This window comes from Bactrocera dorsalis, chromosome 3 (genome assembly GCF_023373825.1).
Source record: "Bactrocera dorsalis isolate Fly_Bdor chromosome 3, ASM2337382v1, whole genome shotgun sequence".
In the NCBI taxonomy this organism is placed as follows: Eukaryota; Metazoa; Arthropoda; class Insecta; order Diptera; family Tephritidae; genus Bactrocera; species Bactrocera dorsalis.
This window is the reverse complement of record NC_064305.1, coordinates 24295563-25266240: the sequence shown is the minus strand read 5'-3', so window position 1 is coordinate 25266240 and position 970678 is coordinate 24295563. Positions and strand designations below refer to the sequence as shown.

Below are 970678 nucleotides of genomic sequence, written 5' to 3'. Positions count from 1 at the left end.
TTCATAACTACATTTGTTGGTCGATGATTTTGTTTGCATACGTTTAGGTAAATATGTGGGCGAGTGCCGTTGCAAATAGCAAGCGAGCAAATGTCCGTGGAAAACTTTTCGAAACTAATTAAAACGATAAGAAGTTGAAGGAAAAAATAAATTGTGTTAAAAGGGAAGCGTTTGCTGCTTCCGTGGTCAGCGGTAAAAGTTTGGAATGTTCTTTATTTTCTGAGAGATCATTAGTATGTAAAGATGTGGACCATTGAGTGGTTACCAAAAGAGGGAGCACTGAAAGAATTTATTAGAAACTTACGGAGGAAAATTTAGGTTAGAGGTAGGTAGGTAAAGAGGTAGGTTTATGCTTTTCTATACTTTGCATAAAAGGATTACTTTTTATTTTTATATATATAGTAGGTAGAAGACATAGTTGTAGAAACCTATGATATATTATCTTTAAGAGGTATGCCTAACGATTGGAAGTGTGCTATGCCCAATCCATAAAAAAGGAGACCCCACAACCTGCGCTAACTACTGTGGGATTAGCCTCCTCAACATTGCGTATAAAGTTTTATCGAGCGTATTGTGTGAAAGATTAAAGCCCACCGTCAACAAACTGATTGGACCTTATCAGTGTGGCTTTAGACCTGGCAAATCAACAACCGACCAGATATTCACCATGCGCCAAGTCTTGAAAAAGACCCGTGAAAGGAGAATCCACACACCACCTTTTCGTCGATTTCAAAGTTGCTTTCGACAGCACAAAAAGGAGCTGCCTTTATGCCGCGATGTCTGAATTTGGTATCCCCGCAAAACTAGTACGACTCTGTAAGCTGACGTTGAGCAACACCAAAAGCTCCGTCAGAATCGGGAAGGACCTCTCCGAACCGTCCGATACCAAACGAGGTTTCATACAAGGCGATTCCCTATCGCGACTTTTTCAACCTACTTCTGGAGGAAATAGTTTGAGCTGCAGAATTAAATAGAGAAGGTACCATCTTCTATATATAAGAGTGTACAGCTGCTGGCGTATGCCGATGATATTGATATCATTGATATTGATATCATCGGCCTCAACACCCGCGCCGTTAGTTCTGTTTCTCCAGACTGGACAAGGAAGCAAAACAAATGGGTCTGGCAGTGGACGAGGACAAGACGAAATATCTCCTGTCGTCAAACAAACAGTCGTCGACCTCGCGACTTGGCACTCACGTCACTGTTGACAGTCATAACTTTGAAGTTGTAGATAGTTCCAAGATAGACACTAGCGTAAACACCACCAACAATGTCAGCCTAAAAATCCAACTCAGGACCACTCTTGCCAACAGGTGCTACTTCGGACTGTGTAGGCAATTGAGAAGCAAAGTCGTCTCTCGACAAACAAAAATCAAACTCTATAAGTCACTCATAATTCCTGTCCTGCTATATGGTGCAGAGGCTTGGACGATGTCAACAACGGATGAGTCGACTTTGCGAGTTTTCGAGAGAAAAGTTCTGCGAAAGATTTATGGTCCTTTGCGCGTTGGCCACGGTGAATATCGCATTCGATGGAACGATGAGCTGTACGAGATATACGACGACATTGACATAGTTCAGTGAATTACGCTGGCTAGGTCATGTTGTCCGGATGGACGAAAACACTCCAGCTCTGAAAGTATTCGACGCAATACCCGTCGGGGGAAGCAGAGGAAGAGGAAGACCTTCACTCCGTTGGAAGGACCAAGTGGAGAAGGACCTGGCTTCGCTTGGAATATCCAATTGGCGCCACGTAGCGAAAAGAAGAAACGACTGGCGCGCGGTTGTTAACTCGGCTATAATCGCGTAAGCGGTGTCTACGCCAATTAAGAAGAAGAAAAAGAAAATACTGAAGAAGAAAGGTAAATCTGATTATCGATCGAATATCGCTCAATACTTGAATCTAACAAACTGTGGCAGCTTTAAAATTTCCAAGAGATTATTTTGCAGAAATTACTTTCCAAACGGTTTTCCACCGTCACAAAACTGTGGTGGTCTCATGAATCCGGTTAGTTAAAAATGATACATAATAACACAAGGAAGGGGAAAAACACGAGAAAGCAATCGTGAGAACGCAGGCTGGAACTACCCGTTTAAGACAAAGTGAAAAGACAATAATAAATAATAATACAAATAATAATATATAATATAGATTTGAAGTAAGATACATATATGGCCCTATTGCGGTTTTCAAGCCGGCGTGGTCGAATTGAAGTTAAGGCAATTAAATTTCAGATCAACCAAACTCTTTTTTGGTATTACGACTTCAACTAAGTTTAGTCGAAGTAAGATTGTTTTTGCCAACCTAAAAAAGTGACAGTAAAACAGCTGAAAATTTTTAAACGACATAAGTATTTAAACATTTCAGTTATTGCTCGCGAAAATGTGAATAAACATTAAACTCATTAATTGCATTACATACATGCATACATTAACATTGACTTAATTGATTTTCAATATTAAAAATTCTATACAACTTCGTTTCACAAATTTCATTTTGAGCCTTCATTATGTATAATCCAGTTTGGCCGCAGGCTTCGCCTATCTTCGTGAGCATCTGCCACCAGAAACAAATATACAAATAATATATACATACATACATACTCTTGCATGTACATGATCAATTTTATCGTCGTATAGACCGGAATTCCGCGTGTACTCTTATTGTTCTTCACACTTCATCTTCGGTTGTAGTCGTCCAGGTTGCCACTCTATACTACAGATTTGAAGGACGTGCAGCTTCATTGGTTTGCACTGTAAGATATTAAACCAAGTGATATGTAAATACCATATATCATAAACTATTGGGGTGGGGGATAACATTTTTTTTTCGCTTAGTACTCTGAAAAATAGGTTCGAGTTAGGAGGTGTCTAACTCTAAGAAAGTCTCTCAAAGTATGAAGATAGATATTCTATACGAACGTATAGAAGGACTTGGCGCATGTTACGTCGAGATCGTAAATTGAAAGCGTATAAAATACAGCTTGTACAAGATCTGAAGCCGCTTGACGTTCTCAAGCGTCTACGCTTCGCTGTTGAAAAGTTTCAAGAAAATCCGATATTTTCGACCCAAATTTTGTTCAGAGATGAGACCCATTCCTGACTTAATGGGTATGTAAAGAAGAAAAAGTGCCGCACTTGGAACAAATAGCAACCTGGAGAGATTCAAATTCAGACAGATTCAATTTCATCTAGAAAAACAACGGTTTGGAGTGGCTTGTGGTCCGATGAATTCATCAGTCTTTATTTCTTCAAAAACGATGCCGGTGAGGACAAAGCCGTCAATGGCGACCCTTATAGCGCCATGATAACCGACTGTTTGATACCTACAACTACTTCCCACACTGTGGGGATATGTAAAGTCTTAAGTCTATGTGGACAATCCCTCATCGATTGAGGCCTTGGAGCTAAATATCACGCTTATCATTCATCAGTTACCAGTCGAAATGCTCGAACAAGTCATCGAAAGTTGGACTCAACGAATGGACAATCTGAGATATAGCCGCGACCAATATTTGGAAGATATAATCTTCAAAAAATAAATGCCCATTAAATTTGACATTTTTGTATTTTTTCCTAAAAAAGTAGGGAACCTCAAAATGGATCACACTTTATAAGAGATAATTTTTCCTACAAAACTTTAAGTTTTCCGATTTATAATGATATATGTATACTTAATTGAGTTATAAAATTTATAAGAAAACAAATTGTGCCTATAATCTGGAGGAACTTGCCGTTACAATTAAGAGCTCATACATGGAGAGACTTTCTTAGGTAGACACACCTTTTTTGGCCCACCCTTATATACATATTCATATACAGTACCAGTAAAATAAAAATACTATATGAGGATGTGTGTATATATAATACTATAGGTGTTCCGTTAAGTCCCCATTGCAACTGTTCATCGCGTAGGTAATTTCCGTGCGAATGATTTTGAATATATGTGCGTATGTATGGTATATCTGAGGGAAGAAGTCAATATCAAAATATTAATGTTTATCACATAGTATACGAATTGTTTGAATAGTCGTTAACTTTTTCGTAAATAATAAGTCTAGTTAAAAGAAATCCATTATTGTTCCAATAGATGGCTTTAGTAACCAGTATCTCGCATTGTGCGAGTAAGGGCGAATGGGTTACTCTATATGGCGTTAGAAATGTAGGATTTTGCCCTCTATAATGAATCGAGGTGACTTCTCTAAGAATATGAATGTCAAAGACAATCCGTTCGTTTACGAGAATCAAACTGCGTGCACAGTGGTTATATAGAACTTCGATCTGATAAAGGTCTGGACTAGCTCCAATTCATTGAAAAATAATCCCAATATTGAAAGCAGAGCGGAATTCATTGAGGTGGATAAATAATTTGTGTTAATATGTACTATCACTCCTTAGAATGCTGCGTACGTGAAAACGAGCCCTCGTATATAAGATAAAAATACAAACATACTTCCATCAGAGTATACCTGTATATGTACTTATGTCTGTCCATCATTTTTTCCTTGCAACAATACCACAAAGTAAGCTTTGTTGGTTCGTCACAATGGAATAAAATGTCGAAATTCGTCCATGTCCAGTTGATTGGGTGGCTGAAATGTGTTGCTTCAGTGGGAGTGTACAGTGTCTATATTGCCGAGCTGAATGAAATTATATCTGCAATCGTTTCTTGGGTTGGAGTTTAAAAACTAGTTTATGTCAAACTATGTGGACTAACTTTAACATATGCCACAGTATGAAAGTAAAAGCTTAGCCTCGTAGTAACTTTTTCTAAAGGTCTTAAAAACACTTGATGTTTCGTCAGCAGTGACTCCGATGTTTCAAAAGATGCATAAGTAATCGTAAATAATTTTAAATTTTTTTCCGATTAAGCAACCAGTTTCCTTAGGTTAAATCGATGTATGAGATGAGTTTAGTCTGTGGACAGCAACAGATTTACCTTCCGAAAGATTTTCTTTCTCCACAATTTTAATATATACATATATGTATACATATATGCATATATTTGGGCCCAAACTAAGAACTCTAAAGCTGTGAAGGAATATTTTCCTTTAGTATTTCTATTTTTGGTACGGTTTTGGTCCACCATAGCTACTCATTTCAAAAATTTCAGAAATAATCTATTAATTTTGGACTCATAACATCGAGTATTCTTCATTGAGTCTATACGCTCGATGAAACTCTCAAATCACATTTTTAAAGAGGACTATATCTAATTATTTGAGTTCTCTGGAGTACAAGACAAAGTGTAACCAGGACCACTCGAGCCAAGGTTTCAATTTCAGTGAATTGTGATTAATGCAAAAATATAAGATCATACATACATACATATGTGTATGGCACAATTAAATTTTATAAAAATTGTCTATGAATTAAAACACTGTACAATGTGTTTGCTGAAGCATTGTTTCAATCAAGTTGACCATTAAGAGCGGCGATTACGAGGGAGTTTACATCCATATCCCTTTGAATTTGATAGCACGGATTGCACAGTCCATCGTTCAATATATGTATATGGTATGTAAGCGTATAACCAACCATATATTTTTCTTATATATCTGTAGAGACCATGTAGAGATATTTTTACAAATACTAAATAATTTTTTTCTTATTCGGCATTTTTCTAAAATCTTACATTGTAAAATACACAATTATATAAGTACAACTATGAGCAAAAATTAGTAAGGCTTTGTGTATAATTTTAAAGTTCTTAGTTTATCAATATAAATCTATTTATCCCCTACGCGACGGTGCATTATCGTGGTGTAAAAAAACAAGAGTTGCCAGTCTCTTTCATAAGACTCAAATTGTAAGAATTCGGAATGTACCACACTTCGAAAATCGAAGAACACTGTCAACATAACCCTGATTTTTGACCTGCTTTGACGTAGTTTTTTCATCTTCGGCTCACCTTTGCCACAATAATTGGGCCATTGATCGCCTGCTTTCGGGTCGTAAGCATAAATCCAAGACTCATCGGCAGTAATAATTCGTTTTATGAAATCCTGGTAGTCGGAAAGCATTGTTTCACAGAGAGATAACGCACCTCTGTTTTTCGAAAAAATTTGGTGATTTTGGAAGTGCTTTAACTTTTCTTAGGCTCAAATGATCTTTCAAAATGGTTTTCACTGATCCCATATATGCTAGTAAGATATCTTACTGTTAATCGTCGATTCTCAAACAACAATTGTTTTTATTTTATTGACGTATTGATCATCAGTTGACGTGGCTGTCCTGGTTTGAATAATTTGCACCAATCAAAAGCACTTGCTGGCGACAAACAATTAATGACCCAAACATAAACCTTGCAGAGATAATATACCAACAATTGGGATAAATTGGTATAAGCTGGTATAATCAAATAAATATAGTCTAGCAAGTGTTTTTACCGCTCTTTCAAATACTCACTCATATTGAATGTAAAGAAAAACAAAGAAGCTTGTTCTTAAACTAGTATCAATACCTAAATTAATTCCAGCCACCGGCTATAACTTTCCTACAAGGAATTGCCGGGAAATTCTTTACATGTCTACATATATATATATTTGAACGGAAACAATGTAGTGGTATACGACGTCATTCGTGCGGATTAATACCGATTACAAAATAACACTCACTGTACCTCAAATATTCGACTTGCGGGGAGGAAATTCATCATCAGCCGTTAATGCCACAGAAGACAGTTAATTGAATTAAAGCTCAGACGACTGAGAGTATGAATTTCGATAAGGAAACATATTCTGCATTGATAGACATAAGAAATTTTGACGAAAACTGTCAGTGAACGGGTCTTTGCCTAGATACGAGTATTTTGGTAAGGAATGATAAGGTGGCCATACAACTGAGAAACTTAAATACACAGCTCATTGGATTGTTGAAGGTTATCAATTTGCCACCTCTTAATACCGAAAATCCTTAACATTAATTGATGCCCAAATTATGCAATTTTCGCTAAAGATAGAAATATTCCTGTATTCTGAAATAAAATATCTTTGTGTTGCCTGTAGTGGGATAGGTTAGGAAAATGGACAGATTACTCGCGAGGTTACGAATAATCTCAATTATAGACGTTTGCAGTTGTGATGTCTGCTAGGTATGGATAAAAAAAGACCATCGCATGTGGATAAAATGCCTAGCGCCTGCCACAAACTTATTGAGTCGGTTAATATCTATATCAGCCAGTTCGACGGGTTCCTAAAAGTATGATGAACTAGATGCTTCTGCTTTAATCTGGCGAAAGCTGGACAGTGAGAAAGTTTCTAGATGTTTCCACTTCATTTTCTATATTATCTTATTTTGATAAAATGCGAGCTTCTAGTGGGGTTCTGGTTATCAATCTGTGGATCGATACTTCTACTTTTTCTACTGGATCGTGATATAGCTAATTAAGTAAAACTGTGGAGCTTACAAGATATTTAATCTACGAACAAGCCTTGAGCATAATGTGCAATGGCTTGACTTTCAGTCCGAACAGTCTCTGAAAACTGTTGATCCGCGTCGGTAGTATCGAGAAAAAAACCGTATATTTAGTTCCCTAAGCAGCCTTATTGCCTTTGATAATTCCCAAAAGAAGATCCAAGTAAGTACAATAATGAAAATTATTGCTAAGGTCATGAGCTGTGTTGATTGAAAATGCTTGTTAAAGGGGGAAGCTTTAGAAGTTTAAAAAAATCGATTTTTTTTACTTAAATCTATTTAGAAATTATCTAAGAATATGTCCCCAAAGTTATAGAAGGGAATTCGAAATATTTTCGAAGCTAGAATGGAAATAGTGATCGAGCGTTTAGCAAATATATTAGCGCTTGGGCAGAAAACGAAAACTTTGACGCGCGACTTCTCGGTTTTTCATCTTAATTAGAGCAGTATAGAAAAAAACTAAACGTCGTATGGAATTGGGTCAAAGTGTATTATCTTTGACATTAAATTATCTTTTATTTAAAAAAAACTAAGAAAAATCAAGCTTGAACATATTTTTAAACAACATAAAGTAAAACTTTTTTGGTTAAAAACCACTTTTTTCAATTTTTTTAAATTACACACTTTTATTAGAATTTTTTAGTTTAACTAGAAGATAAATTATTAAAAAATATGAGTCTCTTAGAATTTTTTTATTTCCGATAGAAATTGCGACCTGCATTCTGCCCGTCGTCCGACGAATGCACATGCGAGATGATTGGGCAATTGTTTCCCAAAGGCAGAATATCAAAGATTTCGGACCCAAAAAACTTATGAATGATGTTTAAATACATAACTATAAATCCTAGAAATTTCGCTTTAATCGTTCCCTCCCAAAAAAATCGATTTTTTGAAATTGAATTCCTTACCACAGGTATGTATAACAAATAACTAGTCGGCGGATTGTATGTAGGGCAATCAAAATGATATGTACCATACAAGTTAACTTTTCAAATAAGACAATGAAACTATTTAATTATAGACTGATATCCATAAGAAATGAACACTCTTTCAGTTGGTAATACGCTTCAAAAATGAGCTTCACACACAAATGGTATTGTCGGAAAAATATTCAAGGAAACAATTTCGATTCTATAAAGCACAAAATATGGCTTCTGGAGCTACTTCGGTTCGAGGTGTTAAAATGTATCGGTACAAAAATCAAACAACTATTGCTCTCGTTTCTCTTTTCTTTTCATTTATTTTATGACTAAGAAATTGACCCTGTACGCTTAGCTCCTCTCTGCACACTAATAGATCATAGATATATCTTAGACTTATCGGATTTCATTCTTTCAGAGATATTCTCATAGTTTGCAATTTCTATGTAAATTCTGAACACTTGCAATCAAAAATCAGCGCGCAATCTCATTTGCAATATAAAAATACTAAAGGAAGCAGTCGTCGCAGCTGCTGCTTTAAAATGCAATTAATTCGTTCACCTTTTCGCATCACTGACAGATGCACAGGCGCTCAAAGACACCGGTCACAGTGGAAATTGCCAAATGGAAACTTATAAAATGCATTAAAAATTGTTAAAAAGCATGCAAAATAAATGCATGCGATTATAAACGAACGAAACGTGTCTTTGTAGCATACTTTTAGGTGCACAGAAGTGTATTTAATATACTTCTAGGAACGCGCACAAAGCATACATACGTACTTAGGCAGAAGGCTAATCTGCGGCAGGTTGATACTGCGAAAGAGTTTTTAATTTAAAACGGGCCAAAGCGCTGACCCGACAAATGACCCGCACACACCTTAGAATATGCTACAAAGTCACTGGCCGTTCATGGCATAATGCATATTTATAGGAACTGAATTGCAAAATGCTATTCGGTAAATTGAAAGCGAACGCTAAAGGAGCGCGCAAACGAACAAACGGCTTAAAAATGAAGGTGAGTAAAACAAAATTTACGGGAGTGAGTGGAGGTAATTGCGCGCAGATAAACGAACGCAATTGGCGATAAGCGCGCTGTGTGTACCCCAAATGCAATGCTGCGTGTCGTCTGGCATTTGTAGTCACCGAATTTCAGCTGGATTTGTAGGAAATTTAAAATTTTACCACCAACGCTATACCTAATGCAGGCAAGCCAATGTCTGTGCCGCTTTTGTGTCGTTAAATGTACAACTATTCCGGCTGCCCATCTTAACATTCTCTACTTTTATATAAAGATTTAGCATACCAGCAGGCGCGTTAGCGCGTAACCCGCAACGGCAACTGTATATGCAAATGGGTTGGTGCTGGCGTTGCTGGCAACGTCGTGGAAAACTTTTACGCCAACTTTTACATTGCACAGCGCATCGGTTTTTCTTTTCCCCCTCTGCTCCACTTGGTTGTGTGCGCCTGGCGCGCTGCTAGGTAGCTTTCTTTGTATGCATGCAAATCCAGGTGCGCGCTGTGCATACGCTAAGCTGCGTCTGAAAGTCAAACTTGAGTTGCTTGCAATTCGCTAGCTTCTTTCACTTTCTCTGCTTTTATTTGCTTAAGCGTAAGTTTTAAGCGTTTCTATTCTATTTTTTTGTTTTCTTTTTTTTTTACTTTTTTGCTTTTACATTGTGCAGCACTTTTTCGTGCGCTTCTAAGCGAGTCGAGTCGAAATAATCGCATTTAAGGCAAGTTTTGAAAAACTTTGCCAACAACAAAAATAAAGCGAAGTGACTCCACCAAGTTATTAGGCGCCGTCCGTAGCGGAATTGTCGGTGTTTGCAATGCAAGTCAGGTAAATGCGCGCACTTCGCCTTTTCCACTATCCGCTCTCCAAACATTGACTATTTTCATCCATCGTCAGCAAGATAAATGCACCGAAAGCCTAATAAATTTGCCTGCTTAGCTGATTAAGGCATGAAATAGAGCAGAAGTGCACCAATACTGGCAAACTTTAGAGTTGCATTTTATTGAGCGCGGCGTGACGCGGTGCGGTGCGTGTGGCGCAACAAAGCGCTCGCGCATTTAATGCATTTTCGCGTAATTAACAATGCGCTAGTAGCCGCACAAAGCCCATGGTAAGCGTATTCTGTGTGCACTCCGCACTCACCTTGCCCCCACATGACACGCCTTCAGTCTACAGCAACGCTTATGCATTGCATTTGGTGGCGTCGTTCGTCCGCGCCACTTATTTTTCAAATAAATTTCAATTGTGCGCACGAAAATGCTAAATAAACTACAATCAAATGCTACGAAAATATTTCCACCCACGCACACCCTTAAAATGGCGTTGGCGCGTGGTTTCTCTAGCGTGGCAGCGCCTCGCGTCAGTGGCCCAGTTGGGCGCCGCCACCTAGCTGCGTCGCATTTTAAGTCTCAGACAAATGATCCAAATATAAATTTCAGCAAATTGCCAAGAAAATTGCAGCGCTCCAACAGGGTTATGCCAGCAGTTACACGGTACAGCCAACCGTCATTTCATTAGAGTGGCTGCCGCGCATAAAATAGCATCAGCAACAAACTTTTCGCAGGCGCTTACCTGCCAGCTGCCCACTTACATATATACCTACATACATTTCGTTTAATTTCTTTAAATTTGTCGTTCCACCTGTTTCAGGAAGTCGCCATAAGCTTTAGTTGTTGCTTGTCTACTCCGAATACCGGCGGTAGCAGCCGACATACAGTCCAGATGTAGGCAACAGCTGTAACCGTCGTCTTCATTGCCGCTCTAACAAAAGTTCTTTGCTAACAACTCAATATTGCGGCCACAGCGTAATTGCTATGACCAAGCGTAGTAAGTACAGGGTGATTTTGTTCCAGCTTTAAGCCATTTCTTTTCCATTAAAGACATATGAAATGGACTTTTTATCAATATTTACAAAGACACAAAATTAGCCTTCTTCTTCAAAATGGCACATCAAGTGCTAATTGAGCCCGATAGGGCTGCACTCCAACTTTTCTTCTATTATATATTTGCGTAGAGATTCCAAGTATAGACATGTATTTCTCCACCTGGTCTTTCCAACGGTGTGGACGTATTCCTCTTTCTCTGATTCCACTGGCGAGTAATGAAGGAATACCTTCTAACCTGGAGGGTTCTCATCCATTTGGACGAGATGACTTAGCCAGTGTAGCTGCTGTCTCTTAATTCGCTGAACTATGTCACTGTCGTCGTATATCTCGTAGAGCTCATCGTTCCATTGACTGCGGTATTTGCCTAAATAAGTCTCGCCAACAGGTGTCAAATTAGCATGGTATCAAGCAATGGTAGTAACCACCCTGTATGATTAAATGGCCTCCAATGCAGCAGCAGCGCGCCCACAATGCTTTTTACCGACATCAACAGCAACTTTCGCTCGATTTTGCCTACCACTCAATAGTACTACGGTGACCCAACACGTCTTCTCACCATTTTGCCGCTTTTCATTATTTAAGCGTCGGTCGGCGAAAACTTTATAATCTGTTAATTATTTGTCTTATACCAAGTTGGCGAAATTTTATTGCTTCCCCTAGCTCACAGTTTTCATATCCCTTCGCATACAAATTGTAGCAGACATTACATGCATCTCTCTCGGTATTGGTTACCATATTTCAAGGTGAAATTGTGCAGTGTTGCTTTGGTTGATAGAAAAAAAGATCCAACAAATTTAAAAATATTGAAAATGTAAATGTGCTCTTTGAGTTAATCGGGAGAGAGTTGGCTTCGGTAAAAAAGAACTGAATTTTCAATTATGAGCACTTAGAACAAATCCCTTAGATATTGTAGAATTAAATTAAGATGTGGCATTATCAACGAATTTGTTTTAAAAAAAACAAAGAATATTTCTTATTCTTAATTGGTGGTTCTTAAAGCTGTGCCTGTGGGTTTTATTGCACAATTTTTTTACAATAAATAACATTTCATTTCATATTCTTAAAAGTGTGTCTTTGAATTCTGAGGCAAAGAAGGATTATCTTCATAATAGAAGTAGATACAAATTTTAAAATTGGCTCATTCTAATATACTATACATATATAATTTTAACACAAGGCACTTGTATAACTTTATTATTTTTATTTAATTTAAAAAATTACTTATACTTAACTAAAAAAAAATTTTTTTGTAACTCCCCGACGGGGAATTGAACCCCGGTCTCCCGCGTGACAGGCGGGGATACTGACCACTATACTATCGAGGATTTATATGTAATAATTGAGTGAACCTATATGTTTTATACACTGCAAAAAAAAGATAATTTTTATTTGAAAATAAATTGTATATGAAATTTATAAATGTTATAAAATCATTTGCTGATAACCATTCGAAGCGAATTACTTTTATTTCACTCTTTTTTTTTATTAGTTTGCATTATTAGACTAATGAAATGAAAAATATATAAGTAAATGGAATTTCAAATAATAAATGTTAGCTTATAAATTTAGCAATTTTTTTTTGTGCGCAAATATAAAGAATGTGTCCTCGATAGTATAGTGGTTAGTATCCCCGCCTGTCACGCGGGAGACCGGGGTTCAATTCCCCGTCGGGGAGATAGTTACATATACAGTGTTATTTTTATTGCTTAATTATAAATTTAAGTTTTTAGTCGCGGTTTTATCTGTACATACGAAAAAATTTAGCAAATGTGTAATTAAGAGTGCAAGGGCTATAATATTTTTTTTAATCAAATTAAAAATTACTTAAAAATGAATAAAAAGAAGTTGTGCATTATCTCCCCGACGGGGAATTGAACCCCGGTCTCCCGCGTGACAGGCGGGGATACTGACCACTATACTATCGAGGACGTCGCGGAATCCTAAAATAAAGCCGTATATGAGCACTCACCATTTATTACAAAAAGAGTACGTTTATTTGTTTGAATGGATTACTAAAAAGTGGTTAAACTTTTGAGTGTTTTTGGTAAGAAATCCTGAATAACAAATTCATTTTTGGGAAATGACAAATTGCATATTATATTAATTATATTTTAAAATAATTTTAGTAAGCTGAAGTTGCTCAATTCTTCATTATTGTGTTAATTGTGTTTCTTTTAGTGCAATATTTGATCTTCAAAATATGTAATTTATAAAACTATTTCACTATCATATTCATCCAACCTCCAACAACAAATCAAAAACTAATCAGCGCCATTTTAATAGTTCGATTGCCTTGCTGCTCTTGTTCCAATATGTACGAGCATATGCGCACATGAATGACCTTCACTCACTTACACTATAACATCTCGCCCGCACTAAATTCACTTAAAAAGAATTGTAGAAATATAGAAAAATAATATGGCTGCAAGCAACGACCATTTTGTTTAAAAAATTTATTTAAAAACCGTGCAAAAATCGTTCAATCATTTCAGTTAAATACCAGGCAAACAAAGGTGCACAGCAGGTATTGCTTGCATTTCGTTCAGTTGGAAAGAGCGGCAGCTAAGCAAAACTGCTAAACGAAATTCTCAAATGAATGAGCTGAGTCAGCGGCATTATCAATGCATATACTGTACATACACATGCATATGTATGTATATGCATATAAAGTATTTACGAAGTGTGTTATGTCGCTATGTGTAAATATATGTATGTATGTTTTTAAGTCGATAGGTACACATGTGAACGCAAAAGCCAAGAAATATCTGGCCACATTCAATATAATGGTGCTGGCCAATGGCTTACGGCGAGTTTCGTTCGAGCATTCTCACACAATTAACAGGAAAATGACTTTTTACTGTGGCACTGTTGTTGTTTGTTCATTTTTAAGCACATATTTCAAATATTTTACATTTCTAATGGCTCGTGTGCTCTTCCTCTTGCTTAAAAATGTATTTTCTTATGCATACGTGTATGTATGTATGTATATGTATATTCAAACCTACAAACATATAAAATTGTGAACAGCCGGCACAAAGAGCTTCACATTGTTCTCCCATTTACAGTAGATCTCAAAAGAAAATGTTCGTGGATGAAAAACTATTTCTAAACAAGAATAACGTTGGATACGGCTGCAACGGAGCAATAATATGCATGCTATTTTGGAACCAGTATTAACAGCAACAACAATGTCAGCCTCGAATCCAACGCAGAATAACTATCGCCAATAGCTGTTATTACGGACTCAGTAGGCAATTGAGAAGTAAAGTCCTCTCTCGACGAACAAATACCAAACTCTGTAAGTTACTCATTATTATTCCCTGCTGCCTGCTCTGCTGTATGGTGCCTAGGCACGGACGATGAAAAAAAAAAAAAGATATTGATATGTACAGATTTTAAAAGCAATATGTAATATAATCCTTCGCTTAAAAATGTAGCTATGTTTTTCTTTAATATTAATATTAATTACTTCTCGTTTTAGGGCAAAACTAATATTTTTTGAATGTAAATTCTTAAAATTAGAAGGAAACAACAATTAATGGCACAGTTTAATTATAAATTATTTTTCTTTTATTATACAATTCAAAAATGTTAAGGCAGATTTATGACCTTGGTTTTAACTGATGAATTTGTAAGTATTTTAAATCGATTCTGATCAAAATGTTTCTTTTTTTATATTATACGATTATTTAATATATTTAAAGAGTTGATTTAAAAAGTGGAGTGTACAATAATTTGAAAATATATATGTATATATTTAAGAGGTTATATACCGTAAGAATTTTCATAAAATCAATATTTTTATTTTATTTTCTTAATGTACTATATTTAAGAATACATACAGAAAATTTCATATCGTTATGGTGAATATTTTTGAAGTTACACGCAAAGTGTTTGTAAAGTGCATTACAAATTTTAAACGCGCCTTTCTCAAAATGGTGTTTTCAAAGTCGGTGACCAACATTACTCGAAAACGGCTTAACCGATTAGCCTCAAATTTTAAATTCAGTAATTAGTCGACAAATTTTTCTCACTGATAAATATTGTTTTTTTATGAACAATTTAAGGTCGAAATTTTGGACAAAAACTCGATTTTGAGAAACCGCGATTTTGTCAAAAAATAATTGTTTTACTTATTTCTTCGATTAATTACTAATTTTAACATAACTTTAAGGAAATCTGTTTGGTTTTATAATATTCGAGGATTGTTCAGAGATATAGTGGTCTTCGCAAAACGTCTTTTTTTAAAGGAGCGCCCGGAGATTAGCTGTAGTTTCTTTCCAAATAAATATTTTTACTAATACTAAGTCTTAAAATAATATTTATATAATATGTGTGCAATCGAAATTCGATCTATAAATTTAAAAGTTTTCTTAGAAAAAAATTACTTATTTCGGCCTTCTAATTATATAACCCTTTGAGTAAGCTGTAAACTAATATCGGTATTCTGCGTGAGACGATTGTCTCATGTCTCTAATAGTGACTATAGTAATTTAGTGATTCTGTTAGTCAGGAGTCTCATTTTGGTATTCTGGCAAATAGAGTATACTACTTTACAGTATACTACTATACTGTAACTGCCAGAATACCAAAATGAGACTCCTGACTAACAGAATCACTAAATTACTATAGTCACTATTAGAGACATGAGACAATCGTCTAACTCAGAATACCGACATAAATTTCGTGAAGTATTTTCATCACTTCATACTACTACCCTTAATAGTTGACTTTTGCTCCACAGTGTACTTGTGCGGTTTATATTGTCATACTGATTATATACGTGCCACTTTCGGCATTTCCACTCTCGCTCTCGCATTAATCGCTGTATATCAAATGTATGTAAGAATATGCATATCTGATCGTATCCACCATTAACATTTGCTAGCACGCGATCGAAATGAATTTTGTATTTGTATATTTCTCGCAACTGCCGAACATTATTCACCAGCCAGATATTGTTGTTTAATGTTACCCCGCTGTTTATATTACTGTTGGGTCTTGCTCTTATGCCATTCAAAGTAAAAAAAGGTTGTAATTCTCCAAAGCACGCAGCTGCCAACGGCATAATTGCTGCTTAAATTTTCTGTTTGCCTAATAACAGCGTGGATCAATTTATCGATTTCACGTTTTACGAATCATGATCAACGCCACCTCACGATCAACTAACATGATGGCTATTGTTGTTATTGTTAAGGGGAAAAGAGCTTATCGGCGACAGTTACACAAACATTCGATTTCAATAACAATCGAGAGAGGGCCGAGTGTGTAAGCGATTACAAAAATGGAGTGATTTCGATTTAATATGAAGTATTAAAATCAAATTAATTACTAAAATAATTACTTCTCCTACTTTTTTCCCCTTGACTCTCTATTTATTTTGGTAAAATTTTCACTCTACGTAAATTCCGTTCTAAGTATCGCCTTCAATATTTGCTGCAAGTGTTGGCGATCACTTTAGGGTGGTTCGAATATTGCTTTCATGCTGCTAGCGTCCATTTTTTTCTAGTAGGGCAAGGTTTCAATTCTCGGATCGCGTAACCCTGGCGTATGGGCATGGCACGCTTCTAGTCTGTTTACAGTTTTTAGATTAATTGAATTATTTAGATATACATACATATGTACCTTTCTCGTTTTGTGATCTGTTTTCTTATAACATATTATATTAATGCTTAAAGATAGTTAAGTTGTTCGAAAATAATACGATATATGTATATGTACATCTTATATAATTATGAATATACTTATTTTAATTTTTAACGATAGATTCTGATAAAGCGAGAAGGTATACCTTAGAAGTTACCTTGCGACTTTCCTTTTGTTTTTTGTAAAAATATTTTAGATATTTTAATATTGTTTAAATGAAATTACAATTTATTTGTAGTTATTCACTATCTTATACTCAAATGTGGCATTTGCCACCCAAGAGTGATAAGCAGAGTGGCGCAGTGGAAGCGTGCTGGGCCCATAACCCAGAGGTCCGAGGATCGAAACCTTGCTCTGCTATCTGAGGTTGTTGCAATGTTTTTTTTTTAATTTTGCTTAAAATCCGACAAATTGCAAATATTGTATGTTATTTATAATGTCATTTATTCCACGTGATTAAATATGACGATAAAATTACAGTTTACAATTAGCAAATATCAGCTGTTGTCCTATACTCAATAAAATTGTATTAAAAAATTTGCTTTTCATCAGCAACTTTTCTTCGAAAAATCACTGATATTCGCGAATTTGTTTTTTAATGTTGATATTAACTAATCAGTCCGATTTTTTTTTTACAATAATAAACATTTATGACGAATACAAAAAGATTTTGTATGTTTATTTATTGTGTGTATAACAGTTAAATAAATTGATGATGCGTCTCGTAAAAAAAGGCCTGTACGATGTCCACGATTGCGGCCGAAATGTTGGTCTAAAGGAAAAATTTGACAAAATGGCGGTGGTTTGAACAATAAGTATTGAATTTGGCCCGTTTTTCGACAGTTTTTCGTAGAAAGATTTAAAAATAACAAGAAAAGCTTCCATAGCGACGTTAAAAATGTTCCCTTTAAATTGGAACTACAGTACTCCGCCAACCCATCAGAAACGGGGACAATTATTCATATAGTTTTGCGTTCCTAGTCAAATAAACCACAAATTATTACGATATGTGAATGCAATTTTTTGTATAGTATTTATTTGAAATATCTTCTTTTCATAAAATTGAGAAAAACTTGTTTTTTTGGTATTTACATAGTTGACAAACGTTTGTTTTTATTAATAGCCTTCAATATTTGAGGCATATTATTCAAACAAATATTATCATTATTTTTAAATCTGGATCATTTAGGCACACATCCTTTATGTCATCATTGAGTGGGGTTATTGTGGGATTTCTTCGGGAATATACCTTCAAGTCAAGGAACGTTCAGCAGTTTTCGGTGGGGTTTAGGTCGGGTGAATTGACCGCCTAAGGTAATATATTGATATCCAAGTTGTGAAGGACATCAGTCGTTCGTCGGGAGGTGTGGCAAGACACCTCAGTGTGCGTATAAGTGTTCTGGGCTGCTGAAGGGTTCAGTGTTGCCAAATGTGGTACAAAACTATCTTGAAGTACATTGGTGTACTGTGTACTCAGTAGTCATCGTTCCCTCAACAATATACTTAAATTGGTCCAGGACTTTCCAACAATGTGCAGCTCTAAATCCTTACATTCGGGGGATATTTTACCGTTTTTTGAATTCAGTTCTCCACATAACGTTCACACGGTCTAAGTCCCAGAAATTGAATGATTTCGGTCACTGCTTCTAGCCGGCATTCGTCGCTAAAGTTAATCTTTGTTAAGGAGAAAATCATATTAAATAGCAGGGTAACTTTAAATGGGAGATGTTCATAACTTTTTATGTTTACCTTGTTTCAATACACCTTTGTGCAGTTCTGATGAAGTTTGACCCTTGCTACTCGTTGATTTTTCATTCGCTTGGTCAATTTTGATTTCTTTGCTGTACGGCGGTTTTTCGGTTTTTTCTGAAAAGATGTTGTTCTGTGCGATATTTTTTCATGGGCATCATTTAGCTTCTTTTAAATTTCTCTAACTGATTTGCTGCGCGATTACAGAGTGAACCTCACTACTTTACGTCGAATGCGCTCAGATATTTTCCATTACGCCATACAATTTATTTCTGATGAGCCAGAAATCACAAATACTAATTCCAAGTGAAGTAAGCATTTCAATATGTTTTTGTATTTAAGTTCCGCTAATTGTAACGGTATATTTATTTTATATTTGACACTGAGTAATATGTAGTACACCGCCTATTTAATCCTTAGGCAGGTGGTAAAAATTCAAATTATTCGCCTAGCAAGCTTCCCCAGCACGTTATTCGCACATTTTTATATTTGTTTATCATGTTTCTAATGGGTTGCCGGGGTACTGTAGATATCTTCAAAATTCTTCCTTTTTGAAAAACACCATTCTGAGAAAAACGTTTTTAAAAATTGGAATCGCTATGTTCTTCACTATGTTCCCTTTCTACAAGAAACGCTATAGCGACCGTAATAATTTGAATTTCGATTTAAAATTTTGAGAGAATGTTTATTATAGTCTATATTTTTAAATAATGTAATAAAAAAATCGGTTTTTTTTCGAAAATTTCACACTGAAACGATCCCTTGAAATGTCCTAAATACTGTTAAACTTCCAACTCGAACTCGAGTTTTCGAAGTTCTCCAAAACTTAAACTCTTGAATTGGCAGTGTAAGTCAAATTTCATACAAATTTTCTTCCATAAATCAAATTCTCTCTAACTTGAAGTTTTCTTTTTGTGAATTATGGTGATTCGAGATAGGGAAGTTTAGTTATATTTATATTTAACTAATAAATTAAATATATTCTGCATTTGGGTTTGTTCTTTTTTTTCTTTTAAGTATTCCTTTGCCCTTTGTATCACCCTGTTGTTTATATACACTGTGTGTCAAATATTCTATTTTAATGCTTTCAGTTTCTTAATATAAAAATGTTATGATTGCGTTGAAATGCCGCATTTGACAAAACTGAATATACAGCAGAGTGGCGCAGTGGAAGCGTGCTGGGCCCATAACCCAGAGGTCCGAGGATCGAAACCTTGCTCTGCTATGCAAAATGGTTGATTGTTTTTTTGCTATTTAGCTTATAAGTATTTTATTTACAATTTGTAAAAAGATTTTTTTTATAAAACAAAGATAGTATCAGAAAAATTTTTTAAGCAAATATTTATTGATTTGATTTTTAACAACATTTAATTAATAGTTTTTATATACATAGTTGTATGTCTATCGATATGATTGTATAGTACATACATACATACATATGTAAGTATGTTAAATACTTTAAATTAATAAAATTGAGGACAAACTTTAATCTCAGCTTTATATGTATGTACATATGTATTTATGTATGTAAAATATCTTTACATTAGTTCTTTCTATGAAATTCCCCCATGAGTGCAGACTATCAAAATTATACTACACATTTTTGGAATAATTGGATTTGCTTTAATATGCGCACATACATACATATGTATGTATGTACATATATGGTATATATAAAAACATTCACAGAAATGTACATATTTAAGTATGCACATACCTTGCATTCCTTCATCAGAACATGTATAGATTTGCAGCGAAAAACTGTAAACGTCAAGCAGCGCAGTCAATCTGCCAAACGACGAAAAAATATAGCAGTGGAAATTATCGCATAATTTGAAATCAAAGCGGAAAAGAGAATTTCAAGTGGGCTTAAATCACAATCAATGATGCAGCAGAAGCAGTAAGAACAAAAAAAAACTGGATACAAACTTAAGTTGGTGGAAGCCAGTCAAGTACACGTGTAGTTGCAGTATCGGAGGAGGCGAGCGGGGATATGACTAGAGAAGAGCTTTAAAAACTTCTAAAGAACAGTATAGCAACGAAAGAAGTCAAAATCGAAGGAAGGAAATTGTCAGCATAGCCGATAGTGGCGGAACAACAACAAAAACGTATTAATATTAACAAGTAGGAATGCAATGTCGGTGATGTCATTCAAATTTTTTTCTTTTTTATTAAGTTGACTATTTGCCGCCTTGCTGTTGGCGCGCCATCATTGTTGTTATTATTGCTACAATACGACAGCACTCCGTCTCAATCGCAGGATAATCGTTGAAAAATCGCAAATGAAATAAACAAAGAGCACAACAAGCAAAAATAAAAAAGAAACTGAGCGCGATAGTGAAACTGTGTGTTGCTAGAGCAACTGACACGAAGTGCAACGAAAGTGAATTGTAGGATCGGGACAAACAAAAAACATCAACGAACGTCGAAAAGTTAAACAGGGTATATTGCATAGAAAAGATTTTAGTTGGATGCGATGTTGAAAGGAGACGAATAGGCATTTCGATTTTTTGAAATCGTTCAATACAATTGTTGTTGGCAGATTGCTGTAGGCTTCCAATATGACGGCCTGCACTGGTGTCGGCGATTCCAAATATATAAGTACCCTGCAAGACGGAGGTAACAGATTGCACAAACACATTGAAACATTTTCAGCTGTTCACTAACACTGTTACATTTTCTGGAATTTTCAATGGAATGGGAGAATACGTAAGTAAGATAGAGAAAAACTATCGACATTATAAACATATTGTAATGTTAACTTGTTAGAATAGGAGAGGCGAATACCCAATATTTCAAGAAGAATAAACGAAAAGCGCAGTTTATTTTGGATTTTAAAGAGGTAAGTTCGCTATTTGATAATATGATATTTTATAATTAATTTCTAATTTATATATATATATTATTAATTTCTTTTATATAGAGAAAACGAAAGAGGTTAACAAGGAGAAAAAGGTAAGCATTGTGAATTTAATGTTGTGTGTATAATTAAAAATTTTAATATTACAGAAATCATTTGGACCATTGGTAAAATTCAAATCTATTGCGTGCAGCAACCAAATAATGGAGTATGTTTTAAATTATTAAAGTTAAGTATATTTAATTGAAATATTTGTTATAGATTGTGCATTTTATTTTGATTTTATTATTAAATAAAGAGAAATAATAAAAAAACTGAGTTTTATTTAAAAGAATTTAATTTGCTAGATGTAACAAATGGGTAACAGATAATCTTGTTACTGCTTGTTCTTCCTAACATGCTTATATGTTAAAGGTAACAAACTGATAACCAAAATAATAACACTAACAGATATTCGGGTAACAAATACTTTTTGTTATCCATAACACATGGGTAAGCTAAGCGCTAACAAAATAATTTGTTACCCGTAACATGCTGTGAAGAGATTTGCTAACAAATGTGTGTATTCTGTTAGAACAAGGCAGCATGCGATATTTGCCATTGGTTAGAGCGAGATAACCATTGAACATCAAATAGCTATGTGTTACTTTTTTCCCACTCTCTGAACAAAAGTAACAAATATTTTAACGAATGCAAAAGTGAACAATAACAATTCGCTTACACGTTTGCTAACAGCTACCCGTCTTGCAGGGTATGTACAAACATAGGTATGTACATACTATATATGTAAATACATAATTAATTATAATGATAAGACTAAGTGAAACATCTCTTTTGCTATGGTACCGGAATAATGAAAAATGTTCAAATATATTTTGGACTCTCTACTTCAGCTGCAGATACGCTGGTTTTATCGTCGTTTTCGTTGTCCATGGTCGTTCCTTGAGTACGTTGTCTTATTTTGATTTGGTTTGGTTTTATCTGTCATCTTTGTTTTACGGACCTTGGCTCGCCACGATCTGCTGTTGGCTCCGTTCGAATACAGACGAATTAACCTCCTGGCCGCAAATCACCCAATGGGCTCGGGAGTCGCATATCATCCTGGATTAGAGGGTGGTAGCTCTTGGTCTTCGTATACATGTAGCATCTGACAATCCTCAGGAGTGATGCCATGCAGAACGTCTCATGCCGGTTGGGAGATGCCGTGAATGTGCATACCATTCGCAGAGGACCTGGAATGATACTAACCACCTCTTAGCTTACCCTATAAAAACCATCTTATACCCCTTTTACTTCGACTTCATCGAAACAACCCATTTTCTGGACTTCTTGTGTCGTTGAAACACGGCACAAGCTCTTCTTCATGCTTTATACGTAATAAAAATCATTTCGATTATACTTCGAAACGTTCCATAAAGTACACGATTTGATTTTATGTCGCTTCTTCTTTACCAAATCAGTAGACTTTACTCCCTTACCTTTTCTCGTTTTCCAAAACGCTGTAACAAATATACTTTTTTCACTTTCTCTGTACATGGCCTGTTCGGAGTTACCACATAATTGTATTGTCATTCATACGTTTGTTCGTTGAAAAGGATTTGTATGGTTCTAGTATGCTTTTACCTCGCAGAGTAGATAAGCAAATTGAACACTTATTCAAGCGTTGAACGTTGAGTACAGTGAGGGAATAAGACAAATCGAGAGAGCTATAGATACACATACATACAAATGAGGTTATGCCTCGAAGAAAGCATGAACAAATCGTGCATCGGTTGGGAAAGCCATAAAGCTTCGCTGCTAATGTAGTACTTGTAAGCAGCTAGGAAAGAACGTGCAACTGCACATATTTGTTGTTATTTTTGAGTTTTCAACTAGCTGTTGTTAGCTCGCATTAGTAGTAATGGAATGGATTTTCGATTGGATTGGATTTTTGGCATAACCAAGCGTCGTTGTCGCAATACGGCGGTAAGTAGAGCTCGGCCCAGGATGGTGTGGAGGCAAAACTTGAAGAACCGCTTGTGGATCATTGAACGATGCCTGCTGCATACCAGGCAGTCAGTGAAGCAAACCAGCCAAAAGCATGCGACAGCCAAGCTACTAAGCAACCATTCCATCCAGTCAGCCATTGGAGTCAATTGCTGCTGAAACATCGGTTGTATTCTGCGTCGTCTGCTGTTGTAGTTTTTGTTGTTGCAGAGTCTGCTTATTTGCGTGTTTTGCACTGTGCATCTTCTAGCAGTACTTAGCTCTGCTGTTTTTACTTTCTTCATACACCATTGTGTATTTATAAGTGTGATGGGGTATTCTCACAACATTTGGATTGCATTGTACTTCATTATTGTGCTTTTGCCAACCTGTCAAACTCGCAGATTCTTCACTTTTTATGCACATGCAACATTTTGCACGGGGTATAATAGTTTAGTTCAGCAAACCGTTGTTTGTTACACCTAAAACTCGCACCATCAGCACCGTAAACCAAAGTACAACTGAAATGGTTTTATTTACAATGAGTTATGATATCCCAGATCCCCATCCCATCCCCAGCTTTTCCCCTCATTCGGAGGCTGACGTCTTCAATCTGCTGATAAGGTGAAATAACTGAGCTCAAATATTGAGGAGAGAAACGTATCGGTTGCCATACATTGCTGTAGAGTAGCTATAGATGGACACACATTGAAATTGGACCGAGTTGGATCTTCAATGGCATCTTGCATTCTAGCACTGAACCGCGACTGTGCGACTGCAAAGTCCTTTTCTCCTAGAGTAGAACGCAGGAGGTGTTTTGAGCTACTTGTCGTCAGCAAAGTTCATATTACCGAAATCGTAGGAATTTTTACAGGAAGTTACTAAAGTGGTATGTAGGAGGGTAAGGTACTACATATGTAGTAGACAGTATGTAGCAAAAACTGAAATTGACCGTCTCAACAAATTTGGGATTGTTCGAAGCTTTGTCGATTTGTAAGGGTTTTATGATCTATGATATGGAAGTTTTTTTTAACAATGGAAGGGCTTTCTAAGCCGTCCAAGTGATAGCCCTATTAGAAAGGATTATATAACCCAAACTAACTTAAAATGAACCAATATCGACAATAAAAGGACCTAGATAGCGAGACGAATTGAATTGTTAATATTCCTATTTCCATGTTATCAACCGGTCTGACTATCCGTCCTTCTATCAAGCATTTTTTGGTGAAATCCCATAACTCTGAAACTTCTCGCAAATTTGGTACATAATATTCTTCTTCTTCTTTACTGGCGTAGACACCGCTTACGCGATTATAGCCGAGTCAACAACAGCGCGCCAGTCGTTTCTTCTCTTCGCTACGTGGCGCCAATTGGATATTCCAAGCGAAGCCAGGTCCTTCTCCACTTGGTCCTTCCAACGGAGTGGAGGTCTTCCTCTTCCTCTGCTTCCCCCGGCGGGTACAGCGTCGAATACTTTCAGAGCTGGAGTGTTTTCGTCCATTCGGACAACATGACCTAGCCAGCGTAGCCGCTGTCTTTTAATTCGCTGAACTATGTCAATGTCGCCGTATATCTCGTACAGCTCATCGTTCCATCGAATGCGATATTCGCCGTGGCCAACGCGCAAAGGACCATAAATCTTTCGCAGAACTTTTCTCTCGAAAACTCGCAACGTCGACTCATCAGATGGTACATAATATTACATCTCTTTAAATTGGAGTGAAACATTTGTTGTAATGGACATCCCACATTTTGGTGTTGGTGCAGTAGTACGATCTTCCTGGTCTTGAAAATAGATGTTTGCCCTTTGATCACCCCTTTTGCGTTAAATATTTTCAAGCGATCCTCTTTTATATTTAACATTACGGTCTCTAAACAAAATTTTAGAAATTTTACTTATCTTTACAGACCAAGCACTTCCCACGTCCACATAGTGTAATGATTTCCGTCCTTCTGGCTCACTATGATCGATTCCAAGCTTCCTCTTGTTTAGAAATCCTAGGAATACAAACTGGGAAGGGTACCGCAGTAGGCTTCGACAAACTCTTCCACAAGCACTGGGGTTGGACACGTAGGTCGTTGGCTTATCGTGTCTGCCTGAGAAAACCATTAAGATTAAGGATTTCGCTGTTGAGCTCTTCCTTGATATCGAGGGAGCTTTTAACAACGTCCTGCCGGACTGCTCTTGACGTTCTTGGGGTTGAATCTTCCGTGCGACAGAGTGATTGAAACGGAACGGGGCAACGCGCGCGCGCGTTAAAACTTGAAATTTGAGTTTTTTCCTTTTCTATGGATCTTGGTTGTTAACGGCCTGCTCGAGGATCGTTGCTGTCGGGTTATTACCTATGCAGACGGTGTAGCACTTATGGTCAAAGGAAAGGTCCTTAGCACCGTTTACGACTTGACGCAGGCGTACCTCAGCTTTGTAACAATCTGAGCGATCGGAGGTGGTCTCGACATTAACCCAAATAAAACCGAATTGGTTTTATTCACTAGAAGATATAAAATCCCGGAGGGAGCTATGGGTGAGAAGAAGCCGTTGGAGGAGAGGAGCAGTAAGCTCATACGGATGAGATAAAGCTTGGGGGAAGGTTGGTGGAGGGGTTTACTGTCGGTAGCTCTCTATCAACTCCAGTTTCAGACTTTTTCAGTGTCTTCCAGCCTGAGATTGCAGCCATCAAGGTAGCAGCAGATTTGCTGCTCCAAAATGCGTCATCCTTTAGAGAAGTGCCCATTCACTCAGATAGCAGAGCGGCGATACTAACCTTGATCTCATTTACAGTGCATCCAGGGTTGGTCGAAGAGTGTCTAACCTCGCTATCATTAGCATCGGGTGTCTTTGTGATTCCGGTATGGTGGTCATAGCGGAATTGCAGGTAATTGCAAAACAGATGAGCTAGCAAAGAAAGGTACCCTAGAATCGTTATCGGCAGAATGGGGGCTGGTCGGTGCTTCCGCATTCTCTTGTGTTCGACTACTGGATAGCAGATCTAGCGATCTCTTTGTCCTCAGTAAAGCTAGCTCTCCCTCATTGTGGGGCTTTTATCAGGCCATTGCCCTATTGACATACATGCTGTAAAATTGGGAATCTTACCAGACGCCATCTGTAAAAGATGTTTGGAAGAAGATGCGGTAGAAACAACTCAGCACTTCCTTCTTGACTGTTCTGCGTTTGGGTGGTCAAGACTTAGATACTTGGGAGCTACCTTCAGACATCCAACCGAACTGGCGGGTTTTGAAATTAAGCGCCTTTGCAAATTAGTATTGGCTACCAAGCGTTTTGTCAATCTGTAAGTCCGAACACAAAAGTTTTTATTTTTCAATGACTTCACAAAGGACTACATCCATTAGTCCATGTGCGATCTTTGATCAGCCATCTAACTCAACCTAACCTTCCCCTTGTAACGATTTTTGAATTCATATGCCATAGTTTTTTTATATTTTCACCCGAACTTGACCACTCCTTTACTTTTAAGTTTTGTTTTTGTAGTATGCATTTCTTCCCAGCTTTTTTGGTTTTGTTTCTTCTCATTTTTTTTCCAATGCCATTCGTTTGTATTTATCGCGCTTTGGTAGCACTTTATTCTATTTTTTCCCCGGGTACGATTTTCAAAAACCGTTGTTTTACACTCGCTAAAGGCTATAGCTCTGGCGTCACTTGCAATACAATTACAGCTATTGCATTCAATACTTTGCTTTTATTGTATCTGGTTGTAATCTCTTGCTGTCGCATTTGTTTTTGCACTTAATTAATGTAATTATCGGTAATTTGTTAACTGTATTCACAGCTCTGTGTGCAAATAAACTCGATTTCGTTGTAACGGTTTGTCACTACATTTTGTTGTTATTTGTGTTTTTGTTTGCATTTGCTAGGATTCTTTTACTTGGATTGTTTTGTTTACCAGGAAGGAATAATACAATTTGTACGACTACTCGGAAATTATATTAGGATATTAGTGCGGATTAAATAAAAGAGGGTATTGTATCAGAATTATTACTTTGAAAGATTTTTTGTACTACAATTAATAAAAATGTGTATGTTGAATTAATTTTTGAGGTTCATCCTAAATTTTGTATTACAGAGAACACTGACGTGGCACAATACACCTCGAAAAGCATGATTTTTAAGGCAAGGCCTTGAGTCCACATGAAAGGTATATAAAAATAATTGCCAGATATCGGTTGAACAGATCAATCTTGTTAATATTGGCATACGGGACTAATTTGTGGTTATGTAAATTAAAGTTTCTCGAATATAACCACAAATTAGTCCCCCTTTATTGGTTACAATGAAATCTGATCTATTTGGATTAAGAATAAAAAAAAAATATTGTATTGTATTGTAAGTGCCTAATATCAGACTTCCGACTAATAAGATATGTATATCTGTCGTCCCGTACTCACTAATCTATGTAAATCGCAACTACGATCATGTCACCGTTTGTCACTGAAGCAGAATTAGGTATTTTGAGTAAAAAGTTCCGTTCTAGAGTTGGTTTTCCAGCTCCTTTATGAGCTTAATGGTTTCTTAAAGCTTAAAGCTTTTTCATCATATAAGCTCAAATTAATTTGTTGATCAGAGACTTAACTTTAGAGCGAATTTCCCAGCTTACTGACTGAAAGAATTACGAATTATTTACCTTTTTTTCATAAAAGCTCGCTTAAGTATTTTGATATGAAAATTTACCGCTGGAGTTGGGCTCTGAGATCTATTGAAAGCTTTGTGGATTCATAAAGCTTTCAGCTTTCTCCTCACAAAAGCTCAAATTAATGATTTGATGAGGGAGTTTAATTCCAATATGGGTCTCCCAGCTCGTTTATGAGAAATACGGTTTATTTAAGCTTCCTCTTCGTAAAAGCTCGAATTGTTATACTTAGTAGAACGTTCATACTCATTCAGAGTCAATTTCTTAACTATATAGTACTTGAGCCCTATGGTCTTATAAGCTTTAAGTTTTAGATACCGATCAGTAATTAAGGCTTTTCCATTATGATATACATATACATATATGTATATACATTTCCTCTACCGTTCAACTTATCCCAGCAGCAACCCTGCAGGGTTAGCTTGAAACAACAATATCCAGCTAATCCAAATGTTAGTGAAGTAGATCAAAATTATACGGCAACAAGCAATGGCGGTGATACCCGTTGAATGAAGATCCATACATATTCATATGTATGTGTGTGTTTAAGTGGATGTGGGCTCGTGTCACAATGCAATTGACCGAGTGTGCTAAATGAATGGCTGAAACTGCACAAATAAGCAATGGAAGAGTTGAAGGCTAACTTGGCTAAGCGCCGCCGCTGAGTTCAAAGTCAAAAAGCGGCTATGAAAAACAAAGTAAACCAGCACTGAAGCTTTGCCTCCGTTGAGCCTGAAAATCGTTGCATTTCGGTAGCACACAGCCCGCCGTTCAGATACGGCAGCCGGCGCCGCTACCTCTGCAGGCTTTTCAGGTATAATTAATCTTGTTTAGGTTTTGTTTATAAAGAGTCTATCATAAGCATGTGTGCGAGTCGAGTTACGCCGACCGTCTCTATGTACCCGTAGGTTCGTGTGAGTGTGAGTACACTGGGCTTTGACTTTTTAGCCAAAGCGTTCGGGCCAGCTGGAGAGATTTCATGCTGGGCGAGCAGTTTAATTTGCACAGCAGGACATTTTTTACTACTTACACGCACACACGCTCGCCCCTTCCGACCGCTTTGATGCTGTCAAGTGTGTTCGGCTGTCGCTGCTCCGTTACTCTTGCTTTTTCATTGTTTACTTTTGTTGCTATTTTTGATGCATGTTGCTGCCGGATTTTTGGCATTCGAACTTCCGGAAACTGCTGCGTCATGCCATTGGTGGCTTCAGGTTTTCCAACTATTAATTTTCCTCAAGGCAAGATTAACGAGTGGATGATTGCCTGAAATTGTCCAAAAAACCTTTGGCAAATAAATTCAAAATGCAAACTCACTCACACATACACACACTTACATACACACATATGCTAACATGGAGCCTACTAAGCAGGTTCATTGGTTGACAAAACTTTCTCCGGCTAGTTATTGGCCTGCAACTTTTAGCCGACTAATTCGCCTAACTCCTTGGCGCCTTGAGCAACTTTTGCTTGGCGGCTGTCAGTGAAGTTGCACTTTCACATAGTCTCAGCGCGTGCATGAGTGTGTATGTTTTCTAACTGTTTTTAAGTGGATTTTCCAATTTTCGATTTTGTGCAATTTTTTGGCATTTCAGTTTTGATTGCTCGAGTTCGGTAGTGTAAGCATTGCTTACACGCTGTGTATGCGTGTGAGGGTGTGTTGTGAAAAGCTCTCGATCTCTAAAGAAGAGCAATTAATTTCATTGAATGTGGCTCAATTAATTGGTATAAGTCAGCTGCAATATTCCACGAAGCTTTAAAGCTTTTAAGAGCCTACTACCTTTTCTCGGAGAAGTTATGGCTGGCAAAGTAAATTAATATTTTATAGTTTGATATTTACGACTTTGATCATCAAGGCCTTAGAAAGAAACTCTGTAGCCTGTACTAGAGTTTCTCGATAGAAATTCTCATGTGCTTTCAGCCAAGCTCCCTTCCAACTTGATCTATAATATTCAGGTTAATCGCAATGGCCTGCGGTGTAAATTAGGTTTGAAGGTTCGAACTCAACTTTTACTCCTTTACTGAAATCTCAAATTCTATTCATGGCGTCACAAGAGTTTCTTAACAATCCGATAAAGTTAGTGGTATCATGAAACCTAATCTTAAACCTTGGTTAAAAAATCAAAACAGTTAAAAGTCTATAACTTCGCCATAACAGTCCGGTATTTCTTCATAGTTTCGTATAGAAGACCCATGGTTCACGTTTTTAGTTCCTCTGAATTTCTGATTTGTTAACCTCAATATTTTCAATGGATTACAGATCACTTTTTTGATAAATTAGGTATAATATTCGATCACTCATTGTTAGCATGTTTCCTTTTTATGTTGCGTTAGGTCGTTATCTCTTATTATTACAAAATCTTATTTCATGGAGCTCAAAGTTCCTAACTTTTCAAAGTCTCGACCTCTTCTGACGAAATCATCTACCCACTAGTCTAACTAAAGGCGGACGGTGGAGAGTTTTTATTAAGAATTCAGCGATTTCGAGTTGAGTTGTAGAAATTTATTTATTGTTTCCGGGTTTTCAGATTCGAAGTCTTTTTTACACAAAAAATATTTTCCAGATGTGTAAAATATTTTCCATTAGAGAACTTAGAGCTTTATTTATCTTTAGCACTGTTGTATTAGAATATTATCAGAATTTCCAGTCGAGTGAAAAAATACAGTCACTGATTTCAAGTTGTTCTACGGAACTACCTAGGAGTACCTAGAGCTCCGATTATGTTTTAGTACTTTCGTATCAGAATATTGTCAATGTTACAGCTTTGAAGTTTTATTAATTTGTCTTTCCTTCGCAGTCGAGGGTTTTCTCTTTTCTGAGCTCCCATTTATGGATAGTCAGTATCAATTTATAATTTTCAGAAAAAGAGGAAATAGTTTTCAAAGTGGGAAAATGTACTGTAGACCTAGTGACCACTATTTTCCACAACTGTAATAAGTTATTTGTATGAAAATATTAAACCGATAACCTTTCCATGGTTGAGGTTAACTGTGACTTTGGACATCAGTGAATAGATCTGACTAGCGTTCGTCTCACTTAGGGTTCTATGTAGGTTATGTGATTCGGATAAGTTATACAATTTTCTATTGAATGTGGATAATATGGATATTCCAACTTAAGGTTCCATTACTTTTTTGGAATGTATGGGGTTCTTACCATGTTAGGGTCTCCAGTAATGCCCTTAAACTAACCACAGCAGCCGTATAACTGGCAGTAACACTTCAATTTATATATAACATGGATCCTCACAAATTTTCTCACTAGCTTTATCTCTTGCAATTTAAATTTTCTTCTTCTTCTTACCAGTGAAGCAGAAAAAGCAATTTTTGGCCAGTTGGCAGTCACGCAGGTCCTCTTAATGGTGTGTCTCGTAAGTTAAGTTGTATTTATTGTTGCTTGCTGTTATTCACTCTTCTCACACCCACTTAAAAATATTTCCATTTTTATTTATTTGTTTTGTTTTTGTTTTTAATGCGTTTTTGAATTTTTGTTTTGCCATTCTGCTATCTGCAACTTGCTAACGGATGCAACGGAAGTTGCCCAGATTAAAACGGTAATTAAATTACTCAGCTGGCGAGCGCCAACTCACACAAACATACAAACTAGTTACCGCTATGCGCGCTGTTGTGGTGTGAAAAGTGTTGGTTTACTTAACGGTAATGGCGTTGGGGGGCGTATTGTTTTGTTGCAGTGCTGCTGCTGTTGCTGATGTTCACTGAGCGAGCGAGTTGAAGGAAATGAATGAAAATAAATTCCTTTGTAAATGAAAATAATTTTTTTGTTAGTTTCCGCTGTTGGTTTGATTCATTTCTGGAATATTAACAAATGGAAAATCACGAAAATAATAATAATAACAAATAAATATATGTACATATGTATATATTTATATGTGGATTTGCGAAGTTATTTTTGTAAAATAAACATAAATAAAATGAAAAAATAATATTAACCAAAATGTTGGTCATTTTGTGGTGATAGTTTGGTCACATTTAGTGGTGGTGTCCAGTGCTTTTGTTATTATTATAAAATGGCTTTACTGTGATTTACAAGTATGTATGTATGTATTGTAGAACATACAACTGAAATCAGTTAGTATACATCCAGCTAGTTGCAGCTGAGGCACAGGGCATAGCGAAGCTGTAGAGTATCTTACTTACTTCATTAGCAGGGTTGACTACTTAGGAGTGTAACACACACATCGAAGTTGTCCACAAAAAACAACAGAACATCCCTATGTCAACTTGTTTGAAATTTGATGTATATACATACATATTTCGCTTACTTCATATTATTTGTGAATTTAGCCTTCCAAGTCAACTTTACAATCAAACCAAGTCGATCAGTTAGTCTCCTCGCGAGAAAATTTTTCTATTATACGAGTATTGTATAGTAAATGATGCATGACTCACTTTTACTCGTTACAAAACAAAAACTTATATTTAGTTTGTACTTTTAAACATGAAACATACAACTGTACATATTAATTTGTAAGGAATGGTTTAAAGAAGCGGTCGAGACTTGTTTGTTTCTTTTTTTGTGTAAAAGCTCCTGATATGCATCATTATTGCTTTCATACCATTTTCTCAAGTATTGATGCATTCAACTGCTTTGGAAAAACTCACTTTCTGTTGTTGCATATCTTCCTCGATAGCAGGATCTTCAACTTCATTGTCAGACATCTTCATTGTTTCGATCGTCATTCCAATTTTCGATGGCTTTTCTGCTGACGGCAACACCTCCCACCTTTTACAATAACGATTGTACTTCTCGAGGTGTTTCATCGCAATCAAATCAAGCTATGGAATTTCGTCTTCGCTGTCGTATTTGTCATCGTCTCACTATTTTGTATTTTCCAAGTTTTTAAAAGCATGTTCTTGGCAATTCATTCCATGCTAATTTAAGCAGCAAGATGGCATCACGAATTGAACGTCCTTTCAAATTATTCTCAACCGGAACAGCAAAATTAAAGGCTTAATAAATGAATGATGAAACCAGCGAAAGAATTCATCCAAGACTTTTGAGAGTAAGCATATTCTAATGGGGGGTTAGCGGATTTACCAATTATCAACTGTTTTAACTTAGCACACCACACAACGTAAATGTGAAAAACGGGATACTCCGATTTATTTTAAGTTTTATTAGCTGCAAATTTATGTGTATTTGCCACTGCCTCCAATATTTTATGACAGTTTTTCTTTATTTTTGAGATGGTCGCCTTAGATACATTTTGATCCAACGCCAATCGATTATCATGAATGTCGTCATCGATTTTTCTTAAAATCTCAGAGGTATTGCAATTTCTTCCAGGCAGAAGTCTTTGTGGTTGGGTAAGCTACTGACATAGATAATATCGCAGAAAACGACAAAAACAACATCAATATACGAGTATACGTAGATGGCCAAACGGCAATTAAAGCAATAATGTCACTCATCATAAATTTGTGTCAGAAAATGTCGTTAGAAGCAGAGAAGCAATCGTTATAGTGGCTGCTGGAAAGTGACTGCATATACAACTATGATCATGATCATATAATATTGGATTGTCAAAAAAGTCTTGCGGTATTTTTATTGAATTTTTTTTTTTTGAAATTGAAATGAATTTTTGATGACTCATGCCCAGCTCTTGACTGATGCTACGGCTGCTACTATGCCGGTCTCTTTCGACCAATTCCGCGATTTTATCGCAATTTTCGACGACAGGCCTTCCGGAGCGTGGCGCATCTTTGACCACCTCTACACCAGAACGAAAACGTTGAAACCATCGTTGTGCGGTGGAAATGGAAGCTGTATCGGGTCCATAAACTGCACAAATTTTATTGGCGGTTTGAGATGCATTTTTGCCTTTATCGTTGTAGTACTGTAAAATATGCCGTATGCCGTATGCCTTCAATACTTGTAGCGAACCACGTTTTGTATCTTTAATTGACTTAAAACGGGCTCCTCGAAGCGGTGGTTAAAGTTTTCTTATAGCCAGAATAATCAGACGGAGCTAAATCAGGCGAATACGGTATCGGCAGTACAATATTGGCTGACAAATCGGCGAAAACCTCACGAAGAAACAATACAGTATGCGACGTTGCATCCTCGTGGTGCAAAAACCAAGAGTTGTCGGCTTATAATTCCGGCCTCTTCTACGAATACGAATAACAGTTAACAGGTTGGCTGGTCGGAAGGAATTCGGAGTACACTACAACTCGATAATCGAGAAAAAAATATTTTGACGCGAAATTTAAATTTAAAAGTCTTACTATTTACTAGTTATTAGTATACTGGCTTTCAGGACAGAAGCGCATTCCGGGAAACGGTATACCTATGCAATTGCCAAAAGTGCCATCCGCTTGACTATCAAACCAGTTTAGGAACTACAAAAATCTTTAAAAATGATACACAACAAAGATAACTGAAAGACGGATCAGTATGAGATGGGATGTCTTAAAGGCATGTAGGATCGCCAAGATCATGTGTAGGGGAACAGAAGGAAACATAACTATATGATTATTACTCAGACGGTCTCAAAAACATTACAAGACAGTTGTTGGCTTAGTCATAGGTCACAACTTACTGATGACAAGTTGTCTTATAAATCTTGGCCGCGCCTACGACTTAGATGGTCCATCCATTGATCCCAAATTTCGATGAGACGTTCACGCATTTCGACTGTCGAATGACACGTGTGATATTTTGTGTCGAGAACTTCTCAAAGCTATACAAGCAGTTGGATGCAATTTTGTTTCTACAGGAAAACCCACTTATTGGCCTACAGATAGACAGAAATTGCCAGACCTTCTGGACTTCTTTATAATCAATAAAATACCGAAACTCAATTTATGTATTAAAGATTGCTCAGACCTAAGCTCTGATCATTCTCCAGTGCTACTAACTCTGTATGAAAAGCCAATTATTTCGGCCGCCAAGCCAACGTTATGTAATAAACACACTAATTGGTATAAATTTAAAAGTATATTGAATAAAGTCGACCCAAAGCTTAAGTACATATCGACTGGTATCGAGTTGGACTGTGAGGTTGAAGTTTTCACAAAAATAATTCAAAACGCTGCGTGGAAGAGTACACCAAATACCCGCGTGAATCTAAGTAGTACCAAATACCCAAATCACATCTTAGAAAGTATACATAAAAAGCGTAAGCTTCGACGGAGATGGCAGCAAACTAGGTCCTCTGCTCTCAAAACTGAGCTTAATAAATGTACAGCGAAACTAAGAGCACAAATTAAAGAGTTTAAAAATTTTGCCTTCAAAACTTATCTAGCTAAACTAACAGCTGATAAATCCACCGACTATTCACTCTGGTAAGCTGCAAGAAATATTAATAAACAAATAAAACATGTAGCACCATTAAAACTAAACGAAACTGCATGGGCCAAAACTAATGAACAGAAAGCTGCCGTATTTGCAAATCATTTGAGAAACACATTTACGCCTAACGATGGGTATGAGATAAACTGTGAAAATAGTTGGTTGGATCCACACATCAGCATTTCTCCTGTTACTATTAAAGAAATTAAAAATCTTATCGGGAACACAAGACTCAAAAAAGCACCTGGGTACGATTTAATAACTGGAGAAATATTACGCAATTTACCAAAGAATTGTATAAAAAAACTTGTAAACATTATAAACAGTGCTTTATGCCTAAGATACGTGCCATCGCTTTGGAAAGTATCTGAAGTCATAATGATACCTAAGCCGGGTAAGCCAGTACACGATGTTACATCATATAGACCAATTTCGCTGCTGCCAGCCTTATCTAAAATCTTTGAGAATGTACTCATAAATAGGCTCAAACCAATAATCGCTCAGAAACACCTAATACCAACACATCAATTTGGCTTCCGTGACCACTATTCTACAATTGACCAGGTACACCGAATCGTTAATTTCGTTGAAAATACATTCCTTTTTGGACGTGTCTCAAGCTTTTGACAAAGTTTGGCATACGGGTCTACTGCTCAAATTGAAATACATGCTACCCAAACAATTTTGTGAAATAATTGCATCATACTTAAAAGACAGATACTTCCGCATTAAACAAGAGGATGCGTATTCAAACTTGCAACCGATAGAAGCCGGTGTTCCCCAGGGAAGCGTGTTGGGGCCAATGCTTTATTTGCTTTTTACCAGTGACCTCCCATCTGATCCTAGTTACATGACAGCGACATTTGCGGATGACACAGCTTTGTTAGCATCCGGAGAGTCAACTTTAGTATCTAGTCGACGAGTGCAGACAGCAGTCAACGCAATTACTAAGTGGGCATCTAAGTGGCGCATCAAATTAAACGACACCAAATCAATTCATGTCGACTTTACCTTGAAAAAGCCGGCATATTGTCCAATTTATATAAATACCATTCCGATACCACACCATAACAGTGCTAAGTACCTAGGTATCACCTTAGATGCTAAGCTACGCTGGAAAGAACATGTCAAAAAAAAAGGAGCGAGCTTGATATGAAATTTGGCAAACTTTACCACCTAATTGGCAGGAAATCCAAGCTATCAGTACAAAACAAAGTGTTATTATATAATCAAGTCCTAAAGCCAGTTTGGGCCTACGGAGCCCAACTATGGGGTTGCTCAAGTCAAAGCTGTATTGCCAGCATTCAGCGCTTTCAAAGTAAAGTACTAAGGACTTTGGTTAATGCTCCTTGGTACATTAGATCTGCTGACCTGCACCGTGATCTAGGCGTGAATTCAGTGGTAAATGAAATCTCCAAATTAGCAAAGTCTCACGAACTGAGGCTTAGACAGCACGTTAACGAGGAAGCTTCCAGACTCATCGAAACTGCTGGGCGAGAAATCCGGTTGAAACGCAAGAAGCCTTCCGACCTAGTAATACAACAGTAGCAGCAAATGTATTTCTTAACATTTAGCTTTTAAGTATCTATCCTAATTATTTAGACCAGAATTGTTGTTAGTATTTATTTTTTATATACTAGGTACAATGTAAAATAATAAATAAAAAAAAAAAAAAAAAAAAAATTTGCTCCAAGGTCTGAATCGAAGCGGGACTTTCTGCATAGATTTTAGACTTTACATATCCCCACAAGAAAAAATCTATATAAAATAATATGGCAGCTTGACACGGCTCACGCGTGATCTGTCAAAAAAAGGATATTGAAAAAAGTACCTCTACCTGGATTACCATTTATAAATGATCAGCGTGAGAAACTGAGTCCTTCAGTTTTTGAGTTATCAATCTTTAATCTCTCTCTCTATTGTTGCTTTCTTTTCAAGATGTTGCTCATTCTTTGGAACCGCCGATATTGGACAACTACAGCATATAGTTATTTGAATTAATTAATTCAATTTCCACCTTCATTAACAATCACATGTAATTTCATTAATTTTTATGTAGAAAACACAAGATTTAGAATTCTATCAACGTTTTTTGTTGAGTACATAATAGCTCAGTATTTCAATTTTGCAACAAAAATAACCCCACACACCTTACTGCAAACTTCGATTGTCAACCTTACACGCACACTTTGCTATCTATGCAAGTATGTGTGTATGCGTGTAGCTAGTCGAACAAAATACGTATTTGAATTGAAAGTTTTTGCAATTTTTCCACTTACATGTGAGTGCACAGAAATCAATGCCGTGTTGCAAGTTGCAAATACGGATGTTGCAACAAATGCCAGCGCAATCGATTTGCAATGGACATAGCTGTCGGTGTGACATACAAAATCGGACATAAAGCACTTGCATACACGCACACACACTCTCATGTATAAGACAGTTATTACAAAACATATATGGATATCAAATGAACTAAAGCAACAGCAATAAACAACAAGCAACGACCAAATCGACTTTAAATTCTGGTATTAGTGATTGCAACTGCAATCACAACAATAACAACAAGCACAACAACAACAATTGTAACCAAACAAATTAGATTGCACTCATATGTAGCACTTCGTAACTACCGTTAGTCCATGCATGCATACGTATGCCATTGCTGACCTAACAAACGCTTGGGCGCACCGCTGAGGAGCGGGGGGGGGGGAGCGGTAGTCAACAACAACTAGAATTGTAGAATCCATACAATAGAGCATAGAATATGTTTTCAGTAACAATATCAACATTTTTCGTTGTGTTTTTTGTTTCAGTCACAATAACATTTATTGTAAAATCATGCCACAAGCGGATGTGGCATGACACATATACATACATACATATTTATGCAAAATGCCTGTGTATTTTGTGGAGTTTTGTATGTGATTTCATGGCTCAACCTATGCATCCACAAATTGCTGTTAACCATATGCCACATGTCACATGTGCGACAATGTTGCATAAATTTGTGTGCAACATAGTGCATTGATATGAGAAATTTCAAGTTATTACAGTGAAAAAATAAAGCTTGCTGAGTAAGTTTATAAATTTTTGTTGTTGTTTTCAAGTATCAAGATTCAAAATGGTTGGGCCCACAAAATGGCGGGAAGTCACACTTAGGATGCTACATACACTCCTTTATGAAAGTTGCTTATAAACACCTCTGTCTGGATATTAACACTCGAGAAATCGCATTGAACCTCTAACAATTTTGGTAGGTGCTTTATGCCTATTTCCGCTATTTTGCTGAATGTCTCATGGTACGAGATCCGAGATATTATATGTACTATTATTTGTTGAGATGATTCTATCCCAAATTTTTCCGAGCAGATTATGCCCCTGGTATCCGGCAAAGTTGTAAAACTTACCGCATGAATCCCGTTCGGATCCTGCAACTATTGAAAGATGAACTTTGCTGAGCGCGGGTAGCACACCAGGTCTCTTAGGAAGGGATCTTGGGACTGCACCGTTGCTAGTAACTGACCAGTGCTTGCCTAGCTTGCCTGAGGCCCAGTCATCCAGTAGTTAACTGCAGGAAGCCAGCAGTACTCCCATCCACGCTTCCGTCTTCTAGTTACTGAAATTCCGCTGTGGCCAGGCTGTCAAACCAGCCTACTCATAAAGTAACTCGATGCAGGAAAAATGAGTCTAGACAATGCTCTCCTAGTCTCGAGCGTACATTCAGCGAGCTTAACACCGCCGCCCTACTGAGGCTAACTGTTTCAACCTGCAGTAAAATAGTGAGGTCCTTCGAGAAAAATTTTCTCTAAACCCGCTTTCATACGGTCTCAGACTTACAGCAAACATTTTGGGCCGCTCGAAGAAATTTTTTCCTACTCGAGAAAGTTTTCGAATCGATTTAAAACTGTTTTCATACGATCCCAGATTTACAGTAAGTTTTTTAAAATATTTTGTCGCGCCATCAAGATCGGCCCTATTTAAAGCTGTTTTCATACAGTATTCAAGTCTAATTTGGTTTTAACGCAGTTGTGGAACTGAGTTTGAAAACCGCATTTTTAAATTTAGTTTTTCGAAATCTTTTTATTTATCTAAAAAAAAGCAAGGTTTCAGTAACAATGTCCTGGTTATTGAATCCTCCTAAGTATAAAATGGGCATTTGGTCGGTAGAAGACTGATCTTATGGTAGAAAGCTATACTAGTGCAAATTGATTCTAAGTAGAAGAAGAAGATGATGGAGAAGAAAAAGAAGTGGAAGACGAAGAAAAAGAATAATAAAAAAATATTTATTCTATCCAATTTCAATTTAATTTAAGGTATTTTCAGCTATGGTGATACCAACTGGTGAAGAAATTAGTTTAAGTTGACATACGAAAAGAGGGTAAATCAATTCAAGAAAGATACTGACTTTACCAACACTGCAAAACTGCTGTATTAGCAGTTTCATCGTAGAATGCAAGGTCGTATAAGAAGTGCTTTGGGGACCTTAAAATGTCGCATATTATTTCTGTTGACGATTTTGATTTTCAGGCCGTCTATTCCATGGTTCATCAAATAAGTAAGTGCCGATAATGTCGAAAATATACTTCTCAACCATTCAAAATCTCACTTACACAACTACAAAAGTGACCCGAGCAATTTTGCGGCAACCACACTTGTGCAACCGCAATTGCCCTTCCATTTGCAACAATTGCATGTTGCGTACGGCTATTGCAATAACGGCAAATCCCCATTTAATCACATTAAAAACATTTAAAATTCTCTTTCATGCAGAAGCACACAAACAAAAACAAGCACACACGCAGGCACACACAGTCACACTTCCATACTCGCTTGCGCCTAGTGTTAGGCAATAGGAATTTGCAACATGCCAGCACCGCAGACGTGTGCGTGCAGATGTTAATGCGTATGTGTTTGCACAACAAATATTATTCATAAGTGAAATTGCAAAATGCACTCAAATTCATAATCGAAGGTACAAAGTGGTTAAGGGAAAGCATTGTGCCCGCATTTTGAGGGCAGAAAGTGTGTAGAAAACGCAGACAAATGGAAGACGGGCGGACGGAGGAAGGGCAAAGGGTTTGTGATGGCCAGCAGTAAAAGTAAGCCGCATTGAATTTCAATTTTATTTACAAATTTATTTATAACAAATGCACTTATACGCCTACATATATCTATGTATATGTGAGTGTATACAAGTATGTGTGTGTTTGTGTGAGTGTGTGCGTTGGCGCGCATTAAAATTCAATTCGAATTCAATATTCGTTGCATTTGCGTGCAAATTCAATTCCCGAAATCCCAAAAGCATAAAGCAAATTATATCAATTTAAATAGTCTACACAAATGTGAGTGGTTTTTAAAGTCAACTCATATGTGTGAGGGAGTGTGCGTGTGAGGCCAAGCGCAAAGGGATGTGTTGTATGCGAGATGTTCTTTAATGCTTTAGTTCGTTACTCCGAAGTATTTGTTAAAAGAATTTGCAAGGTTAAGACGTGGCAGCTACATACATATAAGGTAGTGAGCGGCATAACTTATTTCTGAATATTATAAAAGCAGTCAGTGACCTCTGAGCATATAAAGTAACTTTTTTCCTCCGTAATGTATTGCGCTTTCTCTCTATTTTGTTTTCCAGTCAATGTATGTTCGCTTCTTTTTCTAATTTTTCGTTAGTTTGGGCTTAAAAGCTCTCCATACCATTGAAATTTTGAAACGCCGCAATAATGGGTGATCCAAGTAGATGTACTTTTTCAATAGCCTTTTTTATACAGATCACGCATGCGTCATGCCAACTTGTCATGTTATTTTTGTTCAGTAATGTCTGGCATTTTACCATGTAGAGACCTACTCCTGAACAACGTTTACTAACCGTTACACTTTATTACGAAACTTCTCGCTATGTAAAGAATGTATTTCGCGTATAACGAGTGGGTGTGGTTTGTGAACCGGGTGAACCGGCTATTTGATGCCTGAAATTGAAGCTGATGATCTTGGCGAAATTTTTGTATCAAGAAGACGGCGCCACTTTCCACACATCGCATCAGTCAATGGATTTATTGAGAGAACACTTCGGTAAGAAGATCATTTCACCTTTTTGGGCCGGTCGATTGGCCACCAAGATAGTGTGATATCACACCGTTAGACTGAAGATATGTAAAGTCTAAAGTCTAAGTGGACAATTTCGCTTCCATTCAGGGCACTTTTATGGAGGATGGAGTCATGTGTAGAAATTCACGCAAGTGAGAAAAGTTCTCTGATCGCCATTCACTTGTTAGTGGCCAGAAACGATTCTTTTACATATGACTCAAGCAGCTCACGACTTCCGGTCTTTGACCAAGTTTCCTCTGGGTAGCCTAAGAACATGCGTTTGAAGGCGAGCTAAAGTGAGAAGGCGAAGCATCCTTGCATAGGGTTGCGCGCTGGGTTTGGGACCTCCACGCAAAAAAACACCCCCAGGGTGGACAAAGAAGGTATCTTTGGCTCTACGTTCGGTAAATTCAGCCTTCACTACGAAACATTCCCAAATGGGTTGAGGCTGATCGACTTCCCCGGGGCCCGAAATATGGTTATCTGTAATACTAGATTCCAGCACAAGAAAATACATCAAGCTAACTGGCTGTCTGTGCGGGATGGGATAGATACCGAGAGTTGAAGAGGGAAGCGAGACGCATTTGTAGACAGAAAAAGAAAGAGGCCGAAAATGCGTACGAAGAGCTAGATAAGCTGGCAATGCTCGAAAATTCTACGAAAAAATGCGGCGGCTTACAGAAGGTTTCAAGACCGGAGCATACTTTTGTAGAACCTCCAAAGGCGATTTAGTCACCGATGTCAAGAGCATGCATAAATTATTGAGGGAACACTTCTCCAGCCTGCTGAATGGCAGTGAACGTACAACGCAAGGAGAAGGGGGAACCCGATTCCCCAATCGATGACGATTGAGCAGACGTTTCATTTCCCGACCATGAAGAAGTTCGAATAGTAATTGCCCGCCTGAAGATCTGGAAAATTAACAACCGACCAGATATTCACCATGTGCCAAATCTTGGAAAAGACCTGTGAAAGGAGAATCGACACACACCACCTCTTAGTCGATTTCAAAACTGCTTTTGACAGCACGAAAAGGAGCTGCCTTTATGCCGCGATGTCTGAATTCAGCCATACCCCCCCTTTCCTTTTTTCAACCTCAGTTCGCCCGTAAATGATGTTTCTCATAAATATATATTCATCGATATAGTTTAGTATAATTTTTATCCAAAGAAAAGGTCAATTTGACGCAGTAGTTAACCGCAAAAGTTTTTTTTTATTTATCATTCCTTCATGTATTTAGTGTCTAGGGTTTGGTATCCTCTAGCAGCGCAGGTAAAGTCTGTCAAATGATTCCTGTTTCAAAAATTTCAGTTCGTGGCCACAGTTCACACTAATTTCTAAGCCTGTAAGCAATATCTGAGGTTATTATATATATATACATATATGCGGACCAAATTCCTAATCATACTTTCGAATTTCATGTCAAGTTCCACCGTCTCATTCAGGCAGACAAAGATTTTTAGCAAAAATTTCTTATTCACTTTTCATAATATGTATATGTATGTCTTCGGCTTGAGACGTTTTCCATGGTATTGTGTTCTATGAAATTTGAAAGCAAATGAGTAATAGACAGCTATCTAGCTCAGCACTATCTTTTAGAAGATATGATAAGGGAGAGAATACTATTTTTTAAGAATAATAGTCAATAGTGCTATGGCTTAAAAAGTTGTAGACGGAAGTAGTTTCTAAATACCAGTGCATAGTATGTCACCGCTTCCGTTTCTGAACATATTCCATAATGATGCGTTTCCCGAGCTTTGTATTATATTTGTAGTAATTCTATGAGATAAGTTTAATTTATAAGATCAGGCCATTGATCAGTATTATTTATAACTTCAGACTGCTTTGCCTACAGATAAGTATGTATGTCTTCAATACAAAGATTAAGAATTGTTGAAGGAGCAGATGAAGCCATCTGAATCTGAAATGGAAACCAAAGTGTGATCCAATCCCAAAAGTGATTTTTGGGGTATGCTAATGAGTTGTTAAATCATTTTAATGGTGTATGCTCACCTTCGTGACGATAAGATTTTAAGAACAGATTTTCTCCCGAACCCAAAAAAATTTCTATAGATTTATTTGCAAATGAGACCAAAATAAAAGCTGTAAGTCGCAAAGAGGCCGATGTGCTTCTAACTGCAGAGGCTATGTTCTAGTTTTGTACTGTTAGCTATTCGTATTAGAGCTCAAAGCTTTGGTAAATAAATATAAATATAGACATACATACACATTTATTTCGTACTCTGGCCAAATTGTTCGATTAACGTGATTAAACCGCTTCATAAGCGCAATTATTTATATCGAGCATAAGCGTTTATAGTTTCATAAGCATGCTTGTGTACATAAATATGTATATGTTTATATATATATTTGTTTTGGTATATGTATCAATTTCAATCAAATCAATTAGTAAAGCGTTTCAAAATTGAATGACTAGCAAAATTGCACTTACCTGAGCGTCACTGCATTCACTGAATAGCGAAAATTAATTAATATTAAGTATACGCACTGCTGGCAGTCACACAAATAACACACACACACACACATCCTTTTGCAATACATATTCATATGTATAGCATATAAGTAGTGCACGGGCAATGTTCAGGTAAAATGGGGCAGCAATCAAAAGGACCGCATGCAGAGTCGGGTCATTGGCTATGCATTAATTTTAGTCGCACACACTTACACAACACTTATATATGCGCCTGAAAGTGCGCTAGTTTATAGTAGCGTGGATGAAAAGAACTGCACAGTTGGGTGTGTGTACTTAAGTAGTGGGGACCGGTGCGGATGTGAGTGCCAGAAAAGGCGTGCGGCGATTTTGAGGCAGATCGAGCTAATACCGAATGCCATAAATATGCGGTTTTCAATAGACTACTGTAAACAAAAGGCGCATTGCAAATGAATGTCACCCATACTCATAAGCGTATGCTATGTAATTTTTTAAGAGTATAATTTTATATAGCATATGTCGGCTTTGTATAGGAAGGGACACAATTGCAACTCAACGCTGAAGTGATTTAAGAGGTTCGGTCAGTTCAAAGTCCTAAAAAGTCGTAACTTTAACAGTTTTTTCTGGGAGATATTGAGTATGTTACCAAGCTCCCTTTTGTGTCTCCAACTGTCCCTGTTTTTTCAATTCCTTCTATTCCTATATGACATTTGATATTAACCGAGTTACCTACTAAAGTCTAGCTATTGCCAGCTTGCATAACCTAACGCAATGTGATTAAGTATCGGCGCTACGTTTCAGATGGCCTTAGCTACCGCTTAGCCAATTGTGTTATACCCACAATTTCGACCTGAAAGACTGAATGACTGAATTATAAACTTTTAGTTTAAAGCTGCTTTTCGAGTACGGATTACCACAAAATAAGATCGCTCCTGTTCTCATTTCACTCTTTGACCCTTCAGTGAATGTGGAAATGTCCGCCGTTGATCGAATCTTCTGTACTGAGGAAGGTCTTTGTGGGTCTTCTTTCCTCGGTCACATTGCCATCTTAGCCTAAGTTAATTAACAAGCTCGAGTATGATACCGTGGCCGTGGTGACGCCTATCCTGGCTCTAACGGCCTAAAGTCATAATTCCGTAAGTCGTAATTAGCCGTAAGTATTGCCTCATACTTCGATTTTATGGAAGTGTATTGGCCAGATGTCGAAGGTAACTTCCAAAGCTTTAATGGAGGTAGTTTTCAATGTCTACCATGGGTTTAATATGGCACTTTTTTCCATAATGCCATCCGTCATACCATTGTAACATAAGTTGGTAGAGGGCGGATGATACTTACATATATTAAGCGGGATCGTAAATCTCACTTTGGGGCAGTGGCTGCTGTGCAGGAGTTCCAGATTCGAAAACTTTTGGAAGCCATCCAATCAACATGTTCTCTCCAGTTTAAATATGTATCTACGATAACTCCGAAATATCTACCCCATTATACCCATTAAGGAGGAGAGATTGAATTGCGAACTTTTCATCTGGTTTATGAAAAGATAGATTTCTGTTTTCTCTGGATTAATAGTTAACCCGTGATCCTCTCAAGGACCCTTTCTCTGAACCACGACAGGTGATTAAGACTCAACCCTGAACAGAAGATAACGTGGTCATTCACGTAGCAGACTCCCTGACGAGGAGAATAGTAATTCATTGCTCAAGGCGTTCCAAAGTAAGGGCGATAGGATGACTCCTTGCAGGGTGCCACAAGAGATCTGGTGCCGCTATCGTGAATTCTCGCTTATCTAAGGAACTTTCGGTTGTCCCAACAACCTCATATATGGCTGTATGACCGATTTTGCTACCTCCAAACGGTTTTGTGGAATTTGCCGTTCGATGACATCGTCACAGATCTTCTTCATCGTTTTCGGTATTAGGTATGTTAGACAGATTGGCCTGAACGATTTTGGCAAGTAGAAGTTTTCCCTTGACGGTTTCGGTATGAAGATAACTCTGGCTTTCTTTCTACTACTTGGCGTGTACCCTAAATAAACACAAGTATTATATATATTGGTAACGCGGTGGGCTACTATATCTGTAGTAGAGCAGTTACACCACATCCATATTTCAGCCTCAAACTGCAGCTATCAACTCTTTGCTGCATTTTCTTATCCTAGTGCATACAAATACGGTATATACTCACATATATTTGCATACCTATAGTAATTTTTGATTGATTTCCCCAAAATGCGCCCAGTATTATTAATTGCAAATTTTGTTAAGATGACCACTCTTCACTTTATTATGGTTAGCCATTAGTTAAGCTGGTTTTGACACATGACTTATGTGCAGAAACACACAGCTCACTATGTATATGTAGATTCAGTTTGAGTGTTTTGTGTAAATATATAAGTGTCTCCCCTTTTCTGGGATAAAATACATAAAATATTAATAATTCGTATGAAAATTGAATGGTTGTAATTTAATTATGGTAGTTAGTCTATAAGACGAATGCGCCTACATGTAGGCAATGCGTGTGTGTGGCAAGGCGTTTATTGATTGCTTGTGGCTGAAAATTCAAAATTGATTAGCAATGATCAAAACATTATTTATTAATATTAAGCTCGTAGGATACACATATGAAAGAAGAGTATGTCGGCAGAAATTTAATTTTTTCAGACATTTAAGAGAAATTTTATATTATTAATTAAATAAAAATTAGTAGTGAGAATACATACTTTTAAAATTAATTACTTTCTATTTTCATTTACATATGGAAGTTGTCACAAATGAGCAAGTTTACAACAGTTCTCCCTAGCCAAGAATTTTTAGCTTGAAGCTGAAAAAATTTTCAAACAATAATACAAAAAGAAAATATAGATAGTGATTCGATCTGGAAAATTTCTTCGCAATTGCGCATTTGCTATGGACAGTAGCCAATATCAAACTTGCTGAAGATATTTCCAAAGCTCTCAGAGCTATCTCATCGAAAGTTCTAACACTTTCTTGTCTTATTTTACATCATATCAATAACCTTTTTAAAGACGGTAAAAATAAGAGATGAATCTTCATGATCTATAAAGGATTCTACAGACTTGCTTCCTTCGATAGAACTTTATCTCCTTTATAGACGGTAAAAACAAAATATGAATTCCATAGAATTACAACTTTCAATCGAAAAATCTTTGTAATCTTATTTTCAGTACTGAGCTTAAAATGCCTTTAATAGTTTTTAAGGTACTATGAAGTTTTATTCCTTGGCATTTTGTGTTTTCAGAAAATTGTTAGCGATGCTTTTTAATCTTCTGTTACTCTTCAGCTATTACAGTCCAGCTGTCAAAGAAAAATAATGGTATAGAAAAGGTGCAAATACTCTTTCAAATAACCTTCTATTTGAGCAATTTCTTTTCTTTTGGATTTTTTAGCCAAGAGAAAGGATATGTTTTATATCAGTTGAACTTCATAACGAAACATAATAATTTATGGCTCTTACGCTTAATTTCGGCAATACCTATGTATTTAGAAACATCTCCATTAATTTATTTTAATTATTCTCAATATCCCAAAATAATACCAGTAGGCTTAAACTGTAGAAAATACTTCTTACAGAAAATTTACATAGAATGAGTTCGCAATATATCATATAAATGTATAGCAATAGCAGCAGTCACAAACAAAACCTAAAATTTTGGGTAACTTTACAAGTGAGCAGTAAAAAAATTATTCAAGTATATTTAGCAAGATACTTTAGAAATTGTTTCTGAAATAAATAGACGTAACTGAGTAGGAACAATAACAAATTTAACTTTACAACATAGTTGTGCTAAATAGAAAACACAAAACAACAACAATAACAAAAATAGTAACTGCAACTAAGCCATATTCGAGAATATATTTTAGAAAGTAAAGTGAAAAAAGCATGAAAAACGACGATAACAGGACACCTAAAGCAGAGACAGCAAGTACAATAACCTTTGTATGTGGTAGTGTAAGCAAAATTTAGCTGTGACATAGAAATATATACCAGTATAGAGCCACTTAATGGCGCCGGAAAATATGTTAAGAAAAGTTTTCAAACTCTTTACGAAATGAATATGCATCCATCAATGTGAGTGTGTGTATGTATGTATATATTTATGTGTATATTGTAATGTGCATTTAGGTATGTAAGATGTGTTTTCGCATTATATTTAGGTCTAAACTATTTTCCAACTATTAAAAACTCATTCACACATACCAAGGGAAAGTGTTCGTAGAGAGATTTCAAATGCTCTTTGGCTCTCGGCATGAATTGCTTCTAATAAATAATAGATTAAATGAAAAGCATGTTACGGAAGTGCTGGAGAAAACTTTTAAATTCTTATCAACTCGATTATATTATCACACGTTTTAATTCGATGCTTTGCCGAGGACTTTTATTAACCAGAATTGATTTTAATTTTAGCGTAATAAAGACATGAACTGATATAAAGTGAAATAAAATGAAAGAAAATGTTTAACTAAACTGAATTAAGTTAAATTTAATCTTACAAAAATAAAGTAAAGAAAAAAATTAAGTAAGATAATTTATGCGGGTGAGGGGTGGAAAATTGCTTCTGCATTATCGGTGCTGCCGTCACGGCATTATGTGCCACTTGTAGGTCATTAAAAACCCCTCTCTAAGGAACCGTAAAATAAAATAAAATAAAATTTAATTTAATTTTTTTAATTAAAACATTAAATTAAAGAAAAACTAAAAGTAAAATAAAGTGAAAAAAATTAAATATAATAAATTAAAAACAAATAAATCAAATTTATAAAATAAAATTAAATGGCCATTTTTTAATAAGTTTTCTATAAAACTATAAGCCTTCCGATTTATAATGATTTTTTTCATCGATGGCAGCCGAACATTTTATACTCTTGCAACGTGCAAGAATCCAAGCCTCTTTAAGGTGTTTAACGTCAATAAGAGAGTCGAAATCCAAGTAATTTTATATATATGTAAATGCACTATATATAACTCATACGCTGAGCGACAAATTCGGCATAAGGTTTGTTTGAAAAACGAAAATTATTATACGTAGGAAGTACTCGTAAATGGGAGTTGGCGCCCGATTTAATCTATTAATTATTATCATTAAAGTACCTCACATACAATCACCAATCATATGGACCAAAGTCAGCCGGATATTCGAAAATCTTTGCGTTAGGTATATGGGGCCTCAGAGAAATATTGACACGATTTAACCCATTTTAGATACACAAGGAAACTATTACCAGGAAAGGATTCTCTATGAATTCCAATTGTATATCCCATACACTGACCGACATTTTCGATCAAAAGTCAACTATAGGCCAAATATTCGGTACCTAGGAGTTTGAACAGTTTTTGTTTTAATTTTTTTTCATAAGGTGGCATATACTAAAGGCATTATTCGATCAAAGTTGTATCCCGTTACATTAATTGCTTCTTGATATGTATACTGGAAAGTGAAAGATTCAAGTGTAATTTAAAATTATGCTATATGAGAAGTAGGCTTGATTGTTTATTGATTCCATTTTATAGGATTTCGTTTAATGCGTTTTTGTGGGCGTGGCAGTGGTGGCAGAATAATCTATACATCTCATAGAAAGTTTCGTAAATAACTGTCGGTTTGAGAATTTTTTGCGAAAAATTTATTTTTTGATTAAAAAACAAAAAATATTGATAATTATTTCCTTAACATTTAAATAATTTCTTACATGTTTTTACTTTACTACGCGCCCCATTTGTACATACTAGTTGAAATTATTCTCATATTTTTTCTATTTTTGCAATATCATCTTCAGTTTTCTTAAGAAATACCAATATCGTTTATTTTTTTGATTTTAATTGAAAATACCATTGAAGAACTTCAACTGGCGGCATGAAAATGTAAGCCAAATAAGCCAAGGACCCGATTGCATATCAGGAGGGGTTATAAAGGATAAAGTTGAAAACGGCTTAACGTTATGATAGAAATTTTTAATTCTTGCCTCACAGTCGGCAGATTCTCAGAAATTTGGGAAATAAAAGGAAGTCCAAAGAGCGCAGCACAATAACGGTCGCTCTACATGCTTTCATTGTTGATAAACTTCTCGAAAGGAGAAGCAATTACTTATCATCCAGATAATAGGGTTTCAGACTTTGCAGATCAGCATTGGAGGTAATTGAGAATGCCATGAGGAACGTAGAAGAAGTGCACAGAGGATGCAAAAAACTCAGACGAGTTTTTCTACTCGCCACCCGGACGTATGGCATGCCTACAACAGGGCTCCATGAAAGAACTGGGCGAGACGTTAGAAGAAAATATTAAAATACCCACATACGTATATTGTCTTAATGCTAGAAGCTATTTGGAAAACTGAATGAAGAGTGGTGAGGTGGATTTTTATACTACACAGATGTTATTGGCCTACAGTTGTTTTTAGAAGTATCTATATAAAATGAGCAAAGTGGTATAGCCCTCTTGTATACACAACGATGCAATCGAGGATGATATACATTTTGGCATATATCATTACTTTGACAACACAATGATCATGAGGAAGGTATTTTTCTAAACCCTCCCCGAAAAATAAGAGTATTTTATATTAAATAAAGGGTTAGTAAGTAAATTTTTTCGCAAAATTATTTTTCCTTTGAAGCTTTTCCTTTTTTTTGAATTAGTTCTCATCTAACCTTAATGCCGAAATTAATTTCTCTTTTGTGCTTTTAATTTTTAACTTTTGCAAAATCTGATTTCGGCCAACGAAAATCTCTCCGCTCTGTAAAAAGTTGCCACATTCACTTCGAGACTTCACCAAATTCACATTAATTGCATTGAAAAACAATTTTAATGACATACGAACATACATTGACTTTCGAACTTTGCTGTACCTGGCTAGCACGCCAAATACATTTCAATTGCGTAAATAAATACAAGAAATCCGCTTGAATGTCTAACTCTCTCCACGTCGTATGCCTTCGGTAATAATTTTGCAACACTTAACACAGAACAGCTGTTGTTGCCTCTTCATCGTCTTCTGTTACTGATTATTCTTCTTCTTCCGCTTTAGTGAAGTTGTAGAAGAAGTAAAAGTTAGTTATGCTTCACTTAATCGCTACTCATCTCGGAAGCAGTCCAAGCCGACCAAACAACTAGACGGCCACGTAGCCAGACGGCCAGACAGATAGACCATTCGGCCGTCCGAGCGGCCAACCAACAAACAGCTGCACTTGATAAACTTCTTCCAAGCTGTTTAGCATTCAAATTAACCTCTCTGCTGTCGGACTATGTGGCATTGAGCTTTGTCAGGCGGACTGCCGTTATGTTTCGGAGGTGTGAGGTTAAACTGCCGTTTATGAATGCATAGACCGGTACATATGTATGTAAAGATATCTTGCCACTTACCAGCATATGCATTTAATAGTTTCAAGATATACATATTTTACCTAACTGCAAAGAAGTCGTCAAAGTGCTTTTGATAGGGACGATGAGCAAGAGCAAGGATTCAGTAGTCTATGTGGAGTGTGAAAACTTTTCAATGTCAGCTGAATGCGGTCGAATTTCGGGTGTAAACTTCCGTAGGTTTGAATACAAAATGTTTAGTACTGAGAGATAGGAGAGAATATATAAAACCAGAAGCGCAGAAAGACAGAGCGGGGAGAGGTGTGAAGTTATCAACTCCACAATAAGCATCAAATGTGGTTTGAGTAGTTTTCATTTTCGGTTCTTGCTATTTCATCCTCATATCACAGAATTTTGTTATAGCTAATGAAAACAAAAGTTCATCTCATGCAGATTCAATTCAAAAAGTTATTTTTTAATTTCATTAAACTTTGTTAATTTCTTTTTTCCTGTGTGTCATTCTCTTTACAGCATGGTTTGCAGGGGTGTTCAAAATATTTGAATTCAAATATGTATGAAAATGTAAAAAAGGAGGAAATGTTGATCCATTTTGCCTTTGCTGTGATTCGCTAGGTTAGGTCAGATTAGGTTAAGAGGTCGATCCTAACAGGTATCTGTGGTACAGTGTGGTACTCTTTGACTCCCTGACAACGGAGGAGAAAGTGGCTAGATATTTCTACCATACTCCCCTCCATATAATTTCCGTCCGACAAGATTTTTAGCCTTACTGCAAGAATGTCTATGAGACAATGTCCAGCGGCAAAATGAAATCTGCTAAATACACGTAGTTTAGTAGTAGAACGTAAAATAGTTCTACTCTAGGTCAAAAGGATCTTGCACAGGAGCGGATCGTCGGTCAATGCTTGCTAAGCCTTGGATTCGCTAATAACTTAAGACCTTAAAAGCGAGATTCAAGTTGATTAATTTAAATAAAGTAAGGTTAGGTATAGGGGCTGATCACGTAAATTAAAATTGGACATTTGTAGACATTTTTCTTTAGATGGATCCAAACTCTCATATATATATTGCCAAAGCGCATATTAAAACTCTGTTGTGTGGAATAATTTAATTTCCGGCTAACTGCCCTGAAAGATCGTTGGGTCGTTGGGCATGCTTTCATCCGCCCATATTTTGCAAAGAAGCTGATGCATGCACCTTATCAGCTCTTCGCCGTCGTGTTTGAATAGCTCGGCCGGCAATCCATCGGCCCCTGCCGCTTTGTTGTTTTTCAGGCGGGCAATTGCTATTCGAACTTCTTCATGGTCGGGCAATGGAACGCCTGCTCCATCGTCATCTATTGGGGTATCGGGTTCGCCTTCTATTGGTGTTGTGCATTCACTGCCATTCAGCAGGCTGACGAAGTGTTCCCTCCATAATTTAAGTATGCTCTGGGCATAGGTGGCTAGATCACCTTGAGGAGTTCTACAAGAGTATGCTCCGGTCTTGAAACCTTCTGTAAGGGGCCACATCTTTTCGTAGAATTTTCGAGCATTACCCCTGTCGGCCAGCTTATCAAGCTCTTCGTACTCACGCATTTTAGTCTCTTTCTTCTTTGGTTTGCAAATGCTTCTCGCTTCTCTCTTCAGCTCTCGGTATCTATCCCATCCCCCACGTGTTGCTCTCTGTAACGTTGCGAGTTAGGCAGCCTGTTTACTCTCCGCTGCGACACGGCACTCCTCGTCGTACCAGCTGTTCTTTTGCACTTTCCGAAAACCAATGGTTTCGGTTGCAGCTGTACGTAAGGAGTTTGAAATACCGTCCCACAGTTCCCTTATACCGAGTTGTTGACGAGTGCTCTCAGAGAGCAGGAGTTCAAGCCGAGTAGAAAATCGTTCGGCTGTCTATTGTGATTGCAGCTTCTCGACGTTTTTTTTTTTTTTTTTTTTTTTTTTTTTTTTTTTGTTTTCGGAGGGGGAATCTTCAAAGATATCGTCATTTTTCCGGACGATATGCACGATTCGCATTGGCCGCACGCCCAAGCAGGACTTGCGACACAGTACGCCTACGTACTAAACCCTGAACTCCGTCGTCTTTGCTTGTATTTGTCCCACGGAACTGCCGTTAGGCATTACATTGTGGGACCAAGCTTAGCCACTCGGCTCTTCATTCACACACTTTCGCTCTAATTCCGATTCACCCTTCTGTTGTGGCTGCGTTGCCACTCTTTCTTTCTTAGCTCTTGAATAGCTATAGCTGCCCACGCTCTCATTTTGTTCCAGACCTCCTTCGATTCGATCATGTAATCCACTATATTCTCCGGAGTCACGCGATCGTTTATCACACTCTCTATTTCTTGTCTTTCTTTTTCATATTTTGGGCAGGAAAAGAAGATATGTAATGCATTTTCATTGCTGTTGCTGCAGAAGGAGCAATTTGTTTCGTCGTCATGTCCGTATTTGTATAGATATTCTCTATAACATCCATGACCTGTTAAAAACTGGGTAAGGTAAAAATCAGTTTCCCCGTGTTTCCGTTCTATCCATGGTTGTATGCTTCTAATAAGCCTGTGCGTCCATCTCCCCGTAGTTGCTTCGTCCCATCGTTTCTGCCATTCGTTTAGGCTCCTTTGTCTTTCCTGCTTCCGCTCTTCATTCGTTAGGCGATCGCCAGTGCTTTTCGTTTTGTCGAATATCCGCTTTATTTCCATGGCCATTATGTCTGGTGGCATGAGGCCTGATATGACTCCAGCCGCCTGGTGTGATACAGTGCGGTAGGCACATGCAACTCTGATTGCTCTGACTGCTTCTCGACGTCGAACCCTCCTTGTGTTTGTTGGCGTGCGTTTTTTGCTGCACAGAGGCGGGTGTGAATTTGGCTGCTACAATATAGTGGTCCGAGTCGATGTTAGGACCTCAGAGCGCACGCACATCTAAAACACTGGAGACGTGTCTTCCGTCTATCACAACATAATCGATCTGGTTGGTAGTTTTTCGATCCGGAGACAGCCAGGTAGATTGATGTATCTTCTTATGTTGGAATCTAGTACTACAGATAACCATATTTCGGGCCCCGGTGAAGTCGATCAGCCTCAACCCATTTGGGGATGTTTCGTCGTGGAGGCTGAATTTACCGACCGTAGTACCAAAGATACCTTCTTTGCCCACCCTGGCGTTGAAGTCGCCAAGCACGATTTTTACATCGTGGCGGGGGCATCTCTCATAAGTGCGCTCCAAGCACTCATAAAAGGCATCTTTGGTCACATCGTCCTTATCTTGCATCGGGGCGTGGGCGCAAATCAGCGATCTGTTGAAGAACCTCGCATTGATGCGGATTGTGGCTAGATGTTCATTCTCCGGAGTGAATGATAGTACTCGGCCACGGAGTCTCTCTCCCACCACGAATCCCACACCAAACTTGCGCTCCTTTATATGGCTACTGTAGTAAATGTCACAAGGACCTACTCGTCTCTGTCCTTGTCCCGTCCATCGCATTTCTTGGACTTTCGAATACTTCTCTACCAAATTTGACTTCAAATTAAAAATTTTCAAAAGAAAGATGTGTTGTGTAAGTCAGTTATGAATCTTATCTACAAATAATGAAAGAACGGAACTTTTAGAGGTGAATCAATCCGAGAAATAATATCATGAAGTATATTAAGTATAAATTTGGAAACCGTATATCCTGGGTAGAGATTGGGCGTTGTTCAATAAAAGATAGCCCAAAGTTCTCGTAAAGACTTTATATTTATATACTTCTAGGTGACTTTCTCGGTTGCTTCTATTTTGGTTTTCTAAATCAAAGTTAACTTGTATGTACATAGACATAATTGTACCCAGAGGTAAATATAAGAAATGCTTGGTATAGAAGACTGGTACTGAGTCGTTAATTTTAGAGATTGAAATCACTGTATGGTCAGTGCCGTTATATAACTGTAAATTTATACTTTTGAATTTTTGCACTTATAACAGTCTATCGGTACTTCTTTTCCTTATATTATAGCACTTTCCCCCCACTAACCGACACGTCAGAGTCAATAGCTTGTTCGCTTATTAACCCTGTTCTGTTGACTGCATTGTGGCTTAAATGGTTTCTGCGAAGCTCTTGCATTTTCCATGAATCCACAATGGCGGCATTAGCTTTCTTAAAGTTGCTGCAAGTGAATTGCCAAAGTTGTTAGCCAAACTAGGCAGCAGTGATACTTCTGCCAACAGCGAGAGAGGGGGCGCAGTAGAGAAAGCAATAGTAGAGGCGGCAGCAGTGTTAGTAGGTGCAGTCATATTACATGCAGCGATGACGTCGGTGGTGTCAATGTGACCACAATAACAACTACAGCAACAACAGCAATATTTGCTGACAAACTTTTTGCCACTTTCAATTGTTGTGGCAAAGTCTTTTCCATGGATAGATACTTTGTCGTCGCCGTCGAACTGTCAGCCTGCGTTCTTTTTTGTATGTCTCTAGCATCATTGCACTCTCCTAAGCTTGTTACTTGGGCCTTCTCGGGTTTTTGTTGTAATTCCCTGTGTTTTTGTTGCAGTCTTTGAGCTGCTTAGAGGATATTTTCTCCTCGAAACTTCCTTATTTGCACACAAAGTTGCTGCTGTTGCTGTTGCTGCAGCTGCACCGCTATTAACCTCTTCTATTTCGTGCTCGTTTTTGTAGTTGTACGCAATAGTTGTATTTGTTTGTTGAGATGCCTGCATCTTTATCTTACAATGCCCAGTTGATTTGTTGTTGTATGACAATGACTTGTTGTTGTTGTTTAGTTGCTCCTTTGAGTGCCTGCAATCGACATAAATAATTCATTATTGCCGCCCAGTTGCACATAAATCAAAAAGCCACATCGGTGCGCGCTTGTGTGTGTGTGTGCTTTGAATGGCGGAGTATTACTGGTGAACATGCGTATGTATGTAGGTGTGCTTGTGTTTATTGTCACATGCAAAACATTACTTTAAGATGCCGCAATGACTATGCAGATTGCGCCTTATGCGCCTCTACACGCATGAATTTGCATATTTGCATTTGTGTGTGTGACAAAGAAAATTGTCATCAGTTACACCTGCAGCGTCGCTTTCAAAGAGCGATGCGTAAGCGTTTAAGGCTGGGTTGGGGACAGAAGCGCATATGGTTAATATTGCATATACAGGGTTCACTATTTGGGTCTTGTTAAATGAACGACAAAACTGTCATGAGCATACCTTAAAAAATACTGAGTTGTTTGAGAACTTAACACTTCGACGTTTAGAAGATATTCATCTAGGTTATGTTAGATGTTTGACCCCCAAGATTCAAATAATCCTTTATGAAACTAAAGCAACACTTCTTGAAGGAGCGCCTTGTATCTATCACAATTTAAACTCCCACGACCATTGAAAGGTGAATTTTGCTTAGATCGAATAGCTCAATTGAATATATCTCAATATTTGCTCTGTGTCAGAGGGCCTTGGGAATGCACATTTGCTAATAGCCGTTCATCACTTGCCGAACTCGTCTGATGCTGAAATATTCAGTAGTGAACCGTAAGAAGCCGGTTTAGCCCCTATCCGGTGCCAATATACAACTTATGAAACCGAAAACATTGACCTAGCGAGCTCATCAGCCTTGCAGTTTTCTATAACTTCATTGTGGCATCCAAACCAGTATAATCTTGAAGTAACTCGATGGCAGAGATAGGAAATCTAGACATTCTTTATGTAGTCTAAAGCATACGGTCAGCGAGCACAAGCATCGCAGTTTTACTATCCGAGTCGATATTCTCCACTATGCAGGAGGCGCAATCGCTCTATTGCTACCTTAATGTCAGCCATTTCCCACACCGCTTCAGTAGTCGACAGTTTTCTACAATTCCAATGTGGCACCCAAACCAGTTTAATCTTGAAGTAACTCTATGCCAGAGATAAGAAGTCTGGATATCACTTCATTAGTCTTGAGCGTACGGTTAGCGAGCTTAGGATTTGCCGACCTACTATACAAGTGGATAATCACCACAGTGGAAGAGGCTGCGCTCTGTAGCAGTAGATCTACTGCTAACTTAAGGATGGCCTCTTCCGCTTGTAGCCGTTGCAATGATCAGCAAGCCTGAAACTAAAGTTAATTGATAGTTATCAAAAGTGTACCCCTCCACCGTGGAAGGTTTGTTGATCCATCCGTAAAAAAGCTAACAGCGCCTCTGCTTCAGCAACTCATCCCCTTTCATTTCTTCACCGATAATATATGAGTAGAGAAAAGATTGCCAGGGCTGGGTTCGGTAACTTGGTAACCAAGTATTCTGGAATGAAAGCAAAGGGTGTGTAGATTTCATCTAAGTACCCAGCTTCTCGTGAGTAAGTATTTATAAATAGTAAATAAATTTAAAAGTGTCTCGTGTGTATCCTGGTAAACTCCTATAAGATCGATACAGAGTTCAGTAAAAGGAAGTTATGCAATTGCTGAATTTTGCTTTCAATATCCGAACATTTGCAATTTTTGGTCGATATCGATGCCGATGAAACGGTTGGACTCTGCCTTGTATCTCATTGCAATAAATGTTCTGCCATCGGTCGTTACACATCACCGCTTCATTTTGCATGCAGATAACGGGCTGCCTCTATGTATTTATCTTTTGTGCTGCATAATTCGCTGGTCACTTTGATTTCGATTTTGCGATGCATAATCTTCAACTCAATACGATGGGAAAGCGTTCAACCATGTCAAAAAGATAACAGTTTGCTTAAACAGCTATTAAGTTCGTTCATGATTGTTTGATTGAAAAGTGAATAGTCGAATTGAATGTTATCGGTGGAGGAAATTATTTCGCTGCTAATGTATACATTTTTTTCGGTTCGCTCCCTTCATCGATAATATTGGTCTCTCCCTCGAACTTTTGACTGATTTTCTTTTTGGTGGTAAGTCAGTTTCAAAATTGTAGGCATATCGAATTACTGAAGGAATTTTCAAAAAATGAATGCTGTTGTAATTCTACCGGTGTATCGGTATGAAATTTTTGTTGGAATAAAATACCAATTTTGAATTAGAAGTTTTAAAATTCTTAATATATCCCCCTTGGATCAAAAACACCTTTCTTCTTATAAATATATAAATAAATATATATAAATATATATATATCTTCCGCATCCTGCCAGGGGTTGCGGGAAGGTTGGATGAAAAATATTCTGGTTTGTGGAGAAAACATCATATTGAAGATAATTTTTTTTATCGGTTTTTATAAAAGAAAATAGCAAGGATATATACATAGGCTGCTATATAAAGGGTGATTTTTTAAGAGCTTGATAACTTTTTAAAAAAAAAAAACGCATAAAATTTGCAAAATCTCATCGGTTCTTTATTTGAAACGTTAGATTGGTTCATGACATTTACTTTTTGAAGATAATTTCATTTAAATGTTGACCGCGGCTGCGTCTTAGGTGGTCCATTCGGAAAGTCCAATTTTGGGCAACTTTTTCGAGCATTTCGGCCGGAATAGCCCGAATTTCTTCGGAAATGTTGTCTTCCAAAGCTGGAATAGTTGCTGGCTTATTTCTGTAGACTTTAGACTTGACGTAGCCCCACAAAAAAATAGTCTAAAGGCGTTAAATCGCATGATCTTGGTGGCCAACTTACGGGTCCATTTCTTGAGATGAATTGTTGTCCGAAGTTTTCCCTCAAAATGGCCATAGAATCGCGAGCTGTGTGGCATGTAGCGCCATCTTGTTGAAACCACATGTCAACCAAGTTCAGTTCTTCCATTTTTGGCAACAAAAAGTTTGTTAGCATCGAACGATAGCGATCGCCATTCACCGTAACGTTGCGTCCAACAGCATCTTTGAAAAAATACGGTCCAATGATTCCACCAGCGTACAAACCACACCAAACAGTGCATTTTTCGGGATGCATGGGCAGTTCTTGAACGGCTTCTGGTTGCTCTTCACCCCAAATGCGGCAATTTTGCTTATTTACGTAGCCATTCAACCAGAAATGAACCTCATCGCTGAACAAAATTTGTCGATAAACACATTTCGAACCGAACACTGATTTTGGTAATAAAATTCAATGATTTGCAAGCGTTGCTCGTTAGTAAGTTTATCCATGATGAAATGTCAAAGCATACTGAGCATCTTTCTCTTTGACACCATGTCTGAAATCCCACGTGATCTGTCAAATACTAATGCATGAAAATCCTAACCTCAAAAAAAATCACCCGTTACATATATTTTTGGACCAGGCAACACTTAGTGTTGCCAGGTGCAATCTGACATTTCCATTGGAAAGTTTGACATTTTTTAGCATAACATCACTCAGAAAGTTTTGTCATTTAATCGTGAATTGTTTTATTTACAGGGAATTAAAAAATTCATCTCGGCCAAAAAATGGAATTAACTCGTGAACATTTTCGTGCGTTAATTTTTCACAACTTTCGACGTGGATTATAATGACAAGAGTGCATCGATGAACTAAAATCTTTGTATGGCCATGAAGCACCATCCTATAGCACTATGAAAAACTGGTACAACGAATTCAATCGTGGCCGACGCTCGCTCAAAGACGAATTCCGTGAAGGTGGTAATGCAAGACCGTCATGTAACATACCTTCAGATAGAGGCATGCCTATGCATTTCTCCCACCAACATACATTCGATATTGCATGAACACCTGGCCGTAAAAAATGTTTGTTCTCGTTGGATCCCGCACAATTTGACAATCGCTCAAAAAAGGCTCGTGTGGATTGGTGTAAAGAAATGCTGAAAAAATACAATCGCGGTGCTTCAAAAGACGTTTATAAGATCATCACAGGTGACGAATCATGGATCTATGCGTATGAGCCCGAAACAAAACAGCAATCGACCGTGTGGGTCTTCCAAGACGAGCCAAATCCAACGAAAGTTGTTCGTGGAAGAAGCACTTCGAAGCAAGTGGTCTGAGTGGTACACCACCATTTGTTTGCCTGAAGTCTTCGGCGAAATTCGAAAAACGAACCACCACCACACCACACATCGGCTGAAACCTGTGCTTTTTTGACCGGCCAAAACGTCGAATTGATGGGTCATCCGCCGTACAGCCCTGACTTGGCACCCAATGACTTCTTTTTATTCCCACATATCAAGAAAATAATGCGTGGTCAACGATTTTCGTCGCCAGAAGATGCAGTTGAAGCATTCAAAAACCATGTTTTGGAGGTGTCTCAATCGGAGTGGAAAAAGTGCTTCGAAAATTGGTTTGAGCGCATGCAAAAGTGTGTAAATTTTGATGGAGAATATTTTGAAAAACAATAAAACCATTTTCGTTGATAAATATTCCTTTTTTCATTATTAGGCCAGAGATATATATAGCAGCCCTCGTATACTTCTTTTTCATAATATGAAGACTTCCTTTAATTAAGGCGATTTGCTGAAAAGCACCACATTTTACCCAGTATTTCCCCTCTGTCTTTGTGGCTTTGCTTATCTCAGCCCTATACCATTCCCCTTTGGATGGAGAAGCAATATCGGGGTCCGTCATTGATGTGAATTTGGATTAAGAAAATCTGTGGTATTAGGTACAAACGGAACTTGCTAAGAGTATTAGAATATCCCTTATTGAAGGCGACTAATAGGGAGTATCACAGAAGATGTTTATAATGTGTGATGAAGGATTGAATGCTGTTTTTTATTTAAGAAGAGGTTTCGAGTGGTCCGATAAGGTCAACTGAATAGGAAGCGTTGAGTTTTATTACTATGAGCTCCTGACATTTGGTTTTAGGATCGCTAAAGGACCTTTAAACATCTAAAAATTGGAGATGAAACTATATTCTTGAATAAAAAACTGAAACTATAAAATGTTGGTTTTAACGGATCGGAGAAGGCAATAAGCGCATTAAAATTAAAAACTTTACCGACTAAATTTGCAACAGAGTTGCTACCTAAATGCTTTACAATTACTAATATGCAATATTATATCTGAGTAGACAAGGCTTTCGCGGTTATAGTCGAATTTTCAACAGGGCGCCAGTCGTTCTTTCTTTTCGCTGTTTTGCGCCAATTAGAGATTCCATGTGAAGCCATATCCTTCTTCTCCTGGCATTTCCAAAGGAGTGGAATTCTTCTTCTTCCTCTGTTTCCCCCGGCGGGTACATTGCCAATACGAAAAGGCCATGCTTCCTCAAATAATTGCCTAATCAGTCCGAAGTAGCACCTGTTGGTAAGAGTTATAATGCGTTGGATTTCGAGCACGACATTGTCTCGACTGCTACGATTGTCTGTGTTATGATAGGAGATACTACGTCTTGCCCTCGTTCACTGCCAGACCCATTTGCTGCGCTTCCCTATCCAGTCTGGTGAAAGCAGAAGTAACGGTGCGGTTGTTGAGGCCAATGATATCAACATCATATAGAAGATTGTACCTACTGAATTTTGCTTTGCTTTTTCGGGGATACCGAATTCAGTTATACGAGTAGCGGCATAAAAGTAGCTCATTTTCGTGCTGTCAATACCAGCTTTGTATTCGACGAAGAGGTGGCGTGTCTCGATCCTTTTTTCAAGGATGTTTTCCAAGATTTGGTGCATGGTGAATATCATCAGTTGTTGATTTTCCAGGCTTGGAGTCACAATGATAAGATCCAATAGGTTTGTTGACGGTGCTCTTTCATCTTTCACACACTATACTTGATAGAATCTTATATGCGATGTTGAGGAGGCTTATCCCACTGTAGTTGGCGCAGATTGTGGGGTCTCCCTTTTTCTGGATTTGGCAAAGCATACTTAAATTGCAATAGCCGGGCATGCTTTCGTCCGACCATATTCTACAAAGAAGCTGATACTCAGCGATTGGGGAATCGCTTTCACCATCCCTGCCATTCAGCAGGCTGGAGAAGTGGTCCCTCCATAATTTCAGTATGCTCTGGACATCAGCCACTAGATCACCTCCGGGGTTCTACGAGAGTATACTCCGGACCTGAAATCTTCTGTTAGCCGCCTTATCTTTTCGTAGAACTTTCGAGCATTACCCCTGTCGCTCAGCTTGTCAAGCTTTTTCATTGAAGGCATTGGTCAACAGAAAAGCGAATTTTTAGTAAGCATGAGTTATTCATTTTATGCCCCGACCTTTTTTTATTACCGACGTTTCCTCATTTCGAAAAGACACTTGGCAATAACCTAAAAATCGACAGCAATTCCGACTATTTAAATGAAAATCATGCTGCGAGTAATCAACTAAAAGACCTTAAATTGCACAACAATAATAACAGCAATGACAACGACACATATATCGACGTTTAAAAACACTGTCAAATCGAGGGACATATGGACAAGGCTGTGAAATGTAGAGCATAGAGTTGAGAACGAATTACGGTGATTTCGAAAATCGCACACCGATGCTTAATTAAGGGAAATCTAAAGTAATTCAAAAACCATAGTACATACAAAAGCCATAGTATGTATATACAGATAAATATAGTAAATATAGATGCTTATATATGTATATATAAAGGTGGAAAATGGTTTACGCATAAAAAGATGTAACAGAAAGTGCAGAAAATCGAGAGAAGTGTAATAAAAGTGGTATAAAATGCGAGGTAGGTTCAAACGTACAAACACACACACATTTAATATTATATATGTATATAGAATAGTGCCGTTATTTAGTTGCGTGCGTAAGGACCTGCACATTATGTTGGACTCATTGTGTGCGAGGAAATGAAAAGGTGTGCGAAAATGATGTGCTTATGTGTATGTAGTAGTATTATAAATGTAAGTATGTATGTGTGTGGGACAAAGCCGAATCGCATGAAATGTAATTCCCAAAGCGAATCAATCTACGAAATGGAGTAGTTGTACAGCGTCAAAACTAATGCAAATGCCAACAGAAGTAAATGAAGCTTGAAGCGCTCAAATAGGAAATAAGAGGAAATACAACGACAAACAAACACACACAAACACAGTACACACTATACATATATATTTAAGGTACACTTTGTGACGATTTCAAAACAAAACCATGCCGAGTGTGAGGCAGTAAAAGCCGCTAACCGACCAGCCGACCGACAAAGCAATCGGCACAACAGCCAAAGACGCACATACACACATGCATACATGAGCACTCGTGCAGTCCTTTTCAATCTCGTGTAGCCTCAAATACTTACAGACCAACAGACCGCAACTGCCTGCAGTGCTAACGGGGCCAAGCGAACAATATTTGCTTGCAGCACAACGGCAGCAACAGCGTTGATAACAAAATGCAATAACAACAAAGGTAACAACAACGTTAACATAAAACATGATAAATGCAAGAAAAAAGACACTATCTACCACACACAAACATATATACACAGACATACCTAACAACAACAACGATATTATTTCATACACATTTGAGTTGAGTTGAGTAAAAATGATTGAAGAGCGAGATATGTACCAAAGTGAGATACAACAGTTAAATGATTTTGATGAAGTGACGGGGTCTAGGACTGGCGGATAGTCATGTTGGGCGAAGGCGCACTCTCAGGTGTGCCGGAGGGGGCAACTACATGTAGTAAGTGTATTTAAGCTTTCGGTGCTGCAGCCAGAGTGGCAGCTGCTTGCTTGCGGGTCTGTAAATGGTTGGTTGACCGAGCTAACAGCAATTTCCAGCAGCTTAGTGATGAGGTGAAAATGAACAGAAATCAAAAACGGGAATACATTTCAAAGAAGATTCACTTAAAAGGGTAGTGCGCAGAAATTAATAAAAGCAAAAACAAAAAGCAGATAACTGAAAACGAACAACAATTTTGCAGTTGGAGAAATGATTAGGTAGATTCGAAAAGAGTTTGCACATTCATTTGAAATAAAAATTAAAAAAAAAACACTTACAGAATTAGCAATAGAGCTGCCACTTTATTAATTTCATGAAATTCTTAAAGTAGTAATAAAATTAAAGTAGCGAGTTAGAAAAATGTGAAATTTTTAATTTGGTTTTAAAAACATTAAAATAATTGGATTTTTTTATAAAGAGACAACCAACCATATTACAAAATATGTATATCATTGTAGTAAAATTTTTATTTATATAAAAAATATGTGTACTAAAATTGAAAATTTGTCAAGATTTGCCAAAATATGCATAAATAAAAAAAAAATATATTGATATCTGAAAAAAAAAATAAATTCTATATTAAACATTAAAAAATAAAAAGTAGTGAAGCTGCCGTCTCTGTGTATATATTATATATAATTATAAAAAAAAATCATTAAAATTAAGTTTTTATGATGACAGCTCATATGCATCTAATGTGATCTGTGGTATTTCCCTATCCTTGCATACTATCATTTATTTTTCACTGTGTACTTCCATATCTGACCCTCTCACATACAAGAATACGTAATGGAAAAAACTTGCAATACCACAAAACGAATGACTAACATGGAAATGAAATCAAAATGAACTAAAGATGAGTTAACTGAATTAAAATCCATTGAAAGGATAAAACCAGAAGGTGAAACTCGTGTCTTCACCAAGAGGATGAAGCTAAAATTCAAAATGGGTTAAATGAAGTGGAAAAATTAAGAATCACAAAAGATGAAAAATAAAATGAAAATTCAAAAATAGTTCTTCGCAAATATACAAGAGAGTTTGAGGCGCAAGTTTTTCGTATAAGCTAGGGCGCGGATTATTTTTCACAAAGAAAAATAAGTTTTTACATGCAAGTGGCATTAATTTTTGACATTTTGATTTAAGAAAGGGAAAATAACGCATGGAAATAATTTAACAACAATTTTTGACAGTCCGAACCAGTGCTTTGAGGCTTTGACCCACAGTTTACCGTTAACTTGCCACACACAAAAACACTTCGCTGTTAGCGAGCTTAGAAGTGAACTGTTTCGTTGTCTGTTGCTGCTAAAAGTTAATTCGTAAAAAGCTGTAGCCAGCACAACCACAACAACTTATGATGAAATGGATTTATGTCTAAATATGAAAATGAATGAGCACTTCAGCGGCTGCGAAAGTGAGTTATGCTCTCTAAATCTGGATTGTTGAACTAAAAATGAGGTTAGTTGAGGGTATGTGCGTGTGTCTAATATTCGAAAACTTCCAACTAATTAACTTACTTTTTATTATTATTATTCGGTCATACAACTCGTTGCATGCAACACTAATTTGTATTACTTCCACGAATAAATAGCCTTCTTCTGTAGTTGAAGAATCCTCCTATCACTTGTTGCTGCGTGAGAGTGAGTAATCTGTTGCCGGGTTGAAATAGGTTTTTTGTGATTCAGAGATTTTGTAATTCAAAGTAATAAGTGCATCGGAAAATAAATCAATTTCTAAAATTATTTATGAAATTTCTGTAAAAAACGTGTTTTCATAAAATTAGTTTAATAAGAGTGTGGGTAAGGTAAGAGTATTTCAAGAAGTCCTAACCTACTAGGTATATATACAAAATGTTGTGAGTAATTTTTTGAGGAAAAAAGCAGAATACGGCAAAAACATGAAAGGTGGAGTCAAACACGCCACCTCTGCGGCAGTCAGGAAGCATATTGTGCGAGCTGCGTTCAATTCGCATCTCTCAGCAACCAAAATTAAAGAAATTTGCGGTGTTAAGGCCAGTCTGTCTGCAGTTAAACGTGGGATGTCGTCAGCTGATCATCTAACTAGAATGAAACCTAAAAAAAAACACCGTTAAATGATGCACGTAAAGCTTCACGACTGCTCTTTGAACGCAAGCACATGAGCTGGTAGGTGGGGTTAAATTAGACGGCGCTGATGGATACAACTATTATTATCACTATCTTCGAAAGGAAGAGCATTTCCTGAGCCGTCGCTATAGATGTGAGGGATGTGTAATGGTGTGGAGTCGGTATCAGTCTTTGGCACTTGCGACAATCAATTTGTTACTTCCAAAATTAACGCGGAAACCTACAAAGCTATCATACGGATTGCGTTTCCTCATTATTTTAATATTTTTCACATTATCAAATGAGCTTACCAGCACGATAACGCTCCTATTCATACAGCTAGGGTGGTAAAAGAGTGGATTAAGGCTCAAAGTGTGGACTTGTACGAATGGCCCCCATATTCACTTGACCTTAAAGGTCTTTATCTTTCATTGAAGCGCTTATCATAGTACTATTGAGATTGGCTAATATTTATTTGAACAAATTTGTCAAGTCTAACAACAGTATGACTATTAAGATGTTTCAGCTTTAGTCCAGCGAAAAGTGAAGAAAAAGTGTTGTTACGTACCTTTCTCAAGAAAACTTTAACAATTGGCGACCGTGGAATTTTTAGCCCAATTATACGTATATATTTTTAATGGTATTTTTTACTTTTATCAACTAATACATATATGTACTTGTGCGGAAGTTAAGAGATTTTCAAATCAAAAAGTGCATATTTCTAGTTCGTAATTTTTTTGTGACATGTCCGCTGTTTAGAAGCTTGTGATTTCCAAACCTATTCAATCCTTTGAATTCTCTTTTCAGTTGTGATTTTACTAGTTTAGAATATTTACAATTCTCTCTTTTTTTAAACAGCATTCCATTAAGCTTGGATCAGAGAGGCTACTTGTGCGGCTTTTCTTCTGCTTACATACCGACAAGAGATATGTAGATTGAGAAATGTCACTGAAGAAGTGGCGCAGTGAGCTTTTTCACAGATGGGTTGAGGCTGGGAGGAAGGATTGGAGGGGGAGTTTTCTGTAAAGAGCCTTTTCAAGACTGACGTTGACACATCTCGACAGTCATACCTTCAGCGAACCAGGAGACATTCGGCTATGTATTGACATTGGCTAACTTAATAAATTAGTGATAGATTCAAAGTGCTTTGGCCATTTGTTAAGGTTTTGTAATACATTATATAGAACTTTGAGGTAATGCAATGGGCCGCCGTTCTAGCCTAACCTAACCCATCGATATTGGCAAGACCTCCAAATTAATGTTTGAGCGTCAGAGAATATAAAAGATCAATCAGATTTTGCTATGTCTGTCTGTCTGCATGCTGTACACGTACTAGGGCTTTAGTTTTTGAGATATCTTTATAAAACTTTGCGCCGTCCTTACCGCCAAAGAAACTACTCACTGATTGAACCGCTGATATCGGGCCACTATGGCATATACACACTTTTTTCTGTAAAAAATTTTTCTTTCTTCGGTGCAATTGAAATTAACGTTGTTGTCAATTAATTTTATTATTTGCAATTAGAAAAAAAGCTTGAAATCAAAGTGTTGCAGTTGAATTTTTGCCACAATTTCTCATAACACAGTGCCAGTGATTAACTTTAATAGCTGCAGGGTGAACAAACAAGTTCACCTTGCTCCGCAAATTTGCTGCTGCGAGCTAAACAACATACTCACATCCCTACAGCACTGCAGCGATGGCAGCAACATGTCATGATTTTAGGAACACACTGATGTGTATAGGCTCATACTCGTGGGCACCTTCGTGTGGCACGAAAATCGCCGCTTCGTCATCTCCACCCATAATTGCAGTCAAGGTTTTATCAGCAAAATCGCACCACTTCGGATACCGTCAGCCGGAAAGACAGAGCGGGAAACCTGTTGGTCCCCATGCTCGCTTGATTGAGCTGTTGTTGCTGGCGTACACGGCGTATGAGTAACATATGACGCGCGGCGTAATCAACAACAAGGCCTACGTTGTTGTTGTAATTTGCATTTTTTTCCGTACTTATGTTGCATTTCAGGGCCAGATGGCTGGACAATACGCAGTTTGCCAAATGTGCATACACTACGTTTGCTAGTTCGTTGTTGTTGCTGTAATACCTTTTTGTCCACCCTGCTACTGCTGTGTGGCTGTGCGTATGTGTTGGTGGTCGGATTTTATGTGCCATAATTGAAACGTGATTATGACTTCATTTTCATTGCGTAGTGTTGTGTGCGCGCCTGAGTGTAGGCTACAATCCTTACTTGCCGCGCCGTTTCAATGTGAATACGTTTTGCGTGTGTGTTGTGCGATACGATGCAAGTGTTTTTGCATATTTTCAATTGTCATCACGTAATCCTGCGGAGCAGTGGGGGCGGTGAGCAGCAATACGACTCTAACCGGCTCAGCTCAGTTGAGGATAGCCAAAGTTTCCGTCAATGGTCAGTTGTCTGCCTATTCGAGTGGTGGGAGTGAAATACCTTACACGTTTATGAATATTTACTGCTTTTACCTTTTGCCTACCACCCTGTAGCATGTTGCGCACAATTCATTTCCTCCTCTCTGTCTACCTCACTCTCTTCCTTATATTGTTGTGAAATTATTTCAATTTATCTCTTGTGAAATTGTGGTTACTCTTTTGTCAACTCATCGCTGAGCTCAGCTGTCATAATTTGAATGAATCTGTTGAGATTTTCATTTGCTTGATATTATAAATGGTTATTTTTGGGTGTGTATGTATGTATTTATATCAAATTTATAAATTGATTACAAAAATTTTCAGTCATGAAATTTCGGCAATTTTTCATGGATAATGTACAGAGAAGTGAGGCACTGTTTACGGTCAGTCGGCTCATGATGTTTGCCACTGGAATCATATTTGGTGTCACCACCGACTTGGTATCATACTGGACCTTGTTAAAAAAACTCATGAGGAACTAAACACCACGTTTCACTTCTCCTTACGAATGAAAGGGTAAAATTGGAACTGGGGCGGGCTTTTGCTGTAGTAATCCACAGAAGACACCTACATGCTAAACGACTACAATGCAGTGTTTCAGGTCGAAATTGTGGTCATAATATAAGGTGCCAAGACGGCTTCTGCTCTAACCAGCAAGTGCATAAACCTTCTAGTGGACAGCCAAGTGGCAATTAATGCTGTCTGTAGCGCCAATAGTAAGTCTAACTGCGTTAGCTTATGCAAGCAGGCAAGAGCTAGAGCTCTCAGTAGGTAAGTTAAAATCATCAGATACCCGGCCATATGCCCCTAAGCTGCTTCAGGCCATTTAGGTCTTTCAAGGGCTGTTTGAAGCAGTGCACCGCAAAATGGTTCTTAGCAATATTGTAGGTGTCATCACAGGGCACCTACGCTGAAGATTGCAGAGAATATGGATGCTACGCCAATGCTAAGCCTTCAGCGGGATGATTGTCTATATATTTTTAGTATTTAGCTAATGACATATATGTAATTTAACGGTAGGTTTGACGGCAATTACATAAGCCTTTTGTGTGACCAAGTCCATGTAAAGAGGAATCAAATCATTCATATATTGAGATTTACTGCGGACTTGAAAGGCATTGTACAAGCGGTTTACTAGCGATCGCCAAGCTCATGACTTAATAGTAAACCCAAGTAGACATAAGAAATTTGATGGCCTCATGAAGTGATAAAATTGAAGAAACCACATTAGCTTGACTGTTTTCCACAATGCCGTTATTTTGTTAAAATACAAAAATGTCATCAGGTCTATACTAATTTAGTCTCGAAGGTATAGTCGTAATATTAAGCATTCCGAAATAGTAGATCTTCAGCTCTTTTAAAAGAGACCGCCTTCTCTTGAAATATACTGCCGCAGTTAGAAAGCATAAAATTAGGGTTAATGGAGGATTTTCAACAAAATACTACTTCATAAACTTTCTTCCGCCAATTTGGTAAAAGTCACTGTAGCTCCATCAGAAGACAAGAAGAGAAGGCCAGCACTTGATTCGGCAATTCATGGGTCTACTTAATCGCGTGAGCGGTGTCTACGCCAGTAAAGAACTTAAGCCGGGATAAACTCAAAGCTTGAAACGATTGCAGATTTCATATTCATATTTAATTAATTTTTTATATTTTAAAGTCTTTATAAAGTTGAGGTTTTTCTTCTTTCAATTTTCTTGTGGCCTCGGTCTCAATTAACTCACTCAATTCCGCACTGTGGTCGCACGATATTATTTCCAAATTTACTTGTGTGAGTTTTTCTCTTGACAGCCGCCCTTGCAAAAAGGGACCTTCCAACGCTGAATGCAGTCGCGCACAAGAAACTAACATTTCACAATCCACAGAAAGCTCCACTTAATTTAATAGCGGAATGTTTGGCTTTTAATTCAAAATAATACATTGCTATTGCTCTGCAAACCGCCCCTTCGATCTGCTGCAACAGAGGTGACTTCATGCATATATGAAATTTCCGCACCCTGAAACCTCCTACTGTCACAACGCTGTCAACATAAGCGCTCACCAGCATTCTGTGAGCGTTTGCCTGCTCATCGCAAGAAAGAAATAAAAACGAAAACAACAAAAAATCTAACACATGTCTAACTGTAGCAGCTGAAGTGCAGCTACAATTTTCCATTATTTGCATATGCTTTTTTGCACAATAAGATTGTTGTTGTTGCCGCTACTTATTCACTACTTCTTCACTTAGCATACAATATAGGAAATTTTCTTTTTTGCCGGAGCTTTCTGCCACGCCAACACAATTTTCCAAGAGGTTATAAATTTATAAAACATATCGAAGGGCGCGACCGAAGCAAGCCGTACACTCACATATGTATATGTATATGCATATGTATATGCATATATAAATATATAGGATATAGTGTTCTGGTAGCGGTTTGCTTCACGGTGTGGCGCGGGGCACACGGCAGTGGGAGCGTTGCATGTGCAGAATAGCAAAAATGACAACGGCTGCCGTGCAAATATTTATTAGAAATGTGTGCAGACACACCTATAGTTGGGTTGAGGAAAATAGCATAAGTGAGGGTAAATTTCTTTGTTTTTTATGCACGATTCATACTCTTCGCTAAAGGTACATCTCACTCGGGACCATGTCTAATAAGTACTATCTTACTATATTGGACTTGGAAGACAGTACGCCTTTGTACTAAACATTTAACTCCGTCATCTGTAGCTGTGGAAGGCCCTGCGGGACCGCCGCTAAGAGTTACATCTCAGGGCGGTTTTAGCTCGCGGTTCTAGCTTCACTGCTTTTTTGTCCTTCGCGATTCTTAGTTCTAGCAGTTTCAGAGTTGTCGTCTTCTCCGTGGTATATCATACTTGTCTCGTTTGGAGCATATAAAGCATTATATTATCAGGAGTTGATCGGCCTTCCACTTCCATCTTCAGATTCTTCCGCTCTGTTGTAATTCTCAGGCAGTAGAAAAATATGTGCTCCGCATTTTCGCTACTGCTACTACAGAAGGATCCATGCCAACCATGCTTGTACAATTCCGATTAATCGGTGCGTCCATCTTTTCTACAAGAGTATGCTATGGTCTAGAAACTTTCTGTTAGTCACCATATTTTTTCATAGAATTTTCTGGCATTACCCCCGTCAGCCAGCTTGTCAAGCCTCTCTCTTTTTTGTCTGCAAATGCGTCTCGCTTTCCTCTTCAACTCTCGGTGTCTATCCCACCCCGCAACTGTTCTTGGCGATCGTAAGGTTAGCTCGTCTACAAACGGATGTTCTTTGACCACCCATTGGGTACTTGGTCTTGGAAAGGAAGTCGTGAGGTGAGCCATATGTAAAAGAATCGTGTCTGTCAATCAATTAATTCAGTTACTGAAACCAACCTGTCAATACCATACATCCTAATATCGCCTTCAAATAACTAAAACCGAACGGCTACAAACCAAAACTAGTCTTCTGTGTAAAATAACATATTATAACGAACTGTACACATGCTGCTGCTATTGTTCTCTCCAGCATTGTATCATTTGCACATACGTTGAATATGTTCTGCTGGTTGAATCGCGTTTCCGTCCTTTTTCCGCTGCTTAGCGCTGTGCCATCTTTGCTGTCTTACTACATTTACTCTCCCCCCCGTTGCTCGTTTGCTCGTCCTTCCTCACTCGTCTCTAAATATCCGAATGCGCTTTGCATGAGATTGTAAATTTTAGTTTATTATTGTTATTGTTTCAGCTTTTTTTTGTTTTGCAAAACCTTTTTTTTTTTGTTTGTGTATTTGGCTGCTGTGTGTGTTTGGGGTTTATTTGTTGGTGCTTTTGTTTTCCGCGCTTTTGTTGCGTTTATTTTCTTTAGCACAACAACAACGATTTAGTGCTGCTTCAGCGTTGCATTTTGCTATGGTTTTGCTGCAGGAGCGCATTATTTCTTCGTTGTTGTTTTTGTTGTGCGTATTTTCCTCTATAACTTGTTGTTGTTGCTCTTTTGCAGCTTACCCTTGTACTTTTATTGTGACTTCTCTCGCTTGCTTTTTCTTTTTTCGGCTTTTATTGTTTTAGCCTTCTGCTTGGCACTTTTCTTTTAAGTTTAACAAGAAATTATGCGCACAATAAAAGAAATTATGCGCGTCGTGAGAGCGTGAGATACGCGCACCAAACAGTTGTCACACCGGCTTCACACGCCGCGCCATGGGCAATGCCACTGTCACTGGCGCAAACTTTTCGCCTACTTTGTCTGCGCTTCGTTTCCGCATCGCCAGCACTTGCTGCCAGCGCGAGCTCTATTACCCAAAGCAATACCAGCGCACAAACACATTATACATATGTGTATGTAAGAGAGAGTGTGGCTTTAGGTATGAGAGTGTGTGTGTGGGAGAATGTGCAATTCCCTCGGCGCTGTTTTATCTGGTGTTAGTTGGTTGGGAGTGAATTTGCTAAAGTCGCACTGTGGGTGGTTTCGGATGTTGGTTATTATGAATTAAAATTCTTCTTTTGAGCCCCTTTTTTTAGTTTCTTTTTAGCCACCAATTGGCTTAGTAAGATTTAGGTGTCATAATTTACCACAGTCCGCAATGTTCGTTAAGTCTTTACTTACAATTTTTAGGTGTCTTCTCAGCCTCTATTATCTCCACTCTTTCTAAGGTATTTGTAAAAATCGGGGTGCTAATATACTGTCGTATTAATACTTGCACCCAGGCCTTCATCGATCTCATTGTTTATCAGTCAATTTTTTACTGAAAGCTTAGTCCAGACTTTTGGCGATTATTTTAGAGAGATTGCCAAACGCTAGGAACCATCATGCGTGTCGCTTCTTTTCATATTCTCAAAGCTGATTACCATTTTCATCCATCATTTGGTATTTAACGAGACCCGACTCCAATTTCCTGCCTTTTTAATAAATAAGCCAAGGTATTCACTTAACTTTACAGTCTAAGCATTCGAAAAGTTAGCTTAGGTATTCAATCCTTTCAGGGATTTATATCCTTAACTCAAACCATAACACTAAATTAACCGAAAGCTCAGGTGGTTCGACGTTGATCTCGCACGGACTTAATATAGTTATTCTTCCATCTTCTCATTATTGGAACTCTTGAACTTGATGTTGATATCCTTGCATGGCCCAGACTTAACTATTTGTACTGTTAGAGTTTTCACTAAGTCTAAATTGAACTATACCCGACTCATTATTGCTTTTTTTGAGGTGACGCAGAACAACCAAGATCTATCGATCTAATTATGTAGATAACCTGCCAAATGTGCGTTCCATCATTTCACTTTAACCATATTTTAAGGGCGGTGCGGATTTTTCGATCTTCAGCTAAAATGGATATTTTATTCTATTAACTTCAAACACCGTAGAATTTTGGAGGGAGGGTGGAAGGTTAGGAGAGTTCGACTCGTGTCAGTAATTTTCAGAGCTTTGGTAGATTAGCTCTAACTGCCGTACAATCTTAAAGAGATATTCGATGATGCGCCACTTTCAGACACATCTATTATGATCCTCTAGTTCGTAATATCGACGAAAGTGTTATAAAGATTCCATTATCAAATACCTTAACCATACATCAGATAAGGAGAAGCGCGTCAAACATTATTAGAAAATTAAGCGCTGAGTTCCACTTTCGTCTCAAAGTTCAGTAAATACTTCCGGCTTTTTGAGGATAAGAAGAAACTCGGTAACATTGTCAGAGTCATAAGCGCTGAGTTCCGAGTTGAGTTCAGAAGGTATCTCTGACTTTTGTACATCCAATTTATATTTATCTCTGTCATTTATTGGAGAGTTCCTATACATTTTAGTGGATTCTTAATATTCATTTAATTAATATTATACGTATTCTATATACGTATTCTTTATCTCCCTCGATCCAAATTAACCACTGTGCGCCGATTGCATTTGTAATGTAGCCGTTGCCATTGAAGCTGTAGTGACTGCGTTCTTTGTCTTACTCCCACCGCTTTTGTTGCGCGTCGCTTTGTTTGAAGTTATGTTACGGTAAATTAAATTTATGAGGACAGGCGTTTTTCTCTTCGTTTCCGTGCCGGTAAATTCAGCTGCTGCTGTCTCGTGTCTTCAGCGCAGCGTCTGCCGAAAAATGAAGCGAAAAATTTGGTCTCGCTCAGAGAGACAAACGGCAAGGTGCGGTGCAATGGCAGAGGTTGAGGAGACGTTGTAGTAATGAGAAAAGCAGCAAGTATGCCAAACAAACACAAAGATATGTAAAATAATAGATAACTTAATAAATTGTGATAAAGCGTTAAGTAAGAAATTTGATTACAGAATTGTGCCATGAATCCACAGTGTCACGAACTTACAAGGATATAGTGGTAAGTTTGGGAGAAATAGCTGCCACTTCGGTGCGAACAAATAAAGCAGAAAACTAAATGTAATTCATTCTGCTTATTTTGATGATAATTTTTCCGTTTGCTTATTTATGAAAGAAAGTTTCGCAAAGAGATTGTTGAAAAAAATCGTTTTGGGTTCCTTAGGGTCAAGTGAAGATTTGACGTTTTCTTTAAAGCAGAAAAATTAATGTTCTCTGAACTGTAGGCCCATCAAGATAAATTATAAGATTAGAGGAGGGTATGCTATTACGTTTGAGGATCACAAGAATTGAAAGAAGAAGTAGTATATTGAATCCCCGAATGAGGCCCTTTGAAAACCGAGAAGCGGTCTTGTAAAAGTTCGTATTATAAGGTTAGCTCTATAATTTATACGTATAAGGTTGATATCACTTCCAACTTCTTGCCCCGTTTTTGAGTTGATTTCTTTTATGGTATATTATTTTTCGCGAAATTCTCAAAAGGTTTATATTAAATAAAGAATATATTAGCAGGCATAGAGAAGGTTCAGTGTGTTGAATCCGTTACGTGCTTTAATCATATGTAACTATTTCGACGTTATGTTCTTATTTCTGACTTTTTTAAGAGTAGTTAATTAAAAAAAATCGCTAGCTATTTTATAAGAACATTGCCTTTGTAATACGGGTTTTTCTAATTAAAAAGGTCTGATCATTTTTTTGAAAGCATGGCGGTTTCAGTTTGCAATTGTTCTTTCTGTGAATGCTGCGGAATATGCGCCTTCTAGGAGGGACACCTTACTGGAGACTGGGTGAAAAATATGTTCCAAAATCTAGTTTTTGATCATATCGAGTTTGGAGCTTCGACCTCTATAAACCAAACAACTCTTCGAGCTGCTAATTGAAAAATAGTATGTCAAACTGCGAGTATGGTTATGATTCATGTAAAAAGTCGTCGTTCTGAGGATCAATTTTTTTAGAAAAGAAAGAAAGCTGCAAGATAGTAAGATAAAACTCATTCTATCCAATTTTTGATTCAAATTTGATCAGTATCCATTTGTTATATGAACTGTACCTGCTTTGCAAGTTCCCGAGAACTCGAGTTAAACATCCTGTCTAATCTCTGGTTCGAATTTCAACATTAGCTATTTAGCATATGAACGGAATCTCCTTTGTAAGCTTCTGATATATGCTTCTCTGGAGGCGATCTGTGAAACAGCTTCTTAAGGTGGTCAGCTTACCGCTAATTCCTTTCAGCTCGGTTCTTTAGGAAGAATATTTCTTGGAAACTGGGAGGTTCTGAACTAAAATTTTCACTGGCTTTCAATAAAATAATACTCAGGATGTAAAAGGTAGAGATTTCAGGTCTTTTAACCAGTTCTTTTGTATTACTTTCTTATTTCACACTTTCATCAGATTCATTTCGGTTCAGCTATATTCTGTCAACTTGGACCATTCTAATATCTCACTCGAAGCAATCACCTTCTACACTACCTTCCTTGGCTGTCACATCCTTATCTGGCATGCTACATTTGCATCCGCTACTGTTGCAACACACTTTGGTAATGCCAACTACCATCAGCATAACGTTGCCACCTACAATATTAACACTATTTGCAAGCGGAAGAATTTAAAATCAGCCCGGCTAGCATGGTGTGACAACGGGCGACAGCTTTAGAAGTTCCGGACCGCCCACAAAAGGTTGGAGCTGGGAAATAACTGCAGGGCGTGTGGCACCAAAAGAAATCTATAGCAAACGTGCAACACTGAAGCAGGTGAAACCCGTGTGCAGCAGTCAAGGTGTTTGTGGTGCGCGCTGATAATATCGAATTTGCAACAACAAAAAATCAGTTAAAAAACGGAAGACTGGAGACACTTGCCTTGCAGCGGCGGTTACTTATGGTTTCCGCGTGAAAAATCGCAAGCTGCTGCCGCCAACCGCCTGCCACTTGCTGCTGCTGTCCTGCTTCTTTCACTCTTTCGGAAAAGTTTTGGCAAAACTTGGCAGTCAACGGCACATGTGACATGTTCCCAGTTGTTGCCGCTGCCGAGGCGCCACATCAGGCGCGACAAGTCCATTCCGTGGAATTCGTGGCAGGGGCATGCAGCCCAACTGGCAGACTAGTGTGCTGGGTATATGCAACTTCGGCTGCGTGAAACTTAGGGTTTTGTATTGCTGTTGTTGTTGTTGCGTCACTGCGTTCAATGTTTTGTCATCTGCATTTGGGTTCGCACCTTTTTTGTTAAGTTTGGCTGCAGAATAAATTCGAGCTTTTGTGGTTTGGTGGCGGCAGCGGCGATGCGGTTGCCTACATTTGCTTTCTTTAAGCTACTTAAAAATGTTGCAAGTAAATGTAAATAAGCATGCATATGTATTGTGAGTTAAGCTCTTGTTGTGATAATATTCGTGCAACAGCAGTACTTACTTGCCACCACGAAACACACACAAACAATTGTAAAAAGCACAAAAACGCAGGAAAATGATAAAAAGGCGGAGAGGGTGCAAGGAAAATTGCGAAAGAGAGCAAAAAAGTATGTGGCAACTTCACGTGTCTGCCGGGGCGTGCCACATTGCATTGACATGTCGAGATTCGTGTTTGTTGGCATATAGATAGGTGGTGTTTTTTTTTTTGTTGCCACAAACGAGTATTTGACACATGCAACTAGGGAAAATTTGTACGTTGCTGCCACTCAAATGATAACACAAGTTGTAAGTCTTAATGCCACCGCATTGCACTTTTCGGCACTTTCGTTGCCGCTATTCTACAGTTCTCTTTTAATTCCTATACTTTTGGTTTGTTTTGTTGCAATGCCGACATCGACTTAAAGCTTGCCACACAGTTAACATGCAACACACGTTTACTTTGTCATATATCATCGTATATAAGTAATACAGTTATTATCGATTTTGTTTCTTGCACCAACTTGAAATTTTAATATTTGTATAGAATAATTTTTATGGCAGCCCATCTGCAGAGTCGAGTTCGCCTTTTGATAATATCCAATTAATTAGCAAATGGATTTGCAATGATGTTTACCCCCTTCCCCCATTATTCAACTTCCGGATCCCTCTTAAACTTGAAATAGTTTCTCCTAACCTCAGACATTCCGATCCGTCTTGTGGATCCCGCTATTTGTAGGAGAACATGAAGATTAGACGGACGACAGCTAAAATAATCCATGTTTAAATTTTATACAAAGAGCCAAGTTCCAAAATGTGTGCTTCTTTTTCTTCGCAGATCAAGAGAATATTTCTACAACGAGAGGTTTATTTGCTGTTTACTGAGCTCTATATTAGCTTTGAGGCTAGTAATCGAGCTGGTTTTGTCAACAATTTTAAGTCAATCTCTATTAAATATATTGTACAAGGTCAAGGTAAAATTACGTCTCCGTCTACTTGAAAATATTTAATCGACAATCATGTTATAAATATAGCTAATGTCCATCGGATCTACTCCGGACTTGTTCAACGCCTGTGGCATCAATGGAATATGGGCCACATATGCCCACTAGTAAAATTTAAAAATAATGATATAAGATCTCTATGGGAACTGCTAACAGGTCACCGCCTAATTGGCAAACATTCCAGTCGACTAAGAATGCCAAATACTGATTATTGTATAAGGTGTCAGGAGGCAGAAGAAGAGCAGACTATAAAACATTTTCTATGGGAAAGTAAGGCTTTATACGAGTATACAATAGGATAAGAATCGTAACTATCGGTCGAGGGTTTTTTGACGACGTTTTAGAGGTTGTATAAATAAAACTTTTCGTATTGGGGAACTTCATCAGAATTATGGGAGTAGAAAATAGAAGATACTTTAGTCACGTGCGGCGTTAGACAGCTATCCTACTTAACTATCTAAAAGTATGTATTCAGTTATCAAATCTCAAATATGGCTGCATTTGACAGCTCTTTGTGAAGTCAGAAAACTACTTTAGTTGGATCTTAAGTTTCGACAAAGCACCTTTAAGACATCACAAATCGTTTAAGGTTATTATTTCTCTTTCAGCTAATTCTCCTGGGTGCCTGAACTCTTAGATCTAAAGTATTTTGGCTCGTAGGGACTCCAATCTTTAAACGGGGTTTTCTCACAATGGTGTTTTTAAAATCGGTTTCTATTCTCAAAGGAAGAGTTTTGAAGATAACTTTTGCTTTCGTGTAATTTAAACAATTTATTTAAGTATTGAAACAAAAAAAAAATCGCGAAAATCAGTGATTTTTCGTAGGATCACACTGAGACGATCCCTTAAGATGATTCTATCTTGTCAGCAACTTTCTCTCTTACCAAATAAACTCGTTTCAATAATGACCAGAAAAATCTAATGGAGAGTGAAGAGCTCAGCGGTGTTCTTAAATTTTAAAGGATGATCCCCTTCAAGATTCCCTTACTTAAAAAAAAAACACAGAAACTTCAAATTTAATGGGGACTGTTTATTATGATTCGAAAGAACATTCTTTGGCATTTACTTTTTGAAGATTATGAATAAAAGTGCGCTTGTCTGCCTAGACTTTAGACTTTACATATCCCACGGCACAAAATGAGAAATTATCTGCGAAGTGTTCTCTCAGTAAATCTATTGATTTAAGTAATATGTGGGATGTGGCGCCGTCTCGCTGAAGCCAAATGTCGCCTAGATTACGAGATTCAATTTCATGCATCACATAATCGGTTATTATCGCGCGATACGTTTGACGGTTACGTTCTCACCGCCATCATCTTTGAAGAAATATGGGTCCATGATTCCACCGGACCACAAACCTTACTAAACTGTTGCTTTTTCTGAACCATATGGTAGGTCTTGATCTCTTCAGGATTCTCTTTGTTTCAAATGCGGCATTTGCTTGTTTAGTCAGAAATGGGCTTTATCGATGAACAAAATTTGGGTTGAAAATGTTGGATCTTCTTCGAACTTTTCAAGAGCCCATAGAGCGAAATGATGTCTCTCGGGAAGGTTGAGCGACTTTAATTCTTGCACTAGCTGTTTTATACGCTTTCAATTTCAGATCTCCGAGTTGCTGCGAACGTCGGGTAATCGACCCTCCAGGGTTTTCGTGTACACTCTTAGCTACGGCTGCTATATTTTCTTCACTGCGTGCTGGACGTGGTCTATTCGGGTAAATATTTTGCAATAATAATAAATGCTGGATCTCAAGATAGGTGATGGTGTTGCGAATAGAACTCTCAGTAGGCCAGTTATGTTGACTATAAGTTGAGCGAAGCGCGTACACATTCTTTACAGAACTTGAATTTTCGTAATAAAGTTGAAGGTTTTTTAAACGTTGTTCAGGACCTTTCCATGATGAAATGCCAAACAATATTGAACAAAATTAAAATGACCGCGTGACACGACTGAGATTGGTACGTCTGAAAGAGAATACAGTTCGCAGTAGTGTATTCTATTGCTACTACGCAGGTGCGGTACTGAGGCACGGGTGCTGAGATCAAATTTCTCACCTTCCGCTTTCAGGTGCCGATGATGCTATTTTTAGTGATCCGAATTATAGAGTAAGTAAAGTAACACATATTTGCTGAACTTGATTTTCTTCCCAATCTTTCTTCACGACAAGGACCAATATTTTTTAACCAACTTTGAGAAATCCTTTTCCACAATATAGGGAATATCTGTTTTTTTTTGTATATTTGTATATTTTGTTAGCCTTAAAAGTGGGTGGTACAAAATAGGGGCTTTTGAATACTTATTTAAAGTAGTTTGAGGAAAGAAATCCTTTCAGCATGGCCTAAGTAATTTAAATTTTGGGTTAATTTAGCGATATTCTATAACTCTAAGCCTATTTTAAGAAATGATATACATTTAGGGGTTTCATATAGTCTCAATAAGTTATAACGATTCGAAAACATAGTATTGAAAATTGTAATTGTGTAAACTCATTTTTGTATGTAATCCAACAACAATTAAACAAGTGTAAAACTTATAATTTTATGACTTTATGATGTTTTATGACAGGTTGTGAGTACCCCAATTATTTATCTATAATTTTTTTGATTGAAATTAATATTTTATTCGACTTCTTTAATTTGATGAAAAAGCTCGCATTTTATTTAAGAGTTCTAAAACATGCATCACCTTCTTTCGAACCAGTCCGTGCTATCTGTTTAAAGCCTAACAAGAATGTTACAAGTAATAACAATTCAATTCAGTTTTCACAACCGCAAATTTCACGGCTGATCCCATTTAAATCGACCCCAATTATGCGGTTTTCCAATTGTTCACTATTCAATGCCACAAGTTATTACTTACCCCAGAATAATTTTCACCCAAAAAAAAGTAAAAAATAAATATAAATTGGAAAGCAAAGTCGCAAGATAAGCAAAAAACGAAAAAAAAAACACAAATCAGAAGGAGAAAGTGGTTGAAAAAGTAGAGTTGGAGAATTATAGCTTGTTTACATGAGTGATCAAAACTTAAAAGTAAGAAAGTTCAATACCGCTGTATAATTTATATAAAATCCGTATGAAATCGCACACAAGAACAGAAATAAGACAAAATGTTGGAAAAAGTAGAAGCATTGTAAAGATAAAAATAAATCGTAGTGGGGCAGGGGACAAGAAAAGTAACAACAATGCAAAAAATTCTGGCGTTTGATGCAAGTTAATCGGGAGCTAATGCCACGGGGTAAGACCAAGCGCTTGTCTGTGGCTGAACTTAACTCTCACATGCTTATCCTTCAGCCTACCAACCAACTAACCAGGCAGCCAGCCAGTCAGCATGTCACCCACAAAACTTTGCAAATATCAACGGAAAAGTTTTTTCCCCCTATGCATGCCAAATCAGATTCATTACAATTCAATCGTTTCGTAAATCGCTGAAAACTTTCGCAAAATCTGCACACACCCAAACACTGCCATATGTTTAGGCATGTGGCAGGTAGTGCAGTTAGCCGATTGCGTGTGCGTAACGTTGTCTTATTATTGCGATATTTTAGTTTTGCCGCTGTTTTATTGCTTCACTTTTACTTGTTAGCCTCGCGTTGGGAATACGACCAACGTTGACGTTGACTGAACAAGAGGAAAGGCAGCTGAATTTGATTGAACAAGTGAAACACTATTGTTACATGTAGGGTGGCCTAATGTTTGAAGAGTATGCAATTGGAGATCGGATTGAATTTTGGAATTAAAATTTTGATCTGAATACCAGTATAAGTCAGTTAGAAGTAAGAGCGTAAAATGATCAATAAAAATATAATCGTGTGTACGTATTTCGTCGATAGAATAAGGAGGTTGCGGCTCAGCATAAGTCTGACCTAAGGCTTTCTATCCAAAACATGGAAAATGCATTCCATCGAATCCAAAACTTGGTCGAAATTTGCACTGAAGCTCTTTATTGCTGTGATTTTCAGTCTTCTTGGTTCGTTAGTGAATTGATTTATTGCCTTTTGGTGTTTTTAATAACCACAGATACCGAGTCAGAATAGGTCTTATTTGCTTGAAAGCGGTTCCGAAACGAAGTAAGGCAACGCTAAATGAACTGCGGCTTTCTCGATCTGTGTAAGCTTCTAATGGACCTGACCTCTCATATTGACATGGGCTATGATTTCAGGACTGAAGTTTTTGGATTTGGTTAAACCCTTGGCTGATGGTCGAGATATTCCGTCACCTGAGTATGTGGGAATGACACCCTCCAGGCGGGTTAAGTCCGATACTGTTTCCATCCCGTTAAAACTCTGCCAGGCTTCGGAGTACGTACATCTTCCGCCATCATTAAATTGATTTTGTAGGTGTAGGTTGAGGGGACTGCCTCTTTGCGTTGGCCGGCTCTGAATGTATGGCCCATAAGGACGTGCGTCAAGCCTCGCCTTAGCATATCAACAGAGAAATAAAATCGATACGGATATGGATGGAATAGCTACTATAGAATGGTGCTTAACGAGATCGAGAACGGCGGCTCAGTTGGTTAATAGTAAGTTGAGATCGCCCCCCTCTAAGGTGTGAGAATTTGGGATGCACACACGGTAACTACAAGCTGGTCAGCTGTGCCGATGAATGGTCGGTCTCTCTGTTTAAGGAAGTGGCAAGACTAGAGGCTTTAGCCAAGGTAGATTCTCCACTGCGTTCTCACGCTTGTGCATGGCTTCCTTCAGACCTCTCCATCCCTAAGGAGATAGAGGAGATGGTGCGATACTGCAATCGAATTTCACTGAATCCCATCCTCATGTAAAATTTCACACTCCCTTCTCACGCGTAATTATTAATGTTCCGCATCAAGAACACTTTCTTTTCCGTTCGGCCTTTGAATGCTTTTGATATTTGCATTAAGTGCCACTTAACATGGCATTTCAATATTTTATGTAAAATAAAAGGATAAACTGTTCGTGTCGTTTTCAACTCACCCATCAGGTGGCAGGGGAAATCGTACGTTACCAGCAGTCTTTGAGTTTACAGTGACGATACTACTCCCTCCACGGATCATCGTTAACGACACCCAATTATAGGTTTGAGAAAATGTACGAAATCTTCCCACCGCCAACGGAAAGGACGCACAGGATAAGTGTTTTGTTTGACTCTAGCTGCTTTGCGGCTATGTGCCCAACAAACAAACTAACAAAGAAACAAATACACATGCGGCATTGCTACTTCAGCGGCAAACTCTTCAACTTGGGAGAAATTTGAATAATAAACTTCGAAGGCAGTCTCTGACTGAAGTCAGTCATTCACTCAAATCTTCCAATGTCGCCGTCGACTCCGTCATTCCCCGTCAATTGTGCCGTTGTGGCAGCTGCTTTTGTTACTTCCGCTATCTGTGTCGGTGTCGTCTTACAACTTTTGGGATTTGGAAATTCGCGCCGACAAGCGCGTTGGCGGAAAACGGCGGTTTTCGGCTGCGGTATCGCCAGATTTTCCGAGAACATTGACAATGGTGCATGTGGAGTTGGTAGGTGGATTCCTGTGTTGTTGTTCATGGGCGCGCGTTTATTTTTGCGGCATTGTTCCACCTGTCTATTGAATTTCTGACTGCCTTTATTGATATGGTTTCGCTGTCAGTGATTGACTGATACAGTTTGTGGCGGGAGTGCTTTACAGGTTTTTGTATAACTTGCCTTGGGGTTTGCGGTATTCTGCAGGAATTTTCAAGTATTTAAACAACATTGAATAGAATGGATTGTGCCGTTATGTACCGCTGTATTGAAAAAATTTAAGTTTTGTTAATTGTCACGAAAGGGAAGAGTTAAATGAGAGTTAGTTTTTAGGTTTCCACTTTTTGGAGAGAAGATGGTTTTGGGTAAATGGAAAGAGCCCCGATGATAGAACCAATATATTAACGGCATAGTTTTCGGCTTTACAACGATATCCTCAATAAAGCGCAGATTTCACATCGGTGGTAGGGTAGGTTTCCGTTTATTTGTATCTTTAGTCATAAAAAGATATAAGCAGATGACGCAGCTAGTATTATATCTGATTTTATAATACAATGTTACAGCATCTCTTCCAAACATGTCTCGTTTGAAGGCATCTGACTCGAATTTTTGTCAGTTGGTTCGATAGGAGAGGAAAAGAGTCATTGCTTCCATTTGGTTTATATTAATCATTATCTCATTCAACCAAAAGAAAATTGAGTCAAAATCCATCGAACGCTAAAATCACATCAAAGTGTCATTTAATTGATAAGTTATTTAAAATAAGGTCTACATTTATTTGAAGAAGACTAATGTGAATGGATAAATATATAACCAATTATTCTCTTAGACAGACATTTCATGGCGGCGCTACCATTAAGAGTTTTTCTTGTAAAGAAGAGTGCTGTGTTATAAAAAATTTACGGTTCCAAAAGAAGGACAAGTTAAGTTACTTGTAGGTTAGGTTAAGAGGTCGATCCTATCAGGAGTCTCATTTGGAGCTTAGAGCGCCGATCCGTTGTGTTACCTAAAACTTTTATATACTAGATCATAAAACCCTAATAAATCGACAAATCGCTTTGAGCCTTACTGCATGAGTGCCTATTGGACAATGTCTCTAAAGCCCCCGCTCTCATTAATGTTATAAAGCAGAGGAAGGTATTGAGCACTCAGAGTATGTACAAAAATAATAAAGCAAACATAAATTAAAATACATTGATTTTCTTTGCGTCTAAAGTATGCTACAATAATGTGATAATAACTTAGCTTGAATTTTTACCGAAACTTGTAAATAGAGCAACTAATTTGTAACGCAAATTACTGACTCTACACAAGTAACTAAGTATTAACCACCAGTTTACAACGCGCATTTGTGCGCTCCGCACGTGTTTGCGCCAAAATGCACACAACGGTGATTTTTGCAAATTAAGTTATTTTGTGAAAAACATGAAAAAATGCAAATTTTCGGGCATGTAAAACACACAGCGACGAGTGCAGCATGCACTGCCACAAATGCCAAGTCAAATACGTGCCAGCGAAGCGTTAATTAGCTGCCAAGCGCTTGATGGGCGAATGTGAAATGAATACACATACTGAAACCGCAGCGGCAAGGACACACAGGCGTTGCCAGTTACAAATGTATTTGTTTCCTATATATGTGTATTAGTTGCTATGCATGTGGGGACGTGATTTAAGGTTTATTGCTGTTTTTTGGCGGGAAAGAGTCTGTGGCAACAGCGTGACATGCATTGTAAGGGAGTGCGAAAAAGTTGAATTATTGCATACTTCAGAGCGCAACGCTTGCATACCGAACGCGGATATGAATGCCTTGCATTTACTATTGCCCTTGGGGTGTGCGCAAACCAGTTTGGGCGCTAACGACCTTGATGCCATCAAGCCTTGTGCCCGTACCACAAACGAGCGCGTCGAGCTCCTAAATGTATGCTTAACAATTTTTGTACTTTGCGGTGCGCTCTTAATCAGGTGGAAGCAAATTTTCTTTGTTGATTTTTCAGCATAAGCAAATTTGCCAGCTTTTCATTTGAGCGTGTTCGCAATTTTGCGCTGCCGCTGCTGCGCCACTCCTCCTTCTGGTATGCAGCGTGCGTGTGTGTGTGTGGTTGTGTGTTTGCAATGCACTTTCATTCAACCGCAAATTCCCGCTCGACTTGCCTGACCGCCTTTGAATTGGCTTGCGTTGCAAGTGAAGTGAAAACTCATCGAAATGAATTGAAGTTCCGACAATGATATGGCGACGGTGCGGGGCAAGTGGCGCGGGCATGATGTTGCAAGTGGAGCGCGCTCTTGCTTTCGGCTATAATGTGAGGCGCACGGGGTTAGGTTTGGGTTAGCGCAGCACTTTTTGGAGCTGTACCACTCTAACAGTACTAAATTATGCAGTGTTTGACATGTAACTGCGCGCCGGCGTTTGGGCAAGCAGTGTGGTGGGGTAAGTGGCTGGCAAAATTATTAAAGCGAAAAAGATTTAGTTTAAATATTTGGCATTGAAATTACGGCCACCAAGCGAACTGCAGCGCGTTGATGGCATTCAGTTAGCTCGGCGGTGCGCTTGTTGCAAGTCTAATGCAACGGGGCATGAGTGAAGCAACGAATGGCACAAAAAGAAGGAAGCCGAAAATAGTTGAATGGTTGAGTTTGGCAATCGAAGCGGCAGTGCAAAGAAAAGCTCTACCAAGCTTACATATATACCGATTTACTTACTTACACTTTATATATGTGAGTGTCTTCCTAAGGACGAAATTCATACGCCACTTGCGGTGGATAGAAGAGCTTGCCGCAAAGCATAGAATAAATGCAGTTAGAGAACTTGCGCTCCACCGCTTGCAAGCCCCCTCGCTCTCATCATTCACTTATTATGCCGCTCGCATACACGCAAACACATACAAGCACTCAAACACACACACTGTGGCGGAAATTCAACAAAACGTTCGGAAAAAGCAAAAGTAAACAAATTCGGCAACTTTCTTTCTACTTTCAGCTGCAGTCGGGCAACTACTCCGTTTGCATTTTTAATGACCGTCACTTGACACTGCAACAACAACAACAAAAACATAGACAGCAGTTTTTCCTTCTCCACTATTGAAGACTTCGCAGGCATTGCGGCACGGCCAACGCCGCAAAGTAGGCTATAATGCATTCATTGGTCGCACTGTAGGCACTGCGGGCTGCGGCAAATTAGATTTTGCCACCACAGCGCGGATGTGGCTGAAAGGATATGCATAAGTAGCAAGTTGCAGCACTTAACTGCAACTTGACTGCAAATCATTTAGCAGTGGGTATGAAAATAAATTCGACACTTTTACAATATAAAATGTCATGGCATACACATATTTTTGAATTAAGAATTGCCATGTGGTTGATCACTGGAATGCCGGTATGAGTAGGTGATAACGTAAGAAAAAGTTGAAATTTAAAATGAAATGTTTATTTATCTTAAATTTTCTCGATTGAGAGAGTTCGATTTTAAGTTTGTTGATAATCAAATAATAATGAAATAAGATAAGGTTCGTCTTCGAGAAAATTTAAGATTAAATTTAATAAGACGAACCTTATCTTATTTCATTATTATTTGATTATCAACAAACCTAAAATCGAACTCTCTCAATCGAGAAAGATCCGGGCTCCCAAAAGGTATAATACTCTCTAGGTGGATACTGTACAGCTTTTAAGAAGATCTTTATCTTGATTTTGTTGGATCAGTTTGAATGGAACTTGTAATTAAATTACCCGGGTGAATGATATTTCGGTTTTTCTAAGTTGGTAGGACTATTCCCAATTACTATGCCAAATATGAGTGCGATCGGTTAACTAGTTTGCTTACAGCAGCTGCTTAAGTAGGTAAACCTCAGTAGTGCGTTGCGATTTTCACAATGGATAAAATTATCGAGCAAAGAATTTGTCCCAAATTTTGTATTTATAATCAAATTTCATGTGCGGATTCGCTGCGAATGTTGTAAAAGGCTTACAGTTATTCAGTTTTAACGAAAATACAAGTCTACAAATTGCACAAAGCCTTCAAAGGCAGTCGAGAGATCGTTGAAGATATACCTGGTTCTGGATAATTTTCGACGTCTTCAACTGATTAAAATATTAAAAAAGTGAAGGATATGGTGCTCAAAAATCGTTAAACACTTGTTAGAGAGATGAAAAGATAGCTCGACATCTCTCGTGTGTCCGTTGGAATGATTTTGGTGGATATTTTCGGTACAAAACGCGTTCTTGATGGACTTGTCCCGATAAAGCTGTTTTTTTTTTTTTTCAAAAAGACTACCGAAAACGGGTCTCTTTAGATATGTTCGATCATGCCAATTTAGATCCTAAATTCATGGAGAACTGCCGATGAAACATGGATTTATGAGTTTTATTTGCAAACAAATCAACAATCATCGGATTGGAAGAAAAATAAAAAACGAGCCAAAACCAAAAAAACTCATTCTCATTGTAATCTTTCTAATTGTTGTACTCCGAGTACAACTACTTAGAGAGACAACGAACCACCATATCGAGGAACGAGGAGCTTTAAATCTATCCATTGATCAAATTCTCTTTCAGAAGGCCGGAATGATATGAACAACCCCGATATTGCGCTGGTATCGAACGGATTCGCAAACTAGCTACGTGAGTGGAAAGTGCTAGAAGAAGGTCGGTAGCTACCAATAATATACATCCTGTCACATATTTAAAAGACCAATAACACCTACCATATGGGGAACACGTAAGTGGGAACCTTTCCTAGCTAGACCCAGAAAACATAGTTGCGGTCAAAGACGACCCCAAATGGCATGTAACGTAGCAATGAGAAAAATTAAGTGCAGATATCAAAGGAAAACAGTTTACTGATGAAGAGACGAAATACGAAATCTGAAACAAACCTGTCTGCATAAAAGGCACAATATATAAGGGCAGGAAGTAACGAATAATTGGAAAGAGTTGATAAGATCTCAGCAGAGGTATTTTTTTCAATATCTTCCAATTGAGATATCACGTGTGAGTTGTGTAAAGTGGTCATGTTATTTTGTTTTAGCATTGTTTGGCATTTCATAATGGAAAGATTTCAAAAACGTTTACTCGTTAAACTTTATTAAGTGAATCCATGTTCTGTAAAGAATGTGTTTCGTGCGTTTCGCTCAACTTATGGTTAAAATAATCGGTTTACTGAGCGTACTATTCGCAATCGTGACCCATCTAGAGACCTAACATTCATTATTGGATAATATTTGACCGAATAAACCAGGTTTCAGACAAGGCGACTCCCTTTCGTGAGATTTCCTCAATCTGCTGCTGGATAAAATAATTTGAGCTGCAGAACTTAATCGGGAAGGTAAAATCTTCGTATTCGCGTATGCCGATGATATTCATATCATTGGCCTCAACATCCGCGCAGTTTGCTTGGCTTTCTCCAAACTGTATAAGGAAGCGAAGCAAATGGGTCTGGCAGTGACCGAGGGCAAGACGAAATATTTCCTGTCATCAAACAAACAGTCGTCGCACTCGCGACTAGGCTCTCACGTCACTGTTGACAGTCGTAACGTCGAAGTTGTAGATAATTTCGTCTATCTTGGAATCATTAACAGCAACAACAATGTCAGCCTCGAAATTTAACGTAGAATAACTCTTGCTAACAGGTGTTCCTTTGGACTGAGTGGCAATTAAGAAGTAAAATCCTCTCTAAACGAACAAAAACTAAATTCTATAAGTCACTCATTATTCCCCTCCTGCTATATGATGCAGAGGCATGGACGATGACAGATTCGGCATAGAAGTTTTTGAGAGAAAGGTTCTGCGAAAGATTTATGATCCTTTGCGCTTTGGCCCTGATGAATATCGCATTCGATTGAATGATGAGCTGTGAGTTATACGACGACATTGACATAGTTCAGCGAATTAAAAGACAGCGGCTACGTTGCCTTGACCATGTTGTCCGAATGGACGAAAACACTCCAGATCTGAAAGTATTCGACGCAGTACCCGCCGGGGGAAGCAGAGGAAGAGGAAGACCTCCATTCCTTTGGAAAGACTAGGTGGAGAAGGACCTGGCTTCGCTTGGCATTTCCAATTGCCGCCATGTTGCGAAAAGAAGAGTCGACTTTTAACTCGTCTATACTTGTAATTAGGTAAGCGGTGTCTCTGCCAGTAAAGAAGAAGAAGAATAAACCAAGTTCAGCATGCAGTGAAGAAAATATGGCAGCCATAGCTGAGAGTGTACACGAAAACCGTGGAGAGCAAGCTGAGAGATTCAAGAGCTGCAATTTCACGAAAATTATACTCAACGAATTGACCATCGGCGACGTAGCCAAGGCTAACATTTGAAAGAGATAATCTTCAAAAAATAAATGCTATTGAATGTTTTTTCGAACGGTAATAAATATTCACCATCGAATTTGAAAGTTAATATATAAAAATACAAAAAAGTTGTTTTTGGAGAGTGAGTCGTATAAAAAGAACAGCTTGCTTTTACAATTTGTTAAATTCACATTAAAAGTAATACATAAATATAAAAACTGTTTAATGTATTCTTTACATACTTTTATGCGTTGCTGCACGTCCTTCAAATATTGCTTATGTTGTTTGTTTTCAGCAACAACAACTACTTGTGTAATAAATACTACCACTCAACTCGACTGATTGACTTTAATGTGCTTTTATGCGTAATTAAATGAAATTTGAATATTTTTTTGGCATATTTTTGGGGGCATATTTACACTTTTTCATGTTTTTGTGTGTTGTTAGGATTATTGCTTTGCATAAAAACAATGAAGTTAATCATAATGAAGAAAAATTTCGACAATTTAGTGCATGCACAAATCGCAAAAATGCAACTAATCAAGTTTCAAAATAAATATTTGCATATTTTAAGGCGTCAGCGCATAATAAAGTGATGCTGTAATTGAATTTGTGTGAAAGCGTACACATTTATTACTATTTATAACTATTAATAAAATTTCAAACCTATAAATATATGTGCATATGTATTTGTATGTAATCTACATATATAGTATATGCGAAAGGTGAGCCTACAAATTCAACGACAGCAAAATATACCTGCATTTATTATTATCTATATATATGCATGTGTATTTACGTATTTTGGGCTGCAAATTTTATGATTTTACGGTCAACGTCACAGATTTTCGAATAATTGTTAAAATTAGTTATGTGTGCGCTGTCTGTGTGCGTTGCATATTTTCAGGCAGTTTAACTAAGCGCTTAATGAAACTGTATATGTTGCATGCTTGTTTCATAGATTACAACAAAAACCATAGAAAAGTCTACAATACTATATAAATTTGAACAATGCGCATATTTACAATGGATTTACTGCTGTGCAGTGAGATGAATGCGAATGCGAATGATGTGAATTCGGTATTTCACACTCATACAAGTGGCTTACAAGCGCATACACGTGTACTATTTATGTCGGTAATTACAAATAAAATAACACATAACATAAACTGAAATCGAAATGTATTCTCGTGCAAGGGTCAAAAATAGTTTGCCTACATTTTGGCTGTGCTGCCGACGATAGTTCATTATTTTGCATGTTTTTGTTGTTGGCATGATTTCAAAGTGAAAATTTAAATGATATGAAAGCTTCAAAGTTTTCGTGCTTATTTGGCGCTTAAATCCCGTAAAACGGCACGTCAATGGCAAATAATGTTTTGGCATTTAAGACTAGATATCAATTTAAAATTCATAGAAAGCTGTACGAAGGATTCGGAAAAAGTCATGTTCAAGACAAAGTGTGTGTATATTTACAACAAAAATTTAGCTGCAAAACACAGCGCTACTACACAATGTTTCTAATGTGTATATAATTTACATCGCTAGCTTTGTAAATCTTATTTAATTCATTTCTGAATGTCTTCTTCCACACAGCATCTGACTTAAACTCTTAGTAGTTTGCAATCTTCGAGTTATTTTTAATCGAATTACACTTGTTTAAGTGCTAATTTGGCAATGCTAAAATATATTGCATACTTTTGGGCTGCGTCTCTTTTACATATACCGAAATTTCTGGAAGTTTAATGAAATTAACATTTTCTCAAATGCCACTGCATTAAGCATGCGTGCTAATCATATGTGTATTTATGCTTATAACTCTAATTGGCAGGTGCATTAATTATTTACGTGTTAATATGCTGTAATGCGATTTCAAAGCATACTTTTGTGCGTTTAATAAATGTTTAATAAATAATGTTGAATGCTTTGAGTGATTTTGTTTTGTTAATTAGACAGATCAAAATAAGTCATCGATGCTTCTGCTGGCATTTTTACTGCAAAGCTGTATTTATAAGTACTGAAACATGTCTAAATATGAAATTGGAAGTCAGTGTGAAACTAAATGAAATGTAATATTGCATGCTTTTGGGCGCAAAATTTACTTTTCTTTGATAATGATTAATTTTTCAAATGTATTCGTTAAAATTTATGCAATAAAAATGTTTATGATACTGGATAGCTAAGTAAACATAAATGGTGCATACCTTTCGACGGAAGAGTTTATTTTTTTTTAATTAAAAACATTATAAAGTTTTTGATAGAAAGTAATGCTATTTTGCTTACGATTTCACGTAGCTAAGTAAAAGTTATAAACTTGAATTTTATGAATTTCGGCTATAAAATTATAAGAAGCATACATTTCGGCGCCATAAATAAGATTTAATTTGTGAGCGATTTTTAATCTTATTTCTGGAAGTACAAAATTGCCTCTTCTTTCTTATTTTTTACATAATACCACACTGTCTTAAATATTCCGACTTTTTTTCATTATTTGGCAAAATTAAAATAAAAGAGGTGAAGATCCACATGATGTAGAGTTCTATAGGAAGCTCTGGAGGATTCTTAGAATACATTGCATGCGCACGCGTATATTAAATAGAATGGGCGCATGTTCTTTTATTTATTGCCGGGCAAATTTCAACATAATTTGCATAGACTTGTGTGCGCGCCTAAAAACTTGCAACAAGTGATAGCACTTTATACTAATTTACGACATCATAAGTATACGCAAACCAACTTTAGAGGATTTTCAAAACGAGACGGCAAATACTTGCCAAACCATAGAACCGCGATGGCCACCACTGTCTGACAACACACACACACACACATAAATATAAATACCAACTGCTTGAGTAAATATAGTGGTCTGTAGTCAATCTATGGCTTCAACTAAATAACTACACTGCCATAGTTAGCGTCGTAGACTGTAGTGGTGAAGACTAAGCAGTAGCCACAATAAAAGCGGAAACTTTTCGAAGTATACGAGAGGGTTAAACTTCAATTTTATGGCTTGTACTGGCGAATTAACTCTGTGCGGCAATGAGAATAAGTACAAAAATGGGGATAAGGTTAGAGATACAAAGGAGGGACGGGGGTTACGTTGACATGTGTGAAAAATAAGCTTAGGAGACCAATCACATGCAACGTTATATATGATTCAATAGTAGATAACCATTTCCTAGTCGCGAGAAACCGTGACTACTTTATTGTTTTGATTTACATGCATTTGGAACAAATAGCACAGATCAGATGGAAATCTGTAATAAGCACGACATGACCTATAAGTCCTTTGTTCTTTTCCTGTCATAATAGGTTCAGCAATAGTAAATACAGACTTACAGCTACTTTAAAGGGGCACTGGTATTTAAGAGAGCACACACAAAAAATTTGTCTGTCTTATAATAATATTTTTGGCTGCAAACTAGAAGGAAATAACTTAACCGTTTTCTCTGTGAATGCCCAGTTATATCACAAATTCGACATAAAATACTTTGAGTCCATCGAGAACCTAACCTTGAATGGCTTTTCACAAAAAGTAAAACGGATACAAGTAGTTTTTGTGGTTTGAAGGCAACGATAAAGCGGTAAGTTTATAGGGTCCTACGATAGTGCATCTAAACGGCAAATCTAGCACTAATTGAGCCTATAGTGGCAGCACTTCTACCTACCAAGGTGCTTCGAATACAAATTGGAGTTCACTAGATGATGTATGTATATCAGTAGCCAGCCTTGAAATCCATGGTGTTACATTGAGCTGAGTAGGCAATTGAAAATTAAGGTCCTCTCCCGACGATCAAAAACCAAACTCTACAAGACCCTGATCATTCCTGTCCTGCTATATGGTGCAGAGGCATGGACAATGACATTTTCTGATGAGTCGGCCTTGGAAGTGTTCGAGAGAAAAGTTTTTCGGAAGATTTATGGTCCTTTGCACATTGACAGCGACGAGTACCGTAGTCGATAGAACGATGAGCTGTACGAGATATACGAGGACATTGACATAGTTCAGCGAATTAAGAGACAGCGACTGCGCTGGCTAGGTCATGTTGTCCAGATGGAAGAGAACGTTTCAGCTTAGAAGGTTTTCGATTCAGTACCTGCCAATGGAAGCAGAGGAAGACCTTCATTCCGTTTCCAAAATATAGAACTTATTCCGGCACTACATACATAATCCCTGAAGTATGTTCTTTCTCACTACAATATTGGAATCTATATCAGGATTGATGATCCTTTCTGTGGGCCGTACGCTGGACTTTAATATTTCAAGAAGTTGGTATCGTAAAAACATATATGGACGGATTTGTACAGAGTTATAATGGAAAGAAGATCCATATTGAACTCTATTAGTTACACTTTGCGGATTTGTGAGTGGTGGAAAGAAAATTGAGGGAATATACTTAAAACTTTTACGATTTGAGGATGATACGGGATGTCGGATATATTATTTAAAAACAGCTTCTCCTTGTTAATAAGCTATGCTAGTGGTATTAACTCCCAAACTCTGAGGTCAAATCTTTTCTTCTTCTTCTTTACTGGCGTAGACACCGCTTACGCAATTATAGCCGAGTCAACAACAGCGCGCCAGTCGTTTCTTCTCTTCGCTACGTGACGCCAATTGGATTTTCCAAGCGAAGCCAGGTTCTTCTCCACTTGGTCCTTCCAACGGAGTGGAGGTCTTCCTCTTCCTCTGCTTCCCGCGGCGGGTACTGTGTCAAATACTTTCAGAGCTGGAGTGTTTTCATCCATCCGGACAACATGACCTAGCCAGCATAGCCGCTGTCTTTTAATTCGGTGAACTATGTCAATGTCGTCGTATATCTCGTACTGCTCATCATTCCATCGAATGCGATATTCGCCGTGGCCAATGCGCAAATGACCATAAATCTTTCGCAGAACCTTTCTCTCGAAAACTCGTAACGTCGACTCATCGGTTGTTGTCATCGTCCAAGCCTCTGCACCATATAGCAGGACGGGAATTATGAGTGACTTATAGAGTTTGGTTTTTGTTCGTCGAGAGAGGACTTTACTTTTCAATTGCCTACTCAGTCCGAAGTAGCACCTGTTGGCAAGAGTAATCCTGCGTTGGATTTCCAGGCTGACATTGTTGGTGGTGTTAATGCTGGTTTCTAAATCTGAGGTCTAATACAATACCTTTAGTTTGTTTTGTGGGTTTCATGTTTATATAAATAATTAATTAGTATAATCCGGCCTCCAAGCACAGTGGAACCTAGCTGCAATATAACTGGCGAATGCATTCAAAAGTTGCCAAAAAGCTCCAATGACGTCTCGCTGCAGCAAAGAAAAAACTTTTCGACAAATTCATTGAATTTCATGAGCCTCTTGCCTGTCCTACAATGATTGCAACAAAGAGAAAAACGAGAACAATAATACCATACTTACAAGCAATATATTAAGCCTGCGGAGTCTAGTACTGCTGCTGCCATACTGCGCTCATCAACTACTGACTACCATACAGATTAACTTTCGTTTTTCTGCAACAACTTTTGTCATAAATCTTTGACGTTGCCATATTTTACACATTAATTTCAACCTTTACACGACGCCACTTCTACACCCCTTTTACCACCCCTTTCATTTCGCCTCATAAGCGTCGTGCTGGGCACAACTTCGGTTATAAGCGACCGGCTGCATGTACTGGAGTTCAGCATCATTCAATGGTGCACTTCCTTGTCATTGTTGTTGCCTCGTCTCCCTCGAGCCTTCCCGATTCATGAGCGTAAGAGCGCCTTGCACACATGAATGCACCGTTATGCCGCGCACAAGCACATATGTGGATAAAAGAAAAATAAAGGAAACAAAAATTATATGAGCGCAATTATTTGCCGCCTTATGCCAACTAATTGCAACAGTTGCCATTGTTGGTGCGTGCAGCAGTTGCAACGTCATAAAAGACTCGTACATATGCAACATGCCATTGTTGCATGCCGCAGTATGGGATACATGCGCTCGGCAGTGTGAGCAGCGAGTGTTGCTACCAGCCAGCGCCTTTGACTTCTTGCCTCTGCGCAAAAGCGCTGGTGAGTTTGCTGTTTGTGCGCTTTTTTGAAAAGCGTTGGAGCGTGAAATAGGCACTTTATGCGCTTTTTCAAGCTGCCTTCCTGAAAAGAGTGAAACATTTTTTGCTGTTGCGTACCACCAGGAAATAAGTTTATGCAAATATTTAAAAATGTATAAAAAAGTTTAAGCTTGCTTTAGTTTTGTTGTATCTAAGACTAATCACTACTCCCCTTTTGACGTACTTGGACTTGTACTAAATGAAAGTTTTCTTGTTCTAAAGTGCTTTTTGATGCTTCCGAGAGATATTCGAAAGTAAAAGCTGAATTTATTATCGCTGAGCTCCATATTGGCATTCCGTAAATCAGCCCGACATTTAGAATTCACAATTTTTAAACAAGTACTTAATTGGGGGAGGATGTTCTAATTAGTATAAGGTCGGTTAGAATACTTTTGTAATTGTTGTTGTAGCGGCAGAATTCTGCAGAGACAGACCGTGGCCAGATAAAAAATCCGGGTCCATTAAGGTTAAGTGGAGTGTAGTGGGAACGGACTTTGTTAGAATTATGACTAGTGTTTCTGTTTGTACCAAGTTTCGCATTCCGATACCCGATTCTTCTTGTGTCCATTAAAGTTTAAGCTAGTCCTAATTTCATGAACCGTCACTCTTTTTGTAATTATCTATTACTGGTTAAGAGCTAGAACCAAATTTATGAACCGGAGATTAGTTTTGGGTTCAACTGGTTCTAATTTACAACTATCGATAATGATGTATATTCATTCCATTTTATTTCTAAAGAATTACTAAACTTTTAGTCCGTTTGATAGCACAAGCGCTGGCTAAAAGGCACTTTCACTTATTAGATGACATCGAAAAATGGCTTGATTCTTGCCAGAAAGATGGGAAAAAGTTGTGACTAGCATTGCGTAATACTTCGAATAACTCATTTGTAATCATTTCCAGATATTCACCATGCGCTAAATCTTGGAAAAGATCAGTGAAAAGAGAATCGACACACACCACCTCTTCGTAGATTTCAAAGCTGCTTTTGACAAGGACCGCTCCGAGCCGTTCGATACCAAACGAGGTATTAGACACGTTCTGCTATATGGTGTAGATGCATGAACTATGACAACATCTGATGAGTTGACGTTACGAGTTTTCGAGAGAAAGGTTTATGGGACGGAAGATTTATGGGACGTTGGGCATTGGCAGCGGCGAATACCGCGTTCTTTGGAACGATGAGCTGTATGAGATATACGACGACATTGACATAGTTTAGCGAATTAAACACTCCAGCTCTGAATTTATTCGACGGATAGTTTTGAAAGTCTACTAAATCCATTTTCGTATCACTAATTTTATGTGCTTCAGAACTTCTTAAATCATTTACTCGTTAGTTCCTAACGAGTACTAAAGCTTACCGTCGCGTTTCGATGATTTGGTTATTTCGGAATGCTGCTATATATATTTCTGGCCTAATAATGAAAATAGGCATATTTATCAACGAAAATGGTTTTGGTTGGATTTGGCTCGTCTTGGAAGACCCACACGGTCGATTGCTGTTTTTTTTCGGGCTCATACGCATAGATCCATGATTCGTCACCTGTGACGATCTTATAAACGTCTTTTGAAGCACCACGATCGTATTTTTTCAGCATTTCTTTACACCAATCCACACGAGCCTTTTTTTGAGCGATTGTCAAATTGTGCGGGATCCAACGAGAACAAACCTTTTTTACGGCCAGGTGTTCATGCAATATCGAATGTATGCTGGGAGAAATGCATAGGCATGCCTCTATCTGAAGGTATGTTACATGACGGTCTTGCATTATCAGTTCACGTACGGCATCGATGTTTTCTGGCACAACGGCTGTTTTTGGACGACCTTCACGGAATTCGTCTTTGATCGAGCGTCGGCCACGATTGAATTCGTTGTACCAGTTTTTCACAGTGCTATAGGATGGTGATTCATAGCCATACAAAGATTTTAGTTCATCTATGCACTCTTGTCGTGATAATCCACGTCGAAAGTTGTGAAAAATGATCGCACAAAAATGTTCACGAGTTAATTCAATTTTTTGGCCGAGATGAATTTTTTAATTCCCTGTAAATAAAACAATTCACTATTAAATGACAAAACATTCTGAGTGATGTTATACTAAAAAATGCACCTGGCAACACTTAGTGTTGCCTAGTCCAGAAATATATATAGCAGCCTATGTATGAAGATTGTAGTGTATTTTCAATGGAAAATTTTTACATGCCTTGGTCGAGTCCTTAATGTTAATATTAATGGCTCAAATTTTCAGGGATTTGTTTAGGGTATTTCTAAGGTTATTTCATGAGGGGATTGAAAAAAATAGTTCCTTTGTTTTTTTTGATAGCCGTGGAATCGTCTGCAAAGAATTCGTTCCATCGGGGAAAACTGTGAATCAAGTCTACTATTGCCAAGTACTCGAAAAATTGCGAAAACGAGTCAACAGGGTGCGCCCAGACATTGTTCGTAACTGGATCCTTCATCACGACAACGCTCCGTGCCACACCGCCCTCAGCGTGTCCCAGTATTTGGCCTCTAAAGGGATCGCCGTGTTGCGACAGCCGCCTTATTCGCTCGACATGTCACCCTGTGACTTGTTTTTGCTTCCTAAAACAAAATCGGTGGTCAAACGAACCCATTTTGAGTCGATTATGGACATCCAGGCGGCCATAAGAGGCTACATGCGGACATCCCAGTCAAAGTGTTCCAGAAATGTTACGAAGCATAGCTGTATAGCTGCCCAATGGGACTACTTTGAAGGGGATGGCAGAGTTGTAGAATAATTTTCAAATATACGGTTTTTATGGAATCAGGCCCATTACTTAATTGTCATACCTCGTATATATATAGGTATGTATATAAATGATAAACTTGCAGAGAGCTTCGTTCGAATTAGTCCCTCAATTTGTGATACATCGGAATTATGGAAAACTTCTTTATTTAAAGATATCTTCATGAAATTCGAGATGGATGCCTTTGATCGACACAATCTCCGAAGATATTGCTCAGATCGTACCACAATACAATATATAGGTCATTCAAAGTAACGATCAAAATCAATATAAGGTTTTTTTTTGTACCCTATTACAAGTATGTTATAGAAACGCAGCTGTGAACGGTATTTTAGTTTCAGTACAGCCGAAGTTTTTTCTTGTTTTATTTGTGATAGTAATTTATTGCATTCACTTAGAAATCGAAATTCTTTTTCTAAACTACATCTCCTGTCTTTCTTTTTAACATTCCCCTGAAATGTATTTCCAATAAATTCTACTGACAAGAAGTTTATGTTGCTAAGCCTTCTAAGAAACTCAGAGTTGTATGTATATTATTTGTTTGTACGTAATTGCTCGTGCAATCTATGCATTCTGCTTTCACTTGGTCAAGAGAAAACTTTCATTATCTGCGAGACAGCCAACAGAAGCCACTTTTAAACAGTATTATTTACATTCATATATATCCATGAGTAGGTATGAGTATTTGCGCTTCGTACTTTATTCTCGCCTTTTCGTCCAATCACTTTCTGCAGGTCAAAGCAGGCTAGGGCTGCATGCATTCTTCAGTGTACGACCCTACACTAAATCCGAAATCCCTAAATTTCGGTCAAAATTGCATTAACATGTTTTTCTTCGCAGAATCAAGCACACACACACACATGTATTTTTTAGTTTTTCTACAACATTTTAGTCTTTGTTTCCATCAAAGTCTCCGGTGCTTTTTGTTGCATGCCAAGCATTGCGGTTACATATACGCCATGCAGACCCACAGATGTTCAGTACCGCACAGCTGCTTAAATGTGTGTACATGTGAAAATTCGTCCACATGAATTGTATGTGTGCGCGTTCTAGTATATGAGGTTTGTACTTTAGCTCTCTGCACTTGTAGTTGTCACAGTTTTTTTAGCTACCGGCGTAATCTTCGCAACAAGGGTTCACTACTTTTGCAGTTTTCGAGGGTTAAGCACATTTTCGACGATTTTAAAGTACGACGAAGCAAGTTGGATAATGCTTGTACTTGTATGTGGAAGGATTTGTGCATGTGAAGTTGTATAAAAATAAGTTTTCTAAAGCAAAAGCATTCAGCATTCATCATACTGCAGTGCAAAAATTTATGCAAGTGAAGTTTGCACTCTATATAAATAAATATGTATACAATATCTGTATATATCATATCACATGTATATATGTATCACTTGCATACCTGAGACAATAGTGTGTCTATGTCTATCACATACATTATATGAATATGTCTCAACCACCAAATGACCCCAATGAAAAAAAAAAACGAAATCGCATGCGAGCGACGTGGCTGTGTGGACGATCGGCTGCTTGGAGTTGTGGTACATTTTTACGTCAATTTGTGTATATTTGAAAGGGTAATGTGAATAGAAATGTTATAGTACATGCCACAATAATTATTATCGCTTTTACAGAAATACTTTCACTAATTTCGAAAATTAATGCAATTGAAAAAATATTATACTATACTATATATTACACAAATAATTATTCTTTTGTATGCTGAACCGGATATATTAAGTTCGCCACGAAGTTTATAACACCCCGCAGGCCACGTCAGTGATGCTATAAAAAATATACTCGTACATATATACAAGGTCTGTCGCAAAAGAAATAGGACTGTTAAAAAACAACAAAAAATTAATATTTTTCAAAAGTTATATTTTTTTATTCAAAGTAGTTTCCTTGTGCTTCGATACAGGGTTTAACCCGGTCAACAAGCATTTCAAATGTACATTAACTTGTAGAGAATGACATTCTGCTCACACGTGTGGTTTTCAATGAGGCAACACTTTTTTTGAAGTTGTTGTTTTTGACAACTGATATTATACACAATTTATACTCAGTTTGATTTGTCATTTCATAATAAACTACTCCGGAACAACGTTTGCAAATCGTGCAATTTCTTACTAAAATAGTGGTACGGTTCGCGCGCTACTTTCAATACTCGGTGAACAATATTACCCAGTAGAGTCTGTAGTTCTATGAACCATGATTTGGTTTCGCACCTCGTTTACTTTAATGGACAATGCGCATCTTTAGAGATGTCGTATCGTAACTGTAGAGAAAGACTAGAAAGAGTCTATCTGCCTCCGCCAACAATTGAAGCTGTGTCCATCTACTTTATGAAAGATTTTGCAAAAACATCCTGGTTGCGCGCTTACAAACTCCAACTCTTACAGAATTAAAGCCAAACGATCATCAAGCGCATCGCACGCCCGACGAATGGATGCGAAACGAGATAGCCACCGATCCCGATTTTCACAGGAAATTTTGTTAGCGATGAAGTTCACTTTGGTTTTAATTAATAGGATTGATGTACATATTTGGAGTGCTATACCACAAGACTCCGTGTTGAGACGCCGTTATAACATCAAAAAGTCTTTGTTTGGTGTGTTTTATTGGCAGAGGTAATCTTTGAACTATGTTTCTTATATGGAATAAAGCCGGCCATAAGCAGTCAATGGTGAATGCTATGGAGCCATGATTAATGACTTTTTTTCCTTAACTGGAGGCTGCAATTTAACAACGCAGGACTCTATTTTATGTGGAGAGTTGAAGTTACTTGTCTACGCAGATAAGCCTGTGTGTTATGGTCTAGTCTTGGAAGAGAACATTCGGCGCGTTATTGCTGACGTTCGACCCAATTGCTGCAAAAAGTGATCGAAAAATGGGCCTTTCGGCTGAAATTTGCTGGTTATTTCTCCGAAATTAATTTTAAAACCTGATGACAACTTATCTTAATAATAATGCTAATTCTTGGTTATACATTAAATTATATGCTTTTCATATCTTTTTAAAACACCGCAAGTTTAAAAACACGCACGTAACATACATATATATCCACTGCCTCTGTCACGCTCATTATCTTCCTGTATACTGACCAACCTCTCAAACGACCTCGGCACACCTCCGCATGCACAAACACTCCACTCCACTCTCTAATCTCGCCACTGCCGTTATGTCAGCTGCATGCCAGTATTTTGTGGCCGCAGGTGTTATTCAGTGATGTGTGTAAATATTTTATTTAACACTATTCTATTTTTAACACACACTTAAGCAACAATAACAAATAACAACAGCAGACCGATAGACACAAATACTTATGGGAGAGAAAATGTTCAGAGGGACAAATGTGTGCGAAAGTAAGCATTAATGCAATTGCGTATGTAATATTAGACATGTGTTTGTTTTGTATTGTTGTTTTACCTTCTACAAAATCATATTTTAATTTGCTGTGTTGGTTTGTGGGCTGCTTTGTGGTTGCCATGAATAAGTTATATGTAAGGTGTAAAGATGCTTACTTACATGGGTGTTTGAACCTATAATATGCATGCATGTGTATGTGCGTATTCATATGTGACTATGAGGTGAGTGTTATTTGTTATCTTTAGTGTTGTTTATTTTAGCGTAAAAAAATGAATTTCACATGCGATTCATTGCCTGACAAATAGCTTGGTGGACAATGCTTTCAAATGACCGTACCTAAAAGCGGATAAAGGAAGGTCAAGGGTGATCCAAAAGGGTGGCTCTACTATATATGTGGATATTTGACGCTCATTTTAATTTATTAATGTTCCAAAATATATTAGGAACCATCAATTAAAATACCCTAAGTTATGCCTGTCATAGAAAGAAAACAACACGTGCAAAATTTCAGAACGATGGCACAAAAACTAAAGGAGTTGTTTGCGTATAAACCGACAGATCACCGTGATTGGCTGTATTATCTCAGCTCTTTATGATATAAATGATCAGTATTTAAATATAAAATATTTAGGGTGTCCGACGTTTCTATCTAGGTGTTACAACTTCGTGACATACTTAATATTCTCGGTTTAGAGTATACAAAAAATATTCTGACATTGGAAACTGTTCGTCCTGCCATGTCCAGCAGAGTCGACGTTTACCGGTGTCCAAAATGACCGAGAATTTTGTGGACAATGTGTAGGTAGTAATTTACTGGAGATCTCATTCATTAAATTGAGTACATTGAATTGAGTACAGATTGTGTAACGACCCTAACGACTTAGAAAGTCTTTTGTTTTCCTCAGCGACCACTGAGATAACTTTAGAACTCAGCATGAATTTAGAAAGCCTTTTGGTTAAAAATGACGAAAGAATACTGAGGTTTTCATCGGCAGACGAAACCATAATTCTCAGTTTCGGTTTTAATACTGATCGTAATATACTAGTAAGTGATGTATGAAAACAATGAGGTGATTTTATATCCGATACTTTAGTTTTGCTTGAGTTAGATGCAAGCTTTTCGGTAAAATTATTCTGGAACAAATGCCGGTGTCACGACGACTTTATCTCCAACTTATCCCATGGAAAATAGTTCAGCGGCTTGTTACGTTGTGCCTGAAAGGTGCTCTAAAAATCATCCCAACGGTTCCTCTTGAATAGGTACTAAACCGGCTACCCATAAATCTCTTCGTTGATAATAGCACGTCAAAATCGGCGGGATAGCTACTGTCAGCAGGAGAATTTACATATAAACTTTCGAGCATAGTTCAGTGTGTAACGTCGGTTTGGCCGGCATCGGCTGTATGATCCCACTTTTCAACTGGGAAAGTAGATAAACTTGGAAACACTCACCTCATAGTCACATATGGTTAGCGTAAAGGCATAGCGTCTGCACTCAACTCATTAAACATTTCTACGGATAGAAGACAGTGTTGGTGCGGCAATATACTGTTCGGAATTTGACATACAACAACCTTTTAAACATCCTGACCAGTGCAGTGCATATCAAGCAGAGATTTTTGCTATTGGGATAACCCCGGAGCGTTTCCGTATCGACAAGAAGCGTCTTAAAATTCTGGGAACAGTGGACAGGATCGCTAAGGACAGGCGACTTTAAGGTCCAAAAGGCATCGATGAAAAAGAGATTGCAAACTGGGGTGTACGGCTATCATCTGAAAACGTGTCCGGCATTGGCAAACCCTTTTATTGTCTTTACCATGATCTGGACAGGGGCATTGCAAGGAAAGTCAAAACAGGTCAAAACGCGATGGTACGACCTACCGAGTTGCTTAACTGCAAAAGTCATGTGCGAAGCGGTATACCAAAATACACAAAGTACTTATTCATTCCTTTTACAGGGTTTTCCAATAAATGTGATACGATTTCCTTTAAAGAAAAAACTCATTGCTAAAGAAATTCAAATGTGTTTTTTATTTAATGTGTATTGCAGTCGATACAATTAAACATTATACAAACGTTCCAATAATTCTTTTGCAGGAACGAATTCAATCCCAGTTTTTACGAGTACAAATTCCCCTAAATCCGTATGTCATGAAGAACCCGTTTAATATTGACTTCTAAAGCTTCAAGAGAGAGAAAAGTCTGATTTATTGCTAATGTCCTATGAATTTGAATACTCCCACAAGAAGTAGTCTAATGGTGTTAAATCACAACTTTTTGGGACCATTCAATGCCACAGCTTTTTCAAATTATCGAATTTCTAAACTTTTCTCGCAATAATTCGGTTGTTGCAAGGACTATGTGGTACCGCCTTGTTGGAATCAGATATTTTCCATATCAATTTCTTCCAATTCCGGCCATAAAAAGTTGGTTATGATTTATCTATATCGCTCTCCTTTGACAGTAACGGTTTCCTCAGTTTCATTTCGAAAAAAATACGAACTCATGGACTTCCACCAGCACAAAACCCACACCAAACTGTCAATTTAGGTGAATGTAATGGTTGTTCACGAACTGTTGGTGAATTTTATTTGCCCCAGGATCGACACTATTGTTAATTTACCGCACCACTCAGATGAAAGTAAGCTTCATTGTAGAAGATGATTTTCTTAAAAGAATCGCCATCGTTTTCAAGTTGTTCCAAGACAAAATCAGCAAATTCACGAGTTCTTGAGTGAGAACAATCTTATATGGATGCTGGCCCAAATATTTTCGCAAAATCCGTCAGGTTGTGGTTTAAGACAGTTCGAATTCTTGAGAATATCTTGGAATCGACAAATCTCGGTCTTGAGTAACAATTGATTAAGTGGCAGTCATATTTTCATCACTTCGAGCAGTTCCTTGTCTTATTGGTACTTGGATATTATGTAACGAAATTGTATTTTTCAACAATTCGACGAATAGCGAGCGAATTTGCCATAAAATGGCAAAAGCGCACAGAAAGTTGCAATTAGAGAACAATAATGATAATAAAATTTAATAGTTTGTAAACGTATATTTTCCATGATGAAATTGTAAGCATTACCGAATACAATGAAAAATTACAGATCTTGACATACATATTAAAAATGTATGCCTTACCGCCCTTAGAAATCATATCATCCCTATTGGAAACCCAGCTACAAGGGACTGTAGAAACATAATTAGAATACTCACTGGTGTTTGGTGGTGGCACACGCCCACAGAATGGGGCTGACAGATCGCGTATACTGTGGAAAAGTCAAGAACAAAGCAACGTAATTTAACCTAACTTAAATTATTACATTTTCAATGAGCCATGAATAAAGAGGTTTCATGTACGTGCTACTCTCTTGATCATATATATTTGTTCTCTATAGTTTTTTGCTTCTTCTCAACACCTAAACTATTTCTAGAACAATTTCCGGTGTTGCGAGAATTTTATCCCCAACTTATCGCACTCTCAATTTGTCATGAAATAGGTAACGTTTATTGTTCGTCTCTGCTATTATTTTTTTCTCTCTACAATGTTTTGCCTTTACTCACTCCTGCTTTCGCTAATAACCTTACCCAACTATGCTTTTGACTTTCAAAGTTGCATTGGAAGCCCGTGTTACTCACCATTTTTGTGCCTCGCTGAGTTATCCAGTAGTAAATTTAAATAAAGACTAATTTTTTGCATTCCTTTGTTGTGTTTTAATTTTTTTATTGATTTTTCTCAGTTTTCCTTCATTTTACTTTTTAAATAACTAGTTTAATATTTCTTGTTGTTCTTGTTGTTTCTGTTGCTCTTGTTCTGATTTCGTATTTTAAATTTTTATACATATTCCTTTGTTGTTGTTGTGTTTTTTAATTTTATTTATTAAATATAATAACTAAATTTCATTACAATATATAATAATAGTAATAATGTTTTTGTTTTTATTTTTGTCTCATATTTTCAATATTCATGTGTTACTTAATTTTCGTTCATATTTGTAATATAATTATTAATTTAATTGTTTTTTATTTTTTATTTTTTAATTTTTGTTTAAAAAATTTATCAACTTTTCTTATAAGTGTATGTGTGTGTGTTGGTTGGTGTATATGTGTATTTTAGTAAGAGTAATAAACGAATTTGCGCCGACAGTGAGCGTTCATAAATAACACACACATACATGAACATTTACATGTACACTGCGCGCGGGAAGTAGTGGGCGCGCATGCGCTAGCTGCGCGTGTCGGCTTTAAAGTGTGTCTGTGTAAGTGTTGGCTTAAAACTAACTATTTTTTTAATTTTTAATTATTTTTTTTTTATTTTTGAAAATTGTTTTCCTTTCCCCGCAACTATGCCACTTACAGTTTATTAAATAAAAAAGTGCCATGTATGTATACTGTTTGCACATACTGTAAATGAAATAGTGCGCGTATTGTAGACATAAAGGTGGCTGCTAAAATGTGTAACTTAATATTTGCTTACAATTTGCTCGCTGGCTTTATCACAAAACAAAGATAATATTAAATAAATTTTTTAAAAAAATATTAACATTAAATAATTAACAAAAAATCTCATTTTCACTACGCTTAAGACTAAACTAAAGACGTTTGCGAAATCAATTGGTTTTTGTTTTGTATAGTAAATGTTTTGGGTAGGCAGGAAATTCGTTGATTTTATCACCTGAATTCAAAATTGTTGTTGTAACACTACACTGTCAAAAACAAATGCTTGAATATGAATACTTTGCGAAATTATTGTAATATATAATATAAACACTACTATAATATGAAAAAAAAACAAATGCTACAAAGAATACAAAAAAATTAGTTAAAATTAATAACAACTTTAATTGCGCGCTTAAAAGTATGCAATGAGAAATACTTGCACGTCGTACTTTGCTATTGGGAAGGATGTTTAATTAAGTATAAGTATTTAACTTTATTTTTAAATATTTCTCGCTTCTATTTGCTACATGCTTTCATCACAACGGTTTTGTTTTGTTTTTTGTTATTTGTATTTTCACCACTAACGGTTCCTTTTTATTAATATATTTAATGCATGAAAAAAGTTTCTCTCACTTATTGTATGTAGGTATGTAGGAAAAAATGGTATATACTATTAATACATATATGTATATCTACATATATAAATATATGCATGTGTATATAATAATTAAAAAATGAGTGTGGCTTAAAAATGTAAAAATGAGTAGGGGTGTTTAAAAAATCAAAGAATCAACTCTCTTACATTTACTACGTAGTTATGTATGTATATTTCTGCTGTCCCATGTACTTACTATCAATTAACAATTTAATTGATTAACTCACTATGTATGTATATTTGACTTAATATTTAATTACAATCCCGTTTTCACTATTTTTTTGTTTTTTCTTCTTATTTTATCTCATAATGTTTTAGGTTTTTATTTTCCTTTTGAAAAAAAGACTACTTTTAAAACTGTTTCGTGTTTTGTTGCTATACTTTCTAATGCAATTAATTTTCTCTTACATTTTCGTTTAATGCGCGCTACGCTCACGCTACGGCTGTGCGCATGCGCGCTCGCTCACTTAAATTTGCTCACATACGCTTACACTTTTATCGTTTGTTTACAACGAAACGTCACTTCCCTTCACTTAATCTTAAGTAATTTATGTAAATTTCTTGTTTCAATTAAACTACTAATTAATTGGTAAATTGTTTCCCATCTTAGTTTGATCGTAATAAAAAAAAAATTCAGCGTTTATTCACATACATACTCATAGCAACACATTTCAGTGTGCATATCTCGCTTGCCTGCGCTGAGCGCATAAGCGCATTGCATATTTTGCTTACTTCGCATGTGCAGCTCCTCTCACTTTCTCTTGCTTACTTGGCATATGTATGTCGCTAATGCGTTCGCACAATTTGCTTGGTATGCGCTTCTTTACTCTATGTTCTATACTTGTTAGTTGGTGCATTGCTTTTCCAAGCGCATAGCTCGCTTGCTGCGCTGAATTGAATTATGCGCACATATTTTGTTTTGCATACTGTCTACTTTCTTGCGCTCTTTGCTGTTATGCTCTTGTGATTAGCAAGTCTTCCCCAACAACTCTGGCTATCCCACTTTCAAACTATTACTAAAGTTACTAAAATTGAAATCATTTATGTTCGCGTTTGCTGCGCACCCTCTGCTTAATTTTTTCTCTCTTCGCTCTCTGCATAAACTATCGTTAATCACTACTAGTATTTAATTTAATAATATATTGTATTTTTTAATAAAACTTTAAGGCAAATAAAAGTTTCGTTTTAGTTTACATTGTTTGCGCGTCTCTACGTGCGCCGCTCGCGAACTGCGCTCACTGATCTCTCCGCTCTCTGTTCGTTTTTTCAACGCGCAATGTGTATTGATTTAAGATTTTCAATTTCTCTCTGTTATTACTGTTTTTTGGCGCGTCGTTTGAAAAATGAATGGCATAAATAGGAAAAAATAAAGATGCATCGAAAATAATGGTATTTTCTTAGTGTTCAATGACTATTGACTACTTTGTGTATTGTTTTTGCTATTTGTTATTGTTTACTTATTTGTATTTTGTTCGAAAAAGGAAGTGTTTATTGCATTCGTATTTCATTTTTCTTTTATTTTTTTATTTCATTTTGCTGTTTTTTTCTGAATACTAAAAGGAACTTATTGTAGACATTCTCGCAAATATTCTCTGCTTACCACACTTATTTACGTCTGCTTGCAAAAATCGTTTAAAAAATGTACCTACGGCGTCAATAAACTTTAATTTACAAACACATTTCGCGCAGTGTAGCACCTTAAGCACTGTTCATTCACTGCCATTATTCGTGTAACGGTTTACTCAAAATGTAAACCGCTACTACACTCGTTCTTGCATGCGCTCTTATTCGCTTATGCTCTCCTATCTTCGTGCGTGCTTTACAACTGTATATTCTTTGTTTTTTCACTTATATATTAACTTTAGAACATGTTTTTATATTTGTAGTATTTATTTTTAAATATATATATATTTTTTTGCTCTTATAATTTCGTTATTTTTTTACATAAAACATTTTCAAAATTGTTTAAGTTGTAGAATTATTTTATTTTATATGTATAATGTGTTTTCTTTTATGTACTGTTCACACTATTTATAATAATAATATTTTTAAAATTAATAGTAACTGTTAAAATGTGTGATTCTTGTTGTGTGGTTGCATATTTTTTATCATTTATATATTAATGTATATATTGTAATATTTTTCTTAAATTTGCTTAGTCTACCACACCGTTTCTTTGCCTTCATTTAACCCTTACTTGGTCCAACTAATTATTGTACGGTCTACTACCGCTAACTTGCTTAACTAACTGTTTTACAAATTTTAAACGTTTGTGGTTGATTTTCTCAGTGTATAACTCTAGTGTAGTTTTGAAAAAGATTTCTCTGCACCGCTAAGTGAAACGTTTAACAGTTTTTGTGATTAATTTATGTCTTGGCATATTTTTGCAATATGTTTTTTATTTATTTTATTTTTATTAAATTATATTTTGTAATATTTCGCTTTTATTTTCAAAAAATATTTTTGACGCATTAACTTTTCAATATTTCTTTAACACTACTTTTATATTATACCGTTCGTTCTCAATTTTTGAATTTTTTCATTTGAATTGTATTTTTATTTCTATTAACATTTATTTTATTTCCCGTTTGTTTTGTTTACGTTTTAAATTTTTGTTTTTTAATTTAATAAAATTACACTTTTTCATGAATTGGTTTGATTTTCCTTCACATGCATAAAAATTTAAGGTCTGTTTATAATGGACGGAAACTCATTTAGGCATTTTCTTAATTAACTTATTGTTGTAGTTGTTGTTGTTTCGTCTATACTTAGTTGTCTTGCTGTATAATTTTGCTTGCTGGGTTATGTTTTTTGTATAAATTGTAAGCATTCATTCTTTTCTTAGTTTTCTTCTGCTTAGGTTGTTTAAGAGTAGAGTGTAGAGTTGGATAGAGTGTAGTATAGGTTAGGTTGTAGAGTAGATATTAAAGTAGCGTGTGTGGTAAGAGTAAGGTAGGTCATCAAAAAATTTCAAGTTCTTAAAAATGTTGGCTTAATTTATGCATAAGTTGGCTGCTTTCAGTTATAAATGTGTAGTTTTGTTAGGTAAGTGATTTCAGAAAAGAGCTTTTGGGAGAGCTTTCATGTGCTTTAGAGTTACTTGTATGGTTTTATGGTAAGGACTGGTGTTGGATAATGTCTGCAGTATAGTAATGTTATATTTAAAATTTTTTTATAAAATTTTAAGTGCTATTAGTTAAATAATTTGTAATGAAAAAATATAGATGGTAGCAGGAATGAAATTTCGTATCAGAAAAATTGAAAATTCAGCAAGACAGAAGAGCGCGAAATATATGCAGAATTATTATTACCGAAACTTAAAGTTGTATGCCATGAAATTATTTTAAAAATATCGTGGAAGAGAGGAAATTTAATTACAGAAATATTGAAATGTAACTATAACAAAGTTTGCTCAAAAGTTTGCTGTAAATTTCAAGCTTTTATCGATTTTTTCAGCGCTTTTTGAAAAGTAGTTTAATCTAATTACAAACTAACAATAAAAGCATTTTAGCGATCATTGACTTAAACCAAATTTGTTGTGCACAGCAATTTAGGATTATAAGGTTCTACTTTTGAGTAAAAGAACATTATTAATACGTATAAATTTTGTATAATTAATTTTAATAGAATATTTTTTTTATTTGAAAATCTGTAGAGAGTGAGAGAAAAGGAGAGGAAAATAATTATAATTGTTTTTAATTAATTATAAGTAATGTACTTTTTTAATTGTTAATTGATTTAGAAAGATGTAAAAATGAGAAAAGGAGAGGGAAACAGAGGAGCGACTATGTATATGCTCCACAGCTGATTGTGTAGAAAAAAGTGTTTCATAAAGAAAATGATTAACTGCAAGAGTTTTTATATTTTCAGCTATTATTTCAAGTTTTTATAGTTTTGTTTAAGTAAAAAAAAGTGTGAGAATTCTAAATATTTTTTGGTTGTTCTGAAAGTCAGAATATTTACAAAGATATTAATAAAAATTAAAAAGATTAATAAAGATTAAACAAAAAATAATACAAAAATTATTAAAAAAAAATTTAATGAATACAATAGTTTTGTACCAGAAATCATAGAATTCACAAAAAAGTTAATAAAATTAATGAAAAATATTTAATTAAAAAAATTATATATTTTTTTTACCAGAAATTTCCGTTGATTATAACCAGCCCTTAAATAAGTACGATGAATATATATTTATACAATATATATATGTATGTATATGCTATAAATATGTATATGTAAGTAAATATATACCATTTCCAGTATCTATGCACATATCAATGTCGTTCTTCGCGTACGAGTTCGTCGTCAATATTTTTGAGTATTAAAAAAATGTTATATAATAGTTATTTGATTTATTTTCCATTTATTATTGATTACGCATGTTGTTTTTCACATACTTACACATGACAGTTAGTAATTGCATGTTCAATGAAAATTAATTTAAATTTAATTTTTAATTTTAATTTTGTATGTGTTTTACAGTTAAGTTTTCCCTTTTAGTACCAGTAACAAGTTTTTCTTTGCTTGTTTTTGCATATGTGTGTGTGTGGTTTGAATTTTTTTTTTTTGTTTTTAACACATGTTACAAACATTAATTTATTTTTGTTTTAAAAGATCACATTTCATTTTAAGTTGCCATTAATAAATATAATTTTTTTTTAATTTTTATTCAAATAATTTTTTATTTTTATTGCAATTTTTTCACAATTTGCAATAATTTTAGTTATTTTTGTTTGAAAATTATTCACTGCATATTTACATAAAAAAATTTAATTAATTAAGTGTGTGTTGGTGTCGATTTTTAAGGTAATATCGAAAGTAATTTATGTTAAAACTTCATAAATTACACAATACAATTATTTATTTATATTTTATTTATTTTTCTTATGTACACAACGTTTTTATATGTAAATATTGTTTTTTTTGTTTATTTAACTTTTAATGTTATTGCAATTAATATTAAGTGTGCCTCTTCAGTTATTGTGTTGATTAGTTCCTTTTTATTGTGTGAAAAATTGAAATTTAGTTGTTTTTGTCTGAAATATTTGAGATGTTTTGCAGTTTTTAAAAAAGTATACTTTTAAATAAATATCTGAAATAATTAACTGTTTTTGTTTTGAAAACATTCAATCTTACATATGTGAGTTTATGTTTTTAATTTTAGAGTCAATAACTTTTCAATAAAAAGGAAAAAATTATTCATAACAAAATTTCAACAAATCTGAAAAATTTGGCATTAGTTTTTATAATTTTTTTTTTAATTTTAATTTTTAAATTTATTACAAAAAGTGAAAAACTTTGTAGTATTTATGTAGTATTTTAATTAAATACTAAATAATAAATATTTAAAATTTATAGTTATTATAAATGAAATATTTAATAAAAAGTATTTAAATAAAATGAAAAAAAAAATTTAAAAACCTTTTTTTATTAAAATATATTTTTTTTATAAAACAATTTAACTATAATTGTTAAACTATATAAAATACTCATAATTGTATCTTTGAAAAAAAAAAAATTTAAACTTATAATTAAAATAAAATAATATTCCAATATCGGCATTAAAAAAAAAACTGTTATTTAACTCTACGCAGTATCCAAATAATAATTCTTTTATAAATAATTTCAGTTTTTCGTTGAAATGAAATATAAGAAAAATTAATTTTTAATTGGGCGCACACTTTCTAAAATTTATTCGCTGATTTGTCGCTTTTATTGTAATAAAAGAATAAAAAAAATTTCAAAACTTTTCTCAAACTAATTCCATGGGTTTGATTTTTATGCCACCAGTTAACGGCATTTCGCTAAATGTGTTATTGACTGCTACTTTAACAATTTTATTTTATTATAAAAAATATTTTATATATTTTGTTTTGAATTTTTTATGGTAATTGGATATATAATTAATTTATTTTAACTGCAATTGCTTTTCTTCATTGCCGTTATTAACGTCAAGTTGGTTCTACAAATTGTAAAAAAGAATTTAAATTTTTCTTAATTCCAATACACACTATATTGTTTTGCTCAGTGTAGCAGCAATTTTAAACGTTTAGTTTAATAAATGATACCGCTATTGTTGTAATTGTTGTTTTATGCTTTTGGTTTATTTTTTGTTTTGTCTAGTAATTAGTCGTTGTTGCAAAAATAGGACGTGACTGTACTGGTTTGCTTATCGCAAATGATTTCATTTTTAGCTTATTTTCTTTATGTAAATCATTTGCTATTAAAATTAATTTTTTGTTAGTTAACGGTTTTTGGTTCTTGGTTTTTGAATTTCAGTTTCTATTTAATTCGGTTTTTGTATTTTTAACGTTTTTCTTAAGCTATCGTCTTTTTGTCCAGAATTTTGTAGGTTTTCTTTAAGTGTAGTGTTTAAAATGTGATTTTGTTTTTGTTTCTATTGTTTAAGTTTTAGGTTATGTTCTTTCAAAACTTTTACTGTGAAAGAGTTCTGTTTTACTTATGTGTGTATGTATCGTATGTACAAACATATATAAATATTTTTTTAGTATTGTTATTGTGGTCGTGTTTTTATTTATTCTTATTTTTTTTATATTTCATTTGCTGAAAAAATGGAACACTAGAGTTAAAATTGCATAACTAAGTTCAGTAAAATTTTATTTAATGCTTTACCGTTGTTGAATACACATCAAAAAAACAGTTTCTTTATACACAGCCCGCCTCTCGCTTCAAATCGCGCTCTGAGCACTGCCACTGTACATCTGCCGATCTCCTCGCAGATGGGCATTTATGTAACTTTCGTTTTCGTAACTTTCGTAAACTACAACTACACTAATGTTACCGTTCAAAAATGTTAAATGTGTAATATCTAAACTATTGTAATGCTATGTTTTTCAAGTGTATTTTGTTTAGTGTTTGTAGAGTTGCTTAATGTAGTAAATTTACTTTTTCTTTAATTAAATTATTAAAGTGTTTATTTATTTATTAATTATTATTTTTTTAATGTTCAATCTTACCCCTACAACCTCATGTATATTAAAGTGTATATATAATATTATTTTTTATTTTACTTTTAATTTTTTCGTAGTTTTTTAAGTGTAGTTCCACTCAGAACTCATTCAAGTTCTACTGCACTTTATAAAATTACACGATTATTATTTTTATTATTTTAATATTTTATTATTACTTTTATTCACTGCTAAATGTTGTAGTTGTTAGTTTAAAACTATTTGCTATTTTTTGTTTTCAATATTTTTGTAAATAGTTCATCAACCTTTAATTGTTGCCTCATTTATTGTGATAAGTTGAAAGTTGTTCTAGTGTGTACATGTGTGTGTTGAGGTTAGGTGAATGAGGAAATCGAATACAGTTTCTGTTACGAAAATATAAAGGAACCAAAATTAATAAGAAAAAAAATTAAAAAATGAAGTAGTATAAATACTACAAAAGTAATACAAAAAATAAATAATATAAAAATAAATAAAAAAAAAAACATTAAAAAACGTAAAAAACGTAAATGATTACAAAAAAATAAATAAATTATAAAAAATAAATAAAATAATAACAAAATTTTTTTAGAATTAATTAATAAAAATGTTTACAAACATTTTTTTATAAAAAAAAATTCCAAACTTTTAGTTTTGTGATCTGTGGCCACTCCTTAAAGTGATTTATTTCACTCGCCGATAGTTTAATAAATCTCAGCAGTGTTATGCTCTTGAAGAGTTCGAGCTATCAGCTGTTTTGTTTGCGTCACATTAGCGTTGGTTTCCTAAAACTCAAAACTCTGAGGGCAATCACCTTTCTATAAAACTGTGTAACCTTAGACTACAACTCCGCATCAGTTTGTTCATAAATTCTTAAGGCTTTCAATGCCTGTTATTTATATATTCATACTTTATAATTTTCGAAGATTCTCATAGCAATAATTGTTTATGGAGTTGCCAGCCTATTTGCTTTCCTCATTTTAATAGAAAATAAATGTTCGTGGAGGAGAGTAAATTGATGGCATTTGAGTGAAACGGTTATCAAAAGCTTGCGATATTCTATAAAATTTACTCCAGCTAAGCACTTATAACTCGATAGTAGGTATTAACTTCAGTCTTTTTCTTATGTCGTTAATAACACGTGCGAAGTTCTACATAGTAGTGAGAGAGTAGACAGAAACTTTCTTTCGAGAGCTTTTTCTTAGGCTATTGTTATATATGTATCTACCTCATATTTCTTCTCTATTACTACTTTCTTCACTCCCCCGGAGCAGTCACCACAAGCTGAATTCACTCTATTTCTCCAGAAATTAATATTAAAATTTTTGCTCAACTTGATGCTTGGTCACTCACTAAATCCAAGTAGATTATTGTACAACTTATAACTGCCGGTATTGCTTCTATTTCTATTCTTTCTTTGAAAAAATAAAGATATTAACTCTCTGGAAAGCACTGCAACTTGAAGTTTTTTATTATCAACTTTTTTTGAGCGTAAAGTTTAACCCCACAATTACATTTATATGGAGCCAAATGACTCTAAACTGACTCTTTCGATTTTTATGCCACTTTTTTACGGTTTGAAACACTAAAGCGTTAACCCGCCAGTGATCACTAAAAAAATATACGAATAATTTAAAGTAACAACATTGTAAAGAAAATAACAGTAAACTATTGCTGGTAATGAGTATTTCGTGTATCTTATTTATGATCCGTTTTGTTTTAACTTGCAACACACAAAATTATATACTAGATTATATACATACGAGTATATACTACATAAATTACTTGGTGATGGGTAATAGACAATCGGTAATCGTTAATTGCTAATTGATACTTATAAGTCTATACAAACAAGTTACAATGAGAATATTTTTGAATTTTTTTTTTTTTCAAATAACAAAATAAAACAGTAAACATTACATATTTAACAAACTGAGTGCGTAAAAACTAATTAGAAATAAAGCAAAATTGAATTAACAAAAACACAGCCGCTCACTAACACCTGCATAGCGGCGCGGCTGACAACCAATTTTAGCTGTCTGTCAGACATGCATAAACATATTATAACTAGGTATGCGAATATGTGGTGCTTATTGCTAAAAATATTCGAGTGTGAATTGGAAATGTTGTTGACAACTTACGCCGCGCACAACGTCTGTGCTATACCGCGCCGTGCGCTTGCTCATGTAGTACCGCGCGCGCGTGGAGACAGGCGCAGCGCGTTGAGTGCAAAGTGTCGCGCGCGCTTAAACGCCGCCATTATTGCCCATGTAAATGAATTGCTGTTGTTGATGTTGCCACTGATATTGTAGTGCTACTGGTTGTTGCTGTTGCCGCTGCTGGTACGCGCAGTTGCTGCTACTGCCACATGGCGCATTTCATATGCAACCACCAAGCACCGGTGCGCTTACCGCCGCGCCAGTCGCCGTTGTTGTGGCCACCACGAGCGGCGTTGTTGTGGTTGCCACGCCACTCAAAACATGCGTATGCGGCGCGGTAGCGGCTGATGTCACCGCTGTCGCTAGCATATGTTGCGGCGCCGCGGCGGTGAGTATTTGTGGCGCGGTGGCATAATGAAATTGATGTTGTGCCGCCTGTGCCGCGGCTGCGGCATATTTCATTAAATGTTGTTGCGCCGCGGCGGCGCTATGCTGCTGATGATGCGCCGGATAAATATACGATGCTGCTGTGGCCAACGGTGATTGTGGTTGTTGTTGCTGTTGATGCGCTGCCAAAATTGGAATGCAATTTGAATTGTAATCGCTACTGAGCAACAATGTGGGCGCGCCTGTGGTCAATTCATAAGCGCCGCTGCTGGCATAGGCGGTGAGATGTGACGGCGCCGCCTTCAGATAGGCAGTAGCACGTGGTGGTGGTGGCTGTGCTGCTGGCATGGTGGCAATAGCAGTGGGCACGGTCACCGTGGAGGTGGTCGGCAGTGTTGCGGTCGCCGATGTGAACGCTGTCGGGGAGGTGGCAATGGAGCAGGATGACGATGACGATGCTGAGGATGGTGAGTAGGGCGAATGGCAGGTGAAGTGTGGTAGATGGAAAGTGGCTGGTTGTTGTTGGTAGATCGTATGCGTGACGTGCTTGTTATTGTTGTTGTTTGCGGAGCTGCTGCTGCTGCTGCTGTTACTCGGGCTGTAGTGTGTGGTCGTGTAATTGTTGTTGTGTAGATAATTGTAGTGTTGTTGTTGCTGGTGAAGATGATGTTGCTGCGGTTCGATTATTATCAAATTATTATTGTAGTTGGTGGCAATGCCAGTCGTTGCTGTCGCTGTCGCTGCTGCTGCTGACTTGGCATGCTGCTGATACTGTTCATGTGCTTGCTTTTGTTGTTGCTGTTGCTGCTGCTGTGAGATTGTATGCAATTGATTGTTCTGGTTGTGGTTGTTGTTGCTGTTGTTGTTACTGCTGCCATGGCTGCTTGCATTGCTGCTAATGCTGCTGCTGCTGTTGCTATGCATGCTGTTATTGTTATTATTGTTGTTATTGTTCGTATTAATGATGGCAGCCATAACATTCGCCGGCGGCAACACGATCGGTATATGATAATATTTACATTGCTTACGTCTGCATTGACCGTTGGCATGATCGCGACATACAGCCACACGTTGATCACATACTTCAACCTTGTCATCTAACGGTTCGACGAATAGTGGGTGAAACATAAATGAGAGAAATGCATAAAAAATAGATTAGCGAATTTTTATATTAATTCTTTTCTCGTTATTTTGTATCACAAATAATTTACAAATATAATATAAATATATATATTTATATAATATTTCTTTGCCTGTGTGAGTGTGCGTGTGCGTGTATGCGTGTAAGAGGAGAGAATAAAACATTAATAACTGTGTGTGTTTAGTGCTGGTAATTAATATATTAACATATATTTAATATAATTCAATTAGTCAGATCATCTTTAATCTTATAAATGTATGTATAATTAAATGAACTTAAAATTTGAATGCGAATTCGTTAATTCGTTTTATATAAATTTACATAAACGTATATATTATAGTTTACATATTATATAGCGTTATTAAAGACCAACGGTCCAAAAATTTTAGGTTCTGTTGAATTTTCGTTTGACACAGATCTCTGGAACTCTATATATTATAAGCTACTCTACTTTCTCTATCGCGCTAGAAGCTTTTTTAGACTATACATCAAATTTTTGAACCCTAAGCAAGATTCTTTAGATCTTTCAGAACGAAAATCGTAAATACTCAAGCTTCCCGCAATGTCGAAGCCTAGTTCGTTTTTTAAAATTGAGAGAGCGATGGATTAAATGATATTATATACGGATGGCTTCGAATTGCGTGATAATTTGAAGATAGTGCCGAAACTGGGGCATATACTATAAACAGCCTTCATTTAATTCAGAAAGAAAAGCACACAAGAACTGTTTACAGTATTTAGCAGTCTTCACCCGCTTTAAAATACGATGAAGCGTATGTGTGACAACTGACCTTCTGAGGTCAAAAATCTCTGAATCCCTAAACTGATTCGGTGGTAATCAAGTTCCCCAATTACTTCACCTGACTCCTTTATATTTATAAATGTGAGCGTAAAAATATTAACAAAAGTTTTTCTTTCCTACCAATAAAGTGGACTGCTAGAGAGCCATGATAACTTCAATTAAATTAGAGTTACACTTAATAACAACAAAAGATATAAGTAGAAGTATTTCTTAAAAATGTCTGATACAAACGGAAGTTGTAGAATACAGTAAATTTTTGTGCCAAACTAGTTTTCCCTATAGAACGCTTTGCATCAGTGATTTGTGGTTCAGTTTCAATTCGTATCAGCGATTCGTTGTCAACTTCCAAGCAGTATAGTAAATGTGCCAAAAGTCTTCTTTTAGTAAGACATGGAAGTATTGTTCGTAAGTAAGCAGTCAAGGCCCAGATCAGGTTGCTTTGGCTTACTGATTTTACTAGGTTCAATTCGGGTTTCATTTATGATTACAATACGCTTTAATATCTCAAGTACTACACTTGTCTTTACTAAATGGGTCTCTGTTAAAATTATATTAATATTATTAATTGTTTAGCCTGTCCAAAATAGTCTAATAATGATTTATGAAATGAAGGCTTATGTTATAGGTACTCAGAAAGTGACCAGAAAAAATGTGTTTGTTAAAGCGCGGTTATGATCAATTACATATATGCCCGCTCTGAGATTTTTTGATAAGTAAAAGATGTAATATTTTGTGAAACTTTTTTTTGTATGAGTTCTTACTTGAATCACCTTTCGATAGCATAAGCCGAAACATATGGTACATAAAAAGCTTCCGATAGATGACGCTTGAAAATTTCTTCAGTCTTTTTTACATACTTCCGGTCTTCTCGGAATAATGAAATAGGGTTATGAAACTGTTAAATTAATACAATATCTAACAATATCCTGAGATAGACTTTCATTGCGTCAAATTCACTGACATTCAATTCACAATCATTTCGTTAACAGGTGTTTCGTTCTAATCAGACAATTGTATGTCTAGCATGATATTGAAATGCCTACAAAATTAGATATCTTACGAAGGTTGTTCAGAAATGTTTCAGCTTATCACTTTTTCTTGGTGATATCTTTAATATTAATGTGCCCTTGTCCCTGTATGTAAATACGTTGTTGTTGCCAGCTGATAAGCGACAATAGCGGCGATGAATACAAAGTTAGTGGGTAGACGGGTACGTTAAGTTACTGAATTTTGAGTTAAAAGTAACTAAATAGGAAATATTATACGGTAAATCACAGAATTTTGAAACTGCCTGCAAAATTCCGTAATATTAGATTTCTTAAAACAAATATAATAATAATATTTGTTATAAATAATTTAATTTTAACATTTTTATAAATATTATTGTAATGGAAATGTTGATTTAGAATAGAAATTAAGAAGCCATTATAAGATACATATATTCATAGATTTTGGGAAAACCTTTGATTTTTTATATTTGTGTTACTTTTTTCATATTGTTGTGAATTTTTTATTATTTTTAAAAATTTTTTTTGTTTTTTTTCCTTAATATTTAATATTTTTAACTGAGCACATTAAAGCGCTCAGCAAAATTTTTTAATGCCAAATATTACAAAATGAAAACTAAATTAAATGAAAACGCTACTTTTTAATACCATATAAATACTATAAAAGCAGTAGCTATAATTCTCAGAAAGTACACTAAAGTTATATTAATATAAAGCAGCTGTAATTTAAAGCAAATTATATGTGGTTCGCACTGGGTAGGCGTGTCGTGTGCGCAGTTAGCTAAATATACGAACATACGCACATAAATGGTACGCAAAAAATTACTAAAAATATAACGGTAAATATAAACTAAATAAAAAATACTAAAACTAGCTAGGAACTAAAAAGAAAGTAGCAATAGCATGCACTTACCTTCAGTTAAATGAACGAATCTACAATTTAACCGACTGCACATAGATCTATTGAAATCTTGGCACACCGGGAGGGTGTCCAGTAACTATTACGATTTGTTGTTGTTGTTGTTATTACGATTATTGTTGTACGTTTGTGCAACAATAATTGGATTTTATGTGTAGTTGTAGTTGTTGTTGTTTATTGTATGGCAATGCGGATGCGTTTCAAATACGTTACGTAACGGTTTACGATTTCAATACGGATGCGGGCACAAAACAAGTTGTACGAAATTACATCAAATCAAATAACCAATCAGTCAAACAAATACGGTATATTTGGCAAAAGGAAAAAATGGAAAAGTAACGGAAATAATTTCGAGCAGCGCATAACAGCGAAAAATAATCCAATAATCCAATATTTTTTCGAAATAAAATTAAATCAAATATTTTTTGTTGGCACATTTTCGTCGTTTTGGTTTTTCGTTAGCAAAATTTTGCAATTTTTCGCATTTGTTTTTGCAAGTACAAATATATATTTTTATTTTTGGTCAGACAAAAAAATGAGAAGAGAAGAAAAAAAGAAAGAAAAAAGAGCAAAAATTAGTATCACATGTTTACTATGAGTCTATAATACATACATAATATAAAAATAATCAATAATAGCGTTATGTAAATACAAATACAAATACAATTTCTGTTTTTTTTTTATGTAAATATAAATGTTTATGTTTAATAATTTCAATATCAATTTTGTAGTTACGGCACAACGCTGGGCATTTACTATGGCAACAGCTTCTTTTGGCGCTTTTTGAGCGGCACTCTCGTACTAAAATTGCTATATTTCGGGTATGCCGTCGGCTGGTTTGCGCTGTTGCTTAATGTGTACTATAAGCTATATGTCATTTTGAAATAACTTTTCGCATTTGCATAAAGTTTTTTTTTGCACAAATGGTCTATGCAAATCTTTGCTAATTTTAATTGCTAGTTCTATATAAAAGTCTATCTATAAATATAAATATATATATGTATATTGAATAATGTCGCTCTGACAGCGCGCAATAAGTACTAAAAATAATTATGATAAAGCGTTAATTAATTTGGTTGTATGGAATTGAAGTTTGTGTTGCTGCGACGCGTAATTAGTAATGCATTGAAAAAGCGCATAATTTTTTTTTTTTTATTTCGTCAGTAATTATTCATAATATTTTGAAGTGTTAAGGGGAGTAATTAAAAATATTTACTAATAAATGATGAAATATTAAAGTCAAGTGAAAGTTTAAAAAAATTTAAGTTATTAGTTAATAGCTTGCGAGCTTTAGAGTAAATTTCTTGAAATAAAATCCGTAAAATATTAAAAAGTTCATGGAAAAATGTTTATAAGCTCTGTGTAGTAATATCTCGTTAAAATTTTAAATAGAGAGCTTTTTACGACCATAACTTCAAAGCTTTGTGCATTAGTTTACCAGAGATTCGTCAAAGACGTTCAATGGAGAGCTTTTTATGTGGATTACAGCAAAGCAAAAATTTCAAAATTATCACTTATTTAACTATTTTTGGAGGAATTTATATATCATTATTAAATATTTTTATATTTTCTTTGAAAGCTTTTCGAGGTTGGAGCTTTTGAATTTTTTAGGTCAATAAATATATAAGTAAGTTAATAGTTAAAATGATTTCTTGAAAGCAACTTTTAGGTTAGCTGGTTACATGGCATACATGTAATAAACAAATTATACTGGAGAGGTAGAACGCTTTGTTTGCTGGTTTTATGATCGTTATCTTTTAAAATAGTTATTTCATAAAAAATATTTTTAATATGAAAGCTCATGCATATGAAATGAGCTTTGCACTATTATATTATAAGTCAGTGTGTTAAATGCTATTTAAGGAAATATGCTCAGAAGTATAATATCGGCTAGTTAAAGCATATTTGAAGTTCAAAATAAATTATTTCTTTGAAGAGAGATTTTCGAAAAGTTTATTAAAGAGAACGGAACCGTTAAATGTTGTAAGCGTAAAAACTTTGAGTTTAGACTTGTACCGTTTTTAATATTGAAAATGCAAATTAAAAGCTCTGAGCTTTGCCGTCTTATAAGTCAGTGTCCTTAACTAATCTTCAAAAAATATGCACAAAAGCTTTAATATTGGATTTTTAAAATTATAACTGAAAAATATAGCAAATAAGCTTTCTAAAAAGCTTTTTAAGAGAACGGAACTTTTAGGTATCATAAGTGTAAAAGCTCTGAGGTTAAAACTCTCAGTTTAAGCCTTGTACATTTTGTAATAATGAATATTTAAACTCTTCAGCTGACGAAAAGCTCTGGAAATCATTTTTCGGGTTGCACTTAGCTTGATTTCACAATATCATTTTAATACATTTTTAATAAATAAATATTGTTCCTAACAAATATTTTAATTTTTAGTAATTTTGAAAAATATTTAGTTTATTTATCATTTTAAATTGAAAGCTCTCGGTATTTCTAAATACAGTGAAAAACTATAACAGTATTTTCCTTAAAGCAATCGTCTTGCAGCATAAAATCAGTCGAGCTTTCACAAGTGAAGTCAAAAATGAATTGCTTGAGAACATTAATTTGTTTATACCATTTTAAATAATTCAGAAGTTAAACCGAAATTAACTACGTGTGAGTTCAATTTCAGCTGTTTTCCTTTGAGATTAAAGCTCTGAAAATATGAAGCAATCAAAATAACATAAGCTCTGTCAGTGCTGATTAACAATCATTGAACAAATTTTCATATTTCTATACTACCAAAAAATATACGCTGTCTGGTTAGTACTTATAAAAACTAAAACTATGACATTTTCATGGTATAAATATTTTATTTGAGAGTAAAAAATTAACTAGATTTCTAAATAAGCTTACATAAGCGAACTTAAATGAAAGCTAAATAGCTAAGCTTTAGTAAGTTGCTTACTTTTCTTTCATATATAGTGAAACAGAAAATACATTGTTTTGTTATTATTTTATGAGGAATCCATTTTTCTGCAAACTTATAAACACACACAAAGCCTATGGTATACATTTAGGCGTTTAACCAGTGTAGAACAAGGCCAAAAGCACAACTAGATATATAAAAAAAAATTAAAAGATAAAGGAACAAAAAATGAGGCTTAGGATAACCATTCAAGTACCGTTAATAGATCAGTGTAAAATAAGACTAGAAAGCTGATTTTCATATTAAAAGTAGCACAAGTAGCTTAAAAGAAGAGTTTGGAAAACTCAAGTAGAAGAAGAGTATAGTGAAAGTATGGCGGTAAGCATGTAAATAAGGCAAGCTTTAAAGCTTGAAAGCACAAGCGTAAGCTGGAAGCTTTCACATGATTATAATTGCAAGTTCAGTTGTTGTAGTTGCAAGTAAAAAGCTATTCAACTCACTTTTTCAACTCACTTCTCTGTTTTGTGCGCATTTCGTACGCTTTTTGAACGTTTTTGCTTTTGATTTCGTTTGCTGTAGCTTTCGTCATTTTGCAGATGGCAATTCGATAGTAACTTAATTAAATGCTTTCTTTTGATTTTATTGTGATTGAAAGTGTTCGCAATTATTCAATTTGTTTAGCAGTGCTTTTGTTGTAAATTTTCACTAAGGAATGTTTTGAAGTCCTAACACTTTCGATTTTGCTTTGACCAAAATTGAATTTACTTCGATTTTGATAAACGAGTTTTGATTTTGTTTATCGATTGGTTTAATTTCAGTTTTTTAATTTGTTTTTTTTAGTGAGCTTATGAACTAATGAGCTGTCTTATGCAGTAACAGTTACATATCCTAATAGGCGGCACTAGAAATATACAAAAAAGAGAAAGAGAAAAAAGAAAGAAAATATATACAAGTTTTGACATTTGAGTAAAATTTACGAATATTACGTATACAAAATAACTGTAAAAATGTCGAACTTAGTTGTTTTTGTCTTAAAAAAAAAAAAAATTTAAGTAAAATATCGGTGATAGTGCGTGGTTTTTAATTTGAAAGTGAAGCTTTTTAACACGGCGCCTTAATTTTGGTGAATTTGGTTAGGACAGTATGAATAAATTTTTGGGAATTTTATTAACTGAAGGATAAGCTTTAGATATTTTAAGGTAAGTGTAATTGTATGTCCATAGTAATTTGTGTTTCTGTCCTCGCAAAACTAAAGTTCACTCAATATGTTTAATTTTTGGAGGAGAACGCTTGTAAAGCTCAAATGCTGTAGAGGATGTATGGAAGTTGCGCTTATAATATTCAGTTTCGAATATGAATGCAAATATTAAATAGTTTGGAAATTAAGGTAAATTATGGCAATAAATTATGGCAAAATTGTATGAAAGCTTAAAGCTCTACAACTTTAACAAATACTGTTTTGGTTGTATTAGCAATGCTTTGCATTAGCTTTTCACATAAGAAATTTAGCAAGAATTTTATGAAAGCTTATAGCTCTACAACTTTAATAGCAGTTTTTTCGTATTAACAATGAAACATTTAAAATTGCTTTAAATTTTTTCGTGAATTTGGGGTATAGAAAATTGAGATTTCATATTTTTAAGTAATGGAGCTGTAATAAATATTCGAGTAATTTGGCAATTTAATGAATTTAGCTTTTCACGCAAAAAATTTTCGGAAAAATTTTGTGAAAGCTTAGAGCTCTACAAATTTAATGAAATTTATTTTCGTATTAATAATGAAACACTTAAAATTGCCTTAAGTTTGATTTGAGTGCTTGGAAGTAAGCATGAAAGCTTAAAAAATTATACGAAAAATTTGGTTATTTATAAAAATTGAGGTTTCACAGTGCTAAGCACGAAAACTTTAAGATTTATAAAAAAGTTTTCGCCATATTAAAAGTCTGACAAATTAAACCTTTTTTGATTTGCCTACTTAAGACATTAAAAACTATTCCAATGTCAAAATTATTCAAAGTTATTTTATATATCATACATATATTATAAACTCAATACATTTTGTTCGAAAATACAAAGCTTTGCAAACACAGTTCTACACATACTAAATAAGTATATAATGGAATAAAGAAGATAAAAAGCACACATAAGCTTTTCTGGAGAAACAATGTAAATGTGAAGAGTCTTGAGTTTATTTGAGTCATCTTTATGTATATATAAGCTACTGCATAAATGTATTTGAGCTAAGTGAAAGCTTTAATATGTTATGTAAGCTCCTGCCACATATAAGCTTACCCTGTAAGCGTAAAGCTTTTAAGCCGCAAATTAGGAAAGAAACTATATAATTTGTTTCAATTAATAACGGTTTTCTGTTACCTAATTGTATAAAAAATGCCATTAATTAGCACCGGACACTGTGGATAAAGCACGCGCTGATCCGTATGAGCTGTACGGCAATATTGGTATTTGTTTCAGTGGCAAATTGGTGCAATTTAATATATAAAAATGAAAAAATAGAGAGAAAATATTTTATAAAAAATACTTATTTGCTTTAAAATACTAGATATAAATAAGTATATCACTATAAGTATTATAATAAAATGGAGAGGGTGCGCTAACACCACTAAACTATTTTTACTAACAAACATCGGTAATGTGTTCAAATTTATAAATTTAATAGAATTTTATAGAAAGCATTTAATGAGTACAGAAGCAGCAAATCGATCTGAATGAGATTTTCTAAACTTTAGAAATGAGTTTTTAAAGCTCGCCAAACTGCATAGCCAAAATGCTGGTAGAAATCTTTGTATTAATTTTCATGAAAACAAATGTTTATTGTAATTTTTCATTGACGTGTTAGGAGAAAGCTGGGAGCTCAATATCGGTATAAGAAATAAGTTAGTCCGAGTGTAAAAAGGGCAGTATTTCAATACACGTTAACGCCAGCCACATTTTAATGGTGTTTCGGTTAAATTGAAGAATTATGTACAAAGCTTTGAAAGCTTTCAGATCATTATTTGTTTTTTTTTTGTAGATATATTGATTTCAAGAGCTTTTGGTATGGTACGAAAATTAAGCTTTAAGCTTGGAAAAAATAAATATACATAAAAAGAGATATATACTATGGTTAAAATATGCTCAAAATATTTTACTTTATTCTGTCAAATATAAAGGAGATTGAGAAGCAAGCTTTAAGCTCAAAATGATAGTACTTCAACTCCAAAGGAATAAACGTTGAAAATTTTCCGTTTTTTTTGCAACATTTGCATAACTAGGTTCCATATTATGACTTCATTTTCATTTAAGAGCTTTAAGCTCTTTTGAAGAGGTAGGTATAAGATGTTTTGCAGCGAAGAAATTTAATTTCATATTAGTTTTTTTCATTTCGCTTTTATTCATACAAGCAAAATAATTCAATTTGAGAATTTCTCTAACGAAACAAACCATGTGTGTGACTTTTTACTACCGAAAGCTCCGAAAAGCTCAACATAAATGCTCCATAGTTATGTGAAATGAAAAGCAGTCCAATTCCAAAAAGTTGAACATACTAAAATAAATTTGTATTATCTTTGATAATTTTTGCATTGGAAGGTTCCACTCATCTTCATTTTCATTTAAGTTCTTTAAGCTAACTTTAGTAAGTATGTGTAAGATGTTTTGCAGCGATGAAAATGGATGTTTAAAGACTGCCCTGAAATCAAAGTTTTTCACATCTTTTTGGTTTTATAATCCCAAGTTTTGAAGTTTGTTTGAAAAGCTCTTAGAGAGGAACTAAGTTAACGTTACTTATAAAATTAATTATTAAGTGTAGGACTATTCGTAACTAAAAGCTTTGAAAAGTTTGAGAAAAAGCGCCATCGTTTATGTGAAAGCTCCGCAAAAAAATTTAATTTAATTGCATGTTTTGGATATTTAAAAGCTGTTTTGAAGCTTGTTAAAAAAGCTACGGGACTGAAGTTTACGATAATGCCATATACAAATATTCAATATTCAATATTTTTACAACAGTTTCCCAAACCAAATGAAAACCAAAAATTTTTGTGACTGTTTGTAACTGGAAGCTCTTAAAAGCCCAGTAAAAAAGCTCAATCGTTTACGTAAAAGCCCTGACAACAAAGTTAACTTGTACCGCGATTAACACTTTCAAATCATTAAAGTGACAATAATCACAATAAATTGATGTGATCAGTCAGTTGCGTAACTGAAAGCTTTCGGCGTAAATTTGTTCTTTTTTGTGCCGACATACATACATTCCACCATAACTTAAATGTAGCAATAAATTAAGCGACAATGCCAAAGTTTATTTGCTGAAACTTTACTGAATTTTCACCTAAAAATTGCTTTCTTGCGACGAGCGGGCTTCAAAGCTCCACAAGCAACTGCAGTACGCTTCACTGGTTTTTATATCGTTGTTCGTAAATATATTTTTTATTGACTGCAACTAATATACATACATAAACATAGTGTTTATTGCTTGCAAATTTTATTGCAGTTCGCTGAAGTTCCGCCACACACCGTTATACTATATACCAATGGATATGGATATGGCTCATAAAAAGCGCCTTGCAGCAGTTTATCACTCAATGAAGTGTTGAGTTATTTGTTTTATAACACAGTGGGCGGCAGTGATTGCCTTCGTTACGGCGGGGTGTTGCCTGTCGTCGAAGTGTGTGGGCGGATGGGGGGTGTGGCGGCAACCAAGACAACTGCATGGTCACGGTCTGGCATGCTATTGGCATTGCCAATGGCCACTTGTTGACACTTTAAGCATTTAATTCGATTATGTAGCGCTTGTGAAAGCTCCAAGGACACGCAGCATGCCGGCGAATGGTAGCGAAGTTATGCATGCGCTCGTTCCATTAGTCAGCTACATAACGACGCCGCCGCTTCTTTACGAGTGGAACTTATTTAATTTCCATTTTTCAGTTTTATTTTTGTTTTGTGCTTTGCATTTTCGAAAGTTTTACAAGCAAATGCTTTTGCGGTTATTTAATTACGATTTTAGTGCAGTTTTTTTCTGGCCTGCAGCGTTGTCAGTTAATGCAACTGCATGAGCTGTTGGGTGTGAATGGCTGGTTGGCTGCAGTGGTATGTTTTATAGAGCAGTTGTTGGTTAGTGTAGTGGCTTGAGCCGAGTTAAACTTGTGCTTTTTTGCAGTTCTTGTCTGTATGTGTCTCTGTGTAAGTGTGCATGGTACTTAATTGGAGTTGCTAATGATTTTCACTGTTCGAGGGGTGGACTTTAGCAGTTCCTTTGCTTTTTGTGAAATATTTGGAGGAATTTAAGCGGGTATTATTATTTCATTTAAAGTTTCTCGCAATAAGTATAGTAAAATGTAAATATATGTATATATGTAAGTAGTTTGAAATATGTGTTATTAAAAAATATTTATGCCAGTAGTTTGACTTCCTGTACCTAGTTGGGGCCTTCTTTGTCACTTTAGATGTCAATACATGTATATGTATGTCTAGAAGTTCTAAGTTCATATTTCAAGACTTAAACTTAATATTGCTAGATTTTGAATGAAACTAAACTCTTTCAAAATATTTGTTTAAAGTAAACGTTACAAGTCTTATTTTGGTAACTACTGTAATATTATTGTTCTTACTTTGGGATTTATTCTTGAAAGCCATGAAATGAGATAGAATACGTATTACATTTTTTATTTTTGGTTCATAATTTGAGTCCAGACAAAGTTAGAAGATATTTTGGGCATTTTAGTACAAACTTAATATAGAGTTTGCGAAGCATTGTTAATCATCTCTACTTTACGTTTCAGAGAAAATATGAATAACTTATTTGTTTATTAATGAATTTGGGTAACAAATTTCATATCTTATTAAAGCAGATTTTATAAATTTTTTAGTCTAAACTAATTTATGATTTATATTCCACTCTCAATAGATTGTTTTTTTTAGTACATTTTTAGTATACCGAGACTTAATTCAGTAACAAAAATATTTCATTGCCTGAGGACAATAGGTACTATATGCTCCTTTCTTAATTAAAGTATTTGCCTAAGCAATTTTAATACCCGATTGGAGCAAATTGTATAAAATATTTAGTACTAGTTTAGTACTTAATTAATAAATGTATATCATATGCGCACTAGATGGTTTGCTCATTAGGTGAAAGGTACTAAAAATGTATTCCTAACTTATTTCCGAAGTTTAAGTACATTTTTTAGTACACTGCTTTTATAAATATAATTTAGTCTTTGATTATTGATGTGGTTTTTGGGAAATTTTTGTTACGAGGTTTATTACTACATCTTATACATTCTATACTTTACACTCAACATGAGACATACTAAAAGATAGTTGGTGCTATAAAGTATTGCTTACTCTTACATTTTAGTTGAAGAACTTTTTAGCACAACTATTTTCGTTGTTTCTGTAAGCAGATGTACGCCTTTTATAGGTGTTATATTTTTTTGCATTTTATGCTAAAAGGCATTTTTTAGTTTTTAGAACATTTTACTAATATGTATTAGTACGGAATTTCTTTTTTCTTTATTTTTAGTTTAGATTTTTTGAACTTGCTGTTAGTGTAATCTTCTTTTTCGAACATTTTAGTACTGACATTTTTTTAGTACTAATTATTTTTTTGATCTAAACGTCCTGCGCTTCCTACTAATGCAATCGTTTTCTTTATGCATAGCTTGCCTTTGGCTTTAACCTGATGTCATCGGTTTCTAAATATTATTTTAGCTTAAGAGTGGCTGAACCACCATTTACATATGTATGTATTTATACATACATACATTATACGGGTCTCTTTCATGGCTATATGCTTGCATATTGTTTTCCAAATTTATATTTTTCAAAATATTTTGCGTGAGTTTAGTTTTGTTCCAACCTAATATTATATGCATATATTGTATTTTGTTCAATAACTTTCAATCCTAGAAAATAGCGGTAACTTTTACAAAGCTCTTCGTTATTTATAGTTTTGCAGAAAAAGGATTTTACAATTTTTGTATATTTTTTGCGTTTTGTTTTTGTTTTCCGTTTGTTATAACAATTTCTAGAAATAAAATATAATTTTTCCGTTTATAAAACTACCAATAAATACTTCTTTATAATATATATGATACATATTTGTGTATTTAAGACAATTCATGATTTTTCGCTTTCCTCAAAATGATATAAGCTTTAAACAAAAACAACAAAAAAGTATTATTAAAGCTTAAAGTTTAAATTTTAGTATAGGCAAAAAACGTTTGGTTGTTAGTAAGCGCCTAAAAGTATAGTGAAAATAGTAATTAGTACAAACTTATTGTTTATATGCATGTGTTAGTGAAAGTTGCTGTGTGCGCTTTACGCATATACTTTTACTCTAAAGCACTCCTCGTTTGTTAGTGTTTTTCAAGTGTTAGTACGGCTATAAACAATAACACTTTTCATAACAACAAATATGCGCCATTTAAGCACGCATTTTTGCCACTTTCGTTTATTTATTAGTATTTTCATTTTGTATAAATTTAAATCTATGTAAATATGTATATATTATATATATGAGACCTTGCATTTCATGTGATTTTTAGGGGCAAATTAAAATCTGTTGCACACTAGCAGGCGTTGTGGCTGCTTGCGTATGTGTGTGTATGTGCGTGTATATTAAATCTAATAACAGTACCTGTCCATTTGCGTCGGTGTAGATAACATAAGAAGCATTCAACGGTACTTTAGTTGTTGCTGCTTTCGTATGGCATTCAAAATTAGTTGGAAATAATTAAATTTTCATATAAAATGTGTTGATAACAGCCCAAAAGCATGCAATGAATATTATATTAAATTGTTTGTTTTTTGTATGGTTGTTGTAAATTTTTGTACAAATAAGTGTTGTTGCCATTATTTGTAGGGGATTAAATACGTTTTCATTTTCACCGAAATGGTTAAAGCGATTTGTTATTTTTGTTTTTGTTAATATTTTAAGCGGTGTTTTTGTATGCAAGTAAAAATATTTTTTAATAAAGCCGCGCAAAGACAAAAAAAAAAGATTATAAATATGTAGCAGCGGTTTGGAAAAGCACGAAGGAGGAAATTGGCGCATATTATAATTTGTAAATTGAATAAAAACCAATAACAAAAACAAATTATGCATAATAAAGTGAGTGTTTCGTGATTTCCATGAGCGTGAGAAAAAAATTAGTTGCATAAATTTAAATTTCCAAAACCATACAAATACAAATTTGTATAAATAAGTTACATAATACCCAGTTAAATATATTTATATATTGATAAGTACAAAATACAGTTAATCGGTGTTGTTTAACGGCATCAGCGTTGGCGGCGCAGTCGCATTAAAGCCATGCATGCAGCAGCGGTGTTGTTTGTTGTTGTTATTTTTAGTGGTTTTATTTGTTTTTGTTGTTTTGCGTGTTTTTCGTTTTTGTTTGTTTGTTGCAAATTAACAGCATTATTATAATTATTATTTATCATATTGTCAGTAATTTTGCAATTTCGTGTTGTTGTTGTGTGTGTGCGTTGGTGTTAACGGTTGTTGGTATTGTTGGTTTTTTGCGGTGTATTCAAATTTTATGATTAACATTATTGATGTCATTATTGGTGTTATTCGTATTATGCGTTAATGTGTAAATATTGGCTCGGCGTTATTGTGTGTGTGTTTGTGTGTGTGGGAGCGTGTTTATTAGTTTTTGTTCGCGCAGATTGGATCAGTATTTGTTTGGCAGGTTAAATTCGCAGTTTAAATTTGTGAATTTATGATTTTTGTATTAAGCGTTGTTTAATAAGTTTAAGTTATTTTGGCATGATTAAAAGTTTGTTTTTTGATCGTTTTTAAATTTTTTCCGTTGTTGTTGATTTTTTAGATTTTTTTGTAAGTTTTCAGTTATATTTGAAGTGAGAATTTATAATTGTCAAAATTTAAAATTTTTTTTAAATTTTTTATCGCGCGCAATTTGAGTTTTTTTCATATCAAGTGCGTTAACATTGAACAAATATTATTTTTTAATATTTGTTTTTAAACAATGTTGAAAAAAATTAAATTAAATTTGAAAATTTAGAAAATATGTACGATTTTGAAAATATTAATTTTTTTGTAGTAATTGATATGTTTTAATTAATGAATTTAAAAATAATTTTTTTTAATTAAAAATTTTTTTTTGGAAAAATTAAAATTTTTTTTGTAATTATATATTAATTTTTTTTTATTTTTTTTGTTTATAAAGAATTGATTTTTTTGGAAAAATTAAAAATGTTTTCGTATGTTTTTTTTATAATTTTCATATATGAACATTAAAGTAATTTTATATTTTTTTTGTATATGTTATTTACGTTTAATAATGCATATTTTTTTAAGTAATTTGTGTAATATTTTATTATTTAAAAATTGCAAAATAAATTAAAAGTATTATTAAAAAAAGCATATAAACATTGTAAAATTAAGTAAAGTTAAAAAAAAAATGTTATTTGTTTTTAAAGTTTGTGCAAATGTATCATTATTTAATTAATAGTAATTTGTATATTTTTTATTATATAAAAAAAGTTAAGTTAAAATATTATCAAGAAAACAAAAAATAAATATAAATTTATATTTTGTTGTAATTTTTCGAACATTAAAATAATTAAAACATAATAATTAATTAAAACGACATCATTATGAAAAATTTTGTTTTTGATTTTTTTTTTTAAATTGGAAATTGTAAAACAATTACATTTATGAAATATAAATTAACATATTTTTAATTTTTATTTTATTAGTATTACATTTTTTAATTAATTTGTACAAATTTTTTTGATTTGTATATTTGTTTTCATTTGAAAAAAGTATTTTGAAAAATTATTTATATTTTTAATTTTGGTAAATTTTATTAATTATAATTAATTAAATTTGGTTGTATTTTTTGAGTGTTATAATAATAAGATCCGGTTAGTTTGTAACGTTTTTTTTTTTTTAATTTTTTATTAAATTTTTTTTTCGAAATTTTTGAACAGTCGTATTTTTGAAAATAGAAATACATTGTTTATAATTTTTATATTGATAATTTTGAAATTTTATTAATTATTAAAAATATTTTCAATTAAAAAATTATTTTGCAAATAAATTTAAGATATTTTTTTAATTTTGTTTATTTTATTAATAACAGTAAATTACATTTTGTGGCATTAGAATTTTAAATGAATTAAATAGGGAAAGATCGTAATGTTTTATTTTTTAGTAAATTTAAAATACATTTTTTTTAATTTTTAAAGTTATATTTTCGAAATTAAATGTACATTGTTTTTATTTTTTTTTTATTTATTATTAATTTGTTTTATTGTGTTTTTACAGGTTTTTTCAATTATTGAAAAAAATTATAATTTTTTCCAGTATGAAAATTAGAATGTAAAAATTATGTTATTTTTTTAATTTCGTAGAATTTTATTATTTTTGAATATTTTTTAAGTTTTTTGCATGCAAATTTGTGTAGTTGGTGCATTTCATATGAATGTTTTATGAAAGGGCAATTTGTGTAACATTTGTTTTTGGTATTGTTTTTTTTATTTTAATATTTTATGTTGTGAAATAAATTTACATAAAAGTGGAAGCATGTAATTTGGAGAAAGAAGAAAAATTATTTAGTAATCACTGAAATTAAAGAGCTTAGAAATTTAGTAGAAATTGTAATAAATAATTTATATTGTTAAATAAATAATTTTTTATTTAAAAATATAGTATAATATATAATATTTCAGCTAAAAGAATTATAAGCATATTCTTTTGTATAGTGTTGAGCGATTTTGAATGCGGAAAGAAAGTAAAATTTCTAAAGATTGGTGGGAACAACAGTTTTAAGCAAATTTGTGTAACAAAACAATTAAGTCCATTTATTATTACTAATTCGTATTTATATTTTCAATATTTTGATAAAATAAATGTATGCTATTAATTTATATAAAATAAAATGTAAATAAAATGCAACAAAATATTTATAGGATTACAAATATAAAATATATTTTCCTTTAAACTACACCCAAACCAAGGCAGTGCGCCTAAAAGCCCACCACGCGACATGCTCATTTACAGCAAAAGCACGAGTGTTAAAAAAATAGAAGGAAATATTTAATGACAAAACCGCGTAGCATAGTTTTTGGCAGCGGTAATCGGCGCGCATGCAACAGGCTGCTGCTGCGGTGACACGCTGACAAAGGCAGACATTTAAATGCGACGTGCATACGCCCACACACACCAGCACATACGTTCTCCCCAGCTTGGCACGAACGCGCCATGATGTTTTTCTGGCTACAGGCGAGTGCTGTTTTTGTGCATGCGTGCGCGTGTGTGTGTAGTTGGCGCGCTTGTACAAGTTAATAAATGCAAATTAACGCCTACCACTAACGCTGAGGCTGAGGAGCGCGCCGTCGGTTGCTGAAAAAGTTGGCGGACGGACTGATTGTATGCATATATGCGCTGGTATGTGTGTGTGAAAATATGAAAACAACTATGCAAATTAGCGTAGTACAGCGACGTAGCTACAGAAAGGGGGCAGCGAGGCGCGTAAAAAAGGAGTCGCACGAAGTGATGCTGTGCGCTGATAAAATTAGTTCATTTGCATTTCAGTCTACATGTGGACGGTAATGCATGTGGCCATGTATGTGTAAATGGTTGTGTGCTGATTGCCTTTTGTGTTGATTCTTGGACGCTGTGGCAACGCTTCGAATGCAATATGCGGCCTTTATTGTACTGTTTTGAAAATTATTTTTTTATAAAAAAATATTGCAACTTATTTTTGAACTACTATTGATAACTGTACAAAAACAAGAATGTAAATTTCGATTGAAATGAAACTTCCCTCCCTTCACAAAGACAAAATATTCTTCACAAGAACTTGATTTTGATCAGCTTGATGCTCTAGTAGTCAAATATGGGCGATTCCGACAAATAAGCAGCTTTTTGGGAAGATAACGACGTATTTAAAATTTCAGAATGATATCGCAAAAACTGAGGGTCTAGTTTGCGTGACTGGTAAATTGAAAAGTCCCCGGTCTGACACACAGATATCGCTACTAGAACTGCTAAGTTCAGCGTTGATGAAATGAGCTCCGAAAACGGCGAACGCAGTAGATATATAATATATATATTAGGGATGCGCATGGAAAATTTTTCTTTATTATTTCATTTGAAGAAAAACAGTGCTGTTTTACCAAGTGAAAAAGAAAGTATTATACTATCACAAGTCAGTAAAACGATGGCAAAAAATCAATGAATTCGTTTGCTTACACATCCACCAAATTTTTCAAATCTGGCCACCGGTGGCTACTTCCTCTTCTCAGATGCCAGAAGAATGCTCGATGACAAGAAATTTTCGTCGAATGGAGAAGTGATCGCCAAAACTAAGGTCTGCTTTGAAGCAAAGGGCAAATCGTACTATATATAGTATATATCAGTCTATCAACCTTAAAGGGAACTATGTTGAATATAAAAAACGAATTGAGCCAAAAAAATGTGTTTTACTATGGTAAGCCGGAGACTTTTCGATTGATCTGTAATACTATACAGACAGACAGATCTGGCTAAATCGACTCAGCTAATCATACTGATCATTTATTTGTATATTCTATAGTCTCCGAGGTTTACTTCTAGATGTTACAAACTTCCTGGTAAACTTAATATACTCTTCTGTTCAAGGTATAAAAATAATAATTTTTCCTGAACAGTTGGCCATGAGTTTCGCTTTTAGAGTATTGCTGATTTTGTGGTCAATTTTAAATGTTACTGTAATTTTTTTATGAATTTGTGGTAAGTGAAGCTATTATTTTATTTTAAATATTTTTTAATCAATTTATAGAACAAAATTAAAATTTTCTGCTAACTTCACATTAAAATAATGTTTTTATAAACCGCGACTATTTTCATTCATAACTTTTAGCCATTTGGCGCACAATTTTGTAATCGGGAAAAATTCTGTCATAAAAGTGATAAAAAAATTATTCACCGTTAGAAATTTTACTATTTTTCCGCAAAGCTAAAGCAAATGCGAATGTAAACATAAAGTAATGCCATAAACCAAAAAAAAAAGATATATATATAATATATGTATGGTAAATATGTATATATGGCATATGCGAAAAACAGCTAATAAATATGTTGTGTGTTGGAGAGTTTTAAAATTGTTATTAGTTTTTCATTGCAAGTAATGTTATTGTTATTGTCGTCATTGTTTTTGGCGGCTGTGCAAGTTTTTCTATGCTGGTGATTAACTTTTATGAAGTTTTTTGTCTATATGAAACCAGCGATCGCTCTTTGTTTACAAGCATATGTGCTGTTGTTGTCTATAGTGTTGTTGCAAAGAATTTTCATGCATAATTTTTGAGTTTTCAGACATTTGCATTGCATTACACAAACTATGATGATGTAGGATTTTTGTATATACATGTGTGTATGTGTGTGTGTGTGTCAATATTGGCATAACGTTAGTCTGGCAGCTAACTAGCTTGTGTTATTGTTGTTGTGTGCTGCTGCGATTGCGGGGTAAGCTGCGAAAGCGTTAAAAATATGTAAGCTGGCATTAGTATTTTAGCTTTGTAAGCAAAATAAAAATTTAAACGGTAAAAAAGCGCAAAATAAAAAATAAATACGGGTTATGAATTATGTGAGCAAATAATAACCAAAATAATGTTTTGTTCTTTATAAGTAGTACAATGTATGTTCATACATATATAAAAAAAATAAAAAAATTATTTAAAAAATCTAAAAAAATTATAAAATGATTAATTAAAAAAAATTAATATAATTATTTTAATTAAATTAATTATACAAATTAAATTATTTATTTTAATATTTTTTTTTTTGGTTTTAAATTCTTTCTTTTTCGAAATTCATTTAAATTTTAAACTATAAATTTACTAATATTAAAATTAGTGCGAAAAAATTCATTTCATACACTTTTTATAATTTTTTAATAATGCTTTGAAAATTTTATATATAAAATTTTCTAAAATAACAATATGTGGAGAAAAATTATTTTAATTAGATCTATATTGTTTGTATTAAAATTTGTGAGGATAACTATTTTAACTAATTAGTTTTTTATTATTCAATAATCCTTTTAAAATTAAACATTTTAAATTTACTAAATTAAAGAAAATTAATTTAAATAACGTACTTTGATTTTAGAATTTTTATTAAATTTTCGTGAATTATAAAAAGATAATGATTAATTTAATAATATTTTTTTTAAGAAAATATAATAAAAATTTTAAAACCAAACTATGTGCAGAAAATTATTTTAATAAATTTTCTTTAATTTAGTAAATTTAACAATTCTGTTCTTATTTTTTTTAGTAAAATTAATTAATATTGAAATTATAAAATTACTAAAATGAAAATATGTTCCCAAAATTATTTTAATTAAAATTTTGCTCTTATTTTTCTTATTGAAATAAATTTAAATTATGAAATGAAAATTTGTGCAATTACTTAAATCATTTTTAAAATATTTTTTATTTTATTTAATTAATTACAAATTATGAAATGAAAAAATGTAATGTAATTAATTAAATAAAATAAAAAATATTTAAAAAATGATTTAAGTATTTGCACAAATTTTCATTTCATAATTTAAATTTATTTTAGATTTTAATTTAAGTTTAACTCAGTAGGTGTATCCTTTTTAAAAAAAATATTAATTTTGGTTTAACTGTTGTATTTGGTTATTAAATTCGAATTGAAAATAAAATTTTAAATTATCCGAGACTTTCTTTTCATTTAAGAAATAATTAATTATAAAATATATAAGTTTTAATTAATTAATTTAATTTTATTAATAAAATTTATAATTATAACATCACAAAGCAATGTATGTGTAATTTAATTTTAATCTGTTTATAATATTTTTTATGAATTTTTTTTACAACTTTTTAAAAATTTTTACATCTTCTTAATTTTTTATTAAATTAAATTTGTTTGGTTTAACTAATTTTTTGGTTTTTGATTGTGGTAAGCACATTTCATTAAAATAAAATTAGATTATTTAATAAAATATTATATAGTTATTAAGTGCTTTCTTAAAAACCGTAATAAATAAAAATTAAAGTTTCAAATAAAAAATTAAGGTAAAAGATAATTAAAAATTTTATTTTTTTTTTCATTATTATTTTGTTCTAATCAAATTTATTCAACTTTTTTCTAATTAAAATTCATTTTAGAATTCCTAAAAAATTATTTAGTAATAAAAATATATCAAATAGACATAACCTCAAACGAAAATAAAACTGACTTAGTTTAAAAAATTATAAATGAAAATTGTGCACTTTTTGTTAGTCACATAAAAAGCTGTAAAATAAATAAGCACGTCAGCAGCGTTAAGCAATCCTTGTAAGCAAGTTTAAAAGCCAAATCAAAGCAAAAGCTGTGTAGGTAAGCACTGCTAAAATAAAAACGAAAAAAGAAATTATTTGCAATATTTCAAAGGCAAAACTGTTAGTATTTTTAGAGAAAAGGAGTAGTAAAAATCAGCTTATACGAATGTGTGGTTGCATGTTGGACTGAAGCGATTTTTGTTTGCAAAACTTTTACTGCAGCGCTGTAAGTAGTCACAAGAAACATTTTCATTTTAATTTTCAATTGCAAATATTTGGACGACAATGTAAAATTTTTGAGAAATAATCACTTAAAAATACTAACAATTAACATTTATCACAAAATAATTTATATTTAACAAATCTGCTAACTTACGACAACAGATATATATATAAAAATATATATATAGTATATTAAAGCATTTATAAAGGATCGGCAGGATTTTCGAAATTCATACTTACTACCAAAAAAGCCTGGAAGAGGAGATTATACGCATGTAAATATACAAAAAAAAAATAATTTTAATAAATATGTTTAAATATAGTATTGCATTTATAATTAATGAAAATAACAACAATAAAAATGTATATAAAATTTTGAGCAAAAAAAATTAAATTAATTATTGGCAGATAAAAAGAAATATATATGTTTTTTTAAATAAATAAAAATGCTGTTATTTGCCATTAAAAGCTCAATATAACAGTTTTTACAATAAATTTTGAAAGATCTTATAAAAGCTTTGGCAACAAATTTTGAAATTGAAAGCTCTTATACCCGAGACAGACATGTAGTAACAATATAATATATGGTACAAATATCATATGTGTGTCACCAAATACTAGCAAAATACAATATGAGCAATGCAGTATTTTGCTGGTAGAATACTATGATGTTTCAATGTGGTATTTGTATAAACACAGCTAAAAATCAGGTAACAAAGTTTGCTAAAAGCTTTTACACAAAAGCTCTTCGAAATATTCTGTCAAAATGACTTAATTAATTATTGAAATGGAAAACAAAACAATTTTCACAATTTTTCTTCCGGAAAAGCAGAAAATGACTCATTTTATGTGAGGATTTTAGAGAAACTTTAACCAAATCGCTTTTTTTGCGATGAAAATACATTAACTTTAGAGTGTTTTAAATAATTGTACTTTTCTCCATAACATATAACTACATATTTATTGTTTATATATTCATTTTTTAATATTTCATGCCTATGAAAGAAAGCTAGTATTTAAGTTTACTTCATTGCCCTGTGTCAGCAACGTAGTAAAGAGAATACCATGATACCTTTAATTTGGTATTGTTACTACTTGCCTGTCACAGGTATTATAGCAGTTCTTCAGAAATTTTGGAATCTATCTCATCTCAATTTCTAATTTATTTCAAAAAGTTAAAGTTGTTTTCAAACATTAAACTCTTCTACAAGCTTTCTAACTTTTGAAATGAAACCGCTTTGTTGCTTATATTTTTGCCTTTAAATTTTATAAAGGACTAGAATAGCTTTTTCTAAAAAAAGAAATCATATTTTAAATTGCTTTTTTTCCCAAAATCTGAGGTATACAGATTTAATTTGAATTTTTACTATCTTTTTATCAAAATATTCTCTTTTTTGAGCTTTTATTTGAAAAAGCTTTGATTTTAAAGCTTCAGAAACTGTCATATTTCAAAGCTTTTAAGCAAATTATATCTAAATATTTTGGAAATCGTAGCTGCACTGTATGCTTTGAAATAAAGTTCTCAGCACAAAGCGAAAAAAGGTCGAATAAACTTCGTACAGACGCTGCCCCCAAAAAATTTGACCGCCGAAGTTTAGCTTTTGAGAGCTTTCATACAATTTGCAAGCAGATGGTATAAATTATTTCTCAAACACTTGAAATCAAATCATCAGATCTTTTTAAAAAAACCTCGAATGATCTTGGCTTTTTAAGCTTTTAATAGAGAAAAATGTCTGTAGTTAGAAAACAATATTTCATTAGTATTTTCTTCAAAGTAAGCCAAGAATATCATTTAATTGAAGAAGCAAATTCAAAATACAAATTAAAAGCTTTCAAATAACATGCCAAACATAATCGTATACACAGTTATTTTAATAAATATATGAACTAACACAATTCTCTAAATTCTTTATATATTAAATTTGTATAACTATATATTTACATACTAAAAGTATATGTATAAATAAAATTGAACAGACAATACTTTGCACTTATGTACATACTTTTTTCCAGTCATGCATATGTGTTTTACGAGCTTTTTAGAAGCTTTTGCAGTATATGCTCGAATTCATCTGTTATTTCAACAATTACGGTACATACAAATGCATACGTGTAGTGTGAGCGAGAGAGCATGAGCTCTGTAGTAAGAGAGACCCAAATCCAACTCCGATGGGTAAGTTTAGATGTTTTCAAGTATTATTTATCTAGTTTGGCGCTAATTTAAATTTACATTGCTATAAATAATTAATATTAAAAATAACAAAATACCATTTTCTACAGGAATATTTTACAAAATCCAAAAAAGTGCTAAGTAAATATGAAAAGTAAAGGAAAATTATATAAAGTATAATTGTAGACATAAATATATTTATTCAAGGAAGAGATTTTACTGTTAAATAATTTCTAATGTAAAAAAAATATTGTTAACATACTTTTTCTATCAACTGTCTGCAATTAAAATGTATTTGTTGAGAGTAGAATTAGAACTTGTATTGTGCAATGATTTTTTTAGAGAAAATTATGTCGTATTTTATTTTAAGTTATTTTTTTAGGAGCTACTTTATGAGGGTATGAAATTTCCCTTCAAAAATACAAAAGCTTTCTTGCAATAACTTCATTCCGATAGCTAAATTTTTACGGCTATATGTATAATATAGTGATCCGATCTGAACAATTTCTTTAGAGATGAAAATTTCTTTTCAAACAAAAAAGTACTTAATTTCGATATTTCAGTTTGAATGGCAGCTATGTGCTATAGGTGTCCGATTACAGCCAAATGAGCAGCTTGTTGGTGAGATATAGACGGATGCAAAATTTTAGAACGATATCTAACGGGACTATATAGTGTACGTATAGGCAGACCGAGAGCCGGACATGGCTAAATCGACTTAGCTCGTCATGCTGCTTACTTAAGATACTAGGTTTTACAAAACATCGTAGGGAAGTTGTTACCCTGTTTAGGCGTAATTTCATGACCATATTTTCGTACAAGCTAAAACAATTTTTAATAAAATGGTCTTTACCATGTTAGCACTTCGTGATGGCGGGCTACGTATATTTTGATATGTCGCCCTTTGTCATAGATTTTAGCTTTTGATACTACTAAAGAGCTCAGGGCACCTTTTAGACATTGGTTTTGGTTAGAAAAAGTGATGTTATTGAAAAAATTATTGTTTCTTAGATCAACTAAAGACTCTTTTGGGGCAAAAGTAAGCTTATTAAATGTAGAGATCTCCGAAAAGTTAATGTAAAGTCCGCTCTTTGTGAAGAAAAGTAAGGTTTAAGTCGACATTTCAGACATCAACAAATGTATTTTTTATGAAATGTAGTGATTTAAGTGTCAAAATATGAGGGTGAGAGCTTTTTCAAAGAATTTTAATGCGTTTCTTTTCTCTGATTTTTTATCTCAGCTTTAAGCCGTTCAGGCTAAGACTCAAAGTGTGATTTATCATTGAAATGTAGTAAAAATAGTTATGTTTAGAGTTTCAAATAATAATAAATGTACTGAAACTGGTTTAAAAGAAAGTTTTATTATAGAATCTACAAAGACAAAGTAAAGGGTATAGATGTAAAAATATATAGGGATATTAAACGATAGAGTATAAAGCATTTCTATATTTATTCAATATATGAGCTTTTAGGATATTAAGGAAATTAAATCGAGCTTTCATTAATTAATAGATATAACATTAAAAAATAGTAAACAAGTATTTTATTAAAAAAATATTAAAAATTAAATTGTTATAAAATATTTTCAACAAGATTAGTAAAAATTTGAACACAAACCCAATATACACAATATACTAAATAACATATAATATATAAAGGCAACATTGAAAAATTTACATAAAAAAAGAGCTCAAAGAGTACCGCTTACATTTCATTGGCAGGCATCTAGACATGTTCCTTTAACACTTTTCATTTTAATTTTTGTTTTTTCTATTTTCAATAAATGTGTAACATTTTTATCCCAGCAGTGTAGAAGGCTTACCTTGAAAAGTGCGTTAAATACATACATACAAACATATAAAGATTTCATAGTAATATTTCACTAACATTTCATTTAATTTTATTCAAATGTTAACGGTAAAAGCATGCTTGGTAATTAATTACATACATACAGTTTGAGCAATCATGACGGTAATTAAGTAATATTCATATAATTAATTATATAATATGTTAAAGTAGTAAGCAAACCAAAAAATATTTAAGTTTCAACCATAAAAATTTAACGTGAAATTAACAAAATTTAAAAAAGTTTGTCCAAATGTATACTTAGGCACATTTACGAGTACGATTACGATTACGAGTACGAGCAATGAAAGCGAACCCACTCACGTTTCATACATACTGGCTGTGGCTAAAGAGAGAGAGAGAGTGAATTATATATATATATACCCTTATATATGAAAATATATATTACATAATTAATATTTAAATTTAATCAAAGAAATAACGCCTTTCACGCATATTTACTTAAGTTTTGGTGCGCTTTGGCAATTAAAATTGTCAACCTTCGATTAATGTTTTTCGACTATATTTTTTCTTAATAAATACATTGTAATACTTGCGTTACATAGTGCCCGTTAGCGTAACACGTTGTGGTGTTACGTGACCTTGGTGGCTATGCTGTGGAAAAAGCGAACGGATGGGCGTACGAACAAACCCGACTTCCCAATGAAAGTGTTAAACCAGAGTTTCAACACTCCAATTATTTAGGCACAGAAATATATTTTTACACGAAACGCAGTGAGAACGAAAAGAGCGGAATAGGGTCCAACTATGGTTATGCCCCGAACCATTATACCGAAGGAACAAAGGAGTGGGGTATATACATATGTATATGCACGTATGGTATGTATTTCCAAATAGCCCCGCAAAATACTACCGTTAGCTTTGTCACATGAACGCTTTTTGTGCTGTTGCAGCAGCGGTAATGCTGAAGGCGAGCTTGAAAGCTTTTGTTTGTCGGAATTACGCTAAGTGCATGGCACTTCGGACTACGTTTAAGCTTGAATGCCAGTTTTTAAAGCTGCTTTTATGATTTTGGTTAGAATTTTCAAATAAGCGCTTTTTTTATAACAGTTATTAATTTTTTGTTTAATTTCTAAGCTAAAATAGCGGGATCAGAAAGCCTGTTGTGGTGTGCGCAGCTTAAAAAATATTACTGAGCTTTTAAGCTTTAAGAATAATTTGTTTTGTAGCACAGTGGTTTATTTTTACGACAGCTTTGAGTTTAATCCTCAAGCTTTCAAAATTGGTAAAGATTTTGGTGAGCTTTCATTATTTGTTTTTTTTTTTTGTAAAGCTTATTTTTATAAAATTTAATTTTGCTATAGAATTTTTTTTATTAATATTACTACACAAGATTATTGTAACAATAAAAAACTTTGCGATCATTTTTGCATAAAGTTGAAAAAAAGACCTCTGTCGCACACCAAAAGCTTAATAAAGCTCACAAAAAGCAGCTTTAAAGGGTTAGGGGTAGTCAGAGGCACGAAAAAATGAGAATTTTCAGAATTTTTTATTTGCTATTAAATCGTGTTATTTTACAAAAGTAATAATATGACATTATTATCTACCATAAGTCCTTGGAGATTCATCTAAAATCTATCGGACAAAAATTAGTTTTATAAGTAGATAATCCTGGGCCTGATCGCAGGATTTTTTTTTCAAAAATTAACAAAATTGCGGCCTCAGGAATATTTTTTCTAAATTTTTGGGAAAATCGAAATTTTCGAAAAATTAAAAATCCTTCGATCAGGCCCGAGTTTATTATGTATTCTAAAAGCTATGTAAATTTCATTAAAATCTACTAAGCGATTTTCGAGTTACAGTTGTCACCGGTTCAAAAAACATAGTTTTGAGAAAAACGTGTTTAAAGTTTCACACTAGCGCTTTGAAGTGCCCGAGCTCTCTTTGTTGTTGTTGTGTTTTGTCGAATAACTCAAAAACTAATTATTGGATCAACGAAATTTTCAGAGAATATTTTTAAGATAACACGACATTCTGACTACCCCTAACCCCTTAAACATTTAAATTTAATTGAATAAGGACGATCTTAATGCCACACGTATTTATTTCGATTTCTTCAGAAGCATAAAGCTTGTCATTTCTTTTGTTCAAGCTTACAGTGTTTTGCTTAAAGCTCACTTGTATTGCAATAACGGTATTGCGTTTCGTAACACACATTATTATGTTTTTATACAAAATGATTTTCTAGCTATGAAAGAGTTGAAATAAGGTACACAAAATTTTTTCTACTAACAATGAAAAGCTAGAAAGAATTAGTAAAAGCTCATAAGCTATTTTTTGCGAGATCAAGTGTCAGTTGTGTGTTTCATACTATATGCATATAATTTATGCGCTTGCAAATGTGGTTGTTGTGTAAATTATTTACTTGGTTCTGTATAATCATAAGGTGTATAGCATACATTTTCAGTAGCCGACATGCACTTTAGAAAAAAATAAACAGTTACTTAGTTAATTATTTATATATATATTTATATTGTATTTAATATATTTTCAATGCAGCATTGCTTCAATTGTACAAAAGCTTTTAAGTTCGTTCATATTCCAGCACAAAAATTGTTTTACAAAATGTTTTTTCTTGGTTTTTCAACACTAATTCAATATTTTTATTTGAAAGCTACAGATGCAGAAATATTTTGCAGAGGAGTTGGTTTGGTCTCACATAAATATACGTGGCACATATGTATATATAGAAATGGGAGTATATACACATATGTTTCATATGGCAACGCTAGTGATTTCGAGCGAAAATGAAAGAAAGGAAAAAGCGAAATAAAAAAGAGCTTTTAAAATATATAAGCATGAAGGTTAAAGCTTAAAGGCAAAATTGAATTAATATATTTTTCTTATGCTTAAGAAGAGTAGAAGCATAAAACAGCAATTATAAAATGTAGCGTTAAAATAAAAATAAATATAAAATTAATTGAAAAAAGCTTTAAAGAGAGGACAAAAAAACTTTGCATGAAATGGTTATATTTTAAGAACATGAAGAGATCAAAACGAATTCTAATACATACAAAAAATAACTTGGTCATGTATATGGAATGCCTATGCTTTTTAAGAAAGTTTTCAAATAGACAAAATGACATTTATTATTTTAATTATTATTATGCATGAACTGTGATGTCATAAGACATCAAATAAATGTCAAATTTAAATACATATATTTTAGTCTAACTTATATAAAAAATATACTATAAACAAAAATGAACATAAAAATGGAGCTTTTTTTCGTAAATTACATACTGTACATATAAATTTATTAATTTTTTAATGCTGCATTGTAACTCATTCGAGGGCTTTGCAAATGTCATAGCACAATCGTTGATCGAGCCAACAAGAGAATTAAAAGCGTGTTTTTAGCCAGCAAAGAGAATGCAAAATGGTAACATACAACAGACACCGGCGCAAAGAGAGACGAACACAAAATACCGTTATCCCAAAAAGTAAATACTCGCAGTAAGAAATATGTGAACGCAAATGGACAATAACATACACTAATGTCTTATATAAATGTGTTTATGTAGCGAAACGGCGGCATACTGCGAATGACACAAGGTTAGGAGACGTCAACGAGCTTTTGGGAATTGTAATGAAAATGAGCGGAATTGTGAGAAGCGAAATGAATATCAAAATGCGATGAGCAACTGAAAAAAGATGGGGAACATTAAAAAAAATATATGATAGCTGGAAAAATAGTTTGGAAAAGAATAATTGCGAAAAAAAAGTTAAAAAAAATATAAACGTTATAATAAAAATATTAAAAAAAATTAAATAATAAGAAAATTAGAATGGAAATATTGTAAAATAATACAAATAATAAAAAATACTTATAATGAAAATATTAAAGAAAAATATAAATAAAATTTCAAAAGAAGGTAAAAATAATTTTTTTTTTAATAAAATTTAACAAATCTTAAATAAAGCGCATTTAAAATTTGTGAATAAATATAAAAAAATCGTAAAACTGTTTACATTTTATTTTCATTAAAAAATATTTCATATTTTATTTTGTTTTTACAAATGTTGCCAGTAAAATAGAAAGTTTAGAAAGTTAGGCATTTAAATGCTAGCATACATCCATAATGCTCTTATATTCCAAAAATGTTCAAAATTTTAAAGTTTCAAAATTTAAACAAAATTGTTGTGCTTCACTTACAGTTATCAAGCAACATTGTTTGAAGTTATTTAAAAAAATGTTTCTAAACATAATTTGAACGCAAGCAACTAAGCAGAAAATTTAAAAATTGAAAAAAATATTGCTAGCAACATTTGCTCAGCAACAAAGTCGCTCAACATTTCCTTAAAAATTGAAGTAAGTTGCAGAGATCTTAGCTGATATTTTAATTATGATACAAATATTTCTAGCAACATTTGTTTAGCAACAATGTTTCGCAACATTTCATTAAATATTGAAACAAAGTAAAACATGGGAAAAAGGCCTCACAAAAATATTCATAATAAATATTTAAAAAGTATTGCTAGCAACATTTGTTTAGAAACAAAGTTTCTCAACATTTCACTAAATATTAAAAAAGTAAGTAAACATTTGCAAATATATTATCACAAAAATATTGATAACCAATATTTGAAAAATATTGCTAGTTTAACAGCAAAGTTCGCCAACAAATTGAAAAAATTTTGATATTAACCAAAGTTCTGGAAATAATAGAAATGCTAGTAGAAAATTTAACTATTTATTTTGTAGAAAAATAATTCTTCAAAAAATTAAGAAAACAGCATTTTATAGACAATGTTAAATAAGTAAGTAATTAATGAATTCTTTATAATGTTTAAATTACAATAATGTAAAATTATTCAATTAGAAACACAGATGAAATAAAAGAAAACCTTTCGAAAATAATAAATTAAATTAAAAAAAAAAAAAAAAAATAAAATAAAATAAAGTTTACAAAATAATATAAAAAATACATAATTTAAAAAAATATTTAAAAAGTATTAAAGTTTGAAATTTTTAAAGAAACATTACAACAACATAATTTTACAAAATAATATAAAAATATATATGTATATTAGCAGAAATGTATAATATCTGTTTGGGAAAAAGCTTAAAAAGTATGTGCAAAACAGAGGTGAAATTGCAAATAACGGCAGATTTAAGTCTACATATATGAATGTTTTCAATTAGCTTTAACAGCTCAATGTGAATATATAGAATTTATGAAAGCAAATGAGCGGATAAGGAGGGCGCAAATGTGCAGAAACGAGCAAATTTAAGGATTGGAGGAAATTGTCTATGCAACATGGGGTATACGACTTGTTTTTGTTGTTGTTTTTTTTGCTATACGCTAAACTAATTGATGCATGTACGGGAGTATGGTTTAAGTAAAAAAGCATTTTTGTTGTTTATAATTTTTAATATAATAAGTTCATTTTCTTTTAATTTTCATCAAATTTGACGTTTTCAAATTGTATAATAGTTGTTGTTGTTGTTTAGTTTACTATATATGTTATTACTTTACTTTGCATATTAAACATCGTATTAATAATGATAATAATAATAGTAATCAATATATATATATATATATATGTCTGTATATATATTATTTATTAGTCAAATTGTTTAATATTTTGTTGTTGTACGTATGTATGTCTGTTGTTGTAATTATTTAGAATAATAACTATTTGCGTATATGGTATAGCAAACATTTGTGTGTTGTAAATGCTAGTTGAAATCGAATTGCAATAATTAAATAGTATTGTATTATCAATAAGAGTTGATAATATTTAATTGCACATACATACATATACATACATAAATATGCATAATAAATAGAGATTATGTAAGTAAGTATAAGTAATCATCATATGTACACAATCCACAAAATTTGCAAAAACTGGCAATAATATATGTTCTTGTTGTTTTTGTTTTTGTATTTACTATACTTGCTTTTATTTTTTGTAATTTATATAGTTTCAACGCGTATTTAACATTCTGTATGCTTGTGTGTGTGTGTCTAACTGTGTATACGTGGCTTTGTGTATGTGTGTGTACGTGTGCGTTTGTATTTGCTGCCAAGTTACGGACAATTACGAAGCATACGCAATTAATTAGCAGCGATAAGTACTTACAAATAGGCTTTTTCATTTTCAAATAAAATTCGCTCTAACGCAAATTATTTAGACATACATATAAACTGAAGTTGTTGTTGTTGTTGCTAAATTGTTGTCAGTTATATTTATGCATGTATGGTATGTAGGTAGGTGTGTATGTATGTTTGTGTTCATGCGCTTATCGACGCTTTAGTATTGTAGTTACGTATATGTTTTCGCTAAATATTTGCTTGCTGTCGTTGCCATATCAATTTTTTTTCAACAGTTTTTTTTTGATGTTCATATCGTAAATGGCATGCAATTTTCGCTTCCAACTAACTTTTCTGCTTTTCCTATTTAACCAAAAATTGTTGTTATTTTTTATTATTTTATTGTTAATTTTTTATTTGTCATTATTGACCGCTAACATTTCAAAACATATTTTTTTACATTTCGTCATTCTAGTCTCGCTAACTCTATATTAACGTCACTATTTGTTTTCCTAATATTTCTTCAAATATTTTATATGGTTAAAATGCTTTCTTTCTTATAAACATATTCATAGTTAACTTTCGAGTGTTTATAAAAACTTGCTTTTCCTCTAGAACTCTCTAATACCGCGTCAAAACAGTGCTGGCACAAATTTCCTGTGAACTTTCCAACGTTAAACATTTTTAGTTGTGAGCCTTCATTATTTATCAATTTCGAACTTTCGAGCTTCCACATATCTATATCTTAGCGCTTACTTATTATATTTGTATGCTGTTCTACATTAATATTTACGTTCGAGCTTTCATTTATCAAGCTTTCTTAAGTGTCTCCTTTGTTTTAAGCTTTCATAATTAACTTTCGAGCGCTTTCGAAATTACTTGCCTGCAAGAATCCCAAAATATCGGAAAACCCGTACTATTTCTTTTAACGGTGAGCTTTCATTATTTATCTATTTCGAAATTTCGAGCTGTCATATATCTATACCTTAAAGCTTATAATACAAGTATGTCGGCTTTCTGCTTGAAAGCTTATATGAGCTTGCATTTCTCCAGCTTATCAATTTTCTTCTTTCTTTTATCCACTCATTTGCTTGCTTTAAATTTAACTTGACACAGCATTTTTTCTAAAGCATATTTGAAAATAAAAAAGTTCCACCAAAGCTTTTAAGATATTTCATTCAAACGCTTTTATGTAATATATGGACGGTTGACAATTTGTTTTTACGCTACCATAAAGTAATTGAATTACGGCCTGTGCTCTATATTTTAAGATTATTAAAAAATATTTCGAAATTTATAGGAAACTTTCTGCATTTACTCACACTTTTTTGGGTTCATATGTATTAACTATGTGCTATGCTTTTGTAATTATGTTTTGCGTTTGACTTTTGGAGAATCCTTTAACTAAACATGTTAAGAAGGTGAAGCTTTTGAGCTTTTGCCTGTGATCTTAACTGACGAGTGCTACTATTTTGTTTAGAAGCAATTGGAAAAAGTTTTTATGGAACTTATTTGGCTTGACTATTACTAAATTTTGTCCACGGTACAATATGTTATTTAAATATCTCCTTTTATCGCTCACGGCTCCATTTGCTGCTCTTTTTCTAAAGCTTTGTTCTTAGATATTCTACAATGCTACAGATCACAAAACTCCTGTTGAGACTTCCTTAGTGGTTTTTATGACAGCTGTGTTGTTAGTTTGTTTTCATTATTTGTGTAGTGTGTCTGTGCTTTATGTGTGCATTATAGTACCAAAAGCTCAAAAGCTACTATATTAAAAGCGGTTGTATAAGAAAACATTGTATACTATTTCTAAAAGCTCTTATGAAATAAAAAATTAGTGCAAAGCAAAATTTAAAGCATTGATTTCGATTATCTGAAAACAATATACAAATATTCAACTATGTCAATCTGTAGTAAAATCTGTAGTAAAAGCTAGAAATATTTAGCTTTCATTGTTTCTTTTTAGCCTGTTTAAAATTTTCTTCCATGTAAGCTTTTCCTCAGTAATTCTACATTTTCTTTCCTTTCGCAATTTTGTTTTCAGCACTCTACAAAAACTTTCAACATTTTTTTGCCCATTCGTGCATTGCTACCGTATGTAATAATTATGTTTTTCAAATATATGTATGTATACAAATTTTTATTTTTTATTTTTTAATATTTTTTTCTGAACTTGTCATTAGAACTGTTATTTAAAAGTCCACTATTTTCTCTAAATGTTTAAAAATATTATAAACGTCGTAAATTTTGGTAAATATGTGTTAATGTATAAGTACTCGTAGTATACCGTTTTAACGGTCATTTTATATTATCAATATTTTTGCGCAAAAAACGTCAAACTTTCAAAACTTCAAAATTCTAACGTTACGCTACAGTTTTTAACTTTAAAATCTATTTTAGTATATAATTTGTCTTTTTTTACTTTTTATAATTTCATTGCAATATACTTTGTTTTCAAAATGTAAAACTTCAATTAAATTCCCTAATAATTTTTTGTAAATATTTTGTATAGTTTTTTCGTATGCTGAACTCTCCGTTTTAAATGATGAAAACATTTGAAAGAAGAAAAGAAATTAATAATAATAATTTAATTGTTTTGAAAAAAAAAAACTTGAAAAGCTGCCAGTAATTTAAATATTAGAAATGATTTTAAAAGGCTTTTTCAAAACCACGAATTTTTTCATATACAAATAAGCTGAAAATTAAAAAAAAAAATATTGCAAAGTTCTCGCACAGCCAGACTTTCTTATATTAAAAATAAACAATCAAGTAAAAGCTTACTTAGAGCAAAATTACACTTCTTAAAGGCAATTTATTTTTGAAAGTATTAATAAAACTCAGTAATGACTTAGATATCTAAAAGGCAATAGGAAATGGTTAAAAGCTTCACTTTTTTTATTGCTTGGAGTATTAATGTGCTTTGTGCTTTTCGATCTTAAGCTTTTTTGTGAAGCTTTTAGAAATTACAATAACTGTGCATGAGTATATAGGTTTATAGTTTTTTGTGTGGAATAATTGTGTATTTGTAAAAATAAAATTCCTTTTAAGCTTGCAGATTTTTGTTAAACCGAAAATTTCGAGCCATTTCTTGGAAGACTATTTCCAACTTGGATCATTTATATCTAAATAAGTAAAAGCATACGTACCTAATAATATGATATAATCTGAGAATATATTTTGTGGCAATGAATCGACAAGGAAGCGTAAAAGCTCAAAAGCGTTAATTTGGAATGAACGATAAAGCTTTAAACAATTAAAAATTATTAATAAGAAGTTGAAAAAGGCAAAAATCATTGTGAATTTTATCAAATGGTTAAACATTTTTAAGACTAGCACTAAAAATATGCTACAATGAAGATCAGTGAGCTTCACGTATTGAAGTTTTTGAGCAACAATTTAAATCAGTTTTCCATGAAATGACTTAGAGCATAGGCAATGGTTTTTGAAGTTAAAAAAATATATATATAGTACACTATTTTATTATAATTTAAATATGTGATTTTTAATCACTTTTAGTATTGTTCTCGGCGGTAGTTTATAGCAAAATTTGTCTAAGAGAGTGAGAGATATAATTTAAGACTTTTTGTAAAAAGTGAGAGAAGATTCCTGAGTATCTATTGATCTTGCAAAATACTAAGGCTGTAAAAATCAGCTAAATAAAGCTGGTATAAAACTTCTTAAGAGAAGTGAAAGAAGATGCTCAGCGTGAGCATTAATCTTCCAAAAGAGATAATAGATCTTCCAAATAGCTATAAAAATCAACTAAATAAAACTGAGATATTAAAGGTAAAATTTTTGTTTACCTTAAATATAATAATTAGATCGCTGCTGGCAAGTTTAAATGACAAGAGAGAATATCAAATAAGAGATCTAAATATTCATATATTTTCAATGCATAAAAAATGAGTATGAAAAATGGCACTAAAATGAGAGCATATGTTACTTACACATAATTAAATAGAAGCGAGCACGCAAGTGAGCGTGCCAATGAGATGCTAATGGAGAAATGAATGCATATAAAGAGAATCATAACTAAAGAAGCAAATGAGGACACAAAAGCTTGTAGAAAAGTGTGCAATTTAACAGAACAGACAATATAACGTAAAAGAGAGAAAGTGTCTTAGAGTAAAGAGAGCGCCGTAAATAGGACAAGCAAACGATAGATTTTCTTGCGAGTTTTCACCCAAAACCACAGCAAATTAAAAGTAGAATTTTAGAATAAAATATTCAACCAATTAAATGGAGAGCTTCATCAAGCTATTACAATATTAAGCAACCAAACAAAAAATACCAATTGTTTTTTTAAGCTAAATATATATATATTTTTTTTAATATACATAAATTGATTTTCCAAATAATTTTCACAAATTAAACAAACAATTAATTAAAAACATAAAATTACAATAGCAATGAATATATGTACTTATTAATAATAACAGTAGTCAGTGGTAGTTAAAATATTTTAAGTGTATAATTTTCTTATTTTTTTTGTTTTTTTCTTTTTACATATACTAACAAATGACAAAATTTATATTTTTATTCCCAAATAGACGAGAAAAAGGCAAACTAACAGTGATACAAAGTTTTTAGTTATTAGATTAAAAAAAAAATAGCATACATATACATACATATGCATATACATAAATATAATATTTATAACCAAATAATATGACATACAGGAAAACAGTTAAAAAATAATGAAGGTTTCTCTTTAGCGTGTGCTAATAAATACAACAAATTTCTAGAGCATAGATTTAGATTTATAGGTAGATAGCAATATATATTTTTTATTATATTGTTTTTGTAACAATTAGATACTAGTACGCCAGCCAGATAGTAAAGCACACGAGCTTTTACGATAATACATCGCGGCCCAGCTTTATATATAAAATTTGTTTTTGGTTATTTTACAAATTTGCATAACAGTTTTTTGTTTTTGTTTTTAAAATTATGTAGCGGTATATATTTATTTTGAAATTTCAAGCATTATGTTTTGTGTGCTATGTTTTCGTATCAACGCACATACATACATTGATGGTGGTCATACATTTGTGAAAATAAAATTTGTAATATCTGCAATTTTTTTCCAGTGTACAGTCAAAACATAGCAACGTAGTATGATTGAGTGGTAGAGAAAGCGCACTATAGTCAGTAGTTTTTGATATTTCGTTGAGTGTAGTAAGCGTTTGAGCACAAGAGCGTTAGCATTATGTATGCATACACTATGGTGTTTATGAGAGCGCTTGTTTTAGTGTGAGAGAGTCAGTGTATTAAGCTAATGTTAGCGTAACGCTGTGGTGAGTGGGAGCATATGAGTGAGTGTGTTTCCGTGTTAGAGAGCTTTTGAGCATAGTGCCGCGTTTTGAGTGTGAGAGAGTCGGTGTCATAGCAACCAGGCGCAGTGTAGATATTGGCTAGTTGGCTGCTTAGAGTGAGTAGTTAAGTAAGCACGCTAAGCTAGACTATAAATACATTTATGAATACAATTCTATAGATTCTAAAGTACTGAAATTGAAGCTGGGTAGAGTAAAATTGTATATGAATACATTAACAATAATTTAAAAAAATTTTAAAATTATATTAAAAGTGCGCAGTAGGAAAAATAATTATATAATATTGGCAATATATGCAGCTATGGCTTGCTGCTTTTTATTACAATAAAAAAAGTAAATTTTATTGCAAAGAAAATTAGGTTTCCATTAAATTAAATAGACGACGTAAGAATATAACACAAGTTCACTGGACTTCACGTTTTCAATAATGCAAAAATTATGCTCACAAAAATTATTAAGGTAGTAACGGTTACAGAATACATAAACATATATTTAAATAAAAAAAAATAATAAATTAATAAAAAAATTAAGCATAATAATCACAAGAGATCTAAGTATTTAAAACTTATTTAAAATTAGCAAATTAACAAAAAAATTACAATAAAAATATATTTTTAATACAAAAACGCGTTTTCAGCAAAGACCTAAACAAATAACTGTAATAAATATGCACAAAAACAAAAAAATACTAACAACTAGCACATAGAGTTCTTTTGAGCGCGTAAACTAAGAGAACAAATGTAAATGCTTAAATACTCTTTAATAATTGATTGCCAAACGACTAATACTAATTGAAAAACAATTATTTGTAGATTTGAAACACCTAGACTATAACTAAACGCTAAAACAACTACACAAATCTATATTGAATGCCTTAAAAATAACACAAAAAACAAGAAACTACGCTAGTAAAAATTGTTAGTAAGTCATACGTATAAATTTTTTGCAGTGTATCGCAAATGAGCGCAGAGCGCATGGCGTATTGAGAGCGCTGCCCTCACACAACGCACGTTCGTTGAATTTGTTGTTGTACATGTGTTGCATAGAACATATGCTTAAGTTAATTGAAGGAACAATTGAAGGTTGAAAAATAAATAAATCATTTATGGGAAAGTGTGACTTCGAAAACTAAAAGTGAGTAGAGAAATATGCTCAAATGTTTACGATATTTGTGCAAATACTCCTAGCGCTGCTAGGCGCGGCAGTGTTCGAACTGAAACGTGTATATGTGTACAAATACTTTCAATAACAATCGAGAGTTATATATCGAATGAGCATGGCAACTAGATAGACAGTGAAAGAGTAATAGTTATGTGTGTGCGTGAGTGTATATATGAGATAATACACATCAAAAACTGGGACGTAAACTACTTACAGCTAATATACATATTATAAACTAAAAAATTATTAACAGTGTCACTGCAAAAAATAAAAATCTAGCGTCTTTCAAAGCGACGCGTCAACTGCGTAAATGAAGTTTGGTGGGCACAACAAGATGCGAGAGAGAGCGTAAGCTTTAAAAACGCTTTCTCAGATTTATTTCACAGCAATGTTTCGAAACTAATGCTAGGTTGTTAAAAGTATACAGTACTGTATAGGTAGTAAAAAAGCTTTCACTACTTGCTCAGAGCTTTCATTAAGTTTGTGCAGCTATCACTACTTACGCAGAGCTTTCACTAAGTTTGTGCAGCTCTGACAACTTCTAGTGCGTATTGTTTTGCTGCGTTGCTTTTTTTGCTAACTACTACAGCGCCACCTACTGTTAAAAAATTATGCCTTCATTCTATAGTAAACTCTCTTGTAAAGAGCTTTCATTTTAAAACCACTGGGATATAATTAATTTTTGCTTCGATTCATCATTGCAGGAGCATGGTGAACATAATTTGAAGCATTTTATGGCTACATAGGAACGTCGGTAAGATTAAAACGTAGTTTACGTAGTCAATAGTTTTTTCTTTTGGCCTAAAATTTTGTCATGTTATTTTTTTAGCTTGTTGCTGAAATACGTTAATTGATTTAGCTATTGAAAAAGCTTTCTTGTAACTTCTACAATTTACTTAAGTGTTGCCACTTATTTTCTCTAAACAAGCTTTTTAAATTTCACAGTAGTTCGTAAGTTGTACGAATTATTGTGAAAACATACACATTAGCAAAGATTTTTTAGCTTTTATGCAATTGTGCGAAAATATGACAAATACCAACAGAGCATTAATTTTATCTAAATAGTTTTTGTTTCGTTGTTCTTAATTTTTTAAGGAAAATATTGGAAAAAAATGATTTTTTTTAAAAGCTCACACTCCGCCTTAATAAAATATTCTTAAAATATTTAATGGAAAATCGAAAATTAATGTCTACAAGAATATAATTAGTTAAAATGGCATGAATTAGGCTGAGATTTTACAGTTAAGCATAACTTGCTGGATTAAAAACTCGTGAGCTTTGATAAATTGCGCTTTAAGTTCTGCTCAACTGCTAACAGCTACTTGTATTAACCTTGCTGCTTAAAGCAGGATTAATGTTTAATTCATAAACATGATAAATCTTATGTTGTATGGCAACCTTAAGCTTTTTGTTAAACAATTCCACAGCGAGCTGCTGTATACAACAAAATATGTGAAATTTGAGAGCCGCCTAATATGTAAGTCACTAAATTAAAATGCTACTGTTTTTAGTAGTTTAATTTAAGCTTATATGCAAACTATAATGTATGCGTGAAAGCTCAATGTGGAGCTTAATATTGATGTGAAGGATATATGGGCGCTGTTAAGATATTCGTTTACTTCGTTGTGATGCATTGCATTTGTCCTTAGAACTCTATTTCTAACATGTATCTAAGCTTTTTTATGCTTATGAGAGCTTTCACTTTAGGTTATACCCAAAAAGTAGGCACGATAATATTAAAATTGTCTGTTCGTAAGTCCAAATTAGAATGTACATACTTGTGATACTTTTGTTTCGTATTTGCAAAGTATGCTTAAGTAGTTTTTTAAGTACAAGTGCATTGGTAAAGCGCCGCCATAAAAGCTTTGAATAAACTCTCATGTTTAAGTAAAAAGGATGAAATGCAGCGCTTTGCCCTTGCATGCTAGACTTAGCTAACAAATTAGTTTGTCATATCCGTTTGGTATTGTAAGTCTTTGGATTTTGTGCGCGCGTATGGTTAAACGCCTCCAAAAAGCCAACTGCTTACGAGGTCTTCATTTTCTTGTATGGATTAAGCACCATGGCACTGCCCGCCGCACTGGCCGGCGCAGCAGTAATGCCAGAGAGCGCGGTTGGCATGCCAGCTGCCGTTGGCATAGCAGTCGGTATGCCACCGATCGCTGCATACGGATACGCGGCCGTCGCCGGTGCTGCCATCATGCCAGCTGGGTAGAAGAAGCCCTGTTGTTGCATGGCAGCCGCTGCGGCAGCGGCCGCGTATGGCGAATTGTTGGCGGAAGGTGTGGCAGCCAGTTGCACTGCTTGCGGACGCAGCGCGCTATGAGCTGCAGCTGCGCTGATATAACTGCCAGCAGCAGAAGAGGGCCGCGTTAGCAGACCGATCGCTGCCACGCCAGCAGCGCCTGGTGTGGGCGTATGCACCGGCGTGCCGACGGGCGTTGACATGCCCGAGCTGGACAGTGAGCTCGCCGCTAGCGCTGAACGAGTAGCGGCTGCTGCAGCGGCGGCATGCTGCGCTTGTGCGATATGGTGTGCCTGTAAGAGCGAGAGTTGCTGCTGCTGCTGGGCAACTATAGCATTAGCGCTGCCAGGCATGGCGGTCATGTAAGCCTTACCCAACTGTAAGCCGGCCATACCACCAGCGGCAACTGCAGTAAGCGGTTTGCCGCTCAGTTGATTAGCATTGACCGCGGCAGCCATTTTCATAGCGTTGGCATGGTACTTTTGGGCGGCATCTTTGGCTAGAGCACTGGCATCGGCATAATAGCCGGTGGGTGTGGCACTGCCATAAGCGCTGTAGGCGTATGTGGGTGTCAATGTGGCTGCGCCAGCTGCCGACGAAGCGGGAATACCGTAGGCAGCGGCATACGAAGGTACAGTCATGCCTGCTGCCGCCGACATGTGAGCCATAGTGGTTGTAGGTGTGGCATAACCGGCATGCGAAGCAGCAAGCAAGTTGGCGTAAGAAATGGTAGCGCTGGTGGGTACGCCAGCGTATTGATTATAGAGACGCAACATTTGCTGATGTTGTTGCTGTTGTTGCTGATGTGCCTGCTGGTAGGCAACGGCAGAGGCAGCGGAAACCGCGGTTGAGGCAGCTGAAGGGGGAGTCGGCAATATGCCGGCGACTGAGGTGGCATGTCCATTCAGGCCGTTGTAGACGCTGTATGACTGTGTGTCACTGTGTGCGCCGTTGGACAAACTGGTGGACGGATAAGTGGAGGAGGCGACCGCGGACGCATGAGAGTGTGCGGCTTGGGCTGCCTGTGCTTGGTAGGCGTAGGCGGCATACGCGGAGTGAGCTGCCTCATTGGCGGCGACGCTTGATGTCTTATGTGTGGCATATTTGACAGGTGAATTGGCGACGCTGTAAGGGTTAGCCGAAGCGTTGTAGCTGTATTTGCTGTTGCTAAAGTAGGGTTTGTTGCTGTTGTTGTTATTGCTATCTTCACTAGCGTCTTTATCGTTTCTACTAGCGCTAGCATTGGCTGTGTGTGCTGTTAGTGCCGATGATTTTGCTGTTGTTGTTGTGGTGTCGTAAGTATGTGCGCCAGCAGAGGCAGCGAAGAGCGAATTGCTACTCGCGGAAGTCGTTGCGGATGTAACGGCTGTTGGCGCGACAGCATCGTTGCCATCAGCAACGTCATCATCATCTTCACCTGCTGCTGCCGCACTAGTTCTTGTTGTTGGTGTTGTTGTGGGAGCTAACTTATTACTACCGTTACTCAAAATATTATTATTCACATATAATACATTATTATTATTATTGTTGTTGTTGCTACTAGTCAAATTACTATCGCCATTGTTGTATGGCACATACGCTGACGAAATGGTTGTTGCGCCGCCTGGCGACGACGTTGATGTTGGCGGAAGCATTGACGACGTCTCATTGTCGTCTTGATCGCCGTTGTGATTACCGTTACTAGCCTGCGTGTGTGTGCTACTACTACTTGACTCATACAAACTACTAACATCTGCCGTTGTTGTTGTTGTTTCTGATGGTGATGATGTTGGTGTTGTTATTTGCAATGAATCTGTGTTTGGGGTCGAATGTATGCTAGCGGAGGGGGAATTGGATTTGGGTGGGGTTGTTAGAGCGCTAATATTGTTGTTGCTATTGTCTTTGTTTTTATTGATATTGTTGTTGTTGTTATTATTAATATTATACAGGGTGCTATTGTTACTATAATGTTGGTGTAAATGATAATTGGAAGTGACAGTTGTTGTTGTTGGTGGTGTGGTTGTGGTTGGTGGTGGTGGCGGTAACAGATGCAACTGTTGTTGCATTTGCTGATTGTGTAGCTGTTGTTGTTGGTGGTGATACTGTTCAATCTGTTGTTGTTGTTGTGTTGTGATACTAGCACCTAAAAATGTGGCGGCACCAATTGTAGCCGCCGCTGTTGTTGTTGTTGCGGCTGCTGTGGCGGCGGCTGCTTGTGCTGCTGCTGTTGCAGTAGTAGCATTATATGGATTCATATTGGTAGTAGTAGTAGTAGTAGAAGTACTCAAAGTAGAGGTAGTGGTAGTGGCGCTCAATGGCGTCCCACCATTTTGAGATTGGTACTCACATGACACTGGTACGAACGGCTGTTGCAGTTGCATGAGTTGCTGGTAGGTGGTCGCGCCGGGTTGATACACTGGAATACCGGATTTCTCGGCAGCGGGACGCTTGAACGGTACCATTCCGGAGAAAGCCTGTTGTGGTAGAGCGCAGAACATAAGACACAGAAAGAGAGAGAGAGAGAGGAGAGGGAGAGAGAGAAATGAAGAGAAAGTGGGGAAAAAGCAAAATAAAAATTAGTATATAATATATTTGAAAATTCTTAAGTTTTTTATAAAAGCTTTAAACAAACATTAAAACTAAGCTAGCTTAGAACTGCTTAAAAGTGTAATTTTCAAAGCTTTTGCGAAAAGCTGGTATGAGCGCGTTCGGATTTTAAAGCTATGTATAGCATATTTTTTAAAATATGATTAGGCTGGTGTGCGTACGGCGAAATAAATGACAAATATTAAAGTAAGCTTTGAAAGACATTTAATATATTATATAAACATATATGCGATTGAAGTTATATAAAAAAATGACAAAGCTTTTAGGAGACAAGCTTTAAAATGACAGGCCTAGAAAATAATAAAACAACTGAAGAAAATAAGAATCACAAAAGTCTAAGCTTTAGTTAGCAAAGTGCTGGCTATGAAAGCTAGGTGGTGTGCTGAAAAGTTGTGCATTTGAAAATTATAATGACATTTGGTTAAGCGATGTAGACTTTTTCAAACTTTTAAATATTTTTTTGATAGCAAAATAGTAAAGACTTGGAGCATATGTGTTTTACAAGTAAAGCTTTAGATTTAATTGATATGCCTCTGTGTCAACAACCAAAGTAAAAATGAGCTTTTCAATTCGATTTCTTAAGCTCGAATAGAGAATATAAAAAAGAATAAATTTTAACTATTTTACATGTTAAATATATTTAATTTCGACTTAATTCCACAATATTTGCAACGACATTTTCGAAAAGCTTTCAAGCAATTTATATTGGATTGTAGCATTTATCTGCTAATAGCTTAACCAATGTTCAACTATAAAAAGTATAAAGTAATCGCTTGCGTAAGAGTGTACAATGAAAATAAAATGTCAAGTTAATACAAATAACAGGAAGCTTGCAGAATATTAAATATGTGTAAATGCAATTTTGAGTACCTTTGGAAAACTGATACTTCCTTTAGATATTTTTTAGCAATGCGAGCTTTTATTGTTTTAGGATTCAATTTGGTAAATCAAAGCTTTTGGTTTTTTGCTTTTTTTGGAAGCTTTAACTTTTTTGAAACTTTCGTATTTTCTGAAAGCTTTCACTTTTTTAAGGCTTAGAAAACGTATGTAATTAGCGAAATAAGTTCAAATTAAGTGGAAGGAAAATTTTTAACGACATACTTGCATTTGATTTGAACCAGGTGAAACAAAGCTTTTTAAACTTTGGTTAATTTTTTTAATCTTACACTACACTAATAACATATTTTTTTTTTAACACAACATTTTTGATTTTATTTGAAACTGATGGAGCAGATCTTTTTAAACCTTTAAAAGTTATAAAGCTTTCAAAAGCTTATTTTCGTTTTTCAATTCATATGGAAAATTCTAAGTATTATTTTGTCGTCAATTCTGATGGCTCAACAGCTTTTATTGCCTCGACTTCAGACCTTTATATTAAAGAATTTGTCTTTTTCAAAGCTTTCGCTGTTTTCTAGAGCTAAAAAGATACTTTTGATGCTTTAAAAATCACAATTAACGATTTTAACTTGCATTTAATATAAGCCAGGTAAAGCAAAGCTCTTTAAGCTTCAATTCATTTTTTAAACGTTACACAGTACTAATAATATACTATTTTAATATAAAATTTTTGGTTTTATTCGAAAGTCCTTAAACAATTTTGAAGCTTTTTTTTAAATTAATTAGAAATTTTTCGATTTTATTTAAAAGTATATATAATTGTAACGCTTTATAAGTTTTAAAGCTTTCAAAGCTTTTGTGAAGTATTGGAGATGATCTTTTCATAGTTTTAAAAATTCTACAGTTTTCAAAAGCTTTTATAAAAATAATTTTGATGGTTCTAAAGTTCATATTTTCATTAATTCTGCGTGATTTAAAGCGTTTAGAGGACTTTTTTACAAAAGTGATATAAAAAGATACTACTCCTTTTTATCATGAATATTTGCAAAAAAAACATAAAGTTATTCGTTTTTCTTTGCAAAAATATTGCATTATTGAATGCATTTGAAATATAACTTTAAAAGTACTGAAGCTTTCAAAAGCTTTTTTAAATCTGCTGAGTTTAATAGAAAAGCTTATTTTTTTTAATACATAGAGCGGAGCTTTTTTTAAGCTTTAAAGCTCTAAAGTGAGTTCAGAAGGTATAAGAGCTTTTACTGCCCCGACTTTGGAGCTTTAAAGCTTCTGGTGTTTCACTATTTGCAAAGATAAGTATATAAGTATACTTTGCTTCCCAAATGTCTATGCTTGTTTTGTTTTTTGTAAAAAATTTGTTTTATGTGTTATCGAAATAAATAATTTCGTAATAAATATTCATGCATGCACAAAAAGAGTCCAAATAAAGTATGCAACAACTTGAAAGAGTAAAAGAGTTAATTAGAAAGTATATTTCCATTTGAGGAACGTGAGTATAACTGAACGTAAGCGAAACATAGATATGTAGTTGTAGTTGTATGAAGGACTTTTCAAAGGTACACAAAAATGCGGGTTTAGTACTTACGAAATTTTCATAGTAAAATGAACCAACCGTTTTAACATCCATCTATTTTTTGGTTGTTTGCGACAAATGTGCAATGTTAATGAGTTGTTTTTGTAAATATTTTTTTCATTGCGATAAAATTGGAGAAGGTGAAGGGCGTTCAGCCGAAATGTTGGCGCAGCAGTGGAGACACATTGCAGCAGAAGGAGCAGTTGGCAGTGGTAGTGGTGGTAGATGCAGGCAAAGTTGCATTTTATAGTAGTAGTAGTAGTAGTAGTAGTAGTATTAGCGGTAGTAGTAATAGTTGTGATGGTGGTGGTGGTGATGTTTGCATTGGCAAAAAGTAGTTAGGTTGCAGGCATTGAAGTGGCATCGTTAACAGTTATTATATGTTTTTTTATTTAACATTATCGGTTGATGGTTGTTGTTAGTAGACGGTACAGGTTTTTTATATATTTATATATTTTTTGTTTTTATTTTATTATTGTTATTTTTTTTTTATGATAAAATACAAATAATCACACACATTGTGTAGTAACGCAAATGATGCAAACAAACGTTGTGGAAGAAAAGAATACACAGAAAGAAAGAAAACACATGAAATTAGTTAAGTGATATTTTTGATGATTTGTTTAGTTATAAATAGATTATTATGTAATTAACTAGCTTTAGATAAACTACAATATGTATACTCGCATAGAAACGTACATATGTTTGTTTGTATGTATGTATGAGCTATATGTATTTTACGTAACTAATGCCGTTATGTGTAGAAAAAAAATAAAAAAAAATTAATACTATATAGTATGTATGCTCTAAGTGTTTTTGGAAAATTATTTTACGGTGCTTGTTGTTGTTTATGAATGTGAACACTAATGTCTTAGTTGTTATTTTACTAAAAGGCAACAAAAATTTGCAAAATATGAAAAGAAAATAACAAGTAAAGCTTTTATTCATAAAGCTTAAAGCTTTCAAGCTTGTAAACTACTCTAATTTCTTCTCTGCGGTTTATTTTTTAAAATAGCGGTGCGTGAAAGCTGTATTATTTAAAGTTTTGTTAATTTAAAGCTTTTGCGAAGCATTTTAGGTATTGTTTTGAATGACATACAATTTTGTACAGTTTTGTGTTTAGGTTTAAAATCCAGTGTACACAATTCATTTAAGCACCACTTTATTAAGCTTTTAAAGCTTGTTATTCTTGCTTTTAAAACTTTTGCCAGAAGAATAGTTTAAGCATCCGTTTATTAAGCTTTTAGAATGCTTCGGCAGGCCATTTCAATACAACTTCAACAACTACAACTGCTGGTGTAATATTTTCAGAAATTTTGATGTGCTAATACATTAACTGTAAGCTTTTCTTATTACTTAGGTTGATAGACTTCAAAGTTTCGGAATGTTTATGAATAAAAATGTTAGTGAAGGCTTTTTGGTAAGTTGAAAGCTTTTGTTGTATTAAGGGAGGATCTAAAATGTTAGTGAAAGCTTTTTGGCAAGTTGAAAGCTTATGTTGTATTAAGAGACGATCTTTTGGCTTAGTAGGAGCTGATTGCATATAAGAAGTAAATAGTAATAGAAAAAAATCGGATAACAGTATTTCCATTTAAAGCACTAAACAACTTGAATAAGCATAGAGTTTTAAGAACATCTTTTCCAAATACGGCTTAGCAGCGTTTAGCTTGTATAAGCTTAGAGTTTCCACAAAACTTTATTATGAGAGCTTTCGCTCCATAGTTTAATATTTACAGTACGTTAAATGCCTTTAGTGCTGTAGTGCACTTATACGGCTAGAGCAAGCTTTCGCTTATCAAAGCTCAGTAGTCAACTTTTTATAAAAAGCATGAAAATTCCGAGAAGTTTTTTTAAAACGAGTTTTCAAATATTTATGTATACATATTTATATACATTTATATACATTTTCATAATTTTTTTTATATTTTTTTCGATTTTAAGTAAATATACCGCTGAACTGCAAAGCTTCCCAATTTGCATTTTAAAAATCGGTTGTGTTATAAACATTATTGAAGAGATATAGGTAAAAGTAAAACATATGAAAATAAAAAATGCTTTAAGCTGTAGGCAAAAGAAGATACGGCAAAAGCAGTTGAGCATGCGCTAAAAAGTAGGCTATGCCGAACACACACCAGTTGGCAAATTAAAGCAAAGTAAATGCTTAAGTGGGTGAACTTGTGTAAGTTATGAGATTGAAATATAATAAAATTAACTGAAAATTGAATTAATTTAAAAAGTTATTTAATTAATGATAATCTTATTAATTATGAAATAAATTGTTAATGAAAATAAGGCTTGAATTCCCTTAATTCGAAAATTAATTAACTAAACAACAACAAAACGTTTACAAATACAACAATATGGAAAAAATATTTTTATATAAATATATATGCATAAATGTATACTAAGTTATTGCAACGCAACAAATTTAATTGAAGTTAAATGAAACGAAATACAAAAAATAGAAACGAATAACAAAAACAACACAAAGTGAAGAAGTAGAAGAACAAATACCAGTTGTAACATGTCATTGTCCGCGGCGGCACGTTTCTTGCCCACTTCCAGTTGATGATGATGATGATGCTGTGCATGATGAGCGCCAGCGCTCGCTCCCACACCACCGCTTGCGGCACCCATAGCGAGTGCAGCGGCAGCGGCGACGGCAGCAGCATTGGCGGCGTTCGTCTGCGTTGTGCCCTGAGCCTGGACCTGAGCTTGGGCGGCCTGCTGTTGGGCAGCAGCGGCTGCGGCAGCGACGACGGCAGCTGACGACGGCATGTTGGTGGTCGAATGATGGTGCTGTTTGTTTGTTTTTGTTGTTGTTAAGAGCAATGTTTAATGTATGTCCGTCGGTCAGACAGTTGCAATGCAAAGGCGACCACAGGTGAGTTTTGTAGTGTGTGTGAGTATTTGTGTTTGTGTGCATTGTCGTTTTATTATATTGTTTGCAAAATAACGGTTAGCAATTATTAATTTTTAAATTTATTGCAATTTTTGAATTTATCATATTTTTAAATTAATTATTTTTTTTTTAATATTTTCGTGGTTGATTTGCGACATCAGCGCATTTTGCCCAAACACAACAATAAAAAGTAATATGTACGTTAATGGCGCATTCAACACAATGACAATCAATTAATTTTGCATTTTACACAAATTGTTTGTTGTTGTTGTTAGTATTGCGCGCAGTAATTTTTCAATGTCATAATTTTATAATATGTATTTTCGAATTTTGACGTTCGCACAATAAATTGCAGAAATTATTTCGGTTCATTAAGCACAATTAAGTTTTCGTATTCGGTAAATTCAAAATTAAACGGTTATATAATGTTTTTAAACATTTGATTTGTGTGTTTATCAATGAATAATGTGTAAATTTTTTTAAAATAAATCAAATAAATGATTTTTGTTTTCGAATTGAAGAGCAAATTTTGGAAACAAATATTCGAAATAGTTGAAGTAAAAATTGCAATAAAATCAATAAAAAATTAGAAAAATATTATCATTTGTTTTAATATTGTTTGTTATTTTTTTAATATTTTAAATTTATTATAATAATTTTATTTCATTTTATTTTTATTTTATTTATTTATTTTTATAATATTTGTTTTAATTTTAAATTTTAATTAATTTGTTAATTTTTTATATATATATTTTTTGTTAATTTTATATAATTAATTTTTTAATATTGTTTTAATATTTTATTGAAAAATAAATAAATGATAATAAATAAATAATAATAAATAAATGATGATAATTTTTTTTATATGTTCAAATTTTCAATAGTTATTTAATTTTTTAGTTTTAATTAATTTTTTTGTTTGTATATTTTTTATAAATGAAATATTTTGTTTTGGAAATTATTTAAGTTTTTTTAATTTTTCCATAAAACAAACATATTTTTGAATTATTTTTAATTACAAATGTTATTAATTCACAATTTATATTTTTATTTATTAATTATTTTATATATATATATATATATTTTATTTTATTTTGTATATATTTTTTTTTGATTATTGAAATTTATTAAAACAGGTTTATTTAAAAAAATTTAAATTTAGTGCAACATTTTTGTTGTTAATTGTTGTTTTTTTTTTGTTTTTTGTTGCAGTCCGAGTCATCAGTCCACATAAGTGCATGTGTGTGTGTAAAGTAGGTGTAAATGTGTGAAAGTTTATAAAAAGTGTGCATGTGTTTGCGTGCGTGCATAATTTTGTCCGCAGACCATCATTCAACGAAGCATACATTTATGAGTGCCGAGTAGGACGCGCGCGTGATAACAGGAAATTAAGAAGTACGAATACGAAATGAAAAAAATAAAAGAAAAAAGAAACAAATTTTTGTTGGTTTTCTTGTTTGTTCTCGTTATTGTATTAAGTACTTAGAATTTATTAAGAGATTTTATGTGTAAAATAAATATGAATAAAATATATATGTCTGTGAGTGCAGGCGTATTAACTGTAATTTTTTTATGGTTTTAATTAGTCAAAAAATGTTAATTTAACTTAACTAACTTATTATTCAATATTTAATCGCATCCGATTTATGAATATTGTGTGATTTAGAGGAATATTTAAAGCTTTCACTTATCCTGATTGTTCTAAAATACCTGATATCCTAGGGGTGCTCTTTGTTTTGAAAGGCCTTGAGAAGTTATTAAAATACTCAGAAATATATTCTAACAATCTATGATATATGAAATATGATTATAAGTAACTTTGTTTTAATGAGCTTTTATATTTAAGCCTAGCTTTTGTGAAAAAGCTTATTGGAAGATGACTAAATCTTTATTTATACCTTGCGCTATTTATAGTTAGCTTCCGTTATATATATAAAAAATGGTAACAGTAAAAAGCTCCAAAGCATTTAAAAACAATAATTAATTTCTGATATTGTAACTTAAACATTCAACAATACTGTATATTTCGTGCTATGTTGTTTCAGTGAAAGTTTCTTCTTCGTATCGAATTGCAAGTAAAAGCTCGAACGATATTGTTTCGCTTCCTGAAAGATTGGTATTTGATGCGATAGCTTTTGAAACATTTAGAGTGATTCTGAGCTTTCACCAATTTAAATGGTTTTAAACTGATTTCACTAAAAGCTGTATTATAAATTAGAGTAGCTTAGAAATCGGGATCGAGATAATTTTTTGCATGTATTAAGCTTTTCAAATTTGGTAGTGGTGGAAAATTTACATACGATTTTAGTTTTCTAACTTTTAACTGCCACCTATATTAAGTATATTTGAAATCCAGTTAAAGGGAAGGTTGAAGAATAGAGAAAGCGGCGAATTTTTTGAAAAACCTGTCAGTGAAAGCTTTCAAAGCACACTGGACCATATAGTTTCTAACGTTTGTAAGCAAAGATGCGATAAGTTCTGTTATGTTTTCTAAATGCTTGACCTGGTCACAAAATATTGTGTGAACATGTAAAAGTGAAACTTAAAAATAATTTCATTGAGGGAATATATCATATAAAGTATATAAATAAAGGTTTGAAGTTATTAAATATAAAGGAATCTGTTTATTAGTTATAACATGAAATAAAATATTTAAAATTATATATTTTTAAGCCAAAACAAGTGCTGCATGAAATGCGTTAAAAAGCTGCAAAAGCTTTCGAAATCAATTCTTAGTAGTAAAAAAGCTCTTTAGACAGCCATTTTATCATACATTTCAGTGTTTTGAATTAAAATGCAGTTATGCGTTAAGTGTATATGTAAAATATTGTATTTGTGATTAGAAATGTGTGCAATTGTGCAAGTAAGTTAGTAAAGATAAAGCTTAAAGCTATTTGTGTGGCGTGTGCTGAGCTTAAAAGCTAACTTAGGCTTAACATATGAATTATACTAAGCATAAAGATGTGTGAATTGAAATTGAAAATATATAATAGTTGTGTGTGCGTAGAGTTGTATTTTATAAAATATATATTTTTAGACATATGTATTAAATAGAAAACTTGCTTCATAAAATATTTTATAAAATGAAAATATGTGTATAAGTTTCTAATAAAAAACTAAAAATTTATATTGCGGCTTACAATAAAATATGGAATTAAGTCTCTTGAAGATACAACAAAATCCAGCTTTTGGCAAGGATTTATGTAGACTCCTTGGCCTTTAACTCTGTGCAGCCAATAATATTTACCAATTAACGCCAATTCACTTTTTATCACACATTCGTATCTTTTTGGTGGGTTTGTTAAAGTAAGTAATAAATAATGGCTTATAAATACATATCGTGGAACTAATATATTTTATTTAAAAAAAAATAAAGTTCTAACCTTTTCTTTAAAGAAGAAAGATATGAATTTTTTTGTTAAAAAAAATTGTAAAAAAATAATAAATAAATATAAAATATACATATTTTTATGTATATTTTTTTAAGTTAATGCGTTTTTATTTTAAATATAAAAGTTGTTTTTTTTTTTTTAAATAAATGAAAAAGGTTAAAAAATTAAAAAAATAATAATAATTTTTTCAAAATATGATAAAGTTTTTCTGAAAAAAGACGATAAAACTTTTTTGTTTTAAATATTTTAGATATACATTTTTCTTTATAAAAGTAAAGGTCAAAAAGTTATAATAAGATAATTCTTTTTTTGTTTAAGATACACTTTTTTCAAAATGATAAAAAATATTAATTTGTAAATACTTTTAATGACAGTTCACAGTTGCAACTAGTTCGCTGTTACGCTTAGTTTTCGAAAAAAAAACTTTTATGATTTGTTTTATTTATTTTTCAGTGTATTACAGTTCCCAATAAATTATTTTTAGCGAATTGTATTGCAATATTTTTTACTTTAATTAACTTTTGTTTTATTTGTATTTTTCGTTTTTCTCTATTTTGTCGCATACCTACCGATGCATCGTTGCAGTTAAAAAACTGTATTTGCTTCAAGGTTGTCGAATTGAAAATATAAATAATAAGATTTTTTATAGTAAATATAATTACAACGCTTCTGTGTTTTTATACTTAAAAAATATAACAATTGGAAAAGTTTGAAAAAAAAATATAACGCATACAATAAATCTCTTTTTATATACATCTTTAATAATTTGGTTTTTATTTTTAATATATATATATGTATAATATACATTTTTTTATACAACATATTTAAAAATCTATAAAATATATATATATTTTTTTATAAAATTTGTATTATTTTAAAGTTTGTAATTTTTAATACTTTCGTACAATATTTTCTTTTATTTCCCTAAAATATACCTAATTATTTAATATTTTTTCAAAAATTTTTCTGAATTTCTTTAATATTTTTTTTTTTTTTAAACATTAAGCTAAAAATATTTTTAAATGCTCAATAATCCAATTTTATTTGCAAAAAATTCCAAATGTCATAAAAAATTATAGTCATATTTCATAAAAAGTTTATATTAATAGCTATAAATATTTATAAAAATCCCTTACAGAACATGATGTTAAATAATTTTATTTTGAATATTACATTTCTATTAAAATTAAAAAAAAAATATTGTTACAATATTTTTAAGTAAATACGTGGAATTTGTAAAGCCGAAAGAGAGCTTAAAATGCTTTCCCACCAAATAGCAATCGTCCTCCTACTTTCGCATTACATCAAGGCAAAGTGCCAAGATGGACCCATTGCGTGTCAGTTTCTACTCTCTCTTCGTCCAGGGCGTAACTAAGACTTATATGTGTGATTTTTACTTTCAATGATATTTCTGAAAAATATTGCTCAAGCTCAACTTAGTTTATTTGTTCATAATCTGCAACACTGCGAACAAATTTTTATGTCGAATTTTACTCTGGCGACACTCTGTTTGTATTTTCTTTTTGTTTTTGTTCAGTGGTATACATATATATATTTGTTTAAAAATTTGTTGTGTTAAACACAAAGCCAAAACTTTAAAAATTCAACATTTATAAGGTGTGTTTCAAAGTAAACAGGACTTAAAAAAATAGGACAAATGGTTTTTTCGGTAAAGTAGTCTCTTTCTCCTTCCATACAGCTTTTTGCACGATCCAAAAGCATGCCGAAGATGTGTTTTAGCTCGTTAGCCGGTATGGCTGCGAGTATGCCGGCGAAAGCCTTTTGAATGGCCCCTACGTCTGCATAACGCTTTCCTTTCATGGGAAAATGCATTTTTCCGAAAAGGAAGAAGTCGCACAGTACCATATTAGGTGTATTCGGGGAGTAGTTAATGGTTAAAATGTGATTTTTGGTCGAATGTTGGATTCTGAGTAATTTGTCGTCAGTCAATTTGTCCGGAACAAACCGTGCACACACCTTTTGTAAACCCAAATGTTCGGTCAAAATGCGATAAATCGATGTTTTGGAGATGTTCAATTCAATTTCCATTAATTTCAATCATGATTTCGGCTGATTTTTGATGAATTCACGCACAGTTTCGATGGAATTTCCGGTGACCACGGATTTTGATTGGCCCACATGTTGATCGTCATTTATGCCCTCACGATCACTTTGAAAACGTTGAAACCACTCGTGCACTCTGTTACATAATAGGAAATCATCGCCATAAGTGCGTAAAAGTTTTACCAATTTTAAAAGAAAATTTAATGTTGGCTCTTTCTTCAAAGCTCATTTTCGCACCAATAACACAAACATACTGACACTTAAACGGCAATAACTTCACTTCCAATCTATGAAATGTCATGGAACTTTCACTGGACAATCGGTAAAGACAGATAAAAGAGATTCTGAAAGTCTTGTTTACTTTGGAACGTACCTTGTATACTAACAAACTTTATTTATGAACTAGCAGATCAATTTATTTGTCATGCCACTTGGGAAGAGCGATGGATGGTATATGAATATTATTTACATTCTATTTCGCTCAGGCCCCTTTGATAGGGAGACAATTGGGAGATTTGGGGCGCGTTGCACTTCATTTCATGACATTGACTCCCTTCCATGGCCTAACATCGCATATTAAGTTGCAGCCTAGCCGAACCGGCTGCCGCTCACCGTCGACTTTTTTTTAATATTTACATGTTACATTCGTGATATCTGTCGTATGGCATGTCCAAATCGAATAATTGAAAATGTTATATAAAGGTATTGGCTCAATCTTGAATGTAAATCGAACATTAATTCTGATAAGGATTAATACCAAGGTACAAATATAGCGTTTTTGCGGAGGCGACATTTTAATTATTATTATTTTTTAAATAAAATAACATTTATTTTCATGTAACTGTAACAATTAGACATTTTTTGTAGAAAACTAAATGTTCTGTAAAGTGCTGGTACATTATTTTGTTCTATAATCAATAGTATTCGTAGTGCAAACTATCTAAACATTTTTTAGGTAACTTTTTTTACAACTTGGATCACATTGGTTGTGTTTTATAAAGGTTCTTTAACTTTTTTGGAAATATGATAGAGCCTATGTTCACCGCTGAAAGAATCAAGACTTCCTCAAGTAGTGTCAGTTTCTCTTAATATTAGTATAGATTAAACCCGATAAGTAGTTGGGTAAACAGTAAGTGGATTTTTTTTTTTTATTTCTAATAACACTAAAGAAAAATACCACTACTCAACAAATCTGAAGGAAAATTGTGAAACTGATGTGTTCAGTGTCTGTGGAGTATTTGAAGTGTCCCGATTACATATTTGAATCCAAAATTTTAATCATGTAGAGAGTTAAAATGAAATGGTGGGGTTTGACCCCTTGACTACAACGTAAAAAATTCTCCGTATTAGAAAATTTGTACTATCAATTTCGGTTTTAGCTACCCAAAAGAAACCATCGCTAACATCACAGTGGCAAAATGACTGTAAACTAGTCTTATTAGATAAAATGTTGTTGTTGTTGCATATTATTACATACAAATATACTATCTATGTATATACAGTATGTCTTTTCACATTTTTATTTATTTGCGCATTTTATTGTTGTTGTTCTGTACAAATTTGGTACAGTAAAATTTTATTTTAAACAAAAATTTTCACGTTATGAATATGGGAGTTTGCTTTGCGAAACCTCATGATCCATTTATCTGCGCGAAAAAGGACTTACTAACTCCTTCCCAACAACAAAAAGGTAAAACAGTGTTACTAACTCGCGGCCAACTCGAGTTGCGAGCTTAATCCTTTTAACACTGCAATTTACAGCGCATTCATTTGCGCCGCCCTACCGCTAGAGAACCGGTCGTCCACTTAACCCAAGCACTGGGCGTGTGTGATGACGTTGGTGCGCCAGTGTTAGTCGCTGCGGCTTATTTATGGGAGTTTTAAAAAACTGGCTTAGCATATTTATAGGCGCAGTCGCGCTAAGCGTACAAAATTCGAGTGGCCACGTAGCTTAGTGTATACCGTTATAGCCCGCGCGTGGCATTTGTGTTAGAGCGCTAGCAATATTCTTGCTTTCTAACAACGCTGTCTGAATGTTTGAGTGCACGTGTATGTGAGAATATGAGTATGTTTGTGTGTGATATTTTTGCGTTAATTTGCATTTAAATGGCTTAAAAGTGTTAACCCAGCGTTGAACTCTCTGCCCAGCAGTGGCCCGCGCGCACTCCTGTTAATATGTTATGTGCGGATTAATTTCGCTGTTGCTGTACGCCCCCGAGTGCGCTGAGTGTCGGTTGCCTTTCTGCAGCTTAGTAAGCCTTAAATGTATGTGTGCGGGTGGATGTGGGTGTGCGCGCGCACACAGCACGTGGCAAATCTTCCACGTATTTATTTTCGCGTTTCATCATCAGCGGCAGGCAACAGGCAACTCGTTCTACATTTCCTTTTTCATGCGACACCCTTTGGGCGTCGGAAATTTGAGGCTTTTTTGGTTAATTTTACGCCAAAGGCGTTCAGCCGTCACCTAAGCTGTCCTCACGCGCGATTGTCAGCCCCTTCACTTAGTCGCCGTCTTGTAGGTTACTTTACATAGGTATGCGTGTACGTTCTTATTATTTGGTTTTTGGCTGATTTGCTGCATATCTCAAGGCGCTACAAAGGCAAATCACATTTGCGGCAATTGTACGTGATTTTTCTTCACTGCGGTGCGCCATGCTAAATTTGGGTTTGAGTTGGCTTTGATGGAATTTTTATGTGATTCTCATTTTTTCGGTATCTGCCTTACTTGAAATTCCGTTACTGTATTTGGGTCACTTCCGCCTGCTGATAAAAGGTCGTTGAAATGTTTGCCTTAGGCACTTAATTTTCGTGTAATTGTTATTAGGTACGCGTATTACATTTTGTTGGTGCATCCGTATTTCATTAACGTTGTGATTATATTTTTTTTAAGATTTTATTTTGCTTGGCCGTCGGTCGATCATTAAGAAGGGTATGACGCATGTGTAGTGTATACATATGTATGTATGTATAATTTTCACAGCAAAACCTTTAATAGTTAATTTTTTTAAAATTGTATGTTGCAATTATCTATGTTGATGTGTATAAAATCCCAAAATATGTTGTAACTTGAGTAAAGTGGTGTGAAGGTTTAATAAAAAGGATTGTTTAAGGTTGCCATAAACATTATATCAACTTCAATGCTTGTGGTTTTGTGTTTCTGTTGCTTTGCTGAACATGTTGTTTTATTAATGGAGAAAAAATTTTGCCATATAAATTATAGCAAATCGAATATTTGTGGGTCTATGTATTTGTGTTTTTGCTTTCCTTTTGAGCTTATTCTTTCATATAAGCAGGATGAAATGTGATATAAAAATTATAGCAACTTTAATGTTTGCTGTGAGAAAGCTGTTAATTCATATAACCCGGAAAATTATGTACTATAAGAATTATAGCTACTCATATATGGGAAATTTTAGGGTTTTTATTCATTTTGACAGTAATTTGTTGCTTTTAGAATGTTAATATTTTGTGGTATAAAAATTATAGAAAACTTATATATGTTTGTACATTTTTGTTTTGCTAATTTCAAATTTTTCACTCTGCAGTTTTAAATAAACTAAAGCAATTTTATGGCAACTACAAACCTACACTTTAGTATTAATTGTATGACAAATTTGTTTTGTATTATATTTGTATTGTTGCTACTGCTCACACTTAGTTACAATAATAATGAGAATAGAATTTAAATAAATAATACTTCGAACAGCCAAAAGTGTATTTGTGATGCTTTGTAGTTCCCGAGCTTTGTAGTAACTAAGACCATTTATTTGTTTATTTTTCATTTTATTTGCTAACACTTTGTTAAAATTTTACTATTCTCAACTTACTAAAATGTGTTTGAAACTCTACGATATATTTTTATATTTTAAACTAATAAAGAATCTATATAAGAAACTATCAGCAATGTATTTAAATATAGGATTTTAAGTCTTAATATATTAAAATATAATAAATATATTTTTATATAAAATAAAAGTCGATTATTTTACTATGTTTTTGACACATTCTTTATATAAAATTGCTTTTAATAAATATTCAACTAAACCGAAAAGAACTAAATTAAATACAAGGGAGCAAAGCCTGTTGTGGGGCAGCGCTGCATCGGGGTAATGTAAGCGTATAGGCGTTTTGACACAAATACAAATATAGAGGGGCATAGAAATGCAGGGAAAATAAACTTCATAGTTTAGTTTAAATTTATAAAAAAATATATTTAAAAAATAAATGAACTAAACAAATAACAAGGGTTCTCAATTTTGAGTAGGATTTCGCTAAAAATTTTGTAAATTAATAATTTTGGGGATTTTGTTGCATTGCTAGTATGTATATTTCTTGCTAATAATATGTATTTTTTTGTATATTAATTTTTATGCCATGAAAATTTGTATAGTTTACTACATTATTTTGCAAAAATGGTGGGTATAAATATATTGTATTTAAATAACAAAGCAGCTAGGTAATAAAGTGAGGCAGCTGAAATTTTTTCGAAAGAAAAACATTGCAAAAACGCTAAGCAGTTTTAAACAGGCCAAAGAAGTAACTGAAATTGTGTAAGGAAATGGAAAAACAATTGCTATAAAAAAGCACACCAAGGCTTGTAAAAGGGATTTTCTGTGTTTAATTCATAAGTTTGAACAGAAAATAGTCAATAAATAAATATAATTAATTTTTCGAAATTTCTATAATACGTAAATGAATATTAATTCTATCAATCCTTATTAAATTATTTGCTATGATTTGTAGACATTTTTGCTAATAATATTTTCTACTATCTATTATTTATGAAGTAAAAATTAGATCTATTGAAAAGATTTTAGTAATAATTTAACCCAAGCCAATAAGGCAAACCTTTAAAGCTATAATTTTCTGTTGCTATAAAAGTGTGACTAAATGAACTATAATTTAGATTTATAATAATTTTTATATTTTAATGTTAATTTAGGCTTCTTCACACCTAGGAACGGCAATCTATAAAATTTTCCGATTTGTTCTTGAATTGCTTTTAATTACTTAACTTCCGCAAATGTAATAAATGTTTATTATGACAGGAAGTATAGTTTTTACCGTACACTTTTTTAGCTATAATGCTATAAAATTATAGAAAGTCATAACAATTAAAACAAGGAAACAACTTAATAGCCAATTTGAGTGGTATTTACTACAATAATTGCTCATAGTTGAATGAAATAAAAAAATGTATTAAGAAAAGTTTAAGTTCGCCACAACACATTATAGCGAGTACTTGTAATTTAACTAGTTAGAATCTTTACAAATTAAACACTAAACTTCAATGAAATTAAAGATAAGTTTTGTATTTTATGTAGCTTGCTATATAATTATAGTATTTAATTCGACTTTCTATAAAATTATAGTAAACTGATAAATATGCTGAATGGTTAATTTTTACTTGATAACACGATTTAATAGCACATAATTCAACTTGCTATAAAATTATAGTAAGCTGAAAAATATGCAAACAATGTTTCAATATTACAAAAGTAAGTTTTTATATAATAGCACCAAAAATAAAATAAGCCACAATGTAAAGGAAAGCAACAAGATTTTATAGCTGTCGAAGTTCCTATAAAATAAAAAAATTATTATTTTTCTAAACAGCGCGCGCTCTTTATCAACAAATATGTTTGTAAAACATTCGTATAAAGTTCAACGTCCTCTTCAACCAATGTTGTTGCTTTGTTTTAGCTGTTATTGCTATAATTTGCTCATTCTGTTGTTGTTGTTGAGATTTATATCGCATTGCGGCGTGAAAACGGAAATCCCTTTAGCATGCCACCTGATCACGTGCACATATCACAAGCGTACAAACAGGCGTCCGAAGACGCAAGGCGCAGCGTTACAGCGACAACAACGGACCGTTAAGTTGCAAATTACAATAAAAAGCTTATTTATTGCTGCTTTGAACATACGTTCGTCCGCCCGTTCGCTGACTACATTCTGCGCATAAGTACGGTTACACTTATATGTGTGTACATCTGTATGTGTTGGAAATTGCCTAAAATGCTGCAATGATTTTTCATACGCGTACGCGCATATTACGCGGCAATTACGTGCGGCATATAAATTCCAACCGAAGCAATTAAGCGCGCGCCGGCATTAAGTGTTTGCGAGGCGATAGAGGTATACTTATATGCACATATGGATATGTACTTATGTATTTGTATATTTATATGGTATATATGCTGTCTGGTTTGACTACCTTTGAAGTCACTGCTATAATTAGTATACGTTTGTAAGAATATATACATATATATTTCCATGCATATAACCTTCGTTGCATATGTGTTGGGCCACCGATGTGTTGTAATAAATGTTAATTTACCAAAAGCGAAAATCAACATTTATTGCCTGCGTAAAACGTTGCCGCGCTTATGCGTACAACAAAATCAACAACAACTGACGCATACCTATGTGCTTTTATATACATACGTTTACATAGCCACATGATTGCGCTATAGACACACACACAGTGACAACAGGATAGTGTAGCATATACGCCATGCCATGGCGCCTGAATTTATGCTTTATTTATTTACCTTTGCAAAAGTTGTGCGAAACTTCATTTTGTTTGTCGACAAAATGGTGGAAGCCATTCACACATACAGTTGATAAAATCTGCATACGTACTCACACATACATATTTATACATGCACATATGTTTGTATGTGTGAGTTTATGTGGATACAAGCGCACCATAATTGCTCCTATTAATGCGATTAATGCAGTTCAATTAATGTAAGTGATAGTTGAAATTTTATACTTCACACATACACATACTCACTTCTATGTGTGACTTCCATGTATGTGTGTATATGTGCGGGTTAGCTTGGAGTTTAAACATATACATATGCAATTTAGCGCGCTCGACAAATATTATCATTTTAACTGCATTAAATAATTTATAGCATAATTTTCGGCGTTGGCGCGCATATTTTGCAAATTAGCCGCATTATTATTATGTGGCATATACTGCTGTTGAGCAGGTGGATGTGAGTGTAGTAAATTTTTGGTGCAGGCACATTACTAAATGAATGGCCTTTAAGAGCATGAATTTATTTTGTCTAGCTCTTTGCTATAATTTTTTAAGATTTTTTACTAAAAGGTGTAGTAACTTTCTATTGTAAAGTAAGAGCATTTGAATAAGACCGAACTATCTTCTTTAAGTTATAGCCTTGAGCATTTTTTCTATAAAGTGAGAATTTTTCAATGAATGTTTTAGTATTTTGTGGAATTTGGTATTTTTTGCTATAGCTACTTTTTTGCTATAAAACCTTACTAAATTTTCGCAATAAAATTGTAACTTAATTCAAAAATTAAATTTAGAGTTTCCTAAAAAAAGTTATGGAATTACGATTATAGCTGTTTTAACAATTATGTTCTTTTATGCATGTATCTCCAAAAATTATAGCTGTTATTGTCTCTAAAAATGGAATATTTTTCAATACTATACTATGCCTATTAAATCTTGTAAAAACGAAATAATACTAGACGTTTTCTATATAAAAGTTTTTCCTATAAAAATTATAGCAACAGCTTCCTAGAAAAATATAAAATCCAATAATCACCTATTAAATTCTATAAAATCGAAATATTCGACAATTTTCTATATACATACATATTTGTCCTTTAAATATCATAGCAACAGTTCAAAAAGTTTAACACTTCGTACAGGGTTGCACTCATAAAAGTTATCGAATGATTTGCTATAAAATGTGTACATATTAGAGCGGGCCGATTTTCTTTCTATATAATCGCGTATGCAGGAAATGTTCTAGTGATCATTCTGAACAACTTTGCTTACGAAACTTTTGGTGTTTTTTGTCTCCCTGTAAATCAGGCCGCTCTAGTGAATGTATGTAACAGCAACAAATTGTTAACAGAACTACGAGTATAATATTGTGATCCACACAAGAAAATCGAATGATAGCTTTCCACATAAATGTAGCTATTGAAATCTCTTATAAGGGCCTACAAGAGCAATAGTTTTCTATAAAAATATAATCTTCGAAATATTTACGCTTATAAGAGCAACATTCCACCCTCATAGCATCTATTATTATTATAAACTTTCTATAAAAATTATAGCAACTACATAATCGTTTATTGTCTCAAGAAAAATATTGTATACTTGGCTTGCCTAACTTAGTCATTTAATTTCATTTTAAACAAAAATAATTTTTTGCTTTTTGGGTATACCATAAAATCGAAGACTTTGAAAGATACATCTAGTATTTAATTAAATATTCAATCAGGGGAGTTAAGTAATTACGTAAATTAAGATTCTCGAAGTTCTCTTATTGCATATACATATGTATACTAATTATTCTATAATCTAAACTGCATAATTAGCTAAAACACATACACACATATATATGTACATATGTATATATATAATAGTTATAAATAAAACATATTTTGACTTGTTTGTAATCTTAAACTAAGTAGGAAAGAAACAAGTAGGCATTCAATAAACAAATTCGCAGCTGAAAAATAAACTGAAATTAAGCAGCTGACTGCAGTAAAATCTTTGTTCAGAAAAAAAATATCATAAATTATTGTGTGAGTAGAGCATAAATTGCAAAAAAAAGAAAAAAATGAAATACAAGCTAGCTAAATATTTAAGTTACAGAATTGTATTAAGTTTCATAATATATTTCAAATATTTGCTCTTCGCATACATACAGTTTTTCTTATTTATAGTTAATATTTGTGTAAGTAAGCATTATTTAGTGTTGAGCATTTACTTAACAAGCATGAGCACAACAATAAAAAAGTTGTTTTAATAAAAAGTTAATTTTTATATCCCTACGGCGTGGTTGTGTAGCAGTTCCTTAAAAACTTTAATAGTATATAAAATAGAGAATGTCAAAAACTCTGAGGTTTGAGTTGCTATAATAATTATAACATACTCAGAAGGTGTGTAAAGCTAATAAAGCTTGAAGTTTTTGCGACCAATGTTTGTATCAGGTGACTGTGAAAATATTTTATTTTTATAAAAAAAAATATTGTTGTCCGTTTTTATATAAGGGAAAACGTACTTCTATTATTCATGCCAAGTCACCGATCTTTTATTTTGTTTGATGTCTTGACTTGCTATAAAAATTATAGCAATTTTGTGTTGCCCAAAAGTCATTAAAACTTTTATTTACCGTTATCGAAATATATTCAGTAAAAAATGAGATGCTATAAAATTATGGCAAGTTTATAGCAAAAAAAATAGTATATCATATATATTATGAGTTCATTGCTTCTTATAAAGTATATATCGCAGAGAACTTACTTTTCAAACATGCTAAACTAATTGAAAATTAAAAAGTTCATTCCTATAATAAAAATTTTGTACCAGAAACAAGCTACAAAAACTTTTTTCAAGTCAATACTTAAGTAGAAATTACAGAATGCTTTTATTTGAATGAAAAAGTATTTTAATAACATTATAGCGGCAGTAATGAGCCAATATAGTTGCCTTTCATGGAAATTTTATAGTCAACTAATAACTCACAAGAAAATTATACGATGTTCTTTAAGGTAAGCTTCAAATTCTTTTATGCGTCAAAAAACCCTCTATAACAACCACGCCGCAGGTGCAATTTTCTTAAATTTTCTCTGGGAAACATTTCATTTTTTTAGATAAATATGTTTCTTTGAGTGTATTATAGTTGGTATGCAATAGTTTAGTATCAAAATCAATAAACATTCTTATTATTTATAATTTATAGACGAGAGAGATAAACAAAAGAAATCATAAGAAATGAAAATAAATGTTGAAATTATCATAAATTTATAAGAACAATATAGCCATACCGCAGTAGCGACAGCAGTGGCGCGCGTTTGCGCCGCTTTTAATTGTGCCTGCAGGTGCAAGGGGGGATGAAAGTAGCGGCATGGATCGCGCGTGCAACGGCCCTTCACGGCATCCATGCACACCGTTATCGAACCGTCATCGTGCCTGGCGACGCTATCCTGCGGATGCGCAAAGCGACACTCCGACTCGGCGCGCTTGCAGGCGCCGCGCAAGTATTCACGGCAAACCTACCACAACAAAGCGCAGCGGCACACCAATTGCGCATTCCATATATTATTTGAATGTATATGTTTTTGTTTTTGTTTTTGTTGACGGATTTTAATGCATTTTTAATAATTTTTTTTCGCAAGCGTGCGCCGTTGGCGAGTGTGTGCGATTTCCAAATCCATTCAAATTCGTTTGCATCGTTTTGCCATTTTTTATGGATTTTCGTTGCATATGCGCAGGCGTTGGTTGTTGGACGCGTTGTAGGATTTGGCAAATTGGTTGTTGGGCGGTGGTGGTGAGTTGGTTGTTTTTTTTTGTTGTAGTTGTTGTTGGCATTGGTGTGATTGTGGCAGCGGCGGCAGTGGCGGCGGCAGAGGCGTTGGCGGCAGCATTTTGGCAGCAGTTGCAGTTGCGTATGCAATTTGTTGCAATTGTTGTTGCGGTTGTTTGTTGCATTTATTTTTATTTTTGTTGGTGATTGTGGTGGTGGTTTTTGGTGGTGGCAGTGGTGGTGTTGGTGGTTATAATTTTGTAGGTGTCGGTGTAGTCGAAATTGTTGTTGGCGATTTTGGTAGTGTTGGTGTTGGTTGTTGTCGTTTTTTTTTAATTTTTTGTTTTCACATATTGTTTAATTTTTGGTGGTTGGGAGGAAATAATGGAAGGAAATTATTTTTTGAGTACAATTGTAGGCATTTAAAAAAAAATTAAATTCTTTTGTAGTAGCAAATTTTGTGTTATTACTTTTTAAAACACAGCGTTTATTTTTGTAAGTACAATTTTTTATTGTAAATTTGCATGCCAAGTTTTTTAATCAATTTTTTTTCATACTTTAGAAACACAATAGGGTTGCGGTGAGTTTTGGCGCGTTCGACGGCGTGTTAGGAGTGGTTGCGGTAGCAAATTATGCACGCACTGTAGTATAATTTTAGGCGCTTCAAAGCGGTAATTTCAATTTAGGCGCTTAACCGTTCGACAAGCCAATTTTTGCCTGCGCTTTACAGACTTATGTACATAATTTGTATAATAAACACAATCGCAGCGAATTAGTTGCATGTTTGCGAACACAAAAACAATAACAAAAAGTTAAGAAACACAATAAGGACAAGTAACTGGCGAAAATATACATATATATGAAGCATTCAAAAAATAAATAAATAAAATAAAAAATACAAACAATTAAAGTAAATAATTTATTTTTTAATCAATTTTTTTTGTTTTGATTTCTCAATTTGAATAATATTTTATAAAAATTTTCTTATTACTAAAAATTTAAATCAGATTATTTATTTTTCAATAAAAATTAAAAATTAATTTCAAGGTTTTTTGATTTCTGACTTATAATTTTCTTAAAACTGTAAATTAAAAAAAAATTGTAAAGGAATTACATTTTTAAATTTTTGATACTTGAAATAAAAGTAAAACTGCATTTTTTAGATATTTGCTATATAATAAAATAATTACGGGTGTTAAATTAGTAATAAAAAACAATAAAAAATTCCAATCTTCAATATTGACGATTTTAATTATGACAAATATATCAAAATATTATAAAAAAAACACTTTAGTGAAAAAACTCTTTTATAAAAAATGTGTTGCCGCTGTTTCGAGACTTATTTTGTTTGGAGAGTACCTTGCGCTTTTGTTTGGGGTGTGAAGTGAGTGGGAAAACGCGCGCAGAGCAAAAGCAAATTTCACATTATAATTACTTTGGGCAGCAGAGAGCGCAGCGAAAGTTTAAAATATAATAATATTAAAAAAAAAAACTAATAAAAAGAAACTTAGGCTCGAGAAAGACCACGATTGCAACGTTTTGCAAAAAAATTCAAATAAATACAAAGGAAAAATTTCTAAATTTTGCGGACGAAGCTTAAAAAAATAAAACATACGAATGTGTGATCAAAATATTTATTTATTATTATTTTTTTTTCTCAATAAAAAAAACTTTAATTCAAATTTCTATAAAGTAATTCTGTCGTTGGTAAATATTATTGACACAAAAATTTGTATTTTTATATTCTGTATAATTTCAAATTAATAACACAACAACAATAAGGAATGAAACGGAGTTTATTTCAAAAGGAAAGAAAAAATATACATATAAATATAAAAATAAAAATGATTTACAAAAACACTTAAAAATATAAAAAAAGTACATAACGAACTAAAGGTAATTAAAAATATGATAAATATTTACAAGAAAGCACTAAGAAATAAAAAAATAAATAAATTTAAAAAATAAATATTCAGAATAATGACATTATATACATATAAAAAATAGTAATACGCACAATTATTTTTATCATTGTTTTCCGATTATTTTTTGACAAAATCGTATGTCTGAAATCAAACGTTTTTGGTTAGATAAGCATACTACTTATTTTCAGTAAATACTATGCATTTTTTTATGTTTAACAAATTTAAAACACAGTTGTTATTTTAAATAATTATATGTTTATGTAAATGAAACACATAAATGAAAAATATTTATTCGCTTAGGCATTATAATAAAAACGAGGTGGCTTAAAAAGTATGTGCTATAAAATTATGGCAACTTTAAATTGACTATTCTGCCACAATCACAATATTTGCCATAGCCATAAGCCATAAAGCGCTCAGTTTAAACATTGTAATTTTAATATTATAAAGAATTACAACATTATATTTGTGTATTTAATACATTAAAATTGAAAAGTTAAAATTTATAAAAAATCGTTGTTTTATTATGATAGAAAATAAATATTATTTGTTTTTTTTGAATGCAAACGTTAAAACTTGGTTGTTATAAAAGTTTAGCATAATCACTTCAGTTGAAAAATTTGAAAAGCTTTGCTAGAAAGTACCGTATATCTTAATTATCATCTAACAACGAATTTAAACTCACGATAAAATTAGTTGCTGTAAAAATTATAGCAAACTCATTTCAGCTGAAAATTTTAAAATTTACTACAGAAACTGTCATCTGATAATGAAGTTGAACTCTAGAAAAATTAAGTTGCCATAAAAATTATAGCAAAACCATTTCACTTGAAATTGGAAAATTTATGACAGAAAGTAATTATAATTTTTCAATCGGAAATAAGTTCAATACAGGAGCTGAAACGTAATTGCTATAAAAATTATACTAAAATCAGTTTAGTTAAAATTTGGAAATTTATGACAGAAAGGCGTTATAATTCGTTATCTGTTATGAAAATTATAGCACACATTTTTCATATTATATTAAACTACTTTGAAGCCTTTTCAGCGCATACGATTTGGTCGCAGTTTCATTTAAAAGTTAATTAAAATATATTTAATTCAATAAAATTAAAACAGTTTCCATAAATTAGAAATAAAAATAAACTAAACGCACACAACATATAACAATAACAAAAATAACACTTCATGCTAAATTAATTTTAAATAAATTTTATTGGTTAACAATAACTAAAGAAGTGTTTAAAATAACTCATTCAAATGAAATTGCAGAACCAAAGTCAAATTTAAACACTCAAAACTTAACCTTAAAATTAGTGTAACTGTTTATTTGTTTGTTATTTGCTTCTCAAAACAAACAAACAAAAGCATTTAACAAATTATTAATAATATTTTCATTTTGTAAGTTTTTTTTTATGTTTCTAAGTATACTAAAAGCAGAAATTAAAAATGAAATTGCTTGAAATGCCTTGGACTCACCTCTAATCGATCGGAACGTGGGATTTTCTGCTGTGCCACTTGTACCGTTTGTGGCACCACTTGACCCAACTGTGTGTGATCTGGTCCGAGTAATGCAGGCACTAAAGTTCCAGGCGCATAGTATGGACTAGGGTACGGATTAGCCGGTATGCCGGTTAAGTAGGGATTTGTGGCCTGTGAATAAACAAGAGGCTATGAGATTAGCACGAAAGAAAAAAATGAAAAGAAAAAGAAAGGGAGAGAAAGAGAGAAAGATAAACAACAATCATTTTGGGGCCAAACTGAAAAATAATTACTAAAGTAGATATCTTTTTTTTATATTTATTAACAATAAATTTTAGCTGCTTATGAATAAGGCGTGTGGTTACTTCACGTATTTACTGTTATTTTCTACCTCAACTCATAATGAAGTGATTTTCGATGAGTTTTGGATTAAGTTTTAATGAAACGACAAGAAAAAAGCCGACTGGAGGAGGGGCGAGATGAATATAAGACTATTATAAATAAAATATTGTAAAATAATTTTGTAAATAAATTTGAACAAATAAAAAATGATAATCGAAAAAAAAACAGATAGAAAAAAGTAAAGCAAAGTTTATGAGGTGATGACTAAAATGTATTTTAAGAAACTGCCTATACTTTTAGTATACATATTAATGAATGTTTTGACGTGAAGTTTAGCATAGATTTTACTAACAGTACTATCAGCTTACAGAAAAAAAATTACCGATTCGAAAAACACTCGAAGTACAAATGTATAAATTAAAAATTCATGTTTCAATTTGATCACAGTAGTAAATATCAGCATATTTGAATTTTGTGAATATATTATGCAAATATTACAACAATAACAGCTAAGTAATATAAATAACTAAAAATCGGTAGCCTTCATTCTATATTTGTTTGTCTGTACGAAAATATACAATTTAAAAACATTTAAAACTGATATCCAAGTGAAATGTTACTCATACGCCCCACCCAACATATACATAATTCTTCATCAAATGAGCAAAGTACTAATACGCCACGCTTAACATTTACTCCACTTCTTCAAAAATTAGCAAAGTTTCTTTTATAAACAAACTAAAATTTTTTTAGACAATTATTTAAAATATAAAAATAATCCAAATTTCGAGAACATTATTTTATAAATGCAAAAATTTAATTAGAATTCTGTATGACTTATAAACAAAATTTCATTACAAAAAATAAAAGCTATGATTTCTCAAAATAAAGCTGTCTTCGTGAGCTTTTAAAACTTTCAATTTTATATAAGTAAGCAATACGCCTATAACTTATACGCTATATGCAAAGTTCCACGCAGACATACATATACTTGTGTACCGGTTGTGCTAATGGGTTATGCCGCAGCCCTTTCCACAAAAACGCCTGCCAACTGACATTGTTGTTAAATGAAAATGATGGATTTGTTATTCATCTGTGTACCAGGCAAACAAACACACAGACAGTTACCACTTGCATGTATACGAGCAATGAGTCATTTAGCCGGCAATAAGGTAAGGAATAGCTGTAGTAGTGTGCGCGACGTTAATGACAGTATTTAGTCGCCAATGGCTGGTAGCTGTTGGCTGCTATTAAGAGCCTGCGCTGTCACTCCATCCACTGCGCTGCGACGGTTTATTATGAATTTTAATTTAAATACGCATTTCGACTTTTTCCGCTCGCCAGCTTTGACAGCTGATGAATAGCTGATGATGAGCATGAAGACGACTCGTAGGTTTGGTTCGTTTGGGTGACTTGTAAGCGAACGATGCTGCAGTGTGCAGTGAGAATGTGTCAATGTCATTCGGTTGTTGGAATTTTAAATTAATATAATGCATTCCGTTGCGAAAAATAATTCCAAACTGCCCTGCTGACTAATTTTGAAAAGGAGTGACAGAAATATTTTATGAAGTTTGGAGTGTGCCGAGTTCAGCAAAAAGAGGGAGCGTGGTGACTGCAGCAAATGACAGCTTGAAATATGCTTCGGTATTTATGCACTGAATAAGTGATATATTTAAAGGTATATGGCGGAAAATTAAATTCTCCCTGAGTTGGGAATTCAGCAGTACTACAATATACATTGACGTTGTTGTTATCATTTAAGCACGAAAAATTAATTAGTAACTGTCGGTAATGAAAATTTGTTGTTGTTTGAAATTTGTTTTCAAATCAATCAACAAATAACTTGTGTCATAAACACGACGAATTTTAGACTTATTTATTTTTATTTTTCCGTTTACTTATTCTGGGGTATTTTGGAGTTTTGAAATAAATTCAGTTATGCTTGGATATACAAATTCCTTTTAAAAGATTTATAGCTGATGTTAAGTTGAGTTATCTCCTTCTAAGCACAATGATTTTAACCTAGTAAAATTCCTATTAGAATAGGCTCCAATGAGAAAGTTTGCCATGCAATCACTTGACTTCAATCGTTTAGTTTGTATGGCAGCTATATGCTATAGTAATCCGTTGTAAACAATTTTCGGAGACTGCTCTCTGAGTAGTAAAAAATGCTTTTAAAATGTTTTTGTTCCTTCTAAGTAATCAACTCCCAACTCACTATGATGTACAAATATCTTAAATTCTCTGCAGCATCCCCTTGATTGAATGCAGCCGCAAGTTATGCAATACCTCTTATATATTCAATAAGCTCTGAAGCGAACACTTGAATTCCTTCATTAAAATTCTCTATGTACATTGCTGCTCTAAGCCACACAAGTGCCAGGTCGTTGATTTATGAAAAATCATGCGAGCTTGCCCTTTTATCTTCTTACTTGTCTACTAATGATATTGAATGCATGTGGAATAGTTTGCGCTACAGCTCCTACAAGTGTGCTTCTAAGCATGATATTATGGAATATGAACTGCGCTTACAAAAAACATACGCATTGTCTACTGACTAAGCTCATTATTTATTTTTATACTCACCACGGCTGGCACTTGTCCCGGTATGACTTGCTGTCCAGTTGCCATACCCATCTGTTGCATCAGTGCATTCTTCAAGGCAAGATGGTTTCGTCCATTTATCAATAATTGATCCTTCAAATGCTGTGGTGGATGAAAATATTTGCACGGCGGTTTATCACGATTACAGCGACCCTGCAACGAGAAGAAGCGAAAGAAAAGAGAAAATGAAAAATTATATAAAAATATGAGAATTCGCTGGTGGCGTGGTGAATAGTTGCGTAAGAGCTTAAGTATTTTGCGTTTCTTTTTACAAAAGTTACTCCTAAGTAATAAACTTAATCGTTTGATTACTGTGCACACAGACACACGCATATATAGAGACAGTTATTTGCTCGGCACATACTCGTCGCTTTATTGTGGCAAAGTAAACTTAATAAATTACCGCAGTAAATTATGCGCTAGAGTACGCACACAGCTGCAATTGTAGACAGACTTACACATACAAAGGAACACACACATATATTTTCACTAGCACACATGCATTACGCTCACAAAAAAATCGTGGGAGCAATAATTCTGTAGTTGAAAAAAAAAAAGAACTGTACTCCTTTACTATGTATCCCTTACAAAGCGCCAGCTTTTGCTGACTGTCAGCAATCGCATGTAGTCAGCTCAACTGGCACCAGCATTTTCATTTCTCAAGTCGCCTAACATCAATTTGTCTTCTTAAGTAGCTGCGCATTGCCGCACCGCAACTATTGTTCGACTGACAAAGCCGCACACGCGCACCAACACACTCAAATCCACATATGTACATCACTTTGTTATATTTGTGTCAGTGTGTACGTGTGTGTGTTGGCGCATTAAATTTGTTTGAGTGGCTTGTTCCCGCCTGTCAGTGGCGCAATTCTCAACTGCTTAGGGGGCTTCAAATAAATGCGCTCATATGTGTGTATGCGTATGAGTGCTACTGCAGGAGTATGTGTGTGCGTATCTGATTGTGAATGCGGTAATAATTCAGCAATCAAAGTGTAAAAAATGAGCAAACACACCCATGCACTGCTGAATTATGGCACAAATTAGGAGCATGAAGATCTTTTGGCTTGGCGAAATGGACAAAAAACACTATATTCGCATTTTATAGTCACATTTTTATGAACTAGAGTGGTGTGAGATATGTAAATAGCTGCGCTATAAACTGAATTTAATTTAACAGCAACTTCCTTTTGCGAAAGTGTATTAATTCTACTTCTAATGCCTTAAACGCCATAAAGTATGTTAAATGTCACTAATCCAACATATATTTAGATGTAATTGCAGAAGAAGTTTACTCAGTAGTATCATTATTTAGTTAGTGCTGTTTAGTTACTTTAACTTCAACTACCTTAAGCGCCTCAAAGTATGCTTTATATTTATTTTATATGAACGTTACGTGAATTCGTAGATAAATATTCTTAATAATTTTTATTTAATTGCAGACGACTTTTGCTTAGTTCGGGTGTGCAATTTTAACTTCATATATCTTAACACCACAAAGTATGCAACAAAATTCAAAAAAAGAACAAGTTGTAAATATTGAACTTACACAGAACCTGCATATACTAGTACTACAATTTAAAACTTAAAAATTGCTCTTAATGTCTTCACATCTCCACAATTTGTCCTTGGTTTGGTACATAATCGTTCCCTCTTAAGCTGGTTTTATTGTAATGGACGCTTTCAGTTCAGTTGTCCAGCATTAAGTAACTTTTTGATAGAGATTTTTATAGACTATTAATCGACCAGCAAGCATTGAAGGAACATTTAAAAATATATTAACGTGTGTCCCTAATTGTATACATAGTATTTAGCTTAAATAGGTTTTGAACATTTTTACTCAGAATCTAATGCATTACTGAAGTTAAATCTAATAAAGAATTTACTATTTGTATTTGATCACAATAATTTTTTTTACGGAGGTATCTTTTAATAAAATTTTTCCACGCGCTCCTAAAAGTATACTTATTATTTTGCGATACAAATTATATTCGTTATTGAAGCATTCCAGATGTTGAAAAGCTGTCAGTCAAAAATTTTCGTGACTTCTAAATGTGTGTTGCAATAAAAAATTTAAATATTATATTACATTTTTGTTTACCGACAAGATTAAGCAGCAAAATATAAAAAAGTACATAACCTAAGAGTATCAATACAATCTACAAGCATAGTAAGTGGTTTAATTCTCAGCATATTAAAAGCAGCTTATTTCATAAAACGTTTTATTTGGGTTATGTATGCGCCTAAAGGTACGCTTTTAAATTCCACAGCAAGCTCAAACCCAGAAAAGTGTACCGAACCGTTAAATTTCCTGATAATACTACAACTGTAAGAGTTGGCAAAGTAAAAATGACTTTTACCGTTTCGATTTGTTTGCGCTCCTAAATGTATGCTTTGTACCCCCTAAAAGTTTATAAAATCAATATTGTATTGTATCATTGTATCTTTTTCATCATTTATGCAAAATATTTTATTTTTTACGAAACTGCAAACCCAGTGACACCATACATTTAATAGTGCAGAAATTTATTTACTTTACCATTATTGCGCTATTTTTCCGCAATTATATTCCTTATCAGCTGGTGCATTTGAAGAAGTGCAAAAAGCAACGTGGACACTATAAATTTGCATGGAAAAAACGTAAATTTAATAGAAAGTAATTTTTTGTGCGGACAGCAAAACAGCAAAGAGTTGCAGACGAAATTTTGGTATGGAAAATGATTCTAGAGCGAAAGCAACGAAAAAGAAAATGGATGCATTTAGCATACGAAATTTTTCTCAACTCACGCGCCACTGCAAATGTACGTATTTGGGGAGGAAGGAAGAGCGGCACAAGTGGGAGAGCAGGTGCGAGCGGGTCACTCGAAAGTAAAAAATAAAAATATTTCAAATACAAAATGTTACAGACGAAATAGACTGCGCTTGGTACGCCCACAATTGAGCAGTAAAGTTGAATGTATGAGTGGCGGTGTGTTGAGGTGAAAAGGGAGGTGCACAAGCGCCGCAGTGCGATGCAGTGAGGCGAAATAAATAACTTTCCAGTCAGATTAGCCGACTTGTCACGAAATGTGAAATGACATTTAATACGAGGACAACAACAGCAACAACGAAAAGAAGGAAAAGAAAATGAAAAAAAGAAAAAAAAAAATTGAAAAAAATCGCAAAAATTTTAAAAACGAAAAAAAAAAATCAAAAATGCAGTCAATGAAAAAAACATGAACGGTCAAGTCCATTTCACGCTGCAGCAGTGGCCAAGGACTGCATGTCCAAATAGCGCACTGGCTAGTCGCTCGGTTGACTGTTCTGGTTTTAACTCGACGCGACTGGGATTGTGAATGTGAAGCTGCGGCAAGCAAGTGGAACATGAAGTATTTCTTAACACGTTTCTGATTGCGACACAGACAAATGTACGTAGCGCACTACAACAATTGCAATAACAAACAAGCAGCACTGCGACGGACAGTCATTGCGCGCTGCCATTCGCAACACCGCGACATGAATATAAATATTTTCGCTTGTTGGCTTGAATGATTGCGCTGTCTCGCAGTGATAGCAGGCAGCGAACGTGACAGAACGCTGGAGGGGCCAATGGAGCGCACACATACACGCGCATTGAGTTGGTGTCAAAGTGCGGGTTGCGTATACGCCGGGATGGTTAGCGCAAAACCAACTCGCCAGCAGAGCAACGTTTGTGTGTTTGCGAATGAAAGTGTGGGAAATAGCAAAATAATATCATTCACAGTTTAGTCTTGTTTTTCTTGTTGTTGTGTGACCGCCAGTTGAACTAGTTGCACAACAAAGCGCAGTGCAGCAAACTTCACAAACACTCAACTCTCATTCGCAGGCTATAACGCGGCGAGTTAGTTATTCATTTGGCTGTATTTTCATGCTGACTTGCAGAGTTACAACTCTAATATGTGTGTGTGTGTGTGAGTGTTTGTGGCTTTGTGTGCAATGACGAAAAAGTAATCATTGCAATTTAAAAGGATAATCTTGTACATGACGACGCGCAGTGGCAACGGTTGGCGCGGTGTGCGGTGCAGAAGAAGAAGAAAGCAGCTAACTGACAAGAAGATCGAAAACGAGTGAAAGTTTGTGGAATGTAGTGGAATGTAGCGAAAGATATGCCAAAATGGCAGAAAATCGGCGACGGAGATGCGCACAAAGCTACTTGAAGCGACAAGCAGAAAATTTCCAAATGTGTAAGAAGGCAAAAAAGCTGAAAAAATTAAAAAAATATATAAAATAAAATAAAAAAGGCTAAACAAATAAAAAAATAAAATTTTAAAATTAAAAAAAAGAATTAAAAATATAATATCAAAAACGAAAGAAATAAACAAAATTATTATACAAAAAAACGAAAGTCCCTCAAACTTTCTTGGGTCGAAAAAAAATATTAATAGTGCACTGTCGCAACACGTACGATTCGTTTTGGCAACGAGTAGTCAACAGGACAGCAAAAGTCTTATAATCTTCATAGTTTTGCTGTTGGCAGCCTCGAAAGTCAATGGCTCGGATTTGCTTTGAGCAGCAAGGCGATAAACCAACATTAGCTGAGCGTGATGCAAATACTTAAGTGGCTCATATAGTTCTACAGCGGAAATGAGGTTTGGTGTGACAACGTAAGTCGCAGAGTTTTAGCTGAGTACAAAAAAATAGATAAAAATAATTTATGTAGGAAATATGTGTTCGGGGGGCTGATATGTGTTTGAAAATATAAATTTCTCTGAAATAATTATTCAAAAGTGCTTATGAAAGCCCCTTTGCTTGACATTACTTAGCTACGTGCTTGCGGTCATGACTGCTGGCGATTTTAATGAATATGCTATACATTTGTCATTTGTCACTTGTCATATATAATTTTTGTACATGATGTGCGGACATTTTCATTTTCTTTTATATTTTTAACAACTTTTTCTAATTTTTTCCCTTTTTTGAAATGAAAGTAATTAAATAATGTATGCAATAAAATTTTATAAATTGGGAAAATAATTCATTATTAAAACTTCTAAATAATTAAAAAAAACTACAATATTAAAAAATTTAAGTATAAAAAGTTATTACTTATTATCAGTAAAAGTTTTAAATTTTCCTTTATCTTTTTTTTTGAACTGGGAACTATTAAATTTGAAAACAAAACTAATTAATATTATTTTTTTACCATAATTTAGTATTTATTTTCTTAATTAATATTAATTATTTTTTTGTAATTTAATATCATAATTTTTTCTTTTATTTAATATTATTTTAAAGAATTTGAAATAAAAAAATGTGTGATAAAAATTAATTTTTTTTTATAATTTCCTTATTTTAACGACTTTTTTAATTTTTATTTCTAAATAATTTGCTTCAATTTTTTTTATTTAACATAATTACTTTTTAACTGCTTCATTCAAAAATATTAGAAGGTAATTTAATAAAAATTGTATACATATTTAAAAAAATTAAATTTTTCAGCTATATCTAAATACAAAAAATTTAACATTAGAGTCTTACTTAAGAAAAAAAAGTCTAATTGGAAAAGAAATTTTATAAAAAAATTTGTAAAAAATTAAAATTTTCAATCCCTAATTTTTACAATAACTACTAAAACTTATTTTTCGTCAAAAATTTGTAGAATAAAAATAAAAAAAAATGTTTTTACCTTTTATAAAAATAAATCACTTAAAATTTTTAAATATACATACATTGCCTGTATGTATTATGTTTGTAAAAAAATATGTCTTTAAATTTTTAATTTTTTTTAATAACTACTAAGAACCTTTTTTCATTAAAAATTGATGAAATAAAAATATAACTAAAAAATACTGGAAACACTTTTTTAATGCGTAAATCTTTTCCTTTAAACTTTAAAAACAAAATAATTTGTTTCTCAAAATTTAAAAATTTTTAATTTTTTTATTTAAAAATTTAAGAACTAATTTTTAAACAATTTTTAGCTTTATTAAAAGGAATTCAGCTAGGATTTCAAATAATAAACATTTGAAATAAAAAAAATTAATAAAATTAAAAAAATAATATTATTAATTATTTTTGATTTTACTTTTACATTAAATTTTCTTCAAAATTTTTTAACTTTATTAAAGATAAAAAATCAGCAGAGTAAAAAAAAACTTAAACACTGAAACTAATTTAAGAAAAATCAATATAGTTATAAAAAAAATGTTAAAAAACCCAGACAGTATTGTGTATTATTGTAATTAACATTTCCCTATTTGGAATTCCAAATACAAAATATGCCTAAATTAAATTTTTTGATTTTGAAAAATTATAAATTTAATTTTCAGGAAAAATTAAATTTTTTGAAATTTAAAATTTAATTTTCAGGAAAAATTGCTATTAATTTTTTTTTAAATTATTCTACCTTTTATTTTCATATATAATATTCATACTTTATATATTCACTTTTCAAATTTTGGTCTTCAATATCTAAACTACATATTTATTACTTTATACACACACGCATATTTGGGCATATACATAACGGCATTATTTTTTGAACACGTCAATATGCTGTCAACAGCTGCTCCTCAGTACTAAAAAATAGTTAAATTGAATGTGTATATAATAAACAAACTGCCCCAAAACTCACTAAATAAAAATTAAATAAGTCCAATGATAAATATTTGTTAACTTCATTTACTTAAAATTAAATATTTGCCAGCGCACTTTCCGCATACGAACGCATGCACGCTGATTGAATAAAGAGAGCTGTGCATGATGGCAAGCTCATGGTAAATACAACCCTGTGAGAATTTGCAGCTACGCTGTTTGTTATGGGTAAAACTAATGAACACAAGTGAAGTATGCGTAAGCAAAATATTTTCAACACGATTTTTCTCACAGCACGCACAGTGTATTAAAATAAATACTTTTAAATTGCAGATTAATTTGAAATATTTTTTAGTAATTCAATAAATTTGTTGAAAAAAAATGACCAAGTACATACAAAGATACACACATAACCTCTACAAACGTAAGTCAAATGTGTGCGCGTATGTGTACCACAAATACCTTTTAAGGTCATTTTTTAATTTTTCATAGCACACTTTTCGGTGTTTGCTCACCTGTCGGCTGTCGGCGCGTTTTTGTTTATTTGACTTTCGTGCAGCGCAACGCCAGCTGGTGGCGGCAGCAATCAACTGTTGTTTACACGTTGCAACGCCACGTATGCAGCGCTCACACTTACCTTGCTGTTAGAGGGCAATGGTGGCAGCTGCAGCGATAGCCTACCCTCAGGCGCCAGTGCGAACACGCCCAGCTCATTTGATTGCGAAAAAATATGCGCCTCAGTATGGTCTTTCTACATTTTTTTTTTGTATTTTTATATATGTATTTTTTGTTGTTTTTATAAAAGTGCATGCAAATTACTTTTTGAGGGAAAAGTATTCGGAATTTATTTATTTTGGCCGTAAAAAATCGTAATAACAATATTAGCTTCAGCGCCATAAATTGCCGGTGAGCAAATGCATTGCAACCATTTATATTGCCAATTGGGTGGCAGCGCTGTGCCGAGCGGCAGTTGGCCATTTATTACATGCAACATTGCATGTTGCACTCACATTCCATTTCAAGCTTTGAAATTGTGCTATGTGTGAGTGTAAAAAGAATAAAATGAAGTTCCTTTCAGCCAGCTGGCCTTTGGTGCAAATAAGACAGGCATAAATGAAATAATTTTTGTGCATACAGTTTAAAAACACACACGAAAATGCACATACTACACATACAGAAGTAAAAGCCAATGGAAAGGAAAATGGTGCACTCCTGCATTTTTTTTTGCGTTAATATGAAAATTGCATAATATACCAATTCATGAGATCAGAAATGTTGAAAAGTGCTCCCATTGAGACAATGAAGTTGTATTTAGTAAAAATTAATGAATTAAAAATAATATGAAGTTAATAAAGCAAAAAAGCAAAAGGGTAAGTCGGATGAGCTATTAATGATATGGCTGCCTCTTTAATGAAAATTTAACGAATATATAGTTAAAGAAAGTTTATAATCCGAAAATTTGAGACTAATTTTTTTTCAACTAACTAGTTTTATACCCTTAGCAAGGTAGTATTAAGTTTGTCATAAATTTTTTAACAACCTGAAGGAAACTTCAGAGACCGTACAAATCATTCAATATTTAGTATAAAATATCAGCATGACAAGCTGCGTTATTGTATACGCAAAGTAGTAACTAAGTTTTTGAGAAATCTCTCAAAAAAGCTGCTCGTTTGTCGGAACTGCCGATATCGGATCACTATAGCTTGCAGCTGTCATACGCACTGAACGATCAAAATTTAGTTCTTGTAGGAAAAACTTTTTTACTTGAGAAGATATTGTTACAAAATTTGACAGGGATCATTGCTCAAAGCAAAGCTACAATATCTAAAGACTTGAAAAAAAATTAAAAAAAAAAAATAATAATAAAAAAATCCTTGATTTTGGTAAGATCTTTAAAGAAATTGAAAGAAGTTTTGAGATTTTTATTGCAATTAGCAAATAATATTTTGAGCACCTGAATGTAATAAGAAATTCTTATGTGACATGATAATAATGAAATTGCTTAAATCTCAAACTCGGTAAAATTCAGCAGAACCACACCGAATTAGTTGCATCGTAAGTAAAGCAACAACTCACCGATTTTGCTTTGCATATATGTCACCAGCACTGTTTATTTATTAGCTGCCTAAACATCAAAATGTGCGTTTACCGTTGCTTATTTGCTTATTTATTTATTCATTTCCGTCATTACATTAACACCCAAGCCATCCACAAAAAAACTCGCAATTAAATACACCGAAAATAGGTTCAATTATCCTAAAAGCTGCGTAAATTAAAACAAAATGCCTCACTACACTTCAATACTGCGTTTCATTACACCAGCACACGCATGAGCACATAACATCGTAGTATCAATGCGCTGCTACAGCTGCACCCCGCTCGGCCATGCTGCCTGTCTGGCTGTCAATACTAGTTGGTGGCTGCCATCTTTCCGACTGCGCATTACCATTCTGCACTTGACTGCCGTTTATTCACAGCTCATCTGTTCATTACATCACTCAAACACACACACACATATACTCGCATACACATGCACACATACAAGAAATAAAAGTAAATGTTTGCCATATTCGACAGGAGCTGAAGCGAAGTGAAGTAGTGTTGATGATGCAGCAGCTGCTGCTGCTGCTGTTCATGATGCTGTCGTTAGTCCTTTTTAAATCAAAACGGTGTTGTTGTCTGCTTCACTCTTATTTTACACTTTACTCTTTTTCACAATTTATTTTTGCACTCTTTTTATACTTTTCGTTTGCTTGTTGCTTGCGTAATAGCCGACGCTACTCAATTTTCATTAACTCACTTTAGTTGGTGTAATGTTGTGCATATGCCTGTTGTTTTTGTTTTTATTGGTGGCATTGTTGCTTTTGTGAGATACGAATTAAAATTACATTATGGCATTTAAGCGCGTACTCTTTGAGGTGAATGCAGTTAATTTTTCAAGCAGTTTGCTGTAATAAGTGTGAATGAAGAGAGACAGAGCATGATGTGGTAACGAAAAGAGCCCGAAAACTGAGGATCCTTGCAGAAGTAGTATTTTCAAGCAAAAGTTTTTTACATCTGTTGAAGAAGAGGCTTAAAAAAGGCACCCAAATATAGAAAATTATTGATTTCTCTGCTTGAGAGCAGTAAAATCAAATGAAAGTATAGTTAAGAGAGCATTTACTTGGAGATATTTTGTTAAAAATGTCTGATTTTCTTAACAAAAAACAATGAAAATAAACACGAGAATAAAAAACCTTCCGATATGTCTGCCATAAAGACTATTAAAGTATTAACATAAACCCCAAAATCGGTAATAAAATCAAGCCAATATTTTTGTTATGGAAAATGTTTATCCATGAAAATCAATAAACTCGAGTTTAAGATTTTTTTCATTAACTAAATGTATATTTGTTTTAAATTTAAATTATTTTAAAATCAACAAAAGCAATAGTTAATTAAATTCTGTATAGAGAAAGGTTTATTCACAAAGCTGCTTAGTTAGACTCCAGTTAATTATAAAGCGCTGTCTGCCTCTAAAAATTAAACACTTTTAATCAGTCATTTATATGCCATCAATAGCATAAGCGACACACCCGCTCGTTTGCTAATCACAACCTAACAAATTGTCTATTCGCGCTGCACCCCTTCGCCGCTCATCTGTATTTATATGTAGTTGACAGTTATCAATAAAATGACTCGCAATAGCGCCCAAAAATATGCTACGAATCACCGTCGATTTAGTGATTTTGTCACTGTCACCAGCAAATGTGCAATTACACCAATACTTTCATATAAAATTGTATGTATGTATGTGTATATATAAAATGAGTTGTGAAAACAATAAGAACAACAAGCTGCCAATGAGAAAGTTGCCAAGCTTTAGTGCAGCATGATTACGGTGGTCAGTGCCCACTGCACGAGCACAAAATTTATATACAATATATATACATATCTACATGCCGCACTCATAACTACACACACAAACATACACAGTTCAGTACGTGTTTGCTTAGCACTGTAGTTGTCCGAGTTGCTGTTGGCTGTTGGCTGTCTGTGTTACTGTTTGCCGTTGATGATTGTGTTGCTGATATGCTTGTTTTTGCTTTCTGCCACAACTAGCGACTGTTGCAACTCACTTGCCACACACACACACGCACATACCACGTATTTATTTGCTCACTTTTTTATCTGTCCGCATATTCAAATGCAAATTGCCGGCAGATTATTGTTTCTGTTGTTTTGTTGCTGGCAAAATGCATTTCTGATTGATTGATCGATTGATTGATAAAGTTGAAACACAAATACAAAGTGGCGCATGGGTAAGTAAGCGTATGTAAAAGACAAACAATGTTTGTTTACATTTCAATATTCGCAGGCAAATAAACAGGCAACAACTAGCTTAAAATGACAGCAATATGAGTGTCAAGGATTCCGGTGCGGGAAAAGAGTGTTGTGAGGAAGTGTTATTAAGAGAGAGGAAGTGTGACTAAAAGAGTGGGTGTGTGATTTAAAAAAATGTTAGACTTGATTTTGTAAGCTCAGGTGAGCTTAAGTGCATATTAAACGGTGGTTGGTAGTATTGATGAACACAAATATAATATAAATATAAAATTTTAAATATTTTTTGTGCATTTTTATTAATTTTAATAGATTTAACATATCTACCTAAAACAGTTGTAACGTAATCAGAAATTATTTCATAGAAAAATTGTAAATTTCTATAAAAAATAAACAAAAAAATTGGAAATGCTGTATAAACGCCTAAAAGTATGTGACAGAAGTATTTCTTAAATATGTGTAAATAAATACACAGAGGTAATGTTATACATGTTTTTTTAATTTATTGTGTATCATCAGGCGGTGGCGCCTAATAGTATAATTGTATTTTCGTTTTAAAATAAAATATGTATATTTTTGTAATGAACTTAAAGTTTTATCGGTTTCAAACAATAAAATATGAAACAAAAAATTTAAAATAATTCTAAGCGCCTAAAAGTATATACTAAAAAATCTGAAATAATATAACGTGTCTTTAGTTTAAATTAAAAAAAAGGATTTGCATATGGAGGCAGTACACAAATTTTTATGGCGCAAATTACATATTTATGTATTATATTATTTATTCTATTAAACAATTATATTTGCTGTGACTCAAACTAATTTCTTTCAAGCCGTTATTTTGTATAAAATGAGCGATTTCTCAATTTCACATATTCCCATGATAAAAACAAATTTTTCTCTTAAAGAACATAGAGTAAAATAAGAATTGATTAATAAATTTGCGCCTAAAAGCGTGCCATGTAAAATATATTTAATAATTGGTTATAACAACAACAACTTATGGTATTTAAATATTACGAAATCACAAATATTGAGCACAGAAGCACTCCATAATCTTACATTGTGTTCGAGAAATGCTAATCTTAACTTATGTGCGCACGAAAGTATGCTTGTCATCTACCTTATACTCAATTGTTTGCTTTCATGTGTAGATATTCGATCTTTTATACGACTGTATGCAGCTTACATTGCCAAACAGCTCGCAAATAAGCAGCTATAACTGCCTTTATGTAACATAAAAGGCTGTATCTTTCATTGGCGCCTGAAAGTATGTACATGCCGCTTTAACATGTTCACACATTTATGACGGCAAATCTGTTTTTTTTTCTTCTTAAACTCATACAAATATGGCACACACATAACTTGTGGGTTTATTGTGCTGAATTTACTTGAAAATTAATATTCATTTGTATATGTATGGCTTACGCAGTTTATTTCCGCTATTATCTTTGTGAAAATATTTCAAAGATTGCAAAGATAAATATTTATATGGAGTAATGGAGAGGTTTTCTGGGCATAATCTTTGCTATAAAATGAAGCAAATGTATTGGTGTGTGTACGCTGTGCAGAATATGGGTCATAAAGGTTATTTCCGTATGAGCTGTGTAAATTTGAACTCAAATATTTGCTTATTCAATTGCGTTTAAATGGAGAAAAAATATTAAAATAGAAATTTCAGGTAATAAAATATTTATTACTAAGAAAATCTGTTGCTTTATTTGATTTATATGCCTTGTAATAATTGTCAGGAAAAGCCAATGAATGTGGTTAGTAGGTATTAAATTTTTTTTTTTAATTGGTTTAGGAAAGAAAAACACATAATAATACTAATTGGGATACTATGAAGTAAGGTATAGCGTTACTATTATATTTGTTATTATTATTGTTTGCAAAAATTTCACTATTTGAAATACTAAGGTTTCAGAGTAATATGGCTCTGAACTTGTGAAACACTTCACAGTAAAGACATATCTTTGAAATTATTCCTGAAATAATTCTTCCCGTATGTTATCTTAGATTTATTGTAAAATAAGCTTTAAGAAAACTTCTCTTTAGCGTCTGAAAATTGCAACTGAACTTGTGGAACACTCGATATCTAAAGCATAAACTGACATTTTACAAATTATGACATTTTTTAGAGTTTTTCAAAACAAATGTGTGCAAATGAGCTTGAGGAACACCTTTATCGGAGTTTTAAAAGGCAAATGAACTTGCGAAACACTCGAAATCTAAAACATAAACTATGATTTTGGAATTTTTTTTTTTTGAGTGTTTCAAGGAAAATATTTGTTTCGAACTTGTGAAACACCCTTTCTTAGAGTTTTAAAAGGCAAATAACCTTGCGGAACACTCGAAATTTAAGCACGAACTGACATTTTTGTAATCAATTTTTTTTTTTTATTATTTTAGTTCAACGAAGCAGTTGCATTCACATTTACACTAACGCTAAATCTTTGCTTTATATTTGTAACTAATACTGACTTTTCTATTCCTGGGCCTAGTAATTAGTTTTAATATATAAAAATTGCTTACATTGCTTTTAAGTTGCTTCCTTAATTTCAATTTATCGAATGACTGCAATTGAACTTGTGGAACACCCAAAATCTGAAGCCAGTTCGACATATTTTGAAAATTTTTGTTTTTTGCTTACGGTTTTGAAAAACAATTGCACTAATAATTACACTACTGCATATATTTTTTCAAATATTTATAACCAATATTCACTTTTGCTCGCATATTTGCTTTCAACAAACACTTGCAGGCACTTCTCTCTCGCAAACGCCTAAAATCACGCTATGCACACGCTACATGTTTATAGACTTCTGTATGAGTGTGCGCGCTGTTGAATAGTCATCAAAATCGGCTGAACACGCGCGCACTTCAGCTAGAGCATCATCAAAATGTATTCAAGCGAACTTTAATAGCAAGTAAATAGAAAAAAATACAAATACGAGGAAAGTAAACACCGACGACTACTACAAATAATAATCACAAAAAACAATAACAAGTTTAGAAGTCAGAAGAATAACAAACATACGCTCTCTTGGCCATGAGGCAAGCACATGCATACAAATTGTTTTGCTACAAAGCAAGCAACAAAATGAAATTCAAAAGCTGCTGCGAAGAAAAAACATTTCGAAATGAAAAAATCATTTTTATAACAGCATATGTGTGTGTATGTTTGCGTGTGTGTTGCCGCAATCAAACCGAGCACCTAACCAAGCAAAACGAATGAAACGTGCCTGGCAAATATGCTAGTCTGCTTTTAGCGACACATACACCTACGCACTCCTGTTTTGGCTGCTGACTGACCGCCGTCCGACGACCAGCAGGTTAGCGCGTTCATTGGTTAGTCTGCCGATTTTGGTCTATAACAATTTTTGCAATTTTTTCCACAAATTGTTACTTTTTGCTTTGCCATTATGTTTTTTTTTTGCAATTTTTTTCAATAGCAATCTGGTGTGTGTGTTGCATTGCCATTTGCATTTGCATACGTTCAGGCGCTGCAGCCGCATAGCCAAACTACCGACCGACCGGCCGTTGTGCATGCATGTGCAATGAAACGGTTAACAGACTATTTTCAGAAATACAACAATTCAAGCTGACAGCTTCACTTTTTTCTCCATTTCTCCACTAGCTGCTGCTCGCCATTCATTTTCATTCCACTCATATGCCTGTATTTATCAAAGCATAGGTGAGTGTGTATGTGGTGTTGGAGCCAAAGCAAGAGCTTAGGCTGAGCCATAGTCAGTACAAATATTGACCATTTGCTTTACCAATCTGTTTGCATTTTCAAAATATTTTCATTTTCATTGATGCATGCTGTGGCGGGTAGTCGAATGGACGGACGTACACTAATACAAATAGTTAAAACGAACACTGCAATCTAGTATTGCCTAAATTTTCATATTCATGGTTTTACACACAGATAACTGCGATTTTATATGTTTAGTTATTTTGGTTTTGGTTGGCTCGTCTAAAATCCATTTCTCCTGTTATTGCTGCTTTCACTTCAAGCACTTGAAAATTTTATGAATTATATATTTAAGCACTTCAGAAGTTGAATAAAAATTACAATTCCGAGCATAATTTGTGGTTACTTTGCGTTTCAATAGTTTTCGCTCCATTTTGTCGCTATTGAGTTTATCTGCTTGCTAAATTTCGTGTGCAGTATTAATTATCCGATGGTCCATATGTCCATAAATTGATTTAAGGCACACTCTATTGTGTTACTATGTAGTGTTTTATGAGTTCAGTACGTCGTTCAAGGTAAACTGTTGCCGTTCGTATTCTACAAGTTAAAATCAGATGTTTCACAAGTTCATAAGTTAAAAGGGTTAAGGTAAGAAATTGTTTGTATTGTAAATTTAATAAGGCCTTGTTTAAGTTCATTTAAAGTAAGCCACGTAAATTCAATAGTTAGTGTTTCACAAGTCCAATTATTCGTTAAGCGGCACTCTTAGTGTGAAATTTAGATCGATGTTCCATTTTTGTCATATTTCGCTATATTTTTGAAAATAACATATTGAAATTGCAAATAGATATCTGAAACAGTGTTTGAACTAAAGCAATTTAAATGGAAGTCTCTCAGTTCTATCAGAACCATCTATTCATGTTTGAATCTGTTTTTCTCGAAACAGCATTTTTGCTGCAGTGATAATTCGAAGACAAATGACCCCATTATCACACAAGGTTTTGGCTCCTCTGTAAATAATTTGACATAGAATGACCTATTGGTTTTTTGATTTGATCAAAAGTCTGTTTTTTTTTTAATGCCAGACATATGTAATCGCCAAAAATTAATCAAAACTCGGAAATATAATAAATTGTTAGACGCCAATTAAAATTTTTACAAAAACCTTTTTAAACGTTGGAAACTTGCTATTGAACTTGTGGAACGCTCGAAATCTAAGTAATTTCTGGTATGAATTTATAAAATTTCAATTGAACTTATGGAACAGTCAACGTCTACATCGCTTTTATTATAGTTTTCCATTGTTATCTTTGAGTTGTTCTAGCACAGTTTCTAAATATTTGTTACTAAAATTTACTTCTGCTCTTGAAAATTATTCTTTGGCCAAATACTTAGCTTTATTATAGTGCAGAATAAACCATAGGTCACAATGCAAAGCCTTAATTGATTTCCAGCTTTATTATGTAAAGTTCTGCTTTCTTTTACTGCTTTTAGAATACTACCTTTATTTTCATTTATCGCCTGAAATTGCAACTGAACTTGAGTAACATCTTTGAGTTAACCATTCAGTGGAATATTAGTTGCTATAAAAACTGTTCCAAAAGTTCAGAACTCAATTAGAAATAATGAATAATAAATAATAAATTTAGCTATTTAAAAATATGTGTACAAGAGGATTTTCACTTCCTTTATTTCCTGAAATTTACGCCTCTGGACTAGAGGACCCCCTCAAGCATTCCCAATTTTTGCTTATAACGAGAATATATAAAAAAAATTCTGAGAAAATTTAAAATTTTGAACTAAAATATATTAATAATAATATATACCTGTACTTTCTCCCAGTTGCCTTTTCTTGAAAGTTACACATTATCATATGTTCGCATTAAACAGCCTATCCAGACATACATATTAAGTGTTTCAGAAGTTCAATGGCGTTTGGGCTCTATATCAAAAGTGCTAGAAACTTAAATTTGGCGTCAGATCACAACCAAAACTTCGAGAACTTAAGTGCGCAGTGTAACAAGTACCAAGAACAAATTAATCACCTAAATCAATTACCAAAACATCGTAACTAATTCCTTCCACCAAAAGTGTGCTCAAACAACTTTTCTTAATTTAGCTTTAAATTTCGCAGCAAGTTATAAATAATAATTTGTCAGCATTTACCACTCACCACCTCACACCCTCACAGACAATCGCGCTATTCGCTTGCGCACAAGAGTGGCAAGTAATTTATGAAAAATGCGCGAAAACGTGCGGAAAAATATGCGAACAGTGAAAAAGTGATTAATGTGCAGACAAAGGAGTCAGACAAGCGAAGGCACAACGTCATTTCTGTGCGTGTGCAAGCTACAACAGCAGCTGTTGGTGTGTGCGTGTCTGTCTTCTGGATTGCCATTTTGTATGCGAAATAATTATGTTGAAATGCATTGCATACCTGGCATTGCAAACACGATAAATCAGAAAAACACTACGCTCACTCACGCCACACATACATATTTGCAATTCCGTACGCTCATGGCGCACAAATGGCGCGCCAGACAGCGTAGCTTGTGGGCGTAGGAATGGGTGGCGTGGGGCGCGCGAGGAATATGCGCTGAATAATTCAGTTTATTTTTCACTCCACATATGCAATAGCTATGTATCGGTGTGGGGCGGTGTGGGCGGTGGCCGGCATTTTGCAATTGCGAATGGTCAATGCGCGCGTAATAACCACACTGTTTTTACCTGCTAGAAAAATACTTTTTCCTGCACCCCAAATGTATGCCACAGTTATGCCATTTCTTACGCTGGACATTTATTGCTGGTGTTGCGTATATTTTTCATATAAAAATACATATATATTTGGCTGCTACTAAACCGGCTATGATGTGGAGAGTGCGGCGTGTGATAACAGTGCAAGGTTGGCGGCGTCTGTATGCCGCCGCCGTGTATGCTATGGTTAAAAATATATAGGTGTAAATAAAAATTGCTTGCTTGCTACAATTATATAGCCGGTGGAGCTCATAAAGGTGTGTAAGTTTGTAGTTTATGCCGACTCTACAGCCACAGTCGCTGTGGGCTTTCATTTAATGCCATTGCTGGCCGCATTGCGCTACATACATATGTGTGTAAGCATTGTTGCCTACTTTTAGGCACATGTATGTGCGCAAAGCCTATTTTTGAAGCCATACAACTGCGTCGTAGCATGACTATGAGCGGCTTGTGTTGCAAATAAGAGAACAGAAGCGCCTATTTACAAATACATATGCATATACATACACAAATAAACACGTATACTACAAATATATGAGTGTGAGTGAGAATAAAAGAAGGCACAACCTTTAACCTGCTAGGCACCGCAAGCTGGCGTCATGCCGCTAGGCAGTAAAAACTCACAAACAGCACAATCACTACTTCCCCACCCCTCTTACGTGGTCGTTCGTATGTGCAGGCAATAAATACAGGCGGTGGGCATGTATCGATGGCCGCGTATTGAAAATTGGATTTTCAATTGGTTTGCAGAACGGAAATTAATTCGACGCACGCGGGGTAAAGAGTATATAGCAAATATGTATGTATGTCCAAACACTGGCAACGACCGATTTTCGCTTGCAATTGCGTGTATTGCATAGTCGTACTTTGCAGCTGCCACGTCCACACATATGTATGACACGTGCATAAGCTCGATTATATGTGTGTGTATGTTGACTGTTAAGTGAAAGAAAGTATTTCCGTGTTTTTATGCTTTCAGCTCTTCATCTCTCTGTCCGTCGTCATCGCCGGTGCTCGCATGTGGTGTATTTGAACTTTAATTAAATTAAGTGCTGCTAAAGCAAATGCAACAACAACGAAGTGGTCACAGCAGCAGCTACGTGTAATATGCTGGCACTACGTGCACTATTACCTGAAAGTATGCTACAAACTTGTAGGTAAACAGTGGTCAATAGTTGGCTACTTGCAAAGTATTGCAACTATTTTGTACATTTGAGCATATAATTGAGTTATCTGAAGTGTAGTTGCAAAGTGATTATGTACTCGAATGCACTTAGTTATGTGCATAACCTGTAAGTATGCAAGAAATGCGCTAAATTTGATTAAGTTTGATTGCAGTTGGCTTAGTGTTGTAAATTTTTAATGAAATCGATTGAAAAATTAACTGCAACCAATGGTTGTGACATGAAGCAGCAATTATGTGCCTGCACAATACATTTGCGCCTGCAGGTAGGCTATAAGTGGACTGTATAAACGATTTGGAGGAGGAAACTAGAACACTTATGTTGAAATTATTACAATTTACTTTGAAAAGAAGCATGTTTTTTCAACACATTTGGATATATGGCACATGGAGTATTGAATTGTTTTAACTGACTGACTGAACTCCAAACATTTAAAAATATAACGGGAGAATTGCCAGCAAACTTATCTGTTTCAAAATAAAGGAAAAAATTGTTTTGAAATACCTATAAGCTTCAAATGAGTAAACACTGCAAGCTGCTTTAGCTGTTGCACAAGTTCAAAAACGACTAAAAGCAATAAAAAATTATCTCAAATAATAGTTTGAACTTAAGGCAAATACAAAATAATAGCAGCAGTTTTCTGAAATTGCTAATGAATCAATCCTCGATTTTTTAAATGTTTCATAATTGTAATAACTTCTGTGAGCTCTACCGAATACACTTTTATAATATTTTCCGCTCGAAATCGAGAAAATTTTAAGTTTTTGGTGCTCACAAAAGCCCAGTAAATACTTCCTAACACTTTATTAAGTGTTTCACTAGTTCAAAAATTCTGAAAAGCTTAGAAAATATTCTCTGATAAGTTGTATAGCCTAAAACAAATACCAGTTAATCTAGACTTCTACTCAATGGCTTCCTGGTAGTTTATTTAGGAGTTCCACAAGTTCAAAACCTCTTATAAGCTCTAGAATATATTCTCAGATAAACAACTTTAGTTTATTTTAAAACAAATATCAATTAAATTAACGGTATATCTAGAGTTTTACTCAATGACTTTCTGGTGGGTTTCAGAAGTTCAGGTTCAGGTGTTCCACAAGTTCAAAAACTGTAAGAAAAACTGCTGTTGAAAATATTCTCAGCCAATACGTTTGGTTAATACGAATATTAATTTAATTTAGAAGCATCTGAAGACTCTTATTCAATAAGTTTTTGGTATTTCGGTTCCACAAGTTGAAAAACTGTTTGAAGCTTTAAAAAAGTCTCAAGATTAAAGGACCAAGAAAGTTTAAAAACGTCCTTTTAGTAAAAGATAAATAAAAATTACTGTAAAATAATATATTTCACTAGGTTACAGCTAATACACAAATAGTTTACTTAATTTAAAATACAAACTTAATAATTCCAAAGGCTTATGCAAAGGCAAAGGCTATTCCACTTTTGTGCCCAAAAGCATGTTATACAAAAATATGTTTATTCTTTCTTCAGAATTAATGCGAAATTTCCCTCCAATACGTTAGAACACACTTACAGCGTATGCCATTTGGCACATATCATTGCGCACACCTAAATGTATGCAATATTTTCCTTTATGAAAGCAATTTCATTTCTTCCACAATTTCCAACAAGTATTTCGATGTGTAATTTGGCTTGCTAACGCTGCCATAATTGTCGTCATTAACGAAATTTTATGAAATTTTAAAGCTAGCGCGAAATTAAAAATTCAGCTAACATAGCGTCACGAACTTTGGTGCGCGCTATGAACTTGTGAAACGCCATTTTGTTATAATTTCTTTTCAGTTGAGTCTTTCATTCTTTTCCAACTTACTCTTGTCGATATTGAATGACTGGCGGGTGCGCAAGGTTCTGCCTCATAAGCATTTGTAAATGTGATTGCGCTGTCTTGCATACATTTGGGCGCATAAATAGTGGCAGTAATGTGTGTTTAACAATGTGCTTGCGCTTTCGAGCGTTTGTCTTGGCGGTCGCTTGCTAAAAATTTTATGTGCATGTCATTTCGCTATCGCTGAAATGTTATCTGAAGGGACATTGATTACATTTTAACTGCACCCACATTTTTGCTTGCGATTTTCGCAATGACAAGGGCACACCACGTCCGCGGCTGCCACGCCCATATAGTTTAAATGAGTAGCATAGTGTTTTCGCCGTTGCGTTGAAACGGCTTTTGTATTTTGGCGCTGTGCTGCGATGTGCCCGTTTGTGCCTTTCGTGACGTGATAAAAATACTTAGTGTGCTGGCGCCTTAAAGTCTGCTATATCAAGCAGTTGAAACGACAATGGTGAAATGGTAGGTAAAATTTTTCTGATTCCGTGGTACGAACGCCGACAATTCTTGCGGAACGAAAAAACAAATCGATTTTTGGGCACGTTAAGTTTTAATAGCATACTTTTAGCTGCCATCTAGCACCAACACCACTTTCGTTGGCAACTCCGTACGTGCAGCAACTTTTATGCGCATTATTACTATGCTTTAATAAGTTCTTTCTACCATACGCATACCACTTAAATCCTTAGCAAAAATATGCCACGCTCAAAGCTCGTATACACAGTTTGCTCGCTAGTTTGTGACATTGGCCTGTCGTCCAGGTACTCAACACATGACCTCTACTCGGCTCAGTTTCTCTCCGACTGTAATGCCGTCAAACTTTCACCTTTTTATGCCAGTTTCTCTCTTCATACTAATGACCTGATGTCAGTCACTCGTTGTTTGTCGCTCCCCCATTATACTGTCTTTCGATTTGTGTGGCATACTTTTAGGCACGGTAGCTTGCCTCATCATTCTGAATTAATGAGGCTCATAATAATTTAGCGGTAAATAAATACAGCTATATACAAACACACTCGCTGTATGCTGAAGATATAATGACGTAGATAGTGTTTTAATGCAAACATATTAAAGCGTATAATGTGAGTCAGCCGTTTGTTAGGCAATGTGGCCGGTGGAGGGAGCAACAGAAGATATTTTTATTTTTTGTAACTTCTGATTATTTTCGTCATTGATGCGGTGTAATTTTTTATCTTGACGGCAACGTTTTTGGTTACGCATTAACTAAATAATTTTCAACACATGCAAGGTTTAAATATGACCTTACAAGTGATCGGAATCACTTTGTAACATTATTTAAAACGTAATGAAAAGAGAAGAAATATTTGAACAGTAATTGCTTCGAAATTTAGGCGTGGTAAATGAGTATGTATGATGTAAAAATGAAACTTTTTAGTCGCGTTTTAGGCGTTAACATTAGTTTAGATAGCCAAAACTAGTTTGTTTAGATTCATATTACATATACATATCAAAATAATTTCATTTCCTCTTATCTGCGCTTTGGAAGAATAAAGCAACGCTTAAAAACACATTTAGTGTTGCCAACTTTTAGGCGCAAAAATTTATGAAAACAAACGTTATATGTATATTATAGCATTAATTGTAAGAAATGTCATTATAGATAATGTCTAAGCAAGTTTTTATATATTTTTTAACATACTTTCAGGCGCACCTATCAAAGGCTTGCCCTCAAAGCATGTGGGTAGCTCTTACGTGCCGCCATCACCCATACTGATTGAGTTCGCACACAATTGCACAATGTAAGGCCGTTATTTGCTTTCAGCATATGCTGTTGTTTTTGTTTGCGCCCTAAAGTATGCTCGTAAATGTAATTTAGTGTGCAAATTTCGGGTGTTAATGCCGTTTAATGAATTCGAAGCGTGCGCACACAACATGCTCTATGGTATGTAGCCGCCATAAATAGACAGGTGCGGCAGCAGAGTTTGAGAGACGAGGAAGAATCGCAGGTGAAAAAGAAGTGCGGCGCGCAAAGCAAGCGGAAAGCACAGCCATGGTTTACAGCACTTGCACGCACACTCCAATATCACGAAATAAATTCATACTGCCGCGTCGGTTTGCTGATGGGTTTCCACGTATGTAAATGATGGCAGCCACCAGCGCCTGCAGGTATGCCACACGATTTCGTTACGTACTTACAAAGCGTTGTGTTTGCGTACGAACATAAGCGCTGCTATAAATATCTGGTTAAAAAGCGCGCATATGTCAGCTACGCACATACACACGCAGTCGCTCACACACACGCACTCTTGTACGCCATCCGCTTTGTCGGCCATTAAGTCGCGGGCAAATGTGCCTTTTGAATGTGCCTCACTTAGTTATAAGTGTACCCACATTACGTCGACATTTTGGCAGGCTGACGTTAAGCGCGCTGCTGTTGTTATTGCTTTCTTGATACCCACATAATTGAGTACGTGTGTGTGTGTACGTCAACACATGCGTTGAAAATGCCATTCGATTGTTATCAGTTGACTTTGATGTAATGAATTTCAACGCATAAAAAGGTATGCCTACGGCATCAGAACAGCCTTAATATTGTTTGTGTTGTTTTTTGTTTTGGTTTTGGCATGCCTTGCGCTATCAGCATGCGCTTGTGGCATAATTATCAGCAGGCGTATGTGTCGGAATTGGTGAATTAATATGTGCTCACGCTGATGGCTCTAAATTTGCGGCTGCTTGACTTGAGAGGCATCCAAAGTGCGGTGATGTGTAGAAGTGCGCGGAAATGCGATAAGCCTAGCGGTTGCATGAGAGTGTGCGCGGAAAAGTATGCTAAGCTTTATTGAAAATGTCAAAAAGTAAAATATATTTGCTTTTCCACGCTTGTGAGGACGCTGTAGAGGGGGGATAAATGTTTTCACGCGCTGTTGGGTTTGAGAATCTAACTTAAATTTACAGGTATTTGAGTTATATAAAGTACTACAGCATTTTGAAATTATATGAGCAAAAATTAATATACAAAACCAACGCGCTTATATTTGTGCTTTTTAATTATATATTATTAGGCTTTAATACACATTAAAATTTTTAACAGCCCTGTAAGCTTTGTTTAAAATTTTTAGGAAGTGTTTTCGCTGATTAAAAACATGCCAGTACTTTTCCTTTCTCTTCCGTGTAGTCGTAATATAATTTGGAATAAATCCATTTTCGAGAATATACGTTATAAGCGGCGCATGAAAGTATGCTTTTAATATTCACTCTGTAGCAAAATTACAAGAAAAGATTCGAAAACATTTTCAACTGCAAACCTACCTAAAGCGGTAAATTAAAATAAAAAATTATGCACTAATATTAATAAAAAATGGGGAAATTGTTACGCCTAAATGTAGACTATAGTTTCATTTTTTTGTTTTGTAAGGACTAATAGGCTGTATTATATCTAAGCTTCTGCATGAAAATCTATTGATTCAAGTTTTTGATGAAGAAAAATATTTATTGACAAGCCATTGAAAAAAATATGATAAAATCAGTGAGTTTTAAAAACTATTATTAAATAGCGCCCGGATGTATGCATCAAATGATATTTTTGCAACATTAAATAGTTAAGTAATATTCTTAACAAAAACAGTCAGCAAGTTCTTTGTTAAATCCTTTCTTTGTAGTTGTAATAATAACATAATTTTACCTTTTTCAAATAAAATATATCATTTAGACCAATTAAATCACTGAATTGTCGTTAAGAATTAAATGTGTTGCGGCAATTTATTTGAAATTATTTATTGACGACAGCAACTGATGCAGTTCCTTCAATCTTCCACCTTAAATCAAATCATACCTTTACTTTTTTTGTATTTGCTCAACTCTCCACAACTTTGAAATCCACGAAAAACAGTGAAATTCCATGTGGGGTATAAGAAATATCATTACATTTTATATGTGCCTAAAAATTGTAAGTAAAAGCCGAAAATAGCCGATGGCACAAGAAAGCGCCTGAAAGCGCACTAAACATAACAAAAACATATTGTTATAACAGTAATCTAACAAATGTAATTGGCGGTGGAGAATTAAAGTGAAATCAAGACATGCACACATACATACATACGAAAACATTTTATCTACTTGTCGTTCTGCTTTTCCGTTAGTCATTTGCTTGTACCTTAGGAGAAAAAATTCAATAATTTTGCCGTCGCAAAACTTTCTTCCACTTTTACTCAAACAAACTGTAACATAACATATTAAATTTTCCTATAACAATAACAATTACAACAACAATACCAATTACAACAACAACCATATGCGCCTTGTGATGGCAATAACAAAAGCGTTTGAAAGAGGCCACGTTGTTGCAAGGGCGGCAAAGCCACACATATTAGTGAGACTTTGTAGCGGGAAAGGAAAACGTGTGCAAGAAATCAATTTTTGAACAAGAAAATTTGCAAGGAGTGAGTTGGAAATAAAAAAATATATATAACACAACGAATATATGTGATGTAAAAGCGAAGAAGATCGAATCAGGCTCAAGATGGTAGACAAGAAAACAAAATCAGACATGTAACGGTATAAGGCTAGACCGTGCGTTGCGGCATACATAGGTGTGGACCTTAGAGGTGGAGAACGGAATCAAATTTTCTAATATGTTTGCGTTAGCGCTCGAAGGAAGCGGCATATGAGCAGGGAAATTGACAAAAGGTTGCGTTGAGCGTTGAGAAAAAGGTTACAAAAACATATACACATACATGTATGCATGTGTATGTATGTACATATTTACAATATAGAATTACTGCAATAAAAAATTCACTGGATTATTGTGGATGAGAGAAAGGTAGCGCAAAGTTGTAGCATGTTAGCCACAAACTACTACAGAAATACCCAGGCTTACATAATAAAAAACAATCTGTTATAAATTTGTAAAAAGGGATGCGCACAAATCTGTTACAAGCATAAACTTAAAAAAAGAAAATGTAATTTGAAATTGCAAGTACAAGCAGAGTTCAACTTGCAACATTTATGCGAAACAGGCGGACATATGTTGAAGTCTTCAAAGCGGCGTGTGGGTCTCTTGTTGCGGCAGCATTTATGCAACTACGTATGTGTAACACGTAACGGTAAGCATAAGAAAAGCGAAAACTTATAAAATGGGGGTTGGTAGTCTTACTTAATAAAATATTGGCATCAAACAAAAATAAAAAAATCGCCTGCAGGTATGCTTCAAAAAATGGCTGATTGTAGTAAATAAATGTTTATTTGAATACTTTTCAGACAGGGAAGCGTATTGAGTAAATTTCAGTGAGTTTTTGGAAATAAATACATGAGAATGGCAATAAATTAGTGGCTTTGGCAAAGTAAGTATGGCAGTGTGCTTTATGAAAAATACAATTTTTGAGACAATATTACAGCGATTTGCAACAAACCTCTTTACATCCTAAATATTTAATGTTACACAAAAAAAAAATATTATTAAAATAAAATCTGTATTATATATATATACGTAATGCCTCAGGGTCTGCTATAACAAAGTTGTTAGACCGAAATCGCCAGTGAAACAACTGAGAGTTCTTTTTTAAGCCATTTAAACAAAGACGTTCATAAAAATTTAATGAAAAATCAGAGTATTTTGAAGCTTAAGTTATAATCCTCTTAGTTAAAAAAATTCAAATATAGTTTCGTCCTCTCAAATTATCGAAATAACTGCTAAAGTACTCACACGCGTTTATGTTTTTATAATATCTTGCTATAATACAGCAGAAACAGGTCGCTCAGTTTGTATGACGCTATATCGGTATAGTGGTCTAATATCGGCTGTTCCGACAAATGAGCAGTTTATTGGTGAGAAAATGACATGTGCAAAATTTCAGGCCAATATCTCTGGCTAAATGGACTCATCTCGTAAAGCTGATCATTTATTCTCCTATGTACTTGTATATGTAGTTTATAGAGTCTCAGACATTTCCTTCTGGGCGTTTCGAATTCATGGCGAACTTATACCCCGTTCATTGGTTTGAGATTTGCTATCTAGCATTTGGCGTTGGCTCTCAGCATAAACATATTTTTTAACTAGTTGCTAGATAACGGGATTAGTTTGAAATCAGTAGGCGCCAGGACTTTGATACTTACTTAATTACTTTGATTTAGTTAAAATTATTTTGTATTTCTTTCTCAAAAAAATCAATTTTCCTAGAAGGCTTTAATCAATTGAACAAATACTCCCACAGCAGAGTCCAAAGAAGACATTCCCAGCAATGCGCGCACACACCCACACATACACTTTTCACCTCATACAAACCACACATGTATTCCCCTATCAGTGGCTGGCTATCTCTTTCCATGTTGTATGCTATTTGTTGCATTTGTTTGCTGACCGCTAAAACCTGCCACATACCAGCCGAGTCGAGTGCTTTGGCAGCGCCGCTCCATTACTGTGATTATACACTGTACACACGCACACATACTTAAGCGCTCAAATATGAGCTTATCTATGCACGTGTACATAAGAGTCTGTCCGTCCGACTGTGTGTATATTTGTGTGAGCTACAGTGTTTGATCGCTGCCACGTCAGTGGCGGCAGCAACAGCAGCTAATAGGCGCTCACTGTAATTTGCTCCATCGAGGGAGCGGCGCGCAAATATAGCAGTTGTGGCAGTGACCACCCTAATATTTGAAGCTTGATGCCCAGCAGCTGGGCACTAAGAATGTTGCTTGACCATTAAATCGATGAAGCTGCAGCATGCACGACTGTTTGCTCGGCAAAATAAACGGTTAACATGGATTGTGGAAGCTGATTTGCCCTGCTTATCAATGCTTGTTAATCGTGATTGTATTTGTATTGGAGGCAAAGGTTAGCTGTTCGGCATGTTTGAAGTGTGTGGGAGCCGCCCACAGTAGATGGGGTAAGTGGCTGACGCTTGGACAGGCGACGAAGTGGAGTGGCAGGCAACAGGAGAGTTAGTTGATTGGTGGACCATATATGGTGTGCTGTAGGATATACGAGTGGGTGACGAGGAGTTTGTTGGAAAAAATTAGACTTTGAAGACATGATTCGAGCAATCGAAGTCGATTGTTGGTGTCTCGTATAATTTTTGTGATATAACCACCACAAGTTGTAATAAATGGGAACTGATTTCCACAGGATCCAAGCTTTTTTTATATTAGTCTTGCGTACATAGGAGCCCGGTAGCAATGGCATTGTCGAAAACTGCAAAGCCGATGGGGACACCCTTACTCCAATTTCAACCGAGTGGAAGCAAGTCGGTTTTCCGATTTTCTCTTGTGTTTTTGGGCTGAACTTATGGACCTCCAGTGAGTTTGGCAAGCGTTGGTCAACAACCAGAACTAGTGTGAATACGACATACTTCAGGCCTAAAGTGAACTACTTGATTTGGATAATCAATATCGGCGGTGTTCTGACTGAGTTTTGTCAAAGCTTTATAGAAAAAGGCGAGGGGATCAGCTTGTCACTTCGGTAGACAAAGCTTTGGAGAACAAGGCGAGGTGGCAGGGATTTATAGTAACCACCTTAATAAATTTGTTGTAAGCTCAAAACCCTTGGTCGATCTATTAAATTATGCACGCTTTGGGTAACGCATAACACAAATATCTGTCCAAGCGTGTTCTAACGATTTTTTGGATCAACTCTACGACCCTTATGAAAATTATAATAATAAAAGAAAATCGGCAGGTGCATGAACTCAAATACAATTTTAAAGTTTCTATATAGAAAAGTATTTCTCACAAAGACCATTAGTGCTTTGAGAGAGACGCTCATAACCCAGGTCGACTTAGTGAGGTTAGATTAGGTCATCAGCACTTTTTATACGGTTCTTTGTGTGATTCAAATAATATAAGAAAACTACTTTTCTAAAATGAGAAAAATCTTTCGGAAATTAAAACCCCAAAACTCGACTGTCTCTGAAAAATATTTAAGGCTGCAATATGTAGGAGTATTATTTAAGTACCAATATGAGCGGAATCGTATATTATATTCAAATGATTCAAATGTTCTGAGAAGAAACTTTAAGAAATAGAAGGGAACGACCAGAGAAAAGCAATTAAAGAACAAAAGAAATAAAAAACAAGTTTTCTTGAGATGTGAGTGATATATGAAATACTACGGTTATACGATAAAGAATGAAGCTGCTTTCAGAAAATTTATTTTATTTTGGTCCGATATGCACGAAATGCTATTGCGGTACGGTGAGTTAGCTGCCAGAGCTATTTAAGAAAGCTCAATGCTTAAACATTTTGTAAAGAAGATCAATGAATTGGCATTTAAAAGACTAAAGCTCTCAATTAAAAGCTTAAAGTTCTACCTCAGGTAAACAAAAAACAGTTGATCAGCTTTTAAATTTTTAAGCTATTCAGCAACGCTCAACACTAGACAAATAAGAACGCTTATCGCCCCTTCTCTGTAAGCAAACTTGTCGTCCGATTACTAAATTATTTCTAGCCGCTAACGCAACGCCTCTTCCTTGCATGATTCCATTGACCAAATACTGCCAACTTAGACGGATGTCTGTATGTGTGCGGGCAGCTCATCGCCGGCAATGACAACGGCGGCAGCAACCGTCACATGTGTGGCCAATAAAGAATCTAATAACGAGCCTCGTTGAGCAAATCGATAAAGTTGTAACATTATTATTATTATTTCTTTTGCTTTTGCGGCAGTCAAACGCAGTGTCCAGCAGCATACAGCTTGTTACTTGCAAACTGCGATTTGCGCTATTTTCTACTTTTTCACTTTTTATTTCTATTTTTTATTTGTTGTTTGTGGTAAAAGTGGAAAAAGTTTGTTTGTCGCAGCTTTGCTGCATTAACAGTTTCACGCTGCCCATTTACTGGCTACTGAGTGGAAGAGTGGTTCAATTCAGCTGCAGCTGCGTTACAAGCGAAATATATATATATGTATACGTGCTGTCGGCGCTGCCAAAGGATATGCCTCGCTGGCCAGCTGATCAAATGTGTTCGAAAATTGAACTGAATGCTTCACAGCGCTGGCATATTGGTTGTCTAGCTGGCTGACTGGCCGGCAGACTTGCACTACAGTATTGGTTAGTAGCTCGAATGCTACGATGGCTGTTTGAATGTTTGGCTACATAGCATTCTGTATGTCGCTGAAATCTACTGACGAGCCAACAAGCATGTCGGTCCACTGCCAGTGACAGCGCTATCATGATGGCATACTCGCCACAACTGACGACTGGCTATGAAGAAATTTACGCAGCTATAAAAATACGCATAAAAAGCACACAAACAACAAGAAAAGAAAGAGCAGCAGCAAAATCCCTACAGCTTAAAGTAACAAGGCAGTCAGCAACCCACTTTACCCACATACACACAAGTCTACGAATATATAGACACATATCGACCGGATATCGACGGCGTTGGCTGCATGTGCGGGCAATCGAAAAGTTATCGCATGTTGCACATCATGTTGACAATTGAATTATGTGTGTCAGCTGCCAGCGTAACGCCCCAACGACTGACCTTCGCACGGCGCTTGTTTACAACAAGGATCAAAGCCAGACGAGCGCTGACCAGCGCAGCAAAGGCGAGCACGACGAGCGTGAAAAAGAAATTCTGAAGAAAAAATATGTAATGTGGCATCGTGGCAAAGTATGAAAAAATACTGTTGTGTGGCAACTTGCAATGGCATTACGCTGTTGCCCTTAAAAGTATGCTGCATATTGCATATTATGCGCGCTCAACACACACACACGCGTGCCTCCAGCTTTTTGCAGACAATGCGTGCTGATGAATTGTTCGACGGCATTCGCTTCTTTATTGTGTGTTTTATTGGCATTTTTATTTTGCTCGTTTTGCAATTTCTATTCTAAAACGACAAACAATAACTACAATGACCAGGCGGCCAATATGCACGGAGCTTGTTATGTTGCACTTGCTTGTGTGCGTCTGTGTGTGTGTTCGTTTGTGTCTTCCATAACTCAGTTAGTTTGATTGGCTATTTTGTTGGCTGTCCATCACACACAGCAACACACATCCATACATATGCACTTCCATCCACTCATTCAACGAGCAGTTTGTTTGCTGGCTTGCTTGTTTGCTTGTTGCCCTGATTGATTGATGGCTTAACGTTGCAAACGTGTTTGCTTTTATGTGGAAAATTTTTATTTAATTTTGTGAAAATTTCTACAATATTAAATGGCAATAAATGGCAAATGAATGGCGTGACAATGCTGCAGACCCGAACGAGGGTAAGGGCTAAGGTGAATCTAATAAAAATTTGATTTGGAAGGGAGCATGCTATGAAAGACAGACAACCTTTGATAAAATCATTCAAGTTGAAGAAAATCACAAAGTGACATCAAGGGTTGAGACTGATTAAAGACTAAAGAAAAATACTATTAAGGGCAGGTTACACAGGAGATCTAAATAAAGAAATATAAGTAAAAAGAAAAAGAGAAAAATTATTTCAGAGTTAAGATCTTCTATCCTCAGAAAAATAGAATTAGAAGAGACTAGAATCTTACTAAAGACTTTAGCAACATTTTGAGTTATATTTATATTGTATATCTTAAAAATTCAAGAGATCAAGGAGAGGAGTTCCAACATTAAAACGATAAAACTAAGAAGAAGACTGCAATGCTGAAATTAGAAACGTAAGCTAGATATATTTCATAAAACTCTTTTCATTTAAAAAAAATCGGTTCTTTTTATTCAAAACACCATTTCAGGAAACCTCAGAAGCTTTGAAAAGGAAAATCAAATCAAGTAATGCTTCTAGCATTCAACATAACCTTATAGCTAAATGACCAAAAATAACAATTAAAAATAAAAATGTGAAACCTCAATTTCAGGAACCACGAAGAACGAAGAGCACTAATAAGCAAAATTACAGATGTTAGAAGGATACATCACTACTTCAATGACTTCGACTATACATATATAGCTGGTTAGAGATGCCAGCGAAGACTAGAAGAAATCAGATTAACACATACTATACATTTTTATAAATACAAATTTCGCTGGAGTTCTTCAACTCACATACACATAATAGACCTGAAAATACGGTATCTCGAAAAAATATTGCATACACGTAGGGGCAATTTTCTATAAATACAAGCCTGCGGAGCTGCTTTCTAGTTATTTGCGATTTCTTAGAAATTTCGGTAATCATACAAGGGTTTGTCAACAAGGCGTAGCAGAGTTGGTGAACAGGCAACACTACAAAAGCACCAAATAATCCAACTGCACAATCGCTAAAGTTGCAAATGACAAAAGCAACAATCATATTGCCACCAGCCAACAACAGCAATTGTCGCATAAGCAGAGCGTTGAGCAATTTTCATGGCAGAGAAAATAACGTAAAATTTCAAATGCTTATCACGTGCGAACTGAGAAAAATAACGGCAGTGGCAATAACAAAAAAAATAATAAACACATGTGCATAAATACGCGTGAGCATGTGGTGAATGAAGAGAAAGCGACACAAATGCGGAGGCAAACAGGAGAGACGCAGTGGAAAGTGGTGTGCAGTGCGGTCACCAGCCGCACAGTGGAGGGTAAGGAGGGGGAAAGGGGTGATAATTTTATTTTCTTTACACATTTTTGCAGCTTTTATTTATACCCTTATTTTGTTGTTGTTGCGAAAAAAGTGCGCAAAATTGTTTCGTTTATTGTGACAATTTTACTTTATCGCCGAATGTAAGAAAAACACTCATACCAACAACAACAAGAACAACCAACAAACCCGAAGAGTGAAGCGAAGAGCGTAAGGGGCTTAGCGCAGCACGTACGAGAAATTCGGTATGCGCGCCACATGTGACTTTCATATGTGTACGTGTTGGGCACACACACACACACATACCTGCTAGAAGGCCTCATACAATTGAACCGCACTCCGCATACATGTATACACAATATGTGTGTGTGTCAACTTCATTGTCATATTTATCTGCAATCAGGCCTGGCTTGCCAGTAGCGTAGCAAATCGAAAAAACCCCACGTTAAAGCGTCAGAAAGCAGGCAACAAAATCGAATTTCACACTCACGCAAATAAACTTGAAATTTTGGTAAAATAAAGAAAAATAAAGCGCCAAAAATGTGTAATATTTATTTTGCTGTGTGCATATATAGAAACAGCAGTCCAACACCGTTATAGTTGCTGCAAATGTGGCAAAGTGCAAAACTAAACATGAATTTCACACTTTGCAAAATATCTCGCCTGCCAATAGCGCGAAAATACGGCGACACTTTTTTGCAAATCCCGCCATCCTGCCGTATCAGCTAAAGTGTATGTGTTTGGTTGTGAAAGAGTGAGCAATTTGGAGGGGGGAGTGGTGACTTTTGCTGCAGCGCTCGACTTTTGCTGTGCGATAAAAATTTCTAGTGTCACTCAAGCAGATAAGCAATGGTAATGCGTCGATCGTACGACTTGTTCGACCAGCTGGCTGTAGTATGTGTTCTGGCTCCAATAGCAAAAGCATGTGGGAAGTGCTTTAATTCTTGAAGGTTTTGTACGAAATATTTCTGTTGTGTAAGTAAAAGTTGAAACTGCTCAATATTTTAGTATTTATATTAATTAGTAGTATTATTAGTTATTTTACTTGTTTGGCTGAAAGCTCAGGAGAAGCTCAAAAAGCTTAGGACTCCAACAAAACGCTTTTAGGAAAATATTCTGCCATGTTTTAATGATTTAAATCACAATTAAAAAAAAACTCAAGTAAATTTCGGATTTTTACAGAAAGCTTTAAAAAAATTGTCATTGGAATAAATTTTTACAGACGTTGTTCAAATGTAGTAATTACATTACAAAAGTTTTGGTAAAGTAAAGTAGAAAAAATTTAAAGCTTTCACTTGGAAAACTCACTAAAAGCTCAAAAAGCTACAAACTACAAAAAAGCTTTAACAAAACACATACTTAAAATTACAAATTCTACCTGAAAGAAAAATTTTCTATCCCATTTGAAATTTTTACAAATAGCTTCTGGAAAGCTTTATAAAAAGCGCTTTTTAAACCTTTAAGAAACACTGCCTAAATATTGTGATTGTAGCAGAAAACGTTTAACTACATAATATGGTCTCGCTGTTTTGAAAGCTTTCAATGAAGCACAGCTTTCTAAGCTTTGTGCTCACAAATGCCTGAGCGCTTTCTTTGTTCTACAGGCGATGCCGAAATTTATATAACTTGAAGTTCTCCACTCGAACTCTTTAAGTGGTAATATAAATAAAACTTCCTTGTAAAACTTTAATATTATTTGTGGCTTATGGTGATTCGAGTTAGGCAAGTTCAACTGTAATTAGTTTCATTCTCGTTTGTTATTAATATTAATTTTACAAATATTATTCTCTTCACTCACTCTCTATAATTTCCGTGGCTCCTTGCTGTCTAATTTCGTTCACTTTAAACTTATATAAAAATAAATGACATTCTTCCAGTGCGAGAGCGATTTTGACTGGCAGAAAGTGTGCGACTTCTTTGCCCTTTACGGTATGTCAGTAGCGCCAACGTTTGCCCTTAAATGTATGCAAAGTTGGTCGCTGCTGTCACTGTCTTGCCTCATTATCAGCTAGTCGAGCGCGCACTTTTTATCGCGACTTCAATGACAGCAATTTGTGAGCACGACACAGCGTGCATGCCATAGCATAGCATAACATTTAGACTTACGAAGCTATTAACATTGCATATTTTTAGGTGCTATGGTAAGGGTTTGAATGTGCTTGCGTTTTTGGGTTGGTTTTTCTGCTATAATTTCTCTCAGTTCAGCAGACGTAGTGGCAAATTATTGTAGTAGAAATATGCATATGTAAGTAGGCAGAAATATATCTTTCTATATATAATTTTATACGTTTGCCCCTAAAAGCATGCTTTGTGCAAATAAGCATTGGAACGTAAAAAAATTGCAAATGCGTGTGTGAAATCATCAAGTGAAATCAGGAGTACAGTCTATGGCTGCTTTGCAGTTAATGGAGTTGGTTGGCTTTCAAAACAGAAAGTATCTGAAAAAATTTAGTCTTTTTTGTCATTTTATGGAAAACTCCACACATGTATAGCACACACACTCCAGTGTTTTTGTGCAGTTTTCTTCTGCATATATTCCCGCACACATTCAAACAAATATTTTTTGCTCTGTCTCCATTGTTTTTATTTGTTTGCCAACATTGGCAATTGCCATTGCTTCACTACCGACGGATTTGCACACAGTTCGCAGCGGAAATATTTAAATGCGCGTCGAGTTTTTGTTTTGGTACGCGTGAGTCTTTGGTTATGTTGGCGATAAAAAATTATTCTTATTTAAATACCACTTTAAACACATATGCGCGTGTGTGTGTGTCGATATATTTGCAATTTTGATTGCGTTTTTATGTTTGTGCAACAACAATGGCAGAAGAAAATATTTTTTTGCGGTTCTGGCTACAGTGACTGGCAGTCAACAAATGATTGCATTAAATAAATGCAAATGACTTTTGTATTGGAAGTGCACGGTTGCCTTTCTTTCAAGCGCCTTCAAAAATTGGAAAAACAAATTTTGGGACAACAACAAAAAATATATGCAACAGAATTACTTTTTATAACCAAGATAATATTTTTTGTTCCCCTAAAAGTATGCAATAATATTTTATTTACATTTAAAAAATCCATCTGAATAAATTTGTGTAACCAAGTATTTTTTAGCGCTCAAAAGTATGCAATATTACTTTTTTAATTCTTTACAAAACAAAAAACCTCAAAATTATTTTTTTAACTAACATATTAATTTTCTTTCTCCTCAAGTTATGCAACAATATTTTTTTTTATATTTGTTTACTTTGGCAAGTCTATTAAACAGCTTGTGCGGAAAAAATTTTGACTTGTTCCATTTTTATTATTTACATACACTCTCACATTAAATACAAATAGAAAAACTAGCTAATTCCATAGCAAATATCGACCATTTACCCTGAAGCAATTAAAGCACATTTCAAAGTTTTGACAACTTTTATTATGGCACTGAATGTTGCATGCCACATTCTATAAGTTATATATGTATATATACAAATTGACGGTTATTATATGTATATACATACTGTTACTTTTAGTTATTGTGTTTGGCTAGCAATTATATGCACAGTTAACACTACTATCGCCCAATTGACCTTCGAATTTCAAACAACGGTTAAACCCGCCATCACTTTGCATGACTTTTACCAAATAGTACTCGTATTTAATTGTTTTGGCAAAGATTTTTGTAACTGTTAGCAAGTTTTAATGCCGTAATGAAGCGCTATGCTGTTGCATGTGTAAATAGCAAAAATATGTTAAAAAGTCAAGAAAGAGCTGCTTGGGTGAAAGCTTGAAAAAAAGATAAAGGAATAGGGCGTAAAAAACTTGTTACTCAGGACTGCAAAAAATACAATTTTTGGAAAATTTCATAAGATGATTTTTTTTAAATGCTGGAACGGCTTTGAAAAATGGATTTTGGAAACTTTTTTCTAGGAATTGAAAATACATATTTTTAAAGCTTATGAGCTTTGAAAGTTTAATGAAATCGTTTGTTAAATACTCTTTTATCTATCATAAAATTGTCAAATTTTTCCTTTAGAGCTTCAAAAGCTTAGAAAAAGCTTATTGAAATATACTACTTTTTGTATTTTTTTAAGGCATAGAAAACTTTTAAAGATACTTGAAAAGTTATCTCATAGTTCAAAGGCAAAAAAGCTTTTAACAGAATTTTTGATGTTATTTGAGGTAATTGCATAATATTATTAATATAAAAACTACTCTGTTTCAAAGTTTTGGTTTTCCTTTGCCATTTCAGCGCAATAAATAACATTTCAAATTTGTAGTGCTTTAAGGTTAAGAAGACTTTAAATGATTTAAGATAATTATACTGGAAGCTTACATAATATTTTCAAGATAACGTCAAAGCTTTCGCTTATATTCTAAGATTTTTTTCATTTAACGTTTGTTATTTCTAAATAAAACTTTAGCGTCAGTACGTTTTGAATGGTTCATGCTTTTGTATAATCGTGAAATTTTCGAATAATTAAAAAAAATATTCACATTCAAAAAGCTCAGTAACATGCTTTCCCAAGGTGTGAAAGCTTTCCAAAAACATGAATTCTAATAGCTTGGCCGAGCGAAACCTTTTATATTCACAGTTCGAAAGCTCAATATTAAAACCATATCGACTTAAGATTTTAAAACATATATAATTTAATGTTAGAATGTGAGCTTTCATTTTGTATTATACTGAAAAGTTGTTATTATATATATATTATATTAGAATTGTCGTTTAAAGCTAAGTAAGCTTAAAGCTCTGTGTTTGAAAATGGGTATTTTTTGTTTTGTTTGGCACAAAAAAAAAGAAAAAAATATTAGATTTAGAGGAGTTGAAGAGTTAAACTTGGCTAGCAGTACCAACTTTCACATCAGCTTGAAAGCTTTTAAAATCGACAGCCACGTAAATCCTTTGGTAGTGAAATAATCGCTAGTAAAACAAAGACACATCTGTACAAATCTTCCAACACATTTTGGCTCGTGACTAATCCTATCGTGTTTGCGATTACATCACCACCAAGCGCCGCGCTTTCGGAATTAGACGATTTACATACATAAGTATATGTATTTTATGAATGTGTATGTACATATACTTAATTATAGGAGGCAAACAGCAAAAGTGAGGCGTGAGTGGATGGAAAATGACTGAGGCGAAAATGCACAGTGAATGAAATAAATGAAAATTGCTGACGTACTTACTTATTACGTTGTTCGGAAACGAACAATAACACTACAAATATAAAACTAAAAACAGAAGTATATGAAAAAGTACAGTTGTAAATATTTAGTTGTTGTATGAAGTGCTCAAGCACTTGTAGCGATAACAAAATAACAACAAAAACGGTAAAAATTCTAGGTCAGCGCAAAAACTAAACAAACACGAACCACGCCGACATGACAATTGCATTCTTTGCCTACAACCAGGCGCTTAGAACAAACAACAACTCTTTGCTATAGCAAATTTTACTAGCAGCTCGTGAAGAATAGCGCAACTAAATCGCCTGCTTGCAATCAGTTAATATGCACGAATATTGCTGACTTTATAATTACGTTTGGCATACTTTCTGGCAATCACGCTCATATTATTTTCATAACAAATAATATTGTCGCTGGAACATACACACACACTCGCATACTTCTGCCACAAGTTTCATGCAATTAAAAGTTGCTACTATTTAGCACAAGTGACCCAAAATCGGAAATGATTAGCAGTAAAACTTGGCGCACAAAACCATGCTATGCTACGTTGAAAGCCAACTATTGTTTTTGTTGTTAGCTATTTGCCATTGCTCACGAAACTATGCTATATGCCAGCTTATATATGAGGGTTGGCGTCACGTGGCGTTAAGTAGGCAACATATTTATGGATTTATGCCAACTACAACAACAAATCGAATCAGCATTTCGTAAGTGACACGTACCTACATACACTCATTTAGCTAAGTGCGGTTAAATAGTTAGACTATTGTTGTTAATGTTTGGCTAAAAGTGTGAGCATATTATTTGGATGCCACCGGATGCAGCAGGGGTCACAGAGGAAGCTGTTGTGTGGCAGTAGTATTCATTTACTCTCATACTGTAGATGTGTCATATACATATTTGGCATACTTATAGGCGTTTAGCTGACTTAATTTTGCTTTCATATGTTAGTAATGAGTAAATTTATGAGTTCGCTACATTGTGATTACTCATGCATGAAGGAGGAGTGTGAGTAGCAAGGAAGTGAAAATTTATATTTGGTTGGAGTAAATATCACTGCATACTTTTAGGGTATGTGATATTGCTTTGCGGAAAAATATTTGTTCGACAAGAAAAGCTTAAAGATTTAGTTTGAACTAGAATTTTTTTTTTATTTTTGAACAAATTTTACTGATAAATAAAATGTTTAATTACTATAATTTAATTTAATTTTTAAGAAAGGAATTAAAATTATATTGCTTAGTAGTAAATTAGTCATTAACATAAGGAGGGTAATGGACTGCTATTACAAAATGCAAGCACTATAAAAGAATACCGAACGTTAATCGTAAAAAAATGAGTATTGTTGTCGGAAATTGTAATTCTTATTTAATAAATGAATGAATTACAAAAAGAAAAAATCGTAACGATTGGTGGATATAATTATAGTCTAAGGCTGCTAAATGTTATATACATATATTATTTTCAACTATATAAAAAAAATTAGGACAGTTTTGACCAATTAGCCTTCTCTAACATCTCTGAAAATTATAGTTATACACATATACTAACAGCTTCATTTCCATATTATACAATGCTTTGCTCAAAAGTTTATTAATTTTACATTCACTTCTTTTTCTTCACAAAACTTTCATTTCCAACACATTTCACACAAATAAAAGTCTGGAAATTTCATAAAAGTTTTTGCTGAATTTTGCAGAAAATTCGCCTAATGAAATTGTGCAAAGGGAATGTAAATATCAGGCACTAAGAAGATTGTCAGCACACACACATATCACAACTAAGAAGGTAGAGGTTCGTTTATAACTAGGGTTCTACATTACACAGTCAAATGTATATAAACTCATTTACATTTCCATATGCATTAAGTTTAGATCCCCTCCGCTCACCAAACATATTATAAATTTCATATTAATGCGGGCTAACAAGTAAACATACAAACAAAGAAAGTACAATGCCTTAAGGAATGAGGTAACTTATGAGCTTTCGAGTGCGGCGCATGTACATTATATATGTATGTATGTGTGTATGTGTTTACAACTAACGGCAACCGCAGAGTTCGAAATGTTGTACCAATGATTTTTCACATAAAATAAATTGAAAATTATGCGCTGAGTGGAGTAAGCGAATACTGTTAGAGTGGGTCCTAAACTGCGTGCCACATGCTGTGCCATAAAGGAAAAGGTTCAACAGCAACAACAAATGCATATTTTACGCAAAAGCGTCAGTTATATGAGTATGCGTGCCTGCCCATATATTGGCAGAAATTAGATTTTTATGCAAATTTTCACTTGAAATATGTTTGGTCAACTTGTAAGAATTCTTATGGCTGAGCTGAAAAGTTTGTCGCACATGCATTGTAGCAGAAGATGCTTGTATCGAATATGAACGGTTAGTTGCTGTTGAGTCCAGTAAGGCTTCAGACAGCAAATTACATGATTTACGCCCAAATGTATGCTAAAGTAGTTGGCTGAGGTATAAGTGGAGCAAGTGTTGTGAAGCAAACTTTGGTTTATGGATTTCAGACATCCGATTTATCAATTTTTTTAGCTTGTTTAGCACCTGTGTTCATACTTGCTTTCTTTTATTGGAGAAAAATGTAAAATTTTTATAAATTTTATGGTCCGAAAAAGGAGTTTTAAAGAAAAAAAGGAATATGTTCCACTAAAAGTTTTACTATGTTTGAATTTTGTTTAAATAACTGTATTTTGAAACTTCTTACATAGTGTAACTCCAAATTTTTCTGATACGCCGTTGTTTCCGAACTTAAATAAAGATGTGGAACGTATGTGGACTTTGTGTGGAATATATGTGTACTGTCCGAAATCTCTAAAATAGCACAATCTTGCAAATCTTAGTCGTTTTTTTTTAATGAAACGTGTAAAAAATATTTAATTTTCTTGTTGATGCTTTCAAAAGCTGTTAGTAATTTGCAATTCGCTACTGCTTTTATTCAGGAAATATATTTAAAAGTACATATGGTTTTCCGACCAACCGCTTTTCGCCAACTTAAAAAAATATGTGGAACGTATGTGGACTTTGTGTGGAATGTAAAAAATACTGTAACAATCTTCACAAAAATACACAATTTTTCACCTTCAACAAGTTGTATAGTAAAAAATCATGTAGAACGTGTTGTTATGTAGAACGTATTTAAGCAATCCTCATTGCATATGCTACAAATGTATTTTGTTTAGTCAAAAACTTTATTCTGAGTACCTTTAAAAGCTTCGTTTTATTAGTTTCTGTGCATACTTTGTGACTTTCCTTATGTTTTGAGCTTCTTTTAGCTAAATTTTCTACATATTTTCAAATTTTTGGTTCTTTTTATTATCCATGAGATTTTTTCAATTTATTTGTATCAACTTCCTCTAACCTCTTTCAGCATCTATAACAATTTACTACATTTGTTTGGTTGTTGTCTTCAATTCTGCCATATATTTTTCTTATTTGAATCTCTTCACCGCACTCCCTTCTTGCCACATACTACCATCATCTCAGCGGCAGCATCTGCTTCTCAACTAACTCCATCTGCTGTTGTAGCAAATTCAACAACGAACGCGTCACCAGCTGATGACCCCTTAATCTGCATAATTTGTGCTGCAAAGTCATCATGGGACTTACTTAAGCGCGAAAGGATAAAAGCACACTCACATAAACACACACTTCCTTGCACGCAACATAGTTTATGAGAAAACATATGGAAAGCAATAAAAAGGCAGCTCACTGAGCAGATGAAACACAAAACTAAATGTTAAGTTCTTTTTTGAAGAGAATTTATTAAAATGAATCTCAAGATGATGACGCTAAGGCAGCAAATATTTATAGGCATAATAGAAACAGCAACAACAATTACAAGAAATCACTATAAAAGCTTTTCAGTGACCAAAGCAAATATGTGCTGCTTGGAAGGGTCGAAAAACTGTTGAATGAAAGGTAAATTGAGAACGCTATACTCTTGTTACCTACTATAAATGTATGTATGTGTGCATGTATGTAAGCCTTGCTGGCAGAGTCTAAAATATATGGGTATGCTGCTTATAAAGAAAGAAACCAGTAAGCCTATGGTCAAGTTACCCAAATGTTATGCATAAATATTCATTAATAAAACAACAAAGCAATAGAGAGTAGCAAGCGGCAATTGGAAGAACGAAATGCGTATGTGTATGTATTTTTATAGTCAACAAATCCTTGTTGTTCGTTAAGAATAACATACGGCCAAGGAAATGACTGAGACAATATGCTTATAAGAACATGTATACACACACACACATTCACATACGAAAGTAAAGTTCGGAAACATATTGTCAGCGAAGCTGAAGGTAAGCGGAGATATTGCAGACAACTAATGTGGTTGGGATTTGAGTTGAATAAATTGAAGAGGAAGGCGGGTGAAGAGTGTAGGTAGCTTTTAAGTAGAGGAGCGACCGCTAATGACCGCTGGTTACAGCTGCTTCCGTTGCGGCAAAGCCCAGATATGTATATGTATACAAATATTTATATCTACATATGTACATAGGTACTTGTATAACCTATCTGCCTACGACACATATGAAATCCGAGGTTTATTTGTTGGCTTAGATTTTTTATTGATTGAAATTTTAGTAAATGCGAAACTATTACACAATTGTATCTAAAGTAATATACTCTATAATTAATCATTTGAAATTGGTATATAAAATGTACTATTTCTGAGAAAGCATTGCTCGCTAACTCAAAATATGATGTGGAACATATGTGGACTGTATGTGGAACGTATACAAAATTGTAGAAATCATCGCAAAATATCAAAACAATTTAATAGCGATTTCAAAATCCTGGGATCCGAGCTAAATTTGCTTGCGGAACTCATTGAAAGATGAAAATAAAAAAAATTTTGCAGCTTACAGAAACGTCATTTAAGAAACGTAAAATATTCAGACATATATATAATATATACATAACTTAAACATTTATAGTTAAAAAGTTAAAATTTTAAGAAAATATTGCCGCAGACAATAACTTCAAGACACCTAATAATAATGAGGAAATAGGCAAACTTGCTCAGCTAAATCTCATGTGGCATATCAATCGCACACAACCTGACTCAAATCCAATGCCAACAATTAAAACACTTCTGTCTTGAAGTTAATGAGTAAATACTTAAACCGAAATTTACAAATGCGCATAAGAAGACACCGATAAGGATACAAGCAAATTTTCATACATACATATGTATGCAAATGGAAAATAGTGGGTGTGCAATTTTTATTTTTCGTGCTTATGCATGTACATATGTACATACATGCGGTTGTGTTTAAATGAGTATTTCGACTTCTTAGAAATGCTCCCGCTACGCAAGACTGCGAACATTAATTTGAGTGTGAAAATGAATGTGTATGCATACATATGAAATCGTAATTATTTTTTCAAAATTTTTCTGGAATTTAAATATTCGACAGAAAAGACACAAATAATAAAAGTGGAATCTATGTGGAACATATTTTTTTAGTTATGATTTTAAAAAATTATGACTAGTTAGTAAAATTTTTGCTAAGGCTGTCAATTAAATATAGCAAAGTAGTGGGGAATGTATTTAGTTCGCATGTAAAATTTAAATTAATTCTTTCTTACACAAAATATTGTCATGAAAAACAATATGTGCTTCTCTTTTTCTAAGTTCCTAACTGTTTAAAGAACTGCCACGTTTAAATTAAAAAAAAAAAACATTCCCTTAAAGTATGTTTTTATCAAGAAAATACTTTTCAGAAGAAACCAGAAACAACAACAGCTGACACAATATTGTGCTAAAAGTAAGCAATAAAACATTGAAATTACATTTATGACTTTGCAATAACGAAAATGAGTCTATAAATATTAAAGTGAAGCGCGAATTGCTGCGCTCACACACCCACACAACGGCGGCACTTTGTGTGACTACAACGGCACAAAAGCAATATTAATACAAAGGATAATAAATAGAAAGAGAGGTAATAAAAATGCGCAGTGGAGTAATTTTATATCCCGCTGTGTTAAACAAACGTTCGATCGTCCAAATCGATATCTTTTCATGTGCTTAATACATACCTACATATATTGAACTACAAAGCAGACGGTATGGCGTGGCAATCCCTCGTGCTTTGCGCGGGTGGAAAATTGTAGGCCGCTGAGAGATACTTGTATGTAGGTAACAAAGCGACATATGCTTGAATTCTTATATATATATACGCATGTGTGCATTTGTAATGTGTGTATATATGTGTATGTGCAGGTTGAGCTCTGCGCCTTGCTGTGACTTAGTTGACTTGATTTATATGCGCATTAGTATGCCTTGTATTTTAGTTATATGGTAGTTGACATTTAGTGCATGTCCCAGAGAAAACATTAAAGCAGGCATACTTATTGGCGCACACGTGTGGGTACAATTTTTATTTATGTTTTGTCAAAAGATTACGATATATTCTACTTACATTGAACATGAAAGAAATAGATATATTGGTTTGGTTATTGTTTTTGTTGTTATGATTGGTTTTTATTTGTAATTCTTTATGTTGATTTTTGCCAATCTTGTTTTTTATTTTTCTTCTTTTGCCGTCGTTTAATTTAGAACACGAGATGGAACGTATGTAGGTTTTATGCGCAATGTTCAAAATTTTTTAAAAAGTTTCGAATAATGCCAATATTTAGCTTCTTAAGTAAATGACCGCCTAAAAATCATGTGGATCGCATTATATTATGTGTTGAACTTAAGTGGAACTTATCTAAAAAGTTTAATTATTAAGAAAATAGCATTGCTACTTATAGAAATAGAGGCCAAGAAATATAAAATTCAGGCATACCTTACGTACTTGCAGAAATAGGCAGCCATGCTCCAGAGACAACAATAAAGCAGGCATACTTATAGGCACACACATGCGGATACAATTTATATTTATGCTTTGTCAAAAGAGTATGATGGATTCTACTTACATTGCAAATGAAAAAAAAGATATGCTGCTTTTGTTATTTTTGTTGTTGTTATGCCCGTTTCTTTTTGTTGTTGAAATTGTTAGTGTTTTGTGTTTGTTTTGTCATTTGTAATACAATGTTGTCGTTAACTCCTTGTTTTAAACCTATGCTGTCTTAAAGCGCCTAAAATTATGCTTTAAAATAGCTTCCTGCTGCATTTTTGAATGTATCGCTAAAAATTCTTCCCTTCTTGTGAATTTCTTGTCATTCTTATAATGAATAGCACAGTTAGAGCTGTTTTAAGCACCAATGGTGTGAAAGTGACACCCTGCTTTGGCACAAAAATTTGTGAAAAATATACATATATACCATATATTAAAGGAAAAATATTTATGTATATGTATATCATTGCAATCAGTATGTGTATACGTATTTGTGTGTATGTTTATATGTGTATGTGTTCCTCAATTCTATGAATGCTTCATTCTGGGATTATCCCAATTTCCTTTGTCGCCGTCAACGCCTACAGCAATGACAATTTTATCGATTAAAAACGTGACGACAAAGCCTTCTACTGACAACACAACACAAACACATACGTATTCACATACTTATATGCATTTCTACATATAAATATATGTGTCTGTGCTGCGACTTGTGGCCTGCTGTTTCATTATCATTGCTTTCATTCAACTGCTTCAACTTTGCTTGCAGGCATTGTTTTGTAACAAGCGATTTTATTAGATACTCGCTCATATTCATCTCGTATATATATATGTCAATATATAGACATATTTATCGCATAAGCCAAATTATTTCTCTGAAACTTCATGTTGCTTTATTTGTTGTTTTATTTCGAAAGTCACTGACCGCTTAAGTGACAGGCGGCCTGACAATGATTCGGGGATCCTATTAACTATTTAGCACGAGGTAATCAATAAAATAGAAAAAACTGTATGTTGGGTCAATAATTAGGTTATGTAAACGATAGTCTTCAAATATGCCACCGTACGAAGTGTCGTGGCGCCAGCAAGGCGAGCCTTAATTGAACTCGTAAGCTTGCCATAAAAATTAATAACTTCCGATTGCTTGTGATACTGCTCATAACGGCATTGACTGAAACCACAATATAGTAATTATTTATTTTAGTCGGGGTTGTGTCATTATGTATATGGTTTTTGTTAAATTAAGCAAACTATTAGCTGAGCAACTTCGAAATCAGTTTGCTATAAGAGCTTTAGAAAGCTATCAGTGGCGATTCTCGTATTAATAATACATTGAAGCAGCAGTCATTTGTATAAGCTTCCCACCGGCTAGCACTATTTAAACACTATAAGTTGTAGTCTATATCAACTAGGTTTTCCCAGCTCATCTCTGTGGATCTTTTAAAATTCATGCGGACAAAGTTGCCGAACTAACTTAACTAAAAAGCTCCTTCGGAACAATTAATGCCTTGATGTTGTGCTAAGAAAAAAATCCATAAAGTTGAGGTTAAAATAGGCTACGTCTCTTTTGGAGGCGTTTAATAATACTCGTAAAAAGAACTCTCCAATTTCTTACCAATTATAGAGAAAATGAAGAAAAAGTTAAGGTTAGCGAGGACCTTAACTTTAGTGCGGTGTCACAGCTCATTTAATCCTTTTGTTTGCAAAAGCAGCTTTGGAATATGTCTGAAAAATACAGTTGGCTGTAGTGGAACTATTTGAACTTATTTGAAATTTTATTAATTTCTAGCCATTTAAGATTCCATCAAAATTTGCAAAATGACTTCAAAGATGTTGCCATAGACGTTTCTTCAGAGCCATTATGATAAAGAGATGGCTAGCAGAAACGTCACAGCGTGGAGGTTGATCTTAACAGATGTTTCTCAAAAACGAAGTTTTGTTAAAGAAGATTAACTTCAACTGAGAAAAAATTTATAATTTATGATGAGGATAACGCCTAACTTGTCAGCGACTATATAATATTCTCTCTTCGCATAAATTGCTGGGAACTAACTTTCGAGAACAATCAAAATAAATTTTGTCATGTGACAAATTTCACAGATCAGGATATTGCTGCGAAAAATACAATCGTGAGGTTGGAATAATCTCAACTCGTATCTATTATTATTATGTAAAATTGGAATAAATTCGCTGAGATAATTTAGTAAAGTAAGATTTTTATTTTACATTATATATAGGTATAGTATATACATATGTATATTTATGTCTCCCAAACAAAACCTGACACTTTGAAGCATATTCAAAAGTCATTGGAATCATACGTAAAGAAAGCTTTACAAGTTTTAAGTCTTTAGAGAGGAGATTTCTTCGCATTCGGATCTATAATTAGTCAAGCTAGATTCAATTTCAAATCACTGATATAATTGTGCAGGTATGTCAGGATATATCAAGTGGAAATTAAGTAAAATTCGCACGCTGAAACACATACAAAGCGAAACCCCAGCAACCACTTAGGCTTACCTCAATCATGCGCTTGTCAAAAACTGCTTATTACAAGTTAATAATTACGTAATTTAATACCAGCTCAGTGGTGAGCGGTTTAATGAGCATACATCATATGTATGGATATGTAAATATGGGTGAGTACCTTGTCACTTGACACATGAGTCATGGGTGATACACAAAGGATAATATGAAAGATGTGAATTTACATAGTTATCTATGAATGTATATTTATATATACGTATACATATATTTGTGTGTATTTATGTATGCACAGCAGGCTCATTATAAACCGTAGCAGACGCACCCACCTGCGTTCTGTGCAGAAAACGGCGCTATCAAATAACACAACAATGACAAAGTAAAGTCAATCAACCGCTGACCTCTGGCGGTGGGAAAGGTAAATAACAAAAACAACACTTTGTGGGTTGAAAGGAAAGCAGCTAAGTGAAAATAGAGCGAGCAACACACCTTTGTTGTGCAATAATAGCGGGTGCGTACGCGTTTCGGATGGCTAAACGGACGCGCAACAACAACAACCATAGTAGGTAAACAGTCAAGCAGGAAAGAGATATTAATTTATTAGCGCACATACATTCTGCTTAAAGCATATTAAAAACTAAGAATGAGACATAAAAGCGAGGATATGAGGGGAAAAGATGTGTGTGTGTGTGAAACAGCAGATTCAACAACTACACACATAGACATCTTGCTTTGTTGTGACAGCAAACACGCTTTGGTGGCTTAGAAAAATATATTTCATGCGCGAGTGACAGCTGGCGCAGGCAGAGCGCCAGGAAATATAATAAATGTAGCAAGAAATATATATTTATATAGGTAGGTATGTGCTCCTATGTAAGTCCCCGCATGCTTAAGGCGCAAGTATAAACAAAAACAACGCTGCCTCGTTGACGGAATTTGCATAAATTACCGAGAGGCATGCAAATGTTTGACTGTCCTCTTTGAGGATATGGGTCGCTGCTTAAGTGAAAAGTAACCTGACAAGTATGCGGAGACACATACAACTGCTTGAATTAATTTTCATATTTTTTATTTCACAGAATTTCTTAACTTTGCGACTCCACTGACAGACACGCGCAGCACACGTCGTCCATAAAGCAATTAGCATTCGCCAAAGGACACTTTCTGACAGCGCACACGCCTTGGAAGAGGGTTTTGGTGTCCCAAGTTGGAAGAAAAGAAGACAAATGAAATAGGAACAAAAAAAATAGAAGCGAAAGTTAAACTTGCCGGCGCTTAGGAAGGGTATCGAAGTAGCGGTAGGGAAAATTAGAGACTGTCAAGCAAATAGATCATAAATTAGCGACGCACTTCAGCAGTCACTTTGACAACGGTTATTTGTTGTCCCATATAGAGATAATAAACGTGCAAATATGTATATTTAAAGGGTTACATATGCACACCCGGTAGGAAGTCGCGCTAGTTTAGAGCAGAGCGTCTAATCGCTACGAGCTCGTTCTTCCTTTTCACACAAGCAATTAGCGAGATTAACATGGCGAGGCCTAAGAAGCGCCAATTGTCATCGCATTGCATACCTTTTGGCCAATTACGAAGTTGTAGTGCGTAGTTCGGTACTATACGAAAATAAACGAAATTATGAATATAGTTATATAGTTGCCAGAAGCTAAGGTGGAAATAAATAAGGTGTGTTCATTTCAAATTCAGATACGATTCAACAGGGTTTTTAGAAGTATTTGTATTCTGTATGTAGGCTGTTTGGTAAGAGTTTTTAGATTTCCTAGTGGGAAACTTGTCAAATCAGTTGTCAAAGTAAACACGTGTGCTTGACATTTTTGTTTAGCATAGCAAGAAAATTATCATGGTTTGCTTGCAAAAACCAAAAATTCACTTTTCAAAATCGTATTGTAGAGGGTAAATTAAAATTTAAGGTTATATTATTAGGCAATCTTTGGCGATAAGACGTCTTAATTAGTACATAAACGAACAAAATTGTCGAAGGTACATGAGAGCAAGATTTTTTAGGTTACAAAACAAAAAAATATAAGCAATGTAATGATAATTAGAATAGCAATCTTTGTTCAAGAATACGAAATTATAGAGAAAATTTTTTTGGAAGACTAAGTGCAGTAATATTGCGTATTTTATAAAGTCGTCTCTTTCTCTGGCGTTTAGGTCCAGTTTATTAAGAACTTACCCTAAATTCGTGAATTTTGGAGTATTTTCGAACTAGTAACGCGATTTCCTGCAGGGTATATACTGCATAGTGGCACCTCATTATGTTCACACATATTTTTTTTTCGAATTTCCCAGCTACTGTGGATCCAGACAAGCGCAGGTACTGAGGCGTTAAGGGCCCGCAACCCTTTTCACACGTGTTAGACGCGCTTAATTTTTTACTATTGTCTACACCCGGGACATAGGCAGCTACGCTGTCTTACAATTCATTATTTTTATATTTATTTCCGAAGTTGTTGTAGTTGTCATTGTTATTTTTGGAGTCAAACACCTTGGCGTGCGATAAATTTTGCGCGCAAGAGCTGGAACTCACTCGCTCCTAAGTAAGTGAAATGGCTGGCAAAAGCGTTTTGTGCGGCTGTGTACGTGCAAAAAGGTGAAAGGTTAAAGTAACGGCATCATAAATACTTGAAATCCCTTTCTTGTCTTATTTCGCACCTTTTATTTAAAGCGTGCGCATGTGTTTTTTCACCTACCAACGAGCGGCACGTAAGGTGAGCACAATACCTTTTTATTTCATTTTATTTGCTTTTGTCTTGAACGGGTGTCTTCCTGTGCTCAACCCTTACTAACGGATTATTATCCCGCTGCAGAATCAGCCACTGCGCTGATGTTACTCGCCTACTTCACGCTTACTCGCTGAGGCGGAAAAGTGAAATGGTAGACAATGAATATGAAGCAATAAAAACGAAATGAAATGAAATAAAAAAATGTGTTTGTTTTTGTAAAAGATTTGCGGGTGTGCTGGCGAAAAGATACCCGCACAAGGAGAGCTGAAGCAGAAAACGACAATGAAAGAGAGTTGTAAGGCTTTGACTGACAATGAATTCTGCTATTAAATATAAAATAAACAAATTTGTATTTGACAACAAGCGAAATATAGACATTTGGAGACGATGAAGAAGCATCATAATGAGAGCGAAAGTGTGCTTGTGGCGGCAATGAGGTCAAAGAATGCGCTTGTCATGCATATTAGATGAGTCTTTTAGACAATAGTTCATAAATTTTCATTAAGTTGGGTGTTCTTTTAGAGTTTCTTGAGAATAGACTACAAAAAATTTTACTCACTATTGGCAAAAAGATATCACCACTGAGCTTTTTAAAGTTTTTTGATTTTAGTATAAGATAAGTTTGGTTTTGAGAAGTCATTTTGAAGAGTATGGAAAACATATCAAAACAAGGTAAAAGGGGTCCAAATAACTTAGCCCTTCAAGGAGTATGAGTACAAATCTTTTATAGTACTAGTACAGTTAGTTTTTTCAACATAAATTCGTAAATAATTCATCAAAAAATTTTACGAATAAAATCTCCAGCCTACGCGTTGTCGAAGAGTTCTTATATCTGCCAAGAAAAGCGATCAAATCTTAATTGTATTAAAATCATACGCATTCTTGCTACAACACAACACAAAACTTCAACCTTTTATCCTAGAAAAACCCTTCCGCAGACCCTTTATTTACAAACTGCATGTACTTTTTGTTGTTTTCGTGGTAACTCAAAACCACAACAGTTTGTGTTGTAAATTTTATATCGTACCTTTTATGGCAGCACAAAGCACACCGGTTAGTACCGAAATTTCCCTTTCACTCTCGTACTCAACTAAGCACATTACAACTCTCCGCCCGCTCCCTCTCTAACTTGAATAGAACATCTTCAACTTAAATTGTTGGCTGCGATGTATTGTATTGTATTGTTGCTTTGCCTAACTGCTTTCTTCAACGTTGTTGTTGTGCGTATTTTTTCGTTGCGCTTGACTGCTGTCAAATTGCTGTCAACATGGCGCTCAGCGTAATTTGACAACCAGCAACCAACACTGACACCCACTTGCGCTCTTCAAGCATTGAAGCGCTACCGTGTCACGCTCTTTTCAGCGGCAGCGCTGCTTTGCTATTGTTGGTATTTTTTTTTATTTTTGGAGGAATTTTATTGCACCATTTTCCTCGTCGGCACTTTCTCGCTTATCAATTGTCTGTCTGAGTTTCTTGTAAACCCGTTAGCTAAGCAAACGAAAATTTTCTTCATTTTATTTTGCCGCCACACTCAATCTCGCTTCACGCTTTGACAGTTTGTTATTGCTGCTCATAAAAGTGCGATTTTTTATATCAAATATTTTGGCAGTTTTTTGCATGCTTGCCTCTTACACAATTTGTCGCTTTGGCGGCGCATTCACTTGTTGTCTTTTTATCTGTAATTCGTAAAACAATTTTCTTTTTCGCTGCTCGCTTGTCGCTGCTGTCAAATCACACTTTAATTTGCTGTCAAATGCGTTGAAGGGTAGTGATTATCAGCGCTCAATCAAGCGCTTTTACTCTGCGCTCCAACACACCTATATAGTCGCCCGCACTCTTTACGCTCTATCGCTCTGTCAGCCGCATACGTTGACGTTTATTGCGCGCCCGCGAACAGCTGATATTGACGGCAGCCGCATATCAGCTGTTGATAGCGCATAAATGCTGTGGCTAATAAAAAATTTACGCGCTGGGAATTTAGAGCGCGGACAGTATGCGTTGCGTAGGTGTTGTAGTCTCTGTTCTTTTTTTCAAATTTTGACACGCTTCAGCGCCGTTTTATACAGTCAATCATTTTGACAGTTTAAATTGTTATGCGCTGTGAAAATTCATATGAGTATTAACTGAAGATTATCATAACCGTGTGTTATGCTGCGTGTCACTTCAAGCGGCGATTTGTGTTGCTGGGATTTATTGACAGTTAAATTGAGCGTAATTATGTTGAGTGAGTACTTAAAATAATAGCGATAACTGATTTATAAACTATTAATTTTTTTAACATAGCTTTGCTAATCAAGTATTTTTTAAGTTTTCATGTAAGTAAATGGCTTTGATTTGATTTTTTTGAAGAATATCAAATTATATATCTTTTCCGTTTCAGTATTTCTTGCCTTATGGATTGGCTTGCAGTTAGCCTAAGAAAAAGGAATAAGAACTCGCAGCAAAATGTCTAATACGTGAAGAACTTATATTACATACATTACATCCAAGTATAATCATTCACGAAAGTCAAATGGACCCCACGAAACATAAAACATCGATTAGATAGGGAAGACGATAAAATTGAAGCAATAAAAAGCTTAGGACCAAGGCTCGAAGAGAGGAGAGTGAGGCAGTCAGTTGAAGGACTATACTTTAAGCACTAAAAAAATTCATGGCCGGAAAGAGGTCGTACATAACAGAGTAACGTCGAGTAATTATGGATTCAACTTGAAGCAGTAATAAGGAAAACAAGTACAAAATCAAAAACTAGAAGATATCTAAGTAGTTAGACTAATAGAGTACTAGACGGGGAAATTTAAAGAAAAAAAGCAAACGTGACGTGGAATATGAGCCGCATATGTCGACTATTGAAATTCAAATGCAATGATACAAGAACTCAATTAAAAGTTGGCCGATATGTCAGTCGAACAGGAACGCCATATAACGACTTTTGTAGAAGCTGTCAGGACGTCGAAGTAGAGGAAATTGTAAAACATTTTCTATGTGAATGTCATCTGTATGAGAAAAGAAACCAAACTATCTTGAGGATATCTCGGAGATTGCACAGATAAAACATTTTATATTGATGAACTTCATCAGAAGCACGGGGTGGTTTAGGGAGTGCGCGACTTTAATAGTAACAATGGGCCCACCCCTTAAGCCTAGGTGCTTCGTTAGACAGCCACAATAAACCCTAGGTCGCGGTGCATTACCTCAATTAATAATTCTAATTCTAATTCTAGACAGCCAATATTACCTACCTATCTACCTAAGAAAGATATTCAAACTCAGTCACTAGAAAAGTTTTAAACGCTTGAGTTAAACATATCATGAAAAGGGAAAATTATGTTTCGTAGTCCTCAGATTTTAAGCTAAGCAAATTCGAAGGATGCATGAAGAAAAGCGTCAATGTCAATAAAAGAGTAAAAAATATGTTTCAGCGCTTTAACGATTATAAGGGGCGTCAACTCAGCAAGTAACACACTTTAAAGAATAAAAAATTTTATTAACAGCATTAACATAAATTCCTTCGAATTAAGAATTTAAATGTTTAAAAATTTTACATCGGTAAAATAATTACAAGTTTGATTATTTTCAATTATTTTGGTTTCCCACTTCAGCGCGCCCAGCTTTATCACCTCACATTAGTGTTAATAAAGAGCAAATAAATCTGACAGCCCTTTTCCATTCATGATGCTCATCTAAATGACCAAATAACTCACTTGCTATGCTGATTTGGCTCAATAAAGATAAAATTTTACGACCACAATGAAAAATAAATAAAAATTTATTTCAAAATGTGTAAACAAAGAGACAAATAGAGTAGAAAAGAGCGAAGAAATATGTCCGCTTGACAGCATTATTAACATTAGTCAACACGCCCACGCACACAGCACGGGCATTATTTGAGAGAGCGAGTTAACTAAAGCGCCATAATAATCAAGCGGTAAAAATCACAAACGTCAAAGTGAAAGTTCAAAAGGTTGCCAAGTGAGCGACGACCCCAAAAGAATGAAAGCATAAACACACCAAACAAATAAGCGACGACACAAATAAAACCACAATCGGCAGCTAAATAAGATAATACGCAGAGGAGAGTGAAAAATAAACAAAAAAAAAAAAAAAGAATAAAAAATAAGCAAAAACAAAAGAGAAACCCGAAAAAGACTTGACAAACACTAAAATTTATATGCTCTAACCGCCAAGTGCCCACTACAAACCTCTAGTAGTCTAAGTATACGCAAGTAGGGGTCGGCTGGAACCAAATCGGATTGACGTAACCCCATGACAATCACAAAAAAAAGAAGCGACAAAGCAAATTTTGTGCACGAAGGTCTCTTGTCTTTGTGTCATCCGCAAAAGGGATGTACGCGTACTCAGCGCCGGCACACGAGCGAGTAAAAGGCCAGCACGCATACGGCATGATCTCGATTTGGGATACGACGGCCCATTAAGGGATATGGGCGCGTACATAACTGCCACACGAGACAATAAAAATAAAATAGAATAGAATAATGCCAACGCTTTGTATGCGGCGAGTGGAGCGCACAGGGAGTAAAATGACAATTGCGTCGGTTAGAGTGGAGGAGGGGTTAGGGGGTTAAAGGCCACGCTTCGCATTACGCTTATAAAATATGCAAAACCAACATTGACACAGTGCTGCCAGCAAGCAACTGCATTATAATAAGTGTTGAATACGAAAAATAAATAAATAAATAAAAGTAAAAGTATTTATTTACATACATACATAATGGCTATGAAATCGTAATGTCGAGCGCTAGCGCTCATACATATATGCTGATAGCATTAGGCAAGACAGCTGGAGGAGTGGCAAGCGCATACGTAAGACTGATAAAGTTGCTGTCGCCGTCCAGTGGCAGGCCAAGTGCTCGTTTGTTCTGGGTGAGCGAAGCGGTCAGCGCTACGAGTGTGTCGGCCCGTGCGTATTTGGCAGCAAATTGGATTGATATGAATGGCATGTGGCGATTGTCTCGAAATAGAATAGCTGGTACCAACATAATACATATAAGTTTAGAATGAGGTGCTGTGGCGGGGCACAGAGCGCTTGTTGGGTAGTAATGACTTTTTCACAGATTTATTCTTATGAAAATCGTGTGCTGCTTGTCATGCTGATATGGGACACGCGACCAAAACGAGTTGAGTGAGCTGTAAAGGAGGCATAAGCGTTACCAATGCGTTGAGCTAAAGACCGGTGTCTTCGAGCGTGCTGACCTGCGGCCTTCGGGTAAGTGTGACAAGTATTTGAAGTATTTGTAGACGCTTGACTCTGCTTGAGGGAGGAATATGTTTAGAGTTAATTCTATTTAGATTTATAACATGTATTTTAAATTAAAGGTGCAACAATTATTTGGCTGTGGCGTTAAAAAGTAGACGTGGCAGCAAGACGGAAGATTATTGAGAGCTAACTGTTGACAAAGAGTGGCTATTTTGACAGAATAAAAGCGTGCCAATAAAATTTACAGTTATTTGCAAGACAAGCTGCAAATGTGTACAAGAAACAGTTGATGTATTGGCAAGTATACAAGGAATCTGCAACTGCTGCACACTGTTGGAGTGTTGGAGAAACTTTAAAGGAAGCCTACAATCGATAGAGCATGTAGGAGGTGATCTTGGCGTAGGGTTCTTTTCACTTACAGAGATTGGAAAGTAATAACGAGTATACAGTATTTTAACTGTCAAGGCATGGAATCGGCCACAACAGCAGCATTTGTGCGAAAATCTTAATTGAGCTCACAATAATCGCGGGAAATTTAGCGACAGCAGCAGATTTCTGCAATACGCAGCTGTTTGGAAAACAAGTTTTCCTGAAATAATAAAGCGTATGCTGACCTCGTTGAGCTGACTTCTCCAACAAATGTGGGAAAGTGTTGAAAAAAGTGCAGAATTTTGGGCACTTTGATTTTTGGCGTTGAACTTGAAATCAACAAGGTGAATTAGGTAGCCGAACTAGCTGAGGTGAAGCATGAAAGCAATAAAAAGTGGAAAATAAAATAAAAGTGATTTCTTGAAATCAAACAAGCAACTCAGAAATCAAAAGAAAAATATGGAATTAAGTTGATATTGGAGATCCCTACAGCCGCCACTACTAATTGTCGCACGCTGGTTGGGGTGAGCAGCAATCTACCAGATATTTTCGCTTAAAGCAACTAGTTTTTGTCTAGCATCTCTCTAGTTTTATAATTTACAAACACACGCTTTGTTGTCGACGACAAGTTTAACCAGCACAAGTCGCCGCAGCTTCCTAGACAAATGTTCGAAATTTCTGGTTTCCGCATAGCAAAAGGCTGAGAAAATATTTGCTTGCATTTTTGATGGAATTTTTAACAGAAAACTTTATAGTCGGGGGAAGTGACGCACAAACGAGCGTTGACCTGACCCTTGCCCGTCAACAGCAGCTGCTCTGTGTGTGTGTGAATTGTGTGTGTTGTGCGTGCGCCTTAAAGGAGAAGAACGGGCAACTATTAACCGCTTTAAAGTTAGAAGGGATGACCAAGGGTAGAATGTGCCATATTACTAGTTGGGGAAGACTGACCAGACGTGTTCTCGCACGCATATTAATGAGCAAGGCATTCCTTCGCATGCAAAGCTGCTGCTTCGCTTTGTCGACTGCTTCTGTCACATCGGGCATATTAATTTTCCTACACTACCATAGTAAACATAGCGTGGCATAGCTTGAAAAAGGACGTAATGTGCTCATAAACATATACAAACATATACTTGGAAGCTCTAAGCTCTCTGCTGCTTGCCATTACTGCCGCTCGGTGATCATTTCAATTATGTGTGTGTTTAAAAAGGACATTAAAGGGATATTGTTGTTTGTTGTTTGACGAGCAATGGCCGTTTACTTTACGCTTTACATATCATATTTACTACCTAATAAATATTGTTGTTGCTGTTGTTTTTGTTTTTGTCATTATGCATTATTATCGTCATTTGTTTTGTTTGTTTTTGCTTTACGCCACTATTTTACTGCTTGTTGGTGTGGTTGGTCATTGTTCCACGCAGCGCTTTGCCGCAGCATAAGCGTGTGTTAATGATTATGTGCATGGCCTTGTGGGATTTTTAACTCGCTCGCAAGCAACCGCCGCCACAGCGCTGTAAACTCAACCAACTACAACAATAAAGTGCTTCTCGTCACGTATTAAGAAAATTTTCTATGAATTTTCACTTAAGATACTAATGAATGGTCTTTGAGATTATAAATAGGTTTATGTGTGCGGGGAGCAAATCGTCTGTTTCCGGTTTGCTGGCGTTTAATTGAAAATGTCAACGGTTTCTTGACACAACGCATGCGGAAGATTATGGGAGATTGTGCTTTTGAGAATTCAATTTTATATTGGGTGATAATGTAATGACACCAAGCCAGTGCTGAGTATAAAATTTTGGTAGTCTGTTTACTTACAGCCCAATACATTTGGTTAAAGTGGTGAAATGGTTTTAAAGTTTACCTGTAAGTAAAAGAAAGATAATCGATTAGAATCGTATCCACAATCAAAAGCTTATACAAATAAATAATTATAAAAAATATTTCTTAATAACAGTAAAGAGTTTCACAATAATGTAGAAGCTTAAGAATTTTTAAATAAAGAGCTTTCACAATAATGACAGCTTTTAGAAACTGTATTTGCAGACAATAAAAAAAAATAATAGTTTTAAAGCATGCCAAATTTTGAAATGAGCTTTCACGAAACTGAAAGCTTTCAATAATTGTGTTTGTAAGAGTTTTAAAGTAATAATTTTAATTTTGTTGTGAAAATGAATTTTCACGAAAATGAAAGCTTTCAGAAATTATGTTTGTTAAAATTCTAAAGTAATAAATTTGCTATGGAAAACATCAATGTTGTCAGTTGACCTTTTACTAAAATGAAAAATTTCATAAAATGCTTTTGAGATAATACATTTACTTGAAAATTTTTCACATATTTAAATATGATATTTTGCGAACACACAGTTGTGGGTATTTTAAAGTAATACATTTATTATTGAAATTTACAAGGTTGTAAATATGAGCTTTACTCAAAAATTATGCTTCCAGAACCTGTTTTTGAAGGTATTTTATTATATGTAATACATTCATTAATAAAGCTTCCAAAAATTTTGTTTTTGCACATTTTAAAGTAATAAATTTATAATTCAAATTTACGATGTACAAAATGTGAGATTTAACGAAAATGAAAGCTTTTAGAAATTATGCTTGTGGTTATCGTTATGTAATATATTTAATATAAAAATTTCAAAGTTTGAAATATGAGCTTTCAAGAAAATGAAAGCTTCCAGAAACTGTGTGTAAAATAATACATTTGCTCTCAAAGCTTAAATAGTTTAAATGTGAGCTTTCACGAAAACGAGAGGCTTTAGAATTTTGGTTGTTGGCATCCTAAAGTTATAAATTTACTACAAAAATTAAAAAAAGTTTGAAATATGAGGTTTTACGAAAATTGTTGAAAACAGTTGTCACAAAACTGTATGTAAAATAATAAATTTACTTTGAAGTTTAAAGTGTTTGAATATTTTTTATAATCATATTCAATTTAACTATTAAAGCTTTCAGCCGTTAGAGTTACTGAAAGTTTTAAAAAGTTGTTTGTAAATATCTAGTTGACAGCAAATGCTTAAATATTAACGATGTTTTATATATCTTTTGCAGAAAAACAGCTTTCACAGTAAAACTTTTTGACATAGATGTTAAGACAACCTTACGAAGTCAGATGACAAAAATTTACAAATTTTTATTCTTCATTAATGTCAAGAAAGCTTTGAGGAGAAAGCTTGCAAAACTTTTAAATTAAAAAAGCTTTAATTTTCGAATAATATGCCCTGTAATGCTGTAGAGTGATCAACTTTACAAATGCATATAAATATTTATTGTTTGATCATTATTCTCTTCATACTACATCACTTTGAAAGCTCGAAGCTACCAGCAAAAAAATGCACGTAAAAACCCAATTAGTGCCAGTATATACCGAGATTGAGAGTTCATTGCCTGAAAATCGCTGGCGCTGGTGTATGAGCTTCACGAGCTAAACATGTCAATTCCATCTCAATACTGTTAAATTAACCAAGTGCAGAGAAGAAACAATGGGCAAAAGAGACAAAAAAGGTAGAAAAAAAAGGATATAATAAAGAGAAAAACTAAGTCGGGGGAAATATAAATAGCGTTGTTTAAACGGAGCAACCGAAAAAATAAATGAAGCTTTTGACGCTTAGTAGAAAAAGCGGAGAAAGAGGGTTACAAAACCGTAAAGCAACTAGTGAAAAACTAGAGCCAGCAAGTAGCTTTAATACCAAAAATGCTCGAAAGGAAAAACCTACCCAAGTTGTCAAAATGAGTAGAATTGAGTTGAGCCAGGTCAGGCCGCTGCAGCCAACTGGTAGGCTACTAAAATGGACATAAAAAATTGTCAGAAGCTTAAAAAAATTGTCCAAAATGGCGATAATAGTGAAAATGGCGGAAAAGAAAAATGAAGCAACAAAACACAAAAAAACATGCTGAAGCAGAAAAACATATGTGCAGGACATGTGGAAGCGCTTATTTTTCTATACAGTCTGCTTTTCGGCACATAGCATAAGCTTTCAACTAGGGCAGCATAGCTTGGTGGCACTTATAGCTACCAATACCGAACAATCAGCACATATACATTGTACTCAAAGCACATAGAGCGGCATTTAATTGACATGTGTGGTGGGCTGAGCGGTGTTCGGCCATCCACTCAGTTGCTTTATGTCCCACTATGTCAGTAGCCCACTTAAAAGCTGTGCCGTCCGACCAACGACGTCGCACATGGTGTGACTCATACCAAATTATTTCGGACGACCGCGGCCGCAGCTGCTTAGTTCGTCTGTTAGCTGAACTAATGGAGTGAGACATTTTGGTTTAAGCGCTGTTGGATGGTCGTGCACCTAACGTTGCACGGTCAGTCGCTATGTGGCCTGGAGACGACTCCTTTCATTTTAGTAAAATGGTAGTCGCGGTATGGGGACCCGACATATGAGTGCACGTGGCAATATTTTTGTGTAGGTCTTTTACTTGCAACTCAAACATATTTACTCTCTGGTAATCCCTTCTAAAAGTCTCCTCAATGCACCTTTCACAATTAATTGCTGCTAATGATGATTTTGTTTTGTCCGAGCGAAAAGAACTTAGTGCAAAGAAAAGTTCATGCATTTGTACTCGAAGTAAGACCAGATTAAAGTTGCGCTTAAATTTAAATGTTTACTCGATTTTATTTAGAAAAGCCTCAGACCGCATTAACATAGAATATTTCTAGGGCTAGATTAAAACATTACGTAGTAAATGTAAATTACATAAATTCAGAAAGACTTTTTATATTCGTAAATGCTTTCAGTAAATGTGAAACTTTGCGAATTAAGCTTCTTATTGCTTCAAAAATATATTTCACCAAGTTCTCCACAGTGCAAGCTTAGTGTATAAAACTTGTGCTACTGAGAATTAAAATCAAAATCAAAGCTTGCTAAAAACTTCATAAAAATAAAAAGTTTCGCTTTATTTTCAAACTTACTTAGCAAGATTTCGTATAATAGACTCAGAGAGGACTTGGGATGTATAGTCTTAAGGAGAAATAGAAAAGTTTTGTATTCGTAAAAGCTTTCACTAAATATGAAATTTTTGAAATAAACTTTTATTGCTTCGAAAATAGATTACACAAAGTTTTCCACAATGAAAGCTTAGCCTATAAACTGTTTGCTACCTCAGTTTTTTTGCTCAGAGTTCAAATAAAAACAAAGATTTTGCCTAAAGTTACGCAAGAATCAAAAGCTTCGATTTCCTTGAAAAACTACTAAGCAAGAGATTCTTTTTGAGTAATGCTACGAAAATAAGCTTTTATCCTTCGTAAAGTACTTTTTATAGGTATGAAGTTGAAAGCTTAATTGATTTCTATAATACTGGATTGTTTGACATTAGATTTTGCGATAAGCTTTACTGAAGCTTGAGGTTTTCTAAATAATTTAAGGTTTTTTACTGATATGGTTTATATGCATACCAAATTTTAGAGCTTTCGTTAAAATTTTTCATTACCGCTAACTTAAAAATTCGTGGCTTTAGATCCTTAATATGAGCTTTTTAAAAATTCTAAAGCAGTTTTCATTAATCATAGGTGCTTAGTAACTATTTATTTTCACATGAGGCTTTCATAAGTTCAGTGCAAACTGTGAATTTTCGATAAAAACGTAGGCTTTCGTAGCTTCGTCTTTCGTCGTCTTTCGTCTCAATTATTAGTTATTGAATAAGAAGATATCCTTGCTTTCTTCTTAAAAATATTACATATTTTTTCAAGTAACATTTACCGTGGTTTAACTCATACCTTGAGAACAGTAATAGTTGTTTGCTATGAGTTTTTATAAGGATTTTAAAAATTTTGGCTTAGCGAGACACATTAAATATAACCGGGCATAATGAGCTTTCACAAATTTAATAAAAGCTTTGTTTAGAGTGCTAAGAGTTTCGCTTAGAAAGGAGCTTTCATAAAATCTATTATTTTCTTACTAATTTTTAGCCAAACGGCATAACTATTAGCACTTAGGGAATATCCTGAGGCACATAGTTCGTTTCTGTGCATTTCCAGTAGCCGTAAGCTTCGCTATTCCTCCATCATGTAATTCACCATAAATAAAGTTATTAGCAAATTTATTTCAAATCCGCCTTGCGGCCACTGATTTTTATTTAAATTTCATTTAATTTTGCTTAAGTATTTCAACGACAATCGGCGCTTGCGGCGCACAGCACACCCACTACGGGCAGCATAAAAAAGCCCAGCTGGCATCATCAAATTTCAAATATCTTAGCCAACGGCAAGGCAACATTTCATGGCATTTGAGCTGCGCGTCGACGCCGCTGCCTTGCCGCTAGGGACTTGAGCTTTTGTGCGGAGCAAGTGGATACATGTAAGTGGGTATGTGTGTGTGTGTGTGTAAGTACGTTGGTGTGCGCTGAGCTTGGCGTTTCGGTGTCCTTTCGCTTGTCACTTGGCATTTTTTGCATTTTCTTGTGTGCACATTGTGAAGGCAATTTAATCCTACCACTGCCATAAATCACTAAATACACAGGCAGCAGCGCGTTGCGTGTGTACGTGTGAGAGTAGGTGTGTGTGCGTTTAGCAAATGAAATATTTAAAGCGACACATTTATGCGCACTCATATATGCATAACATACTATATATGTATTTACATATATGTATATGAGTGTGTGTGCCACATGCAGCGGGCAGCGTCAAATTCCCACACGCACCACATCAAATTGAACTAAATATCCTTTTTTGCCCTCAATTGAAATTCCCCAATGGCATTTAGTAGGCAAACACAGCCGACATATTCGCACATTTGCATATGGAGGTATGCATGTATGTGTATAGCTGCTCCGACACATGCCAAAGCGTTTATATAAGAATTCATGTATATATGAGTATATATATAATTGCATATGTGTATATATGTGTGTATACGTGTACTGTGTGAAGTTGCCTTGAAAAATCTAAAAACGATTGTGATGTATGCGAAGGCATTTGTTCGCTAGGAGCGGACTAATGTGGGTTACACATACATACTAACATACAAACACACAATTATTAACACACGTACACACAAAGAAACATTTATCTGAATGCAAATATTAGTTTATAAATGTGTTTGTTCGCCAAAGAGTTCAAAATTTCACTCCTCTACTCGGCGGCTGCCACATCGCCTCGCAATTTAATGCTAGAAGAAATTTAAATATTGAAAGGATACTTGTTATCGCATCAATTTCGACAGCAACGGCAAGGATAATATGCTAAGCTGAAGGTAATTTTTCTCTTGCAGTCCCTCAGGGATAAAGCCACCAAAGATCCAAAGATTACACAAAGAAACTGAGGTGGAAACAATGTGTGGCAGACAAAATGCAAAAACAACAAAAATATAAACGAATATTTAAAAAAAGTGAAAATCAAATGAGAAAACGTGAAAAGTAAGAAATTGGAGGAAAATATTCATTCTGATAAGGGATTTACTACTGTCAACTGGCAATCAAAGGATTTGCGTATGGATATGCAGTCAGTTGAGAGGTAGGCGCGCACACAGCCACACGTATAGTTACATATATGTATGAGTGTATGCACATAAATGCGGAAAATTGTATTCGGTTAGGCAAATTTTCTTAAAGCTAAATCAAATAAAGTAACTTTTTGAAAATTTCGTGGAAAAGTTTTTGTTTTGATAATTTTCCTATCGTGAGAGAAAGGTAAAAGAAATTTATTGCATTGAAAATAAATTATAAAAGAGTGACTAAATTTAATTTTTTTAATTATTAATTATTAATTTTTTATATTTTAATTTTTATAATTTATTTATTAACTAACTATTTTTAGTTTTTCATGTGAAGCAAATTTTTGTTGAAAAAAAATCGGAAAAAAATAATATATTAATAACTAACTATTTCGATATTTTTAATTTACCTTCAAGCCAGATTGAAGCCATTAAGTTAGTAAAAAAAATTTTGATCACAAAAAATCGCATTAATCCCTGCCATTGTGTCGTGTTGTCCTTCAAAGACATCTCTAAGTTGAAAAACGACAGGTAACGGAACAAAAGCACCAGAGCAATTAAAAAAATTGCGCCACAATTGCAAACATGAAAGGTGGAGCTTGGTTGCGGCGGGAGAACTGCAGGCGGTAACTGTATACGAAAAAATGCCCCCAATGTCTTCTGCAGTTTGCGCTTATGCTTTGCACACACTTCTGTCATCTCTTTCACGTGACATGGTAAAGATACGCCAATATGACAAACTCTTTTATGAGGCGTCTGTGTGGCTGCATATTTTTAAAGTAAACACCTTTTATGTGTTTTTTTGTTATTTTTATAATTTTTTTCCGCATCAACTTTGTTCTTGTTTTGCAGTTGTTAAGCATTATTTTGTTGTTGTAATTAATTTGCTAAGCGCCAGCGCCAAAAACCATTTTCATTAAACATAATGACAAATTTCACACACACACACACTCACATATACACAGAGCGAGAGGGAGAGTAAGGCCAAAGTAGAACTACAAATTTGTTAGAGCACTTTGCTAATATGCCAGCAAGTGCATTGGCTTTTTAAGCTTGTAGTTGTTGGGTTGATTTTTTATGTTCCTCTTTTCTGTGTGCAACAACACTGCAGCTTTTGTCATTAGGTATTTTTATGCGGCTAATTAAAAAGTTGAGCTCTTCTACTCGGCTCTGCTTTATGCGCTCGTTTATGCTCTACCTTCGCCCGTTTACCAACCCATCCTTCGCCTTATGGTACACACCCGATACGAGCGCTTTATCTATGCTCAACGACTTTTGAGGCGACTCTGTCCTCGGCGCCGATTTCTAGGAGTATGGTGGTCGCTTTCGAAGCATTTTAAGCACGAGAGCGCAAGGGAAAAATGCAAAAATTTTTATTTTTTATATTAATATGCAAAGGAACTACCCTTTATGCAGAAGTTATTAACAAAACAAAGTGATTCTAATACTCTTTAACACGCTGTGTTGTAAAGCTTGTGGACAAGGTAAATGAGTGAGAGAGAAAGAAAGAAAAAGAGTGTAAACGCGCGAAACGCTTAATTCACCGACTTCGTCGTTGCAAGGCAACTTTTTTGCTTGTCTATTGCATTTTTTAAATGACTGCAACATTTAATTTTTTCCAATTATTTTACTATGCGCGCAATTATTTTAATAATAATCCTTTGCATTCCTTCTGTTACTCGCACTCTTTAAGGCCATTAGCGCCAGCGAGAGCTTAGCGCTTTTTACAACCATTTGCCATATGTTTTGGCGCTTTTATCCTTGTCCAGTGTTGCCATGGATTGTGTAGCAATTATGTTGTAGCTTGTTGCTTGACGGCTAATAACGGGAATGTGGCATTGTCAAGCTTACCAACGAAAGAAATATGCAAGTTAAAAGGAGGATTACAATATTTTTTTATTTTATTTTATAAAAGCTTTATAATACTAAGTAGTCTTAAGTTCGCATCAAGTTAAAAAATAAAAAGAAATTATAATAAAATAAAAAGGAAAAATCTCCTGCACAAATACAAATGCTCTTTTTATGTTTTGCAGATAATATTATAGTTAATACTATATGAAAAAATTCTAAGCGTAATCTGTAATTTGTGCGTTTCTTCCCTGCATATTTCGCATTCAGCTCTTTGGCTTTGTTTTTGCAAGAATTTTCTGCAAAGTTTCATATCGCTCATTTTGTTGGACAGGTGACAACAAAAGCAGAGTGAAGAGAAATTTAAAAAAAAAAGGGGAATATTGAAAGCTGTACTAGCTTCTTTAAACAAAACAACGAAAGCTGAAGCTTAAACTACAGTTTATTAGCAAATAATTTGCAGTCAATGGTTTTTGAATGAAAAGCTGCCCTAAATAGCGGAAAAATATCATAACATAACACCGGTAAACTAATGCAATGATATTTTATTGGTATCACTTTCATATGAGCTTTCACGTTTAGAAATTAATTATTTGTTGTTAATATTTTTAAGTAGAATGGAAGCTTTAATTTTTGGTAAGTTAAATTATTGAAAATAAAAAATTTCAAAACGATTTGTTTAAAAGAATATATGAACTTTAAAAGGGTTTTTTTTTGGAATTTTGTTTAAATTATTATTTAAGTGTAAGCCTGAATGAACGCCACACATATCAATAATTTGTAAGTGAAAGCCCTGGTGAAAGCTATATGAGCTTTAATTTTATTTTCGCGTATAAGCCCTTTCATATAAGTTTTCACTACTGCAAAATAACATATTATTTTTTATAAATATATATTCTATATTTATGCATAATGAAAGCAACAAACTTCAATATTGCTTAACTGATAGTTCTGGTGAAAGTCTGCATATAAGCTTCATTTTAAAAAGCACGAAGCTGTAAACATTATTGGTATTGTGTAATTTTATATGAGAATTCACTACTACAAAATAACCCATAATTTTTTTAAACATATTCAATTATACAAATTTTAATAATATGAATTTTTAATTTTGGCAAAGTAAATTATTAGTGAAAACATTCATAAAGCAAATTATTTGGAATAATCATTTACTATAATAACTATCTCTTTCCATTTTGTTCAAATGAAATCTTGGAAAGAGGGCAACAGAAAACAATATTTTCTTAATGAAAGCTCTGGTGAAAGGTATCTAAATTTAGATCTTTTTTGCATATAAATGTCATTAAAAAATCGTTCAAACTTTTCAAAAACTATTTAGCTAAAATATAAATATTTTAATAAACAAAGATTGAAACCCCAGCTTGTTTCGTATATTCAGAATGTTTTAAGTTTTTTAGAGTACCTACAAATATCCAGCTAATTATCGGTGTATAATTTAAGCTTTAATAATACTATACTCGTACAATTCCTGTAAAAGCTTTAAGGGCGCTGAGTTTCAAATTTGTATTAATAAATTATATAACAAAAATAAAGTCATGCTAGTTCAAGCTTTTTTCAATTGAATTGTAATCATTAAAATTATGGAAAATTTTTAAAGCACGGAAAATATGAAATCAGCGTGAAAGGTTCAAGCGGTTTATGATGCTTTTACACTTTTGTGTCGAATTAAATGCTTTAAAATACATATCATAAACTGTAAAAGCATAGCGGTAAGAAAAATAAAATAATAATACTAATAACGAAATGCCTACAAACGCAACAACAATCAATAAGAAATTAAATTTTAATCCACTTATTCTAAAACAAATTTTTCTTTAGGTTTTGACACCTCAAAGCTCATATGTCATGCTGTCAACGCTTATTTAAACTTCAGCCATAAATAATCTCATTAAAAGTTGAGGTGTGTGGTAAGAAATTTTTCAAGAAAAATAAAAGAAATAAATATTTTAAATTTGGCAAGTGAGAAATGGCAAAAGTTCGAATAAACAAAGCAGAAAAAAGGAAACTAAATTTAAGGTGCGAAATAATAAAACGGTGAAAAGAAAAAAATTAAATCCGAAATAAGAAACAGTAAATTTCGTAAAAAAATGCTTGAGTAATTTTTCTGCTTCGGATGATGAGAAATTCGCACGATTCGCGCAGCAGCTGCCGAGGTACGAGTGCGAAAGACTCCTCTCCACCAATTGTTGCAAAGAAATTTATGCTTTAATATATTTCCACGCTTTTTTTTGTTTTTGTTTGGGCGGCATAAATCATTCACAGCTTCGATACACAAAACGAATTGATTTGCTGTGGCTTCGTGGCTTTTTGTTCTTGTTTTTTTACACTTTATACTTTTTTGATATGTTTTGAGTAATCGATGCTGTGTGAACGCAGCGCAGAAGACAAATAAGTCAAATCGGATGCGATTTGCAGAAAAATTCTATTATATAGCTTGGAGTAACTTTGTGGCGGTTATTTGACGAGCTTCTGCTCTGCTAGTGAAATGGTTATGAGATTGTGTTAGTCTCACTTTGTTTTGCTTGAGTTTTTAACGGTATATATGGATTTTTAGCTATTCTTTTAGGGAGTTTAAGCAGTTATATATATTTTCTCATTTAGAAGTGGGTTTTGTATTTTATTAAGACTGTGTACGCTGATAGCTGTGGCGAATCTTCAATAATATGAAAGCCAAATAATCGAAAAATTTTTAACGGATTTTTAACTATTTAACTATATAGTACAGTCAGCTGTATGAGTTACTGAACTGAGCAAATTAAAACAGAAGAGAAAACTTTAACTTTAATGATACCGAAGCTGGAATACCCTTTACAAATATAAAAGATTCCACAAAGAACTTGATTTTGATCTGTATAACGATCCGATCTGAACAATTCCATATAAGGTTATATCGTTGTCTTAGACAATACTTAATTCGTGCAGATATCTCGATAAATGTGTTCCTTACAAGCATTTGGTTCGGATCGCTCAGTTTGTATGACAGCTATATGCTATAGTGGTCCGATATCGGTGGTTCCGACAAATGAGAAGCTTTTTGAGGCGAAAAGGACGTGTGCAAAATTTCAGATTGATAACTAAGGGACTAAACAAACAAACAAAAGTGAGAAACAGAACCCTATATGAGGTTAACTACATTATGAGTTTGTGGAGAGTGTATATATTTTAGACTAGTATAGTCTAGTAGGCTAACGAGCCACGCATAGACCAGTTTTGGTTCTTTGCGATTCCAGTTGGAGTTTCGTTACGAAGCATCTGAGGAGTAGTAATCATCCAGGATGCCAGTGGTTGATGTGAATTTGAACAGAATCTGTGGAGAGTACATAATTAAATAATAATGCTTATTCTCGACCGTAATGACAGTTTTAGAAATTTTAAACATACTAAAATCTTTTATTTTTGACTACAAATGCCAAGTAGATATCGAGAACGACGCTGCGTTTACCATAATTGGGTTTATACAGATTCAACTCACTTTTATATTCCTAAATCAGCATACCCTTAGGTTATCTTCAACTACTGAGTTTAACGCTCTCTCACTGAGTAATCAGTATCATGCTTAACCTGCCAGGAAACACCGATGTATTTTGGTGACTCCCATGCCTAGGTTAAATATTTATTTTTTGGTCCTGATTTTAAACTATGTTAATTTAGCTGAACCAGCTAGATTTGGAAATCTTAAGCATAATAAGTTAAATTCGTCTCAAATTCATGAAAGAAAGAATTTTTGAAAGAAAAAGTTTATTTTTGGGAAACTCAAAAAACTGCGAATGCTATTTACATAAAGCTAAAAAAATGAGAGAGAGGCTTAAGACTTTTGACGAGATATCATATTGCCTGGCTGTTGTTCCGTTATAATATAAGCTAGGTAACATAGTTTTGACTACGTAAGTGCCTAAAACTTTGTTAAATTGTATACTTATACATGGATCTTTATCACCCAGACAGTTTTTGATCGTCACTATTCTAGTAAAATATCCATAATTTATTCCGTTACCTTTATATGGCTTTTGTATAGACCGTCTCACAATTAAAATCAGCTGGTGAGCTTTGATTGGTGGTATATATAAATAGCAAATCCCCACAGTATATAATCTCATTATAGCAAACAATAGTATATGCTTATACGTTGCCGGAATAGCGCATACAATCATACTTGTATATAAACACAGCTGCGGAAAGTAGGGTTAATAGACTAAGTGGAAGGGCCAAGTAGTACTATTTCCAACGGAAAAAATAACGCTTATATTTGTGCTAGAGGTTGGAATTTCTTAACTATAAACAAGTAGGAAGCACTAAAATACACACACATGCACAAGTGGAGCACATAGAAGCCATGCATGTGTAGCGCAGAGGGTAGCAACCCCGCCAAGCTTAGCGTGGCACTTAAGGGGCTTCGCGAAATTGTGTGGCATGCGCTACGCAACCAAAAGATCGCAAACGCTTACGCACCAAATGCGCTTAAGCTGCTTGTACGTACTAGATATGTATACATATATATATATGAATATACATGTGTTTGTGTAATAATCGCATGTAAGTATGCATGAGCGTATATATGTAGTTCAGGAAGCAGCACAAGGGCTTCCACAAATCGAGGCATGCCACAGTAAAGCGGCAAACATGCAACCAATTGAGGTGACGATATGTATGTGCCGCACTACAGCGGTGACTAAAACGGTAAGCAGTGGTAAGAAGTAGGCGGCATAGAGGGCTATTTACACAAGTATTTATTTGTATTTACAACAGCACATATTTATCGATTTGCGAATCGCATACCGAACCCAATGGTAGGGCACTCTCATAGCAATTGCTTGCTTCGTACACACACTTATGGCAGGCAGTGTAGCCATAGCAGAACTAAGTGCCATTAACAGATCGAAGAGATCGGTCACCATTGAGTTATACAAAAGAGATACGTGACTTTTTGCGGTTTGTGCGGATTTTTCGTGTGAATGATTCGGAAAAGGGACACTTACATTAGTTGGGCAAAACGCACACACACATATATATATACATATGTATATGTTTGTACATGCTCAGAGTCGTTGCCGAGTTTATGCAAGCATCTTTAAGGAGCTTTGCTATCAATGAACTCGTGAGGAAATATGCGCACACATACATACATACATATATACTAGGCACTCGTATTTCGTTTTGTATGTATGCATTTATGTGTTGGTGTGGCAGCAAATCATCAGTGTGGCACGTTTTCGTAGTGTCGGCAGGCGGTGTTGTCGGAGCGCTGGCAACGGCATTTCGCTTGATGAAAGGATATTTGTGCGGAAACGACAATGTGTGTGTATATAAATAGTAGTAATATTGTTGTGACCTTGAATGAGTAGTATTGTTGTTGTTGCTTTTATTTTTTCTTTAATACTGCACAACTTTGATTTGTTTGTGCACACTCAGGCTGAAATGTTTGTCAACAAAGATGCGTTGATAACTCCAAAGTACTGAGAAATTGTTTGGGGAATATAGGGTTGCCAGAGTATAAAATAGGTGCACAATTAAGTGAATAAACAAGGGTTTGGAAACAGTATAGAACATATTTTTTTGACTAAAATTAAACGAAATGTCACAAACATTTATACAACAACAAAAATAACGTACAGCTTACGGCAATATTTAACAAAAAATTATATAATGGTGTTGCCAACTTTGTAAAATATCAAAGATGTTAATTGAAAATAAAATAAATGTAATAATATACTAGTCTAAATGTGTAAACGAATTTGAAAGTAAAAAAAGGAAAACAGGGTTGCCAACTTTTGAAAAATTATAAAAATGACAATTGAAATTGTTTATTTCATTTAATTAGTTGTCAATGATACTATATAAATGAACCTGAGAGTTGAAAAATAATATAGCGTTGCCACACTTTTGAAAAATTATAAGCTCATTTGAGTAAATATCAAAGAAGTTACTTTTAAATAAAATAACCGTTATAATAATAAGTTAGTGGGTCTGCATAAACGAACTTTAAGGTCAAAAATTTAATCAAAGTTGCCACCATTTTGAAAATTATGAGATTATTTAATTAAACATATAAACATGTTTACAAAATCTGAAACATGGCATATGATTTTTTTTATATTTTATTGCTGTGTTGCCACACTTTTCAGAAATTTTAAAAATTAAACAGCGCTCGGTAGTGTGTTATTGAAAATTTCCATGCTTGAGAATTTATATAGTTACCTACTTTAATACAATTTTTGTATGACATATCAAGGGCAGGTCACCAATATTATATCTATACGAAGCACCACGTTTTAAGAGCCTTTCTCTTATTATCGACTTTCCAGACCACTATTTCGAGTTTGATCCGAAATTTTGTGGTGTTTAGGACCGAGAAATTATTCGAATCATAAGCTCTGTGCTTGTGAATTTAATGTTGAACATTTACATGATCAATAAAATTGACTTTTTGAGTAAGGTGTTAAGGAAACTCTGAGCTTAAATTGATACATTATTAAACCTTTGAGCCTCTTAGTCAAGCTACAAAAAAAAAGAGTGTAAAATTTTTCTAAGCAAAAAGGAGTTGATTTTAGGGCGAGTTAGATAAGGCATTTCGTATTGTAAACTCTATGTTTGTGAATTTAATGGTTAATGCTAAAATAAGTAATAGAATCGTCTTTCTTTATAAATTTTTGTGACTTGCAAAATGTTTAAAAACATTTTTTGTAATTTTTTAAGTCTGCCAGCAACCTTCAAAATTTTGGAACATATTTTCAAATTAAAATTCATAATATTCAGACTTGGCATGTTACAAACGCTAATTTATCATAATTATATACTTGTTTGTTGCTTGTCCTATTGCTGTACTGAAAATTATAATTTATTTTTGAAACTAGCACATATTTGCTTGAACGAACACCCACGAAAGCGCGCCAAAATATGACAAATCTACAGCTGTCATAAGTTTTAAAATAAACACATACGAAAGAAAATTGCCAAATAATTAAAACATAAAATAGCGAGTGACCGAAAAACACAGCTGCAACTCATCAAGCATTCGCGGACCTTTTGTACTCGAACAGGAAGCCACCGTGCACCAACATACAATGCGCTGGTTTCATGTGCTTGCCTACGGACAGTCGAGCACTTAGACAGTGTTCAAGCGCTCATGCGATGCAGGGAGGCGCAATCCATTTCGGGACGAGCAGGCGCGTCGAGTAAATGACAGCGCACGTCAGCGACGGCAATGGACAGATGGACGATGTGAAATATGAAATTTACTGTTGGCATAAAGCAGTGACGGAAATTTACCGACATATGTATATAATATCTCCTTATATACATACACATATATATAATATATGATACAATGAATAAATATATATTTTTAAATATGTAAGCATTTTTTTCACAGAAAACTTGTAATGAGTTCCCGCACTAAAATAAAGTCAGCAGTGACCAATCAAAAGAACTATTGATTTAAAGTTAGGAAATAAATTTTGGATGTAATGTTGAAGCAATAGTAATTTTTGTAATAACATTAAAAAAATGTTAATTATAAAGAAACTATTTTTTTTTTTTTTTGTATTAAGAGCAGTTTTGCAATTTAATTTCACAGTCTGCCAAAAAATATACACACAAAATTTATTTAGAAAATTCGAACTCATGGATTAATATATTATAGCGATATGAAGTATAGCTTTTGTTTTAGAGTTTCGAAAGTTCTAGTTTGTCATATATGCCAACGGTATTTGAAATCCAATTTAACTGAACCCATTTTTTATACCAGTTTTCGAAATAGTAGAAGTATAGGAATGCAAAAACGAAGCCGATAACCATGATTTCAATACTTTTTTTTAAATTTGACAGCGTTATATCGAAAAATATCATATACTTAAGCATGTTAGTCAAATAATAAACAAGTTCAGAACTCATTAAGAATCAAAACATTTGGCACAATATTATAAGGTTCTTTGCAATTAACCTAAAATTTTGTTATAAAAAAATACACTAGAAAAAAATTGTGTACATAAAAATTACAATGACTTAAATTTTTTGGCGCGAAACACAGACGAAATCACACGAACAGACCTTCAAACGATACATTAAAATGAAACAAAGAAACAGAAAAAATATCAAAAATAGTGAGAAATTAAAACAGTTTTCGATTGCGCCAAAAATTTCTGTGCTGAAAGCTCAAATAAACAACAACCACATGAGCGTATGCATTTATATGGAGGGACGCAAAATAAATTTATGAAAAATCTGAAATAACTTTTTGATGTGCCGTTAGTGTGCGATGGCAAAATATTTGCATTAACAACGTCGATTTCATAAAAAGAAATACAAGATGACTGTATTTAATTTAGTTGACGTCATATTTTCGTTGCACTTTGTGGCACGCTGGCGGTTGCGCTGAATTAATAATGAAAACTTGTGAAAATAAATGTGCAAAGGAGGTACTAAACAGGGTGGCAAGCCAAAAAAAAACATACAAATGTGTATTTACATTTTTTTAAATTTTAAATAACTGAACTCGGAGTTGAAAATACAGGGTAGGCCATTTAAAGTTGACCCATTTGTTTCTAAAAAAAAAGAACAAAAGAAAACAATGTTTTTTGTTCATTTCAAAAATAATTTATTTTGGTCCAAGGGGATTTATTTTAGCTAATATTTAAAAATTAGATCGCGTAAATGGGCACCTTTAGCTTTGACAGCTAAATGCACTCTTTTTTCGACATTTTCCATGACTTTGGCCAATGTTTCGGATGATATGGCGGCTGTTTCACGTCGAATGTTGGCTTTCAGTTGAGCTAAGGTCTTTGGCTTATTAGCGTATACCTTGGATTTCAAATAACCCCACAAATAAAAGTCTGGTGGCGTCAAATCTGGTGATCTCGGTGGCCAGTCAACATCACCATTTTTCGATATCAATCGCCCGGGGAAAAATGGTCGCAATAAATTGATTGTTGGTCGAGCTGTATGGCATGTAGCCCCGTCCTGTTGAAACCAGAAGTTATCCATGTCATTTTCGCGAATAATGGGTATCACAAAATCCGTTATCATGGCTCGATAACGCTCACCATTGACTGTTGTCGTGGCTCCATCATCGTCTTCGAAAAAATACGGTCCGATGATCATATTCGCGCAAACACCGCACCAAACTGTTACTTTTTGGTCGTAAAGAGGCTGTTCTTCAATTAATTGAGGATTTTCGGTGGCATAAAATCGGCAATTTTGCTTGTTTACGCCTCCATTCAACGAGAAATGTGCCTCGTCTGACATGATGAGTTTTCGCCAAAAGTCAAGTTCGTTTTCAGCCATTTCGATGGCCCATTTGCCAAAATTAAGGCGTCGCGGATAATCAGCTGGGTTTAGTTTTTGTGCCATTTGAATTTTATATGGAAACATCTTCAAATCGTTATGAATTATGCGTCGGAGAGTGGTGCGAGAGATGTCTAATTCCTGAGAGCGGCGATAACTCGATGTCGATGGAGTCTCCTCAATACTGGCTCGTACAGCTTCGATATTTTCATCAGAACGTCTTGTGCGTTGTCTGGATGCATGACTGGCATTACTGAGATTACCGGTGTTCACAAATTTTGCGTATAAAGACTTAATTGTGTTCTTAACTGGAGCACTTTTCACTTTATTTTTTTTGCGAAACGCACGTTCAGTTAACACAATTGAAAAGTTATTTTGAATATAAAGCTGAACAATTTCAGCGCGTTCTTTTGGAGTGTACTGTTCCATGGTATAAATTGTCTTCGAATGACGCTTCTAACGCGGTATGACATTAGCCGATTTGTCAGCGCTGTTAAAAGTTACAGCGTTGCCAGATGGGTCAACTTTAAATGGCCTACCCTGTATATTCCTCTAATATTTTCGAAAACAATTTAAAATATTTTTCAAAGGTATTGAACATTGAGATTTCAAATATTTTTTGTTGTTAATCTATCCACAACTTTTCTTTTAAAAATATTTTCTAAATTGTTTTCGAAAATATTAGAAGAATTAATTTTCAATAACGAGTTCAGTTTTTTTTTAATTTTACAAATAAAAAAAAAATTTAATTATTTTCGACATACATATTTTTAAAACTGGCTCTTTTAAGACTCTTTTTAACATTATATTCGAATTTTTTTTAAAACCTTTTTTTGTTAATTTTTTCAAAATTTTTTTTTTCGAAAATATTAATAACAAAAAATATTTGGAATCTCAATGTTCAATTCGCTTTAAAGATTAAAACAAAAATTGTTTGAAATTATAATATTATATTGTCGACACACTTTTAAAAATCATTTTCAAAACTAAAAAAAAATTTGTCCAATATCAATGTTCATTGACTTTAATTTTTTGTTTTTTAATTATTTTAGAAATCCTTTTAAATTCTATTTTCTTAATTTTTTAAAAAATATTTTCAAAACTTTTTTTGAAAACTTAGTGTTCAGTTCGTTTTAAAGAGATTTTCATTTTTTTTTCTTTCGAAAATATTAGAATAAAATACTTTCAATTCAATTTGTTTCAAATTACAAAAAAAAAGAAAACAAAAACAGAAAAATGATTTTTGAAATATTTTCTAAACCAATTTTTAGTTTTTATAAAATGTTTTCAACTTTTTTTTTCGAAAATTGAAAGAAAATAGTCTCAGTGTTAAATTTGTTTAGTATTTTCAACAAAAAAGTTTTGGAAATATTTTGTAAAAAAAAATATTGTAAATTCTGAAAATATTATGGAAATAAATTCTAAATCGTTTGTAGTTGTTTTTTACTATGGAGAAAAAACCAGAAAGTTGTATAAATAAATATTCGAAGTTGCCAATAAAAGGCAGAGACGACATTAATTCTCTAAAGAATACATTTCATTAAATTTGCGCAACAAAAATATGGCGATGCCAAAATTTTAACGCAACGCCTGCCAACGTCATTCATTAATGAGCAATGAAAGGCGGGCGAGAAGTAGAGAGCAGCCGAGCCAATGAAGTGCGCCAACTAAAAGCGCCGCGAAGACGTCAACACGCGAGCAGATGCTTTGCACTTCAAAGATGCGCATTATGTTGCAAGGAGAGCGCAGACGAAAAGTAAAACGACAATCTTCCAAGCAAAACACAAAACACAAGCTAAAAATAAGTTTAGGCGCATGACAAACAGAAAAAAAACAATAGACACAATAATATAGGCTAAAAAGTCGCTAAGGGAACTCGTGAAGATGCACTGGTTGGTCTCCCGCGAAATTCCGCGCTATAGAAGACAAGTATTTTACAAGGCGCTACAGACTTAAGCATCCATGAGGGACATCAAATGTGTCTACTGAATGCCAAAAAGTACTTACTTCAATTTATTGGCATGCAGAGAATGCACTAAAAAGAATGTGCAACTAGCAAAAAAACATCAGAGTTGCATGCCACAAATTTGTTGCAATGCGCATAGGCCAAAAGCTGTTGACATGCCGTTAATTTGGCATTTATCAGGCGGTAAAGAATGTCGTTGACAAGTGGACGCTGAAGAATTGACAGGCGATCGAGAGGGAGACGAATGGATGACAGCATTGATAGGCGATCGAGCGTCTCGATAGGTTTTCAGCAAAAATAGAATATATAAGATGCAATAAATGGGAGTTTTACTTTAAAGTTGTCATTTCGAGACACAAACTCGAGTTTATGAAATCTGATATAAAATCAATATATCAAAAAAATAAACTCTAATTTTAAGCACTGGGTTTATCGCAAGTGATATTTCTCAAACACCTTTTTTTTGATATATGCTACCAATTGAGATGTTTTTGTTATGACACAGAAACGTGTTTAATGAACAACTTGGTGTGTAGTTAGAACCACTAGTCCAAAACACTGAATTTACTGTAGAGGTATTCAGTGGCTGATCCACCTGAAATTTTAATTCAATTAGGTAGAAGTAAGCCCTTTTTTGGAGGTATTTTTTTAAACTCTTATTAAACTCAACTTTCTTTAGAGCTTTTTAAAATAACTTATATATATATAACTTATTTGGTCGCGCGAATGAATAATGTACTTGGATCACTTGTAAATTGTTCACAAACTCAAAACCGTTAACTCTAGATCAAAAGTGAGCTTACTATGGAACACCAAGTGCGGTATGTTGAAGAAAAAGAAATAGTTTTCATTATAGACAGACGATTTTTAATGTATGCTCTTTATAAATAACACTTAACTGAATCTAAAAGGTTTTAGAAAAGATCTTAGACCAGAGGTAAACTATCGAAGTGAATTTTGGAATACTGATATAAGAACTCAGTGCAATATCGTTTGACCTAGAGATATGTGTAGTATATTTAACGTAGTTCTTGTAGATGAGAGTTTTATTTGAAAATTAAGTTAGCTTTTGGGAGTTATTTTATAGTGTTTTTATAGAATTATTTGTCCTGTGCCTTGATAGATGGGTTTTTATAGAGTAACTTGTTCTGGTTCAAGAAGGGTTCAAGATGAACTCCTCTTCCCTTTCGTTGTATTACTGAAACTTGTGTTTTCCTAGATATTTTTAACTTCTTGGGTTTGTCTTCCAACAACAGTGTTAACTGACGTCCGCTGAAAACACTCAGAGTTGGTTGTAGCAGAGTTCCGTCGAAAAAGTAGAAATCGAAATAAGGTTTTCGGGCAATATTTTTGGCTTATACTCTATATAAAGGCCTTAAATACATCATTTTGTTTTGGGCAAGTTCAGGAGAAATTGTTACAGGTTCAGAAATAAAATATTAATCTGAGGTGCTTTACAGGTCATGGATTCAGAACTCAAATAGTAATCTAAGGTGCTCATACAGGTTTCAGCTTTTCGAATTAGTAAAATAAAGATGGATTTTCAAATTAAGGTTCTTTGCTGACTTTCTTTCCTATCTTTGGATGCGATAACAAAATTTCACTTTTAAAGTGACCAGGGCTGCGCCCATGCCAGAGAATGCGACTAACCTAAAACAAAAAAAAAACAAACGCAAAAAAAAAAACAACAAAACAAACATAGGAAACAATTTCCACCCATGGGTGTTATTGCGATTTTCAATTAGCGAAATTAAATTAACAAAAAAAGCATACAACAGCAACAACAACGACAGCGAAAGCAAAAACTGGAGTAGCAAAAATGAACGAAGGCAACACGCAATGCGAAATGCCAATGAAAGCGTAAAAGCTTTTCACAATATTCCGTCCGCTGCCTGGAGTGACCATCGCGGGGAGATGGGGAAGGCAGAGATTGCACACATATGTAGACACAACGCGTTGCAGGGCAAACATGCATAGCGGCGGGAATAAAAGGTCAAAAGAACTAGCGCCAATGCAAGTGTGAGTTGTGAAAACCACCAACAGCAACAACAACAATAATAAAGCGAATAAAATCCGAACTAACAACTTTCCGCTCATATATTTTCGCAACACTTTGGCGGATTAGCTAAAAAAGAACACACGCGTGCATGCAACGCCCATACACATATATACGTATAAATATTTGAAGGATATATCGTATACATATGTATGTATGTATGTGTACTGTCGAGCTTCGTATAAATTGCCATTTGCTTGTTTGTTTGTTTGTGAGTGGGCCGCGTTGCCGTGCTGAGCTCACCGAAAATTTTATGGCGCAGTACAACAACAGCAACAACAATAACAATAGCAGCAATCAAATATCCACCGCCACCACCACCAATTGCCACAATAATATGCTGTTCGTTGTTGCAACATTAATCGTTGGAACTTCGCCAGCAACAACAACAAGCACAACAACAGCGTAGAAATAATCATAAAAACAGCAACAATTTGTGAAATTAAAGACGCGCTGAAAGCATTAAATATATGTATGAATATATATGTATATTTGAATGTTTGTATGTATTTTCAGGAATTAAGAAGTTTTGGCGGAGAAAACTGAGCTTGAACGATTGTAATAGAGGGAGAATATGATAGAAAGAGAAATAACGCCGAGTTTTGACGCTGCCGAATTAAGCTTTGATTAAATATCCACGCGAGATTAAGACTTTAGCTCTTGTGAATATTTCTTTCGTTTTTGGGATTGAGAATATACATAAGTATACCAAAAAAAACTCTGCCCAAGCGGCCCAAGAGAACAGTTGGCTTGAGACACATATTTTGCTGAAGGGAGACATCTCAAAGGGTCAAACCACACCGAATATATTAAGAAAACTACTTTAGTAGACAATAGAGTCCTGCGAGTAAATATAGGTCTCAAATAATGTCTTACCACAGGATGTACCCGCCATAAAACAAAATATTATCAAACGTTTTTTGCAGCTGTAACAAAATATATTGACTATCTTTAAAAACTACTATTGAATATCAGATCGTGAATAATACTCAAGAAAATGCGTTCTCTCGTTTCCAAGTCATCATAGATTCATATAAGTAACTTAGGCTGGTATATGGCACTAGAGATATAATATCTAATTTGTATGCCATTTTAATGTGTTGTAGATATGCTCTAAAGTAATTTTGGAAGAACAACGAAGAGAAGGCGTCTGAGCGCTTCAAATTTACTAGAATTTATTTTTTAATAAATATTCTCAATCCACTGTTTCCTTGAAATCAACGTTACGTGGAAACTCACCACTCACTTGAGGGTGGAATCCTCGACTGTAAGGTACTCCACTTCAACGTGCGTGTTAGTTTAGCAAATCGCTTCAAGGCGAAAATGATTTTTGGTGTGGCGTCTTTTAGACACCAAAACACAAAAAAAATTAACAAATATAAATAAATGTAGCAAGAGTTTGCGGAAATGGGTACGAAATAAATCTGCGCCGAACACAACCGAGCTGTCATCGAACAGATAAAAGTAAAATAACTGCGTCTTAGATGATAGCCGAAATTACGAATAGCGACAGAAGGCAAACCCAAAATGTTGAAATGCGTGTAAAGCAGCAGGCTTTTAATTACAGACGGTTCCTTTAAATGAAAGCGTCATTTTGCGCAGCGCTGTTGGTGAACGGGCAACGCGAACGCCACTATGGAAGATTGATTGAATTTAGTGATGTGCGATCAGATTATTTGCAAAGATAAGTGTCGGGCAAAAGTCGAGAAGGACTTCAACGCAACGAGTATATGTATAAGCACTGTTGGAATAAGGGCGGCGCGTACACAGCGTCCTACCAAATTTTTGATATTTATTTTACTATTTTTTCACCACCAAATTTTTGCTACCTTGTAATGGCACTCCGCACTATTTTCGCCGCCTTTGCGTGTTTATTCATAATTTGGCTTAATAGAAGGTAAGCGGAACAGCAGAAGCCCTGCGCCTGCACTATTTCCTAGCGAAAGCGCCCAGTTGCATGCCGTCGCAGCGCCACATATTACCTTTGCCAATTGCTTATTTCCATACACGGCTTACGCGCTCAGACACACTCTCGCCATGAGCGCGCGCTTTATAGCGCTTATTCACTCACACCGCTTTGCCTTTGTTCGCATTTACGGCGTTGCGTGCGACAAAGAATTAAAACTTTATGGCGCCATTAAACGTCGCGGCGCCCAATATGAACGCATTGCGGTACTCAGTCGCCGCGGCGTCGCTGAAATAATTGCAGATGTTTCTGCATACTCCAGCGCGTTGTGTGGGTACGAGCTTTTTGGTAAGGGCGAAGGTGCTGAGCGCGCGTCGTGTTGGCGGACGCTCGACTTCCGACAGTTATATACTACTTAGTGGCACAAACCTATAGCAATGCAATTAAAGTAATTACGTGTGTTTTAAGGAAAAAGCAACAGAAATCGACACGACTGACATTGTATTCTTACTAGATTTTCAGGTCTGCGGCGGGAAGTGTGGCGTGCGCAACACGAAACATTAAAGCAAATTGTTGGAAAATAATTATGAAATGAGAAGAAAAAGGTCGTTGAAGGTTAAATTTAATTTGAGATTGATTAGTACACCAAATATTGTGCATACTCCACATGCAAGTGTAGATGTATGCAAAGATTGCTATACGTGTCAGATTAAGTTTTTAATTTCCCATTATTTTGACTACAACTATAAATATTTATTATATTTTTTAAAAATATTTTGACCGCTGTTTGTCAAAGGTGTTTCTAATTACACTTAATACCAATTTAATATTATGTAATATTTGCCAAGTCGGAAGCATAATTAAGACAATTATACACATTTCCAACTTAGCGGCAGCTTGCCGCTATTCTGCCGGCTATTTGTAGATTTTTGATTGAAGAAATAAATTAGACTATTTTCTTAATTTAGTAATTTAATATTTATTTGAGCACAAAATCCATGGTAACACTATGGAATGTAAAGGGTGATTTTTTAAGAGCTTGATAACTTTTTAAAAAAAAAAAACGCATAAAATTTGCAAAATCTCATCGGTTCTTTATTTGAAACGTTAGATTGGTTCATGACATTTACTTTTTGAAGATAATTTCATTTAAATGTTGACCGCGGCTGCGTCTTAGGTGGTCCATTCGGAAAGTCCAATTTTGGGCAACTTTTTCGAGCATTTCGGCCGGAATAGCCCGAATTTCTTCGGAAATGTTGTCTTCCAAAGCTGGAATAGTTGCTGGCTTATTTCTGTAGACTTTAGACTTGACGTAGCCCCACAAAAAATAGTCTAAAGGCGTTAAATCGCATGATCTTGGTGGCCAACTTACGGGTCCATTTCTTGAGATGAATTGTTGTCCGAAGTTTTCCCTCAAAATGGCCATAGAATCGCGAGCTGTGTGGCATGTAGCGCCATCTTGTTGAAACCACATGTCAACCAAGTTCAGTTCTTCCATTTTTGGCAACAAAAAGTTTGTTAGCATCGAACGATAGCGATCGCCATTCACCGTAACGTTGCGTCCAACAGCATCTTTGAAAAAATACGGTCCAATGATTCCACCAGCGTACAAACCACACCAAACAGTGCATTTTTCGGGATGCATGGGCAGTTCTTGAACGGCTTCTGGTTGCTCTTCACCCCAAATGCGGCAATTTTGCTTATTTACGTAGCCATTCAACCAGAAATGAGCCTCATCGCTGAACAAAATTTGTCGATAAAACACATTTCGAACCGAACACTGATTTTGGTAATAAAATTCAATGATTTGCAAGCGTTGCTCGTTAGTAAGTCTATTCATGATGAAATGTCAAAGCATACTGAGCATCTTTCTCTTTGACACCATGTCTGAAATCCCACGTGATCTGTCAAATACTAATGCATGAAAATCCTAACCTCAAAAAAATCACCCGTTACTTGCCAAGCCGTGTGAAACGAACAGTTAACTGGTATAAATCTTATAAACTTGTATAAATATCTTATAATATTTTGGCTTACCAAACATGGAGAATTACGAAACACCTGAAACTGGTATAAAATGGTATAAGTCTCATAAATTCGTTACTAAAAAATTTTATAGATGACAAAACCTGATAAACGGCGAAAAGAACTGGCAATTGGTACAAATCTCATTGGCTCGTATAAATGATGTAGGCTGGTTAATGCGATTAGATATACATATAAAGTTTATGCCATTTCAATGTGTTTTCTATACGCTCTTATTTATTGTAAATTAAGTAACATAATAACATCAAGAGCTGGTACTGAGTAAGCGAAAATAACGGTATGAAAATATGGTCATGGTAGTATATAACTTGTTTAAAGACTAACAAGAAAAAAAATTAACTGGTATATATCTCATAAACTTGTATAAATATCTTATAATATTTTGGCTTACCAAAACATGGAGAATTACGAAACACCTGAAACTGGTATAAAATGGTATAAGTCTCATAAATTCGTTACTAAAAAATCTTATAGATGCCTAAACCTGTTAAACGGCGAAAACAACTGGCAATTGGTATAAATCTCATTGGCTCGTATAAATAATGTAGGCTGGTTAATGCCATGAGATATATAAAGTTTATGCCATTTTAATGTGTTTTCTATACGCTCTTATTTATTGTAAATGAAGTAACATAATAACATCAAGAGCTGGTACTGAGTAAGCGAAAAGAACGGTATGAAAATATGGTCATGGTAGTATATAACTTGTTTAAAGACTAACAAGAAAAAAAATTAACTTCGGTTGCACCGAAGCTAAATACCCTTCACAGGTGCATTTCTGTTAGTAACTATGTATTCAGTTTGTATGGCAGCTATATGCTATAGTTAACCGATCTCAACAATTTCTTCGGAGGTTACATTGTTACTTTAGAAAATAATATATACCAAATTTCGTGAATATATCTTGTCAAATGTGCAAGTTTTCCATACAAGAACGAGATTCCGATCGTTCAGTTTGTATGGCAGCTATATGCTATAGTTAACCGATCTGAACAATTTCTTCGGAGATTACATTGTTGCTTTAGAAAATAATATATACCAAATTTCGTGAATATATCTTGTCAAATGTGAAAGTTGTCCATACAAGAACTTGATTCCGATCGTTCAGTTTGTATGACAGCTATATGCTATAGTTAACCGATCTGAACAATTTCTTCGGAGATTACATTGTTGCTTTAGAAAATAATATATACCAAATTTCGTGAATATATCTTGTCAAATGTGAAAGTTTTCCATACAAGCATTTGATTCCGATCGTTCAGTTTGTATGGCAGCTATATGTTATAGAGGTCCGATGTCGGCCGTTCCGACAAATGAGCAGCTTCTTGAAGAGAAAATGACGTTTGCAAAATTTCAAAACGATATCTTAAAAACTGAGGGACTAGTTCGTATATATACAGACAGACGGACAGACCGACGGACATGGCTAAATAGACTCAGCTCGTCATACTGATCATTTATATATATACTTTATAGGGTCTCCGCCGATTCCTTCTGGGTGTTACAAACTTCGTGACAAACTTAATATACCCTGTTCAGGGTATAAAAATAATAAAAGATCGAAAATCTATTTAAAACTGAACATGTTTAAGGTTGTGGTTGAGTTTTTTCCATCTTTAGAAGGCTGGTAGATCGGTTCTTTTCAAGTGGGTTCGACTACAAGATTGTAGCAAGATATTGGCTAATGAATATTGAAACAGATCCTCTGCTCAAAATACACTGAAGATGAGGAATAGTTTATTTTAAAGCTTACTAGTGCTTGGTTAGCGAAATTAGATTGGCTCTGAGCTTTGCATAAATTAGGTAATAACATAGTCGTATTTTGAAGAATCCAAGTCGACATTTTTTTAAGCTTTTATTTGCGTATTTATCAGTACTTTTGCTAAATCGCAAAGAGGATGTATGTAAAGGAGTATTTTTTAATTTCGGTCTAATTCGCGAAAGAGTATAAGTAATAACCCTCTTCATATATTGGTGTAGCTTTTCTCCTAAAATAAACGATCTTTTCCAACCTTAAACACGAATATGTTATATAAATCGCTGTTAACGCTTTACGCGCACCCAACTATATTCGAAATCACTTACACGTCGCCACTTGACTGCAATTTTACCTTTTTGTTTCATTGCAATTGGGGAATATAATGCTGATGAGGGTCTTATATGAAGCTTTTAAAGTCCCACTAAATTTTACGTACTTCCACAACATAAAACGGCATGAACCCATGCACATAGACGATATTAGCTTATGAAGAAGGCGATACTACGCTACCGCAGTGCAATCGCATAAGAACTAAAACTCACCACACCAACGCAGGGGTTATTAAAATGAAATATATGACGCATGTCGTGCCCTTTTGGGATTTTGTTGCCAATTCGCGTAATTTTTTTGCCATCAAATTGCATGAACGGTAAGTAAAGTACATACATATATCCATATGTATGTATGTATGTATGCATATGTTGGCTACATCGCTGGGTACTATATTTTATTAGACGCTATTAAAATCATAAAATTTCAAATGGTACTCAATCAATTTTCAATTACTTTCGCATTTTACCGCAACAAATTCAGGGACTTATTGAATGTGGCTATGTATGTATGTATATGTGTGTGTCCATGAAAGGTGCAGCTCACCTGCGATTAAGTCGAACGACCATTACGCTTGAGGAAACATTGTACTCACCCTCTATAAACGCCCATGTGCACTCACACTCTTTCAACTACCCCAGCTCTGTGTTTTTACGCGACACGCAATGCATTTATAGCCAGCTACTTGCACATAAAAAATCCACCATTTATTTTACTGTTATTTTTACCGTAAAACAGGGAACATTTCTACCTTTTAAATGTTGATAAATAATTGAGCGCTGTCAGGGTTGTATTTCGCATGAGCCACTCACACTTTAGTACTCGATATATAGCGCTCAACATTAAACACTCAACACTACTCACTTATTTATTCACTCAATGGCGCGACAAATGAAGTTCACGTTGTTGGTAAATATATATTAAATATATATATATGTATTTACAAACAAATATGTACACTTTTTATATACTTTATCCTAGAGCTTTAAGTCGCTGACAGTAATGACATAGCAAGAAATAAATAAACAGTTATAGTTAGCGGTGTGTATGGGCAGATTGCTCAAGTGCAGCAGCTATAAATTTCCCAATGGAAATCAACATAATATAATTTACTTGCTAGCTATACTCTTACTATTTACTACTTGAAACATTACTCATACACAAAGACTACACACAGCAAGTAAGCGCTTTGTACTAAGTGGCAAAGGGAGCACGATATCGCTTGTTTGGCAAAAATGCTAGAGCAGCAAAAACAAATTGCAAGGGAATATTTACAATTTAAGAAAAAATATTTGTTTAAGAGTATAGATAAATAACAGTTACACGCATTTAAATCAGCTTTATATTGTATTCCAATTATATTTTTTTAAAAAGTCGCGTTATATGAGGCAACATGGTTTTTTAATATTTTCTATATTGTGAATTTGGCTTAATTAAAAAGAAAAAAAGAAAAACTTTCCAAAGAGCTTTAGCTGTATACATAAATAAAAATCTAAAAAATATGTACATAATCAAAAAGTAATAATTTCAAATATTTCACTAAAGGCCTGTCAGCTTGACATCAAGGCAATTGCCCTTTAGTTTTCAACACAAAAAAACTATGAGCGAAAATACCACATATGTACGTAAGTTGGCGCAGCTGTAAAAAAGAGCATTGTTCTGCTACCAAATTAGTATTATTCTAGCATTTCCTCATTCTATATATCACACTAACATTTTCATCTGCACGCTAGCTTATAAAGCTGGTACTGTAAGCACATCTATGACATGAGGCAGTTCCCAGAGCGGCAACATTGATAGACAACTAACATATGAAATGCATTTGCATTAAATCGGCTAAAAGGATAAAGAGAGAAAAAAGGGTAGTGAGTTCTTACGAAGGAGAAATAAAGAGAGAGAATGTATATAAAAATAGCGCAGCGGTTGTCGTTTCTTGAAGATAATGTTGGTGGGGGAATAGAACTATTCAAGCTAATTGTTAAGAGTCGATAAAAGTGTTGGTAAGTAGAAATTCGTGTGTTTCTGCTGTGACCTGTCATGGCGTTATTTATATTGCTATTTGTACATTTACTCACTAAATAAAGATCATTAAATTTTGTAATACTTTGTGCAATTATTTTAGGCTTTTTATTTAAATATAATTAATTGTTTATTTATTGGAGATTGCCATCTTCGAATATAATAGAGTTAAGCGCAATTTGGCAAGGTTGCATATGATGAAGATTATTTATTCACAAAAATATAAATATAGTTGCAAATTTAAAATGAGTTGAATTAGCGCTAAATATTATTGACGTTATTAATAATATTAAGAATCTTTGTGAAAAATGGCAACGTCGTATTTTGTGTAATATTAGTTACAATATGTAAGGTTTCAATCAGCTTAAAATATTATTGGCAATACATTGAGTAAAAACATACTAATCAAATCAAACGAAATCTAGAAGAAAATTGGCAACAATATCTGCCAAATTTTCGATTCATTGCAAATATTGCTTAAATAAAAAAAAAATTGCGATAAAATGATTTTAAAGTTATGGTACCTTCTGCATTTTGTGTAAAAAGGAGCTAGGTCAGGCAGTCAACTCAGCTAGGAATATCAAAGCATTGATGAGTTTGGTTAATATCAAAGACTTTAAGTAGAACTGTAATTTTCGAATTTGCTCTTTATGGATAGATTTGCAGTAATGTTCTATATTTTTTTTTCAGAAGTAAAAAAGGTATAAATAGTTCAACAATTGGAGGCCTTTTTAAATGTTTGGAAAGTACAAAGTAAGAGTTTAATTTTTAAATCATAAATTTGGCAACGTTGCTTTTCTTTAATGACTATTTGTACTTTATTATGAGAAAAATATTTAGAATAATAAAGCTTGATTTAACAACTTAAGTTGTTTCTAATAGAGCAATCTGTACAATGACGGCATTTTAGTGTTCGCTCTGGGAAAGAATATGGCAATGTTGCCACGTTTCTTAGAGTTAAGATATACAGGTATCTTTAACCAAATGTTTACCAAACTATAAAAATTAAAAATAATAAAAACTAAAAATAGTTTTCACAAATTTGAGCAACTGGCAATGAAAGCTGCTGAAACAGAAAATATTGAAAAAATTTCAATAATTTCAAAAATAATTTCTCGAATGCAATTTCTTCATATATTTCACATAAAACCAGTACATGCTGATCCAGCAACTTATAAGCTTGCAATAATAAATATTATACCATATTTATGGCGTCATAAACCAATCCGGCCAAACAGTAAATATGCCACACTGCAAGCCGGAAAAACTTTATGACTGCAAAGGCACAACACAACTTAGTTGAATTTCCATGAAAAACACGAAAAATAGCATACAAATTGCAAGTAGGGATTGGAGAGGGGAAATAAATTTAAAACATAAGCAAAATGAAACCTTTTTATGGTGTTTTCTGCTGTATTTATTTCTTGTTTGCCATTATGGCAGGTCTTTTTTGGCCATTGCAATAATAACAAAATATGGCGCCATTTGTATATCTTCCGTTTCCGTTACAATTCCAATTTTAGTAAAAACTTTGGCGGCGCTGCAACAAGCCACACACACAACAAAACACAAACACCAATTGGAGAGGAGCGTAATAAAACACAACCGAAAAGGGAAAACAACACACGTGGCAGCAGAAGCATACATGAAGGCGCATATGCAAGCAAGCGCCTGTGGATAGATAGAGGTATGCATATACCATATACCATATATTAATATACATATATTTACGTTCGCTTGCAGGTTGTCTACATTGCCACGGCAGTAAGTTCATTTAAGAGCGCGCCGACTGGCTGACGCCGACGAAGGACGACTATGACTCCACACATACACTCTCAGGGCTGGAATGTAGTGCTGTAGTTGTTGCATGTGTTTGTTTTTGCACGACATCGTCGCTAGCACTTAGGCTATGACAATAATTGTGGCGGCTTACCCCACATTGCACCACTCTTGCATTGACGACGGCATTCGTGTATGTGTGTGTTTTTGTGGCGCCGCGGCGCTCTTTTGCCATACACGCTCAGCTGTTGTGGCATGGCTTGCATGCTTACTTGGCGTGCAGCTATTTTCCCTACTCGCCGCTTTTTCTGCATTTCTGTGATTGTGTGTGTGTCTGTTGTGCTGACCTAACCGTCTTTTCGGTGCCTGTCGCGGAAATGTTGGCCCAACATGCAAACTAATAAACAGCGTGTGCGCTTTTTTCGCTCGTTCTCTTTGGTATGGCAACTTTCCTCGCTGTAAGCCCCTATTTACTTTCGCTACTAGCCTCGTAAAGCCCATCCCAACAACCCTGCCCTGTGTGTTGTAAAAAAGTACTTTTTGCTGTTTTTTCAGCTCAACAAAAAACTGTTGTTGCTATTCAGTCATAAAAAGTAGTACGCGAGCGAGTGACTAGTAAAACCTGAAACTTTTTTGTTATTTTTTGTTTTTGCGCACAGGTAAAAGTACATTTGCTCACACCCCCGAACAAGCCCCGTCTAATTGTCATATTATCAACGTCATCATAATCATTCTGTGTGCTTGGCATGTTGTTGTATTTTTTCAGTTGTAATTTGTTGTTGCTTTTTGCTGGTGCTCTATCAATTGCACTTCCTCTGCCTTACTATAAAAGTACTCGCTTACATTTCTGCATAAAAAAATTTCTTGAGTAGAATTTTCTTTTATGAAATTATATTTGAAGCCCCCTTGGCATTTCGACCGCCTTGACAGTTATACGACGGCTTCCTTTGCCTTTTTTATCGTTCTTCTTATCATTTTTACGTTCTTGCTTATGGTAGTTGAGCATGTATGTGTGTATTTGCGGAAATTTATTTACTAAATAGACTTCTACTTTTATGGCCGTGCCATAAAATTTTTATAGGAACTGTGACAAATTTTTCAAAGCTCTCTCTTATAGAGATAAGGGAGTATGTGTTAAGTATTTTAGAAAATTATTACGAACTTGCCTATTTTGGGAATAGTAAGTATATTTTTTTACTGATGCCGAAAAGAATTTCAAACTAGGTGAGGAAACTCGGCAGTTATTGGAAAAAAATAATAATTATGAATTAATTCTAACTTTAAAAGCCATTTTGTATTACATTCATACTTATTTAATATTAATGTCTTTATTAAATAAAATCCTAAATGTAGGCAGCACTTGAATTATTATAGTATTGTTTTTAATTACGCTAAGCTATAGAAAATCCGAATATTCATTCCGAAACTTGTTCTGTATTCATTTAGCATGGCCTTAAATATACTATACGGGTATATAATTAAGTAAATAATGGAACGAATATAGCTTTGATGTTAATATTACCTACAATTACTCTTATTTATATAAACTAATTTCAATTGTATTTCCAAAATCTGTTTCTCACTCGACTTAAAATCTCAGACCAATATTTCCGCACTTAAATTTTATTGCCTTACTTACTCTCAAAACAGCATAGCTTCTGACTGACTTCATAGAAAAATATATTATAACATATTTGATTGATTAAGCACTTTAATATTTAAAACTAGTAAAACTTATGAATTTTCAATTAAAAAAAAATTGAATGTTTCTTAAATTATTTTTACCCAATTTAACTTTGCTTGCGTGCATGCTGCTCTCATGCCATTTATCCACCGCCATTTCGTTCTATCGATTTTTTACGACACATTTGCATATGCTGGCGCCGCTCCTCACTTGAATGGGTCGTTCGACAGAAATGCATAGAAAATAAAAGCGTTGCCAAGGTAATAGCAAACAAAAGTTCTGGCCAAAACACCGTATTGACCCGTTTAATAACACAATGAAGCAACGACTGCTATGCAAATGTGGTGTGATTAGGTGAAAATCAACAATGGAATACATATTGTAACTAAAAGACACGAACGCAGGATAGAAAGAAAGTACGAAAGGTTGTGAGAGGGTATGTGTGTACATATGTGTTTATCGTTTTTGTATTCATTATATTCAAATATTTAATGAATTTACTGAGCTGAATTTCAATTGCAGAAAATTGGCAACATTGTAAGTGAATATTTAATCGAAGAATTGTTTGTTATTTAAAGCTGAAAAGCTTAGAAAACTGCATAAATAATGTTTGCTTTTGTTATATAAGATATGTACTTCGTAAGTACTATTTTAAGTTTGCTGAAAATTGGTAATAATATAATAATGAGCTGAAAGAATAGCAAGGAAGTCCACAGGTAAATTTATGCCACAATGAAATCCCTAATTTTCGTTTATCAAATTGTTTAGTACCACAGTGCAGTGATTGCTGGTTATCAAATTAAGTACTGTTATGAAATTAATGCTCTTGACGTAGAAAAATAATTAATATTTTCGCTTTTAAGTGCTTTCATGCGGCAGAAAATCTTGAATTTCTACGGGCTCTCTTTTTATTTCGGTACTTCTGATATGCATAATAAAAAAAATAGATTGCATGGATTATTTAGGAGTGAAAAATGTCAACAGTGTAAAACCAAAATTGTGTTTTGAACGGTAATCTATTAAATCTTATTTGAAAAATGCTACTAGTTTTGTGTCGAATGAGTCTACTTCGAGTTGTTTACTAGTATAAATTGACAATAATGCTTTTGTTTTGTTTGTTTGGCGATGTTTTTATAAAGCTTTGCCTCAAAACGTGCGCTTTCAGTTTTAAACGACAGAAAATCGAAGCAACTATGGCACGATTATTATTACTTATTAATTACCAAATCGCTCTTATTTAAAAATTGTTTCGAGACGTTTTAAATTTCATAAAATTGGGGAGAAATTTAATAGTATGAAATATTTGTTAAATGAAATGTATATTCCGTTTAAAAAAATTTAAATAACTCTTTTAGTTCTCTTATCTGAGGTATTTAGTTTAGCAAATTATATTCAAAACCTGCGGTTGATATTTCGATGCGGAAACTTGGCAACAAAGCTTCAACTAAAGATGACTTTACAAAGTGTCAAATAGAAGAATTGAAGAAATATACAGTCATATGTAATATTTAAAAAAGTAGAGTGGGATGAAATTTGGCAACAGTGCATACAACATATTGACTTTTTATTATATATTTCGTGGAAATTTGTGTAAAAACCTTAACTATGGCGGCTTTAATTGAGAAATTCATTCGACATAGAAAATTTTGAAATCCTCTGAGTCTGCCTGAACTGTCTCCATATGAATCTCGAAACACTGCTGAATATAGACGAAAGCTTTTTTAATTTCAACAGAAAAAAGTCTAATTTTACTTTTAAAAACAAAAATAAAATTAAAAGCTCCTAAAATAGCATTCAAAAGCTGCAAACTTCCAGACAAAGTGTTCAAAGTCTATAAAAAAAAGCACAATTAACACAGACAATGAGTTTCTCAAATTTCAACGGAAATGCCTATCGCCAAAAGGTACTCAAGTAGGCAGGTCTATTTGTCTGTCATTTAAACTGCTCCTCCACTGTTCAATCTTTTCATGCATACCACACCTGCGGCATATTCCCACAGCATCACTTTCATTTTCGCAAATCCTTTCAGCAAAACAAGCACTTACCTGAAAAGAGAAAGAAAAATATTTGTATAGAAAAGTGTGCAAATGAAAGCCTACAAAAAGGCGTACAGCTTAGGTATAAATATAATGCTAATAGAAGTACAAGAAATTTTTTTTTTATTTTTTTTTATACCAACAACAATAACTGATTCTTGTTTACGTGCAACTGCCTCAGCGCATATCCTGCCTACACTTAAGAAAGCAATAATTGAATTTATTCCGCTTGCACGCGTTCGACGCTAGAGTTCAACAAAAAAGAAGCGGCAAAAGCGCGAACGAGCGGAACCGATTAGCTGGTTGAAGAACACGTAGGTATATAAAAACAACATACAAATATATATGTATTTAAGTGTCAATGCAAATTTTAGGCTTTGTTAATGACGTTGAATTTATGGGGAAGTAAGTGTAAGTGAGCTGAATATTAAATGGCAAATAGGCTTCCGAGCAATCTTGAAAAAATAAATAAAAGAAATAAATATTAAAAGAAACAAAAACAAAATAGAAAGAGAACAATTAAAAAAAAATACTGACGGTATATAGCATACCAGGCGCCGCATATATTTTTTTGTACAAAAAAATCTCAAATTAATAACATTTCCGCAAAAAACAAGTGTAGCAGATGCACTCACTTTTTGATTACATATTTTCGTTTTTATTGTTGCTACGCTACTCGGCTTACAGGCTTTGCAGGCATCGAATTTCGCAAATGAAACATTACAAAGCGTTTTTGCTCGCTTTTACACCGCTTACCCATTGCGCTAAAATTTGAAAAATACGAAAACTAGAAGCTACAGAATTCACTGCAAAGTAGCCACTTCCAATTGTTTTTTAACGCTCTTTTTATGCGTTCTTCGTTTACTTTGAGATATTCCAATTCCGAGAGCTGCCTACGGAAGCCTATCGAAAAAAAGTTGCCGCTCACAAAAAAGTTCACTACTTCCTGGCAGCTATTGGCTGCCGCATGTCACTGCCGGTAACACCCTCCTCCTCTCTTCCTTTCCACACATATTATTCATACTCCCCACACTTTGTTGCCTCCACCAACTTTGCTTTTGTGCTGTTATCACTTGAATTCCTTTGCCTTTGTCTTCCAATTCAAATGCTTTTCAATCGCTTTGCTATTTTTTTGATTTACCCAGCTCTTAGACGGCTGTTTAAGTCGTGAGTCGAGAGTGTCTTCGTGCTGTCATTATTGACATTTCGGCGGCTATACGCTTTAAAGTTCGTTAAGCAAACACAATGTGGCGGAGAAGTGGTGGTGGCGGCGATGTGGTATAAAGCTGGCCGTTGTGACCTGTCCGGACGTGCTGCCTGTGTCCTTTTCCCTCTCACACCCCTCCGCTGGTGGCACTTACAAACTCGACTGCCCCTATGAAGACTATAGTGTTCAATTTCTCTGCGCAGTTTTGCAACAATAGGCGGCCGGCAACTGCGTGACAGGATAATGGCAGGATGCTGCTTTGCCAAAGTTTTAGTTAAGGATATTGTCTATCATTATTATTTTGTTTTGCCCATTGAGGCGCATACGGTCGGCACGAGCATTTGACAAAAGTTCTGACTGCCAGTAGTTAGTGTGTACGCTTTTTTGCATACCTTTTCCTATTTTTTGCTCATCCCTCTACCTCACTCCTCCTAATATGGTCGAACTTTTCATTTATTTGAAAATCCTTTCAAAAAGCATTATTATGCAGTTGTTAGGAAATTTCAAATTGAAAAATAAAGCAAATCAAATTGCTTTAATAATAGACAAAATAATAGAAAGAAGAGGAAGAAACAGAAGCGGCGGAAGTATCAGAAAAAATCGCCGTGATTGAAAGGGCTTACGAAATGAGTGAGTTACTTTGTGTAGCGGGTGAAAATGCAAATATAGCATGCTGGAAAATTACTGCAAAAATAAATTAGCAGGCAAGTAACAATGGTTATGCAAATTCAAAGGATACTCAACGAAGATCACAAAGGATTTGTTAGTTCTTAATATTTCGCTACTCATGCGGGACACACTTCAAATGGTGGTCTGTATTGGTTTTCTCAAAAATCAACGTATAAGCGGCACTTAATGGAAAATCGGACAATGATGGGCACTCAAAGGCGACGCAGAAGACAAACAAACGAATAGTAAATAAGAGTAAACTCAAAATAGTTCGAAGTGCTGGATATAGTAGTCAATAACAAAACGAAACCTTTAAGCAACGTATAAGCGAAACATTTAAAGACTATACTTTTTATGCTTTTCAAGTTAGTAAACGGTTATTTCATTGTTACAAGTTACAGCAACTACAAAAACTGCACTGATAATTTATATTTACATAAGGAAACGATGCTTAAGTGTATTCTGCCTCCAAAAGAAGTTGCTATAATATTGTAGCATACTTCAATTAAAGTATTTTTTGTGTTTTTCAGTGCAACTGTTCTAAAATGCTAAATTGCATACCATTTTTGAATCTGTACTGGTTAAATAATGTGCTAAAAAAAATATACTTGAGTTGCTTTTGGTAACACGGCAACTACGCTATAATATTCAAATAAGTTCCTATAAAGGTCTATAATTTTATAGAAACTTAAAAAAACATATTTTCTATTAACTTCAACACTGAAAGAACGCTTTATAATACAGCAGTTATGCTATAATATTATAAGAGTTTCCCATAAAGTTATTATACTTTTATAGCAATTCAAAAACTATATATTTTAAATAAAAGCAACATTACTTCTACGAAGAGCTTATTTGTTTATCATTTTTGTATATAATCAGGCCAAATTATGTCCTATAATTTTTAAAAAAGCTAATTTACCTTAATATAGCACCGACGAATACCAATTAAGTGGTAATTTTACAACTTTGCACAAATGTTTAGATATCGTCCCATGTGGTATTTGGTTGCTATAATTTTATAGTACGGTGGTTTCGGCAAAATATGATATTGTGTTTCAATTTACTTAAGTTCAAAACTAGTCAAAAAATCAAGGTTGTTCAAATGTCACATCTTTAATCTTCCTATAGTATTATATATTTTATTGTCCTGCCGTTAAATCAAATTATAGAAATATAAAAATACCATTTAAACACCAATAACATCGTAAATGAGATTTGATAGAAAAATCAACCGGAAAATTAAATCTACTTTAAAAGTAAACGGTAGTAACCTAAGCGCTAAGTGCGCTAAGTCACAAATATAAATTTACTAGAAAAGATTTTTTAGGGGTTCTTAGTCCACCCAAGATTTTTGAAAGACTGTTGAGAATAAAGGTTTGTAAAGTGACCACCAAGAATAACCATCTATTTTTGTTACTGAACCCGCTCGTTCGAGGTTTGTGAGGCGAAACATACTCGTTTGTGGAGTAAGTTTTTCGTTTTGAATTCTTTACTGATTTTGCCAAATATTTACAAGGAAAATCCATAAATTGCTTTCGTAAAACATCTAAAAATTATTCGTATAAGGTTAGATATCAATTTGTCTGCATTTGAAGTGCTAATGTAGCATGCAACATGCCAAAGCAAATTTTAGATCTTTATATGCCTTTGCTTTTGTTCTGTTGCGAAGAGAGAAATAAATTATTTTGATGACGAGCATGCCGAACAAAAGGCTGAACTGAATTGAATTGATTTGAGGGTAGAAAAAGTGAAATTTCCAATAGATTTGTTTTTATAACAAATACTATTTATACAAACAAATATAAATGCATTTATAGCATTTATGAATTGCGGCTGTAAATGCCGCCCCAAAAATGTGGTGGTAGCTTAAATTGCCAATGCTGTTGAGAGATTCATTTCACTGGAAGGATAATAGAGATGTGTTTATGCGAGTGTATGCATTTCGCAAGGGAAAGTAACTGCTAAGTGAAAGTCTTTATAATAGCGGTAGTGAGGGAGGCATTAAGTATTACGTCATGTTGCATGCGATTTGGTCACGCTTGAGGGGTGAACTTTCTGACAGCATGTGAGCTCACACACACATACATATATGTATATACACAAACACACAAATACATATGCATAAATGTTTAATCTCTTGTAAGTGCCGATTGACAAAAAAAATTACATAAAACTTTTTGCAAGCAAATTCGTCATGGTAAACGGCTAACAACTTTATACAAATTTATTATCAGTTTTGCGCCCCTTTTGATACGCAATATTTTATTTATGCCTACGCGGGAATTTTTATGTTTGTGCATGTTACTCTTACTTTGATTATCTGCCGGATCTTAGTGTTTTTCCCCGGCAACTATGCTAAGCGCTCGACTTTAAGGAAGTGAAAGTTGTGTTATAAGCGCGTGTTTGACATAAATCTTAGAGTTGAAAAAGTTTCGAACGTAAATCATTTTACAAAAATGTAACCGATAAAGATAATAAATAAGTAAAAAGTGATTTTTTATGTATATGTACATATATGTATGTGAGTATCGAAGCAGCAGCCTTAGTATTATTTTTAGCGTGAAGAAACCACCCTATAATAAAAAAGATTTCTAGTAAAATTTCTAAGTTTTAAAGGGAACTTGAATACGTTAAAGGCTGTTTTCATTGCTGTTAATATTTTTAAAATTATTGTGTCTTGCTTAATTTAAAAATAAAAGTTACCATAATTTTTATAGCAACATAGTAGACATGAAAACTTAAAAAAAAAATTCAGCGCAGTACTGACTTCATTCAAGTTATTTAAAGTTCTAATTCTTTAGGGGTTTTTCGACAAAAATAACTTGCTATAATTTCTAGCTTACAAAAAATTCGCCAACTTTTTGTATCTTAGTAAGCGTTTTTGTAGTTTTATAATGCTAAAGGAGAATTTCTAAAGCTTATTATAATATTTTGGTAATATGTTTAAACGACTTATAGTAAATTTGTTCATAATGCAAGTTATTGCTATTGCTCAACACTGGCTATTAGTTCGTATAAAAAAAATTCGGTTAGCTATAATTTCTTATAGCACTTTTTATAAAATAATGTATAATCCATGATTGAAAAATGTATGCGTTGCTTTTTGTGCAGTTTTATGGTTCCTCTAATTTTTTTAGCAACCTACATGATATATTAATTGGGAGTCAAAAGATAACACAAGCTGTTATATATGTAAATACATATGTACATTAAGTGTGCTTGTAATAATTAATAAATAAAATTTGGTTTGCTATAATTTTTATAGTAACATTTGTAGTTTTTTTTGTTTTGCTACAATTTCATATAGAACAGTCTTTTTTAATAATATTAATAAATTGTACATTATGTAGAATATGCGTGACGCTTTCTAAGCATTTTCAAGTTCCTATAATTTTTATAGTTAACTTTATGACATATAATTTGTGAGTTTAAAGGTAACAGCTGTAAAGCTGTTTACTTTTTATAAAAAAACTTGGTTTGCATAATTTTTCTAGCAAATTTTTTATAGTAATTGAATATACAGCATTTTGAATTATTATGATGGAAGTATTTTTGTCATTTTCTGTGCGATTTGCAGGTTGCTATAATTTTTATAGTAAATTTTACGACATATTATTTGAGAATTAATAAATAAGTTAATTTATTTAGTTGTTATAAATAAAATTTGGTTTGCCAAATTTTTTAAAGCAAAATTTTTATAGCGATTAATATATTAGAAAATGTATATAATATTTACCATTTATGCTAGAAGTAATTTTGACAAGTTCTGAAGAATTAAGTTCCTATAATTTTTATAGCGAACTAAACTGAACTGTTTTCACTGTAATTTCTACAATAAATTTAATTATGTTAATACGTGAATAATTAGTGACTCTGTGTATAAATAAATTTTATAAATCTCAAGATGGATGAAGAAAATATTAATATATATGAAGCTTCGGTTATGACACTTTATGACACACAAAATATAGTGACAACTAAACAGAATATCGAAAAAACTAGCTACGATATTGTAGTAATATTCAAAACTACATACATACGTACATATGTATGTATAACGAAGTATGAATGTATAAGATGTATATAAAAAATATTCACAGAAGTATATGCACCCTATCGCATATCGTAAAAAACTTGCTTTATACGATGTCAAAACATTATTCCTGGAATAAATGCGCGACTTTTGCGCAAACCTACGTTGGAGGGGGGTAACATACAAGAGCAGATAAGCGACGCACAGTAGTTGACAAAAGTATGTAGGCAACGCAGGGTGGAGTCAGCAATCATATGGCATTTGCAAAAAAGGCGACGCTATCACACGACGCCAACACAGCCAGCCTACAGATAGCTATCGCAGGAATATGCACATGAGCACCAACAAATAAATCAAATCGGTTGTATTTATATATGGTGTGTGGGCATGTGGGCCTGTCGCGTGTGAGTGTCAGCTGTGTAGGTTAGCTGGATGACTTGGCGTCGGCTGCCTGAGCTTACTTTCTCTGTAACGCACGCCATTCTAAGACGACTGCTCTAAGACTGGCACGGTTGTGGCTCCGCTGAAACCGCAATAAATGTGGCAAAAATATCCTTAGATCTTAGCTGGTTATATACATATATTCGTATATACAAATATTATATACTCGTTTGTATGCGTGTGGTTTGTTAGCAAGTATTAAAATTACATATCTTCATCCGCATGCATATGGAAATTCCCTTTATTTTCTTTCTATGCATACACTGCTGTGTAATTTTTCCACATTTGCTTTCTTATGTTGTTTGGTGGAAAAATATTTTCACTTGCTTTTCTTATGAAATTTTTATGCTTGCTTGACTCCACTTCCCTGCCGCTGGCCAGAGGGAAATATTTTCATAGCAAGCGTTTGCTGAAAGGATAATCCAAAAGGCGGCTAAGACGTTGCGCATGGACAGTTATGAATATATGCATACATACAAACTCGTATATATCTGTGCATACATTTGCCCACTCATGTGCATATTAGTTTACGTTTGAGTGCGGAGTTAGCCAGCAAAGTAAGCTTTACAACATTACTATCTTTTATTTGAGTTTTAGAAATTTCTTCTGCATGCATGCAGTCTTCACTCGGTTTTTATTTGGATATGCAGAGACATGTGTGGCTTAAGAAATCTTATGTTGAAATGTTATTCAGCTACAAGTAGAAGGAAAGCAGTAAAATATCTTCGAAAAAGTAAGAAAGAAAAACCATATTTATAAAGAAATGTGTTTCTTCGAGCGAAGCAGAGAGATTTGTGAATTCCCTGAATATTTCTTAAGAAAATGCTAATACCCTGTAGTTTATGATATCTTAAGCAAATCTGTTAATAAAATTTGCATAATATTTATTTTTAATATTCACATAATTTTGAATTACTGCCAAAAGTTAGGTATTGCAATTTATATCTAGTTAAAGCGAAATCTATTTTGTATAATAGATATTAATTATGCTACGTCACAAAAGAACTAAATGAAATTACACAACAACTGCTCCTCACTGCACATAATCTTGATGGCTAACGACCTACTTAAAGAACCCGAAGAACCAGATCGTAAGGTGGTGTCGCTGAAGACGTTGTTCTTATGGTTTAAGGAAAATTTCTAAATGCCACCTATGAGCTAACCGAAAGTTTAAGTGAATAGAAGTGACTTAGCCGCTAACCCAAGTAAAACTGAAATGATTTTATATACAAGGTGGAGTAAGATCTCAATCGTGCCTCTCCCAACTTGGTTTATGTCTTCAAACTGTTCATAAGGGGAAATGTCTAGGGCTTATCCTTAATAGAAAGCTTTCACGGAGGCCAGATATTGAGGAGACAGTAAGGAAAGGTTGAAGGGGGAGTGTTCCGTAAGGAGCTTTCTGTCAATCCAATGCGACTGCGAGATATTTTTGGGCTAGATCAGAGTGCAGGAAATCTATTGGAATGTCTATATACCCAGGCATTTTCTTCTCTACTGTCCGGCCTTTGCAAGACTGAGGTTGAAATAACTCGGTACTTTTGTCTTCAGTGAACCAGAAGAAGCTCGTCAAAAACTGATATTAGCCGTCGCAACAAATTTGTAAAGGCGCTTAATGCTCCGTCGATTTGTGATGGAAGGAGTTTAAGGTAAAACAATGGACAGGCATTCTAAGCTGTTCTAGTGAGATCCTTATTAGTATACAAACCTTAACTAGCCTTACCTAAATAAAACCTAAATAGACTTTTAATAAAGACCAAATATTTACGGAGACAAAAAATCATTTAATTTTTTAAAGGAAAATTACGATCTCCCACTATCTAAGTGTCTAAAAGCAAAATTAATGCTGAAATATGATCTCTAATACCATGTATGTAGAATATAGACTATTTTTATTCTCATAAAGGAACTCTCCAAATTTATGTTTACAATAATAAAAAGCTTTATAAAATCTTAAAAGCTTTCTGAATTTTTCTTTGTGAATTGAAAAATATTTTTGAAAAAATTCTGCCTAAAACACCATCCAAATCTAGCGCTACACAGCTTGCCTTCAAGTTCAGCAACTCCTCGAAAGAAATAGCTGAATACAAAACCAAAAGAAAAATATGTCCATAAATCGCAACAATAACTTACAGGACAAGTGAATTAACTGCGATTACAACAAAAACGAGTGACAAGCGAAAAACAACAGGGAATTAACGAAGAAATGCGCAGATAATTACTGATTACACAAACAACAATTGATATATTGCGCAGCGCAGCGTTTCCGCTTCCTTTGACCAAACCCGCTGATAGCAGACATGTCAAGACTAACCTCCGTCGTGCTGCCTCTACACTCCCCAACAATACAAGCATGGAGCGCAGGAAGCGTAGGAACGTTTGGCGCCAAGAAATAAATTGCGCTCAATTTCTAAAGAAAATATAGTGCAGTCGGTAGTAAAATAATTACCATTACAATTACCATTACCATTACGGCATGTTCACTTGCATTTCGACTCAATATAGCAGTGTGTGTTGGGGTGCGCGTGAGCTCTAACCGTCTCTGGGTGGGTGGTGACGGCGCTGATAATGAAAGGCCAAGCGATTGGCAAAAGAAAACGGATGTGTTCGTTGTTGTTGCTGTTTTACTTTCATTGCTATGCGCCTCAAGGGGTTGCTGACAATTAAAAACATTACACAACTATTGAACTATCACGGGGGGTTAGGTGTAGCGCTCACTCTCTGCAAGCGCACTCACTGCTCACCCTCTCCACCGTTTGTGCTTGAGTTGCGTCTTTGTCGTATCGTCATGTCTCCGGGGTATATTAATTGCGGCGATTGCATTTTCTACTTGCAACCTGCCACAAAAATACACACGCGGCAGCAAGGCGATTTCCGCTGACTACGCAGCTGGCAGTCAGCTTTACTCCACAAAGGCGGCGATGAGCGTGTAATGGATATCCTTGCAGCGTAAGCCCAAGCGAAAGAGGAGTTGCAAGGGTCTAGGGTGGCTATTGCTTTGACCGTCTTGAATTTAGTTAATTACTCGCGCAAATGGTAATGGCGTTGACGCTGATAAAAACAACAAGAACAACAACGAGTGTAGGCGAGGCGAAAATAAGAAAAGGTAATTAAAGCAAAGAGGAGGTAAAACAAACTGTGGAGAAAAAATCACGTTGCAATGGGACATGTTCAAGCAATGTTTGCCAATTCTCTGGTGGATCGTTCTGCTTATTTTTCTTTTTCTGACATTTCCACTTCTGCCACTTCTTACCTTGTTTTTATTATTACTCTTTGTTTTAATTGCCTTAAGAGCTAGGTTTGGTGTTTAAGAAAAACAACGTTGGCCACAAAGGAAATGCCAATGGTCTGTAAAAATTTGGTCTAAAGTGAGGTAGAAGCAGGAGAAGAAGCCAGAAAGACCAAGACTCTTGATAAAAACGATGAGAGAACTATGTTTTAAATAATATAATATAAATAAGGCACCCAGTTTTTAAGAAGTGTCGGCGAAGATCTGCTGTTAAGAAGAAAATTTGAACACAAGATCTATTTTAGTATATAAATGCTGCACAGTAGCCATAACACCCTTCACATTTTTATAACATAAAAGGGTCTGAAAAGTTGTTTTTCTTGGTTTTGGATGGCCAATTTATATGGCAGCTGTATGCTTCAGTGGTTCGATCTGAACAATTTATTCGTAGATTATAGCGATGCCGGAAATTTTAATGTGCGCTACATTCTGTGACGATACCTTGTCAAATAAAAAAGTTTACATACAAGGAATTGAGTTGGATCGGTCTGTTTTATGGCAGCTTTTTATACTTCAGTGGTTCGATATCGACGGTTCCGACAATTCTTCTGTTTCTTGGAGAGAAAAGAACGTGTGTACGATTTCAGATATATATCTCAAGAACTGAAGGACTAGTTCGCGTATATAAGTACATCATTTATATACGGCTCCCAACGTTTCCTTTACAAACTTCGTGGCAAACTTCATATATCCTGTTCGGGGTATAAAAATATTTGAAGAACTGTACTTCACGCTGATTGACAATTTTTCTCTTTCGTTTAGTGAGAGGGCTAATAAAGAGAGATAAAGCTTATATAAATAAAGAAAGATCAATATTGAATGTTTTTCGTTTAACTGAGAAGAAATAGAAACAGAAGAAAAAAAACATAGAAAGGGAAACAGGAAGTCTATAAAAATGTATATACTTTTTGCATGAGAGAATACTAAAAGAGAAATTCTTTGCCCTGATTGGTCAATCAACATTTGACGAACAAATAGGTGGAATGATAATGAATATTCGTATAACTAAAATATGAGATTTTGATTGATTTCCGATATTCGCTTCAGAAATTCAGAAAAGGTCGTTCAAAACTTTGCTTCTTTCGAGGGAAGAATAGAAGTGCATTGAAGGTTTTTGTGAAAATATAAAAATAGGTATTTGCTTCAAGTAAAAAAGAGTACGAAAAAGAGGGAAAAATGGAGAGCGGAAGAAATCGGTGTATTTTTGTAAGTAAAATTAACGAATCAACTAACTACAATTCCAAGTTTATAAAACAGACAGTTTGTTCAGATAAAATGATGCAAGTGTATTATGTGATTTTTTATGTTACTTTTCAGAACAGAGCAAAAAATGAAAAACGGCTCTGGGGCAAAAATATCGTATAAATGAAACTGTATTTATATATTTGGCCTGCCATATTTAAATCTGATAGTATCCCAATGAGAAAAGAGAATATGCTTGTGGAAAATTAATTTACATTCTCACCCTTCTTAACTTTCTGCATCTGGCTTGTTTTATTCCGCTAAAAAGTATGATTCAATCAACCATACTTCCACAGCTTGACTTCCTCATCATGCTTATAAAGAATTCATTCAAGGTTTAAGTCTCCCTACAAACCTTCCCATTGGTCATCGATGTCCCGTCAATTTATTGCTATTTTATATCTTTGGAAACTTCGAAATTCTTATTTTGTGGAACGCATTTACTTTGCCATTTGTTCTCATTTCCTTTGTGCAACCCCCAAGTGTAACAATTTATTGGCTTACAACTGATTTTTAATTTAGTTTAATTGCTCTGCGCGGTGTTGACAGTCCACATAGGGTGTATATAGTGTACTTGTAGCCCCCCCTGAGGCAGGCTAATGGAGTTTTATTGCCTTAAAGCATACGACAAAGCAAATACAGTCGGCAAATGCGACATATTTTTCAATGAACACTGCCAAAGTGCTAATCTCGTGGTGTTATTAAACAGCGGATTGTTGCCAAACTTTTTCGACCAAATCAGCGGCAGCAACAACAATTTCTTATCGCTCCACTTATCTCACACGCATTCGCCGTCCGACCCGCATGGTACTTTACTACAATCTGTGTGTGCGTGTTAGTGTTTTCTCTCGCTCCCTACTTCGTCGCCTTTGCTGCATAGCTAATAGCACTGCAGCGCGATTAATGTTATCTCGTAAATTCAACAATTTATATACCGTAAATAAAATCGCAATTTCCACTAAAACACCCCCTTATTGGACGGCCACTAGCGATTATTTGCCGCCACCAGCTCTTTACCGAACACCGACACTCGAATGGATGGCAACCTCGCTCGGGCTAGCCGGCGTCCTTTTGGCGCGCGCAATTTAAATTAGTCATTAAAAATGCACTTAAAAGGGTGATTATGCGTTCGGGAATTAAAAGTAAGCCAAATAGTGGGGCGTTAAAAACGAGGAGGGTAAGTGTAAATATGCTTGCAAGCAAGCAAACAGGCTTAAGTGAAACAAGTGTAAAAGCTTTCTAAGAATTTGAAAGTGTTTTCTTTGCGTTCTTCAATTTATAGTTAACAATTTCACTAAGGGAAAGACGATGAGGCCAACTGATTAGCGAAGAAATTGGAACGAAGTTGGCTTAAGTAAAAATTAGCATAAAGCTAAGCAAAATTGAGCTTAAAAATAACATGATTGGCCTTTTTAACATTTCGAACAAGTTTTCGAGAATAATAAGGTTACTAAAATGTGTATGAGCAGTTCAATAAATCTTGCCATGAAGCTTACGAAAAGCTCATGAAATTTACATAAAATAAAAACTTTGTGAAAGCCTTTTACGAAGCTTACAAGCAGCTAACTGGATTTTGATATGATTCGTGCCAAAAGCTTTTTTTCTGTGAAAGCTTTAACTTGAGAAAATTTACCAGAAATAGTAGTTGCATGAAAGCTTTTTTCCAAGTCTGTCAGCAGTAAGTTAAATCTTAATATGAAGCTTGCAAAATGATAATAAAAACTTATGGTAATAATTGCTAAGAAGCTTGGAATTATATAAAGCGTATGAATCCTTTATAGCGAGTTTTCTAAAATGAAAAGCTCAATGAAAGCGTCGTTTTGGAAATATACAAGTATAATACTAGATTAGAAATACTAAAGACAAAATACAAATGAGAAGTTTGTTGGTGAAAAGAGGACATGTAATCGGACATGTAAATTTCAGATAGCTTTTATGTGAGTTCGTGAACTGATGGACTAGTTTACATATATACGGACGGACATGGCTAAATGGACTCAGCTTGTCGCGCTAATAATTTATGTACATATGTATATATTTAATAGAGCCTTGGACGCTTTCTCTTGGGTGTTACAAGCATCGTGATAAAGTTAGTATACCCTGTACGGGGCATAAAAAGCTCATGGTGGAATGGAAAAAAACGATTTGTTTACGAAAAGTAAAAGCTTTTTATCTGTGATATTTGTGAGCTTCACATAAAACCTTTCTATTTGTAATAGGCGAATGCTTTACAATTAAAAGTAGCTGGCTTGGTAATAAAACTAATGAATTTGTGTCAGCTGAGAATGTTTTTGAAAATTTTCTTTCTGTTCTTTTTATAAAAACTTTCACGAACTCACATAAAAGCTAAATAACTAAAACGGGTAAAAGCTCTCCATATGGCTGGATACTGAAGAGAAAAATATAGAACATCATAATGATTTATAAAATTGAAGCTGTTAGTCCGGTAAGGTGAGGTTAAGAAGTCGATCCCATAAGGGATCTCACTTAGGCAGCTTAGGACGCCGTTACCTGGTGTACCTAAAACTAACATATAAAGATCATAATGCTCTTATAAATCGACCACAACTTTTGTGTCTATTACAAGAAACTGTTAGTCATACTGAGTCATATTTTTCCCCTTCGCTTAAGGATGAGACATGACTCCAACATCACATTTAATTTTTTTTACAAATTACTTAAAACTGGCAACACAACAAAAAAAATTCTATATTGTCTTTAGATATATGCTGGAAACTCTTAAAAGCATCTGCCATCACCACCACTTACCACCGCAGCTTAAAGCTCACACCAGCGCGCTTAAATTTTCCTTTTAAAATACAATCTCGGTTTGAAGGAGTAAAGTGCGTTGCTGAAATGCCTGAAGCCATTCGCAGTCCGCGGAAATACAATTTTCGCGCGGCGTTTGTAATGAAGCTGCCAAGATATGCCGCCACTAGCGCGCTGTAGAGATTTACATGGGAGAGGAGGGGGCGCAGCGTTTCATGGCATTTCATTTTAATGCTTTCAAAATTACAACAACAGCAAAGTACACGAATGACTTGTCGAATGAGTCATTAACAAGGAGGGTCACACCCACACATCCAAACACACCCCCCTCAAAGCCAACTCAGGCGAGATTATTTATTGAGTCAGAAGTTGCCTGCTAAACTCAACTCAGACGCCGCGCAATTACATAAATATACCAGTATGTACATGCGAATGCATGCCACAACTGCCTGCTGTACCGCTACAAGAATATTTGTGTGTGTGCGTGTGACTGAGTTACGCCTGTGCTTCGCGGCAAATTACAACTTGTCAACTCAATCAAGCGCGCCTTTATGCATCAATTTCCGTCACTTGTACTTGTAAATACAACAAGCAATAATGTACAACAACAACAACAACAAACACAAATACCAACAGCATGTTCACATTAAACATTGCAACAATATTAGAGAAAAGGCAAACACCAGAAACGCCGTTATTGTTGAGTGAGATTGGAAGAGAGGCGAGAAGTGAAGGAGGATAGCACCAGCTGATTTCCTCTTCTCAACTCGGCCAACAAGCTTCAAAGTGGCTGGCATTTGCTAAAATTGTAGGTATATGGAGAGTGGAAGGGCGTCAATCAAGCGCACAAGAACACATACACTTGTACATGTGTGAGTGTATTTATTTTTTCCGGCTTTGCCATCCAATCTGCTTTGTTCACACTCAACGTCACGGCCAAATAATACGCACATAATCAGGTAATATTAAATTTTTCGCTTACTTTTTGCTAATAATCCTTGTTAAGGATTTACCTCGACAATATTAGCACGTGAGTTAGTTAAGCGTGCATGTGTTAGCGGTCTTATACAAACCGATATACATGATATATACGCTCATATATGCGCTTATATGTAATCATATGGTAGACATTGTAAATTCATGTGCTCCAGCATAAATCTGACTGTGGAGCTGTGGGTCTCCATGCTCGCTCAGCAGCGTACTTCCGTATAGCATATGCTCCCTTGTGCTACGCTGTCATGTGCTCGACAGCATTACTTTCTCGCTTAGCTATGTCATGTTTCATTTTTGACACAATAACAACAGCGATAGTCACTAGTGTCAAACTTCGCTGCAACCTTGCAGCGCTAAATTGTTTTTTTCTTAAATCTAATTTAATTTTATTTGTATTTGTTATACTTATACTATTCGAGATTAAATATCGCCAAAATCTTCATTTTAGGAACTTTAAATCTTCAGCGAGCTTTCACTTCTTACAGCACTTTCGGCTAAACGAAGCAACATTAATATGTATTTGTTATGAAATATCGCCAACGATACTGCGGTACTTATAGTTAATTGTTATTTTCTAAATTTGAATTTTTAGTTTGGGTGAAAGCTTGTGGTGACCTAAAAAAGAAGCTTTCATACCTGGTGTATCATACGGCGTTTGAGCAATGTTCAGGTTGTAGAATTTAATTTAAGCTCTCATTTCAAATTAAGTTGACGTAACTTCTAGTGAGAGCATTCATTGTTCAACTTAAGCAAAAAATATTTAACTGTTTTTCGATAGAGAAAATATGCATTACATAACAAGTTTTGTAAAATATTATTCACAAAAGCTTTTTTAAAGTTAGCATTAATCGGTGAAAGCGTATGCTCAGTTTTTTCACGCTAATGAGCTTAACTATAAGCATACAACGTGTAGAGTTAAGTCGATTCATAGCCCCAATCCCATAAATGACAGAATTTGCAGTGGCACTACTAAATAACTATCCTATGGTAACCTTCCAATAAAGCTCTTATCAGCAGGTAACCTAATTTTTGAGATTTGCGTTAAACTTTAATTTTTTAGCTGTAAATAATGATAGTATTTTGGTATGATTATTTTTCTTGTTGAGTTCGAAAATCTAAGAATTTTATTAAGAGTCAAACTTTTCATTTAAAGCTTTCATATGAAAGTCAGTCCATAAAATGCACAGTTAAAAACATATGCTTATGTAGAATAATACTTTGAGCTTTCTTTTCCTTAAATTTCTGATATTGAACAATTCAAAACTATTTCAAACAGTTGAAACACATTATGTAAATTTCGTTTTTAAACTCAGATAAAAAGAGGTTTGTGATTGATTTTACTTCGGAGTATACACTTCACAAACGTATAATATACATTTGGTAAAGAGTAAAAGTAAGCTTTTCTAGATTTTTTTTTTCTTTCTTTGCTATTTTCGCTTTGTACAACAAAAAAGTGACGAAAAGCTTTCACTTCAAATATAGAAAAAATAAAGCATATATTTCACAATAGTTTCATAGTTATAAAACAAACTTGTGATTATATTTTTAAAACAAGATTTTACCGCCTGTAAGACAACCTACAGAAAAAGCAAATTTGAAAGCTTATTGTTTTGACAAAGAACCAAGTTAAACATCTGTGAGGCGCTCAAATCTGCATAACTAATTGAGAAAAAGCTTCCGCTTTACAATATGAAAGCTTTTTGTCATCTATAATTTTTTTAGCAATCGGACAGTTCTTAGTGTTGTCTAAAGTCTTAAGCAGAATTTCTTAGTCAAATGAAATCGCAAATTGGAGCTTTCGCATGCGGAAAAAGCTTTCACAATATGAACTTTTTATCATCTTTAACTTTTTTTAGCTCTCGAATAGCTCTTAGTTTGAAGTTTTACGTAGAATTTTGCACTCAAATGTCATGCACGAGAATTAAAAAGGTATTGAGTGTGAAACTGTTGAACGCTTTTCACGATTTCAAAAAATTAAAAATCTAATGAAATTAGTTTCATTTCATTTCATTTGCAATATACTTGGATCCTTTGAATTTCAAGTGGTTTTCTATAAAAAGAAAGAATTCAAAATGTATTACCGTCCGATTCCCGCTCTTGCTATTCTTAGATGAACAATTTCCGTTATTTATCTATAAAAGTGCGCTTTCTAAAAATACAGCAACACGCTACGCGCTGTCAACAATTAATCTACTAAAACTTGACGCCTATTTAGCATTTAAATAAGCAAATGAGTGAGTGTGCGTTGCACTCAACTCAATCTCAGCGCAAATAAACAACACTCAAAGCGCGGCAAATACACATATGAGCACATAAATATACACAAGTGTCGTAACAGCACTTAGTGAACGTAAAGTAGTGCATATGCCGTACGCGCTTGTATGTGTGCGCTTTGAAAATATTTGCATTTAACTGCATTTTGCAAAGTCAATATTTATGAAGCAAGTAGCGCTGGCCGTCTTTTTGCACTTTTTATTTGTTTTTGTAGTTTTTGCTTTTGGTGTGTGTGTGTGTTGCGCTTTCATTTGCGAAATTTCAGAAACATTGTAACAACATTGTCATTGTGTGGGCGCACAGGCGCCTGTAAATAGGCTACACTTGTAAGACAAGTTTGTATTTGCAATCCTTTTGCTTGCTTTCAGCTGCATTTGTGATTGTGTATGTGTGTGTTTTTCATTGCGTTTTCAACGTTTGTACGCTACTTGTTATTTGGCTTTTCTTTTGCGCGTACTTGTTGTTATTGTTTGTAGCATGTAATTAAAATTGCAGCAAGCGGCTAATATTTCCGACTTACTTGCCACATGGCAAAGCCTGCGCTAGAGCACGTAAGTGTGGAAATATGTGTATGTACATACGTGTTTACATATATGTATTTTGCATGCCACAGCCGGTTGCAAGTCGACGTCAAGCAGTCGACTCATACACTTACATACATACATTTACAAGTGAAAAAGTGTAAATTCAAGTGGTGCACACACACACACAATTTCATATAAAGTACACTCATTTATGCAAATACATGTATATGTGTGTGTGTGCGCTCGCCACACAGCCAGGGTTGGCATAATTTAAAACAATAGCTACATTGGCTTAGCGGTTGCATGAAGTACCCACACATAGGAGCTAGTGGCGGAGTGTATGCCACAAGCACACACACACACACAAGCATACATGTATGCGCAAAAACATATACAAATGTATGTACATACATGGTTTATTTAAATTTTTTGTTCGTTTTCTTACCTGCCCTCATTGCTGGCGTGGCAAATAAGAAAGCATAAAAGCGGCAAGTGTGTGGCAAGAAAAAGTCGCGTGTCAAGCGGCACTTTATTAGCAACGCTACATTCTCGCGCCTCACTGACGGACTGACTTGCTCGTTCGCTGATTGCTACCTGCCACCACAAGGCACACACAAGCCGTGTTAGCATACAGCTAGGCGCTCGCGTAAGCATGACTAAGGTCATATGTAAATGTTGTTGTATAATTTACATATGTACATACATACACACATATTGTACATATATAAAAAGGACCGTCGTTCCGCCCATTGTTGGCTCTGTCGAAAAATGTGAGGTTAATTTCATTAAAATTGCCAGCCATGAGCAACAATAAAAAATATATACAACATTTGGCGGTGGCAGTGGCTGGCACACCTTCACATTTCTAAGTAGAGGCACACATACGCGCAGCTTGCACTTACCATACGTTGTTGCCGCTTTTTGTTATCTTAATAAGATTTGTGCGCGCCTGGATTGTTGCATGTGTGTGCGTGTGTTGTTATGTGTATGTAAGCTCATTTGATTAAATGTGTTTATTCCTTTTACTTTTTGGTGTATTTTTGTTGCTTGCATAATGTATTATTTGACTTGTTTTTAATTGGTAAATTAACGTTTGTTGTAAACTTAAATGCACACGAAGGGGTTGCTAGGCGGCAACTGTGCCAGTAATTAAAGGCTTTAAGGATATTACATATGTGTGTGTTAAAAGCACTTTACACGGAATTTTAATGTAGAGAGCTGAATAATGTAAATAAAAATGGTAAAAAATGTATTGTGGGCACTTATACTGTGATCAAAATTTAATGTAAAAGAATTTTCGATTGTGTGGAACATATGTGGAACGTAAATTTATATACGATAAATGCTATTTCTATAAACAAATGCGGAGAAATGTAGAAATGTGGGCGCTAAAAAGTAAGTAATTGTTGTGGAACCTATTTCGAACGTAAAGCGAATGCAGCAAAATGTACATATTTTAATTTTAAGTTTAGTTTTTATTGTTAGCATACCATCATAAAGTTTGAGTCTATATCACATGATGTGCGGCACTTTTATGTAAATTTTCGTAATCATGTATATTTTTAAAATTAATAAAATATTTATTTTTTAGTAGCATTCAAGTGAAATTTCTATACGGAACATATGTGAAACGTATATGCATTCCACGTGAAATTGCCTAAGACTAAGTTTCTTAAAATGTTTAGCATTCAAAAATTAGTTTCTTGTCAGTCTAATGAAGCACTTATTTTGTGTAAACTTCTTCTAATCCTGTATGCCTTATTTTTAATAAAGTATTAATGTTAATATTTAGTGTAAATATTTAATTAAACGATAAATTTTGTTGTGGAACATATGTGGACCGTGTGTGGATTGCATGTGAAATAAACCCAAAAAATGAAATTTCTACCAAAATTAGTTGCAGCACTAAATTTTATTAGTCATGTTCTTTGTTGTTTCCAAGTTACATTTCACTCACGATTTTTAGTTCTTCAGTGTATTTAGTTTATTAAACGTACCTGCAATAGAAAGAAAATTATTATTAGAAAATAATTGGAAAGAATTATATCGTAATTATTTTTCAAAAACTTAAGCAAATTTTACTTTTTTTTTGATCTTATAATAATTATTTCTATTAACATCCCTAGCATTTGCGTTTCAGCTTAGTATTCATTTATCTTTCAACAAAAGGAACTTTTTTCGCAATCAAATGCAGCCCGTATGTTCTTACTCAAATCACTACTCAATCACTTAATCACTCAACTGTTTAATTGGTGATTCTTCTTTTGCCGCACAACAACACCACCATCCCGACAAAACACAGTGAAGCGCGTAACTTATCTTTTATCTTTCAACTGCGCTTACAAAGTTTCCTAAACACTGAACAATATTGTGGCTTTGTGTGATGGCGGTGATGGCGACGCTTATTTGCCGTCACAAGAAGGTGTGGAAGATGAAAAGGATGCCCACAAAAGCGTTAAAGTTAAGTGATGAAAGTGATCAAAAAGAGCGTTTGGCCAATTTGCTTAGAGCTTCCGCGTTGGCTTACATAAGTCGATTTTGAGATTTTTAGGCCTTTGTGCGCATATTTTTTTAACGGCACAGAAGCTTCCGTTACTGCAACCACTCACCCTTACCTTTAGCGCTTGTGCCGCAGTCTTTTAATATGTTCTTTGCTTACACACCCCCACTTGTGGTGGCAGTTGCTTAGACGCGTGGAGTCATCAATTGCAGCACTGACGGCGGTAGCAGAAGCAAAGCGTCATTTTAATTAAAACTCAAAGCCATTTGCATGCCACACACAGCCGACCGCAGAAGAGAAAGGGTTCCCCGAAAAAAAAAACACCAAAGTATTTAGAAACGCACAGACACTTGAGTCACCACTTACTCAACGTCTTCGCTTGGCGAGCCGCGCGCTCGCTGCTTTGGCTATTGAAATGTGAAATTAGCAGTCAAAGTGCGGAAATGAAAAAAAAGCGCAATGAAAAAATATAGGGTACATGCTGCTATTATCAATTGATCTAACGCTACAGCAGCTGAGCGGTGTGGCAGCTAGCTGCAAAGGATATGCGCACCCTCTACAACGCCACCACATAATTTATGCCAATACTTTCATTTCTAAGGCAGCGCACAAATTCGCAACCTACAATCGAACGCCGCCTATGCGGGTGGAGTGGAGTCGGTGCGCCAACTCTACCACGTAAATAATGCAGACGCCACTGGAGAATATGCGGCATAATAAATTGTGGAACGTGTGAAGAACAGAGTGGGTGGAAGTCAGCATAGAAATTGAAAAATTGCAATTCCACTCAGTTGGCGCACTTGAAATTACAATGTAGAGCCAAAGATGCAGAAGAAGAAAGTGGAGATGTGTATGTGTGCTGTACAGATATGACGGTAGTAGGGTGTGTACGGCCTGTTAAATGTTGAATCAGGCAATGTTGGCTAGGCGAAAGCCTTGCGGAAGTCTTAGTCTCAAAGGATTTTTACTTCCTTCCTTGGCATAACGGCAACTGTTGTGGCTTTGAAGTGTAAATCATTGTGGTGGCGCTGAAAAGTATGCAATATAACGGCGCGTTAACCGATGAAGGCGGCACGTTGGAGTGGTGGTGAGGGGAATTTGTATTATATACATACTATATATATCACCACTGCCAGCTGGAGGTTAGCGAGAACATAGCAGGCGTGCACTTTTTACTGCTTCAGCGACAGTTGGCAACCATGTCGCTTGGTAGTAGCTGTTATTACATACAGCTGACAGTTTCCTAATAGCTACAAAGGACAAACTTAATTGGAATTCAATGTGGCGCTTCAAGCAAATCATTTTCGCTTTTTTTCGCAGTAGCTTGCGTCGTGGATGGCGGCGCTGGCGGTGGCATTGCATTTTTTATGTAAGCATAGCAGGAAGGTAGTCATTTGTTGGTGATCGGAAAGTGTTGTTGGCATGATTTAGCGTATAAGCGCATTGGGATCAAATAATTTAATAGTAATGGAAATTTATTTAACGTTTGTGTCGGAAAATGGTAGTAAAGTGTGTTATGAAAGGAAATGAAATTTTGCCGCAAGCAATTTTGCAACACCAAATATGTGGGGCACTTTAGTACATATAATATATTTAAGTAATCGTAAACTTTAAATTTGGTGCCATGACGATTATTTTATTATATAATACATCTGCACCTTAGTCTTTGTAAGGTGTGATAGTAGCTTATCATTTTTTTACACTTTTCCTCAAGTAGAAAATGCTAATATGCAATTTCAGTAAAATTTATGTTGTAGAACATATGTGGATGCCATTTATTTGTCATTATCCACAGTGTTTATATAAACTATACCGCACTCATATGCAAGAATTTTTTCAAATTTGGACCGCTTTGGACGCATGGAACGCATTTGTCAAGAAAATCTGAATGCAATGTCTTGGAAAATTTAATTCTGTATATAATTAAGGTGTGAAACATATGCGGATTTTTGTGGATTGTATTTCAAGAATTATTATTTGTCATTTTTGATAGCAATATTTATCGATATTTCATACTGTGACAATTTAAGACGAGAAACTGATGCGGATTTTGTGGATCGTATTTTTTTTTTTAATTTTTTGTTATTTTTTACTAAAAACTATAATAAAAGAATTTTAATATGTGTCTCTGAGGGAGTATTTCTTTCAGACAATTAATGAAAAAAAGTTTTAAATTATTTAATTAACTGCACTTTGAACATCTTAAGCATTGCTGTAATGCCGCGTAATAACGTTTGGAACTAACTTAATGCATAATTGCGGCAACAAATTAAGCAAACGCCACCCACATTTTTATGAAGCAACACAATAATGGCTTGACTGCCATTAAGCGGAAGTGCGTTAAGGTTTATATAGGTATCTATGTATATATGTACGTAAATAAACAGATGGCTTGGGTTGCGTTGACAGCGTCGTAAATGCTGTAAAGTTCTTTTTAGCCGTCTTAAACCCGCCCAAAACCCCACAGTCTTAGCATTGTTTAGTCCATTCTTATGCCGATGTCTGTGTGTGTGTGTATGACGCAAGTTGTATGTATAACTGTGGTATTTGCTTTCGAAGTCGTTGCTGTTATGCCCGAAGTCAATTGCTCTTGAAATTCCGCAGTCACCAAAAAGTATGCGCAGCAATAAATTCCACAAACGATACGACACAAGAAAATGGCTGGCGAAATTGTTGAAATAAAAAGAAAACAAATAAAAACAAAGAAATTGCCAATAACAACAACAACAACGACAATAACAAAGAAATAAGTGAAATGGGAGAAAGGAATGAACTGTCGAAGATCGAAAGACAGACGTATGTACTCGTACATGCTGGATACTGGCGGTCCGCGGCCGCGCCAACCAGCTCAACTCTATGTCAAGTGTTTTTGTTAGCAAGAATGAACTGCATGGAATCTCTCTTGTGTAAATAAATATTCATTACTCTCGAATGAGGAGTACCGACCAAAGGACGACAAATGAAGCGTTTGTCTCTGTATGTACATGCGAGTGTGTGCGTGAGTGTGGAAGTGGCAAGTAAAGGGATGTGTAATGCGAGAACTCAATAACTGTTGAACCCTGAACTCAATCGTCAATGAATAAATTTTCCGCCGCCAGCCAGCGCAGAGTAAAACTGAAAACAAAAACAAAGTAAATGAGACATACCAAAAAACAACAACGGCGCTGTTTGAAGAAAATCAGAAAAAAGAGCTATCGCGTCCATTATCCTTATCATGAATGGCAATCATAAAGTTTTCGCTTTTCTCAACACTCCCTCAACAACCCCAGCTTCACAGCCGACAACCAGCGAGCGTGCTACTGGCGACTGCTTGCGGCAAAGCTCAGCGAATTGTTGTTGCTGCTGCTGCGCGTTGGCATCGTTGTCGCGCCGCAGTTGGTCAAGAAGCGTGAAAGTAGGTGGGTGTCGAGTCGAGTGCTAAAGGAATTTGCCGCCAAAAACATTTCGAAATTAATGATGCAGGCGGCAAAAACAAAAACGACAAAAACAACGGCAAATTACAAAACAAAAAAGCAATGACAAAAGCAGCAAGAAAGTTGTTGTGTGCAGAGACAGCTGAAGGGCTTGTCTGACGCGGCAGCAGTACGAGTACTTCGACTCAGCGCAATCGTTGATGTTGGCGTTGTTTTCATTGCTGTCGGAATTTTTACGCAAAAAGCAACTTGTGGCTGCAACACATTCCATGTGCCACAACTTTCCCGTATCGTGGTACACGCCGCTCTGATTGCCGGAAAAGGTTGGGAAATTGCGATATTAACTCTGTGGCAATGCACAATAGTAGATCAATAAAGGGACATGCGACCGCTGTCTATAAGTATGGGTGGGCTTAGTGCGCTGGTATGCGTGAAAAGCCTGACTTTTGCTTTTATTTGCAGCTTACATTTTTATTGTGATTTATTTTTGCAATAAGCATTTTTTGGTCTGCAGCTACTTATTTAATGAGAGTTTTTCCTTTTTGCTGTGTGCATCTATACCGTTTATGTTTATTTTGTTTATCATATTTGCACCCTATACTTCTAGTCATTTTCAAAAAGAAGTTTTATGTTGGTGTAATGTATGTATGCAAGCATGCTGAATAAGATTCCTTGGTACTGCGAAATAATGTTGTGGACGACATCTATAACTTTGATTTTGATTTTTTTCTATGTAGTATGAATACTTCATGGTTGCTTTATGTTACAGTACTGAAAATTTTCATTAATTAATTAAGGAAATATATTCTGAGCAATGGATTTTGATTAAAGACGTAATTTCAGCACTTTTAATTTGTGGAACGTAAGTGGATTGCAAGTTTTTTATACTCCAAAAATTATAAATTTCATGTTATATTCCTGTTGAGGATATCTTTTTCATTAGTTTTGCTTATATTAGTGTGGAACTTAACTTATTTTCTCTTTTTTGCTCAAAAATATGATCTTTACAATCTTTATTGAGCCAGTAAAAGTCTTTTAACACAGTTACAAGAGCAAATTTCTGTTTTAAAATTTGCTACGTTTTGCCTATGACTTCAATTTTTGCCTAACAAATTATATTTGTACTGCCCCTTTCAATTTTCATTCAACTATTTCTTTTCAATATCTGCCGCCATATTGTCGCTGTGGCACAGCATTTACTTTCCTTCGCTATTCAATAAAGACGCCAAGAAGAAAGCACTTTAACGCTATGTATACTTTGGCTAGCATTTCAAGCCACATCACGTGGTGACTGCCTAACCAAACATACGTATGCGCATACCAATGTGTACAGTAATTTGGTAAGTTTTTTCTTACAAATTTATTTCTTTCAACTTATAGCTTATCCCAACTCAGCCACATGCGCATACATTTTTCATGCATTGTCAAATAAATTTTTTCAACGACTAGACAGCCAGTTCGTGCTGTTCTCTAAGGTTCGTTGGCTGGTTGTACTGACTGTTTACATATTGGTTCACTTCGCTGCTGAATCATTTTGGCGGCATTCAAAGATTTAGACGCGCCACAACGTCGCCAACTACGAACTCGTCTGCAGCATACTGTTATTTCGTTTCCTGCAGCCAAATCCCTGCCTACCAAATCATTATCGGGTTGGTTTGGCTACGGCACTAACGCTTGTCTAATAAAAGTCTAGTCATCACCCATCGTCAGAGTCGTCGACGACAAATGAACTTTTAGTGAGCGCTCTGGAGTGGGTCCTGAAGGTGAAGACTGTTTGTTTTCTGTTGCGGTAGGAGTATAAGGAATTCGCCAAAATTTTTATTACCTAAAACGTGGTTTGAATTTGTAAAATATTGTTAACTGCAGAATCTTCCTCACGATTTTTACATGCTGTGGTATCCTAACTGACGGAGCGAGAAATTTTTATTGCATGTTGCATGACTTGAATTATTCATATAAATATTATATTTATGATTTTAAGAATATCTATATTTTATCTCTTTTTTTAATATACATCCTTCATTTAATTAAATTTATTTTCAGTTAAGTATGGACCGTATGTGGAGCCCATACCAAAATAAGTTGTGTACTTATCTATATCAAAATCAATGAAAATAAAACAAAATTTAATTAAGTGTTCAACTTTCTGCTTGTGGAACGTATTGTTGTTCATCATATCTCTATGAAAATAAGTGGTATTTTATTTGATTGCAAAATAGCATTCACTCATATTCTATTTTTTGTAAATTTGGCTATGGAATGTATGTGGATTATCTCTGGAACCTGTTTGTTTTGTTGTAATTTATCTTCAAAATCTTCAAAATTTCCACCTCTTTACATTGAAATATATGTATCATTTCCGTGTCACCCAGATAGCCTCGGTATTGCACCAGAGAGCTCCCAAACCCTTTTTATATCTACCCCAAAGCTCAGCTGACAAGTCAATAAGATATACATAATATCTCCCAGCACGTTTTACATTGCTCCTAACAAACTTCATCATAAAAGTTTGCTTAATATATTTTAATGTAAAAAGCATCCCTCGACCACTACAATCTACCGTTATTTAAGTTTCACAAATAAGTTCTTCAAAATGGTGTTTACCTTGCTGTCTCGTTTTTGTTTTATTTTTCACATTTCTTTGTGCTTCTTTTCATACTTTTATGCTGTCACTTTGTTTACATAGATTTTTGGTGGCAATTTTTTTCGTTAAGCTTCTGTTATTAGATTTTTTGCCGAGGCAAGCCAAATCAAAGCGTCCTAAGCAGGGGCTGCTCCGCCACTCATAGAATGCAGGGAGAATGATTTTAATGCTCAGCATTTTCGCTTTCATTACGGCTATGTAGCAGAAGTGCGCTATTAATCAAAAATTAGTTGCGCTTTTCCGCTGTGGATAGATGACACACTCGCGCGCGTGTACGCAAATAATCAAACATGATTAAATTATAAGCACACATATATACATACACATACATACTTGGTACTCTAAGTAAATGTCTGCATGCTAATTTACTTGTAGCGGGAAATGTTAATACAGGCAAATTTATTGAACTTAGTCGTGGCCTAAGTGAACTTGTGTCAAAGTTTTGTTAAAGTTCATGCACGGAATTAAAGCATAAGTTTGTGAAGTGGCAATTGGCCAATTGGATGAAGTGGGCTCAAAAACTTTTTACTTAACAAAGATTTCGGGAAATTTGCCGAAATCGTTATTAATCTTAAAAATTACTTTTAGGGGAATTCCAATAGAATTTTACAGGATGAGCTTCCTCTGGTATTCAAATTACTAATGTATGATCAGAATTGAACGGTTTTGGAGGAAGTATGTGTGTGCCATTAAAGACAATTGCAAATACTGTAAGGAAGTATTTATATAATATGGAAAAGTAGATTGTTGTTAAATTTGGAGATAAAACATGTGGAACATATGTGGATTGTAAGTCAAGTCGAGCAAAAAGCGAATTTTTGTCAATAAGAAGAGGAATTTTTTACAAAGGCGCATTAATTTTGCTAAATTTAGTGTGGAACGTAAATTTAACCAACTCAACTTCAGATAGCTTAAGAAAAACGCAAACATCTTACTATACATATGTATATTTCGATGTGTTTTAAACAAAAGATAGAAAAAGTCAACCAAAAGTCAGCAATTTAGGCCTAAGGCGGCGAAATATAACGAAAACGAGTATATGCGTAAGTACCGTATATAAGAATGTCTGTACATTTATGGTGGACCATTTGTGGTAAATGTTCTAATGTTCTCTCTGCCTTTATGTAAATATATTTTCTTTCCATTTTAATTTCCTGAAGTTAAAATTACCAACAATTACTTCAGTAGTGACACTTATACAATATTAGTTCAGTATAATTAACTTCATATTATCTTCCTGCTTAGTTTTTGCCGCAAACTGCATGCTTTTTTGTTTACTGTAAGTGGATTGTAAATAAAAATTGATAATTATGCGTAAGTGGTAATTGCAACTCAATTCGGAAGTGTGGAACGCAAGTGGATTGTATGTGGAACTTAACAAAAATACATACTAACATGCTAATTATCATTTTTAAATATTCAGCTTATTGCAAAATTGTAAATGTTTACTTTACTAGTTAATTAAAGAAATTAAAGGAGAGTTTTAAACTCTGATAATATTATTTATGCAAACCATTATTTTAAATGCGTAGATCTACAATGCAGCGGTTGTAAGAACATTAGTTCTTTGCAAACTTAGTATTATAATGTATGTTTTCTTATTTCATTCCGTAAAGTTATAATTTCGAATTCTATGTGTGGAGCTTACTAGAGCAAATCCTTCAAAACAAGGTTGCAAATAGCATACTTTTTGCCTGAGTATAATGTGGATCTTATATAGAAACTAATATTTTTTATATTTTAATGCATATCTGTGCTTAAATATGCTTTTAAAATCAATTTAGAGGTGTGGAACGTAAGTGGATCGTATGTGGAACTTAGCAAAAATAAATATTTGCACATAAGTTATCAGTTTTTGAGCAATCGCCCTATTTCGACATTAAAAGCGGTTAATTAGTGGTTATTGTTAGGAAATTATGGGAAAATTTAAAATGATTGATTAATGTCATTTGCACAAACCATTATTTTAAACAAGTTCTAGGTGCTTTTCGATTGTTTTAACTACGTAGATCTACCAATCAGCAGAAGAAAATATTTTTTCGTTTTGATACACTCGTGGCGATAAGGCGTTGGAAAATTATTTACATTAAGGCAGTACAAAATTTGCATTCCTTCATACATAAGTATGAAGATGCTAAATAAACACAACCTCCCTGTATTTACTTATATATTTACTGTATATATAAGCCATTGTGCGCACGATTTGACTGGCAAATGAACAACAAAAGCAATCATGCTAAGCAGATGAGCAGCTAAAAAGACGAGCTCGTACTGCATGTAGCACGCAGGATACTAAGGAAGTCTAGTATTACATGTACATATGGGAGTATATCTATGTGTGTGTGATTATTTGTGCTGCGGCATTGCAAATCGACAACAATGCTTTTCACAAAAAATAACAACAGTTAGCACACAATGCCATAATGGGACAAAAGCTCGTAAGCACAACGGCATACGGCGACTCACTAAGTATCGGGTGAGGAGAGTACTCCAACTAAATTGTAGAGTAACAGAGGAATTTTCAAAAGTAGTGAAGAAAATAAATGAAACGCCATGCTCAGCTAGAACTGAGCGAAAATCCAATAGCATAAGTATGCATGCATACTGGATGAGCAATGTTGAGTGAATAACAAAAAAAAAAAAAACAAGCAGCTAGAAGTAAGCAAGCAGGGATGTAAGCAGGAAGAAAGAGGAAAAGAAAGAAATGTTGGGAAATTCTTGAAAAGAAAAAATCTGCAGCAAGCAATCGTTAGCATTCGAGCATATCAACTCGAGTAGTGCTCACATTTCTGTAATGCGCTTTATTGTTGTAGTTGTAACGTTGTTATGCGCTACGGGTATTTTGTTTGTATTCTTAGTTTTTCTTCTCCGTTAGTTAGTATTGACGCTGGCTATGTGGCGCTAACACAAATAGTTGCAGCAAAGTTCCCTGGAGTCACATCCAATCAAATTATTCCAAACATGTACTCGTAAATGCCAACAAGCATGCATACACTTAGCACTACATGCATACTTTCGTACTTAGGTACTTATGCGCTTACGTATGTTCATAAGCAGAAGAGCATAAGTAAGCATTTGTGCATGTGTGTGAGTGTGAGTGCGGCAAAATAATGGCGCAGTCTGCGGCCACATGCGGCAAACAAATGTTAGCTTGTGTGTGTGTGTGTGCAATTTGCTTTCACTACTTTCTACACACCCAATAACTGTTAGCACTTTTTAGTTGTGGCATGTACTTTCCTTACTTTCTTATTTAGTTGTATTTCATATATTTGCTATTTTGCTCTTATTTTCTATCATCCGTTTGGCATGTCTTGGCCGCTTTTGCATTCGATGGAAAATCAAAATGAGAATCCCTAATGTCATGTTGATGATAAGTGGAATATTGTTGAGGCATGCAGCAAAAAGAGAAGTTAGAGCAGAATAAACAAGCATTTGAAAGAAAGCAAATTGAGGAAAATTCTTTTGGTGAATGCAAGTACGTGGTCGATGGCTATATATGCTAGAAATAATGTATATGTATAATATACATATGTATATAATAAGACGAAAAACAATATTAAATATGTATGTTAGAAAACATGTACTGCACTATATGAAAAAATCTGTAAGGCAGCAAAGTTAAACAACTTTTGAAAAGCAAAATATGGCGCACAACTTTGTGATACATACAGAAATGCTTTGTGATATGATAGCAAAAAGTAAAAGAATGAAAAAAAAAATAATTAATTTTTTGATCAGCAGCAAAATCTAATAAACACTATATAGTATTTCAAAATATAAAATAACAAAAATATTTTTAATGAGAACAAATAATAATATCGTTAAAAAATAGTAAAAAATATTAGTCGAAACTCTGTTGGGAATTAAATTTCTTTCAAAACAAAGTTTTTTAATGTGGAACTTATGTGGAACATAACCAAATTTATCCGGCATGCATTGCATTTCGAATTTAGTTACAAGCGATAAATACCAGCAAAATTTTACTTGTGGAACGTAATGAACTAATATGTGAAACATTAATTTTTTACAGGAATTTGTTATTTGCAGGCAAATATGTTGCCGGGAATCTCAGTTACGCAAAGTTTTTAAGTGTGGGTCATATGTGGAACATAACCAGATTCTTTCAAAATTACTTTACTTTTAGTCTAATAAACTCTGTGCGATCTCTACATAGCTCTGATATTCTGCATGTGGAACGTAATGACTAAAAATAACTATTTATAGCAGTTTAATGTTTGCATGTAAATATATATACAAAATTTATTTTCTAGACGCATTTTGTTGTGGAACATACATGTGTGGAACACATTTAAAAATTACTTAATTTTATTTATACTGATTTCCGCTTCCACAGAAACTGCAACGCTGAATTTTTGAAGAAATGTTATCTTATGAGGAATGTGGAAGTTACCTCTTTATTGATTTTGTTGGTTCTTACTAAGAAAAAAATTAATTTCTCTAACACTCATCCTTACTTTTGTATATAGAGAGCTGTAGTTTACATATCAAATCAAATATAATCCACCCTCAGACTTGTATAGAGTTTAACTCAACACACTTCCTGAACTTAACGCCTTAAAAAATACAAAAACAAAAAAACATAATTTATTGCCGCTGTTAGGGCGCCAAACCGAAATTGCTAAAATAAGCAATTCATTATCCGCATAAGTATGTGTGCGACTCCCTGGGCCACTTACTTTTCAACTAAAACTTGCGCAAAGCTTCTAGACGCTCAACGCCTCAGATGTCAGCACTGTGGCCAGATCTACTACTATTTTAGTTTTTTGTTGTTGATTATATTTTTGTTGTTGTTCATTTATTTGTATACATATTACTTAGTTGTAGATGCCAAATGAAATTTTCATGTTTCAAGTCCGCAACGCAGCGCTGCCAAAATTCCCACAACACTCTTCAGTGTCGACAGCAGACAACATTCGAAGCCACCGCAGCAGCAGCAGCCGCAGCAACCATGTGGAGTAGCATGCAGAGAGCGCAAAGGATGCTGAAGATAAAGTTTATGCTATTATTGCTGCTTTGTTTGCAATTTTTCAACATTTTCCACTACAATGCATTTATTTCGACTTATTCCAACATATTTTTCCGCCACTTTTATTATTATTTTTCTCCAACTCTTCCCTTCTGCGGCAACTCTGTCAATGAAAATGTGTTGTTGTTACTGTTGTTACTGAACGACTTAGCTTGCAGTTATTGTCAGCAGGAGCGACAAACAGGTTGTTGCAATTTTGTTAGATCACACTGTAAATATGTTGACAATGTACTCTTGAACCCCGCCAGTGTATTACGTTTAGGGTAGCAGGGTCTTGCCTCTCCTTAAAGTACCCAAAACCATTTTCTATGCGCGCACAATGATCGCCTAGCGCACTCTACATAACGTACTCAGGGAAACTCTCAATATATTTCTTTTTAGTGAAATCTATGGCCCTTCTTATATTACTACCTCTCGTTGCTACTATTTTTGTAGCATATTTGAAGGCGCGCGTCGCTGGCTGCTAGAAATGTGCTGCATACATGAAAATGACACGTTGTAAGCGGAAAATGAAGTGGCGACAATGCGAGGCGACATATAGTGCTGGAATATATAAAGAATTTTGACAAGTAGACTTGTATGCTTAGAGCATATATGTATGTATGTATTGTATTCATATATGAATACCGTGGCTTATGTACGGGTATGAGCGCCTCTGTGTCGCCGCAAGCAAACCCTGTGCAACACCCGCTATTCAGCACATCTTCATATAAAAATATGATGGCTGATAAGTTGGCTTGTACGTGTCTGCTTTGCTGTTCTGCAATAACTTGTGAAAAATTGCTGAAAATTTGCCTTCAAGCAATTTAATGCAGATTTTTTATGTAGACAAACTAAATAAATCTGCTCAATAGTGTGGGTTTCACTTTAAAGTAATGTGTAAGGTGCATGACATTTTGACCATGAAGTTAATAAGTTAAATTTCTGGAAGTGGGGCGTATGTGGATTGAATGCTCAGACAACTGCTTGCAGCTCGATAGACCTTTTGGGATAAGGCAAGAATAAGTCATAAGGCATGTGGATTTTATATGGCTGAATGTGGAACCTAAAACTATAATTCAATTCCCGTTTATAAAAAATGTGGTTAATGTTCAGTTTTTTGTGGAACATATTTGACATTGATTTATGAAATTAATTTACTTTATTTTAGAAGTAGAACGTATGTGGCTTGTCTGAAGTGTCACTTTTTATGCGTTTGCTTAACCTTTCCTACTCCAGCATTGTCATTTTTTTATATGGATTGTCATTTGGAATGTGAAACTTAAAATTTATCTTCCACTTCCTGTTTTTTAAGCAAAAAGTTTTGTTTTTTGTAATAGCTGCGTAACTGTTATGTGGAACATATGTGGAACGTTTTCGATTTTTACCTAAATGTAATTATTTTAGCTCTGGTAATAAAGTTTAATTTAATTATGAAAAGTTTTTGTGCAGAACATGTTTAAGAAATTAATTTTTGAACAATTTTGGCCTTTTTCAAACACATTATGGTAGATTTTATCCCTTAGTGTGTAGTGTTCTGTGTTCGAAATATGATATAAATATTAAATATAAATTCTTTAGAATCTAATTACCTTCAAAATGAGACCATGAACTTTCATAAATTGCCCTCGAAATTAATGCTCGTTAATCGCTTGGAACAACTATAATTAACTGTTAACAGCAAGAAAACAGTACTTGAATGGAAACAAACGTAATAATACTAGCCCAAATAATAGGAGCAATTACAGAAACAAAAGGTGCCATGAAAGAGGTATTCACGAATAATCACACAATCCAAACAAACAACAAACTCACTTGCGTCCAAATGAGTGCTCGGAGGTAATGAAAGTAGCCAACGAAAAGAAAATGAAAGGAAATGCCCACAATGACGATGAGTAAGCACATCACAAGTAAAAGCGACAAATTCATAATGCAGAAAAAACACAAAAACAAAAAAGTGCAATAATAATAAGAACAGCAGCAACAGCTTGAGTTACTTGAGCTGTGAGAGCAGAAATCAGCAGTCAACATGCAACAAACGACAGGCCGTCAGTCAGCAACCAGTAGCCGAAAACATGTTTTCTTGCCACACGAAGGGCGGCGAGAAGACAGACAAGCAACCAAATAGTCAGCCCTACAAACCTGCAGTTGGCAGTCGGGCAGCTTGTGCTGCAAAACGGCAATGTTGCAAGTCAGCCGATAGCGTTGGCTGTGGTTGAGGTTGCGGCTGCGGCTGCAACGGATGCGGCGTTGTGGAAAATCTGGCACAAAGAGCCTAAAAGTAACACGAAGTGGAAGGGAAAATATGCAAGTAATAGTAATATACTTGTACATGGCATGCGACCGGTTTAGTTGAGGCGTTCGAGTGTACGGGCGTTGAGTGGCAGTTGACAATGAGCAGGCTGTTGGGTTCTTTCAATGCAGAGATTGAGGTGAAATAGTCTTACAGTGTGGCTTGCGAAAGAAGAGAAAGTATACTTGCATATATGTATGTATAGATCGGTTTTAACTTGGAATTAAGATTTCGGTGACGGGAAAGGAATTTAATTTCCTCCAAAAAAGTTTTGAAAAAAATATTTTGCACTGAACATTAGTCAATTAACCCATGTCCCGATTTTATGTGAAATTCGCAATCTAAACAACTGTAAATAAAAAAATTGTTCCAAAAATAGGCGCCACTAGGTATGGCAAGGTAATGAATTTTGAAGTAAAACTTCTATTTCATAAAATTGTAATAAGAATTGGACGTGTTATCATATAAACAATCAGATTGCCTTTAATATATAACTATAATATAAAGAAATTCTAACACTTAAGTAGTTCTTAAAATCAATCCGTTGCATGGAAGCGCCTAATAGTATACAATAATTTGTAATTTTGAACAAAATTCGCTTAAAATTAGTTGTGTGTTAAACTCAAAATTTTAAAAGATGTCTGAATAACTAACAACAAAACAAAATTATCACTTTATATGGAAAAAGTAATGTACCAAAATACAGCACCTGGAGGTATGCTAAAATTTTTGTATTTTAGGGATAGTTGACTAAGAGTTAACTAAACGGGAAAAACAGTGGACTTGGCATATAAAAAATTGCGGGATCAGTAAAATAATAGGTTCAATATTACGTGACGCCTACAGGTATACTATAATTTTCAGATTTTACTTAAGAACACTTAGAAAATACGAAGGCGGTCATAAATTTGACTATGATTGTTAAAATTTTCTTGCAAAAGCGAGGTAGTGAATAAAGAATAAAAATACGCCAAAATTTATACTATATGTTTGATAGATTCTACTCAAATGCACTTTAAATTAACAAATTTCAGCGCTCATCATAACAAAAATGTTGAAAATAATTACAAAGCAGAGTAACAATTAATAAATTCATTGAATAAATGAGGAAAATATAAATTCTGGAAACTTCGCGCCTGAAAGTATGTTGATATTTTTAAATTTTAAACAAAATTCCCAACTCGGTAACACTGCTGTTTACTCGAAATACGACAAATTCATCGAATAAATGAGAGAAATATAAATTCTGAAAACTTTGCACCTAAAAGTATGCTAAGTTTGTTGAATTTTATATAAAATTCATAACTCGCTAACACTACAGCTTACTCAAAATACGAAATAAACTCTAAAAGGTTGCTTCTTCGGCTCTAAATTTTTATATGAAGAAACTGCGCCTAGATGTATGTTAAATTTTTGTATTTCACTTCAAAATCACAACTCGTCGCTTACTCAAAATACGAAATAAGCTGGAGAATCTATCTAATGACGCTTCCACAGCATTGAATTTTTAAATTCCCGTTTTTGATTTCAGTGAACTCTCATTTAAGGCACTGGCAAAATAATTTAAATTGCAGCAAAGGTAAGAGTAAAGTGCGGTTGAGTTAGTGTTAGAAACAGAGACTCACTTGTTTTGGTGTAAGGCATAATAGAAATCCGAACTGCAACCACTTATATATCTATATATGTACATATGTTCGTGCAACAAATCTCTGTTTGCTAAACTTTAGTTGAGTGACTGACAGTTGGTTGAAACCGCACCGCAGATAGACAGCGCAAATGTGCAACAAAGTGTTGCTGTTCGCAATTAGAAGTGGCATGTGGGAATACGCACGCACACACACACATTCATGCACCAGCATTAAAAGAGCTAAATTTAGAAAACAAATGCAGCAACAAACATACAATGTTGCATAAACACAGAGCACATGCGAAAATGAGCACAAAGAGATAAGGCAATATACTTATGTATGAAAATGCATGTAGAAAAAATTTGAAAATAATATATAAACGAAAATAAACTGCGCAAAATGTTGCATGCAGCAGTTGCAGTTAAATTTATAGACACTTTGGCGCTAACTGCGGCTGCGGCTGTGGTCAAACAGACAGACAGACACTTTGTTGTTGGCACACTTACATAATAAAATGTTTTTATATACACACGTACACATATACAGTGGCATTACAGCGCGCCAGTTGGACAGCAACACTCGCGTTCGTTTTTACTCTTGATAATTAAGAATAAAAGCCATGTGGCATGCTGCAAATTAATATATATCACTGCACATATGCACGGGTGTATGTCTGCCGTGTGGTAACAGCAACAACCAATGTGAAAACCGCAATAATAATAATAATAATAATAATAATAATAATACTAATAATAATAAAAACAATAATCACGGCGCCGCGTTGCCGTCCAAGCTGGAAAGTAAAAGTGTGGCAAGCAATGTTGTAAACAAAATACGGTAAACGGCCAAAATTATATAAATTTCCGGCTTTTTGTTATTGTTGTATTACCGGTTATTTAATTTCTCAACATTTTTTTAATTGTGCACATGCGGCATTTTTTGTTATTCTGCTGCACTGCTGATGCATTAGGATTTCTAGTGAGGGCAACTTTAATATTTCAACTTGTTGTTTTTGCAGCATTTTTTTTCGAAATACGCACGTTACTAATCTGGCTAATTGTGGATAGTTGTTGTTTCAACTTAATATCGCTGCTGGTTAATGGGCTTTAAAAATCTTGTGTCTTAGCAACATGTTGCTAGCAACATTATCAGCTGCTTTCGGTTTAAAATATAATTTTTTAATATTTGCTGTTTCGCTTGTTCCTTTTTTTTAAATTTTTGTTGTCTTATTGAAAACTGCATTGTACATAATTCCGACTTCAAGCTTAAGACTCTGACACTGACTCTGGGTTGGTTTAATGCTAAATTTTTTATTTCTTTTTAAGTTGATAGAAAATAATTAATCATACGAAAATTTGAATAATATCCACTATAAAGAAAGTAAATGAAGAAATTTAAGTGTTGAATCGAACAAATAACTGGCATAAGTCGATGAAACCGACAAATGTATATAAGATATATTATACTTTTGTTTTATACTACTTCAAAAATTGTCTTTAAAGATCTTTAAAAATGTGAGGTTAATGTCTACGACTACTCTCTGATACTTGAGAATTTAAAATATTTATTAACAGCATAAATCTTTAAATAAATGATGAAGCTTTCAGCATCGCTGCGTATGTACATCAGAAACACCAACAGACCCAGGGCAGCACCGTACTTCCATTGTTTACTGTGGCACCCGAGGCCTAGAAATACTTCAATTTCCAAAGTCAAAAAGTAAAGCAAAGCAAATCATAATTATAAAGCAACAAAAAAGAATAACAATAACAAGAAAGTTGACAACATTCAAGAACTGTCAAGAGCAGCCGCACAAGCAGATAAAGAAATACGAAGCGGCAACAAGAGAGAGGAACTTGTGAAGCAGTAACATCTGCCATAATTTGCAACAAATGTGTGGCATTGACGGCATTGATGACCAGCCGCAAGCACAAATGCAACATATAACTGTACGATGCTGTTGTCATGCGTCGAGAACTGCCGTTAGCAACGACTGTCCATTGCGGCATGCCACTTGCATTATGCAAGTTTTGAAAGTTGCAGGCAAGAAATCAACAAATAACAAACTGAATTTTACTTATTCACTTAAGGAAATACTTACGTTGTGGTAATTGAGCTAAGAAGAGTGGAAAATGGTAAAAGAAAATATTATAACGCAGCGAGGAATGCGTTAAGACGTAACATATAATATGTGATGTGTGCTGGGAAAATGACGAGAAGGTGTGAAAGTGCGGGGCACATATAAAGCTAGTTAGAATCCACAGATGTGCTGGGATGAATCAGAGAACTAGATATATGATGAAAAGAGCTAGGTGGACTTATAGAGGAAACGTAGTTCACAAAGCGAGAAAGAGAGAGAAAGAGAGATATGGAAATATAGAAATAGAGATATTGATAGAGAGGGATGTAGACAGCTGAATACGGCGATAGAGATGGATAAAGAAATGAGAAACTGAACAGAAATAGACTAAGATTTCATGAGACGAGAAACAGTTTAAAAAAAAAATTAACTACACATCGTTAGATCAAGCTAAAGCACATTATAGTGGAAGAGAACAAGCAAACAAGCTTTGAATAGCTCTAATTTCGGACTAAAATTTATTTAGTCTTAAGGGGATTTAGTTGTCGTCCCCATTAACTACTTTGACCCTAACCTCAATGAAATTCAATATAGTAGAATTTCTGTCGCACCTCACACCCTGACTGCGTAATTGTACATGTTCTTCTGTTGTAAATATACCAGGCAGCATAGAACATACACGTAGACATGTGTGAGAATGTGTCAGTCTGGCCCGTGTGTACAAGTGGAATTCCATGTCAATGCATTAAGTGGGCGTCTCAAATTGACATTTCGTTAAATTAATAAATGAACAATGGATATTGTACGGTGAGGCATAAAACAACAATTTCCACAAAATACGTCAGCCGTTAGCATTATAAAGGTTAAGATTAGGGTGAAATCGCTGCTTTGCGAATAGGGTGTATAAGCTTAAATCGCTGGTCTAAGATGCTTTGGTAACAAAACGTGTTTTTAGTTTATTTGTAAAATTTTAATGTGTACATATTTTTTCTTAAATTATAAATTTAGTTTTAACAGTTATGAAATCTATCATTTTAACGGAAAATACAACAAATATTTGTGGAACATATTGCGATATAAGTTCTACACCATAATCTTAAACAAACGCATACCATACACATATCGTACGTAAGTTTTGGTATGTTTATATATTTATGGAACGTATTATTATATAGGCATTTTCCAAAAACTTACACATTATTATTAATATAACTATTTGGCTATGTTACATGTCATAAAATATTTGTGGGACATATTGTGTTACAGGTTCCACAATACATTTTTTAAATTTTTTTTGTTTACTCTGTGTAAGTATGTCGCATTTTGCCATGGTTTGATATGTTGCAAACGAATTACTAAAATTGTGGACTTACATTTATGTATGTAGACCCAATTTGAAACAGGTTTTATTTTGCTTAGAAACAGTTAATATATCAGACCAGTTTAAGACCAGTTTCAAAAAATATATTTTATTTTTCATTTGTTTTCCTATTGATTTTCGTGATGATTTTGTATTTTAATTCACTTCCAAAACAATTCCTTAATTTATATTGCTAACGACACATGCAGCCCACATGTGGAATATGTCTTTTTTTAAGTTTTTTTGCTTTAAGGTATTGAATTTCCTATCCGCTATATACGATATTGAACCAAAAAATTATTCTCTTATCATATTGAATCATACATTTTGCAGAAATTTTGTGGAACATATGTGGAACACGAATTTATATTTTATATTTAGTTTCATTTCAAAATAAGGCGCTATTCCAAGTTGTTATCGTTAGCATACAATTTGGCCCAAGCAAAATACATGTGGAACGTATTTTGATTTTACATTTTTCTTTAATGTATTGAACTTTGTGTGTTTTCCATATATGATAGCATACCAAAAAACATTTTTTTTTATCATATTGAAACATGTTTGTCATCGAATTGGATGCAACAACTTTTTCCACAGTCAACTGTACTTGCTACGTTTGATACGTCGAAGAAAAACTTTCCAATCAAACTATAAATGGCAAATGGTTTAAAATGGTAGCGCATAGTTCAAGTGCAAAAAAGAGTAATACTGAAAATGGTAAAAGAAGAAAGGAAATGAAGAGAAATGACAATAATGACACTCCAGCAAACATTATTACAAAAGTTCTGCATGAAAGTGCGTTGTGGAATGCAATTTCTTTTGCGATTTTTTCTATATATTTTCTCATTTTAAATGGTCGTTTATTGCGCTGCTCAGGATGAGTGTTAGACGCTGTATTTGGTGAAGAAAAATGATCATACGCAATGCGCTTTTCGCTGGAAGTTTCTAGGCGCCCATTGGTTGCGAGAGCTTGATTTCCTTCGCGTACGAGTTTTGTGTGCGCCAGGCAGCTTGCGGGTACACAATTTGCGCACTTTTAATTTTTTTATTTAATTTTTGCCGCAGCACTTTTCTTCAACTGTGCAGGGGTGTGCTTATACTTGAAGTACCGTCGCGCGCTGGTGGAACGCATCCAATATTGTGAGGGCGAAAGTTAACGAGAAACTCAGCAATTTTCAAAGTCGCAGCAGCACAAAATGACAACGTAAAAATTTCTACCGAATGCATTGAACGCAATTGAATGTGACCCCTGAGCGTGTGGTGAGATCCCAGCACTCACATACCCTCTTCATATGCCCGCACAATTTCTTATGCAAATGCGAAAAGTTTGACGGCCACAGCGAAATAAAAAGAAAGTAGGAAAATAGAAGTAAAGAACAACAAAAAAAAACATCACAACTTTTTTCCACTACGTGCGCTGGCATTTTTTATGGGAAAAACTGCGCTGCAATGCAACCAAGCGCAGACAAGCGCCAAACATTTAATATTTTCGCTGATAATTTCTACCATTAATGCAAATATTTGCTAAAGCATTTAATGCACAAGCAAGAGTGCGAAGGAAGCAGAGTGAGAGCAAGTGAGCTTTCGAAAAAATTGGGAAAATTTTCCGATTGCAGTATGGCTTGTCGCTTGGCGCTCGGCGTTGAGTGTGGGTGCAACGCATTGTGGCACATTAGAAAATATTAACTCACTGGAATTTTGCGCAAAAGTAAAGTTTCGAAAGTACGCAGAAAAAAAGTTCGGCAAAAAAGTGCTGGCAATCATCGAAATAGTAAGTAGTTGACGAAAAAAGAAGTGGGTATAAAAAATGCAGATTCTTAGAAGTTCGCGTCGCACATTTGCCGGGTTAATGGTCATGTTTTTTGGGGTTATCAGCGAACATGCAAAATTACATAGCGGTAAAAGTATGGCAAATACTTATAAATGGCCGCAGCAGTTGTGTGTTAGTAGCGCGCCTGTAGAAGGGTGCGGTGACGCCTTCAAAACATCTCTGCGGGCGGACAAAGTTTTTGGCACTTGCTCGTTTCAAGTTTGCTAATTTTTCATACTTTTTGTGCACCAATGCAGCATATTTGCCTGTTCTTAAACAGTCCTGCTTTCACAAACCCCGTTGGTGGGTGTACGCCACTATTTCGTCGAATTTTTTGCGTTGGCGTATACTGCGTGTTATCAGAAGTTTGTTAATTTAAAAATATAAAGTTGATTTATCGAAATTATTTTTGAAGTAAGAAATCGTCGCACAGCTACTCTTGGTGAAACATTAAAGAAATGAGAGCAAAAAAGGTTTGCAAAGAGTAAAGCACTTATTTTGGAAGCAGTAATTGCTGCAATGTACATATGGTCAAAGTGACGAAGAAAGCTATTGAAAATGAAGGAAAAGGTAATAAAAGCAAGAAAAAATTTTAGAACATACAAAAATACATACTCATACTACGCTGTAATGGTGCGAAAAATTATGTGGATGTAATGTGGAACGAGACAAAAAACTGCGGAAAGCATTACCAACACTCATTTAATGACGAAAATATTACACAGTGTAAAGAACAGTCGAAACAATTGTGGACTTTATGTAGAGTGCCAAATATATGCAACAAAAGTTCCCAAAAATATTATTTTATTATTGTATATAACGCAAAAAATACAGATTGAAAAACCAAATTGTGGGACATATGTGGGACGTAAATATATTTAGCAAAAAATGAAGCTAATATCTAAATTTTTTACTTTGTGGTTATTACACAAATTGTACAATCTTATAAAGTATTAGTTTGTGGAAACTATGTGGAACGTGAATACTTTTGCCATAAAATGAAAAAGTTATCTAAATTGTTTACTTTGTACATATGTATATCACAAGCTGTATAATCTTAAAATATATTATGTGGAAGCTATTTGGAAAGTAAAACCATTTAATATAAAATGCAGAACATTGAGTCTAAAAGCCTCACTCTCTTGATGGTCAAATTTACCTAAAATATTAATGTGGAACCTATGTGTATTAAGCATGAAATCAAATTTTAGACTTTTATTTTAAATTTTTTGAGTCTTTTACCACCATAAGTTCTGTGGTTTATTGACTGCTGACATAAATTTGCATAACCTATTTTCTACAATTAAACGCGAAAAATACTATAATACAATTCATAGCATTTCTTTTGCGCTAAAATAAATTTACACGATCATTACCGCACACATGCACGTGCACGCACACAACAATTGAGGTTGCAATATTGAAAACCGCATTAACGCATACATGTGCGCAAATGAATGCTGTGCAAATGTAGTGGTGAGTGGGCTGCGAAAAATGGCTGGAAATTGACCGCACTTGACTACTTCATTACCATGTTTAATCCGATCACTGCAACGAGGTGAGCGCGAAGCGGCAGTATTTTGCTGCCGAATAGACCCATATACATATATGGGTGGCAATGATATTGAGCATACCGTACGAGCGGCCAACAGTTGGTGGCATGCAACGGAATGTATGCTAATTTCAATTGACGCGCATGCAACATTTTGTGGCACAACAAGAACTTGGCTATATGCAAACATTGCCATATGGCTGTTGCAGGCTTCATACAATGCAGCTGAGTATGTGTGTTCTTTTGTACTTTGTGTGTGTACGTGTTGTATACAATACATAGCGCTGTACTGCCATCTGTTAAGTTAACCAATTGACCGGAGCCTATGCAGCTGCGACGCCACACAATTGTAAAACCACCAATATGCAGCACTGCAATATGTGTGCGTGCAAACAAATACAAACTGAACCATGTCCATACAGACACACTCATACAAGTGAATTCATGCTTGGCGCTCATGCTGGTCTACTGTTGTTGGACTAGGGTTTTTATTGTCTCATTGCCGTTTGGCCCGGAATCGAAGTGTACATACATATGTATGTATTACCATATGTGTACATATGTATGTATGTGTATATGTACTGATGTAAGTGTAGCTGATATTTATATACTTTGCGGTTGTTTGTATGTGTGCATGCGTGTACTGGTATTTGTATTTGTGCGTGTTCGCATCATTGCCTATCATTGTTACAACATTGAGCTTTGATGTTGCATGCCACTGACCACTGTGACCACAGTATCCACGATTTTATTTACGACTGCAACGGCATATACATATGCACATATGTATGTATGCGTGTTTACAATATGGCTGTGCGCTTTGGTGAATGTCCTACTTGTGCTGCAATGATTGCTACAAGTAATAAAATAAATATGCAAATGTACTCGTAAGTTGAAAATTTTATGCAATCAACTTTGTGTGGACGGTGTATTGCGCAAACAAATATACATATAAACATATGTATATATTTAAGTTAGTTACTGCATCTTCATTACAAAGGTATCGTAGCTTTTATTAAAAAACTTTGGTGTTTTATGATGGGCTTGCAATAAGTAATATTTATTTGAAATTTGTTTTGTCATTTAAAGCTTATCATCTAGTTTGTTCCTTGAAGTTTTGAGTCATTCAATTCCAAACGAATTGATCGTATTTGTATATAAAAGTTGATAGCTTTCCCGACAACATTTTTTCATGTGGAACCTAAATGGAATTTGTGGAACGTAACAAATAAATCTTCAAGACTTACAAATTACAGTGTATAATTAATTTCTGAAAAACATAAAAGGGATAACAAACTTAAAAGCATAAAAGTGGAATACAAGATTTACAAATTCGATTCAACTCTTCTTTATTAAATAAAAATTATTGATCCCTACTGAAAACTGAAACTTTTCAAAATATAGAATTAAATGTAAATTATTACATTTTGGAAACAAGGAATTAGTGGAAGTTATCTAGGAAATATTGTCTCCTATTTATTACACGAAGCTTAACTTCGTTATATATGTACATATGTACAAGTATGTATGTACATAGAATCTAAAGGCTGTAAAGGCCTTACAGTGGTTAGCAAGCAGTAAGTATGAGGAAAATAAATAAAATTGTGTATCGTGTGCTTTCGTGTGTGAGAGTGACATATTTCGTACAATATTTTGTTGTGGAACGTAAGTGGAACTTGTGGGATCTATTGCAAAAACTGCCAAATTCATTTTAACATAAATAAAAATCAATTTTTTTACAATCCACAATCATTTTCTCGTTTCATTTATAATACTGCATTCATATTTTTCACTTTTACAAGCACACATCCTTCTATGCATGCACTTGATACTTCAAAACATTAAAGTTTTCCAACAAAATACAAAGCTCCGACATCAACAGCTGCATTGCAGAAAAACATAAGCTTCTTTGCATAAATTTTATCGATTTTACCGCAACCGCAACAAATCTACAATTATTCAGCAAACGTAACTGGTTATTAATTAAGTGATTTAATCCGACACCAGTGCCAATGACGAACAAAGCTGCCTGACCTACGCTCCATTTAACCAGGACACATACGCAGCCACTCGCACACACACATCATAACAGCAATCAGCTAGCCAAAAATATGAGCACGAAGGCAGCATTGTACATGTGTGTGTTTGTGTCCGGTTGAACCGGCTGCTTGACCACAACTCATTGGTGACTTATTGACACTCGAACAATTGCATTCAGAATTCAACAAATATTCCTGCATTCAAAAATAGCCATACGTAGCAAATAGCGGTACAAATGCATATGTGTTTACTCACATGGAAATATTTTGTGTACGTATGCGTAAATGCAGGTGTGTGTATATTAAATACGTTTTTCGGGAATTCTGCAACTCTTATTAGTGTTGGCTGTGCGTTTATTGTCACCAAGTGTGCCATTTGTGTGAAGATGGTAGAAGCTAAGCAATGGCTTTATGCGCCTAAATGTATGTTACATGCATGCCTAATATGCGCCCATATGAATGCTACATTCAAACATACATATTTTAAGTGTAAAATTGTTTTAGTGGTTAAATTGCATTGGCTTATGTTAATTTGCGTGCGGGCAGCGTGCTTACGTTACGAGACGCCGCTCGAGCTACTCTCGGTCGAATTGGAAATTTGGTAAATTCAAATATATGCATTTGAAATGGATCTGTCGGTTTCGGACAAATGGCAGGCGTGTCACTCGTGGAATGCTGAATGTAAGCAAGATATGTGCACTTGAGTGGTTGCCCTCGTATGCGAAGACGACAGCTGTTGTGCGTTATTAAATTGCAACAGCTTTCAGAAGTCAAATAATTTGCTATATGTAACCGACTTGACTCAAGCCTGCTCTTGTTCGTTACGGTTTGGAACTGTAGACTTCGCAATTATTCCATATGAAATATTAATTTAATACTAAGAGTATTTTGTCGATTGACAGCTTTGTAATTAGTCGATGAGCTTTTGCGGTTGATCCCTTGGAAATGGGAACTTGTTGGTAGAGGAATTATGTAGAAGGTAAGGGAAAATTCTAGGCTCAATGTCATAATGTGACAGCTCAGATTACGATATCTGCTTGTCTAAGGCTCTAAGCTTATTAAGTCTAAGACTATTTTGAGCTTCTGTAAGTAGACTTTGGTCAAAAATGAATCAATACTGCTACTAACTTTTCTATAATTAGTATAGAGCAATAATAATTATAGAGAGATGAAAATACTTTTCATTGATCATATATCATGCTTTTGCGTTATAAGTCAAGGAAAAAAGAGTCCGAAATATTTGATATTGATATTGAGACACTTTGAGCCAACATTTCATTTCTTAAAATAGTTTAATTTAACAGTTTCAAAGATTGCGAATCCTTAATTCTTTCAAATCACATAAGCATATAATTGGTAACAATATTTATACAAGTATGAGTCACTTTGAGCCACTTTTGCCATGAGTTACGCCTTGATAATGAATTACCTGAGGTTATTTTTTTTCATAAAATATAGAAATTCTCTGGAAGCTATAAAAACGTTTTGAGCCACTTTGAGTAATTTTGAGCCAGTTGCTACGATTGTGAACTAAAATACTCAATTAAGTACTCAAAAATTAATTATTATTTAAATAAACGCTTTCATTTAGAAAGATATTATTCAAAAAGAGCTTAAGTGTTGAAAAAATAAAAGTAATATTTTGATAAAATGAAGAGATGACATGAGTTCACATTTTGAGCCACTCCGAGCATCAATTTCCAGGCATAGGTTACAAAAACGTGCCTGCCATAAACCTTATTAAAGAGACTCCACTCGATTTGAGGCTTAGTAAAGCATTAAAAGGCTTTTATAAGCTAATTGGAATTCGTCAATTGCGTTTTGGGCCATTTTGAGCAAATTTTTATAAAAAAAAAACTTTTTTAACTTTCATTTCAATATTTCTAATTAATTTTTTTATTTATAAAATGTGTTTAGTAAATTTTTTCATATTCACTTTGTGAACAGATTATAGTATTTTGAGCCGGTAGAAGCAAGGTTGAGCTATATTAAGATATTAGTAAGTGCTACTTTCAGTCGAGCAGTGAATTAGTTAGCCGTGTTCAGACAATAGTCAAGTGTTTCAACAGACTCATAAATAATTTTTTTTTGGTAAAATGAGTCGCAGCTGAGACATTGAGAATAATTATCTATGTATCTTTTTAATCAATTAAAGTATATTAATGCACCATTCTTTAAGCCTTAGAAACACGCCTGTTTAATTTCAATTTCATCCAGAAAATTTTGTTTTGGACTTATTTTTGAGCTGGCACTTTGAGCCATACAGTTTTTAAGGCGGAGTCACTGGAAAGCTTTTTCATTTTTTTAAGAAACTAGTTTGAAATTTTCGAAAATTTTGAATTTTTTTTTAAGAATTCTACTCCCATTTGAGCCATAAAGCTTTTAAAGAACGAGTTACACAAAAATTTCTCCGAATGAAGTAAAATAATTTTTTAAGATTCATACTTAATTTTGAGCATCTTTGAGCCATACGGAACGAGTTTCAATAGATGTGTTTAAGTTTTTAAGCTGTTCTATGACTTCCAATGATTTTAAGTCAATGTGGAAACTCTCGATTTAAAATGTTTTTTTTTGAAGAAAATTATTTTTAAAGATTTTTATTTTACATTGAGTCACTTTGAGCCATACAACTCATCAACACAAATTATTAAAAAATATCGCCAAATTTTGAATGCTAAAAATTGTTGCGAATTTCTAGAACTTTATTTTTATTTATTTATTTTTATTTTTTATTTTTATTATACTAAAGGGAATTTAATTTCCAAAGGGTTTACTCAATGTTGAGCCACTTTGAGCCTCATAGTTTTGAGTAACTTTATTTGCTATTGGAAACTTTTACTATATGTGCAGTCCAGAAGAGCAATTAACTTTATTTTATAGTATTTTGTGATGATTATTTAGATTTTGCGCGATTTTGAGCAATTCTTAGCACTTTATAAACCATTTTCAGTTCACCGACATTATAATCATGCGCTCAACGCATCATTTACCACTGACTTAAAAATCCGTAAATTTACTTTAAGCCAAATTAAGCCACATTAGGCGCCAGCCAAGCCCTTTGAGCTACCATTGTTTACATATTTTACAGATTTCATTGCGCATCACATTTTCAAAATCTAATTAAAAACCGACCACCCTCTGCACAACCCGGAAAAGAGGCGAATAGTTAATGCCAACTACTATATCTATTATTAGAGCACACAAACTAAGCTGCAAATATTTATTGTGGTTTCAATACAGCTGCATAAATTCCCACAATACATTACAGTTAGCTTGGCATATTGAGCCACTGCCGCACCATTAACACCTAACCAAAATTGCAGTGGAGCATTAAAATGCGAATAAATAAATAGTTTTCATAGAGTGTGCCCTCAACTTTAAAGCGCTACTTTGCAGGGCGGTGACGCGGCGGTGTTAGTCAAGTGCGTGTGAGGGGCGAACGTTGGCGCAAGTGCAATTAAATGCACAAAATGAGACAAACAGGAATGTGGCATTCATTACATAAGCACGCGTACCGTTAGTGAGTACTGTAAGCGAGTTGGTTTTTATGCAGTAATTGTGTGTGTGTGTGCGTGTGTGGTCGTGTGAATGTTTGTTTAAACGCGCGTAAATTGACTTGTACGTTTAATTTATTGTTATTTACCGTGCAGATAGAAAGTGGGCGATAACATTGTGTTGCCGGAGAGCGCAGGGTAGGGTGATGAACTGACAGGGAGGGGTGACAGAACAGTGTATTAAATACCTTTAATGCCACACGCATCGAATGTCACAATTTAAATGCCTTTGTCACAAACAATGTGGCGTGTGAAGGGGCGCAAGGGAAAGCATTTACTTGCATATAGAGAAATGTTGCAATGATAAATGGCGAGTGTGAGTGTCGTAGTAGTGTTTGCAATGCGCTGTGGGGTCGCTAGAATAATGCCTATATTTGCAAACATCATTTTCGATACAAAAAAATTGCCGATAAACTAAGTTCTTTAGCCAAAAGAGCAAGAATTTTGTGCTAACTCGCCGGCAGCTCAACTGTGGGACACACCTGGCGCTCAACAATAAAGCAAGAATAATGAGAAAATACAGCAAAGTTGTGCATTGGTTGTCGCATAACCATATATGATAGCTATGTATGCTTTAGGGTAGTGCTTAAATGAAAGAAAAAATCAAAAAAAAACTATTTTCTTAACCCAACAACAACACTACCAGCATAAAAGTTTACGCCTATAAATTCTATTATTATTTGCTGTCATCTGCGACCGCCCTAATATAGCTTTGTGCACGCATTCCTTTGCCGGCATAACTCATACGCCCTGCCCAACGCACACATGCCTTAATACACATTACTCATACGCCCCGTATGCTCAAAAGCATGCGCGCCATTGCAGTCAAGCGCTAATAAATTATTAAGTACAAGCAATAAATTTCAAATTAATCGTTGATATTTTATCTGAAATTGTGCGAGTGCATTACGACATAATTATTGCTGCCATTTCGGTGTGAATTCACAACGTATTTATAGTGTAAGACACACACACACACATATATATACGCGTGTCTGAAGGTACAACTATTTTATTGCCTGCCTGCAGCCGGTCATTATTTGCCGCCTGGCATTTAATTCAAGTGTTTTTAATTTATTTTTGTTGTTGTGTAGTAAATGTTAATTTTAAATAAATTATTTCGGCGTTAAGCTGTGCGCATACCTGCCGTTTTATGTGTGTATGCGCGTGTGCACAAAGGTGTTGTGGCGTAACGACAACAATAATAACCATAACAACAAATAGCCTAACAAAAGCGCTGCGACAAAACGCCGCAAAAACAATGACAATATAAAATGATGATGACATAAAATAAAATGGCGGGAAAAAACGAGAAATTGCTTGCGGCCAGCAATTATAATGCCATCAAGAATGTGTGAGAAAAAATAAGCAGCGAAAATTAGTGAACAAAATAAATAGTGGTGAAACAAATTGTGCGCATGAAATTTGTAAACGCAAAATTGTCCGGAGAGTAATCAAAATAAAAGTAAAAAAAATAATAATAATAATAAAATGTTTTAGCATCTAATTAAGTTCTATGAACATACTACAAAATTTTTAGTTTGCTAAAATTCAAAATTAAAAAAAAATTATAGTCTAAGATTAATTAGATATACTAAAATATATTTTAATACTTTTTCATAATTTTACATAAAAATAAGAAAATAAAAAAAGTTTATATTTTGTTAAAATTTAACATTAAAAAATAAAAACCGTAACTTAAATAAAAAATTTTCTCTGCAAATTTCTCTAAAATTTAATAAACCAGCTTGGTAGAATATTTCCTAATTTTTTTTTTAATTAAAAATAGTAAATTAAATTAAAAAATTTCATCTCTATTTTACGTTTTACGTTTCAATAATGAAAAAATTAGAATTAATTTAATTAAAACCCCAATGTTGTCTTTGTCTAAGAAAACTGTCGAAAGCTTCATTATTTAAATTTATATTGTAAACAAAAACATAAAAACAATTAAAATCTTAGTTTTGAACAGTTAAAAGAACTACTATTTTAAAAATTTAAATATTTAATTTTTGCCCCATAATTAGTACTTTTTAAATTTTTTTTGCAGTGTTGTTGTTGTTGAAAAAATATTTCGGACGAAATTATACAAAACTTTTCCAACATAAAATCTACAAATAGTGTTTTCAACTAGTTTATCCTTAATTTTTTTATATAAAATTTTTTTAATAATATATTTTTGCTTTATATAATTTTTCCATTTTTTATCGCATTTTTTTCACATGCCCATTCATTACAAAAATATTGCGCAAGCAATTGAAAACCAACAACAATAACAAACCACTCAACGTCAATTATGCCACCGCAATAATTTTCACGCGTCTTTCAATTTAATTGTTAATTTATTACACGCAAACAGTAGCAACAAAAAGTATCAAAATAACAGCAGCAACAAACTTGTCATGCACACCGAAACAAAGGCGTACATGACATATTTTTTTTTAAGAGAGCCATTACTGGAGTGTTATTTTTTTAATTGCCTACTTGGGAGGTAATATATAGCTGTAGGCCGTGTTTTTGATTTATTTTTTTTTTTTGAAAAAAAACCATAACTATTTTCTTGCACCAAAGCATTATGAAAATTAGCCATGCAGGCAGATTATTGTCAAATAATTGGGATTTTTGCAGTTAAACCAAAAAATTTGAAAATTTTTTTTAAGCGACTTTGCTCAAAGTGGCTCATTATGGTGTAAATAGCAAATAAGTGCTGTAACTTTAAGAGCAGTAGTTGCCTTTATTAAAGTATACTTTATTTGATATAATAAAAAAGCTATGTTGAAGTTTTGAATTGTTTTGGCATTTGGCTCAAAGAGGCTCAAAATGGGTTCAATATGAATTTAGAACTACAAATCATCGTGCATCTATTAGAAATATCTACTGCTATAGCTTCGTAGTGAGTAATTACATTTATTATAGCGTACTTTGTTCGAAGTGAAATAAAGATGTACTTAAATTTAGTATTTTGTGGTACTTAGCTCAAAGTGGCTCAATATGGATTTAATATAAACTGAGAGTTTCAAATCTTCACACACTTATTAGAAATGTGGCAAACTATAAGTCTGAGTAGTTTAATTTTCATTATACAGATTTTAAGGCTGCTCAATTTTCATAAAACTTGGTTCCGTAAAGGCAATATTAAAGTGAGTAAGATTTGGGAAATGCGTATGGCCAACAGTAATTAGAAATTCCCAAATATATTCGTAGTTCCACTAAGGGATGTGATGAATAAAGTTATAGATTTAGTTTTTCCAATTTTTGGAATTTTTCAAATTTTAAAAATTTCAAAAATGTTAAAAAAGAACATTTTTCTGTGAAAGTTAACATTTTATAGTACCACACACAATTTTTGTGAACTTTAAATGCAAGACTAACGTATTTTGAATGTATTTTGGCGCGCTATTTTCAGTTTAAATTGTCATAGATGCATTGGCTCAAAAAAGCTCAAAATTACTTCAAACGAGGCAAAAAAAAAATAAGGAAGGAATAAGGAGGAAAATTTTTATTTTACAGCATATTTACTTATTTATATTGAAACTTTACTGAAAAATATTAACAGTAGTCGTAGTTTCAATACTCACTGCGTTTCAAAATGGCTCAATAGTAAGAAAATATCACTTTCAGGTAAATTTTTAAAGCAATTCAAGCCACAAAGTGCTTTATTTCTATGTTTTGTAACAGACCACATCTATTATACTTCGTTAATTTTTGACATCCGATTACCCAGCACATAAGCGCATATGCTTTTATAGCAGCAGCAGTCTTCAAAGCTGTCAGTTCATTAAACCACATTGCCAAGCTCAGAGTAATTTGATTTTTCGTGAGTTGCTGTGTTGCTGCTAAGATTCGCGGTTCATTGATTTTTCGACTTGAATTTCTTAGCACAACAGTGATATTTTTAGAGAACATTTATCGGGTCATATAAATATATAGTAGGGGGTATAGGTTGAGTGTTTGTGCGGGTTTTTGCCATTCGACACCAATTAAGTTGCACTAATTAACTGTCAAAATGTCACAGTTTCAACATCAACAAAACGTACACCCAAAATAAAGCCAACACCTGTGCGCTCGTCGGGTATTTGCCGTTAAACTCTGTAGAGATTTATACAAATGTACATACATATATGGGTATATGTGTATGTGTGTCCGCCTGACATCATTTATTATTGGCATAAATAAAGCCGGCACGTTTATTTATTTTCGTTAACACACTCAAAGCAACTACACATCTATATAGACGCACGCATACCCAAAGCCAACTACTATAAATGAGTCATCATCACCTGGCTGTGAATTCTCACACACACACACGCACACAGATTCAACTGCTGAGGAGACAACATCAACGCCGCAACGACGTAGTGACGTAGCGACAAGCAAACGTCACTCTTCATCATTTACAGTTATTTATATGGATGACCACAGTATCATATATGCATGTCTATGTGTGTGTGAGTATTAGTAACGGCTACAGGACAACATTACTCGCTCGTATAGCAGCAGCTGAGCACACACACATGCATAATATATAAAACCAAAAAGGTTTGCTGGCCATTCGTTAGTTGCAATGTCTCTCGCAGTTGTTGTTGGAGCGGCATATACATACATATGTGGCGAGTGTATGTGTCGTATATGTATGTGCTGTAGCATGCTTTTGGGCGAAAATTGCAGCATTTCGTGTATAGTGTGTCATCCGGTAGGCAAGGAGTCGTTGTCGGTCGCCAGCCGCAGTGTATAATCGAGCGGATACAATCATTTTAATAGACACCCCGTTGTGTACGCGCCTGAAAGTATGCACTACACGTAATTTATGCTAGCGCACAAAGTTCAAGTATACATATGTAGACTTGTTTGGGCCGTTGGCGGTCAAATGGTCATGTTTTGTCACGTTAGACAGCCAGACAACCTTTTATATCTACGAAGCTGTTTATGCGCCTGAGAGTATGCCCTCATATGCAAGTAAATTTGTTGAGATAAAAGTGGTCAGAATTTTTTGCGGTTATAATTCATGCGAAAATGCAGAAAGGGTAAAAAGTAAACTTAAAAATGCAGGAAAAATATGTATAATAACAAGGAGATGCAGTTGGTTTAAATGTGTATAGTGTTTTGATATCAGTGCTTATTCAGGACTAGAAAAAAGAATATTTTTAATAAATAAAATTAAAGCGAAATTTATTAACATTAAAGAAAATCTACAAATTATATATAAAACTAAAACTACTGATTTCCTGAATCTATGCACTTATTGAGGGCTAACCAGCTCAACATGGCTCAAAGTAACTAAGTACACAATATACACGCTTCATTTTTTATTTCTACAATTTGTACAATAGTAAAAATATAACTCACTGTTCTTTATATGAAAATAATACATATAGTGTTTGTAAATTTTGCTCAAAACTGCCAAAAATGCTTGAAACTTAGAGCTGATGAAATACGTACAAATATTTAGTAAAGCCGTATCATTTCTGATTACAAACTGATCTTTATATCCAATACAATAAAGATAAAGTATTATGCACTCTTTTTTATATGTATTTTACTATATTTTTATCAATATTACTCATTTTTCTTTAACCTACAGTGGCTCAAAACGGCGCAATATGAACTAATTTGAAATGCAATTTTTGGTATTTTAGTACAAATTCAATTAAACTGGTTATTAAACATTTTTTTATAAATTCTTAAATATTTTTTTATTTTCATTTTTGTATAAAAAATTTTTTTTTTTTAATTTGGCATTTTTCAATAAGAATTAATTGTTACTTATAACCCAACTAAGAAGTCTGTAAAGCTTTTAATAAATTTCAAAAATAATGTTTATAATTTTATAAATTCCGCAAAGAAATTTAAGGCTCAAAGTGGCTCAATATAAGTTAAAACTGCTGTTGGATGAAAAATTTTAATATCTTTGGTGAACTAGAATATAGTGTTACTTGATTTTATTAAAAAATCATTAACATGATTTTTTTTTTTGTTTTTTGAAACTGCCCTCAACGTGGCTCAAAATAGGTTAATGATGTTGTGAAAGCCAGAAAAAATTAAAAGCTAATGTAGTTTTAGAAGTAATGCTGTAGCTAATAAAGCTGTTTTATATCTTATAAATTTGCGAACTCCGAAACAAAATGTCAATGGATAAACTAGGGATAAACTAGTTTTAACTTTAATTTACTTTTAGTAAAATATCTTAGTACCAGGCAAATCCAAGAGACTTACAGTTGCTCTACAATTTTGCGCCATAGCTCAAACTGGTGCAATATGCTATTATGCGTGCTTAACTCAACACATTTTCAGCAAGGCGATAGCTAATAAATGGAGATAATAAATAGATAAAGGTAAGTGGCAGTTTCCCCACTTCAAACTTAATGTATTTACGTTTAAAATTTAGCCGTCTAAGAACAACGAGGTATGCCGAATTTTAGTAAATGGAAAATACCAAAAATTTAAGTGCACTTCTCAGCTGTCATTAACCGTTAAGGCCAAATAACGAAGAATAAATTTATTTGTTTGTGTGTTGTGATGAATATACTGTATCTATCAAGAATATACGAACACACACATAGTATTTTTGCTCCTTTTGTATTAGTTTAGCTAATATCACTGCTAAGCAAATATTTTGAGTGCTAAACCAACGGTGATATGGTGAGGCTAGACCTAAGTGGTGGAGTGTAGGGTGAGAGATGTGATTTTGTTACTACTAAAATCCATTAGTATCATTTTGACTGGCTATTCAAGCAGAACACACTTCGATTGCGGATAAGATGCAGAATAAGTAGAAGTAGTAGAGGATGAAGAGGATGAAAAGATGGCGGAAGAAGCGGACGTAGGTGAAGTAGTGGTAGAGACGTAAGCGCAACAACAAGCACGAAGTTATTGTCTATTAGGACAATAAAGACGACGTCAATAAGGTAATATTGCGTCAAATTCAGACATGCATGCCGAGCGGCGAGTAGGTAGAGAAGCTGTGAAGGAGCAGAAGTGTGTTGGAGTCGGAGAGAGCGCACTGAGCGCAAGGCTATAACTTCTATTATATATTATATAGATAGTATACTATACACAAAGTGGTTGATGAACAGTTAAGCAAACAAATAGGTAAATTTCCAAAGTGTCTATGGCCGCACAGGTAGCACGGCAACAGTAGCTTGCTAATAGCAAACAAAAACTACACTAATAATAACAACAACTAGAGCTGCAGCCATTGCTGACAATAGCAACAACTTGTTTTTATAGACCATTTATTTTCTAAATAAACATGACGGCTCTTAAAACCACATGCACACACACATAGCCATACATGCGTCCTGTAAATAGAAGACAAACATACACTCATGCATACATTTGTTACACATACAAATATTACTGCCACATATAACGGCTGTCTGTTGCACTGTGCAACTGCACTTTAGCCCAGCCAACCAACTATCGAGGTATTTCCACAGGCGCTCATGGGTGGCGCTGCTGTTATCCACACATATGCACATATAACGGTAGTTGTTGCTGCATACCGTAATGCTCCGCTATGTAGCGGCTTGTACGGCCATAACCAGATGCCGTTGCGCACATTAATCTGCTATAAATGGCTTATAGTATGGCCATTGAATGCAACGCAGCGGAAAGCAAGCGAGCTCTTGAGCTATCTTGTTGCATACTTTTAGGTGCACAACCGCAGTAACTACTGTGAGTGTGTGTATGCATATACTTGCAACAACATGTGTGCGTACACGTCATTTATGCTTAATGCGCCGGCAAGTTTTAAGTGTATATGTATGCGTGTGTTTATTTTGTAATCGTAGCTGGCTGCTAATGTCAACGTGTATATGCTATGAAAGCATATATGTACATATGTATATGTGTAGAGACATTTTATCTGCTAAGTTCGATATTTATGCGTGTTAGGAAATTCTCAATGGACACCTGTAATGTAGCGCCGAAGCCAATGTCTGCATAAGTGCCGTTATATAAATTTATAATGTTAGGTAAATATATACATAAATATGTATTAAAATATTAACTGGCAAGTTTATGCATTGGCATTTAGCTTTATAAATATTTGCTTAGAAGTTATTGTGTATTTTAACAGTTTTTATTGCATACTTATTGGCTGAAATTGTGCATATTTCTCGGATTTGGTTTTTAGTGGCGAAATAAAGGCATAAATGTGCATTTATTGAGACAATTTTGGGTGTTTTGGTAACAAGTTTACTTGAAAATTCATTTGCAAATAAATATTATTTTGTGAGTAAATCTTAAAGCGTTTAAAGTTAGTAAGATTTAAAATCTATCTAAGTTTATAAAAAAAAAATAATTTTGGATACCATTAATACGACTTCAGATATGTATAAATTTAAGTAATAGTTACTTTATAACCCATTTATCCACGCGGAAAGCGCCTTGAGTCACTTTGAGCTCCAAAAGCTCAAATGTGAAGCTTTGAACAGTTTTGCGCTATTAGCGAGGCATATAGTTTATGATCTTTTGATTCCGAGAAATATGTTTCTTAACATACAATTTGTTTAGAGTATACTAATATTACGTAATGTTATTATTGGGGCTTTGAAAAAAAAAACAGATTTAAGCAATTTTGAGCCATCTTGAGCCAATTTAATAAGGGCTTACTTAAATAATAATGCTTATAAACAACATTATATCAAACATTAAAATATTAATGAGACGTATACATTTCTCTTTAAGCTTCAATTTCTGCGTTAAATGTATTTTAAGTCATTTTGAGCCACTTTGAGCCAGTTTTATATGTTATTGTAAAACAACAACAATTTGTCTGCTGCTTTTTAATAAATTCAAGTCGCGTAGATGTATGTACGTATATAATCTAATTTAGTCACTTCTTTATTCACTCAATACCTCAGTAAGTGCCAAATCATATTGAGCCATTTTGAGTAAATTTGAGCCAATTTTCTTATTTTGAGCATATAAATTAAAAAAAAAATCACAAATTCTATTTCTCATCTTCTATGAAGTTAAATTTCTTTTTTACCATTTTTTGTCATTTAAATATTCACTCCTCTGCGCTACATTACTTGACTTGCAATTAAAATATTACTGCGTAGAGAAAAGCGCAAAATGATGCAGAAATTTAATTACCAAACAAATTACGCACAAATCCATCAAAATTAACCGCAATTAAGTAAGTTTGGCACTCCGCAGCCAATTTGGCCGCAACTGCAAATAACTGCGGCGCACTCACAACACACACACATATGCGCGCGCGGAACGGAGTTGCTAATGAAGAAATGCAGTAAACACGCAGGCAGCTGGGGGCGCTGCAAAGTTTCTTTCCATCTGAATTATTCAATTTTACACCTTGTGGCAATGCGGCGGCTGAAGTGTGAGTGGCAAGCACACTGTGCTCCGAAGTATGCATCACGTGAAGCGAAGGAAGTGGCGTAGACGTCACAAAAAACTCGCAACAAAAGCAGGCGGACAGACAGAAGGCAAGGCGCACAACAAACGAAATTGCAGAACTTTTATTTTGTTTGCCGAGTTTTTTCGCATTTTTTCGATTATTTCCATTTTTTACTCTTAGTTGTTTTTGTTGCTTTTGCTTTGTTTCACCAGCAACGCCATTTGTAGGCTCATTCCTGCGGCTGGCGGTGGGCTTACACACGACCGCCTTCACGAGTGCTTGCCACTGAGAGTGAGTGGAAATGATTTTGAGGGTGTGAGTGTATATATTTATATATGTACCCTGCAAACCATCAGCGGGTAAAAAACCAGATAATCAGTGGGTAACATGGTGGTAAACGTGGGGATAAACATATAGAGTGTGTCTTAGGCCGACCGAATATTTAACCCTCTCACGTACGTATACATGTGATCATACAACAACAAATATCCCGAAAATGTGCGTTGGTGTTAGTGCATAGAGAAAAAATGTGTAGTTGTATTGAAATATTTGTCACAAGCGGGTAGCCGTGGTTGGCTGGGTATGTGTGTGTATGTATGCAGATGTGTGTGGTTGTATAGACGGTTACTGCGGTGTTGGTGGTATACCGTAGCAAAAGCTATTAATATTTTAATGAAAAAATGCAAAAAAAATTCAAAAAATTAGGTGGTAAATTTAAAAAAAATCCCAACTAACCGAATTAAAAAGCAACAATGCAAAAGTGGCAAGTGTGGCAAGAAAAATTGCTCATTTTCGTTTTTAATTTATTTTCACTTTTTGCAAAGCCACAGAGTTGCTACATTTGTTACTCACTTCTGTGGTTGTTGTTAGTACCGTTATTATTGTTGTTGCTTTTTGTTTTGCTATTTACAATTACCCTGCGCTCTTTTTAATATTTATATCGCGACGCGGCTGTATATATGTATGTATTTGTATGTAAGCATCTATCTGCATACAAATGTATGTATGTCTGTCCATGTGGCATGCAGCACTTTGCGGCGCCCCAATTGAAATCAAAAGTAATTCGCTTAATTCGAATTGTTTCTCAACGTAATTTTCGCATGTGCGGGTGTTGCCTACTGTTGCTGTTTTCGTTGCTATTACGCTGTCTATGCTAACTGGCATTGGTCACAACAACAACAAGTTCTTTGCAAATGCAGAAAAAAATATTAATAAAAGCCACGAAAGTGTGGAAATTACTGCAGCATTTGCACGACCAGCATTTTTTGGTGGTGAAGCGTGCACAGTGGTGCAAAAGTGAAAAAAATTCAATAAAAAAAAAAAATCTTGAAATGTGGAAAAAATTAGAAGCAAAAAAAAAAACAATTCTACAACAACAATACTTTACTTAAATTTGCATATGGAGAAAATGTTTATATATACATATTTTAATATTTTAGAAATGGAAAATTGATTTTAAAGATAAATTCTAAATTTTACTAAACGCATTGTTTTAAATTGGCAACAGCACAGTGGGACAAGAATAGCGAAAAATTTAAATTTATTGGAATGTAATTATTTGAAAGGAAAAAAATGCACGGAAAATTTATTTTAAAAACATTTTTAATTTTTAAATTTTAATAAATGCATATTTTTAGTTGCTAACAGCATTGTGGAACGAGAATTGCAAAAAAATTTTTTTTTTTTATATTGCAAATTTAATATTTTAGAAAAAAAAATTAATCCGGAAATTTTATTAAAAAAAATCAAAATTTTTATTACCGCGTAGTTTCTTTTGTGACACAAGAATATCAAAAACATGCTGCTTAAAAGACTATAAAAATTTTAACGAAGTTGAATTTGATTAAATTTCCATATAATGTGAAGAAAATATTTGTCATAAAAAATACTTGTTTTAATTAGTTTTGTTTAACAATTTTTTTTCTGCGATCGAAAATTGTCCAAATCTTAAAAAAAAATTGAAAGCAAGTGAAATTATAAATTTTAAATTTTACAAATTATTTTACTATTATATTTTTCATCCAATATTAATTCTTTTATTTGCTTCTGTAATAAAACTTGCTTCGAAATAAATTATTTACCGAATTTTTTAAGTACTTGTCGCATTTTGTACCACTGTACTGCGCGCCACGCCGCATGCAATGCCATTTCACTTGCCCCGAATCAGTTGCACGCAATGAATGCGCGCGCGAGTACATTTTGCAAAACTTTTTAATTAAAAACTTTTTACCGTTATTTTTTTTCGCCAGCAAATATGCGTACTCGCGAGGGGAGTTACTGCACGAATAACATCCACAACGAAGCCCGAATGAGAGGTACTACCCTGTGCGCTTGCAGAACAGAAATAATGGCGCTGGGCGTTTACGAAGCATTCTCTTTTCACGCTTTCAAGTTCAGTGCTAGACGCGGGGAGTCTACGCTTTTTCAGAACAAATGCCGCTGAGTCCGCGCAGGACAACAAATAAGCAGCAGGAAAGTCGCCAGACCATCATTTCAACATGGAGGAGTGAAAAAAGCGCGAAGTCAGCGAAAGATTTAAAACAAATGCGGTTGGCGCCTAAAAGTATGCAACAGTCAAATATAAAAAACTATAACAACACAGCAGAATAGCAAATTTGTGCCAGCAATTACAGGCGCAACAGCAACAATGGCAATTACGTTGCCCACGCAGACAGAGGTTGTGCAAAATGTGGGCAGCAGACGCGTAAACACGCTACAAACGGAATTACCGCAAAAGCTCAACGGGGGGCAGCGCGTAAGCTAATCTCCTTGCCGAAATTATTCCACAACTAGTCTAAAAAACGTGAGGCGCCGCTTTTTGCTGTCACTTTTGACGCGACTTTCGTCAGGCATTTCACTTTGGTTGCGCTCACCAACCATTGTTGTGGCCAATAAAGAAAATATGTTGCATACTTTTAAGCTGGTGAAAGAAGGAAGTTACCGGGATGTTAGGTACGCCGGAATTTTCAAGTCTTTGCACTTCACTGCTGGTTTAAACTCACGTAATTATGCAACAAATGTGCGTGGTAATTACTGGTTTAGTAAATTTATTGCATACTTTGCAGCGCGCGCTCGTAAAAATGTAATTAAATGCGCTTAGTGAGCATATAAATGTGGTGATTTTTTGCTTGTGCTCTAGCTTTTTTTAAACCCAACGAAGTTTTTGTAATTGCTGGCTATTAAATATTAATTCTAGTTAAATTGTGTTACATAATAATGGGCGCAAGGCGGTGGTTTGGTACGCTAGCTTATTTTTGGAAAGGAAGATAACCAGAGGAGAAAAAATAAATATAATTAAAAAATAAATGCCTAATGTAGTTCAACAAAATATTAAGGAAAAAATAATATAATTATGTAGTATAGTTTTAGGCACATGATAGTTAATTGTAAATAATATTAAAAATTACTAACGTGTATATGGGTATTGATAGAAGTAGTAAAAAGATAAGTCCCAACTGAGTTTATTTGTATTATAGTCAATATTTAATGCCTGAGAAATAGCTGTAATACTCAATAGGTCAACAATTTGGCCAGCCAATTAAACATTTCCTACATAATAATTTTTTAGACATGCCATTCTATGCATAATTACATTTAATCTTGCTTAGCGAGACAGAATCATATTACGTGCAAATTTCATAGCCTACTTTTAGGCACCTAACGTGGAAAGTAGAACAAAACATTAATTTTAACTGGAAATGTGAAGCTTTGGGTTCGAATTGTCTAAAGCAAACTATCTAAGAGTATATTACAAACTGTAAACTTCTTTGTAAATATAGTGTAGTGTACATTTTGGCGTATTTCTTAAGCAATAATTGTAAGTTAAGGAAGTTGAGAGCAGATCGCCAAAAATAAATTAAAATCTTTGCTTTTAAATTCAAAAGATGTCTCTTATAGTAGCAATAGACTGCAACACCTTTTAATTTACCTAGCATATCTTGCGGCGTATTTATTATACTGTTTTTGTTTGCTGTAATAATAATGTACCTAAAGCACAACAAATTATTTACAAATATGAAATATTTGCAGTCCCTAGTTTTTAGAAAGCCCACTACACTTTAAACATACTTTGAGGCGCTGAGTCGTGCCTACAATTTATTTCCTCCGCTTCTACTAGCGGCCAAAAATGTCCTGCAATCAATTTTACACATTTTACAAATGAAATTAAATGGGTAAATTCAATTTCGCCTTGCCTGCGCCTAAAAGCAGACTGCAATGAATTTAAACTAATTACACACACATGGATAAGTATACGCGCTGACTGTCTGTAATTTCCTTTAATGCGTAGCATATTGCAACAGCGCTTTTTATGTTATCCCACTATAGCAATTGCCTTGTATGTACTGCTGGCTGTGCGTCTCTGGTGAATATGTGTGCTACAAATTGATTTCGTTGCTACAGCGCCAGTTGCCATTACAATTGCAATTGCATTTCGGTTGCGGCAAAAATATTGCAACTACGCAAAGCAGATTGCGCAATTATCACCAATTCAGTGCTGTAAAAATGTGTGTAACAATAGCCTACAACACGCATTTGTATTTACATATGTATATCTATACACATTTCATATACATGTGCGAAAATGCTGACAGAGTTGCATTTAAGCAGCTAGAGAGTCAGCGAATGCAAATAACTGACGCAGAAGAGGAATACGACGTTGCAGCAGTGAGCATCGCTGTTTTTTGTTATTTTTAGTTGCCAATATTGCCGTAGTGTAAATTTATTTTAAGGTCTTTATCCGACAATTTTTATAAGTAATGTAAGTAAATTAAATTTTGTAATGTAAAAAACAGTAAAATTGATATTTCAAAAATAATCGATTTACTTGTCGATAAATTTTTATTTAAAAGGAAACAAATGCAAAAATTTATCCATAATAATACATACATATATATGAAAATAATCGGTCAACTATTAAAGTATTAAAAAAAATCGAAAGTTCCAAAGTTATCAAAAAAATTGCTTTCATTCCTGATGCACTATAAGATATATCGACAAAACACAACTTTAGCCATAAGAAAAAATTATGTATTTCAGAAAAATAAATGTGTCGATAAAACAATATTATTTTATTTCAATTAAGCGGGACTTTTGAGAAAATACGTTAATATGTATTTATCGATACAAGAAAATAATCGATAAATTATTGAAGTTATCGATTAATAAAAATTAATTTCGTATTGGAATTAATGATGCATTATTAGATATATAGACAAACAACGATTATTAAAATTACGGAATTTCGAAAAAATATTATATGACATTAACATCGATATAAAAAAATGTTTATCGATAACTATCGGTAAAAAAATGTTATGATCTGTACAATATATTTTAGAATAAATGAAAAATTTATATAAAATAAATTATCGATAACTATCGGTTAAAGAAATATTATGTTACGTTCGATATATTTTAGAACAACAACAAAAAAACGAAGAAAAATATTTACTTGTGTTTTATCAAAGTGGCAACGCTGTTCGTTCACAAAATGAAAAAAACCTTAAGCCAATTCACAAAGCAATAAACAGTTATTTCGGCGCCTACTGCATCGTTCATAATGGCAAGTGTGGGCTTATGGCATAATGCGGACGCTCAGCTGCTGGATAAGAGCGCGGTATGCCCAACGCTGGCGACTGTGTAACTCAATTGCATAATTAAAATATCGAAATGAATTAATTCGTAGGGCAAGCGTATAAGCACACCTACACATACTATATTAGCGTTTTAACCTTTGCGTGTGTGTGTGTTTATCGCTGGCAGCCAATTCGTATGAAGTGCTTTTCGTAGCCCTTTCCCCGGCGCTGGCGAGTGCCGGAGCTCCATGCAATTTGGGTTGTAATTGCCAGCGGGCAGCATAGTTGTTGTAATTGTTGTTGTCACATAATTTATTTGTAATTATTATGTTAATTTGCTTAAATGAAATTGTAACTTTGGTTTTACAGACAGGCTAACAATTGTAATGTTTTTTTTTTTTATTTTATAATGAATCCCATTCACTATTAAAGCTCACTCTTCCTCTCTGCGCCGTAGCTTTCTACACTTCATTGCGACTCGAAATATTACACACGTTTATCAACGTTTATATGCTGGTATGCGTTTCTAATTAAATTGAAAGCCCTTGCCGTTGACCAGTAGTGCTGGCATCCCTCAGCCCGCGCTCTCTCTCTCTCCATGCTGCGCTCTTGCGCATACTTGACCCCCGCTTTGCAGCAAACTCGTGTAGTAGTCCCTGTTGTGTACTCGCTGCGGTTGTTCAGCGCAATACTAAATACATGCACAGTAACAAGCTGACTATATGTTGTTGTCCTTGTTGTTCTTGTAACAGTGGTAGCCAAATTTCAATTAACTAAAAACTTTTATGCGTTTACATTGATTTTGTGGTCTGATACAATCAATCATATTATTGAAAAGTTGTTTGTGTATGTACTTCAACAGATATTTAGCATACTTTTGGGAGCGGCGTAAACAAATATCAACGCTGTGTGGTATTGTAAGCGCATCATGTGAGCTGTGTTTAGCATTTTTTTGATGTGTTCAATTATATTTTGCATTTAATAGAATGCAATCAAATGGAAGTTGTTGGAAAAGCGCACTGACTTTGAGTTGGAAGCGCAAATTTAATTAATTAGTTTGAGTAGTAATAAAGTTAAAATACTTTGTGGGTCAAAAATGGACAATTGTTATTTATGCCAGTTGATTGGGCTTACTGACAAACTATTCTTACCAAGAAAAGAAAAAATTATATTAATCAGACAGCTTCATTTGATTTTGAGTCAGTTTGAGCAAAATTTGAGCCACATTAACAGTTTGAGCCAAAAACTAATTTTTTGTCTGATTTCGTCAGCAACCAGTAGTAAAAGGAGTAGTTACTTTGCAAATGATCAACGGAGTTCATTTGGTGTTGGGTAAGTTTGAGCACAATTTGAGTCAAATCAGTGATTTTGAGCCAAGTTAAGGATTTTGAGCCAACGAATGCGGTTTGGAGTATATTTTTTAATCGACCATTAGTAAAAGGAGCAGTTACTCGGTAAACGATAAACTAATTTTATTTGGTTTTAGGCAATTTGAGCACAATTTGAGCAAATTTAAAAATTTTGAGCCAGCGTTTGCGATTTGAAGTAACTATGCCACTAATTTGGACAATAAAAAGTGTGTCAAATAGAAATCGACTCAATGGAGCAAATAGTTGCATAGCGTTATATCACTCACCTCGCTGTAGCTTTTAGTAGCTTAGCCACTACAGCTTTAACATATTTATCTACGTAAGTACTAAATATTTTAGCAAAATATTATTTTTTTTGTAAGTGCATCTCACTAAATGCTACCATTCCAATATGCAACTAGAACGTTCATAAACACGCTATAATTAACATTAGCCACAACAACAAATGCAAGGAATACAATGCCTGAATTAACTAATTTACATGCGAAATGCAATAATTCACGCCTCTCAGCCAGCCATATACCATAAAATATGCATGTAAGTACACAGCGCCACAAGCACATGCACAATTTTATTATTGCAAACAGTTGAGCACACTTGTGACAGACAGCTGACAGCTGAAAAGCACCACCTTGAGCTAGAAAGGAGAAAAAAACGTGTAAAAATTTGCGCCTTTTAACTCATTAGACGCAAGTAAACAAACACCAAAGCACATACATATACTTGTACTATACATCCATGTGGGTGTTTGTGCCACTCAAGTGTCGCACAAGTTGCCACAAATTCAAATTTGCCACCTTACGTTTGTGGGTGGCAAGCGAAAGCAAGAAGTTGAAAGCAAATGAAGGCAGTCTTCTTTGAGCGCTGCTTGCCACACATGCATGTGGCACGTATGCGCCGACGATGTGTATGCGTGTACTTCAAAATCTGCGCGTGTATTTACACACTTGCGGCTTTTTATTTTTTACTACGGCTGCTGGCTTTCAGTTCGCCTCATTTTGTCATTTGCTCCAGCAGCTCAGCGCCTGCTGCTTTTTATGCTTCTTATTATCATGATTTGCTCATCTATCTGTTGTTGTTGTTGTTTGTCGTCTGTTGGCAACACAAATGCATGCTTAAATACATGCGCATATACGTGTATGCGCCACATGTTTCCTTATGTGTAAACATTTAATCCTTTAATCCAAACATTCAAGTTGTTTACATTATGCTTTCTGCTGCTTCTTCTTCTTCTTCTTTGTACTTTACTCGCTGTTTTGCGCGCAAAATTTTACTTTCTGAAGTCTTTGTGCAACATTTCGCATTGCTGCCACACATGCATGCTCGTAAACAGCTTTTGCTGTTTTTGTTGTTGTTGCTGTTGCCAGTGGTTTTTTGCATAATTAATGTGGCTCTTGACTTCAAGAGCGGCAAAGTGTATGCGAAAACTTCTTTTCACTTCGTTGGTAATTTTTTCATTACCGTTGAGAAGTTTTTATGAGTGCGAGCAAATTGCAGAAGTGTTGGTATATAAAGAGTAGCTATCACTAGCCATAATGAGTTGTTTCGAATCAGTCGAAATATTATCATTTTAGAGTAATTTTTTGAGCGGTCACCTTTATCCGCTTTGAGATTTTTTCATTTAAATTGAGTGCTTTGCACACAATTCCTACAAAATTTAGACAGATTGAGTTACTTTGAGCCGTATTAAGCTAGAAGTAACTCATGTATGTATACTTGAGCTAGTTTCTGTGCATGTTATTCAAGCTTGAGTCTTTTTCTGAAGCGTGAGTGCAATTTAATTGCTTTTAGTCACCAGTAAGATTTATGGGCTTTTTCGGCTTTTTGTAGCTATATTGAGCTAATTTGGGTAGCTTTGATGTAATTTGAATATTTTTCAATTATTTTGATTCACATTAAGCTGCATGCTGATATTATGAACATAACTTAATTTTTCACCGATCTTGTCTTTTTTCGATTAATATGAGTATATTTTATTCTGTTTGAGTTATTTTGAGAAATATTGATTCAACTTGCTACAGTTTCATTACCTTGAGTGACTTTGTTGTATTTCGACTCATTTTCAGCTTTTTAATGTTAAACATATTTGAGTAGTTTTCAGTAAATCTGATAAATTTTATTTGTTTTGACTTAACTTTGAGCCAAATTGTCAAACACAACAATAATCTTTTCAATAGGTTCCACATGAATGGAATTAATACAATTTTAGCTCACTGAAAGCGTTATGAGCCAATTTGAGGTGTAAGTGAGTTACCAGTTAACATTTTGAATTAGTTGGTGTCACTCTAAACTGGTGAAATCAACTCAATTCATGGTATCGCAAGCTAAATAAGGCAGCTTAGATACAAATCATTTCCGCAATGTAGTTCCAAGTTTTTCCATTAACACTTTGAGTCTTTTTGAGCGCTAATTGAGTCGCAAATATAAATATTTTGAACTACCGTAAAACACGACATACAAAAAAAAAATAGCTGCTTTGTGTCTTCTCATACCACAAAAATTTATATTGAAACATCGTTTTTTAAAAAGCAGCTTTAAAAGCCAAATCTTGCGTAGTTTCACTCAAAACTTAAACAACGGTTAACAGTTTTTTGAAACATAGCATCTTTCAATATTTTATTTAAATACTAGTGAGATCTTCAAGTAAGTATAACAGCCTAAAATAACCATTCTCCTCGTACTCAAACACCTTTGTTGCCACTTTGAGCCACTCTGAACCATTTTGCGGCACTTTGAGCGCAATAAAATTGTAAATTACAATAGCCGGAGCACAGATTCAAATTTTTAAACAGCCGCATAAAAACTTTAACCGCTGACTGCAAAGTAATTGTGCAAGAAATAAAAGCATACACAAACCAAGCAGAGATAAAACGTGAAAGCACTCAAAACCACCGTTATAAACACAAAAAGTACCAACTTGCACAGTTGCCGCAAAAAGTTTGCCATTCTTGCAGAAAATTGTGTCATTATTTTGCCAGGTGAATGCGTTTTGTTGACAAATTTGTTGCGACACATCAATGTGTTGCCTGCCGCGGGCGAGGGAGCGCGGCGACAAGCGACAGAAGTCAGGTGAAAATGGTTTGTCAACGCATATAAAAGAATTTCCTTTTTTATGGCGACCGCCTGCCACCCCCCTTTACGTAAGACTTATGCTGCTGGTAAGCAGGCAGTGATGTCAAAAAGTTTTGCGAGATTTTCAGCTTGATGGGAAAGGCGTTAAAACAATAACAACAACAAAAATTATAACAATGACTGCGGTGAAAATGGTTGGAAAATGTAAAAATATAAGCAACGGCACACTACGATAACAACTAATACCCACAAGTACCACTGGGGCACGAGTGCGAGTGTGTGAGTGAGTGTGTATGTGTTTGAGATTGCATATGTATGTATGTGTGGGCAAATACTGTAAAGGAGTGTAGCGATATTAAGCCTGCTCAGCCCATCTTCGCTTTTAATTTCTTCATTTCGCTCGGCTGCCTGTGTTGTAAAATGTATGTGTGTGTGTGTGTTTGAGGAGGAGGAGGAGTAGAGAGAAAGTGTGGGTTGTTGTTGAAATGGCGGTTTGGCAGACAACAATTATGTGACAAAGCAAGGAGCGCCGACATTGTTTGCCGCAAAACTTTTTCACCAGCTCCGCTGTTGCCAACAAAGACAATTAAGCGACATTTGTTGTCGCATTAGCGGCACAGCAATGAAATGAAAACAAACAGCAACAAAAACAAACGCTATGAATGTGGCAACGAAAATGACAGCGCAAGTGCCAAAAGGTGTGACAGCTAGTTGTTGCATTGTTGTTGCTTTTTGTTGTGTAACAACAATAAAAATTTTAAATAAACAAATACTTAAATATATAAATGAAAATGAAATGAGCATCCGAGTGGCTATGGCTGTTGTGGCGGTGAGTAGAGGTGTGGGAGAGTTGTTTGTGATGAGTGAACAGGCTTTAACTGCCGTTAGAAGTGCGAAAATCATGCTGTTGTTAGGCAATTAATTGTTTTGGCTTATCACTTCAACTGGCAGCTCTTTGAAAAAGCCAATTTAAACAACTTTTTCTTGTGTTGTTCTCTTTTAGGAATACATATTAATATAAATATCTGTATTGAGCCGCAATGAGCTCTTATTGAGCCATTTTGAACCGCAATATTGATAAAATTTGCTTTAAGAAATCTTAAATAAACAACTGTTCACATTTAAGCGTAACTATACATGGAAATATGTACATATATTGAGCCTCTGAGCTCATATTAAGCCATTTTGAGTCGCAAGGTTTACAAAGTAGTAGAAATAATTGAAGTAATAGTGGTCACATTGCCATATTTTTAATATATTTTGTAACATTTCAAGAGATGTTATGCACTGGCTGAATATTTATACAAATTTAATATTATTTAGAATGGGGTTTTTTATAAAGCGACTTTTTGAGCCAGAATACAAAGTTAGTGTATTGGAGAAATTACCAAATATTCATTAAAAGCAAACTTAAATAAATCAACTAGCAGACACAAATCTATATAAAAAGGAGTATTTCATCATTTTGAGCCCTATTGAGTCCCAGGAAATTAATATCTTTATAATGTATTTTAAAATTTCTTACACATATTTCATCCACCTTTTAAGAACTTGTTTCAAAATGAAACTTAAGAATTATAACATGTCGCTATCAGCTCACAGTTACGGACGCAGTTCTAGATAACATATTTTAGTATACTAAGCCATTTTAAATCTATTTTTTACCTAAAAAACAAGAAAGTTCATATACACGATTTGGATTCAAATGAAATATTATAAAACCCGATTTCGGACACATTGAGTCATTTTGAGCAATACGAAAATTTTTGCTATCTTTTGTCAGACCCATAAAATATTAGAAAAAATTTTCTAGCGTAGCAAATAAATAACGTTGTTGAAGACACTTCTGCACTAAACTTATTTTCGAAAACTTGAAACTGAATTTTGAGCCACTTTGCGCAGAAAACTTAAGCTCACTCAATATATGTTGGAATTAATGGAAATGTGGAAATAAGCACACAGTCAAGTTTTTGTGGCATTTCAAGAAGTTCAATTAAATTTCACTCTAAGTCTGCCTCTTAAAGGTTTGTAATCGATTTTGAGCTACATTGAGTCAAAAAAAAACAAAAACAGCAATGCATATTTGTGAATATAATTATTTCACCTTGAGCCACCTTGAGCTGACTAGGTAAAGTACTTTTTATGGGCTTTCTTCAAATTACACACACAATAAAATCACAATAAATTCCGCCAGACAGATAGATAAGATGGAAGGTCTATATATATAAAAAAAAAATTTAAAGAAAAGTAAATTAATTTTATTGAAAGTTCAAAACAAACTATGCTGAGTCAACGTAAAACAGAAATTACATATGATTGAATGGCAAAAAAGAAACTCTTAGCCGTATTGAGCCATTTTGAGCCACGCTTATACTATATATCGAATAGTATTGAGCTTTGTGGACCTGAAAAAATATCAATTAAAGCTTATTGGATGTTTTAAATGAGAATACAAAGTATTATATTGAAATATATGGTTATTTTACTTTTAAATATATTATTATTTATACTTTCAACATTATTACAGCACAACGTGTTTAAGCCTCTTTGTGTTAAACTCAAGGCTGAGCTGTGTCTTTTGTGTGCTAAATGTATAAGAACGATTTTGATTTTAATTTTTTTTATATATCATTGTAGAATGTCAACTAAAAATATTGATGGCGCAAATGTGTGCTCGAAAATTTTTCTTTTATTTTTTTTTTAATTTTTCTAATTTTAGTTTCGCACTAATTGATGAGCGTTTCTTCAACTTTGTACTAATTTACAGAATTTTGATTTTTGCATATACACTAAATACGAATATATTTATATATAGATCTGTATGTGTTAGACCGCCATTTGCAGCCACATTCAAATAAATGAGTACACATAGTCTGTTCTATGAAATGTTCGCACTTGAGCAATTTCGCTCAACGCCAATTGGCTCATGGCCAACGAAATGAATATTTCAAAAATATAATTGCTCGAATGTATGTATATTAAATTGCTGATTTTCGTTTTGGCTTCTCATATACTACTGTAAGTATATACATACTATATGTCGGTCGGTCTCCATACACAAACGAATGATATTATTTGTGTATTTGCGGAACTTTCTTGCCAACGCTAGATGCTAGCTTAGCTTTTGTAGCACACTGTTTTGCGTATTTTTAGCGAATATTGCATAAACAATTATTCAAAGTTGTCGTATTCGTATTTTATTTACTCTGATTTTCGTATGTATCTGCTCTATATGTTTGTGGCGGAATATCTCATCATGTGCGCGCCGAAAAATATTATTATGAAACGCCATAAATTATCAAAATTCTATAGAGGCGTGATTTTTTTTATTTATTTGAATTTATGTATTTATTAGCACTTAGAGATTAACGGACCTTCTCGCATTCCATAAATAAACTTACGCTACTTTTTAATGCTTACACAGCATCACTGTGTCAGAGACATACCTGCAAAGAGCAAAAAATCGAGAATTATTACATTGGTGAATTATGCGAGAGCTTGAAGAAATATTTTTCATTTAAAAAGATTCGCTTAATTAATTAATTATGTTGCAATAAAATTTAAGCTGTTGCATGCCACAGATAGCTGACGACTATAGCATGCAGTTAAATGGCAAAATTCTTAATTAATAGACACTTGAGTGCATATTGAGCCACTTTGAGCGGTATTGAGCCAAAATTAGCGTTATTGCAACATTAATTAATTAGTATTAGTATGGATGCTTTATAAAAGTGGTATGCACTAAATATCGTTTATAAATTACATGAATTATTTTTTTTGTTAAATTTTGTAAAAAAATAAAAAAATAATAATGAAAGAAAGTAATCAATATTTGTTTGATATTTTTTTTCAAAAACTAACCAAAAATATTTCCAAAAATCATAAATGTTTTTACATATCGCTCATTTGCTGCAAGACCGGCATAAATCAAAAAACGGGATTTTTGAGTTAATGCTGCAGAATTGTTCATTATGTCATACTTCATGTTGAGTGAAAAATTCACATGTGTACCTCTTATATGCTCCGCTTGAGAAGAGGTGTAAGGTTAGAGTCACCGTGTAAGGTTGTAATCAGTTGAAAACTTTAAACGCGTTTTCTGGAAAATCGATTTTTTTTAATTATGCCGACCTTGCAGCAAATGAGCGATATGTATGAATAAATCTCACATAAAATATGAAGTCCTAACCTAAAATTTAACTTCGGTGCTGTACTTAAATTGCCATTTGACTCAGTCAACACTCGCTGCTGGGCGCTTTGTAAAGGTCATGACATCTCTGGAAGCTGTGTGTACAATTAAGAATCTTCTGCAATGTTATGTTGCTTATATAACGACATACACATACAACAACACTCACTGGAGTAGGTAGCCAGAGTTAAGTGGTGTTATGTGCGTTGAAAAATGTTAACATGGTTTTTAATTAAATTCCTCGCTGTGTAGATATGTTGGGCGCTTATGTTTAGGGGGATGTCAAAAGATAGAGCATATATTGTGCAGGCGGTAGCAAAGCTGGTATCTTTTATACACACACTTATACATATGAATTCCCTGCATGTACTTACATATATCTAAAGATATGGCAGAAGACTTGTGTATACTATATTCATTCTACGCACTCATTTGGAAGAAGGAAGTTTTTCAACTTTTTTCCGTAAATTTCTTGATGTTTAATACTGTAATATTGCCTTAAATGGTTTTACTTAACAGTTCTGAAGCTTTGCCGTAGAAAGTTCCAACTTTAACATAGTGAGTTAATTTGAGCCAAATAAGTTATATTTTACATAAAGAATTTAATGGTATCTTTTTTAAAAAAGTCTTCTCTCTTCAAATAAAATTTCATCTAAATGCATACAGACTCTTAATTTTAACTTTTAAGGGATTTTGAGCCATATTGAGCAATTTAGAGGCAATTAAGTGTGATTAAGATGTTTCCTGAATTTTAATGTAGATTTCTTAAAAAACTCTACCGTCTTCAAAACATGTCGTCTAAGAGCATATTGATTTTAATTTTTCAACTTTAAAATGTTATTGAGCCACGTTAAGCAATTTTGAGCCTACTGAGTTCGATATTATTGACTGTTTTTTCATACAGATTTCTAAAAAGTCTCCTTTCTTCAAAAAATATAATTATAACATTGGCTTTGAATATTTAACTTTAAAGTAATGTTCAGCCATATTGAGCCACATTGAGACTTGTTGAGCACCACGTACATGGAACATATTGGCAAATTTATTTAAAGCGAAGATGTAAGTGCTTGAAAATTTTAAACATAATAAATATTGTATACCTAATATTACGTAAGTAATTTTTTTGGAGTAAAAAAACATTTTGAGCGATGTTGGGCAATACTGTGTCATTTTAAACTAGCTTGTGAGTTCATAGATCAAAACAAAAACAAATGTTTTAAAATAATTTAACATATTTTGTTAGTAGCGCAACATTTTTATACTTATAAACTGCATATAATACGTGTATTAGCATTTTGAGCCGTTTTGAGCCATTCGTTTTAATTTCCTTCATAGTTTTATTAGGAAAAATTTACAAAAACAAAAGTATAAGTTAATGAAATTAATTATGATTTCTTAGTAATATATCTGATGCATAATTATTTGAGTTATGTGAGCAGTTTTGAGACACCTATCTTCAGCTTTTTTGAGCAATTTTGAGTTAGTAATGATTTTCAGCAATGTTAAAGTGCAGCAGAGTTTTTATTGAAATAGTTAATAACTAAACGGCTGCAAAGTTGAATTAGATAATTTTAATTGAGGACGTAATCACAAACTGCTGCCAAAAATATATAAAAATTATTTCCCTTCGCTTAAAAGGTTTCTAATAATTATATACAATTAATCTAGAGTTATTTATAAGCTTAACTTCTTCAATTAGAATGTATTATCAAACATTTGAATGCATTTTGTGTCACTTTGAGCTAATAAGGTTAAAACTTTCAAGTATAGCACATACTTGTATATCTATAATCATATATGCTACTTATAAAAGTATACCGCTTAAATACCCCACACCGTCGCAATTGCCTGCAATTCAAGCCACTTAATTTACAATTTTTCGCATTTCAGAAGACAGTAATAAACAGTTATGTACACAAACACAAACAACGACAGCTTTATATTTGCATACGAGTACTAGCATACTGCTAGGGGTGATTCCATGCCTGCTATCCTATCGCATACATAAATATGCCTGCCTGCAAGCCTTTGTGTCAATTTTTATTTGCTTTTCGCCTTGCAACTGCCACTACCTTCTCCTCTTTTCCATGCTCTCTCAACTCCCGTTTGTGCTTCAGCTTAGATGTCATCAGCTAACATTGCTTTACACTTTTTCTGCTTTGAAAACTCTTTTGATTTATCCTTCTTGTAAGCGTGTAAGCATACATAAACGTCTATATGTGAGTGTGTGTGTGTGAGTGGTATGCATGACAAACACTTTAAAAACTCAAATATTTGCCTTATCAAGCATTTGTGTTTGCGGTGCAAAGAATGAAATGCACAACGGCAATAAAAAAAGAGTCAAAGCAAACAATGCTGAAGAAAGAGATTCCTTGGAGATATGGAAATTCGCACTGGTAGTGCGAAGGATGAGCAGTAACCTATGTACATATATATGTATGTGTGTATGTAAAGTTTTTGTTCTGTTTTATACATCTTCAAACACAATCTTTCTGTATATGCTTCAATTTCTTAGATATCGATTTGAAATTTTGCACACATCCATTTTTCCGCAAGGAGCTATTTACATCTCCGAACTGAAAATATCGGGCTAATATAGCATATAGCTGCCATACAAACTGAACGATCGGAATCAAGTACTTGTACGGGAAGGTTTTTCATTTGACGAGATATCTTCACGAGATTTAGCATGGATTATTTGTCAAAGCTGAGCTGGAATATTTGAAGAAATTTTCCAAATCGTATTACTATAGCATATAGCTGTCATACAAAATGAGCGACAAAAATGAAGTTGTTGTAAGGAAACTTTTGTATTTGTGAAGGGTATTTTAGTTTCGGTGCAACCGAGGTAAACATTTTTTCTTGCTTTCACTGCATTTTTTTATATTTTATATAATATCAAATGCAAATTATTAGCTATTATCCTGTATCTACCATCTTTTTCCATAAAAATATTATTACCAAAATGCTTCATATTTCAATTTTCTAGTACGATTTAATGCCTTGCTATGCACTAAACTCAGCTGCGCCCAAAAGTAGACTTCTTTACCGTTAATATAATTTTTATATATAATATATGTATATACAGTATGTAGGTCTGCAGTGAGTAAACGTTAAATGGCGGTCAAATTAGCTTCGCCTAAATTATATGTAAATTTTTTTAAAAATATTTTCGCGGTAAGCCAACCCACACAGTCAACACATACGCACACAGACAACACATTAGTGTCTGTGTATTTGTAAGTTATCTAACTGGGTTAGAGCGAGATCTGCCTTAATGACCGTAGTGAAATGGTAATTATCTGGGGCAACACCCACGAAATGTGCATGAGAAATGGCCGAGCTCACTGCTCAAGCGTGTGCGTGTTTGCGCGATAAGTGTGTTGGCTGGTGAGCGCTACAGTGAAGTGCACAGCTTTATAATCCTTATGAAATTAGAAAATATACCATTTCATATTTGAAAAATGATGGCAAGCAATTTCATTTCCCTTTCCTCACCCAAAAAAGCAGAAAACTAAATAAAATAACTGCACAGCGGAAAAGTAAATAGCAATAATGGAAAAGCAGACGCCAGGCTCTCGGCATGGTCAAAAACTGCGCTGAAGCTCCAGCTGCGTAATTATGACGCGAACAATTTTTTGGCAGTATGAATTAAATAGCATAATATTCACTATTCATTGGGTTTTCAAGGGGGAGGGGCGGTAAGCGGGCGGAGTGGCTGTACGCTGTTGGATTTCGCTCGCAAACTAATTACAGACTAATAAAACGCCAGGCGGGCCACTGCAAGTCGGATGATTTCGAAGTAGAGACGGACACAAGTATTTTGTTTTTAATATTAAAAAAATGAATGTATTAAGAAAAAAGTGGCTAATGCTCAATGTTGAAACGAGATTCTAAAAATGTGGAGTATTTTGAGGAGAGTCCTAAAAATGAATTACTTGCTTGAAGAACTGTTTTATGAAGGTATTATTATTATGGTTGGTAAAACATAGAGAAGAAAAAGAAGGGATTTCGCTTATACTACTTATATGTATACCAATTCCATATTGAGCTTCAGCGCAAAATTTTTTGAGTAAGTAGACCAATAGTTGCCACCCGTAAAGAATATAAATATTAACAATAAAAAAATTAGTAATATGTGTAAAAAGGAAAGTGTTTTATATGTCATCTTTACAAAAAACCCTATATATAGTTGCCGCGTAATATAAAAAACTTACAAAAAAAAAAAAATTAAAATTTTGCAACAGCGGCTTTGCAAGAAATCTTACTTTTTTAAAATTGTTGCAAGTAAACAAAATAATTGCCACCCACAACAAATCGTAAAATAAACTAATAATTAATAAAAAAATATAAAATTAAAGGTTGTTAAAAACAATTAAAATGTTGCAATTTTTGCAAACGACAATGCATTTTTGCAAAAAAATGTTATGGGTTTGTCCGTCTGACTGTATTCGCACGAAATAATCGCTCAGTTGTTGAAAAATCAGTATGAAATTTTGCATACGTCCTTTTCTCCCCAAAAAGCTGCTCAGTTGTTGGAACCCTGATATCGGCTGACTCTAGCAAAAAGACGTCACACAAACAAAATGATCGAAATCAAGTTTTTGTATAGAAAACTGATGTATTTGAATTATTTGGCATGAATTATTAGCGAAAACAACGCTTTGGTAATTGTGAAGAGTGTTATAGCTTCGGTACAAACGAAAATATTTGTTTGTTTTAACGTTGGCGACACTGTGCTGAACCAATTTACTTCAATAAATAGCATAAAAAAGTAAAGATTAACTATTTGTTATTAAAACAGTATACCTTGCAGATAATTGAATTTTTTTTTATTTTAAAATTCCTTAAAAATAAAAGCCATGTTGTTTTATAAAAAATATAACTTAAGAATTTATTTTAGGGGCTGAAATTTAGATGACATAAATTCACACAAACATACATACATGCATATATCCATAAACAACCGAAAGTATTTATATAGTCGACATATGTAAGCGATGCTAAGATATATATACATATTATTCACACATACATATAAAATAACATATAAAAAGCGAAACTAAATTTTTTCGCAAAAAACGCATTCGGCAGCCCTTTCCCACTGCTGTCACATCATTTTGCTGGACTTAAGCCGTACCATCTTTAACTGAACGACGCCATGACACCCAAACGAAGTTCAAAACATATAGAATAACAGCCACAGACGCCAACATCGGAGTAAATGCAGTGTCTGAATTTAAGGCTGCCCCACTACTTTTCGGTGCAATGGGAATAGGATCGGGAGGTGCGGCACCCTCATCGCCTTGTCTGTAGCTTCTCATTGCGTTCCAATATTAAAAATTCTTCAACCGAAACAATGGATGACTAAATTTAAGTGACCCAGAAAATTGCAGATGTTTAGAGTTACTGCGGGTTTTTATGTCCGCGTTGCTTCCTCAAATGTAATCCACACGATATATCTTCTTCAAGAAAAAGTAAAATAATTTGTTTTTTCTGTATACAAACAAACAAAATGACTAGAAAATCTAAACTGTTTTAGTTAGTGATAAAAATCACAAATATGGGGTTGCCACCTAATTTTAAAATTTTTCAAAATATTGTAATATAAACTATATGCACTCAAAGACAAAGATTGTTTACAAATGGTAATGAAAGAAAAATTAGTAAATACAAAATTATATTATAGGGTTGCCACCTAATTTGAAAATATTGCAAAATAAAAATAATCTAAATGCCCAAAAAGAACGTACAAATAATGTAAGAAAAATTAAAAAAATGTTACAAGGTTGCCACTTATTTTCAAAATATGGATAAATAATAAAAAAAAAATAATATTACAAATGGTAATATAAAAAACTATCTGAATTCCGTTGATGAATAGCCGATAGAACTTAAAAAAATAACGTTTGTTTGCTTTTTGTTGTATTTCTAAAGTTTATAGTTTTTGTAGTAACTATTATTTTCCTTTCGCTGACTCCTGTCTCTATCGATTTCGCAAAGTAGAAACTCTTTTTGCTGAAAACAGCATAACTTGAATATAATTTTTTTCAATTTCCAAAAGTAAAGTCACGAGATTTTTATAAAAAAATATTACTTAAAATTTTTAATTACAAATGCATGCACACTTGGTCAGAATTTTGACGTCACAAACACACACAAACATATATATTCATATACATAAGAAGTATTTTTCATAATCGACAATGCAAAGAGTGTTTTTTAGACATGAAATCGATGCTAAAAATATATATACACACACATACATATGAAACAATATATGAAAATGACAACATACAATTATTTCACAAAAAAAAGGAACAAAATTATCGAAAGCATCGACATTACGACAGCCTCTCACACCAATACACTCAAACAATTTGTACTAAAAACTAAATTAAGCCGGCCGCAACCAATGACCACGCCAAACAGTCTCCAATTAGTACACACACACATACATATATATTTATTCAAGATCATGACGTTGGCGTTTGCATTGCGTTGAGACTGGCAATGGCGTTGATATTGGCGCTGGCGTTGGCTTTGACGTTGACGTTGGCAGCATTATGCTGGACTTAAGCGGCGCCATCTTTACTAGAACGACGCCATGACACCCAAACGAAATTCATCACATATAGAATAACGGCAACAAACGCCACCATCGGACTAAATGCAGTGGCTGACGCGCCACCTTTTGTTACAGGAGCAGCAGCAGGAGCCCCTTCTTCTCCATCTCGTCCACTATTCATCTTTGACGCTAATAATTATCCTTCACCCGCACCTATGTCAACGTAATATTAAATGGCCTGGAAAATTGATAATGTCTGTCCGGTTATGCTTCTTTAACTGCAATTCACACACGCATGCACCAGATGTTTTTTCTTCGGGACGGTATAATAATTTTTTTGTCTATATTCGACGATTTATGCAATTAAAATTATTAGAAAACTGAAAATTGTTGCTGTCTGTGAAAAAACCCGGAACAAATGTAAAATTTTTACTACAATAATGTCAGCGGCTATTTTGTTCGAGTGAAATTTTTATTGCAGAAGTTGGTTTACACACAGGTGTGATATACCGGCAAAGTGATTTCCCACAAAATTTTCATTTTTTTTGACGATACAAATGGAGTTTTGAAATTGTGACAAAACAATTTCAGTATACTATAAGCTTTCGTATTTTACGAGGAAGGTCCCGCGACAGCAAATTCCTGATCTAAGCATATATCTAGGCATAAAAGTATTTTCGATGAAATTGGTAACGGTAAAAAGCATTTTGAGCCACTTTAAGCTACACTTCTTGCCTTTTACGGAAAATTCTGAATAATTTTAGCAACAATTTTGAACTTTCCTAACAATTTGAATTGTAATTTTGTTCAAATTGTTAAAAAATATAAGTTTCTTGGGTCACTTTGAGCCGTTTTGAGCTATAATTCTTGGTTTTTGCGCGAAATCCTGTATAATCGCAGCAATTATTTCTGACTTTCATAGCAATTTAAAGGATTGCTAAGTAGAGGCTGTCACATAACAGTACTTGTGATACAATTTTTAAGGATTAAAAGTATATTGAGCCACTTTGCGTCGTTTTGGTTCATCATTTTCTATTTTTAGGCAGAGCTTCTGAATAATTTCAGTAAGAGTTCATAGATTCCCCAGCAAATTTTATTATATATTTCCAAGCATAGGCTGTCATAAGGGAGCACCTTTGTTCAAATTGTTAAAAACTAAAAGTATGTTGGACCACTTTGAGCCATTTCGAGCTATTTTTCTTGATTTTTGCGCGAAATCCTGTATAATGTCAACAACAATTCATCTTTTCTTAGCCAATCTATACACTTCCAATCATAGGCTTTCATGAAACAGTACTTTCGCTGAAACTGTTGAAAGTCAAAAGCAAATTGAGCCGCTTTGAGTCATTTTGAGCTATCATTCCTCATTTTAGCACCAAATTCTGAATAATTTGAGTAACAATTGAGAGCTTTTCTATATATCCCTATATTTTATACTTCCTAAGCATAATCTTGCACATGGAACCACTTTTGTTCGAATAAATAAGAATAAAAAGTATATTGAGCCCTTTTGAGCTATCATTTCTCATTTTAGCACAAAATTCTGAATAATTTCAATGAGAAATTCTTACTTGGCTGTCAATTCTATACACTTCTAAGTAGAGCTCTCGAATATTTGAAGTTAGTACGCTTTGCAGATGATCTCCGCAGATATTTAAGTTACTTTAAGGGGTACATTAATATTATTGCACAATATTTTATTAAGGTTGATATTGGAAATCGAAAGTTTTTGAATTAAAGAAAGAAAGAAAGCCTTTGAGCCGCTTTGAGCTAGAAGATTAGCAAAAGATATTCAGAGTTTAAAGCTTATCGTAAAGGTACAGTGAACATATCATTCGTAGCTTTTACGCTGCGAACTCGTGGATTTACTCAAATAATTTGCATTCACCGCATATAATTGTGCCTAAATAAATATTGAGCCACCTTGAACCACTTTGAGCCATGAGCCTATAAAATATTCATGTGGAAAAGTAGAGCACATCAAAAATTGCGATTGTGCTGTGTTCAGAGAAAAATGCGTCAAATGATGGTGCTTGTGAATTATGTAGAATTAAGCGGTAAATGTATAAGAAAATACATATCAAAATGAGTGAGTGCGACAAAGTCATACTACCTACTTTATACAAGCAGATAAATATATATATTTTGATTAAAAAATTCAAGAGCAAATAGTTTATAACTTTAGATACAAAATCAAGAAATAGTCTATAACTAATATTGGCTTTGGAGCGAATATTAATGGCTACGATTTTAAAATTGTGTCAGTGCATTTCCGATGCTTGGAATGCATATTGATTCATTTTGAACCATTTTCACCGGCATGATTTAGAAAATAATTTCTGTAAAAAATCCATTTTACAATTTTTTTTAATATAAACGACCTCACAGCTGTCAAATATAGTATTGAAAAACTCACAATAATCTCATATTTTATTTTGAACCTTTCTGAGCCAGGTGGCCTCAAGTTTCAACTTCAACCTAAACGCTTAATATTAAAATAAGTTGAAAATAGATTGAGTTCTCAAAGGCGAAAAAGTTATATTATTTTAAATAGTACTTTAACCCAATTTCGTACGATATTAGACATTTTGAGCCACTTTGAGCCATATCCTGCCCTAATTCTCTTTCATTTCGCACACTATTTAACCACTAGCGAATAGTGTTAAAAAATTTAAATAAATACGGATACACGTAAGTAAGAATTTCAGTGTTGCATAGAACATGAGTATAATACGGGTACCGCCACAACATAGGCATGCCTAGTAGACCACTCGGCCAGCCACTTTGGGGCCACTTATGACGCAAATAAACCAAATGAAAGTGTGTAAATGAAAAGAGTAATGGAGGGCCAGGTATTCAGGTAATTCGTGTAATGACACAAAAACCGAGCATACGAGACAGAAAGAGAGCGAGCGGAGCGGAGAACAAAAGTAGCTAGGTTAAAGAATGTGAAAATAGAGTACAGAAAAAGAATAACTTAGCTTACGAGTGCCAAGTGCACCTACATACAAGCATACACACAGACACACATTTGTATTTACACAAGCGCCACAGGACGAGTGAGCTTATACCACTGTTAGTTGGCGAATGTGTGCACCTTGTGTTTACATAAAAAACACGAGTCGTATGAAAGCGCTTACTGAATAGTTAATTAATAGGATAATACAATTAATTTGTGGGCAATGAATGTCTGCGTTTAATTCAGCGTATATGGACATGAAAAGGCACGTGTCTGAATGAACAAGTGCTGTGGCAGTTGTATGTATCTTTGAGTAGAGTGGTAGGGAGCGTGTAAAAAAGAGACAACATGAATTCTTTCTTAATAATTATTAATTTCTACCATCATTATATGGCCTTATAGAAAGTACAAAATGTTTAGCTAACAAGTTACGAAGTTCTACGAAGTTGAAGGTGTTATACAAACACAATGAGCCATTTTGAGCGAAAAGCATACAATTAATTTTTACAAAATAAACATGATTTTCGGAATAAATTACAATTTAGGAGTAAAATTAAAAATTCGGATTTTTTATATAAAGTAAAATTTCGGAGTAAATCAAAATTTCGGAGAAAATTAATTTTTGGCGTAAGTTAAAACCTCCGAATTAAAATTAAATTTCAGAGTAACTAGAAATTTTGGGGTAAATTAATTTTTTTAAGTAAATTAAAATTTCGTAGTAAATAAAATCTTCCCAGAAAATTAATTGTTGCAGTAAATTTAAATTTCGGAGCAAATTAAAATTTCGGATAAAATTAACAATTGGAATTAAAATTTCGAAGTATTTTCCGGACACAGCTGGATTTTAAAATCAACTATCAAAAAATAGCTGAAGTTATCTTCAATATGAATGAGAGTATGTTTTCGGAATTAAAATATAATATAATCTTCTACACTTTAAATAATATTAATTAATAAAATTTATTAATAAAAGATTTTTAACTCAATTGAAAAGCATATAATGTCATAAAAAATTATTTTTAAAATAGTTTGCAAATATTTTCGGAGTTTATTCTTTACTGTCAGTTAAATTATGTAATATTCGGATATAACACGTGTGGAGAATAAAAATTTTAGTAGCTAAAAAATATTTCGCATACTCCGAAATTTCAATCCTACAAATATAACGGAGCAAGTTCAGAAAGTCCATAGGCTCGAATGAAATTTTCGAATATTTACTTGAAATTCTAGGTGCAAAGCTTAAAGCCCTGAACATTAATTAATACTGCCACAAAAATTCATAAATATTTTCGGAGTTTACTCTTTACTGACAGTTAAATTATTCAATGTTCGGTTATGATAAGTAGAAGTTTTTAGGAAGGTATTTGGTAGCTTACTTAGCCTTCTCCGAATTTTCAATATGACTAGCATCTCGGAGTAAAATCTGAACACCCATCGGCTCGAATACAATACCGAAAATTAAACTCTCTTTCTCTTAAATAGCTCTTTGAATATTTATATAATTCAGAATAATTCGGAGATATTTTAGGAGTTTGTAGTTTACAGCAGTCATCAAAGTTTTCGGTATTAACTTACTTTAAAGTTTCAATATGTGTTTCTAGAACTCTCACGCAAATAGCAGGATACAAAAATATTAACTGTTCATATTTTGGATCGGAAGACTACAATTACTTTTTGGACTTGTATAAATTTTATAATTCGTAATTCAGTAATCGAAGTTATCGAACTAGCCTATTTAAGCTCTTCACTTTCCATTCGTTAAACCATATTCTTGCTTTTTACATATTTTTCTTCCACTTTTTATTTAACTTTGAAGGGACGTGGCAATGGCGCAAAAGGAGCGCATCTCACTTTGGTCGAGATCTGATCTTTTCACTTTATTTACTGCTAGCTGCGTTTTGCTAACACTTTTGTTATTGCCGGGCTTCTGCTTTGTAGCGTAAAAAAGCACCACCTTGTTGACTTTTTTATAAGCTTTTACCATACTTCCGGCTTGTGAAAGGCAGCCAAGCTGTTTAGGACAAGTTTCATCTTGCACAAAGTCAAGGCGTTTATGTGGAAAATTGCTGAATAGCTCAAAGCCTTTTTTGTGGCTAAGTATTGGGACAGGAGGGAAACTGTGGTTGTTTATCTTTTTTGTTTAATAAATTTGTAAGCAAATTGCATTGAAAATAAAAATTGAAAGCAATTTTTGTTCTTATGAAATTAAAAAGAGCTCTTATAAAATCGTCAAAGCTTGAAAGATTTCAAGCGAAGCTTTCATTAAGAATCAATTCATTTTTGAAAGTATTTAGTACGCCGTGAATTTCGCTTTATTTGCGATTTCTATATGTGTACTGTGTAAAGCTCTGAAAGTTTTTAAGAAGTTTCGTAAAAACAAACTTTTAATTCTCGCTGCACTCTAATATGACAACGAACTATGTTAGCACAAGTTTAAATAAAAAAATAAATGTTTTAAGCTAAGTAAAGCTTTAAAGCTCATCTTTTAAAAAGCTCTTACCGATCTTAAAATTCGATTAAGCTTACAAAAGATATATTTGCTCTATATAAACAAGGTCATCAAAATATAATATATAGAAGTTAGACTCGAAAGCTCTAAGCTAATTATGTACGCGCTATGGAACAATTAAGCTTTTTGGGAGTTTTTATTAAAAGCATAAGCAGACAAACATATAGTCATTTATAAGTACGAGTTTAAGAAGCCTACATACTATTTAGTATAAGGCTCTGACAAAAGCAAGACAGCTAAGCTTCTATGTAGCTTTCGTAAGTTGGTTGACAAAAGCAAAGCATTGAGGCAGCAATCATATATTATATATATGTATATGTATTAAATATAAATATAATCTTAATGCATAAAAAATTGACGTTCAAATGCAAAGTATTAGAGTTGCGAGCGAAAAGAATATGCAGCTAAACATATATGTATTTTATTGGATGAAAGCAGATGAAAGCTTTTAAAGCTCACAAGCTTAATATTACTTATCAGAAAATATTACAACAAAAAGGCTTAAATTATTAAATCAAAACTAAACTTGAAGCATGCTCTTGCGTTCAATCTCCTCTCTTACTTGGGTTTAAAGCAAGAGCGTGCCCAAGACGTTACTATATACTAAATAATATTTTTGTTTTCTTTCATGAAAGCACACGAAATTCTACTAACCTTAATGCTGTCATAGCAAGCGGTCACCTTTCCATTCTGTACCTCGACATTGGCGGGCGGATGAGCGAATTTGCATTCGGTATCTTGGCGGGAGCATTTATTCCTCTGAAATTCACGGCACACCTCCAATTGGAGCCAGCGTGAATCTTTGCCATTCAACAGACTATTCACATGGACGACAGCTGCCATTTTGTTATTATAGTTGTTATAGTTCTTGTTGTTATGAGAGTGTTCACAAAGGGTTACTTGAATTGGGGATTTATTGGTAAAATTAATTGATTTTTATCAATTTTCACAGTTGTTTGCTTACGGGTTCAAACACGGGCAGGGGCGTTTGTGATTTTTTCTTAATTTTTTGTTTTATTGCTGCTTGCACTACTTCACATGTGCCTGCACTTGGTAGTTGTACAAGGAGCTTTTGAGATTTACGCGTAGTAGTCTTCGAGACTTTTTTTGTTAAGATTTTAACACAAATTCTCCTCTCTATGAGCTTTTATCAATGCTAATACTTTGTAGCTTCCCTAGGGGCACTGTTGTGCTTTTGCCGCTTTTACACGAGAGCTTTCACTAATCTGCAACCGATTTTGTTGTTCTCTTGCTGACTTCGTTGTTGATTTCTTTCTTAATTTTTTTGTTTGTGTTATTTGACAAGAAAATACTTTTTGCGGTCTCTTGTCAGTTATATGATTTATTTTTTTGAAAAATTCCGGTTTTAAAAAATGTAAATTTGAGTTTACGAATTATGCGAAATATGTATGTTTGACGTTTACGGCGTGGTTAACTGAATGTTGGAACTTATCAGCGCACGTTTGTCCGAATCGCGGTTCGTTGTTATGGCAACGCGGTTTAATCGTTGACTAGAAGTTCAAAATTTTTTGTTGGTTTCAGTGTTTTCGGATAGTTTATTCCAGCAAGCTCCTTTCGTTGCTTTCCGCGCTATTTTTAGAGCTTTCCTGAAAACTCGCTGCCAAAAGCGTAAGCTACGCAAAACAATTTCGCAAGAGTGCTACTCGTTTAAGTTTTGCAACTATTTTATTTGTATCTATTTACTGCAGCAGCTTTTTTAGGGCGCACAACAATAAATTATCGAAACCAATTTAAAAATTTGCACACGTTTGGTGATAGCAGAAGCTGTCGTATTAAAAATAAATTCACTTTTTCACTTTAATTTGCTTTCTTGCTATACAAATATATAGATTTAGCGTTTTGTATATAAATGTGTGGGTAAAAGCCTGGGTAAGAGGGGAAGCGGTTGACAAATTGGTTTTAAAGCTCAAAATTACGGGCTTTATTTCAAGCTTTGTTTTTAAGCTCCGTTTCAGCTGCACACTATTGCTCCGTTTATTACCTTTTCACTTTTTTCGCTTAAAGTTTTTGTTCGGAGAGCTTTCACGCCAAATTTACAAGCTTTCACAAGTTTCAAAATATTTTTGCGGGCACTAACTTAGTGAAAATATGTAGATATTTTAGATAATTTTGCGGGTAGCTTGGAGAGGGAGTCTTTTTTGTGGGTATACTTATAGAGCAGCAGTTAGCACTTTTAAGATTGGTATTGGTTTTTATGAGTGGACTTTGTGTTTATTTGTTTAGCTTTCGAGTTAAGTTTTTTTTTTGCTAATATTTAATATGCAAATGTTTGTGAGTGATATAAAGCAAGTTTGAGCATACACACGCTGTTTTTACAATATCTGAAATGAAATAAAAGAATAGATATATAAAAATACACATGTGATCGGTAGCCATACGAAATCAGCAATTTAATAGAACTAAGTGTCATTAGGAAGACAGATATTTATAAAAGTATATCTATACTCGCTACATATGCACCTTATTAAATGTTTTCTTTAAAATATCTATTGGCTATATTACTTGTGGGTCGGCTTGGTAAGATAAGATAAGATTTTTAAATAAATCGAAATTTTCAGAGTTTTCGAAGTAAATTTTTTAAAAGAAATTTTAAGGATTACCTCATTAATTAAAGCAAAACATGTAACTTGTAGGTTTTAGAGTTACATTTATCTTTCGGAATTTTCGGAGTAATTTTTTTAAAGAAATTTACATGATTGCTTCAATATTTAATGCAAATTTTATAATATTAGTTAATATAAGGTTTCGGAGCGAATTCCGAAAATATCTCTGACATAAATTTTTATATGTAAGCACTTTTAGGAGTTTTTAATGAAGCTCTTAGTGCAACTTTTCGAGGGTTTTGTGCAACAAAGTATTGCACTTTTATGGCACACAGACGTGGCCAGCTCAAAAATTAAAATTTTAAGTAATTTGAGTATGAAATTCTCTTAAAACTTATTTGCTAAACAAGTTTCCCTTGCGGGTTCGCTTTTCGGAAGTAATTTAAAAAACAAGAAAGATGAGGAATACTTTTTCGAAAGTTTTGGTAAAGCTCATTACATTCGTTTTGCTTTTGAAATATTTAAATTTGAAAATAATTGAAGAAAGCTTTTAAAAAGCTTTCGATAAAAGCTCAATAATGTCTTAAAAATATTTCTCTGTCAAATTGTTTAGCATTTCTCAAAATAAAAAAGAATTGAGTAAAGCTTTACCGAAGATTTTAATAAGCTCGATTAGAAACATTTCAATTTGAAAATATCTGGGGAGAGTTGTTCGAAAGCTTTCGATAAAAGCTCAATAAATCCCTTAAAAAGCCTTTTTATTTATTTAACAATTATGTAAATTAAAAAAAAAACTGGGAAAAGCTTTTCAGCAGCTTTTAATAAAGCTCAATAAAGATTTCAAAATGCTTTTTTTATTTTTAAAGTTTAAATTTGAAAATAAAAAATTAATTGGTGAATATTTGTCAAAAGCTTTCGTTGAAAGCTCAATAAAACATTAGAGAGTTTTTTATTTGCTTAGCAACCATATAATTTAAAAAAAAGCTCAATAAAGCTTTCAAGTTGTTTTTTTTTATTAATTTTGAAAATTTTAAATTGAAAATAATTAGGCAAAGCTTTCGATGAAAGCCTATCGAAGCTTCTAGTTTTAATTTTGTAGCATATTGAGGTAGAAAAGCATTTTTTTATACCTAAAATGTTCTGGGATATTTTTGATTTTATACAGTACGCTAAAGAGCTTTCTTAGCACTATTAGCTACTAAATATTTATTTTATAAGCATGTTGCATATATAAGTTATAAGCTTTGTATATATTTCTTAAAATCTAATTATGCTAGACCTATTTAAAACTAAGATATATATGCATTTTATCCATCACAGCACAAGCACCAACAAATACAAAGAAAGCACACAAAAATACAAGTACTAAAAATATTTCGATTTTATTCACTATACAGATAGTTATTTGAGATACATACATATGTCGCCAGCAATAGCCCGCTTGCCGCAAGCAGTGTACATGTTTTTTTTATTTTTGTTTTTTTGCAGTACTTGGCCACCCATGCCCTTTGCTAAATGATCTACATTGATAGCATTATGAAGCATTTCTAGAAGCACATTTCTCTCCATACAAACCAAATCTATGTGAGAAATCAAACATATACGCAAACATATGCACGCATTTTTTAGCAATTCAAAGCAAATATTTATTGTTGTTTTTCATTTAGGTAAGGATTTAGATCCTGTTTGTATGTTTTTGTTGGGATGTAGGCGAGGGTTGAAAGTAAATTGTTGCAAAAATGACTTACCACAGAAGTTTGCTTGGCATTTGCTGACGAGTTGCTGAGGTCAGTGCGAAAAATCGGAAACATTTTCACACACGCTCACACATACACGCATATGCATGAAATTATTAGACTGAAAATCGACAAATACATACAAAAAGTTTATAAAAATCTCTGGTAAAACTAAGCATAAAATGGAGAATTATATTTGATGATATGCAAAATTTGCTTAAATGAAATATTGTTTCTAATAAATGCAGAAGTAACTTATAAAAAAAAAATTATATGAAATATTGTTTCTAAATGCAGAAGTAATTATTAAAAAAAAAAAACAATTAATGAAATAAACAATATTTTTCTAAGAATAAAATCTTTCTCTGTTAAATAACAAATATTTTCACTTTTGGCTTATTACAAATTTTCCTCAATAAACAAAGATCTTCATTATTTTTTAAATTTATTATTTTAATTTTTTTTTAATATTTTTTTTTTAAATATTTAAAAAGGTTTAATTTTTTTTTGTATATTATATGTCGAATTTTATGTAAAAAATCTTTCTTTTAATATTTTATTCAAAAATTTAATATCTTTTACATTTATTTTAATAAAAAAGATATTCTTACTATTTTATTGAAAAATATTTATAAAAAATATTTTTATAATATTTTCCTCTACAATTTAATATCTTTCAATTCGCTTTAATAAAGAGCTATTTTTAATATCTTAAAATTTTTTTAACAAAAAATATTTTTTTTTAAATTTTTTTATTGTATAAAATCAAATTTCATAAAAAAAATATTTTTATATTATTTTTATAAAAAAAACAGTGTCAGTCTCTCTTTGTTAAGTCCTATTTTCAAGTTTCAAGCTTTTTTAATTTCTGAGTATTTTTTATAAATTTATATAAATATTTTTGCAACATATTTTACTTATTTTTTCATACGTATAACATATTTCTCAAGCACAATTGCCCGCATTTTGCACTTATCGTCAACACTTTATTTCTCATTCATATTAAATGTCCACAATCGATCACTCAACGGTGCTAAACTGAACTCTTATCTAGCGAATATACACACCCTGACAAAAACAAATACAGATACATACATATGTATGTACAGCAGTTAGGCATGCATGTTTGTATAACAGTACAAAATGCGCACTCAGGGACTTAACGATTAGGGGAATTAAAAAATCGAACTCTATAGACAACTACTGTAGATATTTACTAGTAAATGTAACCATGTATGGCACCCGCTATATACCGTTATCTTATCGTATATAAATGCCAGCGCCAAGCCAAGATATAGATATGTACATACATACATAAAGTAATCAAAAACTTATAAGTAAACCTGCACCCAAAATATTTACCAATATTTCGATAATTTTTTTCTTTTATTATGTTTCATGTACTCGTATGATGTTTGATAAAAAAGAAAGCGAAATTTGTTAAAGCTGCGGCAAGCAGGAAAGTCTCAATTCAAATAAACAAAAACAAACTTTAACTTCGGTTATATATAATATATGTATATACCCTTCAAATAATAAATAAACCTTTCACAACTAAAAAGGTTCCTTAAGTAACCTGATTTTCATCGGTCAGTTTGTATAACAGCTCTACGTTATAATGAGCCTATCGGAACAATTTCTTTGGGGACAGCAACATTTCCTTAGTGAATTTGGTGAATATAGTATACATATTAGGGTGTGCCATTCTGAAGCAACCTTTTTTTTTCAACTGAAAAACAGGCTCAAAACTTTCGAAAATGTGTAAAAAAAAAGTCACTCAAAAGATGAGCTCCTAATATTAATATTAAGAGGTGCCTATTTCAAATTTTCTGTTTTCCATATAAATTACATAGAAAAAAAATCATTCTTATTTGTGGTGGTTATTGTGCGGAGGTTTTATATGTGCCCTGATGGCTGCCAGTAGGGATGGTAAACTCGATCCCGATTCTACTCGAGAATCGAGTTTTCTCGTAAAATAATCGATTTTTCGAATGTCAAGAACCGATTCTTAATCGACTTCGACTACTGGAGATCGATTCCGAAAAATCGATTCTTTTACGAGAAAACTCGTAAAAGTTTGTAAAATGAAAAGTTTTCCCATACAAGCGCTTTTAAGTATATGTATGTATGTACATATAGAGTCTCCAGAGTTTCATTCTGAGTGGCAAATTTTATTTATCCTGTTCAGGGTATAAATAAAAACTACAGCTAAAATAATAAAACCAAACGATTATACTTAAAAACACAGATACATACACACGTGTGAAAGAGAAATAACAACAAACAATAATCTATAAATTTGGCCGTCAACGCGAAAACTGCAGCTGTTCGCCCATAAACTATAATGTTTGGAACGCATTTAATAGCGTTTGAAAGAAAAAAAATAGTAATAAATTATAAAAAAAAAAAATAATTGAATTTAAATTATTTGAAATTATTCAGGAATATGAATTTGACAACGGGAAAAAAATTAATTGACGCAAATCAGAAATTTATGATAATAGGATAACTGATAATTTTTAAATTAAATTAAATTTCCGATAAATTTTATTAAATTTAAAATAAATAATTTGCTAGAAATAATGATTTAAAATTTTTTTACATAAACTATAAGCTTGGAAGACTTCAAAATCTTATAAAAATCTTAAAATTTAAATTTACAAATTTGAAGAAAAACTAAATTTTTTTGTTTGAAAAGTAATCACTCAAAAATTTGAAGCCAATTAAAAAAAATAAAATTTGTATTTTCTTAATTTTTAGTGTTTGAAAAATATGAAAATTAAAAGTTGAAAAAAAAAATTTAACAACAACAAATTAAAAATTTATAATTTTTTAATTTAAAATTGATATGTTTGAAAAATGTAAACTATTAAAATTTTTGAAAATTTTGAAAAAAAATTTTAAAACATTAAGTTTTTAAAGATTTGAAAAATAATCAATTGAAAGTTAAAAATTAATTAATTTTAACATTGAAGTGTTTCAACATTTTAAAATAATTTTTTTTTTTTGAAGAAAATTTATAAAATTAAGGTTTGAAAAAATTTTTTTGAAATTAAAATTTTTTAATAGTTTGAGCAAAAATTTAGAAAATTGTAATTTTTTTTAGTTTTGAAGAAAAATTTTGAAAAGGTTAGAAGAAAAATTTTAAAAGTATTACAAAATGTGAAAATTTTGATTTTTAACATTTTTTGAAAAATTTTATTCATAGTTTTCCTTATTATTTGAATCATCTCCACTCGAATTGCTTTACTGTACCGTCGGCATTGATTGCCTCATTTATTTGCTACCGTTGTTGTTGTTGCCATTAAAAATCGTTTTTAGTGCTTTTGTGTTGTTGTTTTTCCCCCAATAATATTGCATTAAAACTCGAACTAACAAAGTGACTGATATCATTTACTCGACGTATGTAGCTGCCAACGGGCGGCGGGTGTGTGGGCGTACGAAAATTACTATTTGTTCAGAGAAATGACAAAAAGTAATCAACAAGTCAATGCGGCTAAATAAAGAAGAAGAATAAGACAATATGTTAAGTAGAGAAAAAAATACATACATATTTAAGCGGGCAGAAAAAGTTAGCGGAGGTGGAGACGGTTGCTAATAGTCAGATGTCAGCAAATGAAGGAAGACACAGCAGCATATTTCAGCTGTTGAGCTAACGTCACACACACACTCACTCGCACACAAATATCGCGCGCTGATGGATGGCTGTTGTGTGACGACATAACGGTGAATGGGTTTCGAGATTTTTTCGTAAAGAATTGACAACTGCTAGAAACGTGATGCGGAGCTGGTATCAGTGTCGCTAAACACAAAAAATTATATAATAAATTTAAATTATTTTTGTATTAAAATAATTGATTTATTTTTTATAATATTCTTACTTTTTGTGCATTTTTAGTTTTTTAACGTCTCAATGTTATTATTTTATGTGCTTCAAATTTTTTTAATTTAAAAATTAAAAATATTAATTATTTTATTAATATTTTTTTTTTATTTTTTAGTCTTGCTAAAGTGATAAATTTTCAAATTTGTAAATTTATTTGGAAATAACTATTAAAAAATTAGTTTGTAAAAAATTAAAATTTTTTGATACACTTAATATATTTTTATTATTTAATTTTCTTCTGTTGAAAAGTTTTGTTGCTTGTGTTATAATTTTTATTATTAAATTCATAGTAACTTTATTTTATTAATAAAAAATAATAAAGCATTAAATAATGAGTAAAATTTTGTTTTTAATTTTATTTGAAAAGAAAATATTTAATATTTTATTTTTTATTCCATATAATTTTTTGTTATTAATTTTTTCTGTTGTAGTTTTATTATTATTATTTTTTTTTTAATTTTTGTAATCAAAAACTTGTTGTTTCTTATTAGAAAATTTTTATAATTAATATTTTTTATTTTTTTTTTCAAGATTTTATTTCCATTTTCTATTTTATTTTTTGTTATTTTTTTAAATTTATCTAATTTAATAATTTGGCTCTGTTTTAATTTTTTTGTCAAACAATCTCGTTTTCTTATTTCATATACTTTTATGTCATTTATGATAAAAAGTCTTTAAAAATCACTGTGTGCATTAACATATATTTTATTTTCTTTTTTAGTTTTGATAAAACTATTTTTTTAAAGATAATTTAGTTTTATTTGTAAAAGTCAATATTTGTTTTTATAATTATTTTTTGAAAGTACACATATGTATATTTTATTTTTATATTATATTTAAATCATTGTACAAATTTTGTAAGTTCTGAAATATTTTCTTTTTTTTTAAAAAACTCCAAAACTAAAAATCAAGTTCATAACCCGTCGCTTGAACTTGAAAACCTGAAGGACACAAGGTACACTGTGTAGGCGCATTTTTATCACGTTTCGCGCATTCAAGTCGGCTGAAGAGCATACAAAATATATTTTTCTAAAGGCTAATTAATAGTTTTAAACACGACACGTAAGTGAGTCACGCCAAATACGGTTAAAACATTATTTATCCGTGGCTGCCAAAATTGGCTGAGAGTTGGCGGATAGGTCCACCGGAATAAAGCGAACTAACTCAAACGAATAACTAATGAAGAAGAGCGAAAACGCATTAATTTATTTATTTGATTTTATATTTGAAATTTTTAAATTCTTTTACATTTTTTGTATATGTATCTTTATGGATACTTTTAGGTTGGGCCCACACGCTTGTTGCGTCAAAAGTGCTTTGTTTGCATGCGATATAGAAAATACAGTCTGTAAAATAAGTAAACAACGTGATGTAAAAACTTATTTATGTATAAAAAAACGTACAACTTCAGTCATTAATCAAGATTTGTGCGCAGCACCCAAACAGCTGAGCACACCAAAATAACACGACAGACCGCTGAGCGCGATGGTGTCACGAGCCGTCTATGGAGAGTGTATCATGGCGATAAAAGCATGCAACAACGTGATCTAATCTTAAAGGGCTAACTATAATGTGAATAAGCTAGCTTAAGCCAGCGTAAGCAACTGTCCGAATACACACAAATTGTATGTTGCAACTATAATGTGCATAACATCAAGTTTCGTTAAGTTTTGTCAAACGTCATTTGCTTAAGCAAAATGCGAAACTGATCGCATGTTCCGTACGGAATCAGCTGTTTTCGCTTTTTGTCAACAGATACATCATTTTGAATTTGAAGATGTAGGACGGCGAATATTTTATACAAAGTTTAGTCGAAAATACTGAAAAAAGAAATGTTTTTACGACAAAAAAGATGCATTTTTATTTCTATCGCGTGTATATAAAAAAATATATGTGGTCAATCCCCTTCATTTCTAGGAATCGTACAACAAAACCATCCTACCTCTCTTCCTGTTTATTTCCCTCACTGAACATGACCGAACTCTTCTTTTTAATTTCACTAATTTTTGTTAATATGCATATTCCGTCTAACAGAGAAGTAAGCATTTTAATTGTTTTTAAATATTTTAATTTTCTAGTCATTTTTGCAAAATCCAGACGAAATATAAAATCAAAACACGAATTGTTTATTGACCATTTTCTCTTCTGCATGTAAGCACATTATAGTCATTCAAAAGTCTACTCTCCGTTCCTTATGCATTTGACAGGCTTTTCGTTAATTTTTTTGACAGTAACATACGGCTGCATATGCATATTATAGTTAGGCCTTAAGCCTATGCGACTATAAGTAACTGTTTTAAATGAAGTCATATATTGACGGAGAGCGCAAGATTGTGAGAGAGAGCACGCTCAGCAGCAAAATGCATACGTAACGCACATACGTATGTAATACCGGATTGGGAGTGAGTGTGAGCGCATTTTTCAGCAAATCGCTTAAGTCAATAAACGTTCACGCCAGCTTTGGTCATTCTTATATGTTTTCCTTTGTTTGGCATTTGATTATAAATGACATAATGTCAAATGAAATCACAATTTTAGTAGAAAAACTGGTAACGGCCAGCGCATGTATAAAACGAAGCGTTGCCATAAAAGTGTCACATACAATATTTAGACACATGTACACAGGTATTTGAGTAAACGCAGGTGAGATGCCGCATGTTATAGCGGAAGACACTCTGCTGTCAAGAAGAGCTATGACTGAATGCTGAGAAAACAGACAAGAAGCTGAAGTGGTCGACCGCGTGGAACCAAATACGGCAGTGTCAGAGATGGTATTAGACGCGAATGGCAGTTCATAACTAAGTGGTATATGACTTTTTCGATGTCTAAGAAAGTCGTACTGTGCCACAGATGACTAATATGACTGTACGATAAAAGTAGATTCACAATATTTATTTAAGAAAGAAACTAAATTGTATAAATAAATCTAAAACTAGTTCCAAGTATGGAAATATTATATCTATGTACATAAATATATATCTAAACACCTTCTAAATATGTGGACAAACCAGAAGATATACCCGAAACTGATATTAGACGTCACAACAAATTTATGGTAGGCTCAAAGCGCTTTGTCGATTTGTAAGGACCTTATGATCCAGTATATATGTATGTAGGAGATGTTTCAGGTACCAAAACGGAGAGGCGCCCTAAGCTGTCCAAATGTGATCCCTGTTAAGATCGACCTCTTAACCTAACCTAATATAAACTAAATTTTCATAACAAAAATGAAGCGACCACAGTTCTTGGAACATAATTTCTCTCCCACCATTCTCTAAGCATAACTTTTAAATATTCTCTAGAATGGATTTGTTGCCGGATCACCTAGCAAATATTATTATATATTTGTTATAAAATTGTAGAAAATAAGAATAATTCCGAATTTTCTACTAAATTTTCCTTAATATCTCGCTTTGCCTTGTATTTTTGAACGGTTTATACTTCCACAAAAGGTCGGAAATTTCAGCGAGCGTGTTATTTACCAAATTTTATTAACATTAAGCCTTTAGGTAACAGGTCATAGTATGAAATGTTGTGAGCCAATATCTAAAGACAGTTTTCTGTTCACATACTTATTGCCTAACCTTCGAAGTACCTATAGAATAAGGTTAAGTGAAAAGAGCACATTGTTCGAAGGTTTCCTTCGAGAAGTTAGAAAGATATCTAAATATCTAGAATACCTTTACATAGATAACCTCAAAGTAAAAGTCTAATAGGTAGTTTATTAAATATGACTACAGCTCAAATCTTTGAATAAGGTTGCTAACAATTATTAGGCAGTTCCAGAAAAGTTTTTGAAGAACAGTCTCTTTACAAAGATCCACCGCCATTTGTGGATAATTTATTAATAGTTTTTATTAACAACCTCTGTGAATTTCGAGCTCCACAATTTACTAAAATTGCTCCACTGGCCCGCTCTAATTAAATTATCAGCATATTCGGCACATTTTTTTTCTAACTACAATGATAACAATAACAATAAAAAAGGAATAGTCATGTTTTAATTATCATTAAAGTCATATAAAAGCCGTTGTGTATTGTGCATACAAAGTACCCCCATAAAGTTGCAGAGGAGCGCGGTTGCCGCGTCGTGACATTGACAGATGGAGGTATTCACTTGCGGCATGTGAATGAATTGGAATTACTGGTAAATGAATTTGAAGTCTTGCAGACAATAACAATTATGAGTGGTATTATGTGATTGGCATGTGCCGTTAAGCGACTTAATTGTAGCTTTAAGCTTTTGAATTTGTTTTGTTTCATTCTTTTTTTAATTTGACCCTTTCACTCACTTTTTTACCTTTTTACCTTTCACATTTTTATTATTGTGATTTTTCGCCCCTCAAATGTTGTTCTTTATCTAATCAAAGACGCGCGCCTCATTAGCAGCATGTGCGTTCGTTTCGTCACCCACACCGATCGCTCTACAACTAATGTCCCAAATTGCCTAAATTTAACCACACACCTTCGTCTACTCTATTTTTTTGCACGCTATTTCAATAAAGGTGTACAAGTGAGTTGACTGAAAAATCTGATAACGAAATGACTGAACGTTTTTTGATCACATAATTTAGTAATCAATATTTGGTAGTGCACACCTACATACATATTTACAACCATAAACATAAATGTGAGTATGTTGCCTGCGTTCTCTTTAGTATGTTGTCGTGGAAACCAATAAAAATTTTCTCTTTCTCTTGTGATAGTATCATTATTCAGCGAAAATGTTTTAGATCTTTTTTTGGGGTTGGGGATTTCCAATTGAAGTGTTGATAATTCTATTTCTATAGTAACAAATAGTGGACTTTTACCTTGATATAAGCCCACAACTATTTATGAAGTTATTTATACTTATCACGAACAACTAAAATATTCATTAATGATACTTCTTCTATCAATAAAGAGCACAGAAATGAGTTTGACTACATGATTCCCAATTATGATTGAAGAAAGAGAGCAGCGCACGAATTTTTAAAGTTTTCAAACAATTACAAATTAAATTTTCCGTTTAATTTTTCAAGTTTAGAAAAACGTTTTTATTCTCTTTGTATTGACCAAGTTCTCTCTGGAACATAACAATCAAAAATATGTGTGAGAGCATTTAAAAGAATTAACCGCTTATCATAGTTCAGGTAGCCCCAACTTCTAACTTTTGTCGGAAACTGAGTTAAGAAAAATTAAAAACTTTCTAAGTTAGGATCGAACAGTTTTTACATATTCTCAACACCCTTTTATATTAACCATATTTATATATTAGCTTCGAATAAAGAAAATAAATCTGCAAAAAGTAGCTAATGCTTCTAAGTATGTCGGAAGGTACATATTTTTAGTACAACAATGTTAATTGCTTAGAAAGAAAGCAAAAAATATTTTGTATGAACACAAAGCATACATATACCAATATCTATTGAACGTAAATATATATGTATAGTATACCCGTTTATATTTTACACTTGGCGGAGAGCTGACAAAATATAGCAATTTGGAAAAAAACGGTTGTAGAAATCAATATATGCTATATGGAATACACTTGAAATAATTGACTTTTTTTTTAATTTTTAGTTTCTCTGTTCCAGTTACCACTTTTTAGAGCATTTCAAAAAATATAAAATAAAGTATTGCCTACATTTAGGATGACATTACATTTGCCTAGTATTTATATACACAATCAGGAAGAAAAATATATCTGTTGGTGAAACTAGCTATAAATAAAATTGAAATATAACATATAAAATCGGTTACAAAATTTACTTTTCTGTAGCAAGATCACTACTAGTGAACTTCTTATTTTTAGAAGGTACAAATAAGCAAGTTTCTTTCAAAGCTATTATGATTTTAGTTTTTACAATCTGAACAGGAAATAATAGAAAACGTCAGATGCCCGATAGGACATAACTAAATGATCAGAGTGACGTGCTGAGTCAATTTAGCCCTTTCCGCATGCCTATCCGTATGTCTGTATTTGTGCGAACTGGTCTCTCAGTTTTTGAGTTATCGATCTGAACTTTTGCAACCGTCTTTTCCAAGTCAAAAAGTCATTTGTTGAAACAAATGTTATTGGATCACTATAGCTATAGCTGTCATACTAACTAACTGTATAACTGCAATGATTTTTCTTTTTTTTTTTAAAACATTTTTTACAATTTCTTCCAAAAGTTCTATCTTTTTGCAAGTCACATACTGAAAAGAATATTTCTTCAGAGGAACAAACACAGTAGTGCAACATACAACAACCACATGCGCAATGTGATTACAACAAATAGCGACAAATGGCAAAATACAAGCAAAACGCTCGTAAAAATGTGTGAATTACTGCTGACCCTCAAAGCTGGCAAACGCCGGAACGCGCTGCTAACTACGAGACAGTATCTTCGTATGTGTGTGTGTTTGCGTGGGCGGGCGGGTGTGTGTGTGTGTGTCGAAAGTCGACGCGGGAGATGTGAATGCAGCTACGTCTGTATGTCTTTGTGTGTGTATGGCTGGTGTTTCAAAGTCAGCGAAGTCAGTTAAGGCGAAGCAGGAAAACTAGTATCGTTGTTGTTGTTGTTGTTGTGCTCTTTACGAACTTGAACCGCTAAACAGTTTTTAGCAAATTAAATGCAAAAACCCGACATCTCATTTGAAGTTTTCTTTTCTTTAAATACTTTTAAGTGAAGCGCTTTTATTTTCTTTTTCCGCCGCAAAGCTTTGCGTCCAACTTCGCTTATCGCATTTTTATTTTCACTTTTGCCGGCGTTTGCGTTTACAAGCGTTTGTCGTAATAAAAGGCATTATTATTCGTTATGCTTTCAATTTCTAAGTGTGTTATCGTCGCACTTACTCTTAATTGCTGTTGCTTTTTATTCGTTTTTTTTGTTGTTGTTGTAGTTGTTGTTTTATGAGCCACTAATTAAAATAGTAGTGGAGACGCGCGTTAGTCATACATACTTAAATATAAATGTGTATGTTTGTATGTATGTACATATGTTAGCGTATGTACTCACATGAGCGACGCCTAACGGTAATGAACAATTATAAACGCCTCATTTAATTGTCTTCATTCAAAAGCGAGCGTCAAGCAACCGAAGAGCAGTTAAGCAGCATTTGCAATAAATATACTTGGTAAGCATGACTTGTGATAACAACTTAGCCCTTACAAGAATTTAACACAAAAGCTGCGGCTTAAAAGAATGTAAGAATTTCACAAGATCACTAGTAGTGAAGATCATTGACAAGACCAGCAAATTGTTTTCATTTAAGATCTCTAAATTTATAAGAAAACTGCATAAATAATGTCGAAGCAGTATTTTCTGATTGTTTATGTCACAGTATGCCCAAAGAAAATGAAAAATTGTACTTGAAAGAACTCTTTTTAGTGAAGATCACACTTCGAAGGCACAAAACACAAAAAGTTGTTAGTGAATTCCGCTCGTAAAGATCTTAAACTAGCGTTTCAAGACAAGAAGTAATTCACATATAACTCTTTATGAAGATCCAGTCACATGACGATCACAAATTTAAATACCAAACCTCAAAAGATTCTGAAATGTTTATTGTTTCACTTAACAAAAAGCACCCACAAAGCTGACAGAACATAATCTTAACTCTCTAAGAAATCAAATCAAAGATCAAAGCCGGCAGAATATATTCGTAACTTTTCAGCAAGATCAGCACTACTGAAGCTCAAATTTTTTAATATAAACTAAATAAATATATAAATATTCCACTTTAAAAATCAACAACTAGATTTTGTAGTCAAAATCATGTATACAAAGCTCCTCAGTAAAATCATTCCAAGTAAGGAACACATTTTAAAGCGCAGAACACACCATGCCTACATACTTATGTAAAAATAATATTTTTGAGAGCAAAAACCTACCGAACTACATACTGCTTGTACCCGAAAGAGGTTACTCAAAGTACTGCTGTATAATCACTTTTAGTCAAGAGCACTCGTGGAATAACAGGGAACGACAAATTTCTCTAAAAACTACACTTTATATTTGAATTATGAGAGCCAAGTGACTGTAAATTCGAGTCAAACTTCTTTGCGAAAAGAAAATACTTTTAGGAAAGTCGAAAGATATGTTTTTTTTTTTTAATTTGCTATTCTGCAGTTAACTCTTAAACATAACGTACAAAATTTATAAATAAAATGGAATTTATTGTGTTTTCGGTTTAGAAGATGATGCATTATTGAAATTCATTATGTTTTAGCTTAAAAAATGGCACAATGGTATAAAATTGCTAAGTCTTACTGTTTTCTTACATATATAAGGAATAAAGAACGCAAAAATAATTAACCCCTTAGCAGTACGTATTTTAAAGATCGCATATTTTCAGCATCTCAACAAATCTTCAGACTTCTTGTAGAGACAACTTCAAAAATTTGAGCTAAGTTAACGATATAAATTGAAAACATTGCACAATATGATCAAAATTTGTAATACGAATGAAACTATCGAGTTGAGATAGAATCATTGAGAGCACAGTAAGAAACACAAAGCTTAAATCAACCAATTTTTACAATTATTATATCAACAAAAAGATTTTTTTCTAAGCCAACGGCCCTAACATTAATTCAAACGAAGCCATCGTTTAATGAGATGCAATCCGTCAAACAGCATCCGCACACGAAGAAATTATTCCAACGCGTAGCAGCATATGTACATTGCCAATTACGTCAGCCAAAAACCCCAAATCCAGTCTTTCACTGATTCTTCGCTGCAGCTACCGGCCACAGCGGCTACTTAGTCATTGTGGTCAAACGGCTTCGAGGGAGAGTAGCCACACTCACACATATGCAAATAATTTCTACAGCATATTGTTTGGCAGCGTGCAGCGCAGCCAGCGTAGGAGCCGATCGATCGATCGCTTGAGCGCGCTCGCGTACGCCAACAGCGTTGTGGGGGCGCGCACAGCGCCGCGTCACTCAGCGGCGGCGACGTCACGCTGTTGCTCTGCCGCTCATCACTTGCTGCTTCTTCACCTACATGCTTGATGCTGGGTTTTGTTGGTGTATTTTGCTTTTTTGTTTTTTCTCTTGTTTTGCTTGTTGTGTGCGCTGGGATGCTGCGCGTGATCTTTGCCTCAGCGTTTTGGAAGAGTGTACATGCGCTTGAGTGTGTGTGTATATGTGTGTGTGTATGTGTGTGTGGCGGCAGACAGCGTGAACAACTGCCGAAAAGTGCTAATGAAAAAATAAATAGTCGAAAATAAACAAAACCGAAACAAGTAGAATCAAATCATGCCGCCATCCAACCAATAGCTGACTGTGTCTTCTTGAAGAGAGGAGCGCAGTGTTAATTTGTTTTTGTGAGTTCTGCTTTGGCTTTGCCCTCCAGCGTGGCAATTACACGGTTTTTTGTTGGTTAACATTTATTTTTGTGCTTGAAATTCAATTTGGATTTATAATAAATGCATTAAGACTTTTGTTGTTGTAGCTGTTTGCGATTTAACGCCGTTTTTTTGTGTAGTTCCACATAATAGCCCCCTCTCAGCGCTCAGCCCAAGCTGGCTGGCTGGTTGTTGCTTGGCTTATCTGACACGAAACGAAATTATTTTTGGCTGCTGCTGTTTGTTGTTGTTCTTATTTTTAATAATTTTAAATCGTATATGTATTTTTACGCTTTGACTTGAATGTGCTATTGTTGTTGTTGTTTTTGCTTGGCGCAATATTTTTTGTTTATTTTTGTTTTATTTCTTTTTAATTAATATTATTTCTAACATTGTGTTCAATGTTGCCGGTTCATGCATACATACATGTACATTGCGCAGGAAAACACTGCAACAACAAAAACAATAGAGAAGTTGAATAATATACACATAAACAACAACAATGTTTTTCTAGGGTAATCCCATCAGAATTTACATACATATGTTCTACATAAAAAGGCAAGTTTTACTACTTCCCCTGTTTCATAGAGCATATCTTTTCATTCAACTGTCCATAAAAACGGTTAATGATTAAACAAATATAGATGTACATATAACGGTTCATTATAGCTTTTTGTCTTCTTACCCTTAACTAACATGACTAGTATTATCAGCTGAAGAATCGCCACTTCTCGTGAACTACTTAAGGGCACTCTAGTTATCAACGCTAAGGCCCTAAACTGGTCTAAGCGTGACTCAAAAGACCACCAGAGTAACCTAAACTATTAGCTAAAAGATGATTTATTCCATGATTTCAATCAAATTTCAATGAAATTGTCAACGGAATATGGTTCTTGGTAAGATCGGGGAAATATGAGAAAAAAGATAAGCATGCGAGGTGTGTTCAAAAAGTATCGCAAATTTTGTGTTTTTTCAAAAATTATTTATTTATTCATGAATATCTATTTTGTCCCCTTAAAAGTAATCCCCATAAGATATTATACACTTGTGCCAACGGTTTTTCCAATCTTCGAAGCACTTCAAAAAATCATTTTTTTATCTTCTTCAGCTCCTCCTTCGATGCCGTCTTTATCTCGTTAAGAGAAGCGTAACATAATCCTTTCATGTGCCTCTTCAGTCTAGGGAACAAGAAAAAGTCACAGGGGGCCAGATCTGGGGAATACGGTGGCTGCGGCATAATTAGTGTGTTGTTTTTGGCCAAAAAGTAGCGCACAAGCAACGATGTGTGTGAGCGGGGGGGTTATCGTGGTGCAAAAGCCAATTTTTGTTCTTCCACAAATCCAGGCGTTTCTGGCGGATTGCTTCGCGCAAATTGCGCATAACTTGCAGGTAATATTCCTTATTGACCGTTCTTCTCTGTGGCAAGAACTCATGATGTTGTTAAGATTCGCGATACTTTTTGAACACACCTCGTATAGTATTGTTGCCATAACATACAATGCAAAGCCTCTATTTTAACTCCCAGTCACCTTGTGCCTTTCTCTGCGAATTTCTGTCTTTGTTCACAGACTCTCATTATTATTAATTAATCTTGTATCAAAAATATGCCAAACGAATATACATATGTATGTATGTACGGATGGTCTTTAACTCATTGCCTTCGCCTTAATATTTTTTTCCATAATATTTTAATACTTTTCTTCAATTTGTCTCTCACTTCTAAATTGCCTTCTCGCTAACACGATTAGCATTTATTTGCTGCTTCGAGCTAAGCGTCTATGTTTGTGTTAATTATTCTAGGTGTTGTTGTTATTGTTGTTTTTGCTTTTGTCTTAATTTCTGAAAGTTCCGCTGTTGTTGTTGTTGACATTTGCTGTCTTTATCTTTATGCTGTGACTTTATTGCTGTTGCTGCTTGTTTGCTCTAATTGATATTTACCATATTTTGTTTCTTGTTGGCCTCGAAGCGTTTGCTACAAGGTGTTAGGGCTTATCACCTAATTTTTGGTTGGGCAAATATGGTTTATTTTGTTTTTGGAGAAGTGCGAAATTTTTGCAAATTGTCCGCGAAATTTGCTCTTATTTTAACGGCAGTTTCTGTAAATGATCAGCAAAGCTTATTTTTAACGGTATATTCAAACTTATCGATATATTTATCGATTGCGATTGCATTTTTCGATTGTAACGCTTCTCGACTCGTTTCGTATAAATGAGAGCTTTCTTTGTGTTGTAAAAAATTATATTAAAAATCTGTTGTGTACAACCGGCCTTTTCTTGATTTACTAATAAACTTTTAAAATATAAGAAACGAGCTGCGAAATGTTTATCATGCAAATGCCAAGCGTTCGCAGTTACGTAAATGTAAATACAAAACCTACAGCTTTTCAGCGTTTTTTTCGTAGGCCTTAGTGCCCTGTACGAAATAGATCACACCAATTGATCAATTTTTCTTAATTTTCATTTATAGGATCATTCTTATAAAAACCCGTAGGGGAATATATTGCACCGCAGAATTTGTAGCAAAAAAAATATTTTCATAATGCCCTGTAGGAAAATATATCATACTACAAAATTCGATTTTCTCTATAGAGCATTCTTATCAAATGTTTAAATATCCTTAAGGAAAATATAACACTTTTTCGACAATACCCTATAGGAAAAAATAAACACCACAAAATTTTTTAAGATTTTATATTTGGAGATACACAAAATGGAAGGTTTCTTACAGAACAATATTATCAAATGTTACGAAATATTCCGTAAGAGAAAAAGTACAATTTTAGTCATAATACTCTGTGAGAAAAAACTCATCACCACTATTTGTTTTAAGAATTTTAATATACAAAGTTCTTCTCATGTAATCATACACGAAAAATATGACGCAACATTTTTTTTAATTTAAAATTTTTTATGATTTTTTAATGCCCTGTAAGAAAAATATACCTTTCTTCAAACTTTCTTTTACTTAAATTTTTTCTCATACTACCCTTTCGATAAAAACATTTCAAATTAAAATTAAATTTTTTTATACCTGTCAACCTCTAATCAGCTACTAACTCTCAGTTCGATACGGAGGCCATCCCCTTGAGCAAGGAACTTAACCTTGGTACACAGAATACAAAAAAATTTGGTGAAAATAAGAATAACAAGACATGAAAGTAAGCTACTTTTACAAGGACTAGCACCACAATAACTAGTTGTGTAAGATAGTACTATTTAGAAAGCACTATTTTGCAGAAGTAAGAAAATTTTGAACTATTGAAATTTACATTTTTCTTACTTTCTTTGCTTAAAAAATTTAAAAGCTATAAAAATTATTGTTCTCATAAACTCTAATATTGCTATTTCCGCATCTTAAGCAAATCTTGACTTTGAAAATTGCTCACTTATTTTCCATGACAATAGGATTTTCTGTTTCATTGTCTCCCCTTTAATTTTTTTTTTTTTACTTTTTCAAATATTTTATGCTCTGTCTCTCTATTTGTCTATTATACTTCTGGCTTATAGTCCATTTTTATATTAATTACTGCCGCTGCATGCCTTTGGTTGCTTTTCCAACTATTTGCATTGCTTTAAGTTGTCTTTTTTCGCATTTTCTTTCTAACTCAATTAGCTTAGCTAACGAATCGTGGTGAGTGAGTCAATAAAACTGGAGCAAGAGTATGCTGTAGTGAAGTAATGCATGTTTTTGTTGTTGTTTTTTGTAAAGAAATTGGGGCAAATATTACCGGCAAAAGGTGAAAGGAATATTGACTTAATGATTGCAGCAGTAGGTAACTGAGCGAAAGTGCAAAGAGCTGAGCGAACACAAAGGAAGGGACTTATGGCATTTTGTTTGAAATCATACAATAACTGTGTTAAGATGGCAATTTTTTTGCAGTTGCGATTTGAATATGTATAAACACTTTTACATTGTAATACAAATAATATGTTATGACAATGCTTTCAGTTCCTCCAATTATTTTGGAAAAATGTATTTCAATTTTATTCAACAATATCAATCATCATTCATTAGTCATTTCTTTGAGTAAATCAGCAAAGTACTTTTGCTGCAGTGAAATATTTTGTTTATAAATTACTAAATTAATATAGTTACATGTTTCACAGAGAAACTTAATAGAGCAATTAGTAAATTTCTCTACTTTAATTCTAAATTGAACTTAAATCGAGTTGGAATTGGAATGGAAACCTGCGGGTTGTCCACACTGTAAATTTGCTTAATAACAGCTGATCGTTAATCGAGCCTTACGCTAATAAAATAGTCGGCAATTATAATCTTAATGTACTAAATTAGTTTAACAGTGCGAAGAGGCTATTACTTTTTGTTTATTTTAAAAGTTTGACAAAGTAAATTGACATAATTAACTAAATTAATTTGTATATAGTAACCTTATAGCAATATTTTTTAAAATTGTTCCAAAAATTTGTTTAATAGGCATTTTAATTATATATTTAATCGAGTCAATTAGTAAATTGTCTGCGCTAATTTGTTGTGAAAAGATTTAATAAAATAATTGCATATAAATGAAACAAAATAAATTTAATAGGCACGTAATTGAGTCGATTAGTAAATTGCCTAAAATTTATAACAACTGAATGAAAGCTAAGTGACAATAACACTAAGAAGTTAATTAATTCAAATGTAATTGTATTCAAAACTGTGTTCCTCAAAGTCAAAAAATTTAAAGCTTTGCTGACATAATTCGTTGAATCGTCTCAATGTAATATTTTCCTTAAGTCCACAGCATTTATTTTACTTAAATTATCTGACTTTTTCAAATAGAATCTTTCAGGCATTAAAATGAATTCATGCATTCAATTAACGGGAATTGGCATGTGCATTTTGAAAATAATTAAATCTAAGCGAAAAACACGCCGAGGAAAATATGAAATTCCGAAATATAGCGGAAAAGAAAAGAAAAACCGCTTCAGAAACGAAAAGTTTTGAGAATTTTTGAAAGCATGTGTGCTTGGCTGATTGTATGCACGCTGACGCTTTTGGGGTGAGCTAAAAATACAAACTGGCGGCAGCCATTTCGACTGCTGCCGACAGGCGCATGGTTGACGGCTAGTGAAGGTGGCCGGGCGTGCGAGGGCTGTAGGAAAATGCTGAAGGTGAAATAGACTGCACTGTTGAAGATCATAGATACACAAAAAAATATCTATTCATAAATATACACACTTATGGTGGTACAGCGCTAAGCGTGGAAAAGTACACGATGAAGGAACTGGAACACAGCGAAAAGCATTTCGCCGCAATTTCTTCGAAAATTTTCGTGTTGTATTGTTTTATTTTTAAAGCGCACGAAGTAAAACAGCAAAAATGTTCAGAGAATTTGTTTATATAGAAATGTCTCATATATATACATATGTATGTATGGTAGGGTACATATACTTATATGGCACCGGATTCAAAAAAATATAAATAGCACTCGATTTGGACACAGGAAAGTTTGAAAAATAAAATTTGAAATAACATAACAACTGCTGCCGCAATGTGGGTGTCGGAAAGGAAATTCATAAGCACATTTTTTGTTGGCTGCCATGCGGTTTCGCGCATTCTACACGTAGATTTTCGGTTGGGAGGGTTTGGTAAAACCCCAAAAATTTAATAAGAAATTCATGAAATTGGAGGAAATGTTTTTGTATGCATTTCTGTTTCATAGCATAAACCAATTTAAAAAATTAATTTAACAATTTTGGTTTTGAAATAATTTGATTTTGAAAACATTGAAATTTGAAATTTTCAAAACATAAGTAATTTTTTTGTTTTCAAATTTATAACAAAAAAATTATATATTTTAAGTTTAAAAATTGCATAAATATAAGTATATTTGTAAAGTTATTTGTTATATAATTTGACATATATTTTGGTTTAATATTTATATTTTAGTAAATCAAATTGAATGCAATTGTTTTAGTATATAGCTTGTAAAAAGAAGATGCAGTTAATTTTGGTGCAATGGCCATGAAAATGAAATTCCACTGTGAAATTCTGAAACTTTCTGCAAATGATTCATAATATAATTATATATGTATGTAGTTGGCACATATTTATATTTATTTGTGCATGTGAGTATATACAGCAAGTATAATGATATATTATGTATATATTTATAACGCACTGCATTGCACTCTTGACAGCGAAAAGGTCGGAATTTTTAACCTCCCGCCTAACCTCTTTCATATGCTTCTTTCTTTCTTTTCCCGCGCAACATCCAATTGACTTCAATTCAATTTGTTAAATATACCGTTTAGTGGCAGAGCTAACGAAATAAGTTATAGCTGAAAATGCACAATGGGCAGCCATGAAGGGCACGTAAAGTGAAGCTGGAGTTGTGAGGACAGACAGCAGTTTTGAAGAGAGAAGGAAAGAATATTTGACTTTGATTTTGTATAGGTTTTATATATGTATCTATACATATACAATATGTATATGTGTACTAGTCTCACAGTTTTTAAGGCATAAATAAGACATTGAAAAAATGCACACGTTTTTTCTCCTCAAGAAGCTGCTCATTTGGCGTAACCGCCGATATCGTACTACTATAGCATATTGCTGTCATTAAATCCAACTCAAATCCTCAAATGGAAAACTTTTAACTGTGAGAAATATTATACATTTAATGAAAAAAATTTGAATAAAAATTTAAAGTGTTTAGGTAAAACGTGTGAATGCGAAAAATTTAATTATTTTATTAAAATTTATTTTGTCAGAATTAAATATTTTTATTTCATGCTTCTCAGCTTTAACTTGCCCACTTTGACCTTATTTATTGCAAATTTGCTTATGCTTTTATATTTTAATTTATCGGTTTTAATTTATTTATGAAATTTTAGTTAAAGAAAATAGTTTCAGCATGTTTTTTTAAACATTTTTATTAAAATCTAATATAAAAAATAATTTTTTTCAGTTAAACATTTTATTATATTTCGTTAAAAAAAATATTTATTAATGATTATTAGGATTTAAAAAATATTTTTTGTTTAAAAAAAAATTATTAAGTAATTTTAAAAAATTATTTGCTATGACTTTTTTTGATTTAAGTAAATTTTGTAAATAACATTTCTAATAAATGAAATATACAAATTTCTAAAACTAACGTAGTTGGAACTAATATTACCTTTAATTAAAAAAAAAATAAGTTTTTTTAATTGCTAATTTTTTTTTTTTTTGCTAAAAAGATTTCATATCTTTGAAACTTTGTTATAATTATATACATTTTTTATAAAATTTTTATTACTTTATAATTTTTTTATATTTTTTTGTTGATTATTAAAAACATTTTTCCATAGTTTGTTATTATAAAAAATTAAAAAAAAAAACCTTAAATATTTTTTTACTTCGGGGTAATTTTACTTCCAATTATGTGAATTTAGAAATGCAATTATTCTCTTTTTTATGAATGCAATTTCTTCAAAACTGATAAATTTTAATTAATAATTTTAAAATAGTATTTCAAATTAAAAGTGTATTTAATTAAAAAAATTATTTATTAAAATTTAATTTTATTGAAAATTAAAAAAAAAAAACACATTGCCATGATATTTTTTTTGGAATTTTTGGTTATTTTTAAATTTTGTTTCTTATAAAGAAAAATTATATTAAAAATTAAAATTTTTGTACTTTTTTATTAATATTTAAAATTAATAAGTTATTTTGTAATTTTTATTTAAAAAAATTTAAACGAAAATTAATACATTTTTGTCGCACTTTCTTATTATTACCACAATTTAGGCCAAAATTAAATTAAATATTTCAGCACTACTTCAAGCTGGCCCTTTTTTCTACAGAAGCTATGATTTGTTATATAAATTCTTAGCTACTTCAATCTTAATTTTGGTTCATTTATAAATGTATGCATTTATATTTGCGTACATATATTTGTATATATTATTTTCCATTTTCCTTTAAATTTATTTTGTGCTGATTGAGTTATTAAACTCAATTACGTAAGTCTTTATGTCTATTGCTTTGTTTGTGGAGCTGTCAATTCGATTTGGCAAACAATATTTCACATGCAACACCGCAATTTGCAACACTTTCTTGCCCAATTTATGCGCCGAGACTGCTTTTGCTTTGCATTTATTTACTTTTATTTTTTAAATTTTGCTTTTTGGTTTTTCAAAAAGCTTAAATAATCAGATGGCTCGTCGAAATCGAAATCGAAGATGCGCTTTAGGGAAAAAAAGGTGAAGAAGAAAAGAAAAAATAGAAAAATTATATGTGCACATACATACATGTATATGTATATATTTAAGTGTTGAAATGTGTGTGTTTGTGAAAAGAAAAGTGAAAAAGTAAGAGCTTAAGCGCTCAAAGTGTGTCAGCCGAAACCAGTTTTTCTTTTGCCGCTGATTATTTTGTGCCATTTTAACATGAAATCCATTATGCTAGCATCTCTTTTATAAACCAATTCATTTATGCACATACATATGTAGGTATCCGTATGTATGTATGTAGTATATAATGTATAAAAATATTGGTTATATGTAACAAAAGCTGTGTGCGGTTATAAGATATTTATGAGCCTTAATGCTTGTGTTTGTTTGATTGTGTGCATGTACGCTTGTACGTGTCTTATAAGTATAGCATGTGTATTGTTATGTGAATATGTGTATGTAAATGTATTTTAAGTTTTTAATTGATTTTAGTCTATTGCATTTTTTGATTTCCAAGATGTTTATAAATTCGTATTGATTTTTTGTTGTTTTAACTTATTTTTTGTTGAATTAATTCAATATTCCGCAAACTAGTTCCTTATACTGCGGTGATAAAAAATTTTGCGAATTTTAATGCCAACAACTTAAATGGTGTTTATGATGTAAGGCGGCAGCCGAAAGTTTGCGAATTGGAAGCACGTTTTGTGTCTTCTCCTTTAAACTACTTGTAAAACATTTTATTTGCAAAAAATTATATAACCATTGCCGATATTGCTAATTTCATTTTTCCAGTTTATTTCACATTTGATTAGAAGGAAGAAATTGTTAGTGTAAAATTGAATTTGTTTGGAACAAAGCAAAGAAATTGATACTAAATAATTATGGACTTCCAAAACGTACTTTGAATTTGAACTTGGTTTTGATTCGATTCTTCATAGATTGTATCACTGTCATAGACAATAACTCCTACACATTTTTTGAAGATATCTCATCAATTGTGCTTTCTATACAATGACTTGATTTTGACCGTTCAGTTTGTTTGGCAGCTATGTGCTATAGTGATTCGATCTGAACAATTTCTTTGGAGATTACACCATTGTATTAGGCAATTACCTAAGTCAAATTTCTCGAAGATATTTCGTCAATTTGGAAAATTTTTCATACAAACACTTGACACCGATCGTTCAGTTTGTATTGTGTGGGAGTCATCGCTTAATACTTATCCTTTTTAATAGGTAGCCTAAATGTAGGCAACGTTTTACTCTGTTTTCAGTTCTCCCAAACAAGTGAATTTTTTTCATTAAGTGAAGTTAATGGAATAATTTTGCACGTTTAATTACCTATGATTCAAAATATTATACTATTCATATACCATATACAATATTCACTTGACGGACATTTTCGTTGGGTGATTTCGTTAAATATATATTATTGCCAAAAATGCAGACTAAGTAGGAGAAACATAGTTTTAGTAGCAGAAACGGACTGTTATTTATCTTTAGTCCAAATATATTATTTAGAATTATAACTGCACTAAAATCTGTTATGAAAGGTTTGGAGTAGGTAAAAAACTAAGCATAAGTTGAGTAGTTATACTCAAAGTTATGTATAAAGTGACTAAGACTCCGAGCACATAGTAGAACAAAGTAAAAATTGGAGAACAAAGGTCTGTACTCAAATCTATCAAGGCAAGAAAAGCTACCGGAAAATATTTGTGCTACTAACTATTGTTTATACGATTAAGTGTCTTTGCTTCTTTCAATAATTACTTAATTGACTCAAGTTGCAAGATTTATAGTTTTGGTGGAGAACCTAACTAATTTCGAGTTACATTTCTCTAAGCGAGAAAGTTCTCAAAATTTCGAAATTTTGCTGTAAATATATGTAAGCTTTCTAACTTTTTACTTACATTTTTTCATTACCTCAACTTCACACGCCTCAATAATCTGAAAGTAATCAGTAAACTTATCATTGCTTTCAAGTGACTAAACAAATTGCTTAATCGTATGGCAAAGTAAACAATAAGTAATAAACAAATAAAAAATGAAAAAAAAAAACTTGTGTTAGTGCAAATAAAGAAATACAATAAAACTGTCAAACATTTAGCGGGAAAAGCAAAAAGTTACGAGTAAAAGTAAAAAGGCAAAAGGGTGGAAAGTAAGTAAATGTAATGGTCGGACCTAGTGACGGGGCAAATGAGCGCGTGAGTGAGCGTGTGAGTGAGTGAGAAAGTGAGTGAGAGTGATTTACATTGAATTCCCTGACAAACCAGACGCAGTGACTAAGTCGTTTGTGCCGCGATAGTGGCAACAAGTAAAAAAAAGTAAGCATTTTTATGATAAATTAACTTTAGCGCGTTACTTGGGCTTATATTTAAATCAATTTGTTGAGATTGAGGAAATTAAATGTAAGAAACATGAAAAATACCGACTAAATATTATAAATTTGAAGTGCAGATAGTATGTATTATACTTATGTATGTACATATGTGCTAAAAAGCACTATGTCTTTTTATAGTGCGGCACGCTGTTGCTAACGAAATTTCGCATAAAGAAACGTTAAGTCTTCTAAGATAGACAGCAAGGTTAAGCACATACATACATATGTATGTTGGACCGGCCTATTTCATTTAGCCAACATATTAGCAAGTTTTCGTAAGTTCTAATGCCCACATACATACATATATGTCTATGCTTATAAACATTCGCTTATGTGCATTCATAGCACATTTGCATAATTCCAATTTGAACATTTGGCATAATTAGCACTGAGTAGCGCAAAACCTTTTGTTGATGTAATTAGCAAAATTTTTGTACAATTCTCACATGCGTGGATTTAGAAGTTATAGTAACATTATACAAAATGTAAACGTCTTTCATTTTTGAGAAATCATACAATTATTGCAATAGATAAAGTATTCTTTCAGCATACAATAATTGATTGCTATAAATATTATAGGAACATCAGTAACACATTTTTTTCTTATGAAAGTACAATAGATAATGCAGAAAATTAAAACGGCTAATTTATTGCCTTCCTATAACTTTTATAGCACTTGATTTTGCTAACTAAGAGCTATAAAATTCATTTTTTTATGATCAAAGTTATTAGAGACTGATACTAATTATAGCAAGCGACGCAGAAAATCAAAATTGCTTGTTAATTGTTTTTTCTATAATTTTTGTAGCACTTTATTTTGCCATGGAACAGCCATAAAATTGATTACGATGGCGAAATAAAAACCATATAGGCAAGTAGATATAAATTATTCGCAAGCTATAAAATATATAGTTCCTATAAAAGTTATAGCAGTACAAAACTCACACACATATTTTGCTCGTTTCACTAGTAAATGAAAAAACAAACAACTTTATGCTCATTAAGATAAACATGATGAAATCGAAATTCCGAATTTTCTTGGAGATTTGCAGGAATATGACACTTTGAAAATATTAAAAAGTTTAAGGCTAGCCATGGCTATAAGATAATTGGTGAACTATAAATACATATGTACATATGTTATGCTTGCGATAATAAAGGAAAAGATACTTGAAAAAATAGTCTAAAATGTTAATATAAATATTTATGAAGCTATAAGTATAGTCTTGCAGCAAGCTTTTTTTATCCGAATTCTTACTATTAAGTATTAGAGCAAAATATTTTCCCTTTAATTACAGCCAGATGTTGGCATAAATTGCAAATTAGACATTTATATGCAAAATAAAACTTTCTATAAAATTATAGCACAATTTATTTACATATAAAATTGAGTTATTCGCAATAGAGGCTTGCTATAAATAGTCTTGCAGCAAGCTTTTTTTATCCGAATTCTTACTATTAAGTATTAGAGCAAAATATTTTCTCTTTAATTACAGCCAGATGTTGGCATAAATTGCAAATAAGACATTTATATTCAAAATAAAACTTTCTACAAAATTATAGGAAGCCTTAAAAGTTGCTATAAAATTATAGCACAATTTATTTACGTATAAAATTAAGTTATTCGCAATAGAGGCTTGCTATAAATTTTAAAGCAAAGTAACTAGCAATAATATTGCATTGGTTTTTTTTCATAAAGAGTGGAAAAAAAATGTTAATGTTCTTAAAAAAAACCTGTTTTTGCATTTATGCTGCTGTAGTTTTCTTGTATTTGTTTAAACAATTTTGTCGATCAGCTGCCTTTCATTACCAGGTTATTTAAAAGTATGTACATAAGTGATTTGTTTATAAGCAATACAGACAATTCTAAAGAATTTTACGCATTTGTTTATAAAAAAGGGAACTATACAACGAACCTCACGGTGATCGAATTTCTAAGCAAGGAACTAATATTTACCACTTAAGTGTATGCATAAATATACTCGTACATATACAAACATACATTCATATATTAAGTATAAACAGTAAATTTAATACTTTCCATAATTTTTGAACGCAGAACATAAACTGCTGCATAACACACACTTACATCCATACATATGTTTAAGCATATGCTTGAAGGGCTTGCCATTGTTTTGAGGTTGTTCTTGTTTTTCTTTTTCTTTTGTACTTTTTACACTTCAAATATTTGCCTTATCGGCTGCTCCAAAAACCAAAAAAAGTCACACACAAACCACATAAGAAATACACGAAATATTTTGTTGTTGCTGCTTTCGTGTTGTGGACCACGTCACTGAGCGCAAAAGCGAACGAAAACTCGTGAGCCTACGAAATATGCGTGTTTACTTTGTACATACTTACATACATATATGTCGATATCTACATACATATACTTGTATACCACATATTGTATGGGCAAATATACCGCCACACATGCTTTAATATTTGCTTGCCATCTCCAGTTCGGCAAAACGCCGCACAACAACAACAAAAAACCTGAAGAATATGAAAACAAAAGCGAAAAACGCATACTTGAAGCAAGGCAAAAGCCTGCACAGCCAACAGATACGCGTTACGATGCACGTTGTTAATAAATATAAATACATACATACATACGTACATTTACTTCAAGTTGCCTGCCGCCGCCGCTGGCAGTTCCCAATTTTCGTTTTTCACACTTCGTGGCGCAGCAAACTGAGTTTTTGCACGCTTCTCCGGCGAGCTTTGCAAATCTACTCCCCATCTTATACATATTGACTTCTTCGAATTTGCCCCATTTGTCTGGGACGTGTGAGTGCTATTTTAGGATACTTTATAGAAGATATATTTCTGATATGAAGATTTACGCCAGACTGTAAATATTTCGCATAGAATTTGATTGTGGAGCGGAAGCAATAAGTTGGTGCTGAAGATAGTTCACAAATATTACGTGTTTTGAAAGAAAGTGATCTACGATTTCGTATGGCGTAAAACTACATAACAATTTATCTGTGAACCTATCAAAATGAGGATCACCTATACGTATTTATATATAAAAAATCGGGTAACCTCGATGAAAGTCTGACTGGCAACTACCCTAAATTAGTCTGACTAAATCCTTCGATGACAATCAGATGCACTTAACCCAGAATTAGCGGTATTAACGTGATCATGTGATATTTGTATGTATGTATTCTACAGCTTTAAAATCGACTGACAAAATTGTGATTTGATTGAATATCTATAATTCAAAAGAAAGCTCTAGTGAAAGTGATTTGGATAATTAGATAATAACCGAATGCTTAAATATATTTAAGGGATTTTTTAATAAATTTTAGCTTCTTCTAACTAGTACCCACAATTATTAAAATAGTTCCTGAAGTCCTGAAGGTGTCCAAAGACTCTCTCAGTCCTCTGGTGCTGCTTTTAACTGTAAATTTGCCTACTTATATAACATTTTTATAGAGGAAAAGACATTTTATTATGAATGCTAAAAGTATTGAAAATTTTTTTATTGTAAACGAAAAAAAATTTAAGCACTTTAGAAAACATTTGGAGGTTCTTTTAGCCTCGAGTTTTACGTAAATCCCAAATATTTCTGTTTAAAATTGAAGTGGTGTAGTGGAAAAGCTTAAAAAACTTTGAAAATATCGATACACTTCAGCTGACAATTTTTACTACATAAAACCCGTTAACTGACCCACACAATGATTGTCATAACTGTATAAAAATTACAACCATTATTTTGTATAAATAAAATATTTTTGCTTTCATTATGACAAACACGCCGCATAATCATTCCACACACTTGAAACACTCAAAACAATCAAACGCTCACAAGCACACTCAACTCAGATATCGGGCTGTTACACTGGCGCACTCATTCCCATACACTCCCCATGTGAGCGTGAGTGACTCTATACTTGAGGCAACATAATACATATGTATGTACTATTTAAAATATTTTCTTTTTTAATTACTCGATTCTAAAATTAATTTTTACCTTAATTTCATTGAAAATGAGATGCAAAAATATTTTCTCAGTTATTTGCAGCTGTTGTGTTGTTGCTGGGGCTGTTGGGGCTGCTTGTTTGATTTTGTGAAAAAATACTTTTGCCGCTTGCTGCACGAGAAAAATGAGCTCGTCATATGCACAAGGCGAAATCTGTAGATGATGCTTTGTTGTTGTTGTTGTTGGATTTTTGTCGCAGCTTTTTAGTATTGCTGCGGTTCTTATTTTTATTTCTGTAATATTTTGTTGATGTTGTATTTTATTTTATCGCGGTGACGAACTTGTTCACTTTTCTTGCTTGTTCAGCGCGCTGTAATGCACGGCAATAACAACAACAAATCGCACTAACACTAAGCAGTTTGTTTGTTTTATATTTACTCACTTGCCGCCTTTTTGTTTAAAAATAGTAGTAATAATATGAACTTTCCTGCCTCTTATTACCGTTATTATTATTCTATTTACTTTTCTCTTTTATTTCACACACTTTTTGTTGCTGCCGATTTGCTAGCGCTGATTGGCTGTGTAAATAATTTATTGTACACAAATATACATATTTATTTATGTATGTGTATGTGTACGTATGTATGTATATTTCTATACTTTTGTTGCACAAGTTGTTCTCTGAATTGTTTTGCTTTGCACTTTTACTTTCATTTGCCACTTTTGTTTGTGTTGTTTGTTTGTTTTTATTAAAAACTAGTTAATATTTTTCAATAAAATCCTTGTTTTGGAGATTTTTATATTCTTATTGTATTTATTTATCTATTTAGCAATGCTGTAAAGAAAAAAATTGTTGAAAATTATAAAAATAAGTGTAAAAACTTTTGCACATTTTTTATGTAATTTCACTCAATAAATTCTCTTAAAAAATATTTGAGGTTAAATTGAGGCACAAATAAACAACTAGTAAAATTTAAATATGTTTGGCTCTGTATTTTTTATAACTTTTAATATTTGACAATGACTTTTAGTGATTTCAAAAAATTATTTTACTGACCTAAAAATTCACTTCTTGATTCAATTGAGCTTAGATTTCATTTCTATTTTAATAGCTTCAGTATTTTATATTATTTCTTGCTAATTGCAAAAAAAAAAAATTTAAATCGCTTCAAATGTCATTTCTGGCTTGTGTTGAGGTTACATTTGATTAAAATTTTGTTTAAAATTTTATTTAATTAGATATTATATATACATATGTATGTACATATAAGTAAGACATTACTTTAAGCAATATTTTATAGAAACTTTATTTTAATTGTAAAAATAAATATTCGGAATGATTACATTTAATTTTTATTTAAAAAAATATTGATTTTTAGAAACTTGTCTTTCGAAATGAATTTCTATTTGTCTTCCTACTGCAAAGTACGCAATAAAATTTGTGGAATTTGTACTATTTTTTCGTAAGAATTTTTTTTAGTTCGAAAAATCATAAGTTTTCTTGTTTTTTATTACTAAAATATTTATTTTTTATATTTTTTAATTTATTTTTATTTATTTATAGAAATAACATTTAAATCTTATTTTTATATAAGTTAAATAAATTAAATTTTTAATTAAGTTGAAATAATAAAGCGAAAATATAAAGATAATTTAAATAAAAAATAAAATTATAATTTTCTTATTTTGAACAAAATAAAAATATTTTTATTTTTTATTTAAATTAATTTTCAATTTCCCATTCCTTATTTTTTGTAAATTTTTAGTAATATTATGACATACAATTTGTTAAAGTTTTTATTCAGTTTTTATATTAATAATTTGTATTTCCTTCAATACTTTTTTAAACTTTTAGGAATTTATAAAGTAAATTTTGAAAACCAATTAACTTTGATTTCGAGTCCTTAAAATATATGAGGCTGTCTTGTGTCTATTAGATTAGCAATAATCAATCTAAAAAAATTTTATAAAATATATTTATACTTTTTCAAATTAAATTTTTAGAAACTAATTCTAAATTTTATTTTATTATATTATTTTTTGTTAAAATTTGATGCCAATTTGTCACTATTAATTTATATATTATTATATAATTTTGTTCATGTAGAATAATTATTATAATTTATTTAAGAAAATCAGTTTTAAAACGGTTTTCGTCTCAGTCTATAAAAAAATCAGTAATTATTTCTCGGGCCTAACCAAATTTTACATTTTCTCAGAGAAGGAATAAATTAATATTTTTAAATTTTTTCAATATTTTTTTACTTATTCCAATTTTTTTCAACTTGTTATTTATTTTTGTTTAGGATTAACCAGGACTCAAAAAAAATTACATTGATTGCTAACCTGGTATAAAAGGGCTTATATTGGGTCGCTTTCTATGTAATTTAATTTTTTACTACAATTAAAAAAAGATTTTTTGGAGGATTTTTTCATATGGAAATGGTCGCATTAGACAAATTTAATTCTTCGGCAATCTCTCGAGTTATTATTCAACGATGCGCATCGATTAACGACTTTATTTATCAACATCGGCTTCAAGGTGTATCTCCAAGTTTGAAATTGCCGGCAGGAAGTTTTGCAAACAAATTTGATATTGGTGGTTGGTCAACACATCTTCGCTATACACATCACATCATTTCCGCCTGGCTTGAACTGCAATTTTACCTTTATGACAGTAAAAGAGTAAAATATGCCGAAAATGCCGATCCTTCCTCCACCTTTGGTTAGGCAACAAACAACATATATTCCGTAAAATTTAACTATATCAGCTGCAGTAAAACGGTGAAGAAGTTAAGTGTGAAGTGTAAAAATTCAATAAGATCAGCTGCTGACATCAATAAAAAATTTTTAGTGAACGACCCAATATTATGCTCTTTTTATTTATTTAGAGTGATTTAAATTCAGATTTTAATTCATCACTTTCTGATTTTAGTTGAAAATTTTTGTCAGTATTATTTATTAAAAATTATTTAGTGAAAATATTATTATTGAAGTGTTCTTGAAGAATGCATTTTTTTTTAAGCGCTCAATATTTATAAAAAAAAATTAGTAAATAATTGCTGTTTATCGCATTTTAATTGATTTACAATTCAATATTATTATTAGCTATTAATTTAGTTACAAATAGAAGATTATTTGAGTTCTTTTATTGTATTATTTTATTTGATAAATTATATTAAGTCTAAATAATTATAATTTACTTTGTAATATGCTTTGTGTTTTTATATTTTTATTTTTTTAATAATAGTTTTGGGCACCTTTCGAGTCTTGAAAAGATGCACAAAACGACGATACATTTTCATAGAAATTTGCATTTTTTTAAAAAAACGTCCGCCAAAAAAAAAGTACACTTTTTTATTTTTTTCTTCGCCCAATGCCTAGTTTATAGCCTTAGTTAAAACACGAATTTATTTCTTTTTACTTCGGACAATATTGTAAGAAGTTCTGCTGTCAATGTGGGGATACCATTTTTCCAAGGGACTGCCGGAAATGACGTCGTTATGGACGAATTTTGAATATTTTCCTTTGAATATTTCACAAAAATTTTACAAAATATGTATCTTTGGAATAATAAAAATGCATATATTAAAATATTTAGTTTTTTGTATGGAAAAAAATATATAGAAAATTGGTTTTTTTGCTCGAGTAAAACCATGTAACTCCTTAAATTATACTTTTTGTATACTATCCTTTTATTTTCAGGTTATATTTACTTTTTGCTGACATCTGATTTTAATTTTATAAACAAATTTTTAGACATAATTTTTCTAATTATTGACTGTTGTTGATTGGTCTTAAGTTTTTAATTTTCGGCGGTTTTTAATTTGAAGTATTATTAAAAAAGTCTACATTCTTAACTTGTCCGCGGTAGTGGTTTGGTCTTTTTAGTTTAACTTCTATTATATTTTTTTCAGATTTTATAACTTTTAACTATTAATTTCTTTTGGTAATTACTTAAAATGTTTTCATTTCTAAAATTTTTTTTCATAAATTTTTTTTTCTAGGTGAGGTTACGTTTCTTTTGTTTTAATGTTTTTTTTATATATTTTATTTACTTTTATTTATATAAATTTGTGAATATATTTTTTTAATATTATTTATTAGTTAATTTATTTACTTATTTATTTATTTTTTTATTAATAACATATTTTATTTATTTTAGCTCTTATTAATTTGTTTAATTTTTTCGACTTTAAAATTTTTCAAAGAACTATTTTAATTTATATTTACATTTGAGTATATATTTTTATTAATTGAAATGCACTGTTTATTCAAAATTATTTTCAGAATTTCTTTTTTTTAATTTCTTTGGTGGAATTTATCATTTTTATTCATTTAGTAATAATGTCTTACTGCATGGTTCTATAGTTTCATTAAAAGAAAACAGTATTTTAATTCATGTTTAATTTGTTGTTCTTATGCACATTATTTGTCCTACTCTTAACTTTCCATTGAAACAAACTAAATAATAAACTTTCTAAGCAAAACAAAAACTGTAAAACAAAAACGTGCCGAACTCTAATCATAAATCAATGAAAGGAATCGAAGAAACAAAAGCTACTATTGTTAAATTTATTACCGTTATATAGCAAATATCGTCGCAATACAATTTTAGCTTAGCCGGTTTTTAGTGTAACTCATTTGTTGCTGGGAGAGCGCAATATAAAACCAGAAGCGTTTGTTTGCGTTGTTGTTGTTGCTAATTAATATTTGCACAGCACTAAATGTTAGAACACTTTTTTCGTATTTAACTTGGCGAGCAGATAACGATTTCGGGCGATTCTTTTTTTTTGAAAAATTTTGGTTTTTTATCTGCCTTGAAAAATTTAGCTTTTGCACAATCCAGTGGAAATGACGTTGTTGGAAAATGTAAAACGCGCGCGCGAATTTCGCAACTTCAATTTCTGTTTGTTTTACACATTTATTTACATATACTTTTATTTGTATATTTATTCAGCGCTTCCGATACACGGCGGCACGAAAATTTCGTTTTTATTTACTTTGAACGCTTCGAGCGGCGATCGACTGGCGAAGACGACGACGACGAGTTCACTTTGTGGAGCAGCGAAAGACTTTCAGCGAAAATTTCGTGCAACACCAGCTGGCGCGTTGTTGGAGCGATGCGCTTTAATTTTTTTCCAATAACACTTTCGTGTAGCCTAGCTATGTTTACAACAATAACTGGCTGTTGTTTGACTTTATTTACTACAAAATTTTTCCTTTCCAAATGTCGAAATAAACAAACGCGGCGGGGGGTGGGGGACACGTTTTACGCTGGCGCTGCTACTAGAAGCGTTAAAATACAAGCGAATAATTTATTTGATCTTTTGCGGGGAGGCTAGGATTTCAAAAATTTTTAACTTTATTGGTTTGGATTATTTTTTCTTCACACAAAAATTTCACACGACGAGAACGCAACAAATACGCAAAAAGCTGTGCAGTGCTCGGCGCCTGTTCACAGACTGAATTCAAGTGCGGCAGCAGCGCGGCGGATTGGGCAGCAGCAGGCAAGGAAACAGCCAAAGCAGCGAGCCACAGCAGCGGTGCTCAGCAATTGGCGCTCGCAAGGAGAGCGCGTCCGCTGTCTGACGGAAGAGCGGCAGCAACAGCGACTGCAGAGAATGAGCAACGACTGCAGCTGGAGGCACGGTCAGCGGCGTCGACGCCATAGTAGTCTTGCAAAGGAAATGCAGTCAGCAAGTGAACGCAGTCGACGACAGCAAGCGCGGAGAGTTGCCGACCAGCAGCAAGAGTCTGACATGCAGGCAGCTGTGTGGCTAGCAGTAAGTGGGCAAGCGGGCAGCAAACGAGCCAAGTCAACCACTATGTAGCCACGAAAAGCGCTGCAAAGCAGAGCAGCAACATACACGTGGATGTAGGCATGTGTGTTTGCTTGCTCGCGTTCTTTAAGGCTCGCATTGGACCAACTAGCACTCGGCAACGAAGCGAAAGACCGCACAGACAAACAGCGAGGTAATCAACTTGTCCAACAACGCTTACGGAAGAGAGCGCCGTCATACAAACACACATACGTTGCCGTGTCGCTGCCGCTGTATACGACTTGTTCTTTGACTTCGTCTGCAATTGCTTCGCTAAAGCGGCACGAAACAGGCAAATCAAGCATGCGAATATCTACAAGATACACGCCGCATATGGCGTAGCTGGCTATTTGGTACGACACAACGTCGTTTGGAAAAAAATAAATATGAGTGCAGGCCGAGCGCAGACGAGTGAGAGCATATGGAAGAGAGCGGTTAAATGTAGCAAAGACGTGAAACGAGCGTGTGATTGTTGTTGACTGCTGAGTTGGAGCAAAGACTGGTTGGATTGCTAGCATTTGAGGCGCTCAGCAAGCACGTCGGCCACGAGGAAGCTGACTTCACTTACAATAACAATAATATATGGAGAGCATAGAATCAGCTGTGAGGCGGTGTGGGTTTGTTGACTGTTTTAGTGGAAACGGAAGGGGGGTAGGCAGGTTAGGTTAGGCACCACATGTATGCATTGTGGGGTACTCCACGTTGTTGAAGAACGCGTAGAGACTCAAAGTCGGTGGCCTTTTTGCGGTGCTTGCTTGTGAGTCACAGTTCTTTCCATTTGAAGCAAATTCTTTTAGAGTAACTACGCTCGTAAACGTATTTTATAGACTCTTCTCAAGAGAGAGAGACAAAAGCAACGAATAGTCATACGGCAACGGTAAGGTAATGTGATGAGGTAAGAAATAGTAAATATCTAACTGTAATCTAATTAGATTTGTAATGAGAAAAGAGCAAGAGTGTGTGCGTTAGTAAAGTGAACGAATTCATAACAATAAATCTATTTTCTACTTCGAGTACATAAGTACATATGAACATAAGTAGATTCTGAAGACACATAGTGGCGGTAGAAGAAGCATACTTATGTTTTAAGACTACCCCTCTGGGCCACACAGACTGCCGCTCGCAGGTCTCTTATGGCAAAATAATATCTTTCGGGTTAACCCTTTCGCGAACTTATTTTAATAAGAATCACTAATTGACTGAGTCAGTACGATGTTTATGACCAAAATCTTCCTTCAGTAATTTCTGAAGTTGTTTACTTGAGTATTCATTGCACTTTTTCCATAATTAAAATTTTACATATGTTGTTCTTTCTCTTTTTCTCGACCTCTTAATTTAATTTGCGCGGAGGAAGCACCATCGACTTCTATGTAAACATATGCGTTTCTTTATAAATACCAGAAAATAACGAGTAGTAGTAGCAAAAGCAACGAGTAGCAGCTATATCCTAGAAAGTACTCCTGTTAAACAGTAACCACCCACTCTCTTATTTAACTTAAGAGAGTTTGTATGTTATGAAGGTACAAGAAACTGTAATGTAAGTGGCCAGGATTCAATGAGAGCATACAGGATTCCAATGAAAACTGAACTGCACTGATTACCACTAAGGATTACGAAAATCGGAAAGCGGAAATTATGTCAGGTTCTGTGGGTTTCTAGGTCTAGGTTCTTGGTGCATTCATATAACGCTACGAAGTATAGTATTTATTTACAGTTTACTCTTAATTAAAGCTATTTGTTGCTTCCAGGATCATATTCTTCACCGTTTCAGCATTCTTTGTAACCTTTGCTTTAAAATAGTTGATCGTTAATTTGATACTATATGGATGCATTTTGTTTAGTTTCTAACCAATTTAGAAACATGCGAACTATGGGTTTAGTTTCTGAAGTTCTAGTGTTTCATCGATACTATCGGAATGCATCTATTTTGGAAAGCGTTTAAGAAACTGTTATCGGGTTGGAGCTAGAGGTATCTAATATTACCTGTAATTACCATGTAATTTTTTAAAGCTGTATCGTCAAAGTAAATTGAGAACTTATTTTTTAATAATTTTGCGAGCTAGCTTGGGAATATAAAACTTCAATATCGATTCGACTTTTTCCTCTCGTATATCTACTCTACGTCTCTATTTATCAGATCATACCTCTTTTCCTAACCTACACAAACTTTTTATGGTCTAAGGTCTATTCCAATTGAAGTCCTTTGTATTATATGGTAACAAATTTCACCTTGTTATATCCTTTTCCTCCCATGACAAATGTTTTACTATTTGTTTTTGGTAGATATTTCTATCGATACAAAATATTCTTGTATATCTGGCTTGAGGAAAGAACTTAATATTATCTTTTAAACTTCTTATAAGCTTTGTTGTTGTTGTGGTAGTGGCAGAATTTCGCCTAGTTGGCCGTCATTTGTCGGATAAAAATCCGGGACCTTTCCGGATACGAAGAACCGACTGTCGTGGGAACGGTCTCATAAGTTTTCATTTACTATTGTCTTCTTAGTCGAAATTTTTACCAGAAAATATATTGTATAATCAATTCGAAATGAAGCATTGAAGCGTTTTCCGTATTTTGACTAAATGCTGAAAGTTTAATGTCCTGAAATGTAGAGGGATAGGAATATTATAGGGTTGCAGCTTAATATTTCCTCAATTCTAGCTCGCAATATCCAAAAACTTGATTACTGTCTTTGATAGACAATAAGAGCGAACAGTTTTCAAAAGAACAGAAATTTGTGAAGAAAATAGTATGATGAACAAATATTTATAAAGTAAGGTTCCTAAGGAACCAAATTGAAAGGACGAATTGAAATTGAGTGGATCTATTAAAACTGGTCTATATTAAAAGAGGTTTAAAGTTTGATGATGCTTTTACGAGTGATCTCCTTATTTAATTTGATGTAAAAGCGGACGACTCCTAACATTAACAGATGCTTGCTATCTCTGGAGATGATAGTTCTATCTCACCTGTATGAGAAACTAATTAATGAGTCGTTCGTTACAAGAACAACGATAAGATAAACATATAATTTCGAGTTTCATGAAACGAACTTACAGGGTATTTTCTTTATGGCTGTAAAGGCCATTGCCTATAGTTCATGGTTAAAATTGACAAATATTTAGTTATGAAAAATTTAATCAAAGTATATTATCTTAAACAGGTTACCGATTCAATTTGGAGTAGTGGATCACTAAAAGTTCCGAGTTCTAACATAGAGTACATTAAGACCGAAAATATATAGTTAGATAGGATGGTTCTATGTATGTACCCAGCAAGGATTCTCTGAAAAACTGGCAGGAGGTAACTAATATGTCGTGAAGAAAGAAACAGGTTTATTTTATATTGAAAAAAAAAACATACGTGCTATTGTAAGTCTGACCATTCGCTATAGAAGCTTGCGCGGCAACCAAAAAGAAGCATGGATATGCTCTCTGCTTTGGTTATTAATTATGCATTTTTTGTTTTTGCTAACGAATGAACCTCATATTGATAAAGTAGAGCACATGAAGGAGATTTCTATTTAACTCGTTCTTGAAAAAGTGAATGCCGCTTGCAACACCACAACAAAAAAAAAACAGTAATAAAAAAGTGAAACACGAATAAATATATAAATATTACATAGAAATATTGGCAAAAGAATTGGAGCAATCAAAACACCAAAAAACACCACAACAACAACAACAACTGAAGTGCTGTGTCCACAAAGCGATTTCGCGAAAATTTTGTAAACGTAAAACTTCAGCGAAGCGCGGGTCAGCTTAAGTGGTTTAAATGTCGGGCGCAAAGCTCTGCTTGCGAATGAGTGATTTTCGTGCCAAACGCTGAGTCATGCTTGCATGTACGTATGTATGTATGTGTGTGCGCAACGCGAAATGTGTGGCAAATAAATAAATTGATATTTGCCAAATGATATGCATAAATGCAGGCAGATATCAGACCATACCTGTAAGTATGTAAAAGAAAATTTTATTTGTAGATGTGTATGTGACTTAATATATCTTTTATACCCTGAACAGGATATATTAAGCTTGCTAAGAATTTTGTTTCACTCGAAAGAAAATGTTGGAACCTTATGAAGTAAACATACATATGTAGATACATATGTCAGCGTGAGGAGCTGAGTCGATTTCGGTACGTCCGTTTCTCTGCCTGTTCGTTTGGACTTTAGTCCTTTAGGTGTTTTTGACATCGATCTGAAATTTTAAATACATCTTTTTCTCTCCAAGAAACTGCTCAATTGTCAAAACTGACCCATCAAACTCAAGTTCTTATATGGAACAATTTATTATTTCACAAGATAAATTCACGAAATTTTTTTAAAGATTATTCCTTAAAACAAGGGTATAATCTCTGCAGAAATTGCTCAGATCGTTTCGCTAGAATCTCCAGACATATTAATCAGATCTTAATTTTATAAATAAGAATAAAGATATTCATAACTGTTCTATTTTCCTTATAAAATACTCAAAATTCGACTTAAATGTTGTTTATATCTAGAAAAAAACCAGCAAACGTTTTCTATTAGATGCAACCCGTTTTTAAGTTTTTAGTTATATTTTCATATAGTATATAGCTGCCAAAAGAAATACACCTGTGAGGGGTATCATGGCTTCTGTACAGACAAATTTGAGGTTTTTTCTTGCTTTATTGAAATTTTTGCTTCTGTTGTTCTAATCTAAGTCGAAAATCTATATATTGCAGCGCCATAAATTCGTTTATACATAGAAAAAGCTAAATATAGCACTGCAAGTATACCGTACAAATACACACACACAGAATTACACAAGCTGGCATATTAATGCCTTTGAATATGAAAGTGGCAAGCAGACCGCCAGTTCGACCCACCCAAACAACCCGAAGCAACTAATTGCCGCGGCAACAACAAGAAAAAAAACTACAAAAAACTACAAAAATAAAAGTATGAAAGTTAATGCGAGGAAAAAACGGTACTTTAATAGAGGGCGAAATATACTCGCTCGAAGAGTTGAAGGAACGAGTAATGTAATGAAAAACGGAAAACCGCCCCCGCAATGCTTGTATTTTTTGTTTGCTGTACAGCGCCAGTGAGTGTGTGTGTTTATTTCAATATTTTTTCCGTTGCTACATTTTCCTATTCGCCTTTTTATTCTGACTTTCACTTTGGACGGTGTGGCTCACTTGCTGGTTCGCCTTCGTGTGGCTTTAACCGCACATATTAGCGTTGTTGTTGTTGCTGTTGTTATATCTAATTGTGGATAGTTTTATTTTTAAACCAAAACCGTTGTGAAATGAAATGAAACGAAATCAACGCCGAACAACAGGAAGAAATTTAATGCAAACAGAAATAAAACATTAAAAGAAATATGGCAAGAAAACGTGTTGGAGCAGCAGAACAAGAAGAAGAAAAAGAAGCAGAAACGGGAATGTGTGTAGAATTGACTTTTGTGGATTATGCGCTCAAATAAATATGCTTGCTTACCAACTTGAGCATTTTTCACTAATGTCTTTACATAACAACAAATATATGATTAATTGAATTTGAGAATAATGCTAATCTTTGTATGCATTGTTGTTGTTGTAAGAATATACAAATCCCTATAAAAAGTGGCGAAATCTGAAAACAAAGCACTGAGGCCACAATTAAGAAAAAGTTCTTCCCAATTTTTGTCATTATTGAACCTAACTTCTAAAAGCTTGGCTTTGAATTTGCATTCCGTTGTTCAAAAATTTTCCAGACACGAAAATTAGGTATGTAAAATTAGTTTCTCCTTGCTGTCAGAGCTGTAGAACATCGCTTTCACTGACATCTTCAGATTGTCAGAATCGAGATCTTGTTGATCTTACTAAAGTTCATTTCTTTAACAAGTGTATTCCTCAAAGAAAACAAACTAACGGAGAGAATATATTTAAAACCCCTAGAGCTAAACCTTCGGATATCACTACAGGCACTACAGTCGTTGGTCGGTCGGAACCGAGAACACAAAATTTCGGCAGTTACCTCTATCCTTTGCGAGATCACACCAGTTGCACATCCAAAGTGCAGACATGATCCTTTCTTTGAAAGCGTGGGCGCATTTGCTTTTGTTGTCCACTAAATCGAGGGACGTTTTCCCTGGGCATGAACCCATTCGAACAGCATAGCCTAAGCAGCTTATTCATTTAATTTTTATGCCCTTAATCATATCCATGTTCCGGTAGAATTCATACTTTCGGGTACTGCCTTCATTAATTCAATGGCGATCTTAAAAGCATACAAATCCCGCTGGAATGCTTAAAGCCGCAACATTTTTGATTTTAAAATTTCGTGTGCCATATGGCATGTATGGGCTTACCACTTTACCCAAGAATGAATTCTGTAGAAATGTAAAAAAATACACTTTTTTAAGAAAACTTTTAGACTCCCCAGAGCTCTCTGACATTTAAAGGTAAAAATAAATGTGAGTCCTCCTTCAGTCTGACTGCAATAAATCTATTTATGTGAACTATGACCGTTTTGTTCGATAGCTTTTACCACTTTAAAAATGCTTTTATAATTCCTTTTTCCTAGAAACTCTCACCTCTATTGGCAAAAAGGCGGGACAGCCAATTTGCAAAAACTTTTCTTGAGACAAATGTTATAGACAGAAACAGATAGTAATCGCTTGATGTTAGGTCTTAGGTATGAGGCGGATAAATGAGAACCTTCCATTCAAACTCCCGAAACTTCTGACGAGATATATGTAGATATGTGTGGCATGATATTGTCTTGATGGAACCCACTTCCTCGCCTATTGACCGAAACATTCCGCTTCTGGTCGATTACTTTCTTTAGATGATCCAATTTTTGAAAGTGTAGGTCCTATATGAAGGCAGCTTATAGAACATGATTGAATCCATCAAAATACAACGCCAAACCTTCCTAACTCTCAATTCAGCGTAATTCAAAGAGTACCAAACGTTTTTTTTTTTGTTCAATGTTTAGTTACTGGCATACCATGATGGTCGGATATTGTGAAAATGATGAACACTTGATATTAGCACGGTTAAGGTCTAAATATTCCGTCCAAATAGCTTGAACTTGAATTGTGGAACTGGAGATAGTCTGCTGGAGCCTTCGAAAAGTTGCTACACGTTGTTCAGATGAACTAATCTTTTTATTTTTTGTCTCTCTCTATTAAATCTATATGGTACTATATGTACTATGTATCATGGTATTAGAAATAAATTCCAATTGGAAATAGGCGTGCACTCTTCTAGTCAACACCTCTTTAAAAACGATCGAATGCCTAGCCTATTGCTATGCCTATCCTATAAGAGTACGTGCCTTACCGTTTCTACTTACGCTCAATACGGGTCACGCCGTTAACATTTCGCACATGACCTATGCTCGTATAGCATAACAACCCCCGTTTTGCGCGGCCAATACAGAGATATTTTGGTTTCTTTTTCAGCCGACATTTGTAAATCTTTTACCTACCTACTTTTGTGACTTCTACGACTTCGCTTTTAAGATTTCAGTTTGTCTTCTTGCCCGGCTTGCGGCTGTCAAGCCAGTTTAACCCTTTCAATTTCTTCCAGTCGCATGCTAGCAAATCATTTGTGACGATCATTTCATGCATATTCTCTCAGCCGAGCCTTACTTGCTCCGTACAGTGCGCGTGAACAATAAAGAGGAACGGCTGCGGCCTGCGCACTTTGACTTGGCCCCGTAGACAAGCGCTGGGCACATCGATCGCGCTAGGAATATAAGTATGTATGCATAGTATATGTGTACTTCACCACCCTGTTGCCGCTCCTCTGTACTGTTTTCCGCTGCTGTGCGGTTGCCTTGTCGGATTTGGGTTTGCGCATACGCGCAGGTACACACCTTAAAGCCTTGAAGTTGTCAATTTCATTTGTGATCGTTTTCACATTTTTTCTCTCTCCTTTGCTTTACGAAGTGCTTTTGTGGTGAGTGTATGTATGTAAGTATATATGCCTCAGTTAGGCTCCTTCACTTTTGCTAGGTCCATATTTTTATTTTGAGCTTCACATACTACATATATACATATGTATGTATATACATGTACAGTTGTATGCAGTTGTACAAAAAGGAAGCATTAAGCGCAGCCGTAAGTCATTAACAAAAGCAACAAATCTAGTTCGTGACTGATCACAGCTTTAAAGGCGAAATTCAAAGTCGAACTCTGACTCTGTCTATAAGTGTGCCGAATGAGCTTATATGTGATTATAAGTATAATACTGTTTAAATGCATACAAACGAAGCTGTAAGGCTTTAAAAGTTTATGTTATTTTAGTTTTTAATCGTTTTTCCCAGCCAAATATTTCCATAGTTCATTTTAATTTGGTTATGGTTCAACGGACTACCACAAAAAGGTAATGAAGATTTTAAATTATATATTTGAACTTTATGTAGAAGTGTGGCCAAATGTGTCTTCTGAGATCACTACTGTGACCGTCTGATTTAAACGATAGGTGCCTCGTAAAGGAGAACTCATATTTATCTCAAGTAGTTTTATACCTTATGATCATTTACATTATTAAAATAGTATAACCGACTACTATCCAATCTCTGGATCGCCATTCACTTGGGAGTGGCCAGAAACGATTCTTTTACATATGGCTCAAGCAGCTCACGACTTCCGGTCTTAGGCCAAGTATCTAGGGTTGTGCGCTAGGTTTGGGACCCGCCACGTAAAGAAGAACACCGAATGAAAACTTCGGCTATAATCGCGTAAGCGGTGTCTACGCCAATTAAGAAGAAGATTTAAGTTTTTATGTCTTTATACCAATTTAAGTGATTTATACCAGTTGATTGTTCGATTTGTCCTTTTCGAAGGCGTTTTTGACATTCAAGTAGTAAAATCACATAAAATAGCATTAAGAAATTATGTATATACTTAATCATAGATAGCAAAAGAATTTCTTGATCGTAAATATCAAGTTTTAATTCATATTAGTTTTGAGATCATTAGTGCTTAAAGGCACCACGTACAAAAATTTTACGATTTTGCTCGTTTGAATTGAGTACTCATGAATAATCGAAGCAAAATATGCCCCACAGTTTCCGCTGTGGTAAATACGATTTCACAGAGGAGCCTCATTTTCTTATCTACTGCTTTATATATGTAGATAAAATAATTATCATTTACTTACGTAATCGATTGCTGAACTGGCTTTAAACAAAGCTATTCGAAGACGCAGACATTTAAAGACTTCTTAAAAATTTCGCAAGAAAACAACACCGGTTTAGCAGTTACTTTCAGGGAGATGAGTTTCACTTCGGCAACAAAGGGACGATATTAGCATTGAGCTTGCAAACTGTGCGATCGAAGTCGAGGCTTATATGTCCTCATTAGAAATAGCACTAATATTTATATTTCATCATCAAACTTGTTTAGATGGTCATAGCGGAATCCCTTAAAACTGCAAAGCTGAAGAGGTAGCAAAAGAAGGCAACTGTACCGTGCTCAAATCGTAGTGGGAACAAGTTGGAACTCCATTATCAACTTGCATTCTAGCATTGAACTTACGTATATATCTCGCGTGGGCTCAGAAGGAGACCTACTGAACAGCTTGCCCCAAGCAGTTAATTTTGCCGCAATTGGAGGAGTTCTAACTGAACATTATTCAATAGGCACTCATGCTGTAAGGCTATAAATCCAATCTCCAGTTGTACGAAAAAAGGTGAGGCTGAAACAACTCGGCAGTCATACCTTCGGTGAATCAGGAGACCTAGTCGGAACTAAAAGGACCGCTTTTACAGAGCACAGAGCATTTTGTATATTCATAACGGTCTTTATGATCAATTTTATTGAAATTCAAGGTTCCAAAATGAACGGGCGTTATAAGTTGTCCAAGTGAGATCGACCATTTAACTTAATTTAACCTAACCTTAATTCGGTTTAAATTTGTGCTAAACCAAAGATAAATTTCTAAAGTTAAAAGGCATTCCAATGTTTTGCCTTTTGAATTCACGGATCGTTATTTTCATAAATTGATATTTTAAACGACTTCAATTGCAATCCAATGCTCAGTTTGTGTGATCTTTACCTTACAGGGCACAGTGAACGTGGTATATCATCCATTAATTGTTGGCAACTAAAAGCCATTTATAACCTGCGATTCGCGACAACTCGTTTACCGTCGCCCTCAGGTGATTTATCTAGCGAACTTCTGGTCTTCAGGCTGCCAGTCCTTCACTATCAACTCTTTCAATTCACGTCGAACTCTGACTAACCGCCACGCTTTGCATATATTGTTGCCTGACAACAGAAAACGCGCAGCATCAGAAAGCAACTTTTGGTTTTGTTGAGAACCGGTTTTAGACGGTCACCAGACGATGGCAACGCAATCGCATGCAGTTCTAAATATTAGACTACAAATGCTGCTTGTGTGTTTGTTTGTACTAGCTGTATAGTTTGCTTGGATGTGTTCTTCTGTGTCAGCTAGCCGCAAGCCAACCAACGCATTCGAGTCACCGTCGCCGCTTAAGTGACTGCATTACGTTTTAGCGTGCAGCTTGCCCTCCTCCCTACTTCTTAGTGCGATCGCGCTAAACCCGTTACCCGTTTGAGCCGGCATGCTCGATCGTTAAGAATATGTTAAGTTTTTATTGCTCATTTGGGTATAGACGAATATGCTTACTGGTACATTTAGTTGATTGTTATTGTTGCTTGGATTTTATCTGCTTTTAGAGCCAATTCCTTCCTTTTTTTATTTTTTTGTATTTGTGGCTGCTGTTTTCTTAGTTCTTCTTTTGTAAATTTCTGCAGCGTTTTTGCATAAACTTAACGTATAACTGTTGTTTTTTTGATCTTGTTGTTTTGTTTGGCGACAATTTTGTTGCGGCTGCGGTTTGGACTCCGGCGCATGTTTCGTCGCTTGCAGTTTCTTATAAGAGTCAGTGGTAGCGTGTCACCAGAGACTTGTATTTTTGCATGTACCGATGTATATAAGTGTATTTGTGTGTGCTTCTTCTGTACTTTGTATAATTTAAGTAGGTTTTTGTGAAAGTGATCAGTGGTCTTCTATGCTAAGCTCCTCAGCCCCGTCGAGCATCGAATAATAAATATTTGCTTATGGTTGTTGTGTAATTCAAAAACATATTTTGTATGGAAAAATTTAATTAAAATAAATCTGGCATTTTATCAAACAAATATTAAAAGCAGTTTTTAATAAGCTAATGAGCAATTTTTTTAAGATTGCATATACATATACATATATATGTATATTTTTTCATAGGTGGCAACTCTATACTGAAATTTATTTGTTTTAAGCTCAATACTTACAATACTAGAGTTTTTTTTATTTTTATCAGTGTTATTATTTTCGATATGTGGCAACTCTGTTCCGAAATTTATTTATTTCAAAATTAATACTTTATCATATTTTTTTTTTAGTTTTATCAGTTTTATTTTTTCAACAGGTGGCATATCTGTTCCGAAATATATTTATTTTAAGCTAAGCGCTTTCTTCTTCTTCTTCTTTACTGGCGTAGACACCAGTCGTTTCTTCTCTTCGTTACGTGGCGCCAATTGGATATTCTGGCTGTCTCCGGAGCTAAGCACTTTACCCCAGCTTTTTCTTATTTTTTTCTAGTTTTCTCTGTTTTATTTTTTTCGATAAGTGGCAACTCTGCTCTGAAATGTGTTTATTTTAAGCTCAATAATTTTCGTTGTGTTCTTTTTTGGTTTCCTTGTTATTTATTTTTTTCGACAGGTGGCAACTCTATTCGAATTTTATTTACTTCAAACTCAATACTTTACCATTTCCTTCTGTTTTAGTTTTCTTAGTTTTATTTTTTCAATTGGTGGCATCTCTGCTCCGAAATATTATTATTTTGCCATAGGGTTTATATAGTTTTTGGTGTAGTTTTCTGAAATACTTTTAAAGGGTCAGTAGAGTAATTTTTTTATTTTTTTTTTTGCATTTTCTGTTCCCTAATACCCTTTGAATTAATGTAGAAACCCATTTTACCATTGGAAGGTTTCGAAAAAGGCCAAAAACATATGTAAAAAAAAAAACAAGATTACCCTACTAGTTTCTGATAATTTTCAGATATCTGGTAACTAAAGCTAATTTAAAACTTTTTAGAATTCTTTCCGAATTATACGGTATTTTCCAAAATCCTTGTTTATTTTTAGATTTAGCTACTCTATTCCAAAAGATATCTCGATTATATAACATTTTTCAGCTTACATTACGGAAATCATTCTCAAATGGAATATCAAATATTGTTAATTTATGGTTTTAAATAGTTGGTAACTCTATTTAAATAAACTTCTTTTTATTACTTCGTAATGAGCACCCAATTGATTATAATAACGCAATATTTCTTTTGTTTTCAAACTGAAATCAATTTTTATTTTCTGTTGTCAACTTCATACAATTATTTTTATATCAAATTATTTCTTCTGATAAATACATTAAGTAAAATTATTTCATTTTATTTAATTAAATTAGCTAATTTATTACATTTTAATCAGGAATGTGTGGCAACCTTATCCACTAATTTTTTTATTTCGAAGAATTTATTTAATTTAACAAAAACAAGTAAGGAAGGGCTAATTTCGGGTGTCACCGAACATTTTATACTCTCGCATGATAAAGTGATAATCGAGATTTCATTATCCGTCATTTACATATTTTTTATTTTGCTGTAAAATTAATTAGATTAGTAGTTCTTGAGATATGGTTTTTGGTCCATAGTAGGCGACCCCACGGCCATTTTCAATTTTTAGAAAAAGTCTGGATGCAGCTTCCTTCTGCCTTTTCTTCCGTGAAATTTAGTGTTTCTGACGTTTTTGTTTGTGGGTTACCGCTTTTTTAGTGATTTTCAACATAACCTTTGTATGAGAGGTGGGCGTGGTTATTATCCGATTTCTTCCATTTTTGAATTGGATATGGAAATGCCTGAAGGAAACGACTCTGCAGAGTTTGGTTGACATAGCTATAGTAGTTTTCGATATATGTACAAAAACTTAGTAGGGGGCACTTTTCCAAAAAAATTACGTCCAAATATGCCCCTCCCTAATGCGATACTTTGTGCCAAATTTCACTTTAATATCTTTATTTATGGCTTAGTTATGACACTTTATAGGTTTTCGGTTTCCGCCATTTTGTGGGCGTGGCAGTAGGCCGATTTTGCCCATCTTCGAACTTGACCTTCTTATGGAGCCAAGAAATACGTGTACCAAGTTTCATCATGATATCTCAATTTTTACTCAAGTTACAGCTTGCACGGACGGACGGACGGACGGACGGACAGACAGACATCCGGATTTCAACTCTACTCGTTACTCTGATCACTTTGGTATATATAACCCTATATCTGACTCTTTTAGTTTTAGGACTTACAAACAACCGTTATGTGAACAAAACTATAATATTCTCCTTAGCAACTTTGTTGCGAGTGTATAAAAATTAATTTCTATTAAAATATGAATTGAAATAATGGTTAATAAATTTATTTTTACCAGCAGGTGGCAACTTCATAAAGTTAAATTTTGCGATAAAAATATATAACGATTTGATCTTAAAAGTATTACACTAAGCTGACATATAAAAAAATTTCGAAAAGTATATCAGTTTAATTTATATTATAGCAAGTTATTTCAGAATATGTGGCAACATTAAATTTTATTGCGCTTTTTTTAAATTAACAAAAAAATATTTTTGTATGTGTATTTTTATTATGACATTTAGTTATATTTTTTTATAACAGATGGTAACCCCATAAAGCATAATCTTAATATAACTTACGCAACACTGGCATCTTTGTTATAGAAATATAATTTTTCGACTCATTTTATTACTGATTTTTTTTTTGGTTCATATCTTAAATCTCGAACATGCCGTTATTTTTGTGCACATTTTTGTTTTGGTGGTTTTTCGCTACTTTAGACACTATTTTGTTGCCACCCAGCTTCCATAGATATGCATATTACTTTCAGTTAATTGTTTTAAAAATCTAATTAGTTTATATATTATTTAATTTACTTTGTATCTTTGCTTTCGGTCCCATTCGTTAGTTAATTTTGTTTTTGCGAGCAATTTACCTTTTTGTTTTGGCCTTCGACAAGTCAACTCTGCTTGGTGGTTCGGACGGTTGAAATTAACCTGTTTTCCACTTCCTTTGTTGCTTTGAGCTTAAACGGTGTTTAGTAATATGTTTTATTTATTTTTTCTTGTTTTAAAAAATCACTTTTATTTGCTTGATTTATTACTGCTATACCACTTTTAATGCTGTGATTGTACTATTAGCAACAATAAATTTTTGAAGTAAAAGCAAAGCTTAGCTAATAATACTACATTTGAATGCAGTTACTTATTTTAAGTCAGAGCAGTATATTATCTGTTTTTCTAACCATGATATGAAATATTTTTCTTGTACAAAAACCATTTTCAGGAAAAATCAGCGGCATCTGGATATTCGTAATTGCAATTCGAACCCTCCACATAAACTTGAAAGAATTTTTGTCGAAAACAAAACAGAATTGTCTTTGCCATCGTAAGCATATCAATTATTTATTTATTGATTGGTTGTTTTAAGTGTCTTCAGACCTCATTAGCATTAGTGGGATAATTTTCATGCCGAGCTTTTTGTTTTTATTTCCTACTATAAAAATTCATCAATGTTATGCCAATCAACTACCTCGTAGGAGAATAATGATCCATTATTGTGTTTGCAGTCAACCCTTGACATCTCTGGTAATATATTGCGGTTTCAGTCAATCTCACTAGTATATCAAATGCTCTCTTACTGTCATACCTAGATTAAGTTGATTGATTATCTTTCAGTTTTTTTTTTATCTCAAGCTAGCTACTCGAATTTTATGTAGGGTCTTTTCTAACTGTACTTCTGGGAAATTGTATAGGCACTATAGCCAACTTAGTATATTTCTGTATTTATGCATAACGATGGAACAAAGCGTGAGGTCACACGAAATTGTAGAATAAATATGGAAACTTCACCTCTAGCTAAAAAATAGAAAATTTGCAAGAAATTGAAGTATACAACGAGGTCTTTCCATGAGGATACAATTGGATAGTCTCGATATTCTATTAGAAAAACTCTTTTATACAGAGAACACCATCACTGTTGCCTTAGAACCTTGTCCATGTGTTAAATCATTAACAGTTAGTATTTATAAGATTAAACATATTTTTCAAAATTGAAATTGAAGTGTACTCTGTGATGTTTTCGGAGATCCAAGTTCATAATACAAGTATTTATTTAGTTAGATAATCGACTCTATTCACTAGTTGAATTAAATTGATAAATGTGACGTTGTAAAGTTTTCAAGTGGTTTTTAAACATTCGGTGTACTAGAATTGGCGCTTGGTAACCAGGAAACTAAAACTACGAATATTTATATTAAGGTGGTAAATAACTTAAAGAGTAGATAAAAATTAACAATACTGCTTGGTCGTGGACTAAAGTTTTTTTCCGATAGAAGGTAGCTTGAAGATCTGCTTACCTTTTTAAAGGAAAATAGAGGTTTCTCTCGACGAAAATCTTTAGTATTAGTCCGCTCGCTTCATTTGCAATATATTAGAAACAACAAATACCTTAAGGACATGCAGAATCACATAGATCATGAGCAAGAGCCCTGAAGAAAAACTCGCATGCTTTTTACTTACATAGTTTCGAATTTACTGCAGGACAGTTGTTGACGGGTCAGAACTTACTGGCATCACATGCTAGCTGGATGGGCAGAAGTAATGACGATAAATGCAGAAATGCGGAGATGAAAGCATATGAGAGAAATTAGAACACCACCTATGCCTTTGTTCCGCATTGTCTAGAACTTGTCTTAAATATCTAGGTGCTTTATATTTCAAAGGATTAGATATCTTTATGATATTATACAGCTAATGCTAAACTGCATTTCCATCTGGGATTACCAGGGACCAGTAGATATATGTATGCCGTGACAACCGACCAGTATGACCTAAACTAAGCTACCAAGCCAGAACTGAGGTATATTATAAGGAATACTGAATACGAGATACTCTGTTGTTATGCTTCATTTTATATGTTCCTCTCGATTACTGACACTAATGCTATAGAAAATATATTTCGTCATCTTCTAACTAAAACTTGGATTCAGTAGCTTCCAGTCTTACCACTATTATTTCCATTATTAAAGAAGTGCTCCCACCATTTATTAAAGATGCTACGGTCAAATTTTAATAGGCCTACATATCTTCTTCTAACTTTGTTGTTAAGATTTTCAACAGTCTTAGAAAATTGAATTAAGTTCAAATCTGAATTTCTCTAACGGTTCCTATCCTGATTCATATTTTTGCGACAAAACAGTCTTCTTAATATCTCTGCACTATGAATATACCTCTATATTTAATTATCTTCTTTTTGTACTAATACTGCTTAATCGATTTATTTTATATTCATATGCGAAACTAACTTCAGCTAACGGTAAATGTTAATATTTGCATATTTGCCGAATTTTTATTGATTTGCCACAGCAGTTAATGACACCTTTCAATAAAGCTAACGAGTCTTTATTGTCTCTGCAAGAGATTTATTGAAATTACTCAACAACAGTTATATAACTGTAGTTGTACAACAACAAGTGCACACATTAGATATATGGTAAATGCAAGAACATATGCAAATGCATTTATAGTATAGCTATATATATTTCGATTGTGCAATATATTGATTGCCAAATCATGACTTCGGCAAATTGAGTTTTGAATGAGCACATTAACAGTTTTTAATTACCATAAAATTAATATCTAACACGCCAGTTGCGAAATATTCAGGTATGTTAATGAACAAACAATTTTGCTGGCAACAAACTCGAGCATATCAATATTATTGAGCGCAGCATTTTGCACTTGTGGCACATTAGGGTATTTAATATTTCTTTAGTATGAATTATGATTTAGTTTGGTAGAAATGAAGAAAGAAATTGCTAAAGAAAGAATAAGTGTTTTATAAGGTTAAGTGAATATTTTACTCGTGAAATTGGCAAGTTCTTAGTTTAAACGTTTCTTATACTACTGTGGGCAAAAAATTCATTCAAAAAATTTATTCAAAGAAGAACGCGTTGAGAATGAACCATATCCAGGACGGTCATCAAAATCAACTGATCAATAAAATATAGAAATTGGTACTTGAGAATTGACAAATAATAGTCTTACTGGCATCGTTGAAATATGGGAAGGATCAGTGAAAATCATTTTGAATGATCTATGAAAAGTGAAAGCATGATTGTTTCCAAAATCACACAATTTTTTCGAAAAACAACGCTGCGTTAACCTCTGTGAAACAATGCTTTCTGATTACCAGGACGTCATGAAACTACTGGTTATGAGTCTTAGATCTATGCTTATGACCTGCAAATGCAAGATCAGTCCGCCGAATATTGTGGCAAAGGTACGTCGAAACCGAAAAAACAACCCCAATACCGGTAAAAAATCAAGGTTATGTTGATAGTTTTTCTCTATTATCGGGCAGTGGCGCACTCGAATTCCCTTCCAACCGGCCAAACTGTCAACAAGAAATAATATTTGTGTGTTATGCATCGAAGCTATTCGTTAAAAGAAGGCGGATTTATGGGTCGACAACATTTGGTTTTTGCACCACGATAATGCACCTTCGGATACTGTTTAATTCTTCGTGAGTTTTTTCAAAATTTTCAATCATTGCCGTGCCGTAACCACAGTATTTGCCTGATTTAGCTCCGTGTGATTTCTGGCTATACAGCAAACTCAAACGACCACTCTGGGGAAATCATTTTGAGTCAATTGAAGACATTAAACGTAAATCGCTTCGCGCATTGAAGGCTATTCCGAAAATTGACTTTAAAAACTGTTCTGAGGATTGGAAAAGCGTTGACACAAATGTATTGGGACCATTGCGGATTATTTTGAAGGGTATGACATAGATTTTGTATAGTAAATTAAGAAAATATTAAAATTATGAACAAAGTTTTAGTATTTACTATACTAGTCCTCCACGGTTGGGTGGAAAACAGGATATTGGGTATATGATGGTTAGAAAACGACTCGGCCTTATACCATATTATGCTCGTGATATTAGGACCTCTAAACACGATATAAAGATACGGTATTGCTGTAGTCCCCACATTCCGGGTATGATACTTATGTAAAGGTTTCAACAGAGGCGCGGCGATCCTCATATTCGGTAATATAGAGGTTATAAAAGCTGTTAACCGATTTCGACGAGCATTAAATGAGAATTGTCAATATTATTATTTTTGTGAAATTTCCCTTCGATATCTTCATTGATGCTTGAGTTATGGATTAAGTTGATGTGATTCAATATGGCGCCCTGTGAAAAGTAGGCGTGTTTGTGACCCAATATACAAACATTCAGGAAACAAACATCATAGAGATACTATATATCACATTCCCATAAAATGTATCGAGTGTGGACATTTTTTATTATTATTGTGATTCTTCTGTTGATATTCGCTTACGTGGTTGATAAAAAAGATTATGCAGAGACACAGTATTTTGGTTAGGAACATTGAAACCGGGGAACAGGCTAGAAGCCAAAGTAAGATGCTTAGAAGATCACACAGTCTCGCGAGTTCCTTAGGCCTATTTGCTGCTATCATTTGTAGAAAATGTGTCATGTCTAAAAAAAAGCCAAATTTAAAAAAATTGTAGACTATCTGAAAAAGGGTTATTTTAGTAGTAGAGCGACTGATATGCAGCTGCAATACAAAATCTGGGATTCGATAGCTAAACCTAGACTTTCTCGTAAAAAATGTAATACATTTATAAACCACAAGTCTATGGCAAATCTACCGTAGGTTAAATTTGCACATTACGTCAAACCTTGGAAAAGATCCTTGACAAACAGATAGACTGCGATCATCTTTTTTAGATTTCAAAACCGCTTTCGATAGCTCTAAAAGGAGCTGTATATTCGACACCATGGCAAAATTTGGTATCCTTGCGAAATTCAAACGGTTATGCAGAACACCTCTCCCAGGCATTCGAAACCTGATAAGGTTTAGACAGGGTGATACCTTTTTGTGCGGCTTCTTCAATATACTGGTCGAAAAAGTGATATGCGTTACTAATCTGCACCGCAGTGGGATAGACTATCCTAAAAGTATAATGTTAGATACCGTAGGAGCAGAGCCGTCAGTACAAAAGAGGTTGGTCTTATGGCGAACAAGGGAGTCCACACACAAATATTCCTCGTGCCTTAGGAAATACTTAACTGTTGGTAACTATTAGCTTAAAAGAAATGAAGAACTTTGCATATTTCATAACTTACAATATAAGCCTTGGTCTTCGCATAATAACTCTTGCCAACAGATTCTACCTTCGTATCGGTAGGTAATTTAGAAGCAGGTTGCTCTGTTGACGAAAAACAAATACGCCCTATAGGTCTCTCAATATTCGTGCCCTTTATACGGCGTCGAAAGTTGGACGATGGCGAACCGACATGAGAAAGCACTTTGAGCATTCCAGAGAACTTTTCTACGTAGAAGTTTTGGATTCTGCATGAGCGATTAAGATGGTGCCCCAGCGGAAATCTTCTTCGAGTCGAATACCATGGATGGACAATGGAAGCAAGGTCGCCCACTGTAAATAGGAGTAGACTAGTCACTTATAGTGAGTGAGAACTTGCCGTCATTAACTAGTATTAATAAATTTAGTTACATAATTTTGAATACTCCTATAGCAAAATGCGACGTGACTGCCTGTAAGAATTTTCAATTTTCTCAACTTTTAGAAGCTTGTTTGATTTATTCACTAACTAAAAATAAAGTTTAATCTTGAACCCACGTTCGCGTTAAAGAATGGAGTTAAAATAAAAGCGCCCAATTCGAATTATTGTTATATTTGAAAATGTGGGTTTGTATGCTCTTGTTCCATACTGTTAATCGCCTACCCACTCTAAAAAAAGTCACTATCAAACCTATCCTATCGCCCAATTGCAAATTGAGCCAGTCAAACTGGATAGAAAGAAAAAAAATTAGAAGCATATAGCAAACGAAACAATTAAAAATATTTTGCAAAAATCAAGCGCTTTAAGTCACAGCGTAAGGCAGACGTAACCACTTATCACATGGCAGGCCGCGCACAACCGGCTTTTTGCAAAGCTACGCGATCATCGGAGGTGCCAATAAATATCGCATGAGCACGCGCTCTGGCTCTCACGAAGTCGCGCGAAGAGAATCGCTGTCACATCAGCGCTCTGAGTTGGTCTATGTCGCACTTTTAACGCGCTCATCTGTCAACTTACAAGATTTGCAGTGTCTTTCTTAAAAAAAAAATTCAACAGTGCGACATCTTTCAGCGCGAGTTTCTTCTGCAACTTCAGCTTTCATTTCTTTTCAAAAATGCAATCGGCGGTTGTCAATTCGACTCTTCTTTGCCTAAGAGCACTTTTTTCGAAAATACCATCTTTAAACTTATTACGATTCCTCTTTGTATGATTTCATCTGCCTGTGTGTTTGTTTTCACCACTATCTGTTTTCTTTCTTTAAGCGCAGTCTCCACATGCTGCAGACACCAAAGAGCGATCAGCGATCAGCACGCGGCTGTCGATTTGTCATTTACATATAATATGTCTCTTCAGTGTTTGTGTGTGTAGTTAAAATGCTGGTGAACCAGTTTGCCGCGCAGCCCTCAGCTTCGTTTTCAACGCGAGCAGCATTCTTTACCTTCAGCGCACAGTCACTGTCGCCATGAGCCACGTTTAGGTGTGCTTACCTTTGTTGTATATTTTTGCTTTATTCTTGCCGGTCTTAGGCTGGTTATTCCAGTTGGATGCTTTGTTATTCTTTTGCAGACAGTCTACACGTTTTGTTTTTGTTATTCATTTGCTTTACACGGTATTTCTTGTTGTCTTTTGGAGTACGCTTTTGCACTCATTCTTGTCTTGTTGTTAATTCACCTGAGAGACATCCATACATGGAGATATAGTTCCCCACAGCATTCAGTTCAATTTCTTATAAGCCAGTCTCCATTGAAAGCGTCGACGGTGGATCAGCTCAAGCCGGTGTGTAAGTTTCATTAATCTTTTTGATAACAGTGGGAGCAGCAGGCGCTCCGCTTTTGCTCCCTCTCTTTCTCTCTGAAGAGAGTACAAATATATGAGGCTATTAAACTGTTCCCACTTTACATATAATAATAAAATTTCTTGCGAAAAGTGCTCAAATTGAGTGAGTTATATTAATGTGTCTATATTAATCAGGGATGAATATGGAAGACACTGTTAGCACTTTTGGTGGTGTTGTTGGGAATTTGTATTTATTTTTAAGTGTGGTGTATAATTTCGTGGTGAAGCTGATATTTGAAAAAGTTCATAAACTCGAAATAAAAATGCAATTAAGTCCAGTGATACTTTTCTGATTAGCAGTAATATTTTATTCGCCTTGAACTCCGAGGCCCCTTCCTCCTCTTCATGACTGGTGACATTTGTTCCTTGAACTTTCTTCTCATTAGTAGGAATCTCATTCAAAGTGTACAATTTCAGTTCAAGCTGAATATTAAAGCACTATTTTTTGCCAAGACTATGCTTTATTTCTAAGGCAAAGCTCTACAAGACACATTGTATATTGTTGTGGATTTTAGTCGCCTGTGATTGGTATGCCTTACCGCGAGCTAATTCTAAGTCCCTTACTTGCTGGGGGATGAACGGAAAATGGGAGACTCTATCAAATATGCACATAAGTAATCAGCATGACCAGTTGGGTCCATTAAGGCACGTCCGTCTTTCTGTCTGAGTCTCTCAGTTTGAGGTATTGATATGAAATTTTGCTCACATCCTCTTCTGCATAACAAGCTAATTATCTGTTGGAACTGCCGGTGTCGGATCACTATATGAGATTAATAATACTCACCGATCCAAACGGGGTTAGATCGCCGAAAACAGCCCTTGGCCGGATAAAATCCGAGTCAATTCCGGTGCGTAGAACCGGCTGTCGTGGGAATTGCACTATACATATAAGATCTTCATTATCGTTGAGATCTAAGTGCAATTTTTTCTGTAACTATTTGACAGGTCTATCAATGACTTTATTAGGCTCTTTGAACGTCTTATAAAAGAATAATGTCTAGCTTGGGCAAAATTTTTTCCGGGCCATATGCTGGTTTACACGTTAGAGAGTTCCTTCAAAATATTACCAATATAAACAATCTTAGAAACTTCAAGATCTCAGTGTAAGTTTCAGTTTCCAAATATCTTGCTAAGTAACTAACGTGTTTGGAAAAGCACGTTTCAAGGTTTTTCCCCAGCTGCCGTTAGTAGCTTTAAATGTTCAAGTGATGCGATGCTTTAAAATAATCTAAGTCAGAGCACTCCGACCAATTTCATATCTGTAGCATACATTTCGCCACAAAATTTAATTAAATTTTATAGCATACATTTTGGCGCCTAAAATGTTTGCAAATTTTTGAGCTGCTAAAACTTACCGACCAATTTTATTCCGTAGAAAACAAATCGAATTAATATGTATGGATATGTATGTATGTAAAGCTGAGAAAGTGCTAGGTGAAAATGTCGAATTTGGCCCGTCGTCGCGCCGAGCGTATGAGTAACAGCTATTGCACTAATTAAAAAGCACGACAAAGAATGCAACTATTAAAATGGGAAGGCACACACACACACCCACGCATAAAACTGAAAGCTCAACAATTAATGTGTGTGTGTGCATTTCGGTTGCGGAAGTGGTGAGCAACAAAATTATTATAAAAGCCAATGTCAACGGCTACAATTGCATATGTCAACACACGAGGCGCCACGCTGCTGTGCACCGCATCACCACAACACACCACACAACATAACGGTGCACTTCAAAGCACTTTGTATGGCTGCTCAACCGTTTGGCATACGCTTTGGTGGGGGCAACTACACGGCCGGGTTGGCAGACAGTCCACCGACCAGTCAGTTGGCCACAAACTAACCTTCAACGCGGCGACTAAACACTCAAAGCTTGCCAAAAGTAAAAAAAATCTAAAAACAACAACGCAGTTGACATAAAATATATAAAGAAATGTGAATTGTTGCCACAAAATGAAATAGGAAGACGAAAAGTGTAAAATGAAGCCAAAAATCCGACAAATGGTTGCAAAATATGGCGACATCGTGATGGTGAAATTTGAAATGGTTGAGGGTGCGGGTATTAGGTGGCAGGAGGGGAGCCCAAGCGACATAAGCGCTGTAGTAAACTGAGGTACAGTGTGTTATTTGAGTATTGCGGAAGGGCTTTTGTAAGAAAAGGATCGTCCATATCGTATAGGAGTTCAGAAATTAAGTGAACTTCAGTTTTCACTCATATGAACTTTTCCATCTTACATCATAGTTCAAGTGCTCATGGTTCAGTTGAATGTAATTATCGAACCATATTTGAAAGTTAGTTTTTTTATATGATATATCGAGCCAATTTACGAAAGACTTAAAAAGAAATACCATTATCCGTATCCTTCTTCAAGACGCAAGCCAGCACTTTGTTTTCACCAGTTGCTGCGTGGCTGACATCCACAAAAGTAGAACCTAGAAGTTCATTCAGTCAAACTATCTTCACTTAACATATTTTCCAGCTGAAGAAGATTTACCAAGTATTTTTTTTTACTACTTTTCTTGTGTTGGTATTAGGTTGTCGTTCTTCTTACCGTATTGGACAAATATTTCGTATGCCATAGTCAATTAGTGATAAGTAGAAGTTTAACTTGCTACAGTATTCAGTACAAAGTTGTGTAAGGGTCTATAGATTCTGGAGCAACTCGAGCTCTTTGCCTGCAATGAGCGGCTTTTTGTTAATGGTTCCGCTATATATGGCGGTCACTGCGAGGTTGAAGTTTGTTGCGTCCAAAGTCTGGTCGATATACTGTTCGTTGTTAGCGATGTAATCGAGCAAAAGAATCTTGAGAAAATGGCTTCGTTTCAAGCAGACGTTGAAGGGTTGATTTCCACGAAAATATATCAGCAGAAACTGCTTAAAGAGGAGTTTATTATGTTGCTTGACTGGAATCTTGTGGGGCTCTATGTAAGTTTTCGACTGGTAAATGAGGACCTCGCTAAGAGATATTGGTTTCCGGATCTTTTGTCATCTATTAATGCCTAGGAAGATCTTGTTTCAGCGGAAATACTAAGGTTTAAGTGGGTTCGATCCACCCAATTCGTTCCACGTCTTTTGATATGGACACAGAAATTCTCTTTCTTAAAAGCTGATTTGTAAGCTTATAAGAATCGAATTCTTTTCTGCAATTTCGTTTCAATCAGGTATCCATACTAGTCTCTGGATTCTTAGCGATCTATTGATGCAGAGGAAGAGAACAACGGCGTAAGTACAAGGCAAGTTCGCTTTATCCAGGCATTCTAACTAGAATCTAGGCATGGTCAATGAGTTGAAATCTAACCTGATGCCAAAAGATGTTAAGCATCGAAAAAAAAAGTCACCTTTAACTAAGCAAGAAATGAGCTCCTTCTAAATACAAAAATACTGATCTAAGGCCACCTTTTATTGGTTCAACCGAACCAGTTTCTTAACAAACCAGTTAGAAAAAAGCGCTGCAGCGATTAAATCTGAAAAATTGTCTAAGGGCTTTAGTATATTAATTTCAAGTACATATCGCTCTAATTAAAGGTTTAATTCTCAAAAACGAGTTCATATATTCTTGACATCTAGTCACACTGTACTCCGCCAACGCTGCTGTATGCTCACATACATAAATTTATATGCACATGTGACCAAACACCGTAGGCGCATATGTAAATAAATACCAACCAGCGAGTGTACTTTTGAGTTCGGCAACTCCATCAGTGGAGCATGAATGTCAGTAAGTCTCGAGTTTTGTCAGGAGCGAAAATATTCTGTGTCAGAAAAAGCAAGAACCGTGTAAAATAAAAATAATAAAATAACAACAACAAAGCAATGTAAATAGAAAATACCTGGCTATGCGCCTGAAAGGCGGCAACGCTTGCAAAAAAAACGCATTTATCGCACTCTTCTTCATGTGTCCACCTGTTAGTGTGCATTAAATGCCGACGAACTCTTCAAAATTTCATAACTTGACTTAACGCGACGCTTCCGCTTGACTCCCCTTGCGCGCGTCGCGGGGTTGTTGGCGCGTAATGAAAGCGCGCGACCAATGCACCAACTAACAGTTTCGTTTTTTTTCGTTGTTTTTGTCTGCGGTTACTTTGTTGTTTTTGTGGGCAGATTTCTGTCGGTTGTTGGAATTTTTGTGTCCACTCCGCTATAGCTACGCACCGCAGACTGGCCGCGCTTCGTACGATTCGACTTTGTTTACCGTTTACTGTTTGTAGGAGTTGTTACTATTTTTGTTGGTGTTGTTGAGATTGGTGTTGCGCGCAACATACTGTTGACCATCACATTGCTGCCCCCTTTCGAGTGATATGTTTGCTGGCCGTCGATTTTGTCGCATATTCGTTCGTCATATTTCAGCTTGGCGTTCACTCGCCGGCCAGTCCCGCATTTTTTTCCTCCAAAAAGCTTCGCTTTCGCTTTGCATTTCGTTTTGACTCCATTTTTCGAGTTCGCGTGGCATTTTTGTTATTGTTTGCTCGCCATTCGCTTGTAGTGCGTTTGTTCTTACTAATATTTTGTGTTGTTGCTTGGCGCCGTAAGCGATTTTTGGCGACCTCTATAAATACGCAAATACACCCACACTCGGTTACATGCACACCCTTCCACTCACACACACACATACAGGCACGCGGAAAGCTATTCATTTTGCATGAATGGTTTGTTTGCTTTGCTGTTGTCGTTATTGTTATTGTTTTTGTTGTTGTGGTTTGTTCTTTGGTTACGGTAATCGAATTTCAAATTATTGCTTGCGGCTCCAGCGACATCTACTGTGACCATTGTCGCTGTCGAACTTTTTTCACCCGCCTATTTGAACGCGCTTCGTTCGCTCTCCGTTGGAAACACGAAACTTTTTTGTTCCAAACGGTTTTGTTTTGTTTTGCAGCTTGTTGACAATTTTTCAGCTATTTTTAGTATGGTAAAACAAAGCATTCCGCCCAAACTAGCAGGGATCGGGGATGATTTTTCAGTATAGCAATACATATTTTCCTTCCTATTTGAAGTTTTCTTTGAAAACGGTTTGGGAGATGGTTTCGGAATTAATTTCCATTTGTAAAGAAACGAATATCGCATGTCTGAAACTGTGGTCTAAAGAGTTCAGAGATAATTCATATAAAGTTGAGGATATATTCGGTAGTTACTTATCTTCACCGTTCGAAGAGAGATTTACTAATCTGTAGTACATATTTTGACATCTCTCAAGTTGTACTACGTTCGAGTTTCTTTTGGAACCGGGCGTGTCAAATGATCTTAAATATAAAGTGTAATATCGGTGATTCTATTTTAATTTATGAGAGAAGTAATAACTTTTTTTAAGAGCATAAAAGATAAAAAAGTAACTAAGAGACAAAGTTCAGGGGAAAGATGTGTCAATGACGATGAGTAACAAGTTCCTTGCTGAATACGCTATGTGTGTTCTTGTGGGTTGTTGGTGTTTTGAGAATAAGCTTCTAAGAGATACACACGATTCTCATCCTTCAGTATAAAATGTTAGTATAACGTTACAGATCCTAAAAACACTTTATATATGGTATATCCGTATTTAGAAGCTTATATCAGACCACAGTTCCATATCGAATTAAATCCACCGCGTATAATCGAAAAGTATAACCGCAAATATCGTGCTGACTATATTAAAATCAAAAGTCGCTCTTTTTTTGGCTCTTCGCGGACTTAGAACATCACATAATAGATATCACTTACATGATTAGCAGCAGAGTTCCAGGATTAAACTCGATGCCTTTGAGATGTGAGATGAGCTCAGTGCTGCAAAGAGAAGGAAAAGTATGGTTGAAATACAGGTTCATAGTTTGAAACTTTTACTAAGGATAATTCGGTATATAATATTATCTATAAACTATGCGGGACTGATGGAAATAATGCCATTGCCTGAGACTTCGATTTATACCAAAGCTGTTTAGGGTTTTTAATAAGTAAGTTCAGAATTCGTAATGGCACAACAGATCATAGAACGCATCATCTATCCTCAAAATCAGACACACTCATATGATAGGAATCCACCTGCCTAAGGTGGAAATATTCAGGAAGCTTACGTTTTTATTCTCTTAATAAATCTTAGCTTTGGAACTGATGTATGTATTATGACTTTCCACCAAGTATTATTGAGAAGAAAAAACCTTTCACTTACACAGTCATCTCTCAATTATTCTCTTCAAATCCAGTTACTTTGTGAGCAGTCATATTAAAAAAGTTTGTTAGACCAAAAGTATATAGTTCTGATGGTATTGAATATGAAACTGTACAATTTGAGGATAGGATGAGAAAAATTTGGCAGATGGTTTGATAATCAATATTAATCATAATTTAAAATTGATATGAGCTCGAGCGACTTAAATAAAGGGCTGGATGTTTGAGAGAGCTCTTAACCCTATTAAGGACAATGGAATCCAGAAATGTATTCGAAAGTAACTTGGGAAACATAATATCTAATCAAAAGCTTTTCTGAAAGCTAAAATATCAATAATGCTTTGCCTCAGAGAACACTAAGACATCTTGGGAAATAATTGATTGTTATTAGTTTTCGAAAATAGCGACTTTCGTAAAATAAGCAACGCATTGTCCACAAGTTACCAAAGAAAGTGGTGTGCATAAGTGGCGTAAGAGAATTTGTATTTGATCCACTGACATTTTTAATAAAAAAAAATCACTTCACTTAGCTCAAAAATGGAATCTAATTGAATGAGTTGAACCAAAAATATTTTCGTAATTAAACTGCAATAATAATTATTGTGCATGCAAGTCTCGCGCACTCACAGATGGACATGAGTAAATGGAATGCCTCGTCAGCGATGACACTTAGTTATAAACACAAACACATATACACAGACAAACTTAGATGTATTTCATCCAAGTAAAGACTTTTCATACTTCTGTCAGCAAATGCTTCGCAGTCACTCCCTCTCACGACAAATGCAATTGTAGTGAAATAAATAAGTTTATGTATGCATAACTGTTGGTGTGAGCAAATAAAAATATATATTTTGCTGTGTTGACTGTTGTCACTGTTGTTGTAGCTATTCTGCTCCTGTCAGTTCATTCTTGTTTGTCGCTTTTGCGCTGATTGCCTTCACGGCACTATGTAAAAATAGAGGAAACACAACAAAAGAAGCGAGTAAGAACGTTATAGGAAGGCGTGGAACCGAAATGGAATCGCTGGCTGTTCTGGCACAAGATCTAAAAGAGACCTATGGAAAACCGAGAGATCAATGGACACAAATAGATATATAAAAACCAGGGATATATTGATAAACATGAGATTTTGTGGTCCTAAAGGTTGATAGTTCGACCTAGGAATTCGTAATGGATCGAAGGCAGGAAAGATCTAATAATGGATATAAGAACGCAGAAACGGACAGCTGAGTAGACAGTGGGATGAGTGGTTGAGTGGTCGATGGACTCAAAGACGGATAGGTGAGTGGTTACATGGGAAAAGATAGGGAGAGCTGAATGGATTTGAGACGAGACGAGACGATTTTAAGCCTAATTGAGAGGCGACAATCCCATTAGTGGAGAGAAAGCAGGACCCATGGAATGAAAAACTAATGGAAATTAAGTAATGAATAGAAAGTCCAATGGCATGGACCAATTAAAAGAAGAATAGATGGAACGATTAATAGTCGGGCTCATGAATGGAAAAATATTTGGACTGATAGTTGGATGGATAAGTAAACCTGTAGATGAACCACCAGAATAAATAATAAGTTCAATTATTAGAGAGATGGGAAGACTGATATAAAAAAATCGATGGAAATTAAGTAATGAATAGTAAGTCCAATGGCAAACTAAAATAGTTTCAAAGAGTTAATTAATGGTCTGACTAATAAATAGCAAAAAAGTGGTTCTTGATTGAAAGAACAGGCCTACTTCATAAAATAGAGTTAAATGTATTAATCAAAAAACGAAGGATGGTTTCAAAAGCAAAGGTTTCGGTAAATACATAAAGAAGTAGACCGATGAGGATGGAAAGATGGCTGGACCGACGAAGCATTCTTGATGACAAACTGACCAGTAGGCTATCAAGGAATGCCTGAGCTCGCTGATAAATGACTAGTTGAGACGATGACCTTAGAGCTGGACAACGAAATGTGGTAAAGGAGGTAGAAAAGAATGGATATGCCGTTTATTTTCGTTTTTACAGGTTCTTTTTTTACAAATTTCGCCATTTTACCAAAATTGTCTCTCGTTTTGTTAGAGAAACTCGTTAGAACTATAAAATCCTTTGTGCCACAACCACTGCGCGGGTATAGAAAATATGAAAAAGCTTCAAGTGAAACTACAAATATGCAACAACAAATGCAATTTCCATTACCAGCAAACCGAAAAAGGGTGCAGCGCTCAATTGTCAGCGTGTCCTCGCCACGTCCGCTGCAATAGTTGTTTGGCTCGTTGTTGGCTGCTTTTGTTGTTGTTGCCGCTGTAGTTTATGTTGCTCTTTTGCAGATATTAAAAACGTATAAATTTCATTGTTTTTTCCGGCTAGCACGCCATCTAGCTCTCGCTCAGTAACTTTGTAGCTGCGGCTGTCACTTTTTGCTCTCTATACGAGTATATGTGTATGTGTGTATGTGTGCGTGTGTTTGTATGGCTTTTAAAAGAAATGCAAAATATTTTATTGTGCTGACAACTAGAAAACCCATTAAAATACCGGAAATAACCGGGCAAAAATATAAACTGAAGAAAAAAATGAAAACAGTTAGTTGCAAGGAGGGCAAAGCGAAGCAGGGCAGCAGGACGAGATAATTGCGCAGGCGGAGCGATTGTGCATTGTTTGGACAAAAGGGGTCAAAGACAATAAAATATAAAAATCGCTATATAAGCAAAAGTGCAAATACGAGCGCGCAACGGAAATATTAATAAGCGCTTTGGCTGAGTATGTGTGTGTGTGGCCAACGCCTGACACGCCGCGTGACACTGCGCTGTTGACAAAGCCCACACAAGCTACACTCTCTACCATCTTTAGGGGTACATTTAAATCGCGTCATTCGCCTAAATATGTATGAGTGTGTACATAGCGCCTGAATGTAGGCAACGCGCTGGCGTTTGCGTTGACGTGGGTGTTTAGGTTCGCTTCGAGCGAGCGTGGTATCATTTGTCAGCGCATTAAAGCACAAAATCGCACAACAAAGTCGAAAGTGGCGCTAGTGGCGTCAGTGCTTGCATGTCGTCCGGGCATTAAAGCGAAAATACGACCACTTAAAGAATGTTAACTATGTTTAGACATTAGATATATAAACAATAAAAAGTTATATTACTTGTCAACACTATCATTGCAAATGTCAAATAAACTATAAGTGCAAATAATTTTCTTTTTTGGTCGAATGTATGCATTTATTGAGAAATTATAGAGAAAAGCTTAGAAAGTAGAGCTTCTATGTGCAAACTAATTTTACAGAAGGTATCGGCGAGTGAATGAAAATGTGCAAGGCCTGATTAATCTTATAGAGTAACAACCAAAAATAAAAATATTAAAAAGAATGTGTGTTATCATAGTATTGACTTATAAGTGATACCAATCGTGCAAGTATTTCCCTTTATGTAGTCACGCCAGTTGAAAGTTCTAAGTACAGACAGGTTGCTATGTTACTTGATTTTCGAAACAAATGAGCTTCTCACATGAGTATCATCTTTAATGTGAATTACATGGCCTAACCAGTCGACTTGACAGTCCTTATTCGAATAAACACCAGGGACAGCTTCGATTACGTAGACCCGACTGTTTTGGGAACTGGCTGTCTAAAAACCCCGTTTGATATTGTATGGCTTGGAGACGTCTTTTTCGGAGAAAATCGATTATATGTACTTAGTAGAAACTCCTTCAAACAACAAATTCTTATAAAAAAACTTTCTGTTAGTCTAGATATTTGTTACTCTGAATAAATCCGATCTTAAATATGAAACGTATTCAAAATCTCAAAAAAAAGTTCACCGCCCAAATACAAACGTGATCAAAGAAGTGTATTATTCCAAATATCAGAGAGTACAGCAAACTTTCCAACCAAATTATTATTGCCTGAGCTCCGTCTCAAGCTTAACCGTCTAATTACCGCAGAGAGATTATACTATTTTAGTATTGCAGTGGCAATCACACTCAGGCAGACAGCTCATCCACAAAGAAAATTAACTTTTTCCAACGCGTTGCAATACGCCCCACTTGCCACATGCCGAATTTCTTGGCATTAGCTACAAGTGGGCGGCCACGAACACCTCTGACGATGTTACGCCCACAAAAGTGACTGCCACTTTGGTTGCATGCAACTGCGGTGGTTCAGCACCGATTGGCTTTACCTGCTTTTCGCTTAGCCACTTTACTCTATAGTTTATTCCACTAGTTTCTGCTACTTCTTCACCTTTCTCCACTTAGGCGAAAAATCAAAGCCATTCGCTAAGGTCCGCTGACTTCATTTGCCAGTCTGCAATTTAACTCTTCATTTGCGGATTCCATTTCGGTGTGAAAAAAAAGAGAATTTCTTTGCATTTCACCTGCAATTCTGGCCACTGAAAGAATGCCTTAACACTTAAAGTGCTGTTTTTTGCAAATTTTGCTTGTACCTGAGAGTTATTTTTTAATTCACTTTCTTTTTTCTTCTTAAGTTCAACTGCAATTAGGTTGTATATAAATTTATTTACACTTTTATTTACTTTCAAAAACTCTGATTTTTACACTGTGGCTTCGATAAATGCTTTAGTTAGCTTCAGTTCCAAGTTTTGATAGATTCTGAGTAAATGATAATTCCATAAAATTAAAGACATACCAATGTTGCTCTGAGATTCACACATTTCTTTGAAGTAAGTGGCGTTTAACAAATTCAACGTCATAAATTATTTGAAAAACCTCGCAGTAAATGACTTAAGTAGGCAAAATTTAATTTTCTATTACAAATATACTAAGTAACTTTTATTAGTGTATTTAAAACTTATAGCCAATTCATGCAAATATCCGTACAGAGCGTTAGAACGAACGAATAACCTTCAAGAAATATTTGAAAAGTTTTCCAAGAAAAAGCTTTGTAAGAAATTACTTTATTTCCATTTTGCTGTTACTATGTATTTCTTTATATTGTATACAGTTATGTTCCGAATGTCTTAGGTATATATTCGTGTAGAAAACTAAATTGTTTGAATGTATATTGGGCTTTGTTGAATGCTGACATACTTTCGCTTCGATAAGGCTTACAAAACTCTACCCCCTAAGTAAATGTTCCAATTATTTCATTAGATCAAAAATGTCCAGTATTTGATAGTCCAATGCCAATTTATTCATTTTATCGGAGATTACTGAAAAGCTGGCCTCTTTTAGGTGATCTTCTATTCTATGGCAGTGAGTAAATGAGCTTGGTTCCAGTGAAAGTTTCTATGCCGAAGTGAAGACTAAGTAGTTCTAAGCGATATTTAGTTGCGCTCATTAACGGTCAGTTTAAACACGTTTTGCTTTTAATCGCGGAAAACTATCCGAAACCTCTTCCAAAATGTTCATTGTAATATATGTACTATAAACAAATGCTGTTTGAAAACATAAATCTAGCAAGTTTCGAAGCGCCTGTCTGCTGAATTGAAAACTCAAATTCCCAAAGTATTTCTTGCACTCAGGCATAATCATCTCTCTTTTATTTATATTTAATTTTTCCAGCTAAACTTGCTGCTTTAGTTTACTGCATTCAATCAGCTAATCTTCCAGTCCAACTGACACACTCATCAGTTGGCACTAAGCCAAAGAGACTTTCGCTTCAAATTCCAGCATTCTAAAATGCAACCACCACACATTATCAAACGCAATGAACGAAGCGTATAAGCGCAAATGCCAAGAGAAATCATACGGGGCACAATTCAAAACAGCAAGCGCTGTCACTCATACGCCACGGTGGTCGCTAAATATAAGCGCACATGCAAACTATACGTAGCGATGCTAGATGCTATTTAATTGAATTTTTTTTTGACTTCGTGCACCTATAAAGCTCAGCGCAGTGTTTTTGTGTTTCGTTCGCGCTGATCTGCGGCAGCCACCCAATCGGCGTCAGCGTCGTTGCTGCTGACATTTATTGTCATGTTATTACGGTTGTTGAATGCCACTTGCTATTGTTTAAACACAGTTGTACATGTCCTTATGTGTATTTGTGCAGTGTTTGCATAGCTGGCAGGCAGTTACTATGCGTCGCTTGTGTGGCAGCTATAATTATTTGTAGTCATTACGCAGCAGCTGCTGTCTTATGAGGAATTTTCGTAGGAATTTTAATTTAAATTTAGTCAAGTTTAGCTCAAGGACGTATACTCAATTAAATTCCAGCGGATGGTAGTTGTACAGTGTTAATAGAAAATAGTTCATAAATGCAGTGATAAATACTGCGCAAATTCTTTGATCTGATTTTGTGTTTGATTAGTGCTAGAACTGGTAATCTTATTACTACATTTTCGAGAATGAGAAGAATTCCATCATGCAATGATTTCACTCAAAACTTGATTTGATATTGGTTTTTATTGTCATGAAAGTATTTCTTTACTTTTGAAACCTTTTCATTTAATTTTTTTTAATATTTTTGTCTGCCCAAGTTTTTTGACATCTCGCTCTTCCTTGTACAAAAATGTAAGTTATTCCTTTCTATACTACTATTCATCACCGTTATACTCTCTCATCTTAACAAATGCCTTAATTCTCTATAAATAATAATAACCACCAATACGACTTGGTTTTCTGTGCTTCGCTCAAAGGAAGGTGAAGCCACATGAAAATTTCACACTAATTCGTATGTCATGCGAGAATTTTTCTGTCGGGTTTTATCAATATTAACATATACTCTGCTGCTAAATGAGTTTAGAATAGAAATCTAAATCACAGAAGAAATGCATACTATAAAAGCATTCACTTATCTTCTGGGCCCATGATGCGATCCGGAATCAATCAGAGTACTTACTACCTGAACTGACAATTGGGCGGCATTCTAAAATATATTTGGGAATTTTTTATGCCAACAGCAACAATAAAATATTTTTCCAATATACTCTACAATAAAGTCATGCCAAACATCCCAAAATTGCTTTGAAAAGCCTCATTGTCTTCATTCAGTTATGAGCTTATAACCAATAGTGAAGTTTTGCGATCGCGTACACCTTTGTGATCTAATACATATCTTATTAGAACATAGTAATAGTAAGAAAACTAAATTAGGATAGGTGAATTTCCGTGGAGTTCATAAATTTAGTTAATCTAATATTTCAGAGCAAGAGATTGAGTAATGACGACTTTATGGCATCCGTGTTTCAAGCTAGTACCGTCTTAAGAAACTACAGGACTGTAAAAAATATTTATGAATACAACTTTCGCATCTTAGAACAGTAAAAGATTCGACAGCTCAATCACTACAAGTCCTCATAGCCAATATTGAGTCATTGATAGACACTCTACAAAAGTGTGGCTTATAAAGTTCTCAAATAAAACTCGAGCCATTACTGAGATAGTGGAAAACTGTTTGGAGTATTCAAAAGTGCTCGAATAAAGCTTAACGATCAAAGAATTTAGATTGGTGATGCAATTGTACGATCGGACCGAGAAAAATGTAGGGCTCTTTTGTATCTCGAGCTGACTCAATGACCTCCAAGGTCTAAACTAGCTATTAATGATTTAAAGTCAAATATATTTCTCGATAAGAAAAAGATCAAAGGGTGAACCGAAATTAAATTTTCAGAAAAATTTAGCTGTCATGATAGAAATTCGATCAATATCCAAATCACGAGAACCGGATACGGATACGGTGATCACAATATTTCTGAATTTGTGAAGACGAGAGTTTGAAATTTTTTAGAGAGCAACAATATGGTAGTAGTGAATGTGACGTAGCCTGTTTTTAGATATTTCTTTTTGATTGTTGCCTATCCAAATCCTGAGGGAGTAAAGACGTGAATTAATGATGCTTATTACTCAGTGGAAGGTCTCAAGAACCAGTACGCACACTATACTATTGTTTGAAATCAATGCAACCCTCTGAAATAGCAGAGAACTTCGTAAGGGCTTCATTTAGCTCGAGTACTAAACGCTCTCGCGGGTCTCGGTTAAACTTCTACATATTTCAGAGAGTTAAAACCTTAGTTCATTCCAGAACTACTGCAAATCAAGAAAGCGCAAAAGGTAACCGTTTTTATAGAAATGAAATCAAACTCGCAAAAAAGTTTAGAAATTCAAGGTCCAAATAGCAGCAAAGCCAGACTTTGCAATCCAACAGATTTTTACCACTATGCTTAAAAACTTTCAAGACATGCTAAATTTCATGCACACCATAATCTGTAACAACGGCATTAGAGGTGCTGCACATGCACGTACTATAAATGTGTTATGCAACGTGCCACCGCTTCGTGCCCCCAAGTGACACAAATGCTCTAACTATATCGCTAAGCTGCAGTGTAACTGTAGCGTGTACGAAGCTATGTTGCAGCACTTGAGCTATGCGGCAGCAATGCGACGAAGGTGAAAATCATTAGGCGCCAGCAGCAACAACTGCAACAATGCTGGAAATTTGCGAACGAACGACAGGATGACGATGACAAAATTTACATTTGATGGCTTTTTGATTATCTCAATGCCAGAGCAGTCGCTTTGTGGCGCCACCGAGGGAGGGGGCAGCAAATAGAGCAGCATGCCGAAAGGTATCAGGTGGAATGTCAGTTTGCAGGCATGATGAGGGAAATTACAGCACAGGGTGACTTGGTAGACAAGACGAAAAAGAAAGCGAAATAAATAGAACTGGGTGAGGTAGCAAGAGGGGAAAATAAATGCAGAAAAAATGAAGAGAATAATTTTTTGGGTTGGTAGTAGAAAACCGTAGTAACTTATATTAAAACTCACATAAAGTGGCAACATTATGCTGATGCAACGCTTTCGACATTTTTAGTCGCAACTCGTAGGAAGCTTTTGCCGTATCCTGCCTCTCCATCTTCGAAGACTGCATTTAACGCGGTAAGAAATGTTAGAATTCACGGTGAGAAAAATAGGTATGTGAATGCCTAAGGCAATGCCAGCCAAAGTAGTTGGCAAGGCGAAAGTGGCGCGTGCAAAGTGCTGTTGCAATGTCGCTAAAAGCCCGCGGCAAATACCAAATGCCAAACGATCACGAATGAAGGCGAAGAGAAACTATTTTTTATGAAACATATTTCTACGTCGACAGCGTGAAAAAATCGGTGGAGCTGCGATTCGGGGAATGTTGCGCTGACCGCCAATTTGAGGCGTCTGTGACTTGGGTAATAATTCACTTGGATTTGGGATGTCAGCGCGGTCTATTTGCTGGCAGGCATTGCAAGAAGATAAAAAAGGAAGAGAAGAAAGGTGAAGATAAAGGAAGATATGGTGCTGGACGAAACCATATCATCTTTGACTACTAGTGAAACACTTAAACTGGAAAGTATACAGCTTAAAGAAGAGAGCAGTGGTAATCTAAGTGGCTTATAAGATCTTCTATTGAAGAGCTCTGTTTTTAGTAACTAATTGTAGTAGTTTAAAAAAAATGAACCTACTTGAAAGAGCGAGCATAAGTAAGATCATTTGTAATGAAGGTTTGAAATGTTACAGATCTCTTCCTGCGATCTTTAACTTTGGTATGGTTGCCATTTTTTCTCGCTAAGAAATATTTATAGTCTCTTATAAGAACTTCAAGTCAGAGTTTTGGTCTGAAACATAATATAAAGAAAACTTCTCTTCATGTACGCCCGGTCTGTTTCAATAGTAAGCCTACTACATAGAGGCTGCTTGTTGGATTTTATTTTCGTTAAAGATTAAGTACGCTCAGTTGTAGCTCTACAGAGAGTATAGAGCGGTTTCTTGAAACTCGATTCGAGGAACACATTAAAAAATCGGTTATTTGACCGTAAAGTTACGGACGGATAATAATATTTGCAGTGATTGGGAGACTTTTCATTTGCGATCCTTCAAAGTTGTTAAATAGTGTTTCCGCGATCACATATATGCAAACGATTTTATTCACTTGATTCTAATGGGCGCTAATTTAATGGAAACGATACTGAGCGGCCAAACAAAACATGGAAATGAGAACGAGTCTATGGAAAATATTCCATCGTAGAAGCAGAAGGTGATTTTATAGTTATGGGTTTAGACGAAGACTCGTCCTTCGGAGAATTGTCACTAACATTTTTGGAACGGCGAGTGCGTGGAAGCATGTAATGACTAACGAAGAACACTTGAGAATCCAGTCGTCGATTGCGCAGATGGACGGTTGTAAAGATTTCCCCCCAACACCGACGCGGAAACGGTAGCTGAGAAAATGCTGACCCTTCCTCAGGAGGACAGACTCTTGAACTGTCTAAATTCTGTTTATCACACAGTTTAAATGCCATCGAAGCAGCATGGCGTCCGCAAACTAGTAAAAGGCAAGTTTGACATTGCCTGAATCCAGGAACCCAGTAACTTTGAGTGCCTAAGCTTAGTCAAACTAAAAATATTTTACACCAACGGTAGTATGCAAAAAACAGTAAAACTTCTTTCTCTTAATAAAACTTATATTGTAAGAGTCATCATAGGGCATCTATCCTTAATATCTTACCTTCAGAAATTTTTAAAAGTACCTAAAATTGCCTTAAGCCTGATGAAACGGGATAAATTCCACAGCTTTCAATGCTTCAAATTCAGAGACAGTTAAAAAATTTAGTTTTTCAACAAATCCACTGAGTTACTACTGGAAGAAACTTAATTTGGTTAGCATCCTGGAACACGATGGGCCTTAGTGCGACCTCCTGGGCTACCATTGCAACCAACCAGCTAAATGCAGATATTGAAGAATTATCTTATTAATTTTTTACATTTTTTTTTAGCGAAAAGAAAGCTAAAAAACATACAAAAAGGTAATTTTTTACATTTCATAGGTAATACTCTCCACAAAGATATAGAAGGTGACGACTATATGACTCTAAAGGCATGGCGTATGCCAAGTAAATAGGGCAGAAGCTAATTTTTTAGTGGATTTAAATAACATAAAATATATGTTCAAGAAGAAATAGGCATCGTCTGCAAATATCTGGACTTCGCCAAGCTAATTTTTTCTGTGAAATAGATATTAGATCTGCGTCCTTGTGGAGAAGTCATTCGAACCATGTTCATTAAAAGCGCTGAGGATTCCGCAAAATGTCGTCGGAAAGTTCTGTCTGTAAAGGGATACATCATGTCAATACTCCCATGTCAGAGATACATATATGTAAATATAAAGGGTGATTTTTTAAGAGCTTGATAACTTTTTTTTAAAAAAAAAAAACGCATAAAATTTGCAAAATCTCATCGGTTCTTTATTTGAAACGTTAGATTGGTTCATGACATTTACTTTTTGAAGATAATTTCATTTAAATGTTGACCGCGGCTGCGTCTTAGGTGGTCCATTCGGAAAGTCCAATTTTGGGCAACTTTTTCGAGCATTTCGGCCGGAATAGCCCGAATTTCTTCGGAAATGTTGTCTTCCAAAGCTGGAATAGTTGCTGGCTTATTTCTGTAGACTTTAGACTTGACGTAGCCCCACAAAAAATAGTCTAAAGGCGTTAAATCGCATGATCTTGGTGGCCAACTTACGGGTCCATTTCTTGAGATGAATTGTTGTCCGAAGTTTTCCCTCAAAATGGCCATAGAATCGCGAGCTGTGTGGCATGTAGCGCCATCTTGTTGAAACCACATGTCAACCAAGTTCAGTTCTTCCATTTTTGGCAACAAAAAGTTTGTTAGCATCGAACGATAGCGATCGCCATTCACCGTAACGTTGCGTCCAACAGCATCTTTGAAAAAATACGGTCCAATGATTCCACCAGCGTACAAACCACACCAAACAGTGCATTTTTCGGGATGCATGGGCAGTTCTTGAACGGCTTCTGGTTGCTCTTCACCCCAAATGCGGCAATTTTGCTTATTTACGTAGCCATTCAACCAGAAATGAGCCTCATCGCTGAACAAAACACGCGCGCGAAACACATTTCGAACCGAACACTGATTTTGGTAATAAAATTCAATGATTTGCAAGCGTTGCTCGTTAGTAAGTCTATTCATGATGAAATGTCAAAGCATACTGAGCATCTTTCTCTTTGACACCATGTCTGAAATCCCACGTGATCTGTCAAATACTAATGCATGAAAATCCTAACCTCAAAAAAATCACCCGATACATCCTCATGATGAGTTGAGTCGTTTTAGCCATGTCCGCCTGGTCTTCTATATATATATACGAAATAGCTCCCCAGTTTTTAAGATGAAATTTTGCACATGTACATATATTTTCCGCCTCTTGGGAATAAGACCGCAATCGGAGTACTGTAGTATATATCTGCCATATAAACCAAACAGAATAAAGTGCTTTTATGGAAAAGTTTTTATTTAAGGAAAAATCTTAACGAAATACTGCCTTAAGGTATAATCTCTGAAGAAATTTCGCACATTGGACCACTGCAGCATATAGCTGGCATATAATTTGAACCTGTGAGGTGTATTATAGGTTCTTTGCAGACGAAGTAAAATTTTTTCTTGTTTTTCTTCTTGTTTCGTATATGTATATTCAAGATATTGTTTGGAATAAATGTGCCCCCATAGACTTTTTAATCACAGTTGGAATATATTTCTCGTTCTTTTAGAGACCGAAAGAACTTCGTCCAAAAAAGGATAGCCCCAACTTGAGTGCTGCCTAAAAATACAACAACTGGGCGGATGTTGGGTAACACTTTAGTAAAATGCAGTTACATTTGGCCAGACATATATATTTCCAAATATGTACCGGGTTTTTGAATAGGGATGATATGATTTCTAAGTGCCGTTTTGGCCATTTTTAAATGTCATGACAACAATAGTCCACCTCTGCCCGCTATTCGTCGAATTGGTGAGGATTTCGAGCCCACCGATTCTTTGCTTAATGTTCAAGAGCTAAAAAGGCAAAGAACTGCTCGAGGTAATGAAAATATGGCCTCCGTTCAGACAAGAGTTGCTGAAGAAAACCCACCAATTATTCATTCATATATGTCGATGATACCCAAATTTTTATGGCCGCAATTGAAAGAAGTTGATCTTGACAACATCTGTTGCCACATAGCACGTGCAAGAACCGAATTATTGGTAAAAAAGTTTGGAGATTCGATTATTTCAAGAAATTGTGAGATTGAAAGAATCGCATCCAAGAAGTTATGATTTTAGCATAAACCGGACTCTCTTCAAGGTTTAAAAGTCAATACTGAACGTGCTCTCCGTGGCTTACTACTTGATTTAGTGGAGGAAGTACTCGAAAATTGGGTTCATCGGATTCGTTACTGCAAAAGAAGTCGTGGAGGCCGCTCGAACGATGTTACATTCAGAACTTAATTGTATCGATTGTACTTTACATTAAACAAAAAATCATTTGAATTTCCTTGGCAATGAGTTTTTTTGTAAGAAATCATAACACGCTTATTGGAAAACCCTGTACATACACATGTACACGATAACAAACTTGTTGCACCAGACCACGATACGCTTTCGCCATTGTCATGGACAGCCAGCAACAAGCTCTGGCAAGCGCAACAACACAACAACAACAGCTGTAATTATGGCGTCAATTTTTACGGGAGTGCAGGATGCCTTTAGCAACGTTTGTTGTTGTTGCCTTAGCTGCACATATGCGCATGTTTATGGTTATTGCGTCATTTGTTGCTGTCAGTGTTGTTGTTGCTTTCGTAAACTCACATTGCCTCGCGCACGCACACAAAAATTGTCATTTACTGCAATATTTTCGAGCAACACTAGCCGCCGGCTGCTGGACACTGGACGCAGCCAAACGACAGTTGGTGCTCGGTTGCAGTTTTTTTGTTGTTATTGGTTTTGGTTGCTTTAAGTGCGTGTTTGCATATTACCGCTGTGGTGTGTGCCACCCAGAGCTACATACGCGTTGTTGTTGCTGTTGTTGTTATTGCCGCATTGCTAGCTGTTTGTGCGGCAATGTCCTGGCTTCATTTTCGCCTTTGGCAAGCAGATCACGCATTTTATTTATGTGTTTGCGTTTGCTGTGCGCCGGCCATTCACTCGCTCCCCCGGCTCTCTCACGCTCTCCGTTGGCGCGTCGTTAGTGCGTTCGTCCGTGTGTTGCGTTTGTTTGCTCATTGATTGCATTCATAATTTTCGCTTCGCCACTGCATTCATTTTCGGCAGCAAAATTAGTGCAACGCTCCTTGTGCCTTGTTCTGTACGCTCATGTGTGTGTGTGTGTGTGTGTGTGTTGCGAAAAGCTACTATTGTATGCGTAGTCATATCGGGGAAGAGAAGCTCATAAATTTATTTGCCAATGGCTTCATTATTGTGCGATTATGTTTGGCAATTCATACAACTTTTCATGTTTGTTGGTAAATAAATTTCGATTTGTGGGAACGACGGGTAAGGAAGGAGGAAAGGGGATTTAAGAACTTTAAAAACGAAATGCTTTTAGTTGCTGGATAAATTTTTCGCAGTTCAGAAGCTGCCTTTGATGCCCAAGCTATGATTTGTTGAGAGTTCGAAACGTCTGGAAAATTTATTGAACCTTTGCTGAGCTCTCGAAGAGGGTTAAAATTACCCAGCTTCCTTAGGCCGCAGCTTATTTTTCCCCATTACCATAACACTATGTCCTTGAAATAGTTTATCTTAGATTTCAGACGTCTCTAGGAGGAGCATCGTATACTCAAAACTCAGTTCAATTATGGTAAGGTGTTCTACAGATCTTTACAAACCAGCCCCATAACTTAAAAAATTAACATCAAGCAAAAGAGCATCTGCAATATTAGGCGAAATACTCTCTGCTTCCTGGTTGCACTATCTCAAGATAAAGTTTTGTATGTAGCGGAAGATAGTCACAATTAAATGTCTAGATGATTAAAAGAAAAATGCTAAAGAAAAAGAATTGTAGGTGAGGGTAATAAAACTCCTAAATGAACTTTAATTTTATTCAATTTAATTGTAAGCTTACTCCTAAAGGTTAATAAGCGATGAACAAATTTAGGGTCAGAAAGTGGGCTTAATATATCTGAACTCAAAATTTGCTTACTTTCGTTCCCAACATGTTACTATAGACATTATAGTTTTGTTCACCGAATGGTTGCTGTATCACCCAAAGTTTTATTTCACCAGGACAATACACTGTGTTACAAGTCAAAGAAAACGATGGCTGAAATCTATGAATTGGGCTTCGATTTATTTCCGCATATTCTCCAGATATGGCCCCAGAGATTATTTCCTGTTGTCGGATCTCAAAAGAATGATCGCAATGAAAAATTTTCCTTCAATGGAAGAGGTGACGACTGCAACTATGACTTGTTCTGAAGCGATGTGCAAATTGAACTACAAAAATGATATCGAAAATTTGAGGAGCGTTTTAATCAGTGTATTTCCCCTGAAGGAAATTATGTGGAATAAAAAAGACAAATTTTGCCCAAAAAAGTGTGGATTTTCGATTGACCTGCTTATGTAAGGATTTTCAAACATTTAATTTGAGTTTGAATTTATACCTTAACCCCCAGGAGTATTAATGAAACTCCGATATCTAAGATTTCTGGTAATGATATGGGGTAATACTAAAACTACCTAAATACAGGTTAATGTATCTCACAGCTCATACTATATAACTTATATAAGAATTTCAACTCTTCGGTTGGTTTTGCGCCGTATATAATGATCAATATATAAATCTTGGTAAAATTCAGTGCGCGTTTAATATTGGATATACTATAGCTTAATGGCGAATATTACGAAATCAGTGTACGAATCATCTTCACAAAAATACGTAAGAACATGTTCTTGAGTAAAATTATGTAATACGAAAAGTTAGTGTAATCAGCAGAGCTCTTTCTCTAGAACCAATAAACGCGATGTAGCGATTCATTCATTTTGTCTTTGCATTTGACTGTAAACCGCGTATGTCGGTATATATCTAATACATTTAAAAAAAACGAAAATTTTACTTATAAATTGTATGTTATAGCAGTGAAAATTAATGAAATTGGTCTTGATCTTGGAATAAATACTGATTTATGATTATCTGGTTCCTAGTGGCTAAGTTTATATAACATACGTACATCTCATTTTATCTGATGATTGGTTTTAATAAAAAGATTCCGGACAAGAAAAATGCTGTAAAGAAACTAGGTGAGTATACAAATTCTTGGAATGTCATTAAATTGACTTCGGTATTACCATGTATTCATCCTCAGCGTCTGATAAACACGAAGTTTTAAAACGAATTACATAATTCGATTTATTTTCCTCAATAAACTTCCAAGCCAAATCTTAATGTGTTTTCTTAAAAGCACAAAGCTTACACAATAAAGTGATGTATATTTTATTTATAACCCTACAGGTGCATACGTGTGTCTCCTTGCGCAATTATTTGTTATGTCACATGTCAATGCATTCGACGAATACAAATAATAATACAAATTTGTGTGGAAAAGTCAAGCGAAACGCATTGAAACAAATTGAACTGAAACGAAACGAATCGAATGAAGCACAGAAATACAGAACAAATAAGCTAGGTTGAGCAAATACGCACAGTATACCGATGCAATGTAGGGTATATTATTTGAGAGTAAGAAGAACAAGAAGTAGTTGTGTGACGGTAGCTGGGAATCGTCCAGGCAAATAAATGAAGGAAAATGAACAACAATATTTGCGAAAACAAATGAACATTGTCAAAGCAGAGCAAACATAGGTGGACCAAACAAATATTGTGCACTTCAAGTAACTCATTTGAACGGTGAAAAGGTAGAAAAAAGAAGCACAATATATTAAGCGTTGCCTAGTTTTAGGCGTTGAAGGAGAAATGCTATATTAATAAGTGCAAAAGTAGGGAGAATGGGATTGACAATGGAGCAACTGAAAGAGTGGAGAAGTGTGGTCAAAAAAAAAAGTAACAAAAACATCAATAACAACAACAACAACTACAGAAACATGCTTAACATTTAATAAGAAAAATCGTCAGAAAATAAGTGAAAATGCCATAAGAAATCAAGAGGATCTCATAGATTGGCAGCAAAGCAGCAGCTGTGTCAAGAAAACAGCTGACAACCATACACGTATGTTGCAAGCAGCATTTTCACATACTACCAATAGCACATACAACAAAAAAGCCAATGAAATTCTCGCAACAAATTGCTCTGGCATAGTGGCCAAGGAAAAGTAGCTTAAAGAAATTGCGAAACAAGCGCATCGACTGGCAAACGCTTCACCCTAAACTCCGCACTCCGACCTGCTGCCGCCACATATTGTTGCAACTACACGCCACAATGCAATTGGCATGTGTTGTTGTCCTTTGTTTTTCGCATTTTTGTAATTCATCTTACGTGCTGCTGCTATCGTTATTTGTTGAACACATAGAAAACAAATCACGTGAGCGAAGTTCCACACACTCGCACACATGCAGGCACATATGGTTGTTTGCGAGGAAGTCAAATACGGCCAAGGCAAGTCAGCAGCTTTGCCGCCGTAAAGTCAAGCTAGAGCTAGCCTGGCTAAGTTGCACGTAGCATCAGTTTTTGGTTCGCCTTCTACTTGCAACTCATGTTGCACAAATAGACTGTCAATGCTGCTGCTGGCACACACACACTCATATGTGTATATATGTCGGTCGACTTGCATGCCTCGTCGGCGAACTTCCGGAAACTGCAGAAAAAAACAAATTGAAGCATTTGAAAGTCATGCATTGTGCGGCCGGGTTCTTCGCTGAGAGGTGTGTTTGAAGAGAGTATAGGAAGAGCACACATTGAAAGAAGGAGGAATTCGCACACAATTGATTGAAGCATCTCATTGGAAACCAAGGCTTTCGAGGAGTACACTTCGATAGACTTTTATATAATTTAGAACCTTTTTTAGTTTTAGCTCTGGGATGGATTCTCAAAATTATTATTAACGCGACTTAGATCTGCTTCTTATTTATTGGCATAGTCAGAGAACGCGGCTTATAACAGTGCGCCAGCCGTTCTTTCTTTTATCTGTTCGGAGCCAATTGCAGGTTCCAAGCGAAGCCAGGCCCTTCTCTATCTGGTCTTTCCAAAGGAGTGTAGATATTTCTCTTTCTCTGCTTCCTCCGGCGGGTACTGCGTTGAATACTCTTAGAGTCAAACGAGTTTTTACAAGAACTGAATTTTGATCGGCCAGTTTGTATGACATATTTGTGATCCGTTCTTTACGATATATAAAAATAACAGGACTTATAAAGAGTTGCATATATAGTAAAGCGTTCTCAGGGTATAAAAATACCTAGGCTTAAGAGAAGTTGGATATACGGCTTGGACTACTAAAAGTGCCAGGCTTGAAAAACGCAACTTAACAAGATTTGTGTAGTGCCACAGCTTATATTAATGACAACACTTTTGCTTAAAAAGATTTAGACAGAATACGAGTAGTTGGATATTCTTACATCTGATATTAAGAGACCACTCCTCTTTAAGGCGATAAAGCTTAAGAAGAGATATGACTATCGAGGCTTAATAGGACTATCCAGGCTTAGATCAGATGCAATACCAAAGATTAAATAGATTAGACTTAAGAAGACCAGAGTTATAAAAACCAAGTCTGCGTAGTTCTACTGCTTAGTTTAATAAAAAATACTCAGACTTTAAAGACCTCGAAAGTTCTACGACTAATATTAGTAAGGAAACCCACGCTTAAATAACCTTGAGAAATAATAGGATGTTTGTTATGGAGTAGCTACACAAAGATAACACAATCTAATCGCGAAATATAAACGAAGCCGCCTCGTGGACTAATCATTGAGCAACTGTGAATATCAATCAACTGAGCACCTCTATTAACCAGAGAAAATGATCTCTTCTTATTGCGTTTTCAAATACTTCTTTGATCACATCGACAAGTGCAGTTTTGTGGCAGCATAAGTTGGTGGAAACAAATGCAAATTGCGGTGATGAGAACTCACTGTCTTTGCAGAATAAAATTTATGTGTGCGAAATTGGATTCCGTTCCTGATTTATTAGAACGAGCTAATACAGATTGCATTACGGAGGTCCTGCAGCGCTTTCAGAGCTTGGTAGGGGGATATAAGATAGGGTTTCTTCTACATAGCTAGTTGCTTTTAAGTGTTAAAACATAACAGTTTTTAAATCCGCTTTTGTATTAAAACGACATTTTCAGAGTGGCCTACGTAGTCTCTGAATAATGTTCTATAAATTTGTGGGACTTGTAGGGAGATAGAATAGACAAGTTTCCAGTATTTCATATAGAAAAGAACGAATAGAATTTTTGATCCTTGGTTTTCATAGTAGGAAATATTTATGGAATTGGTTGTTGGAACAAATTATGAGACATATGAATATTGTTGCCGCATGTTATGAAGTCAATTCGCTCGGTCTAGACGCCACCATTTTATTGATGCTTTGCGTACCGTTAAGGTTAACTACAATCACCCCATTGACGAGACGGATCCACGGGGGATATTCGGTATCGAAAATATGTATTTAAATTCAGAAAAAGTAAGTAATATTGTTTTAAATATATGTTGAAAAGGAAGAAATGCTGGTCCCACTACGGCGCTAAATATATTGTAAATAAATAAAACCTGAGTTTTAGAAATAAATTTCCCAATTTGTAAACGTTGTTTCGGTGCAAGTTTTTGCCTATCCTTTTGCCAAAGTTCACTAAACGTAAATGTCAAACACATGTGTTTTTCTTGACAGCTGCTTTGACAGCTACCCCTTTAGGAAATTTATAACTGAAAAGGTACTCAAAAAAATAGCAGAATTTCAGTTGTACAGTTTGTAGCAGCTGTTCTCCTGGCATATAAATTTGCATCTCCCGATATAAAAAGCATATAAAACTAGCCATTTTCAATTTTTGAAAGTGTTTTTGTCGGAATTTCGTCATCCCTAGTGGATATATATTCAAATACATCACGCACATGCAACAAAATTCATATTTTTTAATTTTTCTGCGCATGAAGGAATATGGAAATTTATTGCTAATCCGAAAAATTGCCGCGAATTGCAACAACTTTCACTGGAAGACAAAAAGTATATTGTAGCAGGCGTAGATCTCTACGAGCGTTTATAAGTATATATGAATATATGAGTAGCTGTGGACATGAACCCCACAGCCCTGAGCTCATCCACTAGCTACAAAACGAATGGATCAGAGCTTTAAATGAATGAATGCTGCTGCATAGGTGACTGATTGGCGAAGCAACATTGTCAGAGAAAAAAATAAAAAATACGCAAATGTAAGCAAAAAGCGCCGGAATACGAGTATGTGCTCTTGGTAAGAACATTAAAAGCCTATTGAACGGACATTGGCGGTGGCGCTGCGATTTTTTGTTGACCAGCATGTGGCAAACAAAAAGGCGGCAAGCAGCGGCTAGGAAAAATTGCAAACATTAGTTGGCAAAAACAGAATCAAAAACACAGAAACAACAGCAACCACAGTGAGCGGCGCGAATAAAAAATACTTCCCGCCTATTGAAGTATGAATATAGAAAAATATGTGAAAAAATGGGATGACAGCTGGTGAATGCTGTGCTAACACGCTGGTTGTTGCATGCAACAGTGTTGGTGGCAGTGACAGCGAGCTTATGTACCTGCAATCCCATTCATGCAACAGCTATTCATTCATCATAAATCTGTCAGGTAAGGCGTCGACAATGGGAAGGCATGGAGTGAAAGCACACAAGCTCAGAGAAAGAAGCTTTTTTTACTTTTGTATATGTATGTATATATAAAAAAACGTATGTAAGTCTATGTATAAGCGCGTATTTATGTGCCTTACGTGCGCCGGACTTGCAGCAGCCACATAAATTGATGGACAGCTCAATGCCGAAATCCGCCGATATGACAGCCTGAATGGCCGAGTTGAAGTTGCAGGACTGATTGGTATGCTCGCTGCCAACAGCTAGTGGTAAAGCGAAAGCTGATGCGCCAGCGAATGAGTTGAGAATTAATATAGTACAGCAGCAAAGCGGAAAATATTAACGAAAGAAAGATATTGTAGCGGCAAAGGATGGTAAGAGAATGCGTATAAAGTAAGATTTTTACGGATCCTTTTGTTGTGTCTCTTGTATGACTTGCATTCAACGATAGTAGTTTCATACTCGTAAATCTGCGACTCTTTGAAAAGAAAAAAACAGCCACCACTGTACTTGATATTTGGTCAATGTTTTCGCTAAATTTTTTCACTATTACCAAGTATAGATTCATTATTTTCAACAAGTGGCAACTACTTTTGAGATTTCAGTACATATATTCTGGATAGATCTACTCGATCTTTCACGGGCACACATCACATGAAAGTTTGTATTATGCTTTCTTCGACTCGGTTTATTTCGCCTCTTTTTGGAAACTGTAATAGTTACCTCCGAAATTTTTTTAGTATATACCATAATCGGATCGGTAAATAAACTAATTCTGAGGTTCCGCCAGTTTAAGAAGATCCCGCTTAAGAAGTTAAGCCTCCAAGAGATCAGATCAGAGAGTGACCAGAATCAAGAAGGTAAGATTTTCGGACTTAAGGATACCTGACATAAGAAGACCAGCCTTGAAAAGACCAAATTAGACCAGAAATAAGAAGAAGAGAAATACTGAGAAATCCATTTTGGAGGGGATCAAACATGTTAAGTAAAACCATACTTGAGAAGACTAGATTCAATAATTCAAGACTTAAACAGCAGAGTCATAAGAAGACCGGAGTGAGTAAACCGACTTAGAGGGAAAACCTAAAAAGACCATATTTAAAAATGTCAAAGTGAAAAAAACCAGACCTAAGATAACTTAAAAAGGCTAAGCCAAAGAAGAAGGGACTTAAAAAGACACGGGTGGAGAAACTATGCTTAAGAAGACTAGACTTAAGCCCGCCAGAACTAAGAAGACAAGACTTAAATAGGCCGAACTTAATAAATCCAGAGTGAAGAAGATAAAACCTAAGAAGCTAGGACGTAGAAACCAGATCAGAGGAGATGAGATCGAAGAAGATTGTATTGAAGAAAACTGGACTTAAGAAGACGCGCCTTGAAAAGACCACATTTGAGAAGATCAACACAAAAAGTCTTAAGAAGACCAAAATTAACCTAAACACTACTAAGAAGACGAGTCCGAAGAACACCGAAGAGAAGAATCAACCTTGAGAGTAAATTATTTAAGAAGACCAATCTTAAGTAAACCAAAATGAAGAAACCATTCGCAAGAATACTTAAAGTGACCAGTCTCATAAAGACGAGGCCGAATAAGACTGGAGTGAAAAACCAAGACATAAAAAGAAAAAAGTTAAGAAGATCAGTTTAGTTTAACGACTTAATCAAATTCAAAGTTAGGAAAGATAACTTAATAAAGTAAACGGAGCCAAACTAAAATGTTTTTCAAGCTTTTTGCTGGCCTTTTCTTCTCTGAAAGAAAATTTTTGGCGTCATAAAACATTTTAAGCGGTAACTTTCGAAGACCTCTAAAATCTCATCACTGAGACCTGCCTAAGGTGCAAATTAATTTCCTTTCAGTTAAAAAAATGTGTATCTCAATGCAAGCAGCATAATTCTTCACGCCACAAATTAAACGCCCACAAAGCAAACTGCCTACGAAACTGAATGCCTCCGAGGGGATGTATGTATGTGTGTATGAAATATTTCACTCACTTTTTTATTCGTTTGCTACACTTATACACACACACTTGCACACGCATCGAATGGACAATGGTTATGTCACTTTCAGCGTCAATCGCCATGCAAAAAACGTTGCGTATACGCCATGACGGCCGCACACTAGCGTCAATATCGCACAACGCTGTACGACTGCTGTCATTGGTTTTTGTTGGGCGCTCGAATATGCATTTTCACACCTTGCGCGTCTATAACGACGTTGTTGTTTCATTTTTCCTCTTTATTCAGCGTCTCTGGGTGTGTGCGTGTAAGCATCAATATATCAGCAATAAATTTGTTAAAACGATCTGCCTACTCGGCTGAAAGCTGAAATGCGCTGTTCATCCACTCTGCTCAATTCATTTGTTGCATGTGTTAGTGCGCTGAAGCGGTGGCAGGTGACTACATGTGGCTAACAGAGGCATCACGGCGCTGTGTCGCTGTGACCGGTGTCTTTATTATTGTTGTTGTTGTGCCTTGTTTGCTTTGTTGCATACTTCATTTTGGCGCGCTGCATATTTTAACGCGACTATATGTGAAATGCTGGCTGTTGCTTCGCACACTGTAAAATATATATGTGTGTGTGCGTGTTGTAACATTGTCCATATGCGCGCGCTTGTAACGGTACCAAATAAAGAGCGCAGAAATTATTGTTTTGCCTTCTGCTGAGTTTTTTTTGCAAGTGTCGGCATATTTATTCATACTTTTCGTCCGCAAAAATTAACTTGCTAGGTGTTAATTTATTTGCCAATATCATGTTGCATGCAAATATGCTTAACGGTATCTCTTTGTTTTCGAAATAATACATAAAATATGTGAACAAAAAAGTTCAGAGAAAGTAAAAACAAGAAAAAACGAAAATTTCGGCTACACCGAAGCCATAATACCCTTCATAGATACAAACAATTCCATACAAGAACTCGATTCCGAGTGCACAGTTTGTATATCAAATATATGCTATAATCATCGGTTCTGAATAATTTCTTCGGATATTGTATTATTGCCTTAGACAATACGCTTTTCTATGATTTTTGATAAGAATTTATGAAGAATATCTACGCCTTATTTATTAAATTAATAGAAAATGAGGTTATGTCTCCGTAGAGCTTAAAGTTATGCAACAAAAACCTTCCAACTCTTTTAAAATTACTAAAATCATGACAAAGAAAATCAAGAACCCTGACTCGAGGACGGTCGGTTCAACTAGTAAGGGCTAGAGGCTGATAAAGTGTAAAAATCAAAGCCTACGCAGAATATGATCCCGTAAAAGATTGCCCATAAGTTAGAAATTTGAAATGTGTTTTCACAGTTTCCTCAACTTAAGGTCGAATCAGTATTTCACATATTCTGTGATTCGGTATACTGTATGGAATATGAATCTCTTTCCTTAAAACATCGATCACGTTTTTTATAGACTATAGTCTTTCCATAGACGCGCCAAATGTATATAAGATTATGCCGATGAATAGAGGCTATACTGCGTACTTGGATCGCCGTAGCCACTGTGGGAGAGAAAGAGTCGTCTTGGTACTACGAGGGACTGCCCACAGAGTAAAGTTCTGTCCTCCTACTATGGAGCTTAGTAGTAGACGATCTCCTTGAGTTGCTCACAAATAATGAGATTCTGTGTCAGGGGTACGCCGAAGACATTGTCATAATGGCACGATGGATCCTGAGGCTGCAAGCTAGTTATCATCAAGATCGTAAGAACTATTGCCACTTATGAAGCCTTATGGTAGGTCTTTAACTATCGAAAAGACACTTGAAGTCCGCCCATCTACTGATCAAAATGGTAGCGAAGCAGACCATGATATTCATGGTAGCAAAGGGGTATGGCATAGAAAGAATAAATTCGTCTCAGAAAATGAAGTTCTTAGAGGTAGACCCACAACTATATAGTTAGCGATAGTCAAGCGACCCTAAAGGTGATCTCAGCTTATGAGATCAAATCGCTATTGGTGAAGGAGTGTATAGGAAGGTTGAAACACCTATCAGTTTGCAACTGTGTATACCTGATTTAGGAGGTTACAACCTAGCAATGTTTAAAGATATGATCAACCTCCATGGGCACTGTAGGCTCAAGAAACACCTGTCCAACATGAAGAGACGAAGACCATCGAACGCCCGGTAAGGGACCCTATGTATGCTGCAATGTTTTAACTTTTTATACCAGAAAAATTAATATGCCAAATTACTTTGAGCAATACCTGCATTGCCATCAAAGCAATAACGGACCTTTCTGTACTTTTTGATAAAAAACAAGATTTAAAACAAGGCGATCTCTTATCTTCTGACCTGACCCCTTTAATTTCATTATGGAGGTTATTTTACGCGGAGCAGGTGTCCGCGGGTGGGCATAACATTTTACCATTGTGTCTAGCTGCTTGCCTAGGCCGACGGCATATCAAGCAGGATGTTTTCGAGATGCTCTAGTGCTTAATAAGGGAAGACAATTATACTACTGGTACATGCTAGGTGCGAGTAAAAATGTGATGAATAATCGGCTCTTAGCTCTGAACCATATTTTCGAAACAGTAAGGCCTTTGTTTGTTTTTACCTCCTTCAACAGCAATAATGATGCCAGAAACCTGATTGGAACTCATCGGTGGAACCTTAAATCCAATATATATATTAATAACGTATATATAAAACACAACGTCTGGTAGAAAGCACGAACAAATATATTTATACTAACAATCTTTTATCCTATTCAACTCATTTTTATTGTCCGAGCTTCCCTGTTAAAATGTTTTCAATGGTTGCTGTCACTTGTCACACGCCATCAGAAGTCGTTCGTAGTCGAGAATGCTAATCGTCTTTCGGTTGAAAATACAGAACAACATTCGCAAAATTAAACCTATTATCTTCGTGGAGGATCTGTAGTTCTGGTAGAGCTCTTCCATTTTAAGGATGACATTCCTATCAGGTGTTTTGAACGTTTCTTATGAAACAGTTATCGCTTAATGCTTTACTTCCCGGATAGAAGAAATTGTCTACAATTCGATATTTTGGCTCACAATAGTGGCTTTAGAAATCACTTGTTGGTTAGTAAGCGTACTCAAATTTTTTCGGGTATTTATGGAACATCAAGAAAACAAGGCTTATGATGTCGTTTTTTCTGCCAATTGTGTCGAACGAATAAATTAACTCATGAAGTGTTAGTTTCCTAGACTTTATTTCGACGGCTTAGAAAGCTTTAAGCATTTCAACTTATACGAAAAAGCTCTCAAAAATGACTAGGCCGACTTTAAGATAGGTGAATCAAGAAAGAGATAAGTTACTATTTGGCAGGCAGCTCTTCGGAATCTGCCAGCTAAGCATTCTTCGGACGTTTGAATTTAAATCTAACCTAATATCTACGTTAATCAAGAACTTGAGATAAGAAAAGCCTGCTTATTGCTAGGTTCACAGAGTGCCAACGACAGCGCTAGTATATTCGATATTTCTCGAGAAAATTTTCGTGGCAACGGTTCATTTATTACTCCACAATGTCTTAATGCATTAAACGACATCATAGTCATCACCAGTAAACACTTCAAAAAATATTTATTGATTCCGATCGAATTGTGTAAGCCCCAAACGAAAAGCTCCAATTCACCGCTACTTCATTCAATGCAATCACTTAGTGCTCTAAAAATATACTGTGACATATTCTCCTTTTTTTCAAATTTCCAAATTAAAAAGCAACTAGTCCTTTGGCGCCACTTAAAATGTTACCAACAGCTGTTGCTCAGTGTTGCAACAAAACCGCCAAAACCACATGCCATGCACAGGCGAGCAGAACGCGACGCTTTCACAGGCTCACACACACACAAACACAGTTGGGGGATCGATGTAGGAAAGACACAGACCCAAGGAAGAGGAGCACGCACACCCACACACATAGACAAGCGGCGGAGACCCGAGCCAGCGCATAAATCGAGGCGTGCGAGGTGGCGCCAATTGGCGTTTAGCGAATTTTGTGCTGGTCAGCTGCATTAGTTGGAGTTGAAGTCAATCGACAAGCTTGAGTGCTCATAGTTGACCTGTGTACGTGGCCGTTGATTGTGGTAGTCAAGTCTCGGAACTTATAGACGGTGTTCTTTAGTCGCATGTATTTGTTTGTGTTGCTGCAGCAATGCTTTGTTGTTGCTAAATGTGGTTAAGCTTGTGTTTTGTTGGTTCGATGCGTGGATTTTCCAAGCGCGATTATGGATTCCATGCTCGATTTAACAATGTCGCTGGTCAGCTGCTGGGTAGGAGTTAACAATCAAGTTGTGAGTTGAGCACTACGTTCTTTGGGTACCTGGAAGTTGGCAATTGTATGGAAGGGTTACTGTGTTCAACATTCTAATATCCATATGAGATAGATCAGTTTAGTCCCAGAAAAATTTCACTTAAAAGCCTTTTTGAAAAAAACTTTCCATTTTGAATATATTGTATAAAAGTCTCTAAAAACTCCTGGGTTTAATCCGTTCATGGAAAAGCTCACTACTCCTCTTCTCCAACAACTCCTACCCGTCAGCATATGCTTCGTTGATATATGAGCACAGAAAAGGCGAAGAGGAGTAGCCTTTGCTGCGCAGTGATCTAAGTTTTCAGGAATGCGGTTGCAGGAAGAGAGGATTGTGAGGTATTCTTATTCAGACCCCTTCATATACCCAGCTTCCCTGAGTCATAAGCTTAGTCTAATCTCCCCGATAACGCCTCTAGGTTTTGGTTTTAAAACTAGGACCTGCAAAATGGTAAAATAAAAATTTTCTTTTTAAATCACAATAGTCTTCCTTAGCTATAGAGAAAGGTTCGCTGTTTGAAGATTTTTTGTAGTAATGGTAACTCCTTTGGGTCACAATTATTCAGCAGAATAGTATATATAGAAATGATTGCCAGATTGACTTGAGGACTCCTCAAATGCTTGTTGCCATAATATTTAGGTTCGCTAGACAATCTCTAAACAAATAGAATATCTAGAGGAATCAAAAGACGATTTATATCATATGTATATTTATTTTACTTTCGAAGCGAAAGAACTGAACAATTTTGCCATAACTGAAAATGAATTTTATTAGAGTTAAGTCGAAATTCATTCAATAGAACATTGAACTTGATATACTGCCTGAACAAATCAGACTAAAAAGGTCCCAGAAAACATTGAAACAAAGTTAGTGCCACCGGCTAAGGAGGCCCATTTAGTGCTTCTTTCATGGCTTCTGCCGGATACCAACTCAATAGTAGGCTTTTCGGATTTCTGTGCCATATTCCGCATAATCGAATAACTATTCACCTGTACTGTGAGTGAACCTAAATTAAAAATCAAAATAACTTATTTTTTCGAAAATGTTTTGCTCTTCCTAAAATTTCCTCTTTTATATATTTTTACGGATTCGAAGTAATGTATAGTATATCCATTAATCGCTCTCTTGTTTTATGTGCTAACTAAGCGTATTGTGACAAATATATGGCGCGATAAAAACTTTTAGCTCGCAACCGCCGTAATTGGCGGATTATCTCTGTCAGCAGGCACCTGCTCTCTGACTGTCTAAGCGTATGACCTCCAGGTCATCGCTGACTATTTATTTCATATTAGAATGTAAAACAGAATTAGATCATATAGCTTTTCCAACACATACCAGCAAAGAGATGAATCCAGTGAGCGTTTGCATCTTATATTTTTTGAAAGACTACGGGTTGTTTGATCTAAGAAATGAAATTACAATGATTTCTGCAATACTTTAACGACACATTTTAGTCTCGTAGAACATTAAAGACTTTCAAATTGTTACATAATAAGTAAATATTATTAATAATGAAGCATATATGGTTCAAAATATCACGTTAGGTATGGTTTAATTTTGGATTGCGAACATGCCATCTTATAGCAATTAAGGTTACCCTTCTTTTGTGTGCCTATTAATATTTATCTTCTCAAAAGTTCTCTTTTGAACACTCAATTCACAGGTATATCACATATGTTGCAGAATTTTTGAGTTTCCAAGACTGTTGCCGAATCCAGGTCAACAGGTTGAGACCTAAGCCTTATTGGAACTTTTTGTAAAGTATTTTCTGAGTACTTTCCAATTACTTTTACGTGTGTGTCCTAGCTGAAAGATAGCACAAATCAATATTCAAATTTCCTCTATTCCTTTGGAAATGTTCTTCAAATAATCAAATTATTAGTTTTATCCTTATCTTAGCTAAAACGTATCACAAATGGTAAATCGTTTCCAATCGGTTTTCGAACTTTTAATCCCATAAAGTTTATGACTGTTCGCTGAGAAAGAAAATGCTTCTCTTACATATTTCAAAACCATTGCTGTAGCTTAGAAAAGAACCAAATCGTATAATTTGGGCAAAGTGTGAACAAGAAAATATTTTTTCAAACAATTTACTTCTTTTTGTTTAAAAATTAGTAGGTTTGAACACAATTACATATAAAAGTTTTTAGACATTTTCAAAAGCTTCAATTTTGTATCCTTTAAGTTTTACACTTTGACAACAATGTTGATGGGTATGAGGTTGTTATCTTACCAAAAAACTGATCATACTATATATTTGCCTTACAAACAGAACGATTAAAATATAGTATTGTGGTTTCGGCAAAACTGCAGCTAAAACTTTTTCTACGGTCAGACTTCAAGGGCATATTCGCTGGAAAAAATTTTCAGACTATTACTAAACATTTGCTGGAAAATAACCTTGCGACAAAGCAATGTTAATCGACGAGAATGAGACCTATTTTGAAGTCAAAAAAGTTAACAAAAATTGTTTTGGAAAGTTGAAGGGTTGTTTTAATCGTTGTTTCCATTTGGTGTTTTAAGGGACATTTAGAAGTTCGAGGAATTTCTCGTTAACGTTTGATTTTGTTTCATGAAAAAATTTGCTTGCCAACCTTTAGTTGCCGGAGCCTTCCTTTAGGCATACAGTGTTCTGTATTTGACACTAGCGCTTGAAGAAATGCCTTGCTTTCGTAAGGTTTTAATCTATATTATCTTCAGACACTACCAACCTTCATGCTGACTGGGTTTCCAAGCACATATGTATATACACAAAATTATTTTGTTGAATTTTTATTAAATTTATTTTTGCACATTTTTATTTACATTCTTCTTTTATTTTCACACTTTCGCCACCGAAGCACAAAATGCTATGCCTAAATCCCCAAAGCAATGCTCCAAAAGCAGAGCACACTCACATACATACATATATAGGTGGCACTAGTTGAGTGTAGGTGCCACAGTAGCGAAATAGTAAACACATAGACACAAACATACATACATATATGCACGTTGATAAAATTGCATTGCCATTCAGGCAGAATCAGCACGAAAAATGCCTTTGGCCAAAACTGAAATGCATTTCCAGCAATACATGAATGCGAGTAGCTATGTACTTAAGTGTTGGTATATATATGCATATATGGGTAATAGTATATAAGTGTTTCTGTATGTATGCATCTAGCAGCACATCTCTCTTACATCCTCTACACCGCCGCTTCGCTGCTTGTCCTTCGTCTGCTGTACTGACATGCTACTGAACGTGTCTGTGTTCGCTGGTGTGCTACTAAGGCCCTCACACCCAGCGCCTCGCCTCATCCCTCTCCTCTTCCCCCATCCAACAAATGCAAATGTTAATTCTCTGGCTTTGTTGCCTAGAATATTTACATTTTCATGCAAAATTCTCAGCCGAAACAAATTCAGCCGAAAACAAATTTTTGCCAATTCGCCGCTTTAAAGCTTGCGTTTGTTGTTTTTGTTGCCACGAATAGCAGAATAATAACAAATACTAAATGAGATTTGAATTTTACGAGGGCTGTCCGATAAATAACCGACCTCAACGTGAAGCTAGCGGCACATCTGAAAAAAAAGTTTCTACTTCAAATTGTGCATATTATAATAGCTACTCGCCAAAATTTTAGAAATTTATCTTGCGCAATTATCTGTTGACAGTCGTTTTTGTGAGTCTATTTCGGTGATTTCCCCAAAATGGAAAAAATTGAATATCGAGCTGTAATTAAATTTTTATTTTTGAAAGGCAATGCGCCTTCACAAATCAAAGATGAGTTGGACTCTGTGTATGGTGACTCTGCACCATCGTTTACCACCGTAAAATTTTGGGCAGCTGAATTTAAACGTGGTCGCAGGAGCTTGGAAGATGATGAACGTCCTGGGCGTCCAAAAACTGTAACCACTAACGATAACATCGCTAAAGTTCATCAATTGGTACTAGACGACCGCCGGATTAAAGTTAGGGAAATAGCTGAGATTATGAAGATGTCAAAAGAAACTGTTTGTCACATATTAAACCAAGATTTGGGCATGAGAAAGCTGTCCGCGCGTTGGGTGCCGCGTTTGCTTACGCTAGACCACAAACGTGCGCGCATGAACATTTCCAGCGCTCTGTTGGCTCAGTTTAGAGGCAATAAGACCAAGTTTTGACGCCGATTGATAACTGTAGACGAAACTTGGATTCATCATTATACGCCCGAAACAAAAAACCAATCTAAACAGTTGATTGAAAAGGGGGAACCAGCCCCAAAAAAAACCTAAAGCTGTGATTCGGCTGGGAAAGTGATGGCGAGTGTTTTTTGCGACAGCCATGGAATTATTTTTATCGACTATCTTGAAAAAGGAAAAACTATAACAGGAGCATACTATGCATCATTATTGGACAAGCTAAAGGAAGAAATTTCGAAAAATCAGCCACATTTGCAAAAAAAGAAAGTCTTGTTCCACCAAGACAACGCACCATCTCACACCTCACCAGTCGCCATGGCGAAAATCCACGAATTGCGGTCGAACTGCTTGACCATCCACCTTATTCACCGGATCTAGCACCAAGCGACTTTTTTTTGTTTCCTCAACTTAAAACTGCGTTCGGCGGCCAGAGATTTTCGTAAAATGAGGAGGCAATCTCTTTCGTGAACTCGTATTTTGCAGACAAAGACGCCAAGTACTATTTGGAAGGGTTGCAGAGATGGTAGCATCGCTGGGAGAAGTGTGTGGAGTTACAAGGAGACTATGTAGAAAAATAAAAAAAAAAAAAAATTTTGAAAAAGTCGCGTGCATCATGGTTAGGTCGGTTATTTATCGGACAGCCCTCGTATTTACATGCATGAGAAACGGAAAGTGTTGCAACATAGTGTTGTTGTTGATTCTACGTTATTCCTCTCGGTGTATTTGTTGCTATTATATTTGTTGTAGTTATTGCTGCAGTTGCATGTAATACTGGCGGATTCTCGTTTATTTCACGGCGATTGAACACGAATTTTTATTATGAATTGGCTGCAGGAATGATTTGATGATTCTTGATTTTCAATTTCAAAGTGATTTGGCACACATAAAATATACACACACACACCTATCCACCTGTACATACATGTGCAGGCTTAGGCACGTGGCTGTGCTGGCTTGCATGGCAAGATTCATGTGGCTGAAGCGTGGCACAATGAGCAAGTAAACAACGAAACGGATAACATTTGCCACAGGGTTTAATCAATTTTGTAACATTTTCTGATTATCTTTTGAAAGGGGTTTTCTTTTTAATTTTAAAAACAAAAATAGAGTATCTTTCAATTAAATCATAGTCCTTAGGTGGCTTAGTAAGCATTTTTATATTTAACTAGTCATGAATATTTATTTTGTCGACTTTAAAGTAATCCTCACCAGATGTAAAACACTTGTGCCAACGAAAACTCGAAACACTTTAAGGACATTTTGGAATTTGCACGATCAAACATATCCAAAGAGACCTGTTACGGTCTTTATTTTGAAACAAGTTCAGCTTTATTGGGACGGGCCGAGCAACAATGCTTTTTATACCCAAAATACCCACCAAAATCATTCAAACGGACTTCCGAGAGATGTCTCTTGTCATCTCTTCAACAATTGTCTGATGGTTTTCAAGTACCATATCCTTCTCTTGTTCAATATTTTCAACAGTTGATGAGGTGGAAGGTCCTCCAGAACGAGGGATGCCTTCAGCGATCTGTCGACCTCCTTTTGAACTCTTGCGTTTTTAATCCCCATCTTTTTCTACATTAACAACGATTCCGCATACGAAACATTTTTTGTTCGATAGTTTTATCCAAACCCAGATAATTAAAAATCGCAACTCACTACTGAGGTTACCGTTTTAAGCAGCTGCTGTAAACAAACTGGTTGACAGATCGCGCTCATATTTTGCATTGTAATTAAGGATAGTCCTACCAACTTTGAAAAATACATTCTTTGGAAATATCATTCACCCGGGAATTTAATTATAACTCTTCGTTCTTTTCTTCCTGAAAGGTGTTTTTTCGGAACCCCTGATATAAGGATACTGCACGACAGCTATCTAATTGAGCAAAATCAAGTCCTTTTTCGGAAAATGTTTGTATTTGACAAGATGCTTTCACGAAATTTGGCTTACACGAAGGTCGCCCTTTATATTGGAAAACAAAAACAAATATTAATAACCGAAAATCACTTTATTATTTTTCAAAATATAGTATTCTTCATTAAGATTTTTGAATGCGTTTGAACTAATCTTGTTTCTTTTGCCACTCTGATTGAGGTATGTTTTTCCAAAACATGCATTTTGAACGCATCAACCGCCTCTTCAGGTATGGAAAAACTTATTTTACTTTTTCTGTACGGGAATAAAAAGGTTTTCGGGGCCATATCAGTACTACATATATAGTGGATAACTTAGCTGTTGGTTACACAAGCCTTTTTGGAGCGATCGTCAAGTTGATTGAGCCCCCAACCATAAATAAACATTGATCCTTAATATAGTACTCTTGAAGAGTCGACGTCAAAAGTTATTAAAAATAATCGGCTGTACATATTCGCGACTTTATTTCATATTTTGATCCATATGAATACTTTAAGTTATTGTACACAACACAAATAGCTCTCGTATGTCAAAACTTTCTGAGAATGTATAACATGGAAAATGTCAAACTTTACGATAAAGATGTGAGTTGCACATTGCAACACTGGGGTTTTCAAATCCTGAAATATAAGAGGCAACCTCCGTATAGACAAAGTATAGAAAGAAATCGAGTTCCTCTAAAGATAAATGATGAAAACACGATATACATATATCCACATCAAACTGAAGGGTATCTTGAATATATGAAACAGCTGAGATACTAGCCTTGTAAAGCAAATACTCTTGTGTCACGCTTTGAATGTAAAGTCAACAAACCATAATAGTACTTTATACATAGAATCTATATAGATGAAAAGTATTGTTTCTTTGACAGCGGTCAACCTCGGTAACTAATGTTGAACCTCGTAGCATATTTTTTGTATTAAAAAGCTTTGAAGAAACTTTCGAGTATCTATTTGTATCGGCCTTCAAACTTGTTGAAAAATATAGAGATATTTCTTCAGAAATCAGAACACTTCCAATTTTGTAAATCCTGCTCAAGCGAGTCTCTACATTCTGTCAAATTAAACCAGCAACTGTTTTGTTTTGAGAGTGCTTCGTAAATTTCGTGGTTAGGCCTCAAAGATAAAGTTTTTCTTACATTGATCGGCTCTAGGTCTTACTGCCTTTTTTATGCTTTGGAGAAGTGAGATTTTCTCATACGATAATAATTCTCTTATGACCTGCCAAGTTGGCGTCCCTGTCTATTGTATCATGGAGCTTTAAAGCTTTCAATTCAAGTTCTTTAACGTAAAGGTATAAAGATACCTGCACTATCTAGCATAATTGGCAAAAATCGTCATTACTGTAAATTCGTATTAAATTTATATTGCGGCAGGAAACTGAATTTCGATTTTCAACGCGAAACAAACACACAAAAAACTTTTTAAAAGGTTGTATATTACACTTGAAGTACTCGAAAGCTTTTATGGAATTTTCACTCACTTTTCGTGCATTTTCATTGCATTTTCACACCAAAAAATACAAAGCCGACAGCAACAACTACACAATAAGCAAAAGTGCCGAGTAAAAGCGGGAATTGCGAACAAAAAATGAAAATTCCTTTGGACTTTGCAATGCCAAACCAAAGTTTTCCGGCTGTTTTTCACTCTAGTGGATTTGTAGAATTTCATTATTTTCGCTAAATTTTTTCGCACAACAGACAAAAACAGATAAACAGACAGACAGTCAGGCAGACAGATGAACGGCGAGCGAAAAGAAAAGCAAAACAAATTTAAAATTGCAGCAAAAGCAGATAAGTTGAATGGAATAAAACTAAAAGGTAAAGAGCTGGGGAAAAACCGACGGAAAAAATATCCTTAAAATAAAGAACTCAGATGTGTGAGGAAGAATGCGACAAGAATAAAGACAATGCGAATTGCTGCAATGGTAAAAGAAAGGAAACAACGACACACGCCGTGCTGGCTAGGAGTCGGAGCCGTGTCTTTAAAAGCGAGCTCGCACTGCGCCGCGCTCTACCTCGCGCCTGTCGTGCACGCTTTCACGCGGCGTGCACAAAAAATTAACAACAAAATTGTGCAGAAAGGTAAAAAAGTGGCAGTGACATTAAGGATGCGGGAAGAACCAGCACGCCGGCTGCGGAGAAGAAGAAGTACGAGCAATTTAAGGTGGCAATCCGAAAACGTTCAGGCCTGACTGACTGCTCGGCTGCTTGACTGAATGTCGAAATGCTTGACTGAATGTCGGAATGCTTGACTGACAGTGTCGCCGCCGCCCTCAAGCCGCCGTCGCCTGTCACAAGTGCAAAGCGGAAACGGAAGCTGCAACAGCCACAGCAACAGCAAGTGAATGTAGGGGCAATGCAACCGCGTGCAAAAAGCAATAACAACACAAAACAGCAACAACGACGCACAATGTACACAAAAGGTACAACAATTGTGGCGAATGATGAGCGAATAAGTTGAATGAGAGCGCAGCGAAATGCGAATGGTGTGAGCGAAAAAACTGCAATGTCAATGCAACTGCGGCAAAAAGTTGCAAGAGCCAACACAATAAGCAACAAAAACAAAAGCAATGTAAGACAACAAGTATACAACAATTGCGGCAGCTGCAATCTGCGCGTAGTTCAAGTGACAAACGGTTAAAAGATTTTCAAGTGTGCAAGGACAACAAGAAAAACCAAAGGGTGTAGCATCGTTAAGACAATAAATAGAAAACGGTGTGGCAAGTAGAAGATGCGGGTATTTGGGATGAACGATTATTTGTGGTGAAGGCGAAGATGTGCGAATTTAAAGTTGAATTAAGTTAAGTGACGTTAGGCTTTTAAGCTGCCGATCGGGAGATCCCAATTATTATTGGAGATACCGATTTCCTGATGTGATGAATAAACAACTTTAGCCATTTTCCAATATTTTAAAGTTATAAATTTCACTGCCAGATAGTTCCACTGTATAGCAGCTGAAGTGGGAGCTGAAGTGCTTAAACCTTGTTATTCAAAAATCGAGATCATCATGGTGCTACTTCTATGCCGCCATTTGCTTGTCAACATTGTTTATGATAGATATTTAGCCTTGACGCAAAGGTATTAATCGCAAAACAAAATACTAGGATTACTAGAATAAGATGAACCATATTGAGTTCAAGGAACCAATAATGGGCTTTTAAATTACCCCGAGAGAGGAGTAAATAGTGAAAAACTGGCGATTTCCTAAGCTCGCTTAAATCACTTGAGAATCACTTTTTACTGTCTAATTATTTTATAAATTTGCATCTCCATTCTCCTATGCTGACATAAAGAAAGTAATTCGCGAGGAAGGAAGGAAAAATCAAAGTCTGCTTAGATTTCAAACAATATTGCTACTGTGAGTCTGACAAACCTCTTATATGAGAGAGGAATTTATTCAGCCAAATCAGCCTTATCATAAAAAAAAATTTATAAACGCATTCTTTGATCTACCTTTAGCACAGAGGGATACCGCAGTGGTAATGGTGAAGGAAGAAAGACGTAAATTCTTTCTGATCTCCCTACAAGGAGCACGATGGGGATTAACAGCTATATCTCTATCAAGATGGATAAAGTAAACAGCAAGGAAAACATCCAAGTAGCGTGTGATGCCAAGGCGAAACAAACAATATGCGGAAGTTTCAACACAAACACCAGAGGTGAGTTCCTCTTACAATATTTACTCAACTGCAACTAAAGAATTTGTCGTCCCAACTTTCATTTTTCCAAGTTCGGTTGGAAGTCTTGGACTTAACGCTATTAACGGCAATGACCTCCAGAGTGTTGAGGACTGAATCGTGTGCGAGCAACCATCCATGTCGGATCACTCCTGGATACTCTTCAACATTCGCGAGAAATCCAATACTTCCCTTCAATGTCTGTATATTTACAAAGCTAGCAAAAATAAAGGTTAGTAAACAGCAAAAGCCAGAATATAATCAGCTCTGTACAAGAATTGGAAAATGCAGAAGAGTTGGTTGGTGGAACGCTGACCTTGGGAAACTAAGAATCTACTTAAGAAAAGCCTTCAATGAAAGGCATCAAAGCAAATCAAAAATGTAGTAAGGAAAACAAAAGCATACTCCTGACAGTCTTTCTGCACATCAAAATAAAGTTGTCTCTTCCCCGCTTTTATGGGTGGTGGCTGAACGGAATACTACTTCAACGCAATGAAGAAGGAGTGAAAGCAATAGCACACGCAGATGATATAGTGTTGTCGGTATCAGTGATTTTTCCTTCCAAAATCAGTGAGATTATAGAAAGAGATCTTGAAGGTTACACCTTTGATCTTTTAATAGCAGGCTCGGTGCTAACTCCAGTAAAACAAAACTGATGCTCTTTACGAGTAAAACATATATCGCAATTAAGTCTTCCCAACCTCAGTGGTAGAACAATTTCTCTGTCTTCCAAGGCAAATTACCTAGGGCTCGCAATTGATACCTAACAGAATTGGAAGATTAACATTGAAAAATTAATAAAAAATACCTATATGACCTACTACACATGCAAAAGAATACTTAGCAAGAACAGGGCCCTTAAACCACATATAGTCATATTGATATACTAGGCCGTCATTAGACCAATTTTAACAAGAAATATGATATAAATAAACTAAATGGAATGAAAAGAGCGGCCTGTGCAGGGGTTACCTGGCTATCAAGTCCTGTCCGACTGATGCGCTCATTATATTCATGCATCAGCTACTATTGACTTGTATACTCTGGAGCTAGCAGAAAGTTCTGTTATTAGAATTTAGAATTAAACAAGTAAGGAAGGGCTAAGTTCGGGTGTCGCCGAACATTTTATACTCTCGCATGATAAAGTGATAATCGAGATTTCATTATCCGTCATTTACATATTTTTTTTATTTTGCTGTAAAATTAATTAGAATTAAACTCTGAGAGATTTACCGATATTTTCGGTGAAAAATTAGGTTAGGTTAGGTTAGGCACTGAGTTTTTCGTGTTCGATATCAGGGACCTTGAAAAGTTATAATCCGATCACGACAATTTTTCCACAAGGGATACCTCAGCTCAAATACCGTATTTGTGTAAAGTTTTATTATATTGGAAGAAGGCGTGGTTGTGAACCGATTTCGCCCATATTTCGTACATGTCATCAGGGTGTTAAAAAAATATTATAAACCGAATTTCACTGAAATCGGTAGAGTAGTTCCTGAGATATGGTTTTTGGTCCATAAGTGGGCGACGCCACGCCCATTTTCAATTTTTATTAAAAGCCTGAGTGCAGCTTCCTTCTGCCATTTTTTCCGTAAAATTTTGTGTTTCTGACGTTTTTTGTTAGTCGGTTAACGCACTTTTAGTGATTTTCAACATAACCTTTGTATGGGAGGTGGGCGTGGTTATTATCCGATTTCTTCCATTTTTGAACTGTATATGGAAATGCCGGAAGGAAACTTCTCTGTAGAGTTTGGTTGACATAGCTATAGTAGTTTCCGAGATATGTACAAAAAACTTAATAGGGGGCGGGGCCACGCCCACTTTTCCAAAAAAATTACTTCCAAATATGCTCCTCCCTAATGTGATCCTTTGTACCAAATTTCACTTTAATATCTTTATTTATGGCTTAGTTATGACACTTTATAGGTTTTCGGTTTCCGCCATTTTGTGGGCGTGGCAGTGGGCCGATTTTGCCCATCTTCGAACTTAACCTTCTTATGGAGCCAAGAAATACGTGTACCAAGTTTCATCATGATATCTCAATTTTTACTCAAGTTACAGCTTGCACGGACGGACGGACGGACGGATGGACGGACGGACGGACGGATGGACGGACAGACAGACATCCGGATTTCAACTCTACTCGTCACCCTGATCACTTTGGTATATATAACCCTATATCTAACTCTTTTAGTTTTAGGACTTACAAACAACCGTTATGTGAACAAAACTATAATACTCTCTTTAGCAACTTTGTTGCGAGAGTATAAAAAGAGAATGGAGCCAGAAAAAGTATGAACATAGTGCCATTCTAATTGAGCTAAATATAAATATACGTACAAGTAAATCAGACTATATACTCCAAAGGTTAGATTTCAATGGACACTTAGAGGGGAGGATTCCCTATAGACGCGAATGAAGAAGAGGTATAGTAGAGTAGGAAGATGCTACTTCTATCTACACCGATGGGTGCAAATAAACTGCGGGTTGGGACGTAAATATACTCCAATGACTTCGAAACCTCTGTTTCTATCTGCCTACCTAACTCAGTCATCATCTTCCAAGCGGAAGTACTAAGTAGTAGTCAATAAATACTTTAAGCTTTCTGGCAGGTTAGCTCCACTTTTCCATCCTGATCACAGAAACATTTTCGGCATCGAAAAGGCGGAGTTGGTAAAGCAAGGAGTCTCCTTAGACGAGTCCGAAGCGGAATCAGTAACATGACCGCTAAGAACGGTTAACAGGGAGCTTTATAAGCAAATTAAATAAATCGCACAGAGCAGATGCAACATAACCCCAAGTTGCAAGATTAAAAAAATATGGACGAAATATGACGGGGATAGAACAAGAGACCTGCTATCTAGGCTGAGCAATAGCTTATACAAACTTACAGCTACTATTACAGAGCACTGGTCCTTTGGAGAGCATGCGTTGAAAATGTGTCTGCCTTATAGCAGTCGCTGTGCAAGCAAGAAGTGAATTCCGAAATCCATCAGGCACCAAACCTTGAAAGGTTGTCCACAAAAAGCTAGAAAGAACTTATTCACTTTAATTACAAAGCGAAGGCAAGATACTATCACCTCTTTATAGGAAATCATTTCACACTAATCCTTTCCATAAGCACTACTCAAATAACCAGGATTCGCCTGAGTTCTGGAACTATTTCAATTAACCTTGTTTGCTGAGGATAAGATCTATAATTTTTCAGACACTATTTTTAGGTAACTTCTATACTTTTCTCTCGTATATATATCGTCCTTTCTAAGATTCACCTTCTTAAGAAGTTGGATAACCACTTTCTTTCGGAAATAAGAAGTGATGACATCTCCAATACTCAACCTCAACTAACTAAATTAATATCAGAAATTGAATCAACATTTACTTACGAAATTCTGCTATCATCAACTTGAAGGGATCGTAGATTAATTTTTTTTCGTTACTCAAGAAACTTGAAACAAAAACGTTTTCCTTTTCAAGAGATCAAAGAGTTAATGGCGAATTTCATGAGTGAGAGCGCACGAAACGAAAAGTCTAATCAGACAGAATGGGCAAAAACTATCAAACAAATGTCGCCAATAAGTCGTATGTAGCAAAAGAGAAGAAGAATCCGAGAAGAAAAATCGCTTTACTACACTTTACAAAAACAAAAGCAAAAAACAAAAAAATGGCAACAACAACGATATTGTGCAGCAAAGGTATCAAGTGGCAGCCAGACACATAGCCAAAGATACAACGCGCAGATAAGCCAAAGGTGCAACCAAAAAAAAAATATATATATGTATATATATGTTTACTACAAAAAGCAACAACAATAATAATAATAAGCTGATGTCAACGAACACGCCTGGAATCTAACCGTAACGCCGTAGTAAAGAAACAACAAAATTAACCCTGGAAAAACGACAAGCTCATAGTGTGAAACATGAAACCTAAAGACAACCAACCAACAAGCTTGCGAACGAAAAAACAGCGATGCGAAAAAATGCAGCAAAACCAATAAAAAAAAGTAAAGACAAATGGAAACTGTATGCAAAGCTGCAGCGAAAATCGTAAAAATAATAACAAAAAAGCAGGCAACAATAACAATAAGCGAAGACTCTACCTGGTAAAGGTAATAAAACTAAAGGAACGACGATAACACAGACAGACACCATCAACATTTGTTTCAATGGAAGGATTGATGGAATGTATGGGGAAAAATATGCACGAAAGATGAACCCAACAGCGAAGAAGGCAGCAGCTGAAGCTGTGAGACGACGGCGAACCCCAGACGCTGCTGTAAAGTTGTTGTTTGAAGGGCCGAAGTGCCGGCTTGGGTTTTTCCAACACAAACAAAGTGGCGGATAGTTGGGACCCATAAGGTGGAAGTCACCTGGTTGACATTTGAACTGTTGGTAGGTGTGTTGTAGCCAAGCTAGGAAGTGTACTGTGCAGGGAAGGAGAAAGTTAAGAGAAAAGATCGGTGGGGAAGTGTTTGTTTAGTGCTAGTAATGCCGAACAAAAAGCGACAGTTTGGATTTTTTGAAGACTAAACAAGCGGATAAACACCGACAAAACGTTGCAAGCACAAAAGCCTTGTCCCAAACTGTGTATACGCTAGCCACTTTTTCAATGACAAATTAAGGTGTAACAACAAATGTCAATTTATATTAGAGGCAGGTCAGTAAAACAAGAAAGAAACGAAAGGAATGAGGAAGCCATGTTGGAGACTAACGAACTATATTGGAACGAGATTTATATTAAAACTGCCTTAAGATTGAGATTCAGTTTGAGATTAAGATGGATGCTAAAGTTTAGATTCGAATTGGGAGCGGTTAAGTTTGAGGTGTAGTTTGAAGTTTCAGCAGAGACTAAGGTTGAGGTTGAAGTTCAACTTGAAGTTAAGGTTGAGTTTGAGGCTAAAGTTGAGGTTGAAGTTCAACTAGATTGAGATTGAAATTGAAATAGATATGGAGGTAGAGATTGGGTTAATAATGATGATTGAGAATGAATTGAATCAAAATTAATTGGATCAAGAAATTTAATAAAACTAAAATAGAGTATTTATATAATATAAAAAAAACAGTTATCTTCATTTCATATAACCAACTTCTCGAAGTCAAAAATTATTTCGGATATGCTTTCAGAGTACAAATTCTTCCAATTTTGACCCAAAATTTCAACCTAGACCCTAAATACTACTACTAATCGCCTTCTTAATGTGAATAAATATTTATAAAACTATTAGTAGAACTTCTTCTATAATATCAAAAGCAACAAATATTTTGCTTTCTTTTAGTCTAGTTATGCTGTGCAGACACATGCACTTACATACCAACAATTTCGGAAATCCAAGCATCAATGGAACAGCAGCTCAATGTGATTATTGCACCTGCTCCAAGCTGGTGTGGAGAAGATACGAGAGAATTGCTATAAAAAATGCAATGCCAAAGCATAGAAAAGAAGTGCATAAGAGTATGTAAAAGCTTAGTTGACAAATTTGGCTTAGTAGTGATTTTGATACAACTGGCAGAACAGTGGGCCATTTTAGAAAAATAAGCAATAAATTTTATGGTTTATTATGGATTGAGTTTATTTGAAATATTGTTTTTGTTTTCAATTTAAAATACATTTCTTTTATATTCTCATTAAAAAAAATTTGATTTTTTAAGATGTTTAAAAAATTTTTAAGATATTTCGGATATTTTTCAGCTACAAGCTCTGTTTCTTTTGTTTTTGCTTCTAGTTTTTACCCACACTAACCCACAGTGCGATACCTCAGCTGACATAGTTTGTCTTGTGTTGTTTGTAAAGTGACTCGTGTTACATAAGCTTTGCTTTTTGAACAAGTTGATATGAGTCTATCTTCCATTTTTTGCACTTTCATGTAGAACATATAGTCATGTAAACATACACACACACACACACGCAACATTCATGAATTTGCAAATTTGGCTTGTTATGTGGCACCTTGAGTCGTTGGATTTAGGTAGACAAACAAGAAATTTGATTTTGCACACACGGACAATGGCTTCATTTCAGTGATATGGAGATGAAATTGTTGGAACATATGAACTTTTTTATAATTTTTTTTTTTTACATTTACTTTACTATTTTGAGACTCAAGAGTTTAAAGAAAAATAATAACAAATTGATTAAAAATAACTAAAAAAATGAGAATGAGACCTTTACTTCGACTGCATCGCAGCTACAATAACCTTATAAGAACTTAGTTTCGATTGTTCAGTTTATATGGTAACTAAAGGGTGATTTTTTAAGAGCTTGATAACTTTTTTAAAAAAAAAACGCATAAAATTTGCAAAATCTCATCGGTTCTTTATTTGAAACGTTAGATTGGTTCATGACATTTACTTTTTGAAGATAATTTCATTTAAATGTTGACCGCGGCTGCGTCTTAGGTGGTCCATTCGGAAAGTCCAATTTTGGGCAACTTTTTCGAGCATTTCGGCCGGAATAGCCCGAATTTCTTCGGAAATGTTGTCTTCCAAAGCTGGAATAGTTGCTGGCTTATTTCTGTAGACTTTAGACTTGACGTAGCCCCACAAAAAATAGTCTAAAGGCGTTAAATCGCATGATCTTGGTGGCCAACTTACGGGTCCATTTCTTGAGATGAATTGTTGTCCGAAGTTTTCCCTCAAAATGGCCATAGAATCGCGAGCTGTGTGGCATGTAGCGCCATCTTGTTGAAACCACATGTCAACCAAGTTCAGTTCTTCCATTTTTGGCAACAAAAATTTTGTTAGCATCGAACGATAGCGATCGCCATTCACCGTAACGTTGCGTCCAACAGCATCTTTGAAAAAATACGGTCCAATGATTCCACCAGCGTACAAACCACACCAAACAGTGCATTTTTCGGGATGCATGGGCAGTTCTTGAACGGCTTCTGGTTGCTCTTCACCCCAAATGCGGCAATTTTGCTTATTTACGTAGCCATTCAACCAGAAATGAGCCTCATCGCTGAACAAAATTTGTCGCGAAACACATTTCGAACCGAACACTGATTTTGGTAATAAAATTCAATGATTTGCAAGCGTTGCTCGTTAGTAAGTCTATTCATGATGAAATGTCAAAGCATACTGAGCATCTTTCTCTTTGACACCATGTCTGAAATCCCACGTGATCTGTCAAATACTAATGCATGAAAATCCTAACCTCAAAAAAATCACCCGTTATATGCTATAATTATCTAACTACTTTAATATAACTATCTATTCTAAATTTTGTGTAGATATCTCGACAACTGATTCTGATCGTTCTGTTTGTATGGCAACTTTTTGCTATAATGATCGGATCTCAACAGGTTACTCGGATATTTTATTATTGGCTTATACAATATTTCTAGTGGAGATATCTCGTCAAATGAAGAAGTTTTCCATATAAGCACTTTATTCGATTGTTTAGTTTGTATATCAGCTTTATGCTTGATATTGGCAAATGTGCGAAACTTCAGAACACAAGTTACAAATCCTTATGTTCTTTAGTTACTCGTCAACTGTTTTGCCATACGCATATACTCTTTCAACTTTCTTAACTCCCTTCCTCTTACCCGCAAATTCTTTCTTTATAGTTTCTACGTCACAATAACATTTTCGCCTACGCATTTACTTCATTTTATTCACTTCCTCTTACATTTTTTGCAGAGCTGTCATACATTCGCTCTCATACATAGACGTTCTCTCACACATTGTTAGCTGCTTTCCTTATTATCGCGAAATGGTCGAATTCATTTCACTTTCTTCTTCTTTTTTGTTTTCCCGCTCACCATTTTTCATCAGCTAATAACTTTTCCTATCATTTCATATTTTACTGCACTTTGCTTTATGTGACTCTATTACGATTTACAGCTTTGTCTAACTAACTGTACTGATATTTATTTTCCTTTCCGTATCTCAGGAGCGGTGACCTTCAAATGTTATAAATCTTTTGACGTTGCTATTTTTCACGAACTTGGTTCTGCCTTTTTGATATCTTGACATTCCATTTCATTTGGTCATACCAATAGTTCTGTTGGTTTTTGTTGATTTTTTGGTCTTTTGTGGTTAAAATAACCAGTAGGAAATTTTACTACGCAGTTGGTATATACATATGTATGTATTTCAAATCTTTATGATAAAAGCGATATTAATGTGTACCCATTCAAACTATGTATAGGTGAGTCAAAAACCATATAAGTATTAGAATAAACCTCATCTTTGTTAAATAAAGTCGAAATTAATTTGTTGATATCCTACACATGTTTTCCAGTGTCAAAACTTCTATAGCAGCTGCTACGTTAATAACTATTCGCTAAAATGAGAACCACTTACTTTCGCAAAAGTTTACCACTCTGCAGTCACTTCAAACTTGAAAGAGTTCGAGCTGTTTCGCTCGGTGATATTAAAAAACTGCTCTCAGAGACTGTGGATTACTTTCGGTTAGTACGGGGGTTACAACAACAACAAGGTTACAACAACATCTATTGTGGTATAAACCTAAGGTTAAGTGCTTCGTTTTATTAGCTAAATCAGTCATTTCTGTTTTCTTAATAATTTGTATTTCAATAAATAAAGGAGCTATGAGACTCATGGAGAAGTCCATTAAATGTTGTAATCTGGTAATCTACAAAGTGTTTAGGCATTAATATGGCAATGAAACTGTGGGAACAAAAACTCCCTTATTTTTATGAAAACAATAACTCCTCTGGAGGAGCCTTTCTTGGTGTTTCTGAGAACTGCTGATCCTTAACGAACAAGATGAGGTTAGAATAGACCAATAAAAAGGACCATTAGACTTTGTGGTGCAAATAAATACTTGTGAAATTCTCAGTTTTTATTCTCTTAGTTCATTTGACAATGTAGAGTCCCTTTATATCCGAACAACGGGTAGTCCGGTTACCCGGTAGTCATATCACTACCCTATTTTCATTTACTATAAGTCTCTGAAACCTCAATATTTTGTATCTCAAACAGTTCCCAACTTTTACTTTTAAGTCGAGTAGTTGGGGAATACCGATCTATCTTAGATAGCTTTTGGTCGGCCACATCCTCAGACTTTGATTCCTTTCCAAGTTGAAATTTTCGAGCTGCTTTTTCTCTGCTTTATTTCTCTGAGAATCGGTTTGTCTTTTTTAGTATCTAGGGTGAAGTCCTTGAAAATTTCTCACATGTCACTCAATTTTTTCTCTAAATTTGTGCGTTCGCTACGCTCATATCATTATGCCGCTGCTGATTTCACTAGTTTCATGTGGCATTTATGTGCAGTCGAAAAAAGTCAGGCCATCGAAAAAAGACACGTCACGCCATATTGGCGACGCGAAATATCATAGAAATGAAAATCTGCAAATATTAGCAAACACTCGCGTATTAGACAATTGAGTGGGTGGTGAAAGCAAGAGAGAGAGAGAGATACTTATGACATATATGTGAAGTAAGAGCGGTTAAGCACGAAGATAGCGGTTTTCGCATGGAATGCCATAACCTCCTGAACACAAGTAAGTAGTTCTTAGTGAAGCCACAGTTCTGCCGCGGTAATTTGTGCGAGAGTGAGTGTGTGTGTGTTTGTCGTCGGTTACTCGAGGTTATTGACGATATGGCGTTACGGGGTCACAAACGCAGCCAGAAGCGATGTGGGTCGGCCATTTGCCAGGCGCCAGTAAAGTTGTAAAATCCGAAAATGGCAAATAAAAACGGCACAAGTCAAGGCACGAAAGATGAAGGACGAACGAAAAGTGAAAAGCGTAACACATAACTGTATAAATATATGCTACACTGTTGAGAAAATAGGAAATATTGGCGAGCAAAACAACAATTGCATGTGTTATTGGTAAACAACAACAATAATAATAACAATAACATCAATGAAGCAGTGAATCGCGTGATAACTGTAAAACTAACAGCAATAACTGTAACTGGGATAATGACAAACAAACGGAACGGCATGTGGATTAGCACATACAAACGCACGACTCTAAATATTGAGTGTAGCGGAGCGGTGGTGAGTGGATAAGTGAGTGAGAGCGCCTCTTTGTAGGCGAACTAAGGCGTGGACGTTATATTACAATGGAAACGTTAATAAATTTATATGTTTGTCGATATTAGAGATACAAAGGAATGAGTGTGGGTGACTGTTTTTTGTTTGAGTGATTCATCGCAAGTGTGAGTATCGGTGTGTGAGTTGAACCTGTGCTTTTCAATCTCTGCCAGCCTAGTAATAGTTGTCAAATTTATTTCATAGTATTGACAATCGTATTAACCTACACCAAGCTTTGTTGTTGCACACAAATTGCTTCCTTTTATTTGTGGCAATAAAAATAGTTTAGTCAATGAGTTGTTTGCAAATCACAAATATTATTTATTGCTTCGCCCTCGCACTGCGGTGAGTAATTGTGGCGAATGGTGTGATATTGTTGCCAAAGTGGCGCTTTGACTGATGACGCAGTTGCTTTCATTTATCTATTTTTCAATTGATTTTCGCTCTGGAGAGAGTATGTAGTAGCGAGTATTTTTCATCATGAGGAAATTCAAAGCAGGGCGACGCAATAATTTTGCTTCAACGACAACGAAAGACGACAACTCTTACGCTGACTTGGTAAATGCGGTAATTCTGCAGGTACTTAGATTCGGAAAAAATAGATCTTAGAGAACATAAACCTGGACTAACTGCTGATAATATTAAAAATAAAGATCATACTATTATTCTGAGAAATACATATGGAATTCCATTTGGTGGGTCACAGATTTCCCCATGAGATAGGTGGGACTTCAGATGAATTTTAATCAAAATAGAAAAGTATATGTGGGTTATGAGGAAAGGTTTTTTAATCATATGGGCTTTAATATCAAAAGTAGAGGAACTCAGATCTTACAAACAAAAATAAATGTTCATACTTAGCAGCATACCATTGATAAGACCCCAGGTTCTCTGGCTTTTTCGTTACAACAATAGTTCAAATTATACATGAAAGAAAACGTGGCTTTATTTATATGTGAGACTAGTATTGGGCATGTTAATTCCGATTGATATGTAGCAATCTATAAATATCGAAACTCCATTTATGCATTAAAGATTGCTCAGACCTAAGCTCCGACCATTCTCCAGTGTTACTAACCAATTATTTCGGCCGCTAAGCCAACGTTATGTAATAAACACACTAATTGGTATACATTTAAAAGTATATTGAATAAAGTCGACCCAAAGCTTAAGCACATATCGACTGGTATTGAATTGAACTGTGTGTGGAAGATTTCACAAAAATATTTCAAAACGCTGCGTGAAAGAGTACACCAAATACCCGCGTGAATCTAAGTGCTACCAAATATACAAAACACATCTTAGAAAGTATCCATAAAATATGCAAGCTTCGATGGAGATGACAGCAAACTAGCTCCTCTGCTCTCAAAACTGAGCTTAATAAATGTACAACGAAACTAAGAGCACAAATTAAAAAGTTTAAAAATTTTCCCTTCAAAACTTATCTGGCTACATTTAAAACATGTAGCACCATTAAAATAAACCAAACTACATGGGCCGAAACGAATGAACAGAAAGCTGCCGTATTTGCAAATCATTTGAGAAACACATTTACGCCTAACGATGAGTGTGAGATAAACTATGAAAATAGTTGGCTGGATCCACACATCAGCATTTCTCCTGTTACTACTAAAAAAATTAAAAATCTTATCGGGAACAGAAGACTCAAAAAAGCACCTGGGTACGATTTAATAACTGGAGAAATATTACAATTTACCAAGGAATATAAATAACATTCCTATACCACACCACAACAGTGCTAAGTACCTAGGTATCACCTTATATGCCAAGCTACGATGGAAAGAGCATGTCAAAAAAAAAGGAGCGAGCTTGATATGAAATTTGGCAAACTTTACCACTTAGTTGGCAGAAAATCCAAGCTACCAATACAAAACAAACTGTTATTGTTCAAGTCAAAGCTGTATTGCCAGCATTCAGCGCTTTCAAAGTAAGGTACTAATGACTTTAGTTAATGCTCCTTAGTACATTAGATCTGCTGACCTGCACCGTGATCTAGGCGTGAATTCAGTGGTAAATGAAAACAAAGTCTCACGAACTGAGGCTTAAACAGCACGTTAATGAGGAAGCATCCGACTCATCGAAGCTGCTGGGCGAGAAATCCGGTTGAAACGCAAGAAGCCCTCCGACCTAGTAAGAGAACAGTAGCAGCAAATGAATTTCTTAACATTTAGCTTTTAAGTATCTCTCCTAATTATTTAGAGCAGAATTGTTGATAGTACTTTATTTTTATATATTAGGTATAATGTAAAATAATAATAATAAATAATAATAATAAAAAAATCTTCGAAGCTTATATGAGTATCTGGCCATACCGAATTGGTTTATTCTGTACGGTTGAAAAACTTGCCTTATTGTTAACGAAATCGGAGCGGGTGAGGATGCCTTGACCACTCGTTCGCTGGGTTGGAGTCACCATCCATACATATATATTACCAAAGGCTTTTTTTATCTCTAATAGGTAGGTTTTGGGAGGTGTATTATAAAACAACTGGGACTAAAATCATCCCACTCTATTATATCCTCTCCACCCTGTGCTTCTAATGAAGCTAAAATTAAAAAATAAAAAGTTTTATTCGACCCAATTGTCTATTTAGTATTTAAAGTTACCAGAAGCATACTTCACTTCATCACTTTTTCGGAACCTAATTATAAGGTGGCCCTCACTCTTGCCAGTTCATCTGCTTCTTAGTTACCAGGAATATCACTAGGTTCTGGAATCCATTGCAAGTTTATCGTGAAATAGGAAGCTAAATCCACTAAAAGATCTCGGCACTATTTCACTATATTCAATGAAACCCTAAAACACTTTTGTGATTTCAAAGCCGCCTGGGTATCTGTATATACAAATATATTCTTTGTTGTGAACACACTCTTTGTCAGAATAAGAAGCCTTTCTTTAAGTGAAGGCACCACAGCGGTCTAGTAGTCGTAAAGTGAATTTGATATCTAATCTCGCTGAAAACACTTCAACTTCAAATCGATTATCTTGTTGGGACCAATTTGTATGGATGCTTTTCCTTGTGTTCATGATCATCCCACCCCCAATCTGCTTTTCTCTGGAAGGAAAGACTCTAATATTGCTTTGACGAACTCAAGTTTAATTGTACACGATTTCGAAACGGGAACTTGGTAAGTATCTCAGAATACCTTATTACATACGACTGATAAGGAAGATTCCTTCAGTGCAAGAACTGGCTAAGTTGCTAACAGAACAAAGCTGTGGACAGTATCAGTCGTAGTAAAGCCGTCTTAAGAGTTTCATGTACTCAGTAAGACATAACCCTACCCGGTTTTTCAGCTTGGCACTTAATAATTAGGAATAGTTAATAGTTTTATTCAATGTTGACAGAAACATGGAAAACCAACACAGCACATTTACTTTTTTACAGTCTCACTTTGGCAAATATAAGTTTAATTTAACAAAATTATTTTATACTATTGATTTCTTTCAGCGAAAAAGAAATATATACAGGATTTCAGAAGAATTTGTCTGAAATATCTAAATACAATATGAGCACTCATGATATTTTTGTAATTTTTGTGCTGCTGACGAGTGTGGCTTTATATACTACTTTTTGGACATATCTGCTTTGCAATGTTATCTTGATCAAAGCAAGCTTTTTAATGAGCACAGTTGATTTTATAGTTTGTCCTAGCATAGAAACTTATCCCTGTTTTGTTCGCTTTAAATATCTTTCAAACATTTGATAGTTTTTATTCTGGATTCTACTTGCAGGAATAACACTGAGTTCATGATCATACATTTTTAGTTGCTCACAGCAGATGAAGTTATAACATTTTTACATCTTTCTGCTAATTTGAATTCCATCCCCAAAGCTCTGCGCCGATTTGGCGGCCAATAATGATTGAAGCCAAGTTTTAATACTTTCTTTACACTGTTTCCCAACTAGCTTTTAACCGGTTTTGTAACATGAGGCCGAGCATGATCATGAAGAAAATGATCATGTCTGTTCGCCCATTTCGGACTTTTTAGGTAATAGCTCGATTTAATTTAATGAGTTGTCGGTAGCGTTCCCCGTTGATGGGTTTACTCGTTTTTAAAAGCTCGCAAACTGCACTGCTTTCAGAAACCACCAAGTACAGAGCATTACCTTGTCGTCAAGGATATTCAGATTTGTCATTTGGCAAATAAGAATTTTGTAGTAATGGTTTTCGAAATGAATTCATTTTTAAAACGAGTTCCAGTCCGATGTAAAGACGATTTGTTTCTGTTGCGTTTAAACGAAATTTCCTCTGATATGCAAAATGGTTTGTCGACGTATCTTGGCTATAATTCATTCCAATTTTTTTGCTTTTGAATGTATTCGTCTGTTTTGGTAATCCTCATTGAGCATGGTTTCAGTACTTCCTCTTAAAATTTTTTGATCGCCTAGTCGAAAGCCTTTCATCTTGTATGCCAAACGTACGACTTTTACATCGTGCAAGCCACTTGTGGCACGTTCGCTCAGCTAAAGCAAGTTCATCGTAAACTCTCTCCAATATACGATAACTTTTGGGTGAAAGTAATGAAGAGGAACTTCCTGCTAAAACACTTTTTCAGATACAAAGTTGATATCTTTAATTGAAAAAGAATTTTGTTCGAAACTGGTTTTAGACCCATAGTCCCTTAGGCAAAGGTTTTCAAAATAATCCCTAGCACATTTCCCGCATATCATAATTTAAAGAAAAAAATTACCCGCTCTAATATGCACATATGTATATGGTACCTCAGTACAAAAATAGTACGAGTATACCCCGTTGAGCTGTTGAAGCTCATATTGCCTGCATAAGAAATTGAATATAACTATTCTCCAACATAACGGCAACATAGCGCTGCATAAATCATAAATAGTCAGCTGATATCGGATCAGTGAAGCTGGGTGGGCGCGGAAATGCGAAGATAACTCACATTGCATGGGAATTGAAGGCAGCTTTATGGTTGCAACATTGCTGCAAGCAAGTGAAAGTGAGGCAATATAACGAAGCAAGCAGTGAACACTGAACCATTGTGGCGGTAAAGGGGTACGACCGGAAGGCAGGTGGGTATGGCGACTACGGCTACAACGGAGGAACGATAAAATCAACGCAGCTGCAAGCGTATGTAAATTGAAAGATTGTGAATTGCAAAAGCCGCCACACAGCGCTACACATTTTACAGTTATTCGGGTCTAAACAAAAAGGAAAGTAAAGGTGGCAAGCATTTTATGCGCTACTTAAAGGAGACATTATTGCAACAGCAAGCGAAAAGATATAAAAAACGACGAAGAAAGAAAGGAACGGAACAATAACAATAACAACAACTAAACACAATAAATCCGTAATATCAACAACAGCTGCTGCTTTAATGTAATCAACACCAACGCCGCTGACTGCGCAGACTAAGCAACAACATAACAACAACAACAAACAATATGACTATGCAACAACATAAGAGCAGCGGGGTATAAACGGAAGCTAAGCAGGAAGGCTAGGGGAGATAGCTATGCTGCATGCAACGCTAGTATGCAACATGAAACTCAATAAGCAACAAGCGAAGCTGTAATAAAGGAAAGAAAGGCAGAGAAGGGCGGTGAGCATGTGGCACGAGGGAAGTGCCTCTTAGTTGGCGGAAAAGTCAGCCGCTATGCGAGCAGCGAGTGGCATGTTGCAAGCAGCGCCAAGCGCAAGTGGCGGAAGGAAACTTGATAGTGATAAGCTTAGAGCCCAACAATAACAATAACACTAACACAACGCGGCGTATATCAAGTGACACGGAAAGCGCTAGCTTAACAACAACAGCAACAACAATAAGAGTAGCAAGCTAGACGCCAAGCCAGACACATTAACGGTGATAACAATAAAAGCGGCGAGTATTAAAACTAGCATTGTAATGAAAATAAATCAAGCGTTAGCACGTGGGGGGAAGGATGTGGCGCAAGCGTTGATAAGCAAACACTTGTGTGGCTTTTTCGCTGCTGCGCCTCCGGCAGGCGTTTGAAAGGATGTGTCCATATGAATATAAGATGAAGAGAAAGCTTGCGCTCGAGTTAAGCTCAAGCGAGAGGTTTACTGCTAAGTTAGTTGTATATTTACTTGCAATCTTAAATTTAATTAGAATGAAGAGAGAGAGAAAGAGCGAGAGAGAAATGTAGCGAAGAACCGAGCTGGGGAAGCTGTCAGGAACAAAAGTTGGGTTAACTGAAATTTCGCAGAGAAAACCCTTCTTCAAGAGGTGAATTATTAGCATTTAACTACCTGAAACTCTTATCCGTTTGTTGACAAGATTGTTGGGGCCAACATATCAATATTATCGGCGTAGCGACCAGCTGTTCACTCTTATTGAAGATTGTACCTTCTCTATTTAGATCTGCAGCGCGAATTATTTTCTCCAGCTATAGATTAAAGAAGTCACACTTTAAGGATTGACATGGAACGGCTAGGAGAGATTCTTTGCGATCCTGAGGGAGCTTTTGGTGTTGCTCAACGTCAGTTTCCACAGCCGTGTTATCTTCGCGGGGATGCTATGTTCAGACATACTTCTTTTTAAGGGTCTTTTCCAAGTCTAGGCGCATAGTGAAAATCTGGTCGATTGTAGATTTTCCATCTAAAGCCACACATAGTGAATATCTTATCTTAATAGTAGATTTTCCAAGTCTAGAGTCACACTGATAAGTTTGTTGACGATGGGCTTCAGCCTTTCACATGCTACGCTCGATAGGATCTTATATAAGATATTAAGGTGAATTAACAATTGGGCAGAGAACATTTAAGTTCTCATCTTCGGGCATGCTTTCATTCGAACATATTTTGCAAAGAAGCTGATACATGTACCTTGTCAGTTCTTCGCCGCTGTGTTTGAAATGCTCGGCCGGTACGGCTCATGCCGTTTTGTTGGTCTTCAGATGGGTAATTGGTATTCGAACTGAGTGCGTTATTCAAAGGAAATTGTTACCAACCGTAAGAATTGTATTATATTGCAGGCTAATGGCCAACTTCGGAGGACCTTCACGCAGGAAACGGAAGCTTTTGGATGTCGACTATACCGAATGTCCTGCTGTACGGAGCAGAAATATGGGTGGACCCACTGAGGAAAATTAACCTACGTAAAGCACTATAAAAAGTTTATAGCACAGTTTCTTTAAGATAGTATCAGCAAACTTGTCGAGCGCAAGAACGTTTTGTAGATCGACGCTTTCAAAAATTTAAAAGAATTCAGCAATAATAATGGCGAGGTGATTACTATATTACACAGATAGTATCTAGAATTGAAAATTTTGGAAAGTATCTACATACGAGTACAATGAGAAAAACAGAAGAACCGACAACGTTGAACACACAACACGGTCATGCATCAAACCGAGGAAAATTGGAAGAATGTGAAGAATTATATGTTTTATGGTTAAAACAAACGGGACGTGGAGGCAATTAGTAATATCTTAGACGAGAAATATGGAACGTCGCGCTGAAGAAATGCAAAAGCGGTTCATGGGTGGGCGACAGTTCCACGGAGTTGACATTTGTAGTGACCAGCAAGCTTCTATAACATTGCTATGTCGATGCGGAAGACAATTTTCTCATCCTCGGCCGGAAAAGCGATTTTGCATATCTGTTGAGCTGCTTGAACGCTACAAAAATGTACATAATGTTTGGATTGAGTCGCAAATATCATATGCAAAACCTGGACAACCAGCCAAACCAATAGTCAAGCAATGGCCTTTCATTTGTGGGGTCAAAAGAGCGTGAACTCCTAAAAGCGATTAAAACCTTTAACTGGAAACACCGCTGAGAAGAACTCATCAAATTAAAGTGAGCAGTTGAGGGAAACGCCCGGAATTACGACTAGATGCGAGGCAATAGTTTTCGATCATGACAGCACTAGGCCCGATGTGGCAAGGCCAAATAATGGCTTGGAAGTTTTCATTTTTCATTAATATCTATTTTTACGGCTTCAAAGTAATCCCCTTCAGATGTGATATATCTATTAGGGTGATTCAAAATAAAAATATTTTTTTTCGTTTACTACTCGGAAAAATTGGTTCCTAGACATTTCTAAGAAAGCCTCTCCAAGCATGAATTCTTAATTGTAACGAGAAGGTCCTCCTACATACAATTTTCGAATTCGCACGATCAAGCATGTCCAAAAGGACCTGTATACGGTACTCTTTATTGGAACGAATGAAGCAAGAACGCGAGAGATGTCGGGCTCTCTAACACTTGCCTGACGATTTTCATATTTTGAAGAAATTCAAGGTCGCCAAGAGCATTACTAAAATTCCCGGGTACTTTTTTGTCATAACATAGTTCAGTATTTGCCCCTATAACAACAACATGTCTCGGTCGATGCAGAACGCCTTCAGAGGAATACGGTTCACAATAGCGTATCTATAATTCATTAGTCTTCAGATGAACAATAATTTCAAAATCCAATTGTAACATTGTACTTGTTTTTCTTAAATAACCGTTCCAATTGAATAACGAATATAGTTACACCAATATACCGAATATATACAAGTAAAAGTGGTAGAGTGCGTCCGGATTTATAAGACAAAGAATAGACAGTATTTCAAGTACTATCAGCGAAATTTTAATCCAGTGCAATGATATTTTCGAGCTCAGTAACACAATCAAAAACCAATCCATAAATCTGGCAGCACTGACATTTTAGTTCTAAAATTAAAAAATACATTTATCAAAATCAACGAAATTACTTTCAGTACTTGTACTTACATACACATTTTTTGATGCTTAGACGTGGTCTAACTTGCAGCTGTACATACCTAAAATAGAGAAAAATGAAAAATTATATTCAAGGCAAGTTTTGCTTTTTATCAGCTATATTTATAAGCGAATTATTCTTTAGGTTTATATTTTAAATGTAATGTGACAATATGTAAAAGGCATAATTTGGTAAAGTCTATAAGTATTTCATTGTAAATCTTTAACTTAACATTATCATGAAATTAGTTAAGAGTGACAACTCTCTGTCTCTCTCCACATTTACTAATGTTCTATGCTTTCTAGTCAAGTTTTTGCAAACATACTTTTTGAAATATCAGTTATTGGACAGTGATTTTTATTTTAAAGTTCGATAAGAGTAGCAAGCCCTTACAACAATGGGATCATTTGAATTGCATTAAGTTGATTTGAAAAATATAATGTTTTTCTAATAATTCAATTGCCACATACGCCAACATTCGAAAATAAATAATTTTTGTGTTTGTATATACGACATTAAGTAATGAGACTGATTCCATAAAAACCGTATATTTGAAAAATATTCCACAACTCTGCCATCCGCTTGAAAGTAGTCCCCTTGGGCAGCTATACAGCGATTCTAGCGCGTTTTCCATGCTTCGTAACAGTTCTCGAACGCTTCGACTGGGATGTCCGCGAGTACCCTCCTCACGGCCGCCTGGATGTCTGTAATCGACTCAAAATGGGTTCCTTTGACCACCGATTTTGTTTTAGGAAACAAAAAAAAAGTCACAGGGGGACATGTCGGGCGAATAATGCAGCTGTTGCAACACGGCGGTCCCTTTAGAGGCCAAATACTGGGACACGCTGAGGGCGGTGTGGCACGGCGCGTTGTCGTGATTAAGGATCCAGTTACAAACAATGTCTGGGCGCACCCTATTGACTTGTTTTCGCAATCTTTCGAGTACTTGGCAATAGTAAACTTAATTCACAGTTTTCCCCGGTGAAACGAATTCTTTGTGGCCGTTCACCTTCGACTTGCTCATGCGAGCTTTTTTCGGGCAGGGGGCACGCAGAGACTACCATTGTGAGCTTTGGCGTTTGGTTTCCGGGTCTAAGAGCACTATCACCATACACTCTTACAATTTTAGCGTACGCTTCCGAAGCTGTTTGCTCAATCTGGCGCAAAATTTTATCGCGACGCGTTGCTCTTGATTTCGTTTTTCCATTTTCGTGACGAGCACTACAAACACACGTCTACTAAACTTGACGCAGCAGGCGAACTAAACAAGCTAGAGCGATGGTACATACATATATCAATGGAGAGGGGAGGGATGCTGGAAAAAGAAAAAGGGAATTTCAAGTCACAGGTTTACCACAAGGGCGGCAATAAAATCAGTCTCATTACTTAATTGTCAAACCTCGTATTTTGAAAAAAAAAATTAATAAAATTAGATGTCTTTATTTATTTTAAATTTAATTTATAAATTTAAAATTCGTTAAGAAAGGCAAACGGTTTCAAAAACTTTTTACAATTAAATCTTCTCTGCGATGTAAACTGAATTATTCAGTTTTTGTTTTTTAATTTATATTAAATATTTTGAACATTCTTAAATAAACAGTTTTTATGTTCATATGATTTTTGAAGTAAATTTTTTATATACGATTTTTTTTTCGAACTTACAGTTTAATATCTATTATGAAATTCGTTTATAATGGCAACCCTGTTTGCAAATTCAAGACAATTCAATCTAAACAAATTAAGTTGAATTGTAAAGTTTTACTCACTTTTTATTTTATGTATTAAACGTTTTAACCATTATGAACACATATGGCAACATTCTGAAAAAATTTTTTTTCTTAAACATTTAAAGAAATTTTTCCCAATTCCGACATTTATTTTAAAGACTTGTTAACTTCAAAACACAGCGGATTTTAATAGAAACAATCATTTGGTAAAGCATAGCTTTAGGCGTATTGCACTTTCTTCTAAACATATATTACTTTGTGTAAGCCGAGCATAATTTTTTAATGCACTGCTTCGCAGCCAGCGTTAAATGCTCAAATTAAGTGCCAATACGTTGATGGATAACTGTGGCCACTTTTGCACACGTGTGCGTTTACGAAAATATATGTATTTGTGTGGTTGATGTCTGTATTTAAAGGTACGTCTGTAGTGGCCTAAATAAGTGCCTCCCATGCAAACTCTTCTGATCGGCGCAACTGCGAATGTGTGTGAGCGCATTACCCGCCCACACACACCTGCACACATAAATGTCGGATCACATTAACGCTTTTAGTGTTGCCATATTCTGCATACGGTATGTGCGTGTGTTGGTGCGTCAGGTCGCGTCACGTTGCCTGTTATGTAGCAGCTTAAAATTCCATTGGAAATTCAGCTTTGCCTGCTGCAACTATAACCCGCACACACCCACACACACGGATACACCCAATGGGGTACTTGCGCCTAGTTTTCAAATTGCATTAAACCTAACGGTCCGCCTGCAACTGCTAATGTGTTGCTCATCAACAAATACTCAAGCACTCACACACATATACGATCACTGAAATCCCCCCTGCCACCTCGGCGTAATGAGCGTGCCACACATTAAATGCCATCAGCTCTATGCATGCAACAACAACAACAGTAACAACAAGTCATCGCAACAACATTAGCTGGCAGCAACGGCAAACTGTTACTGATGAGAATTACGTGTGTTAAATGCTAGACACATCTCCTTAAATGTTGCATGCATATGTGAATGTATGTGTGTCGCTGTGTGCTGTGTGTGACGGCGCTTCAATTTAATGAGCGAAATGAAGTACTTCAGCCACCAGCAGACGCTAAAACGTATGCATGTTGCAAATATGTGCTCCAGCCACACACACCAATACGGCTGCAGGCACTCACATAGGTATACCGGCAGCTTAGATATCATATACTCTCCCTTTCAATAAAAGTTTCAAATTTTTCCGGAAGAAATTTTAAATATCCTTATTTTCATTTTATTGTTGTTATATGTGTTGCCGAAAAATGTAGGTCCCTTGTGACTTGCAGATCTGGGAGGAGAACTATCTAATCTTTCTTCTCTCGACTTCCAGTCAAAATAGATAGCTCAATTCGAATATATACCGTATATACCGCTTAAGCGGTTATATCCGAGTTAAAAACAGTATTTCGTTTCTTCTTTTCATTAATTGACGCCAATTAAATTGTTTCAATCCATAATAAACAACCCATAATCAAAAAATTGAACGGAAGAGATTTTAAATTTGGATAGTGTGAGAGTTGTCTTTGTAAATTGTAGATAAAACTCTCTGTAGTCAATCAAAATTTCAACTTCATCAACTTCTACACCGAAAAAAACCCAAAAATTTAAAACCATTTTTCTATTGGTACAGAAATCGGTCCTTCAAAGTGTCTTGTAATGTTCGTCTTATAGTACAGATATATTGTTAGATAGATGGATAGAGTGGCTGTGTGACGACGCTTTGTAAAACTACCGAGTTTAAAATCTCCACACTCTATTACTTCCTCTTTGAACCACTCCGTGCTTCCGATGAAGTTTATCAATATAAAACATTGTATTTGTGCAACCTCCGAAATATCGTCCAAATCCCTCGACCGATAGCTCTAATTCTCTTCCTATACAAAGCTTTAAACTCTCATAGAAAATATTTTATAGTTTCCTATTCTTACTCGTATACCTCCTGACAGCTTCTACGACAGTCATTATACGGTGCTGCCAGTCTGCTGGGATGTATGCCTAACTAGAGTTCTTATGTCATTCCTTTTAGAACACTTATGTTATTCATTTAAAATTTTAAGGTCGGCCCGTGTGGCCCATGTTGACACAGATATTTACTCATATATATTTCTTACAGATTTGTCGATTAAATATATACAAGCAGCTAGGGTCTAATCTGTCCATGTGTTTCATAGTTACCAGCATTATTATTATGCCCTTGTATCCATTGCAGCTTAATCGTTAAATAGAACGTTAAATTCACTAAGAAATCAAGGCATTCTTTCATTATCATTGACGAAACCCTAAGAGACTTTAGTGATTTCAAAGTGGCTTGGCTAAGTGTATACATATATAAATATTCCTTTTTATAAGCACACTCCTTGTTAGAACGAGAAGGATTATTTTAATTGCTGTGAACTACGATGGATGATACTGCAGTGGTCTTGTAGAGCAAAAGCGATTTTGAAATCTAATTTTGTAGAAAAGGTGCATTCTTGCACTTAATTTTCTAGATTGGACTTATCCGTATATATGTTTATCCCTGAACTCCTGCCCACCTCCTCCACAGATATATTATGCAAACGAACGAAATAAGCGCTGAAGGCATACTTCTAATACTTTGTGGGTTAGGAAATCTCAACATTACATACCGTGAGACCTTGTACTTTATAAAAATTCGAAAAACCTCAACAAAGTTCCACTAATTAATATTCAGTGGTGAAACTGATCTCACTTCCCATTTAATCATGATCTACAGTTTCGAAAGTAACTTCAAGCTCTAACGGTGGTATTTATTGACCAGAGTATAATTAATAATGAACTCACTGGCAAATTCTAATCTCATCCAATTTGATTATCATTTACACAACACTGTTTGTTACTATGCTATAGCTCGATCGGCGCTTAAAGGTATGCTGTAAGAAACACAAATGAACCAAACCTTACATATTAATAAAATCACAACATAAAGTTCAAAAACACATTTAAGATAATTAGTGAATTGAACTAATACAAAGGCGTAAAATTTAAAACCAGTAATACACATTTTACAACCAAAAACTGTGTTACAAACAAAAAATAATTTAATTAAGCAATTTTAAATACTTCAGCTTATCGATAAATATGTGCATAATCAATTAATTAATTACGTTTGTGTCAATTACATTAGTTACATTCATCAAAGTATTTAATCAAAGAGTGCCCCTAAAAGTATATAAAGCTTTTAGGACGTCATTACTTTGAGCGATCAACAATCAATTGCAGTTTATAAAAATGTATTTGCATTAATACCTGTGAATGCCGAATTATCATTAAGTCTTAATTAATAATTAAAGTGCCGGAAAGTATGCTTTGGTTTGCAATTATTGCTCAGATTAAAAATGCTTAATGATTACAATCAAAGAAAACAGGAAAATGCATGAAAGGTTTGTGATTATGGCAGGTAATTAAATATTGTAAGTTAAAACACCTAAAAGTATGTTAAAAATATTAAAACAGTATAATGTATTGCATACTTTTCAGTGATTTCTTTTTATTATCATGTACATTTTCTTTTGTGAGTTTGTATTATGTTCACAAATACACTTTAATGATTAAAACTGTGAGTTGTTATTATGTATTTAAATGGTTTTAATTTCGATTTCAAATTAAGCTTATTTTAAATGCAGAAGCAGTGAAATGCGAGTTATTCGAATTATTAGTTTTCTATTATTAAATTTTATTGAGAAATCCTAAGTCAGTATTTACTGAAAGATAATTATTAACGACAGCAGTTATAACTAATTATTGTCCGATGAGTAATGACAAAAAACAGCAAAAACTGACGAGTGACTTACTTAATGACTACTGATTAAATAATGTGAAAAATAATTTAGGCTTAGTAACTTCTAGCTACACGGGTTCTAATGAGGTGTTGTCATGCTTCCTGCCGCGCATTTTGGAAACGTGAGCAACCTTTGTGTTAGATGCGGTAACCAACCCGCCTGAAGCCTGGAGCCACGGCTTAAAGAGAGTAAGCTTCTGCGGAGCCGCTGCGACATATGCGATTTAAGGGTTCACTGCAGTGTAATTGTAGCGTATATTCAGTAGAGGTATGGTTGCGAGCGGGCGTCGGCATAATAGTTAAAAAATTCAACTTCCATGGTGGAACTTTACAAAATACTGTTGCAAGCGAAGCAGTAGGTTTTCGGAAATGTGGATGGCGGGTCCGATTCTCCAACCGATGACGATGGAATAGATGTTCCAATGTACGACTATGTTTCGATTCGAATACCCATTACTCACCTGAAGAACAGGGGCCAATGGATTACCGACCGAGCTATTTAATTACGGGGACAAAGAATTGGTGAAAGCCACCAAGTTTGACCAATGACAAAATGTGGTACCCGACAATCTGCGCCAATTACCAAGGGATAAACCTCCAAACTGCCTCTATGCCGCTATGTTTGAACTTGATATCCCCGCAAAGCTAATTTGGCTTTGTTGAGTACCATTAAAAGCTCCATCGAGATCGGGAAGGACGTCACCGCGTCGTTCGATACCAAGCCAGGTTTCAGACATGGAGACTCCCTATCGTGTGGCTACTTCAGTCTGTTGCTAAAGAAAATAATACTCTATACTATAGCTCTGCAGCTAAATAGAGAAGAGTGTACAGTTGCTCGGGCACATCGATGATATTGATATATTGACGTCAACAACCGCGCCGTTACTTCAGCTTTCTCCAGACTCTTTCAAGAAGCGAGGCGTAAAGATCTGGTAGCATCCTGCTATATGGTGCGAGGCTTGGACAATGACATCATCTGATAATCCGGCCTCAGAAGAATCGATAGAAAGATTTATAGTCCTTTGCGCATTGGCAACGACAAATACATACCAAAGTCGATTGAACGGTGAGCTGTACGAGATATACGACGAAAGCGGCTACGCTGACTGATGACCAATGACAATTGACAATTGACTTAGGACTTGTGACTACTATCTAATAACTAGTGCATAATACGGAGTGCTATTGACTTATGACAAAGGAATAACGAATGACTGTATTCGAATGATATATAGTTAATAAAATACGGATTCCAAATGATTAATAACTAATAATTAAAGATTAGCGTTTGATTAGTTATGATTTGTAACAAAATAGTCAGTAGTAAATAATAGGTGATCTATTGGAGTCAAAGACAACAAAGCCCAATAACAAAATACAAACAATGTATATAATAATCTCTCGATTAAATCGCATTAAATTTTTAGTGAAATAATTAAGTTTTATAAGAAAATTCATCGACAGTAATTGCCTTCTTATGCGTATTCGTAATGACTTAATTTCTACTTGCCACATGTACTTACATACTTAAGCATGCCAAGCTGTGCGTGCAACAGACGATAGTGTGATGAAATGTGGCAACTTAAATAGCATTTCACCTACTTAAAAGCGCGGCAAAGTAGTAAAAAGCCTCGAGGGCCCACATCGCGTCGACAACTTACACGAGTAGCATTGTAAAATTGCAGGCAGGAAAATGCATAATGAAGGAAAGGAAAAGAGAACTGTGTAGAAAGCATGTTACCATGATGTTGCATGTAAGGCAGCTGGCACTTAAGCTGTGGCAGTTTTACGCATGTAATTGTTGTTCTGCCTCTAAAGCGAGCGCGGAGCTTGTTGTTGCCACTGCAGCCACAAATAGGCATATGTATGCCAACTGCTTGCAACAGATGCTGGTAAGCGTGGCATTGTTGCGGTTTCGAGTGGCTTGCGGCAATTCTGGCGTGGTAGGTGCAACAGGACTTAAAAACAAAACAGAGAAATATGTATGGAAAGGGTGAGAACTAGAGCATCCTAGAAAATAAAAAAAAATATAAAAATTAATTTGTTCTTGCAACAAAGTCATTGGTGCAATTTGTGCATTTCAGTGGCGGCAAATTTGTCGTTTTTCTTGTCAAGACCCCGTTTGGTCTTGCTTATGCCAAATATAAGATTTGCGGAGCTTTCTTTATTACTCAGATTGTACAAAAATATTACAACAACAACATCATATGGCACTTTTATGTGAAAAATTAAATTAAAATTTATGTTGCCACCAAAGGTAACTTAAATGCACCGTTTGAGGCATGCTATAGCACGACTATCGTCAACAACAGCAATGTGTACTGCATTCGTGTTGCAAATATATAGTCAAAAGTGGCGGTAACAAGACACGCCTACAGCCATAACTACAACTGCGCTACCATGCAACTTGCCCTGCAGCCTGTTGCAATGCAGTTTTATGGCGCGCAAAGCGCTCATAATACACACACACCTACAGAAAACCGTGTTGCGGCAGTAAAATTGCATGCGCATATATGTATGCGGGTTTGTGTAAATGCAATATGCAACAAGCTGTGGCAAACTGCTGCATCCATGTCATGTCATATCACTTTCATGCAACACATTGCGGCAGCGAATCGTAAAAGTTTACTTTCTTCAAAATTTGATGTTGCAAACAACAAATCATCTTTATGTTCATGCTGCCACGCTCCACCCCCTCTTGCCTCACTTTTTATTAAGAAAAATTTTAAAAGGCATGCACTTTTTTTGAGTTTCTTTCTGTTGTCATTCACTTTAAGTAACAATTTTAAGTTAGCTGTACTTTCTTAACGCATCCACTGCCGTTTGCTGCGCCATCTTGCCACATAATCTTAACATGTTACCCCGTTCTGCCTGCTCATCCGTTGCACCTGCTTTAACTTTACTAAAGTAAGTGCTTTTTGTGTTGCTTGCCACACTTTCTGTTGCACGAAATGAAAAATCATGTAATTTTTGTGTGTATGCTGCATGTGCCACATGCCACATATTGCTTACTGCCTGCACAGACAACAAATGCTTAACATCATGTCTCGCTACAAACAAAACCAACAGCTGGGTGAGGGCAACAACACCTCGTAAACTGTCTGTTGCATGAAAGAAGTGACTTGCCACAGTCAACTGCAGCTCAATCACGTACTCAGATTTTTTAACTTTAGATGTGGTTATTGTGAGTGCGCATTTTATTGTGTTAGGAAAAAAAAAGAGAAAACAAGGGAAAAGCTTGGTACTCGTATAGGAAAATAATCGGAACTTACTATGGGTCCAAAGCATCTTGACGAGATTTCGGAGGTTACACAGATACAATTTTTCGTACCGGTAAACTTCATCAAAAAGACGGGATGGTTCAGAGTAGAGCCTTAAGAGTGACGGGACTTTAGTCTCAGTGGTATCACAAATGGCCTTCTGAAGGCGGAAGGGCGTCATTACTCTACCTACCTTACCCTAAGTAAAAGCGTGGTAAAAATAACAAATTTAAACATTGGATCACAGAGATATATTTTTCAGAAAAATATTCGACCGAATAGATCACTTCCAGCACGCAGAGAAGAAAACATAAGCTGGTGATCTCGGTTGATTTCAAAAAGACGGTATCACTTCCCACACATCGAATCAATCAATGGATTTATTGAGGGAACACTTCGGGTAGCAGATAATTTCACGTTTTGAGCCGGTCGATTGGCCACCAAGATCAAGTGACATCATACCGTTAGACTTTTTCCTGTGGGAATGTGTAAAATCTAAAATCTATGTGGACAATCCCGCTCTGATTCAGGCCTTGGATTAAAACATCACGCATGTCATTCGCCAGTTATATGTCGTAATTGACGAACAAGCCAGCAGAAAATGGACTGAACAAATGAAACATTCGAGACCTAAACGCGTTCAACATTTGAAGGAGATAATTTTCAAAAAATAAATACAAAATTTTTTTCGAATGATAATAACATTCCTTATTAAATTTGATATTATTTATTAGATCAGTTGATATAGTCAGGTTTTTTTGTAAACAATTTTCTTACTTTTTTTAGTTTTTGTTTGGTGCTCTGTCGAGAATGAAAGATCAAAAACAACATTTTCGGCATATTTTACTTTTTTTGCTATGAAATGGGTAAAATGTAGTTCAAGCAAGCCTAATTTATCCGAAGCCAGTCGCAAAACTTAGCTCCGATTTTCGGGATCTTGAGGACGCACCACCCCATGGAAGGACTCGGGAAGACTCTGTGTATTAAATCGACACAAGTCATAAAATTTATCTATTACATAAAACGTTTAAGATTCATTTTGAAGCTTGACATGTGGGTTCTTCGCGTTCTTACAGAATGAAATTTGTCTTGTCGCATTAACGACTGTGACGACTGTGATTAACGACGCTTACCCAATGGCAAAGGAGTGATCCGTTTTTGAAGCGTTACTGGCTATGAAAATTAGGGGTTTATAAAAATGTAAACCCATAAATCATATCTAAAATGAATGAACCCGCTCAAACTATAGAAAAAAAGTTGTGTATCTGTTCGGAAGGATTTCAAAGGGATCATTCATTTTAAGTTTTTTCTTAACGATACCATCTTCAATTCTGAAGTGCATTGCGATTAGCGATACAAATTAACTGATGCACTCAAACCATAATTGATCAACAGAAAAAGTATAGTGTTCCAATGGGATAATACGAGACCTCAAATAAGTTTTATGACAAGCCAACAAACTTTTGTAGTTTTAATGGAGTGTGCCACCACACTCAACAGAATTACTGGAATTGGCACCTTCGAACTATTACTTGTTCCGGTCTATGCTAAATTTTTGGATGGGAGAACTGTCTCCTCGACTTCGGGACGTCAAAACTATTTGAACCTGTTTTTCGTTTTTTTAAGTGAAAGTAGCCTACATTTTGGATGCCGGTATATCTTTTAAACAATTACAAAGAAATATACCATATGGAAGGAAAGAAACGTCGGACCTATCTGTCTGACTGTCCGTCACTCTGTATAAACGTAAGCCAGTCCCTCAAATTTTTAGACATCTATATGAAATTTTTCTCTTGTCCTGTTTTCACCAAGAAGCTACTCATTTTTCGGTACTAGACCACTATAGCAAATAGTTAAACGATTGGAATCAAGTGTTTGATTGGAAAACTTTTTCGTCTGCCAAGATATCTTCAAGAAGTTTGGCATAGATTATTGTCCAAAACAACACTAAAATATCTGAAGACATTATTTTCTTCTTTTTACTCAAAAGCGAAAATATTTTATAAAAAAAAAATAATAATGAAGATACTTATTACGGGATCCCGAAACTGAAATAACAACACCTTGAAAGTCAGAGGATTAAGATCAAATTATTTAAAACCCATTTATCTCAATAGTGCAATATTTTTGATTATATTTAAAATATTTTAATCGCTGTAGAGAGATACATTTGCAAAACAATACCTAATAACATAATGGAAAGGCAAAGACTACTTTCTAAAGATAATTCAAAAAATTAGAGATACAAAAAGAATAATCTAAATATTATGAATATTTGTGGGATCCCGAAATATTAATACAGAAATCCCGAAAACGCTGTTATTAGAAAAATACTAGATTATCGAAAAAATGTTGGAAACATATTTTTGCCTAAATAATAGGACTAGTTTTGGGTTCTGGAAATTTTTTAAAGTAATCCCGAAAACACTCATAGAAAAAAAGGCTGGATTATCCAAACATGCAGATACAGAAATGGTAATCTAAATACTAGGGCTAGTTTTGAGATGCTGAAGTTTTAACAATGAAATTACCAAAAAATGCAGATAAAAGGTGGTAACCTAAATAATAAGATTAACTTCGGGATCCCGAAATTTTGATAAAGTAATCCCGAAAAACTGAGAGCAGAAAACAACTGATTGCCGCTATTTGCGTATATATTCTTCTTTTCAAAATTACGCAAAAGAGTATTCGGGATTCAGTGCTTGAACAACTACGGGATTCGCCACAGCTTGACAGCAGTAACTATCAACGACAAATTGCCACCCTCATACCTACCTGATGGCACATATTAACGTATTAGTATTTCCTCATATGGCCTTTGCCATGCAATTAAAACCAAAAAAATGTGCACGCGGCCATTTGTAGTGGACTGTTAATACAATTTCTGGTGTAAACCAATGCTTACGTAACTGCGGTTGGTGGGCCATGCCAAAAACAATAAATTTTTTATTACCGTCATTAACCTGTGCCACCAGCAGGCCAATAGCGCTCTGCATATATGTGTGTGCATAAGATTTTCCTTAGTCAATGATGTGGTGACCAAAAGAGTCAACCAAGCCGTCAGTCAGTCACTCGGTCTGCAAGTCAGTCACTCGGTCCGCAAGCTGGTCTGCTAGTCAGTCAGTAGTGCGGCAGTAATCAATATTTGTTGCACCTTCACCAGCCAATGCAATTAAGTGACGCTGCAGTGGCAACAACAACAAAACAGCTTTTCAGCGTTTTCTTACCCACACACCTATGCACACATACATATGTACATACAAACACTGCTACTTTTCAAATGTTTTCTTGCAAATAATTTTCACTTTTCTTTGTTTTTCACTTGCAACTGCAACAATTTCCGTTTATATAACACTGTGGTATGTATGTCAGCAGGCACAAACACATACATATCTACTTATGTACATGTGTAATAATGCCTGCTTTTTATGTTGCAATTTGTGGCGATTTTATCTGCTTGCCTCCGCCTCTCTTGCGCTCTGTAGCCGCCCGCCCGTCTCTCTGGCGTTGGGGTTTTCATCGCTTTCTTTTGCTTTTGCTGCGCTTGCCGGCACACCAGCCGCGTCAGCAGCTTGTCATAATTTCATAACAGCGAGTCTCGGTGCTTGATTGCTGATCGATTCCGTAAACGACTTGCCAACGACCAGTCGACTATGTTGGCAACAACAACAAAAACTGCAACAAGAGATTAGTGCAACAAGAAGCAGCATTGCATGACTATTACAACAGCAACAACAACGCTGACGCTTACTCCCCTTTCACTCATCGCGCGCACGCCATCGCTGTGTTGCACAATGCTTCTGTTATTGTAATGTATTTTTTTTGTTGTTGTATTTTTTTATATATTAAACTTTATTGTTGTTGTACCAATGGCATTTTTTCTGGTTTTGTATATTTTTGTTGCTGTAATTTTTTTATTGTTGCTTGTTGGCATTTGTTGTTTGATTTTGTTAGCGCCACAAAAGAATTAAAGTCCGCAAAATAATTACGCCTGTAAACATTGCCATAGCAGTAAAGTGGCAACAACAACAGCGATAGTTGCAGCTAAAGCGAAAATACTAGTGTTCAAACATCGGCGCTCAGGTAGGTGAGCAGGATTATTGCTGATTCGTGCTTTGATTAACGTTGTTGTTGCTTTAAAATGTTTATATTTTCTTTGGAAACTATTTATGTTGTTGAAGTGGGAACATAAACAGATTAAATTACGAAATATTCAACAAAACCGAAAGACTCCTCATTTACTATAAACTTATCGTGATAAATCTGAGAAATCCGCGAACGAAGATACTGAGGGAAGCCAGCAATTTTTTAGTGAAAAATAGGTTTTCCAGCTAGCAAGCTTCGTCTCCATTTATCTCTCTTAAGACTCCGAACGGGAAATTCTTTGCTATCGTTTCCTCTAAGGTTTTCGGAGTGAACTTCTATTTCCCTCATTACACCTTTGGTTCAATATTTCTTTCTAAATAACCAAAAATTAGAGCTGGTGGCAGAAACCATTTGGGTTTTCCAACCATGATATGCATTTGACATCTTGAGTGGTGTAAAGACATTACGCTACACTACTATATTTGTAGCCATGATCGACCGAATGAGTTTCTTACTTCAGCGCTTATCTTAAGGAGAATAATAATATTTTATTTGAAATTTTATATATATAGCGCTTGTTATGGTCTCAGCATAAGCAAAAAGCGTCAAATCTAGACCTATGACTGTCACAATAAATATTTGCCTTTAACGGTTTAGTTTCTGACAGTACATACATTTATCGTTATTCTACATCACAGGAAATTTCTTCCAGACATAGACACGTAGCCTTATTCTAGTGTGAAATTTCGAAAAATTTACTTGTTCTATTTAAAGAATAATCGCTCAGTTCAGTCAGCTCAATTAGTCCATGTTTAAACGTGTTTTTGTAGAAACAGGAGAAGGCCGGAATCACGGCAGCGGTAGAGACCGTTTTTTAGCGCCGTCGGAGACCGCGTATAACAAAAAAATGTAAAAATTTAATTTTCTATAAATACGAGTATATGTTCTATAATTTCAAAACAACCGATAGAGCAGGTTTCTTTTATTTTAAAAAATCCACATTGTTTAGGCTGTCAAACTTAACTTCTTCTGATGTGATGAAATTACTTCCAACAATTTTTTATTTCTGTTCATAGAAATCCAATTTGTCGGTATAGACAAAGTTCAACTCGAAAGTGCGGCGTAACGTGAGCATACTTTAACTCGTTATGAGCAGTCGAATAATTATGGTATGATCTACAAATTACTTATTTTTCTAAAAAAAACAAGTATGGTCGTCAGAGCTCTCTCCCAATTTTATCTAAAAAGCAATATTAAATCTTAAGAAATACTAAATCCTAACCTTTCATAATGAAATCCTTTTATTTTAGAGATATCGGCAGTCGGAAAATTTAAACTTTAGTCATAGACTTTCAACCAGGAAGCGAAGATGCAAAGTAAGAAAAGTTTCCATCCAATTTCTAGAGAGCCAGAGTAACCGCATATAATACTGTGCCCAAAAAGGTGACATTGTATTTATTTTGAAAATTCTTTATTTATTCTTCCAAATCAATTTCATCCCCTTCAAAGTAATCCCCTCCCTTCGAAACACTGGTTGTAGTCACTTCCCGGGATGGCCTTCAGTTCCGTCTTCGCTGCGGCTTGAATCTCCTCTATCGTATAAAAACGGTGTCTCCGGAGCGGTCTTTTGAGCTTGGTGAACAGCCAGAAGTCGCACGGCGCCAGATCAGGTGAATACGGTGGTTGCTGAACGATATGAGTTGAGTTTTTGACGAAATGATTACGAATTACGAGGGCAGTATGGGATGGTGTAAAAACCAAGAATTATCTTTCCACAATTCCGGCCTTTTTAGGCGGATAGCGTTACGCAAACGACGCATAACGTTCAAATAATATTCCTTGTTGACTGTTTGACCGGTTGGAAGGAATTCATACGAGTAATGTACAACACCACGATAATGGCAGAAAACAGTCAACATGACCTTGATTTTTGAGCGACTTTGGCGCGATTTTTTTTTGGTCTCGGCTCTCTTTTGGCACGATATTCGCTCGATTGATCGGTTGTTTCGGGGTCGTAAGCGTAGATCCAAGTCTCATCGCCAGTTATGATGTGTTTCATGACACCCTGGTTGTCGGAAAGCATCGTTTCATACACTTAAACGAGACGATTTTTTTCCAAAAAATTCAATGTTTTCGGTACCAGTCGAGATTTGACGCGCTTGAGGCCCAAAACATCCTTCAAAATGGTATTGGCTGAGCCTTTCGATATGCCAACTTCATCAACAAGGTCTCTAATTGTTAATCGACGGTTTTTGAACACCAAATCTTTTATTTGTTGAACGTCTTCTTCGACACGTTCACGGCCGTCTTGGAACTCACTATACCACTTGTAAACATTTTTTTTAGTTTAAATTCTTACCTTATTTTTTGGGCACAGAAGTATGTTTTAAACTTTCATTAAGAAACTCATGGCTAAGATGTATTAACGATGTAACTCTTATAATAACAGTGTAAGGTCATCAACGGCAGTAGGCCCAAGCTCCATCTTTTCATATTTCTAATGGTTCTGTTACCTTAACAAAAATAAATATTATAATAATTATATATACATATGACCTTTTACTTTAACCACAATTTTGTTGTTTGAAGTAGCATTATATTCTAGTTTTGATATAAAGCATAGCGCTGACCAAACATTTACTAAGACTACGCTGCTTGTCTGTTTTCATCAATTCAATCCCATCACTTTTACAGAAGAATAAATAATTGTAGCCTTTCCCAACCTATAACATAGACAAGATATTTTGACGGCACTTTCATTGGCAAATAAATACAATTTTAGAATAAGTAAGAACACATACCATGAAACAATGCACAAAGTCGGATTTGGTGTTTGCTCGAATATTTCAGAAATTATCGAAATTATAACGCTCATTTGAAAAGTTTCATCACGTAGCCTTAGGCAAAAAATCCACCATCATATTTGGTGGAGACTGAAAAAGTTTTCAATGTATACACTATAGGCTGATCGTTCGTTTTGTGAATGCTTTAATGGTCCGATATTGTGCCCTCTCCTAAGTTACAACGACTCACTTAGCCCTACCATAGTGATAATTTTCAATATACTGCCAGGTTCTATTGAGGCGATGTAATCCCTATTTGGAAACATGAATCCAAGCCCCTTTACCCTGCGTCTTCAGATTATTGTGCAGTCAATTAGCAGATGTTCTGGAGTTTCAGTCTCCATGTCGCAGAACCGGCAATTTTCCCAAGAAGCTAGGCCTATGTTTTATAAGTGCTTCTTCAGCTTACAATGACAAAAAAATAACACAAATCGTATGGGTACAGCCAGGCAAAGAAATTATTTGAAGAAGTATTTTGCATAGTTTCTTCTCATATAACTATTAAGTAGACAGTCTGTTCGAGTTTTTTTTTGGTACCAAAACAAATATATTTAACTATATGAAAAGCTGTATCGCAATTTTTTCTCTCATATACTTGTAATAGACATCAACAGATCTTTAGTGTTTCCAGCTTTAGTTGGTGCCTCATCGAGCGGTTAATGACAGCCAGTCCCTAGAGGACTAGATTCCAAGGTTTTATAATCTGTTACCGCTAATACCAACTCTAGCAACAATTATTAGCCAAATCAATAAGAAGTAAAATAAGTGCTTGACAGAGTTTCTTCTCATCAATTGGACTTCGAAACATCATTTCCGTACTGAGCATTAGTAGGCGCTTCATCGAGTGCTCATTGCACACCTCACTGCACTCTGCACCTCCATTTCACTTCTCGCGCATTGTCGCTGTGCTATGCGCTATTTGCTTTTTAAATTTCCTTAATCATTTTGTCAACGCAACGGGTAATTTTTAAATCAACACTCCGTTCGCATATTTGCGCTTATTTTTGTTGCATTCGGTCGTTTGTTTGCCACAAGCTCGTGTCAGTTGCGCCTCATTAGTTGGACACCACATCAATCTGCCGCGCCAGCGACCAACGAAGAGTGCGGAAAAACCAACAAAACAACACATGCAACTCATACTGTTGTCAATCAATCAACAAAACGGCCGACTATCAATCATGCAACACGACGCAGTGCAACGCAATGCAAATTATGTCACCAATCGATAAATGGCAGTGTTGCCATTGTTGTTATTGTTACCGTTGTTGGTTGATAATGAGAAAGTAAAACTTGCAACTGAAAGCAGTTGTTTGTTGTTGTTGTAGTCTTTGTGTGCCGTATTGCAGTACTTATTTGCAGTGTGTTGTTGTTGCTTATAGTGTTGCAAGTTGCAAATGTTTGTGCGCACGCGTAGCCCAGTTATATGGTGAATAGCAGGAAAAAAACAAAACCAAAAACAATAGCAAATACAGCTGTAAGCAAACACAAAAGCAACAACAAACTCATTTTTTAGCGCAACATAGTGTAGAAGTGACAACAACTTGCAACATTGTATGAGCTACCATTAATAGTGCGTTGGTGTGTTTGCTGCTTTTACATACAACATCTACATTGCTGTTGTTGTTGTTCGTGCAAGTCTGTTATATCGTAAAGCATGTTTGATTTGGCATAATTGCTGTTGCCGCAATCAACAATCAGTTGTTCGCTGCCTGCCACTGCTTACCTCACTTTCATTTGTGTATTTTGTTGCAATACCGTTATTTTACTTGCGCTGTTTTGCAAACACATGCACTGTTGGTTATTGTTTTGTAGGCGCTGGGGTATCTTAAAGTGGGTTAAAATCGTTGAGAGCTGCAAAAACAGCAGAGGTGAGCTAAGACAACATTATCAACTTGAATTTGTTGTTGTCGTTATTGAATGCGCATAACTGTAGAAAAACTTCGCTTTAAAAAAATTCACCGCACATTGCATTGCCGGTTGTGGTTTGGCGGAGTTTTTCTTCTATCACTTTCAGGCTTAACCTTAGTGTGATGACGCTATGCTGCTAAGACCTATTTGTTTCATAATACATTTTTGTTTTGTACCACAAGTACACATGGCAGCGATATGCTACAGCGCTCCTATATGCACTATATATTTGGATATTGTAGCGATACTTTGGATAATAAACCATACTAAATTTCGTGAAGAGGTATTGTAAATTATACAAGTTTCTATACCAGAACTTGAGTTCGAGCTATATACTATAGTTGTCCCATATGAACAATTTTTTCGAATTTTATAGACATATCTTCAATTACATTCTATGACAAATTTTGTGATAATACCTTGTCAAATAAAAAAGTTTTCCCTACAAGGACTGGATTCCGATCGTTCAGTTTGTATGGAAGCTATATATCCCACAGTGGTCCAATATCATCGATTTCAATTAAAGGACATGCTAGTGTGTAGAAGGTTTCATCTTTAAGAAAGCTAACCAATATTCGCATATACTCAAACCTGGCATTCTTAAACCTGGAAACCAATCAATATGAACTCTACTTATGTTGAAAAATTCAGTACAAAATTTGGTATATCTTACGCCAATTCATTTTAAAGCCACAGTTCCATAATCTTGCCTCTTAAAACAACCACACTCTACTTTCTACTCCAAGTACCCACACAAGGGTTAAGCAAAGCGTTGGTGCGTATTTAACTTTACCGCAACGCTGTCGTCTGGTACTGACTCACGCAGTTTGTGGTTATAAAAAATGTGCGCGCCACAACTTCGAACTGGAGCAGTAGCGAACAGTATTATAAATTACAACAACAGTAGCAAAACTAAAGGAAACCGCAGTGAAGAAAGAGAAAATCAATACCCAAACAAGATTGAATTAAAAGAAATTTCTTCTTTTTTTGCTAATCGTAATTAAAGAGCTTAATTTATGATTTCTGCAGTCGCGGAATGTGTTGACTTACGTAAGAAACTCGCTGAAAGAAAACGCAAAGGCAACGAAGACTGGTCAACAACTTATTTGTAGGATAATATTTATTGTATATTTTTAAAAATAGCGAAAGTTATTTGGGTATGATGTTCCTAGAAGATCTATGGTTTGTCTATGTGATATAAAAACTAACGAAGAACTGTTTGTCACTGAACATTGACTACTTCTTTTGTAATAAATCATACAACTCCTTATCTGTTTGATTCGCTAGACTACAATGTTTGGCGAGTTTAATATGTATATAATTCATTGGCCTGTTTTCCCGCAATGGTTCCCATATTTAAAAATTAATAATAGCGCATTATACCAATCTCTTATTATTCATATCATTTGAACGTTCGATTCACCGCTGTCGAAAGCTTTTTAAATCTATAACAGTTAAATTTTGTCATAAATTTTCTTTGAGCAAATTAATACTGTCAAAAGTTCACTGAGTCGAAGACTTTCGCTTTATAAATTTGTTTGCATTTGTAAAACAAAATAAATCCTAAGTATCTTGGTGATACCTAATAATGTTTGATATCTTATGTGTAGCACTGTAAGGACAATATGGGTCAAATCGCGATCACTCGTCACTTTTAAACCAATGAGATAGCAAGAAATTTGCTTTCGATTCATAGATATTTGAGTCCCAAGTTAGCGCGAAAGCAGGTACCTTGTCGCTGTGCAGGGGTAAAGCGTTTCGATATTTCCTCTTTCGTAGGGGATACGAGCGGTAACGAAGAGTCGGCCCTCTTCCTTATTTGCAGCCAGGAGGTAAATTCGGCTACATTTGAAAGGGTAATCCACCCATTACAAGATGGTGATGTATGTATAACTCATTCATCTCTGAGAGTACTAACTTTCAGAGAGGTGGAAGTGGCTAAGGTTGAGGAAATAATACATATACGGCAGCGAAAGTAACCTGTTCAGAAACAGCTGACAAAAGTGCGGAAGTTGACATGCGTATGTATCACTAGTGGTATTTCCAGGTAACTAACCTTTGGGTTAGAGCTCACTCTGAACTTTACTTCGCTCCATTCTGTTAGAGTTCTGTTTTAGCCTTGGTGACATTGGGACATAGTAAAAGTACGGTAATAAGCGCTCAGAAACTGAGTGGCATTAGAAATAGTCTATCGTTCGTAATATTTTCTAGAGACGACATTACCCAGAAAATTTATATTGAAATGGAATTCAAAGTCTCATTTGGCAGTAAAATGGAACGGAAGGATGAGTGCCTTTGTAGAAGCACAATGCAATGGTACACAGGCGGCTTGAAAACGGCAGCTGAAACTACTGTTGGTATAGTGGCGTGCCAAACTGTCGGTGCCAATGGGCAGGTTTCCACTGCCCGCAGTCACAAGAAGAAGGGTCTCCGATAGCCTTGACCCTCCTCAAATTTAAATATATCTGGCCAGCGCGAATCTCTAATAGAATACTTGGATCGTCGTAAAGTCTAACTAAAATTTAATCAAAAAAGTCCTAAGGCGCTTCAATGAGAGATATAGGAAAGCTAGTAGTAATGGTATTGACTGATCAATGTCAATAAAATAGTCTATTTACATACCTATATATGCATGTATATTCTGTTGAAGTTGTCCGGGAGTCCGGTGGGTGAAATCAGTGTAATATTTCTCTCTTTTTACCCTAATTTTGCGAAAGTAAGCTTTAAGGCTTTAAGCAGTATTCACTGATCGAACATAGTATAAAAAGTTTGCTCAAAGGGAATTCTTGGAGGCCTTAAAATACGAGGTTTGACAATTAAGTAATGATACTGATTTTATTGCCGCGCTTGTGGTAAACTTCCGAACTTGAAATTCCATTTTTCTTTTTTCGGCATCCATCCCCTCTCCATTGATATATGTACCATTACTCTAGCTTGTTTAGTTCGTCTGCTGCGTCGAGTTGAGTAGACGTGTGTTTGTAGTGCTCGTCACGAAAATGGAAAAACGAAATCAAGAGCAACGCGTCGCGATACAATTTTGCGCCAGATTGGGCAAACAGCTTCGGAAACATACGCTAAAACGCTTAGACCCAGAAACCAAACGCCAAAGCACACAATGGTTGTCTCCGCGCGTCCCCCGCCCGAAAAAAGCTCGCTGAGCAAGTCGAAGATGAAGACGATGATTATTGCCTTTTTTGATAGCCGTGTGGAATCATCCACAAAGAACTCGTTCTTCCGGGGAAAACTGTGAATCAAGTCTACTGTTGCCAAGTACACCCTGTGCCTTTTTTTGTTTCCTAAAACAAAATCGGTGGTCAAAGTAACTTATTTTGAGTCGATTACAGATATCCAGGCGGCCGTGACGAGGGTACTCTCGGACATCCCAGTCGAAGCGTTCCAGAACTTTTACGAAGCATGGAAAACGCGCTGGAATCGCTGTATAGCTGCCCAAGGGGACTACTTTGAAGGCGATGGCAGAGTTGTATAACAGTTTTGAAATGTACGGGTTTTTGGAATCAGTCTCACTACTTAATTGCCATACCTCGTATATACATACAATATATAGTATAGATAATCTGCCTAATGAGCTGAGTGGATTTAGTCATGTGCGTTTGTCTGTATATACGCGAACTCAGTTTTCGAGATATCGAACAGAAATTTTGTACACGTTCTTTTATGCCTAAAAAGAATCTCATATGTTTGAATCGCCGATTTCGGATCTCTATAGCATACACTTGCCATACAAACTGAATGATTAAAATTAAACTATTGTAAGAAAACCTTTTTCATTTGACAAAATGTCATCACGAAATTTAGCAGGGGTTATCATCCAAGTCAACGCTAGATTATCTGAATAGATTTTTCAGATCGATCCACTATATCATATAGCAGTCGGCATACCGAACGCTCAAAATCAAGGGCTTGTAAGGAAACTTCTTAATTTGTCAAGGGTTTCCATTCTATTTCTTATTAGTATTATTGGGCTGATGTTTCGGGTAATAGTATATGTTGGCTTGTAAAATTTTAACGCTTATAGGAAATCTTTCAACGCACCCTAATGTACATTCAAATAGTTTTTCGTTGAATATTTATGCCACTCCTTCATCATTACAAGCGAAATGGGCATGCACACAACAAATATGAACAACCCAAATACTTTGGATTGCATTACATGGCATTTCGTTTCGTTTTCGTTTTCATTTCGTTTTTCACTTGCTTTCGCACATATTTACAGCTGCATTGCGCTATTTAATGTCTGATTATTATTATTGTTTATTAACATAACACTTAGTGCAGTCAATTTTCGCACGCGACGATGCGCAAACATTTGCTACAACAACAAAAGCAACACACATACGAACGCTTAGACAAATAGCCGCATGCAACATGCAATAGCGGCAAGCGGCGCACAACCGGCATGCAATATGCCAAATATTGATTGTTGAAATGGATTTTTAGCTTTTGGCTGTAATTTTTTTTATTTTGTTTTTGCAATAACTTTTGCAAAAGTGTGGCAATCGATGGGTTATTTTCATTTCGGTGCAATTTTCTTCGCCATTCCTTATTTGCCACACTTTAAGTTGTTGGCAAAGCAATTTTTCCGTTTCGTTCGCGGCAGCCGGGTAGGTGAGAAACCGTTAATTAGACAGCTACGAACAAATGTACGATTGCAAAATTATGGTGATTTATTTATTTAATGAATGCATATTTTTAAAAGAGCACAGTGATTTATCTGAATTATTTCGCGACGTGCTTCTGAATGAGTAATACAGTTTTTGTGGAGATTTAGGGGAGACACATTGATATTTCACTGACCTGTAATGAGCACGCTAAGCTTTGGGTTTATATTAATTGACCCAGTTTGAAGTTTCTGAAACATATTTGCACTATTTTTAGCTTAGTGGTTGTGCTGGTGGGACAGATATCATAGGAATCCCATTCCACTGGCTCACCGCGTCATAAATCGATGAATGGTTAAGTGAAATGAAATTTGATTAGAAGCTAGAGCTTTTGAACTTCAAGCGCACAGTCGTGGGAACGAAATTAGAAAAGCAACGAAGATGCTAATGCCGAGACCAACACTTAATCTTGAATCAAAAGACAAATCAGACTATATAAAAATGGTTATGAAAAGCTGTTGGGTCGCCAAAACCGGAAATTAACTCTGTTCGATAATTCGCTTGATGTTACGAGTAACCGTGATACGATACTAATGCTTTAAGACAAAAACTTCTTTTCCGGATCTTGAATTTTTTTATCAATCCAGTTTGGGCGTGCAATTGACATGGACCTGTCTGGGTCATTTTTATCTATACTATAAAAATTAATCGCAAAATGTGTTGCTAAGCGCATATCTAAACAACGCCTCTACCAATTTGGCCCATTCTTTTTTTAATGTTCGTTGAAGTTCAAAGATGGTTTTTACGCCGAGAAAAATTCGAATAATTGCCGGAAAACCCCCAAAAACAGCCCTTTTCTTGAATGTTTGTTTGTTAGTAACGTTAAGGCTCGATAACGGTGAAATTTTCAGAGGTTGTTCGCTGTGAATCGGGGAAGGTTTACAAATAAAAAAATCTTATACTTTTCATGAGGAAAAGTTGACAAATTGGAAAATTCCAAAAAGTAAATTTTTTTCTTAATTTTTTTTTTTATTTTTGTTTTTAAATTTTTTTTATTTATAAATTATTTGAATAGTTTAATTTCGGTCGTTTGCTTTTATATTCCGGCTATTCAAAAGAAAAATTATTGAAAATTATTCAGTGAAAACTTTATGCGTGTTTCAAACAAAGTGATCAATTACAGATAGAAATTTGTTACGAAGACAAGAAGAGATCGCGTTTATATCGGTCGGCGTTCTTTTTACCATCAACGTATGGCAGCCCAAGACACATGAACGAGTACTCCCAGGATCCGATGACATACGTGTGAAATTATGGATCGCGGTCAATCAGCTAGCGATCAACACGATCTCACAGCACGACTTTTCAAACAACAGCTACGATGCTTGATGGACTTTATCTTAAAGCAACGTATGGTATATATGATGCTGTTAGATGCTGGATGTACTCTGTCGAGTTGCAAAAAAGAGGCTTGCCGCACGCATACGAGGTGTGTTCAAAAAGTAACGCGAATCGTAACTGACAGTTTTCTTCGATTGCAGGGGCGTGGTGCATCATGAGTTATTGCAACAGGGAAGAACGGTCAATAAGGAATATTACCTGCAAGTTATGCGCAATTTGCGCGAAGCAATCGGCCAGAAACGCCCGGATTTGTGGAAGAACAAAAATTGGATTGAAAGGACGACGTTACGCTTCTCTTGACGAGATAAAGACGGCATCGAAGGAGGAGCTGAAGAAGAAAAAAACATGATTTTTGAAGTGCTTCGAAGATTGGAAAAACGGTTGGCACAAGGGTATAATATCTCATGGGGATTACTTTGAAGGGGACAAAATAGATATTTATGAATAAATAAATAATTTTTGAAAAAAACACAAAATTCGGGATACTTATTGTACACACCTCGTACATTCTTCTTTAGATGGTGGATGATGGTTACACCAGATCAATTGATGATGAAAACAAATAAGGTTCATGGACCTTGCGGACAACACAATGGCACTTCGGTTTGTATGTCTGACAATAAATGCACGAAATGCCATCCATGCTTTTCTTTCAGAAACGCAAACTGGAAATGATGGATATCCACTCTATCGGCGTAGCTCACCAGACGACAATGGCAGAATATTTAGCATTCAACTTAGATAAGTGAAAACCGAAGTCGACAACAGATGGATCATACCATATTCGCCACTGTTGTCCAATTCACATTCACAACTCATGTCAATGTTGAATATTTCCGTTTGGTGAAATCGATGAAATAGGTTTGCAAATACGTCACCAAAGAAAGCAACGTGGAGGATTGACCTTGAACGAGATGACATCAGCAAGTATCAAAACGGTCGGTACGTGAACTGCAATAAAGCGCTTTGTAGGATATTTACTGTTTCGCGATGATCATTTCGACATATCAGCCTTCAAATTCGCTTCAATTATGGGATACCAACAAAAATTACATTGCCGAAGACATTTTACATCGTATTCAATATCAACCAGAATTAGGAAAATTCCGGTTGATACTTCCAGCAGTTTGACATCAATTTCACCTGCCTTTTTTCAATTCACTTCAAGGAAATATGAACTCATCGCGAATGTTTTCGCCCACATTGGCCAAATTATCGTAACTACGATTGCTTGAATGCACGCACAATTTTAGCTGCCAAAAATATGAAGTCGTGAATTATCCAGTGGAATTTCTAAAGTCTTTGAATTGGCTTGGTATGCCGCCACATTATTTGCGTCTCAAAGTTGAATTTGTCATTATTATGTTTCAGGCGCCGAAATTTTGTAATGGACCCTACTGATTGTGCCGCAGCTATCAAATGCAAGACGCAAATGCCTGATTCTACGAATTCCTTTGAGTTATAACGATTTGCATTTCAGTTCGAACGTATTCAGTTTCCAGTGAAAATCAACACAAGGATAGTCGCTAGAAGTGTGTGACATAAATCTGGAAATGTCATATTTCTCTGTACACTTACGTACCGAACCAGAAACCAAAAAAATAACATTATTAAGGCTAGTCACTTGGTGGATTCTATGCGAAACATTTTAGTCGCCTCGAGGCTGTCACAAATGAGGAGTCAAATTTCAATTTAAGTTATTGTACCTCGCCTAGCCTAGATTCCAAACGCGACCTCAGTTATTTCTACACATGACTCCATCCTCCTTCGGCGAGAATTCCAGTCAAACCAAAACCGAAAATTATGGAATGGATTTATTTTCAATTTCACTTCGAAGGTCTTTTTTGCTTTTCTCTGAGAGGAAAACTCTCTCATGGCACTTTCCAAATATATTACTTGCGGAAAACTCATCTTATCAGATGGAAAGAAAAGCCTTGGCTCAGCTTCTAGACGTGTAATAAGGAGAGGTATGAATTTGAGAATCAGAGCAAGAATTCCCTATAGGATTCTTATAAGAAATGTTGTACAACTACTGAGTTAAACTTGCTATCGATTTGCCCTTACATCAAGCCACTCTTTAAAAATACCTCCCGTCTTCGAACAGATATACATACATAGGCATATATTGAGCAAGTGTTTGTGCAAGTATTTATGCTCTTAAATTTCATCCACAAATGAGCCAAGCAAATCAGGCGAACATGAAACTCTAATAAGGCAGAAACGCAAACATACATCCGTATAGATCCATATCCAACTATTCACACATACATACATACATTCACACTTAGTCATTTGGCAAATTTGTTAATTACATGCATTGCAACAACAATGCGAATGGCAATTACACAGACAACAGAGGTACAAGTTACAAGCACCACCTACACGCTTGCAAACCCCGCAAGTGAAGCATGTAGTATGTAACTAGAATAGCAATAACAACAAAGTAAGCACGTTTGTAATAATATTCAACGTCAAGTAGTTAATCGGCATTTGGCAAATGCAATCAAATTGAAGCGAAACACATTTGTCACTGGGAAGTATGCAGGCATGAGCGGAGAGCGGACAGCACAAAGGCAAGGCAAGGTAAGGATGAGCGGCAGACTGATATGTGCATGCCGATACCAAAGCAAGTAATTAATGGCGGTATAAGGAAAGCGTTGAAAGTAAAGTGAAAAAAAAAAAAATTTAGCAAAGCTATAATACCACACATAGGTCTATTTCTTATAAGAACTGTATGTGAAACTAAATCTGAGAAGCTAACCGGTCAACCGGTTACATTTAACGGAGAACGTTTTGCCAGTTCTTCCAAGCCTCGTTATTTGATATAACGAAGTCAAATTGAATTAAGACTTCTCATTATGGAAAAAAGACTATTAGAATATCTTAAACTGGATTGTGCTCATGCAGTTCGTGTGGTAGCTAGATGATCTCAAAATCCTCCGCGACCTTCGACAATAATCAATGCTAAATTTTCTGAATATATCTTGTCAAATATTAAACTTTCCAAACAAGAACTTGAACACTTATATGATAGAGAAATTCGGTACGAACAATGTATTTGGAGATAGCACTGCTACTTCGGACAATTATCCATGTTGAACTTCACGAAGATATCTCGTCAAATATAAAAGTTTTTCACACAATGACTAAAGTTTGATCGATCAATTTGTATGAATGCTATATGCTCTATTGATGTTGTTGACGTTAACTGGAAAAGTTTCCTATACAAACACTTGATGCCTGTAGCTCAGTTTGTATGGCAGCTATATACTATAGTATCGATAACAATATCGGCGGCTTTGAGAAATGAGCAGCTTCATGAGAAGGAAAGGATGATGTATGTATATGAAAGGATATATCGCTCATTTGCTGCAAGACCGGCATAAATCAAAAAACGTGATTTTTGAGTTAATGCTGCAGAATTGTTCGTGTTCATATGAATACCTCTTATATGCTCCGCTTGAGAAGAGGTGTAAGGTTGGAGTCACCGTGTAAGGTTGTAGTCAGTTGAAAACTTTAAACGCGTTTTCTGGAGAATCGATTTTTTTGACTTATGCCGGTCTTGCAGCAAATGAGCGATATGTACGCATATTCTTTATATGGACTACGAAATTTCTTTCTGGGGTTTGCAATTTTGTGTGCAAACTTAATATACCCTGCCAGTGTGTAACAAAAGAGAGGGAAATAGTGGGCGTAATTGTAAAAGGCGTGGAGAATTTAAAAATATAGTGAGGAGTGGGAAAGAGGCTAGCTCCTTTGGGATTGAACTATTTGCATTATGTTCATATATACATATGTACTTGTAGTTATATTCATACCTAAATATAGTATATATGTAACTCGGACTTCAATACGCTAATCAATGTATGACAGTATGTGTAATCCCGCCACATCGGTTTGATATCTATTTTTTGTTGCTTGATTTTGTTGTTGTTTCCTTTGAAATTTGCATTGCCATGACGAAATTGAATTCATTTAAATAATTACATGCCTCGTTGCCGCACTAATTAAGCTCCTACTGCCAGTTTATTTACTACGAATACACATATACATATACAATTATATGAATACGTATGGACGTATGAATGTGTAGGTAAATACTCACAAACGTGTAAGGAGGCGCATATGGTGTTGATAAATTACCGTGAATGCATTCTTGTTGCAATTCGTGTAGTTAATTGATGAGGTAATAAAGAAGGCAGACACACGCTCATATCTATATATATAAATGAATATGTGGCAACTTTACAAATAAATATGCATAGCTATAGTATTTGTATTAAAGCAATTTTTGTTTTACAGAGGGTCACAGTCTTATTCAATTAGAAATTTTTAATATTTTTATACTCTCGCAACAAAGTTGCTAAGGAGAGTATTATAGTTTTGTTCACATAACGGTTGTTTGTAAGTCCTAAAACTAAAAGAGTCAGATATAGGGTTATATATACCAAAGTGATCAGGGTGACGAGTAGAGTTGAAATCCGGATGTCTGTCTGTCCGTCCGTCCGTCCGTCCGTGCAAGCTGTAACTTGAGTAAAAATTGAGATATCCTGATGAAACTTGGTACACGTATTTCTTGGCTCCATAAGAAGGTTAAGTTCGAAGATGGGCAAAATCGGCTCACTGCCACGCCCACAAAATGGCGGAAACCGAAAACCTATAAAGTGTCATAACTAAACCATAAAAAAAGATATAAAAGTGAAATTTGGCACAAAGGATCGAATTAGAAAGGGGCATATTTGGGCGAAATTTTTTTGGAAAAGTGGGTGTGGCCCCGCCCCCTAATAAGTTTTTTGTACATATCTCGGAAACTACTATAGCTATGTCAACCAAACTCTATAGAGTCGTTTCCTTCAGGCATTTCCATATACAGTTCAAAAATGGAAGAAATCGGATGATAACTACGCCCACCTCCCATACAAAGGTTATGTTGAAAATCACTAAAAGTGCGTTAACCGACTAACAAAAAACGTCAGAAACACTAAATTTTCCAGAAGAAATGGCAGAAGAAAGTTGCACCCAGACTTTTTTTTTTAAATTGAAAATGGGAGTGGCGTTGCCCACTTATGGACCAAAAACCATATCTCAGGAACTACTCGACCGATTTCAATGAAATTTGGTATATAATATTTTCTTAACACCCTGATGATATGTACGAAATATGGGCGAAATCGGTTCACAACCACGCCTTCTTCCAATATAACGCTATTTTGAATTCCATCTGATGCCTTCTCTGTATAATATATACATTAGGAACTAATGATGATAGGTAAATGACGGATAATGAAATCTCGATTATCACTTTATCATGCGAGAGTATAAAATGTTCGGTGACACCCGAACTTAGCCCTTCCTTACTTGTTTCTGTATAAAAGTTGAGCAGGATTATTGTGAGAAAACCCATCAGAGAAAGTGAATAAAAGTTTTCGAGATTACTATTAGCCTTTTCAAGCATAGCTGAGGAAGAGTTGATGCTGCTATCAGAAGCTATAATTCAACAAAGCCGCGGGTATTAACTATATACAATGGTCTTATCGACCGACTCAAAATTTACAGCTGACCTGTGCCGATAAAACAAACAAGCTTCGCCTCATAGTCGAATCTGGAGCGGCGCTCCCAGCTTAGCCAACTGTTCGTCGGCATCAAGAAAGCTTTCGATATAATTACTAAGTAAAAAGCGAGTCCCTTCCAATATTTTTAAGATATCAGAATGGGAAGTACATGCCGGGTTTCGAGATATATTACTCAGAGACTCCAAACATATATCAAGAAAATGTATCTGCACGAATTAGCAAGTGCCGAACTCACCTAGAATGGTACAAAGGCCTTAGCCCTCTATCGGGTGGCACAAGAGAGGCTATCCGAATTAGGTATGAAGGTAGGCTTAATAATATTACGGCACTAGGAATAATGATTACCTCAGAGTTCTCAGAATAATTATCTTAAGTTTATCCTCTCCCTATTTGTGAGGGTTCTAACAGACCATTGCTCTATCGTCGTCTATGCTGTACGTTTGAAAATCTTACTGGACGCCAACTGCAAAAGTTGTATGGAAGCAGGCGAGGTGGAAACATCTACTTCTATATTGTCCCACGTTTGAAAGATTAAGACTCAAACTCTTGGGAGCTCACACTTTAGAATCTGCCACCGAGGTAGTGGTAATGGAAAGTAAACGCCTGAGCAAATTTCTGGCTTGTAAGTTCGAATGACAGGAGTTCTATTTTATGGCATCACAATGGAAGTATGTCAAACCTAACCTAATCATAATTCGCAGTAATACCAACAATTCGCCTGGATGAAGTTGTCAAATTGTTATTTATATGATCCCATAATGTGAAGTATGGTAGTATAGTAGTAGAAGAATGATTTGTTACATTTAATGACTGATTGAAGAACTGAGTTTTGGTCTTTGGCAGTTATATGGAAAGCTTTAACGGTTTATGAGATTAACCCGTAAATAAACAACATATAGTATATCAAATCTTACAACACCAAAGAATCAAGTCAATTTAGAAAGTAAAAAAACCTAGATGAAGTTAGCAAATTATTTAATATTAAAATTCGATATATATGAACTGTCGCTATAAATTATCATAATGGGATATCATACTTCAGCAGGCACTGCGGAACTTTCGAGGATATTTATACCCTGAACAGTGTGTATTAAGTTTGCAATGAAGTCTATAACACCCAGAAGGAAGCATCGTCGTTCAAATGATCAGTATGTTGAGCTGAGTCGATTTAGCCATGTCCGTCTGTCTGTCTGTCCGTCTGACTGTCTGTTCGTCTGTCTGTATATATACGAACTAGTCCTTCAGTTTTTAAGATATCGTTTTGAGGTTTTGCAAACGTCATTTTATCTTCAAGAAGCTGCTCATTTTCAGAACTTCCGTACCGGACCATTATAATATATAATTGCCATACAAACTGAACGATCGGAATCAAGTTATTGTTTGGGAAACTTTCACATTTAACAATGTATCTTTACAAAAGTTGGCATAAGTTATTGTTTAGAGAAATAATGTAATCTCCGAAGAAATTGTTCACATCAGATTACTATAGCAAATAGCTGCCATACAAACTGAACAGATAGTTACTAAAATAAATGCACCTGTGAAGGGTATATTAGCTTCGTTGCAGCCGAAGTTAACGTTTTTCTTGTTTTGTCTTAAAAATCAGTCAAAAAAGGTTATATAAAACTATACAACAGAACTTCCACTTTTTAAATTAAAAGTCACTTTTTTTTACTGACGAAAGGTGACCAGATACAGGAAATAAAACTAATTATTCGTAAATATCATCACAACCCAGTGTTACAAATCAAATTATTTCTGAGGTCAGTTGAAAAAAACTCACCGTGAGGTGACTGAAGATGCAAATCTAAAAGAAGACTTCGAACTTTTATAATATGTAGCTTCGTATTTTTAAAATCGCAGCTAATAATGCTCAATGTTATCACATACGCCTTAAATTTCTTTCTTCTATCGAAATATTTTTAGAGTCACTTCATATCGAAATAAACGGATAGCATGGTGACCCCGCCGATGTCACATATTAATTCCAGCGCTTTAAGCTCACTGGCAGGTCAACTTCACTTGTCCAAATTTTCGGTTCCCGATCATAGGATCCGGTTGGATCAAAAATGCAGACTCAAGTTAACATGCTGATACTCAAGTTTATATGCTGAGGATGCTTGAACAAATACGTCAAAGCACATTGAAATCGATAAAAAGTTCAAAGGTAAAAAACAGATATGAACCAAGAATAACAGGAATTGAACCAAGTATTTCTTACATAGGCCCAGGAATTGTTTGTTCAGACTTATAATTACCACAACGGGGCACTGGCCGTTTAGAGAACACGCGCTAAAAATGAGTCTACCCTGTAACAATATTTGCTCAACTACAAACTAAAAGGGACTAACGAAACTGTTTTCCACTTTTTTTGTGAAATCCCGGCTTTATCGCAAACTCAATAAAAAATACTAGGACGGTTCACACAGCGAAGCCAAAACATTGGAACCGTATTAGCTATATCTGGCTACCTTTTATGTAAATCGTATTCAGTGGCTGCGAAATTGCAGTTCTAGGGATCAAATCACGCTTACAAATACAAACAAACCATACCTCACATACACACCCATAAGCACATCAAATGTGTGGACCATTCCCAGGTAATACAACAAAAATGCAAAACTTCAGTACGTATGGAGGTTTTGAAGTGATGCCTAGCAAGCTCAGAGCAATTGAACTCTATACTGAAGCTTTCATGCTGAGAAACTGGCAGTTGAGCAAGCAATTACGTGTGTGTGTGTATAAGCGGCGCTAGATGGTAGCAATAGCGTACTTAATCATATCAGCGAGTGGGTATTATTGTTATTATTATTATTATTATTATATTTGTATGCTAAGCGATGAGTTGACAGACAAAGCAGACAGACTTACATGGAGGCTATCAAAGGAAGTGCCAGGCAAGTGACCCGACAGAGGCGGCACTGCAGGAATAACGGGGTGATATATAGCATATCAGCAGATAGATGCACGGAGGGAATGCTAAGGAAGTAAGAAAAGAGTCTCCGTGAGTTCGAGCAGCAAGCAAGTCGAGTAGGAGCCCAACATATACCTTTAAGCCTCTTTGAATGAGCGAATGTGCCTACTGCCATATACACATATAAGAGTACATTGCTGCTATTGCATTCGTTGTTGTTGTTGCGCAGTCCTTGGCGTGTCACCGGAGATAATAACTCACATGCCAACGCTGGACGGCGTTATTGTGACGAGCTTAGGCTCTGTCTCTGGTTTTATGTATGTATGCACGTATATGCATGCATTCGTTTGTGTGTGTAGGTAAGTGATTATAGTGCTTTGTTTAGGTAATTGAAATTGATAACCTTTAAAGTGCAGTTATTGAGCCGATTTGTGTTTTGGGATACTTTAAGTGAAGAGCTTGGGAAATTCTTATTTAATTGTATGGCAAGTCTGCCTCTTTAGCTTTATTAACTAAACCGAAGTATGAATAAGTCGCATTCAAATGCGATGAATGATCTTCTATTTAATTAAGGCGACACGGTTCTTCAGCTTCACGTGGCATCTGTAGAATGCCTGCCAGGTGTGAACTTATAAGCTCGCAATTGTAGTGAATTTAGGTATTCATTAAGGTTATGCATTCTGCGTATAGTTTTTCGACTTGATTTCCAACCGGTGTCTTTATATTTTTAATCATATAGAGTAGAATATATGTATAGTATACAACCGCTTCATAAATCATAGACAAAAGGTACTTGCAACTCTTAACTCTAGTCTTAAGCCTTGTTTCCAGGGTGCACCATGGACGTTGCCCTGTGGTTAGTGGGTTCTTCAATCTGTAATAAATCTCTCTCTCTATCCGAATACTAACCTCAGCCAGCATCTTCCAACTGGAACTACTAGGTATCCAGAGAACCTGTGGTGCCCGTTAGAATAACGATGGGAGGGTAGAGCAAGCGGCTATATACACGGTTAGCCAGTCAGCATTGTTGGCTTATCACTCCACTTTATACTTCCTGCGTAGTTATTAATTGTAGAAAGGCTTTAAACCCACTGGCGGGTCAACTGAACTTATCCTTAATTTTGGTTCCCAGCCACTGGAACATTTTCAGTAACGAAAAAGCAGACGCATTAGCGAAATTAGGAGCCTCTTTAGATGAATCTGAAGCAGAGTTAATACCATGCCCAGTGGGAACGATCAAAAGAACAATTGAACAAATTCCTCAATGAAAATAAAAGTCAATAACCAACCGCAAGGTAATGGAGCAGATATGGCTCAAATATGATAAGACTAGAACCAAGGATTTGTTACACATGTCCAGGAATAGTATTTTCAGACTTACAGCTACTATAACAAGACACTTGCCGTTTCGAGAACACGCGTTAATAGTGGCTGCGACAACTTTTGACTGACTGTTCAAAAGCTTAATGGATATAAATACGAGGGCTGTCCGATAAATAACCGACCTAACCATGATGCACGCGACTTTTTCAATTTTTTTTTTTTTATTTTTCTACATAGTCTCCTTGTAACTCCATACACTTCTCCCAGCGATGCTCCCATCTCTGCAACCCTTCCAAATAGTACTTGGCGTCTTTGTCTGCAAAATACGAGTTCACGAAAGAGATTGCCTCCTCATCTCGAAAATCTCTGGCCGCCGAACGCAGTTTTAAGTTGAGGAAACAAAAAAAAGTCGCTTGGTGCTAGATCCGGTGAATAAGGTGGATGGTCAAGCAGTTCGAACCGCAATTCGTGGATTTTCGCCATGGCGACTGTTGAGGTGTGAGATGGTGCGTTGTCTTGGTGGAACAAGACTTTCTTTTTTTGCAAATGTGGTCGATTTTTCGAAATTTCTTCCTTTAGCTTGTCCAATAATGATGCGTAGTATGCTCCTGTTATAGTTTTTCCTTTTTCAAGATAGTCGATAAAAATAATTCCATGGCTGTCCCAAAAAACACTCGCCATCACTTTCCCAGCCGAATACACAGCTTTAGGTTTTTTTGGGGTTGGTTCCCCCTTTTCAATCCACTGTTTAGATTGGTTTTTGTTTCGGGTGTATAATGATGAATCCAAGTTTCGTCTACAGTTATCAATCGGCGCCAAAACTTGGTCTTATTGTCTCTAAACTGAGCCAACAGAGCGTTGGAAATGTTCATGCGCGCACGTTTGTGGTCTAGCGTAAGCAAACGCGGCACCCAACGCGCGGACAGCTTTCTCATGCCCAAATCTTGGTTTAATATGTGACAAACAGTTTCTTTTGACATTTTCATAATCTCAGCTATTTCCCTAACTTTAATTCGGCATGAACTATTGCTTAAAGCAATCTACTTAATTGCTTAGATCGGATAACTAAAGCGCGTAGCTCTCATACAAATTGATTCGTCCAAATGTGGTCCTTGTATGGGCAACGGTTTCATTTGACAAAATATATTCCCGAAACTCGTAATATATCATTTTCTAAGTCGGTCCATGAACCTTTGAATATATTGCTTGGATGGGACTATAGCATGTAGCTGCCATACAAACTGATTGGTCAAATCAGGATAAGGTTCTCTTATACTATACACCTGTGAATGTGAATGTGAATGGTATTGCTTCAGTTCGTACATCATAATTATTTAGTTATAATTTCAAAAAAAATTATTCTTGTTTTAAACTTGCTCTATAAATCTATATAAATTTGGAGATCCGTATGAGTATGATGAGTACCAATGAAGAATAAATAATGCCACCATAGCTCTGCGATTTAGGAGTCCTGCGCAAAAACGTTATTTAGCCAGCCATTTTATTTGAGCCCAACTTGTTGCAATTAAGTAACATTAAGGAATTATTTGTACAGCCTTCAGAACTTCACGTGAGGCCGTGTGAGTATGTATGTCCATTTGGCTTTGAATGCTCACATTTATGACTGGCATTGCTCATTTTGCCATACAAAACGCTTACCATACGCTGCCTTATTCTCCTAACTACCAACTCATGTAACTGTCAAGATCACAATATGAATTTCTTTTAATTGAGTGTGAGCATGTGTGGCTGTGCATGGGCGTACTTAGTAGGTGAATGGATGCTTCAATGCGTCGGTGAACTGTTTTGTTCCCAAGTTGGTCGATATACACTAAGCGCCTCGCCTAATTGCTAAAGTATTTGTATACCAACAAATACATAGTTGTATGTATGTGTGAGTATATATGTATATGTATGTTACTTTATACATACATATATACATATATACTTTATATATAGATATAAATATATATATTTATATTTGTTTGTGTATTTGTACGCGTGCTGTAGTTTGTTAATCCGATTTTGTGCCATTGTAACTGTCACGTGGCTGTCAACTGGCAAGTCACGCACACTTATACAAACATAAGCATGTAGGTATGAATTCATGTGTGCCATCATACAGTTGCAGACACAAAGCCATATAGACAAGTAACAAGCATTAGAACCGCATGCAGTCGAATGTATTGCATACCAACAGGCGCTGTTGCAAACATACTCATATAAATATGCATACACAAATGCATGTATGCGTAGATAAAGAAGCTTGTAGCACAAACACAAATATAAATAGAACTTTCCATAACTTGCTGCTGCTGCTCTTACACAGTTCAACTGTCAGTTGTGTCTCAAACTCCAAGTTGCCACACCTCTTCCTCCACTCTCTAGCTAGTTGCAGCCTCAGCCATTGCCTTGTTTTAACTTTTGTTGTAGTTGTTGTTGCTGTTGTTTGCTTTGAGTTTATTATCCTTACTGATGCATGTTTTTATGATTAAGTAGCGCTTTGTTGGAGCGCTTGTATGTCGAAACGATTTTAATTTTTCTAATTGATAAAGTTTTCTGCACACACACGCCGCATGCAGTACACATACACATGCATGCTCTCTACATGCACTAAGCACAACCACACGCAGCATATTTGCTTGGAAACTTTCGCATTGTACATTTTATCGCTTTTCATAATCGCCCATATCCTATTTCCTGTTTATTAATATGCTTTCTTTTTAAATAGACTTATGAGCATGTATGTATGTATGTATGTATGCTGGTTAGCTTATTTGCTTTTGTACTTAGCATATTTCCGTAATTAATTGTGTACTCCGCTCGTCTGGTAAAAAGAGAAGTTAATTGTAATTTAAGGCAATTTAATGAATATCGTGAGCTGGCAGGAAGCTGCTTAAAAGTGAAAGACTGTCATTATTAAGAGCTTTCAGTTGCGTCTTCGCTCGTGAAGACTTATATGTAAGCATTTATATATTCTTGATATTGTGTCTAAAAATACTTGGAATGGTGCGAATGGCAAAATTTGAAGGGCTTTCTGACGAAAGGCAGCTACGAAATTTTCGTAATTTACTCACAAGATCATAATTCACCATTCTTAATTCATAATTCAAAATTCCTGGTTCAATATTCATATCTTATCTACATATATACATATATAAAAGGAAGTTGTGTTAGTAACACCATTTATAACTCAAGAACGGCTGAACCGATTTGGCTGAAAATTGGTGTGGAGGTAGCTTAGAACCAGGGTAAGGACATAGGATACCTTTTACCTCTTTATGTCAAATTTAATATAACTCATAAATACAAAAATTATATTTCAAATAATCACCGTTTGTTCAAAATTCATGTTTGTAGGAATCATTTGAATATATGCGTATAATTTTAAACAGATTCTTCTTTAAAAATATTACAATTGTTAAGTATTTGGAAGGGTAGAAAAGAACTGCAATCAAATGCGCAGTGAAGTAGATTATAACTGGCTCAGTAGTCAGTCGTTGAGTATGTATTATACCACGTACATCCCAAAAGACTGATGTCATAACCTTTCAAGTCGACTTTTTCGTCTTTTCACGCCGGTTCATCATGTGTAGTCCATTAGAATGACTGTCAATTGGACTTCAGTGGGAAATGATGGAGCTATGTTTCTATTGTCATACACCGACGCAAAAAATTCGGTATTATTACGTTTAAAAAGCACTCAAACACTTCTCTGAATCATTTATTCGTTATTTTTGTTGGATTATGAACTTGCGAGGCACCGACTTTGCACAAAGCTTTCGCCTCTTTAAGCTTAGCAAAAATGTTTTCCTCGGTGGATTTCCATGAGCCCAAATTCAACAGTATTTTCCACCAAAAATGCTATATCTCATTAAATAATAGTTATAATCCAACTAATAGAAATCGTATAGATGGTAGTAGTAGTATTATCGCTACAGTGAAGCGTGGACGGGTCCTCTAGTAATTCATAAATAATAGTTTTTCAGAATTCATTTCTCTTAATTCATAATTCATAACTAATAAGTCATAATACATAACTCATAATTTAAAATTCACAATTCATAATTTATAATAAATAATTCATAATAAATAAATTATATTTCGAAACCATTCGCAAACTTCATAGTTATAATCATTCGAAAATCATAATAACGGGTGATTTTTTAAGAGCTTGATAACTTTTTAAAAAAAAAAAACGCATAAAATTTGCAAAATCTCATCGGTTCTTTATTTGAAACGTTAGATTGGTTCATGACATTTTGAAGATAATTTCATTTAAATGTTGACCGCGGCTGCGTCTTAGGTGGTCCATTCGGAAAGTCCAATTTTGGGCAACTTTTTCGAGCATTTCGGCCGGAATAGCCCGAATTTCTTCGGAAATGTTGTCTTCCAAAGCTGGAATAGTTGCTGGCTTATTTCTGTAGACTTTAGACTTGACGTAGCCCCACAAAAAATAGTCTAAAGGCGTTAAATCGCATGATCTTGGTGGCCAACTTACGGGTCCATTTCTTGAGATGAATTGTTGTCCGAAGTTTTCCCTCAAAATGGCCATAGAATCGCGAGCTGTGTGGCATGTAGCGCCATCTTGTTGAAACCACATGTCAACCAAGTTCAGTTCTTCCATTTTTGGCAACAAAAAGTTTGTTAGCATCGAACGATGGCGATCGCCATTCACCGTAACGTTGCGTCCAACAGCATCTTTGAAAAAATACGGTCCAATGATTCCACCAGCGTACAAACCACACCAAACAGTGCATTTTTCGGGATGCATGGGCAGTTCTTGAACGGCTTCTGGTTGCTCTTCACCCCAAATGCGGCAATTTTGCTTATTTACGTAGCCATTCAACCAGAAATGAGCCTCATCGCTGAACAAAATTTGTCGATAAAACACATTTCGAACCGAACACTGATTTTGGTAATAAAATTCAATGATTTGCAAGCGTTGCTCGTTAGTAAGTCTATTCATGATGAAATGTCAAAGCATACTGAGCATCTTTCTCTTTGACACCATGTCTGAAATCCCACGTGATCTGTCAAATACTAATGCATGAAAATCCTAACCTCAAAAAAATCACCCGTTACATAAATCGTAATTCACAATTTATCATTCATAACTCATAATTTATAATTAAAAATGCATAATTCATTACTAATGATTGACAATTATGAGTACCCAAAGATTACTCAATGATCGATAATAGTACTCATTGATACTTGCTGAGGTCGCAATAACCCGAAGAGGACTACTCTAATTGGCAATATGCTCTGCCTTTACCTGCATATTCTAAAATATTGTTTTATTTTTACCTACAGATTCAAGAAGTGCTGAAGGAGAAGTTGCTGTTACGAAGTTTCATAGTACCTTCTGTCGAGTACCATTTTTGTGTATGAGGGAGAGGAAGAATGTAGAAGTAGTGGATTCAATTAGGGTAAATCTATATGACCTATACCTATATCTATATCTATTTCTATATCTATATCTATATCTATATCTATATCTATATCTATATCTATATCTATATCTATATCTATATCTATATCTATATCTATATCTATATCTATATCTATATCTATATCTATATCTATATCTATATCTATATCTATATCTATATCTATATCTATATCTATATCTATATCTATATCTATATCTATATCTATATCTATATCTATATCTAGTGAACCATATTTTATGATAGCTCACCAAAACGTTCGCAAGATAGTCGGGTCTAAGCAACAGTAACGTACCTCGGCATTTATCTGGCCAAGGAATTGTTTTCAGTTGCTTAAGAAACCTTCTTTCAAGTAAGTAAAGTATGGAAAGAATTCACTTATACATATGTAAGTCCCAAGTCTATTTTGTAATAGTGCTCTAACTTCTCTGATAGTCAAAACTATTTTAACCGTTATTGAGTTGTCAAGCAAAATGGTCCTTGGAAAGAATATATATACGTATATATTCAGCTTAGCCTCTTTTCACTTACTTTTTCACAAGAACATAACATCAAACTAACATCACAATGGTGGTACAACGCTGCGAGAGCGGCTTCTAATGAATTTAATTAAATTTCCAATTAATGTGCTGAATTCCAATACTGAATTGCACTCTCGCAGAATTTAAAGCCTCAGCGATGCTTAGCAAATAAACTATGTAGAATTCCAGCTCAAATACATGCACACACACATGCTTGCACTACTTTATAGGAGCAACTTGAGCAGGCAGTTAGTTGTCTTGCCTAAAACTAGCTGCAAATGCAAGGATGGGGTTGGAGGCGAACCAGCACACATACTCAGGCATATATGTACATATATAATGAGCATGCCAGCAAATAGCAGTATTTCTTCAAACTTTTTTTCCTTACGCCCCATTTCGCCTCGTTCGTTTGCTTGAATTGTTATGCTCACCTCAGCGACATATCCTCAACCTGCTGGACGTTGGAGTGAGGAGATGGCGGCTAAATTGCTGTGCCTCGGCTGTTGCCTGCAGTGGCTGATGGTTTTATGGCGATAAAATATGTGCAAGAAATTTCTTCGGGCCCCACACACACACTCACAGTCGTATATTTCCATATACCTACCGACGTACTTACTCGTACATATCTGTATGTGCGGCACATGTTGCAAAAAAAAGTTGAACTTCCTGCTGGCGGCGCAGTGAACACAAATGAAGGTGCAAAGTACAACAACAAAATGCTAGGGCGAAGAAATCGCATTTACACAAACAAACACACACATATTTATAAATTTGCAGTAGCGTGCACAAAAAATTCATTGTTATGTGTGAGTGTGCGCAAATATGCCTCAATTGCAAGTGCTTTGTTCACTTCCTTCCACATGTTCGCACAGCAGGAGAGTGCGAAAATGGCAAGGCAAAGAGATCGCTTGCCACTTGTCCAAAAATATAAAGTTAGAGATGTAAAAGAGAGAACGAGATGGTCAGTCTTTGAGTTGGAGAAGTTTGAGTCAATAGAATTAGTGAGCCTCAACCAAGTTCATGCGACGAACAGCGCAGGGAGATTGAATTATCGAATATAAGACATAGGGAGCTCTATATTATCATCATTCTACTAGCAACTAGCACTCGTTCCCTCTCATTTTTAAACCATAACTAAGATTTTAGAAACAAACCCTTAGAATATAAATACACACGCCCTACCACTTTAGACCAAAAATCAAATAATGGTCTTCCATACAGCCATACAGAGTTAGGAAAGATCAAATAATAGTCTTCCATACCATATACCTCTATTCTACATTTATCACTTCGAGATGACAAACTTAATCTAAAACTTACCGACCCAAACAGGGTTAGATCGCCGACCAAAGGCTGTAGTGGTCATATAAGATCCGCCTCAACTCCAGTAACATAGAGCTATCTATCATAGGTAGGGATCTTAGTTATTCGGTTGATACTCAAACTACAGCTCAGCTTTCCTTAGTATCCTCTTATCATCTTTAGCAATAGCAGAGCAGTATTAGCGACATTCTCATTATCAAATCAAATATTTAATGGTCTTTGAATACTCTGAGAGGCTTAAAACCTGTCAGCGTACAGTTGTGTCGATTCCATTTTGATCCTACACTTAACGAACGAACCGCTGGGACCAGAACCAGTTTTCGACAGTTGCCAACGCAATCAACGAATCTGTAAAAAAGAATTTCATCCAGTACCAGACTTCGCATTGTTATTCGATTGAATTTTATGCCCCGTAACATCGTATTCCTGTAAAGCCGTTAACAGAAGATATAGAACCATTTTATTCATTCCAACTACACGGTATGAGACAAAGAGTTCTTGTTTCTGTTATTCCCCTTTGCATCACATTTAAGGGATAGCTATTTTTCTAAGATGGTTCTGAGTCTCCATCTTCCTTTAAAGTATTTTAAATAATTAGAAAGATACTTGTAAGCATGGCTTTGGTTACCTAGATATCTAATAAAATCTTTAATGAAAGTTTTTACTGGGGTTTTTCTTGTCCTACCTTCATTATTATGAGGTTACTAAATTTATAGGTGAATTAAAAGAAGTTAAGATGTCATATGGAAGAGCTTGGCGGTCCTTTGATTTAAATTAGAGTCAGTTTTAAGATGAAATTTTATTAGTATAATAGTTTATGTGTTTCTGAGTATCTTAATCTCTGTGTTTTTATCTCGGTCTGATACGGACCGGTTATTTCTTAATTGGTATGCAAAAATTCGGGATTCGAATCAGAAACTCTCATACTTAATCCCTTACAAGCTTGTTTAACCTACTAAGCAGATGGAGTAGTTGGTATGGCTTTAACATTATGACATGACTGATTACTACTTAGGCTATAAACTCAAGGAATCTGTGGTCTTTATTGGCTGATTTAATTCACTTCTACTCCCACATTAGAGTCGGTAGTTTCTAACAATATAAAGTTATTTCGGAATGGTCGTCTCCAATAACGTTTATGGAACTTTTACTGTGGTTCATGGGTATGATACTGACTATAGAGGACGTTCAAGGCTTTTACAACCCATCTCCCACAACGTTCAACGGGCCCCGTAGCTCCAACCAATCAGCTTTGAAAGCGTACTCAAATCACCTTCGTATGCAAACATCATCGCCACCTTCCACACATAAATCTTTAAACTCAACCATGCGGCACCTCCAGTTAACATGCCACAAACTGTGGCAATGAGAACACACATATTGTTCTCTAAATTGCAGTGTCGCTTGGGGAAATTGCTGCTGAAAGTTGGGAAAGTAACAAAATTCTCCGAGGTGCAAGCCATAATAACAAGAGCAATATAAACCAGCAATGAATTTTTCACTAACTGACTGGACACCGGTAAAAGTTTATGCAAAAGTAGGAAAATAAGGCAACCAAGTGTGGACACTAGAAAATAGAGCAAACGGACGGAGACACTGAATTATGCGGATGTAATAAATATGTTTGTAAAATATTTTTATGTACCAACTGACAGTTACCGTTATATTATATTTCTACTGTGTCAGAGGGAAAACCGATTGCATGCAAATAGGTGGAAGGGCGCTTGTAGAGACTAGACTTGACTAAGAACAGTTTTGAGGTGGGCAAAAGTAATCGTTTGGTATGTGATCGGCTATATATTTTTTGGATTTTATTGGAACCATAATTTACTCAGTCGTCGGTGACCTTTAAGTTCCAACGAACCTGGTACTCAAATTTCCATATAGAGGTGTACAGCATTAATGTTGAAAGGCACTGTTTCGATTTTTGGTATTAATTTTAAAAATCTGAGTATGTCATTACTTAGAGACTTCAAATAGCTCAGCGCTGATTCATATGTACAAAGACTTAAATTCTTAATGGATAACTTAGATTAGGTTAGATTGTAGGGTTGATTTAAGATCGATGAAACTCACTTGGACAGATATTAGTCCTTTGTCTTACCTATAAACTACTAAAAGTGGATTATCAGACTTTTATTAAGACAGTGTGTGTATATTAATCCCAGCAACTTCGCTAGGTTCGTCAAAGCTGTCTCTACTGTGATATAGCAATCTCAGTCTAGTAAAAGCTTGGCAGAAAGAAGGGGCAAGATGATACCGCCTGATCTTCCGCCAGACAGCTTTAGCATAAAGCATTCGTCAGAATATTTATTCGCACCGCGTGTGAACCTATTGGATGATGTCCAGTCAGAATACTTACATTTGCGGAGAGGTTGAAATTGCTAAGAGCCAGTAATACGGTTCAATCTGGGCTAATATGATCTCGCCGTCACACAAGTTCCGATTGTTGACCAGCGCTTGCTGAACTCACTTGTGGTTCAAACCTCCAACGCCAATACCCAAGAAAACATCGGAAAGCAGACATACTTCCAATCGGCTCGCCATAGTTATCTTATCATCTTTACAAATTCCGACGATTCCGCTATGGCCTGTGTATGCGGAAAAGTTTGAAGTTCTTGAAGTTGAGGTCATGCACTCCTTGACTAGTTTTGAGCGCACAGTCCGCGAGCTCAATGCCAGTAGCTGCTCGACTATCGGAGTGAATGAACCTCTTTCTAAGGGAAGCTGCTCTTCGGAGCAGTACGTCTGTTGCTACCTTGATGGCAGCCACCTTTACTTGAAAGACGCTACAGTAGTCAGATTAGTCCTAAACTATAGTTGATGGAGAGCTCCCGAGAGAAAGGGTAACTTAATCAACAAAAAGTGTAATTTCTCATTACTTATTTATATGTAGTCAAATATGTAAAACAATAAAAGCTAGACCAATGTGAGTAAAGCTTTTGCTTAGTCAAGTCAAAAGTAGTACAGACTTTCTCGGGCAACTTCTGACTCATAGTTTTAGTATTTATTTGACAGCGGTGGTGCAAAACGTTGGGGGTGTATTGAATTAAAAAAGCTTTTCAAAGAAACGATAGAATCTCTTCTTACGAATGTTTTATCGATTTCATAAAAGACATCCAAAAAGTGACTGCTTTTGAAAATAATTTTCGATGTTAGGCGAAACTGTCATCTCGAAAACTTGTCTTATCTAGTAGCAAGTGGACTTATAACCTGCATAATTCATGAGATACTCAGAATATAATAGCAGTTTTCGATTCACTAGGCTTTGGAGAGTGGTCAACCGAAATATGAACTAATAAAATCCCATAAACTGGCATAACCAAAGTGAAACCTGAAAATTCGGTAAATGATTCACATACTTATAGCTTAGCATAATAAAATATCTGTCAATACTTTCGACATTTTACCAGTTTTCGACAAGACAGTAAGAGCACAAACTTAGCGAGCGGCTTGAAGTGGCGAATCGAAGATGGCTAATAATAAATATTCGTACCGAATATTCAAACCTTATTAGCACATTTCAACTTTGGGCATTGCAAACACAGAAGCTTCTGGAACTCTCTACTACAAGACACAACTTGGCTGCAATTGCTGCTAACAAAATTAAAATTGATTTTCTTTCTCACAAACATTTATTTTCATTCATTTACTGTTTGTAGCCAGGACTTACGCTCTACTCACTTTGTCAGCACGCTTACTACCCTTCTTCAATCCGAGAAGTTGATCTGTGTGTTTTGTTTCTAATCAGCCAAAAGTTGTTGAAGAAAATCTTCGCTACGTATTTTTAATTTTCTTAAAATTCACAAGAGTCTTGCCACAACAAAAACTTAAACATAGTAACAACAACAAAATGGAAACTTTCGGTACGTATGATTGAAAAAAAAGCTCTGTACTCTTTGCGATGGGAGAAAACCAATCTTTGAGCCGAAATTGGACGAAAGCAATAAGCGCAGACGAAAAGTGCAATGGTGCAGCAAGCGCCAGGCGAGTGTGTGAGCGAGGGGAAGAGACAGGGCTTGCAACGCGTTCGGGATTAAAACTACACTGCTAGATGAGTGTATGCATATATGTACATATAAGGTATATATTTAGGTATTGACTGTCCACATACTGGTTGTGCAATCATAGTATTTGACCTCTTGATGAAGCTGCCACAGCGCCATCAAACCAGCTGAACTCCAAGCAGCATTCCGATGAGCGCAAAACTTACTCAGCCAATAGTGAATTTGACCTTCCCGCTTAGCGCTCACAACCCGCCACTGACCCTCCTTCGACCGCCCGTTATATTTATTTGCCTGCTCATTTCATAACATTTTGATTTTCATTCTCGTTTTCGTTTGCGAAAATTTGTTCAATTGTCGATATGTGGTGGCGCCACAGTGGCGTACACATTGTTGGCTGCAGCAATGCCACATGCCATATAAGAACTACTATATATAAGTATACATATATCCTTGAGTATTCCCCAGAGAGAAATTCAATTGAATTTGTGTTTGTTTTTCGGTGAACGGTTCATTTCATCGAACAAACACGGATGCGCGCAACAGCGGGGTCGGCGGACAGCCGACAAGCTAGATGGCGAGTGGCAAAGCGCTGAGAATTCGCAATGAATTGTTATGAATTGTACGACGAGCAGCGCGGGACGCGAGCGGTCCGATTGACTGGTTGGGTAATTGAACGCATCGGGCAACGAGCGAAGCGAAGTCGGAGGACTGCGGACGTTTGTGGAGCTGCACTAAAATACGGCAGAAGTGCGCGCGAGCGGTTGGTTGGAAGAATAGTTAGTCCAAACTAAACAAACAGTTAGGAATTAGAAAGAGGTGAAGACAAATTGGCAGCGGTAAGCGGATAGCATATGAACCGTGCAGTTGCGAAACTAAGGAACGCAGTTGAAGAGGAAGAAAACTGAGGAGAGTACATGAGTTAATACAACATAATACAATTTGCGCCCATATTTGCACTAAGTAACTATACCAGGTCCGCGCTATATGAAAATATGTATACAGGGTGTTAAGTATATATATGGTCTGTCGAAAAAGAAACAGAACTTTTTAAATATAACTGTTTCTGGTGGCGCCATCTATTGGTGGGTATACTAAACAAAAAGTTTGATCTCTTGTTGATATTTCGTAAAAATTTTAAGGCAATTGGGTAACTACAATCGATGTTGTCGATCAAAAAGTGACAGCAGCTTTTGGTCATCGGTCGGAAAATGCATTTTGAACAAAGAGCAAATATTAAATTTTGTTTTAAACTTGGGAAAACGTTTACTGAAACATTTCAAATGATGGAAAAAAGTTTATGGTGATCAGTGCCTATCCCGTAGTAATGTGCATGAGTGGTCACCAAAAAAAGTCGTCTTCAGAAGTCAAAAATAAAGACAATGCTGATTTGTTTTTACGATTCCGAGGGTATTGTACACCGAGAGTTCGTCCCGCCTGTTGCACGATAATGCGCCGTGTCATCGGTCGACGCTTGTCACTGATTTTTTGACAAAAAACTCCATATTAACCATTAATCAGTCACCCTACTCACTTGATTTGGCACCCTGTGATTTTTACCTATTTGGAAAACTTCATTTTCCCATGAAAGGACACTGGTTTCAGGCGACGACCGATATTCTCAAGAGCATTCCGAAAAATGACCTTAAACACTCATTTGAAATGCTAGTTGGCTAAACGCTGTATCGAAGCCCAAGGAAACTACTTTGAATAAAAAATATAACTTTTAAAAAATATTAATTTTTTTTTGTTTTTTTTCAACAGTCCTGTTTCTTTTGCGACAGACCTTGTATATAGCTGAATAGGTTAGGTTAGGTTGAGAGTTCGATTCCAAGATGGATCTCACTTGCACAGCTTAGAACACTGGTCCGTTATGGAACTTACAAACTCCAAAAAGCGGTTTGAGCATATCACAAATGGGTTGCGATGGCCAATGTCAGTTTCTGCTTTGTCTTCTGGTCCGCTGAAGTCAAGGCGACTGAAATGTTTCGGCCTCAGTCATGCAAAGTCAATGGAGGAGAGGATAACAATAGAGGAGAAAGCGTCTGGATGTTTCCACCTCACCTTCTCCATACAACTTTGGCAAATAGCGTCCGGCAAGATTTTCAGAACTCCTACTATTGCGGCAAGATAAACTTTACATAAGGCAAGTAGTTCACTAGATCTCCTGCTTTCTATTCTAGACCAAAAGAATCTCAAAATCGCTGTCCGTCAAGCTGAGCCTGTTAGGCGTACCCGAGATTCTTTGGTCCGGTGCTGGAACCCAAGACGCAATGTGGATTCAACTCGGTCCCACTCCGTGTGGGACAAAGGTACAGTTAGCATACTCAGCGCTAATATTGCCGCTCTGCTGTCGGAGTGAATGAAGGCTCCCTGTAAGGTGCTGCACATCGTAGCAGTACATTTACCGCCACTTTTGCTCCCTACAACCCTCTCTCCTTAATTCAGGTCTTACTGCGTCTTATCAAGCAACTTCTCCCCATCCACAACTCTCTCGCTGGTATGTAAGCAGAGAAAAAGCCGCCACGAGTGACCTCTGCGTCGGAGTGATCGTGGCTTTCAGGAAGCCAGTTAAAGGAGGAGAGAATTTCGGACTCTCCATCTATCAAATAGTCTATACAAGGCAAATATTTAAACTTCGTCTTGTTGCGAAAGGCTTATCTTCATCCACTTTCCTGAAGAACTCGGATATTTAAAACGGTTCTGGCTTAATAAAGTGGGGTCTCTTGAATTGTGTCAGAAAACCTTTGGTCTTTCGATCAAGCGCAGTGGTTTTACGGAATCGAAGAGTGCTCTAAAGAGAGATCTTATTTTCCCTTCTGTGAGACAGAAAGTAACCAGCAAATTTCTCTAGTCTTTCATTGTTATATATGTATATATACAAGCAATCTATTAAGCACCCTGTATAAATTCAGTTGAATGCACGTGTACTCTAATAAATACGACCGAATGTTGATAGCAGCATGCACCATATTATTTACACAAACTTTCTTGTGTGTATGTGTATGTGCGGATATAATTTCAACTTCCGGTCAAATTTGCCAATCGACGAAACCAATGAACATTGAAAAACATTGCAAAACAAAGCGTCGATGAGGTGAGTTTATGATTAAGAGAGCGCGTGATATCATGGCAAGGGTAAGAGGAGGCAGAAACTATAAAAGGGCAGTTGGGTGATCAATGAAGCTGCCACGTCTTCTTACTTAGAAGAGCCCCATCTTCGCGTATATATTCGTTTAAAAGAGGTGGAGTGGAACTAAGTCTGAGGAATCTATAGAAGTAGGGTTCAACATACAAATGTAAATCCGGTCTTAGCACTGATCGAGTTTTCGAATCGAATCAGTTCGCATTTAGTTCTTCAGTTCGTCCATAAGGCCATCGTTGAGAATAATTTCTCGAATAGCTACTGGGGTTAGCTTGTTGCACATATAATTTTGAAGGGTATATAATTCATTTAACATTCTAAGGATCATTCTTAGCCGCAAATAAATGCGTTTAAGTGATTTCGGTTCGATTTTCAGATCTCTCAAGTTCTTTATTGGATCTTTGTTCCAACTATATTTAAGAAACGGTCCAAGCATACATCTGGATTACAGTTCAGTATTCCTCTTTTCTAGTGAAGTTCTTTTAGCTCTTCCCCCATTTTCTCTCACTGGTTACACAAACAACCCTCGTGGCATTATAAAAAATCCATTGTTCGTTATGAGGGCATAAGGAGAGATGCGGAAGAAATAAGCGGTGTATCACCGACTGCTGGGTTTCAAGCATCGGTCGGTGAGTTCAATGTGAAAACGCTTACAAATTCACTTGAATTGTGTGGCAGCACACATATGAATATTAAGGTGTGTTTGTTTCGCTCAGTTCAATCGACGTTGGCAACTTTGAAACTTTAGCGCTGTATCGGCAAATTGCACGCCCCAGAACGAGCAATAAATGCAGAGGGATGAGAACAAGAATTACGACTTTTATATGTAATATTTTTTCAAATTCGCACCACTCCCACCTATATTAAGGAGCGCCGCATTCAGGTAAATACTGATAGTGCAACAATCTAGAAAGGCTAACGTAAGCAGAGGGATGCAGAAATACGAAAATTAGTGAGGGTTGGCGTCCATTTGGTACGCCTGACTGTAAGTTGTGTGTTTCCTTTCTACGCTTTGTGGGTTTACCACTGTGGCTACATGCCACCCAACTTTGGTTGGTACGTATGATGCTCTAACGGCGGCGATTGCAAGTGATGTGGCACGTTACCTTGAATTATGTGCCCCAGGGAGCGCTTAAGATTTCATTGTGCAAAATTTAGCAGTTGAGAATGCGCTGCAAAAACTTTTTTCAGATTCAAGTTTTTGTTTGTTTGCTTCGTAGTTTTTGTTTCTGCCGAAAAGAGGGAATATCCATTTTAGTAATACAAAAACTCTACGCACTCAGTAATATTCGAAATTTGCCCCTTTCAAGTATACCTTCAGACTTCTTCCAATCTTAGACGACATTTAGATTTGCCGTCGGCCATTTATGCTTAGGCGCACGTTCTGAGAAAATACGTTTACTAAGAAAGGTTTCAATGCTCAAGTTCTAGTCTTATATTCCTACTATGTATCTTTATTATAACACTGAAAGCTTTAAAAGTTGACGAGCTTTCGACTTTTTCTCTTTACCATTTCTGGGCGTAATAATAGTCATCGTAATAACCTTGGAGTGAAAGGAACACGCTGATCAAATTATATCGAGATCCAAGAAGGCAAGGTTTTACTGATTATTTGGGAGTCCAGTAGAGATCTCGAGAATCTTTCGAAGGAAAGTAGTAGTCAGTTAATAATTCATTAAGACATTTGAAGTGCAAGTAAAATGTTTAATTCGCTTACTGCAAAATCTTTCAGAGAGTTACTGTCCAAGGCTGAAAGGTTGATCATTAAGAGTGATTTGTTTTCCACTCATGGGTGCATATGGTATTGATGACTGGTATTTCCAAAGCCCTTCTAATGGGGCATAAGAACTATTGTTTCTTGTTAAACTCTCTCACTATTATAAGCAAGCTGAAAATACAACTTTATAGACAAAAAACGAACTTTTCTCTAAAGCTTTCAACACACAAATATAGTCGGAACAGAGCTAAAAATGATGTTCAGTCACTCAGCTTAATACTCATGAAAATGTTTCGATAAAAGCAATGAAGTCTTAGTTTAATCAGTATATCAAATTTTTAACTAGGTACTCTTTCATCAGCGAGCTTGTGAACCTAACCAGATTTGCGTGCATGAGATCTACGGCCTCGAATTATTTAAATTTGCTCCAGAATGATCTACGTACCTCAAAAGTAACTAACTTCAAACGTCATTCTCTACTGTTATATTCAGAGTATTTAAATGAATATCAAAAACACCAAAATAGAAATTTATTCACAGAACATTCATATCTAGAACAGATAATATTTTCAACTCAATCTTTTCATGCCGCCCTCTTACAGAATGTCTGCTTCTCATACCTCACCTGTAGCGAAAAGATTTTTCATGTGCAACTTTTTCGTATTCAGTCAAACGGGCAGCCAAACTGGCGCCCCATATTGCTACTGCTCTGACAAGATAGAAGCAAGGCAGAACATCGTTTAACTCACATTCTCAGTCGGCAGCTGTGACGCCGAGCGTGTCCTGTTTCGACACATACGCACGTATTATTACAGTGCAAGTCTTTCTAATAAGAAAATATGCTTACAAGCAAATAAGAGTGAGCCTTTCAAAGTAAAAGCACATATATGTGAATGTGTTTATTAGGGTGGGTAAAAAAAAAAAAAAACAATTTGCTTGGTACTGAGAGAAATACATAGGTTCTTAGACACATCTAAGAAAGTTACTTCATGTGTGACACTTTACTAGTAACGGTGAGCTCCTTACAGTTTTATATTTATACTCTGAAGAGGGTATATTAAGTTTGTCACGAAGTTTGTAACACCCAGCAGGAAGAGCGTCGGATACCCTATAAAGTATTTATATAAATGATCAGTATGTTGAGCTGAGTCGATGTAGCCATGTCCGTCTGTATACATACGAACTAGTCCCTCAGTTTTTAAGATATCGTTTTGAAATTTTGTAAACGTCATTTTCACTTCAAGAAGCTGCTCATTTGTCGGAACGGCCGATCTCGGACCATTATAACATATAGCTCCCATATAAACTGAACGATCGGAATAAAGTTCTTGTATGGAAAACTTTCACATTTGACGTGGTATCTTCACGAAATTTGGCATGGATTACAGCTTAAGGTAATAACAAAAATTGTTCAGATCGGATTACTAGAGCATATAGCACCTGTGAAGGTCTATTAGCTTCGGTGCAGCCGAAGATAACGTTTTTTTCTTGTTTTTACTTATTATAAGATAAGAAAATTCAAATCTTACTCCCAACTGCTTTAAAATATATCTCGTATCTTCGATTTTTCAGGAAATTCAATACTCTACAAAAAGGTCTTGAACGTTTTCACCGTAAACCTAACCGGTTAAGAAATATTAACGGTTAATGTTAGATCATTTTAAGGCAAACTTCTTATAATTGGAGAGACATTCTTGGAGTCGTCTACGCACCTAGTTTTCAAAATGCCGACTGAAAAACATATATTCGTTTTTGACCCAACCTAATATCTATTTATGTTCATATATATATATATTTACGTGCGTGTATGTCTACTTTGCAAAATATTTGACAGACATTGTGTGATGTCGCGAAGTTTCGAGACGCTAACATGTCAACCCATTCCTCGGCTGCTGCTCGGTGTTACCCAACACTGTCAAGTGTGCTTTCTGCTTCTCAAACCGGCGTAGTAATGTTATGTTGGACTTGAAAGCGATACACGTTTTGATACAAACTCAAAAAATTGCGCGTCTGTACACGCATCTATGGCCATTTGCTTAAAAGACCTGCTAAAAGTAGTTTTGACAATCAAGTTAAGTGTTAAGATTTTTCTTAAACATATTTCTTTAAACAATCCATTAACAATGATAGATGTAAAGGCTAAAAAGAATTCGCAAGTGCTTAAATTCACTAATAAATACACGATATAAAATAAAACAGCTCTTTTAACCCTTAACGTATATGCGTATAGGTCATTTTGACCTTTAATTAGAAAACTAAGGTTTAAACTCATATAGTAAATAAAAAGTTCAAAGAATTTTGAAATTAATCGAAGAGGAAAGTAATCGCTAAGCGTTCAAATTCACTAAGAAAATGGTGACAATTTAGGACTCTTAGCCTTTTATAGAGCTTATAAAAGTTACCATTATAAATGTTGTCGCGCCCTGTCGCTGAGACCATTAAGGACTCTTGGCAAGACACAAATAAAAATATATATTTCTAAGTAGACATCAAGGACTTACCTTATTCGAAGTTAGAGTTGTCGCAGTTCTGAAATTAAACAAAAAATATGGACATATTATACAATGTATGAATATCTTTCATTATTTATAAGAGATTTTCAAGAGATAGGCGATAGAGACTTACTAAAAGTGAGCTTGAAGAAGGCAAGCAAAATATGAATTCAACTTCAAGTAATTTTATTACCAGAGAAAAACGATCCGGTATTTTAGTAACTTCCACCTTGATCGCTTCTAAGCACTTTAGGGATAACAGTCCACAAATAAGTAGAAATTTTAGGCCCTTAGGTCGTTAAATTATAAAAAATTTTTGTTATATTTTTAAGGACCAAAATGGAGTACAAAGTGCGGGTAAAAAGTTACATAAAAATGTATTTTATTATAAAATTTATAATTTGACAGTGACCTATGGAATTGCGAACCGAATGCTTATGAAAGTGACCGTCCGGTACAGGTACCTGAATAACTCAGTAGAAGCATGTCGGGACAGGTTAAACGTTGAGGACGGCGTGACCTACCGGTGGGTCACGCACTAAGGTTTCATCTGACTACTAAAAGCTGTACCGTCCTCAACAGTTTTCTAAAAATACCTTCAAAAAATACATTCAATACAATACAAATGCATTTCTATCGTAGATACTTTACTTAAAGTCCTCGCATTTATCTTTTCACTTTAATTCGTCCACATAAACCTTGAACTAGTTTCCTAATTAAAGTGTTTGGCAGTCATCGCCACTCTTTGGCTATCAAAGCGCTGTTTTGTGTAAACAACATTATTTTTGGCCACAAAATTTATCGCTTTCTCTCGGTGACCCAATTCCACATATTTAAATACTTTTTGTAGCATACTTTTGTGCTGATTAGTAAACTGATTATAATTAAAAGTAGCGGTGAATGTGAATGTGAGACATAATGTTTGAAAATTTCACGAATTTGGCATGCTTGACCGTGTAAAGTATTTGTTTTTGGGGCTGCAATTGGTTTTTGGCACACAAGGACGTGAACTAGAATTGGGGGAATGGCAGGCGAAAGCGTTTAATTGGCGTTAGAGCTGTAATGATTAGATGAAAAATATTCCTTTTGTTATTTTGACTCGAAATTTTTTTTAAAATAGGAAAATTACATGTATAAAATAGCAATGTCGTTACTTGATTATTTTTTGTAAATTTTTAAAGCATACGCAAGGGCGCAAAATTGTTTTACGGTAAATGCGATACAGTTTTATTAAGTAAATAAGTAAAAAATCATAAATGTAATTTAAATTTTAGAAAATAATTTAAATTTTAAAACTAAAAAAGTTTAATTTATTTTTATAATCAATTCTTAAATGGGAAAATTTTCACTGTGTCATATATTGTATATACAATATCTCCGAGTTAGCGTTGAAAAAATTGATATGGAAGCTCCATGTTAAGAGCAGGGCCTCCATGCTAAGAGCAGGGCTTCGAATCTGGAACTGTTGCAGAAGAACCATGGCCCCAAAGTGGAATTTTTGACCACTCGTGGTCTATTGACTCTTCAAAAGTGTTATTCCACCCATACGAACATACGACGCAGTGATGTGATGTATTGGAATATCGAAAACGTGCCGCATTAATCACCTGGAACAGGTACGAGTTAGACTCGGGGTCGCTGCGGGTCTACATCATACAAGACCTTATTAATGAGCTCAAGCAAAATTGGCAATGCGCCCGAGAAAAGGAGGTCCGTGGGGAATTAAATACAATAATGAAAAAAAGCGTGAAATGGGAACAAGAGCGGGCTTCTGTTGTAGTAATACATACGCAAAAGGTAGCTTCAAGAAATTGTTGGCATAATAGAATTTTTTCTGCTCTAGCCAGCAAGTCCATAGTCCATAAGATCCGTTAATATTGTCTAGGTGTATAGTTATATAGGTATAGATATAAAAGTTAAATTAGACGAATTGAGAACTGAATTTCCCTAAACCAGACCATTCAGGCCCAGGCTGTTTAAAGTAATGAACCCTACAGTAACAACCCAGGTCTTGATACAATACAACACAGGACATACCGCAACGTTACTTTGGTGTATGTTGATGATGCAGAGACGCAAAAGCTTCTACTTCTAAACAAAAGTAAACTTAGTAATACAAGGTGCATTCCAAAGTAAACAGGAATTTTTGAATCTAGCGCCCCTAGTGACGTCACCTATATGTCGACTGCTGCGTTAGAATCTGGTATCTTTATCGGTTGTCCAGTGAGAATTTTATGACATTTTATAGATTGGAAGTGAAATTATTGTGTTTAAAGTGGCAGTATGTTCGTGTGATCGATGCGAAAATGAGCTTCGAACAAAGAGCCAACATTAAATTTTGTTTTAAAATTGGTAAAACTTTTACCGAAACGTTTCAATTGATGAAACAAGTTTATGACATTGATTTCCTATCCCGTAGCAGAGTGCACGAGTAGTTTTAATGTTTTCAAAGTCTTCGTGAGGACATAAATGACGATCAACATGTGGGCCAATCAAAATCCGTGATCACCGGAAATTCCTACGAAACTGAGCGCGAATTCATCAAAAATTAAACGAAATCATCATTTAAATTCTTGGAAATGGAATGGAACATCTCTAAAACATTGATTTGTCGCATTTTTACCGAACATTTGGGCTTACGAAAGGTGTTCGAAATTGACTGACGACTTGAATGACTTGACTTGACTTGTGACCGATTATTTCACTAAAAATCACATTTTAACCATTAACTACTCCTCATACTCACCTGATAAAGCACTGTGCGAATTCCTTCTTTTACGAAAAATTCATTTTCCCATGAAAGGAAAGCGTAATGCAGATGTAGAGGCCATTCAAACGACTGCACTGGCATACTGGCGGCCATACCGGCCACCAAGGTAAATCACTCGTTCGACAAGCTTTTGGACCGTGCAAAAAGCTGTATTGAAGCAGAAGGAGACTATTTTGAATAAAATAAATTGATTTTGTCGAAAAAACCATGTATTCTGTTTGTTTTTGTAAAAGTCCTGTTTACTTTGGAACGCACCTTGTATTGCAATCTGCGCTTAAGATGCCACATTCACAAAATTGGAAAAGCGGATTCAGTGGAATGCAGAACATGCAGGGAACATGATGAGACGCTTGAAAATTATCTATACGAATGACAAGACATCAGCCAAATGAAAAAGGTTATACTATATTTAACGGCTACTAATGCTCTAACTTTCTATTTCTTGTACTTTTGTGTAACGGAAGGGTGAAATATATATTTCTGTTATTTTTAAAGAATTTTATTTCTTTTATATATTCTATTCTATGCTTGTTATTTGATTCAAGTTGTTATACCCTAATAATATATTGGAATTGAGTTTGGCACGATGTTTGTAACACCCAAATGGAAACGTTGGAGAACCTCTGAAATGCATAACGAAGAGATTTAATATGGCGCTGACTGTCTATCCGTCTGTCTGTATATACCTGAACCAGTGCCTCCATTTTTGAGATATCGTTCTCAAATTGCGCTCCCATTTTTTTCTCGCCAAGAAGTTGCTCTTTTGTCGGAACCGACAATTTCGAACTATCGAAATCGAGTGCTTATACTCGTATAATCGTATATATCTTCACAAAATTTGTCCTGAATGATTACCTAAGGCAATAGGCAAAAATAAAGAAAGTGTTCAGATCGGATTCCTATAGCATATAGCTGCCTTGCAAACTGAACGATTGGAATCAAGTGCTTTCATGTAGAACTTTGTCTCTTCAGACGTTTTTACGAGAGTTGGCAATATCCCTTGTCTGTTTTGTCGTATTACAGCTTCGGTGCAACAGAAGTTAGGGTCTTTCTTCTTTTTCTGTTATTTAACTGTTTCCCTAAATTTATTTCACTTCTAATTACACATATAACCTTAAAATTCGGCTCCGTTTACTGCTGTCTACTTTCGCTTGCTCACCGCACTTTGCTCTTATATGTGAAATGCATATGTATGCGTGAGTGTGTGTGTGCACGTGCACTCGCTTCTCGACTGCTTTAATTGATATTAACGGCGGGTAAGATGGCATTAGCGTTTGTGGCGCCCAAAAGCGTTGCGCGCAATTATATTTAAAATGTACACATACAGCTACACACAAAGCAAATACTTACATACAGACACCAACACATGCACACAAAGCAAGTAAGGGAGAGCAAACATTTTTACCTTTGTGCGCGCTTTATTGCTCTACTACTTCCGCTTTTACTTTATTTGACTTTACTTTGCTTGATTGGAATTTATGTGCTCAGCGCAACAACAAATATTAAAGAAGAATTCTAAGCACATTCCTCTGTGTGTATGAGTCCTACTTATGCAGCGAACATTCGTGAAAGAACAGATTCGGAGAAGGGCTAGTGGCGTCACGTGCTGCCCAGCGGCGCTAATGCGTTGCAAATAAACACAGATTTGGTTATAATCACGTTACCTTTTGCTGTTGTTGTTGTTCATTATGCTTTAACCCCTTTTTCTTACTTAATTTTTCTGAATTTCTTTTCGTTTTCATATTTTTGGCATTTTTCTTTGGGATTTTTTAACACTGTTTGCTATTTGCTATAAATTAATTTGTTTATGTGGCAGCTTAGAGTGTCGTTTGCATGCAGACTACTATAAATTAATACCAACAAATTTATAAGCTGGTGCTATTTTAAAGTAGACAGCGCCGCATAAGCCAGTTATATATTTTTCGGTATTTATTATTATTTTTCTACCAACCCAACTAAACCATAAACAACCCTGTTATCTAAAGATGAAAGGTAAATGCTAATTTATGGCAACTAAAAATTCGCATCCTTTTTTACAAAAAATATTAGCACTTAGCAACACCTGTTAATCCAAGACTTGCTGGTTAATTATGGCCTTCCATGGTTGAAATTCTATCGATAAGCTATCCTAATCACGTTATACCAGATAATAAGAAGTATGAATTCTTTACACAGAAGCCAGTTAATTTTAGTAATTTCAGATGCATAGAAACAATTATTTCTGAAGAATGTAGCGAATACGCACCATATTTGTCAGTTTTAATAATAATTTGAACCTAGCGCCATCTAGCGGACATGCATGGACATTTTGCGTCGAATCTTCTTTCAGCAAATGTGATCATAAATATGATCTCTTGGTGATGTGTCGACTATAGTTCCATCTAGTGAAGCTGGTAGTCTCGGTGGTGGGAACAACACCAACCAATGTAAGGTTTGTTAATAATTTTATTGTGTTGCCATCTGCCATATTTTATTTCCTCTTAAGTAATTAAGTAAACAAAGTCGTCGTAAATATGAAGCTCTAATACCATATCATCTTTTTTATGGTCCAATGCCGTCGTTCTATCGGCAGATCAGTACTTTCTCCTTCTTCTGCGTAGATATCTTTAAGTGCAACCAAATCTCTCAAGATCTCAACACAGTCAGAACCTTGTTGAAATCTACTGGAGTACTTTTATTAAGTCTTAAGCCCCAGCCAAGTATATTAGATAGAGCTAACTTTTAGTGACTAAAGAAACTTTGCACTAATTCAATTGGGATAAGGCATTCCTTCATACTATTTTTGTATAGGTGAATTTCTCGTGACGACACGAATAATCCAAATTTGACAGCTAGGAACACCTGCCCGTTGTAATGTCCAGAACTACTTTTATTTATTCATGAATATCTATTTTGTCCCCTTCAAAGTAATCCCCATGAGATATTATACACTTGGGCCAACGGTTTTTCCAATCTTCGAAGCACTTCAAAAAATCATTTTTTTTAACTTCTTCAGCTCCTCCTTCGATGCCGTCTTTATCTCGTCAAGAGAAGCGTAACGTCGTTCTTTCATGGGCCTCTTCAGTTTAGGGAACAAGAAATAGTCACAGGGGGCCAGACTACTATGGGGAATACGGTGGTTGCAACATTCTTTAGTCCTCAAAACAGTTGTTTTTAAAGTCAATCCTTAAAGAAAATCCTTCAATGCGCGAAGTGATTCACGCTTAATGTCTTAAATAATTAAAATAATTTCTTGGGAGCGGTCGGTTGAGTTTGCTGAGTAGCCAGAAGTCACATGGAGCTAAATCAGGTGAATACGATGGTTGAGGCATGATATTGGTTGAAAATTTGGCTAAAAACTCACGAGGCATCAATGCAGTACGAGTATATGACGGCACATTATCGTGGCGGAAAAACCAAGAGCTGTCAGCTTATAATACGAATAGCTTTATGAATAGCTTCGCCCTAAAGACACACAACACTCAAATAGTATTCCTTGTTGACAATTTGGCCGGTAAGAAGTCGAAATGCACCACATCTCGATAATCGAGGAATACTGTCTCTTTAACCTTGATTTTTGATCTGCTTTGACGAGATTTTTTCGACGATTTGGTCGATTTATCATCTGTTTCCGAGTCGTAAATATAGGACCAATACTCATCCCCTGTAATATAACATGTCATAACATCCTGGTGGTCGAAAAGTATTGTTTCACCGACATTAACGCGATGCTTTTTTTTAAAAAAGAAAACAACTAATTTTGGAACCAATCGCCTTTTCATTTTTCTCAGACCCAAATGATGCTAAAAATTGTTTTCACTAATCTCTCCGATATTCCAAAGATGACAGTTGGATCTCTGACTGTTAATCGTCGATTCTCAGTCGCCGATGATTTGTCTTATTGACGTGTTGATCATCAGTTGATGGCTATCCTGACGTGGTTCGTCGTCAACGCATTTATGGACAGAAAAACCCGAAAATATTCCGTCATTTATAATCATTATAAGCAAAGTAAGAGCTTCTAAGGGTTAAAATTTGTTAGAGAATAATATTTTTTGATATTGTTTTTTAATTTCTTTTAAACAAAAATTAATTTCGGTGTATAAAAAATGCAACTCTAATTGCATTATGCCACTCTGAAATCAAAATCGTGCAATCAAATCTCTGCGTCACTACAGTTACGTCAAAAGTTTTAATTGTGCCGCGAGACTGAAATTAACCCGACAAACTGCAGCAGCGGTTGCTAGAAACGAGAAGCAAATACATTGAAAAAATAAAACTGAAATCAAAACTTTCGACAGTTCGCAGTTGCCTATGAAATGATAAAGGTCGGCGAAGGACGAATATTTTGAGCAGTGGCGCCACAACTATTTATTGAATTAAATTCTTACCATACAGCAGTGCGCATACATACACAGGCACGCAGAAAGTCACACGCACACCCACATGTCTGCTAGGCGCAGGGCCTGCCAAACATACAGCCTTGCATGCGTGCGTGTGTCAGTGACGGCGTATTTGCATATGCACAGACATTTTATGAATATTTATATATGAATGTATGTGTGGATGCCTGTATGTGGGCGTGCGTGCGCGTGCGAATGCATTAAATTACAACTTAAAGCAATCTTGCGCCCAACTACCCAGCCAAACGCGTTCTACACTTACTCCACAACCATTCGGCCTCTCTCTATTTCAACCAATCCTTTCACTCCTCCGCTATCTCTATCCCGCTTTTTTGCTCCTTTTGTCATGCAATCATGCGACAGACAACAACAAATGGCATGGCATTTGCCATCACACGCCGAAACATGCGAGCGTTTAGCATTTCCGAATTGCTTCATGCGCGAGCGCCACCTTGCGGCAGCGCGTAAATGTGGCGTTGGCAAATTGGTATTAGAGTAGTAATTTCTACGGCTGTCGCTCGCATGTTTGTTGTAGTACGCATTATGTTCACATGAACGTATGTACGTGCAGGCACAGTAATTATTGTTGTTGCGTTTGTTGTAGTCGAAGTGCCGTGGCACGCCAATTTGTAAGCCATCAACTGTGTCGCGCTCGTTATCCATACAATGGGCTCGCGTCTCACTATGGATTTCCTCTCTAAGCGTGCAAGCATATGCAGAAATAGTTTGCGTCTATACAGGACATGGTGAGTTTAAATCAGAGAGGCAAGGCGTATGTAAAATCGTACATAATGTCCTTGAGTACCCTGTACGAATATTGGTGCGAGTTCAGTGTCTTCTAGGCAATGGAAGATCTCTCGAAGCTATTCGTTTACCAGATGAGGTTTAAGAGAACGTGATCTTAGTCAATATAATTCTAGGAAAAGTGATACTTGCAAATGATCTTATAGGCAGTGATAAATTTTTGAAACATTTCCCAGACTAAAAAATGAAGCGGGAGAGCATGGTGTTGCGGTGAACGAGGGCAAGATGAAGTACTTGGTAGCCACTCACAAAGATTTCTCGTGTCTTTGTTACAATGTCTTTGCTAGCAACAAAAAGTTTGAAAAAGTTAAGGACTTTGTCGGAACGAGCAAAAACTCCACCAATAATATAAGATAAGGGCAGAAAAACTCTTGCCAACAAATGCTACTTTGGATTGCGTACTCAATTAAGAAGAGGATCCCGCTCTCGACGAACAGAAATCAGGCTCTATAATTGCCATAATTCCCGTTCTATTATATGGTGCAGAAACATGGACAAAGACGAACTAGGATAAGAAATCAATTAGAGAAATCGTAAGGAATATACTCTGCACGGTCTATGGAGCCGCTCGCATAAGCGAAGTTAGCGCATAAAAATCCAACGATTGTTTTGGTTGAGTCATGTCGCTCATATGGATAATGATGCCCAACCGAAAAATTTTCTTCTATTCGATACTCATCTGTTGAAAAAGAAATCAAGGTCGGTCACACATCCATCTACATGCATAGCGGTCAATCTGCACTCGGGATGTACAACTGGCGCGAACTCGCAAAAGATAAAGACAATTGCCGAAATTTTGACTTCTCGGCACAGACTGTGCCACGGTTGCGGTGCCAAAGAAGATAAAGAAGCTCAGTATTGCGTTAAGGGTTTTATTAGACCATTTTCACTTAAGATCTCTCCCTCAAAAATAAAGTATGATATTTTCGGCAGATCTTAGAAAGAGCCGATTGAGATGGAATGTCCTTCCGAATCAGACTTCATATTGACAAAGAACAGTGTGGAATAAGAGTTCAGAGCAGACAGTGATAGTAACATAGCTTTAAAAAATATATGTTACAAGACCTTAGAATATCCTCTGGGCGTTTATGCATACCCAGAAAGCACTGCTGCTATTATTTAATCCATTCATAGACCTGTTCTATTCGGGTCGAAATTTTTGGTGTTTTCAAGAGTAAGGTACTTAATTATATTTCGGAAGGTTCAAATGCTATTTCCAACTCCAGAGAGTGACGTTCTGAAGTTTTCGTCTCTGTAATTTATTTTCAACCACTTACTTTGTCCATGCGAAATTGCAATATTTTTTTAATCCATCGTTCATTTAAGATGGTCAAAATATTTTTACAACTTCCAATAACGAAACCTCTCGAATAGGAAGATAAGTTCTCCGCAATATCGAGCGAAATCCTTCGGAGTTCATATGGGAGTACTATTTCCTAGAGATCCTCTGATCCAAATGCCTTCATATGAAGGATATATATATATATACATCGATGCAAATGTGTTAGCATGCACGCTTTCGGAATTTCACGATGCCGTTGCTCGAAATAATTTCACAAACAAATTCGTTGCAAACGAGCGCCGTCGATCTGCGCCTCGGCTGTCGGCGTCTTAGACGCATTAAGTGTGTGGCGGGCTGCTGTAATGGTTGCGGCGGCTATACTAATAACTACATAATCACAACAAGTACAACAAGCAGTCACAAGAACCAGTTGTAACTACAACGATAATAACAACAACAATGACAATTCCAAAAACTGTAACAACAAAACCGTTAAATGCATGTCGAAAACTCTTGGGCTGGCATGCCACTTTCCACTTCCCACTTCCTTTATGTCCATAAGGTTGCTGCGGCTTCACCATCTCGGGCGCCATTTAATTGTGTTCAACATTTGCATGCACGCATCTCCACAACTTCTTCGCGCTGTTTGTGGCGCGGCAGCTAATGTTAGTTAAGAAAGTCTGCAGCCTTTGCGCCCAATTTTATGCTACGATTTCATGCACATGTTCGCAGCGTGCGGAATGTGCGTGTGTGTGCCTGTGTTGGCGTGCAACATAACTGCATACATGGCGCTAAAGCTGGCATTACACAGTCTAATTCCCACCTTAAACGAGTTGCCGTCGTCGTCGCTTCCTTGTAGTGCAAGTGAGGTTTGCTCTGCACTTGAATTTTAACATGTAAGTACTTGTTGTTGTTATTGTGTGTTGTTTGTAAGCGAAGCTGCCTGGAACTGCTTTTGTTTGTTTATTTGGATTGCACACGCATTGGATTTCTTGAATATATAGTTTCACCAGAAACTTTTATAAAAAATCAAAATCGCTTGTTTGGCTGGAATCGTGTTTATTGGTATTGTTGTTGTTGTTGCTTTCTAAAAATTTTATGCTTCATTGCAAATACTTGTAGTTTGTTGTATTTAAATATAATGCCGAGAACGTCAATATTCTTAGGAAATGCCCACAATTACGTTTGTTTTCTCAAATACGAAGAGTCCTCTTTTTAGGTGCTGTAAATAAATAAGAGTGGGCTGTTTTCTCTTAACTCGCAGCAAAATTCAGTGGACTCGTACAGGGATGTAATCTTATCCAAGTCCAACTGTCACTTAATTTTCTATATTCCTAAATTCAAGACGAAAATCTCGGAAAGTGGCTTGAGTTTTCAAGGTTTTTGCCTGACCGAAAGACTAAAGTACAAAATATATCTTTATTTGTCACAGAACAGCCCCCTTACAAGTCTGTCAAGTAAGAGCGTGGTCGACTTTACCGACAGTTAATGAAAGATTTCGCTCTAATTCCTTCGCGAGCCGATATAGGGAAGCTTTGTCCTTGATGCATTGTCAACAAAGGTTCAGTTGTCGTTGATCTTTTGAAAGAGAATCACGTTAAACGCCATGAGTGCTAAGCATGCGTCGCGCTAAGAAGCTGTGTTCCTTTGCATACACCCGAAAGGTCCTAAAATGTCGCAATCAGCGGCTGCTAAATATATGAGAAAGTCGAAGGTATTTGTACAGAAGTGGATACAGCGATATAGTGTGGCTAAAAATGTCGATGATTTACCAGAAAGTGGTTCGATAGGAAAGGTGAACAAAAAAGATAAAAAATAATAGTGAATCTGTTTTCGCGGAATCCTGCTTTAACACTGCGGCAAGGACAAGCAAAATTAATGGCAAAAGGTTTAGATACATCCTACGAAACTATCCGAACCCTTCTTCATACTCCTGATCTGAAACTGCGCAACACAATGAAGAAGCCTGTGTTGACTGAAAAACTTGTGACAAAGCGTTTCGCTTGGGCGCATGAGAATATTGATAGAGATTTTGAAAATGTCATTTTTTTTTTGGTGTAAGTATGTTCTATATGCACACTAATCTCCTAACATCTTCCCATAACCACTCCACCACCTACTGTAAATAAATACTCCGAACTTATACGAGTATATATATATTTTATGCAATATATAATAATTTAGATCTTAGTTATTCTTTTACAAGCCGAAGGCCTTGGCAGCCAGTGCTTTAGTTATTAAGTGGAATAATTATTTATAATTATTACTCTTGTAAATAAATAAATAAAATAAATAAATGTTCTATATGGGAACGTTCTGTACTCTCGCGAGCCTCGTCAACTTCCATCAATAGGCTTGTTCAGCGAACCGTAAAACATGGAATCAGCTGCTTCTCAAAGCAGAGATGCGGCACTTTGTACCTCTTTACTGACAACCTAAATGCCGAGAAAATGATAAAAGTCCGCAAAAAGGCTTTACTTCCATCTGCCATACGATGGTTCATCACAAAAAATTAAGATTGGATTCCGCAGGAGGACAATGATCCTAAACACCGCAGCAATCACTGCACTCAGCGGAAAACGCAATCTGCCATCGTTATATTGGATTGGCCGTCGCAGTCACCCGATGCAAACCCTATTGAAAATGTGTGGGCATATATTAAACAGAAGCTTCGTGGAAGACGCACATACACTTTGAAGCTGTTGTTTACGAAATTCGTCGGATCTGGAGATCCTTGCCACTAGAATACGCCGTCAAATTAGTAGAAAACATGCCTCGGAGATGCCAGGTAATTATCGACGCCGGTGGTGACTGGACACATTATTGACCAAATTGCATCATTGTTTGTAATATGTACAATGTACATATATACATATAAATATGAAAGTTTCATTAAATATTTTTTTTTTTATAAATTAACGCGACCACTTGACAGACTATAAATAGTACGCTGTGAAAGTTCCAGAAATTTCATTCGATTATTCCTATGTTATCGACCTCTAAGTTCAAAATCTCTTTTACTTTTGTTCAGAATAAAAAACAGTGAATAACGGTACCACATTCTTTAAATTTGGACTCGAGTGAGTATTTCGTTTTTATCAAATTCAAAAATAAGCTCATTAGGAAGAATAACTTTTTTATGAAGCGGACAATATGAAAATAAACGTCATTGATAAAGGGTCATTCTATCAAATCAAAATGTTAAAGGGCGTTAAAACAAATATTTCAACGTTGTGGAGATTTTTCGAAAAAAAAACTTTGTTTTCAATAATAAAACCTTATTTCATTGCTATACAAGGTACACTTCAGCCGATGTAGTTCTTTGGAAATCGACATACATATTTCGAATGAAAATTCTGAATTTATATGAGTTCACTGATCAACAAGCATATCACAGCGTCTACCAAACAAACGTGATTTTGACAGCCGTGGCGGCCATGATTGTTTATGGATTAGTGTCAAAATTGTCAGTGTGTTTAGCAAGGTTTTCCATTTCAGCATGACAAACATTGTTACGTAAATTCACGTTCTCCTAGCTTGGGTAGCCCCTCTCTTTAAATTCGCTGATAAGATTTCGCCTTGTCTGAAAACTCGTTTGGCATCGAACGGCTCAGAGAGGTCTTTTCCCATCCTGACAAAGCTGTTGGTTTTCGTCCACGTTTACACAGTCGTATTAGCTTTGCAGACATAGCAGCATAAAGACAGCTCCTTCGCGCTTTCAAAACTAGCTTTAAAAACGGCGATGAGGTGGTGTGTGTCGATCTTCTGTTCGCGGATCTTTTCCGTCCGACCATATTCTACAAAGAAGCCAATGTATGCTCTACAGACGGGTAATTGCTTTTCGAACATCTTCATGGTCGGGCAATGGAACGTCTGCTCCATCGTCATCGATTGGGGAATCTTATAATAACACTGCCATGTAGTAGGCTAGAGATGTGTTCCCTTCATAATTTCAATACGCTTTGGGTATCAGTCACGGATCTCCTCTGGGTGTTCTACAAGAATATGCTGTGGTCTTTAAACCTTTGTGTTTTTATCTGCAAATGCGTCTCGTTTCCCTCTTCAAATTTCGGTATCTATCCCATCCCGCACGTGTTGTGGTCCATTGTATCTTTGCTCATGTTTTTTCTCAACTGCGACACAGTACTCCTCATCGTACCAGCTGTTTTTTTGCCTTTTCCGAAAACCAATGGTTTCATTTGCAGCTGTAAGTAAGGAGCCTGAAATGCTGCCCAACACTTAATCGCCTACGACTAATGGTAGTATAAAATGGATGTACACATAAGAACATTCCCCACTGATGAAGTTAGGAGAGCCTTCATTAAATACAATATAATACATAGTCGTAGGAAATGATGACCGAACGTATAGATGGCGCTGTAGTCATATGAAAACTGTGAAGTAGTTTTAAGAAAATCAAATTTGGAAATATAAAGTATGAAGGTATTTCCAATTAATATGTTAGCGTCCCCAATGTCTGATAGCTTTTTCCTCAAAAATCGTCTGGCATAACTATATATTTGTTTATATGTATAAACATACACTGAAGCAACAATTCCACAGCAAAGTTTTAATTGCTAAACAATACCTTTCACATTCATATTTCCTGATTTATAAATATTTATAAAGCCAAAATTTTCGGCTTTTCAATTCAAGCAACTTATATTTTCGCACACCCATTCATCGTCACTTGTCGCCCTTCCAGACATTTCGCACTGCAGCACAAAACCAAAGTATTATTTTAATTTTATTTTTAAACAATTTACCCCTTTGCTTTGCATAATTCCACAAGACTTTTAGGGAGTTCATAGAAATTTCAATCAATGAAAGCACTTGGAAATTTCTACACTTACAACAATAACTAAAACAGCAAGTGTTTGCAATGAACGACACCGAACTGAAAGTCGACAACAAAGTGCAAACATTTAGTAAGTAAAATAACGGTACAATTAAAAAGGAACTCCATAAACTCGATACAAAAGGTAGATTTTCCACGAAAACTACTCCGACTTCCCTTTTGTTTGGCGAAATGTAAGGAGATTCTTCTACTTCATCATCTACAGCTTTTGCACCGAACAAAATGCCGCTACTTCACACCGAAGTTTTGTGGTGAATTCTTGAATATCTAATTGGAAACGGCATTGTTGGAGTGCGCTTGTCGGTTGGTGTTGTTGGCTGCTGGGCTGTCGGTGGAGCACGTTGAAAATCCTTTGGGCAAGTGGGCAAGTTTATGAAGCGTCAAGAGAATATTATGAATTTTTCGGTAAGAAGAAGCATTGGAAATGCAAAGCTTTGCCGTGGAGTACTGACGAAACTAAAAGATATGGTTTGGGTGAGGAAATTATTACAAGGATCTGGAAGTGGCTTAAGTGTATGGTTACTATTAGATTGATGGGGATGATTATATTTTCAGTCCTATCAACGAAACTAACACGGAATTACTTTTCGATTCAGCCAATGTTGCATTCTTTTTATTAAAATTTCTTGAGAGTCTAGGTAAAGTTGGCAAGGGAAACCCGTGAACCCAGCCATTTCTTAGCTCTTATGTTTTTATGGCTAGTTATGGTTTCAAAGCTTCATCTGTCGTGAAGCCAAACTCTGAAAGTCCATGGCGAACTCAAAATAGGATTTCCGCAACCGATTGGATTTCGTGGGGAAGCATATTGCGTCTCTTGTGGCAAGAAATATTTTTACGAAAGCCTTCCTGGCTTTAACTCATATTCGGCAGAATATTTTAAAAATCCGATGAAATTTTAATTTTGGATGTAAAACCAAAAAACGTTGCTTTTCGAATACTAGCTGGCCGGACCTGTTTTATTGGAAGTTAAGGAAGATATTCGATATTGAAAGGGCAATTCGCTGTTTAAGGTTTATTTCTAAAGGATTAAAGTTTATCAAAAAACCCCGAGTCAGACTTTTAAAATAAACTATAAGAGTTGAGTTTGTTCTCTCTCGGCTAAAATCGCGTAAGCAGTGTCTATGCCAATTAAGAAGAAGAAGATAAAATTTGAGAGTTCCTTATGACTCTATCAAGCGGCTTCTGAAAATATTTCAATCTCTACGCCGCAGCTGTCGCCTTTAAATTCAAATAACTGAGGGTACGAAAGGAGCTGCGACACCCTTTAGTAATCCACCAACAATTCTAACAAATTAATTTCTTCGCCTTGCAAACAATGGCTAAACGTAATATAAATCGCATGGAAACGCACCGGTCAGAGTGATTATAACTTCTTTACTCTCTCGTATCTCTCTCCTCCTAGCATGGTGCACCTGCCAGCGCTCCATAGCGCACAATTCTTTTAATCTTACAACATTGTAATTTTATTGTTAAATTAAACTAACATACCCGTCCATACCTCACCTGACTTTATATCAACTCGCAGCCCTTGAAATGATAACCCCAAGCACCACGAAGCTTCCGTCCACTTTTTGCGGCTTTGATTTACACCGAACTGCTTGCTGGCCGTGCGGTCGGACATGGTCGTATGAGCTTTCCTCCGCCAACCAGCTACCAAGCAAGCAACGCTTTGCTGTATCGTTTCCGGCTCGTCCGGCTGTTAGGTTCCGGTGTAATCGCACCGAACTCGACGTCGCTCAACGTCATGATTGCGAGAGTATCGGAAGGGTGGAGGAAAGCAACTTCAAAGTAACTTATGGCGACAGTGCACGCACAAGGTCGGCGACTTGACGCTGGCACGTCGTTCTAGCGGTTTCCTCGACTGGGTTGTCTGGTATATGATGGTTGGGCTGACAGAGTTAGCTCTCAGTGTGCATTTTGCCGTGCGCCACTGGGTGGTAGTTCGTCGTCGACTGCTTCCTGGACTATTTAGTTAGCTCGCGCGCTTCATTTGCGTCAAATTTGTTACTGCATAATTCTTGGTCTGCCGCCATTTCGGGGTGCGGCCGCCACTTGGTAGTCGTGATGGTGGCATGCCTATAACTTTTAAGCCTTATTGTATATTTAACAGCAGCAATTTGTTATTTGCTTCCATTGCATTGCATTTATAATGCCCAAAGCCGCTGAAATAAGCTCGTCACCTCACCTTCAAAGTCTATGCTTTTACAGCCAAGAGCCTGCATTCGACACTGGGCTGCTATAGCCGACCCGTGTAAGCGTGTGTCTTCTACTATAACACCCACCTTGCTTAAGCGGTCGCCTTCCGCAGAGTTTCACACTCTCATAACCTCACGTTCGCTGAACATCAGCCAACAACCCAACACTACTCATTCGTCGACCACCAGCCCATCAGTCCAATCGTCCAACATCAGTCGCCCGTCTCAGTGTTGTCGTTGACGTTGCGCACAGTGAGCGAACGGAAGGAAGTGGCAACCGCTGTTTGGGTGAAACACGCGCCACTCGGCGCTACATTCGGCCTTACTAACCACTTTGGTGCCAGCTTGAACTCATTCCCCTGTCGGCTATTGCATGTTGTACGTCTGAAAATTCGCAGCTAAAGTGAAAAAGTTGATGAATTTTATTTCCTTAGCATTTCTCACTCGTTTTATCGCCGCAGTTCCTATACAAACGGTCGCTCGGTCGCTCAGTCGCCTGTCAGGCCATGCCGCCACAGTCACTTTGTTGGTTCTAACCATTTGTGTTATGCAGCGTCTCAGCGTGAATTTTGCCGCTTGCTGGTGAAATTGTTTAATCGATATTACAAGCTTTGCCATGCAACTGTATATTTCGTGATAATTTATGCATAAATTTAAATTTTTAATGCCACTGCATTGGTAGTGTTACTAAGGTCCAAAGTTATGAGTTGCCTTTGATAGGGCTGCAATATTATGTGGTAAATGGAGTCGTAAGATTTCAAAATATTGTTTTAACAATTATACAAAGTTATTAGTGCACTATTTGTTTTGGAGCGCGTTCATGCGATTCTATGTCATCAAAGTACTTCCATAGAGAGAGAAGGTGTTCTAAATGTCTAGAGTTCCAAGGAAATCATTTAGAATGTGTATAATGCAGTATAGCTATTTCATAGATAGAGATAACATTTCCAAATTTTGAGAAGTGTTTGAGTGCTCCTGGCTGGATAAGAGCTCGGTTCGTTTCGGTTCCATTGGGCCCATAGTAATGAGAGCAATTCGCCCAATCGCTTAGAGCCCATACTGTACCGGAAAATTTACTGTAAAGTTTCCTTCAGGCCTAGAGTAGAACGAAAGATATTCACCTTGGACCAAGGCATTCAAAGTCAAAGTTCCATGGAAGACGGTAAGATGGAATCGTTAAGACACTTTCGCTTGTTCTTTCCATTACTTAAACTCGACGGTCATACTCTTAGCGAAGTGGCTGACATAGCCAAATTCGCCGCCACAAAATGTTTGTATCGATTTATGAGGATCTGTATGTTAAATTTTTATAGTAGTTATAGGTATCATAACGGAACTTAACTTAACCTAACCTGACTTCTGGTATTCGAAACACGACGAATAGTTCTGAGGGCAAGATCTTTCTCTCAAAAGTTCTAATGAAATATGGGTTGTGCTAGAAGGAACCTACTTCAACTTTAGAGAATAGAGCTTGACTGTTTAACTGGATTGATTTGGTATAAAGTTAAGGCAGTTGCTTACAGGAAGAAATTTTTAATAGAATAGAAGAAGATGTGCCTGAGTTTAAATGGATTGGAGTTAAGAATTTCGGCTAAACCTGATTTCTATTTCAGGGTTCCAATGCTGATGGTCTGTAATAAACTCTTGCAAAGGGATAGATACTTAGCTTGGATATTCTTTATCTTTTCTTACTCCCAATTCACCCAAAATCAACACGTAATACAGCTTGCTTTTGGACTTCTAATTCACCCGACTTGCCTCATACGTCTTCTCAGAAGAATTCCATAAAAATTTAACACACCCAAGATTGGGCTGACCCAACGTTACAACTAAGGCCACACGCAAGTTGGCCCACCACTGTTGTACCAACCGCTTCCAGCGCCAATCTTTTTGACGGCGGATATTTGTCTCAAATTATTTTGCAATTTCATTTTCGTTTGCTGAGCTTTATCACTCCGATTTTGCGGCAATAAGCGAAGAGGAAGACGCAAGAAAACAAGAGAAAAATGAAAAATAACGGTAAATAGCAAAAAGACGCATGCACTCATAGTCGCCTGTATGAATTTGGGGCAAGTTATGGCGACTGTCAGTGAATAGGTGCTTTGTTTGCCACGGGGCACGTGAGTGTTGTACGTACATATTTACGTCGTTGTTATTGCTGCTGTTGGTATTGATGTTTTTGTTGTTGCTATTATACTTGTTGTTGCCGCAGCCACACTAATGGCGCTCATCAACGACGCCCAAGTTATTCATGACTGACTGAATGATGATTGTGCATTGCTGTTGTTGCTGCCACAGCCACTATCGCCACTGCTGCAATTGTTGTTGTTGTTTCGTTCGCAACTCCTCTCCTTGGCAGCGACGATTATGGCGCTGACGATGCGGCAAGCTCACTGCATGCGGCTAGTTTATTGTTGTTGTTAATATTCTGCTCATTGTTTTTATTGTTGTTCTGCTGAGCACAGCGGATGACTTTGACTTTTTGAGTCATCAATTCAACACTTTACTCCATTGCCGGCGAACGCACATACCAGCCATAACAATGAAGTGGCACAAACACAACAAGAACAAGAACGGTAAATGCAACAACAAGTAAGCATAATTCCACTGCAGCTAAGGCTAAGCCATCGCAAATGCAGCACTCACTCCGCCATAAGTCTATTTCGAAGTAGTGAGTTAGTATGCTGTTGTTGTTGTTGTTTGTGTGTTGCAAAGATGCTAGCCAAACAAATCAGTCGTGCTTGAAGATTAATGATGGTATTATTGCGTCGCCTCGACTATAACCAGCGTAGCAGCAGCGCCGCATAATCATCGCCAACTTGGTCGCTTGCCACAAGCTGGTGGCAAGCAGCTAGCTCAGTAGCCACAGGCCAGCGACCGTAGTCACCGTAGCTATCATTAACTACCTATAGCGACTCACCTCCGCACACCCCTACACTGGCTTTCTCGTCGCAAACGTTCTTACCGCCTTCAGACGCAGCGCGTCCAGCATGTGTGTGTGGCAATGTTGCAAGCAATTTTTCTTGTTGCAAATAATTTTTCATTTTCCAATGCCCCGACTTCAATGGCAGCTCGAGACTTATAACAAGCACTTCATCTACCCCACCTCCATAACCGCTTAAGCTCTAGTCGCAACCCGCTTGTGTAGTCTTTTGTTGGTTCCGCAGCGGCGCGTGCCTCTGTGCGGCGTTTATATCGCGGCAAGTGCAATTGATCAGCTGTACAGCAACAAGAGCAACGCTTAATGCAATAAGCTGCAAAACTAATAACAACTACAGCAAGTGCAAAAACAAAAACAACAACAACAAAGGAAAAAACAACAAATTTGTTGCAACAACAACAATTCGTTGCAATAGCAGCATTTATGGCGTCCACACGCTCATTTTGCGCTGCCTTGGCATGTTATTGTGCAAAAGGATTCCGACAGGATTCACGCCACATTACGCCGAACACCAAACGCCAAGCGACCAAGGAAGCCCAAACAGCAACCGATGATAGTATTGCGCAGTAAATGCTTAACGGCACTTGAAAATCGTTTGACTGCACCGAATTTGTTGGCATTTTGTGTAATTTTTGAAATATTCGCCATTTAGAGGAAATCAATTATGAACGAATGCCGATGCATGCGCTGCCAAAGGGACTTACACGAGCACTTGTAGAGCTTAGAATGGCTTTAGAACTTTGCAATGGAGCTTTAAAACTGGTGGCAAGGTGTTAGGGAGCTATTGTGCGTGTTAGTTTTAGGGCTCTGCTACCAAGAGAAGTCTCTTCTGCTATATTACGCAACTTGTTTCTTTGACAAACACCTTAAAGACTTCACCGTTGGTAGTTGTAGTTATGATCGCAAATTTTGAAATCAGAAATCAGTATTGCCATAAGAAAAAGTGACCTCCTTGCGGCTAATAGCTTGGCTTAAAAGACCAGAGATAATGTTGAACTTGAAGCTTCTTAACCGCTGGCTGTGTTCGAGTTCACGTTGAAGCCTTTCGACTAGAGTAATATCCAAAGCTGATTTGTTTACTGTTGTTGTTGTTTTAGTGAGTACCTAAGCCACGTTTGGGGGAACTCAATTATCATTGAAATCTCTTAGCAATAAGTCCATGAAATGGAATGCTTCGAGGAGGTCAGAGCAAACGGAAAGTGTTTTTAAGTACATGGGTTTAGCGGATCAAACGAATTAAAAATTAGTATCTTGCGTGAACTCTATACACGCAGGCCATATGTCTAGTATGCCTCTGTCTATTCTACATAAGTAGGAGTTTAATCTGCTAAGATAACCAGAGCGAAGTTGGACTAGAGTTAGCTTGGTTACGCGCACCAGCTAGAGCTCACGGTTTCGAGGTATGGTGTTTCGACTCCAAGAACGCCATTCATTGGGAGTCTCTAAAGGTGTGTTCAGTACACGTTTGAAGTTAGGCGCGGCCATAATCGTGTCATTATATTGCTGAAGTTCTTCAAAGTATTGTAAGAACGTTCACTTAATGTTCCTAGAAGGCGATTCCGCTTCAATTAGATGATTGAAGGTATGATTTCCGACTTTTATTGGAGCTAACTCTACTACGTATTCGTATTTTTAGTCTTGTGTGGCGTTGATATATTATTTCTATTTAACCTGACTAATATCACGAGCTAAAAACTGAAGACATTACGCCTAGTTACTGTCAGAATGATGGCTAGTTCGCTAGCCACTAAAATAATTGTATTGCTGACGCGAAGGCTTCATCTATTAATCATGTATGATAATCCGTTCGTTATCTGGTAGAATCAAGCTTTCATTAGTAAGGGATTTGAGAATTATTTAAGCGAAGTTCTATGATATAACGAAATATATAAGTTATAACGAAATAAAAAGACTGCAGATCTTCAAATATTCTACTGAATATTAAGACGAATAAATCACTTACTTCCATGTCTCTCCCCAGACTCCCCAAACTATGTTTCCAAACCAAGCTCTGCATTTCGCAGACTTACAGTGTTATATGATACATTAGTATAATTGATGACTTTCGAGATTTTATCACTTCTCTTAAATAAATTACAAGAAATTTCGGGTGGAATTATTTTTTTTATTTTGCTCCTCACAGAGAACTAATCTGAATAACTTTTTACAAGTAGATTTGAATTGTAAGACTCAAATAAAATAAAAAATAGTATAGTTAGAGACAAAAAGGTGGGAACAAATGATTTTCCAGGTTTTCGTACTTGGATATGAAAAATTAGTTTTATATACTATCAGCTTCCCTAATCTAGAGAAAAATTGTTTCTTCTGTTCATCTGAGCTGAAGTTAGATTTCGCAATCGTAGTAGTTCTTACTCGAGACTGTCCAATAGAGATGCATGTAGTAAGGCTAAAAATCTTTACGTTCGCAAGTTGTCAAAGTTGTAGGTAGTCCATAAGACATAGCAGAAACTAAGACTGGCCGTCCTAGTGAATAGATTCAAAGTAATTTGTTGATGTTTAAGGATCTTATGATTTATTATGTAGGAACGCAAACTACCGTGGGATAAGTCTCCTCAACATTTCATATAAGTAATGTTCTATTGAGCGTACTGTGTAAAAGATAAAGCGCACCATCAACTAACTGATTGGACCTTATCAGTGTGACTTTAGACCTGAAAAATCAATAACCGACCACATATTCACTATGCGCAAAATCTTGAAAAAGACCCATTGGAAAGGCCGGGTGGAAACCTGGCTTCGCTTGGAATCTCCAATTGGCGCCACATTGCGAAAAGAAGAAACGACTGGCGCGCAGCAAAAAAGAAGTTTTTTATCTTCCATCACCCACCTTGCTAATCTAAAAGCTTCGTGACTTCCATATGTCAATTCAAGATCAATAATACATATGTTCAGCGCTCGTCTTATTCAAATGATTTGTAGCCTTTTAGGGTTTGTATAGGTTTTCAAATTATTATTTTCACGAGCCTCCATCATATACAGATGCTCGTCGATTTAGTTTACACAATTAAAATATCTATCTGCAAAAGTACTCCACAAAAGTTTGGGAGCCCCTGCCGCATATCACTTTCATAACCGTTTTTTATACAAACACCGCTCATACGCCGCAATTTTTTCCGCCTATCGACAACACATTTATGCCCCACAAAGTTGCAACACACGATTATTACATACATATGCACGTGTCGATGTTGCAACATTGTATGGCAGTGTGTCGATTATCTCACTACTTGTTTAACGTGCCAATTTTTATTTTTATTCACTCACATTTTACCCCACTTTACCGCTTTTATGCCGCTACAGCGAAAAACTGAAATGATGCGAAGAAAAAACTACACACACACAGACGCACGCGCAGCGCGAGACAGTTAACGGCAAGCGACTGTGCAATGTGCAACGCTTAATGAAATGGAAAATTCAATAAGGTTTCAGTTTATAGGCTGTCGCATTGGCATATGCCACATGGCGTGCAACGGCACACACCTACACCCACACCACCACATCGTGTGGCACATATGCTTATAAATCAATAGCGCTAGTGCTGTGTACTGTTGCGAGCTTATATTTGCGCGCTGCATTTATTTTCATTACTTGCCATTTTTGTTATTATTGTTGTTGTTTTTGACTTTGCAAATTTTTTCCTCGCCGCCGCTGTCGATATTGCAACATTAATGCTGCCAATGATGCCACACTACACCAACACAAGTGCAACGGTAAAAAGGCTTGAGTGTGTGTGTGTTTATCGCTTTTAATTGCGCGCTGAAACGGAAGGCGCTGGAGGACGCACTTCTCACAGCAGCACACATAAACACACAGCCAAGCACTTTCACACACATACATACTTCCCTCCGGCACACTAGTTGCCGTGCATTCTCACATTCACTCGCCCACTCTTGCGCTGCTACTCACTCACTCACCCACACACATGCCCTCACACAGTCACATAAACGAGTACACAAGTATGGGTTGGTATTTGTGCCTAATGGGTAGTGGGAAATGGGAAATTAAGTCACTAGAAAGGCTCCTCGACGCGGACGCTTTCCACTTCGGAAATGCCGTGTAATGAGAGAGCGGCGTGCGGCACAAAAAATGGGTTAATGTGAAAAATGTTGGGTGGGAGAATAGTAAAAATATGCGGCGAATTGCGGTGTGTGGTGGAATTACCGTTAATCGTTTACACTGTAAATAATTACGATTATTATACTTCACTCACTCGAACACTATTTGCTTAAGTGAGCGCAATTAAGTTCCCTTTTTTATTTTCAAGTTATTTTTCGAGTTAGGTACGCAAGCGGTAAGAAAATTTAGAATTTTTTTTTGATGAAATCTGCAAAATTTAAAGAATTTTTCAAAGATGTGAAGCTGGGTTGGTAGCTGTCCTTAGCTTAGCCATTGATCGCTTGTTCTTAAGCATGCAGCTGAAAAGATCACAACTTTATGTATATAAAATTACCTCAAAAGTATACAATATTTCAAAGAACTCATTTAAAAATTTATCGATTTCTGTAAGGTGTTAAAAAAAACTTAGCGAAAATTTTCAGGGAATCCACTGAAAAAAATTGGTTTGCTATTTGGTAAACTCGAAATTTACTCAAAAATTTGACTGTACTATTTCGCTCTTATAATTTTCTAAGCAAAAAAGCTCTAGTTTTTCTGAACAATTAAGGCTAAGGTCTTGAGCCACATTTTCCACCACAAGCCACATAAAATAAAATATTTATAGAAATGCCACAAAATAAACGCAAGATTGGAATTAAGAAGAAGCACACAGTTTTAAGTCTATCGATTGCAATTATTTTACTTCTTTTACTGAGTTATAAACTTCATAGGATAGGATTATTAAAGAAATAACTATCGGACAAATGGCCTCTACGGCTTTCCATACTCGAACGCACTCCTTTGTCGAAAATTTCAATGACTGTTCTGCATAAAGGAGGTTAAATTTCACTGATGCAACATTGAATCTCCTTCTTGTAGTAGTGATCTTGTTGCAATTGACCTGTGATTTTAAATAACCCCATAAAAAGAAATTCAATACTGCGTAATCGCATTATCTACGTGACTAATTCTAATCACCAAAATGAGTGAGTACACAATGTGGAAATATTTCATGCTATAATTAAAGGGTTTCACGGGCTGTATGACACTTCTATGGCACTCACTTGTTGAAAGCACATGTTAGCCACATCTATATCATCTAATGTCGGCCAAAAGAAGTGGAGTATTATGTCGCGATATCGAGCACCAGTAACAGTCACAGCTTGAGAAGCTTCAATTTCAAAAAGGTATGGTCCAAAGCAACACGTTCTGGTTGCATTTGTTGTTCAATAATTAAATGTGTGTTCTCGAATAGGAACTATTTTAAAGGCTACAAATATCCGTTATTTCTTGAACACATCTTGTATACTTCTCATTTGATAAAAATTATTTCAGCAGAATTTTACACGTTAAATGAGTGGATTGTATCTGAAGTCATAATTACTCACCGACTTAGTTCATATTTAGATCTTATTTGCGTTCAGCTAAAGAGAAAATTCATTTATCATGCCTACCGATTGATCTGTAAATAAAGATATTTTTTAAATCGTTTTATTAATTTGTCAAATTTAAAGACACTAATTTGATCATGACAAGAAACTGTCAATTTATTTGTAGTGACTTAGAATTAGTCTCAACAATAAGCAAAAATTGAACTTGTTTTTTCTTTAATACAATTAAACAAGAATTTATGGTCTCTGAATTCATTGTGACTTGTTTATCAATACATAATGACTGGTGCAGCTGTCAGAAAATTTGGGAAATGATAGCGGCATATAATAAATATGTTGCTGCAATGCTAAACCGAATTCTAAGTGATATAGGGTGATTTTTTAAGAGCTTGATAACTTTTTTTTAAAAAAAACGCATAAAATTTGCAAAATCTCATCGGTTCTTTATTTGAAACGTTAGATTGGTTCATGACATTTACTTTTTGAAGATAATTTCATTTAAATGTTGACCGCGGCTGCGTCTTAGGTGGTCCATTCGGAAAGTCCAATTTTGGGCAACTTTTTCGAGCATTTCGGCCGGAATAGCCCGAATTTCTTCGGAAATGTTGTCTTCCAAAGCTGGAATAGTTGCTGGCTTATTTCTGTAGACTTTAGACTTGACGTAGCCCCACAAAAAATAGTCTAAAGGCGTTAAATCGCATGATCTTGGTGGCCAACTTACGGGTCCATTTCTTGAGATGAATTGTTGTCCGAAGTTTTCCCTCAAAATGGCCATAGAATCGCGAGCTGTGTGGCATGTAGCGCCATCTTGTTGAAACCACATGTCAACCAAGTTCAGTTCTTCCATTTTTGGCAACAAAAAGTTTGTTAGCATCGAACGATAGCGATCGCCATTCACCGTAACGTTGCGTCCAACAGCATCTTTGAAAAAATACGGTCCAATGATTCCACCAGCGTACAAACCACACCAAACAGTGCATTTTTCGGGATGCATGGGCAGTTCTTGAACGGCTTCTGGTTGCTCTTCACCCCAAATGCGGCAATTTTGCTTATTTACGTAGCCATTCAACCAGAAATGAGCCTCATCGCTGAACAAAATTTGTCGATAAAAAAGCGGATTTTCACATTTCGAACCGAACACTGATTTTGGTAATAAAATTCAATGATTTGCAAGCGTTCGCTCGTTAGTAAGTCTATTCATGATGAAATGTCAAAGCATACTGAGCATCTTTCTCTTTGACACCATGTCTGAAATCCCACGTGATCTGTCAAATACTAATGCATGAAAATCCTAACCTCAAAAAAATCACCCGTTACATGCCATACTGTGCAATATATGTATGTTCTCTCAATGCTTAGTTATGGTAGTAACAAATTGATTGAATGATTGATTAAAAAAAGCATACAGACAATGAGCGGAACTTCAAAGGAAGCAATAGCTATGAAAAAAATTTAATTTTGCTGAGAAGCCTTAACGTAAAGGATTTATTCTACTTTTCTAAATATTTCGAGCGCATACGCAAATGTGAATTAAGCTTTTATATGTTTTTTTTAGTATGTTTTTACTCTGAATTCTTTTATTTTTTACTTCATACTTTTTCCTTAAGCCTGCCAGTCTACTTGGTGGTGTCGTGTCATGATGTTGTCATTGTGTTAAGATTGGTTGTATGCGAACATAAATTTCTCCACAAACGATTTCGTTTATTCTGGGACAGTGACAATATGACAAAGCTACGAGTAATAGCTTATTCCATTAAATAATTTTGATCATAGAAGGTAGGTTTCTTTATGTCAAGTTCATTGACAGCCCTAATAACAATCTTAAGCAAAACAAAGAAAAAATTTGTCCTTTTTTAATAACAATCTATTACAAGATCTCTTTATACAATGTAACAATCTAATGTAAAATTTCCGTATTGAGATTGTCAGTTAAAATGTCTTATTTGGCAATCGTTTTAATAATATAGGTTATAGATTTCTCCATGCGTGATACATATTAAATTTTTTTCTTTGAATTTGACATAGAAAAACTTGGTATAAATCCATTACTACCAATTTGTAAATATGTACATGTGTCTTTAATATTATTGTGTTATCAGATAAATGCGTGAATCGGATGTATATTTTCATGCAATTAACAAGTTTCGAAATAGTTTGACGATAGTTCAAACTATCTGGTAGATTGTAGGTTTGAGTATTCAATTTCATTGAGATAGTTTCCAATGAGATGAATATTTAGTTCAGATTTGAACGAATTCGGATGATAGGTGTGGTTTTTGGAATATCTGGATAGATATTTTATTTTACCCAAATATGTATGAAAAAATATATTATGAACAGTTTCACAAATCACAAGACTTTTTGAAATTTTTAAACTTTTATAGCAAATTACGGCTCAAATGTAATTCTTAAAGTTAAGATAAAGATATAGATATGTAGAGAAGACAATAAAAACGGAAAATAATAACCTTGACAAAGGGATAAAGTTAAAGGTAAGGATAAAGGTGAAGTTAAAAGACAAAGATGAACAGAGCATCGATATGAAGATAAAGGTAGGGGTATAGATATAGATATAAGTATAAATATACGTAGATATAGACAGAGATAAAAATAGTGATAGAGACAGAAATAGGGATAGGCATGGAGATAAAGATGGAGATATAGATAGGGATAGATATAGAAATAGAGATAGGCAAAAGTTAAAGCAAACATAGGGATAGAGGCAAAAATAGATAAATACAAAAATAAATAAGCTTATACTTAGACATACACATAAATAAAATACATACTCTTTCTCACTCTTTCGAGAAGGCTTCTGCTCCATTTGCCTTATTTATTGCTATAGAAAAATCTGACACAATATTTTAGCCGGCAGAGATTAGCAACGCATTGAATTGTGTCGGAGGATAAAACTAACAGCTTAAGGCACCCACACACATACTTCTTGCCCCACAAAAGTCAGTCAGGCGAGCAAGTCTCAGAAAGTCACGAAATCAAGCAATCAATTGCCAAAGCAACAAAACAACCAAACTAAGGCAGCCAAGTAAGAATTGAACTTGGCTTATGCCACACGCATCCACACGCACACACAGGCACATATAACACGTTACAAACACCCAAAAGCCATCATCATTGCAGGCAATGAACTGTCAACATGGATACCGACGCGCCAAACAAATGTCAAGCTGTTTTGATTTATTTACGAAACGTTGCAACGCATACGCGCCAGCAAATCACACAAAAACAAATACACATGTTGAGGCGAATTAAATATGTTGACACATGCACGCGCCGGGGGGGCGGGGGCGTGTGTAGTTAATCATATAACTATGTTTGGCCGCACAGCGGTAGTCGCCTTTTAAGTTAATTTATAACCAAGCCAAAATGCCAAGCCAGTCGCATGCAACATTTTGTGGCAAGTGCAATGCGCGCCATTTGTATATGGTACAACAGAAGCTCTGTGTGTGGGATGTTGTAAGCGCCGCGTTTGTATGTGTTTATTTGCGCCACTTTGCTCTGCCAGACGTGCAACTTTCACATGCGTTCGGCGTCTAGCTGGCTTTACACGCATTCCTACACGCTTTACACCCACACAAATGCAGATATATTTATATTTCTAACATCAAATTATGACAGTCATGCTGTGAGAGTGACTTATGCACCGTGGACCCTGTGAGAAATTTGGATTAACACTCAAACTCCAATGGAATTGAATAAACTTAGGAGTAAGTATTATGTTCGCAGAATAAGAAATAGCTTACTTTAATGCTCTTGTTGTCGGTTTTTTGTAACTTTCAGAGTCCAGTTGTGAAACCTATACCTACAATTAAATGGAACTTAGACGATTATTGTGGCAATCCAGTTATCAGTGAGGTTCTTTTCAAATTTTGTGATAACAAACAGAGAGAGGGTGATAAAACTGTATTTAACAAGACTCCCAGTGAAGAATACTTGCACATAGCTGTAAAAACCTCAAGTATCCAATTGTATCGCAGGCTCTTTACCAGGCGAACGTCGTCTGAATCTATACCCGTGCAGATTTGGCGATTAGTCTTATCGATGATATTAACATTGCCAGTAGAAATGGGTAGCATAGACCTGTTTATCTTCGCAGCTGTATGCAGGAACCCATAAACACATTATTTTTGCAAAACAAAATTTCTCACAAAAATAAAATACTATATGTAGGTCTGAAGTTGTGCCAGCATTACAGCAAGACGAAATATCTCCTGTCATCAAACAAACAGTCGTCACACACGCGACTTGGCTCCGATGTCACTGTTGACAGTCATAACTTCGAAGTCGTAGATAATTTCGTCTATATTGGAACAAACATTAACACCAACAACAAAGTCAGCTTCGAAATTCAACGCAGGATAACTCATGCGAACGGATGCTACTTCAGACTGCGTAGACAATTGAGAAATAAAGTCCCCTCTTGACAAACAAAGACCAAATTTATAGACGATGACAATATCTGATGAGTTTTCAAGTTTTCGCAGTCCATTTTGCATCCATCGATATACAAGTAGATTTAATTACAATTGTCTACCCCGACTAAACCCCTCCTTCATTCTCGACTAGAGGATATTCTCATCTTAAAGTCCCGATTGATGTCCATCCTTGGAACTATATAGTCTGATTAGTTTCGTGCTGGATCCAAACATTTTTGCTATAATAGTTCCAGATTTTTTAAGATTGTGGGGAATGCTCTCCTTCTTTATTTTTATATCTTAGTGGGGTTAGTTTTATTATAATGTTACGTAGAATCTCCTTAACTATGTATGGGTATTGTAACAAGAATCGTTAGATAGCACCAATGTTTTAGACAGAAGAAGAACTGAAATAATGAGAATTAAATATGTAGTGTTGAGCCAAATCCCACACACCGTCTTCACAAATAATAACTCTAATCTTGAATTATGTTTGCTGGTGAAATGTTGCGAACATTCTTGATGAACTAAGCATGACAAAGCCGCCTGCTGACATTCGCTCAGCTATTCCGAAAGCCCAGCAGCCAACTGGCAATAATGGTGGAGATTATGTGTGCTCGAACAGTGAGAGTATCTACTCAGCTCAGCGCTATAATCATGCAGCCGCTGTTGATGCGATTGATTGAGTGGCTGCTGTTGTTGTTGGTAAGGATGTATAGTCGGCAGGGAGCTGAGCGTTGCAGAGTGACGCTTGAAATGATCACGAAAATGATGAGTTTGCTAAATCAAACCATAATGCAAGCTGTTGCGCTCTTGAGCATGCAAGCCGTAACAAGCAAACAACAAAAACAAGAAGGAAAATGAAGTAAAGAGCTTATGCTTATGGAATATGCCTACTCATTCTAGTGGCTAAATGCGCCTTGTGCTTTTGTAGCTAAGCCGCCAAGTGAAATGAGTGTGAAAATTGCATAAAAATGCATTCGATTGGAAAATGCACTGCATTAGCGCTGCTCTATTTGGTTTTGATTTGGCGCACTTTTTGCTGGCATAGTTGAAAAAATGGCATGCTTGTGCACTTTTCGTGTATCTCTTGGGTGCGTTTAACTGTTTTATTGTGAAAGCTATAGAGCTTTCGCAAAACAGTGTTTATGAAAGCAATTCTTCAGTGAATTGTTGAACATAATTCCTTGCCACTGAGCAAAATCTTTTGAGCTTTAAGAACATTTATTAAACTATTATGTAACCATATTGCGAAATAATAATTTCTACAAAGCTTTTGAGAACAAAATAAATGATTCCTTGAACCGTTAGCTTTCGCCATTTTTATTGAATTAGAAGTTGTTAAAAAGAGAAAAAAGCTCTCTGAACACTTAATAAATAATAACTTTCTACTAACAGAGGGTTCAAGAGCTTTTAAGTATTTTTTTTTTATGCATGGAAATATTAAGAACGAATTAAAAAAAGCAAGAGCATAAGCATATAAATGTGTAAAACATTTTTCATAGAAAGTTATCAGAAGGCTTTAAAGCTTTCAAATTAATTTAGTCAGAAGAACATTCGCAGATCTTCTATGCTTCTAAAAATAATAAAGCTGTAATTATTTTATTATGATTATATTCATAGTAGGTCATAGGCGATGCTTTTCCTTTATCATAAAATAAAATTGCCTACGAAATTTCAAAAGAAAGCTTATTCAGAAAATAAATTTTAGAAACAGTAGATAGCATGTACAATTTAAAAGTTTTCAAACATTTCACAATGCGTGGAATATTGTTCAACCGTTCAGTTAGTATCTAAACTTCCAAAGCTTTTCTTATTCTTTAACAAAATCAATTCGAGTGTCCTTGGAAAAAACTAAATGTTAACTCCCTTGAGATAAATGTAAATAAATACAATTCAAGCTTTAAGCTTTCATTATAAGAGCTTTCATAAATCGGCAGCTTATTATCTCATCAAAATCAGGACTTACTTCACAGGTAGTTCGGTCAAAATAATGCCTAACCAATTCACTTGTGAAAAACGAGTACAAAGCTTTACTTCCCTTAAAAAGTTTTATTCTGAAAAATGATAAAAAAAGCTTTAATTATACTCTCGCAACAAAGTTGCTAAGGAAAGTATTATAGTTTTGTTCACATAACGGTTGTTTGTAAGTCCTAAAACTAAAAGAGTCAGATATAGTGTTATATATACCAAAGTGATCAGGGTGACGAGTAAAGTTGAAATCCGAATGTCTGTCTGTCTGTCCGTCCGTCCGTTCGTGCAAGCTGTAACTTGAGTAAAAATTGAGATATCATGATGAAACTTGATACACGTATTTCTTGGCTCCATAGCCATAGTTAAGGTCGAAGATGGGCAAAATCGGCCCACTGCCACGCCCACAAAAAGGCGAAAACCCAAAACCTATATACACAGTTCAAAAATGGAAGAAATCGGATAATAACCACGCCGACCTTCCATACAAAGGTTATGTTGAAAATCACTAAAAGTGCGTTAACCGTCTAACAAAAAACGTCAGAAACATTAAATTTTACGGTAGAACAGAAGGAAGCTGCACCCAGGTTTTTTTTTTAAATTGAAAATGGGAGTGGCGTCGTCCACTTATGGATCAAAAACCATATCTCAGGAACTGCTAATCTAATTAATTTTACAGCAAAATAAAAAAATATGTAAATGACGGATAATGAAATCTCGATTTTCACTTTATAATGCGAGAGTATAAAATGTTCGGTGACACCCGAACTTAGCCCTTTATTACTTGCTTTACTTTGCACACCTTATGAAGGCATCAATACATAGTTTAAAAGAATGTCGATTTTTCTGTTATTATGTCCCTTCGTATGCTTAAATCTTTAAAACCACGCAATGGATTTTGATACAGTTTTTTTTTAACAGAAAGAGTGGTTAAAGAGCTAGGTTTATACAGGACCCGTTCCAAAGTAAACAGAACTTTTTGAATCTAGCACCCTCAGGTGGCGCCATCTATATGTCAACTAGTGTGTTAAAATCTGCTGTCTTTGTCGATTGTCCAGTGAGTTTCATGCTATTTCACTGATTGGAAGTGAAGTTATTGCATTGTCAGTATGTTTGTGCTATCGGTGCGAAAATGAGCTTCGAACAAAGAGCCAACATTAAATTTTGTTTTAAAGTTGGTAAAACTTTTACCGAAACGTTTCAATTGATGAAAAAAGTTTTTGACGAGGATTGTTTATCCCGTAGCAGAATGCCCGAATGGTTTCAACGTTTTCAAAGTGCTCGTGAAGACATAAATGACGATCAACATGTGGGCTAATCAAAATCCGTGATCACCGGAAATTCCTACAAAACTGTGCGTGAATTCATAAAAAATCAATCAAAATTATGATTGAAATTCTTGGAAATGGAATGGAACATCTCTAAAACATCGATTTATCGCATTTTAACCGAACATTTGAGCTTACGAAAGGTGTGTGCACGGTTTGTTCTCCACAAATTGACGGATGACCAGAAATTGTTCAGAATCCTACATTTGAAGGACATCATTGTGACCGATTATGTGACCAAAAATCACATTTTGATCTTTAACCACTCCCGTGTTCACCTTATATGGCACTGTGCGACTTCTTCCTTTTCGGAAAAATGCAATTGCCCATGAAAGGAAAGCGTTATGCAGACGTAGAGGCCATTCAACGAGCCAAAACACTCGTTCGACATTCTTTTGGACCGTGCAATAGGTTGTATTGAAGGAGACTATTTTGAATAAAATAAATTGGTTTTGCCGAAAAAAACTATTTGTTCTGTGTTTTTTTAAAGTCATGTTTACTTTGGAAAGCACCTTGTATCTATGCATCAGCTACAGTAAAGCGTGGTCCATATGCAGTAGTATATGGATAAATTTAAAATTTTTTATTTTATATTTTAAAAACTTTGCAATCAGCTCTTTCAAACAACTTTCAAAAGCTCAATTTTAATATTCTCAAACATCTTTTTTAATATATGTACGTACATTCTTGAATTGTAATATTACTAATTATACAGACTTAGATTAACATTGGTGTTATAGTAGCTTAAAAGCTTATTGTGTTTATCTTCGAAAATCTGATAACACTATAGAAAAATTAGCTTATATAAGAGTAAGCATTGCTGTACGATTTTCATTTCGTAACTAGCCAATAAATAATAGTTCGACCTCTTTTTCTTCTATATTCTGCATTCAACATATAAGTGATGCTCTCACACACTCTTATATGTATGTCTTTGCTTATGCGTAGCACACTTTTAGGCGTGCTGTGCGGACTTTAACACTTCTCTCATCTGTTGTGCATGTAGTCATAAAATTTATGCGCTTTTCCGCTGTGAAATTTCTTTCATTCACTCGTTTTGTAGGTACGAAGCTGTTCTTATTTTTTATTGCCGGTGGAGCAACACATGTTGAACTTCCCATAAAACCGTATATTTTACTCCTTTCGGTTAGCCAGCAGCAGCAACAGTTAGCCGGAAGCATACCCACACACCCAAACTAAATTGTATGCACCATTGTTGCTAGAATTAGCTATGTGTGCAACAATATTTAAAATTCTTACAACACGTTTGTATGTATGCACAGCAGAACGTGAACTTCCACCCGCCAACGCAATATCCCCCACAACCCACAAAAGTATTTATGTTTGGGCGGCAGGACCGGATTATGGTTCTATGTTGCTATAAATAAATTTGCAGCCTCGATGGCGAAAACTGAAAATGAAAACAAAATAAGAACAGTAAGAGGAAAGCGCTCTCAAAACTCGCAACAAACAAAAAATGCCTTTAGCAACAACAACGTGTGGAAATCTAGCAAAAAAAGGGTTATGAAAAAATATGTTTACTACACGCTCTTTTTTTTGAGTGCCCATTTTTACGCAAAGTGCGCACAAATGTAGGCTACAAATTGCCGGCTTCCGCCATTTGTTTTGCTTTTTTGCTTAGTACATTGAACTTGTGAAACGGCTTGGCGTAAGGGCAATTTGAAATTGATGCGTGCAAAGCGGAGAGAGTGTGTAAATGAAAAGTGAAGAAAGAAAGGCAACAAATTAGTTGGCAATTTTCAAATTTGTTGCTTGACCGCACACTGGAGGTAATGCGTTTATTTAAAGGTCCTGGCCATGGCGAGGCGAATTGAAAAGCGAAACAGAAAGTGTGAGCAGTGCGTTAATACAAATATTGTAAACAAGTGGTTAAAAATGTAGTAAAATGTAAGGCGCATTAAATATTGGTTGTGCCAAGCTAGCAATCACTCTGGCAGTATTATGGTATGTTTAATATTTCAGAACAGCTCTTCGGAAATGTTCTGCTCTTTTGTGCACATCTCGGCCAGTTACCCTTCAAGAAATAGGTTAAAGGTAGAAAAAATTTTGAGTTTTATTTTTTTTTATTAGTTTCCTAAATCTTAGAATCGAAATTTGTCCTATGAGATAAGAACTATATTTCAACTTCATTAAGCTTCTTGAGTTCTGAATTCTTCTCACCGTTATCTCACCTGGAACACTCCTGCAGAATGATGCTCTCAAACCGAGAAAATTGCAGGAAATGTCAAGAGTAAAGAAATAGGAAAACAGTGGAGCAGCTCTTATACTAAACTCTCTTGGCAAAGCTACGTTTGAGGGTATCAGCACATGTTACTCTGGAAGTGGTATCACAAGTGAGGCCGCAGAGGATGACTACTTCTCATTGATTTTGTGACGTATTTGTATACGGCATTGCTAAGAACTAAAACTGGTCTATGTGTAGCTCATTAATCTACCAGACAAACCTTATTCTAACTAACGTATTCCAAACTTGCTTTGTAAGATCTGATCTTAAGCTATAAAATCTGGAAGACTGGAATATTGCGTATGATAAAACCTAATTCACTACCAATTCTTCTAGGTTTTAGTAAAAAGTCCAATAAAATAAGTAAAAATCTGGAAGTATATCATTATTGAAACACGCATTTATATGTTTTTTTATATATCCACAACAAATCAAATTTCGCGTCTAAGTTGATAAGTGTCCTTTCTCATTAAATCATCTTTTTTTACCCTGAATTATCTCGTAATTTTTTTAGTGCCGTTTTCTATTGTCAAGAACTCTTTTTTTATTTTTCAACTGTCATTGAAAATCAGTGTTACTGCTAAGATAGGTGTGCAAAACAGCAAAAAATCAAAAGCTGAACAAAAATTAGTGTAATTCTTTGTGAATATGAGGAGCTTGCTGCTGAACCCTTATTCGTATAAGTTTTTCCCTGGTTGCAAACGGCAAAGGAAATCAGAAAATTTTTAACAGAAACTTTTGGTAACAGCTTCTTTGTGTAAAAGCTTATATTAAAAATTTGTTTGAAGGCTTATTTTTGTGAAACAATATTCTGTTAATATGAAAAATCTTTTGTAAAGAAGTTTTTGCAAAGATGCCTAAGCCTTCCATATGAAGGCTGCGAAGGCCGTTTTAAGTATGTTGCGTACGCAAGTTACTTTGTGGAAGTCTTAATTTAATAGTTCTTCTTTTGCATAGAAACTTTTCAAACTTATTACTGAAAGCTTTTAAGTCAATAAGCTTTAAGCATAGAAGATCCTGGCAGACATGAAAGCTGTTTTTAACTGCACACTTTCAACTACATATTGTTGGCTTTAAAACATAAAACATAAAACATTTTTAACCCTTTCAGCCCCAAAGGACTTTTTAAACGATGTCAAACATATATAGAAGTTGCTTATAAGCAACTTCGGGGCTGAAAGGGTTAAAGAAGTTTGTATATTGCCTGAAGTCTTGATAGCTTTCTCAATTGACGAGATGCCTTTACCAAATTTGGCTTGGATCTGAACGATCATTTTCAAATTCTAATAAAGAATATTTTAACTATATGAAGCTTTTTCTAACTATCATAGAAGTATCGAAACGTATATGAACCCTCTCATCATCATCATAATATTATATTAGTACACCAATAGTTATTTTATTTTGCCTTTTAAATTTTTTCTTTAAATCCGAATATATCACCCAACAGTGGGTCATTACTTACGCGCATTTGAACAGCAATTTCACACTTTTACAACTACAAATTGCCGAGCAATATGTCGTCGTTCGAGTTTTTCCCACTCTCAAAAATTTTTGCTTACTAATTCCATTGTACTCGTTCAAAGCCAATAAATTTGATGTTCATCATACGACATGGTGTCCATAGCTGGAGCGAAATATCTGCAGCGGGGCTGTCTACTGGTAGAAAGGAAGTGTGAATGGGTCTTAAAATGTATAAATAATATGTGAACATACCCAATCACACCCACACATACATAGAGGCTACGCACATTCACACAAATGAACAGTGCGCTTGCAAAGCTCTCTAAAAAAAACTCACACATTTTGGCACAAAAATATGATTTATGTGCTGTAGGAGGCGAATGCTGGCAAAAATAGCTTAAAAAACGAAACAAACTAATGCTGTGAAAAATTATGGTGAGAGCGAAAAAGGGATAGGAAGGCGGAGGCATGTAAAAAATTAGAAAAATAGCTAGTGGCTGGCGTAAGAAGATTAGTGTTGAAGCCAAGAATTGTAGTGCTCTGAAGAGGTTGGTCGAAGTAGGTGATTATAGTCTGCATTGACTTCATGAGTTATCAACGTTTTGCCCTTTGGTGTTCATACGGCTGGAAGGTTATATTAGTGGTCATTCTCCGCACTGTCTTCTTTGCCTTTTTCGCGTCCATTCGTTTACTTAAACGTGTTGTGTGACCAGTAGTGTACCCGGAGCTCGTTTTTATAAAAAAAGAGTTTGGCATTAAAGCGGAATACGAGATGACTTCTGCATCTTGCAAAAGCTTTTATAAAAAGCTTTTATCTAAAAATTTTCAGTATACAATTAGATTTAGTTTCTGTAAATGCTTTTAATAAACAACAATTTTTGGTTTGTCTGCGAGCACTTTTTTGTAGAAGCTTTTCACCAAAAGAATTTTCGATTAGATAAAGGCTTCTTAAATGAAAGCTTTCATCAAAAGGGAAAAAGATATAAAATCTTTTTTGTATTAAAGCGTTTACTAAAATATTTTTGGCTAATGTGAAAGCTACTTTATATGAAAGCCATCACCAAATATTTTTGGTTCATATGAAATCTCTTTTGTGTGAAAGTTTTTACTAAAATATTTCAAATTTGTATAAAAGCTAACTTATATACAAGTTTATACTAAAAAAATTTTTGTTCGTATGCCAACTTATACGAAAAGAGTTTTAATTTATATGAAATTTACCTTGTGCGAAGCTTTTAATAGACAAAAGTTTTAGGTTTAAAGCTTTTGTATGAAAGCTTTTACTAAAGGCTGTTAGGTAATACTAAAGCTATTTTTGTTAAGCTATTTTTGTTAAGCTTTTGCTAAAATATTTTTGGTTTGTATAAAAATTTTGGATTATATATACGTTTTTTGGATTAACGGTTATATAAAAAGATTTTTGGCTTATGAGAAAACTTTTACTTTTTTTATAGTAGAAGAATCATCGAAAGCATCTCCCCACGGAACTACCAGATTAAATATTACTTCGTGGGAGATAGAAAGAGTTTACTGAGAGATTTTTTGTTTGTCTAAAAGCGTCTTGATATTAAAACTTTTAGACAAATTTTTTAGTTTGCATAAAAGGTTTTTCTTATTAAAGCTTTAAGTAAAAGATTTTTGGTTTATGTGAAAGGTGCTTTATATGAAAGCTCTTAACAAACTAATACGGCTTTTACTAAAATCATTTTTATTTATATAAAAGCTTCTGCACATAAGAGCTTTTACTAAGAGTTATTTAACTTGAATTAAATTTTCATTAATTGAACGCTTTTAACAAAACAAAACTTTTACTTGTATAAAACCTTTTTTATTTGACGGCTTCTTCGTGTTATAGCTATTACTTTAGTAAAAGAGTCTTATGTTTAGTCATGGAAGGAAAAAGATAGAAATTACTAACCCCATATTATAATTTAGCAAAGGACGATGATTAAAGGAAAATGCTCGTCGATTACCAGTGGGCATAATCGAGCCGAAAATAATATTTAGCTTAGCTCAAACTATATAAGCGCCACCAACGCACTTCACATTTTTTCCCCTGAAACGAAGTTTGGGTGTATAACAGTAACAAAATTAACATCTCGACATGTCGAGCTAATCAAATGTCAGCGACAGACAGATGGCGTAGGTGAGAGCGGACACCATCTCATCACCGCACAGAGAACATGCAGCGCGCCAACCCATTTATCAAACGTCAGTTGAGCGCGCACGGGTAAAGCACCAGCGACATTTACCACATAGCCGAATAGACAGACGAACGAACCCATGCCAACGAGGCGCAGGTAATACCAGCTCGTCCGCTAAGCTAAGTGTAGGTGATTGTGGGGCTTATTTGTGTCTGTTTATTTATTCACCGCATTCGGTGCAGGCAATTGTGGCTCACACCAACGCGCTCGGACACAACCGAAGCCAAAGCTTTGAGCAATTTGTCTGTCTGCTGAGCATAGATGCGTCCAAATCTAACACGCCACCCACATCCAGACCACGCAACTTCCTCCCAAGCTGACTGCGCGCCCATAGCATTGTGTAGTTGTTGCGCTACCGTCGACTCATCGCCAATTCGAGTTACTGCCTCGCACTCACCGCGTTGTCTACCGTCCTCCACCCCTGCTTTCCTGGTGACATTGCGTATCTGTCAAATGCAAATTACGCATCACTTATGTGTTGCACGTTCGCTGTAACATTAGATACGTTTCGGTTGGGTGTTGCATCACGCCACATCAACCAACAACAAACGACTCCGACTGCTGGGCGAAGGTTGGCGTTGTGGCGGTAAAAAACAAACATGAAATCAACACAGCTACCCCTTTAGCTCGCGTGGCATCAGCCACGCACTTGCACTTTCTATCATCCCACTGCGCCGTTGCAAGCCTCGCAACGCCCTGCTTGGCAAAATGTCTGTGTCTCGCTGCTTTCACTGCTCTTGTAATGTCAAAGCGAATTTGCATTTTTGCACCACTTGTGTGACGTTGTGTCGCTTCGACGTCGCAATGGGTGTTGATGCTCTTGTTGTTGCACTTTTGTTTGCAACACACCAAAAATTTGCATATGACAATTAACACTCGGTACACAACGACGCCTCACTTCATTTGCTCGCTCAACGTCACAGTCTTCGGAGCATCGTAGCTCATCTTCTCTCTTGTCCGCCTTCGTTGCGTCCTTGTAACGCACTCTCACTCTTTAATTTAAACATCAATGAGGATAATAAAACGCACAAACAACAACAACAATTATAAAGGCAACAAAAAAGTGCGAGACAAGTGTGGCAATCACACATCGTAGATAAAATTAACACGCCTTTGTTGTGCCAAGACATCGTAGATGAGGTTCTCGTACTAGTCAACGACACAGAGAGCTCAGATTATATCGTTGGCTAGCAAGAGCGAGCAGGTTGTCAGCTTTTTGTTGCACCGCCTTAATTCTTATGCTTTTAAGGTATATGACAGCTCTCCAGGTTGTTAAAATTTTCTTCCTAAAATGCGTCCAAATCAATATTCTTTCGTCATGAGGATCCCTCCTAGACAGAAGCTGTGAGTTTTGAAAGTATTCGAGCATATAACTCAACGCCGCGAAAGTATTTTTGGCTCTACAATTAAGCTGTGAGCTCGGCTTGACCATTATAGAGAGATTCTCTTATTCTTGAGTTTTATCTGTTAGACTTTTGTGTTAAATGAACTGCTCAGAACTCAGTAAGATATATTTTCATTACAAGACTAACTCATTACTATATTATATACTATATTTAACTTATGAAACTTTCTGGGCTTCGCATCTGCGATACTTAATAAACTATGGAGATTAGTTAGTACTAACCGGAAGCTACGGAGTTCGCAGCCAGCAGATCTGCTTATGCTTATGAACCAGGACATAGTAGTGCTAAATGAAAAGTAAGTATAACAACTTACTTAAGGGTCGAAACACAATATACAGTAGTAACCACTGAAACTTACTTTGAAAAGACTGATGGCCGAATAGTATTACGTAGCCATCAAAACAACTTCGGAAAATATAGCATCGAATTAAAAATGTTATTTTTAGCTGGCTGATTAAACGTAGATTCAGAATCGATTATCTTTTCTGCGATTTTTAAGTCCTTCGATAACCGAACTAATAACTAGCACTTTAAAGCACTTATCTCTTCGAAGATTTATTTCTAAGTCTTTCGACAATTAAAATCATAGCTCTCCAAACAAATAAACTGAGTTATAATCGCGAATCGTCTTATGAACCTTTTAGCAACTGGTCGAAAGTTCGATTGCTTAAGATAGCTACAATTAACGAAATGTAGTACCCTAAAGGGCCAGTACTTTGACCTCAGATTTCCAGGTTGATTTGAAGAAGATGTTAGTCTTTTGACATCCTACACCTATACGATTTGTAGCTCATTCTTATTAAGGTTATTGTTAAGCTTTTATAAGGATCATCGGGCCCGAACGAGGGGTATAATAATATCATTTCAGTGCTAAGCGGATATTGAAATGATAATGCCAATCATATTTGCTTCTCACTGAAAATACTCGTAACTCTCTTAAAAAATTTTTCACAAAAGTATCGCATTCACAGCTCCTCAGCAGAACCCTCAAATGTGACCACTGAAATTAAGTAAGTTGTGGCAAATATGGCCTGACTATTTTCAAATGTTTTTGTTTTCCTTATCTAATGACGATATTGTTGTCTTGTTTTTGTAAATGCACAGTTCCGTTTTTGTTGTTGCTATGCAAATATTAAGTGTCGTACACGCTCATGGGCGCATCACGCTGTGGCAAAGTGCTGTCATTTGAGCCTAGCAAATGTGACTGAAATCTGAGTAGTTATTAGGGGAGTGAGGCACGTAATAACAGGACTTCAAATTCCACTTATATATATGAAAGTATTGGACCGTTAGGTTGATAAACCTTGTTGGACAATTGAGCAGTTGAAAAGCTATTTTAGAGTGACGTGATATATGCTGATTCGGATATTGGTATTAGTATTAGACTCGAGTCAGGTAACGATTCTGTAGACCTTTTCGTGGAAACATAGTTTGTATACATAATTGTGAGCGATCGTTGGCCAACCAGTACCGGCCCGAACTCTCTGAAAGATCTTTTGACTGCCTCAGTATAGTATATACATAGACTAAGGCTGGAACAACCTGGATATGGCTTCCTAATATGATCTACTAAACGATAGTAAGTAAATAATCTAATTCAGTATAGCTTCACAAGTTAGAGAAAGTAAGTGATAAGTATCTAAGCTGTCGGCAAGCTATTAACTTAGGCTTGTTGTTCTTTTAGACGGTTACCAGAGTTCTTAGCTAACGTCCAATTGTAAAGTTGGCAAATGTATAGTATATCTCTGAACATTTTGAGGTTTGGAAAGAAACCGAAAAAACACCGGTGGTATAGTTAGTGAAGGGATATGGATGACTCTGTTAAGTTTTTTTAGGAAACACAATAAAGAAAATTATAAAATAAGATATTCCATTCTGTTTCTGAGAAGAACTCTAGTGAATGAATGTTGGCCAGTTAACCAGGCTTAAAATGAGGTCACCTAACATCAGTGGCTACTGAAATTCCTTCCTTAAAATCCATAAGTAATCATTGTCAACATTAATGTATTCCAATTTCTTCACTTTTCATTTTGGTTCGCAAGAAGAATTTCAATTGAGCGTCTTAAGATAAAGATCGTGACTACATGGTCGACAGAAGGTTACTCAAAGTTCCTAAACAACATATGAAGTTAACATAAACCAGAACCCGTCTATTATACAGTGATAGTTCCAAATGCTGAAAAATTTTAAAAATTTAAACAGCGATTAAAGGTTTTAAAAAATCATTTAAACCAAAAACATTAATGTCTATTGTGCACTCATTTTATATTATACTAAACCAAATTTTTCCTACTGGGTAGCTATATCCATATGTGTTAGCTACGGTAAAATTCCTCAGCTAAGTGGTGGTAGCTATTAGCTGACCGTCCTGGCGTGAAAACATACTCATTTGTAGCATAAAGAGTACGAGAGCTGCAGATATACAAAATGTCAAAGGATATTAAATAAGCGATTGTTATCCTCATTTGAGCAAATAGCACACACACATACACCCATACTGGTTCACAACCGCACTCATTTGCATACAAACACCGATAATATCGCCTACGCAAATATTGAATGAGCAATCCATAGTCAAGCAGAGGAGAGAGTGAGAGAAGAGATCGAGTAATTTGAGCTTCATAAAATTGAGTTGTATATGCAAAGCGAGTAGGGGCGTAAAAGAGGGAGTGAAAAGCGATGTTATGAAGCACGATAATTAAAGCAAATGCAAATTTCTGCTCAAATATGAAAAGCAAACAGTTGAAAGTGACGAACTTCGGTGCACTTAAATGCATGCAACACTACACACATACATTTACAAAGACATACACATATACACGGATCCATCGTTATCGCTCATCTGCCACCGCACTCTTTCGTGGGCTAAAAATCACAAAGACAAATGTATAATTGCCAGCTAATGATAATCCACAAAGCAAACTCAAACTTAAACGGAATGATAATGAATGAGCCGCACGGACCAATTGCGCCGAGGAGTGGAAACTACAAAGAAAAGAAAGCAGCAGCAACAGCAAAACTATCAGCAAGTTGAACGCATCATCACAACTCAACAATCAAGGACGGTTCTGATATCGTAGCTACCTCCGTCTCCGCAAGTGTACCGCCTACCGACCGCTGCCATCATCGCATATGAACACACAAGTCAGTTTACCATAGGAGGTCTCGACAGCACGGTTGGCGTTACCTCGAGCTCGACGAACTAGCACGCATACCCTCCAAACGGTTGAGCGCCGCAAGGACGAACACTTGGCGAACTCTGCTCAGGCGCTCTTGGCATTCAGCCACTAATTAAGAAGATAAACTGAAGCTTAAGTAAATTTTAAGTTGTACTGCAGTGCCTTCGAGCCAACACCGCAGCCCGTGGGCAACAACCAACGCAAGAGAGTACTCAGTTGCAGAGTCAACAATCGTCAATCAGTCGCCAGGCAGTCAGCCAGTAGTCGACTTGTATGTTGTAAGCCCTTGTACGTTTTGTGGCAGGCCGCACGTGCTGCCGCTGCTATCTTATGCCAATTGAAGTGGCAACCGAAGAAGTAATGTCGGGATCAAGCAGATTTTTCTTTATTTGTGGTTGCACTGTTACACGCACTACACACCACTGTACTCATTTCGACTGAGCACAACACAAATTTGGAACTATCTGTGAAGGCGGAAACTACTGCGTAAGGCAAATCAAAGTAGCAGAAATCTTTGCAAAGAAAAGCTTCAATGAAAACAATGTCAGTGAGCGATGTCCTTGTGGTGAAAGCATAATCTGTGTAAACTTTTGAAGACTTGAATGTCAGCGCGTGCTTTGGAGAAAGTGTGTCGAAAGTATTATGTGGAAAGGGAAATGAATACAGTTTCTAAACTAGTCTTGAAGAATATTTTAAGGACACAGTTCTAGAAAGAATATCGTAAATGATTCAATGCTGTAATTTTGTTCCGAAACCAGCAAACGAAGTTTATTAAAACACGAATGACAACGATTTAGGACAAAGAAGTATTGTTTGTCAAAGGATAGTGTTCTTTCATAAGTCGAACTGTGAATCACAGAAAAATAATGCATGAGTGAAGAGGTTCAAAGTATAAACCAATTTCAAGACTTTATACTATTTTAAAGACTTTTTATATTTAAAATTAAATCTTTTCTGTATTGCTTCAGGTTTCCCCATTTCGTTATAATTTGTTGCGAAATATCCACTACTCCATCCACTCCGATTATTAAGAACAGACAGTCATAAAAAAGAAGGAATCAGATGACATTTCGTAAGAGAGTATCTATAGAGATCCACTCCCACAAAGCACATGCGGTCAAAGATTTTTTCGGATTCGGATCACAGTTGCCAAAATATTCCATCGTTTGTTTCCGGGTCATAAGCATAGGTCGAAGATTCATCGCCAGTACCAATGTGTTTCATGACATTCTAGGAGTCGAAAAGCACACAGACGTTAACGCGACTCTTTTTCGAAAAAAATTTGTGGTTTTAAAAACAAGCTTGCTTTCGGTTAGGTTTGATTTTCACTGATCCTTCCGCTAATCCAACGATGCTCGTAAGATCTGACTGTTGATCGCAGATTCTCAAGTACCAACTCCTTTATTTTATTGACGTGTTAATCTTCAGCTGATGTTGATAGTAGCCCCGGGCGTGGTTTGCCGTCAACGCGTTCTCGACCCTCTTTGAATAATTTGAATCAATCAACGTGTTCGCAACTAACAATTACCGAAGATCGTTCATTCTGAACGTTTCCGGCACCAGAAACTTAATTCCGGACACAAAATTTAATGGAATTTCTTTGTTGAATTATTTCACTCATCATAAAAATCGCCTACTCTATGTACTTCAGAAAGACAAACGTATACTAAACACTAATAATTATTTTGATATGACATTTGGCGCAGATGTCACTGACAGCCATAAGAACCTATAAAGAATATTTCGAAAATGGGTTTCAAAAAACGTAGAAGAGAACGTGAGTCCAAGTAGCTGAAGAACAAAATTTTACCGATTGAAATGAGAGCATTTCGAAAAATTTTCGAACATCAGTTTGATTCGAACTTAAATTTTTAATTCTCGTGCTGAGTTTTCCGCACAAAAACTCAATCAAATGTCTACAAAACACCCAAAAAACAGACACAGGCAAGCTTAACTTTCACTTCTAAAACAAACTCATTGATGAAATTATGACAACTGTATTCTCTAGATGGTTAACCATGCTCGAACCACAGCTCGTAGAGCGCAAATGACGAATGTGGGAGCAGAGCCAAAATACACAAATTAAGTGGCATGCATAAGTAAGTGCATGTTCTTCTATATGGACTGATATGAAATTCATATCTACAACCCAGTTACACTCCCCCTTCACTATCTCCGTCAATTCCTCAAGTTCTCCTACAGCCTTCAAACGAATGCACGCAGTCGTCGCATGTAAGTGGGCAATTTGCGGTAATAGAGAGGAGTGCAGTATGCCGAAAAGATGCGGAGATGATACAGTCAGTGGAAATTCGTTGCCCCGAATAAATGAGTGCCTGGAAAAATGAAAGTTTGTCAGCAAGTGGTGCAAAAGCAAAAGTAAATTTGCATTCAAGAGGATTTTTGTTGGCTCAGCTTTGTCTTCTTTCACTTAATTGCTGCACTCTACTACTGTGTGGCGTTATCTCGCTCGCGCTTACACTCCTGCGCGTACTCCTTTTTCGTTAGCTCGCTCTCACTATCTTTCGCTTCTTCTTCGTCCCCCTTCCCTTGCTTTAACAAATAACTGCTTTTTGTTGAATTTTGAAGGCAAATGTTGGACCCTCTTGCATTTTTCCTAAGTGCCGCATTGTACGCTCGGTTGAAGACGACGAATGCAGTGCGGCGAAAAGTGAGAAGAAATAGCTGAGAGTTTGCAAACTATGAAAGAATTATTGAAAATTGCTGCTTGAGGAGTTGTTGAAAAATTGATGGCAGCTGCTGTTGCATTGCAGGCCAACCGATGATTACTGCTTTTAATTGAATTTATAAAAATTTATTTGCATATTGATCGAGCACCATCAAGTGGTGAAGGGGGGGCTGCAGCAATGAGCGTTGAGTGGTTATGAAAGAAGAAATGTTGAATTCGGAAATGTGTGGATTGTGAATTGCAAATAGTTGGCAGTCATTGTTGGAGCCATGTTTGCGGGTCGGAAAGGGGGAGAGAAGTTCCACTGACGAGCACGATTTACAAGCTGAGAGCAATGAATGCTGCGCTGCTGCTGCAGGGCACTTGACGCTGTAGAGCACCGCTGAAGCGGGGCATTGGGAATTGAACGGACTGTCTTGGAGAAAGATTGGAAATGCTTGAGAGCAAATGAATTTTGAAAGTAAAGTGGAAGTGAATTCGATATAAGAGCGCAATTTTAAGCAATTTAAAATGCTTAAAAAATAATTTGGAGTATTGTACGGAATTCATTAAAGAAAAGTTTTAAAAATAATATAAAAGCTATTTAAGACTAATTAGTGGTTTGAATATTGAAAATATATACCCGACCAAGTGTTCACAAAGAAAGTGATCCTTATGAAGGGAGCCCTAGCACTATTTCTGAGTGCTGATCGGCAGTGAAAAGGTAACATCCGGAGATAGCGAAGCCGATTCCCCAAACGATAACACTGGAATAAATTGTCCGACTAAAAATAGGTTCGAATAAAAAATACCTGCCTAAGGAGGAACAAAGTGGCAGGGATCGATGGATTGCCGGCCGAGCTATTCAAATATGAGGAAAAAGTAACAAGGTTCAACTATTAACTTATTTACAGATATGGACGGATGAAAGCATGCCTGAAAATAGGAGTCTAAGTGTACTCTACCTAAAATACAATAAGGAGGACCTCACAATCTGCGACAATTACCATTGGTTAAGTTATCTTGATATTCTATTCTAAAGTTCTATCAAGCGTAGCGAGTGAAAGGCTGAAGCCCACCGTCAAAGGATTGGACTTTATCAGAGTAGTAAATCTGCTATTAACCAGATATTCACCATGCGCCAAATCTGTGAAATACCCATGAAAAGAAGATCGACACAAACCATCTCTTCGTCGATTTTAACGCACGAAGATGAGCTACTTCTAGGCCAATATAGCTGAATTTGGTATGCCCTCTAAACTAATGCGGCTGTGCAAACTGACCTTGAGCAACAGCTCTCCGCACCATTCGATATCGAACGAGTTTTCAGACAGCAAGATAACTAGCATGTGACTTATTCAATCCACTGCTGGAAAAAATAATAGGTGCTGTGTATCGAAATATAAAAGATACAATCTTTCGCAGAGTGTACAGCTTGGCGCACGCCGATGACATTAATATCTTTGGCCTCAACAACTGCGTCGTTAGTTCCGCTTTTTCCAGACCTCATAAGGTAGTAAACGAGTACAACGAGAAATATCTCCTGTCTGTATCTCAAATTTTGATGTGGCGAAAAAAAGAGACGACTGGCGCGCTGTTTTTAACTCGGCTATAACCGCGTAAGCAGTGTGTACGCCAGTTAAGAAGGGTCTCTAGTATAATAAGCCCACCACATCCTCAATTAGAGATTTTGGCTGATCTAATTTGAGACATTTAGGTTCTCCTTAAGACTAACATGTGATCAGGTAGTCTTGCTTTCCGCATAACTTTAGTTTCACCATTTCGTAAGCATCGTGAAGTTGTCTAGTTTTCTAGTTTGATACTTCTTATCCCATACCTTAAATTTCATCAACAACCAAACTCCTATTTAGTTTAAACAATTCTGACCTGTCCTTACTTTCTTAACAAAATTTATTTTTCTGCATACAGTTCAGTTTCTCGATTTAGGCATGCTTTTCTCTCCGGAAAGGTTGTTGAAATGTAAGCACATTTTCCTTGAATTCGGGAAAGCTGATGCCTTTCGTAGCTTTTGAATGCTGCAAATCGCATTTGTGGATACAAAGCTTGCAAAGAAGTACAAGCACACAGCGACATCAATGGACAACAAAGCCAAAGAGACGGCAAGCAAAAAACACTCAACAGAAAAGCGCATGAAATGAACTGGGTATAAATCACCTCGAATCCGAAGTTCAACCAGTCTTCTAGCTATCTATTTCCAACTTCAAAGTCTTTCAAAAATTTCACCTGTCATTCGGAAAGATATCAACCTGATACTATTTCATAATAGACAAAAATAACACGAGTATTAGCTGAGGCCTCTGATTCGTGTTTAGGAAGTAAGAAACTTTTGTTGATTATAGTGCGAAACATTCCCATTTTTTTAACTGTTCAATATTTTCTGGTTATGAGATTGGCTCAAGTATTATTTTTAACTGGTTCTAGTTTTCACTTTTTTGTATGATATGAAAGATACTATCGGATCAGAAGCAAGAATGCTTTTATTTTGAATGTTTTTTCTGCAAACTATTATTTTTTTGGTATAATTCAAATACAGTCGAAATTTTTACTTGTTGCCAGATATTTTTTGCAGAAAGTTCGTTGTTTCACCACAAGGTATAAACAGTACAGTCAAAATGGTACAACTTTGATTACAACGGCTAAAACTTGGACTAACACCCAATGGAAAATGAGAAAAATTATTAACTGCGATTGCCATCGGAGCTTTCAATACCCTTCACAAATAAACAATGTTCCTTTTAAGAACGTGATTTTGATTTGGACTGATTCTATGAAAGCTATATACTATAGAATTTGAACAATTTCTTCAATCTCCCTGCCGAATTTCGTGAAGATATCTCCTCAAACGAAAAATTGTTCATACAAATACTTAATTCCGATACGCTATATTACAATATATAGTGCTCCGATATTGACGGTTTCGACAAATGAGCAGCTTCTTTAAAAGAAAAGGATGTGTACACAATTTCAGTTCGATATCTCAAAAGCTGAGGAACTACTTCGCATATACTTATTTAGACAGATAGTAGACGGACATGGCTAAATGGACTCAGCTCATCCCACTGATCATTTATATACATATATTTAAAGCGGTCGCGGACGTTTCCTTCTGGGTGTTACAGAGTTGTTCAGGGTACTCAAAAGTTTAGAGTTTTGAAAAAAGGTAAAATTAGAGGCGAGCGAGCTTTAGCGTAGATTATACTACGAGTACCAGCAGGCTGAAAATAAAGCATCACACATGTGATGCTAGCTGGAAAATACAACAAATAACAGGGGATATGTTATCGTTGCTGTTGTTGTAGTGAAAGTAATTGCAGTAGAAAAGAACTTAGTGATAGAAAGGATCATTTTTGAACAGAGGATTGGAGTGTGCAGTGCACAGTCTCATATAAGAGTATGAGAGGGAAGAGTATGCCGCTCCAAATCAACAAAAACCTCGAGAGGCAGACAATTTTTAACGGTACTTCGGGGTATTTAAAGCGCAAAATAAATGCATACACACATTGCTTCCAAAGAACCCCTCACTACTGCCTGCTACATGCGTCGCTGCTGTCAAATAAATACAAATTCAAAGCCGATTCTCCTACCCCCACACTACCACCCGCATCTATGTTTTCCACCCAGCTCCATTTCCGCCAGTTTCAGCTCGTTCCAGCTTTTATTGACCACGAACAGTACTCGGCGGTATTGACTGATTGAATTTATCAGCCTACGGCGCCAGCACTGCATTTGAGCCGTGTGATTAGTGTGCGCCACAACACATGTCGACTCACTCACAGGCTCATATACATATGTATATATGGATATGTACATCGAAAAACTGTAAACAAACACTTACACATACTTCATTGCTTTATACGCCAGCCGTCCATGAGCTCGGCTTGAGTTGGAGGGCTTTTTATGCCTCTTTAGGGCAATTCCGATATTTTTGTGTAGACTTATGTATGGCAGCTAGGTTAGGTTAACAGTAATTTCCATGTACTATGTACGAAAATGCGTAATTTTTATTAAACTCTTGCTTGCTCTCTGGCAGTCAGTAATATTTATAACTTTGGTTGCTGGTGCTTAGTTGTTGACTAAAAGGTTAGGTTCTTATGTTCTCGTTGAGGAGTGAAAATTCCAGAATTATATTCTAATTAGCATAAATTGAAATTCTGTCCTTTTTACCAGGTCTACATTGAGCTCTAAGTCATTTACAGTACCTGCTCGATGTTTAATATATCGGTTAAGATTAGACGAAAAGGCTTTGTGGTAAGAAGGTGCTACAATTGAACACTTAAGTAGTTCTCTACTGGTTCCGAATCTTCTCTAAATAGTTACTTGCAGTGCGGTGTTCTTGGTACTCATTAAAACTTCTCGTGCAAAATTTCTCATCAAATGACCTTAAATGACAGAAAGCTACATAAAGCTCATAAGAAAGTAAAATAAGTGGTCGCAATATTATCATGTTTATGCCTAGTTCCTACTTTAAAATTTCAATGCATTCCTCACCATCGTTGTTACATAACTTACCGCCCATAATCGTCGTCACTGTACTCAATTATTGCATAACTTTCACCAAATACTACCGAAATTCCATGAATTCCGAGTATGAATGTTATACGATAATATTTTCACACAGTTGACATAACGGTATAGTTGATACACATATGAATATAATTTCCCAAAAATCCTCAACATTTCATCATGCTATCAATTTTGCTGATTTTACTCCGTGTGATAATAATAATTGTCAGAAATTCTGCAATTGTTACCTACCATTTGTTGTTGCTGTTGTTGGCAGAAACGATGATTGACATGCAACGTTGGCAGCCACATGCGTATGATGGAATTTAATATAGCATGTGATGGTAAATATGTGGAAGTAAATGCAAATATCTGAAAGTGAACACGAATATCACCGTGGCACAGCGCGTTACCTCTGAACTGGTCCACTACAGGTACATTTTCGGCCACTATTAGTTTAATTTCTTACTTTTTCTCATCTAAGCAGATGCCGAGTTTAAAAGAAAAATAGTTGGAGGGTCAGAGAGCTGCGAAGCTTTTGAAATTTTTGGGAAACTTCACCTTTCGATATTTCGAGCTGGATGGATCATTATCTTTTTATTTAATAAAATTTAACAAGGATCACTTTAGCAGTTAGACGGGAGAATGCAGAATAGATCATCCGAGTTCGAACCTTAGAAACTACTAAAAATATATACCATTAGTAAACGAGGCACTAGTAAGAACGACAGTCAGAAGGGAAAATTAATCATTCGACTCTAAACCGTAGAAATTACTGAAGAGCTAGACTTCATATAAATGGCGGTTTTGATACTAATACTAATAGCAAGCAAAAAATATATTATTCTTTATTGATCCTTTCTTTATTAAAAAAAAAAAATGGTTTCTACATAAGAACTAGTTCTAAATCAGAAACCATGGCACTAGTTCTTGATTTCATCGTTCTGCCTTTGGGTTTGCATGCACTGTGCAGTTATATTTATTAGTAAATTAATGTAAGTCTGTAGGTGTCGCTGCTGAGTGCTTTACATTTGCTGTTGTTCTGAAATGTATACACTCAATCCGTCTTTGCTGAGATTAATTCGGGAATTAAATTTGATAAAATATATATTTGTATGTATGAGTATTTTCAATGGCTGATGAAATATTTAATATGCTTTAAATATGTAAAGATATACATATTAACATACGCATGCTTTTGATAATAAATCCAAATAATTTAAAGCAGTTCATTAATTTCTTTTATTTGCATTAAGTACGAGTGATGAGTTAAGTTGGCTGCGTAATGAAGTGAGTAATTTTCAAATAAGCTCAATTAATTTGCTGAAAAAAAATGTATGGGGCAATATGCAAAATTAACTTAAGTCGAATTAAGCTTGGATAGTTACTTTGTTTCTAATAAAGCTTTGCAAGTATCTGTTATGACACTTTTGTCGTAATTTGATGCTTATAATTTAGGGGTTTTCAAAATAAACCACAACTTTTGGGCACAAGAGAATGACACAATATAACTCAAATCAAACACACAAACTTAAAGCGACTTAAGCTATTGTGTATAATGCCATTTAGTTATGGTTTCTAAAGATACTCTTTTCTGATTTGTTTGGTATACATTTCGGGAGATGATCTAAATATTTACCTTTAGAATACTTAGAATATCAAAAACTTCAATTGTCTTAAAGTACATTTCCGTCGAGTCCGTTTTGAAATTGATGGTTTTGAAGATACGAGCAATGATCTCGCTAACTGGGCGCTTAATGCTAGTCAAAGTGTGTCTCTTCTCGCTAGAAATAGCATGAAGCTGCTATATCATTAGACTCATTTAGGTGGCCGGTCGTAGCAGAAACGCTGGTAACTACAAAGCTGATGACCTTATCAGAAGGAGCATCTTTGCCTTGCTCAAAACGGATTGGGACTGTGTTAGAACTTCATTGGCATCTTCCGTTCTAGCACTGGACCAATAGACCTGACAAATGCATTGCAAGCGCTGACCGTAGTGGTTATTACTGGATGTTGTCCAACTGGTAATTATACGTTAAGGCGAAAAATCTTGTCGGATGCTAGTTGTCAAAATGTATGGAGAGGGTGAGGTGAAAACATCCAGATACTTTCTCTTACATTATCCTTTGCAAATCTCAGGTTGGAACAACTAGGCAATCTTACCTTCGTCGATTGCGTATTGTTCTCGAAAATGCTGTGCTGTGCTTTAAGAGACATTTTCGGATTCAAACGGAGCCAAGTCCGCTTATGGCATGATCATCCCTGCTCTACACTGACTTAACCTCTTTAAATATATATGTTTCTAATATATGTAGTATCTGTATAATTTGAGCAATATTCTTCTTTAGTTCGAAGGTTTTCAACTTGTTGATTTATGGAGTACAAAAAACGAGACTGAACAATTTAATCGACTCACATTTATTTCTTTAAGCTAGCCTTCAAAAAAACATAACCCAGCTTCCAGAGATACTGTGTCTGATACTTGTAACGGGTGATTTTTTTGAGGTTAGGATTTTCATGCATTAGTATTTGACAGATCACGTGGGATTTCAGACATGGTGTCAAAGAGAAAGATGCTCAGTATGCTTTGACATTTCATCATGAATAGACTTACTAACGAGCAACGCTTGCAAATCATTGAATTTTATTACCAAAATCAGTGTTCCGTAATCCGCTTTTTTATCGACAAATTTTGTTCAGCGATGAGGCTCATTTCTGGTTGAATGGCTACGTAAATAAGCAAAATTGCCGCATTTGGGGTGAAGAGCAACCAGAAGCCGTTCAAGAACTGCCCATGCATCCCGAAAAATGCACTGTTTGGTGTGGTTTGTACGCTGGTGGAATCATTGGACCGTATTTTTTCAAAGATGCTGTTGGACGCAACGTTACGGTGAATGGCGATCGCTATCGTTCGATGCTAACAAACTTTTTGTTGCCAAATATGGAAGAACTGAACTTGGTTGACATGTGGTTTCAACAAGATGGCGCTACATGCCACACAGCTCGCGATTCTATGGCCATTTTAAGGGAAAACTTCGGACAACAATTCATCTCAAGAAATGGACCCGTAAGTTGGCCACCAAGATCATGCGATTTAACGCCTTTAGACTATTTTTTGTGGGGCTACGTCAAGTCTAAAGTCTACAGAAATAAGCCAGCAACTATTCCAGCTTTGGAAGACAACATTTCCGAAGAAATTCGGGCTATTCCGGCCGAAATGCTCGAAAAAGTTGCCCAAAATTGGACTTTCCGAATGGACCACCTAAGACGCAGCCGCGGTCAACATTTAAATGAAATTATCTTCAAAAAGTAAATGTCATGAACCAATCTAACGTTTCAAATAAAGAACCGATGAGATTTTGCAAATTTTATGCGTTTTTTTTTTTAAAAAGTTATCAAGCTCTTAAAAAATCACCCTATAGTATTGAAAACAGTAATAGCAGAAGCAGTGAACAACGTAGCTCGAATCATCTAATACGACTTATCTTATGGGAGAGCAATGTAAATGTTCACCCAACACCGCTTCTACCGCCCGCTTTACCGTAGGATACCGTAGAGTTTCCCACGATTTGGATTTTCCCCGTAATGAGTCGGCTGATTGCTCTCTCACAACGCAGGGTTACCGTCTCGATATACTGTAGTAATTATAAAAAATTGTCTTCAATATGCTTGAAATTTTCTTAAACTAACTCAAAATCAGAGTCGAATGCTATTATTTATGAATGCAACTGGCTTAATGGTTCTTAGTTACGTTGCAAAAAGAAAGAAAACTTACGCTGTGTGATACTATGCGGTATACAAGGTCCGGAAGATGACGACGAGCTACGAAACTTGCAATGGAACTAATTGTTTTTAGTGTTACATTACAGTCAGTTGTATTGGAGCTCTTAGAAGTAAGGTTAATAAAGACAGTTAGGAAGATATAGAAGAATGGAGAACAGACAAATAGTTACTCGAAAAAACAAAAGAAAGAAGAATTTAGTTCCCTCTAATTATGAGTAAAACCGAAATGTGAATACTGAAGTCACTTTTTTCTAAAGATTCAACATTTTACCAGCAAAAAATCACAGGAATTCCAACAGGTGCTTAACAGAGTACCATGCTCACCACGATCCAGTTCAAATTATACTATAAAGGTTCTGAAGATTTGATTTCCATCAGTGATCAAAGTTTGTAAAGTCACTAAATATAAAAATGTATCTTATTACATATATTATTATCTTATTAATCTTATATTACTTTATAAAGAAAAAAAAAAACACAGTCGAATCTTCATTGCCATTTATTTTTTATTATTTAATTATCTGCTCCCTGAAGTGTTCTCTCAATAAATCTGTATATTAATGCGATGTATGAGAAAAGTTGCCGTCTTGTTGAAACCAAGTGTGGCCGAGATTACGTGGTTCAATTTCAGGCGTCAAATAATCGGTTATCATGGCGCGATAACGATCACCATTGAAAGTTATGTTCTCACCGGCATACTTTTTTTAAGAAATATGGACCGATGATTCCTTGGCCCACAAGACACACTAAACCAATCCTGGATGAAATGGGAGCTCAACTTTGCAAGAGCCCACAGAGCAAAGCGATGTCACTTGGGAAAGTCGAGCGACTTCAGTTCTTGCACCAGCTGAATTTTGTACGCTTTTAATTTAAGATATCGGCGTAAAATGCGCCAAGTTGTACCATACGTCAGTTCGAGTTCTTTAAACTTGTAAGACATGCCTTTTATCGAACACAGCTAAATGGCGGCTGTTAGAAGTTCATATATGGGATCTAAACTGAGTATATCTAAACTAATCTTACAACTAGTAGCCTAACCTAGCCACAACTAACTTACGCAAGCCTCAACTAACAAAGAGCATCATACAATCTTACAACAATCCTTACAATGTTTTTATATTTATATATCATTCTACATCTTGGCAACATAATGCAATTCTTCAACCTACAATCCCTCAAGTTCCACTTCAATTATGTGTGTTCTCCAACCAAACAACTTCAATAATAAAACAACAACAAAGCGACCCACCTTGCCTCAACAGCACAACACTTCACTTCAACCCTTATGCAAGCAGCGATTTGTTTTTGTTGTAAAAGCAACAATAAAAAACAACAACAGTAAAAAATAGCAACAACAAATCTTTCACCGGTTTTACAATTGAAGTACCAATAATTAAGGAAGTATTTGTTCCACTTAAATTAACGCCAACAACAAGAATAAAGCGCGCTGACGCAGCGGCAATGGCAGCGATAATAAAACGCAACAACAACAATTGCTTGGCATTGTCGCTGCAACGTCGAGACAAATAAAAGCGAAAGGGATGCATTTTTTTCTCGTCGCTTTGTCATTTGTCCACCACCTGCGGTGTGTTGCAGTGCAACATGGCAGCCACATGGACACGCGTTGCACTGTTGCATTACGCAAATAACGGGCGCTGGTGTTGCTGTTGTAGCGCTGTGTGAGTTAGATGAGTTTAACAAAAACAAAAAAAAAATAACTGTCAAACATTTGCTTAGAAGCGCGAGTGAACAACTGTAAATGTGTGATTGAGTGTTTGTGTGGCAGTTTGTTGTTGCAGCATCGCTGCTGCAGCTGTTGGTTGCACGGCTGCTGGTTTGCCATTCTATCGAAGCGCCCGCACGAAATGTGTTAAGCGTCTACAACAACAACAGCAACAACAAACGATTACTACAATTACAACAAAAGCAAGTATACTATATATGTATGTACGGTGACAATAATTGCAGCTTTAACCGCGTTAAAAACGCTTTAAATATTCGCACAGTTACCGTTAGGCGCAACGTGTTGGTTTACGTAGGTGGAAAGGGGAGGTGGTTGGTTGAAAGGATGTGTGGATTGTCCGCAACAATCGGCTGGCGTTGAAAGTACAGTGTGCCACTTTCGCGAAAAGCCCCTCATATACTTTCTTTCCAATATTTGATGAGAAGATTTGAACTTGAGTTCCTCTGAAAGTTCTCTCAAAGCTGTAAGGGGATTGACATAATCTGGTTTTAACGGAAGTTAAAGTTGAGGCTTGGTGAGTAGTCGCCAAGCACGCAAACCTCTTACGATGACTAAAGAGAGCTCATGTCAAAATATTGAAACTATTGGGTTCGTATTTGTTAATGAAGAAAGAGATATTTATTCCTGGAAAAATTTCTTTATGTTGTTGCTGTAAAACGAAATTGTCATGTTATAAAATCCATTTTAGAACAGTAATTTGCATAAAAATAAGTCGATCCACCTAAAGTTACTTTGCTGTACCCTTGCACCAAAAGTTGGACTAAGTTGGTATATTTCCAAATAAAGATATTTTTATAAGGCCCTTTGCAGCACCTGCATTCTTATGTTCTACGCCATTTCTTTCGTTCATTTGCATAATAAGTCATTCTGGTTGAATAGGTTTAACAGAATACCAAAGAAATTAACAAGTGTAAAGTCTTGAAGCTTAAAATTCTCTAAAGCTCCAGGTTATGTAAAGCTTAAAGCTTTTTAATCCTCAGAGCTAAGTAAAAGTAAAGTACGGATCTGATCGCGACTGCGATATCAGCATTCGAATGATGGAAAATCTTTGACCTGATTACCAGTGCTTTCCTTAAAATTAAAAAAAATTAAAAAATACCACTACTGCTCCATTTAATTGGCTGCAAGAATGCAAGCGTTGTCCCACTGTGCAAGCCCAAGCAAGGATGGCACAGAAGCTGTTACCTTCCGGCCCTTCACAGAGACAACAGCTACACATACAGCAACAACAACAATTATAGCAGCAGCGCGTGAAGAAAAAACACAATTACAACAACAGCAACGCACTCGTGCATGCAATGAAAGTCAATTAAGCGCATTAAGTGAATGTCGTGCGACGCTGCGACGGGATGTCGGGGCGGCAGAGGACAGACAAACAAGCGGACAAACAGACTGACTGCCACCGAACATTCAACGAAAGCAAAGGGTGTAGCAATGGGAGGTGCAGCGGAGTCGGAGTGACACACAGCTGACAATGACGACAGAGGACAGACGACAGGAGAATGGAGGCTGGAGGCAGACAACAACAGTCTAAAGGACAGTTAGCAGCGCAGAAAGAGCGCGAGTACCTAATTGTTGTTGTTGTTGTTGTGCAAATAAAAACAAAACGCCTGCTGCGACGCGCTTTTGTTGTTTAAGCTGGTGATATCACAAGTGTTGTTGGTATTTTTCTATATTGCAATGTTTGTCGCGGAACTCCCTCATAACACCACCACCAACACCACGCGCTCGCGAACTCATGCATTTACACACACAGCACCGAAAGTGTGTGCAATGCAGCGTGCTGACTCAATCCTCATCCGTTCGACGGCTGGAGCGACACATGACGCGCGCGACTCACTCACGTTGTTCGCAGCGCCGAAAGCAACAACTACAACAGCGAGTGATTTCCATGTGTTGCATATGTTGCACAAATATAAATACAAAGGCTCTCAGTGCTTCAAACGCGAATAGCACAGAAATGCGCCCATATGTATACTTCTATTTGCCTTTGCGTCAACTTAAAGGCGACTGTGAAATTATTACTTTATGTTTTGTCTTGCTTTGTGTCGCATAGTCAAAGATTCTGCAACGCTTACATAGAAGCTCGCTGTTTGTGTTTTTGAAAGTTGCATACCAAAGGCACTACAAGTAGTAAAGGAAGCGGGTACTCATACATTTGCACAAAATCAGATGTTTTATTGCATCGGGTCCAGGTTTGAAATGGGTTGATGATTTAATTTTAGTATTTTAAAGAATTAAGCCTTGTTGATACTAATTCAGAACTCAAATTATATCACTTAAAAATATATGTTTTCCGCGAATCCAGTTACATATTTTATGTTGCGTATATTTAGGCGCGTTCACGTTCTATAAAGAAAGTGTTTCACACGCTTCGCTCACCTTATGGTCAACATTTATTATTGGATAATATTCGACCGAGTATACCACGTTCAGCACGCAATGAAGAAATTATAGTAGCCGGAGGTGAGAGTGTACACGAAGACCGTAGAGAGTCGATTTGGCACCCGTAGCAGTAATTCGAACTAACGTTTAGTTCGACTTGGAGCATTTTACGGTGAGCTCTTAAAATGAAAGCGTACATATTTCAGCTTGTGCAAAAATAGAAATTTTCGACCTTTCCAAGCGACTTTGCTTCGCTTAATGGATATGTAAACAAATAAAATTGCCGCATTTGAGACGAGGGCAACCTGAAAAGATCCAAGAACCGCCAAGTCATCCAGGTGTGGTTTCTGGGCCGGTGGAATCATCGGTCCATATTTCTTCAAAAATGAGGCCGGTAGGATCGCAACCGTCAAGGGCGATCGTTATCGCGCCATGATAACCAACTATTTAATGCCTGAAATTGAATCTTGAGATCTCAGTGACATTTGGTTTCCACAAGACGACGCTGTTTCTTACACATCTTATAAATCAATGAATTTATTGAAAGAACACTTCGGTAAGCAGATAATTTCACGTCTTTGTCCGGTGGATTGGCCACCGTTTGGTCTTAAGTCTAAAGGATGTGATGTGGTGTAAAGTCTAAAGAATGTGCGAGTAATCCCGCTTCGACTCAAGTCTTGGAGTAAAACATCACCCGTCTCATTAACTAGACTTGCTCGGGACAAATATGTGACAAATGGGTGAAATAGTATGATAGAGAACCACGGCCACAACCCATGCGACAGTTATGTTGAAAACTTTGGTGTGAGTTAGGAAATGAAGCACACCAGAGACATTTGATTACAAGATGCCTTTGGAGAACTTCATAGGAGCCGGAGTCGAAATTGGGCGAATAACGAAGAGATATTTCGGGATAGAGCAGTCGAATAAATCCTGTGATAGGGTCCGAAACTTAACAGTTGCTTTAAATCCTCCTCAGATACTAAAAAGAACCTTAGTGATGCGACAGGAGTGATAATGGATGCATCAACGATTCGCCGAGGATAGGATTGAAAATTGGTCGGTGGATCAGTAAACTGTCAAACATTTGCTTAGAAGCGCGAATGAACAACTGTAAATGTGTGATTGAGTGTTTGTGTGGCAGTTTGTTGTTGCAACACCGCTGCTGCAGCTGTTGGTTGCACGGCTGCTGGTTTGCCGTTCTATCGAAGCTCTACACGCCCGCACGAAATGTGTTAAGCGTCTACAACAACAACAACAAACGATTACTATAATTACAACAACAGCAAGTATACTATATATGTATGTACGGTGACAATAATTGCAGCTTTAACCGCGTTAAAAACGCTTTAAATATTCGCACAGTTACCGTTAGGCGCAACGTGTTGGCTTACGTAGGTGGAGAGGGGAGGTGGTTGGTTGAAAGGATGTGTGGATTGTCCGCAACAATCGGCTGGCGTTGAAAGTACAGTGTGCCACTTTCGCGAAAAGCCCCTCATATACTTTCTTTCCAATATTTGATGAGAAGATTTGAACTTGAGTTCCTCTGAAAGTTCTCTCAAAGCTGTAAGGGGATTGACATAATCTGGTTTTGACGGAAGTTAAAGTTAAGGCTTGGTGAGTAGTCGCCAAGCACGCAAACCTCTTCCGATGACTAAAGAGAGCTCATGTCAAAATATTGAAACTATTGGGTTCGCATTTGTTAATGAAGAAAGAGATATTTATTCCTGGAAAAATGTTATGTTGTTGCTGTAAACCGAAATTGTCATGTTATCAAATCCATTTTAGAATAGTAATTTGCATAAAAATAAGTCGATCCACCTAAAGTTACTTTGCTGTACCCTTGCACCAAAAGTTGGACTAAGTAGGTATGTATATTGCCAAATAAAGCTATTTTTTAAAAGACCCTTTGCAGTACCTGCATTCTTATGTTATACGCCATTTCTTTCGTTCATTTGCATAATAAGTCATTCTGGTTGAATAGGTTTAACAGAATACCAAAGAAATTAACAAGTGTAAAGTCTTGAAGCTTAAAATTATCTAAAGCTCCGGATTCTGTAAATCTTAAAGCTCTTTAAACTTCCGAGCTAAGTAAAAGAAAAGTAAAGCTCTGATCGCGATATGATGCGATATGAGCATTCGAATGATGGAAAATATTTGACCTGATTTCCAATGCTAGCCTTAAAATTAGAATACCACTACTGCTCCATTTAATTGGCTGCAAGAATGAAAGCATTGTCCCACTGTGCAAGCCCAAGCAAGGATGGCACTGAAGCTGTTACCTTCCGGCCCTTCACTGAGACAACAGCTACACATACAGCAACAACAACAATTATAGCAGCAGCGCGTGAAGAAAAAACACAATTACAACAACAGCAACGCACTCGTGCATGCAATGAAAGTCAATTAAGCGCATTAAGTGAATGTCGTGCGACGCTGCGACGGGATGACGGGGCGGCAGAGGACAGACGAACAAGCGGACAAACAGACTGACTGCCACCGAACATTCAACGAAAGCAAAGGGTGTAGCAATGGGAAGTGCAGCGGAGTCGGAGTGACACAGAGCTGACAATGACGACAGAGGACAGACGATAGAAGTATGGAGGCTAGAGGCAGACAACAACAGTCTAAAGGACAGTTAGCAACGCAGAGCAGAGCGCGAGTACCTAATTGTTGTTGTTGTTTTGCAAATAAAAACAAAACGTCTGCTGCGACGCGCTTTTGTTGTTTAAGCTGGTGATATCACAAGTGTTGTTGGTATTTTTCTATATTGCTATGTTTGTCGCGGAACTCCCTCATAACACCACCACCAACACCATGCGCTCACGAACTCATACATATACACACACAGCACCGAAAGTGTGTGCAATGCAGCGTGCTGACTCAATCCTCATCCATTCGACGGCTGGAGCGACACATGACGCGCGCGACTCACTCTCGTTGTTCGCAGCGCTGAAAGCAACAACTACAACAGCGAGTGATTTCCATGTGTTGCATATGTTGCACAAATATAAATACAAAGGCTCTCAGTGCTTCAAGCGCGAATAGCACAGAAATTCGCCTATATGTATACTTCTATTTGCCTTTGCGTCAACTTAAAGGCGACTGTGAAATTATTACTTTATGTTTTGTCTTGCTTTGTGTCGCATAGTCAAAGATTCTGCAACGCTTACATAGAAGCTCGCTGTTTGTGTTTTTGAAAGTTGCATACCAAAGGCACTACAAGTAGTAAAAGAAGCGGGTACTCATACCTTTGCACAAAATCAGATGTTTTATTGCATCGGGTCCCGGTTTGAATTGGGTTGATGATATAAATTTTATTATTTTAAAGAATTAAGCTTTGTTGACACTAATTTAGAACTCAAATTATATCACTTAAAAATATCTTTTTTCCACGAATACAGTTACATATTTTCTGTTGCCTACCTTTAGGCGCCATGCACACTTATTCAACGCATTTAAATGATAATTAAGAGGATGCAGAGTTTAGAAGTATTCTTAGAAATAGAAAATTTCGACCTTTCCAAGCGACTTTGCTTCGCTTAATGGATATGTAAACAAATAAAATTGCCGCATTTGGGACGAGGGGCAACCTGAAAAGATCCAAGAACCGCCAAGTCATCCAGGTATGCTTTGTGGGCCGGTGGAATCATCGGTCCATATTTCTTCAAAAATGAGGCCGGTAGGATCGCAACCGTCAAGGGCGATCGTTATCGCGCCATGGTAACCAACTATTTAATGCCTGAAATTGAATCTTGAGATCTCAGTGACATTTGGTTTCCACAAGACGACGCTGTTTCTTACACATCGCATAAATCAATAAATTTATGGAAAGAACACTTCGGTGAGCAGATAATTCCGTCCTAGTCCGGTGGATTGGTCACCGTTTGGTCTAAAGTCTAAAGGATGTGATGTAGTGTAAAGTCTAAAGGATGTGCGGATAATCCCGCTTCGACTCAAGTCTTGGAGTAAAACATCACCCGTCTCATTAACTAGACTTGCTCGGGACAAATATGTGACAAATGGGTGAAATAGTATGATAAATAACCACGGCCACAACCCATGTGACAGTTATGTTGAAAACTTTGGTGTGAGTTAGGAAATGAAGCACACCAGAGACATTTGATTACAAGATGGCTTTGGAGAACTTCATAGGAGAGGGTGTCAAAATTGGGCGAATAACGAAGAGATATTTCATGATAGAGCAGTCGAATAAATCTTGTGATAGCGTCCGAAACTTAACAGTTGCTTTAAATCCTCCTCAGATACTAAAAAGAACCTTAGTGCTGCGACAGGAGTGATAATGGATGCATCAACTATTCACCGGAGGTAGGATTGAAAATTGGTGGTGGATCAGTAGCCAACGTAATTTTCTCGGATGAGTTCAATTTTAAGAACTTTATATTAGATAGCACCATTGTATGTACAAACAACAGGAAGGCGGTCTGTTAGTGGGATCTGGAGTCTGGAGCCTTTTTTTCTTATAATGAACTAAAAGGGATTCATGTAATTGAAGGAAGAGCCAAAGTTGAAGCTTGATTTATTACGCTGCATCGAAGAACTATATAAACACCAAAACGCCGTCATCTTTCAGGGTCATAAGACCAACAACGTCATTGAAGATTAGAGAAAAGAGAGAGTAAAGAGGAACTAAGAAGTTGGCGTGGTCGGGAAGCAGTCCTAATTTAAAAAAACACATTTTAGTGAATTAAGTAAAATCCATATTCTTTAACGCAGAAGATCAGAATCAAAAGATGAGCAGGCAAAATTAATAGAAGTTCGCATAAAAGGCATACAAAAAGGACCAAAATCAAAGCAAACTTTTGAATGTGTGAATAATATAAATCGTTACAGATGTCGAATGATATAAATGTGCGCACAAGTTGCAAGAACGCACTCATACATAAGCATTTGTGAATGCCAACGCGTTTTAAAGCGTCAAATAATGACAAAATACACAGAGACGCACACTAACACATCGAAAGAGCTTTAGAAATTCACAACGCTTTGCTGACGTACACGTGAGCGAGTGTTAAAGGCGAGCAGCACGCACACAGGAGACTTTTATGAAAGTTATATACACACACACACAAAGAAGACACAAAAAATAACGGTAAATAGAAGCTCAGTGACACTTTGACTTTCGCCTGACATGCATTGCAGCACAAGAAATCACTGCTGGCAACAACAGCAACAAAAAAAAGAAAAAAAATTTAGCAACAACAACAATTATAAGAAAAACAGTTAGTTCGCAGCGAGGGCAACAGCAGCATTGACATTGCGACACGGCCTTGCACGACATACAAGTTGCAACGTGTTCGCCAGCAGCCGTCGGCTGCCACTTCAGGTTGACTTACATGACTTTTGTTGCTGCTCATGCCACACTTCCGTCGCACTTCGCGCACTTGCCACCCGCTGCGAAGACGTCCACACGACAAGTCGCTCACATCCTGCGTTTTGTATGCATCTTTTGTCTATCTGCTCCATGATACAGTTAGCTGGTGGTGTTACTCCACATGCTCTCCACCGCTCACCTTCTGCTTTCGTTGCCCGCCTTGTGCTTTCACCTTTCCCTCTACTGCTGCTTCGCTCACCGTTTGTGCTTCCTTTTGATGACGTCGCTTACGAGTATGTGCCTTGCAACATGGTGCAGGGAGTTATAACCGCTGTTGTCTGACACTTAACTTTTTATGTGCGGGTGAGTGAGATTTCTATCACTTCGTCTCGAATCGGCTGTTCAGTTAGCGCAGATTCGCGAGGGTTTGAGTCACAGTCAAGTCGTTGCAATTATCGCAATAAAACATTATATTTAACAACTACAACAAAAATATGAGTTGTTATAACCACCCCTACCGGAATTGTAACATCAGACGTTGATGAAGTTAAGAGCTTCTTAAGAGGTAGCCAAGGCAGAAAAATTCGCGAATTCACCTCTGATTGTGTCTTCGTGTTATTTTTGTTGTTTTAGTAGTTTTTGCTTGTACATTTGAAGACTGATTGAATATGTGTACTTGAACATTGTTTTGTTGGCATAGACCATCTATCGCCTTCCAAAATTCAGATTCACATTCTTCTTGGAACTACCTCTGTTTTGTGCCGTTTGAGATCCAAGCAACCATAATGAATCTGGGCAAATATCTGAGTAAGGATTGACAGATCTCTAACATGTGTTCTTCGAGTGCCTTTTTCAAATTGTCCTGAGGTATGAGGAGTATGATCTCTTTTCTGTCTTTCTATTATTTAAACCCAATTGTCTTTTCCGATTTCGTGGATTCTACATTTTTTGCTACATAATTGCGATTTTTCGACTGTCTTCTAAACAATTTCCGAAATAGTTGTCTTCGAAACTTCATCCGTTTCCTAAGCCCTTATTTAGTATTAATTACTTCTCTTTAAATTTCATACTATCTACTCGCCGGCTACACAGACGCGAATATCCACACAATAAGTTCCAAGCTTATTAAATTATTATGTCAATATTCTTGGTTACTCTCTGAAAGATAATATGAAGCTTGGGATTATTTCTGTCTTCGATTCTGTTTTACGTATTCCGCTCAATCATTCCAATTACGAGCGAGTCTAGTTGTATAGTTTGGTTTTGAAAGCTCACTAGTTCAAAGATATCCCGCAGAACCATTGCATATTTTGAGATCGCTACCACATTATTCACAGTCTGAGTACGTACAGTAAGTCACACCTCAGTGAACTATTGTCGGTTGAAATAAATTAAAAAGGTGACATTTAAAATTTTTAAATCTTAAAATTTCCCTCAACAAATTTGAGTCTGTCGGTCTCTTGGTCAGTCTCTCAGTCTTGATCAGTTGGCTACGGTTGTAGAGAGCAAAAGGAGTTAAAATTTTTTTCAACTTTCAACCAAAATTGTCACAACTGTGGATCTTTTTTTTCTGGCAAGACACAGCGCTCTTATTACTCAATAGAGAGCGATAAAGCTTGAAGATGCTAAAATTACTAAAACCTACTCACTCTGCTTCCAATAGGTAAGAGCATCCATTCTACGCCTGTTGCATTTTTTCTTGTCTTTACTTTTATTTCTTGCGCTAACTGTCTTCTGTCGGCTTCATATCTTCTCCACTCTCACCTTCTCCGTAATACATCGGCCACCACTTATAACCCCTGGAATCACAATTTTTGTACGCTTTATGACCGTTATCAATGCGCAGAGTGTCTCCCGCTATGATGCCACGTTTTCTGCCGTTATCGTCCGACATGTAAAGTGAAGTTGTGTGCTCCTATTGTTGTTGCAACGCTCACATGTTGCTCCTGCCGCGTCTTATATTATCTTCTTGTTTGTATTGTTCTTGCCACTGTCACTTTTATTGTAGCTCTTATTTGCCTACTTCCAACACCTCTTCAGTGTTGTTCGTACGAGGATTTTGCTTGCAATTTGATTATTATTACTGTTATGTCGTTCTTTCCTCCTCTCTCTTTAATAATTTTCACCTCTGTTTTTTTCGTTCTTTGTTTCATACGTGCTTTTGTTTGTTGTATTGTTTTGCCTTATATTTGTCACTTCTGTTATCTCCTTCGTTCTCAAAGCCTTTCCTAAATGGATCTTTTAATTGTTCGTATAATTTTGTTGGGCTTTTTGAGCTTGTGGAAATAATCTTCCGTAAAGTACAACCAAAATGGAATTTCACACCGACGGTTTTTGTTCCACACCTTTAAACGTTCTTCTAGTTATGGTGCTGCTTATTGCTGTTACATATCTTTGAACTTTTCATTCTCTTTTGAAATCGATTTTGTGTAGATAAATATTTGCTTTAAAAAAATAATTTGGCGACTTTTTCATTTCGGTAAAACCAACCTTGCTTTTGTCGCCTTCTTTTTTGTAAACGTGACAATAAATTTGATCAGCCTCAGTCTGGTAAGTCTACAATATGGACCACGGAGAATCTTAAATAACTTTCATATGCTCTCCTTTTCACACTCATAAGAACTACATGCTGATGAAAAATATCTTACGGACAAGCTGGGCTGCTATAAATGACCTTTCAGTTCACTTGAGTAAGTCTGATTTCAATAGATTCCAAGGTTGGAAGAACTTGGATATAAGCCATAACGTTATGTTTTATATCTATGAACGATTGAAAGCGATCGAAAAAGTTGAACTTAATGTTTTATTTCTGAACTGTATGGCACTATATGTTATTAAAGGTTACATGGGTTTATGGGTTTAAAAAAATCGAATATTTTATTGTGTTATTAAATTTTACAACACCTCTAGAATATTGTCCCTAACTGATCTGAGTAATAGTTTCGGAGATACAGCCTTAACAACTTGTGCGCTCGAGACTAGCTTTTATTGTCACTCAAATCTTTAAATGCGTTTTTCTCAAAACTGTTTTTAAACTCGGTTGGCAAGCTTTCTCGAGAACTACTCTTACTTACAAAAGTCTTTGAGATACTATTCTTAAAGACTAAAAAAAGAACCGAAATTTTCACTGAAATTTTATTTTTTTGTAAAAATGTCTGCCAAACATTCAATTTTGAGTTTTTTCCTTCGTTCAAGTTCTAAGTTGAGGTTTTAACTAAAAGTCATATTTTTTCACTTTAGATGATCCTGTATGGCGTTATTCTTCCAAAGCGGGGCATATTTTTTCCGAGAGGTCATCGGAAATGTCGTCGCAACGTCGAGGTTAACACATTTTCTTCGAAAAATTTAGAATAGAATTTTTAATAGTGTATGTTTGTAACAATTAAAAAATTCTAATAAAATATTTCATTTTTTTATGAAACAACTTTTTTAAAATAGGCTGTTTTTTTTCAGAGAAAACCCGTGTAACCCCTTAATTAAACACAGTAATCCCTCACATTGCTGACTCAAGGCATTCGATCTTGGCGCACTGAAATTCTGAAGTACTCGACTCCAATCTATGTTAAACAGCTTGGTGCTCACCAAACTTCTATTCTGTTTAATTATTCTTTAGTCTTCTACCTATGCACATTGTTAAGATTCCCGGAAGAGGAAATGAGAAACAGTGATTTTCTTGACGGACAGTATTAATTAGATCGAGAATTATGCTGCTGCAAATTCTCTATAACTCCAGGTATCAAAGATCCTGCGGCCCAAGATAGATTCTAGAAATAGTCGTTCTGACTTAATTTTGTAAGACTAAGTGTTCAGATCCATATTATCGAAATTAAAGAGAAGATCAGCATGATAATTCCGATATTCTTGCTTTTGTGTTTATAAGTTTGGAGAATATTACAGTCACTTCTTAAGTCAACCAAGGGAATCATGTAGGCTTTGATATTAATTCTTGTGGGATCAATCATTAAACTTAACCGTGGTTAACTTAGCCTATAATAACCTATCTGTACCCTTCACATTTCTCTGAGGAAGTTTCAGTACTAGTAAATTCGTCTACAACACTTCTTTGTTGACTATTATTAGGCACGGAATCGTTAAATATCATTACTATTCATTCAAACAGCATCAGATAGAAGTGGCTTCCACAAAATAAGATATTTTCCATCATAGGATTTCAAATTCCCAGTCTACGAAATTATGAACAGAAGTAAAGCACATTTTCTAGCTATGATTCAGATAGCTAGCGCAAGGTCTAGGAGGATACATATGTAATGGATAATCGAAAAAGTCTTTTCGTATTTTGTCAATAGATGTCGTTGCAAGCGTATAACTCCAGTGCTACCAATCACATTTTGGCATACCATATAGTGTTGGAAAGGGCAGATTGTTCAGAAATGAGTGAAAATAATGAAGACGGAGACGATGCTGTATCAGCTGGTGTAGCACAATAGTGGTTCGATCGCTTCCGTTCTGCAAATTTCGAAATTTCTATTCAAACTAATGAAGGTTTTACACTGATGGAATAATGTCTCTAGCGGAAAAAATAGCAAAAAGCTACATATTTGTTTATTTATTTATTAATATAAATATAAAAAAAAAAATAAGTTGAAGTTTGACTAGAAGACTTTTTCGACTACAGTCTGACTTTCATTTATAAGTAATTTATCTGCGGACATACTAACGTATTAAGCCTCTATATTCCGAGCTCGTCTTACCAAGAACCAGCCGACCTGACGTCGATAACTCCGTGTAGCCGATTCAGGAGCACAATGAAACTTTACAGTATTACTAAAGTACTAGTACTTCGAATGTGTGACTTAAGTGTGTTTAAGATTCAGACTCTTTTTGGAACAACATTTTTGCTCCAATCATAGCATAACGCTTTAGCTTTGGATGAGTAAGTTTCCAATTTTTTGGCTCACGCTAGGTATGCTTCTTCTGAACTTCACCTACCGCTTATCGCTTTAATCACTTTATAGCCTTTTCATTTCAGTTTGCTGGCTACTCATAAAACTTGTTTATCTTTTAATGAAGTAAATATATCCAAAAGAGTCCATTCGCATGCCGACAAAGCGGCTACCGGTTTGGTCGCTACCAAAACCACTCTTAACTGTAGTTTGCAAATTTTCCACGCCTTTTACTTTTATTCCACTAACTTTTTTTCCTTCTGAGTTATTTGCCATTTCGTTTTATACATCTACATTTCTTTTTTGTAATTTCTTTCCGATGCATTTCTATGATTACTTTTTCATATACCGTTGTCATACATTTGGTCCCAGGTACCTGTGCGCGATTTTCGCATATGATTCTGCAAATTTCGAATATATTCCAGTTTTCATGGCAGGCCAGGGACAATTTTTTGCTGGTTGTTATTGACGCTGTGAACAAGTGTGATGGTGTACAGTCTAACTGTGGTTTGAAAGAGGTGGAAAAACAAAACCCTAGAAGAATGCAGCAGAAGTGCGTGAGCGTAGGACTTTGCAGTCACCGCCGAGAGAGTGGAGTGTGTGGAAGTGCCTAGCCAGGTATGAATACGAGTACGCTCGTTGCTAGTCACGTTGTTGCGCGAATGTATGTTGTTGGTGCTGTTGCAATTTTTTGTGGCTGCTGTTGCTACTGTTGTTATTACCAACATGATTGTGTGGATTACTCGAAATAACAGTTTGACCATTCGAGTGTAAACAATTCATTTATGTCATTTATTTGGGGATTTCAGTCGTTCGTTCGTCCGCTCGCTCCTTCATTCGTTTATGTGTTTGGAGTTTTTGTAGTTGTTGTCCCTCGCTCTCGTTCCTTTTTTGTAGCCATGGAACGTTATTTGAGCTGTGAATAACAGAGTTGTATGCGAAATACTCACGTGACAAACGAGAAAACTTCGACAAGGTAAAACCATTGAGTGCCGTTTGGGTGCTTTTAATGCATTTTTAATTCGTCACATATCGGTGAAAGTAAATGAAAAATCGACAGAGCACATGTCATTGAATCAATAGAGTGGTAACTAGTGACTCACTGTTGTATTTAGGACCTGGTACTACGTAGAAGCTCAGAGAATAACATAATAAAAAATACTATAATAAATAATCTATCAGAAGTTCTTGGTATGTTAGCTTCCATATTTTTTGACCACGGGCGTATATTCGAAGTCTTAAATAGTCTAAAGCAAGTCATATCAATTTACTATGTTTTATAATGTAATATTTGAACTCTAATATTCCCATATCCATTGTCGATTTCAAAGTCGTTTAGAAGTCAGATTTATTCAAAATTATGGGTGTTTCCTTAGACATGTGATAGCCATGCTTATTTTGGAGTTAATCCTTTTGCCAGTTGTTACTTTGGTTCTGTGGGGCATCAAGCTGTGTCCGATACTCGGTCGACATAATCGCCCATCAGAGTCGGTAATTCGTGCAACCATGGATGGGATTCGCACCATGTCCATCATGCATTTGTCCATCCACCATCGCATGCATTAATTGGAGCCGTACCCAACCATTTAATGTAAGATTTTGTGGAAGGATCTTGGTTTGCAAGCATACAAAATCCATCTCGTTCAGGAATTGAACCCGAAAGACCGTCCAGCGCGCCGCACGTTAGGTGAGTGGGCCCAAAATGATATGGTCGCCTATCCCGATTTCGCAAGAAACTTTTTCATCTATAAAATTCTCTTTTTTTTAAATGGGTCTTTTAATAAGCGAAAAAAAAACGCTATGGGCGCTTTGATGTGCTCTATACGCTGAGAAATTACTGATCAATATTTCTTCAAAAATGAAGCTGGCCATAATATTACAACCAAGAAAGCTTAATAGCGATGATTAATGACTTTTTTCGTGTCTGATTGGGAGGTTGAAGTGATATGATAGTTGAAGTGAAGTGATGATGTTGATGTAGACGACCTCGCGTTGCAAAAATATTAAACGAAACAATCAAATTATTTTTAATGGAGTTATATGAAGTCGTTTATCTATCTATATAATATAATATGTATGTAGTATGTAATAGTGGATATATGAGCCCAATTGCTGCAAAATGTAGCTGAAAATTGGTCCATAAGAAGAAAACACTGACCTATCAATCCCTTCCCAACTAAAAATTCTTAGTCGATAGTAGTATCCTCCACCTCAGTCAAGTCTGACTCAGCTAGCATCTTCTGGGCGGAAGTGCTATGCATTGCGAAGGCTTGGGGAGTCCTACTGAAGATTTACGGAAGATTACAGAAAGCTACCATTTACACAAACAGCCAAGTGACATTGCTCGCTTTCTCGTCATCAAAGATTAATTTCAGCGTAGGAAACAAATGTGGAAAGATGAAATCTGGCAGGTCAACTCTACTTATCCATATATTGAGTTTCCGTACACTGATAGATTTTCGGCAACGGAAAATTAGTTGAGTTGCCTACGTCGGAAGTCTGTCTAGACGAATCCGAGGCAGGGAAACACTATGTCTTCTAGAAATGATCAACAAGAAGCGCGATACAAAATTTAAAGAAATATCTCAGAACAGATGCAAATCAATAAATAAATGCAAGATAGCAAAACATATGTATGAAACATAATATGACAAGACAATATCTAAGGACTTACTAAATATTTATATTCAGGAAAAATATTATATATGCAGATTGGAGTTACCATAACGGAGCCATTTGAAGAACAAGCGTTAAAAATGGTGATGCCTCATAACTATATTTATCGAAGATAATAAGAAACCGGTTCTTCACTGCTTCTGTGAGTCCCCAGCTTTATCACAAACCCAACAACCACACCCGTCAGGCACCAAAATTTTAATAATTGTCTACAAAAAGCATAACGGTAGTAATAGTTTTATAGAAGGCACCAAACATAACGCAATAATGAAATATCTTCAGATAGTGTATCAAATGCAGCATCTAGCACTAATTCAGCCCAAAAAGACTACACTCTTACAGCGCTACCTATCTATAGAAAATTCCCAACGTTTTAAATATGAACTAATATGAACAACTAAACTAAGTGGGCCTTGACGAACTTTTTTTGGGAAGTATATGAGACTAGCGGTAATAAAAAACTACCGAGATCGAGTACACTGACCAGATCAAATACTTATTAATGTTAGACTTACAATAATTGTTTCTATAAAATATTTTGTCTGAAAAGATAACTAATTTTGGATATTAATTTCAATTTAAATCTCTTAAGCACTTTAGTAAATCAATAAACAACAATAACAAGTATAAGTAAGTGTCCGTAACGCAAAACAAGACTTGCGCCATTGAAAGATACCTTAGACGAAGAGTGGATATGTATAATAATTACAAATATGCCCCGAGCCCAAATCAATCATAAGTACTAATACATGCTCACATACATACGATATGATTGCTTATAATTGATAAATAACACAAGCATATTTGCATACCTAAAGGCGTTGAGCAAACGCCTCATTAGTTACGTTAAAATCATTAATACCATCCCCCCCTGCGTCAAGGCAACTGAAATCAAATCCAGGGGGAGATAAGTGAAGTTTATTGATAAAGCCAATATTAAAAGCCTTGGAAGATTAATATCAAGACGAATATTTAGAGCATGCTTAGAAAGGTAGAGATATCGGCAGTGAGTAACTGCTAAAGTGAATTTGTATTATTGCTCATTAAACTTACATACTTGTAAGTTCAAAATCATGTTATCTGTTTGTATACGAAAGTGAGTTATAATCTCAAGAAGTAAGCCCTCTCTCTATACCGATACTGTATTTGATTTTTTTAAACTGGTGCAAAGCCTATTCAACAGTATCGGTCGTAAAAAATATTTTTGGTAAACAGTTTTTTTGATACTTATAGATTACATCATTATGCTAGTTAATATACCTCTTTAACTGCGTAAAATTTTAAAAGGGTGGCATCATAATATTTTTTAAGTAAGGATTTTTAAGCTTATTTTTTATTGTTATGGCTTATTTAAATACGTTTCGTTCGAATTTACACCTATAATAAATAATAAATAATAAATTTTTAACAGGTGGCAACACTTTTTCACCAACACGTTTGTTTATACATCATTTTAAGCGCGTTTGTTATCCTTATTGCTGTTTAACTTCTATACATTTAATTAAATTAAAAAATGTTATACAGCTGGCAACGCTAATAACGTGTAAACAGAAGACCTTTGAAATTTTCATAATAAAGTAACTAAAACTTTTTTTTAAATAAATGGCGACATTCATAAAAAATTGGTAACTGACTTCGACGAAACATTTTCGCACAGGTGGCAATAATGCTAGTAGCAAAAAATTTGGATGGAAATTTTATGAGAAGGTTTATTCAGCTAAAATTTTTAAGTAAGTGGAAATATTCTTAACAAAATGTGTAATTGACTTGAACGCGAACTTTTTTGCACAGGTGGCAACCCTGAAAAAAAAGAAGTTAATTGGAAGCTATTCGCATAATTCATATTTAAGTAATTAGACGTATACTTGACAGATTTTAATGAGCCACATTTCTTTAAATAAGTGGCAACATTCATAACATAATTTTTGACTATAAGGTATTTTTAAAATTTTTGCAGTCTCATATTTCTATTGTGATAACTCGTAGGTTCCACCATACATTTTTTAGACGTGGCAACCCTCTGCATAATTTTTCATCATATAATTATTTTTACTTCAAATGTTTGAACAGATGGCAACTTTCTTTAATGTTTCAGACATAAAGAAACCGAATATTGCACTTAGTTATAAATCAAAATAAATTAAAGTTGTCAGAGCCTTCACTAATGAGAAGCACTATATACTCCCAGCATATAACGAAATTCGGGTGCTGTACGGAATTTCGTTGCAGTTCATCGATTTTAAATTCTATCGTGTCTTAAAAATGTTTCACGTTTTCAAAACTTCCTAAAAATTTACTAGGCATTTGTTCTTTTAACGCCGTAATTTGTAGTGTTGGCTCTCTCAAACAGTCGTTTGGATATTCAAGTATTATTCGAAAAAGCGAACAAGCGATTGATTGTACCAGTCGGACCAAAACTTTTCTTTCTTACAGAAAGCTAGTTCAAAATTTAATGCGGTAATTCATTCAATACAGATTAAATTTTTTCTCCATGATTCTATTTATCGGACACCTCTTCTGAACTTAATCAGTGGTGAAAGCTACTATAACTTAAGTATATTTTCCGAACTATTTATTAAATATAAGCGAAAAAAATTCTTACGTTATTACAATGACTTTTTGCTTGGGCGCTCTTAAAAAACTGAAAAATTTATAACTTAGCTCTTAAAGGTAGGCAACACTTTTGATTTGCAGCTAAGCTTAAAAGTATGCAGAATAAGTTACATTTTAACGCCAAATTCACCAAATCCCTTCCCGGTTGTCATTCCGTCAATACTATTAAAAATAAATTCACATTAAGCCTAAAAGTAGGCAATCTAATAGCTGTAAGCACTTCTTAAATTTCGTTAGAACGAAGTAGCTTCACAAACGTATTGGCTACAACAGCAACAAAGTGCCGCACCTGCACCATTTGCAGCCGCATTAATGTGCCATTTAAGCGCACTGAAAGTGCAACTGAAGCGTATCAGCCTGCAAATATGCAATGCAAAGTCGAAAAGTTACTGAAGCGCACCAGAGAAGTCCGCACAATGCTAGATCCAAACGTTGGTGGGCAGGTGTAAGCGTATTGCAGCACGCTGCTACTATTATGATGATGAGCTTGAATGATAAAAAAATGAAAAATTAAAGGAAAATGAATAAATGCTGAAAAAACGCGAAACTATCGACAATGGATGGAACGCATGGCGGCTGATCGATAGATAACCAAGGAAGTTTGATGGTTTTGTATGTATGTATGTATGAGGCTATCAGGCAAGGACTCGATTGAGAAATCGGCTGTGGCAGATAACAATATAGCGCGCGCTCGATAATGCGCTATGAGCACAGCCGCAAATCATTCATCATGAAAAGCCAGTCAACGGGACACAAGCACGTATACACACATACATATATCAACACATTTACATGCATATATCAGCACGTGGAGCCCCCGTCGGAGAACTGTGGCAGCCTTGCGACAGATAGATGAGTTTATCGTACGCTGATAGTGAGATAGCGGTGAAGTGGTTATAACGGTACATACTTGGTGATGATTGCTTTGGCTGAGTAGTTGAGCACACACACACTTACACACACTCATGCCTATATATTCATGCATACGCGCGGTAAATAGTAGTCTATGCAAATACACAGTTGCAACGACTATTACTCAGCTGGCGGCTAGACTAATGTGGCAGGCGGTGAAATGGCAACGAAAGAGGTAAACAAAAAAATTGCGAAAAAAAACGATAAAACAAAGAAAAATTGGCAGCAGTCGACGTAGGGCATATTCGCAGGTTTACTAGGGATGTTGAAAAATGCAAAGAAAAAATGATTCTGTGGCAACAAAAGCCATTAGTCGCCACAGACAGACAACAGTGTGGCAACACGAAGTGTACGTGCCACATTTATAATCATGAAAAGTGTGGTAGAAGTGCAGTTCGGTGTTGATGAGTGAAGGGAGGAGTATATATGATATATATGTATGTATGTACTATTGCAAGTAACGGCAGCTGCGCTTTAAGCACAACTAAACGACAATTTATGTAAAAAATGTATATTAAAATCACTCGATATATAGAAAAGCGCATGAAAAATAGTTTAAAGTGGCAGCAGCGACTGCAAGTTGCAAGCAAATTTGCACACTAGCCGAACGGCCTATATAACCATAGAGATGTAGGTGTGTGTTTGCAAACTTACCACGCGCACTGTGCAACTATTTACAAACGCACACACATATTGATGACCACACATCTGCATACACACTCATCGACTGCTAAAAGGACAATAGCGTGGATAATAAGTCAATGAACTGCACTTCAAGTGGCTGCTGATAGTTTTACGATATATCAAATAAGTGTGTGCCACCACAAGCGTACGAGCCAATCGATAGGCGTGAGAGAAGCCAATCGAGATAAAAAGCAACTGAGGAAAGCTTTAAAAGCACAAGCGTAGCTCTGCGCGGTAGGCGGTGCGGCACGCCACATTTTATAAATACTTTCATGTAGATAGTGTAATAAGTGGTGATTAGAGATGACTTGCAGTGCGGAAGGGGGCGGGGCGGCATGGTTGCTTAGTCAGGCGTTAAATAAGCAGGGCCATATTATGCGGTTGGCGGCCAGTTGAGTTCTTGTAGATATTTGAAATATTTGAAAAAAGGGTTGAAAGAGCCGGCAAGGGGTGGGAGAAGAACAGCACTGTGATGCGTTAGGGATGCCTAATTGCATAACATATTTAAGGTAGTTGTCGAATAATTGAGGTTAGGTCGTGTAGGTCGACTATGCGATGATAATGCAGGAGTTATACCCTTGATATTTTATGTAGGTACTGGATTCGAGAGCTTTCTATAAAGCTGTTATTCAAAGTAGGCAGATGAAATTATCTTTTCGTAATTTTCTGTTTATTTAACTCAACTTAATTATCGCTTTCAGACTATATAACTACCTAGTAAATCGATTTTAAAATATAAGTCTTTAGTGTATAGCTATAGTTACAATTAGTCATCTCACGCCATTAAAAAGATATAGAAGAATATAGAAGACATAGAATTATATATAAAATGTTTGTCCTGACTCTCCAGGAGATAACTGACTAGCCGCTCGTTCGTTAGCTAGGAACGCCCTCTACCGAATCCAATCGGTGCGCGCACGCTCCGAAGTACAGTCGGAGTAAACTTAGGTAATCAGTTTTCCGAACTTCCGATTTAATTGTATATAGTTAATATCTTCAACGTAAAAACATATTTTAATGGCGCTTAATGCTAGAGACATCCTCTCATATAGGGGACTCAATAAAAAACATGTTAAATATACGCTTTTCGAAGGCCAACATATTAAATCCTCTAATTCTTAGTCTTTCGGTCAATATGTTAGCTTCGCGTATGGCCCGAAATCAATACCAATATTTATGTAGTAGAACCAAGCCAAAATCTCATTCTGAGATCACTTTCTTTATGGCATCGTCAAAACACGAATATCATTACAAAATTCAAACACCAATCGTATGGCATTCGAAACATTTAATGTGGCAAGAATATGAACTGAGGAATTAGAGAATCTTTTAAACAACGTGAATTCAAGTATGGCTTTCATTGATATAAGTTTACAGGTAGTTCAACTTGTTTTTAAATGATTAACCTTCCCGAAATTGTACTCAGATCCATCTTATATTGACCCATAAACTGACAAAAATATCAAGTCTTTGTTGTTATAAAAATAAGTTTAGAAACAATTGGAAAAAAATCTCCAGAAGTAGTTTGCGACAGTGGGTTCAGAGCCTTAGGTCAATGTTGTGGATCACTAGGTGTGGTACGTACTACTTCCTTCCTGCAGGAATCGCCATACCAACAAATTTTTGGTATGCATTTTTAGTCCGAAAGCATATAAATATATACCGGGAGATATCCAGTTAGTTTTCCGAGGGAATGCGATAGTTTTTTTTATAAAATATTGAAATTCCAACACTCAATTTTGATATCGTTCTTTAATACGTATCCATCTTGGTAAATGTACTTTTGGTCAGACATCGTCAGTTCTTTATCGTCAAAAAGAAAATCATAGACGATGGAAAAATCTAACTAACGGGCGTTTGCTGTCAGGAAGCGTAGGAGACAGAGAGAGGAAGGGGGAAGGAGACAGGCAGAGAGGGAGAGAAAGAAATTGATATTGAACAAAGAAATTGTAACAACGCAGACCTTATCTTAATGATATCAACAAAGCTTAGAAAATAGAGAGTCCAACGGATGCGGAAGCTAAAACTCTTAAAACATACGTTTCTTCTGAATTAAAAATGATCATTGAAACCTTTAAAACCTTAGATATAACGGAAGATATACAGCAAGTGTACAACGACAAATTATTTTGGAGCTACTTATCCGAAGTTAAATGTTTTTTTACGGATATATTGGTGTAGGCGGTATTCAAGTCTAATATGGTCGAAAGCCTACTCTTAATTTTTCCTTTGAATGTTGCTCCCTTACCTCTCCAATTAAGATGTTTTTCTCTGCCAACTGAGCTTCCTCCGGACTACTTGCATCGAATTCTTGCTAATCGTAATGAGTCAATGACACCCACGCACACATAATTAAATCCACTTTGCCATGCTCGTCAAGTCTTAGCAAAGATTAGTTAGTTTACGGAATCAGAATGAGTTGCAATCTGCAGTTAAATCAATAGTGAATTACACTGAAAGCCACGCCGGCTGTTGCCACTACTGATTATCCGCTGCAATGAGTTGCTTAATGTAATTGAATGCGTTTGAGAAATGAATCAAATGCGGGAGAGAATGAGAACGAGAGCAAAGGAAAAACAAAAGTGCCATAATGCTGCATTTAACGATGAGAAAGTCAATGGGAAGAGTTAAACGGCCAAAAGGCAATGGAAATCACTCGTGCAGCTGGATGCCAGGACTTATGCATATGTGACTCGGGGGTTAATAGTAAGCCAGTTAAAGAGGTTATGTGCGCAAGCGATAGATTAGGCGTGTGTGAGCAAGAATGTATGGATGTGTGTGTGTGTGCGTGCGGAGTGAGTTCAAAGAACAAAAAGCGCAATCAATGCAGCAATCCTTTGAACTCCTATACAAAAGCAAGAGATAAAACGGTTTTTTATGCGCTCACAGATAAATTCCTCGCCTCGCCGTGTGTGGAAGGATGTTTGTTCTTATATGGTTGTATATGTTTGTGTGTATGCATGTGAGAAAACTAATCAATTAATGTGGCGATCTTTGATTTATTAAACGCTGCATTAATGGGATTGATGGCATTTAAATTACTTATGTCAATGAGAGGACAGTTTGACACAGATTTTTGGAATCTTGTTTAGAAGAGACAATTCATTTCTAATTGTAGACTACTATAGCTTTCTTTAATTTATTATGTCTCAATAATTCGTTAAGTCTTCAATGTCATTCTTGAAAGAGGGTCAGTTCACTTGACATCGGTTTCCATGCCAACTTCTTCAAGTTTAGCTTTATCCCCCTTTTCTACTTCAAGCTCGCTATATTTCGGTATTTTTTATTTTCTTTTTTATTCTTTTCGAAGATCGAATATCCTTAAGATCCGCAATGACTACTACGTTTCTTTGATTCCAGTTCATCTAGATAGATAGATAAATAACTTGGTAACTGTAACTTGAGATTTTATTTTTCGAAACTTTAATTTCTCAAAATTCTCATAATTAACATATTTCAATATTATATTTGTAGAACATTATTTTAATTATAATAACAAAATCTTGAAGTTCGATTTTCGGAAGAGACAGAGAGAGGGGGAAAGAGATGGAGAAGAGGGTGAGAGAGGGGTATAGAGGGAAAGAGCTTGACACACTCCACACAATGCGCTCATAAATAATCCCTGCAATCGTATGCTTGAAGTGCAGCCTCTTTCAAGGAGCATCAGGAATAAGTCGATGACATTGAACAGTACGTCGACAGGACTACGGGCGCAAGAAGCATCAGAAGTGCATTGACCGCCATTCTTAGTGGAGCCATTAGTTACTTCACCAACTCCCTACCAGTGAAAGGCGTACTAAAAGTTAAAACACCCACCATAGCATACGAAGAACTAGAGTTGCCCCGAGAATCGAAAGTGGCCCTCGAGCAACTTCGTTGTGGACATTGTAGCAGGTTAGTCTTCTACTTATCCAAAATTGACCCCGATATCTCAATGTCACATGCAATGTGTCCCCGCGTTACTGCTATCTTATCCTTTGCATATCTAATGACTTCCAATCATCTAACACCCCTCCCTCTAGACGGACCCCATCGAAATAACACGTTCCCTGCACCTACTCTAAAATGACTGTGATAACAACCAACACCTTGTCACTCAGGTAAGGGTTAGTTAACCGCTATAACAATATGAGAAAGTATTAAGTGTAAGTTAGCAACGTCCTTATATTAGTGATATCAACAAAGTTGACAAAGTTGAATAAATATTACGCTCAAAGAATGCTGATACTTGCATTTTTAACATATCTTTCTTCTGAAAACAAAAAATTAGTGAAAAAATAGGTTAGGACCGAAACTTAGAACTATCCGAGACAAATATTGGAGAACCTTGAAAATAAAAAATTGGAATTATAACAAAAACCGCAGTTACGAAAGGAGAGGCATTTTAAATATAATATACTAGCTGACCCCGCAGCCGTTGCCCTGCGCGAAATTATGTGTTTTGAAATGAAAAGACAAAAATTCATATTTTATTGATAATCATTTATTTGCTATTTGTCTACATTTTTCTTCAATGCAACGCAGCTTGATAAACAAAATTTTTTGGTTTCTGTTCCGGTGCGTAAATGTACAGAGAAGATGGTTTTCCAACTCTTGAGCACGCCACGTATATCTGGCCGTGTGAAAAACATAGCATTTCCAAATGTATGCCACCCACTATGCGACTATTCTGTTGATCGTCATTTTAAATTCAATTTTCACTGGAAACGGAATACTTTTGAACCGAAATGGCAAATCGTTAGAACTCAAAAGAAATCCGTAGAATCAAGTATTCTGTCCCTTATATTTGATAGGTGCATCCCAATCAGATTGCGATAATGCGGTGGCATACCAGGCCTCTCCAAAGAATTTACAAATTCCACTGGTAATTCACGGTGTCGTCTTCATTGTCAGACGATCGATCGATTTGTATGATTGCAAGTCTCCTGGAATTTGACTTTGAATTTTCCAGTTTAAGTCAACAACATAGGTATTTGTGGCAGCTAAGATTGCTCGTACACTCAAGGAATCGTACTTACGACAGTTTGCCCAATGTTCGTATAAACATTCGTGATAAGTCCATCTTTCGTGAATTGATAAACGGCATATGGGATTGATATCAGACCATGGGAAGTATCAATCAGTATTGACCCGTTTCCAATTCTTAGCGTATGCAATGTAAAATGTCTTCGGCAATGTAATTTTTAGTCGTATCCCATAACGCCGATTTGAAGGCTGATCATCGCGAAATGTGTGTGAACTTCAGTGGCATTCGTTTTTCGGGTGGATTGTGTAAGTTCATTCTAATGCATTAGTTGAGAACACACCTGGATGTCCATCTACTGGATGACCCTGCTTTCTGCGTAACAATTTCTTCGATGATGCATCCCATGTATAATATCAACGTATTTCGAATAGAGCAATGTTCTCGCAAACGGATCACTGACGGGAGTTGAGAAAAAACTCGCTAATGTTAATTCTGTTGCTGGTGGTGTTTCTGTTGACTGTACTGTATTCTCTGGGTTGAAATAGACTCTTTGGTCATTCCCCAAATTAACTTCGAGACGCACAACAGTCGGAAAACGTTCATGAATTTCAAAAGAAATATCCTACAAAGCACTTTATTTCAGTTCACGTATCGACCGTGTCGTTTAAAACCAATAACCGCCATGTTGCTTCCTATGGTGACGTATTTACAAACGCATTTTATCGATTACACCAAACTACAATACGCAACATTCACATGACTTTTGAATGTGAATTAGACAACAGTGGCGAATATGGTACGATCCATGTGTTGTCAACTTTGATGTGTTGTTAACTTCGATATTTACGCCTCTAAATTGAATGCTAAATGTCTGCCATTGTCGTCTGGTGAGCAACGACGATAGAGTGAATATCCATCATTTCCAGTTTGTGTTTCCGAAAAGCACATGGATAATATTTCGTGCATTTATTGTCAGGCATACAAACCGAAGTGTGATTGTAGTGTCCGCAAGGTCCATGAACCATGTTGGTTTTCATCACTTCATATAATACTGGATCTTTCTCTGCATCATTAATTTCCGCAGAAATGAGTTCATCAATTTGATCTGGTGTGACAACCATCCACCATCCAAAGAAGAATATGTACGTGCGACAAACCTCTCTTTTGCCACTCAACAGAGTACATTTAGCATCTAACAGTACCACATATACCTACCCTACCCCAAGATAAACTCCATGAAACATCTTAACTGTTGTTTGAAAAGTCGTGCTGTGACATCGTGACGATCGCTTGCTTATTGACCGCGATCCATAATTCCGCACGTATGTCACCGCATCCTGGGAGTACTTCTTGCCTTGCCTTGCCTTTGGCTGCCATACTTTGATGGACCGATATTAGGGCGACCTCTTCGTGGCTTCGTAACAAATTTCAATCTGCAATTGACCTCTTTGTGTGAAACGCACGTAAAGTTTTCACTGAATAATTTTTCTTTTGAATAGCCGGAATAAAAAAGCAAGCGACCGAAATTGAACTATTCAAATAATTTACAAATCAAAATATTGAAAAACAAAACAAACAAAAATTGAAAAAAAATGTTTATGGAAAAAAGATACTTTTTGGAATTATCGTAAAGAAAAAAAAGTATTCTCCTTGTTTGGGCGGAGACCTATCCGAATTGGTGGTAATCACCGAAATCGGTCCAGGCGTTCTCTAGTTATAAGCGTAGTAACTTACATCACTTTCTTTTACAGATATTAAGCGATGTGATAAAAACTTGATCCACAGATGTCGCCTTCTTCTTTGGCATCGTTTTGTTTAATACACGTTTACGCCAATTTAAGGTTTGAATATTGGATACTGCGATGGTAGCGCCATCTATCGGTCAAACATTCCAAATTTAAAAATTGATTAAAAATGAAAAAATAATTTAAAAAACATTTTCCAGTGGACCAAATTGTAAATATAAACCATTCCCGAATCTCCTTGAATGTACACACAAAATTTTATCAAAATCGGTCCATCCGTTTAGGAGCAATTCCAAGGCAAACACACGGTCAGAAGATTTATATATATAAAGATGTGATGGAAGTCATACTGTGTAAGAGCCCATTTCGATACCGTTATTTGTACAGCTTTTTAATTAGAAAAAGTAAGAAAGGGCTAAGTTCGAGTGCAACTAAATATTTTATACTCTTGCAACTTGCATAAATCAAAGCCAGGGAAATACTCAAATACTGGCCGATATATTCAAGTGTATGGCGGTCCAGGGAAGTATTGACCCAATTCAAGACATTTTTGATACACAGAGTTACTATTGACAGGAAAGGATTCTGTCTGAATTTCTATTGTATATCTCCAACATTGAACGATATTTTCGATTAAAAGGCAACTTTAGATACCGGGGTCCACATATTCGGTATCGATTTCGGCCATTTTTAGTTTATGGCATACAAGTAGGAATTTAAAAAGAATGCCACTTACTAGGCAAACCTCGAATACATAATACTCGGCATCGACTCCATTTCATCGTTGCAGAAGATCTCAATACAGCGTAAAGCTCGAGAAAACGGCCTTCGAAAAGCAGTATTTTTTGTACTTTTGTAAAAATCTGTGGAACTCATAAAAAGTGACACACTCTCAAACCTAAGCGAAAAAATTCGAGGGAACTCTACGGATTTTATTTGCATAAATTTTCAAGAGAACAATTAAAAGCTTCGTGCCATTTGGAGCGCCGCAAGCCTTAGTAATGTATGAATCAGTTCCGGTCGATCAAATGTATTCTCATGTGTTATTATTATTAAAATTTTTACTGCCGTTAATGACTCTATAATTGTTTACTATTGCTTGAACTCAATAGAAGTCGTTTTTATTATTTTCTTTACTGACACGATTAAGATCTCCCCTTCAACGCGTGGCTAAACTCGCGATTGTGGCACGCTAATAAAATATATATAACATACAACATGTTATGGCACACGCACGTAGCTGCCACGTATCACACGCGAATCATCAAATGGTGTAACGAAACACCCTGTTGTGCATACCCGTGTGCATTAAATTTGGCAGATTTTTTTGCATTTCACTTTCAGCGCCCTGACCATTTCAACCTACTTCTCTCATACTATATATCAAAAAGCAATTTGCTCATATAATCTCACTCAAAAAAAAATTTTACTTGGTCACCAAAAGTTAGCACGCAAATTGGAAATACATTGTTTCGCAATTCTCAGTCATACAACTTTTGTGTTCAACATCTAAAGGCTGTAATTAAGTCGTTATTTGGCTGCACGTGACCACTGTAGCGGCATGCAATCCCCTAAGAACACCTTGCAGTCCGTTGTCAGTGGTATAGTAAAGAGCCTTTAGCTGTTAAACTCCTTTTCAAAGGGGGAACTGACACCTGTCAGTAATAAAAACTCACCCTATGCGCATACATTTATCACCCCTTATATTTTTCTTTCATTTCCCATCCTAAGAAACATGTCAACAGAACAGTTAGCATTATCCAGCGGAAACCTAGTTCCGGTTATAATAATAATCGACAGTATAGAATAAATTTGGATTCGTGGCGGGACCTCTCTTTAAGCAATATTTGCAGATAGTCTTAAAGTTTTAGAATTCTTTACAGAAAACCTGTTCCGCGAGAACTTAGCGCTCCTATGGCTTTTATCCAAATCCATGTTATTATTTTTTTCGAACATCTAATTTAATTGCAAGCAATCGGAGAACTTATAGATACACATACATATGATGGACGTCTGATTCAACAATTCTGTTATCCTCATTCCGAAGCACGCGACTGATCTCTCAATACGTAGTAGTCTGATCAAAAGGAAAGCCTTGCAATGAGCAGCTTTCAGTGCTTACTTAAAGTTAATTAACAAAACATAAGCCGTAAGATCATAGTCAGAAAATAAAAGCCAATATTTTTTATTGCTGATCATTTGAGTCGATACAAAGAGCTTTCGGAAGACTGCTGCTAAGTTTAGTGCTGTTCAAAGCATAGTTTTGGGTAATGCATTTATATAGAACCATTCTAACTGATGAGAAGTCAAGTTTTTGAGAAGATCGTTCCGACAGTTTATTTGCTACATAACTGAAATGTGTCCAGTATTTTCATATAAAACAAATATAGAGTTTATTTTTCAAAGTTAGTAGGAATCTCCTTAATTACAATACCAGATATGAGTGTGGTTTGTCCAGCTTACCAGTGATACAAAGCCTTCAAAGACGCTCAATAGATCGTTGAAGGCATGATTCGTACTGAAAGACATTCGACCTCTTCATATGATGAAAATATTAAAGAAATGAAAGTTATGGTGCTTAAAATTATCACGCAAAAGAGCTCGATATCTCTTGCGAGTCAGTTAATAATATATAAATCTGATTTTTTTTTTCAAAAAGTATACCGTCAACAAGTCTCTTTGAAAATGTTTGATAGTTCGAATTCCGATTCCACATTCAATGAGGTCACTATAACTGCCGATGAAACATGGGTTTATGAGTTTTGACATGCAAATAAGTCAACAATCATCGAAATGGAACCCGTTTTCGAAGAATCGTCGATCGAAGAGATAAAACAAATTTCGCTGAAGGAGCAGATGTCCAAACTAAATCCTATTCCATTGGAATTCATCCGGATAAGTTAAGGACTTTGGAGCACGTAATTATCGAAATTACAACGAAGAAGAAACATCTAGGCATTTTTTACTCCACTGTTCAGCTTTCACCAAACTAAAGTTGAAGCACCAAGATTTCCGTACTTTTTATGAACGCAGCAAATTGGCGGGAATCAATATTAGCCGCTACAATAATTTTTTTTTTATATGTGATTCATACTTAGGAGTTCTGCTAGGCATCACAACGGATAGGGGCCTCTAGCTGTTAAAGTGGTATTACTTGTGGCCTCAAGAAAAATAAGCCTATTTACTTAACTTAAGCTAACATAACCTAATCATGATTTATTAATGGTGCGAAAATTTATATATCTAGCCTTGAGGTCATATTGTTCAAAATTGTGCTTAATATTTATGAAACTTTGAATGAAACTGTATTTATAACACTAAAAGTTTAATGATATGAGGTCCCTTGTTCTATCTTGGCACTAAGCCTGTGTGGAAATAATCTTACAATCTTAAATTTAAATTTAAGGTGAAAGCTGTATGGGCTCGCTGAACCTATGAGCTTTATTTCACTAAAGTGAAAAGAACTTGTATGGAAACTTTGAGCTTTTTTCAAGTATACTCTACCGCAAATCTCGTTTTTTTTTCATTTAATAAATATTTTTGTTTAATGAAGCTTACCTGTTACCACACAACTGCCATAAGATAAGACCTAATCATAGTAAGCCCCGAAAATCAATGAAACATACCTGCAATTAAAAAGATACATACAATAAAATTTATTCATTCGGTATGCAGAAAAACTAAATTTTGTGGAAAAAAGGTAATTAAGTAGTAAAAATGGTTATATGCATGGACATTCAAAGAAAAAGAAAGAAAGCAACTACCAACAGTAAGTGCTTACCGCCACAACTCTTTAATTAGCAAGAGAAATTGTAAAGTAGCAATAAACCGCGAGAGCCAAAATAATTGACTGTACTCGCAACTTACCATAAAAACATATATGTATATATTTAATTATATAGTATATATAGCATAAGTGCAAACATATGGAACTATCTATGCATCTAACTAAATGGCCCAATTTTATGTCATTTGCTTTGTAACACATTCGTTTTGCCGTTTTTCTGGCTGCGAGCAGCGCTGTGACAGCTTTATCTGTCATTCATTGGCATTGGTTAGCGCACTGTTGCTGTCACTGGTTTTCCAACTGTCGAACGCTTAGCGTTTTTCTTGCTTTCCGCCGCCATGCACGATGAGCTTAACAATCAATTGAGGCAAGAAAAAGTGAAAAGTGAAAGACATATTGATGCAAGAAAAGCGGAAATGAGCAAAAAGCAAAACCAAAACAAAAAAAACGACAGCTATGTAGATTAGCGGCAAAGATGCTAAGCTACAGATTGGACATAACGGATATATGATTGAGTTTACAATGCTGAGTGCAAGCGACGCTTCGCGGAAAGTGAGAGTTTCGGGAGCAAATGATTTATGTGGATAAAGTGAATAAGTTGACGCAAGTAAACTAAAGCATTAAGTATAAAAAATTAATAAAAACTTGTAACTGTTTATATTGCAGCCTTGCAGGTTTTTTACTAGAACGCGTTTTGTCAGGTTTGATTAAGTTTGAGGGGCGAACGAGTTTTACTACTGGGATGACGTTAAACGAATTATTGTCAAGAGTAGACGAGCGATCTAAGCCCTAGTGTCGGGTTTTTCAGTAAAATCCGCAGATATGACCTCTACCACGCTCGGTCCAAGCAAAAAGGATTTATGTGAAGTATAAATGTAGAGTCAATGAGAATGCATTACAGAGCTCTTGCAAATGTCGTAATCTTTCGATTATTGGAATTAAATCATTATCGGTACTCCTTCACATACGCACTGTTACCTTCCTTTAATCTTTGATCTTAACCCTTTCAGCCCCAAAGTTGCTTATAAGCAACTTCTATATATGTTTGACATCGTTTAAAAAGTCAAATACACAAAAACTTCCTTAAAATACACATCTTATTGATCAACGTCATGATCATGATTAAATATCTGACTCCGCAAGCAAGCAGCTGCGAGGGAATTAGGTTACACTCTCACTACTAATCCGAGCTGAAGTTTAGTCGTGCAGGACGTCAACGCTTATAACGAAGTTTGATTGAGACTTGATATGTAATTCTGATACTTCATCCAATTCCTAAAAATGTGAAGCTTTTTCTAGATAAGGTCGACCAGAAGCAGAGGATATATTCTAGCCTTTATATCATGCCTACTTGCTTGCACTTTCTACATCTGATATCGTTGATAATGCCCATCTGACCCGGCCATAAACCGTCCTGCAGTCATTTCGAGACTGTGTATGTAGAAAGCTTAAGTGTACATCCCCCTAAAGAATTCTACCTCACTCTGCTAAGTCTGTGAACCCTTTCGAAAATTTCATTTCATTCGTTTTCAACGACTTTAGTGTTTTCTGTACTGGTTCGCTAGCCAAGCGAAAGGCTCTTTAGGTATTTCATTTCCTGGTCCTTGTGTCCTTGAATCCAAATCAATATAAATTCTGCTATGCTATGTGAGATTATTGATTTAATTGCAGCTTGGCTATCGACGTATATATTGATATTCTTTAAGTCGTTTCCTGCGTTACTAGCTTTCACAGCGGCTTTCCTGATCGTCTTCTGCGTGAAAGGTACTGAGGTAACCCGGCAGCTTGAAGGATCGCCTGAGATCTAACTCCGCAATATATCCAGGCGTTCTCTCCATCTGCCAGCTTTAATCCATTTGTGCAGATGGTTATTCCAGTGCAAGGCCGCGTGCTTCTACACCATCCACACTATTGAAAGCTTCTCACTCAGATAAAGCTTTGGGTATGTATGACAGTTGCGATATCACCTGGCGCAGCCAATCTTTCAGCTGATTTCTCTGCCGAGCTTTTCACTGCAATGTCAATTGGTGGCAAGTTATGGTAAAGGAAATTACTCAGCAGATAAACCAATTATAGCCATCTTTCTACTTTCCGATACCACTTTTGTGGTTCGAGTTGTCTTCTGTGTGCTGCAATATTTTTTAAGTGGACATTCTCTTGAAGCTTCGGTACAACAAAAATTGAATGGTTCCTGAAATTTCTATATTGAGTCAAAATATGCAAAAAATCGGTTAGGAAAGTCTATAAGAGCACAAGTTTCACCAGACAGTTTACTACTTGATCTAGTTCGTTCAGCAACGACCGTTATGTCATTAAAAGCAGAACTTGTACGAGTATAGATTCTCTAACCACAAAGAAAACGTTCCGATAAAGAACAAAGTACAGAGAGAGGCAGACAGTGTTCGCAAACTACCGACACCAGGAAAACTATTGTTGGCGATAGGCTGAAAAGGTTGGTGTAAGTAATAAACCTTTCTAAAATAAATTTAGGGTACTAGTGGTATTTTACAGTCAGAGATATTTGTGCAATATGTAATCTCTTCTGGTCATTATCACTTCTGCAAAGTGAATGTACAAACTCTTGGCCAAGTTGTGGTAATAGACCATTATAATACTTAATATATTTGGAAAATCGCCCTCTAACTTAACAGTTAACTAATACATATATAATTCTTAAAAACTTTATTTTAATATATTGCCAAATTATATGAAACCAACGCCTAACATGTAACTAACATCTCCTCTTTCATCTACCAATAACTTTATATCGGCCAACAATTTGTTAATGTCCAATCGATTCATTAATTACAAGCACTCAGTGGGACACTGGTCTGCGTTCGACTGCCCTCGTAGTACATTTTACCGGCTTCTGCGCGTAGTTAAGACACTTGCCACAGCATGCGGCATGCAACGCCTTAAACTATCTCCGTATATAACGGGCGCAACGCTAGGCGATATTTTTTCGCTGATTTAGTTGTCAAACCACTGACAGTCATCCGCCAAACACATCGCTACCTGTGAGTGTTGTTAGTAGCTTTGCTGCTGCAACAGCCGTTACATCAACAGCGCACGATTAGTCGGCCATACAACAACGCCAACGAAGAATTGCATGCAACAAACAAGTTGGCAAACCTCAAAATTATTTACAACCTAAGTAAATTACGGCGAAAATACGCAAAACGTAGAAAAAGAAACGAAAGTGAATAGGGAAATTTGCTGCAAAAACTGTTTTTAAAAGGATTGGCAACTCTAAGAAGCCGGCTTTCGATGTAAACATAAATCTGCAAATGAATTTCCGCAATAATTTTTATCACGCCCTTTTTGAATTTTTCATCTTTGCTTTACGGGCATAAAAATTAGTATCTTGTACCAAAAGGTATAAAACAGTACGGATTAATATAAAATATGATGATAAGACGGCAAAACGAATTACGAAATAAGCGGCACACAAATAACTCGCTCCCGTTACTCACTAATACAGTTCGTCGCAAACTCGCATGTAGTGAAGCTTGATTAATGTGGGTTACAAAATTAATAAAACGAGCGGCTATTAACGCTTTCGATTTGCAATTTCAATGCTCACTAAGTTGGCGCTCAAAATATTCACGTGAAGGCAACAACAAAGTTATCAAAATTATAAACAATACTTGAGAGTATGAGGCCTAATTATTGAGAGGTTCGTTATTTGATGGATTGTAATGCTTATTATAACCTCTCTGTTTAGTTATGCCAGTTGGTTGTTCGATTCGTCAATATCAAAGGTTTTGGGAATCGAAAAGTCCATTTCCTGTAAATAGCGAGTCAGAAGTATGGTGGAGTTATGTGTAAAAATTCACGCAAGTTAGGAAAGTTCTCTGATTGCCATTCATTTGGGAGTGGCCAGAAACAATTATTTTTCATATATCCCATCCAGCTCACGACTTCCGGTTCTAGACCAAGTATCCTCAGGGTAGCCAAAGAACTTCGTTTGAAGGCGAGCTGAAGTGAGAAGCGTTGTCTACGCCAGTAAAGATGAACAAGCGAGTCGGATGTTAGAAAATAAAACAAAAATAAACTGATGCGGCGTGCATAAAGGAAGTCCTATTCCATACAGCGGTTCTTGAACCAATGCTAAATAGACAAAGCACTTTAAAATATAATTTAAGAGACACCTAGTACAAATTCACCTTAGTTTCATACTCCAGTTTTCTTAAAAAGAACATAAAGATAACTAACTCTCAAGTATAATTCTTTGTTTTTTTACTTCCCACTCGTCATGCTGTATGGATCACGGGCTAAAATTGGGTTTAGGAAAATATATTGTACATACATATATTTGAAGTGCTTGGTGTTATTTTTTCAGTTACTTTCCAGCTAGCAAAGCTAAGAACTTTCGGAGACATGGCACTTATTTTCCTTACAATTGGTAGTGGGATTTTCTGTTGGAAGCTCTCCATTTTCTTTACTTTCAGATTACCAGACTACTGTAGTGTTTTTCAAGAGTAGAAGGCTGCCCATAAGCTGATCCGAAGTGCAGCTTTCTTAAGAGATGAGAATTCACTCCGATGGGCAACGGGCTATACTGGATTGAGCTCGTTCACTTTGTACTTAAAACTAATCACAGAGTGCATAACCTCATTAAAAGTAAAGCTGATGAGCTTGATAGAGAGGGCACCATTTTCCAATTTCATCCTATTTAAAGCAGCAACTTATGCGACGGCGGGATCTTTCTAGCCCAGAGTAAGAACCGTAACAGGATATTTAAACTGGCTTTTAACAAACGTAATCTCACCGTAATTGTAAATATTGTTGGTCATTAGCCTAACGCAAAGGACAAATCATCCTTACGACCTAACCCTATATATTCTGCTAATGGTGATAGAAAGAATTCTCGAATACAAGTATCATCATTGCACCTGCTCATTTTTCTATTTCTTGTTTTCCGTGAAGTTGTTTTCCCTACAAACTATTCTTTACCGATTGATTATCTTAACATAGATAAGTAAAATATCAATATCAGATTATCAACACTTGGTCATAAAATAAGGTCAATATCAGATACTATATGTAATTTTGTAATTTATTACGATATTTTCTTCAACTACTGGAATGGAAAAGAAACTCCATACTTTGAATAGTTCCCACATACTTTACCAATTAAAACTTTCCTCTGTTATTATTTCTAAGATGCTACTAGCACAAATAAATCTGATTGTTTCTTTCAAACCGTAGCTCTATTATATACGGCGATTTGATCTGAGGTGAGCGTCATATGACGTGGCTTAGTGATCTATGCCATGACTAGGACTACGGTCTAACGTCATTATACAGTTGAGTTGATTATAAATAGATCTGACCATTATATCAATTAATCTGAAGTGATCATCATCACCTATCATATTTTGTAATCTGGCCTAAGGCCATCATCATCTGACATGACGCTTCAAAGTAATATATGACGCACGTAGCACAGTGGACTTAATGATATTACATTAAACGATCATGTTACTAAGGAGTAAACTAATTGGCGGTGATCATAATGCGATATTTAATCAAGTTAAATTTCTGTTTGGGGGTGATTATGTTATGGCGCGAACGGATATGAGATAGTTTTCGTGTAACGTGATAAGTATGTGATGTAATTACAGTTAAATAAAATCTTGTCTGTGACATTCAACTATTGTTGCGCAAATACTTTTATATGTACCATATTTATATTGATCTATATATGATATCACTTGATTGCCATGCGATGACCAAACAGACACAATATCATGCAAACTTTACATATTTATCAAAACTTAATTTATTTCAGATAAAGGAAACCTAGATATTTTTATGTCGTAAAACTTGATAAAAACAGTTGCTGTTCGATCAATGGCATTTCAAATCAGAGTCGCACATCACATGATCATCATATGATGCGTTTTAGAAAACCAATTAATTGTTATAAAGTATTGACGCAACTATCATAAACGAATTTTTTTTTATAAAATCACAAATTAATTAGAGTTAATAATTGTCTACAATAAACACATGGATTAATATACAACGCACGTGCGGCATGCACCAAAGCGATTGAATCATGTTGCAACATGCCTTACGAACAGCTGTGTGGGATTAAAACTGCCGATCGATGTAATTGCATGTGCAACATAACAAATGTGTTGCTGCGTTGCAAAAGTTGCAACAACAACAACAGACTGCGTGGCGCGCTCTGCCACACTTCTTTAGGCGTTCATTTGGTTAAACAGATTGGCCGAAAGTCGTTGGTTCACACACAAATTAGTTTGTGACAGCGGGTTAAAGAGTGAACAACAGCCGGTGACAGCAACAACAATGATAATAAATTGTACAACAACAACAGCAACAACAAGTGTGCAACATAAGTAGAAGAAAGGTAAAGAAAATTTTGCAGGAGCATTGAGAAGTGAGGAATATATACATAAATGTGGCATGCACCCATGCATACATTCATATATACACACATACATGCATATGTACATATATGAATAGATATATATCGAAATGTTTGAATGCGCGCCTGTGGCACAGCAAGTGTTGCATAATCGCTGCATTTGCCATTGTCAGTTACACACCGTGGAGTGGCAACAACAACCACAGAAAAAACAACAACAACAACACAAATCACTTAATACACCAGCTTATTTTCCAGCTGAGCGCACTGTGCCACTAATCGCTGCCACATTTGAATCTGTGTGGCAAATGCATTTCTATTTTTGGCGGAAAATACTTGTAAAAAACAACAAAAACGAAAAAAATAATAAATAACTGAAATAAAAGCGATTTGCGCGCTGCCAACGCTATGCGATTCCTGTTGCTTGCAACAAATTGTTGGTGTTAGCGATTTTAATGCTTCATTGCACTCGATCGCTATCTGCAGGCAACCGCCGGTGGGTTGCAGCGATGAATATACAATGCTAATGATTATACACTAAACTGCCACATAATGTTGCAAACATAGTATATTTGATTTTCTTTTACTGTGCGGCAACGTAATGGGTGGTGAGCAAAGTTGCAAGCAGTAAAATTTGGTTTAAAATCAACTTGAGAAACGAGAATCACAGAAACACTATAAACGGCACTATATATGGGGTTCGGATGTTTCTTGAACCGATAATTTCGGTAAAAATTGTCAGCAGTAACCTATAGTTTTCCGAGATTATACCCCAAATAAATTTTCTAAAATACATTACCCCACATATCAGCCAATACATATACGATTCGAGGTTAATCGGAAGTGATCATTTAGATGATATAATATATATGAATACTGAGCATAACTGTCATGCTATACATAAACCAACAGGTCTTTTGTCTTCAGATGGAAATTCATTACTTATACGAGCTGCAGCTTACGTCATCAATGTTTAACAGAGACTGATTTCTAATACTTTTACTTCTTTCAGGTCCAGCCCATTTGTTACAGTGTAACCTGTCTGGTCTTTTCAAGATCATGTAAGTAGAAAGCTTGTGTGTTGCCGTCCGCTCCCTCACACATCATCTTGGCCATCCTGTTTGCCCGTAAGGCATTCCATCTCACCCTGATCCGTCTGTCAGCTTTTTTAGCTTTTTTTTATATATCGTTTTTAACGAAATGTGTATTTCCTGAGTGGATGGCACTTTTAACTCATAATCTATTTCGTTTTCCGGAACGCCCTTGTAGTGTGGATGGTATATATGTAGCCATTTTCCGGCAGTCACCATATTTACTCCCTCTCCGTTATTAAGGGTATACTCTGAGGTAATACGAAGTGAGATTATTTCTTTAATTGGCTATTGCTTGGTCTGCTTTGTTAGCTACATATCTCAGCATCTTTCCTGACAGACAAAAAATCTGCTGTAGTATTCCGGCGGTTTGAAGCGTTCCCTGAGATCTAGCTACGCGCGATAAATAAATTCGGGCGCCTACCTTATGAGCCATTTTTGATCTGTCCGAATAATTGTTGGAAGTTGCTCTGATGTTTCATGTGACTCTGTGTTATCCTACCTCCTTTGCTCGGATTGAAATTTTGTTCAGCGACGAGGCCCATTTCTAGCTCAATGGGTATGTAAATAAGCAAAATTTCCGCATTTGGGACAAAGAGCAGCCTGAAAAGGATCAAAAGCTGCCTTTTCATTCAGAAATGGTGTGGGTTGTAGGCCGGTGGAATCATCGGTACATATTTCTTCAAAAATTATGCCGGTGAGAACGTAACCGTCAATGGCGACCGTAATCGAGCTATTTGTTTCCTTAAAATGAAGCTCGTGATCTTGGCGGCATTTGGTTTCAACAAGACGGCGCCACACCCCAGAAAACTTATCTATCAATGGATTTATTGAGAGATAACTTCGGTGATATCACACCGTTAGACCTCTTCTTGTAGGGATATGAAAAGTCTAAAGTCTATGCGGAAAATTCCGTTTCGATTCAGGTCTTGGATCAAAACGAAATGCTCTGCTCCACTGGTTTTCAACCATTAATGTATTTCTGCTGCCGTTTACCATTTTCAAATGATTCAGTGCTGGTCTCAATGAGCAATGAGCCACATTTGCACAACATCTTGCCAAGCATGGTAAACCCAAAGCTCAAGGCTTAGCAAACGCTTCCTTAACAATACATCTATCTCAAACATTTACTGCTTATATAAACACCAAGGCAATTCACCATAAATTAGCAAAAAAGAAATTAATTTCAATGAAAGAAACTTCTCGTTCGAGAGGACGTTAATCGAATAAACTCTGAAGCCAATATTGCCAACAAAGTGGTCTTACCGCCTACGGAGAATAATCGCATAAATAAATGCAAATGCAAAGCGAGTTAATTGCCGTGTTCGCCAGGCGACGATCAAACAGGTCAATACTTAGTAGCAACCGAAGAAATTTACAGTTGCACAAATAAAATGTCTTCGAATTGCCCACCGCTGAGATGGCGAGTGGCAGAGATTGGCTGAATGGCTGACTCGCTTGGCTGGCAATGCGTTTACCCAGTAGTCAATGCAGCGTCCACCCCGCTGTCGGCAAAGGTGACACAGGTGGCAAGCTGTCGCTTAGACTAGTTATTTAACTGTACAACTGTACGTGGCGCTGCCGCAGCTTAATCGTTTCTTTAATTCAGTGGCAGGGTTTGTGATGGGATTCAAATTTATTTCAAGTACTTATTTTAATGATATTATATATATTAATTAGGCTTAGCTTTGACTTAAGTTGTCACCTTTAAATTAAATTAAAACGAACGTTTAAAAATGTGTTTAATTTGAGTTGATAATGTTCTTTGATAAATATATGTTTAGAATAAGGTTGCCACTAATCGGTGATTCTCAAATCGTTCTGGAAAATATTTGTTCAAACTTTGAATGAGATTTATATTTCACAGAGTTGCCCACTTATGAAAACATTTTATCATTCAAAAGTATATGAAATTTTTTGTGAAGCCATGAAAACAGAACTCCTTTATACTTTGTGGCCAATACACATTTTTTCATGCGTTTAATTGTTATTCCCTTCAGTTCGGTGGGATATCTGAACGTGAGAGATCCTAAGATAGCGTAAAGAAGAAGAAGTTTTGAGAGGTTTCTATCTCATTTTTTTTCACACAGCTTTTCAACTTACAGCGTATACGCCGATAAGGAAATGTTCTGTTATAACTCAAACTATTAAAAAGGTAAAGGAGCTCACTGGATCTCTTATGATCAATCTTAGGTCAAACGGATTTTACGACAGCGATTGAACCAATGGTAGGGCAGCGCTGGACAATCTACCGTAAAATCCACTGGGGTTAGGATGCCTTTCCTTGCCAGCTCGTCAGCTTTATATTCCAATGCGGCCTGTCACCCATACGAGGTGTGTTCAAAAAGTATCGCGAATTTTGTGTTTTTTCAAAAATTATTTATTTATTCATGAATATCTATTTTGTCCCCTTCAAAGTAATCCCCATGAGATATTATGCACTTGTGCCAACGGTTTTTCCAATTTTCGAAGCACTTCAAAAAGCCATTTTTTTATCTTCTTCAGCTCCTCCTTCGATGCCGTCTTTATCTCGTCAAGAGAAGCGTAACGTCGTCCTTTCATGGGCCTCTTCAGTTTAAGGAACAAGAAAAAGTCACAGGGGCCAGATCTGGGGAATACGGCTGCGGCATAATTAGTGTGTTGTTTTTGGCCAAAAAGTCGCGCACAAGCAACGGTGTGTGAGCAGGGGCGTTATCGTGGTGCAAAAGCCAATTGTTGTTCTTCCACAAATCCGGGCGTTTCTGGCGGATTGCTGCGCGCAAATTGCGCATAACTTGCAGGTAATTTTTATTATTGACCGTTCTTCCCTGTGGCAAGAACTCATAATGCACCACGCCCCTGCAATCGATGAAAACTGTCAGTTACGATTCGCGATACTTTTTGAACACACCTCGTACTAGTTTTATCGCAAAGTGACTTGATGCCATCGATAACGAAGTTGGGTATTCATTAACCACCCCTGAACCGACACTAACTGAGCAATTCTGTACTGTGATACAGTCTCAAGTCTCTATATTTGAGATTTTAAGTTAGAGACAAGACTTGAGGCAATTTTGATGTTCTGTAAGTGACAGTCATAAAATCTATTACATTTCATTAGCGACCGTCCAATTAGTTACGACGCCGAAATGCCCTTGTGTCAACTCGTACACGGTAATCAAGAACTTTCCTTTGACCATAAGATTAATAATGTCCCTGTAGGCAATCAGCCGGTAGCCATACGGAGACTTAGATGAAACAAAAAAAACTGTACAAAATATTAAACAATAAACTCCAAAAAGCTTCAAAATTGTTTGTTTTCGATACTTTAATTCACCTTTCATTCCTATGAACGTAAAGCATTATAAAAACTATGTAGAAAACTTATTTTAAGATTTTTTTTAAACATCTAGCGAGTTCTGTACTGCGAAAGGGTTACAGACTAGATATTCAACCAGTCGACCATCTATTGCTTGTTTTTCTTGTCTAGCTCTTGTTTTAATATATATGAATAATATTGCGTTGAACTGCCTGTGCTGAAAACTAATTTTAAACACTTTTTTTCGAAACATGCACTGAGATAAAGATTAGGTATACATGATTATGCTCGTGGACCCCTTTCGAGGATTTCCTTTCTTTATGTTCTATTGATGGTATACATTTTGTTCTGCAATCAAGCTATAAACTCGGATAGTGGGAGAACTTCAAGTTTACTTCCAGAGTGATAATCTTGCTTATAGAAAATTATTCTTAGTTCTGCTCTTTGATAGGCACCTAATGTATTGTTTGGTAGCACAGGGTTCGAGGTTGTATCCTTTTACATACTTTTTGATTTGTAATTAAAACCTTTTGTAGAAGATATGGTAATTATGCCCTTGGACCACAACCAATATTGGTATATCGACGACTTACCGAGTTCCATTAACAGCTCTGGGTTATTTAGGTTAAAGTCTAACCATATTTCACAAATATTTTGACATGTCGAGTAGGAGTTTCATTTGCGATAGTGATGCAAACATTTTATGGGGTGTAAGGTAATTATACTACCAAGATTGATATTCTAAATATAAATATTTATAATCTGCCTTATAATGAATGATTTCATGACAGTTGCCTTAGCTTCGATGTTACTGTAGTTCTCCCCAAAAGTTTTTTCCGATATTTTTTAAAACAAACAGTTGTTATGATGATATTTTTGTTCGCCCTTTTTATTTTTGTGGTTTTTTAATAAGAAAAAGGACTTGAAACATCTGAGAATAATACTGTAGCAAATAATTTGTGAATAACGATATGCAATTAATAACAGTCGTATATAGTCTATCTTTTGGAAAATATTTTTTTGAATCACAGTTGACTTTAGATTTCTTAAGCAAATTTGATCGACTTTGAGACCTGTGTCAGTTATGTACCAGTTAGGTCCCACCTAAGACACTTAGAGTTGAATATAAGAAAACAAGCTCTCTGCTTATATTCGATTCGCTTTAAGCACATTCCTATGCTTGCAAGGCAATATTATCAAAATATTTAGAAATAAAATAATAAACCATTAACTCAAACTGTAATATTTTCATAATTTCCTCACTACTTGCTCAACCAACTTAATAAAAGGCACACACACACAGTCTCCATGCTTTTTTCGACCACAACATTTGGACATGCCACATGATAACTGCACATTTTCGAAAGCAATTAAACTCCAATAAAAATCACAACTCGCTTCATGTGATCAGATTACTGCCGAGGAGACATATGCAATTTAAGTGACTGCGAAAGCGAGTAGCTCGAAGCGCTTGCATGGCATGTTGTCGCAGGCGATACAAGATAGCGTTGGAGACAGACAGGCGGGAGCACATTTGCATACGCACAGACATAAACTGGGCAAATAATGGTAAGTTATGTAATAGATGAAAGCGTTATAAAAATGCTTTAACTAAAAAAGAAATTAAAAACAACAACAATTACAAATAAACACTTAAATAAACATTAAATTTTATGCGCATTTGAATATAATGAAGGCATAAAGAGCCGCAACGCAATAAATTAACTATTGATTTATAACGGTTTATATTGAAAAGCAAAAGTTCGGTGCATATTAATCTTATTTGCCCATGTGCTTATAACCTAATCATAGCATATACATATACACTAACAATAAAAGTGTATTTGCCACCACCTTTTCCTACAATCACTTCTTGCGTTGCCACAGCGCAACCAGGAAATCGACGCGATTGAGCCATTGAGCTGGCAAATTTACGCCATTGTGTGCCATTTAAAGTCAATCATAAGGCGAGAAAAGTGCAACAGCAACAAAAAAACGGCATACGTGCAAAAAAGGCAACTTATTTAAGAGTAAAAGCAACAAATCGTTGACACATGTTGCGCCACAAAGTGTGGCAAGCATAGGAATTGCAGTTTACAACAGCTTTTACTCAATTCCCAGGTGTTTGGAGGATTAAACAAATGCATAATTTAGCATAAATTTTCAATAAAACGAGGGGACACCGGAGACATACATCAAAGGCGATAAAAAATAATAAAATAAGGTGAGATGAGAAAAAACAAATAGTGATATGAAAAATTATATGGTAAATAAGACAAAAATGAAAGTAACGAATTTAGCGAATAATTCAGAATGAAAGGGTGTTCCATTTCGAGGTTCTCTAGTTTTTTTTTAAGAAAAAAACACAAACAATTTCAAATTTATTGGGGTATGTTATTATTTAATGATGGCTGCGATTACGTCTCAGATGGGCCATCCATTGAGTCAAATTTTTGATGACTCATTCTCATCTCTTATTATGGTCTCATCAAAGAATTCTCCGAATAAATCCATTGCTGTATACCTACCCTTCGCAGTTGAATATTTGACTCTCGCCAGTCTGGATTAATCGCTTAGTTCCTGATGGTATGTTCGCCGTCTAATAATTCAAGAATTTGATCCTCGCTACGTTCCACGCGTAGATGAGCATGGTGGAGAATCAATCATGGTGTGGGGATGTTTTATCTGGAATGGTGTTGGTCTACTCCATAAGATTGATGGAATTTAAAAAAAAGAAGCAATACGTTGACATCCTAAAAAATTTCATGTTGCCATGGGCTGAGGAAAATTTGCCAGTTATAAGTAAGATAACAATTCAAAGCATACGTCGAAGTTGACACAAACGTTTTTTAATGAAAATTCTATCAATATTTTTGAGTGGGAATCATCTCAGACTTAAACCCTATAGAACATTTCTCGATGATTTGAATATTCCAAAATCGGATGTTCTTTGTGATGAAATTACAACGGCTTGGCAAGCTACACCATTGGTGAGATGTCAGAGTCTTATAACGTCAATTCGCCATCGATGTGAAGCAATATTAAAGTAAAAGTGATAATCAACATTATACTAACTGAAAGTAAGCAAGTTTTGTAATATAATTATTTTTTTGTGGTTTTCGTTTCTAATTAGTTGTCGCACTCAAATCGCTGATTCCACATGTTTTTATTAAAATCTTCAAAACAAAAACGAATTTTAAACCAAATTTTTACTATCAGAGTTGAAGTTTAACATACATAAGTTTCATTAAAATAAGTGAAAGTACAATAAATATACGTGATTCATTGGAAAATAACATCATTTACTTCAAAATAGGTGTCATTTCTAATTAGCTGTCAACAGCTGTATGCTCGCTATTTACCAAATTGTTGAAAATTTCGAGCGTACCTTTTCTTTGCATAATGTTCAAGCTCGAAGTAAGGAAAATATTGCCGTCGGTGAGACAAGTGTTACCGAAGACCGCAATTTGTCGATTTCCTGCCCTATTTTGCTATTTTTTTTGAGCTAGCTGGCTATTAACCAAATTTATTATAAAAACAACTCTATCGGGTCCGAACATTTGGAAACCCTCAAAGCCTGACTTCATACCGTAACTTTTGGATCATAGAAGCGCCAGACTAAACTTGGGCGGATTTTTTCCATCCACTCAACTGAGAGAAAGGTTTTGTGTAGGTAGAAGCCGTTTAAAATCTTACCGTGGAAGATTGGTGAAGGGTCATATTATGCGGATTATAGTGAGCATGCTCTTCACTCCGCTCTGATAATTAAATTATTTAAAGTAAATATGGAATATTCAGATGTGATAGTGCGTATACGCAACATTGGCATTTCGGCTTTAGTGCTGAATATAATTATCCACTTATTTAATGAGCAACTGAGGAATACAAATCAAGTGCTTGTATCTAAAACTGTTTTATTTTATCAAGACATCTTCAAGAAATTTTAAGTGGTTTCTTCTTAAAGCTAACGGTGCAATCTTTGAGCAAATTGTTCAGATCGGACTATTATAGCGTATAGATGTCACACAAACTGAATGACTCTAATCAAGTGTTTTCATGGAGAACTAGTTTATTTAGCAATATATCGTGACGACATTTGGCATAGATTATTTTCTATAGCCATGGTACAAACACCGCAGAAAGTTCTCAGATCGCACCACTACAACACATAACTGCAATACAAACTGTGCAATCAAAATCGTTTTCTTGTAAAGAATTATCACTTATATTTGTTTTATTATTTTGTAATTTTATTTTTGCTAACCTTTATTTTAAAAATCTGCACGTTTAAGTTTCAGTTTCTATTTCCTCCTCCATTGATTACTTAATCTACTCCTATTTGATATCATTCGACACATGCGTGTATTTCGTTGCAAATAGTATGTGTAATTTACCGCTACATTTCGGCGGTAACATTTGCATTTCGCGAAATTAATTAACGCATAAACACCTGCATTGCCACATTTCAGCACACCGCAAGTAGTTTGTTGCATGCAGTATACGACACTAATCACGCATTTTATGCGCATGTGTGTGTGAGGTTTCTGCAGCATATCAAGTATAACTGCAGTCACGGGGACAAACATAATATAAATGTAAATATGGTTACATATAATCAAATGGCACTTTTGCTGTCACTTGCAGTTTTGGTAAGCATGTAGCTTGCGTCATTGGCGCCACGGACGCCATGAGATAAACAAATGTGGCATATATACATAAAATGGTTTCATTTAATGCTGTGGCTGTATTTAATTAGATTAAAAATGATTTGCGTCGATACTGACTTCTTGGTGATAGCACTGGATTTGCGTCTAGACGCATTGACACTTGTCTTTCCATTTTTAATAATTATTTGTAGGAAAATTTATAATATTACGTAATAATATTCGAAAATATTTATTTAAAATAAAATAAAAGTAATAATTTTTCTCCCCTCTTTTTTCAAAGACTTGGAGACACAAAAAACTAGCAAGAAAGCAAATCTAGCAAACAGTTAGTGATATAATACACCACTTTTCTGCATCGTTTTCGGTCCTTGTCTTTGCTTTTTTTTGTAAAATTTCGATTTCTCATTGCCGTGGTTTTTTGTGGCGCATCTGAACACATTTGGTCTCTTTAGAACTAGTTACTGAACATATTACTTTTGGATGAGTTGAAGTTTTTCATAAGTATTGCCATATATCAACCCCGTAAGAGATACCACACTGAGATTTCGGCGCTCTTTCATTCACTTTTATATACATGTTGCTTTCGAAACAACATATTTTTAGCAAAACGAAAAGTTGCCTCGAACATTTTCGATAAAAAAGCTTGAACCACAATGAGCGATGAAAACGTCACGCACATAAATAGTGTTATTTTCATTACAATTTTTTCCATTATCTTAATTAAGAACATCCGTAAACACACAAAGCTGCACCGTTATGTTCTCAGCTACGGTTGGCAACTCTGCCCGCCCTTGGTTTGTAAATATTTGCGAAAAGCAATTAAATCAATAATCAATGGCTTTAACTAAAATAGCGTAGGCCACCAACAGCGTCGATAGCAGGGAGCACGGGAGAGCGAGAGAGCCAGATGTGCAAAAAAAGTGCAAAGTGATAATAACTTGATGGTAAAACCGCAAAGTAAATGGTTGCAATGGAAAAATATGTGTAAATTAAACTGATTATAATTAAGTAGCCGCAGTTGAGAGGCAAACAAGCACCTACACACACACCTACATTTATATTTATATGAATAAGCCTGTGTAGGAGAGACAAATTAATGGAAAACAAGTAAGGAAGGGCTAAGTTCGGGTGTCACCGAACATTTTATACTCTCGCATGATAAGGTGATAATCGAGATTTCATTATCGGTCATTTACATATTTTTTTTATTTTGGTTCCTAATGTATATACATACATACTCGTATTATACAGAGAAGGCATCAGATGGATTTCAAAATAACGTTATATTGGAAGAAGGCGTGGTTGTGAACCGATTTCGCCCATATTTCGTACATGTCATCAGGGTGTTAAAAAAATATTATAAACCGAGTTTCACTGAAATCGGTAGAGTAGTTCCTGAGATATGGTTTTTGGTCCATAAGTGGGCGACGCCACGCCCATTTTCAATTTTTAAAAAAAGCCTGGGTACAGCTTCCTTCTGCCATTCCTTCCGTAAAATTTAGTGTTTCTGACGTTTTTTGTTAGTCGGTTAACGCACTTTTAGTGATTTTCAACATAACCTTTGTATGGGAGGTGGGCGTGGTTATTATCCGATTTCTTCCATTTTTGAACTGTATATGGAAATGCCGGAAGGAAACGACTCTATAGAGTTTGGTTGACATAGCTATAGTAGTTTCCGAGATATGTACAAAAAACTTAGAAGGGGGCGGGGCCACGCCCACTTTTCCAAAAAAATTACTTCCAAATATGCTCCTCCCTAATGTGATCCTTTGTGCCAAATTTCACTTTAATATCTTTATTTATGGCTTAGTTATGACACTTTATAGATTTTCGGTTTCCGCCATTTTGTGGGCGTGGTAGTGGGCCGATTTTGCCCATCTTCGAACTTAACCTTCTTATGGAGCCAAGAAATACGTGTACCAAGTTTCATCATGATATCTCAATTTTTACTCAAGTTACAGCTTGCACGGACGGACGGACAGACGGACGGACGGACAGACAGACATCCGGATTTCAACTCTACTCGTCACCCTGATCACTTTGGTATATATAACCCTATATCTGACTCTTTTAGTTTTAGGACTTACAAACAACCGTTATGTGAACAAAACTATAATACTCTCTTTAGCAACTTTGTTGCGAGAGTATAAAAATTTGAAGAATAAAATTCAGTATTAACAAAATAAAGCGTCAAATAACTTAACGGTATTAAATTTGAATCATTTTTTATATGTGTGTGTACCTATTTATGTTGGTTCTTATTAAACCAGTGCTACCCACTTATTTAATTATGTTTGCAACAAATGAAATTAATTTATTGCGGGAAATATCAAAAAAATTTACAAAATGCATTTATAATTAAATAAAAAAAATATATTAAAATCAATATTTCAATAAAAAATTATTTAAAATAAAAAAAAAAACCCTTAAAGTCACATTTTTTATTTGTTTAAGTATTGCCAAGCATTAAAATTCAATTTTTCAATACATTTTCTCTCCGGTCTTTTTCCATGCAAATCAGTTAACTAAAATCTCAATAGCTGCACTGCCTCTCCTCAAACAATTCGTATTGCATTTCTATGGCATCTGCCGCATTAAAACACATACTTACATAAACATATATATTTAAATAAGTCTCCACATCCGCCGCAACAGGCTATAAGTAACTATATAGATGTATAAATATCTGACTCAGAAGTCAATGTGCCAATTGTTCGATTTTCTTACACATTGATTCATTGTAACTGTCAGTTTGTCGGTCTCAAAATTTAAAGTTTTCCTGTTTTTCTTTTTATTACCTTGCAGAGAAATTTATGTGTTGTTCACTAAACACTTTAAAGTAAATTATGGTTTCATCAAACCATATCTTTCACTGAGTATATGTAATGTTATCAAAAATATTCAGTCCAAATGTAACTAGTTACATAAATCGTTACTTTGAGAAGAATAGCAAACATGTGCTGTGACTGGTCCCAAGTGCTATGAATAGTATAATACAATTTTTTTTACAATGCAATTCGGTTATTATATTCGAAATTAGTTTGGTAACTGGTCGCACTGGTACTGGTTGTCAATGTCTTTTTGAACTAGTTAAGGTTATAATATTTTAATAGCAAACAAGCTTTGTGTCTACATCTCTGCCAAATGCTTAAGCGAGCCCTTCCCCTTTTTACAGTATTTGTCTTTATGATACCCGAAACCGATATCGATGGTTTAAGGAACTATGAAATTTTACAGGTAAATATAACGGACTCCAGTGACATGAGCTTTATGCTTTATGAGTAACTTTTGTCTGAGGGCACAATAGACCAAAGGTCGCAGTGCATTCCTCAACTTTCATTGAATTCTAATTCTAACTTTTGTCTGGCATATGGAGCTGAAATTTCTTAGTCTATTGTTAACCCAGCCCGCAGACCCAATCGTTTTAGCAAGTACTCTTTGTCGTTTACTTTATTGGAGCTTTTTTAACTAGCCTCATTAGTAAATTTTTGGACAAATAGCTCAGGCTTATCAGGCTTTTGGAGATACATAATTTTATAAAGTCACGATGTTTCCGTAACCATTCAAATTAATTTTTAACGTTTAGAAAATACAATTTTCGGGTCTTTGACAACTTTGATATCGTCAATAGCCTTTTTAGATGCAAAACGCTGACCATAGCGCAGCTACCCAGAAATTGATAATCTCAATTCATAAACTTTTCTCAACAAAATTTACTAGTTTTGAAAGAGTAGTCTGCTAGTTCAATTAGTACTAGATACTGTAAAATATTTAATTTTAGTTTCAAGGAAGTTAAAAAAAAACTACTAAGCAACTGATGTCCAATATTGTCTTAGTTACTGTGGACTAATTTCGAACTAGACTTGCAAATAGTCTAAATTTGTCTGCTCACTTGTTCAATTTGTACTTTATATTTCAAAATAATTAGTTTTAGTTTAAGGGAAGTCTGATAAATATCAATTAGGCAACTTTTAGTCAATTTTTTTAGGCTCCTGTGAGACTAGTTGCAAACTAGTACTGCAATCAGTTAATTTGTAGTGGATATCAATATTCTAAAGTTGGTGTCAACATTAAACCCATAAAAAATAATTTTGAATTAAGATTTAAGTTGGAAGTTTGATTTCTAACTAGTCCGAAATTGGTCCAAATTTTACTAGTTTCGCTTAGGTTCATCTTTAGTCTGTTGCTTGGTGCAATGTTTAACTTCTTCTCATTGCCTTCGCTTTTCCAACACACACACGGGACTGCAGCTTGAAGCCATCACACTTCCGTTCCACACATTGTTATTCAATACAACTATTTTCCTATATCTATATACATACATACGTACATATGTACTTCTATATATACTTACATATTAATCATTTACATATATATAAGCATTGAAAAGTATATAAGCATTTAAATGCGCCAGTTTATTTGCTTCATGTGGCATGTTGCAAGTTACTATTTGTATATCACTAATATTGCTTTCGCAGAATTGCATGCTTTTGTTGTTGTTTTCTTTTTCTTTTTTGTTTACTCTACCATTTGTTGTCTGCATTGTTTTACTATTTTACTTTAATTTCTTTATTTTTCTTTGGTGCAACATACTTTCCCATTTATTGTCGCCTCACAATTTTTTTTTTAGCATTTCTTGCACATCTTGTCTATTTTTCATTTATTTTTTTATGTTGTTGTTGTTTTTCTTTACATTGTTTATTTACTTGGTGTTTCCATGTCAGCGAACGCTCTCGTTTCGAGTGGTTTCGATTTTGAAATGCTTCCAGTTAGAATGCAATATTCTCTACTACTAATTTGCACTACTATTACCGTTAGACATTTTTTGCTTTGTTAGCAGAGAAGCATCTTTTTATAATAGATCGTTGCTGAGTTAAAAATTTCCTGCATCAAATGGATTAAGTGTGAGCACAGCAAGCTTGAGCTGATAAGGTGCCTCACGCGAAAAATAAAATTCGCGAAATCTGATTTCTCTATTCGCCGAACAGAATGAAACAAATTCCTGCATTAAGTAAGACTGTCGAAAACACTGTCAACGTTGAAGTCAAAATGGTCGTAAAACAAAGCAGACACAGGAACATGGTTCTTCTACGGTTTGTATAAAATTCGATGACGTCAACTTTTTCTTTCAGATTTTGCGCCGACATACTATAAATTGTTACAGCGTAGATCCTTAAATAGGCAATAAGAAAGATAGACATGTTGGCAAACTCCGAAGCTGCTCAAGCAGTCATGAATTCAAACTGGCTCAAGAACACTCTTACATTGTGAATGGCCAAAACGTCTATCTTTAGGTAACATTAGGCTTTTGCCTCGAAGACCTCACATCCCTTCATAATGAGAAACTAGCATGTAAGCCGATGCTTTAAGGTATTGAATCTGCAGCTGATGGAGGCAATATATTTTTCACGGCACCCAGTTTAACAGTAGACGAAGTTATTACTAAGTAGTTACATCTAAGCCCATTAGAACGGATAATGGGAAAATTTTACCAAAGTTGGTTTATAACTTATATTAAAAAGATTTTTTAGAGCCCTCTATAGGAATAGAAAGCGCTTAAATATGTAAAATGTTTAATGTTGGCATTATTAAAAAATATCTTTTATTACTCTTCACTGAACACTTACTGAGCAATTAATTTTCACTTCTTCTGCTTTGCTTTTCACTTCTTCATTTCTAGCCACTTGCTTGCGGTTCAATAACACTTCGATGGTTTCCGGACTATTTTCCCAGCCGGCATACATAAATATTTACCTCACACATATGAACACGTAGATATTTATTTCTGTGACACATAATGGTTGTTGGTATATGCTTATATACTCGTACTGGTAAATACATATCATGAGTTTTCTCATCCATCTCTTTATAGCATTCAAATCCTCTTAAGGGCTAGTAACCTATGCGAAAAATAATATATACTTAGACTATAATATATACATAAAATACACATTCACACCGTATAACAGCTAAATAACGGTGTACATTTGCTGGCTAAAATATTATTGCATGCAAATAAGTTGAAGTGTCACATTTCTATAACACCGGTTTGCTGGAATGTTTGCTGAAACCTAGTATATACTTGTAGTATTATTTTCTTGCAAAAACAGTCACTGACTCACTGAAAGTTAAAATTAGAGCAGTGTTGCTTAAATATAGATATTCACACTTTAATTTAAATATTTTTTGTTGCTGAATTATTTAATTAAATATGTACTTGCTACAATATCACTTATGCAATCTGAACCCTCAGCAAACACCCTTCTATTTGTTCAATTAAGAGAACTTCAGCAAATTTAACGCTCATTGGACTATTAAAGCTTAATTGACATTTAATTATTGCAACACTGTATAGTAAAACCAATAATAGGAGGAAAGATTTGAAAAATTGCACATATCCCAAAAAAGGAGATACTTTGATGAAACTATATAGTATATGCGCGTTCCTTGGCGAAAAAGAAGTACGTGCCCGTATGAAGTGCCATAAATAAGCACTAAATGAAGATATAAAACCTCTATTTTGGCACAGGCGATCAGAATGGCAAGGGATGGTATGAGATGCCTTTAATGGAGCCGGAATTAAAATTGAACGATAGGCAAGAAACCGTCCACTTTTAGGTAAAATCACATTTCTCAGGACCCGCTTGACCGATTTTAACCAAATTTGGTATGTCGCGATCCTCCCACATTTTATGTTACAGTGTGAAAATGGGCGAAATCGGAATACAGCCACGCCTACTTACCATATAGTGTACACGTAAAGAAAAAATTAATATAACGGGATACTACTTTGCGCAAATACTGGCTTTAGTGTGTGCCACCTTATAATCAAAAATTGTTTAAATCCAAAAAACATATTCAAGCCCCTAGATACCGAATATTTAGACCCCTGTACCTGCTTTTTGACTTTTTACCGGAGAGAATCTTTTCCTGCTAGTAATATGCCTGTGTGTTTAAAAAAGGATAGAATCAGGTCAATAGTTTTCTTAGCCCCATAACCTTATATAAAGATTCTCGATCTTCCAAGTGACTTTATACCGCACACATCGGCGAAAATATGAGTTATCTTCATAAAATGGAGAGAGCGTGTTTTTCTTATAACGATGCACATTTGTAATTAAAATTAATAAAAAAAAAACTCGACCAGAACTTAGCTCTTCCATACTTGTTTTTACAGCGTTTGCTTAAGAAAACATCTGATTGTCATGATTGCATTTGTTACTATCAGTTTTCTTTCTTCTATCGATTTCTCTTTGAAGTAAAAACTACTATATTTAATATGTCAGAAAAAATAACTTTCTCACATCTGTCTTTTCGACACCCAAATAAAAACTGGCTATAAAAATTAAAGCAAACTAATACTTAGTATCCTCTAGGTAACATTTCTGTTTGTACATAGATAAATACCCCATACAAAAAATAACGGAAATGGGAGCTGTTCATTTCAATTCATTCTATAGACTCGATTTCTGTACTAACCATGTAATAGAAATGTAAGTCCATACTAAGACAGTTATAAGAAAATAACCTACCAAAGTCAATCATTATATTATAAGATAGACTGCAATCGATCAAAACATGTTTTATTAAGGAAACTTTTATAAGTAATAATATTAAGCCTTCGATATTGGTAGCCCTTATGATTTAAAAATGTTGAATTAGAACCTTAGCTTTCCCTGAAGCTGGTTTATTAGTATAAGCGCGGGACTTGACGTAGCTAAAGAAAAGCAGTTTAAATAAGTCAAATCACTTGATATTCACAGTACTATTTCTTGATATATTTAATTCAGACAACAAAAGTTCAACTGAAAATAATAATGGTTGTATTGCCCACATAGCTACCGGAACTATGGTAATTATACAAATATATGGATTTAGACGAACGATATTGACGTAAAATCATTTCAGAATAAATGTTTTCTAGTTGTAAGCAAGTATAGCGAGTATCATCGAGATTGTTCATACTTTAATTACAGTTATTTCGTTTACTTACATATCCGATAAGCCTGAAATGTTTCTCATTTCTGATTTAAAGACAAAAATGTAATTATATATTTTATTCAGTTTCAACGATGGATAAATGTTTCCCCGGTTAAAAGTGCAACGAAACAATTTTCACTCTTTGGGATGGCTTTCAGCTCCTTCATCAAATTTTGTTTTGACTATTGGATCAACTGAAAACGGGTTTTTTGGGGAACAAGATAAAATCACATCGAGTCAAGTCTGATGAATACGGTGGTTGATCGAGGCATGATCATCGTGTAAAAGCCATGAATTTTTCTTCCATAATTCCCGCCGTTTTCGACTATTAATCTCACGCAAATGTCTCAATACGGGCAAATAGAACTCGTTATTGACCGTCTGTCCCTCCGGAATAAAAAGAGATCCACTGAATATGGCAGATTAAAAACTTGTCGGAAACGGGACTTTTAGTTGATATTATGAAAGAACGTTTACTTGCTATTTGTGTTTATAATGTATTCTTATGAGTATATTACTTACCTATAAATCTATTGAGGAAGCTCAAAACCGTTGAAAGCTATATCTTCTAAAATTTCTCTTAACAATTCGCTACTACTCACAAACTTGACTTCGAAATTATTTTTATTAAATTTTTCTCAGCGTATGGTATATGTGCGTATTGGTTGAAACTCACTTGGATTTTGTATTTGTGCTCAGTAAACCATTTTACATTTATTAAGAATATATCAGTTAGTACTTTTGGTTAGTAGAATCGCTTAGCTCACGTTAGTATTATTAATTTTAAACAACTATTTAATTTATTTAAATTTTATGCACTATTTTACTTGCGCTCTGAACCAGCGCCAAGAACAATGTGTTTTCAAAGAACTGCTTTTGTTGGTATTCCTATTATAACTGTTTATTTTCCAAACGATTTAAGTAAGCGCGATAAATCTGCAAGAGAAAGAAGTTAAAGCCAAAGTGTTGGGAGAGCGCGAGGTAGCTTTGCTCCTTAGAGCGGCAAATTGCAAGCAAAAATCACGAATGAAAAGTGCAAGTATGTGTGTATGTGTTTATCTGAGTCAGCTATAAAATTCACTTAAAATTAGGAAATGACTTGACATAAATTAAAGTAACAAATTAAAGTAATTAAATGTGACGAAGGCGAATAAAAGAACTCGTTGACAAAAAAGCAGGCGTGGGGAGAACAGCACTATGTCATTGGGACTCAAGGCTGCCGTCGCCTTCTCCGTTCTCGTGGTTGTACTTAGCGCCACTACCGTCAGTCATCGCGTACACCTCACTGGGGCATTCACCAATTTTAATTCAATTTTTATGCTGCAAGTATGTCGCTGTAAATTCATCACTTGACACGCGTTAGGGTGCCGAGAGCGGGGACGCGACTTGGCTGTTAGCACTTGATAGACGCACTCACATAGTAGTAGTTGAACTCGGCACTGATGCTAACAACAACAACATCGCGTCACATTTTCTCCATGCAATATAGTTTAATTTAATGAGATCTCATGCTCCTTTGGCTATTTTTATATCAGGCGTTTGCATACTTTAGGGCGCGTTGAAGGGGTTCTCTGGCATGTGTGTGTGTGTACGGGAACGCAAGTAAATACATGCCATTGAATTTATGTGCACTTGGAATTATGAAGCTATAAATTTATAAATAACTCAATGTGAAGTGAGAGGGGTGAATATGACGGAAGCGTAGGGTAGCGGGAGAGGTGATATTAAAATGTTAGCAACCAGACTGTCATCCTCAGCAAAAGTTAGTAAAAATTGTAAATATAAAGAAAAACTTAAGAAAAGAAAAAAAGAAAATTGTGTTATTAGCTGGGAGGGTGACTTGGAAGAGTATGAAGAAAGTGGATGAAAAACGCGAAATTGTTGCAAGAAAGCTACTTTTTATTTATTACTAACTAAGCGATGGTATTTATACAGTTATCATATATAAAAGGAAAAACATATTTAGGGTTTTCACAAGTATCATAAAATTGTAAGTTATAACGATTCGAAAACATAGCATTGAGAATTGTAAATGTGTAAACTCATTTTTGTATGAAATCCAACAACAAATTTTTTAAACAAGTGTAAAAATTTATAATTTGACGATTTTACGATGCTTTACGACAGGTTGTGAGTACCGCAATTGAAAAAATTATTACCTAAAATGAAATTCTAAAAATTTACATTATAAAATTTTCAACGTTTCTCACTTCTACTAAAGTACACTGAAGAAGAAAATGTAAAAATATATGAAAATGAAACAAAAATATAAAAAAAGCTGTATTGAAAAAAATAAAATAAAAAATATAAACATAGGAAACAACAAAGAAAACAAGAAATACCGTTAACTTCAGTTCACTAAAACTATGATAACCTTGAAACATACAAAAGATTATTTAGAGGTATTTATCCCAATCAGCTCGTATAGAAACTATGTATTTTCTATAGTTATCCGATCTTAACGATTTCAATTTCATGACAAATTTCGTGAAGATATCTTGTGAAATAAAAAAAAATTTCCATATAAGCACTTTATTCCGACCATTCAGTTTGTATAGCAGCTGCTATAGTTGTCCAATATCGGCGTTTTCGACAAAAGAACAGCTTTTAGGTTTGAAACAAACGTGTTGAGAGTTAAATCGATATCTCAAAAACTGAAGGACTTTTTCTTATATATACAGAGAGACGGATAAACGGACATGACTACAAGTAAGTCGTCTCAATCATCACGTTGTCCTTTTTTTTATATACACTTCATAGAGTCCTTTTTGGTTGTAACAAACTCTGTTGCAAACTATATGTAACCAGCTCTAAATATAATTATATAAGCGAGTGTCAAAAAAACGTGCCAATCTGTACGAAATTTCCATAAAGTTCCATTAAGTATATTTATTTTGTTTGTTGCAGGTCCATTGAGAAAGTTTCTGAGAACACATCCGGTCTATAACAAGCAGCCATACTATTTCGGGAAAATTTGGTTGGGAGTATTTTAAAATTTCACAATTATGTATTTTGTCAATTTTTACAATGCTGTGTTTAGAGTGGCTTAATTATTGTTTAACCATCTTCTTTAAATTCGAATATTGACACGGAATACATAGGCTGCTATATATATTTCTGGACTAGGCAACACTAAGTATTGCCAGGTACAATCTGACATTTCCATTGGAAAGTTTGATATTTTTTAGCATAACATCACTGAGTACGTTTTGTCATTTAATCGTGAATTGTTTCATTAACAGGGAATTAAAAAATTCATCTCGGCCAAAAAATGGAATTAACTCGTGAACATTTTCGTGCGATAATTTTGACAACTTTCGACGTGGATTATCACGACAAGAGTGCATCGATGAACTAAAATTTTTGTATGGCTATGAAGCACCATCCTATAGCACTGTGAAAAACTGTTACAACGAATTCAATCGTGGCCGACGCTCGCTCAAAGACGAATTCCGTGAAGGCCGTTGTGCCAGAAAACATCGATGCCGTACGTGAACTGACAATGCAAGACCGTCATGTAACATACCTTCAGATAGAGGCATGCCTATGCATTTCTCCCACCAACATACATTCGATATTGCATGAACACCTGGCCGTAAAAAAGGTTTGTTCTCGTTGGATCCCGACCAATTTGACAATCGCTCAAAAAAGGCTCGTGTGGATTGGTGTAGAGAAATGCTGAAAAAATACGATCGCGGTGCTTCAAAAGACGTTTATAAGATCGTGACAGGTGACGAATCATGGATCTATGCGTATGAGCCTGAAACAAAACAGCAATCGACCGTGTGGGTCTTCAAAGACGAGCCAAATCCAACAAAAAAAAAAACAAAAAAAAAAACATTTCGTTGATAAATATTCCCATTTTCATTATTAGGCCAGAAATATATATAGTAGCCCTCGTATGTTACTATTCTTGATGTAGATTTTTTTTATCCAGTGTGTGTCCTTTTGGTAATCGTATGCCGTTGTTTAACATAAATATCTAAAAAGTGTTTTGTTATATATATTATAATAAACCATATATTAAAAAAAGTAGTGAAAAAATATTAAAAGCTATTCCTAAATGTTGTGATGTTTCTAAGAAATTGTCGAAATTATAGATATTATTTATTTTGAAAATTCCGCAAAACGCGTAGGATTTCTGTGCTATATTATACAATACTAAGTGAGAATTACGGAAAACTTGTCACTGCTAGCGATATCAAAAAGTGAAGAAAATTGTGTGTAAAACAAAGAGAACCAGCAAAGGCGCGATCTAAACAGATTTTAAAATCTTTTATGGAACAACAGCATATATATTGGCATAGGTTAAGTTTCCCAACACCAGCTGAATTTAATGAGACATTCCTTCGCTAATTAGAAAGTTTACAATCTCTGGAGTTTTTTTTTTTTTTTGACGAACATCTGGTTCAAACGATTTCTAGCATATATTTAGGAATTTCTGAACTTTCATCTATCTCTCTGTTCGGTACAGTGAAACTGGAATAGTCCTCAATTCTTTTCTTAACATCATTTGTAGACTTCGAATTTATTTTAAAGACTATTTTTATACTAGATGTTTAAAAATTAAATATTTTTGCGATAAGAGTTTTATAAGTACCGTTATGGGTGCATAAAATAAGTATCATTGTCCAGTTGGCAGACTCACAATTTCAAGAATCTATTTTATATATTGTATTTGAATATTACTAGAGCAAAATCAAAATTTTTAAAGGCTCATTATAATCCCGATAGGTGGTATAAGAATTACATTAGTATATTTACATTCCGATTTAGGCGATCCCAGAATCCCAAAAACTTCGATAGGTTCCAACAGATCCAATAACAATAATACGAAATTAATAAAAATATTTGCAATAAATGTTGTAGAAAAAAATCTAAAAAATATGTATTTTGATCTTTTTTATGTAGAAAATATTTTTCTCATAAATCAATCCCCCATATTTCCTTCAGAAAGTTAATTGCACATATTTTAATCAGTATGATTTTTTGCAAAACAAGTAAGGAAGAGCCAAATTAGGGTATAACCGAACACTTTTTGTACCCATTCAACTTCCAAGGAATAAACCCAGGGAAGTAAGTACTTTCAAGTGCATAAGCCCTTTTAGTTATTTGGAGCCTAGGGCGGGTTTCACCAGATTTTTTTTATTCTAAGCACCGTTATTTGCGGTATAAAGTCATCCGGAAATTCGAAAATTTTTATAATAATTATATAGGGCCTAAGGAAAGTCTAGACCCGATTCAACCAATTTATAGCACAGAGAGATACTATGATCCAAAGGGGTCCACATTCTTGTATTCAGTATCTACAGGCTTCAACCGTTTCTTTGAATTAGAACAATTTTTGTCGTGAAGTGGCATAAAATAAAGGCATTATTCGTGCAAAGTTTTATTCTTCTTCTTTACTGGCGTAGACACCGCTTACGCGATTATAGTTTTATTCAGTGATAATAGTTTGTTCTTGATGTGTACACTCGAATGGAAAGAATTAGATGGAATTTAGAATTGTGTTATATAAAAAGTAGGCGGGGCTGCTTTTCGAAGTCATCCATTTTACACTGTAATGTAAAATGTGGCAATCCTCCCAAATTTGGTTAAACTCGGTCGACAAGTTCCTGAGATATGTGACTTTACCTAATAATGGTCGGTTCCACGCTTTTTGTCCAATTTTGAAACCGCTCTAATAGGGTCCGCTCATGCCATCTCGGGGTAAAATTTAATGTTTCTGTCGTAGTTAGTTTAGTAGTTTTGAACAGTACTGACATGGGGACTGGACGAGGTTGTCTGCACTTTATATGTTTTCAGTTAATGGCGGTTTGTTGGCGTGGCACTGGTCCACGGCCAGCTATGAACTCAGTTTTTTTCCCAAGGAACGCGCATTCCCAGTTTATTCAAGATATCTCAATTTCTACTTAAGTTACAACTTACAAGGACGGACGGACAGACAGACAGTAACCCGGATTTCAACTCGTCTCGTCATCCTTATCATTTATATAAACATAATCATATATCTCTCTCGATTAATTTTAGGTGATACGTGCAACCGTTGGGTGCACAAAACTACTATTATACTCTGTAGCAACATGTTGCAAGGGTAAAAAAATGCAATTAATTGTTTTTTTTGTAATTCATTTATGCTTATGTAAGCATTTAAGAAAATGTGCCACTCCGTTGGGTTAATGCAAGCAGCAGAAAGCGGGCGAGAGCGCGAGAGAGAGAGAGTGAAGAAAGCCCACTTCAGCACCACAACTTTTACTTAATTGCAGTGCATTTGTCTTTATTGACGGTAATTTTGGCTAATTGCATGTTGTTGTTTTATTTGTAGTTGTTGTTGGAGCCACAGCTGTTGCTGCGTCTGCGATTGCTGCTAATGTGGCGCAACACTCAATTAAATTTTTGTTTTGTGGGTTTTCTTTTCGTAATTTGCCTCGAACACATGTATTTGGTTGCAAGTTTACCCCACACCCCACTTGGGTCCCTAGCATTCATTGCGCTTAGCTAATACCGACTTAATGAAGTGAGTGCAGATGTAAATACTCTTATGAAGAGTTGGACGCATGGCGTTAGTTAATTAATTCATTTAATTTTTTGTTGCTAATTTTGGAATTTTAAGCAGAAAATGTCTAAAAAATTGCATAAGTAGATAATAAACTATAGTGGCCTTACCTAATATTCTAGCCATGCACATAAAAGCAGAAGTAAATAAATATATTGACAACACAAATAACATAAAAAAATCATTGGAATTGTTGCCTCTTTTTTTCTGGAACAAGAATCCGTTGAGAGCTTTTTTATTTTAAAATATTAAATTAATTTAATTATACAAAATATATTAAAAATAAAAATTATTAAAATTGAATGTTTATTTTATTATAAAAAAAAACATTACTAATATATATTTTATTTTATGAAAGAATAATGAACAACAAAATTTTATAATTTTTTATTTTAATTTCATACAATTGAGTTTATTTACCAATTTATTTTTACTGTTGTTGATTTATTAAAAAGTATAATTATCTTTAAAAATATTTTTATACGTCGTAAGAAAATTTTGTTTCAAATGAGTTTTTCGTACAATTTCAAAATATTTCAAGGTAGTACATAAAATTAAAAAAATAAATATATCGAATTTTATATTGCTCTAATTTTTTTCTTTTTTATATTTAAAATGTTTAAATCATATAAAAATAACAAATAACTTTAAATTTTTATAAAACTTAATTATAAGTAAAACAAAATAAATAATTAAAATGCAACATATCTGTATGTGGAGAATACCACCCTACACTAATTATATCAATTAATCATAATTTCTATTTGTACTGTACATATTCCTTATTCGTACCCTACTTCTTAAGTTTTCCATTCTTTGTAATTTATCCGAAAACTTAGCAAATGTAAGAATGTAACATTATAAGCAGAACATTAAAATAAACAAATTTTACATATCCTTTTCATTTTTTCAAAGGAAAATTTGAGCATTTTTTTCTTTTAAATTCATATAAATACCAAATACAATAACAATTTCGCCATGGTGGACTTCTAAACAAATCTAAGACAATATCTTAAAATCATACCTGCCCGACCGTTTTTTTCGAATTAAACATGGAGGTATGTACTCTGATTTAAAGGAAAAAAAAGCTGGTATTACTCTGGGTAATGAGTTAAGACCCATACTTTAGCTACGTCTTTACGTGCGATCTGCCACATGTTGACAACTGCATTACAGCAACATTTGCAGATGATACTGCGGTTTTGTCTGTCGGCAAAACACAGACTGCATCAACTACAAGATTGTAGGAACATTTAAACAAAATATCAATACATATTGATTTCGAATACAACAGTTTTAGATATATGCCATAAAGGTGTGCAGATACTATATCACAATACTGCGAAATACCTAGGTATAAATCTGGACACAAAACTTAGATGGAGTGCAAATGTTAAAAGAAAAAAGAAGAATAAGAAATAAAATTCAGAAACATGTGTTGGCGATTGGATAGAAACACTGCCATATTCACACATAACAAAAATTTTGTCTACCAGCAGGTGTTCAGACCAGTTTGGACTTATGGTATACAACCTTGGAGCTGCTTTCGTCAATGCGCCTTGGTATGCTCCCAGTCACGATTTAGAACGCGCTCGCGGAATTGACTCAAATGACGAATCAGTCAAATATGCAAAGTTTCATATGGAAAGACTTTCTGACCACGTGAACACTGAGGAGTAACTTAGCCAGACTCTCTGCAATTTATACACAGAGCACCACTAATTCTGTTGTAGTACACACAAAGCAAAACAAATAATTCGTTATTTTGTTTTATGTTAACTGGTTACAAGTTTATTTTTTATTTTAAGTTAATTTGTATAAAAAATATTTATAATTGTATTAGTAACCAACATTTTTTTACAACTTGTGAAGAGTAATGAAATTCGTAAAAAATTATCAGTTTTTCGATTTAAATAATTTTTTTTTTTTATTGAGAAACAAAATTCATAAAAATAAAATTGCTTTAAAATAGTCAAACTTTAACCCTTAATATCTTTTAAACGGCTGGGCTGGGTTTAGGAAGAACACCTTTTGATAGACCATTCAGTTTTCCACAAAATCTTCGAAAAGAGATATTTTTTCAAGTTGTAAGCTCGAGTCTATCTGATAAATTAACCAAATAAGAGCAAACTTTGAGAGCCTAAGAACCTATTTATTAGCGAACCAACCGAAATAAAAATCGTGTTTTTTTATCCACCCTAATAAACACATTTAAATAACTAAGATGATAGAAGAATTTAATAAATACTTAAAAAAAGAATGAAAGAAATATTATATATTTACAACAAATTATTTTATTATATTTGGTTATTTAAAATTGAATGAAAAAAATATTGTTGTACAAATTTGCTATAAAACATAAAAAAAGGTAATTTGAAATATAAATCCCTTAATTAATTATTATTATTATTATAATAAATGATAAAAATACTTTAAAAAATTTATAGATTTTAAATATTTAATAGAATAACAAATCAAAAAATAAATAAATAAAACATATTTTTCTTCGACTTTACATAAATTGAACAAAAAATGTTTGGGAGTTTTTTTATTAAGTTAAATGCAAAATTTAATTTTTTTTGTTTTATTCCTCAAAACTTATTTTAATAACTCAATTAAAGTAATAAAAAGTGTGTTTTAAAATAAATTTTGCAGAAATAAAATACTACTTTAAAAATAATTAAAACCTTTCAAAATATATTCTATGAATAATAAAAAAAATATATATATATATTTTAATAATTTAGTATAATTAATTATACAACTCACAAAATCGTTAAAAAAAGTAAAATTATTTTTATAAATAATTAAAAAAAAAATAAATAAATATATTTTAGTAATTTAATAAAATTAGTTTAACAAATATTTGATATTATAATTAATTAAAATAATTAAATATATTTTATTGTTTTTTTTATAAAATTTGTTTTTTAAAATAATAATAGTAATATTAATAGAATTTTTTTTAGTTTATTTTTTAAAAATTATTAAAGACTTTTTTTTGCAGTATTATGGCCACCAAATTCTTAAGACAAGATACAATATAATTATAAAAATATTATAATACATATCTATAGAGCAAAGTAGTATAAAAAAATTAATAATTAAAAATAATCAGATATTTTTTTAGAAATTAAATATTTTTACACAAAATTATCAAAATTATTTAAAAAAATATTTTAAAAATAAATGCAAATAAAATTTTAATTATTATAATGTAATGAATTTAATTAAATATTTTTTTTAATATGTTAATATTTCCCTTAATTTAATAATTAAGTATTAAAGCAGCTTTAGTGAAAACTTGTTGTACAGCAAATGCAAAAAAGATATGATGTGGGGCCACAGAATAACATTTTTACCTTAAACAGAACTAAAATTTAAATAAAAAAAATTTTATTATTAATTAAAATTTATTGATAAAATATTAAAATTATATTTTTTAAATACACTGTTCAAAATGAGTGTCATAGAGAAGCAAGAGCTGAAATGTTCGCAAAAATATTCAATATTAATTTACACGACTGCATAAAGCCAATAATTTAATTATGTTTGTGATGCTTCTTTTTTGTTTTTTTTATTCATTATTTTCCTAAAAAACTTTACAACTTGGTAGAAAATTGGCAAAACTTAATACACTGTAAAAAACTATCTTAGGCACCAAATGTTGAATCTCTCAAAGCTCGGTTGGTTACAATGGATATTTGACTTCAGTGAAGTAAAGAATTCAAAGCACAGTGTATTAAAAGATATAAAGAAAATACTATAAACCCAAAACGAAAAAAAACATAAAAGGAGACATAAAAAAATTGCAAATATCAACCTTAACTTCTATATTTTTTATTTCAGTAGTTTGTGACTTTATGCAAAAATGTAAAAAAAAAATGGAAACCACCACATTTAAAATTTTTTTTTTCAAGACTTTGTACTTTTAAATAAATATTTGTAAAGAAGAAATGAGAAATAACAAATAAAGAAATTTATTTTATTTTCTAAAATTCGTTGCTGTTCTGTTTTACTAAATTCGCATAAATAATATAAATTTTTGAATCTCAAGAGGAAGTGTTGAAAAATGTTTCGTGCTAAAAAAAAAAAATAACGGTGCTTTAGAGAGCAATTAAATATTTGCAAATTTAACAACCTTCACTTTCAACAACACTTTGACGCGCTGTCGAGCACTCAAGCGTCAATATGCAACAACAGTTTGTAACAGCTGCCTAAATCAGCCAAAAGTTGAATAGTTGATATCACTCAAGCACTTGAACACAAAATTGCTTTTGCTGTTATTTTATTTTTTATTTAAATTTTACTTTTTAGTTATTGCGTGCACTTTTTAATATTTAATAAATATTTGTCGGGTTGTACGCGTTCAAAAAACCTGAAGCGGCCAGCAATGAGCCACGGTTTACAAAACGACAAGCGCGCACAGAACTAGGCAGAAGTGGAACGCGCTGTAGGCTACGCGATTTTCAAGTCAAAAGTCAAAAAACAATAATGGCAAAATCGTAATAGAATTTACAGCTTCCGCTCGCAAGCAGCGTGAGGAAATAGCTGGCTGAGCGCTTTTCCGACACTTTCAATATGGTTTGAATATAGTTGCTAAGCGGCGGAAGTAGGGAAGCGGCTGCCAGGCGGTGTATGGCTAGCGTTTTGCGTAAATTTGTTTGTTTGTTGTGGTTTTTATTATTTTTGCTTATCAAAATTGTTTTCAAATACGCGTGCTTATGTGTCAACGCAGGGGTTTGCTGTTTATGCAAAGCGCTTTTATACGCTCACGATGGAAGCGGTTAGCTAAGCGTAACACTTTCGCATTTAGATACTAAGCAACGCGGTTAATGAATACAGCACGCGTACGATCAAGCAGCTCAATATTATTAACACCACTTGTCAAGAATCAAAATATGCAACTGCCTAAACTATCGCTTAAAACGCGTTGAGTCACCTTGCATGAAAATTCTGTCGCGTCGCTTGAAATACGTTTAATCTAAGCGCAAATATATGCCAGTATACGGTTTAAACTAAGCGCGCGGAAATCTCACGGAAATAATTTTTTACTGCATGCGTTTATTCAAAAAGCTGCGTTTATGCTAGGCTACTAGATTATCAGTGGCGCTATGCTTGGTTACTTTCTGAGTATTGGTTAGTTATTAGCGGGCAAAAGAATAAGAACGCGACCGCTCGTACACGTTGTCGCTTATAGACTGAAGCGTTTGGTAGCGGCTGTTGGCTAAAAAACATGGCCAGAATGGCAAGAACGCAACGATGCAACTATTTTGTTGCAGCAGCAGCGCCGATTGGATAGCACGCCGATTGTGCAGCAATGGCAAAGCAAAAACAAAACAGCTAGACAGTAGAACAACAGCGCGCGGCAGCACAAAAAACTAAAGCAAAAACAACAAACTAGATATTTACAAGCTACGCATATGGCAAACTAGAATAGTTGCATGCACAATTGCAGCCAGCGGCACACAGCCAACCACACCGCTTTAGCAAACTGCAGACGTACACGGAAGCGGCGCTCGCAAACTGCACTCTGCACTCACCGCTATGCGCGCTGCACACTGCAAGTAACGACGCTCTCAATGCTATTGATAAATCTCAGTAAGCTATGGAATTGAGCGCGCGCGCATCACACCAAATTGGAACGCGCTCAGCTGCAAGCTTTGATGCAGCGCTTCAGCAGGCGGCTTTTGCAGTGTTTGCCGCCGCTTAGCTCAAAGCTAACCAGCGTTCGCAATTTGTTGCCCATTGGCTAACATGGCCCGAAACGTCACCGGTTATAGTGTCGTGTCGTCGCCGCCAAAGTGGCGCCACGAGCGCGCGTAGCTGGCGTAAACGTCTGCAGCTGGCGCTATTGTCATCAGCAGCAGCGCTAAGCTGCACCGCGTGTACTGCCTGACATTGCATAGAAATAAAATAAAAATAATTTGCTTAAACGCTGCACACTAACAATTTTATTCCAGAAAAAAGTACTGTGCGTTATTATTGCAGCCGACGCCAAGCGCTACGTTGAGGCAGCGCTCAAACGACAAATACCAACATATTTATAAGTACTGCGCTCGCAGCCGTAGTGGCCTACCGACCGACCACGACTTGTTCACCTACTCACCACACCTCTACGCTCACACAGGAAGTATGCGGTAATCGTATGCTTGTGTCACTTGCGGAAGTTCAAGTGCCGCTACTAAATGGCTTCGTTCGTGCAACGGATTTATCATGCAGTCAAATTCACCACGCTTCTGAGCTGACATATGTATAAAAGTAACGAGTAGCAGTTTGTGCAGAAATACTCTTTAGGTTGGTGAGAGGTAAGAGCATTTTCAGTTAAATACCGTTAGCTTACTGTTTGAAGCGCGTAAGAGCCTGCCTTAAAGAAGAGCGTTACTCTTTCTTATATTAGCATAACAGAGACAAAGCGTTTGCATAAGAAACGAAAGTTTGCGGAAATAAATCCTTTGCAACTCACTAAGCTTAAAGAAATGACAATTTATGAAGTGCAGCTTTAGCTGCTTTCTATTATAAATATACTCTGAATAGATAAGTTAGTCAAGATATTTGTGACACCTACAAAGGAACGACGGATACCCTACAAAGTATATATACATATACTCGTATATGTGCTGCGTGACGAGCTGAATTGGCTTAGCCCTGTCCGTCTGTATACACATGAAATCGTCCCTCAGTGTTTAAGTCACTGATTTGAAATTCTGCCCAAGAATCTACTAATTTTTCGAATCCGCTGAAATCAGACCACTATCACTATTCAATGCTTGTATGGAAAATTTTTTTATTTAACGAGCTATCTCTGCCAAAATGGTTATGGATTATTTTCTAACTCCTTTTTTCAGTAATGCCTCCTTTCCTCCTCCTCTCTTCCACCTCTCCGCAGAGATTGGTCGGATCAGACAACCAATAAATAACAGCCACATAAACCGAACTATCAACCTCAAGTCCTTGGATTTTTTTTTATTTGACAAGGCATCGTCTCGAAATTTGGTGTAGTCTATTATCCCAGTCATCACTGCAACTTACGAAGAAATGCTTAAGAAATTACGATTCCATAATTTGTATTCGAATTTTACCCTTTGTTCGTCGTTGTACCGTTATTATTTGAATTTACCGTTCATTTTTCCAGCATATGAAGCGACACCTATGAGTATTTATTTGTAAAACATGGCAATTCTCTTTCGCTCAGTAGTTAAATTCTAACATTAAGTTACTCTTTCTAAGGCCATACTGCATTCTCTTAATTGTTAGAGAGAGTTTATGGTATTGTAACTAAGAGAAATATAGCATCTTAATACTCACTCTAGCTTCTGTTAGTTCAACTTCTAGGCTTTGCTAATTCATGTTATAACGGTAAAAAGTTTATATCCTAGCCTTAGGAATTTCCTTTTTTATACTCTCGCAACAAAGTTGCTAAGGACTTTTGTTCAAATAACGGTTGTTTTTGTAAGTCCTAAAATTAAAAGAGTCAGATATAGGGTTATATATACCAAAGTGATCAGGGTGACGAGTAGAGTTGAAATCCGGATGTCTGTCTGTCCGTCTGTCCGTCCGTCCGTGCAAGCTGTAACTTGAGTAAAAATTGAGATATCATGATGAAACTTGGTACACGTATTTCTTGGCTCCATAAGAAGGTTAAGTTCGAAGATGGGCAAAATCGGCGCACTGCCACGCCCACAAAATGGCGAAAACCGAAAACCTATAAAGTGCCATAACTAAGCCATAAATAAAGATATTAAAGTGAAATTTGGCACAAAGGATCGTATTAGAGAGGGGCATATTTGGACGTTTTTGGAAAAGTTGGCGTGGCCCCGCCCTCTACTAAGTTTTTTGTACATATCTCGGAAACTACTATAGCTATGTCAACCAAACTCTATAGAGTCGTTTCCTTCAGGTATTTCCATATACAGTTCAAAAATGGAAGAAATCAGATAATAACCATGCCCACCACCCATACAAAGGTTATGTTGAAAATCACTAAAAGTGCGTTAACCGACTAACAAAAAACGTCAGAAACACTAAATTTTACGGAAGAAATGGCAGAAGGAAGCTGCACCCAGCCTTTTAAACTAAATTGAAAATGAGCGTGGCGTCGTCCACTTATGGACCAAAAACCATATCTCAGGAACTACTATTCTAATTAATTTTACAGCAAAATAAAAAAATATGTAAATGACGGATAATGAAATCTTGATTATCACTTTATCATGCGAGAGTATAAAATGTTCGGTGACACCCGAACTTAGCCCTTCCTTACTTGTTAAATAATGGATCAGATATCTACTTTATGAGTTAAACAATTTTGAATTTAATGAAATACAGATTTTCAAACTTTTCGTAAATAATTTTTGAATAATATAACATGCAAACTCTACGCGTCAGAAAATTGTGTAATGGATATAATTTATATTTCTCTGAAATAAAATATATATATTTTTTTTATATTAAAATGGACGTTGAAGAGCAAAGCAATAAAATTTTTCAAGCTTCGCTGCAGTCTCAAAATTTTGGCGATTTATAGATCTGTGAGCAGGTGAATCATTCATACACCGACGAATATGGCATTTTGTATGCATTTTCTGTCCGTCATTTGTGTTAGTTCAAGCTTATTTTTAAGATTGCTTTCAAAGTAAACATTTTCCCAATCACATATGAAAAACAATTTTATAGCTCTAAAAAAGTTCGTATATGTAGTAAATTATGAATGTCGGAGGTTTATTATATACACAAATATAAGGATTGGCTTCATTTCTTAAATAATATATAGAAATAAGTATGTATATATATTCCACATTATTTAAAAAAATTTCCTCATATATGTAGGTTAAGTATACTTATGTATATATTTAAAATTATTGAACCAAAAACTGTCATCCGAATAATTTAAAAAACAATTCGGAATAACAAAACAAACCTAATAATAATACTAATCCTCCTTATCTCACAAAAAATTTGATAACTTCATTCTCACCTCATTCAGCTTGCCTTAATAATTTTATTACTGTCAACTACGCTGTAAGCAACAGCTGTTCAGTTTGCTCCCATGGTAAATTCACCATAAGTTACTCCTAACATTGGCCGACAGCACTCTTTTTCTCCTCTCTCTCTCTTTCTCTCGGCATAAGAGTATTACTCATGCCCATTACCAACATTTTGAAATAAGATATGTTAACTGTGCACTCACTGCCCGTTATTCGAGTGCGTTTATTTTAGGCTCAAATCAAACTGTTCCCACATATTCTCAATTACAGCGCTGGCCTGATGAAAGTGTTATTTTTAAATTCTATTATCCAGGTGCGAGATTAGAAAATTAATGATTTTAATTTTATTTTATCTACAAAAATTATATTTCATTAGCGTTAAAGTCCAACAAGTATAGAAATTCAAAAATAAAATATTTGTTTCTATTATGATAATTAACTTTTTGGTAGTTTTGGGACTTGAACTTACCTGCAATTGAAAATTGTGTATTATTAAGCCCACCAAATAATAGCGAGGTTAGACGAAGTCCGAAAATTTTATCTGCAATAAAAGAAGTTAATACACCCTCAGTATTTTCTTGTATATAATAAAAAAATTAAATAAAAAATAAAACAAAAATAAAAGAATTTACTGAGTTTTTAAATGAGAGGAACTAAAGTTTAAGTAACTACTTCCAATTCACAGAAAATAAGAAAAATTGTATAGCGTTAAGTCTTTCCCTTTAAGATAAATATTAATTTTTTTATTGAATGTAATCTTTAAAATACAACCAAGATTTCAAAAATAAGGTTACAGAGGTTTCTGGGTAGGTACTGAATACTGACTTTTTCGTTCCTGAATTTTAGAATGTTAATGTAGACGACCTTTGATTTCAACAAGGCGTTGCAAGATGCCATACAGCTTTGTGAAGTCGCTTGTCTATACAGATAAGTCCGAGACAATTGACGACCCTGTTGCTATAATAAATAGTTGAAAATTATACCTATAGAATTTATTCCATCGGTTAGTTGCCAAAAATCTGTAGAAAAACAAAAGGTCAAACTTTTATCTTTAAAATAAAGCTACTCTCTTTTGGTCATAATATTAAACTATATGTCTTTTATTATTTGTGTTTTTGTGAAAGCAAAGGATAATAATGGGCAATCCATTTCAAAGTACCCTACTTTTTTAAAGATAAAACAGAGAAACTTCAAATTTATCGGCGAATGTTTATTATCATTCGAAAAAACCTTATTTGGCATTTCTTTTTTGAAGATTATGATTTCAAATTTCGACTGGTAACTGGCAAATGACATGCGTGATGTTTCGATTCAAGGTCGGAAACGAAGCAGGATTGTCTGCATGGACTTTAGACTTTACATATCCCCACAGAAAAAAATCTAACGGTGTCATATCTCACGAACTTGATGGCCAATTGACCGGCCCAAAACATGAAATTATTTACTCGCAGCAGTGTTTTCTCAATAAATACGTTGATTTATGTGGGGTGTCGGAAGTGATACCGTCTTGATGAAACCAAATGTTACCGAGATCACGAGCTTAAATTTCAGTTATCAAATAGTCGGTTATCACGACGCAATAAGGGTCGTCATTGAGGATTACGTTCTCATCGGCATCATTTTTTAAGAAATATGGACCGAAAACTCCACTGGGCTACAAGCCACACCAAATCGTTATTTTTTTCTAAATAAAATGTCAGCACTTCAATCTCTTCAGGTTCCTCTTCGTTCAAAATCTGATTATTTACTTATACAATTGAATCATAAATGAGCCTCATCGCTGAACAAAATTTAGCGGAAATTTTACGTCGAATCTTCTTGAAAAATTTCAAGAGCCCATAGACCAAAGCGATGTGACTGGAGATGATCGAGTGGCTACAGTTATTGCACAAGCTAATTGTGAATAGAACGCTCCGTAAGCCAATTATGTTGACCATATGTTGGGTGAAGCGCGTGACAGATATTCTTTACAAAACGTGAATTTTTGTAATAAAGTAGAACGATTTGTAAACCTTGTCCAGACGTAAGTCTTCCCATAATGAAATTCCAGACAATCCGAACAAAAATAACATGACACCTTATACGACTCACTTGTGATCTGTCCAAAAAAGGCCATTGAAACAAGTACCGCAAGTACTTAGAGAGCCAGTGGCTTTAGCTAATTCTAAAATATTCGGTTGTATGTGTAAGATTCCGCTCCAGTACACTAATTCGAGATTTGAAATTAAGAATCTCAAATTTTCCACAGCATCAAACCAATTCAGCTTATTGAAATACCAATTATACCAATATATTTAAGAGGCATTTAGTATACGTAAAATGCTACTATTGCTCGAAAGTTATCAAACCTACTTCTATAAGACCTGTCAAACACGTAGTAACAGCCACGAGAATACTCTCTGATCCCTAAAAAACTTTAATCTGCAATCACCGCCTTAAAAACGATAAAATAATTAGCATTAAATAAATAAGTGTAAAGTATTTCGTGCCGCAAAACGTAACTCGCCACTTGTTGTAAATTTTTGCTACTTTAAAGCAACAGCAACAATGCGCTCTAACGGTATTATAGTTAACAAACTCATTTATAATTAATCAAGAGTGTCAATAAACGACAAAGTGCCAGACCGAAACGGCGCTGATATAGCATAAACAACAACAACAGCGACAAACAACAACAACAACAATTAGTTGGTAGAAGCCAAACGCATTGAACCTACAAAATTTTAGGGGTCAAACAAACTTTTGACGCTCCGCGTGACCCGGTAAAAAGGTAACCGAGCAGAATTGTGGCAAGAGTTGAGCTGCCGCAAGCCGAGGGACTGGGCGCATCGAATGGCTGTTTATGCACGACAGAACAAAGTGAAAAACACCAAAAGTTTACAAATTAGCAGGGTTAGCGGCGAGCAAAGGCACAAAGGGTGCCAGGAAAGGCTGAAAGAAGAAATTACGTTGTAACTGTAAAGAGGAAACTGAAATTCAATGTAAAGAAAATATACAAAAAGTTCTCTAGAAATATTAGAAAAAAATAAAATTTAGTTGAGAGTTAAAGCCGTAAAGTGTACAAGCATAGAAATGAAGTACCAGCAACCAAAAGTATTAATAAGGCACTTACGAGTAAATCAAAGGGAATGCGAAATTGGAAGTGAAATAGCGCAAAAAAGATGAAATGAGCTACACCCAACAGTCAAAGCTTGTGGTTGCACATCCAAAGTCCACAAAGTACTGTGACGCTGCGCTTGATCGCCTTCGCTTATCGACTTGTGGCGAGGGAGTCCTACCAAGCACCAAAATAAAACCGAAATAAAAGGGTTGTCCAACATAATTTGACAGATTCCGACCATTGTCAGTCAATTAAGTTAAGTATCCGTGGACACGTGGAGTAGAAGGGACCACCTTTCAGTGGTTTTTTAAGTTAAAGGCAAGCGAAAGTCAGAGGATTTTAAAATTTTTGCATTAATGTAAGTCGAAATATGGTTTGATGTGCTTTGAGAAGCTTGTAAATGTGTTGTTTGGTGAAAATCAGTCACCAATTAATATGTCGCAATGCCATACAAATGTGGTAGGAATGGGCTTTAATGAATAACTTTCTAGATGTTCCGTGTTAAGTAATGACAGTAAAAATCGAAGTTTCTTATCATATTACATACTTTGGTGGCAGGCGTTTGAGGAAGTATTCTGAAGATATGATTTACCGAACGGCGGGTTTTACAACTGATGCCCTGGATACTATAGGCCTATGAAAAAAACATCCATCGAAACAGTACCTGTCGAAGAATATTACTAGGGTTTTATGAATCACTTGACTGTCACTGTCATCTAATATTATTTTTTTATTGATCTCTTGATAATTCGTAAATATTTCTTGACGTTAAAACCGGATTCCAGGCTAAGCTGAAAAATTAATATTGAGAATTAAAAAAGGTCATATGGCGTATTACATGTTCAAGATTCTTATTTTCTACAATTTAAGGAAATCGTTAGTTGGAGCCGAAGACTTTATGAACATTGCAATATTCTAAACCATCTCAAAACGGATCTAAATAGATCAGAGTATATCCTTCCAAGGATGAATTTCTATAGATACTGAAAATACCTTCTAGAGGTGAATGGAGAAGCTATATAGTAGGCAGAAGCCGATCTCAATCTATAGCGACGGATTCAAAATGGTTTGCGGAGTAGTGACATACATCATATACTTTATACAAAACTCAGCTGGCATCTTGGAACTCTGCTGAGTAACTGCGGGAGGATACAGAAAGCTACGATATATTCACAAACTGTTGGAAGATCTTAAGACCACGCGTATGTCAACTCCATTAAAATATAATTTGAGTTCCCAAAACAAATGAACAGTTTTAACAACCAAAAAGCAAAGTAGTTGGCCAAGTCAGGAGCCTATGTAGTCGAATACGAGGCAGAGATAATACCGTGCTCGCCAAGGATGATCAAGAGGGAGCTTAATACACAATATGAACAAATAGCGCAGAACAGAAAATCTATACTCAAATCTATAACCAAATGCAAAATATTTTTGGTGATCCATTTCGAGGTTCCCTACATTTTTAAAGAAAACACAGACACTTCAAATATGATGGCGAATGTTTACTATCATTCGAAAGAACATTCTTTGGCATTTATTTTTTGAACATTATCTCTTTCAAATGTTGGCCACGGCTACATCTAAGTTGGTCCATCCGTTGAGTCCAATTATCGATGACTCGTTAGAGCATTTCGACTAGTAACTGGCGAATGACACACGTGACGTTCTGCTTCAAGGCCTGAATTGAAGCGGGCTTGTCCACATAGACTTTAGACTTTACATGTCGAATGAAAAATGTATAACAGTGTGATAACACACGAGCTTGGTGGCCAATCGAATGAAAAATGTATAACAGTGTGATAACACACGAGCTTGGTGGCCAATCGCTGAACAAAATTTGGCTCATATTTGCGGAATGGGGCATGGATTTGTTCCAAGACTACAGCACAATTGTCGAACAATTGCCATACAAAGTGACCGATCAAAGTCAAGATTAAGATATTTTTCTTTATTAAGTAAGCTTTTTTCGACTTAAATGATATTTATATTAAACAGCATGGTTAAGAAAAACTGGCCAAACTGTTTACCTTATATTTAAACTAGTGCCAGATTACTTTTTGAAATTTAATTAAACGTAAATTACGTTAGGAACGCTCCTGTGAAGACAATTATATATAGTTGCAGTCGATGTTAAGAGTGTTACTCCATAATTTAATGGAGTATTCGCCCGAGGTGCCTGCAATGCTAATTACTCCTCACCCACATAAGTATAGATACGACTTAATATAGACTTATCAAACTGATATTGAATCAAAATTGAGCCAGACCATAAATAAATCGAACTTAATATGACGTCATTACTTCCACGTTAGAAGTTCCAACTGATTCAAATTAGTGTATCTATAAACATCTTGATTAAAAGCTGCCTGAGCTCGATAGAATAAGTGTTTTATAAATCATGTGTTATGTTAGTAAATCCTTATAACGGGTGATTTTTTTTGAGGTTAGGATTTTCATGCATTAGTATTTGACAGATCACGTGGGATTTCAGACATGGTGTCAAAGAGAAAGATGCTCAGTATGCTTTGACATTTCATCATGAATAGACTTACTAACGAGCAACGCTTGCAAATCATTGAATTTTATTACCAAAATCAGTGTTCGGTTCGAAAATTTTTTATCGACAAATTTTGTTCAGCGATGAGGCTCATTTCTGGTTGAATGGCTACGTAAATAAGCAAAATTGCCGCATTTGGGGTGAAGAGCAACCAGAAGCCGTTCAAGAACTGCCCATGCATCCCGAAAAATGCACTGTTTGGTGTGGTTTGTACGCTGGTGGAATCATTGGACCGTATTTTTTCAAAGATGCTGTTGGACGCAACGTTACGGTGAATGGCGATCGCTATCGTTCGATGCTAACAAACTTTTTGTTGCCAAAAATGGAAGAACTGAACTTGGTTGACATGTGGTTTCAACAAGATGGCGCTACATGCCACACAGCTCGCGATTCTATGGCCATTTTGAGGGAAAACTTCGGACAACAATTCATCTCAAGAAATGGACCCGTAAGTTGGCCACCAAGATCATGCGATTTAACGCCTTTAGACTATTTTTTGTGGGGCTACGTCAAGTCTAAAGTCTACAGAAATAAGCCAGCAACTATTCCAGCTTTGGAAGACAACATTTCCGAAGAAATTCGGGCTATTCCGGCCGAAATGCTCGAAAAAGTTGCCCAAAATTGGACTTTCCGAATGGACCACCTAAGACGCAGCCGCGGTCAACATTTAAATGAAATTATCTTCAAAAAGTAAATGTCATGAACCAATCTAACGTTTCAAATAAAGAACCGATGAGATTTTGCAAATTTTATGCGTTTTTTTTTAAAAAAAAGTTATCAAGCTCTTAAAAAATCACCCTTTAGTACTGCAAAATCCCCCAAAATATTATGAAATTCGTTTACAAGTTGCAGAGAAACAACGACCCCACAATCACTAAATTATATTTTTAATCTTATATAATACATACTACTATGCACTCAGCAAGCTTTTTGTCTGAAACACGTACTTAATTGCATGACAACTAATTCTCAAAGAAATCAATGTGTTGAATGAAGTTGCAACATTTTATCAGATGTGGCAAGTGAGACGTCTATTAGTCTCTAGAATATTTTCAGCTAGTTAGCAAATGTATAACTACTTAATTTTAAAATAATACTGAAGAAAAATGCTCTCATATAACAAATAAAACAAAATGGTTGGGTGTTACATGGCGTATACGTGACAATGTGAATGAAATTCATGTTAAATGGCAAATTGAAACTTATGCAATGATAGATAAATATTAAGCAGTGAATATTCTTAACCTAATACACATAGAGCACTTATGCTGAAGCTTCTTCGAAATTTCATACTAAGGAGTCTTCTTATTTATTAAAAGAAAGTGGCAGCGGCTGCCAGTTTTCGCTGACTCATAAAACTTGCTTTTCCAAAAAAAAAAAAACAAAATATGTAAAAACAAAAAAAAAAGTTGTAGCCGTCGCTGTTTGCGCAGCAGTCGAAATAAACTTGCCGTTTGTGTCTGCTTAGCGAAATTTATTTGCAGCAACAAGTTAAATTATAACAAATGCACAGAGACGAGTGCAAACAAGAGCAAAGCAGTACCGTTTTACTAGCTGCACACTGCTAATTAATGTCGTGAACACTTTCTCCGTTATGCCACACGCTGAGGTCTTACCATGCAACCAATATATAAACGCACATATAATATGTGTATATGATATTATATTAGTTACGCATACGCCATGATGTACCCATGAAATCATGAAAATGCGCTGAGCACTGCAAAACGAGAAGTTTCTCAAGGTGGCAAGGCAGCTACTGCATTATGCTTCCTTCATCGACGCCTCACTTCACACACCCTGTACCTGCGCTGTGTGTGGGTGTGTGCACGTGTTAAGTATCATGTTGCATGTTGCATGATGCTTGTTGCAGACGCACTTAATCATCATTAGCGCTTTGCCAGTTTCCATTTCATTTTCATGGCTCATACATATATGTAAGCATAATGATATGCTCAGCACTTGGAATCCTAAAACCAGAAGCGGCTGGCAGGGAGTTAAGAATTATTAATTAAAATAGTCGCACTATTCCAAGAATTTCCTTATGTATGCAAAGTGGAAAGTTAAGTAGTAGCTACTTAAGTTTCTGCTCATAACAAGTGTGTAAGAAGTTTATTTTTGTTCTAAAAGGAAAAGGTGAAAACTTTGAAAATTTGTATAGGAGCATCTACATCCAGCACGCCAATACTTGAGCTTATTTCTTCTCAAACAGTAAAAAGATACGGTGGGGGTTCATGACAACAAGTCACCAAAATTTCATCGAGCTAAGTTAGGACTACACTCCAGTTGGTATTCAACACGTTTTGGGTAGTTTAATGGAAACTTGATATATAATTCTGAAACTTTATTCAGTCCATTGAACTTTGAAGATACTAGATATCTAAGCTGTGTTCTAGATAAGGCCCGACAGTAAGAGAAGAAGCGTTCCTGCGTCTCTCTCATACCTATTTTTCATTACTTTACACATGTGTTATCCTTTTCTAATGCCAATACGGATCACAGGTGCTGTCAGAGATGTTGTGATTTGTTACTGGACTTAGAACAGTTCAGCAAACTTTTTGCAAAGCGAGCGTGTTTTTACCTTTTACCTTGATGTGAACGTCAGTCCTTCCGGCTATTTCATTGTATATCGGTTTTAGCGACTTGCGAATTTTCAGAACTAGTTCGGTAGCTGAGTAGATGGTACTTTTAGCAATCTCAACAGCAATTTAATTTCCCGGAACTCCCTTCCGGCCAAAACCCAGTATATTTGTAACTACTTTCCGGCAACCATCTCTGCTTCTAAGGATATTTTCGCTACCCAAAACGATTTCAGATTATTGCTTTACTTGCCACTTGGCTTTCGACGAATAAAAAATATTAATGTTATTTACCTCGTTTTCTGCATTATTATCTCAGCTGCTTTCCTTACCTCAAATATTTTTACTTGAAAACTACTGCAGCATTTCGGCTGCTTGAACTGTCGACTACGAGGTATGACAATTAAGTAATGAGACTAGTTCCATAAAACAGCGATTCCATCGCGTCTTCACCGCTTTCACGCCCCTCCTTAAACTCTTTGTGCCATCTGGGTACGACTAAGAGCATAACACCTGGGTACGACTAAGAGCATTATCATCATACACTCTTACAAGTTTAGCGTACGTTTCCGAAGCTGTTTCGCCCAATATGGCCCAAAATTTTATCGCGACGTGTTGCTCTTGATTTCGTTTTTCCTTTTTCGTGACGAGCACTACAAACACACGTCTACTCAACTTGGCGCAGCAAGCGAACTAAACAAGCTAGAGCAATGATACATATATCAATGGAGAGGGGAGGGAGGGCGGAAAAAGAGAAATGGAATTTCAAGGTCCCAGGTTTACCACAAGCGCGGCAATAAAATCAGTATCATTACTTAATTGTCAAACCTCGTAGATGTGGTTCTAAGCAATAGATCCCGGCCTCTACTCCATTAGTAATTTTTGATCCGTCCGTTTAGATGTTGAAAGTGTCATTGTCGAGCTTCTCACTATAACTTCCATTGGGGGTATGCTAAGTAACCATTCTGGTGCAGCTGTTGAAGTAGTTCTTAGTACTCCCGTTTTTCAGAGAGCAGGCGGCCATTGTATTCGCTACAATAGTTTCCTGAATTCAGATTTTACTGGTAGTTTGCAAAACACCGAAAAGAAATATTGACTTGATTGCTGTTGTAACACCAATGCAAAGGACACCCATGTTGCCGCTAGCATGCGTAGAGAGCACCACTTTCTACACTTTCGTCCTACCGACGAAAACTTTAAAAGAGTCCAAAAGACAATATTGTATGACCGTAAAGAGAAGTTATTCGAAGTAGTAAAAACATTCACGTGTATTTGGGTATAAGAAATCTTTTTGCAAAGTGTGTGCAGCACTAGCACATTTTGACAAAAAACAAAGACGAGTTCATGATTTGGTGCAGTACTTGGAGATGTTCAGTCATAACAAAACTGAGTTTTTGCGTCGAAATGTGACAGTGTAAGAAAAATAGCTCACTCATGAAACTCAAGGTCCAATTACTGTCATCCGAGTGGATTGCCCACAATGAACCCCTCTAAAGCATGGAAAAATAAAACAGTCGGCTGGCAAGGTTATGGCGTCTATATTTTTGAATGCGCATGGAATAATTCTTACTGACTACTTTGAAAAAGGAAGGGGCTTCAACAGCGACTATGACATAACGTTAAACAGTGAAAACAATGGCAAAAATCCATTGGGCTTCTAATTACTTCCGCATCCACCGTATTCCCCGACTACATCCTCTTCTCAGATTTCAAAAGAATGCTCGCTGAGTAAAAACTTTCGTCAAATAAAGAGGTGATCGCCGAAACTTAGGCCTACTTTGAAGCAAATGACAAATCGTGCTGCAAAAATGATTAGTAGGTTGCTGTGTGTGGGATACACTTGAAGGGTTTTACTATGGTAAGCCGGGGACTTTCCCACCGACATTTTTTATGTATTCTGGGTTTTCCATCCTTTCGACTGAGTGTATAAAAAGTGTTGATACAACGAAGTGACTCTATACATATAAGTCGATGTAATGAATTGTTAAATCGAATAAAATTATAAGTGAAGTCTTAGTTACAAGGAACTCTTTTCTTTAAGTTTCTACGAGGGCTGCTATATATATTTCTGGCCTAATAATGAAAATAGGAATATTTATCAACGAAAATGGTTTTATTGTTTTTCAAAATATTCTCCATCAATATTTATACACTTTTGCATGCGCTCAAACCAATTTTCGAATCACTTTTTCCACTCCGATTGAGACACCTCCAAAACATAGTTTTTGAATGCTTCAACAGCATCTTCTGGCGATGAAAATCGTTGAACACGCATTATTTTCTTGATGTGTGGGAGTAAAAAGAAGTCATTGGATGCCAAGTCAGGGCTGTACGGCGGATGACCCATCAATTCGACGTTTTGGCCGGTCAAAAAGGCGCTGGTTTGAGCCGATGTGTGAGAGCTCGCATTGTCATGGTGCACAATGATTCGTCTTCTCTTGTTCGTTTTTCGAATTTCTCCGAAGACTTCAGGCAAACAAATGGTGGTGTACCACTCAGAATTGACCGTCCTACGTTGCTCAAGCGGAACAGTCGCCACATGACCAGTTTTGCGAAGAAACAGGCGACCATTTGCTTCGAAGTGCTTCTTTGATGAACAACTTTCGTTGCATTTGGCTCGTCGTGGAAGACCCATACGGTCGATTGCTGTTTTGTTTCGGGCTCATACGCATATATCCATGATTCGTCACCTGTGGCGATTTTATAAACGTCTTTTGAAGCACCGCGATCGTATTTTTTCAGCATTTCTTTACACCAATCCACACGAGCCTTTTTTTGAGCGATTGTCAAATTGTGCGGGATCCAACGAGAACAAACCTTTTTTACGGCCAGGTGTTCATGCAATATCGAATGTATGCTGGTGTGAGAAATGCATAGGCATGCCTCTATCTGAAGGTATGTTACATGACGGTCTTGCATTATCAGTTCACGTACGGCATCGATGTTTTCTGGCACAACGACTGTTTTTGGACGACCTTCACTGAATTCGTCTTTGAGCGAGCGTCGGCCACGATTGAATTCGTTGTACCAGTTTTTCACAGTGCTATAGGATGGTGCTTCATAGCCATACAAAGATTTTAGTTCATCGATGCATTCTTGTCGTGATAATCCACGTCGAAAGTTGAGAAAAATGATCGCACGAAAATGTTCACGAGTTAATTCCATTTTGTGGCCGAGATGAATTTTTTATTTCCCTGTAAATAAAACAATTCACGATTAAATGCCAAAATGTTCTGAGTGATGTTATGCTAAAAAATGTCAAACTTTCCAATGGAAACGTCAGTTTGCACCTCGCAACACTTAGTGTTGCCTAGGCCAGAAATATATATAGCAGCCCTCGTACTAAAAATTTGTAGGCAAATCTTAACTTTTTTCAAGTATTTCTTTTTTTTTTAAAATCAAGAGCGTGAAAATTAAGATGAGATTTCTATCAAATGAATGGGAATAGTTGCATTAAAATACATGGAACTTTTAATGTTTTTCAATATTTAAAAATTTTAAATCAATACTAACATATATAACACAGATTTTTTATGCAACAAATACTCCAAAAATCATTTATCTACAATACTACATCTATGCATAATATTAATGATCGTTGTTTTTATCTCCCTTGGTAAACATGCAATTTTGCCATAATTTGGCGACAATAAATATTTATCGAGAAATAAGAAAACAAATCTATGTAAGAACAATCAGACAGCATAAACAAATAATGATACGAAAGAGTATAATGAGAAGAAAGCATTGCGAACATGCACTCATACACACAGGCCAATTTACTCCATAGACAATGAGGGCAACCATGTGCTGGCCATATGTCGCCGCAGTTGAACTATATTCGTGCAGCACATATGTACATATGCATATAAGTATAAGTATGCCAGGTAAACACCACACCTTTGTCAGCCGCTAGCCAATGCTAACTGTCACTATCGCTGCCTCTCACTCCAAACTCGTATCAACGTTCCTTCTATCACCCACAGTACACCACACACGCCTACTTAGCGCTCACCTTCTTGATGTTTACCCACCTTTTCAAAGCGCGCCGCCACCTGTGCGCACACACTATTGATACCGTTAACGATTTTCATTTCAGTAGGGAACTTATTTTCTCTCTTTTCTCTTATTTTTTATATATCTTTTTATTTTTGCTAATATTTTTTTTTTACTTTTTTCCATTCCTTTTCATTTTTTATATTTTTCTTTTTTATTACTTTCATTGCTTTTTCTTTTTTACTTTCCGTTTGCAAACAACATTTGTGATTTTCGATTTTCATTCTCATTTTCATTGCATACTTTCGCGCGGCGTTGTCCTTATGTCCTTATTATTTTCGCCTTGTTTACTCCGGCTCATTGGTTATTCTTGCATATTTAATAATAATTTCTCATGTAAACATGAAATCGAATAAAATTTTATGAGTTGCAATATTTTCGCTTTTAAATTACAACTGCATTGCGTACCTGGTCCCGTTAGAGTCCAATGCAATCGTGCTTTTTTGCTACGGCATTTTTATGGGCGCCCATACAGTTGCGAAGTATTTTTGTTGAATTGCGCACATTTGCATAAGCAACATTTTCATTTTCATGCTCATTTTCTTTGTCTTCAGTCGTCTTCTCCTGTTTATTTTTGTTTTGATGGGGAAATTCAACGATTGACCCCTTTAGGAATAAATGCTTAAAGGTGTTGAATAAGACCAAAACAAATGAAATAGTAGCCATGATTTTAAAAATGAAACACCAAAACGAGAGTAACGAGTCTCGAATTTTGAAGTAATATGATAAAAGTCGTCCGTCGAGTCCGTATTGCCGAACTCGTCAGCTTGAGCGGAATTATTGCGAGTAACTACTCTAGAACGAATACTGTAGGTATAAGTAAACAAAAGCAGTTTTGTTCTCGAATAATTTCTGGTCCTAAATCGCCACAGAACAAGAAAAAGGAACTGCTTTATATATAAATACTAGAGGACCCGTCCACATTTCACTGTTGCTGGTACATTGATAATACTACTACTACCACCTATATGATTTCTATTAGTTGGATTATAGTTATTAGTTAATGAGATATAGCATTTCTGTGAGGCAACTTGTATTAGTTTACAAAAAAATGGATCATAGAGCATTACGTGTGTTAATAAATCATTGTTTTTAGAAGAAAATACTCTTGAATTTGGGCTTAGGGAAATCCACCGATGAAGAGATATTTGCTGAGCTTAAAGAGGCGAAAGCTCTGTGCAAAGTGAATGCCTCGCAAGTTCATAATCCAACAAAAACAACGAAAAACTGATTCTGAGAAGTGTTTGAGTGTTCTTTAGTCGTAAAAAAAACCGACGTTCGGTGTGACAATAGAAACATGGCTTCATCATTTCCCATTGAAGTCCAATCGAGAGTCATTCTAGTGGACTGCACATGATAAACCAGTTCTCAGGCGTGGAAATATACACGTGGTATAATACATACTCAAGGACTGATCACCGAGCCAGTTACAATCTATTTCACTGCATATTTGGTTGTATTTCTTTTCTACTATTCCAAATACTTAGCAATTGTATTATTTTTGAGGAAGAATCTGTTCAAAATTGGTACGCGTATATTCAAATGATTTCTACAAACATGAATTTTGAAATTATTATTTTTTTAGCCAAATCGGTTCAGCCGTTCTTGAGTTATAAATGGTGTAACTTACAACAACTTTCTTTTATATATATATGCAGATAACACCTTTAAGTGGTATAACCTTTGGTTGTTCTCGGCCGAGATCACAAACTCCACCAGTGACGAGGTTACGTCAGCTATTTATCCACCGTTCAGACAGGGTCGCACTTGGTTCTTCCATTAGATACGTTGTGCCCTTGCTTCCGTTGTCCATCATCGCCATTCATCACTAACGAGGATGACTCCAAAGAGCTTGGGAAAAACAGTTCTCTCGAATACGCCAAGTGCTTTCTCATCTCGGTTTGTCATCGTACGTGTTTCGGTGTCATATAATGATATGAATGAGAATGATGAGAGCATATTTTTTGTTCATCGAGAGAGGAATATGCTTCTTAAATGCCTATCGAGTGGCAAAAGTTGTGCTGTACTTGGCCTCCAGGTTCAGATTATCGGTAGAACTTAAGCTGGTTCCGAGATATACAGTCTTTCACTTCAAATTTTTAGCTTTCAACAGTGAAATAGTTCCCAAGACGAGAGGAGTCTTTGTGTGTATCCTTCATTTGCTTTATCTTGCCCAAAAGAACAAAACTAACAAGGCCAAACATTTTCGCTTTCTTTAGGCTAAAAAGTCTGTAGGGAAGTTCAGCTCGTATTACTATTTCCAGCATTATATTGAAAAAAACGCAACAAAGAGAATCACCCTGCATGAAACATCATCAGGTATCGAACGGAGAGGTATTTCCCGACTTTGACGGAGCTGATGATTGTGCTCAACTTCGTTATATATAACGGTGTGAACTACACAGGGATACCAAATTTAATCATAGCGTCGAGGAAGCAGCTCCTGAGTACTATTGCTTCGAAATCAACAAAAAAGTGATGGGTGCTGGATTTAACAGGTCTAAATCCTCACTGGTAAGGTCCAATTAGTTCAATTGCAATGGGATCTTCCAAACCATATTATCTAAGCAACTTATGTGAAGATTTTTGGTAATTTATCCCGCGGTAACTAGCGCAGACTGTGAGATCTTTCGTCTATGCGTCGCCGGCTTTAAACAGCTCAGACGGTAATGCATCGGCCCTGAGCTGCCTTTGATCTCCTTGCACCTCGTCTTGGAGAAGTAGTGGAATTATAATGTTGTCGCGGTAGATTTTTGATGCGGGTTCTTCTTCATCCCACCCGGCACTGTTTTCGCCATTTAGCAGGGTCGAGAAATGTTCCATATACATGTGAGTCTCGAGTCTATTTATGAATAAGTATCTATATCGAAGTCTATTGGGCTTAAATAATGGAAAATTTTAAAGTATAGTTAGTTATGTAGTTTCAGTTAATCCAATACTCAAAATTTAAACTTTTTCTTTCTGAATTCATCCTCTTTTCCCTTTTCACTGAAATCCTATTCTTTTGGAAACAATTTGTTTCACTTTTTATGGCTGAAGTACCCTCGATTTGACAGTTGCATTATTACGCTCGTTCGGTGCAGGAATTTGTGTCAATTGCATGTTGCAACCACAATTGTTTTCGATATAACATTTAACATAAAAATTGTTTAAGCTTTTCTTGTTTGTCGAGGACTTGCCTTTTCGCTTTTCTCCTTCTTGTCATAACGAAGTGCAACGCCAACATGGGTGTAACGGTAAATTGCATGCAAATATTACTGCAGTACATGCAAGGCAAAACCGTAAATGTTGTGGCAGTAAAAATCTTTTTTCCTTATTAGAAATTACAAGGAGCAACAAAATAACGTAACAGTTTGGTTCGGTTATTGAGTTGGTGCGCGAAAGTAATTTCTAGAGTGAAAAAAAAGACTATACCATGTTTTTTACTCCTGAAAAAATGAAGGTATACTACAAAGTTATAGTAGCAGGCATTTTAACTAAGAAGGACCGCCCACTTTACACATTTGAGATTGCCATATAAAGAGAAATGACACTGGTAGCATAAAATAAAGTCTGAAAGCTAAAAACTTTTTTCATAAAACAAAATTTTTTTAAAGAAGAATGAGAAATAAGCTTAGACTTGTGTATAGAGTAATAGTCGAATCCAGTGTGTCAATTCCGATGACGTTGAACTAGCATTAGTAATTTCGAATTATGCCACTCCTTAGAGTAAAATTATTTAAAATAATTTAATTTATAAGCGTCCAAGTATTTGCTTGAGATTTATCTGTAGCTTCCTCATAACAACTCCTAAAACTATTGTATAAAAATGACAACACTTATAATTGATTTGACTGTGACTGCTAATGAAACACGAAACCACACATTGCCGAAGTATTTATCATTTTAACTTACTATAATATTTCTCCAAAATATTTTCAGTAGGTGCCTTTTGGGATATTTCGAATATCATATATATTATTTACATAGAGTAATCTGAGTTTCGATTATGTCAAATTTAATGGCGCCAAACTAGCAGTAGTACAGTTTCGAAAGAAATTATTTAAAATTATTCACTTTATTGACAAAAGGGATTATGCCAAAATTAATGACGATAAAATAGCAAGTGTAGCGATAAGATATGCCATAAGTATTCCATTAACAACAAGCTAACATATTCAAATGAAATTGCTTAGTACATGTTTATTTGAAGTTTTTCTTTGAGTTATCAATTTTGCGCCAAAATATTTGTCATATGCAACATTAATTTGACAAAATATTGTCATTGAGTTCGATTTTGTGTGAACTGGCCATAACAACAAATAAAAGTTTATTTTATACATAATTCAAATAAAAAAGTAAAGATTACGATGGATACTCGCTTAGTTGTCAAATCTTGAGGTATATATTGGGAGATATTGAGACGCTGAGCAGCAGAATTATAAAAAATTACAACTAACTTAATTGACTTGACAAAAAAATATAATTGAATTTGACTGGTTTGTCCATAAATATGCGAATTAGTCCCTCGGTTAAAGAGATCTGAAACTTTGCAGCCGTCCTTTTTTCTCGAAAAAGCTACTCATTTGTGGAAAACGCCGATAACGAACGACTATGAACGTTCAAACTTTGAGCCTTCTATGGAAAACTGCTTTATTTGACGAAGATTAATAGACAAGGCATCGCCACAATCTCTGAATACGAGTATATTATACAGATCAGATCACTATAGCCCATAGCTGCCATTCAAGCTCAGAATAAAGAACTATTTTATACTTTTATGCTATAAAAAGTGCAGTTGTGAAGGACGTATGAAGGGCATTATAACTTCGAAGCTGCCGAAATTAATGTTCAATGTTCTTGTCATTTACCGCTGAAAAGCTTGCTCTATGCTATTTTCGGACTAATATGTTAAGCTCACGATGGCAACTGCGCTCATTGTCGGGACAGAAAGTGCTTGGACACTTTGGACACTTTTAGGCAGAGCTGCAGATGCTTTGTGGCTCAGAACTAAGCAATCCACACCAAGAAAGGAATGTATTTGATTTTAAGACTACTTTTTAAATAGAAAAACAAAAACAATTGTAAATCATTTTTCTGAGTATTTTTTTATTTAAAATATTAAATTCTACAAGCTTATAAAATTGATTTAACTGCTTTTCTGGGAAGAACTAATTGCTATATATAATCTGCATCATTTTTCTAGACTCTCAGCACTACTTCGCGCTCAAAAACGCATTAGAAATGCACGCTTATCTATGCCACACACCCGCTCTTGCCACGGCGGCACTGACAGCACGGAGTAAAAAATTTTCATCCGCTACTTAAAACAAATAACCGCAAATTGCATGCGGATTATATTCCAGTACTGAACACACACAAACAATAACAACAACAATTTGAATACATAATAAATGCAACTGAAGTCAGCGGTAAAGTCAAGGAATTCTACGAAGATGAAGACGAAGATACATAAATGGCAAAATAGCGGGGGTGGGAGACAAGAGCTTTGTAGAAGATGTTAGGTTTTTGCTTTTGAAAATACAAAGCTATGCTGCTAAGCTAGCCACAGGTAGTGTTGTTGTTGTAGACTCACCTTGCATCACGCCAAAGCGACAACAATTCGCAATCCACCAGCTCACCAACATTTGTGACGGCCACCTTTGGCACTTCATAGAAAACGGCGCTCAAGTAGCGCGCCTCGGCTCCGCATGCTGAATGTCGAATATTACGCAAAACGTGCAACCTGCACGCCGAAATAGACCGCATGGCAGCATGGCAGAGGACAACGCGCCGCAGTCACAGCCACAGTGGCATCATTAGCATTCCGGTGTGACTTTGGCCAAAGCCAACAACAGGAAAGATGATTAATTCAAAGTTATTAGAAACATGACTGAAATTTATAATGTAACCTGCCACACGGCACATGCCACATACATGCAAACAGCAAACGGACGCATCGGTTGCATGCCACATTGGTGCGTGCTAGTGTGTGTATATGTGGATGACTGTTCTGTGGCTGGTTAACCAACGGAAGCCAATGAACCACCAGCATAACACGGCGTACCGACCCTCGCTCCGCTGTTTTTGGTGCCACTCCATTGCTGACGCTTGAGTTTTGCGTTCAACGGCGGTTGCTGCAAAGTACTCAGCCCGAGCCGCTTGCTGTACAAGTGTTGATAATAACGATAATGACGTTTATGCTAAGCAACAACAACAGCAACTGACATGCAAAAATATGAAACGAAATTCAGCGTGGAAATAGAAGGAGCTGGAATACGTGGCGTATGAGTGACTTTGTGCCAGCTTTGCATGCGAACGAAAGAACAAAACGAGCATTCTTCTTTTATTTCTGTGCTGTTGCTGTTTTTGTTGCTTTTGCATTGAGTTTTAATGAGTGACAAATTGCGCTGAGTAGCTGAATTCACTAGTTCACACAATCAATATAGATGTGAGGAGCGCATTTCGTAATACTCTTATACCCCACACATACTCGTATGAATATTTTTTTTTCATAAAATTTAAATTTATGATTTATTTTTGGTGCTAGATATTATTAGATACGTTTATAGTATTTTAACATGAATACAAATTTTACCCTTTTAGAAAAGGAATACTTTTTTTTAGTTTTAAGTTCTTTTCAAGCAGTCAATATTCCAAGTTAGTGTTCATATTAACCACTAGTTAGGTCCAAGCTGGCACTCAATGGAATTTGTAAGAAGATTATGAGTTCTGTGATAGCTTAATAAAGTCAACGAGAAGACAACAATCTCAGCTCTGCCTGAAACCTTAACTCTATTGCGAAAAGTTCACCAGATAAATATCCGCTCTATACATTTGAGAAGTGACTTGAGATATCGTCGATAAAAGTATATTCAAAAGTCAAATTCATAGTCTTCACGGCTACTATGAACATATTTTATACAGGTTTTTATATATTTTAAGAGTAATTATTCCTTTGGCGTTCGGAAATACTCGTATAGAAGCCAGTGGATAAAATACTCATATTTTTCCGACTTTAATTAATTCATAGTAGGTTTCCTTGCCGAGACCATATGGCTTAGGTAAAAATAATGACCGCAATCCAAATGGGTACACACAGTCCTTTAATGAACTAAGACGGATACTATATAATGATCACAATGGGGATATAGGTGAATAAGCTTTCCGTTATCATCTTCTCTTCTATTGTGGAAGTGTGAGAAAACCCGTATCAATACCAGCATTAGCCAAGGTATAGGGGTGCTAATGGGTAAGTGATCAGCGGTTGGTAATAAAATAGCTAATCGTAAACGGTCCTCTTCAATTCCCAGGCGAGGTCGGAGGTATTTAATGTCTTACCTACGCATGTCGGCACTGCGCACCAAAACCTTCAAACCTCCTCGCGAGACAAAAAAATTACAAAAAAAAAAACAATATATTGACGACCAAGATAATTTAGTCAAACATGTTAGATAAACTGTTCGCCTCCAGTCAAGATACGGTAGAGAGTGCTTCTGGATTGAATGGCCATAGTACGCCGAAGAACACACCAGCAAATTGGAAGAGTATGAAAATTTAATGAGAAGAACCTGTCTTTGAAGCCTATAGGCAAAGTCGATACCAGAAGAAAAATCACTTGCAGAATGAAGAGATGAGAACTCTGCTCAAAACACTGAAGAAAGTAGGAACAGGGCAACACAGTGCTATAGCAGCAAAGCACTTCAGCGATGTGGTCAGAGACAGAATGAAGTTAGGCCCTCCAAACTCTTCCTCACCGTGCACCATATAGTACAAATTGGTGTTACTCGACGTCAGGATGTCAAGATTAGATTTCTTATCTACTCTAGAAACCAGTATCCAAAAATTGTATCAATATTACAATGAAAGCGCTTTTTGTGATCAATTTTCTATTATGATCTCTATTTCTTTCTTATCTACTCGTACATATGCTGCATTTATGAAAGAGCAACCTTAGTAACATTTTTGTCTCAGCGCTAAGCCAATCTCTTTCAAAAGTGTCATGAAAATAAAATATATAATATTTCTCGAAGAAAAAGTTTTTTACTGCTAATGTACGGTTTCGAATAATAGTTCCAGAGGTTATACTTGATTATGCGAGCTGCTTAATTTTGAACAGATTTCTTAGGAAACGTTTCTGCGCCTTAGTTCACATTTGGAATAAACTAAGTAGAAACTATCAAAAGTGAATATACATTCTTCTCCACTTATTGTGGGTATAGATCGGTCGGATGGACTTCAGTATACGCCTTGCTAGTTAAAACGATTAATTGAGTTCCAAGTGCAAGAAAATTTAGTGAAAGATGAATCTGAAGAAGAATAAGACTCAGCAATTAACTAGATTTCACTTTTGCTGATGATGATCTCTTTTGCAACTTCTACTATATCTTTTGATTTGGAACAATTATTAAAGCAAAAAAATGCTTTTCTACGTGAAGTTCTTAACTTTTTCGAAATCTTCTTCTCTAATAAAGTGTTAAGAATAAAATGTTAAAGGTTACATTTTCACAACTCCACAAATAGCTTCATGTTACACAAGCATTACATTATTGATAAAAAATATATTCAGATTTTGCCGAGAAAGTTTAAGCCAACTATCGATCTGCTAGATATTAAACGAAATTAGCATTTTCTATATTTTTAGATTCTTGTCAGGGGAGTATGGTTAAAGAAAATATTGAAATATCATCTTCGATCCAACCGAAAGGTACTTTAACCTGATATCCAAATGGGCGCTTAGAAACGGGTTAGCCACAAACCCTAGTGAAATTGTAATGGTTTTGTTTACTACCTACGGTTTATCATTGATAGAAAGCTCTCATGGAGGCCAAACATCTACGGTGAATTCGTCTGGTGTAGAGCACTCGAGATGACTACGCTTGCTAAGTAGCTTGAACGTGTTCAAAGAGCGGCTCTCATAGGCAACTTTAGTTCAAAATATTACAATTAAAATCGTAGATCACACGCAATCTCTTATCTTATAAGATATCAGAATTATTCTGTCTCTCTATTCTACTTTGATAATATTCTCTTTTTAAAATCCTATAGTGATAAGCATTGAAACACATTCATAAATTAAAAGTGCTCGAGAAACTAAGTAATCTATATTCTTATTAAGGTGACTTTTTTATATCTGAACCAGTATTGTGTGTGATAAATTTTACTGTAACAGAATAGCTTGGTAAAAACCATTTTTAATTCACCGCTTCCCTGTTTGAATCTTTGAACACAAGTACTTGCTCAAAACCATTTATATGATGATTCAATATATGTCCTTCTTCTGCTATCCTTATTTAGTTAGACCAAATCATTTGATTTATACCAGTCTTTTGTTCAATTCTTGTTGTCAAAAGCTTCAAATAGTTGATTATTTATTCTAAAAGTCAGGGTATGCCTATATTTAATGTCAAAATGTTTTTAAAAATTGTTATTTTCTGCTTATGGAGGGCATAAACTCAAAATACATATATAATTAAATATTTCTCTGGGGGATGTTCAACTTCTGCTGTTCTCACAGTTGCTTCGGTAAGTTTCCTGGGGCTATGTAGGCATGTCTGAGTTTTATGGCAACTTGTCGGTTTTGTTTGTCACCTCACTGTTATTTACATAACTGTCGCTTCCGTCAACTTGTTTGCTGTTATTTATACACTTTAAGAGTTCGGTTAGTCAATATTTATATTTATTTATATTTTACTCCATATCCGTATGCATTTGTATTGGTTTTTTTTTTACTAAGATAAATGTAGTTTGGCTTTTATTTGTATGCTTTGAGTCTAGCTAGCGTCTAACGGTGTTTTGAAATGTAAGCCTAAAGTTTTGACTTTTTATTAAGTAAACACAAGAAATTTTCTTAATTTCGTAATTAACTGAGACAAGAACTAAAAGTGAGTGAATTAGAGATAATTCGAATTGAGATGGTGATTTTAAGAACAGTTAGTATAAGGAAAATGTGAAAGCAAAATTGTTGTAAGATATACGTTCTTCGATCGACTGAAAATTATGATTGTTGACTTGTTTGCATGTCCAACTCATAAACCCATGTCCCATCGGCAGTTATAATGCTCTCCATTAATCTGGAAATGGAACTCGCATTATCGAGCAAGTCCAAAGAGATGTGTTTACGGTACTGGGAATCGGGACGAGTCCAGCAAGAACGCATTTCATATCAAAAATATCCGCCAAAATGATGTCGAGCGCTCTTGCCATCTCTAACATTTACTGGACGATGTTCATGGTGCTCGACTTTTTATTTCACTTTTTTAATAATTTCATCCATTGAAGATGTCGAAGGTCATCCAGAACTAGGCATGTCTTCAACGATCCTTCGACCGTTTTTGTAAGCTTTCTACCATTCGTAGAATTATATTTTTGACACAACTGAATCACCGTTCCCAACATTCGCAGCGATTACGCACAAAAATTTGATAAGAAATACAAAATTTGAGATAAATTCTTTGTTCGATATTTTATCCGAACGAACCTTACCTTTGGCTAACAACAACTTTCATTTATTTTTATACCACTTTCAGCGGGAACTCACGTTCGCGTCAGTGCCTCTCCACTAATTTAGGTATCTTGTTCGTGTCTTGTTTCGCAGCCAATTATACCAAAGGGTCTCATTGTCTTTCCAGCTAAACCTTGCTATGTAAATATTGAACTGACGCTGTGATGAGTAGCACAAACCGCCACAGACATGTTTCTCACCTTCGCACATTTGGCCGAAATATACACACATACATGCAATTGGTCAGTGGCTGACTCACCGAGGTTTAGTGAAATTTTTGGTATTGCAATTTGCGGTCACTCTTCGCTACGTTCGCCACTGGTGGCCCTCTGCCGACATTGGCTGCTGTCTACTTGCCACATGCAACTGTCTGCATCCACCGACATTACGTTTGGTATTCATAATCATCCACCAGAGACTACAAGCAAAACACAGCGTCGGCAACAGCAGCAGCAGCGTCGCATCCGCAATATTTCTGCATGCTGTGCGCCTTACAGTATGCAATCTTTATCAACTAATTCGATTGCTGCATTGAAGCGCAGCAAATGCTCGTGCAATCTCATCCCTTCGACCATATCTGCAATTCTTCAGCATTGTTTCGGCTTTAGAAACTCATTAGCTATGCCAGTGGCGTACACTTTTGTGCTGGTCTAGCTAGAAATGGCGGTCAGTTAGTTCGCACTCCTGCGAATGCCATTAAATGCATGGTATTGCTTGCCACCATGATCCGCAATGGCGGTTATCTTACTTACTTGAACGATTATTGCTGATACAGCGACGCTTCGTTGGCCCGACGGTGTCGGGTTCGGTAGCGCTGCTTTTAGATCCTCAGAGTTTTCGTTTTCGTTACTGTTGTTGCACTGCGTATCACTTGATGGCATTAGATTGCTTTACACTTGCAGTTCGTGGCATTTTCTTAAAAGCAATCACCTCTTCTTCTCTCTTTAAGGTCATCCTATGCTTTCCCAGCATTTATCCTTAACAATATTTCCTTTCCCCAACCCTTTTTGGTGCCCATGCACGTGACCTGTCGCCTATCTTCCGCCACAAACCAAACCTTTTAGAGTTCACAACAAAACATACCATCTTTTTGACTGCTAAAAAATTCAAGTGTGAAAAGGCGAAATGCCAAAGCTTCCTTACGATTTCATAGCAATTCCCTTTCTTTGACGCTTTTGCGAAATTTCTACCCTCTGCTTTGGTTACGCATCACTAATTCACCTAGCATGGCGCTTGCGTCACCTTTATGTTGTGGTCTAAACTTCGCTCAGCCCGGCTGAGCTCTTCCACCGCATTTAATCGGCAAGCTGCGGCTTGTAAGGTACGATGGCTGGATTTTGGAGGTTAGCGGTCATTCGGCAGAGTGAAAGAGAGTTGCAGTGGATCTTCTGTGGTGGCATTGAAACTCTTAAAGAAGAAACGAAAACCTCATGATTAGCGTCCAACGGCAAAGCATGACTATTAAACTGTGTTCAGTAAGTTCTGTAAATAGTAGACAAGAACGAACAAGTATCTACAATAAAAACGAATATAAAAGGTCCAACACAAATGAGAAGAAATTGTGTCAGCTTTTTGTGTAAATAAAAAACATTCTTGAAAACGATCGAGGCTCTCGGAGTACACATATCGGGTATTAAGTGGACCTATCACAGTCAGGTCTAAGTAATCGGAACGGGCTCGACCAAAAACTGTCAACTCGGCATATTCCATCGGGAATATTTTCTACTAATGCAAAAATAAAAACAGTCGCCTTGGGTTAATCCTCAAAGAATTAAAGCTACCATTAGTTCAAGCAGAGTATCGATTTCAAATTGTTTGAATAATATGTCCCGCTATCGAGTGATCTGTTCACCCAGTTCCTACTTTAGAGTTGCCGAATCCGTGGAGATTAAACCGATTTAGATGGTAGAATGGCTCAGTTTAACACCTAGTCTAGTATTTATTATCTCAGATCATTTGACCTTCGACAAAACAGGCAATTTCGTGAACTTTTCGTTAACGATCCAATGGGGTAAGTGTCGTCTTATGCCGAACTGTCTCTCCTGAATATCTTTAAACATTTAGTGATAGGTGTTAAATCATCTAAGGTAGATTTTTATAGCCATAAAGGAAAACTCAATATTGGGTTTTGCGGAACTGGGGAAATACCTTTCATCCACGACTTTCTTGGAGCTTGAAGGCCTAACATTTGGCTATTAGGAATGAGTTGAATCTATATTCTGAAAATTTGATACGCACCTACTGGACGTGGCTTTCAGTCTACAAGTTCTTTCTGATGTAATTTAGAGGTCCCAAAAGAAATTCTGGACCAATATTAGGAATGTTCAAGTAAAATAAAGTTTAAATGAGTATTCTAAAAAATTCATCCATGCCAGAAAAATTCGGCTTTTAGTTGAAACGCTTTTTCGGACTTAGTTTAGAGGTTCTTAGAGACATTTTGGACTTCTATTGGTCAAGTAAAGTTAGGTGTTTTGAGTCATTCCCGCATTAAGAGCTCGGATATCGTCAAAATTACGTTTTGCGATATTTGTTGAGGTATTGTAGCTCTATTGGAAAGGCTTAATTAAGTTGACCTTGCACGTCATTACGAAGAACTCATTAATCTCTCCCCTTCTTCGTATTTACTTTCGATGTACCTACTTCAAGAAACCTTTGGATCTTTATCAGAAAATTTATGTTAACCACGCTAAAACACGCATTCTTCAAGTTATTCAAGCACATATTTTCAGTATAATTCACTTAGTTTTTGTGCCTACAACAGAGTGGGTGATGTGCCTTCTAATAAAATAATTCTCAAATAAGGCAACACATTATATTTTTCAACACTTTCTTGCCGCAAGCCGCAAACAATGTTGTCACTTGCAACACAAGACTCGTATGCGCACTTAATCCAGTCGGCAGGCACAGACTCACTTATATACACACACACGTGTACAAATTCATTTCGGTGGCGTCACTCAGCCAACCATTCGGCAATTCAGTCATTCCGCATTGTAATCCGCGCACTTAACACTTTGTGCTGTGATTTTTATGACCCGAGCGTGTTGCTCTGCTTCTTCCACCTTACACATATGCCTCCGCACTGTACATGTGAGTACGTGTGTGTGTTTGTGTGTGTGCTTATATGTAAGTTATGTTTGAAGAGTGCGGCGTGAAGAAAACAATGAGCAGTAAGCAGTTTACAGTTTTATGTTTTGCTCAAGAGCAACAGCGTGGAAGTTATGAATCTACAAGAAGTTGCCACCCATACAGACACATATAAACACTTACTAACAGTCAACTGTTCTTCAATCAAATAAGCGTGTTGTTGCATTTCTTAGTTGGTAAAAACTCATAAAGATGCAGAGATTCACAATTTTATGACCATCAGATTTTCGCTATGAAATCATAATCACAGTTATAACTCATCGATAACGGAATATTGGCGAAAGACGCATAAAATTTTGATGTCCCAGCATATTTTTGTGTGTATGTGTGTAGTTCGAAGGTGTGAAATTGAAAAGTAATCAACCCATTCAATTCTTGGTTTTTTCCGTTATTTTTATGTATAGCCGTGCGCAGTAGTGTCTTTGTGACATGTGTTGTTGTATATGTGACAACTTTATATCTTAGTATAGAAAATTTACATTTCTCTCATCACTTCGCCGCTCAATGTCATTTTTGTAATTGTTGTTTCATACAGTGAGGCACTGCTTTTATGCCAACAGCAGACGAGGGTCAGCGCCATCGTAGCAATACCATCTTAACTCAGTTCTGAACTTATAAGTTTTTACCTTGAAGACCACCTTATTATATGGTTTTCTCGAGAAAACTTCATAGTGAGCTCACAGCTTAATATAGCTTCTCAGCGTAGTAGAAAATGTACTTCCAAATATATGAGAACTTCATTCAAATTCCCAATTTTTCTGATGAAATAAATAAATTCTTCATATCAAAAGCTTTATTGGCAAAGCCACTTCTACACCTCATGATTACAAAACTGCTACATATTTTCAGCGAACCAGTCGCATCACTATTCCAACTTTCATGGAAAATTCTGCTCAATAACGACTTTTTAGGGACTAGAAAGAGAAAACATTGCCTATAATAATTTTTTATTTGAAAAAAACAACACTTGACAGGATTGATTTTTCTTAAGCCAGAAACATAAAACGTGTTACTATTATAACTCCGCTGATATTTAAGCTATCTGTTATAAAGAAAGCTCGTGTTAAAGTCTGGGTACTCGGGTCAATTTAGTGTTTGTCTGCAAGGTAATTGACACTCTAAATATTTCTAAATACAGATACATATCTCTAGCAAATCTGATTACATAGAAGCTTTTTACGTCAGCGTCATCTATCGGCTAGATTATTGCATGAATATTTTATTTCCCAGTATTTTCAGGTCAACCAAATACTGGCGTAATCGGTACGAGTATATTATTGAAATCTGAAATGAATGTTCCTCGACTGTGATCTTTGCAAGTTACGAGATTATAAAAGAAGTTCCATTTTTCTCGCTTTGAATATAAAATTATTAGTTTTATTCAGGTCTTGACATCCAATTTTTAAATGCAGATTGAGTCTTTCAATGCTTAATATTTAGCAATAGCTTTCTGCTAGTTCTGTGAAATTTTCTAGATTTTCCTTGAGCTTTATAACAGCATGATTCGGGATTGTTCTGACCTTGCCTATGCATGAAGTTACTTAGTCCATATAACTCAGAGATTTATAAGTCAGAGTGTTATTCACAAACTCATAGAGATGATATCATTGATTGGGTCCAAATTTAAACAAATTTTTTGAGGGAAAAATAATATTGAAATCAACCTTTAGCAGCAATAAAATCTCAATCCTCACATTCTTTATGAAGTTAACTACTACTTTGTGGATATTTCATAACTGAAAGAACAATCAAGTAATTTAATTAACAAAAATCTGCCATAAATCTTATATAAATGAATTTAAATAGATGCCTCCAAAAATATACAACGACAACCAAAGTACGAGAAAGTATTATTGTAAGCTATTACCAATGGACACAGACCTAAGGCGTCATATGAGTTTCCTCTGGTAAACAACAGCGTTTTTTCAACAATTTTTTCTCATATAAAAACAAATACTTCATTAGGATTATTTACAGTTGCAAACAGACACTATTAACGAAGACATTCTGAAATTTTTGGTAAGAAATATTTTAAACTCGGCCATTGCGACGCCATTTCTTGTGACCCCTCGGAAAAAAGGTGCGCTCGCGATGGCAGTATAACACCTTACAGGATCATCTAAAGTGAAAAAACGTGTTTTAGTTAAAACCTTAACTTAGAACTTGGACGAAGGGAAAACAACTGAAAATTAGATTTTTTCAGACATTTTTACAAAAAAAATAAATTTGAGTGAAAATTTTGCGAAATTTTTTTCAAATAGTTGTAATAGAAAAAATTCTCCCTCTAAGTCTTTTTATAATATATCTCAAAGACCTGTGTAAAATTTCATGAGTAGTTCTCGGGAAATTTTGCCAGTCCACTTCAAAGACGAAGTTTCGAGAAAAACGCGTTTAAAGACAGCGCACTTAGTCTTTAGCGCACAAGTTCTCAAGGTTGTATCTCCGAAAATGTTACTCAGATCATCTTCGAAATTTAGGAAAATATTCTAGAGATATTGGGAAATTTGATAAGAAAATAAATTTTTTTGAAACCTGTAAACCGTGTAACCCCTTAAAGGAAATCGTTAAGAACCTTATAGACTGGTAAACAAAAATAATGGTCATAGGTGTCTTACTTATGAGGATATAACGTTAGCTATGTAAAAGCTGCTACTCTGAAGTACTATTTAAATTTCTAATCGAAACTAAGAGATAGCAGCACAACTTCTGTGAAAAAAAAATCCAAAAAATGTGTGTTCTGTATCTGGATTTTGTACTAAGTCTGCCAAGATTAAAGTCTCTTGCCAAATAAACCATCCACTGGGGAACAAAAAATCGATGTTGATTTGAATCAAGAAAAGTTGCTAAGAAATATCACCAAATCGACTTGCAGCTGAATTTTAAAGACAGCTTAAAAACTCTTAAAACTCGCTGAATCGTAAGCAATATTTACAAAGTAAGAAAGGCGGTAAGCACCTGAAAGCGCAGCGCACAGCGTGAAGATAGTGGAACAGTGCTAAATTTTTACGACTGTGGCGGCCATGGAAGGCCAAGGCGGCGGCCGAAAAAATACAGCGCAGCGACGGCGAAACTAGAATCACTTTTTGTATAAGTAAAAGACACTGGAAATAAAGTACAGAAACGAAAAGCGTGCGGGGAGAAAAAGCAGATTTTGAAACAACACAACTAAAGCCTTATGTATATACATACATTTACTTTCAATATCACAACTACATACACAGACATGTGCTTGCTTGGCTGCGCATTAGTGGTTGTTGCTGTTGCCTTGTTTACAGCAGCTTTGGGTGCAATTGTCTGCAGCTGCTTGCACACACCTTCAACATTCTTTTCAATTTTTTATTTCGTTGATAGTTTTTGTTTTTGTAACTGTTTCTTAAAAACCTTTCTGTGCATATGCATGAGCAACAAGAATTTCTTTCTTCTTTTTTAAGTACCCTTGCAGCGCTGCTACCATCTGCTGGCACATACATATGTAGGTGTGTATATAATATACATGTGTGTGTGTGCTTGTCGGCAGCAATTTCTTTTAATTTTTAACATTTTAATCTCACAATGCTGCCAGCTGCCTTTTACTCAATCTCACCATTATTCTTTAAATGTTTTTTGTTTTGGTATGTACTCTGTTTTCAATGTTACTCATACACCCCGTCAACTCACTGCATACTTTTAAAGATGTGCCTTCAAAAAGGAGATTCAAACAGTTGTAGCGCTGTTTCTTTGTTATATTTATCAATGAATGAAATAAATATTTATGCATAAGAATTGAATCAGAATTGGAATTATAAGATGGCTGGCAAATACCCAGAGAGAGAGAGAGGAAGGCATTTCAAGTAGAATTACTATATCAGTATGAATTAACGGTATAATACAATACGATATTGAATGGAGCTGAATAAAGAACTAAAGCAGATAACTTCAGAATTTTTCTACCGTTCAAAGCGATGGACACTTAGAAAATGTTTTTATCTGGGCAACAAAGTAAGTCTTCATGCCCTAATGAGAGGGAATTTGCCTTTAATATTGTTCCAGCATGTTATAAACTGCATAAATTCAATTTTCGTAAGAAGATTATCGCATCAAAAAACATAATGACAGTATTTCCAATGTCTATGAAACAGTTTGAAAACCTATAAGTCTTTGAGAGAGAATTGTGTCCCACTTATCAAAAGGAGGGTTTTTGGATTCAATCCCAGCCCAGTTATTAAAATGCCAATATCATTTGTAATATGTCTATCTTGAGAGCTTTGCCATCTAAGTTCCTTAACAGTTTATTCACCACTAATATTCATAGGAGGTAGATAGCACTCTACCCTCCTGAGTCCCTCTGCAGATTTTCTTAGTTATTCTAGCATCGTTTCCTTCAGGTCTTATCCTTCTAGAGGTCAAGAGGCTTCTGGCCCAACATATATATATAGCTGGCTCAACACTCAGGATTATATTTAACAGTGAAATAAAATCTTCACATACATACACTATATATATGTATATACTCATACAACACTAATTGAAGACATCTACGCTCAATGAATCGGTTAAAGAAGCCAGTCCACTTTTTTCCAAGCACTTTCTGGTGGAATTTTTTCTCAGAAATCATCTCTGAAAACGTTTGTTTGAAGCGGAATCACCTGTTGGGGTCAGCAAAGGGTCATTTCTTGGCTACATCAACGAAATTAAATAGTACGCCGAACAGACTACTGGCGCAACAAATTTCAGACACACACTGACCGTCTCTCACAGTGGTGCCTCTAACACCACCTTCCATAGGAAACGAAAAGCTCGAGTTGCCCCGAGAATCTAGAGTGACCCTAGTACAACTTCATTCTGGCTATTCTAGCAGGTATACCTACTAAATATACATATGTCTGCTTGCAATGAGTCCCCCCATTTTTCTAATAATGTCTTTGCATACCTTACTCATTTAACACACTCCTCTCTATGGTCCGACCCTGAGAAACAGCTCCCTTCCTGAGACTGATTTCGATAAGAACTAACCTACACCTTACTACCCAAGCGAAAACCACGACAACAAGACCGAGACCCTTCAATGACTAATCAAGACCTAGATTAAGAAATCGTTGTTTACACTTCCTGCTTTGACTCGTGATACCGTTGAAAATGTCTGAAATTATTAGCTACTTGGGATCCGCCAGAAAACTCGTAGCTTCTGGTTTTCTGAGCGGATGTTTCCAGTAATTTTTATATATATATTTGTTATAAGAGGAGAATCTATCTTAAAGAACCCCACACTGGAAAAATGCAAAGAGCTTATGACTGTCACATTTTTTACGAAAACTCCACTACACCCAGTACCACTAAAGTACTGTTAATGGCTCAAAATGCAACCGCACTTATGAAGAAGGTCACACAAGCGTTGATTGAAGAGCAAAAACATTAAATTGCGACAAGCAAATGCGACAAGGCGAAATAACTCCAACTAAGTTTATATATACTAAGCATTTTATATCGAAATTGTTTTTGCTGAGGCCACTAATGTCGCATAAGTTAAGCGGGGAGTGGCGAGTGTGTGTGTGGAGAGTGGCAGAAAACAGCCCAGAAACTCGCAAAAATGTTGAACAAAAGTTGGCAAATGAACCAACTTTCGAGGTGATCAATCCTGAAGCAGTGCATTTCCGGCTAAACAGCAGTTGTAGCTACCGGAAACTGCAACAACAACAACGACAGAGAAACTTAAATAACAAAAGTAACGTTAGTCGTCCGCAAATTATACAACAAAACACATAAACGAATGCAAGACTCACCAAAAAAAAGGGGAACAAATGCCGGCCCGAACAGGCATGCGGTGACATTATTAGCCCAACAAACGCTGCAGGGTGAGCACTCACTAACAAGTGCGCCGCGCAAAGTGCCATAATACAAGTCCACATATATTATTTTGGTTTTTGTGCCGCACAGTTACGAAAAACCGTTAGCAGTTAAGTGGATAAGCCAATTTATGAGTTTCGATGTGCATTTTTTGTCTGTTTTCTTTTTTCTCGATTTTGCGCTGCAATTGTATTGTGGCGCTGCGTGGCTGCTGACTTCTATTTGCATGTTGTTGTAGTTACTGTTGTTAACAATGGCAGCGGCACAACTCTAAGCGCGCTGGCAACTCTGGCAGGCCAGTTAAGTGGATTTGTTGCGCTTTATTGGCTGCTCGCATATTAGTAAAGCGTCTGTGGGGGGCATGCGGCGGCTAACGGTATGCCTACTGGTAGTACAGTTTGCCATTTGCATGCGTCGCAGCAGCGTTTGACATTTTTAGCGTCAAACTTTTTCGCATAAACTTTTTTGCCGAATTTATTGTTGCTCACTTTGGTTAGTTCTATTTTGTTTATCCGTTTTTCAGCCGTTTTTTTATTTTTATTTTTTATTTTTTCTTCCTTCACAGCGCTGTTACGTAAAATGTTGCTTGATTATGCTGCGGCAGTGCACTTTTTGGCTCGGCGCTTAAATAATTTTTATTTTATTTATTATGGCTTGCTGACTTTTAATTTCTGGCCTGCCTTTAGGCGCACGGCCAAGCACTAAGTGGTATTCGCAAAGTTGGCCAAACTGAAATTTACTTAATTTGTATACTTTTTGGTAGACTTTTTGTCATGAACAATGAATACAAGCATATAGTTTTGGTTGTGAATATGAATCAAAAAGTTGTGTTTTCAACTTTTGAAAATATCGCGCCATTCAGTAAACGTTGCAAATTACCGCATTGCAAATAGGTCCCAAATCTCCGACAATCGGAATTAACTTTTTCCATCAAGAAAATAATATCAATATTTTGTCTTCGCGGTTCTTAGTCAATGATCTTAAGATAGAACTAGCGTCATCTTCAAAAAAAAACCTTTATCGCAACTCTTTCTACAACCCAGCAGAAATTAAAAAAAAAAAAACTACAAAAAATCAGTTTGAACTCTATTCTTGGGTAAATATAAGGATTTTCTACTTCGGAGATTTTGTTTTTGCTTTTTTAATGAGTGCATCATTTTTATAGCAATTATAAGAAAAACACGCTCTGTTCATTTTATCACTAAAATCCACATACTGACCGATATATACGGTATACAATCACCCAAAAGTTCAAAAATCTTATATATGATTATTATATATATGAGGACTATTGCCCTGATTTAACCCATTTTTGATACACAGAATTACTCAGGAAAGGATTCTCTCCAGTTTTCGATTATATACCTCACACATTGACCAATAGTTTCTCTCGAAAGTCAACTGTAAGTACTGGAGGCCACATAATCGGTACCTTGAAGCTTGAACAATTTTGGTTTGATTAGTACAATTTTTGTCATAAAGTGGTACTCATCTAAGACACTAATCGTACAAAGTTTTATTGAAATAAATTGATTGGTTGGTTTTGTATACTTGAAATTGAAAGAATTGGATGGAATTTAAAATTTTGTTCTGGGAAAGTAGTCATGGTTTTATCTGATTTCGCATATTCCAGCTAAGAAACGAAAGAATGTTAGGACTCTATGATCTACCGTATTTGACTTAAATTGATCGAGTGGTTTTCATTTAAATGTAGGCTTTGTCACACCCATCATCTAAATGTGCCACAAGCCCCTATAAATTTTCTTACCATTTCGGGTGCAAATTTTGTGTCTGTGGCGCATTTAGTTATAAATGTTCGCTTCCTTAGTAGATTTTAACAAAAACATTACATAGAAAGTGGACGGGGTTGCAATCCAAATGCACAGGATGAGCGAGAATAATTATTATAGTTTAAATGGGAGATATTTACTTATATTAAATCTGTTAGTGTCCGAGGCCATGACGACTTTTCAAGCATTTTTTCAATTTTAAATACCCCCACTTTTAATTTATTCTACCAATAACCAGCCTTGTAATTTAGTGAGGAGCTAAATTATGCTACGTTTTAATAATGATCTTTTGTGGGCGCGGCAATGGTCCGATTCCGCCCATTTCAATTTTAACTCAAGTTCTCGGCTGCATGGACGATCATACCGACATACAGATAGCCACTTGGAATTTAACTCATCTCTTCATCCTGATAATTTATATATATAAATAACCCTTTATTTATTTTTATTAGGATTATGTGCTAGAAATAACCGTTAAGTGAACAAGCATTAGAAATTAAACTCTGTAACAATAATACTGTGATCAAATTGAAAGGTGAATTTTTAATTTGTACTTCGAGTGTTTTTGAATCCGTAAATTTTTTTTCTGCAAGTTGGTAGTACTGTTAGTGACATCTATGCTAAATTTCACGTTAAACATATTGAGAGGCTCTAAAAGTGAATTCTTCGATTTTTACTATGTTTGAATTTATTGAATAAATTGCGATAAAGCAGTATCTCTTACTGCATTGTTTAGTCGTGATCATTTCGCCACATTTTCAATTAATATCGTGCCGCAACCACCGCATTCGCCTGATTTACCTTCGTGTAACTTCTGGCTATTTAGAAAATTCATAGTATGGCCAATCCGAGGACACCGTTTTGACTCAACTGAAGATATAAAAGCCGATTCGAAGAAGGCTCTGATAGCCATTACGACGGAGGATTCTTCCAAGTGCTATGACTGGAAAATTCGTTGGCATAAGTATATTGTAGCGGGAGAGGATAACTTTGAAGGAGATGAAATGGACAAAATTCACCTTTCAATTTAATCACAGTAGTATAATGCAAAAGTAGAAAAAATAAAGACAAATCTTTATTTCAGAGCATAACATAAACATCAAATTCATTATTCGATCTACACAATCCAAAATTCAATAAAGAAGGTTATGCGAACAAATAACAAATGATTTAATATACAAAAATAGTAAGACCTTGTTCATAACTTTAAAATTCTTAATTTATTCTTCAAAATCTATGTCGTCCTCTCAAAGTAATCCTCTTGGGCCCAATTCCCCTGTTCCAACGTTTTTTTCAATCCTCGAAACAGTTTTTCGAGTTTACTGAATAGTCAGAAGTCACACGGAGCTAAATCACGCAAATATGGTGATTACAGCACGGTATTGGTTGAACATTTTTGCGAAAAACTCACGTGGGGACGCTATTTTTCGAAAAAATTTAGTGATTTTGAAACCAATCGTGCTTTCACTTTTCTTAGGCCCAAATTATATTTCAAAATGGTTTTCACTGATACTCCCGATATTCCAACGATACCAATAAGATCAATCAAGTTCATCCCGGATTACTGTTGATTACTGACTAGTTTTTAATCATCATAACCTAAACTTAACTGTGCCCAAACTGTTTGATTCTGGAAAAGAAGAATCATCAACTGTAACTAACTTAATTGGTGTAGTTAAATATTATCAAAAGTAATTGACTCGTTAACTAAATTCTTTTATTATTTAGGACTAATCTTTTCTCGAAAAACGCTAAGGGATTGTACATAAAACCTTAGTGATGATGCTTTTTCATACCATATAAGCAGGAGATTTTACCTAACTTGACAGACTTACAACTTGTGCTACTATAATAATAAAGGCGATTTTTTTTTTACTCTAGTTATCTCAAAAACCACCTGAAAATGTATAGACTGGTTTTGCGACCTAAAGGTTTCTTTTGAAGAAATTAACTATGAAACGGGCATATATTGCATATGTACATGCCTATTAGGGTTGCATTGGAATTATGAAATAATACTTGGAGAGACTTTCTTAAAGGTATCTAAGAACCTACTTTTCAAAGCCAAAAAAAAATATTATATGTTTTTATGCACCTGTATATATGTTTAAAAAGAACTTAAAAAAGTTAATTTTTTCGATATTATTTTTATCTAAATGCACTATACCATATACAGTTTAAAGAAGAAAAATTGTTAAAATTTATATTTATTTACTCTTTTGCCTTTCAATTGCCAGCTTTCAACTTATTTTTCACGCATGCAATTTCCCTTCCATTTTCACACAAACATATACAGTAGTGCTCATATAATAGATACATATATCAAGCATTATTTACTTATTTAGGTATGAATGGGTTATTGTTTGCTAGACCGACTAGCGACTACCGACTAGACGCCACTTGCTCTTGGTACGTGCTCACACGGCAAATTGACTGATTCTGAAGTTTATTTACTTTTCGATTTTATTTACTGATTAGCCAATAAAGCATGAAATGTCATTGCCAACTCTTTGTGTTTCTTAAGTATTTCACACTCTTCTCATATTTGTGTGGCAAATGCAACATGCCATGTGCAACATTATTGGGAAGCAGTCAAATGGAAAAGAAAACAGTAAATTCGCATGCATAACTGGAGAAACATAACCTGAACTTTATTTTATAAATTTTAGATCGAAAATTTCAAACTTAGCAGTTATTGTTTTTTGAGTTTTGGTCCATTATGAAACCAACGTTAATACCAATAACAAGTCAACTTTTTTGACTCTTTCTCGACAAATAAAGACCAACTCTACAAGGCCCTCATCATACCCCTCCTGATTAATGGTACGGAGGCATGGACGATGACAACAACTGATGAGTTGGCCTTAGGAGTATTCTATAGAATAGTTTTGTGGAAAAAAACTGCCAATGGAAATAGTTCATCAAATGAAGAGACACCGTTTGGGCTGGCGAGAACAGATTGTCCGGATAGATAAGAACACCGCAAATTTCAAGGCAATAGATTCAGTATTCGTCGATGGAAGCAGAGGAAAAAGAAGACATTCACTCCGAATGACATAGCTATACTCGGTATTTCCATTTGACGCCAAATAGTGAAGAAGATAAACGACTAGCACGCTGTCGTTAATAACCGTGTCTACCTCCTTGAAGGTAAAGAAGGAGATTTTAAGGCCGACTTCCAAACAAGCTAGTTACATAAGATGGCTGTAGATATCAGATTTCAAATATTACAAATTTAGTATTGCGAAAGGGAGCAGAATAAATTAGTGACCTGAGTCCACTTCATGTTTTTAATCGGCAAACTCACTATCTTCATCTTGCAGAGGCTTCAGAGTTTTCTTGATCTTCAAATTTCGATTAAGACTCAATTTGTTAATTAAGATAACAGATTTCAGAACATCCCTTAATTAAAATACCATTAAATATCAAGCCAAGAGAAGACTAAGCTCGCTGCTCAATACCACTATCGCAACCGTTAGTATTAAGTCGCATCTATTACAGAGTCTTCTGTTCAGTTCTACAGCTTTCATCAAAGCAATACTGATGGATCAGCCAAGAAGCAGATAAAGATAGAGTATACTGAACTGACATATTTTTTTGAATGCTTAAACTTTCCACAGATGTAGAGATAGATACTGGAACAATTTCTTCATTCAGTCTAATTTGATCTATAATACTTCTAACGGAGACCAATTCAGGATTTTCTACTCTACCGAATGACATATACTTAGTATCTATTTATAAGACTTAGATCAAAGGCGGTTCTTAACCACATTTTAATGGGCCCGTGCTAAGTTCAATATCAGAGTTTCGCCAAACAAGAGCCTAGTATAACAGCTAAATTAGTATTGTTTAATCTCTCCCGAGGAAGTTCATTAAGGAAAAGTCTTCAAAGAGGTTCACTAATCTCGCCTAAAGTTGGAAGTGAAAGGTAAAGTATTGATGTCAGGTTCAGTTGTAGGGCTTGAATTCAAAAATTATTGCAATGGACGAAGCGCTTTCATTTATGATTTTCCAGATAAGTTTTTATATTTAAACTTACAAATAGACCCAATACAAGAGCACGAAGCAAAGTGATAGGTGCATATCTTCAGCGCGTTCGAACAAAATTTAAAAGAATCAGTTGTTTGTGAGCTAAACATTTCCTACAAAATGACAACATGTGGCACTTGTTGTCCCACTCTGCTGAAGCTTTATAAACTGAAAAATCTTAAGATTTGATTAACTCACTCTCTGAATTGAATTTCCGTAAATAAATAAATTACAAGTCAATAAAAAATACCAGCGAAACATGACATTTTCAATTCAGTTGCAATTCTTTCAAAGCGCTTGATTAGACATAGCTGTGTCCGCTGCTGCTTACTACAAAGCCCGCCGAGATTTGTCCACAAAGATTTAGCAAAGCGCAGCAATTTATTCTAAAAAAAAAAATGAGTAAAGCAAGAGAAAGCAAAGCGCAACAAAAAGGAAGTAGAAAGCATGTCTTTAAGTAACAAAAAAGTTAGCAAAAAACCGTTTGAGCTAAAGCCTCGAAAAATGTTCTCATTGTTCGTACATTAAACATTTAGTCCCCAGTTTCGCTTAGGTGATACTTCCAACTCCATTTTTGACTGATTGCTTATTTTTATACTCACGCCACATGTCCGGAGGGTACGAGGTGTGTTCAAAAAGTATCGCGAATTTTGTTGTTCTTTAAGAACTCATGATGCACCACGCCCCTGCAATCGAAGAAAACTGTCAGTTACGATTCGCGATACTTTTTGAGCACACCTCGTATAAAAGTACTGTTCACCTAACGGTTGTTTGTAACAACGATGCTCTAACACATTACACAAATACAAAAGATGTCTTATAAGAACTTTCATCGTTCAGTTTGTGTGGCAGAGCTATGCGCTTTAGCGATGCGATGAGAGCAATTTCTTCGGAGATTGCATCATTGTCCAAGGTAGTAACTTCCGCTAAATTTTGTGAAAATATCTTGTCAAAAAAAAATTCGTATACGACCTTGACATTCTATGACAGCTTTTTGTTAAGATCTAGTCTAAGTCTAGTATACCTTAGTTCAACGCCTAAAGCAAATGCGATCGGACCTTCAGCTACTAGCAATATACCAAATATACTTCTTCAATATATTTTATGACTAAACTAACAAGTTAATTCTATGATAAGATACCAAAGTGAAAAAGCTTTTCCAATATCTTCAGGTATTTCCCCGCATTTAATCCTTGCAAATTTTGAAAGTTTTTTAAACCGAAATGTTCGGTTAAACCCGAGCTTAGCCCTCCCTTACTTTTTATATTATACTATTGTTTTTTATATTGCACAATGTCTCTATATTCCCTGCAAATGCATTTATTGCCAAGTTTCTTCATTCCCCGTTACTTCGATATGCCTACATATTTCAGCTCAATCGGTGTCCAGCGATTGAGTAAATCCCAATTGGCATTTGTTAAAGATTTTGCTGATGCAGCCTTAAATTTAAGTGCATGTATGCATAAAGGCAGAGCTTTTAATACATACCCTATAAGAACTTACTTAATAATGTGATGCAGTAGAAATAGCCTAGTTTTACGCTGATAATAATCAAAGGCTTTCTTTAACAATACGAACTTCTATTTCCAGTTCACAGTCGGCTTCAAATTTTGGGTGAATCTATTTATAATTTATTCTTACTGGGGGCCTACAAGGCTGCAGAAGTAAAAAATATTACAATTGAAGAAATTATGTTAGCAAAATTTAAAATAATTCTTACAAATATTTTTGAAAAAACTGGAACTTTCCATGCAATGCCAGGATAAAAAATATAAAACAAAAAATAAAAATTTTTCTGGAGGGCACACTGGTCGATTTCATAGGCCAAAACTAGAGAAATAAAATTTTGAAATTTACCACTGTTTGTATCAATGCTATTTCTTAAAACACCAATAAATCTAACGGCAAGTAAGTTTTTGCTCTATCCCATTCGGAGGGGCTACGAAAAGCGAGAGAATTGAGACAATAGAAACACGCGGACTGTGCAGTGAAAATAGCTTAAAAAACTATCTCTTATAATAAACTAAATTGCAATATAAAACCGTGTTTAATCCCCATAAATCGAAATGAATATTGAGAATAAAGTTACGAGGTATGACAATTAAGTAAAGAGATTGATTCCATAAAAACCGTATATTTGAAAATTATTCTACAACTCTGCCATCGCCTTCAAAGTAGTCCCCTTGTGCAGCTATATAGCGATTACAGCACGTTTTCCATGCTTCGCAACATTTCTGGAACGCTTTGACTGGGATGTCCGTCACGGCCGCCTGGATGTCCGTAATCGACTCCGAGTTCTTTTGACCACCGACTTTGTTTTAGGAAACAAAAAAAGTCACAGAGTGACTGTCGGGCGAATGAGGTGGCTGTTGCAACACGTCGATCCCTTTAGAGGCCAAAGACTGGAACACGCTGAGGGCGGTGTAGCACGCCGCGTTGTCGTAATGAAGGATCCAGTTACGAGCGATGTCTGGGCGCACCCCGTTTCGCAATCTTTCGAGTACTTGGCAATAGTAGACTTAATTCACAGTTTTTTTGATTCCACTTTTCGACTTGCTCATGCGAGCTTTTTTCGGGCGGGGGGCGCGCGGAGAAAACCATTGTGAGCCTGAGCACGACTGAGAGCACTATCATCATACACTCTTACAATTTTAGCGTAAGTTTCCGAAACTGTTTCGCCCAATCTGACGCAAAATTTTATCGTGACGCGTTGCTCTTGATTTCGTTTTTCCATTTTCGTAACGAACACTACGTCTACTCAACTTGAGGCAGCAGGCAAAATAAAAAAACTAGAGCGATGGTACAAATATCAATGGAGAGGGGGGGGGATGCTGGAAAAAGAAAAATAATTTCAAAGCCACAGGTTTACCACAAGCGCGGCAATAAAATCAGTCTCATTACTTAATTGTCAAACCTCGTATATGCTTTTTAACAAAGTGGCTTTTATGTAATAAAATGTTGTTATATTGTTTTAAAACAATTGTATTATAAGTGCCCTTTTGAGTGGTATGGTTTTCTTTATACATCGATTTAAGGTATACAAAAAGTTGTTATCCCTATCTCGCCCTCAAATAAATCAAATTTATTTATATTAGTTAATGTTTTCTCAGTCTATGCTTCTGATTTCAGCTGCAGCTTTTTGCAACTCTTTTTGTTATTCATGTTATTCTACCAGGCTCGCGATTTTTTGTGTGTTTTTCGTTTTTATAACTTTTTTTTATTTACGTGTATGTGTATTCATGCATATTTTATTGTTTTTTATGTCTTTTTCATCATACATATACATATATATATATTTGAGCCTTGGTTTCTATTTCATAATTTTCTCACTTTTATCAAATGTTTGTTTTATACGTACTTTATTTAGGCACATCATATCAGTGTAAACTTTCACGCCTATATATTTTTGAATTGTGGTGTTCGTAAAATGTGTGAAGTAATATCACTTACCTCCGAATCAAATTTAACAAAGCTTAAGTATCTACTTATTAGAAGCTTCGTTAAAAAAAAACTTGATATTAACTTTTTACGCAGCTATGATAACATTTTAACGGAAAAGCGTTATCCTCTCAGATTCTGATGTTGAATTTGAGATAAAAAAATTATTGGACCACATTGCGTCACAAATGGAATCAATGAACTGATTCTAATTACCTATTATCAATAGGAATATGTGGTTTTGATGACAATTCTGGCCGGAGCGAATATAAGCAGAAATTTGAAAATAATAATTTGGAACACAGTAATTTATTTGTCACGACATATGTCCCTGGATAACTGATAATAAAACCGCAAAATGATGAAGAGCACAAGCAAATTTGAAAAAAAAAACGGCAGACCTTTGTCCACACGCTATTGCCGTCCTGTTCGAATTCAGTTTCAAAACGAATCAGTTTAATAAACCCTGAATGCACTAGATTTGCGCTAGGTCCTGCATAGGAATTAACTTCTAAATATTCCTGGTATTATCTTCCTTCATCAGTCAGGAAAGTTTCAATTCACGCTCCCTATGTTATTCAATATATACCAGTTTCAATTGGAGCTCTCATAAGAATCTGCTGAGTCAAGCAATATGGACGTTAAGATGTATCGACTTCATCATACACAAAAGAACTAACGGATCGCTACAAATCATGACTTGCTAAGCCGATTGCTTTTGAACTTAGAACCTTTCATCACCAGTCAAAGAAACTATCATGCAAAAGTAAATAAATTTTTGATTTAATTGAATAATATTCAAAAAAATCATTTTTTCGTTTATCAACTTTTTAATTTAATATAATTAACTACAATTTGTCACCATCGGAAGGTAGCGGAATGGGAAACAGGAAAAGAGATTTTAAAAAGCTTTGGCAAAAGTTTCACTTTTATATAGGTAGTGGAAGTATTTTTGGCCGCTGCTTCCATACAAGACCGACCACTGTGGAGGGGTTTGTTAAATACTTAGATAAAGCACACACCCTTCCGATATTTACCAATACGAGAAAAATCAATTGCTTACTTTGTCCAAAATATTATTAAATATAGAATTGTATTATGTTATCGCCGAAAATCTTTCTCTAATGAACCACCACATCTTGCTCTTAAAGATACTAGTGAAAGAACTAAAACATTGTAGCGGAAGAGCTGTTCCACTTAATTTTGTAAATAAGTATTTAGTAATTGCTCTAAAATAAAATTTAGTTTAATCTATTGATTGATCTATTATTCATATATTTTAAAAAATTTCGAGCTTTAATGTTCCAAGCTATGGCATTCATCCAATTGCACCAAATTATACCATATTCAATAAAAAAAAGGTCCACTTCATTTCAATATTAGATCACGAAGTAAGTAAAATTCTTCTAATTCTAATAAGTATTATATGTATTAGGTATTAAGAAGCAAAATAAAAACATACACCAATTTATTCAATACATTTACCAAACAAAAAATGTGTAAAAAAAACAATTCTTCTTAATTTAATTAAAAATATGTCTCACTGACCATTATACATATAATATAATGAAAATCTAAGGTCAGCATATCTCACATGTTAGCCGATATAGGTTAAGTCAGATAAATATCGAAAAACTAAAAAAACGCTTGTGAAATTTTGATTCAAACACAGGAAAGATCATCAGTTTTGCATCCAATTAGCACTGACCATGGAAAAGGGATTTATTTTAAGAATCCTAAACGGAGAAAATTACGATATAAACCTAACGAATCTGGCGATTTGATAAGAAAGCATTGTACTGTGGGGGAATCGAAAGGATGTGGTATGTGAGCTTCTAACAAGAAACAATCAATTTGAATGACGCATTGATCGAAAAAGTACCAGAATGGGACAGAAGGTACGGCAAAGTATTTTGTTATACGACACAAATCAACATTGGTTCCAGACACAGTCAAAGTACTAAGCTGGAAGCTGCTCCGCCATTAAGTTTTTATAATTTTAATTAAGTTTTTTATTTGTTTGCTTTCAAAGTCGAACATTTCCATCAGCATGGTATTCACAAATCACCAGAAAGGTGGTAAAAATGTGTAAAAAACAATGGTCAAATCTTTGAATATTTTTTTCTTTGCCATTCCATTCATTTCCAAAAAACGCTTGTTTCCAGAACTTCTAGGCTTATATCAAAAAAGCTTGCAATTCAATGGATCTTTAGCGTTCCACTGCAATCGCAGCTGCACAAGTACTGGTTGCTAAACTAAGCTTACTGAGTTCACGCAAAACCCATAGGTTTGACGACGAAATGCGCAAAAACAGGGTAGCGCCTGCTCATTCCCATTTTGATGGAATTTAGATAAAGGTGTCTTTCTCTTTAAGCTCATTCTCTTTACATTTTCCGGTGATTCCGCTGTGGCTAAGCACCCAAGCAAGTCTAATATGGCAGTAGCTTGTCGCTCACTCCCGGCGAGCTCAAGGTCTATATAGCATATTTGCTATCGGAATGAATTCTTACCTCGCTAAAGAGACATTAATGAAATCTAGGTAAGGTTAGATTAGATGAGTTCCAACGATTCCACCCAGACAAGGTTAATATAAGATCCTGCACTTCTTGACCATACTTAATTTCACTGCTAGCCAGAGAGAAGCCTATACGAGGTTTGACAATTAAGTAATGAGACTGATTTTATTGCCGCGCTTGTGGTTAGCCGTGGAATCGTCCACAAAGAATTCGTTCCACCGAGGAAACTGTGAATCAAGTCTACTCTTGGCAAGTACTCGAAAGATTGCGAAAACGAGTCAACAGGGAGCGCCCAGACATCGCTCGTAACTGGATCCTTCATCACGACAACGCGCCGTGCCACACCGCCCTCAGCGTGTCCCAGTATTTGGCCTCTAAAGGGATCGCCGTTGTTGTTGTTAACGGTTAGCTAATCCCCGTTAGGATGGTAAGGGTTGTTTGTGTTGTCGTCGAGGTCATCTAACGGTAGGCCCAAGAAACGTGCTCTTTCGACGGGGTCGGACCAAAGGGAGGAAGGTGTTAGATGGGTAGGGTTTGTGGGGCATGCAAAGAGGTGGCCAGTGTCATGCGGGGACTCGTTGCATGCAGGACATACATTAGGTATGTCGGGGTCGATTCTGGATAAGTAGGAGTTTAACCTGCTACAGTATCCAGAACGAAGTTGCGCTAGGGTCACTCGCGTTTCTCGCGGCAACTGGAGCTCTTCGTCTGCAATAGGTGGTGGTTTGACTACAAGAACGCCATTCACGGGAAGGGAGTCGGTAAAGGTGTGGATGGCTCCACTGTGAATGGCGGTCAGTGCCTGTCGAAAGTTTGTTGCGTCCGAAGTCTGGTCGGCGTACTGTTCGATGTCGTCGACATAGTCGAGGAATGACCTCTTGATGCTCCTGGGAGGCGGTTCCGCTCCAAGCAGGTGACTGCAGAGGTGATTCCTACGGAAACCACCCAGCAGGAACTGCCTGGAGAGGAGTAGATTATGCTCCTTTACAGGTAGCATGCGGGCTCACTGTGGAGGTGTTCAATGGGAGACATCAAGAGGCATCCCGTCGTGGTCCGGAGAGCTGTATTCTGACAGGTCTGAAGTTTCCTCATCTGCGGACCACTGCATCCAGGCGACCATATTGGTGCTGAATAATAACTCTTCGGGTTAGACAAAGCTTTGATAGTAGCCCAAAGCTTACTCACAGCGGTGGAGAGGTTGCAGGACTTCAGGTGCTCTGCTGCTGCTGCGATCACCTTGCGGAATTGACGCTCGCCAACGCATACGTCCGTAGGAATGGGTAGAGCGTAGAAGGTGCTCTCGGTAAATTCTGTGAAGCCGACCCAATTAGCTTTTTTAAAGTTAATGAAGGTAGGGTTGTCCACAAAAACGAAATCAGAGTGGGAGCTATGTTGCCTGGTTGAGCTCCTGACCGTAGAGGTCCTCAGTTGGCCACTCTGATTGCGTGGCGGCGCGGCGCGCGAACTATGTGCAGATTGCACAGCCGTAGAGGCTTGTATCACAGTATTGCGCAGGCAACATGGGGCCACGTAACGCGTGGTCCACTCCCTGTGGGTCTTAAGGCCTGAACAGGTCTTAAGATGGCTCCATCCATTGCATGTGTTACACCTGACAGAGTTGGAGTTTGGATGGAGCCTTTTTGCGCAGACGCAGCAGAAAAATTCCTCCGGGCCCGGAGCAACCCTGCTGCAAGGTGTTGCTCCAATGACGACACACACAAATTAGTACTCACCGATCCAAACGGGGTTAGATCGCCGAAAGAACAGCCCTTGGCGGGATGAAATCCGAGTCTATTCCGGTGCGTAGAACCGGCTGTCGTGGGAATTGAGGGATCGCCGTCATGTCACCCTGTGACTTTTTTTGTTTCCTAAAACAAAATCAATGGTCAAAGGAACCCATTTTGAGTCGATTACGGACATCCAGGCGGCCGTGACGAGGGTAATCGCGGACATCCCAGTCGAAGCGTTCCAGAAATGTTACGAAGCATGGAAAACGCGCTGGAATCGCTGTATAGCTGCCCAAGCGGACTACTTTGAAGGGGATGGCAGAGTTGTAGAATAATTTTCAAATATACGGTTTTTATGGAATCAGTCTCATTACTAACTGTCACACCTCGTATAGCAGCTCTGCTACCACCCCAAAAATTTGGAAAAGTTCATCTGCTACCTGGATGGCTGCAACTTCAGTTTGACACTACAGTGATCTGACAGTCTAAAATAGTTTATTGAGAGCTCTCGACGGAAGACTCCCTCCATCAGCTTTCCTTTTGATCTTTGATCCATAAATGAAAAAGTTCACTACGTCTCCTCTCCAGCGACTCCGCCTTACTCACATATCTATTGAAGAATATGCCGCTAGGAGTAAGTTCTGGTACAAGGCCATTTTTACGTCAGAGTTGACACATGTTAGAGGTCATTTGTTCTAAGCTTAGTGTTAATATCTTTGGTGACGTTTGTGTTATCTGTCGTAAAACTAAACTAAGATAACCTATTATGAATCAGAACCCATTTATCAATTTATAAATACCATTACAGTAATGCAAGCAAGTAAACCAAATATAGTTCAAATCGATTATAAAGCTAATGAGGTATAATATATATTTCTCCTACATATCCGTTTATGATCGCGTGTAACTCAAAAAACATTTAATTATTTTCTTATAAAATTTGTTTGCGTATTCTTAAAAAATTTATAGTAACTATGCACTTGAAATTTTAAATCATCCATAAATGAATTGTTTTTCTTAATTTTCAAAAGTCGATATTTTTAGACGGTGACACTTGGCGTGCATCTTAAAACACAAGCAAGATCGGCATATCGTATAAATAAACTTATTTAATGTGGCTTTTGGTTTTAGATAAACAAACATTGTGTTCAAAAATGATTTAGTAACTTCCTGAGTGCATTAACTTTAATTTGTGTCATATATTTCTATAATAACCGCTCGATAAAAGCATCTAATACATACAAAGCCCGAACGACATGGCGTATACGTAACTTCCACTTACCTGTTGCTATAGATTTTACTACAATGATTATTACTGTTGTGCCTGTTTTAAAGAGGAATTTGCTATTGTATTTGTAAGTTCATATTATCATTTGTGTTTCTTTACAATTATTATTATTTCTGTTTTCGTTATTGGATTTTAGCAGTTGCATCGATTCTTCATTCGCACAAAATGGAGGGAAAATCGTTTTTTATTGAAACTATTGTCGTTGGCAAATGATTGTTGTTGTATTTCTGCTTCAGATTGTGTTAATTTATTTCATAAATTATTATTGTAATTTTTAAATTTTTTTCTAGTGGTAAATTATTGTATCGAGGTTAGACGGAATCGTTGAGATGGACGGTGTTACGCGTAGCTTACACCATTACGTATACATATATATTGTGTATGGTTGCAGATGAGTCACCGGATTTTAGGCATTATGTGCACAAATTAGTAACAACGCTTGTAGGAATGGTAAATTGCTAGTTTTGTAGTGTTAGCAATGTTTAGTGGATACTTTTAAATTTATAAAGTCGTGCACTTCGCAAGCTTTTTAAATTTAATTTTATTATTTTTATTATTCAAAATATTTAAAATGTATTATATTTTCTATTTGATTTGTGTCTTTATTTCGTTAAACTAATTTTACGCGGGAACATTGACGCCAATTTGCTTGCAACTTATGCCGAAAAGCTTTCGCCACAAAGCTCACTGAGTCACAGTGCTGCAATTTCTTTGTTGTTGTTGCTGCTAGGTGCACGAACAGGCGTCAAAGCTTTTGCCTAGCAAAGAGAGCATACATGAGCTATCCCTACTGCAGCTTGCTCTCGCGGCGCCAAAATGTAGGCTTCGCTGGCGACGTCCAAACGAAGTTAATAGAGCGTGAGTAAGCGCTTATTTGCTATGACGAAAGCGAACCAATTTGCGTGGCATGCAGGACGTGTGGCGGCAAGAGAAACTATGAAAAATGTCAGCTGTGCGTATGATGAGGTGCTGCCGCAACTTTCTTTTCACTTTTCAATTCTGATCAAACAGCTTTTGCTGGGGTCAAACTTATAGTAGAATTAGCAGCGTCTATACTCCTTTTTGTTGTTTTTTGTGGGTAACTGCTCTTTTGGGGCTAGCGCCTAGGCGATGACGCACAAACACTAACGCGCGCGCACAGCTGTTTCACGTACAACAACACCAAACATATGCAAGCGCGCACAAAAGAAACACTGCAGCAACAACAAAACTAAAGTTGCGGTCGTTTTGATGGTTGGGAGCGCGTGTTGTACAACAAAAACGGCACAAAATTATTACAATCGCTGGTGGAGGAAGCGCACAGCGTGTTGCCTTGGAACTTGAGCGGGTTAGCACCGAAATGTGTTCGTTGTTTATAAGTTTTCGTATGACAATTTCGTTGTTTTAACGCAGTGCTTGCGGAAAATCGTACCACGAAATCTATATTTGTTGTTGGAAATTTTCTATAATTTTTACTTTTGATTTGGGAATAACAGCGTAAGCGGCGGTAGAGTACAAAGCTGAAAGCAAGGATATTAACTGAATGTGTTCTAACACGAAGCCAACGCACACACGCACGAACACATATACAAACGAGTAGGCTAGAAAAGCGAGCGCTGCAGCCGAGCATTCACAACTTGAAAAAAGTGCACAACAACAGCCATATTATTCAATTCTGCTCGTTAAATTGCGGTATGCGACGAAGTGAGTGCGAGCACGAACACGTGGCAGAAGCGCCAATGTTAGCTGCCCAGCAGTTGCAGAGCAGCAGAGTAGGAGTATAACAGCAGATGAGCAATATACTGTATGGTTTCTCATTTGTTGTGGACAGCTTTGCAGAAACACAGACGGTTGTGGAATTTCGCGCTTTTTCAAGAAATAATTTAATAATTTTTTGTTCTACTATGAGCAGAAATTAGTAAGAATTTGTTCATAATTTAAAAATTTTTAATTTGTTCCTCAAAATATATGTATATCATCCCCTTCAAAGAAAACCCCTTTAGCTCCAATGCACTTATGCCAACGTGTTCCAATCCTCAAAACATAATAATAGCCTTCAATGTGCGTAGCGATTCATGTTTAATGCCTTGAATTGACTCAAAAGGGTTTCCCGGAGCGGTAGTTTCAGTTTGATGAACAACCAGAAATCACACAGAGCTAAATCACGCGAATAAGGTGGTTGCGGCACAATATTGGTTGAAAATTGGAGAAAAACTCAAGAAGAATCAATGCAGTATGCGATGGTGCATTATGGTAGTGCAAAAACCAATAATTGTCGGCCCATGATTCCGGCGTCTTTTAACGAATAGCTTTGCAAACGACGCATAAAACTCAAATGGGTTTCCCTGTCATCAGTTTGCCAGTCGGAAAGAATTCGGGGTGCACCACACCTCAATAATTGCACAAAACTGTCAACATAGTCTTGATTTTTGCCCTGTTTTGACGTGACACCTTGTGGTGGTCTACGCTGGTGATTTGGCAGTTGCGGTAAGAAGTAAATACTCAAATATCCTCGATAAATTGACCGACAGTATCGTATGGTTTAACTTGAATGCTAGCAACACAGAGCTAGTGTTATGTCTTTATTAAAAAATGGTTGTCAATGGGAAAGAAATAAAGCTTTGAGAAGTATGCTATTCTTCTTCTTTACTGGCGTAGACACCGCTTACGCGATTATAGCCGAGTCAACAACAGCGCGCCAGTCGTTCCTTCTCTTCGCTTCGTGGCGCCAATTGGATATTCCAAGCGAAGCCAGGTTCTTCTCCACTTGGTCCTTCCAACGGAGTGGAGGTCTTCCTCTTCCTCTGCTTCCCGCGGTGGGTACTGATTCGAATACTTTCAGAGCTGGAGTGTTTTCATCCATCCGGACAACATGACCCAGCCAGCGTAGCCGCTGTCTTTTAATTCGCTGAACTATGTCAATGTCGTCGTATATCTCGTACAGCTCATCGTTCCATCGAATGCGATATTCTCCGTCGACTCATCGGTTGTTGTCATCGTCCAAGCCTCTGCACCATATAGCAGGACGAGAATTATGAGCGACTTATAGAGTTTGGCTTTTGTTCGTCGAGAGAGGACTTTACTTTTCAATTGCCTACTCAGTCCGAAGTAGCTCCTGTTGGCAAGAGTAATCCTGCGTTGGATTTCCAGGCTGACATTGTTGGTGGTGTTAATGCTGGTTCCTAAATAGACGAAATTATCTACAATTTCTAATTTTCTCCAGCAGCAGATTGAAAAAGTCGCACGATAGGAAGTCGATTGCTATTAGTCATTTATAATAAGACACAATCTAAGATACTAACAAGTTACAGTTTCTACCTTAAACCACGGCTTTCAAGATTTTATAGAATACAACTTAAGTTAGGTCACCAATATTGCCTTTCTTTACAGAAAAGAGTTTCGGATGAAATGAACAGGGTAACGAGGATAAGTATATGTACGGTTTGATCTGAAGTAGATAATAGAGTGTGTCGAGATAATCCTATGGACGGTAATTCGGCAAAGGGTTCCAGGACATAGGAACTTTTCTGGCAACCGTGAATTAGGCAGAGCAGGCAGCACTCTACATTTATACACAGAAAAAGAGGAAATGAGTATATATTATTATATTTAATCGGAAAACAAGCTGAATTACCGTTACGGAACCACACAAAATAATGGTCGACTACAATCAAATTGAACCCTACGAAGTGTGGCGATTTACATCCCATATCAAAATGTACTCTTAAGAAAGAGCATTTGAACAAAAAATGTAGTAATTGTGAGGGAAATCGCAATGCAAACTAAAGGGGTTGCCCTGTATATAAAAACTTAAAAATGAAATTGACGGTCGGAATTCAAGCACGTGATAATCAAGTCATAAATATTCCTCCTAGTGAAAATATTGAAATCCATGTTTTAAAACCGGATACTGTTAAAAATAATACTACACATGGGAGCTATGCAAATGTGGTGAAAGACAACACTGAAACTACATACTTTGTACCGGGATTTAGACTCTATGTTAGAAATCTTCCAAATGGAAAGGCACATGTTGGAAGTGCTATAGTGCAGTTACAAGCTACAACAATATCTATAAAAAATCACTACGGGGACCTAAACATGATGGCTATATACTGCCCACCTCGACTTAAAATTATAGACATCCAATTTAAAGACTTTTTTGGAACACTGTTTCTAGTGGAGATTACAATGCAAAACACATGTATTGAGGCTAACAACCAATTAATCCAAAAGGACGTCAGTTGTATGAAACTATTATAAATAGGCAAAATAACCTTGAAATAATATCTCCTAGTAAGCCGACATATTGGTAACAACCCATATTGATTGATCCAAAAGTGTGTCTAACAACTTATAAAACGAATTAGCTAAAATTTAAAATATGAGCAGCCACATTAATATTGTGTACAAAATAATTACCGGAAGATATATTGACGAAAGCATAAATGAACTCAATGATATACTAACTAACACAGTTGTATTAGCAATACCAAACAAAAACTATAAACCGCTTGGTCCCAGAAAAATCACTAATAGACAAATAGAAAAGCTTGTAAATGAAAATTCGTGCAATACGTGAATAGCACATAAGTCGTTCCCCTTCGAATCAGCTTTAATTGATATCTGATGTACGTAAATTAAAAAAAAAGCGGTTAAACGTGAGGAAAAATTCTACACTGAGATATATATATAAAGAAGCTGTGAGCTGAAAAAAATTCCCTTTGGAAAGCCCAAAAGTCCATGAAACCACCAACTGACTCCAACATGACTATACGACACTTGGGTGGAAATTGTGGTCGAAGTGACGAGGAAATGGCTAATTGTTTTGCAAAGCACCTAGAAAAATTATTTCAACCTAATATGCCAACGAACAACTTTTAGCTGCCAACACAGAGAGTGGCTAGAGTCTTTTAAAACTTCAACTTCTGAAATTATAATATTTGAATCATAAATAAACTTAATCCAAAAAAGTCCCCTTGACAGGATAATATTACCCCAAAAATACTAACTGAGTTACAAAATATTGCTATACAGGTGCTCTCTTTGCTCTTCATTGTAATTCTAAGTTTTGGATACTATCCAATTTCATGCAAAAAGTCGCAGATTATCTTGATAGTTAACCTAAACCTTAACACAATCGTCTTCTACCCCATCTTTCTAAAATATTTGAAAAAGTCTTACTATCAAAGATGTCTCCTTTCATCCACGAAAATAATATAATACCAACGCACCAATTCGGGCTTCATCCAAATCATAGCACGGTAGAGCAAGTAAATAGAATTACTCACAAAACGAGAAAAGCATTTGAGCCCAGGGAGTACTGTAGCTCTGGCGTTTGATAAGGTGTGGCATGAAGGCCTTTTATATGAGATTAAAAACATTCTACCTTTAGAATTGTAAAAAACATTTATATCTGATGAACGACAAATAAGGGCTGGTGTACCACAGGGCAGTATTTTAGGCCCAACTCTATACATCTTATATACAGCAGATCTTCCAACAGCTAACAATGTATTAATTTCAACTTTTGCCGATGAGACAGCTATGGTTAGCCGTAACAATTGCCACATTTTAGCATCAAGAATATTAGCGGAACATTTACTATAAGTTCTATCGAAGAATGGCTAACCAACTGGTGTAAAAATGTGAATGAACAAAGGTGTAAGCATGTTACATTTTCGCTAAGACCATAGATGTGCCCGGCAGTAAAAATAAGCAATATTTTAGTAGCCCACGCGAACGAAGTAACTTATCTTGGTATTCACCCAGAAGGCTCACGTGAAGACAACACATCTCTAGTAAAATAACATGTATGAAGGTTAGAGCTGCAAATTTAAATTGGATTTTAAATAAAAACTCTAAACTTAGCCTAAACATAAAAGTCCAGTTATAGAGTGCAAACATTAAGCCTATTTGGATGTATGGCATTCAACTGTGGGGTATGACCTGTGCAACCAACATTGATATAATTCAATCCAAAATTCTTAGAACAATCACGTGTTCAGCATGGTATATGCATAATGAAAATTTCCACTAAGGCCTTGGTATTTCTATGGTAAAGAAAGAAGTAGAAGATAGCTGAATTAAATATATATCTAAGTTCCGAGATCACCCAAACGCTTTGGCTAATGCTTTGGTACATTCTTGCGATCAAACACGCCTTACCTGCGTACTAAAAAGCGACGTATCACCAAAACAGCTCAATTACTTGCTTCAGCCTGTCTAGTTTTTTTTTTAAATAGATTTAAGATTTGTTAAATGTAACTTGTTGTTAGGCTTAAAAAAAAGCAGATTCAATAAATAAAGAAATATTGAAAAAAAGTAGATATAGCGGGGTTTCAATGAAGTCAACTCTTAACAAGCTCAACAACCAGCTAAACGTGACAAGTATCAAATATGGGCCGCACATGCCGCCTATTTAAAATGTTTTTGTGTTCTTGGCTACATCAAAAATTCAGGCTTCCGGGCACATGGATTCGACTGTTATAGGAACTGAATTGTAGGAATGCTACCGCTGCAACAAAAACAATTTAAATTCTAAAGTAGATTGGTAGGAGTGCTAACAAGTCGCCGTCTTATTTGCAGATATTTCAACGGACTGGGAGCACCATACAAAGGTTATTGTAGAATCCGCAAGGAGGTAGAAGAAGAAGCGACCATAGGGAATACGAGATTTTGTTAACGAAAAAATCGCAATTGTTTCTTTTATGAACTTTATCAGAAGCACAGAATGAGTCAGAGAAGGCGTAATGGAGCGAAAAGATGTTACGACAGGTGGTTTCATAATAGGTCTCTTAAAGGTTCGATAGAATAACTCTGCCAACAAATTGTTGTGCATCTTTTTAACAATGACTGCTTGTGTGATTAAAAACTTCATATCCCACAAAAGAAAAATATTAAAACTAATGCCATCAATTTTAATTCTTCATCGAAATACATTTTTATTACTCTTACTTCAAACTTCATGGTTCACAACACACTTTCGCCTTTATTTTCTATATAATACATACATTGTCTACAAAAATGTCCATCTCATTAATTACCAACACACGCGCAGACGCATTGATTTCTATACGCTGGCATTATTGCCGCAATATGTTGTGCGCCTAAATGTATGCACACACTTGTTTCACTACCTGGTACATTCTCCTCAATTTTTCCATGGCATAATGATGTAGGTGCCACCGCAGTTATTTGCAATGTGTCACATGTTCGCTGCAATTTGCAATTTACTATCTGCCCACTCGCCTTAGTCACAAGTGCCGCAATGCAGTTGACCTGCTACCTTCGTATATGCTTGGGTGCGAGTGTGTGGACCTGCTATCTGGGGATACGTGCATTGAAATATTAATACTTTTCGCATATTAATGAGTGCAATAAACCTAAGCAGTTTGCCGGGGAAGTTTACATGCAAACGGTTTCTTTGTATTTAGATGTATGACACATACTACATACTTAGCAATATGCCAGAATCTTGCATAGTCGATTAGTGAATAGAAGGAAACTTCTTCTGACTCTTGCGAGTTAGTGATGCTCTTTAGCCTGCTTCACACCTATAAGATATTACAAAGTCTTTAAACAAACCTAGAGTGGAAGCAGACCCGTGGCCTTCATTAGTTTCTCAAATACCTGCTACTATTTCGAGTTTAAATTTAACTAAACATGAAAAGTTTTTCTTGCATTTCGTTAGGATTACCATTATTTAACTGTGTAAATTTTTAAAATTTATCACATTTCTCAGGCATAGCAAAGACGTTATACGGATTGTCAAATACCGAGATCTATATCCCAAATTGTTCCCGTATCTATACTCAAATTGAGCGTGATTAAATTATTTATCTTACTATTGTTAATAATGTCTTGTCCTATTTTGGAAACGATTCTTGGGAGCTATTATTTCCTTGGAAAAAGTTTCATTCATACTGCATAAATCTCAATTAACTTAAATGTAGATATTTACTAAATAGAAAAAAGCTCAGGAAAGGCTTTGACAAAGACTCAGGAAAGATTATAATAGATCCGTCTATTTTAGCTTTATGTTACCGGTCCACAGTGTTTAAGAGGTTACGTCTACAAATCTTAACCATGCAGGTAGTCAAAGATGTTGGAGAATCGTGAGATGAAAACATGCAGGCGCATTCTCCTCTATTTTAAGTCTTTGCAAAAATGAGTATGAAACATTTCGACAGTCTTACCAGCTGTGGGTCAAAAGACCTATCATTATTGGAAAGCCACATTAATTAAGGATTTAATTTTTTTTTTTTTTTTTTCAAAGTCTAATTTTCATCTCCACCATTTTTCTGAAATGAGGAATACTTTTAAAGCTAAACAAATTACAATTTTTTCTATTCCATCTGCCCACTGCACGACCATTTGCTTACTCCTTCTTCGCTTCCATTGGGTTAAATTCGATGGCTGCTCAGAATGGTAGAGGATCACGTTTAAACTGTTATGTACAGTCCATTTCGATGCCAGCCAAAATAACTTCTGTAGATCACTTATCAGTCGAAAAGCCATGAACAAATACATTTAGGTATTTTATTGATATTTCCGCTATTTTATCTTAATGTATAAGATCCGAGGTATTTCTGCCTTGAACTAACAAAAGCGATCCATTTGAGGAGGAAGTGTTAAGATGATTCTATCGCATCTTCTTCCAAACAGTTGATGCTGACCTTCTGTAAGATGATCAATCTTGCCACATGAGTCTCGATCGGACAGTGTCCGGTTAGAACTCCTACAACCGTTGAACGGTGGGCCTTGCTGAGAGCAGATAGTATCCTAGATCTCTTATAATAGATAATTATCGCTGACACAGATGGAACTTGCATTGCATAGATCCAACAGATCAATACTGAACCACAATAAACCAACGGAGCCCTTCTCGTTTCCAATCTGCAGTTATTGAGACTGAAGTACGTATCCTAGTAAGTTCTTAAGCATTACAGTTTTTCGCAATATCACTGTGGCCATGTACCCAAACCAGTCTAATCTTAAGTAATGCGATGCTTGAGATAAGGTGTCTAGACATTGTAACACTAGTGTGAAGGAGGCTGAGCTCCACATCTACTGCTATATTTATGGCAGTCACCTCCGCTTGGAAGACGCTGCAGTGGTCAAGAACCTTTAAACTGATCGTGAGGATATAAATGACGATCAACATGTGGGCCCACTAAAATCCGTTATCACCGGAAATTCCATCGAAAGTGTACATGAATTCATCAAAAATCATCCGAAATCATCAATGAAATTCATGGAAATGAAATTGCACTTCTCCAAAACATCGATTTATCGCATTTTGACCGAACATTTGCGCTTACGAAAGGTGTGTGCACGGTCTGTTCTGCTCAAATTGACTGACGACCAAAAATTGCTCAGAATCGTCTCACCGATCGACGCTTGTGTCCTATTATTTTACCAAAAATCACATTTTAACCATTAACCACTCAACGTATTCACCTGATATGGCACCTTGCGACTTCTTCCTTTTCGAAAAAATGCATTTGCCCATGAAAGGAAAGCGTTATGAAGACGTAGAGGCCATTCAAAAGTCTTGCACTGACATACTGGGGGCCATATCGGCCAACGACCTAAAACACTCGTTCGACATGCTTTTGGACCGTGAAAAAAGCTGTATTGAATCAGAAGCGGACTATTTTGAATAAAATAAATTGATTTTGTCGAAAAAACCATTTGTTCTGTTTTTTTTAAGTCCTGTTTACTTTGGAAACCACCTTGTAGAATACAATTTCTCTCCTATTACCGCTTCTGAGCGATTCCTTCCTTCAGACGGTCCAAGTGTAGGTTATATAACACTCCCCCTATATGCCTGAGTGTTCACAGGAATATAATAATAGAATGTGGGGAATGCTGCTATAAATATCAAGTTGATTAGTAGACGCTTACGCTATGTTATCGATGAGGTTTCGTGAATAGAACAAAAAGCCGAGAACATCAATCTTTTGTTTCATCAAATTGGTATTCATATTATGTGTGAATCTACGATGGAAGCAATAATAATATGACTATATATATGGCTTTCATTTCATTTTTTGGATTACAAAGAAAAAATCGTTGAAGACGACGACGTTAGACACAACTTAAGTGAATTAGTATGAAATTAGGTTTTATAATATAATTTTCTAATATTTTGAGCCTACACAAATATTTTGCCCAGAATATATCATACGACCAGTTAAAGACAAAAAAACAAACAACATAAAGCTTTCCCTTAACATACAATTGACAAGTGGAAGAGCTTTTTTGCGAGAGATACTGAGAAGTCTTAAAAAGCGCTCAGCCCTCCACTTTCATGAGACAACACTGTAGAAGCTTGGCGAATGAGTCTGGGTTAATAAAGATAGAGGCCATAAGAGGAAGTAAAGGCGCCACTTAATCAATTTACTTAAGCATATGTTGATGTTGCTGCAAATGAGCAGTTACAACAGCTGATGCTAATTACATAATTTACAAGCAAAACAGATGACCAAGAAAAGAGCGTGTCACCATTGACTCAAGCGAAGGCCGGAGAAAAGAAGCGAAATGTAGGAAGCATAATGTCGTAATAAATGAGAAGCAATGCAAATGTGTGTGGGTACAGGTGATTGAGAAAAGTAAACAGAGTAGTCGGCAGAAAGCAAACATATACTCAACACACGCACACAGCATATAGAGGAATGCACTTGTGTCTATACAAAGCTCCTTCCATCAAAGGGAAAGTAGATAATCACACTAGTGCGCCCTTAAGTATGCAAACAAAAGACGTTAAGCGACAAAAGTCTAAAGCCAGCAGCTCGAAGATTTGCATAAATGCAACGCTGTATGTGCTTAGTTATGTATGTGTGTTTGTAAGCTCGTTGGGCGCCAGTGAGGTATTGTGTCATATTTAGCATCATAAATCAAAGAAAGTGTTGCAGCAGTAACAACAACAGCGTTGAGGAGAACTAGCATAACAACAATAACACTGCACATACTATCTCACCGCTCGGCTCGACAAGTGTCGAGTGAATGAAAGTACTTGTCATGCGGCTGACAGCAACTGCAGTATCACTCTGCCACTTACCACTTCAGCTGACTGTCGCACAGATTCAAGATAATTTGCGGCATATTTATGCGCTTGTATGTGTGTGTATGATGCAAGTATATGGCTAGCAAAAAAGACTGTGAGCGTCTAAGTAAAAGCAGTAAGCTTTCACTGCACCTTCTCTGTTGGTGGCAGTGCCAATGCAAATCTGCCCCTAAAAGTGTGCTTCATTTATGGCATTTGCGCAGGTATTCACATACACATGCACACACTCGTTGGTCTAGCACTTTGATAATTAATCTATACTAACAACGTTTAGTCAAGATTTTCGTCATTTCAAAATTCACTCACTTGTCCTCATTTAATGATGATGAAGCGTTGAAGTTGCTCCGGTGCCTTTGGCTTTGCTGCAGTTACTGCCTTAATTCACTTTAAGAGTGATTTATTAGGTTTTTGTACCCTTTATGAAGTGATTTTATATGAGTTGAGTTCATCCGTCAGAGGTTCCTTCAAATCACTGTATGTTTGGTTTGGTAAAACTGCTGGTGAAGTTGGTGATGAAAGCGTTGATGTGGTGCATAATTGCATTTGGAGATTGAATCAGCCGAAAGAGGAAGACGGACGATACTTATTGCAACTGATAACAGACAAACATTATAATATCACCTACGATAGAATTCGGTAATATTAGTTTGGTAGGCCAATAAGCCACACATAGACCAAATTGGTTCTTTGCAATACCAGATGGATTTAAGTTGCTAAGTCCAAGAGGAGTAGTCTTCCTTTAGGATGCCTGCGTTTGACACAAATTTTGACAGACACTGCGGCTTCACTATCGATACCTTCTCCAGTGTATCATACAATGGAGACCGCAGACGCTTACATCGTAGTCTTACCAAGTGCACAAGAGATTCTCCATTGTTTCCTTGTTCCTACAGTTTCTTCTATCGATTGCCAATAAGAATTTTGTGTACTTGTGATCTACAGTTTTGCACATCAACTTTGGCTTTCTTTACCACACTAATGTCCATATCGTCGTATCGCCAACGTATGGCTTTCCTATGTTGATCAGGTTTGAGGTGTTAACGCTACACCATCTATTGCTTCTTAAACCTCCCATTATGCATAGCGCAGCGAACCTCTGAATCCTTTCCATTCGCTTCCGGTAGGTGGATTTCCGTACGCCTGACCACCACACTACTGCACCGTACAGCAGAATTGGTCTTTCAATGGCTGTGTGTCACCAATGTATGAGAGAGGGAGAGAGCCCCCAGATTATGCCGAGCATCTATCCAAACGCATTAAAGCATTGCTAGCGTTCCTCACTCTTTCCTTGGACGTTGTCGGTTTGTAGTCCGCGTGCTTCACGTCTAGCTTCCCGGCTACGTCTTTGCACTTCCTCTTTTTCGAGGGCAACTTTGGTTTGCTCTCGGTCGAACGCTGCCTTTCTCTAGCGATGTGCTCCTCAATGCGATTAGCATAACAAGAAAATGTCTGGTTTTTGACAAGAAGCACTCTGTATTATTTTAGAGGTCGTAACGGCGCACTCGTTATTGAGATTTTATCTCTAAAAGCTTCGAAAACATGGGAAGATGGACACATGAGTCAAATTTTCAATGACTGCACGACCTTCACTGAGTGCTTTGTGCCACTGAAATACTTATGTTTGTAAAAAACTAGACTGCCTACCATACTTCTGCAACATTCTCAATGAGTATGTAGGCGTGATTTCATTGGGAACAAAAAAATTCAAGAAAAGTCGTTATAAATTTCTTTAAAGGTTAAAGTCGTTAGACTAACTGTTCGCGTCGCAAACAAACAGCTGAAGAATACATATTAATTGAAAATTGGAAATAAAACTTTTCATGAACATAAAAAAAAGTTGTACATATGTTTAGAAAAAAAGGCTAGGTCTGTGTCAAATTTGATCTCAAGAATTATTCTCCAACAACAATCAATGGAAGAATTGAGTGTATATCCCTTCTATCGAATCTGCAGCTAATGCTAAGAAGCTATATTTAATACCAAAAAGTCACCACTACACGTGTTCGTGCAACTCATTAAAACTTTCTGAGAGATCGATTAACCAACCCTGTGTCAAAGATTGGGAGAAGTTTGGTGAATTTGTATATTGTCCAGAACTCTATGTTAACATCAGTTCTAGTCTTCCTGACTATTGCAGCGTTTGTCAACTGAGATTGCTGCCAATAAGGCAGCGGTATATTTACTGCTCCCGAGTGCAGGCTCCAACAGAGAAATAACTATCCACTCTGATAACAGGGCTGGGACACTAGCCTTGAGCTCACTAACCGTAGGTGCAGGTTTGGTTAAGAAATGCATAACATCGATTCACTTTGTGATTAGACTATTATGGCTGCCAGGCCAAAGCAGAGAATCGCAGGCAACTGTAAATCTACAGGGCTGGCAACGAAAGACAACCTAAGGTGCTCTTGTGTGCTCTACTTCTGGATAGTTGGGCTTCGCGGGTGCTTGGCCAGTGCTGAGCCACCATCGGTTCGTGCGCTATCGCAAGAGCTTTTTGGTATAAAAACATCAATCAAAAGAGATCCAGTGAGCTTTTTGGCCTCAGTAATGCTGGCCTTTAACTTGTTGTAGAAGTTATAACAAACCAGGTAAAGTCGATTATTTTAATCGAATGCGATGGATGTTCGTACAATAAATAGAAAGGCGAAGAATTAAACAAATTAAAGCGAAGCCAAATGCAAATGTAATGAACATTATGCAATTATAATGCGAAACTGACATCAGATTGAAGTGAAGGAGTCGAATTAAAATGGTGAATAAATAATTTAATTTTGTTAAAAAATAAAAAAAAACATATTCTTTGCTCACTTGAGGGTGCAAAGCTTATACTGGTAGGCAACAAATCTCCATTTGTTTCTCTCCCAGATTTGCTGCTTTAATTAATAAAGTGTTTGGAGTAACCGGTCAACTCAATGAACTGCAGAATAAATGAAATGACGCACCTCATCTAAGCAAACTTGGCTTATGTTGCAACAAATGGCAACTATATCTCGCTCTAAGCCGCTAAATACCGGGTTAACAAATGCAACTTTATCACTTTCACTGAGGGTGAACTGCTGCCGAACGCAACCAGCTCACAAAGACGAGCATAAGCGAGGAACAAGTGAGGTACAAGCATCGCGACAAAGCACTTAACGAACCGCAACGGTAAATGGAACTTCACACCTTTGCGCCAAGCAATTTCGCTGAATATGAAACGACAACTCGACGCTTTATTTGCTTTGAACTCCGGCGCAACTGCGAGGGATGTTCGGATGGCTTGGCCAAGGTACAGTTAAGTATCGTCAACACAATTGTTGCTTACATTATTTGTGCAACACTTTTGAGCGTTTACTGTCGCGCTGCACACATAACAAAATACATGCCGCCCTCCTTTAAGCTATCCGCTCTCACCATCACTCCTTTACTGCCTTTACCGTTACTTTAAAATACCGCTACAACTTTGCACTGCTGTTGTTATATATCTATCTGTCTAACTGTTGTCCTTCAAGCTTCAGCTTGCATACCACACACATAGACAGTGCTTGCAACTTGCTACTAAACTCAAACACACCAACAAAAATAACAACAGCAAAAATGGATCCGCTTAACAAGTGGCATTCAATTTCAATGTGTTTACCACTATTTTATAGTTTTTGTTGTTGTTTTTATTATTGCTGCACGCTCTATTGCTGTGGCATGTGGCACAGGTAAACAGCGCAACCGTTACATTGCTGCGCATTGTAAATTATTCTGTTTATGCAGCGTGTCAAGACGAAACACATAAAAGTCGCATTGCCACAAAACGTTGCACGTTAGCTGTGTGGCAGCAGCGCAAAAATGAATTGAGGAATTTTGAAGTTTATGTGGAGAAATAAGCAAAACAACAAGGCAATTGTAGGACATCAAGAAAAATACGTAAACTTAAACGACTACAACGCCAGACAAACAGCTAAGAGAACGGCCACAACAACAACCTATCAAATTACGTCGAAAGCCAACAACAACTGGCGACGTCGAATTTCTAATGCAAGCGCAGCGCACTGAGAGAAATGCCGTCAAGGATTGAGTAGTTAAATCGATGAGAAAAGTGGGTAGTCTTACAATCTCGATATGTTTCTTATTAAATTGATCGGGGCTTTTTCCGAGATCTCCCACCAAGGATTGAATTCCTCGAAAATTAAAGACATTACTCGGAGTTCTTTAAGTACATACTAACTCATAGCTCTTCGGGTTCCTCCAAACGCATCTTCCTGTAGTCCTAAGATCAGAAGGGTGAAGCAGCCTAATAATAATAATTCCAGGAATCTGCTGGGCGCTATTAAAACGATGTAATCCCTAATCGAGTGCATAGGTACAACGCTAACCGTGAATCTGTGCCACCTCGGGAGTATCAGTCTCCATGTTATAAATCCAGCAGTTTACAAAAACGGCCTTATTGAACAGGGTCTTCTTCAGCCGAGTGTATAACATTAGTCTTCTTCATCTTCTTTATTGGCATAGACACCGCTTATGCAGTTACATATATCCGAGCTTACAACAGCGTGCCAGTCGTTCTTCTATTTCACTGTGCGGCACTAATTGGAGTTTCCAAGTGTCGCCAGGTCCTTCTCAACCTAGTCTCTCCGACGGAGTATAGGTCTTCCTCTGCTTCTTCCGGCGGGTTTTGAACCATTTGGACGATATGACCTAGCCAGCGTAGCCGCTGTCTCTTAATTCACAGAACTACCAAATGTCAACGGCGTCGTTTATCTCGTACAACTCATCGTTCCATCGACTGCGGTATTTGCCATTGTTAATGCGCAACGGACCATAAATCTTCCGCAGAATCTTTCCATCGAAAACTTGTAATGTCGACACATCAGCTGTTGTCATCGTCTATGCCTCTGCCCCGTATAGCAGGAAGAGGATGATGAGTGACTTGAAGAATTTGTAAGTAGTTGTCCGAATTAGTCTCTGGAGAAGTTCATGATGCTTTTAAACCTTGTGTAACTGTAACCACCCATTAGAAACATGCCTGATGTATGCCTGTATATCGCTCTTAATATGTACACTGCCTCTCATTGACATCTCCTTTTTTGCAGAGAGCGTGCAAGTTCATCAGAAATTTGATATAGGAGTATCGTTTTGTGGCTCCGCACCCAAATGAGATGCGCTCGGTTGCAAACAGATAGGCTGTTTAGGTGTAGCTTCTACACCAAGAGCAAATTAATCTCTTAGGAGGAGAGAGTTTTGAAACTATGCTGAACTATCGCTAAGTATGACAATACGTTGATTGTGATATCAGAAATTTTTCTTGCAACATGCCCATAAAATCCTACAGTGTATGGAAAGTATAGCATGCGAACCTGTAAAGCCTGCACGAAACCTTTACAACGGTTTGGAGCCATTAGTATTGATCAGGGTTGGAGTTACTCGAATCAGTTTTACTGCGGAGGATAACTTAAACTTCTTCGTAAGGTTTGCTGTTTTGCTAATGCCATACTTTAGTACAATAGCCTGTCTGAAGCCTCACATCAGTCCTCCATTTGTTGAGCGAAGATTACCTTTCCTTCTATAATGCTCTACTATCATGTGTAGAAGATTAGCTCTTTAGTCAATATTAAGAATATGCCATAAATATAATTAACTTATCCTCGCGAATTCTAAGTCTGTTTGAAATTCCAAATCGGATAAAAGTAGTTCTTCTGATTTACCTAACCATACCCTATAAATCTTCGGTGCTTTCTCCTATCGCTACTTCATTTCATTTATTATGCATAGATGACTTGAGATTCACTTTAAATATGGTAATATTTATACGGCAAAAACAAGCCGAAAATTTATTGGAAAACTTTCTTCTGTCTAATGATTGCGGTTACTCTCCTTGCACTAATTGCCTGGGTTTAAAACAAGCTGGATAAGTTAGGATCCCACCTTTATGAGATCAAAACAAGTATTAATCAGAGGAATGCTCTTAACCAAATTAATAATATGGATCCTTTCAGGCATTATAGACTGTAGTTCTTGACATTATATCATTCCGTTAGAAGTGGCACACAAGTACGTATTTTAGAAGGAACCCAGCTTTTAAAGCAATGTTCAAATATAAAAAGCTTACAAGAAAGGTATGACTTAAATACACAATTTTATATTTTTCGAGAAGCGAATGAAATTTGAAAGAGCTCAGCTTCTTCAAATATGCTAACCAGCAACTAACCATTATTCTAACCTAAAACCCAAAATTTAGCTTTCAGTGTAAGAACTTGGTCCTTGACTCAGCGAAATGCTTCACAGCTCATTGCTGAAATGCAGACGGAACACCATTTTCACCACAACAGCGACAAGTGGCAGCAACAGAGGCAACAACAACAACGTATAATGTTAGCAATGTAATAAGAATACCGGGCGGCGGCAATGAAGCGCAGTGCAAATATAAACCAAATACTTGCAACATGGCAAAAAGAAATGAATTTATTGTATGCGTGTGTGAAGAGATATGTGTGTGCGCTGGACACCGGTGTCGGGTCACTTGCAATTTTAAGTTGCCAAACACACACAAACAGACCTATAACTTTGACTAAGAAAGAAACTAGAAAACTTAGTGAGACGTACATACTTACATACTTATATCTCTGTCTATATGTTTGTATGTATATGTGTGTGTGCCGGCCTGTTGCGACGTTCCGTAATTGAATACGTTGAATTACTGCAGTCATGGCAGCGCTGCCAGTGTTAGCCTTGCCAAGCGTCAGGCAGGATTAATTTTTAATGAATTTTTACCATGCAGCAGCCACACTAACAACAGCAGGATAAAGGTTAAATATACACAGCAACATAAATATTTGTTTACTCGGATTTATTTCAAAGTAAAGCGAAGTGCGTGCATGAATGTGTTTGAGTAAATGTGTGTGTGTGTGGCTGAGGTGTAGTGCCAGCAAAATATAAACACTCACGGCAGCAGATTCTATTTGAGGTATTTCTTCAGTGGCGCCACACGCAGCAAAGTGAGATGGAGCCAGTGTTGCACACACCTTCACATCGAAGTCTTACCACATATATACATATATATTCAGCAGCAACGGTTTAATAGAGAAAAGAAATGCTTTCTAAGTTATTTAACTGAAATATGTTTTCTTAATTTTATTGTTGTTGTTTTCATGCAATAATTTTTGTAATAATATTTTTTCACAATACAAATTATCTTCTGTTGTTTTTCGTTATTTGCCGGTATTCTTTGGCGCTTTTGTGTATTGTAAAGGGTGATTTTTTAAGAGCTTGATAACTTTTTTTAAAAAAAAACGCATAAAATTTGCAAAATCTCATCGGTTCTTTATTTGAAACGTTAGATTGGTTCATGACATTTACTTTTTGAAGATAATTTCATTTAAATGTTGACCGCGGCTGCGTCTTAGGTGGTCCATTCGGAAAGTCCAATTTTGGGCAACTTTTTCGAGCATTTCGGCCGGAATAGCCCGAATTTCTTCGGAAATGTTGTCTTCCAAAGCTGGAATAGTTGCTGGCTTATTTCTGTAGACTTTAGACTTGACGTAGCCCCACAAAAAATAGTCTAAAGGCGTTAAATCGCATGATCTTGGTGGCCAACTTACGGGTCCATTTCTTGAGATGAATTGTTGTCCGAAGTTTTCCCTCAAAATGGCCATAGAATCGCGAGCTGTGTGGCATGTAGCGCCATCTTGTTGAAACCACATGTCAACCAAGTTCAGTTCTTCCATTTTTGGCAACAAAAAGTTTGTTAGCATCGAACGATAGCGATCGCCATTCACCGTAACGTTGCGTCCAACAGCATCTTTGAAAAAATACGGTCCAATGATTCCACCAGCGTACAAACCACACCAAACAGTGCATTTTTCGGGATGCATGGGCAGTTCTTGAACGGCTTCTGGTTGCTCTTCACCCCAAATGCGGCAATTTTGCTTATTTACGTAGCCATTCAACCAGAAATGAGCCTCATCGCTGAACAAAACACGCGCGCGAAACACATTTCGAACCGAACACTGATTTTGGTAATAAAATTCAATGATTTGCAAGCGTTGCTCGTTAGTAAGTCTATTCATGATGAAATGTCAAAGCATACTGAGCATCTTTCTCTTTGACACCATGTCTGAAATCCCACGTGATCTGTCAAATACTAATGCATGAAAATCCTAACCTCAAAAAAATCACCCGTTATTATGATAGCTCAGTTTTTTTTTGCATAAGCTGAGGCGCAATGTGAGAGGAATGAAAAGTGAAAGTGACAGAGGGGACTTAGATAAGCTTAGAACGTATTTATTGAAGCTTCCTCTCGATGCCAACATCAGAGCTTAGTATAGCTCTGACGCTTCAACTAAGCATGATAGTTATTTGCTTGGTTGGTTGAATACTACTCTACAAACGATAATCTGACTCCAGCCATTATATTTTCCATAAAACAAGTAAGGAAGGGCAAAGTTTGGTAGCAACCGAGCATTTTGTATTCTTTTAACTTGCAGGAATCGAAACCAGAAAAATACTTTAAGGTGTAAAATGTCAACCAGAGATCAGAAAACAAGCAATTTCATATATACATATACTATGTATAACTCATAATAAAATGTTTCCTGAGGTTCATACCTAATATGCCATCAACAATATATATGCACTAAAGTAAGCCGAATGTTCGAAAACTCTGATATTAGTTATATGAGGTCAAGCTTACGTCCAATTTTATCCATTTTAGGCATAAATGATGCACAGTTATTTGTAAAACATGTTCTCTCATAACTCACATGCTTATAACTTTACTCCATTAAGAGAGTTCTGCATTGACCGAAATAAATAGTAGTCCGATATTGCAAGGTCAGGGCTATATGGTAAATGCATCAGAGCTTCCCAGCCAAGCTCTCTCAGTTTTTGCCGAGTCATCAAAGATGTGTGTTGTCTACCGTTGTACTGTTGGAAGACGATGCCCTTTCTCTTGAGCAGTCTTGGCCGTTTTTTATCTATTGTTTGCATCAATCTCATCATAGTAAAATGTACAATCAATCGTTCGACCAGGCTGCAACAGCTCATAGTGAATGATTCCTTTCCAATCCCACGAAACATTCCACATAACCTTTTGAAACGTCAGTCCTGGTTTAGCAAACACTTGTTCAGCTTCACCACGCTTCGACCATGATATTTTTCGAACATTATTGTCCTAATCGATCCACTTTTAGTCTCCTGTTACCATTCGCTTCAGAAATGATTCAATTTCATTTCGTTTCAGCAAAGAATCGCAGATGTTAATTCGGTCCATTCAATTTTTCACAGACCCTTCATGTGATACCCAAAAATCGACCATTTAATGATGATGTTAAGTTCCTTAGCATAGTCACGGTCAATCTATTTCATAATTTCATCGACTTTTTCAACGATAGGTCGACCAGAGGGAGGTGCATACTTCACATCGAAATATTCAGAACGGAAGCGAGCAACTGATACAGCATCGTCTCTGTAAACTTCACAAATTTCATTGAAAGCTTGCGTGGCAATCCTTCCTTTTTTATACTAAAATTTCAAAATATAGTGAATTTCTTCATTATTTTTACTCATTTTTGGACAGCTGTAACCTTTTTCAACTTCCTTGAATTTATTTTTTTTAATAAAGCTTAAAATCTCACATTTCCAACACTATTTGGTATGACACAATGTTTTCTGTAACACTGGAGATATGCGACAGCAACAACATCTATTGATAAAATACGAAAATACTTTTTCGACTACCCAATATGAGTTCCGGAAAACATTAGTCAAACAATATTTAGATATAAGGTTGACATCTATTTAAAAAAATAAAACCTAGAGAAGTATAACAAGAATAAGCTGGAGTGAGATTGGAAAGTTAGAATTTTTTTTTTTAAGATTTGGCAGTAGTATCACTTATCATCCAAAGTAAAACGGGGAAAACGTATTTGTTGATTATTGCATAATGATCCCTACACCAAATGTATTATATAATTTTTTTTACTTCCTAGTATAAACTTATCAACTAAATTCAGTAGGCGAAGGGAATAAGCTCGACTACCATTAAGTTCCGGTACATATGTACATATATTGAAAAAACGCAGGAAATAATAGACAAACCAGGGAAGGAATTGCCCTCGGCCCCGCCAACAAAACCAGAGCCCTTTTTCCCTATAAGCCCTCTCACGATGAAAGAAGAACTACCTCATGAGAAAAAGTAAAATAGTATTGGTATAGCAGTGACGGAATGAGACAATTAAAGCCATTGTTACAACACTAGAATATTTCAAAATATTATATTACTAAAATGCTAAAGATTTTTCGTTTAGAAATCTTCAGACTATGACTACGAAAACAATTGTGTAGGATAGGAAAGAGCTCTGACAAAAATTGTGTCTTTGGTGAGTTAAACCCGAGACCATAGAGCATAATTATTGAAGTAACTGGAAGAAAGCTGATATATCTGAGCAGCCGAAACAAAGTCACATTTAATTTTTAAGATATAGAATTGAATCAAACTTCAAGTCAAGTAGTTCGATGATATTAAGGCTTTTACTGGTTGTTCCCAAAAACGTTTTTTTTTGGCTTACCTTAGTAAGCAGTACTTATACTGCTGAAGGCGTAAACAGATATTGTCAACAGCTGCAACTTTTGAAGTATTAGCTGTGGCTATTAAATAATGCAACTCTCCATGATATTTAATATCAAGAAGAGCTTACATTAAATACTAAATTATGAATAAATATTAAATGAAGGAACAGAAATTCCAGTGCGTTCATGTGGCTCAACGTAGCCTTAATTAAATAATTCTGAGAATATCTAAGCACCGACAATTGAAATGCAACACCCGAGCAGCTTAGCTAAAAAATCATTTACCTTAAGTTGAGTTAATCCGAAGCGCTGCCAACTTAGCTCATTTCCTCTTGTGGCTGATAACAAAAAATATAACACACACAAACAGTTATACGCTTAAGCGCGTTGCCGGCACAGCGTCGCAGCTGTCTGCCTTACTTCCCAGAGGAGACACAGTGGAATTTCACGCAGCAGATCATCTGGACTTCTTATCCGACGCGTAATTAAATGTCCATCCAAAGTTGAGTGGAATTGCGCACAGCATTAAGTGCCAAAGAGTGTGAATATGTGGCAAGAACAGTGCAGTACTCATGGCGGAACTCATGGCCGGGTGCACACACATGTCTTGCGGTGCATACAGGGTTGCATGCGCTGGTGTGTAACACAGCGGCGCATTTTGTATCCGCATGCGGTGCGCATTTCGCACTGTCAACGCGCGTTTAATTAAACTTTTGCGACGGTGAATGTCAGCAGAAACTTCCGCTTAGGCAGTGCTGTGTGGGGAGTGGAGTCTAGCAGCGTTGCTGTGGCTTGCAACTAATATGCGACACCCAAAAAAAAGGCTCTACTGCCTTTTTTCCAAACAAGTATGTGTGAAAGTTGCACGCTTCTCACGGTAACTTCTTTGCTGTGGCGCCAGACGTCTTCGTAAATGACGCAGTCGGTTTGCGGTCTAGTGAAGTTGGCTGCGGAAAAGCATGCATGCGTCGCGCTTTTCGGGGCAATGCACTTTTCATTAGTGTGTTATATGTGTAAAGGTGTTTACTTGACTTGACTAGAGGTCCTAATTGTATTTTCTATAATTATTTTATATTTAACTTTTTTTGTAAACCATTAATTACGTACTGCAAACAGCGTTGCATTTCGGTTTATTTTCTTCAACGCCCTTAAAGTTCATCAAAGTGCGCCGGCACACCTTCGCCACTTCGGTTGCGTTCGCTAAGCCATATTGCATTTAGCGCAAAATTCATTTAGCAACCAACGAGCCGAGCAACAAATTAGCTCAATACTATCACAACAACAACAACCCAGCATTAGCAACAGGCAGCAGTACAGTCACGGCTCAGTGCAGCCCATCCGCCGCTTCCCTTTTTCCTTCTCCACTATCTCATCGTCTATTGCGCTCTCTCACTCCATCGCTCGCACACTGCCTGTCTCTCTTCCGCTGGCAAATGTAATTACGTTGCATTGCGTTACGCATTATTGCTGACCGTCGACTCACACACACACATCCATACGCATATTGTTGCAGCAACGAATTGTCCTGCCAACAAGGCACAACAAACATCACACTCATCCGCGCAAGCATGACTGTGCGGGAGTGTCAACGCGCGCATGCAACAGCTTGACATCTACATTATGGTTGTGTCCATCTAGACGGATGCCTTAGGGAAATTTACTTGCCACAGTCGTTCATTGGCATACCATTGCCTGGAAGCACTTATGTATATGGTTAAATGTATGCAGCAGAGGGTCGTCCTTAAAGAATACATTTGCAATTTTTATAGTCCCTTATTTACTAGAGAGAGCAGATATATCTTCGATCCGAAAACTCAAGAATGGAAATAGAAAGTAAACTGAATTTGGGTGCCCTTATAAATGTTGTAACCATGATACTTGTTCTTGGCGAACTAATAATCTCCAGTATACGTCAGAACATGAATTTGGCTGGAGATTATTTTAGCCCACCAACAACCAATCCATTCAAATAACTGACAAGTCCATTTGACATGTTATTATTGCCAATTAAAAAGTATCCAGGAAAATGTTATATTAAATGTCAAACTTTGCACCACTTGAATTGATAGCCTGATTACATAAAAGTCCCTACATTTTCAGTCGATTCTGTACCCTTAGCGATGGCGAAGAATAATCTTATACCTTATACACCTTAAATGAATAAATGCCTGCTCACGTCAGTCAAATATAGCAATTCATTCAAAATGTGCGACTTTCACTACGTCGGAATTCAATGGCAGTCACAATGAAAAGAGATGTCATATTATTTCGTTACCAATTTGTAACTAAACTTATAATTTTACTCCAAAAATTACAATTCGGTTAAATTCTTTGGTCGATTCTAGTTTAGTCGTCTTCTAATTACGGACTTTAGACTTATTTAGCCCTAAACATTCAGTTCCACCTCTCGAGGTCGGACTACAATTCGAACTACTGCCGGTATATTGTACCAATAACAAAGAACAAGATTGCATCAAAATCTAATCGAGGTCGTAGATCAGTCCAAAATTAATTTCGTAAAGGTCGTCCAAAACCAGCTGTTGTTCCAGAAACTATTGATTCCGTGCACAAACTTATATTGTCAGATCGTCATATGATCTATAGTGAGAAATAGACAACTAGTGGGACCAACAAAAGGTGCTTCGAAACACGTCTGTGACAACGTAGGAGGTAAAGAAACGTGGATTTATTCTTATGCGTCCGAAAGCAAAGAGAAGACGGCTGTATGGATGTTTCAATATGAGTCAAATCCGAGAGAAGTGAGAGAACGCGCACGAAGCACTGTAAATTGTAGACTGTTTTTTTTTGGGAACAACTCGACATATCGGAACTATACCACTAGAACAACGCGGAACAGTAAATTCTAAGTAGGTACCGCAAAAGACGTATCGTCGAGCTTTCACACATCGACTGAAACATTGACTTAGTACTGAATGATTTCTGTCGTTTTGGAGATACCTCAATCAATGTGTCAATTCAAACCAACACAATCATTTCTGTTTCTTTTATAATGTTAGTATATACATACATATAACGGGTGATTTTTTTGAGGTTAGGATTTTCATGCATTAGTATTTGACAGATCACGTGGGATTTCAGACATGGTGTCAAAGAGAAAGATGCTCAGTATGCTTTGACATTTCATCATGAATAGACTTACTAACGAGCAACGCTTGCAAATCATTGAATTTTATTACCAAAATCAGTGTTCGGTTCGAAATGTGTTTTATCGACAAATTTTGTTCAGCGATGAGGCTCATTTCTGGTTGAATGGCTACGTAAATAAGCAAAATTGCCGCATTTGGGGTGAAGAGCAACCAGAAGCCGTTCAAGAACTGCCCATGCATCCCGAAAAATGCACTGTTTGGTGTGGTTTGTACGCTGGTGGAATCATTGGACCGTATTTTTTCAAAGATGCTGTTGGACGCAACGTTACGGTGAATGGCGATCGCTATCGTTCGATGCTAACAAACTTTTTGTTGCCAAAAATGGAAGAACTGAACTTGGTTGACATGTGGTTTCAACAAGATGGCGCTACATGCCACACAGCTCGCGATTCTATGGCCATTTTGAGGGAAAACTTCGGACAACAATTCATCTCAAGAAATGGACCCGTAAGTTGGCCACCAAGATCATGCGATTTAACGCCTTTAGACTATTTTTTGTGGGGCTACGTCAAGTCTAAAGTCTACAGAAATAAGCCAGCAACTATTCCAGCTTTGGAAGACAACATTTCCGAAGAAATTCGGGCTATTCCGGCCGAAATGCTCGAAAAAGTTGCCCAAAATTGGACTTTCCGAATGGACCACCTAAGACGCAGCCGCGGTCAACATTTAAATGAAATTATCTTCAAAATGTCATGAACCAATCTAACGTTTCAAATAAAGAACCGATGAGATTTTGCAAATTTTATGCGTTTTTTTTTTTAAAAAAAGTTATCAAGCTCTTAAAAAATCACTTGTTATTAATTTTTGAAATAGTACTGATAAAAAGAGTTACGAAAGCTGCTTAAAAAATATTCAACTTTCCCTCAACAACCACCCTAATATAGAAACATTTGTTGAAGAACTGTATAGACATATGGTATCTTCCATCACTCCCGCATCCTGTAGTGTGACGGTGTTTCATTTCGATCTGCTTCGTTTGGTCAACTTGGTGTTAGCCGTAATGCTGCGTCGATAACACATACCTATAGACACAACGAGTATATAGGGCGTGTGTGTATAGAAATCTTCTAATGCAATTAGCTGCGTGTGTTATGGCATATAATTGAATCAGTTGTTATGCGGTGAACCTCATGGTTGGTTTAACACTCTTGGATGTATGTATATATATATTTATACTTGCGGAGGCACATTGCAATGCCTTCTTATTAGTCAATATGGCCCATAACTATATTAATTGTGGACATGAAGGGCTAATCAATTCATATGATTGCATTATCTTGCGTTGATTTTTCTTTAAAATTGTATTATATAATTCGTGGATGTATCTGAATGGGAAAGAATGGTGCAAGGTCCACTTCAGAGCTCTATTGGGGGATCCAATTGTTTTACCACTAGGGAAGAGAGATTTTTAAAGAACTTTAAAAAACTTTAAAAGAACTCTTCAAAATGTGCATAATTTTTAAAAAAGTAAAGTTTATCATCGATTTTTGGTAAGAGATTCATAATTGATCTTACGTAAGTTCGTATAGTTCTGCGAAGAGATTAGTATATTAGAGTATATAGTATTATAATATTTCAAAGAGTATTTCTGAAAGTTGAAATACTTATAAATTGAACGTGAATTGAACGATTTTATAATCTAATTTAATTAATATTGCGAAGACGATGGGCAAGCCAGAGATTATGGTCAGTAAAAGTTTGCTATACCCTTTTTGATATTGGCAGAAAATCATCTACTTTGAGCTGCGCTGTACTGTGAACAATTGGACCGTCAGAAGGAAACAATATCCCAAAAGAAGCCAGTTTTAGCCTAACGAAGAGGAATTAGGCCATACATATCGATGATGACTGACCTGAAAATTCCAGAAGCTTGGTTGCGAGATTCTCATGCATCTATTTTGGAGTCCGGACCTGGCACGATAGTGATTACTATCTGGTTTTGTCAATGGGGAAGTATTCTGCTGGTAAAAATTCGGCTCAAAAGAAAATTGTGAAAATCGACTGTTCCAGTTTTTGAGATATTCTTAGGACCAATTACCCTAAAACCTAAATATCAACAGAATGGATAAAAGATAAGGAAATATAAATAAAAAGAGAAAGGGACAGAAACACAAACAGCAATAGAAACAAAGAGATAATATTAACTAGAGCTCACTAAAATGAAAACGTCAATTTAAAAAAATTCGAATTTCGAAACTGAATTATTCAAATTCTTCTATACCCCTGCTCGATCATCCACTATTTTTAAATCACACTTAGCCCAAAGTTTCAATAATTTTGGAAGCTTCCAAAAGTCTGAAGACTTTATTGAGATAATTTCTCTCGCCACAATTCTCAAATATTCAACATTGACTGCTGAAGAAGCTTCAATTCACAATTCAATTAAAAGTCATCAGAACTTTCTAGACGATCTTTTGAGGATTTAATATAATTAATCGCACACTAGGGTAAGTTTTTTACTTCAATCAAAACCCACTGAAGCTATGCTTAGTTCAATCAAAATCAATTTAGTGTCTCGAAAAGCTCAATGACGGGTGTTTTGACAAAGCTTTGGAAGTAACTCATGTGCTCAACCCAACAGAATATACTCAAAAGACAATTCCTTGAGTTTTACAAATGCTTCAAACGTTTATTTTCAACACCCTGACCATAGAATAACATTTTTAAATTTTATTTTACTAATCACATGCAGTTTATTTTCCATCATTGTCAGCTTGTGAGAATCCATTTATTTAAATATGCTCGTATCTTACACTCATTACCATTGTTCCCCAGCGCGTACGCAACCAATTTCACGCAAAACATTAAAAAAAATCAACCGAGGAACTCATTTCGCACTTGACATGTGTCTGCTGAGCACTTAAAGGCCGCAAAGCGCGCTTATCTATCGCTCTACAATGGAACTCCTTAGAAAGATAGGAAAAACAAATACAAACAAGACACACAAAAACTTAATGTAAGCAACAAGCAAGGAAGAAATTCATAATTACCAGCCTTAGCTGTGGGTATGAACTAGCAATACCAAGCGCCGCCTCCATGTAGGCAACGATTTTTTTATACGAATGTTTGTTGCATACATTTGAGCGCATTGTTAGTGTTGGTGGTTGAGGGTATTTCGGTGGCACTTTGATTTCATTGCTAGCGTCTTTTACGCTTCAATCCACTCGCTTTGACTGTAAAAAGAGACAACGAAGAAAAAGCAGAAGGAAAAAAAACAAGCAAGCAAGCAATGTAATAAAAACGCTGGATTGAAATGTCGTTGGCAATCGCACAAACGAAATCGCAGAATGTCGATTTGCCTAGAAGAGGCGACGTCGCGTCCAAGGGAATGGCTGTAAAAAGCTAAACGGTCGCTCGGTAGTAAGACAATGTGTTGAGAGCGGGGCGCGCAAGCAAACCAATAATAGAAATGAAATCAGAGACCAAGCGGCACATTTATGGAGACCTGGAGGGAGGGTGGGCATGAACGGCGCCGGCCTGGGTTCGTAAACGTTTGTCATTTGAAAACGCAAATGAATACTGTCAGGAACACGATTGCAATCAGTGGCTGCCACTCAGCGGCACAAGTAGACCAGGCAGGCGCACTAATAGAAACGTTTAACGGTTTACCAACACCCCCTACGCCCCCTCGTGCTGTGAGCCACATAGATATATTTACATGTGCCTTTGTGTGTGCTTGAACTGCCGCTGAGGTTTAGTGGTCTCATAGTACTCACCAGCAAATAGCGTCATCAACACAAGCACAATGCTTGGCTTCAATGTGTGCTAAAAAGCACGTGGTTGAGTGGCTTTCCCGGCGACTTTTTCTCCGGCAAGTTCCTCTTTTGTTGACACACGAAAAGGAAAATAATTTATTTGTTTAAGACAAGTAGGTAAACAATCGAGCTGCAGAGAGTACTCTTACGAGCCGCACACACACACAGTGCCAATAACTTGTTAACGGTGCTTTAAATGGGAGAGTGAAGGGATTTCAAAGAAAAGTGAAATAAAAACAACAAAATGAATTAAACTAAATATAAATAAATGAATGGAATAAAAAAAAAAATTAATAAAATAAAATTATAAATAAATAAAAATAAATTCAAATTAATCATACATTAATCCGTTACGCTTTGTAAAAATGGAGTTTTATTCAAATATTGGATATAATTTCATCGAAAAAAAATTTATAAATTTTTTGCTAACCATATTAGGTTAGGTTTGATGGCTGATACAGAGATCGCCCTTTGACTGCTATATGTATAAGCATTCCTCTGTAATACCATCAAAATGGAACACCTGGTCAATAAAAGTTTGTTCAGCCGGTTAACTTTTATTCCCACAAGTTCGGTGGGAAATCTGGAAGTGTTACCTTCAAAGTTTTTAAGCCTTGATGATGCAAACGCAAGGCATAAAACAGAAAGGGCTGGGCAGTTTCCACCACGTTTTTTCCATAAATCTTTTGCAGCCTGAACGCCGAAAGCACAATGGCCTGTTAGGACCCCCAAAACTACGAAGGACTAGCCTTACTGAGAGCAAACATCTCACTAGATCACTTACGTTCGACCTTTGGTTAAATAAAATTTTGCGGCACCGCATGAACCGATTATAGCGCAGCCGTGACCAAATTGCCACAAAGCCCAGCTATGCAGAAGTAGAATCCACGAGGAGAGAGAATCGGCCACCCGATCCCATTATCTCAGCTGAACAGTTACCTGCGATTGCTCTGTGATATGACACCCATTCTAGTTACTAACAAAGTAACTGGATGCCATTGATAACGAAGTTAAGAACGCCTCAAACAGCCTTGAACGCACGGCTCACTCGAGGCTCACTCAAGGCTAGTCTCGCCGCCCTACATCATAAAATCTAATTTTAGAGAATTTGGCTTGGTGATTCCATGATCCAGAGGATCCGGTATAAAGCCTTAGTGTGTGAGGATATCACAAGGTTCAGATATGAGGTCATTTAGAAAACCCACGTTCTCTGACATGCACCGGCGATATCAATAGGCACTTTATACAGAATAGTGTTATATTCCATAGTTGGAGTGTACCTTATTGTACAGCTCGTTAAACGCTCTTGAATTTCCTTGCAAGTGTGATAATTTCTGTATCCCCCTACCACACAAAAACCCCCTGGAACTTAATGTACTTTGGCTATTTTATTTAGAGCTAGAAGACTACATTCGTTAAGAGACCACATATTTTACAATTGGCTACTCTGAAGGCATAGGAGGCAATCAATGACGTATTTGCTATCTCTTCGACATTTAACTTTCATTAAAGCTTTCTATATAAGACGAGTCCAAAATATTTGACTGTATCTGCAGATGGCAAGCAGATTCTTCCCTTCCGCAGCAGTTGTGCCTCCGCAATCTTGTATGTCCTAGTAAATAAGTCCATCTCAATTTTATTCGATTTAGTAACTATTTAGTGGCAAGTCGCGATTGTATAATGGATATAAGAACCTCCCAAGCAAGTTCCCGGAGCTTCTAATGAGTCATTATGGATGCATGTAGCTTAAGAATGGCAAGCTGATGGCTCAAAATTTCTCTCTTGTTGGCCAAAGCTGACTGTTTCTGATAGGTGATCCCCTGTTAATCCCATCAAACACAAAGCATTCGTGATTTAAACACAACGCGATTCTACCAAGACCGCTTTCGTGTGACATTGTCGTTAGTGACCCACTTTTCATTACCACTAATCCCCCGCATCAGATGTTCGGTTCGTTAGCTTACTTTATGCAAATCCCATGTCACCCATATAAAAAGTGCCTTTTTATAATCAACTTTATTAAAAGGTGCCAAATGACTGCTTGTACATTTTTTGGCGCCTGAACTCTGTGAGAAACTTTTTGCACGTGAATTTATCTTTCTAATGCCACTTGGCGTAACCTGATCATCATTGGTTACAGATTACTGAAGCTATACATTGGAAAAATAATGGATTTCCTTAAAACGTCAGCAAACACATCCTCTTTCACTAATGAAAACCTGAAAACCGGGGACAATGATGTGATAATGATAACTTGTATAGTCTCAGAAATGGTAAGTTCTTAATTAGATCTGTAGTTAATTTAGTAAACATTTGTTTAATTAAAATTTCCTTTTCGAACTCAACAGAAACTTTAAAATATCAGGGTCAAAATGATCCAACGCCACCACTACTGAGTTAAGCACGGAAGGTTCCCAACTTCGCCATATTTCATTATCCCATTATTTCCCGCAAATGTCCATTGAAATATTACAACAATTAATGATTATACCCTCGACTTTGAGCAACTAATGCATTTCGATGGCTGCCAAGCATTTTAGGCTGACATTTTTCTTAAAAATTGCCTTCACGTAATTTTCTCATTAGTGTTGGTCTTTGCTAGGAATAAAAGTATTTGTGGAATAAAAAAGAAAACTTTGGCAAAAGCGCAAAAGTCACACATCATGCTCGTATAACGGTACAAATGCCAAACGTCGAAAATCATAATTGCTAATGCAGCAGCAGTCAAAGTGAGAAATTAAGCCGCCAAATGATGCAGCTGTTACTCACACCCCCCAAACTTAGTTCACGCCCGGAGTCACCCCACCACTTGTCCCCAATCTCTGTTGTCTAAGCGCCATTCCATCAACTTTGACCTCTTCAATCAACATCTGCTGCTGCCTTCTTTCTATCCTCTGGCGTACATGCTGCCCTCTTGCCAATCACCCTGTGCCCAAGTGCATACGCCTGTTCATTTGTTGATTCAAAGCTCAGTTTCTCATGCCAAGTTTTCTTTTGGTTATTTTTTCCTATTTTATTTGTGTCTCATTTATTCAATGTTTAGCGATAATCATTCTTAATAACCTACAACTTTGCCACTCCATCCCCCTTGCTATTAACCACCCTTGCTAGCGTATAGAGTCGGCCCATCTCCATCATTCTAGATCGCCCATTGCCTTGTGCTCTCTCGTATAATCAATGCTTCCGTTTCGGCCACAGCTCTTTAATATGCATCTCATGTAGAAAATAACTGAACGTCGCAATGAATCCACTGCCCCTTCGTCGTATTCACGCGTATACGAGTATACCTATGCCCAACTCTCGCTTGCACTCGCTTCATTTCATTCGAATGTCCCTGCATCATTTTGTCTTATTTATTTGCTTTTGAATTTAATTTTTTCTTTGCCTCACCGCATATGAATGTAGTTTCTTGCTGTTTGTTGGTACTTTTCTATTTCAAGGATATTATTCCTTCAAATAGAAACGGCACCACATACCCAGCAGGAAATCAAGAACTTTGGTTGTTAGTTTAAGGTCCCTGAAGTATTATATTTTATATTTTAGAAATTATTTTAATTCAGAACTTAAAATCTTAAAGTTTTTTAAATAATTCGGTTGAAGAATTGTTCTAAAATTTAAAGAGCAATTTTTTGTTTTAAAACATTGTAAAATATTTTAAACTTGTACTACATTCCTTCAACACTTACTTTTTCGACATTTTTATTATAAGAAATGAAAATTTAAATTGATTTATGAAATATGTACTAAGAAGATGTAAAGAGGCAGTCTGACGAGACAACTGAGCCTTTAGGAGACTATTGTAAAACCACCAAGTCTAAAATGCCCTCATTCTATTGTCTACTCACTGAACCACCAAGTGCTTCTGGTGAAGGTCATCAGTATAAAAAGATTTTTCTGATTTTGATATCTAATTTAACAGAAAATACACCGACTTCCACTCGAATATATAATTTGAACCTATCGTATTCCGTGTAGTTGTTTATCCCTTGGCCTTTCCAAACTCTACTCTGAAAGGGAAGACAATATTGGGGGCCGAATTTAAATTCAATTCCATGGAATTAGGAAAATACGTGATATTGGGTAGAAACGTGAACTTACGAAGTATCTTAGAATATTCGTATGACTAATAAGGAAAACAGAATGTCGAAGAGCTGACTTCGCTACCCGTGACTTGACGTTCTTCTAAGAGCTTCACTAGAGAGCTGATGAGTTACCCGAGACGTTAAGTCTCATTAGACCCCACCATCCGTTTACTTTCTTTAACCTACCGTGTAAGTATGTCTTCCATGAAAACTTTTGGTCCAAAATTAGTCCCAAGTAGCCTGCCTTATCTCCTACTGTTAGCTTGGTCCCATTAATTAATCTCTAACCCTATTGTTTTTATAAGGTTCACCGAGGGTATTAGGGAATTTACCTCTAACTAAAAACGCCGCAATATAGGCAGTGCATGTATCTCCTTTCCCTCTGGATCTAACAATATTTTATTCATTGTTAAGATCAAGAGAAGTGGCGACAACACACCTTATGAGGACCTCTTTGGACAGACCCGCACATCCGTGAAGCGCCAAGAGTTGAAATTATTGACTTGTCTATGAGCATCAGTTCAACCAATTCCCCTAAAAGTTCAGAGTTGCCAAATTCTTTAAAGGCGCTCAGTATGACTTTTGCCTGCATATTATTGAAAGCGCTAATATTAAAATTATATTCATTTAAGAATATTTGTAAGAATCATTTTATTGGAAATCTTGAGAAATATTTTCTTATGTGAATAGTGAAATATTTCCTACTAGGAGACCTGTTTTCGCATACTTTGAACACTCATACACTTGCAAATATATGCGCACTTAAATAATAGTACATACCGCTAGTTACGTATATGTGTGTGTAGCTATTTGTTTGCGTGTGTGTTATTTTGAATTATCATTCGAACATTTGGTGGCCATGTTCCAATATGATTCGTGACATGTTAAGGAATTAGTTTGATTTGTTGTACGAACAGTGGAGCAGGAGTGCGCCGGTAGGTGTGTATGTTGCTGTTAGTAAGTGTGTGAGCACGTACAAGGCGATGTTTGCTGTCCAGATCGTCAAGAAAAGCAAAGTATACATATCTAGATTTTTATATATGTATAAATATATATTTACATACATATGTATGTGTGTGAGTATGCTGCGAGTTCTCCGTTCTTCGCGCAATGCAGCTTCGCTGCTCAAGGATGTCCATTTGCAGTCGGTTCCGCTTATTTCGATTTTTGGCACATGTCCAGTCATATTTAATTGCAAAATGGCTCTTCAGCTGTCTGTCTGCGGGCCATAAGTCCGTGTTACTGATGCTTTCCAAAGACTTTTATAATTTATCCTACCGCTCTCTAAGATATTATTAATGAGCTCGCACATTTTTATTTTATTTTATTTTTTTTTGCAATCATTCATTCAAAATTCATCATTCCAATTTATCATTACCAAAGTGGCGGGACTTGCTTTACAAAAGCAATATTTTATGCTTTGCTGATTATAATGAATCAACGGTATTTTAATTAACTTTTGATAAAACAAATACTCGTAATATTTGGTGGGAAGAGAAAGTTTAATGAAGAAAGCAATATCATTAGAGAGCTAAAGTCACAGAATATTTATTATTATAGCAGATATGTAGCTCATTTAGAACCTGCTAGCACTTTCTTTACTATCGCATTCCATCTACTAAATATCCACCAAGCCCTCTGGGTGTCTTTGATTCGCCTTTAAGTAGACGACTGGACCAATTCATCCCTACTCAGCCTTTGGTAACGCAGATCTGTTTGGCTAGCCCTACACAAACCTCCTTTTTTATTGTTCAACCTCAATAACATTCTTAAAATAATGAGAAAACTGTTGTGTTCATATTTTTGAGTGTTTTAGAAAGATCCAAAAGTTCACCCTCCCCCAATCTTAGGGTTATTACTGCTCATTTTCCACTGGGCATTCCTGTCGTTAGGCAAAAGATCTTGCTGGATGCTAATTACGGGAAGATGGTGAGGTGGAAACATTCAGGCACTTTCGCCTCCATTGTCCATACTTTACAGAAATGTGATTGAAACATCTTGATAGTATATTTTCGGCGAACCAGGAGACTTGGCCGAAACGGACATTAGCCTTTGTCAATTTGTGAGGGTCTAATGATCTATTACATAGGAGCTTTTGGGACCACAAAGGGAAGCGGGTATAAATCCGTCTCACCTTGTGAAGGCGTTGGTTCTATTATGTATCTCTTTTTCCAACCAAGCCAAGAGAAGGTATCATCATTAGTTTTTAATAAACATTAATAACTTAATTGATTACTCCCAGGATCCCAATGAAAGTTACCACAAGTTTGAGGTTTGTATAACTTATTTTGTAGCCCTATTGGGACCATTTAGCACTTAGATGGTTAAATTATTTTGGAAAAAAGAAATCTCAAACCATTTGCTAGTTTTTCAAAAATACATTTAAAGATCATATACTCAACAATATTTAACGAAATCGATCAAATATCTCATATTGTATTTTAGAGTAATAAGTAATTTCAATATGTTTCAATAAGAAATCTGATTCTTCAATATTTGATTCTCAGTTATTTTTAAGGTGACTTTTAACAAGTGGCTCACTTATCAAGCTGGCTGAAAATCGTTCATCGCTTCAATGATAGAACTTTTTTTAAATATAATATAATAATTTTTTTTAGTTGGACCTTACCTTTATAAACAAGAGTATAAACCACACCGCTATGGAGCCATATGAAATAAATATAACGTTCTGGGTGAGTTATTTTAAATGCGAGTTTTAGTGCTGCTGATGACAAAAAGTAACTGGATGAGTATTTTCCGGGCTCTATGCAAGACGAAGTACCGAACGATTGCAGTGAACTTCCAAAAACGGTTGCTCAAACGAACACTCCAAAAATGACAAATGAAGTTTGGATGACTGTACACGATTTGTTCGGAAAGTAATAGGATTGAGTCGATATAAAAAAATTTATTAAACCATTCGTTACAATTCTTTGAAAACTTTCAATATTGGTAAGCCCAAGTATTTTGGAATGAAATCAAACTATGCAAGGATCCCAGAGTTCCCAGGTTTGCAGTTATTTAATTGGCCAGCTGCTTTAAGTCTGGGAATAGCTTTCGCAGCCATAAATATATAAGCATAACACTCACGAAAATTTAGGTAGGCGAAAGCGCTATGAAATGACATACTTATTGGACTTAGAATCGCTTTTTTTCACCGAAAAGAAATGCAGCAACAACCGTAACTGCGGCCAACTTTGAATCAAAAGCAAAAGCGAACAATAGATAATAAAATTAGCGCAATAATCGTCCATATCTTCTCCATCGGACTTTCTTTGTTTCTTGATTTACCACATACTCCGTTTGGTTTGCCATTTGAATGGTGCGGATCGCAGAAAGTATCGCTAACATTAACCGGTTTCTCCACACGTTTACTCGCAACCGCAGAGATGACGCACAGTGCGCACTCCGAAGATGTCTGCTGTGGAGCAGAGTATCAAAGAACACCCGCACGCAACAATTAGAGCTCCGTCCATCCAATTTACTGTAGATTTTGCGGAAGGATCATGGTTTTTGGGCTTACCAAATCCAACTCGTGCAAGAATTGAAGCCGATAAATCATCACTCGCGTTGGACCTTCGATTAATGGGCCCAAAACGAGCTGAGTACCGATCACGATTTTTATAGGGGAATTTTGTTAAAGGCCCAATTAATTTAATTTAATTAATTAATTAATTTTTTTGAATGGTTACGTTAATACCCAAGCAATTGCTGAGACATTGGCACATATTTCTTCAAGAATGAAGCCAGCCATAATATGTAACGCTATAAAGCCATGATTAATAACTTTTTTCCGCCTCAATTGAAGGTTTTGATGTGAACTATCTTTAGTTTGGATGAAGCAATCAATTTATTGAAGAAAATTTATCGCATTATGTCGTGTCCTGAGCCTGTGGCGTGGCCTCAAAGATCGTGTTATTGAAGTCGCTTATATGCCATTTATTTTTCTATGCTACCTATAATGTATTATAAAATCATATTTTGTAAAAGATATAAAAAAGCTTATATAATGTTAATATTTTGCAAGAAAGGAAACAAAAGTCTGAGCCAAATACCTTAAGTTGGATATTGTTATTGAAACATAGCTCAAATTTAATCATCAGTTATATTTGTTCTATCAAACTCCTCTAAATTTCCCTAACCACACGGCCTCACCATTTTCTTTTCTACCAACAAATATGCCCCGCTTAATTTATATGCAACTAATACTGTCGTAAATATGAATAAAACCACACACTTATAGAGGAGCGATTGCTGCTCACCTGCGTTGCACTGCAGTGCCGCTAATGTCAGCCCCAACATTTTATTCCCATCAACTATTTTGTGTGTCCTTTGGCGTTGCTTTTCCGGTGATTAATCAACGACAAATACAATTTCTTCCACCCTTCTAGCGGGAAAGCCACAATTTGAAGACGCCTACCGCGCAAGGCTTGAAACTTAAGCGCCCTAATGACATGCATATGCAGGTGTCTTCTATGTGTGTTTGCCTGTGCATGGTAGTGTGTCCACCGAGAAATTGTGGCAAATTAACGGTGAAACGCTGGTGACGACAGCAAATTTTTGTTAATGTCGCGTATGCGTCCTGTATGACCGGAAACGGATACCCTTTGACTGCATAATAAATGAATTTCGCATTTACTGTGCAACGCCTATGACTCAGCGACTTGCTATGCCGCAATGTTGACTTTGTATAAAATATTACACTTCAAGTTTACTTGCAATTTTTTTAAGATAACTGGGTTGAGGTCAAGGCGCACGGCGGATATAATTTGAGTATTTCTTGTGAAAACAGCATAGGCAGGTGTAGGAAATGGGATTATGTCAAGTTGGTTGTGGTTTTGTTAGTTAAATTGAACTTTTGTACCTAACACCACAATCGCAGTTCTTTATTAAAGAGTTTTATATAATGAGTTTTTTTGTTATTTAGTATTAAATATGATGTTAAACCAATGTACACATGTACACCTATACACCTTTGGTACAGATAGACAAGCACAAAGACATATGGCTTTAAATAATCAAGAGGTGAAACACAAAAAATGGTCGAGTAGTAATGTGTCGAATATTCTCTCCCAAAGCGTCTTAAAGCGTCGGTTTAATTTTGTTTCTTAATAGTTTTGGTTTTCTAATTTTTTGTGTTGCAGTCGAGGGGTGCAGAAGTCAAACCACCAACATTTTCTTAAATGAGAAAAATAACTTTTCGTTTTCTTAACACAAAAGTCGGAAACCTTTCTTTTAGATTTTTTGTGTAGTTTGATCTCATTTGTTTCATCACTTAAGCACTACATCTCTAAGAAACTCCATTTTGGAAAGAACGGAAATGAAGGATTTCAATGAATGCGAGAATTGTCAAGCACGTAAAGGTTAGGTTCGAATATCACCCCACATTTAATAGAGTCGCAGTTTTAAGGATCCATCCTTGGGAAATACTTACTTTATCTTTACTTTTTCATTAACTTTGCAACATTGGCAAGTTGCGTCTTCCAAAATATTTAACCTCACCGCATGAGTGCCAACGAGACAGTTTACACTTAGGACACTTTTGGTCCTTTTACGTCTCAGCAAGCTTCTGGTTCAAAGGGTATACAAATAAGAGAAAAAGCCCCAATAGGGACGAAGAACAATCTGAAGAGATTCAATACCTGCCATTTCATCCAGGAAAAACAATGGTTTGTTGTGATTGGACTCAATGTATGGGCCATTAGAGGATGCGCGGTCAACACTTTAAAGCGATAATATTAAAAAAATAAATGCCAAATAATGTTCTTTCGAATGATAATAAACATTCCCTATTGAACTTGAAGTCTATATGTTTTTTCTTTAAAAATGTAGAAAACCTCGAAATGGATCACCCATTACATGTTAATCGCTCGTATCAACCTAATGAAAATTTTTTATAGTTTAGTATATAGTGGTTCGTTCACTCCACGTGATCCTCCCGGTGAATGTCATTTTAAATTATATAAAAGTGTTTGCAGCAATTTCTGTATTTGTGAAATGTAAGATCTGTGACGGAAATGTTAAGTTTCAAACGGCTTCTAAACGAGGACTTTGTTTCAAAATTGTCTTGCTGATGAGTGTGCAGATCGGAACATAAATACTTGTCCTTTTGTCGCCCAATCTTATGAAATAAATCGATAATATTTATTTGTCATAAGAGCTCTCGGATAAGGTAAAAGGTGCAGCAAATTTTTGTGGTTTAATGAACTGCAAATTTTTTATCACAGCCCACTTACGATTTAATTATGAATAATATTCACAGTCTTGTACTGAAGAAAAAAATTTGATTTCTGAACACCATGGTGATGAACATTCGACAGCATTAACTGTATCTGGCAATGTCACATGGAAAATGCGAAGATTTACTTTCTTGTACGGTGTGACATCATTGATCGGATCCTACTCTAGTAAAATCATCTTTTAAAAAGTGCCTACTGAAAACTGTGTTAAACTTGGAAGAAGAAATTCGATACCGAAGAATATAATGAATGGTTTGTAGAACCTGAAAATAACGGGTGATTTTTTTGAGGTTAGGATTTTCATGCATTAGTATTTGACAGATCACGTGGGATTTCAGACATGGTGTCAAAGAGAAAGATGCTCAGTATGCTTTGACATTTCATCATGAATAGACTTACTAACGAGCAACGCTTGCAAATCATTGAATTTTATTACCAAAATCAGTGTTCGGTTCGAAATGTGTTTCGCGCTTTACGTCCGACAAATTTTGTTCAGCGATGAGGCTCATTTCTGGTTGAATGGCTACGTAAATAAGCAAAATTGCCACATTTGGGGTGAAGAGCAACCAGAAGCCGTTCAAGAACTGCCCATGCATCCCGAAAAATGCACTGTTTGGTGTGGTTTGTACGCTGGTGGAATCATTGGACCGTATTTTTTCAAAGATGCTGTTGGACGCAACGTTACGGTGAATGGCGATCGCTATCGTTCGATGCTAACAAACTTTTTGTTGCCAAAAATGGAAGGACTGAACTTGGTTGACATGTGGTTTCAACAAGATGGCGCTACATGCCACACAGCTCGCGATTCTATGGCCATTTTGAGGGAAAACTTCGGACAACAATTCATCTCAAGAAATGGACCCGTAAGTTGGCCACCAAGATCATGCGATTTAACGCCTTTAGACTATTTTTTGTGGGGCTACGTCAAGTCTAAAGTCTACAGAAATAAGCCAGCAACTATTCCAGCTTTGGAAGACAACATTTCCGAAGAAATTCGGGCTATTCCGGCCGAAATGCTCGAAAAAGTTGCCCAAAATTGGACTTTCCGAATGGACCACCTAAGACGCAGCCGCGGTCAACATTTAAATGAAATTATCTTCAAAAAGTAAATGTCATGAACCAATCTAACGTTTCAAATAAATAACCGATGAGATTTTGCAAATTTTATGCGTTTTTTTTTAAAAAAAAGTTATCAAGCTCTTAAAAAATCACTCTTTACTTGTGCTGCAAATCATTCTGGTTCTTCTACGAAGGTTCAACGTTCATTAGAAAAGCTTGGAGTATCGGGAATTTTAAAGGCTGCACCTTACAGTGATCTCCAAAATTGCGTCGAAAAAAATATTAAAACAGTCAAAAACAAAAATTGCCACAAATGCAGAAAATAGCTACAGATTTCTTCTATCACCTATAGTTTTTTTGCTATGAGGATTTAAAAAAAAAAAGCTATAGATATATTATTTTATTAACCACAGATTACCTTAAAATGTTACTGTCGATATTATTCGGTGATATTTTGTTTTTGGAATATCCTTTAACAATATCCATCAGTAATCGGCAAGCAAACTGGCACTGCACTTGCTTTGGTACGATTTTTCCATAACAGAAATATCTTGGTGGAACCATTCTTCTGGTTCGTTACTTACGGCCACTAAATTTTGAAGAAAAAATCCAACTGGGAATCCAGAAAGTGAATTTTAAGGGACATGTTGCAACCAACTTTTTTATAGGCAGTAAGTAGTTCAGTCACAAGATCTTTGTAATTGTCAGCTTGCACATTTCAAAGACAATTTTTAGTAACGCTTTTAAAGGCAATCCATGCTCGTATTTCAGTTTCATTGAGCATCTCCTAAAATATTTGATCTTTTATTAGTTATCTTATTTGCGGACCCACAAATATGCCCTCCTTAATTTTTGCTTCACTGACTCTTGGAAATTTTTTGTTTCAGATACAAGAACCTTCTTCTATTTCTGTCTATATCCTTACCAAAATTCTTCATTAAACCCAATCTAATAGGCAAAGATGATAGTAATATTTTTTTGGGATCAACTAGAGGTTCCCTGGTAACGTTTTCTTTTCCCGGAGTGAAAAGTGCCTAACGTACTGGCTACTAATTCTGTACATAATGACAGTCTCTCACATGGCTGTCCCATTCACAAAAGAAGCAACAATATTTCGTATACCCCAGTTGCATTCCAAGAAGAAGGGCTATATAAAATTTTAAATTGCGAAGATAGGGCGTAAAAGATTGAGTCTAGCATCTGCTGTATGGCTCGTAGCGCCGTCCTACTGGAACCAAATGTTGTCCAAGTCTTACTCTTCAATTTGCTTAAAGAAAAATTCGGTTAACATTGCCCGATATCGCGCACCATTGATGGTTACGGTTCCTTCTTCATTTTCGAAGTAAAATGGGCCGATGATTTGACCAGACCAAAATCCGCACCATACAGTGATTCGTGCTGGGTGTATTGGCTTCTCGACAATTACGTACGGGTTTTCTGTGCCCCAAATGCGAAAATTCTGCTTGTTAACGTAACCATCGAGGTGGTAATGAGTCTCGTCCGAAAAGATGAGTTTTCGGTAAAATTGACCATCCTCGGTCAAGCGATCTTCTGCCCAATCTGCGAACTGTTTCTCAGTTTTCTTCTAGTGAATAACGACCCATTTCGTAAATTTTAGACTTTTCACTGAATATCTGTCACTTTCCGAATGGTATATGACGTTTCCAATGTCGAAATATAGATAATTCAAATTTAAAACGTTCTATGGCCCACTCTATATTAGGTATCCACATATTGCCAAACTATACTCATGATAACGGATGTGCTCTAAAAGAACTCTCATATTTTCATATGATTCCTTTATATGAACCGCATGAGCGAAGGGCACAGATGGATATTTGTTACCGTTATGAACCAATACCGCTTTTAAACTAAGTTCAGAGGAATCAATGAATAGACGCCAATCAATGAACAGTATACTAGATCCCTTTCTTGAAGAAAGCAATTTTTCAGGCTTTTCTGCCTTTTTCTTTAAAAAGTAATATTTACATCACTTTGGAGAAGGTTCCAACCTTCTAGTGCTTTTGAAATAGGAAGTTGTTCACTGTGTTTGATAGGCCTTAAAGCTGATGGCAAATTGCAGTACTTAACCGTATGTTTAGACTTCAGTCCAATGCCTGTCTGTAACATGATCTTTAGTTTCTCTCCAAACCATTGGCACTACAAAGGGCATTTTACGGTTTGAACCTTTTAACCAAGCTGTTATAATGTTACGCAAGTTTTACAACAGGTACGAGGGGTCCATGCTGTATCTTGGTCCCCAACTTTAACACCAAAATACATTTCGTAAGCTTTTAGCGCACGCGGAGTAAAATTACGTTTTTGCGACTTAAAAGTTAGTTCTCCGCACACATAATAAAAACCGTTGGCATTCGCACTGCTTAGGCATTGCACTTAAAAATCTTAAACTCAGTAAAAGAATGTGAACTCAAAAACGTTTTGCTATCCAAACATATAACAAGTAACCGATTCGGACACCGTTAATCTACTGATAAATTTTGAAAAAAATTATCGTAAAGTACGCTGTTTACTTCAAACAAGCAGTCTAAACCGGATAAATAACTGATTGTATGAAAATATGAGATGATGCAATATAATGAAATTTTATGTATTGTAAAATGTAAAGCGGCAGGTTACAGAATATCTGTGGGTAAGAAACACCTAAGAATTTTCAGGTCACAAATTAAGTGTCTACCACTATACATAAGTTGACAGTTTATTATGGCTTAGCAATAAGTAGAAATTTTGAATCCGTGGAAAAAATGTATACAATTTACAGTACAACAATTTTGAACTTTATGAATCTATCTTGCTTTATGAGTGAAGAGATTAATATGCCTCAGCATGCAAATAAATAATTTGATTTTGCTTCCTCACAATATTTTATGGACACACATGTGAGAGACTGGCATTATTAATAAAAGAAATGCTCAGCATTTAAAATGCGCATAAGTGAAATAAATTAAAATTTTCAGCCGATTTAACATGAAAACTCGCTCATCGCACGTAAGCCGTTGGATGCCGACACCGCAGCGCGCACGCCTCACCCGACGCCGCGCCAACTGTTGTCCAGCAATTAAATGCAATTTCGCGCGTTTATGAGTTTTACACTTTGGCAAGTTGAATTTTATTTCCATTTTTTTTATTTCTTCACCTCCTCCTCTTTAGTATTTTTTCTTTGTGGCCCAACGCCCCAACTCGACCTGCGATTATCTGTTTCATGATTGTCGCTGCATGTCTTGCTCCCCGGTATTTTTTATGATTTCATTTATGGGCGCTTTCGCGTTTTTGCTTTTGGTAATTTTGAGTATTAAACCATTTTAGCACCGCCATTAAGTCAAATGGATGAGCAGCGTTGCAATAAAACAAGTGCCACCATTTTTCCGCGTTCATTTGACTCGCCTTACTTTGCGTAGCGTCCCCCTGGCGGCCTCACCGCCCATGTGCAGCACCCCGACGAAGTGTTGCCAGCAGTCTTAATTTGTTTGTTGCTGTTGCTATTGTATTTGAAGAGCTGTACCTTACTTGCAATTGTGCACAGGCTCAATCGCATTGGCACTCCGGCGGATCGAAATCGAAAAAAATAAATTTAAATACTGCCTTTAAAGCCCAGCCTCGCTCGGCAGTGCGCTGCAAAGGGCGTCGCGTAGTCTGGCGCATATGAAATGTTGCCACACATTTCACACTCGAATGGCAGGGAAATTCATTAAAAGCGACAACTGGTAATATGCACAGCAACAACAACAGCAGCATCGCAGTAAACATTGCAACAGCAACAAAATTACAGCAAGTGAAATGCAATTTTTCCCTTTGTTATTGTTTTTGTTTTCTTTGCATTTGCTTCATCATTCGCATCAGCGGCAGCAATGGCATCAGCGGCAATTCGTCAGTGATCTGCCACTTGTTGGCGCACACACTGTCGCATCGCATGCCACAGCATAATGCAACATTTTGTTACTCAATTTTTGACATTTATTTGACATATGGTGGCGGCAGCGGCGGCGTCGTCAGCTGCAACATTGAAATTTGAGGCGCCCATCAGCCGTGAAGTCGTATTTTAATAACTCCTGTTGCACTTTTTGCCTTCGCCAGTCGATTTATGGAGGCCGCAAATTTATTAAATATTTTTTAGTAAAAACTCTTTAGATCAAAAAAATACAGGAAATTTTTGAAATGTGTTATTGACTTTAGTCGAGAGATTAATAATTTTATTTGGTGTATTAAAAACTGGAATCACCTTGAAAGTGTTTCCTTAGAAAGTCAGCCGTTAGGTAACATTAGTCCCGCGTGTTGTTTCTGTCATAGAGAACTTTTTAATAAGATTAACCTTATAGCCTAATTGATCTCATTTTCGTTGGATCTTATTAAAATGCACAGTGAAAATAACAGGCCAAGCTTAGAAAAACTTCCAAACAGGATTAGAGTCAACCATCACAGTTAACAAGCTCTACGTGTACTTAAATAACCTGGAAGTCAAAAAAAACACGACATTATTCATTATAAAAAAAAGTAAGGTTTATTTTAGAATACTTCAAATTTCATGCTTCTATCAATCCAATCACTTAAAGAAATAAGCCGGACTAGCCCTTAGACGGGCAAAATAAAAATAAAAGGGTTCTTGTTTTGGTAATTTTAGTTTTAGGATGACTTTTGATTGGTGAACTTATATTTGAAAACCATTTTCAAAAATTTTCATTGGTTGGACGCCAGGTGCAAAAAATTAAAGACCGTCTGTAAACGGTCTTGCCCGACAAAGGGTAAGAAATAAACAAGGCGTATTTTATAGACCAACGATGATGAAAGAAAACTAGTTTTGTTCCAACAAAATGATTCATAAAGGCCGGTAAAAGTATTAAATTGTGTTGTTTTTAATTATTCATTCAAATGATAGTCTTTGAAACAGTTTTTTAGTACTTGAAAAACATAAATGTAGCTTACATTTTGTACAAAAAGTGTGTGTATCAGATTTCTTACAAAGTTTACACGAAAAAATAGACATAAACATCAAAACGCCGAGATATTTTCGAATCTGTGAAGAATTAGTTATGAACTGAGTATTTATGTCTATTGACCGCGCTGCTCGGTTGGTTTCTTCAACAATTACGACTATGGGTTCATCAGTCAAAAAATAATTTAAAAACTCAATCGGGTTCTTAAGCTTTCTGACGGCATAAGGTAACCCAGAATCTCCACGGAACGCAATTTCATTCACATGCATTTTCATAGATCTTTGTCGCCATAAGATATTTGAGAACTCAATCGAACTCTTTTCAATGGCATCCAAGCTTGAGCCTGTAAATCCGCCTGATGATGGTATTACTTGTGGGCCAGTCGATTCGGTTGTCGGTAGCGGCGAATGTGGCCTCCTCCGTGGCTTATTCGCTTTTTTGGTAGTGGTTGCAGCCTCTGCATCTGTACTAGTTATGGATGTATACGGAATCGGTTCTACTGCTTCTGATGAGACACCACTAAGTGTGCTAAAATTCAACGACAACTCAACTTCGTTGCCTACAACGCTGTTGTTCATTTCACATAAAACGTCGACTATGATTTGGTCTTCCTCAGGTGATATCTGATCAACAACATATTCTGGGTCAGCTATGCTGTTGTCATCGTCTTCGTACTCAGATTCTTCATCAGACAAAAGAGTTGAGTTCATCAATTGCTCGATTTCTTCATCTGTCATTGCAGATAATTTAAGCTTTCTTTTATCTTCCTCTGTGAACTCATGTGGCCTTTTCGCACAATATTTTCTTTTTTTCTGATGTCTGAACTCTTCCATTTTCTGAAAAAAAATTAGAATTATATATAAATAACATTTCTCAATTTAAAAAGCAATTAAAAAGTGAACACCCCACATTGGTTATACACTGACCGATTCAGCTACGGTAATGTATTTTTCCCTTACCCGTCCAGAGACGGTTTTCACTATATTCTTAAAATCTTCAAAAATTTATATTTCGAGATTACATATATGTTAATTAAATTTTAGAAATGAGCAATATGACTACTTACCTGAAAAATTCCCAACTCGATTTGACCACCGGAAACCACTTTTTTTAATTTTTGTAATGGGATAAGTTCACAATAATTAAGATGCCACTTTTCACTTTCGGTGTCACTTGAATTCACCAAACTTTTAAACTATAGCGTTGAAATCATTTTCTGCTTAATATTTGTGTGTATTCAGTTAAAAAACCAAAGAACTAGAGACCAATATCACACGACACCTCTGCTGTTTGAACTTAAATTCAGATAATGTAAAGACCGTCTGCAGACGGTCTTGCCCGGCAAAGGGCTAGAATACTCACAAGCTAAATTTTAATAGTTTATTCTGAGGAGGACGAGAATGAAATCGTTTATCTTCTAGACATGTATTTTTTTTTTTTGGAGGATGGGCTCATGTGTAGGAGTTCACGAAAGGGAGGAAAGTTCTCTGAGCGTCATTCACTTGGGAGTGCCGAGAAGCGATTCTTTTACATATGGCCCAAGCAGCTCACGCCTTCCAGTCTTAGACCTAGTATCATCTGGGTAGCCAACAAACATCCGTTTGAAGGCGAGCTAAAGTGAGAAGGTGAATTATATGAGAGGGCATAGATTCGGCATTTCTTCTTCCTTATTGTCGTAGACACCGCTTACGTGTTATACCCGAGTTTACAACAGCACGACACTCGTCGCATACTTTCAGATCTGGAGTGTATGCATTCATTTGGATGGCAATACACATATCTCATGCAGCTCATCTTTGCATCGACTGCAGTATTCGCCGATGCCAATACGAAAAGGACCATAAATTTTATCTCTAAAACTCGTAACGCCGACTCATCAGATGTTGTCATCGTCAATATCTCGGCACCATATAGCATGAGGGGGATGATAAGTGATTTGTAGAATTTGTTCTTTATTCATCGAGAGAGGACTGTACTTCTCAATTGCATATTCAGTCCGAAGTAGGAACTGTTGGTAAGAGTTATTCTGCATTGGATTTCGAAGCTAACGTTGTAGGTGGTGGTATAGTCAAGCGGGGTGTAATGGGGTATAGTCCGCTCACCCTGGAAACGTGAGTAACCCTTGTCAACGGTAACCAACAACCCGCGTTAAGCCTGGCGTCACAGCTAAAAGAAAGGAAGCTTCAGCGGAGCCACTTGACATATTCGGTTTAAAGGTTCGCTGAAATCTAACTGCAGCGTCTGTACAACAGGGGGCGTCCATTTTGAAACAATAGGCCAGCTACATAAATGTGTATACAACTTTATACCAATCGCCTAGCAAAGTTGTGCGCTGTGTTTGGGACCCGCCACATAGGAACCCCTCACAAATAAATCTTTCCGAACTTCCGGTCCAAGAAAATATAGAAAGCGTAGCTGAAAGAGAAATCCGTCGAGAGTCAACATCGCTTCGCTCTATGGGAGCGTTCGAGCAAAGCATCAGAAGTGTCATTTGGCAGTTACAAGTCGAACTGCTCGAAGTCATCGAAAATTGAAATCAACGGATGAACTATTTGAGACGTAACCGCGGCCAACATTTCAAATAAATAATCTTAGAAACAAAAATGCCAAAGAATGTTCTTTCGAATGATAATAAACATTCCCCATTAAATTTTAGTTTCTGTGATTTTTCTTTAAAAAAAAAAGTAGCGAACCTCGAAATGGATCAGATTCTTCCAAAGGCATAATTGAAGAAAAGATCTCTTCAGTATTGACTTCTTAAAGGAGCTCTTCAGTGTTGGATGTTCTTCGAGTTGAACATTAACTCTGAATTTTGCTGCTTAGAACCGACTCTAATCCTTTCAGTATTATACTAAAAACTCATTAAGCTTTCTTTCTGCCTTCAGCACCCTATAGCAGCTGTGGTAATAAGCGTAAAATTTAATATTTCACTTGTGAAATTTTAAAGTTTTGTGGTTTCTTTCGTTAACAACAAACCACTTAAGCAAAAGCGCTTATTACTTACAAAGGTATATGAAAAAAAGGTGGAAGAGTGTTGACAACAAAAATGTGTCTTAAGACGTGGTGAAGAAATCAGTACACATACATATACACCTCATATGTCTCAATGTGGCTTTTACTTTCGCCACTCAAAATTTCCTTCAATTTTCTTCCTCGCTTGTTGTGTTCTTGTAATTTGCTGCTCATGTTGTTAACAAGTATTGTTTGCAGCAACGGTAATGACAAAACATGGAAAACTTTGAACAAATTGCCTCAGTCACTGACACAAAAAACCAAAGTTGTGTGTGCATGTTTGTGATACAAAAACTGGCTCTTATTACTAGCAGAAGGCTCGTTGAAACAACAGCAAAATTAGCTGAAGAAATCTTCCGCACATGTGGCGAGATCATTTGACTGCGGTTGGGGCAGACATGCCATGGTTTCCTTTCACTTTAAAAGCTATGATTTGGGGTTTTTACTACTCTGCAGAACACATACGCCGTGGTAAATATTTAATGATAAAGGCGGAAGCGTAAAAAGGCTTTGTAGGACACTTTTCATTAATATTGTACAATATTTACTATTTTTGGTCTGATACTTAAATAATAAATTTGGATAATCGTGAAGTTGTGAGGCTTTCTCTTGCGATACAGCCATGTGAAACCCTAATCAAACCATAAGTTATGTAGAATACCCCAATATGTTACTTGAGACACCTGTTAAACATGTCCTAACGCTTTTCTCCATCAACAGTAAAAATGTTCTCAATATAGCTCTTCTCAGTGTTATCTGCCTCTGAATCATGTCGCTTTGCGAGACTTTCTACTTTTAGGGACGACTTTTAAAACCGACAAAGGGATTCCCTTACAAGCCCTTAATTGCTGATAGTTTTTATAAAAATATTTTTAAATTGAATACATATTCAGAAGTTTCCGGAATTCGCTTCTCTTCAACTTTATTTCTAAAAACATGGATCTCTGTTGCAGAGCCCACTCATGGCGACTCTTCTACATATCTACGAGGGGGAGAAGCTGCTGGTGAATGGGCGTAGTGGACTTCATCACGGATGGGCCGAAGCAGGGAAGGAAATTTGCATGTTAAGCTTTCTGTAGCTCTCCGTCAATCTAAGCTTTAACACTACACTCGCTAACTATGCGCTCAAAGTGAACCAAGAGTGTCTGTCCTCACTAAAAATAGCATCCAGCTACTTCATCATCAGACTGATCATTACGGTATCGCTGTCAAGCCGATTAGCTAGCCACCACACACCACACACTTACCCCGCTCAAATCAGCATGTGACCGAGTTCTAACACTGGATGAATGGACCTCATGTACGCTTAGCACGCGATGGTCAATGACCACCTCCTGTGCGAGATCCTTTTGGCCTAGAGTAGAAAGCAGGAGATCTCCTTAACGACTTGTTCTAAACAAAGTTCACACTATCTAATAGGATTATATGCGGTAAGGCTTGAAACCTTGTCGGACGCTATTTGTCGAAGTTGTATAGAGGGCGATGAGGTCTCAACACCCCCGTTCTTTCTCCTCGATTGTACAGCAAGATGTTTTTGGTTGAAACATTCCGACTGAAGCGAATCAATGTGTAAGAGTCTTTTGATTCAGTACATAGAAGTTTTTTGGTCTAACTGAGGTCCCTGTTCGACTTCCTTACTTAATCTATTTTAACCTCCCCCGAAGACTGACTGTTTTAAGGACAGAAATTTGTTATTTTTATTCTTCCACATATTTTTTTAAATTTAACGCGCTCTCCGTCTTTTGAGTAAAATCTTCAACAAAGATAATTTATTTGATAGTCACAGCCTTACTTTCATTTGACAGATTTTATCTATCATAATAGCTAAACTCGTATATACTAACGGGTGATTTTTTTGAGGTTAGGATTTTCATGCATTAGTATTTGACAGATCACGTGGGATTTCAGACATGGTGTCAAAGAGAAAGATGCTCAGTATGCTTTGACATTTCATCATGAATAGACTTACTAACGAGCAACGCTTGCAAATCATTGAATTTTATTACCAAAATCAGTGTTCGGTTCGAAATGTTTTTTATCGACAAATTTTGTTCAGCGATGAGGCTCATTTCTGGTTGAATGGCTACGTAAATAAGCAAAATTGCCGCATTTGGGGTGAAGAGCAACCAGAAGCCGTTCAAGAACTGCCCATGCATCCCGAAAAATGCACTGTTTGGTGTGGTTTGTACGCTGGTGGAATCATTGGACCGTATTTTTTCAAAGATGCTGTTGGACGCAACGTTACGGTGAATGGCGATCGCTATCGTTCGATGCTAATAAACTTTTTGTTGCCAAAAATGGAAGAACTGAACTTGGTTGACATGTGGTTTCAACAAGATGGCGCTACATGCCACACAGCTCGCGATTCTATGGCCATTTTGAGGGAAAACTTCGGACAACAATTCATCTCAAGAAATGGACCCGTAAGTTGGCCACCAAGATCATGCGATTTAACGCCTTTAGACTATTTTTTGTGGGGCTACGTCAAGTCTAAAGTCTACAGAAATAAGCCAGCAACTATTCCAGCTTTGGAAGACAACATTTCCGAAGAAATTCGGGCTATTCCGGCCGAAATGCTCGAAAAAGTTGCCCAAAATTGGACTTTCCGAATGGACCACCTAAGACGCAGCCGCGGTCAACATTTAAATGAAATTATCTTCAAAAAGTAAATGTCATGAACCAATCTAACGTTTCAAATAAAGAACCGATGAGATTTTGCAAATTTTATGCGTTTTTTTTTTAAAAAAAGTTATCAAGCTCTTAAAAAATCACCCTTTATAATATTGGGTCAAAAAAGTCTTGGGGTATTTTTATTGAATTTTTTTTTATTGAAATTGAAATGAATTTTTGATGACTCATGCCCAGTTCTTGACCGATGCTACAGCTACTACTATGCCGGTCTCTTTCGACCAATTCAGCGATTTTATCGCAATTTTCGACGACAGGCCTTCCGGAGCGTGGCGCATCTTCGACCACTTCTACACCAGAACGAAAACGTTGAAACCATCATTGTGCGGTGGAAATGGAAACTGTATCGGGTCCATAAACTGCACAAATTTGCGGCTTGAGATACATTTTTGTATTTATCGTAGTAGACCTTTAAAATATGCCGTATTTTCTCTTTATTTCGCTCCATGTTTGACTACCCAATATATACAGAGTTTATCCTTCTGCGTCGATGCAGAACTGCCAGCGCGATTTTCAAGCATTGAAGACGTCACGGAAGGCATTCTCCGGAATGGCCTTGACAACCGAGGTGCATGCTGCTTGGATCCCCTTAGTCATCTTTAAATGCTTGACTTTCATCGGCCTTTTTAGGCAAGGAAATGACTCGTCAACTGGGTTACGTTATGCAAAAATTGGGGGTCACTTTCACACATGTTCAAATTTTCTTGGCACATTTCCATTCGCCGCAATTTCTGGTCGTCAGTGAGCACTTTTGAAACCATCTTCGCGCACACCTTGCGCATGTTCAAGTGCTCCGTAACATTGTCATAAAATTTAACATCTATACCTATATATAATTAGTCGACGGTCTGAGTTCAAAACTTTTCCGCATGAGTCACATTGTCGGTATTTGTCGAAATTGCAGGTCTCCCAGCACGGTCTTCATCAGCGACCTCTTCCCGGCCCTCTAAAAAGGCCTGGTGCCACCGAAACACACCACTTCTTGCTACAGTAACATCTGAGTAAGCCTGCTTGATCATATCAAACGTCTCTGTCGCAGATTTACCGAGTTTCATACAGAATTTAATCGCGTACCTCTGCTCTAACGAACGCTGCATTTTCGGCTTGCGCCACTCACAGAAACACGTCGAGCAAAAATGTTTGCCCTGACTCTTCAGGTGCTCGGAGATAACTGATCAGCCACTCGTTCGTTAGCTAGGAACTCCCTCTAACGAATCCGGTCGATGCGAGCAAACCCTGTACTATATACGTATATAATATACCATACATGCATTTTATATTTTTATTCATTTAATAAACTATATTCACTGAATTAATTGTATTTACGAGAACTAATTTTGAATATGTTCATACAAATAAATTTCGTTAAATAAAGTAACGAATTTAAGGCTGCTTTCTCAATGTCTGGTTCCAGGCTTTCGGTCCAGTTAACAGAGTTGTCCGCTTAATAGATGTGCTTAAAAAACGTCAACTAATTGTGGGACCGGCCAGTGTGCATGGTTAATGGAGATGTCCGCTTAATAGAGCATTCATTTAACAGAGCTTTCAGTGTAGTTTTTATTTATGAAGTTTTCCTATCTCCTAAATTGGTTCGAACTGGACACAGTGTACTAAATTTTGTTGAAATCGGTTCAGTAGTTTAGGAGTTCATCGTGGACAAACAGCGTGACACAAACTTATTATACATAAAGATACAAGGAGCTTTCTAAAGTAAACAGGACTTAAAAAAAAGCAGAACAAATTGTTCTTTCGGCAAAATCAATTTATTTTATTTAAAATAGTCTTCTTCTGCTTCAATACAGCTTTTTGCACCGGCCAAACCGTGTTTTAGCTCGTTGACCGGTATGGCCGCCTGTATGTCGGTGCAAGCCTTTTGAATGGCCTCTACGTTTTCATAACGCTTTCCTTTCATGAGCAAATGCATTTTTCTGAAAAGGAAGAAGTCGCACGGTGCCATATCAGGTGAATACGGAGAGTGGTTAATGGTTAACATGTGATTTTTGGTCAAATAATCGGTCTTTCGAATGTTGGATTCTGAGCAATTGAGTCGTCAGTCAGTTTGTGCGGAACAAACCGTGCACACACCTTTCGTAAGCCCATATGTTCGGTGAAAGTGCGAGAAATCGATGTTTTGGAGAAGTTCAATTTCATTGTCATGAATTTCAATGATGATTTCGACTGATTTTTGAAAACGTTGAAACCACTCGTGCACTCTGCTACGGGATAGACAATCATTGCCATAAACTTTTTTCATCAATTAAAACCTTTCTATGAAAGTTTTGCCAATTTTAACACACAATTTAATGTTGGCTCGAAGCAAATTTTCGCACCGATAGCACAAGCTTACTGACACTTAAAACGGAATAACTTCACTTCCAATCACAGAAATGTCGTGAAATTCTCACTGGACAATCGATAAAGATAGCAAATTCTAACGCGCTAGTCGATATATAGACCACCAGCCACCAGGGGGCGCTAGATTCAAAACACTTTGGAACGCACCTTGTATGTAGATAACAACTACGATTAGACGTTGATCTGTCGTTGGCATCTGATATCCACCTCACATTAGTCCTCTTCCATTTATTTCATACTATCTGAAGTCTAATTGGCGTCCTTCTGATAGCTGCCATATGACACTCATTTCACAGTTGGTAACTGACACATGTAACTCCGCAATTTGACTTCCGTATGATAAAGTCTGCTGTGATAGCTGCCATGTAACATCCAAATATATTTATTTCCGCTGTTTATTCTGATTCCAATGACAAACAATCTAGACCCTACTAGGGACTTCAAAATAAGTCAAATCTAACAAAGAGACTTCACTCATCTACCATTTATAAAATTTAAATTATCAAAGTCATATCTCCTTGCTGCCAAAAAGAAAAGGTTGACTTCTTTCCAAGTATCTCCCTTCCCCTGTTTGCTTAGCAAACAGTAAATTTAAAAGTTCGAGTAAACAAATGTTAGCTCACAAATATTAAAGCTCAAATGTAATTATTAATTACGCACCAGTTAAGAGGAGAAAGCCCCTTAAAAATTAAACGCCTAAATTTATGCAGCATATTAAAAATAAATGCAAAAATATACTTCCACCGTCAAAAATTCCACAAAATAATAAGACAAATTTACTGCTTTGAAATAAAATACACCCCTGAGGTATCACGTGTGTGTGTTTACAAGAGTTTTGTCGCGCGCTCATAAGTATGCTACTTAAACTCATTTAAGCTAACTAAGTGCCGAAAATATATTGCGATGTTTCAAACTTGAAGCGGGTGGGCAAAAATACATATGTTGCAACAACAATAAAAACAGTTGTTAGTCGGTCGCCACAAAGCGCTTGTTATTTAAATAATAATTCAACCCTTTTAAATGTGCGCTTAGGCCGTCACCTACGACCCTTCTTAACCCTTCATATAAGCATTTGCCTTTCACTTTCAACCCACTCTTGCCTCCAAGTCTTTAAATAAGTGCCCAAGGTTCTTAAGTTTGTGCTTGTTCGCGCACTTGCCGCTCATTTAAAATGTTTTAGTTCTCATTTAATTTTCTCAAGTACATTTAAAATGCTCAGAAATGTTTTTGTTGTTATTTATAATTTTTTTTAATTCCGCACTAAGCAAGCCTACAACGGTAGTCGAGTGTGTATGTTTTTGTCGTCGAGGCGACTCAATCAATTAAATTAAATTTGCCAACTGGGATGTGACCCTTGCAAGAAGCGGCTGGCAACCCTTACTGTTTTTGGTATGTTTGTCAAGGGAATGTGTACATTAATTTTTAAAATGGCAACAGTTAAAGAAAATTTAATTTTGAATTATGTGGGCTTTCCTAGGTTGAACAAATGCGTGTAAAGAGAGAAAAGTCTACAGAGTGTGGAAAAAGAGAGCACAGAAAGGAGGGACTATTTAGTATTAGAACCTGAGTTCTCCATATCACTTCAAAACTTCTTGTGACAAAATTTGGAAGCTTATGTAAGAAAAATTTAGTTAATGCAGAAACTTTGTATAATGAAGAAACATCATGTAAACTATATATTCAGTGGTGTTTAATCCAAAATAAGATATTATAAAAAAATTAGTATCGCCCAAAACAAAGTAACCGTTATTGTAAAGACTCTCAAATCAAACTATTCTTTCTTATTTAGAAACTTCAAACAATCGAAACAGTTGCTCTAAACCTTAAGAATGTGCTGAAGACACCTTGTTGTTTCTATTATTTGGTAAGCTTTTTTCTTTGTTTCTTCTTTCTAGCTTCGACTTTTACTGTTTTTTAGTTTCCGATTTTGTATGATAGATTATGCCTAAAATATATAACAAATATATAGTATCTAAGTTGCCAGAGCTTTCCGAAGGAAAATCATATTAACCTTGAACTTTTTCCGCACTAATGTAACTATGTCATATACTGAAAGGCTAAACTTGGCGAAATTTTAAACTATTTCCCTTGTTTTTTTTTCTTCTCGAAACTGTAATTACTTTAAGAAATTTTACACAGATATTCGAGATATAATTTTCAATGACTTGAATGAAGAATATATTTTTTTTAATTGAACTACATGTTGCTACAGAGTATAATACGTATAGTGTACAAGTCTCCAAAACTACTGAAGCGCCAATAATGGATGATAACCTTACCCGTTCCACATATAATGGTTTTCTTAAAAACTACTAAAAGCGCTATAAGCCACCCCCGAGATAGTATGTGAAGGCCTTGAAGAAGCTAAGTTAAAGATTGGACAATTTGATACCGATTTGGCACATTGCAATCAATCACGCCTAATTCCCAAATAACACAACTTTAAATTCTATCTGACAAAACTTTGCACGAAGAATAGCTTTATGAAATGCCATCCCAGATAACGGAAATATGGATCCCAGAGCGTTTGACTGATTCTTTACAGAAAAATACCGGTCAGTGTGCGGGATATATAATTGAAATTAGGAGAAAATTATTTTCTGATAATAAAATGTCCTTATATTATCGGTTATATATCGGTTAAACAGCAGGGTTTGAAACATTCGGTTGACATTATTACTTATATATTGATGACGGTATATGAGGTACCTTAATGAAATACAGAGAGCATATGTTTAAACCAGGTCTAGATTAACTTTAATGTGTTCAGTCAATTTTTCTAAGATACCTTACATGTTGACCAATATAACTTGTATCTTTCTCTGACTGAAAGTAATATATGATTTAGTCGAATAATGAATTTTGAACTTTTTCGATACATTTTTTAATTTGAAAATTTGCCAAAACTTTATGGAAATTCCCCGCCTTTGACCCTTGCAATAGCATATTATGTTCGATTAGACCCGAACCTAGCCATTTTGCACTTGTTCTTTATACTTTCGTAATAAAATATTATGTATTGGCGGACTTTGAAAATTTCAAAAAAACGTATTGAAATATGGTCATTTTTTGCTCAAGGAAACCCATCTAACGCCTTAAGTCTGTATTCGAACGGTTCACCAAGAGATAGAGTAACTTGATTATTATTCCATTGTTCCAATATTCCAAATATGCGTTGGAAAGCTACCGTTGACTCCTAAACAACAATAACTTTTATACTCTTGCCACCTGTTGCTACAGAGTATTATAGTTTTGTTCACCTAGCGGTTATATGTATCACCTACATAAAACTAAACAAGATAGATATAGGGATATATATACAAGTATATATAAATGATCAGAATGACGAGAAAAGCTGAAATCCTATTGAATGTCTCCCTGTCCGTCCGTCCAAGCTGCAACTTGAATAAAAATACATTAATCATTAGTACAAAGAAAACTTTGAGTTGATGCCATAATCGGACCAGAGCCACGCCCCCAACTCTAATTTTATACATAGGATTGCAGCAACAATTTTATTGTAGATATCTCCTAAACCACATAAGCTACCACAAACAAGTTCGCTGAAAGTCAATCTTATAAGACAGTATGAAAATGGATAAAATCGGAAGATAACTCTGCTCTCGGAACTCGACCAAACGATTTCGACAAAATCTAGTACGTAGCATTCGTCTGACAATATTACGTCACAGTGAGAAAAAGAACGAGATCGGACAATAAGCACGCCTACTTCCCATATGGCACAATTTAAAATTTTAAAAACTTTGCACAAATAGTGTTTTTAATGTGTGCCATCTTATGGCCAAAAATTTTTTAAATCTAAGAAAAACTGTTCAAGCCGCTAGGTACAGATTATTTGCACTTCGAAACCTATAAATAGTAGACTTTTTATCGAAAATGTTGGTCAATGTGTGAGATATATAATTGAAAATAAGGTATAATCCTTCTCTTATAATGATATGTCTGGATGTCAAAAATGAACGGAATCGGAATAATACTTCCCTTAGCCTCCATATAACTAATATAAAGATTTTCGTACTTCCAGGTGTCTTTGTATCGCATATATCAGCCAATATGTGAATTGTATATCTATTGTGTCTAAAAGAGATAAATTTGAGCGAAAACTTGACTTAACCCAATATTACTGATATTAGGATTTTCGAACATCCAGCTGACTTTACTATACATAATTGGTTTTTTAGTATGCGGTATTTAGAAAGATATATGTAAATAAAATCGGGTCGATACTACCCCAACCCACATCCTCAATCCTCTGGTTGACGTTTTACACCTTAAATATGTATTTCCCTGTCTTTAATTCTTGCAAATTGCCAGAGTGTAAAATGTTTGGTTGCACCCGAACTTACACATTTCTTACTTACTTTTTGAAAATGAAGACACTTCTAGATGAATATTGTTGATAAACACAGGCAAAGCACGTAGAATATTTGGGAGTCACTTAAGCAGCCATTTGGAAGCATTTAAAATAAACCGATAAGAATATTGGGTCTCATGAGAATTGAAGCCAAGATACGTTGAAAGAAACTCGGAGGCTTCAAAAATTATTATTTTCAACTTACTAGATGCATTACGACAACGAAAATAACCAGCCAATCAACGTCAAAGCTGAATAACCATAACGCCAAAGTAATGATCTGTATTTTTTTTAGGATCAGAAGGACGCGCTGTATTACAACAATTAACCACCTAAATTTGTGTCTATTCTCGAGAAAATCGTTTTCCATGATGACAATGCTCAACCACAAGCAACAATCCCGGTTAGAAACAATTTGGAAAACAGCGGCTGGGAAAATTTGCTTCACCCTCTTTATATCCTAGACCTTGTGCTTTCTAACCCAATTTATTCCGGTCGATGCAGAACGCTCTATCTAGAATACGGTTCGATTCAACATAGGGTATCAAAAGATGGCTTTATTCTTTCTAGACGGTGAGCTGGCGTAGCTCTGTTATGATGGAATCCATAAATTTCCAGAAAAATGTTATGAATGTTATAATTTCGGATGGACAATACCTTGAATATTACTATTGTAGATTTATGTAGCTGCATTTGATGTTGAGGATCAAACATAGACAATTTGTGTAACGGCGAAATAAAACAAACCTAATCGACAAAGTCACTAAACGGACAGTGTTCAATTCTTTGAAAATATAGAAAGAGTAACGTATCTATGAGCTCTCTATATATACCTTATTCGATGTATTAAGACCTTGTAGCTTTGCTTCTATTAGGCCAGCTATTAACAGTTGACCGCAGGAGAATCAAACAATTTCCATCTGTCCCAAATTTGGTAGTCCTAAAAGGAGTATTTTCTCTTGAAAGTTCGCTAAACTATCTGTTTCCAACGATTCCATAACCCAAAGTTAGATTAAGCAGTTTTTGGCGAGTTTCAAACACAAAGTCAGTAAACCCTGATCTTATCTTCACTATTCTGCTTACCGAAAGAAACTTATTTTACTGAATTATAAGGCTTCTTGGAAGTAGCATATGTACCGATTACTTAATGAAAGGCATCATTGAACCATGAGTGGTGTATAAAAATATAAATAGTCCATTATGGTATATGATCACTCTGACCATACGACGAGACGGAGAGAGTTAGCGACTTTCCAAAGATTAGTTCTAAAATCAAAACTATTTAGATCAGATCCTGTTCTGATCAAATTATTTTGGTTACGTACTAATTCGATTAAACCGTTTTTTTCTAATAGAATAATAATCATAAGAATATCATATTTTAAACTTTATACAACTCGTAATTATTCGCAACTCTTCCCACTTCCAAAACAAAACACTACACAAATCCCGATTCCCAACTAGTAAAGATTCCGACAGCCACACAACTGAATACACTAACTAATTAATCCCCACGAGTGACGTTGGTGAGCGACCAAACGAGTACGCGGCGAAACCTATCAAAACAAGAGCTTAACTTTTCCAATAAAGTAGTGCGAAAAACACGCAAAACCGTGCAATAACAACAAATTTGGCACAGAACAAGTGCAACACTGGGCATAAAAACTACAATAACACTAATAACCACATAAACGACAGCAACGCTTAGGGACCAACGAGCGACAACACTTTTTAGCCAGTGTAGTGTGTTAAGACAACGAGCTGAGAAAGAACACGAACTAGTTAGAGAACAACAACCGCAATGATAGTAACAACAACAGGAGCAGTTAACAGCTGCGGCAAATTGGTGTGGAAAATGCAAAAAAAGAGAGGTTTTAAAACTTTACAACAAGAGTCACCTAATGGGGGAACACGGGTGCTAAACTCGTGTGTGTGATGATCGCCATATGTTTAGAGCTGAAAACGAGACGTAAATATGTTAAGACCTTAGCCTCTATGCGTTAGAAATAACGGCTTATCATATTCATATTCACTTCTGCTTTTTTAATTTTCTTTTGCGTTTATCCTTTTCACACTTTTTGTTGGCGGCAAATAAACTTTGCGGTCGTTTACTAATTACCAAGGATTAATATGTCGGAATAAGTTCGTTCAACTAATTTTGCCTGTTAATCCACATACATTTTTTGTTTGGATAATTGGCACGGTCTGGGGAAATGTTTGAGATATGTTACGTTGGGTTACACATATGGAGGTTAATTAATAAGAAAGGCCGAAGTTTACGTCGTGAGGGCCGTCAACGATTTTCGCGACCTTAAATAGAGACTTGATATCCAATTCTGATTCTTCATCCAGTCCCTTGAACTCCGAAGGTGCTGGACATCTAAGGCCGGACAGAAACAAAAGAGGTATTCCAGCGTCTCTCGAGTATATATTTCGTGCGTGTTTGCCTTCCACTTCCTTGCAAATGATTTTGGTGATCCTGCATGCTTCTGCGGCATTTCATCTTTCTTTTCCGAATTTTTATTGTGTACCGTTTTTAGTTTCGGTGGTCAAGTTGTTAGCACTTTTATCATCAATTATTTCGTTTGCCGGAACGCTCTTGCCTCCCTTCTTCTAGGGACACTCTTTAACACAATTAATTTTTCCTAAGTCAAGCTTTCTAATTGTAGAGTTAACCCATGACCAAACATTTGTAATGTTGAACAATTTTCTGAGCTAATCAAGAAGGCTAAATAAAAACATTATTTTCCATTAAGCTAAAGGTTTTGTTTAGCACAGTTAAAACTATCTAACTAAGGTCAAATATTGATCTTTTTGTTAGACAACTTTTTAAGACTTTTATATTAATTTCATAATGCCACTTCCACAGAAACCCTCGTCTCCATTGACAAAAAAATTTGTACAGTCGGTTTTCAAGAGCTTCACTGAGGAGAAGTTTTCAACAGCAAAATCATTCGCCACATACAGGAACAAGTAGTAATTACTGTCACCATCAGGTCCAGACTAAAGGTAGACACATAAAAACTCTTCGACCAAGATCCTGGAGCTACTGACAAGTATCAATTGATGTGTGTGGCCTGTCGTAATACTTATGCATCATTATCCACAACTGGCTGGTTCTAGATGATTGTTTCTTTCAGATGGCTTACTTATTGACAGTACTGATCTGAAATTAGAGTTTAGTCGAACTCATTGTACAAGATTCCCTACCAATCGCACCAAGCACATCGCGAAACCTTCATAATCATGCTGACTTCTCGCAGAGTTCCTGGACTCAACAATACGAATTGAAGAAATAGGTCATAGCTTAAATAACGATATTTTGAAATACTTACAATAAAATGTTTCAATTAAGTATTCAGAGTAATTTAATAGAAAACCCACAAGCGGATTATCAGATGTGATGTGTGTTTCTAAATGCATCAATGTACTGCGAGTTTAAGTGTTTTATTTACGTAGTCTAAAATTGGTTCAATAAATAATGCATTCATATTTAAAGCAATTTTTCAGAGAATTCTTAAAATTATTCCCATAACTTCTTGTGTAATACACCATAACATATTAATTCCAAATTTATACTCTAATAGAACCGAGATCAATAAATATTATTTAAAGTTTTCCGAACAACTTACTAAACTATGTACGACCCCAAGTTTACCTAATGCCATGTTGGCTGTGCTTAAAACGTACAATACCCATCTCACCCAAGGACACGAAACAGTCGAAATAAATGTGTGAATGTGCAGATGTAAATTATACCCAGACAAGACGACTAAGTCGACATGTACTTTTGAATATTAACAGGATTTTTAACAAGTCCAACATGACGCCGTTTATTGGTATGAATGACTCTAAAGAGCAGAGCAAAGTTCAGACAAATTAAAGACGCAAAAGAAAATTAATAAAATTTGTAGAATTAAAGGCACGAACATAAACCCACTCTTCTTCTTCTTAATTGGCGTAGACACCGCTTACGCGATTATAGCCGAAGTTTTCATTTGGTGTTTTTTTTTACGTGGCGGGTCCCAAACCTATGTAGGGGATATACATAAGTGGGACATAAACCCACTGCAATGTTTAAAATAGCTACCGAAACGGTAACATTTTAAAACAACCACCAAAGAAATGTTTAAAAGAAGTGTAGTAATTACAGCTGTGAAGTATTGATTTCAAAGACAAAACTCGCTAAAGGAATGAAATATTTCTAATAACAGACGTAATCAAAATTCAACTTGGGGTCTATCTTCAAAGCGATTCTCACAACATTTCCCCTTTACTTGTCGAATAACGCGAAAGTTCATATCAAAGATAAGAGATGAAGCTCTACCAAACATAAGCCGTAAATATAATTGGACTGTAGTTTTATGGCTCAAATTATATATACTACACAACACTTGGATTGGTTATCTGCTCTGATGAACAACAAAAGGCTCATTCTAATATCATTCAAATCTCTGTAGACAAAACAAGAACAAAGAAAACTTTTGAGAGAATTTTTACATTCAAAAAGCTTCTAGCCATTCGAAATATCGTAAAGAAACTGCGTTTGTCGGATAAGAACAAAGAGCATAAAACAGATAGAAACAGAAGCCGGTCTGCTGCTGATCTAAGCCACAGAACGTTATTACTTTTTTTCTGGATCAAATAGCAGCTCTTGATTCTCGTCAGGTTATGTCAGTTCGATTTACTTTGGACGCCGAATCGACTCTCCAAGGTCTTCGTGTCCACTTTCAGCTACGGCTGCTATGTTTTCTGCACTGTGTGTATTGAAAGATGGGTGATGGTGTTGGGATGTTTTCTGGATCAATTTATTGTCTTTTAAGTGGATCTCTACAAAAGTCTAAATATATTATCGCAGCAGCAGTAGAGACTCACTAGAGATTTCTCCACATTTTCTTAGTAAAATGTCAACAACTAACTGAAAACTAATTAGCACTCCTTATTAAATAACTGTATGTAAAAATGGTCACCTTTTTGCTTCGAAGTGCCAACTTATGCCCGGCTAAGCCCATGTTATCCCATATCATATGAAGTACACACTAATCCCTCGGCATCTGACTTTATAGTTGTCCACAATTAATTAACACTGCGGTGCTGTTAAAAATAAAAAGGCTTCACAGATAAAAAATAACATTTCATGCTTTTCCCCGCGTACCTTGACTTTTTTTTGTAGAATTTCGTCTAATAAACCCCGACTGCCTTAACATTCATGGAGTTTTTCTTCGCACATTATTACAGCATTTTTTCGAACTTTTGTCGTGAACTCTTTCGTTGAACTTGAATATTCCAAAAGAACCCACAACAACATAGGACTATGGAACAACAACAAATTGAGAATAGTCAACAATCAGCATTCACGGCACGTGTCTAGTTTTGAGGACAATGCCAGCGATGCTTTGCAATGCTAACGTTAAGCACACATAACTGTCGTCAGCGCACATATTGTGACACACCACATATTACTGTTGAAGCCCTACTCCACATTAAACCCGCTTTTCGAGAGTTTTACAAGTTTATCCTTTATTATCCGCCGCCGTCCGATGTGTGGCTGTCATAGTTTGCCTGTTTGAGCGCAAGTTTTTCGTTGACCACAAGCTGCAGCGGCACACACAAAAACAAAAGGGAAAAAAAAACTCACCAACAGGCGGCTCATAACAGTCCACTCATATGTTCCGACATCCTGAAGTCTCTGCCTCCCGTTTTTGCCTTACGTGGCGCCTCAAACACCGAGAAAAGTTTTTTTGCTTCAACTTTGGTGACTGGTGACCATTTGCGCTGTTGCGCCAACAACACTTTTTTCCATACGGTACAACGGTTCTACACTCTCGTGTCCCTTCGGCACCCCTCCACTTGAGCAGCTCATTCACATTGGCGACAAGCGCTCATTTCCGTGCTTCCTGTGTTTTGTGGTGGCCAACAAACACACCAAAATGTTTCCGCACACGTCACACACACTCACACATATGCACTCACAAACACACAGAGTCTCGTTTAAGTGCATTTGTTCGCTCATAACCTCACTCACATGTAGATGTTGGAATGTCCTTTGGTGCGCCGTACACAATTTTCATTTGCGCTCACTTCGTTTGGACGCTCGTAAATCATTCGGTGACATGGTCGTAAAATTGTAGCAGTTAATATTTTCGTTAGCTCGCAGGCGACACTTTCAATGGGTAACAAGGAGGGTAATGAGAGCATGGGTAGTGAATTAAAAATAGAAATATCTATAGCGAAACGAAAAGCTATAGATAACAAGATATATATATATATTTTTTAGAGTTTAAAGCGAAAGAATTCTTAACTAAAATTACAGGAAGAGCACACAACGCTTCATTGGCTAAAGGATAGTCTTGCATCGGCGCATTGATAACGTTGCTGTTGGTTCAAGAAGGATCTGCTATTTAACAGCTTTGAAGAACAATTTATACAACTTGTTCACCTAGAGTGAATATTTCCCCAGGTATTTGATCTCATTTCTCAAGTACTTATTCCCTACAAATCTTCAGACTGTTTTTCTTTAGTCAAAATACCACTATAGTAATCATGCAATTGTTCGGTACCAGAGTTGAGATTGAAAGTTGCTCTTGTTTTCCGAACGGATGCGCTTCTCAAATTATCTCAGCTAAATCATTCACACTACGTTCAGGTGTCCTCTTGGCCAAACAATGTCGGTTACACTGACTTAACCTTAGTCTAGTTTTCAATTTAGTTATGCTGGAATATTTCGCCGAGTCGGAGAGGAATAAGTAAAGGAAAATATTTCCTAATCAAGCATTACGTTGTTGAAAACTCACTACTAACTTATTCATTATTTAAAATCCATTATTATAAATATGCATATCAATATCTCACCTCTGCGATAGAAAAAACACGGATCGTATGATGAATAAGTATTTAAGAATCAGTATATGTCAGATACAAAAGAACATGGAACGTAGATAGCTTGAGACTAACACGAACATTTCAAAACCAACGTACATTGTACGGCAGTTCCCGTAAATGGACAACTAGCCAAACTGTGGAAGTCGTGAGCTTAGAATTTGGCTAAATGAGCCTCAGTCTCTTGCCCCACACAACATGTAATCCGCAAGCCCCATATCAACACCGAATACCTAAACACAGCAATAATCCCGCATCACTAATAAGCTAAATTCACCACGTTAAAATACATATCACTAACATGCTACATTCACCACACTCACCTCGACATCACAATCCACATCATACACCAACTACGATAACACTGGATTTTACAGCACAACAAAAGAGGAACAAAAGGGACAGAAAAAGGAAATCTTCACTTCTTTTTGCTATACGCTGTCGAACGAAAGCCGTGTTCTGCTCATCCCGGGTTCTAACTTTTATAAATATTTGCGAATATCAACCTTTTTTTTTTAAATACAATAAAAATTTTATCGAATTTAAAAGGAAGAGGTAGAAATGGATGAAGTCTATCAGATCTTCTTCTTCTATTAGATCACTATAGAATATTTCAAGCGAAGTTGTTTTGCTACGATGCAAAGCTTCTTTCAGAGAGGTGTGCATTCACTCCGAAAGCCGAGCATATATACTGGCTTTGAGCTCGCTGTAGAGCGCATGACCTCGTTAGTTAAAGCTTGAAGTTTCGTCGATATTAGACGTACCCAATCACAGCGGAAGTGACTGCAAAGCCGACGAGCTTGCTAGCAAGGGCACGTTTTCTCCAATCCGACCTGAATGGAAGCGAGTTAGCTTTCCGATGTCCTCTTGGATTTTGGCCTTCTTCTAGTCCCAAGTCAACCGTAAGAAATCCAACTAGACAATAGGTCCACAGTGCAACCAAATATTTTGCCGGACGCTTTTTGGAAAACTTCTAGGGAGGAAGGGGAGGCGGATTCATCTTGTGAATTGCTGCTTTTTTGTCAGACTGGGATTTCAAAATCTCGATAAACACACCTTATTGAAGTGTCTTGGATTTAACATCAATCAAACCGCCTCAATAAATTTGTGATAAGCTCAAAACGCTTCATTGACCAATGAAGATCTTGTCATTCGCTTTTAGAAGTTTATGGGTAACAGAAAGAAGGAATATATCTCCAAGTGAGATTCATCGATTTTGGATCAAGACTACGAGTAACAGCATCCGAGGAGCTTTAATTTTTTAAGCATATAAAAATTTTACGCTCTGTGCCAAAATGTATGCCTCACAAGTAGTACAAAACCGCCTATAAATATGCTTTCTTACTCTCCAACTACCAGCTAAACTTTGTATATTAAAACTTGCATTTCCGCCAAGTACGTGGGCGTCACGCTGCACCAATACAAACAAACAATAAATAGTAAAAATATTTTATTATTATTATTATAGCGGAACTGTCGCAGAAATGATAAATTTAATGACCACTCGAATGAGGAAAAGGAAAAATCCAATAAACTTGCCCGCCGCCAGCGCTACAAATACAATGGCAACACCAACAACAACAGTAAGAATAACTATAACAATAACAACAGGGATGTATACTTTTATGACCCCATTGAGTTTGCTGGCTCATTGCACTGCGTTGGCTGGCCGGCTATTGCTGTTGCATGCTTTTCGGCGCAAATAACTTTCAGTCTGATGACAAATTATTATGACGGCGCAAAATCAAATAAATAATCACAAAAAACTATTCGCAATGTGCAAGTGCATTAATATTGGCGCACAAAAGTAAACAAAACGCACACAGGCTCACCAACACACGCACACACACAGACAGAGAGCGAGCTAATAACATAAAATTATTAATACAAATAAACACTGATAGCACGCCGTAGCCGCGCTGGCATTGTAATAAACTACAAAATCAGTGACAATCAGTCGCTGACGCTGCCATCGGGATTCACGCTGGATTTTCGTATCAACGCCGCGAATGCCACGCCGTCGTCACTGTGTTTTATTGCGAAATTTCATTTCCGTTTTGTCACATTACATACGCGTCATAAATTTATTTTATTCCCTTCGGTATGATCTCTGCGTGTGGGGACATTTGGTTAACAATGTGTTTTGCATCATAAATCTAACTGTACATTAGAACAATGAAGATAATCATAATCATGAAACTGACTCCAAAGTATTTATGCACTACAACGACGTACTCTTCGGCAGTAAATCGCTGAATTTTATGGATTTTAAACAACGTTTTTGTTGTTTTTGCGCTTTTGATAATGACGGCAAATCATTATCGGCTTTTTAGCGGCGCGACACTAATCAAGGCATTATTATTGTTCGGCATTTTCTAAATACCAAGTTTTTGTAATTTGGAGGGTTTTTAGTGCAGGACTAGAATTGAAAAAAAAATAAAAGAAATTAAATCTAAAAGTATTTATTTAAACTTCAAAATCTCCAGATAAAACATCGGTCTGACAGAGAGCACTAACGGGAATAGGAGTTCTATGCAAATTTAATCTTGCCAATTGTCAAAGTTCTCTGAAAGAAGGAGAAGTGAAATCAACTTTCACAAGTCAAAGATTAAAACTTCTTGCCATTTGGAAATTCGTCAAATACACCGTAATCAAAGGAAATTATCGCATGGGCTGCACTGTCATTATTTCCAGGGTAGGCAGTATACTCGTATAGTCTTAACGTCCGCGAAATTTTAAAATTTTATACCGAAGAGAGTAGATATTTCCAGTTAAGATGTCATTTTATTAAAAAGTGTGTTTTTTACACATGTGATTCAGGAATAAAACGGACTTATCTGCGTTGGCAGGTGACTTCAAATGCGCTAAATTTATTAACATACTCATTCCATGAAGAGTGAGCTTCTTCGCTGGACAAAATTCTTTTAAGAAAATCAAGGTGATAGGCCATCCTTATTTGGGCTCATTCATTACAAATGCGACGCGATCGATAGCCATTCGGTTTCAACTCTTGGAAGATTCAGATTTTATAAACTCGCAAATCAAGGACCAAACTAATCTTCTGCAAAATTTTACATGGTATGAATGGGTAAAGCTCCAATTGTAGTGAGTGATGGTTGATGGACTTACTCAAATCTTCTTCGATACTCTGTTCATCAGAAGCTATAAGGTCTTCTCTCTCTGATTGCTCGAGTGGTAAATTTTTCTGAATGATTATGTGGACTAAATATAGGACGTCGTTATTATTTTGGCAAAAAGAGGGATATCGAAAAATGATTGCCTCATTGAAAACCACATTTCTTTTTTTGACCTATTATAAGAACGCCAAAGTGCTCTCTATTACTGAAGAAAGACTAACTATTTATGCTCAAGATTCCATACCAAAATAAAAACGTTCATTCAGAGTATAGCTTTGACAATGTCTTCCACTTTACTTGAGTTGAGTTGCATTTCCATATAACATTCTAGGCTGCAGCAATGCATATACCTATTGTCGTTGTTATAAGAGTTGGTCCCACATGAACGAAGTGATCTTGGATTCGTAGTTGAATCGTCAAAATTTCTGAATTTCTCGATGATATCCCGAAGAATAAAAGCGTTATCCAGCCTGATTTGGCCGATCAGGCTTAATGACAGATATATGCAGAAGTTGTCCGACAAATGCGCAGCTTTGTAGTGAGAAAGAAATCTGAAGACTATAATCAAAAACTAAGAGACTAGTTCGCGTATATACAGACGAACATGGCTAAATCGGTTAAGCTCGAGACGTTAAGCATTTATATAGTGTATTTCCTTTATAAGGTGTCCGACGTTTCTTTTTAATTGTTAAAAAATTGTGGCATACTCATTATACCCAGTTCAGGGTACGTAAATATCATAACTCGCTACAACAAAAACCCCTCCTTCTTTAAAGATTTTTAAAGGCAAATTGTCTGTGAAGAGTTCTCGTTCAAACAAAAATGGAGCAGAAACTTTTAAACCATTCCCACGATATTGTAAGGGTCAGAGATCTAAGGATTTTTATCCGGTCAAAGGCTGTCAAATCGGCAGCATTCCTCCAAATTACTTAAGGAATGCTGTCGCTTCAATAGAAACAAGAAACTTTTAAAGAATATGGGTTATCTTCAAAATATTCTCAGATAACTCTGATAAGTTTTACGGATTTCAGGTTGGTTGCAGGCTATATATTGAACTTATTTTATTTTCTTGGCTACATCTTTAGGATTATTTTTTATGTACAATATTTAGTTTCTATTTGTCGATAGAATCCACAAATCAAAAATTATTAAATTAAAATAGCTCAAGTATGTTACTTAACCTAACCTAACCTAACTGTTCTCCGGTATTTAGAAAAAACGTGGTGTCTCCTACTAGGAATATTGAAGAATAAATGGAAACATACGTTTACTGGTATCATCTCTAATTTCACAATTAGAATTGAAATTAATTTTCAAAAACTTATTTTTAGATGAACTGATTGTCAAACAATATCGCAAAGTACTGAAAAATTTCATATTCTCTTTTCCATTCGCTTTTACGACACAAATACAAACAAACCACGTAATCTTCGCCAAAACAAAAAAATATTTAATAACAGAAATCAAATATTCATAAGTTGGGCTAACAAACTCAGTAGGAAATACAAAAATTGAAAAAATATATAAAAATGCACTCTAATACACAAACAATTGCACCGTTATATGCGTGCTGCATGGAATTATAACTGATTAAGTGCGCTGATAAAATTTATTGCATATTAGTTGAGTTGGAACAAAGAACACCGGCGGCCGGCGCTAACATTGGCGCTGAGGCCAAGCCGACTAAAGCGTTGTAATGCGCCGAAAAGCAAGCTAAAGTCGAATGAAATTTGAAAATTTTCGAAATATGCCAGAGATGGAATCGGTGAGATAATAGCGGCTGCCAGCGAGAATGCGTGCCACATATGCAACGAGCTGGTTAGTGTGGAAAGCAGGGTTGCAGGGCGTCAGTGGAGTAATCACAGCGCTAAGAGGGTTGGGAAATATGACGTAAAATGCGTTAAACATGCTGCCAAATGCTTGTGGGCGTATGGATGGCGTACGTAAATGCATACCAGTATGTGTTGCACAGCATTTCGCTTAATCGCTTAATCAGATTTGCTGCGAACGAGCAGAGCCCTGGGTAGCTGGCATTTGAAAAAAGTTCATGTATGGGGTTCTGCTTGATGGAGAAGTGTATGTATGGGAAGTAGGCTGCTGGGTGTATAAGCACACATTTTCTGATTAAACCTTCCTTCCCCGCATACCGTTGCAGTACTTGACCATCTTTTGGACTGCGGTGTGCCTGCCACTTCCTTTCTTCCACTTTCCTCGCCATTTTTCATATATTAACCCCTTATTTACATTCATTTACCCCCGCCTTAACCACTCCCTTACTATTCACCAAAAAACCAAGAAAATAGACATCCAAAACAATTGGCTTCCGCCTGACCTCGCGCTGCTGACCTTCTCCGTCCGCCGCTGCTTAACAACTGTGCTTCTTTTTCTTTCAGTCAGTATATAATTTGCGTGCAATATACTCACCGACACCACTTCCCCTCAAAAACCAAGCCTACTGAGCCCTTCTTCAACCTAACGGGATTATTTTCGTATAAGCACGCACGCTTCAATAACCTTTTCGGGAGAAATCTACCAAAGCGGCTAGCTCACTTCGTAATTCAAGCTTAAATTCATACACAATTGGTTGTTGTTGTAATTGCCTTTGTTGTTGTTAATCAACCCGCTTTTTTGTTGGGCTCATTGTTGTTGGTGCTGCCGCTCGGTCTGCACAGTTTGCTGGTGTTGTAATAAATTATCACTTCGTAGAAAGCAATTAATTGCGACCCCAACACAGCCAGCGGCGGTCGGTCAATCGTGGGCAGACTAACAATGGCGCTTGGCAAGGACTCGCATGGAGTTAGGCGGAAATTATTAGTCAATATTATGGTAATATTTGTGTTTGCTACAGGATTATCAAACGGTTACATAAGCGGGCACTTGTACTACTCATGTGCCCAATTTGATCTCTTGCAGCAATAGTTACTATGAGAGAATGTGGCTACGGCAGTAATTGAGGTTAGATAAGAATTTGGCTGCAATGCTGTGACGCAGTCAGAAAATTTATTAGATAGTGTAGTTTCATTTCAGATTCTTGAGAAAAAAGATGAGTTGATGTTTTCGAAACCTTTGAATCTCACGGTAATTATTTTCTGTGCGGTAGAACAAGTTATTAGTGCCTCTAAGTAAACCTCAAGAACACTTCAACAAATGTTGTTCAAAATTTACGAATTACTTCTTAAAATCATTGCCTCCCATCCTTTTTAAGACCAACAAGGATTGGGTTAAGTTTGATGACTGATCAAGATAACGCCTTTGCACCAATTCGGTGCGATATTTGAAAATATGAACCCCCAAGTGTTTAAGTCTTGATTTCGCAAACGCGTAAAAATCAAGCTTTTGCAGCTGGCGTCGGGTAATATACTCAATATTACTGCATGGAAGCCGAAAATCTCCTAGAGATCCCAAACCCAGTTTACTCAGACGTTTGGTAAACATCTAAAATAGAATCGAAGTACTCACAAACATATATTGTATTAAGTCTTCACCGTCCTAAGTTATCAAATAACCCTTATTTATATACATATAAGAAATAATATTGATGCTTTTATTAAATCTCCTGTCATTAGTGTTCCAAGTTTACTGCTTGTTTCCATAGAAAGAGGCTCCTCACCTAATTTAAACGAAGCGGTTTTGTTTTCACTAAAGTTTGGTTAACACCAGAGCCTCGAGAGCTCTTTTGGTATCAGAACTGTTAATGAATAAGCCAAAAACCTTTCGATGTCTTTTTGTTTTTTATACTCTCGCAACAAAGTTGCTAAAGAGAGTATTATAGTTTTGTTCACATAACGGTTGTTAGTAAGTCCTAAAACTAAAAGAGTCAGATATAGGGTTATGTATACCAAAGTGATCAGGGTGACGAGTAGAGGTGAAATCCGGATGTCTGTCTGTCCGTCCGTCCGTCCGTCTGTGCAAGCTGTAACTTGAGTAAAAATATATCATGATGAAACTTGGTACACGTATTTCTTGGTTCCATAAGAAGGTCAAGTTCGAAGATGGGCAAAATCGGTCCACTGCCACGCCCACAAAATGGCGGAAACCGAAAACCTATAAAGTGTCATACCTAGGCCATAAATGAAGATATTAAAGTGAAATTTGGCACAAAGGATCGCATTAGGGAGGAGCATATTTAGAAGTAATTTTTTGGAAAAGTGGGCGTGGCCCCGCCCCCTACTAAGTTTTTTGTACATATCTCGGAAACTACTATAGCTATGTCAACCAAACTCTACAGAGCCGTTTCCTTCAGGCATTTCCATATACAGTTCAAAAATGGAAGAAATCGGATAATAACCACTCCCACCTCCCATACAAAGGTTATGTTGAAAATCACTAAAAGTGCGTTAACCGACTAACGAAAAACGTCAGAAACACAAAATTTTAAGGAAAAAATGGCAGAAGGAAGCTGCACCCAGGCTTTAAAAATTAAAAATGGGCGTGGCGTCGCCCACTTATGGACCAAAACCCATAACTCAGGAACTACTCGACCGATTTCAATGAAATTCGGTATATAATATTTTTTTAACACCCTGATGACATATACTAAATATGGGCGAAATCGGTTAACAACCACGCCTTCTTCCAATATAACACTATTTTGAATTCCATCTGATGCCTTCTCTGTATAATATATACATTAGAAACCAATGATCATAGCGGAATAAAACTTTACTCAAATACGGTATGTGAGCTGAGGTATCCCTTGTGGAAAAATTGTTGTGATCGGACTATAACTTTTCAAGGTCCCTGATATCGAACACGAAGAACTCAGTGCCCAACCTAACCTAACCTAATTTTTCACCGAAAATATCGGTAAATCTCTCAGAATTTAATTCTAATTAATTTTACAGCAAAATGAAAAAATATGTAAATGACGGATAATGAAATCTCGATTATCACTTTATCGTGCGAGAGTATAAAATGTTCGGTGACACCCGAACTTAGCCCTTCCTTACTTGTTAATTATAAATTTTGATACATTGAAACCTTTCTTCATTTATATATAATTTCTAACTCCTTACATGAAGATTAAAAAATATCACGATAAGCTCAAAGCGATGAAGAATGATCCGGGTTGCATTTAATAGGCTTTCAAAGTAAGTATTCCATGTTTGTGGGTTTGGTGAGCTCGAATAGTTCACTCTTCTATTCCTTAATAAAAACTTAAAACAAAAAAAAAGGTTATCTCAACAATGAAATTTTATGAACAAATATAAATAATGTAAATATATATTGTGGTCATGTGTATTAACTATAGATTAATAGTGTAGTTTTAGTAAAATTCAAGATGGATCCCTGAGTTCCGCATCTACAAACCGACATTCCCAACTGTACGACTTTCGAAAGTTCTCTTTACAAAAGACAATCGAAAGATCTCAAAAAATAAAAACGTAACCGTATGAGAAGAGCGAGATATAAATGACCTCAAACATTTCAGCATCACTCTCGAAGTCTTTACAACGACCTCTATCGCATACAACTAAATAAAATAAGAATACGTTTCCTTAGAATTTGGAGATTTTTTAAATAAGCCCGTATTACTTCTAAGATTTTTTCTTTTTCAAAACCATATATTCTCAATTTAGATGATTAAGTTATACTGGCCGGCTGTCACGTCGTACACAGACCTACGGGTCTTTAATAATGTCAGATGACGTCAACGCTTTTTGCGAACTTTAAAAACGTTTGATTTCCAATTTGTGATATGTGTATTGATTTTAGTGACCTCCGAATTTTCTGTACTAGTTCCGTATCCATAGCCTGAGTTACGAGTTGCATGGACATGCGCCATCCACCCTCTTTTAATGTGACTTGAAACCTTCTCTCCCAAGCTCTCTGCTTATTGAACTATGCCCAACCTTCGGGAGATTGGTTCCTAGTGCTCCAGTTATGCATAGTTCAGCGAGTCGCTGTATCCCATTTAACGGTCTTCGGTATAAGATTTTGCTGACGGCTGTTCACCACACCAGCGCTCCATAATATATAATGAGATTGACCACCGCTGTGTAACAGCAAAGCAAGGGGCCAGGTGATAAGCCCCATGTTGCCCCTATCATCTTCTTATATATGTATGTACATATAGGGCGCCACTGGTCTTTTTCAATCTCTCCTCCACATTGAGTTTCCACATCAGTTTGCTGTTTAAAATTACTACCAGGGACTTGGTATTTACCTGAACAAAGTTGAGCTTCGGGTGTTTCCAATTAGGATTTTTTTACCTCCATAGTAAAGAGTACCATATCCATTTTATTGGCCACTAAAACATTATTCATCAAGTCACTAATTATGCCAAAGAATTTGCCCGTCACTAGTATAGCTCTTCATTTCTTTTTAGAGAAATAGATACACGATCGGAAAAGTGGAAACGATATGCTTCGAAGTTTCTCTCGTTGTTCATGTGTCAAACCTCTTTTTTTCCTTCTTTTTTTTCGTGACTTCAAAGCCCAGAGAGTTTTTTAACTGACTATGTTTATTGAAGAAAATCTTACAAAATGGTAAAAGAAAAAAATATGACCGACCTAATAATTGGTTACAATAATATGTTTCGAAGGCCACCAAATTTATGCACATAACTTCATATAGAAACTTCTAGCGCTTACAAACAAATTCGTAGAAACTTATTTTTCGGAAGATTTGATCTTCAAAACTGCCTTTTCTAATTGAAATAATTCGAAAATGGTGTCGGGAAAGAATTTCAAATTTTTAAAGGTGAGGAAGGCTTTCATGGGGTTCAAATAGCGACCTCTATGGGCAGAAAAAAACTTCAACAGCGTAACTGTTTTCTGGAGATTCTATTTAATTAAGTTGACAAGTTTTCCACATTTACCTATTAACCTAAAAAAGTATATTTTAAAATTTTTTAAATAACGGTAAAATAAAACCCGGTTCAATATTTTCCACTTGTGTTGACTAAAAATATTAAAACTATCCAATTTCAATTTTCGGTTTCAATTTCACAAGATAAATCAATATTTAAGAAATGCTCTCATACACCCACACACGAACACAGGCAATTCATTAACCGACAAACGATGATATGTCAATAGAAAGCGAAAGCTCACACCGGTGCCAACTGAAGGAAAGCGAAGCCAATTTCCAAAGGGTAAAAAGCGGAAAATAAACTCAATTAAAAGTCTCCATTAAACATGCCAGGAACAAACGAGAACCCGCACCAGAAGAGGCGAGTAGAAGAGGCGGCTAAAAAGTAAAAATATCTCGAGGTAAGCTGCTAAAACAATGTAAAATAGCGGCGAGCGGCAGAGTGACCGGAAAACGTAGATTGAGAACAGCAAGAATATCAATTTATTGCTGCACAAACACTTTTCACACACTCACACATACACACATGTTTACAGCTACTACAAGCACACGCCTCGGCCGCAGCTTATTGATATCGAGTGGGTGTCGAGTCAGCGTAACATGTGCAATCTACCGGAATGTATGGGATTTTGTTCGAAAACCTATTAAGCGCTTATTTGCCGCAGAAAAACAACAACAACAAAAAATACATGTGTGTGAAAGAAAAATTCGTCGGAAACAACACGACGGTGGCAGATTGTGTGCGCAGCGGTAGAAAAATAGCCAAGCTACCTTTATTCATGCACATATGTATGTGTGGTCTAAGAGATCTGTGTAGAGCGTCTCGTGCTCGAGTATGAGCAGTGAATTTAGCAGATTGGCAAACAATTGAGTTAGAAAATTTTCAAATTGAAAGCAAATATGATTATACATACAGCGGTAAGACCGAAGGGTAACGGTGTAAAAAAATGCTGCATTTGAATTTTTCGATTATAAAAAATATTAAATTTATTTAAAATAAGACAATATGAACTCAGTAACTTTTCGCTTCGAAATAAAGCCATTTCATGTTTCTAATTTCGAAAGTCGATACTTGTACGCTGTAGAAGAGGCACAATGGATCGAAGTTCAAGGGAAATGTTGGAGGAAAAGTCTTCAGTGTGGAACTCTTAACCAAATTTTGTTTCAGTCTGCCAAGCGTCTTTCAAGCAGAAGTGGTAGTCACCAAGATAGCAGCAGACGTACTTCTTCGAAATTCGACTTATTTTAGGTCCGTACATCAGCACCGATAAGCTCAAGCAGCTTCCATATTAAACTGGTGTGGGTTCCTGCTCACAGCGAAATCGTTGGAAATTTTAAATCCAATGAGCTTGCAAAAGAAGGCATCAGCAAACAGCCCTTGTGACATTACGAAAGCTCAGAGTGAAATGTAAAAATCCGTTGAATAGCGAGCAAGTCTCACATTGCCGAAATAATATACGTCCTAAATGGACCCTGTCCCATTGGCAACCACGCTTGATATTAAAGACTTTTGAGGACGCAACTTGTCACAGTTGCAACGAGGCAGATGAGGTGAAAGCATTTAGAAACTCCACTGTACAATTTTCAGTAAACTATACACAACAAACAAACCGACGAATTAGCGGAAATTAATATTAGCCGCCTCAATAAATTTTTGGCATGCTCCAAGCGTTTGTCGATATGTCATGGCCTTTTTGATTCATACCTAGGAGTTCCCAAATCTTTGCAAAGGTGCAGTGCCCTGTACAAAAATCAGCAAGCCTCTTAATTTGGTTCTGGGAAGAGCGATTTTGTATCGAACTCTCCCAGAAACAGCATAGGCTATCGATACCCACGCACTTGTTTCTAGCGGCGTTTTCTACTCGCCTATTCCTTTTTCAAGCTCTTCGCATAAAGGATGTGGGGGCACACAGTGAAGAACGGTTACGGTCCTATTGCGCTGCTTCTTTCGTCAGGATAGTCGATTTCCTGATATACTTTTAGGCCCAGAGGTTCATGTCAACAGAATATGGTTTTATAGTTGCAACCCTGTTAAACTTTTCATGCACTCCAGTACCATAGTTCATTTGAGTTCTACGGACGATCTGTCTTTTTCGAGCCATCAGCTGTGAGGTTATTGATGCTCATGACGCCCCTCCATATGTGCTTATTGGTCTGACAATCAAGGTATACATCCTGACTTTCGGAATCGTGGAGCCCATTTGCTCTTTTCACCTAAGATTTTAATCTATTACCAGATGTTTTATTTCGAAACACCTTATCATTGAGCGCTAGGGTTCTCGGGCAACGAAGAGTTTCTCTTCTTGTGAATGGAATGATGACCGATTTGATGGGTTTATGTTAAGCCCACCTTATGTATCAATGTTTTCGTTAAATCCTCTTTGAATGATGTCACGCAAGGTACTCTCAAGCTTTCCTCATCCCGATTTTGTTCCTGGTTGGATGTTACCTGAGCCTATATTAGTTTTAGGGATCCTCGTTTTGAGTACCGCATCCACCCACTTGAATTAACTTGCCTCCTCTACAGTGCTCGGGTAATAAAGAGTAGAAAATTACATATGTTAATTCGAAGTGTTGCTGCATTTTGAAGCCCAGTCTTTGAAAAGTAGACTTTTATAAATTTAATACTCTTTCTTGTTTATGGAATGGGGATATCGAAACCATTATTTTTTAGAGCTTTTCATTTGCAGTGTTAATGGATGTTGTTTAAGTAATTTCCGTTTTTCTTTATAAAGGCTACAAAGATTTGAGGGAAACTAGTTTCTATACATAAATGCGTAAATACCTACAATTTACATACATTAATTTTACTACTTTACTTTACTCATTATTTATTGCCTCCATTATTTAGCTATAAAAGTTCGGCACACAAAAGACACCAAAATTGCCACAATCAAAGCTTTTTTATTTATGAAAAGCAAATTGAAGGCACAAACAGGCCTTTGAAGCGCGCACAAAGCAAAAATAATAACAACAAAGAGAATAAAGAGTAAAATGCAAACGTGAATAATACAAAAATTAAGCAGAGCAGAGGCAAACTACAAGCATTTATTAACAAATAAGCAATATGAGCACAAACGACTATAAAAATCGCTCAAACACAAAGCGGCAATGACGAACGAAAATCAACCAAACAGCTCAAAACAACAATAAACATGCAAATATATGCGAACATTTAACAAAGCGCACAGCAAAAAAGCAAAAATTAGCAACAAAAACAATTGTGCAAAGCAAAATATGCAAAAACCGGCAGAAGAATGAGTCAAAGCCGGCAAAGAGAACAAAGCTTTTTGCTAATAGCTTCAGCTTAGCGGCGAATAAACCGAAACACCTTCCCCGTATTCTCGCATTTCTTTATTATCTTTGTCGTGTTCTTCACTTTTTGTTTCATTTGCCTTCTGACATAAATTTTCGGCCGTAAAATTGGTGCCAAGCAGGCCGGCTCAGCGCATATGCCATGAGTATTAAGAAATAGCGCTAGAGCTGGCACACATTTAGGCGCAATTTAGTGGTAGTTCGGCTTTTATGTGGAAATTCAATAAGGAAATTTATTTCGTCATTGTTTATGTGATTTTGTGTTGACAGTTTGGGTAGGTGAAAATTTCCATATGTTTATGTGCTCTTTTTGGCTTTGTGTGAGAAATTTTTTGCGGAAGCCATAGTTTGGGGTCTTTCGTTTGGATTGGGGTAGGATCTTGCCAGTTGTTGATGAGTCATGCCTGCTAACTTCGCATGACATGAGTAATCGGTGTAATGAAAGCGACATTATAATATTCTATTTAATCGACACTTGGAGGGTGTAGCTGCGCCTAGATGTATACAATTACAGTTGCACGAGGGTGGGGTTACGCCTATATGTATGCATTTTCTGTTTATTTTCGACTAATGTTGCTGCTATTATATACCGCAGATCGGATAAAGAGCATTTATATGAAACACGAATTGGATTTGATGCTGCGATTCTTATTCCTAAGGAAGGATTCCTTCGATTAATATAACCACTTCGGTCTAAGGACACCGTATGCTAGTTAAACAAAGCGAGCAGTCGTTTAACATTTCAATGCTATCAAGCATGAGCAGAGAATTTGAAGTTAGTTTATAATTTTAAGTCTTAATGTTTTTAAGTTTAAAGTTGACGTAAACTCATTTCAGACTATGAAAATGCGCACCCGCAAGGTTCCTAATCAAAACTAATCAAAACCGATCCGATTGATTTATTTTTCTACTTACCCTTCTAATCTGTAAAAATCAGTCTCTCATCTAATAAACTTAGCTAAGAAGAGCCAAGGATTTTAAAATTCGTTCATAACAACAGCGCTATGAATTCTGTTTTCTCCATGCTAAACAAAGAAGCTAATGAGTCTGGTAGTGAACAAGGGTCAGACGAAATATCGTCAAACAAACCGGCGTCGCATTCACGACTTGGTTCCCACGTCACTGACATAACTTCGAAGTCATACATAATTTCGTCTATCTTGGAACCAGCAATAACAAAGAACAATGTCATCCTCGAAATCCAGCGTAGAATAATTATTACCAACAGATGCTACTTCGGACTGAATAGGCAAAAGTCCTCACTCGAACGACGACCAAATTGGCAAGTGACTCATCATCCTCATCATCATGAAAAGTTCTGAGGAAGATTTATGGTCCTTTTCGCATAGGCAACGGTGAATATCGCAGTCGATCGAACGATAAGCTGTACGAGAACTAACCAAGTACAAGCCTGTGTTCCTTTGAATCCACCCGGAAGGTCCCAAAATGTCGCAGTCAGCGGTTGTTAAATATATGAGAAAGTCGAAGGCATTTGTACAAAAGTGGATACAGCGATACAAAGTGGCTAAAAATGTCGCTGATTTACCAGAAAGTGATTTGATAGGAAAAGTAAACAAAAACAAGTAAGGAAGGGCTAAGTTCGGGTGTCACCGAACATTTTATACTCTCGCATGATAAAGTGATAATCAAGATTTCATTATTCGTCATTTACATATTTTTTTATTTTGCTGTAAAATTAATTAGATTAGTAGTTCCTGAGATATGGTTTTTGGTCCATAAGTGGACGACGCCACGCCCATTGTCGATTTTTAAAAAAAGCCTGGGTGCAGCTTCCTTCTGCCATTTCTTCCGTAAAATTTAGTGTTTCTGACGTTTTTTGTTAGTCGGTTAACGCACTTTTAGTGATTTTCAACATAACCTTTGTATGGGAGGTGGGCGTGGTTATAATCCGATTTCTTCAATTTTTGAACTGTATATGAAAATTCCTGTAGGAAACGACTCTACAGAGTTTGGTTGACATAGCTATAGTAGTTTCCGAGATATGTACAAACAACTTAGTAGGGGGCGGGGCCACGCCCACTTTTCCAAAAAAAATTACGTCCAAATATGCCCCTCCCTAATGCGATCCTTTGTGCCAAATTTCACTTTAATATCTTTATTTATGGCTTAGTTACGACACTTTATAGGTTTTGGGTTTCCGCCATTTTTTCGGCGTGCCAGTGGGCCGATTTTGCCCATCTTCGAACTTAACCTTCTTACGGAGCCAAGAAGTGTACCAAGTTTCATCATGATATCACAATTTTTACTCAAGTTACAGCTTGCACGTACGGACGGAGAGACAGACATCCGGATTTCAACTCTACTCGTCACCCTGATCACTTTGGTATATATAACCCTATATCTGACGCTTTTAGTTTTAGGACTTACAAACAACCGTTATGTGAACAAAACTATAATACTCTCCTTAGCAACTTTATTGCGAGAGTATAAAGATGAAAAAAGAATAGTGAATCGGTTTTCGCGAAATCCTACTTTAACACTGCGGCAAGGACAAGCAAAATTAATGGCAAAAGCTTTAGATATATCCTACGAAACTATCCGAACCCTTCTTCATACTCATGATCTGAAATGGCGCAACACAAGGAAGAAGCCTCCGTTGACTAAAAAACTTGTGACAAAGCAACTCGATTGGGCGCTTGAGGATATTGACAGAGATTTTGAAAATGTCATTTTTACTGATGAATGATCTATATAGGCACGTTTTGTCCTCACGCGAGCCTGGTCAATTTCCACCAATAGGCTTGTCCACCGGACCGTAAAACATGTAATAAAGGTGCATCTTTGGGGCTGCTTCTCAAAGCAGGGATTCAGCATTTCGTACCTCTTTACTGACAACCTAAATGCCAAGAAAATTATAGAAATCTACAAAGAGGCTTTACTGCTATCTGCCAAACGATGGTTCATCAGAAAAAATGAAGTTTGGATTCTGCAGGAAGACAACTATCCTAAACACTGCAGCAAGCTCTGTACTCAGTAGAAAATTCAATCTGGCACCGTTACATTGAATTGGCCGTCGCAGTCGCCCGATGCAAACCTTATTAAAAATGTGTGGGCATATAATAAACATAAGCTTCGTGGAAGACGCACAGCACGCAGCAGTTGTTTTGCGAAATTCGTCGGATCTGGAGATCCTTGCGACTAGAATACGCCGTCAAAATAGTAGAAAGCATGCCTCGGAGATGTCAGGCAATTATCAACACCGGTGGTGACTGGACACATTATTGACCAAATTGCATCATTGTTAGTAATGTGTACAATATATGTATATATAAATATGAAAGTTTCATTAAACAATTTTTTTATAAATTAACACGACCACGCTCTTACTTGACAGACTGTAAGTCTATAAAAATTACCAAACTTGCGGCTCAAGAAACGTGAAAATGACTAGCGCGCACCTACAATAACTGATGTACGAGCGTTGTCTTTTATATTTCGGTATTAGAAAATAAAAATAAATATTAATGATCGTAAACCAATTTAATGTTTCTCGAGATGTTCGCCGTAAAAACTTTTCGATGTGTCTGAACCAATTGGCGAAGCACTTTTGCCACTTTTATTGATACTGGAATGCGAAATGTCCAGTTTTTTCAAAACGGCATGCCAAAATTCACGATTCATCAGCTGCCACGTTGTCATAGACATATTTCTAAGCACCACTATCGTGTTTTTTAATATTTCAATAGGAAACCCTTTTCGAGCGACTAACAAATTTTATGGGTTCCATTGTGAACAAATTTTCTTACAATTCATGCAACATTAAACGTATTCTGGTCCCACTAATGCCTATAATTCTCTCAATCTCACGATAGACCACATGACGATCTAGCAGTATTAGTTTGGGCACAGCATCAATAGTTTCCCGAACAACAACAAATTTTGGACGACTCTCAAAAAATTCGTCTTGGAGTGATCTTCGAGCTCGATTGAATTCACCACACCATTGATAAACACTGGTCCTTGATGGAGCTTCTTCTCAAAAAAATTAGTTAAGTTCGCCGTGTTGCTAAGTAAATCCACGTCGAAAGCTGTAAAAATAGTCGGGCGAAACTTTTCGTGATTGAATTCCATTTTTTGACTGAGATGAATATTTTAAGTTACTGTACTTTACACAAATAGCACTTGGATACAAAACATTCTGTGCAGGTATAACATTAAAAATACCAAACTTTACGATCAAGTTGCGACTTGCCAGATTGCAATACTAGGCTGATAAATCCCAAAATATAATACTATAAAAAGCATTATAAGTAGTTGATCACATTTAATTCAGTAGACCAGCGAGGATAGCAATATATTGGGTTGTCAAAAAAGTCTTGCGGTGTTTTTATTGAATCAATTCGTGTGGCACCCATACATCGAGCTTCTTAGTGACTCCAAGCTTCTTCAAATGATTTATAACGATTTGATGACTACTATGCCGGTCTCTTTCGACCAATTCAGCGATTTTATCGCAATTTTCGACGACAGGCCTTCCGGAGCGTGGCGCATCTTCGACCACCTCTACACCGGAACGAAAACGTTGAAACCATCGCTGTGCGGTGGAAATGGAAACTGTATCGGGTCCATAAACTGCACAAATTTTATTGGCGGCTTGAAATGCATTTTTGCTTTTATCGTAGTAGTATATGCAGTATTTTCTCTTTATTTTTCTCCATGTTTGCGACGCTATAACTCAAGAACGACTTAAAAGAAACGACAATCAATCACATGTGTTAGCGCGTGAAATGAGCTTTCCAAAAAGGTATAGCATGGCCCGATGCGACGAATAATACTAGAACTACGCGCTTTCAGCGCCAACTAGCGAAAATACCGCAAGACTTTTTTGACAACCTAATATTTTAAAGGGTGATTTTTTTAAGAGCTTGATAACTTTTTTTTTTAAAAAAACGCATAAAATTTGCAAAATCTCATCGGTTCTTTATTTGAAACGTTAGATTGGTTCATGACATTTACTTTTTGAAGGTAATTTCATTTAAATGTTGACCGCGGCTGCGTCTTAGGTGGTCCATTCGGAAAGTCCAATTTTGGGCAACTTTTTCGAGCATTTCGGCCGGAATAGCCCGAATTTCTTCGGAAATGTTGTCTTCCAAAGCTGGAATAGTTGCTGGCTTATTTCTGTAGACTTTAGACTTGACGTAGCCCCACAAAAAATAGTCTAAAGGCGTTAAATCGCATGATCTTGGTGGCCAACTTACGGGTCCATTTCTTGAGATGAATTGTTGTCCGAAGTTTTCCCTCAAAATGGCCATAGAATCGCGAGCTGTGTGGCATGTAGCGCCATCTTGTTGAAACCACATGTCAACCAAGTTCAGTTCTTCCATTTTTGGCTACAAAAAGTTTGTTAGCATCGAACGATAGCGATCGCCATTCACCGTAACGTTGCGTCCAACAGCATCTTTGAAAAAATACGGTCCAATGATTCCACCAGCGTACAAACCACACCAAACAGTGCATTTTTCGGGATGCATGGGCAGTTCTTGAACGGCTTCTGGTTGCTCTTCACCCCAAATGCGGCAATTTTGCTTATTTACGTAGCCATTCAACCAGAAATGAGCCTCATCGCTGAACAAAATTTGTCGGACGTAAAGCGCGAAACACATTTCGAACCGAACACTGATTTTGGTAATAAAATTCAATGATTTGCAAGCGTTGCTCGTTAGTAAGTCTATTCATGATGAAATGTCAAAGCATACTGAGCATCTTTCTCTTTGACACCATGTCTGAAATCCCACGTGATCTGTCAAATACTAATGCATGAAAATCCTAACCTCAAAAAAATCACCCGTTACTTGTTTGAAATGGACTTTTCTTAGAAATATGTATATTGCCCCACTTAACAATAGCTACCAACTTGAATATACATCTCTTTTATTAGTTCCAAAATTTTACGTTACAGATTTTTCTTAGAAGAAATTAGCTGACAAATCGGACGAATTGGAATGAAATTTAAAAAAAAAAAAAATATTTTTTGTTCACACTCGTTTTAGGAGCACATTCTAATTTTTTCATTCATTTGGTAATCTTAGAAAAATCCAACCTGTTAATTAAGTCCGAAAAAATAGAAATTATACTTCATTCAACGTATGATTCCTTCTTCAAGATTTTCAAAATCTTAGCTTTAACTGCTTGATTTGATGCATATCACTAAAACTATACCAAACAGATCATTGTGAGGTCGTATATGGGGTTTATTTCAAAACAGTCTTGAAAAATACGATTGCGGAAACAGCCTTAGGTCTGGTATAAGCCATATCGGCTCAGGCATTATATACCTCAAAGTAAAGTAGTGGTAAAGATATACCTTAGATCCAATAAGCAAAGCTTTAAACACTGCAAACTGAAAAAGATTCGAACTAAAGTCCAGAGTTCAGCAATCTTGACTGTTGGCTAACATAACCTCATCGCTGAACAAAATTTGGCTCCAACACGTCGGATCTTCTTGGACTTCTCAAAATCCCACAAATCGAAGTGCCGAATCGAAAAGTCTTCTTCTACACTCTCTGCTGCAGATGCTGTATTTTCTTCACTGCGTGCTGGACGTAGTCTATTCGGTCGAATATTATGCAATAATTGAAGCTTGGAACCGTACTTGGATCACCCGTTATATAACATCAGTATATATCAGCTGATATGATATTAGGGTTTTCAATCTAATTTTGGTTATAAGAATGTTCCGCTGTTATTGGGATCTCCCATTTGAACGAATTGCCATACCCACGGCAGCTTTTTGAAAGCAAAGTCAACTCTTATTTGATAAAAAAACAATTTTTCTTCCTACAAAATAAATTCAAAATGATTAATTTCTTATTTTGGCCTCGAAAATCTGCATAATTCTTAATAAAATCTTCTGTCAAGCAGCAGCTAAAAAACTTAAAACTATAAAAAATTATCTTTTGTTTAAAATTGTTTGGCATAAAAAATTATAAAAGACACTTTAAGTGACAGCGTCCAAAATTCTATGACAACTGACTTGCTTCTTTTCCTTTCATCACATTCTCTACACATAGCAATTAGCAGCCCACAGCCAAAAATACTTGTCTTAACTTACTTAAAGCTAGCTAAATTACGGCAACTACGCAGAAATATTATTTTTATTGTTGGCAAAGGTCAAAAATGGTGAGAGAGAGATGTATCCCTAATGTGAGCTTTGCCAATAAAAACAAAACTAAATTATGTATGCTACCGCTTAGCAACAGCATAAAATTTCTTCACAAAAATGTCGTAAGCACTTCATCAGAAAGGAGAATGTTTTATAAATAGGAAAGAGAAGTGTGGAGGTCAATACATACTCAAGCCAAACAGCGCTTAGCTGCCGAATTGGTTTGTTCGCTCCACCACAGCATGGCTGCCAAAACAGCTGAGTGCTCCAAGACACCACAACTAACGGTACTAGACAGCTGTTAGAAAAGGTCATAGCCAACAAATTGAAACTAACAAAGAGAGAGTAACAAAAACTAACGCTTTTTAGGCAAGTTGTTAAGACAATCCCTCTTTCGTTTCTCATAAATACCAGCATGACGACTTTCCAACATATTTTTTGCCATTTCGCTTTAAAATATTTTCACTTTAATTTTTTTTTTTCTTTTGTTGGCACTTGCGTCCACCTCTTACTTACTTCTGCGTCAGCACGCGTGATTTTATGCCTCTGCCCGTGGGCTGCCTGCGTTCAACGCCACAAAGTATGCTTTCAAAATAGTAAAACTACACAACACTCCGACTTGTTCTTATTGTTGCTGCTTAAGTGCTCATGTTGTTATACTTTTACCGCTATTGGTTTAACAATCCATTGTTCCTCTTCCTTTTCTCGCTTTTTTGTATGTTCTCGTATTTTGTTGCAATGGTTTTTGTTGCAACTCTGGCGCCACTTGAGCTATGAAAAGTGTCCCGCCACAGTGGCGCCTAAAATATCGATTAGCGCATGCGCAGTGCAGTCAAAGCGGCAACAACGTAAAGCACATGATTTGCTAAAAGACCATAATTATTGTTGTTGTTGCGAAAACAGCAGTTAAAACAGCTGAGTAGTGGTTTCATTTGAAAAAAATCCAACTAGCAAAGACAAGCATTGTTGTTAAGAGTAAGAGTAACAAAGCTGCAAGGTGGGACGAGGACTAGAAATCAACGTATGACGTGTGCAGTTATTGTGGCAAAAAGTTTTGGGGAAAGGTTAACACTAAAGAGGGCACTTGAAATGACGCAAAATATTACGGTGGATAAGAGCCGAATAAAATTGTTGTAGAAGCTTATTGATTTTATTTTAGTGATGAAGGATTCAGCTCCTTGATCAGTTATAAATCCGAGTCCATTCCGATTAAATAGAACCAACTTAAAACGAAATATCAGAACCTCTCCGTGAGACGAACTGTAGTACCTTATTTATAGAACTTGGGAATCAAATATTTGGCTATTTGAATGAATTGAATGGATGTTCTGAAAATTTTGTACACGCCTACTGGGATCGGCTTTCACTCCACAAGTTTTTTCGAATATAATTTCGTGGTCCCTAGAAAAATTTTAAGTCTTTTACGTAGAGATCTTAAATTGAAGGCGTACAAATACGGTTTGTACAAGAACTGAAGCCGATTGACCTTCCCAAGCGACATCGTTTCGCTGTTTGAGCTCCAAAGTTCCAAAGAGACCCAACGTTTTTGAACAAAATTTCGTTCAGCAATTAGGCTCACTTTTGGCTCAAATCGTATGTAAACAAGTAAAATTACCGCATTTGGGACGAAGAGCAACCTGAAGAGATTCAAGAGCTGCCATTTCATCCAGAAAAAACAACAGTTTGATGTGGTTTGTTGGCCGGTGGAATCATCGGTCCATATTTCTTCAAAAGTTATGGCAGTGGGAACGTAGCCGCCAATGGCGACCGTTAATGCTCCACATGATAGCCGACTATTTAATGCCTGAAATTGAAGCTCGTGATCTCAGCGACTTTTAGTTTCAACAAGACGGCGGCACTTCTTACACATCGCATCAACCCATGGATTTATTGAGAGAACACTTTGGTGAGAAAACAATTTCACCTTTTCTAAAGTCTATGCGGACAAGAAGCTGCGAATCAGACCTTGGAAGAAAACATTACGCGTGTTCTTCGTTAGTTACCATTCGAAACTAACGGAAGCTTCAACGGATGGACCATCTTTGCCGTAGCCACGGCCAACATTTCAAAGAGATAATCTTCAAAAATTAATCATGAATCACAAAAGCTATTCCTAGCGGCTCACTTATTGACGAGAGATATGTGGACTGCTAGACGTCACTGCAGAAGAGTCAGTCTTTTCACGTTTGCGTCGAAGCTAGGAGCAAAGGGTGGAGGTAGTGTCTTCTGTAAGGAGCTCTACTTTAAGTTTAGGTTTCAGATACCGGACTACTGCAGTGTTTTCAGAGAAAAGTGGCTGAATTAAATATACCGGACTACTGCAGTGTTTTCAGAGAAAAGTGGCTGAATTACAGCTCCAAAGTGCAACCTTTGTCAGAGAGGTGAGCATTCACTTCGACAGCACAGCAGCGATATTAACATTGAGTTCTCACAGGAAATAGCATGAAGCTACCTCATCATTAGACTCGTTTGGGTGCCTGACCATAACGGAGTCCCTAGAGACTACAAAACAGATGTGCTATCAATACGAAGCACTCGTTCCACGCTCACATCGGAGTGAGAACGAGTCGGATCATCGCTGTCATCTTTCGCTCAGCACCAGACCTATTGACCCCGCATGCGGGTAACAGGCGTTTTTTGGCGACCAGCTCCTGCAAAATCTTTCTAGCTCGGAGTAGAACTTAGGGCATTTAAAGAACTACCTGGCTTTAGCAAAGTTCATATAGCCGACTTGTAGGAATCCTAACTGGTCATTGTCTAAAAGACATTCATGGTCTAAGTTTACAAATCTGATCGAACTCGGTTTGTCAAAGTTGTATGGAAAAAGGTGAGATGGAAACAACCAGATACATCTTCCCCCATTGTCCAGTTTTTGTCAGAGTAAGGCTGAAACATTTTGACAGTCATAACATATAACATAACTTCAGCAAACTATATAGACGATACTGACATTGGACGCCTCAACAAATTTGTGATCGGCTCAAAGGGATTTGTCGATTTATGAGGAATTTGAGGATCAATTTTATAGGAATTCTAGACACCTCAATGGACTGGTGCTATAAGCTGCCCAAATGACATACTATTATAATCAGCCATTTATCCTAACCTAAATGGATTTACTAAGTAATTCTTCAAAAGTGTTCCACTGTGCTCCACACCCCAGAATTCTCAGCTTATTAACCGCTCTTCTATGGAAATGACCACAACCAGCGCATGCCACTGCTATTCCTTGTTTTAGCCATCGCCTGTATTGCTGACATTTTATACTACCCACAATTCGTATTGTTGGCAACCGAGCTCGCTCCCCCAACACACCTCTCACACCGGCAATCTCGTTCGCGACTGCATATGTACCTCCGCCCGCTGCACATGTCCAAATTGCGCGTTTCTAGCATAAATTCATTGATTTCACAGTCCTTTGTTTTCGCCTCGCGTCACATATGAATGTACTGCCACACACAGCCACCCAGGACACACATACATGCTCATATGCACTCACTGACCTGCCAATTTGTACTTTTGGTTAAGTGAATTTGCGCTGCTGCTCATATTTGCTTTACTTTATTTGATTATTTTATTTTTGGAGCATTTGTATTCTTGTTGTATGAAGCTACCAAATGACTGCAAAATAGTTGTTGCCACACGCGCACACATATGCATACATATCTTATATGCTGGCTTCTTCACCGGCTAAGTCATGCAGCCAAGAGTTGAAAAAATTAAAATAAAATTCTACGAGACAGCGCACAGCAAAAACGTCGAAAATTCAATACAACAACAACATCTTGAAATTTACTTATTGTTGTTGTAAGCTGAAAAAAATACTACTTTTACTCTTATAAGTCCTTACATGCCAAAATTGCACAGAAAATTAAAAAGTAAAAATAAAGGAAAAAGTAACCCAACAACAAAAACCTTTGCATTGAATATATCCGATTTTCTCCTTTCCGTTTAGACGGCAGTTGCAGTTCGCCGAAAAAGCCATGCATGCCAAATGAAGCCATAATTTTTAGGCCACGGTAGCAAAAATCTCATGCAAAATTCACGAGTATGAATTTTTCGTTGGACTCTCCTGTAGTGCTCAGACTAGTGTTAACACACCAGAACTCTCATCGCTTGGCCAACGGGCCGCCTGCAGTTATGACTGCTCATACCCCCTTTTTCGTATCTATTTCTTTTTATCTCTCTTTTATTGCCAGAATTTATGGTTTTATCGAATTTCACTGGAAATTCGCACAAATTTGTGTGAATTAAGACACCCATTGGGCCTATTTGCTGTGTCAAAATTTATGATTTTTTATTGAAAGTGGTAGCTTAGCTGTAGAAGCTTTGAGATTATGTTTGAAATAGGCAAACGATTAGAGATAGGAATGAGTGCTTTTACGAATGAATCAAAACTTGGGAGTAGCGTTCCATCCGCACCAGCTCCAGGATTCCTGACAACTGACTACTGACTGACGACCAAAAATTTCTCAGAATCCAACAATCGAAAAACCGATTACACTAGCCGACAATTTTGACATTTTTTTTTCTGCTCTGAAACCAAACTTGTTTTTTTATGTTGCTTTGATAAGGTACATATATAATTTGAATATAAAAAAAAATTGCTAGGTCCAGGTTAAGAGAAAAATAAAAGTAAAGTTTTTGCAAAAAATATATTGAATATTACAAATTTTTATCCCTCAATTTATATTTTCTTGTACTTTTTTGAACTTCTGCTGTATTGGTAGTCAGGATTATCACGTAAGCATATCCAGCAATAGTCTGCCAGCATGCTAGGAGTCCATTTGCCTTGATACCTTTTCTCCATACTCAATATGTCTTGGTGAAATCTCTCCCCATGTTCATCACTGACTGCACCTAAATTGGGAGGAAAGAAATCCAAGTGCGAATGTAGGAAATGTATTTTCAGGGACATGTTACACCCTAAAGCCTGAAAATCCGTCAATAGGCTTGATATGAGTTCTTCATAACCGGTGATTTGGTGTTACCCAAAAAATTTTTTACAACCTCAACAAATGAAAGCCATGCTTTTTTTCTAGCGTATTTAGTTTAGAGACAAAGTTTTGATCCTTCATAACTCGTCGTATGTCTGGCCCCACAAAAATCCCTTCTTTTAATTTCGCATCACTAAGTCTCGGAAATATACTTTTAAGGTATTGAAAACCTTCTCCCGTTTTATCCATTGCTTTTACAAAATTTTTCATTAAGCCTAATTTTATATGAAGGGGTGGCAATACAATATTCTCGGGTTCAACAAGACGAAGATTGGACACACTTTTCTGATTAGGTACATAGTCTGTTCTTTTTGGCCACTCTTTTTGGATATAGTGTTTGCTTCGAGCTCTGCTATCCCATTCGCACATAAAACAGCAAAATTTTGTGTAACCAGCTTGCATACCTAGTAACATCCAAATTCTTTTAAATCAGAACAAATTTTCCAAGAATGTTTAGCATACTGTATTTTTTGTAGTAGATTTTTGATATTTTCATAGGTTTCTTTGATATGTACTCCATGCACCTGAATCTATCGCAACCTTTTCCGAACTCGTATAAGAAGTATAACTTCAATAATATTATCGTAATTGGACCTAAGGATTTTTTTTTTATTATTTTTCTAATGATATACATACTAACAGGAACCAAAATATATAATTTTTATTTCAGAGCAAAATCCATTGTCGGCTAGTGTTATTTAACCAAAAATCACATTTTGACCATTAACCACTCCCCGTGTTCACCTGATATGGCACCGTGCGACTTCTTCCTTTTCGGAAAAATGCATTTGCCCATGAAAGGTAAGCGTTATGAAGACGTAGAGGCCATTCAAAAGACTTGCACCGGCATACTGGCGGCCATACACTAAAACACTCGTTTGACATGCTTTTGGACCGTGCAAAAAGCCGTATTGAAGCAGATGGATTTTATTTTGAATAAAATAAAATGATTTTCCCGAAAAAACCATTTGTTCTGCTTTTTTTAAGTCCTGTTTACTTTGGAAAGCACCTTGTAGTTGACTTTTGACCGAAAGTATCGGTCAATGTGTGAGATATACAACTGAAATTCAAACAGAATCTCTTGCTGACAATAGGCATTCTGTGTATCAAAAATGTATTGAACCGGGTTAATACTTCACTGAGCCCCAATATTTAAGATACCACTATGAAAATTAGCTAGCGTGTTTTACTCATAACTATAATTAATAAAATCGCTTACAACTCTGCATCGAAGCACTTTTAGCGCTTGAGCGAATCGACCTTTTTTGTTCGAAATTTTATTTCCTATAACTGTTCTTTTGGAAGTTTTTCGATAAAAGCAGCCGTTTACCAAATCAAAAAGGAATCAGGAACGATACCAAAGTCTTTCACCGAAATAATTTCAAAAATTAATTTTGGACCTGACGCTATTTAAATTTGGCAAGGATTTCATATTCCACAATCAGTACAGATATAAACTGTAATATTTTATTGACTTTTTTCCACAGCGTTCTCATTGCATCATCCAAACAAAGAATAAATCGGACTATAATCGTGCCTTTAGTTTTAATTTTTTTAATTCAATTTTATATTAGTTTTATTTAAAAGTGACATCTTGAATAAAATCAAACCTCAAACAGTGGTCACCGTCAATGGCATGATATAACCTTACTTTCGCCGCTATTGCCCTTACTTTTTCACCCAAATCACACCTTGTCGCCGAACGAACGGGACAATTCACATTATTTTGATGAATGTGTGGAATTTAATTGACGAATGAGTTTTTAAGCTGTGCCAGCAGAGTGCGATGAAAAACAAACGAGCCAAAAAAGGGGCATGAAGAACCGAAAACAAAAATTTCAAAACCTATATGGGCAAGCAAAATAAAAAACCGTTATAACAAAAATGGCGGTAATAATTGCTGAATGAGTGCAACCAGCCGTTGTTGTTTTCCTACTATTTTTTTAGGGTTTGGGTTGTTCCTGCCTATATCTGCATGCTACAGACAACGATTTTTATGTACTTTAATTTTTTGTAGCATATTTTAAATCATTTTGATTTTTTATTCTTCTTTATCTTTTTTATCTTTATTTAATTTTTCATATTTTTTCATTGTGTACACTTTGTCGTCAGTTGTTTGACTGACTGGCTGGCGGCCTGACATCAATATGCCGGTTATAAATTTTTAGCAGTCACGTGAGTGATGAGTGACATGTGAGGATTTATATTCGCCGCTCGAGTGGTAGCTGTCGATGAGAGTAGAATGTGGAATGCAGACAGTATTGAGGTTATGTAGGTAGTAGAAATGAAAAGTGTATGCAATAAGTGTAGGTGATTAAAGGTGTTCTCTATACGGAATGTGGTCAATATACTATGCTATGAAAGCTATGAAAGATATTAAGACATGAAAAATGTCAAATTTAATGGAAAATATAAAGAGATAGTTTTGAATACTGTTCCAATACATGATGAACTAGTCTAGGGGAGTTGCTTAAAGGATGGTTAAGTAGAAAGGGTCGCTCATACATTTAAACTTTTTGCGAAGTTTGATAGAGACTTGTTATCTAATTCTGATATTTGAACTGCAATGTTGCTAGGTATCTAAGCCGAGTCCATCTCATGCCTTCTTCCCTGCACTTTTTACAAATGTCATCATTAATAATGCCCTTACGACTCGCACTTGATGATGCAAATCCCGGGCGGAGGAAGAAAAGTGCGTGATGGCGGAGGAGGTCGATGTGTTGGTGAAGCCGCCACCGCCGCTCTTGTGGAAGAGGAGAGAAGGGGCAGCAGAAGCAGTAGAAGCAGCAACTCCTGTCACGGGAGCGCTGTAGGAGGCTCCGCCAAGAAAGTAACTGCTCAGTCTGCAGCAAACAAAGGCGGAAAGTGGAAGAGCAGCGGTGGAGAGAAGGGAGTCGCATCGAAGGGCACAATGAACGAATGCGCTGCGCAGAAAGTGGCCGGTAATAAGGGGTGTAGGGGTGTAAACTATTACCGCTGAAGTCAGCGCTGTGGTATTCGGGGCGAGGGAAGATATCCTGACGATGAAGAAGCTAATGGAGCTATCGTCGTGGTATGAGCCGCTACTCATGGCCGTGGTAGCGGAAAACGCCCATACCACCCTCCTCTCAGAAAGACGTCAGCAGCGAATTTGGCGCCATCCCCTCCGGCAGCCGGCTGGAAGTGATTTCAGCGAAGCTAATGGACACCTGGTCGGTAGTGGTGAGGAGCGAATCTTGTTACTTCCTCAAAGGATGTAATAAAGAAGTTGGCAGAGGGAGTGGGACCTTCCCTCAGTGAGGTGAAGCCGACTAAGGGTGATCGGGTCATTATTCGCACCCCATTTGCACAAGAGAGAGGTGGCGAATAACGTCAAATTCAAGGAGGTGGGGTTGAACATAAGCGTGGTGCGTTCGAGTGGTACAACGTTTAGAGGATCTTGGCTGTCTGGAGGATGCTCCACGGCGGAGTTATTTTTCGAACAGGAAAGTCTCTGTCGTTGGAATGGATGGGACTGTGGAGATCGAAGTGGCTCGTGGCTACCCGCAGGTATCCATATGTGGTCCATATATTTGGAACCTTCGAGCGGACGGCAAGACAGTTTTTCAATATTATCCATATCGGGGTAGTAGGTGTAGAGATTGACATATCGGCGGATAAAACGGTGATTATGCTCCTCAAAGGCGCGCTGTCGCCGACTCGTCCACCTATTGTCCGTGGGGATGAGGTCAGCGTCAAGTATGTGGCGCACGCTTGTGTCACTTATGGAGTCGCTGCATGATGGGAATCAGATACGACGAAAGGGGGTCGCAAAAAAGTTCTCTTCCTTCAACGGTGCATGATACTTGCCCGTTTCCTTTAATGTCAAACCGTTTCAATGAATGCTTGGTGCGCTCTCTCTTGACGTGATTGTCATACTGCGCGCTGTTGCCTTCAGGATAACAAGGGATTCGAGTGTGTTATTGTAGCGAAGTGGATTTCCGACGACGATATGGAGAGAGAGGGATTCCTAAGGAGCAGGAAGTTTCTAGACGATAGGGTTAGGAATTGGTGGCAATACCATTGGAACAATTGTTCTCACGGTCGAGTTACTTACATTCGAGTACATTCGGAACGTTAGATTTGTTGAAAAAACCCAGACTTGAGATTCTCTCTGAGTTTGGGTTTTCTGCTCAATTGGCCTCTCATCGAATTTCTGCATCAGAAGCACCTCGCTGATAGCTCTGAGTGTTTTTGTGGAGCGTGTCCTGAGGATTGGGAGCATATCACCTCGGTATACCCAATATACTCAGACATTAGAGACTTTGGGAGTATGGAGATTAGTTGGACGGATTGACAGTTAGATGTAGGTGGTGTGACCTCTGGCAGTGGGAATACCGAACTATTTGGGTTATTTTAAGTGTTTGCCCGTGAGGTATTTACACACCAAAGGCATTTAGCAGGAAACTAAAGTTAATTACTAAGTATAAGCGTGGAATAGAGTGGGGAAATGGGCTTAACCCCTGGGCACTAGTCCAGAGCAGTATGGAAGCTGAACTGCTAATAGTTTCGGCTACGAAGTCTGTCCAGAGACTTAATTTTAGTATCACGTCACGGGAGGAAGGAGCCCTTTGGAGGTCGTCCCAACCTGCTAATGCAGTTTGGCCCTTCGGGAAGTACTGTGGTTATTGTGGTTGAAACTTAAATGCCTTAGCTTACTCAATGTGGACTTGCATTGTCACCGGGTGTCGTACCCCTTAGTATGGCAGATGTTTTAGATAGCACTCGAACCCTACCAAGGTACACACTACCAATTGGTACCGAATAATGCATTGAATTTTCAGGGCGTTAATCAACGCATTGTATTGATCCATGTGCATTTGTGCCCTGTGAGGTTAAGCCATAACTGGCAGGTAATCACGTTAATCATTTGCAACCTCACCCTGCTTCATCTGTCAGTTCTTTCTGAAATTTTGTAGTTCATTTTTTGTTTGCAATCTTCACATTCCTTCAACTGATTCGGTAGCTGGGCAGTTTTGGTTATCTCAGCAGCTATGTCGTTTTCCGGAATGCTCTTGTGATCAGGAATCCAGTACATATGCAGCCTCTTTCCGCGATTGGGCGAAACAGCTTCGGAAACGTACGCTAAAATTGTAAGAGTGTATGGTGATAGTACTCTTAGACCCGGCAACCAAACGCTAAAGCTCACAATGGTGGTGGGCGCCCCACGTCCGAAAAAAGCTCGCATGAGCAAGTCGAAGATGAAAACGATGATTATTGCCTTTTTTGATAACCGTGGAGTCGTCCACAAAGAATTCGTTCCACCGGGGAAAACTGTGAATGAAGTCTACTATTTCCAAGTACTCGAAATATTGCGAAAACGAGTCAACAGGGTGCGCCCAGACATCGCTTGTAACTGGATCCTTCATTACGACACACACACCGCCCTCAGCGTGTTCCAGTATTTGGCCTCAAAAGGGATCGACGTGTTGCAAAAGCCGCCTCATTCACCCGACATATCACCCTGTGACTTTTTTGTTTCCTAAAACAAAATCGGTGGTCAAAGGAACCCATTTTGAGTTGAATGCGGACACCCAGGCGGCCGTGACAAGGGTACTCGCGGACATCCCAGTGGAAGCGTTCCAGAAATGTTACGAGCATGGAAGCGCTGGAATCGCTGTATAGCTGCCCAAGGGGAATACTTTGAAGAGGATGACAGAGTTGTAGAATAATTTTCAAATATACGGTTTTTATGGAATCAGTCTCATTACTTAATTGTCATACCTCGTACACTTCTACAGTAATCCGGCAGCTGTTTTTGATCCGTTCGTGTAAATATTGAAAGTCCCGATGGTGAGTAACTTGCTGCTGTGACATTCACACCCTTTTAGTGTAACTTGGAACTTTCTGACTCAGATAACGGCTGTTGGTATGTGGTTCTTTTACCCACCGACCCCCTGAACAAATCGATAACTGTCTGTTTAGTTACTAAGTCTAACGGAGCAGATGGAACAACATTATTCATTACTAAACAATAAAAATAATGAAAGCTTGAATGATGATATTTCATGCAAATGACCTAAGTGATGAAGCACATTTTCTTCTTCATGGGTTTGTTAATCGTCAATATTTCCCCGTTTTTTGATTGAAAGAGCCCACATATTATTGTCAAACACAAATGCATACATAACGTGTCATTGTTTGTTGTGGATATTAGGCAGGAGATTTTAATGGACCATACTCTACTGAAAACCGAGTCTGATCAAGCAATGTCTGTTACTGGTTCTCGATATCGTGACATAATAACCTTGATGAGGCTAATATGCGGTTCACCAAGACGATGCCACATGTCGTTCAGCCCGTGAAACACTTCAATTACAGCATGATGATTACCATTAGACACCTAGATCGTGTGATATACTTGTAACACTATTTGGTTTCTTTTTATGGCGTTATTTAAAATCATAGATCTACTTACTTACGTTAATTTTGGGACACCCTTTATTTCTCAGAAAACTGTACCATACACACAAATGAACACAAGCATAAAAGCCATATTACGATCGTTCTTTGAAAACACACTTAACTTAGCAAAGTCACACACCGAATTCTAAAATAGATGAATAAAAATAAGTATTTGAGAATTCTTACTACTTTTTAATTTTAGATAATTATTGATAATTAAGATGTTGTAGAAACTGTTTTTGGATATCGAATTATCCGCTTTTGGTGATATTAAATTTAAGACAGTTATAAATGTCGAGTTGTTGTCTTGACTAAAATATTACCTGAAAGGAAAAGACAGTTTGGACTCTACATGGGTACAAAAACAGCGTTCTTACGAAGAAACTGCATATTCCAAGAAGCTCTAAATAAGTTAAACAAATTTTTGGCGGATAATTTTTTTTTTACAAGTAGCGCATCCCGCAATAATGAGAGCTCTGATAATTATTAATCAAAGATTCGTTATAAGCTTAAAATAAACCCAATTTTTTGGGGGGGTTTTAAAAAATCTCTTCATATTTTTAATATTTTTTCACATTCAGCTTACAACTAAAACAAACAGAAATTAATGAATAAATCAAAATATACCAAAAACACACAAAAATAATTGGAACATTTTCAAAGCAAGTTATTAGTTTTGCCGCTGAAATCAACAGCTATAAATTTCGCCAACCGCAATTCCCTGCCATGGCGCCAACAATACAATATTACTCATATACAAAAACACCAAAAAATAAAATACAGCAAATCGGAAAAATACCAGTCGACATAGGCATACTGCTAGTGCAAATACACAAAAACTATTCCAGTATAATTGCTTTAGCCTATAAATTAGCATACTTTGCGGCGCCAGTGCTAACAGCAACTGAAAACAACAACAACGGCAACAGCAGAAACCGAGAGCGGCCAGCAAATCAGTCGATGCCGCACATTTATTAAGCGCACGCATGCCATTAACGCCGCAAAAAGCCGGCTTGTGCTTTTTTCAGCAACTATTTGCATTACATAAAGCCACAACGCCAAAAAGTATGCAGCGAGAAAAAAATTTTACATAATTTATATGCACATGTGTTGCCAGTAGTAGTCTCAGAGAGCGCGTATTTCATAATAATGATTTATGAAAACAATTCAATCAAAATGAACAGCCCAAAAGTATGCAATGAAAAATTTACACCTTTTAAAACGGTGCAGTCCAGCAAGGGATATGCCATGCTGACAGCCAGTTGTTGGCGAAATTCGATTTAAATTTATGTTTTTTGTGCACCGCTCTGCTATTTTTGCTGTTTGTGTTTATGTATAATTGTTGTTGGATTTTTACTGGTTGTTGTAAGCGACGCCTGCCTGCGCTCTGCCACGATCCACGCAATTATCGCTGTTTATTGGCCATGTTCGTGTGCGCCCACTGGTTGTGCCGCCATGCAACCGCGCCCAAATGTATGCTTCAACATTGATTTATGCCTCGGGTATGCGGCAGTTGCTTTTTATGTGTAATGTCGCCTTTTGGTATTGCGGCTGTGTTGTGGCTATATTCACAAGCCGATTCTTGTAATAATACGTAATGAGCGTATTGACATTGGTTTTGTTGTTGCAAAATGTTTTGTTGCATTTATCATTGATTTTTGTATTTTATGGTGGATATGGCAGTGACTTAAGTTTAAAATTATTATTTTTGTAAGCACTCCTGGAAGGAAATACTTGTGTTATCAATTCCAGATGCTATTATAGAAACTATAGTGCAGTTCAGGACTTAGAAATCTTATACCCATTTGATTTCACCACCTAAAGTTTTGGTTACTCATATCCTCCCTTATTAACTATTAAAACAGATACAGATTATATTAAGAAATTACTCAAAATTTCTCTGAAATTGGTTCTTAAGGCTTTAACTCTGATAACTAATTTCTTCCCGAACTGCTAGGCTAGGCTCTCCGATATATTTTCTTTTGATATTATAATTCTACCTCGTCTTCTTCCATACAACTTTGGCTAAAACCGTTAAAATATTTAGTTTAGTCCAACAACCTGAAACTAAGGTCGATGAAGAGCTCCCGAGAGCAGGCTCTAACTAATTTTACTCTTCGATTCATCCGTGAAAAAGTTCACTGCACTTCTTGTATAACACCACAAATCTTTATCAGTAGTGAGAACGAAGAAGGAAATGCCAGGAGAAGGTTCTACAATGCGGTGATCTAAATTGCAAGGAATGCAATCGAAGTGCTGGATAGTTTCTGTTATTCTAATAGCAGCCTTCGCGGCCCAGCACCAACAGCTGTGTTACCCTAATCTCAGACTTTTATATAGCAAGTCCCGCTGTATAAAATATTCAATCTACGCTAAGCTTCTGCCGTTTTGAACAGTGTTATGTTTGAAAATATAATTTTCGATAACTCCGGTGCTCACCAAAGGGGTTACCTCTTACCTTTCTGAGTTTTCATCAGAAATTCGCTGGCAAATAACATTTAACCTCGTGATGGTACGACCGAAAGAGCTGATCAAAGCTTCGCGGTAAAGATAACACGTATTTGTTTATTTTTAGACTTTCAAAAATATGACCTTGGAAGGATTTTTCAAAATTCGACTTATTTTCGGAGATACAGCCGATTTTGTGACGTGGAGTCCGTTTTGACTAGAATCCTATCCTAAATTTTAAACGCTTTTTTCTCGAAACTACTTTTTTTGAAGTGGTTGACATGATATCTCAAGTTCTACTGAACCGATTCCTTTGAAATTTGGTATATATCTTCTCTATACAATGCTCTATCGTGTCTGCCTTGGATTTCCAAAAAATTTTATTTGAAGTATTTTAAAAACATTCGAAAAGATCGAAAAAAATCTGGTCAAAAAAATTTTTTTTATTTTATTTTATTTTTTTTTTTTTTGAAAATGGTCAACCTGATAACGACATCCTTACTAATGAAGAATCTGACAGACTATCACGATTATATTAAAACGATAAAGGGGCTTAAAAAACGTCAGGATCATGTATTCTGTAACCCTAGAAACAAAGTCTAGCAACACTGAATTGGTATTTTTAAAATTTTCACTGTGAAACTTATTAAGGAGTGATAGGTGAATGAACAATGATCCAAGAGATCAATTCACCATAGTAAAACACATTTTTTTGAAAACATTCGTTTTCTTTATTCAACACAGTTCCCTTCAAGGTTGATACGTTGATAATAGGGACCCACCAACTCTTTGATACCAATTTTATAGTAGAATTTATCTTTTGCTTCAAAATAGACTTCAGTCTTGGCAATTACCTCTTCATTCTACGAAAAACTTTTCCCCGCGAACATTATTTTGAGATCTGAGAACAGGAAGTATCGCTGGAAGCCTGATTTGGAGAAGACGGTGGTTGCGGAAGCATTTCGGAGCCCTATTTATGGATTTTTGCCATCGTTTTAACTTGTTACACGCTATATTGTCTTGGTGAGAAGCACTTCCTTTTCTTCATTTTGGACGTTTTTCAACTATTTCGCCTTTCGAACGGTCGCATAAAGCTTTGTAATAGTGACTGCTGATGGTCTATGCGCATTCTAAAATCCAGACGCCTCAAGCTTGCCAACCGAATGTTGCGTTTTTCTACGCTTTGAAGCGGGTCCGTCGTGATGATGTGATGTGAGTGTCTGCTACCTCGAACAACTTCAATTTATGGTCATCCAAAATAATTAGTGGACTGTTTTGATGTTTTCGACAGTTATAACCTCTGCTTACGCCGTCTTCGGTGCTTATTTAACCACGTCTAAATTTAGCATACCAATCCTTGATAGTTAAATTTCTGTAGCAGGGTTCAGAAACTTGTCATCAAGCTAAGGTGTGCATTGCAAACTGTTGAACCACTGAAATACAAATGCCATTATAATGAAATACCAAAGCAAATTTTGAAAATGCCTAAAACTATACTTTAAATAATTCTGTAAAAAATTTTCGCATCAACTGTTGAATTCAAAACTTTCTCATATTCACCAAACATGGCAACACCCAACCGTTAAATGTTTTTACATTTCATTTTTGTGATTTCTCGCCTTCGCATTTAAGTTTAACCGCCGCAAACTGTTGCAACCACATGTCGTGCAACATTAACTACACTTTCAAATCCTACTATCATGCTTTTATTATTGTTGTTGTTCGCCAGCAGTGCTGTTCATTGGCCTCTCGAACGCCAGCAACGCGTCCAAACAATTTTAAACATTTCGTTTAAACAATAACAAAAACATTCAGTGCCGCCCATTGTTGCCGCCCGCAATTCGCAGCGCTTTATTGTTGGCAGCGGTGTTGTCGCTGGGCATGTTATTGCGGTTATGTTTCGCTTTTATGATTATTATTACAACGTTGTTGTTGCTGCTATTGCCACTTATGTCGCAACACAAGCGCCTCCACGTGCTCGCATGTGTGTATGTGTGCGGGTGCAAAAGTGACCTTTACTGCAAGCATTTGTTGCTGTGGTAATTTCTAAATGTTGCAAATGAGGTAAGTGATGGTGAGAGGGGACAAGTGCATGGCGTGCGCGCAACGACCGCGGATAGCGAAACCCTTTGTCCTGTTGTCACAATTGAAGGGGTTAAGTGCCTGTAAGTGTGGTTTTGTTGCAGCCAATGCTTGCGGTAATGTGTTGCGAGAAAAAAATAAATTGTGTTATTGTATTCTTGCAACTGATTTTATCATTTAAAGTAATTTTGAGTTTTTTTCCTAAGCGCCTGTATGTATACTTCTATTTTTAGCATCAACTTGTCACAACTTTCTTTAAAAATAGTTTTCACCAACAGCTGCTAGTTATAATAGCCACATTGTTTCATGCTGTTTGTCAACATTAGTTGCGTTTCACAAATGTTATTGCATACTTTTAGGTGCAATGTTCGCGTTTATTTTCTTTTTCCTTACATTCACTGTTCTCTAATTTTTTCTTCTCTGCCATAACCAATATTAAATGTTCTTTATTATTGTTGTCGTTCTTAAGTGCTGCACAATAATTAAAAAAACTAACGGTAACATTAAATTCAACCATAAGTTCAACGGTCCGTCGTCCGGTACTTACAAGCATGACAAGTCTGTCATTACATTTTATTGACATGCATTTGTACTTTGGTTCAATGTTCGCAAGACGCTTTTCAATTACCGCCACCATCTCTTGAAATAAAAATATACCAAAAAGGGTTATAAATGCTTCACAGTAGTTCAGTTGTTGTAGAAATAACACAGTTGTCTTGGTGGTACAAGGGTTAATACTGAAAGGAAAAGCATGTTGTTTACTACCCCCTAAAAATGTAAAATTCTCTCATTGCACAAGGAAGCTTTATTGAAGAAAATTTTCACAAATGTTTGTCTTTGCACTAAGGATACCTAAGTCCCATATTTTGACTTAGTGTGGCTTGGTTTTAAAGGGGAAAAATTTTTATCTTTAAGTTGAACAATATGAATCAGAAATTCCACTAAGCTCGGAGTTTTTGTAAGCCTTCCTATTCAGCTTGGAGTTTCATTAATCCAGACTAGTAGTCACCATAGGCACCGTACGCACCACTAAAATGTGTTGCATTCCTTAAATCGAGTCTCAGAAATAAGAGCTAAAACACTAAGCTTCTTTTTTTATCTTCTACCGAGTTTATTCCGAAATTTAGCTGTAACTCCGATGTTCCGATAAAAGAATATTTTCGTTTCAATAATCAACCGAAATTATCCGAAAGTATTTACCTGTATTTGTTATGTTAAAAGAAAATAATTTGCGGACTTTGAGACTAAACTTCTAAATACATTCTTAATCAGTTCTTGTAACAGTTTCAACTATTTTTAGATTTAAGCATAATCTCGAACCCCAAAACCATCACAGATCTCACACCAAAATAAATCTTCCTCTTTCAAACTCTATTTCGCACAATAACATTTGGTTATTGCTGGAACTTCAAAACTAATTCCTAAGTTAGATCAAGTCTTACCTCAGTACCTTGACAAACCGAGATATTGTTAACACACTACAACCTGTTAGGTTCACTGCAAGGTTTGTAAATCATCAGGGTCAAGTGATTGTGATCCTGTTGATAGGAAAAGCGATTGATCTTCGATTCCTTAGCATACCATTTTTATCCCGGTAACATCTGTAAAATACCACCTGTAACATTACAGTACCCTGAAATCCAATAATGAAGATTAACTGAGCAGAGAAAAGATAGTTTCTTATTCTACCACTTTATTGGTTATTGTTATTGCTGTATTGTATGCTAGACCCAAATATCATAAAATTTTAGTCGATACTGCGAGTTAGAAATCTTAACTGGATAAAACTCCAGATCCGTTCAGTTACGTACACCCGACTGTTGTATTCCAAAATATTTCAGATTACCGACCTTGAAAATTGACTAACATTTTTATCAGAATGCGAGTCAAACTGCCTGCTTGAGCTCCTTTGGACCGAAGGGATCTTTGTTGGGTGGAGTGACGGCACAGTACGTGAACTTGTTGCCGATTGCACAGCCGTAGGGGCTAATGTCTCAGCAGTGCGTTGGTAGCATCGTGGTCCACTCCAGGTGTGTCCTAAGGCCTGAGAAGATGTTAAGATGGCTCCATCCATTACATATATTGCACCTAACCAAAGTGGAGTTTGGGGGAAGAATTTTAGCGCAGACGTAGCAGAAAAATTCCTCCGTGCCCGGGATAGACCCCATGCCAGCAAGAGTCAGGTGGATCCGGAGCAACTCTGCTGCAAGGAGTAACTCATTTGATACTTCCGCAGTTTCGTTCTGGTTACTGTAGCAAGCTAAACTCCAACTTATCAAGAATCGACCCCGACACACTAAATTTAGCTATCCCCACAGCTATCCCCACACATCTTACACCCCTCTCCTTATGGACCGACCCCGACGAAACAGCACATTTCCTGGGCCTACCATTAGATGATTTCGACGACAACTTATCTGAACTTTACCACCAGAACTGGGACTAATAACCGTTACAACAACTACAACATCGACTGTCGTTTCTTTTCATAAGAAAATCGATCGAAAAGGTGCCAATTAAATACATAGGGGATAATATTAGTCAAACAATTATTTCACCTGTTCTGACGGACTTAAGCTCTGAAGAAATCTCGAAGTCTTGCTAAGATCATAAGCTAATTTTGGTCTCAAAATCAAACCTACTATAATTAGCAGCACCGGATGCATTGCATTGTTTAGGGGATGAGACCATCTAAGGAGCTCGGAAACTGTCTTCAATGTTCAGCCGCTAAAACTCATGAAAAAGTTTAAATTCTTGATTTGCCTTGATATGTCTTCAGCGAAGACTTGTAAATAAATACCGAATTAAATCCGTAATAATAGTAGACGTCTGACAACTCAAAGTAACGTTTTCAGTAGTACCAACTTTATAAGTTAATAACTTCATTTTTGGCTAACCGCCGACTCTAAATACATTTAATTTCTAACTTTCCGTTTCGCTGTTGTGGTCATTTAATTTATCCGTCCCCACTGCCCTCCTCTCTGAAAACTACCTTCTGCGCTTCAGACGCATGCTGCAGCATTCCAAAGTCCACGTGAAAGTCAAATTTGTCTCATTTCAAAGCTAATTTGTCAACACACATTACAATCATTACAACTTTATAGACAATGCGCCAGCTCAGCGCCCCATCCACTCACGTTCCCTGTGCTGCTGACGTTTGTTGACTGCGTAACTGTTCATCGCACTTAGTTATTATTATGCTCTGAGGTTAGTGGTTGTGGCTTTAGCTGTGGTTGTTATTCTGCCGTTGTTAAAGCGACACCTCAATGGCAGCACCCACAAAACATCCACAGTTCGGACGGGAGAGACGACAGCGACAACGTTTCGACATATGTTTTTGTCCGGCGCTACCACGCACTAGCAGCTATTTCAGGCATTTAGTTCCACCACGTCGCACTGAGTAATGAAGTCAAATGAGAGTTGCTTGACTGTCACTTTTGACAAATGCAAATTACATGAGCTAAACATTGCGGTACTCCAATGCGTATATACGGTAGGGTAGGTTTCGCTTGGCGTCGCATAACTCACGCACTCGGCTTTGTTCGTTTCGCAGGTGCAGCTACCACTCACGCCTCTCCATGCAGCTCCCTCACCGCTGCTCCACAAGCCAAGACATTTGTGTAGCTCATTTATTTGAAGGTTTCATGTAAATACTGTTATTTGTTGCTACTGTTGTTGTTGTTATTGCTATTATTATGGTTGTTTTTGCTTTCTTAATGATGTTCTTGCTACTTGTAGCATATTCATTATATTCTGTCGGCTGCGCTGTGTGGCATGATGTGCTCTTTAGGCAGCAGGTGATGTGTCTTGTTGTACAACAAGTGTCAAAATGTAACTGTCAAATGTATTTGCATAATTTTAATTAAACAAAAATGCTAATAAAAGCAAACAGCAAATGACTGGCATAAACAAATGTTTAACTTTTGTGAATTGGATTGACTCTGCAACTAATAAGTGAGATTAATGATAAGGCGAAGTAGCGGAAATAATTGTGGTTGAAATCTATGAGATAGTGATTCGATAGGAAATGCCTTGAGTTGTGCATATAAATTTTTAATAAGGTTAATAAGATTAAATCTGAATATTTCGATAAGAAAAAAGTAGCTTTTACTGAAAGAGAATTGGCTTCTTAAGCATAAAACTGCTTTAAATTAAGCTCCATGTTAGCTCCGACTATATTTGACCACTAATAACCACCAAATTATTTAATTCACTAAAATCGACGAGAAGATATCTATGAAGCCTTTGCTTCTCCTGCAATTAAACTTTCATGGCCCTCCAGTCTATCTCTATAATATATATACATTTTGGTCAGAAAATGGTACCGCCACTGAAATTGCAATTTACTTAGTTAGATATCGAGAAAAAGAGAAGAGAAAACCTTGCCGTTCTAAAAATAATAATTTAATGATTAATTATCGCCTCAAGAACTGGAGATCATCTATACTTTGTAACAATGTGATTGCTACACATTATTCAAAGTGGACCGAGAACGCGTTGACGACAAACCACGTACAGGACAGCCATAAACATCAGCAGATTATCAACACGTTAATAACATAAAGAAATTGTTGCTTGAGAATCGACGACATCGATTCATCAATTACTGGCATCGTTGAAATATCGGAAGGATATGTAAAACTCATTGTGAAAGATAATTTGAGCCTAAGGCAAATGCAAGCACAACTGGTTTCAAAATTACTCATGAAGTATATTATTACTGGCGATGAGCCTTCAATATATTCTCACGACCCAGAAACAGACGATCAATCAGTTTTCTTCGATCATCGAGATGAGGTGCACTCTAAATTCCTTTCGGTTGTCCAACTATCGACAAGGTATAGGTACTAATTAAGTATTATGCATCGTCATGTGACATCTGACTATTCAGCAAACTAAAACTACCGCTCCGGGAAAACACTTTTTAGCTATGCGCATCGGAGGCTTGTGCTGAAATTAGCGTTAACAACTGTTTCGAGGATCGTAAAAAACGTTGGCACAGGTGTATTTGCGCCAAGAGGAATGGTATGCTTCTTCTTTAATCAATTAAAACTTTAAAGAGGCCTTCAAACTTTTTATTAATTGTTTTTTACCTTTGTGTAACGGTACTTCACAGAATTTGCATGTATATCGTGTTCCGCGAGACATCTAGTTTCCCGATGTCTACGTAATTTTTTTAAAAACGAGAAATCTCGTTTCCCGATCGCAATGTGTTAACTTCGGTTGCTTCGAAGCTAGAATATCCTTCAGAAATAAGAAAAAGTTTTCATACATGAGCTTAATTTTCATCACTCAGTTTGTCGGGTAACTATATGATATAATGGTCCGAACAAAGACATTTCTTTAAATGTTGTAGCGTTGTTTTAGTCAATAATCCGTACCGAATTTCCTGAAAACACCTCGTAAAATAAAAAAATTGTTCAGCAGCTTCTTATAAAGAAAAGGACAAGATTGTCCAAACATCGGTAAAAACATAGAAAAGATTATGCTGAAACCGAAAGCAAACGAAACTTGTTGCCAAGCAACAAGCGCAACATATGTTGCTAGCATCACAGAAGTCAACGAGAGTAATATAATTGAAATAAATGACATCAGGCGAAGTGATGTGATTTGAAGAACACAAAGAAGGCAAACTAATAATATAATATAACAGCAGAAAACATTAAGTAAATTGCTGCCAAAATGCTTATAAAACGCCCACACTGCGACGACATGTTGCTGGCGGCTAATGCACCAATAAAAGCGCATAAAATGAGAAATTCCCACGCCAAATTGCTTGTATGATGCACTTTTTTGCCAGTGAGCTGATTTATGTCGGCAACAACTACTATGAAACAAAAACAACAGCAAATGTATTAATATCCAATTTATAGGAAAAGTCAGTTGTTTGCCGAAAAAACAGCAATTGCTGCGGTAATCGGCGAAATGCAATATGCCAACTGCCTGATGGTCTGATTGCCTACCTGCCACCTTCCGCACCGCTTCGCCTGGCCGCAGTGTGCAGCAGCTCCATTACATATGTAGTTTATTTCAATGGATTTCGCAATTGTATCGCTTGCCGCCTGCCGCTTGTATTGGCAAATGCAAATTTAATAGCGCGCGGCAATAAACAAAAGTTCCAAGCAACAACTCTCACATACGCCTCCTCACAGCACCCACACATTTACACATACACTTTGTTACCTTCACTTGCCTTTGCAGGCGCGCTCGTCGCTGCTTGCCACTTGTGTGGCACAACTTTATGACTTGCTGCAGCGATTTGCATGCATTTTTTTACTGTTTTTCTCTTCTTCTGTGCTTTTTTGTTGTTGACGCAGCGTGCGGCAATTTAGCTTTGCCAAACACAAATGCATTTCGGAAAATATGCTTTTCCTTCGGTTATTCTTAAGCCTGCCACAACTGCAACAACTCCCAAACGCCGCTGAAATTCATTGTTCGTCCCCTAACACCGCTGTCTGCTCATTGCTGCCACCACTGCTGCTACTTGGGGGATTTTGGCAAATGTGCAACCATTTTTATTGCTGTCTTCAAGCGCTGTGTCGCCAACAAAGTGAAATATTTACGGACGCACATATGAATACACACATTCATTTACATGGGTATGTGCGTTTATATCCTCATATGTGTTTGTGTGTTAGTGCGTGTTCGCTCAAAATGTCATCATTGTTGTATGAAGTTTTCTTGGAATACACTTTATTAATGCTTGGGTAGATGAATGTGTGTGTGTGCGTTAGTGCATGCACCGCTGTGTGGCAGCATTACTTCTGCTGAATCACATAAATCTCAGCGCTTTTTGGCAATAGAAAATTGCCTGCTGTTGCTGCCACCATTAGAATAGTTGCAACTTTATTGCTTTATGACTTTTCGTATTAGTGTTGTTGTTTATTTTTGTTGCGATTGTTTTTTTTTATTTAAACTTCTGTATGAGTTATGTGGTATACTGTAGTTCTTTTTACAAGTTCTTTGTTGAAACTAACCCTTCAAGTACTTAAATTTGTTTTGATAATTTTTTCAGATTAGTACGCTGGAGGTCTCAATCTATGTACATACATCTATATACATAAATAAAAATGAATCGCCAAAATGTATGTACGCTCATAACTTTCATACGACTGAACTAAATTTGACAATTCTTTTTTTAAAATGTTCGTTGAGGTTCAGGGATGGTTTCTGCGGAGAATAATTGCTGGAAAACCCCTAAAAACAGCCCTTTTCTTTTTCTCATACAAACGAATGCATGTTTGTACGTTAGTAACGATAAGAGAACGGCTGAACCAATATTGATGAAATTTTAAGAGCATGTTTTCGGGGGAAGGTTTAGAAATAAAAAAATTTGTACACTTTTCTTGAGGAAAAGTCAGAAAATTGGAAAATTCCAAAATGTTAATTTTTTTTTTCAATTTTTTGTTTTGATTTTCAATTATTTGAATCGTTCAAATTTGTCGTTAGCTTCAAAAATTTTTGAAAATTATTCAGTGAAAATATTATGTGTGTTACACACAAAGTGATTAATTACAGAATGAAATTTGCTACGATGCCACGAAGAGGTCGCATTAATATCGGTCGGCGTTCTTTTTGGCATCAACATACATTAGCAGCCCAAGGCACATGACCGAGTACTCCCAGGATGCGATGACACACGTGCGTTATTATGGATCGCGGTCAATCAGCAAGCGATTGTCACGATGTCACAGCAAGACTTTTCAAGCAACAGCCTCGATGGACTTTATCTTGAAGCAACGTCCATATATATGGTGCTGTTAGATGCTAGATGTACTCTGTTGAGTGGCAAAAGAAAGGTTTGCGCACGCACACATTCTTCCTTGGATTATGGATGGTGGATGGTAGTTACACCAGATCAAATTGATGAAATCATTCAATCTTGCGGAAATTCCTGATGCAAAGCAAGAGCCAGTATTATACGAAGTGATGAAAACCAATAAGGTTCATGGACCTTGCGGACACCACAACCCCACTTCGGTTTGAATGTCTCTCAATAAATGCACGAAACAGTATCCACGTACTTTTCTTTCGGAAACACAAACTAGAAATGATGGGTATCAACTCTATCGGCAATTCAATTTAGAGGCGTGAGTATCGAAGTTGACAACACATGGATCGTACTATATTCACCACTGTTGTCTAATTCATATTTAAAAGTCATGTCAATGTTGAGTATTGCAGTTTGGTGTAATCGATAAAATACGTTTGTAAGTACGTCACCAAAGGAAGCAACATGGCGATTATTGGTCTTGAACGATACGGTCGATACGTGAACTGCAATAAAGCGCTTTGTAGGATATTTAGTTTTGCAATTCATTCTCGCAGTTAATTTGGAGAATGGCCAAAGAGTGTATTTCAACCCAGAGAATACAGTACAGCCAGTGGAAACATCGCCAGCAACAAAATTAACATTGACGAGTTTTTTCTTAACTTTCGTCAGTGATGTGTTTGTGAGAACATTGCTCTATTCGAAAATACCTTGATATTGTACATGGAATGCATCGTCGAATAGTTACGCAGAAAGCAAGGCCAACCAGTAGATTGACATCCAGGTGTGTTATCAACTAATGCATTAGGACGAATTTACACAATCCACCCGAAAAACGACGATTGTTTCTACCTTTGGTTGCTATTGATTAATGTACGCTGTTATGTGCAAGTTTTGGAGAAGTAAGCCAGCAATTACAATTGCTGGAACACGTTAATGACTGAAATGAAAATGAAGTTCGCATACTTTTCGATATAAACCTCGACATTGTCAAAGACATTTTACATCGTCTTCGCTAAAAATTGGAAATGGTTCAATTTCGGTTGATACTTCCGGTGGTTCGATATCAATTCCATCTTCCCTTTATCAATTCACGAAGGATGAACTCATCACAAATGTTCGGACATTGGCCAAATTATCATAACTACGATTCCTTAAGTGCATGCACAATGTTAGCTGCCAAAAATACCGATGTTGATGACTTAAACTGGAAGATTCAAAGTCAAATTCCGGGAGACTTGCGCTCATACAATTCGATCGATCGTCTTGACAATGAAGACGACGCCGTCAATTATCCAGTGGTATTTCTAAATTCTTTGGACAGGCTTGGTATGCCACCGTATCATTTGCGTCTCAAAGTAGGATCTGTCGTTTTTATATTTCCCAATCTTCATGCGCCGAAACTGTGTAATGGAACCCGACTGATTGTGACGCACCTATCGAGTACAAAGGGACAGAATGCTTGATCCTACGAATTCCTTTGAGTTCTAACGATTCGCCATTTCAGTTCAAACGTATTCCGTTTCCAGTGAAAATTGAATTTGAGATGACAGTCAACAGCACCTAAAGATAGTCGCATAGTGTGAGGCATAATTTTGGAAATGCTATGTTTTTCACATGGCCGTAACGTGCTCACGAGTTGAAAAACCATCTTTTCTGTGCACCGGAACAGAAACCGAAAAATATTGTTTATAAAGCTGCGTTACATTGAAAAAAAAAAATGAAATGATAAATTTAACTTTCTTTTCATTTCAAACTACATAATTTCACGCAGGACAACGGCCGCGGGGTCAGCTAGTTAGATATACATTTTAAAGTCTATGCAATAACACCGTAAAATCATTGAAGAAAAATAAGGGCAGATACTCTTGGTAGATAGTCGAATATGTTTATACAATCCCCGAGAGGTAAACCGGCGGAGGCGGTATCGTTTGAGTCTTACTCCTCGTGAAAATTCGTTTTTTTTTATTCAAACTAGGCCCATTCATGGAAACACAATAATTACAGCGACCCCCTAAATTTTCGATACCATTTTTGTAGTAGTGATTTAATTAACAACAGCGCGCCAGGTCCTTCTTCACCTGTTATTTCCAACGGGGTGCTTCTCTCGGCAGATTCTCCGTCGAATGCTAGAGTGTTTTCATCCCTTCGATCGATATGGCCAAGCTAACTGTATCAATCGACTGCAGCATTCGCCGGTGCCAAATCACAAATGACCATAAATCTTCCGCAGAACCTTTCGCTCGAAAACCCTTAACGCCGACTCATCAGATATTGTCATTGCCCATTCACCATATAGCAGGACGGGGATTGTGAGTGACTTGTAGAATTTTGTATTTATTCGTTGGGAGAGGAACTTTAGTGTTGAGACTGTCAACAATGACGTGTAAGTCAAGTCGCGAATATGATGACTATTTGTTTGATGGCTTATCGAGTCTGGAGAAAGCAGAACTAAAGGCGTGGTTATATATTACTTAGATCATTTCCTCCAGCAATTGGTTGAAGAAGTCACACGATACGGAGTCCTATTGTCTGTAACCTCGATTGTTATCGAACGGCTCGGAGAGGCTTTTGCCGATCCTGACAGAGGATCCGTATTTGAATAGCTTGTTCGGCTTTGTTGTTCTTCAGGCGGGTAATTGCTATTCGAACCTTATCATAATCGGGCTATCTAACGCCTATCACAACGTCATCGATTGGTGAATCGGGTTTGCCACCTCCATATGTTACATTTTCACTGACGTTCAGCAGGCTGGAGAAGTGTTCTCTCCATAACTTCAGTATGCTTGAACATTAGCCACTATTGTGTTTGTTGACGGACCTGCTTTGATGTGCAAAGGCGGGTACGTATATCCGAAACATCAACTCATCGCGGTTTTTTTTCAAAACTGAGCTCGCGCGGCATTCAATTTACATAGAGCTAATATCAGTGATTGATATGATGCACATGTTCAGTTGATAACCTCAGAGTACTTGCTATCTCGAGCAATTTCTCTTTGCGGTCTGTAGCATCATCTATGCTTCAGGGTGGAGACTTTTCAATGCAGACGACATAGTGTTACAAAGTTACACTTATGGGCCGCAAACCACGGACTAGGACTTAACTGTAGTAAGTCCCTACTGAAGCAATTCATACCCACAAATATATCTCAGTTTTACCTTCCATCACTCGTTGATACTACAATTTCTCTGTTTCACATAGTAAAATATCGAGACGGATACCAAACTGAGCTGTAACATAATATATCACAGCTGGCGGATAGTGGACGGCATATGTTAAATAAGTACAAAAGAAGGAGAAGGAAAGAGCATTCCAATCACCACCACAGAAGGACCTCAAGACTCACAAAAACATGAATTCAATAGCCAAATGGAATGGACAGAAGAGCAATCCTTGGAAAAGTGCAAGGGTATCATGCAATTAATGAAGATGGCAATGGCAAAACAGAAGAACGTCAGCATGGATGTTAAGAACGGAATGTCACAGCTAGACGAATTCTCCGACCTAATCAAAAATTAGTGAAGAAACTGGCTTATCGCAGAATGTGAAAAGGCGGGCCATCTAAGTAGGCGCATCATGACACCCTAAGTCAATAACCTCGAAGCGGCGACCACGAAAAGAAAAGGACGCCCAGTGGCAAATAATTTTGCCTAGAAGAGCAAGAAAGATCACGCAAATGAAAGAGGTAGAGGAAGCACATAAAAAAGCGAAATAAAAACAACAAGGGAAGAGTAAAGCTGGAAGGCAGAGAGCAAATATTTAATCGGTTCAAACGACAATCAGAGACCAGGATCATTAAGCCAGCGGTAATAGTAATAGCCACGCCGAGGCCCTTAAGAATATTCGTAGCAAGGAAAACCTTAAAGGTCGCAAAGCGAAAGCATACAAGAATTCCAAGAAAAGCTCGAACTGTGACCTCATCCATGTCTATAGAGGGGGAATTAATTAGCGCCGGAGACCCCAACTCAAAAGCCATAGAGGGCGGTATGCCAAACACGGACTCGAAAAGAAAGTGCATTCTAGAAACAGCTGCGCGGCTTGGTCTAATAGTGCTCATAACGGGAAATGCAACAACGTTTTGAAGACCGAGATGCGAGGAAACCACCCGAGACATTACCCTATCATCCGAACACATGACAGACTCAATTAAAAAATGGAAGGTCCTAGAGGATTACACTGGCAACGATCATCAGTACATTTCTTTCTAATCGAAACCGGAACAAACGCTAACCAGTACAGGAAAAATACTGGAATACGAAAGTGAAAAATCTCGAAACTAAATATTTCGAACTTAATCTCCGCAACAGACAACCAGAACCCATCTAGCAGTTCCCCTAAAATTGCAATAAAAATTATCGAGCACAAAATGATTAATACAACGAATATCAAAAGTCAATTTCCAAGGCTTCCCACAGCAAACAAAAAGCAGCAGTTTACTGGTGGACAGAAAATAGCAGTCGCACATGCCTCCGCATTCGCGGATTATAGTCGCCCTTAATAATGTTATTGAAGGTTGAAATTCTGTACACTATAAAATTGTAAAATTATTTTCTCATAAAATTGAATTGTTTAATGAAAAATTATGTAAAATATTATTATTTAAACAAATTGACCGTGAAAATATATGTACACTTTATCTCCAGTAGTTTATGAGAAAATAATTTTACAATTTTATCGTGCTATGAAGTTGCACCTTCAATAACATTAACAAAAACAAATGAGTGTTGACGAAATAATTATATCACGTGGTATGCGTCTTGTACCTTACCCAATGAATTGCTAATTTTTAAAATCGGTGATTTTGAAATTTTGAGGGATCACTTGATGTGGTTTGACCCTGGGTAGATATGATGACGCTCTCGAAAAAAGCTCTGAAATACCCGACTACCTCAAAGCTCAGAGCGGAGTTATCTTAGTAACAGCAAACTAATAAAAGATCTAAGCTCATGAACAAGCCGTAAGTTTGGAGAAGTCAATTTTTATCCGGTCACGGATACTTCAAAAAGTACCTCCACAGAATGCCAAAGTCAAATAGCCATCATGCCTGTACAAATGTGCGACAGAAAGCGACGCTGAACACACATTTGAATGTGTGCAATGGCACCGAGAACGCACCGCCATAGAAGGCCATGCTGGCCCTGGGCGCAGGTGCACAGATGTAAATCTTTCTATGAGAGAATTGGAACCCCACCCTGAAGTAATGCAAATCTGGTTCCAGGGAAGGCGACGGTTCCTTAGAGGGGAGGTTTTTAGTGACCTGCAAGTGGCACATACCGCTACTGTGACGATAGCACTGACGATGCGGAAGTCATTTTCTACCTTTCACCCACAAAAAAATATTAATTTTATATTTTATTTGTTTTTATTTTAGTTTTTTTTTCATTAATTTTATTTCATTTTATAGGAATTTACATATTCTCATCATTGTCATTTTTCTTTCGCTTTCCCAATATTTAGACATTTTGCCAATTTCATTTTTTTCAAGCATCGTTGTTTGTTGTGTGGCCTTTGCGCGCATTACGTGGGGATTCCATTGTCTATTTCTAAACGACAAAATGTGTTGTCCACAGCACAAAACCAAACATACACATACGAGTATGTATATTTATTTATTTCAGTATTCCTAGTTCTGTACGTGGCCTTCACAATCACGGTTGTATTTCTCTGTTTCACAACAATGCAATTGTTGCAGCCACAGCTTTGGTTGATTAATTTTGTGTTGAGTGATTTATTGCTGAAGCTTCGAGTTATTGAAAAAGAAGGAAAATTTTATTTCAATCAATTTCTGTTAAATTTTTAGTGACTTCAAAGTCAATTTCTGAAGTTTAATATTTATATATATAATGCTTCAATATAGATTTCAAGAGGGATTGAATATAAAAACTGAAGTTTTGAGTATTCTGTAAGCCATGTATTGTACCAATTAGTTGATGAGTGCTTTAAAACTGCTCAACTTATCTTCAATGCAGCCTTTGATAAATGAGTTATAGTTTGATTTAGCTTCTTTAAAAAATACCTACCTAGACCTATGTTTAATGCATGCGATTATCGCTCTTTCGAAACAACAAGTGAACCGAAGTCATTCTCCTCTTCGTACCAGGTAAAGACTCCTATCCCTCGTAGCTTTTCAACTTCAAGTTTCTGAGCTATAAAGTATGTCTTCATACCAATATCATCTTAAAGCCCTTAGAGCTTATAGCACTATCTCTTAAAGCTCTATAATATCTTTGCCAAGTATTTGCCTCATGATGAGAAATCGACAAACAAAATTTATGAAGGGGAGAGAGAGAAATATTATCAAATCTTTAACTCAGTTTATAAACTGCAATATGAACTTCCTTTCCGTTTATTTTCTAAGAAGCACCATGTCTTCGGGGGAAGCTGATAAACATTCGGCTAGTCTGAAAACCATTGGTCGTTTGTACCATGATGTTGAGTTATAAATTCGAGTTTATTGTTCGGAGAAAGGCGGTAGAAGACATTCTAAAAGTTATCTCGGATTCAAGCGACCTTCCTGTGTAATACAGGAAGTGAAAACATACTATGTAGATATGCTATTGTTTTAGTAAAACTCTTCCTTAACGATCCAACATACCAAAAGTTTCAATGTTTCACGTTGCTTCACTACAGGAAGTGGAGCCAAATAAATGCGAGCAACTCTGAGACCATAAACAGCATTGCTTACTGGGTGAAAATTTCAACTACTCTTCCGCACTCAAACGACACATCTGCATTAACCAAAACTAAAATGTATAAAATCGAGTTTCATACTTTGTAGCATATTTTTAGGCATCGCGACAACGCCATAATTAGCCAAATTTATGACAATTAGTTGCGTGGCAAAGCATACTTATGTGAAGCGTACGCACTTTTGTACTTATTTGAATACTTAAACAATTATGTATGTATGCACCGCTTGGTGCACGGCGAAGATTACCCTGGAACAGTGCTGGCTTAAGCATAAAGAAGTGAGTGTATGTGCAGACTCTCAACCAGTCATTTCGTATGTTCATATATGAGCGGGTGTATCATTAAAGAAAATCACTTTATTTCCCCATGTGTATACTTAATAATTAACTTTGCTGGCTTTTTAGAGCGACATGTGTCTGGGCAACTTATTTAAGTTAGCTTTTCTGGTAATTTTCTTATATATTAAATGGTATTTTAAAAATATGATATAATATAGTAAAGAGTGCATCTTTTCCTCAATTTCAGCCGATTGGAAGCGGATCAGCTTTTCGATGTCAACTTGCGTTCCAGCGCTGGACCTCCAGAGAGATGAGCAAGCGATTGTCAACAACGAGCACTTGCGCAACTGTCAGATCTTTCTGCACCAGAATGAACCATAAGAGGTCCTCCGAACTACAGGCTCCTTAGTAGTACCTGTTCAATAGGTTCACTTTTCTATTATCCGGCTTTTATCAGCTAAAATTAAAATATCGGTAGACACATCTTTTTGCAAAGTCCAGGTCTTTACGCCTAACCGAAGTTACTAGGATTAATATTTGGTAAGCTCCAAATGCTTCGCCGGTCTATAAAGATCTAGTAATCAATTTTTAGGAGTTTATATATAACTCAAAACACAAATATCTGTCCAAGACAGTACTATCGATTATGGGTCAATACTACAACCTGACCTAGCCTATGTGACAGTAAAACTGAAATTAAAGGTTTTATTTATCATAGTCATGATGATCTGATTTAGGTAATATATTTACAAGGCTTTGTTGCCATTTCCACGATGTTTTTATTCGAAATGTAAGGTTGATGCTCAATGACCTCCCGGCCAAACTCTCCGAGCTTATATCGAGTCCTGATTGAACACAATTATTCTCCTATTGGCCGAAACTATCTGTTGACAGTAAAGATCAGAATGAAGAGTTCAGCTTTAAGCGTACAGCTTATAGTAAATAATTCCCTGCCAACCGCACCAAATACATACGAAAAGCTTCTGGGTCAGAAGACGTAACCCAATCGCATCTAAACAACGTCAGAGACATCGAAAAAATATTGCATTTCTTTTTACTAGAGCTTCGATATGTATGAGATAAAAGCATATAATTGTCAAAAGTCCCGAAAATCGGCACGTTAGCTATTTTCTTCTCTCTCTCCCTCTGTCGCCATATCTATCCCTCCTTTTCTCTCTCGCTTTGTATATATGTACCTTTCTGTATCCCTCTCCCTCTGTCATTACGCATCGCCACATCTCTTGACGACAATTCTTCTCAAATTCTTCAACAACACGTAAGAACAAAACCAAACAGTTTTCAAATGAAAAACTAAATTCGTTTCAAATTCATTTATTCCAATAACGAGCACATAGGATTCTAAACCAAATTAATTGTCACTTTGAAAATATTATACTAGAAAATTTTCAATGCTTCCTTTCCTTTGCTCCAACGGCTAGCACTTCGTCACTTTATCTCATTCCAAATTACCAATGCGCCAAATTCGCAGCATCTCTCGCTCACCTCTCGAACGTGTTAATTTTGGCAGCCAGACTGATTAAAATGTGCAGCGCAACTCCTGGCAGCCTTTGTTGTCCATGCAATGAGTCGGTCCGTTGTGCGCTTGCTACTCGCTGGCCAAATTCACGGACGTTGTCAAAATATGAAAACCCAGTCACGTCATCACGTCATCATTGTCGCAGCTACTTTTTTGTGTTCTTTCTACATTTCATTTAATTTTTTATCATGTTTCACGAGTGCAAAATAATTAAGAGGCAATGAGCATAAATGCGAGTATCTGCGAAAGAACTACCGGAAAGGCTGTAAAGTTTTTGTGACCGGTAAATTTGGCCTCGGACATGATGATGATCTTAAGTTATTACCAACAGTGCCCTGTTTGAAAAAATAAAGCAGAGGATTTACTTGTAGAAAGGACTTGCATGTATTATTCATCGATTTATCCCAGAGACCATACATTGTAAAATAAGCTTCGACCATAATTTCTTCATTTCTCTTTACTAAATACTACTGCTATCAGATCCCATACATTCGGAAGTAAAGGAATTTTCACAGTCTCCCTGTTGCGTAAAGATTGCTAAATTTGACAAGCTCCATTCACTGGTAAAGTCAATAAAGTCTTTATGATGATGTTAAAGGAAGGCGTACGAAAAAGTTTTATATGGGACTTCCATATAAAAATATTTCGACATTTCTAATTCCCTTGAGTACTAAATGAGATAAATTAAAGCCTTAGCATCCTTCGGCACCCTGACCTTTCTCAGTCTATTTGCATCCATCAAATCTTTAAAAGCCTACTTAACAACCCTCTATCGGGCCGAAAATCTTATCACCTCTATAACGTATTATTCTCTTCACACCATTTTTTTATAGTATTCTTACTTTTTCTTTTTCTTCTTTATAGGCGTAGACACCGCTTACGCGATTATAACCGAGTTTTTAACAGCGCGTTACTCGTCCGTCCTTTTCGCTGTAAGCACCAACTGGAGATTTCAAACAAAGCCAGGTCGTTCACCATCTAGTTTTCCAACGGAGTGGAGGTATTCCTTTACCTCTGCTTCCCCCGGTGGGTACTGCGTCGAATATTTTCAGAGCTGGGGTGTTTTCCTTCATTCGGACGACATGACTTAGCCAGCGTAGTGGCTATCTCTTACTTCGATGAACAATATCGAAGTCATCGTATATCTCACACAGCTCTTCCATTGAATGCGATATTCGCCGTAGCCAATGCGCAAAGAACTATAAATCTTCCGCAGAACGTTTCTCTCGAAAACTCGTAACGTCGACCCATCAGATGTTGTCATCGTCCATGCCTCTGCGCTGTATAGCACGACGGAAATAATAAGTGCCCTATGGAATTTTGTTTTGGTTCGTCGAGTCAGATCTTAACTTTTCAATTGCTTACTCAGTCCGAAGTTACAAGAGAAGAAGACTAGAGTTATATATAGCGCTGGATTTCGAGGCTGTCATTGTTGTTGGTGTTAATGCTCATTCCAAAATAGACGGAGTTTTCTACGACTTCGAAGTTATGATTGTCAATAGTGATCTAGGAGCCTAGTTACGAGTGCGACGACTGCTTGTTTGATAAAGGAGTTATTTCGTCTTGCGCTCGTTCACTACCCGGCCCATTTCCTTCGTTTTGTTAGCAATTCTGGAGAAAGCAGAACTTACGGTTGAGGCCAATGATATCAATATCATCGGCGTACGCCAGCAGCTGTACACTCTTAAAGAAGATGGTACCTTCTCTATTTAGTTCTGCAGCTCGAATTATTCTCTCCAGCAGCAGCTTGAGGAAGTCGAAAGAAATGGAGTCGCTTCATCTGTAATCTCGTTTGGTATTGAACTGGAACCCGGAGAGGTCCTTTCCAATCCTGACGAAGCTTTTGATATTGCTTAACGTCAAGTTACACAGCCGTATGAGTTTTGCTGGGATACCAAATTCAGACATAGCAGCATAAAGACAGCTCCTTTTCGTGCTGTCAAAAGCAGCTTTGAAATTGACGATGAGGTGGTGCGGGTCGGTTCTCTTTTCTTTCTTTCTTAAAATATCAAATTAAAGATGATGTTTATCTACTGAGGTTTTCTATTTCAATATCATTACTTAAACGCCGCACCCATTCGGATCACAGCCCAAAAGCCCATCACTAATACGAACGGGTTCGTAACTTGTCGTTTCTCTCGAACAATAAAAGAGGCATACTGGCAAAATTCCATAAGATCTCACTGACTACTTAAAATAAAAAAATTATTTTCTATTCGTCGATAGATAACTTTATCCCGAGAGTTCTCACATATGTCACTAGTAAAATAAACTTCCTTAATATTTTCCCCTTGACTGTGAAAACTGCTGTTACGTATATCAGATCTCGTACTCAAAATCAGAAGAAGAGGTAGATGGAATTTTCACAACCGTTGCTGTTGCGTCTGTCAGCAAAGTGAAAGGCATCAAAGAGATGAACCTTAGATCTTTATTTAATGTCTTTGAGATCAGTTCCAGTTTTCGAAATCGTGCTTAGGCCAAACTAGGGACCGTCAAATAATTAAATGTCAGGCCAATAAGACCACAGCAACTTGCGGCGACTAATTACCCACTAAATAGCCAGCTAACTGTCAATATACACCACACTCATGTTTTCTAAATGCTAAACAGTTAGCGGCTTAGAACGTGCAAAAGTCAAAACAACTGACACTCATTGACAGCTGGCTTATGCACCCATTTGGCCAACAGCCGCGCGCATTCAACACATTCAACTGCTTTGCAACTCTTGACACTTAGCTTAGCTCTTAGCTGTGCGGCGCGAGTAATTTGCGCATTTTTATAAATTGTCAAAAGTTTTCACACTAATACCACCGCTGCTGACAGCCCTCCAGCCGGCAGGATAGCTGATACACGTAGTGGACGTCAATTGCTCAAGCCGCATCCAGCTCGTGCAGCTCGCTAAGCCCCAACTGTCAACTGTCATTTGCTGTTAATAGCGGCCATTTAACGTTTAACATTCGCCGCTTGCTTGGAACATTATTTTTTCATGTTCTACAGTGCTCTTTTTTGTGCTTCCATTCCATTTCTTTGTGTTATTTTTTACAAACACGTTATGTCTTGTTACTGCCACCCTCCTTACCACCATTAAATTGCATTACATATACCACCGCCCTTTCGTCGTCTTGCCTTGTACCTCAATGATCAGCTTCCAACTAAAGTAACTGTGAGCTTACTATACCTTCCAGCCCTCTCTCAGTTTCGAGCTCACTGTGCTCCAGCTCCTTCAGTTCCTCTCACCTCACGGCCTTACTTACGCTGCAACAACTTTGCATTGCTCTTGCCCGTTTAACCCGTCGCAGCCAAAGCCATGTTCAATGTGAGGTCAACGTGTTTGCTCACTTGATACCACGGCTTGCCACCACGTAGTCAGCCTGCCGCAAATGGGTGCACTTGGCCACCATCTCGTTGTTGCTAAATATTATACCAATAGTTCTCAAACTTTTCACTGTCGTTTCACACAAAACTTTTCTAATTAAGTGTGTGCGCCAGTCAACGGTCCAGCTGTGCAGTTGCGTTCAGTTTAACTCGGCGATACAAGCCTACCAGTTTAGACGGAGCGTTGCTGCTTTGGGCGCGTTTCGAACTGTGGGCGCGACAACAATAAAATCTTATACACTTAATGGCCAACATTTCCTGTGTCTGCTCTGGGTACCAGACTCTCAGGCTGGCTGGCTTCGCCAACTTCCTCCAAGGTGCTCATTTTCCATGAGCTCCATACGCCGCTCTCCGCAGCCCACTTCGTGCCGTCATGGTTGTTGTCTGTTATTAAATAGTTAGTTGTGCGACCACATTGTCGTTAGCAAAATACTACTTACAACAATAATTTGTAGTCGCTGTCTTTCCTTCTGCAGTTTGGCAGATTTTTCACTTCCGCTGTGCGCCTGCCTGCGTGTATGCGGGGCACGCCAGCTTCATTACCATCGCCACAACTTCGGTTGCTTGGGCGCAGTTAATTGCAGTTTGTTGGAGTTAGTTTGTCTCATTTTGGACGACGGCTCGCCATCGTCACTCAAATATGCTAAGCATTATTGCCAATATTTCTAAGTACTTATTACTTTGTTGGGTAATTTCAAGTTAGTAATGTGGGTAATGTGTAAGGAGAAGCGGTAGAGAGACCAGAAGACTTCAAATTAGAACAATGTTAAGACATATTGAAATATTACGCTCAGGTTTTTAGTAAATAATTTGTAATAATTAAGCAATGGAGTATGGCGAACTGAAACTCATTATACTCATTATAGGGATCTGCATATCAGTATGGTGTTTACAAGAATTTCAAAGCTTTAACTGTTGCCACTCAAAAGAATTAGTGAGAATTTTCGTGTACTAACACGGAAGAATATTACATTTTTAAGAGATTTGCGCGATTTCCACGAGATCGACACACTTTTTCTTCAAAGTTTCACTTATTTAATAAAGTTTTCTCGAACTTAATTGATGTTATAGCTCTGTCGGAGCTCACTATCTTTTTTACAGTAATCAAATCTTCACTACTGGAGTTGAGGATTTCAACGCTTGCTTTATATCTCTCTAACGTAGTATATGGAAAAATTCGTGTTGGAAGTTCAGCTAGTACTCCTTCGATGAGTTCGAACTGGAAAAAGCTCACCTTTTTTTATCAGCGAATTCAAACATCGATTGCGGTAAATTTCCAGGGTTCTGATAAGAAGCTGCTCACTAACTTATGCAAGTAAACTGAAGATGAAAATCAATAATTCGATAAAATCAGATATATTTTTTAAATTCCCTGAAAAGATTGAACGATCTATGAAAAGTGTTTTTTTTTTTAGACATTAAATGATCCACTCCCACAATTTGATTTACTCAAAGGCCAACTAGTGTCTCCAGACGTTTGGGCACAAGTAGATCAGGATTAATATCATATATTTAGATAGTTCAACAGTTTTTAAGTTAATTTTTTGATCGAAAAGATATATGGGTGGGCCCCTTGAACGGAATAATACTAAAAAGGTAGCATGACGAATTCTATCTGCAATTTTCGGAAAACATCTTTGTGTTATACAAACATTGGAACTATGTAGTCCTTTGGAGGAGAACGGCAGTGAGCTTCTTTACGGATGGTTCAAAGCTTGGAAAGAAAGTTGGTGGAGCTCTCTATCAACTCTAGCCTCAGACTATTGCGGAGTTTTCCAAGCCGAGTTTGCAGCCATTAAGAAGTGAGCCTGTTCTGGAGGCTTAAAAAATCTATTTTTTTTAGGATTTTTTTGGGAAAGAAAGAAATAATTGATAAAAGCGAAATTTCAAGGGTTTATATTGTAGTTATATATTTAAGCATCATTCACAAATTTATTGGAAACAAAATCTTTGATATTCCGCCTTTGGGAAGCAATTGCCCGCTGCATCTCCCATGTGCATTTGTCGGACGGCGGGCAGGATGCAGGTATCAATTTCTGCCGGAAAAAAATTCAAAGAGATTCATATTTTTTAATATTGTATCTTCTAGTTAAACTAAAAAAATTCCAAAAACAAATTTAAAATTTTAAAATTTTTTTATAAATTGAAAAAGGTGGTTTTTGACCAAAAAAATTTGACTTCATGTTGTTTAAAAATATGTTCAACTGGACTTTTCTAATTTTTTTTTAGTTTAAATATAAGATAATTTAATGCCAAAGATAATAAACTTTGCCCCAATTCCATACGACGTTTAGCTTTTTTCTATCCTCCGCGCCAATTAAGAAAAATCGTAAAAATTAAAAACCGAGAAATCGCGCGTCAAAATTTTTGCGTTCTGTCCAAGCGCTCATATATCTGCTTGAAAAATATTTCGAATTCACATCTATAACTTTGGGAACATATTATTAGATTATTTTTAAAGAGATTTAAGCAAAAAAAATAATTTCGAATTTCGAGCAGGCTCACCCCTTAAGGTAGCAGTGAGTTTACTGCTCGGGAGTTCAGCTTTCTTCACGGAAGTGAGGGCGACGACACTACCTTGAACTCATTAACACTGCGTTCGGGGTTGGTCAAGGAGTGCCTAACCTCGTTATGAATAGCATCGAGTCTCTTTGTGATAACACTGGTACGTGTGCCAGACCACAGCAGAATCGCAGATAATTGTAAAGCTTATGAGCTGTTGGGAGATCAAGGCTTAAACACTTGGGAGCGCATACCTTCAGACTTCCCACCGATCTGACAGAAATGGAAATTCAATGCATTTTTGTAATGGCTAGTAAGCATTTCGCTAATTTATGAGATCGAACGACAGGAGTTCGCCTTTTCTATGGCTTCGCAATTAGTAAGTCGATATTGAAAAAAACTAAATATTCTTCGTTCAAAAAGCGGGGCTTAGATGGCACAGATTATTTCCTAAAATAATACGACCATCTATGAGAAAATTTCCTATATCGGATCACTATACCATATATGTAGCTGTCATACAAACCGAACGATCAAAATCAAGTTTTTGTATGGAAACTTCTTTATTTGTGAATGGTGTTTTGGCTTCGGTGCAACCAAAGTTAACTTCTTTTTGTTTGGAAAAACGTCCATTGCACATCTCTATTCCACCAACTATTCGATGACTAACTTACATATCTGTGAAAATTTGCACAACGAGTGGCATGAATTCGGCGCAAACAGCCGCAGAAAATGTGACACTACAATTTAGTTTAATGAATTCATAAATAATATGTAAAAAAGCCAAAAAGCAAAACAAACAAAAATTAAATGACAACAACAACAGCAAATGGCGGCTCAATTGCGGCATGCAACGGAAGCCGGAGCGCCGCAATCAGTGCAATTATTAACCGCAGAGGAAAAACTAATTTCAAGCAAATAAACCTAGCCAAAAAGCACATACACGAAAAGCAACAACAATAGCACAGCAACTAATAGCAGCCAGTGCTGTAATAAAATAAAGCAACAAAAATGCGCGCGAATATAAATATTTTTTGTGTGAAATTCATTTAGCAATTAAATTTATGAACTATGAAAAAGCGAAAAAGTGTACGAAAAAAGCATACTTTTAGGCAAACAATTTTTTTTCTCCTCTTTTTCGGTTGCACTATTTTCTGCGCTAACGGGGGTGTGCAACAACTTAATTGAAATGGCGCACAATGAAGTGTGAAATTGTTGGAAAATTCACGCGCAACCAAACCGAATGGGTAAATATTGTAATCCGCTTTTAGGCGCCAATGCGTCAATGCTGATTGAATGCACAAGCAACCCCCGCCTCCAGCGCACAGTTATGTAATCAATTAAGCGCGTTTTGTTGTTTGGCAAAATCAAATTTAATAAATAAATTTTGAAAAAGTTTAAAAACACTGCCATTTATTATCGCAACCGTTACTCGGTTGGTATGGTGAGAATGCATCAAAGCCGCATTTTTCATTGCAGCATAACATGCGCTATGTAGTGCTATTGTATGCGGTGCCTGCCGACATCTTCAGCTGCAGCCGCCATTGTCATTGGCAATTTGTGGCACGTACTCAATGAAGAAATTCCAGGCAACAGCTGCCAATTGCTTTTCAAACATATTTTCACAAGCGCCAAGGAGCGCGATGCACCGCTATGCTCAGCTATGCTATGTATGTAGACCGCGTAGCGTGAAAATAATTCAACGCAACGCCGTCGTGGCCTTCGGAATCCTGAAAGTGACGCTAATATTATTTTCACTGACTGACAGTCGCATTTGCAATGTTGCAAGCAGCAAAAGTCAAGCGTTCTTGGAGGCATGCATAGTATAGAGGTTATTACGGCGCATCGGAGCGGACGGTAACGCTCTCATCTCGCTTTCAAAGTGTCTTAACGGCTAATAATCTATGAAAATAAAAACTATCGTAATGTCTTTCAGGTCACGATTCGGCTTTCGTCAGTCAGGCATGAGAAATCAGACAATGACCAATGGCGTATTGGTAGCATACATTGGGTATCCGCTCGCATCCTTTACTACTGTCGCTCACGTTCAGGCGTAGCGTAACTATAATGTGTAGTGCCGTTAGCAAGTGCTCATTTAATAGCGCACTTTTATGCAACATAATGGCAATAAATTACAGTTAGCGAAAATCAAACAGCTGCTTTACTTCGTGCAGCCTACATTTAGGCGCTGCGGTATTAGGTTTTTATTTCAGTGAAGTTTGAAGGCAGTAAACTAAAGATATTTATAAGATTGCAATGCATTTATTAAACGACTTATATATCCTATAACACCAGATACTATTGGTTAGCTTGAGAGATCATTTCTAACAAGAATCTCATTTGAACAGTTTAGAACGACGATGTGTTATGGTACCTAAAACCACTTTATAATAGATCATAAGACCTTTACAAATCCTCCAATCAGTTTGAGCCTATCAAAAATTTGTTAAAACGACTAATGTCACTTCCAGCTATGGCTTCTGGTTCGCCGCAGGTAAAACTATCGAGTGTCAACATCAGTCTTGAAGAGACTAGCCAACGCAGGAGAAAGAGACTGGATAATTCATCAACCTTTTCTATACTTCTTGAGTTCTATTAGCCTTATCGCATGAATGCCTATTGGACACTAAGAACTGCTACAATTGAATTGATGAGCTTTGATATGGCAGGAAGTTCAAGATATCTTCTGCGTTCTAGACTACAGCAGGACAGTTGAGAAACTTTGAAGATCCCTAGCGTATTTTAAGTATATTCTAAGTTTGGATAACGCTCTTTCGGAACTTCCACCAGGGTAGGAACAATTTTAGCAAATATGACTTTTTACTTGGCCTTAGCCAATACGACGATTCCCTTCCACATTTCTTTAGTATAACCGTCATAAATCCATATGCTGTCACTTAGAGCTGATCTAACCTTGATCGCAAAGATTCAAATAGTATGGATAACCACTTAGACCATCTGAATCTCTACCTTTGCGTCTCTAACCTTAGTACTTAAAAAGATGGCATAGATTGACATCTTTGAACTAACATCAACCCGGCATAAATTATACTCAAAAGCAGTCTGTTCTTTGTGGCATTATGGCACAGGTCTCAGGTCGATGCAGGTCTAGAAATTTGAAAAATAAAACCTGCCATTTTATATTTTCTTACAACGGGCTGTCAGGAGCTACCTTGTTTACCTGAGGTGTACCCTTCGACAACTGTATCTCACCTGAGATAAGCGCGTTTTGAGCAACCGACAGTACCGACAAGTCCTTCTCCACCTGGTCTTTCCAACGGTGGTCTTCCTCTTCCTCTGGTTCCCCCGGCGGGTACCGCGTCGAATACTTTCAGAGCAGCGTCTTTAGTTACTAAGGAAAATATATGTTTAATTACAAAGAATTTTGAACATCCTCAAAAGATCTGGCTATACTAATTTTGATTTGCCGAAGGTTTCTTATCCAGTCTTCTACAAAAAAGCTGAAGCCGATAGTATGGCGGATTGTCTGGCATACCACTTATTCACGACTTTCTTAATACAATTCAGATACCTCTATTCTATTTCTCAACCAAATCGAATACAATCAAGAACAAACTTTACTTTTAGTTGCTGGTATTACATGTTTCTCTCTTGCTATTTATTAGGTTCGGTCTTTTTCACACAAAACTTTAATTTTATTATTATTATTTCACGTTTGTTAGCCGAATCTGTGGAGTAAACTCTTTCACGTATTCACCTACCGGCAATTACCCTAATTCACCTGCTAAAGCAAACTAATTCAGCAAATTCAGAACATTTTTCGAATGTTCACATGCTCCGAGCTCGTTTTTTTCTCCACACCAGCCGAATCAATGCAATCAGTGCCCATTCAATTATTGCACACTAAATTTGATTGCATGCCAATTTTATAATGGAAAAATATTTCTCACAACAACAACAGCAAACTGCAATAGTAGGAAAAGTTTTATTTGTTGGCATTAGTTAGTTGGCGAAATGCATCCCAGGCTCAAGTAGACGATGTATGCTTTGTATGTAGGAGAATGCATTACGTACGCTCAGCTATTTGATTTCGTTGAGCTGTACAGTTAGAAGAAAGTATATATTTCCCGAATAATATCCTTTCATAGTAAAATGCCAGCGCATTGAATTTGTAACACTCTTTCACTGATGTGGCTAGCGAATTAATTTCCACTGCAGGTGGTTGATGGAACCAAAGAGATGGACAGGCAGGTGGACAAGTGATGGATTTCAAGCGAATTTCGGGTGAAATGAAAAAAGATAAAATAAACATCTTTGAAGTATGAAGTATTTACTAAGTCACTTGCCGAATACGAAAGGTCTATAATTTTTCGACAATATGGAGAACAACTCTACCTTATGGTTTCCAAAAAAGAATCAACTGTTGTCAAGGTCTTTTCCACATAATGCTTCCAACGCGAACAATTTTTTCTTCTCTTATAATATCCTCCAGATGCACCATGAAGCTATAATCCCAACTAAAAATAAACTCCTCAAGCCATATATGTCAGAAAACGTGGATACTAGATTTGAAAATCCTGTATTAATCGACATTGTCGCAAGACATACTTCATTTGTACCTACATATATTTGCTATCGCGCATCGATGAGCTTTCGCAGTGAAGAAAATAGAGCAGCCCTAGCTAAGAGTATATCCAAATACCGAGGAGAGTCGGACGTATGGTACGACTTGGTGCATTTTATGTGGAGATCTTAAATTGAAAGCGTACAAAATACTACTTGTGCAAGAACTGAAGTCGCTCGACATTCCCAAGCGACTTCGCTCCGCTCTATTGGCTCTTGAAAAGATCCAACGTTTTCGAGCCAAATTTTGTTCAGGTCAGATGAGGCCCATTTCTGGCTCAAATGGTATGTAAACAAGTAAAATTTCCGCATTTGGGACGGAGAGATTCAAGAGCTGTCATTTCATCCAGAAACAAGTCAATGGTTTGGTGTGGTTTGTGAGCCGGAGGAATCATCGATTTATATTTCTTTAAAAATTATGTCGTTGAGAATTTAACCGTCAATGGCGACCGTTACCGCACCATGATAACCGATTATGTGATGCTCAAAATTGAAACACGCGATATCGGCAAAAATTGCTTTCACACATCGCATCATAGCCGATAATTTCATGTTTTGGACCGGTCGATTGACCACCAGTATCGTGTGATCCCACACCCTTAAACTTTTTAGATTTTTAAAGTCTAAAGTCTATTCGAATAATCTCGCTTGTGTAAAAATATCACGGCTTGTAGCAAAATATCACGCAAATCACACCAGTTATCGGTCGAAAAGCTAGAACGAATAATCGAAAATTTCACTCAACGTATGGACCGTCTGAGACGTAGATCCGGCTCACATTTAAAAGAGATAATCTTCTAAAAAAAACGTCAAAAAAATGCTTTTGCATTTCCTATTAAACTTGAAGTCTATGTGTTTTTTTGCTTAAAAAGATAGGGAACCTCAAAATGGATCTTTCTATATAAACATTTGCGGAGTGGATTTAAAACCAGATCTTCGTCAAATGTATATAACGATTCGACAATGTCATCCGGGCACAATTATTTGGTTAATTTCCGGTATTGAAAACCTTGTGATAAAAAGTCATCAACAGTCCGAAGTTGATTCAAAGTCGAAGGTTGAGTTTTCTACAACGATCTATTCTTTATTTTTATGTTCCAAACAGGGACAGTCATCATGAACCAGGAAGTGAAAGATTGGACTTTGGATTAATTTGTAAGCTTACTCACTTATAAAGCTGCACCAAGTGGTAAGCAGTTAAAGTCCCAACTATAATATTAACCGATGTAATTTTCCTGGAGCTAAACGAAACAAGGTCGACAGGTAACGAGCGTTCCAGAAGTTAAAATCAGACCATCAGGGATATTAGAAGTGTAAACTTGTAAAGCCTTTTAGTTCATGTGTCTGACAGAGGCAAACGCGTTTTTGAAGCTGAAAAAGTAGCAACTATAGAACAGAGGTACATACATATGAGCCAGCTTACCTTATGGACTACTGTTGTATGTATTTTCATCAACAAAAATCGAATAGCTAGTGAAGAAATTAAGTTATCTGAAAGTATAAGACAGATGGAGTTGAGTCTTAAGAAATCAGAAGCGAATTGCTTTAATCACAAAGAGGTAAAAGTATACAAATAAAAAGGTACTGTATCTAAAATCCGCTGACCTTAACTGCGGTAGACAATAATTTTCTGCCGTGTTATTAAATAAATCCCACAACGAAACCGCAATCCAAGACTCCTACCACTGCATGTTCACAACCCTCCTAAACTCACCACATAAACCGTGAGCCGAGTGTGGGCACAAATTGACCGTTCGACTGTCAGCGTCTTTTGTTTTATGCTGATGACATGCGGCGCAAACAACTCGCAGGACAATTCTCGCATATTTTTGCATTGCTTTCAATGTGTTGTTGTTGTTATTTGTGGTACGATAGCTTTCAGAGCTAACAAGCTGTACTCTACTGAGCGCACAGTCTACAAATACAATTTACAACTTCCTCTTAGTGTTTTTTTGTTTTTATACTATTTTTTGTTGTTCTGTTTTACTACAGCTTTTTGTTATTCCTTATGTTTATTCTTCATATTATTTTTCTATTTGTTTTTGTAAACATAATTTTGCTGTAAAGTAAATAGAAAATAATGAGTTGAGCTGAAGAAAAGACAAAAGAAGGCGGCAGGCGTGATTTGAAGAAAAGGGAAGCAGCCAAAGCGAGTATAAGTGTAAGGAAACGCAAGGAAATAGTGCGAAACTACAACTCTGAAATATAAACGGAGTTGTAATGGGCGCTAGAGTCTACTAAACACTCCCCGCAAAAGTTGTTATTGCAAAGCAGCCACGTCGTCCTTTTTGCTGCCGCATGTGGCATTCCCCTGGGGCACAGAGGCAGCTGGCTATCAACAGTTGATGCTTAGAAATATGCATGTGACACACACACAGACAAATAAAAATGTGATTGTGTGTGCGTGCGCCTTTATAAACACTTAGCTGAACAAAGAGCTGCTTAGACTCTGCCGTCGTCGATGGTTTAACGGTACGCTGACTTGTTTGTGCGCTAAGTCAATTTGTTTATTTGAATATGTGTATGTATATGTAAGTGCGGAGAGTTTATTATTTTGAGGGTAATTGGATTTGTAGCTGCACGCACATAGTACATATACAGTCTCTCGCATACACACACATACACATAGAAAAGCGTGTGGCAAATATCAATACGATTCGCAACCATTATGTGGCGGAATAATAAGAAAATATTTTCCAGCTAAAATGTGTAATGGCTATTTGCAGCAAAAACAAACAAACGCACTGATATATTGTAGGAAAAAAAATTTGAAAGCAAATCAGCACAAAAAGGAACGTTATCTTGGGTTGCGCCGAAACTATAGTACAATACCCTTCACAAATAAAATCAACTTCAAAATTTGGTTCAGCCGATTGGTGCAGCAACTATATGTTATAGTAATCTGATCTAGAATTACTTTTTTGAATATAGTATTTCTCTCTTGGCAATAATCTCTGCCAAATTTCGTGAACATATCTCATCCAATAAAAAAGTTTTCTATACAAGGACTTTGCGTTGATCGTTCAGTTTATATAGAAGATACATATATGTATACTACAATACTACGATATGGACAATTTCCGCAAATAAGAAGTTTCTTGATGAGAAAAGGACGGGTGCGAAATTGCAGAATGATAACTCAAAAACTGAGGCACTAATTTGCGTCTATAAAGATAAGCAAATAAACTGCCGAACAGATTGGCAGACTTACTAAATCGATTCAGCTGAACAAACTGATGTTTTATATATACTTATATGGGGTCTTCCCTATAATATATTTAGTCTTCGACGTTTTCCTTTGAGCCTACAAGCTTCGTAGAAAACTTAATATACCCCGTTCAGGATATAAATGAAATTTGCTTACACCAAACCGCTCGGTCGCCACTAAAAACACACAACCTAACGGCAAGAAAGATTTGTAAATATGTTTGTAAATGAAATTGGCAGTTTTGTTGTGCTCAATCGCCAACACTCACCACTTTAAGGACAATGAACTACTCAGCCGCCAAAAAGTATACTACAAATATAAAATGTGTAATAAAGAAGAACAAATACAAACACATAGAAAGGACACACAAACACTTACACACATATAGCCTCACGCACCCACTAAACCAAGGAGCTGCTTGTTGAGGCCTTGTTCCTTTGAGCCTTGGCCTGTGCAGCTTGGCTACCCTGACAGCAGTGTTGTTGTGGCGTTGTCATTGCCTTTGGCTTGACTGAATTATGAATGATATAAATTTTGTGGTGAATTACAACAGTAAATGGAATGTGAGCATAAAAATTCATTTAAATTACTTAAGAAGCTGGAAAATTATTTTCAAATTTCCAGGGTGGAGCAAGCAATGCGAAGGGGGATTAAGTGAATTCTAACTATAGATGGAGAGTGTCGACAGATTGAAGTTTCTTTGTAAATTATATGGTTGATTATTGTGGTTTCGCCTGAGCACCTAGTCTCACATGCAATTAGCAGATATTGACAAATGAAATTGGTATATGTTCGGCATAACTGCAAAGTCGCAACTTTTTTTTTACTGAATTCGAATATATTTGTGATGCACACGTCGGTAATTTAGAAATGTTGCACAAATCACTGAAAGTAAAGTGTATACATATGTAGATAACAAAAGTTTTATATACTTTCAATATTTTGAGGTTAAGTGTCTTTTCTTTCTTTGTGTAATCATAAATTGGTAGATAATCTGGAACATACATGGTCCTAATTTTCAGGTAGATATTTTTATAATCAAATATTCATACTTATTTACGATGTGAAGTAAATAAAAGTAAAGTTCTAAAGAAAAATCGATTTGTTTGGCTCCTTCAATCCGGATGTGCTGATGTCTTTATTGTCACAAACCAAAAACATAATATAACAGGTACAACTTATTGTAGCGAGCATTATTTCAAAGTTTCAGAACATGAAAAGGTTGCAGAAGGCCGCAACCAGAAAGTTGATCTTATGAAACAGCATTTTCTCCTTAATCAAATAGCGCATTATTTTCAAATCAACTCAGTTACCCCATACAATACGAGATTTCTTCAAAAAGAATTGCGAATTTGTTATTTCCTATTTATTCAAGAATAGTTTTCATCTCCTCAATCGTAGCAACCTCAATCGACATAGTGGGCTAGGTCTGGGGAATTGTAGATAACTTTAATAGGTAATATTCTTTATTGACCGTACGACGCCTCTGCAATTCAAAGAACTGTTAGTAAAACCTTCAATTAACTTTGCCAAGTTTTTTTCGGTCTTGACTCGCGCGTCATAACCATAAACCCATTATTTGTCACCAGTTTAACCCTCTGGAACAGATCTGGGTCGCCGCGGACTGAGTCGATCTACTCCTAAGCATTGCTTTGTCAAAAGTGAGCAATTTTGAAACAAACTTTGCGGCGACCCGATCATACCCAATTTAATGGTTAAAATTTAGTGGCACGATCTAATCCATATGTTCAATTCCTAAGCAATTTCTATTTCTATTCTCTTCACTTCATTAATTATTTCTTCAGTTCATTAATATTCTCTTCGGCGTTCTTATCATCTCAACGCTCTGAAAACATTTTGTACCACCGATAAACGTAGCTTTTGTCTAAGGTAGTATTACCATATGCCACGGTCAATATTCGAAATGCATCTACCCCTAATTTTGTTTTTTAGCACAAAATTTTATACAGATCCTTTGGTAAATTTTTTTGGAATAAGCAAAATCGAAGGCAAACCAAAACGTGTCTAAGTAAAACAGCTGTTAAAAACTAACTGACCATTCAAAATGCTCGCATTGTCAGTGCTAATATATTGAAGCAAAGCAACCGAAAATCGAATTCGAAATTCGCAATTCGCAATATTTCTTGACCAAACCTTGTAGAGAATGTTATGGATTTCCGCCCCTTTCGAGCAAGTTGTTGAAAAGTCTTCCGAAATATTGACACCCCAACATTGTCAGATTACTGCTGGATCTTTTTATGCTTTCGATATTAAATAAATATATACTCTTGAAGTCAAGCGGTAATATGCTTCTAGAAGGCATTTTGAAACCAAATTTTTAGGAAAAATATTTTAAAACTTCAAAATTACGTTCTAAAATCTCTCTTTGGCTAAAGCAGTCACGACTTCCTTTCTTAGTATCCTCTTGGTAGTCAAAAACATCCGTTAGAAGGCGAGCTAAAGTGAGAAAGCGAAACGTTCCTCCCCAGGGTTGTGCGCCGGGTGTAGGATCCGCTAGAACCCGTGTAAAAAACACCCTCCAATCAAGAACAAAACTGGTTGAAAGAAAATGTAATACGTACGGTTGAGCCGATTTTGCAGTTAAAAAGAAGTTGAATGATGAAAAATTTCCTCTAGTTAAGTAACTTTATGTTCAATCCAAAAAGTGCTATCATTGAATTTAACAACATTCCAAATTCCTTATATATTATATATATATTAAGTTTGCTACGAACTTTGCAACCACTACAAGGAAACGTCGAAGGGCCTATGAAATATATATATAAATTATCAGCATGACAAGCTGAGTAGATTATAATGAGTCGATAGCCATGTCCATCTGTTGATCCGTCCGTTTGTCTGTGTCTCAGTTTTTGAAATATTGATTCGAGCTTGTGCACACGTCCTTTTTTCTCAAGAAGCTGCTCATTTGTCGATATCGGACGAAGTTGACGTTTATCCTTTTTGAAAATAAATACTCGTATTGAATATGCCTTGGAAAAGCTGTAATCAGGAAATAGGTATAGATGAAGGTTCCAGGCTCAATTGATTTTATTCTGTCTGAAATTTCAATTAATTGTATTTCCCTTATTTTCTTCTCAAAAGAAATACCACTGTGATCAAATTGAAAGGTGAATTTTGTCCATTTCATCTCCTTCAAAGTAATCCCCTCCCACTGCTAAACGCTTATGCCAACGAATTTTCCAGTCATCATCGCACTTGGAAAAATCCTCCGTCGTGATGGCCATCAGAGCATTCTTTGGTTCAGCTTTTATATCCTCAACTGAGTCAAAATGGTGTCCTCGGAGTGGTCATACTATGAATTTGCTAAATAGCCAGAAGTTACCGGAGGTAAATCAGGCAAATGCGGTGATTCTGGCACGATATTAGTTGAAAATGTTGCGAAATTATCACGAATAACCAATGCAGTATGAGCTGGTGCATTATCGCACTTCTTTTTTCAATAAATTCAGACATAGTAAAAATCGAAGAACTCACTTTTACAGCCTCAAAACACGACGCGTATCTTAAATGATAATCAATACATTGACGTGAAACTTAGCTTAGATGTCACAGTACTACCAACTTACAGAAAAAGAAAATTTATCGATTCGAAAAATAGACGAAGTATAAATTAAAAATCCTAATTTCAATTTTATCATAATAGTATTAATACTATAACCAAGAATCAGCTAATGGTATTAACTGATTCATATAAGTCTATTAATAAACCTTAGCGCAAGAACAGAAAGTGAATGACTTAGTGAACACATTTTGTTTATTTCAATTTTTCATTATTCAAACTTGATACAAAGGTTAACAAAAATTTTCTAGAATTGTCTCCTATAATATTAGTTAGCATTGTCTCCGGATTAGTAGAATGCTAAACTTCAAAGAAAATATTTAAAAAATCTAAACATGGTAGTACAAGTAAAAGCTTCTAATCGCCAATAAATTCAAAAGAGCGAGTAGCTTAATGAAATTATTTTAGTGCAGCTCGTGCCATAAAATATGAATACATTTTTGGAAAGATAATGGTAATTAGACTAATGGCATTTCAATGCGAGGAAACAGGTTTGTCAACCTACTACATTTAATTAAAAAACTTTTAACAGATTTCCAGCGTTCTTGAATAGAAAAAAATTTGGCAATAAAATCCTGAAAAGATATGTACCAAAAGCAGACAAGCTTTGCTTTGATTGGAATTATTATACCTAAAATTATGCTGAAGCTTCTCCGGTAGTTTTTGATTAAAAAAACATTAATTGATCTTTTTATTCATTATTCACGACTTATTTTGCTTATCACGCACTAACCTCAGCAAGAGAAAAGAGCTCAAGAAAACAACGAGGAAATATATTTGCTATAAAGTAAAATATTATAAAAAAGGGAGAACCTGTACGGATTCAGACAAATAAGTCAAACTATCGATGGCTTGAAAATATACATTTACTTGATTTTTAAAATGCTGAACACTTTTATAATTTGATATTAAATACCTATGTACGATCACTAAGGACTGTTGCCATTTGATCAGCCACGTTATTCAGGATGGCTACATTATGATTTATATATCTATATAATGACAGTCGTAGTGAAGCCAATTCAAATGCTTGTCAGCTGATTTTTATGAAGTATTGGAAAACAGTCGCCGGGGGAAGCAGAGGAAGAGAAAGAGCACCACTCCGTTGGAAAGACCAGGTGAAGAAGGACCTGGCTTCGCTTGGAATCTCCAATTGGCGCCACATTGCGAAAGCAAGAAATGACAAGAACCGCATGTTAGTCTGAGCTCTGTTTCCATACATTTGACAGCAAATAAATTTCTCTCAGAAATCTTTGAAGGGTGTCATGAATACTCAAGAATTAGACGCATTCCCGCAAAAACCTTTACTTCTACAGATTATCTCAGAATGGCGGCAAGACTCTGCGAAACTCCTAAACAAGCGCCCCCGGAGTAGTTCTCGAGGACGGAACAGCCTTCTTTGATCTTCTGAATGAACGCCATCTCACATGGGCATTAAATTAGTTTAAACCATATTATTGGACATTTCTTGACATCGATAGAACATTCAACATTATGCAGCCGGAAGTGGTTATTATTGACCTTGAGTGTTTTGACGTCGAATCGAACTGCAAGATCTTCTATATTGTTCTCTCTGCGACAGCCCTGCTCTGGCACAAAAGCATAGTGTGCACGGTCACTACGAAATGCAAAAAAAGGCATCCTGCAAGAAACGATTTCAGACGTATTCAGATGATACTGCTCTCTTGGTTGAAAGGAAATTACTAGTTACCATTTACGAGTTACTCCTAGGTAATAGGTAGAGCTTAGTTCATGTAGTAGCTAGTAGCTGTGCCTAAGGAAGCAGCTTATCCAATTAAACTGAACTGGTTTTATTTACCAGGAGCTATAAAAATCCAGGTTATACCACTTGAGGTAAGAAGAGGAAGGCATAGGATATTAGATATTGTTGTAAATGAGCTTTTCAGAACCAATGAGGTCTATCATTAAAAGTTGTTATTTGGCTAATCATGGTTAGGCCAATATTGCTGTACGATGTATTTGTCTGATGAAAACCACACTTGCCAGACAGGCAGAACTTCATTAACGAGTGTCAATTATACATATAGCATCTGTGGGCAAACTGGACACATTAAAAGCCCTACAGGAAAACATTCCGAAAATCTCTCTCACTTTGACTGTGTTTCTCAAAACTTCGGCCTACGTACATACATGGGATATACGGTTGGGACAGAGTCGCTGGAGAAGAGGCGCAGTGAGCTTTTTACGCATGGATCAAAGGTCAAGGGTAAAGTTGGAAGAAGAGTCTTCTATCAGGGGTGCTCAATCAATTATTGTTTCAGACTGCTAGAGTATCTTTCTAGCCGTGGAAACCACCAAGGTAGCGGCAAATGAACTTTTCTGAAGCTTACTGTCAGAGAGCTCAAAGCTAGTCAAAGAGTGCATGATATCACTTGCAATAGCATCATGCAACTTCCATATTAAACTTTTCCTCCACCTAAATTTATATACGATAGAAACGAGTGTTCCTCTGTCTTCGTGCATTCAGCAACCAGCACTTGTGAAGTTGCAGGACGCAACTTGTCAAAATTGCAAAAAGGAAGAAGAAGAGGCAACACCCTTCTCCTTCAGTGTCCAGCTTTTACCAGACTAAGGTTGAAGCATCTCTGTTAACATATTGCCCGCTTCACTAAATGTGTGGCAAGCTCTAAGCCCTTTATCAAAATGCGACGGTCTCTTTGATTTAGGGATTCTGGGCATCGAAACGGACAGCCGTCTTTAAGTAGTCAAGTGAGAATTCGTGAGCTCACAAAAATCACTCTATTTACCTAGCCTCACCTAACTTAAACTAAACTTCTTACGCTTACCCTATAGTATAACAAACTCTCAGCTTTCCTCCACTCCTTTTATTCAGAAATGTTAAGTATGGTACATATATTTTTTTCTATCTCACCAGGAAAGATGATGAAGTGATTCATTCACTCTAGATTCTTATCTAATGCTGCACCGACTATAAAACACAGTGCCAATTCAATTCACTTTTAATTTCGTTAAAAATATGTACTTTATTTATTTTTTATTTTATATTGTATGTATTCACACATTTTTTTGTTTATTTATTTACATATTTCTTGTCCGCTTGCTTCTCGTTTTCTTTTGCAGCGAAATGTTAATTAAACGAATATGCATTTTATACGCGCAGGCCATTTATTTGATTAAAATTAACTTGTTAGCTGTCGAAAACGTAAAAAATGTATTTTTGAGCAGCAGCAAATTTGTTTGGATTGAAAGGAAATTGATGATGCTGAATAAACGATGAATGGCTGACCTACAATAGCGCTCAGCTTGAATGGCCGAATGGCAGAGATTCACAAACAAAAGTACAAAAAAAATATATTAAGTAATGCGTGCGATTTTTTATGTACAGTTTCACCTTTAAACGTTTTTTCATATATTTTTTTCTTGTTTGTCTTTCTCAAAGTCCATGACAAGCGTTGAAAGGCACGGCTTATTGATGTGGACATAAAATAAGTTAATTATCTCCGCAGTGGTGGAAGTGTAAAATCGCTAAAGTTAGGAAATATAAGTGTAAATCAACCTTTTTAAATAGTTGTATGAGATAAATAAGGAAAGAAAGCCAAATCTAGTTGGCTAAATATGTGACAAGTGTTATACCATATCCATTAGTAATATTCGAGGTTGATTAAATACCTAAGTCACTTAGCGTTTATAATATGCAAAAATGGATTTTCAAGCTTTGTGTATAATTCACTCAATACTTTGAATTTTAAATCAGAAGCTACAAAAAAGTGTTGAACATGCTTAAATTTAACGGTTATATATGTAAATAAAAGCCATTTAAATAATTAACACATAAAAATCGCAGTAAATATATTTATATATTTGGAAATAGTTTTTAGTTTGAAACATTAAATTTTATAAAAAATTTTAAAATTCATGAATGCACAACCTTATCAGTAAATATGACAGAGATGGAATTATGTGCTCGTACATAACGTAAACATGTCGCTTTACAAATCACGTTCCGTTCCAACTGACAGCTCAAAGGCGTCGATGCTATCGTATAGATATTTTATTCAGTTTATCACCTCACCACCTCAAACAGGTGGCAACCTCATGAACTACATTATCAATTGCAAATACTCTTAAGCCCTTTTGTTTTGATATACCATTTATTTTATAATATTTAATATTTTCATTTATTTATTTATTGGTTTAACAAGTGACAACCTTTTCAAATATTATTCAATTTTAACGTCTTACGCCTGATAATAATATTATACCTTTTCACAGATTTTTTTTTAGTTAAAATATATAAGCAGGTGGCAACCATCTATAACATATTTTCAGTTTAATGCATTTTTAAACATTTTCACTTACACGCTTAACTATAGTATTGTGTATTTTATGAACTTTAACTAATACAATATTTACAAACAGGTGGCAGCATTCTCCAAAATATTTTCAAAAATATACATTTCTAGATACCCATAACGTACAGTCAAAATTTTTTCAACATTGCAATTACATTTAAAAAATTAATAGGTGGCAACTCCCATGCAAACTATTTTATATTTTAAGCTCCCGTAAACGCTTTTAATTTTGATCTCATAATGTAATAAGCCATTTATTTTTTTAATTTGTTTAATTTAAAAAAGAATTTGTAAACAAGTGGCATCCTTCCTAAAATATTTTCAACCATAAATTTTCTTAAATCTCTTCAGTTTAACACTCGTAATACTATTTCACTTTACCAAATCAGTATATTTGTTGCTTAAAATGTAAAATTATGTAGGTGGTAACTCTTTTCGAACAATTTTTTAAAAACTAAACTTTCTTAAACCTCTACAGTTTGACACTCATATTGTATTATTTCCTTATCGTATCAACTCTCTTAACTTAAGATTCTCAAACACGTGACAACCTTCAAATTATGTTGTTTTCTTAAAATCATCCCGTACTACACCAAACACTTAGCAATTAAATAAATAAACATTTTCAAATCGCACAGTGGAAAATACAACTTTGAAGACACTCTAACCACTTACCAAAATTCGCAAAAATTAGCCACCTGCCGATATTGTTTGTATATTAATAACCAACCGTGAACATAATTCAAAGATAATAAATAACAATTTGAAGCCAATAAAGTGTGAAGCAATGAGCCGAAACGAGGAAGGGGAAATAGCAGTTGATTAATAGCCGTTCGGAAGAACGAAGCGAAAAGAAATATTGGATAATGAAATCTAAGTGGAAGAGTGAACGGAAGTCAAGAAGCAACAGTTTCTCATAGCAAAAATTTTAAAAAGTTATAGAGTGGCCACATTTGAAAAGCGAAATTAAATGCAATCAAATATGGAAATAATGCAGTCAAGGCAGTTGCAGTTGGAAACAAAGGGTAATAGCCTGAAATCAAGTAGTACAGTAGTTGAGTCTATAGACTACGGAAAAATTAGCTTTCAATTAAGTTATTCTTTATACGAGTATATTAGCATAAAAAGTGGTCCACTAAAAGAAGCCTAAGTTCAACTTCTACTGAGCCAGAAAACTAATTTAAGCTTCAATTTTTAACACAATTTTCAAGTTAGACTCAACTTTATTTATTATATTTAACTAAATTTCACGTTTGAGAAATTATATACATATATAGTATATAAAAAATGCTAATTTAAAAAAATAAGTTTATGTATCACCCTATAAGAACCTCAAATTTAAACTCAAAATCTAAGCATTTTGAACTAAATGTACAATTCAAAATCATCACCCGAGCATAATATTAACTTCGAATAAAACTCAAATCATCCATAAAACCATTGAAGTTTAATTTAAACCTCGAAACTTATTCCAAACCTGAACAAACTCAAGTAATATAAAGGGTGATTTTTTAAGAGCTTGATAACTTTTTTTAAAAAAAAAAAACGCATAAAATTTGCAAAATCTCATCGGTTCTTTATTTGAAACGTTAGATTGGTTCATGACATTTACTTTTTGAAGATAATTTCATTTAAATGTTGACCGCGGCTGCGTCTTAGGTGGTCCATTCGGAAAGTCCAATATTGGGCAACTTTTTCGAGCATTTCGGCCGGAATAGCCCGAATTTCTTCGGAAATGTTGTCTTCCAAAGCTGGAATAGTTGCTGGCTTATTTCTGTAGACTTTAGACTTGACGTAGCCCCACAAAAAATAGTCTAAAGGCGTTAAATCGCATGATCTTGGTGGCCAACTTACGGGTCCATTTCTTGAGATGAATTGTTGTCCGAAGTTTTCCCTCAAAATGGCCATAGAATCGCGAGCTGTGTGGCACGTAGCGCCATCTTGTTGAAACCACATGTCAACCAAGTTCAGTTCTTCCATTTTTGGCAACAAAAAGTTTGTTAGCATCGAACGATAGCGATAGCCATTCACCGTAACGTTGCGTCCAACAGCATCTTTGAAAAAATACGGTCCAATGATTCCACCAGCGTACAAACCACACCAAACAGTGCATTTTTCGGGATGCATGGGCAGTTCTTGAACGGCTTCTGGTTGCTCTTCACCCCAAATGCGGCAATTTTGCTTATTTACGTAGCCATTCAACCAGAAATGAGCCTCATCGCTGAACAAAATTTGTCGATAAAACACATCGAAACACATTTCGAACCGAACACTGATTTTGGTAATAAAATTCAATGATTTGCAAGCGTTGCTCGTTAGTAAGTCTATTCATGATGAAATGTCAAAGCATACTGAGCATCTTTCTCTTTGACACCATGTCTGAAATCCCACGTGATCTGTCAAATACTAATGCATGAAAATCCTAACCTCAAAAAAATCACCCGTTACATAAAACTCACCTTTATAACAATAAAAAAATTCATTCAAAACTCGTGTCCAAAGCAACTCAATTCTCATGCCAAACTCAATTATTCTCTAATTTTGAATTTAACTCAAACTTAAGTTAGAGACAAAATTGTAAGTTATCACCAAATTTTAAGATCAAAATAAATGAATATGAGGAAATAACATAATTCAAACAAAACTGATATTCAAAACAACTCAATTTTAATGTCAAAGTAGTCTTTAATTCTGAATTTAACTCAAAATTAAGTTTGAGACAAAATTTTAAGCTAACACCAAATTTTAAACTCAAAATAATCTTGAATTAAATTTTCAATATTAATTAAGCGCAAACTCAGAATCGAAATTTATCGGTTTCAAAAATTGTACTTCGATATGATTGATATTTCTAACTCACATAACTTTTTAATTTGTAAATAATGACTTAGTTTGGAATGTTTGAGTTCAACTTGGAAGAAAGCTCCCTTAACCACTCAAACTCAAACATAATAATGCCATTTTACATACAGACAAAAACTTTATATTAAGTAAGTAAAGCAATAATTCAAATTCAAATGTTATTTTGAGCTTATATAAAGTCTTTGAAACTTAAAAACAAAGTTCGAATTTAATTAGAACCGCAATAATGTTCAAAATTGAACTCAAATTAAATATTGGTATAAATAGATGATTTGTTTAGAGTTTTTTCCCATACTTTGATGGCATATTTGAGTTTTCTTTTCTTTGCAAATTAAATTTTATAAACTCAAATTAAGTTTTAGAGTAAATTTGGAATTGTTTCGAGACCAAAATCAAAGTCTATACCATTCTATTCACAGCTAAAATAAAAACTCTAAATCATCTAAATTTGATTTTGAACTCAAATTAAATTAGAATGAACCATTTTTTTTAATTTTTTGAGCGCAAACTCAGAATCAGAATATTTTTGGTTTCAAAAACTATAATTTTAACTCTTTATTATTTTAAATATCACTCAAACTCTAGTTTAACACGCCACTTTACATACACAATAAAAACTCAAACTTTGTTTTTACTTAAACTCAAATTTCAAAGCGACTTTCAGCTTAAACATATTTTCAAAATTCAAAATAATGTTCGAACTTAATTAAAATTGTAAGAACGAATTAAATGAATGACACTGAACTCAAATAAAATATTCATATAGAAAATAATATATAATATATTTGAGTTAAACTTGTATTATTTATGCTTGGAATGTAAACTCAAATTCAATTTTCAGACTAAACTTGGAATCGTCTTGAGCTAAACTCAAAGTTATCAGTAATATTGACAACCAAAAATGAACATTCTAAGTCAATTAAACTTAATTGCCGCACAATTTAAACTCAAGTTCAACTTAAATTAAGTTTTAACAAGCCATAAATTAGCCACCTTACATATATACCCATAAATCAGCTGCAACTCGACTCAAGAGGCGGAATAAATTAGCTCAATGATTTTTAAAAATTAAATTAAATTGTCATCATTAAAAATGTGTAAAATTTTAATTAGTTGGACCGAACGCACCAGCTCGCGCCGGCTGAGTGTAAATCAAATAATTAATAAATTTTACTTAAAAATACTTTATAGCCGAAAGCAACAAATAATTGTTCGCACGCGTAACGCTCATCAGTAGAGGCAGTCCACGGCTGGGATCAGCGCGTGGCTAAAAGCAGAGTTGCATATTTTAAAGCGATGAAACGAATTTAAATGCAGAAGCGGAGGCGAAAACAGATAAATGCTGAAGCAAATGAAAGTAGAAAAACCACGCTGGATTAGTAGGTGGTGAAGATGGCGGTGTTAGTGATGATGTTGGCGTTGGTGTTGATGCTAGTAATGGTGGTGGCGGCGGTGTCGGTGCGCTGCGAGCGGAAGCTTTGAACAAATAAATTTAAAACCGATTTAGAATTTATGCAAATCGCAAGCAATCAACGCCACGAACCAACAGCGTCTATGCCGCTCGTTTGCTCTTCGCCCTCACCTTCAACTTCACCGTTGTATTGGCAGCTGAACTGCTGATGCTGCAACATTTGTGGGTGCGTTTGTGCGCCGCTAGCTGTTGCTGTGTCGTCGCTGGTCGAACGCGTGAAACAATTGGAAGCTGCTCGCACTTAATGAGGCAATAAATTAGTAGTCCGCCGTCGATTTTACGAGGCCCGAAACTAATTTAGTGTTATGTTGTGGTGTCGTGTTTGGTGCGTCCTATCCGCAGTATCGGTAGCAGCATCGACAATTGCCCGATGATTTTGGCATAGGTATAGTTAGTGTGGTTAATGTTGTTGTTGGGATTCTCATTATTTTATTTTATTATTATTATTTTTTTGTTTTTTTGATTTTGTTGCTATCATGTTGCATGTTGCGTTCAGACTGGCTGTGAATATGCCATTAAATCCACATGTGTGTGTATGTTCGTTTGACCGCACAGGTACTTATGTTAATTGCATTGAAAGCTTTCAGCGATTTGGAAACTGAAAAGGCGGCGCCTGCCGGACGAAAATCTAAAACCAGAAAAACGATTTAGAAAATTAAACATTTAAATGCGAAAGTTAAAGACGTTGAGAGGAGAATAGAAGAAAAGTATTTAATTAAACGGCTGCTTTTATTTCCTGATCTGGGATCTGTGACCTTGAAACGATACCTTTCCTCTTAAATTTACTGAAGTTTTTTTAGATCTTCTTTAAGTCAGCGTGGCAGTCGTTTCTTCTTTTCGCGTTTTGGCGCCAATTCGAGATACCAAGTGCAGCCAGATTCTTCTCCACCAGATAACTCCAACGGAATGGAGGTCTTCCTCTTCCTCTGTTTCCCCCGCTTTCTCCCGAAAATTTATAACATCAACTCATCAGATATTGTTATCGTCCATGCCTCTGCACCATATAGCAGGACGGGAATAATGAATGACTTGTAGAGTTTGGTCTTTGTTCGTCGAGAGAGGACTTTACTTCTCAATTGCCTACTCAGCCCAAATTAGCACCTGTTGGCAAAAGTTATTCTACGTTGGACTTCGAGGTTGACGTTGCTGTTGGCGGTAATACTGGTTAATACTGCCTTAACGATTCAGCTCTACAGCTCGAATTATGTTCTTTAGCAGTAGCTTGAAGAAGTCGAACCATTGGGAGTCGCCTTGTCTGAAACCTCGTTTGGTATCAAACGGCTTGGCGACGCTTTTGGTATTGCTTAACGTCAGTTTACACAGCCGTATTAGTTTTGCGGGTTAACAAATTCAGACATTGTGGCATAAAGTCGACTCCTTTTCGTGCTGTCAAAAGCAGATTTGTAATCGGCGAAGAGATGGCGTGTGTCAATCCTCTTTACACGTCATCTATTGGGGAACCGGGTTCGCCATCTTCTGGTGTGCCATTCAGCAGCCAGGGGAAGTGTTCCCTCCACAATTTAAGTATGCTCTGGCATCAGCCACTAAATCACCTCGGGGATTCTACAAGAGTATGCTCCGGTCTTGACCTGATGTTAGTTAGTCTATCACTTTCCGCACATGTTGTGGTCGATTGTAACCTTGCGAGGTAGGCAGTCTGTTTTTTTTCCACTGCGACACGGCACTCCAGATTGTAGCAGCTGCTCTTTTTCATTGTCCGAAAACTAACGGTTTCGATTACAGCTGTACGGAAGGAGCTTGAAATGCCGTCGCACGGTTCCCTTATACCGAGTGGCTGACGAGTGCTCTCAGAGAGCAGGAGTTGCAGCTTCTCGACGTCTAATCTTCCTTGTGCTTGTTGACGGGCGTTTTTTGCTACACAGGATTGGATGCATATCTTGGCTGAAACAAGATAGTGGTCCGGGTCCATTCTTGCTAAATTTCAAAAGCTGAAAATTTTAATAAATAAGTTAAGTTTAGGTCTGTAAGATAATAAGTGTTGATCTCAATCGAACTAAGACAACTTACAGCAGGCAGTACTTCTAAGGGATATAATAATATGTATACGAAAATCCTTCAACGGATTAAGAAACTCGGATTAAGAAACATCCAAGCCACTGTTGCTGATTTCAAAACACAGGGATTTTTTAGTAAAATATCAGTTTTATTTTAACATAAACACAAGATAAACAATAAACAATAGCATATTTCTGATGAGTCAAATAAAATGACTACTCATAACAGCTAAACAACTGCGCTTAGAAACGACGTTGTTTGTAGACACGACGACGGACGGTGCGGTATCTGTAACCATCTTCAGCAGGCTGCTCATAGACTTCAGAGGCAGCTGGTTGTGGGGCATAGACTGGAGCTGGGGCTGGGGCAGAGTAGACCGGTTCTGGAGCGGTAGCTGCGGGTGGGATGTAAGATGAAACTGGCGCTGAAGGCGCGGGTTGGTAGACTGGAGCAGGAGCCGGGGCTGGAGCGTAGGCTGGTTCAGGTACGTTAGCCGCAGGAGGAATGTACGATGAGACTGGAGCGGATGGCGCAGGTTGGTAGACTGTAGCTGGGGCTGGAGCGTAGACAGGCTCAGGAGCATTAGCTGCAGGTGGGATGTATTGGTTAGATGGTGCGCTAGCAGCAGGTTGGTCGTAGCCATAGCCCAGATGGGAGACATCAGCGCAGGCGAAAGCCAAAATGGCGATGAAGGCGGCGGCGGCGGTGAAAAATTTCTATGGAAAAGATAGTATAAATTGTGACTTTATTTCTTCTCTTTAGAAATCTTCGGTTACTTTTTTGAACATCCTCGCCATTGAGGAACTCGATACTCACCATTTTTAATAAATTTAATGTTGCTTGTTGTTCTACTGAACTCCGTGCGACTTGTGAATGGTTGTCCGTTGCAGCTGAGTACTTTATATACAATCTATCTAGAGTGCAACATTAGTTTTAGTGAACGCAGCTTCAATTATTTAACTTCAAAACAAGAAATAGCTATTAGATTAAGCGTATCAATTAGACACATATTTTTTAAGAAGACAAGCATACGAAATACAAAAGAACATACAAAGAAATAGAAAAGCAATAGTTCAATGCACTTAAGGAAAAGACAACTCCGCGATAGCAGCAGCTGGTCGCTCTTAGAAACATGTTTTCAGTTTAAATTATAATATTTTTAAATTTTCGCGGAAACTTATTGCAGTTTGCAAGCTTTTAGCCAAGCTACGAATAAACATTTAAAACGTCGACATAAATTGAACAAAGCTTATACCAGAATATATATTATATCTAAACACTAGAGAATCTATACAAGTATATGCATCCTATGCACAGTTTCTTGTGGAGACGGCTTCATAAATTATTAATTAGAAGATACAGTTTGAAGTTTAGGTTTGTAAGGACTCTACAGATAATAAGTTTTTGGTCTGGTCATCAGGTTGTCCAATTGCTCATCACGCTTACCATCGGATTGCCTTAGGTCAATAAAGCGCTAAATTTAGTTTTCCGACTTGCTGGTAGTAGCATAAGCCATTGTGTTGACTTAGGTTAGTAAGGTTAAGATGCCAACGTTTGACGCGAATTTCAGCAATCTCTGTGACCTCACTAACACTATACCTTTTCCAGTGTCTTATACGAAGGGAACCCATATGCTTTAAGCATTGCCTTGCTAATGCGGGACAAGTTCTTTATTGTTTCTCTGGTACCTTGCCCTTGATATTTCCCGCTAGGTTCTTCTTCGATCTGTCAGCCCCACTCTGCAGGCGTGCACCGCCACCAGACTATGACCAGTGAGCAGACCAACTATTTTTCAAAAGTCCCTTGTAGGAACAGTGTGCATTTCTAATGTACCGCTTTATAAATGACTTTTGCAGTTTCTCAAACCGTTAGATGGTTCCATCGCGATTTGACTTCCCCTCCGCGCTCCAGATTGTCGTGTAAACAATTCATGCGTTTAATAATACCGGTCACGTTTTCGGACGACAGAGGCGCACGACTCTTGGCAACTTCGTCCGTTATGTCACTCGTTGCCTTTGTCACATTACAGACAGTTGAAGTGAAGTGAAGTGCTACCCGGCTTCCAAAGATATTTCTAGACGATTTGCGAAACGAGGCTATTGCCTTGATTTCTGCTTGGCTGTTAACATAAACATTAACTCTGGAGTTAGAAGCCAGATCCGCGGCTTTCCCAGTAGCATTCTGTAATGTTACAGCAGTTTAGTAGAAGTAGTGTACAGTGTACTGTACAGAAAAAGGGTTCAAAAGTGAGCAATTTATTGAGCAATAGTTTTTTCAAGGTATAAATGATATTATTCAAAACTGCTTTGAAATGAAAATAAGTTGAAGTCTCGGATGATTTTTAAAAAGAAATACGACTTCAATCTATCATAAGATTAGATAAATTATGAAGGCTTCCTTTGCACTGATTAGCTTCAAGATCACCTCAATATTCCCATCTACGCTACTAATTGGACTGTGTTGTCGAAATCTTAACTGGAGGGTCTGAGAATCGGTCACGATTTTCTAAAAGTGCAAAATTTCCTTATTCCATCGAAGTGCCCACAAACACATCAGTAATTACTCTTATAATCAGTATGTTACTACTGGCATTTAACTCATATTCTTAAGTAAAAACAAGAAAAAACGTTAACTTCGGCTGCACCGAAGCTAATATACCCTTCACAGGTGTATTTCTTTTAGTAATTACGTGTTCAGTTTATATGGAAGCTATATGCTATAATAATCCGATCTGAACAACTTTGTCGGAGATCCATGTCAAATTTCGTCAAATGCGAAAGTTTTCCATACAAGTCCTTGATTCCTCGTTCGATTTGTATGGCAGCTATATGCTATAGTGAGCCGATCTGAACAATTTCTTTCGATATTACATTATTTTTATAAACAATAATTCACACCAAATTTCGTGAAGATATATCCTTAAATGAGGAAGTTTCGCAAGCAAGCATATAGTTAACCGATCTGAACAATTTTTTCGGAGATTACATTGTTGCCCTAGAAAATAATCCGACGCTTCCTTCTGGGTGTTACAAACTTCGTGACAAACTTAATATACCCTGTTCAGGGTATAAAACATGCAACTTTTTTATACTAGGTGTAAAGTATCTTTCGGCAATTGTGAAAAAGATGAGAAAATTTTCTTCGGCGTAAAGAGAACTACAAGTCATCACCAATACCCAAACATAGCTTTATCTCCTCTAAGCCTAATACTAAACTTCACAAACTAAGTCCAGAAATCTCAAAATCCAAACAGAACATTCCGTTAGAAAACACTTTTCAAAACAAAATACTATATATTTCGAATTAACTAAACATTTATTTTGGGATATTCATTAGTTCAAAGCTTAGAAACGACGTTGTTTGTAAACGCGACGGCGCACAGTGCGATATCTGTAACCATCTTCAGCGGGTTGCTCATAGACTTCAGAGGCGGCTGGTTGTGGGGCATAGACTGGAGCTGGAGCTGGGGCAGAGTAGACTGGCTCTGGGGCAGCAGCTGCTGGTTGGTAAACTGGAGCTGGGGCACTGTAGACTGGTGCAGGAGCGCTGGCCGCAGGTGGGATGTAAGATGAGACTGGAGCAGATGGCGCAGGTTGGTAGACTGGAGCTGGTGCTGGAGCAGAGTAGACGGGTTCTGGAGCAGCAGCTGCTGGTTGGTAAACTGGAGCTGGGGCACTGTAAACTGGTGCTGGAGCGCTAGCTGCAGGTGGGATGTATTGGTTGGATGGTGCGCTAGCAGCAGGCTGATCGTAACCATAGCCCAAGTGAGAAACATCAGCGCAAGCGAATGCCAAAGTGGCGATGAAGGCAGCGGCAGTGAAGAATTTCTGTGGAAGGTAAGAAGATTCGAATTTTAGCGGTATCCTTCGTATCAGATATATATTTACCATCTTTAATATTATTAAGTTGCTTTGTTGCAGTACGTGCGACTTGTGATAAACTTATCAGAGTATATTCGGTATTTATATCCGTTTTCGTTTATTGAGATACTCATTAGAAATCGCAAATATTCATGCAAGTTGGCTTAGTCCAAATTAAGTAACTTTTATCACGGAAATGCAAATCAATTCTACTATAAATATATCATATCTCTGACCTGCTTCTGCTTCAGTAGCATTTTCAAAGCACATAAGCAAAGTAGGTACTAAGTGAAGTCAAAGTAGATACTATGTGAAGCTAAAACGGGTTAGCATTATATTTTCCGGCAGGCAGATGGCACGCTTTTGAATATATTTAATATTATGCTCGTTTGTTAAAAATTGTGTATAAGTTTAACACTCGCTGTTACTTTCAATTTTTAGTTTTTGAATGACTTCAGATATTCTACCTTCTATGTAGAAGGCTACATGTTTGTCGCGGCGATGCTGATGAATGTCGTCCATCAGATAAGAAACTCATTGCAGACTAAGATCTTTAAATTATGTAGGTACTTGTTCACACCACTTCTGGTAAAATGTAATACATTTCGAAGTTCCCTACTTTTGTTAAGAACACCCCATTCACTTCAAATTTAATATGGAATATTTAATATCATTCTAGAGAATATTGTTTAGCATTTAGAAGATTATCTCTTTCAAATGTTGGCCGCGGTTATATCTTAGATGGTCCATCCGTTCAGTTCGATTTTCGATGACTCGTTCGAGCAATTCAACTGATAACTGTCGAATGACACATGTGATATTTTCTCCAGGGCCTGAATCGAAGTGGCATTGTCCCTATATACGTTAGACTTTACATATACCTGCAAGAAAAAGTCTATCGTTATGATATCAGACGATCTTAGTGGCCAACCGACCGGCCCAAAACGTAAAATTATCTGCTCACTGAAGTGTTATCTTAATAAATCCTTTGAAATATGAGATGTCTGGCCACCGAGATCACGAACTTCGATTTCAGGTATCAAATACGGTTATCATGGCGCAAAAATGGTCGCCGTTGACGGTTACGTTCTCACTGGCATAATTTTTGAAGAAATATGGACCGATGAAATGAATCTCTTCAGGTTGCACTTTGTTCCAAATGTGGCAATTTTGTTTATTTACATACCCATTGAGCTAAAAATGGGAATCATCGCTGGAGAAAATTTAACTCGAAAACGAAGGAACTTCTTGAAACTTTTCAAGAGCCCTTAAAGCGAAACGATGTCGCTTGGGAAGCTCGAAAGGATTCAGTTTTTGCAGAAGCTGTACGTGGTACGCTTTCAATTTCAGATCTCGACGTAAAGTGCGCCAAGTAATTCCATACATCGGTCCGAGTAACATTTTTCTTCACGACATACTGGACGTGGTCTATTCGATCAAATAACGGGTGATTTTTTTGAGGTTAGGATTTTATGCATTAGTATTTGACAGATCACTTGGGATTTCAGACATGGTGTCAAAGAGAAAGATGCTCAGTATGCTTTGACATTTCATCATGAATAGACTTACTAACGAGCAACGCTTGCAAATCATTGAATTTTATTACCAAAATCAGTGTTCGGTTTTTTTTTTTTTTCGGACAAATTTTGTTCAGCGATGAGGCTCATTTCTGGTTGAATGGCTACGTAAATAAGCAAAATTGCCGCATTTGGGGTGAAGAGCAACCAGAAGCCGTTCAAGAACTGCCCATGCATCCCGAAAAATGCACTGTTTGGTGTGGTTTGTACGCTGGTGGAATCATTGGACCGTATTTTTTCAAAGATGCTGTTGGACGCAACGTTACGGTGAATGGCGATCGCTATCGTTCGATGCTAACAAACTTTTTGTTGCCAAAAATGGAAGAACTGAACTTGGTTGACATGTGGTTTCAACAAGATGGCGCTACATGCCACACAGCTCGCGATTCTATGGCCATTTTGAGGGAAAACTTCGGACAACAATTCATCTCAAGAAATGGACCCGTAAGTTGGCCACCAAGATCATGCGATTTAACGCCTTTAGACTATTTTTTGTGGAGCTACGTCAAGTCTAAAGTCTACAGAAATAAGCCAGCAACTATTCCAGCTTTGGAAGACAACATTTCCGAAGAAATTCGGGCTATTCCGGCCGAAATGCTCGAAAAAGTTGCCCAAAATTGGACTTTCCGAATGGACCACCTAAGACGCAGCCGCGGTCAACATTTAAATGAAATTATCTTCAAAAAGTAAATGTCATGAACCAATCTAACGTTTCAAATAAAGAACCGATGAGATTTTGCAAATTTTATGCGTTTTTTTTTTTTTAAAGTTATCAAGCTCTTAAAAAATCACCCTTTATTATTCAGTAATGAATGCTGGGTCTCAAGATGGCTGATGGTGTGCGAATAGTACGCTCAATATGCCGATTAGATTGACTATTTGTTGAGCAAAGCGCTCGAAACACATTCGTCACAGACGGACCACCAAAAATAACATGACAGCTTGACACGACTCACGCAGGATCTGTCAAAAATGGGTATTGAAAAAGTAGCAATACAACGTAACCAGTTAACGGATTACATCTAGCGGAAAACGGCTTCAATTTATTAGTACTTTCTAGCCAGGACTGAAACTCTAGAACTTTATAACTATCGATCAGTTTGAATAACAGTAATATGCCATAGTGGTAAGATGTAAACCACTTGTTCGGAGATTGTAGCGCTACCTTTACCTTTATGTCGAACTTCGTAGATATCTTGGCAAGTCTAGTATATCCTGTTCGAGATAATGAAATGCCAAATTAAAAAATTTAATATCTCACCAATCGAAGATTACAATAATATCTCTAAAAGTTGGTTATTTCTAGCGCCCATATTTTCACATTACCTATACGAAGGTGGTTCAAAAAAACCTTTGTTGTTCCATTCATCCTAACCAACTTAAAACCAATACGGTAGTCTAGATGGGAGAACCTCAATCTCTATAACCTTCAAATAGTTTAAAGCTCGCTGCTGTGGTATCAACATAACCTGATCATGTTTGGTACTATCCTTTAGCGATAATCAAAAGACTCTTTTACGTAGTAAAAATTAATTTAATTCAACAAAATCGCTCAAGGACTCAATAATACAATTTGATAAAGTCATCAGTATAAATCAGTCTCATGTTTAGAAACGGCGTTGTTTGTAGACACGACGACGTACGGTGCGGTATCTGTAACCATCTTCGGCGGGTTGCTCGTAGACTTCAGAGGCAGCTGGTTGTGGGGCATAGACTGGAGCTGGAGCTGGGGCAGAGTAAACTGGTTCTGGGGCAGCAGCTGCTGGTTGGTAAACTGGAGCTGGGGCACTGTAGACTGGTGCTGGAGCGCTAGCTGCAGGTGGGATGTAAGATGAAACTGGAGCAGATGGCGCAGGTTGGTAGACTGGTTCCGGGGCAGCAGCAGCTGGTTGGTAAACTGGAGCTGGGGCACTGTAGACTGGTGCAGGAGCGCTAGCTGCAGGTGGGATGTATTGGTTAGATGGTGCGCTAGCAGCAGGCTGGTCGTAGCCATAGCCGAGATGGGAGACATCAGCGCAGGCGAAAGCCAAAGTGGCGATGAAGGCGGCGGCGAAGAGTTTCTATGGAGAAGGTAGTATAAGGTGTAATTTTATTTATACTCTTTGGAAACTTGCAGTTCCTCTACGAGTATTGAATATAGTCTTGCCATTGAGGAACTCGATACTCACCATTTTTAATAAATTTGGTTTGGCTTGTTGTGCTACTGAAGTCCGTTTAACTTCTGAATATCTAGTCATTGAAGATGAGTACTTTATATATGATTTTTCCTTTAGAATGTCATATTATTTTCTGCTGAACGCAGCAATAACGATTTACCTTCAAAACTAGAAATTGCTAATAGAATAAGCAAACCAATTAGTGACACATACATATATTTTTTTAATAGAAGACACGTAAAAAGAAATAAAGAAGTATTAGTTCAATGCACTTAAAGAAAAGGCAGCACAGAGATAACAGCTGGTCTCTCGTAGAAACATGTTTTCCATTCATACTGAGATAGTTCTAATTTTTTCTATGAATTTTAATAGAGTGCATATTTTCAACGAAGGCATTAATATACTTGTACATTCGGTATTAATTGATGAAATATTGTGTAGGTATATTTAAGTACAGACAGCGTAGTCTACGGAAGAACCTCCAAGAATAATGTAGGTTATTTCGCCGATGTAGCCATAAATGCTGCCTGAAATTGCAGCTGCTATTTTTATTTTTTTTTTTTGCCTGTCTACATGCAATGAGAGATAAACAGTAATTAAATTGCAATTGTTATTGTTGTGTAGACATTGGAAATGACACCCAAAATAAAGAGAAAATGTCCCTGCACAGAGAATAATAACCTATGTTTTAAGCTAATCATTGGCATAGAAACTTACTTTATCATACTTATATTAGATGGAAGCCTATCTTTCTCAGCACTGTTCGTGTCCTCCAGTCAAAAGGCTAAGACTGGTGTGGTCCAGAAAAACTATACGGAGACCATCAAAACGCACTCAGAATTTCTCTTATATTTTAAAATGCCATCAACGTGGCGACATGTTTCTCTCGTAAGGTGGAGTCTTTTAACTTTCCTATCACCTATCAAAAATATTTTAATTATTAGCTTTTTATTTAATTTCTTTAAATACCCGTTCTATGGGATTTCTATTACAAAACAATTTGGCGTTCATCTTAAAAAAAAAATTACTTATCGGAGATGTTAGAGGTTTTTGTAATTGAGGATCACCAAAAATAGCACAATAAAGAAAATGATTATTTAGATCACGTCTTTACACTTGGGCTTTTATTTCACGAGTGAGTAAATGCTTATACAGAATACAAAATGGAAGGATAAAACTTATACAGAGTTGTATTATTTGGTAGTACGATCTATTCGAGTTGCAATAGATAGTATCCGAGCACTTTTTCATCAGGAGGTATAATTTCTATTAACATTTAGAGCGCACCTATTAGATCTGCCCCCGCCATGATATCAAAATCGTGCATGGCAACCTTAACACCAGGGTGGTCAAGGAAGGTTTCTTTGGCACAACAGTCGACGAACTGAGCCTCCTGGATAAAACATTGCCAAATGGGTTCGACTGATCGACTTCGCCGGGGGCCGAAATATCGTTATCTATAGTACTAGATTCCAGCATAAGAAAATTCATCAAGCTATCTGGTTATCTCCGGATCATAAAGCCATCAACCAGATCGTTCATGTTGTGATAGACGACACATTTTAAACCTGCGTACACGCTACAATCAAAAGAGACAGCCGAACAATTTTACACTCGACTTGCTGTGAGAACCGTGGAACGGCATTTCAAGCTCTTTACGTACAGCTGGAAAATCAAACCAATGGTTTTCGGAAAAGACAAAAGAAAAGCTGGTACGACGAGGAGTGCCGTGTCGCAGCGGAGAGAAAATATACTATCTACTTCGCAACATCACAATCGACCACAACAAGTACGGGATGGGATAGATACCGAGAGTTGAAGAGGCCGAAATGCGTGAGTAAGAAGAGCTTGACAGGGGCAATGCTCGAAAATTCTACGAAAAAATGCGGCGATTAACAGAAGGTTTCAAGACTGGAGCATACTCTTGTATAACCCCCAGAGGTGATCTAGTGACCGATGCCCAGAGCATACTAAATTATGGAGGGAACACTTCTCCAGCCTGCTGAATGGCCATGAAGGCAAAACTCCAAGAGATGGTGAACCTGATTCTCCAATCGATGATGAGAAGCGGACATTAAATTGACTGACCATAAAGAAGTTCGAATAGCAATTACCCGTCTGAAGAATCACAAAGCGGTGGGGGCCGATGGATTGCCGGCCGAGCTATTCAAACACGGCGGCGAAGAACTGATAAGGAGCATGCATCAGCTTTTTTGTATAATATGGACGGACGAAAGCATGTCCGACGATTGGAATATAAGCGTGCTTTGCCCAATCCAGAAAAGGGAGACCCCACAATCTTCGCCAACTACCGTGGGAAAAGTCTCCTAAACATGGCGAATAAGGTTCTATCGGACGTATTGTGTGAAAGATTAAGGCCCACCGTCAACAAACTGATTGGACCTGGAGTGCGGCTTTAGAACTTTAAAATCAACAACCGATCAGATATTCACCAGAAACGAAATCTTGGAAAAGACTCGTGAACAGAGAATTGACACACACCACCTCCTCGTCGATTTTAAAGTTTCTTTTGACACCTCGAAAAGGAGCTGCCTTTATGCCGCGATGTCTGATATTGGTATCCGCAAAAAACTAATACGGCTGTGTAGACTGACGTTGAGAAATACCAAAAGCTCCGTCAGGATCGGGAAGAACTTCTTCGAGTCGTTCGATACCAAACCAGGTTTCAGACAAGGGGATCGTGCGACTTCTTCAATCTGCTGCTATTCAAAAATATTCGAGCTGCATAGCTTAATCGAGCAAGTAGAATCTTCTATAAGAGTGTACAGCTGCTGGCGTACGCCGATGATATTGACATCACTGACCTTAAAAACCGCACCGTTAGTTCTGCTTTCTCCAGAATGGATAAGGAAGCAAAGTAAATGGGTCTGGCAGTCAAAGAGGGTAAGACGAAATATCTCCTGTCATCAGGCAAACGGTCGTCGCACTCGTGAATTGGCTTCTACGTTACGGTTGACAGTCATAGCCTCGAAGGCGTAGATAATCCCGTCTATCTTGGAACCAGTATTAACACCAACAACAATGTCAGCATCTAAATCCAACGCAGAATAACTCTTGCCAACAGGTGCTACTTAGGACTGAATAGGCAATTGAGAAGTAAAGTTACTAATTATTCCCGTCCTGCTATATGGTCCAGAGGCATGGACGATGATAACATCGTATGAATCGTTTTGAAGAGAAAGGTTCTGCTAAAGATTTATTGTCCTCTTTGGCAACGGCGAATATCGCTTTTGAGGATCAGATGGAGAAGGGTTCTCTTGGCATCGCGAATTGGCGCCAAATTGCGAAAAGAAGAAACGACTGGTGCGCTGTTGGAAAGTCGTTTATAACCAAAAAGTATATCGCAAACAAGTTCGATTTCCTTCTACTCGGAATATGTGTACGCAGAAGTAGAGTAATCGTAGCAGTTCAATTCGATTCAAGTAAGAATTTAATATCAGTTAATTAACGTTTTGAACTGGTTCTATGTGTGAGTATAGAAAAAGAAACCTAAATATGAGAACTAGTTGCTGATGGCATGTTTCTTTAAAAATAAAATTATCATAGGCCTGGAAACTTTAATCCAGTGAACTGAAGATTGGAATAATAATATATAAAACAGACCAATTAAATGTGATAAATAACTGATTAACCAAATAGCTCTACCTGATCATATCAGTTCTGGCCAGACACTGTTGTCCACTTTTTTTTACTTCTACCCTGAAGTATTTACATACACCCACTACGTAAAATTGTAAGCCCTTGAAGTTCTTCCGACTCACAATTAGAAGTGGCAATTATCGGCGCACCGCCAAATCCACATTATTTTCAGCGACGACCCGGATATTTCGATTTTAATTATTGCAGAATGTTTAAGAAGATGCAAATAAATATTCGCCTTTGGGTTGAAAACGAACATCAGTATCAAGTGATGAAAAGTCTTATCGGACCTGTGCGATTATGAGTTCAGCAAGGTAAAAGTGGATCGATGACGCCATCGCGGTCTCAAGAGGAATGTTTCTAAATAAAATCCATAAACTTCTTTACTTCAATATCGATTCTACTCTGTGACCGCATTAACCCGTCGGTCGTTAGGAAGATACGAGTACATATAAAAAAGAAAAACATAAACATGAATATGAAACTAACATTGGACGAATCTCCTTTGGGCTTCAAATAAGCGCATCAAGAAGAGGTTTTTCAGCGGTTATAATTCCACCTGTGCTTAAAATATTCTCCAATGAAGGATATTACTTGGTTATTAAAGTATACCCTTACTTACCAAAGTGATGCACGACCTAGGTTAGATATATGTAGCTGGGTAACTCTCTGGTTATAACCAGTTTTCGAAGCCTGGAAGAAAATACTTCCCATATTACATTATAGATCCATTTTTATCGGTCCAAAACTTACATGTTATTCTTCTTTAATCATGGAGTTGTTGTTATTGTAACGGCAAAATACATTCCTGAAGTAATTTCGAGGCATAGTGCCGAGTTGACAGTTTTTGGAGGGATAAAAATCCGGTTCCGGGTTACTTAGACCCGACCGTCGTGTGAAATCGGCTTTATGAGTCTTACTATATTATGCTGGTTTCTCAAGTAGTCGTAAGCAGACAAAGAATGTTGGATAAGTAAGAAAAAGACATAAGTCAATATAATTTTACTTAGCAGAAAACTCAAGACCACTTCATCTTACGTTTCCGCTAATTGTTCAGCATAGAACAATGAGCAAAATTGTTCTCTAAAACTAACAATACCAAACCGAGATCATATTTACATTCAATTCTTCCAGCGTGATTCTTTTCCAAACACTAACTTTAAATCAGTGCGGCTGATGTGAAGCGCTATCGGATTTCATGCTGACACGAAATTGTCTATCTGAATGTGAATTAAAACCCGATTTTACCAGTTAACAACAAATTTATTTCGAAAATCAGTTCACAGTTTAGAAACGACGGTGCTTGAGGACACGACGACGCACAGTGCGGTATCTGTAACCATCTTGAGCAGGTTGCTCATAGACTTCAGATGCAGCTGGTTGGTAAACTGGAGCTGGGGCAGAGTAGGATGGAGCTGGAGCAGAGTAGGATGGAGCTGGGGCAGAGTAGACTGGAGCTGGAGCGCTGGCTGCAGGGGGAATGTAAGATGAGACTGGAGCAGATGGTGCAGGTTGGTAAACTGGAGCTGGTGCTGGAGCAGAGTAGACGGGTTCTGGGGCAGCAGCGGCTGGTTGGTAAACTGGAGCTGGGGCAGAGTAGGATGGAGCTGGGGCAGAGTAGACTGGAGCTGGAGCGCTGGCTGCAGGTGGGATGTATTGGTTGGATGGTGCGCTAGCAGCGGGTTGGTCGTAACCATAGCCCAAGTGGGAGACATCAGCGCTGGCAAAGGCCAAAGTGGCAATGAAGGCGGCGGCGGCGAAGAATTTCTGTTAAAGAAAACGGAGTTTTTTTTTTATTAATTAGCGAGGTTAGGTTTAGGTATTCCATATAATTTTGTAGACATTTCTTTCTTTTTACTATACACTTTAAATATTCGTTATCCTTTTTGGTGGTTTATCCATTATCACTTTTTATTTTTTCAATATTTACCATTTTCACTGAGTTTGCTTGCGTTGAGTTGTTCGGCTGAAGACAGTTCAACTAGTGGTTGCTTAATCGTATTTGGCGTGCGCTTTTTATACGAATTCGCAATGTAGCCGCAGCCATTAAAGTTATCTAATACTTAATTTGCTTGCTATAAAATCATAAAACCAGTAGTTCTAAGCAGAAAGTGAACTTGGATCACCAGAAGTGTGCATTCACTTTTTCGTTTTAGTGTTTCTTGGCAGATGAGCGGTAGTGCTAGTTCAATGCACTTAAAGTAAAAGTTGTTTTCAAAAGCGGAAACTAGTTTTTGAGGAAATATAGAGATTGCGATATTTATAAATCCCATCTCAACCTAATGAAACCAAAACTTGGACATTTGATACCACTACAATACTTGCTCTACTTGTTTGAGCGCAAAGTTTTTTTCCAAAAATTTGTTTAAATTTCTTAAACACGCTAACATGATGTTTTTGTCAACTGACTAATTGTTTTGAAACATCACATTCATATTCACTTCGAAAGACTAAGAGCAAAAGACTCTCTAATACTTTCTAATACCAAAGTTTGTTGTTCTTGTTAGAGCATTGTTTGATTGCCTCCGCTTATTCCTAAGCATATTTTTATTAACAAAGTAAGGATATTAAGATGCGAATAACTATTTGTCAGATTTCCATTTTTCCGAATGTTTATTATTTCGAAGTTAAGATTGACTTCTTTGTAATGATGCCCAGTCTAAGACAACGAATAATCTCACATACATAGCTAGAGAGACTTGTACGTTGTGATGCTCAGAACTCGTAAATATGGAGCAAAGAGACCCTCGCATATCTGCAAAGCGCCACAACTTTTTTTAATTGATTCCTGTAACCAAGCACTCAGATAAGTTTAATATGGAAGTAGCTTGATACGGGTATTACAGCTAGTGAGATCATGCACTTCTTGGCTTTGCGCTCTCTTTCGACTAGCAATGGCCTATACGAATATAACAACTCGGCTTAGGAAGTGGTTGCATACCTCTCTAAGAGAAGCCGCACCTCGCTGCAGAACTTCTGCTGCTAACTTGAAACTGCTTTTTTCATCATGGTAGAAACCCCATTCAGGACTTCTTTCTTTGTACTATAATTGGCAGCATCTATTATCATAGAAGCCTTCCTCATATAATTATCTTGCCTGTGGAGGTCTTCCTCTGCTTCCTCCGGCGGGTACTGCGTCGAATACTTTCAGAGCTGGAATGTTTTCGTCCATTCGTACAACATGACTTAGCCAGCGTAGCCGCTGTCTTTTTATGAACCATGTCAATGTCGTCGTACCATTGAATGCGATATTCGCCGTGGCCAATGCGCAAGAACAATAAATCTTCCGCAGAACCTTTCTCTTGCAAACTCGTACCGTCGACTAATTAAATGTTGTCATCGTCCATGCCTCTGTACCATATAGCAGATATGCGAAGTAGCACTTGTTTACACATGTTATTTTGTGTTGCATTTCGAGCGAAATTATCTACGACTTCGAAGTTATGACTGTCAACAGTGACGTGGGAGCCAACTCACGAGTGCCACAATTTCCCTTCGTTCACAACCAGACTCATTTACTTCGCAACTTTGGTGAAAGCAGAACTAACGCCGTGGTTGTTATGACCAATAATATCAATGCCATCGTTGTACACTTTTGCAAAAGATTGTACTCTCTATTTTGATCTGCAGCTCGGATAATTTTCTCCAGCAACCCCGTTTGGTGTCGAACGACTCGGAGTGGTCCTTCCAGATGCAAAAGAAGTTTTGGGTATTGCTCAATGTCAGTTTACATAGACGTATTAGTTTTGCGAAGATATCAAAATTAGACATCATAAAGGCAACTCCTTTTCGTGCAGAGTTGATCTTTTTTTCATGGCTCTTTTCCAAGATTTTGCGCATGGTGAATATCAATCAAATTTTAATTTTTCAGGCTTGAAGCCACAATGACAAGGTCCAATCATTTTGTTGACGGTGTGTGAACCTGCTGTTCCTTTGACTTTCCCGAAAACCAGCTGTACGTAAGGAGCTTGAAATGCGCCCCACAGATCCCTTATACCCAGTTACTGATAAATACTTTTAGAGACCAGGGATGCAAGTCGAATAGAACTTCGTTCGGCTGTCTCTTGTGATTGCAGCTTCTAGACTTTGAACCTTCCTTGTGTTTGTTGATGCTGTACTGAAGCGAGTGCGTTTCTTAGCTACAACAAGATAATGGTCCAAGTCGATATTAGGATATCAGAGCGTACGCACGTCTAAAACACTGGAGACGTGTCTTTCGTCTATCTCAACATGATCGATTGGTTTGGTAACTTTTCGATCCGGAAACAGCCAGGTAGCTTGATGAATTTCCTTATGCTGGAATCTAAGACTACAAATAACAATATTTCGGTGACCGGCAATCAGCCTCAATCCATTTGGAGATGTTTCATCATGGAGACTGAATTTACCGACCGTTGTGCCAAAAATACCTCCTTTTGCTCATATTGGCGGGGTTAGCTCTCATAGATGCGCTCCAAGCACTAAGCGTAATCTAAAATTAGACCAAGTCTACTACATTCTAACTAAACAAACGTTATTCAAATTAGACTATGCTGACCTACAATTTTGTTAAGATTAACAAATTTCCAATTTAACGAAAGTGGGGCAAGGTTATGGCTAACTGTAGACTAAAGCCTGTTTAAGGCTGGACTAAAATTCGATTAATATTAGGCATATGCTGATGTGATTTAAATAATATTGAACAAGACGTGACTAAGTTCAAATGAAAGTCAGACTAAGACTAGACAAGTACGGGGCTAATGCAGAGTAAAAAGTAGCCTTGAGATATTCTACTAAAACTAAACAAAAACTTAGTCTAAGCTAAGAGTAAGCTTGGGGTAACACTATTCTAGCACTGTGGAATGTGATAAAACATAACTAGAATAAGATTAGACTGAATGTAGAAAAAGACTGACAAGGTGGAAACTAGTCTAAGATAATCCAGACTAAGACTAATAATTATATATTTATTCTGGCCTTCGGGTTGTCAAATAAGAGGACGAAAGACTAGTTTAAAATTACAATCAGATTAAGCGCTGTGATTAGATAAGATTAAGAGAAGATTACAGGAAGCCTAGACTACGATTCTGTTATTTGATTATTTCTATATAAATATTGTAGGACTCTCTCATCTTCTAGAATATAATTTCTATATATTTAGTGTATTCAGTTTTGATTTACATATATCACTCAATTGATTACTCATAGTCCTGTCTACCACAAAAATGTAAACTTAAATGGAGACCTCTATCATCACGGTTGGGTTTTTGGAGGTGCCGATACACTTCTTAACAAAGTAATGAGTAAGTTTCTTAGATTAAACTATATTTATTCAAGAGTTCGATTTATTCGTCTCGTTCAAACGTATTCCCCTCGTCTCGTCAATAAATTAATTCCTACAGGGCACATCCACATTCACTCGCGTCACTTAGTATTGATACGCTTTTGTTGTGGCACTTCAACGCCTTGAAATGTCACCGTTAATCTTTTATTTATATTTAAAGAATTGAAAGTTGTGCAAATATTGAAAGATCGCACTGTCTTTTTTATCGTACTCGGCTGCAAATAATTAATGTTATTTATTGGGAGCACATTTTCTAGTTCTTCGCACAAATAGAGCCCCTTAAAGTGGGAAGCATATAAAAGCCGTCGAAAGGCCGTGATTAAACAGATGCACTTTAAACTGTGTTGCGTGGACTAAGAACACCTAAAATGGTAAAATTATATTTACATTATTTTAAAATCTGAACAGGACTCTCACAGAAATTATTTTAAAGAAATTCCTCACCATTGCTACCTTTGTCGCCGTGCTGGCGTTTGCTTGCGGTGATGTCTCAGAATTGGGATACGGCTACAATCAACCTGCTGCCAGCGCACCTGTCAATTCCTATATTCCACCAGCTGCCAACGCACCCAAGCCAGCCTACGCCCCGGCACCAGCTTCCGCTTACCAACCAGCTCCTGCAGCATCTGCGCCCTCTTCTTCGTACCTCGCACCACAGCCTGCTGCTTTCGAAGTCTTTGAACAGCCTGCTGAGGATGGCTACAGATACCGTACTGTCCGTCGCCGTGTCTACAAACACCGCCGTTACTAATTTGGAAACTTAACTGGAAAGGTGTCAATTTGAATTCTTTTTTGGCATAATTAAAATAAATGAAGTCTAGAAATTAAAAAGAAAATTTGTATTTTAAGGCAGGTCTCTAGAATACTATAATTTCTAACATACTTCTGTCAAGAAAGTATCGGGAATTTATAAATGAAACGAAAATGTTTCAATCATCATCCAAATTTATTTTATCGCCTTCGAAGTAACATCAATTTGAAGCGATGCACATGTGCCAAAATTTTCTCAATCGTCAAAACATTTTGTTATAGGCACTTTCCGGGATGGACTTTAACTCTCGCGTCGAATTTGATTTGATGTCTTCAATTGAGTCGAAGCGTGTTCCCCGAAGTGGATATTTCAATGTGAAGAAAGGTAAAAGTCACGGGGAGCTAAATCAGGGAGATTTGGTACTTGTTCAATGATATTTGTTGAGTGTTTGGCCAAAATTTCACCCGAACATTTTAAAAATTTTGTAAAATTCGGCAAACACTGCTGAGGTCGACTGACATAAACAGCTGCTGTAAACACACTGGTGGAAAGATTCCGCTAGTTTTTGGCATCGTAATTAATGACAGTTATACCTGTCTTCCATATAAGTGGGAGATGAGAGGGAGAAATGAAGAATTCTCGATACTTTCTTGACAGAAGTAGGCTGAACCATATAAAATATAATATTTTCTACTCCAGTCTTCGCGCGGCAAGTAACTCCAAAGACCAGGCGGTTTTTCCGAAAGGTAAAGCTATTTGTAGTCGTCAGAGATCCACGCAACAAATATGTGAAGCTTTGATAAATACGTCTCTTACTCAGACAATCAGAAGAAAATTATGTAAAATAATATAAATTGTGCCTGCCTGCTAGTTCATCGTAAGGAGCTTGATATGCCGTCTCACAATTCCCTTATATCGAGTTGCTAATGAGCGCTCTCAGGGAGTCGGAGTACAAGTCGAGCAAAAAATCGTTCGGTTGTCTGTTGTTATTTTCTTTGTATTTGTTGACGTGCATTTTTTGCACAACGTGATCGAGCGGGACAGCCAGGTAGCTTGATGAATTTTCCTATGCTGGAATCTAGTGCTACAGATAACCATATTTGCACTCTTTTATATGGCCACTGTAGTAAATGCCATAAGGACCAGCTCTTATCAATCCTTGTCCCGTCCATCACACTTCTTGAACGTCGGGGATGTCAGTCTTTACTCCTACGAGGACATCAACCCGCTGAGCAATGGCACCTTCCCAATTAAGGGACCGGTCATTTCAGGTTTATGCCCTAAACTTATAATCCTTAATACAGTTTCAGTGGTCGTCATCAAAAGAGGTTCGCTCATCTAAGGATGTTGTGTTCTTTCCATTAGAGATGTTGTTTTACGTGGCGGGTTTCTTAAACCCAGCGCACAACTTTGTGGCCGTGTGGAGGAATGTTTCGTTTTCTCACTTTAGCTCGCCTTTAAAGGGATCTTTTTTGGATACCCAGAGGATACTTGCTCTAAAACATTGTTTCTGACCGCTCCCGAGTGAATAGCCAAGTTATGACAAGTCAAAAACTAAAGTTTTATTAAATAGGTTCAGCTCTTTCACAAACCAGATGTCGAACTTTTGGAATTCATGAGACACAAAAACTTTAAAGTTTACCTACAAAAAACATAATGGAAATATGAAGTTTCATTGAACGCAACAAATGCTTTCAACACAACAATGAAACGTGATATAAAGCGGTCTTGCGATAGTTTAATTGGGACCGAAGTGGCGGTACTCTTGCTTAAATTCCATTATAGAAAAGGATTCAACTTATATCAATGAGTTTTCTACCCGAGATTACTTTCTCCACACACATTCCGTAACGGTACTGCACCCTGCTCAAACCAGTAATAGTTCGTCTTTTGAAGAAGACTAAGAATAGTTAGAACGTTTTCAGAGTATGAAAGAGTTTATTGATTTATGTATATTAAAAGAAAACAACGGTAACAATGTGCTTTGAACGAATTAAAATAGGAATTCTGACAGATATACTTCGTTCCCTCTGGCTTAGAACCGACGCTGTTTGTAGACACGACGACGAACGGTACGGTATCTATAACCATCCTCAGCAGGTTGTTCGTAAACCTCAGATGCAGCAGGTTGTGGTGCGGGTGGGATGTACGAGGAAGCTGGTGCCGATGGTGCAGGAGCTGGTTGGTAGACTGGAGCAGGAGCAGCTGGAGCGGGCTGGTAGACTGGCTCCGGTGCAGCAGCGGCAGGTGCGGGTGGGATGTAAGAAGATGCGGGGGCGGATGGCGCAGGAGCCGGCTGATAGACTGGTGCTGGAGCAGCTGGTGCGGGTTGGTAGACTGGAGCAGGAGCAGCTGGAGCGGGCTGATAGACTGGCTCTGGTGCAGCGGCAGCTGACGCAGGTGGGATGTAAGAAGATACGGGAGCGGATGGAGCAGGCGCTGGCTGATAAACGTGTGCTGGAGCAGCTGGTGCGGGTTGGTAAACTGGAGCTGGAGCTGCTGGTGCGGGTGCATACACAGGCTCGGGAGCATTAGCAGCTGGTGGAATATATGAGTTGGATGGCGCGCTAGCAGCCGGAGCGGGTTGCTGATAATTGTAGCCCAAGTGGGAGACGTCAGCGCATGCGCAGGCCAAAACGGCAGCAAAGGTGGCGGCGGTAAAGAATTTCTGCAAAGAACAAATTGTTTCCGTTTTATTTTATTTGTATAACCTTATAAAAAAAAACAATTATTAACCATTTTTGCACAGCTAATTGGGATTAGTTGCTCTGTGGATGACAACTGTTCGACTTGTGTCTGTTTGGTCGTTAGCGTCTCGCAGTTTTTATATGATTCGCCTATTCGGCAATTCACTTCATTAATTATTATAGCCAAACTGTTTTGACTTAACAACAACAAACAATGAAGTACTTCAATGCAGAAACTCCAAAATACGTGTAAAGAGAAACAAAACATTAAACCGAAAATAAAAACAAACATCACTAACATTTCAAACACACTATTTGTTTGAAACTGCGAAATTTCTAATGAAGATAAACGAAGACAGCTCAAGGCGCTTAAGGCCGAGCTGGGTTTAATGTGAGATTAGCTCATAAGCAAGCCATTTGAAAATGAATTTGCATATACTTTTATATGTATTTTATATTTGTGTGTGTGTGTGTAATTGCAAACACATGAAATTTAAGTGCCTCTAAGTGCTAAGTTAACTAACCTCGGTGTTTCAATTTTAATTTTTGTGTTTTATTCTCAAATTTTATCATAATTATGGAGTAAGACTTCCTATACTTAGATTAGTATCTAAGCATTTAATCTACAAGCGTTCACTAGCTATCAAAATATTGAATAGAACAGACAGTTACGGAAGTCAAGAGAGGAAATCTTCGTGATGTGATTAAGAAAACGGAAAATTTGCATTTTTCACAACTGAAATTCCTTTTGACTTGCCATAACCAATATTCTTTGAAAGTTAAACTTCACTATAACATTTGATTCTAACGACTCACTTTTTAGCCTCTCTGGAAAATAAACTCATGTATCCAAGTTTGAATTACGAACTCAGCCTTCCTTCGAATACGAAAGCTCCTTTAGAGACTTATACAACCACGATCCAGGACGTGCAGTCATAGCTTTGTAACTTTGTAACCTTCTGCTCCTCCATCTTTGTCAACTTCCACTTTATTATTTTTTTAAGTAAGTTCCAAAAGTTATAGAGATTCATACTCAAATACCTATTCAAAGTGATGTTTATTATAAAATACGTTGCGTAAGATTTCAACATGCATTATTCGAAGAAACCGAATGGATAACAATCAAATTTGGTATCTTATTAAATCATATTATTAAAAGAGGGTCTCTCATCCGAGGCTGTTCTTACCTTTTCATTGGAAGCGTTTTTTTCACGAGGTGGGTCCCGAAACCAGCACACAATCCTGGGGAGAAATGATTCGCCTTCTCACTTTAGCTCGCCTTCAAACGTATGTTCTTTGGCTAACCAGAGGAAACTTGGTCGTTTTCGAAATATTTATTTTAAATAAACTTAATGAACTCAAATGAAATACCAAGGAACTTAATTTAATGTAAATATTGGGTACAAATAATCGAACACTATTATATTAGAGATATGAGATTTAGGCCAAGCTATACTGCCAGGAACCACATTATTGTTAAGAAATTTACTCCATTTCAGTTAAATGCTTATGATCTTTAGAGGGTTAAAATTGGAAGGGAAGGACGCTGGAATGACCAAGAAAGACCGCAGAAGCACTCCACTGTGTTATTTTTGCTCCTAGGATAATTAGTCGTAAAGAAACTGTTAAGGACCAAAGCCCACAACGCCAAAGCCCACAAGATGTTAGCATATACTGACGAGATTGCCAACTTAATAATAGTTAGGTGACATCACCACTCTCAATACAGTCCACGATCGACCATCTTCTTCGGGTCTTCGGTTGCATCTGGAGAAAACGGATCTGCCTTTTTCATTATAAAATGCAAAATCCCTCCATGGATGGTCCCTTCGATAAAGGAACACAACTCCCTCTAAAGACCGCACCAAATAACTTGATCAAACTGTTGAAGCCAAAGGAAAGTGTTTCGCACCTCTCTGATTAAAGTAGGTATACTATATGAGAGCTAGGATAAATATTGACCAGAATGTTTACATTGTTAACATAAGCCTACATTATTCTCTTCTTCTTTATTTACCAATTCGATTCGTATTATGTACAATATTAGTAAACTTAATAATAATTAATAGTGTAATGTTTACATGTTAAATATATCTATTGTATATAAAAAAATCACCGATTTTGAAGCAGCATATTTCTCTCTATCTCTCGCCACATCTATAAGGTTGCCCACGTTCTGGATTCCTGTCCATTGTCGAATGTTTCGAAGCCACGAAAGTTGTTTACGGCCAATACCCCGTTTTCCTTCAATTTTTCCTTGGATAATTATTTGTAGAACCTCCTACTTAGAGTGCCTCATAATATGTCCTAGGTAGGCTGCCTTTCTTTGTTTTATAGTCTTTAACAACTCTCTATTGCGGTTCACTCTTCTCAAAACTTCACTGTTTGTAGCTTTATCTATCCATGGAATTTTTTGGACTCTTCTAATAAGCCATAGCTCGAAGGACTCTAACTTGTTTAATCTGTGATTTTTTTAAAAAACGTATTTTGGTTGTGATGTTGAGGTCATGGCTACATAATATGTTTTTGTATTTGAGAAAAGTTGTTCGCGCAAATTCGATTCGACATTTTATTTCTTTTGAACAATCCCAACTTTCATTGATATGTCAACCAAGGTACTTGAAATTTTTGACTCTTTCGATGGGACTATTATTAATCATGAAGTGTGTGTCATTGTATACATATGTTTTTCCTACTAATAATCATATACTTCGTCTTGTTTATGTTAAACTCGTACGTAGGCCATATTCGTCACTATGTAACTTAACTCGGTGTACAAGTTCTTGTAATCCCATCAAGCTATCGGCTATAAGTGTTGTGTCATCGTATATTATTTATGAAAATACCATTCACTTTCACACGTTGATCAATACTGGTTACCGATTCTTGAAATATTGCTTCCGAATATATGTCAAATAACAAATCAACATCCTTGTCTTACACCTCTTGAAATAGATATTTCTTCGGTTATACCACCATTGATGCTTACATGGGCAGTTTGTTGCCAATAAAGATTTCTTATGCAACGAATCTCTTTGTCATCTATTCCCATAGAATAAAGAATTTTCAAAAGTTTATCGTGTTTAATGGTGTCGAAAGCTTTCTCATAATCAATAAAGCATAAAAATTCATCTTTTTGGACATCTTTACAGTTTTGAACCAAAACTTGTATACAGAACAATGCCTCGCGTGTTCCAAGACCTTCTCTGAAGCCTAATTGCGTCTTGCCCATTGACTCTTCACATTTCTTATATACAACCATTTTCTTTGAAATAGACAGCTACCGTTTGTTCTCTTAATGACTTTATAAACTGTTGTAGCCCCAAGTCCAATAAACTTTTATTGAATAATTATTTATACGTTTATATTATTCGTATGAATGCCCTCCCTTGAATATTTATAGACTTTTATTAATGCTCTATCTGAAAGTAAAACCAAAATAGGTTCAGAAATTCAAAATTTAAAAGAAAAGAAATAGACAGTTCCTTCTTTCGGAGCGTTACATAAAAATAAGATTCATTCTTCGAACTTCTAAAATCTTATTGGAAGAGTTTTTATGCGAATGAATAGCAACTGATCCAATGTTTTGTGGAGGTCGTAGTTTTATAACTTCTACAGAATAAAGAAGAGATATAACAATAATCTGAAAATAGTTCATGCTCATATACTTCTTCTTCTTCTTCATTGGTGCAGATACCGCTTACGCAGTTGTAACCGAATTTAGGTGAAATTAGGCCGATCAGGTTCATATCATTCTTACAAAATTTCAAGGATTTTAAAAACTATATGTTTTGTGTGTTCTAAAAATCTCCATCTGACGATTGTTCGGATCATCATCAGAATTATAGAAAAATAAAGTTATAGTCTGAAAGAGCCCATCTCAATTATTCTATAATAGGGTCATAGACATGGAAAATTATTCTACAAACATATGAGTTTGCTATTGAAGTGTGTTCTTTAGTCAAATATGGGATTCGATTATTTGTAATTTCCCCTTGCTGTCGAAATAAAAATAATTGGATTTTTTTAAACTAAAATTTATTGTTGCAAAAAATAGTTAACAACACAATTCGAACGAATTAAAAAACGAATTCGCCTCGAAAGCCTCTCAGTTGTTCATTAAATGCATCTTAAAGCTTGAAAGACTGCTAGCTTAGAAACGACGTTGCTTGTAGACGCGACGACGGACAGTGCGGTATCTGTAACCATCTTGAGCGGGTTGTTCGTAAACTTCAGATGCAGCTGGTTGTGGTGCAAAGACTGGAGCTGGGGCTGGGGCAGAGTAGACTGGTGCTGGGGCAGCAGCAGCTGGTGCAGGTGGGATGTATGATGAGACAGGGGCTGATGGAGCTGGTTGGTAAACTGGAGCTGGGGCTGGGGCAGAGTAGACTGGGGCTGGTGCTGGGGCAGAGTAGACTGGTTCTGGGGCAGCGGCAGCTGGTGCAGGTGGGATGTATGATGAGACAGGGGCTGATGGAGCTGGTTGGTAAACTGGAGCTGGGGCTGGGGCAGAGTAGACTGGTGCTGGAGCAGCGGCAGCTGGCTGGTAGACTGGAGCTGGGGCTGGGGCAGAGTATACTGGTGCTGGGGCTGGGGCAGAGAAGACTGGAGCGGGTGCGCTAGCTGCAGGTGGAATGTAGGCGTTCACTGGAGCGCTAGCAGCGGGTTGGCTGTAGGCATAACCCAACTCAGAAACATCAGCGAAGGCGCAGGCCAAGAGGGCGGCGAAGGTAGCGATGGCGAAGAATTTCTGCAAAGAAATGCAAATGAGATTTAGATGAGTGAGAAACAGAAGGTGGGATCGTAAGATCGTAATTTTTAGGAATTTTATATTTCTATTTACAAAATTTGTTTCTCTAACTGGATTTTGGTTTTTTTCAGCTTTCAGTTATTAATATCCATTTTATTTACGGTATATTACATTAATATGTATAGTACTTGACTTAATTTTTTTAAGATTTTTTTACGATTTTTTTTATTAAAAAAATTCTGATTAAAAAAAAAATTATTGTTAATTAAGCCGTTTTTAGATTATTTGGCAAAATGTTTTTTTTTTTTATTAAAAATACTTTTCACTTTAATATATTTTCTTAATTTATTTTTTATATTTTCTTTATATATGTATATATATATATTTTTTTTTTCAAAAACGAAAATAACACCATTATTATTATTAAAGGTTTTATTTGCTCCTTTAAAATCCTTTGTAATTCTTTTTTTCACACACAAATATTTACCATTTTGCTAGAGTGTTTCAAGCGAGTTGTTCTATTGAAAACTGTTTGACTTGTGTCTGTCTTAACGTTGATGTCTCGCAGTTTTTATATGATTTTTAGCCAAAGCGCGCGAAATAATTATGATAATTTCTGCAAATCTAAGCATCTTCGTGCAAAACTGGCAACAAACCACAGCTTTTGCCAAAAAAAAGACGTATGCCGCACAGCCGAGATCCGGAACCGCACCCCTAGTTCTCCGCTCGTTTATGCTGCTTTGATTTCCTCTTCGCTACAACCATTTTTGCAGATTCACGCCATTTTTTTAGGCAACAGCAATAATTAGCCATGCGTGTATCGAAGAATATAAGCGCTGAAACCGGTTCAACGGTACGCACGCCTTACAAGATAATTCTTCAACGCTCATCAAACAAGAAAGACAAAACGAGAGCGACTTGAAAAACTACAAAATTTACACAAATTTATTTTTTTTTTAATTTATTGTTTTAATAAAACAACAAAGGATGCACGAAAAGAGACCGTAATCGTATGCGATAATCTTGAAGAGCGCCTAATTTTTATGATCGCTATGCAAATGCCGGCAAATGTTTGCAGCGCGATGTTTGTTGTTGCCGGCTGCGCGCCCACTCAAACCCGAAATGTATGGGCAAAAATCAATCGTGTCACACTTGCGCATGCGTAGCCAGACAAATATGAGCAAAGGCCTCAATAATTCCAATTACGAACAGTGTTGACAGTAATTATTAAAATTCCCATCATCTCGTTCGCAGTGTTGAGTTTTAATCTCAAATTAACTACTTGACAGACAATTTAAGTTGTACATTTTATTGCGGAAAAAAATTTTATTGCCTCAATTAATTATGTAGAATATAAAATTTGGAAATCAACAGGAGTTCTTAGCTTGCCGAACCGGATTCTGAGAAATGCATGGAAAGCGGTGCCTTAAGTGTGAGTATAAAAATAATTTTGCACAGTTACTCCATGCAGCAAGCTTCCGGAGTTGCCTATATTTCGTGATTTAACTCCTCAAAATGCAAATTTCATTCAAAAGAGTTAGACACAGACAGATTTGCGAATGAGTAAGGTTAAACCAACCGTACGCCTAATAAAAATTAGGTTTTCCTTGCAAAACTTGCCAATTTTCCCCATTTAAATCGTCAATCTACAGGGTAGGCCATTTAAAGTTGACCCATTTGTTTCTAAAAAAAAAGAACAAAAGAAAACAATGTTTTTTGTTCATTTCAAAAATAATTTATTTTGGTCCAAGGGGATTTGTTTCAGCTAATATTTAAAAATTAGATCGCGTAAATGGGCACCTTTAGCTTTGACAGCTAAATGCACTCTTTTTTCGACATTTTCCATGACTTTGGCCAATGTTTCGGATGATATGGCGGCTGTTTCACGTCGAATGTTGGCTTTCAGTTGAGCTAAGGTCTTTGGCTTATTAGCGTATACCTTGGATTTCAAATAACCCCACAAATAAAAGTCTGGTGGCGTCAAATCTGGTGATCTCGGTGGCCAGTCAACATCACCATTTTTCGATATCAATCGCCCGGGGAAAAATGGTCGCAATAAATTGATTGTTGGTCGAGCTGTATGGCATGTAGCCCCGTCCTGTTGAAACCAGAAGTTATCCATGTCATTTTCGCGAATAATGGGTATCACAAAATCCGTTATCATGGCTCGATAACGCTCACCATTGGCGATAACTCGATGTCGATGGAGTCTCCTCAATACTGGCTCGTACAGCTTCGATATTTTCATCAGAACGTCTTGTGCGTTGTCTGGATGCATGACTGGCATTACTGAGATTACCGGTGTTCACAAATTTTGCGTATAAAGACTTAATTGTGTTCTTAACTGGAGCACTTTTCACTTTATTTTTTTTGCGAAACGCACGTTGAGTTAACACAATTGAAAAGTTATTTTGAATATAAAGCTGAACAATTTCAGCGCGTTCTTTTGGAGTGTACTGTTCCATGGTAAAAATTGTCTTCGAATGACGCTTCTAACGCGGTATGACATTAGCCGATTTGTCAGCGCTGTTAAAAGTTACAGCGTTGCCAGATGGGTCAACTTTAAATGGCCTACCCTGTACATTACTACCCTAAAAATTTTCATATAAACGGAGCGTTAGCATTTCATTCTCGAAACAGTTCTCAAAGAAAATTTAAGAACGCGGTGCAAAACCCAAGAGTTGTCGGCCCATCATTTCGGCATCTTACGAAAAGCTCCAATTAGTATTCCTTGTTCACAATTTGGCTGGTCGAAAGAAGTCGGAGTACTCCACACCGCGATAATCGAAGAAAACCTTAATTTTTGACCTTTTTTCCGGCTTCGGTTCACCTTTTCTACGATATTTGGCCGATTGTTCGTCTGTTTCCGGATCGTAAGCATAAATCTCGCCGGCAATAATAACTTTCATGACATCCTAGTAGTCGGGAAGCATTATTTCACAGACGGCTACGCGACGCTGTTTTTCGACAAAAATCGTGTGATTTTGGAACCAATCGTGGTTTTACTTTTCTTAGACCCACATGATCTTTCAAAATGGTTTTCGCTAATCCTTTTGATATTCCAATGATGCCAGTAAGATCTCCGACTGTTAACCGATTCTCAAGTACCAATTTCTTAAGTGAATGAAATCAATCTAGAACTTTCCTTAGCTCCAATATATTCAATATGACGATTTTCGGCTTCCTGCTTGTTTCTGTAACATTTATACCAACCAACATGTGTGATTTTTAGTAAAAATAAGCAGATAAGTTTTTCTCATAGCAATTTAGTTTGGCACTAAAATTGCATACCAAAATTTTGCAAAAAAAAAGCGAAGGATTTCGCAGTCATGTTAAGCCACAGTCAATATCCACGCTGCCTACCAAAGCGATGAGCTCATAAATAAACAATTGAATAATACCGGCAACTAATAAGCGATAAAGTAACAGAAAAAAATAGTATAATAAGCAACAACAAATATAATCTTTTTCTTTTTATTTGCATAAAAAAGCCGTGTATCTTCACATTATCAAACCTCATTTACTATTGTTAGAATATGCGAGACATCTGATTATTAATTCGTTGTTTTTGTAGTTATACTTTTGATTATAAATTTTTTTATGTCTGCCGTTTGCGATATTTATTTTCTGATGTTTTTTCCATTTTTTATTGACTTTTATGCCTTCAACAGTTTTCAACGAAGTTTGTGATACCTGAAAGAAAACATAGAAGACACTCTAAAATGTATACTATACTTACTCGTGCCATAAATTCTGTTACAAATGGTATTCACATACTTTTTAGCTATGAAAAAATGTTTAATAGGGCAGAAGTTTTTAGTAAGCTAAACGACAAAACTTATAAAAAAATTTCATAGAAGGGATTCAGACTCTTCTGTAAAGGTGTTATACCTCTTCACTTTTGTGAAAAAAGGGGTTAAAATTAGAGCAAAAATAAGCCAGCAAGATGTTTGAGAAGGCGTGGTAAAGCACTTAAGCAATACTCTTTGTTGGAGCAAGTTTCTGCTCTAGCACACAGAGCAAATATAGTGGATTAGAAGCAATATCCTAGTTTCAGATGATTGAGCCTCTGGAAGTCCAATTTTGAATCCATCCGACTGCAGTTTGTGGTCTGAGTTGGTAAGCACCACACAGAAAAGAGTCTCAAAAATATTTTTGGTTTTTAAATAAAATCAATGTGATTCAAATATGTATTTTAATTTTATTTGTATACTTATTTATAATGGCTTAAACTTGTAACAGAACTTATGGCGGGACTAATTACACAGAGCTATAAGAAATGCACCTGTGAGGGGTATTATAACTTCATTGAAGCTTTTTCTTGTTCTTTATATTTTTCGCCCAAAGCATTGACCACTTAGCCTTCAAGGCGTCCAAAAGTCAAGCGAATTGAATGCAAATAATTATATTTTGAAATTTATTTTTCTTATTTATCGCACATGCGATTTATTAAAGCTTATTTATTTTCATGCAAATAGCAAATTTGAAGATCGAATGAGGTGAAGAATGTTTAAGAAAAACCTTAAAAATGTCTCAAAAGGAAAAACAAAAATTAAATGATCATTCACGCTTATGTGAATATGTAAACATATGTATATGATGCAACAATATATAACGTTAGTATATATGTATGCATGTATATATATATATATCTATACATAATTGTATGGTTTGTTTGCCCTTCTTCTTAGTCTCAAACCAAAATCATTGAACAATCGAATTTTAAGCAAACACAAAAGCAATTGATTAAATGACTACAACAACAAAAACATCTACACAAATGCAAATAATGTTTGAACTCTTTTAACGGTTATGTGAGTAAGTCAACGAATAACGGGCTGTCATTGTGCCACTAAGCGACCATACGGCGCGGACACATGTTTGTTCGCAACCCATATACACATATAGACATGCATATATACACACATACACATGTCTGACAAACTCTTAAATGTGTTTGTGTAAAATATTGAATGAAAAGATTTTTATAAATGAAATGGAAAAAAGTGCAATAATAAAAAAATATTGATGTGAAAAATCTACAGCTAAAAGCTTCGGGTACGAAAGTCAGCTGGAAATATAAAATAAACAGCTGATAGTATACTCTTCTATATACATACATACGTATATACAGAATGCGACATATTTTATGTATTATGTCGTTATGTAAGCGTTGGCTTTGACATTTACCAAACGATGGAACTGACTCGCCTCACAACGAACACAATTTCACATGTTATAGTCACGCGATTACTTAGTTACAGCAAAATATCTTGCTTAATATCAGCTTCAAGTTACGCAATATTTAATTCAATATTTTAATCCATCAGTTAGCCTTCATTTATGATATCGACGGATTTCACCCAGTTTTGATACCTGAATCGCAGGTTGGTAGGGAAGGTAAAATATATATTCTCACCCCATTTTATTAAAATTCTCACGAAGTAAACTATAAAGCCAAATTTCAAGAACAAGATTGAAGTCCCAAAACGCCTTATACAGGGTCTCAAGAAAGTTCTGGATTTATTTCAATTATTATTTCTGCACCAGAATTCCATGTTCTTAAAAAAAATATGTACAATCAATATCATTAATATTTCTCAAAACTATATCACTATATCTGGTACAAAGACAGTTGTAGGCACGGAGATGGTTATTCAATGTAAGAGAGCTACAAAGGTTATGGAGCGACTCCAACCAAATTTAGATGGAAGTTGCCACACGTCAAAAACACTATTTGTGCTTATTGCTATGTATACTTGCTTGGTTGGTTGATTGACATGTTAAGCGCAAGTCTTTAAACCATCATTAGGCCGATTCTGCTCCTTAGCAATAACCAAATTAAATCTTATCCAGTAAACTCAGTGGTAAAAGAAAACTAATTTTTCCTCCCCAGCTGCCCGATGTCTGTCCATTTGAAGCATCGGGAGCAGTGGAATATATTTCATCTCATCCGGCTGAAGGCTGGGCATTGGCATAGATAATATTCCAAGGTCTCATCATCCTCTGCGCTTGCTCTGGATTCCGCCAAATCCGCTTTCCCCATTTTCTCAAGATGGGATCCTAAAAGTAGGCGCCCTGTGATGGTCACTTCAATGCCACTAAGTTCTCGTTTGTCTAGAAGTAAAAGCAGTTTGACCTGTCTACCATCAACACTACCCCAAAGAAAATTTTGGCCTGTGTATATACGCCTTGTTTTGCTGGTGTTCCAAAACTGTGGTCCTCCTCCATGGTCCGTTGCTCGAACAACCTTTGAAATTCCTCGAGCGTGCCAACTCCTTTCCTTTTATTCCTATATGACAGGGTACCCAGACAGCATTAAACGAGTTTTCCAGTTAAAGTCTAGTTATTGCCTGCTTGCATAACTTAGTGCAGTGAGACTTAGTACTGGGGGTACGGATAGCCTTAATTGCCACTAGCCTTAATATTCACTAGAAAGTTTAGGAACTTTTTATGCTCACAGTTTCGGTATGAAAGACTGAGTTGTAGTCATTTCCTTAGAACCTTCATTATGCGTATAGATATCTACAGAAGAAGCCTCGCTATGTAAATAACAGTCGATGACAGAAGCATTGATCCATAGTTCTCTATTGGGGAATGAAAACGTTGTGCTTATTTCCTCGTGTATATCTTTTTCTCAGTTGTAATGTTAATTTAGTCGTAGTTCATTAACAAGGTCGAAAGATACCATTCCCTTCAAGATTGGCTTCGTAAACTTTGCCCATTCTTCACTTGCTTTTTTTTGGAAGTAGGAGAGTTTGTTTTAAGCTCTGAAAACCAAGTTAGCCGTTAAGACGCCATCGAAACTAATGCGAGTTTAATTTGCTACTTACCGATCCAAACAGGTTTATATCGTACAAAATACAGACATTGGCCTAATAAAACCCGGATCAGTTCCGGTATTGTTGTAAATGACGGATTATGGACATGAACGAATCGAACAAGCTACCGGTAAATCAAGTTGACTAGATTAATCAAATAAAAATAGTATAGAGAGAGATTATAAGCTATTTATTTTAATTTATACCTTTTTTGTGGAGCAAACCTTTCCTTTTCAATATTCGTCCTCCTCCATTTCGTTTGAAATATCTACTTGTTTTTTGCATCGTCCAATGGAATCACTTTCAATTTTGACTCCGCACATTTGTCACAAACGGATGTGGTTTGCACTAAATCAGCGTTAGATTCGGAAAACGAAAACACGCACATTTAAGTGGCGCCACCAAGCTTTAGTCTTTTTCAGTTGTGAAAACCACTTAGCAATAGATGGTATTTAAGTTAAACCCAGAGCCTGCCTAAGCTTTTTAAGGTAAGGAAAACATAATTTACACTAATCATATGAGATATGCATATATAGTATATATATATATAGAGTATTAGATCTCGGACGTTTGTACATAAGGAGACAAATGCCGATGTTAAAACGAAAATCTATCAGATTAAAAAAAAACACTTCTTAATTTTGTGAAATTAATATCTCTTGTATTACATAAGAATAAAAAGTTAGAAAGGAAATGATAAATATTTATCAGTGACGCTATGTTTGATCCTTCGACTAGCAAATAGAGGCGATAGGCGTTAAGCTTGATAGAGTTAACTCGTACTAGATGGATTCGAGTAATCTCGATAGTAATTTTTAATTGCTATAAATAACGACTTGAGTGTAGAAAAGTACTTAATTGCGAGTCGATCGGTTTTATACATAAAATCCAGTTTCGAAACCAACCTGGCATAATACGAAAAGCAGTGAGTAATTGAGATTGTCGCTCAGTTCGCACACTTGACTTCTGTTGACAACACGCCCCACACACCCCCTCTCACACAAACCTTTTACATGCACTCAGATAAGAGTGAATCACTACGTTTAAAAGTTTACCGAAGTGTACAAAGATTGTGATTGAGCTGAAGCAACTTTTGAATGGAAGGTTCGCGAGCTAAGGGTTCGAAGATATAAATTTTATTCCTGAACCCTCAAAAAGTTAGGAATTGATCCCACTTACTCTCTTCGAAGGATATGGATGTCATCTAGAAGCAGATCTAAATTGGAAATCCAGCCTAACTCTAATAAAAAAATACTCCCACCTCTGACAGATCCTTTCAGTTTTCACTTACCGAATCCTGAAAAGGTTTGTAACTTGTTTGTCCACTAACTGGCCTCAAAGGTTGGGATGTCATCTAGACATGCTTTTATCTAGACATTCTGTCATCTTGGTTAAAAATCAAGTCGGAAGACTTCACGTTAGAAAAAGACTTCCACATCTGATATATATTTCCAGTTCGCGCTTCACCCCCCTTGACTTTTACAACTTCAACACTCAATTAATGAAATTAAAATTGAGTTGCCAACACACACCCTCCCCACACATCCCCTTAACATGCCCTCAGACGAAAGTGATTCACCCGCTGACAGAAATCGTCGAAACTTCAGTAAAGCTTAAAATTTGAATTTACCAATTGGCGCCATTAGCAAACACGACAACAGCAATAATAACAACATCAGCGAGTGGCGTTGTCATATAAGCAAACAGCTATAAATTCGCGAGCGTGTAAAACTAGCAAATTCCAAAATGCGAAACTTGTGTTGTTTATGAGCCAATTTCAGTAATTAAAATTTCAACTAAAACTCATTTGCGAATTAAAGTGCGCGCACTTTGTGGCCGGGGCGTGGGGGACTTACACCACCGCCCCAGAGCTGCTGTAACGGCACATTTGTCACGCATACCAACGCCAACAGCAATGAGACACTTCTATTGACACATGACTTGCAACGGTAAAGGGGTTGTTGTTATTGTTGTTATTTTTTATTGCTGTGTAACGCTTCGCTGTGGGCCCCTTCCACTCACTCGCATATTTGGTTGCTTGCCGCTAATTGCTGTGGCATGTTGACGAAAATGTGCAGTCGTGTGTGTCGCCGTTGGTTTTGTTTTAATTTTCTTTTCGTTTCTATTTTTGGCATTTGTTTTTCATTCCTCATTCTTGGCGTCCAACAAACTGGCGTCACATTCAACTTTTGACCTGCAAATACTTGAAATTGGTGCGTGCTTTCGTCAGAGGGGGGAAGTGCTGTGTGGAGGGCGAAATTGCGTGAATTATATTTCAATTAGGAAATCCTTTCATTGGCATTATTGTGAGTTAGGGTTGCCAACAATACTTTGTGATCTAATTTTTGAGTATTTGAGATTGCGCGATTTTCTGTGAGTACAAGGCAAAAAAATATATTTAATTATAGAAAAAATGCATCAGTCCTCCCAAAATAAATAAATTCAATCAAAAACCCCTGAAGGCATTGGGAGCAGGCATTGCCCGACCGCACACCAAGTTATCCATACCAATATGATGTTTTCCGACCATCTTTCAAGCAGAAGCTTTTGCTATAAGCCAGTGTGCAGAAGTTAATCTCCAACGCAGCTATCGCAATCAGCGTATCGCCATAATCAGCGATAGTCAAGCGGCACTAAAAGCGATCTCAGCTTATGAAGTCAAATCGCTATTAGTCGAGGAGTGCTTAGGAAACTGAATCGCCTATCAGTTTGCAACCATGTAAACCTGATCTGGGTGACAGGCATAAAAGGGTAGCCTGCAATGAGTTGACCGACAAACTAGCTCGATCTACGGCGACTTCCATTATCATAGGGATGGAACCATGCATTGAGATGGGGTCACACCATAAAGGAGTTGCTTTGCATGAAGAAGAGAGTGGAGAAAGGACGGCACGGGTTTAGAGATATGATCAACATTCCATGAGATAAATTTCTTTTCTTTATACCGGACACTTACTTGTTCAAGAAACACTTGCCCAACGTAGGCACTTAATTTTTACTTATCTATCTAACTAGTATGGCTGCAAGCACTTTCAAGAAGAAAAGAGCCCGTCGCATTGACTGGAAATCGATTGAAATACGAACGTTAATCACTGCGGAAGAGACAGCATCTGGCGCTGATAAACAAAGACAAAGAAGACCGCAGGAACACCGTAACCCGATATAGCCAGATACAAACTATCAGAAGTTATACTGCAAACACTGTCTTGGTTGGACTCAAGCGATCTTAGACTAGGCATGAAAAACCTAAACTCAGTATAACCATGTTGCAGAAGTCCGCTTGCAAGTAAAAGAAAACTGCTCATGGATACAACACAGTGCCATAGAAACGCCTCAACGTATCGCACTATACCTCAATCCGCAGTGCTAGACCACTCACGTAAGACGACGATCTCTATAGGGAGCATTCGGCTCCTTTTACGATGAGTGAAATTATTCAACAAAGAAGTTCAATTAAATTTTGTGTGCGGAATCAAATTTCTGGTGCCGAAACATTCAGAATGTTCGATCCTTCGATGATAAATGTGTCTTTGATTGGTACAAATTATTCAAAGAGAGTCGGGAACGTGTTGACGAACCACGTACGGCCATCAACATCAACTGATGATCAAGGCGTTAATAAAATAAAAGAAATGATTGGCATCGTTGGAATATGGGAGGGATCAGTGAAAACCATTTTGAAAGATAATTGGACTGAAGAAAAGTGAAAAAACGTTTGGTTTCAAAATCACTCAATTTTCTTGAAAAACAACGTCGCGTTAACGTCTGTGAAAAAATGCTTTCCGACTACCAGGATGTCATGAAACGTATTATTACTGGCGATGAGTATTTGAGCTATGCTTATGACCCGGAATTAGACGATCAATTGGCCTGCTATATGGCAAAGGTGAGCCGAAGCCGAAAAAAAGACATGTCAAAGTAGGCCAAAAATCAAGGCTATGTTGACATACTGCCCCGATTCTTCGTGAGAATATTAGCCTGACTTAGACTTGAGTCATTTAAGGACCCTAAAAGTGCATTTAAAGCTATTCCGGAAATTGACTTCAACAACTGTTTCGAGAATTGGAAAAACCATTGGCACATGTACATTGGGGCCAATAGGAATTTCTTTTAGGGAGAGACATTGACTTTGAAGAATAAATTAGGAATTTTAAAATTATGAACAAAGTCTAATGTAGTACACTACATATCTCGGCCAAGCAAGTTTAATATAAAGGTTTGCCTATATATAATTATTTAAACATAAATTAAAAAATATCGTTACTCAAAAAAATCAGTTCATTTTTACTCAGTCTAAGGATACTTTAACTTTATTAAATGATTTCCAATTATACCGTTATGTGTCTATACTCTACAAATACACGTTCCTCGCACCACCAGTGTCAATATGGTCGCCTCACAAACCAAACTGCATGTGCTCAATTCTGCTATACTGTCTCGATTTGTTGTCATTGCACCTGCCACAACTGTTGTTGTCGTTCCCACTGCTGCAGCTGTTGTTGTTGCGGTCGATTTTCGATTTTTCGTCGCCTGTTAATTTATTTATGAGCGCATTGGTTGATAAATCAGTAACGCAAACGCCAAACTCGAGCCACTGCCCAGACTGCCAGCGCCATCCCTGCGCTTCCCCGCCTGACCGTCCACTCAACGACATGAGTCCGGCAAGCAAGCAAAGCACAGCGATTAATATCAGCAAATGAAGTATGTTTGTGTATACTGCGATGTGCTGGCACATTTGTGGCGACGAGTGTGCTCGGCGCCCTGGAATGCCAATGAATAATTCGTACTGGCCGCGCCCCATTCCCCGGTTGCATGGCGGCACTCCATGTGTGTGAGAGTCAGCGAAGAGGAAGCGCAAAATTCACAAGCCAATATGTAGTAAAAATAAATGTGCCAACAGGATGAACAGTAATAACAGCAACAACAACAGCAGAAAGAGGCATGTTGCTTGCAACAGCAACAACATTAAATCATATGCTTTCGTTGACAGTGTGGCATAGGTTTGCAGTGGCAGCGTTATCGCTGTATCGACGGCATTTATTCACCTTTTGGCAAATTGACCTCAAGCGGGCAAATGAAGCGTGGAAAAAATTAAAAACGCTGGCAAGAGAAAGCGAGAAATGAAGCAACACGAGGCAAGCTGGCAGCCAGAGGTCACGACACGTTGTGTATTTCGAGTTGCAGCGATGTTTTTTTTGAGTTTGTTGTTGTTGTTTTTGATTTTTATTCTTGTTGTTGCTGTCATTTTGCACTTGCCTGTCGTTGCATGTCAATCTGCCATATTTATTGCACTCAATGCAATGGCTGGTTGTTGTATTTTTTTTTACTTTTGTTGTTGTTGTAATTGTTATTATACAAGTAATTACGGCGATAGCGTCAATTGCAATGAGCTTCGTGAGCACACACGTGCCCATACCAGAAATGTCGCACACACATACAAACATATGCAGCTGCAACATTTTTTGTTTACCTCCTTTGTGTGTGTGTGTGTGAGTGCGTTTACTTGCATTCCATTTTCAACTCCAGTTTAATACCCTTTTGACACGACACTTCATTGCCGCTCCGCTACACACAGCCATTTCCATTTCAGTTTTTCTTCCACAAAAGTTTGCATAGCCACGTGCGCCGTTGCATACTTTTGGGCGCGCAAGCCACACCGCCACTTAATGTGCATTATTTTCATGCGCTGGCGCCAAGTGCCACTTTTTGTTGTTTATATTGCTTTTGTTGCTTTCACTTTTTAACTGGAATATCGTTTGTTGTTGTTACTATTATTTATTTTTATTTTCCTTTCTTTTTTTTGCGCTCTGCGTGCCCACCAATTTCACTTTTACATTCATTGCTGATAAGTTTCATTTCTCCTGCATTTTCCGTTATTTATATAATCATTGCAGTTGTGTTTTTTCTCTGATTTTTGTTATTGTTATTGTTGTAATCGATGACGCTACAATTTTAATTAGTTGTATCTGTCACAATGACAGCTGCTGGCTGGCGTTGCTTTTGTGCTCGCTTGTTGCTCAAAATGTTGTTGTTATTGCAGCAGAACACGCTTTAAAAAGGTATTAAAAAGTTTTAAATTTTAATTAAGCGCTTGAGCTGACAGCGCCATTATAATCATGCCCATATATACATGCCTGTACATATACAGGGTGACCTGCTGCAACACTGAGATGGCGACAATATTCACACACTGAGCTTGAAATATTTTCCATATTTGCGGTTTTCCCATATTTTATCCATTTTCTCCTATAGATGTCTGTCTCATTTATTGATATTATTTCAGCCTCATTTTAGACTCATTGACAGCGCCTAGAATTGGAACATGTCTGCGCTACGCTCCGTATAGACTGAGGCTTGTCCTGTTCTGAGCAAATCTCTGAAAACATCCCTTTGGCCCAAAGTGGATATACTTATACATATACATACTCAGTTAGCCTAGCCTTTTCCTTGTTTTAAGAGTTTTGGATGATCATTGGCTTAACTTGGTTCACGCCGTAAGGTTTTCAGTCTTTCCAGATGCCAATTACGGAAGCTTTACGTAAGAAGGCGAGGTCTTAAGGCGTACTTACCACTTATAAGATTATATTAACGGATTCTATTTCCTGGCTTCACAAAAGATTGTACTTGTATATATGAGTCCAAGCGCGATGTCTTTCTAGACGATCTAATCAAATCGGCTAAAATTCGAACTCATTAGAAGTCTACAATCTTCAAAGACTATGCATCAAACCTTACCTTGAACCTACTGCCAAAACTGGCTAACAACCAGGCATTCTAGGATGGTTTTAAAAATCATTTTTTTTTTTCAATCTTTGAATTCAGAAACACCCGGTAAGTTTTTAGAAAAACTCCAATCGCCTTGCAAACCCGCTTTTAAGTGAACAATTCTTCATTTTTCTACTTCGAAAATATCTGGCCAATAATTTGTTTAATGAAACGAACTACCTTGCGACACTATCGAGAACTTCTTATGTGTTCTAAGATGAAATGCTTTCCAAAGCCGGTAAATAGGTAATAGAATCGGTCACATCAACTGATACTCTCTACCAAAGTAAAGCTTTAACAAAAGTGTGTTCAGTGAACAGAGGTAGTCTCCAGAGTAGAATTTTAACTAGACCTTACACCGTCCAGAAAGTCAATCAAGTCTGTCATTTGAGAAACCTAATGACATTTACACAAGGAAGTCGGTTCACGAACCGTCATTTAACGTAGTATTAAGTTTTGGGTATATTAGAGAAAGCAAACGACAAAGCCTGTAAATATTCTGCAGCCCTTAAAAATTTTAGTCTCTGGACAGTGCTATTGATAGAAATCGTTCGCACGTTTACAATGACTCCCACATGGTTTCATAACCTTAGTCTCCCTTCACCGATATTGGTGGATGGGATTCCAAACCTCCGACTAGAAGTTTTCGGAATGTGATATTTACCTATAGATTTGATCCATATTTGGGGACGTCATTTTAGTCATTGAATTTTGAGTCTCCAGTTACAGAAAGATAATCAATAGACAGTGCCTTACAATATAAAATCTTAAACTTCGACCAAATGGTCGCAAAACCTCACTTCGACAACCTGAAGCGAAGCAATTTTTAGACGTATGGAAAAGCCTGTTTTCTAACTTTCCCGAACTGAGTTCAACTTTTTTCCTTTTAATCTGACGTTTTGACAATTTAAAGTCAACGATAACGTGTGAACCACCCTGTATATATGTGCGTTTGATTTTATTTATCCAATCACTGTGTTGCCGTTAATCAGGTGTCATTAAACACTAATTAAATGTGTTAATTTCAATGCACACACATAAACCTTAACTATTGCGGTAAATACATGCTATGTACAAGGGTGACTCGATAAGCAAGAAAAATATTTTCTTGTTTGAATTTAATTTCAGGACAGCTTGTAGAAATAAATCCCTTTGTGCAGCGAATTTGATAAATTAGGCACTGAAAACGTGGCTTAGAACTAATCACGTGACATTTTTAAGGCTTACGTCCAAATTGCGGCCCTCAAATATTCTGAAAGCTTGTTGCACTCAGTAAAGAAGAAAGGAAATGAAAAACACTACTAACTATATTTCGGTATAGTTTTAAAATATTCTCTATGTCGATTCCATGAACCTGCAAACCCACCCTCGTAACAGCCTCTATCGACAGCGGTCTTATTACGTAAGCGCTCAATAATGAAGTGTCAAAATGTTGACAAGCTAAAGCTGGTATGCATTTTCATTTTCATCGTTAAATAGTTTGTTCTTGTGCCGGCATTGTTGTTTTTGTAAATTGCTGATGAGCTGGGGTTTTATATATAAGTGCCTATGATATACCGGTGATATGTACTCGTACATATATGTATGTAAAGTATGAGCTCGCAAACCAGGTGAGTTACTACTTAATTATTAGCGAGGGCTTAAAGTTATTGTCATTTGTGGAATTATTTTTAAAGTTCCTTCAAACAGATTTTCAGTATTTTAAATCCTGTGATGCGCCCCATGAATTTTTGGTTTCAGATTTTGCAATACAAAGAAATGAAAATGATACATATGTTTACTTCTATGGTATAAGTTGGCTCTACCACAGTTTTATACCCTTTTTACATACATAGATGGATAGGTAGAAATAAATTGAGGCGGGGTGCAAGGCCTAAGGTCCTCTGTCATAATGAGTCACATAAACTCAGCGGTGATGGATGCTATTGCATCGACGCGATCCAGATTTGGATGCACAGCTCCGAGGGCCCCTATCCTGCGTTAACAGTTTTTCGTACATTCTAGCATCAGCTGTTCGGGAGTTTCCAGCTCTATGTCGCAAATTTTAACCGGCAGTTAGTAAAATAGGCGCATGTTGAGGCTTCACGGCCCAGTGTAAAATGACATAAGTAGCCGGAGTTTGTCTCGCGAAAGGTTGATTGCACTTTTAAACCTAGTGAGGTTGTAATCAGCCATTACCGAAATTGCCTGACGTATGTTTGTAAGTTGTTACCAATACTTTTCTCTTCCCCCTCCTTGTGATGCAGCCCATTTATGACATAGGAACCGGGCACAATGCTAGGTTCCGGTCCTACCATCCTGAAAAGATGGGTGCATTGGTTGCGAACTGATAGGTTATGCAGCCGTTCTATGTGCTCCTGCAACAATAGCGATATAATCTGATAAGCTTAGATCGCTTTAAGTGCCGCTTGACTATCGCTGAATATGATATAGATACTAAAGTATAGATATGTACTTTCATTCCGATAGTTGCGTTTTTCTTTACAAACCGACTTATAGACTTTTACTTGTAAAATGCTCGAAAATCATCTGTGACACTTGCATCAATGCCTTCCGACGTTTTCCGGACGTCAGTGTACCACATAGTCCTATCCTTGAACAGTGTGTCAGATGTAGTGTTACTCCATTCAGCCTTACTGCCGTGGGCATCCTTATACATCTTTGTGAAGTTTACCCACTCTCAGGTAATGCTGCCTTTCGAAAAAGAGCCAGTGATGTTTCATCACTTAAGGACTAATTTGCTGGAAACAGATTCTTTTCTCTGTCACTCCCTTCTGTTATCATTTGAAGAACGATGCGCAGAAACGTACACAGTAATCTCGGAGAGAAGGAATATATGTATACCAAATGTACAGAGTCTGATTATAAATCATGCTGGAACTTAGAACTATTTCCTTGAAAAACGGTAAAAGTCGTATGACCCATTAAATCCCGGACAAAGCTGAGAGCTTCTTATTTAATAAGCCAAGTGCTTATGAAAACTTTTCTCCTGCTCGAAGTGCGATCGCTTTTATCAATAATTTTAAACTCGACTGCAGTCGAGACATAAACGAACAGATAACTGTTTTTTTTAGTAAAGCTCACCACCTACTTTTCTATTGCGGTCGTAACCTTCCAAAAAAAACCCCACCATCACTTTAAATTGATCACGTTTTCATGGTGCATTGTCAGCTCTAACCCACCCTGAACCACAACAAAATTTATATGTGATTAGAATCATAATTAGCTGCCATCAGACTCATTAACACGCCAAATTTTTCACGCCTAACGGTAAAGGACAGAAGTTCGCTAAGCAGCTCAGGGTTAGAGTACAGGTTGGATAACGGTAAAACACAGGCAGCGTCAAATTAGCTGTGCAAACTGACCAAGTGAAGTGAGTGGTTATTGGACAATCATGCATTTGGTTTTCCAACTCATTGGCTCGATAACTGCGAGGCGCGGCAGAGGGCGCTGCGGGGTGATGGACAATTTATTGCTGTGGTTTAAATGTTCAAATTCGTTGCACTTGTAATTTTAATTGCCTGTCAAATTTTTCGCACCTCCGCTACACCACGTCACTCACAAAAACACATGAAAAAATGTATGCTTGCCTATATTTAGGCGCATTACCCGCAGATGGTGAAAAACGAATTTGACACGCCCACATATTCGCTTAATAGCAACAACAATAATCAAAATAGTATAACAACAACAAAAGGCGCTTTAATGACGTCATAACGCGCCGGCAGCAGCGCAACGTACCTCCTCCCCCCTCACGTCTGCCACAATTTTAATTCATTTAATTGAGCTGCCAATATTTGACCAGAATGTAATTAACAAAGCGCCTTTTCGCCGTGTGGTGTGGTGTGGTGCCCGCTTTATTGACAGTTATTGTGCGCGTATTTATATTTATCTTTGCAGTTTCGTATTTGTATTCTTCGCTGTTTACCAACACTGGCCAAGCGCGTTCGCGAATTCGTTGCTGCGCCTAGTTAGTTCCCTGCCTCTGCGGCTAATATTCGCAATTGGTTTCGGCTTATTTGCTTAATTGGCGGCGATTTAAATTTTCTCTGCGGTTTTCTATCCATTTGTTGTTATTTGATTTTCAAAAACTTCTAAATGAGTCTGAATTTGATATGCATTGTTTGCGCTATTTGTGGTTGAGAACAACTCAGCTGCAACTTTATAATACACTTTTCGTATCATATTTTTGTATAATAATTTTTAATATTTAAAAAAAAAAATAATTTAACTAATACACATTTTTTATTAAAATATTTATTATAAATATTTTCCACCAAAACCGAGCACTGTCAATTCGGCAACATTCTTCAAAATTATTTCGAAATGTTTTATGACAAATTCACCATTAAATATTGACTTTTCTTTGCCTCATCATATCTGTATCTCCGAATGAAGGAGTCCGAACAAGGACACGCTAAAATTACCTATTTCTTCAACTACATTCTTGAAAACTTGGATAATTGCGTCGCAGATGCTACTCTTGGCTCGACGAGGCATGTGTGGATCGGGAGCAGTTGAGAGAAGAGGCTCATTGAGCTTTTTCAGAGGTGGGTGAAAGGTTGAGAGGGGAGTTTTTTCAAAGCTGTTAAAGCGGCAGAAGATTTACTGCTACAAAGTGCAGCCTCTTTCAGGGAGGTAAGCATTCACTCCAACGGGAGAACGGCAATATTAGAGCTGATCTCGCTTACTGTGAGCCTCAAAATAATCAAGGAGTGTCTTTTCTCACTCAAATAGCGTTCTCAGAATTGTCAAATGATAGGACGCAAAGTGCCAAAATGTATGTAGACTGAGGCTTCTCGCTAGTCTTACCTTCGACAAACCCGGAGACATATCCGAAACTTACATTAGCCATCTCAAAAAATGTGTGACAGGATCAAAGCGCTTTGTCGATTTGTAACACCACGCACCGTCGTTCTAAACTGTGCAAGTGATATCCCTATTAGGATCGACTTAACTTAACGTAACCTAACCTAGCATCTATCTCTCAATTGATACCATTCTTTCACTTTAATTTTATTAAATTTTATAAAAGATTTTTTGTGAACTTTAAGAATGTTTTTAATTAAATTAAATTCTCTTAATTTGTTCCAAAATTATTAACAGTTTCAGAATTAGAATTCAAAATTAATCTCACTCCAAAATATAAAGAAAAATCTAGTCAACATATCCTTCATAACTTAGTTTTTCGAACTCTCCTCTTTGCTTAGGGATCCCTGCGTTGTCTTAAGTTTAGTGAGTTACTGCTAGAGCACTGGTAGAGAGCGAAAATTTTTAAGAAGGCGCTTAAATGCACCTGAGTTACATAAGCTTTTCGTTTGCCTATTGATTTCGTGCCTACTATTTTCACTTTTTATCACTTTTCAAAACAGTTCAATAGTTCAATGGTTGGTACTTACAACCGACAAATGGCTCCTAAGATTTTAAGTCTCTACGTTGATATTAATAAAGTTTGTGTTAAAAACAGTTCATTAGGGCAGAGCAAAGTGTCCCATAGTGAGTAAAAGCTTTTCTTTGCTATGATACTATTATAGATGCGGAATCAGGCCAAGATCAAGGCTATGATGGCCATGAGACCAAAAAATGTGTAACACCCAGAAGGAGACATTATAAAATATATATATATGTACATAAATGATCATGATCGATTTAGCTATGTCCGTCTGTCTGTATTTCAGTTTTTGAGATGTCGATCTGAAATTTTCCGAATGTCCACTTTTCTCTAAGAAGCTGTTGTTTGTCAGGCTTGAGATATCGCCATGCTGTAGTATGTAGCTGTCATACAAACTGAACGACCGGAATTAAATTCTTGTACGGAAAGCTTTTTCAATTGACGAGATATCTTCATCAAATTCGACAAGGGATATTTTTCGAGACAACGGTGCAATCTCTAAAGAAATTATTCAGATCGGTTCATTATAGCATATAGCTGTCATATAAACTAAATGATCAGAATCAATTATTTAATGAATATTTTGTATTCAGGACAACTGAACTGAATGCTTTTTTGTCTTGTCTTTAGAATTACTTTAATTTCGAAAAGAAAATATGGAGTAAAATGTCAATGAATTTTTCGGTTATTCTTGCACCTAACCAAAATCGGTTAAATATCTGTACAAGCAAATCTTTTCAATTATTTAACTTAAAGTCCACTCAAAGAAGATTGGAAGTTGCTCGGGAAACTTGAACAGCTACATTCCATAATTTATGAAATTGGAAATCTTTCGAAAGAAATACGGTAGGTTTTAGTAAGTAGCATATATGCGCCTAAATGTATGCTTATGCCGCCATTTCCGCCAATTTCAACACACACACACACACAAGTTGGCAGCTACTTTAGCTAAGTACATAGTACAAATGTCTGTCTGTCTAACTCCACGCCAGTGCTTTCGTGTGTGTACTTGTACATGCGTGTCTGATTATATGCTCTTGCGCCTAAATGTATGCGTCCAGCTCGTACATTTATCACAGAATTTATCGACTGGAATGAGCTTTGATGATGTGGAAATTTTTTCTCGTTAAATTCAAACTTTTCTACCGCCGCATAACGGTACAATCGCAAATAGTAACGGGAGCCGAGGCGGCAACAGGCAGGTAACAGTAATATTTACTTCCTCTCAGAGCTTTAACGGTGTTTACACACTTATACTTGTGAGTGTATTGCTGAACTTAAAGGCCGCACTCGTCGTAGCATGCAACTTGTCTTAGTGCAGCGGCTTGCTAGACACTTGCAGGAGTTATGCCTGCCACCAATGGCATGTGGCAAGAACCGCTGCTGTGATTTGTGTGGTGCCCGGCTAGTTTTCATATGTTTGTATGCGACTTTTAGTAGAGTTCTCTTAAAAATTTACAAGCAAACGCCATTTCTACCATCGCGCTGCAATCGATTGCATTCGATTCAATCGCTGAGCTGCTGTCCGCGGTTGGTGGTAGCTTGCAACATGCCCGCAAAGTACTCACAGCGTTGCATTTAATGAGATTATGGCTTTCAAAAAAAATTAAATATTTATTTGTAACCTGAGCAGAGAGTGAAGTAAATGTTACAGGAATTTATTCGAGGTAAAGTTGAAATTCGGTTCTTCAGCCGCGCAAAGTGGCAGGCTGAAGAGGTATAATATGAGAGCTTCCCAAGAGCGGCTTATAAATAAATTAAAGGTTTTTGCATATTTTTAATTTAACAAAGCTAACAGCTGCAAGTTTTTTCAGATAATTTATTTAAAAGAATAGACTAGTGAGAAGCAACCCAGAAGGAAAAAAACTGTTTATAAAAATTTACAAATATAACATTGAATTGTAACCTTACATTTTCTCAGTTTCACTTTTCGTTCAAATTTAAAGATTTCCCTAATCAAATTTGCTTTGTAACTCTTCAAATTCAATTTGACGTCAAAATACAAGGTAAAAAGAAGGTGAAGCCATTTCCAAATAATAGTATTTCGAACTAACACCGAACATCAACAGTGTTAGTAGTGAGTAGTTTGTAAAGCCCCATAAATTGTGTTAAAAGCCGCTGTTGTTTTTGTAACGTCAAAAACATTCCGCAAATAATTCTTTTTCGTTCTGGTTGCGTGGACTTAACTCTACTCAAACAGTTAGAATAGACTGTTGAAAGCCAGTCCTTATGGGCACTCCAATAACACTCAATTAACTGCTTTTAGTAAGAGGTTAGATCTTTTTCTGAAGTAGTAAAAGATGTATGCCTTTTTGTCTCTCTCCTCGATACTTGACATTCACGAAAGCCTTTAGCAGCTGTCCCATTATAGCTAGATTCTTTACCATAAGGGCTATATTAATAGGATAAAGAATGATTTGAAAGGCTAGCAACTACCTCTCACGAGTTTCTCAGCTAGGCATTTTATTACCATATCCAAAGTGAGGAGAAAGAACAGAACCTGGGGAATTGATTCTAATTATCTTAGGTCCAGAATTTATATATGCATATTTTCTGGATATCCAAGTGGAATAGTGAAAATGAAAATAAAGTATCAAGACAAATTTGTGATATGTTCAAAGCACTTTATCGGATGTTAAAATTCAATTACTTACGTTTCATGCGATCTTAACAAGTACTGTATATGACAGTCTATATACATTTGGTCTTGGAGCTGAGTTGTAGAATTCAACGGAAATTTCTCTGCAAAACAATGCTTAGCATCTAAAACCTGTTAAAAGCCCAAATTTCAGTAGTTGTTCTAAGAGGACCAAGTTTCCCGCGATAAGCGTCTAATCCTTATCATTTATTGTATCACTCTAAATTTTCAGAGTCTATGTCGCCTTCAATCTCCGAAAATCGGGATTGTAGGTTTCAATTACCAACCTAAACAATGCCTTGAAGATAGTACGAGTGTATCTATTTCTACGAGTTTTATTGACGAATACTCTGCTAGAATTAAGGAAGCGATGGGTCCACTGGCGATACAAAGAAGAAGATTTCTATCGCGAAACTCACCTCAGAATCTTGAAATTATAGCGAACTTAGAAAATCCCCCGTAATGAAATAAAATGCAATGTTTTCTAATAAAACTAGAATTTTTCTTTATTCGTTAAGTGCGTTTTTTGTTTTTCTGGATAGAATTATCATTATCAATCCAAATAAAACAAAATTAATAACGACGTCTGTAAACGCGACGGCGGACAGTCTTGTAACGGTAACCATCTTCGGCGTGATGTTCGATTTGCTCAGTTGGAGCAATTGGGGCAGGGGCAACATATTGCACTGGCGCTGGAGCTGGAGCAGGAGCTGGAGCTGGAATGTATACTGGAGATGGAACATGAACTGGAGCGGGAGCTGGAGCTGGGGCATGGAATTGCACTGGAGCTGGGGCTGGAACATGAACTGGAGCTGGGGCTGGGGCTGGGATTGAGACTGGGGCTGGTGCTGGAGCTGGGAGATAAACTTGAGCTGGGACAGGCACTGGAGCTGGAGCTGGGGCTGGGACATGTACTGGAGCTGGAGCTGGAGCTGGGGCATGGAAATGAACTGGAGCTGGAGCTGGGACATGGACTGGAGCTGGAGCAGGGACATGTACTGGAGCTGGAGCTGGTACATGAACTGGTGCTGGTGCTGGTGGCACGTAGGTGCGATCAGGTTGGGCAACTGGTGCAGGGGCTGGTGCTGGGACATTGAATGACACAGGTGCAGGTTCTTGGTAGCTGTAGCCCAACTCAGAGACATCAGCACTGGCGCAAGCCAGGATGGCGGCAAAAGCGACGAGGAAGAATTTCTGTTAACAATAGGGAGAGAAAGTGTTAGACATATTATTTATTTTCTAATAATTAAAAAAAAATAATAATAATGTTAAACTTAGAAAGATAGTACGGTTAAGCGTGTCTTAATAGTTTTAGGGAAAAGATATAAAAATGTGTCGTAGATCTTCTGTTTCCATTTTTTTACAATCTTATTCAGTAAAAATTTCAGAGTCGCGGCAATTTTGAATATGTCTTAAATTTAACATTTTCTTATTATTGGAAGGATTACATTAGTTTTTTTAAATACATATATGTTAAATTTGAACATAACTTCTTTAAAAAAAATTTTCAAGGGCTAAAAAAAATTCAGAGTATTTCGGAGTAAACAACTTTTCTCTGCTAAATTTTTAGCTTGAAAATTTTGTATTTGCTCAAATTAAATTTAAAATTTTTATTTGGCTATATTTTTATTGTGTTTGTAAAACTGTCTAATGACTATTATACAAATTACAACAATATACGAAAACTCCGAATTTTTCGGAATTACAGAAATTAAGGATTCTAAAAACTTTAAAAGTATTCAAAAGTTTTTATAAATTTTTTACATTAAAATGTACAATTACTTCACAAATTAGTTATAACTGCGCATAATATCTTTGCACAGTGTGTTTAAAACACGTTTATGTTGCTTCATTACTTTTTAACTATACTTTCACTTCATTTTTTCACTATTATTTCTAATAGAACTTTTATTACTATTTTATTATTTCGTTACAAAATTTATTTACCATTTTGTAATATGTTCAGCTAACTCCGTTCACGGTATGTAAGCGTTTGATAACCACAACGGCAAGTACTAGACTTTTATAGTCCCTTCCACGCACACCTAGCCTATTTTTAACTGTTCTCTTTACTCCAATCATTAACCTAAGATGCGGAATATTATTTTTCTATCAAGAAATTTTCGAAAGTAAACCAGTTTGAAGGTCTAATATTACAAATATAATAACCACAATAACATCTGCACGACTTTATGGAACCGGTATTGCCTAAACTATCCATAAGAAGAGCTAAATTTAAGTTAGAATTTAAATAAAAAAGAAAGATTTTACAATAAAAGATAAGAATTTATAATGAACTTAAAACTGTAAAGGAAAAATACAAGCAAACGTAAAACATAAAAATAAAATCTCCAAAACTTTGTAAAAAACAAACTATAAAAATCCAAACATAGACGTTGATAAATTGTCTACTTAGCGCTCTAAACTTACTAGTGTAAACGTAAACGTCCAAAACACACAGCAGTTTCTAAAAATAGTGACGCAAAACATACCTTCAGCATCAACTACAAATTAAAATTCACAAAAATTAGCCAAGCTTCTTCTGCACACAGTTCATTCAACTGCCCGCGCAGGTAGCAGCGCCCTTACAACGCTAGCTGACTTAAGTTTTGCTTAACTTTAGTTAACTTTTCGTTTTCTCCCGCAGCTGAGCTGAGCTAAAAAAATAATTAATTATGGTTAGAATTTTTAACAGATATTTATATAAGTTTATGTTAATTTTCACAAAAAGTGTCCAGCTGGAGATTTTATGGTCTATGTAAATTACATAATGGAATTAATGCGACAAATTAGCATAGTTCTATTCAACGTCAGTTATTATAATTTCTTCTGTTCTTCTCCGCCAATAACTATTATTAAATGGTTTGCTAAATCATTTTGTTCATTTTTGAAATTCTATTTTCAAAATCCGCTTTGGCCCCAATAAGTATCTGGAAAACACGCTGCTACTTGACCTTGGCCTCTAAATCATAAGTAATTAAGTAGTTAAAGTGATTTGCAATCAATCATCGCTTTATTCACACACTAGTATGTTTTCCCATAATATTTACTTCCAAGAACTTCGAACAAATAGTAAAGTGGAAACAAGTTTTAAGAGAAGATTATTTTTATAATTTTTTTTTTTTTCAATATTTCTTTATTTATTGGATCTGCATTTTCTAAAAGCCTAACAATAACTTATAAAATCTTAAATCTATTTAAAAACTAGACAAGCTCAAACAAGCTCTTTAGCACGCAGTCATATCTCTTCTTTTTAGGCGTGTTTGATCGCTGGAATGTCTTAAGGCATTAGCCAATAGGTTTGGATGATATCAAAGTTTAGATATATATTTCATTATAGTGTCCTTTCCAATCCATAGGAATACCAAGATCTTTATGGACATTTTTATTTCGCATATACCATGGTGAACACATGACTGTTGTAAGCATTTTTAATTGCAACCTTTGTATCAATACAAGTTGCACATCTCCTTTTCATGCTGTAGAAAGCAGCTTTGAAATCGACGAAGAGGTGGTATGTGGCGATTCGCCTTTCACGGGTCTTTTCCAAAAATTGGAGCATGGTGAATATCTGATCGGTTCTTGTTGTTTCTTTTCATTCCTTATGTAGGGAATGTTTCGCCTTCTCACTTTAGCTCGCCTTCAAACGGATGTCCTTCAAAGGCCGGAAATCGTGAGCTGCTTGAGCCATATGTAAAAAAAATCGTTTCTAGCCACCTCCAAGTGAATGGCGATCAGGGAACTTTTCTCACTAGCGTGAACTTCTACACATGACTCCATCCTCTGGGTACATGTATCATGTATCAACTGTTATGTGCGATTTATGTTTTTTTTTGAATACAGCAAAATCAACTAAATCTGATATTTTGTTACGATCACTAGGCCAATAAGTCGGCTTACTAGGAGATATTATGTCAAGATTAGTGTGTCTATTTACTATATACTAGTGTGGTGCAGGGCTACCCCTATAATTCGAAGTGTGATTTCCCAAACAATTACTACATTTTCTATTTTACTCTTGGAAGTTGGGCCATTGTATTGGACCATTTCTTTTATTTGATTCCTCAACGGTAATTCTGCAATGGAGCAGATAAAAGAAGATTATGAAAGCTAAATAGCTAAAAAGAAGAAATAAATAAAAAAAAAGCTGACTAGCTTTAAATAACATTACAAATAATTCATAAAAAACACTTGAAAAGTAGAAACGATTTCAAATGTTCTGTGATCATGATCTTGGTGTTTCTGCTTGCCTCTAACGCATTTCATCCCACCCTGATCTATCCATCAGCCCTTTTTTCCGTCTGTCGTATTTTCTTAGCTGATTTGATAGCTAGGCGCATGACACTTGTGGGGATTTCATCAGCCACTTCGTTTCCTAGAATGCGGTTCTATTTACGATAAAACATAGTTAAGCCTTAAATATATATCATTCATTTATTGTCATCAAGAATGATAGCAGCACTGCTATAGATAGCTGGGAAAATAACGTCCGTTGAGAGCCCAAAGTATTTTGTCCTTCCTTGTGTTATAACGTAGTCTACGCTATTTTCTACAGGAGTTGTTAGCGTCCTTACACCCTGGAAGATATATATGTGTTGACTAGGTCTTCCAGTGTACTACGGTCTACTCTCCACATTTTTTGCGTATTAGCCTACGTGCAGAATAGTAGTAGTAGATGTAGTTATATTTCTTATCATTATAAATAAAATTTAGTAATTACTCGCACCTATCGTTGGTATCTTAGGTAACACTAAATTGGAAGGAACTTCAGGCAAAGGAATTGAAAAAGTTTTGAAATTCGAAGAATGCAGAATTTCCTGCCAATCATACCCAAAGACAACTTCGTAGACGTTGCTTCAGTTGGGTGGAAAGATTGGAGATGGGGTTTTGAATATCGCTCTAATCAGGTGCTAATAAACCAACGGTGGATCACTGCTGATGCCAGCAACATCCAATCTGTAGCATCGCTGACTTTCTAATCGGGATTAGTTGGGCGAATGATTACTTTCTCTCTCTAGGTCACCATTACACCACGTTTTTTCTCCTAAACAGAAAAGCACTGAATCAACTTCTTTAGTGCTGAGCAATGACTAAAGTTCTAAGCTTGCCAAGCCTCTATGACCATAAATCGGCACTGATAATAAGTAAACTCCATAAGCTGATCAAATCGGAACTCTCAAAACTAGTAGACAGAGAGAACTCCAACTGTTCTAACTGTATGGTAAATGGCGCTACGGAACATAAGCGATTGAATGAATCATTGTACTAGACACACAGAACAAATATGATGGATGAGGAATAAATACGGATCCTATTTACAGCGATATCTTCGTTTGGACAACTGTATGTAAACTTAAATACCAACTTAGTGGTATTTTCTTATGTAGGACAGTAGGTAAGTTTCCTCGGCTCCGTAGTTGAACAATGACTTTAAGCACGTCTTCAGTTTCTTTTTTGGATCGAATTTTCTTTTCCATTAGCTTCCAGCTTTTGCGACTTCATATGAAGTTAAACAATTCATTTATAGGATAAAATATGAATCTATCTATAGAGCTGAAATTTTACAAATCTTTAAAATTGAAAGAGAGTATATAGTAGTACAAAGTAAAAGACATTATCAATGTGATATCTGCGCCTAATGAGAGTTTATAAAGAGGCTAGTGCCCCAATTTTAGGAAGTGCCTCAACAACTAGACTGGGCGTGTGATGAATTACAGTAATGATGAGCGAGTGATGCCATTAATAATAATAAAATGTTTTTAAGAGGAAAGGCGAGTCTTCTTGACCTCACGCCGTAAATTTTTAAGCGCCAAGAGCAAGCATTTATATTAAGGAAGTGGTAGTGGCTGGTGTGTTCCAAGTCTCTGTATAGCAATCCGAATTCATTCCAGTTACCTGAAACACTCTGACTGTCATTCTATTTTAGGAACATCTTATCTAGTTTTGAGTACCCTCCCTTCTAATAATCATGCATCTTACACCATACTTTACAACATCATTCTCAACACATTCACCACTGCTCCCAACTAATCAACAACAAAGCCACAACAACCACAATTGCCTACAAATTTGTTGGTTAAATTTCAAGTTTTGCCACAAAACTACTTAAAAGTAATTTTTGGTTGCCAAATCAACGAAGAAAAGTTAAAAGTTGCACTTTGATAGCTTTCGCAATGATTTTCTTAACTAATACAATAAAAACAAATAACAGGAAGAAAAAAGTGGCGTTGATGAAAAGTTGAAGTTGAAGCTTCTGAAACGTTACAACTAAATGAAATTTTCAACAATAACAACTACAACAATAAAATAATACAGTTGTTTAACAGTTAAATCTGTAAATCGCTTGGGAACCATTTTGAAGTGAAATTAAAGTGAAATTGGAGAAGGTGGAAGGGGCGGAAATTGTGTGAATGGTGGTTGGTGATGTTGTGTTAATAATAAAATCGCGCCAAGGCTAAGTCATCGTTGGCAGACAGGGAAGAATGTGCCAAGTCGGCGAGCGCGAAAAGTAAGTAAAAAGTAAAGTGAAAAAGTAAAAACAGGTGGCAATGAAAGTCGGCGCTTTGAAGTGGGGTGTCCATGCGTGCCCAGCGAAGTGAATGCATTTTAATAAAACGGAAAAGAAAAAGCAACAAAGCGCCGAAGACATGTTGCTCGGCACTACCAGTGAAATAATAACAAAATTTTATTATCATAAAGGAAAATTATTAATAAAAGCGAAATGAAAATGCCACTGAAATGTTGAGTGAGATTTCCAGATTGTAATGAGCAGCAAAGTAAAAAGGATTTGCTGGCACTGATGGCCTTCGCTACAGGGAAGAAACGCACAACGCATTGAAGCACAAGCAAATAGCAAACCTGAAGATGCCAGAGTTTCACAAATTAAAGGGATTTCCTAAGAAAGCATTGAAATGCAAATTAAGTGAAGGTGAGCAGCGCTTCCCCGCAGTAAGGGGGTGGTATAATTGTGTAGCTAAGCCAAAGGTGTCAGTGCGAGATTTGTGGAATTACCACAAGCTGTTTTCATTACAAATTTGTTTTTTACACTCCTTTGCTTAACACTTGGAGAGTTTTAATATTTCACTCCGGAAATGTGAAAACTTGTTAATAAATGTGCAAAAAGTTGTTAAGCCAGATTTCGGGTGGAAACAGTTATGTAGGTGTGTATGTATGAATTATTTGTGCTAAAAGAGATAATATTAAGGACGAGAAAATTACTATGATATTTGGAAATTTTCAAGAGCAAATCACTTAGCTTACAGGTAAAAGTGAAGAGATATTTCATATTATTTTGGTAAAAGTTGAGTATAAAAAAACGTAAAATTGTAAATTGGCAAGTCGGTGAATATGACATTTAATATAAAATATGTAAGACCATTACTTTTTTATGAATTGTTGACGACAAAAGTATGTTACTTCTCAAATAAATAGTGAGAAGGAATATGCTTAGAAAATTAGCATTAATATTTGGTTTTGTAACCACAAAAACCGTAAAAAGTTATAAATTACATTTTCTGTTTAATTCCCGAAAACACCGATTTACTATAAATTATTCTTCTTCTTATAGAAGATTGTACATACCTGCTCGATTAAGTTCTGCAGCTCGAATTATTTTCTCTAAGAGCAGATTGAAGAAGTCGCACGATAGAGAGTTGCATTGACTGAAACCTCATTTGGTATCGAACAGCTCGGGGAGGTCCTTCCCGATCCTGATGCAACTTTTGGTATTGCTCAACGTCAGTTTACACAACCGTATTGGTTTTGCGGGGATACAAAATTCAGACATCGCGGCATAAAGGCAGCTCCTTTTCGTGCTGTCAAAGTCAGCTTTGAAATTCGATTGAAATGAACAAAGAGGTTATGCGTTTCGATTCTCTTTCCCAAGATTTGGCGCATAGTGAATATCTGATCAGTTGCTCGTTTTCCAGGTTTAAAGCCACATTAATAAGGTCCAATCAGTTTATTGACGGTGCGCTCTAATCTTTCACACAATGGGCTCGATAGAACTTTACACGCGATGTTAAGGAGGCTTATTCCACGGTAGTTAGCACTGATTCTGGGATCTCCCTTTTTATGGATTAGGCAGAGCACACTTAAATAACAATCGTCTGACCATATTCTTCAAAGAAACTGAAACAGTACTTCGCCGCCGTGTTTGAATAGCTCGGCCGACAATCCATCGGCCCCAGCCGATTTGTTGTTCTTCGGATGGACAATTGCTTTTCGAACTTCTCCATGATTGGGCAATGGAACGTCTGCTCCATTATCATCGATTGGGGAATCAGGTTCACCATCTCTTGGTGTTATGCTTTCACTACCATTCAGCAGGCTGGAGAAGTGTTCCCTCCATAATTTTAGTATGATCTGGAAATCGGTTACTAGATCACCGCTAGGGTTTCTACAAGAGTATGTTCGGTCTTGAAACCTTCTGTTAATCGCATATTTTTGTAGTAAAGTACTGAACAATAATCTTAAACGTTACTAGAAAAACTCAAAACTTACCCAAATGTTGAGTTGTAATTGATTTATGGAATATTGAGAGCTATTATGACTTTTTCTTACTATTGCACACTTTTCACGATTTTCGAAACTATTTATACATTACTCACAAATACTTTTACAGATATTTGTATATACATACAATAATAATAACGTAATATTGCATTCGTAACGCTGTGCATTTAATGTTACATTCAATTACTTTTAAATAGTGTGCTCTTTAAGCTCCTCTATTTTATAAAATTTGCGGTTTTAGTTATATGCGGGAATTTCCTAGATTTTTCGCTTTGCAAATACACAAGCAACTTGCTAAAAACCATAATTTTACCATAATCAAAGTTAATAAATTATAAATATTTAAGAAAACATAGTTTTACGAGAGTCTCGAGTCATTCGCGATCAACTCCGAAAAAACTCCGAATTAGTCCGAATTTCAAATAACATCCCCGTAAACGTTCCTGATAATATTTTCCATAATTTTTAAAGATTACGAAAAATTTCATTGTTTATACTAAATTTTAACATAGTATTTGTATGTACATAAATTGACCAAGTATCCTATTATATATTCAGCAAATTGTTAAAAGTATATCTAAAAATTTCCATTGCAACAATTTTCATCCACTTCAACGTCTTCCTTACGACATGTAAGTCATATAACTGTAATTACTTACAATCTTACGCTTGCCAAAGCGCAGTGGATAAAGTGAATTTTTACAACCTTTAAGACGATTACATACTTAAGCTTTTTTAAAAGCACATAAAGCAAATTTTTGTACACTTTCGCTCCGTTTCCATATCACGTACGTGCTTTTAATAAATTACGTACTCGCATGCAGGAATGCGTCACGACCGTGAATCTGGAGTGGGCGAGACAGCGAATGACGTATGTAGGGGTCAGTGCTTTCAGGGAAAAGAATAACAAGTAGGGGTGGGTAGTGGGATTGAAATGGAAAAACAAGACAAACGATTGTTCGCACAAAGTGATAACCCACCAACAAATATGTATATCGAATGGTAATAGTCTACTTTTTATTGCTCTTCACAGTTTCATGTATTATCAATATTTAACAAAAGAACTCATAAAAAATACCAAATTAGTTCATAGGTCTACCGGCTTTTAAAGGTTTTCGCAAACACTCAGTACCGCTGTGAATTTTTTCTGCTGATTGCATAACCCGTTTAGCATTCAAACACTATTAAAGGCTGCTAGTCCAAGCCACACGCATTAATAAGCAACGCCGATTGAATATATTAGCATAAAATTAAGAACATGAGAGCACGCCATTAAACAATCATAAAATATTACTTTGCGTGTCTTATGAGTATTGTGTCTTCTATGTATGTATGTACATATGTTTAGTTTGTTTGTAGTAAGTTGCGTCCCGAGAAAAACAAATTTGCTATTCAAATCTTTAATAAGAGCTTAGCTTAGAACAAATGTTCATTTTCGTTGTGAGTTAATTAAAAATCAAGTTTAGTGGCTCGTTGAGCGCGTGGAATTTATTAAATAGTCAAAAGATTTTTAGAATTAGATGCGACACTTTTTTTACTAAAAAAATACTTATTGTTTGGTTGTTTGGGTTTAATATGTGGATATTTGAAATTTAAAATCTATTTAGAGACTTTCAGAGTAATGGAATTTGTGTTGTAAATTTATGTACGAGTACTAAAATTTTTTAATTATAATTAGTAAATAAAAAAAAATTAGTACCCAAAAAATTAGCAGAAAATTGGAGTGATGAAACTTGTATTATAAATTAAAATACTAAAAATGTGTAATTATAATTAGTAAGCATTTTAATATTGTGCGCTCCTAAATTTTGGGAGTAATTCGGAGTTTTTCGGAGTGAAAAAAATTTCATAAACTAAATTTAGCTTACTAATTAATAGTTATTTTCTTCATTTTGCAGGTCAAAAGATTCTATTCAGTGCAAAATTCCATATAGATTTTTCAGTGTATGTACATAAGGGTGTTTTTTTTTTAAGTATTCATTTTTTCCAGTCCCGTCATGAAATTTCCTTGGAAATACCCTATACAATACATATGTATGTATGTAGATCTTTTACTGAATTCAAAGGTAATTAAATCGGTTTTAACTGAAAAAAAGTAAAAATATTCCAATTATTTGTAATTTAAATTGTAAACCATTTGTCGGAGTTGCTCGGAGTGTTATTATCTTTTCTATAAGCAGTCTTAGAATATTGCACAATATTTTAGTTACTGTGAAAATATTAAACCAGATGTTAACCACGCCCCTCCCAATATAACAGTTATGTTGAAAACTACTAAATGCGCGATAACTCACTAATTAAATAAGTTACAAATATTAAATTTTACATCTCATATGGCACATATGTATGAGCTTCACAGGAACTCATTCCCTCCTTTAGGTGAAATCCCATATTTCAGGAACTACAGGACCAATATCAACCAATTTCAGTGCATAACACGTCCTTCTTAAAGTTTGAAATTTTTTACCGGAAAATCTTTCAGAAAAAAACAATCACATTTAAAGAACTGTTTTTCTTGGAAATAATGTGTTCTGATGCTAAAATCGGGTATTTGGTTCCCATAAACCCCACGTACTTAATATACCATATATAATATATCGCAAGTTATCTTATTGAACCTTAAGAAGCATATTTTTCTGGTAATAATATGTCTTCATGCTTAAAATCGGGTAAATAATCCCCTTTCGCCCTTTTAGTGTATTTTATACTATGCATATGTATATATCAGTCAATGTGTGAGTTATGTGATATCAAAATTGAGAGAGCGTGTATTTCTAATAACAACGAATGTTCGCAGAAGCGAAGAAGTTAACATGGTATTATTGTCCAAAATTTTCTCCTTTTTCTTTTATCAACACCACCCTGTTCATAGCTGCATTATGCTTACTAATATGCTATCTTCTAATGCACGCCTGGAAGTATGCAAGAATATACCGTTTTGATATATTAAGAAAATTTTCCGTAAGAGGTTGATGACAATTAAACCTCAGTGTTATATATGTACTTTGACAATCAGAGAAATATGGGTAGCGTGGCCGACCGGTCTAAGGCGCTGGTTTAAGGCACCAGTCTCTTCGGGGGCGTGGGTTCGAATCCCACCGCTGCCAGGAAACTTTTTTTTGGGTACTTTTTTAATTTTGTTTTTATTGTTTTGCGGTTACTTTTATATAATTTTTTTCCCAATTTTTCGGTTTTAGGAATTATTTTAATTTAATTTAATTTTAATTCCTTTTTTGAAATTTTCGTTTTAGAATATTTTAAAATTTGTTCAGGTTTTTTTATTTTAATTTTAAGTCTTTTATTTCATTATTTGATTTACATATATCAACTTAATATATGTATATATATGTATATATCTACTCACGAATTGAGCATATCTGGCAGCTCATCTGCATAATTTTGGTAATTCAAACAGCCAACCTCTCTCGATACCTCTCAGCCTCTTTAGAAGGAGCAGAGGAATGCATATGCCCGCTAACGGTTTGCAAATTGCACACAGTTCAAAACTTGAGAAGCAGTATTTTGTGCATTGAAAGTATTTACATAAATATTTATATATTTATTTAAAAGATTTGTTGTGATATTTTTTCCAACTAAATAAATTTTTCCTCGAGCAAATTGCCAAAAGAAAACTACTCGCTTCGTCGCTTTCAATAAAACTTTTTTCCATCAGCGCTGCAACTAAAAAGTTTTTAATGTGTTTTGCAGGCATTTTGGGGCTGATGAAATGTGGCGGAGCAACCGGAATTTGCAACGCATTTTCTTCACTCTTTACCCTTACTTGCTATTTCGCTGAAGTAAAGTTGCTTCCGTATTGTAGTAAATCAAATTTAATATTATTGTGCTCATGAAGGCTCATACTGAAAAATATGAAACCGGTATATAATATGTCATCCGTTGAAAAAATCGATTTAAATAAAGTTTCAGATAACACCAGCTGCTCCCACCGCATTGCTAAGATGGGATCTAATCTGGAATTCTGATGAATCCCAATAAGCATTTGTAGTTTTTAAACTCCTCTCTATCGGAAAGTATTTCAACTGAGAATTAAAACAAAGGACTCAAAACTAAGCTCTGATCGCACTCATTTCTAGAATCACTCTCTTTTCATATTTCATCAATCTAAAGGAATCTTCACCGACAACAAGACAAAATTGTCTTAAATAGAACCACGTAAGGGCACAACAAGTGTCACCAGGTGACAGAATATTCAAAACAACTTCTCGATAAAAAAAACAGTAATTGATGGTTCAAAATTTTTTGTTCACACTGAACTGCCATAACTAAGCACTAAATTAAAATAAAAATCTCTAAACAGGCACAGGAAATTGCAGAAGCAAGGGACAATTGTGAAAAAAAATATTGAAAAAGTGAGCTTGGCCCTGCCCTTTAAATAGTTTAATGTGCATATCTCCTAAACCATTAAAGCTACAACAACCAAATTGCCTAGCTCAAATACTATAAGAACGCCTACCGAAAGTGTAAAAAAGTGTGTGAAATCACACGATAATCCCGCTCACTTGCCATATAACGGTACTGTTCAATACTACTAAAAGCGCAATAAATCAATAACTAAATACGCCAGAGATATTGAATTTTCAGTCCTAGATGGTATGAAATTGCTTTAATGGAGCCGGAGTCTAAATTGGTCGATATGTGTGGAACCGCTCTCTTTTTGGTGAAAGTATATCTCTAGAGACCCGCCGAACCGATTTCGACTAATTTAGTTCGTGGTATTCTTCCATTCCTATGTTTTAGTGTAAAAATAAGCGAAATCGGCCTCAACCATGCCTACTTCCCATATAGCACAATTTTAAATTCCATTCATTGCCTCCATATGACCAAAAATTGCTCTAATCCAAACAATACTGTTCAAGCCCCTAAATACCGGAAATGTGGACTTCACTATCTATTGTCGACTTTTGACCAAAAAAAACGGTAAAGGATGGGATATACTTACAACCGGAATTCAGAGAAAATCCTTTTCTGACAATAGTAACTCTGTGCATCAAAAATGTGTTGAATCGAATCAATACTTCGCTGAACCCCCATATTCCAAATATATAGATTTCCGAGCTTCCAGATGACTTTATGCTGGATATGTCGACCAATATTTGAGCTATCTTTATAATAATTATAGGGCATGTTTTACTCATAACAGTATATCTTTTTAATTAAAGTATATACTATTGGGCGAAAACTTGACCTAGCCTCCACATAAATATTATCAGAATTTTCCAAGATCCGGCCGACTTTGTTCCATATGATTGGTGATTGTATGTAAGGTAACTTATTGAAACCCAGGAACATTGTTTTAATATGTAGCATGATAATAGTTAATAGATAAAATCGGGTCGATACTATCCTAACTCCCATATACTACGTATAATGATTCTCGTTTTTCTAACAAACCTTATGTGTCGGTCAGTGTAGGAGTTCTAAATAGTGTAAGTATATATAAAATAATTTAGATTCCGATCCTCTGGTTGACGTCTTACATCTTAAGGTATTTTCCTTCCTTTGATTCCTATAAGTTGCAAGTGTATTAAATATTCGGTTTCTCCCGAGCTTAGCCATTCTCTACTTGTTATAATTAAATTTTCCTATGATACATCGGACTGAAATCCATGTCATGTCAACCAAATGTGTATAGATCATCTTGTTTAAAATCCCTTGTAAAATAATATTTTCTTGTGACCCCCACAAAAGTATTTTAACCACTTTATATATAAGAATATCTCCAAAGTTTGTCTATAATACATAGATGAAATTGTTTTTAGCGTTGTGGCAAAATATAAACTTACGGTAAATCAGAACCATAACTACGAGAAATAAAATGAGTGCATTTCTGATAAATATAGCAAGAAAAACCCTTAACTTAGGCTACACCGAAAAAAGCATAAAAGGGTATAAAAGTATCATCGGTGATTATAGTGATACTCTGAATAATAATCTATGCCAAAATTTCGTTAAGATATTTTGCAAAAAAAATTGTGATACCTTAGCAAGGTTGTTCTGTATAAGGACTGGATTCTGATCAATCAGTTTACTGTCACATAGTTGTCCGATAGCGGTCGTTTTGACAAATGAGCTGCTTCTTGATGAGAGAAAGAATGAGCAGAGTAATTTCCCAAAAACTGATATACTACTTATGTAATTCGCTTATATACAGGCGGAGTGACAGTCAGGTATACTATATATAAAATTTATGGGGTCTCAAACGTCTGTTACAAACAACTCTTATATTTGTTTAGGGTATGCGTGAAATGAAGTCAGATTTATTGGACATTGTGTATAACGCTTCTACTTCTTCACATAAAGTCGATAAAAGAAACGCTTCAAAGCCTGGCTTCAACTCTTTAAATATTTTCTAGACTTGCCTTGGAAAAATATGGACGAATTACCAGAAGTTTCAACAATGCTTTAGTAAATTGGGCTATGATCCTTAACCAGCGCCAGCGGAGGTAACCACAATAATGAATTCTACCAGGATTGAATTCTTTATCGAAAAAAATCCTATACTACATAAATATTTAGATTCCCAAGTGAGAGTTATCGAAAGATTTTTGGTCATGTATTCTGATCTACTTATGAACTCCGTATGAATAGATCTGTCCATGGGAATATTGAAAGTTGCGTCAGTATAATTTAAAAATCGGTTTAACTTTATTGTTTGTTTCCATAACTTTGGGTGTGAGTTGTATATATGTAGTATATCTCATTTTTTATAACTTTTTATTGTCAATACATGCCTTGTTTTACGATGAGCTTAGAACTTTCTCCGATGAAGAACTTTTTTTAAATTTTTTCGCTAGAATTAATATGTAGGCAGCGTGGCCGAGCGGTCTAAGGCGCTGGTTTTAGGCACCAGTCCGAAAGGGCGTGGGTTCGAATCCCACCGCTGTCAGAAATCATTTTTTGGTAAATTAGTTCATGATAACTTTAGAATATCCACAGAGACTTACATAAAGTCCATGTTAAAATTGTATGATTCTAAACACTTTTAAGCTAAGATACTTCTAATATGTACTTATAGTGATTACATATGATATTTGTTTTTAATATAAATTATTATTCACTTAATTACTAACTACTATAAGCTAATTGAAAACATTCAAAAGTTTCAATATACATTGAGTGGTGGTCAAAAAAGTTGCAACCATATTGACTATTTTATTTAAACCCATTTCTTTAACATTTGATAAAGTATTTCTTTATCTATATATATTTTTTTATATTGGAGGTCTTGTTTGTACAAAAATTATAAAAATTTAAACATTAATTCATTTGATTATAATGGTGAAAAAGCCTTAAATAAACCAAAGTCAAAATTCATGTGTTGCATAACCATTATTCTTAATAACTTCAGCACATCTTCTAGGCATTGAAGCTACTAAACTCTCAATGTAACTGTAAGGCACCGCTTTCCTTTCTCTTGTTAATCTGACGTAAAGTTCATCACCATTCCGGAATATTTCGTTGCCTATTTTGAGTTTAGCCATCAGCCACATGTTCTCGGGTTGAGATCCAGCGGCCACACCACAATCTATATACGATTTACTTCTAACCACGATTTCACGAGCCTAGACGTGTGATTACGATTGTTATCGTGTTCAAAAGTCCATACAAATGGCATTTCAAAACCGCAGCATAACATTATTTAAAATGTCCCTGTAATTTAAGGCAGTCATCGTGTCAATTATACGATGAATTGGACCAATAGCATTACTACATCGTAGTATTACTGTGGCAGTTGTGGACCTTGAGTTATATTTTTCGCCTAGCGGACGCCGAACATAAGCTTTGCTATCTGAGCCTCTTATGTCCCAATTCTGCTTAGTCCAATTTAAGTGTGATCGAGGAAATTCCAACCTCGCTTTTCTATTTTTTGCAGACACAAATGGTTTTTTGTACATCTGTTACTACGCAGACCAAACTCCAAGGCCCGCCTTTTGATAGTGGAGAGACTCACGTCAAGTTCAACTTCGGTTTTAGCATCTCTTGGAAGTGCTTTGGGGTATTTTGTAAAGACCTTTTTTTATTTGCCAGACTTCTCTAACAGCCTATCTTATCTGTGAACTGTGTGGATGTTTTCAGTCCGAATAATACGGCAAACATTGATTTATGGATGGAATATTTTAAAGATATTTCGTTTTGCGAAAGCCCATTTCTAAAACTTTCTTTTATTTTTGTTTTAAGGTCTGAACTGTATTTATTGCATCCCATTTTCAACCGAAAATATTAGATAGGTCACAAAATACGGTAAAAATATGTTAATTCTTGAAACTCGGAAAACCATATGCAAACTCTTCGTAAAATAAAAACACATGAAGTTCCATTAATTTTGGAATACGTTTACTGTTATAAATTACCGCTTGTTAAGTAGCAAAATAAAAACAAATATACAACAAATATCATTTGCAAATGTTTTGAATACTTGCATTTCATATACTCTACTGAAATATTCCTTTTTTTTTGTTAACAGTACATACATATGTGACTAACGCAATAACTAAAGCTCAGGAAAAGAAAAAAACAAATAACACAAAAATTACTTTATCAACAAAAAATTGTAGGAACGAAAATTTGATGTTGGTTGCAAATGTTTTGGCCACCACCGTATTTGAAATTACATTACAGTAGTTAGTAATAAAGTGAATATTATTTTTTATTATAAAAGCGAGATTTAAATATTTTCTTTAAGAATTGAAGCATGCTTCTTATTTGTACCACAGAAATTATTAAATTTAGACATGGAAGATAAATACGTGAATTAAGATTATGTAATTCCTGAACTGTCCGAAACTTTTTCCTTAAAAGTATTTGTAATGCAATGAAACTTTAACCAAATCTATTACTAGCAATAACCGTCCTGCACTCAATTGATGCTTTTGACACATGGGGAGATGTAGGTAGCGTGGCCGAGCGGTCTAAGGCGCTGGTTTAAGGCACCAGTCTCTTCGGGGGCGTGGGTTCGAATCCCACCGCTGCCAAGATAATTTTTTATTCATATTTTTATTTTATTCAGAGCATTTGATTACAAATTTACTATAATAACAGTTATATAACCTTTCACGGAGAGGTCATACGTTAAAAGTTAGTACAAAAAAAATAAATATATCTATACTATATAAATACAATATATATGTACATATGTTCTAATCTTTTTTACGAGCCTACCTAACCATGACTAATTTGAATGTCTAACAACCCGCTAACTATTTAGATTTTTTAACCAGTGATGATTATTGAAAACTTCGGTTGGTGCAAATCGTTTTGAAAATTTGTAAATGATTTGTTGAAGATGGAAATTCAAAACATAATTAGCCTATTCTAATTGTTCCATATGTTGAAAACTATCACAACATCTCTGCAAAGCTACTGAATATAAATGATATATTTGATTTATGATATTTCTAATCTAGCATATTTTTTCTAATTTCACTTAGCTTTTCACCAACTAAATTTCTATTCTATAAAACAGATTTATACTAATAGATAATCTTTCGTTCACGAGAGTAGTAATTTGTTACTTTCATACACTCTCTAGTACTAACCCCCTTCATGTTCCAATTATAAGACGCCATAACCATATCAAACCAACTTTACGGGCAACAGCACTGTTTCCAATTAGTGCATAAACCCATAACTCCACATGAATAACCAGAATCGTATCTTTGAATTGAATTTTATGGATGTTACCGTATGACGACAACAACCTCTAAATTACCGAGAATAAAGAAATACTAAAAAGAAAATGACAAATAAATTCACTAATTCTAGTTACGTTACAGATTTTGACAACGTAGAACAAATTATGGGTACATTTTTAGCGACATAATGACCTAACTTGACTACATATTATAATATATAACTAACTTTTTATATAAATCTTGGAATTTATTCATTAAAATCACCACTCAGAAGTCGTTTTATCCGTTGTAACCGAGCGATCATCGAAGAAACATCATTTCAAATATGCCATAAGACAAAATTAGAAATGAAGTTCATAAACCTCACGCTGTCAGATAAAACGATATACCTCCTCATCGCGGGTGCTAATACTTTCGATTTGCAAAGAAAGTAAATGAAGACTGACTACAGAAATGATCCTGTGAAGTATAGTCTTAACTTTTCAACGGTCAACACAGATTATTTCAACCAAAAGTCACATAAAATAGTTGAGAATTCGCAGAAGTGAAACAGAAACGAAAGAAAAATATAAGCAATTGAAAATAAAAAAAAAGCGAAAAATCGTGTATAATCTTTATTGCCTGCTACGCGACGTTTGGGTAAGTAAGTACGAATGTGTGATAGACGATGGGTAGGTAGGTAGCAGCAGCTTGTGTACAGTCGAGGGGTATGATGACGACAAGCGCTCACATCAGATACATTTTTAGGTATGAGTGACTCATTAGTCACCAAGTACCACGTGGCCTTCCTAACACATTTGAGCATAGCAACGCAGAAGATTCAAAAATACATGTTGTTATTATGGTGCTCGAAATGTACCTAAGGCTTTAAACATTACTTAATAGAAATGTGTAGTACAATGTCATGAAAAATATTTCAATAGTTCGCTCATATCAGTAGATTTTAGCAATTAATACATATATACAAAGTACACATTTTTCATAATATATACTATTTCAAATATTATTTATGATTCCGTATTAACAACATGCGACCTTGAAGAACTTTAGCTGTTCTCATCACCAGTTCTTAACCTTACGCAATGCATTAATTCTAACTGTATTCAACAACTTTCGGAATGACAATCACGCAATCTCTCCATTAACACAACACTAAATTTTTGTTATTCATTAACGCTTCATTAAACCATTAAAAAGTGAGATTATTAAAAAGTTTCCTGACAGCGGTGGGATTCGAACCCACGCCCTTTCGGACTGGTGCCTAAAACCAGCGCCTTAGACCGCTCGGCCACGCTGCCTACATTCAACAACGAGACAAATAGCGCATAACCGCACATGCCTGCCTTTCCGAAATTAAAAATTCTTACAACTGAAGTGTTTGTTACTTAAATAAAAATAATTATCCGCTCATTAGTGTTCAAAACTTAAAATTCTACTAATTTAGACACGCTTTTCCTCCATCTATTTATTGAAGCTTACCTAACTACGTAATGTCACGTTTGTTATGATATAACCTAGTATATTCTCTCGCTAGAAGTCATGCGCTTTGTACGTAGTTTGTCACATGCATTTTGCCCCCCAGTGTTTGTGTGGTTCCATAGTGTAGCGGTTATCACGTCTGCTTTACACGCAGAAGGTCTCCAGTTCGACCCTGGATGGAACCAGCGGAAATTTTTTTATTTAACATTTTTTATTAAAAATTGTATTAAATAATTCCGGATTTTAATGCATAATGATAAATGATAACATTTTCTACTCTACTAAAATAAACGGGTCAAAATATTGAATTTCATTTCACAAAATAGTTTGCCAACTGGTTCCATCCAGGATCGAACTGGAGACCTTCTGCGTGTAAAGCAGACGTGATAACCGCTACACTATGGAACCACATAAATATTTTAAAAGGGTGATCGGGTTTTCGAAAAATTGTATTTAATACAAGACATATATTGTATAATTATTGTAAAATTCTAATTGTCATATATGCATACAGTATTGGACAAAACTAAAGCACGCTTTTCATCGGTTTGAAAATGATATCTAAAAACTGCAAAATTATATCAAATTCTTTATTTTAGATGACTGAAATTCAAATTTTAGGCATAGAAGAAATTAAATTATTTATTGTCATTTGATATGCCATTCCATGCAATTTGCTCAGATTCAAAAAGCTGACCATTGGTTCTACAGTTTTCTCTATGTCTATAGGGTTGAGATCGAGTGATTACACTGGTAAGTCCAAAGCATCAACTGTGTTTCTTCGCCGACAAGTTTCGCAATCGCTAGACGTATACTTAGGACCATTGTCCTCTTCAGCTTACGTTCGCATCATGTTTTTTTATATTTTGGTATAAACAAACCGATCCAATATTCCATTTTTTCTATGAATAGGTGCAGTCCCGGCTCAGAGAAAGAGGCCCAGACCATAACATGACGACCGCCATATTTAATGGTCGCAACATAAGATATAAGATTGAGGCTCTTACGGCTTTCTCACACACCTTATCTTATTATCAGAATATCTCATATTAAAGTTCGATTTGTCCGAAAAGAAAATTGTATTCCATTTCTCAATACTCCAATCGAGATAAACTGGCGCAAACACGAGCCCGGCCTTTCTATTTTTTTCTGAAATAAAAGGCTTTCTAGCGGACCAACAAAACAACCCGTCTTCAACAGCTCATCTTGTAACTGTTAAACAAAAGTGTTTCAGTATTTGATTGGAAGAGAATGTGGATGTTCCTTTTTAACAATAAATCGTTTCTTCATGTAGTTTTTCGCTGTCTTCCTCAACTGTGCCGAGTAAGTATACCGCAGAAATTTCTTTATTAATCGCGACACCACTGATCAGTTCACCGAATATTTTTCACAATTTTGTGTCGAGCCAATTTTATTTTTAAAGTCTATTGGGGGATGCTTCAGTTTTGTCCACTCCAATTTACAATTTTGACAAGTTTGTTGTTTAAAATATTGTATCTCGAAACTATATATAACTAATGTTTTATGAAATAATTGTAGCCCATAATAACTGTCATCCTGGTACCGTTATATATATTTTTCAAAAATTTAGATATAAGAAATTAGTTCGGGTGCAACAGAGCATTTTATACTCTTGCAACTTACAAGAATCAAAGCCAGGGAAGTACTTTAAGCTGTAAAACCAATCATATAGAGAAAAGTCAGCCAGATGTTCGAAAATCCTGATATAGGGTGGGCCATATAAAATTTTCAATTTCGAATATAGGCCGTAAAAGATTGAATGTAGCGTTTGCTGTATGGCACGTAGCGCTGTCCTGCTGGAACCAAATGTTGTCCAAGTCTTCCTCTTCAATTTGCTTGAAGAAAAATTCGGTTAACATTGCGCGATATCGCTCACCATTGATGGTTACGGTTCCTTCTTCATTTTCGAAGAAAAATGGATGACCGATGATTCCACCAGACCAAAATCCGCACCATACAGTGATTCGTGCTGATTGCATTGCCTTCTCGACGATTACGTGTCCCAAATGCGACAATTCTGCTTGTTAACGTAACCATCGAGGTGGAAATGAGCCTCGTCCGAAAAGATGATTTTTCGGTAAAATTGACCATCCTCGGTCAAACGATCTTCTGCCCAATCTGCGAACTGTAGAATTGTGAATGGCGACCCATTTTGTAAATTTTAGACTTTTTACTGAATATCTGTCACTTTCCAAATGGTATTTGACGTTTCCAATGTCGAAATATAGGTAATTCAAATTTAAAACGTTAGATAGCCCACCCTTTATTTGTTATATAGGGGCTAGGCCAAGTTTTCGCTAAAATTTACCTACTTTCGGCACAAAGATACACTGTTATGCACAAAATACATTGGGATAACTCACATATTGACCGATATATGCGGTAAAAAGTCACCCGGAAGTTCGAAAATCTTAATATTTAGTATATGGGGGCTAAGGGAAGTATTGGTCCGATTCAACCCATTTTTGACATACAGACATACCATTATAATATAAGAATTCTCCCTTAATTTCAGTTATATATATCACACATTGACCGACATTTTCGATCAAAGTCAACTATAGGTACCGTGGTCTAAATATTCAGTAATTAGGGGATTGAAAAGTTTTGGTTGGATTTGGACAATTTTTAGTCAAAATGTGACAAACTTTAAGGGAATCAGTAGTGCACAATTTTTCCCGTTATATTAATAGCTTCTTGCTTTGTGTACTGGAAACTAACCGAATCAAATGGAATTTAAAATTGCACTATATGGGAAGAAGGCGTGGTTTTTGTCCGATTTCGTCCATTTTTACAACGTGACATCAGAAGAATGCCGCGTACTCAATTATGTCGAAATCGGTTGGTCGTGTCCAAAGATATGGGATTTCAAGTGGGCGGTGCCACACCTACACACCGGTTCGCATAAAGCTCTTTCATATCATCACCATGGTAAAATTGAATGTCTCTGACATATTAAGTTATTGATTTAACTCGCTTTTAATGATTTTCAACAGTACCGTTATAAAGGGTGATTTTTTAAGAGCTTGATAACTTTTTTTAAAAAAAAAACGCATAAAATTTGCAAAATCTCATCGGTTCTTTATTTGAAACGTTAGATTGGTTCATGACATTTACTTTTTGAAGATAATTTCATTTAAATGTTGACCGCGGCTGCGTCTTAGGTGGTCCATTCGGAAAGTCCAATTTTGGGCAACTTTTTCGAGCATTTCGGCCGGAATAGCCCGAATTTCTTCGGAAATGTTGTCTTCCAAAGCTGGAATAGTTGCTGGCTTATTTCTGTAGACTTTAGACTTGACGTAGCCCCACAAAAAATAGTCTAAAGGCGTTAAATCGCATGATCTTGGTGGCCAACTTACGGGTCCATTTCTTGAGATGAATTGTTGTCCGAAGTTTTCCCTCAAAATGGCCATAGAATCGCGAGCTGTGTGGCATGTAGCGCCATCTTGTTGAAACCACATGTCAACCAAGTTCAGTTCTTCCATTTTTGGCAACAAAAAGTTTGTTAGCATCGAACGATAGCGATCGCCATTCACCGTAGCGTTGCGTCCAACAGCATCTTTGAAAAAATACGGTCCAATGCTTCCACCAGCGTACAAACCACACCAAACAGTGCATTTTTCGGGATGCATGGGCAGTTCTTGAACGGCTTCTGGTTGCTCTTCACCCCAAATGCGGCAATTTTGCTTATTTACGTAGCCATTCAACCAGAAATGAGCCTCATCGCTGAACAAAATTTGTCGATAAACACATTTCGAACCGAACACTGATTTTGGTAATAAAATTCAATGATTTGCAAGCGTTGCTCGTTAGTAAGTCTATTCATGATGAAATGTCAAAGCATACTGAGCATCTTTCTCTTTGACACCATGTCTGAAATCCCACGTGATCTGTCAAATACTAATGCATGAAAATCCTAACCTCAAAAAAATCACCCGTTATGATTGGGGTTATCTTTCGATTACAATTCAACAATTCTTAACAAAAAAAATGGGAGTTTAGTTCGTAGACGCTTAGCTTTAGGTTTAGTTTGATTAAAAACGACAATTTCGTAAAGCTTAAACTCCAATGACAGATGTTTTGAGTTTTAGCGCTTAAGAGGAAAAGAATCTCACAAAAGAACTGAATAATATTATCTAAACATTCAAAAACGTTAAGAAATATGTCGAAATTAAAAACTGGCGGTTTTCTGCAAAATAATTAATCAAACTGGTTCCATCCAGGATCGAACTGGAGACCTTCTGCGTGTAAAGCAGACGTGATAACCGCTACACTATGGAACCACACGATCATAATCACTAGAGTAACGCTGTTTTCATTTAAGCACTTTAAGAGATCAATTGAGTGATTAGGTATACTATGTAGTAGTAATCGTGTAATCAAAAAAGTACTTCACTCAAACTAAATTAAAATAACTAAAATTAATTAGAATTAATAGCGTTCAAATTAAATTATTTGTATTGACTTAAATAAAGTTTTTGATTAAAATATTTTTCCTATTTCAGTGTAATTAATATAGAAAAATATAGTAATATTATATTTAAAATAAATACTTTTTTCATTAAGTAATTTTATTTTATTTTATATTATTTTTTATTTGATTAAAATATTTTTTTATATTTCAGTGTAATTAATATGGAAAAATATAGTAATATTATATTTAAAAAAAATACTTTTTTAATTAATTTTATTCATTTTATTTTATTTTATTTTACTTTAATATATTTTATTTTATTTTATTTTATTTTATTTTATTTTATTTTATTTTATTTTATTTTATTTTATTTTATTTTATTTTATTTTATTTTATTTTATTTTATTTTATTTTATTTTATTTTATTTTATTTTATTTTATTTTATTTTATTTTATTTTATTTTATTTTATTTTATTTTATTTTATTTTATTTTATTTTATTTTACTTGATTTTATTTTATTTTATTTTATTTAGCATAGAAGAAGCAATCATAATGTCAGGCGGCTTATCACCCAGACAATACGGTGTCAGATCTGGTTAATCAACACTGGAGGCAATTGAGAATGTCATGAGGAGTGCTGAAGCAGTGCGCTGAGTGTGCAACAAACTCAGACGAGTTGGTTTACTTGCCACCCTGAAAGAAAACACAAATGTGACTTGATGCGTGAGGTGCCACTGAAAATACCGAGCTGGTATTGCTAACAAAAAATCATATTCTGACTATAATAACTCGTGGTCAGCAAAAGAGACGACATTGACATAAGGGGGCATTCTACTCTAGAAATCAAATTTTGGGCAGTTTTTTTAATTTTATTTAAAAAAAAAAAAATATTTTACAAAAAAATATTAAAAATTAAAATAATTAGAGGGGGGAGAGACAGTTGTAAAAAAATGGCGCATCCTGGTGACATTGATCCTGACTCTCCTGGTGGTCTGAAAAAAAAATCAAAAGAAAAAGAAAAAGAAAAATGGCGACTGCCTGAAAGCAAAAATCAGTTTTTACGCTTTTTTTTGAAATTCCTACCTTTTCTTTGGTACCGTGTGGAAAAAAGTAGTTTCGAGAAAAACGCGTTTAAAAAAGTGAGTCTACCTACCTACCGGGCTAGGTACTGCGTCACTAAAGTAACTGTAGCTCTTAAAATAATTTTAATTTTTAAAAATCCTTTGGAGGATATGTTCTTAAGGGTCTAAACTTTAAATATATGAAAAAAATCGAATTTTTCAAAATTCTAGAGTAGAATACCCCCATAATTCAGCGAATTAAGAGACAAAGTCATGTCGTCCGAATGGATGTAAACACTCCAGCTCTGAGAGTATTCGATCGAGCGCCCAGGGGTTGAAGCAAAGGAAGAGGAAGATCTCCACTCCATTGGAAAGACCAAGTAAAGAACAACCTGACTGGAATCTCCAATTGCCGCCAAACAGCGAAAAGAGAAGAACGAAAGATGCGCTGTTGTAAATTCGGCTATAATCGCGTAAGAAGTGTATACGCCAATAGAGAAGGAGAAGATATATTTTATTAATTTTTATTGTCATAGTATTACTTATAACGGGTGATTTTTTTGAGGTTAGGATTTTCATGCATTAGTATTTGACAGATCACGTGGGATTTCAGACATGGTGTCAAAGAGAAAGATGCTCAGTATGCTTTGACATTTCATCATGAATAGACTTACTAACGAGCAACGCTTGCAAATCATTGAATTTTATTACCAAAATCAGTGTTCGGTTCGAAATGTGTTTCGCGCTTTACGTCCGACAAATTTTGTTCAGCGATGAGGCTCATTTCTGGTTGAATGGCTACGTAAATAAGCAAAATTGCCGCATTTGGGGTGAAGAGCAACCAGAAGCCGTTCAAGAACTGCCCATGCATCCCGAAAAATGCACTGTTTGGTGTGGTTTGTACGCTGGTGGAATCATTGGACCGTATTTTTTCAAAGATGCTGTTGGACGCAACGTTACGGTGAATGGCGATCGCTATCGTTCGATGCTAACAAACTTTTTGTTGCCAAAAATGGAAGAACTGAACTTGGTTGACATGTGGTTTCAACAAGATGGCGCTACATGCTACACAGCTCGCGATTCTATGGCCATTTTGAGGGAAAACTTCGGACAACAATTCATCTCAAGAAATGGACCCGTAAGTTGGCCACCAAGATCATGCGATTTAACGCCTTTAGACTATTTTTTGTGGGGCTACGTCAAGTCTAAAGTCTACAGAAATAAGCCAGCAACTATTCCAGCTTTGGAAGACAACATTTCCGAAGAAATTCGGGCTATTCCGGCCGAAATGCTCGAAAAAGTTGCCCAAAATTGGACTTTCCGAATGGACCACCTAAGACAACATTTAAATGAAATTATCTTCAAAAAGTAAATGTCATGAACCAATCTAACGTTTCAAATAAAGAACCGATGAGATTTTGCAAATTTTATGCGTTTTTTTTTTTAAAAAGTTATCAAGCTCTTAAAAAATCACCCTTTATATATTTACTACCCTTTATCTCTACCAAAGTCATTTGCTATTAACTCAAGAGAGTTCAACAAAGTCCAACAAAAAAGTGAACAACAAGCGAATTTAATTGAGCAAGACTGGAACAAAGGCTCTGAAATCCCGAAGAATGCCACAAATTGGTTTTCAAAAATATTTGCTTAGCTAGCTGTGTCTTGATTCTAAGCCCACACTGGCATGTTCCCAATGCTACAATGCAGTGAAGTTTCACCTCAAATCGAATTGTTTTGGAATTTGAAAATTTTCCAGAAAACAATAATTGAAAGTTACCGAGCCGGCTGAATGAATGAATGAGTTTAAAACAACAACAAAAATGAGGTCAGAAAACGAAGTGAACGAACAACCATTGCATGAAATAACGGTACAACAACAAAACCACGCGGAATGACAACGCAACTATTTTGCGAACTCCATCAATTTCGCACAGTTATGCCGGCATTCAATCATCTATTCACTCATTCAGCCATTCATTCATTTGTACGTGGACAACAATTCAATGGAGCAGTGAGTTTACTTTTTGTACTTGGTGGATGGTTGACTAACGGTTCGAACTAGCGAGAGGGTATACCGGCATTGTGTGACAAATAATGCCAGTTTTGTAGAGTTGACAGTGAAGGGTCTCTGCGGCGATGAGTACAAGAATAAACGCAGCAACAACTGCAATGCAATGTCATGCTGTGGGGGAATCAGTGCTACGGGTGTTGCCTCAAGCTGCCTCGGCTAGTGAAATTCATTTGTTGACATGGATGACATGGAGGCAAAATTGAAATGCCTTCTTTTCTTTATTTTAATGTTTTTTGCTCGCTGGCTGAGCAACTATTCGGTTGGTTGACTCGTCCATTGCGTTTACACAAAATGTGTGTTGTTGTTTGCTTGTTGGTTCCTAGAAAAATAGTTTGTGGAGTAATTCTTTTGTACATCGGGGCATTGTGTTTGTTGCATTTCGTTTCCATCGTAGTCACCGGTGGTCATAAACTGCACACAAATCGATTGACTATTATCCACAGTTAGCACCGGCCAAAAGAAGCGTAGAGCCATCGTTCCAAGAAGATGGGCTTTTATTACCAGGGAAGAAATTCAGAATATTCAGACATTAACCGATACCATTGAGACATTACACACTTTATGGCGATTCGAGAGGTAAGATATGGAGGACAATTTAAAACCAATTAAGGTGGACCTCAATTGTCTTGTGACTCCAACCAGTATGTAGTGGAAAATTCTCCACGGTAAGACATGCTCGTTATTTTTAAAGTGGCAGAGAACATTCCCCAAGTAATTTTGAGGAATATTGCCGGTTGATAAATTGAAGTCTGAGTCCCTTTCGATTATGTAGATCTATTTTTTTTTCTAGTATGTCTGTAAATTTATTTACAGATCATGTTAAAATAAATAATAAAGTTAGAATTATTTTCTTGAAGTACAATGATTGTCTCCTTATCATTCAAACTTTTATGGGACTTGTGTAATATGAACATTAGATATAGTAGGTGCTGGGTTTTATATATGTAGTAGGTGCTTGTCCCCTTGTCCCCAAGATCTGTAGTGACTCTTCATCGATTTTTATCGGAATATCTGGATATAACTGGATATCCACAGTTATGACTGCAAGCTTCTAAATATGCTGAATTTCTTTATTCCAGTGGTAAGATCGGCCTCTGAATTGGAACCATCTTTCGAATTGTCTGGATAATGATCCTATTTCGCTGACTATATTTATTCTTCCATTTGATTTGGATAGACTTTTGAAATGTTTTTTTTCTTTTGTCCACTCTACTATATACAGTTGGTAATCTGCGGTTATTTTCAGCTTTTGATATTTCCTCTTGACATATTTACCATTTTCTTCTTGGGCTATAATTAAATTGTTCTGTGCACTTTCTACTGATTTTTTTTGTGGTGTGATTTTCACAGAGACTATTGGTGGATGCCGTGAAATCACGTGAATGCAAGTGTTGCAACAAGCTTATAAACATAAAAGTTCACGAATCTGCTCAAATATGCCTTCAAAGCACTTTAGTCACATTCGCCCTCTGTTTAATTAAATTTGGAGCATTTTTTATACATATAAGTATTGTTGTTGTGGATTTTCAGGAATTTCTGATCAACTTGGAAGCGAGCTGTCAGCGCTGAGGCACTCTAGTCGCACAATTGCTTGCCGAGCTTTCGAGTTTTCCAGCTGACTGACTGAGTTTTACACAGGTGAACCACAAGTTCGGCATTCCCCGTCAGTCAAGCCAATTTTGCACACCAGTTGAGCTCACGCAGCAGCTAAACAGCCCACCTCTATCTCAACCACCCCATAGTCGTCCGCTGAAATTTGCTCTTCGCTTAAACTGTCTGCTTTCCTGTCCGGCGCTTTTTAATACTCTTGGCTTTTGGTCATTCTCACGCAACATTAATTGCCCTTATTGTGCATTTTTGCTGTTTAACGCGCCATATTTTTTTTGTTTTTGGGTTCGGTGGGCATACCAGCATACAGACAGCGCTTTAGGGGCAGCTCGCACTGATTTTAAGCACTCTTCCTGGCTCTGCAGCTCTGCCAATCTAGTTGGCCTGATTGTGTCTGCTGATGTGCCTCATTGCTTGTCCGTTGTTGGCGTTGATGTCAGTTGGTGTGACGCTTCGCTGAGTTCACAGGTGTAATGTGATATACATTTAATCGTCGGTTGACTTTACAAACATACAAATATATGTATATGACGTTATATTTTTAATATTAACCCAGTGAGCAAAGTCTATCTAATCCAAACTCCCTTTTCTTATTCGCTAGATATATAAAGAATGTGTGACGACTCGAATTTTTTCCATTTTTACCGATCGAGAACTTTGAAACTACATATCAGTTCCGATGTTATGTGATCTTACCACATTGCTAATATGCGTACATTTTAACCGACGTTTACTTCAGTTTGGTCTGGAATCTCTCGAGCTAATCATATATATGAGATTTGCATCCTTCTGAGCTCCAAATTACCGGATATTCGGTGACTTCCTCTGTTTTAATGAAGAATCACTCAATGAAATGCTAAACTAAGTACGCTTATATTAAAATTCAACACATACGATCATATAACTACTCAGGATTTTTTCATCTGATTTCGTTTGGGAGTCCTTAAGCGAAATCTATATCCAATTCACGTCCGTCGGTGTTTTAAATTTAGGGTTCAGCTATACTATATTAAGGATATTTGGCAGACATCCCACAAGATCAAACGACACAGTAACACTTTCTTGCTAAATATCTTCTAGTTAGCTGTTTAGATTGTACGGAGCTTTTAAGTTCATTGGACCTGATACTAAGTTTTTGAGTTCCATTCGATTTCGGACCGAGACAAACGCTTATATCTTCGTGAAAGACGGTGGGATTCCAGATCTTTGCATTCCCGAATTTACTGTTTTCTGGGTGTAGTCATTTTTTTCTACTTTAGTTCTGTCATTAATCAAATACAGGGTGTGAATAGTATACTAAGAACATGTTGTATTTTTCGTTGCCAGAGTCATGTTACTGTTTTTCTAGATTAGCTAATTTGCTAAAAATATTAGCTAAATTGTTCTTTCTGTTTTAATTAGTTTAACTTTTTTTACAACTTAAACATTTTTTTATTAAAATTTAGTTGATTTTTTTCATCATAATAGCACCCTGTTTCATCTGACGCTTTCTACTTCATTAAGCGTCGTTGCATTAACGGTGTTTTTATCGCATTCGGGCAGTCGCGTCGAGCTACGAACGTGATTATCGTCCTATAGACCGCAAATTGTCATTCAGATGACTGGCGGTATTCATGGCGTTGCCCAATGAAGCGAGTTTTATTTTTAGCGCTTTTTTATTATAAATTTTTTTCTCTAGCGCTTAAATCGATATATTTACGTGACAATCATAAATATAACATAAATAAATATCACGCACAAATGCCGATGAAAACAAATTGTAACTGTAATTGACTTTATTATGACAAAACTGTGGAGTTGATTAAATTGTAATGGGGGAAAAATTTAAAAACAAAAACTAAAAATAAATAAAATGTAATGAATGTTTAAAATTTTGTCTGATGTGTTCGCATTAGAGCCAATTTGATGCTCGTAAATCGCTATTAAAGCCGAGCGCTTAAATAATAACGACAGAGAAGCAAGCGATTTTGGCACTTTTTCCAGTTATTCATATACTCACCAGAAGCGGACTTTTAGCAGTAATTGAACCTCTTACTATAACCACAATCGCACGCGATTCCCTTTTCCCACTTTGCAGCTTCAACACTGTCTCAATTCCGCGACGGAATCATTTGCACCGCTCAAGCGTCCCAGTTTCTTGGTATTTAAATGAAACCGCAGAACAGTGTAATTCTTGTTGCAACATTCTCTCTTTCTGTATGTTCAATACCAGGATGGGAGAGCGGCGGTTTTGTTGAAGGTTTACATTACAATTTCTAATTTCATTGCGGTACAATTTTATTGGTTAGAATTTTTGTTTTAGACAGTACATGGCACAGTGGGATGAACTAACTTAGTTTTTGGTACGCGAATTTGTTATGTGTTAATGGGAATGCATTAGCAAGTGGCACCTGTGCTCTAAAATGAAAAAAATGGGCATGGCCTCGTCTTCCATATGGTTGGATGCACATATCTCCTAAATCACTGAAGTTGCAATAAGCAAATTTGCTCACGACAAATCTCTTTGGCACCCTTATCGACTCTGTAAAAATGGATGAAATCATAAAATAACACCGTCCACTTCCCATATAACGGTACTGTTAAAAACTACCAGAAGTGCAATAAATCAACGGTGGTACCACCCAATTTTAAGTACACAAACTTTGCAAGAATAATGCCTTTAAAGTATGCTACCTTATGACCCCATATACCTAATGTAAAGATTTTTGAATTTCCGAGTGACGTTACTCAATATGATTGATGATTGTATGTGAGGTACTTTACTAATGGAACATTTTTTTAGTATGTCAGCCGACATCTGTCAAATTTATACACACGTCTTTTGAAGGTTATACCATGTTCAAACCGACACTTAATCACACGATTTCGGCTTTTGAATGGATTATCCCACTAATCTTAAAAATTATCAAGATTTCGCCCTACAAAAATGACAGTTCCAAATCACTTCATTGAAATGATTTGAAACTGATCCACGCAAAATCTCTCTGTGCGACTCTGATTTTCCGCCATCTACTTGTCAGCATTGGAAATCTGTTACATTATCACAGCTAATTTAGACACTACAAATGGAAAAAAAGGTAAACAAACAAATTTTTTTAAAGCAATGCATCTAATTTCACCTGAAAATCGACTTAATAAATGAAAAAATGCATCCACTATTTCTATTATATGGAAAATATTTGAAAAAAACGGCTTTTATTTCAAAATACTATATGACAATCTTTTCTTTTGATTTTTGAAAGGAGCCGTATTTTCAATAAAAATCATTTACAATAAATTTTCACTCACTTCAACCCACTGTGCAGCCGCATTAGAAATTTGTTTACTTTGCAGGAATTTCACTAATATTGCAATTTGCCACAAGCGTTACGCCACTACTGTGACTACCGGGGCATGCACGCAAACATTTATATGAATTTAGGCAACAACAAGCAGCAAAAAGGTGGCGCAACGGCCGCACCAGAAGCGACGCAGCTCATATGTGCCACACATGCATTCTGTGCTGCGGTTACAACCATTTGTGCCACACCGGAACCCCGCATAAGGACCAATAAAGGCGCTACACTAGTTCAGGTGGTAGAAATGGCGCATTTAAGTATTCAAGGAGAGGTTGGGGGTAGCGCCCGCAAAATTTATACGCACTGCCTGGCCGCGCATAAATTCGCAATTGTTTGTGCACTGGCGGAGAGTAACTGTTGTTGTTGTTGCTGTTGTTTTGCGTTCAAGTGCCGCACTTTCATTTGAATTTTAAACGCATTTCCTTCGTGTGCTGTTGTGCCTTCCTTATTTGTTTTGCTTCGTCGCTCATTTAGTTGTGGCATCATTGGCGTCTGATTGATAAAATTGCTTGTGGTATCAAGAACAACAATAACAAGACTAACAACAGCATCATAAGCAGCGGCTGTGGTAAGCTATTTTCCGCTTTCTTTATCGACTTGCGCGCATGTTGCAACAATAAAAATGCAAATTTCGTTCTATCATTGCTGATTCGTCGCATTTCAATGGGTTTTGTGCACAATTTTTGTGGAGTTTATTAAATAAAAACAAGAGAAAATACAAAAAATATTGAAAAAATGTGAAAAATATCTTAAAAATAATAATGGCATAATGGCAACATCTTTTTCTCTTATGCAGCGTTGCATAATTTAGTGCGCATTTATTTTGTTTCTTGTTTCCGTTATGATGGAGCATAACAGAGCCAGTTAGGATTTATACCTTCAAGTTGTTATATAAAGTAAGGTTTCGAGTTTATGAAAACAACAAGGTTTTAATTTCAGATGGTTTGTTATCTATTCTTAACTAAATTTGTGGTAAACTCCATGTATAAATTAACTCGAATGTGTGTTTATGAACATTAACCCATTATGAATTCAGAATTTTAATTAATTAATTCAATTGTTTTCCATCACATGTTTCTGAGTTCAATAAGATTTTCCCGGGGCCGCTTTGGCATTACTTCAGAGTAGGACAGTTTTGTTCTCTACTCTCTCTGAGTTCAGGGATGCCTACGACGTTGTAGGCAGCATCACGCTATTTGGATCACCTTGTATTGAATCGAATTCCCCGGGACTGAAGGGTTCGCATCCATAACCCTTTTTTGTGCATAGAACATGTTCCACGTGCGAGGAAATTTCTTCCTAATTTTAGCCTATTTTTCTAGTTACATTTTTTTTTATTACATTTTCCGTATTTAGTTGCCCAGATTTTACAGCTATTTTCGGAAATACCCGTGATCAAACAGCATCTGTTTTAAGTAGTTTTTCTACGGAGAGTTAAAGTTAAAAGTTATACGTTATTTCCATTATAAGTGACACTCTGCGAAGAAAAGGACCTTGAGTTGCAAATGCAAAATTATATAGGTCCATACCAAAAATCTAATCTGGATCCCCCCTGATCTCGTCAGAGCTCAAGTGTATTTGCTTCCACGCCAGTTGTCTTGTGGGCATGTGTATTTCTCTTCCGCCTTTTTTGCACAACAAGATTGTAGAATATGATCGGACAAAAGCATGCCCGGCGATTGAAATTTAAGTGTACTCTGCTCAATCCACAAAACCGAGATCCCACAATCTGTGTGAATTACCTTGGGACAATCCTCCTTAACATCGCATATAAGATTCTATCGAGCGTATTGTGTGAAAGATTAAAGCCCACCGCCAACAAACTGATTGGACCTTATCAATGTGGTGTTAGACCTGGAAAACCAACAACTGATCAGATATTCACCATGCGCCAAATCTTGGGAAAGACCCGTGAAAAGAGAATCGGCACGCCCCACCTCTTCGTCGATTTCAAAGCTGCTTTTAACAGCACGAAAAGGAGCCACCTTTATGCCGCAATGTCTGAATTGAACTGACGTTGAGCAGCACCAAAAGCTCCGTCAGGATTGGGAAGGACCTCTCTGAGCCATTAAATACCAAACGAGCTTTCAGTCCAGGCGACTTCCTATGGTCCGACTTCTTCAATCTACTCCTGGAGAAAATAATTCGAGCTTCAGAGCTGAATCGAGAAGGCACAATCTTTTTTAAGAGTGTATAGTTACTGGCGTACATTTATGATATTGATATCAATGGCAACAACACCTGCCGCGTTATTTCTGCTGCTGCTGCAGACTGGATAAGGAATCGAAGCAAATGGGCCCGGTGTTGAACGAGGGCAATGACTCATGTCATCAAACAAACAGTCGTCGCATTCGCGACTTGACTCCAACGTCAATGTTAACAGTCAGAACTTCGAAGTCTTAGATAATTTCGTCTATTTTGGAACCAGCATTAGCATTAGCACCAACGTGTTGCTATCCTCTACACCTTAGCAAGCACTTTTCATGCATATTTCATGTTTAATGCAATGTATACTTGTAGACCCATATGTACATATTTCGTTGCAATATAACACCATTGACTGTGTTGTGTCGGTGAGCAATTTCCTTCTACTAGAAAGTGGACCGCCGGTATTTGCTATAAGCCTTTACAGCGACGTGGTTTTATTCAGTTCAGTTTTTCCCGCGGCTTGGCTGAGAGCGTAATGGTCCTACCATGTCTCAGTAGAACAGATTGCCGAAAATTTTTGACTCAAAATCGGTCAAAAGAGAGTGGAGTTAAAAATGAGCTAGACAGACACCGAATGGGGGAAAAATAGAGACTTATCATTGCAAGATGGGCTAGTAGCAACAGTAATAGTAAAAAGGGACAACTCCTAACATTATATTTAATACTGCTTAGTGTTTCCTTACTATTACTACTTCTCAATCGAACAGTAGCAGTCACAAAAATGTTAACACAAATATATATTGTAAGAATAAATGGCATGATATTAAAAAATAGAGTCATCTATAGCGTTAAGAGCAGTAGTAGGTATTGATATCGTTTCTACAGAATTGAAAGTAATTCTTATAGTATAATTAAGGAAAGAAAAATGTTGGTAATAGTAACAGAGAATATTAAGAGTATATAGTATTACTTTTTATATATACTAATATAAGTTGATCAACTATAACAACAAATAATTCCTCTCGTTATATATAATATAATATGAGTTATGTAAACCAAAGTATGCATTAAAATTTTTGCATAACTGTCTTTCGTATTCAAGGCAGTACTTATATTGAAGAGATATAATGGATACTCCACAGCAACTTCCCAAACACTTGTGCTTGTCCTTCTTCGTTGCTTTGCCAAAATACTATCTTGGCAGCGGTGGGATTCGAACCCACGCCCCCGAAGAGACTGGTGCCTTAAACCAGCGCCTTAGACCGCTCGGCCACGCTGCCGTTATAACGGTATAGAAATCAATTTATATGGAAATTTTGAGAAAGAAAATATTTTCCATATGTCAAAAATTGTGCTAAGCATTTTCTCAGTGCAGTATCCCTTAAAAGGCATACGATATAATTTGATTATATGTAGAGGTTTTCACTTCGAACATCTTGCATTTTAGTTCAAATTCCATGGATTACGTTTTCTTGCAATTTACTTGCAACATCTTCCAAAATTTATACCAAATTTTATTTTACTTATGATACAAAATAATACAAACAAATCGTTGCCTCCAATTAGCCGCGTGCATAATTCGGCCTGGATTAAGGCTGTTCTGGTAAGATGTTTATACTCTTGCAACATGTTGCTACAGAGTATTATAGTTTTGTTCACATAACGGTTGTACGTATCACCTAACACTAATCGAGATAAATATAGAATTACATGTATGTAAATGATCATGATAACGAGAAAAGTTGAAATCCGTTCATCCATCCGTCCTTCCGGACGTCTTGATGACACCACGCCCACAAATCGCCATTGTATAAAGTGCCATAACTAAGCACTAAATTAAGATATAAAACTGAAATTTGGTACAGGTGATCGCAACTACAAGAAGCATCTATGGCCAAAACTTTCGAAAAAGTGGGCGTGGCCCCACCCTCTAATAAATGTAATGTGCATATTTCCTAAACTAATTACGCTACAATTCACACCAGTATAAATATTATAGGAAGACCAACCCACAGTGTGAAAATGGAATAAATCGGATGATAACTCCGCTCACTCTCCATTTAAGGGTACGGTTAAAAACCATTAGCAATAGCAATAGCTAATTACGCCAGAAACATTATCTTTTGCCTCCGAGATGGTATGAGAGGGCTTTATGAGAACCACTGTGTGGCGCCGCCCACTTTTTGGTGAATCTAGGATACGACAGACCGATTTCGACTAAATTAAGTGCATAGCATTTTTATAATATTTTTATGCAACAGTATGAAAATGGGCGAAATCGGACTACAACCACGCCCACTTCCCATATAACAAAATTTTAAATTCCACTTGATTCTTTCTCTTTCCAGTAAAAATTTCCCCTAATAATTCCTTTAATCCAACGAAAACTGTTCAAGTCCCTAGGTGGCGAGTATGTGGACCCTAGTATCTATAGTTGACTTTTGACCGAATATATCGGTAAATGCGTGAGATATACAATTGAAATTCAGACAGAATCCTTTCTTGATAATGGTATTTCTATGTACAAAAACTTGGTTGAACCGGGTCAATATTTCCCTGACCCCCGTATACCTAAGAAAACGATTTTCGAACTTAAAGGTGACTTCATACTGGATATATTTGAATTATCTCAATGAAAATTAGAGAACATGTTTTACACATAACAGTGGATCTTTGCGCTTAAAATGGATAAAACCGAACGAAGACTTGACCTAGCCCCCACATAACTATTACCAGGATTTCCGAACATGACTTTGCTCCGTATGATTAGTGATTGTATGTGAGGTATCTTAATGAAACCCAGGATACAGTTCTTTTGGCATATGGCATGATACCAGAGTTCGCAAATACTCATCACTGAGAAGTAAAATTTCTATCTTCCTCCTCAGTACAACACAATTGAGGAGCAATAAATTTTGATTTCCTCAATTGTGAGTTCAAAGGAAAGAGTGTTCTTCTAGAATATTTCTCTTTAATACTTTTCTTATCTTTTCGCTCTAATATTTACCGCAAACGTACGTGCTCCTCAAAAATAATACTCCTCACAAGAGCGCAAAGTTTTTTTTTCTCACCTCAGGTTTCAGCACTCAGTATTTTGTATCGCTGATAAACTCAGTGATGCAGCAGAGAGTGCTCTTGAGCAATTTCTTATTCTCTTAGAGTATGTATATTTATAAATTTATGTTAAAGTTTAATTGTTGTTGGTGTAAATATTAACAGTTTTGGGTACATGCATGATTAACCGTTAATTTAAGTTGTATTGTGTGTATGTAAATAATTTAAAAGATGAGTTTTATTTTTCGCATCACTTGAACACTCAGAGCGATAAAAATAAAGATGATGCGTTAGGCAAATAGTTATCTTTTAAAAATGCTCGCTCATGCTAATATATGAGTGAGCCAAATACGTGAGGAGTTTTTTTGTGATGAGAATGTTAGTTAAGCTTGCGCTCCTGAGTATTTGAAATGATGTCCTCTTGCGAAATATTACTCATCAGAGCAAGAGCGTATTTTGATGGTTTTACGAACTCTGCATGATACTCGTAATAGTTAAAGAAAAAATCGGGTCGATACAACTCTAACCTCCATTTACTACGTTTTGGTTTTTCTAACAAATATTATTATGAATAGAGTATCTATATATGTATATCACAGTCTTGTAATTATGTTTGTTTTTATCACACTTAGCACCATTGCTGAAATGACCGAATATACCGACTTTAGTCCAGTTCGTCACAAACAATGGGGCTTGTTATCAAGTAGCGACGAATAATTATGTACCAATGTTAATATTTTTTCTTTATTTCTAATCTAATTTTTCTGTTCTTAGTTCTGGATTAACAGATTTCTTCTGTTTTTTGCTTAATCTACCAATTTTTCACCTGTATGATTTATGTATTTAAAGTTTTAATGCTCATACAATTTGTATGCATATCCGAAATTTTATAGTTTTCAACATTTTTTACACGGTTTTTGAAGTAAATATAGCTCTTTATTTAATCTTACACGGTTTTCAGATGACATGGAACGTATCCACTCTTTTTCTATAGGAAACACCTCTTTTTTTACACGTTTTTTTACACGGATTTCTGAGGAAAAAAAAAAGTGTTGGGTGTATACTAATATACTAGGAAGGCTTTTATAATTTAATGTACAAGTATAAATATTTCAATAAAGTAATGTGGGAAGCGGATAATTAGTGGCGTAGCTACAACTTCGGGCGCCCGGGGCCAAGGATGTTCTGCCGCCCCCTTTATCTACCTACCTACAAGTTTCATGAGGTGGTTCGAACAAAAGTGAATTTTTACAAAATATCTTCGATATTAAGTATATAAAATTTAGGAACTAGAAGCCACGCAAATACTCACTATACCTGTATCAGTTGCATCTTGTGAAAGATCTTTTAGCAAACTTAAATTGATCAAATCTTACTTGAGATCGACCATGAGTCAGAGTAGACTGTCCAATCTTGCGATTCTCTCAATAGAATGTGAAACTGCTTCAACTTTAAACTACAATGATATGATATGTGATTTTGCAGCGAGCTAGAAAAGTGCATCTTTAAGTTCTATTACTATTTTTAAGAAAGATATAAGCTAAAAGATATAAGACAAATTCAAACACTGAAGAGTATTCGAGTAAAAATTAATACTTTTTATTGCCATTCAGGTTATTACATTGTGAGTGTACAACTCTTCATCTTTTATAATAAATTTTGTTAAAAAATTTGTTGAAGTATTTTAGTATTATTTGAATATTAAAAAAGCGAAGATCGTTTTGCCGTCCCCAAGACGTTGCGCCCGAGGCGACAGATGGTCAAAAAGGATTTGCATTTGGCCGTATTGAGACGTTTGCGTGAGAACATCCGTCGAACAGGACCGAAATTGTAGAAGAAAAATTCATGAATTTTACACGATGATAATGCACCACTGCACCGAGCCATTGAAATCTAGCTTTTGACCGAATTTAAAGCGAAAAACGCAATTAATATCATCGAGCAATTACTGTTTTCACCGATTTTGGCTCCTTGTGATTTGTTCTTGTCCTCGAAACTGAAATTGCCGCTCCGTGGACCCGTTTTCAGTTGATCGAAGAAATAAAACAAAATTCGCTAAAGGAGCTGAAGTCCATCCCAAAAAAGGTGAGTTTAAGTTTGTTTAGGTTAAATTCGATTATTATTATTAAAGTAAGTCGAAGAACGATTGGGTAAGGTTAGGAAGGATTAAACTTGATTAGAAAGATTAGGATAGATTATGTTGGAAAATATTTCGATTCGAATAAATTAGATGAGGTTTGAGGATATTAGAGTAGATTAACCGTGCGATTCTGTACTGTGATACAGTCTCAAGTCTCTAAATTTGAGATTTTGAGATTTTACACTTGAATGAAAATAAATATGTCGATAACAAATATTAAATTTTCTATAACATTGTCGAAAAACATTATTACCAATAAATATAAAAATATTTATTGACTTTATTTCATAATATTTACGAAATTTATGTAAAATTGATTTATTTTTAACCTTTTCGATCAATCGATTAATATCTATGATGATCTCTATTCAGTATATTCAAAATGGCAGACAAGAGTTCTTTTTGGTTTTGTGACCTGCTAACTACCAGGTCTCTAATTTAAGGCAATGTTTTGAGACTAACGCTAGATACTGTTTAGTGAATAGTAACTAGTCTCAAATTGAGACTTTACCTCAAAATGTCTCAAATAGAGACTAGAGACTGGTTACAGAATCCCGCTATAAGTTAGGTTAGGTTTGGTTATTTGAGACAGGTACGTTAGGTTGAGTCAATTATGACTTTTCACAGCGGGATTTCAAGTATTTGTAAACACATTAAGGCACGGAAGTGGAAAAATAGGAAGTGATGTCTATTACATTCGATCATTCGACATTAACATTTTACTGCATAAACAACATTTAGTTACCTTCCTAAATACTTTTAAATTCTATTCCAAGATACTAAACTGGTCAGCTGATTTGTAATCCACACTCGCAATGATGTCACACGCCAACAGACACGAAAAATGCGGTATTTATTCTGCATATATTTAGATAAATAAATAAAGCGAATAATACCTAAAAATAATTGCAACCGCAAAAAAAAATCGAAAGAAAGCAAATAACACAAATTGCATATATATATATTATATGTTTGAATATACATACATACATACATACGTACTTCTACGCGATGTTAATTGACCGATCTGTTCGTATTGTATGCGACCACAAGCTTATCAGCAACGAACCGGCTACGAGCAGATACTTGTTCTAGCATTAACGCTACATATCTATGGGCTCCCATAGAATTAGATAAGTAAGCATATAAGCAAAAGTAGCATGTACATACATATGTATTCGTATGTATGCATATATGTATATACTAAGTACGAGTAAAAAACAGCGTGCGTTTGTCGATCGCGTTGTTGATCCCAACCGGTAGTATAAAGTCGAGCTGTCTGGTCGCTTGTACACGCGACAATTGATTAATATAACGGTAGCGTGGCCGAGCGGTCTAAGGCGCTGGTTTAAGGCACCAGTCTCTTCGGAGGCGTGGGTTCGAATCCCACCGCTGCCAAGATATAATTTTTGTCAAAAATGTTGATAACATATAGTTTTCATCATGTTAAATTTCAATTTTTATCCACGTTAGATAGTTGCGTGGAGTCTTATTGCAATAGTTGCAATAAGAACTTATGACACTATGGAGTTTTCAGTAGCTGTTTTTATACCAGCTTTATGCCATGGTGATTTGATCTCATCAATTTTTCGGAGATTACATTATTGCCCTCGACAACAATCCGAGCCAAATTTCGTCAAAGTTTGTATGGCAGCTATATAATATAGTGGGCCGATATCGGTTCCGACAAATGAGCAGCTTCTTGCGAAGAAAAGGACGTGTGAAAAGTTTCAGTTCGATTCCTCATAAATTGAGCGACTACTTCGCATATATACGCACATACAGATAAATAGACATAGCATAAATCAACTTCGCTCGTTATGCTGATCGTTTGTATATCATACATATTTTATAAGGTCTCCGACATATTACCAAAGATCTTAAACAAATAAACAATTGGTCTATAATTGTTTTGGTGTGAGGAGCACAGAGGAACGGAATCGGATAAGAAAACAAACAGCATTCCCACCGGGCAGTCGGGCTGCGTGAAGTGTTTTCACAGTTATAAGCTTACCTAGGCTCCTCACCTGATATACCTGACTGTATTGATTACAATTCGAGTTGGACTTTCAATTTTGCAGTTTGTTTGATTATCTGTCGAAAAGTGTTTCTCTATTTTTTTCTTTGATAATCCTAGTACCAAATAAGGTTATTATTCTGTGTAAGGTTTGAAATGAGATTTGAATCCAGTTTCAACGAGATTTTCCTGATATACAGGGTTTGTCCGGAAAGTAATAGGACTGATTTTCTTCCGACATGACTGTACTTCGGAGCCTGTGCGCACCGAACGGATTTTGTAGAGGGCGTTCCTAGGTAACGAACGAGCGGCTGGTCATTTGTCTCCGAGCACCTGGAGAGTCAGAACATACATTTTTAAATTTTTTTAAATCGACTCAGTCTTATTACTTTCCGGACAAACCCTGTATATTAAAAAATCTGAAGCTTACAACAGATAAGTGGGATGGAAATGGACGATTTTGGTTGAAAAAAGATATCTGCGGATCGAGATCTTAAATAAACTAATAATAATACTGGGCACATTATGGGAATCTGGTGAACGAAGACACCAGAAGCACACAGCGATGAGTTAGATGGACTTGTACACTACATATGGACAACACTGCCAGAAAGTATCAAGTTTTAATAGGTGACAAAAAGTACTTATTATTCAAAGAGTTTATTTAGATTAAGTACGGTTACGTTTTGCTTAGGTTAGTTTAAATTAGATTAAATTGAATAATGTTGGGCTGTGGTTCAACTTGATGAGATTCGAATAAATTAAATTAGCTTAAGTAAGATTAAGTTGTATAATGTTGAGTAAAGATTCAAATGAGTTATATTTGATTAGTTTTGTTAATTTAGATTCGATAAAAATAAGTGTGTGCTTCAGTAACAACAACTACTTAGGGTAGAAAAATAACACGTTAGAAACCACTTGAGTTTAAATATTTCTTAAATATAAGACGTTTGTATTAAAGATACATACTTCAGAAAGTATGCTATAGATCAAACGATGATTTTAGGCATAAAAACTCAAGAGTATCGATATATACTCTTTCGTGTAAAAATTTCTTGCATTTTTTTGTGAAGTCTACCAAAAAATCTAATTATTTATGACATATTACTAATTTTTCGGAATATGGATGCAAAAAATATATAAAATATAGATTTGAGAGTTTAAATCAATAAGTTTGGCCGCTCACTTTGACTGAGGAGTTACTTCAACACAATTGATTTACTTTTTTCTCCACCTAGGTACTCAGCATTATCGATATCTGACGCTAGAAAAGCTTTCCAAGGCAAATTTTCAATTAAATTTTTATTCTTTAAACTCAAGACCATCACAGAAATCGCTCAATCAGCTTCGTCTTCATTATTCCAGCCCTTAAGCGCCACAGCTGCATTTACAAACAGCTCCACACATTCACCTAGGCACGTAGGTCTATGCTCTGAGTATATGTATGTACGTAGTAATTCTAATGCAAGCGGGTAAACGTAATTGTAAGCATATTTCCTTGGAACATTTTATTGCATTTCAGCGCATCCTTAGCCGAGATTTATGTGATCCCTGAATTTATTATGACCACAAATGTGGTGCGTAGGTGCATGAGTGGAAGACGCCGCTTGAGTGGGCGCGTGTGGGGAGGAAGGTGTTTGGCTTAGAATAATGCGATAAATGCAAATTTGTGTGGCGCTAAAATGAAAATTATTCGCCGCTCACGTGCGTAATTCAACCGCATGCGGCAGCAGCTCTTGCCACCTAGACAAAAATAAGTATGAAAAATTATAAAAATGTTTACCTGCAACAAATAAAAATTACGATTTTCATACATTTAGCTGTGGTGCGCCACTCAGTCATTCTGCCACAGCTATGAAATGTCTAACGTCAGCTCGCCTAAAAGTATGCTTAGACGCTTTAAATGTAAGCATCGGGCGAGCGAAGCTAATAAAATTTTAATAGCTTTCATGTTTTCAGCGATATGGCGTTGCTTGTGCGCAACTCCCGCACAAACCGTTATAATTTCACAGCCGCTTCCAGCCATTTAAGCCTTTCATTACGGACTTTCCTCAGCTAGCTAGCACTTCACTTATTGTTTCCATATATTTTAATGTTATTGTTGTTGTTGGTATTTTATTGCTGCCGTTGTTGCACTGATTGTTTTAACATCTGTTCTATGCCGTGGCTATTTCGTTCATTTGTGGCCATAAACATGTGTTGGTTGGTCATGTTCGACCGGCCTCCAGCCATTCTAGCAACACTGACTCTTGACTTTTCCAGCTTTTGCGTTTTTGTTCGTATGTTTATTGTTGTAATTTCAAGTTTTATGATTTTTCACCGCACTCAAGGATAAGTTAATCCTTTTTTTACAACCGCACACAAATTTTCTTTGAATTGTGGCAATGGGTGTGTTTTATTAAGCATAAACAGCTCAATTTTATGCAACCAATGCAGTGAGTGCTCGAACCCTTAGCTAGCCGTTCTTCCTGCTTTTTCACCTAACACTGCAGATAAGCTGGCTAAATGGGCCATAAAGCATAAACATCGGTTGATAAAGGCTCGCATAAATCAAGTGGAAAGTTTTATTATTTAATTTCACACATTCAGCTCTTCTATTTGCAATTCATTACAACCCTGCTAGGGAGCACATATTTTAGAAAATATGTTTTTCCATTTTATAATACTTCAAACAGAACAAAGAAATTAAATTACACTCAATTTGAGGATAATTGCTTAATAAAGTACAATAAATATAGAAACTAACCACAATAAAATAAAATTCAAAAAACATTGCCTAACCAAAGGCACTCAATCCTTGACAGGCATAGACAGGCTGACGCATAGAGACATCGCAGGGGAGCGTCTTACGTCTGTATTGTCTTGTGTTTATACTAACTAAAAGCGACAAAAAGTTTTTATTTTCCTTTTTTTATCTAGACAGATAACCTAACAGCAGATGATAAGCTATATTGGGTGTAACACACTCGAAACTCATTCGTCAAACTTTATCTGATTAGGTGATTTAGATGATATTTGAAATCAATGATATCTAATGAATATATTATCATATACAAGGTAAAATATCCGGACTTTTATCAGGTATAAATTTTATCATATGATTTTATTAACTTTTGCATTTTATCATCTACCATCGATTTTTTATCATATGACTTTGTAAGTTTTTATATAAAAATCTTCATAATATAAAGAAATTATGTCATTTGATCTTACATCATACTTATATATTGTCATATTAATATATTTTATAATCTCAAATTATTTTAATATATCATCACATAAACCATATAACAATATTATCTTGTCTTGTCGCCTATGAATATATTTCATGATCTTACATCATATTAGTACATCGTCATGTGATTATATCTCGTAATCTCATATCATATCATATTAATATACCTTCAAATGATTATTCCAGTGGTTTCACATTACATCATATCGCCATATGATCATATGTCTTAAGTATGTTTGAAATTTTTACATCATTTGATTTTATATACATATAACATATTGGATCAACGTCTTATATGAATTTACATTTTATGATATTATGTTGATGTCGTACATCATATCATACACAGATCATGTGATCTTACAACATTTTGTATAGGAGGTTAAATGATTATACATATATTCTATTCGATCAACCATCATGTAATCTCATATTCTTTTAAAATCAGCTGATTACAAATTTCTGTGTCTCCTCTGTCCTTTACCTCACCCAACACAAGGGTATCTCAACGTGGTAGCTAGTCGGGCAGAAAGAAGCGGCTTAGCTGTCAATCCATTTAAAATTAAACTGGTATTATTTACCAGACGGTATAAAATCTCAGATGTGCCCGTTCCCTCATTGGAGCACATATGTAACCTCCGAGAGTTTTGTGGGTGGAACGGAGTCGCTGAAAAAGAGGCGCAGTGAGTTTTTTCATGAATGGATCGATGCTCAAGAGTATGATTTGAGGGGGCTCTCTTCTGTGGATAACTTCCGTATTAAATTTGTTGTGATGCCTGGCCGCAGCGGAATCGTCGGAAATAGTAAAGGCACCAGCACTTGTGGGGTTGCGAAAGTCTTCTGGTACAGACAGGAACGTAAGAGGTTTATTGCACTGCTAGCTCTTATGAAGGTTCACATAGTCTCATTAATATGATATGTTTCTTAGCTAAACACTGTCCCAATGGCACTCACGAAGTGAGCCAAAATATTTTGAAGGAAGCAACTTGTAAAAGTTGCAAGGAGAATGCAGAGGTGGAAGATTTTAGACAATTTCTCCTCCATTGTCCTGCTTTCGCCAGACTAAAGTTGGAATATCTTGGTTGTCATACTTTCTACGAACGCGGCGAATTGACTACAGTTGCTATCAGCCACTATACCTTGAAGTTATGGCCCTCAAAACGGACAGGCCTTTCTAGCTCTCCATAAGGGATTATTTGTGGCCTCACGAAAAATCATCCCATTTATTCCGCATATCAAATAGACTTTTTGAACATTACACTATTTGACATAAAGTAGACTGGAAATCTAAGAATTAGTTGGTAACTTTTGAAGCTGAAATTATTATGCTTCGAAGTGAGTGGAGTCACTCTATGTACCTTTCGTTTATGGGCTTGATGCCAAAATTATTCACTGTGACCTATCCTCCACATATAACTCACGGCGTAACTCTGTTTGCATACAAAAACAATGCTCGAGTCGTAAGTACACTACCGGCAACAATTTATTTCACGTAGAACTGTTTGTCTTACGAGCGGCATTTCGTTGCATTTGCAAGCACATCAAGTCAAACGGCGCAATTGTGCTACAACAATAAAAAGGTACATGAACCATTTCGGGCCATAACGAACCCCAAATAGCTAGAATAAGATAAAGGAGCGAGCGAACGGTCGTTGATATAATATTAAGGAAGTACACGGCAGGCGAGGACATGTCGGACCATTACAGCCAATGCAATGCCATTTGCCACGACGGCGGAAAGGTGAGGACTACGGGATCACTGAATGGCAGTCACACACACCCACACACACATGGTAGGACTATCAAATGTAGCGACCATAGCGGAATGGCTGTCATGAATACGGCGATGAGCAGCACTTTTGGAGCACCGCTACCCGCACTCACACACGTAGAAGCATTCGAAGAGTTGTGCAAATGTATTGCAAGACATTGCCATTTTGCCAGCATTTCCCTTGCCGTGGCGTTTTCATTCATAATTCATACCTTTTCGTTGCAGACACACACGAGCGAAATGCCGTGAAAGGCGAACATCACGTGACGTGTGTGCAACAGCTGCCTTTGCTGGCAATAGACGAGCAACTTACGCATACAAAGTGCTTAAGCAACATTTGCAAGTGATGGCAGAGACAGCTGGCGGGAGTGAGTCCACATATGCGCACATAACTGTACTTAGTTGTACTTTGGCGAATTTATAAAATAAAATTAGTGCGCTGGCGTCTATTGCCTCCAAATGCTGCAACATTTCCTCGAAAGAAAAATGCTTCCTATGAACTTACGTACTTATAAGCATGCACTCGTACGTTCGGCGGGGGGAATTTTCATCACACGCGCGAAGTTTTGTGTTGGCTTTGCGTCGCAACGCAAATGGTATCAATAAATTTAAAAATTCTCAAACACAAACACTCATACTCACTCACTTATTTGCTTGTTGGTGTACTTATGTGGCATGTTTAAGTGCAGCATTTTCGGTATTGCAGACTTAAGTGCCATTTTGGTGGGAAAAATTCTACAAAAGTTACTTGAGTGAGTAGAAATATTATGGATGTTTCGACTAGAAAAAATCATAGTCAACGGAGGCCCTCAGAGTACATCTAATCTAAGCCATCAAAGAAGTTGTAATGGAAAATTGTGAGGATACCGTACTCGTTAGAATGCCATTCTCGTTAGAATACTATACTCTCTGAATGCCTCGCTGGAATATCGTGTTCGATGGAATATCGGACCAATTGAAATACCGATCTTAGTTTGACAAAACGAGTTAGAGACCTTTGAGTACGCCGGATATACACACATAACTCGTCTGCAGAACATGAAACTCCATTCGAGAATCCTTTACCTACGTCTTGGTTGTCATGAAACTTTGAAAGATTATAAACTTTGGAAATATCATAATCTGCAACGGAAAACATCCAGCATAAACTATACCAATAATTATATAAAATCAGTCTTATCTGGTTCTTTGGCATTGTTGCGAATTGTTACTAGAAGAGGCTTCAAGAAATAATGTTCCGTCACAGAGGCCACACGTGGCTGCTTTTTCTCTGCTCACACACCGACGAGGGATATGTGGATGGAGAGAAGTCGCTACAGAAGAGGCGTCGTGAGCTTTATCACGAATGGGTCTGAAAGGAGGTCTCCGGCAATCTCAGCTTTGGACTACAGGACCATTGGAGTATTTTTAAGACAGAAGTAGCATTCACTCCGATAGCCTAGGGGCAATACTAGCGCTAAGCTGGCTAACTGTGCGCTCAAAGCTAGTCGAAGGGTGTCTGTCTGCACCGAGTCATAGCGGAATTGCTGGCTACTGCAAAGCCTATGGGTCAGCCAGAAGGGGCAGCCTTGCCCCATTCATATCGCAATAGAACCGAGTTGGATCAATGGTATCTTGACTTAGCAGTGCGATTGCGAGATCCTTTTTGTCCAGAGTAGAATACGTAATATTTGCTGATCTACTTGCTCCTAACAAAGTTCATCTTGCCACAATCGGAGTAGCTCTACTAGAGACTAACCAATAGGTATTTATGCGGTGAGCTATGGCGGACGCTAGTTATCAAAATTCTTTGGAGAAGGGTGAGGTGGGAATTTCCAGGCATTTTTTATTTTTATTTTCGGCGAAGCAGAGGCCTTAGCGGAAACTGTCATAAGCTATTTCGACAAGTTCAAGCGTTTTCTTGATGTGTAAGAGTATTAAGATCTATTAAAAGAGAGTTTTGGGTAACAAAACGGACCGGCGTTCTAAACTGTCCAAGTGAGATCTCTGTTGTGATCGACCTCTTAGCTTAGGCCTATGGCAGTACCTGAAGTTAAGAAATCGAAATATTGGAGGTAGCAGCATAATAAGTTTTGTTAATCCCAGCCTGAGAAGCTAGGAAAAATGAAGTGGAACAAAAACTTTAGAATGTTCGTAATTCTACCAGAAATCATATAAATAAGGTACTTGACAGATAAGTTGATTGTGAAAGCAGAAGTTCAAGATAAACTGCGAAACCACGGATCCTTCAATTAAGTATCCACTTTTCCGAATTATTATTGGATATTTTTCATCATCGATCGCCTTTCCAATTCAAAGTAGTCTTGAAATCACATGATTTTTTGGACCTTCAGTAGATAAAGGGTGATTTTTTAAGAGCTTGATAACTTTTTTAAAAAAAAAAACGCATAAAATTTGCAAAATCTCATCGGTTCTTTATTTGAAACGTTAGATTGGTTCATGACATTTACTTTTTGAAGATAATTTCATTTAAATGTTGACCGCGGCTGCGTCTTAGGTGGTCCATTCGGAAAGTCCAATTTTGGGCAACTTTTTCGAGCATTTCGGCCGAATAGCCCGAATTTCTTCGGAAATGTTGTCTTCCAAAGCTGGAATAGTTGCTGGCTTATTTCTGTAGACTTTAGACTTGACGTAGCCCCACAAAAAATAGTCTAAAGGCGTTAAATCGCATGATCTTGGTGGCCAACTTACGGGTCCATTTCTTGAGATGCATTGTTGTCCGAAGTTTTCCCTCAAAATGGCCATAGAATCGCGAGCTGTGTGGCATGTAGCGCCATCTTGTTGAAACCACATGTCAACCAAGTTCAGTTCTTCCATTTTTGGCAACAAAAAGTTTGTTAGCATCGAACGATAGCGATCGCCATTCACCGTAACGTTGCGTCCAACAGCATCTTTGAAAAAATACGGTCCAATGATTCCACCAGCGTACAAACCACACCAAACAGTGCATTTTTTCGGGATGCATGGGCAGTTCTTGAACGGCTTCTGGTTGCTCTTCACCCCAAATGCGGCAATTTTGCTTATTTACGTAGCCATTCAACCAGAAATGAGAAATGATATGTAGACCATAAATCGGACGTAAAGCGCGAAACACATTTCGAACCGAACACTGATTTTGGTAATAAAATTCAATGATTTGCAAGCGTTGCTCGTTAGTAAGTCTATTCATGATGAAATGTCAAAGCATACTGAGCATCTTTCTCTTTGACACCATGTCTGAAATCCCACGTGATCTGTCAAATACTAATGCATGAAAATCCTAACCTCAAAAAAATCACCCGTTATGATTCTTCAGTCTTTCCAATTTAGTTTCAAAACTATTTAATAACTCAATCCTACTTCCGAAATACTCTTAAAAAGGCGAAGTTTTGGATTTTAAATGACCTTGACTGAACTCGTCTTTAAAAATAACTCTACAAGCAAACGTTGAGGTTAATGTGAGATAAATATGTGATTAATGGAAGAAGAATGAACTAAAGGCACTGTTAGCCTATAACTGAAACATCCTAATAACTAAACCAACTGCGAAAGATCTCGTCGGAGTCTATCAATATTAAGTAAACAAGTTTCCATACTCCTTTCCAGAAGTGTGCAGGCTGTAGAACTCGGACTCACTATCATAAAGTTCGGAGCTGTAGCTTTTCAATCAAAGCTGACCCAATCCTCGAAAAGATAGAGTATCTTACATTCAATTGGTTGCGAAGAATTTCTACGCTCCTTGAAATACCCAGCCGCGATGTACCAAATAAAGCAAACATTTTTACGTAATTTTGAAGGGTTTCGAACTTAAGTTCCTGACAACTGTAACTAAACAACCTAACACTGAACCGAAACTGTCTGTTCGGAAAAAGAGTCTTAGATCACAAATCAGATAATAGCGATCACATCATTTGGAGTGAATAAGTATGATTGAAGCCCATATACACATGTATGTATGTATGAAAATATATTGGTTCCGTTAAAGGTTTGACCCGCGTTGTAATTGATCACAGATAGATACAAGTATTTTAATGAAGCTTAACTTAAGGAACTTTAGTTTATATTTTCCTCAGCTTTTCCTCTGGTTTGTGTAATTCACTATGCGATGCAGTGTCCAAAAAGGTCTAAACCCCTTTCTTATGACTTATAATCGGTTTGAAAAATTCCATTCTCTTAGTTGTTTTATTCTACTCCGCTGTTTTTGAGCCTAGCACAAACACAGTAGTAGCCTAACACAGTTCACACAGTTACTGGTTTCCTCCTTACCTAACTATTTTACAATATTCCCCCTTTTATTAGTATCCAAAAAATCTTCAAAATAACTGTAACTAATCAACAAGAACACTCATGTTTTATTCAAAGTACACTCGCCAGCGCTCATAATAGAACAATTAACGCCCACTTACCGTTAAATTACTCATTAACTCAATCAGCGAACACAATTCCACTCGAGCACCACTCACAACTCTCTCACTATTACACAACTTTATCGCTTTTTTACCGCCTTTGCTCATTAAATTCGTAGTTTGTACCCCTCTCGCACGTCCTGCCCACCCGCCATCTACTTCAGAGTTGCTCATTACGATTTCAATTCAGAAATTCATATGAAAATTCCACTTAATTATTTTCCACGTGCCACAATAAGAACGTGGCATTTTCGTTTTAACTTTGCAGTGCCTCAATTAAAACAACAACACAAGGGGTGCTAGTCAAAACGGACACAAGCTCACGTACAAGTGGCGCCACTACAAAATGCTGCCGGTAGAGAAGACGACAGACGTGCATGAGAGTGTGTGATAAGTTTTTTACTCAACTGCCACGCCTTGCACACGATCAAGTACGAGCGTTGTACGCTTCACAACGATTGCTTGTACTTTTCGGCAGGTACGAGTTGGTGAGTGCCAAACCTTTTTAGGCCTCGACGTCTATGAGTGGTTTTCGCTTGGGTCGCACTTGAAAGTTATGCAATAATTGTTGCAATTTGTACTGTTGTACGGCAGTAATAGTAGCGCAGCAACTTTTTCATCCTTTCAACTCCTTCTCAACGCAAAGCTTCAACCACTCGAGCGCTCGCTACCTCTTTCGGCATACATGGACTGCCTGTCAGCTTAGTTTGGGCTGGCGCCACTTGTGCTCGGCGCAGCAGAAAATTTTCACTTAAGTACCACTCGCGCGTTCGGTTGCCCTTCTTCCCTTGCCTTCCTTCGTTCTTCCTCCCATAACGGTTGCTATTATTTTGTTTGTCAGTTATTGTTTCCATTTTTCAGCTTTAGCGCTCATCCTTTGACTGCTTCGCGCTCCAGCTGCTCACCGTAGTTTATCGTGTTTAGCAGGCGTGTCCGTTAGTTGCTTGCCGCTCGGCAAAAGCAGACACACACGACACAAATACGACGACATGCGACAAGTGCGAACAACAGTTATTATGGTACAGACAAAAACAATAAAATCGAGGTTGGCAGCCGGCAGCTGTGCGATTCCTCTGTGGCCCAGCCGGGGCAGCAGTTTTAATTGCTCTGGCACAATTAAAAGGTGCCAAAACTTAAAATCACACCAGCCGTCATTGTTACCTTGTAGTGGCTTGTTGAGAACCCTCTGTTGCTCGCTGCTGCCTTTTTCGCCTAAATAACGGCAACTACTGCGAGTTGAGATATAATGAAATGCCAGAAGTGTCACGAAAAAAGTTTGAAGTGTCGGAATTTTGTATGCAAATTTAGAAATTACGAAATTATTTTTCTTCATTTTTTGATTAATAAGACTTCTTTAAGCTCATGTTCATAAAGAGAGATAACTTAACCGTCTAAGTTTCGGGCTCTAAAAGACAATTTAATATCGGACCAATTTGTTAAGTATTTTAATTCGTCGAGCTCATTGTACCAAAAATTGGCTCATCCCTATGGAAAGACAATTTAAAAGTTTTCAAGTGAACTTGCCAATACACGGTGAAACGGATACTACGTAATGACTCTCGGTTGAGCTTCCAATCGATTTTAGGAAATATATTTCTCAAATTCCGTTAACAGTTTAATTAGAGCTTAAAGCCTGAAAGTCTGAGCTGAAACACACTACTTTTAGCTATCCTTGGTGATATTATGGGTAAGAGTGCTGAAATCACCGCTTTGGAAAATTTCTTTGACGTACCTGCTAAAACAGTACAATAACCTGTCTGTGGGGGTCTAAAACTTGTAAGTTCTCTTTTTTTGTAGGATGATATAAAAAATTGCAAAACTAAGGTTTCGAATTTTGACAACCCAAGCTTGCAGTGAGCTCTCAGTCTTGCAGAATATCAAAGCATGAAGTGAAGTTTGCTCTCAATTTCGAACACGCTAGAAATTCCAATTATTTTAAGTGTTCGTCTAGTTACCTCCAAAGAAAGAAAATGAGGTCCACAACTTGCGACTTTGTTGTTTGAAATAGGTGAGATACGTTTGTAATATAAAGGATGCGTTAGCATTATAATTCTGTCACTTTAATCACGGAAAAACCATAACAATTAGAAGGAACTGTGTTTTGGCTAAAAAATGCAGAGACTTGGATATTTATCAACGCAACAGTCAATGGCGACCGTTATCCTGCCATGATAACCGACTATTTGATGCCTGAAATTAAAGCTCGTTATCTCGGCGACATTTGGTTTCAACAAGACGGTGGCACTTCTCAAACATCGTATCAATCAATGAATTTATTGAGACAACATTTCGGTGAGCAGATAATTTCACGTTTTGAACCACTCGATTAGACACCAAGATCATTTGATATCACACCGTTAAACTTTTTTCTATGGTGATATGTAAAGTCTAAAATCTATGCGGACAAGCCCAACAAATGCTGTTCTTTCGAATGATAATAAACATTCCCCATTAAGTTTGAAGTTTCTGTGGCTTTTGTTTAAAAAATTTGGGAACCTCAAATGGCGTCGTAGGCTTCGATGAGCCATATTAATTTTTAATTATTTATAAGAAATAGGGAAAATATTAAGGCACCCTCCTCCCTTACCTTGTCTCTTCAAGTGATATAAAGCTGAAGTTCTGCTTCGGGAAGAAATTGCTCGAAAACTTTTTATTCAAAATTAAGTTTTGTAATACTTTTTTCTGATATCCATTTACCAGATTTTCATCTAACTAGACTTACTGCATTTGAGCGTCAAGATTATATTTTATTTATAAATTTTATTTTCTCAATAGACAAACCTGCCCCCATTAAACTAAGCTGTATCAAAGGCGTTCTAAAAACTTGTGTCAGCACGTGCTGCGTCGAATTTTTCATTGTATAGAGTTATAAATACATTGGCAAGTTTATGCAACAGTTCAGTCGAGCGATGTGCCAGGAACGACAAGCCAATTACCGTCAAAACGACATTAGAGGCGAAGAGTGATTTTTGACAGTGCAACGGCGGTCCTGTAGGGCAACGCGCCGAAGTTGCAACAATGCCAAGCCAAGTCAACCGAACCCAGCAAGCCTTTGGAGCAGTTGAGCTCAAATGGAAGCCTTCGAAAGATACTACAAAAAAATTTCAAAAGTAAAAGAAAAAATCACAATTCACGAGCGAATGCGTGGAATTCGACACAAAAGTCACTTAAAGTTGCTGCAAAGTCATTTGTGTGTGCCACCGGTTGCCGGGTTGTAAGTGGCTGCTGGCTGCTAGCTGATGACCAAGTGGAGCAAAGCAAAATTGCTAAGAATGACAGTAGAAGTAACGGCAATTCGGAAGATTTACGCTTAATGCGCGAACGCACTTAAATAGCGGAGCACGTATGTAAGCGACCAATGGTTGTTGTTGCAAGAAGCCACCACCAGGCAGCGAGTCAACGTGGAAGATGGTTGAGGGTGCGCAAAACGCAACTACAACAACTACGCAAACACATAAGCACATGAAATAAGGAAACTATAAAATTACACGCATAACGGCACTTTCACTAGAACACGGGCGCGCACGGCGTTACCAACCAAAAGACTGAAAGTGGTTTTCATATGAGGGCGTGGAGAAAGCAGGGCTGCAGTGAAGTTTTCGAGGAATGTGCGCACACACGTTTCGGCAATAAAATCTGACAGCTTCAAAGTGTCTCTTCCTACAAAACAGACACACACATGCGTATCTAAAGAGTGCGTTATAAAGGATGCACCCAAAGGAGGGGCACCTATGGAGCGTCAAAAACAACAAAAACAACAGTCACAAAAAGACAACAATAACAAAAAAAAACAACAATAAAAAAATCTACCAACAGCATTAAAACCAACAACAATAACACCAGTAGCAGCAACAAAACAATAGCAACAACAAGTACAAAAACCTGCCAACAGCGTTAACTAAAAGCAGCCATAGACAGCGTGCAACCACATAATATTGCCACACACCCACGCATACATGTATGCGAATGTTGCACGAATCTTTTCGCTTGCACACAAATTGCGCACTGCCATTCAACCGCAATTTGCCATAATTTAATGCCGAGGAACGCTAAATGACAGTAATTGCGATTGTTGTAGCACCCACCCACACACACACACGCATACAAAGGCTGCTGCAAGTCAAGTGCGAAAAGCGTTTTGCACCAAAGAGTCCCAAATGTTTCGACAGGGTTGCATAACCATTCGCCATAAGTACACATATTTATATGCAACAAAAATCTACATATTTTAAGCTACCGTTATATAGTATAACGGCATATGAGAATATTGAAAAGTCGCACAAACACTTTGGCGCTCTCTCTATGTCCCTCAGCGTCTAGCACACTCAGCGCTTTTTAGACACCAATCCGTTGCGGCTTCTATTTTCCAGCTAACGGTTAAATAGCAACGCTTATAAATTCTTGCGAAATTTCGCAATTTCAATTGGTAAAAAATTCCATATGCATGCAAATTGTTTCAGCAAATTGACAGCAGTGCTCTCAACGCTCGTCTACATGTGCTCAACCACCTACTAGGTGCTCACTAACAGCGCTGATGCACGGCTGAATTGGCGCGCAGTGTCGCATTTGCTATGCACCGCTGCTTGTTTGCCTTACGTGTTGATGCATGCCTGTCAGTTTATTGTCAATGCGCAATTTTCTAATTTGCTTCTGCACCCTCACTTCGCGTTTGTTTCTGACGGCCACTGAAGGTGCTGCAGACAGGTGCTGCAATTCAATTACATTTGGATATTCATATTATGTAATCATCTCTAAATTTATGGAGATTTTACGTAAGGTGCGCAGTGGCGAGTAGCATTTTGTTATGAATATCAAGGAAATTGATAAAGAACTGATAGTTTTAAAAAGTTTAAAAATCAACACGGTCTTTTACGGCAGTTGAAGCTTTAAGCTCGTGAAAGCTTATGCGTGTATATATGAAAGCTAAGCATAAAACATAAAACTGATAATGGTTACTCAAACATCCCGAACCGAACCTCTAGTAAAATTTATTCAACAGATATTCATGGGAGGTCAGTAATTTCAACGCTGAGGGGTTCAACAATATGCAAATCTGTCCTGTCTCTACTTATCTGGATCTTAACTTTGAATAAAATATTATTAAATCTAGAAACGAATTTTCGTATCCTACATGTATTAGATTTTCGATTGTTATGTTGCGTTATATCGGTACTCATATCCCTTACTTATGCTGACAAGGCCGGTCAGTTTGAATGTTTAGTTAATTTTTGACAGCTGTTTTTTTTTTTTTTTTTTTATCCGGTTTGGTTCGTCTTCATCGCTCGCAGACGACCCAGATCCGCTCCAGAGCAAAGGCAAAAGCAAAACCAAAGATCAATCATCGACCTTGGTGCGATCGGCCTTGGTGCGTCGTAGGATATCCCTAACTACCTGTTCGGAGCTTAGTGGATAAGCTAATTATCTGTGCTACTAGTTTCTTAAAAAAAAATCCCCTTTCGAGGAGAACAACTGTGTGGTATTTCTTCTTCCAAGTCATATTTTCCAGTTGGATAAACTCTTTCGACAATTCCACGAGTTCTTCGAAGGCGGCTGAGATACGTGGCATGCTCGATTTGAGAATTTAGTCAGAAACAAAGACTTCGAAGCAATTACGCTTTTTTATGTTTACTAAAGCTTAGAAAAATTATTTAAATTTTGTGAAAAGGCATAACGTTATGTTTGAAATCTTTTGAAAACATAGATAATGACAACTTTGTACATTTATATATTTCCGTAAAAAAGTAGTCATTCAACTTGGTTCCATCCAGGATCGAACTGGAGACCTTCTGCGTGTAAAGCAGACGTGATAACCGCTACACTATGGAACCGCATGGCAACCCTGCGGGACTAATGTTATATAATTTCGTAAAGTTATAATTCTAATACCAGATTTTTAGAAATTTTGTCTTTCAACGGTTAAATAAGATGGCAAAAGAACCGTGTAAAAAGAACAATTTCGAAAATAATTAATGGTGCTAATTTAATATTTCTCAAAAAAAATCTCCAAATGAAAAATAGGGTTTCTTTTTATAAAAAAAATATTTAACTGGTTCCATCCAGGATCGAACTGGAGACCTTCTGCGTGTAAAGCAGACGTGATAACCGCTACACTATGGAACCATTTGATTTAGAGTTGCCAGAGTACTATTTTTATTTGAGATATTTAAATGAGTGATTTATCGATGATGTGAGTGGTTAGTAAATTAATTAGTAATAGTATTGTGATTTAAAAAGTATTTCACTCAAATTATATTACTTATTTAGAGACCGTTGCATTTAATTACATTTTTTTTTAAATATTTTAATGATATTATTATTATTTTTAATTAAAATAGTAGAATTGAATTTAAATATTTAATTTTCTTTTTCAGTTTGTTTATTTATTTGTATTTTTGTTATTTTATTTAGTTCAATTTATTTTATTTTTTTTTTTACTATTTTATTTGATTGTAGATTACTTTATTTTACATTATATAAATTTTAAGATTTTTATCTTACTTTTTATACCTTGAACAGTGTATATTTGGTTTGCCACGAAGTTTATAACACTCAGAAGGAAGCGTCGAAGACCCTATGAAGTAGATACATATGTACATATATAAATGATCGGTATGTTGAGCTGAGTCGATTTAGCCATGTCTATCTGTCTGTCTGTCCGTCTGTCTGTATATATACGAACTTGTCCCTCAGTTTTTAAGATATCGTTTTAAAATTTTGCAAACGTCATTTTCTATTCAAGAAGCTGCTCATTTGTCGGAACTGCCGATATTGGACGACTATAACAAATAGTTGCCATACAAAATGAACTGATTCTTGTATAGAAAATTTTGCACTTGAAAATATATATTCCCAAAAGTTGGCACAGATCATTTTCTAAGACAACAATGTAATCTCCGAAGAAATTGTTCAAATCGGTTAATTAAAACTTCCTCATTTGGCGATATATCTTCACGTAATTGAGCTTTAACTTTAATGCTTTAACCGCGAATTTTTATGTACCTAAGGGATAGTGAATCCAGTATCATTTGGCTTTATGTAAAGAAAGCGAGGGTTTTTTCTTTTATCAACAGAGCATTTATTTCTTATAAGTGAAAGCTGTCTTGAAGCTATGATGTTGAAGAAAGTGCTAGTGAGATTGAGTTGTCTTGGTTGAGCGAAGTTTCGCTAAAAGCTGCTATTATCTCTGCATTCCATTTTCTCTGAGAATATTATCGCTCTAGAGGTTCTCTAACTACATAAAATAGTTTTAAATAAGTAATCTGTAAGTTTTTCGGAGTTCGGTTCACACGGCAATATTTTTTAAAATATTCATTTTAGTTGCAACATATCATAGATTATGTGAATATTTGGTTGAACTCGGAGACTGGTTGGTATTGAACATCTGTGACAATGTTATTGCTGTTATAGTGGTTACTGGAGCCCGATTGGGCGAAAAAGTTTGGGTTGGTTGTCATCAAAGTCATCTGAAGTGCTGTTTCAGCTAGATGGTACTGGGCATGCATTGAGGTGGTTAGAGTCATGCCAAGACTCATTGTACAGTTGACGAATAATTGGTATGTCGGCGTTGATTCTGAATAAGAAGGAGTTTAACCGACTACAGTATTCTGAAAGAAGTTGTCCAAAGCACTCTTCTCTCTTCACTGTTCTTGGGGTAACTCGAGCTCTCCGTCTTCAATGGATGAAGGTTTGACTCCATGTATGCTATTAACTGAAAAGTTGTCGGTGAAAGAGTTGATGACTCCGCTGTGAAGCGCGGTCAGTTCTTGCCTGTTAGTTGCGACTGGTTGGTGATGTCGTCGACATAATTAAGAAAGACCTCTGGATGTTATTAGCAGAAACTCCTTGAGAGGAATCGGGGTATTTTGACACTTCTGAAGATTCCTCCTTTGCGTTTAACTAGACGACCATATCGGTGAGGCGTAATTTATGACCGGCCGGTCAGTCGGTTCTTCGAACTTCTTAAGTTTAAGCAGCTCGGTTTGCTTCTCGTATGTTCTTTAAAAGGGATCATCTCCTAACTCTTCTAACTGTGCATATGGAAGGGAAATAATGGAGATTATTTCTGCAAGAGTGATTCGAATATTTATCATCTAATTACACTCAAAGGAGGTGTTGGTTTGAAGAAATTATGGTTCAACACCGAAAGAATGCTTCTCAAGCCAACACCTGCAAAATTTTTGACTTGGCAACAATGTCAGAGTGTTTACATAATATTTTTTATTAATATAAGTTAGTAAATTCTTTGGCCAAAGTAGTCTCTCTTCTAAATATATTTACCGTTAACTGAAACGTGAGTGGCATGAATAAGGGCGCAGGAAACTCACAATTGCTGAGGGTGGGTATGTATTGCTCAGAACACACACACAGATATGCGTATGATATTCTCAGAATTTCAGAAAGTGCAACTTTGCAACACGCCACCGTTAGCTTTTGCTTATGAAATTTCGCAAGCAAAGCAAACCAAAAAAGTGGCAGCAACATTTAATAATTCGCTTTACTGACAAGTAAGTTGCAACAAAGGCGCTCGTTGCATAAGTACACTATGCACGAATATACTGGTGCCTACGTGCCACAAGTGTAAGTTTGCGAACATGCAACACGGCCAATTATATGTGCAACTGCGGCTTGCAACAAAAAAAGTTGTAATAACAACAAAACCAACAAAGAAGGCAAGCAGAAAAAATGAAAATAACAGCAACAACTACAATAGAATCAGTGGAAAATGACAAAAACAACAACGAGAACAGCGAAATCAGCCAACTTTGACACGCTAACAAAAGGCCAACGAAAATTCGTTTGCTCGCGCGTGTTGCAAATCTCTAATTTCTTGCCACAGCGCTGGGCGACATGTTGTTTTTGTTGCTGAAGTTGTTTTTTGTAATTTTTGTAAAGTTTTGTTGTTATGTAGCTATTTTTTGGTTAGGTTGAAAATATTTTTTAAGCGTCGAAATTTTACTTCACCAATTTTTGTTGCTGTTGTTGCTTTTTTCCAAATTCGGTTTCACCTTTTGTTTGCATCTATTTTTTCTTGCCACATGAGTGCCACTTTGTTACCTGAAGTTTAAATTACACATGTGCCACACATAAACTAACGAAGGCCGCCTGCCGTTAGCCACATTTCCGCTGACTGCACAAGCCACTTCCTTGCAACAACAAACTAAAAAAACACCGTTAAGCCCAAAGAAGACAGAAAAAAATTGCAAAAATCTACTACTAGCATTCACCTCACATCGATTGCACCTTTCAAACCGAATTCCCACCAGCTTAACCAATCCAAAGTCGTGTCTAGTTACAACAACAACAATGCTAACAAACAAACAAGCATTTGAGTCAAAACACGTTTGTAAAAGTTTACTTAACTTTGTCTCTAATTTACTGAGCTGCCGCCACTAACTAGCAGCGCCGCTCTCTCTCTTCTCACTACTCTCTACTTATGCTCCCCTCATCTGCTAACGCTCCACTTTGTTGCATGCTTACCACTTAGATGTGTCATTGGAGGTTCGCGTCTCCACTAAAATTTTACTACTTATTCCCAAGCGGTAAATCTCTTTTCTCTCGCTACATACTTTTTACCGTTACTTCTACTGCTGGCTCACGTCAGTTTTTGCTGTCTCAACAACTTGACACTCTCTGTAGGCCAGACTTCTAGTCATTGTCCTTGCTGGTTTTTTAGACGTTTATCCTCTTTTAAAGCCTTCTGTTTCACTTCTTTTTTGCTCTCTGATTAGTGTGACTCAATTTTTTTAGAAACAAAAATAAAGAAAAAGTTTAAAGTTTTCGGCAAAACAAGGGAATACGCTGTCTAACGGTTTTATTTATGTACTTGACTTGATTGATTTAAAAGTTTTCATTGCTACTGCTTTGGAGCGCCAAAAGTACATGGACCAAGTGTCCACTATCATTAAGTCATTAGGGTGGAAGTACGCGCCTCAGAGTGGGACGAAAAATTATACTTACTAATTTTGTACGAAAAACTTTGCAATTTACAGTTAACAATGCTGAGTGGTCTGTTGTTGTGGGGTGGATTTTGTCTTCCCTAAACGAGCTACCTCTAATTTAAAGTTGAAAATTGTCTTAGCTTTCTTTGTACTTTCAGTTAATTCTATTATTTTAAACATATCCTTTAGTAAATAAATTTGCTTCAATTTCAATCGACCTCTCGCATATTTTTTTTCCAAAAACAGGAAGGTTTCGTCATCGTAACTAAAAGTGCTTAAACACCGTGTGCCGTGGCTTGAAATCTCGGTGAAGTCAATAGTTGCGGTTACACAGTGGTAAGTAAAGTCTCTTTCTAAAATCCATCAGTTATTCTTACAGCACTCTCCGATGTCAGCTACCATCTGGAACCCTTCTAAACACAATAGGAAAAGTTCGATCAAAAGTTTCAAGGGCCCCACTGGTAATGATTCGGGTTGCGTACATGACATGAAGAAGCTTTCACAAGTAGTTGACGAAAATTTTTACTGGAAGTGTGAAAAAAAGCTCCGAGTTTACACAACCTGGGGGAGAGCCTACAAACGGATATTATTTTGATACCCAAGGGATACTTGCTCTAAGGCCAGAAGTCGTGAAATTTACTCAGCTATAGGACCAATATATGTGTGTGGTTGTCATATATACCAACATTAGCTTTCTGGAAGCTTACAGGCTATTCTACAAGCCAATAAGTGCTCAAACACTGAGAGATTTTTCATCTGGACCCAACTTGATTTGAATTGTTCGATTAAGTGGACGACTTTCTTTTTTATACAATCCTTAGATATTGCAACATCGTGGATTTTAACGGTACATAGTCGTATGTACTATAAGTTTCACAGTTATGACGGATTTGTTACGAGTATGGTTTAGAGAGGTCGCCACTTCGCAATTACCTACATACATAGTTTTCGGAAGCAATTGGTAGTAAAATTTATTCCTTGTCGGACCCTTCGACCTACTTGCGTATCGAATATGTAAAGTTTAATAGAAGAATAATATTTCTGATTTAAGCTTAATTTTAATCTTATTTTTCTTTTTATGCAATATTGAGAACACCGAGTAAAAACCTTAAGGCCACAGGTCTAATAGATTATAACAGGTCAAGTGAAAGGTTCCCAGCCATAGTAAAATACATTTTTTTTGGCAAAATACGTTCTTTTATTCAACATAGTTCCCTTCAAGGGTGATACGCTGATAATAGTGACCCTTCAACTCTTCAAATAACATTTTTGTATTACGATTTGTCTTTTACTTCAAAATAGGCTTCAGTTTCGACGATCACCTCTTCAATATACGAAAATTTCTTCCCAGCGGGCATTCTTTTGAGATCTGAGAACAGGACATAGTTGCTGAAGACCAGACTTGTAAAATACTCGATTCATGGATTTTACGATCGTTTTCATTGGCTTCTATTTTTCGATTTGGATTTTGTATGACTATTTCGTCCTTCCAACGGTCTAATAACGCTTTATAATAGTCACTGTTGATGGTCTTTGCGCATACCAAAATCTAGACGCCATAACCAGCCAGCGGACTGTTGTGTTTTTCCATGTTTCGGAACGGGCTCATCGTGTGCAGTCTACTCGGATGACTGTCGATTGTACTTTGGAGTGAAATGATGGAGCTATGTTTCATAAATTGTCACATATCGATACAAAAGCTTAACATCTCCAAACTCTGCTCCGAATCATCAACTGGTCGTTGTTTTTGATCAAAAGAGCACCCATTTTGCACAGAGGTTTCTCATATCCAAATATTCATAAATTAAGTGTACACTGAATCAGTGTCCAGAAACTTGTCACCAAGCCAAGCTTTTGCTTCTGCTGTATTTTCCGCTTCAAAAGCATTATTTTATCAACACTCAAAAATCCTCTTTACTCATTTTTCCAAGGTAATAAAAGTTGCTTTGATCTGGTAACCGATGCTCAGAGCATACTAAAATTATGAAGGAACCACTTCTCCAGCCTGCTGAATAGCAGTGCAAGCATAACGACAGGAGAAGGCGAACCCAATTCCCCAATCGATGACAATGGAGCAGACGTTCCATTGCCCGATCATGAAGAAGTTCGAATATAGAACTGAAGAACAACAAATCGGCGGAGGCCGATGGATTGGCGGCCAAGCTATTCAAACACGGCGGCGAAGAACTGATAAGGAGCATACATCAGCTTCTTTAGAAAATATGGTTGGATGACAGTATACTCAACGATTCGAATTTAAGTGTGCTCCGCACAATCCACAAAAAGGGAGACCCCACAATCTGCGCCAACTACCGTGGGATAAGTCTCCTAAACATTGCGTATAAGGTTCTCTCGAGCATATCGTGTGAAAGATTAAAGCCCATTGTTAACAAACTGATTGGACCTTATCAGTGTGGCTTTAGGCCCGGAAAATCAACAACCAATTAGATACTCACCATGTGCCAAATTTTGGAAAAGACTCGTGAAGGGAGATTCGACACACACCACCACACTAATTGAGAAGTAAAGTCCTCTCTCGAGAAACAAAAATCAAACTCTATGAGTCACTCATTATTTTCGTCCTGGTATATGGTGCAAAAGCATGGACGATGACTACATCTGATGAGTCGACGTTACGAGTTTTCGAGAGAAAGGTTCTGCGAAAGATTTATGGTCTTTTGAGAGTTGGCCACGTATAGTATTCGATGGAACGATGAGCTATATGAGATATACGACGACATACATAGTTCAGCGAATTAAAGGGCAGCGGCTGCGCTGCCGAAGTCATGTCATACGTATGGACGAAAACGCTCCAGCCCTGAAAGTATTCGACGCAATTGGATAGGAAGCGGAAGAACTTTACTCCGTTGGAAAGACCAGGTAGACAAGGGCCTGGCTTCACTTGGAATCTCCAATTGGCTCCACCGTGCGAAAAAAGAAATGACTGGCGCGCTGTTGTTAACTCGGCTATAATCGCGTAAGTGATGTCTACGCCAGTAAAGAAGACTTCTTCTGAACAAAAGTTGCCTTACTCAAAACTTAATGATCGAAGTGTATACATTCCTCAGTTATGAAAGCTTCACAAGACATTAGCCTGAGCTTAAATTTAGCAACTTTTAAAAGTTTTGTAAGCTATAAACTTTGTAAAGAATGAAGATATAGCTGTCAACAATCTGTCATCTGTGGAATCATCTCACAGCCTAGTTTCCGTAATTTTCATAATAACTCGAAATTCAGAAATATGAAATAATAAAATTTAATTCCTGAGCTTTCGAGTATACCAACCAATTACTTTAAGCCACCTGCCACAACGAATCAAAGTTGCTGCACCCGACGCACCTACGCCGGCACTGCTTTCTTTCAGCGACCGCACTTGAACTACGACCCCGCACCCACCGCATTGTTGAACTGTGTAGAAAAGCTCATACATTCGTTATTTGCGCAGAATTTTACAGCATTTTTGTGTTGCAACAAGCTGCCGAGTGGAAGCCACAAAACTTTGCATATTGCATTGGGAGACGACATAGGATATGTATGAGGACTTAAAGCACACATACACACATGCACACATATGTATATTTTGTATGTTTTTATCTGCATCCTGCCACTGCTGCAGGCATTCCACTTGGCAGCGAAGCAGGCGTCGGCATTGCCGCAATAACTGTATTTTGCATTTGCATTTGTTGAGAATTGTCGGTTGAGCTGTCAGAAGTTGCAACTTCTTGAGCCCAAGGGAATTGTTTACACACATCCATACATCGGGTGATTGGCATACACGCACACATGCAGATAAGGCTACCAAATACACACCTTTGTACACTTGCTGGCAACATGCGAATTCCCTTATAACTTGTAATTTTATTTTTCAGCTGCAGCTTTTCGCACCTCTGCTACTGGCAGCGCACCTTGCAACACACACACATACACATGCAAGCGTATTTATGAAAGAAGGCAGAATGAGTCCTGTGTGCATTTGTTTACATTTGCCACAAATCCAAAAGGCAGCCAAATGGTTTTCCTGAGTGCAAGTGGATTGGTTTTAGCTGCCGAGCTGCTCACAGCATATTCGAGGTATTATTGCGGGCTCGTACACATATCTGTATAGATATGTGCGCTTTGTTGTTGCTTTTTTGCCACATAACGGCACACTTGTTTTTATTGCCATTCGTATGATTCCTATGTTGTCCTTTGTGTTGCAACAAATGCGAAATTTTCCACACATTTAATCGTATTTGCTTGTGGCAAAAAGGTTTGAAATTTTAGACGCGCATTAGCATTTACGGCATACTCATACGAATATTTTCACAGATATAAATACATATGTATCTATATTTACATATATAATATATAATATGTAAAAATAAGAAATATATCTATATATATGTATATATATTTATATATATATGTGTGTGTATGATTACTAAGTTTTGCCATACCTAGTAGAGGTTAGGTCGATCTTAACAGGGATCTCACTTGGATTGCTTAGAACGCGGGTTCATCGTGATACCTAAAACTCCTGTATAATAGATGATAAGACCCCCATAACTCGACAAAGCGCTTGAGCCTATCTCAAAATTGTTGATACGGCTAATGTCAATTACGGGTCTTCAGCCTCTTGGTTCGGCGGTAAAACGTTCCAATCTCACTCTTGCAAAGGCTGGTTAATAGTGCAGGGTATTTTCCACTACACCCTCCTCCACAAAACTTTGACAACTTTCTTTTGACATGATTTTTAGCATTACCGCATGAATGCCTATTCGACACTTCGCTAAAAGTAAGTAGCTCGAAATATCTCCTGAGATCTACTTGAGACCAAAATAATCTTTTACACAGGAGCGGATCGTCGATCAGCGCCAGCTAAGCGCTCGAGAGGTCCATTGGTCCAGTGCTAAAACGCAAGACGCCAATAGAGATCTAACTCGACTCCGATATGAGCGATAATATGAGCGAAGATTCTTTGACTTCCTTGCTTTGTACGCACAATTAGCGACCTCATCGCTTATATTGTCGCTCTACTGTCAAAGTGAATGCTCACCTTCCTGGAAGAGGCTGTTCTTCGTTGAAAAACGACTACTGCTGTGGTCTGGTAGCCTAAAGTTAAAATTGACGGAGATCTTCTTACAGAAAAGACGCACTCCAACCTTTCGTCATCTAACTTCTCTTCTCCAGAAACTCCTCCCCACCCACATATCACTCATCGGTATGTGATCTTAGAAAAAGCCGCCACAAGTTTCCTTTTCGACGCAGTGATTCAAGTTTTCAAGAATGCAGTTATCGTAAAAGAGAATTTATGTGTGTCGTTTTACGAACCCCCTCATTTACTCAGCTTTCCTGAGCCTTAAAGCGCACCTCGCAACAATGGCGCCTAGGCATCTCTTTGTATATGTACATTAAAGTTTCTTAGCAAATGGACCTAATCAAGTGCACTCCACTGAACGAATACATTGTAGAACATTAATGGTTTGACTGCGGTTTTGTAGAGTCAAAAAACAACCTTTGCTATAATGCTTAATTTAAACCTATCGCCCCTCTACAGCAATATAAGGCAACCGATACCTTCCTTCTATCCTCAGTATTTGGCATCCATAAAAGCTTTCAGTCACGTAGATGTTTCACTTTATCAATAGGTTGAAGACGTGAGTTTTCAAATAAAGGGGGCGGTACGTTTGGGATCTTATACCTCCTGACAACAAAAACTACTTCAGTTTTGCTTGTGTGGATGGGTAAGCCGCTTCTGTTAATATAGGATAACATCGCAAAATTTTCCACATACTTTTTATTCGTACATTCTTGATATCTTTGGTTTTGAAAGTTAAGTTCAAAGTTCCAGAAAAAATATCAACTTCAAAAGTTTTTCAACTAGAAATAACTGTTGCTTTGAAAGCTCTATTAATTTTTTAATAATTAAGCTTTCTGTATTATTTAATATAATTTTAAAACCACTATTTCACCATTAAATTATTAAAGTTTTCTCTATGTATAAATAGGATTTGAAACGAAAGCTTCATAAAATTGTTCCAATTTTTACAAGGGTTACAAAACCAATTAGAACAATTAACAATGTTAAACAATATTTTGAAGAGTTTTCGAATCTTAAATAAAAAAAGCATACAACATTTAAAAGCTTTTTAGAATTTTTTGAGTAGCGAGCTGAGGCATGGTTTGAGTTTGCTGCCGCACGGAGCTACACCACGTGAATACTCAAATACTATTTCTTGGTAACAGTTTGGGAGGTCTTGATTGATTTGTGACTTGTTTTGACGTGGCTTCTTCGGCCATCATATTCGGCCGATTAATCGTCTGTTTCGTAAACATAGATCAAAGACTTATTGCTAGTAATAACACGATTCATGACATCCTGTTTTTCGAAAAAATTTAATGATTTTTTTTCTTAGGCCCAAATTATTTTTCAAAATGGGTTTCTCTGATCCTTTCGATATTTCAACAATGCCAGTAAGATTTCCAGACAAACAAAAGGCCTTTTACAATATTCTGAATGTTTCGGGACAAGAAATTTGATTCCGCACACAAAATTTTATGGAACTTCTTTAATAAATAACTTCAATAATTGAGTTATTTTAATTTGTTGAATACACTTTGCTAGTTTCTATATATATTTAAATTTGAAAACCAAAATGATAAAGATCTCGCAAAGAGCTTAGATGCGAGTATATTGGAGAAGAAGTGTAAAATCTTACCTTTTTATTTTATAAGCAAATTGTTTTTGAAAATAAGTGCTGTATGGTTGGGTTTGTATTCAAAATATACTACTGTGTTCAAAGTGAATTTTTAATTTGTACTTTGCGTGTTTTTCGAATCGTTACATTTTTTTCTGTAAGTTGGTAGTGCAGTTAGTGACATCTTTGCTAAATTTCACGTCATAATAATCATTATTATTTCAAATACTGATCGTTTTGTGAGGCTCTAAAAGTGAATTTTTCGACTTTTACTATTTCTGAATTTATTGAACAAAGAATTGCGATAATGCACCATGTCATACTACATTGGTTATTCGTGATCATTTCGCCACATTTCCACTAATATCGTGCCGGTATCGCAACCATCGCATTTGTCTGATTTATCCTTGAATTTATCCTTCGATTTGGGTTTCAAACTTATTATTGCGAGAGAAATACAGTACAAATTATGAAACAACAAGTAAGGAAGGGCTAAGTTCGGGTGTCACCGAACATTTTATACTCTCGCATGATAAAGTGATAATCGAGATTTCATTATCCGTCATTTACACATTACACATACACATAGAATTAAATTCTGAGAGATTTACCGACATTTTCGGTAAAAAATTAGGTTAGGTTAGGGTAGGCACTGAGTTCTTCGTGTTCGATATCAGGGACCTTGAAAAGTTATAGTCCGATCACGACAATTTTTCCACAAGGGATACCTCAGCTCAAATACCGTATTTGTGTAAAGTTTTATTCCGCTATCATCATTGGTTCCTAATGTATATATTATACAGAGAAGGCATCAGATGGAATTCAAAATAGCGTTATATTGGAAGAAGGCGTGGTTGTGAACCGATTTCACCCATATTTCGTACATGTCATCAGGGTGTTAGGAAAATATTATACATCGAATTTCATTAAATTCGGTCGAGTAGTTCCTGAGATATGGTTTTTGGTCCATAAGTGGGCGACGCCACGCCCATTTTCAATTTTTAAAAAAAGTCTGGGTGCAGTTTTCTTCTGCCATTTCTTTCGGAAAATTTAGTGTTTCTGACGTTTTTTGTTAGTCGGTTAACGCACTTTTAGTGATTTTCAACATAACCTTTGTAGGGGAGGTGGGCGTGGTTATTATCCGATTTCTTCCATTTTTGAACTGTATATGGAAATGCTTGAAGGAAACGACTCTATAGAGTTTGGTTGACATAGCTATAGTAGTTTTCGAGATATATACAAAAAACTTAGTAGGGGGCGGGGCCACGCCCACTTTTCCAACAAAATTACGTCCAAATATGCCCCTCTCCAATGCGATCCTTTATGCCAAATTTCACTTTAATATCATTATTTATGGCTTAGTTATGACACTTTATAGGTTTTTGGTTTCCGCCATTTTGTGGGCGTGGCAGTGGGCCGATTTTGCCCATCTTCGAACTTAACCTTCTTATGGAGCCAAGAAATACGTGTACCAAGTTTCATCATGATACCTCAATTTTTACTCAAGTTACAGCTTGCACGGACGGACGGACGGACAGACAGACATCCGGATTTCAACTCTACTCGTCACCCTGATCACTTTGGTATATATAACCCTATATCTGACTCTCTTAGTTTTAGGACTTACAAACAACCGTTATGTGAACAAAACTATAATACTCTCCTTAGTCAACCATGTGCATGCATTACATAGTGGCTCATTTTATTAAAAACTCAAACAGAAAAATCCTTTTACATTGCGTGTTTCATAACGCAAAACGATGACTGCCAAGTTTTCCGAATCTTTCGATGACTTCTTCGGCGGTGATTTCGATGTCATGATACGTTTGAAGCAACGCTAATCCAACTAGTCTTTCTTGAAGCATGGTCGTCCTAAGCCATGTTTTGATGCGACGAAGATAAGAGAAAGAACGTTCAGAGCTCGCGTTTGTTACGGGAAGTGTATAGAATACTCGGAGATAGGTGTGGATTGTTGGGAATATGTCGACTACACATTTTCTTAATGTTTCCAGTGCAGAAGTTGGAGTTTAAATTTTTTGTTGCTGCTGTCAGTGACATTGCCAGTAGCTTAATTTACCTTTGAATTTAAATTTTTGTACGCTTTTTTCATCATCCAGAAATTCCGAATCTTTCCATCAAGCATCCGATTAGATTATCGATTTCGTTTTCTTTTAAAAGACTTGCTTTTTCTGGGAGCAACACACTTAATTGGTAACCATCCAAAACTTCTTGTGAAAAACGAGCTTCCAAATCTTCTTTGATGGTATCCAGCAGAGGTATGCAGACAGAGACCCTGTAGTAATCTTAGCAAGTTTTCACGTCGTAATTATCGCGTTTCGTTTGTCGACCACATGTTCTCGGTTTCGCTCCGTCAACATCGAGTTTTTCCGCCATTTTCTTGGCTTCTGAATAAATCAATCGGACGTTGCTTGCCACGTTGGAAAAAAAGAGGGAAAAAGTTATATTTCATCAAGTTATATTTCATCAACTTTTTCCCTCTTTTTTTCCAACGTGGCAAGCAACGTCCCAATCATTTTTGATGCCTTCGCCAAATCAATTGCTTCCTTTTGAAGATCTACGCTGAGCGAATGGGTGAGCGATAGAATGTCGCTTAGATAGAAGAGCCCGCCGATAAATTCGAACTTGCACAAAGCCGATATGAGAATTGTTGCTTTGCTGTTTCTCTGTTCTTCCACTCACTGATTTTTGACAGAGCTTCGATGACCAACGGTAACTTCGCAACAAATTGAAGGACAGCATCGTGCCTCTCTACCCATCTTGTTTCACACAACTGGACAAGTTTTTCACCAAGTATCTTTGGTAATACAGTCACACGTTTTGGAAATGAGTTCTTGAAGAATTTGTCAACTTCTCGTATCGCACTGGCAACGTTTTCGATTAATCGTACTTTCACTGACTTTGAAATACAGTTGTTGAGTTTGTGCGAGAAACACGGAGCCATGACAGCATTTTTTGCTTCTTTCCTTCTTTGGGGGTTAATGGCAGTAGTAGTATTATCTATATATCAGCCACAGTGAAGCGTGGACGGGTCCTCTAGTTATTTCATATTTTAGGATTTATTGTATTAAAATATAATGTTTAATAAAAAAGAAAACTCTTGCAATATAAGCTTAATAAAACTTCAAACATAAGTTTTCAACTCCGTTTGTTTTGCAGACTACTTCTGAGTTATTTTTATTTATTTTTTTCTATTTTTCAGTAGATTTTGTAGAGGAAGAGCAATTAGTTTACAGTAATAATCACCAAAAGCATTAAAGATCTTTCAAAAGTTAAAAGTATTTGTTCCTTTGGCAAGTTTTTGAGAAGTTAGGAAAACCTCAATAAAACTTAAAAAGCTTTCAAGCAAATTTCAAAATCTCTCAAGCATTCCTTATAATTATTTTTAATTAACTAACCTAAAACTGAGGCCTTCAAACTGAGCTAAAAGATAGTTTTCAAAAGCTCTTAAGCTTTTTGGAAAGTTTAACTCAAAAATTTTGATTACTTCTTATTAAATTGATGACTTTTCTTCGAAGCTGTATTACTGACGAAGACTAAATGTTTCTTCGCCGTACGCTTTTCGTTTATGAAAGCTCCCTTTCTACTATAACGTTTACTGTACTTGAAGTTCGAATTGAAAATTTCTTGAGATAATTTACTCGACATAAGATCTTTCGAAGTCATTGCTTCAACTACACAACAGCAATAAAAATGTGTGCTACTTTAGAATATTTTTGTTGATTTTTTTCACCACAAAATTTTTAGCATTCAAGCAACGGAAACATGTCGCAAACATATCAATTTCAATCGATTGCCAGCAGTGGCAAAGACGAGGAATTACCATTGCTGAGTAGACTGTTGTTGTTGCTTGATAACATTTTCCATTGTCATTGACTGCTTCGTCGATATTATTGAAGCAATTTATGGTAGATTTTTGTTTCATTTCGCGCGTGTGAGCGCTGCGACGTTTTAATGGCCACTTAGCTTGCGTCCGATACCGTTAATGATGATGAGCACTGTGTGTGGCAGAAAATGTTGCAAGTGCTTTTGATGAGTGCCCCATTTTGCGCGCAGAAACAAAAGACTTGAACTTGATTTTTCTTTTATTTGACTTTTTTTGAGAATTCTGGTTGTTGTTATCTTTTTGTTGTATACCACTTTTGCTTCTATGCGACATTTATTTTTATTTGTCGATCCTTTCGTACATTTGATGGCCATTAAAAGCGTCAATGGTTGACCTCGAGTTCTGTTGTACATTGATGGTGGTGGGGCGTGTGTGTGTCTGCGTGTATGCCACATGAATTGTTAATAAATTAAGTGCGCTCATTGGGGACTCATTTTGCAATGACAACAACATGTACAACAACAAGCGAAGCAAAACCTTGCAACACCTGCCTCCTCCGCAACATGCGACGGTGCAACATATTGTGGCATATACATATCCCTATACATAGACATATACATATGTATGTGTACATACTTATACTGTGATTCTCTTGAGACTTATCATTCGGTTGCGTACGTACGTGCTTGGCAAAACCGCCTCCTCGTAACACTAACACCCCCCCTTGTTACTAACACAATTTGCTAAAACTGCGACATACACACACCCACGTGCCACTCATACTTTTGCAAACACCCTGTCCTTGTAATATGATTTTAGGTATTCGCATAGGCGCTGCTTCAACAGCCGCTCTTCTTCTGTTTCTTCTCAATGTCTCTTATGTGCGTATTTTTATTATCAGTACACGCTTATTAGTCGCATAGAAATGTCTTCATTCCATGTCGAAGTCATTAGTTGGTATTTCTACATTTGCCAAGGAGAAAAGTGCTTATGTTGCATGCTACTGTCTCAATGTAACATGTCAATAATCATAAAGTGGCAAGTCATTGCTTTATACGGAATGTGGAAGGTGAACATAAATATATGCTTCGGCATAAAGGAAACCTAGAGAGTGGGACATGAATAGGCTTTTTGAGAATTTTTCCATAACTTTTCTTATCTATTTTGCTTTCAACACTATTCCGAGGTGAAGAAACAGTTACAGGGCTCAAATTGCCTTTTGCATAATTCCATTTATTTTTATATTTTTGTTTTTCCAAAATTCGCCAACAACAATTAGAATTCAGATAAAGGAGCTTATTATTTTAACGTTTTTTAAATATTTTTCATATTTTTTCTTCCTAGAATTCTTGCGTATAAAGAATATTCCTCTAAAATAGCTCGAATAGGCTTTACGTTTTATCTTGTGCGACTTCCAAAGAAAGTTCATTTAGGAAGTCATGAATGAGGTTTTAAATCTCCAGTCTTTCTAGTCAAATTTGTAGATATTTTCTTTCAATCATAGAAAAAGACTTCAATCGACTTTTTGAAAATTTCTGAGGTAATTGCTTTTATTTTTCGTCAATGGTAATTGTGTTTCTTTATCTAACCTAACTAATCTAACTTTCTTTCTTCTGTTGTTGTGGTAACGGGTACCTAATTCCCGTTAGGATGGTAAGGAAAACGTATTGTTTCGACGGGGTCGGAACAAAGAGAGAGGGGTGTCAGATCAGTAGGGTTAGTGGGGCATGCAAAGGGGGGCCAGCTTCATTCGGAGACTCATAGCACGCAGGACATACATATATTAGATGGGAGGGGACACCACCTTGCACTGCCCCTTGCTTAGAGTTTTTACCTCGATATAGTGTGGATTATTGATGACCGCTCAGCTAGTTCATGGTCCACTCCTTCAGTCCTGGAGGGAGCGTAGATTTTTTATGTTCTCAAGTAGAGTTGTGTGATTGACTTTCTCCTTCTCTAATCTTTTAATGGTTTTCTGTGCTCTTTCTCTTCGGAACACGTCGAACTATTCATAACATTTTTGGACTCCGAACAACTTAGAATGAAACCTCCAGGTGTTCGTTGAGCTATTTTGGCATTCGTCGTATAGTGCGAATTGATCTAATAACTTTGCCATATCTGAAGCTAAGCTGCAAATGTTCAACTTTCAGCACGTTGGGTTTCTTGAAAATTTCCATAATTATCGCAGCTTTTTACTTCCACAGGAAAATGTTGGCCTTCATAATAACATTAAGATTAGTATCTTCTATAAGACAGTCAAGTAGTAAAGCACAAGTGAAAGGATAACACAAGTGCACAAGTTTAGCAGTTAGAAAAGTAGGATAAGTAAGATGACGTCAGAAAATTTGAACTAAAGTAATACACTATCTTTCTTTTTTCAAATGAGTATCCCTTAAAATACCTAAATAAATCTCTTGAACCATTTAAAGAAAATTAAAAGCTTTTAAATGTAGAAAATTGAAACATAAAAATGTCAAAATATTAAATGACATAATTTCCTTGTGAAAAAATGCGCCGCAAAGTCATAATAATAACAACAACAAATGTAGACATACAAAATATGGCAGCTTCACAAATTAAACGAGAAAAAATTGGCCTTTGTGACATATTTACCTACACACGGAAACAGCGGTGGGTGGCAGAAAAACGTGCACGTTAACTGCAGAGCAAAGGGGAGGGATTAAATGGGCTACTTATTATTACATAAGTACTAGAGAAATGTAAACACGCAAATACCTTCGCCCTGATATGAAGAATAGAACGTAAATGACTACTTTTTGGGTGGCGAAATTTTTTTACTACATGTTTTTAAGAAGGTTCTTGCAAATTATAAAAATAAAGTACGGAGTATGGAAATGCTTCTAAATGTGGGTGAACCCGCATGACAATGCAGCATGCCACATTAAAATAATGCGCTACAAGGCTTTGACAGCTGGTGTCATAAAGGCAACTGAGGAGTGTGCCATTCTGTAATATTTTTTACATTTAACGCTCTGAAAAAGGGGGAGTATTTAAAGGTATTAGAGAGGGCAATAATTGGCCTCATTTTTATTTCAGTTAAATGGCAGGGCTCAGTTGAAAAATGGTGGCGTAATGGCAAGGCCAAATTAAGAAAGTGCAAAAGGGCTCGAAGTTGCAACACACAATGAGTGGATGAGAGCCACGAAGAGACAGTCAGCGAGTGAGAGAGGTAGATAGAAAGAAGGAAAAAGAATAAAAGGAATTAAAATTCTT

General features: G+C 35.9%; 6 protein-coding genes, 1 long non-coding RNA gene and 17 other non-coding genes across 57 annotated transcripts; 9 read left to right on the top strand and 15 right to left on the bottom strand.

Moving 5' to 3' along the window:
• Nucleotides 1-12492: 12492 nt before the first annotated feature.
• Nucleotides 12493-12564, bottom strand: Trnad-guc (transfer RNA aspartic acid (anticodon GUC)). The gene has a single exon. It is a non-coding gene; the product is annotated as a tRNA-Asp (tRNA).
• Nucleotides 12565-12842: 278 nt separating this feature from the next.
• Nucleotides 12843-12914, top strand: Trnad-guc (transfer RNA aspartic acid (anticodon GUC)). The gene has a single exon. It is a non-coding gene; the product is annotated as a tRNA-Asp (tRNA).
• Nucleotides 12915-13095: 181 nt separating this feature from the next.
• On the bottom strand, nt 13096-13167 carry Trnad-guc (transfer RNA aspartic acid (anticodon GUC)). The gene has a single exon. It is a non-coding gene; the product is annotated as a tRNA-Asp (tRNA).
• Nucleotides 13168-17173: 4006 nt separating this feature from the next.
• Trnam-cau (transfer RNA methionine (anticodon CAU)) lies at nt 17174-17245 on the top strand. The gene has a single exon. It is a non-coding gene; the product is annotated as a tRNA-Met (tRNA).
• A 2542-nt stretch (nt 17246-19787) lies between these two features.
• Trnam-cau (transfer RNA methionine (anticodon CAU)) lies at nt 19788-19859 on the top strand. The gene has a single exon. It is a non-coding gene; the product is annotated as a tRNA-Met (tRNA).
• Nucleotides 19860-21216: 1357 nt separating this feature from the next.
• Nucleotides 21217-22247, top strand: LOC125777494 (uncharacterized). Its single transcript, XR_007422328.1, has 4 exons — nt 21217-21343; nt 21409-21476; nt 21558-21589; nt 21644-22247. It is a non-coding gene; the product is annotated as an uncharacterized LOC125777494 (long non-coding RNA).
• Nucleotides 22248-111979: 89732 nt separating this feature from the next.
• LOC105228701 (probable serine/threonine-protein kinase DDB_G0277165) lies at nt 111980-124148 on the bottom strand. 2 transcript variants are annotated; one of them, XM_011208637.4, is made up of 3 exons: nt 123801-124148; nt 120422-120506; nt 111980-117655 (listed from the first exon to the last, which is right to left on the bottom strand). In XM_011208637.4, the coding sequence occupies exons 2-3, from the start codon at nt 120462-120464 to the stop codon at nt 116391-116393; spliced, it is 1308 nt and encodes a 435-aa protein (XP_011206939.2). In that variant the 5' UTR covers nt 120465-120506; nt 123801-124148; the 3' UTR covers nt 111980-116390. The 2 variants fall into 2 exon arrangements, with proteins under 2 accessions (XP_011206939.2, XP_011206940.2); XM_011208638.4 differs by having other exon boundaries at nt 123814-124148.
• A 23621-nt stretch (nt 124149-147769) lies between these two features.
• Nucleotides 147770-706483, bottom strand: LOC105228702 (ice-structuring glycoprotein). 32 transcript variants are annotated; one of them, XM_049452398.1, is made up of 13 exons: nt 653617-654779; nt 643442-643855; nt 619258-619325; nt 533804-533831; nt 481675-481724; nt 426005-426067; nt 365787-365895; nt 187648-187818; nt 184717-184908; nt 180834-181061; nt 165168-165452; nt 162666-162707; nt 147770-160095 (listed from the first exon to the last, which is right to left on the bottom strand). In XM_049452398.1, the coding sequence occupies exons 7-13, from the start codon at nt 365847-365849 to the stop codon at nt 157423-157425; spliced, it is 3654 nt and encodes a 1217-aa protein (XP_049308355.1). In that variant the 5' UTR covers nt 365850-365895; nt 426005-426067; nt 481675-481724; nt 533804-533831; nt 619258-619325; nt 643442-643855; nt 653617-654779; the 3' UTR covers nt 147770-157422. The 32 variants fall into 32 exon arrangements, with proteins under 32 accessions (XP_049308355.1, XP_049308365.1, XP_049308364.1 ...); XM_049452408.1 differs by lacking the exons at nt 481675-481724; nt 619258-619325 and adding exons at nt 244169-244214; nt 297932-297971 and having other exon boundaries at nt 653617-654777; XM_049452391.1 differs by lacking the exon at nt 481675-481724 and adding an exon at nt 362129-363816 and having other exon boundaries at nt 147773-160095; nt 653617-654739.
• Nucleotides 706484-849821: 143338 nt separating this feature from the next.
• On the bottom strand, nt 849822-857369 carry LOC115066348 (nematocyst expressed protein 3-like). 2 transcript variants are annotated; one of them, XM_049452286.1, is made up of 2 exons: nt 857300-857369; nt 849822-850410 (listed from the first exon to the last, which is right to left on the bottom strand). In XM_049452286.1, the coding sequence occupies exons 1-2, from the start codon at nt 857366-857368 to the stop codon at nt 849937-849939; spliced, it is 543 nt and encodes a 180-aa protein (XP_049308243.1). In that variant the 5' UTR covers nt 857369; the 3' UTR covers nt 849822-849936. The 2 variants fall into 2 exon arrangements, with proteins under 2 accessions (XP_049308243.1, XP_029407143.2); XM_029551283.2 differs by lacking the exon at nt 857300-857369 and adding an exon at nt 850511-850627.
• Nucleotides 857370-862189: 4820 nt separating this feature from the next.
• On the bottom strand, nt 862190-863014 carry LOC115065714 (uncharacterized). The gene is made up of 2 exons (XM_029551298.2): nt 862878-863014; nt 862190-862714 (listed from the first exon to the last, which is right to left on the bottom strand). Exons 1-2 carry the CDS (start codon nt 862878-862880, stop codon nt 862235-862237), a joined length of 483 nt encoding a protein of 160 aa, XP_029407158.2. The 5' UTR covers nt 862881-863014; the 3' UTR covers nt 862190-862234.
• A 5935-nt stretch (nt 863015-868949) lies between these two features.
• Nucleotides 868950-869878, bottom strand: LOC105228698 (nematocyst expressed protein 3-like). Its single transcript, XM_011208634.3, has 2 exons — nt 869758-869878; nt 868950-869689 (listed from the first exon to the last, which is right to left on the bottom strand). The coding sequence occupies exons 1-2, from the start codon at nt 869758-869760 to the stop codon at nt 869057-869059; spliced, it is 636 nt and encodes a 211-aa protein (XP_011206936.2). The 5' UTR covers nt 869761-869878; the 3' UTR covers nt 868950-869056.
• Nucleotides 869879-873728: 3850 nt separating this feature from the next.
• On the bottom strand, nt 873729-898098 carry LOC105228696 (skin secretory protein xP2). The gene is made up of 3 exons (XM_049451798.1): nt 898022-898098; nt 896651-897268; nt 873729-874458 (listed from the first exon to the last, which is right to left on the bottom strand). Exons 1-3 carry the CDS (start codon nt 898022-898024, stop codon nt 873862-873864), a joined length of 1218 nt encoding a protein of 405 aa, XP_049307755.1. The 5' UTR covers nt 898025-898098; the 3' UTR covers nt 873729-873861.
• A 9515-nt stretch (nt 898099-907613) lies between these two features.
• On the top strand, nt 907614-907695 carry Trnal-aag (transfer RNA leucine (anticodon AAG)). Its single transcript has one exon. It is a non-coding gene; the product is annotated as a tRNA-Leu (tRNA).
• A 3720-nt stretch (nt 907696-911415) lies between these two features.
• Nucleotides 911416-911495, top strand: Trnal-uag (transfer RNA leucine (anticodon UAG)). The gene has a single exon. It is a non-coding gene; the product is annotated as a tRNA-Leu (tRNA).
• Nucleotides 911496-913499: 2004 nt separating this feature from the next.
• Nucleotides 913500-913581, top strand: Trnal-aag (transfer RNA leucine (anticodon AAG)). Its single transcript has one exon. It is a non-coding gene; the product is annotated as a tRNA-Leu (tRNA).
• A 922-nt stretch (nt 913582-914503) lies between these two features.
• Nucleotides 914504-914717, bottom strand: LOC125777973 (small nucleolar RNA U3). Its single transcript, XR_007422462.1, has one exon. It is a non-coding gene; the product is annotated as a small nucleolar RNA U3 (small nucleolar RNA).
• Nucleotides 914718-915459: 742 nt separating this feature from the next.
• Nucleotides 915460-915539, bottom strand: Trnal-uag (transfer RNA leucine (anticodon UAG)). The gene has a single exon. It is a non-coding gene; the product is annotated as a tRNA-Leu (tRNA).
• A 293-nt stretch (nt 915540-915832) lies between these two features.
• Trnav-uac (transfer RNA valine (anticodon UAC)) lies at nt 915833-915905 on the top strand. Its single transcript has one exon. It is a non-coding gene; the product is annotated as a tRNA-Val (tRNA).
• Nucleotides 915906-916055: 150 nt separating this feature from the next.
• Nucleotides 916056-916128, bottom strand: Trnav-uac (transfer RNA valine (anticodon UAC)). Its single transcript has one exon. It is a non-coding gene; the product is annotated as a tRNA-Val (tRNA).
• A 3823-nt stretch (nt 916129-919951) lies between these two features.
• Nucleotides 919952-920024, bottom strand: Trnav-uac (transfer RNA valine (anticodon UAC)). The gene has a single exon. It is a non-coding gene; the product is annotated as a tRNA-Val (tRNA).
• An 11557-nt stretch (nt 920025-931581) lies between these two features.
• Nucleotides 931582-931663, bottom strand: Trnal-aag (transfer RNA leucine (anticodon AAG)). Its single transcript has one exon. It is a non-coding gene; the product is annotated as a tRNA-Leu (tRNA).
• Nucleotides 931664-936893: 5230 nt separating this feature from the next.
• On the top strand, nt 936894-936975 carry Trnal-aag (transfer RNA leucine (anticodon AAG)). Its single transcript has one exon. It is a non-coding gene; the product is annotated as a tRNA-Leu (tRNA).
• Nucleotides 936976-952740: 15765 nt separating this feature from the next.
• Trnav-uac (transfer RNA valine (anticodon UAC)) lies at nt 952741-952813 on the bottom strand. Its single transcript has one exon. It is a non-coding gene; the product is annotated as a tRNA-Val (tRNA).
• Nucleotides 952814-953032: 219 nt separating this feature from the next.
• Nucleotides 953033-953105, bottom strand: Trnav-uac (transfer RNA valine (anticodon UAC)). Its single transcript has one exon. It is a non-coding gene; the product is annotated as a tRNA-Val (tRNA).
• Nucleotides 953106-970678: the final 17573 nt, after the last annotated feature.

Coding starts and splice junctions, on each gene's coding strand:
- LOC105228701 (XM_011208637.4), bottom strand. CDS start 120,464: ATGTGCAGTCGGTTAAATTGTAGATTCGTTCATTTAACTGAAG. Junction 117,656..120,421: donor ATTCGTTCATTTAACTGAAG/GTAAGTGCATGC, acceptor TCGAACCGTTAG/ATGACAAGGTTGAAGTATGT.
- LOC105228702 (XM_049452395.1), bottom strand. CDS start 362,317: ATGGCAGCTGTCGTCCATGTGAATAGTCTGTTGAATGGCAAAGATTCA. Junction 162,708..165,167: donor ACAATGACATGTTACAACTG/GTATTTGTTCTT, acceptor ACCAAAAAATAG/ATGGATGTTAAAACGGTTGG. Junction 160,096..162,665: donor CATTTTACTATGAAAATTTC/GTAAGTACTAAA, acceptor CTACCACAACAG/GCTTTCTCCGGAATGGTACC.
- LOC115066348 (XM_049452286.1), bottom strand. CDS start 857,368: ATGACTAGATATTCAGAAGTTAAACGGACTTCAGTAGCACAACAAGCC. Junction 850,411..857,299: donor AACCAAATTTATTAAAAATG/GTGAGTATCGAG, acceptor TCTTTTCCATAG/AAATTTTTCACCGCCGCCGC.
- LOC105228696 (XM_049451798.1), bottom strand. Junction 874,459..896,650: donor GCGTTTACAGACGTCGTTAT/TAATTTTGTTTT, acceptor ATTTCTTTGCAG/AAATTCTTCGCCATCGCTAC.